We start from the raw sequence: 1,153,433 nt of genomic DNA, 5'->3' as shown, positions 1-1,153,433 counted from the left end.
CAACCTCTCGGCTGTAGGGGTCAGCTCCCTACAGCTCCTTTGTTGTCACTCCAACAAAGTTTATAGAACCTTCTCCAAGACTGCTGGACTTCCCTGGACTCATACCCTAACCTAGGGCAACCTCCTTAATTTGCTGGATTAGTTACTTAGTTTGCTGTTGGTCACTACCCCATATGAACAGAGAAAGCCTAAACATCAGTGGAAAGCAAGGCAAAGAAAGAGCCCCAGACAATCTTTCTTATTTATTTATTTATTCTCCCCAGAGGAATAAATACTGCCTGGATATCCCCTATTTCTATTGCAATTTTTAAAAAGCAATATAATTATTTTCTAAAATTTGTACTTCAGAACCCACTCCCTTAGAATGAATGTAAAAGCATCAAGTAGGTTTGGGACTGATTAAAAACTTAAAGAAAATTAAAATTGCCATAAGGGAACACCAAAAATGGAACATCATAGGTGATAGAAACACCATTAATGCTATCATTTTCTTTATACTGTCTCATTTTAGTTTCAAGTTCCAGAGTTTTTCATTTTTACTTGATTTTCTAAGACACCATGTTCCTAACTGTACTTTGTGAGAGTTTTTCCTTCAACTATATAAAAGCAGAACTTTTGTTGTAGCCGTAAATGTGACGTTTATCACATCCAGTACCCAGGAATTTTTCTACTAAAATATAACTTGATTTTTTAAAAATTTAAAAAATAGATAAATGGATTCCCCTCCAACTTGCTTGGCTCACAGACTCTGTCAGGGCAAATGTGCTTCTTCTCAGAGAGGCTGGCTAACTGGTGCAGAGATGAAGGGCAGCTTCCAGAGCCAGGCCTTCTGGGTTGGAACCCAGGCTTCTCTGTCTTACTCACTGCAGGTACTTGGGCAAGTGACAGATCCTCTCACAGAGTTCAAGTTTCTCATCTAGATAATGAAGGTAATGGCAGCACATTCTCCTTAGTCTGTTGAGGGAATTATACAAGTAAGGCACTTTATCTAGTTATCTGTTTTATTTTCTTAGCAAATATCAGCCAAGAATAATAAGTATTAGCAGAGAAATGGCACTCAACTTTCTGTCTCCTCACCTGTCTTCAAGTCAGTGGGGCGCCTAGGCCATTCTAACAGCCAATGAACAGATTGGGGTGTTTAAATGAATCAAAGGGTGACCTCTGTGGTTAGCTGGCCAACAGCTACAGCTGTCTTTGGGGACTCAGAGCTGGGCTGTGGTGATGGTGGTAAGGTTTTGTGGCATAAACATTCTTGGTGGGTTTTGCTTTGAAGATGCAAGAGTTGTTTGCTTAACAACTCTTCTTGCTCTACCTGGAAGAGTTAGTAAAATCTTGAAGATATGTCTTATTGGGTGAGTTCCAAAAACTGAATATAGAAAGAAAACAATTAATGTGAAATGTGACAAAGGAGAAGGGATGTGCAAAATTTGACACTATTTTCAGGTCTGAAATCAAAAAGTTTTCTTATATTACCTCATAGTGGGAAAAGCTCCTTTAAACCTTTTCATTCTACCAAACTCCATCCATAACTATGGAGGAAAAGAAAAAAAATGGTAGTTATCTTTCTCCGAATTGCCGAGTTTGGTATATTTATATTTAGAGTTTCATGTCGGCACTGTTTTCCCAAAAGGCCAATCTTTCAAGGATATGGCTACTCTGGCAAGATTTTAGAAGTTCATTTGCTATCCCATTGGTGCATAAAGCTAGTAAAACATGATGTACCTAGAAGCCCACCTGTCTGGTCCAAGGGAGTTAAAAAGTGTAAAAATGTCATAGTAAATGTTTCCCCCTCTGGAATTAGTGCCCTCCAATTGCCCAGAATTTGAACCCAGAAATTGTTTCATGTCAGCACTGTTTTCCCTAAAGACCCTCAGAATTTAAGCTAAAAGGGATTTAAAATATCCAGGGGAAAAAAAATCCTGAATATATGTACGTGGGTCCTCTTTTGAAGATAACAGTGGAAAGCCCAAGATATCAGGTGCAGCACTGATTGGTCAGATGGCAGCACGCCCCTTGCCAGAGCCCAGCAGTGATTGGTGGGTGAAGATCTCCAGAACTTTGTCCCAGAAGATGGGAGGTGAAAGAGGAAACAGTGAGAAGGAGCAAGGAAAGAACAGAAGGCCAACAGGAAGAGAGGCACAAACAGCCGGAGAAGTGAAAAGAAAAGCAACCTTTCTAGGGAAAGATCCAACAAGGGAGCTGATTAATTGAGAACACCACATTCCATCTCCCCACGTTTGTTTTCTTAGAAGCTTCTGTAAGTGGGCACTTCGGAAATCAAGACTTGATCTCACCACATTTCAAATATTCTTATTCTCCCTGAATGATTTTTATTTTATTTATTTGTCCATCTATTTGTTTGTTGTTTATGTGTTCATTCTGTTTGTTTTTGCTAGTTCCTGATGCCACTTGAACTGTGATTATCTTAATATTTGTATTTTTAGTAAATTTGTCCATATGTTTATATTTTTACATATAAATTTTAGAAAGTTATAAGGAATTTTATATCAAGAATTAAATGAAAAGGCAGCATCATTTCCATGAACAAAGAGTGTAGATAAAAAATAAAGAAAATAGGAACAAATCATGCATTAAATTTTAGCCAGATCCTGGAGAAGCAGGGAGTAGAATGGTAGAGAAAGAGAAAAAGGGATTACCAAGTATTAGAGGGCTGTTAAAGATACAAGAACAGGACAATAAATTAGTTTTGTTTACTGATAAATCAAAAGAAATGAAAGAGAATCAAAATGGGGGGAAAATATTCTCACCTCATAAGGAATGTTATTTAATGTCATGACCAAGTGCAGCTGAAGTTATTGTTACTTATGCCTCTGAAAACTTATGGAATCTATTCCACACTTTAGAAATCACTGGGACTAGGAGCATGTCACTCTTTATAAAAGGGACAGGCTCTTTATAATTTTTTTCCTTAGACTATCCACCAATTTTATCAGAATTTAGTTAACCTGAGCCACCCTCCAAAAAACAAATCATTTCTGAGAGTACTAAGTAAAGGTTTATGGAGGAAAACCCAGCAGCATAGCTGGAAAAGGACCAGACACCAGAGAAGTGCTCTGGGCCCCTGAATTACACACTAATCACTGCATCCACCTGTGTTGGTCATTATGACAGCCCCGGGGACACATGTGGCTATGGGAGGGAAAGGAAAAATGGTTAGTTCAAACCAAAAAGCACAATGTGTAAACACACCAGATTCTTGAAAAAATAGTATTAAAAAATGTTTCATTTCTCAGTTCTGTGCCAATTATATGAATATTTTATGCATGTTGAATCAAGTAAAGTACATGATTAAAATTAAATTCACTTATTCTTTTTTAAATATTTTAAATCATTCTAGATACATGTGTTATCTATCTAGAATAATTATCTAGAAAAATTATTTAGAAAAAATTATCAATCTAGAAAAATTGTTCTAGATATGTGTATTCCCACTATGGGCAAAACATAGTGCTAGGTGCTGATACACAAAGACCAGAAAGCTAAAAAGTAGAGTCAAGACATCTCTCACCTAAGACACTGCTGGGACTTTCCTTGGCCACCTTTTCAGACATATCAATAGTCTATGTATTTAAAGTCTTCATGACACTAACACTTACTCTTTTATAAAAAAATAGTTTTACTTAGTTATGCATGACAATAGAATGCACTATGATACCTCATACATAAATGGAGTATAATTTCTCATTTTTCTGGTTGTACATGATGTAGAATCCCACCGGTCATGTAGTCATAAACATATATAGGGTAATAATGTCTGCTTCATTCTACTATCCTTCCTACCCTCATACCTGCTCCCTTCCCTTCATTCCCAGCTACCTAATCTAAAGTAACTCTATTCTTCCCTAGCCCCTCTTCCACCCTTATTGTGAGTTAGCATCTGCATATCCAAGAAAAATTCCACCTTTGGTTTTGGGGGATTGGCTTATTTTGCTTAACATGATGTTCTCCAGCCCCATCCACCTTATTTTGAACCAAATTTAAACTTCAAAAAAGGTGCAAAATATACTCTTGTCTAGCTTCCCTTCAAGTCAATATGTTATATAACCATAATACAATCATCAAAAACAACAAATTAACATCAATAAAATACTAAACTACAAACTACACTCAACTTGTATCAATCCCTGTGCCCCCCAATCTAAGACCCCACCTAGAATTAAGTTGTCATTTCCCTTTAATCTTCAATCTCTGACAGTTCCTCAGTCTTTCCTTGTTCATGATCTTGACACGTTTAAAGAGCGTTGAGCTGTTTTGTAGAATGTCCGCAATTTAGGTTCATCTAATGTTTTCTCATCATGGCAACCAGGTTATACTTTTTGGAAAAGAAAAATCACAGGCAGAAATGTCCTTCTGGACACTGCATCCTATCAAAGGGTTCACAGTGTTGGTATGTCTTGTTATTGGTAAATATTACTTAATGTAACTACTACAAAAAATTTAATTTTATTATAGTTTTGTTGGACAGTGCTTATTGATACCATACACAAGTAAAATAATATGTTCGTGACTTGGAAGAACATGTTCATAACAGAAACGCAGAGGTTTAATTATCAATATTTTCCTAGATTCTTTTGATACATTCCACCTTCTAACACTAATAATACCAAATGTTTACTGAGAACTTACTGTATGTAAGACTCTTTGCTAAATACTTAGGTATTAAATCTTTTAATCCTCACATGACCTGTTAAGGTAGATGCTTCTATTATTCCTGCTTTGCAGCTGAGGAGTTCAAGGTACAAAGAGGTTGTAAGTTGTGCAAGGTAGGTCCTCACTCAGCTTTTTTAAGTGACAGGTCCAGAATTAGAACACAAGGAGAGAATTCTAGATCCTGGGGTTATTGTCAATATATATTTTTAAACTTATAGCATCAATTAATTCAAATTCCACATCTCAAGCTTTACCAACTAAGCTGTTATAACTTTTTTCCTGCATGACGTAGAATGGGAGAAGTGGTGGTCATTAAGTCAACTTCCATACACTAGGCTAAATATTCAACAAACATTATTTCATTTAATCCTTACAACAGGTCCATTTTACAGATACCAAAAAAAAAAAAAGACCCTGAAGCTCAAAAAATAACAAGTGGCAGGGGCTGGGATTCACATATTTGACTCCCTAATTTTCTATTATACATATATTTGGCTCAACTTTATAAGCATTTTTAATGTTCACTAATTTTGAAAAATCAGTACTCTGTTATAGGGATTCCATTTATCAATAGCACTTATCTTTTTTTTAACAAAAATTGATCATAATGACCCCAGTGTGCCCTTTAAGAGCCAAATGGAAAAAAATGGTATCATTTTAGTACAAAGTACAAAATTGGTTAGGTTCCAGGTACAGAAGGATGTTCATATAAGGTTAGGCATATAAGGTAACTCTCAGTTTTCCAGAATGTCTGAAGGAGAAAATAAAACATTTGGCCTGTTTGAAATTAGCTAATTTTTCTTACTAAGTAGCACAAATATTTGGTATCCACATCATAGAAAGAAGTATCAAAATGGAAGTGCCTGAAGGTGAATACAGAATTCATTATGTCAACAATACTCACTCCCATGGCTAAATAACAGAATCTTCTTTAATAAAAGAGTAGAGATCACCACTACTTCCTAGAGTTGTGGCTAGACAGAAGTGTGGCTCAAATGGAATGTTCCAATGACTCCTGAAAACAAAGCGTAGAAATGCAACTGTTTATTTATTATTCAACTGGGCTTCCTAAAACTATAATGAGGCTTTTGAAATATTGAACTGGTTTCCATGTAATTAAATATACCTGCATAAAGTGGAGAGGCTGTCTCATGTTAGTATGTCTTAAAAAGAAAACACATGTCATTTCTAATTGCTTTAAAATCTCAAGATGCCTTCACATCTCAGCATCTTCCACAGTTCCCCAACAGAGCCACTAGAGGGTACTGCCGAATCACACTTAACTCTTCAAACCCACAGCTGTGCAAATGCTTTATGTTCCTTTCCTAGGAGGGTAATAAAGAAACCAACTCTATATGCATGCTCACAATGCAGTGTGAGGAAAAAGGTGTTTTGGTTTTTTTTTTTAATTCCTTTTCTTTTTTAAACAGTTTTCAGCACAGGCCTAGAGAACAAACATAGTGAATTCCTGTATTGCCTAGAGAAGCAAAAAAGTCTCAACAAAAAGAGATGGACAAATTGTCTGTTGTAATGAGACCTGTCCCTAGAACTGCTTTCTTAAGGGGGTTTTGGGTTTACCTTGAAAGAAATGACTGCTTGAAAAACTGCATATTTTGCTTTTGCTTTGCTTCGGGGATGGGGGATGCAGAAGAGCTTTCATGCAGAGATTTGAGAAGGAAACTGAGATGTCTTTGGAGGATTGCAAAATCCCAGTGACAGCAAGAAAGCCAGCTGAGAGGGCTATGCATCATCTCATCTTGGTCTCATTCCCATGTCCTCTAACTGCAAACACTGCACAGCTGTCCTGCCAAGACTGCCTGACCAGTAATAGATTTGTGCCCCAGAGAGCAAGATGAGTAACTTAAAATAAAAATATGTGCCCGTACAAACAGGGAAGAAACAAAACATGTCGGTGCTGGCTGCTGAGAACAAAGCATAACCCAGCATACTCTGTGATTTGTCATGATGACCTGAAGAGAATGGACAGTTAAGATGCAGGCATGCCCCAATTCACAGCCAACTCATATCCTGAAAGTTCATTGGCAGGTCCACGTTTGAAATTGAGAGAATTACAAAGGATGGTTAGAGTCCAAGGAGCCAGTCAAGGCACACTCCATCCATAGGCTGGACCGTAACCCTGGCAGAGGCAACCAGACTGCACTGACCACCTATTATACGCCACCCCTCTATTCATAAGTAACCCTGTTTTGCTCTCAAAGCAATGCTTAAAAGTGAGAATTCTATTTTGCAGGTTGAGATTGGGATCTAGACAGCTCATACTAACTTGCTCGAAGTCCAAAAGCCAATAAATGGCAGAGCAGGACAATTATGTTCAAAGCCCTTTCACTATGCTTGCTTGTACTTATTGAGTACCTTCAGTGTATCAGGCACTGTTCCAAGTGCATCACATGTGTCATTTTATTTACACCCATAATAGGTGTAACAGAAAGGTATTTCTACAATACCTATTTTAAAGATGCAGCAATATAAGCACAGTTTGGTTAAGAAGACTCTTCCTAAGTAACATAGGCAGAAAGTGATGGAAGATGGGTTTATAACCAGGTCATGGCTCTAGAATTGTTGTTCTGAACCAAAACACTACCCAGGGTACTCCATGGTCCCTCTATAGATGCTCAGGCACTGACTGAGTTACAGATCCTTGGACCAAAGTCCATAAGTACTAAAAGGGGAAAGGAAAAGGTTTGCTTTCCAGTACTGGGCATAAAATTAGGCAACTCTTGCTTAGAACCTACTGTTTGCCAGATTCCATGTTTATAGCCATATATGTATGATATCATTTTGTTCTCACCATAGTCCTGGGAGGAAGCAATAATTGTTCTCATGTTTAGATGGAAATACCTGTGCCAGAAAGTTTACATAATCTACTCAAGGACAGAAAATTAATCAACAGCAGAGGGAGGACTAAAATGTAACATCTGTTTAACTTGGAGGGATTTCCATGAAATATTGTTGAATGGGAAAAAACGCGAATATGTATATTAAGTATACATATGTAAAGAATTACATTACTATGGAAAAAATTAAATATATATCTTAGGTTGTTAATCTAGGTTACAGGGGAAGGTGTGGCAAGGACATAAAAAGTACACACATCACACATTTATACATCTGTGAAAACTATGCATGTAAGTATACATACAAATGAAAAATTATAAAATTTATATAAAAGTTACAATAAATAAAAATTAATTAGTTGAAATTAGCAGATATTTGATAAAACTTAGTATTTTATTAAGGGATTGAACTTTGGGAAGCTTTCCCACTGACCTACACCAGTTGGCATAGGGCATTGAACCCAGGAGAACTTAATGACTGAGCGATATCCCTGGCTCTTTATTTTATTTTATTTTATTTTTATTTATTTTGAGACAGGTCTCACTAAGTTGCTGAGGCTGGCCTTGAACTTGTAATATTTCTGCCTTGGCTTTTTGAATTGCTGGGATTACAGATGTGCACCACCACAGCCAGCTCAATATCCATTTCTAATAAACCTCTTGGTATACTTTATTATTACATTTGCATTCTTTTAACCCCAGATTATTAACAGGAATAGAAAGTAAGCATGATAGTTAAGATTAAAACCATGGGTATGTTCAAGAACAAGGAATGGAGTCCAACTAGCATTCTCAATTATTCAGCATTATTTTAGAAGTTCTGGTCAATACAATAAGATAAGAAAAAGAAGTGAGAAGTGAAATCTTCAGAAAAGAAGATGCAAAATTACACATACAGATGATCATGCTATAAAAAAATAAGTAAACATAATATACACTAACACAGCCCTGCATTCACATAACATAGGACTTACCCCAGTATATTCAGGTTCCCTAGAGAAACAGAACAAATAGGAAGAATGGATGAATGGATGGATGGATAGCTAGTTAGATAATAAATTAGATTAGGTAAGTAGGTAGGTAGGTAGGTAGATAGATTAGATAGATAGATAGATAATGAGGAATTGGCTCATGCAACTATAGCGAATAAGAAATCCCACAGTTTATCATCTGCAGGAAGGAGGTCCAGGGAAGCTGGTGGGATATAATTCCAGTCCAAAGCCAAAGACTTGAGAATTAGAGAAACCAATGATGTAAGTCTTTATATAAGGGCAAAAGATTAGAATCAGAAGCACAGATGTCTGAGGGAAGGAGATAGATGTCCCAGTTCAAGAAGAAAAGGCAAATCCACACTACCTCCACCCTGTTTTACTCAGACCCTCAACTGATTGGCTGATGCATTGCCCACTCAGTCTACTGATTTAAATGCTAATCTCTTCTAGAAATGCACTTACTGACACACCAAGAAATAATGTCTTACCATATCTCTGGGCATCACTTAGCCCACTCAAGTTGATGCATAAAAATTAATCATGACGTTTGGATACTATCTTTAATTTGGCAAGAAATGCTGGCACCATTTTACCTCCTGCACTATCTACCACCTGCTAGTTTCTTCCTTCCCAAGTGTTATCCTATTACATTGCCCTAAGCCCTAAAATTACCATCTTACTCTTTTCTCTACTCATCTCTCACCTTCCCCCTTGGTAGAGAAAAATCAACTCTTTCAACCTAATTCACACTAAACTGTGAATGACCATTAAAATTCCCTTGTTATCCTAAATGTTTCTCTATGTTCATTTTATTATTAATAAACATTGTTTTTAGAGAATTTTTAATCTCACAATAAAATTAAAAAGAAAGCACAGAGTTACCTTATACTGTTATCCCTACATATGTCCCTTATACATTGTCCCTTCATCACTATCAACATCCTGTACCAAACTTGTACATTTGTTACAATCAATGAACCTACCTTGACACATCATTATCACCCACAGTCCAGAGTTTGTATTTGGGGTCACTATTGATGTTACATTCTATAGATTTGGACAAACATATAATGATATGCATCTATCATTGTAGTACTATACGGGATAGTTTCACTGTCCTAAAAATCCTCTATCCTCCTCTCTAATTCCTCCCTCTGTCTTAAGTCCTGGAAATCACTAAGGATTGTAATGTCTCTACAGTTTTATCTTTTTCTAGAATGTCATATGTGGTTGGAATCATACAGCAGGTAGGATAATCAATTGGCTTCTTTCATTTAATAATGTTCATTTAAGATTTCTCTATGCTTTTTAATGGGTTAATAGCTCATTTCTTTTTCATGCTGAATAATATTCCATTGTATGGATGTACCACAATTTGTTTACCTACTCACCTTCTTAAGGACATCTTTATAGATTTCAAGTTTTGAAAATTATAAAAAAAGCTTCTATAAACATCCATGTGCACATTTGTGTGTGGATATACGTTATCGATTTACTTGAGTAAATACCAAGGAGCACAATTACTGGTTATTACATTTAGTTTTGTAAGAAATTGCTGAACTTTCTTCCAAAGAGGCTACCCTATTTTTTGCTTACTATGAATTTAATTTGATTTTTTTTTTAGTTTTCTTAGGTGAAAGCTTAGATTATTTATTTTACATCTTTCTTATTTTCTAATATATGTGTTCAGTTTATAAATTCCCCCCAAATAAGTTAGACTGTAATAAAACTCAAGTAAGTTAGGTTCTGGTAAAACAGTTTCTCCTTGTTAAGAATAACAGAGTACTCTGACATATTTTAAAATTGTTTCTTTCCCCCTACCCCGAATGGAAGTCTACACTGAACCTCCAGAAATTCACCAGTTACAGTTCAGTATTTTTCTGTTTATGTGCGTGTGTGTGTGTGTGTGTGTGTGTGTATTTTTTTCCTCCTCTGATTACTTTGGAGGTTTCTGCTCAGGAGTTTTCTGCCACCAAAGAAATTGTGATTCTCTTTGTCTACCTGTCTATCTTCCAACTTCAGGGCAGTGGGTCTACCTGTCTGTCTTCCAACTTTAGGGCAGTGGGTTTCTGTATAATCTCACTTCTCTGATGGACGTAAGAAGAATTGTTTTGCAATATGTTCAGATTTTTCCTTGTTGTTAGGATGGAGAGGTGACTTCTGATCTCCTAATATGCTAAACCAGAAACCAAAAGCCTACTTCTTTATATTTTGAAGAAAAAAAAATGCTTGTTAAACTAAATAAGGCACTAATTAGTAGAACTTCAATCTATGAAGCAAAATGAGTGTTATATACTTATAGATTAGTGCATTATCCGATGTGCAAGTGGTAAAAATTGGCTCCCAAGCTGTAGGCTCTCTATTCACCTCACTGATTGTTTTATTTTGCTGAAAAGAAGCTTTTTAGTTTGAATCCATCCCATTTATTAATTCTTGATTTTAATTCTTGTGCTATAGGAGTCTTATTAAGGAAATAGGAACCTAATCTGATATGATGGAAATTTGTGCCTACTTTTTCTTCTATTAGACGCAGGGTGTCTGGTTTAACTTCTATGTCCTTGATCCACTTTGAGTTGAGTTTTGTACATGGTGAGAAATAGGGGTTTAATTTCATTTTGTTGCATATGGATTTCCAGTTTTTCCAGCACCATTTGTTGAAGAGGCCATCTTTTCTCCAATGTATGTTTTGGCACCTATGTCTAATATAAGGTAACTTTAATTATGTGCGTTAGTCTCTGTGTCCTCTATTCTGTACCATTGGTCTACCATTCTATTTTGGTGCCAATATCATGCTGTTTTGTTACTATTGTTCTGTAGTATAGTTTAAGATCTGGTATAGTGATGCCACCTGCTTCACTCTTCTTGCTAAGGATTACAAGAGCTAAACACCAAAAAAACAATTAACCCAATCAATAAATTGGCCAAGGAACTAAACAGACACTTCTTAGGAGGTGATATACAATCAATCAATCAATATATGAAAAAAATGTTCAACATATCTAGCAATTAGAGAAATGCAAATCAAAACTACTCTAAGATTTCATCTCATCCAGTCAGAATGGCAGCTATTAAGAATACAAACAACAATAAGTGTTGGTGAGGATGTGGGGGGGAAAGGCATACTCATGCATTGCTGTGGGACTGCAAATTTGTACAGCCAATATGGAAAGCAGTATGGAGATTCCTTGGAAAATTGGGAATGGAAATGCCATTGACTCAGCTATCCCTCTCCTCATCTATACCCAAAGGACTTAAAAATAGCATACTACAGGGACACAGCCACATCAATGTTTATCTCAGAACAATTCACAATAGCTAAACTGTGAAACCAATCTAGATGCCCTTCAACAGATGAATGGACAAAGAAAATGTGGTATATACACACAATGGAATATTACTCTGCAATAAAAGAGAATAAAATCATGGCATTTGCAGGTAAATGGATGGAGTTGGAGAAGATAATGCTAAGTGAAGTTAGCCAGTCCTAAAAAAAAAAATGTTTTTTTCTCTTATAAGAGGGCTGATTCATAGTGGAGTTGTGAGGGGGAGCATGAAAAGATTATACAAACTCTAGATAGGCTAAAGGGATGGAAGGGGAAGGGAGGGGGCATGAGGTAGAAATGAGGGAATGAGATGGACATCATTATCTTAAGTACATGTATGATGACACGAATGGTGTGAATATACTTTGAATACAACCAGAGATACGAAAAATTGTGCTCTAGATGTGTAATATGAATTGTAATGCATTCTGCTGTCATATGTAACAAATTGGAATAAAAAATTTAAAAAAACAAAAAAAATGAAGGTTAAAAAATTTTTGAATAAATGTCAGATATAATTTGGTTACCATTATATAGCCACGGTTCTCCAGAGAAATAGAACCAATAATATATGTACACACACACACACACACACACACAAAGAGATTTATTGTCTCTTGTGATTATGGAGGCTAAGTCCCAAGATCTGCAATTGGAGACCCAGCAGAGTCCGTGGTGTAGTACCTGTCAAAAAGCTGGAGGACTAAAAACCTGGGAGAGATTGTCTCAATTCCAGTCTGAAGGCAAGAAAAAAATTAATGTTCCAATTTGATGATCCCACCAGGCAAAAGTAATTCCACATTGTTCAGGAGAGGGTTAGTCTTTTTGTACTATTTAGTTTTTCAATGGATTAGATGAGGTTCACCCATATAAAGGAGGGATATCTGCTTTACTCAGTCTGCCAACTCAGATATTAACCTCATTCAGAAACAGCTCACAGCCAGAATCCCACAATTATGTTTGACCAAATTACTGGGCACTATGTAGACCTGTCAAGTTAACACATAAAATTAATATCACAACCTTATAAAAAATAGAAAAAAAGTTGTCCTTACAAAGAAGTTTGCTTCAGAATTAGCTCCAAATTGTTCTTATTTTCATAGCAACTATCTTTCTTTTGTTCTGAACCCACAGGTTATTTAGAAACTATAGGTGGTTTTTAAGTAGGACCTAGGGCAGCAGCAGGAATCAACAGAAAACTTTCTCCTCCAGTTATGGGGCAGGGACTGTTATCTACAGAAATATATAAGCAAAATAAGGTCTGAAAAGTAAGGACTAAATGGAGAACTAACATTTCAGTGTTATGGGTGATAAAAGTGTGTATATTCATGCATATAGACAAATATATATATATATAAATATATATGCATTTTATAATACATAGAATATACTATAATACAAGTAATTATAAATATTAATTAAGCTTGGAGCAAAAAAAATTTAAAAATTATAAACAAATTTTAACTGTCCAGAGAGAGGGGAGGAAACATGTTCCCCACAAAAAAAAAAAGATGATATACCTCTGTGCTAATGATGATATATATGCCTTCAAAGTTCTGAAAGAAAATTATTTTCAACTTACATATTTTCAGACTCACAGGGATCAAATTGTTATCTTCTACACACTCTTCCTTAAGAATTTCCTCAGGACTATAACTTAAAGAAACAAAGATCTGACCTGAGTTTCCTCAGAGGTAAAATGAGAGTCAACAGCTGGACTTGGGTAACTGCTCAACCCAAAGCACAATGCTCTGACACAATTACTGGGGCCTCCAGGGTAGAGAAAACAGAGCGAAGTGAGTCATCCCCACTCCTGCTACCAGATTCCAGGACTCCATGAATTTATGACCATGGGTGAGTTTAATTAAATAGCTTTTTGAAATCTGCAATGCAGGAGCTCTGTTTATGCAAACTAAATCATAGCATCCTTCATCAGAACTGAAAAGGCTTTCATAGATGGGAATTAGTTTTTCTCGCCTCAGAGTTGACTTTTCAGAGTCAAAATCCTGAGGAAGACAGCTTGATGCTATGGAAAGAACAATAAACTAGGAATCCTGAAAGCTGACTTGTAATGCTAATTGCATTACCTTGCGCAAGATGGTGAACCTCCTGGGCCTTCATTCCTTTGCTTTTACAAATAGTGAGTAAAGAATATTTTTTGGCTTCAAAACTGCAAAACAGAGTGCTATTCAGAGCAGGAGAAACCCTGCTGAGAGTCTAAGCCCAATGCTGTGAAAATAGAAAACACTCCAGGCTCTCCAGAACTTTTGCTGGCCTGCCTGCAGAATGTTTGCCAGCTTTCATCATTACAAACAAGATAATCATGAAATTACTGAAGCCAACAAAATATTAAAAATTAAATAGTGCTAATGGCGGATCCACTTGTCCAAACTCATAGAAGGTACACCAAGAGTGAACTGCCCATGTAAACTATGGCCCTTGGGATTGGAAGTTCATGGACCATAGCAGAAGGCACTAGGCTGATGCAGGATGTGGATAGTGGGGAAGATTGTGCATGTGTGGGGACCTTGGGGACTCAGTGCTTTCCATTCGATTTTGTTGTGAACCAAAAACTGCTCTTAAAAAAATTAGTTTATTAATAATAATTTCAAGTGCTTGGCACATAGAAAGAATTATAAAATAAATATTTTTAAATAAAGTAGTTTAAACTATGGTGCTGTACTTTTTGGCCAAGTTTTTCTTTGTCAAAGGACATATTTGGAAAAGAAAAAAAAAACCCATGGGTCAGTGTTGATTTATAGACCTTACTTAAAAGAACGTGGAAAGTTCAAGAGCACATACAGTGATGTAAAATCCATATGGGAACATGGGGGAGGTCATCAAACTGTTTAGTAATCAGATAGCTGGAATGACTCTGCAGAGGTTGCCAGGCCCAGCCTCAGAGTCTAAAACTTGGGCAGATGTGAGCAGACCTGGCTGGCGTTCCACGGGAAAGAAGCTCCAAGCTTAATCTCAGGAGGCTGTTCTAAGGTTAATAACTACTCCATCTTATGAATTCCCTCTTGGAATGATGACCTTGTCTTATTCCTGTTCCAAAAAGAAAAGATTTCATATTTTCCCCATTAAGTATGTTAGCTATGGGGTTTTTTCAGTACAACTTTTATCAAGTTAAGAAGTTCCCTTCTATTTCTAACTTATTGAATGGTTTTTTCTTTTTTTATTTTATAATGAAAGAGTGTTGGATTTTGTCTGACACTTTTCATCTGTCCACTGAGATGATCTTTTATCCTATTAATATGGTGCATTACATTGATTGATTTTTGTATGTTGAACCAAGCTTATACTATTGGAGTCAATCTCACTTGGTCCTAAAATATAATCCTTTTTATATGTCAGTGGATTCAGTTTGCAAGTATTTTGTTGAGGATTTTGTATCTAAAGTCTTAAGGGCTATTTATCTGTAGTTTTCTTATGATATCTTTGTCTGATTTTGGTGTTAGGATAATACTGGCCTCATAGAATAAGTTAGAAAGTATTCTTTGGGGATCTATTAAAGCAAGAAACAATGGGGATAAACAGGAACAGAAAGGTCTAAAAAAATGAGACAGAAAAATCAAGATAATTTATGCCTTATTTAAAAAGTAGTTGGCTTCTTCTCAGCAAAACAATCAGTAAGGTGAATAGTCTCAAAATGGCATAGTCTTCAAAATGCCTATTGCCAGCTACTTTTTATTTTATTTATTCTATTTTGTTATTTTATTTATTGTAATTTGTTATTAGAAGACTAAGAATAGAGAGCCTTCAGAATGGGAGCAAATTTTTACCACACACACATCAGATAGAGCACTAATCTCTAGGATCTATAAATAACTCAAAAATCTTAACACCAAAAAAAACAAATAATCCAATCAATAAATAGGCCAGGAACTTAACAGACACTTCTCAGAAGATGATGTACAATCAATCAACAAATATATATATATATATATATATATATATATATATATATATATATATATAAAGTTCACATCTCTAGCAATTAGAGAAATGCAAATCAAAACCAGTCTAAGATTTCATCTCATCCAGTCAGAATGGCAGCTATTAAGAATAAAAAAAAATCAATAAATTTTGGTGAGGATGTGGGGGAAAAGTCACACTCATACAACTCATACATTGCTGGTGGGACTGCAAATTGGTGCAGCCAATATGGAAAGCAGTATGGAGATTCCTTGGAAAACTAGAAATAGAACCACTATTTGACCCAGCCATCCCTCTCCTCAATCTATACTCAAAGGACTTAAAAACAGCATACTTCAGGGACACAGCCACATCAATGTTTATCGCAGGACGATTCACAATAGCTAAACTGTGGAACCAAGCTAGATGCTCTTCAGTAGATAAACAGACAAAGAAAATATGGTGTATATATACACAATGAAATATTACTCAGCAATAAAAGAGAACAAAATCATAGCATTTGTAGGTAAATGGATGGAGCTAGAGAATATAATGCTAAGTGAAGAAAGCCAAACCCAAAAACCCAAATACCAGAGGTTTCCTCTGATATAAGGATGCTGATATACAATGGGGATGGGTGGAAAGCATGGGAGGAATATACGAACTTTAGATAAGGCAAAGGGGATGGAAGGGAGGGATATGGTTGTAAGAAAGATGGTGGAATGAGATGGACATCATTACCCTAATATATATATGAAGACACAAATGGTGTGACTCTACTTTGTGTACTACCAGAGACATGAAAAATTGTGCTGTGTATGTATACTATGAATTGAAATACATTCTACTGTCATGTATAACAAATTAGAATAAATAAAATAAAAAGTAGCTGGCAACAGACATTTTGAAGACTATGCCATAAACAAATGTATTCTCAGAAAATAAGAATTTTATACAATAAGTACATACAAGGTACAAGCTAGACACAAGGAAGTGATCACTGTAACACAGAAAATAACCAGCATGACCTGATGACTAACTCTCAAGGGGAAAAACTGAAGTTTAATAATAAAACCACATGATAGATATTATTTGTGGAATATCATTGTGTTCAAGGTACTTTTCATTCCACAGTCATATTTTAATTGTTTTCGAAGAATCCTTGTGACAAGCATTACTGAATGTTCATTATCTGCTCTCCTTTTCTTTTTTTTTTTAGAAATAGAAAAATTTAGCAGGACACACAGTTATACAACCAAGATGACATTTCTCTCCCAACCTGGCCACCAGATATGGCTACAAAAGTAGCTTCTGGCCAACAAGAAGTGAGAGAAGATGATGTGAAACTTACAGCTCATGCCCTTTAAAAGACAGAAATATGATCTTCCCTCTTTGCAGTTCCTGTTTGTTGCATGTGGCACGCATGATGGAAGTTCAAGCAGCCGCTTAGACCACAAGATGGAAGCCATGAGCTGAGCAGGGAGCAGGAAGGAGCCCAGGGCTCTACCACCCTTGACTTCCCCAAGTCCTTTCATTCATGATTAAGTAAGACAGAAATAAATTTTCATCTTGTTTATCTGCTGCTATTTTTTCCTTTGATACAGCATCCTATTTAGTATCCTAACACAATCCTGGTCTAAAATTCCAGGTTAAAGAAAACTTTGAATAATAGGCTATAGCTTTCAGTTATAGTCACAGTTTTGATATTGCAAAACAAATGAACTAAAAACAATGTAGTATCCTTTAGAAAATGTTGCTTTAATAAGACTTTAATCCTCAATTTATTTCTCTTCTGATTCTTTCTTGAACACACTTCTGCTGAGCCTTCTCTCCCCACTTTTCCACCAAAATTGCTTTTATCTAAATCGGCAGCAAATTCCAAGTCATGAAATTCAGTAAAGCATTCTTGACCCTCCTTGTACCTGACCTGTCAGTCTCTGGTGCATTTGTGCATCTTCTCTCCTTTGAAGCTCCACAGAGCCTCTCACGCTCCTGAATTTCCTCCCTCCTTATTAGTTGTTCTTTTCCTGTCTCTTCCTCATCTCTCCTGCTGCATAGAGTACTCCTGAGTTCTTTGACATCTCTCTTCTACCAATGTTCACTTCCCTGGTACTCTTCCCCAGTCTCACAACTTTGAATAGAACATAATAGACACCAACTCCAAAATGTTACTTCCAGCATATTAGGATGGAAACCTTTTGAGGGCAGTGATGTTTTATCTGCTTTTCCCTTGGAGCATCATCATGCCTAGAAACTGGACCTGCCACTTATTGGTACAGCAAATACATTATTTGTTAAATGAAAAAATAACTAGAAGTCACTTTGCTTCATAACAAATCTCTTTGAAAGATTTAATATTTACTTTCTCCTTGACAGTCTTACTAGAGGGCAAGGAAAAATATCCATAGTTTTGGATAGCATGACGAGCAGATGCAGAACAAATTTCAACTCTAAATTTCTAGAGGCACAGCAAGGCTGTGTTTCACTCTCACTGCTCTTGCCAGCTCTGCAGAGGGGGTGATGATGATGTCCTGACTTGGTTTTAAGAATTTATAGCACTGCAGAATATGATATGCCAAAGTCAATAACACGCTTAAAGAAAATGAGTGCTTATTGGCATTCTGCTCTTCATTTCTGTGAATTCTAATCCCCAACACAAACTCTTCCAGGCCCCATAAACAATGCTCAAAGATCAGCATTCTCAAAGGGTGCTTTCCAGGTCTTCTTTGCTTCTGGATATAAGCAACGAGGATAGGATACTAGGACACTCAAAAAAAAAAAAAAAAAAAAAGAGAACATATATCATATAACCAGTTAAGTGCAGTCTCTGTTAGTCCTAATAAGGCCAGTAACAACCCAGTACTGAGCTGAGGACTGCAATTAGCTTTTCCCTTTAAAATCAACCCTAAAAGTGTGCACAAGTTTAATACTGAATAATCTTTGAGAGACCAGCTCAGCATGTCTCTGTGTCTATGTGTAAGTGTGTTTGTATGGGTATGAAAGTCTGTGCCCAAGAAAGTGTTATTTAATTTTTTGTCACTATAACAAAATACTTGAAAAAATCAAATGAAAGGAAAAAAGATTTATTTTCCCTCATGGTTTCAGAGTTTTAAGTCCTTAGTCACTTGACTCTGTTTTTACTAGGCCTATGGTGAGGCAGAACATCATGGTGGGGAGCACATGGGCTGCTCACCTCATAGTGGCCAGAAAATCGAGAAGAGAGAAAAAGGATCCAGGGTCCTAGTATACCCCCCGAGGGACCATCCCCAGTGACCTACTTCCTACAACTAAGCCCCACCTCCTAAGGTTTTCTCTACCTCCCAATAGTGCCACCAGCTGAGGATCAAGCCTTCAACACATGAGTCTTTGGGAGACACTCCATATCCAAACTATAGCAGGGAGTCTGTGTTTTAGAAAGTACTGTTTATATCTCCAGAGGAAAAAGAAGTAATGACTATTACTTGAAAATCTGTTTGTAAACAGGACAACATTCAGGAAGAAAAGACTTCCCATTTAGAAGCCTAAATTCTCAGAAATTGTATCTACAGAGTTTGTATTTGACAGGTCAGCCCTTGCTGGATTTGATCAGTCCATCTCTGATGCACTTAAGTATTGAGGATGCCTCAATTTGGCATCCTCAATTTAGACCTAACTCCCACAACTTGGAGAAACAGAGAAGAGGAAGTATGTGAGCCTGATTGACTGCCAACCTAAACGACATCCATTTTTCCCCTCTCCCTTCTAACAGAAGTGGTTTTGTCACCTCTGTCTTCCATTTAACTCAGGGGCAAGTTGACCCCGTTGTCACCTTAAGAGGCAGATCCTGATTCATTTAAAGTGGGACAGCAAAATTTTTCTGTAAAGAGCCAGAGAGTAAATATTTCATGATTTTCAGAGACATAGGTCCTGTCATGAATTCTTTGATGGATTTTTTTGTTTTAGTGTTTTATGACCCTTTAAAAATGTAAAAACACTTTCACTTCAGGAGTCATATAAAAACAGGTCCTGAGTTGGATTTGGTCCATAAACTATAGTTTTCCATTGCCTGTCTAGCCAGTCATGATGGCTCCATTCCCCTTGCAGACTTGCTTTAGAAGAGGATGTGGCACAATTCTGGCAAGTAAGGATGATGGAAAATCTGTTGAGGGTTCTCAGGAGAAGTGTCCTCCTCTCTCCCACCCTCTAGAAAGTGCTGCAGGCTCTTGCATATGAACCAACATAGCAAGGAGGCAAAGGAAGGAAGCCCACAAGGAAGTGAGCCCTAACTGCACCAAGCCCAGGGACCATCCTGCCTCTGAAGTAATTGCGATGTGAGATGATAATAATAATAATATAAGCCAGGTGAGGTGGTTCACGCCTGTAATCCCAGCAGCTCAGGAGGCTGAGGCAGGAGGACTGCAAGTTCAGAGCCAGCCTCAGCAACTTAGCAAGGCCTTAACTAACTCAGAGAGACCTTGTGTCTAAATAAAATATATAAAATAGGACTGGGGATGTTGCTCAGTGGTTAAGCGCTCCTGGGTTCAATCTCTAGTACCTAATAATAATAATAATAATAATAAATACACATACACTGTATACATATGTGTTTATATAATATATATATTATCTCACATAGAAGTATGTATATACACACACATAGCAATATATATATATATGTGTGTGTGTGTGTGTGTATCCATACACACTTTTTTTTTAATGACACAGGTCTTTCTATGTTGTCTAGGCTGGCCTTGAGTTTCTGGGCTCAAGTAATCCTACTGCCTTAGTATTCTGAGAATCTGGAACTCTACTAGTATCTGGGGTCTGAGTATCTGGGTATCTGGGTTCACACTAGCATGCCTGGCTTTTATCACTGCTTAAACAGATTAGAATCAGTGTCTTTCAAATCTTCAGAAATGGAAATGAGGACAACCACCCCATTCACAATATCCTCAAAAAAAATAAAATACTTGGGAATCAACCTAACAAAAGAGGTGAAAGATTTATACAATGAAAACTACAGAACCCTAAAGAGAGAAATAGAAGAAGACCTTAGAAGATGGAAAAATATACCCTGTTCATGGATAGGAAGAACTAACATCATCAAAATGGCGATATTACCCAAAGTTCTCTATAGGTTTAATGCAATGCCAATCAAAATCCCAACAGCATTTCTTGTAGAAATAGATAAAGCAATCATGAAATTCATATGGAAAAACAAAAGACCCAGAATAGCAAAAGCAATTCTAAGCAGGAAGTGTGAATCAGGCGGTATAGCGATACCAGATTTCAAACTGTACTACAGAGCAATAGTAAAAAAACAGCATGGTACTGGTACCAAAACAGGCGGGTGGACCAATGTTACAGAATAGAGGACACAGAGACCAATCCACAAAATTACAACTTTCTTATATTTGATAAAGGGGCTAAAAGCATGCAATGGAGGAAAGATAGCATCTTCAACAAATGGTGCTGGGAAAACTGGAAATCCATATGCAACAAAATGAAACTGAATCCCTTTCTCTCACCATGCACAAAAGTTAACCCAAAATGGATCAAAGAGCTTGATATCAAATCAGAGACTCTGTGCCTGATAGAAGAAAAAGTTGGCTCCGATCTACATATTGTGGGGTCGGGCTCCAAATTCCTTAATAGGACACCCATAGCACAAGAGTTAATAACTAGAATCAACAAATTGGACTTACTCGAACTAAAAAGTTTTTTCTCAGCAAGAGAAACAACAAGAGAGGTAAATAGGGAGCCTACGTCCTGGGAACAAATTTTTACTCCTCACACTTCAGATAGAGCCCTAATATCCAGAGTATACAAAAAACTCAAAAAATTAAACAATAAGATAACAAATAACCCACTCAACAAATGGGTCAAAGTCCTGAACAGACACTTCTCAGAGGAGGACATACAATCAATCAACAAGTACATGAAAAAATGCTCACCATCTCTAGCAGTCAGAGAAATGCAAATCAAAACCACCCTAAGATACCATCTCACTCCAGTAAGATTAGCAGCCATTATGAAGGCAAACAACAACAAGTGTTGGTGAGGATGTGGGGAAAAGGGTACACTTGTACATTGCTGGTGGGACTGCAAATTGGTGCGGCCAATTTGGAAAGCAGTATGGAGATTCCTGGGAAAGCTGGGAATGGAACCACCATTTGACCCAGCTATTGCCCTTCTCGGACTATTCCCTGAAGACCTTAAAAGAGCATACTACTGGGATACTGCCACAATTATGTTCATAGCAGCACAATTCACAATAGCTAGACTGTGGAACCAACCCAGATGCCCTTCAATAGATGAGTGGATAAAAAAAATGTGGCATTTATACACAATGGAGTATTACGCAGCACTAAAAAATGACAAAATCATGGAATTTGCAGGGAAATGGATGGCATTAGAGCAGATTATGCTAAGTGAAGCTAGCCAATCCCTAAAAAACAAATGCCAAATGTCTTCTTTGATATAATGAGAACAACTAAGAACAGAGCAGGGAGGAAGAGCAGGAGGAAAAGATCAACTTTAAACAGAGACATGAGGTGGGAGGGAAAGGGAGAGAAAAGGGAAATTGCATGGAACCACCATTTGACCCAGCTATTGCCCTTTTCAGACTATTCCCTGAAGACCTTAAAAGAGCGTACTACTGGGATACTGCCACATCGATGTTCATAGCAGCACAATTCACAATAGCTAGACTGTGGAACCAACCCAGATGCCCTTCAATAGATGAATGGATAAAAAAAATGTGGCATTTATACACAATGGAGTATTACGCAGCACTAAAAAATGACAAAACCATGGAATTTGCAGGGAAATGGATGGCATTAGAGCAGATTATGCTAAGTGAAGCTAGCCAATCCCTAAAAAACAAATGCCAAATATCTTCTTTGATATAATGAGATCAACTAAGAACAGAGCAGGGAGGAAGAGCTGGAGGAAAAGATTAACATTAAACAGAGACATGAGGTGGGAGGGAAAGGGAGAGAAAAGGGAAACTGCATGGAAATGGAAGGAGACCCTCATTGTTATACAAAATTATGTATAAGAGGTTGTGAGGGGGAAGGGGAAAAAAAACAAGGGAAAGAATTAAATTACAACAGATGGGGTAGAGAGAGAAGATGGGAGGGGAGGGGAGGGGGGATAGTAGAGGATAGGAAAGGTAGCAGAATACAACAGTTACTAATATGGCATAATGTAAAAAAGTGGATGTGTAATCGATGTGATTCTGCAATCTGTATTTGGGGTAAAAAAGGGAGTTCATAACCCACTTGAATCGAATGTATGAAATATGATATGTCAAGAGTTTTGTAATGTTTTGAATAACCAATAAAAATAAAAAATTTAAAAAAAGAATCAGTGTCTTTGGCTACCTGCAACCCAAAGAATTGCAATTATCCAGAGTGTAAGGCATTCCCGACTGGTGGGAGAAGGAGACCAAGAGACTAGCTAGCCACAAGTAGACAGACTCCCCAGGCAGCCTGTACTTCCTTTTTCCTCTTCATCCCCCTCTCAGATTGCAATTTATAAGTATTGTCTTAATCAACATTAACTATCTTTGGTTTTAAAACTGTAAGGTACAGGGGCTGGGGTTGTGGTTCAGTGGTAGAACGCTCACCTAGCTTGTGTGAAGCCCTGGGTTTGATCTTCAGCACCACATAAAAATAAATAAATAAAGGTATCATGTCCAATTACAATTAAAAAAAATAAATATCTTTAAAAAACCGTAAACTAAAAATGTGCAGATGTGTAGGAAAAGTAAGTCTAAAGTAGAGTAAGTCTAATGTACAATATGAGGACTATAGTTACAACATTGTATATTAGAAAATTTTAGGAGGGTAAATTTAGCATGCTCTTACCCATCCCCACATGGATAACTATGTGAGATGATGAATACATTAATTTCCTTGACTGTGGTGATGATTTCTATGTATATCAAAACATCATGTTGTATAGCTTAAATATATGCAATAAAAACAATTAAATAAAACCAAAGAATTTTAGAAGTGAAAGAAACATTCAGGACCATCTACTTTGATTTCTTCACATAAAGAAATAGAAAATAGAGTGAAGAGAGAATTAATTTGTCCCTAATCACACAGCTACTTGGTCGCAGAGATGGGATTTAAAATTAAATCTAGATCAAATGACCCAACAAAGTCTACACATTCAGACCAATGGTTTCCCAACAGTGCTTGTCATGAAAACCTAGAAGTCAAGATTTCCCTATGGACATCAAGATTTGGTGATATCCAGGCACAAAAGCACTATATCCATGTACTAGTCAGAGTTCTCCAGAGAAATAAGAGAGAGGGAGGGAGAGATTATAAGGACTTGCCTCATGTGGTTATGGAGGCTGACAAATCCCAAGATCTGAAGTCAGCAAACTGGAGTCCTGTGAGAGCCAATGATATACTTCCAGTCTGATTTCAAAGGTCTGAGAATTAAGAAAATCAAAGGCATAATTTCAGTCGAAGACCAACAATCTTGAGACACTGGAAGAGCTGAGATTTCAGTCCGTATCCAAGGGCAGAAGAAAAAGCCTATTCCCAATTACAAAGGTCATCAGGCAAGAGGAATTCTTGCTTGTTTGAGTAAGGGTCAGCATTTTTGTTCTATTCAGCAACTTACTTTACTCAGTATAATGATTTAAATGTTAATTTTGGCCAAAAACACACACACAGACACACTCAAAATAATATTTGACCAAATATCTGGGCACTCTGTAACCCAGTGAAGTTAACACTAAAAACATTAACAATAATGATCTGTCATCATTGAGTTTCTGGGTCTGGGCAAAAATAAAAAATAAAAAAGACAAGAGTTGCATACACAGCATCCAATGCATCTGTCTTTGACAATTTCTCCTGGCCCAGAAGCTAGGAAAGATTGTGGTACTGAAGGAAGGCCTCCTGAATCTATTCTTTGAGATGAGGAAGAAGGAAGAAAAGTTAGAGCTAAAGATGATAACCCCCTTTACAGTAGGATTTAAAATGTAAATTCTGACATTTAAAAATGAAATGGAAAAAGGAATTAAATAGTAAGAAAAAGGTATAGAAATCTATATATCATGAGTAAGATTTTGAAAAGGCAGAAAGGTTTATGAAAATAGCACTGTATCTGAGGAACTCCAGGGGACAGCATCAAGTTTTGATAATAAGAAATCACTTTTCATTCCCTCAAGGCTTTATGCTCACAAGTGTAGTGGAGCAAGAAAGAGTAAAGGCAGAGAGAAAGAGGGACTCTTCCTTGTCAATTGGAATTTTGGCAAAGCACAGAGCTCTCTGCTGGTAGATAGAAAGACCTTGCAGGTCTGCCATGAACATTGAAGACCTATGGTTGGGATCCACTGACATGGATATGTAACACTCGGAAAGCGTTCAAAAGTGAAAATAACAGGAAGAAACAATAAGAAGGAGCTCTAAAGAAGTCACATAAAGTAACAAGATCACAAAAAATTCAAAGCAATGTCAGCACTTTCTAATGGGAAGTGAAAAGACAGATGAGGAAATGACTATCTCGAGAAATCAAGAGAGGCCCCAAGAAAGTGATGGTTCTATTCATGGACTTAAATCAAAATTTTCTCTGGAATTTTGGGTGATTATTATTTCACTGGCTAGGCTGCATCGTCAGTGAATTTTCAGACCACCAGATAGATTACATAATCAACAGAACCCATCAGAGGCAGGAAGAAGCTGCAGTCGCTCACTGAGAACGTGACTCTATAGCTTATGCCAGCCCTAAAGTTAGGGAGGACACCCCATGATACCACAAGTGTAACACACCTGAGTACCAATATCCTGTTTTTAAAAATTAAGAGCAGTCAGTTAATTACCACTCTTTGGAGATCAAATCTGGTTACACCCTTGTAGGCTGAAAACCTTCTTTCTACCAAATAATGCCCCTAGAAACCTTCCAAAAGGGTACACATGACCCCCACCCATCCTATCTGAAAATGCATCTCTTCACCTTGTGCCAGATCAACAAAAGAAAGAACCAAGATCTGATTTTGGAAGCCACAGACATGGTAGTTTGTTTGTCTGACCTCCTTTAGGTCTGTGGCAAGGGGTGGAAAGATAAGAAGCAAAAGGTTTGGAATTGGGTGATATTAAATGAAAGAGACTAAAGGGGAAAAAAATCCCTATATCTACTTCTCTTTCCTTTACTCTTTTCAGGGTAAAAGTTACAGAGAAAATAAACCTGCAACTTTGTTTTGCTGTTCTAATAAATGTGTCCCATTACAAGAAATTTTTCTCCTAAGTCCCATTGTTTTTCATGATATCAGTGAGAGAGATTCCCATGAGAAAAGATGTGTTGGAGAAGCTGAGTTAATAATAATCCTGAGCAGAAAAGGAGGCAAGTGCTACATCTGCTTTGGACAGGTGAGGTCCAGTGTCTCCCATGCCTTGAGCCATTGCCAGTTCAGATAGGGACAAGGTGTTTGGCTGGTAAGACTCAGTTGATGGGTGAAGGGATGGAGTCCTCTGTCAACAGGATAAATTAATAATAATTGACAGAGAGGACCAAGTAGATCCTTGGGATCAGTTGGGTATTTGAGAGATAAACTAACGCTTTTGAGGAAAAGAAATTAAATGAGGGGAGTCTGTTTGTGTACATGTAAGACAGGGACTGATACTTCACACAACCAGTGTCCCAAGTGTCATGCTTCAAAACACAAAGCATTTTAGGAGCATATAGAGTATATATGACAACTCTGGCTTCCCTTCTTGGCAGACCATTCTCATCTTAAGGAATTTGCTGATACTAAAAGGACAGAGACTTTCTGACCACATATCTCAGAAATGAGATGAGAGAGGACAGTTATCTCCTCAGCTAATCTAAAGCCCTCGTTGGAAAAGTGGTGGTCCCTAGGATGGAGAGAGATGGACTCAGTCTATGACCTTAGTGACCTGGAACAAGGACAGAAGTTCTCATATGGCTTACATGGCTCCAAAGATCTTCCTATGCCCTTCTATTGTTGCTTGGGGAATCTTTAAGCATCTGAGTCTTACAGACTCAGTCATTGGCTTTTCCCTACTCAGTGATTTCTGTGTGTTGGCTGGATATTTCCTGATTCCAGGGGCCCATTCCTTACTTCTCTGCATCCTTTTATTGATAGGTTCCATCTATGAACCCTAATCTGCCAGAACTGTAATGTTCCACTCCACCTTGTCACAAGACAACCCAAAGAATTCCTTGTGTTCAGAGTTTGTGGTGGCTGTAAGATGATATCATTATCTTATATAAAATTTTCCCAGTTCAAATTCTTAAATTCTAAAATTCACTTTGAGAAGGATTCTTGAAACTTGGAGGTCGGGAGAAGTATTTCCCTGTCCTGTTTTATTCCACAGTCGGCAGTGCCAAGAAATATTCAGTTGCACATAGCAGTTGCTCTGATGTATCACTTCATCGGAGGTCCTCAACTCTGGTGGCACCTTAGAATCATGGGCAGGACCTTTAAAAATAATATCTGTGCCCCAGCCCTGATTCAGTTGATCTGCATTGGGACTCAAGCAGTAGTCCTTGTAAAAAAGATCCCCAAGTGGGGATAATGAACAACCCAGGCTGAGAGCCACTGCCAGTTTCACTGCACCTTCCTGATTCCATTTTTTACAGTCAGAATTCTATGCTCCATACAGACACGTACATCTCTTGCCTTGTCACGTGTATCTTCTTCATAGCTGACTTAGAATGGTTCCATGACTCATTTCACAAGTCAAAAAAGCCCGAATTACATTTTGGGTAGATCTGAATTGCTACAATTTTTTTATCCCCTCACATTTAAAAAATTGCATGATACTTGACTGATCATTTTTGGATCCTTACCACAACCCTGAGGTAAACAAGTCAGGTATCATTCTTCTCATTTTAAAGAGGAGGAAATCGATGCCTAAAAAGAGGAGGTGGGTGATTTCCTCAGGTTCACACTCAGGGAAGTGGCAGAACTGGGTCCAGAACTCAGGCCCATCTCAGTCTGGTTTTCTTAGCATCACACAGTGCTGCCCACAGCCAAGATTTCTGCCTAATCCTACTGACCTAATACGATAAGCTAACATTTCTTGCTTTCTACTCTGCTTTTCAGTCTTAAAGTACATAAAAATCTCTGAGGATCTTGTTAAAATGCAGAATCTGAGTCACTGGGTTTAGAGTAGAGCCTGAGATTCTGCGTGACACCAATGTTGGTACGTGACACCAATGTTGCTGGCCCAGGAACCACAATTTGTGTAGTAAGTTCATAACAAAGTCACAAAATACACACTTCCAAATAATACTGAAGAAAATATTTAAACTGAGCTCAGTTGTCTTCTGGATGTTCGTGAGGCAACACACATGTATGGAAGCAAATCATCAGATCCTTGGTGGTTCTGTCTGGCTAGAATATGTTATTCTTCTGGCAACCAGACCATTATTGTGCTCATGTCTGGAGTCAGTTCAATAGCTGGAGTCGCAGCAGCTACTGGCTATAATTTTTCACTTTCTCCTCAACTCTACTGTGCTTCTGGTTCTCTGAGGCCAGCAGAATGAGATCCATGGGGCCACTGACCCATCTGGCCATGTAGCTAAGCTACGATTCTAAGTCTAAAAACACAATGCTGATTCAATTCATGAAAACTAAGTCCTTAGATGACATTTTCAGTTCCTGGAAATAGACTGCCAGGGGACAGTTATAATGTCAAAAGGTTTTGTCTTTGAGACCCATAAAAGAGTGTTGTATTGACATTGATGAAGTGGGTTTTTTTTTTCCGTCTATTCTTATTCTTAAAATAACCAAATTGTCTTTTAAATAACCAAATATGCTTGCAGCATACAGGAACATCCTATAGAGTACCAAGGATGGGTTCCCAAGGATGGGTTTACTTCTACTCTTACCACTAGATAATTTGGAGCAAAACTTTTAACTTAGCCATCCTTTAAAAATCAAGATGATGGACCTGTATGAGTTCTAACATCTTTTCTAGTAGGAATATCCTCTGAGTCAGTGGTTCTACCTTTATAGAAAGTAAAAGAAATTATTTTAAAGATATTTTCTTTTTTTCTTCCACTTAACCCTTCCCCCTCCCAAAATACTCCACATTCCAATTTTCCTACAAGGTATTTTATCATTTCCCACTATGCCATGGGGTCATTCTATCCTAACCAGCCATTTTTAAGAGCTTTCCATTTGTGTGACATCTCATTTTAAAGAGGCACCATCAACAAAGTTATATTCCATTTATATATGATGTGTCAAAATGTATTCTACTGTCAAGTATAACTAATTAGAACAAATAACTTTTTAATAAAGAGGCCCATTTCATACTTCACATATTTCATATTTCACATATTTCACATACTTTACATAACCATCCAGAATGGTTATGTCTAGGCACACTAGGAAGGAGAATCCAACTCAGTTCCATCTGAGTTGGATTCTCCTTCCTAGTCATCCCCTCTGTCTTCCCCTCTTGCTGGCATTTTGATGAGCATGCACATTTACATCCATAGGGTTTCCTGAGTGACAATATTTTGAAATTATCATGCATATTTTCCTTCCTAGTATTTTCTCCTTTCACTTCTCTCTATCCCTCATCTCATGGTTGCATTGTCTCTGTTCTTCACTCCCTTAGTGGAAGAAAGTATCAGAGGAAAAGGTAGAACTTTTCCCACTAGTTTTTCTGACTTGTGTTTTAACAAATGTCCTCAGAACTAGTAGCTCTCAAAAAGTCTGAACAGAGAACAGTTTCCATCAGTCTCTAAAGAGAATCCCTTAGGGGTCAGGGAGAGAGATAGGTAGGTCAAGGATCAAAGAGGACCTATACCTGAGTCCCTAAGTGCCACTACCTGAAAGGCAGCAAGTCCTGGGGGGGTGGGGATTGTCTTATAGGATGCCCATAAGCCAATGGGACAGAGATCCCCCTGCTCCGAGCTGAACATGGAAATGGCCAAGAGCCACCATTCCTGAAGTGTAATGAAGAAGAAATACGTCACTGGACAGGTGTGGAGGGCCTGACAGCACTCTATCCCAGGGTCTTAACATGGCATAAGATTCAGAAGTGTGACACAATCTTGGGGAGACATGGGGAAACCCCAGAAAGGACTGAGATTAAGGTTTCTTTCCACTAGCCCAGCAAAATACAACTTGAAGCCAGAAATTAAAATCGGAAGTTGGGTTACTAAAATGAAGAAAATTGCTAAATATTTAAACCCACCCTAAGGGTCATACCTGCTCTACATCCATAGGGTATTGTATTCATATTACCCTGCTGGAGCAACTCCAGTTGCAGTCTACTTCACCATTTAGTGGAATCCAATGATTGTTCATTTAATATTTCTCCTTACAGGTTAGGTGTCCTTGAAGCCCTGCATGGCATATGGCAGCTTCTGAATATTGCAGACCAGGTGCCTGGTTGAATGACCAGAATATTTAATGAACCACTGATACAACTCCCTTCCTTTGTTTTATTGTGCTTGTTTTGAATGCAGAAAGACAGAAAACTATTCAAATCAGTAAAATATGAGCTGAGAGTGGACCCTTAATAATAGCCTTTTCCTCAGATTACTCCAAAGATCTAGCCCAACAGAGTTCAAACCTTTTCACCAGAGAGCTAACCCTAGAAGGCAGACAGCTGCTATGGGTGGCTTTACAAGGACTGTAAAGGCATTAACAGTTTTGAAACCCTAAGACCACTGTGAAATCTGGGATGTTATGTTCCAAAGTGAGAAGTTTGCCCTAGGCAGCTGTGCTATTACCAAGCCTGCCGGGTGTTAACCGAAATTCAAAACAGCCTTTCAACAGCCCTAGGTCCTCGTTATTTTTCACATTATAGTTCACATTGCTAAAAATATTCTCCAAACTCTCCCTTTTGGTAATTTGAAAGAGGAGATATTATACTAGGAAATAGCTAGATAGCAACCACCCCCTGCTGGAAGTTCAGGAGGAGCCTGGGAGAAGATGCCTGCTGCCCTGAGTGGTAGCCATCTTGGATTCCGTTGGTAGCTGACTCTCTCCTTCCTGCTAAGACACACTTCAGACAAGAGCTTCTATATCTGTTCTCACCTGAAAGTGACAGGATTTCATACTTCACATATTAGCAGATACCATTTTACTAACACGACCCACACATGAATCCTGTTTTGCCACTTTCTCTTAAAAAATATTTTTTAAAATGGGTCTTGAAATTTGGGATAGAAAATCAAGAATACAGGAAAGAGATGTGATTTCAATCCTTAATCACAAGTGACCAAATTGTCATGCTGGAGCTCACTGCAGTATCGATCCTGATGACTGTTGGGAATGCCTCCCTGGCCATATCAAATTGTAGCTATAATCAGCTACCTGCACAGGAGATTTTATTGGCTATTATGTGCATTGAACACAAAGCAAAAAGAATGAAGAAATAAAATTAATTTTTACTATCTACTCCTAGTAGAATGCCAGAGTTCTGCTGACACTTAATAACTAGTGAGAAATTCATGCCTTTACTTTTCAAAGACAACAACTAGAAAAGGAAAAACCACAGACTCAAGACTTTCTAATAAGTTTAGAACATGCAGATATGTTATGGGAGAGAATACAAATTCTCTCAGTCTACCCAGGCTTGATACCCTTCCACAAGCTTAGTTAGGTCACTTGAAATTAAATTGTCTAATATCTATGAAATACTCCTCTTCCCCTGAACACCTACATAGTCACATAGGTCTTGGATGTTTATGTGATACCTTTCCCCCAGTTCTGAACTCCAATTGCAAAGAAAAAGAATCCTTCCACATTTTTTCTCTCTTGCCCGACCTGTTTACCCCATCAACTCTAGAATCACCTCTAGCACAGCATAGTTAGCACACCTAGATTTTCTCCTTCCCACCCAGTTTACAATGGACAGATTGTCACACTCTACCTCAATTTCCTCATCTTACAAGTGAAGGTAATGGTAGTTCCTACCTTATAATGATCTCTTGAAGATAAAATAAGTAATTCATTTTAAGAGTTTAAAGGGATAGTTTGGGTTCATATTGAGCACTGAATGTCTGTAGTTCTTATCCCTGAGAATACACAGATATACATACCACTGACCAAATTTATGGAAATGCCATTTTTAGTGGATATATCATGATAACTGTAGAACCTGTAATCTAATTACAAGTTCTTTGTGCCTACTCTTATTGTGGTGAGCCCGCCATCATTTCCTCTGAAGTTCTTTGGAGAGGACAGCCTTTGTGAGTCACCCACCTCACTTATAGTTACTTCATCAGTCAATGAGAAACTCACAGGCGTCACCATTGAATCTAAGCTTAACTCTCCTGACCCTGAGGCCAATATCATCATTCTCTGTCTGAGAAAGACTCCAACAGCTAGACAGAGACAGATTGGGGCTCTTACATTAGATGCATAACCAATAATGGTGGCTAGAGATTTTTGAAGTGTGGCTTTCCTGATTGAAGCTATCCCAGGGAACTTCAAAGCATGATAAAAATCTAAACAGAACTGAGCAGCGTGCTCCACCCCTCTCCTCTGCCTTGCCTTCTTCTCTTAGGCTAGGATTTGAAACCAGGCAGATGGCCAATGATTCTGACAGCACGTTTTGACATACTTTTCTATGGCAAGGAGGCTGTAACTCCCACCTGAAAATGGTTGTTAGAATAAACAAAAAATTTATACAGTTGGGAAGATGTCTCAACTTCAGCATAACTACAGAATCAAGCTTATTCCTACTCAAAAATGACTGCTAGGACATTGAATAGTGCCCTCCCCTGCCCTCTCAGCCCTGTAAGTTCACATTCATGCTTTCCACAGGCCCTCAGTGACTCCAGCCAGTAGGTAATTGATTTATTTCTGACAGATGTTTGATTTTGTTGTTGTTGTTGTTGTTGTTGTTAGAGCAAGATCTATACCTCAACTGTTTCTGGTCTTGAAATCAGAGTAGTTCACCTTATAACTTTGGACTTGGACTACATATACATATACTACTTCAAGCTTATAAATGTTTGCTTAATTCTTGGCTTACTCCCTTCAACATCCCTCAGCTCACTAGCACCCATCTCAATTCTTCTCTACCTCCTCACAGGACCTCATGCCTTTCCCTCTTCTCCATCCTTTCTAATTCTAAACTTGCCATTACCTAAGTGGCTATATGGCGGTAAATGATCAGATCCTGTGTGAGCTTCTTAGAGGAGAGATGCTAACGAGAATGTTTGTGCAACATAATCTTAGTAAGAGGAATGAAATCCTTGCTCTGTTCACACTGTCCTAGGTACTGTAGAAGATATAGCAAAAACAACAGGTAGAGGCTTGACTTCAGGAAGCTTACAGTTATTATAAATCTTCTCTAAGGTGCAGCGACTACCACTCTACATGTTCTAAAAAAAATGGTTAGTAAACTCCAGATGAGGAAAATGATAGTATGCTTTCATATGGTGGCAATAAGTAGATGCTACCTAATTCCTTATTTCCCCAACCCCAGCCCAACAAGAGAATTGAGCATCTCCAATAATAAGTGAGTCTTTGAAAACAACCATGAGATCATATGATGGGGTTATCAAATGCATGATTAAATGTTTAAATTAGTGGCTTTTCTCTAAATTGTGAATCTGGAGTCATTATGCAACTTCATGATAAATGGGACAAGTTAAGGCTGTGTCCTTTAAAAAGTTTACATCTGTTTGTTGTAATTCATCAAGTGGCAAAATGCCATTCTACTGGCTCTATGCAACCATTATTTCACTTGGCTCTGTCTTCAGCAGTCTGAATGGTGTTCTCTCTGCTGGACAATGTGTTTATTCACAAAGCTGTAACTGTACTGCAATTACAAGTGTGCTTTTGAGACAGACATAATGTCTGGAAGGAAAGAATATACCCAGAAGAAAAAAAGTCAACCATATATCCTTTTCCTTCTTAACACTTTTCCACCCGCCACACACAAATAATAAATACATCATACTCCTCAGAACATTTTCATAGAAGATGTCTAACTCAAGGTTGAGTTCAAGTGGACATGTTTCCATTCCACATTGCTCAAACATTAATAGGTCTCCATCAGATGCCTCTTCTCTTTGGGAAAACAGAGTGATGCTTCTGCTCATCTTACAGTGCTGAAAGTGGCCCCCCAAATCCTCACTTACAGAAAATGAACTTTTGGGGGGTATAAAAACTAGCACAACATCTGATTCAAGGCATCATTTTGTAATATGGAGAGCCTATGATTTTTAATGGCAGTATAGAAAGTAATTGGAAAAGATTTCTGTGGAAATATTTCAACAGGGATGAAGAGAAGGGTTCTTGGGATACTTTGTGATAAGGATGAAACATGGGAAAGCTGAATGACTGCTCTTGGGAGAAGAGACTTTACCTAAAGGACCTTCTGAGTCCCTTTGTGCTCTAGTGTTGAACAATTCCATACTAAAAATGTGATTCTGTTTTTAAAAAGTACTGTGGTGACCAGATTGTCTAAGGAAATAACATAAAGTGAATCTGAATAAGGAGAGAAGCTGCCTGTCAATCATACTGTAATTTAATAAACGAAATAGAAAGAGAGCTCTTAAGAAATGGTTGGCCGCAGGGTGCAGCACCTCATGAAATTTCTTTCTGGTGAAACCCTCCTGCTTTGCTGAGAAGGTCTCATTTGCTGAGCTTTCACAGTAGAAATAGAGACTCAGCACTTTGCAAAGCCAATTGGAAGTTTCAGTCGTGTCACTTACAAGAAGAATTTGATAACCAATTCAGAAATGAATTGCGCTCCTTTCCTCTTGACGAACAGATCTCACCAAACCCATTTTCACTGTTCCAAGCGTGTGGTCTCAAGTCTTACTTGTTGTGAAGCTCAGATATTCAGTTCTTTCCAAATAGTAAAATTCTGGAGCTTGAGGGGAAGCAAGTAGAGAAGAGTATCTATTAAAAAGCCAAATCATTTGCCTTTTACTTAGTAATAAAAATTAATATTCTAGCAAAAAGGACCTGTGAAAACAGCCTATGTTGAGTAAATTTTACCTATAATTATTTATAGGGCAATAATTATATTAACATTTCTGTTAGTAAATATAGACCATAATAAAAATGAAACTAAAAATAAATAAAATGAGTAAAATATTCTATAAGAAAGTATGGACCTTTCATGACCATTGATCAAGTTAATTAACATCCCTAAACCTTGACCTTTTGGTCTGTAAGTCATGATCAACCTGGCAGTGTATATTTCTCTAGGGAAATTATGAATGTCAAAGGAAGTCCTTTGACTTTTACATTTCAGCAGTGTACATGAAAATATTTTAAAAGCAAAAATATGTTCCTCAAACGGAAGATAGTAAGAAAATTCTAGCCCAGGGAAATTTGAATAGAATTTTGTGCTTGAAATTTATTCTCAAAATATGCAGAATTCCAGACTACAGCTTACTCTTATACCAGGTATACACGGTAGTAAGTTTCTCTAGGAAATTGCCTTGCACTTCCTACAGATCACTCCCTGCTTATATCCCCCGGATTCACCCAATCTGAGCAACACCAAGCACTCTGCTCACTCATCCCTGGGCTACTTGCTGATGTGCTCATACATAGCTGGGGGCATTTATGATATTTCTATAATCTATTTTTTCTTCCCAAAGTGCACTTTTCTGTACTTGTTTCCAATAGAAATTCATCTTGTTTATAACTGAAAACCTCCACAGCTTATGAAGATTGCTTCAAATTGCAATGATAGTTCTGTAAGCTCACCTGTCACCTAGGACTGTAGTGTCCTACCTAACCAGGGCTGCAGTTAAGGAACAACACTACTTCCTCAATGCTGTGTCAAGCAGGCACAAACAGAAGAAGTACCCCAATCACTCAGTCTTCTCACTCTCCCATCTCCTGATGGTGTCTTCCATGGGTCCATTGCTAGAGTTAGGACTGCTAGTCAGTGTCCTAGGCATAGGGTGGAGACAGGGGAGAACAGATCTGAAAGAGCAAAGGAAGAATAACCAGTGGACATAGTGACCTCATTGCTCAAAGCACAGCTCCATTTTTACCATTATGGGTCTCATTGAAAAGGCTCTTATCTGCCAACAAATATCTACTAACAAGGAAATGAAGGAAAAGTGAAAGAAAGGAAGGCAAGCAGAACAAAGGTAAGGTCAGGCACCTGTGACCAAAAGGAGGTAGATTAAAAGCTGCTGAACAAGGCTTTATTGAGATTCGCTTGCAGGCAAGACTCTCCAGTCCAACAGAGCGGGTCCAGGGGAGTCGAACCCAGGCTCATCTGGATTGTAATTTTATTGGGTTTAGGGCAGGAAGGGAGGGCTTGGGACAGGAAAGGGATGTTTTTAGGGTCCCTTGTCCTCCTGGGGTTGGTGGGGGATCTGGCTGAGCTCCATGTCCTTCCAGGATCAGTCAGAAGATCCCACTGATTGACAAGTGGTTATCACTGCTTGTCTATTGGCACCTGATTGGTTGTTGTCTGGTGCTTTGTTCCCTTAGCCACGTCAACCGACCAACACAAAGGTAGAATTAGTCTGTGCCAGGCACTGTACCAAGTCTACTATGAGGGGCCACAAAGAAATTATATATATATATATATATATATATATATATATATATATATATATATATATATATATATTATTTATTACCTAAATTACTACATAATATAGCATTTACCCCATGCCAGTTCCATTCTAAGTACTGTATATATACGAACTTATTTAATCTGCAAGCTCAGCCATTTATAGATGAGGAGACTGAAGCATAAAATATTGAGCTAGTTAAGTCCCTGTTACTTGCCCCAGAGGTCATGCTTTACCATGACCCCAACACAGCCTCTATGAAGTAAAAGGAGTCCTTAAGGAATTCATTATGTCTTGGGGGAGATAGTAATATCGATTCATCAAAACTTAATTGTGAAAGTTAAACAGATCTCACCACACTAAGAACAAAAGAATGAATCCAGGGGTAGGGTGTTAAGCTTGAGCCAGAGCAATCCAGGGAAGAGACTGGGCTGATTATTAAATAGCACCCAGCCGAGAAATGGCCCCTGGCTACCTCAAGCCTGCTGGAGCAAAGCTAAGAGCAGAACCCAGGACTCCTAATTGTCCAAACAAGGATATCTAGTTCTCTTGCCTTTGACTTTTCTCTTTTCAGAGCTCCACAGATGTGACAAGTTTTCAAATTGTAGCTCTGGTACTTTACCAAACAGGACGTCTAGGGTCATCTTGGCCAGTCTCCTAAGTTCAGCCCAGGACGTATCACATACTCTTTTGACAGATGAAACAACTTTTATGTTATGTGCCCATAAAAGATTCTATGAGAAGACCAGTACTCAATAATTTTTAAGGAACTGAACATTGTAAATCTATACACAGGAAAGCATTCAAACAATAGACTATCCGCAAAGTAAAACTAACCTTATGCATTACACATTTGTTCCTATTATAGTCTTTCGTGAATATATTTTAGACTTCGGGCAGATAATTACATTTACTTTTTTAACTATCATATAAATGTGCAGAGCATTTAATAAAAATATTAACAAAGGCCTTTTCATTCAAACCAAATAACTTTTTTTTAATTATGCATATATTTTGACCTTGATATCACATCTGGTTTTACAAAGTTACTGTGTGGTTTTTAATTAAGTTTCTGTTATGTTCTGTGAACAGAAAAACCAACTTGTGTCTAATTTAATACCTATAAATTTCCACAGATGGTCACAGAATAGTGTATGGGCTAGTGGATAAAAATTTTGCCGCATGTTTTCCAATTCACGACTTAAAATTCTGCTACTACCACGTTCTGTTTTATTAAAAATTTCCATTGACTATTTTTTTTTCCCAGAGAGTGTGATTATAAAATAATTGTCTCAGTTTCACTAGGCAAAAAGATATGTGATTTGAAACAGTTTGTAAGTTAGGCAGCCAAGTTAGACAGAAATAGTTCAGCTGCTACTGAATAAAGCTACAGTGTTAGGACAGTGGTCAAAAGCCAGATTCATCAAAACTAGTTTGATCCCAATGTATATAATGCACCACAGAAGATGGAAAATTATGAGGGTGGGGAAGTTGACTCTACTTCCAGAATAGCCAGGAAGTTCTGATATGTGTGCCTGTGCTCACAAGTGCAGTCTTGTTCTCCTTCTACCTAAGCCTGTGCCAACTTGCTGGAGGGGACTTCACTAAGTGCAGAACCTAAGGGGAAAAGCCCAGACCAGCTTGAATCCAAATCTGTCTCGCCACTTATCATGATGAGCCTTGGGTAAATTATTTAGCAAAAAATAGAAATAATATATTCCTATCTGAAGGTTCAGTTAGACATCTATGAGAAGGACTCTCTTATTGCCCACAGTGAGTTCAATGTAGAGAAGAGACAAGGCCAAAAACATTGATACTTCAGAGTGATAAGAGCTAAAAGACTAGAGGACTAAATGCAGTGGAAGTAGCCCTTTGTGAAGTTTGGGGATACTTTTCAAAGGAAGGAACGTTTGAGCTGGGTCTTAGAAAAAGTAGAAAGTGGTTAAAAATTCTCAAACTTATCAATGATATCTTGAGTGCCAACTGCGATTATTAACCATGGTTCCCTAGAGAACTGTGTTGAAAAGGCTTTTTAGGGTGTAACTTGGATCAGTGGCCCAGGGGTTCCTCCCAAACCTAGTCTATGGCAATACCTCCAGGCAAGGTCTCCAGAACAATGCAGTCTGCCCACCTTGTAGAGTTCAACCTCATGTTGGTCTCAGTTCACTTGCCCAGTATTCCAATTCTCCATGACATTCTGCCCGGGTTCTACCTAGGCACAGGATCCTATTCTCTAAACCTCAAAATGTTGGTGGGAATCCTAATGTGAACCAACTGACCCACCAGAAGGTCAACAGCCATCTTGCTCTGGGAATTGTCTACCATATCCTTTCCTGCTATAGTCCTGACCTGCTAGTTTTGATTTCTGTGGATAGTAACACCTACCTATATGGAGGCTGACCCATCTCAAGTCTCAGATGTGGTCCAGAGGTGTGCCCTGAAGGAACTAGACCTTCAACTAGGTCTACTTCCCCAGTCCCCTGCCCAGCCAATCCTCTCATTTCTTCTTACCCAACAGCTGCTGATAAAGATCTAGTAGGCCTGCCCCAAGCCAGTCTTCAATATGATAGACTCCATTGCCCTGTCTCTGATTCTGAATCCAACCTAGGAAGAAAAACAATGTTAATCCCTCCTTCTGTCATATGCTTCTATGGAACCCTATGACTGAGTACTCTAAGAAACTCACAAAGCAAATCCAATCCATCCTTCATATGACAACCCTTCACACCCTGAGCACAGGCATAGTGCCATTCTTGAGAGCTCTCTTATCAGGTATAAATTGCAAATACCATAACCACTCAAATTGGCACCAGTGGAGATGCTACTCAGCGTTGTACATTCTTAAAGCATTCAGCAGCTCTTCTTTGATGCTCCCTGATGCTGCTCCCCTGTAATCAGCTTGCACCACTGCTCAGTGTCTACCCACACAACACACACACATGTCTCCACTCTCCTGGATCTAGAATGCAACCATTCCCACCGTTGAAACCATTGCCTTTATCACCTATTCGAGCCCCACACACACACCAAAAAAAAAAAAAAAAAAAAACTTTTTCTGTTTTGGCCCTAGATATTTACATATTTGAACTTTTTGGAGAAATTTCTTCTACATAGCTATTTCTGCCGTGGTCTTGGTTGAATACTCCCTGGTTCTGACTTGGGCTTCTCTCTATTCCTCTGTGGCCTGTGGCATTGGCTCCTGGTCTGTAATTTTATTCACAGAACATGGATCCTCTTCATTTGCTGTTTGGGATAATCTTCAAGTCTCAGTCTTCTGCTTTTGAACTCTGTATTTGTTTTGTTCCTGAGAGACTTGCTGCTATTTCTCAGCATCCCTTGACCTCAACTCAGAGAGCCTCCTTTCTCTTCATCTCCCAAGCTCTCACCTTCTACTTCAAACTGGTTACTATCCTTTTACACACCAGCCCCATTTCAAGGTTCACAGGAACATGTGCAAGGTAATGCCCACTATCTTCCGTTGGTGGTTGCTTCTATCAGCTCCAGTCTGTTTTGATAAGGTAATTACCCCATTATCAGAGCAGAGAGAAAGCTACAGTTCACATGAGAATGAAAGTCTCTCCCTGAGTCTATGAATGGTTTCCATTCTCCCTCATCTGTGAGCCAAGCATCAGTGTGAGAAGTTGGAGGACCAGAATAGCGGACCAACCAGTATTGTTGTGGCATTGACTTAAGCACTAGTGAACAGGAAAGAGTTATGGCTAAGACTGCAAATGGAAACCAGTGGTCCATCTTTAAATGCTGTCAACTTCCTGTTTTCCTCTTTGGTTACAACTCTCAGCTGCTTCAGACAATCTCATTCACAAACATCTTCAGAAAACCTTTAAAATAATTGTCCAAAGAATATTTGCCTGCTCCAACACTCGTTTGTTAACTCTCTCAACACATGCTTTTACTTCTCTAGCACTTCACAATTCATTCCTTTTCTAATTTTTCTTTCCCTTTTTACAGGTAGCCCCCAGAATGTAGATAAAGTCAACATTAGGCCAGCCATGGTGGTGATGATTACATGGAAGTTTAACCTGAGCATTTGGTTTGATGATGGGAGGAAAAGTCGTTTTCTGAGATCAGCCTGGAGTGGTGGCAGAGATGCTCCAGAATCAATTGAAAAGGAAGGTCCCTGGCACAGGAGGGCTTATGGTGTTTCAGACACAGAACCTGGATATAAAAATCTGGAGATCTGGCTTCTCAGCTGATACAAATCTTGCCTTATTTGGTGATCTTTAAACACATTTCCTGATGTCTCTGATCCTCATTTTCTTCTCAACTGTAAGCATAATTTACAAGGTTCCTTCTTTAGTCATAATCATCTATGATAGTAGGTTCCTGAATAAGACCAGAGCTTTAGAAAATATAACCCCAAAAGCCACTGAAATATTAAAATCCCCTGGCCTGGCTTCAGATCCTATAAAAAATGGGAAGTTCTATGTCCGAGTTGCTTCAGTTACATTTTTTTAAATTCTTCAGATGAACAATAAATATAAGGAAGTACACCCATGACAGCTTAGATTTCCAAGAAGGGCCTGAATGTGTTAGGCCCCTTGCCATATGAACCAGAGTGGGTTGACTTCTTCTAAGAAAATGTGTAGAAGATAAATAGTTGCCTTCTCTGCAGGAGCATTCATTTCCAGTGACACAGCATCAATCACCTATGCCCAGAACTGAAAGCAGGAGATTATGTTCGAGTTGGAACAAAGGTCACAAATGAAGACTGCTCTTACCCACAAACTTCTAATGAGGAATCTTCAACACACTTTTTATTCTTACTGCATTAGAATTAGAAAACTTTTCTGCCCATAGGGCTGTCAGAATCAAATCTGGGACATACTTGGTTTGGTTATTTTGTTTTGTATTTTTTTGGTGGGGGGATTGTTTTTTAGTACAGTTTTTTGGGAGGCTGAATCTGACAAACCAACCCAGTGACTTCTATCGTAGCCTATAGCCAAGAAAACATAAAAGAGGAAAGAAAGTTTTTTCCCTTTTCACCAGTAGAATGCATCATATTTCTGGACTAGACAAAGGAAAAGTGACCTGATATATATATATATATATATATATATATATATATATATATATATATATATATATATATATATATATCAGTATATATTTAATATATACTTATACATAATGTATAAATATATATAATATATATAAAACAAAACAAGACCTCTAAGGAGTTTGAGTCTTGGCTCTAACCAGGTACAAAAGAGAAACAGGAATAACTTTCTAGAGAAAGCCATTTTCTCTTTTGCTTTGAGACTTTCTGAGATGATGACTTAAATTTATCAATTCTTAAACATCTTAACTGGCTTTGCTCTAATTAACAACACTGTATCATCAACAGTTTGCAAGTTCTGTCCCAGCTAAATATTAAATATTTATCAAGAATGCATACAGAAGAAGGCTCTGCCTGGGTATGAAAGTAGAGTCAGTTTGAGCAACAACCCGCAGTTCAAAGGAGGACCAAAGAGAGAGAACAAAAATGAGAATTTTCCCTCCAAAATGGAAAGTTTTTGAGATAAACGTGGAATGTGTGGGACTGGGTAGCAGCTGGAGGTCACATTCCAGAATCGTAAAGATTTAAGCCAAAAGATGACTGTCATACACAGAGTTCTCCTGGTCAATTGGAAAAGAGATTAGACTGGAGCCACCTAAAAAAGCATAGACAGTTTCTGCATAGAGGACAGTTGTCCATAGTCCCAGATGTCATAGCTTCCCAACTCTTTAATCCATTTATTGCAGCATGTATACACTGTATGCCTGAAGCTGTGATCAGAAAAGTTCCCAACTAGGCAGAAAAGACATGCACATTTGAAATTGTTAGAGGTAGAACCAGGGATAGCTAAAACAGATAGGCAAAAATCCTGGTGGGCTTAAACCATTAGCAAATATGATGGTAGAGGTAAAGTTTGAGACTGATGGAGATGAGAATGGTGGACTAAAATATTTGGAGAGGAGAAATGGGGAGATGGATACCATGTTGGGCATAACATATTGGAAGAAGATGAGTAGAAGCATGAACTGGCGAGTATATAGACAGAGAAGCTGACCCTGCATCCCCGGGGAACTCTATCCTATTCCCATCATCCCCATTCCTGTGTGGGATAAGTGATTCCAGAGAGGAGGGTTATAGTGCCTAGGATTCCCCTGCATGGTGAGTCAAGCTCCAGTTAGAAGCATGGAGTCTTTGGTATTTCCCAGGACCCTCTTCCCAGAGATGAAGGTGGTGATAAAATTCCATGAGAGAATTAATCCTCTGATTTGAGGACAGTACACTGATCTGAATATTACCAGTGAAGGATCTACCCTCACAAACAAAATTAGGTTTAGAAAAAGCTTTCATGTCATGCCCAGCCTCAGATTTGCTTTCTCCCCTCTCAGTTAAACATCAGGTCACAGTCTTTCTTGCCCAATTCTTCTGTCACAGGAGAAACTTCTTTGAGCCAATGAGTATTCTATTATTACAAGATCAAAACTGAGTGAAGAAGGAAATGCTTAACACAATGAATAGCAAATGTAAGAAATTCAGGTGACAGTAGAGGAGATATTAAGCTTACATAAAGTAGGCCATTACCCAATGGATCTGAAAGGTACCTGGAAGGTCCTTTGTCCAAAATCCTCTCTCTCTTTTGATCTACCATCAAATATAGAAAGAAGTAATCTCTCTGAAGACATCTGGAGTAGTAGAAATGGTACCAGACTATCCCATGGGGCTCCTTAATCTGTGTGTTTCCTTCTGGTTCCCAACCAAAGGCCAAAAGAACAAGAAGCATAATCTTATACATAGTACAGACTCATTCTAAGCATTAACAATTACCCTGTTTTGAAAGATGTATTCATTTTCATTTAACAAACTTTTATGGGGTCATTTCATTTGTTTGTTCTGAGGGAGAAAAATAAAAAGAAAGATCAGGAGTGAACAAGGAAGGAGAGAGAAAGAGACAGAGGGACAGAGAGATTGAGACAGAGGCAGAGACAGAGAAAGTTGCCTAAAACAGCAATTCTCAAAATTGGGTACAAGAAGGTCAAGCTTTTGAAAATGTTAACTTTTGGATCCACCACCCAAAGATTCTGATTCAGTGCAGCTGGGGTTATTAAGTACAAATCCGTGAGCTACGTGATCCAGCGTATTTGATTACAGGTGGTCCCTGACCACACTGAGAGTCATGCAAGACAACAACAGGATGTGAAGGTCAAGAACAAGAAACCTAAAGTGAAAACCAAGTAGATTGTGGCTATGAATTGGTTAACCAAGAACCAGAAAGACCTCTGTGAGCCAGGTCCCGGTCTTACCAGTTGATAGCAACATATAATGACAGGGGTGTTTCACCCACATTTGCAAAATACTCCACTTGATGCCACAGTGGAAAGCTTCAATTACCATGAAGGCAGATCAAAATGGCTGCAAGGGGCACAATGACAATCCTGGAGTTGCCATGGTAACTGAAATAGGTGTGAGTGGGGCTGAGAAAACCCTGGGCAAGAAAAAGGAGGTGAAGAACCTGGGTTAAAGAGCATGCCATGTAACATTTATAGGACGACTAAGTCTGTGTTAACCCACATTATATCCTAAATCAGAGAAATCAAAAAGGAAAAGGAAGAAATCTTCCCCAAAATGGCTTGCAGGAAATTAACTGGTGCAAGGCTGACTTACGAAGCATTATTTGCCCTTTTGTTTCTTTCTATTTTTTTTTCACAGTACTTCTAACATTGGAGACACCACACCGTGAACTAATCAAAACCAAACTCATACAACATTCAAATACAAGGATGATAAAGACAACTCTTTAAAACAACCACCAAACACTTTTATTTAATTAAAAGTATTATACACGTTGTTGCATTTTCATGGAAAATATTGAGTTAAAAAACACCAACAATGTTAGTTTTCAGAAACTTTCATGCACCCCATTCTGCCAACTGCTGCTTTCTTCTGTCTGTGGCATTAACTCTGCATCTGTAAGGAATTGGGCCCCTGGAACTGGAGCTTCTTAGAAGGTCATGCCTATGGCTTTCCTGGAGTGAGCCACTGTCTTGACAACAGTGTCCTGTCAGGTTAACACACATACCCCAGTTTTGGCTTCCTTATAAATCACTGAAAGAAGCTGGTATAAAACCTCAAAGCGCATGTCAACACCAATTTAGTGCATCTGAGTACTGCCACAACCTCACCTAGTTTCTAAGCTAGTTAGCAAGTGACTGTCTTCTACCTGGTGTATTAGTGTCCTGAGATCCTCCACAAACTTCCCCCAGAACCCATAGTGGGAAGACACTGTCATATAGTGTTTATATTCAAACCATTACCAAATACACAAAAGCACATGTAACCTTCATGCACAATACTATTTTAAAAAATACATATTGGTACAATATAACCTTTGGAATCACTGGCTAAAACATAGTCAAGTGAATTTTTTTAAAAAAAAAAAAACTTCATGTAATTATATATTTGCTAAGAGAAATAACACAGAAAAAAAATTTAAAGATCATTTCAGCTACAAACATCTCACTCATAAATACAAGGTGTGTACAGTCTAGTCCTCTCCCTTTGCACTGTCATTCCCTTAGTTCACTGATCCCCACATCATAATGCTGTATCCTCACATCACTCCCAAGTGATTCTTTTGCTAAAATTGGGTCTGATGTGATAGAAACATCTTGGCTCCATTTTCTTGCTCCTTTGATTTAAAATGTAGTATGTTTAATGTGAGTTCTATATCCAGCTTTATGTTAAAGCAAGGCAAATTCCTCTCCAGAATACACCACAAATTTTTTTAAAATAGCTGGATAGTTAAAAAGGAAAAAAAAAGTTAAAATTGTCTCAGGTCTTAGAAGTTGAAATACAGTCTTTCTTTCTTCACAAAGGTCTCTCAATTGGAATAAAATAAGGTTGAAATTGCTTTTCACATTCTGGCTCTGTTGGGGGCATTTTCACATAGACCCCTGTTGTAAGAGGGCTTCTTTTCTTCAACTGTCAAACACAAAAAGAAGCAGTAATTATTATCAAAGAATATAGAAGCCACTTCTAGCCATAATATTTCTCAGCACCTATTGGGGTCCCTACCCCAATGAAAATGAATGTTCACTGTGAACAGAATTAGAAAGTCCAGGAAATTCTCTTGATTCAGCTATTAAATTTCATTTTAGATAAGTAATTCTGAAATTTTGACATAAAAGAACAGCCATTTTCCCTAGCTGGAAGACAGGGGGAAAAAAAAAAACAGGTTTTGAGAAAACTTCACAGAAAACACCAGAATGCCTACAATAATAGACAAGATCTTATCTGTGGAGGAACCAGGTTAATAAGATAATCAAGTTTACCTATGCTGTGGAAGAGCTCCATGTCTTATCTCCAGTCCTCGTATGCTTTTTATTACTTTTTCTCTGTCTGCACTAGTTCCCAGGTTTTTATCACCTTGGTCAAATGAGGTCCAGTCTGATAGTCTGTGTGGTACTTTGTAGCAAATGAGTCAGGAAGAGCCCATAACAACAGAACATCACTATTGAATAGTGTGTCTTCATGTGCGTATGTGTGTGGTGGAGGGGGACAGCAAGAAGAGGAGGAGAAGAAGGAGGAGGAGGAGAAGGGGAAGGGGAAGGCAGAGGAGGAGGAGGAGGAGGAGGAGGAGGAGGAGGGAAAGGGAAAGGGGAACCAGAAGGAGGAGGAGGAAAAAGAAGGAGAGAAAGTGGATTCGTGATGGGAAAGTCAGCTTTAGGCAAAGGTGACTGAAACAAACTGTTAGGAATCCTGGCAGGAGTCCTGATTCCATACCTCTCTCTCCTCCACCATCAACCACTGTAGTAAATAATAACGGGGACTTTCATTTTCTGAACTGGAGACCAAGACATCTATGTATGTTAGACTGGATAACAGAGGCAGCTACAGCTCAGACAAGGAGGGCATAAGTATGGCACCAGAATATGGTTTCCAGGCGAAATACGGGACATTTAGGAGGAGAATAGAAACCCATCCAGGTGATCCTCACTAGCAACATGTGGCCAGACATAATCTATAAGTATTTCAGGGTTATTAACTCAAGTACAAATGTCATGAAGGTAAAGAACAAAACAGCTGCCCCATATTGTTCAGTTACTCAAACTGAAACCCTGTTCAGAAGCACACAAACATTCAATGTCAAACACACTCATCTGCAATCTTAGTCATCCTGAAACCTCAAAGGCCAATGCTTAGTGCTAGTGTGTTCTTTACCACTGTCCTTCCTCTTCTTCATTTACTGCTTCATATATTTTTTTTAAAAAAAAATTGAACCTGGCACCAACATTTGGTCAGTAGATAACACTGAAGATGACCCCATTAATCATGGAGCCTGGTCAGTATCACACTCACCATTTTACTCAAAGAAACAGCTGTGACGAGGAAGCTGTAAAAAAACAACCCCGAACTAACTGCTGCAAGGATCCAAAGAAGAAAATCAGAATCTGGGCATGGTTCTGGTTCTGCAACAGAAAACAAAGCAGAGCCTCCCTGAGATAGTTTTAAACTTTCAGGCCTTACTTCCCCCAAGAGTTAAAAGAAGTTGGAGCTTCTAGATCTTGCAGTTTAGCCCTAAATTGTATTGGTAAGCCCACAGATATGACTACGTCCTCAGAGTGTTAGATCAAAGGCACAAGGCCAAACTTCATGATGGATATAACAGAGTGAGTACTATATCACTCTGTTAGCAGGAAAAAAGCACCTTCCCCAACTCATCTGCTTTTGTGTTCAGAATGATATTTAAGTCACCACCCATAATTGTATGGGAGAGAACTCTTAAGGAGAATTTTCATAGTCCTAAAATGAATCACCTTGAAATTAAGGAACAAACTATTTTTGTACAAAGACAGCAATGCAAAGTGTCAACTTGGTGAAGTGGCTTTGCTTACCAATGACATAAATCTGGGTTCCGTTGCCCAGGCCCATATAGTATGGTGGTGGGTACATGAGCTCCACCTTGCAGATGTAGAGCCCGGTGTCTGCAGTCCTCAGTCCTTGGATAGTGAGATTCACCTGGTTTCCACTGGAGGTGCCAGTGCAGCTGGAGTCATCTAGGAAGGTCAACTCATTCTCCACTGTGTACGTTGTGGCACAGACCTCAGTCACTTGGCTGGCTATCTGCCGCAGCACTGTCACCCGGACCTCGGTGGCTTTGTGAAAAGCTGCATACTCACACACAAAGCTGGCAACTCCCCGGCTGCTGGCCAGCACCACCGCAGGCTGGGCCACGTGCATCGCTAACATGGAAAGGCCAAAGGAAACTCAATGAACTCAGGTGCATCCCTGGCCTAATCCAAGCACCTGGCGAGGTTTATCTTTGATGAGCCCCCACTGGCTTCACCTCCCAGTCTGTAGCTCCCCCTTCAACAAGCCCACCTCCTTCCCTTACCCTTTCCCTCACCATCCATCCCCTCCATCATTCAGCTGTCTTCCAGCTATGCCCCTTAAAGATGGGTCCTCAATGGGATATAATTTCTTGAAGACAGGTAGTCATGGCAAGAAGGGCGCTAATGTGATAAGTTAGAGACCTGGCTCTATCATAAAATATGTCATTTTGGAAAGTCACTCCTCCCCTTCATTTTTTTCACATATAGTAAGATGGGGAGTAGACCACACAATATCAAAGTGCCTACATACTCCAGAATCCTAAGGTTATAATAGAACTACACAGCTCAGCGACTCTAATATGAGTAGTAGGGGAATTTCTGGAGGGTGAAGCACAGAATCTTGTCTAATCTCTCAAAGCACACCTCAAAACCTCCTGCTGCTTATCTAACTGACCCTGTACCTCTACTACCCAGGAGCAGCAGAACCTGGCCTCGCTGCACTGCCCAACCTCTTCCCTGGCTTTATTGCTGTACCATGGCGTGTGCTGTTAGATGAGGAAGCCACAGAGCCAAGGGCACCAGGTCGTTTCCTCTCTGGGTTGAGGCAAACCTGCTGTTAATTTCTGTGGGCTTCCCCTGCCACTATCACCACCTCTTCCACCCTCCCTCTCTCCTTCACTTGAAGGCTCTCCTACTCTTTTGTTCTTCTTCTACAAGATAAGGGAGGCCATTTCTCCATACAAAGAGGCTTCCAACATCTAAAAAACAGTGGCTTTATGTCTAATTAGCCTTTTTATAATTAATAAAGCCTCTCTCCAGTCAATATTGAAAGTGATACCCAAAATTTAAGTTAAGCAATGTCATTCACTCATCAGCTCAAACACTTTGATGCTTTACTAACATGGATTGCAAAAGCAAATAAAATAAAAAAACATTCAATGTCCTCCATTATGTAGTTCCAATCTTCCATTTGGGGTTGAAGTTTCTGAGATACCCTTTTCTGTCTATAAATCACCCTATAGTAGACAAACTAGTCCCTTCCCCCAAGCACCTATACAGGACAACATTTGTCCTCAGGAAAGACAACAATATGGCAGCAGCCATTACCATTGCTATTCCAGCATCCCTAGCTGATAAGACAAGAGTTGCCTTCCCAAACTTTATTTCTTCCTATCAGAGATGCCCTCTGAGCATCCTTTGCCCTACAGTAACTCCACTGCAGTGTTTAAGAAGTTCTGCCCCAAATTAACTTTTTTGTGAGCTAATCATATCTCCCCTCTTTTCTGCCTCCAGTGTCTGGGAGCAGTAGGTATATACTGCCCAATGAACTCTTGATTGTATCAACTCCAAGCCTAAACAGGACCAAATTTCCTGCCCTCCCCCAGGTGAGCTTGTCCTTATCATCACTAAATCTGGTCACATTTTTATTCAACATGTGAGGAGCCTATTTACAGGATGAGATAAATTTCCTAAAAAGGAAATTGAAATACTTCCAATGGCATTAATCTCAACATATTCAAAATATAAAAAATAAGAAAGTGTACATGACTATTTCTTTTCCAATAAAATTTAAATCATCAAATATCTTTTGAGTACCTCCTTCATACTAACCACACAGTTTTCTTAACTAAAAATATCTGGAGAGAGAGAGAGAGAGAGAGATAGATAAAGTTGAGATTCGATGGAAGTACTCATCAGTTCAAGCCATGGAACAAACTGGTTACCGATCTCTAAAGAGCTTTATTTTATCTGAAACTAAAGGTCTGCCTCTGAAATGCACATGTAGGTCAGGCAATTGATCATCTTACACCAAACAAGATTGATGACTTCCTTCCTTCCTTATTTCCTTCCTACGTTTCTCTCTTTTCCCTTTTCCCTTTTTTCTTCCTTGCTTCTTTCATTTTTAATTATTTTATTTTATAAAATTGGCAAAAAAAAACCTATAAATAATTGGCTAACTGGTTAATAAAATCAACAGGATCTGCTTTAGGACCTTGAATTGAATAATGAAGGCATTCTTCCCAAAATTTCCTTAAATTTTAAACAAGTTAGCTAATTAGCGTATAAAATTAATGAATTAGAAGACCTTAAAGCTTTGAATTGTATAGGAAAGAAACACTTCCTGTGATTTGCCTAAATCCATTTTTATAAGAGGGAAATCTTGAAATTCCCTGATACCAAGCTCACATGCATTTAGGACTTTGGATGTTTTTTTCCCTTTTAAATCATTGAATTTTAGAGTATTTTTTTTTCTAATGTTATTGAAGTGTCTGAAATGGACCGTGTCTCCCAAACAACTCACATGTGTTCATTCAGCCCCTGCTAAAAACCTGGTACTCTGCAATGAGCTATAGCTTTGCTTACTAGCTGCTTCCAGCTGTCCCCTGCTTGCCTCGGAACACAGAGCCACCCCGGCCGGGGGACAGGAGTTACCTTTTGTTTCTGCTATAAATCACTGCCCTGAACTGCTGAAAGAAATGAAACCCAGGTGGGAGAAACACCTCCTCCACCTTCATGCTCCAGAAATCTCCACTCACCTTTGGAGAAGATGGGGATGAAGAGAAGAGAAAGCAGGGCAGTGCAGGACCAGGCCCTGGGAGCTGGCTCCAAGCCAGCCTCAGGCCTCTGGAATCCAAGGCAAGCCATTGCTTTACAGGAGCTATGTCCAGGTCCTTAGGAAGCAGAGTGAGACCTTTCAGGATCCTGAAGCTTTGAAATATGTTTGAACCCACACAGATTCAAGGACTTTTTATAGACAGCTTTGATCCCAGGTGTGTATCACACATGTGCACACCCAGAAGGCGCCTGAATAGAAAGCCTTTTTGTTTTGGTTTTACGAGAAAGGAAGTCGTGGGTTTAATACTACGTCGAAAAGACAACCTCAAATACTCAAAGTAAAACTGAACAAAACAAGCCAATCCATGGATGGAAAAAAAATGTATTCAATTTGAAACTGAAGCTTCATGTTCACTTTAGGGATCTGGATAAGTTAAGACTTGGAGAATTTCCTGGAGAGCAGGGTCCCCCTAAATCCCAATTTTATCCATCTTACCAGCCCAGTCATTTCACTGACAATCCCAAACTGCTAAGCTGTGGGCCCTCTGAGCTAAGGACAGAATTTGTGTGTGGACATCATTAATAAGAACTCTGCTTTCAGTCTGTGAGGCACCATCTTTTTAAAGAATCCTTTGGCATACTCTACAAATAAGAATTTATTTCACCTAATCCCACTTAGCACTTTAGTGAAAGAAAATACCAAAATCACAAGAAATAAACCAAAAAAGAGGCAGGAAAAATTGTCTCTGGTTTTGCAGATTAGGAAATAATCCAGATATTCTTAAAAGCCTACTTGAAGACAAAATGGAATTGGAAAAGTCCAGAAAAAGTTAGCCAAAATGATCTAAGAAATTAAAAACTTCCATAGAGGATAGATTTTTTTTCTAATAAGAATTTTTAAGCATTAAAATACAAAAGCTAAGGACAGATACAACCTGAATTCTTAGACTTATAAAAGCTAGATGGGGGGGGAGGGGCGGGGGGGGCTGGGGTTGTGGCTCACTGGTAGAGCCCTTGCCTACCATGTATGAGACACTGGGTTCGATCCTCAACATCACATAAAGAAATAAAGATATTTAAAAAAAAAAAAAGCTTGATGGGACAAAGTTTCATCTAATAAATTATTAGATGGAAATCTAATTTAGGATGCTAAATTTTTAGAATATTTAACATTTACAATATTTAAGTATTTTATATTAACAAATTAAATATTTCAAATGCATTGTTTAGAATACTTAAAACATCAAGGACTCCCTCCTTCAATCCGGGGAGCATTCATACATTTCAATGATGAAGGAAACATCTACTGAGAACCTATAACATGTGAGGAATTGTGTGCACTTAGGATGGGCTGATGACAAGACAAAAACAATCTTGTTGTTTAAGGGACTTCTAGAAGACTGACTGTGAAAAGACCGTTACAACACGGAATATGGCATTTGCCAACTGCAGTTCTTCCGTGGCTTCCTGTTCTCCTCCCACCTCAGCACAGGAGGCTCCTGTAGAACAGGAACCTAATGCTTCCCTTTTCAGCCTATCTTCCAGCCTTACCTCGCATGCCCCCTTCCTCTGCTTCTCATTTCTCCAACATGCTTCTTTCAAGGATCATCACTTCTACTCCAGCTCCCTACTGCCTGTCTTCTCCCCTTATTTCCTTTTCCCCTCCTTCTCATTCTCCAGTACTTACTAAGCTGTCACCTCCTTCAGGAAGCTTCTCATGGCCTGCCTCTTCAAACTTCAGCCAAATGCCAACAAGCAATGGCAAGCCTAATGGTCACGGAATAAGGGCCAGACCCAAGGCGAGGCACCGGAGATTTAAAAGGGGAAAATATATATTCCTGCCCTCAGGAGGAGCCCACAGCAATGACAGCTAAACCTGTGATTGTAGTAGATTGGGAGAAATGCTAGATTTGAGGTACTGTACTGGACACAGAGGAGTGGAAGCTTTTGGTTTGGTTTGAGGACATCAGAAAGGGCTTCTTAAAGGAAGGAAAGTATTCTTCCTGAGCTAATTATTAAGGACAAGCCTGCCTATGTGCTAAGGTTGGAAAAGGACAGGAAGAGCTCATGACAGCCAGAGGACAAAACTAGTAGGTAGAAGCTGATGTCCTTAGCAGTCAGTGAGGGCCAGTTTGAAGCCCAAAGAGCAAATTGGCACAGTTGAGTTCTCATTTTTAGGAAATTCCTCCTTGCACAGAAAGGAAGCTTGAGCAGGTGGATTCAAGAAGGAACAAGCTGTAACTAGGGAATGTGGCCCAATGGATAAGTGCCCCTGAGTTCAGTCCCAGATACTCCCCCAAAAAAAAGATGTAACCAAGAAAACCAGGAAGGCAACTACTGGTACCCCAAGCACCCAAAGTTGGAACACTTTTTCTGTAAAGGGCCAGATATTATGACATAGACCATATAGTCTCTGTTGCCCCTTCTCAACTTTGCCACTTCAGGGCGAAAGCAGCCGTAGATCATACTTTCTAAAATGGGCATGGCTACATACTAATAAAACTTACAAAAATAGCTAAAGGCTGGATTTGACCTATGGGTTATAGTTTGTCAACCCCTGGCCTAAACTAAGGTAATGGCAGCTATGGAGATATTGTCCCTAAGGGACTGCTCTGTAAATCAGTGAGTGGAAGGATAAATTTAGGGTGACACAGATTTATGTCTTGGGAGGCATTATGGTGCTGTCAAGAACTGAGCAAATGTTTGCAAAATTTTGTCTCATAACACCCATATAAGAAAAGAGTCATTATTTTCCCTGTTTTATTTTTTTTAGTTTTAATTTTTATTGATTTTATTTTTTAAATACATGACAGTGGAATGCATTATAGTTCTTATTACATATATAGAGCACAATTTTTCATATCTCTATATATAAAGTATGTTCACACCAATTCATGTCTTCATACATGTTCTTTGGATAATGATGTCTATCACATTCCACCATCATTGCCAACCCCCTGCCCCCTCCCTTCTGACATTGACAGTTAAAATGACTCATTCAATCCTCTACAATAGTTGATGGAACCAAGATTTGAAGCCCATGGTTCTCTTAATCACTACCCTAAAGTAAAGGCTTAGATAATGCATGTCACATGTAGAAAAGGTCTCATATGATGTCTAGGCACTCAAATATAGAAGAATCCTTCCCTATTACAGAGTTGCTGAGAAGACAGAACTACTGGGATTTAGAACATGGAAAGCATGTGAAGTGAACCTGATGACTTCCATTTGGGCATGTTGAATGTATGGTATCTGTGGAGAGATCCAAAAGCAGCTGCCAATCGGAATCTGGAGCACCAAGAGACAATATCTGAAGATATTAGCTTAAGCAACCATAAAGTTACTGATGAAAATTTGGTAGTCCAAGTCATCAAATGAACACTCTGTACCCATTTGTTAGAAGAATAGATAAATGAATGAAAACAGTTTAACACAAGAAAAAATGAGTTTTGTAACAGGAACTTTTTAAAAAATCCTACTAAGTTCCCTAATTGTGCTTTTATGAAACAATTTCTGTCATATCAAGAAAATTCAATGGTTGTAAAGACCACTGGATGAAAGAATGTTGGTGGAAAAGATATACTCACGTATAGAACCCCCATAGATTATTTGCTAATTACAAATTAGAAAAGATAATTAACTTAATCAAGTGATCCACCTGAAGATCACCCATAATGAAACATTATGATATCATGTACCTCCAGATGCACTGCACTGAGGAAGACATACTGTCCCTATAGTATCATTGCCAATATTATTTAAACTGATAAAGAAGAAATAATCTGACACATCTGTGGTCTGCATTACTATAGGCCTGGAACTACATTTCCTCAAACCTGTTAAAATCATAAAATATTATAAGAGAAAAAGGCTGGAAAATGACTCTAAAGAGGAGTCAGGAAGAGTGATGATTCAAAGTGTGATCCTTGACTGTGCATATCTGTGAATCTTGTGAAAATCTGAGAATGAACTGTATGTGATAATAGCACTGATTTAATGTTAATCCTGAGTCTGGACATTGTATTACATAGAGAAATATCTTTATTTTTAGATGATACTTAAGTATTCAGGATTTAAGTAACTCACAAGTGATTCAGTAAAAAATGTGTGTGTGTGTATATGTGTGTGTGTGTTCGTGTTGGCAGCAAAAGAAAAAAAAGAATAAAAGAACAGAAAAAATGTTTACAAATGATAAATGTAGGTAAATAATATATGTGTATGTGTATGTTCATGGTACTATTCTTAAAAATTCTTTGTAAGTGTGAATTTTTTTCAAAATAAAGAGTTGGAAGTAAAAATTATAAAATCAGCTATTAATATGCTATAAATACCACAGGTAAGCAAACTGAAATGTAGGAAGAGCAAGTGACTTCCTTCGTGGTTATTCTTCATCTCCTTTCCTCAGACCCTTGCTTCTGGTTGACAGGTCCCTGTGAACCTCTTCAGGGTTCCCCAGTAGGTTAGTTTCTGGGAGGGCTTAGTGGATAGGAGGCACAGCCAAAGATCCAAAAGCCCAAGGATGGAGTCAGGGTATTTTTATTCTATTCCCCCTAATATTCAGGGCCTTGGATTCTGGTAGTAACAGTGCCTCTTCACAAGTACAGCTCCTATAAAGTGCTCACCCCCATACTCTTTCTATGATGCCAGTTCTCACTGAAGTCTGGTACCACTCTTTCCTCCCCTGGTCCTTCAATTCCAGCTGTATTATCAGCATTCACTGTTGATAGTGTCCAGGTGCATTACCATCCTCACCTTCCTTAATATCTCTCAAAGAAGTACTCTCATTGAGTCACTTATTTGAACCCCCTTTTTCCTGATGAAATTTTATTGATCCATTCTTATAATTGGCAAGTGACAAAAATTAGATTTAAGTCTTTGTCTGAAATTTCTATTGATCCATTCTTATAACTGGCAAGTGACAAAAATTAGATTTAAGTCTTTGTCTTCTCATTTCCATCCAGTACTTATTTTTCCCTGTTGTCTTATGAACAATGATAACATGTCACATGATCCAGGCTTGTATTTATTACAATAATTTGTATATAATTCTGTCTCCCCTACTCCAAATTCTATTTCCATGACACTTGCACCCACATCACACACATGGTATGTAACCAGGGCCTCCTTTGTACATAGCAGGTAATGGAGAATTTCTGTATTTCAATTTAATTCTCAAGTCTTTTTTTATTTGTTCTCATATCTCATTTCCAGCTCTCAAAAAAGTACTACTAATTAAGGAGACAATCAGAGGACTTACAAGCACTAAAGAGCCGAGCAGACTGGAGTCAGACAGACATTAAGTTCAAACCCTGGTCCTGCTGTTCCTAGATTTGTGATCATAGATGACATTTTTTAGTTTCTCTAATCCTCATTTTCCTCATCTGTAAGATCAGGCTACTTATGATAACTATCTTATGGGGTTATTACGATGATTCCGGGAGTCTATGCCAACAAATTAGTGAGTATTATGCTTAAAATATAGTACATGCTCAGTAAGTATTAGCTTATATATTAAAGACAATGTTATGGATCTCAACCTTCAGTAATTGTGTAAATCCCCTTTTTATTATCATCTCTAGTGAATGGATGACATATTAGACTAAAAATGGGTACTATTCTAACACATACTTATTGAATTTCTACCCCATCAGTGTCGCCATCAGTTTCTAGAGCCAAATAGCTTATTATTTCTTACCTGATTGAGTCTAAAAATCTCACAATTCAAGACATAATCTAAGAATCATGTATTGTGAGCTCTCACATTGTTAAGTTGTTGAATATTCAAATGTCCAAGGATACCATATTCTTGGATATTTTCACTTCAGGTAAGGAAGGGGAAAATCAATTTTTCACTTGCTTTTTACCTTTCAATTTTAACAAAAACCGTGGTGGTAGAGGAAATGAGCAAATAATTTGCTAAAATTAGGACTCGGGGATTCACTGTGATTTCATTTACTCATTATCTTCCTAATCCTAACAGCTCAAATAAACCCCAGATTGGTTTTATAGTACTCTTAGTGGTTACTGGATTTGAAAGATCTCTCAACATTTGCATAATTCACAGTGGTGTCTATGGTGAAGTGTCTTCAGAATTCCAGATGAGGTACAATTTGGGTAGGATAACTGAGTTGTCTTACTAAAGTGTAAAATTCCTCCATTTATAAAATTCAATCTGAATTTAATTCAATTTTTTGGATCTCTGAACCATTTTTTTTTCCTTCTAAAAATCCTCTTATTATCCTTTCCCCAATTTGTACACCCATAAAAAAACCAACCTTTTGTTGAAAGATTTGCACCTGGCAGTGACTGTGGTACATACTGCAAAACATCCTTTGCTTGATGGTTTCAGATGTAATGGGAAGAGTGAAGAGTCTAATATTTGCATAGCATGCAGTTTCAGGACATCCCATTACGTTGAGCCTATAATCATGCCTAATTAAGGTTATATACTCTGTGTTTTTGTGCTAATTAACTCATCACAGTACAGCCCCTTTCTAAATCGACTTCAAAGGAAAAAGAAAATCATCTACCAAAGTAAATGATTGCTGAAGAAGAATCTATCAATCATCTCACTTCGAAAGAGAGTTAAAGAGAAAGGAAATGATATGCAAAGTGACTGGAAAGAAATGTTAGCTTTGTTACCATTAAAAGGTAAAAATACAGGCTGGGCAAGAAGCAACTTAAATGAATAAATGTAGTAGATTAATTTTCAGTCCACTAGGAAACTATCATCTACGTCATAAAATCAAGTAAAAATGGTTGCTTCTGAGCTGTTGGCTTTTTGTTCATCCTTTAGTATAGAAATAGAGCCACTTCCTTCTGGCATTTCAATTTTCATGGTGCCCTGGCTGAGGATAAAGTGAAAAGGGTTGTCACAGAAGCAGGGTTTTCTTTGGCTGGTCTGGATGGTAGTATGATGCAGAGGCTGCTTCAGATGAAGATTAATCCTTGTCTGTCAAAGCTTTACCTATATAGAGATGAAAATGAATTTTTTGTTAACGAATACACCATAAGTCAACTGAGGTCACAAAGCAATTTGTAGGGGGAATCTAATTGCCCAACTCTTTACTTTATATAATTATATCCTTTCGAATGTCTTATTTTCAGTTATGGTTAATGGTCTGTTTGTGAATTTCTCATTTTAGCCATTATTATCTCTCAATCTCCCTAGCTTCTCACACCTAAGAATAAAATTCAAGTTGCATGGCATTTATTTCTTTAGCCCTGTTACAACATGGCCAGACCCAAATAACTTTAGGTAAGTGCCTTTATCAGAAGCTAAGAAGGATGTTTTCAAAGCAGGTTAACCTGTTTTCAAAATTAATTCCTGTTATTTCACAGATAGGGAAACTGATGTATCAAAGGTAGTTGACTTGCCCATGATCACACTATTAGATCTTACTCATTCATCATCAGAATGAAGACAGAAATGGAAGGATAAAAAGTCCTGTACTTGACTTACAATGCACCCCAGCTCACCTGACCTGTGTTGTACACTCACAGTATATACCTGATTTCCACTTAGAACCAGTTGGGATGACCCAGTGCTTTTCCATTTCACAAAAGAGGAAACTTCCCCAGTCATTAATATTTTCTTGCCTTAGTGCAAGGAGAGGAAATGTTGGAGTATGACCCAAAATATTCTTCAATTCTGACTAAACCACCCACCCATCTACATCCAATATTGCTTGCCATCTATAAAATAACAGCTTTACAAGTGCCAAACCCTTGGTGAACCCCATTTCTTGCACAGTTGTGGCTGGAATAATCTCAGCCTCACGCACCTATTCAGTTTCTTGGTTACACAATCACTGTTTTCATATTTTGAGCTGTATTATTTCAGGCCCTGAACCCCTTCACACCTCCAATTCATAGGAAACTGTTACATTCACACATTGCACAGACAAAAGGAGCATCTCTGTGGCTTTTTGTTGTGAATGATGGTAGCTGCAATGGTGGGAAAAGGTGTTGAATGATGAGGAACAGTGATCACCCAGCCTGTTGCAGGCACTGAATCCTAGAGCTAGAAGAAACTTTAGTGATTTCTTCTCTCTCATATTACAGACAAGGAAACAAAGGCCAGGGGTGTGAAGTGATCTACCCCAAATCACACACATAGGCTCTTGATGGCAGGACCAAGAGCAAAGACAACTCAAGCACCCCTGACTCTAGTTTAATTTTCTTCACGTTCTACCTTCACCATCATTCACCATCGTCCCAGGAATCCACTGAACTAACGAGGCTTCTGGTGCTAATTCCTACCAGTATGCAACTTGAAACCCAGCCTCACCAAACTTTCTGCTGGGACTTGGATACCCACAAATACAAATCAGCAAATCAGATTCTATTTAAGTAAAGTATGTGTGTATGTGTATGTGTGTGTAGTCTCCCAGCCACGATAATCACAACAGCCAAAATTGGAACTATCCTAAGCATCCCTCAACTGATGAATGGATAAACAAAATGTTGTCTATCCATACAAGGGAATATTGTTCAGCCATAAAAGACATGAGTGTGCGTGCTACAATGTGGATGAGCATTGTGCTAAGTGAAAGAAGCCAGACACAAGAGGGCACATACCATACACTTCCATTTATATGAAATAGTCAAGTCCATAGAGATAGAAGGAGAGACAATAACTGATTTCTGGGAGCTGAAGAGAGGGGAGAATGGGTAATGTCGGCTTGATAGGTATGGGATTTCTTTGGGCAGTGAGGAAGATGTTCTGGAACTAGCCAGTAATGAAAGTTGCATAATATTCTGAATATACTAAATGCCACTGAATTTTACACTTTAAAAGGGCTAAATGGTAAATTTTAATGTGTGCACTTTACTGAAAACAAATATATACACAGTCATGCTGCCAGACTCTTTAAAATAGTGAGATTTGGAAGGATACCATTGGTCTTACCACATGTAGAAGCCATGTTTCTCTCTCCTCTAAACGTAATCTGAACAAGACCTGTAACTGGTTCCACTCCTTTCCAAGTGGAAAAAGAATGAATTAGTTGGGTGCAGTGGTGCACACCTATAATCTCAGCAGCTGGGGAGACTGAAGCAGGAGGATCATGAGTTCAAAGCCAGCTTCAGCAAAAGTGAGGCACTAAGCAACTCAGCAAGACCCTGTCTCTAAATAAAATACAAAATAGAGATGGCAATGTGACTCAGTGGCCAAGTGCCCCTGAGTTCAATCCCAGATACCCGCCCCCCCCCCAAAAAAAAAGAATGAAATGGTAGACATGTCCTTTAAAAGGCTGAGGCAAGGGGAATTCTCATCATACACAATTCTGACCGCATATCACACTGAAACCATTACCAGCCAAATTCTGAGATATGGACCATTCAGCTCTGCAGGATTTTCTAGCAGTTTACTCAATTGTGGAGTAACTAAATGAGAGGGAGGGAGACCATTTAAGAAACTTTGGCTCAATAAGCTATATTATTCACGTGAGCTTGAGAAGAATCTCATTTAGAAGCAGGTGGTTATATTTAGAAGTATTGCTAAGGAGGCCCCATTTCATGGATTATGTTCTAAGAGGAAACTGACCAGTGCTTCACCCATGAGCAGGAAATAAATAATTGTATTCATATAGTCACATTCGAGCCAGCTGAAGGCAATGAGGGTAACACACTGTAACTAAAACCCAAAGTCTTTAGATATTGTTTGGCATGGGTTCAGAGCTCAGTTTCTGTACTCCCTTAATAGGGTCACATTGCTATAATGACATTGTTTATTTATGACTCCATTGCTTATGCTTTCGTTATTTCTCAACACTATCTAAATTCAGTCTGATCACATAAAATTCTTGCCACATATCCAGTTTGAACTTTGCAGTTCTGGCCACTTCTGTTCCATTGGTTAAAACATGCTGACAAGCAGAATATGCTAGAAGCATTTGTTTCCTGACTTCTCAAAATATAAGCAGGTAAAGAAGCTCCAGTCACCTGATCTCCTGCATTTCACCCTTTGGATTAGATAGATGATCATGAGCTTAGGGGAAAAAAGAAAAAAACAAACAAACAACAACAACAACAAAAAAAACCTTGTAAGGAATTAGCTCATGCTATAAAAAGATACTGAAGAAGTTATTATATTTAAAAATTAAATGTTTGATGCTGGAATTTATGATCCTGATTTATAGGATAAATTCCAGTAACCAAGTTTATGGTAATGTTGTTAAGTAAATGCAATTTTTTTCTTCTCATCACTTGGGACTATTGTTTTCATTTGAGAAAAATAAACCACCTCCAAATACTCTGACTCTCTCTCCTGATATCCAGACTTTCTTTTCATTAGCATCATAAAATGTCCTGCTACTGATTGTCATTTGTATAATCTAACTCCACTCGTTGACTTCAATAATGCCTACAGCAAAGAAAATCTGAAAAACATAAAACCCTTAAGATTTTTATTTTAAGAGAATGGGAGTAAAGTAGAAAATGAAAAGAGTAAGAAAAATGAGAAGCAAATGGAACAAAAGGAGAAAGACAAAACAGAAACTTTGAATAAAGGATAATCTACATATATTCAAATAAGTATCCGTTCTGACCCACATGACAGAATCAATGATAAGATAACATTAGTTGTGATTGTGGATGGAATTTCTATGAAATTCCAAAAGCCTCCTGATATCACAGCACCCCCCAAAATATGCTCTGCTAGATGTTTTTATACAAAGAATGTACAGGTGATGTCACTCCAGTACCACACTGGGCAAATAAAATTGACTGTGATTGATAAAACTCGTAGAACTTTTTTAGTCTTTAACTCAAATTACTACAACGTATATGGTTTTTCTAAGTCACATACCTGAGAGTCAGGAAATTCTTACTTAGATTTAACCATACGCTGACTCTGAGTTCGATGACAAAATTTTTAAAGATTTATACCAGTTTGAGATATCACCAAGATTCAGTCCCTAAGACTCTTGATGTTCCTGTGGAGACCTCAGTTTGAAGCTTTAAAGTTTAAAAACCAATCAATGAAGTTCAAAATTTTTTCCTATAAAACCTCTTCGATATATTCTGAGTTAATGATCTTTCCCAGCAAACTTGTAATGAAGCCAAAGACATGAGGGGAAGATAAGAATTTATCATTCTCTCCTCTCCAGATTCATCACATCAAATTTAACTAAATCTGTAAATTTAGTTGTACTATAGAGTTAAGGAAGGCCACCTGTAAAATGTGTAAACTCGTTACCTGAGATTTAGGAGATTTTAGTTATAGGCCTGGCTCTGATGTTACTTAAGTGTGAATAATTTTAATTATGTAATATCACCACAATTAATTTTTCCCACTTGTGAAATGAGAAGGTTCAATTAGGAGGAATCTCTTAACTCAGTTCTAAATAATTTTTAATTAAAAATGTATGCCCAAGCTGAGGCTCCATGGTAGTGTGCTTGCCTAGCATGTAATAGGCCCTGGTTTTGGTCCCCAGTACTGTCCCCACCAAAAAAAAAAAAAAAAGTATATTTCTTCTCTTGATAAGTAAATGAAAAAAAAACAGATTAGAAAATTATATTTAGTGTACAATTCATTTTTGTAAAATTAAGGTGAAAATACATGCAGAATCATACATAGCAACATGCTAATGGTAATGACACAGATGTTTTATTTTCTTATTTTATCTATCTATATTTTCCACTTTTATGAATGTGTATGTTGTGATCATAGAAATGGAAAAATTACAAACCACAAAAATTAAAAGACTTTAATGTTTGTAGGACATTAAGTATATGCCAGGTTATTTCTATTTTGGCATTTCTGATTTGGGGGAAAAAATTAAAGGAGATAAGATAGATTTAGCTTCTCTTTCTCATAGAAATTTGAAATCCAAGATGGGTATATATGAGAATACTTGTTTCTAGGCTATCAAACAGAGAAGCAATTTCTCTAGCACTGTGTATTACAGTATCAGCTTCTCTACTTTTGTTATCCCATCACCATCACGATGATCCAAATGCACGTTATGTTAATTTTCCTAGAATACTATAAGAAATACTATACACATTGAGAAACATTATTTTCCCTAAAGATAAATAACATTTCTAGGTGTGGTTAATTTGATATACAAATAATAGAATTATGTGACTAATAAAGGAGTAAGCCATTAACGGGGCAATTTTTTTACAGCTTTATTGAGATATAGTTCATATACAAACAAATTGCATGTGTTTAATGTATACCTCTTGATAAATTAGACATGTGTAGGCACTTGTCACACTGTCACCACTATCAAGGTATTAAACAGATACATTGTGGGGTGGGTAGAAAAGGAGGTAAATTTACTTAATGTAGTCTGAGCTATCTGGGCCCTTATGTGGTAATCTTTAGTGTGGGAACTGGAATTTTAAGGTCCATCTCTTATTGGTTGCGAAAAAGAAAAACTTGACTTTCACAGGCAGATTAGCCTGACTTCGCATGAACTACAGTCTTCATTTTCTGATGTTCTTGGTCTCTAAGTTTACAGAAATCAGACAAAATATACCAATCAGTCAAGGATGGTGGCACACTCTTATAACCCCAGCAATTCAGGAGACTGAGGCAGGAGGATTGCAAATTTGAGGCCTTGGCAACTTAGTGAGGCCCTAAGTAACTTAGCAAGACCCTGTTTCAAAATAAAAAATCAAAAGGGCTAGGAATATAGCTCAGTGGTTAAGCACCCCTTGGTTCAATTCTCAGGAGCAAAACAAAACAAACAGGGGCTGGGGTTGTGGCTCAGCAGTAGAATGCTCGCCTTGCATGTGTGAGACCCTGGGTTCGATCCTCACCACCACAAAAAATAAAGAAAGAAAATATTAAAACAACCAAAAAAAAAAAAAACCTACCCATTCAGGTTAAACAAATAGATTAACTTCAATTAAAATGAATCTCTGGCAGGATCATGGATAAAACCTGCCTGAATCAGATAGCAGACAATTCCTAGACATTCCCATATTCAGTAATACAAGTAAGACAAGACCTTGAACATACTATGAATAGAAAATTGAGGAACCAGTCTTAAATAATTTTAGAATAATTCCCTAGCTAATTCCTGTATGTTAGAATGATATTCTTACTCACACGTCCCTTTCTCTCTACAGAAGCATAGTCCAAGGCTCACAACCATCCTAGCCTCTTCTCTGGCAGGAGACAAGAGAAAAAGAGACTCATTAGTACATGAGTCCCTTTTAGTTAATCAAGCTTTCAATAACACTGTAGCATTCAAGGAGACATCCCTCTGTGTAACAAGGAATAAAAAGTAAGGCTGGAAAAAAGTAAGGCTAGCTGGCTCCCAGCACCTTCTCACAGCACCAACAAGTTCTTAGTGATGAATGGTTCAATTACTTCATCCTTTTATGAATGTGAGCATAAAACTGCAAATCCAAATGTCTGTAGCCCTTCCAATATATAATTTTGGGAGACTATTTTTTCCAGTAACTCTGTTGTTGTTCAGAATATATCTTTTAGAGTTCTACTTGCTTTTATGGAGAAGAAAAAACACAACATCCTTGCTTTTATGATCATGCCTTGGTTTTGGTATAAGATGGAAAACACCAGATTTGGTCTTTACTTTCTTCAGCTAATGAAGATATATTGTCAGAGGGAAATTTCAAATTCACATTCAACAACAAATGAGTGCTGCCTTTGAAGATATTAGAAAGATCATGCTTCAGGTCTCTGAATAACAAGAATGTTTTCAGTAATGCCAGCTGTAGGGTAGGGCAGGCCCCAAAAGGCTATACTTAGGCTCTCTCGCTGAGGCTTCCTGCAGGCTACATTTTAGTGTGTAGCCAAGGTCATAAACACTTATGTACTGAAGGTCATAAATGCACCCACTGATGTAATCTCTTGCCAATGTGCCTTCTTTGTCTGGCCTGCCTATTAAAAAAAAAGCAGATGAAAATTGCTCAGGAGATGAAAATGGAACTGGCTGGGAGCTAAGGCTGGAGCTGGGGCTGGCTAAAGGTTATTGCTGCCTCTGAATAAAGCATGTCTACTATCCCAACTGCATCTTGCATCTTCTTCCACCTGCTGAGATTCCAAATTTGTTTCCTGAGCCTTAGCCTCAGCACAACAGCAGCATCGCTAGAACAAGAGATAAGCTATCACATCTTGGTATCTGAGCAGGAGACATGAGCCTGCTCCAGGCCACATGAGGCAGTGGAGATGAGAAGGAGAGAGATTTCCTTTTTACCCATTACTTGTGCAGGACTGTGTGGTGCATCAGGCCCGTTGGGGACTCAGGGTGAGGTCTATGCCAAAGCTTCACAGGGCATAATCCAAGTAACAGACCTGGAAACTTAGGAAAAGAGATTGCATAGAGGCAACTGAGTAGAGCACAGGAAATATGAATTCAGGTAGAGAACGGCTAGATTCTTCTTCAGCTCTGTCCATAGACTGATGATCCCAGTCTCCAGGATGGAAAGACAGAGTTCAGGTCAGGGCTTCTGGCCTCAGGAAAAGGAACTGGTCATAGTACCACAGCTAAAAGGGACGAAACAGAAATTCAGTCCTCTGAGGTCCAGGCAAAAGGGATCAGGGGAAAGCTGGGCCTCATCTGAATATGGAAGGAATCTGGTAGCCATTTCCCAAAGTCAGGAACCATGAGAGTCCAATGATTCAAAATCCATTGGCTCCAAATCTTGGATAGTAACTACTGCTCAGTCTCTCCTAGTGAAGGACTGAGACTAAAACCCTTATAACTTTAACTAGGATGTAGGTGAAACAGAGTCGGTAGGTGATGATAGGAAAGCTATTTGGGGACACGGACAAAGAAACTTATTGAGATAGAAATATAAATAAGATCTTCTTGGAAGCCCAGGGTCCCTCTCTGAAGAGATCACACTCATATAAAATGATTCTTTTATTTTAGAATATCTATCACTTTATGCTGTTGGCAAGCCTCACATGAAAAGCTCTATACTTCTTTTCTCTAGAGTTTATTGTTCTTAAAAGGGTGCTACTGTATTCCTTGGATTGCTGGAACTTGCCATTTTTTTTTTTCTTTAATTCAAACATTCAAGTTCAGTTGAAACCAGACCGTGGTTTTCAAAGAGCAGGCAAATTAAGACCAGACTATATTCTAAACTCCCCCACATTCTGGTTTCATTACGCTCTTGAAACCCAAGTCAATTTTATAAAAATAGTTAATAAAACGGGGCTTGCTTCTTAACAAAACTGACCCAGTTAGAACTTAAAGTTGGAGCGAATTCAGCTTTAATTCTGGATGCATGGCTAACAGTAGAAGTGAAACTAAATGAGTGCAAACGTGTAAGAACTGAAGAGGAGGAAAATAATTATCATTAAGTGATAAATTTATTAACCCAAATCTATGAGCAATGAGTGGACACAACTGGTAAAATATTTCCAGATCTAAAAACCCAGAAACTACTCTAAGATCATAATTCTAAAATAACTTTTCTGATTAAGTTCAGACTTTCCAAGAACATTTGCCTTTTATCTGAAACAGAACCATGAGAAATTTCAAACCAAAAGTCATCGTAAACTGCTCACTTGAGAATTATTTTCATGGTGGAACTACAGGGTAATCATTTTCATTACCATCCATGATCCTGAGGCAAGAGACAAAAAGCCACTGGGGCCAGAAAAGAGAGAGAAAGCAAAAGGAAGGAAAGAAGAGAGGGAGGGATCAAAGGAAGGAAGGGAGGAAGGAAGGAAGAAAGGAAGACCAGGAGGGAGAGAAGGAGGAAAGGGTGAGCAGACAAGAATTCAATTCATGCATTCTCAGAACAAGTTAGTTTTAACACTCGGAAACCGGATACTGTTAATCTTATTTTGAATGCTTCTCAGAAGCATCACTTTCATTGATGTAATATCTACCATTTGACCAATCCCAGAAATCTCTATTTCCAGGGGATCACAAAGTAATTGGGTCAATATTGATACCCAACTCCCACATTGTTATTGTCTCTCCAAGTCAGGGTTTCCTAACCTCAGAACTATTGAAATTTGGGGACAAAATGGAATTAAGCATGCAAGACTTTTGTTAGGGGAAATGTCTGTGGAAGAAAATGGGGAGGGGTGGGTAAAACAGGGAGAACTGTCAGACCAAGATGTAAATTTGATCCCTGAGTAAAGGACAGAGAGAAGGGAGGTTGGGTCGAAATGTTCTAGACACCTGTACAGTCTGAAATACAAGACTGTCGGGGGTCCTTGAGCTGAAGTGGATGATCTGGAACAGGCTTACTTTAAAATTCCTGCCAGTGACTCAGTCACTCTGCCCATGGAAAGAAAGACCTCAGCATAAACAGGGTACCATAAAATGAATGCCCACCCCCAAATTCATTTTTTGAAACTTAATCCTCAATATAATGGTATTTGAAAGTGGGGTCTTGGGAAGTTAATTAGTTCATGAAGGAAGAGGTTTTGTGAATGGGATCAGTGCCTTTATTAAAGAGGCCCCAGAGAGCCCTCTCATGCCTTTCATAGTGAGAAGATGACCATCAATGATCCAGGAAGTAGGCCCTCACCAAATCAGCAAGTGTCTTCCTTGGTCTTGTACTTTCCGGTTTCTACAATGGCAAGAAATAATTTTTTTTTTCATAAGCCACTGGTCTCTGGTATTCTGTTACAGCAGCCTGAACAAACTGATACAGGCAAGGGATATCAGAGTGCAGAGGCTTGGGTCCTTTGTCCATAACACACCCCTTAGAGTAGTGGGTCTGTGAGGTTCATTCTCATTGATGCCACAGTCCACATTTTGTCACACGTATTCACTTCTCCACACAAATTTGAGCAGTTTCACCTCCAAAATTCCTATGAGTTTCTCTTCCTAAGGAAAAACTCAAAAGAGTGAGGTTAATGGTATGAACAACAATCCTATCACTGCAATTGATCTCAAGACCACAAATGGTTCCTCCACCCTCCCTCTTCCACTATCCTTTGTCAACCACACAGCTATCATCTTGTCAGTCTTGGTGGCTTTGCTGGTGGTATAACTTCAACGTTAATTCCTGAGGGGTATGAGCTCTTGATCATCATGCCCTTCATAGTTTTAGGTTGTTATGTATGTTTATTCATAGCTATAATGAGACAAGAATACCAGGAAGCCCCTGAGTGGATCACAGTTCCACCTATATTCCTCCCACACATTCCTTGTATAGAGATAGTTGTACCTCATTCTTAATCAGGGTTAGTTATCTTTACCTGTATCATGACTCTACTTACTGCCAGACACAAGAGTCCAAAGTGTCTTGGTGCCAGCTGTAACATGTAGTTCAATGGGACCCTTGCTATATCTCCTAGCAAATATGTGCTCCCTTTAGGGACCGAAATAAGATATATGGAGCACAGAATCCCCTAATGGGTCATGGTAGGGATAGTAAATGAGACCACTCTGCTTCCACCCTTTTATTAATGGACTCATGTTCTCTTCCTATTGGAGATTAGGAACCATAAAGGAGTACCTAATTAAATAAATGCCTTGCGTCTTTAAGGATGATACCTGTCCTTTCAGAGTATTTCCTCCAAACCCACACTTTAGCTGTTCCTTTCAAAGGCCATGAGGCATTCTATGAAATTGGCTACCTCTTTTGAACACAATGTGATTCAACGTGGACATGAGTCTATTCTAATACCTCCTTCCATGTAAAGTGGGTTACTTGGTGATATGCTATTCATAGAAGAATTCTACAGGTGTGATAATTCTATAAGTCCCTGAGTATTCATGTTAATAGGATGCTCTACCAGAAAAAAAAAAAGTAAATCCACCCTTAGAATAGGTCTCTTTCCCTACGAGGATGAACCACACTGGTCCTTCCTAGATGGAAAGGTCTCAATGTAGTCAAATTGACAGACACCAAGTGGCAAATAGATCTTCTCAATAAATAGTGCTGTAAGATAGACTCAATACAGCTAACAATTTGAGCACTCATAAACAGAAATAACTAGATCTACTTTGATAAATTAAAGTTCATGCTACTGGGGCAATATGTCATCTCCACCTCTACTACTTTATTCATGTGATCCTGGTACTAGCTTGGGGATAACCAATGATGAATGCTGGCTGCTGTCAAGTGAACAAATCATTTTGTTCACAAGGCTGTTCAGTACTTCTTTCATGGTGGATGCTTTCTGATGGGTATTAATGTGAGATACAAAATCCTCATATGTTTAGCCACAAAACTACCCTAGACCTCCTTTTCTCTAATCTTCCAATCCTTTTCCTCCCAGGCCCTTGAGCAGATGGTCAGGTCCTTGGCCCCTTCCCCATATCTGTATACTCATTTCAGGTCACTTCTCCTTCCACGTAAGTAGATTACCAGGTGCACAACTCAGCTATGCCCATTGGAGATTTTTTCTCCTTACTCTTTCAGAGCCATCTCTGAAAGAGGATACAATTCAGTCACTGCCAAATTTCATCACGTACACGAGTACCAAGATCCCCAGGAACAAACTCTGGGTTTTTTCCTCCTTTTTAAGCTCATCAGCTGAAATAACCATTTGGAATACTAAATTTGACTATAGGTTCAAACTGGAGGAAGGACTCTGTTACAATTGTTGAGGGTGACCTGAGCGTCTGAGCTACCTGTTCATGCAGCTTATTCATGCCCTTTAGTTTTTCTTGAGCTTAGTCCCATATTTAATATTTCCATTTTACAATAGAAATGATTCTAGGATGATTTTAAACCTCATTGATTCAGCAGAGCCCAATTCATATTGGGCACTTATGATCTCTACTCACTTGAGTTCTGTAGTCAAGTATTCTTTCTCTATCATGATCCAGGAACATCATATCAATCCAGAAAGGATATGTAATTGCTCTTTATAAATGGCATGGCCTTGATCAAGAATCCCAGAGGTCTGCATTATGATTCTCCTGTTGGATCTTACCATAAATTCTACACTACATCTTTTTCCACCATTAATACCTTCAACACTATAGGATCTGCTGGATCATCTGACCCAAATGGCAGGGCTGGTTATACCACATCCTGGACTGGCCGCAGTGCCTTTATCCTGCTCTGAACTACATTCAAAGCTGACAGCCTCCCTTGTCATCTGGTACATGAGAGATCTAGACTTCTTGAATGTGCTTGTCCACTTTTATTTGTTGAGATCAAAATACCTGACATGAACAACTTAAAGGAGGAAAGCAGTTTTTATTTGTTTGTTTGTTTTTAACTTACCATTTCAGAGGTTTCAGCTCATAGTTGGCTGGCTCCATTGCCTTGGGCTGAGGTAAGGCAGAACATCACGGTGGAAAGGTATAGCAGAAGGAAGCTTCTCATTGGGATGACCAATGATGAAGGCTGGCTGCTGTCAAGTGAACAAATCATCTTGTTCTCAAGGCTCTTCAGTACTTGTGAACAGTACCCAAGAGGGTGTTGGGGGTGGTGCAGAAAGATGTGAGATATGCTGCCTCCAGAACTCAGAGGCCTGCCAGAGGCTGTGTTTATGATTTTGTTCATGGGGTGGGGATGGGAGGATAAAAGATGCAACAATTTTTCTTTTGCTTTGGAAGAGATATACTGGCATTCCACTGAACTCAAAACTCTTCACTAGCCCTGAATCTTCCCACCCACGATAGCACACATGGTTCACCAAGACCCATTGTACTTGTCACTCTTGCTCAGTCTGCCCAGTCTGCAATCAGTACAATGCTCCATGGGATGTCCACTGCTATAGTTTAAAACTGGAACATCCCTCAAAGACCCATGTGTTGAGGCCAATGCAGCAACATCCAAAGGTGGGGCTTTTAGGAAATGATTGGGTCATGCGAGCTCTAACCTCATAAGTGGATTAATCTACTTTATGGATTAATAATTTGAATGGACTACTAGGTAGTAACTGTAGGCAAGTATGGCATGGTTGAAAGAAGTAAGTCACTGGGGTCATGCCCTTTCAGATGGTATCTTGTCCCTGGTACTGCTCTGTTCTCTTTGAAACGGTGAGTCAAGAAACAAACAACAAACCAAAAACCCTTTTCTCCTTTAAGTGGTTTGTGTCAGGTATTTTTAGCTCAACAAATAAAAGTGGACAAGCACATTCAGGCAGTCGAGATCTCTTCAGATTACTCTAAAACAAAGGGTGAAAGAAATATAGACCCAATAGTAAATGAAAATTATTTTCCATCTGTGTAAACACATAATGTTTTTTTATCCTGTTTTCTAATTGGAATACAAAAGACACATTAGACACATTCGCCAAATTAATAGCTGCATGCCGTGAGGATCTATTAATTTTCTTTAGGAATGATACTACATTGAACTTTAACTTTGAACTTGAGACTGCAACTTGATTAAATCTATGGAATTCTATAGGACTTCCAGAAGACATGCAATTTTTACAAAACCATATAGGTGAAATTAAATAGGAATTACCAACCCTGCATCCTTTAGGCCATAAATGATGGCATTAATGTCCACCATTAGATATCTTTGTATTTATTATCTTCGAAGGAGAAATAGAGGGGATAAACTATTTCAATTTTTTCAATTTGATCTTTCCTGATTTGATACCTCTTATTTCACAGATCAGGAAAACTTTATGGGACTTACTACAATTTCCAAATATATATATTCAGATACAGATATAAGTGCTGATACAGATATGGACATACATGAATTGAAATAACAATTCCAGTTGTGCAGTTGGGGGCCAAAAATAGGTAAATGGTCTAGGATTCCATTTGTTACCTGGTCATCACAGGGTCCCAATCAAACAAGGGGTACCATGATGAAATTTTTGGTCTCCAAGTATTAATATCAGCTCAATCCTATGCCCACTAATCCTAAGTATGATGTTCATTTCCTTCTCTCACATCCAAGTAAGTGGTCAAAAGTCCCTTGAGGAAGGACTAAGGGAATTGCCACAGTATGTTCTTTAGTGCTAAAGGGTCCTACCTTCTAAGTACCTGACCACCTATTCCATCAATGGATTCCAGATCTGAAAACTGGCTCAGGTCCAGGAATTGAGTGAAAGATATTTCTCTTATAGGGGCAGTTGTCCTCCATCATCCTCATGGATAACAACCACAGCTATGGAAAACACTGAGATGCTGATGCCCCTCTCACAGCATATTCTTTATGTCTTGGTGAATGATTTGTCTTCTGATCCCTCTCATGGAACATCATCCTCTGATGAATCTTCTGGTCACATGATATATTAATTCCAGTATGCCCACTTCTTTAGTCTCTTAAAAGGTCTTCCTCTACCATCTTCCAGAGCAACTCAGGAATTTCCACTTCATGACAGTTGGCCACAGTTATTATCCAGCCTTCTAAGAGCCACCTAGCAGGGAGTTTGCCCCATCCCCTAACAACTCTTTCTAGGTTTTTATATTTCAGGCCTCATACAAGTGTCCTATATTGATGAATTCTTGCTTATCCAATCATACAGTCCAGCCCCCTTGTCAAGTATCCACTAATTTCATAAATGTGAAAGCTTCCCATTATTTTAGTCTATTTTCATTCGTTAGCTTCTGAACATAAAATAAACATTAACTGATTAAAGACCAACAGCTACCCCAGATGCTAATGGACAAGGATTGTTAATAATATTCCACAGATTGCCCAGGAGAATAGAGGCCCAGCTTTTCTGAAGATTGCTGCCACCTCTGGAATTTTCCACCCTCTTGAACCCTGCCCTTTAGTCAAACAAATCCTCTGAACCTATGAGGCTCTTTGAAATTTCAATTTTTCTCATGTAGCTCTGACTTCACAGCCTGAGTTGCACTACATATTCATGAACCTGGAGAATATCTACATTTTCCATGAAGACTTTTCTCCTCTTCCTCCTCCCTCATCTCCACCCCAATAGATTGCCATTCTTCTATACTTCTGCAAATTCTAGTTACTTCATCAGCAACCACAACACTGCATTGTCCTTGTTAATCTGCAAGTCTTCTCCCCACATTCTATTCCCTGTAGTCAGGGACCATACTGGTTTTATCTTCATGTTGTACACATTTAAAACAGTAAGTGTATACACAATAAATAAACAGTTTCAGGTTATCTCCACAAGGGGGAAAAAGTGCAGTAGCATTATATTTGGGTTCATTTTTTTTTCTTCTCAGCTATTTTTGCATAGTTTCTTATGGTCAGTGAGAATTCTGAGATGTCCTTGCATCCTACAAGGATGCTTTCTACTAATGGTGGCTTCTCGAAGGCATCATCAGCCCTTCCTAATCGTATAAACAGTCTGAGTTGTGCTTCAGAGAGTCCAGGAAGATATCAAAAAATCACAACAAAAATTCCACCTAGATGTTTTTAAGTGTAGGTGTGGAGTGTTAAATGGAAAAACATTTGGATGCCAAATCAGAACTTTCCCTTTTAATCTGGACATAGCCCTAGTTTTACTAGGAAGATAGAAGGAACTATTAAGACTCACAAGGGTTCTTATTAATTTGTAAATTCCAAATTGCATTAGAGTTGACAGCACTATCTGAGTCTCCAATACACATAAGGAGGAAATCTTAAAGGGTTTTCAGATGTCCACAAAAAGAGACCTTCAATGGATTTGGGACTGAGAGTTGGATTTAAAAAACACAATGCTTAAGGTTCATCTAACAGCCCCTTTTGCTTTAGGAGACAGTAATCCTGAAGTGAAGTTGGAACACCCAGGAACATACACACAACCCTGGTCCCACACAGCCATCTCAGCAACATTCTCTCCATTCTGTGAAAAGCAGTAGCTTAATAGAGAGGGTGAAGTGTGAGAGGGAGGATCCAAGGAAGAGACCTTCACCCTTCTTCCCACCTTCATTCATCCACAATTGTAAGCCCTCACCCTGGTCCAGAAGAAACCCAAGGCTGATCATGAGCTTGAATGTGAGTCATTATTTCACAAGAGCAAAGCATGAGGAATTGGATTTGTTAGGAGGAAATCAAGCAAAATACTGTGAGTAGAAACATATTAAAACACAATAGTCTAGAGTTTCTGTGGCTTTGCTAAGCCAAAATGTAGAAAAAAAGGAAAGAAAATATGTTTGTCATTTCTAGATTTGTATCATCTGGAGCAACTGAGTATTTGTCCAGTAGGCTTCCTGAATCTCAAGCTCCAATAAAGTTGAATTTAAAAGAAGTTACAACTGCTCATTCTTCCTGTAGTTTATAAAATTATTAGGGTTCATGAAACTATATCTATAAAACAGAGAAGAGTTCTAAAGCCAAGTCTGGTCTGGAGAGAAGAGAAAGGTAGAAAGGTTGCATAACAAAATGCCTGCCATACCCTTTTCATCCTGTGGCCCTTTCCTCAGCAAAAAAAGAGCTGAGTTCAGGGCACTTGCCTAAGAAAGTCACTTGAGTAACTAGTTCTTATCCAGCTTTGTTTAGTCCTAAAAAATGGATTACTCAGAATTGAACACAGAATTGCAGGAACATTCACACACTAAAGGCCTATCTAAAATACCCTGAGAAATATTCTCACCGACTCCTGAACATTCTTTGTCAGGAATGATTACTCACTTGGGTACCATTTAGTCTGAACTAAAAGAAAGCACCACAGTGGAAGCCCCTACCCATAATGTGTAAAAGAGGAGACAACAGGAAAGATGATCATGAATGGCACTATGAAAGCAGCTGTTTACATGTTCATATGTAGTATATGGGTAATGAATCAGATCAACTTGATTTTTCTACACAAAGATGGTGGAATAAGACTGATGAGTTGGACATAGAAAAGAAAGAGCTAACCATGATCAAAAGAAACCAGGTGAGGGCAGAAAAGTACCCTGTTAAAAATGTATTGGTAAAAAACATGATCCATAAAAATCAAAGGTTTGAGAAGAGCATTCACATTTTATTTTTATTATTTGTATTATAAAATTCATGAACTTTAGAGGAAATAGAAAAGGAAAAAATGGCATCCTAATTCAAATATATATATATATATATATATATATATATATATATATATATACACACACACACACACACACACACACACACACACACACATACACACACTAGACCACCAATAAAGGACACCATCAGTTTTGTTCATCATTGTTAATTCAATGAATATTCTTTGGATGACTGAATTTAAGATATTTTCCTATGCATTAGGAAATTATCGCATATACACTATTTTGCATTTAAGAGTATATTACATATGCATTTCCATGTCAATAAATATCTATCTATAGCACTTGATTGCTATATTTTTATGACATGGATATACCATAATGTACATAACTGATTATTTTTCTGAATGTGCTGGTTGGAGACCTTCCTTCCTCTTATTCTCCATCAGGACTATTGCTCATTCCTTTGTTCTTTGTTTTCCTTTAGTGTTAATAGAAGTGTCCTCAAATACCCACCAGCATATGGTTTGCTGAAGAACTTAAAAACTCAGACTCCTAAGACCCCACCCCACTAGAAATCTGAATTTATTTGTTTTCAGTGGATCATGGGGAACTCTTTATTTTTGTTTTTAAAGATCCCAAGTGTTTTGTCTACAATGAGGCAGACAGACCACACAATCACCATTTTGTCAAACTACAGAGTATTATGGGCATCCTTTCAACTTCTCCTTGTTTGCAATTCTCTACCTCTGAAAGCCATGAACCTGTTTTGAGAGAAATATATAGCAGTCTGCTTCCGATTCTAGACATCTAAAATAAAATACCTGATGCTTACAAAGCCTTAGCCATCTAATGGCTCAATATCTACAGTCAGTCAGAAACACACAGGTCTTATCCTGCCACTGCTTCTGCAAACAACCAAACATTTGAGACAAACCAATGATGTAGGGACCCCTTTCAGGGTCCTAATAAAATTTTGTCCTCTTATAAAATTTTAACCTAACTCCAGCTATAGAGGCCTCTGCATGTGGACATGTTCAGTTAAGGCTTACCTCTGATTAGCACTCAAGAAGTCCACAAAATTCCTTTGTTATTTTTCTCATTGATATGTCTTCCCACCTTGCCTGCCCTTCCAACACTGCTCATGCCCTGTATTTGGTATTGTTCTGGGAAGGGGCTGCCATGTCACTTACAAAGTCTCCAAGTAACCACAGTCAAGCTTGGAAACCCAGGGTTCGTTGGAAGAGAAATGACAAAAAATTATCCTAGCATTCTGTGACTGAAATGTCCTTGTGTTAATTTACATCACCCAAGCATGAGTGAAACCTTGATGACCCCATGGCACTTATAGTACTGAATTATTATCTATTTATTTGACTTTTGACTCCATCAGATTAGAATTAGGAGCAAAGTATATTCTGTTCCCCTACCGTATCCTCAGTGCCTTAGCACAGGGTCTTTCATGTAGCCGATGTTCAACTGAGTATTTGTAGGATCAATAGATGAATGATTAAATGAGTGCATGAATGAATGAATGAATGTGCAAGAAAAGCTTTGCTTAGAGAAAACAGTGATACCTAGTAACTATTATTTGAAAGGTTGTTATTTAAAGAGAGGAAAAATAAAAGAAGATGTATGGAATGCCTGGTATATCAGCTAGTATGCCAAATGGTTATGTATATTATCTCATTATTACTTGCATCATCCTTCAAGAAAAGTTATAATTGCCCTGGTTTTACAGAAGAAATAGGTTCAAGAAGTTAATTTACCCCTGATACATTAGAAACAATGAACATCTGCAAGGACCCTGGGGGTGTAATGAGGCCCAAGGGGCAAAAGTCACAGAGGAGACAGAGTTCAACTGAAAAAGTTGTTCTTTATATTAATAACCAGCACTACCTAAAAAAATGGAATGAGATGCCTAAAAAATTAGAGCACATCACCAGATGTGCTCAAGCAAAAGTGGAAAGATCCTCCATAAGGACACACATGCACGCGCACGCACATACAAACACACACACACCAAAGTCTGAATTAGAGGGAGATTGATGTAGATTATTAGATAACCTCTAGGGCTCTTTTCAATCCATACTCTGGTTTTAAGATGGGCTGTGAATGAAATGAAGAACAGCTTTGTTCCAGGCTTAATAAACACACAGATTTGTTCTTATGGGATGTAAAATCTAGTGAAGATTAAGAACCAACAGTCCATGTCCAAAACAAAGTGGAGGTTGGTATAAGCCCAAGGTTTCTCCCAGGTTCTCTTCTTTCCCATCTGTGGGCCCTTATCCCTTTCCCTCCCTTTTTCAAACCTCACTGCTGCACAGCTTAGGCCTAAGTATTAGCTCAACCCCTTCCCCACCTCCTGATACTAGACCAACACAAATATTCAGAAACCACTTTTGAGAGTTCTCTGAGCCCTGGACACTGTTTCCTAAAGTGTGTTTAGCCCCACTACTCCATGAGGACCTCCATGACAACCTATGAATAAAATTTTTATTGTTTAATAAAGCTTGTGAAATCATCTCTTTTTTTATTTCTTTCTTACACAAGCAGACTATGAAAAATAGGATCAGTGAATCAAGGTTCTGTTGGACTTTTAAATACCCAATCGATATGACCTTTTCTTCCTTTCAATACCCAGGGACGCTTTGTGCTTGTCTCAGCGTTCTTATTTAATCGAGTTCCTGCCTTGTGTTATTGTTGTTCATCTTCTGGGCATAGACTCCCCATGAGATGTAAGCTCAGACAGTATCTTGTTTTTCATTTCTTGCAACATCTTCCACATTGCATAATATATGGCAGTCCGTTGAACTGCTCAAAGCTTTGTCATATTTTTAACTTATGCAAATCTGATTATATTTCACTCATGAGTAGGCATTTCTTGGTGAGAGAGTAATCAGTGCTTTCTGAATTCACATTCAACATGATGACTTCCCAGTCTACAAAGGTTAACAACAACATACAGAAACCGTCTTGACCTCAATTGTAAGGTCTTTCTTTTGTTGTTTATCAATCTAAATGTTTGCTTTTACTCCAGACACACCAATATACTTCTTTATGGTTAGGTTCCTATATTAATTTTTTTATTGACTTATGGAAAAATCTGCTTTTCAAAGATGGGTGTACAATTATATGAACTTTAACACCTGAATAGATTCATCTAACCATCACTATCAGAATACAGAACAACTCCATCATCTCAAAGTACAATTTTTTTTCATCACATGTACTTCCAACCCCCAACCACAATGAGCCATTTACCTTATCACAATAGTTTTGTCTTTTGGAGTTCTCTTCATTCTCTTCTTTTGGAGAATGCCAAATAAATGACATCATATGTTATGTAACCTTTTAAGATTAGTTTCTTTCACTTGGCATAAGGCTGTTGAGATTCATCCAAGTTGTTATGTGAATCAATAGTTTCTTCTTTTATTGCTAAGTATATTCCTCTGGATATATGTAACGGAGTTAATGTGTCCAGACATTGGAAGCCAATAAGGTTGTTTCTGGTTTTGGTGATGATGATGAGATCAGTTATGAACATTCATGTACGTGTGAACATAAGTTTTTGTTTCTCTAGGGTAAAAATGCACAGGTGGGATTGCTGGGTCATATGGGCCAGTGGAGGTTTCACTTCCTAAGAAACTGTCCAACTGGCTGTCTCATTTTTCTTTTCTACCAGCAACATAGCAGAGTTCTGGTTGCTTTGCCTCTTCATCAGCACTTGGTATTTTCAATAATTTTTTAGCTATTCTAGTAGCTGTGTAGTGATATGTCATTGTTATTTAGGTTTTTTATACATTTATAAATGGAGCAACTCTATCAGACTTGGTGAAGGTATATATTATCTAGCAGAATATATGGCCCCATAGCCACATCTTATTTACCTGATTTTCCAACCCTCTCAAATGTAAAATGAGATGGTTGCTTTATAAAATATCCAAGGATAAGCTCAGAACTATAATATTATTTTCCCCACTTGTATTCGATATTTAGCTATTAGCGTATAGTTTGGCAAAGCAACTGGGTATTCCAACTGAATACCAGTTGGAAACATTTATGAAATAACAGACAAGGCAAAGGAGTGCAGAGTGTGGAAGACATAAGTCACCCTTCTTTGCCAATGTTTCAGGGCTGGTCTCGTCTTCCCAGGCCTCTCTCTCCCTATGCCCCCCAATACTTAGCCAAATTCATTCCCACTTGAAGACTTTAGTATAGTTTGTGCCCTGTGCTGAAATGCTCTCCCTTTAAAAAAAACTAGTCCTCTCTGGTCATTCAGATTTTTATTTAAATATTAATGGCATCCTAACAGCAGCCCTGAAAGCCATGCCCTATTTTCCTCATGGTGCTCATCATTGCCTGGCAGTATTGTTTATTTGTGGCATGTCCTTCCGCTCACCTCAAGGCCTCCAGTGCCAGCACAGTGCTTCATACATAGTAAACACTCAGTAAATGTGAGTTGAAGTGGCAGTTGACTAAATGCATAAACACACGTATAAGAAACTTCCTTCTTGCAGAGATTGCTGGGGGGATGTGTTACTCATGGCACATTAAACGTTAAGTCCTGACGGTAACTGTCTTCACATCTTAGAAGTGTTGATGAAGAGGATAAAAACTAGAACCACCATTTCAAAGCTGTAAGCACTTTGCTGTTTTACAAGGCAGACATTCAAAAAACCTTTGGTACAGACCAATCTGTGGTTCTGGGAAAATCACAAGAGAAGGCCTTTCATTCCTAGAGCAAAGACCCTAATCATGAATACAGAAACAACATCACACCAGGAAAGCAAAGTGCTCTTCTAAGAATGTACAGGTTGTCTGGAGGGTGGGCAGACCTTGCTTCCTTTGAAGAAATGTTTCTTTTCTGAGAATGAACTTGGATGGTACAGTACCTGCACATCTGCCCTGGTTCTCATGGATCCATGTGTTGCATGAAAAGCAGAATGCAGATCTGTTGCTGGAAACTTGAAAATACGGGAGGTGCAGATTTGATTTCCCTTCATGCAAAAGTAGACTGATCTTGACTTAGTGGCGCAGTCAGGATTCTCCATGATGGCTCTGCTCCTGGTGCTACTAAAGCATGAGCAACCCAGACTTTGAGAAAGGTTTAAATGAATCAATGGATATAGTAGCCCTTCACTTTAGAAATTATAATTATAAAGGGAAAATATAAGATCAACCTATACCCACCCCCACACACCCCCACTTATTCACACATTGTACCTCTGAATGAGCATTGTGTATATCAATATTATGTTCTGTTGGGGACACCTGTAACTGGACATGTAGATGGTGAACCTCCCTAGAAGGAAGACAACCTAGGAAATAAAAAGAGCTGGAACCCAGACCTTGAAGTAGGTTGCAAAGGACAAATCACCCATTGTTCTGTACTTATTGTCTTGGACGTGGACTCTAAAATATTTTTGGAATGCTCCTTATCAACTGTTTTTCTTCATAACGAACTGACAGTACTTACAACAAGAGCATTCTAAATTATTCCCACAATTTAGAATGCTGTTGTGAGTACTTCATTTTCACAAAATAATTTGGTTCAACTATTCTGTCACATGATAAATATTTGTTGAGCACCTACTGCGTGCCACATACCTTGTAAGCACTGGTGAGCAAAACAGACATTATCCCTAATAGCCATCAGTCAAACAGACTCTTCCTACTACAAATCACAAAGAATGTAAGGAAGCCACGGAAACCTTTAATAGACATGTCATCTAGGGTAAGGCATAAGAGGCACTCCTGAAGAAGTGATTATTCTTGAGCTGAGATCTCAGCAACAAATAGGACTAAACCAGGCAAAGAGGAGGGAAAGAACATTTCAAGCACAGGGAGTAATGTGTACAAAAGTCTGAAGGAAAGGAGAACATAGCACAGTTGAGGACCGGGAGGAGGCCAGCAAGGCCACTGAGAGACAGAAGTCTAGAATGAGGCTGGAAACACACACAGGTAGGAAATGATGCAGGGCCCAGGCATAGTGTTAAGGGTCTTGGCTTTATTCAGAGAGTTATGAGGAACTTTGAAGGGATCTAGAAAGACCACTGTGGTTCAGGGTGGAGGTCCCATTGGAGAAAGTAAGAAGGTGATTCAAGAGAGTAGTTAAGACTCTACCACCTCTCAGCTCAAATCCACAACTCTATGCCACACTTTGCAAGGCTGGGGTCTAGAAACTAAACTACACTGCTGCTTTTGACTGCTGGATCCATATAAGGCTGTACCAATAGAAGATGGCAGCCAGAGACCTCAAAGCTGAAGGAAACAGAACAGATGTACCCTTCCTGCCTGTCTGAATGTCACCCCAGCCTTGCTTCACCCTGGAGCAGTCAGCCCATCCACTAACAGCAGCTGAATTCCACTGCAATTTTTCCCAAGATCTGCTGAACCATCTTAATGGACCAGTACTCAGGGACACCAACACTAGCCAACCAGGGATCTCTCCTCAGAGGTCTGGATCCCAGGCACACATGTCTCCTTCTGATAATTTCTAAGTTTTAGTGATTCTACCTTCTTCCTCTTGTTCTTCTAAACCCTAGGGATGGTAACTGCAATTGCTACCTCCATGATACCTAAGAGTTCTCCTCTGGCTTCTCAATCCCCTGGTTAACCACATCATGCCTAGTTAACAATTCCTCCATTTCTTTTCTATTCAAAAAGTTAGGTGGTTTCTGTCTCTGACTGGACCCTGACAATTATGAGTTTCTGCTACATCACTGCAACAGAGACAAAGTTGGCAGTAAAAATGAGGAAACATAGCCTTTTCATCTGAAGTCTCTACTCCATCTTAATTATTTCATGTGCTTTGTTCTTTAAGATTATAAGGAGAGCTATGCATGCCTGTGATCCCAGCAACGCAGGAGGTTGAGGCAGGAGAATCACAAGTTTGAGGCCAGGTCAGAAATTTAATAAGACCCTGTTCCAAAATAAAAAATAAAAAGAACTGGGGATGTAGCTCAGTGGCAAAGTGCCCCTGGTTCAATCTCCAAGAACTCCCCCACCACCACCAAAAAAAAAAGATTACAAGTCAGGAAAGTATCTTTTTTCTAAGTTATTGTTAACAACTGGGTCTATAATAGGGTACCTGATAATATTTATTGAGTAAATTAAAATAGTCTTCATAAAAGTTTAAAGGATCTCAAGATATATCTTTACAATTTCTTATTCTACCATCTTGGAATATAATATATATTGTATATGTTTATAAGTATGTACGTCTTGAAATCAAATACTCATGAGATATAATGGCCCAGTTTATTGTGCTAAAATAACATGAGAATATTGTGTAATGATTTTAATGCAAGATTTCGTGAAGCACCCTTTAATTCTACTGTTGAAATAAGGCAAAAGTTATTTTTCCCTGGTTGATAACAGATTCATTTTCATAGACTATATCCTCAGCAGAAATGAAACACAAAACTGTTAGCTGATCATAGGATATGACTTTAAATGCTTGGGAAAATGAAAGTCAGGAGCTGTCATTTATCTGGGTTATGTGAAAAAAACAAACTTATATCCTCTATGCTATTAGTAAAATATTTAAACTACTCAATAAATCTATGAAAATATTAATTACTCTTCCAAAAATACAACTTTTATTAATGTTTTAATTAAATTTAATTGAAAATTACAATAATGTCTTTGAATGTTTGTTTCTCTGTACAAATCAAGGCAATCAATTAACAAAACCACTACTCTGTGTCTAGTTAGTCCATTTTTCCCCCCTTATTTTGCTGAATAAGAAAATTAACCTATTAGATTCTAGCTTATGGTATTTTAAGCCACATCATTTCCTTCTTAATTCTTTCAGATGCATACTCTTCTATCAATTTCCTCTTCCAACACTTAGTTAGTCTTTTTTGCCTCTTACTTGGATTATTCCAGTCACCTCCTTCATAGGCTTGCTGAATTTAGCCAATAAAAAATACAGGACACTCACTTAAATATAAATTTCAGATAAACTACAAACACTTTTTTAGCTTAAGAGTGCCCCAAATATTTCCTAAATACTGCATGAGATACATTTATACTTAAAAAATAATTTTCATGTATACGAAAGTCAAACTTCACTGCCTTTCCTTTATTTTCTCCTTTTTCCAATCCACCTTTCATGTAGGTCCACATCTGTATAAAAACTGTACTTTAGATCATACCACAGCATCATCACTGCCCTGTCCCTGCTTTTAATCTCTCAGGCAAAGGGAACTCATTAGTGATTTTAAAATACATGCACCTTACCCTAGTAAGAGGGCTATCAGAATGCCCTCTTAAACTGTCATGTTGGCATTTTACTTTATTGTTCTTAAGTGAATTTATGCTATTCATTGACCCCAGAACTCCAGCCATGCTTTCCTGCTTCCATATCTTGTCAACACACAACAACTTGTAGAATACATTTTCATCTTTAAAGGTCCTCATCACAAACAGTAATAATACATACCCAGAGAATCATAAAAATGTTTGGCTTTTATTGTTATTTTGTAACTCCAATTGCCAGCATTGTCATGAGACTGCAAGCACAAGAAAGAAAAAGAACCAGAAAAAAAATATGAGTAGAATATTCATCCAATTCTTTTTGCACATTTGCTATATCGAACCCAAAAATTCCAACCTGGAAAATTACATGTTATCCTATAATAAATGTAAGTTATCGTGGAAGCCAACCAACAATACTAAATCCTTAACATATGAGAAATCAATTAAAGTTGTCTAGAGTGGAAAAACTCAGGAAAAAAAACCTCCAGGCACCTATCTGCTAGTGAAATCACTCCCCACCCGTACCCATTCTGGTTCCAAAAATAAACTGCAGTTGTTTTTCTATTATCCTTGAGTCTAAATTTATTCTATCTATATGGTAAAGCCATTTTGAAACTCTGAGAGTTTCCCCTTTATTCTAAATGTTTATTCCAAATATTGGCAGTGTAGCTTGAATTAAATACATAATTTAATTTTCCAAATATAGTTAAAATGAAAAAGTAGAATAATCTCAAACATCCCAAATAAATTTTGTAAGTTTATCCACAAAAAAAAAAGAAACCTCCATCAGGGTCCCAATTTTTATATTAAATTTCAGTGTGTCTAGTATTAAACAGGAAACATATTAGCTTTATTTTTAGTGGGCATTTTTAAACAGCAATAAGAACAGTGCTTGCATTGTGCTTTTTTCCTCCCTTAATATTGCCTTGTACGGAAACTTAACCTGAAAAAGAAATTGCCTTCTGAGAAATGATATAAAGCAACTTACAGTATATGAACGCAGTGACTCAAGACGGAGTACTAGAGACAACCTATTTTCCTTGCTCACTAGTTTTACCAGTTTACACATTTCCAAGTACTCAAGGTAGATATTTCTCAACCTGCTCCCTTCTACAACCTTCAAAAAAAAAAAATCATTTTCCCACTTTGAGAACAGTTCCATTGCTTTCCTATTAGATATCAGGTGTCAGTCATAATGGAATCCCCAGCATCATCGAAGTGCCCTGGGAGAATGAAGTGTGGGTATGGCTAGCAAGTTGTGACCTCATGCAGCTGGGAAATGACTCTTGTCTCACAGGGTCATTCAGGCCCCACGATAATGAATGAACGAGCAAGCACCTTGCCCTTCTAGTATTGCTGAGTGGGCCTCCAGGAAATGAAGTGTCTCCATCAACACCAAACACCAAACCAATGAGAGAAGCAGCTTTTCTGGCCTTATTCATACCACTCGGCTCTATGGAAACAAGACTGCTGGCTTGCAAAGAAACCAGAAATCACACTTCCTCTACTGGTTCAAGCAAGTGCTGAGAGATACCTTGAGAGGTCATTAGGTTCTTGCTTATTTACCTAGAACTACATCTCATTTGCAAAGTATTTCGGAAGCACATACCTTTGGTTGGGAAGGGGAAAAAAGAGTACAGAGAAAAGAACTTTAAGTTTCATTCATATTCAACACGTATCACCAGCACTGAACACTGCCTGGCATATAAGAGTTCAACCAGTGAATGCTGGAGCTAGCTTTTCCCTGCTCAGCAGAGCCAGTTGTTAGCATGTCTTCCCAGATCCACATTCAGAGACACCATGTTGGTAATTTGAAATCAGCCATTGGGAGCATAGGCACCAGAAAAATCCACCACTTGCTTTTCCTCCCCTAGTGTGTGTGCGCGCACACATACACATACATATACACCAGCTCATTTAATGCTCAGTGTTGAAATAAGCCTAGTATATGCCAGGTGGTTTTGCATATACCTTCTCTATTGACTCTCACAACACTAAAAGATGAAAGAAATGAGGGGCAGATGTGAGCATGATAGCTGTCATCCCTTAGAGTACCAGGGTTCAGTGGTGCCTTTGTTTTATGGAAGAGATGAAGAAACTGAGGTTCCTTAAGATTAACTCATCCAAGATCATCCAGCTAATATGGGGGATATCTAGGACTCAAACCAAAGCAGGTTGAAGTGAGGCACTCTGTCCTCTCTCCTGCACAGCTACTGACAGCTTAACTCTATTATAAAGACTTTACATGAAAAATGGAATAGTAAACTCCTACCGGCTTGGTTGATGGAAGCTGCACTGCTTTGCCCTCAGACCCAAGAAACCAGGGCCCCAATTCTAACTCCACATATCAGGGGAACCCCTATACTTTGGGATGTCTTAAGACCCCCCCCCCAATGTCTGGGAAAATCCAAAATCAGCAGTACCATCCAGGCAGAACCCAGAGAGGGACCTGAATAGGTCCTAGTTCCTGCTTCTCTTTGGGGATGTTCAACCCTTCACCCCAACCACCATCATAGGCAGAGTGGACCACATGCCTAGGGAGTTCTGGGTTCATGCCCTTGTGGTAGCCTACACATTTGACCAGGATCCCTTCTAAGAGAGTAACCTGACAAGCACACTGACCCTGCTGGCTAGTGGAATTTTTCTTTCATAGTTTCATAGAGTACTGGGCCACCAGAATGGTGCTGACATGCTGATTTAGAGTGATTTTTAGGGCTTATATGACCAGCATTTCTGGTGGCAGTTGAAATAATGCCCCCCAGAGATGTTCACATTCTAATCCCTGCAACCTCTGAAAATGTATGATTTCATGGAAAAGGATATTGCAGACATGTTTAAGGTATAGACTTTAATAGATAGAGCCTGAATTATCCAGTGGTCCCAATCCAATCACATGAGACCTTAAAACAGAGAACTTTCTCCCACTGGTTGAAGAAATGAAGCAGAAGGAAAGTCAGAGAGACTCAATGCATGAGAAGGACTTGACCCACTACTGCTGGCTTTGAAGATGGAAAAAGGGAGCCATGATCCAAGGAATTTGGTGGCCTCTCCAAGATGAGAATGAACCTTGGAAGGCAGACAGCAAGAAACAGAACTTCATTCCTATAATGGCAAGGAACTGAATTCTGTCAACAACCTGAATGATCTTGAAAATGGATTAGTACTCAGAGTCCTCCAAAAGGAACATAGCTGTACCCACACCTTGATTTGGCTGTAGGAAACCTAAAGCAGAGTACCAACTGAGCCATTTGCATCCAGATTTCTCAGCTATGTGACCATAAGATAATAAAATAGATGTTTAAAGCCACTTAATATGTAGAAATGAGTTATGTCAGCAACAGAAATATAGTAGCATCCACCATGACTCTGTGCTCCAGCCACATGTGCATGGTCCTAAACCTCTCTGTGTTCTTTTTTCTTCTTTTTTTTAATTGGTTATTCAAAACATTACAAAACTCTTGACATATCATATTTCATACATTCGATTCAAGTGGGTTATGAACTCCCTTTTTTACCCCAAATACAGATTGCAGAATCACATCGATTACACATCCACTTTTTTACATTATGCCATATTAGTAACTGTTGTATTCTGCTACCTTTCCTATCCTCTACTATCCCCCCTCCCCTCCCCTCCCATCTTCTCTCTCTACACTATCTGTTGTAATTTAATTCTTTCCCTTGTTTTTTTTTCCCTTCCCACTCACAACCTCTATACGTAATTTTGTATAACAATGAGGGTCTCCTTCCACTTCCATGCAATTTCCCTTTTCTCTCCCTTTCCCTCCCACCTCATGTCTCTGTTTAATGTTAATCTTTTCCTCCTGCTCTTCCTCCCTGCTCTGTTCTTAGTTGCTCTCATTATATCAAAGAAGACATTTGGCATTTGTTTTTTAGGGATTGGCTAGCTTCACTTAGCATAATCTGCTCTAATGCCATCCATTTCCCTGCAAATTCCATGATTTTGTCATTTTTTAGTGCTGCGTAATACTCCATTGTGTATAAATGCCACATTTTTTTTATCCATGCATCTATTGAAGGGCATCTAGGTTGGTTCCACAGTCTAGCTATTGTGAATTGTGCTGCTATGAACATCGATGTAGCAGTATCCCTGTAGTACGCTCTTTTAAGGTCTTCAGGGAATAGTCCAAGAAGGGCAATAGCTGGGTCAAATGGTGGTTCCATTCCCAGCTTTCCCAGGAATCTCCATACTGCTTTCCAAATTGGCCGCACCAATTTGCAGTCCCACCAGCAATGTACAAGTGTACCCTTTTCCCCACATCCTCGCCAGCACTTGTTGTTGTTTGACTTCATAATGGCTGCCAATCTTACTGGAGTGAGATGGTATCTTAGGGTGGTTTTGATTTGCATTTCTCTGACTGCTAGAGATGGTGAGCATTTTTTCATGTATTCGTTGATTGATTGTATGTCGTCCTCTGAGAAGTGTCTGTTCAGGTCTTTGGCCCATTTGTTGATTGGGTTATTTGTTATCTTATTGTTTAATTTTTCGAGTTCTTTGTATACTCTGGATATTAGGGCTCTATCTGAAGTGTGAGGAGTAAAGATTTGTTCCCAGGGTATAGGCTCCCTATTTACCTCTCTTATTGTTTCTCTTGCTGAGAAAAAGCTTTTTAGTTTGAGTAAGTCCCATTTGTTGATACTTGTTTTTAACTCTTGTGCTATGGGTGTCCTATTAAGGAATTTGGAGCCCGACCCCACAATATGTAGATCGGAGCCAACTTTTTCTTCTATCAGGCGCAGAGTCTCTGATTTGATATCACGCTCTTTGATCCATTTTGAGTTAACTCTTGTGCATGGTGAGAGAAAGGGATTCAGTTTCATTTTATTGCATATGGATTTCCAGTTTTCCCAGCACCATTTGTTGAAGATGCTATCTTTCCTCCATTGCATGCTTTTAGCCCCTTTATCAAATATAAGAAAGTTGTAATTTTGTGGATTGGTCTCTGTGTCCTCTATTGTGTACCATTGGTCCACCCACCTGTTTTGGTACGAGTACCATGCTGTTTTTGTTACTATTGCTCTGTAGTACACTTCGTGCTTAGAATTGCTTTTGCTATTCTGGGTCTTTTGTTTTTCTATATGAATTTCATGATTGCTTTATCTATTTCTACAAGAAATGCCATTGGGATTTTGATTGGCATTCCATTAAACCTATAGAGAACTTTGGGTAATATCGCCATTTTGATGATGTTAGTTCTTCCTATCCATGAACAGGGTATATTTTTCCATCTTCTAAGGTCTTCTTCTATTTCTCTCTTTAGGGTTCTGTAGTTTTCATTGTATAAATCTTTCACCTCTTTTGTTAGGTTGATTCCCAAGTATTTTATTTTTTTTTTGAGGATATTGTGAATGGGGTGGTTTTCCTCATTTCCATTTCAGAAGATTTGTTGCTGATATACAGGAATGCCTTTGATTTATGTGTGTTGATTTTATATCCTGCCACTTTGCTGAATTCACTTATTAGCTCTAGTAGTTTCTTTGTAGACCCTTTTGGGTCTGTTAGATATAATATCATATCATCTGCAAATAATGATAATTTAAGTTTTTCTTTTCCTATTTTTATGCCTTTAATTTCTTTTGTCTGTCTAATTGCTCTGGCTAGTATTTCGAGGACTAAATTGAATAGAAGTGGTGAGAGAGGGCATCCCTGTCTTGTTCCAGATTTTAGAGGGAATGCCTTCAGTTTTTCTCCATTCAGAATGATGCTAGCCTGAGGCTTAGCATATATAGCTTTTACCATGTTGAGGTAAGTTCCTGTTATCCCTAGTTTTTCTAATGTTTTGAAATAAAGGGATGCTGAACTTTGTCGAATGCTTTTTCTGCATCTATCGATATGATCATGTGGTTCTTATGGTTAAGTCTATTGATGTGGTGAATAATATTTATTGATTTCCATATATTGAACCAGCCTTGCATCCCAGGGATGAATCCTACTTGATCATGGTGCACAATTTTTTTGATATGCTTTTGTATTCAATTCGCCAGGATTTTATTGAGGATTTTTGCATCTATGTTCATTAGAGATATTGGTCTGTAGTTTTCTTTCTTTGAAGTGTCTTTGTCTGGTTTTGGGATCAGGGTGATGTTGGCCTCATAGAATGAATTTGGAAGAGCTCCTTCTTTTTCTATTTGTTGAAATAACGTGAAAAGTGTTGGTATTAATTCTTCTTTGAAGGTTTTGTAAAACTCCGCTGTATACCCATCCGGTCCAGGGCTTTTCGTGGTTGGTAGTCTTTTGATTGCTTCTTCTATTTCCTCCTTTGTTATTGGTCTGTTTAAATTGTGTGTATCTTCCTGACTCAATCTCGGCAAATCATATGACTGAAGAAATTTATCGATATCTTCGCTATCTTCTATTTTATTGGAATATAGGGTTTCAAAATAATTTCTAATTATCTTCTGTATTTTTGTAGTGTCCGTTGTGATATTGCCTTTTTCATCCCATATGTTAGTAATTTGAGCTCTCTCTCTTCTTCTCTTCATTATCATGGCTAAGGGTCTGTCGATGTTATTTATTTTTTCAAAGAACCAACTTTTAGTTTTATCAATTTTTTCAATGGTTTTTTTTTTGTTTCAATTTCATTGATTTCCACTCTGATTTTAATTATTTCTTGCCTTCTACTACATTTGCTATTGTTTTGCTCTTCCTTTTCTAGGGTTTTGAGATGAAGTGTGAGTTCATTTTTTTTGTTGGTTTTTTTCTTTTTTTGAGGAATAAACTCCAGGAAATGAATTTCCCTCTTAAAACTGCTTTCATTGTGTGCCATATATTCTGATATGTTGTGTCTGTATTTTCATTTATCTCCAAGTATTTTGTGGTTTCCTCCTTTATGTCTTCTGTAACCCATTGATCATTCAGTAACATATTGTTCATTTTCCAGGTGATGCAGGATTTTTCCTTCCTTCTTTTATCATTGATTTCCAGTTTCATTCCATTATGATCAGATAAGATGCATGGTATTATCTCCACACCTTTATATTTACTAAGAGTTGCCCTATGGCATAATATATGGTCTATCTTTGAGAAGGATCCATGTGCTGCTGAGAAGAACGTGTATCTACTTGATGATGGTTGATATATTCTACATATGTTGGTTAAGTCTAGGTTATGGATTGTGTTATTGAGTTCTATAGTTTCTTTATTCAGCTTTTGTCTGAAGGATCTGTCCAATGGAGAGAGCAGTGTGTTGAAGTCACCCATAATTATTGTGTTGTGGTCTATTTGATTCTTGAACTTGAGGAGAGTTTGTTTTATGAACGTTGCAGCACCATTGTTTGGTGCATACATATTGATAATTGTTATGTCTTGTTGGTGGCTGGTTCCTTTTAACAGTATATAGTGTCCTTCTTTATCCCTTTTGATTAACTTAGGTTTGAAGTTGATTTTATTCGATATGAGTATGGCCACTCCTGCTTGCTTCTGAGAACCATGTGAGTGGTATGATCTTTCCCAACCTTCACCTTCAGCCTGTATATGTCTTTTCCTATCATATGAGTCTCCTGAAGGCAGCATATTGTTGGATTTGTTTTTTTTAATCCAGGTTACTAGCCTATGTCTCTTGATTGGTGAATTTAAACCATTAACGTTTAAGGTTACTAGTGATATATGGTTTGTACTTCCCGTCTTGCTTGTTTATTTATTTATTTTAATATGGCTAGTTTTTCCTTTTTGGTTATTTTTTTTTCCTTCCCCTTACTGAGTTACCTCCCACTATTAGTTTTGGGTGCTGTTTTTTCAATTCCTCTTCTTGTAGTGTTTTGCTCAAAATGCCTTGCAGTGCTGGTTTTCTGGCTGCGAATTCTTTTACCTTTTGTTTATCATGTAATATTTTAATTTCATTGTCAAATCTGAAGCTTAATTTTGCTGGATACAGTATTCTTGGTTGGAATCCATTATTTTTCAGCGTTTGAAATACGTTGTTCCAGGATCTTCTCACTTTCAACGTCTGTGATGAAAAATCAGCCATTAACCTAATTGGTTTACCCCTGAATGTAATCTGCCTCCTTTCTCTCGAAGTTTTTAATATTCTCTCCTTGTTCTGTATGTTGGATATCTTCATAATTATGTATCTTGGAGTTGGTCTATTACGGTTTTGAATGTTTGGGGTCCTGTAGGCTTTCAGGATTTGGCAATCCATTCCATCTTTCATATCTGAGAAGTTTTCTAGGATTATTTCATTCAATAGGTTGTCCATTCCTTTGGTTTGAACCTCTATACCTTCTTCTATCCCAATGACTCTCAAGTTTGGTTTTTTTATGACATCCCATATCTCTTGGATAGATTGCTCGTGAGTTTTAAAGCATCCTTTCTGTGTTGACTATATTCTTTTCAAGTTGATAAACTTTGTCCTCATTATCTGATGTTCTGACTTCTACTTGATCTAGTCTATTTGTAATATTCTCGTTTGAGTTTTTAATTTGGTTTATGGTTTCCTGCATTTCTAGGATTACTGTTTGATTTTTTTTTAATCTCTATCTCCTGGTAGAGCTTGTTCTTTGCCACTTGAATTTGTTTATTTAATTCGTTTTCAAAATATACTTTCATTGCTTGGACTTGCTGTCTAATGTCTTCTCTAATATTCCATTCCATTTGAGTTAGGTATGCCTTGAGTTCTTTCTCTGTCCATTTTTCTGATGCCTCTAGGTTCTCCTGTGTATTTAAGTTGTCCTGCATTGTTTGTAATCCTTTTTTCCCTTGTTTTTTCATGGTGCTCAAGTTACTTTCCAACTCTGACTGCTAGGTTTCTGTTTTCTCCTTTAAATTTGTTTTGGTTTTTATAGTTCCGCTATCTCTCCTTTGTGTTAGGAGACAATGTTTAGAGATGTTGGATTTAATTGTGATTTAAGGTAAATTCATTAGTTTCATTAAAGGCCTTCAGATTTTGATGGCATATAGAGAATTGAGGTTTGGACTTAGGATTTAATGTTAAGGTCGGGCGATTTGATGGTGTGGAGGTTAGTATATGTTAGCTTCTTTGGGGGGTTGTTCAAATGCAGGCAGATATTAACAAGAGAATAGACAGGAGTACTTGGGGGTAGTTAAGGGCTTAGGGGGACTATAGACCTATTCGTAGTATTCATCTATTTGCATTTAGTAAGTTATACATAATCTGGGTGTTCATGCTTAAGAGGAAAGATGGGGAAAAGGTAAGGACACAAACCAAGAAAGAGAGAGGGAGAGAATAAAGAAAGAGAAATGAAAAGAAATGATAAAAATAATAATAATAATAAAATGCAGTAAAATAAAAATTACAATTGAAAAAAATTACAATTGAAAAAAAATAATTAAAAGAAAAAAAATTAAAATTAAAAAATTAAAGAATTAAAAAAATGAAACAAGAAAAAAAAAAGGCACTGTTAGGCTTCTATTTTCTTCGCTTCCAGTAGGTGGTGCTGTGCCTTCTGGGCCAAGATTTTGCCCTCTGGCTGTAGGATACAATCCCTGTGAGGCTGCTCCCTCCTCCCCCCCACCCCCCCCCCCCACCTCTGGTGTCTCTCAAAAACCTGTTAGCTTCAGTTTATTCCTGGCCTCTATTCCCCTGGCTTCTCCTGCTAGCCAGGCCTTCCCCAGTGTGATGCCACTCGGCAGTTCAAACTATACTTTGGGCCTGCAGTTTGCTGGGTGTGGAGCGTGGCTATTGGGAACAGGCACCTTATTGTTTGATTCCTTCCGCTTGCCACTCCCCCAGAGCTGGCAAGACAGGTTTCGTTTTCGCTGCTGATGGGAGGGGGAGTTGGAGGTCAGGTGCCTTTACCTTTCCCCACGCCTCCATCCACGCTCACTCTGATAATCCCTCCCCCGGAAAGCGAGGGAGAGATTTTATGCGAATTCCCCACTGTATGGGAGATGGGCTGAATAACACACACCTGTTCTATTGTGGCGATCTGTCGGAAACTGGCGATGGTGACGTCAGCTCTCCAAGATGGTGGTCGCTGGCTTCCTTGGTGGGCTGTCCGGTGTGGGGCACAGAACTGGACCGCTTCCTTCCCCTTCTCAAACCCCGAACTCAGCCCGGAGCTCAGTGAGGGCACAGCCGGCAGGACTCCTCAGAATCCGCAGTGCCATTTCTCTGCGTTGCTGGCCGCTTCTCGGCGCCCCTCCATCTCTAGCTGCAGTTAGGGCCTTGGATCAATCAGCTTGGATCTCCGGGCGCACAGTTCACTTGCGGTTGAGACCCAGTAACCGGTCCTCGGTGATGGAAATCCTTCCTCTAGGTTTCGGTGCACCCCAATTTTGCTGTAAATTCCTATCAAGATAGCTTTTGGTCATTCTAACTTGTTATTCACCTGCGCAGTGACGCGGTACACAGGGGTGATGCACTCTATTCGCCGCCGCCTTCCCAATCCCGACCTAGGTTTTTACCTCTCTGTGTTCTAATCTGTTACAACACTGAGGGAAGCAGGAGAGAAGACAGGTACTTGGCACTTTACACTCCATACCTCTTCACTAGTGTTTGCACCAAGTGATGATATTCTTTCTTGCTTTCAATTGATGTGGTGACATCATGCTCTCCCAGTTTCAGTGTTAAGCCATGCCTGGCATGGACACACATTTTATATGTGAATAAGTCCACTCCTCTCATCTTCCCATGAGACCTCCTGCCCACTCAACTCACAGGAGTGGATGCATGGAAGGTAGGGATGCAATCACTGATCCACAAGATCTCATTTCAGGAACACAGTGATTGCTCTCTAAAATGTTCAAAAGAAAACATGGTTGGAAGGTGTGTTATTCCACATTACATAATAAATTTCTGAATATAACCAGAAAACAAATGATCAATCATACTTTCCTGCTTACTCTGGGCAAGGCTTGCATTTGTGGTCATCACTGAAGCACAGTAACAACTTTTGAGCTGGCCATTGGAAGCCAATATTCACAGGCATCCTGGGAGATGGTGCAGTGTAAGTAAAAATGCTTTATTTAATGAGCATTAAATAAATGGGAGTAGGAAACTGCAGAGGCTGGGAGATCTATATTGTTCCAACAAAAATCTGAAGAGCCATAGGATCGTGATAATAGCAGCCTTCCTACCTTTTCCTCATGGCAGAAGAGACAAAATTAGCCAGAAATGGTGCATTTGACAATGAAGAGATAGTTTCTGGACCTGAACAGAAATCTTCAATGTGCATTGATTGTACATCAAATGAACAAATAAGTACCTCTACTCTACCAATTGTTCTAAATTTTCATTGACAAATCATATAGGCTTCATATGGGCCCATGAATATTTGTGAAGAAATGTCAAACTGAAACCTTCCAAAGACTAAGCATCTTTCCACATCAACCTACTGCTTCTTCTAAATTCCCTGTCCCCTTCATCGAAAGTAGAAATCTGTAATACCTTTGATCCTTCCCTCCTCATTCACTGTACAACTCACGGGCAGGGATGAACTCTCTTCCACTGTTATTTCCAGCACTCAGAGCAGTGTCTGTTTAAAGCATACATTTATTAAATATCATTAATAAAATAAAGAATCAATGCATCCCTCATTTCCCACATCTTATCAGTCACCAAGTTCTGTTGACTCCCCTTCTGAAGTAGCTCTCCAAATCTACAACTGTTTCTCACATGCACTATCCCTGTATATCCTTCTAACTTTGTTTTAGTCTCCCTGCCTGCCACATTTCTGTTTCTCACACACCCTTCACCCTCCATATCAGTCATGCCAACAGATTCTCACATCTTCATGCCTTTACACATGCTCTTCCTGCTAAAATGACTTGCTCATCTTTATCACCTAAATCAAGTTTTACTTCCTAAAAGAAGCCTTCCTGAACCTCCTTCCCACCTAGACCTCAGACGGGAGGCCACTCCTCTGGACTCCAGTATATACCAGTATTACAGGTCACACTCCATGGTAGTGTCTCTTTTCTTTTCTAATGTTCAATAACCTCTGAGGACAGAAATGGCCTGCCAGCCTCTTCAAGGTCCAGAGCATCAAAAGTCACAGAGACAGTGACTACAATCACAAAGTTTGGAATTCAAGTGATGTGGAGTCGAAGTCTAGTTCTGGTTCTTAAATTCTCCAAGCTTCATTACTTCAGGGAAGTGTGGTTATATTGACTTCACAAGATTAGATTATTAAAATTTTTGTTAACATTAATTAATTTTTTTAATTTGTTCTTTTTAGATTGACAAAACTGCAAGGTGTGTTTTGACATATTACACAAACATGGGGTGTAATCCATTACAATTTTGATCCCATTCTCATTTTCACATATGAATACATGACCAGTGAAACTCCACATCACATTCAGCCACCAAGAATGGAGGGATTTTTTTAATGAGATAATAAATGCAAAGCACTCAGCATAGACCCTAGGAATACTAGGCTTTTAGTAAATGGTTATAGAATTAATTGATGCACTAATTAATGAATGCTGTAAGTTAAGTATACAAGGTGATTCGTTTTATTTACCTCATTTTTCTATTCCCTAGGCGTTCTTGATCAAGAAGTGCTGTCATCAATGAGAAGGTGGAAATCTTAGTAGAATGATCCCCCTGTTCATTTGTTACAATGTTGAACTAATTTGAACAACTGTCTGAAATAACCTGGCCAACATCATGGGTCTAGGCTGAAAGGTTGCTCAGTGGAGGGCAAAAATGGCCTAGATGACACAGTTTAGGAAGCTCTGTTCCCTGGTCTCTCACTCTTCCCGCCACATCCCTCTCCTCCTCTTCTCACCAATATGCCACATGCCCTGTACTCTGAGACTGCACCTCTGTGCAAGAGTGAACTGGAAACCTTAGGTGACAAAGTGACACAGTGCATGTCTAGTGAGAGATAACACCTTTAAAAAAAATCTAAATAGAAGTGGCCCAATTGGCTCTATTTCTGACATTTTATAAAATCCCAAGAGAAGCTGGCTAATTGGGTCAGCCTAATTATTCCCATAGAAGTTTTAAAGACTGAAGCTCTCCTGATCAACAAGATCTCATTTCAGGAACACAGGGATTGCTCTCTGAAATGAAATATATTCTAGAAATATAGCCTCTATGTACAAATTAGAAACTTTTATGAATAGAAAATAATCCATTCTAACCCAATACCACATCATATCAATAATGTAGGTTTCAAGAGGGGCGTGCAGAATAAAATTCCCTTAAAGAAAATAGTTGAATGAAGCTGAAACTTCTAATCTAAAAAACTTTAAATAATTATACTTGAAATAATTCTCACAGCATTGAGAATTTTCTAAAGTAAACAATAAAGGAATAAAGCTCCCCTTTGAGACCACGGCTAGGATTGTCAGTTTTTATTTTGGTTTGATTTGGTTTTTAATAATCTGTATGCAGCAAGGTTTTTAATTCTCTTTGTGGGGGCAAAAGGTGGACAGTTTGGTCCACATCACAGACAGCTGTCATTCCTTCTGGCTGCCTACCCTCTAAAACTCCTGCTTGTGTGGAGAGCTGCCTTTCTTATGGCTCCTCAGGGAAGGCAGAGCCCACTTTCCAGCAGACGCTGAACTGCCAGATGCTACCTTTCCCAGCCTCCTTTGCAGGCAGCTATGGCACAGGATCTAGGATCTACCAATTGGAAGCACCCACCCTGAGGTTCAAATCAGGTGCTAGCGACACAAAGAAGCAGCAACTCTGAGGCTCACTCCAGAGGCAGTGCCACTTGCAGTAAGATCGCGTTTCCATGGCAACAGTAGCTGCGCTTTGTGTCCATCCAGCATCTGAAGCAGACAGTCTGCTGTGTTGGTGGCAGAGCATAGAATCCAGCCTGGACAGGGGAATTGTGTCTACACTAGAGTGCTCTGTAGCATGATTTGGGGTATGGTGCCCTGCTGCTGGAACTCTGAGCCTGGCTCTCCAACTCTCCCAGTAATGAATAAGCAACCCATTGTCATTTCAATGAACAGGTTTAAATCAGTGAGTTTGTGTTGTCTACATCTAAGAATTCTGACAGATTCTCTGAGCCTAAGGGGGAATAAAAGAGTTTTAACTCCTCTTGATTAGATCTCCCACCTAAGAGCTGGCCCTTTTATGGGGGAAAGTGAAATTTGATATCTCAGCCCCCAAGAGAAGGCAACTGAAGCAGAGTTAGCTGTTAGGAGATACAAATAGGTGCACACAGCCACCTGTTAAGTGAAGCATAAAAAAGATCAGAGCAGCTAACTGTACTGTACTGGATGTGCAAATGTCAACAAAGAATAAGCAATAGGTGCCCATCAACTGTGACCATTTGAAATCACAAACCTAAAATCTGTGATCCCTTGGGTCTTTCTCTTGGTCTGTTTTGAATAAGGCTCCTATTGCTGTTAAAGTAACTCTAGAGGTATTCAAATAAGTGGTTGCAGACAAGTTGTTTCTAAGAAATTAATGTTAACAAAATTTTAGCAAGGATACATCCCATATAGAGTACCCATATAGAGTACCACTAAGGTCTGGGCAGAATTCAGACATAAATTGTATGCAGGCTTCAATATCTATACATTTGCAAAAATGTTATACTACATGTTCACATAGTATCCAATTAATTCTGAGTGTTATATTCTTTGGATATTTGATAAATTGGTAAGGTGATAGATACGTAAATTAACTTGATTGAATCTTTGTACAATGTAAACACAGATCAAAACATCAAATTATACCCCATAAATATACATAATTATTATTTGACAATTTAAAATAACAAATTTTTCACGAGCAAGGTAATCTTGTTTTTAAAAAATGCTTCTAATGTGCCTGAAGAATTTATTCTCTTATATAGAAATAATATACCTAAGCAATCTTGTATGTATCTATACAATAAATTCCCTGAAGAGCTGAAAAATGAAGTATTCTGGATATAGAAAATCTCTATATAACCCATAGATAACAAACTTTCAAAAACATAAAATAGTAAGAGGTACCTACTTTTAAAAATGTTTTTCTTGACAAGTGTGGTGGCACAAAACTGTAATCCCAGTGACTTGGGAGGCTAAGGCAGGAGGATGGCAAGTTTAAGACCAGCCTCAGCAAGTTAGCAAGACCCTGTCTCAAAAAATAAAAAGGGTTGGGGATGTAGCTAGTGAATGCCTGGGTTCGATCTCCAATATGATGATGATAATAATAATAATAATTTTTAAAACTTCTGCAGCATTTCTTGGAGACAAGAAAAATCCTTCACCTTGAAGATTCCCCAGAGAGTAGTTTTGGAGTGACAGAATGAACTCGCTGTAGATGTGTCCATGCTGGCTAAAAGAGAAAGGAAATAATTTATTCTGATTAGCTTAACACAATAGCTTTCAGAGGACAATATGAAGTCAGAGTTCAATGTGGTCTCTTTCTAAATTAGACATGAATGGGAGTGAATAAGACTTGACTGCAGGTCTTGAAGTACACTGCCTTGGTATGGGGTCAGCCTGGCACATGCATGACCCTCCCAGCAGGGTCAAGCTCAACGCATTCACAGGAAGCTACAGCTGTCGCTGGACCCTGCATTCTCCACCCCACTATGCAATATCAATATCTTTTTCCCACCAAAATGTTCCGGCCAGGATCTACTATGGGCTCACAGAAAGCTCAGGGTTTATATCAAGTCCTCGGACTTGAGTAACATGTACTGTTATTCTGGTACTTCAGTACCCACCTTGCTCCTTGAATAGGTCGGTTTTGAGAGGTCATTTGCTGTCCAAGCAGTGCTGAGCTCAAACAGGGAACTCTCAAAGGAAGAGAAGCCATGGCCACTCAGCTATCCCACCTCCACATTCTTTGTCCTGTGATCTAGGTCTTTAGGGTGACAGAACAGACCTCCCTTCTGAAACTCAGAAGTCTATAGTCCACTTGCTCCATATCTGCCCAATCTACCCAGTGCCCCACAATCAAGCTATTTCAGCAGAAGCCCCAGAAAAATTCTTTAGTGAATAACAACATCATTTGAAGGTTTTCAAGCCCAATTTTTGCTCAGAGGGTAGCTCTACAGGCTCTTCCACACCAGTACAAGAGGATCATCCAAGACTGGGCATGATCCATGCTGGATATTAAGCTATAATAAGACATTTATTTAGTCTTTTCCCCAGTTCCTGGCATAGAATACCTAAACACATGATTTTTTTCTGAGTGATAAGAATGTCTTCTGTTATAGGTAATGAGTTCCTTCCCGTACATTTGATTTTTTTACTAGGAGGGGACTAAGGATAGGATCCCTAGATATCATCAGGAAGGAGCTGGTTACCAGAAAATTTAAGAAATTAGAGAGTTGGAAATTTTAGCTTCACCCAACAACTTCTAGGGTAGGGGCAGAGGAATAGGAATGGTATTACACAAATTCTAGAGCAAGAAGGTTTGGAGAGCTTTCTGGTTGGTGAACAAATCGAGGTGCTACAGGGAGGTATTCCTGCAAAAGGCATGGAAAGCCCATGCCACACATGCCCTGTACCTTGCCCTATGCATTTCTTCCATCTGGCCATTCCCACTTGGATCCTTTTATCAAGTTAACATAAGGAAAATGGTTTCCTGAGTTCTGTGAGCCATTCCAGCATATTACTAAACCTAAGGAAAGGGTCATGAGAATTCGTGATTTACAGGCAGTCAGTCAGAAATATGGGTGGCCTGGGACTTGTAACTGGCATCTGAGGTGGAGGAAGTCTTATGCAACTGAGCTCTTTAACTTACAGATTCTTATAACTCCAAGTCAATGGTAGAAGAATTGAACTACATTGTCAGACACCCCCCCTGGTGTCAGAGAAAACACCCCAGAGATATTAATGACTCTACCTTGGGAAAGACCTCTTCACTGGGGCCCTGATTGACATGGCCCTATAAATTCCAAAGCAATAGAGTATCTTCTTTTCCAGAGTCCAATTTATTTTGCTGTTCCTTTGCCAATGGAAAAAGTTAAATACAAACTCCCACAGAGGCCACAGACCAATAAATCAGAGTCTAGCCCCAAAGGGATGCGAAGGCACATCAGTCTGCTCAGACTGCCTCAGAGAGTACCACGAGCTGGGGCCTGAACAACAGAAATGAACTTTCCCACAGTTCTGGAGATTGGAAGTCCAAGATCAACAGGCTTGATCTGGTTGTCTGGTGAAGATTCTCTCTCCAATTGAAGACAGCCACCTTACTGAGTCACTGCAGGGCCTTCCCTCTGGGAACTCATGGAGAAAGGGAGAGAGAGATTTCTGCTGTTCCTCTTCTTATAATACCACCAGTCCTGCTGGAACAGGGTTCCACACTTAACTCCACTCCTCATTTAACCTTGACTACCTCCCTGAAGACCTCATCTATAAATACAAATGCACTGGAGTGTAGGGTTTTAATGCACCGATTTTGAAGGAACACAATTCAGTCCATAACAGGACAGATGCTTTGTTTTCTAGCACCAAGCTGCATTGCTACCTCCAGTTCCTAGATCCTAGATTGTGGGACATTAGTGGTAAAAGGAATTTCAGCTTCATCATCTTACAGGGAGGAAGGTGGGCTCCAAATAGGAGAAGACACTTATCCTTGTATGCGGCTACAGAGCCGTGAGGCTGGAAGTGGACCCCTGACTCTCATTTCAGGCCAGCTCTTCTCTGCTGCCTTAGGCAGCCTCCCAGAGATAGCACTTTAGGAACAATATTTTGAGGAACCAGATCTTGAGTTATGAGCAAGGCAGGACTTTAGAATATTACCTTCTGCCTGACAGGGGAAGGTTTTTCCTCAAGGGAGCCATGATATTTATGTGGTCAGCAAAAACACAGTACACATTCCTAAATGCCAACACTAGGGAATTTCTCTTGTCAAAATAAGGACTGAAGTGTTAAACAGACTGAATTCAAAATTTCAGCCAATTCTGTGGATATAGCATGAACAACTCTCCCTGAAGTTAGTTTTCTAAAACTTAAGGGGGGGGGGGCGGGGTTGTGATGTCTTCTTATTTCTGGATCTCATCCATTAGAAAAACCACCATTACTATGGTACAACCATCAAGACCTAGGGGTTCCCTCAGTCATTCTCACATCTCTGACCAACCAGGCATCAAATGACCATGTAAATGCCATATTGTCCCAGCTTTGCAAAACCAGATGCTTTCTGCTGGCAACCAAAAAAATAAAAATTATCTCATAAGCTTCAAATAATGCTGACAGGACATTCACATGGCCCTGGGATATGTGAAGCAAGTGTTTTTGCAAAATTCTGTGAAGTTTTCCAGGATCATCTTGACACTACTGAGCAGAGTGCCCCCTGACAGCTCAGCTACCAAGCTGCAGATTCTGATCCTGCTACAAAGAATCTTTTCTGGACCCATCTTTCCAAGATTCATCTTTCCTAGATTCATCTCTCCAATTTGCTGCAAATACTGCAGCCCAAATAAGAATGCCTTTCCCAGTTCTTGCCTATAAATTAAGAAAAAAGAAAAGAAATTTCTAAAGGGTTGCACAACAGGCATAATTAATCTTTCCAACTCTTCCCTGCAATCTGGGAAGCAGGTTTTCTCTGTTAGTGGGGGGAGAAAAATCCCTCCCCAACTTCCTGAGTTCGTAGTCTTGTCATGCTCCAACAGAGGCCTCTGCACAGTCACCATCCTACTTGGGGGCAGGAGGAAAGACAGCTTCATCCAGAATGCTGACCATTCTCTCCCATGCAACCAGGGTGGGACCATGACACAGGGGCCCTCTGCATTTCTGTGTTGGAAAAACAGCACCCATAGTATTTTATCCCCTGATCCTATCAAGAGTTGATGATCAGGCGCATTCGGTCACCTTTACATTAGCTAAATCTAATCTGAGGGTGGCCCCATACCCACAAGAGAGAGACCATATCTCATGGGATGAGATGATGTCCCACAATTCTATGATCCCGACGCCCCACAAGTGATGAGAGTTCCAAGGAAGTGTGAACCTGACGCGAAGAGATCTGGCCTGGTGGCAGGGATCAGACAAGGCCTCCTTGAGTGAGTGAGCTTTATGCTGAGATTTAAGGGATCCAGCAGGAGGAGTGTTTCAGGCACAAGGCAAACACAAAGGCCCCTGGTGAGGAACAGCATGGCGCTTTCCAGAACCTCAGGAGACCAACATGGCTGCACCAGAGAAGAGAGGAAGCCAGAAACTGAAGCAGGCAGGTGACCTTGACACAGATATCCAAAGGAAAGTAGCTTTGTTTGAATCCGCCTTATGAGAAACGACTATCCTTTCTGCATGAACCACAGACACAGAGGTTGAGGGCAAGTCGTCTTCACAACCAGGCCATCCCCGCCTTGGAAGGCGCTCATTTCTTTTTAAACACAGAACCCAGAACCCACCTTGTCCCCTCCAAAGTCTTCCTTGAGTCCTGATGTCTACTTCCCACCTGCCTCTTCTGCCCTTCACAGAACTCCCAGGTTCCCTTTGTCCCAGTGTCTCTCCCTACCCCAGTTGGCGCTAAGAATAACCCATTAGGAGCATCCATGAATTCCTAGGTTCATCTCCAGCACCAAGGGATAAAAGAAAAACTAAGGAGAAAAATATGTGGGACAATAGGAAGCAGAAATCACTCCGATTTCTAATTTCCTTTTCCAGTAAACTGTGGGAAAATGCAAGTCTCCCAGGACTGTTTTAAAATGACGTCTTGGTCACTGAATGTCGAGGGAAGAATTTCCTGGCTATTAAAAATACACTGACAAACGGAATCCAGGCATCCGGGTCCTTCCTCATAACGCGTCTGTATCTCAATGCAAAATCCCCTCTCCCCCACCGCGCCCAAGAAAGAATTATTGATCTTCACAAATAGTGCTGCAGCTGAGACAAAGCCAAACATCAAAACTACGAAAACGGCTTTAAAAGGCAAAAGGGAGGTTTGACTAGTTTTAAAAATCAAAATCAAATCGCAACGTTGTGTCTGAAGGTATCCCCGCCTGCTCTCTTGTGATTGCAGTTAAACATACTGAGCCATAGGTGGCGCTAGGTGACCGCAAAATAAATGCCTAGCTCCACCCTGAAGATCCAAACCTGGGTTTTGAGGCTGGAGCCTGAGCTTCACCCTTCGGTCTTTGCTACAACCCCCCAGCTATTGGTGTAGCTTCCATTTCTCTATGACAGTTGGATGATCATAGAGAAGTCCTTGAATTTCACCAGTTACAGGAACCCTTTCCAGTATTTTAAATTCCATGCTGTATGAAAATTAACCCAATTCCTCAGAGGCTGAGGTGCTCCATTCCACACCCATTTTCTTTTTTTTTTCTTTTTTTTTTTTTTTTTTTGACTTTCAAAATACAACTATTTTATCCATTTTATTATAAGTATGCTTCCCATCAGAGAATCAGAGTCGTCTATGGGAGAGCTTCAGTGGGAGATGAAAATAATGCTCTCCAGCCAATAATGGATTCATTTTACAAGAAAGGAGTAAAATAAATTACATATGATTACACATTGTATCTTTTCTTGCTACAGACTGACCACATTATTGGTGAATGTCAAAAACCATAAAACAAATCACAGATACAATGGAAAAAGTTCATATACAAGGGGTCATAATAGAGTTGACATTATCTTGTAAATGAGTTTTTTTCTGTTTCACAAACTGTTCTTGACCTCCTGGATTCAATCCCATACCGTATCCTCATTCTCCTAGGTTTCTCAACCACACCCATTTTCAATGGCTAATATCTGATCCAAGTACATTACCCAAGAATTCCAGCTCTTTCTCATGTCTTGGCCTCTGAACCGTCTCTGTGTTTTACTCCAGCTTCCCCAGTTTCAGAACCCAGACCTGGCCATAAACAGCAAACCAGAGCTGACAGGCTACTTTGGTTTACTGTATCTTGATATTTGCTTAGTGATAAAGTTTATCATGCCTGACCTTTGCCTCTGTAAATGCTCACAGTGATGCAATAAACTTGGAAGAAATGAGCTGCAATTTGCAGGAAGAAGAGGCCAAGTGGTTAGCATTTTCCAGCCCTGTGAGGTTGGTTGAAAGACAAAGACCAATGCATTCTCATTCCATCTGGCTGTGTCTGTCCACTGAGCCATATCCCCAGCCCTTTTTGTTTTGTTTTGCTTTTAATTTCCATAGTTACCGTGGCAGTCCATAGTTCATCTGCTATTAAGTGTTAACAGTGTAGGAATTTAAATCCACTGGGTATAGTTGTAACTACCAACATGTATACTACTAACACTGCCCCCCCCACCACCACCACCACACACAGAGAGCACTTCCAGAGTGCAGGCACCCTTCTGAAGCACTTGTCTACCCAGGTTAATTCAGGGAATGCTCACCACAATCATGTAAAGTTAGTCAAAGAATCATGAGGAAACTGAGGCACAGAGATGTTAAATAATTTCAGTAAAGGTCAAACAACAAATAGATAGCAGAGTTGGGATTGAAATCAATCCACCTGGCTTGGTGGACCATGTTCTTCACCATAGTGCAACACTCGCTCTGAACTACCACAAAGTCATGGAATACACTAAGTTCATCTTCTCTTTACTAATAAAGTGGTGACAGGCTGGTTTGAGAGTGAGCATGAGGATAGAAATAGCTCCTTCCTGGAACCTCTTGGTGTAGTCTTTACAAGTCCAGACCGGCCAAAGGAACCCAGTGTAGACCAATGAGGCTGTCCACAATTGTGTGAGAACCCTTCCTAAGGGCAGAGCCAGGACTGTCATCAGCAGAGCTCTGATTACCACTGAGAATGGGGTCTATCCTCTTCCATTTGTTCCTAATTTCTAAGATGAAGATAATTCCATCAAGCTCACATCAGCATCTATCAAACCAGAATCCCCTAATGGGTACAGTGGAGGCACCACCACCATCTGTGAGAATCCCTAGGATCCAGAGAGGGCAGCCCCTCTAGATCAGAGGTTCAATGTTTGGTTTCACCAATTCCAAGTCAGTGAATACTGAATAAAATATAAAATGGAACACGCATTTGGAAAGTACACAAAAGTTAAACAGAATTACCCATGATTCAGTATATACCCCAAAGAACTGAAAACAGGGACTCAAACTTGTACACCAATATTCCTAGCAGCATATACACAATTGCCAAGAGCTGGAAACAACCTAAATGTCCAGCAACAGATGAATAGATAAACAACATGTGGTCTATCCACACAATGGAATGTAATTCAGCCATAAAAAGGAATGAAGTTTTGATACATACTGAGTGAAATAAGCTAAATAGCAAGGGACAAATGCTGTATGATTTCACTTATATGAGATACTAAATTCATGGGAACAGGAAGTAGAATAGAAATCACTAGTATCTGAGGGGAAGGAAAATGAGACATCACTATTTAATGGGTACAGTGTTTCCATTTGGGATGAAAGTTATAGAAATGGATAGTGGTGACAGTGTGAATGTGCTTAATGTCAATGTATTCTACACTTAAAATAGTTAGAATAGTAATGTTTATTTTATGTATATATTACCACAATAAAAATAAAATAGAGTATTTTAAATATGAAATGCCTGGGACCTCTGCAAGAGACCACCAAATGCCTAGCCAAGATCCATTCACTTCTTTTTGATTTGTTGAGGGCAGCAATGAGCCCAGCTAAAAATCTGTTTCCCAGGTTTCCTGCAGGTAAGGATGACCATATGGCTGTAAACCATATAATGAGTTGTAAGCTTCCTGTACTGAGTGGGGTTTGGGGTATCATTCACTGAAAGGTAGTGAGAGATGCCAATTCACCTTTTTGCCCCAGACCCCTACACCTCCTCCTCCCTCCAGCATGGAATGTGGTCCCAGTGGCTAGTGTTCCAGCAGCCACCTAGAACCTAGGAAAGGGCCTGGAGGATAAGAGTTGGCACTAGGCAGACACAGCGTAAAGGAGACTGAGACACCAAGGACACATGGAGCTGCTGTGACTTGTTCTGATCCCTGGACTTCAGGTTATATAGAGAAAAGAGAACTCGGCTCCAGTTTATACCAGTGTTTCCCAGGTCTCTGCTACCTGCTGCTGAATGCCGCTCCTAACACACTCTGCACACTAATCCTCATGGTTGTTATTGTTGCCATTGCTTTTATTATCAAGAAAGGAATACCCAGGCCAGGGTTGGCTTGACAGTGTCAGAAACACGTAGGGAACTGCAGATGTAAAATGAGTTATCCACAGGCCTAACTGATACTCACTTGAAGCTGTGGGGGTCTTAGGAAAACAGCCCTGCCTATCCCACTGCCACAGATGCCATCTAAAAAATGGAGACATCATTGCCTGTCCCCCTGAGGCGACCATGTTGATTGATGCACTATCTTCTCAGCAAGCTCATATGTGAAGAGTTCGCTCCACAGAGTAGAAAGAGGTTCTGGGAAGTGTCCCACTCCTTATTCCCTGCTAGACTCGAAGGGAAGATAAGTTTTCTCTAATCTCATTGCACAAGTTAAGACCATGATGAACTCACCAGGATGGTCTGGCTGGCACATCATCTGGGTGAGCCATTCTCCCACTTCCCAGGTCTTTGACCTCCTCTGCTTCCTTGACCTTTGCCTGCACTCCACCCTATGCCAATAACTTCCTGGTGCACCCATGCTCTGGACCTTGTCAACCCAGGAATTGCTCCAACAGAATCTTGCTTTCTGACCTTCCATTGTCCAACTGCTCCACCCTCCTCTTCTACTCCCTACTCCCTCTATTTCTGCTCTTTGGCCTCATTATGATGCTCTGTCCCACAGGAGTATACATTGGCTTGAGAAAATTCAGCACTAGCTATCAATATTTTAGAGGCACATGCCTTTGACCCAGCAATTCCATTCACTGAGATACCTGGAGTGTGCTCAGTAACATGCATACAAGAATACTCTGTTCAGAAAAAAAAAAAAAAGAAAGATAGAAAACAACACAACAAAGGACTCATTATATAAATTATGTTACATTCAGAAAATCGAATGCTATCATCCATTTTAAAAATTAAGGCAAATCTATACACAACAATATGAAAAGTTCCTCAAGATATATTTATAAAAGGTCAACATGCACAAATAGTACCACATATATGTATATTTGTAGATTCATATGCAGACTTGGATTCACAGATAAACATATGCACACACATATATATATATAATTATACCTTTAATATGTATAAATATATAAAATACAACATAATATTATTCCCATAATACAAACACATGTACACACACATGCACAATACCTATTATAATATTTTTTAAAGGGTATATAAGAAACTAGCATCAGAAGGAGACAGAGACGGATAGTGAAGAGTCATAATTTTTACTGTGTATTCTTTTGTTCTTGAATTTTAAGCCATGTGCCAGTATTACCTATCAAAATAATTTTCAAAAGGACCTTCATCCTACTTCTCCCCTCCTCACAGTTTCACAGGCTGTCAGATCCAGCTGCAAACACCTGGGCAATCTGAAGCAGACATGGCTGACCCCTGCCTTGCTGCCCCCCAGGCCTTACATTCCAGGAGGCTCTGGTAGGTCAGGCTTCCAACAAGCACCATCTTTTTGCCTGAGGCCATTTTCTGGCCACCAGAATCCAATCTCCCCTCACACGTGACAGCTGTCCCAGAAGCAGTCCTAACCCACAGCAGAGGAGAACCTGTGCACCCTGGTGTGCCAGGCCCCTCAGAGGGGAGCTTCTGAGTATATTTCCACACTGGTTCTCGGAGTGTCTGAGAAGACTAAGCTCCAGAGGTGCTCAGTGCACACCCTTCATTGACTTTTTTCCCCTTCTGTCTCGAACCCCCCTCTCTCTTTATCAGTGCTTTTCTGGGATCACTGCCTAGTAAACTTTTTGCTCTAAAACTCTTTGAACCAGGGTCTGCATTTAGGAATCCTAAATGAAGATACACTCTCCCTGACTGTCCAAGTCTCTTTACCATCTTATGCCTCCACGGCAAGACTTCAGCTACTCCTACTCAACAGTCCAGAGCACACAGAGATAATCATGGAACTATGCCAGTTGATCCTCCTCAGACTTAGTACTGCTTCGGTTTGCTTCTAATTCTTAATTAATTTCTTTTCTTCTTTCCCAGAAACAGCATCTTCAAACAGTCACTCTCAAGCTCCAGCCTAGTGTTCTGGTCCATCTCCCTTTTCAGAGTCCCCACCTACTTCTCCAAGAAAAGAGAAGGGTCAAAGGTAAACTAATGATTTTCCTATCTGCATCTATCTAAGCATTCCATAAATGTTTGTTCTTTGGGTGGATAATTTCTCTTTAGGCTTTTCTGTGTGCATAGTATGAAATTACTCTGGACCCAGACCACATGGCTCCACTGTTTACCAGTCTTTCCAGCAAGACCTTGGTCAATTGACTTAATCTCTCCCATCTATAACAAAAAGATGGCCATAGGACCTATCTCAGATGGTAATTTAAAGACTGAATAAATTAATACATGTAAATTACACAGACCAAAGCCTAAATTATTCTAAGTGCTCAATAAACATTAATGCATCATTTTGTGTGTTTTCCAAATGTTCTGTAATGAACACTAACACCAGGAAAAAATGATTTTATATATATATATATATATATATATATATATATATATATATATATATATATATATATATCTTATTGGAAGGCAGGAGTATCTCTCCCAGGCTGACTTCTCCATCTGTACACACTAACCCAGCCACTAATTGGTCATTAAAAAGACTGTGATCCATTAGTTGTTCTTTATATTTTCATTCTTTCCTATGCCAGTAAATGGACCTCAAATATGCTCAAATATTTCTTATCAGAAAACAAAACCCAAAACACCCTCCCCTCCTTCCATCATATAAGTTAACTCTTTCCTGTCTCTTACTGTCTATCCTTTTGACTCATGTTACACACCAAAATGAGAATTTCACCCCTACCATTCCAACAGACTTCTCTCACAGAGGCCACCAATGACCAAACAATTATATTAACCAAAAAAATTGCTCAAAAAGTTCTCTTCTACTGAACCTCTTTCTACAGCCTTTGACAGTGTCAATGACTACATTCCTCTGCTGATTGCTTCCTTATAATTTATTGAGCATTTGCCATAGATGCCATATTATGGACTCTTTAGCCTGCAGGATGATGGGTGTTAAAGACCTTCTGAATATTGAGTTCTCAGGAAAGCAGAGCCAGGGACAAGGGTCAAGTGTAAGTAGCTTACTTAGGAAATGGCCTCTGGAAACAATAATATGGGAGTCGGGAAATGGACAGATAGGAGGAATGTAACCCATAGAGGTACACTCATGAACACAGTGGGTAACTTGGTTCATTCCTGATGGAGACATCTCTGCACTGGCAGATGGCAAACCTCAGCACTTACTCCCAAAAGGTGAGGAATCAGGTATTCCTCCACCAACTGTCACCTGTCATTACCTTCCCAGCACTGCCAGCCTGCTTCATGTAAGGACAAGTATGCTAAAGGAAGCCTCAGACAGAAAACTGCAGATGCTTACAGGGAAAGGCTGCTGGTATCTATGGTAACAGGGGATATGTCAGAGGCACTGGCAGATTCTGCTCCAGAGACAAGCAAGGATTTTTCCCCTCTTGAGGAGATTACACAGACAAACTGCAAACAAAATATAAGCAATATAATTTCAGACAAGGACCAGTGTTGTCAATAAGATAAAATCCATGATACAATAGCAGTTGGGTATGGGATTTATGGGTTGAATTGTGCCCCCTCCCCCATATGTTGAAGTTCTAGCCTCCAAGATTGCTTTCTAAAGTTAATCAATTAATGTGAAATCACTAGGGTGGTCCTTAATTCAAAATGGCTGATGTTCTTATAGAAAGGGAAAATTTGGACACAGAAACACATATGGAGGGAAGACCATGGATGAGACAAAGGGAGAAGCCAGCCATATCCAAGCCAAAGGGAGAACCTAGAACAGATTCTCCTCAGAGCCCTCAGAAGGAACCAAGCCCACCAACACCTTGACCTCAGACCTCCAGCCTCCAGATCTGTGAGACAGCTAATTCCCATAGTTTAAGCCACCCAGTCATTGTTGAAACATCCCCATCAGGAGTGAGACAAGTTACCTATTGTGCTCATGATTGTACCTCTATGGTACCTTATTACAACAGTGCCAGAAAACAAATATACTGGATATCTGCTAATAGGGTGGTAAGCAAAGTCTAGGCAGTGAGGGGACAAGATCAGAAGCACCGATCCCATTGCAGTTACTTGTCCAGGACAGCACTGTTGGTGTCTTGTGTCTTGAGTCTGTGGGAGGATGCCAGGGGAATGGGAAAGAAGTGAACACATTCAAATTAAAATGAGCTGAGCTATAAGACTTTGAGGTGGGGGGGGAGGGTAATGAAAGATACCTGTTTACTTACTTGAGCATCTGGGTGGATGGGAGCCAATTACCTCGATGGCAATTGGGAAGCCCAATAAAAGGCAAGGTTGTGGTAAGAAGGGAAGAGAATTTTCTTCCCTTGGCTTTCAGAATACTGCCGTCCATTGATTTTCTTTTTATCCTCTCTGCCTCTTCCTTCTGTGCTTCCTCTTGGCGCCTCTTCTTCTAGTCACAGAAATGTTGGCATTTCATATTCCTTTCTTCTTGCTCTCCACACTCTCCCTGGGTGATTCCGTCCGTTCCCAAGACTCTAAAACCACCCGCATGTGTTATTACCAAATGTACATGCTCAGCCCAACCTCTCTCCAGAGTTCCAGAACTGTTTTCAGCTGCCTTGTAGATTTCACACCTGGAAATTCAAACCAAGTGTTCAGGCCTCTCTAAACCCAGCCTGGGAAGTTCCATCCTCAAATCTACCAACCAGTGGGCTCTCCAGCACTGCTAGTGGCTCAGCCATCCATCTGACCTCCTCCCACTTCCTCCCCACATTTTTCCCCAGACCTCATGATTGTTAAATATGAGATATGAGAACTATCACTGTGCAGAATAAACAAAGGAGAGGTTTAGAAGTTCAGAATTTTTAAACAGCATTAGTGACATGGAAAATCTTGTTTTCAAGACATTATTCTGAGGTTATGTGAAATATTAAGGTTATCTGAAAGAGTTAGTTGTTGGGATATTTGCTTGATGAAAACACAAATTTCCTAGAGGAAAATAAAGGGGAAAAATTTCTGAGCCAGAAATCAGGAGCCAAACATTTGTGCATTTGTTTTTTTACTTCTTTGCCACTTGTTCTTGGGTGATAAGTCATTTGCTATCTCTGTGTCTCAGTTTTCTGATCTGTCAAATGGCTATAAAAGTTAATACCATCCCGACTCAATTCACAGGGATGTTTTACTATAAAGGAAAAAAAAAAGTATTGTCATTAAAAATGGTAGTGAGCACCTAGCATGCATGAGGCACTGGGTTCAATTTTCAGCACCACATAAAAATGAAACAAAGATATTGTGTCCACCTAAAAAAAAAAAAAATACTTTTTTTTTAAAGTGGTAGGGAGGAGATGGACAGAATCAAACAGAACATTAAAAGAATAATCCATCACGATCAGAGAGGATTTACCCCAGAAGTAAAAAGACAGTTTAATATTACTCACCACGTTAACATATCAAAGAAAAGAAGTTATACAATCAAGAAAGATGCCCAAATCCCATTTGAAAAGAATCAGCATGAATTTATGATAAAAGAAAAATTCATCAAGTCAAACAACTTTCTTTTAATTTCTGGCTTGCTCAGTTAGTACATGATCTACGTTTCTCATAGACATCATTGTAGGATAAAGAGTTTCAAAAGCCCATGCTTTTGAAAATGATTTTCAATTTTTAATAGAAGCTACAAAAAAATGCTTTGGGGGTGATCAAAAGCATAAAGGGAAAGAATTTGAAAGAGCTTTATTATTTGAAACTATTCTAAAGGCTTATACTTGTTGCACTATTTTCTTTTGATGCATATTATTGGTCACGGCCTTAATTTATTAGTGCATAGTCTTGAATCAGAAATGCAGCCTCCAATAATAACCGGGTGAAAGAATACTTGCTCTGAAGGAAGGGCTGAGCTCAGCAGTGTAGAAGCAGGGACAGAAAATGAATTTTGATGTACTTTTTTTTTTTAAGAAATTGACTGCAGCCATTCCTATCTCTTTCTAACAACTCAAACTGACTATAATTGGAACACAAAGACCAGTCATTCAGCTCTCCCACCCCTGGCCTTTCCTGCTGTTCCATGCCATGGAATGAATGCTGGCAGCCCTGAATCATTCCAAGTCACTGGTAATGCACTGCAGTCAGCAGAGCTTGTATTTATGTCTGCTTTCTTCAGTGTAAAAGGGGGAATCACAGAGCATTATTAGTGAAAGGGCCTGAGCAACCCTGTCTAGACCAATGGTTTTCAACACTGACTGCAATTAGAATAAGACGGGCCTTTTAAAAAAGTTAACAATTCTCAGGCCTCAGCTTCAAAGAGTCAAATTTAGTTGGTCTGGTAAGAGGTCCTGGCTTTCCTAACTTTGAAAAGCTCCTCCAGGTGATTTTAACATAAATAACCGCAGTTAGAAACCACCATTCCTGCTTAGTCTTTTCATTAAATGAGCAAATGAGGACACAGAATGGTCAGGTAGGTAATAACAGATCTTGTTACCTTATAGGGAATTCCTGTGCTAAGAACTTTCTCAAAACTTGGAAACAAGGCAAAATGATGACACAATGCCTTAATAAACATAAGCCTACACAAGGGCCATTTGACTCTCTAGGGAAAGTAACTTTTATTTTTCTTATTATTACCACTAGTCAAGGTCCAGATATTTTTAGCTGCAAAGCTTAAATGTTAACTTATGGAAAAAGAATACAATATGATGCAAATGAGTATTTGTATACTAGAAATAAAAATTATTTTTGTTCTACTGAGATGATAAACCCAAAGGTTATGATTTCATTGCCCTGTGGGGACATTACCCAGTTTTATATCTAACTTAGTAATCTTATTCCAGCATAGTTTTCTGTTTTCCTCCCACCCTCTTTCTAAAAGTTCATTGACTTATCTTTCCCCCACCTTCCTTTGGCTCTAGCATCCTTCTAGTTATCTCATTAATGAGAAAGAAACTTTTGACATTTGCTTCCTAAGTATTTATGTGAAAATTATGAATATAAAATTACAAGCACTGTGTCTTAACACTTGAAAATGATGTCATTTTTGGTAGGGCATCTTAAACCATTTAGAAAGCTTTAATTGATCATTTGAGATGTAATTTACTCTGTTCTCCAAATATATTACTCAACAAAAAGCTACAGACTTTCCCTTCAGGCAAAGTGGGGTAATAAAGACCTCATTGACCCTCCCTCTTTAAAATAATACACGGACAAAATATATGAAACTATAGTGGACATTAGGCACTGGGAGCCCAATAAAGTGATCAGATCACTTCACTGATCTGTCGAGGAGTAATAAATGAGTCGAGCATTAAGATGGCCCCAGCTTCCACCTAGAAAATTTCCAAGCCATGGTACAGACAGGAGGTGTCCTTGAGCTGAAGAGGAGGCCAAGGCAGTTAAAGCTCTCAGGACAGAATATCATGGAGGACTCAATTGCATAGGGACAGCCCCAGATATCTGACAGGGCACCCCTGGCATCTTTAGTCAGGATCTAACTACAGGGAAGGAAATTACCCGAGGCTGGGGTAGGGTCAGGGGGCATGATACTTGTTGCTAATATCGAGATGGAAATGGCTGCTCTTCCTGTTAGCCAGAATGGAAACCCTCATATTTTATGGCCTGTTTGGTATGGAATACATAGTGAAGAAAAAAATCATTCCTAAAAATCTGCTCTGATCCCAATTAACAAAGTTTAAAAGCAAAACTTGAAAGACTCAAACTGTTTCCAAATAACTGCATCCTAAAACCAACACTAAAAATATTCATGGGAATAGAAAAATAACCTGCATACAATAAAGTAAAATTTAAAATGTTTGGTATTAAATGCAAAATTAGCAGGCATGCAGAGAAGCAGGAAAATGCAATGAAAAGAAATATCAAGCAATAGAAACAGACCCAGAAATGACAAAAATGTTAACATTAGTAGACAAGGACATTAAAAACATATAGAAATTATAACTATATTCTATATTTTCAAGAAGGTGGGTAGAAGATAAAACATGTTAAAAAGAGATGTGAAATATATTTTTTAATGACCCAGATAGAACTTCTGGAGATGAAAACTAGAATGTATGACATTTAAAATATTCTGAGTAGGTTAAACAGTGAATTAGACACTAAATAGAATTAGTGAACTTGAAGGCATAGCAACAGAAACCATCCGCAATGAAGCCCTTAGAGAAAAAAAGACTGAAAAAAAGCAAATGAGCAGACCATCAGAGAAAAGATTCAATATACATGTACTGGAGAAATGAAGCTCCTGATGGAAAATGGGGGACAGGAAAAATATGGCTTAATTGTTTTCTAAATCTGATTAAAGTTGTAAACCCATAGTTCTAAGATGCTCAACCAACCCCAAGCCTACCAAACAAGGAGAAAATTTCATTAAGGCACAGTACAATTAAATTGTTTACAATAAAGAGAAAATCTTCCAAGTACCCCGAGGGGGAAAAACATGAAGTTGTGCTGTCTTCCCTAGATTACACAATGTCCAATTCCATATACCCCAGCCTTGGGTAAACCACAGAGGCCCACCCTGGGCCTCTGGGCCTAAACAACATGACTTTATCTCTCACACAGAGTTCCAAATGCAAACAGAATTTCTAATGTATATTATGAATCTTTTCCTTATTTAGTAATGTTTCTTTTTAGCAGGGTAGGAGCTGAGACAAAGCAATGCTCAGATATCAATTTTAAGGGTCCCCCCACACAAAAAAACTCAGTAATTAAGTAATGTTTTTAAGAATAAGAATGAAAGCAAGAAAATATTTGATTAACAGAATACTAAAACTGTGAATAAAGACAGGATGTGACCCTGGGCTTACATTATTTACCAAAGCATCTTCTTTCTTTCTTTTTTTTTTTTGGTACCAGGAATTGAGCCCAGGGGCCCTTAACCACTGAGCCACAACCACATCTACAACCCCTTTTTTAGTTTTTATTTTGAGACAGGGTCTCACTAAATTGGTTAGGGCCCCACTAAGTTGCTTAGGGCCCCACTAAATTGCTAAGGCAGGTTTTGAACTTGTGACTCTCCTGCCTTGGCCTCCTGAGTTGCTGAGATTATAAGTGTACATCCCCACACCAGCTCCTTCTTTCTTAATAATAGTTCAAATTTCCTTAATTTTTCCCCTCTCCTGAAGTCATAAGAAATTAGCTTCTTTGAGTCCAGATTATGTTCCTTTTTTGAATGATTGCTTCTGTGCTACGGTTTATCAAGGAATTGAAATCTTTTAACAAAGTATCCCTAATGAAATGGATAAACAAGAATAAAGCAAAATTTTACTTATTAATGAAAAGTTGAAATTTTTATCTTTTAAGGCACAGAGATGTTGCAGGAGGGTTATTGTGTTGCCATGGTTGCAAGTTTGCCTTGGCATTTTCACTGGGAAACATGTGGCCTGAACATTCCTCCCACTTTTCGCATCTACCCACGTGCTCCAGACAGGGACTTGGTAAACTGGCTTTTAGCCCTAACCTCCTCTGCCAGATTTTTCGGCTCCTTTTCAGAAAATCTAAACTCCTCCAAGATGTGAAGTTAGGTCTGACTCCTGCTCAGGATGCACACTGTCAAACCACAGAATGCTGATCAGTTTCCTTCCTGAGGCTCCATAACCCTTTACCTCTTTGGCATGATACATGTACATGAGATCACCATGAGATAGTTCATTTAGGAACTGAGCTCTTTCAAATGCATTCTGATATTAATTTAATCACCAAAGAAGTTATATAACTTGGAAATTCTAGTGTTTTTATTCAAGCAATTCTTGCAAAATACTTTTTGCAAACTTAGAATGACCTCTTGATGATTCTTCTTCTAAGTTTTAGATATTCGTGTATCTTTTCTCTCTTCTCACTTCCTCTCCCCTCCCCTTTGTCTCATCTTTTCCTCTCCTCCCTTTATCAATTTTTTCTTGTAACAGACATATTCATCATCCAAGCTTATTGCTCTGAAATTTGAATCTCAAATTTAAGTATAGATCCCTCTCCTAAGAAGTAAGGAAGGAGCAGGCAAAACAGTGCTGAGTATTGAGCCTGCTAAGGACCTGCCCAGTGGCAGCAACTAGTTATCCTCAAGCTTCGGAAGAAGTGCCAGCCATGACCTTAGTTCAGGCCCTTATCACTTCCAACTGGTCCCTGTTCCTGTATCTCCTCCCCAACTTCTCCCCATATTTCAACCCAAATGATCCTCCTTAGCAGTAGTTCTGCCTGCCTCGTGCCTCCAGAGTTCCCCATTGTCAATGAGATGATGCCCACGATCCTTAAAATAGCATGTGAGGCTCCTAGTGATCTGGATCCTGCCTCCTACTCTGACCTGATTTCTCAGCGTTCATGTACCTCCCCATCCCTGAACACACACACACACACACACACACACACCACTCCCAATCTAGCCACACCAATTCCATGTCTCCCCTAATGCACTATGTTTTCTTATGCCACCATAAAAGGTTTTCTCAACCCAGGACCCATTTTCCCTGTCCAATGATATAAAATTTAAAGAGTTTCAAGGCTAATCTTTTATCCTTAAAGAGTACACGTGGCACTCCATCTCATACCTTCCATCATGGCTGATCTTTGTGGCCAAATATATTTATAATTATTCTGACTGTGAATTGGGTTTCTGTACAGTGTGGTTTCATGATGTCAGATGCCAGCAGGAAACTGAACCCTTAAATCAGTGATCCACATGTTTAAAACTATTTGAATGCTTGGCCTTGTGCAGCTCTGGTCTAAAAAGAAATGAGTAATTTGTGAGTTCTTGGCTTCCACTCCCTGACATCTTTCAAATATGTCCTTGCTTTCCCTGGCCCTCCTGCAGTGACCACGTGGCATCACCCACATCCCAAAGCTTTATATAAAATGCTTTTTATGTGCAAAAAGCAGCACAAATTCAGACTGCCTGAGCTGAGGGCAAGTGTGTGGTGTGCCCTGTTGCCTGGTATGCTGTTTCCCTGGGACACCTGAGCTGTTCGAATCCTAACAGGTGAGGAGGATTGTGATGTTGGAAGAGCACAAGACTGCAGGCCACCAGTAACCTGCCTTTCAATTTCCCCACTGCCTCTGCCTCTGTCATGTAACCTTAAACAAATGATTTTTTTTTCCTCTCTGTGTCTCAATTACCTCATGTAAAACTAGTGAGTTAGACAAGGTCAGCATTTCTCCAACTGGGACCATAGACTACCTACATTGGAATCACCAGGACTGCTGTTCAGCAATGTGACCACCTGGGCTTCTCTCCTGTCCTACTGAATCATACTGTATAGCAGGAAAGTAAGGAGGAAGTTCAGAGAGTAGGAGAGATCCAGAGTCAATATTGTTAACAAACTTCTCAGATAAATCTTAGACTTACCAAGATTTGGGATCCACTGGAAAAGATGATCTCTTAAGCACTGGCTACCAGGTGCCACATGGTGAGAGGCATGAGGGACTTCTCTGGGTTCTTTTGTAAGAGCAAATCCCCTACATGCAAACTCTGCCCTCAAGACTTGCTCACTTCTCAAAGACCCCACCTCTAAATGCCATACTGGAGATAGATTTGAGTTTGGAAGGATGTAACATTCAGTCTATAGCAACTTTCCAAATCCTGAATTTCTATTTGGTTCTTCTTTTATAATTTCTAACCCTTTAATTAGAATCTTATATTTGGCAAGCCATAATTCAATACTATTTTTTCATCCTGTAGACATGGTTCCCTTTAGATCTTTGAACACATATTTGTGGTAACTAATTTGTAATCTTATAATAAGTAAAACATCTGGGCTTCATTAGGGGCAGTTTCTATCAGTGGCTTTCTTTCCCTGTGTATGAGCCATACTTTTATATTTCTTTGCATGTCTTTTTCAAAAGATGAATATTTTAAGTAATATAATGTGTCAACTCTGGAAATCAGATGCCACTCTTTTCTCAGTGTTTGCTTTTTGATGTCCTTTGTTGTTTTTTTTCATTGCTGTTGTATTTTAAAATGATGTTCCTGAACTAATTGTGTCCAGTCTATACTCTCTGTCCTACATAAGATGAGAGTCCATGCTTGGCTGGTTTAGAAGGCATCCAGTAACGAACAGAGATGCTGTTAAACACTTTGAACCAATGAGCCTCCTATCTTTGCTGTGTGTGTTGGGCACACCTTCAACACCCCAGCATGCCATTTCCAACTCTGCCTTTGCCTTCACTACCTGCTTCTGCAGAGTCTTAGGGTCAACCCTAGGTGAGAGCTTGAACATGTACCCAGCTCTGCACATGCAGGTGGACTTGGCAGAGCTTTCAAAACTCCCTATAGACGTTGAATTCCGTTTTTCCTTTGTGTTTTGTGGTCAGCCTCCCATTAGGCTCAGCTGGTATTGATGCTAATACAATGTTAATACAAAGTTAATTTATAATTATAATACAATGTTAATTTCTTTTTGTTTATTGTTGATAAATGCTCTGTGGGTAAAGTGTTTGCACAGAGCAAACTGTGGGACAAGTCAGACAAGGATAAGATCTGAGAATAAAGATTTTCGGGTGAGATGCCCAAAGGTCAAATAGTGGCAGTTCTCTGGGGATGGGGCTTTTGGGGAACTTTGAACTTGCTCTGGACCATGAAGTGGCTTCTAGGTTGCTATTTTCATCGCTATCACAGTTTTAAAGCTGTTGATTTATAAGGCCTCCTGAAGCTGTGGGTGTGGGATGGGAATCCATTTGGAATATCACAAGTCTTGTTCTTACTGAGAGAGATTCAACCATTTTTCTTAAATAAACCTTCTTCGAGTTGTTGCAAGCTTTTAATTAATTTGCAGAATTCTGAAAATGTTGATTTTGACAGTTCTAGCTGCTGGGTGTGTGGGAGACTCCCCTTCTCTCCAGAACACCACTAAATCCCTTACCCCTCCCGCTCCTCTCCAAAGAGCACCAAGCCAAAGAAGAGCGCCAAATTCAAAGGTTTTCTGGACCAATCGTCCCTACAGGACACAGTGTCTGCTTGCTGTTCCTGAGTTTAACCTGCCAATCAGCACCTGCCACAACCCCTTCTTAAGCCGATAAGCACACACTCTCTTCTCTCTCTCTCCTCTGCCCTCTTCCTCTTCTTTCTCTCCTCTACCCTTTCTCTTTCTCTCAGTTCTCTTCCTCTGCTCTCTTTCTCTTTCTCTCTGCCTCTCCTTTTCTTCCCCTTTAGGCAGCCCCCCAATAAAATCTCTTGGTTGAATCTCCATCTCCAGTGAGTCACTCGCCTTTCATTGGTGCTGAGACTCAGATGGGGCTCCCCTGCCTTTAAGCAGGACCCCTATCCCGCCAGAGTTCACCACCTGAGCGGAGACCAACCTGCACCCATCTTCTTGATCACCTGCTTCGCATCCACCATCAGCCTACGAATTGGTGAGTCCCCCTCTCTGGACTCCTAAACCCCCTGAGGCACAGGGAACTGGCTGTTGATCATCCAGCAGCCCCAGTGGTATCTTGCAGGGAGGAATACACCCCACCCAGACCTTCAGGGTCGCAGTGGTCCTCTTGGAGTCTTCCCCTTTCAACAGGCCTTGGCCGGCTTGAGAACTGGCAAACCCCCTCCCCTCCTCAAGCATGGGTCTCCTCTTTACCCCTCTCGGATGGAAACCCTGGTGCCAAATGACCCATAGCTCCCAGGGCCCTCCAGGAGGGCACCTCACCAGAGGATTTTTGGTGACAACTGTATCCTCGGCCTGAGGTCTCGTTCTGATATTTGGCTCGAGTGGGACACCTCGCCAGCCAACATATCATACCCTTCCTCATAGCCCCATGGGGGGTGACTCCTCTCTGCCGGCTGACTCCCCTCTCAAATGCCTCCGACAACTTGGACACACTCGGCCTAACCCCGTAGAGATCAATCCCAAGAAATTGATAAAATTCTCTACTCAGGATTGGCCCAATTATCCCTTAGCTAACCAAAACCATTGGCCCCCCTTTGGGTCCTTAGACCCCGCCATTTTGTGGGATCTCTATAATTCAGTGCACAGTCTGTCTGGCCACACCCTACTTCAATTATGGCTCCTTTGAAAGGTTGCTGGGGCAGAAGGGATCCTTAGAGTCCACGGTGCTCTTCTCCATAGCAGACCTTTCACAGATTGAAAAATGCTTGGGTTCCTACACCACCAACTCTGCCTCATACATAAAGGAGTTTCAGTACTTACTCCAAGCCTATAGTCTCAGTTTTCATGACATTTACATGATCCTGGCCAATACCCTTCTCCTAGAGGAAAGCAGGCTGGTCTGGGAACAAACCATAATTATGCTGATGAGGTCCATCAAACCACCCCGCCAACCCTCTAGGTGCCCATGCAGTTCCTGATCAGGACCATAATTGGGACTACAGTACCACCCAGGATTAGGCCTAAGGGACCAATTTTCCACCTGCCTAGTTGCCTGACTCAGAAGGGTGGCTCAGAAGGCGGTAAAATTTGAAAAACTCCAAGAAATCATTCAGGACAAAAAAAGAGAACCCTTCCACCTTCCTAGATAGTCTAAGAATCTCCAGCAATACACTAATTTAGACCCTGAAACCCCCAATGGGAGACAGCTCCTAATGACCTATTTCTTCTCCCAGAGCTACCCTGACATTAGGGCGAACCTTAAAAAACTAGAACGGGGACCCTTGACCCCTCAGACTGAAGTCCTGGCCACAGCCTTTAAGGTGTACCACAACCAGGAAGAGAAAGCCAGAAAGCAAAAAACCCAGACGCTGGCACAGGCTCTCCAGGGTCCTACCCCACGGACCCCTTGTTTCTGGCCAAACACCCACCACCAAAGATGGCCCCTGGGCCCTATTTTAAGTGTGGAACAGAGGGACACTGGGCACGAGAGTGCCTGAATCCCAGGCCACCTATGCGTCCATGCCCTAAATGCCAATTAAGGGGTCACTGGGCCATGGACTGCCCCGGTCCCCGAAGGGGAGCTGGATCTGCCCCAAGCCCAGACTTGGATCTTTTGGGTATGGCAACAGATGACAGAAGGGGCCTTGGGACTCCCTCCCCGATGACCACCATCACCTTTCAGGAGCCCAGGGTCACTATTATGGTGGATTGACGCCTGATTAACTTCCTTTTAGACACAGGGGCCACTTATTCAGTCTTGAGGGAGTTTTGGGGATCCACTGTTTCATCCTGTTCTTCCATTGTCAGGGTAAGGGAACAACAATTCTTCCCCTAAAAACCCCCACACTGTCTTATAGGTTTTACCACCATCCTTTCTCCCACCAGGTTTTGCTAATGCCCCAATTCCCTGTTCCCCTATTGGGAAGGGACATCTTAGCCAAATTCCATGCCTCCATCACATTCCATCCCAGCCTTTCTTTACACTCACCCTTGCAGAAGCAACCCACATGTCCATAGGCTCCCCTCCTCTCCCTCTGGAGTAAACCCTCAAGTTTGGGACAATTCTACCCCCTCTCTGGCTCACTGTGTCCCTGTCAGAATTCATCTTAAGGACCCTCAGCATTTCCCTTGTCAACCTCAATACCCTCTTCCAACTAGCAGTCTTCAGGGCCTACAGCCCATTATTAAGGACCTATGGCACAAGGGCTTAATAAGACCCACCCACTCCCCTTACAACACTCCAATTTTGGTCATAAAGAACAGTACCAAATACCCCTCTCAAGCCAGGCTCCTTTCCCGCCCACCAGGCTCAAGGACATTTCCCAGGAGTCAACTGGCAATTGGATTTCACACACATGCCCAGGGTCTAGAGGTATCTCTATCTCCTTGTCCTTGTAGACACTTTCTCAGGATAGGTGGAAGCTTTTCCAACCACCAACCAAAGGGCATCCACAGTCACCTGTTTTGCTCTCAGATATCATCCCAAGATTTGGGGTCCCTACCTCCTTGCAATCAGATAATGGCCCCAAGTTTACCTCTCAAATCACACAGCGCATTGCGGAGGTTCTCCACATTCCCTGGAATCTACACATCCCCTATCATCCCACCTCTTCAGGCAAGGTGGACTGTGTTAACCGCACCCTAAAGGAGACCCTCACCAAGCTCTCCCTGGAACTATGTCTCACCTGGGTCAAACTTCTCCCGGTAGCATTGTTTTGCCTTTAGGCACTCCCCAAAAGACCAACTCAAACGTCCCCTTTTGAGGTGATGTATGGGCGACCACCCCTACCACCTGGGATGACTCCTTCACTCTGCATCCTTCCAGAACATCTCAGTCATCCCCTTCTAAGTTTTGTCTGAACACAGATTTGGAAACACCAGGGAACTCTAAAGATGCCTTCTTTACAGTGCCACTCCATCCTGACTCTTATTACGCCTTTGCCTTCACATGGGAAGACGCTACATCCTTTAGGTCTCAACAGCTGACATGGACAGTCCTACTCCAAGGCTTCAGAGACAAGCCTTGACACAGGGTCTAAGTGCTTATGACTTGGGGGATAGCACTCTCTTACAGTTGGATAGAAGCCTTCCCTACTCAAGGGAAACTGCTGACACTGTCACCTCCATCCTCATTGAGCAGATCATTCCCAGGTTTGGAATTCCTACCTCCATCCTTTTGACAACGATCCAGCCTTCACTTCTCAGGTTGTTCAACTAGTCTTCAAAGGCTTCAACATCACTTGGAGGCTCCACATCCCCCACCAACCCCAATCCTTGGGTAAGGTTGAGAGGGCTAACAGCATTCTCAAGGATCATCTCACTAAATTTGCCATTGAACTCAGGCTGTCCTGGAAGCCCCTAGAGCCCTCTCAGGCCGTAGCCCCTTTGAGCTACTCTATGGGTGCCCTTTCTTAATCAACCAAAACTTTCCAGTTACTCTTCCTCCCCTTGTGTCCTACCTGCCCTATCTCACACTTCTACACAAACTCCTAAGGGAACATGCAGACCAACCGATGTCTTTCTGCGCCATCCGTTACCTCTGTCCCAATGCAACCAGGAACTGATGCAGTCTTACTTAAGTTTTCTCGCCAACCCTCTCCTTCTTTTACTAATCATTAATCTCTCTTAAGCTTTTATCCCAACCCACAGATGGCGCTTCTACATCCAAGTGATATGGCAGCAGGATGGCACCACCCGCTCTCAGTTTATGGGTCAAAGCAATTGACCTTCCACTGGCTGCAATCGGGCAGTCATCCTTAACATTACTGGATTCAACCAGTCCACTTTGTCCCACTTATGTTCAGCAATGCTATGCTTCATAGCAGACCAAACTGAGGAATCCTGCAAGCACTGGCCTGACACTTATGGCAGGTGCCCTTATAATTCATGCAAGAAATGCTTCCTAGATGAGCCTTGCTATGAGAATCAAGCATACACCAAATTAACTATTGGAACCCATGGGACCCGAAATGGGCTTCTGGTGTTGATGCTTCTCCTCAGGGATCTCCAGCTACTTGCTACCTCGGAGGACACTTATCCCTTACGTGAAGGCCTCACCAACAGCTGACAGAACTTCATCACTGTGGATATGGAGCTAAAAAAAACGGAACACGACTGGGGAACTTCACTAGCCTGTCACCCAGGGTTTCTAGGCCCAGTTGCTTTTGTGTGCCTCTTCCTGACCACTGGTCTTTTCTCAGCCAGTCCCTCTCACTGGACTTCTGGCCAGAAGCTAATGTGGTGTCTCCTCTTCCCTCTTCTTCTCCTTGCCTTCAGGTATCTTTGGTGTTTTAGGCTCATCATATGGCACAGCTGGTTCATGGAGTCCCTCCAACAGGACAGCTGGCTGATTCCCCTCATTTGCAAGGACAAGGATTGGATCAAGACTATCCATGACCTATGGCTTTGAGGAACTTTCATCTTCAGCACCCTGGTCTTTACAGCTATGCTTCTCTTGTCCCCGCAACCTGACCATTCCTCCCTTCCTTCACACTCCTCATCCCTCTCCAGCAGGAAGTAGCCAGATGATCTCATCACTCTGCTCCCAACCCCAAACCAAAAGGGAGTAATGTTGGGTATGTGGGACACTCCCCCTTCTCACGAGAACACCTCTGAATCCCTTACCCCTCCCCCTCCTCTCTAAAGAGCACCAAGCCAAAGAAGAGCGCCAAATTCAAAAGTTTTCTCGACCAATCCCTGCAGGACACAGTGTCCATTCATTATTCCTGAGTTTACCCTGCCAATCAGCCACGTCCCCTACACAACCCTTCTTAAGCCAAAGCTTGTAAGCACACACTCTCTTCTCTCTCTCTCCTCTGCCCTCTTCCTCTTCTTTGTCTCCTCTCTACCCTTTCTCTTTCTCTCTGCCTCTTCTTTTCTTCCCCTTTGGGCAGCCCCCCCCCAATAAAATCTCTTGGTTGAATCTCTATCTCGGGTGAGTCACTCGCCTTTCACTAGCTGCTTGTATGGAGGAGCTGCCTTTTGGAAGTAAAAGAGAGAAAATGTAATTTTTCCTTAACCCTCATCAATTCAATGTTGAGACAGAATCCTCTGCAATAACACATAAGTAAACAAAAGAAAAGCAAGTGTGTGGTGTTAGGAGTCTGCATTAAATATATTTCAACAAGGAACAATACATTTTAGAAAAATGACAAGACAAAGGAAAAGCAGCCCCAGGCTTCCGAGGTGGGAAAAGTGTGGGAAGGTAAACTTGTGGGAAGAAGGTCTGCTAGAAGCTTCCTCTGGCCCCAGGGCTCTGACATGATGAGCAAGCAATAGGAAGGATTCACACCCAGTCTTTAGGTGGGGAAAGGAAGGAGGAAGGTAGAAAGACCTTTTGCCTCTGAGAATTTCTGTCCCATTTTTAGACAAATAGCAAGAAGGCAAAGCTTTCCCTTGAGTTTTGATTGTCTTCAGCTCAACATATTCTGGGGAGAAATTTGATTTCCTTCAGATGTCTTCATTTCACTATTCTAGAACCTTCCCACCCTCTCCCTTCTCCTTACTTCTTTTCTTTTCTTTTTTTCTTTTTATTTACCTCTTGGCCTTCCAGAGAAGTCCATCTCACCTTGTGTATGCTTAAGCCCAGAATTTCAGAGGTCCTGGGCAGTCCTCAGTAGTGAGTGACTGGTGCTAATCCTCCAGGTGGATGTTTCTGAAAAGTTGTCTGGTATCTTCTCTGAGGTCTTAGGAAAGTCTAGCTATCATTGCTTAATGTGAAAACCTTATAGTGCACCTTCGGTTAGCCTGTCTTCCTGCCCTGCCTCACTCTTCCCACTCCTGCCTCATAAGGTCACCTCCCACAAAAACCACTGACTCTCAAGTCCTTGCTCAGGCGCTACTTTAGGACCCAAACTGAGACTGCTGCAGTTCTAGCGATCTGTGTATAGCTGTGGCACTCACAACTGGTGGTGCTCTGCTCTACCATGTTTGCTGGATTTTAATCAACTCTGGATATATTAAATAAGAGTATGTGACATTCGTGTGTATCCTAGCATAAAAGGGAAATAGGCTTTACAAAGGAGTGTTCTTACACACCATCATCTCTAGGACAGAAAAAGGACGACCAGTACAAGGAGTTGGGAGGAAAAAAACAAGTTCTCTCCATTTCACAATCCCTCTGCTCCTTAACCTAGATTTTGAACCAGAAGAGCAGTCTCCCTTGCACTGAGTTCCTCCTGTGACCAGCGAGGATGCAGCAAGTTCTTTCTCTGCTGAGCCCTCAGGTAATCATCATATGGCCATAATAATGATTCAGAGGTCACCAGCCACAGAAGCAGCGGTCACCATGATGTTCTGCTGACCTCACAAGGCATTTTGCAGTCCCTTGTCTCACAGAGCCTTCACCACAATCATGGAAAGCCTAGATGACTCCAGCTAACCAGCTACCCCCCCATGGGTGCATGCGTCTGATGCCTTCGTCAGATGCCAGAAGGCCACTGTGTTTGTCTAAGTTGAATTTTGATTTACATAAAGTACATGAAAGAATTCCAAATGTTCTTTTTAACTGTGAAATCTCATTCTCAGCATCCTTCCATCTGGAGATTCTTGTTGCTACTCCAAGTGGCCAAGAGATGCGCTAGCCATGGGAACACATGGTTACTGTTACCAGGGGCCCACAGAAAAATAGAAGTTTCTGCCAAGAAGCCTAGCAACAGACCCTGGAAAAATCTGAGGGGTCCATGTCATCCCCTCACATGCAGGTAAGGGGTGACTCGCCTGCCTGGAAGGAGACTTTTAGTTATAGCTGGACAGAGGTGTGACCTGTCTCACTGGTAGAACTAGAGAAAACATCGGTCAAATCCCTGCATTCAGGGACCAAAATCCATCTCCCAACTAAGAACTTAGAAGAAATTACTTTTAAAATAGTAAAGAAGTCCTGGAACTACTTTGTGGGGCTAAGATGCAATTTTCTATGCATTTTTAAATAACTAGTATCCATTGATGCTGAGATGTCAATTCCTCCTCACTAATAATTGTGAAGCCCTTTACCAAGAGTGGCTATCATAGGCTGGACACCTAATAAGAACAACAGGTTCTAGTTTGTCAGAAATACCATGTGTCTGGAACTTCACACTGATTATCCCTCACCTTCAGGTGTATTCTGTAAGGTAAGTATTACCCCTGGCAGTCCCCATTTTCCATGTAAGGAAACTGCCCTTCTGAGAGGTCAATTTGCCTGACTTAACATGTAATATTCAAATAAATGAGTATTTGCATGAATGAACTAATGAAAATGAAAGAATGGAGGAAATTAATTAATTAGATGAAATGGTAAGTTGGACTTTCTAGACTTGTTCTGGTAGTTAATGCTTATTACCCCATACCAGGCTGCTGTTTTCCTGATGATGAATCCAAAATACAAATTTCAGAACACTCTCATATTTTCCCATATAAAATGCCTTATGGTTTTGCTCTTTTACAGATATCTTTGGCCCAAAGAAAGATACTGTGTATTTCTACCCTTAATATTCTACCACTTAGAACTGCTTTTAAACTTGAAAAACACTTGAATCTGAAAAGAAAATGGATTTTTGTTTTCATTATAAAAATAATTTTAAAAATCATTACAGAAAGATTGATCAAACAGCAAATAATATAAATATCAATTTATAAATATACATAATATCCCTTTGGAAGAATAACCATTTGTTAGTATTCTGGTGCACTGTAAGAACTTCCTAGCTTCTTTCTATACATAGGTCTTTGCCGGGATTGGGGAGGAGGGAATATGTTTTTTCCCCAGTATTCTTCCTCTTACCCATTTTTTCTTAGAAAAATATTTGGCTGTCCTATAACCTTCTTAAACATCATCTTTAACTATTGCACAAACAAGATACTTATTGCATGAGTATCTCCAATCACTTGGGAAAGAATCTATGTCCAATAACTAGAAATTAGTTAAATATATCTACCTGAAAACATCTGGTGCAAGGTATTTTCAAAACTTAAATTTATTTTTTTAGGAGGGGGAGATATGTATGTAAAATTCTTCACCCTAAAATTTATAAGCTCTTTCCTCTATTGCCTTCTGACCATAAAAATCATCTTGTTTAAAAAAAAAATTATCTTGTTTGGTAAAAGCCATCCATTTGTCTCCCAAGCACTTGCTATTTAACTCTTCAATGTTCACAACTGCTTCAGCACGCTGCCATGTGAGAAAAGACGGCACATCCTGCCAAAATCTCCAATGCCAAGGGCTTCTAAAGAAATGACAGTTTTCCTGTGTTTATTGCAACAAGTTAAACAACACAGTTCAAAAAAACATAAAGGCAAAGCTAAATATATCCCTCTCTTCCACTTCCACCCCCTGAGGTGACCAATGGGAACAAGCCAGCATGCACCCTTCCACCTTTTTCCTCCTTACTGGCTCATGATTTCAGCATAAGCATTCATAAGTTGGAGATTATTGATTTTTCAGTTGTAGATGGACACAATATCTTTATTTTACTTACCTTTATGTGGTGCTGAGGCTCGAATCCAGCGCCTCATGCATGTTAAGCAAGCACTCTACCACTGAGCCACACTCCCAGCCCAATGTTGAAGATTCTTATAGAAATGTTTCTAGATGAAATTACATGGATTTTGGAATTTGCTTTATTTATTTATTTATTTATTAATTTAACAAACTTGAAGTACAGAACTTATATATAAATATAAACATCCTTTTACCCATAGAGGATTATATTTCATGTGTTAGAATTTTTTTATTTAATTAAAGGAAAAGGTTTATTTGGACTCAGGATTTCAGGGGTTTCAGTTCCCAGTCGCACGTCAATTGTTTTCATTCTTTCTACTGGCTATACGATATTCCACAGTATGAATGGACTCTGAATTGTTTATCCATTTCCTTATTGCTAGACATCTAGTTTGTTTTTAGTTTTTTTGTCACCATAGAAATGCCACAGTGCCCATCTTGTACTCCTATTCTTACCTACTGTTGCTTTCATTTCTATAACATTGTTTCTCCAGAATGGGATTGCTGGGCCAAAGGGCATATGAATTTTTGGTTTTAAAAGATGTAAGGAAAGTGCTTCCTTCAAAAATTGTAAAACTTTACCACTTCAATGTATAAGAATTTCCTTTTGCCTGTATCTCCATCAACAGAAGGCATTTTCATACCAATCATACCAACTCTTGTTAATAGTTCAAAAGAGAGATCTTCATTCCCACTTCAACTTGTACTTTGTTGAAACATCTCTCATGTTCTATTGACTATTTAGAGTTACTCTTTAAGAATTATTTATTCATATCATATGCTTATTTTTTCTATGAGTTGTATATAGAAAAGTAATCATATTCCAATTCCTTTTTTCCTGCTGTTATTGTTGTTTTTTGTTGGTTGGTTGGTTGGTTGGTTTAGGGGTTTGGTTTTTGGTTTGGTTATGGGGGCACTTTACCACTGAGCTCTATCTGTAGTCTTTTTTGAAACAGGGTCTCACTAACTTACTGAGGATGGCCTCCAATTGTAATCCTCCTATCTTAGCTTCCCAAATCACTGGGATTACAAGTATGTGCCTCTGTACCCAACTATTTTTCCAACTCTATCATTTGCCTTTTGAGTTTGTTTAGGGTATCTTTTGCCTTGCACAGAAGATCTAAAAACTTTTTAAATTTTAATATTTCTGACTTTTCTAGCTCTTCTCTTGCCTCTTAAGTTCAGAAGTTCTTCCCTATCTTCCAAGTCATATTAGGTAACTCTCCCAGATTTTTCTAATACTTTTATTGATTTTTAATTTTCTTACACTTATATCTTTAATTCATCTGCAATTTATTTTAATATACTGTGTGAGATAGAGACCTAACCTTATTTTCTCCAAGAGAAATAATTAGTGGTTTCACTTGGCCCCTTTTATCAAATGAGTTGTCCTTTTCTACTGAATTGAAATATCATTTTTGTGATATATGCTATATTCTGTTTCACTATTTGTCTATTCCTATGCCAAAACCACATTGATTTGTTTTCTGAAATTATAGTATGTTCTAATATCTGGAAACAAGACCATAACATAGTGGTTAAGCATACTGGCTTTGGAGTCAGATTATCTGAGTTAAAATCCCAGCTCTAACATGTTGTAGCTGCATAGTAACATTTCTAAGCTTCAATTTCATAATCTGTGAAATAGAAAAATAAAAACCACTTCATATGATTTTATGGAGATTAACTAAGTTAATGTATATAAAATGCTTAGAACACTGCACAATTAATAGTAGTTACTAGGGCTGGGTTCAGTTCTCAGTGCTAGAAGTTACTATTTTTCATGCTTTCCTCAACTACTCTTGAAAATTCATTCTTCCATATGAACTTTAAGAAGTTTCATACAATTCAAAAACTCTTATGAAATTGCATCATACACACACACATATTAGTTTGGGGCTAATGGGTTTTGTACTAAAAAATATGATTTCTTTCCATTTATTCAGATCTTATTTTATGGAAGTTAATAAGATTTTGTTGTTGTTTCCTGAGATTCTTTGCCTCTGTTGTTATATTTACTTTAAGTATTTTATAGATTTTCTTGTTTGTAGGTGAAATCTTTCTTCTCAATTCCATTTTCAAGTACTTATTGAAACATATAGGAAAGGTTTATTTCTTCTTTACCAATTGTTTATTTTTAGTTTTTCTGTTTTATTCCACATGCTAGTACTGTAAAGATAATGTTAAGTAAAAATAATGGTAGCTGGCATCCTTGTATGGTGTCTTCTTTCAATCAAAAATGCTGGCCAACTGCAACTTGTAATTATATTTACTATTAATTTTTAGAAAGCAGACTCTCGTATTTAAATAAGCTCATTTCATTTCTATTGTGTTTATGGTTTTATTAGTACTAACTATCCAATGTGTCATCAAATGTATTTCCAGTTTCTACTGATATGGTCAGACATTTTTCCCCCCAATTAATTAATTAAATAAATGGTGTTGGTAGAATATTTTTAAATTTTTTTTGTAATTGTAGATGGACAGCATGCCTTTATTTTATTTGTTTCATTTTTATGAGGTGCCCAACGCCTCCCTCACACGTGCTTGGCAAGTGCTCTGCCACTGAGCACTTGTTGGTAGAATCTTGTTTGTAAGTCATTCTTGCAAATATAGAATAAATTCTATATGGGTATAATGTATTATTGTTATGATACATTAATGGGTTCTAAATGCTATTTTATTAGATCATTCCATCTGTATTCATTAGTGAGCTTTTTGTTTTATACTGTATCAAGTTTCAGCATTAATATCATACTCACATGGTTAGAATCATTCCAACATTTTCTATGGTCTGGAATAGTTACCTAATGTTAAAGGTCTGCTATTTAAAGGCTAACTAGAATTCATCTATAAAAAAAAAAACACTAGGTCCTAAAGCCTTTTCTTTAATAGTATGTCTGTAATCACCAACCCTGTATCTTCCATGGCAGCATTTCCTAACTTTACTGATGATAGCAATCACCCAAGCACCTACCACACCCCCATATATTTTTTTTTAAAACAGTTCTGGGATGGAACCCAGGGCCTGTACATTCTAGGCAAGTGCCCTACCACTAAGCCACACCTCCAGTCCTTGACAAATATAGAATTATTAAGCCCCTACTCTGAAGATTCTGATTCACAGGCTCTGGGATAGGGTCAGCTGTAGAAGTTCATAGATTTAAATATAAATGATTCTAAAAAAATAAAAAATAAATAAATATAAATGATTCTTATCACAACTCTGTGATAATTAGTCTAGTTAGGTTTCCCAGTTAATGTTGAGCTAATTTGGATAGTTCTATTTTGCAAGAAAATTATTCATTTCTTCTAAGTTTTATAATTTGTTGCTATTGAGTTATATATAGCATTATCCTGTGATTCTTCTAATTTCTGACATTTCTGTAGTTATGTTCCCTTTCTCATTTGAAATATCAGATAATTTTGCTCTCTTTTTCCTTTAATTAAATCCTCAAGAGACTTATCTGTTTTATCAGCTTTTACAAAGAACCAGTTTTCAGATTTACTTAGCCTTTGTATCATTTTAAAATTCCTATTTCACTTCAGTGACTTTCTGTATAAGTTTCCTCTTAGGTTATAGGCACTCAGTATCGTGTGCTATACACTGTGATTTAACACTATACAGTTAAATGGATATAGTTATCCATGTTGATTTAACCATATATTTCAAGATTCCTTTTGTTTCAGTGTTTTCTCCTCTAAATACCTTCCCTTATGTAGAGGTCTTTGGATTTTTTTTTTTTTTTTTTTTTTTGGTTGATTGCTTTAAATCTTTCCTAAAGTAAACTTTTAGGTTTTTTGTTACTGTTGTTTGTGTTTTTGTTTGCGGGGTGGGTGGTAATGGGGATTTAACCCAGGGATGCTTTACCACTGAGCCACATCCCTAGTCCTTTTTATGTTTTATTTAGACACAGGGTCTCCCTAAGTTGCCAAGAGCCTCACCAAATTGCTGAGTCTGACATTGAACTCCTCCTGCCTCGGCCTTCCAAGTCACTGGGATTACAAGCATGTGCCCCCACACCCAGAAAATTCCTAAGATTTTTTAAGGTCTGTTCTGATTATTTTATTTACAATTCCTCTCTAAACCTGTTGGCCCTGAGGTGTAGTGTGCTTATCCTCTGTAGGTTCTCTGCAAGTTCTTGAAGATACTTTAGCAATGGCAGCCAGAGAGTGAAGGAAACCCAAGTCTCTGATCCTCGGCCCACTGCACTGGAGAAAAGGCTCCCAATGCCCTTCTGGGCAGTTGAGAGGATACCACTCTTTCCTAGGGACCAGTGGAGGGGACCACCCAACATTGCTCATCAGCTTCCTAGGGACCAAAAAGGGCAGGTACATTCATGCTAACTGATGTCAGCCTTCTCACTGAGTGCTCAGGGATATCCATGGATCAACCCCTCCCAGGTTTCAAATCTTCCCCCAGACTTTATCTGGTTTCTCTCTGACTTTGGGGTGTCAGTGGGAAGGGAAGCTCAGCGACAGGTCTCTGGGTCATGCCCTTCAGACTCCATCTGCCTCCCAGCCCCAGCTACTAGTTATCCCAGAGAGGTTTCAGGCTGGAGTTACTAGTGAAGAAAGGTGAAGCTTGTTGAACCATCAGCTTCCCAGCATTCCCTGTTCCATGTTTCACATATACCTTAATTATGTAAACACTGCAAAGATTTAAAATTGTCATTCACTGATACAGTGTGTCCCTTCCTCACACAGCTCCCTTGCTTTACCCAATTCTCCCCAACCCAATTCCACCTCCCTAAAGAGCTTCTGCTTGGTTGATGCAACAATAAATCCAGTTCCAAAGGACCTGGTCCAGAAAACACTATAAACATTTGTGTGTTCGAACACCCTTTCTCTGCAATGTCTGTATCTTCAAATGGAAGGTAAAAGAATCCAATAATTTGCCTCAGCTCTCGTAGATAAGGTAAAGGATGTAGGTTTAGCCAATCAGAGGCTTTCATCCTGGGCTTCGGCTCTGGTGGTGGTGACATAAAGATCTAGGGATGGCTGATAAATTGTTCTTGTTGACAGCACCACTGTCATGAATCTAGTGATGACAGTAAGAGGTGTTGAAACCCCAGCCATGTCTATTACAGCCAAACCTCCTTGGTTCCTGTTTTCCAAACCTGATTTTTTCAGATCGCCCATTGATTCTGTGAGTTCCTGGCACTTTCTTTTATTTATGCATCTGGGGTTGATTTCTAATTTCTAATGTTTACAATCCAAAGCCCTGAGGGGTTCAGAATACCAGAAAAGTTCTGAGTCTAGGAACGGCTTTGAGTGCTGTGCCTCAAACCAAATCAGCTTGATTTTGCAAAATCCTTGATGGTATGTTAGGCTAGTGAATATGGCTTCAGCCAGTTCCATACAATACCAAGTTTTTATCACCATCCCTTTCAACGCCAATGTCCCAGTCACTGGGATCCCTGAAATGACCAACATTATTATTATTATGATGATTATGATTATTATTATTTGCAGCACTGAGGATCCAACCCAGGGCCTCACACATGCTAGGTGTCTACCCCTGAGCTACAGCCTGACCCACCAACATTCTTCATGAAAAGCCACCAGATTGGGTCATAAAAGTAAGGAAATATAATATTGCAGATTTCTTTTGTTCATATTTTTATTTTGAGATAAGAATCTCTTGATTTTGCAACAACAACCTCTGGGACATTATTGGCTTTAGTACAAGAAAATACAAAATATTAAGATGATAAAAAATCAGGCTGAAACAGGGTAAAGCAATCTGGTAGATATTATTAGTGGTTATCATATTGGGAATACTTTTATTTTATTTTCTTCAGATTCAACCACTTTTTTTAAGGCTATAATTCATATAGTCCCGACTCTCTTCTTTTTCTTCCCCTCTGCACCTAAGCTAAGAAAACAGTAAAAACCCAGGAGATATTTCAGCACCAAAAGCATTGGAAAGTGAGAATAGTTTATTTATAAATTTCTTATATGAAATTTCTCATCCTACATCACCACCCCAATACAAACCCACAGAGGTAGTGTTCCTAAAGATAGTTTATTTGATTAGTGCATACACCATGCTTTGTATTTCTAAATTAATTATATTCTTCTAATAGACATGGGTTATAGAACACCCAATTTCCCTCTGGTTTCAGCCTTTAACCTCCATGACTTTTACTATTTATTTAAATAAACAAATAATCAGGATAATGACCAACATTTATCTTTGTCAACCTCATGAGATTGCATGCTTTTTAAAAAATTTTTTTGTAGTTGTAAATAGACAGCATGCCTTTATTTTACATGCTTATTTTTATGTGGTGCTGAGGATCAAACCCAGTGCCTCACATATGCAAGGCAAGCATTCTGCCAATGAGCTAAAGCCTCATTGCTTTTAATCTTTCTGGCACATATGATAGAAAAAAATTCAAATTAAGTCAAACCATCAGGAACTCCCCATCATTTTTTTCCTCTTGTAGAATTAATTTTACTGATGTAAACTTTGGCATTTTGTCTTGGTCAGATAATAAAGTATATTGTAAGGAATGGCCCTAGGAAAGTTGTTCTTGTAACATATGTAAATACGATGTCAAGGACATTATCCACCGATTGGCCCTGTTATTCATAAAAAATCACTATTGTCCCCTCATAAAGAGTAGCAGAATGCAGTGTGGGCTGGCCTCAGCTGTCCTTACACTTCAGCCAAAGGACAGTTGTCAGAATGATGGATTTTAACACTCCCTGCAGACAGGTGTTTGGAAATCATCACATCTACCCCTAGGACCAAACCCAGAATGAGGTGCCCAAACATTTACCTCTGTGGAAAGGGCTCTAAATGTGACATGGGGACAGAAGAAAGGACCCAAGGTAAATATACACAGACCATTCAAAATGAAAAAAGAAAGAGAAAAACAGCTCATCCCAAGAGAGAAATACACCAAAGAATTGCATTCCAACCAGAAGTCCTCCTGGTCTTGGCCATGGTGGGAGGCCCAGCCTGCCTTCCTGCTTCTGCTTGGCAGCCTCAGGAAAAACTGCTTCTGACAATTATTGTCAGTCTGAAAAAGTTCTCCCAACCCCACTTGTTGGCATCTTGGGACAGAAATAGGAGCTAGATTGAGTTTTGCTTCTCAGCAACTATTAACCTGCAAACTGAAGGTCAGTCTGCATGATAAAGATAAAAGAATTTTTGTATTCAAATCAAAATATGAATGAAAAAGAAATTATAATAATAATAACAGAACCTGTTTCTTAGGGGTATGAGGAACAAATGAGGTGCTATATGTAACGCACATAGAAAATCTTGTGTGAGTGATTATTATTAGCAGTTATAAGATTCTTGCCTACCTCTAATATCAGCCAAAATGAACTGGCCTTAGGAAATCATTTAAATGGTCAAGGCACACAATAGCCAAGCTTGGAACTAACCTAGGCGCCCTTCAACAGATGAATGGATAAATAAAATATGGTACATATACGCAATGGATTATTACTCAGCCATAAAGAAGAGTGGAGTGATGGCATTTGCTGGTAAATGGATGAAACTGGAGACTATCATGCTAAGTGAAATAAGCTGATCCCAATAAAACAAAGGCTGAATGTTTTCTCTGATATGCAGATGCTGATTCACAATAGGCAGTGGGGAGGGAACAGTGGAGGTTCACCAGATTGGACAGGGGGAAAGAGGGATATGGAGGGGGAATGGGAATAAGAAAGATAGTAGAATGAATGGGTTCCTATGTTCATATATGAATACACGACCAGTGTAATTCCACACCATGTACAACGACAAGAATGGGAAGTTATATTCCATGAATGTATGATATGTCAAAATACATCCTACTAAAAAGAACAAATAAAATAAATAAATGGCCAAGGCATCCAGTCTAGCAGAAAAGAGAGGAGAGGAGGAGTAGGAGGAGGATAGTAGGAAAGAGGGGAGGGGAAAGGGGATTGATAGAAAATGAGGAAGAAAACAAGGACATAAAATCTGGAGCCTAAAGATATGACTTAAAGATTATCTTTTAAGATCTGGCATTTGTCTTGTGAATTAGTCTAAAATTTCACTAAATTCAATCTAATAGTTGACATTTTGATAAATACTTGCTAATCAGAGAGCAGGAAATTCCTAAAGAGGTTAGGAAATTATGTCAAGAGGTGAACAAATCCATAGATTCAGATATTGTATGTATGTGTGTTGGAATCAACAAAAACAAACATTTTTTTTATTACCAAATTCTTAGAGACTTCTTATCAGTTTCTCCTCAAACAAAAGACACTGTTACATGGGAAAAGTGATAAGAAAACCAGAGCACATGATGTTCTTAAGAGAGATTTGTCCTTCTATTTCCAATGATGGCAGGCTCATTTTATAATCATTCCTTTCACTGAAAATAAATAGAGGCATGCATCATTTTTATGGACTTCCATAATGGGCTTTTTTGGCACAAGGAACACAAACATGAATACATTGTGGTCCCATGTTCAGAGTTCATTAGGAATATGCAACATGGGGACTATCGCATTAATTGCAGTAGTGACACACACACACACACACACACACACACACAAAAATCAAGTAGGATGATTTTCACCAGTAAAGGCTTTTAGAAGAAACTGGATTTTGAACTGTGCCTGAAGGATATGGGGGAAGGTCTTCCAGGTAGACACTGAAGCAGCTTTTCAAGAGGCAGGAATTTACATCCTGGGTAGGAACAGCAAGTGAATCAGCTTGGCTAGAATAGAAGAGCTCTAATGAAGAAAGTAAATTCTAGATTCCTTATTGGAAAGAATCATAGCTGATACTTTCATATGATCCTCACAGTGCATAGCACAGGACCTTTTATAAATAGGTAATAAATAAATTCTGGTGGGTCCACTAAGTCTACCCAACTCCAAGGCAACCTGTATTTTATGGAGGACTTACCCTAATAAGAAATGAATTGAAAGAGACTCGGCAAGTGGGGTGGAGAGGTAAACCATCACTTGGAGGTTGGCCTTCAATTCTGAGAAAGGAGGGAACTGAAACTAATCTAAAAAATCTGAACAAACTCTTCTTGGTACTCCTGTTTATTTTTGGTCTGTCAAGCCAAAGACAAGAGATGCACAGAGGAATTCTCCCAAGATTCTGGATCTGAAAGACACCAGTGACTCCAATATTGAAAGCCTTTTCTGTCTCTACTTTTTCAACTCCTTGGCATGTTTAAACAACATGGATGGCTCTCCTTTCCTCAAGCTACTTTTCTACCTGGTGGAGGAGGAGGATGGGACTTGTCCAAGATTTGAACTGGCTCATGAAGAACCTCCTGTTTTCCTTTTTCTTAATATGAGGGTTCCTTTTTAAGCAATTAATTCATGGTCATATTTTATGTATTTGCCATCATTTTTAGATTACATATGAAAATATTCATGTTAGTCATCTGCCTTTGTTGCTGTGCATGAAACTGGATTTTTGAAGCAAGTTTTAATCCAGTTGTCATAAATTAATGACAATTGTTTTGATTTTAGGAGTTCATATTAATGCTTGCTTTTCTGAAAAGAAGAAGAGGAGGAGGAGGAGGAGAACTCACAATTCCTAAGGCTATCAGTTTGAATACTTGGACTGTATTGTTTGATACAGATTTAAAATCACATGGCATGACTAGTTTCATTGCCTACAGAAAACTTTCTTCTAGATCTTTCCTTTGGACATAAACACAGAACCTGTATTGTAATATAGAATGGAAACATTCCAGAAAAATAATCCTCCAAATGTATCCAAATTGCTAGTTTAGCTGTAAGATTCAACTATTTTCCCTCAAAATTACCCCAGGGCACAATGAACTCTCATGGGGTTTTCCATACTAAGGGAAGTTCCAAAGTTGTGGATTGAAAAACTCCATTGAAACAAATGCATTATGTCACTTGAAATAAGAGCATCTGCAAATACTTTACAAAGTAATTTTCTTTGTTCAGCAGAGGAAGGCCAGATGATGCAATATCTAGCTTCCAGCTGCACTTTCCTCACTGGTAATTCAGCCTCTGCTAGTGCCATTTGAAAGACTCCTGACCACTCACTGTGAAATTTTGATGATGTGCTTAAACTTGGTTCTTCATCTCATCACTTATAAGGAAGAGCAAACAGAAATTATGTGAGAAGGCATGCGTTTCCACAAAGCAACAGAAAGATGGCTATCTTTCTCTCTGGCATTATTTAAAAAAAAAAAACACAAACAGTTCTAAAGGAAGAAGGAAACCAGCCAGAGGCCTTGGGGGATTCAAAATGAAGGAAATCCTTCCACAGGATGAGGATGAAGCTACACATCCTATAGAAAGCACATAAACAGCATCATAAGCTGGATATTGTTATGATTTCTCTGGGGTTTTACCTGTCCCAAGCTTTTAAAACCATTGATCACTTTATTTTGCAAAAATAGATGAGCTAAGAGTTAGGCTGCCTGTTTTTAGGAGGTTAAAAGGCAAGCAGAGGAAAGGCCCCTGAATAAAACATAACCAAAATATTTTCCTTGATTTAAATGTATTCTTAGCACTTAGAACTGATAGTGTTACCAGAGCCAAATGTTAAACAACAAATAATCAAAATGAGTGTCGACTTGAAACAGCTGTTTAATCAGCCATTTAATGAAGGAAAAAATGTGTTCTGATGATTTTATGTTGTGAGGAAAAACATGTCTGATGAGCTTTTTAGCTTTTCAAATTGGCATCAGGGAGGACTGTGTGTAGAATGCCATTGTTCAGTCTTTGGTCTGAACAATTCAAAGTAGATTTGGTTTTTTCTTCCTTTCTATAACTTTCCCCCAAGGTAGATGTCCTGTGCTGTGGCATAATGAAAAATTTTAAAGATAAATAAGCAAGGCTCATGACTTGGAAATCTCTTTGTGCATCAACACCAAGCCCCCTAATTTACCACTCTTTGATTCCCCCCCCAAAAAAACAGGTGGGTTTTTGCCTGTTTGTTTTTGTTTCTGTTTTTGAAACTGGACACAACCTGTGGTAACAGCAATGCAAAAAGCGGAAGGAGCTCTCTGATCTTGCCCTGGACTGCAGATCACCCATCTGTCCTCCCAGGGGCCCACAGGGTTAGTTTATGATGACCACTGGCAGGTTTAGATTTCTTGGCTAGAGAAAGAACACCAGGGCATAAAATTCTTCTCATGGAGACACAGGCTTTAAACTCTGTGTTTCATAGCTGTGAGCAAAAGAAAAAATGGAACCATTTAAGGAGACACTTAACATTCTTGGGACTCTGGACATACCACAATGCTCACATAATTCTGTAATCAGAATGAGAGAATAGACTTTTTTCTCTTAGCAATTCTTGATAGATAACCTTGAATAGACATTGAATCAAATATGTTGTGAAGAGAAACACTGAGTATACCTCCTTGGTTCTTTTAATTAGTGTATTAATGATGTCTAACAGTTCTTGGCCCACATTAGACCTTGTAACATTCCCATTCCAAATGAGCTGCAACACCACACAGGTTGTGAAATACCTGTAGCTAGTGTCCAGAAGTAAACAGATCTTGGTTAAAAATCCTCTGATGTCATTCTCATCTGTGTTTCTCAAAATCCAAACTGTAACCATGTCCATCTCAAATGCTTGTTGGGGAGACAATTATGAATGTGGATTTCTGGTCCCTTGTTGAGAACTATTGAATCCAGAGCTCTCAGCTCTCGGAAAGGGGTCTAAGAATCTACCTTTTTATCAAGCTCCCAGTGTAAATCACTTGAGTTCAAGTCCCTGATACAGAGCCCCACTGATCTATATCTCTATTAACTTTTTAAAACTAATTTTTGCACTTTATCAAAGAGCCTGTTGCAAAATAACTTTATTATTACTTATTACAGTTGGGTTGCCTCTGAGGAGCCTTTAGTTATCTTTTATATCTGAAGTTAAGATTAAGTTAAGATTCTGTTCACTAGTTGAATCTATGTTTTGTACAAAAACCTATGCCATTCATTCATGATTTCATTTACTCGTGTGGGGGGGGGGAGTGTCTATCTGCTGATGGATTTACTATCCTATTGTTAGAAAATGAATAATGCATAATTATTTCTCTTATAGATTTAGCAACTGCAAATCATATAGCAATTTTCCTGCCCAAATGTGGCAATCTGTTTAGCTCTGTGGCCTAAATATATTTACTCTTTTTCCTCCTTTTAATTGAACTTTGTTTTGTCTTACATGTAAATGATATATTATAACTACTGTGGTCTGTGGCAACCTCTGAACCACTTCAGACAGGGTATAAATTTTTTACAAACTAGAGAGTACATGTTTCTTGTAGTGTTTAATTTTTGGCATGCAGCAATTCCTGAATAGCCACTTGACTCAAAATTAAAACCATGTTTGTTACAGGATGCAGGACTAGTAGTACTGTATTCTGTCCAACGGGCTCTTAATTGATTTAGATACTTGGATCCAGTTGTATTTGTTTTGCACATCTAGTTCTACTAATGCAAGCCAGAGACTTTCAGCATCCATTCTCCTGTTGTAGGCTATGCATTTCTAAAGCAACACAGCATCTCCATGACTACCTGGCAAAATGACTAAGGCTGCCAGCGCCTGCTTCTGTGAGACTGAGCGTGAACTAAATAAATTACTACAGCCACCACAGGTAGAGGATTTGCATCTCTAAGCCCTGTAGGGGGAGATGTTGAGCATCCAACTGACACCTGGTAACATTCCTGGCAGTGACTCTAATCAAGATTTGCTTTGGTGGTAGCAAAGCCTCATGCATAGAAATAGCACCGTGGGTCATTTTGTTCCCCACATATCTTGATGCTTATTCATCACTGATGGCAACCACATATTTTATTGTAGATATTTTTGGTTGGATCAACAACGGACTGTGCTTACTTACCTCTGCTTCCCTGTATGATTTCTTTGCTTTCCTCTGCATCCATCAACACTGAAGCTGTTGTTGCTTAACACTTTTTCTTAATGTTTCCAGAAGTTTCTTTACACATTCTTGTCGTAAAACAGCCCCCATCTCTGTCCAGTTCAAACACAATGAAGAAATTATCTTCAAATATCCCTGCTGACCTGACATCCACATTGCCTAATGACAAAATTCCTTTAAAAACAGTATGGCAGAAGGGTTTATGTGCACATGATTTGGGTTCAGAAAGACAAGAATTGAAATCCTGGCTCAGCCTCTTAACATCTGTGTGTCATTGGGCAAGTTCTATAACCTCTTTAAGACTTAAGTTTCTTCATCTGCAGAGTATAAATATTCATAGTACTACTTCAAGAGTGGCTTTTATAACTAAATGACTTAAGAAATTAGCACAAAGCAAGCGTTTGATAAATTATTATTTGTTAGTACTCACCAAATAATCTGCTGTGAGATGAACAGCTCTATTGATGACAAGTTCTTTTTTCCACTGAACAGATTATAAGAAGCTACCCAGAATAAGTATATTTCTTCCACACAATATCACTTTAGATATTTAAGACAGCTATCATGTCTCCTTTCATATATTTGAGGACTGCCATCATTTTTCTAACTAGACTGTATAGAGTTCTTTCAAATATTTTGCATATGTCTTTTGATCCATCACCATCTGAGTCAGGCTAGCAAGGTGCTTCCTGATCCCATTTGCTCTTCTTGGGCATACAGCAGTACCCAAGGCTTTACACAGGACCCATAGATTGTGGTCATGTGATTGGGTTCTGGCCAACAAAGTGAGGGCAGAAGGCAAATGTGTTGCTTCTAAACTAGACCAAGTGTCTCATGAGATCTTTCTCTGCTCTTTTCACCCACTGGTCTGTTTAATGCAGAATGTAAACTAGAGGGCTCCAAGGAGAAAACATAAGGCACAGAAGCTGGAAAGCAAAAATTCAAATCCTTGAATTGACACATAGAAAGCTAACTGTCAAACACCTGTCAGACTGTGACCTGAGTGAGAAATAAACCTTTGTTATATTAAACCAGGAAACACTTTATTTATTCATTACTGTAACATATCCTAGCCTATGATGGAATAATAGATCTTTGTAGTTACCCTTCTCTGGATATACAATAGATTGTCAATGGCATTCTTAAAAGATGATATTCAGAACTAACACAATTTTTCAAATTCAAACTTACTCAGGTGGAACAAAACTGGATGTTGTGATTTGAATACAGTTTGGGTGTGTTCCCCGAAGTTTCATGTGTTGGAAGCTTGATCATCAGTGTGGCAATGTTAGGTTTGTAGAATCCTTAAGTGATGGAGTTCAGTTCAAGGTAATTAAGTCATTGCAGGCGCTGCCCTTGGAAGAGAATAAGTAGTTCTAGCGGGAACCTGGTTAATTCCTGAGAGTGTGAGTTATTATAAGAGTGAGCCTGGCCTCTAAAATGTTCTCTGGCTTCCTAACTTGCTATGTGATCTCTACATCTTGCATATGTTCATGCCATGATGTGATGCACCCAAGGGAATCTTCACCAAAAGCCAAATGGATGAGGCTGCTCAATCTTGGACTTTCAGCCTCCACAACTTTGAGCTAAATAAACTTCTTTTATTTATAGAGTATCTAGCCTGGGGTAAACACTGGGAAAATAGTTCCTTCTTTTGTTGTTATTGTTTTTCTGAGCACCGTTATTTTTATCAGTGCTTTCCAAAGTTGCTGTATGCTTTGCAACCACAGTGCATATATACAGGTGGCACAATTATATTCATATTTAACTAAAAACATTGAGGCATTGTCAAGCCAACTTCGAGTTCACCAAACATCCCATTTGCTTCCCTGGGCGTCCCAGCCTCCCTCACATGTTGGTTGGAGCCATGTTTATATTTCTAGAAACAGAAATATCATGTGTCAATTCTGGGCTGAAGCAGTTAAGAGCCAGTATGCCTCTTCCATTCCCCTCTTCCCCTGCTGCAGAGACTTTGGAGGACACAGTGTAGATGAAGGTAGGCTTCCCATCCAATTTTGCATAATTGAGAAATAAACATTTATTGTGTCACTATCCTGGCCTCTAGTTGTACAAACTAATTTGGGGTTGTTAGTGTTTTATGTAAATGGAATCATACAGTGTTTTTGCTGAACACTATTACATTTGTGAGTTTCTTCCACATGGTTGTATATGGCTATTGTTGGTTTATTTTCTTTGCTGAATAACACACCATTGCATAAATATGCTACTTCTTCATTCTCTTACTGGTATATTTGATTTAAAAAAAAAGAATTTTTTTATTTTAATATAGTCCAAGTAATAATTTTTTCATTTAAAATTGGCACATTTTTATCCTGTTTAAAATCCTTATTTACTCCAGAATGATGGGATTATTCTATATTTTCTTTTAAAAATATCATTGATTGATTCAGCCATAGAACAGGTAATTTCAGGCTGCCATTCGCCTGCGGCTGGCAGACAGATTGCTAGGGTTCAGTGTCTGGGGGCTTCTTAGAACCTGATCTTATCGGAGCGAACACTGAGAGCGGGGCGGCCGAGTTCCGGCTCCCGGAACCGCCCTGGCCCATGGCTGGGGAGCCTGCAGAGGCTGCTTCTTGGACCCTGCTCCTATCAGAGCATACACCAAGCACTAAGCAGCCGAATTCCGGCTCCCGGAACTGAGCCCGCGGGGACTGCTTCTTGGAGCCTACCCTTATAGGAGCTTACACGGAGCACGGAGCGGCCGAGTTCCGGCTCCCGGAACTGCCCTGGCCCAGGGCTAGGAGCCCACGGAAACTGCTTCTCGGTCCGGGTCCTGCTGAGGGCCGGTCAGGACTCACCCGTTGCTTTGGTTGCCTGGCAAGGGGAATGTAATGCTGCCATTCGCATAGGATACCAACATGGCAGAGATCTGATGTCATCAGAAAGCGGCGGAGGAGAGAACTTCATCAATACCAGCGGCAACAGAAACAGTTGGTCTCCTGGTAGGGGGGGTGAGGCACAGACACCCGAGTCTCCCCAATTTGTCGTCGAGCCAGAGGGGAGGAGCTGGGCCGCCGCCAGCGCCTGGAGCAGGCCCAGCGGCTCGCCAGCGTGGTGACCGCGTGACCCCAATTGGACAGGGGGCGGAGCAGAGCCGCCACCCACACCCGCAAGGTGGGCAGACCCACCACCCAGTGGTACATGGGTGTGGTAGGAGGGGCATGGCAGAGCCGCCGCCCGCGCTTGCAAGGTAAACAGACCTGTGACAGCCTGGCGGGTCAGGCCCAGTGGCCTGCCAGTGTGGTACACACGTCACCCCAACTGGAGTAGGGGCAGAGCAGATCCTTCTCCCACGCCCGGATCAGGCCCTGCCGATGTGGTGGCCACGTGACCCCAATTGGAGTGGGGGCGGAGCGGAACCGCCACCTGTGCCCGCAGGGTGAGCAGACCTGTGACCAACCTGCAGATCAGGCCCAGGGGTCCGCAGGCGTGGTAGGAGGGGCAGGGCAGATCCGCCGCGCCTGCAGGGTAGGCAAACCTGCAACCGACCGGCGGATCAGGCCCGGTGGCCTGCCGGCGTGGTACACTCGTCACCCCATTTGGAGTAGGGGCAGAACAGAGCCGCCGCCAGCGCCCAGAACAGGCCCAGTGACCTGCCGGCGTGGTAGCCACGACACCCCAATTGGAATAAGGAGAGAGCAGAGCCGCCGCCCGCGCCTGCAGGAAAGATACTCAAGCAGTATGAAAAGACAAGGAAAGAAAGGACCACAAGCAATGCAGGTCAACGCAACTTTAGAAGAGGTAACAGCTGCAGCAGATGGAATGTCAGATAAAGAATTCAGGATATACATGCTTCAGATGATCTGGAGTATCAAGGAAGACATTAAACAGCAAAATCAGACAATGAAAGATCACTTCGACAATGAATTACGCAAACAAATCCAGGAAGCAAAGGATCAACTATACAGGGAGATAGAGGTTATAAAAAACAAACAAACAGAAATCCTAGAAATGCAGGAAGCAATAAACCAACTTAAAAACTCAATGGAGAATACTACCAGCAGAGTAGAACACTTAGAAGATAGAACATCAGACAATGAAGACAAAGTATTTCAACTGGAAAAGAACATAGACAGCTCAGCAAGACTGTTAAGAAACCATGAGCAGAACATCCAAGAAATATGGGATAACATTAAGAGACCAAACTTAAGAGTCATTGGGATACAGGAAGGTACAGAGCTCCAAACCAAAGGAATGAGTAGTCTATTCAATGAAATAATACGAGAAAACTTCCCAGACTTGAAGAATGAGACAGAATCCCAAATCCTAGAAGCCTACAGGACGCCGAATGTGCAAAATCATAAGAGATCCACACCTAGATACATTCTAATGAAGATGCCCAACATACAGAATAAGGAGAGAATTTTAAAAGCTACAAGAGAAAGGAAGCAGATTACATTCAGGGGTAAGCCAATCAGGATAACAGCTGATCTTTCAACACAGACTCTGAAAGCTAGAAGATCCTGGAATAACATATTTCAAACACTGAAAGAAAATGGGTTCCAACCAAGAATTGGGTATCCAGCGAAATTAAGCTTCAGGATGGAAGATGAAATTAAAACCTTCCACGATAAACAAAAGTTTAAAGAATTCGCAGCTAGAAAACCATCTCTTCAAAACATCCTCACCAAAACATTACAGGAAGAGGAAATGGAAAATAACAATGAAAACCAACAGTGGGAGGTAGGACAGTAAAGGGGGGGAAAATAATCAAAGAGGAAAACAAAACATGTTTAGTAACAGAAATAAACAAATATGGCTGGAAGAACAACCCATATCTCAATAATAACCCTAAATGTTAATGGCTTAAACTCACCAATCAAGAGACACAGGCTAGTAGAATGGATCACAAAACAAGACCCAACAATATGCTGCCTACAGGAGACGCATTTGATCGGAAAAGACAAACATAGGCTGAAGGTGAAAGGTTGGGAAAAATCATATCACTCATATGGACTTCGGAAACAAGCAGGAGTGTCCATACTCATATCAAATAAAATAGATTTCAAGCCAAAGTTAATCAAAAGGGATAAAGAGGGACACTACATACTGCTTAAGGGAACCATACACCAACAAGACATAACAATCATAAATATTTATGCCCCAAACAATGGTGCAGCTATGTTCGTCAAACAAACTCTTCTCAAGTTCAAGAGTCTAATAGACCACCATACCATAATCATGGGAGACTTCAACACACCTCTCTCGCCACTGGACAGATATTCCAAACAAAAGTTGAATAAGGAAACTATAGAACTCAATAACACAATTAATAACCTAGACCTAATTGACATATATAGAGTATACCACCCAACATCAAGCAGTTACACTTTTTTCTCAGCAGCACATGGATCCTTCTCAAAAATAGATCATATATTATGTCACAGGGCAACTCTTAGACAATATAAAGGAGTAGAGATAATACCATGCATCTTATCTGATCATAATGGAATGAAACTGAAAATCAACGATAAAAGAAGGAAGGAAAAAGCATACATCACTTGGAGAATGAACAATAGGTTACTGAATGATCAATGGGTTATAGAAGACATCAAGGAGGAAATTAAAAAAATTCTTAGAGATAAATGAAAACACAGACACAACATATCGGAATCTATGGGACATATTGAAAGCAGTTCTAAGAGGAAAATTCATTGCTTGGAGTTCATTCCTTAAAAAAAGAAAAAAACAACAAATAAATGATCTCATATTTCATCTCAAAATCCTTGAAAAAGAAGAGAAAAACAACAGCAAAAGAAGTAGAAGGCAAGAAATAATGAAAATCAGAGCTGAAATTAATGAAATCGAAACAAAAGAAACAATTGAAAAAATTGACAAAACTAAAAGTTGGTTCTTTGAAAAAATAAACAAAATCGACAGACCCTTAGCCATGCTAGCGAAGAGAAGAAGAGAGAGAACTCAAATTACTAGCATACGGGATGAAAAAGGCAATATCACAACAGACACTTCAGAAATACAGAAGATAATCAAAAACTATTTTGAATCCTTATACTCCAATAAATTAGAAGATAGTGAAGGCATGGATAAATTTCTTAAGTCATATGATCTGCCCAGATTGAGTCAGGAGGATATAGAAAACCTAAACAGACCAATATCAATTGAGGAAATAGAAGAAACCATAAAAAGACTACCAACTAAGAAAAGCCCAGGACCGGATGGGTATACAGCAGAATTTTAGAAAACCTTTAAAGAAGAACTAATACCAATACTTTTCAAGCTACTTCAGGAATTAGAAAAAGAGGGAGAACTTCCAAATTCATTCTATGAGGCCAACCATCACCCGGATCCCAAAACCAGACAAAGACACTTCAAAGAAAGAAAACTACAGACCAATATCTCTAATAAACCTAGATGCAAAAATCCTCAACAAAATTCTGGCGAATCGGATACAAAAACATATCAAAAATATTGTACACCATGATCAAGTAGGATTCATCCCTGGGATGCAAGGCTGGTTCAATATACGGAAATCAATAAATGTTATTCACCACATCAATAGACTTAAAAATAAGAACCATATGATCATCTCGATAGATGCGGAAAAAGCATTCGACAAAGTACAGCATCCCTTTATGTTCAAAACTCTAGAAAAACTAGGGATAACAGGAACATACCTCAATATTGTAAAAGCAATCTATGCTAAGCCTCAGGCTAGCATCATTCTGAATGGAGAAAAACTGAAGGCATTCCCTCTAAAATCTGGAACAAGACAGGGATGCCCTCTCTCTCCACTTCTCTTCAACATAGTTCTCGAAACACTGGCCAGAGCAATTAGACAGACGAAAGAAATTAAAGGCATAAAAATAGGAAAAGAAGAACTTAAATTATCACTATTTGCAGATGATATGATTCTATACCTAGCAGACCCAAAAGGCTCTACAAAGAAACTATTAGAGCTAATAAATGAATTCAGCAAAGTGGCAGGATATAAAATCAACACGCATAAATCAAAGGCATTCCTGTATATCAGCGACAAATCCTCTGAAATGGAAATGAGGACAACCACTCCATTCAAAATATCTTCAAAAAAAATAAAATACTTGGGAATCAACCTAACAAAAGAGGTGAAAGACTTATACAATGAAAACTACAGAACCCTAAAGAGAGAAATAGAAGAAGATCTTAGAAGATGGAAAAATATACCCTGTTCATGGATAGGCAGAACTAACATCATCAAAATGGCGATATTACCAAAAAGTTCTCTATAGGTTTAATGCAATGCCAATCAAAATCCCAAAGGCATTTCTTGTAGAAATAGAGAAAGCAATCATGAAATTCATATGGAAAAATAAAAGACCCAGAATAGCAAAAACAATGCTAAGCAAGAAGTGTGAATCAGGCGGTATAGCGATACCAGACTTCAAACTATACTACAGAGCAATAGTAACAAAAACAGCATGGTACTGGTACCAAAACAGGCGGGTGGACCAATGGTACAGAATAGGGGACACAAAAACCAATCCACAAAACTACAACTATCTTATATTTGATAAAGGGGCTAAAAGCATGCAATGGAGGAAAGATAGCATCTTCAACAAATGGTGCTGGGAAAACTGGAAATCCATATGCAACAAAATGAAACTAAATCCCTTTCTCTCGCCATGCACAAAAGTGAATTCAAAATGGATCAAGGAGCTTGATATCAAATCAGAGACGCGCCGTCTGATAGAAGAAAAAGTTGGCTACGATCTACAGTCGGTGGGGTCGGGCTCCAAATTCCTCAATAGGACACCCATAGCACAAAAGTTAATAACTAGAATCAACAAATGGGACTTACTCAAACTAAAAAGTTTTTTCTCAGCAAAAGAAACAATAAGAGAGGTAAATAGGGAGCCTACACCCTGGGAACAAATCTTTACTCCTCACACTTCAGATAGAGCCCTAATATCCAGAGTATACAAAGAACTCAAAAAATTAGACAATAAGAGAACAAACAACCCAATCAACAAATGGGCCAAGGACCTGAACAGACACTTCTCAGAGGAGGACATACAGTCAATCAACAAGTACATGAAAAAATGCTCACCATCTCTAGCTGTCAGAGAAATGCAAATCAAAACCACCCTAAGATGCCATCTCACTCCAGTAAGATTGGCAGCCATTATGAAGTCAAACAACAACAAGAGCTGGCGAGGATGTGGGGAAAAGGGTACACTTGTACATTGCTGGTGGGACTGCAGATTGGTGCAGCCAATTTGGAAAGCAGTATGGAGATTTCTTGGAAAGCTGTGAATGGAGCCACCATTTGACCCAGCTATTCCCCTTCTTGGTCTATTCCCTAAAGACCTAAAAAGAGCATGCTACAGGGACACTGCTACATAGATGTTCATAGCAGCACAGTTCACAATAGCAAGACTGTGGAACCAACCTAGATGCCCTTCAATAGACGAATGGATTAAAAAAATGTGGCATTTATACACAATGGAGTATTACTCTGCATTAAAAAATGACAAAATCATAGAATTTGCTGGGAAATGGATGGCATTAGAGCAGATTATGCTAAGTGAAGCTAGCCAATCCCTAAAAAACAAATACCAAATGTCTTCTTTGATATAAGGAGAGTAACTAAGATCAGAGTAGGGACGAAGAGCAGGAGAAGAAGATTAACATTTAACAGGGATGAGAGGTGGGAGGGAAAGGGAGAGAGAAGGGAAATTGCATGGTAATGGAAGGAGACCCTCAGGGTTATACAGTGGAGGGGGTAGAGGGAGAGGAGGGGAGGAGAGGGAAGAGGTGGGGAGCGGGGAGGGGGGAGGATGGGAAAGGCAGCAGAGCACAACAGACACTAGTATGGCAATTTGTAAATCAATGGATGTGTAACTGATGTGATTCTGCAATCTGTGTATGGGGTGAAGGTGGGAGTTCATAACCCACTTGAATCAAAGTGTGGAATATGATATGTCAAGAAATTTGTAATATTTTGAACAACCCACAATAAAAAATTAAAAAAATATTGATTTACCTTAAAATTGAGATGGGTAACTTATCTAAAGTTAAATTGTGGGACATTAAGTAAGGATCAAGAAAGGATCAAGATATGTTTTTTTCTATTTGGATATCCAGTTGACCCATCACTGTTTCATCACTCTGTATTGGATTAGATTAAATGGTTTCTTTCCCATAAAGCAGGGAATATGCATCTTTGGATTCTGTTTCTAGACTTTCTATTCTCTTCATTTGGCCAGTTTGCCTCCCCTTTGCTTATACTACTCCTTTGCTATACTATTTCACTATACTAAAATAGTATATTTGTGCTATACTCTTTTAAATATCTTTGACATATCTGTTAATGTTTATTCTCCTATTTTGTTCTTCTGTTTCTAAAATGCCTTTACAGTTCTTGATTCTCTGTGTTTTCACATGTATTTTAGAATTTTCTGAGCATTCTCCACAAAACAGTCTTCCGGTGTTTTGACTGGATTTTGTTGAATCCATACCTTAATTTGTGTAGAATTGAATTCTTTCCAATTCTGAGTTTTCTAATCCATTTGCCTGGTCTCCCCCTCCACTTGTTTGTGTTGTTTAATTTTTATCAATAATGTTTTGTAGTATTTAGGGTAAAAGTCTTACATGTCTTTTGTTAAACTTGTTCCTAGATAATTAATGTTACTTTTATGCTGTTGCAACTTATATCTTTTTGTTTACTCTGGTATATAAAAATACAATTGATTGTGGTATGTACGCCTTACATCTGGAGGTCTTGCTAAATTCACATATCAGCACAGTCTATCTGAAGACTCTTTGTGGCTTATCTGTGAATGATGACATTTTGTTTCTTCCCCTCTAATCCTATGCCTTTCTCTATTGCATTTTATCTTTCACTTTTAAGTCTAAAATTCCAACTAGTTGAAGTAATTTTAAATCATGCTTTATAACTCAGAATATTATCTTCTTCCCCAGAAATTTATCAGATTTTTGGATGATAAACATGCATTACATGTGCTCTTTCTAATCAGTATCCAATAGAAATTTTTAAACAAGAGAAAGCTAAAAACAGCCCTGAGAATGCACCAGGAGATTTGCTTCCAAGTTGAAAGTAACCATTAAGTAATACTCTTTGGGTGTAAGAATTCAAATATTCAAATATTACTAGTTTCACCTAAATAAGTCTCAATCAGCATCTATTTCTTCACTAGAATATCACAAGGTTTTTGTCAAATTTTACTTGAAATCCTTACTGATATGGACTCATAATTATCTATCTCTTTTGATGGAAGATCCTATGCAAAATGTATAAAGTTATGGGGCAAGGTGGTGCATAGCTATAATCCCAGTGACTCTGGAGACTGAGGCAGGATGATCTCAAGCTCAAGACCAGACTGGGCAATTTAGTTAGACCCTGTCTCAAAATACAAAATAAAAAGGACTGGGGATGTTGAATGTCTCTGGGCTCAATTCCCAGTACCCCCGGCCAAAAAAAGTAGAAAGTTTTATTTTTTCTCTTCATGAATCTAAACTGGCTTCTGAGTGATCACTTCTCTATCTAAGTAATCATAAAATGTCTGCTTAAAAATTAATTCTAGCATTTAATTAGGAGCCTGTTTTCATGGATAGGGGATTTTCTTTTTTTTTTTTTTTTTTTTTTAAGGTTCACAGAAGTGATTTTTTTCTTTTTTTTTTTTTTTTTTTTTTTTTTTTTTTTTTTTTTTTTGGATAGGGGATTTTCCAGGAATCACTTTTCTCTTGTTTTTGGAACTTCCAGGACCCAACTGTTCATCTCTTGTCTCCTGACATGCCTCTTGCATCATTGACAACAATTGCAAGAGAACTAACCAATGGCAAGCCACTTCACTTTTGTGCATTATTAGATAATTCAGCCATTTAATAATTTAGCCGAATCTAATAATTCATCTTTCTGTAGCTGAGCAGCAAGGAAATGCCTTACTGTAGCCTCACTTAGTGTATTGGTTAGGGTCCTGACAGGGCACAAAAATCCCCTTTGTAACCTAGAGAAATAACATGAATAGACTTTAGTAGAAGAACTACATACTAGGGGCTGGGGATGTGGCTCAAGTGGTAGAGCGCTGGCCTGGCATGTCCGAGGCACTGGGTTTGATCCTCAGCACCACATAAAAATAAATAAAGATATTGTGTCCACCTAAAACAAAAAAATAAATATTAAAAAAAAAGAACTACCTACTGGGACCTGAGCAGTATTAAGTGAGCACACCAGGATGGGAAGCTGATAAGACCCTCAGTCAGTCAGGGTATCAACAAGAAATGGATAACACATTTAAACCAGGTAAATAGAGGAAAGGCTCCCTTACAAGCTGTGGGCAGTGCTTAGGTAAATAAGAAGTGACAGTGTAATATCTTGGGGATAGTAAGAATAGAGAGGAAAGTAGTCCCTGAGCCTGAGTGAATGAGTGGAGGGAGCTATTGCTAGAAGAAAGAGAGATTGTAAGGTAGGGTAGCCCTAGCAGCAGGCCACGGCCAACCCAACATAGTGGGCAAGTGGGGAGAGGGGAAGAGATGGTGTTATGGGTTGGATATGAGGTGGCCCCCAAAAGCTCTTGTATTAACAGAGGAATATTCAGAGCTGAAATGGTTGGAGTGTGAGAGCTGTAACCTAATCAGTCCGACCTAGTTTGAATGGATTGGGAAATAACTGTAGGCACGTGGGGCCTGACTGAAGGAGATGGGTCACTGAGAACATGTTTTGGAAGGGTGCATCTGCCCTGGGGTTTCTTCCCCTTCCCCCATCACTGATTCCAGCCACCATGTCCTGAACAGCCTTCCTCTGACACATCCTTCTGCCATGATGTGCAACCTCACCTTGGGCCCACCTACAGCAATGGAGTCAGCCCAGCATAGATTAAATCTCTTCCCCTCCTCCAAGTTGTTCTTACCAGGTATTTTGGTTAGCGATGAAAAGCTAATGAACACAAGTGGGGAGATGAGAATAAGTACTCCAATCCCACACTCCCCGTTCCACCCTCTGAAATCCTGCTGTTGCTTCTCATTGAACCCACCTGAAAGCTGGAGCAAAGGGTACTTCGATGAAGTTCAGTTAGCCTCTTAGGCACACAGCAAGGTGAAGCACTGGGGTGAGTGCACCCTTCTGGGAAAAGAATAGCCCGTGAAAAGGGCCCTCTGCAAACTGGGACTATAGGAGGAGAGGCTACCTGATGGAAAGGTGTTGGGGTGAAGAATAAGGAAGGAAACAATGTGGGGAGGGCATGTGCTTAGAAGAATTACTCCCTTGTATCTCCCTCCCTCTCTCCCCACCCCCACACACTCTGTCGCCACATACGTACCTCCTCGTCCAATTCTCAACTTCCCACCAGTTTCGCCTGTTGCCCAGACCAAACAAGAAACCACTTAACCCGGGAGCCCATTTGATGCAAAGGAGGTCAAAGATGGAAATAAGTCAGCCTTTACCCTACGAAATCCTTTTAGCCATGTTTATTTTGCATAACTCGGTTGAAAGGCAAGTTTCCAATCTAAAAATACAGAAATGAAATAAGAATTCGATAATTCTGTCTTCTTCAAGTCATCTGACATACCAAACTGCTCAAATAATGGGTTCTCCCTTCTTTTTCTCCTTTCTTTGGAAGTGCTTCAAAAGTTCTTTTTGTTATCTTTGGAATTCCTCACAAGTCATTTCACTCTAGGTATCAGACTCCCATTCTTTAGCTAATGCTTATGAGCCTTTGCCTAGTAGCAAACTCTGTGCTATTGACTCAAGAGATATGGCCTGGAGAAAGCACACCTAGGATCACCTCTACTCAAGGTGTAACAGAACACTTCCTCCTACCATCCCAAGGAAATCACTGTAATCTGAGAGAGCCCCACCCTGCCTAGGGACTCTGCTCTATCCAAAGAAAACTCTCTTCCTTTTTTGACGTCTCTGAAAGGCTCAAATTCTTGGAAACAAACACCAAAGAGTCTTTTTAGATGTTTCATCATACCATAAATTTCTTCTGAGACTATAAAAATTAGAGTCATTTTCTTACTTCAATCAAGAAAAGAGAATTGAAAAAAAAACAGAAAGGAAAAAAAAGCATACAAATTGATGTCTCAAAATATGATCCAGTGACATCAGGCCACTTTCTCATCTTCTATCATTGGATGTATCCATTTAAATGCTGGGTTCACCAGCAAGCATCCCTGTAACTCTATTGGCTCTTGTTATTTTTTTCCTTTCCTTCCTTGCTGTAATCATTCACAAAACACAATCTCAGCATTTCATTTTAAGAGATTCCCATCCACTTCGCATTATCTCTCCTTTTGGAGACTCCAGTTATGAGAAAACTCTCCAAAACAGTTTGAAATCAATTTTCATATGCTAGAGTAAGCCCAACAGTGTCTTCATTGACAATTTTATGAGCTCTAAAATGAGACATAATTACTTTTACCCAAATGTTGTCTTCACTTTCACTGCAAATATTTTTCCATTGTTAATTAATTAGTATCTGTATCCTGAAAGACTGTTATCAATAAGTCATGGTTAAAAAAGGAAAATGTTTCAGTTTTTTTTTTTTTGTAGAAGATTGAGACTTTCAGCAAAAAGTCCAGTAGCACTGTTCATAAACAAAAATACATACTCATCAAAAAATAATGGAAAAATAAACACACCAATGTGGAGTTTTCACACTTGTCCATCAGGGTGTCCTAGACTTTGTGGAAAGAGTCCTGCATTTGTACTCTCACCCTGTTTAGTCATTTACTAGCAGCAGCCCATGAAAAGTTTGTCCTACATATGCACATAGTGCAGGATCCAGTGGTTAGCAGTTGGGGCCATCAGGTAGTTATATTCCATATAGGAGGAGATCTGAGTGACACCTTGTCATCAGAAGCCTTCGAAACCACATTAGTAAATTAAAACTAGAAAGGCTATAAGAGATTAGTTTTAAAAGATGAGAGGAAAAATGTTTGCTTTCTGTTTTAGTCAGCTTTCTCACTGTTTTGACCAAAAGTCATGACAAGAACAATGAGAGGAGAAAAAGTTTATCTGGCTCATGGTTTCAGAGGTATCAGTCCAGAAATGGTTGCTGACTGCATAGCTCTGGGCCCCAGGTGTGGCAGAACATCATGGCATGCAGAAGGAAGGCAGCTCAGGACATGGCAATCAGGATGCAGAGAAAGCTTTGCTCACCAAGGACCAAATATATACCCCAAAGGTACACCCCCCCCAGTGACTTACCTCCTTCATCCACACCTTACCTGCCCACAATTATCACCCAGTTGACTCCATATCAGTGGATCAAGCCATCAGTTAGGTTCTCTCTCTCATAACTTAACCATTTCACCTTTGACTGTTTTTCTGCATTGTCTCACACATGAGCTCTCATGGGACACTGCATATCCAAACCGTAACACTTTCGCTCATTGTTCATTCATAAATGTTTTAATCTTTAGCAAATAACTCTAAATGAATACACTTAACTTGTAAAGAGTGTCCACCAAAAAAATAAATAAATAAATAAATAAACAAAAAAACCTAGAGTAAATCTCAAATTTAAGGATGAATGTTGAAATCATTCCCTTTTAAATCAGGACCAAGAAGAGAATACTTATTCTCATCACTTCCGTTCAATACAATATTGAAGCTCTTGGTTACAACACAAAGCAGAAAAAAAAAAGAAGAAGCATTAGGACTAGAAAGGAAAGGGAATCATATTCATGTATGATTGTGATTACAAACACAACACAAAAGAACAGTCAGAAAACTTAGTATGATTAAAAAAAAGAGGGTTTGGCTAGATTATTGGAAACAAGGTTGATGTACAAACATCAATTACATTACCATACACTCACTAATAACAAAACACTAAAAGCATATCTTCAATAAAGGTTTTCTTTTCTTTTAAGTTGTTGCATGTATTTCCCAAACTTATTCCTAGATATTTTATTTTATGGCTTTTTAAAATGGCCTATTTTTAGAAGATTAAATACATGTAGCCATATGCCATATATTTAGATGGGAAACTTTAATAATTAAATATGTTAATTCTCCCCACATTGACCTGTAACTTCAACGAAACTTTCATTCAAATGCCAGCAGAATTTTTCATGGAATTTGATAAGTTAATTCCAAAATCTATATAGATGATCAAACAGCCAATATACTCCTGATGAAAAAGCCCAGATTTGTTATTAAACCATAGAAATTAGGGGAGGTCCGTTTTAATAGGAAACTAGACAACTGAAATAAAATAGCTCAGAAATAGATTCACACCTATATGGAAGCTTAATGAAAAGGTGGCTTTGGATACCAGGGAGATGGGAGAGAGAGAGAAAAGAGAGAGAGAAAGAGAGAGAAGAAAACATGTATATCAACCTCATATTATACTCAAAAATCTGTTTCAAATAGATTATGGACTTAAATGTGAAAAGCCAAACTTATAAACCCTTAGAAGAAAATACATTCATAATCCCAAGAGAGTTTTTAAAATTGAGAGACAACGTGCATAAATACAAAGGATTTATGAACAAAAATATCAAATTTATTTTATGTATTAGAACATACCATAAAGAACATTAAAGGTAAGTTAACAATGGTGATACATTTGGCCTGGGGTTGTGGCTCAGCAATAGAGCACTCGCCTAGCACATGCAAGGCCCTAGGTTCAATCCTCAACACCACATAAAAATAAATAAATAAAACAAAAGTATTGTGTCCAACTACAACTAAAAAATAAATATTTAAAAAAGTGGTGATACATGTCACATATATAAATCAAAAAGAACTGGAATTCAGATAATATAAAGAACTCCTCACAGCATGTAAGAAATGAGAGAATTCCAGGGGACCGAAAAAATGGTAAAAGGCTTATATAGGCATATCACAGAAGAAAGAGGATTAAATAGCCACAAATAAAATAAAGTAAAATAACAAAATATACTGAACCTCATTTGCATTTGAAAAATGCAAAGTAAAACTCATTTAGATTCTTTCATATACCCATGATACTAGCAAAAATTAAAGGATGATGCTGTTGGCCATGAAGGGAAAACCTTTTTTTAAAACAGATTTCCTGAGGTACAACAGACATTTAAATAACTGCACGTATTCAATGTGAGCAATTTGATGAGTTTGAACATATGCATGATTCATGATGTCATCACCACAATCAAAGTAATAGACATATCCAATCCTTCCCAAAGTTTTCTTGTATCCTTACGTTTTTGTTATGGTTTAGTGTTTTTTTTTTATGGTTTTGTTTTGTTTTGCAGTAAGAATACTAAACAAGAAATCTCCCTCTTAACCAATTTTGAGGTGCACAATTGAGTGTTGTCAACTATAGGCACTATGTTGTATAGCAGATCTCTATGACTTATTCATCTAACATGACTGAAATGTTACACCAGTGAATAGCAACTCCCCATTCCCCCAATACCCCAGCCCCTGTAAACCACCATGGTAATCTCTATTTCTATAATTTGACTATTTTACATATCTCATATAGGTGGAATCATGCAGTATTTGTTCTCTGTGATGGTTTTATTTCACTTGGCATGATGTTCATCCATGTCATTATTAATGGAAGAATTTTCTTTTTAAGTTTGAATAATATTCCATTTTATGTATGTTCCTTATTCCTTTATTCATTCTTCTGCAGGTGGACACAAGTTGTTTCCATATTTTGACTATTATAGATAATACTACAGAGAACATGGGAATACAGATATGTCTTTAAGAATCTGCTTTCAATTCTTTTATACATGTACCTACAAAAGCTAGATCTTGTAGTGATTTTATTTTAATATTTTGAGGAAACTCCAAACTGTTTTCCATACTACCTGAACCATTCTATATTCCCACCAACAATGTATAAAGTTTCCGATTTCTCCACACTTGCCATGCTAATAGGTATGAAGTTATATCTCATTGCAGCTTTGATTTGCATTTCCTTGATAATTAATGATGGTGAGCATCTTTTTGCATAATTGTTGGCCATTTGCCTGTCTTCTCTGAAGAAAGTTCAAGTCCTTGGTCCATTTTCAAATTGAGTTATTTGGTTTTTTGTTGTTGTTGGATCATAAGAGTTGCTTACATATTTAGCAAATTAACTCCTTATCAGCTATAGGGCTTACAAATATTTTGTCCCATTCCATTGCTTATTTATCATTCTATCTTCTTGTTTCCTTTGCTATGAAGAAAGTTTTTAGTTTTATATAGTCCTCCTCATATATTTTTGCTTTTGTTGTCAGTATTCTTTGTACTATATCCACAAAAAACTCTGTCAAGATCAAAATCAAGCCAGGTGTGGTGGCACACACCTCTAATCTCAGTGGCTCAGGAGGCCGAAGCAGGAGGATCACGAATTCAAAGCCAGCCTCAGCAAAAGTGAGGCACTAAGCAACTCAGTGAGACCCAGTCTCTAAATAAAACACAAAATAGGGCTGGGGATGTGGTTCAATGGTTGGGTGCCGCTGAGTTCAATCCCTGGTACCAGCCCCATAGCTCAAAAAAAAAAAAAAAAAAAAAAGTCAGCATCAAGAAACGGTTTCCCTGTGTTTTCTTCTAGGAATTTTACAGTTTATGTTCATCTTAAATGTTGGGAAGAGAAATAAATTTGATACAATAACTGGAAAACAGTTTTCATTATTTAGAAAAGTTGAAAATTAACATAACCTGCAATGCTGCAGTTCCACTCTAAGGTATGTAAAGAAAACCTTCCACACATTCACAAAGAGACATATAATACCCTCATTCCTTAAAATAAGGGGAAAAAAAACAGAATGGCAGTCATCAGGAATATAAATAATAATGAATGCTGGAGAGGATGTGGGGAGAAAGGAACACTTACACCTTGTTGGTGGGACTGCAAATCAGTTCTGCCATTATGGAAATCAGTACAAAATTCCTCAAAAGACTAGGAATGAAACCACCATATTATTCAGTTATTCTGATATCTACACAATGGAGTATTACCCAATCATTAAGAAGAATAAAATTATGTCATTTGCTGGTAAGTGGTCTGGAACTGAAGTGAAATGAGCCAGACTCAGAAAGTCAAGAGTCAAATGTTTTCTCTCATGCAGACCCTAGAGAGAAATTAAGAATTTAAAAAGAAGGATCTCACAAAAATATAAGGGAAGGCAGTAGAGTTGAGAAAGGGGATCCAGGAGAAGATGGAAAGGTGGGAGAGGGGAGAAACTTCAGAATTAAATCAACCACATTATGCTATTTGCATATATTAATATCCCGTAATAAAATCCCACTTTCATGTATAAGTACAATGCACCAATTTAAAAAAAAAATAAATAGAAGTAAGACCAATAGAGGAGTAGAAGGGATCAGGGAGAGGATGTAGAGGAAGGAAAGGGGATGTACTGGAGAATGAAATGAAGTAAATTATGTTATGTGCATATATGAATATATTACAATGAACCCCACTATTATGTATGATTATAGTACACTAATAAAAACAAAATTCAAAACAAGGGAAAAAAACAGAAAACAACTCAAATTGGAGGCTGAACTTCTATGTATTCAAATGATGGGAAAACCATAACTTGGTGAAATAAGTATCAGTAATATAGATAGATGAAAACATGAAAATGATTCTATATAAAAGTCAAAAATATGCAAAACTAAAAAATATGTTGCTTAGCCAAGCACAGGGGTCCACACCTTAATCCTACCAACTCAGGAGACTGAGGCAGGAGGAACACAAATTCAAAGCCAGCCTCAGAAACTTAGCAAGGCCCTAAGCAACTTAGCAAGAGCCTGACTTTAAATAAAACATGAAAAGGGCTGGGCATGTGGTTTACTGATTAAGAGCCTCTGGGTTCAATCCTTGGTGTTTTATATATATAAAAGTTTCACATATATATGAATGATAAAAACACAAGCCAATGATTTTTTTTTCTGGTAAAGAGAAAGGGAGATAGAATAGAGGAGGAATCCAGGTTACTGGTTGTTTTCTATTTCCTACTATAGGTTACACAGGTTTTCATTACATTATTTTACTTTGAACAAAATATATATTTGTGTACCTATACATAAATTGCTATACATATATTGTTTGGATTTTATATGTATGACACATTTCATATAATAAAAATAACACTTTTGAGAGAGGAAAAAAAAACGGAGACGTATTCATGAAGACTTCTGACCCTTTAGTATCCTTCTGGAGTTTTATAGATATTATTCCCAAAAATGAAGCAGATGTCTTGCATCCTTGAGCACAATAACCACATGCTAAAGATGGTAGCATGGAAGACAGCGCAGCCTGGGTTTTGATCATATGTTTGAGCCTTGTAACCAGCCGCAGGCAGCCTATAAACTTGAACTCTCAGTCAAAGGAAATATATAAGGTTAGAGTATTAGTGAAATTCTAAGGATTCTATTCCAAACTGTAGTCTTCTGCCATGATCTGATTATATTCCTATCAATGTGTATGTCGACCCATATCCCTTTCTTGCATCAGACCTAATAATGACAGACCAGCTATAAAACATTAGAGTTTCTCTGATGCTTGATGTTCCATTTTAAATCACTTTTCAATCCAACCACATGCTTCATTAACTATACATCTATCAAGGCAGCTCATTATGTTCTTACTACATAGATCCTTGCAAATGTCGAAAATTCAGGATATGCAAAGCTCCCACGGGTAAATATGTACTAGAATGGTATCTACAAATGTCTCCTATGAAAGATCACTATAAAATGTTTTTTATATCTATGAAGAATATATTTCAAGAGATCTTCATATTGAGGCAGGAAAAAAATATGGCCTCTGAACACAGTGGAACCTGATTTTTTCCCTCCATTATTCATAAGTCTTTTCTTCTTTATGTCTGTTTTTTATTCACTTCAGGAAAATCTCTTCTTGAAATCAATAGCTTAGGGGCTGGGGATGTGGCTCAAGTGGTAGCATGCTCATCTACATGCGTGAGGCACTGGGTTCAATCCTCAGCACCACATAGAAATAAAATAAAAGATATTGTGTCCACTTAAAACTAAAAAATAAATATTAAAAAAAAAGAAATCAAGAGCTTTACCTAAAAATTGTGTTTCTTATCAGGGTCTTGTAGTCTAGCTATATCATGCTTCATGTGCGTACACACACACACACACACACACACGACATTAAACCTTTTATTCTTGAGAACATTATAGCGAAATTTTAAACTTCACATGCTAGAAGTTTAAAATTCTTTTTTAAAACTTTTGGCTGTGACTATATAGAAATCAGTCTGGAAAATGACAAATTTTATTTCCCTTGTTCTATCCATGGTCCAATTAACAAATACAGGGATTCAATCCTCTGCAATTCAGCTGTGATGTTTCTTATGTTCTTTCTTCCCCATGATGAAAGTGTTTGGATATTTTTAAATTTCAAATGAATAATTTAAATTAGGATAAACATAGAGTCATTATGGAATTCAAGTTGATAAGCAAAATAAACTATTTTTTTCCCCAAATGGTGAAGATTGGATTCTGTACCCTATTATTCTGATCCTCCAGAGTAGCCCAAATGATCCTTCTATCTTTAAATCACTTTAATCTAAAGAAAGGGCAATTCTCTGGACCTAGATCCTGGCCTGAGAACAGGAAGAGCCTACATCACCACATTTTCCCCTCTCTCTCTTCCCCCTCCCAGCTAGTTATACACTTCTCATTAAGTACATGAATTCGCACAAACACACTTTCAACAGCGTGATCAATATGGGGCTTGCCATTTAGATGCAAAAGACTAGGGTTCAAATCCTCTTTCTTCTCTGTGTATTGCCATAACAACCACTTAAACTCTTCTGCCTCAGTTGTGAAATTGAAACAATAATGTCTACCCCGGAGAGCTGCCGTGAAGACCAACAGAGAATGTGTATGTGATAGCACGTCATAAACTGAAAAACACTGTATAATTTTAAGTTGTCATATTATTATCACTGTAATTCTCAGCTGCAAATTAGACACAATGGGCATTAGAAACCTTTAATAGAGGTCTAGAGTTGGCCAAAGAGAATCCTGGATCAACTTTCCAAAATGAGGCCCAGAATATCAGCTCAATGAGTTAATGAGAGATGTTATGTAAAAAAAAAAATAAAATTTAAAATAGCAAGAGGAAAACACTGGTTAACATGGCTGGATCTGTTTCTCTATTCCAGGACTTTCCAGAACCGTCACTCTGCTAGCATACACAGTGACAATCTGAGGGGAATATCGTCTGCAGTGTTTCTCTACATTTCAACCGCTATCCTCTTTCTTGTTGCAAAACACAATGTCTAACAAGCACAACTTGATCTTTCTGTCTCCCTGATTCCTATTACCCAATTCTTAGAATACACACTGTCTGATTTTTGTTATTTTGCTTTTTCTGTTAGCAATCAGGGAATAACAAATTTTCCAAAACATATGTAATACAATCTAGTGTAGTGTGCAGGAGGTCAATGAAAGAAAATATTAACAAGAATCCAAAGCAACAAAAACACAAATTTTACTATAGCAACACTTCCTTATTCCCAGTCTACAGAGCTGATTTTCATAAAGGAATTTCATCAATCAACATAATAGGAGTTTAAGGAATAGTAATGTAATATGTATAATATGAAGTCTTAATCACAAGTCTCTGTGTGGAGTTTTAACACCAAATGTCTCTGTCACATACTTCTGAATTGTACAATAGTGTTAATGTGTGTAGTCTATGTAACATGAAACTCCACAGCCATTAGTTTGCATGCTAGTATAAAAACAGAACACATATTCAGATTTTTCACTTAGCACACTTCAGACCTCAGAACAGCCAAAGTGACACTTCCATATTTGGGGTATGAAAAAGTACCAGGACGCTCTCAAAGTCACTAATTTGCTATCTTATGTGTGTGTGCTCATATCTTCCTAAAGCATACACCTCCTTCCCCTCTGTCAAATGTTTTTGTGTCTCTGTGAGTCAGATCATAAGTTCTTAGGCCAAACCCCAACTCCCTTGCCCCTCTTTTTTTCCTTTTGTATCATATTTAGGCTTATAATTCTCCTCAAACACCCAGAGGCCACCCAGGTATAGGATACCTCCAACTGCAATAGTTGTTCCTAAACATCACCCACACCTCCCCAGCATGACCCCCAGATCTCTCATAGACCTCCATGGCTCATTTTCTCCACTCCAGCTACAGCAGCCACATATGAGCTCCACCTAATTTATAAATGACTGTTTTCTACAAAAGCCTATCTGGAGTCAGAAAACAACCTGGGGGTTCATTTGAATGTGAAAACCACTAGAGTTACTTGTTTTTTAAAAGAGTTATGATGTGCTACTCCTTTCAGTTTCTGGACCCCTTACTCTCCTCACCCCCACCAAAATAGATCAATCAATCAATAAATTATGTTCGAAAGAAAAACAGGTGGGAAGGAAACCTTGTGGTGTTATTTTATCCTCTTTTGTCACCCTACCTTGATGTGAAAGTTAGTAGACTTGTATCTCTGAATTAGAAGGGCTCTTTGGATTGAGATGGTTTAAACACCTGATAATCAAATTGACATATGTACTTCTGAAAAGAGAATAAACTTTGAAGCAAGACAAACTAGGTTGGTTTTACCATTTGGCCATCAGTTGCTTTATTTCCTTGAATCTCGATTGCCTCAACTATAAACTGGAGAAAATTTTGCACAGGTCTATCACAAAGATATGAGGCAATATATTTAAGATGCTTAACACCATGCCTAGCACCAAATGAATGGCAGCTGTGATCTTATTTATTTACTTACTTAATTTCTGCATACTTGACAAATGATGTTCCAGCTATTTTAACCCTCCAGTGCTTCCCTAGTTGGTCCATTCCATCTTTGAAAGCCCTTCAAATTACAAAGTGCCTCCTTATTGCTCGGACTACCAACTGTCCAAAGAGGGAGAGGCTGGAGATGAGTGATAGCAAAGACTGTATTACGTGACTGACAGAGGAGGCTGGAGATTCAAACAGGAAAACAAAATTTAGGCTCAAACAAGTCAATATCTGCTAAGTAGCCCCCCTACACATGCATAATTTTCCCACAAGTCCCCTAAGCTTATTCAAAGAAGACTGAGAATATTTGATAGTCTAGTTGCTAGCAAAGATGTGAAGGGTTGGGTATGATGAACCCTTTGAAACAACCTATCTCAGGGTGACCAGCACCTCACCAGGGAATCCTTGCCTGCTCGGAGGGATAAGCCTCCTGAGAAATTAAAGTCTAGAATAATTAGTGAAGAACAAAAGACAAAGAGTCAGGAAGGATAGTTTTAAAGATGGAGCCCTGATAGGTCCAGTCCGCATAGGAGCTGGAGTTAGACAATTGTGAAATGGCTCCCAGGGCTTATTTAAGGGGCTACATCAAAGGCAGAGTAAGGTATCAGAGATGGAGTCTTGCTGCTTCCTGATGTCTTCCAGTCAATAAGTTGATTGGCATTTTGGCAGGTCACACCCATCTCAGAGGGATTGTGCGTCTACAACAGGTCGCCTTATCTCCAGGGCTGTGTGGAGCTTGAATAGGAATCACAATGTCTCTGGGCAGTCAACCAGAGGAAACGTCCACTGGAAGTTCCCAGGCACCAGATTCCCCTATTCAATTAGGCTGTGATGTGCAACAGTCCACACATATACAGGGATGGCTGGCAACAACCACCAATACTGGAGCAATGTGTATCAATCTGTAATCAATGAAAATTAGAAGTAAATGTGGAATGTTTTGGCTTGGATTCTTCAGAGCACAAAGTATGAAGCAAAGTTTTCCATAAGAATACTGCGTTGGGGAGTGGAATCTAGGGAGCAGAAGAGGTGGCCAGATGACACAAAACTGGGAAGGGAGAATGCCAATTCAAGAATGAGTTATTAAATTAGCTGCCACCACATATGACTTGCTCAATCCCTCAGGACTATATGATATGAAATCTTAGAGTAGGAAGGAGAAAGCATTTAACTAACCACTGTCTTCCAATTCCTATTGGTTGAAAGTTCATCCCACGGGATATTAACACCTCAGGTTGAACATATTAACCAATTATTGCTGCAATAATGTTGTGCAATAAACAACTCCAAAATTTTAGTGACTTACAAAATGCTTGTTTTCTCACTCCTGCCTCTGTGGGTCTGCTGGTCATGCTCTGCTTCAGGGTGTGAGTGAGTTGGGTTCAAGTCTGGTTCATATGTCTCCTTAGACTAGAAAGTTGCTGATACATACACCACATTTTCTCTTGTGGTGAATTGTAGAAACACAACGCCAGGTCAAACACACTTAAAATCTCTGACTGCAACCAAAGCCAGTCACCTAGCCAAACCCGAAGTCAGTGAGGCATACATGAAATCTCCATCTATTCTACTGGTAGGCACTAAAAATGAAAACACTAGTCAATAAGTTTTTTTATTTTATTGGTTGTTCAAAACATTACAAAGCTCTTGATATATCATATTTCATACATTTGATTCAAGTGGGTTATGAACTCCCATTTTTACCCCATATACAGATTGCAGAATCACATCGGTTACACATCCACGTTTTTACATATTGCCATACTAGTGACTATTGTATTCTGCTATCTTTCCTATCCTCTACTATCGCCCCTCCCCTCCCCTCCCATCTTCTCTCTCTACCCCATCTACTGTAATTCATTTCTCTCCCTTGATTTTTTTCCCTTTCCCCTCACATCCTCTTATATGTAATTTTGTATAACAATGAGGGTCTCCTTCCATTTTCATGCAGTTTCCCTTCTCTCTCCCTTTCCCTCCCACCTCTCATCCCTGTTTAATGTTAATCTTTTTCTCATGCTCTTCCCCCCTGCTGTGTTCTTAGTTGCTCTCATTATATCAAAGAAGACATTTGGCATTTGTTTTTTAGGGATTGGCTAGCTTCACTTAGCATAATCTGTTCTAATGCCATCCATTTCCCTGCAAATTCCATGATTTTGTCATTTTTTAGTGCTGAGTAATACTCCATTGTGTATAAATGCCACATTTTTTAATCCATTCATCTATTGAAGGGCATCTAAGTTGGTTCCACAGTCTAGCTATTGTGAATTGTGCTGCTATGAACATCGATGTAGCAGTATCCCTATAGTACGCTCTTTTAAGGTCTTCAGGGAATAGTCCGAGAAGGGCAATAGCTGGGTCAAATGGTGGTTCCATTCCCAGCTTTCCCAGGAATCTCCATACTGCTTTCCAAATTGGCCGCACCAATTTGCAGTCCCACCAGCAATGTACAAGTGTACCCTTTTCCCCACATCCTCGCCAGCACTTGTTGTTGTTTGACTTCATAATGGCTGCCAATCTTACTGGAGTGAGATGGTATCTTAGGGTGGTTTTGATTTGCATTTCTCTGACTGCTAGAGATGGCATTTTTTCATGTACTTGTTGATTGATTGTATGTCCTCCTCTGAGAAGTGTCTGTTCAGGTCCTTGGCCCATTTGTTGATTGGGTTATTTGTTTTCTTATTGCTTAATTTTTTGAGTTCTTTGTATACTTTGGATATTAGGGCTCTATCTGAAGTGTGAGGAGTAAAGATTTGTTCCCAGGATGTAGGCTCCCTATTTACCTCTCTTATTGTTTCTCTTGCTGAGAAAAAACTTTTTAGTTTGAGTAAGTCCCATTTGTTGATTCTTGTTTTTAACTCTTGTGCTATGGGTGTCCTATTAAGGAATTTGGAGCCCGACCCCACAATATGTAGATCAGAGCCAACTTTTTCTTCTATGAGATGCAGAGTCTCTGATTTGATATCAATCTCCTTGATCCATTTTGAGTTAACTTTTGTGCATGGTGAGAGAAAGGGATTCAGTTTCATTTTGTTGCATATGGATTTCCAGTTTTCCCAGCACCATTTGTTGAAGATGCTATCCTTCCTCCATTGCATGCTTTTAGCCCCTTTATCGAATATAAGATAGTTGTAATTTTGTGGATTGGTTTCTGTGTCCTCTATTCTGTACCATTGGTCCACCCACCTGTTTTGGTACCAGTACCATGCTGTTTTTGTTACTATTGCTCTGTAGTACAGTTTGAAATCTGGTATCGCTATACCTCCTGAGTCACACTTCCTGCTTAGAATTGCTTTTGCTATTCTGGGTCTTTTATTTTTCCATATGAATTTCATGATTGCTTTATCTATTTCTACAAGAAATGCTGTTGGGATTTTGATTGGCATTCCATTGAACCTATAGAGAACTTTTGGTAATATCGCCATTTTGATGATGTTAGTTCTGCCTATCCATGAACAGGGTATATTTTTCCATCTTCTAAGATCTTCTTCTATTTCTCTCTTTAGGGTTCTGTAGTTTTCATTGTATAAGTCTTTCACCTCTTTTGTTAGGTTGATTCCCAAGTATTTTATTTTTTTTGAGGATATTGTGAATGGGGTGGTTTTCCTCATTTCCATTTCAGAAGATTTGTCGCTGATATACAGGAATGCCTTTGATTTATGTGTGTTGATTTTATATCCTGCCACTTTGCTGTATTCATTTATTAGCTCTAGTAGTTCTTTGTAGACCCTTTTGTGTCTTCTAGGTATAGGATCATATCATCCGCAAATAGTGATAATTTAAGTTCTTCTTTTCCTAACTTAGTGCCTTTAATTTCTTTTGTCTGTCTAATTGCTCTGGCCAGTATTTCGAGAACTATATTGAATAGAAGTGGTGAGAGAGGGCATCCCTGTCTTGTTCTAGATTTTAGAGGGAATGACTTCAGTTTTTCTCCATTTAGAATGATGCTAGCCTGAGGCTTAGCATATATAGCTTTTATAATGTTGAGGTAAGTTCCTGTTATCCCTAGTTTTTCTAGTGTTTTGAACATAAAGGGATGCTGTACTTTGTTGAATGCTTTTTCTGCGTCTATCGAGATGATCATATGGTTCTTATCTTTAAGACTATTGATGTAGTGAATAACGTTTATTGATTTCCGTATATTGAACCAGCCTTGCATCCCAGGGATGAATCCTACTTGATCATGGTGTACGATCTTTTTGATATGTTTTTGTATCTGATTTGCCAGAATTTTATTGAGGATTTTTGCATCTAAATTCATTAGGGATATTGGTCTGTAGTTTTCTTTCTTTGAGGTGTCTTTATCTGGTTTGGGAATCAGGGTGATATTGGCCTCAGAATGAATTTGGAAGTTCTCCCTCTTTTTCTATCTCCTGAAATAGATTGTAGAGAGTCAATAAGTTTTAATGTGTAATTCAGTCGTAGGGAGGAAATAAAGACTGAAGGACATAATCTAATCCAGCAAGCATATATGTGGACTGAGTGTGATTCTGAGGGGTCTACACTTTAGTCCAGAAGTCCCAGAGCAGATAAGAGGCACCCAGATGCATTTGAGATGAGGTGCTATCATGTAGTTGAAACTACATGAAGCTGTTTTCCTCCAAGAAGTGGGGGGAAGGATACAGGCATGATTGAGAAGATTTGAACTGATAGGGAAGAGATGTCCAAGGCACATAGTCAACTCTAATAGTCAGCCTTTACAGCGTGGCAAGGAAAATTACTTCAGCATTGTATGTAATTACTGGAAGTTTGTACTCCTGCTTTTCCTGTGTAGTTGGGAAAGAAATAGTACACCATTTTCCACACCACTGTCTTAAGAAACTGAAGAGGAAGAGAAGACTGGTCCCTTTTAGAAGAAATGAGTTGTTAGCAAAGGCTCTGATGTCAGAGAGGGGAATATCCTTTGGGAACCATGTTGCTACTAAGAGACCAGGCCTCTCTCCCTCCCACTGACCTGGGGTGAGAAATTTAGGGACTATATATCCTGGTCCCATATTTTAAATAGACCACTCCTCCTCCTGAGCCTGACCAAAGTACCTCCTTCTTGCCTTCAACATACAATACTCACCATTTCGGAATGAAAGGAGATAGAACTTCAATAGTCTTGAATTAGTCCCTCTGGAAGTTCATGTCATACCTCTGGGCCTCATAAAATGGAACCCATCTATCTACCTTCTACACAAAGGCTTCAAAGACTAAAAACAAATTCAAAATCAAACATAGTTTCCAAGTATCTTGTCTGCAGTATGTCAAACTGACTTCTGGACATACATGGGCCACTAACTAAAACTTTCTTTTGTTTAAACAGAAATGACTTCAGACTTATGTATCTTCCTATGAACTGATCCAACATGAGGATGGAATCAAACATACACTTTCCTAGGGCAATCAACAGTAGATCCCTTGACATTTGTCCAAATTCACAACACCATAATGACATACAGTTTTCCTTCTTACAATATGTCCTCTGCATTGGCTTATCAGGAATACTTCACAAGTCTAAGAACCATGGTAAATACCATAAAAAAAATAAGAACTAGTTTATGTATGTGTTCTTTTGTCAGGGAAGAGATTTCATGACTTTCAAAAGATTCCCTCAAGGACTTCTGTGCCATCCAACAATTATGAACACTTGACTTCAGTATATCATATCAACAGGACCACAGTATACTTTAATTAAATGGAAAAAAGAGAGAAACATTCATGAAACTTTTCCAGTGAATGAAACAATGTGACATTCTAAACCTTCTGTTTCCTTGTGATGTACCAGATTTATTTTGATTTTATTTTATTTTTAATTGTGAAACAGGGACTCACTAAGTTGCTTAGGGCCTTGCTAAGTTGCTGAGGCTTGCTTTGAACTTGGGATTCTCCCGCATAGCCTTCCAAGCTGGTGAGATTACACACATGTGCCACAGCACCCAGCTGAGCAGATCTTTCTTAGATCTGTGTTAGACACAAAGGAGTAGTGGCGCAATTGACAATAATTCTTCAGAAACTGTTCCTGCACCCTGCTCCTCTTCTTCCAACAGAAGATTCCTTTCCATTGGCACTTGATCTAAGTTGAGCACATCATGATGACTCCACGATTTTTTCATACGGAATCTGAGAGGATGATCGTCTTTTTCCTCTTTGATCACTCTCCTGATGTGATAATGAGCCCAACAGGCGATAAGACCAACTACCAAGTATGCCTGATCTTGTAGAGAAAGGGGGAAGAGAATGGAGCTTATATCTGGAAGGAAGCAGAAGCAAAAGGCAGAGAGTCCTAGGAACATGAGGGTCCTGGATCCATCTTCCCCCAACATCCCAGCCACATGAACAAACAAATCTCCTTTTACTACTTAAGCTTGTTCAAGTTTGTTTGTTACTTGCAACCAAAAGTTTTTAGCATCGGCTGCAGCAGTTATCTTCATTTTCAGGACACTTCTCAATAAGGAACAAGGGGTTTTGTGTGTGGTTTTGTCCTTTTATCTTGTCTCAAGAATTACTGCACAAGCTGTCTCACATGAAAAGGGACAACTGCCCTGGCATGCTGTCAGCGTGGTTTAATCTCTAGATAAGCTGAATACAAATGAAGGGAGACCCAGGAAGCAAGGACATTGATACCATTTTGACATCTCCCCCTCCAGTCTTCTAAGGACATAGAGAGGGTTAAATTGATCTTACATAGCAAAGTAGTCACCAAATCTAGTCTCCTGACTCTCAGTCCAATGACCTTTCCACTTTGCCATGGGTTGCTTCATTGTATTATTCCTTCACTTGGAATACAGCTCTTTCAAAAGTTATGATCCTCCTCCCAACTTGAAGAAGAGTCTTGTTCTTTTGTGGAGAAAAGGGGAAGAGAGTGGAGATTATATCTGGAAGGAACAGAAGCAAAAGGCAGAAGCAAAAGTTTCCCTTCTCCTTGAACATGGGCTGGTCTGAGTGACTCACTTCTGACTTCAAAGGCAAACAGCTTCTGCCTTGCTCTTTTAAGGGACCCTTGAAAACCCTGCTGCTCCACTGTTGTGAAGCCCAGGATATATGGGCCAACAGTCCTGCATGGGCCAACAGCCTCCAACTTACAGCATCCCTTAAAATCCTAGTTGGCAGCCAACATGATAAACCCAGTCAACCCTAGAACTGTAAGAGGAAATCATCATCATCATCATCACCATCATCTATTGTCTTCTGCAAGTAAGTTTAGGATAGTTTGTTACATGTCAGTAGATAATATAATAGGGTTATGTAAGTAGTAAAAATTCCTTTTACCTTTGGGCACTATTTATCAGTGTAAACAAAGACACTCATAGAACCTGTTACTTGTAGGAAAGAGTCAACAGATTTGTCTATATATGGCCACTTATGGAAGGAATATAGTGCAAGCTCTAATGATTTGTTTTGGCATCCCTGTGCATTTTGCATAAAGAGAAGAATAAATCTTGCTTTGCAGAAAACAAATCCTCCATAGTCCACTCCTTCCCATCCAATATACATTGTAGCAAAGTGTCAGAAATAGTTGGTCAAGACGCTCTTTCTCAAGCCCTAAGAAGACTGGGTACTCAGTGTGCTCTGTATACATGTGCACTTGTGAGAAGGTCATGCCAGGCTGAGATTCTGAAATTCAATCATTTTTATAGAGGAATATACTCAGCAGAGAGGGACAGCAAGGGAAGCAGAATTTAAGAAAGAAAAAAAAATGAACTCTGATGCAGTTGTAGTTAAAAAAAGAAGACTTCATTAATACTATTGAAAGTTATGGAGCAGGTATTGATTGCACTTCTGAATTGTCCCAATGGTAGCACCTCCAGATTGACAAGTTATTGGACAGATGCTGCTCCCAGGGAGAACAGCATGACCAGGGGTGAGGCAGCTCCCTTCAGCAGGGAACGATTCCTATGGAGAGACTCTTGTGAGCCATCAAGCAAACTCTTCAGCAGCTGCAGGAGTGCCTGGGTGGACAGCACTTCTTAGATGCCATTTCATTTACATGGGCAACTACATGGAAATCAAAGGGTAGAATAGCAAATATTTTTTGTGTTTATAACAATACTAACATACTTGACTTAAATCTCCAAATATTAAAACAATTTTAGTTTTATATTAATAATTTTTTTCAATCGTCAAGGCAAGTCTTTGAGAATGGCACTAACATGGTTGGAAAAAATAATATATATAAGACAGAATTTTGACTCCCAAATGACAGAAGCCACATAGGACTCTATTTGTATTCAGCATTAGGGGACATGACTTCAAATATGTTGATGGTGATGACATTCTTAGAAAAGATTCAACAATTATATACAAAATATTTTATAGTTCTGCGAAAAGACATCTTGATAAAACACATCAAATGTGACCTTACAGTTTGTTTTGAACTCATGATAGTGTTATGGACTGTGTGTTTGTGTTCCCCCAGAACTGACGTGTTGAAACCCTGACCCTCAATGTGATGATATTAGAAGTGGAGCCTTTGGGAGGAAATTTGATGATAGGAAAGGGCCATTTTGATGGATTAGAGAGGGCTTGCTTCCCTTCTTCCTGCTCTCTGCCATCATAGGACACAGCAAAAAATGGCCATTTGCAAACCAGGAAGTGGGTCCTATTCAGACACTGGATCTTGGATTTACCAGTCACCAGAACTATGAGAAATGGGTTTCTGTTACTTACACCACTCAATCTATGGTAATTTGTCTTGCAGACTAAACTAAGATAGCTGGGAATGCCAACTAAATACTATTAAAGCAATTACATTTAATTCCAACAGATACATTTGAAGAGGTAAGTGAAACCACAGAAGATCCTCAAAGAGCAAATTGTGGAATTTGACAGAAAATGAAGTTATTTCTGTACTAGTTCTATCTATAGTTATTTGTTATTGACTATTACTTCCTATTTATTACAAAGAGAAACAGATCTAAATGTGGATGTTTTATGTTTTAATTTTTTAAAATATTTTTTATTTAGAATAAATGAGTTTTCTGTGTAAAAATAAACTGTATTTGGAAAATAAACACAACCGAAGTGCCATTTCAATAAAACACAAGGAAATTAGAACAAAAAACAAAACTGTATGGACTTGAAGACGAGGTCAATAAATAATAATTTAAAAACTATTATCTCTGGAGACTATGTTATGACCATTTGAGATAAAGGCACAATCTAATTTGAGGCTAAGAATAAAAATGATTGAAGACAAGTTGTTTAACTTAATATTACAGTCACTGATACACAAATTATGTGGCAAGTCTTGAATAGAACGCATTATTTATGCTGAAACAAAGACAAGAAAAATAAATTTATGGAATAAGAACTTGATAAATTTTAAAGATTTTACTAATGTATAACCATAGAGAAAAGTATGCAAATCATATGTATATAGCACATTTTCAGAGTGAATAGTAACCAGTATCCAGTTTAAGAAGCGAATATTATATCTCCACAAAAATTAGGACAGGGCCTAGCCATTACTTCCTCTTCAAATGCCCTCTGGTTTGAGACCCAGAGAAGCGTTTCTGGCCATATGTTTCCCACCCACCCCTTGGTCTAAATTTGGTTCATACTATTACTCTCTCACATAAGCCTGCGTTTTCTCTTCATAACACCTACCACAATCTATAATTACATATGTCTTTGTGAATTTATGTGCTAATATCTTATCTTCTCCCCCAGCTTAAAAACTCTATGAAAGGAGGAAAGTTACCTGGTCTCTCTCCATTTTATAGCCAGCATGTAGCTCATAGAAGGCATTCATTAAGTAATTTTTAAATGAGTGAAGGAATGCAGGAATGAGAAAATGAATAAAAATGAAAAAGTTACAAATCTCCCTTTTTCTGCTCACGCGTAGGTGCCAGAACTCTTCATCTAGCTGCCTTATAGAGCATCTCTATCTAGATTCCTAAAACATGTCAAATTCAAAATATCCAAAGTAAAATTCAACATCTTTCCTCCCTACTAAAACTGACTTTCTTCTCCTGCATACTTTTTTTTTGGAGAGTGTAAGTACCACCTGCCATGAAACCAGTCAAAACCCAGGGGTGATCTTCTTCCTCCCTCTAGCTTCTAGAACCCCCTGGTTCTCAACTTTCTATTCACTAAGTGCTTTCAAAAACCCCATTCCTCCAACCTGCATTCTTGCTTGGCTTATTGAAACAGCTGCCAAACCACCTTCATATGCTAGCAAAATAATCTTTCCAAAATTCAAATCCAATTGGGTATCTCCTGTGCTTAAAACCTTCCCCCAGTGGGGAAAAAATGGAAAGGTAAGAGTTAGTAGAAGTCTTTCACAGTGGAGACTCCACACATTTTGTTAAGTTTGACAAATCAAGAAATAGGGTTAAAAATATATTAAGAGTTATGGAGATAAGAAACTTTCAAAAATGGAAACTTCTGAAGAATAAAACTGTGGGGGATAAGGAAAAGGAAAATGTTTAGTTTTCATTTTGAAGATTTCTATATTGCAATATTCTTGATTTTTATATTGTAAATAATGATTTTTAAATGCTGAGTTTAACCATATATCTTTTGTTAGCTTTGAATTAATCCCCAAATTCCTTGGCATAAAGAGTTTGTCTTAATATGATGTCAGTCCATACAGCTAGTCTCATCTCCTCACTCTGTCACACTTAACCTGCTCTTTGACACCCTGACTTCACATGCTTGTGCATTTGCTCAGATTGGTTTCTCCACCTGAAATGTAATTCCCTGCTTCATCACTTAGCTAAGCCTCCTTTATCCTTTAAGATACAGCTGGTGTCACTCCATGAGTACTTCTTCCCTGAGCCTCTCCCTCTCCATCTATGCAGTAACTGATGCCCCATCTTTGAACTACAATAACTCCCTGAGTATAGTTCTATCATATACCAGAGAGCCACATGAGAAGTACGTAGCTCCCTTACCCTGGGAGCTTCCTAAGGACAGGACCTATATCTAACTCCTATGCCAAGTTCAAGACAAAGCATAGAATAGGTATGTTGATGAAGGAACAATAAAACAATAATCATAACCTGACAAGTGAAAGGCTAATTTCCTTAAGGGGGTCATGCATTAAAAAGCCAACAGCACAACTAAAAAAGAGTGAAAAAAAATATGAGCAGACAGTTCACTGGAAAAGAACCACAAATGGTTCTTAACTACATGAAAAGATGGTAAATCTGATTTGTAGAAAATGAAATGCAAATTATCTTAACTATGAGATACCATTTTAAACTATAAAATTGGCAAAGATCAAAAGTGTCAATAGCACTGTTAACAAAAATAAATGAGGTAAAAGGCTGTCTTGTATGTGACTGATGAGAACATCTATCATTAGAATCTCTATGCAGAGCAAATTGGCAACATTTGTAAGGATTAAAAATGCAAGTACTCCTCCTCAAAGTAACTCTACTTCTTACAAGTTTTAAAAGATGTGTGTATAATAATCCTTATTTCAGTCTAGGACCTGAACTTCAATTGCTTATCATGTAATTGGAACTTAGTGCATACTGCCTTTATGACCAGTTATTTCCTCCCTCTGAGGTCAAGGCTATGTCAAATCTCTTTCTATCTTTCTCAGTGCCCATTTATTGAACACATGCATGGTTCACAGGACCCAAACAAAAAATCCTCTAGAAGTTACCAGGCTTCTTCCAGGAGGTTCTCCTTCTCATCAATTCACATGACAATAGGAAGATAAGGGAAAAAAAGTCTTAATGATCTCTTTTGTGGGGAGTTGTATCTTCTGCTAGTCAGTAACCATAACACCCCCAATAGGCAATGTGTATGTTTTAGTGAGCTTTTTTGCTGCTGTAACTAAAAGACCCAATGAGAGCAATTTTAGAGGAAGAAAAGTTGATTTGAGGGCTCATGGTTTCAGACGTCTCAGTCCATAGAAGGTCAGCTCCATTCCTTGGGACTGAAAGTGAGGCAGGACATCATAGTGGAAGAATGTGGCAGAGGGAAGTGGCTTACAAGATAATCAGAAAGCAGAGAGAGACTCCGCTTACCAGATACAAAATAAATAACCCAAAGACACACCCCCAAAGCCCACCTTCTCGAGCCACATCCTACTCACCTTCAGTTGCTACTCAGTTAATCCATATCAGGGGATTAATTCACTGATTGACTAAGGCTCTCATAACCCAATCATTTCTCCTCTAAACCTTCTTGCATTGTCTCACACATAAGTTTTTGGGGGGCACCTCACATCCAAACCATAACAGTGTTCAAAGAAGAAATTTGCCAAATTTCACATATACTCCAATATGGATGTGGTGATAACATTTAGTTATTCTGGATATTCAGAGACTAATAATTGAACAGCAAATAGGATAAGATAGTGTTGAATCAACTCTTTTGTATATTCAAAAAAATAATCTATGAGTATTTATATACATCATACAAACACGAAGGAGTCATGATAATGTTTTAAGCTTCATGCAATAGAAAAATCCAAATCAAACAGCTTAAGAATAAAGCTATTAATTATCTCACATGTCAATAAGTTGAAGAAAGTATCATCTCAGGGTTGGTTCAGTCTGTAGCTCAACAATGTCTTCGGGTCCCAGTTTCTTTTCCTCTTCCTCCTCTCCCTAACTCAATATGTCTTCTCAGGCTAATTGAAAGAAGATGGTTTATTCCCAAATATCTCTTTTAATAGCAAAGAGACCTTTTCCATTGGCCCCTCAGAATACACCATCAGGTTCTGGGTCAGAATTCTATCATGCTTCCGTGCCTAAACCAGTCATTAATGAGAAGGCTGCAACTACTATGATTTAAACCAATCCTTATCCACTCCTTGGAACTCCTGGAAAATACATAGAGAGGAAAAAAACCGCAACCCAATTAGAGCTCTGTTTGTTGCAAAGGAACAGTAAACAGCTTTTGCTTCTGAGTGCCTGAAAAATATCCTAAGAGGCATATAAGTAGAATACACTTCAACAGTTTGTAAAATTGTAAATGTTTATCAATATTCTCAATTTTCCCAAGTCTTTTCATAATACCTAGTTCATCTAATTTGTCAAAAACAAAACAGCTTTTGGATATTTGTCAAATGAAAAATATTTATTTATTTATATATTCATTTATTCATTCAATCAGGATGTTCTGAGCATCTATCTTATTCAAGATATAGTCCACTATGAAGAATTCAGGAATCTCTAAGTTTATGTCATCAAGAAGTTCATTTTTTTTTTTTTGGAAAATGTCAAACAAAAAAATATGGAACAGTTTCTCATTCTATAATGTGTCTTTCAAATTAAATCCACACACAAAAAAAAAATCCACAAATGGCACAAATTTTCAATATATGTAGCCTAAGCCCACAAATAAAATTTGTTATTTTCTTAAGAGAAAGTGATTTATAATTTTTATTTAATTAATATGGTAGTTACAGAAAATTATACATTTGTTCAAATAATCTTGATTAAAATCTCAAAAATAAAGTATTTATAACTATATAACTTAGAAATGTGATGATGAGAACAATACAAAGCAAGTGGATTTATTTGTGGAAGATAATTCTGCAAAAATTATAACATGGAACGTGAAAACTATTATAGGTATCACACTTGAAGTCATTTAGTCTGGTTCCCTTGTGCAGCAGTAACTAGGAAATAAAGTAAATTCTGCCCTTAACTGAAAAAATCCAGGGACTTCGAGAACGAATTCCAAACCAAGTATTCTAAAGGTCACAAAAAATTATGTATTTGTTTTCCCTCTGAAATCTCTACCAGGAAGTTTATTCTCACATTACTAACCTCCCTTGAAGCATGTCAAGAAAAACCAACCAATTGAAAGCATGCAGAGATGAGGGTAAGGAAGGACTAAAAGGAGGGACCCAGAGAGAAATGTTTATGGTGTTAAGAACCGTTCTTTTCTGTTTTGGTTTGGTTTGCCTCATTTTTAATTCATCCTTGGTCATTCCCAGTTTGAGGATGGGGATATAACTTATTCTATAAAGCTCAGTAACCAAGTAGCAGAAAGTCAAGCATCCTATGGGGGCCTTAAAGCCTCTACACTGGACAAAGGTGCTCTCTCCTTTATGGAACATAGATTATAAAAGGGAGTCTGACTGGACTTCAGCCCCTTCTGTACCCTTTGCTAAGGGCCCTTAAGCAGAGTACACCATGCATAAATGTACACAGTGGCCCTTCATTCTGGAGAAGAAAAGTCTTAGAGTTCCTGAGGCTGTTCGCCAGACTCAGAACTTGAATGTCATGGAGGGAGTCAGGATTATCCATCCTGGCAAAGACTGTTTTCATTACTGTTGGCATAATAATCTTAATCATCTGACCTTTTGGAGGCAATTTCCTGTTCTTGGCTGGACAAACCAGGCTAAATGCTACATTCGAGCCTATTTTTAAATTGCCCAGATGGTGCTCAGAGTGCCCCATACACTGGGCAGTTTCCAGGAAGGACTATGTGTACCTTGGGTGTGACTAGCAGCTGTAGATGGGAATGGGAGGTGGGGATGAGGAATAGTAAACATCCAGTCAGGGACTTTCTGTGTCAGAATAAAAGCAATTCTACCAGTTACTTGTGAAATGCTGAGCCTTCGTTCAGATTCACAGGGGACAGATTTACTCTTGCTCACTTAAAATGGCAGCTAAGTGCAGATTGAAAAAGTGAGATGGATAGAAGTAGGAGGCCAGCCCTGAGACAGTTGCTTCGGATCTCTGCTCCACCCACCCCAAGTGGGATCTGGGTGTGCTAAATGTGAAAGAATTAGCAGGGAAATTGGTCCTTTTCATTACTTTGGACACAGGCCATTTTTCTGCTTCCAGACTACTATGAATAGAAATTTACTCTGTTTCCTTGGAGATTACAAGGATTTGATGTCTAGAAAAGAGAAGAAAGAGCAAAGAGGATTTGAGAAAAGTATAACCACAATTCCCCAGAATTTTAGACTTTTAGCAATAATATACAGAGGACTCTTTCATCCTAAAACAACTACTCCTTCCCTTTATTTTTAATTTTCATTTTCTTCTCCCTAAAATGACTTTCCACTGGATAAGATTCCTTCTTCCTTCATTGATCCATGTCTTTCTTTCAAAACAGATACTTGAGGCGCTAGGGCTGGGGCTCAGCGGTAGTGCACTTGCCTGGCATGTGTGAGGCACTGAGTTTGATTCTCAGCACTGCATATAAGTAAATAAAATAAAGGTCTATCAACAACTAAAATAATATTTTAAAAAAACAGATACTTGACACTTAGCACTCCTAAGAAGGTTTAATACATATCCAAACTCATTCCTTCCAACCATAACCAGATAGTTGGTGATTCTAACTCAAAGACAAGCTTACAGCTAAAATTGTGGGTTAGGTTTTAAGTCAGAGGTCAGCAAACTGTAGTTCACATACCAAATCCCACTCATAGATTTAGCCACTCATAGATTTAGTTCTCAGACTAAATTCAGATGTGGAGATTAGTGAGGGGAAGGAAATACTGCCTGCCTTTGTCCATCCCACAAGCTGAGAATGGATTTTACATGGTCTAAATGGTTGGGGCCGGGGGTGGGGAAGACTAAAGGAACAGTAATGTTAACTGGCATGAAACGTATATAAAATTAAAGTCCCAATGCTCATAAATAAAGTTTTGTTGGGATGCTCATTTGTTTACATACAGTCAGTGACTGGTTTATACATCATGGCAGGCTTGAGTATCTAAAAGAGACAGTACAGACACAAGGCCTCAAATGATTATCATCTGGCCCTTTATAGAAAAAAAATTGCCAGTTCCTGGTCTAAGACCTTAAAAGTGTGAGAGCTATTAAGTAAGAATCTCAGAAAAATAAATTTCAGACAAACCAATAAGCAAAGACTGACCGGTAGCCACATTAAAGTCTACATTCCACAATCAAGATTAAGTGGTTACCCTGAGGAGCAGAATATAATGATTCGGGGAGGGGAGAAACAAAGGGATATACAAAGTACACACTCTATACTTTATAAGTGCAGAAATAATAAAGTTCATGTTGCTCTCTGCCACATCCCCAGTACCTAGCCCGCTCCTCAGAGCTAAATAGTTATTGAATGAATGAAGAGGAAGAGAAGAGGGAGAAACGTAAAGCTAGTGAACCAAGACTTGCACAGGATTGGGAGCGGAAAAAAAACTCAAGTTTTTTGCCCTGTGTGATATGTCACGGGTTTGCAAAAGTTAGCAAAAATCCCTACTTTGGAAGCTAATGTAGCAATTGTTAAGTGTGTGCCCACGAGACTGGAGAGATGACTGACTATGGCAACTGTCCTGATGTCCATTCAAGTCAACTTTTTCCACCCCCTTCTTCTGTCACTAAGCCACTCATAGATTTAGTCCTCAGACTAAATTCAGATGTGGAGATTAGCGAGGGGAAGGAAATAGAATCTAAAGTTCATGAGATAAACAGAAATCACTTGTTACTGTTGATCATTGTTAGCTGGCTCTTCTTTCCAAAGCAGGGCCTCCCTCCTGTTCTCTCTCTCCCTCTCTCTCTCTCTGTCTCTGCTTGCAGGTGACACCCACACATATCCTTCAGCGTTGGCAGAGATGCTCACTCAGATAACAACTGGAGTTCATGCTGCATATTTTCATCTTCGTTGTCATCATCACCATGTAAAACCACAACTATAGGAAAACAAAGCTGTTTGCTGCTCTTCTTTCTCAACTGACATTTCCACCCAGTTCACGGTTTGTTCTTTGGAGACAGTGTTTAAATCTGTCATTGAAATAACTAACTCTCCCCGGTGAAGTGTTAAGTAAAATCCAAGCCACTCTACCCTGAGATCACTTCAACTTTTTACAACTTCTTGTCACCTTGAATTTCTGACACTCCAAACCCTTTCATAAAGTTTAAACAGGCAAATAAAACAGGGAAATGGCCTTTGGGAAACACACATGGCCCTTGGTGTTGCACCTAGAATGAAGTCAGCTTGGAAAAGATGGTAATTCTCAGATGTCTCAAATATCATCCCAAGTGATTTTCAAGCACCATGAAATGAAAAAAAAGATATGCTGAGAAAGTGAGCCACATTCTGCTCTGGGCAGTTGCCTGGGTCTCTATGTGCTGGAAGCCAGTGAATCTTCAAAGGGAAAACATATTTCTTCTGGGATGTCAAATCAGAGAAAGTGGAGAGGTCCAGCCACTCATATGCATTCCTGAGGAATCAAACTTTAAGCACCCCTGCCGAGAAGTCAAGGGTTAGGCAGTGCCTCAGTGCAGAAGACACAAATAGAACTCAGGAGACACAAAGCTACCAAAAAGGCTCTGATGTGGTTCCTAGACCACCCCATTCGCTAGTGCTTGGTGTGGTGATCCAGCCCCCATTGCAAAGGACCCAGAAGTTTCTTTGATTTTTTTTCTCATCCATCCATTGTCTCTGTTCCAGATAAGAAAGGACGGAAGGTGCTGCTGAAAAAGGAACCAGATCTATTTGATTGGACTATGTAACTAGAACATGGTGGGAGGTTTGTTAGATAAAGTTGATCTTGAATTTCAAGGTACTGGGACTTTATTACAGAACTAGGTTGTGCTATTTTTATTAGTACGATAGGAGTGCTTATGGAGCAGGTTTATTTAATGGTCGATTTTTTTACCACTCTGGTTCCTTTCTAATTGGTTTGAAATTGGACCATCCATGAATTACTGATTCCCTCTTTCTTGAGTAGTGGGAGATACATTAGCTCATCTTTTTCAAGCTTGCATGAACTTTATTAAGTTTAATAAGTTTTAAATCAGCTTGAAGATGAACTCATTGTGTAAAAATTACAACAAGGAAACAGAGGCTGCTAAATGAATTATCAAGCTCTCGTGTATGTTGTTTAAAGCCTGCCCTCACGAGATGATAGCAGAATGTGTGTGTGTGTGTGCATGTGCATGTGCGTGTGCATGCAAATCTTCATCTTGCTCCAAATACCCTGCTTTATTTTTTGTTGTTCTCTTGTTTTGAAACTCTTGCAAACTATTAGAGTGCTCAGTTGTGACATGAGTTTGACAGGGAAGATGCTGACGTTTTCTGTCCTCAGCATTCTCATTTAAAAAAAAAAATTTGGTTATACATGGGCACAATATCTTTACTTTGTTTATTTATTTTTGTGTGGTGCTGAGTGCCTCATGTGTGTGAGGCAAGCGCTCTGCCACTGAGCCACAACCCCAGCCCCCTCAGCATTTCCATTTTTGAGGTCCCTTTGAATCAGAGCCAGACCAGGCATTTACAGATTTTGTTGGGGTAAAATTACTCCATAGGAAAGAGCAGCAGTTCAGCAGTAGGATGAGATTTTTAACTACAAAGGCAACATTTTCAGAAGACTTAGGCTAAAGATATGTTTAAAACATAGTTAATGTTCTCACAAGAGGGAATTTGGAGACTTCAATGGAAAATGGAGTTATTCCAGACTGTGGTTTATTTAGGATGATTCTTTCTAACAGTATTAGTTTTCCACACTGCACAAAAATTTCTAAAATGTAAATTAACTTACATTCATCAGTTTTTCTTTCACCAGATTTGGCTGTGTATATGTTTTGCCGCCTGTTTCTCTAATAAAATGAGGTTTTGACCTTGAAAAAAATGGAAAATAAAAATGGCTCTCTCCTTCTCAGAGTGTGACCAGACCACTTAAACTGGCCATTAATTCATAAACCAATATGAAATTTATTTATTCAGCCAACAAATATTTATTGCACTTCAAGCACTATTCTAGGCACTGGAGATACAGTAATAAAAGGAAACAGGGAGAGTGATTTGCCTTATGGAGCTTACAGTCTAGTTTGGGGAAACAAACAAATGAGTAAACATCTAGTGTAAGAGGTGGTAAAACACCTTGGGAAGAAAAATAAGCAAGGAAAGCAGACAGAGTCTGTGTGGGGTGGTGGGATTGGGAATTAACTAAGGTAGAGGATGACACCTGAGCCAGGAATGAAGGAGGTGGGGGATCAAGCCAAGTAGATATCTCAAGAAGAACATTCCAGACAAAGGAAGTAATATGTGTAAAAGCCCCGAGATGGGAACAACCTGTCAGAAATCATTCACAGACATACTTAAGAGACAGCGATTTTCTGAGCCTCAAATGACCTCACGGAGACCACAGACTCATTCACCCCAGTCTCAAAAGAATCTATGCCACTGTCTTTGGCCTGGGTTAATGTATGTCTATGGCAGTGATGATCCTGGTTCTAGATCCATCATTGGCACCATCTCCAACCTCCAACATGTAGGCGAATTTAACACTGTGGGATCAGTCCCCAAGTCTGCTAAAGTTCCCGTCTAGCAGGGCAAAACTGGGAAGAAAAATCAGACATCCATTTGGCCACTGACATGCCCATTAAAATTGCCGTGCAGACTGGAGCCTCAGTTAATCCTTGGGATTGACAGACTCAGGACAGAAGTTCATGCTCTCTCCTGGAGCATTCCCACCACACAGAAAGCACAGGTGAGCCCAGCCTGAAATTTCAGAGAGGTAAACCATTGGGCTGATGAGAACTGTGACAGAAGTTAAGAGAACTAATCAGAAGTGTACCTTGTTTGAAATGAAACTAATATTAGAAAGTCTGGCCCTAAAAAGGCTAAAACAGAGATATAAAAGGATTTACCCACATCTCTTTCAAGTAGCAAGTTTTCTCCAGATTCATTGCCAAAGTGAAGCATCTCTGCCTTGAATACAATATCAAAGAACAAATTTAAAGCAGGCACACCACAGTCTGGCAATTCTATCACTCAACACATAGAATATAATATATATGTGGTCTCTCTCTTTTTTATTCTTTTTTAGATATACATGACAGTAGAGTATATTTTGACATATCATACATACATGGAATATAACTTCCCATTCTTGTGGTTGTACATAATGTGGAGTTACACTGGTTGTATATTCATATATGAACATAGGAAAGTTATGTCGGATTCATTCTACTGTCTTTTCTATCCCCACCCTCCCTCCCTTCCGTTCATTACGTGTTCTCTTTAAATTGGCATGCTCAACCCCAAATAAGAAAGTTCACAATAAAAAATTAAAGGAGCATCATTAATTATAAGACTCTTACAATAATAGCAGCAACTGATATTGTTATTCTTCATAATTACCAAAACTGCCAAAGCATTACTCCAACCACTGTTTTTAAACCATTCTTCATTCATACTAATAGTGAAAATGGACTTCCCTGTGTAACATTTCTGCTTTGGTTCTGTTCAGAGTGAGTAAGAAAAATCTCAAGTGTGATTCATCTTTAGTAAGCCTACTTTTCCAGTTAGAAAACAAAATCGTTGACTACCAAAGATCAAATCTTTCCATTTAAAAAAAATTCATTTATTTATGTGCCATTACCCTTTCTGAGAGTTCTCCAGCTCTTCAAATACAATATGATAACTTGGATTAAAGAACACTGTGTGCCAGGAAGCTGGCACAAATGCAAGTATAATTTCAATAGTGCTTCATTACCCAACTACTGCTGAGTTTGACCTTCTTTGGATTTAAAAATCAACCAGAATATAATATTTTTCATCTAGAATCATAACATTCTTACTCCTCCCACCTCTACCCATTAAAAAGCTTTTTAAAGACCTCTTTATGTAGAGAAAAGTGGGGGAGAAATGCCCAATATTTCATGACAATATAAAATATTCCAAGACACGAGAAAATGATGGAAGTTAACCAATTTTATAGTAACTCATAAATTTGGATTTAAACTTATATTACATGTTTCCTCCCTTATTAGGTCATTGTCCACTTTAATTTTATAATTCATCTATAAAACAATAAATTATAACATTTATAAAAACTTAAAATATTGGCAAAAATAACAAGAACTAACATGGTTTATCGGGCATGATACAAATACCAAGAACAGTTAAAACAAAGTCAAATTTGGACAAGCCTCATGGAGATTATAATATGGGAACAGAAATTTGTGATTATTGTGTCCACTTAATAGTTGAAGAACTACAGACTTAGATGAGCAATGGCTTGCCTAAGAATGTCTAACTAGTAATAGGATTTGAACCAGGTCTATCTGCCTCTAAAACCTAGGTTCCCCTAACAACCAACTAAACCAAAGAGCTGGAGAAATTGTAAAGGTGACAGTAGAGACATTCTTCAGGGTCTCAGACATATTTCAGTTGACTCAAATGAAGGCAGAAAAATATCCATGGTCATTCCAGGGTTAAGCCTTGCAAAGTCTCTTGAGAACTTTGGTGTTCTCTCAAAAGTCATACTTCAAAATAGTCTTCCAAGTCAAGGGTACCTCAAATGTACCTCCAGGGTACACAGGTAGCTGAGCCCACAGAGTTTTGCAGCTCTGAGCCCTAATGCACGCAAAGTCCCTGGAGAGGAGCTCCCACCAGTGCTCTTTCTGTCTGATGCATTCAGGAAAAATTCTACCCAATGTCAGCCCCCTTAGCACAAGGCAAGAACTGTTTCATTCCCTTTTATTTTGCCTTCTTCAAAAGAAGTCCTTGGAACTCAGCCCTCATACATACTGAATGCTCAATTCCTTTTTCACAGTATCATAACTTCTTCTGTGAATTCTCTGTCACTATTATATTTCAGATATCCCTGCAGATAATAAAGTGACCCAATGTGCAAAGCTGAAACATATAGGGGTTGACTGGAATGAGCCACTAAACAAATAATCCTTCATAGTATTCACATACTTTTGAAATCAAGTGACCTTATTTCCTGACACATTCTACTGGATAGGGAAAATTAGTTATGCTATTTTATTCTTTTGAAATCAGGCTGTGGAGGCTAACACTGAATTCCATTAGAAGGAATGAGAAAGCAAGTCCTGGAGCTGTTTTAAGGGAATTTTGTTGGTCAAAATGATTAAAAATGCTCAAACTTTGTCAAAGACAATGTCCACATCTTTCTAAACTAAGAAGAAAACAAGTATTAAATAGAAACTAAGTGGCTCATTTCATGAGTGGGAGACACTAACCTATATCCACCCTAAACACCCATTTTATTTTATTTACATATATATATATATATACACATACATATATTTATTCTTTTTAGATATACATGAAAGTAGAGTGTATTTTGACATATCATACATACATGGAGTATAACTTATTCCAATTAGGATGCCATTCTTGCAGTTGTACATGATGTGGAGTTTCACTGGTCATATATTCATATACCAACATAGAAAATTTATGTCCAATTCATTCTGCCATCTTTCCTATTCCCATCCCTTCTCCCTCTTTATTCTCCTTTGTCTGATCCAATGAACTTCTCTTCCTCTGTCCCCATCCCTTATTACGTGTTAGCATCCACATATCAGAGAGAACACTCCACCTTCAGTTTTTTGGGATTGGCTTACTTTACCTAGCATGATATTCTCCAGTTCCATCCATTTATCAGCAAATGCTATAATTTCATTATTCTTTATGGCTGAGTTATTTTTTCATTGTGTGTGTGTGGGTATATATACATATACCCACACACACACACACACATGCCACATTTTCTTTATTCATTCATCATCTGTTGTAGGGTACCTAGTTTGGTTCCATAGCTTGGCTATTGTGAATTGAACTGCTATAAACATTGATGTGGCTGCATCACTGTAGTATGTTGATTTTGAGTCCTTTAGGTATAAACTGAGGAGTGGGATAACTGAGTCAAATGGTGGTTCCATTCCAAGTTTTATGAGGAATCTCCATACTGCTTTCCAGAGTGGTTGCACCAATTTGCAGTCCCATCAACAATGTATGAGTGAACCTTTTTCCCCACATTCTCGCTAACATTTATCATTACTTGTATTTTGGATAATTGCTATTCTAACTGGAGTGAAATGGAATCTCAGTGTAGCTTTAATTTGCATTTCTCTAGTTGCTAGAGATGTTGAACATGTTTCCATATATTTGTTTACTGTTCATATTTCTTCTTCAATGAAGTACCTATTCAGTTCCCAATTATTGATTGGGTTATTGGGGGGGGGGGGGTTGGTGTTAAGTTTTTTGATTCTTTGTATATCCTGGAGATTAATGCTCTATCTGAGGTGCAGGTGGCAAAGATTTTCCGAAGGCTCTCTCTTTACATTCTTGATTATTTCCTTTGCTGTGAAGAAGCTTTTTAGTTTGATACCGTCCCATTTATTGATTCTTGATTTTACTTCTTGCGCTTTAGGAGTCTTGTTGAGGAAGTTGGTTCCTAAGCCTACATGATGGAGATTTGGGCCTACTTTTTCTTCTATTAGATGCAAGTTCTCTGGTCTAATGCCTAAGTCCTTGATCTACTTTGAGTTGAGTTCTGTGCAGGGCTAAACACCCACTTTAAAAGGGAATGTTTTATAGCCTTTCTTCTCCATTTAAAATAGCCCTGGATATCACACTTTGCTTGACTGAGATGTGCAGGGGATTGAGAAGAGAAGAGGGCTCAGCCCAGCAGCCTGGAAGCAGATTCCAAAAGCTAACAGAATCCACTCACTTTTTATTTTCTACTCTAACTCTTCAACCAAGTCAATAAATACATGATAAGTTTGAATGTGGGTCATGGCCCTGCAAGACTTAGCCTGCCAAAGGATATTTTTTTAACTGAGTCTCAAAATGATCTTGATATTTCATCCACAATCTCAATAAAAATTGGTATTGGTGGCCCAACAGGGGCTTGAGACAGCCGGCTGATGATAAATCAGTCCTTTCCTATCCAGAGCATTGATGTTGTGTGGGTGGAGGGGTGCCAGCCGGCTGGCTTCTGGATAGGCGTCCTTGTCAGGGGCGGTAGGCTGCAAAGTCTCGTGCTGGGGCATAGGGCTGGTAGTGTTTGCGGGTGGGCCCCGGCCTCCGGGGAGTCATGTTCATATAGTCACTCTGAAGAAGCCTGGTTCTTTGACGCTTCGTCTGCAGGAAAAAGAAGTGTTAATGTGGAAGGACATGGGGGAGATATTAGGAGAGGCGTTCTAAGATTTTGTAGACACCTATTAAGAATATTAACTGTCAGATGTTGCTAAACACAAGCATTTCTTGAGCACCTTGGACTTAGACTAATCAACTCACTATTGGCTGTTCTAAATTAACTTGAAAAATCTCAATCAAAGAAAATATTTTAGAGAAATGTATCATATAGATATCACTCTTAAAGCTGTCATTTGACTTGAAGTGCAACAGTATATCTAAATAACCTATTTACTATTGATATTAATTAATCCATCTCTGAATGAATTAAGCATTACCACTGTAATCTTTTTACATTAGTCATTTGCTTAACAAGCCATATTTCCATAATCAACCAAAAAGGACCTTTAGCTCCTCCAGAGTCTGGAGTGAGTATAAATTCATAACAGTGAAGTCCAAATTAATGGAGATTTACAGTTCTGAATAACTAGTCACATTCCTGCACTTTTATGTGCCTGTATTTCTGTAAAGACAATTGGGTTACCCATCCCTTTTCCCAGGGCTCATCTTCCTCAGGAGGAACTCCTACCAGGGCTGAGGGGAAAAGGAAGGATCCTGAACCTGAAGCAAGAGTTACATTCACCATGAATCTTAGCAAAATTTTTGTCCCAGGGCGAGGAGCATCATTTGTATATCAATACAATGATAAAATGTACAGTTTTGACCAAAGTCCCATAGGTATTCTAAAATTAGAAAAACATCTGGATTTCTGAATTCATAATTCTCTATTATGGAAAAAGAATGCCTATTTCCTGGCACACAAGGTGATGCATAAGTAGATACACTGGAGATGAATGAGAAGAAACCTGAATAAGCGCATAAGTAAATGACTTCAGTCCTGATCTCATTTCCGTGCTCTCCTCCCTGACCTCTTCACAACTTCCTTGTTACAGGGGCACAGAATGCTAGAGAAAGATTTCAAAAACACTGCTCTCCACATTACTAAGTGCAACTAACATGTTCAGCCCTCATCCTCTTCAACTCTCAGCACCATCCTACACATCCCTCAGAATCCCTGGGTTCTCCATCCATGGATTCAACAAAACACAGATGGAAAATATTTTTAAATAATTTTTTTCTTAAAAAAATTAAATTTTTTTTAATTTTTAAAATTCTAAATAATTTTTAGAAATATTATTTTTAGGGCTGGGGTTGTAGCTCAGTGGTAGAGTGCTTGCCTAGCACACATGAGGCACTGGGTTTGATCCTCAGGACCACATAAAAATAAAATAAAGCTATTGTGTCCACTTGCAACTAAAAATATATATATTTTTTAAAACATTATTTTAAATATTTTTGAATAATTTTTTAATTAAAGAATTTTTTTCATTCTTCCTTAAACCACACAACTATATACAGAACATTTACATTGTTTTAGGTATTATAAGTCTAGAGAGGATTTAAAGTACACAGGAAGATGTGCATAAGTTATATGCAAATACCAACCTATTTTATATAAGGGACTTGAGCATCCATGGATTTTGATATTTGAGGGTGTTCTAGAACCAATTCCATATGGACACCAAAGATGACTGTACTGTTGATAGCTCTCCTTTTTGAAACACCTCCTCTTTGCCTTCTGTGACATCCTGGTATCCATCCTACCTTGCTGGTCACTTCTTCTGTGCTTCTTTTGCCATTCAATGTTAGAATTTCTCACTGCTTGATCCTTGGCCTTCTCTATTCCCTCTATCCTCTCTCCCTAAGGCAATCTCATTCACGTTCCGGCTGCAGTTGGCACCTTAGGACTAGACTCCAAGGGCACTCTACACTCAACCTGTCCAAAATGAAACTCAAGATCTTCCCTCAAACTCTCTCTCTCTCCCGGTGTTTCTCATATCAGTAAATGACAGTTGCCCAAGCCAGACCTCCTAGGCCTTATCCTTGACGTCTTGAGCTCCCTTATCACCTGTCCCAGGAAACATTTGGAAAAGTGTGAAGATGTTTTTGGTTGTCACAATGGAAAGGTATGCTACTGGCATCTAGTGAGTAAATGCCAGAGATGCTGCTAAACATCCTGTACAGGGCATCTATTAAGGAATTATCTAGCACAAAACATCACTAGTGCCAAGACTGGAAAATTCTGACCTAAACAGTCTGATCATGAAAAAAAAATGGAATGACAAGAAAGTAATGGATATAAAACATATCACCAAATAAGAAAGAATATTATTAAACTGCTTGACTCCTCCTTACTCAAACCCAAAGGTAATGATGATTTGAGCCTAGTTGACCAGAAGTATAGTGTCCCCCCCACCCATAGATGTAAAGCAAGGCAATAGGAGAAGTAGATTGGAAAAAGAAGGTTAAAAATTCAGCTCTGGCTATTTTAGATTTGAGTTAATGGATGAGCTATCTGGCTGGATCTAAGAAGAGAGAAGAACATAATACATACATAATAGGGAGATTCGTTCGGATAGAGATACACATGGAAGTCAAGCATCTGAATGATGGTGCTCTTCAATATCACTTACTTCTACATCCTTACTAGAAATAAAAGACTAGAACTCTCTTCATAGAGTTACAGAAGGGCAGTGGTGAGATCAAGGAAATGTCGGCATCCAAATAAATATAGAAGGCTACTGCTTCTGATACCTAGGAAGCATTTTTCATGCTTACTCCAATACCTTTGCCAAACTCCCAAGTGACTGCCCTTGTCTCTGACACCTGAACAAAACTATAGACAGTAGAGGGAAACCCAATAATAAAGATGTCTTCTGAGGCACTCCAGAGTTCACACAAAAATAATGTAAGATCTGCTGCATTTGGTTCCCATCCTTACCCTCAAACAATTATCAAATAGTGGATTTAGTTAATGTCATCCTGACTCTAAACACAACAGCAGAATGGGAATGACAGATGCATGGATGGGAATACTATCCAGAACCCACAGTGCCCATGTGCATCTAGCACATGGCCAGAGGACCCACCTAATGTGTCTGTGTGTTTGTGTCATCGATTCCACCCCTTCACCAATGTCTACGAAAAATGTGTGATTTCAGGATCACTTGCTCTTTGCCCTTTGCCCTTCCCTCCACCTCTGCCTTATCCACCTGTTTTTTGGGAGGAGCAGCAACACATAAGGGCATGTATAAAGCAATCTATTCAAAGAATCAGTCTTCAAGAATTTACTGTGGGGCTGGGTTGTGGCTCAGTGGTAGAGTGCTTGCCTAGCATGTGTGAGGCACTGGGATCGATTCTCAGCACCACATATAAATAAATAAAGGTCCATCAATAACTAATAAAATATTTTTTAAAAAAGAATTTACTGGACTTAAAGGCAGATATTATCTGTACACATGCTATTCATGTTCTCCACATTATGGTCCACAGTAGAGAAGACATGTGTTTTTCTGTTTGTTTGTTTGTTTTTAAAAAGCCTCTTTAGTTTAGGAAAAGGAACAGGTTTACCCAGCTCAGCTGCATGAATGGAGAATTGAATGAGAGCAACAGGTGCTGGCCCATGGCAGCCTGACCAAGAGAAGCTTTTTATTTATTCAAGTGTCAACATCAGGTCAAGAACAGAGATAGAATCTACAGCTGCTCCCAAAAACCCACTCAGCCTAGAACTGCCTACAGTAGCACATCAAGGGCCCTCAGGAAGTTCCAGAAAACAGAAACTTTCACCAAGGTCTACTATAGGACCAGCCAAAAATAGGATCCCAGAAAATCACCCAGGAAATGGATCAATTTCCTGTTCCCCGATGGCCTCCATGCCTAGCTCGTTGCTTAAACAGCAGTAACAAGAAAAGACTTGATCCTGGTAAAAATGCCAAGTTATTCTATTAAACAGAGGTGTATTTTGATTTACACTCTATGATCAGAGAATCCAAGGACCTAGGTTTGAGATGATAATAAAGGATTTCTTACTGGAAAATTTGATTTGACTACAAGAGACCACAAGGAATGCCAAGCACTAAGACTGTCCAATCCATAGGGAGCTTGTGAGATAGAGCGAGACAAAGTATATTTTTTCAAGACAAATAAGATGAACCCCACTGTAAATTAGTATTTTTGCCCAAGAAAAACCCAGAGCATCTATGCTATGTCTGAGCTGAAAGCGAGATGCTTAAACTTAATGAAAATACGAAGCTATATTTGTTCTTTTGGGCGATTCCAGTCACTCAACAAATTAGTGCCTCATTTTAGTAACGGACAGTCTAATGCATATTTACAATAAGGTCTAAAAGATGAATAGTACCCTTTTGGCCCTAAAAAGTTAAAGCAGTTCCCAAATTAGTAAATTACTTTGAGCTAGTCAGCATGTCTTAGGGAGGCCTTTCCTGGAGGGGTGTCCCTGGCCTTTAAGTTAGGAAGTTGAGATTCCCAATGAAAGAACTGGAAAGCCATACAGTGGACCTAAAAGTCAATGGCCAGGAATTCAGAAAAAAAAAAGAACTAAAAATTCCAAAATCATTGGCAATCACCACAGAGGATTAAAATTGGAAGATACCTGGGATAAAGACCCCATGATCTGGAAAGATGAAAATACTTGACTAACATCAGAGGAAGAACTTAGGCAATAGTTTACTATATTAAAACCCCCTCCCTCACCCCATCAGGATAGAGCAAGTTGCAAAAGGCAAGCCAGGCCAATTCCCAAAATGATATCTAGTGCAAAGAATTCCCAGGAACAAGCAGCAACTTTGTCCCCTGCCCTGCAGAAGGTACAAATCAGGCCATAGGCAGCTTGATGAATGTTCATCTGACCCCTAGAATCTTCTGAACTGTGAGGAATGCGTGGAGAATAATTGATGGGCCAACTTTGACTAGAGACCACCATGAGTTTAAAAGCCTCTAAGACTGGATGAAGAAGAGCATAACTCTGAATGCAAGACCTTCCATCCCCACACCAAGGAAAAGTAAATAGATTCCATGTGGCATGGCTTCTAGAAATCACAGACCATCTGTGGCTTAATTAAATCAATGGATTATGCCTCAGAGATGAGTATCACATGTTAGGTAGGCTTCTTTAAGTCCTTAATTTGGCCTCTATAAGGATTATTCATTTATACCAATATCTAATAACCCAGTGAGCATTCATCAAGCATTAAATGTACTTAATACCAGATGAACTGAGAATAACAAGAGAAGCAGTCCTTTATCCTAGAGAGGCCTGCATTTCTCATTGAATAAATGGCTCATGTATGCATTTAACTTCTAGAAAAACATGCGAAACCCACACAAAATCAATACCTGAGGCATCTGTAATAAGAAGAAGGTGTCTAAGGAAGAGATCCTTGTTAAGGAGGTCCCTTCTCAATGGTGGATATGTTCATTAAAATGTGTTCAAACCTGGGCCAAAAATTCAACATTGAAGAAGGTAAAGAACAATATACCAAGTTCATCACCTGAGCCTTTGCAAAAATTGATCAACTCCAATTCAGTGGTGAGAGCTCAGAAAAGTCTAACTCCCATTGTAGTTTCATAATGACAATCCCATGCTTGGCCTCACACCATTCAGCTGCTTCAGAGGAGACAAAAAAATATGACTCAGATAAACAGACCTAGTTTCTTCTAGGTTTGAATACACAATTTCAGTAGCCAAGTTTCTCATGATTTTTAAACCTGAACCAAAGTTCTCCCTTTGCTTCAGTTGCCTAATTTCCTGAGTTGTCTAGATTTTTGAACCTTATATATGTTAAAGCTGTTGTGTGTGTCACAATTAAATTGCAAACTGGGAAGAAGAAAGATAACTGTTGCTAATCCCACCCCACCCCCATTTGCCCATTTGGTTTCTTATTCTACCTGGCCACCTACACAGTGCCTTCTGGAAAATAAAAGATAAAGTTGAACAAGATGAAAATAATCACATGGTTAACAGAAAATAAATCACATAGGCAAAATTCTTAATATGTTCAGATTGCATGTGTAGTAGAAAAGTTCCATAAAAGCAGTGCAGTATCTCTTACCCATAAATAACAAAGGAGCATTGTTGATAGCAAGCTATAGATACCCAGGACTCCGCTAAACACCACCAGTGTCCAAAAGGGCTTAGGAGACTCAGGAGATGGGACACCAGGACAAATATTATTCTCTGAAAAAGAATAGAGTGGATTAAATGATACAGGAATGGCAGTTGAGTACATTTCCTTTCTTCTGAATATTAGAGAAGAATGCGAAAGAGATAAAAATAAGTAAAACATCATGAGCTTAGAATGTGTAGACTTCATCTTTGGGATTTATACAACCTCACCACTGACCAGAATGGTCCATTTTCAAGATTGAAGTTAAGGTAGTACACTGGTACAACTGTATTCACCTGATTTTGTTGAACTCACTTTGTGATTCAAAATAGTGACTTCCAATGGTCTTAATCCAATTCCATACCCTACCCCCACAAGAAGCCAGTTTATCCAGATCCCAAGCTATATTTTTGGAATAAGTTAAATGATATACATGTTTTCAAACCTTAAGAAAATTATCAATCTAGTATGGCAAAAATCTGGGCTGGTAATACAAAGATAAATGTCTAGCTTCAACTCTAACAGCTTATGTTGTGGTGAAAAAGTCACTTTATACCATCAGGTATCCAAACATGGGAAGGAATGTGTAGAGTTCTAGTCAAAATTGGAGACAATTAGAATTGGAAAGAACAACAAAAACTATCTAGTGTATTGATTTTTTAATCCGAGATGCACATTAGAATTGTCTGAGAAAGTCTGAAAATATAACAATATCTAACACCCCTTCCTCAACTCATACCAAGTACATCAGACTCTCAAAGTTGGGCCTAGGAATGGATTTTTTGTTTGTTTGTTTGTTTCCCCTAAACCTACTCATATTTATAATATGCAAGTAGATTTGAAGATTACTAAGGATCACTGGTATCCTTTCCATTTCTGCTAGAAATGATATACTATGTGCATAAGTGTGTGTGTGTGTGTGTGTGTGTGTGTGAAGTACTATCCTAAAGTAGAATATCATTTACATAAGAAAAACATTTGCTCTTCACTGCAAACCAATAGTTTGGTTGGGTCAAGTTAAAGTATATTTTCTTAAGCTTTAACTTGACCCAACCAAACTATTCAGCCCGGACATCATAGAAATTAGATATCTGAATAGAATTCAGCAAGCCAAACATTCTCACATTAATTGCCTCTATTTTTCAAGAACACAAAATTATTCTCCCAAATTAAGTTAATTGTTCTTTTCTTGTTTAATATTTGATTTTTCTCCAGCATACCTCTGTTTAGCATAGGAGAAAAAATATTTATTGGAATTATATTAGTATTAAATATAAAACTGAGCATACATTTTTAATTATTGTTCTACAGAAAGGAAATAGTGTATCCACAAAGAGTACCAAAATTTTTTTTTTATCTAGCCACTCTCATTTTTATGTGTTGATACCAATAAACTGTATTCTTCTGTATTGGGGGGGTGTTCTACCTACTATTTGGAGAGAACATAATCTCAACATCAGATCAATAGACTTATTTCCACTAATTCATGAATACTGTTTAATAATATTAAGTTTTGGGCATTGAAAAAGTATGGCAACTTATCAAGATCACAGAGTTAATTAATAGCAAATTTTATATCCCCTGGTTTCTAGCCCAGCATCCTTTGTATGTTTTGGAAAATGAAAAAAAGTACTTAACAGAGGAAGACTGTGGAGTAGAAAGGTGATTAGTTTGAATTATAACCCACTCTTCCTGAGTTCTGATCCATTAGGCCCAGCTGCTTCTTGGAGTTCACTTAGACTTATATTTTAATAGCAAAATTTCTATTCTGTCATGACCCACTCAAATTGAGAATCTTCATGTTCCCATGGGCTATAACTTCATCACTCACTCTCCCACTCCATGTCACTGAGTAAAGATATTCAAATTATAACTTTGAATCTTTTCTAAAGTAAAGGAAAACTTTTTAAAAATGACTTGTCTTTACTAAATCACTGGGGACTACTCCAGCCTCACCACTGATCCTATCTCATTTTCAAGACTATAGCTTAAACTTATGACTTTACGGTGGTAGGAGGATAGAGTTGCATCTTACCTTTCACATGGATAACGGTTCCATTGCTCTTCTCATTGTCTAGGTAAGGAGGAGGATACATAACCTCAATTTTGCAGAAGTAAATATCTGTTTGGTTAACATACAAATTCCGGAGATAGAAAGTCACTGTTTCGTTGCCCAATTTCCCATCACAGTTGAACCCTGTGTGTGAGTAAAACTGAAGCTGATGGGAGAAATTCCCATTCACAACGCAGACTTCCACAGCACTATCCACACCCTTATAAAGGGATGCCCGGAACTCCTTTGAGAAGAGGTTGTAAGTGTACTTGCAGCTAAGGTTGACCTCATTGTTGTACACCTCAAGCCTGGGTGACTGCTTCACCAAGATCTTGTTTTCTAGAGAGGAGAAAAAAATCATTTGCTTAGACCAGGAGTATAAGAATATGTTTTTCCTGAAATCAAAGTGTATTAATTAACCAAATGAACAGATCTCCTGCAAAAGTTTTCTCAAGGTAGATGAAGATTCAGGAGCTCTTAGAATGAGAATTATACCTAGAGTTTTAAAGTTCACATTTTGATCATGTTTTCATCCTCCTATAAACGGGACATCACAGCATGTTTTCACCTAGAAGGCAAAACTTGGCCTTCTGTTAGCATTGAGCATCACAGCTATGCCCTTGGAATTTGTGAATCTGTGTTGAGATTCCTAAGATGTTAATCATGCATTGGGCTGATATCTTGATTAAGTGATATTTTTGGAAGCAGCTTTAAAGTCTGACACATTAGCACAAATGGATGTATTTTTAAGTTGTGAGACAGGTTTTTGTGAAGGAATTAAAAGTTTTGAGACATTTTAGTTTTTTATTGGTCATTCCAAGAATGAGATAAAGAGGTAAGGAAAAAAAATGTAACCCCAAAGACTTTTCTTTAATTTCTCTTCCATAGGAAATTCAGAGAATAGTCTCCTCAAGAAATTTGTACATTTGTGCCTTTAAATCAGAGGGGATACAAAAGTTCCATGAGAGTTCTCTCTTTGATCATCTTCTATCTTTGTGCTATCCAAATTAAAGATCAAAGAGTGTGGAGACTACCCAATTCAATCTCTCACTTAAAAAGCAAACAAACTGAAGCTATGTCATCAACGCCAGAGGAGAAAACATTGATATTGTTTCCCACATAAATATTATATTCCTATTGCTGGTACATGGCAATATATTCCTTTTTTAAAAAATGACTGTATGAGACCTAGAGATATTAGATGATTTTTCCAAAATCATTGAGCAAATGGTGAGCAAAACCAGAACTAAAACCAAAGTCAGCTATACCATCTAAGAAGCAGACTTGTTTTTTTGTAGTGTTGGGGATTGAACCCAGGACATTGTACATGTGAGGCAAGCACTCTACCAACTGAGCTACTTCCCCAGCCCAGAAGCAGACCATTTAAGCATTGAAGATCAATTTTGCAAAGACCTTAAAAAGTTTTTCTAAAGCAACAAATAGCTTTTTGTCTTTGATTCAATTTTCTTTCTAAACAAAAATATTTTTGCTATTGTTCTAGGGGCATGCTAAGAATTATCTATGTATTTGCATTTTCAAAAGGTTATTTGATAGCCCAATTAATAAATGGGCAAAGGAACTGAACAGACATTTCACAGAAGAAGAAATACAAACGATCAACAAATATATGAAAAATATTCAACATCTCTGGCAATTAGAGAAATGCAAGTTAAAACTACACTGAGATTTCATCTTATGCCAGTCCGAATGGCAAGTATCAAGAATACAAGCACCAACAGACACTTCTCAGAGGAGGACATACAGTCAATCAACAAGTACATGAAAAAATGCTCAACATCTCTAGCTGTCAGAGAAATGCAAATCAAAACCACCCTAAGATACCATCTCACTCCAGTAAGATTGGCAGCCATTAGGAAGTCAAACAACAACAAGAGCTGGCGAGGATGTGGGGAAAAGGGTACACTTGTACATTGCTGGTGGGACTGCAGATTGGTGCAGCCAATTTGGAAAGCAGTATGGAGATTTCTTGGAAAGCTGGGAATGGAGCCACCATTTGACCCAGCTATTCCCCTTCTTGGTCTATTCCCTAAAGACCTAAAAAGAGCATGCTACAGGGACACTGCTACATAGATGTTCATAGCAGCACAGTTCACAATAGCAAGACTGTGGAACCAACCTAGATGCCCTTCAATAGACGAATGGATAAAAAAAATGTGGCATTTATACACAATGGAGTATTACTCTGCATTAAAAAATGACAAAATCATAGAATTTACAGGGAAATGGATGGCATTAGAGCAGATTATGCTAAGTGAAGCTAGCCAATCCCTAAAAAACAAATGCCAAATGTCTTCTTTGATATAAAGAGAGTAACTAAGAACAGAGTAGGGACGAAGAGCAGGAGAAGAAGATTAACATTTAACAGGGATGAGAGGTGGGAGGGAAAGGGAGAGAGAAGGGAAATTGCATGGTAATGGAAGGAGACCCTCAGGGTTATACAGTGGAGGAGGTAGAGAGAGAGGAGGGGAGGGGAGGGGAGAGGTGGGGAGGGGGGAGGGTGGAGGATGGGAAAGGCAGCGGAGCACAACAGACACTAGTATGGCAATTTGTAAATCAATGGATGTGTAACTGATGTGATTCCGCAATCTGTGTATGGGGTGAAGGTGGGAGTTCATAACCCACTTGAATCAAAGTGTGGAATATGATATGTCAAGAAATTTGTAATGTTTTGAACAACCCACAATAAAAAATTAAAAAAAAAAAAAAGAATACAAGCACCAATAAATGTTGGTGAGGATGTGAGGGAAAAGGTTCACTCATACATTGCTGGTGGGATTACAAATTAATACAACCACTTTGAAAAGCAGTACGGAGATTTCTCAGAAAACTTGGAATGAAACTACCATTTGACCCAGTTATCCCACTCCTTGGCATATACCCAAAGGGCTTAAAATTGGCATACTAGCCAGACGCAATGGCACATGCCTGTAATCCCAGCAGCTCAGGAGGCTGAGCCAGGAGGATTCAGAGTTCAAAGCCAGTCTCAGCAATAGTGAGGCACTAAGCAATTCAGTGAGACCCCTGTCTCTAAATAAAATGCAAAATAGTGCTGAGGATGTGGCTCAGTGGTTCAGTGCCCCTGAACCCACCCAGTACTCACCCTCCAAAAAAGTCAGCATACTATAGTGATGTGGCCACATCAATTTTTTTACCAGCTCAACTCATAATAGCTAAGCTATGGAACCAAGTTGTCCTTCAATAGATGAATGGATAAAGAAAATGTGGTAAATATTGACAATTAACTCAGCCATAATGAAGAATGAAATGATGGCATTTGCTGGTAAATGGATGGAACTGAAGAATATCATGCTAAGTGAAATAAGCCAATCCCCAAAAACCAAAGGCCAAATATTCTCTCTTATATGAGGATGATAATACACAATAAGGTGGAGGGAGGGAGAGGAGAATAGAAATTCATTGGATTAGACAAAGGGAAATGAAGGTGAGGGGGGATGGGAATAGGAGAGGCGGTGGAATGAATCAGACATAACTTTCCTATGGTCACATATGAATACACAAGAAGTGAAACTCTGCAAACATGTACAACCACAAGAATGGGAAGTTTTATTATTATGGGAATAATAATATATAATAGGAAGTTAATTTACAATGGAAAGTCATATTATGTCAAAATACATTCTACTGTCATATATAACTAAAAGAAAAATAAAATATATAAAAAGTTATTTGAAGCAATATCCACATACCCACCCTATCATTTAAACTGGGTTTGGATTTCTGTACTCAGTATTCTGGTATTGTTTTGGGTGAAAGGGGACTGAGTAGAACTAAATGCCTGATAGCTTTTTGTCTCCTATGTAGTTATCAATACTGCTGTGCATACAGAACTTTAAAAAGTAAACCTATGTCTAGGTCCCTCCACTCCCAGATATTCTGATTTAATAGGGTCTAGGCTAGAGTGGGGGATGGGGGCTATTAGGCTTAGGGTGGTTGGTAGCAACTTTTTTGAGATATAATTCTTGTATTATAAGATTCATCCTTTCAAAGTATACAGTTCAGTGGTTTCTTAGGATAGTCACAAAGATGTGTATATAGATCACCATATGATTCCAGAATATTTTCATTACCCCCCAAAGAAACTTCCTATTCATTAGCAATCATTCTGAATTCCTCCCTCCTTCCAACCTCTGGCAACCACTAATTTTCTTCACTAATCTACTTTCTGTCCCCATGTATTTGCCTGTTGAGCACATTTCACATCAATGAAATCATACAATATGTAGTCTTTTATATCTGGCTTCTTTCACTTAGTATGCTTTCAAGATTCTCCCAGGTTGTAAAATGTATAAGAATTTCATTAATTTTATGGCTAAGATTCTATATATACAGTATATATACATAGTGGAATCTTAGCCACAAATTTTCATATATTTTGTTTTTCCGTGTGTGTGTTTGTGTGTGTGTGTGTGTGTGTGTGTATACACATTAGGGATTGAATTTAGGGCCTCATGCATGCTAGGCAAGCACTCTGCCACTGAGCCACATTCCCAGCCCTACTTTTTGGCTATTATGAATAACACTACTGTGAACATTTGTGCAGACATATTCTTTTAATATGGGTATTTTTTCAATTCTCTTAGGTATATACCAAGGGTGGAATTGCTGGGTCATATTGTAAGTCTATACTTAACCCTTTGAGGACTTGCCAAATTGTTTTCCAAGCAACTATACCATTTCACATTCCCACTGGCAAAGCATATAGGCTCCAGTTTCTCTGCACCCTCTCTAACACTTGTTGTCCCTCTTTTCTATGACAGTCATCCTACTGTGTGTGAAGTAGTACTTCATCATGATTTTGTTTGCATTTCTCTCATGGCTAATGATGTGGAGCATATTTTCATGTGCTTGTTAGCCATTTGTAATACCTTGTTTAAATAAATGTCTATTCAGATCATGGGTTTGTTTTTTATTGCTGAATTATCAGAGTTATTTTATATTTTTGAAACAAGTTCCTTATCAGATACTCTGTGATTTGCAAATGTTGTCTCCCGTTCTCTGTGTTGTCTTTGGTATTGTCTTTAAAGTCCCCCTCACCATGGATTCTAACATTCAGTTGGGATTGAAAACCACTATGGCCAAATAGATTTTTCAAGCTGACTACCTAAGAGAATCATTGGAGAAATGTTAAAATCCCTGATTGCCAGGGCAATTAAATCAAAATCTCTAGGTATGAAACCATGGCATCAGCATTTTAAAGTATCTCAGGTGATTCTAAATTGCAGTCAAGTTTGAGAAGCACTAGGCTCACAGATGGAAACTTCTTATCCTCAAATTCGCAGGCCTCCACAGGCTTTTCCAATTTCATTTTCTCAAATCAAAACCCTCCTAATTAGCCAAACCCTTTAAGTCAACATCCCAGAAACACACAGTGAGGATGATCTTCCCTATTTTATCCGCTGACTCCATGGAGGACAGTACCATTTCCTTCTCAGGTATCAAGACAATCACTGTATCACTCCTATGCCATTGGGACAGGTTTTCGTCTTTTGAACACTTCTTTTTTCATATGTTTCCATTTAATAGCTTTTTCTGATCCGTGTGAATTTCCTGTAGGCCCTGGTTTCCAAGCTTCTTGACAGCAAGGACCACGTTACCCTTCTTCACAGAACACTGTGAGACTAGTAGAATCTCATTAGATAATTGTTGAGAGACGCTGATCTCACTATATTATTCCTGTCCTCAGGGGAGTCTCACTACCATTTTATTAAATCCTTGTTGGAAAACAGTGTCTAAACATCTTCAGCTTCATGTACCATTCATTCAACAAATACTCTGTAAAAGCACTGCGAAGTAAACACATGAGTAATCTTAAAAGTTCTGCCTTAGTCTGAAAAATCCAACTTGTTTCTTTGTTTTTATTCATTGGGCTTTTTACTTTGTTTACCTAGAAGGAATCTTTGGGCCAGTTCTGATTGGAAGGGCTCAAAATGGCAGTGTATTCCCTCCTTTTGAGAGAGTACAATTAGGCATTTGTCTTTTTGCTTACTAAGCCCTCTGGAAAGTGTTTTGTGTTGCTAACTATTTGGATTCTGTTTTAATGGGTCTTCAGATTTCTTCTGATCTCCCTGTGACAGCAGACATAGGGAAAAGATGAGAACAGGACTTCTTTGTAGGAATAAAAAAAATAAAATGGAGCTGTGGGCAGGGAAACTGAGTGGGGCTAGAGAGAAACCCCAGATGGTTACCCAGTTTAGCTTCCTCATTCCAACACCCAACAATGAGGTGCAGAGAGGGGGAAAGAGGGAGAAAAAAGGGAAAGCTCTGCCATGCAGATTCCAGTTTGCTTAGTGTATCTTGTCTAATTCAGGGTGTGACATCTTCCCAAGACACACACAGGAGATAAAAATTGATTCCCCAAAAATGAACTTCTTGGGTAGCTCACAATCTGGAGGGGAAGAAAGATGTACAAACAGATAGCTAATTTTAAAATAGTGTCATAATGATCTGCAGTTTCTGGGGGTAACTGAGGATCTCTAGAGAAGATGACCACTGACTGGCCTGAGATGTGAAGGATGATGCATATATTTATTTCACAAAAGTTTACCAACCTATGGTGGCTAAGATGTGCCTTGTATGGGGGTTGGCATAAAGTGGAAGAGTATGTGTTGAGGTTGAAGGTGAGTTAGAGAACCGTGGGGAAGATAAGACAAAGAGGAAAAGAGAGCAGTCTACGCATAAGGAGGTGAGAATGGACAAAGCAGATGTAGGGAATTATAACTACCTCAGTTTTGCTGGATCTTGGGTTGTAAAAGACAAGATTGGCAAAGCAACTAGAGTTCACCATGTTAGAGAGCTTGGGCCCTCTCCTGCAGTCATGGGAACTTACTGAAGGTTTTTAAGCAGAAAATTGAATGAATGCTCACAACTTTTCATTTTATATAGATCACTTTAGCAAGGATAGGGCGGATGAACTTGGAGGATACAAGAGTAAAACTATGGAGTTGTAGTCTAGGCAAGAAGTGAGAGGGACTATATATTTCCATATGGTTTGAAAGAAGTGGATGAAGTTAAGAAATAATTACAGGCTAACATTTGCAAAACTTGACATTGACATAAGTGTGGTAAGAGAAAAGGAGTTAAAAATGACTTCCTTAGACAGCATAGACCAACCAGCAGCAATTATTTTCCTTTTGCCTACATCTCTCCTTCATTCATCTCTTCTTCATTATGTCACCAGAATAGTTGGTCAGAAAGTGAAGTGAAATTTGGAAATCTGAGATATGAAAAAAAAAAAAAAATTCCTCCACCTTTGGGGATCATTGCAAAGAAAATATGAACTAATTCAGAGATTACTGGGAGTACAGTTGACTCTCTGGAGCTTATTACAGTGTTTGCTGATTCTTAGAAGAGAGAAGCAGCAATCTTTCTCTCCTGAAACTATTTTCCTTCACAATGCATATTGGAGTGAAGTAACTGGAAGATAGCATTTCCTTCTGTCCATCACTGAGCCTCCAAATTCAAACTTAAGCATTGTTGAGATTGACCAGATTTCTCCTAAGCCTATTAGGCCTCAGAATAACAAGTTTATAACTTTCTTAGGCAGGAGAAATTCAAGACTCCTTTAGTGAAACTGGCCATTACATATTCAAAATCATCTTGGTGGCTGGAATATCCAACAACTGAATGAGGAAAGGGAAAGTATTTAATTTTGTGACTCTTTCTGCTAAGATTTTGTTGGGAAAGTATTTGAAAACTATTGGTTATAAGGGCATTTGATGATGTAAAGGAGACATCTATTTTATCTGTCAATATTTACTTTCCTCTCTCTTCTGTGTCAACACAGATCATTTTTAAATTAGTTGACTTTATACATAGGTACTGAACTTGAGATAGTTTACTTACTCTATGTTATCTGTAGCTGATAGCCTCCTAATTTAGAGTTCAGGTTGGGTTGATAAACTTCTTGTTTTTCACTATTTATATCCTTTAGCACTTGATCCCAATTATTTTATATCAATAATTCAGAAAAGATTAAGTAAGAAACTATAGCATAGGACCTCAAAATCTATATCTGCTTTGGAGGACACTGAATGAAAGAGATTAATGTTTGGTGAAAACCAGTTACTTTAAGTGGTATTGAATAGGTATGATTATTATGAATTCCAGTAGACACAATAACTCTGATTCCTCTTATTTTCTCTTAAAATGGAGCATGTGTGAAAATATCTACCCTTCACTCTACGGGAGTGGAATATAAAGACACAGATAAAACAAGGCAACTGATAACCAGAACAATTGATATTTGACCAGGATATGTATTTTTATTCTCTGAGTTTCTGGGAATCCATAGTACTTCAAATAATTCAAGGTCATATTATAAAATTTAAGGACCTATCTAGGCTCAGAAGAAACTAGAAAATAAATAGCTTCCCCATACTAACTTCTGATTCTTATCTACTTTCTGGATCATGATAGCAATGGAAAACATCCCTCTTAGCATGCTTTTGTGTTAGAAAACTCAGCCCTTTTTCAGGCAACCTCCATTTGGGTCAAATCTACTATGTTAAAAGAGAAATATTATCAACTAATCAATTTGTATTTGCTTCTGGCATCAAAATGTTGATGCCAAAATCAGTTACAATTCTGTAACTGAATTGACAAGTTGTTTTGATGATGAGTTAGTGCTTTGCTTTTCAAAGCCTTTCCTAGCAGCTTACCCAGCTAAAGGTGTGGAGACAGGAAGCAGTAACCTCAAACTTCTTTCCCTCACAGCTCCTGCTTGACAACAGGCAACATAAAGATGAAGATCGGAGGTGAGAAGGTACTTATCTTCTGCTTGTGAGCAAGGCAGTGAGAGCTAAAAGATTTCTCACAGATAATCTGTTGTTCTTGTGACATAGACAACTTCTGGAAGGTTGAAAATTGCTTGGGCTTCCATGAGAACAGTGTGGAAGTGGGCGGGGGGGGGAGAGAACTTGGTTATCAAAACAAAAAAAAAAAAAGACCTTTGCCTATTGTAAGTAGGTCAATTACTATATTTAGTAACCAGGTCAACTCTCTGCACAGGTGGAATGGATAGCCACCTCTAAGGTGTGGCTCCTAGCATCAAAGCCCCCGACCCTAAAAGGACACTCCTTGTCAGTTCAATTAATGTTTGCATTTCTAAAGAAGATGAAGCCAAAAATACAATGTTAGAAATACATTGGCTTAAATGAGTAACTATGGCCTACATTCATGGGGCTATAAAATGCTTCCTCTGATTTTATTTCATCTGCAGTTCTTATGAACTTGTGAAGTAAATAGATAGACAATCCTCCTTATGCCCATTTAACAGTTGGGGAAGTGATGTCAAATAAGTCCATGAATTTCCCAGGTTTCAGGACACATAAGACTTGAGACTTGAGCTCATGCCTCATGACATACTCTAACCTACTGAACTTGTCAAGAAGATGGTACCAAGTGTCTCGAGTGAATAGGGAGTGAATGGAATGGCAAGAAGACTGAACCAAGATAAATTTCATTTTCTCCTCCATTTTGATGGAATCCCACCCTGTGTGTGGGTTGGGGGAACTAAGCAGAAGGAAACTTAGAGATAATTTACGCCAATACCTTATTTTATAGAAAAGGCAACTGAAAGCAAAAAAAACAAATGACTTTTTAAACAAGGTCACAGAAACAACTGAAAAACTAAAGTATCTATTTAGGAATGTAGGAGTAATGTTTTAAATCACGAATAAATAGAAAAACAAATTTGCTCATTCAATAAGATTGCACTGATTTCATGTTCTTATTTAAAGAAAGTATATTTCATAGCTGTTTTTGCATCTAATTTTTTACCACACATACAGCAGCTCTCATCTGTGATTTTGCCTTCTGAGGTTTCAGTTACGACAGTCAACCATGGTCCAAATATATTACATGGAAAATTCCAGAAATAAGAAATTTATAAGTTTTAAATTTGTATCCTGATGCTACTGCATGATGAAATCTTATTCTGTCCCACCTGGAGTGAGTCATTCCTTTGTCCAGACATCTGGAGTGTATGTACTACCTGCCTATTAAGTCACAGAGTTGTCCTTTGGGTTATCAGATCAACTACTGAAGTATTTGACTGTTTGGGCAAACAATGTCCCAAATTGCAACAACACTGATTCTGGCAACCTGAATATGCCAAAGAAAAGATGTAGATTGCTTCCTTTAAATGAGAGTTCTCTACTTAACAAGGGAAGAAAAATCATACACTGATGTTGCTGAAATGTAGAGTAGGAATGAATTGCCTGTTCATAAAATTGTGAAGAAGGAAAAATAAACTCATGCTAGTTTTGCTGTTGCACCTCAGCCTACAAAAGTTATAGCAACAGTGCGTAAGTGTTAATTGGAAAGAAAAGGTATTAATTTGAAAGATTTGGTCCCGAGATTTCAGATATCCCCTGTGAGACTTGGAACCTATTCCCTAAAATTGAGGGGAGATGAGTATACATAAAACATTTTGCTAACAATTTGAAATACCTCCTAAAGGTCATAGACAGATCCCAATTAAGGTCCATAGACTATAGGTTCACACGAAATGCCTCTTATAAATTAATTCCAATGCACAAGCAGTAATTATACCATTGAAGCTCTTTCATCTCAGCTTGTCCAAATGTACAACACACAAAGTTAATTTTAAGTCCAACCCTCACTGGGTAAATCCTTAACTTTGGGGCTTTTGTGAATTACATTTGTTTTACAATATTCCATCTTTCCTTTTCTGTATCCTGAGCACCATTCACAAATAAAACGGCATTAGAGGCTCGTGGAGTCCGTAGCAGTGCATAAACTTTGCACTGGGAAGCTAAAGAAGCAATTAGAAAGACACGTATTGAGCTAGCAATATGATTTCCTCCAGAACCTTTAAGAACTTTATATAGCTTTCCATTTATGCACATCACAGCCAGAGTTTCTTTTGCAGTTGAAAAAAAAAAATCAGGTTATAAGATCTTAATCGTATTGTTTCCTTTTTTTAAGATTCTGACTGAACAGAATTTAACATGTTAGGTAGGAACCAAAGAAAATGAAAGCTCTTTCCTTTCAGCCATCTTTCCCTATGATGTTTGTGAGCAAATTGAAAAGGTGAAACTAGTTGCCCTGGCACAAAACACCTCCCTTCTCACCACAGAGCTGGTTAAGTTACTGTAACTTTCCTCTGAGTACATTTCCTGTTTGGGCCTAGAACACCCTTCAGCATCTGGCCATCTGACCACTTGTTCCTTTTCAGTCTCCATAATGGACAGGCTTCCCCACAGGCCCATCCAGTATTTGCTCTGGAACCTGTAAGCCTAACTCTGTTCTCACTCAACAGTCTGTGGTTCTGATAACCAGCCGCTGGCTTGGCTTCATTCAGATATCAGAAAGAGGAGTACAGAACGTCCACCAGGCTGTAGCACCATTTGTCATCCCCTTTGAGCTACTGAGGAGATAAAAGCACAGCTACTAAAGACATATCGTGCATCAAAGGGCCCCAGACTCTCAAAATTAATATTAAAATGAAAAAAAAAATGTAGGTTACAGCTTTAAAATAACTTTGTGGTCATTGCATCTAATTCTTAGTTGCTTGTTAACTTGAAACTTTCCCAATTTTCACAAAGAACCGTGATTTAAGGAAAGTAAAAAAAAAAAAAAAAAGACTTTCAGTAAGCATGATACGTATGCATATATATGGTCTCGTTCAGGATTTCAGCATACTCAAAATAGGGCAACATGGAGGGATTATTTATGAAAGATGACTGGCAAAGGAGTGGAGATGGCAATGCTACCGTGCATGCAATGGGACATAATGTGTGACCACTGTGGCTTGTAGCAGCAAGGTTATGACCACCTTTAGATCTGAAGGGGTGAAGGGACCAGGAAGTTAACAGAACCAGAAGGAAAGAGAATTGTGTAGAGGAGTCTATGACAACAGAAGGAAATAGAATTGTGTAGAGAAGTCTATGACAACAGAAGCAAGTCAACTGTTGAGAGAGTCAGAAGAACTAACCAGCCCCATCCAAGACTGCGTATGTCTCTCCTATCAACTTTATCAAGCACATTAACTCTATTAACAGACCATAAGATTTTAAAACAAAATCTAAAGTAACTTTAATTCAAACAAGGACAATTAATTAAAAGTAACAATAAAAATAGAAATAGAAGCCTAATCAGTAAATTTACTAAGCAAGAAGTTGCTCTTGGCCAGCTCTAGTTTTAACTACAGCCTTAACCCTGTGTTCTTTCACAGGCAGACACTAGAATGTAAAGGACACTTGTCCTTGTCCCTTTAAAATATTATTGTGCTACATGCAACTATCAGAAAGTAACTCAGAGGTCAAATATTTCAGCAGGAAAAAGTCCCATCTGAGCCCTGAGATCTAAGGCATTCATTTTTGAGAGAAAAAGTTATCAAAACAATCAACACACACTTTTGTTGATTAGTTGAAATTTTGATTAGTTGCCAGAGAATGGTTCTTTGGTATTCTGACTTCTACCTTTGCAAAGCTATTTGTTCAGCAAGTTAATGGTGGAATCTAATGTACTTGGTTTGTGGGAGATGGGAAGATGCAAACCACAGAGCTGCTTCCCCCTAGGAGAAACCCCAAGGCAGGTACACACTTAGCTATACTCCAAACCCACGAAAGGTACAGGAACCCTAGAGAGGGTCACTGGTAGTCACAGTTGTGGACACAACAGGAAGGGGTTGTGATTCCAAATGGGGTGACTCTAGAACCTTTCGTGGTCTCTACCCTTTACCTGGGCTGTGAGGCCTGTGGAAATATTTTAGACAAGCTGATTAGGAAAATGTCCTTAGTGTAAGGGTTTGTTGGGAACTGGCAGACCATTTCATTTATATAGGGGGAAATAGATGAATATGGCTGATACCAAATGTTGAGGGCCTTTAAGGCTACGAAAAGGCACATGGATTTTACCAGGAAGGCTACCAGAGACATTGAGAACATCAAGGTGTGATTGGGGTCTCTTAGGGAGGGTTCAAACAGCAGCAAGGAGCAAGGTCAGAAGCCAGGAGAGATCAATCAGGAGGCTGCCACTGCAGCATCCATGTGAGTTCATAAGGCCTGCAATGTGGAGGTAGCTGCTGGGCTGTAAGGGGTGGACAAGACATTGGCACTCAGTCTCACAGACTGGGTGGTGAACAGGACTCCACTAGGAGTCTGTGGACTGGGTGAGTGTGAGAGTGGAGACACTGCTGACAAAATAAGTTAAGAGAGGAAATCTGTTTGGGAAAAGTTTAAGGAAGCTAATCAGAAATAAAAATGTACATTGGAAAGTCATCTGCTTTAGGATGGAAGTTAATATTAAAACTGCTAAAATGTCATTGCCTGCTCTGTGATCCACCCCTACCCCTCAGGGTGTGAGCACCTTAGAACAGAAACTCTTGATACACGCAGCCAGATGAATTTGGGTGCAATGTCACCCAGTTCCTACCAATTTTCCTCTCATCTCCTAATGCTAGAAGTACAATCTAAAAGATTAATCCTAACTCAAATCAAAGTGGAAGCCATACCCAAAGCCGCTGAACCATCCCCAAATCAAATTTTATTATTCTAGAAGTTATCTGTAATCCAAAGAGTAGATAAGCAGGGTTTATAACTCCCTACATAAATATTGTGACAGTATTTCAGTTAACAAAGAAAACTCGGAAGTATAAAGTGATCCCTTCTGTTAATATATTGCTTTCTAAACATATATTTTAATCTAGTAACCAAACTTGGGAACCATACTTTCCTCCTGAGCCATCATCATTCTGAGCCTTCATGCAAAAATCACTCTGTAGGGAATACAATACATGTTTCCTATCTACTTCATTCTCCCTAAATCTTACACCTTTGAAGAGCCTACTCAGGACTACCTTGGCATATCCGGAATTTTCTAGGTAAGTGTCATGGCTCAGAAATTTGGAAATAACTACTGTGATAGGCCTTCATTTACATAGGAAAATAAGAGATAGGGCAATATTGTCCCCCAAAGTGTCATTTCTAAGCATGTTAGCATCTAAGATCATGGTTATTAATCTTTCTAATAGATTTCAGAGATAACTGGCTTGCAGTTCTTTGTATTTGCACTATCAAATCATAAGAGCACCCACAAGGGGTAAAGTGGATGAGTTGCCATGTTAGAGTTGATAAAAAGCATTTTAATATTCCACTTTAGAAGCATTTTTAAGACAAAAAGAATAGACTTGAGATGTCCTCTATTCAACCCCTTCATATATCAGACGAGGAAACTGAGACCTAGAAAAGTTGACTCACAGTATGATAGGCCAAAGCTCCTAATTTTGTCTCCGTTTCGTGACAAATTTTTGGCTTTAACTTTTAAGTCTGGTGGGGGAGGAAAGGCAGAAAAGAGCAGACTTCATTTTCCCAAAGCCAAGGTCAAACAGCCACATCCTTGTCCCAAAAAATACAAGGGAGTTGCTGAGATTAACATTCTTCGCTGGAAACTGGAGCCCTGCCCAGTTTGGGCAAGGTTGGTTTGAACTTCGTGACCCTATTATCTCAGTCACGAGCTGAGGTCAAGCCAGCCATGTCGTGCACTTATGAGTGCTCAAGCAAGAATTTAAAGTACACATGGGTTTAAGTCCTTAGAGTCGAGTATGCATTATCCCACTGGCCTTGTTGACAGAGGTTGACACAGAACTCTAGGACCAATCCCCAGAGAACTTAACATATGTACACACATTTAACAAAACAGTCTTCATTCTCAGGTCTGCCAGCATGGAATGACTCACCTGACCCCTACATATCTCTGCCCCTGTAAGGCCTTCTCTTCCCCCTCCATCTTAGAGATTTGTCCTCCTATCTCTAATACTCCCATTTCCTTGCAAAAACTCCTCCCACCCTCCTCTTTTTCTCTCCCACTTCTCCTTTCTTTCCTATAAGCCTTCCCCCTCCAGTTCTGCAGGGCCACACACACACACTCACACCAACACACTCACACACTCTCATGTTCACACAACACACACATTCTCTCTCACACACACATACACTCTGCTCACACCAACACATTCACACACATTCGTGTTCATACATTGTCTCTCTCACACTCACTCTGCTCACATCTACACATTCACACTCACATTCTCTCTCTCTCTCTCTCTCTCTCTCTCTCTCTCTCTCTCTCTCACACACACACACACACACACACACACACACACTCAAGTCCAGCACTGGCTCCTTCCACATGTCAAACTCCATTAAGTCATTCAGTCTGTAAACATTTATTACATCCTAACCATATATAAATAAAATACTGTAGTATATTTAAGTTCCTAATCATCTTCAGCGTATCTATCCATCTCTTCTTTTCTCTGTCTCTATTTTGACCACTCCATGTTTTCTTAACCTTGTGAAGTCTCATCTTCTTTCCCCAATGGCTCTGCCTGAACTCAAAAGTCCCGCTGGCCTCTTTCCCAAGCAATTGTTCACTCCTCTTTTCCTCCTTCATTCAATGCTGTCACCCACTGTCTCTTCCTTGACTTCATTGGCATGCCCCCTCCTCCCTCTCTCACCACATTCTCTGTGTCCTCTGCTGGTCTTCAGCTGACTCCTAACCAGAAGTGGTTTTCAGATTCAGTTGAACTCTCTGCTTTCCTAGTTATACCCCCTCCATTCAACTCCATGCCCCAAAGATGAGGATTCCAAAGTATTCTCTTCTTATCCAGTTCAGCTGCTTCAAAATGCCTTGAAAATAAAGTTTAAACTTCTTTTATCAGTATTCAACCCCCTGCTTAGTCTGATTCTTCCTCTCTAGCCTCCACACCTTTGACTTATCAACTGTTCCAAGAACATTAAACAACTTTCCTGATTTAGTTTCCTTTTTAATATTACTTCTTCCTCAGACAACATAGCATTGATAAGAACATGGACCTGGAACAAGACTATCTGAATTTCTGTATCTATCAACTGTGATTGCAAGCTAGTTACTCTACCAGCTCAATATTTCAATTTTCTTATCTTGCAATAGTACAATCATAGTAACTGCTTCACGGGAACGGGGAAAAGATGAAATGATCAATAAAGGAAATTCAGCTAGAACAAGAGTAACAATATAAGTGCAAAAGAAATGTTAGTTAGCAATTTTCATTAATACATTATCCATTCAAATCTTATATACTATTAAAGCCCTACTCAATTCTGAACTCTCCATAAAGACTTACCATCCTACCTTAATCTTATCAAGAAATTTCTTTCATGTATTCTAATTTGGGTGTTAGTTTGTTCATTTCCTTCTTTAACAAGTATCTGTTGAATACATACATGCTTGCAGCATTTTGACTAATACTGAAGTTGGAAGAATAAATAAGACATGATCCTGCCTTCGAGGAGCTCACAATCTTCTAGAGAAAAAAAAATGGATGGGTCAACTCACACAGTAACAATTTGGGGAGTTTTGAATGGTAAGGAAGTCCCTTAATTTGTCATTTAGGGTCTCAAAAAGGACCTTCAGATGACAGGTACAGGAACATTCCAGATTGCAAGAATAATTTATGCAAAGTTATGAAGGCATCAATTAGCCATGGATGGTAGGAGGATGCCAAATATTATCACTTATCCACTTCCTGATGTTGTTATATGTAGTTTTCTTAACTAAATTGTAAAACCCATGAAAGCAGAGAGAACTCAGTTAATTACATAAACAATTCTTGTGTGCAAAGTCTTTATGTTTCTTTTCCTGTTCTATTTCCTTAGGCTCCAAAATGCAAGAGAGGTTTAATAAATATTTACTAAAGTGAGCTACACTCCCATAGAAACTTCTCTTCTGAGTCCATAATAAAGGCAGAATTATCCTGGAAAAGCTTCCTCGGGGAGGTGGATATAAAAGTAAGTCATCGGGTCCAACAGGCTGCAAATGCAGCTAAGTGATGTTCTAACACTGTATTGTGTGTCAAGTATACAACCTTCTACTTTTTCAGCAAAGTTTTAAAAATTCAAACACCCACCCATGTTCTCAGTAAGGGAACATACGTCATCATCGTTAGAATGTGGGATGGGTTGCTGGTGTAATCTGTACATTGTATGGTGGATTGTAAGCTAATGAGGTGATTCAGATGCTGTGGAGAGGGACTTACAATTAGATTAGAGACTAAAAGTAAATTGTGAGTAATTGTGAATGATACCATCAGGAACCATTAACCTAGTTACCTCGTCAGCCAGAGTCCCCAAGATAATGAAGATGATGACAAAGAAAAAGATGATGGTAATGGTGATTTAGAGATAAAGGAGTGGAAAAGAATTAAATAAGAAATTCTCCACCATCTGGAAGCTTCTCCGCTAGCAAAGAGAACATAAATACACATAACTTGGATGGACAAACAGACCAAGTATGAAATTAGTTGAATTACTAAGGCCAAAGAGTTTGAAACTTCCTTTTTCAGAGAGAAAGCAAGTGGGTAGCTCTTGATCCCAACCAGCACACCTCTCTTCTAGAGTTCCGAGTCATCAAAATGAGAGTAACAGGCAAAATGTTAAACACCCACTTTGCAAACACCTCTGCCCTGCCCCCACTGGGGATTGAACTTGAGGGTGAATTACTGCTGAGCTACATATCCCCTGCCCTTTTTTATTTTTAAGACAGGGTCTCACTAAGTTCACAAGGCTGGTCTCAAACTTGCTATCCTCCTGCCTCGGTCTCTGGAGTAGCTGGGACTACAGGTATGCACCACCGGACACCCAGCTTGCAAACAAGCCTGGACCTGGGATGTCTTCCCTATGGCGTCAGGGACTGATTCTCATGTAACAATTCTCAGACTAAAAGGTCTGGGTATGTTGGGGTTTTTGTTCTTTTCTTAGCTTTTTATGGGTTGGTTGGTTGGTTTGGTGGTGATGGTACTAATACCATAACACTAACCGAAAAGGGTTCATGAAATCACCACAAAAGAGACACACAGATACTTGCACACAGCATAGAAAATCAGAGACTCCTCCAGTCAGTCAAAAACCACCCAGATGTTATTTTTTTTCTGATGATTGGCTAAACTCTCTACAGAAACGGTACAACCTCTGTAAAGAAAAAGTAAACAATAACTTATCAAAGATGAAAAGATTTTATCCCTTGCAACGACGACTGCTGTAAAATAATTAATTGTGCTTTGCAAGAGTACCTGCCCTTTGAGTTTTAGGAAGGCTGAAATGAATCGTGATCTTCATCAATGCCCATATTAGTTAATATAAAGAGCTATTGTTTTAGATAAGCCACAAATGGCATTTTCTGCTGGGATTTTTATGGCATCAAATTTTTTGTTTTGTAAAGGTCAGCGCACTGCCTGCAGGAAACACTTGAAGGAAGATATCCATGCAAGGGACATGCCACATGGTAATCATAGGAAATTTCTCAAGAAAAGAAGAAAGACAAGAAAAAGAGGGTCTACCTCTAATGAAAGGGAGGCAGTGAGATTCTCCTCCCACCCATAGCATGTGAGCACTTCAGAGTTCTGATCACAGATTCATTTCTATTTCTAATCTATCTGTGGCAATGACTCATTCAATTTCCTGGAATTGATATATCGATATTAATTTTATGGTCCTTGATGTAAAAGCCCTTGCTGGGTGGTTGCTTTAAAAAATAAAAAAATCATAAGGTAATTTATTATCTTAGAGCATGGTGGTAGAGTAAAATAAATGCTTAAGCAATGCCCACATTTTTAAAACATCCATCAAATTTATTTCAACTGACAAGAGACCCAATTCTTTTTTAACAGTCAGAAAAACTGGCTGCAGTGTGTTGGAAGTTAGGTAAACACAGCAAACTGTTGATTACATTGTATTTTTCAATGTTCATCTTTTCACCTTACTTTCCCAAGCCCAGCCCCAGAGCAACACTAAACTGTGAGCAGTAAATTACTTCTTTCTTTGTACAAATTACTGCAGAGGAGTCATTTGCTGGAGACTGAACTAAGGATAAAGTTTTTAATTGCTCTGTTTTGCCGGTATGACTTTTTTTTTTATTAAATGTCAATCATTTTCCTGCCTTCTGTGCCTCTCTAAGACAAAGAAGTGCTGGGGAAATGCAGCAGCATTAGAGAGATTAATCTTGTCCAAACTGGTCATTTAACAGTTTTTTGCCTAGGTCTGGGAAGAAATTAAAAGAAACACTCTTGTGGAAAAATAAGGAGTGATACCTGATTTTTATCTTCATACAGAATGATCAGTTTGCTGAAAAATAACCAGTGTTGGCTGGAAAAATGTATCAACAATGCCAGGTATTACCTACATATACACCCCTTCTACCATTAATTATGAATCCTTTTCTTCCAGAGGCCTGCTGTTCCAGGCTGGACTCATAGTCCAATGTCCAACAAAATCCTAATACTTGTGAATCTCAGTTGCACAATTATAGAAAGCATGCAGCCTTAGCAAAGAAATTGTCCAAGTTAAGGTTGCCTCACTCTGCCTCAATCATTTCCTTAATTTAGCCATAAAGATCTTCCTACAGGACCATCGAAATCATGAAGAGTAAAGTGAGGCTTAATCATCATAAAATAGGTATTTCAAGCCACACTGTGAACCAGTGAGTTAGAATTATTAAATCAGTATTAATAATGAACTGTTCATATGTACATACACACACACACACACACACACACACACACACACACCTCAATACAGACAATAGTAGCTTCTTACAATTCGAAGGATGACAATTGCATTTTCACCAGAGAATTTCCTTACCTATAACTTTATGGGGGGGGGGTGAACAAAAAGAAATAAAAAACACAAGGAAGATTTTACAGCACTTGATTAGAACGGAGCAGACATTTTCATATGTTGAAATTATCTTTTTTCTCACAAGTGTTTTTTTACTGAAAGAGGCATTTCAAAGTATGGCCTCTACGCTCACCCCATTCAACTTTATTAATGGCCACACAGCATCAAATCCTAAAAGTTATTAGGAAAGTGAGTTGACATTTCAAAAGCAAATGTATCTTAATGTAGAAAACAAATGTTCCACATGTGTGAAATCTCTAACCACTTTTTAGTTACACCCTTTTAATAAATGTTCTAAAGAGGAAAATGCAAAGCTTTGAGTCTTACCAAAAAAAATCTTCAAAAGCGAGTGGAAGAATTAATGACAGATGATTGTTCACAAAGCACATCAGAAAAGCATTTTGTGTACAATTACTACTGGTAAATAGTTTTGGGTCAGTCCCTTGTTGTCTAATAAATTAAGACATTGTAAATATTATTTTAAAATAAATTCTAAAGATCCCTTAAACATGAAGTGAAAAAAAAAACTTCACAAAATAAATTTTTAAAAATTCTTTTAGAATGTATTCAGTAGCTCTAAATGGTTGGTACTAGACACCAGGGATAACCAGTCACCAGCCAATGTCTTTTGTTATATCAACACCTGTTATCAATATGCACAGTTTGTGCTCACTAGCATATCAGACAACGAAAACAGATAAGTAACTATTGTATTTCTGCAGGCTGGGAAATTATACTCTTTGCAGTGCACACAATTGATGTTTAAGAACACCACCAACAGATCTTGTAGTCTCTGTGCCACCAAAATAAATGAGAAAGAAAATTGAAGATGCTGGCTCTGCAAAAGATATTCCAAGGGAAAAATAAATAAATAAATAACAATCTTTACTTAAACACACCTGTTTATTCCTATCAGTCCAATATTTGAGCAAAGGTAAGGACCCTTTTCTAACTCCAAGAACAAGTTGAATGAATGTATTACTCCACCCTCCCAAACAAGCTTTTTCTGTTAGAAATTGCGGTTTTCAGAAGATGATTCTACATGGATTTATCCTGGTCTATGCAATTATAAATCAGGTCATGCTGGGTGAAATAGCCTAAGGTTCAAGACCACAGGCTCTGGAGTCAAGCTATTATGGTTTGGACTCTGCCCTCAACAACTGGAACCTGTAAATCCTTGGGGAATTTGACATTCCTACCCCTCAGTCTCTTGATCTGAAATATTGCAAGGGTTGGTTGTGATAACTACCTCCTGGCTGTAACAATTGACAATGCTCCAAGTAGGCGCTTGCAAGTGTCGGAAGTATCATACTCCTCATCGTAGTTACTGGGTTTTAAGGACTTTTAATCTAAACAGACTTCAGCCAATAGTAAAAGAATACTAACTTATTAGTATTTGCACTGTACCAGCTTCTCTGGTGACTCTAGGATTCACTTGGGAACTCATTCAATTCAGATAGAAATAGTAATAGTAATTCAGGTAAGTAATAGTAATAAAACCAACACTGATCTTGCTAGCCAAGCATTTTGCATTTGGATTATTTCATTTTATCTTCACAATGGCCTTAAGATGAGGTTTATTATCATTCCCATTTCATAGTTAAGGAAACTGATGTTTGAAAATCTTAAATACCAGCAACGACTCACTTAATAAGAATTGGATCTGTGATGTGAGCCTAGGCAATCTAAATTCAAAGCTTTCAGAACAAACCTACTTGAAACAGTTTTCTTAAACTAAAGGGGGAGAAAAGGTACATACGCTAAAAGTTCTTGGGACATTATCAACTAGCAGCTAAGTAAAAGCTTCTTTACTTCCAAAGAACTTTTGTTAAAGAACCATTCTGTATTCTGAGAATCAAGGAGTTTCTAAATTAAAGGTAACCATATGAAAGCCAAACTACTAATTTCACAGGTTATTTCAAATTTAACATAAACCACGCTGATTGCAAGGACACAAAAGAAAACCTAGAGGAGGAAGAAATCAAAATCGTTTACCTGTTACTTGAATCGAGGGGAAGAAGTTGAGAGCCAAGAGCAGCAGCCTGAACATCATTGTCCTAACAAGGGCCAGGGCTCCAGCCCCTCCTCCCTGAGGAACCCAAAGTGTGAAGTGAACTCAAGACACAGCTGCCTCGGCCTGAGAGTCTCCGTCATCTACGGAAACCCCCAACTCACTTCCTTAGAGCACATGATCAAGGGACCCAAACCACAGGGCACTGTGACTTTCATACCAGATGTTACATTGTTTTGATGACTTTAGATTTTTGTCTCTTCTTTGAAAGGTGAGACTTTTCTTATCACTGAAAAAGTGCACTGGTCACTACGTGATGGGCTCGTGAGAATTATTTCCTATTGATAGGTATCAGAGCTGTGAAAAATGGGTGCCTGATATCCAGCAGGGACTTCAGCATAGACAAACAAGGTGTTATAAGAAAAAAAACAAGCCCCCTTGTAGAGGAGAAGTTCTCATAAGGTAGGAATAAACCAGGTACAAATTACACCGAGAATTGTCCTGAAGAGTGAAGAAATGTCTGCGTTAAGTGTTTAAAGGAGTTATAAATGTTAGGAATTAAAACGTTTGTATTGGTTATCGGATAGCCCTATGGAACATTCAGCACTCAGTGCCAGGTTGATGCCAAGCTTTTCCCAGCTCACTTCTAGGAACTTGGCTAAATGGATTTTGCTTACATGCACTCAGCCAGCTGAGGGTCCGGAGGTTCCTTAAGCAAAGAGGTCAGAAGACATCTGATGTTCTTAGAGGGACAGTGGGTAATCAAAAGCCCCTTGATATCTCATGCTCACTATGTCCCTCAGGAAACCACTTGATGTTGAGTGGCAGACCATTAAGAAGTAGCCTCACAGCAGGTTCCTCAAGGAGCCCACTGCCCCTCCCACTTCCAGGTCCTCTGCAGATAGAACCTCTCTCTCCACCAGCACCGCCCACTCCACTCTCTTCCCCTGGTGCCTCCTTTAGGGTCTGGTACTCAATGGCTTTCTCAGAACTTTTCTGGTAATTTTTTTCTCTTTTCCTGATAATCTGGTCTTTATATAATTACTGTACTTTGCGATTTTGTGTATGATTTTTAAAAAATGATTTGTATTGCCTTTTATTCTTACTATAAAAGTAAAAGATGAAATACATATTAAAGATGAAATACACATTAAATCAAGGTTCACCTATAATCTCCTCACCTGATATATAAACAGTTGCTATTCTGATCCACTGCTTTCCATCTGGCTTTTAAGATTTTTACACATTTGCTATCATGTTTTATTTATAGTTTTTCAACAGATATATATTATTATCTCTTATATCTTAAACATTTTCCAATGTGATTTAAGTACATGTATTAATTAAATTTATTTTTAACTAGTACATAAAACACTCTACATATTCATGGGGTATTACATGATTTTACTATTAATTTTTTATGTTTTAATTAGTTATAATGACAGTAGAATGCATTTATGTTGTGCACTTTGATATATCATACATAGATGGGATATAATTTCTCATTTTTCTGAGTATACATGTTGTAGAATCGTATTGGTCATGCAGTCACATATATACATAAAGTTATAATGTCTGTTTCATTCTACTATCTTTCCTATCCCCACATGCCCTCCCCTCCCCTCCCTTCACTTCCCTCTACCTAATCTAAGGTAATGCTATTCTTCTCTAATGCCCCACGCCTTATCGTGAATTAGTACCCGCATATTAGAGAAAACAGCCTTTGGTTTTTTGGGATTGGCTTATTTCGCTTAGCATGATATTCTCCAACTCCATCCATTTACTGGCAAATAGGGTATTACATGATATTTTGACACAAGTATACATTGTATAATGTTTAATTCAGGTTAAGTATATGTCTCCCCAAACTTTTATCATTTCTTTATGATGAAAAAATTTGAAATCTTTTCTAACTTTTTGAAATGCACAGTACATTATTGCTATCTATAGTCACCCTACTATGCATTAGCACATCAAAACTTCTTACTCTTATCTAACTATAGCTTAGTACCCATGGGTCAGCCTTTTCTCATCCATCCCTCCTTCATACTCTCCCCAACTTCTAGTAACCACCACTCTCGTCTCAACATCTGTGTAATCATTTTCTTTTTTTTGGATTCTGCATATGAGCAAGATCACAGGGTACTTTTCTTTCTGTTCTCGGCTTATGTCACTTAACATAATGATCTCCATTTTCATCCATATCATTGCAAATGACAGGATTGCATTCTTTCTATGGTGGGGTGGTATTCCGTGATGTATATGTACCACATTTTCTTTTCATCAGTTCATGGGCACTTAGGTTATTTCTACTTCTTGGCTATTGTGAATAGTGCAACAATGAACATACAACTGCAGATATCTCTTCTACATGCTGATTTCATTTTCTTTGGATATACACACAGGAGAGAGATTGCTGGATCATATGGTGGTTCTATTTTTAATTTTTTGCAGGAGCACCATGATGTTTGCCATAATGGATATACTAATTTACATTCCCATCAACAGTGTACAAAGTCCCTTTTTCTCCATGGTATTTCCAGTGGTTGTTACCTTTTTGATAATAATCAGTCTTATTGGAGTAAGTTGACATCTCACTGTAATTTTGGTTTGAATTTCCATGATGATTAGTGATGTTGAGCAGTTTTTTCATGTACATGTTGTCCATTTCTATGTCTTCTTTTAAGAAATGTGTGTTAAGGTCTATCACCCATTCACCCATTTTTTTAAGTTATAGATGGACACATGCCTTTATTTTATTTATTTATTTTTATGAGGTGCTAAGGATCAAACCCCATGCCTCACACATGCTAGGCAAGCGCTCTACCACTGGGTTACAATCCCAACCCCGTATTACCCATTTTTAATGGGTTATTTGGTCCCCCCCACACAGAGTTTTTTTAATTCTTTATATATTCTGGATATCATCCCTTGTCAATTGTATAGCTTGTAAATATTTTCTCCCACTCTATAGATTCTCTCTTCACTATGTTGATTATTTCCTTTGCTAATGGCGTTTGACTGGTTTTGCTTTTGTTTCCTGTGCTATTGGGGTCTTCTGCAAAATTTTCTGGCTCATTTCAAAATCCTGAAACTTAAGCACTTTATAAAGATCATTTTAATTGATGTATACTAGTCTATATTATCCTCCAATGTTGTTGCTTTTTAAAATTTTTTGCTATTTTAAAATGTTACAATGAACATCTTCAGTGACATAACTATAAATGGAGATAGTTTTAATGTCCCTCTCTCCTGATTCAATAAATGAGAAATCAAAAGTGTTTCCTTTCCTAGTAGACCCTCTTTGTCTACATTTCAATTTTCTCACAAACACAATCCTTGTGACCTACAATGATACTTTATTCAGTCCTATGGAGCAATTTGTCCTTAGAATTGATTCAGTCACACTTCTGAAGTATAGGGAAGTAGCAAAGTAACTCAGTGCTCTTGGCTATGACCTTCCGTCAGGTTAGAGGATAGAAGGTCTTACTCAAGGCCTGATGTCTTTCCAGGGACAACTTAAAGAAGGACTTTTTTTAAAGGTCACCAGTGTTCTAGAGCCACCAGACTACCCAGATCTAGGATGAGAACCTCTGAGACTCACGATGCAGCCTAAGAATATGTATAGTAGGAATAAGGATGTCCTTCGATTTCCCATGATTCATAATGAAAAGCTAAAGAGTAAGTTAACAGTGGTCATCTAGCATATTAAAGATGACCAAATAGTATCTAATTAATATTACCTACATGGTAATACTTAAGTGAATCAAATTTAGATGGAAAAAAAAGTACAATTATCTGGTCTAACTCCTTTACTGTGAAGACGAGATAGTCAAAGCCCTTTGAAGTAAGTCAACTTACGCAAGCTCATAAAACAATCAAGTGTATTTGATTTCATCAGTTGACCAACTCTATATGATTTTCATTCTTTAGAATAAGAAGAAACTCAAACTGATATTTGCTTTCCCTTTTTAAAAAGCATGTATCACAGTAAAGAAACAAATTATTTCATTAGTAGTTTCACATTTACACTTAAAATTCAGTGACATTCATATATCCTACAAGGTAGAAATGACAGAGATGAAATAGGAACCTTAAACCCATCAATACATAGGGAAACCCTACTACAGTTATAACAGTTATAATACTTTATGTACCAATTTATGCACCAAAATAATAACATTGATGTACCACTTCACATTCCTGATATCATTTAATATTCACACAACCTGTGAGAAAGAAACTATTATTATCCCCACATCAAGGAAGGGAAGACTGACCCATAATGAGGGTTAAAGTATCTCAGGAAGCAGTGGAGCCAATATTAGAACGTAGAAATTTCTAACTGGAATTGGTATGCTATAAGTGAAGCACGATAATGCCTCTTGACAGTCAGCCCTGGTCCAGTATTAAAGATTTCTTCTGGACAAAAAGGTAAGGCAAACCACAGGCAGCATTAGTTTATAAAACATCTAACACAGTGTCTTCTGAGACACTTAGGTAAAGAGAGAATGGCCCAAATGACACAGGGAAGGCATAGTTAAACTCTGAAACTGTATTTTTCTGGACTGATTCCAGATTCACTAAGTCCACACTTATTCTTGAAACTCAAGGACATATGTGTCATGATGAAACAAGCCACCTTAATCCATCAACAACAAGTGTACTGAAGTCCCAACCACATGGCTTGTTGGAGAAAATACAATACAGGAGACTTAATTCCATATGCTCTTATGTACCTAATGGGAACTAAGTCTGGGTGTGGACACTGAGGGGTAAAAATGAATTTCAGAGCTTTTACCACTTTCTCTCTGGCTAGGATGCTTCTCACCAATCTGTCTGACTAAATAACACTCATCCTTCCTGGGTCAGAGTAAATAGGACCTCCTCAGGAATGCATTCTACAGCCACCATGACCCCCCACACACACACGCACACACACACACTGTCCCTCCTTCCAACCACTCTAAACCATGTTCTCCTGTTCTAATTTTTATCACACCTATTTCATAAAGTGGAAGAATGTCATATCATCCTGTTATTTATTAGATGTCTGTGTCCCCCTAAGACCTTAGACAAAAGTATGAAATCCATGGCTCTCCCATTCACAGCTGTATTCCTGTGTCCAGGTGTAAGACATTTTCTGAAGGAATGAAACACTCCACCATGGCTCTCTTTACCCATGGCTGCAATTGTGGATTTCTCTCTTTGTTACTCTTAACAGGATAATCTTTCCCTGGTTAGCTTTCTAAGGATAAGATACTAGCATAATAACCCAGCATAAAATTCACCTTGTCACCAGCTAGGACTTCAGCCTGTATTCCTGTCTGCTCCCTAGCTGAGTTGTGCTCAACCGTGTAGGAGACTCAAAGACCCACTTCCTTCACAACTCATTTCTCTTACAGTCAAGCCCAGAGTCACTCCTAGCCACTCAGCATTTGTCTCTCCTCTCTCCTAGGCCCCCTGTGAGTCCCAAATGGTCCTTGAGAGATAGGGATGCTTCCTACACAGAATACATACCCAGATTCAACTTATCACTCTGACTGCAGAAGAAGAGAGATAACTGACTTTGACTTCCAGTGGCTAAAAAGCACAGGAGTTGAAGTCGCACAACTTTCGGGTCTAACTCCTAGTAGGGCCACTTTCTAAGCTATATGCTCTCAGAAAGCCATAGCTTCAGTTCCTCTTATGTCAAATACAGGTGGAAACATCTCACTCAATATATTGTTCACACTTCACATAGTGACAATCTCCCCCACCCTTGAGATTTAATGAATCTCCATTTCATACTTCTTTTAGGAGCTGAATAAATGTTTGTTGGATCAATCAGAAAAGATCATTGAATATATGTACTACATATTTATGGGGTTTATTTTACTTTACAGTATGAGAATCATGAAAACCCTGGCTTAGAAATTACCATAGTGTTCCTTTGGATGCATAGTTCTTCAGTAATACACTACCAGTAAAACTATCACCCAAGAGCCTTCAAAAATTACAGTTGTCAAGCTTTAAGTTGTGAGCAAGAAGCCCTAGCTATTCACATAGAGCAAGCCGGCCAGGATAATATCTGCTTTGACCTAAATCCCAGCTAGAAGCTTGCTTTTCATTTTCATTTCTAATTTTCCCCACAGCTCTGCCTTACAGAGATTCTAGTGCTCACATAGCAATTGTGGGAAAGTCATAAAGCCTGAGAGTCTCTCTTTGGGTTTTGTAGTATTATTCCAGCTGTTAGTATTTTTTTAAAACTTATTCAAAAAATAGACAAAAATGAAGTTAAGAAAGTTATGCATATTGTCTCAAACTAGCAGAACCAAAGCCTTTAAAAGAAAATTATGCTGAACTTTAAAAGAAATAAAGGGAAAAAAAACCTTTGATACTAATGAACTAATTCCACTGAGTAAATAAGTATTACAAAACAGATGTATTTGCAGGAACAATCTATAATATTTCATCAAGGATTACATGAAAAATATTGTGAAAAGTAGCTTAAAATAATCACCTACAGACCTTTGGACCACTTAGAGAAGGAGCTCTATCACTCCAAGTTATAAAGCAGTAGCTAAAGTTTATTAGAAGCTTGGAGCTGCCAGATAGTGTGCTAAATGTCATGCAGATTTTATCTCATTTAATCCTCACTACACCCCTACGAGCTTCAGACTGTAATTATCTCCATTTTATAGATAAGGAAACAAAAGCTAAACCAGGTTAAGCAACTTGCCCACAATGGCACACACTAAGCAGTTCTCTTAGTCTGTGTTGTGAGGTTACAATAGAATACCACAGACTGGGTAATGTAAACATTTATCACTTTATGGTTCTGGAGCCTGGGAAGTTCAATATGAAGGGGTTAACACCTAGCAAGGACCTTCTTGCTGTATCAAAGACAGGACAAAGAGAGGACAAAAGAGAGAAAGACTGAAATCATGGGCCTTTTATAATCAGCCCTTTTATAAACCATTCATGCAGATGGAACCTCCCATTAAGCCCCATATCCCAATACTGTTGCACTGGAGGCTCATGGTAGTAGCAAAATACAGATCTAAGCCCAACTGACTTGAAAAATTGAAATCTAATTTCAAGAGTCATGGGAGAGGTACACACAGTCCTTATCAAACAAAAGCTTAATATGCAATCATAGTGCAGTAGTTAAGAGCAAGGTTTCTAAAGAGAACAAATCTTTTTTCTGGGCACATCTGACCTTCAGCCACCAACTTCATAAAGATACCGCTAGAATTCTATATGTGCTTGTGAAATCTTCCTTTACATGGGAAAATGTGGTTCTCATTACTACCCTATGGACCCAGTAGAGAAGAAGCAAAACTTGCATAGTTTTTATATTATCTTGAAATAATTAATCCTGGCCAGACTAGGAATTAGTGTCCTGTCAGCAAGAGGGACACTCTGTGAACCCAGGAAATGTTGGTCTGAGCTCTAGGATGGTTCCATGAAGAAGGATTCATTCACTTGATAACCTGAAAGAAAGCAGAAGGAGACAGCCATCGTTACAGATGGAGAAAGAGTACTACAAATCAGACTCCAGCTAAGCTGTTATGATGGGTAAACTTAAAAGTCTTAGGACCTACAGAGATTGCTGTTAGGAAAACCTACTGTTCTCAAAATCCTATTTTTATGAAAATCTAATGGTTTCACTGAACTCTATTCTTTTAGTCTCAATGAAGACCAGCCACCTGCCTTGATGCTAGTATGACACAGAGTTACCAAGGGCTCTGTGTCTGGCTGGTTTTTTAATTTTCTGAAACCACTAGGGTGCTTGGATATTTTCTAGAAACAGGAATGGTAATTAAATATGACTGGGGTTGGGAGGGCAAGGTAAGGAATGTATTTCACTCTACATCTTATATTGAACCTGATTTGACCCTCTTCTATTTCCGACTGTGCAATCACTGAAATGGTAGGAGGCAACCTCTGACCCCTTCAGGGATTGCAGATCTGTCCTAGCCTTGGGAAAATGACCATGTTTGGTTTTCCTCCTTTTGGAATAATGTTAAGGGCCTTCATCCCCTAACATGTTGTTTAGCACAGCACCTCCAGGAAATAGAAATAGTTCAATGTTGCTTTCAATGGTCTCTCATGTTACTGACCCCCATGGGAACCTTCTCATCCTCCCTGTTGCTGTGTCTCCCTCCCCCTACCCCTTTCCACCAGTTCCCACACTCACTGACTAAGGAAGGTCAATCTGAATACATCTGTCCACATCTCCGGAATGTCACAGAGGAGTAACAGCTGTTGATCTCTGTTCCAAACACATTATCCTGTTTGTCCCAAAAGTAGCTTGGGTGAACTCCAACGGATATATACAATCTTTACATCCTATGAGGAATGTAGAGCCAGGAGATTATACTTCCCTCACTTTCTTTGGCAGTGGTATAAATACAACACGCTTTTAAGCATTGGATCCTATCACTGCTAATAAGAATATTAATAATTATAATAACAATTATGGCTAAATTTTATTAAGAATTTGCTGTGCCAGATATAGTGCAAAGCTAAAAGCATCCTAAATTTTTAATGCTTTATTTTCCACTTAAGTTTTAGAAAAAGCAGTATTTTTCTTTCTCCCTGTTACTATCCTTCAGCACCTTAATACACATACACATACACACACACACACACACACAATTTCTCACATGTACAACTGAGAAAATGTAAGATTGTATGTTTTCAAACAACATTGGAGGAAAACAAAGAAATTGGGGAGGTGTACACTGAATCAAAATGCATTCTGCTGTCATATATACTTAATTAAAATAAATTAATTAATTGAAAAAAAAAACTTGGGAGGGAGAGATAAAGATGAAGCTGACATGTTACAAGATGTCCAATCCTAACAGTAAAGAACAAGAATAAGGAGGTTAAGGTCTCAAGCAAAGTCCAGAGAAATCTAGTATCTACACCCAGAAACATACCCTAGCACCACTGTGCATATAATGTGTTTTATATGTTGTCTTGAAAAAAAGTTCCAGACTAATTTGTTTACATAAAATGTAGCTCCCATGACATTACAGGCTGCTGAGAGTTGGAGTGACTAGAAACTAGCCCATCATTCTCCTCACTGAGGACCCAGAATTGACATTGGAAACACAGGGAAATCTCATACCCTTCAAGAACCTAATCTAGCCTGATTTCTCATGCTGTTGTTCATTGTGCAAGATTTTTGTTAGGTCAAATTTTTATAAGGCTCTTCTAGAAAAATTAGAATTTTTTAGATGAGTTTTAAGCAGAGAAAACAAGAATAGGAATGCCTACCATTGTACCTGAAAATGGACTGAATAAGGAAAGTCAACTTACCTGTATTTGGTTTCTTTGGCACAGAGGGTTTCCAGGGGAGATCAAGGCATTCCCCTTGTCCCCAAGGAACTCAAGTCTGGAAGAAACACTGATAAACAAGGCTCTAATGTACCAGGAGAAGCATCTCAGGGCAGGGTTGCTGTGATTTGAAGGATAAACAGAACTAGCCAGTCCAGCCAGGGCAAGAAAGGAACTTTCCTTCCAGGCAAAGTGTGTACCACTAACAAAAGCCTAACAGTGCATGGCTTGCTTAGGGACCCACAAAGAGCTCAGTGTGGCTGGAACAGAAAGGACACTGAGGAAAGGCACAGAGATGACAGGTAGTCAGGGGCCAACCATGAAGGGTTTTCTACACAATGCTCTCTATCTACTGAGCTCAGTGAAGAAGCCTCACAGTAGGGGTGAGTACACAGATGTGTGCTGCTGTTACAGATTTAGGAGGCATCAGAATACTAGATCCAGTATTTCAAATAGGTTTATATTATATATCAACTCCAAATGATTGATATCAGGGTCCTGAGCCACCATGTCCAGTGGGATTTCTGAGACTTCATAGCAGTTCAGTGGGAGTATGGAAAGGGGAGGGGGAATGTAGGCAGAAGCACTCACAGGTCTCCTGGTCAGGATTACAATAAATCCATGAACTCAGGTCAGATTGCAGACTGCTCTTTCCCACCTGTCTTTTAAATCTTGGCATTTTTCCATTGTTGGAGGCTAATAAATTACTGCCTTCTCCTTGCTAGTTCAGTTCTAAATCAAATAAAAGAGACTAAGAAAGACAAAGGAGTCAGGCTGATGGACATGAAAATATCCCTGAGAGAAAACTACTAGAGAATGTAGCTAAGACTGTGGCCACAAGTGTCCCCCCCCTCCAAAAAAAAAAATTCAGCAGAATTACCTACCAACCCTAGGCACTGGTAATGCCCAGGAAACTACAGGCCCTGCCACCAGAGACAGTCTTTACCACCAAGCTCCATGTGACCCAGAGTACAATGTTGACACACTGGTGCTCTGCAGAAAGGTGGATCCCAAAGGTGGGGTTGGGAAACAGCAGAGCCACGGAGAGATGTGACATCAAGAGAGAGGACTGAGGCAAGAGAGATGTAACCAAATACTTGTACTCAGTAATGGAACAAACAGAGAGAAAGACTTTAGACAAAGAGATAGAAGATTATCTAAGGAGATGAGAGGAAGTGGCCCTAGAACATAAGCATTCATTAAACAGGAGGAACTTGCCTCGGAAAACAGAAGTTATAGCAGTTGTAGATTTACTAGCATTGAGCAGGCACTTTGCAAATCACACATCTCTTGTGAAAACCCAGCATAGAAGCCATTATTATTATCCATTTTATGAACACAAAGACATAGTGAGTAGGAAAAAAGGACTCAAAGTCACTTCCTCCAGCTCTGAGATCATGATCTTTGTAAAGGTGATGAATCGTTTGACTTTTTTGCTCCTTATCATTAAACCATGGCTTCAGATGAGTTTCCACTAGATGATGTGAATTGGTGGGAGAAGCATTGCCCGGAAATCATGGTTCAGTTCTTGTGATGGAGGGTGGGGGTGAGTGAATAACATCTCCATCTTTTAGTTCCATTTCTAAAGTCTCTGAAGAAGTGAACAACATTTCTTCCTCATCCTCCCATCAAGATGCAGAAAGAGAAGCATTTTAATTTCAGCAGAGCAGAATGAAGGTGGAGTGCTTATCTCTGAGTGCTGCCTCAGACATTGGGGAAACAAGGCTGACTTCTCAGGACTTGTTAATAGTGCTGTGTCTCTGCTGAGAAATTCAGACATCCTAAAAATAGCATTCATAAGGTGGCTGAACAGTGGGAAGTGGCAGACTGGCTAATGATTTGCACTATGCTTGCAGATGTTGTCTCTGAGGAATCTGAGGCTACAGCCCAGGGGAATAGGGAGGGCTTGGGCTGGCTGAATGGACTTTCTCCAGGTCCTAGAGGTCAGTGTTTCCAGAAAATTATATTATTTTTTTTCTTCTCAGATCTCTATTTAGGGAACACTTATGAAAATGAATAAATTATACCCAACATTATGGGCATGTTCTCTCAGATTCATCTAGTCTCTCTACATCTATAACGCTCTTTTTATTTCTTAGAATTTCAGTGTCCAAAATGGACAAGCTGGACAAATATATGCATGTTGTTTCTATGCAAACAGGGAATCAATAAGTACTTCTTGCCTCTTCCCTTTCTCTATTCAATCAGAATGCACAAAAAAATGTCTCATTTGAGCCAGGTGTGGTAGTGTATGCCTATAATCCCAGCTACATGAGAGGTCGAGGCAAGAGAGTTGCAAGTTCAAGGACAGCCTAGGCAGTTTATCAAGATACTGTCTCTGCTTTCTAGCTGAGGAATGCTCAGATCCAGTTTTCAATATAGCAGATTAGAGGAAGGCTACATTTCCAGTCACCCTCAGAATTCAAGGGGCAGGGGTACTGCTTCTCAGCAAGGTGGGTGAAAGATGGAATTCACTGAAATTCAGTATCAGACAATCAGAGTTTCTTACAGACTCTGAAATTTGGGTGCATTGAATGAACAACAAGGGAGACTATATTGGAGCCAAGCAGATTGTGGCAATGGTCAGGATGCCAGTTCAGCACAAGGGAGAGGGATGATAACACAGAGAGAGAAAGAAACACAATAGACAAATTTGGCATGGAAAAATCTATAGAACAGAAAGGCAGCCTGAACTTAGCTGATCCAGAGGCTGTACCATAAATTGGTGTTTCAAAAACACTCAGTTTCTCAACTAGCAAGTAGAGAGCTGAGCCATCTTAAGGAGGCCATGCTTCAGTTTGCTGCTGCAGGAACCTAGGAGATCATGGCAAATATGGCCATACTACCCTGGCAAGTATCTACCATGTGTCCAAGGGTGTATCTAGAAGAACACAATGCAACAGGCACAAAGAATATTGTATCCAAGGGGTTGCAAAAGTTAGAGATACAAAGGGGAGTGCATCTCACTTTCCCTTTCAGTCTGGTGGCTGAAGAGGGTCAGGAAACTGAGCTTGAGCATAGTAATTGGCAATTGCTATTGACAATTACACAACAGGGGCGATGTCTTGGAAGGCCATATTCATGTGCAGTTGCAGGAGAATTCTCAGGAGGCTCCTTAGATCCAGACTCCCATGAGAGATTAGCACTTGCCTGACCCTAGAGTGTATTAATCAGTCCCAAAGTCCTGATTAGACCCAAGATCCAGCCACTGGAACTCCCCACTTAGAACTCTGTAGCAGCCCCATCCTAGGAGTGTATTGATCTTTCCATACAAAACTCCAGTTGACAGTACTTCCCATTCCATCCTACCTTATATTGGTGAAAAGAGAAGATGGAAACTATTTGGACCTCCTTCAATTTTAGGTTACTCCAATTAGCAGATCAGTAAGTAACACAAAAAGAAGAAGGGGAAGGAGTTAACAAGCTCCAGCCCCTGCTCTCTCTAAAGGGTACACAATCCAAGAAGAAACTGAAAGAACAATCAGACATAGATGGTGATCACCCACTCTCATCAACATTTTCGACCCCAAAGGAGACAACTCTTACAATTTTTCTTTAGTAATCTTTTTTCCTCTTTTTTTCGCTTGCAATGCTAATTGGTTCATGGATATATATACATATATTTTTATTTTTTTCTCATTTTTTTAATGATTTGCTATTTGCCTTGTCTTTTGAGGGTTGGGTTTTGTTTACTTAATTCGGTTTTGTTTTATTTCTGTTTGTTTCTCTTTCTCTCCTTTCTTTTCCCTCTAAGAGCCAAATTCTCTTTTTCTCTTTATGTAGTTTGTTCCTTTTTTCTCCTCCTTCTTTATAACCATCACTTGCTCGTTCACCTCTGATTTCTATCTGTTCACATTTTGAACATTTTAAACCTCCTATTTCCTTCCTATCATTTTATTTAATGAACTGCATTTTTACTATCTTTTAGAACTATTTGGGTTATATAACTGTTTTCCCCACCATTCATATTGTAGTTATTAGTACTGTGGGTGGTGTAGTTGTCACCTGCTGTTTACTCTAATGCCAGATACAGTTCACAGCCATAAAGCTATTTACTGCTTTGCTGTTGACAATTACTGACCCCCTACTCCTGTTTTTGTGGTAATTAGTGTTATATATGTCATAATAAACACTGGATATTTATTTTAAGGCTGTATTTTGTTTGCTCTTTGTTGCTGTTTTTTCCCACTTTTCTGTGAGGTTCTGGGAACCAACTATGACACTAAAAGTCACAGGATAGAGATTCTGCTGCTGAACTAAACCCAGCACCTTGCCCTACACACAAACTAACCACACTCAGACTTCAATGATACTTAATATAAAGAATAAAAGAGACAAAAAATCCCAAACTAATAATTAGGCCCCAAGTAGGAATGGCTAGGGGGCCCCTCAGGTCCCACTCATGGACATCCACTCCTACAGCAAAAATAGAAAATTAATAAAAGGCTGTGGACTCTAAACCTGAGAAAAGTCTCAGTCTACATCACTTTAGAATATACAGAGTTGAGTAAGGAAGATCAAACACAGAGACTGCTCCCCATATATGCTGCATTTGTTGTATGCAACACGATTTCCAGACCTATAAGAAGGATCCCACTCATCTGAGACTTAGGAAAAGTGGGATTCTCAAGCTCATCATGATAAAATACACACTATCAAAATACAGTAATCATTACCAAAGAACTAGCATGGAAACTATATTATAAAACCCACATGGAAATATATAGACAAATTCCTAACATCCTGATATCCCAAAACACTCTGGCAAGAAAAGATTTTGCCCTAAAAAGGCAAAAGATAAGAATTAAGAAGAAATCCATTCCAACAGATGCATAAAACACAATATGTGAATACAAGAAAGATTTTTTAAAGTAAATTTTTAAAATAAGTTTTTTTAAAAACTTATTTTTTCACATTTCATAACCATCTCATTACCTTTAATGTGTTGCCTCCTGAAGTTAATAATTTACCAGAAACTCTCCAAAGAGATCAAAGCAGATGAAATATCAGATGAAGAATTCAAAAGAATGATTATAAAAATGATAATTCCAAGAGAACACAGAAAAACAAATGAATGATTTAAGGAAGTCAGTATAGGATATGAATGAGAAATTCAATAAAAAGTTAGAGATATTGAAAAAGAACCAAACATAAATCTTAGAAATGAAAGACACAGTAAATCAAATCACCTTAAAATCTCTTTAACAGAGTAAGCCATGCTGAAGATAAAATCTCAGAGCCAAAGACAAATTGGCCAGCCTTGAACATTTAGATACTATTAAATAAAAGACAATGAGTAACCATAACCAGAATATACAAGAATTCTGGGACAAAATTAAGATCCCAAATTTAAGAATCATTAGAATCAAAAAAGGTTGGGAAGCTAATGGCATAGATAACCTCTTCAGGAAAATAACAGCATAAAATTTTTCAAACGTTGAGCATGAGATGGATATCGAGATACAGGATGCATTCAGAACCCCAGATAAACAAGATCAAAAAAGAACCTCTCCACAAAACATTATGATTAAAATACCTAACATACAGAATGAGGATAGAATTTTAAAAGTCTCAAGATAAAAAACATCAGATGACATTTAGAAACAAGCTGATGAAAATTACTTCTAATTTCTCAGCACAAACTCTAAAATCCAGGCAGCCTGGGAATGATGTATTACAAGTCCTGAAAGAAAATAACTATCAACCAAAATTACTATTTCCAACAAAACTATCCTTGAAGGAGAAAAACAAAAACAAAACAACCTTACAAGACAAGCAGACATTGAAAGAGTTCATAACTTCTAAGCCAGAACTAGAAAAAAAATACTTAAAGAAAGACTTCCTACAGAAGAAATCAAAAACAAACCCCCGAGCTCACAAATGAGCAAATCTCCTTTGAAGATAGCCAAGGAAATGTGAAACAGGACTGAATTAAACACTAGGACTAAATCGAAATGGCAAGAATTAATAAACATCTCCCTACAATAATATTGAATGTGTATGGTCTCCCCTCTCCAGTTAAAAGACACAGTCTGGCAAATGGATTAAAATATAAGACCCTTGCTGCGCACAATGGTGCATACTTGTAATCCCAGTGACCAGGGAGGCTGAGGCAGGAGAATCGCAAGTTCAAGAGCAGCCTCAGCAATTTATCAAGGCCCTAAGCAACTTAGCACGACTCTGTCTCAAAATAAAAGATAAAAAGGGCTAAAGATGTAGCTCAGTGGTTAAGAATACCTGGGTTCAATCCCTAGTATCAAAAATAAATAAATAAATAAATAATTTTAAAAGACCCAACTATGTATTGTTTGCAAGAGACTCGCCTCCTTATGGGCAAAGACAATCACAGGCTGAAAGTGAAAGCAGGGAAACTGGCAGCTATGCAAATAGAGTTTGAAAACAAACAGGAGTGGCTACTCTCACATTCAACAAAGCAGAATTCAAGCCAAAAGCAATCAAAAGAGACAAAGAAGTTCACTTCATACTGGTAAAGGGAACAATCCAAAATGAAGATACAATGATAGTAAATATTTATGCCCCAAATATTGGTGCACTTAATTACATAAAACAGACACTACTGGAAATGAAGACTTCAGTACAATAATTGATTTCAACACACCTTTCTCACCAATAGATACATTATCAAGACAAACTCAGTAAAGACTCTTTGAATATGAAAAAAAAAATCATAAATCAGATGAATTTAACAGACATCTATAGAATATTTCACCCAACAACAGTGAATACATTTTCTTCTCAGTATCGAATGAAACCTTCTCAAAACAGACCATTTTTTTTAGACAAAGCAACTATTAGCAAATACAAAAAACATGATCCTTGCATCTTATCAGGTCATAATAGAATGAAATTAGAAACCAACACCAAAGACACTCTACAAAAACTGTACAAGCACATAGAGATTGAACAATAACACTTTTTTTTTAAGTTGTCAATGGACCTTTATTTTGTTTATTTATATGTGGGCTGAGAATCAAACCCAGTGTCTCACACATGCTAGGCAAGTGCTCTACCACTGTCCCAAACTCCAGCCCCAACAATACACTTTTAAATCATAAATGGATGATGGAAGAAATCAGAGAAGAAATTTTAAAATTCTTTGAATCAAACAAGAATAATGATACAACATACCAGAACCTTTGGGATTTTATGAAGGTATTTCTAAGAGGTAAATTTAAAGCTATGACTGCCTACAAAAGAAAATCAAAATATCTCAAATAAACAACCTAATTATGCATCTCAAGGCCCCGGAAGGAAAGAAATAATTGAGATCAGAGTCAAAATTGACAAAATAGAAAATTTTGAAGAAAAAAAAAAAGATCAATAAAATGAAGAGTTGGTCCTTTGAAAAGATAAACAAGAATATTAAAAAGAGCTCAAAAAAACTTAACACCAAAAAACCAATAACCCAATTAATAAATGGGCAAATGAATTGAACAGATACTTCTCAAAAGAAGAAATTCAAATGAGTAACAAATACATGAAAAACTATCCAAAATCTTTAGTAATTAAGAAAATGTAAATCACAACTACACTAAGACTTCATCTCATCCCAGTCAGAATGATAGCCATCAATAATAGAAACAATAATAAATTTTGGAGAGGATATAGAGAAAAAGCAACACTTTTATACTGTTGGTAGGATTGTAAATTAGTACAACCAGTATGGAAATCACTACGAGGCTCCTCAAGAGACTAGGAATGGAACCATCATGACCCAGCTATACCACTACTTGTTATTTATCCAAAAAAATGGAAGTCTTAGGGCTGGGGTTGTGGCTCAGCAGTAGAGCCCTCATCTAGCACATATGAGGTGCTGGGTACAATCCTCAGCACCATATAAAAATAAATAAAATAAAGGTATTGTTTCCAACTACAACTAAAAAAAAAAGAATGAAAGTCTTCATACTACAGCAATATATACATACCCATGTTTATAGTAGCATAATTCACAATAGCCAAAGTATGGAACCAGCTGAAGAGTCTATCAATGGATGAACGAATAAAGAATATGTGGTATACGTAAAAAAATTGAGTTTTACTCAGCCATAAAAAAGAATGAAATTATGTCTTTTGCAGGAAAATGAATGGAATTTGAAAACATTGTGTTAATAAAAATAAGTCAAACCCAGAAAACCAAGGGTCATGTTTTCTCTTATATGTGGAAGCTAAAGAGGAAACTGGAAAATAAAGGTAGATCGGTAGAGTAGAAAATAGGGACCAGAGGGCAGGAGGAAGGGAGAAAAGGGGGAAATACTGGAGAATGATGCTGGTTGAATTATATTGTTATATTATGTGCCTCTATCAATATGTAACAATGAATTCCACTATTATGTGTAATTATAATACACCAATAAAAGTATTAAAAAAGGCTTAGAGAAATAAAAAAATATATAATATAATAGTAATGCTCAGTCCTGTTGCTCAAAAAGGCCACAAGTGATGGGGAACTAACTTACCCAGGAGCAGCTCCCGGCCAGAGGTGGTAGGAGCAGGTGCATAGATGCCCTTGGATGGAGCATCTCTGTACATGTTCCTACATTCTTCCAGAGGTGTCCAGAAAGGGTGAACTTCTCTTGCATGCAGTGATAATTTGCTTATTAGCATACCCTATATTGATTTTATTTCTTTTATTTCTTGTTTTTTACTTCTCTAATGTGATTTTCCTTACATAATTCATAAGCACTACAATATATTCTTCATGATATAGTAATAAACATGTTTACTAACACATAAAATAATAATATAGAGCTATGGCATGATAAATTCTGTAATTCTGAAATAGTGATAAGCATAAGTTAGTATTTGAGATAACTACAAAAAAACTATAATGCGATATAAAAATATATATCTGTGATTTCTATTGATGACAAAGTCACAAGCACTGCTAAAATAACTGTGGTTCATTGCCCAAATATATCATTGTAATGTTAAGTCTAAGTTAGAAAGGACAGTAAAAATGAAGATAGAATTTTTTTCCCAACCACATTTGCATAGGTCTCCTAGTTAGTACCCCTGGGTAAGTCAGTACATCTAGCTGCATTCAGCATTTCATCTACCTGCATGTAGATGATAAACACAAACATACACAAGCACTCTATTCCATAGTTTCAGCACTGGAAGTTGACATCTTAATGACTCCCAAAGAGAGAACAGTTCCCAGATGGTTTATATACTGAAAAATCAAGGAGCAGAAAACGAAAAGAACATCATAGATGTCAATATCGGTATTCTCTTTAATTTCAGTTCCAAATACAAATTGGTGTGGATGGCCATTCCCAGCCTTGATTTTTCTCCTTTCCTGCAGAATCATAAGCTCCACAGTTTCCCCCTGTACAGTACTTGCTTTTCTCTTGCATTTTAGATGAAGTTCAACTTTCCATTCTACTTTACTCAGCAGGGTGGAATATAGAAAAGCTGAGATGAGGCCTTATCCATACAGTGGGAGCAAGGTCTACACTCGAGCTCAGACCTCTTGGTGTGGAGAGTAAAGCCTCCTGTCAATCCTTCAAACACTCAACATCCACTTTTGCAAATTGCATCCAGAGGATCCAAAAATCCTAGAAGGACTTTTGCTAATTAAGGCGATTCTCCCCTCACTTATTCTGCTGCAGACTCATGACTATTTTGTTTTGTTTTGCTTTGTTCATCCTCTAAAATACCACTTCTTTTAGGCCACATGTCCTTAACATGAATTCTTCCCTCTGTGTGGAATTATCTTCCCTTTCCCAATTATTTCCCAAGGCTCACTCCTCCTCCTGACAAGTCTACCCTGTGAACTTCTATTTATTCCCTACATCAATATCCAGTTTATTTTTCACAAATGGCCAGAATTTGTAATTATTTTATATACTGGTTTGTGTTTCTATTTCCTCTGGTAGAAGCTACGCTTCTTAATAGTGCGGGCAAAGTCTGTCTTGTTTACCTCTGCACTCCAGCACCAATATGGGCTGGTACAAAGTAGGCACTCCACAAAAATTTGGTAAGTGGATTGATTAGTAATGAGCACTCCCTCTTATAATATGCAGCTTTATAATCTATAATGTACACTCTAAGCTCCTCTACCCCAGCAGTCATGCAAGGCAAGCAGAGTGAAGTATTACATGGTGTATATTCAAAAAATCCCTCTACTTTGTGGACCAGAGGTGGTATCCCATTTGACCTAGTTTGATTGTCTGCCACCTGTTATTCCAGCTGCCACAATTCACTCTACTTGCAGTGCCAGGATCTCACAACTGGTGTGGATAATCCCATGCCTACTTCTCTGATTCCAGGATGGATGGCAGTTTGAAGCGGAGTTGTTTAATCTTTGGAATCGCAGAGTTTGTTTCCTCAGAGATGTGTTAGTGCTGGCTAGCGAGGGGCTCCTTCTGTCAAACTCTTGTCTCAATGTCACAGTACTAGGAAAGGTCAGCTTTTGTTTTTTCTTTTGTTTCACTGGAGTTTGAACCCAGGGAAGATCTACCATCAGGATACATCCCTAGCTCTTTTTATTTATTTACTGTTTTTACTTTGAGACAGGGTCTCACTAAGTTGCCCTGACTGGCCTCAAACATGCAATCCTCCAGCCTCAACTTCCAAATAGCTGGGATTACAAGTGTGTGCCACCATGCCTGGCTGGGTTTCAAGGTATTAATCTCCTTCCTGGGATTCATTTCCTTCCATTCATTAATTGAACAAATGATTAATGAAAATTGTATTCAGTGATAGACCCATTAGTAAGTGTTGGGAAGGAGAAGCAAATAAAGCACCCCCTCAAGTGTCTCAAGATGAACAAATAGAAGGTAAGTTTCTACTTTTACACTGATTGAGGCAGAAAGCATTATTTTGGTTCATATAGAATTATCTCTCTAAAACATCTATTCACTATTGAAATGAACCAACATGATAAGGGCACCCCCGGAAGAGTTAATGTATGTGTGCATATATGTGTATGTAGTTGCATATTCTCATTTGATGTCTATCACAAAATCCTGGAAGTATCAAATGGAAAAATAAACTTCCCTCCCAAGGATATATGCATTCAATGCAATTAGGAATTACTGTTACTTTAAGAGAATGTCTGGAGCCACTGCACTGCCCAGCCCAGCAAGCACAATGGAACATTTTCCCTGGGATTACCTCACTCCTGCTGACCCACACAGGAAATAATTATTTTGGTAGTTGCCTGAAAACAGTGAAACACACTTGCTCAAAAAATAAGCTCCTTTGACCCCACAAGACAGTAGCTTCATAAGCATAGCTGAACCTAGCTTCTATCCAAATTCAACAATTTTGTACGTCAATGGTGCCTTATTCTTGGATTATGGGTTCCCAGATCCAGGCCACACTTCAGAGTTCTGCCAAAATGCCACCGCAAACAGTGCTTTCCTTGTATTTCTAGCTGAAGCATGTACCATCAAAGAAAAATGATATTTCTTTCCTAAGATAGAATATGGAAATTCCACAGATGTCCTAGCAACAAATTCAAACACTAGAGTCATGTCTGAGAAACACCCTTCCTCGTTCAGATGTCAGCCCTGGGGCATGCCAGAGATCTCCGACAATGCTGAAAGGAGTGACGGTTTGCGGGCAGGATTTGTGACTGTAAGTGAAAAGTCTAAATATCACAGTCCTTTCTTTCTTTATAGAGTCCCCAAAAGACAGCACCCTAAATGGAAGCCCCAGAGAGTCCCCGGAAGCTGTCTCTGAGAGAAGTAAGGCTATTGAAGACAGAAGAGCTGGAGGAGTGGGGCAATGTTCTCAACCAAAATTGACTCTGTTCTACTAAAAACCCAAGTCGCTGACTCAGGATAGGGGCCTGACTGCTTGACAGAGACCCCAAATAACAGTAGTTTATACATAATCGATGGCTTTTCCTACCTATCTCACCCAGCAGTCTTGAACTGAGCAGTCCAGGACTGGTGTGGCAGGCCAAGGGCCAGGAACCCAGGTGCCTCTGTAAGGCAACTCTGCCATCCTTGGACCTATATGGGTCCTGAATCCATATGGCCTGCCCCTCCCTTTCAGGGAGCAACCCAGAAATGGTGTTATTTCTGTTTAAATCTCATTAATCAATATTGTTTAATATCTTATCAATCAGAGCTTCATGGCTGGTCCCATCTACATATTCAGAATTTTATGACTATAGAAAAGAGAATCAATATTGGGGGACATCCATTTGTTTGTCACAGTTGTCGATAGTCAAGATTATTCCTTTGAGTGATGGATAAGTTATCAAAAGACATAGCCTCTTCTCTTGCAATTATAATGTCCAGACCTCCAAGGAAGGATATTTTACTCCATTTATCAGACTACCTACCTGACTGCTTGACAAAGACCCTAAACAACAGCAGTTTCAACAAGATAGATGGTTTCTCCTATCTCACCTAATACCAATTTCTTGTTACATCTAAGAAATGAAAGGCTGTAGAAGCAGAACTCCAGTGCCTTTGCACCTCTGTGCGACAATACCTGGTCAAATCAGTAAGCAGAGATGTCCTTCTTCCTTGGAAACTCCCCTGATGATGGTGCTGCTTGGGTCCAAAAGTGGCAACTCTCACCCCAGAAACCAAAGACTCTGCCTTGATGACCATAAGACCTAAAGGATACCCCATCATGGTGGGGATCACCTCTTCTCACTGTCTTTCTCTATCACTAATAAGAGGATGATCTGGTCCTGAGTCAAGGACTCAAAGCTCCTAAGTAGTTTCAACCTTGGACAGAAGGGAGTATTTCTCCAACCCTAAAACCCTAAAAAGAGTAAACTGGCATGAGAAATGTTACATGTCAGACAGGGACTTCACTGAGAATTTCTGAGACCATGCAAGAAATAGGTTACTGGTAGAGCAGACTAGGGGTAACTGATCCACCCTCTTTGTAAGTTGTTTCGGAGTGAGTGAGATTCAGTGACTTCTAAAGGTGTAGAGAATCCCTAAGCAGGCAGGGGTTTCCCTTAGGTTTTCATTCACTGAGGAAGGATGAACAAGGGGCTCTGTGTTGAATGGATTAGAATCCCACCTGGTGTTTACACTAAACTACAGGATGTGTTGAATATCCTGGCATGAATAAACCATCACTTGGCAGCGGCAGGCAGCACCTGTTTAGAGTACCCCGTCTGCCCAAATAGATGTAATGATATTTACTTTAACATCAAGAAATATAAGAACCAAATGTGTGGGTATTCAATATATCAAAGATAGGTTAAAATATAAATCAGTTAAGGGAGCCAAATTGAAATAATTTCTACCAAGTTTGATGAAATAGAAGTGAATTTGTTTTGTGTTATTAGCAGAAATGGTGATTTACTGCTTAAATTATTATTGTCACAGCAAAAAAATGTATTTGAGGTGAAGAATATTAATAAAGAAATAAATCATCTTCAGTTGACATAAACCTACAAACTATGAAAATGTTAAGATTTCACCATTCTCACAGCTGGTGCTAGTGATTACAGATAGCAATTTATACTATTGAATATAAAATACAGTTGACACACATATGTACTTTAGGACAATAGAAACTTAATGATGATTTTAATTACAAAGCATTCCAAATTCCAAGTCAGTTCTCTAGTCAGGGAACATTAGCACATCCTCTTCCTGTTTCTCCCTTGTCCAAAAGCTGGAACAAAACTCTTGGAGGGGGTCCAGGATGTGGAAGAAATTATTTTAAGTGTTGTTATCTTTGGGAGGGTCATGGGGGCAATATAAATTGACCTCTATATCTGAATCCATGCATAGTAGTAATAACGCACACCCTCGAAAGACTCCATTCTGTTCATTTCTGGCAGTGAGCAAGGGAAATTGCACCAATGTCCTATACACAGGCCTGTTGAGTCACTCCTTCCTCAGCTCCCTCTGCACATGGTACAGCCTCTCCAGTAGCACTTACCTCATTCATTACACTGTAGTTTTTGTTCACAGGCCTCTCTTGAGCACTGGCCTGGGACCTGGGAAAAAGTTAAGAACACCAGCTCTGGAGCTAAACTAACTACATTTTGAATCCTAGCTCTGCCTCTAACTAGTTTCTGTGACTTTGAGCAAGTCCAGTTTCTTCATCTGTAAAATAAGGTTCATAGAAGTATTTGTTATATGGCAGCAGTGAACATTTCATAACAAATGAAAAGAACATCCTGCCATAAGGAACATCTGCAGTCACTATTAAGTGTTCTTAGTATTTGGTAACACTGATGCTAGAGAGAAATCACATCCCATTCATTTTTGCAGTCCCATTTGTAGTGTGCCTAACTTCGGAAAACATGTAGAAGTTGAATGAACCAATGAATGAGAAAATGTGAAAGAGAAAAGTCATTGCCCTCCAATGCTCTTAATTCACACTACTCCAAAAACAGTGGAAAACCTTGCTGGTAGGCATAAGCTGACCTCAAAGGACACATGCCAGACTCAAGACTCAACAGCTTTGACCTAGTGGGCATGCCTGCCCCTTACACACACACACACACACACACACACACACACACCCCTAGTCTCCTGCAGGAACAGACTCTCCACCATATGGTTTTGTGTCATTTGAGATGGGATGAAAAAGACTGAAGAATTCTGAGCTCAGTGGTAGATTTCTCACACCAAGCTCTTCCTCCAACCAAATTTGACCAATCATAAACATGATGTTTTGACTTCCACCTGCCATTCACTGTTTTCCAGTACATTCTATTTACTGAGTCATCTCCACAACTCTACATGGATTAATAACAAAACAAAAAAATTCAGAATTTTAACTTTCCAGAATTGTAATAAAGTGCTACTCTTGGGAAAAAGTAAAAGCGTGTAGACTTCTGAAGGATTAAAGAGTTTAAAAAAAAAAAAGTAGGATTCTGTTTGTTCTCTTTTCCTCTCTCCAGATCCGTTCTTAACTTTTCTATTCATGGTTGTGTTGTAGGAGTTGACCACTTTGGACCTTATCAGCTGACTCTCTTGCCTCCCAGCTTCCAGTTGGGTTCCACCAATGGGAAGAGACTGGAGGATGAAAAAGGGGGCGGGGGGTGGGGGTGCTGAGAGAGAGAGAGACTGAAGTGTTTATTCTGTCTATTCTTTCCCTGACTCACTAGGTTTGGCAGAGATAATAATCCTCTACTTATAGCTGCAGCCTCTGTTGGATACCTCTCTCTCTAACCACAGCTCTTGCTGGGTTCTCCAACACCAACTTACTCTCCTTGTCCCTTCAGGTCTAAGATGGGTAACAGCTTCCCAACATAACTAGTCCCCTAGGTGCTTTGTCATCAGCTCCTATAACCTATTTTAAAAATCCCTTAATTGATGTCTCTTCAAGAAAAATTAAGTATGCCACCTCTTGCCTACAAGGACCCTAATTGAAAATAAATGATCGGGAGTAACAGGAAAACTCTTTTGGAGATAGATGCCTTGGGCATTCATAGCGTGAATATTTATCAATAAATTTTGATATCAATAAATTTTGTTTTATCTAAAAAAATGACCCTTGTTCTGAACACCCCTCACCTAGCAGCCTTCTAATAACTTCTCTTTCCATTGTTGATCTAGCTAAAGAGATAGAAGACCCTAGTCAAACTTTCTCCGTATATGGGTACTTGTGATAGTTCAGTATCTCTTCTCAAATCAATAAATACTAAATGGAAAGTGAAAGGGAAGTGGACGTGAATTAACTCAGTTTACTTTTGGATCTATGAGGGGAAAAATCATAAATGTGAAGGGGTGACATTCTAAGATAAAAAGTCCTAAGATCAATGTTCAAAGATAAAGAATCTGAGATTTACCAGACACAAGAATCTAAGAATGCAGCCTCCAAGTGAACTTGGGTACACACTCAAATTTTGTTTTCTAACTTTCTCATCTATTTCCATCTTCCCTTTTGTATTTTAATGTGTTTGACTGGTTTTTTTTAATTTCCTTTTTTTTTTGAGAGAGAGAGAATTTTAATATTTTTTTTTTTTTTTAGTTTTCGGCAGACACAACATCTTTGTTTGTGTGTGGTGCTGAGGATTGAACCCCGGCTGCACGCATGCCAGGCGAGCGCACTACCGTTTGAGCCACATCCCCAGCCCGTGTTTGACTGTTTATGGATGTTTACAAATGTAGGCAATTTCTCACAGCCTAAAACTTCATGCAAGAATGAATTCTGACCCAAAGGATAATGTGAATAAAGATCAGGCCATTGAGAGAATTCTAAAAGACAGCCACCAAACAATAATTACTTTTTTACAGAAAAGTAAAAAGGCAACAACCCTCTATCCAGCATCTCAACAACCCTCTATCCAGCATCTCAACAAAACTGTCACAGTCTGAGGTTGCCATACCTCATAAAGGTACTGACATCAAAAAAAAACACCATGTACCCGGCACAGTGGCACACACTTGTAATCCTAGCTACTCAAGGGACTGAAGCAGGAGGATCACAAGTTCGAGGCCAACCTGGACAGTTTAGTGAGACCCTATCTTGTGGGTGCAAGGCCCTGGGTATGCTCCCCAGTACCAAGAAAGAAAAACTAAACAAACACAAAAAAACACATCATGCTTCTCCCTGCCATTTGGCCTTTACTCATTCTGTGGCCCACTACCTGAAACCTCTTTCTCTGTCTATCCCAAGCTGACTTTTCAGCCTTTTACACTCAGATGTAAACCCCATTCCTCCACGACACTTTACCCAACCTGGACAACGTCCTCTATCCTCTGAACCCCTCTGGCACTTACTAACTTGCCAGTACTAAATTGCACAGCAGTCTGCTTCTGCCAACTCCCCCTCGTCATTACCATTATCTTAATTTATTAATTTCAAACATTTCATTCTCTAGTCACAACCTCCAGAATTCCAGATCACTCGATTACCCAAGTGCTCTCCAGTTGACTAAGCCTATCATCTTCTCAAAGTCTCTCACATCCTTCATGTTCTCATGTTTCCTTTTTATGCAGCTTAAAGTTCAATAACCATCGCTAAACTCGCTGACCTGTATACATTTATAATTCCCTATATCTTCTCTCCCTCCTTCATAATCCTCTGGCAGAACCTCAAACCTGGCTTAATTCACAGCTCTCTCTACTCTGTGCCTGGAATTGATATGGCTAAGGACAAGCATACTGTTTGAATACTCTCAATTTAAACTAGAATTCTCCGTTTTGACTCTATCTAATGCATTCAACTTGGGTTTTGTAGAAGCCATAGTCCTCTTTCCTTCTGTATTCATAGACATACTTGATATTTCATTCAATAATAACTAAGTACAGTAACAAATGAAACTGGTGTGCACAGGTTGGGGAACAAACCAAGCTGACTCTTAGTAAGCATATAAGTCATATAAAAAACAGAGCATGGGGTACAATAGTGAGTAGCCTACTAGCCTACAGCATCCAAAGTGCCATGGTCCTCAGTGAAGAGGTCTCACAGGAGATGTGCGTAATCTCTGTAAATCTGGCAAGCCAATTAAGTGAGGGTCAGTTGAGAGAATTTCTATTGTACATGAACACATAAGGACTACAGATTCTATAAATAAACCAAAAAAAGGATTTGCCTACCATCATTTCTTTTTTTTTTTTTCAATACAAATTTTCTGTTGAGGCCTACATTTGTTGGAATTACAACAGCTCTTGAGAAACCTATCAATCATCCATCATTTATAAGCCATGCTACCATTTTGGCTTTATCCCATACAGGTCATTTCATAGTTGATGTTGTAGCATAAATATCAGGTTCTTTGAGATTAAGAAGCTTCATCCTGCTCCCCCAAACCTTTGTGGTGGTGCACGCCTATAATCCCAGAGACTTGGGTGGCTGAGGCAGGAGGATCAAAAGTTCAAGGTGAAGGTCAATCTCAGCAACTTGGTGAGACCCTGTCTCAAAAGAAAAAGAAAACAAACAAGGACTGGGGTTGTAGCTGGACAGTAAATCCCCCCTGAGTTCAATCCCCAGTACCAAGGAAAAATAAAAGAAGAAAAAGAAAAAAGAGGAGGAGGAGGAGGAGGAAAAGGAGTGGGGGGGAGAAGGAGAAGGAGAAAAAGGAAAAGAAACTTCATCCAGAAGTAAATGATCTCCTTTACCCAGCATAAAGATACCACTGAGGGCAGTGTTCCTCCATTATTTATTTTCATTATTTCCTTCTCAGCAAAGTACCTTTCCAGACATTTTTCCTAATTACTTCCTCCACGTGGAATTCTAGTACCATCGTTATGCTGTGTATCTGTTTGCATGCTGCTCATATGTCCATGCTTCACATATAAAAAGGCCCCTTGGGGTAGAATCACCCCTGCTCAGGATGCCTGGTTCAGAGCACATGAAGTACCTCCTACACATGGTTCTAAAGTGGCTCTTATCTGTAACTGACAAGGTGAACACAGATGGACACTCATTTGGGGAAGTGATCTAGTTTAGTGTTGAAGCTGTCAGTACTTCTATTTTTTTTCCATTTCTTTTATTCTGTCTTTCTTAATTGTCTTCTTCTTATCAACTGAGCCCCCATGTTTTGATTAGAGTGGTAAGCAATTCAACATCAGACTAGGACTAAAGAGATCATGTTTTCATTTTAAAAAGTATAATATTAAGCAACAGCAGAAAAAAAAAAAACTTTTTTAACAGACAATTTTAGTTTATTTGACCTGAGAAATAAAATACCTGTGACTAGTATTATCCAGGACCACCATACCATGTCCCATGCCCTCTCACCTCCATACTGGTTTACTGCTGATGTTACATGCACTGTTAGTATTAGCAGTACAACTCAGAGGCCCACATGGTAGCACTTAGAAAAAAGAAATCAAAGTAGAAAAGAGAAAAGAGAGAAAGGAACAGAAAAGAATGCTGGTGGGGAGGCTTCTGTTTTATATCCAGAAACTACAAAGGGAACTATGAAACAAATTTAATAGTAGCGTATTGACCTACTATATAAGGGGATCAGTTTGCTCCTCCATTGTTCACCTCTAATGCTGAAAGTTTATTTTGCTAAATCTGTAGTGAATATATCTATGTCTAGGTACATGCACATATATATTTCATAATAATTTCATAAGTTTCTAGGAGTAGTATTCCTGACATTTGGAGAGAACCAAAAATGACTGTTGTTCTTATTTTCTACCTCTATATCATATCTATCTGTCCTTTCATACCCTTAATGGACAGGAACATACACATCTGACTATAGGTGTTGGCAATTTTTTAGAGCCCCAAAGCTTCTCTGAAAAAATGAGTTCTGACTCACTAGATAACACCAGAACAACTGTGAGACAACCTTGGGGAAAATGCAAGTACCACTAATCAATGTGTTTAACAAAAATCGGATTTTGCTGTTAACAATTGAACCAAGCCGAGCAGTTAAAATATCTAGAATGAACATTATGTTATGCCATTTTCTCTATAGAAATTGTGCTTAACACTTAATTATTACAGGTGGATAGGAAGGGAGAGTGGGAGAAAATACAAGACATTTCTTATAGGCATCCAAAAACTAGCAAAATATAAAATTTCCCTGCCATCTTCAGAAAAAAATCATCTAACATTTTACCTATATTTTGATAGAATTAAGAAGTATGCATTTATGTATTACTTATATAAAAGCTGTCTTCCTCCATCAGACTCCACAAGAGCCAGTGCTTTGTCTAGCTTGCTCTCTACCAAGTTCTATGACAGATGCAAAGTCTGTACATGGCAGATGCACAGCCCATTTGTGTTGAAGGATTAAATAGATTGATAAGGAGGAAAATGTCTTGATATGGTACTTTCCTCAATGTGAAATGATGCTGTGCAAACATTCATTTCTTTTACTCATCTGTCTTGATTATTTTATTTACTCATCCTAGAACTATGCTGGGCCCAAACAGAGACTATTAAGTCAAGTCAAATCCTTGACTTTAAGGGACTCACAATCTATAGGGGGAGACCAATGTAAGCCAATAAATCATCAGATGGTGAGATATGAGAAATGATATCTATGCAAAGCCAGGAGGTGGGCAGCTATCCAACCGTCTTATATAAAAGCTGTCTTCCTCCACCACAATTGTATTTGGCAGCCAACGATCCAAGGGTGAGAAAATATTTTTTTAAAAAATCAGAACTGAATTTTTGTTTTCTTTTGTTTTGTAACAGGATCTTTGAAAATGAAGCCAACACTGGGTTAGGTAGCTTGTTGTGCCCTCCCACTAGACTAAGAAATCCATGAAGCTAAAGAACATCTCTAATCCACTATCATATCTCCAGAATCTATTACTTTCTCTGGTGCATAGTAGGTGCTCAGTAAATATTTGATGAAGAAAGTCTCCTTGCTATGTATTTATTTGTCTCTTTTTAAGCCAATTTATTTCATTCTTCCTTCTATAAATGAAAAAAAATTCTTTCCCCTCTCTAAATAATGTTATCTGACTTTTCTTTTAAGATGATTATTTTTCTCTCATTTTCCAGATATTATTATTCAAAAATTGCACTTTATGTATCTGCACCCAGGAGGGAATTGGACTTGATGAGCATATCTGATGTTTCTTCCTCCATCCCTGCCAGAACAGGTCTATTGGTAGCCTCTCAGAATAGTTTCCCCATGGGTTTTCTCCACACCTCATATGCATACAGTATCCAAGAGAAGTTAAGCTGAAAATGAAAGATTTGGAGAAAGATGGATGTTCTCAAAGGAACAATGAAAGGTCAACATTCACTTTCTGTGCCTGAAATTAATTCTCACTTTCTGCTTTCACTGATGGAAGAAGTAAAGAAGAACAAGATCTTGCCTTAGGGCCTGAAATGGTCAAACTATTTAAAAACAGAAAGTTAAGGACCCTGAAAGAGCCTCCAGTCCTAAGGCACCAAGTTTTGAAGTCAACGGATTCTGTGTCTGGTGCTTCCTCAAGCCATCTGGCAGCCAGAGAAGTTATTTTAAGTCATGGCAAGACATGTGGCAACCTCAAAAACCACACCCTTTGAATGTCAGTCTCCTTGGCCAACATGGGGCAAGTCTGACATGGGGCAAGAAACAAGGGTTGTGCTGTGGGGATACCAGCCCCACTGAAATGCTGTTGACATTTTTAAAACATACACACAATTAGGATGAATTCCTTATTCTTTTATTTACTAAATGTTCTGCTGCAAACTGGAAAAGTCAAAGTTGGATGTTTCCCAATGTCCAGATGTGTCCTAGATTCAGCCTAGACGTCAGGAAAAGACTTGAATTGACTTAAATATGGGGTTTTTTCTTTTTTTTTCCACCGTAGAAATATCTCTTCTGGATTATACATAGTCTTTCACATGACCCTTGGAGGAAACAGGAAAATGTAGTTACTGAGAAGGGATAATGTTGGTTCCCATAAATATTGGCTAAAAGTAGACTAGGGTTAAATAAAAAGAGTTTCAAAGTGTCTCTTAATAGTTTCCTTTCCATATACACGCAATTAAAATGATTACTAGAAGAAAATTTTCTTAAGTTTATGAGGTATATATTTTCGGCTTTAGTTGAAACACGTAAGATGTTACACCATTATAGACCAGTTGCAACAATAAATATAACTGAAATCTCTTGAAATTTCCTATTCATTCATATTCTTAGATTCCTTAAAGTAAGTCAAATTTAAGGGAGGATTACTACTTTATTATGTCTTGGGTTGTTAGCAGCAGGTATAGCATTTCTGAATGGCCTGAGGTCTAGTAGCAGTTCTGCCACTTATTATTTACCTGAAAAATAGACCAAAGTTTTCATTCCAAAGTAATAATAATAAAGATGATGTGAGGTAATGCTTATGTTATTAGCCTGATATAGCCACTTTAAAATGTACAATACATTTATTAAAGCATCATTTGTAGAATAGTTTATTGTTTATACACTGTAGGAATGTAAATTAGTAGAGACACTATGGAAATCAGTATGGGAGGGTCCTCAAAAAAATAAAAATTGAACTGCCATATGATCCAGCTACACCACTTCTCAGTATTGAGCCAAAATAATTAAAGCCAGCATACTTTAGGGATATGTGCATACCCATCTTTATTGCAGCATAATTCAAAATGGCCAAGTTATGAAATCAGCCTAGATGTCTATCAATAGATTAATGGATAAAGAAAATGTGAGATGTATATATATATATATATATATATATATATATATATATATATATATATATATATATATATATATAAATGGCAGATGAGCAGCCCATTTGTGTTGAAGGATTAAATAGATTGATAAGGAGGAAGAATGTCTTGATATGGTACTTTCCTCAGTGTGAAATGATGCTGTGCCATAAAGAAGAATAAAATACATCATCTGCAGGAAAGTGGATGGAACTGGAGAGTATCATGTTAAATGAAATAAGCCAGACTCAGACAGGTATCATTATTTTCTCTCATATTTGGAAAGCATAAAAAAAATGAAAAAAAAAAAAGAAGGAGGAAAGGGTGTCATAAAAGTAGAAGAGAAATCATTAGGGCAAAGGAAAGGTGCAGGGGCTGGAGGAGGGGAGGATAAGAGAGGTGGTACTGGAGAATAATATTGACCAAATTATGTTATATGCATGCACAAATATGTCACAATGAAACCTACTGTTCTGTATAACTAATATGCAACAGTAAATATTTTTTTCAAAAAATGTAATTTTTATGTCACAAATATAATTTTTATTTGCCAATAAATAAACAAATAAAATAAATCAAAAAACATCTAAGACTGCACCTTATACCAGTGTACCATCTGCAGTCCCCTACAATTATTTTAGAGACAAATCAGGGGAACATTAAGCCAACAGTCTGCCTAGATACATCATGCAGCAATTTCTTCTCTGAAATTTTTTAACCTTCTCCCTGAACTTTGTGAACCCTATAAAACCTGCTGCTTTGTATTTTGCTTTTTGTTGATGCTTTTTATTTTTACAAGAATGAGTGGTAATTTAGCCAGCTTTCTGTCACTGTGACAAAATGCCCAACATAAGCAACTTCAAAGGAAGGAAGATTTACTTTGGCTCATGGTTTCAAAGATTTCAGCCCATGGTCACTTGGCCCCATCACTATAAGGCCTGTGTTGAGACAGAGGAGAGCATCACGGTGGGAAGCAGAGAAAGGTTATTCACCTCATAGCAGGTGGGAAGTAGAGAGATACAGCAAGGAACATGATATTCCCCTGAAGGACACACCCTGATTCCTCCAATTAAGTCTCACCTCCTACAGTTTCCACCACCTCCCAACAGTGTCATCAAATTATGAATCCATCAATGGCTTAATCCACTGATAAGGTCAGAGCCCTCATGACCCAGTCACTTCCCATGAGCCCCACCTCCGAACATTACTGCATAGGGGACCAAGCCTTCAACACATAAGCTTTTAGGGGACATTCCAGATCCAAACCATAACAAGTACAAATCAAATGGAGAACAGGAAACACTGAGAACACACCGGTTAATGTTTCAAAAATGGGAGTCACAAATTTTGGAATTTATAAAATATATTTGAAGCCCAAAATTTTAATGAAGTCACTCTGGGAATACAGATAGAGTGAGAAAATAATACTAAGGACTAAATCTTCTTTGCTAGTTGGAAAGCGGGGGAGCATAAGAGATATTCTAGAAGGAGTCAGGAAGAGAGAATCAATACAGGTAGAAAGAAAACCATGGAGCTATGGAAGATGTCAAGTGGAGAGACAAAGGAAACAACGATCAATAAAGTCAAAACTTTCCAGAGTCATATAGTATAAGATTAGGAAGTAATCGTTAAATGTAACACTATGGAACCGCTACTACTAGCAATGGAAGTCTCCAGGGTGGTGACAGCAGAAGATAAATGACAAGCAGCTTGAGAAGTACATATCCCCTCTCCATGAACAATCAGATAATACTGCAAAAAATATGCAATAGATAGCTGAGTGTAATCAGAGAAGAAAAGTAAAGCCAACTCCAATTGCTATTACGGTGGCCTGAGAGAATAGAGCGTAGATGCTGAGGCTGGGGTCAAGAGTTATAGGATAACAGATATGGACTGCCCAAAGAAGGGTATTGTAATGAAGACCACTACATATATCCAAGGTGCCCCATGAGCTGCTTAGGCAGTTAAAATTGACTGCAGAACTACACTATCTAATACAGTAGCCATTTACCACATAGGACTATTTAAATTTAACTTAAGCCAGGCATGGTGGTTGGTGCATGCCTGTAACCCCAGTTACCCAGGAAGCTGAGGCAGGAGGATCATAAATTCAAGACCAGCCTGCACAATTCAGGGAGACTTTTATCTCAAAATAAAATACAAACCACAGCAAGGATTTCAAAGGCACTTCACAAAACTAGAATTCTTATACACTATTGATGAGAATGTAAATTGCATATCTCAGCAATTCTACTCCTAGGTACACTCAACAGAAGTAAGTACACTATGAACTTGTACTTAAGATACTTAACACAGAAATGGGAAAAGACATATGCAATGTTCATAGAAGGCTATTCAAAACAAACAAACTAAAAACAACTTGAATGTCCATCAATAGAAGAATAGATAAATAAGCACATATGTTCATACAATGGATCATTTTACAGCTAGGGGAATGAACAAACTACTACTTCCCATGAGTCCCACCTCTGAACATTACTGCATAGGGGACCAAGCCTTCAACAGATGAGCTTTTGAGGGACATTCCAGATCCAATGTTAAATGTCTCAGTGATTCCAACAACTTCTATCAATCTCACAAAAATAATAGTGAGGGAAATAATCCAGATGTAAATGTCCATATAAAGTTAAAAACAGGCAAATTAATTAATCAATGTTCACCAAAGTTTGCCATGCGCGGTGGCACACACTTGTAATCCCAGCAGCTTGGTAGCCTGAGGCAGGAGGATTTCGAGTTCAAAGCCAGCCTCAGTAACTTATCAAGGCACTTAGCAATTCAGTGAGACCCTTTCTCTAGTAAAATATTAAAGGGGGTGAGGGGAGCTAGGCTTGGGCTCAGTGGTTAAACACCCCTGGGTTCAATCCCCAGTACCAAATAATTATAATAATAATAATAATAATGACAGAATTTAGAAGTTAGGAAGCGATTACTTCTGGGTTCCAGTAACAGTCTATTTCTGGATCTATGTGGTTGTTACATGGATTATGCTCCCTTTTTGAAAGTGTTTCAAATTTTATAACAATGATCTATTTACTTTTCTATATGCAAATATAAAATTAGATTTTATTTAAATAACAGTGACTAATGGGAGGATTAAATACAGGTGGAGCTAAAATTCTAGACACCAATAATATGGAATACAGGATGGAGTGGCCAGAGTTCAAGAATTCTATTGGGTGTACAATATCCTAAGGAAGTATAGAAATATTTATCAATTTTAGGCTTGTTAAGTACATCTGCTGAGAAGCCAAAGGTAACGAATAAAGAATGTAAATTTTTGACACAAAGGTGAAGAAAAATAATTCTAAAGAATAATTAATTGATGTTAAAAAATGAAAAACATGCCTGGCACGGTGGAACATGCCTATAATCCCAGTGACTCTGGAGGCTGAGGCAGGAGGATCTCATGTTTGAGGCCAGTCTCAGCAACTTAGTGAGGCCCTAAGTAACTTAGTGAGACCCTGTCTCAAAATAAAAATATAAAAAGGGATAGGGATGCAGCTCAGTGGCAAAGGGCCTCTGGGTTTAAGCCCCAGCACTGAATAAAGAAAGAGAAAAACATTATAAATTTTTTTCTTAAAAAATGCTATAAATATGTTCAAATAAATCAGTACTCACAGTAACTATAAACAAGTTAAACTCACCAACTTCAATTTTAAAACTACGTATCCTCAATTGGAGTAAAAACAAAGGCAAGGCACAGTAGAGCATGCCAGTAATCCCAGAGATTCTGGAGGCTGGGGCAGGAGGATCAAAATTTGAGACCAGCCTCAACAACCTAATGAAACCCTTAGCAAGATCCTGCCTCAAAATAAAAAGGAAAAAGGGCTGGGGATGTAACTCAGTGGTAGAGCACCCCTGGGTTCAATTATCAGTACCAAACAAACACAAACAAAAAAGCAGTTTATAGGTATCTTAGGAGAAACACACCTAAGCGTAGTAGTACATGTTTAAAGTAAAGGGATAAAGACAGATAATCATCAGATGTTGGATTGATCTAGGGTTGAGGATTTGGTGGACAAGTGCCAGAGAAGGACAAAAGGTCAGGAAAGAAAAATAAAGTGGTCAAGTGGCAAGAGAGTGACTGAAGGGATGGGTTTCAAGTCGATAAGGACTTAAGGATGCCAACAGGGAAGAAACTAAACAGTTGAGGAAGAGGAACTTTCAAGTAAACAGTCCGGGGAGGTCTCAAAGCATGTGTGATGGCAGGTGAGCAAAAGAACAGGCTTGGGCTCCATCAAACTTAAAACTGGACCTCAGTAGATCACGACTTCTTTCGTCTTGTCCAGCTTTCTTACCATAAGAAATCTATAGGGCTCTGTAAGAAAGAGAAATAATTCACAGCAATGTCCTCCAAAGTTGAAGGGTGCCTTTGGAAGTCATTGGTCTTCAAACTATAGTCAGCCTTGAATTCTCTTTTAGAATTGTGCTGACCGTGCCAACAGCAAAACCAGTCATCTGGTCAACAACCAAAATTTCACTGGTTCTTGGTTCAATCTTGGCACAGAAATCTAAAACGTATCTAAGTAATCATTGACCTTTTCTGCAATGAAATATTATAAACATTTCCATTGATAAAGTTCATTTCCATTTTTCTGAATTATATATCACTGATTTGAGGAAAAATAACCCTTGCAAGGTACAGTAAGTGGGAAGTTTTACATCTAGGCTCAGTACAGTAAGTACATGGTGATAATTACCTGAATGGTCCTCCATCTAAATCCTTTAATTTTCAAGGTCTCAGTCCACATGTCAAATCCAACTTCCTCATGCAAAACGTATCCTTGTTTGCATTCCCCTTTCACATTAGTAGTATGTTAACATCTCAGTTGTTCCATTCTGCTTAAAATGTAACTGTTCACATAAATCCTCATCTCTCTTAAAACCATGAACATCTCAGGGATAAGACCCATTCCTCAACTCACTCCCAGAAGACAGCACACTATCCTATAGAAGAAGGGACATTAAGTGTTGAGTATAAAGGTCTGGTTCATTTCCAGGATGAGCAAGTCTGACTATGTTCCATGGGCTTTTCACTTTTCTCCCTTGGACAGAAGAGGCTGCCTAGCCTAACAGTACTAGGCTGACATAAGAGGGCATGAATTTTTCCAGAACATGCTACCAACATCTCTCCACTGAAAGTAACAGAGAGTACCAATAAACTTCTGAAGATACAGTTCAGTATATTTTGATTTGACCTTTTTCTAATAATTGCTTTAATTAAGAACAAGTTTCACACACACACACACACACACACACTCACTCACTCTTGAAAAAATCTGCTGTGAGTAAGCCCTAAGGAGTCATATAACTCATGCCTGTCCTCCAAGGGTTTCTGTACAGATCCAGAAATCTACCAGCATTCTCTTTTTCACCTTTCTCTAGGAGGATGTCTAGTTAAGAGCCAGAATCCCATTGGCTCTAAGAGTAATCCTTGTCAGGGGTTTCAGGGTTAGATTGGGACTCCAGATGTGGCAGGTTTAGGGCAATGCAAAGCCTATAGAGACATGTTAGAGCCCCTTGTTGTTAAAAATAATATTAAATGTGTTTAGGCACCAGAACTAGAAGAATCTAAGTCTGAAGTCTCTAATTCCTGTTTTTCTGTAGCATAGCAAAGTAATTTGCCCTCCAAGTAAAACAATCATCTGTTTTCTAGATCAGTGGTTCCCAAAGTATGAGGTTCCCAAATTAGCAGTATTAACATCACCTGGGAATTTCTTAGAAAAGCAAATCCTTAGTTAGCCCCACCCTCGACTTATGGAAGCAGAGGTATAGTCCAACAATCATGTTTTAAATAAACCCTCCAGGGGACCCTGATGCACAGTAAGGTTTGAAATTCGTGGGTCTATATTAGACACAAGTGTGGTCTGTGGACCAGGGCATTAGTACCCCCAAGAGCTTGTTGGAAATGCAGAAATTCATGCTCCAACCCAGACTTATGGAATGAGAAACTGCATTTTAAACAGATCCCTAGGTGACTTATATATTCATTAAAGTTTTAGAAGCACACTCAAGGATGAAATTGAGAAGGTTAATCCAAATAAATAAATGATAAATACAGCACTGTGAATTTTACAATACATTTCCTTGTACCCTCCTCATTTAATCCTCTCAGTAACCTTGTCAAGCAGCTACAGCAGTGACATGGCATGTTATCTATGAGACCCAAGGACAGCAGATGATGAGCCAGGTGTCACAAAGCAAGCAAACAGAGGAGCCAAGATTGGAACCCAGGTAATTTGGCTCTGGCATGTAGGCTCTTAATCACCACCTATGACAAGTTATTCTGATTGTAACTCCAACTGCCTAACAGCAATCTCATTCATAGTATCCAACGAAGCCTTTTCCTAAAACTAAAAATATACATATACACGTCTATTTTAGTTGAATAAATATTTGTTGAGGTCTATTTTATAAGACTGCCCTGACCTAGTGGAGCTCATAGTGCTGGTTAATAAATATAGGTGCTCAATAAATATTTGCTGAACTAATGAGTCAGTAAATGCTAAATTATACATGAGCATATACATGAGTATGTCCAGACCCCATCAAGAACTGGAGATGCCTGTTTACATTCTGGAACCTCAGACATTTCCTGTAAATGATGAGTCCTGAGCTGAACCCATAAAGAGAGGAAGGGTTAACAAGACAAAGAAGGAGGGAAAGAGAATTTTAATTATGCTAAAGAGCTGGGACTTTATCTGAAGGTGATGAAGAATCACTAAAGTGTCAAGGGAGCACTATAGACAATTCAAATAACTAGGCATGAACATACATCTACATAGGTGGATATATATACAAAAAAATTCAAAATAACAAGAACATACCCCAAAGTCATGAGACCTTCATATCTTTAACAAACCATCAGAATTTAGATGATTAATGATCATATTTTGGCAGAGTTTCCAGATGTATAGTTTGTAATTGAGGTCTTAACCTCCCTCACATATAGGAATAGAGAGAAAGTGTTTGACTTAATAGTCTTAAGTAATGAGGGAATCCAAAAGGACTAGAGGAAACAGAGACGAGGCCTGGGAACTGGGGGGAAAAAAGAGAGAGAAGTCCCTCCCTTAGGTTCCATGTCAGTTCCTAGGAAGACTGATAGAAAGTAGGAGCAGAAAGGCTTTTTGACACCAGTCATCCAATTAGATGTCTACCCTTGAGAAGTCCCCAGAAAGTGGCCTTCCTCTCCTCCTTAGCCTCATGCACACTATTGGGGGGAAAAAATAGATTTCCTTGAAATTTTTACCAAGAATTATATATGTCCACAAATAATTTCCATATCCTAGTATCTACACACAATTTTTTTTCCTTTTTCTTCTATTTTTGCTTACATTTGGCTTTATATCCAAAGAATCCAGAGTCTACTAAATAGTTTAAGTAACGGTATTTAGGAAAAGAAGAATTACTTGCATCATGTTTGTGACATCAAGGTATTTCCTCAACAAAAAAAAAAAAAAAATTTTCTTAATTTTTAGTTTTCTTATGTTGTAGTCAGCTTTTTCACCACTGTGACCAAAAGACCTGACGAGAACAATATAGAGAATAAAAAGTTTACTTGAGGCTCACAATTTCAGAGGTTCAGTCCATAGATGGCCAACTCCATAGCTCTAGGCCCCCGTGAGGCAGAACATGACGGTGGAAGGGTGTGAAAGCAGCCCAGGACAGGGCACTCAGGAAGCAAAGGGAATGGCACTCACCAGGAACAAAATATATACCCCAGATACACACCCCCACTGACCTACCTCCTCCAGCCACACCCTACCTGCATGCAGTTACTACCCAGTTAATCCATATCAATGAATTAAGCTATTGATTGGGTTACATCTCTCATAACCCAATCATTTCACCTCTGAACATTCTTGCCTTGTCTCACATATGAGCTTTTGGTGGACACCTCATATCTAAATCATAATATTATTATTGGGGCTCCAGTATTAAAGGTGTTTCCCTTAGGGTGTTTTGTAAAGATCAAATAGATCAAAAGAAAATTGACTTCATTCTTAACCACTCAAACCAAAGTTCAGACTTGGAGGCTTCCTCATCAATAGTATGTTTTAGAATCTGTGATGGACTGGGGCCAACAGTTGGGAGTGTGGGGACAGTATTTCTTCCCTCTCCAGACCCCATCAAGAACAGGAGATTGTTGAGAACAGGCATGATCCAAAAGATCAGGGTGGCTCCTCAATCCAGCAGAGACCACACACCCTCAATTCCCCCATCTGTCCTTAGGGAACATCAGCTGCAGCATGTGAGGGCAAAAGGCGGAGACAAAGGACAGGCGGGGGATGGACATTCACTTCCTGCCAAGAAGACATGAAAGCAACTCAAGAATGTCCAACCACCTACATCAGACTTGTTTGTCCTTAGACTTTTTGCACCCACATCTTGGCATCTCTAGTCAAAAAAAAAAAAATAGTAGGTCACCGAAATATTTTAATGAAACATTTTCTAACATCAACTCACAGTATCAGAGCTACCTTAAAGCAAACCAACATAGCCCTGAGAAGCCCCATTGCAAATGTTCCTTATATAAAGACAGTTCAAAGGTCAGTTCTGGAAAGTCTTTTTTTGTCATAAAAACATAAACTGCATTAAACAGAATTTTGATAAATAAAATTTTAACTATAAATTTCTATCATTTTAGTATAAATATTTTCATGTGTATGTATTTATTGCAGACTTAATTACATGAGCAAGCAAATATTTATATACACAGGTATAGGCCTATTTTTTAAACTACCTGTGAAATGTTTTTCTATTTTATAACATACTATTGCCAAATGAAGAGTATACAAAGGTTGTATCTTTATACACTAAAGTTACTATTCATTTCTACTACCCCTAAGTTTTGGAGAGATAAGAAACACTTGTTGTCAACAGGATAAACAGCATTTGATAAATATCAACTGCTTAGTTTCTCACCCTTAGAAAATTCTGAACATACATTTTGGGTTTTACCTCTTAGCAGTTTAATATTTCTTGGTTATATAAGCAAATGGGTTATTGAAGAGACTAATATGCTCACACTACATTTTTAAAATGCTTTTGACCTCTAAGATACCAAGTTTAAAACTAACAATTGCCATTCTACATCAAGTTGCTGATCACCTAGACTGAAATTTTGTTTCTGGGAGCACAGCCCAAATGTGAGCTGAAGGGAGCCATGGTTATTCCCCATAATGGTAGAAGATAAATGCTCCTCCTTTATTTCCCATCTCAGAAAAAGAAATGCAGGTGCCCCACAAGCTCCTTCCTATATGCTCTCAATTCTACCTTCTACCTTCTCCTCTGGGAACTTTTGAGTCATTCATTATTTCAACCTCATCCTCACTCTCACCCATTTATCTACATAAATGCCCAAATCTTTTCTCAACCCTCAGCTACTACTTCATCTCTCTCTCTCTCTCTCTCTCTCTCTCTCTCTCTCTCTCTCTCTCTCTCTCTCTCTCTCTCTCCTATTTATAAAACTTCATAGAACCTATGGTCTCTGCCTCTACTTTGTTTATCCCAACTTAATCCTTAAAATCTGACTTCAAAACCCATAATGATAGCCCAGAACATCCATCTTAACATTCAAATCCTCTAGCCCCTTCTCAGTCCTCATTCCCATCTGCCTCTCTTCATCTGAAATTGGTACCTCATCTCACTCTTAGGAACCTTATTTGCACTGTCCACCACTTTCTCTTATCTGATTAGTTTCTTCTATCACTGACTCTGTTATGGTGTGGATGTTCAGTGTCCCCCAAAAGTTCACATGTGAAACAATGCAAGACGGTTCAGAGGAGAAATGATTGGGTTGTGAGAGTCTTAACCCAATCAGTGAATTAATCCCCTGATAGGGATTAACTGAGTGGTAACTGAAGTGGCAGGGTGTGGCCAGAGGAGGTGGGGATTAGGGCGTGGCTTTGTGTATATATTTATATCTGGACAGTGGAGTCTCTCCCTGCCTCCTGGTCACCATGTGAGCTGCTTTCCTCCGCCCCTCTCTCCTACCATGATGTTCAGCCTCACCTCAAGTCCCCGAGGAATGGAGCCAACCTTCTATGGACTAAGACCTCTCAAACCATGAGCCTTTGAATAAACTTTTCCTCCTCTATAATTGTGCTGGTCGGGTCCTCTAGTCATAGCCACGAAAAAGCTGACTTAAACAGCTTTGCAGATTCCTCTTTCTCTTCTTGTCCTAGGAGTAAAGGCATTATGTCTGGCTCTTCCCCTGCACTTCTCATATCCCTGGTTCTCATTTCTTTGAAGATTCTTTATAAACAAAAGATTCCCAAATATGCTGGTTCCAACCTGAGCTCCAGGTCCACATTTCACATGCCTATTAGAGATCTCCACCTATATATGTCTTGAAGCCAGTATGTCCAAACTCAACTTCACCGTCTAGCCTGTTCCTTTCCTAGGCACTAGGAGAAAAATGTAAGAGCCATCTTCAATTATCTTCCCTTCTTCAACTCCCAAGTTTTGTTACTATGTCTTCTATATCCCTACACATTCCCACTACCACCATTACCTTCTGTCTGAATTGCTCCAAAGCCAAGGGGTGATTCTAGATATACAACCTCTTCCTTTCCTACCCGCAGTATACCCTCTACGCTGCTTCCAAAGTAACCCTTAAAAATATAGTTCTTTATGGTTTCATTCCCCTGCAAAGTAAACCCAAATACTTTAATGTGCTATCAAAGGTCCCACAAAACAGCTCTCTTTCTTACAGTACCTGCTCATGAATTCTCCACAGCAATAATACTGGACACTTGAACCACTAGAGTACCACTTTGCCAGTGTCTACTGCTGTTATTTCTGGCTGAAATGCTCTTTTCCATATCTCAAATACTCTTCACCCATTAAAACTAAAGAGCATTTCAAATTCTGCCTCTTCTGTGAAGCCTCCCCTGGTCTGGCAGTCATTTTTCCTTTCTCAATGAAACTTAGGACTCTGTGACATTAAGGTTAAGAAGTGTCCTTAATAAGTTCACAAGTGTGGGTGAAGATTCTCTTTTGTGTCAAACAATGTATTCAGGATATAGAGAACTCTCAGTCCCTGCCTTCCAGAAGCTTCTGCATATGGGAAACAGAGAACACTTAGCATACTTAACTCAAATAATGTGTGTGAATTCTGTGCTAGAGATGTTCACAGAGGCACAGGGAAACAGCACGGAACCAGCCTGGGGCTTAACTTTCCAGAGGAGTTGGGCTTGAAAGGAAAGGCAGTTGTCCAGGCAGAGACAGCAGGAAGAGCACTTCAGAAGTAGAGAATAGCACATAGAAAGGCATGGGAGACCACGTCCCAGTTCAAGAATTCAGGTGAACCAGTTGCCTGAAGTACAAAGTGCATTGGGATGGTGAGACAAGAAGCTGGAAGGCAAGGAGGAGCCACATTGCAAAGATACTTGAGCGCTTCTATCAGTCACCTGTTGCCACCATGATGCTTCATTAAAAAATCATCCTGAAACTGTGGCTTAAAACAGTGGTCATTTACTCTCCCTTATAAGTTTGGGGGTCAGCTGGGTAGCTCTTCTGGTTGAAACCAGAGCCATTCAATGCATCTGCAGCTCCAGTGTGCATTGGGCAGGCACTTCTGCTGATCTTGGCTGAGCGATTCACATATTTGGGTGTCAGCTGGCTGTTACTTTGGATCTTCCCCACATATCTCTCACACATCTGCCCCAAGTTAGCCTGGGCATGTTCTCATGATAAGGAAGAGATAAAAAAGAGAACATGCTGAATCATGCAAGAGGGCAAGAGGAAACGCAGGTGCTTTTCAAGCCCCTACCTGTGTCTCATTTGCTAACATTCCATGGGCCAAAGCAAGTCAGGTGGATGATCCAATTGTCGGAGTTGGATGGATGTGAAAAGGTTCAGGGCTAAGGCTGTGGTAACCGGGAGAGTCCATTAATGATCAATCTACATAGTGCCTATAAAGAAGTTTGGATACATGTACTTATATATATGTTGTCATTCCTATTGATTATAAACTCCCAAGCACAGGAACTGTATTTATTCTTACTATATCCCCTATAACTGTTAGTATCATAATATACACAAAGTAGACACAGTAAATTTTGAGCAAATATAACTGAATTTCTAGTTATATAATAATTTGTTATACATACATCAGCTTGAATTTTCTAAATCTTTTTTCAAATATATTTATATATTCAATTTATATTATCCTTGGGTGCATAGTTCTATAAATTTATTATCTTCTGTGCAAAATAGAAATCCCTTCTCACTATCTAAACACCTGTCCTTTAAGCTCAGCCACATTAATTCTGATGTTGAGAAGATGGTGAACAAATATGTGGATTCTTTTTCCCCAACCTTCATAATTTTGCCAATTTGAAGTTGCCCCTCACTCTTCCAGAGAAAGGAGCTCCCACTTCTTGGCCCGCCTGCCAGCTGTTTAAATGTTTATTCTTCTCTATCCTTCTCATCCTGGAGGAGGAGGAAGCAGAGCTGCCTTCAGGATTCCAGGGGAAATGCTTTGGTTTGCTTTGAGGCTTCTCAAATGCCATTACAGACCCAAGGCACCAAGTAGGTAGGTCAAACCAAAACAGTTTATAATTATGCACTGAAAAACAAGCCACTCAAATCCCCCTTCTGTGCATATCCTGCCTCCTCATGCCCTCATTCTTGCCATAATCCCAAACCACATTCCTCTAGAAGTACTGTCCAAGTAAGTGTCCATTCTCTGAGCACCAAGTGGCAAATACCTTGAAGTCCCCTTTAACTCCTGTCTTTCTTTCACACTACACATTCAGTTCAGCCACAAATCATGTCAACTTCATCTCAGAATATGTCCAGAATCTGACAGTTCTTATCACTGCCACTCCTGGTCCACACCTCCATGATATCCCATTTGTATTCCCAAAATAATCTTCTCCACACTCTCCCTCCCACCATGTACGAGGCAAAACGTGAGCCTGACCATGTCACTCCTCTGCTCAGACTCTCCAATGAATTCCTCTTACTCAGGAAAAAAAGAGAGAGAGAGAGAGAGAGAGAGAGAGAGAGAGAGAGAGAGAGCGAGCCAAATTCATACAGTGGTCTATAAAGACCAACATGATTCCCCTGCATACCCATGTTATCACCTACAGCGCCTCCCTGGCTCTTTGATGTAGCCACAACAGTCTTCTTGCTGCTCTTGAACATGCCAATCATGCTGCCCCTCGGATTCTTTGCCTTTGATGTTCTTCAGCCTGGAATACAGTTACCACAGATGACTCACCAGTTCTCTGTTCAAATGTCATCTTCTCAGAAGTCCTTTCTTCTCTAACTACCTGTTATGAATTAGTACTTGTGGCTCCCTCCCCACCCCACTCTCTATTCCCTCCCTAACTGACATGTTATATTTTTATTTGTACTCTAGTTTATCATTTGCCCTTCCAACTAAAATTTAAATGAGTGACAGCAGGAATTAATCTGTCTTATTCACTGTTTTATCTCCAGAGACGAAAATAGACTCAGTACATGGTAGACCATCAACAAATATTTGAAACTGGTAGCTATGCCCAAGTCACACTGCATGTAATCATTAGGCACAGGCTTACTCAATAAAATGTGTGGGGTTTTATTAATCCTTTCTCTTTCTAATCCATTCATCAAAACTACTCAGGATTTGCACTTTGCCTGTGATTCTAAGAAATTTGAGGAAAATGAATTCTTCAGGATTTAAAAAGGATCAACTTTAGATATTTGCTTTTAGGAAAAGGGGAAGAAAGTTTCCAGTCAAATTCCTAAATTAATATGCCTAAGAATAAAATCAACTTGCCTAATCTCCCTGGAACCTCTTAGGTAATTCTAAGTATGGAGTGATAATACCACAAACTTCTCTGAATGCAAGGCAGGCACTTGTCAACCTGATCCTTTAATACCAAGCAAGTGCCAACTTTTAAATATGTGTATATTTAATGCTATTTTGCATATATCCACCTCTAAATCATCAAACTATAACAATCCACTGAAATTCTTGGCACATTATCCAGGCTTCATCAAGCCACCTCATGTCTGTATGTCACTCAAAGCAGCCATCTCTGAGACCCACTAAGTGGAAAGCAACCTAGCATTGTCAGCCCATGGCAGATGGGTAAAATTATCTTTCAGATGCCACTATAGGGCCATTGGGCAGGCACCCTCAGGTATATTTATGTTTGATCCCATTTTGTTCTTCTTTTTTAAAAAAATATTCATTTTTTTAGTTGTAGTTGAACACAATACCTTTATTCCATTCATTTATTTTTATGTGGTGCTGAGGATCGAACCCAGGGCCCCATGCATGCTAGGTGAGCGCTCTACTGCTGAGCCAAAATACCAGCCCCCTGTTCTTCTTTTTATTGTGATTTATTTTTCAGGTATAAGGCAGTTGTCTTTGAACAATATGCTATTGCACCCTAAACAGTTTAGTATAGACCCTGTCTACTGTACAAATAAATTTTGTAAAATTTGTTTCAGTTGCAACTCAGTATACATACTGCTCCACTGACAGCTATCAAGCTTTATCTTGCAAAGAGCAAAAGGTGTAGGATAATGGCAGTCCACAAACACACAAAAATTGCATGTTTTCTGAAACGTGTAAACACTTTGTTCTATGAATATGTAAGACATCGAAAAAAGGGCAGTAAACTGGACTGTCCACAAACTTGGATGTGACACTGAAAGACAAGCATCTGTGCCCTTCCTTTGCTGGAGTTACTTTTAGGAACACCATGATATGTTGTTTTATTATAATGGAGGTGGAGGTGTCATTTTGATTCTTTTAAGCCCTTTATTCTTGTTGCTAATAATTATAGCACTTGAAAGTGTGCCACAAATGCAGAAGGCTGAGAGCCTCTAGTATGTCAGGAAGCTACATACTGGTAGGGAAGAACTGGAGAACAGATACATATTTATTCTGACTTTGGTTATCTGAGGATATGTCTTCACACAGAATATGAAACAAGGAAAGGCTTAATTTAAGGATGGACTCTGCCTGCATCCCAGGGGCAGTTTTCAGAAATGAGTAGTCAAATAAAATTAGACCAGTCCCAAATCTGATACCTCTATCAGAGAACATTATATAATCTCAGAAATTCTCCTTACTCTAGTTTGTGCTTTGGGGCATAATTATCCCTTAGGGTGCCCAAAATAGAAGACTATGGTCATCACAGTGCCCAAAATTTCTAAAAATGATCATTCACTTTCTACCTCTGTCTTTCAACTAAATCTTATTACAGTATTTTTTTTTCTCTGAAAGTTTGTATCTGAACCAGAAGACCATGCCAGGGTCTCTTTTGGAAATTTTGCTTTAATAAATTTTATAAGAGAAATAAGTATAAGAGCTTCCTTTCTCTATCAATCATATGCATTCAAAATAACAGCATTTTCCAGGCCTGGAGGTCATGGGGAGGGAAGAAAGAGAGCAAGGAAAAAGTAATGTCATAAACTGTTCCCCTGCAGTTGGGATTTCTCAGTAACAACTGCTCATACAAAAGAAAAGATTGCTTCTAAAACCCAGAGACAGACAAAGAGGGGCCAAGAGAAAGAGATAATTATAATCATATTTTAGCGATCAAACAGCTTGAATTTGCTTGAACCTTAGTTATGTTTCCTAGTTGTTTCATACATAACATAGCAATTTAACACACCCTAGTATAATAACATAAATATAAGGACAATCATATATAATATTCCTCTAGGCGTCTGTTACCATATAGCAGGTTTCTTATCTTCTGCTATCTTCCACAATGCTGGAGATATATTCTAACACAGGGAGGCAGTATAGTACAGTGGTTAAAAGCACAAGCTTGGTGCAGCACCACAATAGGACCCCTGCTTTGCCTGGTTTTATGACCACTTGGTCTCCAAAGCAATGGTGCCTTCGCTTGCAATGGCTTATGGGGCAACTGAACATCCACACCAGGCATGAGAAATCTGGTGACCTTGGGCAAGTTTTTAACCCTCCCAAAGGCTCAATTTCCTCAACTATTAAATGGAGATTGGAATTTATCTTGTTGATGGTATTGTTAAGACTGAAGAGAGATAATGCACATGAAGTTTGAGCACAGTACTTGGCACCCCAGAGAGCACTTAGTAAATATTTGAACTTTTGGTCAATAAATGTATGAATAAACAAACACTGTATCTTTCCTCAGTCTCCCATTCTAAGAAAAAGGAGGAAAGTATTTGTAAATAGTTGCTGCATGCTCATCTTGCCAGATTGCTGAAGGAGTTGACTCTAACTTGTGAGGCTTCGATTTGCTGTCACATTGAGGGCCTGCAGCCCAGCTGTGCTCACTACAAATGATTCTTCCTCTTTCTCCTTCTAGCATGTTCTCTTTTGGACCTCATTATGTGAAAGCGTTATGTATAAGTGCTCAGGGTGTTCCCATTCAGGAAGTCAGGATTACAAAGCTTTTATGTAGAGACATAGTCTCCTGGAGCAAAAGTCCACTGTAGTAACAAGAGAGACACAGGGGAGGTAGAGCCAGGAGGCTTCTGGGGGCTGGGGAAATATGTATTTTTTGTGCTTTTTTAAAAATAGACAAAAATACAAAGTGTTCCTAGCTCTAGATCTTAGCAATTTCCCTAAGATATTTACTTAAGTGTCTATAATTTCTTCAGAATAGCATCAAGAATGGCCACATACCACATTACCAGAACAAAGAACAAGAGAACATGATTTAGGTTCATGTGAACAACAACAACAAAAAAAAGTAGGAGGAATTTTACAATTATAGGTTTCCTTTGCCAGAAGAACCAAAAGGCCCTCTGTGCACTGAACTGGTTTTATGATGGCTTGGCCTCCAAAGCAGTGGTGCCTTCACTTGCAGTGGTTTATGAGATAACTGAACATCCACGCCAGACATGAGAAGTCTGGTCACGTGCAACATCCAAATGCTGAAATCTGATGATATGCTGTTCAAAGATTTTTTTAAATGCTTCCTAAAAGAACACAGAACACATAAACATGAAGGTATTGGCCTCTGTCAGAAGTTACAGAAATGCTAAACAACACTAGCTTAGCTGGCTTAGAGCCAAGTGAAGCACTTCATCCCAAAAGAAATTATAGTGTTGTCACTGTGTTGTAATAAGCCTCTATAAAATGGAGCATTGTGTTTCTGCTGAGTCTTGAACAACAACAATAAAAAAAATATGAGTGAGGATCTGGCTTCTGTAGGAAAGGGAGAAATATATTTTTGCTTCCATAGAAGAGAAAATTCTCTTGGTCCCATGAAGTTTTACTCATCTTTCTAAAATTCTGCCTTGCAGAGGCACCATCTTTTATTGTGTTTTGCAGTACTGGGCACGGAAGTCAGGGCCTCACACAAGCCAGACAAGGCAAATGCTCTGTCACTGAGCACATCCCCAGCCCAAGGGAGCTATCTTTGACCCAAATTTGAAAAAGCTAATTATGTGCGGGAGATATTGCCATCTTTTTCTCTATTCACTGTCAGAAGAACATTTGCTGTGTGCCACTGGGTTCACGTGCAATAATTCAGGTGGAGGGAAGCAAGCATTGAAAATAAGACAGCCGTCTCCACCAGCAAGAGCAGAAACTTTATCCAAGCATAGGGAGCAGGTCCACAGGATGTTCCCACATTGTTAAGACACCGCTGTTGTATGGAATATAAACTCAGACACATACATAGGCATGAGTGCAGAAAGGCAAGCCTGGGGCAAAAGGACTGACGTAGGCTGTCATCAAGATAGGTCCCTTGCCCATTGGGAAAGAACAGAGGTTACTATAGTTCAACATTTACTTTTTGTTTGTTTGTTTGTTTAATTCTCTGGAGTTATGTAGTGCATTGCTTTTGGCAACAAACTTCCTGAAGTTATGTTTTTCACTGTAACAAAACACTCTTATACTGCTACCTAGCCCAAACCTATTCTAGCCTAAGCTCCTTTTTTCTTTGAATAACATAAAGATCTAATTTTTGTCAATTGAACTATGCTCCAAATTGATTTCATTGAGATTCTTAGCCCTGAATCTCTATTAACTTTTAGCTTCTTGTTGCTTTCCTTCCAGAGATTATTGTGTCCACTAGAGCAGAACACATGAAGTGGCCAAGGAGGAACACATATATAAGAACATCTGTATCTATAAGGAAATGGCAAAATATAACTACCATTTATCAAGTGTTACAGTAGCCACCTTGCTAATGGTTTTAAAAACATGATCTCCTTTAATCCGTACAACACTTTTTGAAGTAGAATTGATTAGCTTCACTTTACAGTGGAGGAAATTAGGACTTAGAGGAATTAAGCAATTTGTCCAGGGTCATAGAGCTAAAATTTAGGAAAACCAAGAGCTAAACCAGGCTGATTTAACATCCATTACAAAATGCTGCCTCCCAAACTCCCAACACTGTTTGCCCTGGGCAAATATTACACTTATATTTCAAAAGCTAAGGGAAAAGAGGGAGGCAGAAGCTGCTAAATGAGGGAGAAGCAAATGGAAATTTGTACAGCTCTTTGTTCATCCATGAAGTTTATTGAGAGAAAAACACAGTCTGTAAGATACTTGCAGGGACTCTGGGCAGTCCTGCCTTCAGGGAGCTGACATTTTAATTGAAAAGACACCCAAGAATTTAAGTCAAAATCAAAAAACAACGGTATACCCAAGTATTGTATGCATGAGCAGAAAAAGGAATTTCTCTCCAACTGCTGACAAACAGTTGGAAAGACTTGTTTTTCCTACTCATTATTAGTATCACATCTGTTTTCATCTCCTCATTAAGAACATTTGACACATGTTTGCCAAAATTAATGTACCATATATTAATTCTGAATATTTAAAGGCTTTGAAGTCAATGAACTGAAAATTCTATACTTTCAAATGCTGTCAGTACCAGCGAAAGTTGGTAACATATTTTTATGTGTTCTTTTTAGAAATCCATGACAATAGAGTGTATTTGGACATATTATACATACATGGAATATAATTTATTCTAAATAGGATCCCATTCTTGTGGTTGTACGTGATGTGGAGATACACTGGTCATGTATTCATATATAAGATTAGGAAAATTATGTACAATTCATTCTACTATCTTTCCTATTTCCACCCACCCCTCTTCCCTTCGTTCTTCTTTGTCTTATCCAATGAATTTCTGTTCTTCCTGTCCCTACTCTCCCTTGTTGTGGGTTAGCATCCACATATCAAAGAGAACATTTAGCCTTTGGTTTTGAGGATTGGTTTATTTCATTCAGCATGATAGTCTTCAGTTCGATCCATTTACTGAAAAATGCCACGATTTCATATTTTTAACATTCATTTTTTAGTTGTGTTTGGACACAATACCTTTATTTTATTTATTATTTTTATGTGGTGCCTCCCACATGCTAGGCGAGTGCTGTACTGCTGTGCCATAACCCCAGCCCGATTTTATTCTTCTTTATGACTGAGTAATATCCATTGTGTATATATACCATATTTTCTTTATCCATTCATCTGTCATATGGCACCTAGGTTGGTTCCATAGCTTGGCTAATGTGAATTGAGCTGCTATAAACATTGATGTGGATGTGTCACTGTAGAATGCTGATTTTAAGTCCTTTGGATATATACCAAAGGGTGGGATAACTGGGTCAAGTGGTGGTTCCATTCCAAGTTTTCTTAGGACTCTCCATATTACATTCCATAATGGTTGCACCAATTTGCAGTCCTATCAACAATGTGTAAGATTTTTCCCCACATCCTCACCAACACTTATTGTTATTTGTATTCTGGGTAATTGCCATTCTGACATGAGTGAGATGGAATCTCCATGTAGTTTTGATTTGCATTTCTCTAATTCCTAGAGATGTTGAACGCATTTTCATATATTTGTTGACCATTTGTATTTCTTTGTCTGTGAAGTGTCTGTTCAATTCCTTTGTCCGTTTATTGATTGGGTTATTTGTTTTTTTGGTGTCATGTTTTTTGAGTTCTTTGTATATCCTGGAGATTGGTGCTCTGCCTGAGATGCAAGTGGCAAAGGTTCTCTCCCATTCTGAGGCTCTCTGTTCATGTTTTTGATTGTTTCCTTTGCTGTGAAGAAGTTTTGTTTGGGTTTTTTTTTTTTTTTAATGTTTTTGGAATCTAAACCAGTGGCATGGATCAGATTTCAAGGAATTTATCTACTTCACTGATATAGATATGATAGCTCAATACTTGCTTACCATAATAATAAATTAAAAACAATCTAATGTCCACCAGTTTGGGATTAATTAAATTTTGGTACATCTATAGAGTGCACAGTCATGCAGCTATTAAATAAAATTTTTATTTATTAAAAGAAAGAAAATCTCCATGATAGATTGCTGAGTAAAAAAGAACAAAAGAATATGTCATCTGCATTAAATACACAAACACAAATATATGCATATAGTGGATAAAATAAATGCCTAGAGAGATATTGGGAAGGATATTTATCAAACTGTTAACATTGCTGGAAAATTTAGATAATTTTAATTTTTAATAATTTCCCATATTGCTTCGATATTTTGTATCAGTCTATTATTTCTGGAATAAAAAAGGAAAACAACTTATTATGGGGAGAAAAGTAGATGTATCTCCTTTTAGGTTTATCTATTATAAGATGATATTTTCCAGAAATAGCATTTCAAAATATATTTCTTTTAAAGTAGTAATAACTCAGTTCAAAGAAAGTGTTTTCCTCCTTGGATGATGTTGAACACATTTTAAACTTGGTAGGTTGTTGTCATCAAAAGAATCTTAACCACATCAAAGCCTGTGGACTTGAGGTTGGACTGGACTATTTGGTCCTTCAATAAAAAGATAGTCAAAAAGAGCCAAAGGTTCCATTTAGCCTGTAATGTATATTCTATCAGAGAAATTGTAGGCTATACCTTTTATTTGGACCCACTGTGGAAGCAACAATAATAAAATATTACTAGCTTTTAACACCCTTCTAAGGTGATTCTACTGACTTATAACCTGGCTTTGTGACCAAGTAACCAGAAAAATATGCAGTACTTTTGTTCTTCTTTTCTTTTTTCTTTAACAATGAGTCTGAAAGAAACCAACTGGCTCAAAGATGCTGATGCTTTGTTTCGTTCTGTGTAAAAATAGGACTCTTCCATTGCTAACATTCTAAGATTCTGTTATTTACAGTTCTAGGAAACGGGTTCTTTTTTTTGAAATTTTTTATTAAAAGGTGGGCACCTCCAACAACCAAGTCCCACCTCCCAGGGAGAAGGCTCTTTTTTTTTTTTTTTTTTTAAGAGAGTGAGAGTGTGAGAGAGAGAGAGAGAGAGAAAGAGAGAGAGAGAGAGAATTTTTTAATATTTATTCTAGTTTTCGGCGGACACAACATCTTTGTTTGTATGTGGTGCTGAGGATCGAACCCTGGCTGCATGCCTGCCAGGCGAGCGCACTACCGCTTGAGCCACATCCCCAGCCCAGGAAACGGGTTCTTAAGGATTTGAAAGTTGTATAGTTCTCAATTGATGACATTTCAAAGTAGAACTTATTCTAACTATGGGAGTAAACTGATTATATCAGGAATATGTATTCTTGCTGCATTCCTGTCATTGCTGAAAGAGCACAATTATCAATTTCTAAGTGGATCAGATATAAACCATCTCATGCCAAGTGCAGAGATGTAATAAAAACACACAGAACCCAATAATGAGAAGCAGAAAAAATGTACCAAGAGAAGGAAAAAGTATTTTTAAAACTGAAAAGTATAGAAAAGAGAAGGTAAAATAATTTTCAATGAATTAAGTTGAGGGGAAATACCCATAAAGGAAAAGTCAATCTCAAGAACTAAAATGAGAGAATGATATAGAGGGTTTCTGTAATTCATACTTTTAAATGAATTTTCCTAAATTGTCCCAGATTCTCCTTCTTTGCCAATCCAAACTATTTATATCACCTTCAAACAAATGATACATCATCCACTAGTTCCAAAACAAGGATAGTTCTTAGCCCTTACACATATATCTGAGGTTAAAAAACAAATCATTTTCTATGAAAACGTATAATTTTCAAGTTGCCCCAAGTCCAAAATTAGAAAGAAAAAGAAGTTCTCAGACTCTTCAAGTAGCTTTGTTTGCTTTTCATGAATGTTAAATTTTTGAACCTTTGACAGGAAATTTCTAAAATTTCTCCAGCAGTAAATTCTCACTTTTAATGTGTATTTCAGGATATACATCTGGACTAGCCACTTGCCCAGGGCATGCACGCAGCCTCTGAGCTCTACTTCCTTTGACTCTAACAGCCTCTTTTCAGAATTACATTCAGAACTTTATAGTCAGTTCAAGTCTTGACCCGTTGTTGACTATGTATTGCTCTTCTTGAGTCTCTCTGCTCATCAACAAAAAAAGAATAAGAATACCCATTTCACAGAGTTGTTGACAACTAAGTGACAAACCATATAATATGCTTTAAAAGTAGAATGTTTTTAATTAATGTTGGCTTCCTTCCTTCCCTACTCTTCTTTCTGCCTCCCTGTCATATTACATTAGAAATATAATTAAGTACTTTATAAAATCTTTAAAGTATAATAATTTTATTCAATTTTGTAAATTTTTGTATTGAGGAATGATTCACACACAATAAACTATGTAAAATACACAAACAAGACGTTTTTTACTTGTGCAAAATCATCTCTCAGAGCCAGATACAGAACATTTATTTCTCACAGTGAGATACAGAAAATTTATATTCGGTACCCCAGAAGGTTCTTACATGTCACCTCCAATCCATACCCCTTCAGCAGTGACCATTATTCTGACTTCCATTGTTATCACAAAGTTTAAATATTTTTAAATGACCACTAATTTTAAATATTTTAAATGATCACACTAATCTTAAATATTATAAAATAATATTAAAAACAAATGACAGGGCTAGGATTGTGGCTCAGCGGTAGAGCACTCACCTAATACGTGTAAGGCCCTGGGTTTGATCCTCAGACCACATAAAAATAAATAAATAAAATAAAGATATTAAAAAATGACAGTATATCCCATATGAAGGAATTTTAAAAAGCAAATGTTAAAACAAAGGAATAGGGCTACATATACTAACAGACAGATTGCAATATATAATGTTCTATATTATAACATTATTATAATGTTGCTATATTACTATATTATTGAAAATTAATAATGGAAATTTTAATAGAAATAGATGAGAGATGGAAAGAAATAGAAGAGGAAGTTGACAAAGTTCTTCAAGTTGTTTTTAAATCCTCACCAAGTAAGTGTGCCTCACTTAGCACCCGGCGAAGCATCCAAGCTGAAGTCAGCCACTAGTGCCTAAATTGGAAGTGTTGCAGGAAGCATTGATGGACCACATATTTACAGAAGCAAGTGCCCTCCTCTGGCTTTGACTTGGCCACCACCACATCCTGAGCTGAAACTCATAATCCCTGTGGGGCCCCTCCTTGCCTACCCCACAGCCAAAGGGTCAAAATGAAAGGCAAGAGAGCCTGATGGGTTGAAATCACGGAAGCCTTGCTGTGCAGTAATACAGACACCAGAGCTTGAAGTTCTCAGACTCTTCCTAAAAATCATAACCAAATGTAATTTCTCCTGAGATGTAGGGAATCACCATAGCCACAAAGGATGGGGTGATTTTACCTCGTGATTGATCAGAACCAGTCTAACGGGGCAAGGCCTTGTCTCAAAAACAGTTGTGAACCTATTTAATTTACTTCTGTGCAAGAGACTTTTGTTAATAAACTGGATTTAACCAGTAAACAACTAAGTTGTTTCAAACAAGCAGTATGTCACAGGCTTGTTTTCAAAGTAATGGAAATCTGGTCATTGACTCCCACCTCCATTCTCCCCTTTGCAGGTAAATGTGGATGGGCCGACGCACTGTAGTTTTACCTAAATCCTTTTTTGTTTTCAATGCCAGAATGAGCCCTGAGAGCCTCCTTGTTAACAATTCTCACAGTCCAAAACCTTCCCCAGTGTAATGCAAGTTTCTTTCGCTCTTGATCTGTTATTTGTGGAGATGAGAAACTACCAAAGTCTTTCTTATAATGACCCTTCAAATCAGTTGAACCTTTATTCTCTAAGCTAAATAACCCTACAGCTTTTTGGCTTTTCCTCAGAGCCCTTATTTTCCAATCCTTAATTACATTTTTGCTCCTCTCTGGAGCTCTGCCAGTTCCCCACATCCTCCTTAAAGGGGAGACACTAAGTAGCCACAGTTGGGGTCAGACCAGTGCTGGGAAAAGCTGACAGGCCACTTCCTGCCCTTTGCCTTTCATACATCCCACTGACTTACTGGTTTTATAAATAAATAACTAATTAAATAAATAACTTATTAAACTAATTCTATCAGGGCCGCCATATTGAATTGAACTCCATCTTTTCTATCTTATACCTCCGCATTCTTATTTTCTCCTTAACCCTTTGAACTTTTTTAAATATCTCATTCAAAATGTCTTGCCCAGTGAATTATTTAGGTCACTTTACATTTGATTCCTTCCTGTCTCTACTTCCTCACAAAAAAAAAAAAAAAAATTCGCAAATTCAGGAAAAGCCCTCCAGAAGCCAAGCCATCATTGGAGGTTTACCAAGAGTTTCCTTGTCTCCACATGCAGGCCCCCAAGGCAAATGCTGTAACACAGTGGGAATGATAACCACTGTTTATTGAGAGATTATGCTAGGAAATGTGACACTCATAACTTCATTATTTCCTCACTATAGGTATATAAGGCAGATCTTATCCCCCATTTTATTGAAGGACCTAAGGTTAGCTAGAGTAAGCAATGACCACAAAGTGACCATCTGCAGTGACCACAGAGCAAGTGAGAGCTGGATTCAAATGTGGATCTCTCTGAATACAGCACTGACTGTGCCACTCTGCCCCCAAACCAGTGCCCACCAACATTTGTGTGTAACCTACTAGGCCAATGTGACTCCACTCAAAGAATTGTATGGTTTTCTCCAGTGGGTGCCTGGCAGACTTAGGAGGAAAAAAAAGAAAGAAAGAAAAAATGAAAGGAAAAGAAAGAAGGAAAGAGACTGCAAAACAGACAGGAAGGCAAAGAAGAAGAGACATTGTTGTAGGACACTGAGATCTTTTAGGTGATCCTTTCTAAGGCTTCTAGGAGCTCTGTCCTCCCTGATTGTAAAATAATGAGGGTCAGAAACAAATTGTTTTATGGTCCAAATAAATGTTGCTCGCATCTCCTACAATGCCCCTTGAGCACAAAGAATTCACCAGCTACAGGCCAGAGTAATGTCACCAGTGAAAAGATTCTCTAATGAGATATTTGTGTAATCAGTTGCTCCAACTGTTAATTTACCTCCAAATAATTTGGAAGGGAACAACATTATTTACCGTATCGAGTCTGCTACTGCATTATAAACAAAACGAATTTATTAAAAAGGAATATAAATGAGGGGGAGGGAAACTTGAAAGCTATTTATATGTAGCAAGATGACTCTGTATATAAACATCTAGAGGGAGGACTGGAACTGAGCACAGAACTGAAGTAAGAAGGTTCTGTTAAACAACACAACTGAATCTTTTATTACAGGATGTTTGTATACTACAGGGGTTTAAATTTTTTTAAAATTAATCATTTTTAACATTTCATCTGCCCAAAACCATTGTAAGGAATTTTCATTATTTAAACAGAAAAAAAAGAACCTTAAATTCTGTAGGAAAAATATTAGGGAAAATACAGTAAAATAATGTATAGTAAAAATTTAATAAGAAATGTGGATTTGGGGAAGCTTGGCTTTTGAAAATTGATTTCAGAGACTCAATTTTTAAAAGCTCCTAAGCAGAAATAGAATTTTTAGTTCTTGATAGATATCAATTCTACAAACCCAATATTATTAGAAAGAATGACCCAAATGTTAAACTTTTCCACAAGGATTTGATGAACATTCTCTCCTGTTTAAAAAAAAAAAAAAAAAAAAAAAAAAAGTCCTACTTTTTAATACCAATTCTGACTAACATTAGACCCACACTAAATCAAAAAAGGATGACTTAAATTTTTTAAAACTAGTTTCATGAGTTTTCTAATAACTTCAACCTCATAGATCTTAGTAACATTCTTAAAGAAAATTGTAAATTTATCAGTGCATATTTAAATGCTGACAACTAGAGAATTGTATTGTGCAGCTGCTCTGGTACAGATGTTTATCTTTTAAAATAAAGACATTTGTTTAACTTTCTAAACAAAATAATTTCCAGATTTCTCAATAGTCCTTCTAAGATTGTTTGCCTCTGAAATCTGCTTGCCTGCTTGCAGAAATAAATTCATTTCAATCACTGCCTGGTCAAAGTTTAAACTTAAAAATAGACTCAACAGTTAATCAATAGGTTGATCTGCTGATGCAATAGAGTGTAGCTAGGCCTGACCAGAGGTCATCCTGCTAAACAGTCAACAACTTACTCTTGATACAATTCAGCACTGAGATTCCAACCTAGCAATCAAACCTCTTCACATGGGATTTAATGATATGCAGGTCCTCGAGGTTTGCTGGAATTGATGTCAAGTGAAATATGTGTATGTTACGCTCCGTCATTGTATGATAAGATGACGATAATCTGTAAATAGTTCAGGTCTATAATTAAGGTATTCTCTGTTTTTCTCTGAAATAATTCCTCTAACACTTCGGGGTTTATTAGGTAGTGTAAGAAAAGTAAACATATAAAGGTATAGCTCTAACCAAAATTAATGTTCTCTGATATAATATTCTCTTTGTACAGGAAAGTTTCATAATGAGAATATTATATAGAAATTATTCTGTGCAACCTATATGGAATTACCTGAATTTAAACATAATCTAATTAGGCCACCTTCTGGATGACTCTACATCAGGCTTTCAACTTGTAAGTTCAAGTTCTAAAAGAAACTTACGTGTCAAACATCTCTTCTTGGTTTTGTTTTTATCAAGTTGTATTGGCCTGGGTCATCTACAGGCTCCAGATGTTTGCAGATCTTTCACTTTAACTTTGGGGGAAAAAAATGTAGTTAAATTTGAGTACTCAATAAACTTTCCTCTTCTAATAAAGACTTAAGATGCCCATAGAACACGGAACAATTTAACACTGAGTGAGTTTCAAATCTCCCCTTGGAAGTAAACACTTCCTAAAATCACTGATACAAAGCCAGGCAAGTAACATCATCAGCATCTAACAGAAAGCAACAGATAGGAAGACCTGAATTTCCTTCCTTCCTCTGATAGAATTGAGCCATCATGGGGGATATTTTTAAAGTATCTGTGCCTCATCTTCATCCCCTTCTCCACTCACAAGGCGCATTTGAACAGACGCAAGCATTGGCAAGTGTTTTGAGTGTCTGGATGTCGACACCTGGTGAGGAGCCATCTGAGATATAGGTCAGAGTACACAGAACAGACAAGACGGGTGCTATCAACAGTCCCAGGCTGGGTCTCAGCCTCACCCCAATGGCAGGGGAAGCCCAGGAACAGAGACCTCAGCTACAAGTCTCTGAAGGGCATTGTGGAACCTGGTTGAAGGGCAGTACTCTGAAGCCAAACTACACAGGTTTGTATCCCAGCTCTGACGGTTCCTAACCAGGTCACACTGAGCCAGCGTTTGACTGCTCTGAGCCTTAGTCTCCTCATCTGAAAAAGAGTGATACTGAATAACATCCACCTCAACGTGTTATTGCAAATATTAACTAATGCATATAAAGCGCTGGCAAAGTAGTTGGCCCACAGAGCATGTAGTCAGTGTTAGCCATTCCTCATTATAACTCAGCATCCCAATGTTGCTATAAATCTCTTGATAGATTAATGCTTGGATTTATTGTTATTGATTTCCAACTCAAGCCTCTTCCTCCTCTGAACCACCTTGCAGATGTCTGCCAAGTTGAACTTTCTAAAAAGTTTCTTCTATCAGTTTATTCCTCTGCTCAATATCTTTTAATGGCTCCCTACCTCCAGGAATATGCCTAAAATTCTCAGGCTAATTTGAAAAACTCTTCTATAATCTGGTTCTAACCTGCTTTTCCGATCTTCTGCTCCAGATAGACTGATAGCCCTCTTCTTCGTATCACATACCTGATACATATTTTTATTTCAATCTCCGTATACATGCTACTAGATACACAATAAGTGGTTGGTAAGCACTCATGGTATTTTTGCTCTGGCAGCCTGGAATATGGATGTTTATGTCTGACTATGGCAGAGAATCCCAAAGGTTGTGGTCTAGCCAGAGGGAAGGTTTACACAGCAAATTCAGTCTGACCACAGAAGATGCTGAGAAACTCAGCAAGCATAACAAGAGTAAGCTAAGGCCTGTAGCATAGATCACCCACTATGTTTAGTCTCAGATGTGCTCAGGAATAAATATAACATATTAAAGTTATTTTAAAATAATAGCCCTATGGAGGAGTTTAGAGAGAAATTCTAAGTGAGAGATCTAAAAATAAGGCTGTAGAGCCCAACAGGATTTGAAAAAGTGATAGTTGAATCCTTGGTTAAATATCCCAATTATAAATCTTATTCATTCAAACTTTTCCCCAAAGGGGCGCCCACTTTAATAGGAATTTATTTTGATTTATTTATATGAAACAACAAAGTAATCTCTCCTTCTCATCAACAAAAACTTCCGCCCCATTCACAAAACTGACTTAAAACTCACTGTTATGATGGTCTGCTTCCTCTATGGTGCCACTGGGGATTGGGGAGGATGTAGCACACAGGCAAGCATGCTTGGGATTAAGGAGAGGCCCTGAGTGGGGTGCTGATAACTCCTGAGGTCGGGAGGGGAACTCTTCAAGTGTTTACCACTAGCTCTCCAGTGAGGAAGCCAACGGTAGCCCCTCTGACAACTTACAAGATGAACATCTTCCTTCCAATGTACTCTTCGTTTCATGGCCATTGAAAAAGGACAGGAAAAAAAAAAAAAAGAATCTGACATAATTTTAGAACTATAGCTTCCCCTGTATAAAGCCACTTTTAACAAATAAGGACAGCCCGAAAACATAGACCTTCGATTTTGTGCTCTTACTAGCTAGCAGTCACAAATTGGTAGCCCAAATATAGCTCACAGATATGTTTTGTTTGGTCAGAACTTTGGTTTTACCTTTTTCTTTTTTAAATGCCTTTACACTGGGTATGTTCTCTGCAGTTTGACACATGTGGTCTTACATCATCTCAAATTATGTTATCTACTAGTCTCTGCCTGGAGGCATTTGAGTTTGCAGTTTTTGCTGGAATTTACCTTTTTTGTCTGATTGCTTCTTATGAATGGACTTTAGTGATAACAGTTGGCATGCACCCTCACACACATGTCATTTCCCTTCTACCTCTGCACATCCTTCTCTCCAAGACTCCATAAATGTATACTTAATACTTTTTTTAAGCAGGCCATGGCACAGGTTGTTGGAGGGTTGTTTTTTAAAAATCACTCAATGAAAAGCGGTCACTCCTGCTTCCCACTCACCATCACTGCTTATCTCAATCCTCACTTTACCCACACCACTCAACTCGGGCTAAAGGCAGTTAGGATTTCCAGGGCTAGGATTCTGATTTGATGCTGAAAAACCAAGTCATTGAATTTGCCATCAATGTCTTTCGGCTTTGGAGAGTGGCAAGTTAGAATCTTTGTTGCTCCCAGCTTTGAGCCTGCTGAGACCTCACAACCATCTCTGAAGCACCGCCTCCCTGGTCCAGCTCATCAAGAGTGAAGTGGCCTTTGTTGCTTTGGGTTTCACCAGAACATTTCATGGTAAGTAAAATGCCTAGCATTCCATTTCTTGGCCATGGAAAGAGGAAGGACAGAGTAACCCTTTGACATAAATGGGACTCATCCACTAAGTAGCCACAGGCAAATGCTGGCAACATATAATTAGCCAGCTGGTCATTTCTATTTAAATCCACCCTCTTCTCTAACTGCCAAGCTTTGAAGAATTAAATATTTTAGCATACCAGGCATAGTTCAAAACCAGATATTTAAAATCTGTTTTCATGTTGTCTCCTTTCTCCTTTGCCAGTTTCATGTCCAAACTGGGGTCAAGTCAGTTAATACTTCAAATAAAAAAGTGCTGAAGCTTTTGGTGGGAGCCAGTTATGAAGTCAATCTAAACTTTCCTTGAACTCTTGCTCAAGAAGAAAACTCCTTGAGTCTTAATTATCTTGGGAACTGGAATGTACAGAACCCATCTCACAGTCTAGTCCAGCTTCTTCAGTAGGACAAATATTTTTGCTTTTGGCCTGCATTGCAAAAGATATGCTTGGTTATCAAAACAGACCCAAAGCATGCATAAAGTAACTGGAAACCATGGCTGAGCTTGACAAGGCCCAGTTCTTATCTCTTTTTGTCTTTATAAATCCTAATCTCTTGTTCAGGAGTCTAGGAAGTAACAGCAGCCATTCCTTGAACTTTGATATATCCCACATCCTAGGTACCCCCATTTCTTTTGAATCAGCCCTTCCACATGCCAACTCCTCCGTGGCTTTCTCCTGGGATTGTAATGTGTTTACTTAATACAACTAAACTCAGTTGATATGGTACTAATCAAAGCAAGAGCATTTCAAGTCATTAATTTTTCCAACCCCAGCCCACCCCCCATCCCCACCCCCACTGACATTCAAGTCTGAAAATCTCCATAATCTTGGACTTTTTTGAGAAAGAAGTTTATAGTAAGAGATCACAGGCATAAGGGTTTAGTCTCTTATCGTGGAAATATTAAGATTCAGTCTGACACCCTTCTCTGGCTAAGCAGTAGACAGTTAGGTCATTTGAGATTCCAGGAAAAATGATTCCCACAAACAAAGAGCTGATGGAAAGTATTCTACCTTGGTACATTCATTTACTGAAATAATTTCCAATTTTGTTATCATTAATTACTCATCCTAGTGAGCAATAAATTAAACATTTTTAAAATTCTAATTTCAAAGAGAAATGACAGGATGTCTTCTTTTATTCATCAAACCTGAGAGTCATAGATTACATATCAAATTTACCATATAGGAACTTATGAGAATTTAATCTTTGCCAAATATTTTACCACTTCTTAAGGGCTTTATCTGTCAAAAATTAAAATACATGATTAGGACAACTGTAAAGTACAGCTTGATGTATTCATCACAGATCCCATAAGAACCACTCATTTTTTTCTTATATGGTTCCTAGAGGAAAAGCAAATCCTTGGCTTTTGCTTTTTTTTTTTTTTTTTTTTTTTTTGCCTGCTCCATTTGGAGATAAAATCTCTGATGTATATGTATCTGGTGTCAGATGCTAAGCAGAGACCACATTTTAAAGAAAACCATATATTCTGTTATTAAACAGCTTGAGACAAGATGGAAGCCACTTGGTCAACTTCAGCAAACTACTCTTCTTTACTAAACCTACATTTCTATCTTCCATGCCCAGCAACATTGCCAGATTTCTGAAATCCAGTTTCTCTTCCTTTCTTGTTTGTAGTATCCATCTGGTGGCTCTCCATGTTCCTACCCAGCTGTGCTTCCTGGATCCAGGTTTAACCTGTCCCCTGCCCCTGGCTACACAGGGTCAATTATGTCTCAAGTGGCCTCTCTTCCTGGTCATTACATTTCACTGGTGCCTCAGCTTGTTATTGCCATTTCACACAGTATCTATGCTATAACTATATATAACTATGTAACTCTCTCTATATGTAACAATATTTTCTGTTGTGGGTTGAATTGCATCCCCAACCCAAAAAGATAATCCGGGTACTAAGCCTAGTATCTATGAATGAGACTTATTTGGAAATGTAGTCTTTGCAGATATAATTGAGTTAAGATGAATTCGGTCTAGTTTAGGGTGGGCTCTATATCCAACAGCTGTGTCCTTAGAAGAAGAGGGAAATTTGGACACCAGGGCCTAGAGGGATAAATGCATGTTAAGATGGAAGTAGAAGATGGATATTACCAGTGCACGTCTAGGAGAGCCCAGGATTGCTGGCAACCAGAGGGCTGAGGGAGGCATGAAACAGCCTCTTCCTCAGAGCCTTCCAGAAGGACCCAATGTTACCAACACTTTGATTTTAGACTCAGAGCCTCCAAAATTTTTAGAGAATAAATTTTTGTTAAGTGTCCAAGTGTGTGGTTTTTTATTATGGCAGCCCTAGGGGACTAATACAATTTCTCTCACACTTTTTGAGAATTACTCAGTTCATTTAACAAACATTTATTCATCACCTACTTTCTGCCAGGGGCTCTGCTAGGTATTGTGAAAAGCATCATAAATAAAGCACAGTTTCTACTGCTCCAAGACTCCTATGCCTGGTGGGGAGAGAATGCCACATGATAAGTACAGGAAAGGAGGCCCACACAGGCTATTGAGAAAGCAGGGAGGACACTTATTCTAGCTCAGGGCTCAGGGAGGGCATCCTGGAAGAGATAATGCCTAGGGAGAGTCTTGAAGGATGTACTCCCCAGAGGAAATCTGCAGGCAGGAGGAAATAAACAGCTTCTCCTCTTCCACACCCATCTTGAAGAGCAGCTTGTTCCTGCAGCAAAGGAGTTGAAATGGAAAAATTAAAGCCACACTGCACCACATTATGATCTTCTCTGGGTGCTTTTCCACAGCCTGAAGTTTCTTGGCAGTTTGGCTCTGTGGGAGAAGAAACACATCCATTTCTTCTTAGGCTTGATTTTTGGGAGAAGGGGAAGATCTGTTTATTTTTTTACTTTTGTACCTAGAGGTCATACAATTGGAAGTGTTAATGAAATCCCACTTTGCTTTGTAGATAGTATTGCCTTTCAAACAAAAAGCACTGGACTGAGGGTGGCTCAGTGGTAGAACACTTACTTGCCTAGCATACACAGGCCCTGGGTTTGAGCCCCAGACCATGGGGGTAGGGAGAGGTAGTAAAACATAAACTGCTTTGAATCCAGATTCATTTAAAGAGAGTCAGGTGTAGACACTTTCAGAAAGAAATTTATTGAGTATTTCCTATGTCAGAAGTTACATATGCACACAGGAAAACAACCAAAAGATAAAATGATGCACTGATAATATGGAAAACAAAAACATAGGTAGATGATCTTTTAAAAAGTATGTGTAGCCTCACCCTCCAGGGGCTATCACCACAGTAATTTTTTGGATTTCATACTAGATTTGGGGAGGTTTTTGGTACTGGGAATTGAACCCATGGGTGCTAATCTACTGAAACACATCTCTAGCCATTTACTTAGGGCCTCACTAAATTGTTGAAGATGGCCTTGAACTTGAGATCCTCTTGCCTCAGTCTCCCAAGTTGCTGGGATTATAGGCATGAGCTACCACACCCAGCTAGATTGTTTTTCGCACATAGTTTTTTGGTTGGTTTTTTTCTTTTCCCCTCCATAAGCTATCTTGTATCCAGCCTTTTATACACAGCATTATAGCATAAATATTTTTTCTAGGCCTTTAGAAACTCTTTATAAACTTAATTTTAGTGACTATAAAATATTTGGTTGCACAGATGCCCCCAGTGTACTTAACCAGCCTTTGAGTTGGCCATTTAGGTTAGCTCATAACTTTTAAAATAGCCTTAAGATAAACTTAATAAGTTAAGTGGAGATTTTAAATATTTTCATCATTATTTAAATAATTTCATCATTCTTTTTATCTTATTATGTGAAAAATCATTTTATTATCAGAAAATTGACTTAAAAAAAAAAAAGACCAAGACTTGAACAATTTCAGCAAGTATCTCTCTCCCACCTCTAACCCCCACACTCCGATAAATATTTTCCTTTCATTGGATTATAGCTTTCTATTGATGGACAACTCATCTTCTAGTGTCTTGGTAGAGCTAGATGTGAAGCAATAAGTACTCTGAGGCCTTAGCCCCACTCCTTGGACAGAATGAATATTGGCCAAGTCTCCCTGTTGTTCGGGCCTATGGTGAGGGTTTCAGTTCTGGCCCAGGATCTGCTTTGCTCTCTAAGACATATCTTGTGGGGGTCACTCAGGTTTGCTTTGCTACTAGTCCCACTCATACAACTTTGCTTTTTTTTTTAATCAGTCCTTATTTTTTTCTAATTTCTATTATAATAATTATCTTAGACCATTTGTGCTGCTATAACAAAATACCTCACACTAAGTAATTTATAAAGAACAGAAAGTTATTCCTTAACATTCTGGAGTCTAAGAAGTCCAAGATTAAGGTGCCAGCAAGTTTGGTGTCTAGTGAAAGCCTGTTTCCAAGATGGTGCCTTCTTGCTGTGTCTTCATGTGGCAAAAAAGGAAAAAACGTGACCTCCCATGGCAGAAGAGGGAAGGTTCTCTGAATCCTCTTTTATAAGAGTATTAATCCAGTTCATGAGGGTGGAATCCTCCCAGCCTAATCATGTGCCAAAGGTCCTACTTAATAGAATCACCCTGGGGTTTAAATGAATCCAGATTCATTTAAAGAGAGTCGGGTGTAGACACTTAAGAATCTGGAGAGACACATACATTTAAACCACAGCATTAGCCAATCTACTACCAATATTCCCTGATGCCCTAGACCTTGCCATGAACCTCATCTGATCCATGATACACAAACTCCTTAACCTGTGTTTATTTACCTGGGCTCTTGAGAACCACTTACCTGTGGAGACACAAAGCTACTTCTTGAATCACTGAGTCTAGATGTTGCTGTGCCCCGACCCTCCAAGCTCAAACTTTGCTATTGAGTAGGGCCCCAGTATACCACAGTGTCCACTTGCCACCACAGTTAGCAGTGCTAGTAGCAGTAAGCCCCACCCGCATTCTAACTTGCAGTGAATGAACAAGGTAGCACAGCAGCCACTTTGAAAAACACTTGGACACCAGACCTAGGTATGAGTCCACAGAATCAAAAAGCAACATTTTTTTTCCCTCCACAATTCTTTCAGCAGCAAAACCTAGCTGCTCTCCTTTCCTGTGGCTGCTGTAACAAGCTATCACAAAGCTGATGGCTAAAACAATAGAAATATATTCTCTTACAGTTCTGGAGGCCAAAAGTCCAAACCTTATTTCACTGAGCCAAAATCCAGGTGTCTGAAGGGCTGCACTTATTCCTGAGGCCCCAGGGGAGAATCCTTCTACCTTTTCCAGCTCCTTATGGCCACAGTGTTGCTTGACTTCTGGCCACATCATGCCAATCTGTCTGCTTTTGAGGACATGTTGTATTTTTCCTCTTCCATGTATCAAATCTCCCTCTGCCTTCCTTTTACACTGTTACATGTGATAGCAGTTAGGGCTCACCTGAATAATCCAGGATCATCTCCTGTGTCACACTCCTTAACTCAGTCACATCTGCAAAGACTTTTTCCTTATAAGGTAACATTTACACATCTAGGGACCTGATATCTTTGGGTGGCCATTATTCAGCCTACCACGTCGACCTAAAAGAAAATGAGGCTATTTATGATCTTTACCTAGCCCTCTAAATGTGAATAGTCATGTCTCACTAAAGAAATATTCATGTGTGGGATGACAGGGTACTGCTCCAGAGCTTAATAGGGAGGTTGAGTAATATGCAATATAGGCACGGTTCTTCCTTCTAAAATTCAGACAAAGTCTGCATCATTCTGAAACATACTTGGCCCCAAAGTCTTCAGACAAAGGTTTGTGGTTTTAAATTCCCAGTCCTTGCTATCTGCATAATATATTGCAGCCCTTTCACCAACACATCACTCTTGTAAGGTAAGCAGCCTGAGTATCATTACCCCTGTTTTAGAGACAGAAACTGGAGGGTTGAGTATCTTGCCAGGGTTCCCATATTAGTCAGTAGCAAAGACTACTTTTCGCAGAGTTCATCAGAGATGCTTCCCCCAGAGAGAGGCAATCTGAAGCCAATTACTCTTTAAAGCATACCATTTAAGTATTTTTACTGCTGAAGGTTAGAAATAGCTTTCTGAATCCTGTCAAATGATAAAATAGATAGACCCTGAGCCAAGCTTCAACAAAGGAGACAGGAAAGGCACAAGAAAATATTGTCTGGAAACTAAAGGCAGCTACAAAGGCCATATACTTATTGATTTGCCTTTTTAAACTCTAATTGCTTTAATTCCTATTTATGCATTGTTTAGTTCGAAGATGTGGTTGGGGGGAGAGCTGCACTCATATAGAAATTTACACTTTGTTGCAGGTTGATTGACACATCATTTATAAACTGAGGATAATAATGCTTCCTTTCTAGGATTTTCATGAGAATTAAATGACAGTATGTGAAGTGCCTAACACAGAGCCTTAAGAAACATTAGCTAGGGGCTGGGGATGTGGCTCAAGCGGTAGCGCGCTCGCCTGGCATGTGTGCGGCCCGGGTTTGATCCTCAGCACCACATACAAACAAAGATGTTGTGTCCGCCAAATACTAAAAAAAAATAAATAAATATTAAAATTCTCTCTCTCTCAAAAAAAAAAAAAAGAAGAAGAAGAAGAAGCATGAGCTACCTTCCCCCTCTCCTTCTTTTCATGCTCCTCCTGGCCTCCCTAGCACCTTATTCCAGTCCAACAAACCAACCTCATAAAGCTGAGAAATTCAACATCCCCACTGCCAGGCTGCCAAGTCTGTGTAGAGGCTGCCAATTTAGCATCCTCAGCCTGACCAAGTCCTGGGCAGCACACCCAAGCACACTGTCCCATTTGGAATTTACCTGCATCCCTGCCAGCCTCAAGCAGGGCTGATGCATAATCCTCTCAAGCCATCCCTCTCCCCTTGTATTTCCATTCCCACATCCCCATGGTACTCTACCTCCTCCATAAGCAATACAAATAAAATTTGGATAGTATGCCAGAGGACTTGTGTTTTAAATACAGAGAAGATTTAATAGGGTGTTATCAAACTTCTTCTTTTCCTTCAAGCCCTATATTATCCCTTAATTACCATGTACAAACATCTAAAACCCTGGCATCAAATTTCCATGTTTACTGGACGAGGTGACACAAGACTGTAATCCCAGCTACTTGGGAGGTTAAGGTAGGAGGATGGCAAGTTCAAGGCCAGCCCCGGCAACTTAGATCCTGTCTCAAAATAAAAAATAAAAAGGGCTGCAGATGTAGCTCAGGGGTAAAGTGCCCCTGGGTTCCCTCTCCAGTACTGGAGGAAAAAAATTTTTTTTCCATGATCTCTTCAACTCTAATCTACATTTTCACTCCACCTAAGTCACGTACTCCAACAGCCTCATCCAGAGTCTTCTCACACCAAATCCCATTCTATCTCCTGCAACCGCTTCCATCTAGAATTATGAGCAACAATAGCCAAGAGTCTCCATTCCCTCCAGTTCCCTCATACCCACACTCTATATTTGTAGACTGTCTTTAATCTGTCATTGGATTTCATTTATTTCTTCTTTTGGAGGAGAAAGGGTTCTGTAGCTCACTATGTAACCAGTCTACACATGCTCTTCCTTGACTTCTCAAACTGAGACTAGACCAATCCCACGCTGGCCTTATTTCTGCCCTATCCAACCGCCAAGCCTGTGGCCCATGATGGATCCCCAGATATGATGTATTTTCTACATGCCTCACTCCCTTGCATACCTGTTCTTCTAACTATTTTGTACATGACAAAACTCCTACCCTGGGCCATTCCCACGGAATATCTCCTCTGCCTATTACTCGGACCGCTACCTTCTAGAGAAAAATCTCAAAACCTTGTAGAATTTTGCCACTCAATACTATGTTCAACAAGCTCTTCTTTTCCCTTGTGCTGGTGGACAATTATTTTAATTCCATTGATCAGCAATTTCCCCCAGTCTCCTAAGCAATTAATTACTCCCTAATTTCAACACTCATCTTAAATCCCTAAGCTACATTTTATCCCTTCATTCTCAGCATATGGCTTTCTCTCTCCATTGAGAAATAACGTTAAAGCAATGATTACCTGCCTCAGTATCCCAACTACTAACTTGCCCATATTTGCCACAATTTCTGGCTTCAGGAAGTAAATCATCACACCTCTTGTTCAAAGCAAAGCCCTCCACCTGTGCTCTTGATTCCAATCCTCTGTCCCATTGATTATCCCTTCTTATACTTCCCATCCTTCCCTCTCCAGTAGCTCCTTCTCTTGGTCTATAAACATTCTCTAGTGACTTCCATTTACAAAAAGAAGAGGAAGAAGAAGAGTTTGATCCTGAGGATAGCTACTGTCCTTTCTCTTGCTTTCCCTTCTTAGCTAAGCTTCTTGAAAAAGTTCTTATACTCCTTATTCTAATTCCACTTCCTCACCTTTCAACAACCCTCCATAGAAATCTGTTCCATACAATGCTACCAATAGCCTCCAATTTCTAATCCCAAATGGACATTCCCCAGTCCTTAGTTGTTTGGACTTCTCTGCTATTTCTCTATTGACCCCTGCCTCCTTTGTGAACTTTCCTCTCTCAATTTCTTTGGAAATACAAATATGGTAGTAACTAACACTTAAGTGGTCATAAATGTCCAGTGGTGAAAAGGATGAGTTCACCCTTGATGGTGTCTACAGAGAAGAAAGAACAGTTAAAAAGAAACTTCTGTATTAGCGCCCTCTTTCAGCTATGCCCCTTTTCCTTTGGCCAACGTACCAATCTTAACCTCCCCCAAAAGAGAACTTCAGTACATGCTTCCCAAATGTCATCCTTTCCAAGACTTGTATGAATTCTTTTGTTCAAATCCTGAGTGTGGACTGTGCCACCAGGGTACCCACAGCTAGGCCTGAAATGGGGCAGAACATAAGTGTGGGCAGAACTTTGATATGCAGATTGGGGTAACCTTGCACTTGCAATAAGATCCTTCATAGTATGGGCCGCAGCTAATTATGAGAAGAAAGGGGAGCAAGCCATGGTAGTGGCTATTTCTTTTTCTTTTGTTAAATAATTTTTTATTTGTTCTTTTTAGTTATACATGACAGTAGAATGCATTTTGACATATCATACATACATGGAGTATAACTTCCCATTCTTGTGGTTGTAAGTGATGTAGAGTTACACTAGTCGCATATTCATATATGAACATAGAAAAGTTATGTCTGATTGATTCTACTGTCTTTCCCATTCCCATCCTCCCTCCTTTCCCTTCATTCTCCTTTGTCTATCCAATGAACTTCTATTCTTTCCTCCTCTGTCCCCTCATTGTATGTTAGCATCCTCTTATCAGAGAGAATTCAGCCTTTGGTTTATTTGGGACTAGCTTATTTCACTTAGCATGATAGTCTCCAGTTCCATCTGTTTACCTGCAAATGCCATAATTTCATTCTTTTTTATGGCTGAGTAATATTCCAATGTGTGTGTGTGTGTATGTATATATGTGTGCATGTGTGTGTGTGTGTGTTTGTGTATCACAGTTTCTTTATTCATTCATCTATTGAAGGGCACCTAGGTTGGTTCTATAGCTTAGCTGTTGTGAATTGAGCTGATATAACATTGATGTGGCTGCGTCACAATAGTATGCTCATTTTAAGTCCTTTGGGTATATATAACCTAGTAGTAGTGGAATACCTGGGTCAAATGGTGGTTCTATTCCAAGTTTTCTTAGGACTCTCCATACTACTTTCCATAGTGATTGCACCATTTGCACTTCCACAAGCAATGTATGAGTATATATTTTTTCCCACATCTTCACCAACATTTATTGTTACTTGTATTCTTGATAATTGCGTAATGACTATTTCTCCCCATGCTGCTTCTTTTCAACATGAAACTCCAATATTCAATTGCAACATGGAACTCCAAGGAGTAGGAGAATTCTAAATTCAAACATCAAGTTCCAAGTTATTATGAAACTGTATTTTTCAAGGTTTGAGAGTAAAACATATTATTTAATGGGTTATTAGCTTGGTTAATAACATTTTTATATGACAATATCTTTAACTTGAAATCTTCTTTAATGGTACTTACCAAAGTGTACAATTTTAGGTTTTCAGGTCTTTGAGAATAAAACTATTTTGGTCTTTTTAAAAAGTTTTTCCAATTGTAGCAAAATATACATAACAAAGTAGAAATCTTGACAATTTTTAAATGTTCAATTCAGTGACATTAAATACACTCACATTATAGTGCTATCATTATTACCATCTGTCTTTTCATCTTCAAAACTGAAGCACTGCATACATTAAAAATAACATCCCTGGCTGGGGTTGTGGCTCAGTGGTAGAGCACTTGGTTCGCGTGTGGGAAGCACTGGGTTCAATCCTCAGCACCAAATAAAAATAAATTAATTAAATAAAGGCATCATGTCCATCTTCAACTAAAAAAAAAATTAAAAATTTCAAAATTCAAAAAACCATCCCATCCTTTCTCTCCTTTGCTCTAGTAACAATTGTTCTACTTTCTAGCTCAATGATTTGACCACTCAGTGAGATACCTCATTAAGGCACCTCTCTAATTGGAATAATATGGAATTTGTTCTTTTGTAACTGTCTTATTTCACTTATCATAATGTCCCCAAGGTTGATCCATGTTACAGTTATGTGTCAGAAGGTCCTTTATAAAGCTAAATAGGATTCCGTTGCATGCATATGCCACATTTTGTTTACCTATTCATCCATCAGTGAACTCTTGGGTGACTTCTACATTTGGGCTACTGTGAACAATGCTGCTGTGAACATGGGTGTACAAATATCTCTTTGAGTCCCTTGATTTATAACTTTTAAATATTTCAACATAGAGCACATGGCCTCCATTTGTACTCTCGCCCTAGGCTGCACAACGTTGGGGCAAGCCTGTGTAGGAGCTAAGAATTCCTATTTACCAAAGATAGCAACTAGCTTTCACCTTAAGGGCCAGCTCCTGTGGCCCCCTACAACCTTCCACATACATCTGCACTGAAGAGTCAAGCAGGGAGGAATCCTAGTCATCAATGATGTCTGCCATGGCCTGACACTTTTCTTAATGAGGGTCACATTTCTTAATTTCATGTGGGAGAAAACTGGGGTCAAGACAGTTAAAATATTTTCACACTCTTCTGAGACGCAGGACAGGCTGAAGACTCAGATCCTCTGATGCCAGGTCTGAGCATTTGTGTTTGTAATGTTGAAGGTGGGACAACTTCATCCCCAGAAGGCACAGAGAAGTAATTGCTCCTCTGGCTTCTCACAGAGCTGTTGGGCTTGCTCAGAAAGAGGGTATCACAGAATGGAATGATTAATTCAAAAAGATGTCATGTGAGAAAAATTCAGTAACTGGGGTTTTCTAACAAAGCCAATAGTGTTCTGAATTATGGAGAAATTATTCTGGCTTGATTTCAATGAAAAGGATATGAACAATCAGTTTGAAGACATGAGGAAATGTTTTAATAGCCAGGCTGAGTTTGAGGAATTTAAATGAGGATAAACTAGACTGATCTTAGAAATGGGCTGTTAGAGAAATATATAAGCTAATACTTAATGTCAGTCACAAGACATGAGTGATAAACATGAAGTGAGCAGAAGAGATGACGAACAATGGCCTGGAACCCGTATCTGTGGTTGACCTTGAACAAGATAAAGCCCTTAATTACTCTAAACTTCAGCTTCCTCATTTGTAATACAGAGGCAATAGTATCTACCTTCATTATTGCTATGATAATTAAAGATAATGAGGTAGAACAGCAAATGCAGAAAGCAGGCATCCATCTGAGTCATTAGTTATGTAGAATCTGTACCATTCACTTAGTCACAAGATGACTTTTTACTAAGCATCTGTTAGGCACCAACCATAAATGGGGTAAGAGGGTCCCAGATACCCATCAAGGATGAGAATGCAAAATCAAATACCAGTAACATAGAGCCAGTAGCCACCTCACTAGTTTATAAGCCTCTTTTTGCACATTCTGAAAATGTTTCCAGTCTTCTTTGTGGGAAGCCACACAAATCTCTGAGGACAATTCCAACAGACGGTGCCTTGTTTACTCTCAAAAGCAGTTCAGTGCCATGGTTAGATACACATGATACAGCAGAAATTTGAAAATGTACTACTTGGGTTCAACTTTCAGCTGTGCCACTAGTAGATGAGTCAGTACTTACCTTCATATGCCATACCTCAGGCATAATGACTCCTCATCTGTAAAATGAGTATAATGGTAATGCCTCTTCTCAGAATTGATAGGAGGTTTAAATGAATTCATGTTAATGTAGCTATGATAGGCTCAGTGCTATATATATATATATATATATATATATATATATATATGATTTATTATCATTGATATCTAATATTCTCCTTTTCCATTACAAACTGAGCATTGCTTAAAAAGGCTATTGGGGGCTGGGGATGTGGCTCAAGCGATAGCGCGCTCGCCTGGCATGCGTGCGGCATGGGTTCGATCCTCAGCACCACATGCAAAGATGTTGTGTCTGCCAAATACTAAAAAATAAATATTAAAATTCTCTCTCTCTCTTTCTCCCTCTCTCTAAAAGAAAAAAAAAAGGCTATTGGGTGAAGGATCTCAAAACTATAGTGCTAAATACGTAAGCAAATTGTAGATATAAAGAAAAATCTGATACCCACCCTGGCACCAATGAACATAGAGTCGAACTTCTCCATGAAAACCTGATTCAGCCCCAAGTGGACCAGCTCTTCACCTTCAGTCTGAAGGTTAAGAAAAACAACTGCAACTTTAGAATGAAAACGCTCTTCAAATCCTTTGCACCAGTGATTTCCCCTTCTGGCAAACCATCCTAAGGTAAATTACTTCCTAAGAGAAATTCAAAGATAAATGTTAAATATTTTCGTAACAGGAATTTTAGCTGGAGCTTCAACAGAGGCACCAAGACATAACAGTTGGTGCATTTCAAAGGAAGTATAAGTCCAAACACGATTTTAAAAGACTTAGCTAAACATTGGTTCTATAACTCTTTTGAATTCCTGACTCACATTGAAGAAATAAAAAAGGCTGAAGACGAGTGAGGAAAAAGAGGGTGTGGGGAGAGAATTCCCTGGGAAGAAATTATACTGTGTGTTCCTCTTCCCCACCAAAGTAAAGAGAATGCTTTCCCTCTTTCCCCAGAAAGAGAACTCAAAGGGACTGTTTTTAAAAGCTTGAGATGTGCCTCTGCCATTGAAGGCACTGGGACTGGTTTTTAACACATTTGGGGAAAAAATAGCGACTGGGAACAGGTAGAAGGGTTTTGACTAGGAAGTGATGTAGTGGGTCAAAGGTGTGAGCAGGCCAGGAACCAGATGCAGGTTCCCTGTGAGAACGGCTTGCCTAGGGTTCTGTTATAAGCAATGCTATCCAAGACCACAAGGGAGACAATGATAGGACCCAACAGAGAAAGTCTGTATGAATGGACTGCTGGAAGACAATGGGTGCACGGGAGATCAGCCGGCCCAGGGAGGATCACCATTCCCATCAAGGGTGTCCCTCCCTAGAGTCAGCTGCCACCTGCAGCCCATATGACTGTGCCAGGTAAGCGCTTTCCCATCCCACCAAGAAGCTGAGCACACCTGCCACTGGCCTACTGGGGATGGGCTCTCCTACCTTTACATGGAGATTATAATGTGGCTTCCTCTTTGGGACTGGACACTTTCACTTCTGAATGGAGATTCTGAGACTTAAAGCAACTTTATAATAAAAAAAAAATCATGGGGCTGGGGTTGTGGCTCAGCAGTAGCACACTCGCCTAGCACATACAAGGTACTGGGTTTGATCCTCAGCACCACATAAAAATAAACAAAATAAAAGTGTTGTGTCCAACCACAACTAAAAAAAAAAAATCAGAAGCTCACCCAAGTTTTCATTCAGAATCAGGGAAATACTCTCCTTCCATGAATGAATTTTTTTCAAAGTCTAAATTTTGAGAGAAAAAACTAGGACTGCCTTCTGATTATTTCCTAAGAATCCAATTTTTCAAATGTGCCATTTTCATGTTTTGTAATGTAATTTTGATATGGAGTCTCGCTATGTTGCCCAGACTGGTCTTGAATTTGTGATCATCCCACCTCAGCCTCCCACGTAGCTGGTACTATAGGTGTGGACCACCTCATTGACTTACATGTTCTTCCTATACAATACAGAATAATTACAAATCAATAAAGTATCAATTAATAGGAAATAATTTATGATACAGAAGAACTATATTTAGCTTATGCCTTAAAGAATGTATATGTAAATTATTAAATTAAAATTCAGAATATGAAATTATATATGTAGTATGAATATGAACATATAAAATATGTATGTTTTACATAATGAGCATAATCATACACACACATAGTAAAAAGATTGGAAAGCATACTGAATTTAATATAGACAGTGTTCATTACATTTCTCAGTGTCTCCTACTGAAGATTCATATGTGAATATTTTAGTTTTATTGTTATAAAAAGTGGTTTCTTGGCATATGCAGTTGTCTATTTTGTTAATAGAACATAGTTAACCAATCATCTTCTCTAATCAATCACACCATGAGAGTTATTATATCTGTATTTTCCTTTACTGTGGGTTCTTATATCTTTTATGCTTTTCTTGAACATCCTTTTGCAAACCATTTAAAATTAATTGTGGAAGAATTAAATGAAATGTACAATATAATAAAGCTTTCCTTTTATTAAAAAAAGAAAAAGAGCTGGGCACAGTGGTGCAGGCCTATAATCCCAGCTGCTCAGAAGGCTAAGGCAGGAAGATCATGAGTTCAAAGTCAGCCTCAGCAAAAGTGAAATGCTAAGGAACTTAGTGAGACCTGACTCTAAATAAAATACAAAATAGGGCTGGGGATGTGGCCCAGGTCGAGTGCCCCTGAGTTCCATCCCTGGTACCCCACCTTCCAATAAAAAGAAGCACAGTATAAGTTGAAAATGACTATTTTAAGGTGGCATAAAGCAAGAATATTTATTTTCTTGAATATACTCCTCTATATTTTTCGGTTTTGTCTCCCTTTCTTTCCTTACCTGCTCCAGACCTATGTACAGTAACACTGTACAATGGCATTGCTTAACCGCTGGCAGTCAAGAAGTCAGTTGATACCCTGGTATGGCCACTTATTCAATATTTTGCAAACTGTGTTCTGTAAACTATTAATTCCAAGACTGCCCACTGCTGCCAAGGAGCCTCATCCCACTCATCTTATGCAAAGACAGATAAAATGAAGCAAAAATAGGCCTATGATTGATAGGTACAATGCAATGCACATTAATGCAATGCACATTCACATATCCAGTATTTTTAATTTCCCTGAAAAAAAAAAAAAGAAATTCCTTGAAGTCTGTTTAACTCAGGACTTTCCCACACTTTGTTTTGACCAAACACAATGGTTAAAACAAAACAAAACAGAATGAAAATATTAGCAGTTTAAGCAAATAGGGTCTGGGGAATGCCACCCTGATTTCTAGCTCACCAAAGGAGCAACGACTTCAGTTAGAAGGTCATTGCTAAGAGGGGTGGGGATATAGCTCAGTTGGTAGAGTGCTTGCCTTGCCTCACATGCACAAGGCCCTTGGTTCAATTCCCAGCACCAAAAAAAAAAGGTTATTGCTAAGGAACTGGGTGGTTCTAGAAGGTCACTCCATTCTTTTCAGTGAATCTTCCTGACATAAATCTTGCTTCTTTGCCCATTAATAGAAGACAGGAGAAACTGCCCATTGCTGCCAAGGAGCCTCACCCAACTCATCTTATGCAAAGACAGATAAAATGAAGCAAAAATAGGCCTATGATTGATAGGTACATTGAAGTCAGAGGACTTTTAGAAGCCAATTATAGCTTGGAGAGTTCTCTGGACTTTATTACTTTATACCTCAATGCTTTATCATGTTGAGGGCAATTTCTCCACTATCTTTCTGGTAAATGCCATTATTTATCTTGTGAAAATCCAAAGTCAAATGGCCTTAAATGAACCTTATAACTGTTAGAACCCTAGCACCACAGGCAGGAAGTAAAGTTGTTGTAGTAGGAAAGAAGATGAATATTTATCTAACCCTATAAATTTAGGAATACGACTCTCCCTGTTCCTTAAAGTTGGCTGGAAGCCATGAGTCCCTAACTCCTATCCTGTTGTCAAATCCCCAAAAAGCCATTGCCAGGGCCAAAGTACCTAGGGCAACATAAAAGTCTTCAGAGTCACCAGTGCAGAGGGAGATCTACACAGGGCCTGGGCCACTTAGAGCACCTGATAGGGCTGTTTCTCTTTGCCAAACCATTTCCCACAATGAACCCACTCACCAACCTAAAGTCTTCTACAGGAAGTTATGGATTGCTTGGGACTTCCTCACATACACCCATACTTTAACCCTTTTGAATACACAACTTCACTCCTTCTGAGTATAAAAGGGCCAAATTTTGTATTCCCTGACATATTTAAAGGGCTGTTATTATGTGTCTGTTTGTTTAAGGGGAGAGGTATAATTTCACCATATAGTGCTTAAATTTTTCTTCTTATATAAGTGTGATATTTATCGTATCCAATTTTTAATGTTTCTTAGGCACTAATATCTTCAAACATCAGCTTTAATCTCCATGTTCCCACTTTGGAAACTGAGCAGGAAAAGTCCCAAGTGATAAGCATTAGCAGATAAACGCTCATATCCAGAGGGAACTGGAGACACTTTTAAGACCAGCTGGAAATCATTTCATAAACATATGGGAAGTGTTTTCTTTTATAATCTATATTTCATTTAGGGCCATGTGATTGATAGTTTAAGGTTCAAACAAAGTAAATGAGCAATAGAATACTGTGGCTATGGGGGGGGGGAATGTTATGTTAAAAAAAAAACACAAAAGGCATAAATAATATATAGATCACTCAATATGATCTACCAAGTCCCCCAGAATTATTAAAATAATTTGTTATTCATGGACCCATTTACAAACCACTGTTTTTTCTTTCTTCCAAAGGTGTTCTGAATGAATAACAGAAAGTCCATGTTCTTCCTGTGATAGTCTGGTTAATTCAGAGATTCAGTAATTTTCCTAATGGAAAAAAAATGAAATTCACAAAAATTGTTCACTGACTACCTGGCAAAGGGCCTGAGACCATGTTCAGGCTGTGATACAACACGTTTCTTTGATTGCTTTCTTTTTCAATACACACTGGAGCTCTCCAAAATTGGTTTTGCCTTCATTCCAAACTCTCTTGGCACAACTCTTTTCTAGGTCCTTGGATGGAGTGAAAGGCGTCTACTGTTGGTGTCTTATCCAAGGAAACAGACGAACATGCTAGAGAAAACATACTAGTGAGAAGATTCAATTGCAAACAATCTAATAGGGACATCATGTGGGAACTTACTTTGGTACAAGGTTGAAAGTCTCAAAATGGAGAATGCTCAAATCACAAGGTTTCATAAACCAATTTAAAATACACCATGAGAAGCAGAGAGAAAGAGGTGAGGTAAGTGAACACATTTCAGGTAGGAAGCAAACAGGTAGAAGGACCCCACTACCTGAGTCCTGGGACAAACAATGTTCAGACTTCCTGTCTCTTTCCCTGCCATATTAGCCTTCCCCACCAATGAAGTAGTTGTGAGGGCCAGAGATAAAATGATGAGCTTGCAGTAAGGGGACCCAGAGAAAAGGTTCCCTGGGCCAATGACACACTTGCCCTATCAGAGAAATTCCAGAGCAAGTACACCTGGCCTTAGCTATAGCTTCCTAATTAGCCTGCTGAGCTGCATAAGGTTTTATGTGTGTTTCTTAGACAGTGGACATGCGGGAACAGAATGAATATCAGCACAGTTTGGAGATGACATCATCATCAGCCCAAAGGTGATGTGATCAGGATTTGATCCCTTCATCTCTTTCTATCTATAAGTATTCTTTTTTCCCCGTCATATGTTCTACTTGTTCTATTTTTTCTTTAATGTATTGTACAGACTACTGACTTATTATCTGTCTTCAACACATCTTATAAATTCCACATTTCTCCCAAGCTATTTCTTTACTGAATATCTAAACTGAACATCCTAGGAATGTCCCCAGTACCTCAGGAGCTGCTAGCTCACTTGCTGTACATACTCAGCATTTTCTGCGTGCATTTGCTTCTCATTTGCTTTCTTCTGGCAGAAGTGAGTATATATTACATGTGGACCTTCTTTGTGCCTGTCAGCTAAAGTCACAGATGTCATCACAAGAGACAGTGAACACAGCACAGTCTTCGGAATCTTCTATTTTCCAAATTTTGATCCCTTCCACAAGAGTATGAATAATGATTTTAAGGGTATTTTGAGTAACCACTTTGGGAGTTTGGCTTGAACTGGGGAAGACTACTATCCTATGAAATCTCTGGGACATGAAACCTTTTCACTCCGACTTTAGATTATTTAGTTAGGCCTATGCAAAACACAACTCTTGTCTAAATCACCTTGAAATTTTCACTTAGTATAAACCATCTGTACAGGTGAAAAGGAGCCTGGGAGCATCACCCCACTGAGGTGAGTTATAGAACTAACAGAGTATGATCTGGCTAAGGTTCTGGTGATCATGTTGCCCAGCAGTTCTGGCACTGGGATGCCAGAAATAGAATCTTTCCATTGCTGTTTCATTGTGAGATTCAGCCAAAGTATCCACTGCCATCTGGTCTGATGTTTGTGGCCATCTATGCAAAAAGGATGGGAAAATCTTCAGAAAGACAAATAAGAAGGACTTTCAGACTATCTTACAAGAGTCTTCCCAAAGCTTAACTTTCTTCTGTTTGGCAGGGAGGGTGAGTCCATGCCCAGTGTCTGAAGAAACATGGAAACATGGCCTAGGATCAAATCCCAGCTCTCTGACACTTGCTACTGTATGATACTGGGAAAGTCATTTAAACCAGGTATAGTAGTACAGGACTGTAATCCCAGCAACTCAGGAGGTGAAGTCCTCACAAGTGTGAGACCAGCCTCAGGAACTTAGCAAGACCCTCAGCAATTGAATGAGGCCCTATCTCAAAATAAAAAATAAATAAAATAAAAAGGTCTGGGGATATGACTCAATGGTAAAGTTCCCTGGGTTCAATTCCCAATACCAAAGAAAGAAAGACATCTAAGTTATGTGAGTCTTGGGTCTGTTTGTTTTGTTATTTTTTTTATAAGTTGATGATGATGATGATGATGATGATGATGATGATGATAATAATAATAATAATACCACCTACATGAGTTATAGTTGAGTGAAATTATTTGCACATGTGGCATTTGTAGTTGCTGTAGTCATTGCTATTGCAATTGTTGTTGTTGTTCTTGTTGTTGTTGCTATTATTATTAGCAGGACCAATTTTTAAGTGAGAATTATATTATTTTTGGAGTAGAACTTCTAAAATGCCTATATGCCAATTAGCCAACATCCCAAGTCTCTTCAATGAAATAAAGCATTTTATTTTAGAAATGATAAAAGATCTTAAAATGAGATTATCTCCCTGGAATAGTGACACATTGATTTGAATTCACATAGACTTTAATATCCATTAATAAATTTCCTTTCTGCGTGGAAGTTTTGGAAAGGAATGTGTATTAGGCTTCTCCAAAGAAACAGAACCTATAACATAGATACATAAAAGATTTATTATGGAAAGTGGCTAACATAGTCATGGAGGCCAAGATGTCCCATAATAAGCTATCTGCAAGCTAGAGAACAAGGAAAGCCACTATTGGCATCAGTCTTAATTCAAAGGCCTGAAACCAGATCTGATCTGAGGATGGGAGAATATGAATGTCCCAGCTCAAGAAAAGAGAGGAAATTCATCCTTCCTCCATATAATTAGTCAACTTTTTCACCATTGTGACCTAAAGATCTGACAAAAAAAAAATTAAAGGAGATAAAGTTTATTTGGGGACTCATGGTTTCAGAAGTCTCAGTCCATAGATAACTACTGACTCCATTCCCCAGGGCCTGAGATGAGGCAGAACATCATGGTGGAAGTATGTGGCAGAGGAAAGCAGGTCAGGACATAGCCACCAAGAAGGACAAAATATATATCTGAAAGGCATGCCCCCAGGGACCCATCTCCAGCCATATCCTACCTGTTATTCCCTATAAGTGGATGAACACACTAATCCCACTGTAACTAATCTTCTCATCTCTTAACTTGCTTGCATTGTCTCACACATGAGCTTTTGGGGACACCTCACATTAAACTGTAACACTCCACCTTTTGTTCTGTTCCGAACTTCAATGAAACAGGATGTGACCTTAAGACTTGGACCTCTCTGGACTGTGGAATCACCAAAGGTCATTTGGCTGGCAAATGAAACTGGACGTTCTGCTCTGTTCTACAGTCTGGGGTCTTCCCTGAGCCTCTGGGTTTTCCTCAAGAATATGGATTAAGCTGAGGCTTCCAAAATCCTTGGGCCAACCCTGAGATCCAGGACTGAGCTGAGGAAGGGGTGGGGAGCAGAGAAGTACTATCAGAACTCCTGCACAGATAAGGCATCTGGATCTGCCACTTTGGCACCACCAAATCCATTTCCCAGGAGAGAGGGAATGGCATCTCACTGGTTTTGTGAATTGGGGCTCCAATTTAAACAGAAAGGATGAGTGAACTAAATAGTCTGTGAATACCAAGTTTGTGGGTAGAAAATGGGGAAGAAGCAGGAGAAGTATTTAGTCAACAAAGTTCTATTTACAGAACAATGAAAATAACACTTAATATGTGCTTTGTGCCTAGCAGTGTGGTTTTGGGGGTTTTGTTTTTGCCTGTAATCCCAGCAACTGGGGAGGCTGAGGCAATAGGATCAAGAGTTCCAATCTAGCCTCAGCAACAGCTAGGCACTAAGTAACTCAGTAAGAACCTGTCTGTAAATCTAAGAAATACAAAATAGGGCTGGGAAGGTGGCTCAGTGGTTGAGTGCCCCTGAGTTCAATCACTGGTACCCATCAAAAGAAAAGCATGCTTATATTGGTTAATAGAATGCAACTTAAGTGTAATGCTACTAAAGAAAGCAGCTGTGAGGGCTGGGGTTGTGGCTCAGCGGTAGAGCACTCACCTAGCACATGCAAGGCCCTGGGTTCGATCCTCAGCACCACATAAAAAAATAAATAAAATAAAGGTATTCTGTCTGACTACAACTAAAAAATAAATATTAAAAAAAAAAAGAAAGCAACTATGAGACATGTAGCTTTGGTTTGCCTCAGGAAAATAACACAGATTGCTCTGTAAGGTTTATAAAATTGGTATAACAAAACATGGTCATGATGTTAAAAAATGCCTGCCTGGCAGCCTTCTAAAGGCTTGCCTCACTTAATCCAGACAAGAACCATACAAGTAGCTGATAATCTTCCCTTAGGTAAGTATTGAGGAACTAGAGAAACAGAGAAGTTGAATTACTTGCTGAAAATTGTACAGCCAGTCAGGAGTAAGGGCAGAATCCAAAGACAGAACCACTAGCACTGGAGTCAATGTGCTTAACTACTGGGAAAAACCATAATGCCAATGAACATTTATTGGGTATGATGTTCTAGAAGCTGTGCTCAACACCTGTTTTGCCTGGTTCATCTCATCTAATCTTTACAGTGACCCTATATGGTGTCACTTGAACCCTCATTTCACAGATGAGCTAACTGGAGTTTGGATACATTGAGTAACTTGTCTAAGGTCCCAGAGGTCTGAAAGAAGAAAGTCACTAAGTTAAAAGAGCCCTTTGCCACCTCCTATCATAAACCAAATGTTTTGGGTGGTTGCTAATGAATGAAGAGACATGAGACAGTTTTTGCAATATCTACTTCAAAGAACCTTCCTCTCTGTTGTTTATGGATATCAGGGCATATTCAAACAAAAGGATCTATTTAAGGATAGTGAGGTTTCAAGCTTGTGTTTTTTTTTTTTTCTTTCTTTGTACTGTTGAGTAAAACTTCCATCTGTTTATGCTGCACCATACTGTGACTTCATTTGTGTTACTTCCACCCAGATGTGAAAGACATTAGCTAATGAGGTCTGCACTCATGTCAAAGAGGGAATGTGCTCCATTACTGCTTAGAACAGTTCCATCAGCAACTATGCTTCCTCTGAACATCTGAAATCCATCCCAGCTGATAAGTCTTGCCTACGGTCCATGGATCCAGATTTCTTACTGCTAAAAATAATTGTTTTTTTAAAGGCAACTCTTAGACTTCCAGACTTTTTGATGAACCTTTTCCTTCTCTCTTTGTACCTGGTGTTAGGCGCAGTCAGTCCTCAGATGCACTCTGTATCTTTGGCAGCTTCCTTAACAGTGGTGAATTGATGGGGTTTGGGGTTTGAGTTAGGGGAAGTTTGCAGGGGAAGAAACAACGAAGCAGCCCGTGATTTCTTCTTAAGTCATGTGCACAATTTACACTGTCTCTAAAACAGAGAGAAAGAGAGAGAGAGAGAGAAGTTAACTGTAAAGGGAATGTCCAGGCCTGACTCTGACGTAGGAGTCTGATGTGGTTGCAGAAGGACAAAGCCAAGCCTGAGTGGTGACAAAGGGCAGCATCGATTTGAAAAGTGAAGTGGGATGTTCTTAGGGATAGGAAGGATTTTTCCTGGGATTCTCCCCACAGGATCTAGTGAAATATGCCAGGTCATCTCCCCAAGATCTGTGCTGTTTCGCTTTTTTGACTCCAAATCCATACTGAGCTCAATCCTAATCTAATCACTCAGACAGCACAGCCCTGACAATGCACTTAACATAACAAGGAGCCCAGCATTTTGGCCCTGAGGAGACCGTCTTCCTGGTGATCAATAGTCCTTGGATAGAGTTAAAGACTAGGAGCCAGATGTGCCAGGGGAAACCAATCTGTCCTTGAAGCCAAAGAAAAATTTAGGGTTAGTAAATGGTCTCTGCATTTTCAAACTCTTGCTCCATTGTCTTCCCCAGGCCTTCTCCCTCAGTCCCCTGTGGATAACTCCAATGCGCAGCCATTTGGGACAATCCTGAGAACAACAACAAAAAAAAAATGTTCAGCCCAACATAACCCACTGCAAATAGGCATGGCACAGAAACTGTCATCGTCAGAAAGTGGGGTGAGAGGGGAACAAAAATGCTTGTTGGTTTTCTTGGGAGTAAAGGTGAGCTTTGGACTGGTAGGTTTAGCTAGAAAGTCACCTTTTGGCTGGGAAGGGCGTGCCACCGGGAGAAAACTGAATAAGCAGACATGGAGGCGAGAAGGCATTACAGCCTGCTACTTCTTCAAGCCCTTTCTTTCCCCCTTTTGCTTTTATGTGCCTTCATTTAAAATATTATTTCCTCGGATTCCTCAGCTTCACTAATTCCCTTTCTCCTCAGCTCCTGGTGTTCTGATTCTGTCAGTGCTAAACCTCCTTCAGTGGTAAATAAATCACACCAGTCTCCATAGTTACTAACCTGGATCGTGTCATGAGCTTCAGACGCACAGTAAAAATAAAGATACTTGAAGCCACACAAACATCAAAGTCTGCAAGCCTCTGATGTGACTTGGGCTTCATTTTGGGGCCAGGCAGCTCCGTTCTGAGAGCCTGATTTTTTACGATTATTCTCTTGTTCTTTGCCTCTCTGTGTAACTGGTACTAAGGGGTATGGCTGAAGCATAGAGGCATCCGCACCAATATACTACCATCAGTGGAAAAAATATTGACACGACTATATCAATGAGTCATTTATCTGCCACCAGCCTGAACAATATTTTTTCAAATGAAATTGCATTCTCAGATCTCAGCTGTGGTTAGCCAACTTACAAATGAAAACAGCAGTTTGCCAGCAAATTTATATATTTGTTTCCTTACCATCCCAATATAAATAAAGTAAGAGTTATGGATGATTGTCCAATGTCTTTTGATTTTTAAAATTATTTTATTTATTTTAATTAGGTATATATGACAGCAGAAGGCATTTTGATTCATTGTATACAACTGCAGTACAACTTTATATTTCTACCATTGTATATGATATATTGTCACACCATATGTGCAGTCATACATGTTCCTAGGGTAATGATGTCTGTCTCATTCCACCATCTTTCCTGCCCCCCCATGTACCCTCCCAACCCTCCCTCCCCTTTGCCCAAAATTCCTCCTTCTTTCCATACCTCCCCCTTCCCCATTATGGATCAGCATGCACTTACCAGCGAGACCATTCAGCCTTTGGTTTGGGGGGATTGGCTTAATTTGCTTAGCATGATATTCTTCATCTCCATCCATTTACCTGAAAATGCCATAATTTCATTCTCTTTTAATGCTGAGTAATAGTCCATTGTGTATATATACCACAGTTTCTTTATCCAGTCATCTATTGAAGGTTGCTTCCACAGTTTGTCTTTTTCTAAACAGAAATCTTTTCAATAATACCCCCAAAGGACTGTTGCCCAATTGCCACTGGAATAAGTAACATTGATGAGTTTACGACTTTGGGATGTCAGGGGGTGGGTACCACTTCCATTGGTTTTTTGAACAATCATTTTATTGAATTTACTGCCTTCTACTTCTCTTGCACATATAGGCCTTGGGTTTGCCTTCCACAGAGCATAGAATGTCTTATGTAATTGCAATAACATTAAGCACATCAAGAGGCCTGTGTTCTAGTCCCCACATCGCCACTTAGCCCCCATGCTACTTTGAGCATAGTGAAGTTAGCTTCACTTTGAAGCTTCAGTTTTCACATTTTTAGAATGAGAGCAATGTCTGCCTTGTCTACCTCATAAGGCCAATATGAGAATCAAATTAAGTAATAAGAATAAAGGAGCTTTGAAAATTGTGTGGTGCTACATAAAGCCATTATTCACATGTAAGTCTTCCAAATAATGGAAGACAGTTGGTATTCCCTTGGTGTTTGCCGACATGATAGTTTCTGGGTTTCTTTTTCATGCCAACTGTCCTAAGCTGGAAGCTTCCCATTTACCATTTTCTCCTGTAAGCTTAGTGCTCAGAGTTATACCCAAAGACAGTAAAACTAGCAAAGGAGAAGAAGAAAGACTTTCCCCTAGTCCCCAAGCTGAACACAGGTCGACCCTTCTATTATTATTACCTTAAATTGCAGTAGGGCTTCTAACAGACTTTTTAGACTGTTACTATAACACCCCTCTCTCTTTTTTAATAGACTTTTTAAGAGCAGTTTTAAGTTCACAGCAAAATTGAGAGGAAGTTAGAGATTTCCCAAATGCTCCCTGCCCCCACACGTGCACAGCCTCTATGTCTTTTTCACACAAGTTGCTTTCAAACCAGACCTAGCCTTTTCTGACTTCATTGAATATTAGGCTGAATCCCTATGAACAGTTTTGTGTTTATGTCCATTGACATCATTTCTGTTGAATTTCATCATATTGCTATTGGCTGTTCCATCATTCTACAGCTACTTTGACCTTTATGCATAAAATGAGGGTTTCCATGCTGCAGCATCTCTCAGGAAGATTCTGAGAAGTCTTAAAATATTCAGTAAACAAAAACACTAGGAGAAAGATCTATGCACCGTAGGAGGAAATCTCCCTAACCAAGGTCCCATAACTAGCGTTCCTTTGGTGAGAAAAGATTGTTTTAATAAGATTTTATCATTAAAATGATTGATTTAGTATTTTTAGCATTAATAGATATTTCCGTTTCTAGAGAGTTGCAAACATAATTGTAATTCCAAAGTTTGAAAATGTATTTCTAACATTCTGAGCATTTAATATAGATTTTTGTTTTAAATTGAAACATTCTTTCAATAAAACAATACCCATAGATTCACGTTATCTATCATATGAAACAGGAATGATGAGACTTTTTCCAAAGGAGAAGCCAATTAACAATCTGAAATCACAATGGTGTGTTCTAAAGGGAAATCCAAAAGGCTAGTTTTTTTTAAATATATTTTTTTAAATTTTTTGTTGTTGATGATGGACCTTTATTTTATTTATTTATTTATATGTGGTGCTAAAAATTGAACCCAGTGCCTCACACATGCTGGGCAAGTGCTCTACCACTGAACTACCACCCCAGCCCGAGGCTAATTTATTCTTTGTTTCTCTAAAGACAGTTAAGACACCAGGCAAACAGGACATGGTCATGCTCTCCTCCAATGGCTAAGAATTAAACAGGACTCCTTTAGATGCAAGTAGCACAAACCCATTGCTGAGTGACTTAAGCAAAAAAAGAAGACGAGAGAGAGAGAGAGAGAGAATATAATGATGTATGTTGTAACTAAAACATTCAGAAGTTATTTTCAGCAATTTCACTCCTGGGTATAGTCCCAGATGTGCATGAAGATGTCAATAGCAGTGTTGTGTTTTCTAACAGGGAGCTTGAGTCAACCTGGAGCCCTAGGCAGTCAGGCCAATAAGTTATACACAGTAATGAGGTGAGAACTTCAAAACACATTACTGGGTTAAAAACAAAAGAAAAAAGAATCTTAGTGAAATCTGTAATCCAATGCCATTTACACTTAAAAACATAGACATGCACAAAATAATGCCAAAATATGCTCTTCAGTGTGTATGTATCTTTGAAAGATATATAAATCCATTAAAGTAGGTGTCTATGGTGGATGGAGAATGAAAGAGTGGTTAAGGGATGAAGGGAAGCAATAATTTTCAAAATAAGAAGTGTCTTTTACAAGCTAATATTTATATAGGCCAAGAACTGAGAAATAAGAATTAGCTTCATGCATCACTTGGAGAATGAACAATAGGTTACTGAATGATCAATGGGTTATAGAAGACATCAAGGAGGAAATTAAAAAATTCTTAGAGATAAATGAAAACACAGACACAACATATTGGAATCTATGGGACACATTGAAAGCAGTTCTAAGAGGAAAATTCATTGCTTGGAGTTCATTCCTTAAAAAAAGAAAAAACCAACAAATAAATGATCTCATATTTCATCTCAAAATCCTAGAAAAAGAAGAGCAAAACAACAGCAAAAGAAGTAGAAGGCAAGAAATAATTAAAATCAGAGCTGAAATTAATGACATCGAAACAAAAGAAACAATTGAAAAAATTGACAAAACTAAAAGTTGGTTCTTTGAAAAAATAAACAAAATCGACAGACCCTTAGCCATGCTAGCGAAGAGAAGAAGAGAGAGAACTCAAATTACTAGCATACGGGATGAAAAAGGCAATATCACAACAGACACTTCAGAAATACAGAAGATAATCAAAAATTATTTTGAATCCTTATACTCCAATAAATTAGAAGATAGTGAAAGCATCGATAAATTTCTTAAGTCATATGATCTGCCCAGATTGAGTCAGGAGGATATAGACAACCTAAACAGACCAATATCAATTGAGGAAATAGAAGAAACCATCAAAAGACTACCAACTAAGAAAAGCCCAGGACCGGATGGGTATACAGCAGAGTTTTACAAAACCTTTAAAGAGGAACTAATACCAATACTTTTCAAGCTACTTCGGGAAATAGAAAAAGAGGGAGAACTTCCAAATTCATTCTACGAGGCCAACATCACCCTGATACCTAAACCAGACAAAGACACTTCAAAGAAAGAAAACTACAGACCAATATCTCTAATGAACCTAGATGCAAAAATCCTCAATAAAATTCTGGCCACTCGGATACAAAAACTTATCAAAAAAATTGTGCACCATGATCAAGTAGGATTCATCCCTGGGATGCAAGGCTGGTTTAATATACGGAAATCAATAAATGTTATTCACCACATCAATAGACTTAAAAATAAGAACCACATGATCATCTCGATAGATGCGGAAAAAGCATTCGACAAAGTACAGCATCCCTTTATGTTCAAAACTCTCGAAAAACTAGGGATAACAGGAACATACCTCAATATTGTAAAAGCAATCTATGCTAAGCCTCAGGCTAGCATCATTCTGAATGGAGAAAAATTGAAGGCATTCCCTCTAAAATCTGGAACAAGACAGGGATGCCCTCTCTCACCACTTCTGTTCAACATAGTTCTCGAAACACTGGCCAGAGCAATTAGACGAAAGAAATTAAAGGCATCAAAATAGGAAAAGAAGAACTTAAATTATCACTATTTGCAGATGACATGATTCTATACCTAGCAGACCCAAAAGGGTCTACAAAGAAACTATTAGAGCTAATAAATGAATTCAGCAAAGTGGCAGGATATAAAATCAACACGCATAAATCAAAGGCATTCCTGTATATCAGCGACAAATCCTCTGAAATGGAAATGAGGACAACCACTCCATTCACAATATCTTCAAAAAAAATAAAATACTTGGGAATCAACCTAACAAAAGAGGTGAAAGACTTATACAATGAAAACTACAGAACCCTAAAGAGAGAAATAGAAGAAGATCTTAGAAGATGGAAAAATATACCCTGTTCATGGATAGGCAGAACTAACATCATCAAAATGGCGATATTACCAAAAGTTCTCTATAGGTTTAATGCAATGCCAATCAAAATCCCAACGGCATTTCTTGTAGAAATAGAGAAAGCAATCATGAAATTCATATGGAAAAATAAAAGACCCAGAATAGCAAAAACAATGCTAAGCAGGAAGTGTGAATCAGGCGGTATAGCGATACCAGACTTCAAACTATACTACAGAGCAATAGTAACAAAAACAGCATGGTACTGGTACCAAAACAGGCGGGTGGACCAATGGTACAGAATAGAGGACACAGAAACCAATCCACAAAACTACAACTACCTTATATTTGATAAAGGGGCTAAAAGCATGCAATGGAGGAAGGATAGCATCTTCAACAAATGGTGCTGGGAAAACTGGAAATCCATATGCAACAAAATGAAACTGAATCCCTTTCTCTCGCCATGCACAAAAGTGAATTCAAAATGGATCAAGGAGCTTGATATCAAATCAGAGACACGCCGTCTGATAGAAGAAAAAGTTGGCTACGATCTACATACTGTGGGGTTGGGCTCCAAATTCCTCAATAGGACACCCATAGCACAAAAGTTAATAACTAGAATCAACAAATGGGACTTACTCAAACTAAAAAGTTTTTTCTCAGCAAAAGATACAATAAGAGAGGTAAATAGAGAGCCTACATCCTGGGAACAAATCTTTACTCCTCACACTTCAGATAGAGCCCTAATATCCAGAGTATACAAAGAACTCAAAAAATTAGACAATAAGAGAACAAACAACCCAATCAACAAATGGGCCAAGGACCTGAACAGACACTTCTCAGAGGAGGACATACAGTCAATCAACAAGTACATGAAAAAATGCTCACCATCTCTAGCAGTCAGAGAAATGCAAATCAAAACCACCCTAAGATACCATCTCACTCCAGTAAGATTAGCAGCCATTATGAAGTCAAACAACGACAAGTGCTGGCGAGGATGTGGGGAAAAGGGTACATTTGTACATTGCTGGTGGGACTGCAAATTGGTGCAGCCAATTTGGAAAGCAGTATGGAGATTTCTTGGAAAGCTGGGAATGGAGCCACCATTTGACCCAGCTATTCCCCTTCTTGGTCTATTCCCTAAAGACCTAAAAAGAGCATGCTACAGGGACACTGCTACATCGATGTTCATAGCAGCACAATTCACAATAGCAAGACTGTGGAACCAACCTAGATGCCCTTCAATAGATGAATGGATAAAAAAAAATGTGGCATTTATACACAATGGAGTATTACTCTGCATTAAAAAATGACAAAATCATAGAATTTGCAGGGAAATGGATGGCATTAGAGCAGATTATGCTAAGTGAAGCTAGCCAATCCCTAAAAAACAAATGCCAAATGTCTTCTTTGATATAAGGAGAGTAACTAAGAACAGAGTAGGGTCGAAGAGCATGAGAAGAAGATTAACATTAAACAGGGATGAGAGGTGGGAGGGAAAGGGAGAGTGAAGGGAAATTGCATGGAAATGGAAGGAGACCCTCAGGGTTATACAAAATTACATACAAGAGGAAGTGAGGGGAAAGGGAAAAATAATACAAGGGGGAGAAATGAAGGACAGTAGAGGGGGTAGAGAGAGAAGAGGGGAGGGGAGGGGAGGGGAGGGGGGATAGTAGAGGATAGGAAAGGCAGCAGAACACAACAGACACTAGTATGGCAATATGTAAATCAATGGATGTGTAACTGATGTGATTCTGCAATCTGTATATGGGGTAAAAATGGGAGTTCATAACCCACTTGAATCAAAGTGTGAAATATGATATGTCAAGAACTATGTAATGTTTTGAACAACCAATAATAAAAAATAAAAATAAAAAAAAGAAGTGGATAGTAAAAAAAAAAAAGAATTAGCTTCATGTGCTGAAGCCCCAAGAATTTACAAAAAAAAAAAAAATCCATTTTTGTTTTTGTTTGTTTAATTTTGTTTTGTTTTTTAACGGGGCTGGGGGGACTACAGCCAGCATCTCACTGGGGGGGGTTCTTTTTTCCTGCCAAGGAGGGTGTAAGCCACCTGAAAACTTAAAGTCTCAAATAATTAGTGAAGAACAAAACACAAATAGAAATATATTTACAAAAAGCAGAGCCCCTGATAGATCTAGTCCACACGATTGCTAGAACTAGACAGAGAAATGATGGCTCTGGTGGTTTATTTAAGGGGGTACATCAAAGGCAGGGATAAGGTTTCAAGGGCAGAGTCTTGCTTCCTGATGTCTTGCAGTCAGCAACTTGATTGGCATCTTGGCATGTATCACCCATCTCAGGTGCTGCATGGGACACGGCAGAGCAGGACAGAAATTCACACTGTCAATTGACCAGAGAAATTGTCCACTGGTCATTCCCAGACACCAGATGTTTCTATCCACTAGGCTTTGATGCATGGTGACCCACACGCAACGCATGGATGGCTCATGACAGTTTTTGTTGTTGCTTTTTTTTTGTTTTTCCATCTAACAGTGTGATTGGGAATCAGGTGGTCTCCATCTCTGCCTCTTGACTCACTTCTCTCGAGACTCTGGCTCCAGTCCCAGCTCTCTCCGCTTGGAAACAAAGATAATCCTGGAAGCAACAGGTGCACATGATATTTACAGTTCATGATCTCAACATGAGAAAGACTTGCAAAATTCCTACCCTTTTCTGGACAAGGACACTGGGTGGCCTTGCTTGAGTTGTGTGCCCACCTCCAGACCTATCAGAATCACCTGGAAAAAGGTTATTCTAAGTAGTCAGCTTGCTCATGCTTTTGACAGGGGGGAGGTAAGGCCTTTGATTGGCAGCCCCACTAGTGGATGCCACTCTCCATAACAGGAAAGTCCTCTAGCATAATTCTAGAATCCAAAGAAGCCCTAAGGAGTCCAAATTCAGAGACAGCATAACTCAGACAAAATGTATTTATTAATTGGGCTTGACTTCAAAGCATGTAACCAGGAAATGGCTTTGTTTTATATTTCTCCTGTTCTTATTCTTCAGAACTTTTCTATCTGACCTTCTTTTCCTAACTCCAACCAACATTTTGATCAAACTGCATAACTTCTCCGTGCTTTTCACTTTTATGGCAATCTTATTTGAAAGTATTATACAAATTAAATATTCTTTAATATCTGAACTCCATTTCTTCCTCTTCTTTGGATCTACCTCCTATACTATAGGTCAAGCCTACTGGGTCCTACTAGCATGCAATGGGGAATTGAAGTACAGTCCTCATCCTGGCCACACCCAATCACTCTGTTATTTCTTGTTCCTCCCCATTCAAGGAAGAGAAAGGAAAGAAGAAGTAAAGAAGTCAAAAGATCTTCATTATTTAGCCATTGGTATCCTCTGTGGGAAAGGCCTTCAAATGGCAGCTGACTTCTCTTTTGTAGGGAACTTACATATATTCTTTAGAAAAACACTTGGCCCCCTGGGAATCTCCAACACTTTTCTGTTCCTTCAGGGAAACTGTATACTTTCATGTTAACCTCTAATAATTTTCCCATCCTTTGTTCAGAAGACAATCCCCCACCCAGTATTCTTGAGCCGGGTCTTTCAAGATGGTTACACCTCCTGTAATATCCTCCCTAGTCATAGAAAACCACAGGCAATACCCTGCTCACCTTGGAGCTGCACCTCATTGAACTATATCCTCCTCTACTCTCTCTCCTCTAAGGGGCAGCTCCAGCCATCCCCATGTCTAGGCAAAAAGCAGATGCAATACTCTGTGCTCACAAAATTCAAACAAAGATCATATTCACCCAAGACCACATTCACCCAAGACCACACAAAAAACAAACATGTCCATGGTTGTTCCTGGCAGCATTCTTCATAATAGTCCTGTGTTAGTCAGCTTCCCATTAACACACACACACACAAAAAAAATACCTGAGATAATTGACTTATAAAAGAAAAGATATATTTAGCTCGTTGTTTTGGAGCTTTCAGTCCATGATCCAGTAACCCCATTGCTTTGGGACTCTGGCGCTGGCATCCGATGGCAATGAAAGGAAGTGCATGGTGAAACAAAAAACTTCTTACATCAAGAGCCAGGAAGCAGCAAAAATACAAGAGAAAGAGACTGGGGTCCTACAATCCCCTTCAAAGTCACACCCCATTGACCTAAGGATCTCTTACTGGGCACCTTCACCTTCTGAAGATTTCACTGTTTTCCAATAGTGCCACATTTTAAAATGTGGCCCTATTTAGGAATACTTATCCAAACCATAGCAAGTTTCATACAATGAAAAATTACTCAATCATAAAAAGGAGTGGTGTACTAATAGACGCTGTAGCATGGATGAACCTTGATAACATTTTAATGGAAAGAAGTCAGACATAAAAGTCCACCCCCAGAGTGTATGACTCCATTCAAGTGAAATGTTGAGAACAGGCAAATCCCAGAGACAGAAAGCAGATTGATGTTTTCCAGTGACTGAAAAAAGGAGAGATGGGGAATAACTAGCAATGAACATAGAGTTTCTTTGAGGGGTGATAAAAATGTTTAAAATTAGTTGCAGAACTCCATGAGTATACACAAAATCACTGAATGCTTTAAAAGAATGAATTTGACAATATGTGAATTATATCTTATAAACCTGTTATTTTAAAACAAAAATTCCTCCAAGAAACGCAAATCAAAACTACTCTAAGATTTCATCTCACTCCAGTCAGAATGGCAATTATCAAAAATACAAGGAACAATAAATGTTGATGAGGATGTGGGGAAAAGGTATACTCATACATTGCTAGTGGGACACAATTTGTTGCAAACACTCTGGAAAAGAGTATGGCGATTCCTCAGAAAACTTAGAATGGAACCACCATTTGACTCATTTATCCCACTCCTCAGTTTACCCAAAGGACTTAAAATCAGCACACAACAGTGATTTAGCTGCATCCATGTTAATAGCAGCTCAATTGGCAAGAACCAAGCTATGCAACCAACCCAGGTACCCTACAACAGATAAATGGATAAAGAAAATGTGGGACATATACACAATTGAATATTACTCAGCTTTAAAGAATAAATTATGGAATTTGCCAGTAAATGGATGGAGCTGGAGAATATCATGCTAAACTAAATAAGCCAATCCCAAAAAACCAAAGGCTAAATATTTTCTCTGATATGCAGATGCTAATACACAACAAGGGGTGGGGGTTAGGGAAGAATAGAAGTATTTTGGATTAGGCAGAAGGGAGTGAAAGATGGAGAGAGGGTATGGGGGTAAAAAGGATAGTAGAGTGAATTGGACATTAATACCCTATGTGCATATATGACTATACAACCAGTATTATCCTACATCATGTACAAACAGAAGAATTGAGAAGTTATACTCCATTTATGTATGATGTGTTAGAATGCATTCTATTGTCATGTATAACTAATTAGGATAGATAGATAGATAGATAGATAGATAGATAGATAGATAGATAGATAGATAGATAATTCCTCCAAGAACTGTTATTTAACTGTTACTAACTGTTATTGTGGGAAAGAAAGAAAGGACTGCAAGTCATAGGAACAGTTCTGGATGCCTCTTAGCAAGTCCTGATATTGGTCTAGTTCCATAGAATGTGAAGAAGTTCGTCCTCAACTGGGCTCTGCTTTGGAGCCGTAATCTGAGGACACAGGGAATTCCCATCTAGCAATTTTACATTGGGTTCTACTCTCAGCTTCTATGTGTATCCAAGATGCTTATGGTATCCTCACCAACCTCCATATGGGATATGCATGGTCAAAATGTTCAGTAGAGGTAGAAATCCTTTTCCACACAGCTACAGAAAACTACTAAAAACTACCCTGCTTTCCACTCTTAGAAATTAAGAAAGTATATCACTAACTATCACCGTTCAAGGTACTACATGAAGCCCTACACACAGAGAGATCATTGCTTATTTTGCTTATCTTGTAGCAACATGCAATTATTTCCACTGTTGATGACTATAAGAATTGTCATTATAGTTTCAGGAAGATATGCTTTATTCACTCACAAGTTTATTGAGGGCCCACCATTACTGGGATCTCTGATGACAAGGGTGAATAGCTCCACTCCATTTTGCCATCAATGAAGTGGTGTTCCAATGACTTTGCCATGCCCCAACTGGTGATCAAAGGAAACATTGGGGAATAGAAGTATGGCTCTAAGATAGAGAACTTTGCTAGCATGTGCAAGGCTCCGGGTTCAATCCCAGTACTGCAAAAGAAAAGAAAAGATGATAAGTTAGCAGACACCAATGATGTAATATATATAATCAGCAGAAGCAGCTAAGCTATTAAACATATAATAACACACAGGTTATTATATGTATACACACGCACACACACACCACACACCATGAGTGCTAGAATTCAAATTCTTTCCAGAGTATATATTGAAAAGCATATACTCTTGCTGTCAAACTTTTTTCTGACTCACTGTTATTGCCATTACATTGTAACTAACACAGTAAGAGGGAAAAAATTTTCCCTCTTCTCAAAATATTATAGAAAATCTTAAGATTAATAATAAATCTATTGTTTTTTCAAAAGGCATTTCACAGTTTTGCATTTACAGAAGTAGTTATACATTATGGGTGAATTCTAATGGTTACCGCATTACTATTCACCAGCATCTGGAGAAGCTGTGCCATTCATATCCAGTTTGTTTCTCTCTTAAAATGTGATCCTCAGCACCACATAAAAATAAATAGATAGATAGATAGATAGATAGATAGATAGATAGATAGATAGATAAAGGTATTATGTCGATCTACAAATAAATGTTTTTAAAAAGAAGAGAAAATCCCCAAGTAGCAAACTTTAATTCCTATGATTCCTCCAAATTTTCATTGAACTTGACCAAAAGCTGTTCCAAGTGGGACATACCACCTCACTCAACCTAGAAAGAATATCCATTACTTCGAGCAAATAATCTCCTCCTATATGTCCAGTTCCCTGGTTATCCCAGCTCAGCAACACCCCTTACTTCAGAATTGCTGGGCCTTAGCTATTGGCCCAAAGGAGTCCTTGGATGTGTGTGTGTGTGTGTGTATGTGTGTCCCTCAGATGCCCTCTGCATTTTTTTTTCTTGCTCTTCCTAAAATTTCCTCTGTGCCATTTTTTCCTCATCTGTAAAACAGAAAGAATTACAGTTCTGCCTACCTCAGAGGGCTGTCATGAACACTGAGATGACATGTGAATGTGCATTAAACCCTTGCAAATGTCACATGCCATTTAAAGTGAAAATTATTTCAATCAAGAAAATAAATGCATACCATAAAAATGGATAACAAAATAATTTACAAATGAGAAATACTCTGCAGATGACTTCCAGCACTTATAATTAAGCTCTCAATTAAATCTAAGTACCAAATAGAACTGGAGGGAAAATAAGATCATCTTGCATGCATGGGACTAAAAGAAATCAGCATGTGCCTAATGAAAATTAGGCAGCTACATGGGGCCTAAAGAAAATTAGGTTGTGTTGCTAAAAGCAGGGGATTTTACTATGCCCTTTAATTCCCTTCCACTACTGACTTACTTTCATGACAGCCTCATCAGTAACGGAGCTTTACGTTATTAATTGTAATGAAGATGATTGGATTTTATTATTCAGGAAGAAAGTGGCCTTGCTCAACAGAAATAAGTTCAAGGAAAGAGAAATTCATTGGTCTGATATTTAAACTACATTCAAGTTTTGGAAAATTCTTAGAAGCAAAAATGGGAACAGGAGAAGCATAAAGGGAAGCCATGGCTTCCTGAAATATTTAACCTACGTGCAAACACCAAGAATGAAAGATATGTAGAAAAAAACCAAAGTTAAAAAAGAATAGACCCACAATATTATGACTTCCTTAGAGTAATTTAACAGCAGAGGGGAAACACGTATGACTGGTTGGGGAAGACTGGTTATTCAGGGAAATAAATTAGAAAAGGAATTTTTGTAACTTGTGCATTAAGAAGAGAAAATTGGGCTGGGGCTCAGTGGTAGAGTGCTTGCCTAGCACATGTGAGGCCCTGGATTCGATCCTCAGCACCACATAAAAATAAATAAATAAATAAAATAAAGGTATTGTGTCCATCAACAACTAAAAACTTTTAAAAAAAGAAGAAGAGAAAATCCCCATGTAGCAAACTTTATATACAGCAACTCTTCCTAACCACACTAAGCATAATTATTTATTACAGCTAACTTCTAATACACATACTCAAAACTTCCTTTGAACCAAAAGCTAAACTAGTCAACTAAACTAGGTCATTTCATGAATAACACAGAGAATGTCTGCCTCAGCCCTTCTCCCTGGCCTCCTTCCTTCTGTCAGTAGGGAAGATTGAGTAAGTGGTAGCAGAACAGGCCACAGTGAGATGATAAGACGGAGACTAAACACCTGCCCTGGGGGCCAGGCAGACACTTGGGGAAAAGGCAATTACAAGAGTCCAGACAGGTGGGCAGGGCAATAGTGTCAGGAAAATTAAAATAAAAGGCAGGTGGTTGATTGAACAGGTGGAAGAAGAACAGCAATGGGAGTCTTAGGGTAGGCAATACACAAGAATTCAGACAGCGAGGGCTGGTGGTTGATAGCTGGAACCCTGTTTGTAGAATAGATTTCAAGGGCAGATCAGCAAGATCAAGATAGACCCTCTACTCCAGGAGAACTAAGGGCTTGACCAGAAATGGAGGTAGAGACTAAGGATGAAAGAAAAAGGACAAAGTCCCAGTTACCACTATGAAGATACAAGGTAGCAGTTTGGTCCAAGAAAAAGGCCAAAGACCCATTACTGGAAATAAGATACAAAATCAAGACAGGCAGGCCTGCATTAAGGCTGCATGATGTGGAACAACCAAACTCTGGCTCTGAACCAACTTCTTTTCCTTTTTGTATTTTCCTGAATTAAAAGAGTCTGCAAACCTGGGACAGAACTGAGGGAAAACAAAGTTTGATCTTGCTAATTGGACTCTAGGTCTTATAAAACTCTGTATATCTCTACTGTTATATCTATTTATCTAACACATACATATATATAATTTACTATGTTTCAGGCATTCTCCTGCATATGTCTAAATATTAACTCCTTTAACAAGCCTATGAGGTCAGTATGGCGATAACCACCCTTTTGGCAAATAATTAAACTAGGCACAGAGAAGTTAAGTAACTTGTCCAACGTCACAGGACCGGTAAATGACGGAGCAAGAATTTAAACCCAAGTTTCAGTTTTAAAGTCCATATTTCTAACTGCCCCACACCACATTGCTTCATCATGATCTGTTTCTCTTTCCTTCTAGAATCTAAGATATGGTTCCTGCTCTCCAGGATTTCAGTACCTTTGTATCCCCAGTGCCTAAGGCAATGCCTGGATCATAGTGAGCCTTAATAAATACCCTGAGGATGAATGAATGAATGAACAAATGAATGAATATGTGCCTGGCATATTAAAGGCACAAATAGCAAAGACTGTAAGGCCCTTGACAGAAGAAAACATGATCTACAAGATTGTGGGGCAGAAGGCGGCCAGGATCCAAGAGGGAGTCACCAGTGGAACTACACGGGGGAGGTCCAAGGGATATGGCTCATACCAGAAGCTGTGGATCAGCAGTTTAAAAAAGTAGCTGAGGTCAGAGGAGCTTGGACATAGGAAATGGTTGTACAATGATCTGCTACTTGTAAACGCCCCACCTCCCACTTGCTCTGTGATATTTTATGTTCCACCCCACACCTACGAGAATGTATGGATTTGGGCAACCACAATTTACATGCGGAAATGACTGTTCCCATAGATCACTGTCAGTCATCTTATGCAATTGGCACACAACCACCTCTGGATAAGAGTCAACTTGATAAGCACAGCTTGCATTCCAACTATCAAAAGGAGAAAGTGATAGTAAATGTAAAACCAACCTGCCTAATCACATAAAGCCAGAGGTCACTTCTGAGGAAAGTCGTCATAAATGTTTGAGCATTTAATGGCCCCTTTTTTTCAATCGTACACAAATATAGACACACCTAAGTGTTAAGGTGGACAGAAGACACATCCACACATTTCTCATTCTCTTATAAATCCTTCCCCATCAAAAGCCTCAAATCAGACAAGTCAGTTGGTAGCAGTGATAATTTCAAGATAAGGAGAAAATAAAAATAAAAATAGCTAAGGTTTATTGAGCCCTTCTTGATACTAGGTGTTATTCTAAGTGCCTCATATATATTAACTTATTGAAATCTTACAACAACCCCCTTTTATATCCCTTGTACCTCTCCCGTGCAGTTCCACTAGTCAAAGAAAGAGAAATAGAGAATTTAGGCAATTGGTCCAAGGTCACTTGCCAAATGGTGAGTAGAAGGGTTCACACTCTAGCCGGTTTGTCTTTTGAGCCTGTGCTTAGAACCATGACTCTATGGACCATCCACTCTGAATACTGAAAATATTGTAATGACTGGAATGTAGAACTTACTCCCAACAGCAATGCCCAGCTCATTTTCATTCATGTTTTGGAGCCTCTGAACTATATACATGCTCATGACATAATCACCCAGAATGTTTATCCTGTTGGTTTAGTAGATGTAAAGAAGGTAAGAATCTCAAAAAGCTTCCTACAGAAGCACAGGAGAGTCTCAGGAAAGAGCCCTCCCTAATCAGTAGGGGCCAAAACAGATCCAAGACATATTGTCCCCAAGATACAACAATGAGATCTGCTCCATGCTAATGGTCGGCCCCAATTACTATTTTTTTTTAAGCCTCTGCCACAATTCCTGCTGCTCCCTAACACACTTTCTTCAGGCCAAACATATTCTAATTAGAGAGTACCTCCACAGGACTAGGATGCCTTTGGCATCAAATTTCCGCGTTGGCAAGAAACCAGAGTAAGAAAGTGCTCCTCAGCCTATGAGGACCAAGCCCATCCAAAGCAAACAGTTCCCATAACTGTTTACAGCAGAACAAGCTTCTTCCTTTAAACAGGGCGAGTGTGGAAAATCACCCTGCCAGACTTTGCATGTTATTTTAGCACTTCTGAAATTCAGGGAGGAGGCCATCCCCACCAATAGATCCAGCCCTCTTCAAATGAGAAAAGCACAAGTTGGGAAGCACATTGAATACCCAATCAAAGGCTCTAGGGGGCCTTGTTGCTCAAAAGGCATGGGTTTTATCATAATTACTTAAGAAGTGACTATGTTTAATACCTCCACCTAGAAAATACCTCGTGCTCCAGCTTGGAAATTCTCCTCACTTTTCTGTGACACTACCAAAAGGAACTTCATAATCTGTCTGTTCCTCTGTATGTGTTGGCAAGACCAGAGAAGGACCTGGGTGAGTCGACTTCCTGTCATTGACTTTCACTGCTAGATCATTCCAGTTTTCTAATTAGAAATACATTATTGCTGTAATGCTTTGAAACAACTAATATTGCAGACAAAATTTATCTTTTTTAATATCTGTGAGTATTCACAGAACCAAGTCTGAAATTTGGTGAGCCAAAATAAGGCACCTGCATGATATACAATACCAGAGAAGGTAAGGGATATGGTGTATTGAGAGGTATAAGGAATATGGTGTAGGCAATAGACATGAGTGATTTGATTCTAAAGCTACATGGATCTGAACTGTGCTCTTTTTTCTAGTTTCCCAAGTGTCAGGCCTCCTTGGTACAAGCTCAACCAAGCCTTTACTGTTTTAAAATCTCAAGTGACTAAATCAAATAAAATAACAGACTATATTAAAAGTAGTGGAAATAGCAAAACAACGTTCAATTCTTGTTTATATGGAACCTGTTCTAGAAATAGGAACTACTCTTTTCAATACACAAAGAGAAAAATTGTCCACTTCAATTATCCACATATCACCTTATTAAAAGGGGTGGGGTGGGGTGAGGAAGGGGTAGAGCAGCAATCTTTGAGTTTACTTATGTTTAAAATAAATTTGGCATTCAGATGACCTGCAGGGGTTGATTTATGATTACCCAAGATCTTGACAAGGAAAGGTCCAAGAAAAAGGAAAGATCACGGGAACTCCTGACCTCACCCTTCAATACGTACAATGAAGAATGAGGAGGCCCTATGGCAGCATCTGCTTCTCTTTGCCCCAAAGTGAAAGGCTGAGAGTGGACGTCAGCTCTGCTGTCAGACTGGCTAATGTGCTGGCGTGTGCAAGTGGCAGCTGCACGTGCCTCCAGAAAACTCTCCTTCTCTCTACAGATCAGCTTTTATATTCCTAATCCTATAAACCAGGCTGCTGTGCACAAAACCACAACCTCTGCTCTATCAGTCTGGAAAGTAACAGCACCAACTCCAGAACCCAGAGCTATCGATTTGTTTATCGTCCCCCAAAACCCTAAAAACACAAATATGTACACCTTTGTATATATCTTTTAAATGTGAATTGCTTCAAATGCGAAAAAAATGTATTTTACTCTTTTACTCAAAAGTCATAACTTCCATTATTTTTTAAAGGAGGGGAGATAAATTGTAAAGAGTCTTGGATATTTTTTAAAGAGAATTTTAGTTTTAAACAGAGAGGAACAATGAAGCGACAATTTTTACAATTACAAACAGAATTTAGAAGTATATGCCATGCATATTTAATATTCTAATGATTATGACTAGCATATTTTTATTTCGTTCTGTTAAAACATTGATAGTTACTGGGCGAAATGGCATTTGCCCATAATCCCAGTTATTCAAGAGCCTGAGGCAAGAAGATTAAAAATTCAAGGCCAGCCTGGGCAACCTAGGGAAACTCTGTCTCAAAACACAAGAATTAAAATGCAATGTAGCTCAGTAGTGGAATACTTAAATGTTCAAGGTCCTAGGTTTAATCCCTAGTACTATGAAAGAAAAAATTCAATAGCTGTCTCCACTTACCGTGATTTTATACTCTCATTTGCAGAACATCATCATAATCATTTATCGATCACGTGGTTATTATAAGTCTCCAACACTGGGATTCTTTTAGACAATGTTGAACAAGAATTTCAATCATTTGGTAATTTAATGGGTATCCTCAGCTCTCTCTCTCTTAAGCTCTATTAAACACATCTGCCACGTCAAACCAGATCCACAAATTTCAGTTTGAGTCAGTTGTATTTCTTTTCTGTTTATTTATAAACCCTGCCTCCTTCCAGAAAGGATTTGAGACTGCTATTACAGTCATCACACCAGTCCTGAGTCCAACAGTTGGTAGAAACCAGTATTTCTGGTTCCTTACTGCCTGTGGAACCTTACAAGTGCTGATTCATGCCAATCAGAGACCTGTGCAGACTGGCTCAGATAACCCCCAGTAGAACCGGCCATTCTAGCTTGCTTCATCAGCCAAGAGTGGAGCCAGCCAAAGTCTTGAACTCTGTAAAGGCTATGTCTTTCTTATCAGTAGAACAGGCAATCACTTCCACCACTACCCTTAATTCTTCCAGACAGAAAATGTTCCCAACATCTCAAAGACATCATGTCCTAGGCCCTAACTATCAGCTGTCAACACAGTCAACATTATCACACTTCTGCCAGCTCCCAGGACACACATCCATGTTCTGTTGACAGTGTACTCTCTTCTCATCCAGACAGCTTCCAAGTCTAGTCTTGCCTGTCTTACAATCTGCACATCAGGAGCTTGATTTCCCAGGAAATCTCTGCTAACGGGCTGGATAAGTGGTCAATGGTTTGATAGCCCAGAGATGCAATGTTCTTTCAGAGCTATGAACTTGTCACCCCTCATCTGACTCTAGACAGTTCTCATACAAGAGCTTCTAGAGAAAGGAAAAATCTTATTCCACAAAAACTGGGATTGATGACCAAGGGGCAATTTTCTCTCTTGAACAAGAACTAAACCTTCACACTAGTTGAAACATGACCCTCTAGTCCTAGAATATTTTGATTTTTTGAAAATGTACCATTACTTACTAAAATAATATGACAGGAGAAGATATCTAGATTTGTTCCTAAAATGTTCTTATGGTTTTGAATTAGAAGATGCTCTTGACTTTGTCTCAATGCGATTGTGAAGTATTATGGGTACAGAACAACCAGAGCATGTCTGAAGCACAGGAGTGGCTTGACATACAGTTCCACCTGAGAGCTCTCTGATTCCCTTTTGCACTGGCCTGTCTTCCCACAGTTCACCACAGTTCCTGATGAAAGATGGCAGAGCTAACCTGTCCCCCATATTGTTCCGGAATTTCATTGTCCATCTCCCTATCCTTCTGCACTTTTCCAGATCTAACAGCATACTCTTCTCCATCAGCAGAGTGGTTTTAAAGATTTCAGAGAAAACTTTACCTCTCTAAATATTATTTATCCTCTACTGCTGTCAGAAGATCCTTCACCAAAGCAATTGTATGCACCAGACCAACAAATATCTGACACATTAGCAATATCAATAAATGTTAAATGAATTGATAAAAGAATTATGAATGAGGGCTGCGCTGTAGCTCTGTGGCAGAGTGCTTGCCTAGCATGTGTAGGCATTGGGTTGGATCCTTAGCGCCACATAAAAATGAACAAAATAAAGGTATTCTGTCCATCTACAACTACAAAACAATTTTTAAAACAAAGGAATGTATGAATAAATGATTCTCCTTCTCTTAATTCCTCTCTTTTAACTCTAATCCCCTGAGTAACACTTCTGTAACTGTAAATACCTACAACTATGAATATACTAAGTAAGGGTTTTTATACATGTATTGTCGAATTGAAAAGAGGAGGGCCCTTCCACTATAAGATAAAGTCAAATTATATCCCTCTAATCCCTTGCAGTGTTGATTCCACATTTAGAATTAATTTCAATACATAATAATAATTATCTCATTTTATCTCAATGGTATTTCCATTGTTCATTCTTTCACACAGACCATGAATGCTCTCACAGATGTCACAGATTTCTAGTGACCTAATCTTTAAGAGCACACAAGCTTTTAACAAAGGATGGCATAAAAAAGAAAGCAAGAAAAGGAAATAAAATGATTTTTTAAAGAACAACAAGGATGGCATGGAAATGCTGTCTATCTACATATCTTTCATTTAACCAGAAATGAAAAAAAAAAAATAGCCAAAGAAAAAAGATAGCACTTGCAATACAATGGTGCTAGAAAGTGCCAGCAAACAAAATCATGAGTTTTCTCTGCCTCTTTATATTCATCTAAAAGATCTCTGTTTTTCCATACCGTTTGGGGTCCAATGGGAACATATCTGCAAACGGGTTTTGAGAGTTAGAAAACAAGATAGAAAGAAAAGGTGTTGTCATTGCAACCTTCTTGTCTCCATACATATCAGCTGTTGCTCCTACTAAAGAAGGCAAAGGGGAGGTTTTCCATATCGCCTTATAACCACAGCACCATTGCTTCATCTTCAGCCATCCCAGACATCACTAAAGAAAAAAGCCTGGCGTCCCAAGAGAAGCACACACATCAGGAGGAGCAATCTGCCCTCCAAGACAGAGAAAAACCAGTGACTGAAGTAAGTGGCTTCACACACTAAGCCCTCTCAAGTGGAAACATCTCTGCTATTACCCATGATCCAATCCAGGCATCACCCAATTCTGGAGCCAGTGATATGTAGCTGCTATTTGTGGCATTGACAAGTGTGAATAGCAAGTGTGAAGACCAGCCACTCCACCAACTCAGCGAGGGGATGACGTTAGCACAGCGAGAGAGGCTTAGCCTCACCCAACGGCGCTCCTCTACTTCTTAGGTTATTCCCCTGACATTAAAGGACAGGGTAGTTGACCCAACAGGAAAACATGATGATCTTTATGTCTTTTGTTCTGAATACACCATCAAATTTTAAATAATTGATCTGGTTTTTACAATTCTACTGAAGTCACTCCCTTACCAATCACCTTCTAGTCCCTAAACCACATTCTCTTGTCTTTGCTCTCTTTGAGTACTCAGTTGCAATCCTCATTGTCACTTGATTTCTTCCTGAAATCCTCTCCTAAATTCCATCACACTGAGCTCTCCAGTGTCTCCCACTACTTAAGCCATTCCTCCAGGATCTTAATATCACTTCCTCTTCTTTATCCCCTCCTCTAAATGTGTTGTCCCTAAAAGTTCACATGTAGTTTTTCTTGGTAATCTCACCCTGTCCGCAACTTCTACTACATCCACATCCCTGGTTTCAAGATTTTTCTAACCAGGTTTCTACCTACCTCTAGGACATCAAAACCATTAGGTTTTGTTCATTTCTAACCTCAACACGTGCATAGGCAAACCTGGACTTTCTTCTGACTTCCATATTTCCATGATCGGGTCCATTATCTTTCCAGAACCCAGATTCTTGAAGATCCACACCTGATTCCTCCACCTAACTTTCCTTGGACACTCTGTTTCAAGTCACCATAGTATATTGCTTATAAGCTCACAAATAGCTTTGTAATTGAGATAATTGTGCATTTGGCTTATGTTTCCGACTAGTCCTAAGCTCCTTGAGAAAGACTGTGTTTTACTCAACTCATTCCACCTTGTAGATCTAGTGCAAATCTTGAGTTGAAAAGATAAAAGTGAGCTAGACTCAGTGGTGCATGCTTGTAATCCCAGCAACTCAGGAGGCTGATGCAAGAGGATCACAAGTTTGAGGCCAGCCTCCACAATTTAGCAAGGCCCTAAGCAATTTAGCGAGTTCCTGTCTCAAAAATATAAAATAAAAAAGGCTGGGGATGTGGCTCAATGGTAAAGCACCCCTGGGTTAAATCCCTAGTACAAAAAAAAAAAAAAAGAAAGAAAAGAAAAGAAAAAGTAAGAATGAGCATTCTTGGATGCATTTTTTATCTTCCACTGTCTTTTGTCATCTGCAGTCAACAAAATTAAACTATAATTACACTTAATCTCAATACTCTGAAGAAAACCACCAAAGAAACATTCTAAATAATACTGTAACATGCAGAGTTCATGCTGTATGGAATTTATTATGTGTGTGGCCCACATTTTCAGTCACTGGAAACACAAGGGAAAAAAATCTATATTTGGAAGGGACCCTGACATGTATGGAGAACCAAATTCATGTCTCTTATTAAAGCTATTCCCTTGGTTTGCTTCCTCAGTAGTGGAATCCCTTCTCCCTATAATTTTCTCATCCTGTTATTACTCCCACACTCAGTTATGAGAGCACTATACTGTTAAGAGCTACATTCAAAACATTGCAACTTTAATTCACTGAAAGCACACACCCCTGAGAGTGACTCAGCATTGCAAGGTGCCCACACTCCTGCTTTTGCTGATTGCTTCATCAACTCTGGGTTTGGTGTTGCTTGGAGTTCACTAAGCACAGAGGACAATTTTTAGGTTTAAGGTTTGTTTGTTTAATTTTGTTTGATAACAGAATCTGCACCATACCGGAAGGTAACATGGTCAGGCTTTCTGATTTCTTGACCTGTATTAAAATGCCAGGTGAATGGCTTTAAATCCACCAATAGGAAGAGAGCAGATGTTGGGTTTACTGTGGCCTGGGGCACTGAAAAAGAAGCTTGTACTAACCTGCACTCTACCATAGACAGCTTTAAGAAAAGTTGAACAAATCACTCCACTGGTCTCTTCTTACTGGAAGGGCTATAAACAGGTAAATGAGGCATTTGCAAGAGCACCTCATCCAACTCCACAGTTTTGTTTTGTTTTTTGATGCCCCTCTAGTGGACAGTATAATCATACATACATACCAATACCACTCATCTGTGAAAACTAACTTAGTAAGTCAATCAGGAATGCTACAAGAACAGAATTAAAGATGCATTTACAAATAAATGTTGGTTCATGTTTAATAGCTGATAACATTTCAAGCTAATGCTTGAAATTAGTTAAAACAGATCTCCCCCTGAAACAGTGCTATCAGATTGTTTTTAAAGAAGCCAAGTTCAGCTGGTATCATTCATCCGTTTACTCCTCCCACTCCCTACAATTTGAGTCTCACCCACTGCTCCTCCTTATTTCCAGCTCCTTCACACTCCCACATTCCAAACAACTGAACAACTCACTCTTTCACCTTGTGGATTTTTGCTTCTACATATTTGATGTGGTGTTTGATATGCTGATTCCCTGATTTCACTCTCAAATCTCAGTTCAAATGCCAAACTCCTAGACTCTCCTTCTGATCAGTCATTCGCTTTTTTCGTACCTGTAAAATAATTTTCATGGCTTTCCATTTTGCATTTTTGTTGTTGCTGATGTTATTTCTGCCTATCTTGATTTCCTCTGCTAATAACCTCCCTCCAAGCCAAAGAAAATTCTTTGTTTGTATGCTTCAAGAATGTGTCAAATTTTTGCATATAGAAGTCTACTAACATATCTTAGAATAAAAATACAAATATTTCTCAAGTTATGAGAAAGTCCTTGGTGGCTTGGCTATAACTTGCAGATCAGCTAAGGTATGGGTTAAAAGTCATTGATAGAATTAGCATGTCCTCTAGTGACCTTATTTTCTCAAAATGAGCTGCTCCGTGTGCATGATGCATGTGTTCTTAAGTTGCCATGAAAAGAATAGAGTAAAAAACAATCAGTAGGTAGCAATTTCATTCTTTCGTTCTAGGGCAATGCCAGCAATCCTGAGGCAGCCAGCTCATAGTCGCTAATGTCTTTCCAAGCCTCTTTACATGATCAACTCCGCTGACATCAAATCCAGTCGTCATCATCATCTATCATTCATTCAATTGTCACAGAATGCTTAGCATCACCAAGTAAAAATGTACCTTAATTTTTGAGAGTACAATTCCCAAGTTCTTGGAATTTCCTTTTGAGTCAGGCCACATTAGCATGAATTGTCATTAATAAATTATGAGGCTGAATTTTCACAAATGAATCAGAAGTTAAATTTCTAAAGCCATCACCTTGGAACGCAACGTAATTCTGATGTCGGCATCCACCTAAAATTATTTTAGAATGATTTTCTTGATTTGTCTTTAAAGTCAACTTAGGTGCCATATTTATCATAATCTTTCATCAAGTTTTATAACTATTAGATTTTGTTTTAACCCCAAGTGGAATAATCCATTTGATTACCAGCCCTGCCTCTAAATGCCTACTAGTAGTTTTTTTAAATTACATTCATCTTCAAAAGATGAACATTTTCTACAACTGAGGATATTTCAAAGAACGTATCAGAGGCCCTGAAGGCTATTCTAAAAATAAATAATAATAGCATTATTAGGGTAAATGTATAATCTTATTAAGAAGAAGAAAAAAAACTGAGAGTGTTCGTATTTAGGTGTTTGTGCTTACGCTTACTGTACAGTCATATTTAACATATTTTGAAAGCAAATAGAAAGGATAATGTTGCAAATAGAAAAACCATTTAGGGACTTTTTTACATATATGTATTTTGCTCTTTTTACCAGGTGTGATTGACAAATAAAGATGTACAGTTTTGATGCACATATACATTGTGAAATTATTACCATAATCAAATTAATTAACATATTCAGCACTTCATATAGGTACCTTTTTTGAAATGTGTGTGGTGAGAATACTTAAGATTTACTCTCTTAGCAAATTTCATTATTATTAACCATTATTATCACTATTAGGTGTCTGGAATATATCCATCCTACAATTGAAAATTTGGTCCAAGGGCACTTAATCACCTTTTACAGAAAATATTCAATTAATAAGAACACCTCCTTCTGATGAAGATTTATTTCTATAGGAGCCAAAACATAAGGTCTGAGAGCTCTACTGGATGCAGCAAAATATACCTCTCAGCATAGTCCACAAATCTCAGTTGCTGCTGATAATACAGCTCAATTTGATCTTAGTACCATAGGATTGCACCCTGTTTTTCTAAATAATACCAAAAAGTTTCATGAATTAGAGCCTCCAACATGGATGTTTTGCATCTCTGCACATACTCTGCCAATGTGGTACATAGGCACTGGAACCTTAGCTCCATTTGAATATGGGGACAGTAAGACAGCACAGTCTAATACCACATTATCCTGTGACACAGGGTGGGGGGAATGATCAAGACCAAACTCTTTGACTCTCTTTCTGACAAGTTATTTACTTTATCCATTCCTCTCAAATAATTTTCATCCCTTTCTACTTTGTATTTTTATTGTTGTTGATGTTATTTCTGCCTAACATAGAGAAAAAGACCTAGTTTCCTGTGTCAAGAAAATGTATATTTGCAGGCATTCTGTGTAATGCATATACTCTTTGACTTTTCAACTGCTTGGCTTATATAATGGTAAAAAAGAATCTAAGCTGTGAATATGCTAAAAAAATCCTGTAAGAAAAATATTGCAATTGGAAATGTGCAGAATTATCACAAATATCATCTTTTCACACAAAAAAATGCTCTAAGAAAAAGGCAATGAATTATCTGATGAAGAGTTCTAAATATAAATAGTTGTAATTATAATACCTCCATTTACTGAGAACCTATTATGTATAATGTAGTACCTTAAGTAGTGACTGAAGCAATTATACAATCCAAATTTCAATTTTTTCATTTTAAAATAGATATGATAGGGGCTGGGATTGTGGCTCAACAGTAGAGCGCTCGCCTAGCGCGGGCGGGACCCGGGTTCGATCCTCAGCACCACATAAAAATAAAAAGGCATTGTGTTGTGTCCATCTACACCTAAAAAAAATAAATATTTTTTAAAAATAGATATGATAATATCTCTCAAGTGTGTTTTGTAATGTAGTATCTACATTACTTATTTTATAATGTAGTGCCTACATTATACATAATAAGTATCTATTAATTGTCCCCACCTGACAGGTAGAGTGAAGGAAACTCAGAGGCACTCAGCTAGTAAATGGGCAAGGTCTGTGTTGTGTGGTAACTTCCAAAATGAAGGGCTTCCCTAGAGCCCAATTTCTGTAAACCCATTTTATTTCATGAGAATAATTTGGGTAGAAATAAGGGATAAAAGGAGGGAGGAAAGAAGAGAGGGAGATTGCTACATAATGTGCATTGTAGATACCCTATTCATGGTTGCAATTATTCCATCTGCAAATCCACAAGGCATCAAATGCAACTAGTTCTCAGCTTTTGCTGCTCCCAAGGGAGTACAGTACCATTTGCCATAGTGAGGAAGTGATTGTGGCTGAGATGAAACGATGCTAACTCCATACATTACAATACCTGTCTTCCTGGAGAATATATTCTGTAAGAGTATGTTTGTTTTCTCACTAACATATCCCCAGCACTTGGCACATTGCCCATCACAAATTGGGCCCAGTAAATATATGCTACTGAAAACATATCGAATAGACTAGACTGTTTTGAGGGGAATAGATGTGAATTTAGAAAAGAAGCTGCCTGAAATAATCAAGCCACAGAAACTGTCTCTACTCAAAAGAACCTCTCAGGGACATTCTATCACTTGAAGGTCCAATTGTGTTTGTGTATTTCTCTCCAAAGAGGTAAGCAATTATTCACACCTTGGTGCCAATGTTTTTATTAGGTTGGCATCTTTGTGATGGGGACAGGGAGTAAAAGGGAGGGAGGGGACTACAAATTGCAACTAAGAAAGAAAGACTGAGTTCATTATGATAACCTATTTCCTCTTGTTCCCCCCTACTTCTTCCCTATTCTACTCTAAACTTTTTAATGGGTAATGTCTTCTTGAGCAAGACAGTCCTTCATTAAATAAAAGCATATAAATAAGTGTCCTCAATGTTATAATTAAAAGATGCCTCTGATTCTGCAACATTTACACTCTGAAAAATGAGAAATTATATCCCATCTATGTGTGATATATCAAAGTGCATAAATGCATTCTACTGTCATGTATAACTAATTAAAACAAATAAAAAATTTTTTAAAAGATGCCTCAGGTTGTACTTCTGCTACTTCTATGCACAAATGCATTTTCTTTTTCTTTTCTTTTTTTTTTTAAACTGGGGATTAAACCCAGAGGTGCTCTACCACTAAGCCACATTCCCAGCGCTTTTTATTTTTTATTTTGAGAGAGGATCTCACTAAATTGCTTAGGTCCTCACTAAATTGCTGAGGCTGGCTTTGAACTTGCAATCCTCCTGCCTCAGCCTCCCAAACTGATGGGATTACAAGCATGTGCCACCATGCCTGGCTTACAAAGGCATATTCTTAGCATAAGCTTTCTAGTATATCACCATTTGCTACTTAGTATTTTTAACTTTTGCTTTAAATTGTACTTAGCATCTATGTCTAAAGCTGTGATTCTCACAAATTATTTTTTCCAAGCACATATGATATAGATAATTACAGATAAATACAAAACACAGTGCAAAAGGATTTGCATTCTTTTAGATAGGAATTTGTTTGCTCCAAGGCTTCAGTGATGTTAAGGAAAAGTGATGATTGCGGCTTCCGAAGTCTTCAAGTTCTGGCCCAGTTATTTATATGTGTTTGATCTTGGGTGTGTCACAGCCTCCTTATAATAATACATACCTCACAGAGTTTTTGGGAAAATATAAAGTGATAACATACCAAAAAGTGAACTAGAGAGCTCTGTACAAATATTGTTATTTGAAGAAATGGAATTTCAAGAGTTAGACAAACCTGGTTTCCAATCCTGACTTCACCACCCTTGAGCCATGTGACTTAAGCAATTATACAATCCAAATTTCAGTTTTTTCATTTTAAAATAGATACGATAATATCTCACGGGTGTGTTTTGGCGATACAATAAGAAAATCATCTGGAAGTTTTGCCTGGAACATAGTAGGTACTCAGTAAATGTTAATGTCCTTTCCCTTCTCTGTTTCAGTTTTAAATGCCTCTATTATAAAGCAGAACAACTTCCACAATTCTCTGTTGCCCAATAACAGCCAGGATGAAGCATGACAATGAATAAAACTACAAAGCAACAAGTCAATGATAAGACATAAATCACGGTGTTTTCCCATCCAGTAATCAACTCTCCTCATACTGGAACCATCTATGGCAAATAGTATCAAATGCCAGATAAACAGCCAAAGAAACAGCATGAAATGGCAAGGTAAATCTGAGACCAGGACAAAAGACAGGTAGCTTGCTGATTATCAAAGAAAAGGAAATGGGTAGATAGCAATCCAATCCCCACCACCTGATTGCTAACAACCTAGGGGTGGGGGATCCCATTTTCCAACACAAGCAATCACCCCCTGAGGCTCTCTTCATGTCCTTTTGATCACTTTTGGCCCCATAGGCAGGATGAAAGAAGGCGGCATGAAAAGAAAGGAAATCTAAAATCTACAAAGGGGCAAGACACCCCCATTCCCTCAAGCACCAGCTTTGGACTCCCTCCTTTATGAAGGAGTCTCTCTTTTTCTCTCTCTCCCCACCACTTTCTCTTTCTGTTCCATCCTTTAAATAAAACTTTTTGCTCTTGCCTCCGCGTTTCTCAGTGTTCAGTCTTCAACACCACAGGAACGGGACCCGAGCCTGATTTTCAAGAACAGGTATCAAATCAACCTGGAAAGCTACCATAAAAATATGAGGCATAACTCTAGAAATATCCTTATGGGCACTCAAAAATGTAATTGCAAATTGCTTAAGCAAGCAAAGTATGATCAAGTAGGTTCTTAAAATTTCACCAGATAAATGGTTTTGGCTCCCTAAGACCTTGTGGGATCACATTGCACAAGCTATTGTGCGATTTATTGGGGATTGCTTCTTACCACAAACAATCAAAAAATGCATAATATTGCATACTCTGCCACTAAGCTCTACTGTATATTGTTTCCTAATTAAGGATGCAGACAGGCTGTGCAGTAATGATGATTGATGTCTGCTGCACGTCTTAGTGAGGAGCAAGGTGAGAATGAGCATTAACTCCAGCCCACAGGAGAAATGTGGTAATTGCTATTGCTCACTACACTGCAAATCACGTCTTCCTGGAATTACAGAAGAGGCACTTAAGAATAGAGAATTATCTTACATAAAATTGTAGTTCTGCTCATCCTGAGGAACAATCCTAAGAGGCACCACTTTTGATTATTTTCAGTATATAAATTAATGACCATGTAATTTTTATAATATCATTTCAGTTGGTGCATCACAATACCAATAATAATAATAATAATAATAATTCATTTTTGACATTCTGACATGGACTGCTTTCAACTCTTGTATTTCATACGTGCCCTTGTGTCTTGAGATCCATAAGTCTTCTAGTCTGTATTTCTACTTGCCAGCTTGAAGCCAGCTATATTAATGGCAATGGAAATAACTGTCTTTGAAATACTGCGAAACCATTAATGAGTAATAAACAAGTTAGACAGCTAAACTCTGGATTTTGGCCTCTCCCATCATCCTGTGGCTTGATTTCTCAGTAACTCACTTCTTTCCTTTAAAACAATACACAACAATTATTACTAATTAAATGACAAGCACATGCAACTGTACAGCCACCATGTAGGTTTTACAGCATAGGAAAGCTTTGCTTGCAGAGACTAGGCCTACTATATATCAAAGAACACAAAAAGGGATCTTTGCTCTGAAAGAGATATACATTCTACCCAAAGTTAACCTTGTAAAGCATACTTTCAAAAAAGTGAGGGTTCTTTGCTTATGCCCTCTGATTTATCTACCTCAGAAATAAAATAGTAGAGTTAAAATGCTTGTCATTTGGGGACTGGTTTAAAAACTTACAGAATACCCAAACAATGAAATATTATTCAACCACAGGAATAGAAGTAGATGAAAACTATGAGCTCATTTATGTAGAGATAGAAAAAAAATATGCTCATATATGTGTGTTTATATGCAATGAAAATCTTTGGAAGGTATACAGAAAGATCTTTGTAGATTGCGTTCACTCTCTTGCATGATTTGCCTTTTGCATTTATTACTTTTTTAATGAAAAAAAGCATGGAATGCGTGGGTCTACAGTTCTCTAAGCTGGGCAAATTGCTTTTACCCTATGGCTCTTTTTACTCAAGAGCAATACAACTCTATTCCATACAACCTATTTCAACACAACTCTATTCCAATACAAATCTAGACATGTTTGTTTTCCCCCAAGGAGCACATTGATGAAGGGACACTGGCAAGAGGCCCAACTGTGATATGAAGTATCAAAAAAAAAAAGGTGTCTAGCTCACATTTTGACTAATGATTTCCCAAAATGATAAAGAACATGGCACCTGGACTTTATAAGATGTTCAGTGATTTTTTTATTGTGGGGAGGGAAGAAAGGATAAACTGCCTCTGCACTGAAGGGGTCCCTGAGTGAATCAGAATCCGCTCCTGGTAAACTGCATGCTACCTATAAAGGGCAATTTTGACCCACTCTGGAAAGAAAGGAGGGAGTAAATTGGGACCTAGAGCTTAGTACAGCAGAAGAAATTGAGACATTTGGGATTAGTTCGTGCTTGAAGCAAAAAACGACTGTCACAAGGGAGCAACATTGCAGACACGATTTTTAAAAAATTAAAGAGCTGAGTACAAGCCAGACCAGGTAGTTCCTGATCCTGTTGTGTTACTCACCTGAGACAACAGCTTGAGATATAGGCATGGAGCTGCACAAGAATTAGAAAACTGCTTTGGGACGTGGCCTTCAAGCTCTCTCCCTATGTAGAGATAGAAATGTCAGGGACAAGACTCATTGTTACACTGGCCAGTGTACTTCACTCTGCCTGCTTTTCCTTAGTAGAAAAGGGGAGTGGAACAATGCCTTCATTCTACCAGCGTGTAAGGACAGGATGGGGAGGGGGTGTGGTTTGTTCAAAGTCACACAGCCAGTTAGTTATCAGTAGAGTGAGTGGTAATTAGGGTTTTGAAGTCCTTAGGACCCTGGCTAGCTCTTTCTATCATATCAGTGGCCTCCTGTTCTAAGGTTTCCTAATGTTTCCAAAAATGAAAGAATTGCTTATTTCCAAGGTGCTAAGAGAAGACAATGGTTCAATGCTGCATTTCATCCAGTTTCCTACATTTTGTCCTGTCCTTCCTGGAATATCTTTCTTCAAAGAAGCAAATCTCAAATGATTGGAATTATAGGGTAGCACAGCTGTCTATCACCAGTGCGTCTTTGTCTTTCTTTGTCTGCATATACTGAGGTTATATAGCCTACTGTGGTATTAACAACCTTGAATTTAATTGAGTTGGAGGGCCGATGGCATGAGTTTCCATAAGCAGCTCCAGACTTCAAGTTTGTACAAATTATGTAGGATTTTGTAACTAGTGGGGTTCCCAACTAGTGCCAACTCTCTCCTTCTGAGTCAGTTCCATTATTTGGTAAGTAAATAAAAGAAGTATTTTCATTCCCAAAAATATCATTTTAAATTCAAATGCTTAGAAAAATATTTCAAAAAAACATCAGCAGAAAAGAAACAGGCTTTTGATTAGCATATTCAAATAGAGCAGGAATAAAGGTATTTTTTCAAATGCAGAACTAAGAGTTCTTTTATTTGCACATGGAGAAAAATGAACAAATATTGACATTATTCTTTATTATAATTAGAATTATAGACACAAGAAGTGGTTGGCTCTGGATAAGTCAGACAAAAGCAAACTTAAAGCATTTCTGTTTCCATCTGTTCAATAAGGAATGATGTCTCAGAGTAGAGTATTATGAATACAAAATCTCCTTCATTCTGAATTAGCAAAAATTACCTAAGATTCTTCTCCGGTGAAAAGATGATCCCAAAGGTCCTCTCCAGCTCACAGGACCTTCCATGGGAGCAGAGAGAGAAAGACAGTTCATCAAATTAGCTAATTGCAGTGGCAATATGACTTTTACCTTGGGCAATTATTTTATGTCTTACCATGCTAATAAAGTCCCTGACTTAAATGAAAATCCAGATGGTTTAATTTGTAACTTAAGAAAGAAGAACAAGATATTTTCCTTATACTAAGCCAATTATCTCAGAGGCGGGGTAGCTGAAAAAAATCTTTCCTGATCTTTTCAAACTGTTTTTAAGGTATCTATTATGTTGAAATTCATCAACTAATAATTCAAGTAGAGCACTGTCACAGGCTAGATCCCCTCTTAGATCTTAAGGTGTTTAATAAACACTGAAGATGTTTTTTAACAAGAATACTGTCTTACCACAGCAACATGTAAACTTACTCCCCAAGGAAAAACAGAATCATTAATTCAGAGGGTTACATTCTTATCACTATTTCCTTTTTTTCTTCCTATCACAAGTGACTTTCAAATCAGGATTTGCGTAGAGTGATTAAATTTGTTCTAGTAAACAATTTAGGGTCCAATACATATAAAAAAGGTCTCATTTTTACAAATAGGATTTTCTCTAAATAATCATTCAAGAATGTTCCTTTGTCTGATACACCTCCTATAAAATTCCAGGCATACTCATGTCAGAGGGAAACTTACCACCACCATCCTAAATTTTGGATTTTGAGTATAATTACAATGCTACTTTTGAAAAGAACAGAAACTCAAAAGTGCCCTATAGCTTCCTAAAAAATTTAAATTTGAAAAATGTAAGATTGTTTGGTTATTTGACTTTAGATCACTATTGTCTTGTGCCTACTGAGTATTGTCTAAAAACTGAGAAATAAATTGAAACCTCTCACCATAATGTTTTGAGTACTTACTTAAGGCTGCCATAATTGTTTTCCTCCATTCAGTTTATTATCCCTTCTGAAAAATGAGTTGTATTTTTATAACCTTTTGCAAATAATTTTAATATACATATATTACCCAATATCATCCTAACCATAACCCCACCAAATAAGTAATGATTATTCCCCATTTTACAGATAAGAAAACTAATCCTAAGAGGGAGATGCTACTCAAAGCCCTTCTGATGCTAAACCCAGTGCTCTTTCCATTGCACCAACTGCCTCAACTTGTTAGAAATAACAAATTTTGCATGAGGTCAGAAAGTGGTAAAACATGGGTTTGAAGACCAGCAATTACCTTAGTGAGTCTAAGTTCAGAGGACATGATCTTGCTCATATGTGTGTCGCTCAAAGGCTAATTATGATACAGTCTCCAGTATATTAACCTGTACCTAAGGTTGCAGGCTTTCTATAAATCTTGATTGGATGAATGAAACATATTGAATGTATCCATGATTTATAGTGAAATAACGTCTTTTCTTGTTGCCCTAAAAAGGTGTCTTTTAAGCTGTGCAACCAAAAAAAAAAATCTCATAAGATGTTAACAGGTATACCATAAGAGTGAGTTTATGATGCATATTAATTTACTAGAGGTATTGAGAAGTCCTGTGGTAGAGAATCTTATTTAATTTTGCTTAACCAAGTATTTCCTAAACATTTGCCCACTGAAATCACCCTTCCTTCCTTTTGCAGAATTATTTTAACATCCCTCCACATACCAGTGTTGTGTGGAATATTATTTCCAAAAGAACCCTTTCAAACAAAAATCAAAAAGATAAATAGTGGCAGAATGACATCACAAAGGAAGAAAAAAATATTCCAACACAGGAACCATATTTTGAAGAAGTTAGGAGATGGAAGTAGAGAAAAGTAACTGAAGGTCAGTTGGCCTGAGGTGGACCAGACCCAGAAGGGCCAGGAACTCTGAGACCATTCCAGGTAGAGGCATTCATTGGGTCAAAGACCAAACAAGGAAGGCATCAATGTCAGGAAGATTCAGGGTCAGAAAAAAAGAAATCAAGCATCAGAGGAAAGTGAAAGTAGGCTAGAAGCAGAGACAAAAATAGTTGGTCAACAGAAACAGAGAGATCTTAGCAGGTGCCAGTCTCTGCAAGGAGGCTGAAGCTGAGGACCACAAGTTCAGTTTTTAAGAGCCTTAGTATGTTTTAGTCAGCTTTTTTGCTTCTGTGACTAGAGACTCGACAAGAACAATTTTAGAGGAGGAAAAGTTTATTTAGGGATCACAGTTTCAGAGGTCTCACTCCAGAGACAGCCAGCTCCATTCCTCGGGGCTCAAGGTGAGGCAGAACATCATGGCAGAGGGGTGTGGTGGGAGGAAGTGGCTCACATGATGATCAGGAAGCAGAGAGACACTCCACTTGTCAGAAACAAAATATATATATACCCCAAAGGCATACCCCCAAATGCCCACCTTCTCCAGCCACACCCTACCCACCTTCAGTTACCACTGTTAATCCCAATTAGGGGGTTAATTCACTGAGTGGTTAAGGCTCTCATAACCCAATCATTTCTCCTCTAAGCCTTCTTGCATTGTCTCATACATGAGCTTTTGGGGAACACCTCACATCCAAACCCTAACAGAGTAAGATAGAACCCAACACTAGAGAGGGCCAAGACCCCAGCAAAGAATGTGGGCAAAATTAACAAATTCAGGATCTAATGATTTTAAGAATAATATACCTGTACTAGGCTATATATTTTTTGTGAGAAGGGTACCAGGGATTGAACTCAAGGGCACTCGACCACTGAGCCACATCCCTAGCCCTATTTTCTATTTCATTAGAGATAGATTCTCACTGAGTTGCTTAGTGCCTTCTAAATTCCTGAGGCTGGCTTTGAACCGCATTTTTTTTTAAAGAGAGAGAGAGAGAGAGATTTTTTTTAATATTTATTTTTTAGTTATTGGCGGACACAACATCTTTGTTTGTACGTGGTGCTGAGGATCGAACCCGGGCCGCATGCATGCCAGGCGAGCGCGCTACCGCTTGAGCCACATCCCCAGCCCCATTTTTTTTTTTAATGAATAAAACCATTGCAGATTTTAGCATATAGAGCAGGTCCTGAGAACTAATTCATATTGTCTGGGCTCAGGTCCTCTTAGCAGATAATCAGTCTGGATCATTCCTAAAAATGAAAAACTAAGTCCCTCTTCCCCCTTTCACTTTTTCCCCTTGTTTTTGGAGACCTTGTGGACAGCTAATCTCATCATGTCTATCAACTGGGGCTGCCACAAGAGGCTAGACAGGTTATACAATACTCCAGGGGACACTACTACAAGACACTGGCATCCCTGTGATTTGGTCCCTTCTTGCCTCAAGTAAATCTCTCCTGCAATCTGCCTTTTATATTTTCATCCTTTCACTACCTCAGGCAATTCCTCCCCATCCCTGCCCCACCCTGTCCCCCAACTCTCTTGCTCAATTGCCTTTTCATTTCACCTATCTAATAAAATTCCTGTTGTCTCTTCTCCTATATTCAAGGTACTAGGGACTGCTATAGAAAAAGACACAGCTCTGCATACTGAATGTGTGCGTCTGCACTGTCTGACTCCTCGGGAAATGTTAGAACAACATGAAATAAATTTTCAAATTATTAAATCACTGTATGGAAAAACAAATAATTAGGGCCTTCAGAGACATATTGGGATAATGACCATGTCTACAGGTTCTTCCAGGGAACCCACTCACTCTTTCATATTTTCCTCTCTTCCCAAACTTCCTCCTCCATCCATCCATGATCCCCTCTCTCTGAGACAGAGATTCAGCTTCCTACTTCCTAAGATAATGATGACCATTAGAAGGGAACTCCTTCAGCTTCAGACTGCTCTATCTTCTTGCCTTCACATCTATTCCTGTTTCTTTCCTTCCTGCACCAATGCAAGAAGGGTCCCTCTCCTATCCAAGGTTAGCCCCTCTCCCACCTCCTCCTGATCCCACCTTTAAGGCCTTTTTTTCTCTCCAATTATCAGCCTTCTCATCTTCTTTCTCTACTGGCTCTTTACCACCAGTGTGTCTTTCTGCCCCACAGATCCCTTTAACCACTACATTCCACATCTACTTCTAAATGTCTTGAATTCACTAGTCTCTCAAATTCACTGTCCTTTTGAATCTAGCCCTCTGGATTCTTTTCTCACTCTGGGACTCGCTCTTCTCCATTCCTTACCTCCAGCTCACCCTCAGGGTGTTCCAACCTGGCTCCTGCCAAGCATCCCACTAAAACTCCTCTGGCCAAGTCCTCCTGATCACAGATGGTTCTCTCTCATTCCTATCTTATCATGTGCTGCCTCAGCAACATCCGGCACTTGATTACACCTGCCTTTTCAAGTGTTTTCCTTTGACTTACAGGATACCAGCACTTCTGGATTTTCTCCTGCCTCTCTTGTTACTCTTCAATATCCTTCAAGGGTTCTTCTTCTTCTTCCTGTTTCTTCATTGATGATATTTCCCTGAGTTCTTAGATCCTCTGCTTTTCTCAATCTACTCAGCCTTCCTGGATGATCTTATCTGTACTCCTAGGATTTCAAGCATGCTCTTGGTGCTGACTTCCCTCCTCTTGACTTCAGGACTAAATTACCAGCTCCTTAGGAGACATTTACACTTGCGTCCACAGGCCTCTCAAAGGCCAATATATGAGCTGCCATTGTCCCAGCCTATCCTGCTCTCTGGGGCATCCCCTTCCCTGGTGACCACTCAGTGGCATAGAGAATGGATGGAAAGCCCATCATTTTCCCAGCAGATGCTATAGACAGAATAGATTTTCCTCCAGACCCCTCCAAACAGAAGCCTCCACTTCAGCAGTTGATCTGTTTAAAGCAGCAATCCAGTAACATAATTTCCCTGTTTGTCCTGAGGGCAAGAGGGATTCAGTGAATGGTTTTAAAGTCCAAATGTCTTACCACAGTACACAAAGACTTTGTTTGGCTACTCCCTATCTTTCATTAGATACTGGACTTAATAACAAATCCCTATTGTTATGTCATGCGCCAGGTGCCATTCTAAGCACTTGTACATATTAGGTTTCTGATTCCTCCTAGCAATCCTGTACGGCATGTTCTTTGGTCATTCCTCTTTTACATAGGAGGAAACTGAGGCAAAAAAAAAAACCACCCTGACCAAGATCACAGCAGAGTCCGAATTCAAGTGGTTTGGCTTGAAATCATGATTATACCTACTATGTTTTACTGCCAAACAGCTACTTAGAGTTCCTAGAAGTAGCCAAGCTCTGCTTATTCTCTGGCTTTGTGTGTGTGCGCACACTCACACAAACGCACACACACATTTCTACCCCATGTGCCAAGATAACTCCTAATCATTCTTCAGGGCTTTGTACATAAATCCACTCTCTGGATGCCTTTTCTTCCTGCACCCACACACATACTCTCAAGGTTGCTGTGTCTCTGAGCTCCCGCCACCAGCATCTGTGTGTGCCCCCGTCACATTACTTACCACCCTACAGTGATGCTAGCCAACTTGCCCACATACCCTTCTAGACAGAAAAGCCTCATTGTGTCTGGGTGTGCTGTGTCTCCAACACCTCTCACTGTGCCTGGCACATGGTAGGGAGTATGGCAAAAGGTGGGTTCTTGAATAGATAACCAGGTGAATGTGAGAATGGAATTGGCAGAAAAGCTGACTTAAGGCACAGTTGTCTAGATACTGACCTAGGGCTCTTTCAATTCTCCCAGACCTGACACCAGGTAGGGCTAAGCTTGGGAGTGAGAGCTTCGGGGTGCCAGCTCTTAGACTAAAAAGAGAAAATTTCAGAGAGCCAGGAAGAGACTAAAGCTTTTAACACTGATAGGAGGGTGAGCAGAATTTATAAAGTAGCTTAGGTTATGTAAGAACAAAGGAAGGCAGATGAGCAGGAGGGCAAAATATTAAAGAGAGCCTTGTTCTGGGAGGTTAAAATCAAAGGGAGAAGGTGGGAATCTGAAACGGGAGATTGATCTAAACTTAAACATGGGAGTTGAAGGTTCTCCACCCCACGCTACTGATTTAGAAAATGCAACTAAGTCAGAGAGCTGTGATGGTGCATTTAGAATAACTTTTGTGTGTGTGATTTGGAGAGTGCACTGGTGGTTTGAAACCATTCATTTCTTGTCTTTAGGGACAGTCCTGTTTCTTTGCCACGCTAGAGAGTAGTCTTAGAGTCATCACGCAGAGGATAAAAATCCTATTGTAGATGAAGGTCCATTAGTATCCCTTTGATATGCTTTCTGGATGAAGATTGATCTTATGTTATAATCACTCCATTCAAACTCTTAACAGATGCCTGAGTCCAGGGCAGACACATTAATGTTCTGTGGCAGCACAGATTAAGAAATCAGTGAGAAAAACCAGTGTAGTTTCCACCAAAAACAGTAAAATATCAGAAATAGCAAAACCACGTGTTTTTTTTAGAGGGGGATACCAGGGGATTGAACCCAGGAATGCTTAACCACTGAGCCACATTCCTATCCCTTTTTATTTTTTATTTAGAGACAGGGTCTCCCTGAATTGCTTAGGTCCTTGATAAATTGCCAAGGCTGGCTTTGAACTTGAGATCCTTCTGCTTCAGGCTCCCAAGCCACTGGGATTACAGATGAGTGCAACCATGCCCAGCCTATGTGTCTATTTTAACTAACATTTATAATAATAAATCTTGTAATTATTTTAAACATTCTTCTTTATATTAAGTTTTATGTAATAATAAGATTCATTTCAGAATCATAATATGAAATAATCAGTCCAAGGTTGAATGTAGAAAAGGGAGTTTACCTGTCAATACAGTCTTATTTTTCCTCCCATAGAAGTCTTGTACAATTTTTGGTTGTTGTCGTTAGGTAATACCATATATTAAAAAACACTTGGTATATACACAATGGAATATTAGTCAGCATTAAAAGAGAATAAAATTATGGCATTTGCAGGTAAATGGATGGAGTTGGAGAATATCATGCTAAGCGAAGTAAGCTAATCCCAAAAAAACAAAGGAAGGAATTGAGTTCCTCTCTGGAGGAACTTTGATTGGGCAAAAGGAAGGAGAGAGGTGTAGGGAGAGGGTATGGGGACAGGAAAGATGATGGAATGAGATGAACATCTCATGTACATGTATGCCTCCATATATGGTGCGATGCTACATCATGTACAACCAGAGAAATGAAAAGTTGTGCTGCAATCGTGTACAATGAATCAAAATGCATGCTGCTGTCATATATACACCTAATTATAATTAATTAATTAATTTAAAAGTAAGTTCATGAGACACTATTAAAAAAAAACACTTAGAACAGTGTCTGACACATAGGAAGAACTATGCAATGTTAAATGCTGTGCCATGCCTGTACTGAAATTAAGACTTCAAGAAAATATTTCACCTCCTTAAGAACATAAATTTTGCCAGGTACATAGCAATACCTGTTATCCCAGTTACTCGGAAAGCTGAGGCAGGAGGATAGCAACTAGCAAGACCCTGTCTTAAAATAAAATAAAAGGACTAGGGATGTAGCTCAATGGTAGAGTTGTTAGCATGCTCAAGGACCTGAGTTTAATCCCCAGTACTGCCAAAAAATTTTTTTAAAAAATTTAAAAACATAATTTTTAAATTGAAGACTTAAAATCAGTGTCCAGTTGTTGGTCAATAAGTATAGTTTTAAATACACTTTTTTGTGCAAGATGAAGATGTTCTAGAGATCTGTTATATAACAACATGCAAATAGTTAACAGTAATACACAATTAAAAATTCGAGATAAATTTGTGTTATGTATTTTTTACTGCATTTAAAAAAAATCTGTGTCCAAGTGGTGTTGTTAATGAAAGTAATTGTATCTATTCATACTCAATAAAAGTCCATCAAAATTTCTTATTGGAATTTTTCAGTAAAAGACGATAATAAGGGTACTTGCATTGATAAGGTAACACCAACAATACTAACAAACTTATTATCTCATAGTTATTATATATTTGGGGATCTATTTGCTCTCACATGGTACTTTTGGTTAGCAGCAGTTTTCTTCCACATGGTGATTTGGGGACTAGGTTTTATGCATTTAAGTTTCTCACTCCTCTGAAGCCCAATTTTTATGTGTTTCTATCCAGATGGGGGAGAAAGAAGAAGAAAAGGAGATTGCAGATAGAAAAAAACAATCTTCTTAAAAATCTTGTCCCAGAAGAGACAAGGGTAATTCCTGCTCACATTCCACTGGCCAGAACTATCACATGGCCATACTTAGATGCAAGGGAAGCTGGGAAGCAGCCATGTTCCAGCAACTGCTTTCATCCTAGAAGGGAGAAAAAATTTGGTGGACACCTGGTCAACTGTGCCACAGCACTTGAAAACAATGCCTTTAAACATGTTGAGTCTTAATTTCAGACTTCTCACAAAATCAAATTGTTCTCTTTAGTAGTCTAAGTGTACTTTAATGGAAAAAAATCTATAAATTTTAATTTAAGATTCTCTTTTCTAAATTTTTTTCTAGCTATAAAATCTTATTCTTTTAAATCAGGACTATATAGCACATGACAAATATTCAGGAGAAAAAACAATATCAGCCAAATTTCAACTTACTTCAATGGAACACTCACATATTCAAATTTTTGCTGTTAGCTTCTACATCAAATTCATAAAGCACAATGATTTTCTGATAAAAAAGAACATTGCTTTACAATACAGAAAAAATGTTTACTTAGATATTAAGATAGAAAATAAAAGCTCCTGAGTTTGTATTAATGGCAAGTTTCTAATAAGTAATAGGAAATAGAGACAGGTCATTGCAAATATGAGGAGGGATAATAGAATTTCAGCTTCTTCCTATTTGAGGAAGAGATTAATGCAACAATTTGGGTAAATCATCTGAATTTGCATATTTTGTATGTTTCTGTCATAAGTAATATGTAGTCATATGTACATTTGTATTATCATCATTATTTTAATTAATGGAAATAGTGATTAACAGTAATTAAATAATAACTTATTATGCAAACCTGGACTTATCCTGTCTATGGAACAGCTTTTATGTTGGCCAGATTTAAATCCCAAACATACACACACTACACAATGAGAAGTATGCATTATGCAACTTGATTATTCTTGAGGGGAATAAATAACATTTTGCCTTTAGAGTCCTTATCTCCCCCTTTTGAATAAAACTCATCCCAGTCTTCCTATTTCATGTATCCTCTCCACCCCAAGACCCTGTGTAGGCCTCCTCTACTTCAAGGACCCAATGGCTTCCCCCAAATCAGTCACTTAGTCTTGTTGATTAATTGGCTTATTACACTGGTTTGAATGAGTTTCAGTTAATGCCTCTTCAGCTAGGCATAATTTGTGTGTTTTTTTTTTCTCTAATTGTTAAAGAAAAGAGTTGTCAAGGGATAGAATTTCAGACACAATCAAGCAGATAAAGCTATCTTTATGGGGACAGAGGGACTCTGCAATGGCCTACACACACTCTGAATGAAGTTATTCTCCTGTATGATAAATTCAGCAGGGTTCCTGTTGGGCTAAATCTTTGTTCCTGTCCTTGAAGGAACAACAGTTTTAGATTGAGGAAGATTCTTCTGATAGGTGGAAGACAAGCCATCTCAACCAACTTACTCTATTTCCCTGAAAAAAAATGGTCACTTTTATGCACCTCCAAATTAGGCCAGAATCTAAGGCCTCCGTTGTTCATTCATGTTGCCTGATCAGATTTCTGAGTAATGTCAACTATTTGGTCAATGCCTGAATGTTGTCTGAAAAGCTCTTGGGAAAACACAGTTTAAGGAACCAAGATTGAAACAGAATAAGTCTTTTTTAACAACAAAAGGACTATGCATGTGTACAAAGTCAACCAACTAAGTCAGACTTTCTAGGAACAAAACCTCAGTAAGACTTGGATTTTGTTACAGAAAATTTGCACCCCAGATTCTATCCAGTGGATGAAGTCTTTCTATATGGTGCTCTGGGTAACCCAGATCAGTAGATCAGAGTGTTCTTCAGATAGACTTGAAACTTTGATATCAGGAATATCCAAAGTCAAGAAAGTGGTCATCTGTTCAGAATAGAACCCAGTCTGTCTCAGGATCTCTCTGTCTCCTAGACCTTCTCCATGATCCCTCCAACACAGGTTATATCCTCACCCCTCAATCCTTACTTTAACCATTCCTTTCCCCAAGCTTTCTGGATATCTATCGTGGACTCCCAGAGTGTCTTGATTAATTTCAGTATAATTTTAGTTATATATTCAAATGATAAGCCTTTTTTTCCTACATCTTATACCTACTGCCTACTATAATGTTTCTACTTTTTAATAATTAGATTGGGGGCTGGGGTTGTAGCTCAGTAGTAGAGCACTTATTTGTCTAGCATGTGTGAGGCACTGTGTTCGATTCTCAGCACCACATATAAATAAATAAATGTCCATCAACAACTAAAAAAAATAATCACGATTGCTTTTAAGACTAATTTTAACCATTCTTAAACAGTTTTTTTCCTTCACTAATATTCATATTATTGTCATACTTTGTACCAATCACAGCCTTCATAGGTGTTAGTCCTATAAGATCTCTTGACATTCCATTTTTGTACTTTGTTTCTTGTACTGGAGATTGAACCCAAGAGAGCTCTATCACTTAGCTACATCCCCAGCACCCATTGTTCCCTCCACCCTTTTTTTCTGGATCTGGATACAAGGTCTTAGGTCTTGCTAAGTTGGTGAGGTTGGCTTTGAATTTGTTATTTTTCTGTCTCGCCTTCCTAAGCCATTTTTATAATATAAATCTATCACTTTAATAGATGTTTTAATCAACTTTTCAGTAGAGGATTAAACTATGTGATTTTTTTTTTTTGGAGAACTCCAGAAAAATAGTATTTACTATTTTGGTTTATGTGATGGACAATATAATCTTGGAACTCCCAAACAATGGGATGAAATTTTAAGAGAAATTAGACAATGGAAGACATAGACTTTATTGTTGTTCTACCTGGAAGACTCCCAAGCTAGACCCTTTATCCTTCTCTTAGGCCATATGATCCAATAGTTAGGGAAGGAGACTGGGGAAGATTTGGGTGGCAAACAATGGTATTTTTGTAGTCCCTACTCTAGTACTCTAGACCTGGACCCATATTGCTCTTAGAAAATGAAATAGCAGCCAGAACCCTAGACCCATACCAGGGCAATACTACCCGCTTTCTGACCTCTCTACTATTGACCACCTGCCTAGGGTTCTGTTAATTGCTTTAACATGACTGCTTAGCTCTTACTCTCAAGAGATGACTTCATTGAATGAACAACTTCTCATTGCTTTAGCTGAGCTCACCCTCTAAGCATCCACCTTATGTCAGGTCTGAAACTCTGATCACCCCCGCCCCCACCACCACCAATCACAACTTCCCCAAGCCAAGCTGGTCAGTAGGCTGAATGCCCTCTTGTGGCTTGGAGACACAATTCAGCCCTAAACTGCATTTGCTCTTAGGTTTGTAGGAAAATACTTAATACATGGGAGGCCCTCAATACGTTTTTCTGAGTGAATAAATGCTCAGGTCTACTTGATAGACATGGATTAGAGTAAGAGAAGATTAGGCAAAGCCAAAAATCCAGAGGGAACCATTGGTAATTCTTTGTTCTATATGACATCCTAAGAGTACATGTTTCTATGTGATAAAAATGTTTGTGTAGATGATTTTTTTTTCTTCAGTTGCTATGCTGCTTGGAGAACGCTTGAAGAAAAATATTTTTCTCCTTCATCTCATAGTCTTGGGAAAGAATCCAGCGCATATTCTCCCATTGCACTGAGAACTAAAATCCTTTTTTTATTAGCCTTCCATGTATTCAATTTCAATGTCCCTGATTCTATGAATCATAACATATAGACATGGATAATTGGTGGCAGATACATGTATTTTTTTCTCTAGACTAATCTTAAGGAAATATGATCTCACTAAGGAATGAGCAGTTTAAACAACCACTGATATTTAACTGAAGGTCATCGTCCCTTTGGATAATACTTAAAGGAAAATGCATTTTTTTGTTCATAATATAAAAGCATAAAATGTAAATTAAAAATGACAAAATTAAGGGGAAAAAAACTTTTACTTCTTTTACTTGGTACAGAGTAGAACTTTGACAAATATTCAACATGGATGGCCCTTCAAATACAAAAAGAAGTCCTGGTGGTTTCTCATTATTTGTTGTGGCAACGGCCAAGAAGTTCTGGAGTGTGTGTGTGTGTGTGTGTACATATATATCTTACTCATCCTACATTACCATGACATTCTAATTATAACTTCTTAGCATTGCTATCACATGCATAAATGTAGCCAAAACTGGAGCAGAGGAACAGAGAATACAAAATGGAAACTCTTGTGTTTCCCTTTGTCAACTTATGAGCTTCTAGGAAAATAAAAGCAATAATTATAGAGCAGAGGTTATTACAGAAGTTGCAAATATATCACTGATGAGACGACTGGTAGTGATTTTCCTTGTTCTTTACTGAATTAAGGAACAAAAAAAATCAGAGAACGTGAGTTAAACATAAATACATGGGAGATAATTTATAAATCATTCAATGATTCTTTTTACAATATAATTGTAACTTGCTAAATTACATTCTCATCAACATTTTGTAAGAGAAGGTCAGGCTCTTGATGGACAGTCACTATTGAAATTTTCTAACTTTAGAAATTGACCCAGATTACAAGTGCTCATACTCCTAAAATGTTGTAGACTTTGTACCAGAGTGTAGGTATTGAGTGGCTTACTGGTGATTGACCCTTGAATTAATTCTACAGGCAAAATATTCTTCCTGTTAGTTCAGCAAGTGTGAGCAACCTGATTGTATGCAAGGATGAAGTTTTTGACCTACTTATTTATGGATTCCTCCGTGTTTTTTCCTCTTCCTTGTTCCATAGTTAGAAGGTAGAAGGCCCCGTGCTTCTTTGCCTCAGGGCGTATTAATATATGACAAAGAGGAAAGAAGAAGTTGCCTGCAAGATACTTCTCTTCTTGGTTTTTATTTCCAACCTCCTACCCACAGAAAAGTCTGTGCTGAATCCCCTAAAGGGAAAAGGGAACTGTTTTTGCCTCAGGTAGAAGAGGGTTGATATGCTTTGAAAGTGACAGGACATCTATCTGTACACCCACATCCTTCTACCTTCTCTCCCCTAGTGGTACCCAGAGATGTCCAGGCATTTCTAGCTCACCAAAGACTCCAGTCCCCAGGAGTGACATGAAAGCAGCACAGTCCTTGGATCTGAGGAACTCTGAGGACGAAGACAGCAAGAGCTTCCCAGGAACCCAGTGTGGGCAGATGATGGACAGGACTTCCCCTCACTTTGTGGCTGTGGGATACCACTGCACTTCCCTGGTAGGGGGCTGGGAACAAAAGGGAAAACCCCAGAAACGACTGACGTTGGATTTCTGGTTTACCTCAAGGAAGGGACACTCCATGAAAATTAATTTAAAAAACAATAACAACAAAGAAACATATTTTTTTCACACATGAGAGTTTGAGGATTGAGATTCATAGCCAGAATAAAAAAAAAATGGTAGGTGCTTGAAAGCACAGGAAAGAAAGATATACCTTCTTCCCCTACTGAAAAAGCATAGAGGTGCTTTTCTCCAACAACAGTCTACAGAAACATCTAGTACTGTTCACTGTGATGAATCATAGGTAAGAACTAGCTGTACTCATTTGGGAATGTGATCATGAAATACACATGAAGATTTCAGTGTGCCAGTGTTATTGAACTCTGCAGTTCTTTCTCTTTCCTCAAGCTTTCCTATTCATTGAGCAATCATTTCATTCCTCCATTCATTTGTTCCTTCCATTCACAGACAAAATTCATTCCCCGACAAAATTCATTCCCCAAGTTTATTTCCTGTTAAATGCACTCTTAGAACCCTTCAACTTGCCTTTAATAACACTCAGTGTCCAACTTCTGTAGTACACTGTGAAGTCCATAAAAGAAGGAGCTCTGAAGGGACTTCTTTCCAAAACCTTGGTAAGCCCACTATTTGTTCAGGCTCTAAAGGGCAGTGTAACAATAAGAACAATGAATGAAAGTATCAACTACTATCTATCATAATTCAGCAGGGATGACAATAGAGGTTTTTCTCTCCAGAATTAAGGCCAACATAAATAATGAGTTTTTGTTGTAAAAATAGAGGTAGGAAAGGAAAAGGGGAAATTCACCACAAGTACTTTTAATTACTTATGGAGGATGATTTGATGTTGTCCCCAGTGCTGGGTCATAGTAAGTAAGTAAATTCACACACACACACAAAAAAAAAATGTTCACAGCTTCAAGTTTAATTAATTAATTTATTTTTTTAATATATTTATTTTTTTGGTGTAGATGGACACACACAATGCCTTTATTTTTATGTGGTGCTGAGGATCGAACCTGGGCCATGCTAAGCAAGCGCTCTACCACTGAGTCACAATCCCAGCCCCACGTTTAATTTATTTCTTTTTTTTTTTTAAATTTTTTATTGTTGGTTGTTCAAGACATTACAAATTTCTTGACATATCATATTCCACACTTTGATTCAAGTGGGTTATGAACTCCCACCTTCACCCCATACACAGATTGCAGAATCACATCAGTTACACATCCATTGATTTACAAATTGCCATACTAGTGTCTGTTGTGCTCCGCTGCCTTTCCCATCCTCCACCCTCCCCCCTCCCCACCTCTCCCCTCCCCTCCCCTCCTCTCTCTCTACCCCCTCCACTGTATAACCCTGAGGGTCTCCTTCCATTTCCATGCAATTTCCCTTCTCTCTCCCTTTCCCTCCCCCCCCCCATCCCTGTTAAATGTTAATCTTCTTCTCATGCTCTTCGTCCCTACTCTGATCTTAGTTACTCTCCTTATATCAAAGAAGACATTTGGCATTTGTTTTTTAGGGATTGGCTAGCTTCACTTAGCATAATCTCTCTAATGCCATCCATTTCCCTGCAAATTCTATGATTTTTGTCATTTTTTAATGCAGAGTAATACTCCATTGTGTATAAATGCCACATTTTTTTTATCCATTTGTCTATTGAAGGGCATCTAGGTTGGTTCCACAGCCTTGCTATTGTGAATTGTGCTGCTATGAACATCGATGTAGCAGTGTCCCTGTAGCATGCTCTTTTTAGGTCTTCAGGGAATAGACCAAGAAGGGGAATAGCTGGGTCAAATGGTGGCTCCATTCCCAGCTTTCCAAGAAATCTCCATACTGCTTTCCAAATTGGCTGCACCAATCTGCAGTCCCACCAGCAATGTACAAGTGTACCCTTTTCCCCACATCCTCGCCAGCACTTGTTGTTGTTTGACTTCATAATGGCTGCCAATCTTACTGGAGTGAGATGGTATCTTAGGGTGGTTTTGATTTGCATTTCTCTGACTGCTAGAGATGGTGAGCATTTTTTCATGTACTTGTTGATTGACTGTATGTCCTCCTCTGAGAAGTGTCTGTTCAGGTCCTTGGCCCATTTGTTGATTGGGTTGTTTGTTATCTTATTGTCTAATTTTTTGAGTTCTTTGTATACTCTGGATATTAGGGCTCTATCTGAAGTGTGAGGAGTAAAGATTTGTTCCCAGGGTGTAGGCTCCCTATTTACCTCTCTTATTGTTTCTTTTGCTGAGAAAAAAACTTTTTAGTTTGAGTAAGTCCCATTTGTTGATTCTAGTTACTAACTTTTGTGCTATGGGTGTTCTACTGAGGAATTTGGAGCCCGACCCCACCGAATGTAGATCGTAGCAAACTTTTTCTTCTATCAGATGGCGTGTCTCTGATTTGATATCAAGCTCCTTGATCCATTTTGAATTCACTTTTGTGCATGGCGAGAGAAAGGGATTCAGTTTCATTTTGTTGCATATGGATTTCCAGTTTTCCCAGCACCATTTGTTGAAGATGCTATCCTTCCTCCATTGCATGCTTTTAGCCCCTTTATCAAATATAAGATAGTTGTAGTTTTGTGGATTGGTTTCTGTGTCCTCTATTCTGTACCATTGGTCCACCTACCTGTTTTGGTACCAGTACCATGCTGTTTTTGTTACTATTGCTCTGTAGTATAGTTTGAAGTCTGGTATCGCTATACCACCTGATTCACACTTCCTGCTTAGCATTGTTTTTGCTATTCTGGGTCTTTTATTTTTCCATATGAATTTCATGATTGCTTTCTCTATTTCTACAAGAAATGCCTTTGGGATTTTGATTGGCATTGCATTAAACCTATAGAGAACTTTTGGTAATATCGCCATTTTGATGATGTTAGTTCTGCCTATCCATGAACAGGGTATATTTTTCCATCTTCTAAGATCTTCTTCTATTTCTCTCTTTAGGGTTCTGTAGTTTTCATTGTATAAGTCTTTCACCTCTTTTGTTAGGTTGATTCCCAAGTATTTTATTTTTTTTGAAGATATTGTGAATGGAGTGGCTGTCCTCATTTCCATTTCAGAGGATTTGTCGCTGATATACAGGAATGCCTTTGATTTATGCGTGTTGATTTTATATCCTGCCACTTTGCTGAATTCATTTATTAGCTCTAATAGTTTCTTTGTAGAGTCTTTTGGGTCTGCTAGGTATAGAATCATATCATCTGCAAATAGTGATAATTTAAGTTCTTCTTTTCCTATTTTTATGCCTTTAATTTCTTTCGTCTGTCTAATTGCTCTGGCCAGTGTTTCGAGAACTATGTTGAACAGAAGTGGAGAGAGACGGCATCCCTGTCTTGTTCCAGATTTTAGAGGGAATGCCTTCAGTTTTTCTCCATTCAGAATGATGCTAGCCTGAGGCTTAGCATAGATTGCTTTTACAATATTGAGGTATGTTCCTGTTATCCCTAGCTTTTCTAGAGTTTTGAACATAAAGGGATGCTCTACTTTGTCGAATGCTTTTTCCGCATCTATCGAGATGATCATATGGTTCTTATTTTTAAGTCTATTGATGTGGTGAATAACATTTATTGATTTCCGTATATTGAACCAGCCTTGCATCCCAGGGATGAATCCTACTTGATCATGGTGCACAATTTTTTTGATATGTTTTTGTATCCGATTCGCCAGAATTTTATTGAGGATTTTTGCATCTAGGTTCATTAGAGATATTGGTCTGTAGTTTTCTTTCTTTGAAGTGTCTTTGTCTGGTTTAGGTATCAGGGTGATGTTGGCCTCGTAGAATGAATTTGGAAGTTCTCCCTCTTTTTCTATTTCCCGAAGTAGCTTGAAAAGTATTGGTATTAGTTCCTCTTTAAAGGTTTTGTAAAACTCTGCTGTATACCCATCCGGTCCTGGGCTTTTCTTAGTTGGTAGTCTTTTGATGGTTTCTTCTATTTCCTCAATTGATATTGGTCTGTTTAGGTTGTCTATATCCTCCTGACTCAATCTGGGCAGATCATATGACTTAAGAAATTTATCGATGCCTTCACTATCTTCTAATTTATTGGAGTATAAGGATTCAAAATAGTTTTTGATTATCTTCTGTATTTCTGAAGTGTCTGTTGTGATATTGCCTTTTTCATCCCGTATGCTAGTAATTTGAGTTCTCTCTCTTCTCTTCGCTAGCATGGCTAAGGGTCTGTCGATTTTGTTTATTTTTTCAAAGAACCAACTTTTAGTTTTGTCAATTTTTTCAATTGTTTCTTTTGTTTCGATGTCATTAATTTCAGCTCTGACTTTCATTATTTCTTGCCTTCTACTTCTTTTGCTGTTGTTTTGCTCTTCTTTTTCAAGGATTTTGAGATGAAGTATGAGATCATTTATTTGTTGGTTTTTTCTTTTTTTAAGGAATGAACTCCAAGCAATGAATTTTCCTCTTAGAACTGCTTTCAATGTGTCCCATAGATTCCGATATGTTGTGTCTGTGTTTTCATTTATCTCTAAGAATTTTTTAATTTCCTCCTTGATGTCTTCTATAACCCATTGATCATTCAGTAACCTATTGTTCATTCTCCAAGTGATGTATGCTTTTTCCTTCCTTCTTTTATCGTTGATTTTCAGTTTCATTCCATTATGATCAGATAAGATGCATGGTATTATCTCTACTCCTTTATATTGTCTAAGAGTTGCCCTGTGACATAATATATGATCTATTTTTGAGAAGGATCCATGTGCTGCTGAGAAAAAAGTGTAACTGCTTGATGTTGGGTGGTATACTCTATATATGTCAATTAGGTCTAGGTTATTAATTGTGTTATTGAGTTCTATAGTTTCCTTATTCAACTTTTGTTTGGAAGATCTGTCCAGTGGTGAGAGAGGTGTGTTGAAGTCTCCCATGATTATGGTATGGTGGTCTATTAGACTCTTGAACTTGAGAAGAGTTTGTTTGACGAACATAGCTGCACCATTGTTTGGGGCATAAATATTTATGATTGTTATGTCTTGTTGGTGTATGGTTCCCTTAAGCAGTATGTAGTGTCCCTCTTTATCCCTTTTGATTAACTTTGGCTTGAAATCTATTTTATTTGATATGAGTATGGACACGCCTGCTTGTTTCCGAAGTCCATATGAGTGATATGATTTTTCCCAACCTTTCACCTTCAGCCTATGTATGTCTTTTCCTATCAAATGCATCTCCTGTAGGCAGCATATTGTTGGGTCTTGTTTTGTGATCCATTCTACTAGCCTGTGTCTCTTGATTGGTGAGTTTAAGCCATTAACATTTAGGGTTATTATTGAGATATGGGTTGTTCTTCCAGCCATATTTGTTTATTTATGTTACTAAACATGTTTTGTTTTCCTCTTTGATTATTTCCCCCCCTTTACTGTCCTACCTCCCACTGTTGGTTTTCATTGTTATTTTCCATTTCCTCTTCCTGTAATGTTTTGGCGAGGATGTTTTGAAGAGATGGTTTTCTAGCTGCGAATTCTTTAAACTTTTGTTTATTGTGGAAGGTTTTAATTTCATCTTCCATCCTGAAGCTTAATTTCGCTGGATACCCAATTCTTGGTTGGAACCCATTTTCTTTCAGTGTTTGAAATATGTTATTCCAGGATCTTCTAGCTTTCAGAGTCTGTGTTGAAAGGTCAGCTGTTATCCTGATTGGCTTACCCCTAAATGTAATCTGCTTCCTTTCTCTTGTAGCTTTTAAAATTCTCTCCTTATTCTGTATGTTGGGCATCTTCATTATAATGTGTCTAGGTGTGGATCTCTTATGATTTTGCACATTCGGCATCCTGTAGGCTTCTAGGATTTGGGATTCTGTCTCATTCTTCAAGTCTGGGAAGTTTTCTCGTATTATTTCATTGAATAGACTGCTCATTCCTTTGGTTTGGAGCTCTGTACCTTCCTGTATCCCAATGACAATCTTAAGTTTGGTCTCTTAATGTTATCCCATATTTCTTGGATGTTCTGCTCATGGTTTCTTAACAGTCTTGCTGAGCTGTCTATGTTCTTTTCCAGTTGAAATACTTTGTCTTCATTGTCTGATGTTCTATCTTCTAAGTGTTCTACTCTGCTGGTAGTATTCTCCATTGAGTTTTTAAGTTGGTTTATTGCTTCCTGCATTTCTAGGATTTCTGTTTGTTTGTTTTTTATAACCTCTATCTCCCTGTATAGTTGATCCTTTGCTTCCTGGATTTGTTTGCATAATTCATTGTGGAAGTGATCTTTCATTGTCTGATTTTGCTGTCTAATGTCTTCCTTGATACTCCAGATCATCTGAAGCATGTATATCCTGAATTCTTTATCTGACATTCCATCTGCTGCAGCTGTTACCTCTTCTAAAGTTGCGTTGACCTGCATTGCTTGTGGTCCTTTCTTTCCTTGTCTTTTCATACTGCTTGCGTATCTTTCCTGCAGGCGCGGGCGGCGGCTCTGCTCTCTCCTTATTCCAATTGGGGTGTCGTGACTACCACGCCGGCAGGTCACTGGGCCTGTTCTGGGCGCTGGCGGCGGCTCTGTTCTGCCCCTCCTCCAATTGGGGTGACGAGTGTACCACGCCGGCAGGCCACCGGGCCTGATCCGCCGGTCGGTTGCAGGTTTGCCTACCCTGCAGGCGCGGGCGGCGGCTCTACTCTGCCCCTACTCCAAATGGGGTGACGTGTCTGTCGTACCGGCAGGCCACTGGGCCTGTCCCGCTGGTCGGTCGCAGATCTGCCCACCTTTCGGGCACGGGTGGTGGCTCTGCTCTGCCCCTACTCCAATTGGGGTGTCGTGGCTACCCCGCCTGCAGGTCGCTGGGCCTGTTCCTGGCACGGGCGGCGACTCTGCTCTGCCCCTACTCCAATTAGGGTGGTGTGTGTACCACGCCGGCAGGCTCCTGGGCCTGATCCACCGGTCTGTCGCAGGTCTGCCTACCTTGCAGGCCCGGGCGGGGGATCTGCCCTGCCCCTCCTACCACGCCTGCGGACCCCTGGGCCTAATCTGCAGGTTGGTCACAGGTCTGCTCACCCTGCGGGCACGGGTGGCGGTTCCACTCCGCCCCCACTCCAATTGGGTTCACGTGACCACCACACCAGCAGGGCCTGATCCAGGCGTGGGCGAAGGATCTGCTCTGCCCCTACTCCAGTTGGGGTGACGTGTGTACCACGCTGGCAGGCCACTGGGCCTGACCCGCCAGTCTGTCACAGGTCTGTTTACGTTGCAAGCGCGGGCGGCGGCTCTGCCCTGCCCCTCCTACCACGCCCGTGTACCACTGGGTCGCGGGTCTGCCCACCTTGCGGGCGCGGGTGGCGGCTCCGCTCTGCCCCCTCTCCAATTGGGGTCACGGGGTCACCACGCTGGCGAGCCGCTGGGCCTGCTCCGGGAGCTGGCGGCGGCCCGGCTCCTCCCCTCTGGCACGACGACAAATCGAGGAGACTCGGGTGTCTGTGCCTCACCCCCCCTACCAGGAGACCAACTGTTTCTGTCGCCGCTGGTATTGATGAAGTTCTCTCCTCCGCCGCTTTCTGATGACATCAGATCTCTGCCATGTTGGTATCCTATGCGAATGGCAGCATTTCGTTCCCCTTGCCAGGCAACCAAAGCAACGGGTGAGTCCTGACCGGCCCTCAGCAGGACCCGGACCGAGAAGCAGTTTCCACGGGCTCCTAGCCCTGGGCCAGGGCAGTTCCGGGAGCCGGAACTCGGCCGCTTAGTGCTCAGTGTATGCTCTGATAGGAGCAGGGTCCAAGAAGCAGCCTCCGCAGGCTCCCCAGCCCTGGGCCAGGGCGGTTCCGGGAGCCGGAACTCGGCCGCCCGGCGCTCGTGCTCGCTCCGATAAGAGCAGGTTCTAAGAAGCACCCAGGCACTGAGCCCGAGCAATCTGTCTGCAAGCCGCAGGCGAATGGCAGCCTGAAATTACCTGTTCTATGGCTGAATGAGCTGCGGTCAGTCGAACACAGGGATGGTGACGTCAGCTTTCCAACATGGTGGCTGCTGGCCTCCTCTGTGGTCTGACCGGTGTGGAGAACCAAGATGGACCGCTTCCTTCCCCCGTCTGGAACCCAGAATTCAGCCCTGAGTACGGTGCGTGCTTACACGGCTGGCAGAAACTGCAGCGCTGTATTCCTGCGTCGCTATCTCCTCGTTTCCCAGAGCGCGCTGCAGACTCTTGCCGCGGGGCGATTTGCTGAATAAGCAGTGTTACCCTCCGTGCGACAAACCTCTCGCGTTTGAGTCCCCGTAGCCTATCCTCGTGCGATGGAAATCCTTCCTCCAGGTTCCGGAGCACCCCACTATTGCTGGAAATTCCTAACAAGATAGCCTTTAGCCGTCCTGACTTGTCATACTCCCACACAGTGAAGCAGCACGCGGGGGCAATGCACTCCCCTCGCCGCCATCTTCCTCCTCTCTCTTTAATTTATTTCTGATAATACTCTGATCATTACAGACATAAGATTTTCTTGGGTATTTAAATAACTGGAGAAATAATTTATTACAGATAGCTACTGGTTATGTGTAATATTCTTACCAAAGAGAAATATTACTATTGTATATGTACCTTCTTTTTCATAAGGACTAATTAATTATTTGCATAACTTTTTAAAGAATAGACTGGTTTTTGGTGGGGGGGACCAGGAAATGAACTCAAGGGCATTTGACCACTGAGTCACATCCCCAACCCTATTTTGTATCAGAGACAGGGTCTCGCTGAGTTGCTTAGCACCTTGTTTTTGCTGAGGCTGGCTTTAAACTGTGATCCTCTTACCTCAGCCTCCCAAGACACTGAGATTACAGGTGTGGGCCACCGCACCCACTACGAATAGATTACTTTTAAAGCTGTTTTAAGTTTACAAAAAAAAAAAAATGAGTGGGAAGCACAGAGCTCCCATACATTCCCTTAACTCTTTCTTGCCTGTTCCCCACATCTTTCATTAATGTGGTACATTGGTTACAAGAGATGAGGCAACAGTGTTGCACATTGTTAACTAAGCCCATCATTTACCTTAGGACTTACTTTTTGTGTTGTACATCCTGTGATTTTGACAAATGTGTGTAATGTCATGTGTCTCCCATTATTACGTGATACAGAACAGTTTGCCCTGAAAGTGCTGTGTTTTCTACCCACTCATCCTACTCTGCCCCTGGTTATGGCTGGGGTGTATCTTTGGTGCTCTCCTGGTCCTGATATACAGTACTATACAGAGTTGAGCTCTGTTTTGTTCTTGTGTTCATATAATTGAAGAAAGGCTGTCATTGTTCCAGCAAGGAATATTGTTCAGTGTTTTTAATACCTGATTTGGACTTAACATTTATACTTCCACTCCATACAAAAAGGCAGATATAATTCGAAAGGCAGAAATAGAGTTATATCTGAGCATAGTTTAAGTTTTGCCTTGGAAGAAAGCAGATAAATAGATCAGGCAAAGGTTTTTAAACTTATCTTTGGATATGTTTGGAATAAGACTCTCCTTTCACGGAGAAAATGATAAAAGCTTCTATATGATATTTAAATGTCATTTAAAATATTTCTCTCCTCTGTATAGGATTAAAATTTGTGTGTGTGTGTGTGTGTGTTTTGCAGGGGATTGAACCCAGGGCCTTGTGCATGCCAGGCAAGTACTCTACCAACTGAGCTATATCCCCAGCCCGTAGGATTAAAATTTTATAAAATGGATTCTTAAGAGTTTGTAAGGACATATTTATGGTCATCTTATTCAACTTCTTATCTTTAGACAAAATCACATATGTTTTCAAAAGATTATTTTAGAACTACCATAGAAATATATTATACAAAGTTTGTAATTCATTTCTTTGACTCCTTAACTTTGAAAATCTGTCTAGACAGACTGTGTTTTTATTATGTGAGTCTATGCTTATTCCTCACCTCAGTCCGTATTCCTAGGGAGGAAGAACTCTATCTTTTATATAGCAATTTATCACAAAATTAAGAATGTTTGCTTCTCTGTGCCCTGCCCCCAGCTAAATAATTCTGGTTTCTTTTCCAATCAGGTCTTACTTCCTATGTGGAAATGATGAGAAAGCTTGCAGCCTAAGAATGACAACTTACTGTCATAAAACTGTTCTCCACTCTACTGTGCTTTCCTCTATGGAGGACAACACCTTCTTATTTCTGAGTTCTGCTTGACCTGTGATTTAGTTGATGGACATGCACAGCTAACTCTAGGAGCACAATTTGTAGGATTCTTGTCTTCATGGGGTTTATGATTATTTGCAGTGAACTCGAACCCTATAAAGTGGACATAAGCTTGAAATGCATGGTGCAGGCCTTGCATATTATAAATATTCGGAAAAGGAAGCCTTCCCTGGTTGATTGGGAGATGCTTCATGGAGATATATGGGAGGTAGCTGGAAAGGTTGGACAGGATATGGATGGGCAGAGGAGAGAGAGGAGGGGGAGGGAGAGGAGGTAAGATAGTCCAGACAAACCGAATGACAAGAGCAAAGCCACAAAAAGAAACTCATAAACTGAGTAAAAAAAAGATGAGAAGGCTGGCTGAGTGAAGTGGGGGCAGCGAAGGAGGGGGTGTGGACAGCTTTGAAGCAAGTCAGAGGAGCTAATTTGAGACATTACAGGCAATAGGGGATTGTTGCAGGCTTAAAAACATTCTTATTTTAATCTTGACTCTTGTTGCAAATGATGGAAACAACCAATTTGGGCAGAAAGGAGAATCTATTGGTTTATATATCCAAACCTAGGAAATGACAAAAATATAACTGATCCTCAGACACCCTAAATCAAGGATGCAAATAGTACTAGGATTCTTCCTCTGCTTTCCTTATCTCTGCCTTGCTCTCATGTCTTCTATGATGTTAGAACTATAATCATTAATATTTTTCTGGTTTGCATTTTCCTAAGTGCCTTCATCAGAAAAGAACTGACTTTTCCTTCTAATTTTAGTTGTGAAGGAAAGAAGGAAGAAAGGAAGGAACAAAAGGAAAGTGGTGGGAATGCCTCTGGTTACATCACTGTCAATCACGCACTATGCCCTGTGACCCTGGTAAAGAGGTACCATGATTGGCAGCAGTTCTCAGAACTATACAGTTGAATTAGAGACTGGGTTGGAAGGAGCAGTTTTAAAAGGAGTATGCTATCTCCAGAAGGGAAGAGGGAAGGACTCAGGAAGTAGGAGAGTCCCCTCTAGAAGGATTTATTTAATTTTGTTGTTGACATTCTCTATGAACATAAAAATAATGCAAGATCATTTTGAAAACAGGGAATATTGATCAAACACAAAGATGTAAAAATTAAAATCACCCTACTTTCTTAGCCTAGAGATAATTGGTCAATTAATATTTTGGCATAGTTTCATTTTTCTTGCATAAAATGTTTTTGCAGGTATCTATATATGGATGTGGAAAAATAATGCTCCTTTCCCAAAAAGATATCTGTATCCTAATTCCTGGAAACTGTATGTTACTTTACATGGCAGAAGAGATTTTGCAGTAGTAATTAAGAAAAAATTATTACCTTGGTGTGTTTTGTACTGCTATAAGCGAATACCATGGACTATGTAATTTATAATGGAAAGAAGTCCATTGGATCACAGTTCCCAAAGCTGGGAAGTCCAAAGCAAGACGTTGGCATCTTCTGAGGGACTTCTTACTATGTTATCACATGGTGGAATGTGGAAGGTGGAAGAGCAAAGAAAACAAAGGAATGAACCCACCCACGCCAGCCCCTTTCATAGTGATGTTAAACTAAACACGAGGGCTCTGCTGCTTTGGGGATTAAGTTTTTTTCAATACAGGAATTCTCTGGGTGATGCATTCAAACAACAGCATTTATCCTGAGTTTTTCAGCTGATCCTACTATAATCATAATTGTCCTTATTAGAGGGATGTAGGAGAGGCAGAGTAAGAGAGAGTAGGAAGGTGCTGTGCTATTGACTTTGAAAATGGATTATGGGGCCATAAGCCAAAGAATGTAGGCAGATCCAAGAAGCTAGAAAAGGCAAATAAATGGATTTTCCCCTTGAGCCTCTAGAAGGAATTCAGCTCTGTCATCACCTTGATATTAGCCCACTGAGACTGACTTTAAACTTCTGAGCTTGAGAACTGGGAGATAGTAGTTTTATTGTTTTAAATAATCAAGTTTATAATAATTTTTGCAAAAGTAATAGAAAATGAATGGATATATATGTATATTTGTGGGTTTGGGTTTTTTTTTTTTTGTTTTCCACAATATCAGAATCATACTGTTCATGAAGATTTGGGATAGGTCTTTTCAAAATAAAAACATTATGCATTTTTTGTCTTTTTTAATTGTTGAAGGATCTTTTATTTTATTCATTAGGACATAGCGAAAATTGTTCTGATAGTACCAGAGACTAATTAAGAGTATTATGCAGGTTGCTTCAAAAGGAGAAGAGAGATTTGTAGAGAAACAAGCCACAGGCTACTGCAAAACCCTGGTATGAGGCACTGAAGGTTTCAACAGGGAGAGAAGCAAAAAAGAAGGGACATACAGAGAAATTCAAAAGGCATGACTGATGGAACTTAGCGACAGCACTTAGGTGATGTCATGTTTTTGGCATGGTCTTGCCTCACAGCAAAGAACTGAACAAAAGTTCTAGTGATCAGCTATTCATCTGTTTACTTTGTTTGTTTTCCCATGACACATTTTTCAAATGTCTTTTCCCAAGCTGTCCAAAGAATTGCACAAATATAACCACAAGGCAGTAAAGGGAGAGAGCAATTTCTTAACTTGTTCATCAATCCCCTAGATCAATTATAAAGGAAAAAAGTGTTAAATGGTAAGTATGTAATAGCAGGATAATCTAAAATTGCTTTTAGTAAAATAATAGGACTTCAAAACTTTCCACCCAAAGTACATTTATCTAAACATTGCATATATTCATGTGGCCATTAAGCCTGGAAACCCAGATAGTACTTAATTGTGTTTTACAGATTAAATACCATTTGTTACTTCTTCAGAGACATACTAAAGATACACATTTACTCAATGAAAATCTGAGTTACAGATTATCTAAAACCAAGAGTCACAGATAGCTGTGCAGAGGGGTTATGGAAAGATTCCATTAGTATACCAAGTTCATAACAATTTTGCATGATACACTGAATTATTTTCTGTTAGTCAGCTTCTTGTTGCTCTGACAAAATAACTGAGTAAATCCACTTCAAGGAGGAAAGATATATTTTAGCTCATGGTTTCAGAGGTTTTAGTCCATGATCTGTGGCTCAACTGCTTTTGGTTTGAGGTGAGGCACAATATCAAGGCAGAAGGGTATGGCAAAAAAAAAAAAAAAAAAAGCTGCTCACTTATTAGCAGATGGGATGGCAGAGAGAGAGAAATAGAGAGGAAGGGGTTAGGGAAGAGATAGAGTCCCCAAGGACACAATTCCAAGAACTCACTCTCTTCAACTAAGTTCCACCTCCTTTAGTTTCCTCCAACTCCAAATAATCCATTCAAATAATGAATGCATCAATGGATACCTCATGGTCCTTCCAAAAGCTCTACCTGGGGACCAAGCCTTCTATGCATGAGTCTTTGGGGGACAGTTCATATCCAAATCATAATACATATATTGTTAATGAGTAACAGTGCATTAAACATACCATGTAATGTCATTGAATACATTATGCATTGCAATATCTATGAGCCATTTATTGTATATAATATACATGTATATGTGTGCATGTGTTTCCAGTTTTTATATTCACCATGTGTGTTTATTTTCCTCTTCAACCTTTATTTGTTTAATAAATATCAATAGATATTTATTGGACAACTGTCATGAGTTGTGCCTTGCCCCCCCCCCCCACTTTCATATGTTGAAGCACTAATCCCCAGTACCTCAGAATGTGACTGTATTTAGTGATCAGGTCTTTAAAAAAAGGCAATTAAATTAAAATATGGTCAGTAAATTGGGCCCTAATCCAGTATAACTGTGCCCTTATAAGGAGAAATTAGTCCACAAAGACTACACCAGACACATACTTGCACAGAGAGGTGACCATGTGAAGATACATGGAAGAATATGGCCTTCCCCAAGCCAAAGAAAGAGGTTTTAGAAGAAATCATGCCTGCCCATCCATACTTTAATGTCAGACTTCTATCCTCCAGAATTGTAAGAAAAGAAATTACTGTTGTTTAAGTCACCCAGTCTGAAGTATTTTGTTACGATAGCCCTAGGAAAATAATACAGCAATCTACTATGACTTAGATACTATGACAGTGGATAGACAGGATATTAAACAATAAAAAAGGGCACAATTCTTAATCTTGAGGATGATCCAGTTCTTTATTTTCTTCACTTAAAATACAACTTGTCCAAAACTGAACTCACGTCCTCAGCTTCCCTTATGGTAAGGAGACTTTGAAGAGTTCCGAAGGGCTCTAACTATACTCTGTGGCCTCCCTGTCACTCATTATAGGGCTTTGAACTTGACAGGAATTCAGTATTTATCTGTTGATTTAGCAATGCTATCAGTTTTCTGCTTTCAACATTCTTCCTGCCTAGAAACCCTGGAGTATCTTGAACTCTTCCACTCCTCTTACCCTTGTCCAATCTGTCATCTTTGACTGCCAATTTTTCCAAGTGCAATTCAGTGTCCCTACTTTCCCTCTTTTATTACTTCGTATCTGGATCAATACAAATTCCTTCCAATTTTTTTCCCTCACTCCAACCTATTCTTTTTTTTTTTTTTGGTGCTGAGAATCAAACCCAGGGGTTTGTGCAAACAAGGCAAGCACTTACCAACTGAGCTATATCCCCAGCCCACCCCAACCTATTCTTCAAAGTGTTGCCAAAATTTTCTTTTCTTACCGGTGTCTCTTGTCTTCCTTTACTTTGACAAATATCGCTGAACTTTTCTATGTGGAGGACCCCATGAGAGATGCTAGAGAAAATACACATATGAAAAAGTCGTGCTGTCTGCCCTTTGAGAAACTCATGGTCACAGAAAAATCAGACACCTGCACAAAAAGTTGTAGAACCAATATGCATAGTTTTCTGGAAACACACAGAATATAGAAAATAGCTTTATCTAGAGGAGTTGTAGATAAAGAAGGAGACAGCTGAACTGTAATATCAGACACAGAAGGGGAAAAGGATATTCCAGACAGAGTACAAAGGAGTTGGGAAAATGCATCAAGAGTGGGCTAATCACTTATTCTACTGCGTTGCTTCTCAAACCTGCTTGGTCCCAAGGGCCTTCAACATCTACATTCCTTGTATCTCATATTCCTCAACAGACCTTTTCAGTTCTAATAAGATAAATTTCCCTATTGTTTACTAAAAATCACCTGTAACTACTTACTGCTTCATACATTTGCCACACCATTCCCCTTCTAGAATGCTTTCCTCTCTTTATAGTGACAACTCCACATCTAAATACCAATTCTAAAGGAACCCTGGGTAGAAGTTCATTTTCTGTCCTGTGTTCCTCATTGCAGGTATTTTTGAGATGGGCATAACCTTTTGAATTCAGTTTTAGGCACTACACACAAGTCTTTCACTTTTTCAATTAATATGTTCAACTAATGACTACTATTGGCAGTTTCGTTATCATATGAAAAGCTGGCTTAAAAATAGCACTCTGTAAGTGCATAATCAAAGAATTGCTGGGTTTTGATTGGTTAAATTCATTTGTGGTGTGATTGGTGTAGACATGAGAACATTTGCAAGGGTTCAGGTCATCGTGATAAGGTTCTTGTGTAATAGTTTGTATTTGTTCCAAATAAATATCTGAAAAGGTCCAATTCCATAGACTTTGCAGATAAAATGCTCCTCCAAAAGGGCTACTCCTAAAAAACAACTAAAATAACAACTAGTAATTTTTTAATATTACAAAAGATATGTAATATACTTCATTTACTACTATATGTAGCATATATACTACACACACACACACACACACATACACACATACGTATACTGCAGAGGGTATATAAAATCCACTTGCATGAAGAAGCAGAAATAAATTTACAGGCAAAGGTCAAATGTTCTGCAGTTGTTAATGTGAGACTGAGAAAAGTGAATTGTCTCTAGTGTGGGCCATGTGAGGCCCTTCATCACCACTAACTGTGTTTCTCGTCTTGGTATTCTGATTCTAAGCTCTAGCTAAGTCTTCTTCCATGAAGTCATCTTAAACTGTTCCCAGCCAGTCAATTTCCCTCTTCTAATTCCTAGTAAGACTGTATCATAGCTTTAAAATTAGTTATTTTCTGGTTGTTTTATTCGTTCCTGTCGCATAAACAAAATTTCTTGAATGAATAGATTTTTTTAAATTAAAATTAACTTTATTTTCTACTAAATAATATGTACTTGGCATGTTGTTTTCTTCAACATTCTTTTGAAGATCAATTTGTCTTTATAAATATTGATTTAGTTCACTCATTTTAATTGCCAATTAAAGAACACAGATTAACTGCTTAAAGATAAAGAAATTAAAGAAAGGATCATACTCATACCACTCTGCAATAAACACTTTTATCTTGTAGTTTCTACTGGGTTTTCCCCTCTATTTTAAGTAAATTTACGTTGTTCCTAATGTTTGTATTTTTTTAATTGATTAACATACTGTGAGCATCTTTTCATATCAATGAATAGTCTTCTAGAAATCATTGTTCTCCTAGTCTCTTATGGCTGGACATTTAAGAGATTTCTAGTTATTTGCCATTCTCCCACAATATTCTAAGTAATGTTTCATTCTTACTCTTTTTAATATTTATTGCCAAATTGCCCTTCTTAAAAAAGGTCCTAATGATTTATATTCCCCCCATAGGGTATTAGAGAGCCTGTTTCCTTCCATCCTTGCCAATAGTGGGTGACGTCATTTTTGAAGGCCAGATACTATTTCTTTTATTTCTCTAGTGATTACAGATGGAGCTGGAGAAACAGTGGACGCAAATAGTTTTTGACAAATGGCTTAATAATAGTATTTTCTTCACTACTTATGACTACTAGATTTTTGAAGAAATTAATTCTCATTTCCTCAATATATTTATCCCACATAGGATGATCTTTGGGCTTGCCTGTTAAAGATGAATACAGCATTTAGAAATAAAAACAATACTTTATGAATTATTGAAACATAAATGAAAATGATGATAACTCTTTCAAATGTAATGTGTATAGAAGTTACTCTTAAACTGAGAATTGCTCCAGAGTCCTCAAAAATCTCTTGGGAACAAACAATTTGTCTCATTTTTCTAAGAATAGGAAGTACTAAAACTTCTCCTCTGAGGATTAGGACTATGAACTTAGGATAAGAAAATCCACCCATCCATTAGCTATTAGTGTCTTCAGAATCAGGGGAATTGTGCCAGAAGAAGTCAAAACCTGGCATGGATTTTCATAGTCCCAGACATTTTCTCCAGTATGAAGGGGGAAGAAAATCAACATGAAAATTTCTGGGGAGAGTTTCAATGTTTCTACCCATTCATCTCAATTTATTTAAAGTTACATTTGAAACTAGGATAACTAGATGAATGACCTATTTAGTTAGGTGATTTAATCTTATAATTCTCCTTCTCAATTATCAGAAAGACCACAGTAAGGTAATAATTGTTCCCACTTTTCTAATGTAGAAATCTTTTCAACTTATATTAAGTAGAAATCATAAAAAATTAGCATAATCTTAAAAATTACTGACTTGAAGCCTCATTTAAAAGGACATACTCCATAATTTTTTATATCATTTTTTTCTTTGATTGGCGAAAGGTTCTGGAATGAATTTGTAGCTCACACAGCAAAATGTTGTGGAAAGGGACTGTGACTGGAATCATAAAATAAGGATTCTAGTGCGGTATATTCCAGTAATATAGCTATTTAACCTTTGTGGAGTCACTTTATGTCTCAGGACTACTTTTTTTTTCCTGGTTTAGGTCAGCATTTCCCCAAGTGTGTCCTATGAAACACAAGGTCTTATGAGCTGTTCCAATAGAAAAAGAGTTTTATGATGGAATACATTTGGGATGTATATAATATCTACTTCAGAACTCAAAAGTTACATATTATTAAAACCACTGAAAACTTCTCTAGTTTAGAACTCTGTTGACCTTTATTTAAGATAGCATTTTCTTTTTTCACTTGATTAAAGGAACTTTTACTATTTTTGGAATTGCATCTAATAAAATCCTGTAAAATCAGAGTTCTAAAGAGTGTATTTTGGGAAATGATGGACTAAGGATTCTCTGAGACGCCTAGATTTATGGTACTGTTTCTTATACAGGTACTCAGCCAGTTCTCTGAAACTGGTTCCTCCTTCTGAGTGCTTTATTTCAGAGAAAGTCACCATCGTACCGTCAGTCTCCCAAACCAGAATCCTTAGGGTTGTCTAAGATGTTTCTCTTTCATTCTCTCCCTCAGACTCAACTATTCATAAAGTCCTGGAGATGTCCCCTTCATCATGTAATCCCCATATCCCTCTCCCATTTTATCCCCATATCACTCTACCCCTATTGAGACTTGCAGCACATCTCCTCAGGGTTGTTGTCATCACCCAAGGGCTAAAATACTTCAAAAGAGTTTATATTTATTAAATAAATCTGATATTAGTTTCAAACTCCTCAGTTTAGCACATGAGCCCCTTATTAATGAGGCATTCCTATGTTCCCCGCACTGATTTGTCCTGACAAAAAATGTAATTACTTGCAGGGCCTCTAAGTCTTGGCACTGTTGGCTGCTTCCACACCAGCACAGGTATTGTTGCCTTTGTCTGACAAGATGGGTCCCTCCTTTATCTGGTTAGCTCCTCCCTGTCATTAAACATTCCGTTCTTCTCCCCACTGGACAGGCTTTCCTGATTTGGGAATTGGCTGTTTTCTAAAAGTGGTTTCCTTTCCTCCTTTATCCAGCAGACTGTATGAGGGTATGAAGCAGCCTTGTCTTTGTATTTTTGTATTTTAAGGCCTCAGTTGGAGCTCAGCAAACTATCAAATGAGTGATTTCATTGTTTAATGGAGCTGATAAGAACCTGCTTGGAATATTTTCTTCTTCTTCTCCATTTTTTTTTTTTTTTTTTGGTACTGGTGATTGAACCCAGGGGAGCTCTACCACTAAGCTACATCCCCAGTCCTTTTTATTTTTGATTTTTCAGACAGACTTGCTAAGTGCCCAGGTTGGCCTCAGACTTGTGATCCTTCTACCTCAGCCTACTGAGTCAGCCTCCTGAGTAGGGGGTTTATAGGCGTGTGCCACCATGCCTTGGCTTAAAATCAGTTTTCTAATTAGACTTAACTAACCTAAGCACTTGGATAAGACAGAGTTGACTAGGAGCTATCTAAAAAACATTCAATGGTCTGTTTTTTAAAGAAGATTTCCCTGACGTGAGTATCTTCTTTATAAGGCATCACAGAGCCTAGTGATAACATTTGATAACAATAGGTTATTTATTAAGTTTGGCACCTAGATGTGTTTAATCTCAACAAACCTAGTCACAAAGGAAATACAGTGAGAGGCTACAGACACATTTGTATGCAATTATCAACTAAAAGATTTAAAGCATTTATTAACTTATAAATACTAGATATTTGGAAGATATCAAAATGAATAAATTATTGTATTACATTCATTTAGGGAAGAACACAGCTTACTGAAATAATTATAATTAGAGGTAATGAATGATGAATTCCACAGTTTCAAAAAGAAGGCTATGGGAAGTGATCACTAGCACCATTTTGATTTATGAGATATCATTTCACTCCAAATTATTGAAGCACCAACTAAATTTAAAAATTTTAAATGCAGTTACATTTCTAAAGTACAGACTACTCAAGTGTGAAACTCAGCCAGTAACTGTATTGTGTGGTTCTAAATACCAGTTTGAGACAGATTGTATACCAGTTTGGAACAGATTGTGTAAAAAAGACCGAAACCACTTGAAAGTCCTCAAGAATATCAGGAAGTAAGAATGCAATTAACCAAACCAGGATTTGGCCCTAGGACAGAGAAATGAACGCTCTGGTTCTTAGAAAGGGAACCAGTATTTCAGAAATGTATAGTCAATTCAATCAGTGAAAATTCAGGATACAGAAACTTCACAAGCAGATGAAAAGATATGAAAAAAGAAGGTTAAATGATCATTGGAACCAATTCCAATTAATTCCTCAATTGTTTCTTTTTCTTTTATTCTTAAGTTTTGGGTGACCACAATATCTTTATTTTACACTAATGTGGTGCTGAGGATTGAACCCAGTGCCTCGTGCATACTAGGAGAACACTTTACCACTGAGCCACAAACCCAGCCCCTCCTCAATTGTTTTAATGCTGTTAACAAAGTTGTTTTGTTTGTAGCCATGCAGAAATAATTTAATTCCATTTTCTCCTTCCTTTGATCAACTTTAGATGAAAGTGAAGGTCAAAAGTAAGGGCAAAAGTTGAAATCTAAAAGTTGGCCTAAGTCAAACCTGCTTCAAAATAAGCAGTATATGAGTAATTTGAAGCTTGGTGGTAAGGGAAAATGCCAACACCCTGCTCCTAAACACTTTAATTAAGGGAGGACATAAATTATAAACACGAAACAAAACAGATTTCGAAGTTAAAAAGTAATTAAAGATAACTGAAACGCCTAATCTCCAAAAGTTTCCCAATATATGCATGGATCTGCAGGTAGCATTTTTGACCAAATTGGGATTTCCTAAAGAAGGGCCTCAGATTTCAACGACAATGGTCTGTAGGTGCCTAAGAAAACATCTGATGCGTTTCTAGAATCTCTGAGTACATGGATGGCATAAAGGCAGATGCATGCAGCTCCTTGACAGGTCTGCTCGAAGCTTCTCGGGAAGCTTCAAGGTCTCCAGAGGCCCTCGGACAGAAGCCATTGGGCCCGCTTCCCAGGAAAGGCCAACCCCGGGTGGGGCCACACCGGGATTTTCCTCCCCTCTCATTCATTCTCTGATTCACTCGTTCCTGGAGGCGGTTCACAGGGACGTGCTGAGGAAAGGCGGGGCTCGGAGGAGTGCCCGGCTGGGTGCGGTCGGGCGCCTGAGGGCCGGGAGCCCAGGGCCGGCCAGTCCAGTCGGCTGGGGGCCACGGACAAGGGGCTAGGGCGAGTGCCAAGTAGCTGGAGGGGCGCGCGCGGCCGCCTGCGCCGGAAGTGAGCGGTTGGCGGCGGGCGGGGAGCGCGCGGCCGGGCGCGAGGCGGTCCGCCCTTCGGCCGCCCGGCCCTCAGCCCCGCCTTCTGCGTCTCGGCCGGACGCGGCCGCACTCAGGTCCGCCGCCGCGGGGCGCTGCGGCCGCCCCGCCCCCGCCGCCGCCACCCGGTCGGTCCGTCGGTCCGTCAGCCAGTCACGGAGCGCGCGGCGCGGGAGCTGCCGGCGCTGTCTGCGTCTCCGGGGAAGGAGCGCCGCGCCTGGGGAGGAGGCGGTGGCTGGAGGAGCGCGAGCAGTGGCAACCCTGTCCGGGGCCGCGACGTTCGCCGGGGCCGCCGGAGGACTGAGCGGCTGTAGCGGTGAGTGCTCCTCCTCGCCCTCGGGGTCGGGGGAGGGAGTCGGCGGGGCCGGGAGCGCTCCCGCCTCCATTTTCCCGGCGCTCTGCCCGGCCATCCGGGCGCTGTGCGAGCGACCGCTGCCTGGGGCGGGGTCGCTGCCGGTCTCGAGCCGGCTGGTCTGCGCCGGGCGAGGAGCCTGCCGCCGGGCGAGGAGCCTGCCGGTGCGTGGGGGTCGGCGGGCCTGGGTTGCACCTCGCGCCCCTGGGGGCTGCACGGAGGGAGACAATGAGATCTGGGCCGCCTAGAGAGGGTGCGGTTGGGATTCTCCGACCTGGCACTGGGGGGCTGGTGGCCCGGGACCGAAGGGAGGAATGGACTGTTCGCCAACCAGCCGCAAAAACCTGTGACTCAATGTGGCATTGCTCAGGCTTCGATGCCCCCCACCATTCACAGATGAGTTCAGTGCAGAGATTTAGAAAGGCGGGGCGCCTTCTGCGTCTTCTCATTAAAGAAGCTAAGTAATCGCTCGCTCCAATGCTTTTCAGCCCCGTTTTATCTTTCCGTGTACATTCCCGCCGGAAATCTAAACTGCAGTTCATTGGGGGTGGGGGCAGAAAGGGAGGCGGCAGTGTAATAGTATTAGTTGGGATGCCTTCGTTTTAAGATGGTCTCTACGATGTATTTTTCTTAATTAGGCAGTGTCTTAGGGTGGCCCCACTGTGTGAGTTGGAAACCGCGTATGCCTTATACCTTGTAAGCACGAAGACGTGGCTTAGTGTGAAATAAGAGCTTATGGGTTTCACATTGTTAACATGAATCTTGTGTATTACATTTCTTATACTCTGTAGGAAGAGCATTTGGGGCAATGTGGGAGAATGGATAGATTCTTTACTTAGTCTTCCAATAAGGGTTGATGTTGTCTGCAGCATTTCCCATGGAGATATGGAGAGCTGCCTAGCGTGTGAAGTCCACTGTAAAAGAACCGTAAAGGTAACGGGCTAGGGGTGAGGCGTGATCGGATTGTTAAAGGGTGGTATTGAATCCATGAGAATATTAAATTCAGTAGACATATGTGAAATACCTACTCTCAGGCAGAGTAAAGGACACAGAGTGAACAAGAACTACAACTTGGGATGGTTCAAAGAACTCTTTGGAGCTGGGTGGAGGGAAGGGGGTAGGAAACCAGTTCCATATGCACTGGAATTGGCAACCTGAATAATCTGTTGAACTCTTAAGTAGTTCCCTATCAGTAAACAGGAATAACACCATCTGTTTACACTTCCCCAGATAGTTGTCATCAGGATAAATGAGATAATATATGCGAAAGTAATAGCACCTCTCCTGACACTGGGGTGTTTAGTAAATGTTAATCCCTTTTCTTCCTTTCCTACTGATCTCTGAGGTTTTTTGAGGGGAGGGCGGGTAAAAAGTGGATATAGGTAATTGTAGTAATGTGGCACATTATATAATAAATATTGAAGTAAAGATGTAGAATAAGGTAGTCAAGGAGAGAGATTGATTCTAGATTATGAGCATTGGGGGAAAATCCTTTGAAGTGTTGGCGTTAAGGATGGGTAGGATTTCAACAGATGGAGAGGGGAAGACATTCCACCTGGAGGTGGTGCTTTCCTTTGAGAGCTGAATTGAGCCTGAGGATCATTGGGGGAGGGGCAAAACAGAGACACAGAAAGGTTTTTAGCTCTTCTCGAGTCTTTCAGATTGTCTGTTTTGTTTGTGTGTGTGTGTGTGTGTGTATCTGGATATAGCTCTGTTCAAGTAAGTACAAAAATATCTGCAAAGCTTAATACCTGATTTCTTTTTGCATTAAATATTTTGTGTTGTTTGAATTGCTGCTCTCTTTTGTTTGAATTTAGTAATTATTTGTAGATCTTTCCTTGTGATGAATATTGCTGTTTGTTAGAAGCAGCAACTAATGTTTTAGTGACACTTTAGTGACACCAGTGTCACTAAGATTACATAGAAGGTTATTTATTGACTGAAAGGAGTGGCGTATGGAGCACATGGTATGTTTTCACAATTTTTAACAGTTTGTTTTCTGAAAAGGTATTTTTGACCATTGTCTTTTGAGGATAAAAGTGACTACTATATGATGTACATTAATTTAAGCACTTTATTGACTTATTGAATCCTCACTATAAACTTATTCAATAGATTCATTATTATTTGAGAAAATAGGTACAGATAATAAGTTACTTGCCCCAAAACTACAGAGCTATAAAGTAGCAGCCTAATTCTTAAGCTTGTATTCTTAACAATTTTCCTGTGCTACTACTGTAGTAAAATAAACAACACACACTTTTAAAAAAAAAAAACTTTGTGGTAAATTATATAACATAAAATTTGCCCTTTTTTTTGGTGGTCAGTATTTTTAGTGGTATTAAGTATATTGATACTGTTGTGCAACTATTACATTACCCATCTCCAGAACTTTTTCATTATCCCCAAGCTGAAATTCTACCCATTAAATCATAATTCTCCACCTACCCTTCAGCCTCTAGTAATAATTTTTCTATTTCTGTCTTTATGAATTTGACTACTCCCGGTACTTCATACAAGTTGAATCAAACATTTGTTCTTTCGTGTTTGACTTATGTCGTTTAACATAATGTAATCAAGATTCATCCATACTCTAATGTGTATCAGAATTTTTTTCCTTTTCTTAAAATATCTTTAAACTTATAAAGTGTATCAGAATTTCTTTCCCACCCCCTCCAGCACTAAGAGTTGAACCCAGGGCTTTGGGCATGCTAGGCAAGCATCCTACCCCTGGGGAGGTACATTCCCAGACCTTTTTTTTTTTTTTAATATTTTTTAATTGTTGATGGACTTTTGTTTTTATTTATTTGTATGTGGTGCTGAGAATCAAACCCAGTGCCTCACGCATACTAGGCAAGCATGCTACTACTGAGCCACAACCCCAGCCCCCAGACCTTTTTATTTTTGAGACAGGATCTGGATAATTGCTCAGGCTTGCTTTAAACTTGAAATTTTCCTGTCTCAGCCTCCTGAGTAGCTGAGTGTGTGCTTTCATTCCTTTTTAAGATGGAGTAATGTGCCGTTATATGTGTATACCATATTTATGGACATTTGAATTGTTTCTACTGTTTGGTTATTGTGAATAATGCTGCTGTGAACATTGGGGTACAGATGTCTGAGTCCCTTATTTCAGTTCTTTGGGGTGTATACCCAGAAGTGGAATTGTTAGGTCATATGATAATTCTATAGTTAATTTTTGGGGAAACTACCATATTGTTTTTCACAGCAGTTGTGACATGTTACATCCCTACTAGCTGTGTGCAGGCTTTCTCCATATTCTTGTCAGTTCTTCTCCCCCCATCCCCCCTGTGGTGCCGTGGATTGAAGGCAGGACCCTGCACATACTCTGCCACTGAGCTATGCCCCCAGTTCCTTTCTTAATATATGTGTATAAATATACATATATATGTATATATGTGTGTGTATATATGTATCTCCACACATATAGTGTGTGTATGTACACATATGAATATATTTTATGTATTTATGTGTATTTACATATATTTGGGTATATATACACACACACTTTTTAAAAAATTGTATTCAGTTGTATATAGACACAATACCTATATTTTTATTTATTTATTTTTATGTGGTGCTGAGGATTGAATCCAGTGCATCACACATGCAAGGCAAGCACTTTACCACTGAGCAACAGCCCCAGCTCATACACACACTTTTTCCATGATTGCTGCTATATGTGTGAAATGGTGTCTCATTGTGGTTTTCCTAATGAATGATTAGTAATGATGACCATCTTTTCATGTGCTTTTTGGCCATTGGTATATCTTTGGAGGAATATCTATTCAAGTCCTTTATTCATTTTTAAATTGTGTTTGTTGTTTTGTTGTTGTTGAGTTGGAGGAGTGTTTTTATTTACTCTGGATATTAACCCCTTATTAAATATATGATTTGCAAACATTTTCTTCAATTTTGTGTGTTGCCTTTTCACTGTCTTGATATTTTCTTGTAACACATAATATTTTTAGATGTAGATGGACAAATACCTTATGTGGTGCTGAGGATTGAATCTGGTGCCTCATACATACATGCTAGGCAAGTGCTCTACCACTGAGCTGTAGCCCCAGCCCCATTAAATTTCCTTTTTTCTGTTGTTGCCTATGCTTTTTTTGATCATGTTCAAGAAATCATTGTCAAATGCAGTTTGTGAAGTTTTCCCCTTATACTTTATTCTAGGAGTTTTGTAGTCTTAGCTCTTAAATTTATATCTTTGATCCATTTTGAGTTAATTTTGTATATGGTTTACATAAGGTATTAACTTCATTCTTTTTGTCTGTAGTCCTTTCAGCACTGTTTGTTGAAAGGATTATCTTTTTCTTACTGAATGGTCTTGGCACCTTCCCATTCTCATATATGTATATGTATGTATGCGTGTGTATGTTTAAAATTTTTAACACATCGAAGATCATAGTACTACATGGTTATATATAATTAATTTTGTAGGGGGCAGACATTCTGTCTTTACTGTCTCTGTGCTTGTAAATTTTAAATGGTCATTGATAAGGAAGGCCATAGACTGAAGTAGATTTTATTTTAGAAATCCAGTTCTTGTGCAGATCTATTTATAATTGTCTCAACAATACCTTACTGTGGCATATGCATGGTGCTCAGTTAATAAACAAGACCTAGGCACATTTCTTTGGGAGCATACTCATCCTGTGATAGTCATTTTGCTTAGTAACAATGAACATGTAACAGTAAGTTCTCATATTACAAATTAGGTTTTTTATAGCTCATTGCAAGTTTTGAGTTTATCTTGCCTTATAAGCAGTTGTTAAATATTGTTATTAAGTCAATTTTGGAAGAAGAGATTATTGTTTATTATTTTTAAGTTTGGATTCATATACTTGAGGCTACAGAGTGGACCCTTAAAAGCTGCAAACAAAACACTGCCTACTTGCAGCTATTATCTGGGCAAAATTAAAGCAAGATTTTTCGGGGCTGGGGTTGTGGCTCAGCGGTAGAGCGCTTGTCTCACATGTGCAAGACACTGGGTTCTATCCTCAGCATCACATAATAATAAATAGATAAAATAAAACTACTGTGTCCATCTACAACTAAACATGTATTTTAAAAAGTAAACATGTTGCTGGGGTGCCATGGCACATGCCTATAATCCCAGCAGCTTGGGAGGTTGAGGCAGGAGGATTGGGAGTTCGAAGCTAGCCTCAGTAGTGGCGAGGCACTAAGCAACTCAGTGAGACCCTGTCTCTAAATAAAAAATACAAAATGGGGCTGGGGATGTGGCTCAGTGGTCCAGTGCCCCTTAGTTCAAACTTCAGTAAAATAAATAAATAAATAAAGTAAACATGTTATTTAGGTGGTCATAAGACTGTAACTAATATATCTAATTCACACCTTCTCCAGCTTATAAGAAGTTAACATAATGTACTTGAACAAAAAAATAACATTAGCAACACTTTAGCCAGTTTTACATGGGATACTCATATAAAATTTCATCCAGAAAAATTTTATTGTGAAATAGTAGTCAACTTCCAGATTTATAATTTCTAAAGTTTCATCCCATGCTATTATTTTAATCTAAAATATTTACCACACTTTGAGGTTAGTATCTTTTTTTTTTTTTTTTTTTTTTTTTTTTTTTTTTTTTTTAATTTTTTATTGTGGGTTATTCAAAACATTACAAATTTCTTGACATATCATATTCCACACTTTGATTCTAGTGGGTTATGAACTCCCACCTTCACCCCATACACAGATTGCAGATTCACATCAGTTACACATCCATTGATTTACAAATTGCCATACTAGTGTCTGTTGTGCTCCGCTGCCTTTCCCATCATCCACCCTGAGGTTAGTATCTTAAAGCACATGATTCATGGTTTATACACTGGCTTTTTTAAAGAAATATATACTTTAAAAATATAAAAATATATGCTGTTAATAAAATGCATACTGTTTCTCTGCATTAGGTGCATCTAGGCATAATCAAGAAAGCAAAGAGACAAATATTCTCCAAAATAAAAAGGATGCCATTTTAAGTGGCACTTTAAGACAGGACTCGGTAGAGAATGTGATTGAAGAAGCTGGTTCTACAAAAAAGCAGGCCTAGGAGTTAAAACCAAGTGAAGAGCCAGGTGTGCAGTGGCACCCGCCTATAATCCCAGGCAGGAGGATTGTGAGTTTAAAGCTAGCCTCAGCAATGGCAAGCAACTCAGTGAGACCTGTCTCTATATAAAATACAAAATAGGGCTGGGGATGTGGCTCAGTGGTCAAGTGCCTCTGAATTCAATCCCCAGGACCAAAAAAAAAAAAGGTGAAGAGATTAGATTTGGAAAAGTGAGACAGTTCATTAGATGCGGAAAAAAAAGCAAGATTGAGAGGTCTATGATAATGTTTTATCATTCTGTAAGACTATTATAAGCTCCTTGAAGAATGGTAACATGTAGTGAAAATTGACTCTAAAAATAGTAGATAGACCCAAATACTATAGAATCATAAGTCACTTTTGTAACTACACTTTAAAAAAATGGTATGCCTTAACCCTTTAGGACAATCTTACTAAGTTTGAGATGTCAAGAAAAGTGTTAGCTAAGTCAGAACCACAAGACAACTACTGTAACTTGCAAATATAAATATATTCTTTATGTCATAAAGAATTGTGCATGCCTCAGTCCTCTATGCACAATTCCCAAGCATAGTTTTTCTCCCTAATTTTTCCAGTCAAAAACCTATTTATCCTTTGGACCCAGCTGCATTGCTGTGAATCTCTCTGAAGCTGTGAAAGCAGAATTAATTGCTTTCTTCATCATGCCTATAGGCCTTACTTGCTTTGCTTTATGTTGTAGTTAATCGTGTACTGTTTTACATTTCATTGTGTTCTGCAGTATCACACCTGGTTTTACTCATCTAAAATATACCCCTTGGTCCCTTAAGTGTACATGATAGAAATTCAGTGATAAGGTTTTCATGAAAGCCTTTATTTAAGGAATTCTTTTTTTTTTTTTAAAGAGTTTGTAATGTTTTTTCTTTAATACCTTTATTCCTTTCATTTTTTTTATTTTATTTTTTAAAAATATTTTTTAGTTATGGATGGATGCAATATCTTTATTTTGTTTATTCAGTTTTATTTGGTGTGAGGATCTAACCCAGTGCCTCACATGTGTGAGGCGCACTCTGCCACTGAGCCACAACCCCAGCCCCCCCATTCATTTATTTTTATGTGGTGCTGAGGATCAAACCCAGGGCCCTGGGCATGCTAGGCAGGCACTCTACCGTTGAGCCACAATTCCAGCCCCTTTAAGGAATTCTTTGTAGCTCGCATTAAATCTATTGTTTATTTTATTTATAAAGTTTAATTATTTCTTGGCTCATTAGTTTATTTCATATTGTAACAGATTACATTGGAAAATGGTGAAGGAAATTAGTGATTCCCCCGTATCTGTGAGTAGTATGCCTTGTGTTAGCAATGGTTAAAAAACCTTTTTGTTTACCCTATGTTTCAAAAATAAATTGTACATTTTAAAGCAAAAGCAGTGAACATGAAAACCTTGGTTTTTAGTACTTGGTGATAGGGAATTTCCAAAGTCTGAGTCTAATCTGTTTTCTTTGGTACTTGTTTTTGATATTGTTATTAATCGAAAGGAAACTCATTAAGGAACTTGTAATCAAAAGAGCAGGTACATATTTGGCTGTACTTTCTGAATGCAAATACTCATAATTAAGTTTCTGTCCAGTGTTTATACAGGTTTGACTTAGAGTTTGCTTTTCTTATATCAGTAGGCTGTTCTTGCAAACCAATTCAAGATACATTGAAATGCTGTTGGAAGGTGTTTTAATGTTAGAAATGGCTTCTCTGTTCAAACAGAATGAATGTACAGGTATGAGAGTTTTTGTTTTTGTTTTTTTCAGAATACAGTTATTCCTAAATTTTAAGCTCTCTTACCTTTAAGGGACAGGCAGATTTACCATGTTTTTGTTTTTTAAAAATAAAAGCTAGGTAGCATATTGCCACAACCACTTGTCAATCATGAAAAGTTATCAAATTTAGTTTTTGTTGATGTAAAAGTTAAATACTTAACTCATATTTTAAACATCAACTCTTTTTTTATTTTTTTTAGTTGTAGATGGACACAATATCTTTATTTTTATTTATTTTTTTTAATGTGCTGAGGATCAAAATCAGGGCCTCACATATGCAAGGGGAGGGCTCTACCACTGAGCCACAACCCCAGCCCAAATATCAACTTTTTAAAAATACTTTTCTATGAGACAGCCAATAAAGCTGTTTGCTACAAAATACTAAGGTCACTCCTCAGCCACATCAATAACATCCTGGAACCCTTGGCTCTTTTCTTGCTTCATCTTCTCTTTTGCTGCAGTATTTGGTTTTTAAAATTAAACATCCTCATCCCCAGCTTTCTTTTATTAAGGTCAAAGCAGCTGCTTCATGAAAGCTGCTACAGATTTTGTGTTACAGTTTTCCATCAATCATTGTTTCTATTAAGGAAATTATTTACTGGAACACCAGTCTCTGGTAACAGTTTACAAAAAAGGTAAGTTATTTCATTACTGAAAAAAATGTAGCAAATACTATCACTCTTTCTCTTGAGACTTAGAATTGCTTACTACCTGAATACTTAGCTTACTTTATATGTATGACTGTCTGAGAGGTGGCCACAATAAAGATGCCAGTGTCACCCTGCATGTTAAAAGATATATATTATAGTTAGAATACACATATATATATTAAGATAAAGATTAAATAAAAATAGAACTTCTAATATGATATCCAGTGAATTATCACTCATCTCCTAAGGTATGAATCACCTCAGTTTTGAAAACATTTACACACATATATGTATATATATATATATGTGTGTGTGTGTGTGTGTATGTATATGTATATATTTAAGTTGTTGATTAACCTTTATTTATTTATATGTGGTGCTGAGAATCAAACCCAGTGCCTCACTCATGCCAGTCAAGTGCTCTACCGCTCAGCCATAGCCCCAGCCCCTTGAAAACATTATTAATTGAATTTATATTGTTCATAATGAGCCTTTCATATTATTTCATTTCATACTGTATAATATTCTTATGCCATCTTAAAAATAAATGACTATGGACAAGACATTCTGGTTCTTTAACTGGAAAATAATGTTTTTGAAAAAAAGGAGGTAAATGTCAGCAAAGTGAGACCTTAATAAAATTTATTCTTTCCCACAGTTGAAACTGTGGGACCTGTTTCAGAAACTGTAGACCTGTTTCAGAAGCCTAAATTTGGATTTTGCATTTTTCTTTCAGAAATTGTTCAGGTAAATCAAAAGTACCAATTAAATATGAGTTTAGTTATTCAGTAGTATCTGATAGAATTTTTTTCATGTCCGTAGTAAGATTTTTTTCCCCTCAGTACCCCTAGCAAGACATAAAATATTTCCCATGATTCTATCATTGACCTTTTTAGTCTCAACTTCTTACCATCTCTGAAGCAACTGCAGTCGCAATTGCTTCACACCAGGTAAGTTTTTCCTGTTCTGTAACTTCATGTTAATTGAATCCTATCTATGTATATTTTGTCTCTAGCTTCTTGTACTCAGCATAATTTTAGATTTCTTTGTTATTGCATATATCAATAGTTTCTTTTTATTACTGAGTAATATTCAGTTGTATGTATATGCCATAAATTGCTTATCCAGTTTCCTGTTGATGAGCAACAGATCTGGTTCCACTTTGGAATAATGAAGAAAACAACTGTGAACATTTTTGTAGGAGACTTTTTTGTGACTCTACTTGGATAAAGGAGAGGGATTGGTAGATGTTCCTCCTTTGAACTATATTAAGAAAAGTGCACATTATCAGAAGTGTACATGTTTTCAATTCCTGTATAACCAGTACACAGATGAAAGAAAATTACCAGTGTGTCAGAAGTGTTCTTCATTGACTTCTCAATACCTCAGCACTCTCATGAATAGTCACTGTCTTTACTTCTTTTTTGTGGGGAGGGGGGTACCAGGGATTGAACTTAGGGGCACTCAAACACTGAACCATGACCCCAGCCCTATTTTGTATCTTTTTTTACAGACAGCCCACAGCCTTAACTTCTAACTCTAATTCTGCTATGAAGTATTTTGGCTTTTTTTTTTTTAATATATATTTTTTAGTTGTAGATGGACACAGTACTTTTATTTTATTTTTGTATGGTGCTAGGGATCGGACCCAGCGCCTCATGCATGCTAGACAAGCGCTCTACTTGAGCTCTTACTCAGCCACAACCCTGGCCCCCCAGCTTGCTTGTTTTATAAAAAAATTATTTTTACCACTTTGTTGAGATATAATTTCTATATAATAAACTGCATATATTAAAGCATACAATTTGATAAGTTTTCATAACACTTATTAAACCATTACAACAAGATAGCAAATATTGGTTAGGTGCAGTGGCGCACACCTGTAATCCCAGCAGCTTGGTAGGCTGAGGCAAGAGAATCGAGAGTTCAAAGCCAGCCTCAGCAAAAGTGAGACACTAAGCAACTCAGTGAGACCCTGTCTCTGATCTTTTTTTTTTTTTTTTTTTTAGGTGTAGGTGGACACAACACAATGCCTTTATTTTTATGTGGTGCTGAGAATCGAACCCGGGTCCTGCCTATGCTAGGCAAGCGCTCTACCACTGAGCCACAATCCCAGCCCCGAGACCCTGTCTCTAGATAAAATACAAAATAGGACTGGGGATGCGGCTCAGTGGTCAAGTGTCCCTGAGTTCAATCCTGAGTACCCCCCCTCCCCCAAAAAAAAAAAGATAGCAAATATCTAAAAGTTTCTTTGTATACTTTTGGATTTTATGCCACTCTTAACCCATCTCCTAGCAGCCTGTTCTCCACACCCCTGCCTGGCTTGTTTTCATGCAGAATAATGATTTTTAGATTGTTCCGTATTGCCTAGATTAGTTCCTTTTTTATTGCTGAATGTTATTCCAATATGTATATATACTATGTTTTGTGGGCTTTTTCCATTTTTGGCTTTTACAGATAATGGTGGTAGGATATCTGTGGACATATTTTCATTTCTCTTAGATAAATTCCTATGAGGGCATGCTAGGTTTTAGGATAGGTATATTTTTAACTTTTTAAGAAATGGGCGAATTTTTCCAAAGGTGTACCATGTTATATATCCAACAGCAATTAGATAGTATTTCTTATTGCTCTAAGTCTAAACACTTGGTATTGTCAATCTTCCTGGATATAGTGATCTCTCATTGTAGTTTTAATTTGTATTTCTCAGATTATAAATACTGTTGATCTAGTTTTCATGTTCTTGTTAGCCATTTTGAAAGTAGCTATACAAATATTTTGCCATTTTAAAAATTGGGATATATATGTTTTTATTAACTTGTAACAATTCTTGGTATATTTTACATATAAGCCTTTATCAGATATATATGTGAATATTTTAATTTGTGGCTTTCCCATTTATTTTTTAGTAGTGTCTTTCAAAAAGCAGAAGTTTTTACACTGGACTTCACCAAAATTATTATTTTTTTCTTTTATAGTTAGTGTTTTCTTGTTTTAATAAATTGCTGTTACCAAAGTTGAAAAGATATAATTATGTATTTTCTCCTAGGAGCTTTATAATTTTACCTCTTGAATTGCAATCTGTAATCCATTTCAAATTAATTTTTGCTTATGGTATGAGCATGGGGATTGAAACTCCCCTCCCCCCATATTTTACCTAGTTTCCCAGCATCATTTGTTAACACTTTCTTTTCCTCATTACCTACTTAGACTTTGACATCCTTGTTGAAAATCATTTTGTATAATCATGAGCCTGTTATTAGACTCACCAGTATGTTACATTGATTTAATTTCATGTCCTTTTGCCCATACTGCATTGTCTTAAATATAGTCCTAACATCAAATACAGTAAGTGCTTCAATCTTCAAGATTGTTGTGGCTATTTTTAGTCATTTGTTTTTCCATATAAAGTTTAGAATCACCCTGTAAGTTTCCATAAAAAAATAAAGAAGTTTGCTTGGGATATTGTTTGTAATTACATCAACCATCTAATCAGTTTGGGGAGAATTGACAATAATATTGCATTTTCCAATTCATTAATATGGTGTATCTGTCCACTTATTTCTTTAATTTATGTTTTTAATTTCTCCTGGTAGTCTCATGTATTTCCTTTGCCTTAGAATGTTATATAAACATTATGCTCTCCTGTTTCTATTTTTTAAATGGCCAAATCATCCTTTACACATGCTTTGTTTTTATGATATAAATTAAGATTTGGTATTTCTATCTTCCTTATGATATCTGATTTGTAGATATCATATTCCTCTAGAAATAGAGGAAACCAAAAGAGATACTTTTAGAAATATAAAACTAGAAGTTTAGACTGTCTAATTGTTGGCACAATTCTTTTGGCTTATATGGTTGTGGATACTCATTTATTGAGGATTATCTTTATTAATATAGTCGGATATTTTTAAAATCAGAAGTAAAATTGAATCCTATCAGTTTATTGGGAGCATATGTTTTTATCAGAGGATTTTCTTGAGTGTGTATTTTATGGTTTGCTTTTTTTACTGATAATATTAATGGAAATATGCAACAGAAAATATATAAAGACAATAAAACATATTCCTACCACCCAGAAATGACCATAGTTAAGATTTTTGCTATATTTTCTCATGTGTATATATATTTGTTTAACTCATTTTGGGGTACACAGCTTAGTTCTGTTTCTTCCATTCAGAATGTTTGATTTTGCTGAGCCTACTTGTGTGCAATCTTTATCTAAACATTTTGAATTTTTTTTAAAGTTATCTTTAAACCCAATTAGAATATGTAGACATGCACATATTCACCTCCAGCAGTAATTTGTTATTTATATTTGCTTCAAGTAAGACATGTAGCATGTACAATGAAAGCTCTCTTCAGGATAATTTATTTTGTCCCATGCACATTTCAGTACTATTTCATACACGTGTATATTCACAGAATTTTATTTATTTATTTATGTATTTGGCAGTACTGGAAGTCAAATCCAGAGCCTTTTGCATGCCAGGCAAGCTACATACATCCCCAGCCCTTTTTAAAATCTTATTTTGAGACAGGGTCTTGCTAAATTGCCCATACAGGCCTTGAACTTGCAATCCTTCTTCAGTCACCTGAGTAGCTGAGATTACAGGTGTGTGCCTCCATAACCGATTTATTCATAAAATTGGTTTATTCATAAAATTTTATTGCTGTTCTGTGGGTTTGAGTTTTTTATGCTAACCTTTGTAAAAAGTACATTTTAACTCCTTAGGATTGACATTATCCATACTGGTTCTTATAAATCCAGCTTATTCTCTTTTATCAGAATAAACCATTTTTCCATTTTTCCCATGGGAGTTAGATGGTTAAGAGGCCACAGTCAACATCATTTTACCTTTCTCCTGGTGCTTGTCTCTCTGAGTTGGGCATTTAGAAATGGTATTGCTAAATCTTAATATATGTAATCTCTAAATTGCTTTCCAAAATGGTGAGGAAAATATGTCTCCACCAAAATGTTCCCATTGTTCACATCCTTCTAATCCTGGTTTTATCATGCTTTTTGTCAATTTGATGGATATTATTTTTTCTTTAGTATGTTTCTAGAAGTGTAGTTATTAGGATAAGGGGTTTTGTAGTATTTTTAATCCATGAGGATTGTATTGTTGCAAATGTTATTAAGAGTTTTGACTGAAAGCATTGTTGTTTATGTTTATTTACAGTGGAATGAAAAGTGTTTGCTCTAAAGAAACCATAGCTGCCCTAGCTGTAAAACTGATATTGGAGAATTGCCTAAAATGCATTAACTCTTGTGTTGTGACATCTATGTAGATAATTGAGATGATTATTTGGTCAATAGACTCCTAGAGTGCTTTTTCTTCCTGTGAACTTTTTTTGGGGAACATTTAATTCTTGATCATCTTGTGCAGTCAAATAAAAATGTAATATCCAGTCAGGGTTGGGTCTGTTTATTTATTTTAATGAGTTTTAAAACAATTGTTGTTTGTTTTAGTTTTTTTTTGTGGGTGAGTTTTTTTAAAAAATATTTCAATAGTTACCTAATGAGTGTTTATGATGAAAGAATAGAAATTATTTACTCTGAGATTGTTGAATGTGTCCGTTCTGCATAATTTATCTTAAAAAATACCTCTTTTTTCCCTTGTTTTTATAACAAAAGAACATTTCAGAGTTAAAACATTGTAAATGTATATGCATTGAGTTTTAAAGAGCATAAAAGTTACAAAATTCAGTTATTTTGTGAGAGATTTAAAAAACCTGCAGGAGGGAAGGGAACATGTCTACCCTTAAAATAGCTACATTGCCTGTGCTTACCAGCACAGTGCCTGACTCTTCACAGTAAAATTTCATTTAGTGTTGTTTTTGAATGAACAGAGTAAGAAGAAAAAAAGAAGTGTTATTTCAGGTAGTAGTAGGGTTTTGTTTTGGGGTTTTTTTGTTTTGTTTTGTTTTGGTTTTTTTTTTTTTTTTTTGGTACCAGCCACTGAACCCAGTGGCACTTTACCACTGAGATACATCCCCAGCCCTTTTTACTTTGAGATGGACTCTTGATAAGTTGAGTAGGGCCTCACTAAATTGCTGGTGCTGGCCTTGAATTCACAATCTTCCTGCTTTAGCCTCTCAGCTGGGATTACATGCATGCGACACCACTTCAGCCCAGTAGCAGTCTTAGATGACTAAAAGTTATGTGTGATATTTTTAGTAAATTAAGTATAGAATTACTTCCACTTGAATCTAGAATTATGTTCAAATTTAATTCTTAAATAACAAATTTTTTAAATTAAAGACTAGTTTTAAGAACATTTTTAGATTCACAGCAAAATTAAGAAGGTACAGAGATTTTATACATATCCCCTAACCCCCAGTCGTCCCACCACATGCTGAGTCTCCCCTGTTATCAACATCCCTGCCACACTTGTATATTTGATTCAGTTTATATAATGCTTTGCTTTTGGAGTTAACATTTTTGGTGTCTGGATAAATGTATGGAGATATATCCATATTATAGTATCATGCATAGTATTTTCAATGCACTGAAAATCTCTACACTCCTCATATTTATCATCCCCCCATCCTAAACCCTTGGCAGCCACTGATCATTTTACTATCTCCAGTATTTCCTTTTTCAGAATGTCATATAGTTGGAATCATACCTTATGTAACTTTTTCAGATTGGTTTCTTTCACTTAGAGATACATATTTAAGTTTCCTGTGTCTTTTCATGGTTTGATAGCATGGTTTATTTATCCATTTACCTACTAAATGATGTGCTAGTTGCCTCCAAGTTTTGGTGATTATGAATAAAACTGCTATAAACATCCATATGAAAGTTTTTGTGTGGACACAGTTTTTGGGTAAATACTAAAGAGTGCACTGCTGGATCACATGGTAAAAGTATGTTTAGTTTTGTAAGAAACTGCCAAACTATCTGTACCCTTTTGCATTTCCATGAGCAAGGAATGTTCCTACTGCTTTACATCCTCATCCGCATTTGATAATGTCAGTGTTTTGGATTTTGACCATTCTAATAGATACATAGTGGTATCTAGTTTTAATTTACATTTTCCTGATGATAAATGAAGTAGAACACCTTTTCACATGCTAATTTGCCATCTGTTTATCCTATTTGATCAGGTGTTAATTAAGGTCATTGGTTCATTTTTTTCAGCACATGATTTGTCTTAGTGTTGAGCTTTAAAAATTTTGTAATCTTGGATAACATCTTTTGTTAGATGTGTTTATTGCAATTTTTGTCTTTCAGTCTATGGCTTATCTTACACTTGACGTTGTCACAGAGCAGAAGTTCTTAATTTTAATAAAGTATGAAGTATAGCTTATGTTTTAGTCAGCTTTTTCACTGCTGTGACTAAAAGATCTGACCAGAACAATTTTAAGTGAAGAAGAGTTCAATAGGGCTCATAGTTTAAGAGGTCTCAGTTTATAGACAGCCAGCTCCATTCCTTGGGGCTCAAGGTGAGTCAGGACATCATCACAGAAGAGTGTGGTAGAGGGAAGCAGATCACATGATGATCAGAAAGTAGAGAGAGAGAGAGATCTCTACTTGCCAGATACAAATATATACTCAAAACTACACCCCCAATTCCCTGCCTCCTCCAGCCTACTTTCAGTTACCACTGAATCCCATCAGGTGACTAATTCACTGGATTAAGGCACTCAAAACCCGATCATTTCCCCTCTGAATCCTCTCTCATTGTCTCTCCTGTGAGCTTTTTGGGGACACCTCATATCCAAACCATAGCATTCCACCCCTGGCTCCCAAAAGCTCATACTCATCTGACAATGCAAACATACATTCAGTCCATTCCCAAGAATTCCCATAGTTTCAGCAATTCCAAGTTTATTCAAAGTTCAAGTCCAAAGTCTTCTCTGAGGCTCAAGGCAATCTCCCATTATGAGCTTCTATGAAATTAAAAGCAATTTACAAGTATCTAATATATAATGGTACTAAATATTACATTTACAAAGTAATAATTTCCATTCACAAAAATAGGGGCATAGAAAGAAGGGATGGGACCAAAGCAAGACTGAAATCTAGCTGGGCAAACAAGTCCTGTAGCTCAGGGTCCATTATCTGGAGCACATGGCATGATATCCCTTCCAAAGGGCTTGTGTAGCTCTCCCCTGTGGCCTTATTGGTTGCAGCCCAAGTGGTCTTTCTGTTGGCTTGTCTCTGCTCTTCCTGCAGCTTTCTTAGGATGATGTCCTACATTACTGTAATTTTTTAATCTTGGGAGTCTCTACTGCAGCTTTGGCTGCCTCCTCACATCTCCAAGCTTTCCCTATCAGGGGTTGCCCTCAGGGATTCTCACTCTGCTGCACTTTGCCAGGCCTCCAGGCCTTCCTTTGAAATATTGTGGAAGCCTTCTTGACCACCTAATTCCAGCTTCTTGCATTCCTGCAGAAGCAACACCATGTGGTTGACACCAAGGTCTGCTGCCATCTTGAGTAGTAGCCAGTCTTCCAGGGACCCTGGCTGTAGCAGCCCATGAGTGCCTGGGTAGCTGAGCATGATGGAAAAAAAATTCCTAGGCCCCCTTGTGCAAGAAGGGTAGCCCACTAGTCTCTAATTTTTACTTTTACTTCCTTGGGGCGGGGTGGGGGGCGTGGAGATGGGTGTGGTCTTGCCAGTTCCTGGGCTGCCCTTGAGCCATCTTTCTCTTTATCTCTGGGCAAAGTCTTTAGCATTTCTTTAGTGGTGATAATGTCTTTTAACAATTGTAACTTCCTTAGCCCCAGTTTTATTCCCATCTTTTTTTTTTTTTTTAAGATTTATATAAAATAGAATGTATTTATTATATAATTTTTGATATAAATTGCATCCATAATTATATATCTATACACACACACATATATATCATATATACAATCTCTATACTATGTAAACCAGCATGTGACAATTACTTTTCAAGGGGTAGCAAAATTATTTGTTGCCAATATAATCTTTTTTTTTTTTTTTTTTTTTTTTTTTATTGTGGGTTGTTCAAAACATTACAAATTTCTTGCCATATCATATTCCACACTTTGATTCAAGTGGGTTATGAACTCCCACCTTCACCCCATACACAGATGGCAGAATCACATCAGTTACACATCCATTGATTTACATATTGCCATACTAGTGTCTGTTGTGCTCCGCTGCCTTTCCCATCCTCCACCCTCCCCCCTCCCCACCTCTCCCCTCCCCTCCCCACCTCTCTCTCTACCCCCTCCACTGTATAACCCTGAGGGTCAGTTTACAACAATCTAAAGCATTTCTAGCTTGCACTGCTACACATCTCAAAATTCTTCCCACCAATTCCAAAAAGCTCCAAAAAATTCTGAACCACGTGGTCATAGCAGCGACCCCACTTCTGGTACCAAATTCTATTTTAGTCAGCTATTTCATTGTTATGACTAGAAGATCTAACCAGAACAATTTTAGAGGAAGAAAAGTTTATTTAAGGGCTCACGGTTTTATGGGTCTCAGTCCATAGACAGCCAGCTCCATTCCTCAGGGCTCAGGGTAAGGCAGAACATTGTGGCAGAAGAGTGTGGCAGAGGAATACAGCTCACATCATTATCAGGAAGCAGAGAGATCTCTACTTGCCAAATAAAAATATGTATTCCAAAGCCATGCCCCCAATGCTCCATCTTCTCCAGCCACAACCCACTGGCCTTCAATTATCACTCAATTAATTCTACCAGGTGATTAATTCACTGATTAGATTAAGGTGCTTACAACTCAATCATTTCCCCTCTGAACCCTCTCACATTGTCTCACATGTGAGCTTGCTTTTGGGGACATCTCACATCCAAATCATAACAGCTTATCAGTTCTTTCTTTCATGAATCACACTTGTTGCATCTGAAATATCATCATCATACCCAATGTCATCTAGATTTTCTCCTTTGTTACCTTGTAGGAGTTTTATAGTTTTGTGTTTTACAATTAAATCTGTGATCCGTTTTGAGTTATTTTTTCTGAAATTGTAAGGTTTGTGTCTAGGGTTTTTGTTGTTGTTGTTGTTTTTTGGAGTATGGCTGACCATTTGTTTCATGGTCATCTGTTGAAAAGACCATTATTGCTTCATTGAATTTCCTTTGCTTTTCTGTCAACATCAATTGACTATATCCATGTGGGTCTATTTCTGGACTCATTCTGTTCCACTGATCTATTTGTCTATTTTTTTTTTTGCCAATACCACACTGTCTCAATTATAGTAGTTTTGTACTATCTCAACTTTGGGTAGTATCAGCCCTTCAACTTGTTCTTTAATTTCACATTAAGCTATTATGGGTCTTCTGCCATTCAGTCTAAACTTTAGAATCATTTTGTTGATCTTCATAAGGTAACTTACAGGGATTTTGATTGGGATTGCCTTGGCCCTATAAATCAAGTTGATAGGAACATCTTAACTTCTTGACAATATTGAGTTTTCTATTCACAAATAATATCTCACTCTCCATTTTTTTTTTTTTTTTAGTTCTTTGATTTCTTGAATCAGTTTTATCGTTTTCCTTATTTAGAAATTATACATATTTTGTTAGATGTATACCTATTTCAGTTTTGGGGGAGCTAATGTAAATAGTATTTTTTTAAAAATATTCTTTTTAATTGTTGATGGACCTTTATTTTATTCATTTATTTATATGTGGTGCTAAGAATTGAACCCAGGGCCTCACACATGTGAGGCAAGTGCTCTACCACTGAGCCATAACCCCATCCCTAGTATTATGTTTTAAATTTCAAATTTCATTAATTTGTTGCTGATATATAGGAAAATGATTGACTTTTGCATATTAACTTTATGTCCTGAAATCTTGAGGAGGGTTTTTTGGTGATTATTGGTGAATTTTCTACCTAGGTAATATGTCATCTGTGAATAGAGACAATTATATTTCTTTCTTTTTTGTTTTCAAACCATATGCTTTTATTTCCTTTTGTGTCTTACTTTATTAGCTGATACTTTCAGTATGATATTGAAAAAGAGCAAATAGGAGGGACATCTTGCCTTCTTCCTGATCTTTGTGAGAAAGCTTTAAGTTTCTAACCATTAGGTATGGCATTAGCTGAAGATTTTTTGTGCATAATTCTTTATCATGTTGAGGAATTACCCTCTACTTCTAACTTACTGACTTTTTTTTTTTTTTTAAATCTGAATGGGTGTTGGATTTTTGTCAAATGCTTTTTCTGCACGTAATATTTTATTTTCAGCCTGTTGGTGTGATGGATTTATTGATTGATTTTTTTTTCCAGATGTTGAGCCAACATTGTACATTGAGATAAATTATACTTGGTTATGGTTTATAATTATTTTTCTTCATTGTTGGATTGAACTTACTGATATTTTGTTGGGGATTTTTTGCATTTATGTTATGTTCATACTTACATATGTGAAATAAATTAAGTAATATTGGTTTGTAGTTGTCTTGTAATGACTGGTTTGGGGATTAGGATGACATTGACCACATAGAACCAGTTAGGAAGCATTTTCAGCTTCTATCTTGTGGAAGAATTATAATAATTCTATCTTGTAGAGAATTGTAATAATTTCTTCTCTAAATATTTGTGAGCATTCACTAGTGAACTCATCAGGGCTTTTTGCCTTCTGTTTTGGAAATTCATTTTATTATTTTTTTAGATTGTTTCTTTAATGAATATGTGTTTTTACATTTAACATGTATTATACACATTGTATAGTTTTTTTGGGTTTTGGTTTTGTGGTGGTGCTGGAAATTAAATCCTCTCTAATTCTAGTACTCTACCACTAAGCTATATCCCCAGCCTAGTTAAGTCTTATTTTTTGGTCCACTCTGACAACCTCTTGTTATTTAGTGGTTATATTTAAAATATTAAACTTCAAAATGATTATTAATATAATTGGATTAATATCTACTATGTTTGTTTCTGTTTGCTGTTTATGGCCCTTGTTCTTCATTCCTGTTTTTGTCTTACACTCACTCTTTTGTGGTTTAATTGAGCAGTTTAGATGATATCATTTTCTTTTTTTTTAATATTTATTTTTTAGAAGTAGTTTGACACAATACCTTTATTTAACTTATTTATTTAATTTTATGTGGTCCTGAGGATCGAACCCAGAGCCTCGAATGTGCTAGACTAGCGCTGAGCCACAATCCCAGACCCATTTTCTTTCTTAATATTTTTGTTTTTCTGTTTATTTCAGTGGTTGCCCTAGAGTTTGTAATACACATTTACAGATAATCCAAGTCCATAATCAAATAACACCATTTCAGGGGTGTAATGTGAATACCTTTTACAAGATAATTCTGATTCTTCACTCCTACCCCTTGTATCATTACTGTCATTCATTTCACTATATATAAGCATATATGTGATATATAAATACATACATAGTCAAATATATTATTGCTATTATTATTTTGAATTAACATCTGTTAGATGTTAATTCAAAATAATAAAATAAGAAAAATAAAAAAATTATATCTTTACATATCCATATTTGATGCTTCTTCTTTTTCCAGATTATAATGCCTTTCCTATATTGTGTTTCTTTTAATAAATTTCTTTTAATATTCCTTGCAAGGTAGGTCTATTGGCAGTGAATTCCCTCAATTATTACTTACCTGAGAAAGACTATTTTTCCTTCAGTTTTAGAGGATAATTTTGCAAGATGTAGAATTCTAAGTAGCTTTTTTTTTTTATTTCCTCAAAACTTGAAATAGTCCACTGCATTCTCTTCTTGCCTGCATGGTTTTCTGAGAAGTTGGATATAATTTTTTTCTTGGTTCCTAAATAGGCAAGGCCACAGAACTCTTCAGTATGTGAGTTTGGATTCTAACTCTGTGGTCTAATAACTCCAGCACCTCCGCTCTTATCAAGTAGTCTTTTCCTCTCCCCCACCCATCCCACTCTCACTCTTTCCCTCTCTCTTTTTACAGATTAAGAAAATGAGGACTGAGGATTTAAAGGATTTAATCAAAATTCTAGCTAGTTAGTGGCAGAATTAGAAGAATTTCAGGTCTTCTGACATTTTGTTTAGTCCTTTAGTCCTTGCCTAGACTAGAGGCTCTTGCAGGCTGTATCTTTTAAACTGACATTTTCAATGGTATCAGATAATGAATATTGGTTTTTACTCACTCACATTTAGAACATAAAAATGAAAGATTTACTTACTTGTGATTTGTAACCAGAATTTGTATTAAAATGTTAGGTGCTCTTTTTAGCATATATTATTTAAATAACCAACAAACTTGTTTCAAAGATTTCAGTGACTTTTAAAAACAATTAAAAAAAATTTTTTTAGTTTTAGGTGCACACAATATCTTTATTTTATCTCTATGTGGTGTTGAGGACCAAACCCAGTGCCTCGCGCATGCCAGGGGAGCTGGCTACCACTTGAGCCCCATCCCCAGCCCATTAAAGCAGTTTTTGAACGTTAATCTTAAACTATTTCCATAAGTGTCTGGTTACTGTCAGGAATAATGTTGAATCTCTGACTTCTACTGGATTAAATCACTAAAGCATGCAAAGTTTGAAGAACTGCTGAAAGTGGGATTTATTAGTAAAGTGATTTCTCCTCAATAAAAATGTTGAGTTTCTATTCACAATTCTGGTTCTTTTTAAAAAAATCTTTCTTAGAATAACAGTGGATTTTTTTTTAAATGTAGGAATTGGGAGTGGCTCTTTTGAGGAATGCTTACAGAAAGTTGACGGGGCAGAATAGGGAGACAGAATTCAAAAGAGATGGAGATGTAAAGAAGACTGCGAACAGGAGTAGGACATTTTGGAGTGAAACCTTGGATGAGGGGGGTGGGGAGGGGGCGGAATGAGACATGTGCTGATAAATTTTCTTTGAATTTGAATAGATTCTTTGCCTGAAGCTTGTTTTGAGTTGGGTTTCTGTCTGGTTTAGGAACCCTTATTGATAGGTTTGTTGTTTTTTTTTAAACCAGAGATTCATTATTCAAAAGCTATTAAATCATTTCTTAACATAATTATAGAAATACCATGAAAATATTCTTCTAAAGCTAAAGCACCTTATAGAATTTTCTCTGATTCTTCTAAATTAGTCTATCTGTAGGGAAATTAATTTTAAAAGTTTTTTAATTAGTATTTAATTAGAACCAGATATATTGGTCACTTTTTTAAACAAAAAGAAATGCACCTTTAGCTTTGAGTCATCTTAAATCAGATGTCATCTTAAATTGGAAATATCTGGGAGAAAAAATTTGGAATTCAGATAAAGAAAGAATACAGTTTTGTGGTAGTTACTCTGGGGCAAAAAAAAAAAAAATGGAGATCATATGGTCTCTCTCTTTCCATAGTAAACTAGTTAGGAGTAGCGATGAGGCAAGTGTACCAATAACCACTACATAATACAAAACTGATTGGCTATAAATGCCATAGAAAGGTTGAGAGTTCATGGAAGTGGTATCTAACTCTTGTTTTGTTTAAATAGCATAGAACTTTTTTTTAAAAAGTTGTTTTTTTATATTATATGTAGCACTCATCCTTTTAAAGTGTACATTTCAATGAGTTTTACAATATTCAGAAGGTCCGTAATAAACTTTTCTAAAAGTTCTTGTGTTTTTAGCTAAGGTATGCCCTCATATTTCCCAGGCTTCACCCTCCCTAATTAGTATCCATCTGGCAGGTATTTATATTGGCTGCCCAATTCCTGCAGACATTTGAGTTTGCACTCCATCTTGAGAGAGTTTTTCCTAGGTTCATTAACCATGGAAGCAAATACCTAGATTGTGTGCATGAATGCCAGAGTGTGGGGAATACTGGGTGCTATTCTGCAGAGCATCCTTTTCCCCACATCTGTCCCTTTTCTTGCTCTGTCCTGGCTCCTATAAGAATCATCACTGCCTCTGCCATCATCTTAGAAATGACTTTAGAAAGTCCAAACACTTTATGGTTTACAAATTCTTGCATGATCTGGCCCCTGCCTACCACTCTAGTCTAGTTACCTTTGACTCCTCTCTTCCCATCAAACTAATCTTTGTTTTTTTCCTTCTGGTCATTACCTATGTAATTACTTCTTGTCATTCTTATGTCAGCTTAAATTCACTACTCAGGAGCCTTTCAGTGTTCATCATACCTAAAGCAGTTACTTACTCCTATTACTTTCTACACAGCTTTAATTTAATTATACCACACTTGCCACCATTTGATTTTGTTGTTGTTGTTTATTTAATATTTTTCTCCTTTGTAATGTAAGTTCAAAGTTGGCAGGTTCCTACATATTCATAGTTATTTCCTAAGCTTTTAGAACATTGAGTGTTTGACACATAGTATGTGCTTAATACATATTTGATGAGTGAAAATGCTGCTCTGATTCATCGGCAGTATGATGCGACCTGTTTCTGTCTTCTTATTTTTGCCGTAAATCTCTGGTCTGTTGAGGCCTTTGCTATCTCTGGTTATCAGTATTTTTTGTGAGTTTGTTTCCTTTTACAATTGTTTACTGTCATTTTAATGAGATTTTGAGAGGTAGAAAAATGTGTTCTCTCTCTTGATGGTTGAGTTATTGTAGTCAGGTTAAAAACATGAACAGAGGCCAAGTTGGGAAACCATTGCTTATTTTTTTAAATTAATTAATTAATTAATTTTAATTAGGTATATATGACAGCAGAATGCATTTTGATTAATTGTACACAATTGCAGCACAACTTTTTATTTCTCTGGTTGTACACAGTGTCGCATTGCATCATATGTGCAGTCATACATATACCTAGGGTAATGATGTCCATCTCATTCCACCATCTTTCCTGCCCCCTTGCCCTCACTCTACCCATCCCTCCCCTTTACCCAAAGTTTCTTCATTTTTCCCATGCCCTCTTCCCCATTATGGATCAGCACCCACTTATCAGAATATTTGGCCGTTGTTTTTTGTGGGGGTTTGGCTTACTTCGCTTAGCATGATATTCCCCAACTCCATCCATTTACCTGAAAATGCCATAATTTTATTCTCTTTAATTCTGAATAATATTCCATTGTTTATATATACCACAGTTTCTTTATCCATCTATTGAAGGACATCTAGGTTCCTTCCACAGTTTAGCTATTGTGAATTGAGTTGCTATAAACATTGATGTGGCTGCATTACTATAATATGCTGATTTTGTCCTTTGGGTATGGACCTTGGAGTCAGATAGCTGCGTCAAATGATGGATCCATTCCAAGTTTTCTAAGGAATTTCCAAACTGCTTTCCAGATTTGTTGTACCAATTTGCAGTTCCACCAGCAATGCCTTTCCCCACACATCCTCACCACTTATTGTTATCTGTATTCTTCTGACTGCTGTGAGATGAAATCTTAGTTTTGGTTTACATTTCTCTAATTACTAGAGATGTTGAACATTTTTCATATATTTGTTGACAAAGGTGCCAAAAACATACATTGGAGAAAAAAATATCCCCTTCAACAAATGGTGCTGGGAGAATTGGAAATCTATATGCAGCAAAATGAAACTAAACCCCTCTCACTGTGCACAAAACTCAACTCAAAAGTGGATCAAGGACCTAGGAATTAGACCAGAGACCCTGCACCTAGTAGAGGAAAAAGTAGGCCCAAATCTTCATCATGTCGGATTAAGCCCTGACTTCCTTAACAAGACTCCTAAAACGCAAGAAATAAAATCAGGAATTAATAAATGGAATAGACTCAAACTAAAAAGCTTCTTCTCAGCAAAAGAAACAATCAATGTGGTGAAGAGAGAGCCTTCATTTTGGGAGCAAATTTTTTCCACACAAGGTCAGATAAAACACTAATCTCCAGGATATGTAAAGAACTCAAAAAACTTAACACCCAAAAAAAAAAGAGCACTTGCCTCGCATGCACAAGGCCCTGGGTTCAATCCCCAGCACCACAAAAAAACAAAACAACAACCCAATCAATAAATGAGCTAAGGATATGAACAGACACTTCTCAGAAGAAGACATACATTTGATCAACAAATATATGAAAAAATATTAAATATCCATGACTTATTTTTGAAGAATAAGGTTGAAATTCTAGGGTTTCAGACCCATGTTAGGGTCTGAAATCATTTGATAAAAGAATTCATACTTAGTTCAGAAAACTCAATTCAGAAAGTCAAAGGGAACTCATTTGGGTGTTTGAACAGAATCATGACATGAATAGTCTCTAGTCTGACAGTGATAGAAGTTGCTAGAGCAATCTGAGGGCTCTGTAGTGTAGATCTTAACCAAGTTAGTGATCATTTAATAAGTACAAAGGAAGGCATGAAATAAAAAAAAAAAAAAAAAAAAACAGTTGCATCTCCTGGCACACATGTTGCTTAATTGCTCTATGATGATTAGTTTTAACAGTGCAACTTTTATTTTGATGATCAGTTGATTATATAGGGGACGGTATTGAATCAGTAATGAGTTGTAAAATGTCTTTCCAAGGAACTTTATATTTATGAAATGAATGAAACAAAGTAGACACCCAAAAGCTTTATAAAGTGAGGGATATTTGATCAACTCTGGTACTATCCTCTGAATGATGGCAAGAGGTTAGGACATATATGTTAATGAATAATGTAACCTATCAGTGTTCTGCTCTTTTACTCCTTTTCTTATAGTAACAAAATTTAGAAAAGCAAAACATCTTCTAAAAAAACCCCATCTTGAAGTTTGTGTTTAGCTTATGCTTATTGGGTTGAATGCTACTAGCCTTTGATTTGGAACAGATTTCTTCCTGATCTACTTGTGACATTGATCAACTTTTTAAAATTACTTAAGTGTTTTCTTTTTTCATGTGAAGGTTAGAAATTACTCTTTATTCTGTGTGAGCTGTTGTTTTTCTAAGACACTAAATTTTATTTGCATTAAATGAAACTAATTTTTATGATGACCAGAATATGCTTAGAAAGTTAACTGAATAAGCCAGGACAATACACCTTAAGAAGGATAACCTGAGGATCGAGAGTTCAAAGCCCCCCTCTGCAACCGCAAGGTGCTGAGCACCTCAGGAAGACCCTATCTCTAAATAATAAATACAAAATAGGGCTAGGATGTGGTTCAGTGGTGGAATGCCCCTGAGTTCAATCCTTAGTATCCAAAAAATTAAAAAAAAAGAAAGAAAGAAAAATAACATGAATACATAATATAAAAACACATTGGAGAAATACACAATTATTTTTCAATATTCTTAGACTGTACTATATGTTTAATTTGGTTAAAATGTTTTATAGTCTGTTTTATTCTTTTCCATTTAGGTACTTTGGAATTTTAAATGATTTGTTAACTTAAATGATGTATTTTCTAACCAATCTTCAACTTCCTGAAGGCAGAGATTGCTTATCCTTTTCTTCTCTAAATTTCCCCTTCCCACTTTCTCCCTTATTTCAGTATAATTTCAAACATACAGAAAAGTTGTAGAAAGATTGCAAACAGTTTCAATATTTCTTTATTCAGGTTTACCTAATGTTTATATTTTACTACACACCCTGCACACATACACACACTTACCTTTTTCCCGAGTAATATGAGAATAATTTCCAGACATTATGCTCCTTTTCGACAAAATTTCTAGTATATCTAAGACCAAAGATATTCTTTCAGATAACTGTTGGAAATTGCCAAAATCAACACTATGATCTAATCCATTGTCCATAGTTAAATTTTGTCATTTATTCCAGCGTTATCCTTTATGCCTGTATATTTTCCTGGGTCCAGGATCCAGTCCAGGATTAAGCATTGCATTTAGTTTTCATGTTGAAGTTCCCTTAAATATGGAACATTCCCTCAGCTTTTTTGAAAGCTATACACCAATTACTTTGTAAAAAATGTCTTGATGATTTGATTCAGATAATACATTTTTGGCAGGGGTATTACAGAAAGATGCGTCCTCAAGGCATCATAACAGTAGTCATATGATGTTGGTTTGCCTCCTTATTGGTGATGTTGTGATCACTTGGTTAAAGTAGTGTCTTTCCAGTAATTTGTCTGGAGATATATTGAGAGTGTTTAAATAATCTCAGCAAATTTGCACCCACCAGTTTTAGTATCTTTTGATGATTCCTGCCTTGATTAAAAAAAAAAAAAAAAAAAAACTTAAAAGAATTACTTTTAAATCCTTAGCTACTATGACAGTGGTTGCAAAATGGTAATTTTTCTGTCATTTCATCTATATCAATTCTTAAGGAATTATTAGTTTGTTTCTGTCATAATTTATTTTGATACTTAACTTGTCCCAGATAGGCCTCTGGGATCCCCGTCAGGCTGGCCCCTGTCTCCATTTGACTATCATTAATTGAGTACTTTCTGGCACAAGATGTTATAGGGCTCATCTTATTTTTTCCCTTGCACCAATCCTTAAATCATTATTCCAAGCATCTCTGGTTCCTTTTTGTGCAGAGTGTATGTTTAGGAATCAAAAATGGGGAACTAAGTGTGATGATTGCTACTGGGGTATTATTGCTACTAGGACTTTATAGTGGGCAAACACACATACACATACATCTCTCTCTCTCTCTTTCTCTTTACCACCATCTGTTTGAAACCTTCAGTTTATACTGGTAACTAAAAATCTAATACAAATGATTCTTCATTTTTGTTTTTTCCAATTTAATTTTTTTAGTTGTTTCAGATAATGGTTTATGATATATTGTATAATAGGTAATTATAGGATTGAGTATTAGAACTTTTTAAATAGGAATGTTAGGAGTTTCTTGTAGAACATTGAACTAAGATTGGTTTTTCAACTACAGATAAGGATTTCTTGTTTGGTGTTTAAGAGATTAAAAATATCTCATTTTATGAAAATCTAGTGTAACTTAAGGAATGCTTATTCTCATGAAAATATGGTTCATCAAAGTGGACTCCTTTTCTAAGGGGTACATTTAAGTGCTTGATAAATAGAAAATTAAATTAACTATATTGCCTTCAATTTGACTTGCATCTCTTAGGCATTACACCTCAACTGTTAAAGTAGTTCTTTGTTTTTATGCTTCTTTATGTGATCTTTAATTATCTTACAGGTAATGTAAATAATAATGAAGAGAATTGTTATTTGTATCTTAGGTTGTCAGAAATAAAAGGGAAGGCGTAAAACTCTAAATCATCTCCCCTAGAACATGATTTCTTTTTCTTCTGAATGAGGAGGATATCATTGTGGTTTGGCCCAAGAATACTACACCATTCTACTTGTAGATTCGGTTCCATCTGGCAACTTTACAAAATTGCATTTCAGGTATCAGCTCACTCCTGGAGAACCAAGCAGTCCATGCAAATTCCCTAGTAGCCAGTTAACTCTGATGTTGCTCTGTGAAGCCTTTGAGCAACGTAGTGCTTTGCTTCTGTTTTAGTCCCTTAACACTTAGGAGAGCATGGCTTCCTTTGAATTTGCTTCATGCATAGCCACAGGAAAAAAATTTGGTTCCTGGAGAATTTGTAAATCGAAAAGTTTCTATGTTTACCATCCCTCCTGCAGTTAGTATTAATATTCTTTTAATTTATGGAGGTTTTTTTTGCTCTTCTTGGGTCCTGCACAGTGCTTGTCATACTGCTACTTATAGATGAAGTTTTGGTGGTGGTGGTGGTGGTAGTGGTGATTGTTTTGTTTTGGGACAGAGTCACTGTGTTATCCAGGCTGTTTTCAAACTCCTGGGCTTGTTACCATCCTCCTGTCTCAGTCTTGACTACAGATGCTCACCACCATGACCAGCTTGGCTTTTTTTTTTTTTTTTAAGTGTTGGACATGAAATAGAACTGGGAATTTTCTGTTGAGGGCCACTCAACCTGCAGAGGCAATTTCACTGGTGATGGATATACAAAAGCAACTTTCGATTTTTTAAAAAATTCGTCTGCTTTATAAATTAAGAACAGAAGAAATGATCTTAAAGTATAGGCACACAAAGGAATATGATCCTTAGGAAAATAATCCCATGTATGTGTAGAACACAAATATGAAAAGGAACATACTGGGAGATAGAAAATTTAAAATTTGGGTAAAATTAATTTTGAAGCTTCTTAAACTGTTAAATTTCCAGTTTCCATTTGGGCACTCTACAAATGATAGTACTTAGTGCACAGCAGAACTGAAGATCCTGTGCTAATATAGTTTTAGATGAAGAGAGAAGCAAATCAAACACATCAGGCATTGCCGCATTCTGATAAAGCAGTTAATAGTCTACCAACCCCAACAATTCTCAGTCCATTTTACATTGTATGTGTACTATTTCTCTCCTTTTCCTTCTTTGCTTTAACTTCCTTCCTCCTCCTCTTGATGGGTCCTCTTCCTCTTTGGTGCCTTACTAAATTTAACACAGTTTTTTTTTTTTTTTTCCATATTGTTTCTTTAATCTGATTTAGATTTCCTTCCTCTTGCTTTTAGTTTGCAAGAGTTATACTTTGCACAGTTGGGGGCACTTCTTAAACACGGAAATCTTCACAAACAGACCCTTTCTCTATTGTGTTTTTTCTTTTTTAAAAATCGTATTAGAGTAGTATAGGAGGTATTTAAATTTTTGTGAGGAAGATGATGAAACAACTGGAATTAAAGAACAAATTTTTGAATGAATAACTCAGACGAAGCATGTGACTATGGTGATAGAGAAGAAATAAATTTGGGACCCCACGGCTGCTTGATTTCTTTATGGTTTGAATATTACTCTTTATAGTTCTGCCCTTAACTTAATTGTGGTTACACAAAACTGCATTACTTATTATCTTATAAGCTTCCCAGTAATTGTAGCACAACACAGTTATTTATATTTCAGTTGTCAAACTTAGGTGAACATAAGCAGTACTGATGAGAGCTTGTTTAAAAATGTCCCATTTTCTTAACATCTTGAGCAGACCATTTAAAAACTGACTTTAAAGCTGGGCATGGTGGCACATGCCAATCCCAGCAATTCAGGAGGCTGAAGCTAGAAGATAGCAAGTTCAAGGCCAACTTGGGCAATTTAGTTAGATCATATCTCAAAGAAAGGGCTAGAGGTATAGTTCAGTGGTAAAGTACTTCTAAGTTCAATCCTCAGTAACACAAAAATAATTCCTTGCATGTATGATTTTGTCAAAATGAACCCACATACTATGTATAATTATAATGCTTTAATAAAAGAGGCAATATTAAGTGAAGGTTTTTTTTTTTTTTTTTTATCTCCTTTAACAGTGTTTCATCATTATTGATTTTCTTGTCTGTCCCCTACTAGATTATGTATAGCTTGAGGACAGAGGCCATCATGTTCATCTCTGTTCCTCCAAGTGCCTGGCACACATATAAGACATACCATAAATGTTAAATGAAATTGAAGCTTCTCATGCCTTTTTGGAACATTTGCGCCTGCTAGACTCAGAGAAATGCTCTAAAGGACAACTCTGCTCTCCTGAATCCTGAAAGTTTTCATGTGATTTTAATTATACTTATTTTTGTAAAAAAACAATTTAAAAAACATTAACAGACCAAAGAGTTGCGTAAATAAGTAAGATGTACTATATGCCATGAATTTTTCTTGCCACTTCATATGGATGTGACTTGTATATAAGTAGTATTTTAAAAAAATATTTTTAGTTGTAGATGGACACAGTACCTTTATTTTATTTATATGTGGTACTGAGGATCAAACCCAGTGCCTTACACATGGTAGGCAAGCACTCTATCACTGAGCTAGAGCCCCAGCTCATGTAAGTTGTATTTCCTCCTAGGATTTCAGTTTCCCTCTACCTAATATCAACAGTAGCTGTCTGATGGGCTTTCCTTTCTCTTAAAAACTCTTAAAAGGCAGTCACTTGCCCTCTGACTAAATACCTTTCTTCCCTTTCCCCCTTCATTTTCATGTTTAAGAATCCAGTTGCCTTCAGGGACAAAAAGGCTTGGCTTTCTTGGTCCAGTCTGACAGGTCCTGCCTTAGTTCTTCACTTTTTAAATGTTACTCTTCCCACTTTGTCTTATTTGAGAAGGTCTCATGACATTCTCACAAACACACTTTCTCCTTTGTTCTTTAGTTTGCGCTACTTAGAATACATTTAACCAGACTCTTAAGTCCTAATCTAAGCTCAGCTTTTAAAAATTTGTTCTAATCAGTTATACATGACAGCAGAATGCTCTTTGAATCATTATACACAAATGGAGCACAATTTTTCACTTCTCTGTACATGAAGTAGAGTATCACACCATTCGTGCAATCATATGTGTACCTATGGTAATGATGTCCATCTCATTCCACTATCTCTCTTACCCCTGTGTCCCCTCCCCTCCTAATCCTCCCTTTTGCCCAATCCAAAGCTCCTCCTCTCAACCCCCCCCCCCATTATATATTAGCATCCACTTATCAGAGAAAACATTTGGCTTTTGGGTTTTTGGTACTGTAAGCCCTGCTTTTTGATAAGGAATCTCCATTCCCTCCAAATGAGGAAATTGTATAGTAGACTAAAATATCTCCTGAAAGGAAGGTTATTAGAAAATAGACTCTAATACTTAACTTCATGGAAAATTTGACAGGAATAATATTTTTCATACTGAGTAATACTAAACAGTTTCCTTATGGGTAGTGGAGCCTACTGTATACATTACAAGTTTGAGCAGTTATTTACTGTTACTGTCAAAATGAAACCAATCAGTGTTGGCAATGGTAGACCACTCCACCATTATTTCTTTTTTTTAATTCCAGGACAGTAGTTGGTTTAAATATTAGTGACATCATTATTAGTTGTATTTTTTGATTTTCTACGATAAACATGGTTTTGAAATAATATTCAGGTGAAACTTCTCATTAAGTCAATCTTTGTCCTTCCTTACTGATATCTGCTGGGCATCTCCATGCTTATTTTCAGAACAAACCACCCTCTACTCACCTGCTGTTCACTAGTCTTGGTAAATTCTGTCACTATTCACTCAGTTGTTAAAACCAGAAATCAAGGAATTATCCTTGATTTCTCTCATCTGCTCTTCCCAGTGTAGACTCTTTGATCAAGGGACGTCTTTAATTAAGTTCCTTTATTACCAAAATATATCTTGAGTTTGGCTGCATACTTCGTTTTCAACTCGTAAAGAAATGATATACAATAGTTAAGAGCATGGGCCTGTCTACATTTGAGTTCTAGATGTGCAGCCACGGCTTTAGGCCAGCTTTGTAACTTTTCTGTTTGTTTCCTTAGTAAATGAGGTTAAATCTATCTACTTTGTGGTATTATTGTAAGGACTAAGTAAATTAATAAATATAAGCTATCAAATGAATAAATATGAAACACTTGGAAAGGTGCTTGGTCCGGATATACTTAATAAATACTAATTGCTTTCATCATCATCACCTTCATCTCCATTCAGTAGTTGAGGCCTTTATGAGATTTTTCACCTTTACCACTGCAATAGCTACTGGTCTAGGTTTCCCCCCTTAGAGTTTGTTCACCATAGAGCAGTTAGAATGCTCCTTTATAAAAAGCATTAATGCCCTGGATGCAATGACACATGTCTGTAATTCCAGCACCTCAGAGGCTGAGACAGGAGAATTGCAGATTTGAAGCCAGTGTCAGCAGCTCATAAAGCCCTAAGCAATCTAACAAGACCCTTTCTCTGAATAGAAAAGGACTGGGGCTGTAGCTCAGTGGTAAACTACCCTGGGTTCAATCCCTGATCCCCCCCTTCCCATAAATAAAAACTATTAATGCCATTTTTACCAAGACCCTGCTTGAATTTGGAATAAAGTAAGGAATTATACTTAGAGGTTTTTGTTTTTGTTTTTGTTTTTTTTACATATAGGTATTCTAATAATTTACTAGGCTTGCAAGGCTATAGGTGCTCTTTTACCTGTCTGTGTCTCTAACTTCAGATCCTACTTCCCATTCTTAAAATCACTGGGCTCCACCACAGAGTAGTCTCTCTTTCCTTTGAATATACCTGGCTTATTATTCCTCCTTTGGTCTTCTCATTACTATTTTTGCTGCCCTTCTTCTCCTAAATCTTCAGTAGCTGACTTCCCTTTATTCTTCATGTCAGTAGGATAAGGATCCATTAGGGAAATAACTTTACATGACTTGTGTCACCATTCTATTCTTAGTACCTAGAATAGTGCCTGGCATGTGGTAGCTGCTCAGTAAATGAATTAATAAAAATGAGATTTTTTTTTTAAAAGTGTACTCTTCTTAAATTTGTTTGTGTACATGATGGCCACTAAAAGCACAATAGAATAAGTCATACACTTGGGTTCAAATTCTCATACTGTCATGTAGTGCATGTGAATCTCAGGAAAAATTACCTAAGTTCTCTTAGCCTAATAGTCTTCATTTATAAATGAGTAGCAGTTGTCTTAGAGAGTTAGTGGGAGATTAAATGAGATGTTCTTGTGAAGAACAGCACTCTATTAATGTTGATTAATATATTACACACACACACACACACACACTGTGATTCTTCCATTCAGCAGATATTTAATGACACTGCTGTGAGCCAGGCACCATTCCAAACATTGTGGATACAGAATGAAACCAAAGCACTTCCTCTTATGGAGCTTTCCTTCTAGTGGGGGAAGAGAAATTATAAATGTGACAGATGGTGATAAGTGCTGTGAAGAAAATAAAAATCATACAAGGGACAGAAAGTAACAAGGATGAGGGTACTATTTTGATAGGATACTCTTGTAAGCAGTGAACAGAGTGAAGCAAGTCCACCAGCCATATAGATATCTGAAGGCAAGAGTTCCAGGCACTGCAAAGGTTGGAGGTTGGAGCAAGTCTGTTTATTCCAGTGCGCAATAAGTAGCACACTGTGCCTGCTAATGCAGGGGATGGTGGAAAGAGAGGGTGCTGAAGGTTAGGATCTCACAGCACTTTGTCCACCTGCCAGTGACTTTGGATTTTATTCTCACTTTAGTAAGTCTATATTTGGGGGAATAAACCTTCTCCTTTGTGGTAAGGTATTTTTACTCTTGGGGGAGGGACGTGGTTTCTGTCATGTATAATGGAGCAGGGAATTGAAGTGAGACTATAGTATATCCCCTAGAACCTAATCTAAAAATCATAGAGTGGTTTAGTAGGATTTGTTGTAGTATGCATTATAGTTTCTGTGGGCCTATTTGGATATCATTAAGGAAAGGCATAATGTTGTTATCCATCCATTTTTAAAAATCAAATGGTTTTGAAAAAAGACTTATTTTTTACCCTCTGAAAAAGCAGTTAACTGTTGGCTTATTTTCTAATGTCACTGTTTCTAGTAGGGTCATTATGTTTGGGAAAATTTAGATTTAGAATTGTGATTTAATTGGTGATTTGTAGCAATTACAGCTGATTCTTGAGATGGGTAGGATGTGGGTGTCAAGAAATTGGCAGGCAAGAATGAATTTCCTTACCAGATTTGCTGCTTGTAGACTGTGCAGAGGCTATAAAAAGACTTGGTGGGGATAGTAAATAGAAGATTCCGTGTTGGGGATGGGAGAGTAAGGATCATCTGCATCAGCTTCTGCAGAGTATTTTACAAGGCAAATTCTTTAAGAAATGTTGTAGGATCAAAATCTTCCCTAGCCCACCTTTCCTTTCCTTTTCCCATAGTGCTGGGGATCAAACACAGTGCCTTGTGTGTGGCAGGCAAACACTATTAGGACCTAACTTTTTCATAACAAAGTCTCTGAATAAGTTTCTCAAGTTATTTTTTGTAAAATAATTCATGTGTTGACAAAATTCAAAAAGGAACAGAACTAGGAATAATAACTATATGGTGACTGCAGTTACGTCAAAATTTCCACTTATTCTATGGCTCATTGTCGTTGTTCACTAGATATATTTTCTTCTATTTGACTATGTAGTAATCTAGATTTTTTAAAAAACAAAACTATAAGTGAAAATATTTAAAGGGATTTTGAAACTTCAACATTAGACTTGCATGTGTAGCCTGTAGTTCTGTTGGCTCCATAATAATCTAAACCATTCACATTCATTTTTAATTACTTTATATTTGCTTTATAAAAATGTTTTCCTATTGTTTTATTTTTCCCAGAATAGCCTTTTCCTTATCAGTAATTATAGTGTGTGGTCACAAAAGAAGTGTAGGCTTTAAACCTTTTTATGTTAAAAACAGGAACTCTCTGGTTAAATGAAATCTTGTGGGAACCCCATTTGTAAAGTGACTGAGATTGTAGGTGTTGTTACAACACAGGACCTGTGGTGCCATCCTAAGTTCTTCTCCAAGAACACCTAGAGCTCATTACCCTCTCTGATCTGCTTTCCACATTTGTAAAATAGGAATGATGGTACCTGTCATAATGTCTGATTCATGGAGGTCTATAACTAATGTTCTTTCCCTTCCTCCTTTTACTGTAACTTCCTCATGCTGTTAGTATGTTCATACACCACTTATTTTTCTGATTAAGGTCACCTGGATGGATATTCTATTGTGTGACCAGATTTTTTACAGTGGAGATATTGTCTCCAAAAATACTGTGCTTTATGTATTGTTGCCTAAAATATTCATTAAAGATTCTGAAGCTGCTGTCTCTGCCCTGAGTGACAGCATCATCTGTTTGGTGGCAGTACTGCAGACCCAGTTATTTTAAATGTACTTAGAAATATAAAATGTAATTAAGTACATAAATGCTATTATTTTCAAGCAGAATTCTTCCTAGAACGTTTTAGCTTCCTGGGTTATTTCAGTGTGTTTAGTGTTTGTTTGTTTTTGTTTTTAATTTAGCTGCAGATGTTCACAATATCTTTATTTTATTTATTTATTTTAATGTGGTAAGTGGGCTTAGAACTCAGAACCTCACACATGTTAGGCAAGTGGTCTATCACTAAGCTATAACTCAGCCCCAGTGTTTAGTTTTGAAGATTTTCCTAGGGAAAAAGAGGAAGTTGACTATTATTCTGTTGCTTGTTGACCCTCATTATGAAGACTGGTATTTCTATAGCTCTGTTCTCAAACTAGCAAATATTATTTGAGTAATTAAGTCATCTGGTTAGATGAGATTTTCTTTTCATTAACATTTTGTGTTTTTTATAGGTAGACCACTTAATGAGCTTTGATCTCAGGTTTCTATTGAGATTGGTTTTTAAATTATTCTCTAAGAAATAAAAATCTTAGAAATAATATTGTCACAAATGAATTATGAAAACCGAAATCTCCTTAAGAGCCAAATTTATGAATTAAAGAATTGGTAGATCTGGGGCTTAGGCTTTAGCTCAGTGGTAGAGCAGTTTGTCTCACGCATGTGAGGCACTGGGTTCGATCTTCAGCACCAGATAAAAAGAAATAAAGATACTGTGTTCATCTACAACTAAAAAATAATTTAAAGAATATGTTAAAAAAAAGAATTGGTAGATTCATCTTCCATTTTCCAGAGTGGAATGCCCTAATTTATATATAATTAGGGTGAAAGATTAAGAAGTAGGGATTATTAGTTTCTAATAAGGTTGTTGAGGAGCTGTGGCCCTTCCCAATCTTAGGCCTAAGGAATTTATTTGATCTGATTTTCAACATCTTTAGAACTACATCAATTTGTCTTAATTTTAAACATTTGAATTTTTCTGCAAATTTTATATAGTGAAATAAATTAAATATTCACTTTCATAAAACCTTATCAGGTAATTTTCATAAGGATCACAGAGGTTTTTTTTTTTTTTTTTTTGGTTTCTACTTTAGCAATGGAAGATACTCTCTTTCTTAAACTATATCCTAAAAATTTCATTGTGTATATATACCACATTTTCTTTATCCATTCATTTGTTGAAGGGTTTCTAGGTTGGTTCCATAGTTTGGCTATTGTGAATTGAGTGCTTTGATCATTGATGTGGCTGTGTCACTGTATTATGCTGATTTTAAGTCCTTTGGGTATAAACTGAGGAGTTGGATAGTTGGATAGCTGGGTCAAATGGTGGTTCTAGTCCAAGTTTTCTGAGTAATTGCCATATTGCTCTCCATAATGAGTTATTTTTCATTCATCCTCACCAACATTTATTGTTGCTTGTATTCTTGATAATTGCCATTCTGACTGGGTGGAGCTGGGGAATATCTTGCTAAGTGAAATAAGCCAATCCCCCAAAACAAAGGCTGAATATTTTCTCTGATATGCAGATGCTAATTCATAATAAGGGGGTGGCTAGAGAAAAATAGAGGTACTTTGAATTAGGCAGAGGGGAGTGGAGGGAGTGAAGGGGATATGGGAGTAGGAAGGATAGTCGAATGAATCAGACATTATTACCCTATATACCTATATGATTCCACAACTGCTGTGATTCTACATCATGTACAACCAGAAGAATGAAAAGTTATACTCCATTTATGTATGATCTGTTGGAGTGCATTCTGCTGTCATGTATAACTAATTAGAACAAATAAACAAATTCAAAAAAACATTAAAAATCCTAAAAATTTCAACACTGTCTCCATTAATGACTTCTAGTTTTTAAAAATAATATAATTTATGGTTTTGAAGTTTGATACCAGAGAGTTGTACTATATATCAGAGCACATACCACAAGTTACATTTATAACTTTTCATTCAACACAAATGTCTGTATTTCAGATGGAGCAGCTTTCAGATGAAGAAATTGACCATGGTGCTGAAGAAGACAGTGACAAGGAAGACCAGGACCTGGACAAAATGTTTGGAGCCTGGCTTGGGGAACTGGACAAACTCACTCAGGTTAGAAGTAGTACTTGAAAAACTGGTTGAGGATTTGAAGTTATCACTGCATGGTAAAAGTTTAATGTGCAGACATAAGGATATGAGTACAGGTTAAACTTTCTACAGCTAGAAAGGAAAAATGCCCAACACATTAACAAATGAATAAATAATAACTCCATAACACAAGGTAGTATCTCCTATGATTACTCTAAAGATTAAAAAAAAAAATTATGACAGCATCTGTTTAACTAGAGGAATTACCTAATACTTTTTCATGTGTTTAAGGTTGCTAATTTAAAATAAAAAGTTTCAAAGCCTAAAATTTAAAAGTTCAAATTTTAGCAAAATTCTATTTAATAAATTAGTAAATTTAAGTACATTTTACAGCATAATTTCCTTGCATGTCAGTATTTTCTATTACTTGTTTCTAGAATACTGACAAAATTCCATTTCATGGTGCATTTTAAAGAGTGGTTACCTTTTGTTTTATTGGATTATGGGTTTAAAAATAATAATAACCTTATTCTGTAATCTAACACAGGACACTTAAAAACAAAATGTTAGTTTTTACTGCCCTATGTAATACATTGTATTCAATATATGATGATGGTTTATTAAAATAAATTTAATTTTGTGGCAGTGATAAAATTAGAATAACATTTATCCTTAAGTGATATCTTTGGGAATACATAAGTATGAGGTTCTTTAGCTAATGGTACAGTACTCATTGGTACAGTAGAAACATAAAATATTAACTTATTTCTGTACTGTAGATCATTTTGAAAATCAGATGCCTGTGACCATGATTTGTTAATAATTGAAAGTTTGGGAGACTGTTCAATCCTACTAATGATTTTCTTGGGACATTCGCTTATCTTTTGATCAGAAGTAAGCCCCACCCATACTGCCTGGAATATTGTCTTTTTTTTTTCTCTCTCTCTCTTTTTCTTTTAATCCTTATGCAGTTCATAGTTTATTGACCCTAGGATGTCTTTTATGTCTGTATTGTCAGCCATTTCTATTTAATCCTTAATTTTTTTAAGATGGTAATTTTGGCATAGAGATGATGGCTAAGTTAAGTAGTTTTTGCTGGGGAGAAAAAAGCAAAGGAGAGAAAACAAAAATGAGCATGCATGAATAAAATTATGCAAGGGCCAGCTGACATGTGTCTTGTCCCTGATCAGGTGGGGTTTTGTCCTTGCTTGAGAGGGGAGCGAAAAAAGAAAGACATTTAGGTATCTGTAGAAATAATAAAGGTGGAGTGGGAACTCCATGCTGACCCACTGTAAACTAAATTTCTACTGGTTTGTTCTCATGTATTCTCCCCTATATTTTAAATTGCCTAACGTAAATGGAAAGAGCCACTCACCAAAAAAGGAATGGCTCCTAAACATGCTATGGTTGTTCTTTTCTTCATACAAATCTGTCTTTAGAAAATAGATTAAAACTATTGTATAATGTGACTCAATTCAACTGCTAACACATTGCTTTTTAATGGAAATTTTCAGGAAATAATTGACTTAGTGGCTAAAACCTTAAATTTCTTACTGAAATTTAAAAATTCTCACTATAAAGTGTCACCTGTGTCCATAATCAACTGTATTTTCAGCATTGTATTAAATGAAGTTTAAATTTTAAGTAGTAGGTAATTTTTAAAATAGTTTGTAAAATTTTGTGTATTGTGCGTTTTTCTAAAAGAGGGTTCACAGCTTTAATTAAGTTCTCAGTGACTGCCCCCAAAAGATTGATAGTCCTCCTACTAAATTACCAATTTCTTAGACTGAGGAGTATTTCTTATTATTTCCTTTGTTGCCCTAGCACCATGGACATAGCAGGTAGTTACAATAAATGACCATTCATTTAAACTTGTAAATAGATTGACTTTTAGTAAATCTTTATACTCCAGGTATCTTACAAAAAATGTTTGCTACTTTTTATTCTCCAGTTCCACCAAGAGGAGGGGGATTAGGGCTTAAATTGCTGCAGTAGAATTAAGTTTGAGATTAAAGGAGAATTTTCTGACTATTTTGTGAAACTGTGAAATAAGGCACTGAAGAGATTGTGGATCTCCTTAATTTAATAGCTTTAAAGTAGGATGGGCACTATCTGTATGGATTCAACTTATCTTTAGATCAATGAGTAACAGAGTATTCAAATCTATTTATTTGGTACTGTGTACCAGAGGTGCTTTACCAAAGAGCCATATCCCTAGTCCTTTGTGTGTTTTATTTATTCTTATTAGTTATACATGACAGTGGAATGTATTTTGACATATTTTACATATATGAAGTATAACTTCTCATTTTTCTGGTATACATGATGTAGAATAACATTGATTGTGTAATCATATATGCACATAGGAAAGTATATCCTATTTATTTTACTACCTTTCCTATTCCCATTCCCTCTCCCTTCCTTTCATTACCCTTTATCTAATCCAAAGTACTTCTGTTCTTCCCTGTCAACTCCCCCACCCCCTGCAACTCTTATCCTGAGTTAGCATTTGCATATCGGAGGGAACATTCGATTGGTTTATTTCACTTAGCATGATAGTTTCCAGTTCCATCCATTTACCAGCAAATGCCATAATTTCATTTCTCTTTATGGCTGAGTAGTATTCCACTGTATGTATACCACATTTTCATTCATCTGTTGAAGGGCACCTAGGCTGGTTCCATAGTTTACCTATTGTAAATTGAACCGTTATAAACATTGATATGGTTGGAGTCTCAAGCCAGAAAGGTCCCTCCACGAATTCTAATTTAAATCCATGATTGGGCTGGGGTTGTGGCTCCGAAGTAGCATGCTTGCCTAACACATGCAAGGCCCTGGGTTCGATTCTCAGCACCACATAAAAATAAATAAACAAAATAAAGGTATTGTGTCCAACTACAACTAAAAAATAAATATTTTTTTAAAAAAAGAATAACCATGCTTTTTTAAAAATTTGGATATCTTATATCTAATTTACATAGTGACTAAAAATTTTAAAACTGATTCTGATATATGCAAATGATTTAAATATCACTAAGCCTAATTTCTTTTCCCCTTTTTCTGAAGTTTCCTATTATAAGTATCCTTATTGTTGAAATAAGGAAAAAGGGAAATAAAGTGTTCTTTAAAAAGGTGTTGAGGGGGGCTGGGGTGTAGCTCAGTGGTAGAGTGCTTGCCTATCATGTGTGAGGCACTGGGTTCGATTCTCAGCATCACATACAAATAAATAAATAAATAAAATAAGAAATTTCATCAACAATTAATAAAAATATTAAAACAAAAAAGGTGATGAGGACTGGGGGCTCAGTGGTGGAGCATGTGCTTAGTATGGAGAAGACCTAGGCCTGGCTTCAATCTCTAGCACCAAAAGTAAATTAATTAATCAGATTTAATTACATAAAATAGTGGTGAGATAACTTATAAGTCACCCTTATACCCTTGATTGTGGGTATAATTGCTGTTTTGTTACAGATAGAATAGCAGAGTTGTAGTTTGCCCTCATTTTGAAGTTGTAATTGCTTTTCTGTCTCAGGTTTTACCAATTTTGAGATCAGAACTGACCTTTATCTTTAGGGTGATTCATGGCCAAAGAATGAAGCTATCCTGAGCGAAAAAAACACATATCTCTCTAGGGAAAGAGATGACAGAATTCTCTGCACGAGTCCTTTCCATTTCTGTTCTTACCATGTCCGTATTCACATATCAAACTTACTTTATAGTGAATTTATGTAAAATTAGGTCAGTCACAACTTGATATATTTGAAAAAATACTTTGAACTATGATAGTCTCAATTTTCAGGTGCCCTCAAAGTAAGCATATATCTAAAAATTGAAATAACTAATGAAAATACTGTGAAAACCAATTATACTTTTTCTTAAGGCTATACTTAGAAGAACTTTGGTTTAGTTAATTATTATATAGTAATTTACTTAATCATAAAAAATTTTCATCTTTTTATGTAATTGAAACCTGAATTTAATATGACTTATTAAACTTTATTTTTAAAGACTTTGGATTCTGACAAACCCATAGAACCAGTGAAAAGATCTCCTCTTCGCCAGGAAACAAACATGGCCAATTTTTCTTATCGTTTCTCCATATACAACTTGAATGGTAAGATGTAACTAAGTAAAGTGTAAAATAGTATATTAACCTGTATAATGTGGGAATAATACAGCGACAATTCCAAATATAAAAACTATGCATAACCTTACTAAGTTCTATGTTTCTTGATTTGTGCGTATTACTAATTGAGATTATCACAGAAAAAAGACTGACTAGAACATAACTAAAATAGTATTCCAGTTGATTTATTAGTAATTGACAAAATACATACTTAGATGGAACCCCCCCAGCATATTTAATTCCATTGTTGTTTTCTCACTTGATTAAAATCCAATGAAACTATTTATTAATAATTTTAAAATCAGCCCCTGTGGCTTTTATTTGATATATTCTACCTAGTCAAGTTTATTGACATTCCAGTCTGTAATTATTTTTTAGACTTTTAAAACTTCCCTTTTTATGCCCCCAGTTCTTTTGGTATTAACATCTTTACCTGGGCATTAATCATATTAATAGCCTATTAAAACCTGTGGTGAAAAGTTATTATGGAGGATGTGGGTAAAACCACGGAACAATGTTAAGATTTTTGCCTTTGAACTTTAACTTTATTCCCCTCAATTACTAGAGATCTTAAAACGTGGACTAGTTTCTTCTAATGATTTCTTTTGGAATTTAAAACAAGCAAACTATTGGCAATACTTTGTTTAGCTTAAGACCCAATGGGTTGAATTCTTTTGCTTCTTCCCCCATATTTAACTGATTTATAATGGAATGTATAAATCCTGATTAAGCGTGTTCTGGAAATGTGTGTTCTTTGCAGAAGCTCTGAATCAGGGAGAGACTGTTGATCTGGATGCCCTGATGGCCGATCTTTGCTCTATAGAGCAGGAGCTCAGCAGTATTGGTTCAGGAAATAGTAAGTGTCAAGTCACAGAAACAAAAACTACTCAGAAATTACCTGCTAACCGACATACATCAAAACATGGCACCTTGAAAGGATTATCTTCTTCATCTAATAGGATAACTAAACCTTCTCATGCTAACTACTCTCTAGATGACATCACTGCACAATTAGAACAGGCCTCCTTGAGCATGGACGAGGCTGCTCAGCAATCTCTACTAGAAGATACTAAGCCCTTAGTAACTAATCAGCACAGAAGAACCGCATCAGCAGGCACAGTGAGTGATGCTGAAGTTCGCTCTATTAGTAACTCCTCACGTTCTAGCATCACGTCTGCAGCCTCCAGCATGGATTCTTTGGATATTGATAAAGTGACACGCCCTCAAGAACTGGATTTGACATCTCAGGGGCAGCCAATTACTGAGGTAAATGGATGGAACTTTTTTCTTCCTGGAATTTTAGAGTTAAATAAAGGGGAAATTATTTTTTAAAAAATTAAGTTTAAACTTTCTTAATGCTTCTACATTTAAAACTTGTCAGTGATGGCTGTGTCACAAAGATGACTTTGAAAACATTTAATTTCTTCTTTTTCATTCTTTGACTTTTTGAAGTCCTTGAATTTATATCAGTTATTTCATGTAATTAAAAAATATTGAAATGTGATTTCCAAAGCCACTAATATTTACTAAGTTGATAATTGCTTTTCAACATATGTATTTAAATGAGGACATAAGAAAAACATTCATCCCGATTGTAGTTCTCTAAGATTTTAGTTTTCATGGTTTACCCCATTTTATTATCAAAGAGTCATTGTGATGTAGTGGATTTACGATAAGTTTAACAAAAGCTGAGTTTGGTGAAAGAGAATTCATTATTTTTGAGTTCTTTTTATCAAGAAGATCACAGTTCTGTTACAGAGTAACAAAAAGCAAGAAGGAAATCAACAGGTTAAATCTTGTAAAATATTGTTTAAGGAATTATAGAAAAATTTAAAATTTATGCTTATTATGTGACATTATTGATTTTTTTCTCCCTAGCTGACTTTATTAGATTAATTTACATAAGTGAGTAACTCCTAGTATATTTGTTCATGGGCCTAGCTTTTTTCTAGTACTGTAGAGCACAAAAGAAACATGAATCATGGCGGTTTAGAGGTAAACTTGAGTTTTCTTGCTGAGAAAGTTAGGAAATCATATCGATCTAAAGAATATGCTTTCATTTATTTAAAATGAAACTTTACGTGGTATATTAATTACCTATAGAGAACTTGAAAACTGGTTTCTGCTTTATAATATTCAAAAATTATAATTAGCACCAGTTACTTGTCATTTTCTTGTCTTTTAGATACATCTACTGAGATTTAAGCAATATTTTATTGCAGATATGTTTTCTTTATTACTCTTTATCTTGTATGTTGAATTGGGTCAAGATGCATGAGGACAGATTATAAACTAATTATTAAGGATATTCTAACGTGTGTTTATCTTTCTGTCTGTAAAATACACTCAAAAAAGTTCAAACTATGTAAGGACAAAAGAAGTAAAAAGTGAAAAATCCCTCTCTCCCAGCAAACATACTTCAAATGATATCTAGTGATATCCATGGGCAAGGACACTAGCATTCAATGGTGTAATGTTTAATGTAATACTTTTAATAAGGTTTGGTGAATAAAGCAGGCAAAGAACTTAAAAGTCTCATCTGGCCTGTTCTTTTGCCTCACCCAGAGGGGATAGAAAAGTGGTTTAACAAGCCTGGAACTTGATTTAATGTGGTTTTTTGGGGGGAGGTCTGCTCTGTTCTGATTCAAATCAAGTAAATTGGGACAGCTCTATAGATCCCAAACCCATGTATCTAGTTATCCTCAAAAGCAAATACTATTTTTATTTTTTATTTTTTGCAAATACATTTTTTTAAAAAAAAATTTAATTGGTTTTCCATGCATAGAGTTAAATAGTTCTATAAGAACATTTTAAAGTCAAATAGCTCTTTGAGGTTTGTTACAAAAAACTTGTTATACTAACACATCATATTCTATTCCCAGAGATAAGCACTTTCCTACTATTTTAACTAGTTCTTACAGTATTTAACTTCTTACCATTAAATCCACACTTACGTCACTATTTCCTGACTTTTCCCATTGTGTGTATTGTCTGCTGACTTCTTGCTCTGGAAAATGAGAATATAGCTGTCTTTAGACAACTCCCTGTACTTCTGTTCCTCCATTCTCGCAGTATATTTTGATAGGGTTACTATTCAGTGTTTTTGTTATGATTATGTATTTGCAATTTGCTTTTAAACTGTAATCTCTTACATCTCCTTTTTGAAACCTCATTTTGCTTTCCCTAAAATTCATAATTATCTTTAGATTTATAAAATAATTAAATTTTTGTGTGTTTATCACTGTTGTAATTCTAAATTTTATCCCTGTTGATTAAATCTCTCACTTGCATCAAACAAGTTTAGTGTTCTGTTAATTTCATATTTAGTTTCTGGTTTGTTCTTTTTGTGTGTTTTTTATTTGTTTATTTGGAGTGGGGTGTTTGTTTTGTTTTTGTAGTCTGTAGGATTATTAAGTTTTTGTTTTTTCAGAGTGGCAGCCTTCTGCAAAGAAGATTCTTCAGTCTCCTGCACAGAAGACATCTGCCTCACTGCTATAAGTGTTTAGAGAAAAAAGGGTTTAGACATGAGGTGATCCTCAGTGTTCAGTATATAAACTTCATCTGATCTTTCTAGATCAGGGTTTTTCAACCATTAGCACCATTGGCATTTTCTCTTGTGAGGGCCTGCCTGGTCATGATAGGATGTTTAGCTGCATCCTTGTCCTCTACTGTCCAGGTGCCAGTAGTACATACTCCCCTCTAGTTGTAACAACTAAAAATGTTCCCTGAAGGACAAAATCACCCCCATTTAAGAATCACTGCTCTAGGTAAAAAGTTAACAGGAGATCTGAGCCCTAATTTTTCATGAAAATTTTTTGGGGTTTTTCCTTTTCTTGGTGTTCTCTCCTGGAAACATACTGGATTGCAATTAAGTATAGAATGTCTCCAGGTAATAGTGTTTATTACAAAATGGACCCCTGATTACTAAGTGTAGGTAGACCAGGAAGACTGTCCGTGAAGAACCATATAAGCCTATGAGAAGATGCAGAACTTGACTTCCTGGTGTACAGTGTAACGCTTGTCGATGAGCGGGAACATGTCCCCGAGGGGCCCTGGAACTTGTCCTCATTGGCTGTTAAAAGATTCTACTGGTTCCCATGGAGCATGAAGTTTCTCCGAGCAGTGTGATTTTTGCATTTGCCCACATAGTCTCTCCTTTATGAGGAGCTGTCATTTGTGGACTCAAAAAAGGCCCCCGCTGGGTAGTGTGAACTCCCTCTGAAGATGGTGTATTTAATGCTAGCATGCCAGCATTCTCTTTTTCTTTCTGCAGAATTGAGTGAAACCCATACCAAGCAGAGGTCTGTTGGATTTCTGTGATTATCAGCCAACTGAGACCACTGCCAATGGGCGAGTAAAGGGTCTTCCTGCTTTAGTCCCACTGTCACTTCTGCTGTCACTTTGGGGGATTTTTGAGGTTACATGATACAAATTGAGGTGTTACTTTGCTTTTCTTCAGTGCTGGCTCAGCATTCATATTTCTTGGGTCTGCTAAGTTAGTTACCTCTCAGGTAAATGCTTTCTAGCTTCCAAAAATCGCCATTGTTTTCTTGGAATTTGTCATTTTAAAAAAAAAGCAATATTTGGGAAGAGTGGAACTACCTCATTTGCCATTTCTTCTTAGTCACCTCTTCATATCTATAAACTCTTTGACTATGGAGTACCCCAAGGCACAGTTCTTAGGCTACTTTTCTATCTATACATACTCCTCCTGATCTCATCCATGTGTACTGACAACTCTAAATTTTAATTTTAATTTCACTTACTTAAGACTCTTCTTGTGCCTTCCTTCACTTTATTTGAACCCATTAAAGCAGTGGTTCCCAATTAGAGGCTCTTTGTCCCTCAAAAGACATTGAATATTTTTGGTTGCCCATGATAGGAGGGTACTACTGACATCTGATGGGTAGAGGCCAGAGATTCTGTTGAACATCCTACAGTACATAGGACAGCCCACACATAAAAGAATTATCTGAGGCTGGGGTTGTGGCTCAGTGGTAGAGCACTCGCCTAGCACATGCGAGGCCCTGGGTTCAATCCTCAGCACCATATAAAAATAAATAAATAAAAACAAAGGTTAAAAAAAAAAAAGATATTATGTTTTCATCTACAACTTAAAAAAAAAAAATTATCTGGCCTAAAACAGTGCCATGGTTAAGCAATCACATCCTGAAATCAGAATGCATCTATCGGACACTGTTAGCAATGCCCCAAATAAGAGTATATTGTGTGAAGCCTTCAGTTAACACTTAAGTCATTCAGATTTGATGAGCATCAAGTCATCTTAGATTCAAGAAAATACAGGTATCTTTAGCCTGAGTCTTTCCCGTGAACTCCAGGTGTATTCATTCCATTTCTAATCAGTGTCTCTGTTTGGATGTCCTGATCTAAACCTGAAACCCTGATCTTTTTCTCCATACTCGCTTCTCCCACATCTTTTTTCATCTCAGTTAATGACTGTTTCATCTTTTAATTTCATCAGATACTTGCCATGTCTTTTATCTGCTTATATTTTTCTTTCACATCCTTTCTGATCCAGCAGCAAATACTACTGGCTTTACTCAGAATATATCCTGTCTGACCACTGCTTACCACCTTCACTACCACCAGGCAAATACCATCTCTATCTAGATATGCAATTATCACTTAAATTATCAAACAGCTTGTGCTGTTGTCTCATTGAAAAGTATGAATGAATTCTAATGTTACATACATTATTCCATTCAAGCTAAGACTGAAAAGATAAAGTAGATCAAGTAACTGAGAAGTCTATATTTGAATTTCATAGCCACAACATCTGTTTACTGGTTTTTAATAAAAATTTTAATATTAGTTGATTGTTAAAAATGATTATTTTCTAAATATTAGGAATTATTTTAGTATAAAATTACTCTCCACAGATACACTTAAAAGTGAAATACAGGATAATTTCAGTCAATATTCTTTTGAAGTCCACCAGCAATAATGATAATTTGTTAGGTCTTTTAAAATTAGAATTCATTGTACGATTCATTGTACTTGAAATAAATTCTAATAAAGGCACTTTATTTTTCAGCCAATGTGAAATATAGATTGCAGTTAATCTACTCATTTTGGCACTTTTATTCATGTTAATAAAACATACTTTTCAATGAGACAACAGCACAAGCTGTTTGATAATTTAATTGATAATTGCATATTATAAATTCCCTATAAAATAGTATTTATAGATTGAAAGTTAATACTGGAATATACCTTTATATTTGTTTTCTGGTAGTGTTTACCCCTTAATGATTCCCTAGAATTTGGAATTTTATATATGAAAATGTATTTTTTAAATGAAAAGACTTTTTAAAGCTATTAAAATTAGTTTTATAATAGATTCAAAAGGTTTTGCTGTATCTTAAAAAATAACTTGGTGATTTATTATATTATAATGGGGAAAAATTGCCTAGTGCCTGAGCTATTAAAAATTTTGAAATTATAACTTTTTTCCTTATATGTAGAGGGTTTTTAAATATGAACAAGTGGTCAGTATTAAAGTTTATGATGTGATACAACAATGTATATCATAGCTTCAGTGCAACTGCTCCACTTCACCTTGTAGAACTATTTCAACAGAAAATTTGTGTAGAAATTTTGAGGTATTAAGAGAAAAACAGCAGTGTGTTTCATAGCACATAGGGTGTGAGCCCACTATCTTCAAAGCCCCAAATTATTCTTAGCAAGCATAATCTTACTGTTCTGAAGTAGTAACTGGATAGGAAGGAGCACAGGACTTTCTGAAAGCTTCAGAAGTCCTACACATCTGAATAATTGGAGTTACACATTGATTTTTTTTTTTTTCTTGTAGCAACCTTTCTCATGGCTTCACTGAAATTTTTTCATGTGTACCAACTTGGTGTTTAATTCCAATTTGACTGGCCTAGTGAATTTAACAGCAGAAGAAATAGCTATCAGATGAAAGAAGAGACTGAAGATTTGGTTAATCTGGGGGAAAATCTAGTTCAAGAGCATTTTTCATATATACTTTCTGTCAGCACTGGCATATATGCTGTAACTCACATTATATGTATTTCTTGGGAATCTACATTTTTCGCTTCTCTGCAGAAATAAAATGACTTTATTTGATTTTAGGTCTGTTTTGTTTGGGGTTTGTGGAAAACTGGTAAAGAACCTTTTTTGTTTGTTTTGAACAAGAATAGAAATATATTCATGGGTTTTTAAAGTTGATCGGGTCTCTAAAATATAAAATGATTTTAAAAACATTCAAACATTAACTGGCTATTTAATGGCATGTAGAACAAGAGGAATAAAGAGAAAAGAGGAGGAAATAGAAAACAATAGAAGCAGCTTTACTGAGTGCTTATTCTGTGTTAAGCATTGGATTTTGCATGTCTTACCACACTAATTTTGCCAAACACAATGTATGGAAATGAGGCAGAGAGTGACTGCATAATCTGCCTTAGGATTTGAACATAGCAACCCTTGGTTGTAGACCTCATGTCACCATATCATGCTGCTTCATCAGAGAATTGAAGGGGAATCCAGATGAGTATACTGGCCAGTGTTCTCAGTGGGAGACCTAAAGACCAAACTTCATGGACAGGAGAAAAAAAGGGAAAGAGATCTATGCAGCAACACCCCCATCTTGTGGTGTTTTGGTATATTTTTTTAATGTTTTGGGTTAAAATTTAAGAATGGAATAAATTAAGTCTTAAATAAAATTCAAATGAGGGGTGACAGTTTCCTGTTTTTAGAGTAATGTAATTCAGTTATCATTTAACGCTTATATGATATATAAATGCTATTTTTACCTTTATTTGACACATGAGTAAACAAGTTAAACAGTTAACTCCAAAATCACATTGTCAGTAAATGTCAGTAAATGGCCATGCTGGGGCTTGAACCCAGGCACTCCATTTCCAGGATCTGCATTTTTTGTCATGCTATGCTTATTGTCAACAGAACACTTGTTAAAAACACATATGTGTCAGTAACAGATGAATGTACATCTCTTTTACTGAAACAGTGGGTGCACAAACCTCCATTTCTTTTCTCTGATTGTAATATAAAGTATTCACTCTCATGAGCAAGTATTTTATTTGTAGCCACTCCTTTTGTACAAAGCCATTTCTTGATAATGGTTTGGCTCTTGTGTTTCGATCAATGCTTTTCAATATGTACCCTCCCATTCCTACCCCAAGGATTCTGGCTGGCAAATGATACTTCATCTTAAGTTAGCATTTGGTTGTAGAAAGAGGTGACCCATAACTTATTTTGCCAAGATTTGTGGGAAAATTTTGAAAGATTGATACAGAATCTGATAACTTTATAGCACAAATGAAAGTTCTTGGAACTGAGAAAGTTAAGAGCAAAATTTATGTGGAGAATTGATCCTTGAATTCATTTTTCCTACATGTTTTAGACTAGGATATGATAAAGAGTAGGTAAAGATTAGGTTTGGGATAGATCATTTATTTAAGTATTAGGTACCTTGTAGAAAAGGAACCGAATTAACATGAAATAAACCATAGTCTGGTTTTTTCATTTTCATCTTTTTAATGTAATAGCAGAAATTAATTTCTACTCTTTGTGTGTTTTATTTTGTGTTTTTGTCCCTTTACAACATAGCTTTTATAAGAATATATTGAATTTTAGTAACTACATAATGTTCCATTATACTGTTCAAAATGGTAGTCAGTCATCTCTTTTAGAATATTTTAGATTTAACTGTCAAGCTTACAAAAAGTTGAAAGAATAATAGAAAGAACTCATGAAATTTATTAACCAGCTCCACCAATTTTAACATTTTGCCACATTTACTCATTCCTTGTATGTATACATTTTTTTCCTGAACCATTTGAGAATTGGTTGCATTTGTCGTGTCCCTTTAGCCCTTAAACTTCAGTTTCTTTGTCCTAAGGATAAGGATATTGGCAATATAGGTTTGATAGGTCTCCTCTTGATCTAGCAGTTGAAACATGCTGTAGAACATGTGTAATGAAAAAATTTAGAGATGGAAAAGCAAAAACTGTCTTGATCTGACCAAGCATGTGGCAGGAAAGCCTAGCAGAAATAGTTATCCATACATTCCATAAATATTTGAGAGCCTAGGCAAGGCACTGGACTGTAAGGGATCATAATTTATTTACAGTGTCCTTAGGATGATCTAGCATGTGAGAAAGAAGGGTATAGAATTGAAACCAACCAAGGGATTGCAATAGAGTGTGGCAAGTACTATGATAGGAAAGACAAACCTTTTTTGGTTGAAAGATCATTAATGACTTTGACAATGAATTACAAAATGCATTACAATTCAAAGGATAAAGGCTTCAGAAAAAAAAATTATTTCAGGAAATTATGAAATAAGTGAGTAGCTAAAAGGTGGAGGAGCTTTAGACCATGAATTTAGGAAAATTGGTAGTGCAGAGGAGAAAATACTAGTTTAACCAGGAAGCTTCCCCCCCCCCCCCGTGCCCTCACCCTTAGTGGGCTGGCCTCATTGAGTATCAGAGACTCATGTTGGAGGAAGAATGAGTAGAATCTGGGATATGCTTGGTTTTGTTATTGTTAGATATTGGTGGGTGGGGAGGCTATTTATATAGAACTGGGGGAAGATATGAGAAAGAATATGGATTTAGTTCCAGAGTTTACTTTAGTGATAAGATCCTCATGATGGATGTGATTTTCTTAGTAATGGGGGGAAGTGAGCTCATGTGACAAGGGGGAAGGGAGAAGCTAGAAGCTTGAAGAACTCAGAACAGGGTACGAAAGGATGATTTAGCGGAGTGAGAGGTAGAGGTGAAGAGTGCTGCCAAACCGTGGTCAAAGCCAAATTAAAGTTTGTCAGCCTGAATTGGTATTGGACACGATGTTTGTGCACAATTCTCCCATGAGTTGTATTGTCCAGAGGTAGAGGGAGATGATTCATAAATTATTAAGGCTTAGGATCATTTGGTCCCAATCTCTAATTTTTGCATAAAAGAATCTAAGGTAATTGCATGTAACTTTTCATTACTCTTTTGTTTCATTACTGTTTTGTTTCATTTCAGTGATCCTTTTTTCTTTCTGCATGACAAGGAGAGCTGCCCTTTTCACCTCCTTTACCTATCATTTTCTTCCTTCCTCCATTTTCACAGCATGCTATTTCTCTGAGATGTCCCCGCAAGCAGGCCAAGCGTCATATTGACTTCACAGAAGAACAGGCTGAACTGACACCTGTAAGTTCTGTAAACATGTCATGGGACTGTTTAAATATCAGTGGAGAGGAATGAATGCATTCATTAGAACTCCAAATGATGAAACCTTTCATATAACACCAATTTTTCAAGTAAAAAATCATACAAGCAATACCAAATAAGCACCTTTATGATAGGGTATCAGTGAATATTGATACTGAGGGTAAATTAGGTAGGTAGCATATCTGACATACAGAATTTTTGCATTGGAACCAGAAACCACATTTTCTCTTTTCTTCTGAAGTCAAGGGCTTTTGTTAGTTTCTTAAGATATTAATAAATTTAGCCATTCTTCAGGATGGGGGTTATTCAAATAGAATGACTTCTGCATTAATTCTTAACGGAAAACCTAGTTTCGGTTGATAAATCTGGATGCTTCAGAGCTATACTGTTCCATAGGGTTGAGACTAGCCACACGTGACTGTTAAGTTCTTAAAATGTGGTAACCCAAATTGAAATGTGCTTTAAGGATAAAATACATACTGAATTTTCAAGACTTAGTATGAAAAGAAAGAACATATTTCTTTTAATGCATTTATATAGATGACTGGTTAATATTCTGGGTATGGTTTCTTTATACCTTTTCAAATTACTTTATGGTTTCATAGTTTTCAGTCCCATGGTCAGTCGCTCCCTTGTTTGGGGCCTAAGGTGAAGTAGAACATTATGGTAGAGGAAAGCTGCTCTGCTCATGGCATCAAGAAGGAGAGAAACCAGGGAGAAGGTAAACCCTTCCAAGGTACTCCCACATTGACATACTTTCTCCAGCTAGGTCCCACTTCCCAGTTGTCCCTTCAGCTATCAATGGATTAATCTACTAATGAAGTCAGCTCCAGTTATTTCCTAAAAGCCCCGGAACACATGAGACTTTGGGGGATGTTTCAGATCCAAACCATAACAAATGTAGATTTTTCATTGTTATAAATATTTTAAATAAGTAATATGACATATTTTAAGCAATCCATATAAATGAAACCCATTGAAATTCCTGTATCCCATTATTTAGTTCTTAATTCTAGTCAATGAAATTTCAGATCTCTCTTTCACTTGTGATGGAGTGTGCAATAATACTACCACTTATGATTTGGGTAACTATTACTTTAAGCTGGGTTTCCACTGTTGAAATGATTTTCCACCACTGTGAACGGTTCTTCATAAATTTTGAACAAAAGAAGGCACAGCATTCCCTCAATTTATTTTACTGGGTAAAAGCATTCCTTAAACAACAACAACAAAAAAAAATTTTTTTAATTAAAATTACACAAAATTTTACTTCGTGATTATATGTAAAATGGAGTTAGATTCTGAGCTCAGATTGTTATAAATGGGATTTCCCATTTGTATAATTTTCCATGTAAGGACATTAAAAAGTTATGTGGGATGGGGTGTGTGCTTGCACAGCATCCGCAATTTCTGACTTACCTCTCAGTAAAACTAGATAAGTAACAAAAAGTAACACTTTTCTTCATTATGGCATCCCAAAACGTCCTTACCATTGTTTGAAATGCCTACTTGAAGACAGAGCTACCCTCTTTGAGAACTGTTCTTCTGAGATCTCTCTGCTGTCTGCTCCCTCTTCCATCCCACAGCCTCTTACTCTGGATTCAAACTTTTTCAACTTAGCCACTAATTTTGGCCTAGGTACTTACCTCCTACTTGCTCCCATGCCACCTGACACACTATATTATAGTTTCCAGTGGGCCTGTGTCTCTGTTACAATCTCAATTCTGTGACAGCAAGAGTACCTACATGTCTGTCATTTTTGCATCTCCAGTCCCTGGCGTAAGGTTCCAGGCTCAAAGTTAGAACCAAACAAAATTTTGAATTAAAAAAAGAGAGAGAGAGGAAAAAATGGAGAGATAAAGAAAACATGTGAAATGGATTACAAAATAAGCCTCTGACTTTGTGTTTATAGTGGTAAATACAAGATAATAAAGGCCCTATTTTTATGAAGCTGTGTATATTGTTGTTAACTAGCAACATGTGCCAAGACTGAGGTTAATTGGGTCATGTGTCCAAATCACTCTCTGAATTTCCTCTTCTTCATTCTTCAACTACATACCACTCCTCTTATCCCTCCTGCATCTTTCCTCAGTAACCAGTTTCCCCTGACCCACCATTGCCCCTTCTTTATGAAGAACAGAGTTCTAGAAGAAATATGTGACTCAGATACAGAAGGTCATGTTTGGGTATTGTTTTTGTGTTCTCATTTTTTTATGTGACATTTTTAGGTTGCTTGCCATAGTGATTGCTCCCTTTTTATTTTAAACTATTTTACTATTTCAAAATGAGTCTTAAGCAAATGTAATTAACCTTGCCTCTTACTGAGCAAAAAAAAAAAAAAAATAGGGACTTTTGAAGTCTAAAGGTGATATGAGTGTGTGGATTTGATTAAATAAATCTTTTGTTTGGTTTTTTTTTTTAAAAACTGAAATTTGAATTTAATATATGGGATTACACTTACCAAATCATAATTTGTTTTGATGGCCTGAGGACTATTTCATCTTTTTAAATTTGAAATGTAATAATCTGAATATAGATATTCTACTGAGGATCTTTTTCTGAAAAAGTAACTTTTATAAGATGAATAGCAGTGGATTTTCAAGAAATTTCCTCAAAATACATATTATATGTTCTATAAATCTATGTAAGAATACATTTTTCTCATCATGTGTGAATAGCAAAAAATGAATGGGAATAAGAGCAATGAATGTTGTAGTTGCTCTTTTTAATTGTGCATTCCATTCTTTATTTTTCTCAATTTTCTCCTTGTCTTAGCTCATCTTCAATTATAAACTGAATCAAATTTTAAAAAATTTACTGCCTACCTATTGCCTTTGTGGATAAATCAACCAATAAATTTATCTTTAGGATCACTGTACCATCTATGTGAAAGGGCCTAGGGATAATATTCTCTGTTCTTATTATTGTTCAGTCTTGTTGGTGATAATATTTGTGTCAGTCAGTGAGTCGGTCTTCCTTCCTTCCTTCCTTTCTTTCTGGAATGAGTGAGATAGAGGCAGGTATAAGTTCATCTTGAATTAAAATTCAGTTTCTTTGTTTTTTTTCCCCCATTTTTTAGTTGTAGATGGACACAATCACAATACTTATATTTTATTCACTTATTTTTATGTGGTGCTGAAGATCGAACCCAGTGCCTCACAGGTGCTAGGCAAACACTCTTTAACACTGAGCTATCACCACAGCCCCCAAACTCAGTTTTAATAATAGTCAATAAAATAACCTTGTAGCAAACTCAAGATGGTGTAAATCTGAGCGAAGAGTAAAGAGTAAACTAGTATTATCTTCTATAATAATGTTTCAATCTTAAAGTAGTGTGTTTAGTACTTCCTGAAAGTACAGCTCTAAGTATTTGCTTACATGTTTCTTTCCAAATAATTTCTCTCCAAAAAAATTCTCAAGTTTTCAATTTATAAAATATAACATTATAGAACATTTTCTCTATAACTCTTCTCAGCTGTGTTGTGTGTTAATTTAAACAGTGATTTGTAATTGCATAGTATTAAAAAATAAACACTAACTCAAAGTTATTTAGGGAAAGGCAAGTCTAATTATATATATCAAAACAGTTGGAATTTAAGGATAAGCCAGTACAGTTGCATAAAATTATCTTACAGCATGTTGTTAAAAGTTATTAAAGGGGAAAAAATGAAAGTTATTAAGGGGGGAATGGTAGTTAGGGATTATATTATTCATAAACATTTTTATGAAAATATTAATTACTTGAATTAATGTAAACCAATTCAGGGGGGAAATCTTAACAGTTTGTTGATATAATTCATTTGCTATACAAGTCCTTTCCTTTGTGAATGTCTGATTTTTTTCAACATGGTCCTATAATGAGTGGGTTGATAAAATTTTACTGAAAACAAGTATGTCACATCAGGCAATATTGAAAGATGTTTTTCCTTGTGTTATGGCTGTCATTGAATTGATCAGAAATACTTGAAGTATTTAAAATAATGTAGTCTTATTATGTTCTCATCAGAAGATAATATTCAAAACTTTGTAGATCTTGCATAGACGTTAGCAACACGAACACATGTTTAGTCATAGATTTCTGGCATGTATGTATTTGTTCTCTGCACAACACTCATGAACCAGCTCTGAGATTATTGTCTTATCCATTTTCCTGAAGAGCCAGGAATCGGCAAGAATCACCTGTGACTCACTCATGGGCCTAGATGAAGTCTTTATCTCCCCCTCCTTTGCTTTTGCTTTTGCTTTTCCTTTTTCTTCCCCACCCCTCTTTATATTTTCTTTATGGACATATTTCACTTAGTTTATAAAAAATTATATGAGATTAATTATAGAGAATCATTCTTGCTTTGTCTACTTTATATTTTAAACACACAATGCCTCCACTGACTTCTGTTATTGCCTTTTTTGTTTTTCTCTCTTTTCCTTCACAAGCACTCCTATCTGGACAGGGAAACCTCCCTTCTTCTGAGAAACATTGCAGGAAAACCTTCTCATTTGCTGACCAAGGTGATCCTACTGCTTTCCACATGCATGTAACTATTTACTGCCTTGTAGGTAGAATATAATTTGTTTTTGATTGTGCCCTCAGATTATTGTTTTCTTATTTCAGCACCTTTGTCTTTAATAGAGCTACTTTTTTTCCTCACCAAATGTAACTGTCTACTTAATAACTGTTGGAAGATATCAAGAGTAGAATATATTTTTGGTAATTTTCACTAGTTTTTAAACTTTTGTAAATGCCTAGTAGTCTTTTCAAGTATGTTATGTTGTACTTTTTCTAGTTTAATGTTCTATTGCATTTTTAAATCATTGCTTTAATTTTAACCTTTGTTACTAATGGCTATCTAAACTATGAATTCTTTAACAAGCTGTATAATTTTTATTTATATTATCACCTCCTTGTTTAATTAAAACATTTACTTATGTAAATAGAATCTTGATGTTTATGAACTTAATCAAATTGGAGGAGAAGGCTGCAATTTTAATCTCTTAGTTCTGCAACCTCAGAGTGGTTTGAATCAGTCCAGCTGAATTTTTGTTGGGCTAGTGTTTTCAACAATTTAAAATCTTTTAGCAGTCAACATCATTAATCAGGAAATAATAGAATCAGGAAGCTGACTAGCTTTCTATCTATTTTCAAGTCATGTCTGTATTTCATTATGTTCTTTAAATGTTGTAATATTAAATTCAAGAATGTCAGATTCGATCATTCAAACCATGCTGAGGTGTGGCGTGTATATTGTACATGCAATGAAGTTACCCTTTTCAATAGATTCTCACTGCAGAATGCACACAGCAATTATGGGTAATGGCCTCTAACTTGTTACTGTGTTTGAGGGTTTTTTAAATTCATTGATTCCTAACCTTGTAAACTTGGGAAAGAATTTTATAGACTAAAATTAAAATCTCCTCAAGAACCAGCTCAAAGAGAAGACCCTTTGACAAAGAAAACAGTGGGACCCTTTCTCTTGCCTAGATTTCTTTCTTTAATGTAGGTCTATGAGTGGAGGTAAAAGTGTAAAGCTTAGGCCAAGTGCAAGGTCACTTAAGCAGGTTCTTTTATAATCTAAGCAAAGTTTTTTTTTTTTGTTTCCTTTTTTTCTTTTCCTCAGCTCTTTTCTGCCTTCTGTACTTGTGAACACATTTCCAGGTGGTTTCAAGGGTTTCCTCAGAGATCACCAGTATCTTGCTAGCACTTAAATCCCTTAGGTGTTTAGCCTTTTATCATTCTTCCCAGAGCCCAACAATTTATTTTCATTTTCTTTTGACCTTACTGTTTCTACTTAGGATGCTGCCCTTCTCCCTTAACCCAAGTTAAACTCTCTGGTTATCATTGGCACCTTTTCTCTTCTAATATCTCAAGTCTGTAATGAAGCAGTATTTTTCAGTTTTCCCATCCATTTAATTTCCATTGCTGACCCCACCCTAATAATAAGCTCTTATCTCTTCTCAGAGACACTAGAGTAGTCTCTATTTTTGCCTGTTCCCCCTCCAGTTAATTTTGTATACTGTGCTTAGTAAAAGTTTAACCCTTTACCTTTACCATTTCTATTTCTTAAAATAAGTAATACTTACAGAGTCGATATTTTGCTGGGTACAGTGATACAATATTGTGTAAAGTGGATATGTTCCTCATCCGTAGGACCTCACAGTCTACATACAAAGATAGATCGTGAACGTTGACAAAGAAGCACAGAAAAGAAAATGTTAAGTGCATGAAGAAAACAAGGGAAAGGTACACCTGTGAGAAGAGGATCAGGGGTCCATTTCATTTAGATAGTGAGATCAGAAAAGGTCTTCCTATGTGGGTTGCATGTAAGGTAAAGCCTGAAGGATGAAAAGATGCAGCCTAACAGGAGAAGGGAGTGTTCCATGTAGACAGGCTGAGGGAAGAAGAGCTTGGCATGCTTGAGACCATATTGCTAGAGATGAAACAGTTAAGTTAGGGTACAAGTGTCTTGATTTGGGTTTAGAGAGGTAAATAAGAGTCAGATCATTCAAACCGTGCTGAGATGTGGCGTGTATATTGTACATGCAATGAAGTTACCCTTTTCAATAGATTCTCACTGCATTGGGGGGTCTGTATTCATATACATTATATATGAAAGTCACTCTATTGAAAAGAGTAACTGTATTGTCCACTTAACAGATACTTACTGATTACCTTCTGTGTACCAATGTTTGCAGCCCTGGAAATATGACAGCAATTTAAGCAAATTTTTTTTTTCCATGGGAAGGGTTGTTCTTGGCAAGTTTTGGGTAAATGGGGCTAGTAACTTTTCTACTTCTGCCCAAGAGAAAGCAATTCCAACTGCAGTAGCAGAGCCATTCTTGCCCTCATCTTATCTTCACCTTTGACCCAGTTGTGGCATTAGTGTATCTGGCCAACATCTGACTCTACCTACCTTATTTATACCACCCACCCTGCTTTTGTGGAACAAGAAATTTGAGCAGGATGCAGTTTGATGTATAGAATCTAAATACTTTGGGTGGCTTTGGGATGGAGTCATGAAAGAGGTGATAAAAATTCCTAGGCAACTCAGCCACAAGGGCCTCTCAAAGGAGACTTAATCCTAGTGCTGATGGCAGTGCCCTCTCTGCCAGAACATCTGGCTGTTCTGAAATAAGTATAACCTTGTCTTTATATTTGGTGCTGAGGATCAAACCCAGGGCCTTACACATGCTCACTCCCCAGCCCAAAGTACATACCTCTTACCAACTGTGTGGCAGTCCGACTGTCCCTAGGAGTCTGGTTCCCTCTTTGCTGACTCCCTCTGAGAAGTCAATGTTTTAAAAACTGCTCTAATAACTACCTATATGGTCTTGAAAAGATAACAGTCTTTCTGAGCCTCAGATAATTGGTATAATGTATATAATAACAATACCAACCTTATAATTTTGTTGAGGTGAATGAGATTCTGTGTCTGATATACCTCATAGTGGCAAGTTCTAAGTATTCACTTAATGTTAGCTCTATTTGTGAGGCTATGAAGTTCGTGATTTCTTCAGAGGAAATAAACTAGTTATTATTATTATTATTTTGGTTCAAAACTGTTATAGAATAAAGCAATTAATAGACAGTTATTTATACTACACATTCTATGAATCATTTTAATTTTTAAAACTTTTAAATTATTGTAATCTATAAAATAAACTAGATTCCCAAGAAACTGCTAACTACTGTTTAGCTTCTTAATTTCAGTTGGGTTTGTTCTGAACTGAAAAGGCCTTAATCTCTCAATTGAAGGAATTCACTAGCCCTCTCTTAGAAGCTGTATATCTCTTAAGTACAGGTATGCTAATTTTTACACCACACACAGTGTTCTAACACTTTATAATCATAATATTGTTTTTATTTAATCATAAGATTCTCACTCTGTTTTTGTCCTTTATATAAATTTCAGACAGCTTGGCATTCAGTGGTTATTGATAGCCATGCAGGCATTTTTTCAGCAGAAAATTGGTTGTCTCTTGCTCTTTTAAAAGATGCAGTAGGAGAGAAAATGGTTCATATGTGTGAAGTGCCCTTTACTTCTATTTAGGATAGTAGTGAGATAGTGTAAAGGAATAGTCAGAAGAAAAGAGACAGAAAACTTAAGACCTGAGTTTGTCAGTACAACAAGAGATGAAAAAGAAAACTTTGTGCTTTGTGTTAATCACTGAGAATAGATTTGCATTGCGTTTATAAATAAACTGTTGCAGATCTTCCTAAATATGTCATCTGAACATACCAGCAAAGATTTATTTATCTTTTCCCATATTGCACAACACCAACATCTTAGGACAATTTATTTTTTCCCAAGTTGTTATGGTTAAAATATATGGTTAGAGGGCTCATTGGTATAGAGCTTGCCTCAAATGTGTGAGACACTGGGTTCAATTTTGAGCATCGCATATTAATAAACAAAAAAGTCCATTGACAACTAAAATATATATATATATACACACATATATATTATATATAGTTGTAGCTTAACTATAGCAGATATAAATAGAATTTAACCAAGGAAGTTTCTTAACCCACAGGAGCATCAGATACTGTGAATCTTGCAATTTGATGAAAGTTTTTTTCTTTCTTGTTTTGCTCTAGAAGTGATATTCAGACACGTATTCAGAGGCATCATGATCAATTCTGTTAACTCAGAAAGCTTCTGACAGGGATTATCCTTGTAATAAGCTAGAGAAGATAAACTAAAATTTGCCTATATTAAAATTTAAAAACTAGCTCAAATTGTAATTTGATACAATTTTTTAACTATGTTTTACTTTTTTTAATATTTGTTTTTTAGTTGTAGGTGGACACAATAATCTTTTTTTTTTTTTAAAGATGAATTTTTTATTTATTTTTTTTAATATTTATTTTTTAGTTTTCGGTGGACACAACATCTCTATTTTTATTTTTATGTGGTACTGAGGATCGAACCCAGCACCCCACACATGCCAGGCGAGCGCACCACCGCTTGAGCCACATCCCCAGCCCCTTTATTTTGTTTTAATATGGTGCGGAGAATTGGACCCAGAGCCTCCTGTGCTAGGCAAGTGCTCTAGCCCTGAGCCACAACCCCAGCCCCTTGATACATTTTTTTATACAGACCAATTTATGTAGCTGTTGAAGAAAAATATTTGAGCAATAGGAAAGTAGCAGAATTTAGATTTTCCCCACCTACCTGCTTTACATAAAAATGATTTCCTAATGGCTAAGAAGTCTAATTGGCTTAATGTGTTAATTGGTCTCTTGTTTATTTAATACTTCCAGTGTGTGGAGCAGAAACCGATATCTGAGTTTCAGCTAATCCTATTATTGAATGACTTTTCATGTCAGTGCTTCAAAAGATAGCACTGATTGTGTTCTATTGCATTTGACAGTAGCGTAAAAAAAATAGGAGCATGTAAATATTATTTATAAATATATCAATATAACTTTTAAATTTTATATTATTTTTGAATAGATTTTATTTTTTAGAACAGTTTTAGGTTCTGACCATGTATCCACCATTATAATATACACAGTAATTTCACTACCCTGGAAATCCACTGTACTCTGCCTCTTCACCCCTCCTTTCCTGTGACCCCCAGCAACCACTAATATTTACCATCTGCAAAGTTTTGACTTGTCCAAAATGTCATGTAGTTAGAATTATACAATATGTAACTTTCAGATTGACTTCCTTCACTTACTAACATGTATTTTAAGATACTTTCATGCCTCTTAATGGCTTGATAGCTCATTTCTTTTTCTTTTTTAAATTTGTATGTTTAGATGTTGATGGACCTTTATTTTATTCATTTATTTATATGTGGTGCTGAGAATTGAACCCAGTGCCTCATACATGCTAGGCAGTGTTCTACCACTAAGCCACAACCCTAGCCCCATTTTCTTTTTAGTGCCAAATAATATTCTGTTGCCATGATGCACCATAGTTCATTCACTTTCTGGAGGACATCTTTGTTGCTTTCAAGATTTGGGCATTATGATAATTAAAGCTTCTGTAAACACCTGTGTGCAGGATTTGGGATAAATTTTCAACACATTTGGGTAAATACTTAGAAACATGATTACTGGGTCATATGGTTAAGAGTATGTTAAGTTCTGTGAGAAACTGCCAAACTGTCTTCCAAAGCGGCTCTACCATTTTGCATTCCCACAAGTGTTAAGTCGGAATTCCTATTGTTTCACATCCTCACCAGCATTTTGTATTGTCAGTGTTTTGAATTTTGTCCATTCTAATAAATGTATAGTGGTATCTTATTTTAATTTGCAATTCCCTATTAACAAAGAATGTTGACCATTTTTCCTTAAATTTATTTGCCATCTGTATGTCTTCTTTTTTGAGGTGTCCAAAGAACTCCTATTTCGTATTTTTGTTGAAGTATATGGGGTTTTTGTTTTGTTTTGTTTTTGTTGCTTGTTTTGGTTTTTTAGTTTTAGATGTCTTTTGCTGCAACTATTTCTCTTCCAGTCTGTGGCTTGTCTTATTCTCTTAAATATGCCTTTTTTTTTGTCTTAAAAATGTTTTCAGCTTTGAAGATATCTTCTAAACTTTTTTTATGTGTGCAGATTGATTATAATATCATAAAGAATTTGGCCATTTAGAAGTTCATATTTGTATTTCAAATACCAAAAACATTGTTCCACATCAGTTTTTCCTCATCAAACTTTAAATTTACTCTTTGGCAATGTGAAGTGGAACTTTCAAATTTGGCTTGGCAAATTTTTTTTCTCTGAAGCACCATTCATGCACAAGGATGAGGGAATGGCAAATGCTTTCTAGTGGTTTTTATGAAATCAGTTACTTGACAGTTCAAAGTATTTTAAATTACTTTATAGAGCTGTGTTGTACTCCTCAAAAACACATAGGATTTGGTAATTTGCCTGGTAATGACTTTTATTTCTCTAAAACTGAATTCTAGAAACAGTGATAGTAGTTAAAGCTTTCTTTCAAGCTTGCTTTTAAAAAGAAAATGTAGTCATCACATTTTATAACTGTTTATTTGCATTAAGGATGGGGAAATAAGATGATTTAGTCAAAGGAATATATCTATAATAGTACAAGAACTGAGTTTTATCTTATCCCTCTCCACTGTGAAAATAATTGGGTTTACAGATAGTATTTCCAGACCTTGGTTATTATGTTAATTTACTGGCTCCTTTCACTGAAAGGGATCAGATTTCTGGCTAACAAGCTCACTGTCTACCCTATCCACTGTTTCTCTGTTCCACATAGTAAATACTAAGCTCAAAATGAGGGGAGACCGTGTAGAGTATGAAATGGAAAGAGAAGCAGTTAGAAAGCCATCAAAATTTAGGTGAACAGGAAATAAATCTTTTAAATTAATTGAGTCTTTGCTTTTTGCCCTGGATGCTTTAGCTTTTTAATGAAAAATAGCATATGGATTCTGGTGTTTAATAACAATCCAGAGAGAATTAATGTTGGATTGATATAAATTATTTCTCCTTTAAAAGACATTAAATAAAGGAATATGTAGGATGATAATTTATGGTTTTTTTAGATATTTTCCAGAGTAATAAAAAGCTTAAAAATAATCCTTTATAAACAAAAGTTTACTTATGTTTTTTTTTTCAATTGGTGATTAATGCTACAGTATATTATGGCCTATTGCTGGAAATTACAAGTAAGTACTAGTGTTAGAGTACTGTGTGCTGTTTCACACAAAAAATAGAAAAATTGTTTACTTCTAGTTCTTTATAAATTTTACTACTGCTTATAAACTAGTTTATAAGTAGAAGTTATTAGAAATTGAGCTGTTTGGAAAGTTACACTTAGCATTTTTTAAAAATCTGATAAATGAATAAATAGAAATAAATTTGAATTTACTGATGTGATTATATTGTATGATTTTTCCAAAGCAGAGTAAAACAGGATGCAACAGCCACCTGTGTTTGTATTAGTAATTGAGAATGTACCTGTATTTATTATTTATTAAGGATTTTTATATTTTTTGAAAATAAATACATAATTGGTTTTTGCTGTAGATATTTTTTTCATAGCTTTATTGAGGTAAAATTGAAGTACAATAAAATGAACATATTTGAAGTACGCTGTAGATATTTTAAAGGTGATGATACATTTTCATTGTAACAGAACAAAATAGTATGCAAAAGGTTGCCCATACTTTGGAAGGAGTTACGGGATTGTGTAAGTATAACTAAGTGGCAGGCCCATAGATGGCTGTTATTTCCCCAAATCCAAAACTTGAAATTTAACTGCTTTATATTGATGGGATCAGATTTACTAATTTACTACATTAGAGTTCTCCCCTCCCTCTTATAATATGGAATCTAATTGTATTGTAAGACATTTTCAGGTCTGCATCTGTAAAAATGCTCTTTCCTTTACCACGTTTGCTTTCATTTTATGAAGAGGGCTATTTTTTAAATGTGCTCTACATAAGCATATGATGGTATATTCTTTTTTTTCTAATTTGTTATATATAACAGCAGAATGCATTTCAATTTATATTACACATATGATGGTATATTCTTAATGAAATCCAATGCTAGGAACAGCCTTAAGAATAAAATAGATTTCTCAGATAATTCATTAGTTTATCTGAAATGCTTTATGTTCACAGGAGGAACAGGCAGCAAAATTGAAAGCGGAGAAGATCAGAATCGCCCTAGAGAAAATTAAGGAGGCACAAGTGAAAAAGGTGATATGCAGGCTTTTGCCTGATTTCTGATTTTATCAGTTGTATGGATTTATGAAGAACTGCCTTATTTACATCATTTTCCTCTAATGTATGGAGTGGTAGGGGGGGTATTTCTTCTAGTAATACATTTTTCACATGTAAATTTTTTGTGGGTAAGATGTATTATATAGGAATAACTTTCATTCTGAATTCTAAAAGAATAAAATGGAAAGGTCTCTTAATATTCTTCAATATTGTTATCTTAAAAGACTTTTTAAAAAATATTTTTTAGTTGTCAATGGACTTTATTTTGTTTATTTATATGCAGTGCTGAGAACTGAACGTAGTGCCTCATACATCCTAGGCAAAAACCCTACCACTGAGCCACAATCCTACCCCTTAAAAGACTTTTAATATTGATATTTAGTTTTTAGCTTATCTTTTGATAAATCCATTATTTCCATTTTAATTTACAAAGATATTAAGCAGACTACTAGTTGATATTACAATAAATCCTTTTCTAAAACGCCATTATTTGGTCTTCATTTAATTTTATTTCTACCTATTACAGCTGGTGATTAGAGTCCACATGTCTGATGACAGTTCGAAAACAATGATGGTAGATGAGCGGCAGACAGTGAGACAAGTGCTGGATAACCTGATGGACAAATCCCACTGTGGTTATAGTTTAGACTGGTCTCTGGTAGAGACCATTTCTGAGTTACAAATGGGTTAGTAATATCATCGCTTTAATTGCTTTTTAATTTCTGTGCAATCACAATGGTTTTCATGGTGATAGAAGCATTTTAAGACATTTTTATATTTTTTTCTATAAAATAACCAGGCAGTTTACCTTTTATAATTTGGCTTTTTTTACATTACTTTTTTTCTCAGCTATTTTGAGAGGTCTTTGAATACTAAGCAATTTGCAGTTTACTTCAGTTTTAAAATGGTTAAAAACAAAGTTTTTTTTTTAAGATGACAAAATACATTTTCCTTCAAATAAAAACTGCATACATCAATGCATTTACTAAGACTTATATTTATTTTCATTTGTAATTAAATCTTACCACCATTTAACTTTCAGGGCAAACAAAACATGAACAGATTTCGAAGAATCAATATCTAGAACATGTTCTTTAACATATGTTCAATATATATAAACATTCTTTGATACCTAATTTGGAAGTTAGAAAATGTATTTATGTTTAAAATTAAGTACTATTCATGAACCAAAGAAGAAATCGTATTGGAAATTCTTTGAATGTAAAGAATTAAATACTGTTGGCAGCACTTGATATTAAATTTTATAGAATGCAGATAATGTGTTTATTTTTTAAGGATGGGATGGATAAAAGCTAAAGGCTAAAGAATGATGTACAAATCAGAATACCTAGATTCTAGTCCTAATTCTTACCTGTCAATTGTGACTTTGTTAAGTCACTTCACATCACTAGGCCATGTTTCCTTTTACAAAAAATGAGGGAAGACAGATATTTTATCTGTAAGGGACAAGGATGTAGTGTTTATTAAGATTCTATAATTTTTTGTTTTGTTTTTTAAAATATTTTTTAGTTGTTGATGTACCTTTATTTTTTATTTATTTATATGTGGCACTGAGGATTGAACCTGGTACCTCACACATGCAAGGCAAGTGCTCTGCCACTTAGCCACAACCCCACCCCGAGATTTTGTAGTTCTCAATGTGAATTCTTCACAAGGTTTCATGTCTTGTAATTCTGGTGAATACTAACAAAATATTGATACTTTATTTTGGGTTAGAGAGAATATTTGAAGACCATGAAAACTTGGTTGAAAATCTTCTTAATTGGACAAGAGATAGCCAAAACAAGCTTATATTTATGGAGCGTATAGAAAAATATGCACTTTTCAAAAACCCACAGGTAAGACTGAATGAATAATTACAAAGGTTAGGGTTTTTTAAATATATGCCCTATTTAATTCTGATACTGCTAAGTTAATAGAGTTTAAAAGACTGGCAGCCACTTGATTAGAGCAAAGCAGCTGCAAAACCCTATGAGAGCATTCATTAGTACTCTTGAGGTGTAAAGTTAGCTGAGCTCACTTCAGGGCCCACTGTGAAGTTCCCAGTCCCACAGAGCCAGATGGGATACACCCTTGGTGAAACAGAAGTAGCTCTAGGGAGTTACCAGGCTTCCCTGTATTCCAGAGCTGTTTTGAACCCAGCAATTTCTTCAGTGAATTTTACATCTATCTTGTCAAAGGAAAAAAATAATCTATCTTAAGCCATTATCCAGTTGATACTTATTTGGACTTATTTTTAAAATTTTTTTTAAAGCCCAGTGAGTGGTCTCTGATTTTAAATGGCTCCACACTCCAGTATATGTTATCTTGATTTACTTGGCATCTTTCCTCATTCCAAAATAAATAATGTTTCCCAATACCTAGACGGTTTGTGAAAATCAATAGACTAGGAAAAATATCTCCACCAAAAACAAAGTAGAAATGAAAAGAAACAGCAGCAGTGTTAAAGGAATTGAATAGTTACCCTTCAGGCTTAATCATGACATAGCTTCTTGATATTTTAGTGAAGGTTACATACATATTTGAGGGTGCCAGCAGATGTTGTCTGATAAAAATAATTATGCTAATGATTACAGTTCAGATTTTTGTTGAACCAAGCAAATGAAATATGGTCTCATAGGATTTGGGATTTCTTCTTAAAAATCTACAACAATCAAATTTTCTGCATCTGGATCTGTTAAACAGCATATTTTAAGGAAATTTGCTTTACTTGTACTTAATAATTTATAAACCTTTCAGGTACTTTGAATGTAGCTTTCATTAGTTATCCCAGAACATATTTGTCAGCTGTTGCATGTAATATCACCTCAGGACTTGGAGAAGGCAGTTTGGGGAATGATTCACAGCAAGTGTTCAGGCAGGAAGCTGGGGCTAAGCATTTTAGTGATGATACCCATATACATATGGGGAGTTTTTGAAGCATTCCTCTAACTGTGCACTGGCAAAAATAGATCTAGAGTTAGTTGCTATTTCTCTTGAACAAATCATATACTCATCTCTACCAAGGGAATAGTAGAATGAGTTTATCCTTTAATTTTCATTTTATTGTTTTTCCAGAATTATCTCCTAGGAAAAAAGGAAACAGCTGAAATGGCAGATAGAAACAAAGAAGTGCTGTTGGAGGTATGACTCCCTGCCCCCGTTTTTCCTACACATTATTAAATTAAAATATTAAGCACCTTTTGGAACCTAGTATATTGGTCCTCCATATTCATAGTTGAGAAACCTGTATTCTTTGATAGCATGAGGGAGAGAATTCATCTGTGTGAACGTTAGGTCATTAAAGAGAACCTTTTAAAAACGAGTAATATTCTAGTGGATTAAAAGGAGTAACAAATTTTTAGGGTTTGTCAAGTTCGGAGGACAAAGCTGATCAATGAAAGATGTGGTTGTGCTATTTTTACCTCCTTTTTTTAGAGAGAAATTTGAATATAACTAGCAGTTCACAGAATATGTCAAACCTTAGCCATAAGTAACTCAAACAAATTCTTAAATTATAACGATCATTTTTGGAAAATCTTACAGAGTAATAAATTTAAATCTACCCAAATTTTTGGCCCTTTGGCTTTTTCTGATTTTAAAGAACTAAAATCAAAGAAGTTAGTAAGTTGAAAACCTGAATAAACTCTTACCAACAAGGCAATTAGGAAAATGAAGATCAGCACTCAATTTTTCCTAGTGATACTAGCTACACTTAAGAAAAAAATTTTATAATTTCTAGTTTCTCTATACTTTGAGGAGAAATGAGGAGAAATTAATTAGAATATCCTATGTTATTGTTTAATTAGGATTTTTTTTCTTTTACAAATACATGGTTGTTTTTAATATTAGATTTTTTTATTTAAGCATGGACAATGGAATTCAGAATTTTGAGTTTATTATTTTCAACCTAGTATTAAATATTTTATAAATAAATGCCCTCTTAGACCATATAAATTGGTACAGTTTTAAAATTTTTATTATTCACTTGGCATGTTACTTTCTTTTTAACTTTATTATTCTTTAGCTTGAGAGCTAATCTGTTGTGATGTTAATTTGGAGAAGAAGTTTAATATTTATGTTAGCTTGACATTTTTATTAAACTTAGTGTAATTATGCTCTTTAGATTTCATTTAACTACTGTTATACAACTCAGTTGATATTTCAAGCTAGTTTCTCCTCAAAACATTGGATAAAAGTTTGTAAAAAAATTCAGTATTTTATTTATGACTGATATTTTTTTACTTATTAAATATTTAGGGATTTCTTTAGTTGTTCAAAAATAATTCATACTGTATTTAGAGAATTTTCTAATTCTAATTCAGGTAAAATCAGCAGCATGATTTTAATACAGAACCATCTTGGCTTAATTACAGTGTCATGCATCTCACTGGAGTAGACACATCTTTTTTCCTTGATAAGTCAAGGATCATAAGTCTTTCCAAATCATCTTCTTATTTTAGGAATGTTTTTGTGGAAGTTCTGTAACTGTACCGGAAATTGAAGGAGTGCTTTGGTTGAAAGATGATGGCAAGAAGTCCTGGAAAAAACGTTATTTTCTGTTGAGAGCATCTGGTATCTACTATGTCCCTAAAGGAAAAGCAAAGGTGTGTGCTTTCTGTAGACTTGTTCCCCTCATTATACTGATCACTCTTAATCTGTGCTGTGTAGGAAACACAGATCGATTTATTAATCTAAAGAGGAGGAAACCTGAGAATTTTCACTTCTTTGATTATTAATTTGGCACATCTTAATTTTCTTACCAAATTTGAAATCATAGTTTTGTTTATTATTTGTGGAACTCCTGCTGGAGTAGTTTTGTTGGGGGGAGAATAATTTTATGGAATTACAATCATTTCAATCTTAAGTAGTGGGCTTTTCGCTATTAGTACCGTTGGTATAGCTTTTGTCTTCTGTGCTCATTGGGGTTTAGGACTGTTTTAAGCACTTTACGGTATCATCTAGTTTTAAACCAATCTTATGAGTATATTGTGACCCTTATTTAACTGATAAGAAAACCCCCAGTTGAGAATTTCTGTGTTTGAGATATGCATTATAAGCACTGAACTACTTGATCCAGAAAGCTCTCTTGTATTATATTGATTGTAATATACCATGCTTTATTTAAATTATCTTTAAAATGTCAATAACTCAGTGTTCATTATGAATGGCAAGACAATAAGCAAAAATGGCCTGCCTTTTTGGTTACATTGCCAATCAAAGAACCATTTATAGAGCGTCTCATTCTCTTGTCTTCTATAAAGTAGCTGTAATTTCTATTTAATGTCTTAATTCTCAACTAAAAACTGTTACCAGATGTGATATATGCTTGCATCCACATTGTTGTCAATTTAATCTTTTGGGTATTTTTATCTAGGTCTCTCGGGATCTGATGTGTTTTCTCCAGCTGGATCATGTCAATGTTTATTATGGCCAGGATTATCGGAACAAATACAAAGCACCTACAGACTATTGTCTGGTGCTAAAGGTAAGTATGTTCTCTTTATAGGAATTTTAATTGATTAGACAGGTTTATTGGGCATTTTAGAATACTTTGAATCTGGATTAAGTAAACCATTTTTGCTCTGTTCAGTAGGTTTAATACATCATTATAGTAATTTTAATTGATGTTAGACACAGATTAAGGGCCATTGTAGAATAATTTGGATCTCCATCAAGTATACTATTTTTGCTTTACTCTTATAGGCGTAAAAAGGAATGGTAAGGCTGGGGATGTAGCTCAGTGGTAGAATACTTGCTGGCATGTATAGTCCTTAGGTTCCATCCCCTGCACTGCAAATTAAAAAAGGAATGGAGAAGGGTGGTAAGGGAAAAAAGAATATTATGCTATAGCTGATCCTTAGCCAATTAACTCTTACTACATTAGTGGAAATGGGAGTAGATGCTAATTTTATAATAAACTTTGAGCCGTAACACATAAAATATATTTGATTATAAATACTGGACTTATTTTTTTAGACATTTTAGCCAAATGTGGGACCTGTTTTGTGTTTTAATTAGTTTTCCTGTACTTAACTCAGAAGAACATCAGAGGGCACTGTGGCCAAGTTCAAAATCTATTGACTATCTGGTCTAGAAATAATTTTTGGGTTTTTTCCCCCCAAACTAAAGCCATAATAGCCTGTGCTATCCACACTATTTGGGGGAGTTTTTTACTCCTTTAATTGGGCTTTTGAGCTTCTTACACTGATTGTATCTGTACTTTTGAGAAGAACAGACATTTTTAGTCTTTTTAATGATCTAGAACATTGATAAAGGTACCACACAAAAACTCAGGGAACTCTGAGAATAATTAAGTTCTAATTGGCTCCATCTTAGCAACCCTTTATTAACTTCTTAGGTCTACATGCTTACATCACACTTGATTTCTCGTTTCTCTTGGAATTGTCCATTTAGTTTTAAGAGTAGTATTTATAAGAATTTTAAGGTAGAGTTTTGATTGCTTTGATAAAATTACTTATGTTGTAATGGCAACCTTTTATTAAGTAATATTTTTCTCAGAGAACACGACTGTATCATCCAGGTTACTTTCAGGAGCAAACAAATTTTTTTCTTTTGGTTGTTATTTTGTTTTTCAGTACTGAAATTAGAACCCAGAGCCTTGCTTGTGCTTGCTATCCAAGTGCTGTGCCACTGAGTGATATTCCCAGTCCTTTCTTAAGTTTTATTTTGAGATGGAGTCTCACTAAATTTCCCAGGCTAGCCTCGAACTTGAAAACCTGCCTTAGCGTCCCAAGTAGTGGGGTTATAGGCACTACCATCTCACCTGGCTAGGAGCAAATAATTCTTGAAAATTCAGTACAAAGTAAATTCATTCAGCAGTTTTCCAAATGAGGTGCAAGGTCCCCTGGGAGTCCCTAAGACCATAATATTAACGTTATGTTTATAATAATACTAGGATGTTATTTGCCTCTCACAAATGTATAGTAGGATATTTTGAGAGGTTATATAACAGACAACAGTATTTTTGCTTTCTTGGCTACTGTAATGTGTATTTATATAATCTTAATTTTTTTTATCAGTTTTAATTGCTAATAAGGTAAATATTGAAGGGCGGAAAAACTCTACCTCCATTTTCTTAATAAGTTAAGCACGATAACAAGTTTTATGTGGCACAGAAGCTCTCATATAGCAGTCAAGACCCAAAGAAGCAGTTAGAATTAGTTGCTTATATGCTGGATTGGACAAAGAAAAGTAAATTGTGAAAAGCAACTAAATTATATAAGGAAGTTTAAAAGAGAAGAGCTGTTTTAACAAGGTCTGTATAAAATCCTCTCAGTTTTGACTTCTCATGCTTGAAGATATTTTTTCTCTGTAGCATAGGGAGGGTGTCTTTTGCACTGGAATTCCATCTTCTGTTTATAAAAAGCAGCATGAAGCTCAAAGTGATCTTTTTGTATCTGCTGTTTTCCATGTTAACTTAAATGGTATGTCAGAGTGGTATATTTTTGCCTTCTTCATTCAGTAAACAACCCATATACAAAGGTATTCAGGGTGTCTCAAAATGTGAATATAATAAGCTGTGTTTCAGTGGTTTACACCTGTTAAAAATAACCCAGTTTTTTCCATCTTTCCCTGATCTGTCTTCTGCATGTCATCTTAATTGCCAGGCTGGCTCACTTCAGGGTATCAAGATGACTGCTGCCGTTCTAGGCATCAGATGTAGGCCCAGCAAAATCTAGCTAAAGAGGATCTTTTTCTCCCTTTACTCATCTTTTAAAAGGAAGTCATTATTTCCCAGAAACTAGCCAAGAGCCCTACCTTTGTAGATTTTTGAACAAAAGCACATCTCCCATTCTTAAACCAGTCACTGACTAGGGAAACAAAACCATTGGGGTGATTGATCCCTTATTGTTTAGAATTCATACCCTGTGGGACACTGGTGAGGGGTGGGGCTCTGCCAGGTAAGAAGTAGAGAAGAGATAGCTAAAGGGAAGGCAATTGACAATGTCTCATGAGTAAAATTAATTATGACCAGTAACTTGAACAAGTTGAACACCCCTAATCTGAAAATCCAAGACCTGAAATGCACGGAAACCCAAAACCTTTTAAGTGCCAACATAACATTCAGAAAGTTTCAGATTTTGGAAGGGCTTGGGATAAAACTCAGAGGTTGGGCATTCACAAGGCCATGGGTTGACTCCTTCCTGACATTCCCCCAAAATCAAGTTTCAGATTTTAGAACATTTCAGATTTTTGGATTAAGGATGTTCAAGCCGTAAAGTCTCTGGATATACTCCAGAATTTTCAAAACTTTGAAATCTGAAGCATTTCTGGCCTTAGGCATTTTGCATACTGGATACTCAACCTGAATTACAAACCTTTTACAGCTCATAAAATTCTTTGTCTATTTTTGTGCTAAGGGTTTTTCTTATGTTTATTTTTATAACAATGATTTGAATGTTCCAGATTGACATTGAGTAGTTTAAGCTAAATTTATATTTTCTCTTTACATATAAAAATATTTAGTGTGTTGAAATGGAAGAGCATGGTGGAAATAACATTAAAAGTAATTACCACCACTTTATTGTAGACCTCTAAATTGATAAACCTGTGATAGAAGCTCCATACACTCAATCACAAGTCTATTCTGAGTCCCCATGTTGTAAATACAGAAACTGAGGTTTAGAGAGATCCATTTGCCCACGGCCACACAATTATTAGGATTTAAAAACCTCTTGTTGTTGCTGTTGTTTTCTTTGTAAAGTCTATACTAATTTTGCCTATGTAAATACTTTTATTCTTGAGTATATAAGTTCTAACAAATGAAAAATGTTATAGCACAGGGTCTACACAAATGCAAATTTATTCAGACTGTATGACTTGAGTCTCAGTGCTCCAGTGAAAGGCTCCTAGGATATGAGAAATCCACACACACTAGTAAAGGCTATAAAACACATTTTGGTAATTTTTTTAAAAAAAATAATGGTAGAAAACACTTATTCATGAAATTTGACAATGTAGAAACAAATAGGACACATGTTGATGTATCTGAAAGATACACATTTGCTGGGACACGAGTATGCATGTATAATTAAATAAGTTTCCTAAAGGAAATCTGTTTTTTAAAAATTACATACCAGTTATTATCTGGCTCACCGTAGCCACATCTAAAATTTCATCCCTAAAGAAATAAAGTAGGGCTGGGGCTCTGGCTCAGTGATAGAGTGCTTATATAACACATGTGAGGCACTGTGTTTGATCCTCAGCACCACATAAAAAAAAAATAAATAAAGGGCTGGGGCTGGGGCTCAGCGGTAGAGTGCTTGCCTAGCATGTGTGAGGCACCGGGTTTGATCCTCAGCACCACATAAATAAAGATATAAAATAAATAAATAAAGTCATTGTGTTCATTTACAAGGAAAGGGGGAAAGAAAAGAACAAAAGAAATAAAGCAGCCAAGTACAGTGGCACACACCTATAATCTCAGTGGCTTGGGAGACTGAGGCAGGAGGATCGTGAGTTCAAAAGCCAGCCTGAGCAATGGCAAGGCACTAAGCAACTCACTGAGACCCTATCTCTAAATAAAGTACAAAAATAGGGCTGGGGATGTGGCTCCATGGTTGAGTGCTCCTGAGTTCAAGCCCTGATACCAAAAAACAAAAAGAAAGAAAGAAGGCAAAGTAATTTATTTCAGTATGGTAGAAAGGAAAGAGTAGTTTCTCATTTAGAGGTGAAATGTGAGCGTGAATTCCTCAAATACTGTTAGAAATAAAGAAGCTATCTATAGTATGGAAATGATAGGGTAAAGTGTTATATAGTTTCCCACCTCTTTTTGGTACCCGGGGGTGCTTAGCCACTGATCCACATCCAGCTATTTTTATTTTTTATCTTGAGACAGGGTCTTGCTAAGTTGCTGAGGCTGGCTTCCCACTTTGATTCTCTTGCCTCAGTCTCCTGAGTTGCTGGGATTACAGGCATATGCCATAATTCCCAGCATAGTCTTATTTTTTTTAACGTATATGCCAGTTGAATGGATTTTCAAGACTGTATGTATGAGTTCCAAAGTAATAGGAGTATACATTGTCATTTTTCTTTGGTTCTTGGACTGTAGTGTTAAATACCACTTTTAGTTAGAGTTATAGGAATTATCCATCAACATTTTTATATGAACAGAGAATATAATCTTATAGCATAATAGTAATTCAGAATTTATTTGTTAAATGTTTTATTTTCAAAAGTTTTTGTTTCATCAGTGAATGAAAACTTTACAAATGAACACCATTTTTTAGAAAATGAAATGATGACCTTTCTTTGTTACTGCTATTCAGCTGGAAGCGATTTCTTTGGGGTCTTTAAGAATCTAAATATTGACTTTTGGGTTTTAGCAATGATTTTCTCCTCTATATTTGCTCTTAGCTTTTGTTTGAATTTAAAAGTGGCAGAATAATATTGTAGGGGAATAGAAATTGGAAGGCTTTACCCCTAATAATGCAGTAGTGTGACAAATAGAGCCTGGGCACTAGAATGAGATGGATTGGGTTCAAATTCCACTTCTTTCACCTTGGAAGCAACTTTAAGTGCTATCCTTAACCCTCTGTGCCTTATCTTTCTTCTGGGAACATGATATAATGTTATTAAGATAGTTTTCCTAAGGATTGAATGAGCTTATTAAACTATGTGAAGTATTTCACATAATTTCTGATACATAGTAAGTGCGCAATAGATACCACATTTAATAAAAACGAGAATATGTTAGTGGAACAGGCAACCTCTTGAGGTATTACTGGAGAGAGTGGATAACTAAGGACAGCTATGAATGCCTTTTTATGTGGGAAGGTGACGTTTTGAGATTCTAAAATGAACTTTAAAGTAGCAGGTAATCTGATGCTTTACTTAGAAATAAATAGTTAAATAATTATACCATACTACTCTTCAGGATATTCATAAATTCCCAGGTTAGAGATAAGGTGAGAAGGGTAGAGATTAATTTCTCTTCGATTTTACCTAATGTTAATTTTTTAAAAAGGAAACTCTTTATATAGAGAATGAATGGAATCACATAGTTGAGTGAATACCATGCAACCCATGGATATTCATAGTTGTAAATCACCAGAGAAGGGGAATGAAGGTAAATGCTGAGAGCCAGCCTGTAGTAGCTGGTTCAGTTCTCTGAATCGCACTTGATAGGCAGCACCTACAAGAAGCAGAATAGTCTCTTGTAGCCCTACTGCTTGGCAACACTAAGAAAAATGTTTTTCATTCAACTTACTTTCTATTCTGCACATGCTATGATTCTTAGTGTCAAGGACCTTTCTATTTTGCTCATCACTGTATCTAAAAAAAATGTAGTTGTCATCTGGCAAATAGTTACTGCTTAATAAATATTTTTTGAATGATTACATTAAGTAAAATTCCCCTTCCTCCTTTTATAGAAAAATAGCTACTTCTCTATCTCTTCTTCTTTGCTCTTTCAAGATTGCTATGGCAGTTTATTAGAATATGATTTAGTGTGGAAAAGGAACTTTTCCAAGAAGGGACCTACAAAGTCAGGGAAGAAAATAATAGATATTGTTTTATTACCTTTAGTATTATTTAGGGTTTATTATTTAAAACTTTGATGTAGTCTTCAACAAAGTTGGTTGGGTAGTAAATGCTAATGATAGGAGCTGAGTTCTACAAAGCATTTACATAGAGTAAGTGGATTTTGCATTGATTTCTCACACTGTCGATCACATTGATTAATCTTTAACAATGCAGATTTATAAGTTGTATTGGTGACCATCTATTCCGGTAGCATGAGAACATACTCAAATTGCTTATTTTATCATTGGTTTCCACATCAAATAAATGTGGTTGGGGAGTTTTGGAAAAACTAAATAAATAGTTTTAAACTTCCTTAGGTAACATATAGCCTTTCCCGCGCCCCCCCCCCCCCAGAATGTCTAAAAACAGCAGTAGTAATCGTACATTAAATCCACCCCCAGTGTGATTTAGGGCTTTTCTTCCTAAGAAACTAGTGGTAGAGGCGCAGTGGAGTTAAAATAGTTAATGTCAGTTAATGACATGTGCATGCTATAGCCAAGGTCAAGTCATTCATGTCCCCCATCCATGCCTCAACTGACAAGTAGAAAGGGTTGTGGAAACTGATGATGCCACTGAGAAGCTGTTCATTCTGCTGGAGGGGCACACTGCATTCCTGCAGTCTGGTAGAGGGAGGAGTCTACAAAGCAGTGCTCTTTTATCTCCACCTCAGCCACAGGTATGGTCAAGTGTTATGCTGTATGCATTATGTATCAGGTCCACATATTCACCTCCAGAGAAGCATTGGAAGCTGGAAGCCTTATTAAAGATCTCTCCTTTGGATTCTTCTGAAGCCATGATATCAGTGTGTTCAAAGTGAAATCAAACATTCTCTTCCCTTTTCTTAGTCTTAAGATCAAGAATCCTGTTCACTTAATCTTGATGGTTTACCTCCATGGACTTTGTTTCTTTGAAATGTAGAAAAAAATAATTGGAAATTTCCCATGATGTGAAGGTTTACTTTAACTTGGGCATCTTGATCTAAATTTTCACACAAGTTTCAGCTTGTAACAATACATAAGGGCTATTTATTTGTCCCTGTGGCCACAAGAGAAGTATATTCTCATGGCCTATAATAGGATAAGTTTTAGCTTTACTAGATTTTGGTTTCCTTCAGTTCTTTTCTTTTTTAGTTGTAGATGGACACAATATCTTTATTTATTTATTTTTATGTAGTGTTGAGGATCGAATCCAGTGCCTCATACATGCAAGGCATGTGCTCTACCACTGAGTTACAATCCCAGCCTGGTTTTCTTGAGTTCTGTAAAAGACTTTGTTGTATTTTTTTCCTTCAATCTTGCAGCACCCACAAATCCAGAAGAAATCTCAGTACATCAAATACCTTTGTTGTGATGATGTGAGGACTCTACACCAGTGGGTCAACGGGATCCGCATTGCAAAGGTATATTTCCTTTTGGTTTGATGATGGAATAATGAAGCATTTCATGATGTGCTTTTTATTGTCATGACAGTTATTCTGATTGTTTCATGTTGATTTTGCCAGCATCTAGTTTCCTCAGGTCTAAAGTTTGATGCTTTAAGTGTTTCCTTTTAACTTGGTTATTGGGATGAACTTTTAGCAGTTGACATCCATGAAATAGTACTGCTGATGGTAAAAGCTTAGGTAGCATCAAAGTGACTTGTTTTGGCTTTGGAGAACATATTATACGATTCTTATGCAAGCAGAGTTTAGCAAACTGAATTAAGTAATGATCATTTACTATCCAGATATGGAGCACATTTCTGAATAGTGCTGAGGATCTGACCCTAGATCAAGAACTTGGGAACATTCATGATAAAGGAAACTGGGAATAAAAAGAACTTAATATCATAAAGTCTACAGCAAGCCTAAAACCAACATCATAGTCAGTGGGGAAAACTGAAAGCATTTTCTTTAAAATCCAGAACAAGACAAGGGTGTTCATTCTCACCACTCCTATTCAATATAATACTAGAAATTTAGCCAGTGCAAGTGGGCAAGAAAAGGAAATAAAAGGGATAAGAATAAGAAAGCAAGAAGTCCAATTACCACTGTTTGCAAATTATATCATCCTACACTTGGAAGATCCAGAAAGCTCCACCAGAAGACTGCTAAAGCTAATAAACATATTTAGCAAAGTAGCAGGTTATAAAATCAACATAAACCAAAAATGAACTTGCTAAAAAGAAGTCAGGAAAACAGTCCCATTTACATTAGCCTAAAAAAAGATGAAATACCTAGGAATAAATCTAACCAATCAGGTGAAATACCTCTACCTACTATAGAATATTGAAGAAATAAATTGAAAAAGACACAAGAAGACGGAAATGCTTCCCATATTCATGGATAGGCAGAATTAATATTGCTTAAATGACCATTTTACCAAAAACAATATTCAGATTCCATGCAATCCCCATTAAATACCACTGACATTCTTCACAGAACTAGAAAAGACAGTCCTAAAAGTCATTTTGGAAAAACAAATGACCAAGGAATAGCCAAAAACAATTCTAAGCCAAAAAAGCAATGCTATAAGCATCACAATACCTGTCTTCAAATTATACTACAGAGCTATAATAACAAAAACTGCATGGTATTGGATAAAAACAGACACATAAACCAGTGGAACAGAATAGAAGACACAAAGACAAACCCATACAGATATAGTAAAAAACATATATTGGAGGGTGGGGAAGGTGCATGTAGGCAGGAAAGATGGTAGGATGAGATGGGCATCATTACCCTAGGTACATGTATGACTGCATATATGGTGTGATGCTACATTGTGTAAAACCACTGAAATGAAAAGTTGTGCTGTATCTGTGTACAATGAATCAAAATGCATTCTGCTGTCATATATACCTAATTAAATAAATTTTAAAAAACATACTTTGGAGAAAAGACTGCCTTTTAAACAATGGTGCTGGGAAAACTGGATATCCATATGTAGAAAGAGGATACTAGATCCTTATCTTCATTTTGCACAAAAATCAAACAAATGGATCAGAGACCTAGAAATTAAACCAGAAACTATGACCTCTAAAGCTCGTTAGAATAATAATGAGTTAATTAATGGCATCAAATTAAAAAGCTTTTGTGAAGAGAGAATGGGAGAAAACCTTTGCTAGCTACTCTTCTGACAATATCGAAAATATATAAAGAACTCAAAAAACTTAACCTTCAAACCAAATAATCCAATTAATAAATGGGCAGTTGAACTAAACAGACATTTCTCAAAAGAAGAAATACGAATGACCAACAAATATATGAAAAAAAATATTCAATACTGGGGAATAATACTGTCCCAATTATATTGTTATATTGTGTGCACACATGCATACTAATAATGAATCTCACTATTATGTACAATTATGCACCAATAAATGTGGAATAAAATAATTGGGGGTGAAAAAATATTTATATCTATAGTAAACATAACCTGTATCCACTGTTGATATCTTGCTGGCCTTCTACAAATGAGAAAAAATAAGAATAAGTTATTATTTGCTAATATTAAGACAATGGAAGCTGGATGTGGTAGCACACACCTGTAATCCCAGCATCTCGGGAGGCTGAGACGGGAGGATCCCAAGTTCAAAGCCAGCCTCAGCAAAATCGAGGTGCTAAGCAATTAAGTGAGACCCTGTCTCTAAATAAAATACAAAATAGGGCTGAGGATGAGGCTCAATAGTCAAGTTCCCCTGAGTTCAATCTCTGGTACTCAAAAAAGAAAAAGACTATGGAGTATTTTATATATTAAAACAAACTATGAATCAATAAAATGTGCTTCCCTTTCCTCCCTCATCCTGTTATTCCTTGCCTCATAAAACTCAGATGTCATAATTTACTGTCTTCTGTTTAGTATGGGAAGCAGCTCTACATGAACTATCAAGAAGCTTTGAAGAGGACTGAATCAGCTTATGATTGGACTTCCTTATCCAGTTCCAGCATTAAATCAGGATCCAGTTCTTCTAGCATCCCAGGTAGTTCAGAATGCCTGAAGGCACTATCTTTACTACTAGTATGAAGTCTTTATATTGAAACTGATAGTAGACCTGGTAACTTGAACTTTATTCTTAAAAACCAGAGCCACTCCTAATTTCCAAATTATAATCCATAGAGACTTTTTTTTTTTTAATGTACAGGGGGCAATATCACAGACTAGTTCACAAATGTATTTGAAATGGACAGTCAGTATATAGATTTCTAAAGCCAAGAGTTTTATTATTTATGTTTATGAAAGTTTATTCAAAACTTACATGCTACTGAAATGTATGCAATAAAGTTGCTTTGAGGAGTCTTTACTCAGAATTCATGAGGAAGCTGTCTTCCTTCCACACAAGTTTTCTTCCATTTCAGTGGAATGGAAATACCTGGAACTAGTTCTGAATTATAGTTAAGGAAACCATTTAAGTCATCAAACTTACCAGGACTTTCATAGGACATCAGTGATCCTCAAAGGGGGCTTTCAGACTCCCACATTCTTGAAGCAAGTATGCTGTGTTCCATCTTAAGATAATGCTACTGCCCTTTCAGATGTTCCCAGAATGGTGTTCATGTCACCTAAAGGCAGATTTTTTCATTGTTCATTGATTTTAAAACTGTATGACTTGATTTCATCTTTAAATAACTAAAAACAAATTTAGAATGTGTTTTTACACAGGTTGTTGTGTCTATGTATGTATGTATGTACATATCCTACATAGACAGAACTAGGATAGGTACATACATAGTGTCTACTGAGAGAACCTAGAAGCAGTGGAGACCTCAGTAATAAAGAGAATACCCAAAACCTAGACCTTGTTTTGAAATACCATCACTGAGAAAAAATGGAACCAGGGCTTTTGGACAAACAGTCAATCCTAGGGTTATATCAGAGCATATACAAGGTGAAGCTAGAGCATCTTATAAGGCCTGAAAGTAAAAAGTACTCAAACATGATGAGAGTATGTCAGAGAGGCTCAGGAGCCAACCTGAAACTCCAGTAGCCAAAGCTGAAACAATTTGAACAGTATAATATGCGATGTAGTATCGGATATAACCCAAATTACAGAACAAATAAATATTCATGAGTCCATACTAATATAAATAATTTATTGAATAAATAAACAAGGAAGAACAGGCTAGAGGGAGCCTCGCATTCAGGGATGATAAATAAGGCTAAACAAGTGTATTTTTTAAATCATACTGCTTATAGTTGTACCTTATGGATAGCATCTTATTTTATTTTTCACTTTTTATTGGTGGGTAGCATTTTCTGGGGGTGGGGAGGGTACCAGGGATTGAACTCAGGGGACTACTGAGCCACATCCCAGCCCTATTTTATAGTTCTTATTTAGCAACATGGTCTAATTGATTTGCTTAGTGCCTCACTTTCACTGAGGGTAACTTCATCCAGAGGAGTTTGGGTTTTAGGGATTGAACCCAGGGGCATTTTGCCACTGAGTCACATTTTCAGCCCTTTAAAATTTTATTTTGAAAGAGGATCTTGCTGAGTTGCCTAGGGTCTTGCCCGGTTGTTGAGCCTGATTATTCAGCCCAGATATCAGTTAGAGACACACTGTTTTCACAGCCGGTTCCCACTAGGCTCTGTTCCTCACTCCCAGACCTGGAGGTCAGGCCCCAGCATGGCTGCTTCCCATTAGAACCAATACCTCTAGTATTGTTCATTACTAGCAAAAAGGAAGTGATTATCAAATATAGGTCGGAATTCATAGGTTGTAACTCCACGATGGCCTGAACATGATGGAGTGTTTGGGAGTTACTTGTTTGGGAGTTGATTTCATGCAAGACAGAGTGTTAGGATAACCCGTAATGTTATATGACTCTTATTACCTGTCTCCCGTGGTGGACTATTTAAAAAGCATTGAGATTTCCTATTAACCATAGGATAAGGAAAATTTTCTAATGGGAAATACTGTGTTTATAATGAATGAGTGAAATTTTTATTGTTCTACATAGCAGGTGACTTTGGATAAAAGATCTAAATGTAAATATTCATGCTTCAGAATACTGACTGGTTTAATTTTACTTCTTAAAACTATTTAAAACAGAGTCTCAGTCAAATCACTCTAATCAGTCTGATAGTGGAGTTTCTGATACTCAGCCAGCTGGACACATTCGTTCCCAGAGCATAGTGAGCTCCATCTTCTCTGAAGCCTGGAAACGAGGTACTCAGTTGGAAGAATCCAGCAAGGTAACACATGAGTTTTAATTTACAAAAAAAAAAAAATATATATGGTATACTATGGGTTTAAATTATGATCTTAATTCATTTATTAGGAATCTTATTTGGCACTATTTCAGTCTTTTTTCTTAGATATCCAGTCTTCATTGTAAGGGGAGAAACCATTTCAGAAAACCTGTGATTTACTTTTCCTTGGAAATTGGGTCTAATAACCTAAAATCTGAAAACAAGGGAAAAAAATTTGGCAGTTTATTAATTCCTTTATTAGTGACTCAAAATTATAAGATAAAGCAATTTCCTCCTTTCTACCTTTAACCAATTGAATGGAGCAAGACCATGCAGTAAAGAGTAGATGCTTACAGTTATTTCTTTATTCATTATTTATTTTATCCAGGCTCATTTATCTTTCCTTTTCTTTTATGGCCTTTGGCATTTCTGTGGGCATTGATGAATTTTCTCAAATTGTGCTTTACATGGGAGACTAAATTCAAATCAATCAGTCTCCTTTTAAAATTTTGTATTCCTGAACTTTGCATGCTAGATGTTTCAGTGACACTGAAGAATGAGTATAATTATTGCAAGTCTCTAATACTTATAAAAATAGTGAGGTTCTTGAGCTCAGTTGAAAGACACTATAGTCCTCCATCAAGTAGCCTCTGTAGACAAGGACATGTGTGGCTGGAGTTGCAGTTTCAGTATGAAGAATGTGCTCCAATTTTGAAGGACATGGCATCCGTGACTGGACTACTTCATTTTTACCCAGTAATCATTTTTATTTTTTATTGTTTGGGTCTGAGTCACTTACATAAGTACATTCACAAATAAGAATTAAACGAACATTTAAATTTATTCTTTATTAGAACAAATTTGTTCCTGAATTTGCATATGTTGTCCAGTGTGGTGGTGAAGCATTTTCCTTCAGAAATGCATATTTGAGAATTGGTTCTAATGACCTAAATTCTCAAAACACTTGATAGTTTAACTCCCTTATCAGACACTTTTAAGTAACCCTCTCCCCCTTCCCCCCTTAATAATTTGGATACTCTAAACACATACTAGGAAGCTGGTTTACATAATTAAGATGTCAGCAGAAAAATCCCTTGCCTTACCCAATAATTAGTGTTAAGATCCATGTGCATTTTAAGTTATAACTACCTAATTGTTTCATTTATGACCAAAGAAACCAGAGGTTCAAGTGCTCTGTAATTACAAAGTCCATCGTTGCACAGTAGAGCTTCAGAAAGAGATGACCCTGCTGTGCAGTAGTTTCAGTTTGTTTTGAGTCTTGATGCTTCTCTGAGTTTCTTCTCCTGTTACCTCAGTCTCAGGTGCCACATGAGAAGGCCAGCACAGCTAAGGTCTGCGACCCCTGAAGCAGCCAAGACAGGGTCAAGTTAAGGTCAGGGGCTATTCTCTGGAAGCACATTAACCTGAGTGTCTCCTGTAACCAGATCTTACAAACTAATGCTTTCATTTTGATGTATAATTTTTAAAGAAACGTGAGTGTTCTGATTGGCATTAGAACTCAGCCCTATAATGAGCCTTCTAGTCCACTAACCTTACCCATTCTTGATGCCAGTTAGATGTCATTCATAATTGAAAACAAAGGATTTATTCCTTTTCATCAGCTTGTTCAGAGAGCCTAAAGGATGTACCCAAAGTTATTACACCAAGGGTCCTTCCTTTCCTCTTTTCAAAAGTATTTGAACCAGTCATGTGTGATTATCTCCATGAAGTAACTGACCCAGTACAGGCATTTCAGCAATGCCAAGAGCCACCCAGGTGACCTGATTGATAGGTTATTGGTAGTTTCTAGCTCCTGTTTCTTGATTCATTTCTTTCACTCTAGCATTCCCAAGTTCCCTCTCATTATCTTTGTGATATTTTTATGATCTTTTGTTTTAATGTTTACAAAGCATTTCTTTATGTATTTTCCAGTAAAACAAATGTAAAGAATGCCCCCCTTTACCTGCATTGCTGGACTTCTGTGCATGTTGGATGCAAGTGTCTCACATGCACACAAGTGTGTGTGGAGCGCATTCCTTCCTGTGTGACTGTGCACGCCTGCTGAGCATTCTCATACTCTCACGGGTCAGCTTACTAGCATCAGAAAGCCATCCTCATTCCTCTGGAGGCCCTCCATCAGCATCCCCAGCCCAGTTATGGCATCTGCTTGATGTGGGTGCAGTCATGGACTGAAAGGTGAATTTGAGCCATCACAACCCCTTGCCAGGGGCAGGGAGGAGCCAGTGCAGAGAGGCTTCCCAGACAGTTCCCACTGAGGGCAGGGTGTGTGCAAGTCACACAGCCAAGGTCTGAAATCACACATCCTGTCACCTGCCAAGTGGCTTTTGCAGCAGGAAATCTTTCCTAGACTGGAAGCTCTAGCTGTTTGAAGAATACTTCTGGGGGAAACAGATTTTCTCTGTCCTTGCTGCCAGGGTGTCAGATTTTAGTCTTCCTGACATTGTCCATATAATCACCAACTGCTGCATCCTTTTCATGCATGTCCCAGATTCCTTGCTTTTTAGGTTTACACAATCAAAGCTTACCTCTGTAACTGTTGTGTTTGTTGTTTTTCTCTCTCCCTCCTCCCTTTTTATACTCCTTTTAGGCCAGAATGGAATCTGTGAATCGGCCTTACACTTCACTTATGCCCCCTTTATCCCCACAAACCAAAATAGTCACTCCCTACACTGCTTCACAGCCTTCACCTCCTCTGCCTCCTCCCCCTCCTCCACCCCCTCCTCCACCCCCACCTCCTCCTCCACCCCCTCCTCCACTCCCTAGCCAGTCTGCCCCATCTGCAGGCTCCTCTGCCACAATGTTTGTCAAGTACAGCACAATCACCAGGCTGCAGAATGCAGCTCAGCATTCAGGGCCCCTGTTTAAGCCCCCACTGCCCCCCGTGGTGCAGTCTCTGCCCTTAGCCTCACAGTCAGTCAAGCCTCAGATCCTGGTGCCCCCGAGTGGAGTTGTTCCACCACCCCCGCCCCCTCCTCCACCCCCGACCCCTGGTTCAGCTATGGCCCAGCTAAAGCCAGCACCATGTGCCCCATCCCTTCCACAGTTCAACCCCCCTCCTCCTCCACTGAAGATTCATCAAGTTCAACATGTTACTCAGGTGGCTCCTCCCACACCCCCACCAGCTCCTCCCATCCCTGCAGTCCTGCCTCCTCAAGCGCCCCCTAAGCCCATCGTGACCATCCCTGCACCAGCCAGCACCAAGACTGTGCCCCCAGTTATGACACAAGCTGCACCACCTACCCCTGCTCCTCCAATTCCTCCAGCAAAAAAGCAGGCAGTGTTCCCTATTTCTCACGTTCTGCCCTCTGTGTCTGCTCCCATCCCAGCTCCAACTCCAGCTCCAGTCCCCCCACCCACACTGCCCAAGCAGCAGAGCTTCTGTGCAAAGCCCCCTCCCCCACCACTGTCTCCAGTGCCCTCCATGGTGAAGCAGATGGCCAGCCAGTTCCCACCCCCTCCAACACCTCCCCCTGTGGAATCTCAGCCCTTAAAGCCTATTCCAGCAAACCTCACTCCACAGTCCCCTCCTGCTGTGAAAGCAAAACCCAAGTGGCAGCCCAGCTCCATCCCTGCTCCTTCTCCTGATTTTCCTCCTCCCCCTCCTGAAAGCAGCCTGGTGTTTCCTCCACCACCTCCACCCCCACCCCCACCACCACCTCCACCAGCCCCGGCCCCAGCCCCACCACCAGTGACACCCACAGCTTCTCCTACCCCTGACAAAGGTGGATCTCCAGGCAAAAAGCCCAGTAAGATGTCCAGCCCTGGGGGAAAGAAACCACCCCCTACCCCACAGCGCAACTCCAGCATTAAATCCAGCACTTGTGCAGAGCACCCTGAGCCTAAGAGACCCTCCGTAGACAGTCTAGTCAGCAAGTTTGCACCACCAACAGAATCAGGGTCTCCCATCAAGGAGACCCCACTCCCTCCTGCAGCACCCCCCAAACCTGGAAAACTACATCTTTCTGGAGTTAGCCTTCCCAGTGTTCTCCAACAAGGGTGTGTGTCGGCAAAACCCTCTGTTCTGAGTGGGCGTGCAAAGGACTCTGTAGTGGAATTTCCTTCTCCTCCATCTGATTCTGATTTTCCACCCCCTCCACCTGAAATTGAGCTTCCTCCGCCCCCCATCGAGATTCCAGCAGTATTCTCTGGAAACACCTCTCCAAAAGTGGCAGTTGTTAATCCTCAACCACAGCCATGGTCTAAAGCATCAGTGAAGAAGGCCCCTCCACCTACACGACCCAAAAGGAACGACAGCACCCGCCTCACTCAAGCAGAGATCTCTGAGCAGCCAACAATGGCCACAGTTGTGCCACAAGTGCCCACCTCTCCCAAATCCAGCCTTAGCGTCCAGCCTGGATTCCTGGCCGACCTCAACAGGACACTGCAACGGAAATCCATTACTCGGCATGGCTCGCTGTCGTCCTCTCGCATGTCCAGAGCAGAACCCACAGCCACCATGGATGATATGGCATTGCCCCCACCACCCCCCGAACTGCTCTCTGATCAACAGAAGGCCAGTTATGGAGGCAGTCATATCTCGGGCTATGCAACATTGCGCAGAGGTCCCCCTCCAGCGCCCCCCAAAAGAGACCAGAACACTAAGCTCTCTAGAGACTGGTAGCCACCACAGGACTTTATATATTTCATGCTATCTGTAATCAGTTCTACAATCAGCTCACCTGATCCTCTGTGAATTCAGGTGCTCAGAGCCTCCTGGTATGATGATGATGTTATTCAGGTAGTGTTCAGCTGTATGTGTGTGTACGTGTGCATGTACACACATAGCTATACAGAAGTGTGTGTGTATATATATGTATGTGTATGTGTATAGAAAGAGAAAACCAAGAATGGTTCTATTTATTCCTTTCTTCTCCCACTCTGAAATGAAGTTCATGCATTTTGGATGGAAGAGGCATGGAAGGAGATAGAGTTCTGTCTCATATAATTTCTTTTTGTCTATCATGTGGATTGGACCAAAACTTCTAATTGCTTATTTAGAAGGTATTTTATAAGTGTCTGTCCATGTGCAACCTATTTGTGCATGTTGTGTATTATATAATTAAGGAATAGATGTATAATGTGCTCTTTCTCAGTTTGAGAAAACAACCAGAATGTGTGATATTATCTACAGGGCTTTTGTGTTTGTTTTTTCCCCAGTTGAAGTTACAGCTGCTTGACTGACATTTCACTATTACACATTAAGGGGCACTTTAAATCAGGAAAATCTTTTAGCTTCATAGAACAGGTAAATAGTTCATCAGGGGGAAATTTTCACAGATATTGTCTATGTGGTTGTGCATAGAAAGTAAATCCATGGCATAACCAAATCATTCTAGTTGTAGTACTCCTGCAGTAATTCCACTCAACATCTAGGACGTGTTCTCTCACAGGTAAGCTCTTTGCCTACAATACATGGATACTTTTTTAATGCTACAGTGCTGGGTAGTTTTGAGTGTTTTTCTGAAGCTTTGTCAACTTGACTTCATGATCCTTGCTTTGATTTATTGTGAAAATGTCTAGCACAATCTCTCTGTAATGCACTTTCCCAGTATGTCTTTGGATCACCAGTTAACCTTTTTAAGTGTGTTCTTTATAGGTAGATGTCAATATCTGTAGCCAAGTGGTATATGAAATATACACATCCTGTGCTCGATATGGTGCATCATTACAAAAAAACAAAATCACTTCTGAAACACCCATCTTTTTAATGTATTGCTTTTAAGGTGAGGTGAGAAAAGAGAACAAAACTGGGCCCTCTATAAGTGTTATATATGGGTTACAATATATAATACAAAAGAGAATCCTTTAGATATGGAACTGTTGTGGAGGGAAAGAAAATAAATGAGGTTTTTGATAAGTGACATCCATAGCTGGTCCTGGTTGTAGAGACTGTTCAGGTTACCAGGTGTTCTGATGAAGTAGTACAGTGACATTACATATCATGTATGTGCAGTTCGGTATAACATGGAATCATTGCTCTGGGGATGATACACTATACTTCTGTATGCTTCACACTATCCTTCTATATACTTTCTGTACATTTTTCCTTGGTACATGAGAGAAATATGTACTGTCTCATCAGTTTTTGGTCATAAAATGCAATCTTAGAGCTGCTTTTAAACAGAATAGAAACTGGCCAGCCCAGCAATTATAAATGAATACATCTTGTAATGAAAGTCTATGCCTGTTGGAAGGATTACCAGTGAAAACTACAGAAATCTTTTGGCAGTGCCCCACAAGGAGAAAGTGATGCTGGGGAATTGAGGCAAAGTGAAACTAAAGTTACACTATATGTGAAGGTATCACTGTAACCCTCCAAGAAAGAACTGCATCATAATTGAGTAGCTGGCACCTCTCCATTGCCACATCTCCGGGATATTGTTCAGTATATTCACGTGGTTATGGAGCAATAAGAATACATACCATTGTGCATTTCTTAAAAGTCTTTCTTCTTTAAAATATATTTTTTGATCTTTCAAATTATTCAGAAGTTTTGTGTGCTTGACATACTTATGAAGTGACCTTCATCTGCACTGTTAATGTAAGCACGCACAATTTGGGTTACTTTTGAGTACTGATTGCCAAGCTCCACTGTGACTCCAGCGAAGTAATTTCCCAGTCTTCTACTGCTGCTTTATATTCTAAGGATCACCCACAATTTGTAGGGTAATGGAGCTATTAAGACTATGAATCCAGTTGTCTAAGTATTCATCCTGAGGGTTTTGTTTTTGTGGGTTTTTGTTTTTAAGGAAGGTAGATGGACAACTTCAACTTTCTTTGAGGGGAAAATAATGTACCTCCAATCTTCTTTCACCCATGATTTGAGCCCTAAAACAGTCTTTGTTTATTCATTGTGTAATTTCTTATTTCCATCCTATAACAGCCATCCTAAACCACTGCTGTTGGTCTGTTTTCTTTGAAGAGCAGACATCATTGAGCACTGGTGATGGCAAGAAGAGATCAGGGCCAGAGCATCTCTATCCCTAGTCCGCTGGCCGGCCAGCCGACTAACTACAGACTTTTCCTGTGTATTTCTCCCAAGATGGAAGTAGCTACCAATCAAAAACAAAAGAAAAAACCTTTACATGTCATACAACTGAATCAAAAGACCTCTAAGTAACACTTAATTTTTCTAGTATTTTACTCCCTAGTTTTCTTTAACTTGGTTTTTGTTAGGATGATGTTAGGGACCAAGGGAGGTTCAGGTTTTATTCCCCTGAGACTACTCTATTTTTGAAGCTCTTCTCTCTGGTGTGTTCATGTAAAACACCTACTGCCAGATGACACTAGGACTGTGCCTTTTTCCACTGCCTTCTGCTCTGCAGCTCCAGCCCTACATGGCTTTCTTCAGGCCAATGAAGGCCATGGATGGCTGACTTGCCTGTATTAAGAGCCAGTGCAGGCAAGCTCTACCTGCTCCTGGGGTAGGTGCAAACAGGTGCCTATTAGAGCCAGTGATTTCCTTAATTGAGACATCCTTAACTTTTGCTATAGACAGTTTCAGAATTGGATCACTCTATGTTTAAAAGTTTTGGCACCAACTCTGAAGGACAATAGAACCTTGCTCATTTAATTAACAACTTACTTCAGGTTCATAGGTTGGAATATAAACAGACTATTCTGTATTGAATTTTATCAGCTTGGCTTTTACTACTCAAAAACCTAGATTTATATATTACCCCCCTTAACTGCTGTAATTCTCCTATAGATAAGTGGGTATCTAGAAACAATAAACTTAACTGCAAACCAGACTTTTAAAATTCGGGACTTTTTAAAATAAGATATCTAAATCTTAAGCTATAGAAATGAATATTTTCATCAGAAAATTTCAAGCAAATATTGTAAACATGATGGTGTTTTACAGTCCTCTAAAATCAAGGTGCTCCTGCCCATGAACAGCCTATCTTGCAAAGGGCTGTGCAGTATCTTGGGTCCCTTGTCTGTACATGTTTACCATGAAAAACAATGCTAAGTTCATCAAGAAATTCAAAATTGAGAGGTTTAATTCCAGTAAGGTGACAGTTCTGAGATCAAGATTAATAGAAACTGTATATCCATTTGAAGTTTCAAAAGCTGCTATTCTAGAAGACTGCTGCTAATAGCTGTGTCAAGGATATAAGGTTATAAATTAGCTTGTAAAATGTTTGAGGTTATGGTGTGGATTGGTTTGATTTTGGTTATCCATCCCACGGAACCCTTTGTTACCTCTGCTCCTCAACCCAGAACAAGTTTTATGTTACAAAACACAAGGTAATTTTTAAACAAGAAACCTATTCCTGTTTTTGTATATTACCAAATGTTTTCATGTGCTCTCAGAACTAACATTTTAACTAATGTAACCTGCAGATTTTATTTAGACCAATTGAATCTGTATACCTGTGATTATAGGTGTGTTGACTCACTCTCAGTAAAATGGCTGTATATCTCATGAGAAAATTTCTTTTAAAAAAAGTCCCTGTAGATTGCAAATACAGCTTTACACCATTTTATAAAGCATGGTATCCCTAACCTGATAGGAATATGTGACCTCACAAAGTTGACATTTGATCCAAAGAGAAATAAATGCAAGAAGAACAGAATTAAATATTCAACTAATTAAATATTCAACTATCTTGTTGCTTTTAAGCCCCAAAAGAACATTTCTACACCTTTACCATTCTAAAGCTAAAAAATAAAAAAGTGCTCAGTTGTTATGGTCCTTAAAAGATCTATATGTAAAAGAAATCTGAAATACAGCAGAAGAATAAACTTGTTCAATTAAAAATAAGCAAAATACCTGATAAATACTTGAACAGGAAAAATGATGGGTTTGCTCTTTCCTTGTTTGAATAAATCATTCCGAAAACTATTTACTGTAATTGATCCCCAGTGCCTTGAACTCTTTGGGAGGAATAGCATTTAAAACAAAAACCCAGGAAGCAAGCTTTGAGGTGCTAATGAAAGCCAAGGAAGGTAACCCTAGATTTGGCAAAAATGGAAAAAAGTGAGTTTCACAAGAGATGGCTTTATCTATCTACCTAAACGGGGAATGGCTGCTTTCTACCAAAGAAGTTTGAAGAAATGAATTGAGTTAGGATGATGATGAACACTACATAATTAAAGATGGCCAAGTTCAGAAGCATATTGGTCACGGGTGGCTATTAACACCAAGCGCACATGATTGTTAGGGCCTCAGCCTCCTCTTAGGCACTAAAACATGTCTGCAGTACTTGTGGGAGGGCTCTATGTTTTGGAAACTATCCATTGCTTGTTAAATTTATTATACCCTAATGCCAAAAACTGCTGTTTTTTTTTCATGATTCCCCATCTCCTTTTTTTTATTTGTAAATAATCCCTCCTAGAAAATAAGCATCAACTGGAATGTTTCAAATGATTCTGCTTAATTTTGTTGTCAGCCACTAGTGAGTAATTCTTAGAGATGTATGTTTAAGGTGAAATATCATTAGCTTGTGCTAAGTGTTGTAAAAACATTGTTTACTGTTCTGAAGGCAAATTGCACATATATTTAACTGGGATTGCTCCCTCCCCTCCCTGTTTCTTTAAAGAAGAGTTAAGACTTATACGCTGACTTTAGGCAGTGTGAGCTTTGCCATAAGTACATTGTAGAAATATACTTTTTTAGAGCATGAAAAAAAAATGACAAAAGGGATTACATTATAAAGTACTGATTAGAGGACATTATTCAGAGGATTATGCACAACTCGGTAAAGATGAAGTTAACAAAGATGTTTCTTTTAGCTTTGTTGAGATTTTCTTCTGCATAAATGTATGCTCTCATTTCATTATGTGCCTTGCTCCCTGATTGTGCAAAACTATTATATATATATATATATATATATATAAAATATATAAGAGGTATATTCAGTACTACTGAGGATGTTTTTGTTCTACTGGATTAAGTTATTTTCCAAATTACTCTTACCAGTTATTGTCAGTAAACTATTGTAATGGTTTAGGACAATAGTCATACAGTCAGTGTAAATTTGTTTTTCCAGTTACATGTTTGCATCATGTCAGCTTACCCAGTCCTTAATTAAAAAAAAAAAAGTATGTAAGTATATATATATAAAAGAAAGACCCATGTAAACACGGGGACTTTTGAGTGTTTGTGGATCGGCACCATTAAGAATCTGGTTTTGGTTTCTATGTCAAGGAACCCCCAAAATAAGCTGTACAGTAAGAACAAATTAAGTGTGAAGGTGAATTAAGTTTGATATGTTCAATTTAATAGTTTATATCAATAGACTGAGGGAGCTTTGGCTATGAATATGCTAGTAGTAATTAACCGATAACTTTTTTTTCTTTAAATAAAGTACAACTAGGTGTAAACTAATACACAAGGGGATTTTTTTTCCAAAACTTTGGAATCACAATGATGTGTTGGACTGCCACACTGAGGTATACGTAAATGTATACATGTTTACGTGTCACTATCATTTACCAAACTAGGACAAAAATAAAAACAATTGAAGACACCCCCCCTTCGTTCACCACCATCATACTGGTTGTGGAAGGAAGCAGCATTCATTGTACAAGGGACAGAGGGTGACAAGACATGAAACAAACAGCATCCACCCCCACCCAGTGCCCAGATTCACAGCAGTTTAACCAAAAGTTAATTCCAGGTAACCCAGGAGTCGTCAAATAATAGGATAATTAACAAAAGACTGGATACTGAACATCTTTTGAGACAAGGTTGTTCACATGCAGAAAACGTCCTGAGAATCAAGAGAAACTTTTATTGAAAATCCTCCTTTGAAATGTAAATGCATTGGTTGGGTATTCCAGTTCTTCACATTCTTCCACATAACTTAATGACTTTCAAAAGATAAAGAATGAAAAGGGAGATGGCCTTCAAGGCAGGAAAAATTCAAGCATTCTTGGGTATCTTAGAAAAAAACTTTGTGCCCACTGTTTCTCAAATACATCACTAGAAAATTTTTTAGGTCAATCTGGTTATCTGGGGTCTTGGCTAACTGCCATCACACCTATGACCAATCTGCAATTTTCAGTCAACCCTGTGTTTGAAAGAATTTTATAGTAGCAGAATTTAGATGTATTCTGGGGAAAAACAGTTCAATATCTTGAGCAGCTGTCTTGGAAATATGCTTTGGAAAGCTCAAACTTGTGTAAGATTCAGTATTTTAAATACCTGATGTCTAAGACTGGTAATAAAAAAGTAACTCCTTTGATCAGAACAACAGCAAGGTCCTCAACACTTAGATACCACCTTAGAAAGAAGAAAATGATTTACATAAACAATTTCACAAGACATTTGAATATACTTTGTGATTTTATTTAGGTCAAATTCTTAGTACACAGCAATAATTAATTCCAAATACAATTAAAAAATTAAAAAGTGAATGTAGCCCCAGTCACCTGGAGGTGGTTTAATGGCACACACACACAACAATTACTGGCAACAGACTGCTCCCTCAAATTTCCTGAATGGTTTTTACTTAACACTACCAACTCTCTGGGAGCTAAAAAGTACAACTGGCCAGATCACAAATTGTTTACATTCTTTTTGTAAATCATTTTGTTAAGAAAAAAGGTACATGGACACAAAATATGATAAAAACTGCTTTTCCATAGAATTCTGAAGTTGCAAAAGAGGTTTCATTTTAATGTGAAAATAAGCTTTTTGTTGTGTTTTTATTACAAAAAACCTTAAGATATTTAGCAAGGATCATTTATACACACACAGCTAGGCCCTGTCATTTCACTTGTAATTTTTAAATAGAGATTCGCAATGAAACAAAGATCAGCATAAAGTAAACTTAAAGGTATGAGCTCAATGCTTCCATTTAATAACTTTTATAAGGCTCTCTTAAATAAGGCTGTTTTGCTGTGCTGTGCTCCTGCCAGTGTTGAACTAATATAATGTGTTTTTGCTACATACACCTTATGGAAAAGAGTGTTTATACTGAGTGTAGTTTTAGAAGGGGTAATTTTTTTTTTTCACTAAGGTTGCACTTAATATACTCCTTTAAACAGTCTGAATACTCTGATGGTTATTTACCAAAACATGGCATATAATTTCAAGTATATTCCTGAAAACATCAAGTAGAAGTCTTAATTGTTAAAGAAAAATACAGCACATTTAATTAAGACAGTTGTGGTGCAGTGGAAAGAGTACTGGGCATTGATTGAGTCAGGAACTCAAATCTGAAACAAAGAATCTAATAACCTCATTAGTCAAATGAGACTGAACCAAAAATTTTAAAAGCTCATCTAGCTCTAAATTTCTGTGATTCTAAAGTAAATTATGTGAGGGAATTACCACCTTAACACCAATCAGGAGTTTCTGGCCAAAGTTCAGAAGTGAACAGATCCCAATTCTTTCCAAATGCCTGGCAGTCACCTGCCAACTCCTCCAACCCTTTTCAAAGGTAAAGGTGGCCTTCAGGACATGCCATGCTCTCTCCAAGAGGAGAAAAGGTAATAAAAGGTAAAAGAACGGACCTGCTAAAAGAAAATGAGAAAAGATAAAAGCAAACTACCATCATTTTTGATGCCTCCCAAACAGAAAAACCTTTATCACCTTTAGTCAATATCAAATGCTAAGGAGCACAGCTACATTTACAGATAATCACTGTAAAGATGCATAAAACATTCTCTCTAGCTGGATAGCAAACAGCAATGGAAGGAAAGAAAAGGGGGGATGAAAATGTCACACCCAGTGATTTAGAAACATAGCAAAATTAGCAGTCCCTTACCAGCCCCAATGTGGGAACAGCAGGTACCTCTGAGGAAGACAGACGGAAGTAGCCAAAAGAGGGAAATACTGAATGAGAAAAAAGGTTTATACTTATTCCAAACACACAGCAGGCTAATGAATCTCCCAGGACTAGATTTTTAAAAACTGGCACTATTTTCTGTTTCCAATTTATTGTCTTAGCCACAAAATCAAAAGTAAAAATGTTTATGATCACTCATATGTCCTTGTGGACTTTCAAATATTAATACCAATTAAAACCAAAAAAAAAAAATTTTAAACCCAACTATTCAGTCCTCTTCTTGAAGGGAAAAAGGGGGAGTGGCCACACAATCAAGAAAATCTGGAGAGAAGACCATCATATTAGATTCCTGCTATCCTGATAAAATGGTTGCTTATTGGTGAGCAAATTTCAGACTTGGGTCATCTTTGCTATAATAGCAATACATCTTTGCAGCATACAAAGATTTCATGAATTCATCTGAAATTCCTAGTAACAACCACCTTTAAGTTTATAAAAATGATACATGGGGAAACTTACAATAAAACAGGAAATACTACCCTTATAGACTATTAATAGCATGCAATCTATGTAATATTACATACATTAAAAGTCTCCAATAACTGTAGGCCTGGCTCATTATTTCATTGTATCCTTTCAAGACAAACTAGAATTTGAAACTACAAAACTTTAATATGCAAAAAAATCCAACAAGTATTGTTTATAAAACAAAAAGTCACATACACAAGTACTAAATGATATAGAAAAAATAAATCAGCTAACCATGAATTTCCCCCCACTACAGATCTTAATATAGGATTTCACCAGTATCTTCTGTACTCCCCAACCAGCAGGAGCAGGCCATCTGCATCCCTCTGACTCCACCAGTTCTGCTTTCTGTAGTTGCCTTTGTATCTCTAGTAGTGGTGAGCTTATGGGAACTGTTTGTTGAATTTCAAAACACACTCTGCCTTATTAATCCACTAAACTTCTCAGCCAAAAATTACTTTAAGTGATAATTAGAACAACTAATTTCAAAGGTTTTCCTATTTATGCACCAGTACTAAGAAGAGTTTGACCTATCCAAATATAGAGTTTTGTTTGGGTCCATAAGGATAGGAGGACATTCAGGGCCATTACACCATGAAGGAAAATGGAGTAAGACATGTTAAGATGACCTCACAAAAACCACAAAGTGGAATGTGTATGAGAGGCAAGATAATAAAGCTAAGTCCAAAGTATTGGGGAAAATCTAAAATCAAAATAGCCAAGATGTGATTTAAAAAAAAAATTAAAACAAAATCTTGGTAAGGAAACACTGTAACTGAGTCTCAGTTAAATGGTGAAGTCATATGCTCAGATAACAGACTTACAGGTGGAATATTAACTTCCACCTATGCCATCAGTATTTCCTCACACATTATTATACTTGTTCATTTTTCAGCCAAGTTTTTATATCGGTAATACCCATCATGTTCGTTCCCTACATTTGAAATACATGCAACTATTGTCTCTCCCTTTTCACCCAACTTTGCTGGAACTTATCCAGCAAAGCTCTATTCTGGCCAAGTCAGTGGACTAAGAAGAACCCACAATGGTGGCTTTGGGCCTGACTATAAACTGGTTCATCCCATCACAGTATTCACCTACTGAGCAGCACCCCTTCTGGATTTTTTTTTTTTAACTATTTCTGATGCTGATTACAAAAGTGATGATTGAAGTCATGGAACCTTTAAACTTCACTGGGTGAAGCTCTAATTATTATACAGATAGGGGAAAACATTCATTAGTTTCTCTTGAAGTTATACTGATGTTTATCAGTGTGACTGAATCAGTATTTTGGCTTATTAATCTTGTTCTACTATATTCTTAGTCTGAAATAGAAGGTTCAAATTCTTACTAAGAAGAGCTACTTCAGAGTCCAATGACAAAATCAGGTGAGGATTTACCTTTTCTAGAGCTCAGTGAGAAAATGACAACAGAAACTAACAGTGGCCATTAGTAATGTTCAGAGAGCATAGTAGCAGCCTTTTATTCTACTCCCAACTGCTATTCTCTTCAAACACACACACACACAGAAAAAAAAATTTTTTTCTAAGTCTCAAAGAAGGAATAAGTAATAGTTGGTCTAACCTCCACAATCCTACTCCTTGAAACAGCACCTAAGGTGAGGGTTCAGGATCCCTGTTTCTACAGGGCAGTTCCATCAGAGCCTTAGGAACCTACAGGTCGAACTTCACACACCAAACTCAGCTTATGAACCCCCTCTACTACATTTCACATCAGGGCACACTGGCCATCAGCAGGAATGCAGTCTCATGCAGCAGCACACTAAAACTGGGAATTGTTAACCACCCTCAAAATGTATGGAGACTTTCACATTTCATCATCCTTATAGTCTACAAACAAACATGATCAGATGCAACTGAGTTCAGCATTAAGTCATCTAGTATACTCAAGTGCTGAGAGAATGCAGAATTTACAGTGTTATAGAGGAAAAAAGCCATCTGAAACAATTGTAAAAATAGTTAATTGTGGTATTTAAATATTCCCTCCTCTTTATACAAGTGGAAGAATGTGAGGGGTTAGGGTACCCGCTGGGCCATGGGGTTAACCCCTTAGCACAGGCAATGATGAATATCCAATGCCACAGATTCTGCAGGAAGGAAACCCCAAGGGTGTACAGTATTCCTGAGAAAGATCACAGATTTTTTCCTGAACCAGTCTTAATCTGACTTTTGATTTATTCAGAAATGGTCACCTTATTTCAATCCAGACAGCTCAGCATAGTATAAATGATGTGTATAGAAAGATCCATTTTTTCAGACTTGTCTTGGTTTTTTGTTTTTGTTTTAATACTGGGGGATGAACTAAAAAAAATAAAATAAGTAGTTTTTATCATTTGTATCCTTCATTCTATTTCACTGGAGGGAAATCCCCAGGGCCTCCGGATATTCTGGAAGACCTGACTATTTCTGTGAGGGAAGCACAGCCCTGCTGAGCTTTACTCAGAATAATGCATGATAGACTCAACATAATTCCCAGGAAAGAGCCCAGTCACTCCATTCATAACTCCCTCATACCAACCATCGTCATTCTTCTTGATGACATAAATAATGGCTCCTTCCTGAAAGGACAGCTCATCTTCTTTGTCTTTTGTATAATCATAAATTGCCACAACTAGGAGAGAGAAAAAAAAAAAAAACACGATATAAAAGAATACTATTCCTAGAAAGAGCCAAATAAGCAAACATGGTGACACAAACATATACCAAAATTTACAGTTTTCTATGTAATAAACAGTCCTATGCAATGGAATCCAATTTTCTAGGAAAGTTATGTAATTAGGACAAATGGCAAAAAGCAAAACCAAAAAAATTCCATCACAGATAGTCAAACCTTATTCTTTAACAGTCTATACAAAAGTACCTCATTGAAGAGAGAATCTTATCATGCAAAATGGCTATTCATTTGTGTTTGTCTGAGATACATATTATGTTTTTTAAAAAGCATTAAAATGATACTAATGCAATCTGATACAATATAAGAATCAAGTAAGACACAAGACAAACTAAGGGAATATCAATTTTGTCTCCTTTCTGAAGTCAGGCCAATTCATGGAATAAAATAGGGACTGTAGTCTCATAAGTCAAATGCATGAATAATAGGAGTCTATGTATACTGTCTATATATTCATTAAAAACATATACTACAGGAGGCTGGGGCTGTAGCTCAGTGGTACAGTGCTTGCCTCACATGTATGAGGCACTGGATTTAATCCTCAGCACCACATAAAAATAAACAAAGATATTATGTCCATGTACAATTTTTAAAAAATTGCTACATTATGTCACTAATATATCCAGAATATTCGTCTTTAAAGTGCTAAGAGAAACAAGATACCTATAGGTTCTCCTGTGATTTTCATTGCTAAGTCACTTGGTAACTGGGCCTTTCAACCACTGTCTCAGATAATAACTGTTTCCTAATATGACACCTACATCAACAGTTTAGTTAAATTGGGATACCTTAAAACTTACTTAGCTCTACTTGAAGCGCTACTTAATTTTTGTTCCAACCTCTTCATCCCCTCTACCTTTTTTTAATACCAAACCTTCAATGAACTCTCCATCATTTTCAGAAATATGTATTGACTTTGTTATTTTCTCATGTAACCTTATTCCTCACATAAATAAATGAGAAACAGAAACCAGAACAGGGACTTTAGATATAATGCAACTTGCCCCATTTAAAGAAAATTTATGTTTCTGGCTTGCCTTAATAAAAATTAAATGGCTTCCTTAATCTGTGAATATATTTTGTTATTATGATATATTTAGGACTTCAAGAAATAATTTACATGGGCCTGACTTGGAAGAGTTCAGTCTGTATTTCTCAAAATATAACCAAACACCTACACACAGTTAACTAAAACTACATGATACAGATTAACTATATGTAAGAGAATAGGAGTACTGTTCAGTATTGGCAGTCAAGCTAATATCTTCTAGCATTTTTAAAAGGAAAAATATTCTTCATGCTTACAGAAGTGCAAACCCACCAAAAAATAATTCAGAAGAGAATAAAAAGGCTACTTCAACATAGTAGAAATGTAAAGTTATTAAGCTCTATGTGCATCCATCTTCTTCAATAAAATGTAGAAACTGGAATAGATAAAATTCATTGAATATGACTGCAGAGACTGTTTATAGTGATATAGAGTTAACATCTTTAAACTGTTAGATGAAGGGGTGGGGATCAAAATAAGTGATCAAAATTTTGAAGTTAATGGTTATTTTTTTCATCAAAGGGAGGGGTGCTGGGATGTAGCTCAGTGATAGAGTGCTTGGCTAGCATGTGTGAGGGCCTAAGCTTGATCCCCAGTAACATAATATAGATAAATAAATAAATAAAACTTTTTTTAAAAGCCTGCTTAAAAATATTCATTTTTAGCTGGCACAATGGCACATGCCTATAATCCTAACAACTGGGAAGGCTGAGGCAGGATGACTCCAAATTCAAGGCCAGCCTCAGAAATTTAGCAAGACCCTACCTTGAAATAAAAGTGTTTGGGGGTTATAGTTCAGTGGTAAAGCACCCCTGGGTTAAATCCCCAGTACATGCACCCAAAATTCATTTTCCCTCGAGGGAAAGATAAGCACCAGTAGTTTACTTCATTTACTTCTTCATAAAGCTATTCATCAAAAGGAAAATAGATCTGATTTGGTGCAAAAGACTTAAAATAATGAAGGAACAGACATTATTACCCTATAATACAAGTATGATTATACTAATGGTGTCAAAATGCATTCTACTGTCATGTATAATCAGAACAAATTAATTTTTTTAAAAAATAAATACATAAAAAATAAAATAACTAAGGAGGCAAGTATTAAATATATATACCAAGATTCAAAACACTGATGTTGATGTTCAAAAATGTAAAATCTGTCTAGATTTTATTTAGCCTGGAAAAATAGTTTTTGCAGTCATGAGGAAATTCTAATAAATATTTTCCATTATGCATGTGTATTAGCATCACAATCACAATGGGAATTTAAGAAGTACTTTTGAGAAAAAAAATTTTTAAGAAAACGTTAAATATTTGGTTTCTATATAGCTATGAAAGAAACACAGAAGAGCTAATGGTGTCCATGTCGCTTCTCCCAACATTTCTGTTAATGTGAAAATATATTCTAAATTCCAAAATACAGCTGTTCAAATTTAGCATTTCAGTTGAAGGCACTCTAAAAATATTTTGAAGTCTATAAGTAAGCAAAACTTCTTAGCTTAACACATTAAGTCCCAACTTTTCAATTCTGTAAATTTTTCAATAAAACTGACACAGGTACGTTAAAATAGGTTGGAATTCATAATCTAGAACTTATATGTATTAATGTTAGTTAATATTATAATTATGTATCTACTTTCTTATAGAATTATATTTCAAATTATATAATTATGTTATATATTATATTTAAGTTTTTATAGGTGTTACACATCTGGGATGATATTCAAAATGGGTTAAGTATTTGGGGAGGGGGGGTTGAGGGGATACCAGGGACTGAGTTTAAGGGCACTCGTCCACTGAGCCACATCCCCAACCCTATTTTGTATTTTATTTAGAGACAGGATCTCACTGAGTTGGTTGGTGCCCTTTTTTTTTTTCCCCCTGAGGCTGGCTTTGAATTTACCTCTTACTCCAGCCTACCCAGCCACTGGGATTACAGGCATGCCCACTGCACCCTGCTCTTTTTTAATGTAATGTTATAATTTTATATGAAGTATGCTGCAGAGTTAAATATAAACAAAGAAGGATGGTGCTACACAGTGATGGTCAATGATTAGTAAGAGAAGTCAGCTGTCTTCTCTCATAAAATATGAAAGGTGAAACAAGAAACAGTAATCCAAACAAAATATCTCTATACTGCAAACTCCTGCAGGGAAAGATTCATCTCTGAATCCCTCTGTCACTGAATACAAGGCTTTGCATTTTAGACACTTCTAAATGCATCTACATTCTATATTATTTAACTACTCAGTAACTTAAATGTGCACTGGAAAAAAACTGAGGTGATACTAAATTAACAACAATCTAAGAAAGTGCTAAATGAACATGTTATTTATGAGCTAAAAATAATGACCACCAAATACTGTAATAGCATTAGCAACCATATCTAGCAATTAAGTACACAGAACTTGTGGCAAGCTACTCAAAAATCTTTATCCATTTGAAAGATACTCTTTGTATTAAGTTACATTTTAAACTGAGATTATTTACATGGAAAAGAAAAAGTTTATCCTAAGTCAGCAAAATCCTATTTAACATAATTTTTGAATTTATGTATAACTTGTCGGAAGGTTCACTGACACTACAAGTGAAGTCTGTGTGAACTACTTTATGCTGTAAACTAAACTGAGAGACATTTTAGAACCTTTTTGATACTGTTTCTATATAACTAATGGTGCTTAGTTAATGTAGCCACATTCCTTCTGTCCCCACCAAACTGTTCACTCAAAGGTAACCACTGGGAACTGGGACTGGGGCTCAGTGGTAAAGCACTTGCCTGGCATTGAGTTCAATTCTCAGCACCACATATAAATAAATGAACAAAATAAAAGCTAAAGGCCCATTTAAAAAAAAATAAAGGAATCTCTTTAAAAAAAAAAAAAAAAAGAAGAAGAAGAAGAAGAAGAAGAAGAAGGGGCTGGGGCTCAGTGGTAGAGTGCTTGCCTAGCATGGGGTGAGGCTCTGGGTTTGATCCTCAGCACACATAAAAATAAATAAATAAAATAAAGGTATTGTGTTCAACTACATAAAAGGTACTGTGTTCAACTACAACTAAAAATATATTTTTTTAAAAAAAGAAAGAAAAGGTAACCACTGAAAAAACAGCCTTCTAATTTTGAGATCATAGATCTTTTCTCCATACACACTCCCCACCTAAATGATTTGGCAAACTTTTTTTTTTTCTATCTCCAGGTTTTTAAAGTAGACACATTTGTTTAAAATAAAGTTGGTTTTTAAGAGCACACAAAAGTTGAGCACAAACTAAGAAGTAGAACAACAAAGTAAGGAATAGCAAATACATGCCTTCAACAGAAAACTGAATGTCTGAGGTAAAGAACTGATAGTGGCTAGAGTCTTTGCACTGCAAAAACACTGTTTAATGCATGTACCAAGGAGTTTGTAGCTGTACCTGGTTTCTATTTATTACTTAATAAGACAGTTAAGTAGTCCTTATAGACAACCTGCATCCATTTCAAATAAATACATTTTCTACAACAGAGTGATTATAAGGCCACACTATTTCTTTTAGACAAAATCCTTTAATGCAGTAATTTTTTCTACCAGTAATTTTTCTACCAGTGTTATTCAATCTTTTATTCAAATATAGAGTATTCTAACTGAATTCAGGTTACAGATAATTATCAAATGATAATTATGACTATTAATTTATTTATTTATTTATTCATGACTATTAATTTATTTATACTATTTGCATTTAATATCCAAAGAAAATTTACGACCAAATTCTTCAGAACATATATTAATCAGTCTTACATGCTTATTAATGGATTTCATAGGTATTCATTAGTATCTGTTGTTTTATTTTACTAAATTGGGAATACATCATTTATGGAACAAATAAATGCAAGTGGTACAGCTACCCAAGGATTACCATCTCTCCAGTTAGCTGTCAGGCTGATATAAATCCCCAGTATGTGAACAAAGTCAGATCCAATTCTTCATCAAAAAGTGCTGGTGGGAGGCCGTCAGATGCCTTCCAATATAGATCCCTAATCCAATGGCAAGCAGATAGATGAGAAAGCAGCAGAGACAGAAAAATCCTCAGAAATTCTGCTGAGAAAGTACCCCCTTTCTTCATAACACGCATGCTTCTCATGTTGAGAGCAGGTGTGTGCTTCAAGTATTTAAAAAAGAACTCCTTGCAGGGGATACTTTCTGTCCAACATGACCAATCCCATCTCCAATCTGAGTTTTTCTTTAAAATGCTTTTGACTTCTTTCCTTCTCTGAAGATAACCTTCCTTGGACCTACAGGTTCTCCTCCTGTAGGCCCAGGGGCTCTGCTCTACAACAGGGTGTCACAGGGCTGCTTGGCCATGGGGTCCAAGCCCAGCTATGGCTGCACCTCAGCATCAAGCACAAGGGAGGATGTATACTGCCAGCCAGTCCTCGTAGTTCTTTTCTTAACTGACCTTCCTGTGCTGTTTGCAATGAGATTATCTGTGTCCCTCTTCTTGACATTTTCTGCATGATTTCATGACAGTGTCTTCTTCTGTATCTTATACTAGCTTGAGTTTTTACAAAAGCCAGGAAACTAGGAGTCATTCTTGCCTTCACCTCACTCACTTTCCCCTTAATACCCAAGTCATGTTAATTCTACCTAAAACCCAAGCACTTCTTTCCATCAAGGCCACTGCCCTCCTCAGTGAACCAGTCTTTAATCTGGAATATGTGAACTACTCAGGACAACTAAAAATTTTCTAAGTAGGATAAGTGAAAGATGGCATTATAGAGACTAGATTTTCAACTCCTATAAATACTGCTTCCTAGAACTGATCTAACACTTCTATCAAGTGTCAGTCATAAAAGTTCTCTCCCACACATTAGTGTCACAGTCTTAAAGTGGGTGTCAAAGGGACTGTTCAAAAATATTGATGCTGGTATTAAGAAAGAGAATTATTTTACTAACTGAGTAACCCAATCCTTCTGGAGCCAAACAGCTCCCATTTCTTTGCTTTTAAAAAAATAAATAAATAAGAAAGGCCTTAATAGAATTAATAGCTGACACATAAAATATGAGGGGTTTTTTGGTACTAGAAATTAAACTCATTGGCACTCAACCACTGAGCCACATCCCCAGCCCTATTTTATATTTTATTTAGAGACAGGGTCCCACTGAGTTGCTTAGCATCTCACTATTGCTGAGGCTGGCTTTGAACTTGAGATCCTCCTGCCTCAGCCTCTTGAGCCACTAGGATTACAGGCATGTGCCACGTTCTTGGCAAAACATGGTTCTTGAACCCAGAAGACCATTTGATTTCTGATCAAAAACTATGAAGAAGCTAAAGAAATCAAGTGATAATGCCAGATAAAATATCCTTTCACTTGTACTTATGTGAACAAGATTTTCAGTACTGCTGCTTCCATTGAGGCCCTCATCTCTGGCTTTCAAAGATTCCCAATTCCAACTTTTCCTCCTTTCCAATGTCTTCTACACTATTATCAGGTATCTCAAGAAGGGAGGAGGTGGGGAGAAGCAGGACAGAAAAAGGGAGAGAGGGAGAAGGAAAGAGGGGAAATATTTAAGTATTGGGATCTTATCACTAACCTGCTTTACAAATTTTTTCACAATTTCCCTTTACTATCAAAATTTTTTAAAAAGAAAAACATTCTTGGGCTAGGGCTGAAGCTCAGTGACAGAGTGCTTGCCTAGCATATGTGAGGCACTGGGTTTGATCCTTAGCACCACATAAAAATAAACAAATAAAGGCATTCTATCCATCTACAACTTAAAAAAAAATTAAAAAGAAAAATATTTTTATATCTCAGCACTGTGATAAGACTTCCTGCTAACTAATTACAACTTAACTTCCTTTCCTATGTGCATATCCCACCTATTCCCTGTCCCCTACAACTGACATATGTCTGTCTGTACTGGGCAATACTCACCAAACCCCAAATAGCCACACCCTCTACAGGAGTCCCTCTACCAGGAAGGCCTTTTATTTATTCTCTGAGAAATTCATACTCAACATCAGAAATGTAATGTCCTCCGAGAAGCTTTCTAGAATCCTCAGAATTAATGACACTATTCATTTTCAACAAGCATTAATATATCACCCATGCCCACTTTTAGGGATACAAAAATGAACAAGGGACAGTTTTGTAAAGACAGAAATATTATAGGACAATTTACAAGAACAGAAAGCCTGATAAAAGGAAGGGATAGTAGAAGTTTGCCAGGAAGAATTTAATGCTAGTTAGTATGTGGCATAGCAATTGGATCTGGTAAATCCCGGAGCTCAAACATAGGAGTGTGAACTCCAGGATATATATATATATGTATATACGTGTGTGTGTGTGTGTGTGTGTATTTATATATATATATATATATATATATATATATATATATAGTTGTGGATGAACACAATACCTTTATTTGTTTATTTTTATGTGGTGCTGGGGTTGGAACCCAGTGCCTCATGCATGCTAGGCAAGCACTTTACCACTGAGTCACAACCCCACCCCCCAAATCTCAACTCTTATTACTTAGTTTATAGAACATAATTAGTCTTCCTAAACTTTTTACTCAATTATAAGTAAGGATTAAATAGTTCCAACTATTTACAGTTTCAAAGCACTATTAAGTAAATCAAGTAATCAACTCAAATTCATAGCAAAGGGTCTTATAAATAGTAAACATTCTATATAAATATACTGGCTTATCATTCCTAGTTTACAAATGGGGAGACCACTTTACATATTCTCATAAGTCTTGCATTATGCCAGTCACAAATCGCATGAAAATATCCATCTCTACCCAAGTTAAACTAAGATTCTTAACATTATCCCCTCTTGGCCTATATGGGCAGTGAATTGAGAACAAAGACAAACCTATGACAGTTGTCTGTTCTCAGCCTTGAAAATCTGAGGAACTTTAAAAAATTCTGATACCTGGTCCCATTTCCAGAGATTCTAATTCAATAGATATGGAAGTATAGGCATACTATATGTAGCTCCCTATGTCACTAATATGGTCTTCTAGATTTCATTTAGATAAAATATGAGGCATTTATGTTGGGATTCTTTCATTACCATAAATTCTGAGATCCATACATATTGTCGCCTATATATGCACTTTATTCCTTTTAATTATAGAATGTAGTTCATTGACTAGACTTCTCTCCGAAAATTAGTTTATCTAGTCACCAAGTGGGTAACATCTGGGTTGTTTCCAAGCTTTGGCTATTATGAATAAAGCAGCTATGAACCTTTGTGTTCAAGTCTTTATGCGAACATGTCTTCACTCTTCTTAAGTAAATACACAGGAGAGGATTGCCAGATCGGATGGTAGGTAATTCTCTAACTTGTTAAACTGTCAAGTGTTTTCTAAAGTGGCTAAAACCTTTTCACTAGCAATGTGTAAGAGGTCCAGTTTTAACCACACCCTAACTCTTGGTATTGTGTTTTTAACTGTAGCCATCCCACACTATGTGTAGTAGTCTTTAGTTTGGTTCATGATGGCTTTAATTTCATTTCCCTAATAACCAATAATGTTGAGTACCTTTTCCTGTGTTTTATTCGCCATTCATTTATCTACTCAGTTAAGTGTGTTTCAATCTGCTTTTTTATCCTGTAAATTGTTTATTTTAGTTATTTTACAAATTTTTTCCCAGTCTGTCGTTTGCCTTGTAATTTTCTTAATAGTATCTTTTGAAGAAGAAAGGTTTATCATTTTTTTCTTTTGATCTTCATATATTTATTCTGTAAAAAATATTTTTCTGTACCCAAGATCACAAAAATTGTGTCCTGAATTTCCCTCCAGAACTTTTATAGTTTAGGTTTTAAATTCATGTCCAAAATCCATTTCCGGTTAATTTCTAAGCATGGTAAATTAAAGGTAGTATAGATGGCTCTCCAACTGTCCTATTATTATGTATCAAAAACACTATTCTGTCGGGTGCTGTGGCACAGCACGCCTGTAATCCCAGCCGCTCGGGAGGCTGAGACTGGAGGAACACGAGTTTCAAAGCCAGCCTCAGCAACTTAGCAAGGCACTAAGCAACTCAGTGAGACCCTGTCTCTAAATAAAAATACAAAATTGGTCTGGAGATTTGGTTCAGTGGTTGAGTGCCCCTGAGTTCAATTCCCAGAGCCAACAACAACAATAAAAAGCCTGCTATGTAGTTCTACCAACTTTTATTTTATAAGTTCTTTAGGATGCAAATAAAAACAGTTTTGCTTCTTTTTTTCTAACTTGTATGCTCAGTCCCTCCCCAACCCCCTTACTGCACTGACTGGGACCTCAGATTCAATGCTGAATACGAATGATAGGAATGGATACCACTACTTTGCTCCAGACCGTAGGAGATATAATATTCAGTCTTCATACTTGAGTATTAATGTGAGCTGCAAGTTTTCCAGATGCCTTTTATCAGGCTGAGAAAGTTCTCTTCTTATTCCTAGTTTGCTAAAATTTTCATTACAAATAGGTGTTCTAGAATGTCAAATAACTTTTTCTGTGCCAACTGAAATGTCAATGTTTTTTTCTTCTTTTTAATGTGAAGATGATGAATTACAGATTGATTTTTTCAAACGTTAGGTTGACCCTGCATTTCCAGTATAAACTGCATATAGTCATGATATATTATCTTTTTCATAAATTACTACATTTGACCTTAAATTTTTTTTTCTGTTTATGAGGTAATCTGTAAGATTCTTCTTTTAATAATGCCTGTGTAATTTTGTTATCAAGGTAATGATAGCCTTGTAAAATCAGTTGAGAAGTATTACTTCCACTTCTATTTTCTGGAAAATTGTGAGCACTATTGATTTCTTTTATTAATACTTGTTAGAATTTCCACTGACACCATTTGGGTACCTGAAGTTTTCTTTGTGGGAAGGTTTTAAACTCCATTTCTTTAAAATATATAAAGCTATTAGTTTACCTATTTCTTTCTGAATGAGCTTTGAGTTGTCTATGCCTTTTAGAGAATTTGTTCATATCATCTAAGTTGTTGAATTTATAGGCAAAAAGTTGCTCATATATTTTTTTATTATTCTTTTAATTTCTGTAAAATCTGTCAATGATGCCCTTTTAATTCATTCCTGATAAGGATAATTGTATCTTTTATCAAATTTCTTTTAACATAACCATTTTATGCTATAAATTTCTTCTAAGTGCTGTGTCCCACACATCAATACACTGTATTTATTTTCATCAAGTTACAAATTTGTTCTAAGGGTTGAGGTTGTAGCTCAGTGGTAGAGTATTGCCTAGCACATGTGAGGCACTGGGTTCAATCCTCAGCACCACAAAATAAATAAATAAAGATATTGTGTCCATCTACAACTAAAAAATACTTTTTTAATTATGTTCTATTTTCTCTTGAGATTTTTTTGGAGGGTACCAGGGATTGAAATCAAGGGTACTTGACCACTGAGCCATATCCCCAGCCCTATTTTTTGTATTTTATTTAAAGACAGGATCTCACTTGAGTTACTTAGTGCCTTTATCTGTTGAGGTTGGCTTTTAACCCAAAATCCTCCTGTCTCAGCTTCTCAAGCTGCTGGGATTACAGGCATGTGCCACTATGCCCGGCTTAAGATTTCTTCATTAAACAATGAAGTTATGTCATTTAATTTCCAAATATTTGGGAACTTCTGTTGTGCTGGGTTTTTCTTTCTATCATGGTGGGAATTTTTTTGTTTGTTTGTGTTGTTTTGTTTTAGGAGATGAGATCATATTGCCCACATCAGTCTCCAAATCCTGGGCTTAAGCAATCCTCAGTCTTAGCCTCAGCCTCCTACATAGTTGGTTCTACAGACTCACACTACCACATCCCACTTATTCTGGGATTTCTAAGACTTATCTCTGGTATTTATTTCAACTGTATTCGAATAACATATTTTGCAATATTTCAAATGTCTATATTTATTAAGACCTTTCTTTGCGGCCCAGAATACGTTCTATCAGTGAACATGAATTCAGTGCATTTGAATGTTTTAAGAGAATATGCATTCTGTAGCTAATAGATAAAATGTACCATACATTTTAATGAGGGTGAGTTGGCTGGTAATATTGTTCATGTATTTCTGTATCCTTACTGATTTTCTACTTATGTAAAAACTTCAGAATGCAGAGACATGGTGAGGCACGCCTATAAGGCTAGCCTCTGCAACTTAGTAAGACCCTGTCTCAAAATAAAAAAACAACAAAAAGGGCTGAAGGTGTACTTCAATGGTAAAAGTACATCTGGGTTAAATCTCTAATAACAAACAAAACTTTAGAATGCTGAAATCTAACTAAAGCTATGATTTGTATTTTTCCTTTCCAATTTTTCTATTTTTGCTTTTCAAAGCTCTGTTATTAAGTGTATACATATTTGATTGTTATGCTCTCTTAATGAGATAATTCACTTGTTTTTATAAAATGTCCATCTTTATTGAAGGTAATATTCCTTGCTCTGAAATCAATTTTGTCTGATATTAATATAGCCAAGCCAGCCTTCTTTTGATAAATGTTTTTTCACCTTTACCCAAAATGTTCTCACATTTAAAGTGGGTTTTCTTGTAAAGAGTATGTAATGTTTGGATCTTTTCTTTATCTAACCTCTTGATCTCTGTCTTTAAATTCGGTTTGTTTAAACATTTTACATTTAGTGCATTTTTTTAAAGTACTAAGGACTGAAACTGGGGACACTCTATATCAATGATCTATAGTCCAGTCCTTTTTATTTTATTTTGAGACAGGGTCTTAATAAGTTGTCCAGGATGACCTCAAACCTGTTATCCTCAACTTAGACTTCAAAGTAGCTGGAATTCCAGTCTCTGTGCCACAGCACCTAGCCACTTAATGCAATTACCGATAGACTAGGTTTTAATCTACCATCCTGCTATTCAAATTCTATTTGTCTCATCGGTTTTTATTTCTTTTATTCCTGCCTCTATGACCCGAGTATTATTTATATTTCAATTTCCTGTCCTACAGAAGAGCTTTGGCTATACATTAGCTAATGTATACATTAATGTATAGCTAACCCTCTTTGTACTTATTGCTTGTTCTAAGGTTTACACTCTTATCTATCACACACACACACACACACATACACACACATATACAGTGTATGTTTATATACATAAGTACTCTATATGTTATGTTAATCTATGTATTTATACAAACCATCTTTATTTCACTCTACCTTCAGAAAGTACACTACCTTATACTTTTATCAAAATATAATTCATTTCTCCTTTCATAATTTATGCTAGTGAAGTCGCTTTTATATTTGTTCTAAAAAATACATTGCTAGGGGCTGCTGTAGTTGTAGCTCAGTGGTAGAGCATTTGCCTAGCATTTGTGAGGCCCTGGGTTCGATCCTCAACACCACATAAAAATAAATAAAATAGAATACAAAAATACAATAACATTAAAAATACATTGCTATTTTATTATTTGTCATTTTTAAAAGGATTAAAACATGAGGAAAATGTCTTTGTATTTAACTATATATTCATCATTTACTCTTCATTCCTTTTTTGTAGACCTGAGACTGCAGCAAGTATTACTTTTCTTCTGCCTGGAAAAGTTCCTTGTGAAATTACTTAGCATGTATCTGTTAGTCATGAATTCCTAGCTTCTCCCACTTTTTGGTCTATAATGGTCTTTTTTTTTTTTTTTTTTTTTTTTTCTATAATGGTCTTTAAGAAGGATATTTTTGCTAAGAAAAGAACTTTAAATAGACATTTTCCCCTAATTCTTTAAAAATGTGACTTAATATCTTTGGTTTGCGTCTTTTTTTTTAAGTTGTTGATGGACACAGCCTCTGGTCAATATCCAATAAGGAAATTAAGGTTCTCAGGTCAACAATACATGATAAAATGATTCCTGCCAATGACCTGAAAGAAAATTCTCCCTCAGTCAAGCCTAGAGATAACTGTAACCTCAGCTGATACCTTAATGGCAGCCATGTGAATGTCACTGAATCAGAAAGTTTGGCTACGCCATACAGAAAAATGGGAATATAATTAATGTTGCCTTGTTTATTAAATTTTGGAATGTCCTGTTAGATAGTAAAATTAAACGTAGTTTCATCAACTGTGAAAACATTTTGGCCATTATTACATCAAATCTTTTTCTTTCATTCCATGTTTCCTGGGGACTCCAATTACACATATATTTATTAAGACTATCTTCTGGGTGCTATAGCACACACCTGTAATCCCAGGGACCTGGGAGGCTTAGGGAGGAAGGCTACAAATTCAAGACCAGCCTGGGCAACTCAGTAAAACTGTCTCAAATTTTAAAAATAAAAAGAACTAGGGATGTAGCTCAATGGTAAATCTCCTCTGGGTTCAATTCTGGTACCTCCCCCCCAAAAAAAAATTCTATCTGTTTTTGTCCCACATATCTGTTGACCTATTTTTGTCTTCTATTTGTTCTATTTTTGCTTTTGCTTTGGTTTTTTTCCCCCTGTGCCTCATTTTGAATAGCTTCTATTGCTGTAAAATCAAGGCTGCTGATCCTTTCTTCTGCAACATCATTTCAGATGTATAAAAGTTATACAAAAAGTCCTACATTTTCTTCTTTCTGGGGTCAGAGTTTGTCACTGCCTGTTGTTGAATGTCTGAAAAACTTTTGTGAATTTTTTTTCCTGAATTCAGTTTAGGAAGTAATATAAATCTGATTACTATTTCTCCAACTTGGCCACAAGTGGAGCTCACTATTTCCTAATAAAAGCTCCCCAGGTAATTCTACTGTGCAGTTTATAGAGATATACTAGGTTAGTAGTATATCTCTTTTACAGATTTCTTTTACAGAAAATTTCTTTTACAGAAATTAAAATTCTGATTTCTTTTACAGAAAATTTCCTTCCAAATAACACACATTTTTTATTTTCCAAGTGGATAAGATTTGGAAACATGTCCTAAGGTACTATGTCATGGTTAGCTAATATACTCAAAAGAAGCTTTCCACTAAAAGAAATGCCTGATACTACTATGCAAACAACCAAGAAACCATTATTTTTTCAAAGAATATTTCCTACATAGACATTAACTGAACTATCTGGTATAGGATGACTAAAAATAATGTTCTAAAAAGAATAATGATGTTCTAAAGCCATGAGGACAAAAATAACTAATAACTTGGAAAATAATCCTCTTCCTAGAGCATTTCAAAGGAAATAGAAAACCTCCCGCTGGTGACTTTTGTTTTATAGGATTCATTTGTGAAAAGCATCGCAATAGGAACAACAGATACCCATCAATTAAAAAAAGTAATCAAATGTTCACAAAAATTTACTAATATGACTTTCAAAATTATGAACCTTAAACTGAATAGATCATACAAATAAACAAAAATTTATCACTAAAAAATAAATAAAATTATCTTCATTACCAGCAAATTTAATTTCTATTTAGAGATGTCTTCCCATCCCTCCACAGAGCCTTCTGAAACTTACCCTTTTCCAAGTAAGACCTTGGAGCCCATGGTGGGTCCTCTTCAGCATAAGGATCACTATACTCAACCACAGCTGCTTCCTCCTCTTCATAATCTTCTGGAGGAGGTGGTGGAGGGGGTGATTCATCAAAGACTGGTTCTTCCGCAGGTGGTGGTGGAGGTGGTGTATCTGAAACTAAGAATGTATGAAGCTGACAACAAACTACACATTAAGCAGAGCTTCTAGATTCATGAAATATAAACCTAGACTTGAAAATAATAACTTATCAAAAAATAATTGGACAGAAGAAGTCTTGCCACTAAATATGTTCTAAATCTAGCATGCTGGTCTCCCTCCCCTTTGTGTTACTGCTGATGGATGATGAATAAATTTTAACCCAAAAAATTACTAGTACGTGAACCTCTCTAACCTTCTTATGCTAATACATAATCTTATTTTCAAATAAATCAGTACAATATTGGTTTGGCTTTATACTATATTCAAGAAGGAGTTATTAGAAATATTAATCTGGACATTTAACCGTATCTTTCTTATAACAAATTTAAATGAGCCCAAGGAATGGTCAAATTTTAATAATCTACTTTCAATTATTTTTTAAAATAGCATTTTATTAAATTCAGGAAGAAAAATCATAAACAATTTTAAGTAACTTCATCCATGAAGATGTTTTGTTTAAAGAATTTCAACTGGTGTTGGGGTTGTGGCTCAGTGGTAAAAGCTCTTGCCTAGCATGTGTGAGGCACTGGGTTAAATTCTCAGCAATACATATAAATAAATAAAAAATAAAGTTCCATCAACAACTTAAAAAAATTTAAATTTAGAGAAAAAAAAGAATTTAAACTAATTTATGATTTAGGTTAAATGTCTGAATGTACTAGGAGAGTAATTTAAATATCAAAAATATCTAAAATCTATAAAGATCTGCTTTCACAGCTCAGGTGTGAAACATCTAAAACTCAGAGAACTCAAAACTTTCAAAATGCTTGGTATACACTTGAGCACAATCCAACAAAATAAAATGAATAAACCTGCATTTGTCAGATGCCCAGTTTTAATAAACAGCACTAATTATTATGAACTACCAAATTGAGACCATGAAATTCTCTGAGCAATCCTGTTTATTCCTTATTCTTATCTAAGTCCATGAATGAATCAAATGGATTTTGTAAGATCATTTCTGGTGAGAATCAGCTATAACAACAACCTACTCTGTCCTATTTCAGTATTCTTCCTGTCTACTAGGCCCTCTGCACTTATCCTACTCTACAAACTTAAAAATGTACTCATTTTAAAATCCTTTAGTCGTATGATTTAATAATGAACAAAAGATATATATGTGATTTTAGCATATAGTTTATGAAAAATTATATAGGGATACATTGAGAAATAACAATATTCTCTATTTGTATTTCGAAGGTAAAGAGACTGATGCAAAAAACTGCATAAAACCACAGATCCAAAGGAACTTTCAGGACAATCACCTTGAGAAATTGCACTACAAAATTACTCCTGACATGTGCTGTGCATATTCTGATTTTATTAAAATAAAAAATCGAACTGCAAAAAAAATTACTCCTGATGCTGTCATTGGCCATTTTTACTTTTCTTATAACTTCCTGAGAGCCAGTTTAATAAGACAACCATAAGCTCCCATTTTTTACCTAAAATAGTTCAATTACTTGAGAATCTAGCACCTTATAATACATTATTTCATTTATCCTTTACCTTGGGAGATAGTGTTTTAATTTTATAGATGAGAAAACAGGATTTCCAAGATTAACTAGTCTCACAGAAGTAAGTGGAAGATCACCTGAAGTATTCATTCAGTAAACATCAAATGAGCGCCTACTATGACTAGGTATGATGCTCAGCACTAAGAAAAGTTTAGTGGGCAGAGTCATGGAGATATGGACAACGAAACTTTCATTTATAATGAAGTCTAATAAGTGCTTTAAGATATTATAGGAACACTTTGCACAAACCAAATCTTTTATGTGAGTCAGGGAAGGCTTCCTCAGATCTGAAGGATAGTAATAAATGTCTGGGAAGTAGTATGCATCATGAATATTTCATCTGATATATAAAGAAAAAGATAAACAAGAAACCTTCAAAGAACTATCCAAAGTTCAGCAGAAAGCATAGGAAGCTGAAGAGAACAAAGCAAGATGGGCCTTACAGCAGTTTGGACCTGTCCAAAGGGCAATGGGCAGCCACAGGAGGATTTTAAAAAGAATAACCGAATCATTACTGCACTTTTTACTCCAGCATAACTGGTTCACTATAACTGGTTCCAAGTAATTCCAGACTTCTTCCAAACATTATACTTGATGCATAGTAAATATTTTCCATCATAAAGCATCTTCAAAATAATATGCCTGAGAATTTTAAAGGTAATTCTAAAAGAAAGGTATATGTCTTTCCAAGGCAAATGCTTTGAAGAGGAGAACATACATTTGAATGTCTAAGTCCTGCCTTGTCTGTATATTAGTCATAGCATACCTCGTATGAAAAAGTTTTTATTTTATACTTTGGTGTGTGAAAAATGTATATGACTACAGAAAAGGGTGTAAAAGACAGTCAGTCCCTGGGCTGGGATGTTGCTCAATGTTAGAAGAGGCACTGGGTTCAAACCCCACCCAACACCTGAAAAGAAGAAAGAAAAAAAAAAAAAAAAAAGGAAGACTCCAAAAGGCAATTAATTGTGATAGTGTGACCTAATTAGGAACTGACTTTTTAAAATACAGGTAGTATTGTTACAATAATGTTTGAAAATCATCTATCATGTGCTTCCAGAGGTTTGTTGATGAAAAATTTCAGTGTATCTACAAACTTTCCAACTCTAATTACTGATGAAACCTAATGATGTCCTGTTTCATAATCCATTCAACTTTCAAGCCTAGATCTTTTTAAAAGAAAATAATCCTTTAGTTCCTACAGAAACATTCCTGCCTATTTGATCATTAGTATTCAACACTGATTTCAAGATCTGACCTTAACTCCAGAAACTGCTCAAACTACTTTGTTCTGAATGAGAACAGAACACCTCACAGAACACGTAGCAGCAACTGAACGGAATTCTTCAAAGTGCATGCTCATCATGATAATTTTTTAAAAAAGAAAAATTTCAAGATTCTTTCCTTTTTAAATTTTTTTTTAGTTGTAGTTAGACACAATACCTTTGTTTTTGTTTTTATTTTTATGTGGTGCTGAGGATCAAACCCAGCACCTCGTACATGCTAGGTGAGCACTCTACCCCTGAGCCACAACCTCAGCCCCTCAAGATTCTTAATCAATGTGATGCATGCTCATCATGATAATTTTTTTAAAAAAAGAAAAATTTCAAGATTCTTTCTTAATCAATGTGATTAAATTGGATTTGTGTTGGGAGAAAATTTCTCTTATTATAATGATACTTCAACTTTCCATCTTATATGGAACACTGGAAATTCCTTCAATTTTGATACTCTGATTAAAACCTTTTCTTTTTGGTCTGCTGTTTGGATGCAGCAAAATTTTTTAAAAGAACAGAGAATGGTAACTTTCCATCCCAACATTTAACGTCTTAAGCCTGGCAGAGGATCACCCTATGGGCTGTGCTAGGCACAAGTTGGCCAAGCTAAACCTGGCTGAGAAGACATTTTCTCCCTGAGCCAGTATGGGTCACATGAGAGCCAAAATAACAATTGGCTCCAATAGCATAATTTAAAAACATTAAATCAACCTAATTATATATGAATATAGCTCTAAAATGTAAGAAAATCTCTTAAAAAAACAGTGTGGTAAACATTCCAAGAATTCATGAGGTACCTTTCAAAAAACAGAAGATATTTTTAGAAATCAACAAATAGAAATGCAAAGGTAACTGAAAGACAGAACTGAGCTTCCAGGCCAGTGAGACTGGATTTTAACCAGTTAAAATACTAACACAACTTTAAAAAAAGAAAAGAAAAGAAAATGTGTTGATAGAGAAGGGACATTTAAGTTTGCTACAGGCGCACAAATAAAGGAGGGACCAAAAGTGCCTGCTATGTATCAGACACTTTTCTAAGGCCAGTGAACAAAATGGGCAAAGTTCTTGTTCTCCTAGAACTTGCATTCTACTATTGACGATGCCCATTTCTAAAGAATCCTAAGCAACAGATTGCAAATCTTTTCATCCCATCATTGACACACCATCCTTGTTATAAGAAAGATGCACAGGGCTACTTTTGCTTGATGACATTAAATCTTAAATTAATGTACAACTGACCTTGAACAATATGGGGGTTAGGGTCTCCCCACCCACCCGTAACAGTCAAAAATCCACATATAACTTCTGAAGCTCCAAGACTCAAGTATTAATACAGCCTTGCTGTTGTCAGGAAGCCTTACAGATAACAAATAGCTGATTAACACATTTTGCACATTATATGAACTATATAAGGTGAAAAACTTGAGAACTGTGGAAGCACTTTTACTGCAATACACAATTTTACTAAAGAGATGAACTGCTCAAACAGAAGCAAGACCTTTTAAGTTGATACTTGAAACACTTTTATTGGAAATACATGAGCTCAACAAAATAGCAAAAAGAGGTAGTTATAAAATTATTACAGTAGTTAAGTATTACTATAGTTATTTTATGCAGTTATGATTTAATACTGCATCTTTACATTTATTTATACTCTCAACTGTGCATGATGTTGTATATGATCTATGAGTGATTTTATGTCTGTTTTGAAAATTTTTAAATAGATTTGTATATATTTTATGATAGTAAATTATAATACTATTATCCATAAATATTTTGTGCATTTTTGATAGCCTTTTTCTTATTTTTTCTATATATCTAGGCTAACACAATTGTTGATGAGTTTTTTAAACTGACAAATTAAAAAGAAAAAAAATCCACCTAAGTGACCCAAGCAGTTCAAACCTGCTCAATAGTTCAAACCTCTTGTTCAAAGATCAACTATAATTCCCCTAGTTCAGATTCTATGCCCATTATGTAGCCTTAAGATTTTGATGTGGGCCCTTATGTAGGCTAATCACAATAAAAGAAATCACCTATCATACAGACTATGTGCACTGGTTTCTGTGACAGCAATTCCTCATTGAATGTTGACACAGGGCCCCTGATTTATACATGTAAAGTTTCCTGAGTTTCCCTAATGTTTCCATAGAGACTCAATGTGCCAATAAATTAATTATCTGATTCCACATGCTTCAACACTAAACAACAAACCAAGGTAAATTCATTGCCAGTCTGTGAGGCATCTTCGAAGATAAACTGGCAGCTTGGTTCCCTGAGCCCTATCATGGCATTGCCCTTTTTACACTTGGAATCACAGAACTGGAGAGAGAGTCTCAATACCTACAATACTCAAAAAGTTCAGCAGCAGGAAACAAGATTACTACTACTTATCTGAACAACCCAGAAAAAAAAAAGATGGAATATCTGGTGATTAAAGAGTATCTCCTCAGATGTGATCTTTCTTTTCTTACATATGTCACTATTTCATATTTGACTTATCTTTACAACTATAACTTTTTACTCTTATTTTGGTTATTTTGGGGTTTTTTGGGGTGCTAAGGATCAAACTCAAACCCTAACTGAGTTACACACTCCTACTTCAGATTTTGCCAGATTTAACGCTATTTGAAAGCTGGGCAAATGGAGCATGCCTGTAATCCCAGCAACTCAGGAGCCAAAGACAGGAGCATCACAAGTATAAGGCCAGTCAGGGCAATATATTGAGACCCTATCTCAAAAAAAAATGTAAAAATAAAAATAAATAAAGCTATTTAAAAGTAGAGCATTTCATCTTAATTATTTTATCATTCCCCAATAGCCAATCATACAGTGACTTGTTCATAATATTAAAATAGCTGAAGTATCAGTTAATGAATGACTATTCAGTCAATCATATATAAATGACATTTTATGCCTATAATCTGATCTACAGCATAAAGAAGACATAAACTTACTATTTTCTTGAACTCTGGCCACAAATCCCATTAAAGGTAACTGAGGAGTTACCTGTAGGATGGAGGGAGGAGGAGGAGCAAGAGATACTGCAAAAACAAAAAAAAAAGGTGTGGAGGATAAGGGGTAAGGGCAAGTTACATTAAAAGGAAAGGATAATACAATAAAATGAACATATAAAGGAGGAAAACCACTCTTCACAAACATTTTATAAGCTATCTTAAGGATCACCTTTTGAGCAATAATTCATAAACACATAAAACAAAGTATTAGGGAAGTTTATTCACCCCATCAATGATACCATCCTTGTTATGAGAAAGAAGCATGTACACCAGAAAGCATTTATCATATACAGATCTACTCTAACATATAATGGCAACTGAACTTACTGATATAATATGCCTTCTCAAAGAATTTCTACAGATTATCATAAATAATTTAAAATAAATTTAAATGTCAAAACAGGAGAAAAAACATTATATTCCAACATCTTAAATTTATACTTTGTATTACGTCAATAACAGTCTAATTAATTAAACAAATATTAACTGACTTCCTACTAAGTAGTAAGCACTCTGCTAGGAGACCAGAATCAAAACCTTTCACCAAGGGACTGGGGTTGTGGCTCAGTGGTAGAGCGCTCGCCTAGTGCATGGGAGGCCCTGGGTTCGATCCTCAGCACCACATAAAAAAATAATAATTAAAAAAAAAGGCATTGTGTCAAACCACAACTAAAATAAATAAATAAATATTTTTTAAGAAAGCCTTTCACCGAGAGTCAGATCCTGTTATTACAATTTTTCAGAATTCTAACTACATTACCACCCTATAGAAAAGTACTGGCTTTATTCAAATCTTTCTACTATTCTCCCCAAGTCTTTCCCTCTATCTCAAATACTTGGCAAAGTGCCTAGTGCTAGTAAGCACTCAATAAATGCCTAACCTATAAAAATGCATAAATAATCCATATACATCTAAATAATTTTACAAGATAAAACTCTACATTTATAGTTTCCTTCGAAAAAAGTACGAAGTATACTATGCTTCTTATAAAGACAAAATGCCTTTTATCTCCAAATTACAATCAAGACTAACAGAACTAAAAAGAGTAAATGTATTGCTGTCCTCAAAGAGACCACATCCCATTTGAGTATGGAAAACAACTGTCTTAACCCAACAATATTTGTAGTAATTCCTAGAGATGGAGATGGTGATAGTGAGGAAGACTATAGAAAATGATTTCTAAATAGGTACTTGAAGGAAAGGAGTTCACCAAGCAGACAGGGGTTGAGAGAAAAATCAAGCTGAGGGAACCAGGTGACAGCAAAGTCTTAGAGCATCAAATAGCATGACCAGTTCACAGGTCCAGAAATGTTTCCATATAACTAGCATAAGATAAAAAGAAAGATGAGTGGGTGGATATGCAATAGGGAAGGACCCAAAGTGTAACATGAAAGAGTACACAGTGGAGACTGGGTTTTTTATTTCGTTTTGTTTGTTTTGTGATTTATTTGCAGCACTAGGGATTGAACCCAGGGCCTCAAGTATGCTACATAAATAAATGCTCTACAACTGAGCTTAATCCCCAGCCCTGAGAGATTCATTTTTAAAGTCACTCAGCCTCAAATCCTTGTGCCACCATTTCCTTGTGTTCGAACAGCATGTCAATTAATTTCTTCAGGCCTAATCTATAAATATGATATTAAAAAGAGGCAATGCAACCTTCTTCACACCCTGTTGCAAAGATTAAAAAAAGAAGGAAAAAAAAAACAGGCAAGGCCTGACATACAATAAACCAAGGCAGTTCCTACAAATAGAAAGGAGAGAACTAAGTAATCGTATAGAAAAAGAATACTTGGTAACTAATGATTTAGCTAGCATATAAAAAACAGCAGCAAGATAAAGGTGATTCTTAATTTTGAGCCTTCCAGACTATGAAGGTGAAGAGGCCATTAAATACATTAACCTTGGTAAGTACATACTGGGAAAGGAATAGACTGGTGAGTAGGCAGGTCAGAGAGACAGAATAATGTAAAAAATGAGGTGTATGAAGGTAACTTAAGCTTGAAAATTTGAGGCAACTGAAAATTTAAGTTTATATTAAAAATCAAGAAGTATAAAGAATTATTAGTCATTAGTAGAGATTACAGTTGATGCTATGGATAGATGCAGGGAGAACACATTTAAAGCAGAGTTAAGCAGATAATCTTGAAGAATATAGATACAAGGACAGCCATATAACCCTAGAAATTGGTTTCTTTCTTTAAAACATATCTTTAATTTGGTTTGTCCCTAAAGTCATAGTTCTTGTCATTAAATCCTTGACCTATGTATCTGTCTCCCACTCAGAGGGTTAAAACAATTGTTGATACATTCACAATAGCGTTTCTATACTTGGAGTAAGCAGAAGAGAATAAACAGAAGGTAGCAAAAACAAAATATATAAAACTGAGAAAAAGCAACAGATAACAAATAGAACTAAAAATGCAGATATTAGATGCAATTTCACATTAAATAAAATGAAGTGCTCCTCTTCTGTTAGCATACATTCCATCCTTCCTTGCAACAGAAAAGAGGGAAATTTCTCACTTATGTAATTTCTTTACCAAGTAAAAATTTGGCCTTATAGCCTCCCCCTGCCCCCCAAATGTGTCTAATTTATAACAATCGTTTTATGGGTAGACTTTGTTGTTGTTGTTTCCAACATAAATATGACTTATTTATTTGCTAGATCCCAAACCACAATGCTTTGAAGAAATTCACCAAAAGCAGCCACAGAAAAATAATTCCAGATCTTCCTTAATCAGAATTACTTTAGTAAGTTACATTTTTTTCAAAGCTACTCCCACAGTAGGTTCAAAAAATCAGTTACATCTGGGGTTTGCAAAGGTCACCCTAAATTCTGTATTTTTTGCCCAAGATAAACATTCAACATGGTAGTCCAAATTAACTCAAGATACCTCAGAGCATGTTCTTTCTGGACCATGTAAGATATCGTCTGACCAGAATGCCTATGAACCAAAATATGATATAACGTAAACCTACCTGAGACTAGATTTACCTTCCTTTGTATTTAGTTCAAAATGTATTATCCAAAGAGAATTTAAGGAGAATTTTGATACAAAGAATTGTTTTCTATATTCAGGTAGGCTTCTTGTAAACAGGTAAGAACGGAAAGTAGGGACTAGGGGTGTAGCTCAGAGGTAAAGCATGTGCTTGGTATTAAGCTCAAGAACCTGGGTTGGATTTCCTACACCATTAAAAAAAAAAAAAAAAGACAAGAATGGGAAGTAACTATAAACTTATTTTTGTTGGTTAGCCTAGAAGATTCCTTACATAAGACTCTTTCCCTATAACCACCAAAGAACTCCAAATTTAAATTTTGTTATATTCTTTTCACAATATTCAATAATGAATTGAATGTGAAAGATAGGTTCACCAAGTAACTGGAATTTACAGAGATTTTAAGTTAAATTGCAATACAAACTATAACTATAGGCATAGAGCAACACTTAGATATAAATAGTAAAAGGCTAGTAATAATTAGTAAAAGGCTAACTATAAATAGTTAAAAGCAAACCAAACTTAGAGGATGAGCCTAAGCTGATAAAAATTTACAGACTTTCCAAGCATAACCTTCCCGTTTATTTATCAAGTCCTTTGAATCCCTGAGGCTTGGTGTTTCAAATATCCAATTAGAAGAATTTTAAAAAATGAAATTAGGCTTTTTCCTCTTATTTTTATAGCTTTATAAGTACACTGAGATAATTTAAAAATAAATACTCTAAATACTACTACTAAAACCATTACAAAACATCATCTTTAGCAGCCACATACTAACCTTAAGAGAGCCCATTCAAATTTAGTTACTTGTATTTTACATTTCAGGGAGGGAATAATATAAGCAACCTATTTTAAGAATGAGACATTTTCGGGCTGGGGCTCAGCGGTGGAGCGCTCGCCTAGCATGTGTGGGCGAGGCCCTGGGTTCGATCCTCAGCACCACATAAAAAAAAATAAAATAAAGGTAATGTATCCAACTACAACTAAAAAAATAAATATTTTTTTTTAAAAAAAGGATGAGACATTTTCTAATGTCAATAGAAATAATGAACAATAATTTAGAACAAGGGGAATTTAAAAGTATACTTAAGTGATCAGTAAGAAGGCTTCACTGATGATGCCAAGACTGTAGTTACCAAATAATTATCAGTCTATTAGTCTCAAAGTTAAAAGTATTGGATCATTTTTGTTATTTTTTCAAATGAAAAAAAAATCACCATATCTATGCCAAGAAAATCTAGAAGATCAAGACACATCATTTAAAAATATAATTTGTTTTTTGTTTTGTTTTTGGTACTGGGGATCAAACACAGGGGTGCTTTATCCCCAGTCCATTTTATTTTTTATTTTGAGATAGGGTCTTGCTGAATTGTTTAGAGCCTCACTAAGGTGCTGAGGCTGGCCCTGAACTTGCGATCCTCCTGCCTCAGCCTCCAAAGTTGCTGAGCTTAAAGGCATGAGACACAACACTCAACTAATTTCTGTTTAATATTCAATGTAAAACATCTATTTAATTACTTGGTTATCTAAAACTATACTTAAAACTCATCATACACATACACACACACACACACATACACACACATATCCTAAAGTAAATATTCCTAACAAACCCTAAAGATTGCTTAAAATAAGATTCAAAAATAGCTTCTTGCTACTGCTCCTTATTTAGAGTTTACTAAAACCCCACCACAATTGTATTCTTCTGAAGATATATGGTAATGCTATAACTTTACTCATCATTTAGAGAACATTTCTTTTGGAATATTACCATCCCAACTTTGTTTTTTCACTGTCTCATTTTAGTGGCTTATAATAATAGTTAGGAATTAGCCTGACATTTTCTCTTTGTAAAACAGCATACACAGTCTCTAGCAAATCTAATTATATAAATATAAATTCCTCTTGCAGTTTATGAACTGAATCTTTTAAAATTTTTTAAAATTTTTAAAATTTATAAGAAATTTTGATCAATAAAATGTAGGCTATTTTCTTCTCAAATACTTGTACTTAAATGCAAATTACTGATGCCTTACTAAATTAGGTGTATGTATATATGTAAATGTATAAGCACAAATACAAATATGTAGATATGTGTATCTTCTTCACTACCAAGGTAATTCATATTTATATTTTTAAAGACTATTAACTTAAAGTTAGCTCTATATGTTAACATGACTCTTCTCACTGCTGACAAGAGGATTAAGTCAATATTCCTATTGTTTTGCTGATTTGATTATGCAAGTACAAGAAGCCAGTTAAGGTGGCACACCCCTATAATCCCAGCTACTCAGGATGCTGAGGCAATTTAGTGAAACTTTGTCTCAAATAAGAAAAGGCTTAAAGATACACCTAGCATGTGTGAGACCCTGGGTTCAATCCCCACTCTTGTTAAAAAAAAAAAAAAAAGAAAAAATTTTAAGCAAAAAAAACCCCACTGAGAATCAAAGGGCTTTCAGATATTCCCAGATTAAAGTGTCTTTTAATACTTGTTTCTGAGATTATCCCATTAAGAAACAACTGCAGTGCTGCTCCTAGGACTTGCATTATACGTTGCGTGTTCTGTACTTTAATTCCTATGTTAAGTGGCCTTTTACAAATTCAAACAAAATTGTACATTAGTAAAAGCACTGCTATTTTTACACCTCACAGGTCCCCACTGACTTGTCAACTTATTTCTTTAGAAGCATGCATCAATGAAGAGGCTCCAATTGCAAAATACAGGTTCATGAAGCACACACCTGGCATCATTTTGATAAATCAGGGAATTAGCTACTTAAGAAAGCATAACATTTTCTAACTTTAAATATGAAAAAAAAAAAACAGGAACTGTTATAGGACCAGTAGGAATAATACAGGAAGCTTATATAATATTCTAAAGCAAACAAAATAGAGCATTGGTTCACAAAGCATTAAGCCTCACAAAAAGAGCTTTTCAAATTAAAAGAATATGGTTGGGGCTGGAGGTGTGGCTCAATGGTAGAGTGCTGTTCTATATTCTTAAAGCCTTGGGTTTGATTCCCTGTACCTCAAAAAAAAAGGTTTAATAAAAAAGTATTTTAGTTTAGAAAATGCACTCTGGTTAACCAACTAACTAAGCTGTAGCTACCCCTCTTTTAAAGAGTTACTAGATCCCTGAAGAAACCCAACTTAATAAAATGGAAAAAAAAAATCCACAACTAAATTACCTCACATCTATGCTAAATGCCCAATGAACCCAATCATCGGGCTTGAGTGTGAAACATAGTTTCATTAAAATCATTCCATAAAGTAGGATATTTCTACTTTAATATATATTCTCAAATATGTGAATCAGATTTACAAAGAAAGAAATACTGAAAGAAGAATTTAAAATGGATTCAATATGTGCTTAACCAGTTTTCAAATAATTCTACCTACAGGGTTATCATACAACTATTTTGGTGAGTACACACACATAGTATGAAATATCTTTCCTTGAACATTTTTACTATACATCATGTACATCTGGTTTAAAGCTGTACCAGTCAAGCATCTCTTACTTTGGGTCCAACCTACTTTGTATCAACATCATTTTTCAAAACTCTACATAAGAGTAAGGAAGGAGCATAAGGGCCATAAACAATAATTGTCTAAACTTCCAAAAGGGCCAAGAAAAAAGTCTATCTTCAGCAAAACAACAAAATGGGCTATATCTAGGAGGAGATCCAAGATGGCAGAATAGAGGAGTTACTGTTTCTGGCTGCTCTGTGAAATGAAACCAAGAAAGCAGTCAGGCAGTGTCTCCACAAGGTCTCATCTAGACAGAATACAACATCTCACAGCATGCGACAAGACCCCTATACAGCGGATTTTCGCAGAAACCACCAGTGCTGCGACCACCTGCTCTGCGACCACCCATGCAGAAATCAGAGCCTCTGTGTTCTAGTCACTCTGCTGCAATCTAGCCACAGCACAAGGCCATCCCAGCTCCCCCAACCACACCAGACACCCCGGTGCTAGAAGCAGACAACTCTTTGTCTTGGAAAACCTTTCTCGCCATTTTTTGGTGAGCGAGACTATCACTGCAGATCTCTGTCTGAACAGGTGATGTATTGTTGAAATTGGGATCTGATAACATTGTCCTTCCATACAAAGGAGAGATCTTGGAACCATACAAGAGCACTACAAATCTATAGAGTAAAAAACAATAACACACCAGTTCCACAGAGCTGGAAAGAAAGAAACGCAAGCAACATGAAAAAACAAGGGAAGAAAGTACCACAAACAAATCAAGACAACACATCATTAGAAGAATTGACAGCTACAGCAGAAAGAATGACAGAGAAAGAATTCAGGATATATATGATTAAAATGTTTTGGGATCTCAAAGAAGACATAAGAGAATAAATACAGGCAGTGAAAGGTCACTTCGACAATGAGCTACATAAACAAATCCAAGAAGAAAAAGATCACCTCAACAGGGAGATAGAGGTTATACAAAAACAAACAAACAAACATAAATCCTTGAAATGAAAGAAATAATAAACCAAATTAAAACCTCAAATGAGAGCATCAACAACAAAGTAGACCACTTAGAAGATAGGACATCAGACAATGAAGATAAAATATACCATCTTGAAAAGAACATAGACAACACATCAAAAATGCTAAGAAACCATAAGCAGAACATTCAAAAAATATGGGACAGCATAAAAAGACCAAATTTAAGTTATTGGGATAGAGGAAGGCATAGAGGTCCAAACCAAACAAATGAGCAATCTATCAAATGAAATAATATCAAAAACCTTTCCAGACATGAAGAATGAAACGGAAATCCAAATCCAAGAAGGCTACAGGATGCTGAATGTGCAAAATCACAACAGATCCACACCAAGACACATTATAATCAAAATGCCCAACATACAGAATGAGGAGAGAATTTTAAAAGCCACAAGAAAAAGGAATCAGATTACATACAGGGGTAAACCAATTAGGATAATGGCAGATTTTTCAACACGGATCCTGGAAGATAGAAGATCCTGGAACAACATATATCAAGCTCTGAAAGATAATGGGTGCCAACCAAGAATCTTGTATCCAGCAAAATTAAGCTTGAGATTGGAAGATGAAATAAAAACCTTCCATGTTAAACAAAAGTTAAAAGAATTTATAGCTAGCAAACCAGCACTACTAAACATCCTTGGCAAAATATTTCATGAAGAGGAAATGAAAAACAACAGTGAAAACCAGCAGAGGGAGGTAGTACACTAAAGGAAAAACTAATCAAAGAGGAAAACCAAGTCAAGTTAAATAACAAAAATAAACAAATATGGCTGGAAATACAAACCATGTCTCAATAGTGACCCTAAATGTTAATGGCTTAAACTCACCAATCAAAAGACATAGGCTAACAGATTGGATTAAAAAAGATCCAACAATATGCTGCCTACAGGAGACTCATCTGATGGAAAAGACATATAGACTGAAGGTGAAAGGCTGGGAAAAATCATACACTCAAATGAACTGTGGAAGCAAGCAGGGGTTTCCATGCTCACATCAAATAAAGTAGACTTCAAGCCAAAGTTAATCAAAAGGGATGAAGATGGACATTACATACTGCTCAAGGGAACCAAACACCAAAAAGACATAACAATCATAAATATATATGCCCTAAACAATGGAGCAGCTATGTTCATCAAACAAACTCTTCTCAAGTTCAAGTGTCAAACTGACCACAACACAATAATCGTGGGTGACTTTAACACACCTCTCTTATCACTGAATAGATCTTCCAAACAAAGGTTGAATAAAGAAACTATAGAGCTCAATAACACAATTAGTAACTTAGACTAAACTGACATACACAGAATATTTCAACCAGCGTCAAGAGGATACACTTTCTTCTCAGCAGCACATGGATCCTTCTCTAAAATAGACCATATATTATGCCACAAAACAACTCTTAGCAAGTACAACCATGCATTTTATCAGATCATAATGGAATGAAATTGAAAATCAATGACAAAATAAAAAATAAAAATTTCTGCATCACATGGAGACTGAATAATATGCTACTGAATGAACAATGGGTTACAGAAGACATCAAGGAGAAGATTAAAAAATTCTTACAGGTAAATGAGAACACAGACACAACATATCGAAATCTCTGGGAAACTATGAAAGCAGTAATAAGAGGAAAATTCATTGCATGGAGTTCATTCCTTAAAAGAAGAAAAAGTCAATAAATAAATGACCTCATACTACATCTCAAAGCCCTAGAAAAAGAAGAACAAATCAGCAGCAAAAGCAGTAGAAGGCAAGAAATAATTAAAATTAGAGCGGAAATCAATGAAATCGAAACAAAAGAAACAACTGAAAAAACTGACAAATCTAAATGTTGGTTCTTTGAAAAAATAAATAAAATTGAGAGTTCCTTACCCATGCTAACGAAGAGAGAGAGAGGGAAAAAAACTCAAAATACCAGCATACATGATAAAAAAGGCAATACCACAACAGACACTACAGAAATACAGAGGATAATTAGAAATTATTTGAAACCTTATACTCCAATAAAATAGAGGACATTGAAGGCATCAACACATTTCTTAAGACATATGATCTGCCCAGGTTGAGTCAGGAAGATATACACAACTTAAACAGACCAATATCAAGTGAGAAAATAGAAGAAGCCATCAAAAGATTACCAACCAAGAAAAGCCCAGGATGGGATGGATACACAGACCAGTTCTACAAGACCTTTAAAGAAGAACTAATACCAATACTCTTCAATTTATTTCAGGAAATAGAAAAAGAAGCAGCACTTCCAAACTCATTCTATGAGGCCAATATAATCCTGATTCCAAAGACACTTCAAAGAAAGAAAACTTCAGACCAATATCTCTAATGAACATAGATGCAAAATTTCTCAATAAAATTCTGGCAATTTGAATACAAAAACATATCAAAAAGATTGTGCACCATGATCAAGTGGGATTCATCCCAGGGATGCAAGGTTTGTTCAACATACGGAAATCAATAAAGGTAATTCATCACATCAACAGACTTAAGGATAAGAATCATATGATCATTACAATAGACACAAAAAAAGCATTTGACAAAATACAGCACCCCTTTATGTTCAAAACACTAGAAAAACTAGGGATAACAGGAACATATCTCAACATAGTAAAGGCTATCTACACTAAGCCTCAGGCCAACATCATTCTAAATGGAGAAAAATTGAAGGCATTCCCTCTAAAATAAGGAACAAGACAGGGATGCCCTCTTTCACCACTTCTAATCAACATAGTTCTTGAAACACTAGCCAGAGCAATTAGACGAAAGAAATTAAAGGGATATGTATAGGAAAAGAAGAACTTAAATTAGCTCTATTTGCTGACGATATGATTCTATACCTAGAAACCCCAAAAACTCCACCAGAAAACTTCTAGAACTAGTAAATGAATTTAGCAAAGTAGCAGGATATAAAATCAACACCCATAAATCAAAGGGCATTTCTGTATATCAGTGACAAATCCTCTGAGAAGGAAATGAGAAAAACTACCTCATTCACAATATCCTAAAAAAAAAAAAAAAAGATACTTGGGAATCAACAAACAAGGTGAAAGATCTACACGACGAAAACTAAAGAATCCTAAAGAGAGAAATCAAAGAAGACCTTAGAAGATGGAAAGATCTACCTTGCTCTTGAGTAGGCAGAATTAGTATTATCAAAATGACCATACTGGGCTGGGGATGTGGCTCAAGCGGTAGCGCGCTCGCCTGGCATGCGTGCGGCCCAGGTTCGATCCTCAGCACCACATACAAACAAAGATGTTGTGTCCGCTGAAAACTAAAAAATAAATATTAAAATTCTCTCAAAAAAAAAAAAATATTGGGCTTGACCTTGAGTGACAGACTATATTTAAAAAAAAAAAAAAATGACCATACTACCAAAAGCACTATACAAATTTAATGCAATTCCAATCAAAATCCCAATGGCATTCCTCATAGAAATGGAAAAAGCAATCATGAAATTCATCTGGAAAAATAAGAGACCCAGAATAGCTAAAGCAATCCTAAGCAGGAAGGGTGAAGCAGGTGGTATTGCTATACCAGACCTTAAACTATACTACAAAGCAATAGTAACAAAAACAGCATGGTATTGGCACCAAAACAGGCTGGTAGACCAATGGTACAGAATAGAGGACACAGAGACTAACCCAGAAAATTACAATTATATTAGACAAAGGTGCCAAAAACATGCACTGGAGAAAAGACAGCATCTTCAAGAAATAGTGCTGGGAAAACTGGACATCCATATGCAACAAAATGAAATTAAACCCCTATCTCTCACCAGGCATAAAACTTAACTCAAAATGGATCAAGGACCTAGGAATTAAACCAGAGACTCTGCTTCTAATAGAAGAAAAAGTAGGCCCTAATCTTCATTGTGTGGGATTAGGCCCCAACTTCCTTAAAAAGACTCCTATAGCGCAAGAATTAAAACCAAGAATCAATAAATGGGATGGAATCAAACTAAACAGTTTCTTCTCAGCAAAAAAAAAAAAAAAAACAATCTGTGAGGTGAACAGAGAGCCTACATCCTGGGAGCAAATTTTTACCCCTCACACATCAGATAGAGCACTAATCCCTAGGGTATAAAAAGAACTAAAAAGATAAATACCAAAAAAACCCCCAAATAACCCAATCAACAAATGGGCCAAGGACCTGAACAGACACTCCTCAGAAGAGAATATACAATCAATCAACAAATATATGAAAAAATGCTCATCATCTCCAGCAATCAGAGAAATCAAATCAAAACTACTCTAAGATATCATCTTACTCCAGACAGAATGGCAGCTATTATGAAGACAAACAACAATAAGTGTTGGTGAGGATATGGGGAAAAAGGTACACTCATACATTGCTGGTGGGACTGCAAATTGGTGCAGCCAATTTTGAAAGCAGTATGGAGATTCCTTGGAAATCTGGGAATGGAACCACCATGTGACCCAGCTAGTCCTCTCTTTGAACTATACCCAAAGGATTTAAAAACAGCATACTACAGGGCCACAGCCACATCAATGTTTATAACAGCACAATGCACAATAGCTAAACTGTGGAGCCAAACTAGATGCCCTTTAGTGGATGAATGGATAAAAAAAAATGTGGCATATATCACAATGGAATTTTATTCAGCATTAAAAAAGAACAAAATCATGGCATTTGCACGTAAATGTATGGCGTTGGAGAAGATAATGCTAAGTGAAGTGAGCCAATCCAAAAACCTCAAGTGCCGAATGTTTTCTCTGATATAAAGAGGTTGACTCATAGCGGGATAGGGAGGGAGAGCATGGGAGGAATAGATGAATTCTAGAGAGGTTGGGAAGGAAAGGGAGGTAGCAGGGGATTAGCACGGATGGTGGAATGTGATGGACATCATTATACAAAGTACATGCATGAAGACTTCAACTGGGTATCAACATACTTTATATACAGAGACACAAAAAATTGTGGTATATGTGTGTATTAAGAATTGTAATGCAAAAAAAGTACATGTATAAAGGCATAAATTGGAGTGAACATACTTTATATACAGATATGAAAAATTGTTGTATATGTGTAGTAAGAATTGTAATGGTTTCCACTGTTATCATGTATTTAAAAAAAATAAAAGATTTTTAAAAAATGGGCTATATATAATAAAATAAAAATTTTAAGAATAAAAAGAATATATTTAAAGAGACAGACATGGTAATGTACACCTTAGTTCCAGATAATCTGGAAGCTGAGGCAGGAGGATCCATTGAGCCCATGAATTTGAGACCAACCTAAGAAATACAGTGGGACACCATTTCAAAAACAAAAATAAGCAAGCAAACAAATAGCAATAACAAAAAACCCAAACAAATGCACTCAGGTACAAAATAGCACTTGAAGAAATGTGGTTTTTAGAAAACGTGGTTTACAAGTAGGATGTGTGACTAACGGCAGGCAATTTTGTCAACAAAGTGAAAATGAATTTCTAAAAATGGTATAACCTAAAATACCAAGTGTGATCAAAGACAGCAATAAGAGAAGTACATTTCAACTAAAGCAGGTTGGTATTCACACTGTGGTCTACACTAGCTAGACTACAAATACAGCATTTAATTTACAAGAGAAACCCAGAAGAGTAAAGAAATTTGGATAAAGGGACAAGTAATTCATTCAATATTTAGTTACTAAGCAATATTCTCAGAATATAACATAAAGATTGACAATATCTCAGGATCCCAAGTATTTATAATACAATGGTAATATCCTTCCTTCCTTTTTCCCCCACCAAAAAAAAAGAGAAGACCTGGGAAGGAAAGAGAAAAAAATTTAAATCTGAAGGTAAGTAGGATAGGAAAATAGAACATGAAACTCATAGTCAAAAAAACCTAACTTCAAATCCCACCTTGGCCTTGATTTCATATGCAAAATACATACGAAAATGATCACCGATTTTATTTTGTATATGATAATATCAAGTGAGATACAGATACAAAAGCATTCTTTAAATTGTAAATGTTTATGTACAAAGAGGATCAAATTTCTTTCTTGTGCATGATTCTTTGTAACTAAGGTTTTCACTAATAGGCAGTAGCCACAGTGGACAAATGCCAGCTCCATGAAAGCCAAGACTTTTCAAAGACAGAATGAATCATCCCCTAATATCTAAGGTGTTTATGTACAGGCTTAATAGCTTGTGAGCAAAAGTCCAGAAAAACATAACAAGTGGACATACCATGTCTAATTTGCTCATGTCCCCTCCAGGGAATAAACAAAAGAATGAGTATGTATAGCATAAAAATGTGTGCTAAATCAGTTTTTTCCTGTATGTATGATGCAATTGTATACTATAATTGTTTTGGGTCAATTTCTCCAAGTCCGAGTTTTCCCATCAAAAGTCTGTTATGAGAATTGAATAAAATAGTATAATAACCTAGCACAAAACAGCTTCATGGTCACTCAACTTTTCATTATTTGTAATTCATAGTGTAAGGTTGTCTCATTAAACAAAAAGGAAATACTGTTCACCATATTTTTTTTTTTTTATCCAGCATTGGGCTCACACACGCTAGGCAAGCACTCTGAGACTCTGAGTTATACCTCTAGCCCTACAATAATTTTTAAAGCAAATAACCACTATCATAATCAAAAGAATTCTGTTCAGAAAAAAACAAGTTCTATAATTTTACAGGAAAATAATGTGATTTCTTAAAAGAGAGAGAGAGAGAGAGAGAGAGAGATAAATAAGAAATACAGTGTTATTAGCAACTTAGTATTCATTCATTCAACAAATAGTTCTAACCACCCACCATGTGCTAATTATTTGTAATTAAAGGGTTTTTAATTGAAGGTTCTAGTTAGATATATTCTATAAAATTAAAAAAAAAACTGACCTGGATTCTGGCTATAAAAAGGTCCTCCATTCAGCTGATTCTGAAGGCTTGTTTGTGACGTTATGGAAGGAGGGCGTCTATAGGGCAAGGAGCCCCCTATTGTTGGGGGTGTATGGCGAGAAGCAGGTCTATTCATGCTGTAGAACTGAACAGGATGACCTGGAAAAGGGATAGAACATAAATCTATCATTAAAAGAAAATCTCAGATAATGAAATACTTTATGTATATTGCCTAAATCTTAATAAGATTATTAAAACAATAATACTTAGCTAATTGCTATCTGAAAATCGACAGATGGCAATTACTGCTCAGCTGTCATTGTATCAAAATGCAAAAAAAAAAGTAAATGAAAACATAATTTTGAAAAGCTACATGTAAGTAAATTACCAATTAACATTTGGATTTTATTAAATTAATTATCTGATGGGGTTTTCACAATCAACTAAATTTTGCAGCCTCTTCTATTGTTGAATGTGTCCACCAAAACTTATCTCCAAAGCAAGAGTATTAAAAGTTGGAATCTCTAAGACATAGTCACGAGGGCTTTGCCCTCATGAGTGGATAATGTATTTATCATAGGAATGGGTTAGTTACAGTGGGAGTGGGTTTGTTATCAGGTGAGTAGGTAGGTTCCTGATAAAAGAAGGAGTTTGGCCCTATTCGCTCTCTCCTTTTCTCTCATACACTCACATTCTGATCATGTATTTGTTAACTTCCACCACATTATGACACAGCAAGAAGGCCCTCAGCATACATAGCCCCTAGATATAGGCCCTCTTAGCCCCAGAACTATGAACCAAATAACCTCTATTGTTTATAAATTACCCAGTCTGTGTTACTCAGTTAAAGCAGGAAAAAAAAAAAATGGACTAAGACAGCCCTCTTCCTCCAAAAACACAGCAGTCACTAAGGACTGGAAATCAAACTCAACAAGATTAAGAATGACATTGGGAAAGCAAAAGAAAAAATGTTTCATACAGTTTTTCCAAAATAATAAATGATGAAAATAATAAAAAAACTAAGGTAGAAAAGAAATTTGTTTCAAGGAAAACAGTATTTCAGCAAAAAGTCTGATGACATAATTCCAAACCAAACACATCTTTATTCAATCAAAAATATCCATCTCTAAATATCTATTTTATTTAGAGTTAATGAAATCTACAACTATGTAAAAAGCTAAGATACAAAAAGTGAGTCAAAATATCTTATTTGCTGATGCCAGCTGGAGACTCCCTTCCCTAATCCATCCAATTTCCTAATACAATTCAGTTCCTAAATTTTACCTTGACTTTATCCCCCCCCCCCCCCACTTAGCTGTCAGTCAGCTGAGGATCTTCTATTACAGGCACCACTAAAGCTCTCATGAGAGAACACTCTAGCAGGCAACAGGGCAAGTGAGTGAGAAAGAGGATGTGGGAAGAGAAGTAAAAGAAGAGGAGAGGACAGAGAGCCATGCAAAGTAAAATAGTTTATATAACTAAAACTGCTCTTCAACTTTAGGAGTCTTGTTAAGGGAGTTAGTTCCTAAGTTGATGTGGTGAAGATCTGGGCCTACTTTTTGGCATTTGTTTTTTGGGGTTTGGCTAGCTTCACTTGGCATGGTCTTCTCTAGTGCCGTCCATTTCCCTGCAAATTCTATGATTTTGTCATTTTTTGATGCAGAGTAATGCTCCATTGTGTATAAATGCCGCATTTTTTTTATCCATTCGTCTATTGAAGGGCATCTAGGTTGGTTCCACAGTCTTGCTATTGTGAATTAAACAGGGATGAGAGGTGGGAGGGAAAGGGAGAGAGAAGGGAAATTGCATGGAAATGGAAGGAGACCCTCAGGGTTATACAAAAGTACATACAAGAGGAAGTGAGGGGAAAGGGAAAAATAATACAAGGGGGAGAAATGAAGGACAGTAGAGGGGGTAGAGAGAGAAGAGGGGAGGGGAGGGGAGGGGAGGGGGGATAGTAGAGGATAGGAAAGGCAGCAGAATACAACAGACACTAGTATGGCAATATGTAAATCAATGGATGTGTAACTGATGTGATTCTGCAATCTGTATATGGCGTAAAAATGGGAGTTCATAACCCACTTGAATCAAAGTGTGAAATATGATATATCAAGAACTATGTAATGTTTTGAACAACCAACAACAAAAAATAAAAAAATTGCAAAATACTAAGAAGAAAATAAAATATCATGTTGGAAACTAAAAAAAAAAAATGATTGAGTTATAACCTTAACCTAATCTGTGAATTTCCTATCCATTTATCCATCAATGAACTCTTGGGTTTCCTTATCTTTGCTATGAATTATGCTTCAGTGAACATGGGAACACAGATATCTCTATGAAGTATCAATTTTATTATTCTTGATTATATATGCAAATAAAGGATTGTTGGATTAAAAAAAAAGAATCAATAAATGAGATAGAGTCAAACCAAAAGCTTTACAGCAAAGGAATCAATAACATGAAAAAAGATTTTCTCCCTACAGAATAGGAGAAAATCTTTACCACATGGACATGTACCTCAGACAGACCACTAATTTCCAAGATATATAAAGAACTCAAAAAACTTAACACTAAAGAAAAAATAACCTAATCAATAAATGGGCTAAGGAACAGAACAGACACTTCATAGAAGAAGAAGTACAATCAATCAACAAATATGTGAAAAAATGTTCAACACCTCTAGCAATTAGTGAAATGCAAATCAAAACTACACTGAGATTCTATCCCACTCTAGTCAGAATGGCAATTATCAAGGATACAAGCAACAAAAAATGTTGGTGAGAATGGATAAAAATGTACACTCATACATTGCTAGTGGGACTGCAAATTGATGTAACCACTCTGGAAAGCAGCATGGAGATTCCCCAGAAAACTTGGAATGGAACCACCATATGACTCAGTTAACCCACTCCTCAGTTTATAACCAAAGGACTTAAAATCAGCATATTGCAGTGATACAGCCATATCAGTGTTTATAGCAGCTCAATTCACGATAGTTAAACTATAGAACCAACCTAACGTGCCCTTCAACAGATGCATGGATAAGGAAAATATTACTCAGCCTTAAAGAAGAATGAAATTATGCCATTTGCCAGTAAGTGGATGTAACTAGAGAATAGCATGCTAAGCAAAATAAGCCAACCCCAAAGGACAAAAGGCTGAATGTTTTCTCTGATATTTGGAAGTTAATTCACAATAATGAAAGGGGACTAGGGAAGAATAGAGGTACTTTGGGTTATACAGAGTGGCAAGAAGGGAGGGGAGGGGGTAAGGGGATAGGAAGAATAATAGAATGAATCAGACATTTTGACCCTCTGAACATATATGATTACATGACTGATATAATTCTATATCATGTACAACCAGAAGAATGAGTTATACTCCATTTATGTATTATGTGTCAAAATGCATTCTACTGTCATGTATAAATAATCAGAACAAATAAAAAACACTAATAAAAAAGAAAATAAAAAAACTGCTCTTCAGGAGTTCATAAACTTATAAAACCTGGATTCAAATGGAGTCACATATAAGCACTCAAGATTTACTATAGCATTTACTCTTCTTAGATATACATTAAAACCTACAACTTGGAGCTGGGGTTACAGCTCAGTGGTAGAGCACTTGCTTTGCATGCATGAGGAACTGGGTTCAATTGTCAGCACCACATAAAAAATAAATAAATAAAGATATTGTGTCCATCTACAACAACAACAAAAAAATCTACAACTCAATTCTGTTGTATAAAATTAAGCACTCAAGCTTAAACATAATCCAATATGAATTGAGAAATTTTTAACTAAAATAAAAGGTAAATATGCAAACTAAGAAACTATTATTTCAAAGGCACACTTAGTCATTTGAACCACTACACACAAAAACATTTGTAGCATTTTAGTAATAATACCAAAATAATACAAACCTAGGATGATGAATAACATCATTATGAATTGTATAGTTAGATTCAGTCTAAAAGTTCATGTTGTAAACCTGCAGTGACACTGTCCATACTATTAATGGGAGATTTACCTTGTTTGGGGTTAAGACAAAAATTAAAAAAAAAAAAAAAACTATAGCTAATTATTAGAAGACCTATAAAACCTCAAATTAAAAACTTCCTAGAACACAAAATCTTTGTGTGTGTGTGTGTGTGTGTCTGTGTGTGTGTGTGTGTGTGTATGTGTGTCTGAGACAGAGAGAGAGAAAAATAGATATTGGGCATTGAACCCATTGGGCACTCTACCACTGAGCTATACCTCCATCCCTTTTTGTTTTTTTTATTTGAGATGGGATCTTGCTAAGTTGCCCAGGCTGGCCTCCAACTTGCAATTTTCCTGCCCTTAGCCTCCCAAATCACTGGGATTACAGGCATGTGCCACCATGTCTGCCAAAAACAACATCTTTATGACCTTGGGTAAAAAGGTAAAAAGTTTTCATAGAAGCACAAATCCATAGAAGAGAAATAATGACAGACCAGATTTAATAAAAATGAAGACCTCTTCTTATTTGGAAGATACCATTAAGAATATGAAATAGGGCTGGGGTTGTGGCTCAGTGACAGAGTGCTTGCCTAGCATGAGTGAGGCACTGGATTCAATTTTCAGCACCACATACAAATAAATAAAGGTCCATCAACTACTTAAAAAAAAAAAAAAAAGAATATGAAATAACAAATCACCAAATGGAAGAAAATATTTGCAACTCACATAATTGATAAAGGATTCAAAATATAAAAGAACTCTACCCAAAAAGGGGGGGACATTAAAAAGGTGGGGAGAGGAACAAAACATTTGAATTGACACTTTACTAAAGAAGATATAGAGGACGAACAAGCACATGAAAAGATGCTCAAGATCATTATTCATTAGGGAAAGGGGAATCAAAACCACATGGAAAATCACTGCACACTTATTCAAATAGCTAAAAAAAAAAAATGTTTAAATGACAGTACCAAGCGCTGAAAGGATGCAACTGAAAATCACATCACTACTACTAGGACACCAAATTTTATAGTCACTCTGGAAAACAATTTGGCAGGTTCTTAAGTTGAACATTAACTCACAATGCAACTTAGCAATCCTACTACCTATTTACTTAAATGAAATAAAACCTATGTTTACTTATAAACACTGAAAATGGAAAATAATCCAAATGTCCTTCAACCAGGAAAGGGACAAACTGCAGTATAGTCATACAAAAGAACACTACTCAGTAATAAAAAGGAACAAATACCTAAACATGCAACAATTGAACAAATCTTCCAAATGTGTCTGGCTAAAACACCAGACTGAAAAGGATACCTAAAGTTAAAACTTTAGGGATAAAAGAACAGATATGGGGTTACCAAAAGCTAGGGAAAGGACTGACAGTTTTGGGATGATAGATTATGGGATCTTGGTTATGGTGGTAGTTACACACTGTATGTGTTTGCCAAAACTCAGACATATACAATATAATAGGCAAATTTTACTTTATGTAAGTTATACATTAATAAAAAGAAAAAAGTACTTGATGACTCAAAGATATTGTAAAAAAAGACTATATTGATGTAAATTATTAAGATATTTATATTGCTTTTTGTTCTTTAAAAAACATAGTTAATTTATTCAATCACATAACAAAAGTTTATTTATTGAACCCTATGAGCCAGGTACTTGCTTCTAAATTATCATTTCATTACTAAAATGTTGACGCATGGGGTGTTCTATCCTTTCCAAGTCTGCAACCAGTTTCAAAATGCATTCTTTACTTATACAGGGGCACAAGAAGATTCCTATGCTTAATAAGCAATCTGGTCTAACCAAGTTGTATGTAGAACAACAACAAAAAAGCCTGTGTTTACATTTAACCACTATAGAAAGCTTTCCGTTATAAGTGCTATTATGGAAACTATCCCAAAAGACGACCATCCAAAATCAAATTTAGCTAAAAGTATCTTTTTTAAAACATGTAAATATCTGCTTATGGAGGCATAACTGAATAGTTTTTCTGTGAAATTACTTCATTGGCAAGCAAAATACTATGATGATATGTCCAAACACGCATTTTATAAGAGATAAAACCTGTTTACTAACCGGCATCACATTAACTGCTCAAATGTATTTTGTAGCTATTGGGATTTTACCTGGTGCCCCATCAAAACAGATTTTAGGTTGCATTATGAAAACACTAAAATATCAGTCAACTTAAACCTGACACCTTTTAAAAGTCCATTGCCCTATGAATTCCCATGGCTGCTAAAACAAGCAACAGATTGGTATAAAAGACATACAGAGGTTTTCAATTTGTTACATAAAATATTTCCAATGAAAGACATCTGGAATTATTGTCACAGACTTCTTGTTAACTGCACCACTTGTAACTGCATGGTGTTCTCATTTCTTGTGCTCTTGTTTGAGAAAATTTCAGGCAAGATGTGAAACTTAGTGTAACAAAGTTTAGTAGAAGGGAAAAGAGAAGGGGGCAAAAAGGCCTTCTCAAGGGAGAGAGTGGAGTCCTCTCAGAGAGGAAAGTGATGATGACATGCCCCCTTTGTTTTTAATTCTCCCATTTTCCTGAGTCCTGGAATCTCTGGTCTACATAAAGGTTAGAAAAGTACCCACCCTCCTCCTTCAGAGTATCTTAAGTTCTTAGTTGCAGGGAGGAGGAGTCTTAAATTCCTCAAGCCTGAGAGATTAGTCAGGCACTGAGAGTTTACAGGTTGTTTGAGGAGGAATGTAACATAATCCTATTGTTTAAGGGCTGGAATGGTATTAAAAGGCATGTAGGTGGAAGCCAGTATAGTATCCCCTAACTTCATGTTCCTAGGCTCAAGCCTCTCTCTATCTCACTTATTTATTTGTTTGTTTGTTTTGGTGCTAAAGATTGAACCCAGGGGCACTTTACTACTGAGCCACATCCCCAGCACTTTTTGTTTTTTTGAGACAGGGTCTCACTAAATTGCTTATTAGGGCCTCACTAAATTGCTGAGACTGGCCTCTAATTTATAATCCTCCTGCCTCAGCCTCCTGAGTTGCTAGGATTACAGGTATACGCTACTGTGCCTAGCCTCATAACAATATTTCTAACAACAACCTCTCAAAACTGTATAGAAGGTAGCACCACACTAAATTCATAAATCTTTAACAGAATGAAATTTAAGGTATTAAAAATGTGTACTTTTGCTACCCTATAAGAAAAACATATGACACTTTATCAGGATTTTCTCAAGAAATTCTAATTCTTGGTTACATGACACTTTCTATTAGAATTCATCTTTTTTTTTTTATGGTGAGGGAGGCACTGGGGATTGAACCCAAGGGCGCTTTACCACTGAGCTAAGTCCCCAGGCTTTTTTTTTTTTTTGAAGCCAGGGTCTTACTAAGTTACTGAAGTTGGCCTTAAACTTGCAATCCTCCTTCCTTAGCCCCCTGAGTCACTGGGATCATAGGTCTTTGTATTTTTTTTTTTAATATAAGTAGTACAAACAAACAATAACAAAATCATGAAGCTGGAGATCCAAGTAAGAGAATAGCCAAATGACTGGATCTATCTGCAAAGAAATAAGCTAATACTCACCTGTAGGGGGATTAGAAGAAACAACTGGGGGAGTTGGAGAAGTGAAGCCATCAGCAAGGGTCTGGGCACCCCCAGCAGCAGCCTCTGGGGCAATGGAGGAGGGAACAGTAGCAGGAACAAGAGGGGCAGGAGCAGATGCAGAAGTAGCAGGAAGGGGAGGAGTGCCAGAGGAGCCAGCAGGGGCTGAGGGGAAAGAGGAGTAAGAGGCAGTATTAATGAGGCAGTCACATTCAGCGGGATTAGAAAAGGCATTAGAGTATCTAACATTAGATATTCAGTGCTTTAACATTAACCAAAAGAATAGGGAGATGGAAAAAAAGAAGACGACTGAGGCTTCTGTTAAAGGTTATTAGGTATGCAGAAAATAATTCAAGATGCTCAGGATAACGTACAAAATTTTTAATTCATTAAAAACAAACTTTCCTTTTTATTCAAAAACCACAATCTGGAAGAAAAGAGCTCCCCACACATTGTTAATTTTAGTATAAAATACCATAAATAGGAAAAAAAAAACCTAAAGAACAGTATTCCATTTGAATAATATAAATCAGAAAAAAAGACATATACTCATATACTCAAGGTAAAATTATGTTAAAAAAAGAACTTAAACAAGTCTTTTTCATGATTTTTTTAAAATATTTATTTTTAGTTGTAGTTGAACACAATACCTTTATTTTATTTATTTATTTTTATATGGTGCTGAGGATGGAACCTAGGGCCCTGCACATGCTAGGCGAATGCTCTACCGCTGAGCCACAACCCTAGTCCTTCATGATTTTTTTATTTTATTATCTAAAGACTATAGAGGTTTAGCGCAGAGATGAAATGCTTGCCTATGTGGTGCAAGGATCTGAATTTGAACCTGAGTTATGAAAAACAAAAACAAAACAAACCAGGTCTTATGTACTCGTTATAACTAAACTAAATATTTAATAATCTATCCTGATGTCTTTTGAGTCATGCTTTTAACTTTGTATATCCTCAGATCAAATAAGCACATTTTTTCATTTCAGAGAAAAAAGGATAGCATTTCAGAGACTTTTAAATTCCAATAATCCACTAAATTTAACAGTCGAAACTACTTTCCTATTCTGCCATCCTTTATCACCAGTATGACTCTCATGCCAAGGCCCCCTGTGTCCAAAGATAAACACTGTCATAAACTAGCTGGAATTAAACATTAACTCATACCAAAGTAGCACCTGAAGCATCAAAGTACCAACTGAGCCACAGCACCAAAGGGTTAAAATCAAATAACAGAAAAGTACACAAGGCTGGGGCTGGGGCTCAGAGGTAGAGCACTTATCTCATTTGTATGGGGCCCTGGATTCAATCCTCAGCACCACATAAATAAAATAAAGGTATTATGTCCACCTACAACTAAAATAAAATATTTTTTAAAATAATAGAAAAATACAAAAAGAGCAAAAATTGTACAAATAATTTGGTTAAAAATAACAAATACATAAAGACTTGTCAAAATTCATGAAGTTTTAAGAGAAGAAAAAATCCTGATTAAGAAGAAAGTTTACTATAATTACATTAAAAATTGAAGTAAAATTCACAAAAGAAAAGCAATGATTACTGTTTTACCTGGAAACACACTGGGAGGAGATGGAGTAGGAACAGCAATAGGAACCCCCACACTCCCACTTCCACTGTTCTCCCGGCTGCTGCTCCGACTACTTGGGTGGCTTCCTCCACTACTCCCACTGCTGCTAAAGAAATAAAAGCCACCAAAATATGAGTATTTATACAGTAATATATCATTAGCATTTCCCAAAAATTGCTGAAATGAAAATAGCTATAAGAAAGACAATTCAAAAACCTTCCCCTTCAAGTATGAATTTCTTAATAAAGTTGGGGAAGAGCTGAGTTCAGTTAGCTTGTTTTGATAACTTTTAATAAGCTGTATTAAAGAAACTGAAAAAGACAAAAATTCTCCATAAATGTTGGAGCTCAACAAATCAAAATAACAAATATTACCTTCTTATATTCCAGTTTAATGCCCATCTGAAGAAACTTCTTTTACAATAAAAACATTTTTCTGAACAAATTATCTTATTTCAATTTGTAACGATATCTTGATATACTATCCCATACTAGTGTTTTGTCGTGTGTAGTTTTTCATCTGTAAAGTTCCACCAAAAAACAACTTGAAATTTTCCGCATCTGGTCCATAATTTCTTTTTTTTCCAGTTCAACTGAACTATTATCTTTGTAGAGGAGTTTGCACTTTGAAATGTCTGTTCCTTTTCTACTTCCTGGCTTCTCAAAGTTACATCAGAACATGAGGAGAGAGAGGTGGAATCAGATGAGGTTTGGGAGAGTAGAGTGAGGAAAAGAACTTAGAACTTAGCACTTGGAAAATGAGAGAGATTTAACTGAAGTTATCTGAACAGAATATGGTACTATGACCATCACATTTTGTGCTGAGGTAGAGAAAATACCTGTAAGTTCGATTTCTTTGATTCACAGAAGCTGTCCTCACAGGGCTCTGCTGCGAGGGAGCCATATTACGGGTTGGGCTAGGTACGTAATCATTTGGTACCACTGGAGGACGCACTGGCTCCAGTGTGCGATAAGGGGAGTGCCGCCTACAAAAAGAAGAGCGTATGTATTGTGTGATTAAGCAAGTTTCGGCACAATAAATTCCAAGAGCTGCCAATAGTGAAGTACAATTTACAATCAGAAATAGGAAATGTGTTTTAACCCAGCTACCAATTTTAGTCTTTCCTAAAGTATCACTTCTCCAACATTAGGGTTTTGGTAAGTATGCACTATTATTTTTCAGTTTCCAACCTCATTTCCCTGTGCTAATCCAATTCTGTTCCTTTATTTTCAGAGATCCCAAGAGTTTTCCACCACTGAAGCCAATGATTCCTACTCTACTCTTTTCTTAGAAAAAGTGTGAATTATTTTAGTATCATGTCAAAGTATCCCATTGCACTGCATGAAGCACTATCTTCCTCTCCCCTCTCTCCCTAAACCAAAAATGTTCAAAGACAGACACAAGAAATCCAGATTTTGGAATCACAAGCCCCACTCTGATGATAAATACCAGTCCCAACAATTCACTTCCCTTTCTCTGTTAATCTCATCTGCCATTCTCACAGCCTTACTTTCTCCCTCAACTTTCACCTTAGTTTCTCTCCAACTTCTCAAAATTCAACATTTACAAGGGCAAGAAAAAAATTTTAATAGACCACCTTAAATCCTTCTACATTATTTACTTTTAACCATAAAACACAAACCAGACTGATATTATTAACACACATTTCCCTCTTTTTCACAATTTTCCCTTTTAGAGAAGAAGATGAGAAGAAAATAAAATAGGAAGTAAAATTCACAGTGCAACATTAGTGATTATTAAATTAATTCTCTATTTGAAGTTTTTGAATTCTTCATGACAATGACAAATATGAAAATGATATCTTATAGATGAGATTCTGGTCTTTAAAAGAACAAACCTTGGAACATCAATATTTAAAAATTAAAAAGCTTTCTTCTCCTGAAATGATACTGTTCAAATGACTTATATATTTTTCAATAATTGACTTCCCAAAAGGCTCCCAGAGTTCCTCTAAGTATTGCTCCCCTGGACAACTCAAGTTTATGGATCAATGATTTTGAATGAGATCATTTTGTAATAAATGACCTTGTGACTCTAATACCCTCAAAGTCTCCCTGCATAAATACACATATTAATAATTAAAAATAGATAAGGTGCTGGATAGGAGAGTAGCTCAAAGGGGAAAAAGGAATGTCAAGACTCTAGATTTAAAATACTTTAGAGCCAGGCATTGTGACTCATGCCTGTAATCCCAGCTTCTCCAGAGGTTGAGATGGGAGAATCTCCAGTTCAAGACCAGTCTCAGCAACTTAGCAAGACCCCGTCTCAAAATAAAATAAAAAGGGCTGGGAATGTAGTTTAGTAGGTTCAAGCCTCAGTACCAATAAATAAATAAATATATACATACATACACATATACTAAAAAGTAGTTCAGGTATCTCTGAAATTATAATGTAAATACAAAAATGAAACAGGAAATTTATTAATTTTTAAGAATCTAATTTTTAGATAGTGTTTCCCAAATGATTTAAAAAAAAAAAAAAAGAAATATTCTATTTCATCCAGGGAGAAAACCCTTTGCTAACTGAGAACACAGTGAGGAAAATGACATAAACAAAGTCAAAAAAATAATAATTAAAAAAAAAAAACAAGGGGAGAAGAACAAAATATGATGACAAAGGCAAAGACTGTGAAAAAAAAAAATTAGGCTGTGACCATCAACTGACCGAGAGATGCTCATCAACTCTGGTCTCCAAGATCTTGCAGAACTATTGCTAATATCCAAGGAAAATAAATACTGGTATATGAATAAATCATCAAACTTTCAGAGCAAACTAAAATTTTATTTTACTAGAGATTACACAGGCTATCTTGCTAATAATCTTGATTTAAAACTTAATAATATCCATTAGATGCTTTACATAACAGAAATGTAAACATTCTCCAGAAAAATAAATAGTTCCTCCATATTGTTCTACTCTTACCACTGCACCAATACCCTACAACATCATCTTAATTCTACCCTGAAGTTTAAATGTTACTTGATCTACTAGACTCTTTTCTCTCTGTTGTAAGCATAAAACCATTCTACTCCTGGTTGGTAATCATGTTTATTCTGTCTTCTCCTACTCTCATTCTGTTTCCAACAATATTCTCCTTTATATCCCAATTCATTGTTGTCCCATCCTGATCCACAGTGGTTGGTTTTGTTTTGGGTTTATTTGTTTTATTTTGTTTCAGGGGAAGAGGGTTCCTGTATATGTGTATGTGTATGTGTGTTTGTATGTGTGTGTGTGTGTGTGTGTGTACATACACTGGGATTTTTGCTATTTACTTTTATTTATTTTTTTGGTGAGGGGGCCAAAAACAAGATTGCCAATTTAAAGCTTTTAGTATATATCACAAAGCCAATGGTTGTCAAAGCATTTTGTCTTTGTATTATATATTTTAAAAAATCCAATTTGTGGTATAGTGACCCTGAAAAGATAACAGAAGATAAATATTACCCCCTTTTACAGATGAAAAAACTGAATTGTTGAGAGACTGAATATAAAGGACCACAGGGCAAGCAGCAAGCCAGAACTTTAGCCAACTGTCTTCTGGGCTATATTTTATGCCCACCTGATCATAAATCTCAATCATGATAACTAAGCTTGTATTATGATGTTACAGAAGAAAAAAGGCAAGCTTTTCCATTAATTGACCATTTTGCCAAAAGTTAAATCCAGAGCCCAATTCTATAGCTCTAAATCAAAACTCAACAGTATCATAACAAGGTATATTGAATTTTATAATCTATACAGCCTTCTTGGGAAGGATAATCCAATACAACTATAATACAAAAGGACTGCAAAATATTTCTGGAAAAACAAAAAGTATAATGATTAAGATGGCAATTTACAGGAGCTGGGCTATAGCTCAGTGGTAGAGTGCTTGCCCAGCATTTGAAGCCCTGGGTTTGATCCCCAGCACTATTTAAAAAAAAAAAAAATCTCAATTTAAAATTCATTAGAAAAATAATTTCTAACCAAATATCTTTAATGTATAAAGATGTGCTTCCCAGAAAAAGGGAAAAATTACAAACCCAAGAAATAATCCTGGGGAAAAATCTTTTTTTGTAAATATTTTTTTAAAAAATCATTTTTAACACAACACTGCATGAAATTATTTTCTATTATACTTAGTTATATACTCACCCAAGTGTCCCTTTCCCTGACATAGGGGGACTGGGGGGTTTCTGAGTTGGAGGTGTTGTACGTGGCAGCCCACCCATCTTCATATTCTGGGTACTCACCTAAAAAATTTCGAGGAAAACTCAACTTAACTTGCATGCAGTGAAATAAAGTACTGGGGGGAAATAATGCTATGCTATTTAACAAAGGAAGGGAAGGTTTAAATACAGGAAAAAAATTAGAGGCCATGCATTTCATATGCAATTTCTAATCTACTATTATTCTACAGTTGTACTCAAAGGACTCTTCCTAACATGATTTTCAAATGATTATAAACTTGTATGCAAAGAATTTATTTGCCATTAGGCCATCACACCAACAGATCACTGGTTAGATTATATGATGTTACATTCAACTGAAGAAACTGCTAACTATTAAATTTTTACTTTTAATAAAAAATAACAATCAGAAACAATAAATTCTTCAAGTAATTCCTTATTTTTTAGTTAGCTTCCTTTAGACAGTAACTATATAAAACAAAACGTTTCCCAACTAAAAATACCCAACTATGCATATGATCCACTGTAATTAGAGGATATAAAATAAATTGTATGATATATAGAAAGAAAACTTTAGTTTTTTAAAGTTGCAGATCACCCTCACAATTCGAATTTCTTTAATGTTCTATTATGAGGAAATGACCTACCTGACAACTGCTAGAAATTAAGGCATATTCCCAAACATCTGAACCAGAAAGTTAGGACAGAGGTATTTCATTCAACTATGAGTAGCACAAAGGGCCACTGGTAGTATCCTGCTTCCAATGGGAATTTGGCCACTCAGGCCCAAACTAAAGGTTAATTCAGGCATAAGAAGGTGTGATATAGTCCTTTATCAGAGTTGGACCATGACTCTACTTACTATTCTATTCTCAATTGAACATAAAAGTATAGAAAACATGGATAATCTGGGAAAAACGAATGTCACCAAAGGAAAAAGAGAAATTTCTAGCAATCTGAATATCTTACAAAGAACTAACAGAAGTTATTCACAAATTCAATTCAAATGCAATCTCAAGTTGTTTGAGACTACCAATAGGTTAAGTTAATGCCCACAATGGGCACCTGACCCTATTTTAATCCTCTAATATTATAAACTGCTGGCTTTAAAACACACTTCAAAAAAAAAAAACATTTTAACTTTCTAATAAAAATATATTTTGAGTATTCAAATTGCATTTGTAAAATGAAGCTGTAAGATATTATATCAATGAAGTCAGAATACATTTATAATTTCAATTTTAAAATGTAAATTTTAAAAAAACAAATCATAATTGCATACTGATGTATCAAGGCTGTCAAAATCAACTCTGGCCTGGGTGATATTTTTTAGTTCTAAAATACTACTTTGTTATCTGAGTAGGCAAGAAATAACATATCAAGAAACAAATTCTTCAAATGAATAGCCCAGTGAACAAGTTGTGTGTGATGTTAAAACAATCTTTAATGACAAATGATACCTTGAAATATCAATATTATTAAAGTGAAGCATTTATCTGTAATCCTTTTGTTGCCGATTTTAAACCATAAATACAAAACAATTATCAAGTAGGAATAAAAATTAACTTATCCTTTCTCTCCCCCTCATTAAAAAGCAGAGGGCATACTAATTATATCTTACAATGAAAATGCTAAAAGGTTTTTTTTTTAATCAATCTACATTTGAGGAAAATTTTAGGAATAATCTCACAAATAACCAATATAGCTTTTAAAACTGTAGATCTTCATTCAATGATACCACAAGATTTTAAAGAGTAGTAACCAAAGTCCTTTAAGCTCAACCTTAAACAACATAAAACCCAAAGTTATAAGTGATGAGGGAGAAGTGAACCAAGCACTAAACTATAAATCAATATGCTAGAAACAGGAAGGAAAAGGAGCAAGAATAGAAAAGGAGTAAAAAAAAAAAAAAAAAAGAATTTTATTCTATACATGGGATAGCAAAAATACTTGAAAATAACTTTCCTATTTGATTTGTTTTAGGATTTGGTATATGAGTGTTTTTGTTTAAAATTGCAGTATCTTTAGAACCTGCTCCAAAAATAGATGCAAATTAACAATCCATAAATTAAAGTCTGGTGGACATCTAAACAAACAAAACTCAATATATTTTATAATCCATAGAATCCTCAAATGATTGTACTTGATTGATTAATGGGTTAGATGAGTAACTTAAATCACTTAAGGAACCAAAAAGATGCTGAGTAAAATCTAGTCTAATTTTATACTTCATTGATACTGTATTATTTTTCAAACAAGCTGAAAGAGTTTGCAATATTTTCCAAAAATCATTTTCTTTGTGAAAAATATTTCTGTGCTAATTTAAACAATAATTACACCACACGGAATATAAACACTGCCACCTACATTAAAGAAATAGAACAAAAATAAATGCCAAAAGAAGCCAGGCACAGTGGCACATACCAGTAATCCCAGTGGCTTGGGAGGCTGAGGCAGGAGGATCGCAAGTTCAAGGACAGCCTCAGCAACTTAGCAAGGCCCTAAGCAACCCAGCGAGACCCTGTCTCTAAATAAAATACAAAAACAAGGGCTGGGAATGTGGCTCAGTGTTTAAGTACCCTTGAGTTCAATCCCCTGTACCATAAATAAATAAATGATAGATAGATAGATAAATGCCAAACAAAACAATTTCTGTGTAAAAGGAGAACACGTGTTATAATTAAGCAAAACACTTGACTACATTGCGTGTTGATAGAGGTGAACTTCAACATTTGTATGTGTATGTACATATGCTTACACCAACAACTCTGAACAAAGACAAAGCAAGACTAGAGCTGCTTCATAATGGTAATTAGTCTTGAAATATTTTTTTTAATGAAATATTTTTTAAAAATATTTTTTAAAAGGCCAAGTATGGTGATGCAAACCTGTAAACCCATCTACTTGGGAGGCTGAGGTGGGAGAATCACCTGAGCCAAGGAGTTTGAGTCTAGCCTGGACAATATAGCAAGACCCCAGAAGGGCATCCAGGATGAGGGGATATAGCAAAATTATCATCTGGCACATAAATGTCCAGTTAATGGTCCTGAATCAGGAACAGTAGTGTTCGTTATACTTTTCAAAGTTTTATTTATGAATTGGAATGAATCTTTATACTGGCTGACAACAATAATTGTATTATGTATTCCAAATATTGTATTATTTATTCCAAAAAGCAAAAAATCCCTGTGACATAAGTGAAGAAAGTATTAGGCACAAGGAGGAACAGCAGGAAAAGCTTCTTCTTCTTCCCCGCCCCCCTTACTGGAGAGACACCTTCAAAACTGAAGAAATATTTCATTTAGGTCATGAAGATTAATGCTTGGCCATTCCTCAATACCTTCCTCTAGGCTTATGACAAAGGAATGCAAATGATATTGAAGGTATGAGTTCCTCTATTACCAAAAATCAGGTCTCATAAGGTTTGGAGATCTCTACACATCAGGTCAATTATTATACCTTAATATTTCTACAGTACTCCCAGCTTTCCTGCTATATTCTTCTGGTGCATTCAATACCTCCTGAATGTTGATATATCATGGTTATGTAATACATAACAATGTTTCACTCAATAACTGACTGCCCTCAGTTGGTGTAAGTATACTCCATGATGTTCACTCAATGACAAAATTACCTAATGGCATATATATATCCCTATTATTAAGTAATGTATGGCCATATAATTTTGATTTAAAATGGCAGGGTTTTCTAGCATTCTCTGAACTTCAGGATTACTTCTAAAGCATTATTTCTAAAGCTCGTCAGCCAATTATCTCTACTTCACAGAAGTCATCACCTCCTACTGACAGATGATCTACTGCAATAGGTCAGAAGTAGATGTATTCTAAAATAATATGTGATATATCCCTCATTTTATCAATCACCTACCAGACTATTATGTATAAGAATACAGGCCTATAGATACAGGAGAGAGTCTGGGGAATACAATGGTCTATAAAAGTAATAAATATTACTAATATATTTAAAACAAAAAGAAATGTTTACAAATTCTATAGAAATCAAACAAAAAAGAAATACCAATATGCAAAGAAATTGTTAGAAAGTTTCAGAGAGAAATAACTGAGTTACACTATTAAACTAAAAAAGAAAAGGAATAGAGGAGAGCAAGGGGATTGAGAGAGGGGGAGGAGGGAAGTGCAAGGGGAAGTACTAGGGAACAAATCTGCCAAATTGTGTACATATACTCTATACTGCAATGAATCTCACATATATATGTGAGAAAATGCACTAATTAAAATAACAGTAAAAAGAGAAGGGAGATCAGTTAAGTAGGGCAAGCAGATCCAGGAAGGAAGGAGGAAAGGGTAAGGGAAGGTACTGAGGAATAACAATAATCAATTAGGTGCATATATGAACATGGCATTATGATCCCACTATTATGTATAATTTTAATGCACCACTTAAAAAAATAAAAGTGCACTTAGCATGCCAAGGCCTTGGGTTCAATCTCATCACCACAAAGAAAAAATCTGATTTAAAAATACAAAGAGAAGGGGCTGGGGTTGTGGCTCAGTGGTAGAGTACTCATCTAGCATGCACGAGGCACTGGGTTCGATCCTTAGCACCGCATAAATGTAAATTAAAGATATTGCGTCCACCTTAAAAAAACTAAAAAATACAAAAATTTTCGGGCTGGGACGTAGCTCAGTGGCAAAGCATCTGCCTTGCAATTGCAAAGCCCTGGGTTCAACCCCTAGTTCCAAAAACAAACTTTTTTTAAATACAAAGAGGAATATGTGTAGGTTATGTCTGTATATGGAATAGAGGATGGGATAAAACTTGTCAAGTACCTCTGAACCTTCATTCTCTGTCCAGCATTATTCTCCACTATATTCCCATTCAGTGCTTAATTCTTTGGATTCCTAGAGTAGAGCTTTTTGGTGCAAAGAGCAAAAGATGTTACTATCTAAATGTGATGTTAAGGGATGTCATCTAAGTATAATTCCTTGTTAGACCTTTCTAGGAGCCTCTCAGTTGGACCTGTCTCCTACATGGGAACAGACCCTGAACTCAGGAAGTTTAAGAAGGAATCACAGTGGGAAACAAGCATGGCATAGCAAGTTAGACAACTGATCTAAATCTTACAGGTAAAGGATCTATTTCTGTGTTTTCTTCAGTTAATACTTCTGTGTATCTCTATCACTTTGGAAGTTAACACATTAATAACCAAAATTTAAAGCCAGCCTTTAGAGGAAAAGGATGAAGACAGTCACATACCCTGCTTTTGGGTCTTCCCATTTATAAGGAAATCAGAATCTCCCCACAATTCCACATACCTAATTCACCTAACCTGAGGGTTCAAAGTCAACGCCCATCAATAACACAAGGTATACATCTGCCTGGGCTCCTCTAGTCAGCCTTATCTACCATAACCAGGTGAAATTTCTGTGACCATAGTTAACACTAGTTAATGACTCAGGACTCAATCATCTTGTCTAATGGTTACCACTGACTATGCTGAAGACATGGAAACAACAGGATGTCAGAAAAAATACTTGAAAAGATATTATAAAGTTTGGTTTAATAAATAAGAGGGGGCTGGGGTCGTGGCTCAGTGGTACAGTGCTTGCCGAGCACGTTCAAAGCCCTGGGTTCGATCCTCAGCACCACATAAAAATAAACAAAATAAAACTATTAAAAAATTAAAAAATAACTAAGAGAAACATTGTGGTGAAAATCATTTTTTTAATATTTGTTGATTGACCTTTATTTATTTAATTAATTTATTTATATGTGGTGCTGAGACTCAAACCCAGTGCCTCACACATTCCAGGCAAGTGCGCTACTGCTGAGCCATAACCCCAGCCCAGTGAAAATCATTTTATTAACATTTTATTTGGGGGCTCGGGCTACAGCTCAGTGACAGAGCACTTGCCTAGCATGTGTGAGGCACTAAGTTAAATACTTAGCACCACATAAAAATAAACAAATAAAATAAAGACATGCTGTCCATCTGCAACTACAAAAAAAATTTTAAACATTTTATTTGACAGATTCCTGAATATAGTTGAATTATTTTAACATTGATCCTCCAAAATAATAAAATGTTACTGAAACAAATCACAACAGGAATATATCTCTAATTAAATTACTTTCTTCCCCCTAGTGCTGGGAATCAAACCCAGGACTTCACACACGCTAGCCAAGTCCTCTATCACTCAATAATATGCCCAGTCCCTATCTCAAATTTTTAATTTGTAATTTGTTAAATATTACCATGAGTTTTGCTGTTTTATATACAATCAATATTCACCTTTAAAAACTCTTAAAGTGAACTTATATCAAAATACATATTTTATACAGTTATTTGAAAAAAGACATTTTTTGTAAGATACATGATACTGCAACTTAAACACATAACACTGAATATTTTGTGCTTCTCAGTTTCTTTATATTAATTAATAATCAGAAAATAACAGATTGTCCAAAAGGTATATAGTAAAGCACACCATTTATAGAATAAAAAGGCTATTACACAGGGGGAGGTTTAAATACAACACATATGTTGGCCCTCCAATCCATAACAAATTTTTACACTTAAAAAATCCAGCTAATTTTATTTCCTAACAACATTTTATGATAGAGTAGCTTACATTTCAGTTTCACAAAATATAATAATGTTACAAAATAACCATTCATTCAACAGATACTTACTAAGCACCTGATGTCTGTCAGGCACTATTCTAGACACAAAGTATAAAGCAGTGAAGGAAACAGACAAAATATCTAACCTCAAGTAACATGAAGACATATACAAAGCTGCAAGACAAAAATAAAATAAACAGGTATTTTTTTTTTTTTTTTTTTTTTTGGTTTTAAAAGGCCAGGCACCAAATATCTTTTTACTCCCCATATGTAATATTCTACATAAGAACAAAGAATGGAAATCCAGCCCTGGAATCTCTTACCTTAAATCTAAGCAACCACTTAATGCATAAATGGAGCAAATAAAAGAGGTAAGGAAAAAAAGCATTGAAAGGTTAGTTGGAACTTCAGGATGTGAAGAGAAAGGAAAAAAAACAGAAAAACAAGTTAAGCATTCAGCATTAACAAAATAATGTTTCAGTAGATCATAGAAAGAGTGGTTAAAGCAGAATGTGTCATGAACAAGAGTTTCTTTGATGAAATTATTTAAAACATTATTTTCATCAAAAACTTAATTTCATTAAAGATTTATTCAAATTAGTGATCCTTGAACACTAAAATACAATGAAGGGACTACAAAGTCCTAAAAAAATAACATTTTACTTTGAAGAGTAAACAAAAATCACTGGAAGGAAATCACCTTTTAATTATATAAATAGACAAGCACAAATGTAAATTTGTTGCATTCCAAGTGTCTTTTGGCATTAGATTCTGGCAGTATCCTAAAACAGTCTATTAGAAGTTGTTAGCATTGAATAAGTTTTCCCAAGTTAGAATAAATTTCAGTTATTAATTAACCAGTCAATTGCATATCCTATTTCAAAATGTTCTAATTAGGAATTAAGATGCATATAGATATCAATTATAAAAATAAATATCAAATTCCAGATAATAATATTTTCAAAACTCTGAAGGAAAATATTTTAAAACTAAATTTGTACCTAAATTTACATAAAATTTATATTTAACTGACTTATGTCCATAAAAGTATAGATGTATTTTTTAAAATATGTTTATATATATTTGGGGTTGGGGTTTTGGCTCAGCGGTAGAGCACTCGCCTAGCACGTGCAAGACCCTGGGGTTTGATTCTCAGCACCACATAAAAATAAAATAAAATAAAGGTATTGACAACTACAACTAAAAACTATATATTAAAATATATATATATATATATATATGTTTATATTACCAACTGCATGAACTATAGAGTTTCACTATAGGCATATATCCATATATACTCAAAGTCATATTTGATAAGTGATTGTCTTTTAATGTTTATTTTTTAGTTGTAGGTGGACATAATACCTTTATTTTTATTTTTAATGTAGTGCTGAGGATTGAACCCAGTGCTTCACATGTGCTAGGCGAGCGCTCTACCACTAAGCCACAACCCTAGCCCAATTCATTATCTTTTAAATCCCTGTTAAATATAAATTTTAATACTTAGCTGAGGCTCTAAATGTTTTAAGTACAAATACCAATTTAAAAGAAATCCACATGCTATTCTATTGTTGCTGGTGTTTTTTGGTTTTCTTTCATTCGTGTGTGTGTGTGTGTGTGTGTGTGTGTGAGATTTTGCAGTACTGGGGATCAAATCCAGGGCCTTACACAGGCAAAGTGCATGTTCTACCACTGAGCTACATTCCCAGTCCTCCTCAGTTTTGACCATGGCACTTGATATACATCCAAGGTACTCTAATACATCTTGAAAGATAGGCAAAATATGCAATGGCTACATACTCAAAAGCAGTGGAAAAATTAATTCACGTATTATTTTATCTACACTATTCTCACCCAAAACACTGAGATAAAATTATACTAGGGAAAAAAACAAAGCACATGTCATTAATGGGTTGTTTCCAAAAACTAATGCCAAAAGTCTGCTGATAAATTTTTGGGATAAACTAAATACTTTAATAGCATCTTTAATTATTTTTAATCAGTAATATTAAATCATTAAAAGATTAATAAAGATTATACCACATTGATCCATCTGAATGAAATATTACCATAATTGATTAAGCAAATTCAATTTATTCAAAGATGACCATTCAAAACCGGAGAATATAGCACTAAGAGAAAAAGCAAGAAGGATAAAATAGTTATAGTAGTAAGGAATCCTTACGACCACAACTGGGTCAAGAGTTGGTCCTCTCTAAAGGAAAGATAAATGTTTAATTTCCTAAAGAGTTGGTTGACAAAAAAAATATACTTACCTTTACCCCATGCCCAATGTCATCCAGAATTGTATAATCAATAGGTTTTCTAATATAACGAACTGGTCGCTCAAGATTGGCTGGAGCAATAATCTTATGTGTCCTTGAAGTGTTTTTATTGGTAGTCAAAATGCCAATTTCTCTTCTTGCAACTTTCTCTTTATGAATATCAACTGTCTGCAAGATATAATATTTAAAAAATAGACAACACAAAAATGTATGCTCTGATATCAAAAACCAAAATACAAATACCCAAAGATTTAACACTGCTGTTTTTATTCACTTGTTAAAGTTTCTCCTTTATGGATTTTTCTCAATTTTAGGCTACTGCAAAGGTTAGCAAACCACACTCCACAGGCCAAATCTGGCTTACCACCTAATTTTACAGCCCACAAGCTAAGAGTAGTGTTTACATATTTTAATGACTTTAAAAAAGAAGAAGAAAATGTCCTGATGTGAAAATTATACGAAATTCAAATTACAGTTTCTGTAATGTTTTTTAATTTTTTTTTCATTTGCTGATAGACCTTCATTTATTTATATGAGGTGGAGAGAATCAAACCCAGTGCCTCCCACATGCCAGACAAGTGCACTACTGCTGAGCCCCAGCCACAGCCCCAGTTTCTGTAATTTTATTAGAATACAGACACACTGCTTACTTGCTGACTTTCCTGTGGCTACTTCTACACTACAATAGAAGATAAGTAATCACAACAAAGAACTTATGGCAAACAAAATCTCAAAATATGTTATTAGCTGGCCTCTTTACAGAAAAAGTTTGCCAACCCTGAATTAGAGCATGCCATGTTTCACTCTCCATTAAGATTTAGTCTTATAAAATGATGAGAGCCCAAATGATTTATCAGTTATGTTTTTAAATAACTTATTAGCAAAATTTGTATTAATGCTTAAATATATTTTCATTTAAAAAGAGAGAGAGCTAAAATATAAATACATGCTAAAAAGTCAATTTAATAGTAAAACTTAAGTTTGCCTATATTTTATCATGACATAAGGCTTACCAAACATTTCATTAATTTATCTGTACTTATTAAATTACAGAACAACATTTAGTACAAATGACAATGTATTTTACTTTACAGTATTCTATTTGCTAACAAAGGGTACATTTCTCAGATAATTAATTTATTAAAGCATCACTTTTTTAACTGCTAGTTGCAAGTTAGTGGTACATAGCAGCAATTACTTTAAATGAAATGCAACAGAAACATAACACTGCAAGTACACACAGTAAGGTTAAGTACCGTTTCTTTAAACATGTTTGTTATATAAATAAATACATATGCGAAATATGCACTGAATACCACATAAAATGCATTTTTCTCCTGCAGGTTGCAATCAGAGTCTGCAAAAGACTTGACTAAAACTAGTCACATCTCTTTACCACCATTTCTGGCTCAAGCAGCAATTAATGGTCACTTTTTTTCCCCCAAAGTTCTCCCCAGTCCTACTTCAAGAAGTAACAATGAAAACAATGATAAGCATTCTGACATTATTAAATATCACTTAAAGAAAAGTGCATACTAATCATTTATCCTTCTAAACTGTCTCAGGTATGAAGCTTGAAACACATTGAAAGACTTCCATTTCTCTACAACCAAGAGATCTTACAAGAAACAGACTGTTCCAGAAGCAATAAGTCTCTGAACTCTTTCTGTGCAAGACCCTGGGTTTGATTCTCAGCACCACATAAAAATAAATAGGTAAACTACAAGATTCGCTTTCCTTGTCATCTACTTGAGGGAACTAGCACAGTACAGAAAAACTTGCATTAGTGACATTAATATTGACTTAATTTTTAAACTTCAGAGATTGAATAAAGATTGAAGATGAATAAAGTTTAATAAGTCATCCTGAATGATTAAAATATGGGCTAGGAAAATAATTTCATTGCTTACTAGCAAATGTTCTTCAAGATAAAAACAATGTATAACACTTTTTTATGTAATTGATCTTGTCAGATCAATAAGAGAAAATTCATCAGAGAAGTTAATACTCTTGTAGATATTGATTTTGCTCTCCCTAGTTTTTAGAAACACACTTAACTTATTCAGATATGAAAACATAAGAATGCAAACCTGACAAACTACAATAGAATTTAAACCTTACAGCAAATTCAACTTCAATTGACATTCTATAACCAATTATTCTTTGCTGTGGGAAGGCTTTCCTGAACAATGTAGGATGTAAACCATCCAGGCAGACACCTGTAAGCATGCCTTCCACCTCCAGATATAAAAATCAAAAATGTTTGACATTGTCAAATGTCCCCTTAATGGCAAAACTGCTCTAGTTAATATTCAAAACTGTAGAAAGAAATGATTCATTTGCTTGTTCCTTCCATTATTAACTCTCCAATAGCAATTGTTTTCAAACTTTCCACGAGAGCTGACTCAACATTAATGCTTCGAAGGCCCTGGGTTCAATACCCAATACCACATACACATGAAAATCAAATCCTCTAATGATTGCCTAAGAATAAATATTTGGAGTCAATTTTTTTTAAATGTCCATAATAATAAAGGTAACATATAAATATCTGGCTAAGAAACCCAAAAAGTATTAATTTGGCTGGTTTGGTTTGGTTGTTTGTTACAGTCCTAGGTCTTGAACACAGGGCCTAGCACATGCTAGGCAAGCACTCTACTACTCTGCTAGATTCTCAGCCCTATTAATGTTGTTCTTACCATTCACTACCACACCAGTCTGAACTATAGTAGTTCTTATGGATAGAATCAAATATGCCTTTAGAAAATGTATGTGGTTTTATTTGGACTTTGAATAAAAACTTTGAGAGCACTAAATCTATTCCATAAATAAGTAGAGAATTTAGCCCAGAAAATTCTGAGGTTTTCAGCAATCACCTATCTCAATTTTACAAAAGCTTTTTCCTTATAGAAAATATAAGCGTATTCAAATTAAAATAATACAATGGACATCACCACCCCATACTTATTGCAGCTTCAATATTCATCAACTCACAGTCAAATATCAGTCTTAAAAAATATTTAGTGGGGCTGGGGTTGTGGCTCAGTGGTAGAGCACTTGCCTAGCATGTGTGAGGCACTAGGTTTAATTCTCAGCACTGCATATAAATAAATAAAATAAAGGTTCATAAACAACTAAAAATATTTTTTAAAAAAATTTAGTGAAGTTCTTATATTTTTAAATATTTATTTTTTTAAATAAAAAATATGGCTACTGTTTTCCTAAATCAAATAACACAGTCTCTATTACCTTTTCCTTCATGATATTTTTGACATTATAATACTAAAGCATATTAAGTTAAATTTTTAGAAGTATAGGTTCAATAGTGATATTTAGTAAGAATTCTAATAGTAAAAAAAATAATAATTCAAATTTATCCTGGGTTTCTAAAGTTATAAATTATAAGATAATAAGCTTACACTTATTCAGAAAAGGCCTCAAGAATAACACTCACCTGTGGCAAGTAAAATACATGTTTACCTAGCAAACAAATATGATCTAAACTAATGCAAGTCTACTCACTGTTAATACTATTATTGTTTGCTGCAGAGCACATTAACAAAAAAACATACCAATGAATATCACTGCAATGTACAGGACTTGAACATCTATTCTTCAATGGTTCCTTATTAGAAAGTCTTCCCATCCTTCTTACTGCTATTGCCAAGCTGATCTCACATGCTGCAGGCTGCCCCCAAGACACTTCAGCCACACAGTGCCAAACCAGGTTCTTATAGGATATCTCAATTTCCTTGAGGAAATCAGTAATACTGACTTCCAGAGCTCCTTCGCAAGCCTAAGCCCCACTCCCAAATCTCCCTCATGAACCCAAGCACATGCTCAGGCCACAGCAGATGACAGAAAGATACTTGTATAAATATTTTGTTTTAGGTTTCTCCATGCATTGCTGTTTCCCATTACCACATATATTGAGAGTTGACTGTACTGGATAGCACTACCTCAGTTAGCTGCCCATCAGTGTGGGAAAAAATCTGCAATCAAACAATTACAGTTGATTAACTAAGTTGGATGTTTTTTAATATGTCTCATTAATTAAGCTAATGTTTGAACTAAGCATTTAATTATTTAAATTACACATGTGCTACAAATTATGCATGTTTCATAATATCAAATCATTACTAACAGTAATTTTTGTTTATTCATTTTATAGTAATATACAAACTATGCATAGGAAATGTATAAATTCTACTATCTATATATAATCACATATTAATAATCTTAAGTGGTATTTAAGAATTTTTAAGCAAAAATATATATATATACATAGCTACATATAGAGAGCTTTAAATAAAAAGTTATCCTACATGTTGAGTTATTGAAGATTTATACCTTCCACTGCCTTTTAGTACCTAACCCTTGATAAGCATTACTTCCATAGTTTTAAATTATTTTACAATTATTCTTTTGTATCTCCTTTACTTACTACCTACTAATTAATACAGTGCCTGGCCTAATAATTCCTATTTAGCTCTTGGAAGAATGGGAGGAACACTGCTTTTTAACACTCCTTATGTTGCCTTTCTCTCTCTCCTTTATTTTATTTTATTTTTTTGCAATGTTGGTACATTCCCTGCCCCTTGACCACTCTCTTTATCTTTTATTTTAAGCCATGATGAACTGAACACAGACAGTGCTACTTTTACTAAGCAAGAGAAAAGATGGGCCTTGCTCCTAAGAATTTTAGTTTATAAATTTAAAAGAATTTCAGTTTAAATAATATTCTAGAAGTTTTTTTTTTAACTTACCAAAATGGACACAAAATCACGCACAAAGTAAACAAGATACATCCTTATACTTTATACTACACTGACTCAAGGGTGTGTCTGTATGTGCTTATATATGCAAGTATTTAGTAAAATTATATGTCTATTCTGACATTTACACATCACTGAAAGAATTTGTTTTTGTGGTACTGAGGACTAAACCTAGCATGTCCTATCATTTAGCTATATGTCCAGCCCTTTTTAGTTTTTATTTTGAGAAGTGTTGCAATAAATTGCCCAACCTGGCCTTGAAATGGCTATCCTCTTCCCTCCACCTCCAGAGTGAACAGGATCATAGACCTGCACTCCTACAACCTGGCTCATGCTTGAAAAATATTTAATGTTAACTCCTACAGTTTGAAGTTTAAAACGTTCAGTTATTTTTTAAAATAACAAATTTCCAAAGAATTAATTAACAGCAACAAAGCTAGAGGCATAATTTTTAAAAAATCAAAATTCATCATCCCTAAAGTACCTAAAATAACCCATGTCAAGAACCTATCCTGAGACAAACCACTGTGACTCAGCGCTAAAGGATCCCGCTGAAACAACGGGTCGGCCCTTCTGAACCTGCGGAGGTTAATACCAACCGAGCCTTCATTGGCAGTGGCTACAGGATTGAGACGGAGCTTGGGAGAGACGGTCAGGACCTACCCGTTGCATCGGTCACCAGGCAAAGGGGAATGAACTGTCGCCATTCCCATGGGATACCACCATGGCAGAGAACTGACGTCACCAGAATGCGGCAGAGGAGATAACTTCATTGAAACTGGCGGCGGCAGGTGTGTAACCCCCTAGCCTTCCCTCTCCACACAGCGGGGAAACCTCAAGAGCCCCTCCCAGCTCTCCCCTGAGCGCGATAGTCAGACAGAGGGAATCAGGAGCGGCGCGGGACCCCCGGCTACCGCTCCGACCAGTGCTGACAACTGAGGTCTCTTGCACCAGCTGCCGGGGGCGTGGCTACCGGAGGGCAAGCAAAATACGCTGAGGGTTCTCAGCCCCAAGCTCCACAAACTTAGGGTTTGAGGGAATGGCAAACAGGGAGAGTGTGCCCAGTCGTTCAAGAAAATAGGGCTCCCGGGAGCAGCAGACCTGGCGTGTAGCCAGTATTGTGGTGAGCGTCACCTGTGAGCGGGGCCTGGCTGGAGGAAAAGTGGGGAAGTGACTAGACACAAGACAAGGCCCTAGGCACTCAGGATTGGAGACCCACCCAGTTGGGGAGGAGGAGCTGCTGCACAGTGATTGGTTCCCACGTATTGAGAGGAGACGCTTGGCCCGGTGGGCAAAGCTCCACCTACTGGAAGAGAAGTTAATGGAACTCTAAGACTACATTTTTTAAATTTTTTTTTAATTTGTGTTTTTTTTCCATTTTTATTTTTTTAATTATTTTAATTTTTTTATTTTTTTTTAATTTTCTAATTTTTTTATTTTCTAATTTTTCTTTTGTCTTTTCATTTATTTTCAATTTCCTTATTCCCCTTTCCTTGAATTCTACCTGTTTACTTTCATTCTCTTCAGTGAATTCTTCCCTTCCATTCCCTTCTAATACCTTTCCTCCCAAGCTTCACGACGCTGTTTATGTGTAATTTACTAAATATGTATAGGTCAATGTTCCGAGGTGTTATATGGTGCTACCAAGTCCCTAGCTACCCCCAAATACTCCAGACCATTCTCCTGTTAATATCCCACGTCAGTAGAGCAACCCTCCAAGGTTGCCAAGAGATACCATCCTCAATACCATCACATCATTCGACCTAAATATAAGTCCCAAGACCAAACCACAGACCGCTATATGCCATCAGAATCTGTACACAGTTTAGGAAATGAATGAATCTGCATTAAAGTGCAACAAAACTCATCATCTCTAGTCATAGTCTCCCATCACAAGAGAGACCCCAGAGACACACAAAACCAAATAAATTTATAGGAGCAAACAGTAACTCAGCAGTCAAACAGAACAAGAAGTAACATGAGCAGCATGAAAAAGCAAGGAAGAAAAGGAGTACAAACAATGCAGGACAGCTTAAATACTCAGGAGGACCTAGAGGCATCAGAAAAATGGTCAAATAAAGAACTCAAGGAATACCTTAGACAGATGGAATGGAATCTTAAAGAGGATATGAGACAGCAAATTCAAACAATGAAAGAACACATTGAAAATGAATTACATAAACAGATATAAGAAGCAAATAAGCATCTTTATCAGGAGATAGAGATTATAAAAAAAAATCAAACAATAATTCTAGAAATGAAGGAAACTATAAACCAAATTAAAAACTCAAATGAGAGTATCACTAACAGAGTGGAGCAAGTAGAAGCCAGAACATCAGATAATGAAGAAAAAATATATCAACTTGAAAAGAGTCTAGCCAACTCAGAAAGGCTGGTAAAAAATCACGAGAAAAACATCCAGGAGATATGGGATAACATAAAAAAACCAAACTTAAGAGTCATCGGGACAGAGGAAGGTATAGAGGTTCAAACCAAGGGAATGAGCAAACTGTTGAATGAAATAATTATAGAAAACTTTCCAGAAATAAAAAAGGAAACAGATGTACAAATTGTAGATGCATACAGGACACCGAGCATACAAAATCACAGTAGACCAACGAAAAGACACATTGTTATGAAGATATCCAATATACAGAACAAACAGAAAATATTAAAAGCTACAAGGGAAAGGAGGCAGATTACATTCAGGGGTAAACCAATAAGGTTAACAACGGATTTTTCATCACAGACGCTGAAAGCAAGAAGATTCTGGAACAACGTATTTAAACACTGAAAGACAATGGATGCCAACCAAGAAGTTTGTATCCAGCAAAATTAAGCTTCAGGTACGACAACGAAATAAAAATCTTTCATGATAAACAAAAGTTAAAAGAATTTGCAGCCAGAAAACCAGCATTGCAAAGCATCTTGAGCAAAACACTACATGAGGAAGAAATGAAAAACAATAACCAAAACCAACAGTGGGAAGTACCTCAGTAAAGCCAGAGGGTGGGGGGAAAGCTAATCATGGAGAAACAAACCAAATTAAAAAATATATATATAAATAATCAAACATGGCTGGAAGTACAAACCATATATCAATAGTAACTCTAAATGTTAACGGCTAAAACTCACCAATAAAGCGACATAGGCTGGTAACATGGATTAAAAAAACAAATCCAACAATATGCTGCCTCCAGGAGACACATCTGATTGGAAAAGACATACACAGGCTGAAGGTGAAAGGTTGGGAAAAAATATACCACGCACATGGTCCTCGTAACCAAGCAGGGGTGGCCATCCTCATATCGAATAAAATCGACTTCAAGACTAAGTTAATCAAAAGGGATAAGGAAGGACATTATATACTGTTAAAAGGAACCATTCACCAACAAGACATAACAATTATCAATATTTATGCAACAAATAAGGGTGCTGCGACGTTCATAAAACAAACTCTCCTCAAGTTCAAGAATCAAATAGACCACAACACAATAATTATGGGTGACTTCAACACACCTCTCTCACCATTGGACAGATCCTCCAAACAAAAGTTGAATAAAGAAACTATAGAACTCAAGATCACAATCAATAACCTAGACTTAACTGACATATATAGAATATATCAACCATCATCAAGTGGATATACTTTTTTCTCAGTAGCACATGGATCCTTCTCAAAAATAGACCATATATTACGCCATAGGGCAACCCTCAGGAAATATAAAGGGGTTGAGATAATACCATGCATTTTATCTGATCATAATGGAATGAAACTGGAAATCAATGATAAAATCCTACATCACAGGGAAAATGAACAATATGTTACGAATGATCAATGGGTTACAGAAGACATAAAGGAGGAAATCAAAAAATTCTTAGAGATAAATGAAAATACAGACACAACATATTGGAATCTATGGGACACAATGAAAGCAGTTTTAAGAGGGAAATTAATCGCCTGGAGGTCATTCCTCAAAAAAAGAAAAAACCAACAAATAAATGAGCTCACACTTCATTTCAAAGGCCTAGAAAAGGAAGAGCAAAACAACAGCAAATGTAGCAGAAGGCAAGAAATAATTAAAATCAGAGCGGAAATCAATGAAATTGAAACAAAAGAAACTATTGAAAACATTGACAAAACTAAAAGTTGGTTCTTCGAAAAAATAAATAAGATCGATAGACCCTTAGCCATACTAACAAAGAGAAGAAGAGAGAGAACTCAAATCACTAACATACGGGATGAAAAAGGCAATATCACAACAGATGCTACAGAAATACAGAAGACAATTAGAAATTATTTTGAAAACCGATATTCCAATAAAATAGAAGACAGTGAAGACATCGATAAATTTCTTAAGTCCTACGATTTGCCCAGACTGAGTCAGGAGGATACACACAATTTGAACAGACCAATATCAATGGATGAAATAGAAGAAGCAATCAAAAGACTACCAACCAAGAAAAGCCCAGGACCAGATGGGTATACAGCGGAGTTTTACAAAACCTTTAAAGAAGAATTAATACCAATACTTTTCAAGTTATTTCAGGAAATAGAAAAAGAGGGAGCTCTTCCAAATTCATTCTATGAGGCCAACATCACCCTGATTCTGAAACCAGACAAAGACACCTCAAAGAAAGAGAACTACAGACCAATATCTCTAATGAACCTAGATGCAAAAATCCTCAATAAAATTCTGGCGAATCGGATACAAAAACACATCAAAAAAATTGTGCACCATGATCAAGTAGGATTCATCCCTGGGATGCAAGGATGGTTCAATATATGGAAATCAATAAAAGTAATTCACCACATCAATAGACTTAAAGATAAGAACCATATGATCATCTCGATAGACACAGAAAAAGCATTTGACAAAGTACAACATCCCTTTATGTTCAAAACATTAGAAAAACTAGGGATAACAGGAACTTACCTCAACATTGTAAAAGCTGTCTATGCTAAGCCCCAGGCTAGCATCACTCTGAATGGAGAAAAACTGAAGGCATTCCCTGTAAATTCTGGAACAAGACAGGGATGGATGCCCTCCATCATCAATTCTCTTCAATATAGTTCTCGAAACACTGGCCAGAGCAATTAGACAGACGAAAGAAATTAAAGGCATAAAAATAGGAAAAGAAGAACTTAAATTATCGCTATTTGCAGAAGACATGATTCTATACCTAGAAGACCCCAAAGGATCTACTAGAACTAATAAATGAATTCAGCAAACTGGCAGGATATAAAATCAACACACATAAATCAAAGGCATTTCTGTATATCAGCGACAAAACTTCTGAAATGGAAATAAGGAAAAACACCCCATTCACAATATCTTCAAAAAAAAAATAAAATACTTGGGAATCAACCTAACAAATGAGGTGAAAGATTTATACAATGAAAACTACAGAATCCTAAAGAGAGAAATAGAAGAAGATCTTAGAAGATGGAAAAATATACCCTGTTCATGGATAGGAAGAACTAACATCATCAAAATGGCAATATTACCAAAAGTTCTCTATAGGTTTAATGCAATGCCAAAAATCAAAATCCCAATGGCATTTCTTGTAGAAATAGATAAAGTAATCATGAAATTCATATGGAACAATAAAAGACCCAGAATAGCAAAAGCAACTCTAAGCAGGAAGTGTGAATCAGGCAGTATAGCGATACCAGATTTCATACTATACTACAGAGCAATAGTAACAAAAACAGCATGGTACTGGTACCAAAACAGGCGGGTGGACCAATGGTACACAATAGAGGACACAGAAACCAATCCACAAAGTTACAACTATCTTAGATTTGATAAAGGGGCTAAAAGCATGCAATGGAGGAAGGATAGCATCTTCAACAAATGGTGCTGGGAAAACTGGAATCACATATGCAACAAAATGAAACTGAATCCCTTTCTCTCACCATGCACAAAAGTTAACTCAAAATAGATCAAGGAGCTTGATATCAAATCAGAGACTCTGCGTCTGATAGAAGAAAAAGTTGGCTCCGGTCTACATATTGTGGGGTCAGGCTCCAAATTCCTTAATAGGACACCCATAGCACAAGAGTTAATAACAAGAATCAACAAATGGGACTTACTTAAACTAAAAAGTTTTTTCTCAGCAAGAGAAACAATAGAGAGGTAAATAGGGAGCCTACATCCTGGGAACAAATTTTTACTCCTCACACTTCAGATAGAGCCCTAATATCCAGAGTATACAAAGAACTCAAAAAATTAAACAATAAGATAACAAATAACCCAATCAACAAATGGGCCAAGGACCTGAACAGACACTTCTCAGAGGAGGACATACAATCAATCAACAAATACATGAAAAAATGCTCACCATCTCTAGCAGTCAGAGAAATGCAAATCAAAACCACCCTAAGATACCATCTCACTCTAGTAATATTGGCAGCCATTAGGAAGTCAAACAACAACAAGTGCTGGCGAGGATGTGGGGAAAAGGGTACACTTGTACATTGCTGGTGGGGCTGCAAATTGGTGCGGCCAATTTGGAAAGCAGTATGGAGATACCTTGGAAAGCTGGGAATGGAACCACCATTTGACCCAGCTATTCCCCTTCTTGGACTATTCCCTAAAGACCTTAAAAGAGCGTACTATAGGGATACTGCTACAACGATGTTCATAGCAGCACAATTCACAATAGCTAGACTGTGGAACCAACCTAGATGCCCTTCAATAGATGAATGGATTAAAAAAATGTGGCATTTGTACACAATGGAGTATTACTCTGCACTAAAAAATGACAAAATCATGGCATTTGCAGTGAAATGGATGACATTAGGGCAGATTATGCTAAGTGAAGCCAGCCAATCCCTAAAAAACAAATGCCAAATGTCTTCTTTGATATAAGGAGGGCAACTAAGAACAGAATAGGGAGGAAGAACATGAGAAGAAGATCACCATTAAACAGGGACGAGAGGGGGGAGGGAAAGAGAGAGAGAAGGGAAATTGCATGGTAAAGGAAGGAGACCCTTCCTTTACAAAATTACATATAAGAGGAAGTGAGGGGAAAGGGGAAAAAAAACAAGAGAGAGAAATGAATTACAGTAGATGGGGTAGAGAGAGAAGATGGGAGGGGAGGGGAGGGGAGGGGGGATAGTAGAGGATAGGAAAGGCAGCAGAATACAACAGACACTAGTATGGCAATATGTAAATCAATGGATGTGTAACTGATGTGATTCTGCAATCTATATACGGGGTAAAAATGGGAGTTCATAACCCACTTGAATCAAAATGTGAAATATGATATATCAAGAACTATGTAATGTTTTGAACAACCAACAATAAAAATTTAAAAATAAATAAATATAAAAAATAAAATAAAATAAATTGAAATTTAAAAAAATTTTAAAAGCAGTGTGTATATTTAGTATAGTTTCTATTTTCTCCTTGACAACTCTTATAAATATAAATGATGTATCTTATCATCAATGGAATCTTAGACTCAATAAAATGTGTACATTGCAAAAAAAAAAAAAAAAAAAGAACCTATCCTAACACTACCTTGATGAGTGTGGTGTAAATTTGTGTACTACTTAATACTCTATTGTCCTTTTAGAACAGTAAAAAAGTATCTGATACTTTACATTCCTAATCAATTTTCTCTATTTTTTTAAGTATTTGACATTCAGAAAGCATGGATTACTTATTATTTATTTTTGTTGATGTGTTTTTTTTTTTTTCCTAATATGTAGTTTGTACAGTCATTGGAATTCTCATCGCCAAATTCCAACTCAGAATAATTTGGAAAACAGCTCAGTTTTATCATAGTAATAGTAATTTTAGGCAGTCAGAGTAATAATAGTTGTATCAGAGTAATAGCAACAATGAGATCAGTGGACATAAAAAAGAGCCAACAGAACATAAAGAGACGCAAATACAAACCAACCTCATCTGTGAGAATATCAGAAGAATAAAGAAGTCAAGATGAAAGACAGTTCAGAAATTATCTAGTCTTACAATCTTAGGGAAGAGAAAACTGAAGTTCAATTATCTTCAGAAAAGCCAGAGTAAAATTTAGATTCCCCTGACCCACCCTGCTTTAATCTTAGTGTTCATTTCCACTACAATGGAGAAAAGGGCAAGAGCATTAGGAAGTGGAAAAGTGATTCAGGTTCAACCTCAGGAAAAAATAAATAAAAGTAGTACTCATGGAAAAAACTTCTATACCCCAGGTATCTATAATGTATTCTTGTCCTGAATCATTCTACCAGATAACCCTTATAATTCCTGAAGCCTGCTGCCATTCCAATAAATACGTGATCTCCAACTTGACTGACCCTCCATTATTACTATTTAACTCAACATTCTCTACAAATTCTCAGAACCTAGTATTTTTGCCAAAGTTGCACAAAACTCTGATCTCAAGAATCCTGACTTCCGGGCTGGGGATGTGGTTCAAGCGGTAGCGCGCTCGCCTGGCATGTGTGCAGCCCGGGTTCGATCCTCAGCACCACATACAAACAAAGATGTTGTGTCCGCCGAAAACTAAAACATAAATATTAAAAAAAAAAAAAAAAAAAGAATCCTGACTTCCTCTAAAAATATAATATTTCAATAACAGACAATAATGACAAACTTAAGAATCCAACTTTTTTTAAAAAAGTATTTTAAGAACAGAAACTTGGGCTGGGGATGTGGCTCAAGCGGTAGTGCGCTCGCCTGGCATGCGTGCGGCCCGGGGTTCAATCCTCAACACCACATACAAAGATGTTGTGTTCGCTAAAAACTAAAAAATAAATATTAAAATTTTCTCTCTTTCTCTCTCTAAAATAAATAAATAAATAAGTAAGTAAATAAAAATAAAGTGAAGATGTTGTATTCACCAAAAACTGAAAAATAATATTTAAAAATTCTAGTTTTAAGGCTATCTTTTATTCTTTCCTAATCCATGCAGACCTGTGATTACAGTTACTGTATACTATGGATTCAAAGTTGTACTTTAAAAGTTAACATTAGTTAAATGTAAAGCTTAGGAGAGGACTTTGCCAAGTTGATGTTCTCCAAACTAAAATTATCAGTAGTAATTGTCTCAGATTTGTATAGAAATAACAAATTTGGTTGATACTTATTCATGTTATTTGATGTTTTATAGCTGGACAAAGTAACCTGTTGTCAGTATGTTATATATACAATTTTGTGTTACTCTTCACCCTATTATTAGGAATTTAAATGTATTTTTGGAAGGTAATAAGGACAGCCTGATCTATTTAAAGGTGACATTATAAAACATGGAAGCATTTTACCACACTTTTCCACAAAAAAAGCCTTTGTTTGTTTCATGTTTTGATGTAATGTTGTATTGTGTTATTTGTCAAGAGCCCTGCCTTACTTAAGATAAAACTCTGCCACCCACCTTACTCCATGTTAGAATGGCTCCAAAATAGGCTAAACATGAGCTCATTTATAGTTGTGTTCAAAAGATCAGATTATGTTGTAAAAATGACCGTGATCTCAAAATAAACAGGGATATAATATTTTTAAAAAGTTAAATACCTCTTCCTTATTCTACTTAATGATTAGCAAAATTAGTTTTCAATTTCCTATTTTCTCTTGAAACAATAGAGTGAGATTACTTTTTAGTTTACAGCCCATAATTTCTTTAAAACCTACATATCTCAAAAAATATACTTGCTGTAAATTCTGGAACCATTTTGATAGCATTGAATTACAAACAAATTCAAATTTTCCTAAATGAAGAATAAAATATATTGACTCAGATACTTGAAAGGCTCAGGGGTATCTCAATACAGTGTTGGTGCTCAAGAAGTCATTAATTTTATAACTTTTACCTTCATAAATAAAGTAGATACTTTATTCAGAAATAAAAAAATACATATATTAAAAAATTCTCTCTCTCTTCAAAAAAAAAAAAATAGAAACTGGTAAACTATTCCCACAGACTGTTTTTATATGGCCCAAAAGGCAAGAATCATTTTGTCATCAGGAAAGTATTTATATCTAGGATAGAATCCTAAGTAATTTCCATAGAAGAGAAGACAAGTGGGGTCTTTAACATATGTGATGAAGAATTTCAGGCAATATGGAGATTCCCAAGAGAACCTGGAATGGAACCACCATTAGACCCAGCTATCCCACTCCTCAGTTTATACCCAAAGGACTTAAAGTGATACGGCTACATCAACGTTTATAGCAGCTCAACTCACAATAACTAAACCTATGGAACCAACCTAGATGCCCTTCAACAGATGAATGGATAAAGAATGTGGTATATATGCACAATGGAATATTACTTAGCCTTAAAGAAGAATGAAGTTATGGCATTTGCCAGTAAATGAATGGAGCTAGAGAATACCATGCTAAGCAAAGTAAGCCAATCTCAAAAACCAAAGGCCAAATGTTTTCTCTAATATGTGGATGCTAACTCATAATGGGTGGGGGGGCGGGAAACCTAGGGAAGAATAGAGGTATTTTGGATTAGACAGAAGAGAGTAAAGGGAGAGAAGGGGGTATGGGGATGGGAAGGATAGTAGAATGAATCAGACATTATTACCCTACATGCATATTTGATTATATGACCAGTGTGATTCTACATCATGTACAAATAGAAGAATGAGAAGTTACATTCCATTTATGTACTGTCATATATAACTAATTAGAACAAATTTTTAAAATTTGTAAGAAAGAATTTCAGCATATGTCAGTAGTGGCACAGAAATTTATTTAGGAAAGCAATGTATACACATTCAAGAGAGAATGCAGGCCAAGAGCAATCCCTTGGTATAGAATGTTAATACTGATAGAGAAACAGCAGCTAGGGGCTGGACTAGTGATGGAACCAGGGCAAAGTAATTCAATTCTACCCTAGTTTTTCTAGAGCTTACACATTGCTCTCATGTTACTTTTTGCAGGAAAGGGTGTTGGTTAAGGGAACCAGCCAATGGAGCAGGTTGGGTTGCTCAGGAGTTGCTTGTTTTGTATTCCAAAGGTTTATGCATTCTGCATTTCAACAGTTAATGGGCACTTCTTTTTGAGACTCGGTATATCTTTCCTTTTCTGTATTCCCAAATTCTTATCTGTGTTCTAACATTTATAAGTAGTTGTTTAAAAACATACTTGCAAGGACTGGTGGCTTATGCCTGTCATTCCGACTACTCAGGAGGCTGAGGAAGGAGAATCACAAGTTTAAGGCTAGCCTGGGAAACCTAGCAAGACCCCATCTCAAAATTAAATTAAAAAGGGCTGAAGAGGGGATGGGGATTTAAGCTCAATTGGTAGAGTGCTTGCCTCACATGCACAAAACCCTGGGTTCAATCCCCAACAACCCCACCCTCCCACCCCCACACACACTCTACTGTCACGTATATCTGAAAAGAACAAATTTAAAGGGAAAAAAGGTAGGGCTGGAGATAGGTAGCTCAGTGGTACAGCAATTGCCTACCAAAAGCAAAGCCCTGGGTTTAATCCCAGTACTCTATGCCCTACCCTACCTCACCCCCCACCCCACCCCCTCAAAAACAAACAAAAAAAAAAACTCTATAAAGAATAAGACTGAGATCATATCTAACTGACAAAACCTAAAATTCCAACTGCCCCTTTACAGAAAAAGTCTGCCAACCCCAATTTTAGTATTTACTGAGTATCTGCCTTTTTTTTTTTTTTTTTTGGTACCAGGGATTGAACTCAGGGCACTTGACCACTGAGCCACATCCCCAGCACTATTTTGTATTTTATTTAGAAACAGGGTCTCACTGAGTTGCTTAGCAGCCTCTCAGTTGCTGAGGCTGGCTTTGAACTCACAATCCTCGACTCAGATTCCCAAGATGCTGGGATTACAGGCTTGAGCCACAACGCCCAGCTGCAGTATCTGTTTTCTAAACAGAAAATATTTTCTTTTATACTCTAAGAAAATAATTTGGGGGCCAAAGGTATGCTCAATGGTTGAATATGTGCATAATGTGTAAGAATCTGGGTTCAATCCCCAGCACCAATGAAAAAATCATCAACATCATCCAATCTATAGAGCATCAAATTTCATATTCAACTGATTTTGTGTGCATGTGAGAAAGAGAGGGAGAGAGAGACAGGGGACTGAACCCAGAGGCAATCTACCATTTAACCATATCCTCAGTCCTTTTTTTAAATTTTGGGAGAGGATCTTGCTCAATTACCAAGGATGGCCTTAAGCTTATGATCATCCTGCTTCAGGCACTAGAGTCTCTGGAATTACAGGGCTGCACCACTGCATCTGACTCAAATGACTTTTTTTTTTAATATTTATTTTTTAGGTGTAGATGGACACAACACAATGCCTTTTTTATTTTTATGTGGTGCTGAGGATCGAACCCGGGTCCCACCCATGCTAGGCGAGCGCTCTACCGCTGAGCCACAATCCCAGCCCTCAAATGACTTTTTAAGCAAAGAATTCTACCTGTGCATTAAACATAATTTTAAAAATTTCAATCCCTGGAGCAAATTCTATATTTTTTAAGTTTTTATTCACTTTTTAGATAGTCCTCCATAAGCTCATTTCTCCTACTCAACCCCTCATCCAATATATTAAGATATTTGACAGCTGCAGCAGAGTTGCAGATCCTTCACTTCTCCAGGTATTGCCCTCTAGACACTAAATGCCAAATAAAAAAGGTTCAACATATTCTTGACAGCTCTATTTGGGGCCTCTATTATTTCTAACCTACTAATTTCTATCTATTCATCTCTCCTGCTTTTCCTTTATTCCAATAGCTTAAAAAGATGGCATTAAGTAGATCATATTATTAAATGTCAATTTATATGACACACAAAAAGAAAATGCTCTAATTAACTGAATTAATACAAATACTTACAATCTTGGGTGGCCTTAATCACCTTCTTCCTTGAGCTTATTATAACCCTTTTTTACCTAAGTACTATAGCTTGTTGCCTCCTACTTTCCAACTATTAAAAAGTTGTCCTTACTATTTAGGAACTCTAACATATTAATTTCTTTTCCACATTTGCTCTTACTTTCCCTTTCAGATCCTTTGCTAAAACTTCAAACACACAAAAATGTTGAGCCTCTTAAGTATAGACCTTTAAATTGTATATCAAATTGGCAGACTGTCAACCTCTCTTCTATTTCATCTACTCCTTATTCATTTATCTATTTCATTATTTAAAATACCATTAATTAATTCCTTTAGGTCTTCCTAAAACAAAATTTACCTCTTGCTCATTAAAATTCACCAATTCTATTTTTTTAACTTAAGAGACATGGCAATACAACAAACAAAATATACAATGTCTACAGATGTTTAAATGGGATTCGAAGAAACCATTATAAATGGCAAACTCAAATAAGATTAAATGTTAAGCCAGGCGTGGTGGTGCATCCCTAAAATCCCAGAGTCTCAGGAGACTGAGGTAGGAGGATCGCAAGTTCAAAGCTAGCCTCAGCAAAAAGCAAGGTGCTAAAACTCAGTGAGACTCTGTCTCTAAATAAAATACAAAATAGGGCTGGGGATGTAACTCAGTGGTTGAGTGCCCCTGAGTTCAATCCCCAGCATCCCCTAAAAAAAAAATTAGTTAATTTGATATTAAATAATTTAAAAAAACCCTCTGAATCAGCCTGATGAATTTTAAAATAGTAAAAATAAACAACATATCTGATGTAATTATCTAAATTATATTTGATTTAATAACACAAATTGGATAAACTTTTAGACTCTCAGAAATGGTCAGATTGGGCCTAGGGATGTGGCTCAATGGTGGGATGTGTGCTTGGCATGCATGAGGCCCTGGGTTCAAGCCCCAGAACCGCGATAAACAACAACTAAAAAAGCTGGATCAATCAATTTCAAAATACTCCTGAAGCCTCAAGTTATTTTTTAAAAATGCACATATAAAAAAAATTAATTCCAGGAGAGTCTAAAAAAGAGTGCTAAAAATACTGCTAAATTACTCAAAATCATAAGAGTACTAAGATAGAAAACTTCAATGATCTCTTCAAAAAGAGGCAGAGCAGATCAAAACTTTTATCATTTTCATGTTTTTTTAAATTGCTTTTACAATTAAATTATTTTTTCATTGCAAATGGTCCCCCCAAATAGAAATCATTATAGAAGCTATGACAAATACATGCCAACATTATAGTCATTCAGAATGCATACAAAGATCTAATATCATGAATAAATGCTTATTTTAATGCTAAAAGGGCAAAACCCAAAATTCTATATCTATTAGAATCACAGTATAATTAATTACAGGAAAATGTATTACAAGGAAGAATATAAAAAATTTTAATAGTGAAAAGCTCAGATAGTGGTGACAAGCTTAGGTGAAAAGGTTTGTTTTTCCATTTTCTTCCTATATTTTCATAAGCATGACTTTTATAATGCAAAAAAAATTAACATTTAAAGTTTAGTATAAGAAATTTTTATGCCAGGAGCAGTGGTGCATGCCTGTAATCCTAGGAAGCTGAGACAGGAGGATCCCGAGTTCAAAGCCAGCCTCAGCAATGGTGAAACGCTAAGCAACTTAGTGAGACCATGTCTCTAAATAGAATACAAAACAGGGTTGGGGATGAGGCTCAGTGGTTGAATGCCCTTGAGTTCAATTCCCGGTGCCAAAAAAAGATATTTTTATAAGGTTTGTTAGTTTTTTACTCTTTCCATTATTTTAAGTATGGTTGATATCCCAGTAAACATAAATCCTACCAACATAAAAAAATTTAAATATGGGGCTGGGGATGTGGCTCAAGTGGTAGCGCGCTTGCCTGGCATGCGCGTAGCGCTGGGTTCGATCCTTAGCACCACATACAAATAAAAAATAAAAAAAATAAAGATGTTGTGTCTGCCAAAAAGTAAAAAAATAAATATTAAAAAAAAATTCTCTCGGGCTGGAGATGTGGCTCGGGCGGTGGCACGCTCGCCAGGCATGCGTGCGGCCCGGGTTCAATCCTCAGCACCACATACAAATGGAGATGCTGTGTCCGCCAAAAACTAAAAAATTAAATACTAAAAAAATTCTCTCTCTCTCTCTCTCTAAAAAAAAAAAAAAATTCTTTCTCTCTAAAAAAAAAAATTAAATAAGCCATCGAGCTATCAAATTCTATTTTTAAAATAACAAAGAAATGTGAAATATGGCAAAAAAAATTGGAAGAAATAGGACAAATTTTCATTTCAGGGCTGATTATGTTACCAAGACAATGAGTTTTAATAGAATCCATTCAGATTTTCTTTCCTTTCATAGAGAAGATATTGATACCATCAAAAGTCAGAATCAATGAACAGCCTCATATTGAGTTTGTATTTTCTAAATCATACATGCACATTAACTCACATAATAAACGCTGCCAGCATTACAAGATGGGCTATGTTTAAAAGTTCTTTTTAGGCAAATAGGAAAATAGCATTTCTCACTTGTGAAATATGATTGATTGAAGATTCCATTCTTCGTAACTGGGATGCCTGGATATCCAGCATCTGCAGGACATTGTTGGCCAAGGTGTTTATCAGATAGGCAACACTCGCTAAGGATTGGGTGGTGTAGGCTTTGGTTTCTTCTAGGGCTCGCTGCTTGTCTGCTGACTAAGGAGAAAAACAAGATCATTACTTCAAAGATAACCCATTTCTAGCCAACTAACCTATAAAAGTATTCACCAAATTCATTCTGGGTTGCTGAATCTACACCCACCGTTGATAATGTTCTGAAAACTATCAGTATCATGTAAACCCAAAACTAAACTATTGACAGAGTTCACTGATATTTTCAAATTCAATAGACATATTTTTATACAAAGACAAATAAAATCTTAAAGCTATTATTTTAAAAATGAGACCCAGTACAAATTTTGCACAATACCAGCAAATATATACCTTCTCAAAAATCACTGGTTAGAAAGGTAGCATTGATTTGAATATATAAATTCTAGCATACTTTTTTCTACTTTCCTGAATTCCTCCTTTTCTTTCATTCTAACACATGAAGTGTGACTATAATGTGGTTATATGTCTATTAACATATTAAACAATTATAAAATAATGATAAAAATGGTAATGATGATAAACAATGAAAAATTAAAATTAAAATAATGAAAGTATATTAAGTGTGACAACTCTATGTGACATAAACTGCTAAGAACCATAACCAGAGATTACACAGCAAAAAATAACTCAATTTTGTCCAAGATTGCATAGCAAAGCATATTCTATGCTGACAAGTGACAAACACTATCTTCTTGCCTTAGTTCTTCAGAGATTTGGTGGTTCAGTAGGAAGTACATTATGTCTCTGAACAATAAATATTTTATGTTAACATCAATACTAACACAACAATTTGTCAACTCAGAAAACAGTCACAGTTCCTCAATTTTCTTACAAGGCAAAGCAAAGAAAGCTGAAAAGTTGTGAACATCAAGATAATGAACATCTCTAAAATATAAACCATTAAATGTAACAACTGTTATTTCCTTGAGTGATTTAACTGTCAAAAGTCCACTATTGGAGCTGGGATTGTGGCTCAGTGGTACAGTGCCTGCCTGGCATGTGTGAGGCACTGGGTTTGATCCTCAGCACCACATAAAAATAAATAAAATAAAAGTATTGTGTCCACAAATGTACACTTAAAAAAACAAAAAGTCCACTACTGTCCCAATTCTGTCTCTCCTATACAGTCTAGAAGCGCCAATAAAACTAAATATAAGTTTTTCCAAAGTTGGGGGGAAGGAAACAAGTCAAATTCTACTGAAGTAGTTAACAAAATAGTCAAATGCCATTTTACCTTAAAAAGAATTAAGAATTGTCACTTAGTTCTTTTTCTTTTCTAATCCTTAGTATTCTTTTATATCAAAGCCTGAATTAACAAAACAGATTAGTGCAATTTTGAAGAAGGGAACTAATAACCACATAGTATCTACTGTTCTTCCTCTGAGATCAACCCAGAACCAAAAGAGACTTTGCTCACCAGAGAAAGGCATCTAGCAGTTCCCCACTCATTTGCTGCTACTTAAGGCATTTATTTGCAGGCCCTTGAGCCCAGTTTGCGGGGGCAGCTGAATTACCACACCGGGGCCTGGAGAAAGAGTCCAATCCACATTTAACCCTCCCCAACCCAGGCTCCTGAGCAGCAGGAAGCCATCTGATACCCTATCCACCCCAGGGTCCTGAAAACTATACAGGCCCTGCCCCAGGAATTCTTGGGACCCATCCAGGAACCCCTACTCACTCTCCCACAACCCTCCCCGCAAGCATCTGGGCTGCCTACCTTAAGCAGCTTGACCAACAGAGACAACAACCCCGCCAAAAAAAAATAGCTGTGCACCCTGGGTATCCTCCAGCTGCCCCAGAAGTAGAAATAGTCATGCCTACCCATTTTGGCCCCAGAAAGCAGCCAGCCAACCTCATCTACCCACCTTTGGTCAGGGGAGCAGCTAGGTAGAACTTCCTGAGCAGACTGGCTCAAGAGGCCCCAAGAATTCACCCAGCCCCAGGCATGCTTCACTACACCCAGTTGAGGCTACCTGAATGACCCAGCCCTCACACAAACCAAGGGGTGGTATGGATACAAAAATTCTCAACAAAATACTAGCAAATCAGGACTGGGTTTGTGGCTCAGTGGTAGAGCATTCACCTAGCATGCATGAGGCACTGGGTTCAATCCTTGGCACCACATAAAAAAATAAATGAAATAAAGGTATTGTGCCCATTTAAAAAAAAATTAGCAAATGGAATCCAAGAGCTATCAAAAAGAGTATACAACATGATTAAGTGGAACTTTTCTTAGGGATAGAATTTTTATTTTTTTTTTAAATTCTAGGATTCCATAGCACATCTGTTCATATCTGTTCTAAATTTCATAACTGTTGATACAAAGATGTTAAAAATTATATTATTATTAAAATCACATATTTACATAAAATTTAGATTGTCCTTATAAATTATAAAACTTAAATTACTTTGAGAAAGAAATTTAGTATGATATCCTATGGTTGAAAGTAACAAAATCTCAATTCTTCATTTTTAGCTAACATTTGCCAAAATTTTTCACAGTAGGATAGTTTAAACAGATTATTTTAATTGAGTGCCATTGATTTTAGGACTTTTTAATGTATCAGATAGGGACATCAGTTTAAAAATAACTATAAATGATGCTAAAAGGAACTTGCAGATAGAGAACTAATTGTTTTAGAAGCTAACAATTTATTTTTACATTTTTTATTTCAACAGTTATTTATAAAATTAGCAAAGTTGCAAAACTAACAAATATCACATAATCTGAATAATTTTGAAGTGACTAAATAACTAAGAAAACAAATTCAGCACTGTTTAGGGGTTGGTAGCTCAAGTCATGCTCCTTTTAATTACAGAGCATTTTTAATTACAATGAGGTAACATAGGCAAACAATAAATAATACATTTACACCAAATGAGAGATAAACATACATTGCATTGTACTGTATAAACAACAGTTTTAAAATAGGAAATGCAATTGTTGGCACCTACATCATGTAAGTCCACAGTACTCTTCATAATACCACACAAAGCAATTTGTAAATCCACCACTATATGTAAAATTTCATGGAACACTGAGTTTTGGAAAAAATATTATCTATAATGTTACTAATTCTGATTTAAATTTTATTTGTATTATAGTTTTATTCACAAATTTATTTTGAACTTATAGTTATTCCCGAGCTTTAACCAAAAGTGGTTTATATCTAATTTTGTTTAAGCATTAAATAACATTTTTTAAAATAAATTAAATCAACATTGTCAGTCATATTTCTTTCTTTTCATTTAAAATTAAGGCTTCTAGAGCTGAGAAGTGTAGCTCAGAGGTAGACTACTTACCTGCCATTCATGAGGTCCTAGGTTTAAAGCCCACCACCAAAAAAAAAAAAAAAAAAAAAAAAAAAAAACGGATAAAATTAAGGATTCTGATCATTTATCAAGAAATACTAGGGGCTGGGGTTGTGGCTCAGCGGTAGAGCGCTCGCCTAGCACATGCGAGGCCCTGGGTTCAATCTTCAGCACCACATAAAAATAAATAAATAAAGATGTTGTGTCCAACTAAAACTAAAAAATAAATATTAAAAAAAGAAATACTATGACACCTTATATCTGAATATGAAAAAAGAATGCAAAGACAGTCCTGTAATCATTACTATAGTCCCAGAGAACATGCACTCTGAGGGAGAAAACATTCTAATTGATGACCTCATCCAATGAACCAGAAGTAATTTATTCACTTTTGCTTAGCAATTATTTTAATTAAAAGAAGAGGCAAAAATATGATCCCAATCTTCCCAATAAAATAAAAACGACAGTACGAAATTCTAATGATCAACGCCACACTAAAGAAGAGATGTGTGTCCACTAATTTGAAAAAAAAAAAAAAAGACAGTTTTCATTCAATATCACATATTAGGGATCTACCACATACAAAGGATGCTCAATGCTGAGAATTTTTAAATATTCCATCTTCTATCAAAACCTATTTGGGAGAAGATTCACATAAATTATCAAGGTAAATTAAGCAAGGTGAACAAAAATAAAGTAGTACAGGTTAAATAAGAGTAATATGATGGGCAACAGGAGAAAAAAAAAGCAGCTTGAGAACCTCAACAATGTCAAATGCTCAGATTTCTATCCAAAGAGGGAGAATTTTAATTGACAGACTACATACACAACTGATTCAGAAAAAAAAAAATAATTCTTACAGGTTATTTATATAGTATTTCTCTTTTTGAGAATAAGGATTGAACCCAGGGGCACTTTACTACTGAGCTAGGTGCCAAGTCCTCTTTTTATTTTGAGATAGGGTCTTACTAAGCTACCCAGGCTGAATTCAAACTTGTGATCCTCCTGACTCAGCCTCCCAAGTTGCTGTTATTACGGTGTGCACTACACACCTGGCTTCCATACATCTTTTAAATAATGTAAACCATTTCATTAAAAACCTTAAGTAAAAATGTGTAATAAATGAGCCATAACCCCTATTAATCTTTTTTTTTTTTTTTTTTTTTTTTGTAACAGAGGCTGAACCCTGGCGCCTTAACCAATGAACCACATCCCAGCAGTTTTTATTTTTTATTTTGAGACAGGGTCTCACTAAGTTGCTAGAATTACAGGCAAGCACCACTGCACCCAAATCCTATTAGTCTTTAAAGTAAAACTGTCAGGAAAATTTTACATCCCTATTCTTTGTACCAACAACCAAAAGAAGTAATTTGAGGGGGGGCAGAGTACCAGGGATTGAACTCAAGGGCACTCAACCACTGAACCACATCCCCAATCCTACTGTGTATTTCATTTAGAGCCTCGGTGTTGCTGAGGCTGGCTTTGAACATCGGATCCTCCCACCTCACCTTCCCTAGCCACTGCAATTACAGGAATGCACCACCACCTTTTCATAGAAGAAACACTTAATGAACCATCTCTACATATAAATGTAGTAGGGGACAAACGAGGCAGGACATGGAAGATAGCAGGAAGCAGTTTTATTTGGCTGCAGCCAGGTTCAGAGGGTATAGCTTTTGCTGTAATCAATTAATCTCCCTGAACCTGGAGTTCAGGCAGTTTCAAAACTTTATACCCAGCGTGTAAGGGGAGGGGCTTCTACTCGCCTTTTTTTCCCTACCCCTGCAGCTGTTACCTAGGAGCCCAATTAGTAACAACTTCTCTTATCTTTGAAATGTAAACACCTCTGTGAAGCCCCCCACCCAAGGCCAGAAGCCTTGTTAAAGGATCTTTTTTATCACATTCCACATATCCCAGGAGGCTGAGACAGGAGGATCCTGAGTTCAAAGCCAGCCTCAGCAAAGATGAAGTGCTAAGCAACTCAGTGAGACCATGTCTCTAAATAAAATACAAAACAGGGCTAGGGATGTGGCTCAGTGGTTGAGTGTCCCTGAGTTCAATCCCTGGTACAAAAAAAAAAAAAAATCACTAAAGATGTAATACAGGGCTGGGATTGTGGCTCAGCGGTAGAGTGCTTGCTTTGCACATGCGAAGCCCTGGGTTCAATCCTCAGCACCACATAAAAATAAATAAATAAAATAAAGATATTGTGTCCAACTACAACTAAAAAATAAATATTTATTTTTAAAAAAGATGTGGGGCTGGGGATGTGGCTCAAGTGGTAACGCGATGGCCTGACATGCGCGGGGCGCTGGGTTCGATCCTCAGCACCACATAAAAATAAAGATATTGTGTCCCCCAAAAAACTAAAAAATAAATATTAAAAAATTCCCTTTCTCTCTTTCTCTCTCTCTCTCGCTTAAAAAAATAAATAAATAAATAAAAGATGTAATACAGATGGCAAATAAGAATATGAAAAGATATTCAACATTACATGTCATAAAAGAAATAGAAATTAAAACAATGAGATTACTGCTATTAGAATGGCCAAAACTCCACATACTAACAACTCCAAATGCTAGAGAGAATGTGGAATGAACAAGAGCTTTCATTTATTGCCGGTAGAAATGCAAAACAGTACCACTAAAATGCAAGATAGTTTGGCAGCTTCTTAGAAAACTAAACATATTCTTAACCACATGATACAATAAGCTCCTTGACATTTATTCAAATGAGCTGAAAAGGTGTGTGCATACAAACTTTGGTGCTCTTTATTCATACCTGCCAAAACTTGGAAGCAACCAATATGTCCTTCAATGGGTAGATGTGGTACAAAAGAATATTATTTATCAATAAAAAGAAATGAACTCACAAGCTACAAAAAGATATGGAGGGGGCTGGGGTAGAGCACTTGCCTAGCATGTGTGAGGAACTGAGTTTGATTCCCAACACCACATAAAAACAAATAAATTAAGGGGCTGGAGTCGTAGCTCAGCAGTAGAGTGCTTGTCTAGCACGTGTGGGGCACTGGGTTCAATTCAGTACCACGTATAAATAAGTAAATAAAATAAAGGTCTACCAACAACTACAAAAATAATAAATTAATAAAGATATCGTGTCCATCTACAACTAAGGGGAAAAAAACCTCACAGGTGAACCATTTAAAAAAACTAAATGCATATTACTAAGTGAAAGAAGCTAATTGGAAGAGACTATATAGTTCCAATTAAAGAACATTCTATAAAAGGGAAAACTATAGAGATAGTAAAAAAGTCATCAATTGCCAAGGGCTTGGGGATAAACAGGCAGAGCACAGTGGATTTTTTAAGACAAAGAAACTATCTTATATGATATTGTAATGGTGGCTACATGTCACTGTACATTTGTCAAAACCACAGAATATACAACACAAAAAGTAAAACCTAATGCAAACTATGGACTTTACTTAATAAGGTATATGTCATTTTGATTCATCAATTGTAACAAATATACCACATAAATACGAGATATTAATAACAAAGCCGGGTGTGGTGGTGCACTCCTGTAATCCCAGCAACTTGGGAGGCTGAGGCAGGAGATCACAAGTTCAAAGTCAGTCTCAGCAACTTAGCAGGGCCCTAAAACAACTCAGCAAGACCCTGCCTCTAAATAAAATATAAAAAAGGGCTGGGGACCTCGCACAGTGGTTAGGCTGGGTTCAAGACCTAGTACCAAAAAAAAAAATAATAAGATATTACTAACAGTGGCAAGGGGGAAGTGACTCTTTATTTCCATTTTTCTATAATCTCAAAACTGGCATAAAACTAATGTCTACTTTATTTAAACTCTAAAACCAAAAGAGTTAAAGACATAAATCCATTTAAAAAAAAGAGAGAGAGGTGATACAAGTGATGGATCAGGAAATTCAATGAATAAAAATTAAAATAAACAATAAGCAAGAAAAAAGTTTCAACCTTGCTAAATAACAGTTCCACACTTAAAGCCTGGAATCAAACATGGATAGGCTCTGCCATTTACTAGCTGTGAAACCTTAAGATTTTTAAACACCTGTAAGAATTTGCCTCTTACTAAGAATTAGCCTCTTAAAAGTTTAGAGTTTTTGATGAAGAACATCACGGCATCATACTGGATCCACGTGTTTGAAATTCAAAAACCTGGGTCAGGTGGTGGGAGGTGTGGCTCCACCAGTAGAGTGCTTGCCTCCTACGTGTGAGCACTGGGTTTGATCCTCAGAACCACATAAAAGTAAATAAACAAAATAAAAACAATGAGTCCATGTACAACTAAAAAATATTTTTAAAAAACAACTTGGGTCAATTCTAGAATAATTGATTTAGAATCTGTATTCTCACAAGATATCTGGGTGATTTGTATGCACATGAAAGTTTGACAAGTCTACTGGAAACTTCATTCTCTCACATCTTTTAAAAAGAAGATGAGATCAATATTTTATCTTTACAGATTGCTAACATTAAATAAGAAAATATTTAAACATTTAACAATTACAAAAATCTTGAGAGAAAATTGATTATTAGAAGTGTTGACTATTAACATAATAATAAATAATTGTTAATAATAATTTATTAGCAATTGAAAGTGAATTAGAGACTGGCAAGTTAGCTCAGTGGCAAAGCACTTGCCTAGTATGTACAAGGTCCTGGATTTACTCCCCTGCACTTGGGGAAAAAATTAAAATAAAGAAGTTACATTTCAGGTTAAATTATAAATTAGCAGCCCTTTTTAAAAAATAACAAGCAAGCCCAGCGAAAGTAAAACAAAGCAGATAGCTATTCACAAGAGGTTAACATGTTTTGGGGATATAATCTTTCTTGAAAGCAATCTGGCAGTATGTACTAAATGTCTTTAAAATATTCATACTCTTAAAAAGTCAATTCTGGGAAACTATGCTAAACCATTAAAAAGAAATGTGAAAAAAAAAAAAAAGAAATGTGTACAAACATTTCTGTTCACACATGCTCTTTGCAATTATTTATAACAGCAAGTGTAATAAACTCTATAGGGAATCATCATAAATTAATTTAAACTTTCCCTCCATCCCATACTGTTAGGTCTCCTTCCCCTGCTCCTGGATTATAGCAACAACAGATTTTGTAGCTTCCCTATTAACTTCCAGGTATTCAAGTTTTCATTTTCAAATATTTAAAAATTCATTCAACCTAAATCAGAATTTTACTTTTCATTCCAATTTTCCAGCTCAGATCTAAACTGAAAAATCCACAAAAACGAAAAGAGAGAAAAATGTTTTTTTCATTATTCTTCTACCATGTTTTTCCATTCTTCTTACTCACTTCATTATGCTGCTTCTAGCCTGCTCCTCCAGGATTGGAAGAGCAGGAAATAGGAAACAAAGAGTATGAAAGAAAAAGTACCAAGGTCTTATGTAACCATATTATAGCAATCTGGTATCAATGCTGTATGCTAATGCCAGATTTTGACCCTCTCTTTTAGTGAAGCACTTATGAGGTCTTCAAAGACCCTTTTTAATAAGATGATGCAGCCTCTGGCTAACATCCTGTACCTTCATCTGAGCTTAGAAGGAGCAAAACAATCTCTCAACAGACAGGTTTTTTGGGCAGGTGTCACGAGCAGCTTCTCAGCCTTGTCTGGTTACCAGGAGTTCCCTTCCGGATATCTGCACTGGACCCCGGACCGCGACGTACGCGAACACCAAGCACGAACTCGATTGCCTTTTGAAATGCTGGTTTATTCGCACACCACACAAAGCAATACACGAGGTGACTGGCTCACACTGCACGATCTTACTCTCAGGCGATGAGAGTTGATTGTGAGCAAATACATGGAGTTTCCCTCGCGCTTATATACTCTATATGTTTATAACAAACTTGTTTGTGTCTAACTTATCTAACATAAGCACACTACCTAGTTACATCATCAACTTATCTAACATGGGCATACTATCTAGTCGTCCTATAACCAAAAACATGTTTACAACTAAAAAGTCACTTAGTCACTGCAAAGTCCAAAACAAGTCCAAAACAAGTCCTTTTGCTGATTCATGTTGTTTGTTCATCCTTGATGTTTACTCCTGTCAGCAGGATTATTAAAATATACCTCTATCTCAGCTACCTCATTCTCTGTAACTTAGCCCCCTATCCTAGGGTATGTCAGCATTTTTGTCCCTCCGAACTCTAGAAGTAGTAGGTCCTCATATTGTATTCCAATTGTCTTTAACCTTCAAGCTTTTTTACCAGCAAAGTCAGGCAATAGTTTTCTTCCCCACTCTCATACCATCCCCAACTTAGACAAGGGACAAGTTCTCACAAGAATTTTCTCCCTGAAATCCATCTCAGGCATTTCTATTTATCAGCAAGGCTCAAATTTGGTATGAAATTTCAGCATCCCTTTCAGCAGACAACCCCAATTTCTATGACTGATTTTCTCAAAATTCCACTGACTTGGTCAAAAACTGAGAAGCACAGTACTTCTTCAACTGTCTTTTAAAAAATTCTTATTTAATTACATATAATTATTCATATGCACGGATATGAAGAGAGAGAAGTTATAGAAGAGTCTCATCCTTCAGCAAGTTCTACATGACTGATTTACCACTTTCTTAAAATATGGAAGTAATTGCCTATTGGAGCCTAAACTGTAACTCCAAGACAAAAGTAAAAGTCCACTTTTAACATTGCATTATATAAACAATTACATAAACAACTATCCAAGAATCCAACAATAAAGGGTTAAATGAATTTGACAACTATATCAAGAAATATTTGGTATTAAAAATTGCATCTGGGGCTGGGGTTTTGGCTCAGTGGTAGAGCGCTCACTTTGCATGCGTGAGGCCCTGGGTTCAATCCTCAACACCACATAAAAAAAAATAAACAAAATAAAGGTATTGTGTCTAACCAAAAATAAACATTTTTTTAAAAACTTGCATCTGAAAATTTTTAATCTGAACAATCTGTGATGTGAAAGAAAAAAGTAATAAAGCTATTTAAAATATTGTATAGTAAAATCCAACAGAAAAGCACAATATTTAAAATACAGTAAAACCCAAAGATAATGCACCCGCAATAACATGCATATGAATGTAATGCAACCACTTTCAGAACCTCCAATTAACGCGACCTCCCATTGTATGGAATTTAATTTTTAATGACTCTATTCATGGGCTGGGACTGCAGCTCAGCCACAGAGCGCTTGCCTAGCATTCATGAGGCACTGGGTTTGATCCTCAGCACCACATAAAAATAAACAAATAAAATAAAGGCATTCTTCCATCTACAACTACAGAAAATTTAAAAAAAAAAAAACTCTATTCATGTCATCATGGTGAGGTTATACTGCATTTCAACTATGAAAAATAATAAATAAGTTTATTTCCTTTGATTAAGTACTAATACATCATGCACAATTAATGTAATTCCTTCTAGTTTATTAATAATATAATTTTATATACATATACATATTAAAAGTTCCCATAATAAAACTATAGATAATTTTAATTTTATTGTTAACATTTTTACATTTTCTACTGTTAGGTATTCACCTTTTTTAAAAATATTTTTTTAGTTGTATATGAACTAAATTGTATTTTTTAATTTTTTTATGTAGTGCAGGGGATCAAATCCAGGACTTCACGCGTGTTAGGCAAGTGCTTTACCACTGAGCCACAATCCCAACCCAGGGTTATAATAATCGTAATTAAAAATAATTTTTTAATAATCTCCTTTTATGCTTAGATGAAAAATGACCAACAACAGCACATTCTAGATGTCCCATTACCTACACCTTCATTCCCCTCATTTTAGTATAAAAGTTTGTCTTTGCCACAACTATGAAAATGTACTAACTGGACTACTGCCACCACATAGCTGAGATCATAGAAACTATGTCAGTCTGGGACCAGCATACAAATGAACTAGAAATGTATTACTATAATGATCAACTGCAGAACTCTTTTTCACTCCAAACTGATCTAACAGCAGAGTCCATCAGAAACATTTCCTCCAACCAACAAAAAAATTTTTAGCTACATCTCCTGGGGATTCACAAAGGAAGCAATAATTCTCCACTCACGTTTCTTATTAATACAGTACAAATACTCAAAATTTCTGTATTCACTAATTTAGCATAGAAAACAGATTTGTAAAAAGATACTCTCTCACTTAAAGGATATTGGCTGTTAGACACAGAACACAATTTAATCTAGGTGAGCAAATGAGGAACATCTATGTTAATGGATCTTTTAAACTCCTATATTTGCATCTCTAAGTCATTTAAGTAGTAAGAAAGAACTACCATTGAAAACAGATTGGTTGGTTGCATGGCTCTGCCTTTCTGTTTGTTTAAGGATTTTCATTCTGCTCTCCCTTATGTTTTAGCATTGTCTTCTATACCACCTTCCCCCCAACCCCCCCCCAAAAAAATCCAGTGCAGCAGAGCAATATTATACAGAACACTGTTACCAATTTTTGACCCTAAAGGCTGGGTCCTCTCTCCCTCTCAAAACTATGGAACCAGGCTGGGGTTGTGGCTCAGCGGTAGAGCACTTGCCTAGCATGTGCGAGGCCCTGGGTTTGATCCTCAGCACCACATGAAAATAAATAAATAGAATAAAGGTATTGTGTCCAACTACAACTAAAAAATAAATTTAAAAAACTATAGAACCAATAACAAGATGGAGCACAAATTGAGCAGAAAAGAGATTTTTATTAGCTTGGCCTAGAATAGGAAAAGTTGGGAGATAAATTTGCAAACAGACTCTTCACCCCTTGGGGATGAGGAAGTTAAGGGATAGGGTAAAAGAAAGGAGGAAAAGAGGCTTATAAACAGGAGTAATATCCTTGTCTTTTATTATAATGAAATAATGAAAAGTGAGGTTGTCTGGCAGTCAACCTGCCAGCCATCTAAGATCCAACCAGTTTCAACTAGCCCACTGTGGGTCTTTTCCTCCTGTGAAGTTGCTCCAAGTCATAACTTAGAACTGGCAGCCCTTTGGGGATTAAGGGTTAACTTTCCCCTTTGAAGGCTGGGTGATGACTACTCTACCCCACCCAGGTAGGAGCTAGACTTTGATCCAGTGGCCCAAAAACCAGCAGGCTGAGATGTGGGGCAGCTCGTCCCATTAACCTCTGCTCTGTCCTCCATCCTGCCTTGGTCAGGACTTATCTGATATGTCCAAAGAAAAGGGACTAAATGACCTATTAAACCCACCAGGCACAGGGATAATTTTTTCACCTCTGATGCTGGCTAGGTTTGTACAGACTGAAGTCAAGCAGGGGCCACCTGAAAAGGGAACATCTGGCATTCAAGCAAAGTACAAGCAAAGTAGGATAGGGTAAAAATTCAGCTAGGCTACCCAAGCCTACAGCATCCTTTACTGTCATTTGGTAAAAATATTTCACTTTCATGGAGAATTCAGCCTATGTGGGTTGACTCCCAATCCTCCACCTTACCCATGGCTACAGGAAGAGACACTTGACCCAAGCCTACTAGAAGTAGGCTTTTGGACATTGGACCTTTTGGACATTGGCTGATTAATGGAAAGCCACTGACCAATAGAAGTCTTCTCTGGGACATTTTTCCCCCCTTTACTGGGGATTGACTCTCTATCAGGGTTCTACTTCATGCTTTGAGTATAAAACTTACATGTGTTTTGGGGGTTTTTTTCCCGCCTCTTCTTTTTCTTCCTCCTTTCTTCCCTTCCCTAACTGCAGGGAAGCAAGATTAACATTCTTTCACTCCTAGGCCAAGTTATTGTGTCCTTCAGCTCACTGACCACAAGAATAAAGGAATCCTGACCTGGAAACTGGTGCCAGCAGGTCTAAGGAATGGTTATCAAAATGCTACCATCTGCTCATTAATCATATATACTGACAGGCATACCTGAAGCTTACTCCCTGAATTTCCCTTTAAAAAGCTCTTTGTTTTCTCTTGTAAGAAGGAAAGTAGTTTTAAAACAGTCTACAACTCTCCTCATTTGCTGGCCAAACAACAAAGTTTCTTTTTTCCGTTTCTCAAAACTGTGTCAATTTGATCAGCACCAGGGACAAAGACCAAGCTTCTGGTATTAAATTCAGGGGTGCTCTATCACTGAGCTATATCCCCAGCCCTTTTTATTTTTTGTTTTGAGATAGAGTCTAAGCCTGGACTCAAACTTGCAATTCTCCTGCCTTAGCCTCCCAAGTCACCAGGATTACATAAGTACACTACTGTACTAGGCTTCTTTACTACTTTTGTAAACTTATTAGAAAATATTTTTCAGCAAGGTAGAAACCACTGAGATACATACTCAGATCACCCTTCAAGAGAATATGTTTTACAGAGTAGTTTACTGACAGTCACCACTTGCACCTTTAGATATGGTGATAATGCTGAGACCACACTTCTAAGTAATCCTGAATAATAAAGAATAGATCATCCTTGAAAGTAGTTACCTTGACTTTGGCCCTTCCTGATTTCATAAATGAAATGGAGATTAGGAAAGAAAAGAAATTTTAAAACAGGTAGAATGAAGACAAATGGAAAGACTAGGAAACTATAATATAAAAGCTTTGTGCTAAATAGTTTCTCATACCTTTACTCCCCAAGCCGATGACTCCTAAATTTCCTGGAAAATTTATAAGTCTTCACTCACAATTTTAAAATTAACAAAAGGAGATACAAAACCTTTAATATAAGTGGGTCACAGTGGCACATGCCTGTAATCCCAGCAACTTGGGCGGCCTCATGAGGCAAGAGGATCACAAGTTTGAGGACAGGCTCAGCAAATTACTGAGACCATAAAAAACAAAAAGAGCCAAGAACGTAGCTCAGTGGTAGAGTACCTAGGGGTCTAATCCCCCGTATACGCACACATAACCAAAAAAAAAAAAAAAAACTCACCTATAAAATAGTATATGTCCCCAATGTTATCTATCAGTCAGATAACAGAGAAAATGTCAACCTAAAAATTCTGCAAATTTCCAAATTACCACAAACTGTCTTGTGATCACCAGATTGACATTATCCCCACATACCTTCCCATGCCCACCCCTCACCAAGTTTCCTTTAAAATAAGACTCTGAGAACCCTAAAAAGGTCTCTCACTGTGGAAATGATGCACATTCTTCCTTGAATGTATATTCCTTACTTTCTTAAATAAATCCCTTTGCTTCAATATCTGAATCTGACACAACTAGAAATTCTTTTCTACAGGGTTTGTCAAGGGCCCTGTCATCCTGAATGGAGGTCCCTCTGTCCACTGGACCACCCTCCAGTGACAATACTAGCAACAGAATAAGAGTCAAAAGAGACTAGAGTTCTATTTATCTAGTCAATGCTCACAAGTCAGAAATTCCTAATCTTAGAAAGCCACACCCCTAAATACTGTTCCAATCTCTGGTTTGCCAAGCAAACTTTCTTTTTGCCATACTGGGATTCTTACCATCTGTTACTTCATTCCTAGGCCAAATCCTGACCTCAATTCTTCTGATCTCTAGGCAAACTTCACTTGCTATCTGAATCAGATAATTCCTGGCATATCAATCGCCCACACACACATACAGTACTGGGGAATGGGACCCTGGGCCTTGCAATAAACTAGGTAAATACTCTACCACTGAGCTATACCCCCAGCACTCTAAATTTTCCTTTTTGAAATAATGTTAAAGTTTACTTTATGATCATTTAAGCTTTTTTTTTTAATCCTAGCATAAGACAGACTGCATAGATAATTCGTGCCTAAAGGATAAAACTCCTTCAATTTCCAAATACCATTGCTGTGTTATGAATGTTTGTGTGTCCTCCTACCCCCCAAAAAGTTCACATGTTAAACCTAATAACGATGGTGACAATGTTAAAACCTCGGGGTTTGGGGAGGTATATTAATCAGGATTCTCTAGAGGAACAGAAGCAATAAGAAGTATGATTATAAAAAGGGGATTTATTAGATTGGCTTACACAACCAGAAGCTAGATAGTCCACAATGACTGTCTGCAGGGTGGAGAGCTGGAGGAACCAGTAGCTGCACAGTCCAAGATGCTGACCCCTCAGAACAAGAGAATCAACAATGCTATCCCAGTCCAAAACTGAAGGCTTCTGGAAACTCCCTGGAGAGTCACTGGCAGAGTCCACTTTGGAAGAAAGAAGGAGCACGAGGCTAATATCTCAGGCAATTGCAGAAGAAATCAAGAATCCATTCAAGAAGAACAGAGCTTGCATTTGCTGCTGCTTCCTTGTGACTTTTATTCTATCCAAGCCTCCAGACTATTGGATGGTGCTGCCCATGCTTAGGTAAGTCTCCAGTTAGCTATCTCACATGCCAATCACTCCTAGACACACCCTCATTGACACACCCAGAAGCCTCTTAATCTTCAGCATCATTTTTTTTAATATTTATTTTTTAGTTGTAGTTGGACACAATACCTTTCTCTTACTTATTTATTTTTATGTGGTGCTGAGGATCGAACCCAGGGCCTCGCACATACTAGGCAAGTGCTCTACCGCTGAGCCACAACACCAGCCCTCAGCATTTTTTTTTTTAATTTTTATTGTTGGTTGTTCAAAACATTACATAGTTCTTGATATATCATATTTCACACTTTGATTCAAGTGGGTTATGAACTCCCATTTTTACCCCATATACAGATTGCAGAATCACATCAGTTACACATCCATTGATTTACATATTGCCATACTAGTGTCTGTTGTATTCTACTGCCTTTCCTATCCTCTACTATCCCCCCTCCCCTCCACTCCCCTCCCCTCTTCTCTCTCTACCCCCTCTACTGTCATTCATTTCTCCCCCTTGTATTATTTTTCCCTTTCCCCTCACTTCCTCTTGTATGTACTTTTGTATAACCCTGAGGGTCTCCTTCCATTTCCATGCAATTTCCCTTCTCTCTCCCTTTCCCTCCCACCTCTCATCCCTGTTTAATGTTAATCTTCTTCTCATGCTCTTCGTCCCTACTCTGTTCTTAGTTACTCTCCTTATATCAAAGAAGACATTTGGCATTTGTTTTTTAGGGATTGGCTAGCTTCACTTAGCATAATCTGCTCTAATGCCATCCATTTCCCTGCAAATTCTATGATTTTGTCATTTTTTAATGCAGAGTAATACTCCATTGTGTATAAATGCCACTTTTTTTTTATCCATTCGTCTATTGAAGGGCATCTAGGTTAGTTCCACAGTCTTGCTATTGTGAATTGTGCTGCTATGAACATCAATGTAGCAGTGTCCCTGTAGCATGCTCTTTTTAGGTCTTTAGGGAATAGACCGAGAAGGGGAATAGCTGGGCCAAATGCTGGTTCCATTCCCAGCTTTCCAAGAAATCTCCATACTGCTTTCCAAATTGGCAGCACCAATTTGCAGTCCCACCAGCAATGTACAAGTGTACCCTTTTCCCCACATCCTCGCCAGCACTTGTTGTTGTTTGACTTCATAATGGCTGCCAATATTACTAGAGTGAGATGGTATCTTAGGGTGGTTTTGATTTGCATTTCTCTGACTGCTAGTTATGGTGAGCATTTTTTCATGTACTTGTTGATTGATTGTATGTCCTCCTCTGAGAAGTGTCTGTTCAGGTCCTTGGCCCATTTGTTGATTGGGTTATTTGTTATCTTATTGTCTAATTTTTTGAGTTCTTTGTATACTCTGGATATTAGGGCTCTATCTGAAGTGTGAGGAGTAAAGATTTGTTCCCAGGATGTAGGCTCCCTAGAAAAGAAGAACTTAAATTATCACTATTTGCAGTTGACATGATTCTATACCTAGCAGACCCAAAAGGGTCTACAAAGAAACTGCTAGAGCTAATAAATGAATTCAGCAAAGTGGCAGGATATAAAATCAACACGCATAAATCAAAGGCATTCCTGTATATCAGCGACAAATCCTCTGAAATGGAAATGAGGACAACCACTCCATTCACAATATCTTCAAAAAAAAATAAAATACTTGGGAATCAACCTAACAAAAGAGGTGAAAGACTTATACAATGAAAACTACAGAACTCTAAAGAGAGAAATAGAAGAAGATCTTAGAAGATGGAAAAATATACCCTGTTCATGGATAGGAAGAACTAACATCATCAAAATGGCGATACTACCAAAAGTTCTCTATAGGTTTAATGCAATGCCAATCAAAATCCCAACGGCATTTCTTGTAGAAATAGAGAAAGCAATCATGAAATTCATATGGAAAAATAAAAGACCCAGAATAGCAAAAACAATGCTAAGCAGGAAGTGTGAATCAGGCGGTATAGCGATACCAGACTTCAAACTATACTATAGAGCAACAGTAACAAAAACAGCATGGTACTGGTACCAAAACAGGCGGGTGGACCAATGGTACAGAATAGAGGACACAGAAACCAATCCACAAAACTACAACTATCTTATATTTGATAAAGGGGCTAAAAGCATGCAATGGAGGAAGGATAGCATCTTCAACAAATGGTGCTGGGAAAACTGGAAATCCATATGCAACAAAATGAAACTGAATCCCTTTCTCTCGTCATGCACAAAAGTTAACTCAAAATGGATCAAGGAGCTTGATATCAAATCAGAGACACGGCGTCTGATAGAAGAAAAAGTTGGCTACGATCTACATACTGTGGGGTCGGGCTCCAAATTCCTCAATAGGACACCCATAGCACAAGAGTTAATAACCAGAATCAACAAATGGGACTTACTCAAACTAAAAAGTTTTTTCCTCAGCATCTCTTAATCCAATCACATTGACAATTCAAATTGACCATTACAAGCCCACCCCTTGTCAACTTGATATCCAAACATGACTGTCTACATTATACTTAATCTCCAAATAAACACAGTAACAAAGCCATCATTCCACCTAACATAACTATCCTTCCTATAACTGAAAACATACTAGTTCTTTCCCCAGAATAGAAGGAAAACAAAAATGTTACTTTAAGTACCAAAGTAAAGTCAACCAATATTACATTACATGATGAATAACAGAAGATTACTAAACATGTCCTCTTAATGCATGTGTAAGTATGCACAAACATATTCTCAGCAGAATAAGAAAGAAATATTACTGGCAATTAAAATCCTTAGTTCTATAACTGGTCATGTGGCAGTAGTTGGTATTTATGACTACCTTCTTCTACTATCCATTCTGTACTCCCTTTCCCTTCAGCAAGCACTTCAGCAGGTCTTGGTTCTTTACCTGGAGGTATGACCCACACCCTCCTTCATGAAGGATCTCAGACATTTGTCATCTTGACTGGATTGTTGTAGTTTCCCATTGACCTTAATAACACGACAGGGTAATGCCACTAGACACTCTAAGGGTTCTCCTGCACTCCAGGAGTATACTTCCTTACCTCCATTGTGGAGTAATAGTCCAATCTCCCCTTGGTAACCTGGATCAATCATCCCTGCCAGCACCATTAACTCCTTTCTTAGCCTGTTGACTCAGAGACATGAGGTATCCAAAGTGGCCAGGAGAAAGTCTTATCTTCCAGTTTAATGAAATCACTGTTGCAAATCCAAGTGAAAGCATTCCTCCTTCTGGAACTGAGACTTCTAGGCCAGCAGAGCATAAGGTTGCAGGAATAGGAAGCAAAAACTTTTCTAGTAGGTCACCAGGGGTAATGGTGAGTGGTACCATTCCTGTCTCCACCCCTTGATTCCTGGACCCATGAATTCTAGCAGTAAGAGAGACAGACAGTACCACATAATGGACACTGATTTAGAATATAGACAGCCTTCTGGAGAACCTTGCCCCAGCCCTGCAAGGTACTGCCACCTAGCTGGCGCTGTAACTGCATCTTCAAAAATCCATTCCATCATACTATCAAACCAGCTGCTTCAGGATGGTATGGAACGCGGTAAAACCAGTGAATCCCATGTACATGAGCCCAATGTCTCATTTCTCTGACGGTAAAGTGAATTCCTTGGTCTGAAGCAATGCTGTGCAGAATACCACAATGATGGATAAGGCATTCTGTAAGTTCACAGATGGTGGTTTTGGCAAACACTACATGCAGGGAAGGCAAATCCATACCCAGAATAAATGTCTATTCCAGTAAGGACAAACCGCTCTGCCTTCATTGATGGAAGTGGTTCCAATATAATCAACCTGCCACCAGGTTGCTGGTTGATTTCCCCTGGAAATGATGCCACATTGTGGACTGAGGGTTGGACTCTGCTCCTGGCAAAATAGACACTCAGCAGTGGCCATAGCTAGATCAGCCTTGGTGAGTGAAAGTCCATGTTGCTGAGCCCATGAATAACCACCATCCCTGCCACCATAAGCAGTTCTTGAGCCCACTGAGCAATGATAGGGGTGGCTGGAGAAAGAGGTTACCTGTTATTCACAGATCAGGTCATCCTATCCATTTGATTATTAAAGTCCTCCTCTGCCAAGGTCACCTTTTGGTTTAGCATTTACGTAAGACACAAATATCTTCACATCCTTTGCATTCTGAGAGGTGTAGTCACATATCTCTTCCCCAAATGTTCTTGTCACCAATTTTCCAATTATATTCTTTCGAGGTCCCTGACCAGCCGGCCAAACCACTGGCTATAGCCTATGAATCAGTATACAGTCAGATATGGCCATTTTTCCTTCCATGCAAAATGCACAACAAGATGCACTGCCCTAAGTTCTGCCCATTGTGAAGATGTCCCTTCATCACTGTCCTTCAGAGTTGTTCCAGAAAGGAGCAACTGCAACTGTCCACTTCCAAGTGGTACCCATATATTGTGCAGAACGGTCTGTAAACCAGGCCCTAGTCTTCTCTTCCTTTGTTAATTGATCATAAGGTACACCTCACGAAGCCATAGTTAATGCTTAGGACAGAAGGTACTGCAGCAGAAGTAGGAATCACGGCATCTGGGCCACTTCTTCATGCAACCTACTTGTGCCTTCAGGTACCACCAGTGCTCAATCACGTATGTACCACTTCCACTTGACGACAGAGTGCTTCTGTGCACACGAAACTTTATGATTCAGTGGGTCAGATAACACCCAATTCATGATGGGTAGCTCAGATCATATAGCAACTTGGTAGCCCATGGTCAAGCCCATGGGTAGCTCAGATCATATAGCAACTTGGTAGCCCACTGGACCGGCTGCAGAGCCTTCTCCTGTTCTGGGACCCACTCAAAACAAAAAGCTTTTCTAGTCACTTGGTAGATGGGCTGAAGTAACATAACCAAGTGAGGAATGTGTAGCCTCCAAAATCCAAAAAGGCCCACCAGGTATTGTGCTTCTTTCTTATTTGCAGGAGGGACCAGCTAAGAAAGCTCATTCCCTTTTTCCTTACCTCCATTGTGGAGTAATAGTCCAATCTCCCCATTTTCTTTTTCTTCCTATCTTCTGATGACCACTAATCAACTTTTTATCTCGATGAATTTGCCTATTTTGGATATTTCACATAAATGGAGTTATGTAATATGTGTCCTTATATCTCTGGGTTCTTTTATCATACCTCTTCATATCATAATGTGGAAAGTAGGGTTTGGGGCAACAGCTAACATGGAACTGTGAACCTCCTGCCTCAGCCCCCTAAGTAGCTCAGTTTACAGGCATTCACCACCATATCCCTGACTCTCTGAACTCTTTAAGTTGTAGAAAGATAAATGAACATGTTAACTATAATATTCTAATAAGTTCAAAACAATCTACATTATGTAATACAACTATATATTGTTAACTAAATCCTAAATACTTATAAGTATTATAGGGCAAAACTTCTGTAATGTTAAATGCTAGTATCAGAGCTGGCTAAAATGAAGTCTGTTCTAGATGAGAATCTTCTATATTTTATTTCACTGCTTCTGAATTTCTCCCTAAATTATCGCCCATTTGAGCACTTTACAAGTATCTAAAAACAGTAACTTCTCCATAAAGTGCTTAGCATTGCAAAAGTTCAGCAGTTTTTTTTTTTTCCCCTTCCTTAAAACATCAATTTCATATTTATTGAAGATGACGAATATAGCAGGCTTGGGATGTTCAAAGAAAAAACTTGGCTCCCGGAAAATAACAGAAAAGTAAGTCCTTGGAATACCCTGCCTGTCTTTGTATAATGGAGGCCTAGGGGCAGGCCAGACAGTTTTCTCTAACCATGTTAATTATGGTGAACACCTGCTTTTCTGCAACAGGGGCCCTGGGGTATGCTGTATCAGTTTGCTCTCTCAGGATGGGAAGGAGAACCAGAGTCCTACAGCCAAGGTTAGTCACAAGGTGCCCCACGCCTACTGTCTGAACCTTTACAAAAACACTAGTAACAAACTCTTGGGTGAATTTACCTGACTGGCAATGCTCCATCAGCACTGCCACATATCACTGCTGAGAGAACTACACAGTATTCATTCAGCTCCACTGGGAAAAAACAATTGAAAAGTCACACCTAGTTTCTCCTGGGCTCCACCTAACTCACCTTTTTCCTTCACTAACTTCAATCTGTATTCTTTCACATAATAAGCCTTAACTAAGCATAACAGCTTTTTCTCTTTCAAATCATTTATCCTTCATGTTAATATTTAATATCCTGGTTAGTGACGAAATTCTAAATATCAAGAAAGCATCCAAAAGGCAGAATTCTGAAAACATTTAAAAAAGATAAATCACAAATGTGAATTTTCCTGACATAACTGCCAAGGCTCAGATAAAATGCCAAACCAAAAACTCATTTCCAAAACCCAAAACTTAAACAAGCAACAACAATTTCCCAATTTGAAACCTAAGAATTACATTATTTTAGTCCATCGGTCTCCTCTTCCTATTCTTCTCCTTGCTTCTCAGTTCATAATGTGCTACCTTGCCAGAGACAACACACTGGGGACATTAGATTATGGATTGTTACATCCAAAACCATGTGTCAAAATTTCTCTTTGTAAGTTAATTGCCTGAAGTATTTTCTTATAATGATAGAAACCTTAACTAATCCCGGGATCAAGAATGTATCAATCAGGATTCAATTATAAGAAACAATGCTACCATCACTTAAGAAAAGCTTATAAATGGAATTGGAATTGGGTGTTTATGAAATAATAGAGAACACTAAAGGAACAGCTCTCTTATGAACTTCCAGATATCATATCCATCATTAAAGTCACAGAACTGACCCACCAAGAACAGATTCATATAATATAATCAGAGAAAAGAAAGAGTCCAAACATAACCACTAGAAATCTTAACCATCTTACACAATATTAGGAACTGGTACACCATTACTGTTGGCCCTACATCATGCCGGTAAACGTGCACCACTTAAAAATACAAGTGCCCTGCAGCACACGCCTGTAATCCAAGAGGCTCAGGAGGCCGAGACAGGAGGATCAGGAGTTCAAAGCCAGCCTTAGCAAAAGCAATGAACTAAGCCACTCAGTGAGACCTGTCTCTAAATAAAATACAAATAGGGCTGGGGATAAGGCTCCGCAGTCCAAAGCCCCTTAGTTCAATCCCTGGTCCCCCCCCCAAAAAAAAAAATACAAGTGCCACATAATGCCATTCAATACCCATAAAGCTAGAATCTAGACAATGCAATATTGCTAAAGAAAAATTCAATGTTTTCACATTGTTCTGGCTACTACAAACTATACAGCTAGAGCAGAAATTGAACCTCTTATCCATTTCCCCTTCCAAATATCATGAGTGCCCACTTACATGCTCTTTAAGAAAACATACTTTAAATACAGATAGAATAAAGGTGAAAGAATTTTAAAAAGACATGCTTCTATGATCTGAATGTTTATGGCCCCCAAAGTTCATTTGTTGAAATGCTAACCCTCAAAGTGATGATATTGGAATGTGGGACCTTTTGAGAGCTGATTAGATCACAAGGACAGAGCACGCAAAAGGGATTACTGCCTTCATAAAAGAAGCCCTGAACTGAGTGAGTTAGCACATTTCTCTAGTCACAACTACTCAGGAGACCGAAGCAGGAGGATCCCTGAGCCCAGGAGTTCAAGGCCAGCCTGAGCAATATATATAGCAAGACAGGAAGGAAGGAAAGGAGGGAGAGAGGGAGGGAGGGAGGGAGAGAGGGAGGGAGGGAGGGAGGGAAAGTGGGTGGGTCGGCCAGCCAGCCCTAGAAAGCTGTCTTGCCCCTTCCACCATGTGTGGACATAACTAAAAGACACCATCTATAAGGAATCTGGCCTTACCAGATACCACTTTTAAATATCCAGTACTGAGAAATTTGTATTGCTTACAAACTACCCAGTGTAAGTTATTTTGTTGTAGCAGCCAAACCAACTAACACACACACTAACACTAATCAAAAGAAAAAAGGAGTTATGCTAGTATCAAAAAGTGAATTTAAAATAAAAAATAAACAAAAACCAGGGATTTTAAAGTAACTTCTAATGATAAAGGGGTCAATCCATAAAGATATTATTACAAACCTAAATATTTATGCACAACAGGCTTTTAAAAGAGATAAATCAAACACCGAGAATTCCAAGAAACAGACAAATCCACAAGTACATAGAAAATAATACCCTTTCAATAACTGGCAAAACGAATAAGACAGAAAATAAGCAAGAATATAATAGATTTGAACACACCATTAACCACCTTGGCCTAACTGACATTCGAAGAATATTCCACCCAAGAGCAGAATACATTCCTTTCAAGGGCACAAAATATTTACCAACTTAAGCCATATTATAAGCCATTAATAAAAAGGTCTTCAAAAAATGTAAAAGGATTCAAATCAAACTATGTTTTCTAACTACCACAGAATTAGAAATCAACATTACCACCTACTGAAAATGCCTAAATAGTTGTAAATTACAAATAACTCACTGCTCAAAATAATTAAAAGGGAAATGTATTCTGAAATGTATAAAAGTTAAAACACAACAAAATCTGTGGGATGCTATTAAAGACACACTTCAGAGGAAATTTTACAGTATTAAATGTCTACATGAGAAAGGAAGAAAGCCAAAGATCTCAGTTTTTACTTTAAAAATTTTAAAAAGACCTAGGCAAGATGGCACATGCCTATAATCCCAGCAACTCAGGAGGCTGAAGCAGGATGATCGAAAATTGGAGGCCAGCCTGGGAAACTTAGTGAGACCATCTCAAAATTTAAACTTCTTAAAAAGGTCTGGGAATGTAACTTAGTGATCAAACACCTCAAGTTTCAATCCCTAGTATCAGGAGGAAAAAGAAAGAAGAAAGTGTTGGAATTTCTTGCAATCAAGCAAGAAAAATTAAAATATCCCGATTGGGCCAAGGAAAATTTTAAAATTAAAACACCCAGATTGGAAAAGAGTAAACTGTTACTATTTACACATAACAATGATCCTCTATGAAACAATTCATATACACAAACTTACACATATAGATGATAAAAGCCTAGAAACAACATAAATTTAATATCAATCAATTTAAACTTCCTGTTATCTCAAAAATCTCAGCATGCACATATACACATGTTTACGTATGTTTCTGAATCTCAAACTAAATTATTTAAATTCTTTTTGTGACCCTAGCCTGCTCTTCTAGATTTACAACAGAAGATTCTGAAGAGGAGGAATCATTAATTCCAGCACTATCTCCTAGCAAAAGATGTGACATCCCTTGTTGACTTCCCCTATTCAACATTATTTTGTAGGTTCTCCTACTTCCTAACAATGTTATCTCCCTGCCTCTATTTAAAGTCTTGAATAGGTAAGTAGATAAGTCCAAATAACTCTTAGCAAGAAAAACAGTCCCATGTTATATTTAGTTCAGCCTCATTAATGCAAAACTTAACAAAGGCTCTTCATAGTAATCCAAATGGTAACAGAACTAGACTGTTAGTTCATGCATAATTTACCACTGACTTTTCATTACAGAAAGATGCTTAATAAAATTTTTGAATGAACAGGAAGAAATAATAAAGTATATGGTATGAATCGGAAAATTGTTTTATCCCCCCCAAAAAAATTATTGTACACTAAACACTAAACACAGCATTGAAGACACAGCAAGCAGGAAATAAAAATAAATTCTCTCTTCAAAGAATTTTAGTTTAGCAGAATCAGAAGTTAGCTTGAGTTTACTTAATTTTTTAGAATAGGTATGTTTTAGTCAGCTTTTTCATTTCTGTGACCAAAAGACCTGACAAGAATAATTTTAAAGAAGGAAAAGTTTATTTCAGCTCATGGCTTTCAGAAGTTCAGTGTGTGGTGAGTCAAACTCCATAGCTCTGAGCAGAATATCATGATGGAAGGGCATGGTAGAGGAAAGCAACTGAGGACATGACAATCAGGAAGCAGAGAGCTCAGCTCACCTGGGACAAAATACAAAGGCAAGTCCCCAGAGACCTACCCCCTCTCGCCACACTTTATCTGCCAGTTAACACTTACTATGCAGTTAATCCATAACAGTGGATTGATCAACTGATTAGGTTACAACTCTCATAATCTAATCATTTCATGTCTGAATGTTCTTGCATTATTTCACACATGAGCTTTTGGTGGACATCTCATATCTATGCCATAAAAAGGAATATCTCCCTTACTAATTTCCCAGGAAGTTGTAGAACAACTCAGACATTTAATAAGTATCCACTATAGAATAAGATCTGCACTAAGTTAACAGTAACTGAACTAATGAACTAAATCTAAGGCATCAATCATGTGTGAAATATTAGTGTTAACTCTGTTGATCACATCTACATTAAATATGTATGAAAGGTATAACAACTTTCATTTTCCTAGCATAAAATCTACAAACTATTCAAATTTGCAAAACTAAATTATTTCAGTGCTCAGACATTATCTACTGTTGACTAGAACAGAACTACAATTTTATCTGTTTAACAAATACTTATTGAGTGCCTATCTTGTGCGAGGCACACAGTTCCAGGTGCTGGAAATGAACAGACAAAAACCCTACCTTCACATGACAGAGGAGGGAAACAAAAAACTGAGTAAGATACACTGTACATAAAGTGATAATGTACAGAAAACTAAACCACAGAGAGAAAAGCCTAAGCAAGAAAGGGAGTGAAAAAGGGGCAAGAGTATAATTTTAGAGAGAGCCAGGGAGACATAAATGAACTGGTCATGCAACTATCTGCAGGTGCAAAACTACCAGCAGAGAACATGGCAAATGCAAAATAAAAAGGTCCTGAGACAGAAGTATGTCTGGTATGGTCAAAAGCAGGAAGCTCAAGTGGCTGGAGTAGTTGAACAAAGGAGGATAAAGTAGTAACAACAGGATTCTGAGCACAGTGGCACATGCCTATACTCCCAGGATACTGAGGCAGAAGGACAGCAAGTTCAAAGGCCAATCTTTTATTTGGACCCCTTTCCAAATAAAAAATAAAAAGGTCTGGGAATGTGGCTTGGTAGTAAAGAGCCTCTGGGTTCAACTGCAAGTACCAAAGGGGGGGTGGGGGAAGTACCAGGAGCAGTATAGCAGGAGATAAGATCAAGGCTAGAAGCCAGATCATTTGTGGCTTGCAGGCAATTTGGGACTATTTTATTAGCTTTACTGAGAAGTAAAGGACAAATAAAAATTAAATATATTTAAAGTATTACATGATTTTAAAGTACATCAACATTGGGCTGGGTCTGTAGCTCAGTGGTAGAGCACTCACCTAGCATGTATGAGTTCCTGAGTTCAATCCCCAACACGACAACAAAAATGGATATCAATATGATTTGATATGTAGACTATAAATGACTATCACATTTCAACTATTAACACATCCATCACCTCACATAGTTACCTTTGGTGTTGAGGGGTAGGCAGAAATCTACTTAAGATATACTCTCTTATAGCCAATCTAAAATACTTGTTATAAATTTTAGTCCTGTAGTCATGATGCAGTACATTAGATCCCCAGGACTGATTCATCTGATAATTAAGTTTGTGTCCTTTGATCAACATCACCCCCCACCAGCCTCTGGCAACCACCATTCTACTCTTAGTTTCCATGAGTTTTGATTGTTTTTAATTCCACATACAAGAGAAACCATACAATACTATCTTTCTGTGTCTCACTTATTTTCCTTAGAAAAATGCTCTCCAGATTCACATGCATTGTTCCAAACAACAGAGTTTCCTTTTTTCATGGTTGAATAACATTCCTTTGCATACATTTATACATTTTCTTTATTCACTCATTAATGGACACTTATATCTTGGCTACTGCAAATATACAGATATCTTGGAAATATCCATTTACCACATATACACCCAGAAGTAGGACATATATCCAGAAGTGGGACTGCTGAATCATATGGTTGTCTTATATTTAATTTTTTTTGGGGGGGGAAGGGCTGTATCAACCCATTCCCTCCATATACAAGGATTCCCTGTTCTCCATATCTTGCCAACATTTATCTCACCTTTCTGATTACCAACCTGAGAGCATGGTTAGTATCTCATTGTAGTTTCAACGTACATTTCCCTGTTTAGTCATGTCGAGCACCTTTTCACATTTTTCCATTTACATGTCTTCTTTGGAAAAATATTTGGGGTCCTTCTCCCATTTTTAAATTAGGTTGTTTTGTTTGCTATTGAGTTATATGAGTTCTTTATATAACATGAATACAAACCATCCCTTTATGAGACACACAGTGTGCAAATATTTTCTTGCATTTCACAAGTTGCCTAGTTTGATGTGTTTATTCTTGCTTCTGTTACCCATGCTTTTGGTTTCATATTCAAAAAAAATATTGCCAAGACTAATGTTGGAGCTTTTTCCCTGTTTTCTTCTAAGAATTTTACAATTTCAGTTCTTACATTTAATGAAGACTTTTATCCACTTCAAGTTATTTTTTGTGTTTGGTATAAGAGTTCAATTTCATCATTTTGCTTGTGGACATAGTTTTTCCAACATCATTCACTGAAGAAACTATCCTTTCCCCATTGTCCATTCCCCATTGTATACCAAAAATTAGTTGGCTCTATACATGCGATTGTGTTTCTGGGCTCTCCATTGTATTCCATTGATCTATGGCTGGTGTCTTAGTGTCATTTTTGTTTTGCTTTGTTTAGATAGGGTTCACTAAATTGCCCAGGTTGACCTTGAAATCATGATCCTCCTGCCTCAGTCTCGAAACTAGCAACTGGCTTCTATGTCTGTTTATATGCCAGCAGCATACTGTTTTGATTATTACAGCTTTGTAATATAATTTGAAATCAGGATGCATGATGCCTCCAATTTCGTTCTTCTTACTCAGGACAGATTTGGCTATTGAGTCTTTTGTAATTTCATACAAATTTTAAGATTTTGTTTTTGTGAAAAATGCCATTAGAGTTTTGATAATGATCACATTGAACTTATAGATAGCTTCAGGAAGTATTGACATTTAAACAACACTATTAACTTTTCTAATTCATGAACATATGCTCTTTCCATTTATTGAATCTTCAATTACTTTCATATATGCCTTATGGTTTTTAGTGTACAGATATTTCATTCCTTAGTTAAATGTACTCCTAAGTATTTTATTCTTTTTGATGCTATTATGAATAGGACTTCTTTCTTAATTTCTTTTTTAGATAGCTGTTATTTATTTTTTGAAAAAACATTTGTTTTTTAGTTTAGGTGGACCAATACCTTTATTTTATTTTTGTGTGTTGCTGAGGATGGAACCCAGTGCCTCATGCATGCTAGGCAAGCACTCTACCTCTGAACCACAACCCCAGCCCTTGGTAGCTGTTATTAATATATGGAAATGCAATTGATTTTTATATATTGATTTGTATTCTATAACTTTACTGAGTTCATTTATTAATTCTAACAGTTTTTTAGTAAATTAGGGTTTTCTATATACCATATCATGTTTTCTGTCACCAACACCACAAAAAAAGTAAATAAATAAGAAAATTAAATACATACTACAAAGACAATTTAATTTCTCCCTTTCAAGTATAGATGCCTTTCATTCCTTTTTCTTTTCTAATTGACCTGATTAGGACTTCCAATACTTTGCAGCACTATGTTAAATTAAAACTAGTTTCTGATCTTATTTCAGATTTTCATGACTGAGTTACAATATTAGCTGTGGGGTTGTCATATATAATCAGTGAAACATCACTTACCTCTATTAGAATAGCTAAAATTAAAAAACCAACAAAACCAAATGCTGACAAAGATGCAGAATAACTAGAACTTTGCTAATGGGAATGCAAAATGCTATCATCATTTTGGAAAAGAGTTTGTCAGTTACTATAAAGTTAAACATGTATTAAACCATGTGATTCAATAATCCTACTGCTAGGGATATTTATTGTCCAAAAGTAAAGGGAAAGCAAAATGTATCAGATGCTCTGAAGCCCTTGTTAGATTCAGAAAATCTACTACTTACAGGGACAGCTGGGTAAGTAGCAAAAGATTCAGCCCTTGAAAGTCAACACCAAAACAAAAGGAGCCAGATGACTGCAACATGAGTGACACAATATTCTGTGGCTGTGTATAGCCTGCACCTCTGCCCTAAGAATGCAGAAGAAAGCTTCACTCTACCAGAACCAGGATGTGAAGAAATGTGTCATGGCAGCCTGGTAGACTAAAAAATGAGTGAGAAAAAAGTAGCAGCTCCTCACAAACTTCTCCTAATCACTTACTACAGAAATCTATCAATTGATGAATGGATAAACAAACTGTGATTCTTCCATACAATGGAATATTGCTTAGCAATGAAAAGGAATAAACTACTTACTTACACAATATAACAGCATTAGTGTTTTGTTTGTTTTTTGTTTTCTAAATATTTATTTTTTTAATTTTAGGTGGACACAATATATTTTATTTTATGTGGTGCTGAGGATCAAACCCAGTGCCTCACACATGCTAGGTGAGTACTCTACCTCTGAGCCACAACCCCAGCTCGCATTAGTGTTTTGTTTATTTTCTTTTTTGGTGGTAGTACTGGGGAATCAAATCCCAAGGCCTCACACACGCTAATAAGCAAGAGCTCTACCACTGAACTGCATCCCCAGCCTCTACATGATTTCTAAACGCATTACGTTAAGTTAAAGAAATCAAACACAAAAGGCTACTTACTTTATAATTCCATTTAGATGGCATTCTGGAAAAGGCAAAAATTACAGGGACATAAAACGTAGTGTTTACCAAAGGCTGAGAGTAAAAGCACAAAGAAACTTTCATTAACAATGTTTAAATGACTGTATAAGTTTATCAAAATTTACATACCTTACACCTAATAAAGACAAATTGTACTATATGTGTATTAAACCTCAATAAATCTGACCTTAAAATTTAAATGAGAGGAGCAGGGAATATAGTTCAGTAGCAGGGCACTCGCCTATTATCCATAAGTCCCAGAGTTCAAACCCCAGCAACACCAAAAAAAAAAAAAAAGCTGTAAATGATGCAAGGCAAAGTTGTTTTGTCACCCAAATTTTCTGCCTCAAAGTACATTTGCTTAAAAATAAAAATTAGAACTATTTTTCCTGCAAAGTAATGACTACATTGTAAGTAATATTTACGGAATATAAAGTCACTCAAAATATCTAATAAAAAAAACTTGCAAGACCAATTTGCAGGTAATTCTGTTCCATCCACATATAATCAGTACATAAACCTTAGTATATTCAGGTATGTATTTCTGACATTGAGCAACTACTTAATGAGTGTCTAGGAATAATATCATGCAGCTTAATGGGAGGATATAAAAATGTTCAGGATATGACACTACCATCTAGAAGCTTTTTACATGCAAGAAAATAACGACATAAAACTTTGAAACAGAATGTATTGTTCCACATGCTACTTCTTGAGTTCAATCTACTAACCAGTCCCATAAAAAAAAAATTAGTCATAAACCTATTAAACATCCACAAATAGCCTAATTTTCAGGTTATTTCCCTTAATTCATCAAAATATTACAATTACTTACTGCATAGCATACTACATTTTAAAAGAAAAAGAAGGGGTTGGGGATATAGCTCAGTAGGTAGAGTTGCCTCTCATGCACAAGGCCCTGGGTTCAATCCCCAGCACCACAAAAAAAAAAGAAAGAAAGAAAAAGACAAAAAGACCTCATGCTCAAAAATATCTGCACTACTTTAAGGATGGCCTTAGCCCTTAGCCTAAGCAACCACATTCTAAAACTCCATTTTAGGGCTGGGAATGTGGCTCTAGTGGTAGCGCGCTCGCCTGGCATGCGTGCGGCCCGGGTTCGATCCTCAGCACCACATACAAACAAAGATGTTGTGTCTGCTGAAAAACTAAAAAATAAATATTAAAAATTCTCTCTCTCTCTTTCCCTCCCTCTCTCACTCTCTCTTTAAAAAAATAAAAAATAAAACTCCATTTTAAAATTAACCTGCAGTCTCACCGGGCAAGCCTACAGAGCTCTCCAATATGTCATCAGGCATAGCCTAATAAAAGCAAGTCACTTTCCACAACCCTGGTAAGAGTCAGGGTAAAGTCACATGTCATTTGTCATAACCCTGATAAGAATTAAAAGTGTGATAACAGGACGGAAATCACCAAAACATATGTCCTGACTCCAAATGCAAGATGTCACTAAGAAACCTGGTAAAAGCTGATAGGGAACCAAAGGGCGAGCAGAAGCTCCCAAAATTTAGTATGAAAAATAAAGCATATGAACAGACATTCAGGCCAGCTAACACTGATGCACCCAAGCCTAAGAGCCTGATAAGGACCTAGACTGACATCCAACTCTGCTCATCATCTGCCTGATCCTCTGCATCATCCTCACAGCTCTCAAACTCTACAGCAGCCTCTTGACTCTGGTGAAAACAGTGACATTCCCTTACCATCTCCTCAGCCAGTCACCAACTCTCCTCCAGAAGTCTCTATGGGTTCCTGACCTGATCACTGCGGTCTGAAGTACGTATCTGCTGGAATTAAGATCTAAGACTTAAGGCTTTAAATCTAGCACTTAAGCTTAGCATGCAGAGGGAATATCTGTTAATAGGTCTCTCATGATTAAGTGTGTTTGCAGTGCTTAGAATTAACTTAGAATTGTTTACTTTGAACTGATTATGTCTATTGCAATGCCCAACATTAAGAACTGTCATTTCCTTGTTTAAGAACCTATAGAGTGAAATGTATTGAGTGATTTTGAGTGAATAAAGCATTAAAAAGGGCATAGCACTGGGGCTGGGGTTGTGGCTCAGTGGTAGAGCACTCGCCTAGCACATGCGAGGCACTGGGTTGGATCCTCAGCATCACATACAAATAAATAAAATAAAGGTATTGTGTCCAACTACAACTAAAAAAATTTTTTTAAATAAAAAAAAATTAAAGGGCATAGCGCATGGACATTCTTTATCTCTCCCCTTGACTGTAGATGTCACACTTTTGCCCATCGCAACAACTACAAATTCTAGACAGAAGTAAATCAATTTTGTTTATAAATTATTCTCTGGAGGAGGAAAGAAGACCCTGAATAAAACTGATGTATCAGAAATTCACACATTAATCATAACACCATAAAAAAAAGTAAACGCAAAGTTTATGAATTGTTGGGTACAGAAGCAAGTTTGTACCAAGCTACTCTTCAAGAAAGGATGAAATGAGGTAAGAATCCCTGAATCAGTAAAAATTCTGAGGCCCCTTAAGTATCTTGAACAAGAAGATGTAAGAATTTCTCTTATATGTGGAAGCTAGAGAGGAAAAAGGAAAAGAAAGGTGGTTGGGGGTGGGGTGGGGAGGGGATAAGGGAAACTCATGAAAATCAAAATAGAGCAGAGCAAAGGAAAGGGACCAGGGGAAAGGAGGAGAGAAGGGAAAGAGGGAAAACTGAGGAAATGATACTGTCCAAATTATGCTGTTATATTGTGTGCACGTATGAGTTTGTAAAAACAAGTCCCACTATGATGTACTACTATAATGCATCAACAAAAATACGGAAGAAAAAAGCATAAGGAAGTGCACAAATGGCAAAACTTCAAAACAAGTAAGGGGCTCAAGAGTGCAACTTAGCCTGTTTCTGCAATCTTATCAAGGCACTGAAAACCCATTCATCCAGTGTTTCTGCTAGGGTCAGGACTACTTTCTTAGAGGATGATAAATCTTGACTAATTCTGCATAAGCTAAGTCACCTCAACCTAAGAGAATTCTTTTCTCCCCTAATTTAGTCTGGTGTCCACTTATTCAGTTCACTGTGGTAAAAGACAAAAATCATGGGGAAGGATACAAATATCAGTCCTCAAATTTCTACTATCAAATTTATTCCTTTCTTCCTCATTCTTGGGGACTTTTAAGATTCCTCAATTTGTGAGAACAAACAGAACTCAACTCATAAATAAAACACAACCTGGTTTCTGTATACTCTATGACATCCATTAAAAAAAAAAAAAGGTCAAGCCCAGCATTATTAAATGTTTCTTTTTTTTTAATATTTATTTTTTTAGTTTTCGGCAGACACAACATCTTTGTTTGTATGTGGTGCTGAGGATCGAACCCAGGCCGCACGCATGCCAGGCGAGCGCACTACTGCTTGAGCCATATCCCCAGCCCTTAAATGTTTCTTTTAAAAAAAAAAAAAAAAAAAAGTTTATTTTCAAAGGTGTAAGAGGTAATAAGGTAGACTAGGAAACCATTTCTATAAAACAAACAAAAAGGCACTAGTGTTTTTATCAAAAAGATAAAGCACACCTGTGAAAAAAAGATAAGGCTACTTGGGAAGCTAAGGCAAGAGGACTATAAACTCCAGGCCATCCTGAACAAAGTAAGGAGACACTGTCTCAAAATAAAAATTTAAAGCTGGGCACAGTGGTGCCCGCCTATAATCCCAGTGGCTCAGGAGGCTGGGACAGGAGTATAGCGAGTTCAAAGTCAGCCTCAGCAAAAGCAAGGCACTAAGCAACTCAGTGAGACCCCATCTTTAAATAAAATACAAAAAAACAGGGCTGGGGATGTGGCTCAGTGGTTGAGTGCCCCTGAGCTCAATCCCCCATACCAAAATACATATATAAAATAAAAATTTTTTAAGGGATGGGGATACAGCTGAGTGCACAAGGCCCTGCATTCAATCCCCAGAATCACCAAAAAAAAAAAAAAAAAAAAAAGAAAAGAAACATTAAAGCTTAAATACCAAATGTATATTCAAGATGATTTGGGCAATTTTTAATTTCTTCCTTAATATCTATTTGTGTTTTCTAATAATTTTCCAACAGTGCACAAGTATTCTACTTATTTTTATTAAATAAAAAATTTAAATCTTTTCTTGGTAGTACTAGGGACTGAATCAAGGTCCTTGGACATGTTAAGCAACCACTCAACCACTAACCTATATCCCTAACCCTCCCGGGCCTTTTTATTTTGAGACAGGGTTTCACTAAATTGCTGAGACTGGTCTCAAATTTAGGAGACCTCCTAAAATAGCTGGGATTATAGGCATGCATTGAACTTAGGAGAACTCCTGAAATAGCTGGGATTATAGGCATGCATTATTACACTTGCAAAAAATTTAAATCTTCCTTCCTTCCTTCCTTCCTTCCTTCCTCCATTTATTGGTACCAGGGACTGAACTCAGGGGCGCTCAATCACTGAGCCACATCCCCATTCTTATTTTGTATTTTATTTAGAGACAGGGTCTGAGTTGCTTAGCACCTCACTTTTGCTGAGGCTGACTTTGAACTCTCCATCCTTCTGCCTCAGCCTCCCGAGCAGCTGGGATTACAGGTGTGTGCCACGCCCCCGGCTACAAAACTTAAATCTTTATATCATTTTAATACTTTTTATCACATTGATAATAAGCTATTATCCCCTTATAAACTTTTCATGACGTTTCCAATTAATTCTGGGAGTATCCATATTGATTAAAAATAAAAAAGTTACTACTAATATTGTCTATTGTTCAAAAGTATTTCAGATAAAATTTAAGATAAATTTTTAATTTTTGTTCTTAGTTAATTCATGTTATGGGTGATTCTGCTCTTAAACAAGAGACAATGGGATTTTACTATGTATCTACATGAACTATTCACAAGAAGAACTTTCTCTGTCCTTTTTTTCTTTCTCTTTTTTTTTTTTTTTCAGTAATAAGGGCCTCACATGTGCTAGGGGAGCGCTAAGCTATATCCCTAGGCTCAGCAATTTCTTTTATTTATTTATTTATTTATTTATTATATTTATTTTTCAGTTTTTCGGTGGACACAACATCTTTATTTTATATTATGTGGTGTTGAGGATCGAACCCAGTGCCCTGCGCATGCCAGGCGAGCGCATTACTGCTTGAGCCACATCCCCAGCCCTCAGCAATTTCTTTTATCTAAAAAAAAAAGAAAAGAAAAAATGTAAATGTGAACAAGTTGGTTTTTTCAGATTTACTTTAGCAAAGTTAAAATAAACTTAATTAAAACATTCAAGTGATAAAATCCTAAAAATGTACATTCCAAGTTAATCAAAATTGTTTTCATTCCTGCAGTTTCTAAAAGAATGGGGACATTCAATGTTTATATTAATAAATGAAGAAAAGAAATACACATCTTAAATATATCTCAAATTTCACACTAAATAAAAATCCACACTTAGAATATTCTTATTTATGTCATTTTTTAAATATTTCTAGGCATAGTACCAGTTACCTAACACTGCATAAAAACACTTATTACAGCAGACACAGTCACATATGCCTATAATACCAGCAACTCGGGAGGCTGAAAAGGAGCCAGCCTCAGGAACTTACTGAGGTCCTAAGCAACTCACCAAGACCCCATAAAAAATAAAAAGGGTTGGGGATGTGGTTCAGTAGTTAAGACTCCCCCTGGATCCAATCCTTGGTACCAAAAAAAAAAAAAAATTCATTAATACGATAATGAGAGTTCTCTTTTTTCTGCTTCATAGGCAAAAATAAATAAAAAATAAAAATAAATAAATTCAGTACAATAAAATGAGTGTTGATTTAGTTTAACCCAAGACAGTGGCTAAAACCACTGGCTTCAGACCATAATAAAGCTAAATATATCATTTGCTCCCTGATCCTAGTCAACTAACTTCATCTATTGCAGGATGACAGCATCAAAACCACTGCTCACCAGTTCTTTAGTCACAAAGAAAAGCAAGCCAAATGTACAGCTGGATCAGCACAAATCCACTATTACCATGTTCTATTTATCAATTTTACTACAAACAGATTATGTAAGAGCTATCATCCTGAGAGAGGACAAAAAAATATACCCACTGGATCCTAAAACAGATAATAATCTAAGAAAGGAAAAGTATGAAATCTAGCCAGTTATGGTGGCCCATACTTATAATCCCAGCAACTCAGGATGCTAAGGCATATATATAGATAGATAGATAGATATAGATATACACACATATACATATACACACATACATACACTCTCTCTCTCTCTCTCTCTCTCTCTCACACACACACACACACACACACACACAGATATGCTGAGGATGTAGGTCAGTGGCAGAATGCCCCTGAGTTCAATCTCTAGTACCTAAAATAAATTAATAAAGCAAAAAAAATCTGTTTCAGATGCTAAATTGAAGAAATAATGTAAAACTAAACACTATTTTATTAAGTCAAACTGTTATGGTTTGGATGTGAGGTGTCCCCCAAAAGCTCACATTTGAGACAATGCAAGATGGTTCTGAGGAGAAATGATTGGTTCGTAAGAGTCTTAACCCAATCAGTGATTTTTTTTTTTTTTTTTTTTTTTTTTTTTTAAAGAGAGAGCGAGAGAGTGGGGGGAGAGAGAGAGAGAGAGAAGTTTAATATTTATTTTTTAGTTATCGGCGGACACAACATCTTTGTTTGTATGTGGTGCTGAGGATCGAACCCGGGTCGCACGCATGCCAGGCGAGCACGCTACCGCTTGAGCCACATCCCCAGCCCCCCAATCAGTGATTTTTATCCTAGGATAGGGATTAACTGAGTGGTAACTGAAGTGGTAGGGTGTGGCTAGAGGTGGTGGGAATTAGGGTGTGGCTTTGATGTATATATTTGTATCTGGAAAGTGGGGTCTCTCTGCTTCTTGATCACCATGATGTAAGCTGCTTCCCTCTGTCACACACTCTGCCATGATATTCATCTCCCAAGAAATGAAGCCAGGCAGTCTTCTATGGACTAAGATCTCTGAAACTGGGATCCTCAAATAAAGTTTTCCTCCTCTAGGTTGTTCTGATCAGATCCTTTAGTCATAGCAGCAAAAAAGCTGACTAAAACACCAACATATATCGGGCTAGGGATGTAGTTCACCAGTAAAGTGCATGCAAAGCATGTGTAAAGGCCCAGTACCAAAATAAAAAATAAATAAAATACCAATACACTAAATTTTTATTCCAATTGCTAGAAACTGGTGGCAGTAACACTCTTCTTTTTGAGGGGAAAATAAATGTATAAATGTATAAAATACCAGAAAAACAACTGTTGATCCCTTTAGCCTCTCAGTTTTATCAACCCAAGTACTTTTACCTTCATGTAAAATCTAAGTTCACGTAATTCATCTAAGATGAACTAACCCTCCTAATTATAATAAAATTTATCTTGAAGGCAGATAGATCTGTTTCTTTTTTATTATTTATTGGTAACAACTGCAATCCAATCACTTTTCCATCCCCAATTTTTCTTCTGACCCACAACTTTTTCCCATAATAAGCTGCATAAGGCAATGGAATTAAGCACTTTAGTCCTTCTGGTTTTGCCTCTTCCAGAGACCATGAATTCCCAGAGGATAGAACAGCTGCCCAGAGTCTTCCTTCCCACCCATAGTACACTACAGAGTATATATTAACCACAACTGCATTGCCCCTCAGATTGCACCACAAATTGGTTCTAAGACCTCCACAAATACCAACATCTTTGGAAACTCAAGTCCCTTGTATAAAATGGCATAATATTTACAATTAACCTACCACACATTCTCCTACATACTTTATATCACTCTAGATTACTTATCTAATACAATGTAAAAAGCTTTGTGAATAGTTGTTATACTGTATCACTTAGGGAATAAAGATAAGAAAAGGCCTTACTTGTTTACTAGAGACAATTTTTTCTTCACATATTTTCCATCACATTTGATTGAATTCACCAACCCTCTGATGGGGAGCACTGACTGTATATGGTATTAATCTGCTCACAGATCAGCCTTTCCTACTAACTACACTAATAAAACCTTGAAGACACTAAATGTGTACCATCAACCCTTGACACAACTATGTGACATAAAGACTTCCAACTACATTTAGTGAAAAATTGAGCAAATGAACCTTTGAATTTTTCCTATACCACTCAGTATCAGCAAAATACTCTACAAATATGGACATTTGTATTATTATTATTTTTTTTGTATGAGGCTTTGACCCAAGACACATTCTTTTCCTATTGGACATACTTTCAACTGCTTTGGAGGGAAAGGGTTGGATTATGTCTACTTCATTCTAGAATACAAATATTCCCTACAAGATAATACAGAGTTCAGTACATGTCTAATTAATAAGTAAAATCTCATTTTGATTAAACATGTGGTCCTCATAAAAGCCATGAACCTATAAACTGTAACACCTATTTTTTTCTATTTATACTAAGATTTACGAATGCTTTGTATTATAGAGAATGTTAACAAGGATGCCTGCAGAAATGAGAATGAGAGCATGGGGGGAGGGGACTATGAAGAAACAGTTTAACACACTGCTTCCATCTCCACCTTTATCCCTAGAGAATTTAAATGGGAAAGAAAAAAAGGAAACAGAATCTGTAAGTCAGACTAAGCCATAAGGAAAACAAATGATTTGCAAAATTGTGCGTTGTAAACTACTATTCTTTCAAATAATTTTTAAAGAAGGATTTTTTTTATCTACAAAATCTTTTGCTTCATCCAAGACCAGCTGGATCTCATCTCACCAATATCCTCCGCCTACACACACACACACACACACACACACACACACAATGCTACTGCTGACTCCCAGTGCCAAACCAACATGGGGGGGATTAAGCCATGAAGTTCATTTTTCTCTATATAAAATGTGTGTGTGTGTGTGTGTCAGTCACAGTTCTTTTTTTTTCCCACAAGAAAATTATCTATTCTAACGGGACGGGGGAAGGGACAGCTCATTATGTACCTTCCCATTCCCCACAGGGAGAGAAATGAAATTAACTTCCATCAAGAGACAATTGCTCTTCTACCTTAACTACCTTAAAAAAAAAAAAAAAAAAAAAAAAAGATGAGGCACTTCACTTTGCAGTAACACAGCCCCTTAAAAATCCTCCAGAATTTGGGGGCGGGGGAGCAACTCGTCAGTGTATCTCTCTCTCTCTCTCTCTCTCTCTCTCTCTCTCTCTCTCTCTCACACACACACACACACACACACACACACACCACAACCACCATCTAAGTAGGATTCCGTTAGATAGAAAATGCCACTCTCCGCCTCCTCCGCCACCCCGAACATTGACAGGCCAGGAGTGCGGGGGCAGCCGAGGGCAGAAGCAGCGAAGAGGCGGGACGCGACGCACACCGCACGGAGAACCGGCTCACAGATTTTTTAGAGGTTTTAAAGATAGAATTTCCTGCGGTCAGAGCCTTCCACCCATTCACCAGCCGCAGCCCTCACCCTGCTCCCTGCCCCCCACCGGGGCTCAGTCCGTCCGAGTCCCCGCGGCGGCCTCGGCCCCGAGCGCCCTCCCCGGCTCTCGGGTCCCCCACGCGCCCCTCACCTCCCCAGACCCGACGCGCCCAAGCCGGGGAATGCATCGCACCTGGATGTAGTTGTTCTCGCAGTAGTCGGCCACCCGTTCCAGATTCGTGTAACTGTCGAAAAGGGCCCGGCGGCCCCCCGGGATTTCCTCTTCCAGCAGCATCTGCAGCTCCGCCATCTTCACATCCTCCTCCTCCTCCTCCTCATACAGCCCGCAGAGGTAGCTGCGGCGGCAGCGCCAGGGAAACCCAAGACTGGGAGAGGAGGAGCAGCCGCAACCTCGGCTGTAACTCGGGAGGAGCGAGAAACAGCCCCAGCGAGCGACAGGGGAGGGGGCGGTGGGGACGGAGGCGGGGCGCGAGCCGACGGACTGTGAGGACGGTCACCGCAGCGACGGACGGACGGGCGCGCGCACGCGCGCTCCCCTCCCTCCGCCTCTGAGCGCCCGAAAAAGATTCCCACCCTCGCCCGCGCCGCCCGCCCCTCCCCCACTTCCGGCGTCTCCTAGCGACGGCGGGGCGGGGGCCGGGATGCGCGCGGGAGCCCGGCGCGCGGTTAACCCTTCGGCCCCGCTCAGGTTGCGCGGCTCGGGAAGTCCCCCAGCGGCCTTTGTTACATTGGCGGGAACGCGCCTCCCTTCTCCTTGGCTCCCTGCCCGCGCTTTCCTCACCCAGCGTTGGAACCCGAGAGGGGGTCAATGCCCTGAGCGACCCCTCGAGGCCTCTCTGCGTTCCCGACTGCAGGCCGTAGGAAAACAGCGCCGATCCTTGAGTCCAACCTCAGTAAAGGATCACACCTCATCAAAGGAGCACTTACTTAACTTCCCTGCAGCTTGAAGCACCACCTATTTTCCCATTCATCTTGGACCTCATCCCCTTCGTTACAGAGTAAATTGCAGTTTCCTAATCCCAAACACACTACTCCCGCACTTGCACTCATTTACCCACTAAAGCTTTTTCCCCCTGCCCGGTTGCCTGTCTCCTAGGCCGGGCTTTTTGTGCTTGTCCTCGCTGTGTGCCTTTTCTCACTGATAGCCTTTGCTGTTATTTCTCTGGTTCTGTCAACCTCACTCTTTCGTAGAATCAGTAAATTTTGAAAACGTTTTTGCTGCTGCGAATTTTCTTTTTTCACAGAGTTGTTATATGGATAAAATAAACACACCTTGTCAGATGTTTAAGTACGTTGAGAACGTTAAGTCAAGGTAGGGTTGATAATTCTGATTCTGAAGCGGTATTAGCTGTTTTTATTCCCCGGTTATTACATCTTTTTTTCCTTAATCTGACTACTCCCCGTACAGTATAATCTTGAAAAACAAAAACTCCTGAAAACTGCTGAGATAATGGAGCTATGATCTTTACTTGTATTGTAAGGAGTCCAGGGCTGTATTATCTTAGACAGTGGTTTACAACAGGATCCATTGTTTTAACCTCTTACTCTTGTGATCTCTTGGCTTTCCTACAGTGATTTTTCTTTCTCTCACTCTCTTTTCAGATGATGAAACTTTATTATACTTTCCCAAAAAAATCATTTTAGTACTATGCCATAACCAATTTCTGGAGCAAACCCTAATGTTGTTCTATTGGCTACATGATATGTATATTTAGCAAAATGTTTAATTTCATTGTGGAAATATAAATAAGAATATTTTTAAAAAAATGTTGATCTAGGGCTGGGGATGTGGCTCAAGCGATAACGTGCTTGCTGGCATGCGCGGGGCGCTGGGTTGGATCCTCAGCACCACATAAAAATAAAGATGTGTCCACCGAAAACTAAAAAAAATAAATATTAAAAAATTCTCTCTCTCTCTTTAAAAAAAAATGTTGATCTAGTCCAACAAGTTTTATTCTTAACCATTTTAAACGACTTCTAAATTAGTGTAATTGTTCTCTAACATAAATAATGGGGAGCTTGTTAAAAAATGAAAGCTGGGAAACATGAAAAAAAAGAAGAAGTATTTCTTTCTGAAATGTGAATCTCTAATGTATATAAATGAGGAATGTTTCCAGTGAAAATAATTTTAAAATAAAGCAAATGAAAGCTGGAATTTGGGTGTGTGTAGCTCAGTGATGGCACTTGTGTTTAGCTTGCTAAAGGCTCTGGGTTCAATCCATCCCCAGCACACACACACACACACACACACACACACCAAAAAAAATTTTTTTTAAAAAGCTGCAGCATCACAATCACATTCAACATAATCATTTGATCGAGAGTAGTAATGAAGCAGTTATATGAATGGCACATAAACTTGCTTCAGGGAATAAGACCCACATTCAGTAATCAAATTAATAAAACAAATATTAGATCAAGCAAACTCCTTTCAGACTAAACATCGTCAAAAAAACTGTTCTTAAACTTTTAAGAAGCCCACAGGGTAAGTAATATGTAGATAGATACCTTCCCTACAAGACTTTTCCCCACCTCACATTCTTTCAAATACTGCTTACCAATTAACCTAATAAACAGATTTCCCTGCAAGAAGATTCATCATACTAGGGTTTAGCAAGGGAAGATTTCAGTGCTTTCTCTAATTAATTTGTGACAACCTCTTAGAATCTTTGATTCCTTATCTAAAAATCAAAGGGTTAAATGCAGATCAAAAGTTCTTAAAATTTAGAATTGGAATCACTTGGAAATCTTGCAAAACAAGATTGCTGGGCCCCACTACCAGAGTCTCAAATTCTTTTAGTCTGCTTAACTTATAGTTCTAAGAAGTTCCCAGGTGAGCCCCATGAAACTGTCCTTCTACCCCTGTGAAGATCTATGATTCCAATTTCTAGGTAGCTGGGTAGAAAGGTACTCTTCACACTCAAAAGAATCTACACGGGCTGGGGTTGTGGCTCTGTGGTAGAGCGCTCACTTAGCACAAGCTAGGTGCTGGGTTTGATCCTCAGCACCAAATAAAATAAATAAATAAAATAAAGAGTAAAAAAAGTAGAATATATGATTAGCATTTTTTTTTTACAAAAAAGAATCTACAGATTCAAGGATATAGATATACAATTTTTTGGCCACCACGATTGGTTAAACAAGAGGAAAAAAAACCACAGTACCTATAAAATGGCACATAGTTATTAGGATCAAGGATGAGACTGTGTACCTCATGGAAATCCTCCACTAATTATTCACTACTTGATTGAGTTAATGAAAATCATTGAAATCTGTTCATTTTTACAATTTTTCGGATGAACTGGTATGGTAAAACAGAATATTTAAGTCATTAGAGAGTAACAATTACAACTGTAGTGAACACTTCATGTGAACTTCTCCATAGAGACTAAATAAGCAAACTCATGTCCTCTGGGACATGAAGTCATATTTCAAGATCTCTAAGAAAGAATTTTTTTTACATATTTAATATATCATTTATGAGGGTGCAAAATTACAATCTATCTTGAAATAATGTTTGAAATTTATCTCAATGTTTTAGCTCCAAGTCTCAGGTAAGATAAGCACAACTTACCTTCAAAAGCCATTACTTCTGTATGTGATTTTAAAGTTCCTACTTTTCTCATACTTTTGGTTAAGTAATCATTTTTCACTAAGCTTGGTGACACACATCTGTAATCCCAGCCACTCAGGTGGCTGAGGCAAGAGGGTCGCAAGTTCCAAACCAGTCTGGGCAATAAAAACCTTCCAATTTACACTTATTCTCTGTATATTTTGATCATTGTTTTCAATAATACTGGCACAAAGGACACTATTGGGTTCTGTGTTACTATTATAGAATACTTGGTAAGTTAATTTAATCACAAATAAAATCTTTAAGTAGTGTATCATTTTTTGCTCCCTCAAATAATGAAGTCCTTAAAGCTATGGAGAAAGGAAGGGGGAAATGAAGGTAATTATCAGGTATTCATTGCCTACTATGTGCCAAGAATTCATTCACCATTTCACATAAATTAATCCTCACAAATATTGCAAAGTAGATTTTCTGATCTCCTTTACAGACTCAAAAATCAAGGGCTCAAATATATTTGGAAATCAAAGAGTAAGGAATTATGTGTCAGTTTGATTTTTTAACATTTTTCTTTTCCATTACAGCATGCTAATCACTCTTTTGTTTATTTTAGCTCTCTAAACACAGGATTTGGTAGATAGACACTAATAATACCTATTGAACACTCATTACATAACCTCTTTGTTTAAAAATATTTATGTATGGTTAATTTCTATTCAGTGAAGCAACTCTTGCATCCTTAAAGCCATTCATTAAGAATATGAAGTTTTGGTGGTCCACACCTGTAATCCCAGCTGCTTAGGAGACTAAGGCACACAAATCTCAAGTCAGAGGCGAGCTTGGGCAATTTATCGAGACCTTGTCTCAAAATAAAAAATAAAAAGGGCTGGGGATATAGCTCAGTGGTAGAGTGTTCCTAGGTTCAACCCCTTACAGTAGAGGGGGGAAAAAAAAGTATGTTTTCTTCTCACAGCTCAACACAATCATTTTTTTTTTCCATTGTTCTTCATGTTTCACAGAATTATAGAATGTGCAAGTTGGAGGGCATCTAATACAGAAAAATAATAAGGAATCAAAACTCATTGAAATTAAGTGATTGCCTAATGATACATAGTAAGTGGAAAGCTTCTACTCAAAGCTAGGAAAAAGGAACAAAATAAGTTTTAGATACAATTATTTTTTAGATCTTTGATGTCAATTTGACATAAATTTAATTCTTATCCTTATGGGTAGACGCCTTCTTCCACAGTCTTCATCATTTTGTCAGACTCAGTATTTCATTAAAGCAAAATGATATTAGAAAACAATCCTAATACAGTTTTTGTTGTTGTTGTTGTTTTGTTTTGGTACTGGGGATTGAACTCAAGGTCACTCAACCACTGAACCACATCCCCAGCCCTATTTTGTATTTTATTTAGAGATAGGGTCTCACTGAGTTGCTCAGCGCCTCTTGATTGCAGAGGCTGGCTTTGAACTTGCAATCCTCCTTTCTCAGCCTCCCAAACTGCTGGATTTACAGGCTTGCGCAAACACGCATGGCTCCAATACAGTTTTTTTTGTTGTTGTTTGGGTTTGGGTTTGGATTTTTCTTTTCTTTTGGAACTTGACTCTGGAGTTCATCTGTAAAAATAAAAACACAAGTGTAGCCAGGACAAGTTTTGAAAAGGAAAAAAAAGGGGGGAAGAAACTTGTGGTTCTAATTAATAAAAGTATATAAAGTAGAACAAAGAAATTTACTGCCAGGTGCAGTGACAGCCTGTAATCCCAGTGGCTCAGGAGGCTGAGGCAGGAGGATGGGGAGTTCAAAGCCAGCTTCAGCAATTGTGCCAGACCCTAAGCAATTCAGTGAGAAACTTTCTCTAAATAAAATACAAAAAGAGGGCTGAGGATGTAGCTCAGTGTTTAAGCACCCTGAGTTCAATCTCTGGTACAAAAACAAAACAAAACAACAACAACAACAAAAAAAAAACCTTACCAGCAGAGTAGAACACAAAGTCAAAACAATACAAGAAAATATAAAAATTAAATATGTGATAAAGGTAGCCTTTCAAGTCAAGGGGAAATGAAGAATAATAGAATGACTGAATGACAGTTGGAAAAAAGTAAGTTAGATCATGATACACAAAATAAATATGACATCAATTCAAGATTTAATGTTTTAAAAATATTTTAAAAGCCAGGTGCAGTGATGCACACCTGTAATCCCAGCAGCTCAGGGGCCTGAGGCAGGAGGATCACAAATTCAAAGGTAGCCTCAGCAACTTAGTGAAATCCTAAGCAACTTAGCCAGAACTTGTCTCTAAATAATAATATTAAAAAGGCTGGAATGTGGCTTAGTGGTTAAGTGTCTCTGAGTTCAATTCCTGGTACTAAAAAAAAAAGAAAAGAAAGAAAATACATAAATAGATATAAATATATAACATTGTAATTGGAATGGCCTTTCTACATTGTATTTGAAAAATGAAAATAAAGTTCTAAATTTCTATATAGTAAAGATAGCAGAAATAATTAAGACTCAGGAAAAACTATGTGGTTTATGACAAAGGGTTAATGCTCTTAATACATAAAGAATATATAAGAAGCTCTTAGAAATCAACAAGGTAAATGCGTAAGAGAAAAGGACATATACAGGCAAACCTATAAAGTAAAAAATAGAAATGGTAAATGTATGTAAACAGGGCTCAATTTTACCAATAATGAATGAAATGCAGATAAAATAACATTTCTCATCTAGCAGACTGACAAAGCTTATAAAAAATGAAAATGCCAATCATACTACTCATGATATTAATTTGGTATAACCTTTCTCAAAGACAATTTGTAAATGTACCATATGTATATAAATGTATAATCTCACCAGATTATAAAGTTTTTTTTTTTTTTGCTCATTTAAATTTTTCTAAAATGAGCCTGGATTATTTTTCTAAGAGACTACTGAGACTTTTAGCTCCCCCAAATTAGGAAAGAATACTTTTATTAATGCAGTCCAAGGTAATATTTTTAGAGTAATTTTCATTAGATTCATTCAAAGTAACCATTAATATGTAATTTTTCTTACACATTAGCCCAGACATGCGAACAATAGTTTGTTTGTTTTTTTAATCTACTTGCAATTCTTTCTCTTTTTTTGGTACTGGGTACAGACATGATTTCTGAAAAATATTTTGAATCTGCAGTAGGTTCAATCAACCAATCTCAGATATAAAACCCATGGATACAGAGAGTCAACTGTATTTATTTTCAATAAATTATACCATGGCTTTTTCTCAAATTTGAATCCTTATTTCCATCTCCTGACATAAATAATCTTGTTTCACATTACCCACAGCCTGGACAAGCAGATCTGGGTTCCTCAGAGCCTTTAATAGGAATGTTGAGGGGCTAGGGGTTTAGAACATAGTAGAGTATGTGCTTAGGATGCACAAAGCCCTGGATTCAATTCTTAGCACACAAATATAAATAAATAAAAACGGGAAAAAAAAAGAAAAAGACATAGTTAATTAAGTTCTATTCTTCCCCCAAACAAGAAAACTCAGTATCAGGGGTAAGATTTTTTCACAGTATTTGTATACATTTCTGAGTTTTAATCAGATTTAAGACTATCTGTAAAAAAATTTAAGAGGCAGTAGACGTAGCTCAGTGGTAGAGGGCTTGCCTAGCATTTATGAGGCCCTAGGTTGGATCCCCAGCACCAAAAAATGAAAAGAAAAATTAATATCAAGTGCCCATAATTCAAACATACTAAATATTGGGCTGGGGGATGTTTAAAGTTTCTGTGATAAAAAGAAAAATGACTGGAATCTGAGCTTTATATTTCTAAATGAATTTTATTATCTGAAATTTTTATTTCAACTTTATTAATATCCATTTAGAGTTAAAATATACTAAATTACTAAAAAAAACTTTACTATTCATTATATCTGTGCAATACAGCATTCTATTACTACGAACCATAGATTCCATAATCCTCATTCATTTTATTGAAAAGTATATATTTTTTTCTCTTTACCATGGAAATTACCAACATACAATATGGAAGAGTAGTATAATGAATACAAGAATATTAATTGGATGTAACAATAGCATCCATTTTACTTTAACTTCATCTCATATTATTTTTATGCTAAAAAATTATAAAGAAAATTATAGTAATTGGGATATTTAATCCCTTCATACTTTAGTACTTATCTCTAACAAACAAAGGCCACTTTGCTACATAATCACAATGTTGTTATCTTATTCAACAAAATCAACAATAATCCTCACAAATTAGCCACTACCCATAGTGAGATGTGAATTCTCACTATGTTCCCAGGGAGGACTCCAACTTGTGAACTCAGGGATCCTCTCACCCCAGCTTCCTAAGTAGCTGGGACTACAGGTATGTGTCCCCATGCCCAATTAGTATTTTTTAAGAAGTTTTCTTTTTCCCTCCAAAGTGCTGGGAAGAAATTATTCTTATAAAGAAGGAAACACTGTACACCAAGGATATACTTGGAGGTATTATGTTCAAATATTTCATAATCTGGAATGGTTTCCTTGTGAGATACAAAAAAAAAAAAAGTCTTCCTTCCTTGTCAAAGACAAAAAGATATAAAAATGTTTCCAACAAACCTTAAAAGAGTAGGCAGTATAAACCTGAAATTACTCACCATCATGTAGCTATGTGTGTAGGTATAATGATGAGAAAGACAGTATATCTTGAAAGGTGAACAAGGTGGAAAAGGAGGACAGCAGAATACAATGTCCCTAAATGGCCACTTTCTGTTCCCCAATGTAGCCAAGCTAAAGAACAATGAGAGTAGGAAAGTCCAGATACATATTACCTTGAAGGACACTGGTTTTCTCTTATGCACACTGGGAACTAGGGCAAGTTAGTGTTATCTGTAGAAAGCTACTTTCTTGCATGTATGCCAGGATAGTTGCTCCTTGGAATGCTGGTCAAGCAAACTAAGCAAGCTGATGGTGAAATCACCACTCTGCAGCCTAAGATGTAAAAATGTCTCTCTGAGTGGGGATGGGTGCAGAACTGAGGATACTGTGGAAAGGACATGTGTCACTCATCCAGCCAGCTGTCACTGGACAAACACCATGAGGGAGAGAAGGCACTGCTTGGTAAAGCACCCTGAAGGATGGAGGTGCTTTCAGTCTATCACCACTGAACTCTTCTTGGAGCAGTCTTTGATCTCTTCTAAGTTTTGCCCCAATAAACCATGTGTCTCTCTTGCTGTCTCCAGGCACTTTCTTTGGCCTGTCTAAAATCTACCACTTGCCCTGGCACAACTGGGCTGTGGACAAGAAAAAAATATGTTTTGAAGAAAAAAAGTTCTTCAATTCTTCTGTTCCTACTAAAGTTGGCTTTACATACATACCCCCCACAAACAGAGCTAAAGCATAAAAAATTTAATAGTTTCCTTTTAACTTTATATTTTTATAGCAGATTACCATTTACTCCCCAAAAGCTGAGACTCTGAAATTAGCCAGTTTTGTTCATATTTTAGTCTTAAATTATGTTGAAGATTTTATAAAACTTCAAGTTTTTTTTTTAAAGAGAGAGAGAGAGAGAGAGAGAGAGAGAGAATTTTTTTAATATTTATTTTTTAGTTCTCGGCGGACACAACATCTTTGTTTGTATGTGGTGCTGAGGATAGAACCCAGGCCACACGAATGCCAGGCGAGTGCGCTACCACTTGAGCCACATCCCCAGCCCCAAAACTTCAAGTTTTAAAATTAACTGGGTTTTATTACTGAAAACTATAAAAAACCTTTATAAAATAACATGAATTGCAAGTAGTCTGAAATGTACCAGTTTTTTTAGACTATGCATTAATATCATTAGAATTTGTATGTTAAAAATTTGTTTATTTTTTAATCTAGGGGCATTCTTCTACTGAACTACATCTCCATCCCTCTTTATTTTTATGTTTTATTTTGAGAAAGGATCTCACTAAATTACCACAGCTATTCTTGAACTTGAGATCCTCCTGAATAACTGGATTACAGATATATGCCACTGCACCTGGCTCTCTTCCCTTTCTTATGACATCATGGGGTCCTATATTAGTCAGTTCCCCATTATTATAATAAAATACCTGAAACAATTAACTTACAAAAAGAAAAGGTTTGTTTTGGATTAGAGTTCTGGAGGTTCCCAATCCAAGATCTAGTGTCCCCATTGCTTTGGGCCATTTATAAGGGCAACACATCTTGGCAGGAGCACATGACAGAGATTACCTCAGGAAGGGGCCTATGTCGCACAATCCCCTACAAGGGCACACTCCCAATGGACTAGAAGACCCCCTAGTAGATCCCACCTTTCAAAGTTTCTACCACCTCCCCAAATCACCAGCCTTTTAACAAATGTCCCATTAGTACAAACCATAGGAGAACCACCCTCATGACTTCATTTGACCCTTATTACTTTCCAAAGGCCCCACTTCCAAACATATGAAATGGAGATTAAATTTTCAACACATGGAGTTTTGAAAAACATATTCAAGCAACAGCAACCACCGATTGCTATTTTCATGAAATGGAATGAAGAGGTTAACAGCAAAAAACAAAACAAAAAACCGATTTATGATTTTTGTCAAAGTAATTTTCTATAGCCCTTTGGAAAGAGTCATAGAAAAAATCTTTGTATTTTAAAATGGCAGGGAACACTGTATTTAACTATACTTAAAATACATCAGTAGGATTTCTTCCTTCCTCCTCCACAGGAATTAACAATGTATTTCTCACAGATTTCTGTTAAATACTTCTATTATCTAAATGTCTACTCATATGAATAAGTGAATGACTCAGATCACTGAAATATTTCACGGATTTTATGATGATATTTCAGGGAAAAATCCCATTTTACCTTCCAGCAGAAAAATCTTTGTCCATTATGATTCAATACAGGAAAGTAAGAATTTCCTCAGTGAAATGGGGCTTAGGATAAAAGATTTTTCACATACTGGACATTTTTTGCAACTTTAATAAATACATGTATTATGAAATTGTTTCTTTCTTTAAAATAAAGGTCTGGCATCTATTTTATAAAGAATTTTAAGACATCCTAGAGAGATTTAAAGACAAATGACATTAGATCTCCAGACACACACACACACACACACACACACACAAGATAGATCGTAAATGAGAATTATGAACATTTGCAAGAACTATCAGCATACAAAATGGAAGTATAGCCTCAAAAATCACACTGCTATACATGAAAGGTCAAATGTCAATGTCAAATGTGTGCTGGAATAGTTCCATGGGCTTCAACCAGAGCAGCTGTAGAAGCAGCTAAGAAGGGGCTTATGCTTGGGATTTAATGCTTTGTAGCCACTGTCTTGAAATTCTTAATAATTTTACTTTTGAATTTGTGTTTTGTAAGTGAAGTCCTATGAGGACATGGACTATGCATCAGGAGTTTAGAGCTTGCCTCTGTGTCTCCTCCTACAGGTTTGTTATTGTTGTTGTTATTGTTTTGTTTTTTTTTGTGGTGCCAGGGATTGAACCCAGGGTCTTGTGCATGCCAAGCACTCTACCAACTGAACTATATCCCCAGCCCTGCCTACAAGTTCTTAAGAGACCAGTTCTCTGGCTCCTGGCCTCTCTTGTATCTGGATCTCCACCTCACTACCACTCTTGCTTTCTGCCAGAACAACAACTGGATTGCATTGGCAGGAAAACTCGGGTGGCAGGCTCATTTGTCCCTATAAGTCACTGCAAGTTTCCAATGGAGACCTGGGTACAGACTGAGGAGGACCAGGTTCCTGCAAGCAGTCTGCTCTGAAGTGACTTGAGACAGGACAGGGAAGCAGTTATCCCTGCCCCCTGATAACACACAGCATGTTCACCAGGTGGCTGGCCAGTGTAGGAGATTTCAGTCCCTGCTGAGTGGGGTGGAGGGGGTGTTATACATCTGCAAAGGTTGAAAGGATAGGCACATGAAACGCCTAGAATGACTAGCCTCCATCAAAGCCCTACATTTTTTTCTTTATCACTGGGCCCTACAGATTAGATAGCCAGTACTGATCCTGCCTCTTACTATGAAAATAAACCTCAAAACATTGACAAAAAAACTTTATGTGGAATTGTGGACTGGGGCCCTCTCTCTCTCTCTTTCTCCCTCCACTCTCCCCCCTCCCAGTTCTTGGGCTCAAACCCATGCTCAACAAACATTCTACCACTGAGCTACATCCCCAGACCTGGGCATCTCTTTACAAATGTTTTGTTTGTTTTTAGGAGCCTATTATTCATTTCTCTTAGTCATCAATAGCATATTATACTAATTTAGGATGTTCTTTTTGTCTTAGAAAGACCTGTCTTTCAAAAATATTCCTTCAGACAAGCTGTTGTTGTGGCTCAGTGACAGAGAGTTTGCCTTGCATATGTGAGGCACTGGGTTCGATCCTCAGCACCACATAAAAATAAATAACAAAATAAAGATGTTGTGGCCATGTATAACTAAAAAAGTTAGTAAAAAAGAAAAATATTTCTTCAGAGAATAAGATGAAACCAAAAGAAGTCATAATTCTGAGTAAACTTTTAAAAAATTATTGATATCATGGTGCATCATGAAAGAAGCAACAGGACTAAGGAGTTAGTCAATGTAAATTAACTATAGGAGGTAAGGTTAATTCCCATATAAAATAACCTCCCTCAATTTAATTCGCCTCTTTTATAAGGTGATTAGATTAGAAAATATCTGTGGATTCTCTTTAATATAATACAGTATCACGAAGTCTATTAAGATGAAAGTAAACCAAAGCTAAATAATTAATAGATCATGCTTTTGATCTCAACTGAGTTAACTATCCTCTGGGGTTCTTGAAATAAATAACTATTTTTTAGAAATTGTACCACACAGACACTAAAATACAAAACACAAACATAGCTCTTCAACAAACATCTCAAAATTTCAGGTACCCATGTTAGGAGTTCATAAATAATATAGTCACTGCTACCCAAATGTAGCAGAAACCACCTCTTTATTCCTTTGCTTAAGAAATTCATATCACCAGAATTGAGGATAAAAATTCCTTTCTCCTAAACTTTGGGTTTCCCAAATCTTGCTGCTTTTTTCATAGCCCCTGACACACAAAATAGAAGTTGAAAATCAAGGGTATCTGAAATGAAGTAAAAGTAAATGAAGAGGTTTGATAAAGGCCTCTCTCTAACATTGCTGGGATACACACCATAAGCAGCCTCTGGGTTGTCTCTGTGCGTGTGCATGCCATTGTAGAGATGTTTCATGGTTCTGAGTCATAGAATGATATCAACTAAGGATTAGATTTAGAAAATTCCTGGGAGGCTGGATCAGTTTTCAGGCTAACCAAAAGATGTGGTCCAGCATTTACCAAACTTCCTAGGGCCATCCTTTAGATAAGACTAAACAGAAATGCAGGATAGATTCGTGGGATCTCCTTCAATCCCAAATTTCATCTTGGGGTTGAAACCAGATCACTCATGATCACAGAACAAAATGATATTTACCTTTGTGGGACTGTCATGCCACAGAACTGACCTATTACTTGATTTTTATCTTCCAGAATTATATAATTTCCACAGGGCACCATCCAGAAAGAAATACACCAGAGATGCCCAATTCTTTTGGTAAATCTCTGTATTGGAACAAAATGAAAACTTCAAAGAGACAGACATAAAATTTATACACACATTAAGAAAGGTTGTCATGGCAACTTTGCTGGAAGATATGTATTTTTAAATCCAAGTAAATTTAGCATTCAAAACACATTTGCATCTCCCTCAAAGGTTCTGTATCAAGAATATTTTAAAAAATCATTTTCAAATTCCTCTGAATCTATACTTCTTAGAAAAGAAAGAAAAAGAAAGCTTAACAAAATCCTATGGATATAACAGTGATATAGACTTAATAAAATTATTTCCAGAAGGCCTTATATAAGAAAAATCCAAAGTGAAAGCCTAATAACATTATGCTTCTATTCCCAAAAGCTCTACCTCAATATCTCCCTCTACATTCTTAAATTGTTAGCAGGCAACACCATTTAATCTCTAAAAGATCCTTTTAAGCTCTAAAAGTTAATTATCTATTAGCTGATGACCTTGCAACATAAGCAACCAATCATGATATTGAACACACCTACTACTAGAATGTAATTAAGTAACAATTCATACAAGTAACTAAGCACTGTCCCCCAATTCTCAGGGTTATGGGAATCAAAACCAAGTCCTTAAGTGGTTGGAGGTGGTATGGGAGGATTAGATGAACTCTAGAAAGGGCAAAGGGGAGAGAGAGGAAGGGAGGAGGCATATGGGTAGGAAAGACAGTGGAATGAGATGGACATCATTACCCTAAGTACATGTATGAAGACACAAATGGTGTGACTCTACTTCGTGTACAACCAGAGATACGAAAAATTGTGCTCTATATGTGTAATATGAATTGTAATGCATTCTGCTGTCATATATAACAAATTTTTAAAAATTAAAAAAAAAAAACAAATCCTTGCACATGCAGAGCCAATGCTCTACCACTGATAGCTCCCCGCCCCCATGTTGTTCTTCAACTTAGAAAAACTAATTCTTAGCAGTCTCTTCTCACTTTAAAAAGTTTCTGAGTATTCCTATTAGCCTTTTGAGTTTTCCTTGATGAGATACCTGATTTCTCTTGCTCACACAATGAAAATAAAATTATGGTTTGACTCTTGGTCATTTCTTGTTGCTTCTTCCACCACCACAGCCTGTAACTGAAGTCTCTTGTGTTCCTTGCTGTGTAGGCATCTACAGTTTCCTTTGTGGACTGCTTCCAAACCCAGATCTGGAGAGTTGTGGAGGGTTCAAGATGGTTAAGTTTTGGGACATGAGACTGTGGGGTTCTCCCTCTTGGGGTGAAAAAAAAACCCCACAAGACAAATTCAATAATAATGTCATGCTTGCTTTTGTTGTTTTTTCCTTTGTTGCTGGAGATTGAATTAGGGCTTTGTGCAAGCTCTGTTGCTGAGTTACATCCCCAGCCTGCCATGCTCAGGATTATAATATAGCAGAGAGTTGTGCAGTGAGTTATTCCCTGTGCCTAGCAATAGGAATATAGCAGTGAGTTCTGGCACTTGCTATCTGGGTTAAGAATGGAAAAGTGAGGACAGAGCTGTGAGTCAGTAGAGCTACTGGGTGCTGGGCTCTGAAAGAGAAAAGAAATAGAGCTAAAAGATATGGAATTCAGGAATTTAGGTGGATCGTTTCTAAGACTATAGTCACTCTTACACTAGAAAATCTCTGGACCACGTTTAAGGAACTAGCTAAGAGATATTCCTTAAAACCATTTACCTCTAGATCATATTGAACAAAATGGGTTCTGTTCTATAGAATCTTCATGAAATATTGGCTTTATTTATTTATTTATTGCAATACTGGGGATTGAACTCGTGGGTTCTCTATTACCGAGCAATATCCTTTGTACTTTTTATTTATTTATTTTTGAGACACAGTTTCTCTACATTGCTGAGACTGGGCTAGAACTTGTGATCCTCTTACCTCAAACTCCTGCATAGCTGAGATTACAGGTGTGTACCACTGCGCCCGGCTAAAACATCAGTTTTATAGGAGCAGGTTTTATAGTGTTATTGGGGAAAAATTTTGGAACATTCTGGTTAATCATATGAAACTAGTTTTCTTTGTAGTAGGAATTCTCAAATTCCAATATTAATATGAATTAAATCTGAGAAAGAACATACTGAGGAGACTCTAGAGAATGAAAATGATCAAGGAAACTTTTCGAGGATCGCACAGGATAGCATCCTCTGAGACACTCTTTGGGAAATAATGTTCTCACTAATTGTGCAAAAAAACATTGATCCAAGAATGTACCCTGGCCAGGCGCGGTGGCACACGCCTGTAATCCCAGGGGCTTGGGAGGCTGAGACAGAAGGATCTCAAGTTCAAAGCCAGCCTCAGCAATGGCAAGGCACTTAGCAACTCAGTAAGGCCCTGTCTCTAAATAAGATACAAATAGGACTGGGGATGTGGCTCAGTGGTTGAGTGTCCCTGAGTTCAATCCCCAGTACCCTCCCCGCCAAAAAAAAAGAACAATGATGATCTAATGATAGAAGGGACAAATAACAACTAGCTTACAAACTATTTTGATTGATATTTTGTATAACCTATTGTAAGTCTATGTTCACAGCTAATATGGGTGTCGCTGAAAGATGGTTACACAACATCTTGTAAAATATTTCTAGTAATGGGGTACTTTCCATTTCACAAACTACTCTTAGCATTAGAGGTAGTTTGACTATCTGAAATTTTTTCAACTACATGACTTCAATAATTCTCTTTACTTTATTGAAAATACACTAAAGACCCCAATAAAAATTACCTTATTTATTCAAAAATATTTATTGGTTGCAGTTTTGGGGAGAGGCACTTTACTACTTTGTCTGTAGTTACAATGGTGAAATAACAAAGTTTCATTACATAGCAATGCTTGTAAAGAAATACAAATTTTTATTTCTGATGTAAATAATCTTTTTTAAAAAAATTACCAAACAGGATATATGTAACTTATTTGCTTATTGCATTTTTTCAAATGCAATCAATATTTAGAAAAACAGCCAGCAGGGCTAGGTTGTGTGGCTCAGTGGCAGAGCATTTGCCTTGCACATGTGAGACACTGGGTGTGATCCTCAGCACCACATAAAAATAAAGCAATTGTGTCCAACTAACTAAAAAAAAAAAAAAGACAGCCACCACATTGTAAACTAAGTAAGTGGAGAGTGAAACTGGAAGAAGAAATGTCATTTCTTGCCTTTTTACTTATTGTTTGGATGTTTTACAAAGTAGCTGCCCCCTCAAATTTTACAATTACCAATTTAATTATCAAATTCTATAAATCAAACATTAAAATTGATATATATTTTAGAAGTCTATTCCTTTTTTTTTAAGGCTATTTACTGAGACCATTACAAATATGAAGCTACAAAAGAAAATGTTTAAAATACATTAAGTAGGCTTGGGGTACAGCTCAGTGGAAAAGTGCTTGCCTAGCATAGGTCCTAGGTTTGATCCTCAGTGACCTCCCCCCATAGCAGTGAGAGTAGACCATACTGTTATGAAGGTACTATGTGGAAATTAAAAAAAATTAAACCATTACAGAAATGTGGCTGGGTTGGTAATATTCTTTGTCCATTTATAAATTTCTTTAACTATTAGTATTTTATTATTTTTAATCATTTTCAGTTATTATGAAGAATACATCAGGAGCTGGGGTTGTGGCTCAGTGGTAGAGCACTTACCTAACATATGTGAGGTCCTGGGTTCCATTTTCAGCACTGCATATAAATAAATAAAATAAAGGTCCATTGACAATGAAAAAAAATATGTATTTTAAAAAGAGAAAGAATACATCATATTGCTCAACTCCTCCTTAAAATTAAATACACCAACAGTTAGGCGTGGTGGCACACTTCTGTAATCCCAGCAGCTCAGGAGGCTGAGGCAGGAGGATTGGGAGTTCAAAGCCAGCTCCAGCAAGTCAGTGAGACCCTGTCTCTAAGTAAAACACAAAAACGGGCTGGAGGTTCTGGGGTTGTGGGTCAGTGGTAAGAGTGTTTGCCTAGCATGCTTGAGACACTGGGTTTGATCCCCAGCACAGCAACATAAAAATAAACAAATAAAATAAAGGTATATGTCCATCTACAACTAAAAACAAAATATTAAAAAAACAAAAAGGGTGGGCTGGTGTTGTGGCTCAGCAGTAGAGCACTCACCTTGCACATGTGAGATACTGGGTTCGATCCTAAGCACCACATAAAAATTAATAAGTGATATAAAGGTATTGTGTCTAACTACAACTAAAAAATAAATATTAAAAAAAAGGGGTTGGGGATGTGGCTCAATGGTTAAGGGCCCCTGGGTTCAATCCCAAGTAATAAAAACAAACAAACAAAACCCGTAAATACACAAATAAATAAACCCCACTGAAGATATTAAGATAATGTGATGTTCAGACACTTGCTTTTTCTTATCTAGTATTTGCCCATCTTCATTTACAGGCAAAGAGACACTGTCTTCGAACCTACTATTATGCTCTAAGAACTAAAAGAGATAGGTATATAGAGCACTCGGTTCATAACAAATGCTTGTTCCACCCCGCTCTACTTTCATCCTAGTTATTAGTGCCAGTTTGTCTCATCTGTTCCCTATTAGAGCGGGTCACTCAACAGCTGAAAGCAATACTGCACTATTTGTTTGGGGTGTTTTTTTGGCTGTGTTGATTTACTTGGACTTCTGTTATCAACATTAATCATTAGTCTTGATAACTTACAAAACAGGCACAGCAGAGTTAAGGAGAAAATTAAGGTCACTTGTAACAATTTGTTGATAAAAGCCTGCCTTTGAAGATGGTGCCCATTTCTCTGCCAGGTTTCTTCCCACAGCAACTAAAGGACCATTGCTAAACTACTTGATACCATCAGTCACATCTTTGGTTTTACATATAGTATTATTGTTTTTGAAGTGATTTTTCAATTTGTCAACATAACCATATGTAGAAAAAAGAAAATTTTGTGGGATAACAATATGTTTTATGGATTTGGAGGGAAAAAAGGTGACTTCAAAGAAGAAGTATATATAATCTATTAGTTTAAAATCTATTTCTATGTAGTGATGAGGTTCAAACCCAGTACCTTGCACATGCAAGGTAAGTACTCTACCACTGAGCTACAACCCTAGCCCCTGGAACTCTGTTTTTGATTTTCAAGATTCCTATATGATTTTCATAACAAAAAATAGGTCTTGTTGAAACAATAACAATTTTAAGCTAAAGAAAACAAATATTGGCATATGGGCTATAATAGAATCTATTTCTAGAAAATAATGGAACTACACATTCCTGGGCCAGATAATAGCACCTGAGTTTTTCCCAAACACACACAGAATTAATTTTGCCTTAAATTTTACAGTCCATACAAATATTTTGTGCTTATGCTTTTAACAATAAGCTTCTTAATTATCAAAAAGAATGTAGATCAAGTCAGGTGCATGCCTGTAATTCTAGTTACTCAGAGGCCTGAAAAAGAAGGATCACAAGTTTGAGGCCAGTTTTGGCAAATTCAATATCAGCCTGAGCAATTAAGCAAGAATCTGTCTCAAATGAAAATAAAATAAGATAAAACAAACACCCAGTACCTTAAAAAAATGTAAATAATTATCAGTGAAGAAATAAAGCTATAAAACTTTATAATGAATTAAAAAGCTACCTCTGGTTAAAGGAAGAGTCCAGCTAGAATCACATACTATAAACCATTAGTGACACTGAGGCTACCAAGATTTCAACGAGTAAATATAAAAAGCCAAGTAAGAGCAACAGTGCATGGATAATTTATTTTGAACATGTTGTTAACAAACATTTTTTGGTGTCGGGTACTGTATCTAAGGCCTGTGCATGCAAAACACATGCTTTACCACTGAGTACCCCCACCCTGTAGCCTGACAGTATAGTTTTTTCAATCATCTAGAAAATGATTTTTTAAAATGTTTTAAAGTAGTAATGTAACTATGGACAAAATATGCTCATATAGCTGGATTCCTCTTTGTTCTTTTCTCCTTGATTCTAATCATTACCAGTTATTTGCATCTGCTTCATATATTGGTAATTACACTATAGAGTTCTGACTCTGGTTCCCTCACCCTGTTTTTGCCTTAATAATGCTTATCAGATGTCACTTGCTTTAAAATTCCATCCATCTCATCTCATCTGATCTCACTGGCACCTGGTTTACATATCAATTGTCTACTGTAACCTTCCACTGCCAGTTTTCTATCCACTCACTGAACTGGGATAACAAAGGAAGATGCTCTGTATACACAAAACCAGAGTAAACATAGATAGGAGGGGACAGATTTAATAATGCCCTTTAAAAAACAATAATAACTAGGAGTAGATTTCACTTAAAGTTTTAGAATTTAAATTATTCCATAATCTTTTCCCAGAAATAAAAGTTGCATCTAATTAAATTGTATGTTAGCTCCTTAGAAGTGGGTCTAAAATGCCCCTTTTGGTGGGCACAGTGGTACACGCCTGTAATCCCAGCAGCTTGGAAGGCTGAGGCAGGAGAAACACAAGTTCAAAGCCAGCCTCACCAATTTAGTGAAGCCCTAAGCAACTTAGCAAAACCCTGTGTCAAAACATAAAAAAGGTTTAGTGGGGCTGGGGTTGTGGCTCAGCAGTAGAGCACTCACCTAGCATGTTCGAGGCACTGTGTTCGATCCTCAGCACCACATAAAAATAAATAAATAAAATAAAGGTATTTTGTCCAACTACATCTAAAAAAAAGGGGGAGGGTGGCTAGGGATGTAACTCAGTGGTTAAGTACCCTATGTTCAATCCCCAGTACCAATAAATAAATAAAATTAAAATCAAAAAATAAAATGCCTCTTTCACTCATCTCACTGAGAAGCTATTTATCCACTTGCTATTTAGCCATAAACACAGCATAAAATAACTTGATAGCTAGGATTTTTTTTTCTTTTTCTTTTTTTTTCTGGTGTTGGGGGTTAAACTCAGGGCCTCCTGCATCCTAGGCAAATGCTCTGTCCCTAAGCCTTAGGCCCATAATCTTGACACTAAAATAACAAATGAAATTCACCACTGTTAAAAATAACCCACTTGCAAACAATTATCATTTTTCTTCCTTTCCTCTATCTGTACATGGCATTTTTCCTTCAGTAGCCTAAAAATAAACATTAAAAAAAAAAAAAAGGAAAAGAAATTCTTCATGAATAGTGTAGCCAAAAAAACTGACTAAAATACAATGTTTTGGGGCCTAGGGGTAAAGCTCATTGGAACAGCACCAGCCCAGCATGCATGAGGCCCTGGGGTCGATTCCCCAGACAAAAACTAACCCTTCCCCCAATATAATGCTATCAATAAAGTATTACATATAAAATTTAATCAGTATTAAAGTGTATTCTGAAAGACACTTAAAATACTCCCCAAGCCTTATTATTTCTCTGCAATAAGACTGAACATTTTTCTAAAAGTTCATTAGCCATTTACTCCTGCAAAAGATGACTGTTCTTATATTTTGTCCATTTATCTATGGTATATTTTTATTACCAACTTGTATGAGCTCTTCATGTATAATATGGTTATTATCCCTCTCATGTTATGCATATCTTTCATATATATATATATATATATATATATATATATATATATATATATAAGCTATAAATGGACATAATACCTTTATTTTATTTTTATGCGAGGCGAGCCCTCTACCACTGAGCTACAACCTCAGCCCCATCTTTGTTTTCTTTTTCCCCAATTTTGGTTGTGATCTATGGTCAGTGCCCTTTCCTTTCTTACTGACCAGTTCATTACATTTAGCATACGAGATAATACAATAATAAATTCCAAATGTTTCTTTCATGGATGAAAATTAGTGGAATAATATGCTGCCAAGATTTGCAACAAAACAGAAGAAGACTTAATCTTAGTTTATCACACAGGAGAAATGTTTCAAAACACATTAAAGATGAGTGTGGTGGCACGCACCTGTAATCCCAGCAGCTGGGGAGGCTGAGGCAAGAGGATCACAAGTTCAAAGCCAGTCTCAAAAACTTAGCAAGGCCCTAAGCAACTTAGTGAGAACCCGTATCAAAATAAAAAATAAGGGTTTTGGAGTTGTACTTCAGTAGTTAAGCACTCCTGGTACTAAAAAAGACACACACACTACACTGAAGCCCAGCAAAAGTGGTGCATGCTGGTAATCCCAGCTATTTGGGGACTGAGGCTAGAGGATCACAAATCTGAGGCCAGCTTCAATCATTTAGCAAGACCCCGTCTCAAGGGAAAAAAAAGTGTTTGGGATGTAGCTCAGTGGTAGAGCACCCCTGGTACTGGTGGAAACAAACAAACAAAACGTACACTTTCAGAAGCAACTACATTATTTTCCAAATGACTGAGAACTGTTCAAAACGATGAGCCTTGTGTAAACCATTAAATGAACCCTGTGTGTACGGAGGCAAACAAACATCAAATGCAAGGTAGACTGGTCAATGAACAATTCAAACCTAATAAAAATGATTAAAACACAAACTAATAAACAGTCCCAAAATAAAAACAATCCAGGAAATAAAACTATAGGAAGTTCCATTATTTCCCTTTAAGGTGATTTATTGGAAGTATAAAAAGGAGTCAGGACTTCTTGGTGTGTGGAGACCGAATTTTTTTTGTATGTGTGAATATTCAAAAACATGATTCCCCAACTTGTTCAAAATAATTTCTCTGTTCAAGAATTTTAGAGATCAAGCTAAGAAAAAGAAGATGAAAATCATGGCTTAGAAAATCATAAAAACTAAAAGTAGAAAATTAAAGCTGCCTATTAAAATTATCCATATACTGGTGCAATAAGGATAAATGTGTATCATGCCCTAAGAAAATAATATATATAAAAATCCAAATTTACATAATGAAGTAATAGTGTTTATGTTATAATACTTGGTTTATAAAAGGATCCAACACATATTTTCTAAATGGCCATTTTCCTCAGTCGATTTAACAAAGATTTTAAATGTTTACAATTTTAATGTCTCTTTGTGACAGTGATCCAAGCTTCTTCCCTTGATGATGTGACCAGTTCATACTTTGTTTCAATAACTTGTCCCTCTACAGAGAGTAGGCGCAGTCTCTTCACCAACACACTGAGAAGCACAGTGGTCACCATATATGCAAACCTAGTCAGAAAGAAAGGCAACCAGTTACCAAATTTTCAAATTATACCCTTTTTATATAGATTCATTATTCTCATCAATAGTAATTGTCAAAATTACAAAAGGAGAGTCTGGTATTTTTTTCTTTCTCATTTTTTCTATCATTCACCTTAACTCTGGGCATTCCTGTGTGCCTGAAAATCCAAGCAAAGAGAAAGTTTTCATTGCTGATTCATCATCAAAGCGATCTGGATCAAACCTAAAGAGAAAATTGGGGGTTAATTATAATATAGCTCCACTGGCATTTTAAATATTGACATAAAAGAACACAAGTTTGTAATAAAATCTAACATTTGCTAAAAATAAAAAGTGCTGTCATGTTATATTTCATTATGCTGCCAAATTACACTTCATGATTTTCAAATAGATGTAAAATACGTTTCTCAGAACTAAGAAGGAATGCTACATAGGTTTATATCATTTCATGAGATACAAGGATAATTCACACAAAAATCAAATAATGAATATTAAATAATTTTAAGGCCTGTTACATAGGATCAATATGTGGGCATTTTACATTGCTTCTTTAGTTAAATTTTATTTCTTAAAACTGGAGGCTCAGGCCTTAAAATTATATTTATCAATTATACTATACCCAGATTTATTAATAATTGAGGAAAATGAAGGCGCTAGGAAAAGTTTTTTGTTTTTAGAATTTTGTTCTGTAAATTGTCACTGCAGAAATGAATATCTTAAAAATAACTTACTACCATGCAACATAAAAATTCCTTCCAAATACAGAGGTATTTTAAAAAAGCAAAACTCTGAAGTTTAAAAAGAGGAAAAAGAGCAGGGGGCAGAAGATGGGGGCAGGCTGGATGAGGTGGTGTATGCCTATTGTCCCCAAGATGAAACCCTATATTCAAACTCAAACCTGTATAGCTGTTCACAGCAGTTTCATTCACAGTAGCAAAACACTGGAAACAACTCAACTTTAGCAGATGAATGGTGAATAAATTCTAGTATACCAATACAATGGAATCTTACTCAACCATAAAAGGACATAAAACAATCTACCTGGACCTTGAAGACATCCAGTTTAGTGGAAAAAGTCACTCTCCAGATCCTCTTCTGTGTGAATATTATATTTACCCTATAAGTAAACCATTGTGTCCAACAGGTGCATCTCACTTCTATATATATTTCTGTTAGAGTAAATTTTTGCTTAAGGTACCTACAAGAATGAATCCTTAGATGAGTAAGGAAGTGCCCAGCTTCAGAAATCTTTGCTTCAGAAAAATGTCACCTATATCTCCTAAGTGTGATTACATTCTAAAATGAGGGCTTGGATACAGCTCAGTGGTAGAGCACTTGCCTAATGTACAAGGGGCCGGGATTCGAGCCCTAGGACAATAGGAAAAAAAGAAAAGAAAGAAAAGCCTAGAAATGATTACCACTGTGCATCTATTCCTTTTAATATTTTCAATCTGTAACCTAGATTCTCTGAGCAGTTGCATGATAGCAATACTATCAAAAGTTATAATAAAGGCTGGGCATGGTGGTGCACACCTATAATCCCAGCAGCTCAGGAGTCAAAGGCAAGAGGATTGTGAATTCAAAGCCAGCCTCAGCAATTTAATGGGACCCTAAGCAACTCAGCGAGATTCTGTCTCTAAATAAAATATAAAAAAGGGATGTGGCTCAGAGGTTAAGCATCCCCGGATTCAATCCCAAGTACAAAAAAAAAAAGTTATAATATAATTTCTATAGTTTTCATAGAATACTTAAAACTTATCAAAATCTTGGCACTTTTTCCACAAGTATTTTTTAAAATCTTAAAACTTATAATTTTATTTTTTTGTAATTATAGGTATATATTTTCCATCAAAGCATTTTTCATTTTCCTATAAAAGCCATTAGAAATTTAAAATTTACCTAAATAATTTTTACTTAGCAAAATTTGAATTGGCTGGTGTTAAATTTATTAAGATTTTCCTTTAATGTCATTGTAATACTAAAAACTAAAATGACAAGAACATTTAACACACCCATCCTTACACTCCAGATTTAGGTCCACAGTACTTCAACTCTGCCCCTTGGCATTTCACACTGAGGTCTTACCTGAAGTCAACTGATAACCCTTTTCCAGGGCACTAAATCTATCCTTTTTTGGGGGGGTGGGGTACTGGGGATTGAACTCAAAGGTACTCGACCACTGAGCCATATCCCCAGTCCTATTTTGTACTTTATTTAGAGACAGGGTCTCACTGAGTTGCTTAGTGCCTCTTGATTGTGGAGGCTGGCTTTGAACTTGCAATCCTCCTGCCTCAGCCTCTAAAGCCACTGGGATTACAGGCATGTGCCACCACACCCAGCTCAGGGCACTAAATCTAGACTACTATCTTAAGTCAGACTTTACTAGATGGCCATCTATGAGGCAAACAACAGTAGCTTTCTTCTTTACCTTTGCCTTCCTGTTTACCTGCATGAGACACATACACACAACATCTATTTCTGAATTTTACTAAGGAGCTGAAAATAGTTGAGAGAAATCAAAAGGGAGGGGCAACATAAAAACAACCCATTTAGGGGCTGGGGCTGTGTCAAGTGGTAGCATGTTCGCCTAGCACGCTCGCCTAGCATGTGTGAGGCACTGGGTTCGATTCTCAGCACCACATAAAAATAAAATAAAGATATTGTGTCCACCTAAAACTAAAAAACAAAAAAATAAAAAACTACCCACTTAACAATAAAAGAATTCCAAAATTCTACTGAAATTAAAGATAGTTGGAGAGATTAGATAACTGAACAGATCTTAGGATAGAAGTAGTAATAAAAGGGACGGCAGCAGAAGATTCATGGAGACAAGAAGCAGTGAATGAACACAGAAAGGGAAGGCAGTGCTTTCTGTTGCATGTCACAGCACACTGAATTTCTCCTTAAAAAAAGGAATGAAAGCATGCAAACACACAAAAAATAGAAAATCACAAAGACAATAAACAGAAATTTCATACTTGTGTGGTGATGGCCAAGTATTAGGATCTTGAAGTACCACACCGAGCGCATAAAGAACAAGAGTCTGAAAAAAAATATCAATCTAGTTAATCAAGGCCTAACAGAGACAAAATGACTCCCAGAAAGTTAGTTCATCCTAAATATCTTTTAATACAGATAATGAAACAAAATAAAAGTATATAATAATAGAAGAAAACACTTCATTATTTTGGTGATGGAGTGGGCCTACCTAAAAGTCACAAAATCTGAAAGGAAGGTAGGAATAACAGACTTAACTGTATGAAAATTTAAAATCTGCATTCAGTTAAAAACAGCAACAACAACAAAAAACCATAAATAATAGTAAAAGATAACAGGAACCGGGCATGGTGCCAAATACATGTAATCCCAGAGACTGAGGAGGCTGAGGCAGGAGGATCATATGTTTGAGATTAGCCTCAGCAACTTGTCAGACCCTAAGCAACTTAGTGAGAACCTGTCTCAAAATAAAAAATAAAGAAAGGGCTGGGGAGATAGCTCAGTGTTTAAGTGTCTCTGGATTCAAGCTCCAGTACCAAAAAAACCAAAATAAAATGAAGTAAAATAATTATCTTTCATTTAATAATGGGTAGTATTTATCGGGCACTTTATACAATTAAAAAAAAATTTAAGTAATTAAATGAGTTGAACATATCCAAAGTTTCCTACCTCTTTAGGAATAATAAATTGGTTAATTTTTCCTTCAATATCTTGAAGCCGGGCAGAAACTGGGGTCAATTTGGCAGTCCTAACAGTTTCACAAAGCACTTGCCGACAATATCTGTTTAAAAAAAAATTTAAACATATTAATGAAGTCAGTAAACATGATATGCCACATTAACAGAATGAAGATCAAAAATCATCTCTCTATAGAAGCAGAGAAAGCATTTGATAAGATTCAATATCCCACCAGGCACAGTGGCTTACTACATCTGTAATCCCAGAGACTTGGGAGGTTGAGGCAGGAGGATAGCAAGTTCAAGACTAGCCTCAGCAACTCAGCAAGACATTATCTCAAAATTAAAAAAAAAAAAAAAAAAAGACAAAAGAAATTCAACATTGCTTTTTTGTAAAAACACTGCACAAATTAAGCATGGAAGGAATGTACCTCAACAAATAAAGGCCATATATAACAAGCCAACTGTTAACATTACTTTGGGGAAAAGCTGAAAGCTTTCTGAGATCTGGAACAAGGATATCCACTTTTACCACTTTTATTGAAGACAGTACTGAAAGTCCCAGCCAGAGCAAGCAGGCAAAAGAAGAAATAAAAGGCATCAAAATTTGAAAAGAAGCAGGGCATGGTGGTGCACGCCTGTAATCCCAGCAGTTTGGGAGGCTGAGGCAGGAGGATTGAGAGTTCAAAGCCAAACTCTGAAAAAGCGAAGGGCTAAGCAACTCAGTGAGACCCTGTCTCTAAATAAGATACAAAATGGGGCTGGGGATGTAGCTAAGTGGTTGAATGCCCCTGAGTTCAATCCTCAGTACCAAAAAAAAAAAAAAAAAAAAATTGGAAAAGAGGAATCACATTGTCACTCCTTGCAGATGATGTGATCATATATACAGAAAAACCCAAATTACACACACACACACACACACGCCTATTAGAACAAATTCAGCAAAGCTGCAGGATACAAGAATCAATATGCAAAAATAAATAAGGTTGCTATATACTAATAGCTAATGATCTGCAACAGAAACCAAGAAAGCTATCCCATTTATAATAGCTACCAAAAAAAGAAAAGATAAAATGTAGGAATAAATTTTACCAAAAGGTCTCTAGAGTGAAAATTGTAGAATATTGATGAAATGATTGAAAAGTACACACACAAAAAATGGAAAGATATACTGTATTTGTGGGTCAGAAACTCAATATTATTAAATGTCCATATTACCCAAAGAGATCTAAAGAGTCAATGTAATCTCTGTCAAAAGACAATGGCATTCTTCACAGAACTAGAAAAAAATAATCCTTATTTGTAGGGAACCTCAAATAGCCAAAGCCATCTTGAGCAAAAAAAGAACAAAGGGGCTGGGGTTGTAGCTCAGTGGTAGAGTGCTTGCCTAGCATGTGTGAGGCACTGGGTTCGATCCTCAGCACCATATATAAATAAATAAAGGTCCATCAACAACTAGTAAAATATTAAAAAACAAAACAAAACAGGAACCTTAAAAAAAAAAGAGCAGAGAACAAAGCAGGAGGCATACTGCTTGACTTCAAAATGTATACAGAGCTACAGTAATCAAAATATCATGGTGTTGGCATAAAAATACACATGGACCAAGGAACAGAATAGAGAGCCTAGAAGTAAATCCTTGCACTGAAGAAAGCACAGTCTTTTTAATAAATGGTGCCAGGAATACTGAATATCCTCATGCAAAAGAATGAAACCAAACCCCTATCTCTCACCAGTAACAAAAATCAAGTCAAAATGAATTAAAGATATGCTTAATCTGATTTAAACATTATATAATACATATATGTATCAAAACATTATAGCACCCCATTAATATCAATAAATCAACATAATTTTTACATTTTCATATGCCAGTTAAAAATAAATTTAATAAAAAAACTAAAACAATTTTGAACATGTTTATTTTGGGAGTAGCAGTTTAAAATTTCCTTACATTTTAATGTCATTCCACCACTTCTCAAACCTTCCTAATTTGAAATAATCTCATCATAATTTTTACTTGCTTAGAGATAGGTACATAAATTCCAGAAGAATAAAAATTTAAATGAAACCACATCTAGGGCTAGAGTTGTAGCTCAGTGATACAGCACACAGGAGAGGTGCTGGGTTCAATTCTTAGCGCCACATAAAAATAAAAAAAAGGTATTGTGTCCATCTACAACTATCTATATATATATAAAACAAACAAAATACACTGTAGCTGGGTGTGGTGGCACATGCCTGTAATCCCAGTGGCTCAACAGGACGAGGCAGGAGGATCGAAGTTTTGAAGCCAGCCTCAGCAACTCAGTGAGGCTCTAGGCAACTTAGTGAGACCCTGTCTCAAAACTTAAAAATTTTAAAAAAAGGCTGGGGACCTAGCTCAGTGGTCAAGTACCCTTGGGTCAATCCCTGGTACTAAAAAATTCACAAAAAAATACAAATGGCCTGAAGATAAATGAAATTATACTCAACCAATCAAAGGAGTTTTTTTTCACTTGCAAAATTGGCAAAGATGAAAAAGAATGACAATAGGCATTACTAATAAAAAGTGGAGAAAAAGACATCTCATATTCAGTTGGTGGAAGTACAAATTGGTATGACCTTTCTAATGCATAATTTGACAACATATCAAAATATTGTAATATCCTAATGAGAAAAATAAAAGCTAAAATGTACTACAATCTTGCCATAAGTCAATTCACATAAGTTTTTTTTTTTTTTTCTTTTTTGGTACCAGGGATTAAACACGGGTTGCTGAACCACTGATCTACCATGCCCAGATCACTTAAATATTTTAGACATAGGATCTCACCTAATCCTTACAAAAATCCTATGGAAATTCTTATTATTCTGAATGTACAGATTTAAATTAAAAGCAACTGTTAGGTTCACACAGCAGGTAAGTGGTACTGATAGGATTCAAACACATCTGTCTTACTCGATAGCTCTTAATCTTAACCACTGTGCTGCTGTAAAATCTCCGTAAACTGTAAGTTCACTTCTAGGCACTTACTATACAGAAAGAATTAGAAATACTAACAAAAGAAGTAAGCATAGGAATGTTGTAACTATGCATAGTAATATTTCTAATATAAAAAAAGAAACAAAAGTAGGAAACATCACTTTTCCCTTCCTTTTTTGAACAAATATTTATTGGGGACCTACTCACACTTGAAGACTGCTAGATAATGAGATACAACAGTGAACAATCCAGATAATGCCCAAGGATGTCAGAATCTTATTGACAGAGGGACAGAGAGTGCAGGGGACATATATGTTATGATAAAGGAAGTTCAGGGTATTATGAGAACACATAGCAAGAATACCTAATTGAGGGAAAGGGCTCTGCAGAGAAATAAAAACTTAGTTTAAGACCTGCAAAAAAATTTTTTGGAAGTTAGCTAGAGGAGAGAGGAAAAGAAAGAATCTACACACAGAAATAGTCTATGCAAATGCCAGGAAAGAAGAGCGCTGCACCCCAATGGTGGCACATGCCTGTGATTCTCCTGCCTCAGCCTCCCAAACAGCTGGGATTACAGGTGTGATCCCACATATCTTTATTTTTAAAGGGGCCTAAGTGACTGCAGTGTGCAGCCACAGGTTCCAGCAGCACTTCGGAGAATGAATTGGAGAGAAGCAATATTCAAGGCTTTCTATCACTATACTTTTGTCTTTTCTAGAATTTCATGTAAATTAAATCATACCATAGGCAGTCTTTTCTTTTTTTCCTCTCAGTACTGGGGATGGTAGGGATACTTTACCACTGAACTACATCCCCAGTCTTTTTATTTTTCACTTTGAGACAGGGTCTGGCTAAGCTGTTAAGGCTGGCTTCAAACTTGTGATCCTCCTGCTTCAGTCTCCCAAACTGCTGGAATTATAGGTGTGTGCCACTGCACTAACAGTAGAAAGTCTTTCGTTTTACTTCCTTTACTTATCATAATGATATTCACCCATTTTGCTGTGTACATTGACATTATATTTCTTTTATTATTTTGTAGTGTTACATGTTATGGTTATACCAATATTTGCTTATCTATTTAACAGTTGGTAAAAACTGAACTGATTCCATTTTTGAGCTATTTGGAATATTCTGCTATGAACATTTGCAATACTGGTCCTTACATGAACATGTTTTCATTTCTCTTGACTAATTACCTACAAGTGATTACTGACTCATATGGAAAGTGTATACTTAACTTCATAAAATTCTACCACACTATTTCCCAACTAGCTGTACCATTGTGTATTACCACTAACAAACATGGATGTCCCAACTGCCTAACAGTAATATTTTATACAGGCTCATTAAAGGTTCCCAGAACTACTTTATTATTTAAAACAGGAGATTAAATTATCCATTCAAATCTATATGTAAATATTTGAAATCCTATAAAATTATACAGGTTTCCTAGATATTAACATTAGCTTTAAATTAGATAAACTAATTCAAATTTGCTTTTTAATGATCTCTTCTTCCTTTTTAGTTCTTACCTGAGATGCTCAATTTTCTCTGGAGTAATAGGACCCTTCCCAAATACTTGGTCTACCTCTTCATGTAGTTTTCTTTGAACTTCTTCAGAAGTAGTTAAAAAACAGATTGCCCAGGTGCACACTAAGTGAAAAATTATAACAATGAAAACAGTTAATTCATATTTGGGGCATATAACAAGAAAAAACTAGTGGTTTGGGATTTTTTAAATTTCATTTTTCCCTCCCCTGATATAGACGATACATAAGTATTACCAAAGAATAAAATTTTGACAGGATTTGTATTTCATTAAATAGAACATGAATATTTATAGAGGTTACCAAAAACAGGTAGTGCAAGTAACAAGTCATTCAATGCATTTTACCTTAGGTAAAATGATGATAGTAAACTTTCTATCTGGGGAAGAGTTCAATGTTGGTAACTGTGAGGAATGATATTGTTCACTTGACCTTGTAAAATTTAAAAGTTGACTTATCAGTTCATTCACTAATGAATGAATGACCCATATATATCAAACTAGCAGGATATCTGTCTGAATATCAATATTCTAATTTTTTTTTTTTGGCTTGTAATGGTAAATATACTGGCTCCAAGAACTGTGACTGATTATTGCTTAGGACAGTCGTTCTCAAAAATCACCTGGAAGTTGGTTGATGCCACAATTTCACACGTACAGATTCTAATTTAGTAGGTCTGGGGTGAGGTCCATACATCCATACTTTTAACAAGTATGACAGTTACATCTCTTTTTTTATGTTTGTGGTATTGGGGATTTTAAACTCAGAGCCTCACACATGCTAGGCAGACGCTCTACCACTGAGACTGTCTTTGTTTTTTGGTTTTTTTTTTTGGTACTGGGTATTGAACCCACAGGCACTTAACCACTGAGCCAAACCCCCAGCCTTTTTTTGTCTGTTATTTAGAGATGGTGTCTTGCTGAGTTGCTTAGCAACTTGCTAAATTGCTGAAGTTGGCTTTGAACTTGAGATCCTCCTGTCTCAGCCTCCCAAGCCATTGGGATTACAGGCCTGCACCACTGCACCTGGCTCTGAGACTGCCTTTTATTTCAAGACAAGTTCTCACTAAATTGCCAAGACTTGCCCTGAATTTGCAATCCTCCTGGCTTGGCCTCCCCAGAAGCAGGATTACAGATAGTTACTTTGATGAACACCTAAATTGGAAAATTGCTGGCTCATGGCTTGTTTTTGCTTTAAACTGGTTTATGCATTATAATATTCTCTGAGGAAGTGGAAATGTAAGAAAGTTACATTTAGAACAAAAAACAAAGGAAATAGAGTAGTTATATTCCTTTAGGGATCGACTGGGATTAGAATTAAGGAGTGAAACCATCCTGTCATATACAAGCTGACACTATGTGTAACTCCACTTTTTCTAAGTCAGATACTTTTTGAATGCTATGGTAACCTTTTAAAAACAATATTTACTGTTTAGTTGCAATTGGGCACAATATCTCTATTTCACTTATTTATTTTTACGTGGTGCTGAGGATCGAACCCAGGGCCTCACAAGTGATAGGCGAGCGCTCTACAGCTGAGCCACAACTCCAGCCCTGCTATAGTAACTTTTACCTCTACTTACCAATCATCTGCTTCTTGGAGTAAAGACTGACTCAAAGCTAATTTTCTATTTTTAATTTTTATTTTTGCAGTGGTAGGAATGAAACCCAGAGCCTCATACATGTTGCACACTCTATCACTGAGCTACAGCCCCAGCCCTAAAGTTAATTTAAAAAAAATTTTTTTGTCTGAATCACCAATTACTCATATTGTTCACATTAAAATAGTGAGCTACCTGGCACTCAATCATTCATGAATTACTACTACCTGTCTTTAAATTTTCCCTACATATATTTCTTCATTTTGGCTTTTGAGTGAACTACAGAATTTCTATTTCACAAGTGGTGTGAAAACTTGTGCAGTGCACCATGTGTATATGTAGTACAATTTTACAACTGAAGGAATTAGCACAAAGATTTGCATAAAATAGCACTCATATGCTCTGACTGCCTCTATTATCACTTACAAGTAATATAACCAGATAAGCTTAATAATCGTAAATACTGACTTTTAAAAAATAATTAATTTATTTATTCTGCTTAGGTATATATGACAGCAGAATGCATTTTGACTCACTGTACACCAATGCAGCACAACTCTTCATTTCTCTGGTTATACAAGATGTAGTGTCGAACCATATGTGCTATCATACATGTACCTAGGGTAATAATGGTCATCTCATTCCACATTTTTCCTGCCCCTATCAACACCCCACTACTTCCTCCCCTTTGCCCAATCAAAGTTCCTCCATTTTTCCCATCCCCCCTCCCATTATGGATCAGCATCCACTTATCAGAGAGAACATTCGGCCTTTGGTTTTGGAGATTGGCTTAGTTCACTTAGCATGATATTCTCCAACTCCATCCATTTACCTGCAAATGTCATAATTTTATTCTCTTTTATTGCTGAGTAACATTCCATTGTGTATATATACCACAGTTTCTTTATCTGTTCATCTATTGAAGGGCATCTAGGTTACTTCCACAGTTTGGCTATTGTGAATTGAGCTGCTATGAACACTGATGTGGCTGTGTCACTATAGTATTCTAATTTTAAGTCCTTTGGGTATACACTGAGGAGTGGGATAGCTGGGTCAATGATGGTTCCATTCTAAGTTTTCTTAGAAATCTCCATACTGCTTTACAGATTGGTTGCATCAATTTTCAGTCCCACCAACATCAAACATTGGCTTTTCTTGCAGAACTCAATTACAAAGTATGACGGGTTGCGGATATAGTTCAGTGGTAGAGCATTTACCTGTATTTACAAGGCCATGAAGACATTTAATGTTCTTTAAATATAAAACTGACCAGAAATTGGGCACAATGGCACACGTCTGTAATTCCAGTGACCCAGAAGGCTGAGACAGGAGGATGGCAAGTTCAAGGCCAGCAAATTAACAAGACCTTGTCTCAAAATACAATAAAAAGGCTCAGAAGGCTGAGGCAGGAGGATCACAAGTTCAAAGCCAGCTTCAGCAACTCAACAAGACTCCATCTCTAAATAAAATACAAAAAGGGCTGGGGATGTAGCTCGGTGGTTAAGTGTCCCTGGGTTCAATCCCCGTACCAAATACATAAATAGGGATGGGGATGTGGCTCAGTGGTAGCAAATACTCTTGAAAACTCCCTAAAAACTGAAAATCAGATTAAAAGATCAATTCAACCTGGAAACAGTCCCTTTTTGTGGTAACCAGAATACCATTGATTCAGATTTTCTGAAGTTTTCAAGCCAGCTAGGCAAGCACTCTACCACTGAGCTATACTCCCAGCCCCTTCAAAGAAATTTTTTTTTTAGAGAGAGAGAGAGAGAGAGAGAGAGAGATAATTTTTTAATATTTATTTTTTAGTTATCGGCGGACACAACATCTTTGTTTGTATGTGGTGCTGAGGATTGAACCCGGGCCACACGCATGCCAGGCGAGCGCGCTACCGCTTGAGCCACATTCCCAGCCTAAAGATATATTTTTAATGTAATAACATTTTTGAAATAAGTGAGGATTATTTAAGAAGATAAATACATTATTCTTAACACATGCTTGCATATATTTCATTTAATCTATAATATCTGGACAAAATAATCATGGGAAGTTTACATATATACTCATCATTTTACAGAAAACTTCCCTAAACAGAAAGAGCTATCAATGAAATCCTCCCAGTGAAAATAAATTTTCTAGATTTTAAACTGCTACCTTAAATCCCTCCTATAAGCATTTATCTTATATATGTCTATAAACACTTTTATAAATACAGTACAAATGAACAGTACTCCATTAATCTAAAAACCAGCAAGGAAACTTAAAGCATACATCTTAGAATTTTAAATAAAAATCACCTTCAATTCCAACAAGAGAGGAATTCTTTTAGATCATGATTTCTGTGGCCTACATCCTCTGTTGGAGACCTTAATAACAGCAGACTGGTTTGAAGTCAGTGAAAAGCAGCAGCAGGAAATGGAAAAGCTCACTGTTCAGCTGGAAAGGTGTCAATAGCAGTTCATTTTAAAGGCACTAACTAGAATTCACAATCTATAAAATGTGTCAAGAAATTTATAGCAATTTTCAGAGGTGGCATTGAGCACTTCAGGTAAAAAAAAAAAAAAAAGTAGGGGGAACCTGTGTGAATCAAGCCTTTAAACAAGAATAATAAGCAGGGAAGGAAATTATAAAGAGGTCTTGCAAACAGTGTTTATTTTAGAATAGCTGTAGCCTTGTGTACTTTGTAATCCATCTGAAAAAGACATCAATTTATACTTACATTTCGCAGTTATTATGCAACCAGCCAGAGAAAATATCATACTGTCTTCTAGGACCTAGGACACAAAATTAAGTTTAGAAAGTATGAAATGTGGGCTGGGGCTGTAGCTCAATGGCAGAGCATTTGCATAGCACGTGTGAGGCACTGGGTTCCATCCTTAGCACAGCATAAAAATAAGCAAATAAAATAAAGGCATTCTGTCCATATACAATTACAAAAAAAATAAAAATAAAAAAAATAAAGGTATGAAATGTCAGTTGGCCTGTATTAGACCCTATTCACATAATCTAGAATATTTAAGCAGGGTCAACAAAAATTTTTTTAAAAGTATATTATCTTATTACCACGTTTTAACAAAAAAAAAATCTGTATAATGTGAAAACTAACCTAAATACTGCACTATGTTTTTGATGCAATAAAATACGCATTTTTCTGTTGGTAATATTACTGGCTTATGTTATACCTTGAAAACTGGTTCAGTTCTATTTTTATGGCTTGGCCTGAGGCACCAAATAGAGAAAGAATAGAAAAGAGCTGACACGGTGCTCAGAACCTGACTCAATTTCTGCACCAAAAGGGCTGGGGATGTAGCTAGAAAATCATTCTGGCTACCAGGACTTCCATGTGTCAAATGGAAGAAGATTCCAAAGAGGAATGAATGTGGCGATGATGACATTCCTGTCCTTTGCCTGACATACCATAAATGCAGTGGTGTGCTAACAGTAATAGTTGAGCACAGTGAACAAGCCCAGCTGCCACACCTGGTCATATCGACAGAGGGACTCAGTCTATGAGGGCTACATAAGTCCTCCTCTGTTATCATTACAGAATTTTAACTCAATATTTGCTTGCCCAATTTTTTTTTTTTTTTTTTGGTGATGCTGGGGATTGAACCAAGAACCTTGTGCATGTGAAGCAAGCACTCTACCAACTGAGCTACATCCCCAGCCCCTAGCTTACCCAAATATTAAATAATATATTGCTTCTTCAAAGAGCTAAATAATGAGATTGAATACTTGGGCCATTTATGATGTGTAATAAGAGAGAAGCCACTGAGTTTCCAGGAGGGCATCTGGATTACAGAGAATTTGATAAACATTTAACAATTTTTTATTTGATAAACATTTAACAATTACATCACCTGTTGGTCATTAAGGTTTCCCTGTACTAAGGAGTCAATGAAAATATGTTGACTGAAGTTCCTTCCTTTTCGTTCTTTTATGATTTTCTTTAAAACAGATTCCAGTTGCATGAGGGCTTAGAGAAGAAACACAAAGAACATTTAGAATACAAGCAGTTGTGGGGATTCAACTTTTTTTTTTTTTTGATACCAGGAACTGAACCCAGGGGTGCTTAAGCACTGAGCCACATCCTCAGAACTTTTTTTTTTTTTTTAATATTTATTTATTTATTTTTCGGTGGACATAACATCTTTGTTTGTATGTGGTGCTGAGGATCGAACCCGGGCTGCACGCATGCCAGGCGAGCGCGCTACCACTTGAGCCACATCCCCAGCCCCTCCTCAGAACTTTTTTGTATTTTATTTTGAGACAGGGCCTCACTGAGTTCTTTAGGGCCTTGCTAAGGTGCTGAGCCTGGCTTTGAACTCACAATCCTCCTGCCTCAGCCTCCTAAACTGCTGGGATTACAGGCGTGCGCTACCATACCAGGCAGGATTCAAGTTTTGAAAATTAATTCTGCACAATGTTCCCACATGCAGAATAAAACCTTTAAAGGTAGTAAACAACAATTTAAAAAGATAATTTATATTGAAAGTTGTCTACTTCTTTCCCCCTTCTTTTTGTTCAATTTAAGATGCATTCCCAAAAGTACATAAAACTATAAGTACAGTCCAAGGAATAAATACAAACACCCACATCATTTTCACCCAAGTCAAGAAGTGAGCTCTAGTCTTAAGGCTTTAAATCTAATTACTGAACACTTCCATATTTTTGCTTTTCATCCAGACATCTTTCCCCAAAGCTCCAGACTCAGATTTAAAAACAAATTTAACATCTTTAATAGGAGGTCTGAAGCATATTAATAAAAACATAACCAACATGCTGAACTTTTGACAATTTCAACAAAACCTGTATCTTTCCGCAGTCTTCCTCATCTTATTCTTTACTAATATAACCTCATTTTCCAGTTAATCAGGCTTAACATCTTATTTTCTCCCCCCTTTTACTCCACATTTAACCTGTCAATCAATGTTTCTGGTTATTTTCTCAAAATACGTAATTAATTTTTTATTGCTATTTTGTTCTTTATTTTCCGTTGTCTGACGCCTGGTCCTAGTCACATCATCTCTCTTGCCTGCTTCTCTGCAATAGCCCTGTAATTAGTCTCCCCACTTCTGCTCTGGGCTCCTGTAGTCCATCACAAGAGCCAGGCTGATGCTTTACTAAAATATAACTCAGATCATAATTCTGCTAAAGCCATCCACTGGCATCCTATCACACAGTAGCAATCTACTCATACAATGGCCTATAACCCACACACATTCTGTTACTCTCTCCAGTCTTCTGAGTTCACCTGCTTCTGCTCCTTTTGCAACCACTTCACATTAGCCATACTGGCTTCAAATATACCAGGAAGAGTCCCATCTCAAAGACTTTGCAATTGTATTTCCTTTACACAAAATAATCTTCCTTTGGACATCTGAGCATTCACACAATATGCAACTATTTGCTCAAAAATAATCTCATCTTGGTGAGGCCTGTCCTAATACTTACTTAAAATTGTAACCTCTCTACCTCCTGATAGTTTTATTTTTTTTCTACAGCATTTTTTACTTTTTAACACTCTATTCAATTTACTTTAGAACCTTGTCTGTCTCTTCCCACTAGAATGTGGAGCCATAAGGGCATGATTTTTTATGTTTACTGACATTTCCCCGCACCTAAAACATGTCAGAATATTACAAAATTTCATTAAATATTTATAAAACTGAATGAATTTGATACATCAGTGGTGAAAATGAGCATAAATCAGTAATACCCAAACTTTGTTACACATTAGAATCACGTGGGAAGCTTTTTTAAAAAATAGTAATTCACAAGTCACACATTATACCAAGTAAATCTGAATGCTTGCAGGTAGAGGGAAGGCTTCAATATATATTTTAAAAATTCAGTGTGTAGCAATATTTGGGAATTACTGTTATACATTCTCAGTACTATAAGTACATTAGAATAATTTGGAGAGCACTTCCAAAATAATCTGCCTGATTCCCAGGGCTTTGGAGAAATTAGTCCTGAAAAGGGCCTGATGATCAAGTTTTGTTTTAAGTTCCCCAAGGGATTCTAATGTGCAGGTGTTAGGGCAGGCCTAAAATGGCTGTAGTTGGGCTCCCTCTGTTGAGAGCCACAGCCGAAGGGGCCCCAGCAAACTTCCAGCTGCCAGCAAACTTCCAGCTGCTGGCTGATGATTGGCTCACAGCGGCCCCAGCAACATCTAGCTGATTGGCTCCTCTGCGGTGATGCTCATTGGGCTGTTTCCCTGCCCTTTCAGACCACGGAGCTGCTCACTGGGGGACTTTTTTGGCTCCGCCCACGTGACCCAGCCAATCGGCCTCAAGAGCAGGAGGATTGTGGGAGGTGGGGAGAAGCTTGTGTGGGAGAGAGAGGCTTGTGGAAAGCCGGTGGTGGCAGTTGAGGCTCTGAGGATTTTTCCTGAGAGGCTGTTTTGTTTGGCGTGTGTGGTTCTAAAAATAAAGTTAGTTTCTTTTGACAAGTGGCTCCTGATTGTGCCCAGCCAGACTGCGGCATCCCTCGCTGAGATTTCCTGCAGATTATGTTATGTTATGTTTTAAATGTGGAGCCAGGGTTGAGAACCTGCTATGTTATAGGTTAGTCACGGCCAGAAACACTTTGATTCTGTATATATACTCAAGATCATAAACACTGACTTGTGAGCATGAGCCCCCTTATGTAACCTGTTGGCAATGGGTCTTCTTTGTTTGACCTACATATAAAAAAGGCCTAAGAAAAGACTCCAGGGCTAAATAGAGGCAAATTGGAACTGGCTGGGTGCTAAAGCTGAAACTGGAGGCTGAATAAAGCATGTCTACTATCCTAACTGTCTTGCACCTTCTTTCACCTGCTGGAAGTCAAATCTTTTTCCTAGGTTAGAGACCCCACATGACAGCAGGACAAGTTGGGAATTAGTTGAACAAAGGAAGCTTTGCTCTACTCATGGGATTCCATTGATAGGTACCAAAACATAATTATTTTCAATAAAAGCTCAAATTTGATTTATGTCCATGTGATAGGCCAAGGAACATATACAGACAATCTATTTTTATTTGGAATAAAAAAATATTAAATTTTCATTTTATGTTAATTTAACTAATATCTCTGAAATACTTTTTTTTTATCAAGAGTACTTAATCCAAATCATCCATAAAGATAATCAGAATGGTAATAAAAACCAAATTGTGTCCATTAAAAGACTTTTAAAAAAAATTTCTGTTGGACATCAAGGTAATCACTAGAATACCAAGCTAATGAGGATAGGGAGTTTATTTCCTGTGCCTAGAATAGGGCCTAGTACATAGTAAACCACAATAAAAATTTGTTAAAAGAATGAAGAGAGGGCTGGGGTTGTAGCCCAGTGGTGGAGTGCTTGACTCGCGTGCGTGAGGCGCTGGGTTCGATCCTCAGCACCACATAAAAATAAATAAATAAAATAAAAATATTGTGTCCATCTACAACTAAAAATAGTTTAAAAAAAAGAATGAAGGAAGAGAATCTTGTGAAGCAACAGTATTATACATGAAAATAACCATTATTCCAATGCAGCCCATATTTTTGTTTGTTTTTGAGACAGGGTCCAGGGTCCTATTATAGAAAGACAGCAAGGTTCTTTTTGTTGTTGTTTTTTGTTTTTTCTTTTGGTGATGCTAGGGATTGAACTCAGGGCCTTGTGCATGCTAAGCAAGCACTCTAACAACTAAGCTATATCCCCAGCCTAAGACAGGGTCTTATTATGTTGGCCATGCTAGCCTCAACTCCTGGGCTCAAGCAATCCTGCCACCCCAGCCTCCCCAATAGCTGGGACTACAGACACAAGCCACTAGGCTCAGCAAGACTATGCATTTGAATTTACTCTGCCTGCTTCCAAGAAAAGGAATAGAAGCAGGTCAGAATAAAAATATTAAAACCAATCAACCATTGACAGAAAATACAGAACAACAACAACGAAAGACCAAGAGAAAATAAATTGTGGAAGCTATCCTAAACTAAAGTTGCTATTTTTTAGTGTAAATATTATAAAGTCATAATTAATGCCGAACAATTTTGAAAATATTTTTACTCAGTGTTTTAATGGCAAGAATTTTTTGTTGCTATTTTTTTTTGTTTTTCACAAATAGCTATATATTACTTAATCATATTGACATTATTTTCTTAGCAATTCCTATAATGTTGGACTCTTAAGTTTATTTTCAGTTTTCTATTTACAGAAATAGTATTACAGGGGCTGGAGTGGTGGCTCAGTGGCAGAGCGCCTGCCTATCATGTGCAAGGCACTGGGTTCGATTCTCAGCCCCACATAAATACATAAAATAAAAGTCCATTGACAACTAAAAATTATTAAAAAAAAAAATAATAATATTACAAAAAATAAGGAACAAGAGTAAAGCCTAGGGACAGAGAACTTGACTAGTATGTTCTAGGTCCTAGGTTTGATCCCCAGCACTACACACATAAAAATATTCATGAATATTTTCTTTTTTTTTTTAAAGAGAGAGAGAGAGAGAGAGAGAATTTTTTAATATTTATTTTTCAGTTTTTGGCAGACACAACATCCTTGTTTGTATGTGGTGCTGAGGATTGAACCCGGGCCGCACACATGCCAGGCGAGCGCGCTACCGCTTGAGCCACATCCCCAGCCCGAATATTTTCTTTTTTCTAGATATTTTATCCATTATTTATGACTCTAATATGTACTGTCAAACTACCTTTTTAGGATTATACCCTTATGTTTTTCATGAATCTAGCAGAGTGTACTCATTTTGCAGTGAGTACTAGAGTATCTTTGTACTTACTCCCTACTTTTTCTTCTCTTTTGTTAAAAAACCAGAAACCAAACCAAACAAAAACCTTGTATTATAGAAAATGTAGGAAAAAAAGCATAAAGAGAACAAAAATTTATATGACTTGTAATCTCACTATTCAGATATAACCCTAATAAAACTGGGGCACATATCTTTTTGTCCTTATTAAAAATGAAGAATGACCAAACTTACCATCTTCATATTGTTTTTTCCGAGTTGCACTTTTATCAAGTGACCCATCTAGAAAGCCTTTTCCAATCTCAGACCAAACCTGAAAATAGGAAAACATGTATCTATTATCTGTTATGCACATTTTAAAAATTGTATCCACATTTTCTAAATATAGAACAATGTAAACTAATAAGTAAGAAACTCTTCCCTCACCAACAACTCCAATGATTAAGTCCTCCCTTTTAAGTGACTGCATAACCATTAACTCCATAGTTTGTAGGACAGGGAATCAAATATATTTCAATGGTTTCAGTCAAGGCACTTTCAAACAAATTACAACTGGAAAGTGAAAAGTTCCTTCTTTAAAAAAAGAAAAAAAAAAAGCTTTGTGAGAACACTTAATTGACTTGCTTCCCAAATTGTGATCTTTGGAGCCACATTATAAGAACACCTGAAAACATGTTAGAAATCTAGAATTTTTGCCCCACCACTGACTCTACTAAATCAGAACTAGCCTAATGCAATTCTCCAGGAACTAGGGAGAATATTAACCTAGAAGAATTTTGGATCAAAACATTGCCTTAATAAAAACAATAAAGATAATAATTTCTAACATTTACTAATTAAAAAAAAGAAAAGAAAAAAACCCATAGGAACAGAGGAAAAATGATAGAGCAGCACAGTATATCCTCCATTTTTTCTTTTACTTAATGGCATAAGTAGATAAATAAAAATTCATAGATAATTACAAATTTTTACATCACCTGAAATATTGATAATCATTGAGTGAGGCCCAGAAAGGGTTAAAAATTAATCTAACATTCGAAATAATTAGCTTGCCTAGCGTGCATGAGGGTCAATTCTCAGCACCACATAAAAATAAATAAATAAAGGTATTGTGTCCAACTACAACTAAAAAATAAACATTAAAAAAAAAAGAAAGAATTAGCAGCCTAATAGGCTTCCACTGTTTCAAAATTGGATGATTCTCTCATTAAAAACCTAACTTGATTACAACAGAAAAGCTCTGAGCCAGGCACAGTAGACCATGACTGTAATCCCAGCTATGCAGAAGGCTGGGTGAGGCAGGAGGATGGAAAGTTTGGAGCCAGCCTCAATAATTTAGCAAGACCCTCTCTCAAAATAAGAGGGCAAGGGCGGGGGTGGGGATGGGGTGGGGTGGGGATGGGGTGGGGTGGGGGAGCGCCTGGGGATATAGCTCAGTTGGTACAGTGCTTGTGGCACATGTACAGGCCCTGGGTCAATCCCCAGCACTACAAAAAAAAAAAAAAAAAAGCGGCTGGGGTTATAGCTCAGTGGTAGAGTATCTCTGGGTTCAATCCTCAGTACTGCAAAAAAATAAAAATAAGGCTCTGAAAAACTTGGGGAAAAAATATAACACTTATTAATCAATGGCTAAGTATTTAAAAAACAGTAAAAGAGTTAAGGTTCTTAACTCTTACCTTAATCTATATACTTTTCAGATTACTTGAATGTTCAAAAAAAAAAATGGGCTGGGATATAGCTCAGTTGGTAGACTGCTTGCCTCACATGCACAAGGCACTGGATTCAATCCCCAGCACCACATACAAACACACACAAACTAGTAAAAGTACTATAAAATTAAAAGTAAATGTTTTTATTAGGAATATCCTTAAAGAGTGTTTCTAAAGGAGTCTCTAGGCATGACATAGAACACAGGACAGAATCCATAAGGAAAAATATGAATTGATTAAGCCACATAAAAATATTAACATTTGTGATAGTGAAAAAACACTACAAATAAAAGTAAAAGCAAATGAAATACAAAAATAAGGCGCTGTACAGATTATTGAGAAAAAGAAACATACCAACATAAATATTACAAAATACATGAGAAAGCATTTCACAAGAACAATATGAATGTTTGACAAAATTATAAAGACACATTTAACCTCATAGACGATTTTTAAAATGTAACTTAATAATGAAATACCTTTTTGGGGGGTGGATTAAACCCTGGCCACTTTATCATGATATACACCCCTCAATCCTTTTTTTAAACATTTTTTTAAGTTGTAGGTGGACACATACCCCTATTTTATTTTTATGTGGTGCTGAGGATTGAACCCAGTGATCCACACATGCTAGACAAGCTGTCTACCACTGAGCCACAAACTCCAGCCCAGCTCCCAGTCCTTTTATTTTAAGACAAAGTCCTGCCGAATTACTGAGGATCTTGCTAAATTGCTAAGGCTAGCCTTGAACTTGCAATCCTCCTGCCTCAGCCTCCCTTGTACCTGGGATTATAGATGTGTACCACTGCACTTAGCATAAAATGTCTTTTTTACTTATTACATAGACAAATATTTAATGGACCACTGATCTAAATGTTGTCAAAAGAACTGGGAAAGAGTACACTAATATTGGTGGGGAAATAATTAGGGGAATGTTTTTGGAGGGCAGTTCAGAAACACAGACTGCAACTGAATCTGAGGTGTACATTTTTTCACACCAGTAAATAAGTATGCATTTTAAAACTCATGACATCTGCCAACTATTATCAGCAATGTAGATGAAGTTGTCATTACCTCTGAATTCACAAACTGCTTATTATTACTGGTGCATGACTGGAACAATGGCAACCCCTTGGTGTTACAGACATTAAAAGATCATTTGAGGAATTATATTAAGTTCTGCTTATCATCTAAGCATTTTCTTTGTCAGCTTCTCATAACATTAGTAACAGATTCCTACACAAGAAGATGTACTTTCTTTCTTTCCCTTTTTTTTTTGTACCAGGGATTAAACCTAGGGCATTTAAAGGCTGAGCCACATCTCCAGCCCTTTTTATATTTTATTTAGAGACAGGGTCTTACTAAGTTGCTTAGGGACTCACTAAGTTGCTGAGACCGGCTTTGAACTCCTACCTCAGCCTCATGAGACACTGGGATTACAGCATGCACCACCGTGCTCGGCCCCATACTTTGAATCTACTCAAAATATCAGATAATTCCAAAATGATAGATATTTACCAGAATAATGGTCCTGTACTTTCTAAAAATGTTGATGTCAAAGCAAATAAACAAACAAAAGACTGAGAAACTGTCCATATTAAAGAAGTTTGATCACTAAAGGTAATGAGCAATGACCTAAGCTGAGCCTTGAGTTTGGGGAAGAGGAAACTATAAGAGCATTACTGGGATAACTGAAGAAATTTGAATATAGATTCTGGATGAACTAACAGGATTGTATCAGTGTTAAACTTAACAAGTTGTCACTATATAAGAAAATATCCTTGTTTTAGGAAATACAGACTGAGGATATTCAGAGATAAAACATCCATTTTTGCTCTTAGATAGTTCTGGAAAGGGGGAAGGAAAGGATACATAGATGGATTGGATGTATGAATGAATGTATGGGTAGACAGACAAACAGACGGACAAATGCATAAAAAAATCAAATGGAACAAAATGTAAACAACCACTGTATTGGGTTGTAAAGGGTATGTGGGAGTTCCTGTATAAGCTGTAACTTTTCTGTAAGTTTGAATAAATTTCTGCTTTGAAGTTATATGGAAAGAAAGAAAAGGGAAGAAAAGGAAAATAGCATAGAAACATGTAGGATATCAGTGGTTAGAAGAAAATCTTGGAAGCAATGGTAGAAGTTTCTTTTTAAAAATGCTCTTTTGTCAACAATTAAATTTAAAAATTGATTATTCATTAAATGAGAAGATATTTTAGGAAATACCTAGCCAATTTCTTTTGCCAAGGGACATAGCATAGTTTATTCCAGGAAGTGGAATTTAAAATGATTTTCAGGAAGACCACAGGTCTGAGACCAGCCTCAGCAACTTAGCAAGACAATGTCTTGAGAGGAAAAAATAAAAAGGGCTGGGGATGGAGCTTAGTGGTACAATCCACTAGTATCTCCAGGTACAATCCCTAGTATTAGTACTGCCAAAAAAATATTTTCCACTTTAGTTTTTAAAAAAATATTTATTTTTTAGTTATAGATGAACACAATATATTTATTTTATTATTTTTTTAATGTGCGCTGAGGATTGAACCCAGTGCTTCACTCATGCTAGGCGAGCGCTCTACCTCTGAGCCACAACCCCAGCCCCCCCACTTTAATTTTTATATGCCTGAATATATAAAAGTTTTATGAAAAAAAAATTTTTGTTTTGTGTTTTAAACCATCAGACAAAAGCAGTGAGGTTATTTTAACAGCAAAAAGTATATTATTAAACAGAGACAGGGTATTAACCTACAGTTTCTGGAGAGTTTTGTTTAGAACACATTATTTAGATTAAGATTATTCAATCTTTTTTATACATTTTAATAAAGGGAATAATTTCTCAGATCTGAAATGTGGTAGATTTCAACAAAATAATCTAAATATGATTTCAACTAAATAATCTAATGTTGAGACTGATTTAAAAAAGAAAAAATTCCATATATGAATCTAGAAAAGGCAAACAATAATTCAGTTACAGATTGAATTTTCTTGCTTCTAATCACATTTACCTCATTAGTATTTTTATGTTCCACTGACTTTGTTGAACTTCTTCCTATGTATGACATAATCTAGTTCTATTAAGCACAGTTTGTCTCCTTATTCTAGAATTCAATATTACTTTTATAACATACTATTAAGTATTAAAAGAAAAATTAGTCACATACTTTTTACATTTCAAAAAGTATTTGCTTAAAAAAAGCAATTCTTGGGGTTGGGGATTTAACTCAGTGTCAGAGCACTTGTCTAGCATGCACAAAGCCCTGAGTTTGAACCTAGGCAAAAAAAAGTAATTTTTAGCTGGGCATAGTGGCACACACCTGTAATCCCAGCAACTCAGGAAGCTGAGGCAGAAGGATTGCAAGTTCAAGGCCATTTTAGTAATCCAGCAAGACTATCTCTCAAAGGGAAGAGGGAAAAGTTATGAGGATAGAAAAGATGGTGGACTGAGATGGACATCATTACTCTAGGTACATGTATGATGGCACAAATGATGCGTCTCTACACTGTGTAACAACCAGAGAATTGAAATGTTACACTCCATTTGTGTATGATGAGTTGAAATGGATTCTGCTGTCATGTACAACTAAGTAGAACAAATAAAAAAAACTAAGAAAATAGAAATGAGAGAAACAAACATCTCTCTATAGATAGAACTCCAATGAATCAAAGGAGAACAGGAGACAAATTCATCTGCTGCTTGATCCTCAACCCCAAGAGCCATATCTCCTTAATTAATAGGTTTCACTGTAACACTTCCATACATGCATATATTGTGTTTTAATTATATCTACCCTCCGTAGGAGGTATATTTTGAAGTTCTCATTCCTTTACTTTGTTTATGAATGTGTAATAGTAAATAATTTCATTTGTTTATCTTACATTTTACTGGATTGAATACTGCTTAAGAATAGAGACTTACTGGAGGGAATAGAAATGGTGTAACCACCTTGGAAAACAATGTAACGCTATCTTCTAATGTCAAACCTTAATATACTCTAATATCTAGCAATTTCATTTCTAGATATATATGCAAGACAGATATAAACAACATGGGATTTGTGTAAGTGCATTCATGATACTAAAACCTGAAAACAAATACCCATAATGAAAAAGAATAAATTTTAAAAAAAAGAAAAAGGGTGGTAAAGCACTCCTGGTTTCCATCTCTACTTACACACACACACACACACACACACACACACACACACACACACCACACAAAAGCAATTCTTAAATTTTTTTTTAAAAAGAATTATTTTAGCTCATATTGTTCTTTTTAGGTCAAAACAAGAAGCTTAACTTTTCTTGAGAGGCAAAGTCAGCATTTTATCATCCAGTGTGATGAAAACAATAATTTTAAATTTGTCACTAGACTTACTGTGCCATGATTCTTTTGGAAGCGAATGACTTCCTGGTCATCTTCAAATGTACTACCCATTACTATCTGTGTAACAGACTTCATAGCAAAACCAAGCATATGCTGGCTGAGGGGTACATGCTGGGTCTCTGGGTAGGAGAGCCATTTGTCTAATAATTCTTCTGAAAGCTGAAAGAAAACAGACAGCCACAACGATTTATTCTTTCTTCTCAATAAATCTTAGAACAACTCAGCAAATAGATTCATTTCATGGCATACACAGTTCAACTCCAGAACCAAAGTAAGCATCAGGTATTTCAGACTCTGGCTCCACATGTAATCCCTTTTCAACATCAGGTTCAACTTCTGTTAAAGAGCAGATCTGCAAAGCAAAATGGAACCACCACAACAATATAAACAGAAAATGTAAATTAAAAATTCAAACACAGAAAAAACTCAAACCTAATGGAAACCGAAGAGACCAAAATCTTAGCATCTACTTAAAAACAGTAGAGGTTTAGGGGCTGGGGTTATGGCTCAGAGGTAGAGCACTTGCCTACCACGCGTAAGGAACTGGGTTCGATTCTCAGCACCACATATAAATAAAATAAAGATATGGTGTCCACCTAAAAAATAAACATTAAAAAAATAGAGGTTTACCAGATATTCTAATAAACATGAATCATGTTTATTGATTGCTTCTGTATGCTTTAAAACAGGTGCCTCTTAGAGCCTCTCTGTCATTCCTTTATTCACCAAACATGCATTAACTACATGGTAGAGTACAAATAATATGAAGTAAAACGATCACAGACTTTGTAGTCAGAAAAATCTTTTTATATTTTTACCAGGGATTGAACCCAGGGGTTCTTAACCTCTAAGCCACATCCCCAGCTCTAGAAAAATCTTGATTTTATTTCTGGCTCTGACACTTGGAAGTAAAGTGGCTTCAGGAAATGTGCTTAACCTAAAGTTTAGATACTTGAACAGTTCAGCTAGAGTGACACCTGCTAACTTGCATGGTTGTTGTGACAGGGATGAATATAACCACGTCACATAATGTAGTAGAGGTTCTGTGAGCTACTATATGGAAAGTTCCTACCATGTTAGGAACTCAAATTAAGTTCCTTTTCCATGTCAATTCTATGAAAGTTTCATTATAGTATAAAGGATTAAAATTAACTTTTGTGAGAAAAAGAATATTCAGAATGAAAAGATTTAGCATTACAGAGATTTCTCCTATTTAAAGTGAAACATTTGGGGGCTGGGGTTGTGGCTCAGTGGTAGAAAGCTTGCCTAGCATGCCTGAGGCACTGGGTTTGATCCCCAGCACCACATAAACAAACTAAATAAACAAGATAAAGGTACTGTGTCCATCTACAACTAAATTTTTTTTTTAAATTAAAGTCAAACATTTGGAAATAAAACTTGTTTTTTGGAAAAGAGAAGTCTTAATGATTCTAATCCAGGTTAACTGAATTGATTCAGTTAATATACTTTTTAAAAAAAAATTTTAGTTATGGATGGACATAATACCTTTATTTATTTATATGTGGTGCTGAAGATTGAGCCCAGTGCCTCATGCATGCTAGGCAACTGCTCTACCACTGAGCCACAACACCAATCCAGTTAATATACTTATAATAGAACTCTCAGGAGCCTGTCTGTAGTCCTGGTTACAATGGAGGCTAACTGAGGAGGATCCCTTGAACCCAGGAATTCAAGACCGCCTGAGCAACATAGTAAGACGCTGTCTCAAAAAAGAAATAAGGAAAAGATAAGGAAAGAATGAATTAAAAATGAACTCAAATTTGAGTGAAGTATAACATGAAAATAGTGATCAAAATACAATATAACTACATAACTTAAAAATTACTTTTGGGCTGGAGGTGTAGCTTGATGAATGAGCACTTGCCTAGCATATACAAGGCCCTGGGTTGGATTCCCATCAACATAAACGCATGCATGTGCACACTCAAAATTTACTTTCAAGTTACCAACAAAATGATTCCACACACAATAGTTGCCCAAGATGTGTAATTTCAACTGGTCTAAACATATTAAACAAAAATGCCAGAAATAATTAACAAGTTTTAAAGTGTGCCTTTTTGAGTAGTGTGATATAATCTCACACAGTCATGCTTTGTCCTGCCCAGTATGTGAATCATTCCTTCATGCAACACATTCATACAGTACGTACTACCTGCCCTGTTAGCCAAATAGTAAATCTAAAGAAGAAACACAAATGGCCAACAAATAGTAGACACTTATCTAAAGAAGAAATACATATGGCCAACAAATACATAAAAAAAGTCCTTCATCATTAACAATTAGGGAAATGCATATCAAAACTACACTGAGATTTCATTTCTCACCAGTCAGAATGGCAGTCATCAAGGATACAAACAATAAGAAATGGTAGGATGTAGAGAAAAGGGACACTTTTATACTGTTGGTGGAACTGTAAATTAGTACAAGCACTATGGAAATCAATATGGAAGTTCCTCAAAAGACTAGGAATAGAACCACTATAAGACCCAGCAATACCATTCCTTGATTTTATTCTAAAGAATTAAAGTCATCATACTACCATAATATATGCATACCCATGCTTATTATGCATACCCATGCACAATTCACAATAGCCAAACTATGGAATCAGCCTAATGTGTCTGTCATTGGAAGAATGGACTTAAAAAAATGTATATAGTATATATAAACTTTGGTGTTTTATTCAGCCTTAAAGAATAATGAAATTATGCCAATTGCAGGAAAATGGAAGAAACTTGAGAACATTATGTTAAGCAAAATAAGCCAAACTCAGAAACTGTCAAGGGTCACATATTTTCTCTCATATGTGGAAGCTAGAGAGGAAAAAAGGAAAAGAAAGGTGGTGGTGGGGGAATCCCATGAAAATCAAAGGGAAATCACTAGAAGAAGACCAGGGAATGGAGGAGTGGAGGAAAAGGGGAAATATTGTGGAATGATATTGACCAAATTATATTGTTTTATTATGTGCATGTATGAATATGAAACAACAAATCCCACTATTATGTACAATTATAATGTACAAATAAAAATATGGAGAAAAATAAAAAATATCTCTCCAAATTTTGTCTTGCGTTATTTATGTACCTTTACATGGCTAAGAGTTCTGTTAATTAGATCTAGTGATTTAACAGTTATGGTTGAGTATCTATGCTAAAATATTTACTACCAGCTACCTTAATATCATGCATAAATCTCATGTTTATGAGTATAAATTGTAAAGACCCAACAAATGTTTAATATTTAATATTTAATATTTAATCTTATCATGAATATTCAATAAAAATATAATCATCTATAGACATCCTCAGAATGTTAAGATTAAAATACTGCACAGGTAACTCAGAAGTAGAGTACTCATCTAACATGCACAAGGCCCTGGGTTCTATGCCCAGTATTGAAAATAAATAAATTAATTAATCAATAGCTAAATGGGGCATGGTGGTGCATGGGGTGGCTGAAGCAGGAGGATCTCCTAAGCTCCAGAACTGGAAACCAGTCTGGCAACATTACAAGACTAAAACATTTTAAAAATTTGTGTTAATTTTAACTAACATAATATTATATGACAGAAAAATAAAGCTTAAAATGAATTTCTACTTGGAGGCAGGTTTATAATTCAATAGATAAGACATTAGCATGTATACATAATCTTTCAGAAAAATACAAATTTCCTTTTTTTAAAAAAAGCGTTTATTAGCAGGTGGGAGCTGTAGATCAGTGATAGATCACTTGCCTAGTACTGTGAGGCACTGGGTTCAAACCTCAACACCACATAAATAAATAAATAAACAAATAAACAAATAAATAAAATAAAGGTATTGTGTCCATCTTCAGCTAAAAAATATATTTTTTAAAGTGGTTAGAAATTTATTTAGTAATTATTGTGAAATTATTAGAATTTCAGAGACGTGATTGTGTGTGTGTGTGTGTGTGTGTGTGTTTTCCTGGGATCAAACCTAGAGCTTCAAACGTGCTAGACAATTGCTCTACCACTGAGCTACACGCCCAGCAAGGCAAAGCAGGTAATTTTTAATTCCACCTTACATTAGGATATTATTAACTGCAAGACTAAAGAAAATTTAAAGAAAGAAAACCAACCAAACAAAATATATCCTAGGGGAGTAGAACTGGCCTATCAGCCTTGTGGATAAGTATAAAGCTCTAGAATCAAGTGACTGGAATCAAATCCTAATCCTACTACTTTTTTTATTAGCTATACGACCTTGGACAAGCTACTTAAATATTCTGTGCTTCATTTTCTTCATCTGTAAAAAGAGGGAAACAATAATACCTACCTATAAAGTACTTGTGAGGATTAAATGAGTTAATGCAAGCTATTAAATCAATTAATTCAATAATTTTGTCTATTAATATTACTAAGCTATCAATTAAGCAGATTCTAGATAATAGCTATAAATTCTAAATTCCAGAAATACTTGTTTAATCAGAATATGGCCCAGAAATCATAGGAATATATAGGATTAAAGCACAGAAAGAGAAATTACACTCACAGAATTAAAGTGGAGGTTTATACACAGCGTTGAAGCAAAGATGGGCAGGACAGGAAGGAATCAGAATTCACAGGACAGAGATGACAGATTAATCATTAGAGGATTTAGTCTGAATGCAGAACTCACATCTAAACAAAAAAAGGAGAAAAAACGCCAAAAAAGTTTACTGTGGCAATATGAAACATAACAACTTATTTTAAGGTAATAATTCTGGTAAATAGTGCTGTTCTACCTGGTCTTAAAGAAACCATTGGTGGGCTGGGGTTGTGGCTCAGTGGTAGAGTGCTTGCCTAGCATGTGTGAGGCACTGGTTCAATTCTCAGTACCACATATAAACAAATAAATAAAATAAAGGTCCATCAATGACTAAAAATTTTTAAAAAAGAAAAGAAACCATTGGTGAGCCGGATGCTGTGACGCACGCCTATAATTCCAGCAACTAAGGAGGCTGAGGCAGGAGGAATATGAGTCCAAAGTCAGTCTCAGCAACTTAGTGAGGTCCTAAAGCAACTCAATGAGCTACTGTCTCTAAATAGAATACAAAAAGGGCTAGAGATGTGGCTGAGTGGTTAAGCACCACTGGTTCAATCCCTGGTACAAAAAAAAAAAAAAAAAAAAGAAAGAAAGAAAGAAATCATTGGTGGGGAGAAGAAAGATGCTCTGACAGCAGCACTTCTTACTATGTTTTTGCTGATTAATTATTTAATTGTTATTTCTGACTAATTCCTAATTTAGTACCTGGCTGTGCAATAGAGTTGACAACATAAACCTATCAGACAGATTTCTCACATACAGATCTAGTATATGAACCAAACCCTGAAAACATGATGGCAGGAAATGTGAAAATTGGGAACTAATTTTCCACCTGGATTTGTCTTTGCTTGAGAGAAGAAAAGGATAGAATATAAACAAAAGAGAAAGTTTGGAAAATGGAGGCTGTCATAAAAGATATAGAAATTGAGAATTATATATTTTGAAACATAGAAGACAGAATCATTAAGGCTTTTAACAATAATTACTGGAAAAAAAAAAGGTGCTTCCATCATTGAAAGCAAAACAAAGCAAAATGAACAAAATTCCCTGGAGACATGCACACAAAAGTATTTCTTACTGACAACTGTTACATGTTCAGATGGAATAAAAAGGAAGATTCTAATTGGTGGATGCTCAGAAAGAGGTGCCATAACTGTTTCTGGGGAGGTCAGTGAACAGTGACAGCAACAGTTGTGGCAATCAAAGCAGGTCGCCTGAGAGACTCTGAGAACTCCACAGGTGAGCACAGCTGATATAACACCCCGGGATACAAAATAGCAATGATAACAAGGAGGCCTGGAAATCTGGATACATGAGTGTCTTGACAGCCCTGAGAATACTGGCCACCAGTTACAAACTGCGAACTCAAAGGGATACAAAATAATCAGCAGTAAGCCATAGTTAAAGGTCTTGTCCCATCTGCTCTTAGATGCAAAACTGCAGAGAGGAACCAACATTTTAATTAATGCTTACAGTGCCATCAGAAAGCCAGCCTCAAGTCTTAAATGGAAAATGTTTGAGTTTCGAATAGAACTCCAATAAGGGAAAAGATGGCTTTAAACATAAACCAAATGTAATATTGGAAAGCTGATAGCATAAAGAGTCAATATAGGTGTCCTTTTAAGAATTACTAGGTTTTGTTTTTTTTTTTTTAAAAAAGCTACCAAACTGCTTATAATGTACAGGCAGAACATTTTTAGGAGGAATAAACAAAGTTATAGAAGAGAAGAAGAAAAAGAAATGGAAACTCATCATTTGTCTACTACCTGCTAAATATTGCTAAGGCCTTTAAATATCATGTCTGCATTGGTATTATGTCTGAGATTTGATTTAATATAACCTAAAGAAGACAGGATAAGTATGGGTATAAATAAAGTAACACTGAATGAAAATTAATAACTATTAAAGTTTGGTGATGAGCACATGAATGGTCATTATGCCAGTCTCTCTGTTTTTGCTTCTTCAAAATTTTCCAATACTGAAAAATTTACTAATCTATATAATGTGAAAACAAGTTGGGTGTGTTTGTACATTTTTGAGTAAATGTAGGTTCAATCTCTATAGAACACAAACTTCAATATAACCCTCCAAATGAGACACTAACAATTCTGCATGAAAGAGGAAAACATACTACCTGAGTTGGAAACTTTGATAAAGAGGTGTCATTTCAGAGGATCAGAAAAAATATAAGCAAGGAGAAATGTTCATAGAACAGAAGAATGTGGAGGGGAGGCAGCCAGCAAATACACAACAGGAAAAACTACTTGTCACACAAAAGGCAAGGAAAGGTATTGAATGGTTACTAGGTCCTCGGACCTGTTGTTAGGTGTTGTACATGATTATCTCATAGAATCCCCACCATGATTTGTAATGTGGATGTTCTTAGCCCACAAGGGTCAAGTATGCATAAAGATCATGCAGATACCAAATAATAGCAAGGCGCAAAGCCTCTGCTACCTGATGCCCAGGCTTAACAGTCTTTCATTATACAATAATGCTATCTTTCCAAAAAGCTACATTAAATATACAACAATAAAAAGCTTTGTTTCAAGTATAAGATTAGGAAAATAATCTAAGATGGGAGAGAAAGAGGAGAAAATTGATTACTCTTGCTATGTAAGTATACCTGGGTTGTTATGGAAGTTTAGAGAGGGTACACAGGGAGAATATACTTAACTACACTGGAGGTTTGAGTAGAGTTAGCCAGGGAGGGTTTGGAAAAATGTTTCAGAGAAGAAAATAAGAGAATAGACCCATGGAAGTTAAAAGAAGAGTTAAAGAACTGAGGAACTTTAAACTGACCAGTGTTTAGTCAGTGATTTAATAGACATTTACTAAGAGCCTGCTCTACACCAAAAGTCAAATATACAGTAGTAATCAGAATAGTCCCCGCTTTCAAGAAACACAAACTTCAGTGATACATTAAAAGAATTACAAATCAGACTGGGAATGTTTCCCAGTGGTAGAGCACTTGCTGGACATGCATAAGGCCCTGGGTTAAATTCTGAGCCCACCTCTCACATACACACAATACAAACAGGGAAAAATGATGTGAAAGAAAGACAGTGTGTCACGATAGCACCTGAAAAGGGATGGTGGGATGATCAGAGACAGCTTCTTTGGGAAAGTGACATTTAAAGTAGAACCTGGGGGCTGGGGTTGTGGCTTAGGAGTACAGTGCTCATCTAGCACGTATGAGGCACTGGGTTCAATCCTCAGCACCACATAGTAATAAAATAAAGATATTGTGTCCATTAAAACTAAAAAATAAATGTTAAAAAAAAAGAAGAAGAAGAAGAAGAAAGTAGGACCTGGCTGGGCACAGTAATCCCCGAGACTCAGGAGGCTAAGGCAGGAGTATCCCAAGTTTGAGGCTGGCCTCAGCAACTTACTGTTATTTTGAGACAGTGTCTCAAAATAAAAAATGGAAAAAGGGACAGTGTGTAGTTTAGTGGTAAAGTGCCCCTGGGTTCAATCCCTAGTACCAAAAATAAGTAAATAAATAAACTAGGACCTGAAGAATGCACATGCATTAACTAGATGTGTGGATGATGAGGGAGACATTCCAGGCCATGGAAACAGAATATACAGAGGGCCTGAAGAAGAGAAAAAGATATGTCTGAAGAAATAAAAGGCAAGTACGGCTAAAGTATACACACAAAAGAGGATGCAGGAAACGAGGCTGGAAAGGTAGGCATGCAAACTATACATACTCTCCAAAACTACATTAAAAACTCTGGAGTTTTTCCCAAGAACACAGAGAAAACTGAAGATTTTTGTGAAGGGAATAGTAGGAGGTGTATTTTGAATGTTTCTATTCTAAAGGGTTCTAGACTCAGAATCTACAGCTACCAAAGGGTCTATACATAGAATCCATGGGTCCACGAATTTAGATGAGGGGAAAATTAATTTTTCTCTAATCTCTTACATAAAATTTATCTTTTCCTCAATTATGATTATAAGCCCTTTGATTTTTTAACCAATACAAATCTCAAAATACTTAAACATTGTATTATAGTTATTATAAAAATCTCAAATTCATGGTTTTATGCCTCACAACATACTACTTTAAAGTCACAGAAGTTTTTAGAAGCACTTACATGTTATTTAATATATTAATAATGATGCATGTATATTATAAGATTACAAGTATTTAAAAAAATAACACTTTGATGACTGCATTGGTTTCCTTTGTAGCTAAGTATTTTAAAATGTTATTCTCAGGGCTGAGGATGCAACTCAATTGTGGAGCATTTGCCCAGCATACTACATGCTCAGCACGGGGAGCAGGGCAGGGAGAAAAAATTATTCTGAGTGAAGTCCAAAGGTTTCACTAAATCACCAGGAGTTCATGTCATAAAAAGAACCTCTGCAGAGGGCTGGGGTTGTAACTCAGTGGTAGAGCACTTGCCTAGCAAGTGTGAGGCACTGGGGTCGATCTTCAGCACCACATAAAAATAAATAAAGGTATTGTGTCTATCGACATCTTAAAAAAAAAAAAAAAAAAAAGAACCCCTGCAGAGGATGGAAAACAGATGGGGAGAGGGAGCCACAAAGAAAGGAGAGGACCAACCAATTCAAGTTAAAAAAAAAAAATTATGAAAATTTAAGCTACAGCAGTAGCAGTGTTGATGAAGACTAGACCAATTTGAAGATAATAAGGAGGTCAAATTATTCTTCTCAAATGTGATTTTCAAATAAGATTATCATCAAAAATTTATAATACAATTGTAAATTTAAAATGCAGAGTTTATTCATATAGTATTATGCTGATTACACTAAAATTCTATTGTGCAAAGAAAACACTGGAACATTATAAAGTATTAAAAAATGTTAAACATGGTTATTACTGGATGATGAATAGTATTAAAAATGCTATTTTTTCCTTTGGATTCATCTAAAATGTACCATATTTTATAAAATAACTATAATAAAAAACAATTTTAAAGTTATTTTGGAAAAATGTTAATGAAATTAAAAAATGCTTATGGTATGTTTTGAAATAAAAAGTATGTGAACTTATGTATATAGTATGATCTCAAAAATATATTAATATTCATATATTGTGATATAGTGAAATTATGGGTAACTTCTTTTTTTTAATATTTATTTTTTAGTTGTAGTTGGACACAATACCTTTATTGATTTTTATGTGGTGCTGAGGATCGAACACAGGGTCTTGGACATGCGAGGCGAGTGCTCTACTGCTGAGCCACAACCCCAGGCCCATGGGTAACTTCTTTATGTTAGATTTTCCATGTTTATTACAGTAACCAAACAATACTTTTATAAATTATATTAATTAAAGAAGGCATAGATGGAAAAGAAAAAGGATTCTTTGGGTTGAGGGCACAGCTTAGTGGTAAAGTGCTTGCCTGGCATATGTGAGGCTCAGGATTCAATCCTTAGCACTGGGGGGAGGGGAGGATTTCTTATGGTTTAAGATCAGATGGAACAAAGGACTGAGATAGGCTAGGGGTAGAGCTCAGTTGGTAGAGTGCCTGCCTCACATGCACAAGGCCCTGGGTTCAATCCCCAGCACCACAAACAAAAAAAGGACTGAGATGACTACAGTCTATTGGTGGGGAATAGGACGCTGAAGGAGTCCAAATGTTAGGGGCTCTCATCTCAGTAAAGCAAGAAATCTACGGCAAGCAAGGGGTTGGGTATGACTGGCAGTACTAAAATAAGGGTTAAGGTTTGGAAGAGTCCTGTGGAAATTCAGAGAAATGTCAGATAACACACTGCTCAGCAAGATCTTGAGTGACAAAAGTAAAATGCTATGGATTACTATTCTGGTTCTCAGACTTTGGAACTTTCCTCTACTGTATTAGACTTCCTTTCACTTGTCTATTAATTTATATTTGATTGCTTCTTTATATTATCCTACACTTCCCTCCCCCTTTTCTTTATTTTACTCTAGCTTCCACATATGAGAGAAAACATTTGACTTTTGAGTTTGGCTAATTTCATTTATCAATATATTCTCCATTTCTATCCAGTGACTGGCAAATGCCATAAATTCTTTCTTTCTTTCTTTTTTTAAGGGATTGTTTTAAGTGATTTCAGATCATGTTTTAGCAAACACTGGCTTTAGAAGCTGGCCTAAAAACAATGGAAAAATGGATAAAACTTCATATAGTCTCTCTGTTCCCATCACTCTGACTTACACACTGAGTCTAGATGTTCAGATGTTTGTTTTGTGGGGTTTTTTGGTGGGCATGTGTTCTTTTGTTGGTTTTGTTTTAAAATCTCAGGAGAATAAAAATCAGCTTAGAAAAACAGGTGAAAAAAGAGTGGCAAAGTCAGGGCACACCAACAGTTTAAAAATTCACTATTCTCTACATTGCAGAACATCAGACCAAACTACAGGGCACCTTACCTTCAGCAGGAGAGCAAAATTACTCTGCAGAGACTTAGTCACACCATTTTCATACAATTTTTTCCTCAGGTGGTTTTCACTTCCACTCCCATTGCCAGATTGGTATTTCAATAACGACTTTAGCATGGTTTCAAAAGGGTCCACTGAAACAGAGAGATTATTTTTAAATAAAAATAATCACCTCAAAATAAAAACCCAACAAATATGTCTAGCAAAAAAAATACAGAAATAGGGAAGCAAGGGATGATAGCCCAGAGTACAACAATTTTTTTCACACTTCTTTAACAATCTTTCCAAAATGTGAACAGTTCAAGAGTCAACTAGCTAATCAGATTCCCAAAAACATTTATGACCCGTTATTTTTTGTTACAAAATGCTACCTTTATCCTTTGTACTTGGTTTGTCTTATTTGCTTATGAATTACCTCCTCTACCCCATTAATCTGTCTAACCCTATCACAGAACAAAATTCTTTAAATTAATATGGCTTTACTATATACTATACTATCTGATAGTACAAAGTTTTTCTTTGTTAATATCTTTTTTAGATTTATCCTGGCTGCTCATGTAAATTTTACACTTCCAGATGCACCCAGTAACTCCCCATCCCAATATAAAGCATTTAATCTGGAATTATTTTTTCCACATTTTTATTGGTACATTATAATTGTATACAATCATGGGCCTGATATATATTTATTCATGTACATAATATAATAATTTGGCCAATATCATTCCACAGTATTTTCCCTTTCCTTCACCTCCTCCCTTCCCCTGGTCCTTTTCCTTTACTCCACTAATCTCCCTTCAACTTTCATAAGATCCCTCACAACCTTTCTTTTTCTTTTGTCCTCCCTAGCCTGCACATATGAGAGAAATATGTGACCCCTGACTTTCTGATTCTGGCTTATTTCACTTAACGTTCTCAAGTTCCATCTATTTTCAAGCCAATGACATAATTTCATTCTTCTTTATGCTATTGTGTAGATAGACCACATTTTCTTTATCCATTCATCCATTGATGGACACCCTAGGCTGGTAAACTGTACTGCTATAAACATCTGTATGTATATGTTGCTATAGTATGCTGACTCAAATTTTTTAGGATAAGTATCAAGGAGTGCTATTGCTGAATCATATGGTGGTTCCATTCCTAGTCTTTGGAGGAACCTCCATACTGATTTCCATAGTGGTTGTGCTAATTTACAATATCACCAACAGTGTAAAAGTTCTTTTTCTCCACATCCTCACTAGCATTTCTTATTGTTTATGTTCTTGATGAGTGCCATTCTAACTGGCGTGAGATGAAATCTCAGTGTAGTTTTGCATTTCTCTAATTGCTAATGATGATGAACATTTTCTCATATATTTATTGGCCATCTGTATTTCTTCTTTTAAGAATGTCTGTTTAGTTCATTTATACATTTATTCATTGGGTTGTTTTCTTATTTGATATTACACTTTTTGAGTTCTTTACGTATTCTGGATTTTAATCCTCAATCAAAAGAGTAGCCAACAAAGATTTTCTCCCATTCTGTAGGTTTTCTCTTCACATTCTTAATTATTTCTTTTGCTGTGAAGAAACTTTTCATTATTTTCTGAACCACCAAAAGATCCTACAATAATTTACATTTTATTGTGTATATCTATAAATAAAAGAAAAAAATACACTTTTACAATACTGAGTTTTAAGTGTGTAATAAAGATTTCAGCACAATGACTAGTACACAGTATAAAACATTCACTAAATATTAGCTAATCCTACCTAAGAATAACGTATACTTCTTCATAAACATTTATTCTTAAAAGATAAGGATCAACTAATAGACTTTTAACTTACATGTCTTATTGGGGTTGATATGCTGCTTCAGTACATCCACAGTGCCCAAACTAACCACAAGACGCCTGCCAAACCAGAAAGAAACCACAGGCCCATATCTCTCATGCAAACCAACCAGGAACTCGTGTAAACTTCCATTGTTCACTATATCTGGAAGATTACCATCTCTGATAAAAGAGTAAAATTTAACAAAGTCATCCATCAATTTAACTTGGAAAAAAATCAGAAAAACCATACTTGATTCTGAATTAACTACATAAACAGATGAGGTTATGTTTGTGAAATTCAAATTACTGCAAAATCCAAAACTCAATTACATTTGCCCTCTTGTTATATTTCTATAGGTATATTTAAAAATGGATTTGTATGGGAATTACTCTTCAATGCAAATAAGAATGTCACACAACGAACAGGTGACACATTCTGGAGAACTACCCAACTACTATAGCACCTTGTCCTGAGATAGCAGTGGACATCATAATAGGCTGATGAAATCAGATCAATTATGGCAATTTTTTTCTTCTTTCCTTCTATCTTGTCCTATTGTCAGCTTTTTCTGGCAAGGAGTAGTGAAAGCAATTAATGTTTCTGATTTACAAAGCCCTCCTTTCAGCTCTTAACAAAGTTTAGGTCTATGTCAACAGTTAAAGTTAAAGCAAATAAAGGAAGCGAATAAGATGAATAATCCAAAAATATGGTTTACTTTTTACTATATATTTTTTTAGTTATAGATGAACACAATATCTTTATTTATCTTTTTTTTTTTTTTTTAATGTCGTGCTAAGAATCGAACCTAGTGCCTCAGGCATGCGAGGCAAATGCCCTACCACTGAGCCTCAACCTCAGACCCTGGTTTACTTTTGATACCAAAAATAAGTTGATTCCAAAAAGTTTATTCCAAAAATAAGTTTACTCCAAAATAAATTTATTCCAAAAGAAATAATTACTCACTTTTCTTCAGTTGGAGTAATCCCTGGAATTCCTGCAGCCTGTCTGGAAGCCTTCAAGAAAAAAAAAAAAAGTTTAGTATAATGAATTATCATATATCCCACAAGTCTGATGTGTTTTATTAAGACATATGTAGGACCTTAAGAAGTGGATTTCCTATTCCAAGTTGACGCTAAGGAATTATTTCTATATTAAAATATTTTTAAAATAGTGCCTCTGCATACAATAGAATTACCTTAATATTCTTCCCTACACCAATTAAACTAAATTATTCAAAGAATATCCTTTTTTTTTTTTTGTAATTGTAGATGGACAGCATGCCTTTATTTTATTTGTGTATTTTTTTTATGTGGTGCTGAGGATCGAACCAAGTACCTCCCACATGCAAGGCAAGAAGAGCTCTGCCACTGAGCTACAGCCCCAGCCCCCAGGTACATTTTTCTTTGTTCTGAGTCTATGAATTGTCTCAGCTGGCTTGACTTAAAAACACAATCAAGTGGTGCTTGGTGGTGTAGGCCTATAATCCCAGCAATTTGGAAGGCTGAGGCAAGAGGATTATAAATTCAAAGCCAGCCTCAGCAACTTAAGTGAGGCCCTAAGCAATTTAGCAAGACCCTATCTCAAAATAAAAAATAAAAAGGTCTGGGGATGTGGCTTAGCACCCTTAGGTTCAATCCCTGGTACACAATAAATAAATAAATAAATAAATGTTCATGCTTATAATAACTTCATCCCGGAAACAATCACACTCTTTCTAATCAAACAATTTACCGAAATACAGTGATTATATGGACTGAATTGAATGTCTGTGTCCTCAAAATTCATATGTTGACATCTAATTCCCAAAGTGATAGGACTGTGGGAGGTAAGCGGGCAGAGTTCAAACGAATGAAATCATGCCATGGTTAAGTTGGGAAGGAACTTGTTTGCCCAGTCCACCATGTGAAGACAGAGCAAGAATGCACAATCCATGAACCAAGAAATGAAGCCTCACCAGAAACTTCCCAGTCCCCAACTGGCAGAAATAAATTTCTGTTGTTTATAAGCCATACACCTTATGTATCTATAACAGGAGCCCAAAAAGACTAAGACAATAATATTCCTCTTTTTTTTTTTTTTTTAAGTGTAGTACAGTCAGTAAGGTGTCTGGTATAAAAATATAATAAGTGATAAGAGAATTCACAGTAAACTGTTGAGTGACATCCTTTAAGGAATGAATTTTGGGGGAGTTTAGGGGATTTTGATTTTTTTAATTTTCTTTTTTAATTTTTTAAGTTATTGTCTTATTCATTTATTTTATATGTAGTGCTGAGAATTTAACCCAGTGCCTCATACATGTAAGGCAAGTGTTCTACCACTAACCCACAACCCCAGGCCAATTTTTTTTACAATTTTCTCCTGGGTTTATGGTGGCTAGGGCTGGGGATCAGCGTTATTTTAAATTTTATAATAAGTGTATGTTACTTACTAAACTTTTTACAAAACAGTTCTTAAATAAATACTCAGCTTTAGAATTAATTCTGAATTTTATCAATGATACTGACTAGCACCAATCAGAGTTTTATATATTTGGCATTCTTCTTTTTAATTTAATTTAATTAAATTAAAAATTTTAATTGGACACGATATCTTAATTTTACTCTGGATATGACAGTTCCTTCACTAACTATACTTCATAACAGAAATGAAGGGTGAGCCCCAGAATTCCATGCAAATGCTCTTCTACCCTTTACTGTAGCTACATTTAGAGAATACCTAACATAATGAGGGGTATCCCAAACTGGCATGCACCTGGAAAGAATCTACAAAACTTTAATCTCCCATATAATCATTGTCTTACCATCATAGGCCTTGAGACCATTCAGAATGACGCTATTAATACCTTTTTTCTTACATTAGACAACACAAGAAGCCTAGGACTACCATTTTCCTCATCCCCTAGACCAGCCCAGGAGCTCCTGGACTCTGGCTTTCACAACTCTGTGGAACTGGCTCATTAAAACCCTAATCTGGAGTTTTTCAAGATGGCAGAATAGAGGAGGTCTCATTCCTGGCTGCTCCATGCCATGAAACCAAGAAAGTAGACAGGCAGCTTCTTTACAAGGTAAGAGAACAAAAAAAAAGCAGGGGGGTTGTATGGAGAGATTTTACTGGAACTTAAAACTAGACATTCAAAGTGGACCAGGGACAGAGGAGGTTGGCTATAATAAAAAAGGAAAAAAATCCCCAGCAGCGTAGCTGCTGCCTTGGCTGGGGGCTTGGAAGCACCTGCCAGGGTGGTCCCTCTGTGAGCATAGTAGAAGGATAAGAGAATTAGAGAAATTTGCATTTTTGGGAAGCCCAAGATGTGTCTGGATACAGAGTGTTTAGAGATCAAGAGCACAGCCCAATAAGCCTGAAAAAAACACTGTGTGATATCTATGGGCAGAGAAAGAAGCTGCCATCTCTCTAAAGGACATGCAGAGGACAAAGGAAGGAACCCATTTTGCAGCTGTGGTGCGGGGTCCAGCAGCTGAGGAAGCCCATCCTTGGCAAATCTGAGTCTGGCCCAAAATATAAGCCCAGTAAACACATTCTGCACAACATAGTGTGCTTAAGTGACCAGGAGAAAATCAAACCGGGAGACAGATTTATATGGGAGACAACTGGTCATGGAAACCTACCTGGCTCTTCCCCTCCCTCTCCAATCCAACTGCTTGCAGGACCTGCTGGAAGAGACATATCTAGCCTGGAACTCGCAATGGTACTGGTGGGAGAGATTGTTTCTCTAAACTTGAAACCAGGAAAGGTGGGGTTTGTGGGTGACATGGGGGACTAAAAATTGTCTCCCCACCACACAAGTGGATTTCCCCTGAGGTACAGTCTTCTAGCATGGACCAGCAAGTGCTGGGCACTGGAGGTGTGCTGATTTAAAACCTCCAGACCAACTGGCATTCAGCAAAGAGCCTGCAGCCCACCTAAACCTAAATCCTGCCTCCTGGAATTCCATCTACAGGATTACCTCTCTCACTTCAGTAATCCAGAGGGTGGAGCATCACACTCCAGAAAACCCCACCTAAAACTGCTGAGAAGAGAAGCTGAGAATGTTTTGAACATTCTCAACAATGGAAAGAACTGTTAAATTTTTTGTTAAGATTTTTTTCTTTAATTATTTTTCTCCATTTAATTGTGACCTTGATGGTACATGGACATTTATACATTTTCACATTTTTTTTCTTCATCTCTAGCATCTCTGAAGCCAGTTACATTTCATGGATTAGTTTTTTTTTGTGACCTACGATGTTTGATTAGTATATTTTAGTTTTGTACTCTCTTATTTTTATTTTTAATTTATCATATATGTGTGTGTGTGTGTGTATATATATATATATATATGTATGTGTATATATATATATATATATATATATATATATATATATATATATATATATATATATATATATATAATGTATATAATCTCCTACCTATTTCCTTGATTGTCTCTTTTCTTCCATTAGACAATCCCCATTGTTCTCTCTTTCACTCTTCCTTTTATCTTTTACTCTGTCTTCTCTCCTCCTCCCTCATAATTATCACATCCTAAAAAACTCTGGTCTCTCCCTGTCCATCATCTGAAATTCTAAAAGCTTTTGCAAAGTTGCTATATAGTAGGCAATAACTGATCGTATCATTTCTGTTTATTGTGATAATTAACATTGTAGATGTCATAGTAGGAACTATTTGGTTTAATGCTGCATATTGTTTGCATTGTTGTGATTATTTGTCTCCCCCTAAACAGTGAGATACTGGAAAACTTCAGGGACACTATACTTCCAACAGAGTGGAAACTCTACTGCCTCAGATCCACTCTGATACATGGGTAGACATATAAACAACATGAAAAAGCAAGGAAAAAATTTACCCCAAACAAACCAAGATACTCCAATAACCAATTCCATCAATCTGGAAGAAACACCAGAGAAAGAGTTCAAAATGTACATAGTTAAACTGATCTGCAAAGGAAAGGATAGTATAAGGAATGCAATCAGAGAAGAAATACAGGAAATGAAAGATCAATTCAATAAAGAGGCAGAGAGAGATCCTGTGGGGGAAAAAAAGCAGAAATCCTCAAAATGAATGAAACAATAAGCCAAATTAAAAACTCAATTCACCAACAGACTAGACCACTTGGAAGACAGAACCTCAGGCAATAAAGACAAAATATATAATCTTGAAAATAGCAGTGACCATGGAGAGAAGATGTTAAGAAACCATGAACAGAACTTCCAAGAAATATGGGATAACATGAAAAGACCAAGTAAGATTTATCAGGATAGATGAAGGCATGAAGATACACATTAAAAGAATGCACAATCTTTTCAATGAAATAAGATCAGAAAATTTCCCAAATCTAAAGAATGACATGGAAAACCAAACACAAGAGGCTAATACGACCCTAAATGTACAAAATTACAACAGACCCACACCAAGGCACATTGCAATGACAATGCCTAGCATAAGGAATAGGGAGAATTTTAAAGGTTGCAAGAAAAAAAATTAAATTACATATGGGGGAAACTAATTGGATCTCAGCTGATTTTTCAACACAGACCCTCAAAACTAGGAGGTCCTGAAATAACATAGCTCTGAAAGAAAATGGATGCCAACCAAGAATCCTATATCCAACAAAATTAAGCTTCAGATTTGAAGATGAAATAAAAACCTTCTATGATAAACAAAAGTAAATCAGAAGAAGAAGGAAGGAACTACACTAAAGGAATAGTCAATCAAAGGAGACACTAATTCAAATTAAAAACTAGAAATAAACCAAAATGACCAGGAATACAAATCATATTTCAATAATAACCTTAAATGTTAATAGCCTAAACTCATCAATCAAAAGACAAAGACTGGCAGATCAGATTAAAAAACAAGATCCAACAATATGCTGTCTCCAAAAGATTCACCTTATAGGCAAAGACAGCCATAGACTGGAAGGTAAAAAGATGGGAAAAAACATATAACTCATATGGATTGTATAAACAAGAAGGGATTTCTTTCCTTATATCAGATAAAGTGGACTTCAAGCCAAAGTAAATCAGAAGGAACAAAGAAGGACATTTCATACTGCTTAAGGGAATTACACATCAACAAGACATAACAATCATAAATATTTATGCCCCAAACAATGGAGCACCTATGTACATCAAATAAACTTTTCTCAACTTCAAGAATCAAATAGACCACAACACAATAATACTGGGTGACTTTAACATACCTCTCTCACTACTGGACAGATCCTCCAAACAAAAACAAAGAAACAATAGAACTAAATAATGCAATCAATAATTTAAACTTGACAGACATATATAGAATATCTCATCCATCAATGAGCGAATAGACTTTCTTCTCAGCAGCACATAGATCCTTCTCTAAAATAGACCATATCTTATGCCACAAACTCTTAGCAAATACAAAAAAAGGAAATAATACCTTGCATTCTATCAGATCATAATGGAATGAAATCAATGCTAGAGTAAAAAGTAGAAGCTACTCTAACATACGGAGACTAAATAATATGCTATTGAAAGACAAATGGATAGCAGGAGAAATTAGGGATAAAATCAAAACATACTTAGAGGTAAATGAGAATACTAATAAAATGTTTCAAAATCTCTGGGAAACTATGAAGGCAGTGCTAAAAGGAAAGTTCACTTCACTGTGCTCCTTTGTTGAGAGCCACAGCCGAAGGGGCCCCAGCAAACTTCCAGCTGCCAGCAAACTTCCAGGTGCCGGCTGATGATTGGCTCACAGCGGCCCCAGCAACATCTAGCTGATTGGCTCCTCTGTGGTGATGCTCATTGGGCTGTTTCCCTGCCCTTTCAGACCACGGAGCTGCTCATTGGGGGACTTTTTTGGCTCCGCCCACGTGACCCAGCCAATCGGCCTCAAGAGCAGGAGGATTGTGGGAGGTGGAGAGAAGCGTGTAGGGGAGAGAGAGGCTTGTGGAAAGCCGGTGGTGGCAGTTGAGGCTCTGAGGGTTTTTCCTGAGAGGCTGTTTTGTTTGGCGTGTGTGGTTCTAAAAATAAAGTTAGTTTCTTTTGACAAGTGGCTCCTGATTGTGCCCAGCCAGACTGCGGCACTCCTTCATTAAAAGAATAAAAAGTCAGGCTGGGGTTGTAGCTTAGTGGTAGAGTACTTACCTTGTATGTGGAAGGTACTGGGTTTGATCCTTAGCAACACATAAAAATAAAATAAGGTATTATGTCCATCTAGAACTAAAAACATATTTAAAAAAAAGAGTAAAAAGTCAACAAATAAATGACCTAACATTATATCTCAAAGCCCTAGAAAAAGAAGAATAAATAGACACCAAAAGCAGTAGAAGACAGGAAATAATGAAAACCAGAGCTGAAATCAACGTAATTGAAACAAAGGAAACAATTACAAAAGCTGACAAAACAAAAAGTTGGTTCTTTGAAAAAATAAATAAAATTGATAATCTGCTAGCCACGCTAACAGAGAGAGAAAACTCAAATTACTAAAATTTGTGATAAAAAAGGAAATATCATGACAGATGCTACTGAAATACAGAAGATAATTTAGAAACTATTTTGAAAATTTATACTCCAATAAAATAGAAAATCTTGAAGATATCGACAAATGTCTAGAGGCATATGACTTACCCAAACTCAATCAGGAGGACATACACAATTTGAACAGATTAATTTCAAGCAATGAAATAGAAGACACCATCAACTAAGAAAAACCCAGGACTAGATGGATTCTCAGCTGAGTTCTACAAGACCTTCAAAGAAAAATTAACACTAATACTTCTAAAATTATGCCATAAAATAGAAATGGAGGGAACTATGCCAAACTCATTCTATGAGGCTACTTTCACCCTGATACTAAAAACAAAGACATATCAAGGAAGGAAAAATGCACACTATTATCCCGGATGAACACAGATGCAAAAATTCTCAATAAAATTCTGGCAAATCACATACAAAAACATATTAAAAAGATAGTGCACCATGATCAAGTGGGGTTCATCCCAGGGAGGCAAGGTTGGTTCAAAGTATGAAAATCAATAAACGTAATTCATCACATCAACAGACTTAAAGACAAGGGTTATATGATCATCTCAATAGATGCAGAGAAAGCATTTGACAAAAAATAGCAGTCTTCATGTTCAAAACACTAGAAAAACTAAGAATGATAGGAATATACCCCAACCAACATCAATCTAAATGGAGAAAAATTGAAAGCATTCCCTCTAAAAACTGGAACAAGGCCAGAATGCCCTCTTTTTCCATTTCTAGTCACTGAAACTCTAGCCAGAGCAATAAAACAGATAACAGAAATTAAAGGGATATGAATAGGAAAAGAAGAACTCAAACCATCACTATTTGCCATCAACATGATTCTATATTTACAGGACCCAAAAAATTCCACTAGAAAACTTCTAGAACTCATAAATGAATTCACCAAGTAGCAGGATATATAATTAACACCCATAAATCAAATGTGTTCCTATACATCAGTGATGAATCCACTGAAAGAGAAATTAGGAAAACAATATCCTCAAAAAAATAAAATAAAATATTTGAGAATCAGTCTAACAAAAGAGGTGAAAGACCTCTACAAAGAAAATTACATAACACTAAAGAAAGACATTAAAGAAGACTTTAGAAGATGGAAAGATCTCCCATGTTCTTAGATAGCCAGAAATAACATTTCAAAACGGCCATACTACTAAAAGTGTTATACAGATTTAATGCAATTCCTATTAAAATCCCAATGACATTCTTCATAGGAATAAAAAAAGCAATCATGAAATTCATTTGGAAAAATAAGAGACCTGCAATTGCCAAAGCAATCCTTGACAAGAGTGAAGTAGGAGGCATCACAATACCAGACTTTAAATTATACTACAGAGCCACAGTAACAAAAATGCCATGGTATTGGCACCAAAACAGATACGTAGACCAATGTTAAGAATAGAAGACACAGAGACAAACGCACATAAATACAGTTATCTCATACCAAACACTGGAGAAAAGTTTAAACCTCTTCAACAAAAGGTGCTGGAAATCCACGTGTAGCAAAATGAAATTAAACCCCTCCCACCCTGCACAAAACTCAAAGTGGATCAAAGACTTAGGCACTAGAACAGTGACCCCAATCTCCACCATGTCGGCCTAGGAACTGACTTCCTTAACAAGACTCCTAAAGCACAAGAAGTAAAATCAAGAATCAATAAATGGGATGGAATCAAACTAAAAAGCTTCTTCACAGCAAAAGAAATAATAAAGTGAAGAGAGAGCCTACAGTATAGGATAAGATCTTTACCACATGCACCTCTGATACAACATTAATCTCCAGGATATATAAAAAACTCAAAAAACTTAACACTGAAAAAAAAAAAAAAACAAATAACCCAATCAATAAGTGGGCTAAGGAACTGAACAGACTTCAGAGGATAAGAAATACAATCAACAAATAAATGAAAAAATATTCAACATCTCTAGCAATTAGAGAAATGCAAATCAAAACTACACTGAGGGCCTGCAGGGGTAGGGCTGTCAGGCCCTGGAACCAGCTAGGCCCCAGTGGGTGCTGTTTCTCTTTCACTTTTTTTCTTCCTGAGGCCATCATACTGGTGCTGGCCATCGAGGAGCCACGGTGGTGGATACGGAAAAGCAGAGCTCTGGAAAGGAGTGATTATCAGAGATCTCATGATAAATCTGGTTATTAGTTCTCATGCCTCACGACATCCTATTGGGAACACCATACCAGCTCCTGGAAACAGATGTGCATCCACTTAGTACCTCTGTTTGTTTAAGCTACTAAAGCCAGCTAACTACAAATGGCTACCCAAAGGAAACATTTGGTGAAAGATTTTAATCCTTATGTTACCTGCTATATCTATAAAGAGTATCTGATCAAGCCAACTACAGTGACAGAACGCCTCCATACCTTTTGTAAGATTTGTATTGTCCAGCCCTTTGAAGACAGCAATGATTGTCCAAGATGTGGCAACCAAGTTCACGAGCAAATCAATTAGAAATGTTGAGATTGGATAATACATTGGAGGAAATTATATTTAATCTAGTACCTGGGCTATGAGAACAAGAATTTAAGCGTGAATTGGCATTTTGGAAGAAAAATAAGCCTCAAAATAATGGGCAAGGGAATGGGGATATAACTCAGTTAGTAGACTTCTTGCCTCTCATGCTCAAGGCCCTAGGTTCAATCCCCAGCACCACCAAAAACAAAAGGGGGGGGGGCAAGATGATGCTTTAAAAGTCAACAAATTTAAAGCAAAGAAGGTGATGAAAATCAAGATGATAAAGACTATCATAGAAGTGACCCACAAATTGCTGTCTGGATTGTTTATGAAATAATGGACAATCAGGACACAATGTAGTAAAGGCTCTAATGAAGAAATTCATTCAATGTTCTACATGTGTAACTGTGGGAACTACTAAAAAGTCTAAGTTTAAAACTAAAACTTCCAAGTTCTTATGAGTTGCATATGCAGTGCAATGGTGACATTATGGAGAAGGATCATACTATGGAATTCATCTATATGATAAGATGGTGACTAAGAGGAGAAAACTTTCTGTGTCTGAACTGCTCAGCATCACAAGTCTGCTCTCAGGATGGCCCTCAGTATCAGTCATACCCTACGGTATTGCAGTATCAACCAAGAATTGATTTTGGTTAGACCAAGGAGCCTAGATTTCACTGAAATGAATCCTGCACTATTTGTTTATGTGTTGACAGATTGCACACTGAGCGGTGTTGGACTAGAGGGACACAGATTCTCAGCATACAAATAAGGCCATTGTCTGTTTCTAACATTGTCAGTTACATTCATGTTGTTTCTATTAAGAGCAAACCAAGTATCATTCTGCTACAGAACTAGGTAATAAGGTAAATTGTGCTGTCTCACAGTATGCATGTCATAGCTGGAATCAGGTATGCAACCATGATTCATCCTTCGGAATATTTTTCTTGCCTGTTCCAAGATTGTTTAAATATGCTAGTAAAATGGCTCAACCTTTGTGGTGTTGCAGTTTTCATATATTTAACCATTTTATTCTTGTTTAAATAGGGTGCTACATAAGAACCTAATAATTATATCTTGAAATTATTTTATATAGAACTGTATTTAGAAAAGTGGTTTCTGAGCCACTGTCCTAGTCTTTGTAAGCTTTTTGTGTAAGAAACAGTTCATTTTTGAGTGTGCAAGTCCTTTTGTGAAGAATTCCAATTATCTTTAACATTGGAGAACGTCATAATTGTAGACATTCTAAGCATCTCTCTGTGTAGTCTACCAATTTGCACAAGGAAGGCATGTTATCCCTCCATATCAGAAGTATGAGTGACTTCTTGGACAACCTAAGTTAGATTCATAACCATTTACGATGTTGGCAGCTGATCATATTTACTTCTAATAAAAGTAATGTGTAAGTGAGGTTGATCTTTCATAATGCCTTGTGATAAATGGGTGCTGCTCAATGAAACTTCATTGTATAGCCCATTTGATGTATACATCATTACTTTGTTGCTGTCATTTAATGTTTTTTTTTTTTTAACTACATTGAGATTCCATCTCACTCATGTCAGAATGGCAATTATCAAGAATACAAGCAACAATAAATGCTGGTAAGGATGTGGGGAAAAAGGTGCACTCATATATTGTTTGTGGGATTGCAAATTGGTGCAACCACTATAGAAAGCAGTATGGAGATTCCTCAGAAAACTTGCAATGGAACCTCCATTTGACTCAGTCATCCCACTCCTTGGTTTATACCCAAAGGACTTAAAATCAGCATACTACAGTAATGCAGTCACATCAATGTTTATAGCAGCTCGATTCACAATAGCTAAACTATAGAACCAACCTAGATGTCCTTCAACAGATGAATGGATAAATAAAATGTGGTACATAAACAGAATGGAATGTTATTCAGCCTTAAAGAAGAGCCAATTTTTGGCATTTGCCTGTAAACGGATGGAACTGGAGAATATTACGCTAAGCAAAATAAGCCAATCCCAAAGAACAAAAGGCCAAACGTATTCTCTGATAAGCAGATGCTAATTCACAGTAAAGGAGGGGTGTGTGGAATTACAGATACTTTGAATTAGAAGGGAGTGAAAGGAGAGCAGTATGGGGGTAGGAATGATAAAATGAATTAGATATTATTGTGCATATATGATTATGCAACCTGTGTAACTCTACATCAAGTACAACTACAAGAATGAGAAATTATACTTCATTTATGTCAAAATGCATTCCACTGTCATGTATAACTAATTAGAATTTTTAAAAATTTTAAAAAAACCTAATCTGACTATCTATGGTGACTATATTTAACCCAAAGGCCAACCAAGCTCTGTGTGTGTATAAACATTTATTAATCTATATATATACTTGATATATATGACTACATGAGACATATACATCTGAAACATATATAAAATTGTGTTCAGTGTGTGACTTGAGTGTTACAGATATTAGAAATTAAGGTTGAAATAGAGGGGGCTAGGGTTGTGGCTCAGCAGTAGAGTGCTTACCAAGAAGGTGCAGGTCACTGGATTCTATCCTCAGCACCACATAAAAATAAAGTTATTGTGCCCAACTACAACTAAAAAACAAAATATTAATTAAAAAAAAGATTGAAATATAATAGGAGGTGGGGCTGTAGCTCAGTAGTAGAGCACTTGCCCTGCATACATGAGGCACTAGGTTCCATCCTCAGCATTACATAAAAATAAATTACTAAAATAAAGATACTGTGGGGCTGGGGTTGTAGCTCAGTGGTAGAGCGCTTGCCTAGCATTAGTGAGGCACTGGGTTGGATTCTCAGCAACATATAAATAAAAATAAAGGTCCATCAACAACTAATAAAATATTCTTTTAAATAAAGATATTGTGTCCATCTACAACTAAAAAAAAATTTTAAAGATTGAAATAAAGAATTTGTGATTGCCTGAGTCATGACTCAGCCAAGCAAACCACCAGTATTTTCAGTGAATTAAAGCTGATCAAAGTTATGTAGCGTGTGAAATTATTATTCACTACATTGTGACATTGTGGAAAGGCACAAACGTTGTAAAGTCCATGTTAATGGCATAATTCCCTCACAACAGTGTTGATTCTGTAAGCTGATCATAAATAGTCCTATTTAAAGATTATCAAAAAACCTGCAGCCACTACAAATGTTTAGTTTCTCGGATAAGATTTCCCCGAAGTTCCAGATTGTGTAGTTTCAATATTCCAGCCTCATCCATTTACCAGCTCTGAAAAGAACACCTAAGTACTTGGAGCTGTTCAGCTATTTTTCATCTTCTATCATGAAACTACGACGTTGCTTTCTAGAATATGTTTTAAGGATGCTTCCTCGTCCGTCAACCCTCCAGTTTTGAGAACCTCCCTCTAAGGTGAACAAAAGCAGTGGAGAAAGTAGCTAGGGAGACGTGAGGCCAGACTCGCAGCGCAGCCCGCAGCACGGCGCTCCTGCCTCTGCGGTCCTGCAAGACCCCGGCCCCAGCTCTCTGGAATACAGCAATCGCCTGACAGATGGGAGAAACGACGGCACAAAATGCTGCGAGAATCCTCGCGAATCGAGAAACGTTTCCTCCCCAATATACTAGATGAGGGGTTAGCAGAGTTACTCCCGGAAGGGCTGCGGGGCAGGCAGTCCCGCGTGGACCCGCCGCGCAGGGTCCCTTCTCAGCAGCTCCGAGCGCGAAGCGCTGCGGCAGGGGCGGGGCGTCACGTGACTAGGGTGCGGTCTCGGGCGCAGGCCCTCCCCGCGGGCCCGCCCCGAGCAGGTCAACGTGGATGCGGGCGACAGAGGCTGGAGCAGCTGTCAGGAACCCCCCGAGGATCAAGGCGGCGGTTACCGGGTAGAGGTAGAGCACTGCTCCGACCAGCGCCAGCAGGAAGGTCACAGCGAAGATCGCGAAGTCCAGCATGGTTCTCCGTCCAGGAGCCACGTCCCGGATCCTTGGCTGTGGCCGCAGCGCCCCAGCCTGGCCCAACCAGAGGAATTCTGTGGGCGGAGGCTCCCGCGGGCCTCGCGACGTATGGACCGTCGGGGGCGGGACCAGGCCTGCGCCCGGCCCGCGGGGAGAGCAATGGATCGCCGAGGGGCCGGTCGAGGCCCTGCCTCTCAGGATTGGGGCGGACGCAACTGTGGACCGTGCTGTGGGAGAGCAGAGCCCAGGCTTCCAAGAAACGTTTTGAGTTAACTTTGATTGGCCCCAACCAATACTTTTTCCGGTGGACTTAAAAGAAGAAAACAAAAAGCAACTACAGAAAAAACACTAAACCAACGGTTTTTTAAAAGTGTGGGGCCAGCCGCTGCCATCGCCACCTTGAGAAATGCAGATTTTTTCGATTCCCGCACCACACCTATTGAGTTCCGCTTTACAGCAACTTGAAGAATGATGCTATCTATATTGGGGGCTAAGCATTGATCTTTGTTGCCAGACATTTGGCAGTGGCAATAGCTAGATCAGCTTTGGTGAAAATTCATGCTATTGTGACAAGTGCAGCCTCCATTTTTTATATTGTGGCCATTCCTTTCTTGTGTTCATTTTGAAGAGGCCCATGAAGGGGGTGCCTGACATGAACTGGATTGCTCACTTTGTCCACTTGATTGATTAGTGCCTCTTTCAGGGTGGATGTTCTGTGGTGGGTGTTAATATGTGTGATTTTCATACTTTTCTTGTTTCACATACCCATGTACATACCCTCTATCCCAGAGATTCCTGTCCCCAGTCTTTTTTAAATAACATTTTTTATATTGTATTTCACTTATTTTTATGTGGTGCTAAGGATCGAATCCAGCGCCTTACACGTGCTAGGAAAGCACTCTGCCACTGAGCTATAACCCCTGCACCCTGTCCCCAGTCTTCTTAACATCTTTTTTTTTTCCATTTATGCCTCTGACCAGCTCCCTGAGCATTCATCACTGTATGATTCTGTACGATTTTGTATATAGTCTAGCCCAAAGTGAATGCATGGTTTATCACTAAAGACTGTCCAATTGAGATGGTTCTCCTGTGCTACCATCTTTCAATACCACCCATAAGTAAGGTTTCAGTTCGGTTGCTACTCATTTTTGGCTTTACTGAACATTCCATTTGTACAATGAGTTTTGGCTTTTTTCCTCCTCATCTACCTGACCATACAGAATCTCCTATAACATCTCAGCATGTACTGGTGCGACAATGGTCTATTTATGGAATCCGGGCTACTCTTGCCTATGTCCTCTGGTCTTTAAGATTTGGGGATCTTGGGCTGGGGATGGAGCTCAGTTGGTAGAGCATTTACCTAGCAACTGGGGGGAAAATTGGTAGTCTGACAATTAGTCTTCACAGCTAATGAAGGCAAGGGTTGAGAAAGTTTCTTGGGAATAAGATATTAACTGCATTTTATGTCGACATATTTTCAAGGATGTTTAGAAAGCAGATAACCTTGGAAGGTGGAGATACTCTAAGATACTCTTAGAAGGCAAATTTGCTTACTCATTAGTAAAGATAAAGTCTCCTTCTAGAGCAGAGGATGAGAGGTTTGATTGTAGCTCATTATAAAAAAATTCAACTTTTCTAAGCTCAGATTCTTTAGCTGTGACATGACTATAAAATGCATTTTTATGCTTTAATCTAGAAGTATATAGTTGTGGGTTTTATGCTTAGAACTAGTTTAAAGTTAATTTTTAAGATGAAGATGAGAGATCATTGTATTACATATGGATAACCAGTTCTAGCACCCTGTGTTGCAGAGAATGTACTTCCCTCATTGAATTGTTTTAGCATACTTGAAAACAATTCATCAAATATTTATGGGTGCAGATGAAGCCTATTTTTTCTGTTCATTTACATATCTGCTGAGAGCCACAGCCTAGTCTGTATGGCCCCTGGCATTTTGCCAACAGTATTGATTGACAGGCGAGGAATTACTATCCGCCTCTGCCGCAACTTTTGAGTTCTAGCACTATTTTGGAGTTCTCATGGGGATTTCTGGGGATCCCCCGAGAGTTCCCATTGGTTGGGGAAGTGCAGGAGGAGGGATTTCTGGGAGAGATATTTCCGGCTGGGGGTTCCTGGACAAGCCTCGTGGCGTTCCGGAGGATTCCCCGGGAGCTGTGTGAAGTGTTTTCCTGCAGTTTAAAAATAAAGTTTGTTCCTGCTTGAGTGGCTCGTGATTTTGTGCCCAGCCAGACTGCGGCAACAAGGTCTCACTAAGTTGCTTAGCGCCTTGCTTTTGCTGAGGCTGGCTTTGAACTCTCAGTCCTCCTGTCTTAGCCTCCCAAGCCACTGGGATTACAGGCCCGCGCCATCACAACTGGCTGTTTTTAATTATTTTTGATCTGCAATTGGTTATTGAATCCATGGATGCAGAACCCTTTGGCACAGATGGTGGCTTGTATGAATATATGATACAATTGATCATATAAAAATGACTTTTTGAGTCTTTGTAGACTATCTCAAAATTTTGTACCCAAATAATTAAAGTTCCAGATGATCTGCATATTCCCTATCACATGCAAAATTTGATGAAATTTTTAGGCCACCAATGTTCATTTCAACCTCTTCGAAGATGTGCCAAAGTTATGCAACCAAGTCCTTATTTTCCCATTTGTAAATGATTTTGTGATGTACCTGGAGGGCATTCTGACAAAATGCTTACATTGGATTTTGGAACAATAGATCTAGGCTGGATAGTTAAATTAATCATCATTATATCATAAACATTTGAATGATTTGGTACACTGATTTTTTTTACACAATACTTTTATTTATTTATTTTTATGTGGTGCCAAAGATCGAACCCAGGGCCTCGCACGTGCTAGGCGAGTGCTTTTACAGCTGAGCCACAATCCCAGCCCATAAAACGGTCCATCTTTTAAAAAATTTCTGTCTTACTAAAACATGAATAATGATAATTCATAAATTTTCTGTAGCCTTTCCCTAACTTTTTCAGTGATGACAAAGTTATAAGTAAGCCACCTTTGAATGAATACACATTTTAGAAAATATGTCAAATACTAATCAGGTAAAGAGTTTTACAAGAATTGAATAGACTTAAAATCATTCTACATCCAGCAGTGAATAGTTTAAAAAAATCTGGATAAAAGAAGTTTTAAAAGATGTTTAATTTCATATTTTCAAAAATTGAATGATGTGAGAGTACATGACAAGAAAATATAGGTTCCAGTATTATTGTGTGAAACAAACACATTTATTTAATGCCTAATATTATGCTACAGACTTGTTCTACAAAAGCAAGGAAGTTTTAAGTAAGCCTATAACCTGGCTTTGATTGTCCAGTGCAGTGACTCAGAAATCTCCAGATGAATTAATGCAGAAATTTTTAATTCTAGTGACATGTCTTTAATAAATATTAGTACTGTAAGTGGTAGTAGTCAAGGATAAAATTCATTTCTATTGTCTTATTATTTTGGATCTAGAGATAAAAAAGTATAGGCAAGAACGTGAAACAGTTTGAATTCTGTCTTATGGTAGATTAGGTTCTATTAATCTTAACAAAAACAGGATTAGGTCAATATTTAGATTGTCAAAAGTTTCTGGAAAATGGCTGGGAGTGGGGTGTAAATCAATGGTAGAGTGTTTGCTTGAGGCCCTGGGTATCATCCCCAGCACTGGGAAAAAAAAGAGAAGTTGATGGAGAAAAGATTTTAATTGTGAAAGGAAATAAGGTTAAAAAAAAAAACCCTAATGTATTATTTGATTAACTACATGTAGAGAGTTACAATATATGATCATTTGATAAGGGCAAAAAATGCAAAATATTTTTGAGGTGGTTTTGGAATTAAAGGCTATTGTGTATGTATGACAAAATCTGATTAATTAAAATAATATTTATTTTGTGCACATAGGACTACCAAAGAACTTCTACTCATACAAGAAATAAACAATGGCCTCTTTATTTTCTGCTTAACAAAGAATTTTGCCAAAGCCAAGTTCTAAACAGACTATAGATAAATCAACTGTTGAAGGTAACAGTTTTTATTTGATTCAAACTGATTTTCATATACAAAGCTAATTTATTATGTACAAAATAAATGTACATTTTTTAAAAGTGTTAGAATACAAATTTCCAAGGGACTAAAAAAGTGCAAAATCTTCAATTATTATCTTTGATCACACTATACAGAAACAAATCAAACATTAACTCATGTACACACATAGAATCTTTGAAACACATCACTTAATGGAACAAAACATACATCTTAATATTCTTAATTTTAGAAGGACAAGGAGGGAAAGAATGTATTGCACCAAACTAACAGCAAGTTTGTTATACTAATCAAAATTATTTACATATCTTTAAGTCTAAAACTTCCTCAAAAACTTTTTTTTTTTTTTTGGCATACAAATACCCAGTTAGTCACAGTTTGCACAGTCAATAATTAGATATAAATAAGGCTTAATGTTCTCTGTTTCATGGTCAATTCCAGTAGAATAAATGAGAAGGAACACTTTAAAATAAATACGCAACTTTGTGAATTTCTTAAATATTTAAGTAGCAGCACAATTTCTAAGTACTTTTTTTTTTTTTTAGCAAGTTGTTCTGAATTTTCAGCTAACTCCTCTAAATATACATGCATTCAAGACTGTCATCGTCTATTAATAAACAGTGAAATGCTCTTACTTATTTGGGTCCCAGAAGCACTGACAAAAGAGACTAATCAAATATGCTTGAAATTTTTCTGCCTTAATGGATTCTCATACCAATGAATCTGACAGAAAACGGCTGACCAGATATCTCTGATTACTTTTTGCTAAATTTTTGCTTGAAGTGTATAAAAGCAAATAGTTGGGGAAGGAAAGCCTATCTTTTAAGGGTTTCTAAATAAAACATTCACATGGATTTCTAACAAGCTTTCTTAAATAAAGTTAACTATAAAATAAGTAGTAGTCATAAATAAGATTTGGTGATGATGTTTATGAATTAGTCTTTGAAATTAGTAAAAAGAGAATAGGAAAACATGTTCTAAAATGTAAAAGACCTTTATCAGTAAAATCTACTGTAACATACCATAATTTTGGAAGGGGTATAGAAACTAATATAATTAAGCCACTAAAAATTTAAGAACAGCAATCTAATTTCCGAAGGAAGAAATCAAGTTATTTTCTTTAATCCCTACGTAAGAAATATTTGTCAGTTAAATCTGACACTGGTATCTCCCTGCCAGAACCACTTATTTACTAATATAAATCCAGCATTCTGAAGAACAAAATAATTATGTCTATTACAGATAAGGGCTTTTTTTTTCTCTTCAAAATACAAGAGTAGCACTTATCAATTTGTAGGTCTAGTTCACTAAATGGTATAATATATTGTTTAGATAGTGTGGGAAAATGTTACCAACAGAAAACACTCAAAATAGCATTTTAAAGTCCAATAGTACACTACCAGAGAACCATTAATTTTAATATATCTTAAGTTGAAATATATTATCAAAATCAAAATTTAAAAACAACAATTAGGAATAAGAGTTGTTTTAAAAAATAGTTAACTGTTTTAATCAGTAAAATTTTCAATCTCTTCTAAATCCTAAACTTTCTTAGACTCACATCATAATAAGCATTACAAGCAGCTAATCACTTTGTATACTCAAAAATAGTTATAAATAAATGTAAATAATGAAACAGCCATCATTTAAGTGGAGACATATATACCTTCATTAATAGTCAACTTTGAAATATAAATAGATTTTTTTTTTCTTTTTGAGATAGGGTCTCACTATGTTGCCCAGGCTGATCTTTAACTCCTGGGCTCAAGTGGTCTTCTCATCTTAGCCTCTCAAGGAGTTGAGACTATAGGTGTCTGCCACAGTACCCAGCTGAATAATTTTTCAAATGATAAAACTGTGTTATTATTATTATGGTTATATTTACAAAATGTTTCTAAGGAAACATGAAAACTGTACCATGGAAAATGTTGAATTAATGACTTTCTACTTGTTCTTTTCCATCTGAATTGTCAAGTTTGTAAGATGACAAGCATTAAAAGAAAGAGAAATGACACTGTATTTATGTGTTTTCACTTGTCACTAAAACATTAGCTTCATAGGTCTGGATCCTGCAATACGTTTAGAAACCACACACATGTGACAAAAGTTAGTGAGATAATAATCTGAGAAGATGTGAGGAATTACTACCATATATCAGAAAAATATTTTAATAAAACGATCACTTTTACATAAAATTCTTATACTAAATAAAATCACATCATATCACCCTTTTATTTTAGGATGGTCTTACATTTTCTAACAAAGAAAATTTAATTGTTTTCCAGATATATTAAATGTTAATGATCTGTTGCCCACTAATGAAAAATTAAAGATCATGTCCATATAGAAGCTGTATGTAAGAAGTCATCAGAAGTACTTAAAGAATTTATACATTACTTTTTAATTAGGAAGATTCTATTGATTATAAGCTTAAAAGCTACAAGAGATCTAATTCTATGTTTTAATTTTAGCATTTGTAGCTACTCAGGCTTTTTATTAATTCTCTTATTAAAATGTTATCTAATTCAAGTGTGTAAAATACTGATTTTATTAGGAATTCATATTAGCTATGAGCAAACACTTTCTTTTTAAATTTTTTTTAATTATACATGGACACAATATCTTTGTTTTGTTTATTTATTTTTATATGGTGTTGAGGATTGAACCCAGTATCTCATATGTGCGAGGCAAGTGCTTTGCCACTGAGCCACAACCCAAGCACAGTCACACGTTTTTGAAGGCAAATATTAGTTAAAAATTTCAAATATTTGGGGTTGGGGCGATAGCTCAGCGGTAGAGTGCTTGCCTAGCACATGTGAGGCCCCAGGTTCGATCCTCAGCACCACATACAAATGAATAAATAGAATAAAGGTATTAAAAAAAATTCCTTCCTTAAAAATTTTCAAATATGAAAGGTCTGCAAAGAGTTCATAATATAAGAATAATGCAACTAAAACAGAAATTTGGTTGTTTCTGTACATGAAGAACAAAGACAATAAAGCAATTCAAAGCAAATTTTAGACAAAATGTCTCTCAGGATAATGATTAAGCCTGTTTTTAAATAAATCTGTCAATATTGTATCTAGTTTATAAAAGTAAATGGACATAATTTCTACAATGGACGACACTTGAAAACATATAATACTTCTGAGACATAATTTTTTATGCCAAGAATATCAAGTAAAAAGATTCAGAAAGTCCAAAGCAGTGCCTGGACTTCATATATTTAAAAAAAATATTCCAGGGATAAATATGATCTGTAATCTCAATTAAGAACTACCGGCCTAGAATATACTACATTTAAATTAAAGAGGTAAGGCTGTTGTCCATATTTTGAATATTGAAGTGGAGACTGATAACAATATATTGTTGTCTTAATTTCATCAGGAAAAGCACTGCCACAACTCTGATATATGAAAAAACCAACACCCTTACACATGCATGTGCATGAACACACATATTATATATTCAATCTTATATTTACATTTAAAATTGTCCAAGCACTTGCATCTTTTCATTGGAAAGACAGTTAAGACAATCCTGCTTATTCTATAATATAAATATATAAAAGGAGCTAACCTTCTTAAATTCAACTAAAGATATCTTTAGTGATTTCTTTAGAAATAAGAATATAAAATATACTTAAATGCAAAGGCCATATCTCTATCATTAAATAAAAATCTAGTATTTAAGTAAATGCTGTTTGCCTACTTCTAGTCAAGCAAAACATAAAGTCTTAGGTTAAGAGTCAACCTTCAAATCTAAATTCTAATTATGAGGACATATTTCTTTCAGAAGCTTAATACATGTTCAATATCAGTTTTTTGAAGGATAATTTTGATGTGTCCTAAATTAAGGAAAGAAAGGAAACCTCATTGATACTTCCTGATGATGACAAAAAGAATACTTGGCATTTTTTTTTCCTACAAAAGGAAACACTGTAACATAAAGGAAGTGAGTAGAAATTTATTCAGAGCTGGCCTGAGCCTCACAGGCTAAAATGATTCAACCAACTGATCAAACGTCATTTTTACATGTTTTCCTGATTTTCATGTCCTGATCTATTTTTCCTTTTCTAATTTTATTGAAGTAATGACAGAATATTGATTGAGAAGAGTTATAAAAATTCTTATAAAGCTTATTTTTTAAGTGCACTTAGTAATACTTGACCTCACTTTCCAAAAGGAAAACATCAGTATAAATCGCTCCCCATCACCAGGATGTTGAGATTCTTATTTTCATCATCACCAGTGTCAAGAAACAAAAGTAGATGAAAAGTTCTACAAAGATAACAGACTTGGTAACAGCCAAGTTGAGATATTAATCAACAAAAATGCCCACCTATTATTCCATTCTAAATATAGAGGTAATTTCTGCCATTATACAATACAAAAATAATTTCTACAGATAACATCTAAATACACTATTCTCAAAAGTGTATCTTACCAGTGATTTTATCTAGTGATATTTAATTTGCTGAGGCATACTGTTTAAGTGAGGAACATATTACTCAGCTAAGTTCTACTAAATTTGCTTATTTTAATAAATAAAACTTAATTTTCACTCTTCTATACTTTTGCTAATATTCTCAAAATTCCACAATTCTCCCACTGATTAGGGAGGCTGAGGAAGTGGGATTGCAAGTTCAAAGCCAGCCTCAGCAACTTAGCAAGACCCTGTTTCAAAATAAAAAATAAACAGGGCTGGGGGCTCAGTGGGTAAGAGCCCTTGGGTTCAGTACCCAGTACAAAAGGAAAAAAAAATCCACAATTTTGGTTTTTACTTTTTGAAAACAGCAATGTGAAGAATAATTCTACTATTCTAACCATATAGCATTAGTTTGGATAAGATATTATAGTGTGAAGAAAGTTTCTTATTTGCATTATAAAATGAATACTGCTTGTCCAGCTCCTCCATCTCAAATGCAGCACAGTAAAACATCACCAATTTAATAATTTTTCTCTAATTATCTAAGTTTTTTATAACTTTTGGTATCTAAAATAATTTCAAATCCAATATTATAAAGTGATCTCAAAAAAGAAAAGGTATCTTATATCAAAATCTGATTAAATAAACAAAAGAAAAATGTACAAAGCTTTGACTTAGAAAATATCCCCTTAAAATAAATATTTTTCAACAACAACAAAAAAATCAATCATCTGAAATCTCCTAAAGAAATTAAGATTAAATTAAGAATGAGATGGTCCTGTTGGCAACATGAGTGAAGTACTAGACTGGGAATCAGTTAAACAAAGAGAAGCAATAAATCTCACTTATAAATCATAACTCTATATTGACTTATCAATAAAGACTTTTTTTCCAACACGAATTCCTGAAGTTCTCAAAAGAGGACTTCACATTTATGTGTCCTATTTTCGCATCAGGTGATTTCAGTGTTATTTACCTAAAGTGCAGCTATTTTTTCCTGAATAAAATAAAGGATTTTAATTTGTTAGAAAGAAAATTATCCTATAATTTTTATTAGTCCTAACTCATAACCCATAAAACTATTCAGAAGTTTCCCTAAACAATCCTTTATTTCTTTTTTTAAATATTTTTTTATAGTTGGACACAATACTTTTATTTTACTTATTTATTTTTATGTGGTGCTGAGGATTGAACCCAGGGCCTCACACGTGCTAGGTAAGCACTCTACTGCTGAGCCACAACTCCAGCCCCCGCAATCCTTTATTTCTTAAAAATGTTTTACTCATAGGATTGTAAAGAAAAGAGTATGAGATACCATGGTCAACATGAAAGAGAAAACCAAAAGAAAATTTCTCCAAGATTCAATAGAGAAGACGATCAAAGGGAAGGAAATCTATGATTTGTGGAATAAAAAATATTATTTTAAGAAGGTAATTACTGTAAAAAAAAGTTCTGTTTCTTTTTTTGTTTATCCCCTTTAAGAAAGCCTTGCTGTCATTCTTTCCTGAAAATGCATTCAACATACAAAATTTCTGCACAATGTTACGGATTCATGAATTCCTCCAAACCCAAGGAACATCAGATTAATAAAACTGATACACATAAAAGCTCTCTGACCTAACTCAAAAGATGATTTTATAAAAGAATTAGATTTAACAATCTTTTGGAACTCCAAATTAAATCAACCAGACCTTTGGTTCAAAATCTTGAATGATAAAGAAGAGTGTAACATTTAACTAACTACAACAAAATTAACTGTAATCCTAAAAGTCATATATAAATGAAACAAATGTGTTTCTAAAAAAATTATTGTCTGAATGGCTACTTTTAGGTCATTATGTATCTTTTCCATTCATTCATCAATCACACAGATATTCAGGTAAAAAAGTAACACATTTGGGTATTATTGCTAACTCTTCTAATTATCAGAGCAAAACACACTATTTGCTTAGCCAAGAAAAAGCCAAAACATTTTAAATTTTGCAGATATAAACTGTGCTGCAAATGCCACTTAAAGGGTCCACTATAAAAATCACAATCAGCATTTCTGCTTAAACATACTATTAATGAAATACATCTGTAAAACATTATCTCTAGTTTCTTCTTTCCTACTCAACTTTTATTACTTAAGAATAATAATACAATTCAATAAATTATCATTACTAATGTGTTAAATAGAAGCAGAAGGGGCCAATTTACCAGTTACAATATTCATATTTTAATCTTACAATGCAAACCTGGAACTTTTGCTGAGTTTTGAAAATCCAACTGTACAACAGATGGTTTTAATATTATTCCCTCCAATTGGGAGTTTCATGAAAATTGATATTTTTTATGTGGTGGTGAGTGAATAGGAAAATGATTATCTAAAGAATATGTGAAAGCCATATCTCTCAACTGTCCCATTATCTTTACTTTTTTATAGAAATACCTTAAATTTTGCTATTGAGAATAATAAGTGAATTGAACCTAATTTCATTTTAGAAGTTAGCTTTTTTAAAATGGATCCTATGATCTTTAGGAACAGGCCAGTAAATTGAATCAAATTTATTTTCTCAAATACATCTTAATATATACCAAGAATTGCTTAATAAGACTTGATTCATTAATATTAACCAGAAATTTTAAAAAGGATAAGAATACAACCTACATCTTTATATACTCCATACCAAATCGTGGCATTCCCTAAAATTATTTTCAGGGACAAACAGACCTTAAAACCTTTCAGAAAGTTGAGAGATGTGGTTAAAGTGACAAAGCAATCAATCAAGTTTCAGTTATTTATCACAGAAGATGGAAATAATAATCACTTGGAATCTTGAGTATTATATTCAGTTTCTCCAGCTGAAATCTGGCTGAGTCGCTTGCTAGATCCCCACAATTTTCGAGAAAGCTGACCTGAGCGCATCTGTTTAAAGTAATTCAGAAAAATGAAGAATAGATGCTAAGAAAATAAAAGGATATATGAAATTAATATATAAGACACTGATTTTTTAGAATGAAGGATAAATAAGATTTTGTTAGCATAATCAGCATGATTAATAATAAAGTCTTGTAATTGTCATTTAGGTGGAATGGTCTAATGCCAAATATAAATTTAAAAAGAAAATATTCCAATTATATCAAAATTACCACATTCTTTTAACCAAAATATGTATCACTTCATTAAAAAAAGCTTCTTACACTATAATCTAGCCATGGAGGTATACATGTTTGAGGATTTTCTTTTTGGTATTTGTACTATTAATGCTACTCATAAGGACAAAAATAAACCATATTTGTTTGTTTCAGAAGAGCATGTATAGGGGATTGAACTCAGGAGCACTCGACCACTGAGCCACATCCCTAGCTCAATTTTTTTATTTTATTTAGAGACAGAGTCTCACTGAGTTGCTTAGTGCCTTGCCATACTGAGGCTGGCTTTGAATTCAAGATCCTCCTTCAGCCTCCAGAGCCACTAGGATTATAGGTAGGCACCACTGCACTTTAGCTAAAACCATGTTTTGATGAAAATACTTTAAAAATATTTGATATTAGAATTTAAAAAATAAAATTTAACAATAGTATGATTAAAGGTAGTTTAGAAAGCAAGAATAGTAAAATGTCTCTGAAGGTAAGAATCACATTTTGTTCACCATTAATCGTGCACCACCTACCACCTTCCTTAATATACACCAAATATTAATTAAATCAGTGTGTAAAAGTATTTGAAAAGCACTTACATATCTACAAAGCAAAAATCCCATATGATTTGCTGTAATCACTTTTCTATGTACAATATTTTAATTTTTTTTTGTGATACTAGGAACTGAACCCAGGATATCACACATGCTAGACAAGCGCTCCACTGCTGAGCTATTATACCCAGCTCTTTTCATTTTATTTTAAGAGTAGATCTCACAAAGTTGCCTAGGAAGGCATTGAACTTGTGATTCTCTTGATTTAACCTTCCAGGTAGATGGGATTACAGGTGTGCATCACCTTGCACAACCTATAGTCTACTTTTTAGATTGGTGATTCCTCTACCACCTTTTCTTAATAGTAAGTTTTCTCAGTTACATTTATTAGAGTGATAAAAGATAAGCTTAATACAAAGATACTAGTGGTTGGGCTGGGATTGTGAGGCTCAGCGGCAGAGTGCATGCCTCACACATGTGAGGTACTGGGTTCGATCCTCAGCACCACATGAAAATGAATAAACAAAATAAATATTTAAAAAAAAGCTACTAGTGGCTTTGGATGTTTGTTTTGCATTTTCACTTCAGATATATTTTCTGAAACAGTATTTTCATTACTCTAGTACTACTTTACCATCTGATTTATAAATATAAATTTCACACTGACAGAATAATAAAAATGATATATAATTTAAAATACATTAATTAAGATTTTAATGTTTAAATAAAAATAAATCTAGAAACAGAAATGACTTTATAACTATTGATCTAGCTCATATTCTACAGTCATATTCATATAATAAATTATATTTTAATTATGAAAGATTCTAAATATTCAATTTATTATAATAGATCCATAATTCAGTCACTACATCTAAAGATATAAAACAGAAAATACTTTTATTGATGATCTATACAGCATTCAGATTCTATATATTGTAGACTATATCAATCTTACTAATAAATATCAAACTTATTTTGGTAATAGTAGAAAACATTAATTTAGTCCTACAAAATATACCTGCTTAGGTGTTTTTTCCAATCAATTTTTAAAATAACATGTATGTATATAACAGTCGTTTCACTAAAAAAAAATTTAGTAAGATCAGAAACTAACAAACTTTTACCTAAGTTGGGGAAAGCATGCAAATTTAAAAGGCACTTGGGTAATACAAAGTGAAACACTCGAAGAGTAAAGTTTCAGCAGAATTTTTATATAATCATAACATTAGCAAAGGAGAGGTGGGTCTGATTTGGGAAATTCATTAATCAAGAAACTCAGTGTTTAATGAAGATGTGCTCAAAATGGTTTAAATATAAGTGAAGTACTGAGATACAGAGCTGCTCACATTGTTTGGGGGATTATCACATCTGAAACTAAATGTTGCCATCATTTTAATAGCACTTTTAAGAGTATCCTGGACAAAGAGCATAAGATCTAAAGAAATTTTAAAACATTTATAAAGCAAAATATTCTTTTGCTCTAAAATAGATTATAACCACTGATAATGTAATATTAATTTCTTAAAATAATCCCTATAGATGCTATATAATTAGATTTCTCAGAAAAGACCAATAATGACACCCTCCCCCCAATTTATAATGATTAACTATGTAATAAATTTCTTGGAAAACCACAAAATTACTTTGAGTAAGTCACTAAGTTTTCCTAGAAACAATGATTTATGATATTTAAATATTTAGTAATTGATAAACCATCATCAAGGAAATTGACAGTTATTATAGGAAACTCACTGAAAGTAAACACATTAATATGGGGATATTCAAAGTTCTAAACAAACAAATGATGATTTTACAAAAGGACATATAGTCATGTTGGGTATTTGTCAAAATTAAATTAAACAGTTTTACTGTTTGATTTGAAAAGGCTTTAATGAACTAAAAATTCATGTAGTGGTCCTCTATCTAGATTTGAAATAAAAAAGACTTTCTTATTCCAGTAAAGTGATAGACAAACACTGCCAAATGTGTATTTTTCAATTATATTACAATATAAACACCACTCTTGAATAACAACTTTATCCTCTGTTTTCATTTACTGCCCTTTGAAAAATCAAATTTGTTTTTGAGCTTGTTTATCCATAATGGAGACTTCTGAGTCAGCTGGAATGAAGGAGAACCAAAGGAATCCCCAATAGTACGGGAAATGAAATCCATGACACTAGGTTTTACCTCGGCTGGCTTGCCAACACCCACTACAATCAATTTGCCATCTTCTAAACCTACAAGAATATGGCTGTCTTCTTTGGTTACACAAACACAATGGATAGGCAATCGCATGGCTAATGGAGTGATGCTGAGATTCAAACTAGAAGAGAAATAAAAAACATAGACATTATTACATGCATATATAAAGGATTCACAGAATCTTATACCTAGAAGATAACTTAATGATCACCTAGTTCCACCTTGTCATTGTACTTAGATTCATGTTTTTCTTCGATCATCTATAATCAAACAATTATTAATAAAACATCCATGAACCTGATATACAAAAATTATTTTCCTTATTCTCTAGAGAACCTATTCTTTTTCCTTAATTTCCAATCCATTCTATTATTACAAATCCTTTTTCTGATTTATTACTCATTTGATGGAAATATCGTATCTGTTCTCTTACCAGCGGTTTGCAGGTGGGATCAGAGGAAAAGTAAGAGACAAAACAAATTAAACAAACAAAAAACCAGGTAGGATTCTATGTGGATATAAACTACATTCTTGTCTTTAGTGTCCTTCCTAAGACAGGTGGAAATAAAGCTCTTGTACCCATCATTATTCTCTGAGCCTCAGATTATCAGTGGGCATTTGTTCTACCCGTCTTAACCTTATTGCTGAAATATAGCATTCTACGTACATACTGTGCTCACTGCCGTCCTATGCCTTTGTGCTTTCTTTTCTTATATCTCACCTACCCTCACCTCCAGAAGATGGCCCTCCATCTCCATCTCAGTTCCTACTAATCCTTCATGGAGACTTCTGACTACTGAGATCTACAGCAATCTTCACTGTCTTTAAAACTCCTCCTACACATTTAACTACCACAATATAATTTAGTTTTTAAATTATTCTTATAATTTCACAAATATTTATATTTCTCTAACTGGTCTTAAACCCTTTAAGATCAGTTATTACGAATAAATATCACAGTACTGGGCACATAAGCCTCTTTCACTAAATGTTTTTTACTTTGTGTACTAATAAGTGGAAGTTATGTAAGAATGCCAAAAAAAGCTCCAAAAGTGCACATGAGTGTATGTGCTTTTGAGGTCCATAAAATTGATCAATTTGCTTTGTCTGATAATCCATTATGATAAATGCCTGTGTTTGCTTAATACAAAATGATGAATTCTAGGATATATAGACCATATTCTAGAAAAAAATGCTAAAAGATTCTGTGATTTTTTAAATTGTAGATTCTGTTAATAGCACTCTAAAACTGCGGCTATAAAAATTCTTGGAAAGATATAATTGGAATGGATTTTATTTATTTTTTATTATGGTGAGGCAAACTAAAAGTGTTTTTAAGGTTAATCTATTTGTGCATGGGGATTCTTCTGTTGATATACCTTTACTTTATTCATTTACTTGTAAGTGGTGCTGACAATTTAACTCAGTGCCTCACACATGCTAGGCAAGCACTACACCACTGAGCCACAATCCTAGCCCCTCTTCTGTTATTTAATGCAGTGAAGGAGAGGGATGTTTGAGCAGTGAATATGTGCTAAAATTTAGTATTCTTCAGTTACCCTGCTACTCTGGAAAATCTTTCTTATAAATTACTTCCTGGTCCAGAGTATTCTATCTTATTACATCCACATCAGATTCACTTCTATCCCTCTCTCCCCAAATCCCCTATCTTTGTGTTTTCCTTATTCTTACTAATCCAGGAATCCTTTATCGTCCTCAATTTGTTCCATAGCTAGGAAATTTATAAAAATTTACATTTATTATTAATAAATGTTAAACCAAAAGATTAGGAATTTTAGATTCCTGGTTTCCATTTATGTTGGAAGTACCATTACCTTTTATTTATTTATTTAAAATATTTTTTAGTTATTGATGGACCTTATTATTTTTATTAATTTATTTATATGCAGTGCTGAGAACTGAACCCAATGCCTCACAGACATGAGGCAAGCACTCTATCACTGAGCCAAAACCCCAGGCCCATTACCTTTTATTAAGTGACAGTTCAATGATTTTTATTACTTACCTGTGGAGATCTCTTATAGACAGGAATCCCTGTAAGCTGCCTGTGATGATGTGTTCTCCAATTATACATATATCTGATATTTGTTCCTTTAGGACTTCAGACCCTAGATACTTGCCATTTATAGAAAACAAGTGTAATGCATTCTTATCCTACAAAGAATTGATGAGGAAAATTTAACAGTCTTGAATAAAAGTTCAGTTTTTATATTGTCACCTAAAACTATAACAAAATGATTACAATTTGGTTGTATTTAAAGAGAAAGTATATAGACAATCTTACAGTGATTTCAAATCAAACTGCCAAGTAAATAAACATTAAACAAGAAATCTGATCCCTAAAAAAGAATTAAAATCTCTTTCCAGTCCAAAAATACTCAATATTCATAAAACAAAAAGATTTCCTTAATATTTAAAAAGCTTTATCACTGAAGAGAAATAAACAAATAAAATTAAGGGTTTACTTATTTATACCCTGCTTTGTGTGAAAATAATTTCAGTTGACTATCATTTCATGTAAAATTATGAACTCCCACATAATCAGAATTTATTTTTAGAAATCATGTATTATACAAACCAATAGAAATTCCTAAAATAAAATACAAATGTAAGGCCAAGATTATAGTGGAGGTCTATCTAATAGTAAGGAATAAAAAACTCAATGATGAAAGGAAAAACAGACTCTTTAAAACACGGAATTCATTCCTTCCTCCAACTCCCTCATACATGTTGGGAGGAAAAGACATACTATCTGTAGTCTACATCTACTACTTGAAAGTGTTACATACCTTGAGGATGGTCGGTTCTTCACTGCTAGAGTAGATTACAATATATCCTTCCCAAGATATAGCCAAGTTGGGAATGGTCAGGAATAGAGAACTCTCACATGGTGGTCGTAAAGTCCTCATGTACTGACCTTTCTGAATGGTATGTATAATCACGGTGCCATCCTACAAATAAGAAATATTACAAAAGGAAAAACAGAAGGGAAATCAACAATCACAAAAAAAGAAAGTGGACTGGGGTTGTGGATCAGTGGTAGAGCGCTTGTCCAGCATGTATGAGGCACTGGGTTTGATTCTCAGCACTGCATATAAATAAATAAAATCTATTGACAACTAAAAAAGTAGATAAATAAATAAAATTGTTTCTAAAAAACAAGATAGTAAAGTGGTTGGAAAACAAACATGGAAAGGGAACTAGAAAATGATCATTCTACCAAGAACATATATATCTTAGGAAAATTCCAATTTTGGATTTCAAGTAGTATTTTATCCCATAGAATACCCTCTTCCATTAATTAGTAAGACAAATAAAATCCCCAATAGAAGGGTTGGGGTTGTGGCTCAGTGGTAGAGTGCCTGCCTGGCATGTGTGAGGCACTGGGTTTGATCCTCAGCATCATATAAAAATAAAATAAAGGTATTGTGTCTATCTACAACCAAATGGACACAATACCTTTATTTTATTTATAATACACACCCACACCCATATATACATACATACATATATATACATACATACATATATATACATATATATATATATATATATATATATATAAAACATTTGTAGAAAAAGTAATTAGTATTTCTTTCAAGTGAACTCTTACCCTTGATCCTGACACTGCCATGTCTAGTTCAGTGCTGATGCCAACACTCAATACCTCATCAGTGTGTCCATAAAGAATGTGAAAAGGTTTAGATGCTAAGCCCACAGGCGCGCCTCCCTAACATTAAAACAGAAAAGCAAAGGTGAAAAGAGTTTTCTTATTACTTTTTTTTAATAAAAAAGTTTATTCTGCATTTAAACTTTCTAATAATAAAATAATAATGTAAGTTATCATAACCACCGAGTCAAATCATAGTAGTACTCATTATGTTTCTCCTTGAATTTCTAAATTATTCTCAATGTTAAAGTCAAAAACTTAATCTGAATGGTTTCAATGTTGACCATCTTGGATTAATTTTTCCAGGTATATTACTTGCCTTTTTAATCTATAGAATTATTTTTCATTAACTCCAAATAAACTTTTTGTTTTATATCTCTTCTCTTTCCCATTTACTGAAGGTCTCTACATCAGGGACTTCAATTATCTTTATGCTGATTTATTAAAGATATCCAGACATACCATTCTTTCTCTACTGCTATAATCATTTTATTTTTACGTTTGTACTCACTTTGATTACCTTAAATTTTGCTTTCATGCCATTGATTTGGTTTGAAAAACACATCAAATCTGTTTCTTCCTGTTTCTGCTTTGTGTTTGTTTATTTACGTAATAGCATTGGTTTTATTCTCAGTTTGATTCTTCTGTAACCTTCATTTTCATTTTACTATATTATGTTATGTTTGAGCTTCTATTTCAATGAACTGTTATTATGCTTTACTAATATAATTTTATTGCAAGGAATCCTCTGTCTCTAAGCTGTTTTCTTCCAGAAGAAAAAATATTCCTTCTTCATGTCTTCACCATACTTTACTTGTATATTACTTTTTGTACTATGGAACATTTAAATAGTTGAGACAAGTTACTTATTTTTTTTGGCCAGGTAGCAGGGGGTACCAGGGATTGAACTCAGGGACATTCGGCCACTGAGCCACATCCCCAGCCCTATTTTGTATTTTATTTGGAGACAGGGTCTCACTGAATTGCTTAGCACCTCACCATTCCTGAGGCTGGCTTTGAACTCACAATCCTCTTGTCTCAGCCTCCTGAGCCGCTAGGATTACAGGCGTGCGCCACTGCACCCAGCTAGTTTTATTGTGATTATTCTAGGCAATTCTATTCACACCCTCTATTCAATTCTGCATAATGTGCACTAACTTCTCTGGATACTCTATTACCTCAGACACATTGTCTTCTTAACCTTTGAGTGTTTATCTATGTGTATAGGGTATTTTAATTGTTACAAATCAAGTAGTTACGAAAAAACAGATACTCCCCAAATTCATTTAAAAAAGGTTCTATATCCCAATAAAGACAGAACAAAAACTGATAAACATAACAAAGACAGAATAAAAACTGATACATTTCACTTAAGAGTAGATAAAGAATTAAAGTATTAGCAAATAAAATATGGCAGTAAAATGTAATAGCAATATACCACAAATTACATAGGTTTATTATAGGAATTCAAGAATGGTTTAAACCTATTAGAGAAAGGTAGAAAACCAAGAAAACTTGAGAGAGAGAGAGAGAGAGAGAGAGAGAGACAGACAGACAGACACTCTTCCTGAATACTATTGAGAATATAAAAGGTTCATGAAGATTATAAATCTATAATTTCCAGAGATTCCAATAGAAAGGGCAGTAAAAGTATTATGCTATCTAGACAATAATAATAATCACTATTTTCCTAGGAAAGGTTAACAAGGAGAAACTTTTGGAAAGTATAGGGGATTAGGCAATGAATAAAAAAATTTAAACCTAGAAAAAAAAAACACAATGATCGGTACAGGACAAAATCCAGGTAAAAGAATGCAAAGGAGTTCAAAAAGTCATCTACTGCAAGAGAAAAGTTCATTATCCTATTAGAACATCTTGTTAGTTTTCTCAAAGTGAATCTCTAATCTAATCGAAGAATATTTAAATGTGTGACTACCTGTTGTATTATTTGCCATATCATACAAGTGGTATCTCTGGAACCAGAAATCAAATGTATTCCACAGTAATCTGTAGCTAAGCAAGTCACAATATCTGTAAGAAAAGGTATATAACAAAATGAAATCTTTGTTTTGCTGAAAGAGAACTTTAAGAGCAATTTTAGTTAATGCTCAAACTATTGCTAAAGCTGTTATTCTATAAGAGGAAGGAATGTAGAAATGGCATTAAAAACTACTGGCAACATGTTACGCATGAAAGAAGCAATATCAAAAATCACGGAGAGCTTTCTTTGACATTATCCTTTTTTATTTCTTTTTGTTAGTGTGAGGTATAGATGTTGGGTATGTGCAAAGTCTATTAGAATCTGAGGAGGAGGTCAGATAGCTTCAAATGAACCCCAGTTAATTTTTGTTATACTTTTCTCCCCTCTCATCTCAATCATTTTCTCCTTCAATTGGGCATTAAAATCCTACAGAATATGTATCCTTAAAAACAAAACACAAAAAACAGGACATATTATCATGCTGTAAATTCACAAATATATATAAAAAAAATTCCTGAACCATAAACAGTTGAGCTATCTATGTGATATGGGAAGAATCACTAGTACAAAATTAGCAGCAGATTCCATTTTCCCTCCCTAATAGCTTTATTTAAAAAAAAATAAATAAACCTGCTCAGTGTTTTCATTATTATATCAAAGACACATCAGGTTAAACTATATTCAACAATTTCATCTATTTCATGCTTTATTGTTAATACAGTAATAGGGAAGTTGATATTTTATTTAATGATGACACATTTTGTTATAAATTTGTCTTAAAATCCTTATTTCTATCAGCCAATTAAACTTATTCTAACATCTTTTATACCTGATGAAGGTGTATTTAATTTGTATTATGCTTTAATATTCCTCTAATACATCTGAATTTAATATAAAAAGCATATAATATTTAGAATATTTCACTATCAAAAAGTTCACTCAGCCTCAAAGGTAAAAATTAGGGGATAGGGATACAGTTCAGTGGCAGAATGCATGCCTACCATCATGAGGCCTTGGGTTCAATCCTTCACACACCACCAAAAAGGTAAAATTTGGCAGGCATGATGATGCACACCTGTAATCCCAGCAGCTCAGGAGACTGAGGCAGGAGGATCTTGGGTTCAAAGCCAGCCTCAGCAAAAGCAAGGCACTAAGCAACTCAGAAAGACCCTGTCTCTAAATAAAACACAAAAATAGGGCAAGGGATGTGGCTCAATGGTTGAGTGCCCCTTAGTTCAATTGCCAGTACCCTCTGCCCCCAAAAAGGTAAAAATTTAATGCTTTTTATAGGGAACATGTACTACTTTCAAATAGTTCAAAAAGTTAAAAATTTTATTTTATTTTTTTTTTGAAAAAAAAGTTAATGCTTACCCATATGTCTGATGTTGTGGGAGATAACTTTGCCTTTTGCAAGTGACATCACTTGAATGCTGTTATCCCAGTGTCCAGCACTGAAGAGCAACTTTGCATCATGTGATACTACAAATAGCTTAGAAGTGATCTCCAGCCCGGGAGCAAAAGGACCATTCATACTACGCTGAGTTCTGTAAACACAATTAATTAAACATTACACTTTTTCTTGAAAGATTACTTTTTTGGTATCAACTATTTAAAAATTTCTCTAAAAGAGAAATAAAAAATAAATCCCTGAAGTTCTATTTGAAATGTCTATTAAAAAGTGATAAACGTTTAGAAAACACATTATTCTTACTTTCTTCATAGTCTTCATAACATTAAGATATACATAACAAATAGTCTCAAAGGTTAAGCATAAAGAAGTTGAGACTGGTGAAGGTGTGAAAAAAGTTTAAATCTGGGCTTTTAAGGCCAACTTAATAAAATTGACAATTCTATTAATGGCAGCCTCAAAGTATAAAGACAAGATAGGATATGCCAGGACAAAGAAAATCAGTAATAAATTAAAACCAGGGATCTCCTTCACAAGGTGATATATTTGAGGTAAATGCATAGCTAACAATGCTCATGATGACCTGCTCTTCCATTGCAAGCAAAGCAAGCTTATGGGTATTATCTGCTTCTAAGTAAAATACCTGTGAGTGTAGCAAATTTTTTAGAGTTTGCAGAAAGACACAATTGATTGCAGTGTGTACATAAAAAATGAGGAGCTAATTCTAGTTCAGTTCTACAACTATTATTCCACATTAATTTGCTGAGAATAATCTTTGTACAAAAGACAATATTACTATGTTCTATGTGGAGTAAGAAGGAAAAAAGATATTATCCCCTAATCTCATGGAATTTTATTCTAGTTGAGGAAGACAAGAGAGATACAATGATAACAAGTACGTCATTTTAAATAGTTTTCATATATGATGCAATTGATCCCCAAAACACTGAATATAATTTAGTTAGAAAAAAATACAATTAATATATAGCTGAGACAACCCAGAGTAAGAGAAACATCACATTGAATTAGAATATAACTTTTGGAAATTTAAAAAAATAACTAAGTTAATTCTTACTACTTAAACACATAGAATTTATTCAGAAGTTATAAAATAGAATATAATTAAAATTAAGTACACTATTTGTACTGTAATTTTTGCTTTCATAGCTGCAGTTACAGAAATTCAATCTTGTCTTTAAACCAAGTCAGGATCCTTTCAAGTCAGAATATAACTTCAAAAAAAGGAAGGGAATTTGGGCTGGGGCTGGGGCTCATAGGTAGAGCGCTCGCCTAGCATGTGTGAGGCCCTGAGTTCAATCCTCAGCATCACATAAAGTAAAATAAAGACATTGTGTCCACCTATAACTAAAAAATAAAAGAAAAAAAAAAGGAAGGGAATAGGAGTGGTGTAAAAAAGAAGACAAAAGAGGCTCGGGCTATAGCTCAGCGGCAAAGTGCTCACCTAGCACGTGTGAGGCCCTGGGTTCAATCCTCAGCACCACATAAAAACAAATAAATAAAGATATTGTGTACAACTACAACTAAAAAATAAATATTAACTTAAAAAAAGAAGACAAAATCTGGGTCTCAAGACAGTATTTTCAAAATGAACAGAAGTAAAGTATAACAAACTCCATTGAAATGTATAATTAAACCAATATTTTTTAAAGATTAAAAAAAAAGAGCAGAATCAATTTTTTCCCAGCAATAAGGTACTGACTGTAGCTGTTCTGCCTTAAATGTTCATTTACTTACTTTGGATTTGTCACAGTTTGATCCTTGATGAATGTAAAGTAATTAGAAATGCTTCTATCGTAAGGCAGCCATCCATGAGTTCCAATAACATAATTCATGCTTACTGTTATCTAAAAAAATAAATGAAGATTCAAATGAAAGATTAAAGAAAGCAGCGAAGAACAATCAGATGGCCACTTATCATTTGGGGAATACTGTGGGACTGTGTATTTAACATATGAAACTCATTAAGTCTTCAAATAGTTAAAGTGGACAAAGCTCTACCTTACTGTAAGAAAAGTTGTCAAAATATATATATATATATTTTTTTTTTTTTCTTTTTTTTTTTAATGTGTGGTGCTGGGGATTGAACGTAGGGACTTGTACATGCAAGGCAAGCACTCTATCAACTGAGCTATATCCCCAGGCCCTTATTTTCTTCCTCATAATTTCTCAAAGTTTATTAGCAACTACTGGCAGTCAGGGAAAATTCAAGATTAAGTCTCATCATAAAAATATGATACACACATCATTTAGAACATAAATCAGAAGAATTTATCTACTTCAGCACTATTTATTTTGTGGTACTGGGGACTGAGAACTAGAACTTATAATGAACTGTTAGGACTCCCTGAATTGATACAGTGAATACTTCCTTTTGAAAATGCAAAGCTTTTTACCCCCTTGATTAGAAAAGTAACAAACTACCCCTACCTCTCAATTCACATAACTTTAAAAAAAAGGTATTAAAATTGAAAATCACAAGAATTCATCTTTCTAGAATTTTTTCTAAGCAAACAATATGCATAATTATAAAAATAGGTCTAATTCTAAGTGACAAAATTAGAATAAAACAGACCAAGGTTTTGTCCATGAGCCAAAGTCCCAGATCTCTTACTTGCTAGATCTGTGACTCCGGGCAAGTTACTTCTCTGAGTTTTAATTTCTTATCTGTAGAAGGGAAGTAACAGTAGTGCCTATCACATAGGATTAGGTGAATTAAATGAAAAATTCATGTAAAACATTGACCAAAGTGCCCTGAATATATATGTTAACATATTCTGCATTATTTCTCATTATTATTATTATAGCTTTATAATAAATTTTAACATAAGATGCTATCCTCTTGTTTTCCCTGCATAAAATTTCCTGGTTCTTTTCACATATTTATTCTTTTATTTTTTTGATGCTGGAGATTGAACCCGGGGCCTTGTGCAAATGAGACAAGCATTTTACCAACTGAGCTGTATCTCCAGCCCTTTTTAAATTTTTTTTTTTTTTGTATTTGTAGATGGACAGAATGCCTTTATTTCATTTATTTTTCTTTTTATGTGGTGCTAAGGATTGAAACCAGTGCCTCACATGTGCTAGGCAAGTGCTCTGCCACTGAGCTATAGCCCCAGCCTCACATATTTATTTTTCTAGAAATTTCCATATATTTATTTTTCCAGATTAGAATTACAGTAACTACTTAAAAGCCACATAAACTGAAGACAGAATTCCATCAAATTAGTTTTATAAAAATGTTCTCTATTGTTATCATTATTGTTACTTTTGGTACTAGGGATTGAACCCAAAGCCTTGAGCATGCTAGGCAAATGCTCTATTACTGAGCTGTTACCTCTCAGCCTTTTATAACTTTTGAGACAGAGTCTTATTCATGGTAGCCTTCAACTTGGCAATCCTCCTGCCTCAGTGTTTGGCATAACTGGGATTACAAGCCAGCTCCCATTTCCAGCCCTCTATTATTCTTAAAAGTGGCTTTTTTATATACATAACTTTATTTTAATTGTTTATTTTTTTAAATTTGGTGTTGAGGATCAAATCCATTGCCTCACACATGTTGGACAAGTATTCCTACCCCTGAGCCACAACCCCAGGACACAAATGGCTTTTAAAAAATGTTATTTCCTTTTTTTTTTTTTTTTTTGGTAAGTTAGAATGGATATAGGAACTGTAGTGTGACCAAGGTATAAGTCAACTTACCAGTAACTCAGGACTGCCTTGAGACATGAAAGAACGAGACTGATTTTTGGGGACAATGGCTTTTAATAGTGGAATACCATCACTAATTCCCTGTAAAATAAAAGAGGTTCAGTGGTTGGCTCTGTTCATATTTATTAGGCACAGATTACAAAAAGATTTGTTTCTTTAAAGAAGAATGAACCCTATGATATGGCACTTTACTCTATCAATCATATAATCATTTAATTTAAAATGTAGGAAAGGAATTTATACCAAGTTTGGATGGTATACTTTTTTCTTTCAAATTTTTTTAGTTGTTGACCTTTATTTATTTTATTTATATACATGTGGTGCTGAGAATTGAACCCAGTGCCTCACACATGGCAGGCAAGTACGCTACTACTGAGCCCCAGCCCCAGCCCTGGATGGCATACTTGAAACTTCTGAAACCATCACCTTCTTCTATTCCACTACTCTGCTGTTAAACAGAGATGTAGATTTCAAGGAGCAGCAATCATTTAAAACAACCAGTGATTTATGACCTTTTCTTTTCCCTTGCTATGCTGACATGAATATAAAGTAGAAAATACAGATCATGTAAAAATACATTTGTCAATAAGTCAAATGGGAAAACTGATTATAATTCATAGAAAAAGTCTTTTAGGTTTAACTTCCCCAAAACAGACCTCTTTTGTTAACTGAGGTACTTTTCCTGAAAGCCTCAATGTTACTATTTAAAAATACCATTCTCAGAAAACATCTATTGTTATTTTATTACAATATGAAAGACAACAAGAATTTTAATTTTGTTCCCCAATAGGATAATAGTTCATAAATGATACCTAACATTAGGGTAACAACATTATTTGATACCTACTATGTACCAAGTAAGAAGTGCTGACCTACAGAGGGATCTCTCTTTTCACAGGAATGTAAAGAGAAACATCTCTTTTGATGATGAAAAGAGACTAATAAGTTATTAGTACCCAAGGATATCTTTTCTGTTCTTGGGGAAAAGCTACCATGTGATATGGTGCACACAGAAAAGGATAAATACGTCACTGTCCATTTATATATAAGAATGTATTATTGGGCTGGGGATGTGGCTCAAGTGGTAGTGTGCTCGCCTGGCATGCGTGAGGCCCTGGTTCCATCCTCAGCACCACATACAAACAAAGATGTTGTGTCCGCCGAAAACTAAAAAATAAATATTAAAAATTCTCTCTCTCTAAAAAAAAAAAGAATGTATTATCATATAAAAACCTGTCACAAACATGTCTCCTTATGTGCTTTTTCTCTTTTGATGATGATTAGATATAATGAAAATAGTTCTATCAGCATTATTATTATTTATTTTTTTGGTACTGAGGATTGAACTCAGGGGCACTCGGCCACTGAGCTACATCCTCAACCCTATTTTGTATTTTATTTAGAGACAGGGCCTCACTGAGTTGCCTCGCCATTGCTGAGGCTGGCTTTGAACTCGCAACTCTCTGGTCTCAGTCTCCCAAGTCACTGGGATTACAGGTGTGCACCACAACGCCCAGCCTACCAGCATTATATAACAAATATAATAATGTATATCCATCAGATTATGGTTCAAATAGAGTTTTACAGATTGCTTTACGGGCAGTAAAAAGAACACAACAGGCCTGAGAATGCTATCCTTAGAAAGGCGTATTTGCAAGGCTGACCCTTGGCTGCCTTCTGGGACTTGACAGGCAAACGGTTCCTTACACTGTCATAAAACTTTTCCTTCGGTGATAAGGGTGGTTCTTTATACCTACACTGTGCTTAGTAGGGTTTATGCTAAACACCTGCTTTTCTTCTGGAACTTGGAATGTTAGTATGTGCTAGGTATGTAACTAGCCTCCAATAATAGTCTTGGACACCGAGTCTCCAGTGAACTGCCCTAATATGTAAGAAGATGTTTTCACATTTCATTACTGGAATAATTAAGCATATCCTGTGTGACTCCACTGGGAGATGACTCTTGGATGCTTGTGCGGGATTTCCCCTGGATTCCCCCCATTTGTATTTTGTCTTTGCTTATGTTGCTTTGTATCCTTTCACTGAAATAAATCTTAGCACAACTGATACATGTTGACTCCTGTGAGTTCTTGCAAATCCCAATCTGGAAGACAACCAACACATCCCAGGAACTAGTCATCACTTCTCAGCACCATTTCTATATTGTTCTGAGTTCTAGGGAACTAACTTAAGATACTTTTGGAAAACTACCAGCACTGAAAAGTTGAAATAACTGTCTATGTGAATCTAGGTAAAGAGTGAAAGATTATTTTCCAAGTACTCTCACAAAGATGTGAAAGCAAATCTATACTAAAATATAATGGTGCTTACTACAACATAGTTCATTTGGGTAAAACTCATCAAGCTATAAACTATTATAAATCTCATTTTACATTAAATTATCAAAAACCTCTTTACATTTTCTCATGGTAATGAACCTAAGAAACATTCTACAGTGATGCTATATATGCAGGATTTTACAAACTACAGCCTGTAGGACAAATCTAGTACACCACCTGTTATGTGGGCGGTGAGTAAGCTAAGAAAGCTTTTTATGTTTTTAGATGGTTACATTTTGAGTGGGTTATATATGTACCCTTTATTTTACCTCATGGCTTAGAAAGCCCAATATACTCTCCGATCCGTAAAAAAAAAAAGTTTGCCAACCTCTGCTGTAGTCTGAGATTGCTTGTTCTATGTATATCTCCAAACTATTTTTATTAACTTAGTAACTTTTTTTAAAAAGTTGTACATGGGCACAATACCTTTATTTTATTTATTTATGTGGTGCTAAGGATGGAACCCAGTGCCTCATGCATGCTAGAAAACGCTCTACCACTGGAACCACAGCCCTAGCCCTAACTTAGTAAATTTTAATCTTCATTTTTCTTTCACTTTTTTTTTTAGTTGTAGATGGACACAATATCTGTATTTTTATTTGTTTATTTTTATGTGGTACTGGGGATCGAACCCAGGGTCTCAAACATGCAAGGCAAGCGCTCTACCACTGAGCTACAACCCCAGCCCTTCATTTTTCTTTTTGCCAAGAGCTAATATTATCTGTCATAAACAAATTCATAAGTATAAATGTATTTCATTATTACTTTCTAGACTATCTTAAATATTTCAAATGTATAAACATTTGAATTTTTAAATTTTAAGGTACTCTTTTTTAAAATTTTTTTTTAGTTGCTGATAAACTGTTATTTTATTTATTTATTCATATATGGTTCTGAGAATCAAACCCAGCGCCTCACATGTCCTAGGCAAGGGCTCTACCACTGAGTCACAACCCCAGCCCTTGAAGGTACTTTTTCAATTATAGCATTAACTATTGCTGTTTTGCTTGCCTATTCCTTCTTTTTCTTTATTATTTTTTTTAGTTGTCAATGGATTTTTATTTATTTATATACAGTGCTGAGAATCAAACCCTGTGCCTTACTCATGACAGGCAAGTGCTCTACCACTGAGCCATGACCCCAGCCTGTTGCCTATTCTTTCTTATACTATCAATAACAATTTATATTGGGCCACATTTTATTGATAAGCAGACACTATATAAGCTCTCTACATGTCATCTCGATTGTCACAAAAGTTTGTTTCTGTTTGATTTTGGTACTGGGGATTGAACCCAGGGGCACCTTACCACTAAGGTATATCCCAAGTCCTTTTTATTTTTTATTTTGAGACAGGGTCTTGCTAAATTGCTGAGGATGACCTTGAACTTGTGACCCTCCTGTCTCAGTCTCCCAAGTTGCTGGAATTACAGGTGGGCACCACTGTGTCTGGCCCACAATAAAGTATTTTAAACACAATTATTTGTCCTTCCTTGTCAGGAAAATGTGAAGTAGAAGAAAGAAAGTCAAAACAAATAGTTGAGACAAGCATTCAGCACAAACAAAAGCTTTCAATAAAAACGTTTTAAAAATCCAAGAATAGATTATTACAGTAATACTATTTAATATTAAATATTATAATATTCTGCTCCATTAAAGAATGAAATAAACTTTGAGGTATACAGAATTCACAAAGAAAATTGTTTGATATTACCAAGCTTGTATATTACCTCTATAAAAAATGACTTGAGTTCAGGGAGGTGTTGAAATAGGTTTAGGGTTGAAGCATCTGTTTTGGTCTGCTTCTGTATTGCTTCCTCTGCTGATAATCTAGGAGGATGTGGCTCCTTCAAAATAATTTTAAGAAAAAATTCCATAATTACATTAAAACATCTCTCACTGTATTCCTTCACACACAATGGGCTCTATTAGTTGTTGTTGGACACAATACCTCCATTTTATTTATATGTGGTGCTGAGGATTGAACCCAGGGCCTCACAAATGCTAGGTGAGCACTTTACCACTGAGCCACAACCGATCATCCTTAATGACATCTTTATTGAATCTCTAGGTCAGAATTATTTTCTTTTATTATTTTCCTTGACAAATTATTTATTTAGTACTCATTTATTTTTATTTTGAATTACATATGCTTATTTATGGTCTGTCTTCTCTACCTATACTATGGGTATCTTAGAATCAGACATAAGTTGTATTCAATTTCGGATTTTTCAATACCTACAACAAAATCTTAAACATGACAAATGCTTAATAAATGTTTGGCAAAATCAAATGTACTATTTAAGATCTATAATGGGGTGAATTTTTAGTTCCTGAAATAATATCAAAATGTAAACACTATCAAAATCAAATTATAAACATTGCTGCATAACTACCAAATAAATTATTATTATTCTCTTAACTTCCGTGTCAGAGATACAGGACAGAATCACATATTAATAAGCAGAAAACAACAAAATAAAGGCACAGTTAAATGAAGAACAGAATTTTAACTAAATGGGATTCTTTCATCTCTATCTCAAAATATTAGATTAAAGGCAATAGGTGAGTTAGCTACAAGTATTAAAATATGTAGCTCTTTTTAAAAAAATTATTTATTTGTTTTAATTTGTTCTATATGACGGCAGAAAGCAATTCAATTCATATTACACATACAGAGCACAATTTTTCAGTCTCTGGTTGTACACAAAGTAGAGTCACACAATATGTAGCTCTTAATAATATTATTTAGTTTTCTAAAACCACAGCTGATGCCCTAACCAAGGCTCAATTTTTTATTTTTTTATTTTTTATTTTTTTGGTTTTAGTGCTGAGGATTGAGCCTGGGGCCTTGCTTGCATGTGCTAAACAACACACTCTTCCACTGAGCTACAACCCCCACTCTTTTATTCTGAGAAAGGGTTTCAGTATATTGTCCAGACTGGCCTTGAACTTGAGATCCTCCAGCCTCACCCTCCAGAGTAGCTAGGATTATAGATGCACATGCAACTGGTCCCTAAATCATTTTTTTATGACAATAAAAGGTAGCAGTACTCTTATAAAATAAAAAGTAAAGGTGGTGCAAAAATATTATAAGATCCATTTCAGAGTCCTAAGAATAGTTCTGTTTTATTCCTTTACTTTTGCCTTCTGACTGTACCAGAAGGTAAGGGATGAAACACTGACTTCATATGATTATTCTGTAAAAACCAATGTTGGAGGCCCAACTGTCATTAAAGAACAGTAACAAATATCAAGTTAGTCTGAAAATTGAGTTGACAGAAGTAAAACTATAGACTTGAGCTTTAGATGCCCTGTTGCTATATTAGCTGTGGAGATTTCAATTCAACAAATATTTACTTTATACATATTATATGCACAAAATATATAAAGATTATTAAGAGATGGCTGCTGACTTTAACATATTTATAATTTAGTGAGGAATAGAGATAAATCGCTAAGGCAGAGAGTGTCATAATTAACTTTTAAGAAAGGCCTATAAAAACATCAAAAAGAGATATAGTTTAACAAGGGGCTTACAGCTACTAATTGAGAGAAAACATGGCATGGTACAAAGACTTTGGAGTTAGTCATGCATATAAATCTTACCCTAGTCACTTTTTAGTTGTGTAAATGTAGAAAAAGTATTTAATAAGTATTTTTATAAAGTATTTAAAAGTATTCAATAAGTAAGGTATTGTGGTTAGGTATTACTTTCTGTTAGGCTTGGTTTTATCATTTAAAAGTATGAGGATAATTGGATAGTCACTGTGAGGGTTTAGGAAAGTATCTAACACAGTGATTGAATAAGAAAGCATCTACTTAATAATATGAAGTGATTGGCTTTCTGGGTAAATATATATATAAAAAAATAAATCCTTCCTGTCACTTATAAGCACTTGGCTATTGAAATGGATTTTCATCCCTTTGCCTCACCCCCGGTGCCAAGAATAGAACCCAAGTAATATGGTCAGCAAGTGTTCTCCTAAGTGGATTTTGTGTGTGTGTGTGTGTGTGTGTGTGTGTTGTGGGAAGTGGGGATGACAAGATTTCGTTACATTGTCCTGGCTAGTCTTGAACTCAAGATTCTCCCACCTCAGCCTCCAAAGTAGCTGGGACTATAGGCATCCATCATAATACCTGTCTTCATAAATGAATTTTAAATGCAATATTTTATTATTTCAAAATAGGAATAATCAATTAAATGTAATGTTATTTTTTCCAAATTCTGGACAATAACTCTGACATAATGTTTTAAATTATTAAAATTCTTAAAAATAATGGTAATACTATTCCTTAGAAATTCATTTCTAGATATCTTTAGTTGACAATAGCTTATATAATTTACCTTTAACAATTGGCAAGGTGTTTGCCCAAAGTTGTTAATCATTCCTTCTAAGGCTTTTCTTTCTTTTTCGTCTGTTAAGGCGTCCAGATCCACAGCTCCTAAAACCAGAAGTATACTTATAAGCTCACTATAGTGTGAAAACAAAACAGCATGCCACATCACAAACATCAGAAACGAAATTAGCATATGTGTGTGTGCACGTGTGTAATTTTTAAAAAATTTTTTACACTACTGGGGACTGTCCCTGGGTGATCAAACACAGAGACACTACAACTGAGCTAATCCCTACCCCTGTGTATTTTTTATTTTAAGACAAGGTTTCACTAAGTTTGTCCAGGCTGGACTTGAATTTATGATACTCCTGCCTCAGCCTCCCAAGTGGCTGGGAATACAAATGTGCATCACTATGTCAGGTGATTTTTCAGTCTTTTAAAGCAATCAGAAAACATTATTGTTATTATTTTTGTTCTAGTTATACATGTCAGTAGAATGCAGAAAACATTCTTGATCCTGAGCTAAATAATGTCATTTGAAGAGTTTGATATTGATAATTCTAAAGCTTTCTTTCAAAGTTTACTAGCAATTTAATATGTAATATTTAATGTAGAACTAACTAGGACATACATGTCAGATATCAAAAACTCTTTAGACAGCTAGGCATGGTGGTGCACACCTGTAATTCCAGCAACTCAGGAGGTAGAACTGCCAGCCTCAAGCACCTAGTGAGTCTCAAAGTAAAGAATAAAAAGGACTGGGGATGTAGCTCAGTGGTAAGGCACCCCTAAGTTCAATTAACAGTACCTAACTGAACCAAACCCAAAACTCTCTTTTAACACCAATAATGACATTTATAATTAGATTTGCCTATATATATACTTAGTTACTATCCTCCTACCCCAAAAAGCAGCATCTTCATTTTTCAATCAAAAAGCTGTTTTGCTAAGGAGGTCTTTCCTATATTAAGCAGGTTCAAAATGCCACAGGTGACCATATATTGAACAATAATTTCTATCACAATAATGCAGCAGAAAAAGTATATATAAGTTTATACCTTCATAACTACAGTAATAAAAAACATTGAGTGCCTCCACTGCAGCTGGTCCCCTCTGTTTATAACCAAAAATGAGATCTATCCATTCATGAAGATGAGCTGAAACATACTCCGATTCCTAGAAAAAGAACAAGTTTAATAATTAAGATATCTTCCAACTATAATATAATTTGTATTCTTTAAAAGAGCAAATGAGGGGCTGGGGTTGTAGCTCAGTGGTAGAGTGCTTGCCTAGTAAGCATGAGGCACTTGGTTCGATCCTCAGCACCACATAAAAATAAATAAATAAAGGTACTATTTTCATCTACAACTAAAGAAATATATATATATGGGTTTTTTTGTGTGTGTGGTGCTGAGGATTGAACCCAGGGCCTTATGCATGCTAGACAAGCACTCTAACAACTGAGCTATACCCCCACCCCTAAAGAAATATTTTTTTTTTAAAGAGCAAATGAAACATTTCTACTCATAAATCTTTTCATTTGTACATAAAATTCTCTCAAAATAATGTTAAACATTTATTCAGTATCTACTATGTATATTGACTATTCATATGTACTATAAAGTAGATGATTTTTTTTTATCTTGATATGTGTATATTCTAACTACTAGGGGAAGAAAATAACATAAATAAGCCCAAATATCTAAAGGAATTAATGAGAGCTATGAAATGCATCTTTGTGTTAAAGTTTCCATTGAAATAGTTTTTAGAACTTTTCAATTCAAGAATAAAGAAAAAAATCAATTCAAGGAAACAACAAAACCACCTTGGGGTTGAAAAAGTGGCTGCAAATCACTTCCCACCTGAATCCACACACCAAGAGGTAAACCAAGTTGGGTAGCAGACAGAGACTTTATGGAGATTATTAGTGATGAGACAGCGAGGACATTGTTACTAGAGACAGGAGAAAAGGGGATTCCTATATTAGATACATCAGATATAGAAACGGATCTGTCTGTGGGTATTTTCCAGATTTGAAAATAAAACAATTTCATCCTGAGAACTCAAGAGAGCAAATATTCTCAAAATGAGAAATAGTCTGAGACAATGATCAAATCAGATCATTACCATTAAACTATAGCATCGGGTAAAAGTTTTCAGGGATTTGACTGTAAAACAATCTTTTTTTTTTTTTTTTTTTTTAAAGTGAGACAGATAACATGAATACATATGAGAGTATTTTTTTTTTTTTGAGAGAGAGAGAGAATTTTAATATTTATTTTTTAGTTTTCGGCGGACACAACATCTTTGTATGTGGTGCTGAGGATCGAACCCGGATCGCACGCATGCCAGGAGAGCACGCTACCGCTTGAGCCACATCCCCAGCCCCTGTAAAACAATCTTAAGACCTCAGAAAGATTCAAGGTTGTATCTCTTAGACCATTCAACTAGAAATTTTAAGAGTCTAAGAATCTTAACAGATTTTTCTGCAGTAGTTGCCCATTTGGCCCAAAGTAGAAAAGGGACCAATCTGTAAAGTACTGCAGAATAGCTTTTGTCCAATAGAGTTAAGAAACTCATAAAGTTTTAAAGGGATTATACTAGTTAACACTAAAAGAGAGAAAATTTGTTCAAAAAAGAAGAGATTGAAAAAAGAAAAAAAAGAGAGACCTTGGCTTTCAACTTCAAAGAATTTGACAAAGATACTCATGTAAACAGACTAGCAGGTGTGAGGCATGTGGTCCTTAGCACCTCATAAAAATAAATAAATAAAATGTCCATCTACAACTAAAATTATATTTTAAAAAAGAAAGGAAGGAAGGAGGGGAGAACCAAAGACTGAATGTAGGATCACACTCAGGGACCATGACTCCGCCCTAATGGAAAAAAAAATTTAAAAACATGTTCCTATTAGAATTTTAAAGTGCAATGAACCAGTGATTGCTGGGAGCCTCCTGTTCTTCTCTGTTTTCCCCAGCTCCTTTTTTTAAAGCAGGAATTCTACTGAAGTTTTTCTGTTTTGTCATGTCACTACTGTTATATGGAAGCAGATAACTTTCTTTACTTGGTGTATTGAGATCAGAAAGAGGCAACACCTAAGTGATTTCAGCTACTTATAGACTTGATTTAGATATCAAGATAATAGACTTTAGGACTCAAGTCTTTTTTTTTGGGGGGGGGGTATGAATGGTGCTGGGGATGGAACACAGGGCCTTGTGCATTTGAGGCAAGCACTCTACCAACTGAACTGTATCCCCAGCATTCAAGTCTTAATGCAGGGATAAATTAACTACTGCCTGGGGGTCAAATCCTGATCTGCTGTCACTTTAATAGATTAGTAGTTGAACTCAGCAACATCCATTTGCTTCAACACAAAAAAGGCAGAAATGAGCTATGACACAGAACCTTACTGTTGACAAACAGTTACAAAAAATTTGACAATTCCTGTCTTAATACTTTAATGGAGGAGGGCAGACCATAGGTGTCTTAAGTGAGTTTATTTTGCCTCGCATATGTGAGGCACTAGGTTCGATTATGAGCACCACATAAAAATAAATAGATAAAATGAAAAAGATACTGTGTCTTATCTACAACTAAAAAAGTTTTTGAAAAAGGGTAGGGTATGTAAATGACTTGTGGTCAGAAGGCCAAAGTGTATGATGAATGAAAAATAGCTGTAAATTCTTTCTTCCTCTCACTATTGAGAGATAGGGTTTACTTTCCCTCCTGTTGAATTGGCACTGATTCTTCAAACAGCATAAGATGGCAGAAATGATGCTATGAAAATTCAAAGTCTTAAATTATAAGAGAGCAAGGAAGATTTCATTTTTATACTTTTGGGGAGACCTGAGCTGCCATGTGAAACAAAAAAGCCTGGCTACCAATTGGAAAGAAGACATCCTCAGACTATAATGCAGAGAGAGAAAGAGACAATTTTGGAAAAACCAGTAAATCTTCAAAAATTATATATAAAGATAATTCTATCTATTATTTAATATCCCAGTATCTTAATGTACCCTTCAGATGATTCTAACCACAGATATCATGTAACTGCAACTACATGAGGACCTCAGGCAAGACCAGTCAAATCTCCCAACTGAGACCAGCTAACACACTGACCACTGAGAGATGATAAAATGGCTATAATTTTAAGCCACTGAATTTTGGTATAGTTTGTTATAGAACAACACATAACTGGAACAAATTTTCTAACATTAAAGTGCATGTCTTCCCAAAATCCCGACTTCTACCTTAGATCTTAGATACTATTAGCAAAAAGGATTTAAAAGGCTGGAGGTATACTCAGTGGTAAAGCACTTGCCTAGCATGTGTGAGGTCCTGGGTTCAATCCCTCATACCACAAAAAATAAATAAGAAAGTAACTTGTGACTACCAAAAACTAAAAAATAAATATTAAAAAAAATTCTCTCTCTCTCAAAAAAGAAAGAAAAAAAGGAAGGAAGGAAGGAAGGAAGGAAGGAACGAACTAAGTAAATGGACTTGAGAAGTTTCTGCTAGCTAATAAGAAACAGTGTGTGTTGGGGGTGGGGTTGGGAAGAACAGAGTTACGAAAACAGTGAGCAGAGAGAAACAGGTTATCTTTCAAGATTGCTTTATTTTCTTTTTTCCAATTCCTTATTTGTTTTTTTTTAATATTTATTTTTTAGTTGTAGTTGGACACAATACCTTTATTTCACTTATTTATTTTTATGTGGTGCTGAGGATCGAACCCCAGCGCCTCGCACATACTATGCTGAGCCACAATCCCAGCCCCCCTTATTTGTTGATAAAGTTATTGCTTACAAATATAATCTAATTTTGATTTTTGTAAAATTGACAACTATATTATTTAAAAAAAATATTTATTCTTAAGTTTTAGGTGAACACAATATCTTTATTTTACATTTATGTGGTGCTGAGGATCAAACCCCAGTACCTCATGCATGCTAGGCAAGCACTCTACCACTTAACCACAACCCCAACCCCTGACAACTATATTTTAATGACAAAAAAAATGCTTCCAAGTATTAGCCTAATTAGTGCTCTAATTAGTTTCAGAGTCTGCAACATTTCATTTAAGTACAGAACCAGGTGGGCTACTATGGGGGGAAAGAGAGAACCAATTATATCATCTGCAAAACAGTAACATAATTATCAATATTTAACTAACCCTCATTAGTTCTTCAATTCCAAAGTGGAAATTTAACTGAAAATTAGTGAGCTTTAAAAAGTGTCATTTAGGATTTAGCTGCTTTTGTTATAAGAAACTTAAAATGTATTCATTCTTCCTGAGATTTGAAACAAGTGCAAAATATCAAACTACACCAGTTTGGTAAATGGAATGGTTATACATACAATAGGGAGATAAAGAACTGGAGTATTAAATACAGGTTTGAATAGTCCTTCTGCAAAGTGCTTGGGACCAGAAGTGTTTCAGATTCTATTTTTGTCCCCCCAATCCTATTTCTTGAGACAGCATCTTGCTATGTTGCTCAGGCTGGCCTCAAATTCCTTGGCTCAAGGGATTCCCCCCACCCGCCTCAACCTCCCAAGTAGCTAGAAATACATGTTGAGTACCACCAGGCCTGCCTTGGATTTTGGATTTTTCCCATTTTGTAATATTTGCAAAGACTTGACCTGTTTAGCATAAGTCCAAACTCCCAAATGCTCTAAAATTCAAAGCTTACTTAAAGTTAAGTTTAAGGAGGTTCAACCTCTATTTTGTTATATTCATGGATTATAACATATTGCTACTGTATCAGAAGATTCTTAAAAATAAATTACTATATCATACTTTCTAAACACAGCATACATAACAAATTAATCTGAAAAAATAAAAATTAGGTATATTTTATTTCATCCTTTGGAAAACACATCTGTACCTTATTAATCTGTCTAATAACTAAACAAAAATCTTACCAGAGCTTTCCTATGTTTACAGATGAAATCTTCAGCTGACTTAGCCCACTTGGGAAGGATGACATTATTTACTAGTTCTCTGGAAACTTGTAGACGACCCAAGTTAAATTCTAAGACATAAAAGATAAAAACATTATATCACTTTAGATTTAAATATATGAAGTAAATCAAATATAAATGAGGGCATGCTACTAAGCAAAATAGTGGCTTTTTCCTCGTTAGTTTTTATCTATTGGCATATACACTATCCCATTAATTTAAAAAGTTTTAAATTAGTTTTTACAGGGGAAATCAGAATAAGAATTAATTCCTTTGTTGAGAAGAGTAGTTACAACACTCATGTTAATCTGAACAAAAATGCAGTATTAAGTATTCTTTTTACACTAAAATCAAATCCTCTAATGGTTAATTTACAAAATATAGCTACTTTGAGCTTTTTGGTAAAACATATACCTTAAAATCATTCATTGGAAGAGCTCTATTTTGTTTTATGGAAGAATAATATATTTATATACTACTATTCTAAATAGATATTTGCATAACAGAATTTTGCTCTTATAGTTAGAACATAGAATTTTCCTAAATATGAGGTTTTCTTGTAGGAGGAAAAGTGTTAACGTAAGAGACCTTCAGAAAAAAGGCTCTTAAAATACCAGTCTTAAAATAACATTGTGCTGCCTTAAAATACCATGTGTCCAAAGTTGGAGTGAGGTTTAAATGTCATAGAATAACAGGATGCACAGGATCTTTGGCTTTATGTTAAGTCAGTCACTGTGTAGCAAATATTTTTCATTGTCCAAATTTATGGTTATTCCTCCTTTTATCTGCTAGCAGAACATTTATTCATTTGTGTATTCATTTTTCATTTCTTATCTACATTACACACCCATTCCTGGTGTGTTTTAGGGGTTGGTGTATGACCTAGCTCTGGAGAACAAGGAGAGGTTATAAGAAAGGATTTCTCATTCTTAAGAAAGAACACAATGGGCCAGGTACAGTGGTGCATGACTGTAATCCCTACAGCTAGGGAGGCTGATGCAGGAGGACTGCAGTTCAAAGTCCACCTCAGAAACTTAGCAAAGCCCTAAGCAACTTAGGGAGGCTCTGTCTCAAAATAAAAAATAAAAAAAGACTGGGGGTGTGGCTCAGTCATTAAGTGCCCCTAGGTTTAATCTCTGGAATCACACAAATACATACACACACACACACACACACACACACACACACACAGGAAAAAAAAAAGAAAAAAGAAAGGATTCAAGAGATTAACAGGCTCATTTCTTTCTAAGATACCATTGTATCTACCTATGACACTTAACACTGCTTCAGTGATTTTAACTTGTGAGAGGAACTAGACATAGACAAAGTTGAAACACTCAGAATGGCAGAGTGAAATACAGAAAGAAAACTGGCCTTGATGATATTAAGCTATCTGGAACTACTATACCTTTGGGTTTCTATTATAGAAAATACTAAAATTTCCTTGTTTGTATAATTGAGTTGGTTTTATTAATATTTGCTCCTGATGGCAGATTACCTGATATATTTGCTTTCTCCTACCCAGCTCATTTCAAACAACAAAGTAATGTACAGTTAGAAATAGAGGCCATCAGGACACAGTGCTAAAGACCACAACTGAATCTGATAAATATCATGAGTTGTTGGGTTAAAAGTGCCTTAAATTTTTGAACCAAATTTAGTGTGTTCATCCTCCTATCCCAGATACTCTGGCTTTAGGAGACTCCAGTGTAATGGCTGATTGACCTTGGGATCAGACTCAGTCAACAGATCACCTGATTTTCTGAAAGTCACTAATTCAGACTGTATTACTCTCAGAATAAGATGTCCTGCCTCTAAAACCTGTTCCAGAATGCATGATCAAAATGACATTAAGCCCTCTTCCCAGCTTAACAAACTCTTCTGAGCAAGGGTCAAACAGAGAAAAAAAGAGTAACTGGTAATGACCCTTTAACACTGTGGAATTGCCCTAAAGAACACCAGTAGGTTTGTCATGTTCTTTATTTGTACTAAAAAGTATATGTAAAACTACTGTGAAAGTGTCCAGGTATTTTAAAAGACTGGGTTTAGCTCTATGCTTGTCTACTTTAAAAATATAAATTTTCAAACAGTGTGATAAACTTAAGTCATTATTCCCAATTTGACTCCTCTCCTATGTTCTAATTAAGGAGTCTGTAAACTTTTTCAATAAGGGGTCAAATATAAATATTTTTGGTCTTGTGATATAGTCTCTGCTGCAACTACTCAAGTCTACTATTAATCTCTGAAAGCAGTCATACATAGATGATATATAAAACAATTGGCTGTGTACCAATAAAACTTTATTTGTAAAAATACGAGTTTGCTTATTTGGTCCATGGACCTGTAGTTTGCTGATCCCTAGTCTAAATCCTGATCTTATCTAACTCAAAAGACTCTTAGTGACAGCATATGGCCAGTTTTGCTTCTCTAGTTACACTGTACAGATTTTCTTATCAGTTCAGATTTGACTCATTAATCTTAGTTCCCTATAGAACAACCCTAGAAGGGAAGACTAATACCTGGGCATCAGTTAAACCCTGTCACTAAGTAATCTATGGATAGAATGAACCTTAAATAAGATATATGACATTGCAGACAGGTCCTGAAAGTTATTTTTCAGGTTCCACCACTGGATCTGCTAAGGTAATTTTTTAATCCTCTATTTCTTACGATTTTGATTTTCCAAAAACTCTGGAAAATAGAAGAATTCAGGAATAAGTTCTTTCACATCATATGGATTATCCATGAGAGCTTGCCAGGTAGCAGGGATGGAATGAAACTGTCGATCTGCACAGTCGAACCTGCAAGGAGAAATTAAAAACGAACAGTAAATACTGGATCAAAACAACAATAAGACATGAAACAAAACCTTTAAACTCCCTGTAGGTTTCTGAATGATTAGAGCTGCTCTTTTCTTCATCTTTTTCTTTCATATCTAAAAATGTAATTTTCTCTATTACAATTTAATCTTTTATATTTTGTTGTCAAGAGCTAAGTACTATAATTTTAACTACTACTATAACCTTAGTAAAAGTAGTTAAAAAATCACACTGAAGAAAAATTTCAAGTAAATGAAACATAATTTTAAGATGCTTTTTAAAAAGGCATAAATTTGGGGCTGGGGTTGTGGCTCAAGCGGTAACGCGCTCGCCAGGCATGCATGGGGCGCTGGATTCGATCCTCAGCACCAAATCAAAATAAAATAAAGATGTTGTGTCCACCGAAAACTAAAAAATAAATATTAAAAAATTCTCTCTCTCTCTCAAAAAAACAAAAAAACATAAGTGAAATAAAGGTACTGTGTCCAACTACACTAAAAAATAAAAAATATTTTTAAAAAGGCATAAATTTTGCTGAATAAAATGTATTGCATAAAGTGAACTTTTTAAAAAAATATTTATTTTTTAGTTGTAGTTGGACACAATACTTTTATTTTACTTATTTATTTATTTTTATGTGGTGCTGAGGATTGAACTCAGGATCTCAAACATGCCAGGCGAGCACTCTACCACTGAGCCACAACACAAGCCCTAAAGTGAACATTATTTAGATATTTGAAAATCACAGTTTAAATGTAATTTAAACACTACAATATTAATATGTTTGGTTAACGGATTTATAGGAATGCTAATTTAATCCTTGATGTATGAATCCTCAATAGAAACTCTTCTCAAAACTAAAGGGTAAATTAGGGACACACCTCTGTGGCTGAAGCTTTTATATATTACTTGCATATACTATTAGCTTAATTTTATTTCACTTTTAATTAATTTTACTTTAAGTTTCATCACGGGTAGATAGAGCCTATGGTAGCTGGAAGAAGTTCAAGTAGTAATGCTGCAACTGTACTATGCTTTCCTTAATCACAAAAAACATAAACCCTTCTGCTTTATTTCCTTTGATATTATATACCTGGGTTGTACTTTAGTAATAATGACCTGAGTCTAAAAAGTTAAGTCCCTGATAAAAGAAAAAAAGTGACACAATGACTAACTTGGCTCTCCTTCTGTTTTTTAAATCCCTATTAATATAAGTTTGAGAAGAATTGATCTTACGAGAACTTTGAATCTAATAACAGAAATTAGCTTATAAAGTCTAACACTGGCCTACCCACATTTAAGAAGAGGTATAAAGTTAATTGAGATAGAACTAGCATGTGATTCATTCATTTTAAGTGGACAATTTGATGATTTAATTTAGTATAATCCTAGTTGGGCAACCAAAAGCACAATTAATTTTAGAACATTCTCTTTGCTCCAAGAAGAAACAGTGTACCTACTATGGTACAGATATGAAGTGTCCCCCAAAAGCTCATGTGTGAGTGCTGGGGATGTAGCTCAGTTGGCAGAGTGTTTGCCTTGCATGCACAAGTCCCTGGGTTCAATCTCCATCACTGTACCCCCACCCCACCCCCCAAAAAAGCTCATGTTTGAGACAATTCAAAAAGTTAGAGGTGAAATAACTAGGTTGTAAGAACCCTAACATAATCAGTACATTAATCCAGTGACATGGATTAACAGGGGGTCAGGGGAACTGTAGGCTTGTAGGGTGTGGCTGGAGGAGGTGGGTCACTGAAGTGGTGCCTTTGGGGTTTATATTTTGACCTGGGTGAGCAGAGCTCTGTTTCCTGGTGCCACATTTTGAGCTGCTTTCTTCCACCATACCCTTCTACTATGCTGTTCTGCCTCACCTTGGGGCCAGAATAACAGAGGCAGCCAAATGTGGACCCAGACCTCTAGAACTATGAGCCCCAAATAAACTTTTCCTCCTCATTGTTGTTCTTGTCAGGTGTTTTGGTCATGGTGGCAGAAAAGCTGACTAAAACAGTATATATTAGCATCTTTTCCCATTCACCTTATTCCCAACTTTGGCACCTACAAATCTACTTTCTGACTCCACAGATTTGTCCATTTTGTACAGTTCACATAAATTATGAAATATGTGGCCCATTGTGTAGCTCTTTTTACATTTTATTTTTTTTATTAGTTGCTCAAGACAATGATCTTGACATATCATACATTCGATTCATATAGGGTATGAATTCTCATTTTTCTACATGTACAAATTGCAGGATCACATTAGTTATACATCCATGTGTGTACATACAGCAATCCTAGTGTCAGTTGTATTCTGCTTCCCTCCCTATCCCCACCTCCCCTTTCCTCCCCTCCCATCACTATTCTCTACCCATTCTACTGTGACACTTATCTCTCTCTTTTTTTTCTTCCCTTCCCTCTCACACCATCGTATATGTATTTTGTGGACCCAACAGCATCTTGCCAAATTGCCAAGGATATCCTTGTGATCCTCCTGCCTCAGCCTCCTGAATTGCTGGTATTACAGACATTCACCACTGCACCTGGCCTCTTTGTCCATTTTAAATTGAATTGTCTATTATTTAGTTTTAAGGCTTATTTATGTATTTTAGAGCTAAATTTTAGATATAAGTCCCTTATTAGATTTTCACTTTCTTGATGGTATCCTCTGAAGTTAAAATAGAATTGATTTAAGCTCTGTAAAAAATCATTCATAAAATCATAAAAAGGCTGAAATCCCATTTAAACTTCATTACATCTTATGTAGGAAAAATTAGCCACTATCATGGTAAATGTTAACACTTTAGTGACGTTAAATGATCTTGGGACACAGCCTCTTCTTGAAAACCAAAGTTTAAGACAGGGATAGAAGCTACAGGATAATTGTATGAGAAACAAACTACACAGGAAAGAAAACAGTATGGGCAGTGTATATATATAGTTTCTGAATAGGTGAGGAAGACAAACCTGTAAGGAATAAAGCAACACAGAGACAAAATACACATAAGTAGGAGCTATTGGAGGATGCATTAAGTAAAAAGGATTCACAGAGAAGTTAGTTTATAGGAAAACATGAAATAAAGGTAAGTTGTAATATTCACAGATAACATGTGAATACTGTGGTATCAAAGACAGTTGCTATAAAAGTCCCACATTGCTACTTCTTTCTGTTTCTTTGATAAATATTCTAAAGATGATTACATGAGCATTGGTGAGCTTTGACTCTTTAGGTAGCTTAGATTTATCTCTAAATCAATTCTAATTCTAAATCTATGATGAATTCTTCAAAACAGTAGGAACCCCCAAAATAAACTGGGATAATAGCAAAAAAAGAATTCTCCTGAAAAGTCATTTCTATTAGTCAGTTTGAGTGAATCATTTTCAAACTGTTTGGTCATTTTATTTGAATCAAAGCCTAATGAAGAATTAAAATGATACGACCCTGTTACAGAGCACATGATTTCAAGGCAAACAGTTTGACACTGACACATTTGTAAGAAAATAGCTTATTTACCCCAAGCATACCTTCCACTCTGAAGCTGGATGTGGAGGGTGGTGAATGGTTCTACACGAATGAGATAGTGCATGACCCCTGCAGAGTTTGAATAGTGAGTTCCATAATGAAATTTATCAATTGTTCCCATAGGATCCTCAAAATTTTCATATCTAAAAAAAGAAACTACAGTTTTATAACCATAATAGCAAAATTACACAAGAGGATCTAAGTTAATGGGATGAAAACAGGTTTTTTTAAAAGTCATTGTTTATATGCTTCATTATCAAACTATGTATTTGTATCATCATGTCATATAAACATATGGGAAAAGTTCTATTCCTTAATACTTTTTCCAAACAACATCACCAACATGGGATTCTGAAAAAAATTTGTATTATATAATAATACTATACGTTCACTGTGGAAAATTATAAAGCAGAATTAAAATAGAAAAAAACTTCAACTATAATTCTACTCTTAAGAGATAATTACCATTAACTTGATGAATATTTGTCTCTTCTAATGTATAAGTTAATACACAGTTTTTCTTTCTGTTAGCATAGGGGATCAAATTCAGATTCTTGCACACACTAGGAAAATGTTCTACCACTGAGCTACACTTCTAGCCATGCAAATATTTTTCAACATAAAAGTGTTATACATAGTTAGAAACAGTGATGCATACCTATAATCCCAGTATTCAGAAGTCTAAGGAAGGAGGATCACAGGTTCAAGGCCAGGTTAGGGCAATTAAATGAAATCCTGTCTCAAAATAAATTTTTAAAAAAGGGCTAGGGATGTAGCTCAGTGGTACAGCCCTGCCTAGAAAGGGCACAGCTCCTGGTTTTGATCCTTAGTACTGGGGGAAAAATATGTACATAATATTTAATACATAAATCTTATATTTTAATAATCTGAATCTATTAACATCTTTCCAAATGATTATTTTTAGTTTTTTAGTTGTAGATGGACACAATACCTTTATTTTATGTATTCATTTTTATGTGGTGCTGAGAATTTAACCCAGTGCCTCACACATGCTAGCCAAGCACTCTACCATTGAGCCACATCCCCAGCCCCCAAAATGATGTTTTTAATGGATAGGTGGAATTGGACTGTAAAAATGTGCCACAGATCAACTATTTCTTACTTTTAGACATTTAGATTAGTTCCATTTTTTCTGTTATAAGCAATGTGATAATAAGATATCCTTCTGTGGCCAAGTTAATGGACAAATATATGGAATACTAATAAAAAAATGGTAGAAAATAAAAGCTTAGTAATCCAAATGTAAAAGAAACAGGAGATGATATATAGGAAAAAAGGCTAAACAAGATTATTATCAATGGATATACAGTGATTCTGCAAGCTTATCATTAATACATGTATGACTGATCTGAATGACGACATGTGAATTAGTGTGTATAAAATATGAATAAGAATGAATAGTGGGCTGGGGTTGTGGTTTGGTGGTAGAGTGCTTGCCTAGCAGGTGTGAGGCACTGGGTTGCTAGCACCATGCTCCCCTTCCCTACCCCACTATGAATCAGCCTCCTTATATCAGCACCACATATAAATAAATGAATAAAATAAAGGTCCATCAACATCTTTAAAAAAAAAAAAGGAATAAACTGTGTTTTGGAAGAAATAAACCATGAATTTTTTAAACCAAAGCAGTATAGTCAGTTATTTGAATCCACAGGTTCTGTATCTTCAGATTCAACCAACTGCAGATTGAAAATATTAAGGAAAAAATTTTGTCTGTACTGAACATGTACAGACATTTTTCCTTGTCATTCCTTAAACAATATAATATAGCAACTATTTACAGTGTATGAGATATTATAAGTAATCTAGAGATGAGGTAAACTATATAGGAAGATGTGCAAGAAGAGTATATGCAAATTCTAAGCCATTTTATATAAGAAACAAGCATTTACAGAATTTAGTATTTGCTGGGGTCCTGGAACCAATCGCCATGGATACCAAGGGATAACTGTAATCAGTTCATCAAGTTTAGGTCAACTTACTATTTAGTGGAATAAAAAATAATTTGTCAAAGTCATTTGTTCACATGCAAAAATAAGACCATCAAACTTTAGAACAAGTTGCAGCCTTGAATACCAATAAAATAAGCTATTTATATTAAGTATTCCCTGTGGGATGTTGGTTGAAAACAAAACTTTTGGTTATTGTCAGGAAAAAAAAAAAAAAGTCTGACTAGTTACAGTGACAGAATACACAAATATACAACAAAGCTCCCTTGGTAAATCAAATAAAAACATTAAACATAATGAAGAAAATACTGGGAAAGATGGCAAAGAAAAAGTGAAAAGAAAAATTCATAGTCTACTTTCGAATTAATCTATAAGAGAGTTCATTGCCCTCATTAGTAGAAATCTGAAGTCATTCACAAATTTACAGGGAAAAGAAGGGACATTAATATCAAATTATTCTTTTTCTTATTAATTATTTAAAATTTATATATGACAGCGGAATGCAATACAATTTTTACTACATATACAGAGCACAAATTTTTTATATCTCTGGTTGTATACAAAGAGTATTCACACCAATTCGTGTCTTCATACATGTACTTTGGATAATGATGTCCATCACATTTCACCATCCTTGCTAACCCCATGCCCCTCCCTTCCTCTCCCACCTCTCTACCCTATCTAGAGTTTGTCTATTCCTCCCATGCTCCCCTTCCCTACCCCACTATGAATCAGCCTCCTTATATCAGAGAAAACATTCAACATTTGTTTTTTGGGGATTGGCTAACTTCACTTAGTGTGATATTCTCTAACTCCATCCATTTACCTGCAAATGCTATGATTTTATTCTCTTTTATTGCTGAGTAATATTCCATTGTGTATATATGCCACATTTTTTTTTTAATCCATTCATCTATTGAAGGGCATCTGGGTTGGTTCCACAGTTTAGCTATTGTGAATTGTACTGCTACAAACATTGATGTGGCTGTGCCCCTGTAGTATGCTGTTTTTTAAATCCTTTGGGTATAGACCAAGGACAGGGATAGATGAGTCAAATGGTAGTTCCATTCCCAATTTTCCAAGGAATCCATATACTGCTTTCCATACTGGCTGCACCAACTAGCAGTCCCACTAGCAGTGTATGAGTGCATCTTTTCCCCCACATCGTCACCAACACTTATTGTTGTTTGTATTCATAATAGCTGCCATTCTGACTGGAGTGAGATGAAATCTTAAGAGTAGTTTTGATTTGCATTTCTCTAATTGCTAGCAATGATGAACATTTCTTCATGATCTACCCTGTCATCTTCTATAAGCTGCTAATAAAGGATAATCTGAGCTCCTGGGGTAGATCATGAATAAATAGAACTACCATAAAATTTTGCTTTTCTTAATAAAATTATTTTCTAAATTTTTACTCATTTTATTATTCTTCATTGATGTTATTTTGAATAATAGATTAGTATTAATTTTGTATTTTTTCAAAATATATCAGATGAATATGTATACATATTGTACTGGTAAGTTATGAAATCTAAAATAACTATCTGAGATAAAAAAATTTCAAAAACCTACTACACATTAGCGTATATTTACTTGAAGATGAAAAGCATTTTGGGGCAATAGCAATTTAACTTTGGTGAAGAAAGAAAATCAACAGAAATATAATTACTTGAAGAGCTACCAAAATACTTAAGAAAATTTAGTGAAGCAATTATCAGACTGATTATCAAAATTAGTCATACATTAAAAACAGATAACATTTGGTTGATCTTGGAAGAAATCAATACAAATTCAAATAAACAGAGTTTTCCTAAAAAGGGTTATAAAACACTTACTTTTCTCTCATAGCTTTGGCATTTTTATCATTAACTACTCCAATTGGTTTGGAAAGATCTCGAAATACAGTGGGGTTATTAAGATCCAACTCTTCTGAAGTATAATCTTGTAAAATCCAAGGAAACTAAAAAAAGTCACAATTTACAACTTAGACATTCCTTACTAGAGAAGCTAATATCCCCATATTCAATATCAAATGCTTACATAAAGACAGAAAGATATAGTCTCTAAAAACACCTTTCCTCATTGCAAATACTTTAAATATTTTAAATATTCATCTTTTTTTTTTTTTTGCGCTGCTGGGAATAAAGAAAATATTCATCTTTAGTTCAACAGAGTATTTTCTATAATTCCACTGGAACATTTTCAATGAAGTAAAAGAAAATGGCTTTTACTTTTTCATTATTCTTCATATTTATATATTTCTTGAAAATATCAGGGGAGAAAATATACATAAAGGTAACAAGGGTGTGTTTATACCTGTGTGTGAGTGTGTGTGTGCTTGTGTACGCTGCACTAGGAATCAAACTCAGGCGCTCAAACATACAAGGCAAGCATTCTATCACTGAGTTATGCCCCCAGTCTCCAGATACGTATATTAAAAAATAAAAAAGGATCATGCATATAGTTTTCTATATTATAAAACTGAAAGGTAATTTAATATTTATGACATTTTTACAAAACTTACCACAGGATATTGTGCAAGGTCATTATAGGTTCGTCCTGCTATTGTATTTATTTGAATGAGGTAGTCAAAATTTGATATCTCTCTGTTCACCCATTTCTAGACAGTATGAAAAAGAGCAATAGCAGAATTATATAATCTATATCTCTTAGAAACTGACAAGTATTACCAACAAGACCAACGCAATCTTTTGTGAACATTATCTCTACCTACTTGATAAATGGATAAAAAGAAGCTTAAAATGGAAATAAATCACTTTTCCTCACTTTTTGTTTCCTTTTAAAATATATCTCTAGGAAACAAAAACTGAACATAAATTTTATAATATAGTCTAAGGAGTCTTTGATAAGAATTAAGTCTTTAAATGCTTTATTTGAATATCTTAAAATTTTAAATTTTCAAAGGACCATCCTACTTGAAAATTTACATATGTATTAAAAAATATTATTGTGATATACTAAAACTACCCTTAATATGGTAAAACTTAATATACCATAAGCTAGTATTACTTCAACAGTATATTAGCTATCCAAAGAAAACTACCATTATAAAGCAATTATGGATGAGATTTTACCTATTAGGTAGAAAATTTTCTAAGGAAAGAGATAATCATTGTTTCTGATGAATTGCCTCCCTATACCTAGCCTTCTAATTACTATACACAGTGGGAGCATGCTTGAGTTTTGCTGACAGATTAGTATTAACTTTACCATGTGCCTTAAGCAAAACATATAGTGAACAGTGAGAAATAGAACACACACACACACACACACACACACACTTGCAATTATATATATTTACACTTAAAGAATGCCCAACTGTTTTAAATGCCAGGTTGAAGAATCAATACTTAACCAAGTATATTATATAGGCAAAAGAGAATGTACTTTATTAAGTAAAGCTTATTTCACCGGCAATAGTAACATGACTGGTATTGTATATAGCTCACGGTAAGGTTTAGCACACATGAGGCCCTGGGTTCAATCTCCAGCACCAAAAATAAAGAAAAAAGAGAAAGAACTGCTGATAACTCTAGAATGAGACAAAAACTTAAGAAAGATGAATATCTGTCAGGAAAAAAGAGCTATACTGATTAAGAAACTACTAACAATCCTAGAAAGCAAAAACTAACAGCTTTCCTTTGGGTTCTAGAAGTACAAATTCAAAACATATTGAGATTATAAGTGGGAACATAATTCAAGAGAGCATTAATTAGCGTTAGCTGGTAAAAGGGCAATTTTTTGTTTACCTTTTCCAGGGCACTTTTCCTATTTTTCTTTTTTTTTCTTCTTCACTCATGTACTATTTTTATTTAAAAACTAAAAGTCCATATTATTTGTTTAAAAAGACAAAGTTACTAAAGGGTGTACCCATAAAATGAATGATATGGCAGCTGAAGGGGTAAGAAATTGGTATATGTGAAGGAAACAAAAGAAGATTTAAAGAATTCAAAAGATCAGACGTAATGAAAGAATAATAGTTGTAATAATCAAAAGAAAATAATTGCAAGAATCAAGTTTTACTTTTAAGAAAAATTTCTGATATAAAATGAACAGTGACTCAAAAATTCCCTACCTGGGTCAATCCTGATGCTTTGAATAATTCCTGTGGTGATCTTGTTCCATAACTATTTGGAGAATGAAGTGACAACAGCCTACTATACACTTTGTTTCTAACCTACAAAATATACCATTATGTAGTTTAAAAACTGCTCAACAAACTTGGGTTATAGTCTTTGTAACAGCTTTATTGAGATACAATTCACCCTTTTAGTATAATCAGAGCAATGCAACTATCACCATTATCTAGCTTTAGAAAATTTTCATCACTCCCCCACCAACAGAAAACCCTTATTTATTAGTAGTTATTCCCAGTTCTGCCTCCTTATCTCCTTAACACCACAAGTCTACTTTCTTTTTTTTAATTAGTTGTTCAAAACATTACAAAGCTCTTGACATATCATATTTCATACATTTGATCCAACTGGGTTATGAACTCCCATTTTTACCCCATATACAGATTGCAAAATCACATCGGTTACACATCCACGTTTTTACCTACTGCCATACTAGTGTCTGTTGTATTCTGCTGCCTTTCCTATCCTCTACTTTCTATCTTTACGGGTTTGCTTATTCTAGACATGTCATATAAACAGTGGATTATGGTTTTAACTTCTCTACTCGAACTTCCTAGCCTACAAAATTACAAGCCAAATTAACTTCTATTCTTTTAAATTACTTGGTCTCAGAGATTTTGATATAGCAACATAAAATGGCAGTTGGTAAAGTTACACCATCTAGCTTTTGCAAAAATTGTACTGTATAATGGAAAAAGCATTAGATTTGAAGTAGAAAACTTGCTCAAGTCTGGCTGAAATTTAGTTCTGTGGGCTGGGGTTGTGGTTGAGCGGTAGGTCATGTGCAAGGCCCTGGGTTCGATCCTCACTCAGCACCACATAAAAATAAATAAATAAAATAAAGTGTTGTGTCCAACTACAACTAAAACAATAATAAAAAAATTAGCTTTGTTATTTCCTATCATTTTGGAAAATAGAACAATTTAGTAACTTTTATTTGTAATAAACATAATTTCTACCCTTACTGTGTTGTGAATTATTCAAAGCTATATAAATGTAAAGTAATAAAATTCACTTTTGAACTTTAGTTGGACCAAAGTCCCATTAGAGCTTACTAGCTGGAAAATCACTTCAAGCTAATACTTTGGGATTGTCAGAAAGGTAGCATACCTCCTTCTTGAAATTTAGAAAATAGTTGGATTGATCAACATGAAAAATCTCAAGAGCTGATCTCCTTAAGTTGTAGCGCCGTAAGTGAATCTCACGAATTTGAGAATGAGGCCACTTGAAATCAAAACCTACTCCTGAAAATAGAAAAAAAATCTTTTTAATTACTCATACGCAGAAAGTATCTTCTTGTTCCTGTCAAGGTAACACTTAGGGAAAAGGGATTGTCGATTATAAAACCATTTATTAAATTTAAAGGATGTTTAAACTATTTCTTTTAAAACTATTTTAAAAGTTCTATAGTTCTTCTACTGCCTACCCACGAAAATAGAAAATATATTCTATCTTAGAAACCTTTTTAATGTTGACATTTTATTCATTTAAAAAAGTTTTTAGTTATCAATGGACCTTTGTTTTATTTATTTATTTATACACAGTGCTAAGAATCAAACCCAGTGCCTCAAACATGCTAGGCAAGTGCTCTACTTCTGAGCTATAAACCCAGACTTCTATGTTGGTATTGTAAAGATATAATCAGCCTTTTAGTATTACATGAAGGATTAGGTAAGAAATTTTTATAAAAGTATACTTTCAAAGGTATGATAAATTAAGATTGTCTTTTACAGCTTAAGTTTATTAAAATCCCCTCAAGCTGAGTCTTTCAAAGTAAATAAAACATAAAAGCATTCCCCCTTTAACATTGAATAAATTTAAACCCATAATGAGTTACCATTTTTAATTTTACACAACAGACTTTCACTGTCCCATCTTATTATATTCTTCTTATTTAATTATTGAATATAAATTATTTCCCCAGAACTCCTTACCATCTTCTTTTTCAATGCTGCCATCATGGAAGTAAATGTGTTGCGTAGTGATTTCTAATCTGCCAGGAATTACATCAATTATTGTAATCAATTCACAGTCTTCTGTCAACACCAATTTTTCTTTTTGATCCTGCTCTTCTTTCTCATCACTAAACATATTTAAAAAAATAAATAAATAAAAACTCCACCCATCAATTTATCCTGCTTAAATGGAAAAAAATAAACCTTATGTATATAAACATAGTGAAATACCTATAAGAAACACTCTAGTTCATATTAAATTACTTAAATATTAATTTTATTGTCCAATGATTCAATTTCATGAACAATATGCTTCACATTTTAATTTTATATGACCCATTTAGGCAAAACAGTAAATAACACAACAGGCAGAAGACAGTTAAAAATGTAGGAATAGGGCTTGGATGTGGCAAACTGGTAGAGCATTTGCCTAACATGTTTGAGGCACTGGGTAAGATCCTCAGCACCATATAAAAATAAATAAACAAATGAAATAAAGTTTTAACAATGCAGCAACATTGGTCATGTCATTTTAGTTTTACTGGAGATAATATTTCTGTGTTCTGGAGCACATGAATTGACCCAGGGAATATATAAATCTGTGAATAAAAGAGCATATTATTAGTGGTTTTTTTAAAAATTATTTTTGTAGCTATAGATGGACAGATGCCTTTATTTTATTCGTTTATTTTCATGGGGTGCTAAGGATCGAATCCAGTGCCTTACACATGCTAGGCATGCACTCTGCCACTGGGCCAGCCCCAGCCCATTCAGTGGCGTTTTTTAGATAATTTTAAGTACTTTTTAAAAATATATTTTAGTTGTAGACGGACACAATACCTTTATTTTACTTTGACATTTGCCCCCCGCTCCCGGGTACTAAGGATTGAACAAGGGACTTTGAGCATGCAAAGCTAGTGCTCTTCATTTGAGCTACATCTTCAGCCTTGAGATGGGTCTTGCTATGTTGCTGAGGTTGACCTTGAACTAGTTGGGATTACAGGAATGTACTACTGTGCTCAGCATCTAATTACGATTTTTAAACTGTAAAAGAGATTGTGAGACTAATTAAAACTAGAGCATCACCATTAGAGCATCCTCCTGACAAAGGATGTAGAAATAATACAAAGAGTTATTGTTGCATACCCTTGTATTAAAGGAATGTTATCATTTATATTTGTTAGAAGGAGTAACTAGAAAGGGAGTTTCTTCCAGTTCCCTAGGTGACTTTAATTGCTGGGTAGGTAAAAAAAAAAAAAAAAATGGGAAGCCCTCCTTCACAGGAGAATGTTATTCAGGAAAATCTCTCAAGCCAAGCCAAGTGTGTGTTTTTGTTTTGGTGGTACTGGGGATTGAACCAGGGGCTTGCACATGACAGGCAACTGCTCTACCACTGAGCTACATTATTGGCCTAATCCAGCTGTTCTTTAGGCCTAGATTTTTTTTTTTTAATTGGTAGACACTGATTATACATAAAAGATACTTCACATACGTATTGTGCCTAGGATAACAATGGCTAAGTCTAATTTTGTTTCCAATAGATTTTCATGAGAATACTCTACCAGTATCACCAACTTACCTGGTAATATTACAACCCTTTATTTAAAGCTAGAGCATTAAAAAAATTGCTGGAAAGAATGTTTTCTTAAACAGTGAAATTTTAATATTTACAGTAATAAATGAAATAGTGAGTAACTTAAAAGAAAAAAAATAGAATGAAGGTTATTTATACTCAACAACAGAGAATGTTTTGGTTCTTCAGTTTAAAATTAATGAGTCTGACATCTAGTAAATTCATGCCAGAAGTGAGGTATTCAAACTGCTGAGAAAAAAATCTTACAAGAATTTCATATCTAGTAAAAGCATTCATAATTAATGAAGGCAATGGTTCTGGGACACCTAGATAATCACATGCAAAAATGTGAATTTGGACCCTGAAATCACATTATATACAAGTAAACTCAAAATCTATGAAACTCACAATCTATGTATGTAAGAATAAAAGAACAAAGCTCTTAAACCACACGACTAAACCTGAATGATTTTAGGCAAGGGTTTACTACATATGTCACTAAAAGCGTAAGAAAACAATAAATCACTTCATCAAAATTAGACTTCTCAAACTTACTATTATGTATTAAAACAAATTCATTTAATTATCAGCCAGGATGACTACCATTTCTGTTTAACCTGGCATGTATTTCTTCTTTGTATTTTCTATTCAGTGTGTCAGTAAAGTAATTATGAAAACAAAACAAAACAAAAAATTAGACTCTCTACAAAGGACATTATTAAGAAACCGACAGCCTAGTACAGTGGTGTGTGCTTATAGTTCTCCTAACTAATTGGGAGGATGAGGCAGGAAGATGGCTTTAGGCCAGGAGTGGTTTGAGACCAGTTTGTGTACCATGACAATACCCTATCTGAAAGGGGTATGTGTGTGTGTGTATGTGTGTGTGTGTGTGTAATATATATGCATGTATACTTAAAAAAATAAAGTGAAAGACAACCATCCAATGGAAGAAAATATTTGCAAATCATACATCTGATAAGGGGCTTGTATCTAGCATAAATAAACAACCCTTAGAACTCAATAATAAAAAGACAAAATAATACAATTTAAAAATTGGCAAAAGATTTGCATAGACATTTCACCAAAGAAGACATATTAGCATACAATAAACACATGAAAAAATGTTCACCAACATTAGGCATTAGGGAAATGCAAATGAGATACTATTTCAAACCACCTGGATGGCTATACTATGAAAAGGTACAAGATTTCCTTTTGGGATGATAAAAATGTTCTGTAATTAGATTGCAGAGATGGCTGCACAACCTAGTGAATATTAAGAAATCAGTGAAACATATATTTCACAATAGTAAATTTTTTTTTTTTTTTTTTTTTTTTAAATATTTATTTAGTTTTTTAGTTTTCAGTGGACACAACATCTTTGTTTGTATGTGGTGCTGAGGATCGAACCCGGGCCGCACGCATGCCAGGCGAGCGTGCTACCGCTTGAGCCACATCCCCAGCCCACAATAGTAAATTTTAGGTTAGATGAAGTATAAATTGATTTTAAAAAGGAGTCAAGATAGGTGTGTAATCCCAGCTACTCAGGAGAATGAGGCAAAGGATCCCAAGTTTGAGACCAGCCTGGGCAACACAGTGAGACCCTGCCTTGAAGGGAAAAAACAACAAACGAAAAATAACAACAAAAAAAGCCAAAAAGTGAACGCAATGACTTCCATAGGTTACAAAAACTAAGAGAATTTGTGGCTATCAGACCTTTCTTTAAAAAATACTAAAGGGGGGCTGGGGATGTGGCTCAAGCGGTAGCGCGCTCGCCTGGCATGCGTGCGGCCCGGGTTCGATCCTCAGCACCACATACAAATAAAGATGTTGTGTCCGCCGAGAACTAAAAAATAAATATTAAAAAAAATTCTCTCTCTCTCCCCCCCCCTCTTAAAAAAAAAAAAAAAAGAAATACTAAAGGAAGACCTTCAGGCTGAAAGAAAATAAATGACGTCAGATGGTAACGAAATACATACAACCCAAGGACACAAGACTGGTGATTACATGGAAAATATAAGTCTAAAATATATAACAATAGTAACATGAAGGAGAAATTAATATATTTTATATTTATATATTAAAATTTTTGAAATATGACTTAAAGTATTTAGGTCATCAATTTCTTCTTTAAGGTGCTCTATTAAATGTATATTAAATCTGTACATTTAAATTGCCAAGTTTACTGGCATAAAGTTGCATTATTATTCTTTTTAATTACTTTTATATTTGTAGCAGTATCTCTTCTTTCATTTTGATACTGGTAATTTATGCTGTGTTCCCCTTATTCCTAATCAACCTGGCTAGAGGTTTATGTTTTTCTGCTCTAGATGTATTTATTTATTTTTTTAATGGATACAATACCTTTATTTTATTTATTTATTTTTTTATGTGATGCTGAGGATCGAATCCAGTGTCTCATACATGCTAGGCAAGTGCTCTACCATTGAGCACAACCCAGCCCTCTAAGCTTATTTTTAAATAAACAGGTGTTTCTTTTTTAAAAAATCTTTTTTTGTTTTCTCTTCCACCAATTTCTTTTATCTATATTTTTTCTTCTGCACTTACATTTTGTGTTGCATATTTCTTATTTCTTTTGGCAGTGCTGGGGATCAAACCCAGAGCTCCATGCATGCTAATCAAGCACTCTGCCACTGAACTACATCCTCAGCCCCTCTGCTGCATATTTCTACCAAAACACAGTTTTAGCTACATCTCACACATTTCATACATTGTTTTCATTTCCTTTTGGTTCAAAAAATTTTTTTAATACCTTTATTTATTTATTTTTATGTGGTGCTGACGATAGAACCCAGCACCTCGCACGTGCTAGTCAAGTGCTTTACTGTTGAACCACAACCCCAGCCCCAGTTCAAAAATATTTTAGGTTGAGTTCCAAGTGATCCAATTCTAAGAAACCTAACTCCATAATCTCAGTAAGCTCAGATAATAACAGTTAAAATAGTGTTAACTATTGGACGGTAGAAATACATGATTAGAGGACTGGGGATGTGGCTCAAGCGGTGGTGAATGCGCCTGGCGTGCATTTGGCCCGGGTTCGGTCCTCAGCACCACAAACAAACAAAGATGTTGTGTCTGCAGAAAACTAAAAAAAAAAAAAAAAAAAAAAAAAAATTAAAAATTCTCTCTCTCTCTCTTTAAAAAAAAAAAAAAAAAGAAATACATGATTAGAATTTCAAGCAAATTCAGTTTTGCAATCCCATTTCTTAGAATAAAATCATTTCAAATTCTTTCAAGTACTTATACATACATATTTATTCTTGCTGTTATGTCCTCTTCAAGAAGTTCTAATTTATCTTCTTCCATATCACTAACCTTAACTTGTTTCACTACTTCCAAAAGCAATGAATCGCTGGAAGGCTGTGAGTGTTGGACACCTGTTTAAACACAAAATATTTATTTATTTATTTATTTGTTTGTTTATTAAATATTTATTTTTTAGTTTTAGGTGGACATAATATCTTTATTTTATTTTTATGTGGTGCCGAGAATCAAACCCAATGCCTCACGCATGCTAGGTGAGCGTGCTACCACTTGAGCCACATCCCCAACCCCGAAACACAAAATATTTATTAAACATGAAATAAAAAATAGTATTTTGGTCCTTCTATAATTTTTTTCTTTTCACAATACTTTCATTTTATTTATTTATTTTTATATAGTGCTGAGGATTAAACCCAGTGCCTTGCATACTACCGCTGGGCCACAACTCCAGCCCTAGTCCTTCTATAGTCTGTTAATCCAATAATATGTGTTATAGGAAAGTACTTTGATTTAGAATATGATATTTGATGACGATTATAAAATTATTATTATTAAACAAGTGGCAAAAGGAATAAATGTTTTAAAAATACAGTAGCTATTATGATTTGATTCACAAATAGGTCAAGTACTCTAATATGTACAAAGAACCAATTTTATGTAGATGACTGACACTACTTCATTAACTATACCTTAATTCTAAAGCACGTCAATGATTAAGTAAAAAAACAATCACTCTTACTATATTAATGTAATAGAACTATTTTATTATACATTTACACTAAAGAAATACTAAGAAATTATTAAAACCTTAAGTGTTACTTTCTGGAGCACATGGGATTTAACAGATAAATCTCTCTCTCTCTCTCTCTCTCTCTCTCTCTCTCTTTCTCTCTCTCTCTCTCTCTCTCTCTCTCTCACACACACACACACTCATACATATATAGGAAAGTTATATCACTGTTGACCATCTTATCCTTTTTAAATAAATCCTGGGAGTTATCCCGAAGGAATATTCATTTTCCTTCAGACTTGCAGTGACCATTAAGAAGCACCAGTCTTGTCCTTTTACACACACAGTAAGTATAACATATTTTATAAACTAAACATTTTGTAGGAGGGCAGGGCTAGTATACCGTAAGAACATGAGCCGTGAGGTGGTACATCTACATTCAAATTCTGATCTGCCATTTATAGCCTTATGACTCCTCTGACTCTGTGTTTTCTTAAATGTGAAATGAAGAATGCATCATAGGGTTGTTATAAATATGAAAGGTAGTACATATAAAATACCTGGTACGCATTAAATATAAAATAAGATAGCTATTATTACATTTATCTATTAACAATTTGATTGGCATGAAGAGAACAGTAATAACAAATTATATACATACATACATTATATAAATATATATAATTATATACATATATAATTTAAAGGTAGGAGTGAAAAAATTATGTATTTAAGTATAAATAAAGATATTCTATTTATGTAAAATTAAAATAATTCATACTAACATAACATTGCAAATAACAAATAATAAAACACTATAAAGGATGATAAATTCCCTCTTCTCAAGTGGTATTATTGCTCAGAGAGACAAAATGCATCAACCTAATGTGGAGTTGCATTTTTCTGGGAAAATCTGCTTTGATCACACCTTTTACTACATGGTACATAATCTTCCTAGAATAAGTTTATAACTATTTCTACTGTATACATTTTTTCATGTAATGTAATATATGTCAAAATTTCCAATAAAAACAAAACAAACACAATGTCGAGACAGTCTGATACAAACAGAGAACTGATCTTATGTAGATAAATGACACTATTTCATTAGGAGCATAAATTGAAAATCTGACGAAATACTGGTAGAGGAAGTACAGCAAGGAGGCCAGTTGGGAAACTTATACAAAAGGGAATGAAACTAGGAAAAACATTCAAAGATATATAAGAGCTATAATCTATGAACAAGGTACCTAAAGAGCTATTATATGCAGGGGATTAAGACAGATGCAAATAGATTCACAGAGAACATTAATTATTTTAATTTGAATAACTAATATATGGAGACATTGATAACTTGTTACAAGACAGAAGAGAAACAAGCTCTAGGAGAAGGAATATACAAATGAATAAAGAAAATTTGGTTTTAGATGTCATATGGAAGCTGTGGAAGAGGTATCTTCATAGGCATTTAGAAACACTGATCTATACTGCACAGATGATATGACACTACATTGTGTACAACCATAGAAATAAAAAGTTGTGCTGCAATTGTGTACAATGAATCAAAATGCATATAAAAATAAATAACTAAAATAAAGTTATTGTGTTCATCTACAACTAAAAAAAAAGATGAAAAGTAAAGGGTAAGCAGCACAGCTAAGAAGGGAATATACTTACAGAGGAGGATAACTACTAAATATTTCAGAGAAAATAGAATCAATGTAAGGACTAAAAATGTGAACTTGGCAATCAGAAAAGGGCAAATCTAAAAGTAGGCCCAAATCTTCATCTTGTCGGATTAGGCCCCGACTTCCTTAACAAGACTCCTAAAGCACAAGAAATAAAATCAAGAATTAATAAATGGGATGGACTCAAACTAAAAAGCTTCTTCTCAGCAAAAAAAACAATCAATGAGGTAAACAGAGAGCCTACACTTTGGGAGGAAATTTTTGCCACACACATGTCAGATAGAGCACTAACCTCCAGGATATGTAAAGAACTCAAAAATACAAAAAACATAATACCAAAAAAGCAAACAACCCAATCAATAAATGGGATAAGGAGCTGAGCATACACTTCTCAGAAGATATACATTCGACCAACAAATATATGAAAAAATGTTCAACATCTCTAGCAAATAGAGAAATGCAAATCAAAACTACTCTAAGATTTCATCTCACACCAGTCAGAATGGCAGCTATCAAGAATACAGTCAACAATAAGTGTTGGCAAGGATGTGGGGGAAAAGGCACACTCATACATTATTGGTGGAACTGCAAATTGATGCAACCAATATGGAAAGCAATATGAAGATTCCTTAGAAGATTTGGAATGGAACCACCATTTGACCCAGCTATCCCACTCCTCTGTCTATACCCAAAGGACTTAAACTCAGTATACTATAGTAATGCAGCCACATCAATATTCATAGCATCTCAATTCATAATAGCCAAACTGGAAGCAACTAAGATGCCCTTCAATAGATGAATGGATAAAGAAACTGTGGTATACATACACAATGGAATATTACTCAGCAATAAAAGAGAATAAAATTACGGCATTTGCAGGTAAATGGATAGAGTTGGAGAATATCATCATAAGTGAAGTAAGCCAATCCCAAAACACCAAATGCCGAATGTTCTCTCTGATAAGTGGATACTGATCCATAACGAGGAAAGGGGAGGCATGGGAAAATGGAGGAACTTTGATTTGGCAAAGGGGAGGGAGGTGAAGGAAGGAGCACGGAGGTAGGAAAGATGGTGGAATGAGATGGACATCACTACCCTAGGTACATGTATGACTGCACATATGGTGTGACAGTGACACTACATCGTTTACAACCATAGAAATGTAAAGTTGTGCTGCAATTGTATACAATGAATCAAAATGCATTCTGCTGTCTCATATACCTAATTAAAATAAATAAATTTTTTGTAAAAAGGGCAAGTCTAATGAAGAAGTAGGAACAAAAAAAATTGTTTTTCTTAAACCAAATTATTTTTTTTAATTTTTTCTTTAGTTGTAGATGGACAAAATACCTTTATTTTATTTACTTATATGTGGTGCTTAGAATCAAACCCAGGGCCTCACGCATGCTAGGCAGGTGCTCTACCACTGAGCCACACCCCCAACCCCTTAAACCAAATTATTTTTAATGATAACTTAATAATATATTTTCTTTTTGAATACTCAAATTCCATAGTTTACAAGTGTCTATGTTTCAAAACACACTTCACAAATCATCTATTTGCAATTCATAATGGATTTTCCATCAAAAAATATGTAAATATTGGTTAATTTAGTAGAAAAATCCATACTGTAATCACTATTTTGTATAACTGCAATGAGTTGCTTACAAAGCAGTACTGAGGTTAAGTGAAACAAAATAAGAAAAGTTATTTTTTAAAAAGAACAGTATGAATCAAATATATAAGTAATCAAAATACTTACATAGACAAAAAGGTAAGCGAAACATTTATAGTTAATTCTGAAATATATGTACGTGAGGGAACTTTACAGAGACCGATACTGCTATTTTTTTATTGTTGTGTTTGATCTACTATTTCCAGTTTCACAATGAGATATGCAAATTATTTTCTTCAGTACAGATTTATTATACCTGGAGTAAATTTTTTAAATAGGTATTGAGAAAAACTGAGATGGAAAAATAAATTTGTTTTCCTGGACTTAAAACAACTGAGAGGGTTGGGTATGTAGCTCAGCAGTATGCTTTCCTGGTATGCTTGAGGCCCTGTATTCAACTCCCACCAGAGAGATAGATAGACAGACAGAAAGACAGACAGACAAATAGATAAAACAACTGAGACCAAGAAGAAGGGACATAAAATTATATCTGTATATATGTACAAAAGAGAAGGGGAGAAGGAAAGAGAGAATTAAATACCACTATTTAAACAATTTCTAGATTGAAATTATTCACCAAAAAATGTCTGCTATATGAGAAAGATATTTAAATTTCAAGAACTAGATAAAGTACATTAGACTCAGGATAGTGAGAGAGATAAGCAACAAATAATTGCTGCTATGTAAGATGTAATGGAAGTCAGTGTTCGTATTATGGATAGGGATAATATTTTGCATTAAGGAAAATCATCATAGCTGCCTTATTTGAGAATGTAAGACAATGATGGGCATCATGACTTCCTTGATTAATTTAAGGTATCAAATGTATTGGCTAATATGTTAAATAAAAAAAATAAGATCTTGGGGATGGGGTTGTAGCTCAGCGGTAGAGTGCTCACCAAGCACATGCGAGGCCCTGGGTTCGATCCTCAGCATCACATAAAAATAAGTAAATAAAATAAAGGCATTGTGTCCAACTATACCTAAAAAATAAATACTTAAAAAAATAAGATCTAAAAGTTGGCACTAATTTCATCTATAACCTATTCATTGAATACAAGCTGCAGAGGTGGCTATGGTAAAATAACCACAATTTAGTATACATATGACTCTGAATGACTTCACAAACAATATTCTGGGGTATTTCACAGATCTATTCCCAAAAAGAAGAGAAATGACAAGTGAGATGGTTGGAAAGGGAGGGCTTCCTAAAAAGTAGTAGAAACCTCTTAAACTCTGTTTTGAAATACTGCTAGGTTAAATATGTTAATATACTTTGCTCTAGAAGAAGGCATTGGCTCATCTAAGATGTGAAGAGTCTAGAGTTCTTTAAAAATACTTTGTTTTTATAAACAAAGTTTATAATGGAAAGGCCTAAATGATTGCTAAGAATTCTAATCATAATTAACATTAAGTTCTCTAAGGGAAAAGGACATTGTTTCATTATAAGACACATACCAATTGATTTGAAGTATAATTTTATATTTATAACTGTTTTTTCTTTGAGAAATTACAATAAATGGAAATATGATGTTAACTTAGATTTAGGCCAAATATAGCTGTATTGAATTCATATAAACATTTATATATCGATTATAAAATACCATCCTTCTTTCATAAGTAAATATTTAAAAAATAATGAATAAAGCAATAATAACCAGCCCACCAACACCCTGCATTCAACAAAAAATTAACAGTCACTGGAACTTACCTAAATTATCTCTCAAGGCACTAGCTTCCTCATGGGTTTTGAAATTGTAATTTGGCACCAGTTTAAGTCTCATTCGGGAATAATTTTCCACATTAGCTAGTTTCCAGTGAATTGGATTCTGTTTCCTAAAAATATTCATAAGCAAATAAGTAAAAGTATTTTGCTTTGATTTACTAAGATTGGTTGACTAAAGCAGTATAAGAAAACATCAAATACTTTACATTTGGCTTAGTACCATTTTATAAAAATGTGTATCTAATTTAATCCAACCAACCATGAGAGAATTAAATTTGTTTATCTATACTTAATACAAGAAGAACCTAAGAGGCTCAACTATTTGCCTAAGATGCCATGAGGTTTACCAGTAGCAGAAATAAGAGGAACAGGGACTTTCAGAATGACAGCCTGATACCTTAATTTCTCTGTTGAGTGAAAGTTCTTAATTGACTATAAAAGGGTTTATATTTCCAAATACCATTTTAAAAATAAAATAATTTTACTACAAATAAAAATAGTAAAATTACAAATGGATAAAAGATCTGAATACAAGAGCTAAAACTATCAAAGAAAACAGGGATAAATTTTCATGACCTTGGACTTAGGAATGGTTTCTTAGATGACACCAAAAACATGCAACAAAAGGAAAAATTAGATAATTTGGACTTCAACAAAATTAATTTTTGTACATCAAAGACCACTATCAAGGGGCTGGGGCTGTAGCTCAGTGGCAGAGTGCTTGCTTGCCTTGCATGTCTGAGGCACTGGGTTCGAACCTCAACACCACATCAAAATAAACAAATAAAATAAAGGCATGCTGTCCATTTACAACTACTAAAACATATTTTTTTAAACAAAGATCACTATCAAAAATGTGAAAAGATAATCTACATATTTATGAATAATCTATCTGATAAAAATCTGTTATTAAGGGTTGAGATTATAACTGAGTGGAAGAGTACTTGCCTAGCATGTATGAGGCACTAGGTTTGATTCTCAGCAACACATACAAAAAAAATAAAATAAAGGTCCATATACAACTAAAAAAAAAAAAAAGAATCTGTTATTAAGTCTATGTATACAGAGCTGGGCATGGTGGTACACACCTATAATCCTAGATACAAAGAAGGCTGAGGAAGAAGGACCGCAAGTTTGAGGATAGCCTGGGCAACTTAACGAGACTTTGTCTTAAAGTAAAAAAATAACAGGAGCAGGGGAACTGGGATGTTGCTTCATGTTAGAACATCCCTGAGGGTTCAATCCCCAGTTCTTGCAAAAATATATATGTAAATAAAAATGTAAATGAATATATAAATGAAAGAAGTTCTGACAAATCACCAAAAAAATCAAATAACCTAATTTTAAAAATGAGCTTAACAATCTAGTAGAATTTCTCCAAAGAATATATATAATTGGCCAAAAAGTACAAGAAAGATGCTCAAGATCACTAGCAAAAGGGAAAGCAAAATCATAACATTTCACACCCACTAGGAGAGCCATGAAAAATATCAGAAAATGACAAGTATTGATTAGGATGTGGAGAAACTGGGACCCTCATACATTGCCAGTAAGAACATAAAATGATACAGCTGATGTGGAAAACTATTTGGCAATTTCTTAGTAATTTAATCACAGAATTGTATGATCCAGAAATTCCCCTTTTAGGGTATATACCCAAAAGGATTAAAAACACTTTTAAACAATTATTCTGGTAGCACTAATTATAATACCTCCAAAGTGGGAAACAGCCAAATGCCCATTGACCAATGAATAGATAAATAAAGGGTGGTATATCCATATAATGAAATATTATTTGGCCATAAAAGAAAAAAAGTACTGATATATGCTGTAATATAAAGAAAGATATTATGCTAAGTGAAAAAAGCAGGACACAAAAGACCACATAGTGTATAATTCCATTTACATGAAATTTTTGGAAGAAGCAAATAAAGATAAAAAGAAGGCTGGTAGTTGTCAAGGATAGGTATCAAGTTTCCTTTTTAGAGTGATGAAAACATTCTAAAGCAAGACAGTGATGATGATTGCTCAACATTATAAGTGAATTTAATGCCACCAAATTGTATATTTTCAAATGGTAAATTTATTTTAAATGTATTTTACCACATTTAAAAAAGCACTGCAAAAATGATAACACAGTAAAACAGAAGTGACTTACATCAACAAAATAAACTGTAAACTATTCAAATACATAGCACCATTAACCCTAGCTCAAAAAGGTAGTCAGAAAGACAGAAGTAAACTGGCTCAACACTGAATTGAATGTTCTATAATACAGCTTTTATCACAGGATAAAGGAAGAGAAATAACTGCATAACAACAACAACAAACAAACAAAAAAAAAACATACAGAAACCTCTAATCATTCCAAACCTAATTCACAAAAATAAGTTTTTTTAAAAAACATACAAATTGGAATGAAAATTAATACATTTTAAATCCTACCTTTCAGCCCAAGGTCCCCTTTCACATGTAAGATAGAGTCGCACTGCCTTCCAGTGTCTAAGACAGGCTAACTGTTGACTGCTTAGTTGTTTAAGCATATTATTATACCGCAAGTTCTCCTGGCGTGTTTTTCGATTAAATGGTTCCACGAAAAACTCCTAGAAGAATGGCAATAAAAAAGCGCTTTGAATCACAATTTACAATATTGTCAACTTGACCAATAAAATCACATAATATGGGTGGGGTTGTGGCTAAGTGGCAGAGCACTTTCCTAGCATGTGTGAGGCACTGGGTTCGATCCTCAGCACCACATATAAATAAATAAAAAATAAAGGTACATAAAACAACTAAAAATATTTTAAAAAGAAATCACATAATATGAAAAGAAGTTGGTGACCAACATGTTTTTATTATTCCATTATAATAATATTCTTTGATGAAATATGATAATTCTAGCTATCATACATTTATTTTTTTAACTTAAAAAACAACCCCTAGCAATAAACATGTAAAGAACTTCAAACATGGAAAGTGTGTCAACAAGGGATTTTTAAAATTGGGTTAATTAACTTTCTACTATCAGGTGAAATAGTTTTCCTTTGATATCTTTTTATTTATAAGGAACGAGATGCAAGAATAATAATCACATTCCAATGGCCCAAAAGTCAATCCCAAAGACAATAGGTAAGTCTTTCATAATGAGAAAAGTCATTTGTTAGCAACTCTCTGGACAGCATCCTTGCTAGCAAATGAATTCATATACTTATTCCAGTTTTCAGGGTAAAAAAGACTGATAATAATTTCTACTAAAACGTATCTTTAATCCCTGAATTTAAAAATTTTATAGTTTTCTAAGAGATAAGTGGTAAAACAGTTTATCTCAAGATGACACTCATCTATTAGGATCTATAATACAGCATTAATTTGTTTGAAGCAAATCAATACTGAATTACATTAAAACGAACAGTTAAAGAACAAACATTTAGGCAGTATAGCAGTACACAGTTAAAAATATAAGCCCTAGAGTTAGATCTGAGTATAAATTTTAGCTACTACTCTAAGCTCATTCTCTTTTCTTTAAAAAAAAAAAAACATTTATTTTTACTTGTAGGTGGACACAATATCTTTATTTTATTTTTATGTGGTGCTGAGGATTGAATCCAAAGCCTCATGCATGCTAGGTCAGTGCTTTTCCTCTGAGCCACAACCCCAGTCCCAAATTTTCTTATCTCAATCTTTATTTTGTCCTAATTAATTTTCTGGGGGAAAATGTCCTAATCTGTTAAAGGAGGTTGACCATAACTATCATGAGAAAGATGAAGATCTAAAGTGCTTAATAAATGCCAGAAAAATAAATCTTCCTCAATAAATTGCAGCTATTATTAATATATTGTTAATGTAACTGTTACTTGATATGTAGAAAATCAATAATCTGGGCTATAACACTATCAAATTTAAAACAGATCATTTCTGAGAAAATTGAGGAAGTCAGGATAGCTCCATGAAAATCACACATCAATTTCATCAGAGTTTTAAAGTTAAAGCACATATGGATATTCCTAATAGGTGTTGTAGAAAACTAAAGGTAAAATTATAGGGGAAATGTTGATGAGAATATAAAATGGTAGAACATCTGTCAGGGCAATTTAACATTATTTATGATAAGTACTACATACTATTATTTCTACCTATCTTAGGGAAAACACAAAAACATAACTATACAAAAGTTCAATACTATATAATAATAATGTAAAAAGGGAAAATAAGGTTCAACAATAGGAAATAAATATCTCATACAATAGAATACTATGTAGTCATATAATGATACAGGAAGATAAATACAGTCCTTTTTTTCTATAGGTTCTGTTTCCATAGATTCAACCAAACGTGGATTAAAAATATTTAGGAAAACAAATGCATCTATATCAAACATGTACAGATTTCTTCTTGTCATTACCCCCTAAACAACACAAAAGTATAACAACCGCTGAAATAACATTTACATTGTATTAGGTATTATAAGTAACCTAGAGATGACAAAGTACAGAGGAGGATGTGCAAACATAAGATACATACATAAAAATACAGGAAAGATACAAACCAAAATGTTAACAGTAGTGAAATTACAAATATTTTATACTTATTTTATGGAATGATAATTTTCATTTGGTAATAAGAAAATTAGGAATAATATTATGATATAAGGAAATGGTAATAATGAGTTAAGAAGGATAAAAGATCTCATATAGAACAAGGTCACTTCTCTGTTTAAACACACATACCAGCCACAAAAGGGGAAAAAAGATCACAAGATAGTACTCCAAAATATTAAAAAGATAGCAACTAAGTTATATTAGGAATTCTTTCATTTTCTTTTTAAAATTCTCAACATTTCTTATCAATATATTTTACTTTTATAACCAGAAAAAAATGGGGCATTAATCTGGTCCAAACTCCTTGTTTTATAGATATGGAAACTGGAGCTAGAGAGATTACGAGTTTTGCTTCCATGATTATCCAGCTATTATGTATGAAAGCTGGTACCATAAGTCAGATATTCAAACTCTACCCCCTTAAAAAGATGATGGGTGAGAAAGAAAGAAAAATGGATTGGAAAATATTACTCTTTTCAAGGCAGTAAAAACAATGCAAAAATTTTCCCATTTATTTATATCATCAAGTTTTTGATTATACATTTCTTTATTTTTCAATTCATCCTATGCTACCTTAACCAACCAACTATTCTCAAACCAAGCTTTTATGCTTAACATAGAGTGCTGTTGTTGGCTGGATCCCCATCTTTGTACCTGTAGTAGACGATGTGTTCAGTTTGCTCTAGATACTGCGGCCTTCCAAGCAGCCACAGCTATGACTCAGAATCCACTGTGCATCTGAACTAGCAAGTGCCCCCAAGGCTACACCCAGCTACTTGGGCAGCAGGTAGCAACAGCGCAGAGGGAGCTTTGGAGCAAAGGTCAACCCATAGCATACGTGTTACAGCTATTGGCATGAAAATCATCAGTGGGAAAGACCTTAACTTTTTTTTTTTTAAATTTTTTTTAGACGTTGATGGATCTTTATTTTATTCATATATTTATATGTAGTGCTGAGAATCGAACCCAGTACCTCACACATGCTAGGCAAGTACTCTCCCATTGAGCCACAACCCCAGCCCTTAACATTTAAAGAAATAATTTGTAGGGGACGGGTTGTAGCTCAGTGGTAGAGTACTTGCCTAGCATGTGTGAGGCACTGGGTTTGATCCTCAGCACCACATATAAATAAATAAATAAAATAAAGGTATTGTGTCCATCTACAACTAAAAATATTTAAAAATAAAAAAGAATTTGTATGTATGAATGAATGAAATGTACCAGGGATATCCCAATATCAGTAAACAATTCTTTTTCTTATACCTTCTAAAGCTACATTCAGTTATAATTATTGGCTACGACACACTTGAGGCACTTGAAATACATAGTGTCAAAAAAATACTATGGTTGGGATCCTAAAGGCCCTCAAAGGTCATGTGATAAAGGCATGGTTGCCAGGTGGTGGCACTATTGGGAAGGTGATGGGACCTTTAAGATGTGGTGCCTAGTAGAAGGAACTTAGGCCACTGGGTGAGTGCTCTTGAAGGGAATGCCAGAGTCTCAGCCCTTTCTTCTTTTTTGCTTCCTGGCTGCTAGGAGGTGAACAAATGTCCTCCTCCATGTCCCTACAGGCAAAGTAACAGTGTTAAGAGATCATGGACTGAAACTACTAAAACAATGAGCCAAAATAAACCTTTCATCTTTATCTCAGGTGTTCTGTCACAGTAACAGACAACTGATTAAAACAAATAGTACTGAAAGGAAAATAAAGCTGACAACCTAGCAAAAATATCATACAAATGCTCTTTTTTTCATTTCAGAAATTAACTGATACCATTCCCTTGTCTTTTTCATAATTAATCTTTTTATTTATTTGTTTGAGGTAGTGGGGATTGAACCCAAGGATACTCTACCAATGAACTACATACCCAGCCCTTTTTAAATTTAAATAATTTTTTAAATTTCAAGACAGGGTCTTACTAAATTGCCCAGGCTGGCCTTAAACTTGCAATCCTCCTGCCTCAGCCTCCCAAGTCACTAAGAGTACAGGAATGTAACATATCAGCCAGCTCATAATTACTCTTGAAAAATGAGTTACATAGGTTTTTATACTTGGTGTTATTTGTATGTTTAATTGTAGCTATTGCAACACATATTGATTTAAACATCTTTTCATGGGTTTGACATTTATATTTCTTCTTTGTTGAAGAGTAATTTTAAATTATTTTGTCAATTTATTAATTGTATTTTTATAGGTAATTTTGTGGATTCTTTATTTTTACTCTGGACATAAATCCTTTGTCCATAATTTATTTGCAAATATTTTCTCCTAGTACATGGACTGTTTACTTACACTTTAATAGCATCTTACAACAACAAAAGTTTTTAATTTTGATTAAGTTCAGTTCATAAATATTTGTCTCTTATATGTTATGTCTTTGGTGTTTTATATAGGAACTCTATAACTCTAGGTCACACTTATTTTTTTTCTGTGGCTCCTTCTACAATAATTTATGAAGCTTGCCAGGTATGATCTTATTGATTTCACATTTAACTGTATAATCCATTGGAGTTATAATATGAAGTGAAATATGAAAAAAATAACACAATAAAAACTACGATATCCAATTGTTCCAGGATCATTTGTTGAAAAGAATGTTCATTCTCCACTGGATTGCTGTTACAACTTTGTCAAATTTTACATAAACCTATATATGTCTCGATTTCTATATTTTTCTATTTATTCTATGGGTTTATGTGTGTATTCTTGTGTCAATATCACACTGTTTTGATCAGTGAACTTAAAATACATCTTAAAATAGTAGCATCAGTCCCCTAATTTTTTCTTCTTTTCCAAAATTCCTATGTCTTTTCAAATTTTAGAAACTGTCTTTAAGCACAGAGAAACTTCCTAACATTTTAAAAAGTACTGCATTAAATCTAGTTTCTTACATTGATGCCTAAGTATTTTATTCTTTCAAAGCTATTGTAAATAGTATTCTTTAAAAAAATTCTGTTTCTAATTGTTCATTTCTCATAAATGGAAATATGAGTAAGTTTCATATTCTGATTTTATATCCTATAATCTTGCTAAACTCATAACAGGTTGTTAAAAAAAACAGATACCTTGGGATTTTCTACATAGAGAACCATGCTATCTGCAAATAGTTGTTTTGGTAAACAGTTTTATGTGAGTGCCTTTTATAATCTTTTCTAAAATAGTGACTACATGTAAGAAGAGTGGACATTATTACTACCTAGGTTCCCTATGTGAAGGGAAAGCCCTCAATTTTTCATCTCTAAATATGAAGCTAACTGTAGAATTTTTGTAGAGATTGAGATAGTTCTTCACTATTTCTGGCTTTTTAAAATAATTATTTTAGTTATAATAGACAAAATACCTTTATTTTATTTGTTTATTTATTTTTTATGTGGTGCTAAGGATAGAACCCAGTGCCTCACATGTGCTAGGCAAGCGCTCTACCACTGAGCCACAACCCCAACCCCTATTCCTAGTTTTGATCATAAGCGGATGTTAAATTTTGTTGAGCTTTTTCTGCAACTGATATAATTTAGTTTTTCTTGACATGTCTATTAATGTGGTCACCTATATTGATTGATTTACAAATATTGAACCAGCCTTACATTCCCAGAATAATCTCCACTTTGTTGTGATGTTATGTGTACAGCTGGATTTGGTTTACACTTATGCTCCCGAGGGTTACTGGTCTGTAATTTTCTTGTCCTGTTTTTGCATGTTTTCAAAATAACAGCAACATTGTCCTCATAAAATGAGTTAGCAAGTATTCTTGCTCTTCAATTTGCAGAAGAGACTATAAGGAATTTGTATAATATTTCCATTAATTTAAAAAATTGCCATTAGACATTATTACCCTATGTACATATATGATTACATAACCTGTGCAACTCTACATCATGTGCAAGAATGAGAAGTTATACTCCATTTATGTATGATATGCATTATGTCAAAATGCATTCTACTGTCATGTATAACTAATTAGGTCAAAAACTAAATAAAATTAAAAAGAAAAAAGAATTTGCCATTGAGACAAATGGCACAGTATTTTCCCTTGTGAAAGATTTAACTATATTTCTCTAACTATGCAAACTCTCTATTTATTTTTAAATAAGTTCTAAATTCTGTATCTGTCAAGAAATTCATTAATCCAAGTTGTCAAACTTATGGACATAGAGCAGTTTGCAGCAGTCCTATTTTAACATATTAACATCAGTGGAATCAGTGATAATAATGCATTTTTTATTCCTGATATAAGTAATTTTTCTTTTTTCTTTTTTTTTGCTTCTGGCTAGAAATTTTTATCAGTTTTACTGGTTCTTTTCATAGGGGGTATTGTTTTGTTTTGTGATGCTGGGTATTTAACCTTGGGGTACACCACCACTGAACTATATCTCTAGGTGTTTTAAATTTTTATTTTGAAACAGAGCCTAAGTTGCATTGCTGAGGCTGGCTTCAAACTTGTGATCTGCCTGCCTCAGACTTTTGAATCTCTGGGATTACATTTGTGAGCCACTGCACCTGGCTTTACTATTAATTTTAAAAGTTAGATTTTGGTTTCATTGTTTTTCTCTATTGCTTTTCTCTTTTAAATTTCATTGATTTATATTCTTTGTTAGTTTCTTATCTCTGCTTGTTACAGGTTTTAAATACTTTCTTTTTCTAGTTTCTTAAGGTACAAACTTAATTTTTTAATATAAATACACAGTGCTTTAAATATCCCACTAAGCCCTGATGTGCACCCTGCCTCCTCTAGTATCTACTGAGGACTTCAATTTAAAAGATTTTCTACAAGATCATTATATACAGAATGCTTCACTATTATTTCAATTATTATTGACTAGCTGTTTTTCTTCCAATTCTGAAATAATTTTTTTTTTTTTTTTTGCTTCTGGCTAGAAATTTTATCAGTTTTACTGGTAAAGACAAACAGGCTATTACTTGTTTTCAAATTTCAGATTTGATATTACTCTCATGTACATATTAAATGCTTAGAATAAACACAGAAAACTAAACATTAAAACATTGTTTTAGCTTTATGGTCACTGTGACAAAAACACCCAACAAGAATCTCTGAGAGGAGGAAAAGTTTATTTGGGGCTCATGGTTTTAGAGGTCTCAGTTCACAGATAGCCTTTGTTACTCTGGGCCTGAGGTGAGGTAGCACATCACAAGGGAAGGGCCCAGTGGAAGAAAGCTGCTCAGCTCATGACAGGGTCAGGAAACAGAGAAGGGAGGGAGAAGAGCTGCAGTGAGTGCAGAGGCACATTTCCAGGGCACACCCATAATGACCCAATTAAACCAGTCAGGCCCCACCTGCTTAGTCACCATCCCATCAGTCCATTCAAACTGGGATGGACTGATTAGGTCACAGCTCTCATAATATAATCATTTACCTCAGAGCATTCCTGCATTAACAGGAGCTTTTCAGGGACACTTCATATCCAATCCATAACAAATATTTAATAAATTTTACCTGAAACTTGAGCTTGCTTTCTCCTCCTTCCCGGTCTCGTTTATGCATATTTACCATTAGGGCTTCATAACAATTCTTCCAGTAAAGTGCCATGTTCTCATGACCATCATAAAATGTATGAGCTTCATACTGCTTCATATAAGGTATAATCTTATTTAAAAAAAGAACGTACAGAATTTGTATACATTCTGTAAAACTAATAAATCAATAAAGCAATCTTCTTCAAAAAAGAGAAAACTTACATATTTTTCAATGTAAACTTGCCATTCATTTGAACTGCAATATTCTTGAAAATCTTCAAAAAATGAGGAACTACCATTGGTAAAAGGTAAAGAAGGCAGGTGCAAATTCATGAAGAGAAGGTCATAAATTTTGGAAACCAGAGTTCGGACAAGGGGAATCAGAAATGAGTAGATTTCAGTCTGTTCCTTGATTGACTGACTGAGAACATTTTCCAGCTTCCCTAAAATGTAACATGCTTCATCCTGATTTTCAATCACTTTGGTTTGAAGAAGGGTATTTAGCTTAGCTGATGCCATTGCACAAACCTGGAAGAAAACAGGTTAGATAAGAAAGGACAGACTAAAGTAGACATTTAATGAGAGTAAAGTTTCTACCTCACTCTGCAAGTGAAGAACTTTTATATAATAACTGTCAAAGAATTGCGAGATCTAAGATATTATCTTACTTCTAAGCTAACAACTAGTCCTGCTACATTTTCATAGATGTTAACATACAAAATGAAGATTCTTATTTACGGACAAAGATCTACAGCAATAGTAATAAGGATAGTATCAGCATTTGGACGGTTCCTGAAATCACAATCCCCACCATGAGACACAAAAAAGACTAGATGATAACTGCACATAGAGTAGTGGTAGTTTGGAGAGGAGCATCAAGCTCAAGGAATCTGAATCTTAAACTGGGCTGTCAGCTTATCTGATCTTTGCTATGGAGAGAGAGATTACCTGTATTATATCAGGAAGTAAACAAACCTGCCTTTTGCTCTACAAAGAAACATGACCTCAAACTTCCACAGTTGTTCACTATGCAAACATTCTCAAAAAGAAGTTTATATGGACAGCCAGAGCCTCTACTCACATGATATGCTGAAACACAAGACACTCATGGAGAACTCTCTTACCAACAAAGACTGCAGGAAGTACTGTCTTTCTCAGGTTATGAATGAGGTAGCATACATGCCCAATTGTTATTGACAGCCATTTTGTGTTCAAAAGGGAAGCCAGCTTAAGACAAGCTGACACATGACCAAGAGCAGTGCGGTAAGAATGGCAAACACGTGGAACCAGAGTTCTGACTGAAGGCTTAAACTCATCTAAACTACGGAATTCTTAATTCTAATATCTAAGACTTCAAAGCAGGAAAAATTACATAACTGTGCCTCCTTTTCCCTTAACTCCATAACCTTATTTTCAATTATTATCTCCAATGTAAAGAAGAGCAAAAGAAAATAAGAAATTTTGAGAATCAGACAGCACTTCAAGATTGTTTTTGTGCCAAAAGCTAGTCTTATTAGTACCAACAGATCTTTGCAGGTCAAGGTAATAAGAGACTACAGGCAGTATTTCCATGCAAATATTAACAAAGCAAATAGCACTGGAAGAAATAATTTCTAAGACAGTTCAAAGCTTTAACTTCTCTACTACAAAAGTGAAGCTCCACTACCCTCCTCATATCCCCCATCCCCAATTTAGTCTTTGAATCTAAAGAAACTTAATTTATATATACATATATATAAAAATATAAAAAATACATAAAAGAATATAAAATAAGTGATAAAATCCCTACATCCCGGAAACAAATGTTAATATTCAGTATTAGATCAGTATTTGCTGGATATTAATATTTGGTATTAGCAATAACTTTTTTATCAAGTGCTTTTAAAAATACTGTACACATAAAAAGTTGAATATCAAGTGCTTTGCTTTTAAATGAATATCATGGCACTCAACAGCTCTACATTTATACATTTATTTAAAAGTATTAAGGTACTTTGAATAAGTACCAGATAATTTCCTTGGCCTTAATTTTGGATATACACATACCACATAATACATGTTCCTCTGGCCCACATTATAAAGCACATTAGTGTCACCTGAGAAATTACAAAAAATAGTGAATAAATTACTATGGGTGATGCCTTACATAGGTATTTTTAAAAAGCTTCTCTAGGTGATTTCATGTGCAGTCAGGGGTGAGAATCACTGAGCTTAAAAAAACAAAAACAAAAACAAAACCCTGGAAAAACAGGGAATCTAACTAGAGATTATATTCTGTATCTAAATGAATAGCCACATAATCCTACTTTGGAGATAAGCTGGGATATCTTGGTTTTTATACAAAAAAATCTCATAACACTTATATTTTGGTCCTATTCTTTAAAATGCACAGCCTCACATAATTGCACTTTTATATCTGAAAGAGTAAAATTAAGCAGCAGGCTATTGAGAAATATTTGAGATAACTAACTACTGGTAGATAGGATTAGCCTCATCCGTAAGTGCTATACTTGTTTGCTTATTGAGCAAGTATTTATAGAGCTCCTAGGAAGAGAAGGCACTGGATATTTAATGGTGAACTACAGAAACAGACATTTTGCCCAGGGTAATGCCATCAAATAAAAAAACACCAAGGGTAACTACATGTAAAACAAACAAAAAAAATAGTTCTAACATCTAAAATAAATAAGTACCTTGCATGTTAGCTGCAACTGCTTGGACAATCATTAGGCTAATATTAATAAAAAGGCCAAAAAAGCTATCCTTGTTCTATTTCTGGTGGAAGAAAAAAAAAGATACTATGATGAACATAAAAGTGTATAAGGATTGTAGTAGTTAGATTATCATAGGATATAGTATGAGTAGGATTAATAGACAAAGAACAAATTATTTTTTAATGTTCTTAGTTTGTGTACTTTCAAATAGTACTTTAAAACTGTACAATTCAAACTTTTACCATCATGTGTCTTTTTTTTAAATATTTATTTTTTAGTTGTAGTTGGTCACAATATCTTTATTTTTTTTATGTATTTTAATGTGGTGCTGAGGATCAAACCCAGGGCCTCACACATGCTAGGCAAGCACACTACCACTGAACCACAACCCCAGCCCCACCATCATGTGTCTTAATACCCATTTTCCTGTTTAGTTTTTCTGCCAAACAATGAAATTCTATAGTGAATATGATACTTTCATGAAGAAGAGGGGGTATAAACTATTTAATAAAGTAACAGAGGAATATTAGTTTATATAACAGTAAGAGAAAGAAAAAGAACTCAAAATATCCAAATAAATGACAATTTTGATAATATAAAAAAGATATTCATAGAAAACTATACAATAGGAAGGAAATATATACTATAACATTAATAGTGTTTTCTCTTAAGGTATGGAATGTTGAATAACTTACTTTTTACCTCTTTATGCTGTTGTGTTTATTCTCCAATAAGCATGTGTTATACTTATGATCAGAAGGAAGTATTCACTAAAAAATATAATTATCAGATTGTGGTCTCTTTTTCCTTGGTATTGGGATCAAAACCAGAGGCCTTCTATCCATTTTATTTTATTTTGAGACAGGGTTTTGTTAAGTTGCTGAAGCTGGCCTCAAACTTAAGATCTAACTCACTAGTTGATTGGATTACAGGTGTGCACCACTACACCAGGCAGATTATGGTAAAAATAGGGCAACCTTAAGTCAGAATTGTAACTTTTCTCTGTTTTTAGCAATATTATACCTAGTTTATCAACAGCATTAGAAACCAGACCCACCCTGAACACAAATACAAAAAGCTATGGGATACTTATGATGAATCCAACTCATGTCTCATAAGCACCCAATGTAAACAGAAACATGACAGACTAAAATTCACATAGAACTTTTCCAACCTTGTAAACTTTAAATATTCTTTATGAATATATTTAGCTTCTGTTTACTTCTAAAATCTACCACGTTGATTATCCTGTTAGGTATTTGGTGTTTGGTGAGTGTAAAAAATATGAAATACAATGTAAAATTGTGGATTAGTAAAATAGCATGAAAGGACCAATATAAAAAATAATGTTCTTAAAAATGCAAGCCCTAGGGTTGGGGATGTAGCTCAGTGGCTGAGTGCTTGTCTCGAATGTGTGAGGCATGGGGTTCAATCCTTAGCACCACATAAAAATAAATAAATAAATAAATAATATTGTGTCCATCTACAACTAAAAACAAACAAAAATTTTTAAAATGTAAGCGCTAAACTGTGTGTGTAATATATACATATATATGTAAACATAATCTATGCAGACTGTCTAGGACCTTGCAAGCTACACTAAATGTAGATGATATGAACAATGCTTTTAATATAAGCTATGAGTAAATCCTATAAAAGGAAACCTTAAAATTACATGGAGTCATAAATATGAGGAAGAAATAGTCAATTAACTACATTTCAAGCTCCTTTCCGATCTCACAAAATTGAAATTTCAAGTGAACTTATGAATATTTTTTGAACTAATAAAACAGAGTACTGAAAAGGCATTATCATTTAGTTATTACAGAAATAACTATACCACATCCAAGTATAGAAAATAATATAAAAGAATTGACAAACCTGCAAACTGCCCCTTCCAATGAATCCCAGAAGCATCTGAATCTGAATTTGAGAGAGCTTTACCCACGCTGGATTCTGAGAATACCAGACTGACAGAGAATCAAAGAGCAGCATGATATCCTCTAAAAGCTATCATAAAAGAAAATTTGAGAAATAAAAGCATTCAGTTTTTAATTTACTGATAGTGTGTTTTTCCAAACACTAACACAAATCATAAATATTTGAAAACTAGTCCAATATACATCTGGCAAAAGCCAAAATAATCATACTAGTAATATTTAACAAAATCTGTGACAGTTCATCATATCTAATCCCTGCTTACTGCATTTAATGCTCTAAAAAGAGGAGATGAAAAATTTATTTCTTTGAATAATCCTTAACTACCCAAAATATAATTTCAAAGAGCTATTACCGACCTTCTCAGTCCACATGCTTGAGTTAACTAGTCCCTCTGACTGCAGAAAGTCCTGTATGATCATCATGAGTCGGAAGGCATTTTCAGCAGTTACTGAATTAGCTTTTGTTTCTCTGTTTTCTGTGACCGCCCACTCTAACATCTTCTGTAGTAAACTAAATGTAAAACAAAGTCCTCTTAAAACCATTGTAAGGGGCTGGGGTTGTAGCTGAGTGGTGGAGCACTTGCCTTGCATGGGTGAGGCACTGGGTTAGATCCTCAGTACCACATAAAAATAAATATATAAAATAAACGTAATGTGTCCATCTACAATTAAAAATATTTTTAAAGAAAACATTGTAACATTACGTTCATTTTATTTCATCTGATGATCAAAGTAATTCACTGGATATTCCTGTAGATCTAATTTAACAATAAAGAAGGAACTTTTTAATGTCTGGAGTATCTGCCTTTAATACACTTAATATTAAAAGTCAGTTACCTATTTTGCTTGTCTATAGAAAGGCCAACAAAATAATTTCACATTCTAGTCTCTATAAGATATTTAAAATAGTTTCTATAACAACTAGATATTGGGAAAGTTAGGGAAGAAAGCTTTATTATGTCTTAGAGAGGATCTAAGAAAATCAAAGAGGTAACTCTTCCTAGTGTGCTATTGCTACAAAGTCCTGTCATCTACAAGGAACACTAAATATTTCAGAGAAATATTTATGAAAACAGTACTTCGTTCTTTAGCATGCAAACATTTAAATTTGGACAAGCCCATTTTAAATGCATCAAGTCCTGAGATTCTACAGAAAACAATTTAAATAAAAAAAGTAAAATCATTTAAAACTCAATCTACAAAAGATTTAAGTATTCTCACATTAGTTAGTTTTGTATTTCTCTCTAGATTCTACAAGAATGGTAAAAGATAGGAAAGGAAATTGAATATGGTTTCTTCCTTTCCCCCCTATGAATACTGAATAATGAATACTGAGTGTTTAATAACTGATGTTATTTTAGACTCATATCTACTACTAAAGGAGGGTTAAAATAAAAAAAAAAACACTAACTGAATGCTTACATTAGTTTTATTTCATCTGATGGTCGAAGTAGCTCATTGGATATTCCTGGTTTAGTTAGTGCTGAAAATACTTGTCCCCGTTCAGTCCAAGTATCATCATCAGACTTTTCTAGTCCCTTACACAATACATAACTTAAAATATCTGTCACCAACTGAAGAAGCTCCTCCTCACATCTCTATAAAAATGATAAAGTAATATTAAATTATTGAAGAAAGGGAAGTGTTACAGCACTTCATAATCATCATTACATATACTGACAAATTGTGTAACATGTTTTTAAAATGCCTTGAACCTGGAACTTCAGTAGTCCCTGGAGATTCAAGTTGTATAGACACAGCTTTGTTCTTAAGACATAGGGTTGGGGATGCAGCTCAGTGGTAGAGTGCTTGCTTAGCATGCAGGAGGCCCTGAGTATGATTCCCAGCACCACAAAAAGAAATATACAATCTAGTGACTTCCAGACTTCTAAACCTTAAATCATGAGACTTAGAAAATGAATATAATATGAAATTGTTAATAATTGATCACACATTGCTAAGAATTACAAGTATATAAATGACATATGAAAATAAAAACACCATTTGGAAAAATAAGGAATTTTACCTCTTGGCTTTCAAGTAAAGAGAAGTCGTCATTAAAGCCATTATCACTTGTGATGCTACTCTCTTTGTCAGACTGAACAGAAAATGATTTAGTAGACTCTATTGGGGATGGCGTGCTAGGTAGGCTATCCGGCATTTGATTTCCACTATCACTCAGTTCATATGAATCAACTCCAGTGAGATCTAAACTCAAATGTGAAGGGTTACCATGCCAGAATTCTTTCTGATTCTCTGACTTGAAAGACAATTCTCCCACAGAACTATCTTCTTGAAACAATGGTGCATTTGAATCTAGAGAGTGTCTATCCTCCAAACTCCACTGATCTGAAGACACACTAGCTGAAGCAAAAGAGTTGAGTTTTTCCTCATCTGTCTTTTCATCGAAGTTCCTCTTAATATCATCAGTTGACATATTTTTATTTTCTTTCATTAAAACAGCCCTGCTGTGTTTATGAAGAGAATTTTCATTTTCAAAATTTTCTTTTAAAAGAAGTCTAACTAGGGTGTCTTGCCAACCCACTTGTTGTGATATCTGATGTGCTGCATCTGGCTGGGACTGCAAAATCTGTAAAATCTGCAAAGAAATTAAGAAACAAAATTCTTCAAAAAGAACACAGTACTTTTTATCAAAAAGTCTCTTTTCAGTTATTTTAATGCCATTGTAATTTAATGGGAAAATGCAGAAGGATATACTTTCAAAGATTATGTTTTTAATCAGATTGTAAACTGTTTGGAGAACTGACATTGTAGATCCAATTAATCATGTACAAAGTAGGGATGTACTAAAACATTTGTGAAAGATAAAAAAGGAAAACTAAAATGATTCTCCACATGCCAAAATATACCTGTTACTAGTCTGACTTGTTCAGAGACAAAATATAAATAGGATGATGGTATAAGTAAAATATAAAAATAAACTGATATTCTCAACAAAATATTTTCCATGAGCCTACTACATATATTCAGCAAATATTATTGACTACTACAATGGTACAGTACACTTTTAGGCCTAGGGTTTATGGGAGTGAATAGGACACACAGGTTCTGCGACAGAACCTTGGTATACATTCTTGTATACCAAGAATGATGTTTTCTCATCTCACTTTATTTTTTTTCTGAGAAAATTTTTTTTTCCAGTTAGTACATTACACAAATGAAACAAAAACTAAACATTAATTCCAAAAACTTAATTCCAACAAGACGGATGTGTTAGCTGACATTAGTTGAGATTAAACAGTAGACACTGGCACAGCAATATGCATAATCTCTACCATCTAACTGATTTTAATTTTTTTGAATGAAAATAAGTTCTAAGTTGGTTTATTGCTTCCTGCATTTCTAGGATTTCTGATTGCTTGTTTTTTATAACCTCTATCTCCCTGTAGAAAATAAGTTCTTAAAAAAAAAAAAAAAAAAAAAAAAACAGCCAGAAATTCAGTGAAGATCTTTAAGGCATTTTTATCACAAAGTCAATAAACTTCTATACAGATGAAAAGAACTTTGGCTCCCAGAGGATTGAGTATCTTTCTTAACAGAAGTTCTAATTTTGACAAGTCTCACAGTAGGATATGAATAATGTTGAAAGGAATTTTAATATTAATAGTAATATCTTGGTGTGGTGACATACTCTTGACATTCCAGCATCTCAGAAGGCTCAGTGAGGGGAATCACAAATTGAAGGTTAGTCTGAGCAACTTAGCAAGACCCTGACTTAAAGTAAAAATTAAGAAGGCTGGGAGTACAGCTTAGCAGTAAAGTGCCCCTGGGTTCACCCATAGTGCCACCAAAAAAAAAAAAAAAGTTCCAATATATGTTGATAGAGAAAGCAATGAGTCACATTACATGGGAAGTTTCTCTCTTCACTAATATCATCAGTCAGCAAGTTACCATTATTCTACTGCAGAATACAACTGTTTTAAGATTAAGCTTTGCTTAGCAAAAAAACTTTTCATGATTTTATAACTTCAAAGACTTCATAAAATATGACTTCTATTTTTCATATCCATAATAGATATAAGCCAAGCTATACTGAGAGTTGTTTTTATCTAATCACATCCTGAAAGAAAATAACCAATTTACATGAAACATTTCAAATTCTTAGGATTGAGCATAAAGGGAAAGAGTCACCATCACACACTGTAGAAATGGAAGTGGTAAGGTTGTTTTGAAGGACAATAGGGTAGAAATCCATCAAAATGTAAAATATGAATACCCTACGACACAACAATTCTGTTCCACGGAGACTGTCCTAAGATGTATTATTACAAATAAGCAAAGAGACATAAAAAAGATGTTCTTCACATCAGTTTATAACATGGAAAAACAAGAAACACCTTAAATATCAATAAGGAAAGAGATGATAGTCTATAGAAGAACCATACAATGAAAAACTACACAGTTATTAAAGAAAAGATATCCAGGGCTAGGGCTGTAGCTCAGTAGTAGAGTGCTTGCCTAGCACATGTGAGACACTGGGTTCAATCCTCAGCACCACATAAAAATAAATAAACAAAATAAAGGTATTGCATCTACCTACAACTAAATGAAATATTTTTTTAAAAAAAGACAAAATTTTGGGCTACTGTTGTGGCTCAGTGGCAGAGTGCTTGCCTTGCATACATGAGGCACTGAGTTTGATCCTCAGTACCACATTAAAAATAAATAAGTAAAACAAAACAAAACAAAAAGACAAGATATCCATTTCTATATATACATTTGTTAAAACTACAGAAAAAGTACTATCACATAATTGGGAGATAATAATTAGAAAGCAAATAGTAGACTGGTTAGGGGTTACCAGTGGAGGGGAGAAAAGATTATGATCAGAAAGAGGTGAACAAGATAACTACCTCTTTTTAAATTTTTTAGTTGTCAATGGACCTTTATTTTATTTATTTATATGTGGTGCTGAGAATCAAACTCAAGTGCCTCACACATGCTAGGCAAGTACTCTACCACTGAGCCACAACCCCAGCCCCCAATATCTACCTCTAAAGGTTAAATGTGTACTCAAGACAAATCATTGTTAAAACACTTATAAACAACAACAACAAAAACTTCTGCAATGTTGATAAGATTTAGAAATCCTAAAATATGGTATATCAATTAAAAATCATCAAAATCATTGAAGGTTCTTGTTAAATCTCTTCTCTGATAATGAATTTTCGACTCTGAAAAGGAAATATTTCCAGAAGTCCTGTATAACTAAAAAAACAAATTTTCATACTGATTACTTATGATCACATGAAGTTAATACACTTTAAGAAGGAAATTGTATATTTACAAAATAATATCATTTGTAAAATTAGTGAAATTAAAATTCTCATCTATTGCAAAATGCACAATGCCAAAGTTTTTCACAGTATGGTGATGTTACTGTTAAACCAGATCTTGAAAGTTTACGAACCTTTCTGCAGAGGACCACTCTGACATTTACATATGTCCTGTGAGATATATAAACCACAGATAACAGATCTTTGAAATTAGTAACAGGATCTATGGTGGGGAAAAAAACCAAAAAGTTAAAATTAAGTTTCTTGGACAGTCAAAGAAAAAACTGTAGGTATTATTTGTACAAATATTAAAGTAATAGTCTCATTTTCAAAAAAGAATTATAGACAGTCAAATTTTACCAGAAAATAACAACAAATAAAAAACCAAGTTTTAGACTGTTTGACACCCTCCTGAGTCAACCTTTAATTACTGTTCCTTTCTTAATTGCATGAAAATGAAAACACTGTCCATACTGAATGGCTGTAATACTATTTTTATCTTATGTCTTATCAATGAAATTGTAAATCACAAGATAAAGAAACTTATCTCGTACTCAACTCCCTTCCCCAGCACTGGGCATAAATTCTAGTTTGTAGTAAGTACTGAAAAAAGTTTATTACAAAATATTAAAATATAAAAAAGATATCTGGCCTGGCGCAGTGGTACACGCCTGTAATCCCAGTGGCTGGGGAGGCTGAGGCAGGAGGATCTCAAGTTCAAAGCCAGCCTGAGCAACTTAGAAAGACTATAAGCAACTCAAAGTGAGATCCTGTTTCTAAATAAAATATAAAAAAGGACTGGGGATGTGGCTCAGTGGTTAAGTGGCCCTGGGTTCAATCCTTGGTACCAAAAGCAACAATGCCTTTATTTTTATGTGGTGCTAAGGATTGAACCCAGAGCCTCACCTGTACCAGGCAAGCACTCTACTACTAAGTGACAACCCCAGCCCCTCTTGATTGCTTTTTAGCTTAATACTATCCCACTTAATGACTCTTGATTTTACTTCTTGCACTTTAGGAGTCTCATTGAGGAAGTCAGTTCTTAAGCCAACATGATGGAGTGTTAGGTCTATCTTCTATTAGATATAGGGTTTCTAATCTAATGTCTAAGTCTTTGATCCACTTTGAGTGGATTTTTTTGAAGGATGAAAGATAGGGGTTCAATTTCATTTTGCTACATATGGATTTCCAGTTGTCCCAGCAACATTTGTTGAAGAGCTTATGTTTTTGACAATGCTTATAATGCCTTTGTCTAATAGAGATAACTATTTATGTGGGTTTGTCTCTGTATCTTCTATTCTGGTTCCATTGGTTTTCATGTCCGCTTTCATGCTAACATCATGCTGTTTTTTGTTACTATAGCTCTGGAGTACAATCTCACCTCAGCTAGAGCATAAATCTTCAGGATATATAAAGAAATAAAAAAAACTTAACACCAAAAAACAAATAATCCAATCAATAAGTGGGCAAAGAAACTCAATAGACACTTAATAGAAAAAGAAAAACGAATGGTTAACAAGTATATGAAAAAACGTTCAACATTTCTAGCAAGGACTGGGAATGTGGCTTTTTAGAGAAATTTACATTAAAACTACTAAGATTTCATCTCACTCTAGTCAAAATGGCAATTATTAAAAATACAAGTAACAATAAGTGTTGGCTAGGATGTAGCAAAAAAAGGTACACTACTCATTTCTGGTGGTACTGCAAATTTGGTGCAACCCCTATGGAAAGCAGTATGGAGATTCCTCAGAAAACTGGAGTGGAACACCGTTTGATCCACTTATCCCACTGCTCAGCATATACCCAAAGGACTTAAAATTAGCATACTACAGCAACATAGCCACATCAATGTTTATAGAAGCTCAATTCACAACAGCTAAGCTATGGAACCAACCTAGGTGCACTTCAACAGATGAATGAATAAAGAAAATGTAGTATAAATACACAATGGACTATTACTCAGCCCTAAAAAAGAATGACTTTATGACTTGCCAGTAAATGGATGGATCTGGAGACGATCATGCTAAGTGAAATAAGCCAATTATGAACGCCAAAGGCCAAATGTTCTGATATGCAGATGCTAGCGGACAATGGGAGGTGAGGGGAGAACAGAAGTTCACTGGATTGGAGAAAGGGAATGAAGGAAGGGAGGGGTGATGGGAACAGGAAAAACAGTAGAATAAATTTGACATAACTTTACTATATTCATATGTGAATACAGCACCAGTGAAACTCTACATCATGTAAAACCACAAGAAGGGGATCCTAATTAGAATAAGTTATACCATGTATGTTTAATATGTCAAAATATCTTCTACTACAAACATCATTATCCTAGGTATGCGTAAATGGCACATGTGGGGAGACTCTACATAATGTACAACCAGAGAAATGAAAAGTTGTTTTCCATTTATGTACAATGAATTAAAAAGCTTTCTGCTATCATGTATAACTGATTAGAACTAATAAAAAAATTTAAAAATGTTTATTTTATGCATAACAAAATGTAAGAAAAATGTAAGTAAGTAGTGAGAATGGACAAAATAACTATAAAATACTAAAAAAAAAAAAAAAACCCTAGTGTCTATAAAATACTAAAAACAAAACAAAACAAACAAAAAAAAAAACCCTAGTGTCATGTATACCTAAAAAGAAAACCAACAAAAAAGAACACCTGAAATTAATTTTCATTTTGCTTTTAAGAACCTTTTTTTTGTGGGGGGGGGGCAGTACTATGGATTGAACCCAGGGGCATTTCACCACTGAGCTACATCCCCTCCCTTTTTATTTTGTATCTTGAGACAGGGTCTCACTAAGTTGCTTAGGGCTTTACTGCTTTGCTGAGGCTGGCTTTGAACTTGTGACCCTCCAGCCTCCCAGTCACTGGGATTACAGGCATGCACAACTGCAACCAGCAAGAAAAAGAATATTTTGTATATACTTTTCTCTAATGTCCTTTTCTTTTATAAGGACCCAGTTATTAATTTGATCTCTCAGTCAATACACATTTACAAAGTAAGGCAATATGCTATATGCCCTGGGGAGTCCATAACAACAAAATTGTAGAGACTTAGTAGCTAGGAAAGGCCCCGCCGAATCAAACAACAGGTTAATTTAAAAAGCAATCTGAGAAAAGAAGTAAAAAAGTCTTTCAGGAAACACTATTTCTTAAATGTATTAGTATTATTAGCCTTAGTCATACCTGTATTTATGATTTGATTGGTAAGGTTTTTAATGAGAGAAGTATTAATTGATGCTTCATTAAGGAGGAGTCCCAATCCTGAGTATCCAACTTCTCTAAGTCGAATACGTTGTTTACTACGTTCATAAACATTTGTGCATTTCAACATCTGTTCCATAACCTGGTCAAAACAAGTAATATATTCTTCTCAGTATAGAGAACTTAAACAATTTGTCACAAGTTAATACTGAATAAAATATTACAACACATTGGATTTTGGAGTATCAAAATCCAATGTGTTGTAATATTAAGTATAAGAAAACACCTGAGTGCTAAAAAAGAGAGATACTTCCTTATTAAGCTATTATTAAAAAATGAATTTAGGAATTAACTGGACTGAAACACATTTGCATATGAGTGATTATTATGTTTGAAATTTTAGTTCAAACATGTCAAATGAAAAACATGTATACATGTAGCTAATAAAAGGAACAAGACACCTCTGAATCAATCCAGTAGTCTATGTAACAGGTATAAAAATAATTTTCAAAAATGAGAAAATATTTATGAAGTAAACAAACCCATATGCTAACATGGGGCACTGAATTAGCACCATATTTCTAAGTGGAGGTCAACATTTTCCAAGAGAGGTTTATCATCTTATATGAATGGATCATTCAGGCTGAATATCATGAACAATCTCTGTAAGATTGTTTTTGGAAAAATATGATTTAGCCAGATTGCCAATTTGAGGCGAGTCTCAGCAATCTAAAGTGATCCTGTCTCAAAATAAAATAGGCTGTGGATGTACCTCAGTAGAAGAGTGCCTCTGAATTCAATCCTCAGTACTGGGGTGTATGGAGGAGTAAAGAAAAAACATTTAATCTCTATACAGGAACCCTAGTGAGGGCAGATGCTTTAAAAAGCAGCTTCATGGCCTGGAGTTGTGGCTTAGTGGTAGAGTGCTTACCTAGCACACATGAGGCCTTGAGCTTGATTCTCAGCACTGCATATAAATAAATAAAAGTCTATTGACAACTAAAAAAAATTAAAAGAAAAAATAATTTTAAAAAAAGCAGCTTGAATAGAGGCTGTTTCTGATTGCCTTTACTGTACCCTTGTCTACTAAAATTTAAGGATTTCAGACATAGGTAATCCAAACATAATCCTGTAAGTAGACTTCATAATGTAACTCTAAATATGAACAAACAACTGCCACCAAGCAATTAAGTATAATGAACAAGAGAATAAAAAAAATGCATTGTGGTGGTATTTATGACTGACCCCTGTACTTTTAGTTAACAAAAAGGTGAAGTAGATGGTTTCGGCCAAAGTTCAAAGTTTGGGATATTGTGGATAGCTTAATAAAATATATCCTATGTCCTTTGATAAGTTACTAACCTCTCTGACTTCAGTTTCTTCACCAGTAAAATGGAAATACATATAATACCCTCTTCCTAAATTGTTGCAAGGATTAAGGAAGCTAATATAATAAAACTGCTTAGTGCCTGACACAACCATGGGTACCATATGAAGTTAGTATTATAAACTGTTAAAATGTTCTGAATGGCCTACCCAGACTCACTCTACTCAGAGAAGACATGAGAAGTTTTATACTGAGGATGGCTGACAACTATCTCCACTGAGATAATTTATTAAATAGTTTAGGTATGTTTCTGTTTGTTTTTGTTTTGCTTTGATCTTATGGTTAAGGGGATCAAATTGCTGGTCTCATATGTGCTAAGCAAGTACTCTACCATGTATTTATATCCACAGTTCAAAACATTTTTTTTTCTTTTGGCAAGGGATACCAGGGATTGAACTTAGAGGCACTTGACCAGTAAGCCACATCCCCAGCCCTATTTTGTATTTTTTTTAGAGACAAGGTCTCACTGAATTGCTTTGCGTATCACCATTGCTGAGGCTAGCTTTGAACTCGAAATCCTCCTGCCTTAGCCTCCCAATATGATTGTTTTTTAAATATGCAAACAAGTAACATGAAATATATCTATTAAAATGAAAGAAACTTAAAATTAGAAAGAGATATGAAAAAGAACTTACAGTCATAGAATGGCTATGTTGCAATCAAATCCCCATTCTCACAAATACTACCAAATAAAAAGATGCTTACAAATGTTTGTACCTTAAAAATGATTTCTCTTAGTCTGTCAGAGTACTTCTGATTTAACAGCAAGGCATAAAGTATGTCAGCATTTCCTGGTTCAAACAGCAGCAAGAAAAGCTGACCTCTAGTTGGGCTGGTACACAGGAGACTGAAGAGTACATCCAAAATTCCCAAGAGCTTTTGAAGGTAAAAAAACAACAAAAGAGAACCACCTCTATGTATATACAAGAACAAGTGAAGTCATAAACCATGAATAGTTGTTTAATTCAATTCTACACACCCTAATGCTTGAGCTCAACTGCACTGTCTGATGTGTTCTGAACCAGCCTTGCTTTACTCCAGACATGCTGTTGGCTTATTCCATTTTCTCTTGCACATCCTCTTGCTATACATATCTGACACCTTTTTTTTTTAACTTTATAAAATGCCAACCATCAGATATTTTATTATGGCAATGAAAAATAAACAAAAACAAAGTCATCTTTTGATGTGGCTCCATCTCCTTCCTCCTGGTCACAACCAAGTTGGCCTTTCACCTCTCTTAATTCTCTGGCCATTCATTTAACCACACTTTGACCTCTGTGCTTTTCTACTCCCAGTGCATGGTGAGTCCTTAACCTTTCAACACCTCTTAAAACCATATATCACATATCCCATGTTGTCCATTTGAAAAGGCATCTCTTCCTTAAAGCTTTTTTGTGAAATCTTCCCAGGATTTATATATGTTATCTTTCTCACAGATCTCTGTATTAGATATTAACATATATGTCTCTGCTTCATAGGTATTTGGTAAACTTTTACTGCCTCCTGCCCCCATGAGGCTTAAAAATAAGAACAATAATTCATTCATCATTAAATTAACTGCAATGTCTAATATTATTCTGTATACACAGTAAGTTTTGACAAAATAACTCTTGACTGAATTGACCAAAAAATTATCACTGTTCATGAATCAGACACAGCTACCATGAAGTGTAACTGTTCATCACTCTGAATAATGAAAAAATTTTGAAGTCCAATCTTGTAGGAAAACATCTGTATAATACCAATTATGAAGTCATGTAACCACTGACTCAATAAACTTACATTCAGAAGCAAAGTACTTTAGGGAACATAAATTAAGGTTACTCAAATTTAAGGTATTGGTCATATACTAAAAAATAAACACTGGAATTCAGAAAATATTTGGATTCCAGTTCCAGGTATATTAGCTGTGTGACTTTTTAAATTGTCATACAATCTCTTTGAATATACATTTTCAAAAGTATAAATGAAAAGAGTCATTCTTTGTGCATTTTACATCAGTAGGTCTCAAATTTTACCACATGCTCTAGAAGAACCTGGAGGGGCTTAATTTTGTAGTTGAATCAGTAGTAGATAGTATTTACATGTCTTTCACTTGTTTTTCAGACATGGATCTCGCTATGTTGCCCAGGTTAGTTTTGAACTTCTAGGTTCAAGAGACCCTCCTATCTCAGCCTTGCAGTACCTGGGACTACAAGCCCACACAACCACATCTAGCTTGCACCTACATGTCTAACAAGCCTCCCGGTTAAAGTATGTAAGGGACTAGAAGCTAAGAACTACTACTTTAAAGGATAGTTCTGAGGATTAAAAAAGATAGTATATGTAAGAGTATTTTGAAAACAGATAAATATTTACAATTTATTTCTTATGCAACATGTTTATGAACTTATCTTTATATTCATGTTAAAAATCTACTCAGTCTAATAGAATAAGTTATACTTCACATATGTACATTCTGCCAAAATACATTCCACTGTCATGTGTAACTAAAAAAAAATTTTTAAGTTATCTACGTGGGAAAAAAAAAAATCTACCCAGCAGCCAGGCATGGTGGCACACACTGTGATCCCAGTGACTCGGGAGGCTGAAGCAGGAGGACGATGAATTCAAACCCAGCCTCAGCAACTTAATTGAGGCCCTGAGCAACTCAGTGAGACCCTGTCTCTCATATAAAAGAAGACTGGGAATGTGGCTCGGTGGTTAGGTGCCCCTGGGTTCAATCCCTGGTACCAAAAAAAAAAAAAAAAACACCCAGTAAATTTGATGATACACATACACCATGTAGGCCATGAAAACAGACTTCAGAATTGCCAGATAAAGCCTGTATTTCCACATTTTTACACTTTTGAGCTAAATAAAACACTAAATTATAATATCATCTACTTATTAAAGTTTCAGACAGTAAATAAAATTCAGTTATTTAATTATGTAATATTGTATGTGACATTACATAATCTTATTCTTGAAATAATTAAGGAAATATGTAAGTTAACAAGATGAGAGAACAACTTAAATATTAAAAAGAAAGATTAGATTAGATCCCTGGCATAATACCTGTTCTTCTTCATTAGTAGCAGCTATGTAACACATTATGCTTTGTATCTCTTCATGAGTTCCACCCTTGCATAGAAAATATTTAATTAGTCCATACAAAGATGTCCTTATTGTTCGAATGTCATCAAGAGATAGCTCATTACATTTATAACTACTCCTAAAAGAGAAAAACAGAAGCATAATTGAAAATTTAACTTGTAACACTTTTGTACATTTCATATGAAAGAATTCTTAGTTTAAAAAGAGACCTTTCCACATAATTATTATAATTCATGGTAATTTTGGCTTGTTTTTCTTTTTTTAATATTTTTTAGTTGCCAGTGGATTTTTTACTTTGTTTATTTATATGTGGCACTGAGGATTGAACCCAGGGCCTCACACATGCCAGGCAAGCACTCTACCACTGAGCCACAACCACAGCCCCTTGTTTTTCTTTTTAAGGAAAATCTTTTGTAGTGTTTTAGTGACAAAAAAAATATTAAAACAGCTTACATTTATACAACACTATGTAGCACACAGAATTGTATGTGCTTTTTATATTAGTAACTTATGTTACTAATGTAAATCACCATAGGAAGGTTTTAGTTTGTTTGTTTTTTGTTTTAGAGGGAAGGGGATACCGGGGATTAACCACTGAGACACATCCCCAACCCTTTTTGGGTTTTATTTTGAGACCGGGTCTTGCTAAGTTGCTTGCGGTCTTACTAAATTGCTGAGGCTGGTTTTGAAATTGAGATCCTCCTGCCTCGGCCTCCAGATTACAGGTGTGCACCACCACGCCTGGCAGAGGTTTTACTTTTCACAGGGGAAGAAACCTCAAGCACAGAAAATTTGGGTAATCTGCTTAAAGCTACACAATTAGTGAAACCAATATTCAAAACTGGTATATGTAGATCAATTAGTCATCCTTTTAACCTCCAAACTATCCTGCTTCTCTGAAGTTAAAGGATATTAGAATCACTAGTAGTGAGAAAATCTACCCATTCCAGTCAAGTAGCAGAATAAAAATATAACAACCTAAGGAAGGATCAAGACTGTCATACCCATAATAAATCCTAAGTGTATCAAGGAGAAACTGCACACCATATTTCTTTCGGAAAATTCTCCTGCTATCTTTAATGATGGTTGAAAGATATTGTATATGACCTAAAATAGAAAATTCACTTGTAAATGATGTTATCTACAATAATCACAGACATAGTTATAAATTTCTAAAATTTCTACAAAATTTTATCAAATAGCCTGCTCTCACCAATTCGAAAGGGAAAATCTCCTCGATTCCAAATACGGAAGTCAAAGAGTAAATACTGATACATTTGTTGCAGGAGTGGCATATTTTTCTCTAATGATACCTGTTCAATTAGTAATTGAATTGCCATCAATACATTGACATCCATTAAGGTGCCTGGTACCTGAAACCAAACAGAAAAGGGTTCCATAAAATTCAATTTAAATAGCTACTATTAAATTACAATTTTAAATCAATAATTTGGAATATCTACTAAAATGTAAAAATTTTTAAACCTAGGATATAAAATATAAACAACTCAATTTTTCTGATGTAACTCTAGAACACATTTTTCTAATGTCATATTCTTAAAATAGTCTTATATTTCTCAAACATTCCAAATAATAAAGATAACAAAGCCATATACTTCAAAGATTATATACTGTTATATAAATAAGTACCTCTTGTATAATACAATTCCATGAAAGTTTTTAAAAGGTGCCACTGAAACAAATCTTCCTCATTAGTATAATTTGAAGATGTAAGGCTACAATCTTTAGTAATGTATTTATTTAGTAGGAAGTACAGAATCCCAACACCAACTGCTAATTATAGTCATCAGCTGTATCAACCCCATGTTAGATTGGCTTACCTTCTGAAGTAAGGCACCAAGAGTTGCAACTCCATGGGAGTGAATAAGATTATCCTGGTTGATGGGATGTCTCTGAATAAAGTGCTTTATAATCAAGATAAATGTTGCAACCAGATTTTTCTCTAGTCTTGACTCTATGGAAATGAGAACATGTCATTAATTATCATAATTCATCACTTTTATTTCCATTTTCTATTCTCCATATCATAATGCATACTGTAACAAAAAAGAAATTTAGTTCAAAAGTTTGCTTCCAGGCTGGAGTTGTGCTCAGAGGTAGAACACTTGCCTGGCATAAGTGAAGCCCTGGGTTCGATCCTCAGCACCACATATAAATAAATAAAACAAAAGATCCATTGAAAATTAAAACAAAACAAAACAAAAAAAAGTTTGTTTCCAAAGGTGATTTGTACAATGAAATAAAAAAAGCAGCAATAGCATGTTGTATACTTACATGTATATGTAAATATTTTCTCTACCACAAATTTAATGATATAGTATTTTTCACAGTATACTAAGAGAATAATATAAGGATCGTCAGAGTAAAACCACCACCTTAACTGTTTGACCAAAGTATTATAAATTTCCCGAACTTTATTAGTAAAGTTAGGGCAGCTGCTACTTTTATAAATGATTAAATTTTTTCTAATACCGGTATTTATTTTTCAATTAATTCTCAAATTTTTCAATGACCACTTTGTGTTAACATCATCTTTATACCTGATGCTTTTGTGGAGGTCAGTAACATACAATCTCCCTCTACAGGTGTTATCAATTCAGGAACTATGCTTTCATCCATTCCTTCAGGAATTGGTCCTTCACTAAAGTGGCTTATTTGTTCCAATAAAGGAAAGAGTACATTTAATCCACCTATGCAGTTGATGATGTCCTGAAAAGAAAAATCATAATTTCTTAGTCTTATAAAACAAGAACAAAGGTGTCATTTGGTATATACATAGCATATATAAAGTTACAATTTGTCACTAATATATAGGATAGCCTAAATTGAGGGATCCCCGGTGAGAGCAGGTGTCTAATAGAAAAGAGATAATCAATGAAATCTCTAGGAAGATTATATGCCATACAATTTTAGGGATTAAATATGTTTTTTTTTTTTAGTTGAAGTTGGACATGATACATTTATTTTATTTTTATTTATTTATTTATTTTTATGTGGTGCTGAGGATTGAACCCAAGGCCTCACATGTCCTAGGCGAGCTCTCTACCACTGAGCCACAACCCCAGCCCCAAGGTATTAAATATCTTAATACACTAAAATAGCATACTTACAGAGATTGTTATACTCATGGAAGAGTTTACAAAGGTAAATATGTTTCCTGTGAATCAGATATTCCACTGCTATAGTCATTAAGCTACTTATTTATCCTTCAAACTTTACATCTGTATAACATTTTAAGTGAGACCTATTACTTAAATCAATCTGGAGATGTTTATAAGATAAAATCTTGCAGGGCATGGTGGTGGCACACACTTGTAATCCCAGGGGATGGCAAATTCAATGTCAGCCTCAGCAACTGAGCAAGGCCTAACCAACTTAGTGAGATTGTCTCAAAAATAAAAAAGGGACACAGATATGGTTCATTGGCAAATTGCTTGGGTTAAATCCCCAGTACCCCACCCCCCAAAAAAAGCCTTTAAAAGGATCATTAAACTTAAACTTACTTAGATTATACTATGTTGCCCATCATTTATTATTAATTTACCTTAATATCCCAGTTCACTACTTTGTTTCCTGTTAATCTTCCATGCAAACAATTAGTGGATAAATCAAGGCAGATTGAATTTTTGCAAGCCTAAGAATAAAAGAAAATATACAACAAAAATTAGAACAAAACCTAACTTTAACCATATAAGAAACATTACACCACCATTTTAAAAGATAAACAATGAGAAGGTGCCTACCATTTAATTTTCTTTCTTTATCCCTTTATCCCTTTATCCCCCTACCTCCAAGGACCAGGGTTTTGAACCCAGGGTCTCATACATGCTTGGCAAGCACTGAGCTACATCTCCACCTTTCTTTAAAATCTTTACATAACATCTTGCTATATTCTCAGGGTGGCCATGAATTTTTGATTCTCCTGCTTTCATCTCCTAAGTAGCCTATATTACAGGTGTATGCCACCACACTTGGCCCATCTGAGTTTTAATATTACTGTTCTCTGAACGTCTCTTAAAGAATCAGGGACTACATCTTAAAGCACTTACTTATAAGGCTAGGATTGTGGCCCAGTGGTAGAATGCCTGCCTAGCATGTGTGAGGCACTGGGTTTGATCCTCAGCACCACATAAAAATAAATAAATAAAATGAATGTCTATTAACAACTTAAAAAAAAAATTTAAAAAGCATTTACTTATCAAAATCAGGTCACTGAGTCTTATCAAATGATTAATGAACTAACTGTAACTCCTCAATCACTTGAGTTTAAATTTTTTTCTTTTTTAAATCAATATATGCAAACAGACTTATGACTTTTAAAAAAATCAGCTGGACATGGTGGTGCATGCCTGTAATCTCAGCTGCTTGGGAGGCTGAGGCAGGAGGACTGCCAGCTTAAGGCCACCCTGGGCAATTTAGTGAGAACTTGTCTCAAAAATAATAAATAAAAAGGGCTGGGGATGTAGCTCAGCTATGGTATAGCATGCTGGGGATCAGTCTTCAGAACTAAAAAAAAAATCAATATTTAAATCCCATTACTACTTTCCTAGGCACAATTTCATAATACATAAAAAATGTATGATTCAAATCTGAGATAGAGCCGGGTGTGGTGGCATATGCCTGTAATCCCAGCAGCTACGAAGGCTGAGACAGGAGGATTTCAAGTTCAAAGCCAGCCTCCGCAATGGTGAGGCGCTTAGCAACTCAGTGAGACCCTGTCTCTAAAAAAAATACAAAATAGGCTGGGGTTGTGGCTCAGTGGTTGAATGCCCCAGAGTTCAATCTCTGGTAGCAAAAGAAAAAAAAAAAAGTGAGAGAAATCACAAAAGAATATATTTTATTTGATTATATGAAAATCCAATTGTGGCTATAAGACACTATTTACCTGTGTATTAAAGACACAATTCTGATTTAATTCAGAGTAAGAATTTAATCTGTAATTCAAAAAGTTATTAAAAACCATTTAACTTCCTTTCATGAAGTCATGTAACTTCACACTAAAATCTGAATCTTCAAGTAATGAAACATCTTTGCATTTGATTCCCATTCCAAAAGAAAAGAACATACATGATATAGCTATTGCTTTCCTCTTGGGAAACTGAGAAAATTTAATTTAAAAAAGAATATTTAGCAGTCTATGTCAATCTCAGAGCAGAAATGTCTTCTTCCAGCTGCTTCTTTGAGCACTCTTTACATATGACCTCTCTTAACACGGTAATCTCCTAATGATATGACTGCCTACAGTCTCTTACCTTTCCAATCCAACTTTTGTACTGTAGTTCAAGAACTTTTTTCTAAAATGCAAACCTTAACATTCTACTCTTCTGTGTAAACTCCTTAACCTGGCATACAAGGTTTGCTATAATCTGGTCTCTACTTCCTCTCTAAACTCATTTCCTGACATATCTTCCCCTGCTCAGATACATACATGTAAAACCCTGTTTTATAGTCTATGCCTTTGTAGATGCTGCTCACTGTGAATTCCTCTTTAATCCTGCCTTTTAAGATACAACTCCAATCTCCCTAGAAGAACCAACCATTCCCTGCTTGTATACACGCTACATTTTGTACAGAACTGCAACACAGAAATACTGTATAATGGTTCAAGATATGCACTGATCATACTGGATTGTGAATTTAGCATTATCGTTCACTAGAATTATAAAGCTAGTCAATATACTTATCTTTACTGAGCCTAACAAAAAAGAAAGCTTAGAAAAGATACAGATAATACTATATACATCTCAGGGCTTTTGTGAAGATTAAGTCAAACAGTATAGTAGTTAATATATTATAAACACATAATGAATGATAGCTAAAAAATTCAAAAAATTATATTACACTTTTTTACATATTTATCTCACTTTAGATAGCAAGATTCGTAAAAGCTAGACTTAAGTCTTAAGGTATTCCTCTTTGTTTCCTAAGAATTTTCACAATTCTTGTCAGTTTATTGAGTGTCAAAGAAAAGACAATCAATTGTGAACAAATAAATGACTAAACACCCCCTGCAAAAGAGGGCAAAAATGAAAACACTGATGACTACTGAACAATTCCATACAGCCGCTTTTAGCAAACTGTCATTTGTTAATAACTGAGTTATTTTAAAAAATGTTTTATGCTCAAATGACTTAGGAAATAAAAGATAAAACTAAATGAAAGGGGTTTTGGGGGGGAGGTAGGATTTTTAAACTTTCTCAAATTTTCTAAGAGGGCTATAAAGAATACAACAGCTCTACAAATTTATTTAACCATAGAATCCTTGTATCATGATATACCACAGTTTTGGAGAAACACTCCTTCAGTATACTGTTTTACTTATTATGATATAAGTCATATTGCATTTCTTGGGGAAAAAACAAGGTAATAGCTATTTTTAAAAATATATAAAATTGAAAATTTAACTTTGAATAGTATAAAATTATGAACAAATAAATGACTAAACACCCCTGCAAAAGAGGACAAAAATGAAAACACTGCTGACTACTGAACAATTCCAACAATTCCATAATACCTTAAATTATTAAGTTCAAAAGTATTTTAAAAGTGTAGCTGGGTAAACAAATATATATCATTGGTAAAATGAAAAGCAAACAGAAGATACAAAACTCGAGAAATGTTATAAACAACACAATGCAAGGACCTCGAAAGGGTCCAAGGTAATTTTTTAAATACTAATAAATATTTTAGGACAAACTGAATATAGAGTCATATATGAAATTATGGATCAGTTTCTCATGTTGGTAAGTGGTTATATAGAAATATTAGGGATGAAGTTTTGATAGCTATGTTTGTTATTGTTATTTTAGGTTCTGGAGATTTAACCCAGAGGCACTTTACCACTGAGCTACATTCCTAGCCTCCATTTTTTATAATTTTTATTTTTTATTTTGAGACAGGGTCTCACTAAGGGCCTCCATGAATTGCTGAGGCTGATCCTTAATTTACAATCCTCCGATTTCAACCTCTAGAGCTGCTGGGATTACAGGCAAGCACCACCTCATCCAGCCTGACAGCTATGTTAATTTCCTTTCACAAATGATTTGAGATAGCCAGAAAGTACGGCAAAATGTTAATAACTGGTGAATTTACATGTACAGAATACTGCATATCACTTTACTATTATTTTGACTTTTCTGTAGGCTTGAAATTTTTCAAAATAAAAGGCATTTCTGTACATCAGTGACAAATCCTCAGAAAGAGAAACTAGGAAAACCACCCTATTTATAATAGCCTCAAAAAAAATAAATAAAATAGTTGGGAATCATCTGAATGAAAGAGGTGAAAGACCTCTACAATGAAAACTACAGAACTAAAGAAAGAAATTAAAGACGAGCTTAGAAAATGGAAAGATCTCCTTGTTCTTGGATAGGCAGAAATAATATTGTCAAAATGACCATATTACCAAAAGCACTATACAGATTCAATGCAATCCCAATCAAAATCCCAATGACATCCCTCTTAGAAATAGAAAAAGCAATCATGAAATCCATCTGGAAAAATATAACAGACCCAGAATAGTTAAAGCAATCCATAGCAAGAAGAGTGAAGCTATGGGGAATAAGGGGGAAGGGGGTAGAGGGTAGGACTGATGGTGGAATGAGTTAGACATAACTACCCTATTATGGCATTACTATTCCAGAACTTAAATTATACTGCAGAGCAATAGTAACAGAAACAGCATGGTATTGGCACCAAAATAGACCTGTAGACCAATGGTACAGAATAGAGGACACAGACACTAACCCTAATAACTACAGTTATCTTATATTAAACAAAGGTACCAAAAACATACATTGGAGAAAAGATAGCCACTTCAACAAATGGTGCTGGGAAAACTGGAAATCCACATGTAACAAAATAAAATTAAATCTCTCTCTCTCACCATGCACAAAACTCAACTCAAAGTAGATCAAGGACCTAGGAATTAAACCAGAGACCTTGCACCTAATGGAAGAAAAAGTAGGCCCAAATCTCAATCAATAAATGAGATGGATTCAAGCTAAAAAGCTTCTTTTCAGCAAAATAAATAATCAGTGAGGTGAGTAGAGAGCCTACAGAAAGGGACCAAATTTTACCACAAGCCCATCAGATACAGCACTAATCTCTAAGATATATAAAGCACCCAAAAACCTTAACACCAAGAAAACAAATTACCCAATCAATAAATGGGCCAAGGAACTGAACAGACATTTCTCAGAATATACAATCAATCAACAAATATATGAAAAAATGTTCAACATCTCTAGCAATTAAAGAAATCAAATCAAAACTACTCTAAGATTTCATCTCACACCAGTCAGAATGGCAGCTATCAAGAATACAGTCAACAACATGTGTTGGCAAGGATGTGGGGGAAAAGAACACTCATACATTGCTGATGGGACTGCAAATTGATGCTGCCAATCTGGAAAGCAATATGGATATTCCTTGGAAAACTTGGAATGGAACCACCATTTGACCCGGCTATCCCAATCTTCGGTTTATATCCGAAGGACTTAAAAACAGCCTAATACAGGGATACAGTCATATCAGTGTTTATAGCAGCACAATTCACAATACCTAAATTGTGGAACCAACCCAGGTGCCCTTCAGTAAATGAATGGATAGGGAAAATTTGGTATATATACACAATGGAATATTACTCAGCATTAAAAGAAAATAAAATCATAGCATTTGCAGGTAATGAAGTTGGAGAATATAATGCTAAGTGAAGTAAGCCAATCCCAAAAAACCAAAGGCTGAATGTTTTCTTTGATATGAGGATGCTGACTCATAATGGCGATGGGGAGGAACATGGGAGGAATGGAGAAAATTTAGATAGGGTAAAGGGGAGGGAGGGAAATAAGGGGGAAGGAGTAGGGGGTAGGACTGATGGTGAAATGAGTTAGACATAACTACCCTAAGTACATGTATGAAGACACAAATGGTGAGCTGGGGTTGTGGCTCAGTGGTGGAGTGCTGAGCAGTGCTAGCACGTGCAGGGATCTGGGTTTGATCCTCAGCACCACATAAAAATAAATAAAATAAAGGTACTGTGTCCAACTACAACTAAAAGATGGATGTTTAAAAAAAAAAAAAGACACAAATGGTGTGAAAATACTTTGCATACAGTGACTTGAAAAATTGTGCCCTATATGTGTAATATGAAATGAATTGCATTTTGCCATCATGTATAACAAATTAGAATAAAAAAATAACTTAATAAAGAAAAAATGAAAACAAAAAGTTGGGAGAGGGCTGGGGATATGGCTCAAGCGGTAGGTAGCGCGCTCGCCTGGCGAGTGCGGCCCGGGTTTGATCCTCAGCACCACATACAAAAAAAGTTGTGTCTGCCGAGAACTAACTAAATAATTAAAAAAAAAAAAAAAAAGTTGGGAGAAAATAAAACTAATCACTTCATTTTATTAGGTCAGATATAACAAATACACATTCAAAAATAATAATTATGATTATATGCCAGATTGCTATAACATATAATCTCCCACTACCAAAGCATCTCTGAGTCAACATAATATTTAATATAATGAACACAACTGATGTTTATAATACTTCTCCCTTTTCTCTCCTCCCAGTTCTAACTTTTATCTTCCGTCCCTCTATCCTTGCTGACTTCAAGTACTTTCATTAGATAAGTCCTTGAAGTAAAAAGGATGACAGGCATATAGTAAGTTTCTTTTTTCTCCTTTAGTAAACATTTCTTTTTTCCCTTCATTCTTCTCTCCCTCTTTTGCTGAATCACGTTTTTTTAAAAAATACCAAAGTTTGAGCACATTTCTGTTTCATCTCTCCTTCCAGAAAGTTTAGGTGAACACATGTTCAAATCTGGTTCATTTACTGAATTCAGTTCATTAGTACAAATTCCAACTACAACTATTTCCATTTACACTACTGGAATGACATTATGATAACATTTGAACTCTAACTGGAAGTGTCCTTAATGTTTGCTACTTCTCATCTTTCTTTGAAAAATGCATAATTCAAAAACTGACAATTAAAGCCCCTCCATCTCAATTATCCATTGAAATGACTAAAGGAATAAAAAAGAATCTTAGTTCACAACAGAGTTATAACTAGATGGACAGTCCATGCATTTGCTCTAACCTTTGCTGTGTAGTGAAGAAGGATGTTACCAGGCAGGTCGGCCATGTCATTCTCTTGACATTTCCAAGGGCTTAAACAATTTGGACCTGAAAATTATTTATACACATACATACATATCATTGAATATTTATAGTCTCCTTGGTTCTGTGTTATCAAAACAAAATTTAAAGTGTTTTAAGCTACACAGATAATACACTAAACCATACTAGCTAAAATATTCTTCGAGGTTTTTGTTTGGTTTGGTTTGGTACTGGAGATTGAACCCAGGGGCACTTAACAACTAACTGACATCCCCTGCCCCTTTTATTTTTAATTTTGAGACAGGGTCTCACTAATTTGCTTAGGGCTTTGCTAAGCTGCTGAGGCTGGCTTTGAACTTGAAATCCTCCTGCCTCAACCTCCCAAGCTGCTGGAATTACAAATGTGCGTCACAGTGTCTGGCTGTACTTTAGTTTTTATATCACCTCCAAGTTATCCAAAACCTAGAAAAATTAGGAAGTGGATCAACCTTCACTCCATAAAGGAAACTGTATATAGCATAAAAAAGCTATTATCAAATATAACAAAGTCCACCTAAAAAATCGAAGAACAACAAGTTCAAATAAGATTCTATTTTACATTGAATAATGAAGGAAATGTTATTGATGCTATGGTGAAACTGGTATGTTTCTGTTTTCCTGGTGGGCACTGTGAATTCTTATATCCCTTTTGGAAATGGATTATGCAACATGTACTGAGATTTTAATATATTCATTGAATATTTATCCTAAGAATTTATCATTACATACAACAAAATAAGAAAAACTCTAAGTACAACAGTTCATTAACTTTAAACACTGAATTTTTATACCAATACTAAAAATTTTATAAACAACCTAAATAAATCACACATTATGAATTCAAAGAAACATTATACAACCATCTAAAATGATCACTTATGAAGACTAAAAATAATTATTTGTTAGAGGAGAATTATAAGTAGGAAAATTATAAGAACAAAATGTAAACTACATAGCCATAATGACTAAACAAAATGACTTATTACTAGTTTTAATTTATTTGGATTATGGACTACCTGTAAACATTCTGGTGAGTTCAAAGGTTTACCATAAACTTTGAAAGTCTGGATTGTCCCATTCATGTCAAAACTCCAGTAATCTAAAAAGAATATGTTGACCGCCCCCCCCCCCAAAAAAAAGCCATTCTGCCAAGTTAATGTATATGACTTTCAGAGACTTAACATCTGAACATCCTGCTAGAATATAATTTTGTAAGTAGTTATGATTCAAAAATAATTAATGTGTGTGTGTGTGTGTGCGCGCGCACGCTTAAAATCTTGGTCAAAAGTAAAGGCCAAAACAAAAAAATTGTACAATCTTATTTTTTTCAGGTATATTAATACACCAATTATAAAGATGACAAGTTTTAAAACAAGACTCATGATTTCTTATGGAGATAAGCTTATATTTTGTTTTATCAATTCACTAATATCTGACAAAAGAACTGGCATTGTTATGGATGGCCCTAAAATTCATGTTAAAGACATAGTCTCCAATATGACTATACTTGGAAATAGAGTCTTAAGGAGATAAAGTTATATAAAGTCATAATAGTGGATCCCTAATCTGATATGGTTCCTTACAAGAAAAGAGACAGCAGAGGTCTCTTATTCAGTCCACATGCAAACAGAAGAAAAACCCTATAACACTGCAATGTGGCAGCTACCCATAACTATGAAGAGAAGCTTCACTAGAAAACAATCTTGATGCACACTGCTCTTGGACTTCTAGTTTCCAGAACTGTGAGAAGATAAATTTCTCTTGTTAAAGCCACCAAGTCTGTGGTATTTTGCAATGGCAACTCTAGGAGAATAATTCTGGCAGTTTATGGATGATATCTTGAAATATTTTCCAAAGGTTTGTTTTATTTATGCTTACAAAAAATATATAGTACATGGGGACTTTTCCTTTCTTCATTTTTTTTTTTTTTAAATATGGAACACTTCACGAATTTGTGTGTCATCCTTGAGCAGGGGTCATGCTAATCTTCTCTATATTGTTCCAATTTTAGTATATGTGCTAAATTTTATATGCTGAAGGGAGCACTCCTTTGATTTTCAATGAAAATAAATACACTCTCCAAATAGTTTCTTTAGAAAATTTTAAATTTAATTAAACAGTATAATGTACATGCTTACCTGCTAAATACAATGCTTTCACTTGAGGAGGCTGCAGTGCTTCATAAAAGATAATAACAGACCCTAGCTGACCCTCCAGGGATGTGGGACATCCCCATTCACTGTCTTGGGTTCCAGCTGATATCAATTTGGTAACTAATTTTGATTTTTCAGTTGCTCCTCCCCAGGAGGCTGATGATAGAATTCCACCAAATGATGCCCGATGAGGGGTAATGGGAGAAGAAAATGGTGGATCTGGAATTTGAGACGGTGGAGGAGTGGTGGTTCTTTGCCCAGCTGAACCAATACAACAGGAAGTAAAAGACTAAGAAACAAACAAATTATTACACCATTTTAAATAAATATCAAATTTCATGTTTAAAATTACATAGTGAGAGCCGGAGATATAGCTCAGTGGTACAGCCCTTGCCTAGTATTTGCAAGGCCCTAGGCTTAATCCCCAGTGATGGAAAAAATAAATTAGATATAAATAGCATATAAAACTAAGCAAATAAACAGACTGAAAATTATGTTTTATTTTTACTGGATCAAGATGTATATATGCATGTATATACACAAGAAATCATTACCAAAGTTCCCCTTGGCCAATAGAATTCAGATGTATTATTTTTATGACTCACTTTACATACTTGTAATTTAAAAATATTTTAATGAGTGCATATTATGAAAAAATTTTTAAACAGCTTTACTGTTATCTAAAATAGAAAAAAACTACCTTTCCCCCTTAAAAATTTACAGAGAATTGTGTATCAGTATAATGCTCATTACAGGCTATCTTAAAATGGTCATCAAAAACAATAAGAAATTATTCAACTCCTAGAAGGACTTGAGAAATAATCTACTCCATTCCATTACCTTCAGAAAAGACTTTCTCAAAATTCTCAAAGAACTTTTACATAAGTAGTCACTGAGAACCACCTCTGTAAATAAAGTCTATCTTATACCTAACTACAACATGCAAGGTTTTTTAAAAATATTTTTTAAATTGCAGATGGACGCAAAACCTTTATTTATTTTTATGTAGTGCTGAGGATAGAACCCAGTGCCTCATATATGCCAGACAAGTACCCTACCACTGAGCCACAACCCCAGCCCCCAACATGCAAGTTTTAAGTTTCTTCATTATTTCAAATTAATGTGAATGGAAGAGTTCATAATAATATTTCATAAGAGAGTTTTATTAAATTATCTAATCATTTCTCTGGCTTCCTGTTTTAAGTCTTTTTTTTTCCCTTAAATCTTCAATTGCATTTGTTTCTTCCTTGAATTGTTTTCCTTTTCAACACACTTGTCTGACAAAATCTAATGATAGCTGACAAATTAATTTACTATCTTAATATATAGAATACACTTCCAAATTTTAGAACCCTATATTTTGAACAAACAAAATCTTCTAAATTAACTGAAATCTTTAAGAGTTCTCAATCAAGTAAGCCTGAAAGAAAAGAGTAGGTTAAATATACTTACCTCATTCATGGCAGGAAATCTGAGAGGGGCAGAAACCTTCTGTTGTCCATTGTCATAGATATAAACAAGACTCTGACCAAAGGGTCTTTTTCCAGGCATGTGAACAATAGTTATGTTGTGCTGGTGAAGTAAAACATACATGTGAAAGGCTAAAATTATACTGCCTTTGGAATGACAAATGTTTTCAAAGTATTACTCTATAATATGTTTGTGTGAACAGAATATTAAGATTAAACACAGTTAACTGCTGATTAAAATGATGTTCTTAAAGTGAGAATAATTTTTTCTGTAGTACTATAAAACACTTAAACCTTTTCTAAAAAATATTAAAAAATCAAAACATAATGTCTTTTCTTCATTTTCCAAAGCTTTGAATATTCTTTAAAATCAATCTTTCTAATAAAGACACATTTTATATTTTTAAAAAAGCAGAAGAGGGCTGGGAATGTGGCTCAAGTGGTAGCGTGCTCGCCTGGCATGCGTGGGGCGCTGGGTTCAATCTTCTACACCACAAAAAATAAAATAAAGATATTGTGTCCACCTAAAACTAAAAAATAAATATTTTTTTAAAAAAACAATAGAAATGCATTGTTTTTAATGATTTCTCATGTCATTTTAATTGAAATTCAAAATTAAATGTGCTTTTAGAAGACCTCAAAGAAATCATAACATTTCATTTTAGGTTTTAGCAGAAATTTTATTATCATAAATTATATTTATGACAACATAAGCAGTATTAACCTTCCAATAGACAAACTCCAAAATGAGAACCTTAAAGTAAAAATTAATTGACTCTCAAAAAGCAAATGAAAAAAAACTCCTTTGAAGGTGCATCAAATTGTGTTTTTTCAAGAAAAGAACCAACAAGTTAAATATGATGTCTCAAAGCCTTACCCAGAGGGAATCACAGAAACTGTGGTCAGGAAGCATAACTGTTGCATATTCTCTTCTGGTGCACACTGCCACAACCAACATACCTGAATGGGTAATAAAAGCTTCAAAACCCATGCCACTTCCTGTAAAAAAGCTAACATAAATATATATTATCAGAACTCCTGAAGTCAGTTGATGAGTTTCATCATCACTGAAACCCACAGAATCATAAAGCCATCATGAACACCTTTATCAGCAATGCAGTAGCTTAAACTCTAACGCCACACATCGGTCCAACTTTGTTTCAAAGACATTTTTTAAATTTTTTTTTTTTGGTATAAGAGTTAACAAATCATACAAGGCAGCATTATAACTATAATTCCATTAGCAAACTACAATAAAACTAAAAAAAAATTTAAGATCTTCAATATTCTTCCAAATAAAATTCAGAAAGCAAACATAAAGGTCTTAAAAATCACAAGAATTAAAAATTATTAGGTACTGCAGACTAGATAGACATGTACATAAATTTTCTGGTCCTTTATATAAGAAGCATATAGTATCTTCAATGGGTCACAAAGATTATCATTGAAGTTTATTAATCCTTTCTTCTCCACTTTTATAGTCCAAAACTAACCTCAGAACTTACGTAGCAAATATCTGAGTTATATAATTATTATTAAAAATATATATAATAAAGCACTTATAATTAAACTGCATGCAGCTAAAAGACAAAGAAACTTCAGATAAATTGTTGTACATTTAAAAGTAAGATATTTCCAGAGGCTTTTTCCTATTTGGGAACCATAGGATATATACTGCTATGACAATAGTTATGTAAATTCCATAACTATACCATTACCTGTATAATTGTTTTCTTTTTCCTCTTTTGTTAGCAACACCAAGAGTCAACTGATCCTGATCTAAACAAAACCAAGCACTGAAAGAAAAGGCAGACCCTGGCCATTTCTGTATGGGGGGCACAGAAATTCCTGCCATACTATGTGACAAATTAAAATACTGCAGTGCACTTTCTAGACTAAGTTTTCGGGCCATTGTCAGTATCGCTCGAGTCACAGCAGTGGTATAAGGATGAATAAACTCAGATTGATCCACCCTGAGCAATCTCAGCAAGCTACGGATTTCTTCTGAGCTCACTGACTGACTCCCCAAGGAACCATAGATTGCAATCAAGTTCTCAGCACAAATTCGATGAAGGGAAGAATGGGAATCAAGGGTTTCAATTATCCTAATTCCCATGTTTGCATTGACACATGTAGTTCGACTCTGCCTATTAATACAACAAATTTTCTTCAGCCAATCAGAGATGAAGATTTGCAGGTCATGGGATTCAAGCTCTGGAAGCCACTGGATAAGAAGCAAGAGAGGATGGACATTACTAATGCCCAAAATCCCAACTGAAGTATGGTCACCCTCTACAGCCTGAAAAAACAACATAAAAAATAAAAGGTTAGTTACCATTTTTGAAATGGAGATAAATTAGCTTTTTAAAAAAAGGTTAAAAACTCACCATGTTCATAAGTTCTTTAAGTAGTTCCAATGGAGGCTGACCCAGAGATTTTAATACTTCAAACATGTGTGTATAACCAATTCTTTCTTTAAATATTTCCTAGAGGAGAAAACAATATATAAAAGCACATTTTAAATGCCTAGATTTGTTGAAATATTAAAAATATTGAAAATCCTTTTAAGCTAATGAACTTAATATTAAATTAAAAAAAGATTATGAATTCAATATTCTCTCAAATTACATGTGTTTATCTTTAAACAGAATCCTTACAACTTCTGGAATAACAGAGTTATAATAATCTATCAAAATGCAAAACAAAGTGAGCATAACTGTGTTTAAAACTTTTTTAATATTTACAGAATATGGTAAATGACACTTAACCTTTTAAAGTGATTTTTAATTAATAGAGTATTAAGTGAAATTAAAACAAAAATAGAGGAAAAAAAATGAGAAGACTTGGAGGTAAGAGGAGTCAGATAATAACCTCAAAGAACCAAAGAGTACTGGCAATTTTAAGTAATGGCCAGAAAAAGAAAAGAAAAACTGAATACATAGAGTTTTCTCTCTGCTCTTTGTATCTAAATGGTCTAAATTATTGGGAGCATTAACTTCATTTTAGAAAGTTCTATATTACATATATTTTAAAACAGTAGGCACCTAATGTCATACAGTGAAATATATAGATAACCAACAAAAGTAGAAAATACTAAATCACTCCATTAAATTAGGCAGATGTTTATACACTCATTATAAAATCAAAAGATTTAAACAAAACCAGTAAAACTGGTTGTTTTTAGAAAGGAGAAATAGTTGCACTGTGGGCCAAGGATAGGAGGAAATATTGTTTGCAAAGGGTATTTGTTATATAACCTTTGGTTTTTAAACCATGTAAAGTATTACACAGTCAACAACAAAAACAAAGAAAAAAAAACTCTTTAAAAAACCTTGAGCATTTTTTAGCTTTGAATTTCAGAATATAGTATATGCAATCCATTACACTCAAAAAATCAATCACTTAGAATTTAAAAAATTATTTCTTCCTTACAGAAACAATTAAATGCACATTCAAGTCAGAAGTTGGACTGTAAAATCCAAAACCTTATTCAATAGAATCCTAACCATGAGTTTCAACAACATTTCCAGGGCAAAACTTAGTTTCCTAAGACAAACCAGCTAGGGAATACAACTGAAGGAATGACTCAGGGAACAGACAGTAATTAGTTCACTTCTGGAACCAGAAAAGTGAGGAATAAAAGATGTTAGAGGTGGGAGATAGGTAAATAAAGTGGTAATAATGTCACTAACATTTACTTAGCATTTACCGTTTGCCTGGCTCTGTGTTTACCATTTTATACAGGTGACCCTACTAATCATTACAATTACTCAATAAAATAGTTGTCAGCATATAGGTAGCTAACAGCATAAGTGAACAGAAGGATAGTCAGAGGTAGTGAATGAGAAGGGACAGAAAACTCTGCAGGTTAGTGACTACAATCAAAGAAACAGAATCACCATGCCTATAAAACTTGGAAAAACAAACCTCAAAGTGACAGGGCAGATCACACGTGAAAAATGTTTGTTACGGCTAGTCATAAACTGACTAAATAGAGAAAACCGGTTTTCTTCTTTTTTTTTTTTTTAAAGAGAGAGAGAGAAAGAGAGAGAGAGAGAGAGAGAGAGAGAGAATTTTTTTTTAATATTTATTTTTAGTTTTCGGCGGACACATCTTTATTTGTATGTGGTGCTGAGGATCGAACCCAGTGCCACGCGCGTACCAGGCAAGCGCGCTACCACTTGAGCCACATCCCCAGCCCCAAAACAGGTTTTCTTTATTAAAAAGAAAAATTATAATATAAAACCGAATTCCTTAAATTAACAATAGACTCACTTAAAAGCAATCTTTAACAAAAACAGTGAAGTAAGAGGCATCACAATACCAGATCTTAAAACTACACTACAGAGCAATAGTAACAAAAACAGCATAGTATCAGCACCAAAATAGACAAGTAGAACAATGGTACAAAATAGAAGACACAGAGACAAACCCACATACAGTTATCTCATATTAGACAAAGGTACCAAAAACACATTGGAGAAAAGATAGCCTATTCAATAAATGGTGCTGGGAAAACTGGAAGTCCATATGTAGCAAAATGAAATTAAATCTCTATCTCTCACCCTACATAAAAATCAACTCAAAATGGATCAAAGAGTTAGGCACTACGGGCTGGGTTTGTGGCTCAGTGGCAGAGAGCTTGCCTAGCATGTGTGAGGTACTGGGTTCAATACTCAGCACTGCATATAAATAAATTAATAAAATAAAGGTCCATCAACAACTAATAAAAATATTTAAAAAAATAACTAGGCACTAGAACAGAGACGTTACATTTAAGAAGAAAAAAGAGGTCCAAATCTTCATCATGTCAGCTTAGGATCTGACTTCCTTAACAAGATTCCTAAAGCACAAGAAATAAAATTAAGAATCAATAAATGGAATGGATTCCAACTAAAAAGCTTCTTCTCAGCAAAGGAAACAATCAATAACATGAAGAGAGAGCTTACAGACCAGGAAAAAATTTTTACCACACGCACCTCAGATAGAGCATTAATCTCCAGGACATAAAGAACTCAAAAAATTTAACACCAAAAAAATAAATAACCCAATCAATAAATGGGCTAAGGAACTGAAGAGACACTTCATAGAAGAAATACAATCAATCAACAAACATATGAAAAAATGTTCATCAACTCTAGCAATTAGAGAAATGCAAATCAAAACCACTCTATCATTTCATCTCACTCCAGTCACAATGGCAATTACCAACAATACAAACAAGGGCTGGAGTTGTGGCTCAGCAGCAGATTGCTCTCCTCGCACGTGCAAGACCCTGGGTTCGATCCTCAGCACCACATAAAAATAAATAAGTGAAATAAAGGTATTGTGTCCAACAACAACTAAAAAATAAATATTTTTTTAAAAAAGAATTCAAGCAATAATAAGTATTGGTGAAGATGTGGGGAAAAAGACACACTCATACATGGCTGTTGAGATTGCAAATTGGTGCAATCACTTTGGAAAGCAGTATAAAAATTTCTCAGAAAACTTGGAATGGAACCACCATTTGACCTAGCTATCCCACTGCTCAGTTTATACCCAAAGGACTTAGAATCAGCATACTACAGTGATTCAGCCAGATCAATGCTTATTGCAGCTCAATTTACAATAGCTGAACTATGGAACCAACCTAGATGCCCTTCAACAGATAATGGATAAAGAAAATATAGTACATATATATAATGGAATATTACTCAGCCTTAAAGAAAAATGAAATTATGGCATTTGTTGGTAAATGGATGGAACTAGAGAATATCATGCTAAATGAAATGAACCAATCACAAAAAAAACAAAGGCTGAATGTTTTCTCTGATAAGCAGATGCTGATCCATGGTGTGTGTGGGGGGGTGGGTAAGGAAGAATGAAGGAACTTTGGATTGTGCAAAGGGGAGTGAAGGGAGGGTGGGGCTGTGGGGTTGGGAAGGACAGTAGAATGAGACAGACATTATTACTCTATATACATGTATGATTACACTACTCGTGTGACTCTATACCATGTACAGCCAGAGGAATGAAAAGATGTGCTCCATTTGTGTAAAATGTGTCAAAATGCATTCTACTGTCATGTATAACTAATTAGAACAAATTAAACAAAAAATAGAAGGGAGACCAGAAAAAATAGAAGAAGGGGATCAGGGGGAGGGAGGAGTGGGAAAGGGGAGATACTGGGGAATGAAACTGATCAGATTATATTGTTTTATTATGTGCATGTATGAATACATTATAACAAATCTCAAAAAAAGATCATTTCAATATCAGAGCTAGCTCCCATTCTTTGAAAAACACTGGAAATCTTCACTAATTTACAATGTCTTTTTTTTTTAATTGTAGATGAACACAATACCTTTATTCAATTAATTTACTTAATTTGTATATGGTGCTGAGGATGAAACCCAGTGCCTCACACTTGCTAGGCAAGTGTATTTCCATTGAGCCACAATCCCAGGCCCATCAATGTTTTTTAAAATCCTGCAGTGTCCTTGGGGCTTTGCTTATCATTAAAATTATCAGTAAATTGGGCTGGGGCTGTAGCTCAGTGGTAAAGTGGCTGCTTAGCATGTGTGAGGCCCTGGGTTCAATCCTCAGCACCACATAAAAATAAATGAAGATACTGTGTGTTTATCTACAACTAAAAAATATTTTTAAAAATTATCAGTATTCTTACATTAAGATGAGGTATTTCGTGAACTATTTTATTTCAGGTATTAAGCCATATGTATTATAGACTTTTACATATTATTTTGGGATTTATATAGTGAATAATGGCAGATCTAAGACATTTCAAAGCTTGGGAGATATGTTTTACCTTAGCAGCTGGAGATTTGTTCATTATTGCTGTCAAAGCTTGGATGGTTGACACCGCCAAACAATCCAACTGTCCCTGGAACACCTGCTGAAAGAAATTAAAAAATCAATAGCGGTCAAGATTTTTAGTCACTTAGGAAACCTCTGTTCTGAAAACCTGAAAAAATACTTAACATGCATTACATTCCTCTTCCTATGAAATGTAAAACACTGTGACCTGCAAGAAAAGTTACCTACTTAACAGAAATAAGCCATATGTCAAAAAGAATAAGGCAAAATTCACTCATTACATTAAGTGTTTTTGAGGGGGAGGGAAAACCCACCCCACCAAGCTCAACACATGCTTTTAAAAACGAATGGACAATCTCAAGAGGAAGGAAGGGAGGTCTATAATTGGAAATTCTATTATGTTTTAATTTCCCTTCAAAGATATACTTGAACTTCCTAGGCTTAAATTCCACTAGCATGTATAATGAGATAGCTAAAAAGTGTACTTAGTTTCCAAACTCTATATTAAAATTGATCATCACACACCAATTAATCATCATCCTCACAAACAATAAGTTATGTTTTATATAAAATGCAAATTTTGAGAGAGTTTAAGAAAGAGACATGTATCTATAATCACTGTCATGTTTTTGAGAAGGCAACGTTTAGTGCTAAAATTTTTAAGAAAGAATTTAAAAAGCTCCATTTTGTTTATGCTTCATTAAAAACCAGACATCTTAAATTTCAGGGCCCTGCCTGTATAGCAAAAAAAAAAAACAATCAATATTTAACAACTGACCATGACTATTACTTATAGACTTAGCTTGAAAAACATAGAATGTTTATATTCCTGTAGATAATTACCATGAAAGCACAGAACAAGAACTGGAAAGATGTAAAAATAAATAGTCCTGAAAAATTCTGAAGCCAGTCAATCCACAAATAGGATTTTCCTCACCATCTTCCAGTAAAAAAATTCAAATGCAAAGGGAACTGTTTAGATTAATTTAACTGTAGTGTTGAATTAAGCTCAATCACCTTTAGGTAGGGCATTTAATATAAAATTCTGGTTTTTGTTGATGCTGTTTATTAAATAATATTATGTAGGATAAACATATTACATATACAATAAACATTACAGTACATATTAAACATTCTGCATACAGCAGAATTTTATACAAGTGCTAGATTTTGTCCAAGAAAAATCCCAAAAGACCTCATTATATCCACTATTTAGAGTTATAACATAAACTTCTACAAGACTATTATAATTATTTTATTAAACTATATAAGTAGGCTTCAGAGGGACTAAATGTGTATAGAGAAATCTAAAAGAGTACTCTGTAAAATATTTCCCATTGAGAAAACAATACACTAAAATATAGTTTCTTTTTATACCACAACTCTGTTAATCTAGATATTAACATAATGTTAATAAAAGACATAAGTTCTCTTACATTTTGGAAAAGAAAAGAGCAAACTTCATTTTAAGTTTTTTACAAATTAATTTACCTAACACATGAGAAGTAACACTTACTATGTAAGTTTGCTTCATTATCCTTATATAGAGTTGAATTTTTAGACTAGAAAAAAGTTGAGTTTATGCTAATTTAACATTCAAAGAGTTCAGCATCTTCTTCCCTTCCTCCAAGATTCAGGTTGTCCATTGAATTATAATCATTATTTGTCAATAAGAAGCAAAGAATCAACATATTAACAATGACCATACGTATTCACACACAAATACCTGAGGTTCCAATTAAACCAAAGTGCTTAGAAAAGGAAGCCCCCAAAATATGAAGTCACCATCAGGTAGACAGCATTGATACTGGGATCCCATTCCTGTACTTTATATCTCCTCAAACTAAAGAGAATACATGTGCACAGATAGCATTTTATTCATTGCTTCTACTAACCACCAAGATAATTATCCTTGAGATGAAAGTAATTCTTATTTTAATATTTAAGTAATTTTCAAAAATAATTAATGAATATTAGAATTATTTAATGTTTATGTATTTTAAGAAGCAAGAAGAAAAGTACAGGAAAGTTATTCCCATTGACTGATTTTGGACTTCGGCTGAAACAAGATGCAGGTTTTGTAGATACCTGGTCCTCATTCATTTCTGTCAGTAATTTGTTGGCAAGTTCTTTCTCGTTCTTGTCTGCCACCTTATTATTAGCATTTAAAAACAGCTGTTAAAAACAGAGATAAGAATAATGGAGAAAGATAATTAAATTGTTACCTCTAAGAAAAATGAAACCTAAATGGATTCCCACCTTTCTTGAAAACCAATCCAAGAATCCACCTGTGAAGTATATCACTTCCAGAAATTGCAGATTATTTGCTTTTTGGGTAACAAACTAATATTAGTTTATATACCATGACTAATTATCATAGATATATTTCACCCTTAGAACTCAAAGTTACTAGAATAAGAAATAACAATAATTAAAATTAGTTAATATTCCTAACTACTTACAGAAACATCAGGAGAATGCCTCACAGAGGAGGAGGAAAGCTGCTACTGAGATAGACTCAAGATATTACAGTAAATAATGTACTTAGTCAAGTAAGTTTGTGAAATACTATTTAACTATTGAAAGGGTTATATCTTCAAATGCTTTTCTCAGAGTCTCCAACAGGCTAATGTATAACCCCACACGGAGGTCAGTGTACAGAATTTTCCAAATTTATCTTACTGTACATCATATCAGAACGCCATAAAACAGGGATGGGGTTGTAGCTCAGTAGTACAGCACTTGCCTCGCGTACATGAGGCCTGGGTTTGATCCTCAGCACCACATAAAAATAAATAAATAAATAAATATAAATATATTGTGTCCATCTACAACTAAAGAATTTTTTAAAAGAATATCATAAAACAATATTCTCCAAAGTTTTAAAGAGTTGAACTTAATTTATATTAGTTTGTATACTGGAAAGGGAGATTGGTATTATTTATGGCACACATGAGGATTACCCTCCTCTGAATGGGAAAAAAAAAAAAAAGAATCAAGTATTTTAATTTTAGATTATTTGTTGTTTTGTTTTGTCTATGGTACTGGGATTGAACCCAGTGGCACTCTACCACTGAGCTGCATCCCCAGCCATTCTTTATTTTTGAGACAGAGTCTTGCTAAATTGCCTGGGATGTCCCTGAACTTGCCAACTTCTTGCCTCAGCCTCTCACGTAGCTGGGATTATATTCCTGTGCCACCACACCCAGCTTAATTTTAGTTTTAATATACAAAACAGCATTCCAAAAGGCTTTGGACTCTGGCACAGTTTGCCTAAAGACAAAAATAATTCAAATGAGAGTGAAAGAAGAAAAAGTTAGATATATAAAAAAACTAAAAGCATACCAAGAAGAAGTTCTTAGGAAAATCTGTGATTTCAGAAAGTTTAGTTACGTGCTAAAATACTGCAATATAAAATTAACTGAAGTGCTGGGGCTGTAGTGGCAGAGCACTTGCCTAGCATGTGTGAGGCACTGGGTTCGATCCTTAGCACCACATAAAAATAAATAAAAAAAGGCATTCTGTCCATCTACAACTACGAAAAAAAAATTAACTGGATAAAGGTAAGTATACAACAGGTACATAAAGCTTAATAGGCTTTTTGGAGTCAGAGACCTGAGTTGGAATCATGGCTTTCCTACTTTTTTTTTTTTTTTTTAATATTTGTAGGGTACATATTAGCTGGTGAGTCTAATGGTGAGTCTGGAGAATCAAGTCAAATTTTTTTTTTTAAGAGACAGAGAGAGAACTTAAAAAAAAATATATATATATATTTTATATTATATAAAAATATATATATATTATATTATATATAAAAAATATATATATATATATATATATATTTTTTTTTTTTTTTTTTAATTTTCGGTGGACACAACATCTTTGTTTGTATGTGGTGCTGAGGATTGAACCCGGGCTGCACGCATGCCAGGCGAGCGTGCTACGGCTTGAAGCCACATCCCCAGCCCCGGCTTTCCTACTTTTTAACTGTTTGATTTTAAGGAAAACTAACTACTCTAAGTTTGTTTTCTTAAAAATGGGAAGAATAATAAATATCTCATCAAATAGCTGTACATGTTAAATGATATAATCTATGGTAGTTTATTTACATGGTATGTAGCACATAACACAGACTTAGTAAATGAAAGCTAGTATTATCAGCAAAGATTTGGGGAAAAATATTGCATATTATTCAGATGCAAGGAAATAGAAATGCTCTGATGAAGCTAATACGGGTAAAAATAAGGAAGCTTTCCAAGGGTTAGGTATGTAGCTTATAGGCAGGGCACTTGCCTAGTGTGCACAAAGCCCTCTGTTCAATTCCAGTACTGCCGAGAGAGAGAGAGAGAGAGAGAGAGAGAGAGAGAGAGAGAGAGAGAAAGAGAGGGCGAGAAAGTCTTTCCAAACAGCAACACAGCAATGTACATGAAGAATCTTCCAAAAGTTCTTACTCTTAAATGAGTAATTCTAAACATACACTAAGACACAATCAAAAAACACCAAGATTTTTACCACAGCCCCAAAGTCAATGGGATGGTTTCTGAATCCCTCTTATTGCTACTACTAAAGATAATGCTGTTCTTCTGTTCTAATTCAAACCTCTATGGATGGCTTTTAAAAAATTACAATAATTCAAATCATGTTTCTTCAAGGAAACAAAATAACTTATAGTGGACTGTGATTCTCATACAAAAAGAAAGCACAGAAACTGCCAGCGGTCAGCTAAAGATTTTCCATGTTTCATAAATTATTTGTGTCACTTTAATCTTTAGTTTCCAATGTTTCCAACAGGTGTGCATGTTTAAACAGCAAAACTGTCATATTCTGTATGATGGAATAAAGCAGAATAAATGATTTATTCTTTACTAATAACAAAAAAAATCAATTTAAACAGAAAGTAATCACAGACATTTGTACCACCATGTAATACATTTTTATACATTCAGGAATAATATAAACTATGTTCATAAAATGTTTATGTATCAATATAATCTTAATTTTCCTATTTTAATGCATAGGCAACATATTTTGTACTGACTAAATAATGAACTTAAGTGCAATTAATACAATTAGAAAACTACATATCACAATGGACTTTTAGGACCATGGGAAAAATAAAAAACTGGGTAAGAAATCCTAGCTCCATCACTTATTACTACTAACCTTGGGCTAGTAATTATATCTTTCTTGACACACTTTTCCTTATATGTATGATGAACAAATTGGAAAGCTTATTTCAAAGCTTCTCCCATTTTTAAAGACTTAATGACCGTCAGAATGGCTATTATCAAAAAACAAAAACAAAAAAAGAAATACTGGATATATTGTGGAGAAAAAGGAACCCTTGAACACCACTGGTGGGAATGTAAATTAGGATAGTCACTATGGAAAACAGTATAAGGTTCCTCAAAAAGCTAAAAATAGAACTACCATATGATCCAGCTATCCTACTCTTGGGTATGTAACTACTGGAAATGAAGTCATCACACAAAAAAGGTAACTGCATGCCTGTATTTATTATGGCACTATTCACAATAGCTAAGATATGGAATTAGTTTAGATGAATAGATAACAAAAATATGATACACACATACACACAATGGGAGTATCATTCATCCATAAAAAAATAAAATCTTATCATTGCAGCAAAATGGATGCAACTAGATGACATTATGTTAAGGGAAACAAACATTATGTTAAGTCACACACAGACAAGTATCACCTGTTCTCTCTCATATGTGGAAACTAAAGTGGAGAGGGCTTGCCTATAATGCACTAGTCCATGGGTTCAATCCCCAGCACCACAAATAAAAAACTATACAGATTGTATGTGGAAACAAAAGACCTAAAAGTAGAAGACAGATTACTAGGGACTGGGAAGGTGTTGAAGGGAAAAGGGTGGGTATCGAAGAAGAAGGATGGAGCATATAACCATGCATAATGTATGCCTATAGGGAAAATCATATAGAATCCCATTAATTTGTACAATTAATATGTACCAATAATTTTTTAAAAAGATTTAAAGACAATAATGTCACAATCCACAGTGATTCAGACAAAACTATTCCTGAAGTAAAGAAGATGTACAGCCAATAGGAAAGGCCCAAGTTCCAAAGGCTGGTTTTCCCCCATGAAATGGGTTTATTCTCCAGCATTTCCTGTTTCAAAACAAAATGTGGTAAGTAGTATTAAAAAATAATTTTTTTTCACAGTTTACAAATCTTTTTTTTTTTTTAATTACAGGGAAAAGCATCCAGTCACAGAATGGCTTGTATTATGTGATTTGTAACTAGAAGTACATTAAAAAATAAAACCTGATGTCTTAGGTTAAAAATCTTTTCTATTAGGGGTTCGTGGAAAATTCCTAGAGAATGTCAATACTATTTCTATGTGTCAAACATCATATGAAAAGCTTAGTAAAAATTCCATTGCAAATATATACCTCATTTTCTATATTCATTCAGTGACGGGTGTGTAATTTGTTTCCACATCTTGGCTATTATAAATAATAGCTGAGATTGTCAAAAGCATAAGTAAATTAAGGTGTAGGAGGGTAAAAACCTAGGATCAAATAGGTAATGCCAGCATTTTTAGAAACGGAATATTCCAAAGAGACTGAAGAATGGCCACTGTGGTACACAGAAACAAAGAGCATAGAAAAGATGAGTATGTTGATAATTCAGAAACAATTCTTTTTAAGTTTCTCAAGAAGGCAACAAGCAACAGTGACAAACGGAAAATGCCAGCAACAATAACAACTAGTGTCCATTTAACTTGGAAACTAAAAGGTTTAAGGACCTTGATTAGAAACAGTTTTATGGAGATGCACAGAGGCAGAACCTCGATGTGGTTTGAAATTAATAGAATTTGTCCTCTCTTTCAAAATGCTCCAGACCTGGTAACTACACATTTAATTTTATTCTTGTAGTTATAGGAGACTCTATCTCACCTAAAAATAGGACAAAGCATAAGACCCTTTCAATTGGGTTATACTAGTTATGAGATGTCCCTGATAGACATACCAGTTGACAGTTCTATATGTATAGCAAAGTTCTATTATCAAAATCACAAATGTGGGGCTAGGGTTGTGGCTCAGTGGTAGAGCACTTGCCTAGCATGTGTGAGTCACTGGGTTCGATCCTCAGCACTCACATAAAAATAAATAAAATAAAGGTATTGTGCCCTTGTGTCCATCTACAACTAAATGTAAATATGCACATGGGCATAAATGCATTTTCAATTGTAGAAAACTACACCAATGAGAGAAAACAGAGCAAAAAACAAACAACCAAGAGATGAAACACTCTGGAACAAAGGGTTAAGAGCAGGCCACAGTGTCAGTCATCTCTGGAAGACTTGAGCACATTCCACTGCCTATTTTTTGCCTTCTAGGTCCAATCAAAAGACTTCCTACAAGTTCTAAGTTTTAAATAGCAGTTCCTATGACCGTGGGACACTTATTAAATTTTACAATATTTACTATCCAAGCAAAACTCAAATAATTCAGTACATCATTCAAATGATCAAAAATACAGCATTTAAAATGTGGAGGACATAAACCTATTTAAAATTCATTTTCAAGAAAAATGCTTATTATATTCCATTAAAAAATAAAATTGAAATTTGAAGAGATTTTCAACCTCTTAAAAATGGGGTTTAATACAATAGACACTAGAATGGCAGTATGTATAAACGTGGATGTATATCCAATGTGATCCTGCAATCTGTACACGTGGTAAAAATAAAAATTCATACCCCACTTGAATCAAATGTATGAAATATGATATGTCAAGATCATTGCAATGTTTTGAGCAACCAACAAAAAAAAAAGGGATTTGAGGAATGGGAATCGGAAAGACAGTAGAATGAATCAGACACAACTTTCCTAGGTTCATATATGAACACATGACCAGTGAAATTACACATCATGTATATCCACAAGAATGGGATCCTAATAAGTTAGACTCCATGTATATATAATATGTCAAAATACACTCTACTATCATGTGTATCTAAAAAGAATTTTTAAAAATTTTTAAGTGGAGTTTGAATTATTTTTTCTTTATATTCTGCTAACTTTTTCCCCCAATGTTGTGTATGTGAGCTGAAACTGCTTTTCTTAAATGAAGTCAGTATATGGTATGCTCCACTTGTGAAAATAAGTAGTTCTCCTTTTGTGTTTCTGCCCTTTAGCATCTATTAGGTGCAGTTTTCCATACAGTCTAGTCTCTATATCTTGTGTTTGGCATCAAAATACTGTTGCACTATAAAATGGCATCTTATGTTTTATGAAATTCACTAACAAACATATTAAAGTTTCTACAGGGGCTGGGGTTGTGGCTCAGGAGTAGAGCACTTGCCTAGCACATGCGAGGCCTTGGGTTCGATCCTCAGCACTACATAAAAATAAATAAACAAAATAAAGGTATTGTGTACAACTAAAAAATAAATATTAAAAAAAAGTTTCGGGCCTGGGGATGTGGCTTAGGCAGTAGCATGCTTGCCTGGCATGTGCAGGGCGCTGGGTTCGATCCTCAGCACCACATAAAAATAAAATAAAGATGTTATGTCCACTGAAAAAACTAAAAAATAAATATTAAAAAAAAAGTTTCTACAAGTCTGTACTAACTTCTATAGCCTCTGAACAACTGTAGAAGAGGATAACACTAATACTGAAAACTATCAAACAGCTGAATGTTTCAAATTTTGCTTTAGTGTTATAATACGGTTTAGAGATATCAAAACATACTAATTCCCTCTATTGATACTATTCAGCTTGATTCTTGATCTTACTTTCCCATTAACAGAAACACATTTTTCCATTAGAAATTATGAAAATTATTACCTTTTACGCATGGGTAAAAAGTGGTAATAATTCCCATAAATTTTAGAATATATTTATATTGTATGGGAGAACTGATACACCACCAATGTATCTATTTTACAATAAGAATGTATTACTTAGCTAGGTGTGGTGGTGCATCCCTGTAATCCCAGCTTCTCAGGGCAAATTGAGGCAGGGGGATCTCAGACTAGGCTACTTAGTGAGACCTTTTATCAAAATAAAATTTTTAAAAGGCATTGGGGATATAGCCCAGTGGAAGAGTGCCTTCGTAGCATGCTTGAGGCCCTGAGTTTTAGCCCCAACTGAGGGAACAAAAAGAAAAGAAAAAAATGAAGGCTTTTGAAGTCAAGGAGAATTAAACTGAAACTCTGGCTCTGTCACTTCTTGCCTGATCTATAAAGTAGTCATTATGAGGACAAGATATATTGTGTGACCTCAAATGCAAGCAAGGCATCTAACACTGTCCATCATATTAGTAAGCACTTAATCATAATAGTAACCTTTATTTTTATAGAACTATAGAGGTCATTTCTTTTTTATTGTATCAATTTTTCTACAATAAACATTTTCTTTTCTTTTTTTTTAAAGAGATAGAACGAGAAAGAGAGAGAGAGAGAAAACTTTTTTTAATGTTTATTTTTTAGTTTTCGGTGGACACAACATCTTTATTTTATTTGTATGTGGTGCTGAGGATCGAACCCAGTGCCCCGCACATGCCAGGCGAGCGCATTACCGCATGAGCCACATCCCCAGTCCCAATAAACATTTTCAACAGAGAATATGTTTCAGAAATGTGCATGTAATTAAAAATTTTCAACTTGACATGTCCAAAAATCTTTGTAAAAAGCAAACCTAAAAAAATATTACCCTTACATCAAACTATTTCCTCATTTTATTAGCTAAGTATTTATATAAAATATTCTAATCTGCTATAAAAGTAAACCAAGTGAAAGATAAACAATATTTGTATTTTAGTGTAGTAAAATTCTGACTTTAAAAAGTTTTTCTGAGGGGCTGGGGGTGTGGCTCAGTGATAGGGTGCTCACCTAGCATGTGTGAGGCACTGGGTTCCATCCTCAGCACCACATAAAAAAATAAATAAATAAAATAAAGGTATTGTGTCTATCTACAACTAAAAAAACCCCAGAAATTAAAAAGCAAAGTTTTTCTGAGAAATGACCATCATTATTGATGGAAATTAACAGTTATTCCAGAATTATAATATGAATGACAGAACAAGTGCCACTTTTAAAACAGCATGTACAGTTTAACCTGATGCTGTAAGAAAAGAAAAAAAAAAGTGAAAAGTAAGAGAAGGATAAGGCAGATACTTTGAGAAAGAATAACTATTTTCCCCATCATGATACACAGTAGGTTTCTTGTGAAAATGTTACCAAAAGTGTGTTGGGGAAGAGAAAATGTCTAGAACTCTAGATTAAATCAATGGAATCTGTTTGAACTAGAAATAATTTTCTAAAGTCTAAATTCAGAAACAAAATGATACAACTTCATAACCCCTTACTTATTTATAATAATAAGTATGCATGATGGTATAATAAGGATGATTATAAAACTTACATTTAACCAAAACAGCTATGAAAAGATGATTGCACTGATAAAATGTTACCTTTAATTTTTTGAAATCTAAGATCATGTATTAGAATCAAAAACGGTTAAGAAGAACATTAATAGGAAGTATACATAGTCTAGTCAGACTAAAGAGGTCAAATTAGATTTAAAATTTCTAAAAAATATTTTGTGGTCTTTATATTTTTATTTATTTGGAAATTAGCTGGTTAAATAGTGAATGCTTCCCAGCAGCTTGGGAGGCTGAGCCAGAAGGACCACAAGTTCAAAGCCAGCCTCAACAATGGCAAAGGGCTAAGCAATGCAGTGAGACCCTGTCTCTAAATAAAATATAAAATAGGGCTGGGGATGTGGTTCAATGGTCCTGAGGTCAATCCCCAGTACCAAAAAAAAAAAAAAAAAAGCAAATGCTTAGGTTTATCTGAAATTGTTGCAAATTTTATAGCATAATAAATTTTGATAAAAACAAAATACCTGGGCAAAGGGTGTGTTTTAGTGGTAGAGCACATCCCTGGCATGCACGAGGCCCCAGAGGTTTGATCCCCAGCATTAAATAATTTACCACCTAGGGCCTCGTGCATGCCAGGGATGTGCTCTACCACTAAAGTTTGGTTCCAATGTAATGATCACCAAAAGTTCTTATACAGTCTATAAGATCTTATGGAATTTAGCTCTTTTCTCCTTCTGATTTTATTTCTAGCCCCACGGCCTACTACTTCTTGTTCCTCAAATATACTAAGAGTGCTTCCACTTCAAGAACTTTGGTATTCTAGCAAGGAAACTCTGATATTTGTGTAGGTTGGCTCATTCATTTCCTATACATCTCTCCTCAAATGTCCCCTTACTGGAGTCTCTTTGCCTAACCGAAGTAGATACAAAAGCAGTATCTTATTTTTTCCTAGCCTTCTACCTACTGTTTCTTTGTGGCATTCACCATCAACAGATCTCCTATATATTTTGTGTTTCTTTTTTGTCTTGCTCCCAACCAAAGTGTAAGTACTGGAGGACAGTACTTTCGTCTTTTTTCTTAAATCAATAATTTGAGAATAGAAGCTGACACACAGTTGATACACAGTAAATATTAGTCTACTTAGTTAACTAAAAAGCCATTTCTTATACAAAAATATCATTCAGTCAATGACATACAATTTGAGTTGGAGTAATAGATTTGCAATGAGAAATCCATGTTTTATATAAATATTCCCTCTTATCAGTGGCAGACAATAATAGAATACATAACATGGAGTACTTTCCAGACTGGTCAAAGACAACATTTCCAACTGAACTGTTTTCAAAGAACTAAAGGCAAAATCTAGATCATCTTAGTATGCTCTGACACAAATGGCTAGCCAAGAAATCAGAAGCAACTAACTTTAAAGGGTCTCCAGTATCTTCCTGGACTAAATGGAAAAAAAAATATTTATATCATGAACTGAAATGCTCGTTATATAAATAAATTAGTTTTCAGTTTGACTCTTTTTAAAGTACTTAGACAATTAGAAATGATTTAATGCTAATTTCAATCAGTAAAGAACTTGATTACATAAATGCAAACACAAACTATTAAAACAGTAACAATATACTAAAATTTGAATTAAAACATAAAGAAAAAAAAATTTTTCTCAAAACTTAAAGGTGATAATAGTAGAAAAGTACCTTGCAGTTCTGTAGTAGTCGTATGAGATGTTCAAAGCAATTACTATTAAGAAAAATGGCCTGAAGAACAGGCCTGTCTGTGCAATCCAACATGGCTGTGATGGTATCTAGGAAAATAAAAACAAAAATCTTCCATGTAATGGTAAAAATTTGGAATCATACACACATTTACTATTATCATTTTAAATTTAGGCTTTGCAGTTGACAGAACAGATATAAGTTAATTGGGCAATAACAGCTATGAAGAATAGACAACAAAATTTGTAATTATTACTTGAAAGAAATAGTGAACATTTTCATAATTTAAAATACTTAAATTTTACATGACTCATATATATTTCCCAGAGATTTATTTAGTTATTCTTCCATCATAAGGCTCAAGTCTAACCAACTGTTTGTGCCCAACTTGCTATTAATAGGCAAACTGGTTGTTTTACAACACTTATATTTACACATTATAAAATTAACACATGGTCCTGAAAAAGACAACAATGTTTTGCTCTCATTTCCTATTAAAGAGATATCTCCATCCAGAAACCAAAGGACATCTATCATGGGAAATACCATGTTTTTGTTCCTAATAAAAAAGAACTCCATTCAATACAGTCAAAAATGTATTTATAAACTTTCAATAATTATAAAATATGACATGTTGTAACATATAAAATAATAAAGTATGTAAGATATGTCTTGTTTTCCTATAGAAGCAAATGTTGTAATGGATAATTTTCAATAAGATTTTGACGCCCATATTCTAAACTGATCTCACATATACATGAAGCTATACACGAAACCATTAATGTTGATTATGTCTGGGTAGTAGGATATAAAGAACATATTTTGTTTCTTTATAATTATGTGAATTTTCTAGTTTAGCTGTAATTACAATATTTTACTTCTTTAATAATGAACTGTCAGTTAATAACATTTGCATTTAACATGGCAATGCAGTAAGAAACCACATATATTGTTGAGGGAGCTTACAAAGTAGAACAAAAAAAGGACAAATATCTACAAAGTGACACAAACATCCACCACAAAGAGAGGGGGAAAGAGAAACAAAGACACATAGAAGCTTTGAGGAAAAACAAAATCAAAGGCCCTCTAGAGCATGGACAGACACTATAAATGTTATAAAAGCATAAAGAAATCAATTTTTATCATAAGTAAAACATTACAAATGGCAATTTCTGAAAATCTACACGTTCTAGAATTCTGGGGCCACACTGACTTTTCTAACATATACTTTTAGTGAATTACACTTTCTCTTCCCCTTCATCCCTACTTTGCCCCATGCTGGGGATTAAATCCAGAGAAGGGGCTCTAACACTGAGCTACATTTCCAGTCCTCCTTTTTTTTTTTTTTTTCTGAGTTAGTGTTTCAATAAATTGTGCTGCCCAGCCTCAAACTTGCAGTTTTCCTGCCTCAGCCTCCTAAGTATGTGGGATTACAGGTGTGTGCCACCATGCATTGTTTATATTACTTTCACGAAAGAATGCATATTTGACTTTGATGTTGCTAAACTGAGGGTATTGTAGACAAACAAATTAATTAAATTATTTGGAAGTTAAAATATAAAGTCATATGCTATCTGAACTAAACAATCAAAACTTTCCATACAATGGCTCTGTATTTCAAAAGACAGTAGGAGATATGAAAGCAAAACATAGACTCAGGCAAAATTACCTTTCTTTTATAATAGGTGATTTATAATTATATATAATAGTGGAACTCATTATGTGATATTCATAATGCACATAATTTGATTAATTTCATTCCCAAGTAGTCCCTCCCTCCTTCCCTTTCCCTGATCTACTTGCTCTACTATCTCCCTTCTATTAGTACCAATACTACTATTTTAATTAGTGCATTATAATTATATATAAAAGTAAAATTCATTATGGCATGGTTATACATGGACATGGCATAATTTGGTAGATTTCATTCCCCGAGTACTTCCCCATGTTCTCCGCTCCTGATCCCCTTCCTGTATTCTACTGGTCTCCCTGCAGTTGACATAATCTTATTTCTTCTTTATGGCTGTGTATACCATTTTCTTTATGCATTCTCCTGTTGACAGATACCTACACTGGTTCCACAGATTCACTGCTGATTGCGCTACCATACAATAAACATTGTACACATGTATCATTATAGGATGATGGGTTTAGTTCTTTTGGATAAGGTAAGATACCTGGGTTATGTGGTAGTTCTAATCCTAGCTACATACTGCTTTGCAAAGTTATTGTACTAATTTGCAGATCCATCAACAATGTATAAATGTTCCCTTTTCCCCATATCCTCACAAGCAATTTTTAAATTTATATTCTTGATGGATACCATTTATTCTAACAGAAGTGAGATGTAATATCAATGTAGTTTTGAATTGCATTTCCCTGATTACTAATGATATTGGACTTTTTTTTATAAATTTGTTAGCCATTTGTATTTCTTCTTTTGAGAAATGTGTGTTTACATCTTTTGCCCATTTATTGACTGGGTTATTTGATGTCTTGATGTTAAGCTCATTCAGTTCTTTATATATGCTGGATATTAATCCTGTCAGAAAAGGTAGCTAACAAAGACTTTTCTCCCATTCTGTGGGCTCTCTCTTCATGCTCTTGTTTCTTCTGATGTGCAGAAGTTTTAAATTTGAAACCATCCTACTTATTAATACCTGGATGTATTTCTTGAGCTTTAAGAAAGTCAATGCCTGTGCCAATATGTTAGAATGTTGACCCTGTTTTCTTCTAGCAATAGTAGTGTTTCTGATCCAATTCCTACATCTTTGATTCACTCACTTTGAATTAATTTTTGTGCAGGGTGAGAGATTTGAAGCAGTTTCATTCTTCAACATACGGATATACAATTTTCCCAGCATCATTTGTTATAAAGGCTATCTTTTCTCCAACACATATTTTTAACACCTATGTCAAGGATCAGATGAGTATGAATCTATCTTTCCTGTCTTCTATTCCATTGGTCTCCATGTTTGTTTTTTTGCCAATACATGCCATTTTTGTTACTACTGCTCTATAGTATATTTTGAGATCAGGTATTTTGATGTCTTCAGTACTGCTCTTATTGCATAGAATAATGGCTATTTTAGGAATATCATTTTTCCAAATGAATTTTAGGACTTTTTTCTCTCAAGTTCTGTGAATACATCACTAGTATTCTGATGGGAATTGCTCTAAAGCTATAGACTGTTTTTGATTATATGGCCATTTTGTCAATATTAATTCTGGCTACCAAAGAATCTTTGCATCTTCTAAGGTCATCTTTAATTTCTTTCTTCAATGTTCTATAATTTTCACCTCCTTGCTTAGACTTATTCCCAGATAATTTTTAAAGGCGATTATGAATAGAATTGTTTTCTTCATTTCTTTCTCCACAGGTTCATTATTGGCATACAGGAAAGCTGCTGATTTTTGTATGTTGATCTTCTGCTACTTTGCTGAACTTGCTAGCTCCAGAAGTTTTCTGATGGAGTTTTTTGATTCTTCTAAATAGAGGATCATATCATCAGCAAACAGATAATCTGACTTCTCCTTTTTCTGCTTGTATCCCTTTAGTTTTCTTCTCCTGACTAACCACTCTGGCTGGTTTCATATATTATATTGAATAGGAGTGGTGAGAGTAGACATCTTTGTCTTATTCCTGATTTAAGAGGAAATGCTTTCAGATTTTCTCCAATCAGTATGATGCTGGCTTTGTTTTTTTATATATATATATATATATATATATATATATATATATATATATATATATATCCTTAATAATGTTAAGTTTCTTCTATTCCTAGTTTCTTCAGTGCTTTTTTTAAAAAAAATTTGTAGTTATAGATGAAAGGTATGCCTTTATTTGTTTATTTTTATGTGGTGCCGAGGATTGAACCCAGTGCCTCACATGTGCTAGGCAAGTGCTCTGCCACTGAGCTACAGCCCCAGTCTCTTCAGTGCTTTTTTAATATGAATGGGTGCTCAATTTTGTCAAAGATTTTTTTCTGCATCTATTGAGATGATCATGTCATTACTGTCCTTAATTCCGTTTATGTGATGCATTACATACAGAGATTTGTGTATGTTGAACCAACTTTGCATTCCTGGAATGGAAGAAACTTGATCATGATGTACAAGCTTCTTAATGTGTTTTTGAATGTGGAATTCTAATATTGTATTAAAGATTTTTGTAACTATGTTCATCAGGAATAGTGTCTGTAGTTTTCTTTCCTTGATGAGTCCTTGTCTGGTTTTGGTTTGAAGGTGATATTGGCCTCATAGAATGAATTTAGGAATATTCCCTATTTAAAAAAATAATTTGGGGAGGACTGGCATTAGTTCTTTTTTAATGGTCTGGTAAAACTCATCTCAGAATCCATTTTGTCCCTGGCTTCTTTCTTGGAAGGCTTTTTATCACTGCTTCAATATTTTTACTTGCTATTGGTCTGTATACACTTTTTTTATCCTCTTGGTTCAATTTGGGTAGGTCACATGTATCTAGACATTTGTCAATAACTTCTAGATTTTCCAATTTATGGGAACATAAGGTTTCAAAACAGTCCCTAATGATACTTTTAATTTCAGAAATATTCATTATGATATCTCCTTTTTTATATAATTTTGTTGATCTGGGACTTCTCTTTCTTTTATTCAGTTTGGTTAAGGGTTCATCAATCTTGCTAATCTTTTCAAAGAACCAACTCTTTGTTACATTGATACTTGGTATTTTTTTTTCTATAGATCATTAATTTAATCTAGTCTTATTTCCTGTATTCTACTGGTTTTGGAATCTGGCTGTTCCTGCTTTTCTAGGGTCTTGAGAATAACATTTGAGGGTTTTTATTCTGTTTTGTTTTGTTTTTTAATGTAAGCACTATAATGCTATAAACTCCTCTTAAAACCGTCTTCATAGTGTCCCAGAGATTTTGGTACATTGTCTTATTATTCTCATTTGATTCTAGGAATTTTACTAGTTTTCCCCTCATTTCTTCTATAATTCATTCCTTGATCAAAAGTATATCAATCAATCTCTGTGTTTGTTATCAATCAATCTCTGTGTTTGTTGTTAACTATAATTTTTCTTGATGTAGATTTCAAACTTCATTCTGTTATAATTTGATAAGATGCAAGGAATTATATTAATTTTTAAAATATTTGCTAAGACCTGCTTTGTGTCCTAAAATATAGACATTTTGCAGCTATGTTCCATGAGCTGAGAAGAAAGTAAATTCAGCTATTGATGGATAAAATTATTCTATAGGTATCTGTTAGATCAATTTGATTGATGGTATTTTTTAGGTCTGAAGTATATTTCTTGATTTTATGTCTGGATGACTTTTGAATTGTGAGAGTGATATGTTAAAATCATCCAGTATTACTGCATTTAGGGTCTGACCTTTTTTTTAAAATGTAATTAGGTAAACCAACATTTGATGCATAAAAATAACTAATACCATTTTATCTTCTTGATATGAAGTGACCTTACACATCTCTTCTGCTTAGCCTGAAATATAAGGATAGCTACTCCTTCTCATTTTTAAATCCATTTGCATGATATAACCTTTTCCTTTCAGCATATGGATGCCTTTCCCAATGAGTCTCTTGTAAATAGCATAGTTTTGGGTCTTGTTTTTCAATCTTTCAACTCTATAATTTTAGTTGGAGAGCTGATACCATTTACATTCAAAATTATTATGGAGAGATGTTTACAGTTTCTTGCCATTTTTATCTGTTTCATATATTTAACTGGTCTTTGTTTCATATATTTAATTTTCATTTTCTTAACTGTTCTTATAATGAGCTTCATCCATTCAAGAGCTGAAGGGGCATGTAGTATTTCTTTAAGCTTATTCTGCAGTGTTTGCTTAGAGATCATAAATTCTTTTAGTTTTTCCTTATGTTGGAAAATTTTTATTTCTTCTCTGATTCTGATGCCTAGGTTTGCTGGATAAAACAATCTCGGTTGGCAACTGTTTTCTTTCAGGTCTGGAATTACTTCACTCTAAGCACTCCTAACTTCTAGAGTCTGTGTTGAGAAGTCTGAAGTAAACCTTATTGGTTTACCTCTAAATATGACCTCACATTTTTCTCTTGAGGCTTTTAATATTGTATCCTTATTTTTTAATATTTATTTTTTAAGTTGTAGTTGGGCACAATATCTTTAATTTATTTATTTATTTTTATGTGGTGCTGAGGATTGAACCCAGGGCCTCACCTGTGCTAAGCAAGTGCTCTACTGCTGAGCCACAACCCCAACCCCTGTATACTTATTTTTCATGTTAGACATTTTGTGTTGAAGAGGTTCTTATTTGAACTTGTCCATTTGCGGTTCTAAGGCCTCCTGTGTGTATATGTCCATCTCATTCCAAAGATATGAAAATTCTTCTGACATTATTTCACTAAAAAGTTATTAATGCCAAGAGCTTGTATTTCCATGCCCTCTTCTATTCCAATGACTCTTAAGTCAGATCTATTTTTCTCAGAGTTCTTGTATATTCTTATCATATTTTTTTATTACTGCTGAGTATTCAAGTTAATATACCCTGACTTCAAAGTATAAAGTTTTATTTTCTATATAACCCAATCTGTTGGTTATACTTTTAACTAAATTTTTAATTTGATTTATTGTGTCTTTCATTCCTTTTTTTATTGATTTAAAAAAAATGACAGCAGAATGCATTATAATTCTTATTACACATATATACCACAATTTTTCATATCTCTGTACATAAAGTATGTTGACACCCCATTCGTGTCTTCATACATGTACTTTGAATAATGATGTCTATCACATTCCACCATCCTTGCTAATCCCCTGCCCCTCTCCCTTTCCCTCCCACCCCTATTCCCTATCTAGAATTCATTTATTCGTCCCATGTTCCCCCTCCCTAACCCACTATGAGTCAGCCTCCTTATATCAGAGAAAACATTCAGCATTTGTTCTTTTTTTTTTAAAAAAAAATATGCTTTAGTTGTCAATGGACCTTTAGTTTATTTATTTATATGTGATACTGAGAACCGAACCCAGTGCCTCACTCATGCTAGGCAAGCACTCTGCCACTGAGCCACAACCCCAGCTCCTCAGCATTTGTTCTTTAGGGATTGGCTAACTTCACTTAGCATGAGGTCTGACTGGTTTCTTTTCAGAATCTATATTTATTGAAATGATTTTTCCCCTCCAGCATTTTTGCTTTCAATTTCCTAGATCTTCTTTTAGCTCATTAATCACTTTAATAATCAACATTTCAGTAATTTTTCTCTGTAATTTTAATCCCAATCAATATCTGTGGGTTCCAAGGACTGGTAATGTAGCTCATTGGTATCGGTGATAGAGTGCTTGTCTACTATGCATTAGGCCTTGAGTTCAATACCCAGCTCAACAAAAGAGAGAGAGAGAGAGAGAATGAATGAATCAACATGTATGGTTTCCCTTATTGGAGAATTGTAAATTTGGGGAAAAACTTGTTTGCATGTTTCCTTATGTTTTCAGAGGTGCCAGACAGACATATCTGTTGAAATATATTCCCCTTCCTCTTATGTGAGGGTCCTTTGGTGAGTAGTTACCTACTTTTAATAAATTCTACATTGATGGTATATCTTAGCTTTGACACATAGGTTCAGCGTAAGCCTAGTGATAATTTCAACTTCCAATGACTCTTTGAAAGGATACAGTGCTACAAGTAACCTTGGTAGTAATTGCTAATGATCTCTACAAATATATTAACCCAAGAGGAACATGAGTGAAAAATAACATTCAATAGGCTGAAAGGGTTACACATTAAAAACTATAGACTAAATTGAATTTGAAGATGGGATAAAAAATAATATAGATTACAGGCATGGTGGCACATGCCTGTAATCCCAGCAACTCAGGAGACTGAGGCAAGAGGATCACAAGTGAAAGGCCAGTCTGAGGAACTCAGACCCTCAGCAACTTAGCAAGATCTGTCTCACAACAATGAAAACAGAAAGAAATAAAAGGACTGAGGATATAGCTAAGTGGTAAAGTACCCTTGGTTTCAATACCCAGTACTAAGAAAATAAATTTTAAAAAATAAAACAAAATAGATCTGGGCAAGTGGCTAATGCTTCTATTCCCAGTGACTTGAGAAGTTGAGTCAGGAAGACTGCAGGTTCAAGGCCAGTCAGCAACTTAGCAAGACCTCAGCAACTTAGTGAGACCCATTCTCAAAATAAAAAAGGACGGGGGATATAGATCAGTGGTAAAGTCCCCAGGTTTAATTCCTAGTACCGAAAAAAAAAAAAAAGTAAATAAGTAAAATAATATAACATAAAATAGAGAAAAGAGAAAAATAGAAAAGATGGAATAAAGGGTTGGGGGAGGGGGAGAGGTGAGGATGAGGGTGGGAAGGGAGACAGAAGTTAAAATGGGAAGACAACATCAGTGTAGAAGAAGCTGAAGTGGAACAGTCATGTATAGGAGATCTTAGGTAATATCAATCAGCCAAGACATTAATATCATTCAAAGGTTCAGATTAATTGCTGAAGTTTTTTAGAGTCTTTTGTATCTGGTGTTTCAAATTTTAGCAATTGCCAACTATGAAGAAGTCACTCAAATGCAAATTTTGTATCATTCCCTTATTTCAGCTCTCACCCAAACAGTCTCAACTTATTAGGTGAATCCATATGCAGAATTCTACCCACTCCTTGCCTGATCACCCCTGATAGAGAGGCAATGAGGATAAACTTCTTTCTCAGTTTGGCTTTGTTGTTTCATCAGGGGGTGATAGTGTAAGTCTCTCAGGTCAATTGGGGAGTTCCTTCATCTGCTTCATCTAAAGATTAATCTGGATTGAACTGTACTTCATTCTGAGAGCCCCTATTTATGTGCTATACTTTTGGGCTGTGGGTGGGGGCAGGCAGACAGGAGGTACTTTCCATCCAATCCTGTTCAGACCTAGATCCCCACCCTCTGCCAGTCACATTCTTAATCCCACAGATCAGTCAGTCAATTTCAAATGGAATCCCCCTTTGTTTCTGGGCACTCTGCAGAGTCCATCAGGGTTCTAAAAATTCTTCTTTACTCAGATTGGCTCTCATACTCACCAATCCAGTGAAAAGTATAGCCTATGTTGCTGTTTGGTCTTGGATATTCAAAAAGCAAGTATACCAAGTACACACACACATACACAAATACACACATACAAGCAAGCATGTTAAGGTGCAGGAATTCCAAGTCTACTGGCTCAGGAAGTCCGATCAATAACTCCCTTGTTCCTTCAAGCGGTTGGTGCTTCCCCTGTTCCAACAACCCAGGGAGAGTCAAATACCTTTGATGGGGATTACCAGTTCTCTCTCTCTAGCTTCTTGGTAGATTTTCTAATTTATTAGCTGCTCTGGTTGTGGATATGTTAATATAGCATCTGTTTCTTAAATTCAGCGGAAAATCTCTCTCTTCTGGTTGCCCCCCACTGAGCCACAGCACAATCGACGCTGCTGCCATCAGTTACCTTTTTAAACTCTCTGTTCTAGGAACCAACATTTTTAGTTTTCTTCTGCATACTAGCTTTCTGAGTTGCTTCCCTGCTTTCCTCCCGATAATTCTCCATCTCATTTTGCTGCTGCAGAACTGCTAATTTAACTCCCTCATAGGAAGCTGTTGACTGAGGAGCCCCATGTTTTATCTACTGTAAGAAAACTATCTTTATTGAATACTTACTCAGCATTTTGATCTGCAGAGCTATGAACCGGCTTTCCCACTGTCTGGATCTTCTTTGATTGGGTAAAGCTGAATGATCTGAATTTAACAATTTAAAATAGTTCTCCAGAATAGTACTGGTTTCCACTTGGCGCTGGTCAGAACTGCTAGTGAGAAGAATATGTACCACTTCTGTAAGGCACTTCAGAGTTAGTTCTACCTTTCTACCCACTTCTTCAGGATCTCCATCCTCCCAGGAATCACAATCTGCCAAAACTCTCATAAGAACTTCCATGGTGGCTGGAGAAATTGCTTGCAAAGCATTTCTCTGAAACAGTAAAGACAATAAAAATGAAAACAAATCTGAGGCTCTGTTAAGCTTGCAATAACAAAGAGAATTAAGTCTGCAGGCAACTTTTAATAAATCAACACATAAAATTTTTAATTTCACAGACACTGCTAGTATTTTACATATATTAAGTCTTCTGTTCCTCACTACTAATAGAAAATTCACTTTATACCCTCCCTTACAGCTATGGGCAACCATGTAACAGTGCTATTCAAGGATTTATGGCAAAACACTATGATGTTTACAAGTAAAAGGACCCTTTCTTTGTTCTTGGTCACTTTACCTTCTCCAATCCAGAATGCAGAAATAATATTTGAAACCACCTTTATACCATGTAAAGGTAAGTCCAAGGATTAAACTAGTAGCCTACTGAGAGCAGAAGAGGAATATCAAAGGTCCCTAGGCCTTGTTCTTTTCATTGAATTACTATACCAGCCTAGAATTGCCCACATCTGGATTTCTTATCTAAGAATTTAAAAACAACATCAGTTCAGTTAAGCCTCTCTTAAGTTATCTGTTGATTATACCAAATTCATACCAACTGATTTAGATATATATATATATACACAATGACTGGTTTGGCTCTAACGCTACAAACATATATCTGAAATACACTAAGTAACTGGTAGCTATATCAAGGTGCCCCACAAAACCTGGAAGCAGGGGCTGGGGAGATAGCTCAGTTGGTAGAGTGCCTGCCTACATGCAAAAGGCCCTGGGTTCAATCCCCAGCACCACAGGGAGAAAAAAAAAAAACTGGAAATGAGCAATATGTGTTGCCCAAAATTGTTAAATTCAAATATAACGAAACATTACATAGTTAGGCAAAATCATCTGCAAATAATAGCCCTTGGCTCATTAGAATGTGTTTTTACCAACATAATACATATATTTATATGTATATATAAATATATATAACTGTTTTATATAGCAGTTTTATCAATTTTTTCATCTGGATGTTATTTGCCTCCTTACAGTCATATCACCATATTTGGCAAAAATAATAATTTAAAACAAAAAGAGTGAATGTCAACTTCAGTATCTCTGTAGAAAAAACTGGCACATACCATTGTCTCCTTCATTACTTCCTTCGTCTTTGTGCCCTAAATGCCATGATGACTATAACTCTAGGAGGTACCTTATGGCATGAGAGACAATAGTAAGGATAACAGACTGACATTTAGAAGGAAATTGAGTCCCTGAAGATCCTGCTGGGGATTGAGCCCAAAGCCTTGTGCATGTTAAGGACATTCTCTACTAAGGGCTACACCCCCAACACTACAACTATTTTTTTTTTAATTGAAAGAAAGAAGTAAAATAATTTAAGCTGTTATAATTTTATTATTAGCTGCCATAAGTTTCTCACCCACCAAATTAGGATGATATACTTGTCCAACCTACCTCAGAAGGTGTGGGAAAGATTAAATTAAATAACAGGTGTGAAAGTGCTTTCAAAATGTTTTTTTAAAAGTGCCATGCATAAAGAGTTAATATATTATTCAAATCCATAAGCAGGTTATTATTATTTTTTTACTGTTTGAAAAGAAGCAAGCAGCATCCGCATGAGGTCTTGAGTGAATATGTGAGCCTTTGGCCTTCTCAGCAGTTGCCCTTTCTCTTACCACAAGTTGCTTTCAAATTTGCACCCAAACCTGTGGTACTTGGAAGCAAAAGACCCAATGAATCTGAGAAAGTGCCTCTGATGCAAATGAGTTGATCAAATGGTATAGTCTTTCATAGGGGACATCTTTGGCTAATTGTACTTTACAACTAGAATAGCTGGTTCAAGGCATTAATTGAATGTAAGTATAATCTTTTCAGCCTTTGCAGTGTGAAATAAGCATTAAAATTGATTGTTGAATACAGCATTTCCTTGGAAAACACCTTAGAACATTAGTTTTATGGTTATGAATATATGTGCCAGTACTTCTCAGGCTACATTGTAGATGTGAGCTTTTGTGGACTGCTTCTCTGAGTCATTGACTCAAATGTTGTTTATGTTTCTTCACGTAGTAAAATAATTTTTCTATTTCTGCTGCTAACCTAGGTGATAAGACTGTGATTTACTTAGTTTTTACAAGAGCAAAAAATTAAAGTATTATATTTACATGTCATATAGTCTTTACAACTATGCTATGTTACTGTTTATATATTACAAATAAACTAAAATACATGTAAATAGTTTATCTAATGTTAAACAACTAATTTGAGATGAACATGGGACTCAAACCTAGGTCATTCCCAAAGCCACTGCTTTTAACATAACACAATACAGAACAGGTTTGTGTGTGTGTGTGTGTGTGTGTGCGTATTCACAGATCACAAGAACAAATATGACAATGGAAAAACCCAGGCACAATGCTTTGGAAAGGAGATCAGTCTTTAGACTTTAATTTTGCAGTTCCTTGTGAGAAGATCATTCTTGCATCTTCAGATTTTTAACTCTTCCAAATCCCCTTGTCTGGATCCATTAAACAAACAACAAGCAACCTTCTGATTTTGATATAAATCTAACTCTAGCTATGCCCTGATCAAAAGATTTTCAGTACAAAAAAAATAAATTGGGCTTTTAATATCTACTTGTTTTTCATGTTAACGTTTTATTTCAGAGGTTTTGGGGATTGATTATCCCTGGACACTAATAAGAACACATCTCCATGTGTTCAAAAACAGAATGGGATCCAAGTACATTCTCCATTAGTCAATAACAATGCCATTTTCATTTTTTTTTTCAGGTACACTTATTCATAGTAGTGAAGAAATGAGAAAAATAGGAAGACAATGACCCAGTGTCTTCATCAGACATCAGCGAATACAGGAAGGTGACTAAGCTAACTTAAACTGGAAAATACATTACAAGGAGACATCATCTACTGGGTGAAGAGTAGGCCACATAGCCCACCAGGATTTTGGCTGGGTACCAAAAGGTAAAGGTTAAAAAACACAAAGTTCAGCATTGTTCTGGAAGCCACAAGAGGGGAAAATTTTTCAAAACTGCCCACTGAGTACAGGGACATTTGATAAAAATGATTTAGAAAGAAAACAAAAACAAGCCAAAGATAAAGAAGAAAAGGGGAACTGAGTATCAACAGATACTCTTAACCTCAGGATAGTATTTATAAAATCAATTTTATAAAATAAAATTTGGTGCATTAATTAAAAAGAGATTACCTATAGTCACCTGTTTATGCAATTTAATTGAAAAATGAAAATTACACTCTAGAAAATCTTCAAACAAAATAAGAAATAGTAAATAAGTTATCAAATAAACAGCAACTTCCTATTGCTATAAGATGAAAAGTTCCCACTGCTGTAAGATAAAGGGCTCATGAGCTCTTAAAAACAAATAAATATCTAAATCTTCACGAAGGCTTCCTCAGCATACAAAGAATTTCTTCCTAATGCCCATGATGATAAGGTAATAAACCTACAGTATTACTGATAGATCTTTAAACAAATTTTAATTAAGTTTTTATAAAAATGGGTTGTTTAATAAAATTATAATTTAAATATGTAATTGTACATAATATAAAGAAAATGTTGTAAAAAAATTTCATGTGAAAATAAAAAGCTAATAATTAAAAAAAGGAAGATAGGACTTTTAATCTGAGGAAAAAAAGAGAATTCAAGGGATCTATAAACTTGGATACAAACAATTATATCTTTATTTCCATTAATCTGACTAAAATTTAAATTTTCTTCAGATTTAAAACTCAGCTACAAAGCACAATTGTGTAATAAGTAATACTTGTGATTTTTGTCACTGATAAAAATCATGTTTTTTCATATAATTATTGCGGCATCTCAAAACAGCACTTACATTCATCTCTTCTTTGAAATTATATTAGTTATTAGATTTATTGCTACTGATTGATTGATTGAGATGAGATCTTCCCAAATTGCCCAGGTTGGTCTCTAACTCCTAGGCTCAAGGGATCCTCATGCCTCAACCTTTCAGGTAGCTGGAACTATAGGTGTGAGCCGCCATGTACAGATCACAGCGAAATCTTTTTATATCATGTTATAAACAGCACACATTAAGTCACATATTTGTCTCATTAAGATTTTAGTAACCATATTTCAGTATAACTGGTTTCTTTTGTGATCTTACGTACTTTACTTCAGGCATTTAAAAAGTTCTGACAAGGGCCCTTGTCAAACTGCCAAACAGGGATGTTATACAAAAAGAACAAAAAGTTAAAAACCTCTGATCTAAAGTGTATGATTTAAGAAAACATTGGGCTGGGGATGTGGCTCAAGCAGTAACGCGCTCGCCTGGCATGTGCGGGGCACTAGGATGCTCAGCACCACATACAAATAAAATAAAGATGTTGTGTCCATCAAAAACTAAAAAATAAATATTTAAAAAAATTCTCCCCCCCTTTAAAAAAAAAAGAAAGAAAACATAAAGTTCTTTCTGAATTATAATCCTGCTGTCAATTAGTAGTTATGCTAAAAATTTAGCAGAGATAGCTTTTAAAATGCTTAACTTAGAAAAGAAAAATTACTAGGGCTGGGGCTGTGGCTGTAAAGTGCTCATCTCACATGTTTGAAGCACTCTGTTCAATTCTCATCACCACATAAAATAAAAAAATAAAGGTATTATGTCCATCTACAACTAACAAAATATAAAAAAGAAAAGAAACTTTACGAGAATTTTTTTTGTAAAGTAATAAAAAAACAAGTTAGGCTTGTTGAAACATGACTAAAAAGTGTATGCATGCATTTAATAATTATAAATTTAAAAATTCTTTCTTTGGAAACCAAACTGCTAGAATTTGATTTCATCAAATTGACTAATAGGACTAACTTCCTCTATACTCTATGGTAATAACTAGTCACTGAAAGGCAACACAAATATGAACTTACAATACCAAAAACTGTTAAATTTGTTTATTTACCCAGTAATTTTATTGTTAGTGCTAATATTATTATTTAGGTTTTTTGGAAGATAATAATCAAAAGAAATAAGTTTAGCTTTTTTTTTTTAATATTTATTTATCGCCGGACACAACATCTTTGTTTGTATGTGGTGCTGAGGATCGAACCTGGGCTGCATGCATGCCAGACGGGCACACTACTGCTTGAGCCACATCCCCAGCCCATAAGTTTAGCTTTAAACAAGATATAAACTCAAAAATATTTGTATTCATGAAGTCATAAAAAGACAAAGAATACATTAAACAATCCATGGAAAGCTTTTTGCATTGTTAACTATTATTTATATATTAACTTTCAACACTGTCCTCACCTGCCCACCGGCTACAATGGCTCCAAAGAGATGCAATAAGCAACACTTAAGACTTTCCTTGAGATGTTCACTTTCCTGAAAACATTCTGTGAATACACAAATAAACAAATAAGTAAAATTTTTCTTTCACAACATGATTCATCTCTAAGGAATGTGGGAAATTAAAACATGAAGAGCTATTTGTGAAAAGTCTAAATAGTATCAAATGTTAAGATTGATAAGCATTTTGCAATAGGAAAGGAAAACAGAAACCATTGTTCAGATAGCATTTTAGGTACTGTATCTATGATATCTCATTTAATTCCCACAATATTCCCTATAAAGATATCTTGCCCCCTTTATACATGAGCAAACAGAAGGTGAGAAGTTAATATCTTGCCTGAAATAACATGGCTACTAAGTAACAGAGTTAGACATTAACCCAAACCTAACATAAAATTAAGACTTTTTTTTACGGCTACTCCTTTCTCTTATTAGTCTAAGTCACTTTAATTAGTCAATTATAAAATGAAAGAGTTAAATAAAACATTTCTGGGGTCCACTCCAGGGCCAGTATTCTAAAATTCTAGTACCAATAGTAACTTTTCTTTTAACGTCATACATTATTTTATTATTTTTAAAATATTACAAATACAGGTGACAAAAAAAACTAAAACAGCATAAAAATGCTGACAAGGAAAAATATGTCTCCCTCTGACCTGTTCCTACCTTTAAAAAAAAAGAAAAAAGAAAAAGCACTGGGCATAATGGTGCACACCTATATAATCCTAGCTAAGGCTGAGAAAGGAGGATCTCAAGTTTAAGCCCAAGTTTAAGTTTATTTTGAGACAGTCTCCTGAACAACACAGTGAGACTGTCTCAAAATAAAAAATAAAAAGGGATAGCAATGTAGCTCCATGGTAAAGCACCCTGAGTTCAAAAATAAAAAAGAAGGATAGAAAAAGGAAGGAAGGAAGGGAGGGAGGGGAGGGAGGGAGGGAGGGAGGGAGGAAGGAAGGAAGGAGAAAGAGAAAAGAAAGTATATACAGTCTTCTCTCAATATTGTGGGTGATTTGTCCAGAATACCAAAATCCAAGGATGTTCAACTCCTATATATAAAATAGCATATAACCTATGCACATCCTCCTGTATACTTTTGTAATCTCTAGATTATTTATAATACAATGTAAATGAATGTCATACAAATAGTTCTTAATGTTGGGCTGGGATTGTAGCTCAGTGGTAGAGTGCTTGCCTTGCATGCATGAAACCCTGGGTTCGATCCCCAGTACCACATAAAAATAAACAAATAAAAATAAAGATATTGTGTCCATCTACAACTAAAATAATTTTAAAAAAATAGTTCTTAATGTTGTATTTTTTATTCATTCATTTTGTTTGTAATGCTAAGGATCAAACACAGTGCCTCACACATGCTAGGAATGTGCTCTGCCAGCCCTATATTCTTTTTTACAATTTTCTTTTAGTTCTAGATAGCTACAATACCTTTATTTAAATAATTAATTTATTTCTATGTGTCACTGAGGATCAAACCCAGTGCCTCACACTTGCTAGATAAGAGCTCTACCACTGAGCTACAACCCTAGCCCATTATGTTGTATTCTTTGGGAATGATAAGAAAAATATCTGTACATGTTCTGTATAGATGCAATTTTTTCTGATTATTTTTAAACCGTGGTTCAATCTAAAGATGTGAAATTCACAGGTATGGAGTCCTGTAGCATGCTTTATGTTTTTTACAAATGAGTATTATTACACACACCTCCCTCCCTCCCCCTCTCCCTTCCCCCTCCCCCTTCCCCCTTTCCCCCTGCCCCCCCACCCCCCCCATTGTAGAGGGATACAATACCTTTATTTTATGTATTTATCTTTATGTGGTGCTGAGGATCAAACCCAGGGCCTCACACATGCCAGGCAAGTGCTCTACCATTGAGCTACAACCCCAGCCCCGGAATTACTACATCTTAACAGGTAAATAAATCTACCTTATTCATTTTTGATCATACAACACATAATACTATAATGATGTACACTTACTTAACCATTCTTTACTGATAAAGTATTACACTATACCCCTTTCTTTTCATAATTTTGTAATGAATATTGTTTTGCATACATCACTGCACACTTAGAAAAGATCATGACAGAATTACTTTCAATTTTATACACAACACTACCAAAAAGAAAGCTTTGAAGTAAAATGTATCGATAGAAATTTGTAACTTAAAAATTAAGTCATTTCAGCTATGTCAGAATAATCAGCACTACACATGACTTCCTGCTTAAACAAACAAAATTTTAAAACAAAAAACTAGAAAAAAGGACAAAATAGATTCCAGAAAGACAGAGAACTGTGATACACAAAATAAGGAAAACAAACAAGCCCAAGACTCACCTGAGATTTCTGTTCAAAGACACTTTCTGGGGTATTACACAGAAAGGGGGAACCCAAAAAGAACATGACTATTTTCTGAGGTTTGGAGCCAGATGTCAACAATTGGTAGGTCTACACAACTGGAATTTGTAAAGCAGGGTATTAAATGGAGAAAGCCACACAAAGTAATCCAAAAATATGCATAGGACTTGTTTTGTATCAAAATATTAAACCTCACGATAGTGTGAAATTCCACAAGACAGGCAAACAACTACAGAAAAGCTTAGACTGAATAATTTTTCTGATTTAGTACAGAACTAGAGGATGACAGAGTTCCTTTCAGCCACAATGAACATACAAGGAAGGTAACAGATATAAATAATGCAAAAATGATATACCATACAATCTGAATCACAACACTGCTGGGGTGGCTATATTACTATCTAACAATACACGCAAGGAGTAATACCATAGGTAGAAAGGAATATTTCATTATAAAAAATGGGCCATGAAAATAAAGCCTAATGTTCTCTTACCATAATAGAATTATAAAGTAATGAAATAAAAATATCTGGAGACCTTTTTCATGAAGATAGCACAAGTGAAGAAAATCTTAATTCCTCCTAAAACCCGAGCTAACCAAAGGTCAAGGAAGAGGTGGTAAAAGGTCTATAGTCACACACAAAAATATATCTGGGCTGGAGCTGTGGCTCAGTGGTACAGAGCTTGCCTGGCATGTGTGAGGACATGGGTTTGATCCTCAGCATCACATATAAATCAATAAAATAAAAGATCCATTGACACCTAAAAAGATAAAAAATTGAACAACAAAAAAAGAATATCCATGTCACCTACTTTTGGTATCAGAAGCCAATGTAGCCCAAAGATAGCCCAATTATCCTTGGAAGAATGCCCCCAGAAGAAACAATCTTGACTATTATGCCTTCATCAACATCCTCCTAACTAACTGGACAAAGGAGACAATAATATACTTGTGTTCTTTGTGGATACCAACATCAACAAGCACCAGATTAAACAGTGAATATGCTTTACAAAATCAAAATGGCCAAAGCCAACACCCTAATCAGGTCTGATGGAAAGAAAAAGACATATGTTCTACTGACTCCTGACTATGATGCTGTCAAAAAAAAAAAAAAAAAACTGAAGTCACATGTGTCCAACTAGCCAATTCAAACAATTATGTACCACATAAAACCATTTTGATCAATGACACACTGAGTATACAATGGTGGTGCCATAAGATTACAATAAAGCTGGAAAATTCCTATCACCTCATCAAATTGTAGCTGTCTTATCATTACTCATATGTTTGTGGTGAGGCTAATGTAAACAAACATAGTTGTATAAAAGTATTGTGCACACAATTATATGCAGTACATAATTGACCATAATAAATGATAATAAATGACCATATTACTGGCCCTGTATTATTAAACTATAATTTTAATCTTTATTTTACAATATTCTTCTACTTATAAAAAAAAGTTTATTAAATCAGCATGCCATGTTTCATAGGCAGAAGCCTCATGTGTTTGCCATGTCTACTGACTGCATTTATGTACACTCTAAGATGTTGGCAAAATGATAAAATCATCTAATGATGCATTTCATAGAACAAACCCATCATTAAGTGGCACATGACTATGTTTTTTCACTATAAATGAAAAAAGAATCTGAGCGACACCTGCAATCCCAGTGACTGAGGAGGCTGAGGCAGGAAGATCACAAGTTTGAGGCTAGCCTGGGCAACTTAGTAAGACCTTGTCTCAAAATAAAAAAGGGCTGAGGTTGTGACTCAAGGGTAGAATGCTCCTGGATTCAATCCCCAGTACTTCAAAAAACAAAAGAAGGAACTAAAGAATCCCCAAACATTTGCCGATTAACACATTCCTCTTATTCTAAAATTAAACTGTTCAACAAATACAAATCGTATATAAATGGAATACAAAACAATGTATTTAAATATGTTGTGGAATGGCTAAATCAAGCTAATTTACACAGGCATAACCTTGTTTTTGTGTAATGAGAACACTTAAAAATTGCTACTCTTGGGCTGGGGCTATAGCTCAAAGGCAGAGAACTTGCCTAGCATGCATGAGGCACTGGGTTTGATCCTCAGCACTACATAAAAATAAATAAAATAAAGGCATTCTGGGGGCTGGGGTTGTGGCTCAGTGGTAGAGCACTTGCCTAGCATGTGTGAGGCACCAAGTTCAATCCTCAGCACCACATATAAACAAATAAAAAATAAAGGCCCATCAACAACTAAAAACAAAAATATTTTAAAAAATAAAAAATAAAGGCATTCTGTCCATCTACAATTACAAAAAATTTTTAAGAGGCTGGGGTTGTGGCTCGGTGGTAGAGTGCTCACCTAGCACATGTGAGGCACTGGGTTCAATCCTCAGCACCACATAAAAATGAAATAAAGATATTTAAAAAATTTTTTTAACTAAAAAAAAAACTGCTACTCTCTTATTAATATTCAAGTATACAACACATTATGATCAACTACAGTCAATATGGTACATAATACAGCTCTTGAATCTTTCTTCTAGTCTAACTGAATTTTGAATCCCCTGAACGACATCTCTCCAATTCCCCCAACAACACATTTCTTTTTTTTCCCCACATTTTATAGTGGTGCATTATGATTGCACATAATGATGGGATTTGTTTTACATATTCATACATGCACACAATATAACAATATAATTTGGCCAATATCACTCCATAGCATTTCCCCCTCCTCCCCCACCTCTCACCTCTTGATCCCTTTCCTATACTCCCTTTGATTTTCATGAGATCCATCCCCAACTCTTTTCCTTGTTCCTTTCTAGCTTCCACATATGAGAAAAAACATACAATCCTTGACCTTTTGAGTTTGACTTATTTCACTTAACATAATCATCTCTAATTCCATCTATTTTCCTGCAAATGACATAATTTCATTTTTCTTTATGACTAAATAAAACTCCTTTGTGTACATATACTACATTTTCTTTATTCATCCATCTGCTGATAGACACATAGACTGAACGGTTCCATAGTTTGGCTGTTATAAACATGGGTATACATTTATCACTGTAGTATGGTGACTTTCATTCCTCAGGTTAAATACAAAGGAGAAAAAAAAAATACAAAGGAGCAGTATTGCTGGGTCTTAGTTGTTCCATGCCTAGTGTTTTGAGGGACCTCCATACTGATTTCCATAGTGGTTGTACTATTTTATAGTCCCACAAACAGTATAAAAGTGTTCCTTTTCCTCTACATCCTCTAGCATTTATTATTATTATTGTTGTTGTTATTATCGTTTTGGTACTGGGGATTGAACCCAGGGGTGCTTAACCATTTAGCCACATCCCCAGTCCTTTTTATTTTTTGTTTTGAGACAGGGTCTCACTAAGTTGCTGAGACTGACCTTGCACTTGTGATCCTCCTGCCTCAGCCTCCTGAGTTGCATCACCATGCCTGGCTATTATCTGTATTTTTGATGACTGCCATTCTAACTGGTGTAAGATGAAATCTCAGTGTAGTTTTGAATTGCATTTTGCTAACTGCTAATGATGTCAACAACCAATTTCTTTTATTTACATATATATATATATGTGTGTGTGTATATATATATATACACATACACACAAATATGTAAATATATATACACATTTAGTTAGGTGGTGGACATAATACCTTTATTTTATTTTTCTGAGGTGCTGAGGATCAAACCCAGTGACTCATGCATGCCAAGTGAGCACTCCACCACTGAGCCCCAGCCGCAGCCCAACAACCAATTTCTTAATAACTATTGTTTAAAAAAAAAACAATAAAAAAATTGGCAAGTGTTTTAAATGAAAATTAAACTGAGTACAGCAAATTCTGTGAGGTACAGTTAAAGCAATGCTTCACAAAACAATTTATACCTCAAGATGTGCATATTCAAAAAGAAGGTCTAACTAAAAGGTTTAAAGATCAAATTTTCTTTTTTTTTTTTTGAATTTTAATATTTATTTTTTTTTTAGTTTTTGGCAGACACAACATCTTTGTTTGTATGTGGTGCTGAGGATTGAACCTGGGCCGCACGCATGCCAGGCGAGCGCGCTACTGCTTGAGCCACATCCCCAGCCCAAAGATAAAATTTTCTATTGGAAGAAGTCAGAAAAAGAAGAGCAAGTTAAACTTTAAGTAAAAGGAAAGTAATAACAGAAGTAGGGCTAATTACAGAAAATAAATCATCAAACAAAAATCACAATGAAATGAAAACCTGCTTCAGTGAAAAGATGAATATAACTTTAAAACCTCTAGCTAGACTGATCTAGAAAAACTGAGAGAGAGAATATAAATTTCCGATATCAGGAACAAAAGAGGGGGCAACAAACCAGATTCCCTAGACTTTGAAAATATCATAAAAAAGTGTTATAAAAAACATTATACCAATTCATTCAACAATACAAATGAAAAACACAAATTTTTAAAGACATGAATTTCAAAACCTAACAGAAGAAGAAATCTGAATAATTCCCTATTTAGTATAAAAATTGACTCCAGAATTTAAAACCTTCTCACAAAGTAAATTCTAGGCTGAAATGGCTTTGCCAAATAATACTAAGGAAACCATAATAACAATTTCAAACCAATTCTCACAGAAAAGAGAGGGAAAGAAAACACTGCTCAAGTCGTTTAATAAGGCCAGAATTTCTGCTTAAGACATCCATCTGTGGCGCTTTGCTATATCAACTTGAGCACAGTAAGACAAATTTTGCTACCAAGAAGGGAAGTGTTACTGTAACAAATACTTAAAAATGTGGAAGCAGCTATGGGTAATGGGTAGAGGCTAAAAGAGTTCTGGGGTGCTAGAACTATGAATCACAAGGGCAATTATTCTGGTGAGGTCTCAGATGAAAATAAACAACAAATTATTGAAATCTAGAGAAAGGCAATATTTGTTTAAAGTGACAAGGAACTTGGCTGAACTACACTGTGTTGACACCAGACTGTGTCATAGAGTTGCATAAAAGCTAAAAACTTCATGTGACAAATGGGATAGTTAGATGAGGCGATTTCTAAGCAAAGTTGGAGGAGCAGCTTGATTTTTCCTGTAAAATAGGAAAAAAAAAATGCAAAAAAAGAACAAGAACTTAAAGATTTTAAAAATTCTCAGCCTATCCACATTGTAAAAACTGAGAAAGCCTGTACTGAAAAAAATGCTAAAGTGTGACTGAACAATCATTTGATATGTCCAGGTATAACTCCTGAACTGCCTTAGCCATCTCAGCTGAGGCCAGGAATACCAGCAAAGATATTACCATTTTTAAATAAAGGAAACAGAGAAAATGGGAAGGAATGAAGGTATACTACAAGACTTCTTGAATTCTACAGGACCACACTATACAGCTATTCAGTGGTGACATGCTGCTCTTCAAGGAAAAGGAAGAATAACTCTAAAGGCAGTTTAGAGATAAGAGCTGCCACTCCCTTCTCAGACCCAGAGGGCAATGGTGTTTCTTCCTCCTACATTTCTCAGGTTTTAGTAGATCAGCAGGACCCCACCTAGTACCTTAGGGGCAGGGCTGCCCTCAGCCATGTGGGTGGTGCCCTTATAGACAGTCAAAGTGCAAAGATGCTCTTCAGGGCCAAGACATTAGGCTATTGGGTAGAATAAATGTATTCTGCATATGATAAACACTAAGTTTGGGGGATCAGAGGTGGAATAATATAAACTGTGCCCCCCCACACACATACCAAGCTTTATAAGCTGAAGCCCTACTTCTATCCTCAGTTGATTAGGACCTTTGAGGATATGCCCAAGGTTAAATGAGATTGTAAAGGTAAAGCCTTGATCTAAGAGAACTGTCCTTGTTAGAAGAAAAAACATCAGTGTTTCTTTCCAACATATAAGGTAGCAAGCAGAAGACAATCTGCAAGCCACAAAGAGATCTCACCAAAAATCAAATCTTGCTGGACTGTTGACCTTTGACTTTAGAGTCTCCAGAACTGTGAGGAAATAAATTTCTGATATTTAAAGTCACTTAGTCTATAATATTTTGGAATGGCAGCCAGAGCAGACTAGGACAATTACTTGATACAAAAACTACACAAGATATAACAAAGAAAAAAGCCCTAAAAATCTGCATGTCGCTTGAACGTAGAAACAAAAATCTTTAAAACATTAGCAAGTCAAATGAAGTATTACATAAAAAGGATAATACTACTGTATAATCATGACCAAAGGTGGTTTAGCACATAAATGCAATGTTAGTTTAACATTGAAAAATCAATCTCAACAACTAACAGACAGAAGTGGGGGGGGGGGGGAAAGGCAACACACACTCAAAAATATAAAAATCACCTCAAACAGATGCAGTGAAAATATTGGAAAAAGTCAACATCTATTCAAAATAAAATTTACTCTAATTAATGAAAGGCATCAATTAAAAATTCAGTAGCTAACATCCTACTTAATAACTAATATACTTAACAGCTAACATCATTATTTTTTTTCCCTGTACTTATAGGAACAAGAAAAAAAGTCTCCTTTTACCACTTCACCAGTATAAAAAGGCATATAGTTTAGAAAGGAAAAAAAAAAACTGTTTTGCATACAACAGGACTGTATACATATACAACCCTAAGAAATAACATAAGAATTACTATAAATTTATTGGTGAATTTATTTAGCAAAGTCACAGGGCACAATATAATTAGACAAAAATAAACCATATATATATATGTATGTATGTGTATATATATACATATATATTTATATTTTTTAACAAACAATTGGAAAATACATTAAAAATTATTTACAAACCCAAAGTACATAAAATACCTTGGGATAAATTAACAAAATATGTGCACAACCTATACATGCAGGATATAAAGGCTGTTATAGGATACTGTGCTTCCTATAAAGCAGGGTGGCTCCCAGAGCCATCAATTTGGCACCATAATTTCACTTGAAAGACCAAAGAATGGCCCTTGGACTGCTGCTGAATAAAAACACCTTATCCTATTTCACTGGCATGCTGCCTTTCTGGTCCTGTATCTTCTAAAGGAGGTCAGTTCTGGGTGTGGCTCATTATGAATACTTGAGTTTCATTACCTAGCTAACACCAATGTCACTACTGGTGGTCACACAGAGTAGCACTGCAATCATCTTCATTAAGCAAAAAATGAACTATTTCTGTCTTACTTCACAGAAGGAAAAAAAAAAAAAAAAGGAAAACTAAAGCAAATATGGCAAAATGTTAAATTCTGACAAATTTGAGGAGGGACCTAGAAACAGAGTGGTTTTTTACTGTTATGCGAATTTTTCTGTATTCTTGAGAGGTGGCATAATCACCGTTGGTTTGGGCAACTTTGTAAGCCTCTGTCTCAATTTTTTTTAAAAAAATTGGGGGGAGGGGTGGATTGGGGGATGTAGCTAAGTGGTAGAGCAATTGCCTCATACGTACAAGGCCCTGGGTTACATCCCCAGTACCATGCAAAAAATAATTATAAATAAATAAATATCTTGAAGTTCTAAAATATACTATAATTATTAAAATATTCAAATCATCAAGAAAGAATAAAAATCAGTTCTTCTCAAAAGAAGAACAGAATAATTAAAATGAAAAACAATAATCTCGGCCAAACAAATCAACTACTCCAGTGACATGTTCTCAAACAACTCCATCTTATAAATTCATAAAGCTGAATTAAGGTCTGAATTAAGAGTAAGACTAAAGAGTAAGATAAAATTACGAGTAAGATAAAAATAAAAGGAATTAAGAATGCTACTTACGATAAAAGAAAGGAATAAACTCCACTGTGAGAGAAGCTGGTTTATATTTCTGTCTGCTCTTTTCCACAGAACTAAGGATTCGTCTATTATTAAAAAGAAGTTAATAAAAAATTGTTAACATGGACAAGTAGAGAAGACACAATTACAAAAGCAACTATAAAACAAATTTAATATTTTTCTTTCATTTGTATATTGAACATCTTTTAGAACCAGCATAATCTTGAAAAAAATCAGTAATTTAAATACTGCTAAAGGATTTCTTCTTTTAAATTATACATAATGCTGGGAATGGAGGTGCACACCTATAATCCTACCTAGTCAGGAGACTGAGACAAAAGGACTATTTAAGTTCAAGGTGAGCCTGGCCAATTTATCCAGATTCTATTTGAAAATAAAATAAAAAGGGTTTGAACAAAGCTCAGGGGTAGAGTGTTTGCCTAACATGAGTGAGGCCCTGGGTTCAATCCTCAGTTAAAAAAAAAAAATTATGCATCATGTAGCCAGGTTGTTTCCACTAACTGGAGACTGAAAAACGAACTAGCCCTTAAATTTTCCAATTTACAAAAGAATCAGTTCACAATACTACTAAATTAACAGGTAAGTCTAAGTGGCCTATTATAATACAACTGAAATTCCAGAAAAAACAGGTTACTCTGCCACTTTCTGTGATTTTATCTGAACACAGTGGGTCCAGATTATTAGCTTCTTTCACGTTAAGGACATGGATCCAATATGAGCTGGGTTTGTTTTTAATAACATTTCCAGTAGCTTTTTTTTTTTTTTTTTTTTGACAATACTAGGGCTCTAACCCAGGGTATTGGCAAGCAAGGCGAGCATTCTACCACCAAGCTACTTCCTCAGGCCCTTTTTAAATTGAGACAGGGTCTCATCACATTGCCTAGGCTCACCTTGAACTTGTGAACTTGTGATCCTCCTACCTTAGCCTTGTGACTAGCTGGGATTACAGTGTGTACTACCAAGGACCCTGCTGACAAATTCTAATAGTTTTGATGGATGTTTTCTACACACTTTGGAAAGGCCAATACAAATTCCATGTGCTTTTTTAAAATTTTTAGTTGTACCTGGACCCAATACCTTTATTTTATTTATGTGAAGCTGAGGATCAAACCCAGTTTCCCACACATGCGAGGTAAGCACTCTACCACTGAGCCACAACCCCAACCCTCCATGTGCTTTTTTCTTTTAGTTGCTGATAGGCCTTTATTTATTTATTTTTTGGGGGGTGCTGAGAATCGAACCCAGTGCCTCACACATGCCAGGCAAGTGCGCTACTACTGAGCCCCAGCCCCAGCCCCCTCCGTGTGCTTTTACTAAGAAAATTCATTTAAATTCAATGCAAAATGAATCTATTAGATGGGCATGATGGTATAGAGATTAGAGAATAAATGCTATTGTTATGATACATTCAATAATGAATTGGTGAAATTTTTTAAAAATTACAGGCATTTTATTTCCTTCCCTGAAAAAAAACACACAGCATTATTAGGTAAAGCCAATGAAAGTGAAAATACCTGAAGTATAGCTACTAAGAAATTTTGTACATCTAAACAAGATATATACTAGTTTAAGATACCTTCTTCTTAATGACCATAATTAAAGTATTGAAATTACTTTCTTTATAATTCAAAACAAGGAAGAAAAACTAATTGACCACAGAATAAACCAAATAGAATAGGTACAGCAGAACTCACTGATAGCAGAATAAAGACTCCTAAGATCCAGATCTAACGTCTAGATTCACTAGAAATCACCTCAGACATTATTTTCTACTGCACTACTTTCCAAATCTAAGCCTATTTCCAATGTGTGAAAGGCATAAAAATGATCATACCTCCTATATTTAATTTCAAACATGACATCTTAGAACATTATTAGCTCTTCTTTTTAAGATCTTTATCAAAGACTTTGTATGTCTTCTAAAAATACAAAATTTACTGGTGTGTCAAAAATTTCAGTTGTATAGCAGAAAATTAACTTAAAAAGATGAAATCTGATTTAACTTTCAGTTAGATTTGTCCATGAGATTATCTCCATTCTGTGTTTTTATTATAAATTGTGGTATTAATGATTAGACTGTTATATCCTATCCAAACAATCTGTGCTACAAACAATAAACATTCTCACCTGATTAACATAATGAAAATGTACTTTTGTAATTTGATTATCAAAGATGAATTCTCAAATCCCTGTATTAGGTGTAACATAAGAACATAAATAACTTCCATATTTGTCATAAAAAATTTAATAAGCTAACATAAGGAAAAGGTGAGAACTATTATGTTAGAACACAAAAATTAAAGCCTGTTGTTTGCACTGCATGTTTTCAATTGGTTAACAGAACTAAAAAGGAACTTTAGTCTTATAGCATTTTTAAAACATAGCATACTTGATGGCCCCACTTTTATTTGATATTTGAGCCAAGCACTTAGCACCTGGCAGATTAAAACATATATCAATTAGTTTCTGAGAAGGCTGCAAAACATTTGTTTGCATCTCAGTTTTTATAAGCTGTTTCCCCTGGTTAGGTAGGTTATGCTTCTTTTTTGCTCTCTCACCATGTATAGGACACAATCATTTCTCTTTTTAACTTTTTATTTGGACATATGTCCAAGCTCCTACAAAAGCAGCAACAATAAGAATAATATAAAGAATAGCAAATACAGTTTACCTAAATTCACTGTTAACATTTTATCCTAAATCTTCACCATTTGCATACTTTCTCCTCATATATACATGAATTAATATAAACACATATTTACACTTAATATTTTTCCAAATGTTTAAAAAAAATTCACATATGTCAATAGTCACCTCTTCATACTATAATGAATATTTACTAAGAATAGGGTTTTAGGGGCTGGGGTTGTGGCTTTGTGGTAGAGCACTCGCCTAGCATGCTTGAGGCACTGAGTTCGATCCTCAGCACCACACAAATGGAAAATAAAGATATCGTGTCTACTTAAAACTAAAAAACAAATATTAAAAAAGAATAGGGTTTTATATAACACCACAGAATAGCAAAAAAATTAACACTGATAAAATACTTTAATCTACCTCCACATTCCAGTTTTGTCAAATCACTTAAGAACATCCTCTGTAATATTACCCTCCTTCCAGGACAGCTTTCTTTCCAGGGTCAGGTATCGCACTTAGTGTCTCTTTAGCCTCCTTTAATCTGAAATACTACTACAATCTCTTTTTGTACACTGCTGCTATCCTCATCCCTTTTTTAAAAAATTAGAATTGGAATACAAATCTTTAGGATTTGCTTGGTGTTTCCTCACAAATGATTTCAGATTATGTTTAGACAGAATATCACAAAAGTAATCACGTGTCTTTCTTAGGATACCACATATAGAGGCATACTATGTTTATCTGCTTCTTACTAATAATGTTTTTTAGTCACCCACTCAACTGGATTATTTGGTCCAGTACTGTCCAAAATTATTACTAAATTATTTATATGCAATAATCTGTGGGGAGATATTTTTAAATCATGCAAATATCATGCTCTGTTGGAACCCATATATGAATTATGAGTTTGTTTTGAGCGAACACAAAGCAGGGAAGCTGCTTTTCTGGGAAATCCTGGGTGAAATTCCCCAGTTTGAAACCCCAGATCAAGTTGGTGCCCTGCCTCAGGTCACAGCCTTAGGATCAAACACAACCCTCAGGATATGGGCGTAACCTATGGAGCACCAAACAACCTGTTTATTGCAAGATCCCAGATACACCAAGAAACAAGATCCCTCCCACCCAGAAACCTTATCCCTGCCTTTGATGTACTTCCCCTTAAATAAGAATTGGGGCTTTTTCAGTAGTCCAGTTCCAGTTTCTATCAGGGCTGTGACACCCATCAGGTGCTCCCCTTTTAAATCTAATCTCCGGCTTTGTCTTCATTTCTTACTGATTATTTCTGACTCCCCCGCCCCCAGGAGGCTCACACCTCCTAGCAGGAATCTGTTCTGCTGGGGTGCTGGTTACCTCACATAGGTACCTCATACTCTAATCAAAACTTTCCCCTGTATTTATTCTCCATTAATAATTAATAAGGCAAGATTGCCTTATCCATTCTTTACTATAATGTGCAAATCAAAATGATAAATTTTTACAACTCCAGCATCCTCTGCACATTTACTAATTGGCAATAGGTATTATACTATATACAATAGCTTTCACATCTTCCTTAGCTACCACTGATATGAACTCTTGAATTCAAGAATTACTACAGTAATTCAATTCTGTAATTATTTTGTGCAAATATTGCCCCAGCTTTGGCAAATAGGAACCCCAGGGGATACATGTTATTTTTCTATAGGAAGGCAATGAGTCCTACTAAATTTGTGCTGAGAACAGAGTAAGAACTTAATAAATACATGTCAGAATGAATGAACAAGTCACTTTGAGGGAAGATTTCTTTCCAATAGACTTATTTTATTTCCACTTGAGGAAATTATTCTGTGGGATTCTGCAAACAAACAAAAAAAAAACAAACCTGAACTAACAGACCAATAAAACTGGATTACAGGGGTGCTGAAGCTATGGCTCAGCAGTAGAGTGCTAGCCAAGTGGGAGACACTGGCTTCGCTCCCAGCTCCAAATAAAAATAAACAAAATAAAGGTATTGTGTCCATCCATAACTAAAAAAATAATTTAAAAAATAACCTAAATTACATGTGGTATGAAGAGCATCCATTTGTTTCATCAAACAAGAAAGTTCATAAAATTTTAAATGACCATGATTGGAATTATGCTGATTTTAATTAAATATGTTCTATCCGGTTTTTGGGGTAAACAATAAGCTCACAAAAGCATAAAAATATATACATTCCAAATTTTCATTTAACTTCAGAATCAAAAGTAATATAAATAAAATGTAAGTTATTGCTACAGATCTTGTGTATGGTTTTTCCATGAGCAATTTCTCCTAAGTCGATGATTTGAATCTCCCGGTCAAAGTCAAAGAAACTCAAGTCTGAATTCCTTGCTTTACCATTTACCTCTGAAGTTGTTCTTACATCACTGGCAAGACTGCTATGCAATATTAAAGATAATATACAGCTTCAAGCATAATTCCTGGCAAATATATTGCATGCACTCATTAAATGCCACTATTCATCTTCTATTCCATTCCTCTTTCAGTTGCCATCTTAAATATGTAGAATTATTTTTCTATATGTTATACTATTTAAAAATTTTCTTCTTGTTTGTAGCTGTCAAAAACTACAATTGTTTTCAATTACCAATTTTACTCTCCTTAAATTTATCAGGTCTATCTTTTTATAAATCTTTTCTTTCCCATATTTTGAATTCATTTTGCTCTTATTTTAAGGATTTCTTTAAAAGACTCTCCTCTATCATTTTCAGACTGATTTTATGTTCCTTTCTGTACCTGCCTTACTGTCTATAAAAAGAAATTCTGTCATTGTTTCAAAACTTAACATGTTCTCTTAGATTCGCCATTGGTGATAAGCATAAGGTGGAAAATGGAGACATGACAAAGAGTAGGAGGAAGAGATACGTTTTCCTTTGAGAAATCTCTGGCATGCATGTCAAAATAGAGGTTCCCATTCTTTGGGAACCAAAGTCCAAAATGAGTATCAAGGCTACAAACAAAGCACTGCTATTTACCTCTTTGCATCTTTAGAGAAACATAAGCAAAGTACAGGGAGAGGCAAAAGGTAGTAATGATGTTATATGCAACTACTTCCATTTTTACAGCACTTCTAGTCATATCATAGAACTGAACTTTTTGCCCCTTTGTGGTGGTTAGGGACATGTCATTAGTTCTGACTTATGCGTTCAGAATGAAAATGTTTTGTGTCACATGACATGACCAAAAAAGAACATTCAGTTATCAATGTGAGATCTTGTACCACTTTCTTGTCTCTCTCATGTAGAAAATAGCAAAGCCTAACAAGCCGGCTGTTCTGTCAGGTTGGGACCTTGAGTGAGGAGGGTAAGCAGAAGCTCCTGAATACCCACAGTACTAGACAGATAGCATGAACCATAAATAAACCTTCATTATTCTGTGCCCCTTGTTTATTTAAAGTATCATAATCTAGTATATTCTGAGTGACACAAAATCTTTACAAAAGAAATTCAAAGACCTTCTCTCTGGAAAAAAAGCACACAATTCAAGAGAAAAGAAAGTGTTCAGAAGGTTATTAGTACCTTCCCATTAATAAACAGTCAAGAAGTGTAAGGACTATGTGATGGCTAACTTTATTAACTTGGCAGGTGTCTTGGGATAAGAATAACTGGTAAATTGGTGGGCTCTGGGTAAAGCATATTGTCTTCCATAATGTTGAAAGCCTGAATAGAATAAAGACTGGCTTCCCTGAGCAACAAGGAATTCTCTAACAGACCAAGTCTCCCATGACACTTAATCTTCATCTTTAGCTCTTCTGCGTGTCCACCTGCCACCCTACCACCACTGGTTCTCTTGGGTCTTGTTATGGTTTGGATGTGAGGTGTTCCCCAAAAGCTCATGTGTGAGAGACAATGCAAGAAGGTTTAGAAGAGAAATGATTGGGTTATGGGAGCCTTAACCAATCACTGAATTAACCCCCTGATGGGATTAACTGAGCAGTGACTGAAGGTGGGGAGGGTGTGGCTGGAGGAAGTGGGTCATTGCAGGTGTACCTTTGGGGTATATATTTTGTATCTGGTAAGTAGAGTCTCTCTCTCTCTCTCTCTCTCTCTCTCTCTCTGCTGCCTGATCAACAAGTGAGCTGCTGCCTTCCACCAGACTCTTCCATCATGATGTCCTGCCTCTTGTTGAGCCCCAAAGAATGGAGCATGCTGTCTATAAATTATAACTGAAACCAGGCTGGAGTTATGGCTCAGTAGTAGAGCACTTTCCCAGCACGTGTGACACACTGGATTTAATCCTCAGCACCACATAAAAACTAAATAAATAAAATAAAGGTATTGTGTCCATCTACAACTAAAGAAAAAAAAAAAGACTGAAACCATGAGCCCCCAAATAAACTTTTCCTCTCAAAAATTGCTCTGGTCAGTATTTTAATCAGCAGTGACAAAGCTGACCAAAACAGGTCTCACACCTGCCAAGCTACACTGAAGATTTGGACTTACCAGATTCTGTAATTACATGACCAGTTCCTTATAAAAATTCAGTGCCCCTTCCCACACACACACACACACAAATCCTACACATTCTATTGGTTCTATTTTTCTGGAGAACCAAAATCATATAGACAAATTCTCTCAAGGTGTATAGTAAACGTAGAAACACTCAGAGAGGATTCTTGTATTTTCATAATTGAAGCACATGTTCCTATTATTTCTCTTCTTGCCTTAACTAAAGGATATCTTCTTTTTTAAAAATAAATTGACAAAAAATGCATATTTATTTATTGTATACAACATGATATTCTGAAATATGTATATACTACAGAATTGCCAAATCTAGCTAATTAACATATGTAATATCCCACATACTACTCTTTTTATTTGGTAATAGTAATTAAACCCAGGGACACTTTTCCAATATGCTATATCCCCAGATCTTTTTTTACATTTTATTTTGAGATAGGGAGTCACTAAGTTGCTCAAAAAATTGCTAAGGCTGGCCTTCAACTTATGATCCTCCTGCCTCAGCCTCCCAAATCACTGTAGTTACAGGTATGCACCACCATGCCTGGATGCCTGGCTTAACATACTATTGTCTTAGCCATTTTCAAGCATTAAAATTTGGGGTATTTTTGGTTGGGTTTTTTCCTTTTCTTTTCTTTTTAGTTGGAGATGGACACAATGCCTTTACTTATTGGTTTTTATGTAGTGCTGAGGATAGCACCCAGTGCCTTGCACATGCTAAACAAGAGCTCTACCACTGAGCTACAGCCTCAGCCCCTAAAATACATTGTTATTAACTAGAGTCACTATGTTGTAAAACTTATCTCTTAAACATATTCTTTCTGTCTAAATGAAAATTTATGTCCTTTAACCAACATTTCCTCATCCCCTCACTAGGATGTATTCTTATTTCAATAAATTATATCATGCTTATAATCCCAGTTATTCAGGAGGTTAAGACAGAAGGATCTTGAGTTTGAGGCCAGCATGGGCAACACAGCAAGACCCCATTTGAAGAAAATAAAATCTTATTACTATATAGCACATACAAAGTATATTGCCACATAGCTTATACAGATGTTCTCTCAGTTATCCATTCTTCATCTATTCAAAGTGAGGGTATACAATGCCTATAAAAAAAACACTGAAATTCAGTGAAAATCTGAATTTTTGAAACAAAATTGTGATCATGTTGCAGGAAGTAGGAATTATTTCTAAATGGGGTCAGGTTAAATTGACAGTGAAAATGGAAATATCTTAAGCAGACTTTAGAAAACTTGAAAAGAGGTCTCACTGAGGGTGATGATACAATTCTTCCTATTCTATGCCCACAGATAAGAACAACATGTGAGTTTAAAAACTTCTTTGAGCTCTGAATTGATAATAAGCTACTATCACTGATGAACTCAACCTAATTATATTTTAAGATTGGGAGCCATCTTGTCACAAAGTCATGAAAAGTTAATCTCTGTTTTATTATAAATTACTGTAATTTCTAAATTTGTTTGTAATTCCTGTACCTTGAACTCACCCAAGCCTTGCTTTCCCTGACCAGATAACAACACCCTCTAAAATCTCAGTGGTGCCTCATAAATCCTGACTCCCCCGACCAGGTAACAACCCTCTCTGAAACCTCAATGGTGCCTCATAAATTCTGATGTTGGGATCTGAATTTACTCCCTACCTTGAAATGTCATGCCATGTAGATCATTAACCTGCTATCTGCCTTTGTATTATGCTTGTCAAAATCCTGTTCTCTGTAAGTTCTCAAGACACCCCCCTTTGCAACTTTTTGTGCTATAAAATCGTGTTCCTGGAAAGCTGGGGGAATGATCTCTAGCCTGGGGTTTTCGGGAGAGAGAGTCCTGGCCAGCTCCAGTGTACACAAATACAAGCTTGCTTTAATTTGATTCAAAATTGGAGTCAGTGGTCTTTTCTTCGCATCATAGTTTAACAGCCACTATGCTACAAACACACAATCCTACATCTTCTCTGCTTTCTGATGCTGGAGCTGACAATGAAAATTATTTCTTTGTTTTCCAGCTGACTTCCTTTGGGGATGCCCAATAGTGGGTACCAGATGAAAGCCAGAAGAAAAAGTCAAGCAGGCACTGCTTCCCTATTCTTATTCTTTTCTATACTTACCATTGACATTGCCCCTACAACAATTCTTAATTAAAGAAATGGCAATTGATTTCTGTCCTTTATTCAGTTTTGGCAGTCCCAGAACCAGTCTGTTCCCAGCTAGTCAGCAATACCAGTACCAGCTGAGCAATGCTCCTTCTTCAGAGTTTCTAGAGGGTTAGAGGGCCTATTCTCCGAACATCTTGATTCTGATACTTGCAATTTTTTCCCCTTGTTCCCAAAGCCTCAAGGAAGGTAACTTTCATGAAGTCACTATCTCTGTACTATCTGTATGTCCCACCTTTGCTTTTTCAGTTCTCTAATATCTGTTTAATAATTTCCTAGTATTACATTGTCTTTTAATATCTAGTATGGTTTTAGTTTGCCTTGACTGGACCTTGACTGATACATGCTCACAATTAAATAGTTGATGTAGCTCACCAGCAGAACATTTGCCTAACATGTAGGAGGCCCTGGGTTCAATCCCTAGCACCATGGAAAGAAAAAGAAAAAGAAAACATTGCTACAAGGTATTTGAAAATTTGAAATATGTGTATTTGGGGGTGCTGTAAATCAAACGTAAAGCCTTCCATATATACCGCTGAACAATATATACTCCTAGTAGTAAAATGTTCTGTAAATGGAAATTTTCTTTAAAAACTGTAGTACTCCATTTATATCAATATGCTTTTAACATTTCTTATCAAATTAGCAGTACTCAATAGCATTATAAAATACAACTTCAGAGTACATTTAATTATCTGGAAGTATCATTTATCACTAATTCATTACCTCTAACATATTTCTCTCAGAGTTAAATCTGTGGGTATTATCCATACCTTTACAATTGCTTTCACTTTGAAAAATCACATATATTCTTACATTCACGTTCTAAATAATGTGATTTATAAGACATACCCTGAAATTCTTTGTCTCCAATTTCTATATGGATCATATAAACTTTCACAAAATGCCAATGCATGGATCACAAATTCTTCAATTGATGTCTGATCGGCCATTTCCTTCTCTTTTTTTTTGCTTTTTAACTGAGAATAAAGTTAAACATAAAATTAGACATGTTTCATTCACCATCTAACAATAAATCATTTTTATTCAAATAACTTCCTTTTGAGGCAAAAGGGGTCATTTAATCATATAGACTACATATACCCTCTCATAATTTAAATTTTTCCTAGTATATGTTTAAAATAGCCAATCCTCTTTTGAGAAAAATTATGTTTTCAATAAGATATTTAGTAGCTAAATACATAAATACATCAAATTCACAAACTGGGTCATTTTAAAAAGCCATTTACAAAACACTTTAATTTGTTAAGTTAAAATAACATAACAGCTACTTGTATACATTTAAACTAGTATGTATAAGATTTCTGAAATATTTACTACCCAATGATAATTTAAATTCTCTTCTCAACTATTACATCCTATGAAAACATTTAATTACATTAATTATAATTTTTAAAAAAAGTCTCAATAAGTACCAAAAAGGAATAACATATTAGTTCACACCTACTTGCTGAATATAGAGTGTTGTCATGGTGATAACATGATTAATATAAGAGCATGTTCCAATTTCTTCCACATTTGATAGATTTCTATGACAAAAAAAATCATATTATTATTACACTTGAAAGGTGAACAAAATGTGTACTAAGCTTGAATTTTGAGGACAGATATGGGTAACAAACTACAACTGATACTTATTAAAACATAAAATCAACATAGTTATATAACTCTTTTCCCACAAATGTAAAATACACCTCAAGAACCATTAATTACTATCAACAGAAAATGTTTAAGATAGCAAATATTATATAAGACCACAATTTCTCAGACAAGTAGACTTGTATCTACTTATAGGAAAATTAAACAAAACCACAAATTAGAACCAGAAGGAAAAAAAAAAAATCACCAATATTCTTTTTTTTCTCTTTTTAGTACTGGGAATTGAACCCAGGGGTGCTGAAACTTTTTTATATATTTTTTTTTCATTTAGAGACAAGGCCTCACTGAGTTGCTTAGGTCCTCACTAACTTTATGAGGCTGGCTTTGAACTCAGGATCCTCCTGCCTCAGCCTCCTGAGCTGCTGGGATTACATGCATGCACCACAATGCCTGGCTGACCTATATTCTTATAATCTGAACATAAGCAATTATTTCAATCTAGATTATTTATTTAAAGGTTGTATTTTCCCTACACAGATTATTAGTTTAGATTTTGTATATATAGTGTCACCATTATACCACATGTTGCTTTATAGGTTTCACTTTGCTTTTTTAATTATAATTCCCTTTTCATTCTTGTATTTCCTCAACTACATTAAAATTCCTCAATAGAAGGATTACTGGCATATTTACATACTCTAAGAGACTATAATTTCACATCCTGTTTAAAGCAGGTCAGTAAGTGATTGATATTTAATTAAAATATGGCCCTGATTTTATTCCATTTTTATAAGACTGAAGTACGACATATGCTAATATTTACTACATCTGAAGTTTTTTTGCATAATTTTCAGAGTAAAGTTCATTCATTTTCTGTACCACTGGGACTTCATAAAATACATTTTAAAATCCAGGGCTGGGGTTGTAGCTCAGTGGTAGAGCACTTATCTAGCACGTGTGAGGCAATGGCTTCTATTCTCAGCACCACATATAAAGAAATAAAGTTCTATCAACAACTAAAAACTATATAAAATAAAGAAATAAATAAAAGTAAAGTCCAGTAAATGTCCTAGGCTCAGTGGTGCAAACCTGCAATCCCAGTGGCTCTGGAGGCTGAGACAGGAAGATCACAAGTACAACGCCAGCCTCAGCAACTTAGTGAGGCCCTAAGCAACTTAGTGAGATCCTGTCTCAAAATAAAAAATAAAAAGGACTGGAGATGTAGCTCAGTGGAAACTGCCACTGGGTTAAATCCCCAATGCCATCCCCCTCCCCCCAAAAAAATCCAGTAAATGCTAAGGGAACAGAAAAAAATTAATTAAATTAACAGGTTTCTTAATGCAAAAAGTCAGACCAGCATGTCATCTTGGCTGTTTCTCCTCTTGTTAATGATACTAGAAAATTTTAAAGTTTACATGTAACTCACATTATATTTCCAATACTTATAACCAATAAGCACATGAAAAAATGTTCAACATCATGGGCCTTGAAAAATCACATGCAAGTCAAATCATAATGAGATACCACTTCATGCCAACTAATAAACCTGTAATGAAAAAGATAAATGGATAAAATGATATATCCATGATGGATTATTATATAGCCACAAGAAGAAATGAAGTATCAATGTATTCTACAAAATGGATGAACCTTGAAAATATTATGGTAAGTCACAAAGGACCACATAATATATAATTTCATTTCCTTGAAAAATTCATTTTGATGAAACAGAAGTAGATAAGTGGTTACCAAAGGATGGAGACACAATGAATGGGGAGTGATACCAATGAGTACTGAGAGTTTCCTTATAAGCTCATAAATATGTTCTAAATATGTTTAAAACCAATGAATAATACTTTATTATTTTCTTTCAGTAACCAGGACCTCAGACATGCTATTCAAGCAGTAAGCTATATCCCCAGTCCTTGTTGAGACAGGGTCTTGTTAAATTGCCTCAAACTTGCATTCTTCCTCCCTCAGCCTCCCAAGTAGCTAAGTTTAGACATGTGTGCCACCACACCTGGCAAAAACCACCAAATAATACATTTAAGTGGATGACTTGTATGGTATGTTAATTATCTCCTAATAAAGCTTATATTAAAAAGTGAATATGGGATGTGGGGATAAGAAAGATAGTAGAATGAAACAGACATTATCACTTTATGTATATATGTGACTATGACCAATATGATATCCTTCAATATGTATACTCAGAAAAACGAGAAATTATACACCATCTATGTATGATATATCAAAGTATATAAGCGCATTCTACCATCATATATAACTAATTTAAACAAATAAAAAGTAATTTTTTAAAAAAAGTTAATATGGGCTGGGGTCATGGCTCTGCAGTAGAGCGTTTGCTGAGCGCTTGCCTAGCACATTCGAGGCCCTGGGTTCAATGCTCAGCACCACATAAAAATAAATAAATAAAATAAAGGTATTGTGTCCAACTACAACTAAAAAATAAATATTAAAAAAAGTGAATATAACATTTTACACACAGTTAAAGCTGAATTAGTGGCTGGGCACAGTGGCGCACACCTGTAATCCCAGTGGCTCAAGAGGCTGAGACAGGAGGATTCCAAGTTCAGGACCAGCATCAGAATAGAAGTACTTTAGATTAAACAAAGGGGAATGAAGGGGAGAGAGGGGGGAATGGGAATAGAAAAGACAACAGAATGAACTGGACATTAATATACTATGTGCATATATGATTACATGACCAATGTAATTCCATATCATGTACAACCAGAAGAATGAGAAGTTATACCCCATGTTTGTATAATATGTCAAAATACATTCTACTATCATGTGTAACTAATTATAACAAACAAAGACCATCCTCAGTTCATGGCCAAATCCTATCTCAAAAAATACAAGACAGACACGGTGGTGCATATCTGTAATCCTAGCTGCTCAGAAGGCTGAGGCAGGAGGATGGCAAGTTCAAAGGCAGCCTCAGCAATTTAGTGAGGCTCTAAGTAACTTGGCGAGACCTCTTCTCAAGATATAAAATAAAAAAGAAGGGCTGGGGAAGTGGCTCAAGCGGTAGCGCGCTCGCCTGGCATGCATGCGGCCAGGGTTCAATCCTCAGCACCACATACAAACAAAGATGTTGTGTCCGCCGAAAACTAAAAAATATAAATAAATATTAAAATTCTCTCATTCTCTCTCTCTCTCTCTCTCTCTCTCTCTCTCTCTCTCTCAAAAAAAAAAAAAAAAAAAAAAGGTGGGATTCTGGGGAGGTGACTCAGTCGTTGAACACCCCTGGGATCGATACCTGGTACTAAAAAATTAATAAATAAATAATATGAAAGTCTGGGATGCACCTCAATGGTTAAGTGCCCCTGGGTTCAATCCCTGGTATCAAAAAAAGGAAAACAGAAGTACGCCTAAGGTTCTTAGTGAACCTAATTTAGGGGTGAACTATTTTAGCAATTATTGCTCAATCATTTTATAATTTTTGCAATGAAAGGCAATAAGCAACTAAGTCAAAGATGACTAAAAAGTTAAATATTAAGACCATATTCATTGGGCTGGGGATGTGGCTCAAACGGTAGCGGGCTCGCCTAGCATGCATGCGGCCCGGGTTTGATCCTTAGCACCACATACAAACAAAGATGTTGTGTCCGCCGAAAACTAAAAAATAAATAAATATTAAAATTCTCTCTCTCTCTCTCTAAAAAAAAAAAAAGAAAGAAAGAAAAAAAAAGACCATATTCATCTATTAACTATAAAATATAAAACAGCCAGGGACGGTGGCATACACCTGTAATCCCAGTGACTCAGGAAGCTGAGGCAGGAGGATCATTAAGTTCAAAGGCTGCCTCAGCAAGGTGCTAAGCAACTCAGTGAGACCCTGTCTCTAAATAAAATATAAAATAGGTCTGGGGATATACTCAGGTGCCTCTGAGTTCAATTCCCAGCACCCGCCAAAAAAAATTTATATATGCACACACACATAAAAAATGGAAGAAATTATAGAACATGGATAACAAAAAAAGGGCAGATTTCAAATGGCACATTATGCTCCTAACTTAACAGCTTTATAATTCTTATGTGCAGATTAGTGTGGAATTTTTGAAAAATCCGGATGTTTAAGCCCTTTTGAACCAGAAATTTCATAAGCAACATTCAAGCTTCATTTCTACTAAGCTTTCCAGTTGATACTTACAGTACACCAAAATTTAAGTACCACAAACCTAATCTATAAATCTGGAAAATAGGATAACCTGTAGGATAATTGTACTTTGCTGATAAACTGATAAAATGGAAGTTAAAAGATATTTTCACAGGCTGGGGCTGGGGCTCAGTGGTAGAGCACTCACATGGCACGTGTGAGGCACTGTGTTCAATTCTCAGCACCACATAAAAATAAAATAAAGGTATTGCGTCCACCTACAACTCAAAAAATACATATTTTAAAAAAGTACTTTGTGGGGCTGGGGTTGTGGCTCAGTGGCAGAGCACTTGCCTCACACATGTGAGGCAGTGGGTTCGATCCTCAGCATCACATTAAAGATGAATAAGCAAAATAAAGATATTGCATCCATCTATAACTAAAACATATTTTTTTAAAAAAAGTACTTTGTTAAAAAAGAAAGATATATTTTCACAAATACAATGCATAGTAATAAAAATGTGTATACATTGGCTCAGGGTGTGGTTCAGTGACAGAGCACTTGCCTAGCATGCATGAGGCCCTGGATTCAATCCCCAGCACCGGTGGGGAAACAAAAAAATAGTGTGTTTCATTAACAGCTGAGTCACAAAGAAAATACTGGTGTTATCATTTCTTTCTGAACTAAAAACTCCTGTCATTGTCTTTACTCTAAAGCAAACCTTTGAAATTCCTGAGTGTCTCTTTAAAGATCCAAACAAACAATAAATATTATTAGTAATAAATACATTATTATTTTGGTAATAATTACTTTAAAACAGATCATTGGTGTTTTTTGTTTTTGTACCACATACCTGCAAAGAATAATAAAGAATTTGACAAGTAAAAGTGATAAGGCTTGTTGTTGCTCCTCTAACCCATCTGCCATTTTCTGAACACATTGTAGCAGCTGGATCCTCAGAACCTGCAGAATATTGTCAGGAAGCAGAGATATTCCTGGAGGCACATCATCTACCCTACAATATAAGGGGTACAAAACAAAAGGAGGGTTGAAAGAAAGGAAGAAAATTCTAGCACTGAAATGAACTCCATTTTCATTCATCCTAAAGAATTTTTTAAATCCTTTCCAGATACTATATGCTTTCTTGTCCTAAAGAACAACCAAATGACTCACAACTACAAGATTATTAGAGTAGAATGATTAGTCTTATTTCAGGGGAGATAGACTCTATTTTCAATCATTCTTATTTTAAAGAAAATATTTAGAATATAAATTAATCAGCTTTCTACTTAGAAATATTATGCATATGTATACTATTTATTTTGGGGTTTCTTGTCAGTGTTATTTTGGGGGGCACTGGAGATTGAATCTAGGGGTGCTTTACCACTGAGCTACATCCCTGGTTCTTTTCTTTCTTTTTCATTCATTCATTCATTTATTTTTAAATTTTATTTTATTTTACTTTATTATTTTTGCTACCAGGGATTGAACCTAGGAATGCTTAACTGCTGAGCCACATCCCCAGCCCTCCTTTTTATTTTTTTTAAATTTTGAGACAGGGTCTCGCTTAGTTGTCGAGGCTGACCTCAAACTTGTGATCACCTCCTCTCTCAGCCTCCTGAGTCACTGGGAGTATAGGCTGGTACCACCATGCCCAGTTTGTATGTATACTATTTCTAAAAGAAACAATAACCAGTGAACAAAAATGAAGTACTTATTCATTTAATATTTGTCATCTGTTTTACTGAACACTAATGACATTATTATAGACTCATCAAGCCATGTGATCAGAGAAAATATTTTAAAAAGATAAATGAACATCACAAGCATAAGCTTCATTTTTTAATGTCATATAAAAATATTCTGTTACAAATTACTTCTGTGTAAGAAGTCTATGTAATTCTTTAAAGGCAAAATTTAACACAAGATGTGAGTGGCTTCTCTGGTGTGTGTCTCACAATAAAAACATATACCTAGATTCAAAGTCTAAAGGCCTGGACACTAAATTCCACCTCTGTAACGTGGAGTTGGTCATATGATCTCTGAATTTCCCGAATTATAAAATTTTAATATCTTCTTGCCCTATTTTACTGAATTCTGAAACCAGAAAGTCAATATGCATTTTTGCTGTGAAATATGTTAAGAATTATTAAAATCTAATATATTTTAAACATACTATCACTAAAGCCTAAGAATCTTTTCATAAGCTACTGTATACTAATTTCTCCACCTCTATTAAGAAGAATAGAGGTGGAGAAATTATTTATTACTCAATAAAGTAAAGAACTATGATTAAGGGAGGGGGGATAGTAGAGGATAGGAAAGGTAGCAGAACACGACAGTCACTAGTATGGCAATATGTAAATCAATGGATGTGTAATTGATGTGATTCTGCAATCTGTATATGGGCTAAAAATGGGAGTTCATAACCCACTTGAAGCAAAGTGTGAAAGATGATATATCAAGAACTATGTAATGTTTTGAACAACCAACAATAAAAAAAAATTAAAAATTAAAAAAAAAACAAACTATGATTAAATGACAATTGTAATTTGTAACAGTTTTTTTTATAGATAATGTTTAATATGAAGTATTACTAGTAATTTACACTGAGTAAAAGGCTATTTGATCTACTGTTGACGGAAAAATCTGAAGGACATCACCACCAGGAGTCACACAAATACATAAATAAATACAATATAATACATAATTTACACATTTATGATTTATATAACATATAAATAGATATATAATATCATCTTTCTGAATCACCCCACAACATAAATTAACAAAGTGATTTTATAAAATGAACAACTAATTTTAACTAAATTATACAGAAAGTAAAACCACAAAGCTCATTACAAAGATGCCCAAATTCTATAAACATGTTATAAAAATATCACATTTCATTTTAGTTTAGAAACTACCTCACTTGTAGCTTTGGATTCTTTCACTCTCATATGCTGAAGAGTTAAAAGGAGGTACTTAGTAAAAACAGTAACTTCAAAATAATAAACAAATATTTAAATGCAATTTTAAATACTACTTAAATCATTTGTCTCCTTTTTCTAAAAACATGTCAACAACAAAGAAAACATTAGATTTTTTCTAATATTCCATAATAGCATTAAAAAGTATTTCCTTGTCCTAGGTCACCCCAGTCTTTATCTGCATATTCTTTAAATAAATAACTAGACAGTCAAGAATAATCGGCTTTGAGGGCTGGAGATGTAGCTCAGTAATGTTAGAGCACTTGCCATATGCACAGGCCCCCATACCATGCACATATAAAATAGAATAATTAGGGCTGGAGGTGTGGATCAGTGGTAAATTACTTGCCTAGCATGCATAAGGCTTTGGGCTCAACCCCTAGCAAAACACACACACAGACACACAATAATTAACTTACAGGAAAGAGAAATATATGGATTTTTTAAAAATTAGCTTTAATTATAAAATTAGTACTGGGTTAGAACATGACTTACAAAGTTGAAATTTTTGTTTGCACTCCTAATATGATGAGCATTTAAGAACCTGGAAGCATTTTCCTACCTTTAGAAATTCTATGCTCTGAAAATTTGTTCTCTGTGTGTGGCTACTGAATACCTACTATAAACAGTTGCAAATGATTCTGTCTAACATTTCAAGAAGACTGCCTTGCCAGGCGCAGTGGCGCATGCCTGTAATCCCAGCGGCTTGGGAGGTGAAGGCAGGAGGATCATGAGTTCAAAGCCAGCCTCAGCAATTTTGTGAGGTGCTAAGCAACTCAGTGAGACCCTGTCATAGGGCTGGGGATGTGGCTCAGTGATCAAGTGCCCCTGAGTTCAATCCCTGGTACCAAAAAAAAAAAAAAAAAAGACTGCCTTAAAGTTTTTTCAAAGCTTTATGTAATAATGGTAAAGGCATTCCCTACGTTACATTATAAATTTTCTAACTCAAAAATTCTATAGTCAGTTTCCTTTAAATGAGTTTTATTCTATTTTATTTTATTAATTTATTTTATTTTATTAAATGAGTTTCCTACCTTTAAGATGACTTTATTTTATTCAATGTCTTACATAGTCTACACTTGAAATTTTGAATGTTTTGTATCAATAAACTCTAAATTTGGGCTGGAGATATAGCTCAGTGACAGAGCACTTGCCTAGCATGTACAAGGTTCGATCCTTAGCACCGCATAAAAAACTAGACAAATAAAGACATGCTGTCCATCTATAACTATTAAAAAAAAGCTTTTTTTAAAAAGCCTCTAAATTCATCATTCAGCTTTTTCACACAAATATAAGACACAATTTCAAATAAACCAATCACATTATAAATAGAGCAATGCTCTTAGCATTCCATATCTTTAATTAAACACAATGGCAATATAAGTATACATCATGCTTTTGGAAATGATCTGCCAATAAATAAGCAAATAAATAAATAAATAAAGACATGTTATGAATAAGTAGCAGCCTACTTTAGAAACTTGAAAAGCCTCATTCCAAAATTCCAAATATTCAAAAGCCCAAATCCTACCTAACTGTATAAAAACCTATGTCCATGATTTAAAGTGAGCTGAAAATTATTAAAATAAAAGTACTACTCTTTTTTACTTTCTTTTTTTCAGTTCTAGGGCTAAGCCCAGGGCCTTGCACACGCTAGACAAGGGCTCTACCACTGAGCTATATTCCCGGTCCTTAAAAACAAAAGTACTTATAAGCACGAACAATAAGAATATTCTTTTATTGGTAGAAAAACTGCATAACCTTATTTTGAAGACACCTCAAGATTTAATATTTTTCAGCCTTTATAAACCTATCACACATAATATTCTAATGCAAACAAAATCATGCAGTGGATGAATTTATAAATAATAAATTGTGAATTTTTATAAATAATAAATGATTAGTCCTTTCTTTGCATAATCTTAATTTTCTTGAGTTCATGTCTTGGTGCCAAGCTCTAAGGTTTCTTCTCTGTATTATCATAATTACCTCTTTCCTTCAAGTCTCAACCCTCACCAAATCAACCTCTATAATATGCCACCAAAGTGACTTTTGAAAACAAAGTTGATTGTGGTATTCTCACATAGAAAAGTTTTTAATCGCATTCTTATTATTCATAACAACAATAAAATCAAATACATCAGTATTGCACGCATGGTATTTCATGATTTGGCCCCTAGGGCTAGGGCTACAGCTGGCGGGTAGAGTACTTACTAGCATACACAAGGCTCTGGGTTTGATTCCCAGCACTATAGAGAGAGGAAGGAAGGAAAGGAAGGAAGGGAGGGAAGGAAGGGAGGGAAGGAAGGGAGGGAAGGGAGAGAAGGAAGAGAGGGAAGGAAGGAAGGAAGGAAAGGAGGGAAGGAAGGAAGGAAGGGAGGGAAGGAAGAAAGGGAAAGAAGGAAGGGAAGGAGGAAGGGAAGAAAGGAATGGAAGGAAGGGAAGAAGAAAAGGGGGGTAAGAAAGAAGAGAAGGGAGGGAGGGAAGAAGGAAGGAAGGGAGGGAGGGAGAGAAGGAGGGAGGGCGGAATTATGAGATTTGGCTCCCATTTCATTCTACAGACTCCTCCTGGCCACCAAAAAGTGAGCTGCCCTGCCCTTTAGCCATGATGTACTGTCTCACCTTGGGCCCAGGACAGTGGACTCAGCTGTCAATGGACTGAGACCTCTGAAACTATGAGTTCCAAATATATTTTCCCTCTTCTAAGTTGTTCCTGTCAGGTAATTTGGTCACAGTGATGCAAGACTAAAACAAAGTGAGGCTATAGCTCAGAGGCAGAGTGCTTGCCTAGCATGTGTGAGGCACTGGGTTTGATCCTTAGCACCACATAAAAATAAGCATAAAATAAAGGCACTCTATTCATCTACAATTACAAAAAAAAAAAAAACAATTTAAGAATGCTGAATTTATAGTCAGAAGCTCCAGTGTCCCCCAAGACTAGTGACTGATATCTAAAATGAGGGCAGTTTTATGAGGTCTTGGCCCTTAATTTGTGAGAGATCTGGTGCTAATATTGGATAGAGTGTTTGAAATTAAGAGAACTGTGGGACACCTAGTGGGTAGTATCTCACCAAAGCAGAGAAGAGGCTTCTTAGAAGCCAGGTCTAATATCAAGAAAGACTGCTGTGATCAATTAGGGATATCTGATGAGAGCAAGATAACAGGATATCAAGAGTGTTAATTGAGTATAATATGTCACCGGTGAAATTTTTGTGTTAAAACAGAAACAATGGGGGCTGGGGTTGTAGTTCAGTGGTAGAGTGCTTGCCTTGCATGTGTGAAGCACGGGGTTCAATTCTCAGCACCACATAAAAATAAATAAACAAAATAAAGGTATTGTGTCCATCTACAACTAAAAAATATATATATTTAAAAAAAAAAAACAGAAATGATGGGCTGGGGTTGTAGCTCAGTGGTAGAGCACTTCCTGGCATGTGTGAGGCATTGAGTTCAATCCTCAGCACCATACAAAAATAAATAAAAATAAAGGTATTGTGTCCATCTACACCCAAACATACACACACCAAAAAAGAACAGGAACTAAAGATAAGAAATTAGTGTTTCTACATACCTGGTAGGCAGTTTTTCAAAGTCAACATCTAAGAATTGTTCATAGCTAGAAACAAAGTTATCCAACCACATCTTCAGGTAATCTGGATCTTTCTGAAATAAGAAAATCAGAATATTAGGTATACTTTTCAGGAAACGTAATGCTTTCACACCCATTAAGTAGATATCTAAAGAAGCAATAATATGAAATCTCTAAGTAGTATTCAGGCAGAGCTATGTGCTATTTTAAAATGTATATTAAGTATAATGATCCCTCAAATTGCTTCCCATGTCAAAGATCTCAAGTATTAAAAATGTCTACCACTAAGTTACATTTCTGGCCCTTCAAGTTACTCTTTCTTTATGAAGTACTGGGGATCGAACCCAGGGTGCTCAACCACTGAGCTACATCCTCAGCAGCCCTTTTTATTTTGAGACAGGGTCTCACTAAGTGGTTGAGGCTAGCCTCAAACTTGCAATCCTTCTGCTTTAGCCTCCCAAATTGCTGGGATTACAGGTATGTGCTACTGTGCCCAGTTTCAAATCATTCTTTAAATGACACATTCTATTTGTGGCAAAAATTCTCACTGTCCTTTACCTTGCCCTATTATTTCCCAATTTCATGGTCCTTTATCATACTCTACAATTCTTATTTATTAGTTTACTGTTTGTCACTTCCCCTAGGATGTAGGTTTAATACTCACAGAGAATATTTATCTTTTTGCTTGCTAGTGGGTACCACATGCCTAAAACAGTGCCTGGTACAAAGCACTCAATTAGTATTTGTCTAATGAATTAAAGGGAAGTGTAAAATGCATAAATAAAATCAAACTGAAAACCTGGAGTGGTGGTACATCTCTGTAATCCCAGCTACTTAGGAGCCGAGACAAGAGGATATCAAGTTCAAGCCCAGCTCAGGAACTTTGAAATACCTTATTCTCTAAATAAAAAATCAAAAGGGCTGGGGATGTAGCTTAGTAGTACAGCATCCCCAGTGTCAGGTTAAAAAAAAATTAAATTTTAAAACAATTCTAAAAATTCAAAAAATAAAAATAAATAAAATAGGATGGGAATGTAGCTCAGTAGTAAGTGTTCCTGGGTTCAATCCCTAGTACCACAAAAAGTAAATAAAATAAAATTTGAAATGGAACATTAATCTAAACATAAAAACTGAAATTAAAACTTTTCAGAAAAAAAAATATGATACCTTTGCCTCTGGAGATAAAAAAAGATTTCTTAGCTAAGACACAAGAATCATGAACCAAAAAAGAAAATTAGTGTTAACTAAAATTAGGGGCTGGAGGTGTAGCTCAGAGATAGTGTGCTCAACCCCCAGCACCAAAACAAATGAATGAATGAATAAATAAACAAATAAATAAATAAGTAAGTAAAAACTACTACTCAGCAGAAGACACCATTAATAAAATGGGAAGCTGGGTTTGGGATGTACCTCAGTGGTAGAAGGTTTGTCTAACATGCATGAGGTCTTGGGTTCAATCTTCGGCACCACACAAACAAACAGAAAATGGAAAGACAAGCCATATGCTTGCTCAAAATACTCTCAAAAGAATTTAAACAATATATGACAACCTCCTAAAAAATAAATTTTAAAAGGACAAACCACTCAATTTTTAAAATGGGCACTTCACAAAAGAAGAAACAAATGGCCAAAGAGCAAACAAAATAGTGCTCAATATCATTAGTTATCTAGAGGAAAAACAAAATTAAAATCAAACGGGAGGGTTGGGGTTGTGTGTGAGACACTGGGTTTGATCCTCAGCACCACATAAAAAATAAAATAATAAAGGTTCAAAAAATACCAAATGGGAGGGGCTCTGGGATTGTGTCTCAGTGGTAGAGTGCTTGCTTAGCAGGTGTGAGACACAGGGTTTGATCTTCAACACCACATTAAAAAAAAATCTATAAAAAAATCAAATGGGATATCACTGCATACACACCCACTAAAATGGCAAAAGTTAAAAAAAAAGTGACAAAAATAAATAAATAAAAAGACTGACAATATCATATGTTAGTGAAGATGTGGAGTGACTTTTTAAATTTCAGATATTACTGGTGGGAGTATAAAATGGTTTAGTTACTTGAAAAACAGTTGGACAATGTCCATCAACTACTCAGTCATTACTCTTCCCTAAAAGTAAAAAGTCATGGGCTGGGGTTGTGGCTCAGCTGTAGAGCTCTTGCCTAGCATGTGCAAGGCACTGGGTTAGATACTTAGCACGACATAAAAATAAATAAATAAAATAAAGATATTGTGTCTGACTACAACTTAAAAATATATATATACATTTAAAAATAAATAAAATAAAAAGTCACAAGAACACTATACAAAAATGCTTATACAAGCTTGATTTTTAACATTCCAAAGCTGCGAACAAAAATTCTATCAACAAGTTAATAGACAAATTGTGGTATATTAATAGAGTGGAATACCATTCAGGAATAAAAATGATTAAAGTGGTTACCCAAATATTTGTATGTATCAAAATTCATCACCTTTGACACTTTACATATATTCATTTTTAAAAATTTTTTAGTTATAGACAGACACAATAATTTTATTGTATTTATTTATTTTTACATGGTGCTGAGGATCAAACACAGTGCCTCACACATGAAAGGCAAGTACTCAACCACTGAGCCACAACCCCAGTCCTAAATATATGCATTTTATGACTTGAAGTGACCTCTCAATAAAACTGAGTGGAAAAAAATATGACACCTCAGAAATTTTTCTTTTAATTTTTTTTTTAGTTGTAGTTGGACACAATACCTTTATTTTATTTATTTATTTTTATATGGTGCTGAGGATTGAACCAGCACCAGAATGTTCCCAGAATGTCCCAGAATATGCAGGGACTGCTGACCTTTTGTGTATCTGTTTTTGTCTATTAATATACTGTTCCAAAATCAGCTTATAAATTACCACTATCTACATCATCACCTAGATATCAGAAGATGGAAATATTTCAGACAAAAAACAATCTCCTGTGACAAATTTTTTCAAGTTTTTTTTTAGTTGTTGATAGACCTTTATTTATTTATATGCGGTGTTGAGAATCAAACCCAGTTCCTCACACATGCCTGGCAAGTGCACTACATGCGAGCCACAGCCCCAGCCCCTTTTCAAAAGTCTTATTATCTGCTTTTTACATTTCCAACTTTAATGTCGTTCATCTATTAATTTATTCACTTATCCATCCCAGAAGAACTCCAGAAATACAAGTATCTGGAGTTTTCCTGACCCCCATCTTTCCTAAAAAGCAGAGGATTACTTCTTGGTAAAAGTTAAACACAAAACAGTCCCACAACAATAAAAAATTAACACAATTCTCTTCATATTTTATTGAGGAACTCTACAGTATCTGGTTCAAATTCTAAAGGTCAGGGCTACTGAGTATTTGACAAGCACAGAGTTCTCCTGAGGATCTGAGAAAATATAAGGAAAGAAATAGTACTGTTTTATTTTCTAAGATGAAAAGCACTTAAAAATGTTAAAACATCTGCCATGTACAAAGTGGTATAGCAGGCATTTTTGCAATATGTCATTTTATTTACTCCTTAAAACTATCCAGAAAAGGTTTACATTCTCCCCATTTTACATGTTACAAAAGGGCCAGTCTAAGGATATATATCTTAGCCAAAATCATACAGCTAACAATTAGCAGTGCTGGAATTAAAATGCAGCATACATGAACCCAATAAGTGCTCTTTCCATTGCACTACACTGTCTTTGAACTGTGTATAAATAAAATGGAGATTTAGTAGGCAAAAATGATAAAAGTGGAATTTAGAATCAGTAAATTCAAGGTACAGAAAAAAAACCAGCCAGCTTCAAAAAACAAACAAAAAAAAAACAGCCAGCTTCAATATAACCTTAAAAAAAGTCCTAAAGGCCACAAAAAAGAAAGATCTCCACTTATTAATTAAATCTCAAATTTAGTTACTTGCATGATTAAGATGAGTTTGGTACACTGAAACACCACAGTATGGACTTTTTCTCCCCATCTATATAATCTTTAGGAATATAACACATAAATATGTTAAGTAGTACAGGAATGCTGGCGCCAATTCAGTTTTACCTGGACTTTAACCCCTGATATTACCTTCATGAACAAGTCACCCTATGTTTTCACATTAATTTCTTCTTCTATAAACATAATGGGCTGGGGGTGTAGCCCAGTAGAAGCGCAGTTGCCTAGCATGCACAAGGTCCTGGGTTCAATTCCCAGCACAGCAAAAAAGTACACAATGATATTACCTATTTTACAGGATTGGTTTTGAAAATTAAATAACCTGATACCTGTAACAGGGCTTACAACAATGCCTAGCATACAAGTATATTCTCAATAAGTGTAAATTAATATTATCTTCATAACCAATTTTGGATCAAAATTAGAACTTCTACAAATGGAAATGTTTTATGTCATACATATTTTACTATTTCAAGATCCCCCATTCTAGCTGACTTAAGTGTTATTGTTTTCCTCTTAAATCTCTTTGCCTTTACTATTTGTGTGACTATGGGAAGGTTCCCTACCTAACTTCTTTGAACTATTCTTCACCTAAAAATGAAGATAATATTTCTTACCTCACAGAGTTGTTGAGAGTACTAAATAAAATAATACACATAAAGTATTGAGCAGTACCTGGCACTTAAGCATTCAAAACATATTGGCTACCAAAATCAATACTACAATATAGACTCTGCCATCAAGTTTTTAGTCATTATGAATAATTTCTCCAAAAATAAAAATTTCTTTATATGAACATGACTAATAGAAAGATTTGCAGAGGGAAGACTTTTTTTTTTTTTAGTCTAAGTTGCAGAAATTGACCTTAAACTTGGATCCTCCTGCCTCAGCCTCCAGAGCAGCTGGTATTACAGGTATGTGCCACAAGGCCCAGCTACTAAAAGATAGTTACATTCAATCCCGCTTCCAGATTCTTAATTAAGAATATATCCAAATGCAGACTGTACTTGTGCTATTCATCCTAAGAATATAATGGTAAGTAATTCAAATTAAATCTATTCCTTAATACTCACCACTTCTGATACATAGGTATTCCCTAAAACAAGTGAACACACAATAAATTAGAGAATTTTCACATAAAAATATTAATTTCCTTCACTCTTTGGTTTATTTTGGTTTATTTTGTTGTTTTACCTTCTTAAATGGATGAGATACTAATTATCTACTCCTGTATAACATATTACCCTAAAATTTAGCAGCTTAAAATGACAGACATATATTATTTCACTGTTTCTTAAGGGGAAGGAATTCTAAGGCAGCTCAATTGAGGGGCGACTCAGCTTTTTTCAATGCCTTGTAATAACTATGTCAATTCACAATGTAGTAATATCAAAGCTCGACTGGATTGGAGGAATCACTTAAAAGCTTCATGTTTTCACTAGCAAGAAGCATTAGCTCTTCATAAGAGGGGTCTCTCTCCATTAGCCTACTCACAACGGAGCAGCTGAATTTCCCCAGAGTAAATGAAAAAAAAAAAAAATGAGAGGGGAAACAATAGTGTCTTTTATAACCTAATTTCAGAAATAACATAGTGAAAGTTGCCAAATGCTCTTGATCACAAAGATCAACACGGGTACAATGCAGGAAGGAACTATACTACACAAGGCTGTAAATAACAAGACGTAGGGATTTTAGAAGCTGGCTACCACAAATGACTAGTTTTTTTCATTTCCAACATTTAAAGTCATAAACATTCCTAAACAGTAGCTACCCTTCTGTCAAGTTCTAAAATGTACTTTCATCACTGAATTTAAAAAATCTTATTTTCTACTATTCTTCAGTCAGGCTTATTTTTAAAGTATATTTCTCACCTCCAGGATTTTTGTCTTTTTAAACTTCTTGCTATCAATTTCTTAACTACATTCTGGCCAAAAAGCATACTCTATTATTTTAGTAGTTTGAAATCTGTTGAAACTTCTTTTAAGGTTTATTATATCCTCATTGTTTGTAAATATCTGTGTGTTGAAAGGAATGTATATTGGGCGTTAAGTCTACATAAATACATCATAATTAAACCTTTACCTTTACTTTTTCTGTTCTATCAATTACTGAAAATTACTGAGAAAGGTTTGGTTTTAACTATTATTATTATTTTTTTTTTTTTTTTTTGGACTGAGGACTGAATCCAATGGCACTTTACCACTGAGCTACATCCCCAACATGTTTTATTTTATTATTTTGAGACAGTGTCTCGCTAAGCTGCCCAGACTGGTCCTTGAACTTGCGATCCTCCTGATTCAGCCTCCCAAGTCATAGCATTACAGGCATGAGGCATTACCCGGCTTTACACTTAAAAAAAAAAAAAAAATTAGCCTTACAAATTAGAATAATTTTTTAAATTATTTTTAAAATTAGCCTTTAAAATTAAAATACATTTTACAATTCCCCTTAGAGATATAATGTATGTGTCATGGTCTATCCATGTGAAAACCAGGTAACAGGTATTCATGCATTATCAATCCATACATCATGGATAAAACTATCAAACTGCAATTTAGGCTACCAGCATTTTTCAGTGTTCCATTAAATAATGAAATACTTTATAATAAATGTTGTCTTCTATAAAACACAAAAATCTGTTCAAGTTTGATTTTAATTCTTTAATCAAAGTTCTCATACTAATTTTATAATCTATATATTCCAATACCAACATATTCAGTCTTTCCCGTTTTCCTGATCTGTTTCTGTTGTCTCCTGTTGATTCTTATACAAGGCAGTTTTCCTTGAAGTTCCCAAGTGGAAATAAGAGAGTGAAGTGGGTTGACTTGTAGTTCACCTTTATACCAAAGGAATAAGCCTTGAGATTATAAAGAAAAATCTACATTTCTCACGCTGGGTAGCTTCTTGGCTTTGATCTGGCCACTCCTAAAGCCAGGAAAATAAAAGCTCAAATTCAACAGGCAAAAAATAATTTCCATTTACTGATGTTCCTGCTTTCACTAAGATTTTGCTTTCTAATGCTTTCCTCTCCTGCCAGTTTTTCACAGCCTTTAAAATAATTCATTTTATCAAGAAATCTCAGTAATTTCAGAATAAAGATTAGTTCAAACATAGCATACTTTATTACTAGAAATAAAAATATATACTAAGACACTTTTTTTTTTTATACTTTTTGGTCACGTCTTTTGCTTGCCTCAATACCTTTTGTGACTATTAAGCTACTATACATTCTTTAAAACCTTGATCAAGACTCAGGAGCATCTCAAGTTCAAGGCCAGCCTCAACAACTTAGTGAGGCCATAAGTAACATAGTTAGATCCTAACTCAAAACAAAATTATTCTTTAAAACAGGATAGGGAGGGCTGAGGTTGTGGCTCAGCAACAGAGTGCTCGCCAAGCATATGCAAGTCCGTGGGTTCAATCCTCAGCACCACATAAAAATAAATAAGTAAAAAAAAGGTATTGTGTCCAACTACAACTAAAAAAATAAATATTAAAAAAAAAGTTTGGGACGTATCTCAGCGGTAAAGCACCCCTGAGTTCAATTCTCAGTACCATAAATAAATAAATAAATACCCTCCCTTGATCAATGCCACCTCTTCCACCGAGCCATCCCTGATGACTTATGACTTCTCTATCCTGCTTGCCTTTGTTTTCCTATATCTGGACTTACAACCTAAGTGGAAAACTAATTCTATTTAGAAAAGCATATTCTCAGGTGAAATACGTGAATTCATAGTCAATTAGATGAAAGCAAATATGTTAACAAAAAGAAAGCATATCATATCCAGGAAAAGCCAGGAAGCAATTTTAACATATATAAAGGAAAGAATATTAGAAGCAGGCTTAGAATATACCAATACCTAGTAAGAATGATTTCAAATTTTACTTTTTATTTGTTTGTTTGTTTTTGGTTCTGGTGATACTGGGGATTGAACCCAGGGTGCTTAACCCCTGAGCCACAACCATTTTTTTTTTTTTTTTAAAGAGAGAGAGAGAGAGAGAATTTTAATATTTATTTTTTTTTTAGTTTTTGGTAGACACAACATCTTTGTTTGTATGTGGTGCTGAGGATCGAACCCGGGCCGCACGCATGCCAGGCGAGCGCGCTACCGCTTGAGCCACATCCCCAGCCACAACCATTTTAAGACATGGTCTAATTAAGTTGCTGAAGGCCTCACTAAGTTGGTGAGACTGGCTTTGAACTTGCAATTCTCCAGTCTCAGCCTCCCAGGTTGCTGAGATTACAGGTATATGCTACCAAGCCTGGCTACTTTAAATATTTCATAAACCTTAAATAATTATCCCTTCAGGATGGAAATGGAGATCATGTGAAAAATAAGCCAGACTAAAAAATCAAAGGTTGAATGTTTTCTCTCATATGTGGAAGCTAGAGCAAAAATAGGGAAAAGTGGGGAAGTGGTCAGATATCAAAAAGATATACAGAAGATCATGGAGTAAAAAAAGGAGATTGAGAGGGAGGGAAAAGGACAGGAAAGGGGAGGAAATACAGAATGAATTTAAAGAAATCATGTTATGAGCATATATAAATATACAGGGAATTTCACCTGTATGTATAAATTACTAACCAAAAATAATAAAAGACCAAAACAGACATCAAAACCAGTGATACAGAATAAAAAACAGTGACAAACCCACATGCAGTTATCTCATACTAGACAAAGGTGCCATAAACATACACTGGAGAAAAGATAGGCTCTTTGACAAATGGTACTAGGAAAAAAGAAAATCCATATGTAATAAAATGAAATTAAACCCCTAACTCTCAATCTGCACAAAACTCAACTCAAAGTGGATCAAGAATGTAGGCATTAGACCAGAGACCCTGTGCCTACTAGAAGAAAAGGTAGGCCCAAATTTCCATCCTGTTGGCTTAAGAACTAAATTCCTCAACAAGACTCCTAAAGTGCAAGAAGTAAAATCAAGAATCAACAAATAGGATTGTATCAAACTAAAGCTTCTTCACAGCAAAGGAAACAATCAAGAACATGAAGAGATGAGACTGGGGCTCAATGGTAGCGCACTTGCCTGGCATGTGTGAGGCACTGGGTTCGATTCTCAGCACCACATATAAATAAATAAAATAAAAGTCTATCCACAACTAAAAGAATATTTTTTAAAAAATGAAGAGAGAGCCTACAGAATGGGAGAAAATTTTTGCCACCCATACCTCAGAGCATTAATCTCCAGGATATATAAAGAATTCAAAAACTTAACACCAAAAAGATAAATAAATAATTCCATCAACAAACAGGCAAAGAAACTGAACAGGCACTTCAAAGAATAAGAAATATGATCAGTCAGCAAATATATGAAAAAATGTTCAACATCACTAGCCATTACAGAAATGCAAATTAAAACTACACTGAGATTTCACCAGAATGGCAATTATTAAGAATACAAGTTGGGGCTGGGGATGTGGCTCAAGCGGTAGCGCGCTCACCTGGCTTGCGTGCAGCCCGGCGATCCTCAGCACCACATACAAACAAAGATGCTGTGTCCGCCGAAAACTAAAAACTAAATATTAAAAAAAAATTCTCTCTTTCTCTCTCTCTTTAAAAAAAAAAAAAGAATACAAGTAACAATAAATGTTGGCGAAGATGCAGGGGAAAGGTACACTTAGTCCCATTGCTGGTGGGACTGCAAATTGGTGCAACCACTCTGGAAAGCAGCATGGAGATTCCTCAGAAAACTTGAAATGGAACCATCATTTGACCCAGTTATCTCATTCCTCAGTTTATACCCAAAGGACTTAAAATAAGCATACTATAGTGACACAGCCACATCAATGTTCATAGGAGCTCAATTTACAATAGCTAAGCTAGGAACCAACCTAAGTACCCTTCAAAAAATGAATGGATAAAGAAAATGTAGTACATAAGCACAATGGAATATTACTCAAACACAAAGAATGAAATTCTGGCATTTGCCAGTAAATGGATGGCACTAAGGCTATCATGCTAAGTGAAATAAATGAATCCCAAAAAACCAAGACTGAATGTTCTCTCATATGGGTGGATGCTGACTCACAATGGCAAGGGCAGAGTGAAGGTACAGGGGATTGGACAGGTGGGAATAGGAAAGACAGCAGAATGAATCAAACGTAACTTTACTATATTCACATACAAATACACAACTAGTGTAACTCCACATCAAGTACAACCACAAGAATAGGAAGTTATGTTCCATGTAGTTTAATGTCAAAATGCATTCTACTGTCATGTGTAATTAAAAAGAACAAATAAATTCAAAAAAAAATAAAAGATTGAGAGGAAAATCAGTAGAGCGGAGGAAGGAGAATAAGGGGAGGGGAGAGGGGAATGGATGGGGACAGGGATTGAAATCAAATTCCATGTCAAAACGAACTGAAATCGTATAATTATAATGCTTTAATAAAAAAACCTTTAAAAATTTATACACACAGAATCATATTTATGCCCTATTTATATATAGCAAAAGGAAAATGATAAGAAAAGAACCTCCAAGAGAAAAGAGCCAAGAACAATAGAGAAGAATGGCCTAGGCAGTTATTTCCAAGGAACAGAACTGAGTTAAATCACGGAACTAAGGGTAGAGGAAGCAGGCAATATTTGCAGTTTTCACAACAGTTATAAACTATGTCTTATAAGCCTTTCACTCTTCCTTTTTGAAGAACTGCTGCAGTCCGGCTGCAGCAAAATAAGGGGGGGGGGGGACAACTTGTGTAGACTGATACAGCAGGAGTAGGAGCCGTTTATTGTAGGACAATAGAGGTATTTATACATTCCACACAGCTTATCTTAATTAGCATAAACTAGATACATCAGTCAACCAATAAGGAATCTCCACACTTAATGGCTTGCTGGCTGGCGTTACTTCACAAACCACTCCCTCTGGCATTTTGCCAGGCGCCATCCTGACTTGTTTACAGACTCTAACAAAGAACTTTTGTTTTGTTTTGTTTTTTGGTACCAGGAATTGAACCAGGGGAACTTTACCCATGAGCCACATCCCCAGCCCTTCTTGTTTTTTATTTTGAAAAAGAGTCTAAGTTGCTGAGGCTGGCTTTGAACTTGCGATCCTTCTGCCTCAGCCTCATAAACTGCTGGGATTACAGGCATGTGCCACTGCATCCACCTAAAGAGTCTACATTGAAGCATTCCTATCTCAGTTTCACAAGTATACATTGGGTTTGAAGGGGATATCAATAGTATCTTCAGAATGCAAAGTGTTTAGTATCAAGAAAATAACAATTGGATGTGATATATATCTTAAGATTCTGTGTTTCAAGACTGATAGCATTACTGAATAAGAGTCTTTTAAGTTCTTAAGATAAAAATAAAGTTCATTTTACATATGGCAGGGATATGAACAATTGTAATCAAGAAAGCAGACTGTGGGCTAGGCAAGATGGCACATGCCTGTAATCCCAGGGACTCGGGAAACTGAGGCAGGAGGACTGCAACTTCAAAGCTAACCTCAGCAAAAGCAAGGCACTAAGCAACTCAATGGGACCCTGTCTCTAAATAAAATATAAAATAAGGCTGGGGATATGACTCAGTGGTCAAGTGCCCCTGAGTTCAATCCCCAGTACCAAAAAAAAAAAAAATAAGAAAGAAAGCAGGGGCTGGGGATGTGGATCAAGTAATAGCGTGCTCACCTGGCATGCGTGAGGTGCTGGGTTCGATCCTCAGCACCACATAAAAATAGAATAAAGATGTTGTGTCCACCGAAAACTAAAATAAATATTTAAAAAATTTTTTCTCTCACTCTCACTCTCTCAAAAAAAAAAAAAAAAAAGAAGAAGAAGAAGAAAGAAAAAAAGAAAGCAGAATGTGGTATATTGGATACTTGTTCCATTTTTATTTGGGGGGGGGGGAGAGATGGGAGTACCAGAGATTGAACTCAGGTTTTGTATTTTATTTAAAGACAGTGTCTCATTGAGTTGCATAGCACCTCACTTTTGCTGGCTTTGAACTACGATCCTCCTGCCTCAGCCTCCCAAACTTCTAGGATTACAGGGGGTCCGCCACCACACCTGGCTACCAGTCATTTTTTATTCTCTTTCCATTCAAACTCCTTACAAACACTTCTTCCTCTATCATCTTTTTTTAAAAACAGAAAAAAAATATATATGATATTTACTACATGCCTAAGACATGAGAGTTTTAGACTCATTCTCTACCCTCTTAAATGATAATGTTCTCTAGGACTTCCTTTTACCTTACTTTCTTCTTACACACAAATAACTGCCAATATGGCAACTCTCAAATCTTTATTTCCAGCACAGACTTCCTTTTTAAACTCCAAACCCATATGTGGAGTATTTCTACCCACATAAATTCTTACCTGAAAGCTTTGTGGTCTTGTACTAGCTAACTTTGTGAATGGAATGTCCAAATATCAGTTTCAAAAAAAACTTGGAAATTATTTAGACTCTTCTACATTTACAAATTATGCTAGAGGTACATAAATTAAATGCTACCAATTCTACCTTCTACCAGAGAAATTTGGATTATGATAATCAAAAGAAAAGAAAAAAAAATTCTTGCATCTTAACAATTTTTAGAGTAGTAGTAAAATGCTCAAGTCAAATCACAAAAGCAACATTTATTTCCTAAGGGCTATTCCCAGGTCTACTGATATAAAATATACTCTTTCTTGTTTTGACGTCCAAACAAACACATATTGGTATCCACTAAAGGCTTTTAATAATCATGTTGTTTTTTTTTTTTTTAAGTCAAAGAATATTTCCTTCCTTATAAGGTCATTAAGCCATAAAAAATCAAGAGCCATTGCAATACTTTGAACATGTCAGAGACTTAATATAGATTCAATTAAGCTTCAATTTTACGGGTAGATATGTATTGGTCCATCATACTAAGAGCTTTATGTAGAATTACAACCAACACTGTACTAATATAAATTATCAATTTTCTCATTAGAAGAGCATTCATTCCATTTTTTCCAAATATGTATAAGAAGAGGTATTTTCCTTTTTACCTGAATAAAATATCTCTAAATTCTATTTTGATTATAAAGAAAAACTTTTATTCTGAAAAGGAAGTTTATTCTGAGCTCACTGCAAAACTATCTATTTCAGTCATATTCCAGATTTAGAAGGACAAAGGCCAACAGCAGGAAATGGAGCATCACCAAGGTCCAAAACAAACTCAAATTATAGTGGGAAGAAAAAAACTCAAATGAGTATTCAAGATAATTAAGCACTCTGCTTGAATGCAAGACTAAATAAGTACAAATGAAAAATTATTTAAGACATTCATAAACACAGTTTCATTATTATTAATAAAAAGATGAGAATACAACCCTCAGTTATCATACAATATATACGCCAAATGGAAGTGTCTGGGAATAATATTCCAGACACAAATGTATATTTGAAGAATACAAATAAAGATTACGTGTTTATATTTCTTACTCTTTTTTTAGTATTTATTTTTTAGTTGTAGTTGGACACGATACCTTTATTTTGTTTATTTTTATGTAGTGCTGAGGATCAAACCCAGGGCTTCACATGTGCTAGGCAAGCACTCTACAGCTGAGCCACAACCCCAGCCTCATATATTTCTTACTCTTAAGGTACATCTACATACAATCAATTTTTTCTCAACAACTTTGATGTGTACAATAGTGGTTTTGGGGGCTTTTTTTTTTTTTCATTTAACAGATGAGAAAACTAACATATAAAGAAACTAGGTAATCTCCTTTCAGGTCACTAAAACCAGAAGTATAACTAGAATTAAATCCTGACTCCAATCCTGTTAGCTCTGCAGAATTTTCAGTGTAAATTGAATTAAAAAAAAAAAAAAAAACCACTAATGAACCCTGAATTTCAACCCCTTTGCCATATTTCATAATGCCACAGTTTTAAGTCATTTTGTATCTTTTTACTCAGTTTTAATGCATTTGATACTTTAAACCAGAACAAAAAATACCTTAATTGAAAACACCTAAGAATTTGATATCTAAAAATTCTTCATCCCTAAGAATTTGAAAACTTCAATTTCCCTCATATATATTCTGGTGACCAACTGCAGCATTCCCACAAAGACTAAATTTCTAATAGACATACATCTTTATACCTATCTGAGGGCAACAGATGAGATAGGGTTTATGATACATATGTCTTTCTGTGAAAATCCATGAATTCCAAAAAGGTACGTAATTCCAAAAGCTGGTATAAAGTTGTTCTCTATTTTTGTTTCTTTGTCTGCCTTACGTTAAGCATGCTAAGTGACGAAATATTGTCAAAAGACAGTAGACATGATGCCTACTACATATTACATAAACTAAAATCTTCAGACATTAAGTAATTTTGCCTTCTATACTTCTATACTTGTTAAATGTAACAAAACATTTAACAGCTAGCTGTTAACTACTGAACTAAAATCCAGATACCAGATTAAACCTTTTCAAAATAATTTTTAACTTATAAGAGCTATATGAAATGCACTGTTAATCAAATCCTTGACCCTGGGTGGGGATGACCATCTGGAAGCAAGTAAGTTCAGACTACATAATTTTAATCAGTAGTCTTAGACACTAGTGATGAATCTTTAGAGGAAAGAAGCCTTAGATAATCCGAAATCATTCTGCTTATATATATTATGTAATAACTACATAAGGTTAACAACCTATTATGAAGATTAATTTTCTAACATTGCAATTAAATCCTATCCCTAAAAGGACAAAGGGGGAAAAAATCATACTGAAAAGTTTGCTAACAAAACAAACTGCACACCACAAAAAATGTCAGGTAATAGATACTCTAATCAGCTTGATTTAATCATTCCACCATGTATGTCTATATCAAAACATCACACCGTACCCCATAAACACATACATTATTTGTCAACTTAAAATAAGATAAAAATTCACAGGTTTTTACCTAAATTCTTTTCAAATATTAAGTTTAATATGTTAAGATCTATCTTCTAAAAACTGAAACTAGGGCTGGGGATGTGGCTCAAGCGGTAGCATGCTCGCCTGGCATGCGTGCGACCCGGGTTCGATCCTCAGCACCACATACAAACAAAGATGTTGTGCCCGCCAAAAAACTAAGAAATAAATGTTAAAAAATTCTCTCTCTCTTTAAAAAAAAAAAAAAAAAACTGAAACTAGTAATTTCTTTTAATTCGACTTAAAGGATTTTGATCAAGAGTATTTAGGTTTACAATCACACCCAGACTAATAGGCAGAAGACATACTTATTTCCCATTAGCATTCTTTTGAGAAAGCAATATTACACAAGGGATATTTCTGAGGAAGTCCTACTACCTACAAAACCTACTAAGCTTTTATAATGTTCAGTAACAACTTTCAAAACATTGCATTCCATAAAAACACTATCATGGAACTTTAATATTAACCCATTACTGATACACTGTGGATGACCTGTGCCAAGGTTAGCTCTGTGGCAAAATGGAAGATATCTTAACCTTACTGTTCTGAACCAGAACTTGATAAATCTTCAAAGTTGTCTTTAGTCAAGTTTGTATGTGATGTCTTATGTAAAAAAAACAAACAAGGTAAGGCAGCACAATAGTAGACATTGTTTAAATTTTAATAATTAATGATGAACTTGAGAGAGGGAAAGTTCTAGGGAATTATATTAGCCAAATTATATTGTTATATGGTGTGCATGTACAAATATGTAACAACAAATCTCATCATTATGTACAAATATAAAAATGCACCAATTAAAATACGAAAAAGAAAAAAATGAATTTGATACTAAAGAAAAACAACTTGGCAGGATGCTAGCAAATCAAATCATTGTTCTGAAATTTTTTTTTTAAATCAAACATTTATGCTGCATGCCTTCCCTTTAAGAAAATGTATCAATAACTGATGAAGGAATATTTCTGTGTGTTCTAATAAATGAAAAGAATATAGTTTTGCAAAATCCTAATGAAATAATACAGTTAGGCAAAAATCACTGGTGACTGCCTTCTATATCTGTTATAGAACCTGAATCAGTTTAAGTATTATATTAGCCAGTCTACAAACATCAGCAGAGAGAACTAAAATCAAGGAAAGTCAACTAGCAAAAACAAAACAGAGTTTAGAAAACTCTGAGGTCAAAAACCTGGTTCCTTTTTTTTTTGTCAATGTTTTGATTTTTAAGGGTTACTACTGTCAGTCTATATTAATTTAAAATCTAACTTTTAAGAAAAAAATAAAATAAAGAGACCTATATCCAAATATAGTTCTATTTCTGAGTTACAAGAGGGTTAGAATTTCAACATATAAATTTGGGGGGAACACAATTCACTTAATAGCAATGCATCTATTTTCAGGTCCTGAAACTTTCCATGTTTATTCTCAAATCTTCACACATGTTATCACTAGCTTTTGGGTGCTTTTTCCCTATTAGGAGTTTAGCATCTATTCTTCAGATCTCAGGATATTCTTCATTAAATATCAGTATTGAATGAATTGTCCCATTGTCTGTACTACTCTATCTCATTTGTGGAAATCTGTCCTCTGACATCTTGTCCTTAATTATTCTTTGTGGTTATATTAATCTCTTACCCTTAAACAATATGTTCTATGATGTAGGAATAATGTTTTATGCCTATATTCAGTTTCTAATTCATTTCATGAAATTATATTTTATTTTTATTTTTGCTTTATTTGAATGTGTTGTATTCTCTGTATTAAAGAAATAAATTCTTTGTAATTTGAAAAAAAAGATTTCTTCAACAAACAGCAAGGAAGAAAGTCTGGTAAGGAGGAACCTGTACATTTAAAAGTTTCACAGATATTTTCAACAAATACAATGCTTATACTTTATTTAAATATTGAGTTAGGGCTGGGGTTGTGGCTCAGTGATAGAGCACTCGCCTAGCACGTGCAAGGCCCTGGGTTTGATCCTTTGCACCACATATAAGTAATTAAATAAAGGTCAACCAATAACTAAAAAAATTTTTTTAATACATAAATAAATGTTAAGTTAAACAGTGGGAAAATAAGAATATTATGACACTTGCAGAAAAGTTAGTACATGACCACAAATTTGATAATTTAAAGAATTACTGTGTTGGACCAGGTTTTGTGGAATAGGTCTATAATCCCAGAGGCTCTGGGAGGCTGAGGCAAGAGGATCACAAGTTGAAAGCCAAGATCACCAACATGGCCAGGCTCAGCAACACAGTGAGGCCCTGGGAAACATAGTGACACCCTATCTCAAAATGGAAAATAAAAAAAGGGCTGAGGATGTGGCTCAGTGATTAAGGATCCCTGGGCTCAATCCCTGATACCAAAAAAATACTGTATTGTAGATTAACTATGGGTAAGATCACAAATTGGGATTTGCTTTAAAATGATTCAGGATAGATATAGGGGAAATGAAAGGTTACAGAGATGAAAAATGACTGAATACAAACTTATCAAACTTATTGTTGAAACAAGGTGACAGATACAAAACAGTTAACCATTCTTCTCTACTTTGTGCATGCTTGAAATTTTCCATAATGAAAGCTTAAGAAAGGACAACTAAAAGGTTTTATACAATAAGCTACAGAATAAGAAAAAAAAAAAAATCCTACCTATCCCTCAGAGGTCAAAACAAACAAAAATCTTAACTAAGAAGTAAGACAAAACATTCTCCCTGTATACACACTCTTACTCAACAAATAAGAAAACTGAGACTCAAAGAGGTAAGTCTTGCTCAAGGTCACAAAAGAGAATAGCAGCAGAATCAAAATTAGACTTCACAATTATAAGCCCACAAAAAAAGTCTAAGAAATTCTAAGAACTAAGTTACAGAAAACATTTTTACGAAAAGATCTGAGCAGTCCTGAAGTCATGTAAAAGCTCATCAAAACTGTAAAAAGCAAACAAAAAAAGGCTTAAAAGTTTGTTGGATGGGGGAAAAGTCAGGTGATTTCTGAGGAGCTAACTACTAGGAACAATTATAGCTAGAAAATCCAAAGAACTAAGTATTCAGTGATCATCCTCATTAGGAAGAAGAATTAAATCTATTTGCTGGATTTGGTAGGTATCTTATTCAAGGTGTCTTCAGAAGAAAAAGTTATTATCTAATAAGTACATTATCTATAAAATGATGAAACATGATTTTAAATATTTTTTGAAAACAACTGAAAAAATATGTCTTATTAAGTATACGCCATAATTTTTTTTCTTTTGTAATGGAGATTGAACCCAGAGGCTCTTAACAACTGAGCTACGTCCCCAACCCTTTTTATTTTTTATTCTGAGACAGGGTCTTGCTAAGTCCTTAGAGTCTCACTAAGTTGTTGAGATTGATCTCGAACTTGCAAAATCATACTGCTTCAGCCTCATGAGTCACTAGAATTACAGGCATGCACCACTGTACATGGCTACACAGGACTTAATCTTAAACATAAAATAAGAATTTATCTTCCTATTCAAGAAAAAACAGGTTTCAAAATTTGACCATAGGGGGCTGGAAACAATAGCTCAATGATAAGAGTGTTTGCCTGGCACAAAGTAGAGTTGAGTTCAATCCCTAGCTCAGCAAAAAATAAAATAAAATTGACCATGAGGACCCTTCATTATTAAGAACAGAAAATTTTAAATGAATTTAAGGGTTCATACTTATATAAAAGTCACTAAGAGTTGGGCGCACACCTGTAATCCTAGAGGCTAGGGAGACTAAGGCAGGAGGATCTCGAGTTCAAAGTCAACCTCACCAAAAGCCAGGTGCTAAGCAACTCAGTGGAACCCTGTCTCTAAATAAAATACAAAACAGAGCTGGAGATGTGGCTCAGTGGTCAAGTGCCCCTCAGTTCAATCCCCGGTACCCCAAAAAAAAAAGTCACTAAGAATAAAATTCAGTGTATGCCAAGGAACTACATACACTATCTTTTCAACAAGCACTGTGTCACTTAAATATTAAATCTACACAAAAACAATATAATTTATTAATAAAACCATGTAACCTCATTTACCTTTTGTCATTCTGAAAACAATGAAAGCTTATCTTTTCAATAAATTGTTTTTAAATTACTAGACATTCATATTAAAATTTCATTTAAATTTTTGGCCAACATGTGTTAGTTACTATTTTCAAGAGTCTGATGATTTGGATTAATTTATTATTGGAAGAATTGTCTATTTTTAAAAAGATATTTCTGGCATTAAAGTACAGAAGACTAAAAGCTATTTTAAAAATTTATATTAAACATGTCAAGGTATATGTCATTTAATAATTATAATGCCTATCAAACCAAGAAGTTAAAAAAATATTTTGAAGAACTGAAAGCATAAGAAAGGAGGCTAAAGGGATAATGCTGAAATAAATGCTATAACTTGAGAATTTCACTACCTAGACCTAAATTAACTTAAATAGATTAGGGATGTTTCTCCGACCCTTGCCAGTATCTTCAGAGTAGATACTTGAAAATGTGTTTTTATGATACACTCTTCTCAATAACCTAAAATCAAAGATAAAATCAAAGCTATCATGTAAAAATACACATAAAGACAAGGAAGAAAAAGGAAATTATTTTTTGAATAACAAAAATAAAAATGTTAAGGCAGCCACAATAGTTAAAAGCATGGACATGAGTCAGGCACTACTGTGTTTCAGGTTCACCCCTGCATCAGTTTTCTCAGCAGTAAAAGTGGATAGTTATAAATCAACCTCCCAGAACTGTAGTGAAGAGCAACTGAGACAAGGCTCTCAAGTGTTAGCATAGCAATCAATAACCTTTATATACAACTTAAAAGGTTAGCTATGAGAAAAATGCTTAATGCCTTCCTCACGAAAAAGGCTCTATCCTACTCCCACTTGTAGGGGGAAAAAAAAAAAAGCATAAACAAAAATAAAAACTTTTTAGCCGGGCATAATGGCAAATGTCATCCCAGCTACACTGGAGACTGAAACTGGAGGATCACAAGTTTCAGCCCAGTCTGAACAACTCAGGGAAACCCTTCCCAAATTAAAAAAGGGCTGAGGATGTAGTCCAATGGTAGAGTGCCCCTGGATTCAACTTTTAGTAAGAAAAGGTTGGTTTTATTTTTTTCCTCTTAAGAGAATAATTTGACTTATACAATTTTGAAATAACTGAAGACAAGAATCAAATAAAAGACTCTATAGTCTGTCAATATTATGTATGTATTCAAACCTGAAGAGTGGGAAATGGAAAATCCCTTACATGTTTTTAGTTTGGGGCCATTAGAATGAATAAATACCCTATTATCCATTAAATAAAGTCTGGTTACAAAATTTTATAGTGAAGTATTTTTAAAATAGAAATAAAAAGGAAAGCAGTTACCTTTGTACAATAAAGCATCCAAAGTTCAAAGAGTCTCTCTCTGGATGCCATTCTGGCTTTCACTCTGGCACTTTTATTTTCCTCAAAAAATTATGTTCAAGACCACAGCAAGTTCATTTTATTTTCCAAGTTTCTCAGTCGTTACAGTAAAGCTCACAGCAGTAGAGCAAACAAAAATAAGTGAAACAATTGGACTCTCTGGTCAACAAAAGGCAGTTTCAGTGGTTACTTCAATATATCCTCATCAGTGGTAGCTAGGCAATTAAATAAATCTGTGAAAGAAAAAACAAAGTCCAAAGGTTGGTTCAAAAGAGGTAGTATTTTTAAAAAAGAATCTAGACTTGTCGGAAACAAGGGATTTATCTGCTTGAGTTGACACCATCAATGGGATAAACTTTTATACTTTTTAGATTTCATAGACACTTTAGATTCAGGAAAACACAGCAATTAACAAAATATATAATATCAATATTAAGTCCTAGAATCTACAGCACATTTATGAGTACGAACACCCAAAAATGCATTAAGAATACGTGCAAGTCTCCCTTTTCACTCACATACATTTTATAAACGTAAGGACAAAGCCATCTCCCACCGCCCCCAAACCCGGTGCTGGGGATGGAACCAGGGCCTCATGCATATGAGTCAAAGCACATATTTCAAACACAAAAAATCTCTCAGAAATTTCTAGTATGCTTCTTAAAGTTGTTGGGAATGTTTGTTGCGTTGCAGGGCAGGGCGTGGGGGAGGGCGGGAGGAATTTGGTTTGTTTGTTTTAACAATCTTCAGAGAGTGAAAGTCAACCTGTCCACCTGGCCTCTCTACCTCTCCATCCAGGAAGAAGAGTGGAGCACGCACACACAGCTAGGAAAAGATCCCGGGAAAACCTCCAAGTGTTACGGGGATCTTTAAATTTCCTCCCCGCATCCCAGACAACCCAAGCAGAGGCAAATTTAAGATATGCCAAAGCTGCCAAGAAAAGCTTTAGAAATGAGGCAACGCCAGCTTGGCGTCCCCCGACCCGCAACCGATGCCAGCCGGACTACAGCAGGACACGCCCGGGACAGCCTGGCCCCCTCACCGCCGCCCCTCGCTCTACCGTCCCTCCACTACCAAGCACCCCTCCCATTTCACACCGCACGGCTCCCTCTTCCCAATCTCCCCTTTCCCCTCTCTGCGCTCACACAGGGTGCCAGTCGCCGCCACCCGGCCGCCGTCTCTCTTGCTGCCCTCGCCCCTTTCCCAGGGCGAAGCCCAGTGTCACCCCGCAGCCGGGCAGGCGAGGGAGGCGGGGCGGCGAAGGCACGAGGCGGGGCGCGAGGGCGGGAGGAGCCGGGGCGGGGCGGTCCTGGGCTAATCATTCCGGGCGCTAGGGATTTACCCGGCCCTCGGGCTGCCGCTCTTCAATGGTCGCTCCGGCTAGGCAGGGGCGGATGACTAGAAGCCACGCCCCAGCATACCTGCGCAGCCGCAGTCGACCAGGCTCCTGCGGGAGTACTGCGCTGCTGGCGCCAGCCCGGGCGCCCTTGTCAATCTTCTCCAAGCTGGGCGTGAGAAGAGAAGGGCGACGTGCTGACTTCCGTGCCCGCCCCGCCCCGCCTCGGAACCCACAGACAACTTTCAGCGCGTGGCGTCATTTCCGCGGATCACAAGGGTCTTGCGTTTTGATTTCTTTGTGGAAGTAGGATCGGTCTTGGGAGTTTGTAGTAACGTTAAAAAAAAAAAAACCACTAATTCCCAAGGAAAAAAAAAATTCGTTTCCCTGAGCGCGTCTGTTTTGTGCCGCGAATTTTCGCTGTCGAATCAAAGGATTTATTTTACCACTGCTGAACACTGGGTTTTGCTCTTTTAGGAGAAGCAAAAAGCAGACGACTGGGTTTACTAGCTATAGACAGCTTTCAGGGGATGTTTGTTTAGAGGAGGAAAAACGCGTAAGATGAATTACCTTTTAAAACTAAATGTTTACACAAAATTATTGTGAAAAATTTCAAGCATTTACAAAAATAGACTAGAAGTTGCTCCGTGGAAGAGCTCGCTCTTGTGTGAGTATTTAGGTTCATTCCTGCCGAGTTTCATAGAACCTCATTAAATTGCTGAGGTTAGTCTAAAAATTGCCATCGTTCTGCCTCAACCTCCCCAGTCCCTAGGATTACAGGCCCGGGCCACCGTGCTCGGTTTGCCCTTCCACTTTTTAAAAACCTGCAGCGGAGACAGGGCCGTGTGCGTCTAATCCCAGCGACTCGGGAAGCTAAAGTGGGAAGATCTAATGGAATGTTCAAGGCCAGACTGGGCTAAGTTGCAAGACCTGTTTCAAAAGAAAATACTGGATTCTCATGTAGCTTAGTGGTAGAGCGTCCCTGAGTTCGATCTCCAAGCAAGGACCTGCACCTTTATCCCACTCTTGCCTGTCTGATTTCTCCCAACTATTCTGGTCTTCCCATATCTCGCTTGAGATATTTAATTTCCGCGCTGCTCCTCAAATGCACGAAGCATATTTCAACGTCAGGAATTTTCACACGCTTCCCCTCTCCCTGGTATATTTTTTCCCTAGATGTTTGCACATAGTCTTTTTTTTTTTTAATATATTTGCACTTTTGTCTTAAATTGTAGGTGGACACAATACCTTTATTTGTTCATTTTTAGGTGGTGCCTGGGATCGAACCCAGTCCCTCACACATGGTAGGGAAGTGCTCTACCACTGAGCCACAACCTCAGCCCCTGCACATAGTCTTTAAGGGCTCTGCTCAAGACTTATCTGAGAAGCATTCCCTAAGACTTCATAAATAGTAACCTTTCTTCCTTCATTTTTCACTGTAGCACTTATCAACTGATATATAACTTATTTGTTGTGTGTTCCGATATAGTAAGCACCATGAAAACAAGGACTTTATTCACTGCTGTATTTTTAGGTCCTTGAACAATGTCTTACACATAGGAGTTAAATATTTGCAGATTATGTGAATAAAGGGAATGTTCTGTTTCCCCATTATTTCTATACCATTCCATCTCCAGCTTTCCTATAAATTGTTAGTTTACAAGATTTTGGACTCTTCGTGGGACTATTGCTTTAAAAAATTAGGGCAAAAAGTAATAAACGTTACTTTTTGTGTGGTACTGGAGTTGAAGCCTGGGAGCTCTACCACCACCCCAGCCCTTTTCTCTTTTGAGACAGGGTATTCCAAGCTGGCCTCTAGCTTATGATCCTCCTGCCTCAGCCTTCCCTGTCATTGAGATCAGAGGCATGGGGCACTTTTAGGCAAAGGTGGATAATATTGTACACTTGTTTCTCAAAAACTTTTTTGTGTGTATATGGGGGAGAGGGGAGGGCAATGGTACTGGGGATTGAACCTAGGGGTGTGACACTCCCTGCTGAGATTCAGAGATGGAAGTATTTTGCTTTGGTATTTACCTAAGGGAGAGAGACAGGCAAAAGCTTGCCACTAGAAAAGAGAGCTCCAGAAGACTGATCTACCCTAGGTAATCTAATGAAGGACTAGTAACATTTAACCTGCATGGCAGGTGCCTCCTGTCTGCCCCATCGGAGGTCTCAAGCAACACACTGAGGAATTTAAAATCAGGGGCCTTAGATGTGGAAATCACTGCACAAAGTTAGTAAATTCAGGGCCAGGTCAGACACAGTGGTGGATGCCTGTAATCACAGTGATTCAGGAGGCAGAGCGGTGGGGATCACAATTGGAGGCGAGCCTCAGCAACTTAGCCAAACTTTGTCTCAAAATAAAAAATAAAAAGGGCTGGGGATGTAGTTTAGAAGTAAAGTGCCCCTGGATTCAATCTTCAGTTAAAAAAAAAAAATTGTGTATGTCAGGCCCTTTTCCCCCTGTTCCAATATTGGAGATTAAACCCAGGGGTGCTGTACCACTGAGCTACATCTCCATTCCTTTTTATTTTGAGACAGGGTCTTGCTAAGTTGCCCAGCCTGGCTTTGAATTTGCAATCCCAAGTAGCTGGGATTAAAGGCATGCACCACCACATTTAGCTATTTTTTTTTTGTTTTGTTTTTAATATTTAATACGAAGATATTAAGTTACATGATTTCTGCATTAACTTCCAGTTCTGTAGATCTGGGCTTCTAAAAGGGATTATATAAAGTAATTTACTCTATTAAAATAATCTTTAAGCAGGTGGCTGGGTAGTTTTGATAACACCCACATTCCAATCAATGTAATCACAATCAGTGTTTTCATGAAAATATCTAACATTGTAGCTTAGACAATTGTATGGTACTTACTAAAAAGAAATAGACAGCTTCTAGTGTACAGGAGCTTGGAAGGCTTCATCCTAACAACAAATAAAAAGCTAAAAAAATTGAAAAAACCAACAATCATTTTTAGGTCTATCAGAGGAATGAGTTCATAGGGCAAACTGCTATCATCCAAACTGAAGAAAGTCACAACTTACCAGAGCAGAAACCTTCCCACAGAACCCAAACCAGGGTTGGAAAACCTGGACTGTAATTAACAAACAAACAAGCAAAAAACTTCATGGGGGCTGCTGGGGTTGTGGCTCAGCAGTAGAGCGCTCACCTCACATGTGCGAGGCTCTGGGTTCGATATAAAAATAAATAAATAAAATAAAGATATTGTGTTCAACCTCAACTAAAAAATAAGTATTTAAAAAAACAAAACAAAACAAACCCTCAAGGGGGCTGGGGATGTAGCTCAGAGGTTTAGTGCCCCTGGGTGCATCCATGGTTCTAATGAAATAAAAAAAGAACCTATGGTCTAAAATCTCTGCTCCCAGCATATTGTAATCATATAAGATATTCTTTAGGACTCCCACAAGAAGCAAGATAGATCCAAATTACCTGATGATATAATAACAAAGAATATGATCAGGGGCTGGGGTTGTGGTTCAGTGGTAGAGCACATGTGAGGCACTGGGTTCAATCCTCAGCACCACATAAAAATAAATAACTAAATAAAAGGTATCATGTCCATATACAACTAAAAATGTTAAAAAGAGAGAGAGAGACAGAGAGAGAATGAATATGATCAAAGGCTGGGGTTGGAGCTCAGCGGTAGAGTACTTGCCTACCACATGTGAGGCACTGGGTCAATCCTCAACACTACATAAAAATAAACAGATAAAGGTATTGCATCCATCTACAAATAAATTTTTTTTAAAAAAAGAATGTGATCTAGTTTTATAAATGCAAACTAACATGAGGCTGCCTATTAGTGGCTATCAGTATAATAGTTAAAATCAAGCATAAATAATAATCATTTGTGTATTACCTACTATATATTTAGTTCTATGTGCTTTATATAATTCATCTCTAATTGTCAAATTAACTTCAAAGCAGACAAAATTCTTCTTTTACAGATTTGAAAACTGTGGTTCAGAAAATTCAACTAACTGGCATAAATTTCCATAGATGACTATTAATAAAGAGAATCACAAATCATACTGTCTAGCCATACTTAACACTGTGTATTTCTACTCAAATATCCATCCTAACACAACCCCTTTAGCAATCAGGACTGAGACGCAGATATGAAAAATAAGATAGGGAAAGGAAAAGAAATAAGGGAATTCCTCCCCCCACTCCACTCGTTTTTTTTTGTTTTTTTTTTTTGGTGTTGGTACTGGGCATAGGGATGCTTTACCTCTGAGCTGCATCCCTGGTTCTTTTTATTTTTTAATTTTGAGATAGTCTCACTACATTGCCAAGGCTGGCCTTGAACTTGAAATCCTCTTACCTCAGCCACCAGAGAAGCTAGAATTATAGGGAAATAAGGGAATTCTTAAAAGAGTTTAAGAGGTTTGTTTAATGGGGAGAGTTACAGAGAGACACCACCAAATAACTTCTATGGCTAAGGAAGCTTTCCAGTGGAGAGTGTATCCGAAAGGCCTTGAAAGATTATTAGAGTTTTGGTGTCCAGTAAGACATTCTCTGAATTTATGTGGCCAGTCTACCTGGGGGTAGAAGCAGCAATGAGATGAAGTAAGGAGGATATAGGTTACAACCAGCTTACATTGGCTGCCGCAAATCCAGTTCAATGATTTCGAATGTGTAAACAAGGATGTAGGGCTGGGGATGTGGCTAAAGCGGTAGCGCGCTCACTCCTGGCATGCGTGCGGTCCTGGTTCGATCCTCAGCACCACATACAAACAAAGATGTTGTGTCTGCCGAAAAACTAAAAAATAAGTATTAAAAAATTCTCTCTCTCTCTCTGTTCTTATTCTAAGAAAGTCAATTCTTCCAGGTCCTGTGGCACAATTTCAATGACTCAGGTGGGTGAGGCAGGAGGATCTCAAGATCAAGCCCAGCCCCAGCACTTTAGTAAGATCCTTAGCAACTTAGTAGACCCTATCCCAAAATAAAAAGGCCTGGGAATGTAGTTCGATAGTAGAATGTCCCTAGATTCAACCCCTATTACCACCAAAACAAAAAAGAAAATAACTTTCTTGACGGTCAATTGCTTTCATGCAATTTCAACTTAATATCTGAGAGATCTTTACTTGTTATGTTTCAAGAAACATTTCTTGGGCTGGGATTGTGGCTCAGCAGTAGAGTGCTCATCTCCCATGTATGAGGCCCTGGAATGGGTCCTCAGCACCACATAAAAATAAATAAATAAAATAAAGGTATTGTGTCCAATTACAACTAAAAAATAAATATTTTTTAAAAAAGAAACATTTCTTATAGGAACATACAACTCTTAGCATTAAAAAAGGAAAATATCTTTGTGTAGTCTCTATCTCTGTGTCTGCTGTACTATCACAGTTTCCCCTACATTTTCAAATGTAAGAATCAAAGAATGCATGCTATTTCTAGTCATTAATCTCTTAGCATTCCCGGGAACTATATCTGGCAATGTGTTTCAGTTTTGTAGATATTTGTTTTGATGCCTCTATTCATTTCATTGATTAGCATCTTTTATTTTTTGAATAAAGAGTAGATTAATAATTATTAGTATACTTGATATTAAAATGATGAGATCTAGTTGTTTTAGTCAGCTTTTTTCGTTGCTGAGACCAAAAAAACTGAAAAGAACAATGAGAGGAGGAAAAGTTTATTTGGGGGCTCATGGTTTCAGAGGTCTTGATTCAAGAGGGTTGCCTTCATTCTTTGGGGCTTGAGGTGAGGCAGAACATTATGGCAGAAGAGTGTGGTGGGGAACAGCAGCTCAGGACATTATCAGAAAGCAGAGAGAGAGAGAGAGAGTGAGCCACTATCAGGGACAAAATACACATACCAAAGGTAAATCCCAAATGACCTACCTCCTCCAGCCACACCCCACTTGCCTACAATTACCACCCAGTTAATCCCTATCAGGCGTTAAAGCACTGATTAGGTTAAAGTTCTCATAACCCAATCATTTCACCTCTAAGCTTTCTTGTATTGTCTCACACTGAGCTTTTGGGGGGTTTTTAGGGTAAATGATTATATGAATCATAGGATCTTACTTTTTCACATATCAAAAATTTAAATATTTATAAGTAACACTTGAAAGAAAAAAAACAATTCTGAGATCCAGTTGTTCCTACTTAAATTGACAGTTTGATTAAGTTTGATATTAAGCAGTCTGCTCAACAATGATTAAAATAAAATGCTTCACAAGTTTTTAAAACCATTGCTGAAATGTTACCCATTTCATTTTCCATCTCTTATTATAATGGATTTAATGCAAGGGAAAAGATCTTTGTTTATTGAGAATTCAAATCCTATATTTATTGCCTGTCAAAATGATCATTAGTTTTTGTTTATCACATGATTCCTCACCATGAAACAGATTAGTAAATCAAGATTATGGTCTCTAGTTGTGAATAAGCACATGGAAAATAGTGCCCTAAAGAAATAAGTATGAATGAAAAAAAAGTTTGTTTTATAGAATTAGAGGGAGAAGTGTAGAAAATTAAAAAAAAAAATCTTGCATTATTTTTCCCTCGATGTGATTTTTAAGTTCCCAAATGAAAAATCAAGTAGCCTTGGGGAAGAATATTCCTTTAAATTGAATAATTTTTAGAAACAGTAATGGCATTTCAAAAATCTGATTTCCTAATTACATTTTCTTATTGTTTGTAATTACCCATTCTAGTCCATTAAAAAGGTTTCTGATGTTTTAATGATACTAAAAGATAATTTTTATTTTAAAAAATCAGAATTACTCGGGTGAAGATGGACTGGAGAGTTTAATGGTACAGAGTTACAGTTGGAGGTGATGAAAAGTTTTTGGAGATGAATAATAGTGATGGTTGAACAACAATGTGAATGTACTGAATGCAAATGAATTTCTTACTGTAAAATGATTTAAATGTTACATTATATGTTAAGTATAATTTATCATAAGAAAAATTAGAGGGGGCTGGGGTAGTGGCTCAGAGGTAGAGTGCTCACCTAGCATTCATGAGGCATGGGTTCAATCCTCAGCACCACATAAAAAAATTAAAAGAGATTGTGTCAAACCTATAACTAAAAAATAAATATTTTTTTAAAAAGGAAAGAAAAATTAGAAGCAAGGAGAGAGAACCGGTTGTTCTACTTGAGCAGGTTATTATAAAGAGGCCAAATTAGACATTTTGTGTAATATTTTGTGCATTGTAAATATTTTAATCAACCCACTTGAAATAGTATTTAAAATAAAAGAGGTAGCAGAGTGTGATGGGATCACCCTGTAATCCCAGTGATTCAGGAGGTTGAGGCAGGAGGATCTCAGTTCAGAGCCAGCCTCACAACTTAGCAATACCCTGTCTCAAAATAAAAAATAAAAAGGGCTGGGGATGCAGTTCAGTGGTTAAGCACCCTGGTTCATTCCCTGATACCACAAATAAATTGAATTAAATAATAGAGGTTATGGAATGGTTACAAATTTCAGACAGCTGAAATGTGATCATTAAATGACCAGCTGAGTCGGCACATGGGTAATGAAAAGAGTAACTTCCTGTCCCATTTAGGTTCTAGATTCCCTGCTTTCTTTAAAGTGATTTTTTTGTAATTTTTTGTAATATTCATTTTTTAGTTGTAGTTGGACGCAATACCTTTATTTATTTTATTTTTATATGGTGCTGAGGATCGAACCCAGGGCCCCGCATATGCTAGGCGAGTGCTCTATCGCTGAGCCACTCCAACCCTAAAGTGGTATTTTTATCATCATGAATCTTTCCAACTTCCTAAAGCTGTGACCCTAGGAACCTAAGTAACTTCCTGTCTTTCTAGTCCTGTTCCTATCTACCTATATAAGTTAAGGTAAGCAGTTAAGCTAATATAACAAAGATATCAAAGCCATAGTAAATATTAAGAAATGTATTTCTTCTTTTATAATAATCTAAAGGAGGATAAGCTGTTCAGGTAGTAGGTCAACTCCATTACACAATGAGATTTAGGGACTTCCTTTTTCCTTTCTCATTGCTCTTCCATCCCCTACAATATTGTTTTCAATTAGTGCACAATAAAGGGGAGAGTGGAAATGAAAAGCAATTTCCTTTTAAGCAAGTGACATAGAATTTGCCTATTGTTTCTTCTCACATTCCATGGGCAAGAGCTTAGTCAATGGCAATATCCAGCTGGAAAGTATATTAGAAAACATTACTTCTGACTAGAATCTACGTACCTACTTAATGCTATGGAAAAATGGATATGTGTTGGTAGACATCCATTAGGGTAGGTTGGTATGGCATCCAGTTAGGGTAGTTATAGCAATTTGCAGTCTGCTATATGACCCTACTCCCACCATCATCATGACTGAATTTGGTTTGATTCTGTTTATAACACAAATATCTTTAAAGACTAAAAAATATGAGGTTGCATCTATCACACCATTCTTATAAAGATACCCATAGTCTTCATATTCAAGATACTATTCTTGTATAATAAAACATCTCAAAACAGTAGTACAAAGCATTTTATTACACTCACAGACCAAATATTTGGACAGAGCAAAGAAAAGACGAATTGTCTCTGCTTTACAATGTCTGGGCCTGAACTAGAAGATTCAAAGCCTAAGGGTGACTCAGTTGTTAAGGGCTGAAATAATCTGGAGATATGTCTCGTGGTTGGTGCTAACTGTTGGCTGTGACTTCCAAGAGAACAAGGGGGGAGTGTATGGTATGACCTTAGAGGTCACACAGCACAATTTCCACATACTCTGTTGGTCAAGGAAGGGTATTAGTTAGGAACTGCATTTGTCTGCTAGTAACAGAGAAGCCTTAAAAACAGTGGTTTAAAAAACAATAAGGGATTTTTTTCTCCTAGAAAATCCAAAGTCCAGAGACATGTGTCAGTTTAGCACTTTGTTCAGTGGTTCATGGATGCAAAGGATGCAATTCTCCTGGACTTTTCCTCATAATCTTTGATAGCTACTTAGACTGTAGTGATAACACCTGAGTTCCTTGCAGAACAAAGAAAAGAGGGGAAAAAAAGAACAGGAACTTGTTTCAGACTAAGAACCCTTCAAAGACATTTTTGTAGAAATTCAATGGTTTCAACTTATATCTCATTGGTCACTCTTACCTGTAAGGCTTTATTATCCAAGAATAGTATCTTGAATATGAAGACTATGGGAAACTTTACTGAGAAGTGTAGGGTTTTAGCTGGTCACATTGCCATCAAAGACAATATATAATCTTTTGCTAGAAAAAAGTGGGAAATGGATATAAGATAAGCAAGTAGCAGTCTCTCCTGCAGTAGATATTTTAAAACCAGTTACAACCCACTTGAATCAAAGTGTGGAATATGATATGTCAAGAAATTTGTAATGTTTTGAACAACCCACAATAAAAAATTAAAAAAAAAAAACCAGTTACAAAACATCATTACCAATTTTGTGAACAAAATATTCATTCATTATTCAAAAACACAGCAGAGTTCCTACTATTTGTAGGCACTGTTATAGAGACTAGAGTATAGCAGTAAAAGTGAATAAAATGGAAGAATTCCCTGCCCTTATTTATTTATTTATTTATTTCGGTATTGGGGATTGAACCCAGGGTACTCTACTACTAAGCTACACCCCCAGTCATTTTTTTACTCTTTATCTTGAGACAGGATCTCAATAAATTGCTGAGGCTGACCTCCAAACTACAATCCTCCTGCACTAGCCTCCTGAGTCTCTGGGATTACAGGCATGTGTCACTGTCCCCTGCTCTCAGTTATATTTCTACTTACAAACAACAGGCAGAAAAATTAAAAGATGTTTAAAAGACATTATTTCAAATAGCAGCAAAAAATTAATTACATTTCACACAAAGTAAACAAAGGAATAATTTTAAATATGTTCTATGAGACTAGTATAACCCTATTTCCAAAAGCAGACATTTAAAGAAATGAAAAATCAACATGTCAAAAGACAACAACACAGGTGAGTTTATCCCAGAATTATTTAATAGCAGAAATCAATAAATGTAATTTCCCACATTAATAAGGCAAATAGAAGATAATTTCCCAGACTTAATAAATATTAACTAAAAAATTTTAAACAGTATTCTAAATAGGGATCTCTAAAATAATTTCTTATAAAATTCAGAATGAGCTGGGTGTGGTGGTACACACCTGTAATCCCAGCTACTTGGGAGACTGAGGCAGAAGGATTGTGAGTTTAAGGCTACCTGGAAACTTAGTGAGACCCTATTTCAAAATAAAAAATAAATCTGGGGGCAGTGGCAACATCTGTAATCCAGCCACTCAGTAGGCTGACAAATCCACAGCCAACTTCAGAAATTTAGCAAGACACTATGGCAAAACCAATTTAAAAAGTCTGAGAGCATAGCTCAGTGATAAAGTGCCCCTGGGTTAAATCCTTAGTACCTCTAAATAGATAAATATATTATTTAACTAACTACATTTAATTAAGTAAATATAATTCAGAACAAGATCAAGATGCCCATCATCATCCCTTCTATTTGCTATGGTGTTGAAACCAGGGCATATCTAAGTAATAAAGCAAACTAGAAGCACAAAGATTGAAAAGAAATAATATTGCCAAGTGACCAGTACCCTGGCAGGGTAAGTTCCTGCTCAGGAGGTATGAGCTGCCTGAGAAATAAAAGGTCTGAAATAATTAGTAAGAAATAAAGCCAGAGCCAGAAATTAGATATAAAAAAGGGAGCCTCTAGGCTGGAGTTGTGGCTCAACGGTAGAGCACTCACTTAGTACTTGCGAGGCCCTGGGTTCGATCCTCAGCACCACATAAAAATAAATAAAATAAAGGTATTATGTCCAACTACAACGAAAAAATAAATATTAAGAACGGGGGGTGGGGGAACCTCTGGTAGGTCTTCCAGTCCTGACAGTAGCTAGAACTGAACAACTGAAAAAAGGTCCCAGTCTTTATTTAAGGGGGAATACCTCAAAGGCTGAGGTAAGGTTTCAGTGGGCAGAGTCTTAAATGCTTCCTTCTCAGTGTTGCAGGGGTTTTGCAGTAAACAGGGTGATTGGAATTTTGGCAGCCACACCCATTTCTGAGAGGCTGTGTGGCTCCAGAGGGTCACCATTCTGGTGCTGTGCTGAACTTGAGATGGAGCTAGGTAGGACGCCAAGAACCAGGCGTTCTCCCATCAGCAGGGTTGTTACCAGGAAGTTCCTGATACCAGGCAGTTCCTGATACCAGGCTTTCCTGCCTAATGGCTTCAACATTGTTTTAGTTGATGCACATGGCTCAGTTCACATATGGGTCATGGATAGCTTCTGGCAAAATAAGCCACCATTATTTAAAATACCCTTATTTTCTGTGATTATATACACAGAAAACCTCATAGTATCTATGGAAAAATATTAGGAATAATAGGTGAGATTAGCAAGCTGACTATGTTTAAGATCAAAGAACATAAATTAGTTGGATTTCTATACACTAGCAACAAAAAGCTAGGAAATATAATTTTAAAAAAATAATTTCTATAGAATCAAATAATATTAACTGCATAAGAATAAATTCAACAAAAATATGCAAAACCAGTAAAGGAAAATTTTAAATCTTTAAAGAAGTAATACAGAAGAGCTAAATAAGAAAGACATTATCATGCTCATAGTTTAAAAATTCTATTACTGTAAAAATGTCATCTTTCTTCTACTTATAAATTAAATGCTATTCCAATTAAATAGTAATAGTTTTATGTAAATGCCTAGAAATAGAATGTCATACTAAAATGTGTGTGAAAATGAAAACAACAAGAATCTTCAAGGATTAAAGGGGAAAATATTTGGGCTGGCTGTGGCTCAGCAGTAGCACACCTGCCTGGCATGTGTGAGGCACTGGGTTCGATCCTCAGCACCACATAAAAATAAAATAAAGATGTTATGTCCACTGAAAAACTGATAAATAAATATTTAAAAAATTATCTCTCTCTGTCTTCTCTTCCTCTCTTAAAAAAAAAGCTATGTTTGAGGGGAGTTGCTTTAACACACATCAAGATTTATTATAAAACTATAGTGATTAACACAATGTGATATTTATGCAAACACACATGATATAGAATACAGTCTATGAGAGCAACTAAGAACAGAGCAGGGAGGAAGAGCAGGAAGAAAAGATTAACATTAAACAGATACATGAGGTGGGATGGAAAGGGAGAGAAAGGGAAATTGCATGGTAATGGAGGGAGACCCTCATTTTTATACAAAATTACATATAAGAGATTGTGAGGGGAATGGGAAAATAAACAAGGAGAGAAATGAATTACAGTGGATGGGGTAGTGAGAGAAGATGGGAGGGGAGGGAGGGGGGATAGTAGAGGATAGTAAAGGTAGCAGAATACAACAGTTACTGATAGGGCATTATGTAAAAATGTGGATGTGTAACCGATGTGATTCTGCAATCTGTATTTGGGGTAAAATTGGGAGTTCATAACCAACTTGAATCTATTGTATGAAATATGATATGTCAATAGCTTTATAATGTTTTGAACAACCAATAAAAAAAATAAATTAAAAAAAATATCAAAACTATGAGGATCCTAATATTTACTGAGCACATAATTTAATATTTATGTTTAATTAATTTTTATGAAGCTTATGAATGCTTCCTAAATTCAGGTCAGTACACTTCAGAAAAATAGATTTTAGATGAACAATAAACTGGCATGTTTATTTTTCAACTATATAACGACCACCCTTTAAATCTATGTTCAATACTATCTACTGAAGTTATTTTCTTCTACTTCTATTGCATATTGAAGAGCATTGAAAATTGAAAATTTATTTTTCTATTGATGAATTAGCTGTACTGTTGGTTTATATTGCTGATCATTTTGTATAAAAATCACAGTTAGTCAAAAAAAAAAAGAATACAGTCTAGAAATATACAAATGAGGTCATATAAATAATGAGAAGTGACACTGCAAAGCGGTGGGGAATAAATAATCATTAAACAATATCAACATAACTGATTCTCCATGTGAAAATAAAAAAAGAAATTTGGCCCAGTCTCATACCATATAGATAAATTCATTCCAGGTAATAAGCAAATCAAAATGATAAAGCTTTGTTTTATTTTATTGTGGCAGCAGATAAATTATAAATTCAGTAGACATTTTCATGATCTCTAGATAGAAAAGTTTTAAATTTTTAAATTTTTTATTTTATAATAATGATTATTACTTTTAGTACCAGGGATTGAATTCAGGGGCACTCAACTACTGAGCCACAACCCAAGCCCTATTTTATATTTTAATTAGAGACAGGGTCTCACTGAGTTGCTTAGCACTTCACTAAATTGCTGAGTCTGGCTTTGAACTCTCAATCCACTGCCTTAGCCTCCCAAACTGGTGGGATTACAGGCGTGTACTACCACACCCAGCTGTTTGTTGTTGTTGTTTTTTTTTAATATATATTTAGTTGTAGATGGACCCAATACCTTTATTTTATTTATTTTTATGTGGTGCAAAGGATTGAATTCAGTGCCTCACACATGCTAAGCAAGCACTCTACCACTGAGCCACCACCTCAGCCTGAGAATTATGTTTTTCCTTCTTTGTTTTCATTTATTATTTCTTCCTAATTTATTATAACATAAAACTTGCCATATTAATAATTTTAAGTGTACCATTCAGTAAAATTAACATGCACAATGTTGTCTAACAATCCACTATTTACAAAATTTTTCATCACCACAAACAGAAACTCTGTAACCATATAGCAATAATCCCCCATTATTCTCCCCCTCTAACTTCTGGTAACCTCTAAAAGTTCATTCAGGTTATAGTATATATATTAGAACTTCATTCCTTTTAGTCACTCCTACAGTCCTACCCCAGCTCCACTAGTAATTGAACCCATGGACACTCTATCAATGAGTTTTGTTCCCAGCCCTCTTTTTAAAATTTTTTATTTTGAGAAGTTCTTGCTAAGTTGCCAAAGCTAGCCTCAAACTTGCAATCCTCCTGCTGCGAGAAATCTCAAAGATAAGGTGGTTTGAAAATAAAATTAAAGTATTAATATATTTTGGAAGAAATATATTAGTTTCCACATTAACATATTAATGCATATCTTATAGTCTCTTTTCTGAATTCTCTAGGTTGGCGGGATGTTCTTCCTTATGGTGAATTTTGGTAGTTTATGAATTGTTAGGGTAAATCTGATTGTGACATGGGTTTTGGAGTAAAACCATCTTAAGTTCAGATCGAAAGTTCTTGGCTTCCTAGATATATGATTGGATGAAGTATTGAAGCTTTCTGAGTTTATTTTATTTATTTATTTGGTACCAGAGTTTGAACTCAGGGGTACTCAACCCAGCCCTATTTTGTATCTTATTTAGAGACAGGGTCTCACTGAGTTGCTTAGTGCCTCTCTAAGTTGCTGAGGCTGGCTTTGAACTTGCGATCTTCCTGCCTCAGCCTCCCAAGCCGCTGAGATTACAGGCATGCGCCACTGCACCTGGCTTCTGAGTTCATTTTCTTTTCCATAAAATTGAGAAAATTATATCTAGGATGGTTATGAAGATTAACTGACACATATAAAGTACCTGGATCTCAATAAATATTATCTATTATAATTTTTTGGACCTCAGTAAATCTATATTAAGTGAAGAACATTTTTATTTTCTAGCATTGTTGAGAGTTTTAAAGTTGTATAGCTTGGGGAAGGGCAGGCAAGTTACAAACAAAGTCTATGCTGTTAGGTCACAGGTCTTAGGTAATTCTATTTTATGGGCTTTGTAAAACACTATGGCTTATATCGTAAGTTCCATGTACTTACTGAAAAAATAAAGGATTAAACTTATTGTCATTCACTGTACATTTAATTTTATGTCTATGACCAAAGTCTACGTATTATTTCATTGGTTAAATTTCCTTAGTTACTCTAGCTTTGCAATAATTCTGCTTACAATAAAAGGCCATAAAACATTTGTTTTCAAGTGAAAATGACAGAAACGCACTGAGTCACTTGTTATGAAAGAGGAAGATTTTTGAATTTTAAATGTTTGTAGCTGAGATAATCTCAAATATAAAAATTACTCAACTGAGTATCAGAAAACTACCTCCAAGTGATTATGTTTATATAATCTCAACTCCAGTTATCAGACATATAATTTAAACATGTCACTTGTTTCAATCAATGTCTTCAGCTATAAAATAGGAAAATAATACTTAGATGTGGCTTCATAGAAATCTTGTGAAAAGTTAAGCAATACGTGAATATTCTTTGAAATAAAGTGAATAAAAAAACCTACCTAGGGCTGGGGTTGTAGCTCAGAGGTAGAGTGCTTGCCTTGAGGCCCTGGGTTCAATTTTCAGCACCATGTAAAAATAAATAAATAAAAATAAAGATATTGTGTACATCTACAACACACACACACACAGGAAAAAACCTACCTACATAATGAAGGAAATATGAATCTCAAATGAGATATAGTATCTATAATGGGTTTTCATGCAAATTATACAATGTGTTGCAAAGTATTACTACTATTATAAGGCATGAATTAAATAAAATAGTATCTTAAGGAAGACATATGTAGAAAATTATGGCAGTTAATTTTTATAATGCTTATAATAACAGCACAAATTATTACTATGTAAATAAATGAATTCTAATATATCTAGATTTTAGTAAAGACACACATATATTAATCTATGAAAGTAAGTGCAAAATGTTTTGTTATATCAACATACCAGTAATGATTTCAGTATTTTTCTCTGTAATATAAAGCTAAATTATATTTTTTTAAAAATCAGCAATGTATTTTCATTAAACTTATCACTTTGAAAAAATTATTATTTTTTACTTCCCATTGAGATAAAAAAGATTTCCTTGAAAAGATAACAATCTGTTTTCTCTCATTCTAGGAAGCTGGCAAACTCAGAAACAAAGAGTAACTTTCAGGGATAATGATGGTTAGTTTCATTAATCATCAAAATATTCTTTTGACTCAGACACTGAACAAAAAACAGTCACAAAATTAGTAATATTTCTGAATTTTATTTTTGTTAATGTACTTGAACAGATATTCATCTGTACATATAAATCATATTATATATTTAGAGGCAAAATGATTCTCAGATTTTTTTGCAATTGCTCTATAATCCCTTAGGGGTCTCATTAATAGGTAGGAAAATACTGATATATATAATTAGCAAATACAAATAGGAAAGAAGTTAAATCTCAGTACACGGTGAAAGTTCAAAGCAATGTTTATATTGTATCTTAAAATGCTGAATGTATTTTTCTGAATTACTTTTTTTTATTAAAGATTTATTTTTTTTTGGTGAGACACAATAACTTTATTTATTTATTTTTATGTGGTGCTGAGGATCAAACCCAGGGCCTCGCGCATGCCAGACGAGCACTCTGTCGCTGAGCCACAACCCCAGCCCTGAATTACATTTTTGAAGTCTTTTTAATTTTTTTTTTTTTTTTTAACAGGGTCTGATTATGTTGCCCAGGCTGGCCCTGGAAGCTTGGGCTCAAGTGATCCTCCTGCTTCAACCTCCCTAGTCCTGGGATTACAAGTGTGTGCCATTGAACCTGGCTTTAATTTCTCATTTATAAAAACAGTAATTTTATTCTTAGGATTGTTATAAAGATGATTATATAAAAACAACAATGCATACTCATACTATGTACTAAATATTCAATAAATGTCAGTTCCTTTTCATTTATGCCCCTTGCATTCTGAAAACTGCCATGACCAAATAGAAATAGAATCTGTAAAATTCATGTATTGAGAAATTTAATGATACAGAAAACAGGGAGGGAACTCCCTAGCTTTGAAATCTGAATCACACCTACTTTTGTGAAAAATCTGTCTCATTTAATAGCTTTGTCATTGGTCTGCTTCAGTTTCTATTCATAAATGTCCATGTCATGAGCAGTATTATTAATATGGGGATTCATTTGGATAACTTCCACAAATTATGGGCTCCACAGAACCAAGACATTTCAGTAAACTGTTAGATCCTGAAGTGGAGGGGAACTTAGATCATTCATCCTCACTCCCTCAGGTTGCAGATGAAGAAATAGAGAGACATAGAAGTGAAGTGATTCTCTCAAGATTACTCAACCAAGTGGCTCCACTAGTTCTCTGCTTCTTCTAATTCTTAACAGCAATGTCGTCACATATGTCACAAACTACTTACCCTATCAGCATATATTGCTGCATTTTCTATAAAATATACTAGTTGAAGAGTATAGACAAAACTTGATGCAAAACTGTTTATAATTTGATGCAAAAAGTTTTAGGAGGAATCAGATAAAATCAATATACAGTTAGCCAGGAGTGGTGACAGTTGCCTATAATCCCAGCAGTTGCCTATAATCAGGTAGGATTGGGAGTTCGAGGCCAGCCTCAGAAATTTAGTGAGATCCTGTCTCAAAATAAGATTATAAAAAGGGCTGGAGATGGAGCTCAGTGGAGAGTGCCCCATTCAATTTCCAGTACTATATAAAAAATAATAATATCCAACTATATTCAATCCATAGTAATTTTAACCATCTCTTCTTCCTTTATATTTTTTAAAGTGTAAATGAGTAAAGCTCTAGCTTCTGTGCTTACTACTACAGAGTTAAAATCTATGGAACTGTAAACTCCAATGTAATTAAAAATTAACATGACCTCAGTGTTTCCAAGGAAATAAGAAGACCACATGAATAAAGAATTACTATTATACAACTGATATAGAAGTCTGTTACTTTGAAAACCACACATTGTTTTATAGATAGTAGGAGCTAGATGCCTTTATTTTGCCTTGTTTTTCCTTCATTTTTTGGTTAAATTATTTTCTTGTGCTGGGGATCAAACCAAGGGCCTTGTGCATGATAGGTAAGCACTCTATTACTGAGTTATATCTCCAAGTTCCTGGCTAAATTCTTCTTAAAGTTCCAAATACACCCTTATATTTGATGAATATAATTTCAATCTCAAAAATTCAAATGTTAATGAAACCTGGAAAGAGAGGATAGATCTCCTTAAGACAGATAGTATATTTATATGTTTTGATCATCACTTTAAAGCCAGAATTTATGCTGCCATTTGACCCCATCTTAGGTAAAAGCAAAATAAGTGAAATAGTTTAAGAGTTTATTCAATTTCAAAGTTGAATGACAAGAGAAAGGTTCAAAAATTGATAATTTAAGGTAAGTAATTAAATTAAAAAGACTGAAGAGTATAAAGACATTTTTGAAATAGTTTATGTTCAAGGCTAGAGATCTGATACCTTTACTTGCAGGGGAGTGTGATATATGTAGTGTATAAGAGGCATTTAGAACTACATTAGGTCATAATACCTCTTGGAGATCCCATTTATAATATACTGAACATATATTTGTTGACTAAGGGATTGAAGAGATTTCTTTAATTAGCAACAGTCTTTTTTTTAATATTTATTTTTTAAGGTGTAGATGGAAACAACACAATGCCTTTATTTTTATGTGGTGCTGAGGATAGAACCCCGGTCCTGCCCGTGCTAGGCGAGTGCTCTACTGTTGAGCCACAATCCCAGCCCCTGCAACAATCTATTTTTAAAAAATGTTTTTAGTTGAAGATGAACACAATGCCTTTATTTTATTTAGTTTTGTTTATGTGGTTCAGGGGATTGAACCCAGTACCTCATGCATGCTAGGCCACTGAGCCACAATCCTAACCCACAACCAGTCTTATTTTGAGGTCCTTATTGCCACTATATCCCCCCACAGATTCTAAAGTGAACTCAATTGACCAAGTTTGAGCCATTCCTGGTGGGTTTTTTCCTTTTTCTTTTTTTTTTTTTCCTAATGGAGTGTTTGTTTTGTTTTGGTACTGGGGATTGAAATCATGGGTGCTTTGCCACTAAGCTATATTTCCAGTTCTTTCTGTTGTTTGAGACAGGGTCTTCTGAAATCTGTTAAGGCCTTGCTAAATTGCTGAGGCTGGCCTGGAATTTGAGATCCTCTCATCTCAGCCTCTAGATTGGCTGGGATTATAGACCTGCCAGGCACATTCCTGGTGTTTAACTTCTGAGTCAGTCTTTCTTCACTAATTGATGTAAATGTTGGAGGATTAGATATTGAGCATACTTCTTTTCTTTATCTGCATTTTATTTTCAGGTAAACTCTCTGATCTCTAGTTTTAAATACCATCCATATGTTAATAATCTATAAACATGTTTATCTACAATTCTGACCTCTAGGTTTGTATTTCTAAGGTCCTACTGAACATTTCCATTTGGAAGTCAAATGAGCCAATTTCAAAAAGAATTCTTGTTTTTCCTCTTCTAAATCAATTCTCCCATGAATATTCTTTGGTGATGGAAAAACTAGAACTGATTATAAAATAAAATTATAGAACTTTATGATGAAGAACCAATGCCTGGGGAAAGGGTTCAATCTCCTCCCCTTCTGTCAATCTTTCTTCAGGAAACCTAATTAACCTTGGGTCCCTACCTATTGGATTGTAAATAGCTGTCTCTAGGAGTCTACTTCCTCTTAAAATAATAAACACCCTTGTACCAGGTTTTCAAGGCCAGAGATTCAACAGATGCCTGTTAAAACAGTTGTTCCTTCTTACACTTTGTAACTTTCTGAACTCTGTAGGAATGTACCTACATCACTTAATTGCTAGTATAAACTGTAGATTACCATGCCAATTAACTACTGTCTAAACTATAAACTCACAGGCTTAGTTCTTAGAAATATAGCTCATAGGGAGGTAAACTCAAGTCATTTTGAGTTACTGCTGCCTGTGGTAAAGGCCAGGTAATAACACTTATAAGTCTTTTACTATCTTTGTTTTGCACTTGTGAACTACTTACTGTAAAATTTCTGTAAATGGTCCTTGGTCATATAGGTCAAGAATTCTAACCCACTAATGTTACAATGGGTAAGGAATGATGTCAAATTTCCTATAAAGAGCTCCCTGTAACCTCAGCTCAGGGCCCAGAATTTCAGCCAACTAGCTCATCTGGGTCCGCTGACAAAATAAGCCTGAGTTCTCCAACCCTCCAAGGGATACCTGGTCTCTTGTGGAGTGCGTTTTCTGTAACACTTCAATTCAGTAAATTCACTACCATCCTGTGCAGTTGCTCAAGGCTAAAACCCTGAAGCCTTTCTTCCTTCTTCTCCTTCCTTCACTTCACCCTAACCTCAAAAGCTCCAATCAGCAAGTTTGGATAATTCTTTCAACAAAATAGACTCCAAATTTGTCCATTTTTCTTTGCCTGCTTTTTTCACTCTAGTTGCAACATAAGCTCTCATCTGTGCAACTTCAATAACCTCCTAATCAGTCTCCTCATTTTCATTCATGTCCTTCTACAATACATTCTCCTACAACGTATAACCCAGGCATACTACTTCCCCATGCAAAAACCCCTATGGTATTACTTCTGCATTTAAAAACCTTTATGTGCTTTGGTGTACTTAAAATGAAATTGGCCCTATGATTAGCATGAATCCAAGCCCTTTGGTCCTTCTCTAACTTCATTTCATGCCAGTTTCTCTTATTGATCTCTAAGCTTATGTCACTTTGGCTTTCCATAACCTGTACAGAAAACTGAAGTTTTTGTTTATTACCTTCACAGATCTAAGCAGTATCCCTGAGGGTAAAGGGCATAGCTTCTGTAGAGCACCATGGTAGATCCAGAGAACAGCTGGGGCCATGTTTCAATTAGTTTGTACAGTAAGAGCTTTGAGTGATTTATTTTCACAACTGCTACAGCCCACCTCTTGCACTGAAGTACTTTGTATCTTCCTACAGGTTCAAGGTGCAGCTCCTGCATGGCTTCTGTGAACCTCTTTTCTTAGAGGCAAACTCAAAAGGGCCCTCTTTCGCTGAAGTGGATCTTGGGTTTGCAAGTGGTAAAAGTGTTCTTTTTCCACCAGCTATTCTAGTTTCCCTCACCCTATATCAGCTCATCAGGCCTTTGTAGTTTATTGGTGATGTGTGACCCAAATTTTAATTCATGAATGATCTAAATAATCATATTATTTTCAGGACAACATGGTTGTCATGTGTTCATTCACATTTACAATGGAATATGGGGATAACAAACGGTGGCCAAATGGATGATCTGAGTTCCACATGTAGTTCTCCTGCCCTTCTGCTTCCCCCTGATGAGCATCCACTATCAGTGTCAGAATGTTGATGTTTTTTTCACCTTCTGGTCCCTGGACATTAGGGCTCGAAAGTGCACTGAAGCAGCCATGTTGTAGTTCAATAAAAACTTTGGGTTTCCCCTGTCCAAAGTGTGCTCCCTTTGGGAAACAGGACTTCTACCCTGAAGATCCCAAAGCGAAAAGGATGGGAAGCACAAAATCTCCTAATGTTATCTCTAGGAATGATGAGGACACTCCTAGTTTTGCACTTTGGATCCTGGGCCCCTCTATTCCTTCCATTGGGAACACAGAACCTTACAAAGGTCTCTGATTTAATGAACATACTACATCTTTTAAGGATAGTACTGATCCTCTCAGAGCATTGTCTCTGAATTAACATTGCAGCCCTGCCCTTAGAAAGCCATTCTAGTATTCTATTGACTTATCATGTTAATAAAGTACAACAATTTATTTAAGAAACAAACCAAGGATGGGGGCTTGCTTAGCAAATGCAAGGCCCTGATTCAATCAATCCCTGATATTCCCCAAATATCAATAATTTTGCATAAATATTCCCCTCTCACTCCCTCATTAATTATACTGAAAATACTCTTTGTTGTTCCCTTTAACAAAAGTGATCAACTTTTTACCCCAGGCAAAACTAGAAGATAGAAAACCAGGAAATGTTTATTTAAGTATGTCTTTCATATTATCTTCATAAATTTTATAGAGTTTATATATGCTACAAACTGCAAACACATTTTTACCTCCTGAAAATTAATATTTATCTCTAAATGTATAAGAATAATAGTAAAACAAAATTGTTTAGTGACTAGTATTTTGTCTCTGATTTTTTTTCTTTAGATTTTCTCTACATATACAAATATTATATATCAATTAACTCTATTTAACATTTGTCTCAGGTCTTTAAGCTACAGACCTAGAAATGATAATTTCAGTTAAATATAAAGTTAAGAATTTTATTATGAAAATATCATAAGATTATAATTTTTAAAATATACCCATTGTTATAATTTTAGTTAGGCCTAAATTTTTGTAGTAGAAAGAGTGATAATACTAAAACCTGTTTGTCCCATAAAGCCAATGCAAGAAATAAAGAAAGTTTAATTTATGAGACAATCAACCTTCTTACATAAACTATTCAGAATATTGAGTTACATTAATTTTATATATAAAAGTCAGAAAGAGCATTGCTTTTAAACTCTTTAAATCAATATGATTAACTCATTCTAATTTGTCTAGTAATTCATCTATTTATCAGGAATATTTTATAAACATTTTCTACATAATAAACTTTAAAGGGCTGGGGTTGTGGCTCAGAGGTAGAGCACTTGCCTACCATGTGTGAGGCACTGGGTTCAAACCTCAGCACTGCATAAAAAAATAAAATAAAGATATTGTGTCCACCTATATAACTAAAAAATAAAAATAAAATTAAAAAAGCAATTTTAAAAAAACATAAAGCAGTTTAATGATTTTTCTTTTCTTCAGTAGATATTCCTAAAGACATGATGACAGAATAACTGTTTTCATCAGTTAGTCTTTTAAAAAAATTTTATTAGTTATTGATAGACCTTTATTTATTTGCTTATATATGGTGCTGAGAATCGAACCCAGTGCTTCACACATGATAGCAAGTGAAGCCACTGAGCCACAACCCCAGCCCCTCATCAGTTAGTCTTTAAAGCTTCTGAAGGGAGAAGAAAAGGGAAGAGAAACAGAAGGAAAAAAATGAGAGTGAAACAAGTTAAGTCACTATAAATAATTATCTATATTAAGAAAAGTGGAAAGTTAAGATGGAGGAAAACCTATATTAAGTGCATGTGTGCACACACACACAAAACAGTCAATACAACTAGTTTAAACATTAATCCAGACCCTTGACAATTTGATTTGTATGATTTAAAAGTAAAATTACTAATATTTGAAGTATGGAAATGAGAGGGGAAAGCATCTTTTATGTTAGAGAAAGTGTTCTTTCTTTTTTAAATCAACAAGATCAGCTCCTCGTGAAGTATTTTCCAAGGAAGGGGAAGAAAACATATAATGGGATAGAAAGTAATGGTGGAATGCAGGATGGGAAATGGAATAGAAGGATAAGGAACATTATGTTCAAATTTTGATTTGGAGGGATCTAAAAGAGATAGTTTTAATATTTCACATTTTTCTCTTCTCTTGGCCAAGAAATCTTTCAGAGATAATTTCATAATCTAAATTTATTATGGAAATTTCCTCTTGCCTAAAATGTAGACAACTGGATGCTTAAGATTTTGATTCCTTTTTGCTCCAAATTGTCTCCTAAGAGTTCATACTAAAATTTCCCCAAAGTAACCATTTTAATTCAAAATACTTATGTCATCTAAAAAGTTAAGAATGTACATTTTGATTCTAGTATAAATACATATGAGATATGAGTTCAGTCCAGAGAAGTACAGACCTACCCTGAAGACAAACCCATTAGTCTGGCAATAGTCAGTCAAATTGAGTATGTTGGATCTTGGGGAATCCTTCCCACCATGAAACTAGAGTTTCAAGGGCAAAATAAAACAAGGGCAAGCAAAGTTCTGATAAGATTTTATGTATGACCTTAGACAAAAGTTTGTACAAAGGATGTCACTTTAAAGAGAAAATTATCTGAAAATCTAAGCCTACAATCATCCTTAATTCTATGTAAAATGAAGAAATAAGAACAAGATAAATTGGCTTATATATTTGAACATCTGAATTTAATTTGGATTTGACTCAGAATTCTATGAAACTGACAGAGATGACCATCTTTCCTTGCTTTCTTTACCTCCCAAGGACTGGTCATTTATGTTTTTGTTAGTCTAGAATGAAAATCAGTAACTCCTCTGTTGTTCAACTGTGAACTCTCCTCCTCAGGCCAGCTGAGATTATTCAGTAGAAATAAAAATTATGGGACAATATTATATGGATAGTTAATACATAATATTTATGTTGTGTTAATGTGTAATATTTATTGATCACTTTCTGCAATTAAAACCCATGCTTTGGGATGGTGTGGTGGTGCAGGCCTGTAATCCCAGTGGCTCAGGAGGCTGAGGTAGGAGGATCAAGAGTTCAAAGTCAGACTCAGCAACAGCAAGGTGCTAAGCAACTCAGTGAGACTCTGTCCCTAAATAAAATACAAAATAGGACTGGGGATGTGGTCCAGTGGTCAAGTGAGTTCAATCCCCAGTACCCTCTTCCCCACAAAAAAAGGTAAAATAGTACTACTGTCAGTAATAATACAGATTTCTATCAAAATTAAACTTTTTCAAAATTAAAATCCAGCTAATCACTGGATTTTAAGACAGTGGTTTTTTTTTTTTAATTGTATATATATGTATTTTTTTTTTTTTTAGGAGGATACTGGGGATTGAACTCAGGGCCACATCCCAGCCCTATTTTGTATTTTATTTAGAGACAGGGTCTCACTGAGTTGCAGAGCACCTTGCTGTTGCTGAGGCTAGCTTTGAACTCTCGATCCTCCTGCTTCAACCTCCGGAGCTGCTAGGATAACAGGCATGCACCACCACACCCAGCTTATTGTATATATTTAAAATATACAACATGATGTTTTTATATGCTTATCTTGATATACATATAGATAGTCAAGTCACAGTCAAGGAAAATAACATGGCATCATCTAATACCTTTCTTTTTCTTCTTTCTCTTTGTGATAGAATATCTAAATCTATCCTTTTCGCAAATTAACAAAAGAATATAATAATATTAACTAGTCCTCATATTCATTAGATCTCTCAACTTATTCATCCCACATTAACTTCAATTTTGTACCCATTGATCTACATTTTCTCATTCCCTCCCCATACCCGCTACCTTTTTACTGTTTTTATGTAGAGGAAAGGGTTTTTTATTCCTAGGTAGTACTCATTAATGAAAAATTTGAAGTGTTCAGTGAAAAATAAGAAATAAGAGCTCAAACCCAATATGAACTTACCTTATTGTCACCGGAGAGACCCTGTGCAGGAGATTCAAATAACTTTAGAATAAAAACAGTTTCCAAATGGAGTGCTTAGGATGTCTTGATCAGAATTTGATGGGATCTACAAGATCATCAAATGCTGGCTTCTTTAAAATATTTTGGAAAAAACCTGTTTTCATAAAGCAACCTGTTGATTTTTTTTTGCCTTTTGCAGTGAGAGAAAAATATTACCTTGATGGTCTTAGTGGTGTCTCACAGCTGTTAGAGGCACAATATTTACAAGTTTTTTTCTACCTTTGGACTAATTTTTGTTTGAAAGCAGGGGACATGATTGAGGTTAAGCAAAGGTTTTTGTTTTGTTTTGTTTTGTTTTTTCCCTCCAGTACTAGGAATTGAAGCTGGGAGATACTTTACCACTGAGCTACATCCCTAAACCCCCCCTTTTTTTTGGAGATGTTTTTGCTAAATTGCTCAGGCTGATCCCAAAGTTGTAACCCTCCTGAGAAGCTGGGATTACAGTCGGTGTGCCACCATACCAGGCTGGGCCAAGTTTTTAACATTATAGTTTAGGATGGGACAGAGGGCAGTGAGAGTTTGAAAATAAATCTTTCAAAGTTTTCTACCTTCTTAGAGAAATCATCAGCCATTCCCTCCACAATATCCTATACTTCTGCCAACCTGTACTGTTCACCAGCTTGGAACTTCCTTTTTAAAACATATTTTCCTGGGCTGGGGATGTGGCTCAAGTGGTAGCGCGCTTGCCTGGGATGCGAGGGGCGCTAGGCTCGATCCTCAGCACCACATAAAAATAAAATAAAGATGTTATGTCCACCAAAAACTAAAAAATAAATGAAAAAAATATTTTCCTTTGTTTGGATCGATAGTTCTTATCACACTATAATTAGATGACTGTATAACTGTCTGCCCCTATAGTGTGAGTCCCCATGGGTAGAATTAGGTCTTACTAATCTTTCTATAGCCAGCATGTATAACAATATCTAGTTCTTAGTAAACCCTCAGTTACTGTTAATCTTGATTAGAGAAAAACATACAAAGATGGTGACTAATCTTATTTTCAATTTATGAACATAAACCTCAAATAAGCCTAGTATTAATATACTTCCCTATCCATTCTCCTACTTTTCTAGACATCTTCTTTTTAAAGTATTTTTTAGTTGTAGATGGACACAATACCTTTATTTACTTTTATTCACTTATATGTGATGCTGAGGATCAAACCCAGTGCCTCACACAAGTCAGGCACCTGCTCTACCACTGAACCACAACACTAGCCCTTCTTCTAGACATCTTATACCTTCTCTTTTCTCCTCAATCTCACATGACCTCTCCCGCCTTGCAACCATATTCATTTTTTAAAAAAATTTTTGGTTGTAGATGGACACAATACCTTTATTTTATTTATTTATTTTTATGTGGTGCTGTGGATCAAACCAAAAGCCTCACACATGCTAGGCAAGAGCTCCATCACTGAGCCACAACTGCAGCCCCCTGTACATTCACCTTTACCTAAGGACATTCCTTCTTATTTTCCTAAGAAAACTGAAGCAATCAGAAGAGAAGTGTCACAAGCTTCACCTTTTATCTTGCATCTTTAATCATGTAATTTTCCTTGTCATCTATCCACAGATGAAGAATCAATAGGCCTAACTTTATTTGGGAACTAGATTCTTCCCCTTTTATCTATATTAAAAATTTCTTGGGCAATTATCTCCCCTCAACAAACTTCCCATCTTCTTTAGGTTTCTTTTCATTTGTTTTCTATAAAGTCACTTGAAAATCTTAAAAGTGAATAGCCATTCATTCAAAAATATTTTCTAAACATCCACCACTGTGATGTACCAATGAACCAAAAGGACAAATCTCCATGCCCTTGCAGAGTTTATCATCTAATAGAGGGAAAGAGTACACCGTAATTTTTTTTTTTTCAGGTGGGGACATAGGTAAGCTTATTTATTTATTTGAGAGAGAGAGAGAGAGAGAGAGAGAGAGAATTTTAATATTTATTTTTTACTTTTCGGCAGACACATCTTTATTTTTTTTTTGTATGTGGTGCTAAGGATCGAACCCATTGCCATGGGCATGCCAGGCAAGCACGCTACCGCTTGAGCCACATCCCCAGCCCCGGTAAGCTTATTTTTTAAAAGGTAAATCAAAGCATGTTATTCCTCTGCTCAAAACTCAGCAATGGCTTCCCATTTCCACTCAGTATAAGCCAAAGCCTTTATAATGGCTTGTAAGACCTTATATGATCTGATTCCTTATTATATCTCTGATCTCCCTTGCCAGTAAGCTCTCACTTCTCACTCTACTCAACCACATGAGCTTTCTTGTTGACCTCAAGCATAGCAGGAATCTCCCAATCTTGTGTTTCCTAATCACACTGCTATGCATGGTCTCTTCATGACTGACTCTCTTACTCCCTTCCAGAATTTGCATTCGTTCAAGGCCTTAAAAAATAAGAATAAGCCCAAAATAAGTAAAAGAAAAGAAGTAATAAATATAAGAGCAGAAATAAATGAAACAGAAACTAAAAGAATAAGATGAAAAAAAGTCTTTTTTAAAAGAAAAACAAAATTGACAAACCCTTAGCCAAGTACTAAAAGAAAGAGAAGACTCAAATAAATAAAATTAAGAGGTGAAAAGGGGGATATTACAATAGACACTACTGAAATCTAGAGGATTATAAGAAATATTTTGAAAAAATATGCTGATAAGTTGGAAAATTTATAAGATATGGAAAAAATTCTAGATGCATATGACCTATTGAAATTGAATCAAGAGGAGATTTTATATATAAATAAAATAGATCAATAACAAGTAATGATATTGAAACAGTAATAAAAAGTCTTCCAATAAAAAAAAGCCTAGGACAAGACAGATTCACTGCTGAATTTTACTAACCTTTAAAATAAGACCTTGGGCTGGGGTTGCAGCTCAGTGGTAAAGTGCTTGTCTCGCATTGTGGGGCAATGAGTTCAATCCTCAGCACCACATAAAAATAAATAAATAAACAAACAAATAAATAAAACAAAGGTGTTATGTCCATTTACAACTAAAAAAAAAAAAAGAGTATAAAAAGAAGACCTGATACAATGCTCCTCAAACTATTCCAAAAAATAGGAAAGGAGCTTTTCCAAACTCATTCTAAGAAGCCAGCATTACCCTACTATCAACACTTGATAAAAATTAACAAAAAGAAAACTATAGACCAATATTATTGATGAACATAACTGCAAAATAAAATAAGTCAAATTCAACATCACATTAAAAAGATAATATGGGTTTGGGGCTGTAGCTCAGTGACAGAGCACTTGCCTAGCATGTGTAAGGTACTGGGTTCAATCCTCAACACCACATAAAAATAACTAGATAAAATAAAGGCATGCTGTTATCTATTTATTTTTAAATTTATCAAGCATACATTATATAGAATTGAAAAGAGATTATGGGACAAATAGTAGTAGAATGCACAAAGATTTTAAAACAGAAATCTTTAGGTATGTTTATTATCTGGCTTGTTAAGTTCTTTATCCTTGCCACTTTAATTCATATTTGGAAGTTTTAAGAAAATAAGAACTCAGTCATTGAGTTTGAATGACATGTTTTGAGAATAATATAAATTTGTTTCTAAACTGCTCACTACTCATATTAAAATGTTGCTGTTACAAAGAAGGCAAAATAAAGACTTTTTAAAGATATGGTAATCCTGAAAGAGTTCATAAGCAACAGAGCTACACTGCAAAGAGTGATAAATGAAGTTCTTTAATCAAAAGGAAAAAATGACAACAAATGGAAACACAGATCTACATAATAGAGAGAAGAACATCAGAAATAATAGCTATGGGATAAATATAAACATTTTTCCTTATTATTTAAATTTCTTTATAAGATAATTGACTGTTAAAGCATTAAGTATAGCAATGTATTGTGAGGTTTATAAGAGATGTAGAAATAAAATCTATGGCAACAAGAGCACAAAGGTTAAGAAGAGGGAAAATGAAAGTACACTATTGAAAGATTCTTACACTGTGTGTGCAACAGTGCAATAGTACTTGACAGTATGCTATGACAAGTCAAAATGTATACTACAGACATTTAAGCATTAAAAAATCAAAACAAGTTATAGCTACTATATCAACAAAGGAGGTAAAAATAAATCATTAAAAACTCAATAAACCAAGTGCAAACTGACTCAGGAGGCTAAGGCAAGAGAATCACAAGTTTGAGTCCAGCCTCAGCAATTTAACAATACCCTTAGCAACCTAGTGAGAACCTGTCTCAAAATAAAAATAAAAAGGACTGGGGACGTAACTTACTGGTAAAGTGTCTATGGGTTCAATTCCAAATCTAAAAACAAAACAAAATTCAATAACGCCAAAAGAAGGTAGAAAAAGAAGAAAGCAGAATAAAGAGAAAATGGGAAAACAGAAATAAGATAGTAGAGTTAAATCCCAATTGTATCAATCATAACATTAAATGAAACTGGAACTCAACACTCCCCACTATGTATATATACTATTACAAATGCACAAATGTGTATGTAAATGAGTGTTTGTGTGAATATATATACGTGTGTGTGTGTGTGTATATATATATATATATATATATATATATGAATATATATGAATGATTTATTCCAGGAATAGAAGGCAAGGAAGCAAAGTTGTTTGACTCTTTGAAATTAAATCAGAGTATCTTACCATATTGAACAGCTAAAAAAACAAAACTAAATGACCATCTCAATATATCCAGAAAAAAGACTTCACAAAAATTAAACATCCATTCCTAATAAAAATTCTCAGCAAACTAAGAATAGATGGAATCTCCCTTAGGCATAAAAGACAAATGCAAATCCTATGGTTAATATCATACTTAACAGTGAAAGAATGAATACTTTTCCCCCAAGGCAAGAATGCCTCCTACTCTTACCATTTGTAATCAAAACTGTATTTTAGGTTCCAACCAGTGCAGTAATTGAGAAAAAGAAATAAAGGGATCCAAATGGGAAAAAAAGATGTAAAATTAATAGATTCTTTTTTTAAAAAAATTATTCTTTTTTAGTTGTATTTGGATACAATACCTCTATTTATTTATTTATTTTATGTGGTGCTGAGGATCAAATGCAGGGCCTCACACCTGCTAGGCGAGCGATCTACCACTGAGCCATGAATCCAGCCCCCAAATTAATAGATTCTTCATGTGGAAAATGAAAGCTATTAGAAATAATTGGGTTTAACAAACTTGCACAATATAAGATTAACATGCAAAATCATTGCATTTCTACATACTAAAGTAATTAACAATCAGAAATTGAAATTAAAAACATTACCTATAAGTTCTTAGAAATAAATCTGACAAGGGGCTGGGGTTGTGGCTCAGTGGTAGAATGCTTGCATCACATGTGTGAGGCACTAGGTTTGATTCTCAGCACTGTGTATAAATAAATGAATAAAATAAAGGTCTATCAACAACTAAAAAATTTAAAAAAAAGAAAAATCTGACAAGATATATAAAACACATACAGAAAACTATATAAAACATTGCGGGGAAAAATCAAAGAATATTATTAAGATTTCAATTATCTCATATATATATACACACGCACATATATATTCATTCTACATAATCCCAGTTAAAATTCCATCATGCTTTTTGTTTGCAGTGCTAGCAACCAAATCTAGGGCCTTGTCCATGCTAGCAAGCACTCTACCTCTGAGCTACATCCGTGGTTCACTTTTTTTTTTAATTGACAGCATGATTCTAAAATTTACAGGTAAATACAAAGTAGTTAGAATAGCCAAAACAAAGTTGAAAATGAAGAATAAAGATTTAGGAGTAGTACAACCTTACTTCAAGACTCATTATAAAGTTACAGTAATTTAGAGAATGAAGCCTTTGCATCAAAGTAGTTTCTCAATGTCAATACTATTGACATTTGGAGCCAGACAATTCTTTATTGTGGGGGCTGTTCTGTACATTGTAGGATGTTCAGCAGTATGTCTGACTCTATCTACCAGAAGTCAGGAGTATCTTCCCAGCTACAATAAATTAATCTGTCTCCAGACTCTCAAATGTTCTTAGGGTCAAATAATTGAAAACCACTGAAATAGGTAAATAGATCAATGAAAGAGAAACAGAGTACAGAAACTGACTCACATAATAAGAATTAATGAATTTTTGTGAAAGGTACAAATGCAATTCAGTGGGGAAAGTATAGTCTTTCCAGCATAAACAAAGATGCTACTAAGAGTGAAACACTTATAAATCACATTATCTGATAGTGGACTCATATTTATCACCCCCCACCTGGTACTGAGAATTGAACCCAGGGGTACTCTACCACTGAGCTACATTTCAAGCCCTTTTTATTTTTTGAAACAGGGTCTCTATATTGTAGAGGTTGGTTTTCAACTTGCAATTCTCCTGCCTCAGCCTCTTGAGTTGCCAGGATTACAGGTGTGTGCCATTTAGCCTGACTTATGTTTTTTTAAACTTTCAAAATTCAGTAAAAGAGGGCTGGGGATGTGGCTCAAGCGGTAGCGCGCTCGCCTGGCACGTGTGCGGCCTGGGTTCGATCTTCAGCACCACATACAAACAAAGATGTTGTGTCCGCCGAAAATTAAAAAATAAATATTAAAATTCTCTCTCGCTCTCTTTAAAAAAAAATTCAGTAAAAGAAGCATGGCTGTGGATGTGGCTCAGTGGTTCAGTGTTAGCCTGGCATACATGAGGCCTTGGGTTTGATCATCAGCAACACACACACACACACACACACAAATAATCCAATTTAAAAATGGATAAAAGATTCAGATATTTCACTAAGGAAGAGGTAAAGATACAGATGGCAAATAAAACAAAAAGATGCTCAATTGTATTAGTCACTAGAGAAATAGAATCAAAATCACATTTAGCATCTCTAAAGCCTAAAAAACTAACCATAGCATATGAAATATTGGATAAGATATGGAGATTTCCAACCCACTAAAATTAAAACCAATTGGCAGTATTCTTCCCTTTCCTTTCTTCCTGCCAAGGATTGAACCCAGGGGTGCTTAACAAAATAAAACTACAGTGGTTTTTATTTTGAGACAGGGTCTTGATAAGTTGCTTAGGACTTCACTAAGTTGTTGAGATTAACCCCAAACTTGCAATCCTCCTGCCTCATCCTCCTGAATCACTGTGTGCACCACTGTACCTGGCTAGTTGGAAGTTTCTTAAAAAGTTAGATAAATACCTACTATATGATCCAGTCATTACACCAGGTATTTATGTGAGAGAAATGAAAGCATAAGTACATATAAAAACTTGTACACAAATATTCACAGCAACTTTAAATGAATTATGGTATAGTTATACAATGTAATACAACTTTTTTTTTGCAGTGAAATGAATGAACTATTTATACACTCTACAATGTAGATGAGTCACAAAATAACTTCACTAAGTGAGAAAATCTAGACCAAAAAGGCTTCATACTACAATTTCAAGAGGTATCAAAAAACTTTAGGGGATGGTGGATATGTTCATTATCCTTTTTGGGGGGTGGGGTACCAGGGATTGAACTCAGGGGCACTCAACCACTGAGTGACAACCCCAGTCACATTTTACATTTTATTTAAAGACAGGGACTCACTGAGTTGCTTAGCACCTTGATAAGTTGCTGAAGCTGGCTTTGAATTCAAGATCCTCTTGCCTCAGCCTCCTGAGCCACTGGGATTATATGTGTGCCACTATGCCCAACCTATGTTCATTATGATTGATTATGGTGATCAATTCACAGCTGTAAACATATGAAAACTTAACAAGTTATGTATTTTAAATATATACAATTTGTTGTTATTAATTATACTATAATAAATATATTTAAGAATAAAATCCCACCTGCAACATCATTTCTATTCTGTCCTCTGGTTTTATTACTCTTATAACTAGATCACATTCTGAAAGGTTTTCCATATTAACCACACACAATTTCCTTGCTTTTCTTTGGAGTCCCGTTAACATCCATTAACAAGTTGAGTTTTTTCTTAAATTACAATTTTATTTCTAAAAGTTTTAAGGATTTGATCAGCAGTGAAAACTTGTACTGTATAACAACGGAATTCACAGCTAACATGTATCTGGTAGAAGTATACTAAGGCTTTGGGTTTATAGTTAAGTTGAGTTACAGCTGTTCAGATATCAAAACAGTATACCATTTAAGATGTCTGAAGCCTAAACTAGCTGCCATATGGGCAAGAGCCAATTCAGTTTCTCTCTGGAGAGATTAAGATTTTCTATGTTATAGGAAAGGTAGCAGAATACGACAGTTACTAATAGGGCATTATGTAAAAATGTGGATGTGTAACCGATGTGATTCTGCAATCTGTATTTGGGGTAAAATTGGGAGTTCATAACCAACTTGAATCTATTGTATGAAATATGATATGTCAATAGCTTTATAATGTTTTGAACAACCAATAAAAAATAAATTAAAAAAAAAAAAAGATTTTCTATGTTCCTGAAAAACAGGAAAGGAGTGGAATAAAGGGGGTGGGGAGCAAAGGGAGGATAATTAATGATCCCTTCGCTAAAAATCATATAATTCTATTATCTTTTGCAATGCACAAAGCTGTATGTATTTTGGCACCATGATTTCAATGGTAGAGGTATCACACCATGTTATGCAAATCATTTAAAAATGTTGATGCCTGGCTAACAGATCACTAAATGCATGTATACCCCCAAATGTAAATAGAAGATATTGGTAGTTATGCTTAAAAACTTTTAGGTTCCAAACCATACATAAATCTCTAGCCAAAATTCTCAGGTATTAAAGTGTTCACTCAGCATCTTATTTAAGATGAAAAAAACTACCATAAAAATGCATATTAAAAAAAACAATAACAAGTGTAAGAAAAACATCAAGGGACTTTTTTAATGAAAAAATTACATTATAACAAGGACATTATACATCGTTACAATATATACACACACATTTTAACCTCTTTTAAAACCAGGCATAAAGTAAACAACATTTTTTTCATACCCACATGATTAAGTATATATTTTTGACAGGATATAAAGAAGATGAAACACAAGCTGGTGGGCCTCAAAATTAGAAACTCTAATAATTCAGAACTGGATCCCCAAAACCTGTCTTCCATCAGTTTTGTGACTTGTAGGAAAATATTGACTTGCATAAGATGTTTAAACTGTTCCTTTTAATTATACTAATTGCTTACACAGAAAATTGCTATTGAGGGAAACATCTATCATGGTTGTATTTATCTATAATTCATTGGAGTATATATAAAGTTCAGTTGGAGGCTTGGAACATGAAAACTACAATGAAGAAACAAGTGAGCTGTAACTGAAATTCTAACTGCTTAATTTGAATGTCTGACTCCTTACACAGATATTACACCTTGAAAAATATGACAGGAAAGAACATATATCAAACTTTGCTGTAGAGCTGTTAGGAGAATGCCAAATACAAATAATGAAAAATTTTACATATTTGTACTTAATACCCTGTGAATTAAAAAATAATTAGACATTTAAAATATGTAAACTGTTTTCAAAACGTGATGCTAAGCACCTTTGAACAAAATACTGACATGTTGTGGCTAATCATGCATTTAGAGGATAAATGAATTTTTAAAATCTCCCAGAAATGATTTTTAAAGAGCTACTCATTAAAGTACTTACATGAAAATACTCATAGTTCCAGTTTCTACCTAAAACCCAAAAGAGTATACAATAAGGAATTTAAACATTTCTTCACTCTCTTAGTTTTTATAGGTTGTTTTGTTTTTTGTTTGTCAGAAGGATGCACTGTAACTTTCTGTTCTCATAAAAAACATTATCAGAAGAGATAATCACACAGAATGAAGTAAGAGAAATATATTTTAACTATGTTTTGTTCTTGATCAAGGACCAAAGTTGGAATCCTCTGACATCTCTCTCATCCTCACAGGTAACTGATCAGAGTTTGTGTCTTAACACGCATTTCTCCTTAGCAACTCAACATCAAAAAAGAAAGGAATGTCTCCAAAAGAATACAATATAGTTTAAAGGGTGAAATATTAAATAATACACATTTATCATTATTGAAAGATAAAGATATATTATTCAAAATCTTGAAAAAGTTTCCATAAAAAGTAGAAATAACAAACAAAAACAGTATTACCTACTGTGCAACTCTAAACTGTAAATAAATTCAAACTTATTCCTTTTAAATACACATACACTAACAGAAATGTGGGTTTGAGGTAACTAAGAATTGTTTAACTCTGCATAATAGAATCAAATTTAGCAGCCTACTTCTACAAATGCTGACAAATATTTTCATTTCTTAAGAAAAAGAAAAGCAATTCTTACTAAAATTGTACATATAACTAAATATTACTTTGCATTAAATAGGATATAAATAATAAAATTTATATTGAATAGGATATAAATCTAAAAAGTAAGCAATTTTAGAATTCCACTTATTTCTAAAATATCAGTGCTTTACATTTAGATACATGTCATGTACCTCAAACGAAGTAAATCAAGAATGAGAGACTGGACTTAGAAAAGCCAAAAGTGACTTATAATCACGTAAAGTATTAAGGTTAACTTTCATATTATACTCTGCATGCTTTGAATATGAAACATTAATATCTACTTGAAATTCTTATGTTTTTAAAAAATAAAATTATGCCTACATATGGTCTTTGGAAAAACAAGCCTTTGGAGGTTGATATCTTTTTTTTTTTTTTTTTGGTATCAGGAATTGAACACAGGGGCACTTAACTATTGAGCCAAATCGCTAGTCCTTTTTAAAATTTGTAATTTTGAGACCGGTTCTCAGTTGCTTAGGGCCTTGCTAACTTGCTGAGGCTAGGTAGCTTCAAACTTGCAATCCTCCTGCCTCAGCCGCCCAAGTTGCTGGGATTACAGGCATGTGCCAACATGCCTGACTAGAGATTATTTCTTGACAGCTATGGGTGATGTTTCTATTTTGCCAATCTTTCAGAAAACAGTTGCTTATAATGAATATACTGATTAGTACTTATTTGGTATTTGAAGTAAATATACTTAACAAATACACCAGATCAGATATTTTAAAGTTTTAAATATGAACTAAATTTTAAACTATAAATACTTGTCCTGAAATACTTTGAATTCTAATACTATTGATTCAGTAAGAACTCCAGCATTAGAACAATCTAAATATTACTTAAATTCTTTTCTAATCTAAACTGAATCTTCAAACTAAAGGGGAAAAAAAACAAAAACAAAAACAAAACCTCTACTAACAACAAAAAGTTTCTCAAATTATTTTTAAACCCCAAGAAGTTCTATTATTATTTCCAAATTCTCTCAATTTCTTCATCTTTCTACCCATTAATACTGTTTTACCTGCAGCATAGTATAAGTTTATGCAACATATACTGATTTCTGTTGTTTATCTGATTAATTCTAGTTAAAATTCTCAGTACTTACCAAGTCATTTAAATTTCTATTAGATGACCATTAATATGCTATTGGTTTGTAGTTAAAAATACAAAATTAAAAGGGAAGAGGCTAAAATGTAACTGTATGGTTTTCACAGACTTGATTGCTGGGTTTTGTGTTATTATATAAAATCTATTGCTTTATCTTTCCAAATAATACAGACTACAAATATTCTCTCACCTGTCTGTTAATTAAATTTCTTTACAACTTTAAAATTCGTAACATAAACATACACTCATCTATTATTTTTGTTATTCTTTTTTGTGTTACATGAACCAAACTGGATATTTCCAGAAATGTTAGATAAGTGTTCATGTTTGGACTAAATTACTATGGGTAAATTCAAACAATCTTTTGAAATACCGACTTATTAGATAACCAAAAAGCATAACAATTACACAAAATAAGAAGGGCAAAATATTTCTTAATACAGGTTAAAATATGAACTTGGCAACAAAAATACCAGTTTTAAATCAAAGCTGCTCATCAGTCTTCAGTCCAGTTATCACAATGCTGTGCTTTAATAATATTCACCTTCTTTTCTAAAACATCAGAAGTCACCAGAGTTGTAAATTCTGAAAAGCTTCAATAATTTATGTAGCAGATAATTTCTTACAGTCCAATTTTTTTTGCTTCCAAGGACAATGTTGGTTCTTTGGGTTCTTGTTTAACTTGGTTCATAGAAATAGTACCTTCTGGGTTTTCTTCAACTTTAAAACCAAACATAAAAGAAAAATCCAAAGGGTTAATATACTTTGACACTGGAATCTTTAGAATTATATGAATTAGAAGAAAAGCAAAAAGCTACAACAGTTTGGAAAAAGAACCAAGCTGCAATTCAGAAAAAACAGTATATTTGAAAACTCAGTGCCACATCTTGGATGATAGCTCTGATTTAGGTGTGTGAACTATATGTTTATCTGAAACATTTCAGAATCCATTTACCATTCTGATTTGAAAGCACTTATAACCAAGTTAATCTAACGGTAGCATACAAACAGCACTACTGATAAGTGTTGATGGAATGTCTAACATCAAATTTTCTTCTCTCTTTCTCAAGAATATTGGTTTTTCAGTTGCTATTAGGTAACATGTTAAGGGGACCATATTTTCTCATAGAAGCATGCTCAACATATCTAATTTTTGTCTGCACATGCAGGTGTATAAGAGTTTAGCCAGAGACACAGAGAACTAGCATAGGATGAATTTGAGTGACTCTAAGAACTCATATCTAGGTGATATAGTCCCTCAAGATTGTTATCTAACTTGATAAATCATGCAAATTTGGCTCCAAACAGGGTCTTCTTTAAAACAATCTAGATCAGTACTCCCAGAAATATTGTGGCACAACACAGAGGAAGGAAACATTTGAATGGAAGAAAACTTTGAAAGGCAAGACTGATCTGGGTTCAAATCCTTGCTCTGTCACTTACTAGATGTGCACTTTAGGCAATTACTTCACTTACCTGAGCACTCATCTGTATAATTCTTCTCATGAAGAATTCACATATATTTCTTTTTCTTCACATTTACTTAAGTTACTCAGCAGTTATAACTGCCACAGCCCTCTGGATAAATTTTCTTTAAAAGTAATGCTTTCAACAAATCTAAAAGATAATGACTTTTTCTGAAAGGAACTATGTCACTGTTTTCTTTACCCAGAAGAATAAGAATTGAGATGGAGGGAAAATACATGTTCTAAGAATAACTTCTGTGAAGATTTTTGCTCTTCAAAGTAAACTGCAAGTCTTTGACCACAAAAGTGACTGGTCCAGAACAATTTGTATGAAGTGAAGTGACACAGGTCAAGTAGAAGTTAAAAGAGTTTACTACTGGGTTGGGGTTGTGGCTCAGTGGCAAAGTGCTTGCCTAGCATGTGTGAGGCACTGGGTTCGATTCTCAGCACCACATATAAATAAATGAATAAAATTAAAGATTCATCAACATCTAAAAAAATATTTAAAAAAATCAACTTGGTTAGTAATAAAGTGAAGATAACAAGGTCCTGGACTAAACCAAGTGCCCAAGTTTTATTAGTTCCCTTTCACCTTCCATAGAACTCAGAACATGTAACTTTATAACTCAAAATTTTCATTTTACCCTTTGTATCTGTCCACTTCATTTTATTTTTACTTGTGTATACATATATCATTTTTTGCACTAAAACAGTTTTCCATATTTTATGTTTTTATCAATTTTTTAAAGCATTCTAGAACAATCTTTTGATTTCACATCAAGAGATTTTTTTTTTCCCATGGAAAAAAAGTTAATTAGGGAACAATAACTTCAAAGGGATTAAATAACTAGAAATAAGGAGAAATATGAAGTTGTAAGTTTAAAAGCTCTTAAACTCATGCTAATGAAATATCCCCCTTCTCTCTCATAATTTTACTTCAGTTATATAATTTTATAGACCTGGTGGGTAGAAATGATAGTATTTTTTTTCCTGTAGTGTGATATAATAATGGTAGTTCATAAAGATTAAAAAAAAGTTACATCATAAGTTGATTTTAACTTACTAAGAGCTGGGTGGTTATCTATAATCCGTATTGGAATGGTCTGCACATCTCGCAAGAGAATCCTTTGGATACTTCCTTCCAGATTCTCCGTCTCCTCAATATCTTCAACTTCCACCAGCTGATCCACTGCAACTAGATTTTGATCTGGTTCTGGGAGATTACCCATGGTAGAGGCAGTACTATTATTTTGGGTTAGGCATGTATCTGTTTGAAGGCTATGACTTTGACCAAGAAGTAGAGAATTACTATTCATTACATCATTTTCTACCGAATCCAGAAGTCTTGATGGACTGGAAGAGGGGTGGTTATTTACTGATACCAAAGCTGGTGATCCATCAGGAGAGGTAAATCGTGGTTGTAACTGCAAACCCTTTTAAATAGAAAAAATTTATATCAAAATATTTGGATTTATAATGTATAATATTTTCATATGATACTACTCTTTTGACAAAAAACTGACACAGATAAAATATAAGTGAATAGTTGCTAATAAATATTAAGAGGACAGAAACAAGAACCAAGAGAAAAATAATATAACTAAATTTGACTGCATGCATAGTTCACTTCAAACTTTTTCAAAAAAGACTATTTGAATTATTATCTTAATACAAAGAAGTCAAGAAATTAATAATGAAGAAATATCTGATCATTATAATGCTATAACAGTTTTCTAAAATCACTAGAAGAAGAGACATGGAGAAAAAAGAGCCCCAAATTTGGCTATCTTACCTGTAATTGTGTAAATATTTTGGGCTGAAATGAGGAAAGTGAGGAGAGTAAGTGGGTTGGTTCTGGAGACAAAGAAGACTCAGCCTGATTTGCTTCCACTTTGGTGGTAACTGATTCTCCTGGTGAATTTCCTAAATTATATAAAATACAAACTATTAAAACAAAAATTTTTTATTGCTTCTAGGATTCTATGCTTTATTACAACCCTTTCTATCAGAAGTGAATAGCAAACAAGATCAAAGATTTGCAAAAGACTTCAAGAAATCATTATCATCAGAAAAAGAAAGAAAAATAAAGTCAGCTAGCCCATTATTTCCAGAACCAGGCAGATAGATCATCAGAATCTCTAAGGAAAATTTAGAAAGTATATATTCCTAGTATTATGGTATAGTATAATGTGGACCCCAAAAGCTCCTGTGTGAGACAATGCAAGAAAATTTAGAGGTATAATGATTGGGTTATGAGAGCCTTAAACTAATCAGTACATTATAATGTACTGGGTACATTATACTGGGTAATATTATTACTGGGTAATAACCAAAGACTGGTAGGGTATAGCTAGAGGAGGAAGGTCTATGGAGGACATGCCTTTGGGGTTTATATTTTGTCCCTTTTGAGTGGAGCTCTCTCTGCTACTGATTGCCCTGTTCTGAGCTGCTTTCCTCCTCCACACTCTTACACCTCATCTCAGACCCAGAGCAACCAAGCTGGCTATCTATAGATTGAGATTTCCGAAATATTGAGTGCCAAATAAATTTTTCCCCCTCTAAAACTGTCTTAGGTCTTTTGGTCACAGCTATGAAAAAACTGTCAAAAATGCCTAGGTTCAATCTCCATTTATTTTTCTAGTGGTGGGGTTTGAACACAGGGCCTTACACCCCCAGACCTTAACCTTCATAAATTTCATTTCAGTAGATCTGATCTGGGATCTAGAAATATATTTTTTCCTGGAAAGACTCTGCATCTGGAACTCTAATATAGTCCATTCTTCACACTATAATGCTAGTCTACACCCTAAGTTTTCTAGATATGTAAAGCCTATTGAGATTCTCAATTACAAGGACCAAACTTAATTCATCTTCTGTAGTCCTAAAACTTAGGACAATGCCTGGCACAAATAGGTCCTCAATAATAATACTATTAAATTTCTTAATCCATAACTCATTTTGGGATAAATGAATAAAAGTAAAAACTTGTCTTATTAGTTTTAAAAGTAATTGTCCTTATGGAATTTGAGTCATTCTCATTTCTTTCATTCATTCATTCATTTATATGCTGGGATTGAATTCAGGGCCTGGTACATGTAGGTAAGCACTCTATCAATGAGCTGCAGCCCTAGCCCTTTAATGTAGCTCTTATTATGTTAACTCAAATATATTAATGTCCTTAATATCAAAAAACAATTTTACACCTGTAACCTCAGGTACCAGGAAGCTGAGGCAGGCAGATAGCAAGTATGAGGTCAGCCTGTGCAACTTACCAAAACCCTGTCTCAACAAATGGAAATAACAATAATAAAAACCCTACAATTTTAGGGCTTCCATAATAGATTTTATTTTTCTTGGTGATACTGGGGATTAAATCCAGGGGTACTTTATCACTGGGCTACATCCTAGCCCTATTTATTTTTTGAGAGAGGGCCTTGAACTTTGATCCTCCTGCCTTAGCCTCCTGATTCTTTATGATTATGGATGTGCATTGCCAGACCCATCTAGAACTGAGAAATTTAAAAACTGGTCCTTGTGTCAGATAAGGATGGACTTTTAAGCCAGATTAAGTTCTGGCTTTTCTGGATTACCATCAACATACTATAAAACTCAGTTTGTAAATTTCAGTTTCCTCATCTACAGAATCAGTGTAATCAATCCTTCTTCAGAGGAATGCTCAGTTCTCTCATATTTCTTGGCTTCTTCATTTCTAAAGTCCTTTTACTTGACTCTGTTACAGCTGCCCATTAGTATGATACTACTCTACCTCTACTAGTACCTCTAGAATATTCTAGACTATTCTACCTTTAAAATCTCATATTTAAACATTCCATTCTCTAAACAATATCTTAATTCTTCCAGGCATTTTACACAAGTACTTTGCTACAATAATTCTTCACCCTCATGTGACTGTAGTCAACTGATCCCTGAATTTTCTTCAGATCCATTACTTTTCCTTAATAAGATTCTTTCCCCATCCGGCTTAGATTCCATGGTCTATAATTTTAGTTTCACTTACAAGTATCATAAACTCCTTTGCCTTTGGTTATATTCTGCTGCTGAAACTCAACTCTGAACGAAAAGTCAGTGCCACTGAAAAAAACCTCACTACCAGTGCTGATACCAACCTCAACTAGAACTTCACCTAGAATGTTCAGCAATTCTTTTACTCTATTCAGAATAATTTCTTATCTCCATGTCCCTCAAATTCATACCACCCTTCCTAAGATCTTTCCTAATTCTTACCCTCACTTGTACTTAAAAAGAGAAGCCAAAAGAGAGAAATCTCAACTTCCCATTCTACCACTTTTACTATGTCTGCAAGTCTCCATTATCTTAAAAACACCTTCTCTCAACCCATACTCTCTTTATAGACAATTCTTGAAAAAGTGGTTCACATTATCTCTACTCCTTCACTTATCTTCCATTCATTCTTCAATAACTCTAATATGGCTTCCTCCTAATCCACTCTATTGAAATGGCTTTGATACTCAAGTTTCTAAATCTGATACCTTTTCCTCTCCCTTTCCTTCACCAATACTCTATTCTTCTGCCTAAGCTCAGTAAATCCTATCATTAGTCAACTGCTCAAAGTACAAATTCAGAAGTCATCTTAGATCATTCCAACTCTTTTGTCCCCTATCCCCAATTATTCAATCAATAACCATGGTCTTTAAATTCTACTTTTAAAATAACTCTCCAATTTGTTTCCTCCGAGTATATATACAACCAGCTGCAGTCTATACATTTTACTACACATTTTCATCAGTTTAGTAAAATGGCCTTCTAAATCTGTTTTGCTTATATAGTTTTAACTCTAAGCACTGTCTATGCTAAACCCACACCAGCCTTCTTAAATGTGTTTCTTAAATGTGACAAAGCTCTTCTTGCTTGGTTTTCACAAATGTAATTCCTTTGATTGGCAAACTTCTAGTCATTCTTCAGTTCTTAAAAGTGACACTTTTAAGTGTCAATCCCCAACTTTTTGCTCTGTCTATATCACTAGTCTAGTCCCACATAATTTTGCACAATTCTTCCATGGTACTTTTCAAAACAGTAATTAATTAGAATATATTTGTTTAATGTTCTTTTTCTCTTGCTAAACTTTAAGTTTCATAAAGTAGAAAACTTACCCAATATTTTTTATGTCTAGCATTTAGCACAATGACTTAAATATATATAGAATAAATGAATAATGCTAAAAAACTTCAAAGCCATTCTGTAGGCAAAGATTAATAAGTAAAAGAATAAAAAACACTATACTATATATGGTTATTCATTAATTGATTCTAAAGCATTTATTTAGGTACTAACTGTTTAGCAGGCATTATTCCTAGGCAATAGTTATGTTAATTTTAATAAAATATAATCCTTCTCTCTGAAAGGCTCAAATTACAAGAATATAATTATGTAAACAATAGCTTTCTATGTTAAATGCAGAGGTAAATATAAAAAAGAATGAGTAGTTCCCTGAAGGTGAAGTTAAGGAAGCACTTAAAACTGGAGATTGTTATTTGAGTAATAAAGGGAGTTGGCCATGCAGAAGATAGAACACATGCAAAAAAGGGTTGAAATAGGTTTAGACTACTGAAAGACAAAAGGAATAAGAACATATGAGAAAAAGCAAAACATTCAAAATAAACAATAGTTCCAAGATCGAGGTATCTTATGGTTATTACTATTGGAATTATATAGCATTATAGTTTACTATGCTGGTAATCAGCCTTAATTTTCAGTCATAAAGAAGTATAAATGTTAGGGGTGGAGTTGTAGCTCAGTGGTAAAGCACTTGCCTAGCATGTGTGAGGTACTGGGTTCAATCCCCAGCACCACATAAACAAATAAATAAATAAAACAGAGGTCCATCAACAACAACAAAAAAAAATTAAAAAAAAGAAGCCTAAGTGTTAAATATCAGAGAAATTTAAATAGCCAGAAATATTTTGAAAAATCTCACAGTTGCTTTTTGCTCTTTTGGGTAATGATTTCCTTATCTATAAAATTTGATCATATAATATTTTAAGTTTCTTCCAGTTTTTACATCATTTAATTTTATATTTTAAAGGCATTCAAGATAACATACCTTCTGCAAATGTAACTGTCACAGTCTCTCTGAGAATATTCCCACTATCTGTAGTCCACTGAAGCTGAAATAGGAATATTTATTTAAATGAAAATAAAGCAGTAATAATGAAAAAAACTTAAATCATTCATACAACTGTCATATTTTATTGTCAAACTATATTTGTGTTTTATTCTATTACTCTCTCTACTTGTTCATATTCTCAAAGCACAAGTATACTTTACTATACAAATATATTAGGTTCCTGAGTTTGGACAGCAATTATTTGTATAGAAAATCTGTTTTATTTCTTGAGTTTTGGAAAGGAAAATTGAAAGTATGGATAGCAAGAAAATAGCAGTTCTTGGGGCTACGATTGTGGCTCAGTGGTAGAGTGATCACCTCGCATGTGTGAGGCCCTGGGATCGATCCTCATGAACCACATAAAAAATAAATAAATAAAATAAAGATTTTAAAAAAAATAGCAGTTCTAGCTTTAAAACATTCTGACTATTGGGCTGGGGTTGTAGCTCTGTGGTAGAGCATGTGTGAGGCACTGGATTCGATTCTCAGCACTACATATAAATAAATTAATAAATAAAGTAAAAGTCCATCAATAATTAAAAAAAATTCTGAATATGTTCAGTTGCTGAATTTGGAAAGTTAGGAGAACAAAGGATGCCACTCAAATTTTAATGCCATAGTCACTGCCTGCAATGTAATTAGTAGTTTTTAGGTAATTGTAGTAAAATTTTCTTGGAAATGACTAGTATTTGGGGAAAATACAGTTTTAAACTATGAAGTACAATTGATATTCATATTTGGCATATGGAACTAACATTTATCACTTTATGCATTCAAGTCTGAACTATTTAATTTTGCCCTTTTTTTTTTTTAAAAAAATGGGGGCACCAACTGTGGTTTTGTACACCTGCAGTCCCAGCACTGGGAGGCTGAGGTAGAAGGATCATTGCAGCTTAGGAGTTCTAGACCAGCTAGGGTAAATTTAGTGAGACTTGTCTCAAAATAAATAAATGAATAAATACAAAATGGGGGAGAATGTACTCAATAAAAGCCTACTAAATAGGTATAAAATAATTTCCATAGAGAAAAAAATATTGATTTTAAAGTGAAGATTACTATTTTTAGCATACTCAGATTTGGAAATCTACTGTTTCTTCTCTTTGTGACAATAATTTAAACAAAATTGCAGTTACCACCTGATAATTTATGGTTTACATTTTAAGAAAAAAAAGTCACTACTGTTTCCCAAGTCATAGTTATTCAGATGGTCTAATAGTAGCCATTTTTATTAGGACTAATACTAGAGAAACTGAGAAAGATTCTCTCATAAAACAAAGAATTGTGGTTGTGATCATACCGTTGCTGGAATAATCTCTGAGTTATATACCATATCTCCATTTCTCAAGGATTTCTGTACCTCATGGATGTGATTTTTTATATCATTTACAGTTGGAAAAAAAGATAAATTATGTCTTTCAGGTACCTCATCAGGTTTGAACAGTTCTCTTTCCACAAATTTCCTGTGGAGAATATAAAATAGAACAAGAATATAAACTATTTAGTAATATACTTGTAGATCAAAAGAGAAAAGTTCTCTTTTAGCATAAATTTCTGTAAAGTATAATTCAAAGTTCTATAACCATTTATATTTTCCTACTTTAAATTTTTCCATACATTAAATCATAAAATTCATGCAAGTTAAATTTTCATTGGTTAAATACCTATACACATCAGAGTGAGCTTTAACAATTTTATAAATTTAATTTAAAGGAACCATTATTTTCAAATTAAGTTTAATATTTTTAAATGCTTATTGTGTCAGGCACAGTATTAAGCAAGCATTTCCTTTAACTTTTACTATAATCCTATGTCATAGGTACAGTTTAATTCCCACTTCACAGATGAGGGAACTGAAGAATGCAGAAGTTAAATAATTTGCCCAAAGTGATGCCCCTACCTAGTAAGTAAAAGAGCTTGGGCCAAATCCAAATTATATGCATAAAGATCATGTTATACTGCTTTCAAAGGCATCAACTAATATATGAAGTATCATGTGCTCAAATTTTACAAGTAGACAAAAGAGAAGATGGAAATGGAAGGCAACATTGCTATGTAATTATATAAAAAATAAGTACACAAAAAAATCATAATACACAAAAAAAATCATACATATGCTTTGAGCATTATATGCAATGGGTCAAACTGCAGGGTTGTATTATCTGACTGTTCTTTTTTTAAAAATGTTTTTAGTTGTTGATGGACACAATGCATTTACTTTGTTTATTTTTATGTGGTGCTGAGGATCAAACCTAGTGCCTTATACTTACTAGGCAAGCACTCTATCACTGAGCTACAACCCTGGCCCTGTTTCAAATGTTCTTTATTTTGTGTGTGTATGTACCAGGGATTGAACTCAAGGACACTCAATCACATCCCTAGCCCTACTTTGTATTTTATTTAGAGACAGGGTCTCACTGAGTTGCTTAGTGCCTTGCTTTTGCTGAGACTGGCTTTGAACTCATGATCCTAAGCCTACTGAGTCACATTATAACCGTGTACAGTGGTGCCTGGTTATTCTACTGTTCTTAATGAACCTCATTTCAAATAGTCTGAAATACTATTGCCTAGGTTTGGTAAACAGTGGGTGATTTTACCAAATTTGGCTTTGTTCCAAAGATTCCTATATTCAAGATAATAACTAAGTAAATTAAAATGTTCACTATAATAACAGTATTAACATAATGATAATTATCAATAAAATTAGGCCAGAGTATCAATAAAGTAGCAATAAAATTAGACCAGAGTACTACAAATAAAATTTCGTTAGCTAAAGAACTATCCAAATTTTTTATTATAATAAGATATAACTGCATTTTAAATAGTTTGAAATAAATATCCTGGCCTAGGATTTAAAATCTTTGGTTCTACAAAAGTTTTTTTTTCTAAATATATAATTCAATTCATGTATCATTTAAAAATAGTCCAATCTGCCCAATATGAAGTATCTCAAAAGTTATAAAGAATTATAATAAGCCATATTAACTATGGCTTGACAACAATGGAAAATTATAAGTTCCTAATTAAGAGTATTTTAATAAGCTAATAAGCTCTATTACTTATTTACTCAAATAGCAGATATCCTTGAAAATATCTGTAATCTGAAGTATATTATTTAAAACAACAAGCAAAAATGAAAAATGTCAAAAGAACAATTTGCATCTACTATACCTTAGCTGTTTCCTTACTGCATATACTTGTTCTATTCCCTGTGATACTAATTCTTGAATTTTATGGGCTACTTGAGGATGCAGACGTGATGGCAATGCACAATTCTCATCTCTAACTGTAGTTTCCTCTTCTTCAAGAGAAGACACAGGAAAAGGGGAAGGTGACAAAGGGAGGCAGGAAGTCTCTAATTCGTGATACTGATGAGCTTGCTGTGTAGGTAACTGTACATACCACCTGACAAGAAAGTATTTAAATTATTAAATTTAAATTTTAAAATTATTTAATATTATTAGATAAATGCAGGAATCATAATTAGGTTAATCATTATGGTTTAGATATGGTGTCCCCCAAAAGTTCATGTGTGAGACAGTGCAAGGTTTGGAGGAGAAATGATTGGGTTATAATCTTAACCTAATCAGTGAATTAATTCCTGGTAGGGATTAACTGTGTGGTAATTGAAGTGACAGGGTGTAGCTGGAGGAGGTAGGAACTGGGGCATATGTTTGGAATATATAATTTGTCTGGAGAGTGGAGTCAGTCTCTGTGCTTACTGATCATGATGTGAGCTGTTTCCCTCTGCTGCACTATCCTGCCATGATGTTCAGCCTCATTGTGAGCCCCAAAGAATGGAGCCGGCCTTCTATGGACTAAGACCTCTGAAACCATGAGCCTTCAAATAAAATTTTCCTCTCCTAAAATTGTTGGGTCCTTTAGTCATAGAAGCAAAAAAGCTGGCTAAAACATTCACCAAGAAGAAAACAAAAACTCATCAAGAGAAGGAATACTCTTTTAAGAAAAATTATATATGATTATGCCATAATGAATAAAGTTATTTTGGGGAGACTGGGGGTTGAACCCACGGGCACTTTACCACTGAGTTATATCCCCAACCCTTTTAAAAAAAGATTTGATTTTAAACGGTCTCACAAAGTGCTTAGGGCCTTGAAATTGCTGAGGTTGGCCTTCAACTTGCCATCCGCCTGCTTTAGTCTCCTGAATGACTGGAATTATAGGCATGTGTCACTGTGCTTGTCTTATATTGAATATAATTTAAAATGAATTCTGCTTAATAAGATTACCTTTAGACCCAATTAAATAAAAATCTTTATAAATCTTTATAGACTTTCACTATGGCAGGATGATGCATGGATTTAAAAAATACACGAAAAGGATATTATAAATTTTAAAATTTTTTTTAGATGTTGATGAACCTTTATTTTATTCATTTACTTATATGTGGTACTGAGAATCGAACCCAGTGCCTTACACATGCGAGGCAAGCACTCTACCACTGAGCTACAACCCCAGCCTATAAATTTCATATTAAGCAAATTTTACTCCCAAATACAGAGACAACATTGTAAGTCATCAGTCTTTAAACTATGTGTTTTCCCATTTATCAAACATTTGTTCCATATTACATTTCTGTCATTTCCCTACCACCCATCAATCAACCAGAGTGGATTTTAATTCAGAGTCTATCAAGACTGAACTGTATGGGAAGATCTTTCCCCACAGGAGCTCAATATACTGTGGCTACAACATTCCCAGCTCCTCCTGCTCCATGAGCAAGAAAATGAACTAAAAGGTGAATATAAGTCTACTGAACATCAGTATAAAAATAGTTACTAGGAAATAAACTGATCTGGTAGGATACTGTTTTAATAAATATTTTGGCACAAAATTCTTATATTCTGATATTCAATAAAATGAAGTCTACTTTAAGTTACATACAATGTTCTCCAACTTGAAGGATCTAACTAACTCAATTCACTTCCATACACCTAAAAGTTTTTATTAAAGATCACACAAGGGTTTAGAAGTGTAGCTCAGCAATAGAGCACCTGCCTAGCATGCATGAGGCATTGGGTTTGATCTCTAGCATTGCAGGAAGGAAAAAAAGAAAAACTAAGGTCACGCAAAAACTATTTTCCCTACACTTGATCTCATAATGTGTTACCTACATTGACACAAAGGAAAGTAAGCAAGAAAGCTATTATTTCTTCCTAATTAAAATCTGAAGGATAAAATAGAATTTCTATATTTAGGGCTTAGAATTCATTTCTGGCTGCCAGAGTAATCAAAGATGGGTGGCTACATTGGTTACAAATTCTACTCTTAATAAGTATCTGAAACAAAATACTAAATATATAATAAAACATATTACTAAATATGTATTTGTTACTTTTACGAGGGGCGTTACATATGGGTGTACGGTATAATTCTTTGGTTCAAATTATCTACAATTATCTATAATATTACAAAACTCTACAAATTACGCAAGGAAAATGAGATGTCTACCTTATAAAACAATTCCTTTTTATTTATTTTTTTTCTTTTCTTTTTTCTTGCAGTGTTATGGATCACACCTTAGGCCTTGTGCATTCTAAGTAAGTGCACTACCACTGAGCTATACCCCTGGCCCTAAAACCATTTCTCAGTGAAATAATTGAAAAACAATATAATGTATCTTACAAAAGAATTATTGGAAATGGAGCTAATTAATTAGTAAATAAAAGAATTATATAAATGTTATACCTAAGAACACCACCAGCATCTACCAAGTTCTTCTTTAGCATATTAAAAGCTTTCTCCTGTTCCATTCTGATTATTTTCTTGTCAATTTTGGGGTCTGTAGGTACTCTATATTCAGGAAACTTCTGTACCTTTTTAATGTAAATCCTTTATTTAAGATAAAGAAAAATCAGTTTCATTATATTATAATCACAAGAAAATCTAACTTATCAACCAATGTTTAAACATTTAAATTTAGAGAAAGTTCAATTTATCTAGAAAGTATCCAGAGGCTTATAAAAGATAGGCCATGTTTTAAGTGCATGATACTTAGTAAATTAACAATAATTAAGACTTGAATAAAAATAACCAAGTATTTTTAGGTTTTTTTTTTTTTTTTTTTTTTGGATTTGCCTCTTCTCATTCTCCTGGAAGCCATAATTACCTTATGCCTGGACTGCTTTAATGGCCTTCTTGTAGACTGCTGTTTCTCCAGTTTTCATTATTTATATTCACTTGATACATCAGTACCTCAATAATTCTTCACATTTGTATTCCTCTATTGAAGAATCTACCTGTTTTTTAATCAAGTATAAATTTCTTGGCAACACTGAAGGCATTCTGAATAATTCTACTTTATTTACCTAATCTTACAATTACTTCAAGTATGAAATTTCTTGTCCCGTGAAGTTCATCTTCTCCATGTCCTGTCCTCCTCTGATATGGTATATGCAATTGTCCCATATCTTTATTTATATGGTTCTCATAGATTGCAATATCTTCCCTCTAACTTTCTAACCAAATTCAATCTAAATTTCAGCATCCAGGTTAGAATGCACTTTCTTTCCTGCTATGAGTTTGCATGAATAGATTGCTTTTCTGAGAACCTACAACAGGTAGCTAACCACACATTTCATATTATCTTGTTCTCTCTCTCTTTTTTAAGCTGCTTAATCTTTATATGTCGTAGGTGGACACAATACCTTTATTTTATTTTTATGTATGTTGAGGGTCGAACTCAGTGTCTCTCAAATGCTAGGCGAGCACTTTACCACTGAGCTATAATCCCAGCCCCTATCATGTTTTCTTAACAATTTGTTTCCTGATCCACCCCAATAATACTTTCGGTTGTGTGGGATTAAGTAAAATCTATTCATCTTGAATTTCCTCCTTCTTCTGACACCCCAAATAGTTTCTGGGCACAGTACCCAGAAGTACCCTAAAAGTACTTAGAGAATGATGGAGAATAAAATTAGTTATTTACATCTAGAGGTTTTCTTCCCAGTTAAACCTTAAGTTTTTGAATTGCTTATATTTAAAATACATTTTTTATCTTATAGTCATGCTTGATTATTCCATAAAGTTAACATGAAATTAAATATGAAATGCCTCTAAATGGTGTTTTAAAACTTCTTGAAAATGCTGAAGTTTGTAATATAAGATGTTATGATAATAATGTTTCAAAGATCAACTAAGGCCAACCATTATATATTATCATTTGTCTTATTCTGTTTTAGTCACAGAGTCTTGCTATGTTGCCCAGGCTGACCTAGAACTCCTGGGCTCCAATAATCCTCCCACTTCAATCTCCCAAGTAGTCGGGACTACAGGCATATGCCACTATACATATTATCATTTAAATTTTACTTTGCTAGTAATTTTAAATACTTATAATATCTAAAAGAAAAATATTAGTTAAAATCTTTCATTGCTTCATATTTTTAATTCTCACCTAGAGTAATGACTACCTTGTATCCATGTTCTATCTAAAACTTACAATGTTAATTTCATACATTACTGGTATGAATGTATTAGTAAAATCTCTTTAAAAAACAATTTTGCAATACTTGTCAACATTTTAAAATGATATAACTTTGTTCCAGTAATTTCATTTCTAGGAATTTATCTTACTGATAAGCATGTACAAGTACAAAAATATGTATGATGTTGTTAACTACAGATTCGTATGCAACAAGAAAGAATATCTTTCATAGCATATATGTCCATCATTAGAGAATTAATTAAATAATGCACCCACAAATGAAAATATTACATAGCATTAAAAAGAAAGAATATTTTTTGTACATGTCATTACATTCACAGTGGTATGTAGCACAATATCTGTGCACTAGATATAACTATAGGCTTTCAGATTGTAAATAAATTAATGTGAATTCATAGTAGTAAAGAAGATATACTATCACCCAACTTTAAGGGAAGAAAATATTTATGGGGATAAAAGGTGAGATACACACAGAATACCTTTGTAAGATGACTTTACAAACTGGCCTTAAAGAGGGACACAGAGCAGAAGTGAGAGAGAACTTCGGATTCACTGTATACCTTTTGGCCTTGTTTAATTTTAATAAATATCCCCATATTTTCAATTAAAAAATAAGGACTTAATGAAAAATAAAAGAAAATTAAGCTTACCTGGCTGGACAAGTAGCTTTGTAGAGCTGACATGACCTGCTTTCCTGCTCACTGATTTTTTTTAACTGGAAACCTTTCCTTCTTGGCCCGTACTGACACTCCATTACCACAGCTCTACTCCCTGTAGGCCAAATCCAACTATTGATATTAATTCAAGTGTCTACTCTATACACTAGATTAAAAATAATTAGGTAAAGACAATGTTAAAATCTATATTTTTAATTATACAAATTAATGGAAAGAAAACATTAGTATGTTTTATCAAGATATACAAACACAAATTTAAAAGTTTATTATTATAGGGCTGGGGCTGCAGCTCAGTGGTAGAGAGCTTGCCTAACGTGTGAGGCATTGGCTTCAATTCTCATCACCATATAAACAAAATAAAGGTCCATCAACAACTAAAACAAAAATTTTTAAAAAAGTTTATTATAGGGCTGGGGATGTGGCTCAAGCGATAGCGCGCTCGACTAGCATGCGTGCGGCCCGGGTTCGATCCTCAGCACCACATACAAACAAAGATGTTGTGTCTGCCGAAAACTAAAAAATAAACATTAAAAAAATTCTCTCTAAAAAAAAAAAAGTTTATTATAAAATTTAGCAAATATCCATAATTATGGTAAGGAAAATTGGCAAACATCACATTTACTGAATGTCTACTGATAACTTAGACACATGATTTTTAGTAATAATAAAATGAACCACTTTATGTAAATAGAAATTAGCAAACGCTAGATTTGGTTAATAATGATATCGCTTAAAATTTTTATTTCCTTTTATAATTATTTATTTTCTTCTTTTTATTTGGCTATTAGAATCCTATAGTAAGCAGCCTCTAAGATGGCCTCAAGGATTCCTGCCTCCTAGGATTCATTGCCTTGTGTAATTCACCCACTCTACCCAGCGTGGACTGGACTTATCAACTTACTTCTAGAGAACGTGGCAGAAGGGGCAGGGTGTTATTTTTTTTTTAAAGTATTTATTTTTTAGTTGTAGTTGCACACAATACCTTTATTTTATTTATTTATCATTACATAGTGCTGAGGATCGAACCCAGAGCCCCACACGCCCTAGGCAAGTGCTCTACTGATGAGCCACAACCCCAGCCCCAGTATGTTATTTTTGATATTAAGTTAAAAGACCCTAACTTCATGAGGCAGTACCATCTTGCTAAGTTGCTCTTGGATTCGTGACCCTTAGAAACTGAGATAATGTTTGTAGTTTTCAGGCACCAAGTTTGGGATAATTTGTTACATAGCTATAATACAAATAAATATAAATGAAAACTATATAGCTTAAGAGTTTAAGTTGAATATCCTACTCTACTATAGGATATAGCAGACTTTCAAAATATAAAATAAAAAAGTCAACAAAAATACTGATAAAGCTGATGTCAAATTTAAATCTTATTACTAATAATACTGTTGATTCGCGGGAGTTTTGGAAATAAAGTTTGTTCCTGCTTGAGTGGCTCGTGATTTTGTGCCCAGCCAGACTGCGGCAAGGCAGGAAAAAAAAAAATAAGAAAAAAGAAAAAATAAGAAACACTAGTCTTAAATGAGTGCAGTTTTATCTACAGACCTCACCATAAACATTTGCTTTTTGACAGAGTCCTTTGATCTTTGGAGGTACACGTTTCAACCAACATAATATATAAATAAAAGTAGAAGGAGACGGAAGATGGCGGCGAATAGAGTGCATCACCCCCGTGTACCGCGTCACTGCGCAGGTGAATAACGAGTCAGAACAGCCAAAAGCTATCTTGTTAGGAATTTACACCAAAATTGGGGTGCACCAAAACCTAGAGGAAGGATTTCCACTGCCCGAGGATCGGTTACTGGGTTTCAATCGCGAGTGAACCGTGCACCCGGAGATTCAGCCTGTTTGATCGGCGGTCCGCCCCGCTGCTAGAGACTGCAGCGCGCCGGGAAACGACAGGCCAGCAATGCAGAGGAACAGTGCTGCAGATTCTGTGGGGTCCTGCTGGCTGTGCCCTCACTGTGCTCCGGGCTGAGTTCTGGGTTTGAGACGGGGAAGGAAATGGTCCAGTTCTGTCCTCCACACTGGACAGCCCACCGAGGAAGCCAGCAGCCACTATCTTGGAGAGCTGACATCACAATCGCCAGTTTTTGACAGATTGCAGCACGTTTAGCGATAGAACAGGTGTGTGGCATTTAGCACATCTCCAATACAGCGGGGAAATCGCATAAAATCTTTCTCCGGCTTTCCGGGGGCGTGATTAACAGAGTGACTGTGAATAGAGGCATGGGGAAAGGTAAAGGCACCTGACCTCCAACTCCCTCCTCCTACCAGCAGTGAAAAGGAAACCTGTCTCGCCAGCTCTCGGAGGAGGGGCTAGCGGAGGGAATCAAAACAATAGGGGCCAGTTCCGAATAGCTGCGCTCCACATCCAGGAAACTGCAGGCCCAGAGTGTAGCTTGAACTGCCAAGAGGTGTCACACTGGGAAAGGCCTGGCTGGCAGGAGAAGCTAGGTGACTAGAGATAGGAATAAACCTAAGCTAACAGGTTTTGAGAGACACGGCGGGGGGTGGGGTGGGGGGGGGGAAGGCCCGGAAGGCACAGCACCACCTACTGGAAGCGAAGAAAATAGAAGCCTAACAGTGCCTTTTTTTTTTCTTTCTTTTTTTAATTGTTTAAATTTTTAAATTGTAATTTTTATTTTACTGCATTTTATTATTTTTTTATCATTTCTTTTTCTTTTCTATTCTTTTCTCTTTCTTTCTTCTCTCCCTCTCTTTTTCTTGGTTTGCTTCCTTACCTTTTCCCCATCTTTCCTCTTAAGCATGACCAACCAGATTACGTACAACTTACTAAATGCAAATAGATGAATACTACGAATCGGTCTATAGTCCGCCTAAGCCCTTAACTACCCCCAAGTACTCCTGTCTATTCTCTTGTTAATATCCGCCTGCATTTGAGCAACCCCCCAAAGAAGCTAACATATACTAACCTCCATACCATCAAATCGCCCGACCTCAACATAAAATCCTAAGTTCAAACCTCAATTCTCTATATGCCATCAAAATCTGTAGGCCTTTAATGAAACTAATGAATTACCCTTAAATCACAATTAAATCCAACATCTCTAAACATTGTCTCCCAAAACAAAGGAGAGATATTGGAACTATAAAAACCAAAAAAATTTAAAGGAGAACACAGCACTCTGTTTAAACAGAGTTGGAAAGTAACGTGAGCACCATGAAAAAAAAAGGGGAAAAAAGGATTACAAACAATGCAGGACAACTTAAATTCACAGGAGAACCTAGAGGCATCAGAAAAATGGACAGAGAAAGAACTCAAGGCATACCTAACTCAGATGGAACGGAATTTTAGAGAAGTCATTAGACAGCAAGTCCAAAAAATGAAAGTATACTTTGAAAACGAATTACATAATCAAATTCAAATGGCAAAGAATGAGCTCTACCAGGAGATAGAGATTTTAAAAAAAAATCAAACAGTAATCCTAGAAATGCAGGAAACCACAAACCAAATTGAAAACTCAAACGAGAATATCACAAATAGACTAGATCAAATAGAAGTCAGAACATCAGATAATGAAGACAAAGTTCATCAACTTGAAAAGAATATAGTCAACACAGAAAGGATCCTAAGAAATCACAAGCAATCCATCCAAGAGATACGGGATGTCATAAAAAAACCAAACTTGAGAGTCATTGGGATAGAAGAAGGTGTAGAGGTTCAAACCAAAGGCATGAAAAATCTATTGAATGAAATAATCTTAGAAAACTTCCCAGATATGAAAGATGGAATGGACTGCCAAATCCTGGAAGCCTACAGGACCCCAAACATACAAAACCGTAATAGACCAACTCCAAGACACATAATTATGAAGATATCCAACATACAGAACAAGGAGAGAATATTAAAAGCTACGAGAGAAAGGAGGCAGATTACATTCAGGGGTAAACCAATTAGGTTAACAGCTGATTTTTCATCACAGACGTCGAAAGTGAGAAGATCCTGGAACAACGTATTTCAAACGCTGAAAAATAATGGATTCCAACCAAGAATACTGTATCCAGCAAAATTAAGCTTCAGATTTGACAATTATATTAAAATATTTCACGATAAACAAAAGTTAAAAGAATTCGCAGCCAGAAAACCAGCACTGCAAGGCATTTTGAGCAAAACACTACAAGAAGAGGAATGAAAAACAGCACCCAAAACTAACAGTGGGAGGTAACTCAGTAAAGGGAAGAAAAAAAAATAACCAAAAAGGAAAAACTAGCCATATTAAAATAAATAAATAAATAAGCATGACTGGAAGTACAAACCATATATCAATAGTAACCTTAAACGTTAATGACTTAAATTCACCAATCAAGAGACATAGGCTAGTAACCTGGATTAAAAAAACAAATCCAACAATATGCTGCCTTCAGGAGACTCATATGATAGGAAAAGACATACACAGGCTGAAGGTGAAAGGTTGGGAAAAATCATACCACTCACATGGTCCTTGGAAGCAAGCAGGAGTGGCCATACTCATATCGAATAAAATCAACTTCAAACCTAAGTTAAACTAAAGGGGTAAAGAAGGACACTATATACTGTTAAAAGGAACCATCCACCAACAAGACATAACAATTATCAATATGTATGCACCAAACAATGGTGCTGCAACGTTCATAAAACAAACTCTCTTCAAGTTCAAGAGTCAAATAGACCACAACACAATAATTATGGGTGACTTCAACACACCGCTCTCTCCATTGGACAGATCCTCCAGACAAAAGCTGAATAAAGAAACTATAGAACTCAATAACACAATCAATAACCTAGACTTAACCGACATATATAGAATATATCAACCATCATCAAGTGGATACACGTTCTTCTCAGCAGCACATGGATCCTTCTCAAAGATAGACCATATATTATGCCATAGGGCAACTCTTAGTAAATATAAAGGTGTGGAGATAATACCATGCATCTTATCTGATCATAACAGAATGAAACTGGAAATCAATGTTAAAAGAAGGAAGGAAAAATCCTGCATCACCTGGAAAATGAACAATATGTTACTAAATGATCAATGGGTTACAGAAGACATAAAGGAGGAAATCAAAAAATTCTTAGAGATAAATGAAAATACAGACACAACATATTGGAATCTATGGGACACAATGAAAGCAGTTTTAAGAGGGAAATTCATTGCCTGAAGTTTATTCCTCAAAAAAAGAAAAAACCAACAAATAAATGAACTCACACTTCATCTCAAAACCCTAGAAAAGGAAGAGCAAAACAACAGCAAAGGTAGTAGAAGGCAAGAAATAATTAAAATCAGAGCGGAAATCAATGAAATCGAAACAAACAAACAAAAAAAAAACCATTGAAAAAATTGATAAAACTAAAAGTTGGTTCTTCGAAAAAATAAATAAGATCGACAGACCCTTAGCCATGCTAACGAAGAGAAGAAGAGAGAGAACTCAAATTACTAACATACGGGATGAAAAAGGCAATATCACAACGGACACTACAGAAATACAGAAGATAATTAGGAATTATTTTGAAACCCTAGATTCCAATAAAATAGAAGATAGTGAAGATATCTATAAATTTCTTAAGTCATATGATTTGCTCAGATTGAGTCAGGAAGATACACACAATTTAAACAGACCAATAACAAAGGAGGAAATAGAAGAAGCCATCAAAAGACCACCAACCAAGAAAAGCCCTGGACCGGATGGATATACAGAAGAGTTTTACAAAACCTTCAAAGAAGAATTAATACCAATACTTTTCACGTTATTTCAACAAATAGAAAAAGAAGGAGCTCTTCTAAATTCATTCTATGAGGCCAACATCACCCTGATGCCGAAACCAGACAAAGACACTTCAAAGAAAGAAAACTACAGACCAATATCTCTAATGAACTTAGATGCAAAATCCTCAGTAAAATCCTGGCGAATCAAATACAAAAGCATATCAAAAAAATTGTGCACCATGATCAAGTAGGATTCATCCCTGGGATGCAAGGCTGGTTCAAAATACGGAAATCAATAAATGTTATTCATCACATCAATAGACTTAAAGATAAGAATCACATGATAATCTCGTTAGATGCAGAAAAAGCATTCGACAAAGTACAGCATCCCTTTATGTTCACAACACTAGAAAAACTAGGGATAACAGAAACTTACCTCAAGATTGTAAAAACTATATATGCTAAGCCTCAGGCTAGCATCATTCTAAATGGAGAAAAACTGAAGGCATTCCCTCTAAAAACTGGAACAAGACAGGGATGCCCTCTCTCACCACTTCTATTCAATTTAGTTCTCGAAATACTAGCCAGAGCAATTAGACAGTCAAAAGAAATTAAAGGCATAAAAATAGGAAATGAAGAACTTAAATTATCACTATCTGTGGATGATATGATACTATACCTAACAGACCCAAAAGGGTCTACAAAGAAACTACTAGAGCTAATAAATGAATTCAGCAAAGTGGCAGGATATAAAATCAACACGCATAAATCAAAGGCATTCCTGTATATCAGCGACAAATCTTCTGAAATGGAAATGAGGACAACCAACCCATTCACAATATCCTCAAAAAAAATAAATAAAATACTTGGGAATCAACCTAACAAAAGAGGTGAAAGATTTATACAATGAAAACTACAGAACCCTAAAGAGAGAAATAGAAGAAGACCTTAGAAGATGGAAAGATTTACCCTGTTCATGGATAGGAAGAACTAACATCATCAAAATGGCGATATTACCCAAAGTTCTCTATAGGTTTAATGCAATGCCAATCAAAATCCCAACGGCATTTCTTGTAGAAATAGATAAAGCAATCATGAAATTCATATGGAAAAACAAAAGACCCAGAATAGCAAAAGCAATGCTAAGCAGGAAGTGTGAATCAGGTGGTATAGCAATACCAGATTTCAAACTATATTACAGAGCAATAGTAACAAAAACAGCATGGTACTGGTACCAAAACAGGCGAGTGGACCAATGGTATAGAATAGAGGACACAGAGACCAATACACAAAACTACAACTTTCTTATATTTGATAAAGGGGCTAAAAGCATGCAATGGAGGAGGATAGCATCTTCAACAAATGGTGCTGGGAAAACTGGAAATCCATATGCAACAAAATGAAACTGAATCCCTTTCTCTCGCCATGCACAAAAGTTAACTCAAAATGGATCAAGAGCTTGATATCAAATCAGAGACTCTGCGTCTGATAGAAGAAAAAGTTGGCTCCGATCTACATATTGTGGGGTCGGGCTCCAAATTCCTTAATAAGACGCCCATAGCACCAGAGTTAATAACTAGAATCAACAAATGGGACTTACTCAAACTAAAAAGTTTTTTCTCAGCAAGAGAAACAATAAGAGAGGTAAATAGGGAGCCTACATCATGGGAACAAATTTTTACTCCTCACGCTTCAGATAGAGCCCTAATATCCAGAGTATACAAAGAACTCAAAAAATTAAACAATAGATAACAAATAACCCAATCAACAAATGGGCCAAAGACCTGAACAGACACTTCTCAGAGGAGGACATACAATCAATCAACAAGTACATGAAAAAATGCTCACCATCTCTAGCAGTCAGAGAAATGCAAATCAAAACTACCCTAAGATACCATCTCACTCCAGTAAGATTAGCAGCCATTATGAAGTCAAACAACAACGAGTGCTGGCGAGGATGTGGGGAAAGGGGTACTCTTGTACATTGCTGGTGGGACTGAAAATTGGTGTGGCCAATTTGGAAAGCAGTATGGAGATTCCTGGGAAAGCTGGGAATGGAACCACCATTTGACCCAGCTATTGCCCTTCTCGGACTATTCCCTGAAGACCTTAAAAGAGCATACTACAGGGATACTGCCACATCGATGTTCATAGCAGCACAATTCACAATAGCTAGACTGTGGAACCAACCCAGATGCCCTTCAATAGATGAATGGATAAAAAAAAAATGTGGCATTTATACACAATGGAGTATTACTCTGCACTAAAAAATGACAAAATCATGGAATTTGCAGGGAAATGGATGGCATTAGAGCAGATTATGCTAAGTGAAGCTAGTCAATCCCTAAAAAACAGATGCCAAATGTCTTCTCTTATATAATGAGAGCAACTAAGAACAGAGCAGGGAGTGTGACTAGTCCTACAGTAGTTATCTAGAGATTGCTTGAAACTCTACTACCTTAGTAAACTACACAGTATCTAAGAATACTGTAACACACCAAATGCTTGAGAACTTTAACATCAGAATTCTATATATTAAATTCAGACAATATACAAATCCTATGTAGTAACTCCAGGGTTATAAGCTACATAAAATGAATACAGATTTGTACTAAAAGACAAATTAAGAAAGAAGAAAGCCAGGCACAGTGGCGCTTGCCTGTAATCCCAGTTTAGGGGGCTGAGGCAGGAGAATTTTGAGTTCAAGCCAGCCTCAGCAACTCAGTGAGGCCCTAAGCAACTTAGTGAGACCCTATCTCTAAATAAAATATACAAAGAGCTGGGGATGTGGTTCAGTAAGCACCCCTGGGTTCAATCTCCAGAACCAAAAAAAAGAAAGAAAAAAAGGAGAGACTATATGGATTGTAGGAGGGAACCACAATAGATATGCATATTTAAAATAATTGAATATCTTTTTATATTTTATTAAAAAGGTCTACTCAATATCAATATCTTTATTTTCTATTTAAAAGCATAATATATAAAGGAAGCAGCATCTCTTCACTTGTTATGACATAAAGTAATTGGTTATATATTTTAAAAATTTTTTTGTAGTTATATATGGATAGAATGCTTTATTTTATTTGTTTATTTTTATGTGGTGCGAAGGATCATACCCAGTGCCTCACACATGTGAGGCAAATGCTCTTCCACTAAGCTACAGCCCCAGCCCAAGTAGTTGGTTATATTTAATATAAATTAACACCAGAGAAAAATCACATTATCATAGTGGACTATAGCTGCTAATGAATCTTTTAAAATAATTATTTTAAAAAGTACCTGCGTTGACAAATGGAATTCCATCATATGGAACATATTGGGATTTCCACATCAAGCGTGTAGCAGGCTTGGCTGGGCTTGGAGACTGGCGGGTCCCCCAAACACTCTGTGTTTGCTGCTTGTGAAATGTTAGGATACTTTCTAATTCAGTTTCACTTACACAGTAGCCACGGTATGAATCTCCAATTTTCTGCATGTGGTAGAAAGAAATTAAATAACAAAATTATTAGCAAATATGGTAAATTATAGAGATGGTTGTCCAAGACCAAAGACTTATCAGCTTTCATAGGAGAATGTCTTTTGTTCACTCAGGTCACTAATCTGTCACTATTCGACTAGTGGGTCTGCTCTGAATTCAACCAGTATAGAAGATGGATATTCTTCAGGTAGAGTATTAAGGAATATAATGCCAAATCCACTGCCACAGCATCTTTAAAAAGTCTTGTTTTAGAGAAATAACATTGACAGAAAACAGCTTGAAGAATATGTAATGTGCCCATTCTTCCATATATTTAAAATTCTACTGGATGAAATCCAGATAAGCATAAAACTAGCCACAAAGTACTAGTCCTTGGGGAGCTTAAATTTTTTTTTTTTTTTAGTTGTACAAGGACACTATACCTTTTTAAATTTATTTTTTGTGGTGCTGAAGATTGAACCCAGTGCCTCACACGTGTGAGGCAAGCACTCCACCCCTGGCTACAACTCCAGCCTGTGGGGCTTCTTTTAACTAAGATTATTTTTGAAATGATCCTGTTAATCTATTTGAGACCCTATGAAAATTGTGATTGTATCTCCTATAAAAATGCTGCAAAATAATTTTCTCATTACATAAGAATTTTTTTTTTTTTTTTGTGGTGCTGAGGATCAAAATCCAGGTCCTCAAGCATGCTATGCAAGGGCTCTACCACTAAGCTACATCCTCAAACAGCTTCAATATTCTTTTTATGAAGATCCTTCTCTGAGATAAATTCCTGTTTGACCTTATTGGGTAATGAGAAAAGACAATGAAAGCAATATTTTAAAATAAGTCATTTTAGGGCTGGGGTTGTGGCTCAGTGGTAGAGTCCTCACTTAGCAAGTGCGAGGCCCTGGGTTCGATTCTCAGCACACATTTAAAAAACCAAATAAATAAAATAAAGGTATTGTGTCTATCCACAACTAAAAAAATAAAAAATAATGTTATTTTAGAAAAATACAAATTAAGATCTAGAAATGGAAGAGTCAAGGAGACTAGGGGGAGTCTCTAACTGTGACTAAGTACAAAATAGCAATGTCTATGGAAGAATGTGGGGTGGAAAGAATCTTTAAAGGAAAAACTTTTTTTAAAAAATATTTTTTTAGTTATAGGTGGACACAATAACTTTATTTTTTAATTTTTATGTGGTGCTGAAGATCAAACCCAGTGCCTCAAGAATGTGAGGTGAACACTCTCCCTCTGAGCTAGAATCCCAGCCCCAAAGGAAAAACTTTTAAAATAACCAAGTAGGTACCTATTAATCTATTTGAGACCCTATGGGAAAGGAAGAAAATTAGTCTAAAACTTCGTACCTGAGTGTCTAAGAAATGGTATTTATCATTAAACAGAGAATTTAGGAGCTAGTAATGGTATGGTAGATGATTTCAGTTTGGGATACAGTGAATTTGAGGTAAAATTCAAATATAGGTTCAATTAAGAAGCCAGAGATTTGAAACAAGAGCAAGAATTAAGGAACTGGTGACAGGTTTAGGAATCATTTTATAAATGTTAGACTTAAAAGTCAACAAAACAGATAAGTCCTCCAAGAAATAAAATGTTAAAAAAAAAAAAGAAGGCCAAAGTGAGCCTTGAAGCATTTCTAACATGAAGTAAGTACAAGCAAAGAAAGTGAAGGAACAGTCCAAAAATTTAAAATAGAGGAAAATGATAGTGAAATTTCATTGAAGACAGGTGAAGAGAGTTGCAAGAGAAGGAACAATAGTGAAGTGTGAAGGGATTTATATAACCTTTGCTTTACAAAGCTTAAAATTTCAAGCACAGTGGTGCACACCTGTAATCTCAGCAGCTCGGGAAGCTGAGGCAGGAGGATCACAACTTGAAAGCTAGCCTCAGCAAAAGTGAGGCACTAAGCAACTCAGTGAGACCCTGTCTCTAAATAAAATACAAAATAGGGCTGGGGATGTAGTTTAGTGGTTGAGTGCCCCTGAGTTCAATCCCCAGTACTTGACCCCCTGTAAAAAAAAGCTTAAAATTTCTAAAGGATAATAGATGATATCTTATTTAATATAAACATAGACAAGGGATAACAGATACAGCTTTATTAGCTATATCTGAAAGTGAGCATTTTCGGATGAAATGTGATAAATAACCAGTTAAATAACTCTGGGTAAGGATTATTATTATTTCTTTTTGTAGGTGGACAGAATACCTTTATTTTACTTATTCATTTTTATTTGGTGCTGAGAATCAAATTCAATGCCTCACACATGGGAGGCAAGCGCTCTACCATTAAGCCACATCCCCAGACCTGGTAAGGATTATTTTTAACTCACCTCACAGCTCCTAAGTCGGCAGGCCCATATAGGTGTGTTAGAAGAAAGTGGTTGAAGAGGAGCCAGCAAAGGTTCTTCAAGCATTCTGGGAAGGAATATATATATATATATATATATATATATATAAACATATAGTTCTAAACATATCTACACACAAAACACATTCAATTGCTTCATCTATTTAGCCAGTGTTAAAAATAACATATTAAGATCATCAATAAAAAATTATAACAATAACTACAGACTTATTAGATGACTTATTAATTATTATTTTCCTTAATAATTGCTATTTTCTTTTAGCCGAAAGGCCAAAGTTTGTTCTTCCACGTACCTGTAGTCTCCTCAAATTTAATTATTTCATATCTCTTCCAAATCTTATTTTGTACTCTTATTATATAATTATTTTCTATTTATAAAAAAAGGAGCTAATAAAATATCTTCAGGTGACATGTTAAGAGTAATATTATATAAGATCTAAGATTAGGTGTCATAAATATTGTCTTACTTCAAAAACACTTTCATAGAACAATTAATGTAGAGATACATAAAAATATACCTTAAATATTTTTCTACATTATGAGCAGTGTTATTTTAAGGCAAAAATAAAAACTAAAAGAAACGTTAGTAAAAAGATTTGCAAACTTTGACAAAGAGGAAATGCATGATAAAAATGTGATGAGGGCTGGGGCTATAGCTCAGTGGCAGAGTACTTGCCTAGTATGTGTGAGGCACTGGGTTCAATCCTTGGCATCCCATAAAAATAAATAAAATAAAGGCAATTCTGACCGTCTATAACTATAAATTTTTTTAAAAAAAGTGTAATGAAACCATTAAAGATGTTTAGATTCTACAATGGATATCTTCAGTCTTAAAAACTCTATTAGACACTTTCATGTTACTTAGAAAGATAACAGGCAAGTATTACTGAGGAAGAGTAGCATTTTTGACATTTATGGCATCTAGAGCAGCCTTGTTCTTTGCAAGAAGCCATTAGAATAGTTAGAAACATTTACAGAGAGTCTCTTTTTTTCTGAATTTCTGATCTTTTCTATTGTCAGCCAGTTTTAAATGTGATAATTTTTTAAAAAGGATTTCCATGGTTATATCAAAAGATGAGCTCCTCTTTCCCACTGATTCACCTGGTTGCTGATTTTTTGGGCAAACAGAGAGATGCTTGTGGATGAAGAATGTAACTACTGGTGTTGTCTGCTGGAGCATCCACTCTTACAGCTGGTAAGTTTCTATCACTGGGTTTCTCTTCAGAGACATCTTAACAAAAAGAACAAGAAAAATGTGACATCAGTATCTTGAATAATATCATGAGACTGTACCTACGGTAGAACTTAAATGTTTATAATAGGAAAAAGAAAGAAGTGCTCTGAAGCTAAAGATAACAAAACTTAAGATGCTTTATTGAGAATGAGTCTGATACTCCTATTTATATTTAACTTGTAAAATTGACTATTGAAATTTTATAATTGAATTTTTGGAACTTATATTGTACATCTAGGATATAAAAGTGGTAAAAAATTGTTATATTAAAGAGTTTTACAATATAATAAGAACATGTAAAACTTTCTTGTATACTGTGTTTATAATGGTTTTTGCAAACTATGTTTTTTCCTTAACTTTTAATGACTGCTAACAAAGACAAAGAATCATAAAAAGAAGGTAAATATATCTACCTTACATCATTAACTAGGAAGGAGCAACAAAACAATGTAGCTATAATATTAGAAAAGAGATTAAAATAGATAGAAAAGGGAGGGAAACAAAAGGAAGAGAACTAATAGGGATATTATCAAACATGTAAAGAAAGAATATGTGAAAATAAATGGGGAGCATGATTCTCCTTTCTGAATTTGAAGGAATAAAGAAAAGAGGATAAAAAAAAAATTATAGTTAAGAAAGTAATGAATCACATAACTAACAAAATATTGATAAAAATGCAAATGTAAAAACTTCCTGTAACTAAACACTGTATTCTTGTTATTGTTGTTGTTATTATTGTTGTTATTATAATTAAGAAAAATTTATTTTATGCTCACTGGTCATTTGGGAGGAAGCAGGAGTCAACCAGCTTCATAGAATTCCAATATGAAATAGACAGCTAACCTAGACAGGAGTTGAAAAATGCACTTGAAATTTATTTGAGCTAAGAATTTTTTTCTAATTATTCAGTTCATAATCTTACCTAAAGAGATCAATGTTAACACTGACTTTCATAAGATGATTTCATACTATATATTTGTGCCTTAAAACATTCTCAAATCCCTTATATCCCAATATTACTTACCCTGAGGACTATTTATATCTGCAAGCTGCCCCTGTGGTATAATCACTTGTGCCATTCCTGATTGGGTAGATGGAATTACACGGAGCACCTGTCCATTTTCTGATGGGCTAGCAACGATCATCTTGGAAGCATTAAACAAACAAACAAAAACAAATGCATATGCCTACAGTGGTTTAACAGAATGATTACTTAAGTAAATTATTAAAACACATAACTACCCCTATGATCAATATTATTTCCCCCATTTTACAGATGAAACATTGAGACAAAAAATCTTTCCCAAGTTCTCACAAGTGATAAATATTGAAGCTAGGATTCAAAACAGGCAATTTGACCCAACAGCCTATGTTTTTAACCACCCATGGTCTTAATCATTATAGTGTATGCATAAGGTCCAATTACCCAGTAATCTGAACAAGGCTCTGATTGGACTTAACACATTTAACAAATTTGTGTGGCAATTACCTGTTATATATTTTAAGTCATTTTCATTAGTTTCAAACTGTGAATTTGTTAGATGTCTAACTAAACGAGATTTATTTTTTATTTCTGCACTTGTATACCTGTCTGGGTCCATAAAGAACACTATGGAGTGCCCCATAGGAATTTATTATACTTTTTATTTTAGTTTAACAATTGAACCCACTGTCTCAAATTTAGAGGAGTATTAACTAAAAAGGCACGTGAAATTGAAGAAAAACATTTGGAGTCTACCATTTGACAATATAGCTAATATACTACTGAAAATACATTTCTGGACTACGTATAAACTTTATTACCTAATACTGGTTTCCTATTGGCAGTTTTACTGTACTACTCAGTCTTCTGACCTCTCTGGTACAGATAATTCTTAAATCATTGAAACCCATTCTCCTAGATTTACTCCTTATTATGTAGAACAGGAGAACATTCCTGATGTTTGATGGAGACTGCATCCTAAGTTTAAAAGGGTCATTTGAAAAAAATGTGAATTTAAATTAGACAAAAAATGAATTAGGAGGGAAAAACTTCAGCAAAATACTTTAAACAAAATCATAAATTTTTCCCAGAAATTATTCTTCCCCCCAGTGTTTATCAAATTTCTTGAAATAAAAATATCTTGCCATACCTCTTACTACTTCAACATGAAAAAGCAGTTGTAAACTCTGGTGATAACAACTGCTTACATTTGTTGAGTGCATACTAAGTGACAGGACTTCAGATATATTAATTACCTCCTTTAATCCTTATCACATATATGTTAACTATATATACTTTATAAATGAGGAAACTATCAAATAGAGGTTATATAATGCATGCAAAATTACACAGAACTATTTAGTAGTAAACTAAACTTTTAGAAGCAAGTTAAATTTCAAATCCAAGTAATTGGATTCCTTATAAACAATCACTACTCCATACTGCCTCTCAATATTTGAAGCAAAAACAAACAATATAAAAAATCTTGCTGAACTTAAAAGGCACGAGCAATAATATTGTTTTAAATTTTTTCCCCTTACAAGATTAAACACCTGTGAAAAAATATGACTTCCTTCACTCTTAGAAAATAAAAGTGCTCCATTATTTTAAATCAAATTAAATACATGTAATTTTTCATAATTTACTTAATCATATGAAAATTTTTTTATTAAAACACCTATGGAACAACCACAGGTGTTAATTTTGAAACCGCTTCCCAAGCACAGTGAAAGTCACTTTCATTTACCCTCTCTTTTGCTTATTTCACCTGGTACCTAAAAAACTATTTCCAATTCATGTAATTTAACAATGGCGATTATAACATTATTTTCCTAATTAAAAAAATAACTAATTAATTTAATTTTTGCTATGAAAACAAACAAGTTTAAAGAGTCATCTGTGGCAATATCTATTTGAGGCAGACCATAAAAATAAATAAAATTAATAAAAATATTAATCTTAGCTGAGTAGTCTTATACTTAATGATCTCTTTGTGTATAATAGTTCCAACAAACTCAAAATATCAACACTACTTTACTCCAAAATCTCATCTATTTCATAATTATTCATCACAGAATCTTTACTAGTTCCATGATAGCTTCTAAATAAAAATAATCATATTGAAAAAATTCTATTGCTTTCAAAAAGTTCCACTTGATGGGAGATGTTGATAATGAGAGAGACTATGCATATGTGAGGACAGGGGCTATTTATGCAGTAATATCTGTCCCTTCCGCTTAATTTGACTGTGAACCTAAAACTGCAGTAGTCCCAGTTACTCAGGAGACTGAGGCAGGAGAACTGTTTAAGCCCAGTAGTTCCAGACCAACCTGAGCAATATAGTGAGATACTGTCTCAAAAATAAATAAGTAAACAAATAAAATAGTTAATTAAAGCAAACAAAATAACGCATAAAGCTCCAGTAAGTTTCCCAGAATATCACATTCTGATCTTCTGGATATGAAAAATTAAATGCCATTGTTTTCCCAGGTGCAGTGACACATGCCTGTAATCCCAGACGCTCAGGAGGCTGAGGCAGGAGGATTAAGAGTTCAAAGCCAGCCTCAGCAAAAGCAAGGTGCTAAGCCACTCAGTGAGATCCTGTCTCTAAATAAAATATGAAATAGGGCTGGGATGTGGCTCAGTGGTTCAGTGCCCCTGAGTTCAATCCCCGGTACCCTTGCCAAAAAGAAAAAAATAAAAATAAAATAAAATGCCATTATTTCACATATAAATTATTTGTTGTATCTTAACCTCTGCTGGTGATTCAGTATGGTTTTAGGAGCTTATCCCTTCCAGTCCTGGCATAGGCTCAGAAATATATCAAGTCTAAATAGAAACAAAAAGGACTTCTTAGAGAAGTCCAGTGCTAAAGTCCTAAAGCACCTGCCTAACATGCACAAAGTCCTGGGTTCAATCTCTAGCACTAGGGAAAACAAACAAACAAACAAAAAAAAAGGTGTCCTCTACACTTAGCTACATCCCCATCAATTACTATCCACTCAAGAATCTAAACTCAATTTAGCAGACTCAGGGAGAAGCAAAATGTCATAAACTCTCAAATACTCTAGGAACAGAAACAAGGATTAGTTCTAGGTAACATGGCTGTTTCCCTGTGGTATAATATATAACTGAAGTTATTATGCTTTTAAAAATAATTCTTGGGGCTGAGATTGTGGCTCAGTGGTATAGCGCTCGCCTAGCATGGGCAGGACCCGGGTTCGATTCTCAGCACCACATAAAAATAAAGGCATTGTGTTGTGTCCATCTACAAAAAAGATATTCTCTCTCTCTCTCTCTCTTAAAAAAAATAATAATTCTTATTATGAAAGTAACAAATATACATTGGTGAAGATATGGAAAATTTAGGCAAACAGATGAAACATATTATTCTTCATAGTACTATTTATGTATATATTCTTTTTTAAAAAATATTTAATTTTTACTTGTAGGTGGACACAATATTGTCATTTCATTTTTATGTGGTGCTGAGGTTCAAACCCAGTGCCTCACGTGTGCTAGGTGAGCACTCTACCACTAAGCTACAATCCCAGCCCCTATATATACTCTTAAAAAAATTATATTTATTTTTTAGTTATAGGTGGACACAATATCTATTTTATTTTTATATGGTGCTGAGGATCAAACCCAGTGCCTCATGCATGCTACTTGAGCGCTCTACTTCTGAGCCTAACCCCACCCCCTACCTATACTCTTATTAAACAGAGTTAACTATAAGTTTTTCTCAAGAATTTTTATTTCAGGGTCTGGGGCTCAGTGGTAGAGCACTTGCCTAGCATGTGTGAGGCACTGGGTTCGAACCTCAGCACCACATAAACAAAATTAAATAATCAAAATAAGACTATTAAGAAAAAATACTGGGTGAATGTTTATAAGTATAGGTTTTTCACCCTTAAAAAAAGAATTTTTATTTCAATTACTTAAATTATGTAACTTGGTCAAAAATACTTTTAGCTAATGGTTTAAATCAACATTCTTATCTTTTTCATTTGTAAGCATTATTATTCATGCAACACATACATATCTACCTACAAATATCAGGAAGGGTGGGTCTAATTTCCAGTATACCAGTGGTATCTCCATTGCTTTCTTTTTCTTTAAGAGAGAAATCAGCATGTTGCATGTAATCAATGAGTGAGATGTTGATAAACCAATAACTTTGAGTACAATCTAGTGCATATATTGTGAAAAATGTCAGTTTTGTGGAAACATGGGCACTTAGCTCTAGTTACAGATTATGCTGAATTTCCAATTTATCTCAAAGCATCAGTACGCCCAGATGTAAGTGGCTGAGAAGGACTGATTGAATACTATTTGTAGTCCTGAAAGAAAAGCTTTTAAAAGCCTTACATAAAAAATGAAAAGTCACAGTCAGGAGAGGTGGTGCACATCTTTAAGTAATCCCAGCAACTCAGGAGATTAAGAGAGGAAGATTACAAATTCAAGATTAGCCTTAGCAATTTAGAGGAGCCCTAAGCAACTTAGAAAGACCCTGTCTAAAAAAAAAGGGGGGGGTTGGAGATATACTCAGTGGTAAGCCCCCTGGATTAAATCCCCAGTACCCCCCCCCCAAATCATTAGTACAATATTAACACAATAACACAATGTAAGTCAATAGTGTCAAGAAAACAAGGTCATCAATTAATATATTTTGCTAAATAGCATAAAAGTGGTTATTTATAAAGTACACTCACCATTTGTGCATTAGAATCCCCCAGTGAATGAAGTTCATATGGAACAGATTGTCCATTTTGATCTACTAGATGGAACTCCTCTGCAGAAAGCGTCTGTGTCTGAGTTAGGGGCCCTTGTATATTCTGTGAAATGAGTGAATTATTTGCTTGAGGATCAGAAATGGGCAAAACTGTAGGAGAATCATTTTGTCCAAAAGAAGAATCCCTAGAGTCCATACAGATTAGATGCTTTTGTAAAGAAAAAGAAAAGAAAACAAAACAATTTAGTCTTTGTAAAATATACTGTTACAATTTTTAAAAAAGATGAATGTGTATAATAAAAATGGTAACTTATTTTTTCAGTTAATTATTCATTTTTATTTTGCAAGAGTTTTCAATTCACATAAGGTATTTCTCAAGTGAATGTTTAATTTTCATTTTATCTCAATTTTATTAAAGTAATGCTTAAACATATTCATAAAAGTTTGTATGCAAGAAAAATCTATGTTAAATTATATATCATTTTAGGATACATTCTCATGGTCAATTTTATCTTAATAAAATTTATTTTAATAAATTTATTTCATAAAATTAAATGTATGACAGAATATGTGGGTAACTAAACATTACGATTCTTAAACCATTAAATATAATAACTTTTGTTAAGCATAAAAAGTTGCTTAATGAATGGAATCTTGTTTTATCTCAGAGAGGAAAAAAATTCCCAGCTGAATCTCTACCTCAAATTCCTGAGCCTCTGTTTTTGACTCTTCACCATCATTACAGTTGACTCTTAATGAATCATTAGACTGTTCCATGCTGGCATCATACTCAATTCCATTTTCTCCTACTGTTTAGTAGCTGAAAGAGTTTAAATACATGATCAACTGAGCATTTAACATTTTTATGGAATATTTTATCTTAAACAAATCCCTCATTTTCCCTACTGTGGTACCTTATACAATTTAGGTAAAATCATTTCTATTACGATTATCTATTAATAATAAAGTTAATGTTTTTGTTAAATGACTTGGCAAAGAATTCTGTCTAGAATACATTCAAGAAAGAGTAAAGATTAGGATTTTGTAGTTCCTCATCCTATTCTTAATTATACCCCTATACTGGCTTATTAAAATTGCTTTTGTGTAGGAGGGTTCCTACACCCTTACAAATAATTTTAAATTATTCACTTCAGAATGATTTAATGCAAATAAAGGTTTTTAACTTTATAAATTGGGTATGTCATATTGTCACATTATATAATTTTAGAAAAGATGTCTGATCCAGGTGTGGCGGCACATGTCTGTAATCCCAGCTACTCAAGAGATTGTGTAGATGGGAATTATGTACACAAAAGCCTCCCTTATTTATGGGGAATATATTCCAAATACCCCTGGGGATGCCTATAATCTCAGATAGTATCAAACTCTATATATGCTATTTTTTCCTATTCATACACACTTAGGATAATATTTAATTTATACACATTTAATTATAACATAATTTATACAGGAAGACATTAATATAACTAATAATAAAATAGAACAATTTTAACAACATCCTCAGCTGGGTATGGTGGCCCCATCTATAATCTCAACTACTTGGGAGACTGAGGAAAAAAAGATCATGAGTTTGAGACTAGCCTAGGCAACAAATCAAGACTCTGCTTCAAACAAACAATATCCTGTAATACAAGTTATTTAAATCTTATGAACTGTTTATTCCTGGAATTTTCCATTTAATATTTTCAGACCATGGTTGACTGTAGGTAACTGAAGCCATGGAAAATGAACATGCAGGTAAGGAAGAATTACTGTATACATTTCTTACCATTACAATATAATCACACAAGTTAATATTAGCTTGGCAAAACGTGGAAAATGAAGAAATATGTATACAAAATACTTCTGCATCATTAAGACCTAGTAATTTTCAATTGAGATGATTTTTGTAAGGTTATAAAATCAGTCCTATTTTGATATATAAGTATAAATATCTTTAAATTGCTTCTTCTTTAGAATTTTGTTTTATTTTTTTGGTACCAGGGACTGAACCTAGGTCATCACACATACTAGGCAAATGTTCTACCACTGAGTCACATCCTCAGTTCTCCCTTTAGGATTTTAAATAATCACTTGCATCTTAATCTAATTTATTATAAAAATTCCAAAACAACGTATAGTTACTTCTTGGGTTATAGAAGAGCATTTAAAAAATAGTTTTCCACTCTTAAAAATTTTTGTTCACTATATTACTTGAGAATAAAATTTTTTCAAAGAGGTTTAAGAAACAAAACCAGCATCAGCAATCTAGTAAGGCCCTAAGCAACTTAGTGACATCGTGTCTCAAAATAAAATATTAAAAGGGTTGGAGATGTGGCTCAATGGAAACCACCCCCGGATTCAATCCCTGGTACCAAAACCAACCAACCAACCAAATAAACAAACAAACAAACAAACAAAAAAAACTAAAAAGTTGACCTAAAATATTGTGTGGCTGTCCACTCTATCGTTTTTCAAAAAAAAGAAAAGCAAAAGCTGTGAGAATCAACAAGAATAAAATACATAGGAATAAAATTAGCCAAGGAGATTATAAACACTTATACACTGAAACTAAAAAACATTCATGAACACAATTAAAGAAGAAAAAATTTTACAGCTGGGGGAGTAGCTCAGTGGTACAGCACTTACCTATTATCTATGAGGTCCTGGGTTTAATGAAAAGAACTTAAAAAAAAAAAAACATGGTGCTGACATAAGGATAATTATATATCAATAGAACAGGACTGAGAGTCCAGAAACAAATTATTATATTGACGAGTAAATGATTTTTGACAGGACACCAAAAGAATTAAATGGAAAAAGACACTTTCTTCAATAAATGGTGCTGCAGACAAGTGAATATCCACATGAAAAACAATGAAGCTGGCCAGGCACAGTGGCACATGCCAATAATCCTAGCACTCCAGAGACTGAGGCAGGAGGACTCCCAAGTTTGAGGCCAGCCTGGGCAACTTAGTGAGACCCTGATTTAAGAAGGAAAACAAAAAAAGGGGTCTGGAGATGTAGCTCAGAGGAAGCAAACCCCTAGGTTTAATCCCCAGTACCATAAATAAATAAATAAAAAGGGCAAAGATATTTCTTTAAGGAACATGGTAAAAAAAAAAACCATGTTGAAATGACCAACAAGCACATGAAAAAAAAAAAAAGATTGGTGTCATTAGTCATAAGAAAATTCAAATCAAAACAGTAAGATACCACTTCATTTGCACTAGAACAGTTATATATATATTATACACATACTTAACACATTTAAAAAAATCTATACTTAGGTATATATTGTTAGAGTTAGACATATTATAATATGTTTGTATGTGTGACAATCTGGAAAATATGAATGTGAACAGATATTTGACAATATTAAGTAATTTTTGCTGTGTTTTTAAGGTATATGAATGATAATACAGTAAGGTTAATATTTATGGATAAAATTATATGTTATGATGTCCAGGATTTGTTTCAAAGAACATCAAGGTCAGATAAAGTAGTACAATATGAAAAAAGACCACCATACAGTAATAATTGTTAAAGCTGGTAAATGAGAGCCAGGCACAGTGGCATACACCTATAATCCCAGCAATTTTGGAAGCTGAGAAAGAAGGATTCCAAGATCAAGGCCAGCCTGGGATACTTAGTAAGAGTCTGCCTAAAAATAAAAATTAAAAAGGGTTGGAAATATAGCTCAGTAGTAAAGCACCCCTGAGAGTTCAATCCCCAGTGCCATAAAAACAAACAAATAAAATTGATAAATGACTAACAGGCATTGGTTTGTTTCTACTTCTGTATATTTTTAAATTTCCCTTTGAAAACATTTTAAAAATGAATATAATTTAGGGCCAAATAGACAAATGCACTGTCAAAGTACAATGGTTCATTATAACTACCTTAAGTTAAGCAAACAAAAAACATGAAAATAAACAGAACAAGCTTGATTGATTGGACATACTTAAAACTCCATTCCTGACAATTAAAGGACGTGTTTCTCTGAACTCATAGAGAACTTCAAATACTAGATTGGAAACATAATAAAAATATTATGTAACAAAACTTGTTGGAAGGGTCTGGGGTTATGGCTCAATGATAGAGCACTTGCCTAATATGTGTGAGGCACTGGGTTCAATTCTCAGCACAACATAAAAACAAATAAATAAAATAATTAAAAACTTGTTTGATACAACTAACATAAAATTTCAAGGTAAATTTGTAGCCTTAAAATTTTATTTTAGGAAAAAAAATTCAATTGTATGAGATGAAAAGGTTCAAGAGATCTATATTATACATCACAATGGCTATAATTAGTAAAAATAAATTGTAATATTTGAAAGTTACTGTAAACTAGATTCTTGGTGATTTTAGCCTGTTAAGCAGGGCTACAGATGTGGCTCAGTGGGTATGGCAATTGCCTAGCACGCACAAGGCCCTGGTTTCTATCGCAACAACCACACATACACACACACACACACACACAGAAAAGTATACAAGATAATGCATATGTTAACCAGCTCAAATTAATCATACCACAATTTATACATATATGAAAACATGATGTTGTACCATAAATAAATATAATTTTTGTCAACTAAAAAATAAAAATTTATTTAATCCACTTTCTTGGGGAAAAAAAAATGAACCAATTGATCAACTTTTAAGGTGAGAAATACAAATGCAGACACATACAAAGAAAGTCCATATTAAAGAGATCTATTCAATGAAATAGACCATAAAGACACAATAAAGAAGCCAATGGGGCTGGGGTTGTGGCTCAGAGGTAGAGTGCTTGCCTAGCATGTGTGAGGCACTGGGTTCGATCTTCAGCACCACATAAAAATAAATAAAAAGATATTGTGTCCACCTATAACTAAAAAATAGATATTTTTTTAAAAAGAGAAGCCAATAATGCCACAGGTTGATTATCTGAGAAAGAGAAAAAGATTTAGCAAGAGAGAAAAAAGAAAGACAAAAAATGCCAGTAAAACAACAAAAAAAGGGACTAACTACAAAAGATAGGGATATTATGGATAAATTCCTAGAAAAAAAAATAACTTACCAAAACAGATTACAGAAGAATTGTAACAACTGAAAAGTCCTATATACATTAAAGAAATTGAATGTGAAAAATGTTCCCACCCACACGCACACAAAAACCCAAGGCAAGACATTTTAAGAAAGTTTTAAAAAACGATGTTTTTTTTTTTTTTTAAAAAAACAATTCCAATCTTATATATACTCTTCTATATTGTAAAGAGAGATTACTCGAAACTTATTTTATAACCTACATGACAAAATTGACAAAGACAGTACAAGGAAGAAAATCTATAGAACAATTTTAATTGCTATATGCACTAGGTCCTTGCAATTCTGGAAGAACTCCTCCTCCCAGGAATAACCAATTTCTAGACTCTCCTATAAACTTGCCCTTTCTATGCAAACTAACTAATCCAGACACAAAACACCCAGATCAACTTCCTTTATGGGGCACTTACCCTCTGAGACACTATTTCCTTGTCCTAATTACTTTAGGGCCAGGTATCAGACAAGAAGGGACAGCCAATACACCTAAGTCCATTGAAATGGTTAAAACTAGCCAATATTAAACCTACTTGGTCTGCTTGCCCTGTTCGCCCATTCTTTTTCTTGAAAACCACAATTCAGGTTTTTTTTTTTTTTTGTAGTCTCCCACTTTCTAATTGCTACCAACCTTTGTGTTGTTTTGTGTGGCCCTATGTGGTATGGCATGTCCCTCTCCTCTTGGAAGCTGTGAGTAATAAACTATCTTTTCAAAGGCAATCGACTCCTGTTCTGTTGGCCTCACCATACCTGAATAGAAACAAAATCTGTTTTAAAACAATCATAAATATATAAATATAACAATCCAAATAAAATAATCAGTAAACAAAATCCAGCAATGTACAATAAAAATATTGTATTACATCCAATCTAAGATGCCATTGAATTTTTTTTTAATATTTATTTTTTAGTTGTAGCTGAACATAATACCTTTATTTATTTATTTATGTGGTGCTGAGGAGCAAACTCAAGCCCCCGCACATGCTAGGTGAGCATTCTACCGCTGACAACCCCAGCCCCAGATGCCACTGAATTTAAGTGTACCCTTATTTTACGAACCACTAAGAAAGAAAAAAAGATGAGAAACAATGATACATATTTTCTTATCACTTGAAAGTTTTATTTCATAATTATTGAAAGGGTCTTTTTAAACTTAAACATTTTTATCATAGAAAACTATCTTAACTAAATAGTGCATATAAATACATAAGGGGAAAATACATGGAAAATCTAAGTTATCCTTTTGCATTCAGAATCTAATTCTTGCAATCACTTCAATTCACTCACTGGTATTCAATTTTTTCTTAAGGAACTTAATCTTATCTTTTTTTAATATTTATTTTCTAGTTGTAGTTGGACACAATGCCTTTATTTCACTTATTTATTTTTATGTGGTGCTGAGGATCGAATCCAGGGTCTCTTACATGCGAGGCGAGTACTCTACCGCTGAGCCACAAACCCAGCCCCTTAATCTTATCTTTAAAAAACTCGCAAGAAAGAAAACTTAAAAACTGAGCTTTTAAGATGGCTTTGCAATTATGTAGAACAAATCTTTTTTAATCCAGTTTTGGAAGTATTGATGAAACATGGCTGATAACTGCCTTCTTTTCCCCTCCAAAACCCTTCCTTGTAGCTGTTAGGTTTCAAAAGTTGAAATAGCATTCCACCACTGTCACTAAGTGGCTGGGACTCATCCTTTTAAGTTTTGATACTGGTGCTATTGTATGGGTAAAGACATAGCAGAACCTGCTCTTTGGCCAACAGAGACTATAATACACCACTAGTTATAAATAATATTAATTTCAAAGATGTAAAAATGTGGAAAATGTGCATTCCAGAAGCTGACATCAGCACATTTCAGGCCCAAGGGTAAAAATTCCAGGCTGGGGTTGTGACTCAGGGACAGAGCACTTACCTAGCAGCACCACATAAAAATAAATAAAATAAAGGTATAATTGTCCAACTATAACTAAAAAAAAAAAGTAAAAATTCCTTTCAGAAAAGACTATAAGGGCACCTGATTTCTGGGGATGGGAGAACGGGAAGTTTTTTCATGATACTTAGACATGCAGGCACTCAGAAGTTGCTGATGCAATTGTCCCAGTTTGACTTGGCTACTGCTCAAAATGGCAGCAGACCTTGGTGTCAACAACATGAAGCTGGTTTTACAAGAATGAAGGATGCTGGAGGTAGGGACCATGAAGTGTTTTCTAAGATTTCAAAGGAAGGTCTGCACTGTGAAACACAGTGCAGCAGGTTGGAGTCCTTGTGGATTGCCGTTGAATATGTGATATGTGAAAAAGTGAAAAGGAAGCCAAAGCTGCAGTGGAGACACCCAAGATGAAGAAATGCCTGTATCATAGAATATCTGCCAAGAAATGTTGCAGGAATTGAGCAGAAATAAGCCACAAGAGAGATCATGAAGGTTGCAACCAGCAAGGCCATAGGAGTGAGGCAACATAAGCCCTTTGGAGAGAACATTACGATGCCATGTGCCCTAGACTCTGGATGTGGGGCCACAGGACTTTTTTACTCAACTGGATTTTGGTCTTACTTTGGTCCCATTTTTCTATGCCCCTATTTCTCCCTTGTGGAATGGAAATGTTTACTTTGTTGTGCTATTACATATTGGATATTGATTTTTACAGGGGCTCATGCTGAGAGTTTGCCTTGAGTCTCAGAGGAGACTCGGACTTTCAGGCAATGCTGGAACTTATGTTAAGACTATAAGAACTCTTGGAAATGAACTAAATGCATTTTGCATTGTGAGGTGGGCATAAGCTTTGGGAGTAAGGGAAGAATATTATGGTTTAGATATGAGGTGTAGCTGGGTTAAGTGGCACATGCCTGTCATACCAGTGACTCGGGAAGCTAAGGCAGGAGGATCACAAGTTAAAGCTAGCCTTGGCAACTTAGCAAGGCCCTAGCAACTTAGTGAGACCTGTCTCTAAATAAACTATTTAAAAAAGGCTGGGGATGAGGCTCAGTGGGTAAGTGCCTCTGGGTTCAACCCCTGGTACCAAAAAAATAAAAAATAAAAAAAGATATGAGCTGTTATCCAATAACTCATATGTTATACAATACAAGAATTTTCAGAGGTGAAATGACAGGATTATAAAAGACAATCTAGGGGCTGGGGTTGTGGCTTAGCAGTAGAGCACTTGCCTAGCACATGCGAGGCTCTGGGTTTGATCCTTAGCACCACATAAAAAATAAATAAAACAAAGGCATGTGTCCAAAAATAACTAAAAAAAAAATTTAAAAAAGCACCTTAATCTAGTCAGGGGATTAATCCACTGATATGGATTAACTGGGTGGTAACTGTAGGCAGGTAGGGTGTGACTTCATGCTCCTGGGGTTTATATTCTGTTCCTGGTGAGCAGAGCTCTCTCTGCTTCTTACGGCCATGTCCTGAGCTGCCTTCCTCTGCCATGATATTCTGTATCACTCAGGCTCAGAGATATTGAGTTGGCTGTCTATGGAATGAGACCTCTAAGCTTGTGAGTACTAAATAATCTTTTTCTCCTCTAATCATTCTTGTCAGGTCTTTTGGCCACAGTGGCAAAAAAGCTGACTAAAAGAAATGTACAGTCCAAAACTACAAAATTCCTAGAGGAAATATAAGAGAAAACCCAGATGATCTTGGGCATGGCAATAACTTTCAAATATAGCATGAAAGGCACAATTTATAAAAGAAATAATTGATAAGCTGTATGAAAGAAATAACTGATAAGCTGGACTTCATTAAAATTAAAAATTTCTGACTTCAGTGGGGAAAAAGTCAAAGGAATTAGAAGATGAGCCATAGACTAAGAGAAAGTATTTATAAAAGAATACAAGATTTGTATCCCTAATATACAACAAATTATAAAAACAATAAGAAAAAGAATACAATTTTTAAAATGGTTGAAAGAGCTGAAGAAATACTTCATCAAAGAAGATACGCATATGGCAATTAAACACATGGGAGGATGTCCAACAGCATATGGCAAACTAAATCTTAACAATAAGATGCCATTATTAACATTTATATTTTATTAGAATGGTTAAAATAAAACAACTGACAATATCAAATGCTGGCAAGGATGGGATGCAGAAAAACAGGAATTCTCATTCATTGCTGCTGGAATGCAGAATGGTACAGATCCCTTGGAAGATAATTTGCAGTTTCTCATAAAGCTACACATAGAATCTAGCTATTCTACTACGAGGTATTTACCCAAAGGAATTGAAAACTTGTATTGCACAAATGCTCATACACAGATATTTACAGCAGCTTTATTCATAACTACTAAAACTTCAAAGCAAGATGTCCTTGACTAGGTGAGTGAATAAATAAACTGTGGCATATCCATAAATGAAACTTTTTTTTTGTCTCTGTGATGGGGATAGAATCCAAGGCCTTGTGCATGTGAGGTAAGTACTTTACTGCTGAGCTCTATCCCTAGCCCATGGAGGTTTTCTTGGTGACTTAAAAAAAAAAAAATGGCTAGGGGTGTACCTACTGGTATAGCACCTGCCTAGCATGTGGAAGGCCCTAGGTTCCATCCCTAGCACCACCAAAGCCAAAAACAAATGAAATATAAAATCACAAAAAGACACAGAGAATACTTCAATGCCTATTTTTGTTTCTAAATGAAAGAAGCCAATTTGAAAGGCTACATATCATTATGGTTCCAAATATATGACATTCTAGAAAAGGGAAAACTATACACACTGTAACAGATCAGTGGTTGACAGAGGTTGTTAGGTGTATAAATGGGGCAGGAAAACGGATGAATAGGTGAAACACAGGAGACTTCTATGGTGATTGAAATAATTCTTTATGATACTATACATGATATCATGCATTTATCAAAATACACAAAACTGTCCAGCCCAGAGTAAACTTTAATGTAAACTATAGACTTTCGTTCATAATAATGTATCAATAGAATTAGTTTGACAATTAAGAAATGTGTCACACTAATGCAAGATGTTAATAATAGAGAAGCTGTGTGTTGTGGTGAGGTAGGGGATGGGGTCTTATTATTTGCTCAATTTTTCTATAAGCCTAAACAATGTTAAAAAAAATATAAAGGCTTTTAATTAAAAACAAAAACAGGAATTAGAGTGATTGGGAAATAAAGCCAATAGCAAATCACAGTATATAAACTCTAAAGTTATCTTGAAATTTTTGATTAAGTTGTCAAACTCTGAACAATTTTGGAGTTCAAGTATACACAAAACTACTTTTTTTTTTTTTTTCTAAAACTTGAAATAAAAACAGAAAAAGCCAGACATGGAGGCACAAGCCTATAGTTCCAGGAGGATCACAAGTTAGAGGCCAACTTTATCAAGTTAGCTAACCTGGAAGCTGATAGAGCCCACAAGTTTGAGGACAGCCTGAGAAAAACAGAGAGACTCCATCTTAAAAATAAATAAACCAACCAACCAGAAGTGTTTAGTGAAAGGGTCAGTTAGTAAAACTGCACAAATCTGTTGGAGTATTCTGTAGTCATTTGATCTAGCCCTGAATTTCAGCTTTACACTTAGTTATCAAGTTGGGCAATCATTCTAAGCTTTAGTTTTCTCATCTGCAAACTAGGAATAATATTATATCCACTTCATAGGGTTGTTGTGAACATTAAATAAAATAATGTATGGAAAGGCCTTGGCATAAATCCCATCACATTGTCAGTATTCAATAAATGTTCATTTTTTTATTACATATGTAAATTCACCTATCTAAACTAAATAAATCCATTGTTTTTTGAAGGTAAAAATTCTAATCATTTCACTGATGTAATGAAAACTTAATGGCACTTGCCTATAATCCCAGCGGCTCAGGAGGCTAAAACAGGAGGATCACAAGTTAGAGGCCAGCTTTAACAAGTTAGCAAGGCCTTGTAAGCAACTTAGTAAGACCCTGTCTGAAAATTAAAAAATAAAAAGGGCCAGGGATGTAGCTCACTAGTAAAGTGCCCCAAGGTTAAATCCCCAGTATGAAAAACTGAAACAAAAAAAAATGGTCTTAGTATGAAGCTTCTAAATGAACTTCTAAACATACTTCTACATCATCTTTGAAAACTTGCAAAAACTTTACACTTTTAAATAACTAATAAGTTCTATTGAATTATTACTGCTTAATTTAAAAAATTCACACATCTCATTAAATGTAGTAGAGAATGAATATAAAATTGACCTGGATTTAATGGGGAAAAAAATCCAAATTATTAACTTCTCTGAACTTCAATTTCAGTTTAAAATCAGAATTTAGTATGGGTGATCTTCAAAATTCCAGCCAGTTTTAAGGTTTTTGTGTCTAATAGTTGATTATCCTGATATTTTATTTAAATATTATTTATTTAAAAAATATTTATTTTTTTAGTTTTAGGTGGACACAATATCTTTATTTTACATTTATGTGGTTCTGAGGATCACACCCAGTGCCTTGTGCATGCTAGGTGAGCACTCTACCACTGAGCCACGACCCCAACCCTAAATATTATTTATTGATTGACTTTTAATGTGCACTGAGCAGAAAAATAAGAGAGTTCTATTTTAAGAGAAAACTTTTACAAAGTTAGATTCAAATGAAAATGAAGTTCTACTGAAGAACTTATTAAAACTGAAATATTTGTCAAGAATACAATTCAACTTTCTAAAGTAAATTGTCTAGCATACAATTTGGATACAATTAAACTTTTCTAAAATAAATCAAGTATATTGACATACTGTCTAAACATGATGACATTAAGATTAAAAATTTCTTAATATTCTAGGGAGCTCTTTATTTTGATTTTTAAACATAAACAGTAGTGTGGTAGGTCAACAGCAATTATGAATTTAATTACCATAGCTATAAAATAGTTTAATATTACCTGAATATCTCTATGCTTAATAATTATTAGGTAGAATTATTACCATTCTACTATCCTATGATGGAAGACCTATTATTATAATCCTTTTATTGAGGCTCACTGTTCAAATTTTAGAAGATTATCCATAATATGGCACTATGTTAAAAGTGTTTTACCTGTATCATTTTATTTAAACCTTTAAAATATTCTTGATTCAGTTACTTGCTCCAATTTGCATATAATATTCAGGCAAGTTAAGTAAATTTCCCAAGATTATATTTAAGAAGTAACAAAGAACTCAAACTATATGTGTTGACTCCAAAGCCCATCTTTTGAAGTCATAGACAAAGCACCCACCTTCGTCTATTAGTCAAAACTCCATAGCTTTAAATCATTTTTTTTGATAGGTTAATAAAATAAACTCTGCTCATTTTTGTTTTCAACTTTTCCTGGTAAAAATTTATTAGAGGAAGTTCCTAACACAAAAAAAGCTCTCCTGTCAGTAAACTAATCTGTCTGATCTCATCCAAAAGCTAGAGGTCTAACAGTAGCCATTGAGAAAACATTCTGTAGAACAGATTCAGAAGTGGACTTGGGAAGGAATTGTAAAAACTGGAAACAGTTTAGGGAACAGAAGTGCAAAAGCTTACTCTGTTTCTTTCCAGGTGCCCCATCCCACAGCTAGCCCCTCAAAAATGTTTTCCACCTTATGTCCTTTTTGTCTTTTCACTGACATTTCATTAATAAAACTTGTATGGGCATTAAAACACATTTTCTATTAAAAATACTTTAGATAGAGCATTAGCCATTAATAAATTTGCATAATTTTTTTTAATATTTATTGTTTTTAGGTGTAGATGGACACAACACAATGCTTTTTTTTTTTTTTTTTTTAATGTGGTGCTGAGGATTGAGCCCGGGTCTACCGCTGAGCCACAATCCCAGCCTCAAATTTGCATAAATTTATAGAAGAAAAACTTTTTTTCCTTTTAAGATGAGTTGGAAACAGCTATTCTGAGGGAGTGAAGAGTTTAATTTGGAGGTAAGGAAGCAATTATAACTATAGACTGAAAGAACTTTGAGGGATTTGACAGTCCTGAACTAAATGTGAAGACTGAAGGAAGTATGAATAGCCTAGGTAAGTACACTAGTAAAGGGGTAGTGATACTGACAACGGAAGATTGTCAAACAAACCACTTTTTGAAAATTTTGCCCAGACTTGGATTTTGTCAATGAAATAAAAATAACTTGATTTTCTTATGGGAATGCAAAATGCAATTATAATTTAAACAAACTTTCTGTGGTTATAGAAGGAAAATTCTATTTAAAGCAATTCCCATATAGAAAAATGGGTTTAAATATGAATACCTAATCCACTGTTGAAATAGAGATTAAAAGCAGTTCTAACTTTATGAACATCCTTTCAGAAAAATAATTTGTAGTGAAAAGTATTATTCCTTCTCATTTCTTCCAACAATTTCTACTACTCTCCTCAGTCCTGACAACTGCAGAATGATTTAAAATACCCAATTTCCCCATCTATCCTTGATGTCAGTACATGCATAATTTATTATCACTAATTCCCAATTAACTCAATGTAAAGTTTTTGAAAAGTGAAATACTAACAACATTAACTAGGTATAAAATGTTTTTCTCCAACTGGTAACCATAAATAGAACAATTGCCTATAACAAAGTATAATTTGACTTTTTCATTAATATGTAAGAGATAATAGTTAACTTATAAAGCTGTTGCTTTCACTTAAATTAAAAATAAAATGATTACCTTCAGGCAGTGGCTCAAGTTTAAATTCCAGTCCTCAAGCATTCTGCCACCCCCAGAATGTTCTTTCATGTTCACCAAAGTTCTTCCTTTTGGGGGTCACTAAATAACAGTTGTAGCTTCATTTATGTGAAAGTTATAACTGTGTCTTCACAGCAGCATTTTCTCTGTAATGAGAAATTATTCAATGTATATTTCATTTTTCTATACATAAATAAAACTACTAGATTTCATTATGCAGGTTTTATTGAAAAAGTAGCTATTACCAGCCACACTTGGTAGAACCACTTGGTAGTTCTCAGTTGAAGAGAACTAAAGACCATGCTGCCTTTACAGATAATTACATGTGTCTTAGAGTAGGTGATTTAACCCCTCTGTGCCTGTCTTCTTATCTAAAATTAAGAATCCAGACTATGGTTTTATTTCAACTCTCACTCTACAGAAACAAATGAAACAGACCTCTGCAGCAACTTATATATTTTACATCTATTTCCTCAAGGAAAACATTTACTAACAGACTATCTTTCCAAGCCACAAGAAACTTTAAAACCTCTTCTCTCTCTTACTCCCAACCCTAGTACTGATAAACTTCTTTCATTTTGCTTCCTTCCTTTTGGTGTTATTGGGAATTTAACCCAGAGTCTCATATATGCTGGTAGGCAAGTGATTTACCACTAAGCCACATTCCAGCGCTATAAATTTACTTCTTAAGTAAGAAGCACTGGGATTGGATGAAAAAAAGAAAGAAAAAATTATTAAATTTGGAGTTAAGCCAGTTAATGATCAGACTTCAGAAAACAGTATTCATTTTTTTTCTGGCAAACTGCTATCTAGAATACTATCATATCACATTACAAAAGTAGATTTTATCTTATATCAAAAAACTAGAGCCTAGTGTGGTACTGCATGTAACCCAGTGAATCAGGAGGCTGAGGCAGGAGGACTGCAAGTTCAAAGCCAGATTCAGCAATTTGGCGAGATCCTAAGCAACTTAATAAGAAGGGCTGGAGATTTAGGTCAGTAGAAATCCTCAGTACCAAATACAAAACAAAACAAAATTGGTGCTTCAGTTTTTTATTTATGGAGAGAAAGGCATTTTTATTGTTTACATAGTGAATGCATAGTAGATGAAAAGAACTTAGGATACTAACATTTTTTTTCATTTTGTTCAACAGCAATTCTATTTGTTCTAAACTGTAATTTTTCAGGTGTAATTTCCAAAAAAACTGTCTTATCACTTAATTATTGTGGAATTTCCCCCTTAGATTTCTGTGTATTAAAATGTATTGGTTATGCTGGGCACAGTGGTGCACACCTGTGATCCCAGCAACCTTGAAGGTTGAGGCAGGAGGATCATAAGTTCAAGGTCAACCTCAGCAATTTAGCAAGACCCTAAGCAACTTAGTGAGTACTTGTTTCAAAATTGAAAAAAATGAGCTGAGGTTGTAGCTTAGTGGAAGTGCGCTTGCCTAGCATGTGTGAGGCACTGGTTTTGATTCTCAGCACCACATATGAATAAATAAAATAAAGGTCCAACAACAACCAAAAAATATTTTTTTTTAATATTTATTTTTTAGTATTTGGCGGACACAACATCTTTGTTTGTATGTGGTGCGAGGATCCAACCAGGGCCGCATGCATGCCAGGCGCGAGCGCGCTACCGCTTGAGCCACATCCCCAACCCCAAAAAATAATTTTTAAAAAAATTAAAAAAATAAAAAGGGTGGTGAATGTGGTTCAATGGTAAAGTACCTTTGGGTTCAATCTCTAGTACCAAAACTAAGTAAATAAATAAAATGAAATTCATCTGTTAAAAACAATGATCTGAGAATAAACTCCCAAACAGGATGACTGAAGGATGAAGCCACTTGAAATCTTAGGATTTCTTTTAATTCTACAACCGACCAAGTAGGGGACCCTCCACACACACAAATAGGACAGAAAAGAAAAACATGTATTTTCCAAATTGTGGTTCTCCAGATAGCAATGTGTCTGAGGACTACAAAAAATTAATTCCATAGGAAATTGTTTTGAACCCAAAGCTTGCCATTAATGTACTAAATGATATTAAGAAAAACATTCAAAGCAAAAGTATTAGCTATGTTAGGTACTGTTTGGAGGTGACATCAAACATGACACATAAATCACTGCTGAAAGAAAACCCAAAACATCATATGGGGTATTCAGTTATTTTTGCAACACTTATTAGCTAAGTTTTCCTTAAAGTCTCAATAGAAATAAGTACTTTACTGAATTTTCAAGACTTCCAATCTGCAAATCGAAGTCTTATTTCCTTAAGAATATTCTATATTGATATTCTTTATCTTCCCCATATTTTTCTATTCAAACGAAGTGCAAATTATTTGGCTCAGTTATTATTCTTAATTTGCTGAATTTCAAATTAATGACAGTTTAAAATTTCCAAGATATTTTAACTAATGATGTTACTAACAAATACCACAAGATTTCAGTTAAGAAAGTGTTTCAAGCTTCAGATACCTCAACTTATTTAATGTGTAAATCCACATCATTACAAGCTCAATCATAACAAGTGTTTTTCTGGGACTTCTGTAAAGGTTTTCTCATTTTATTCCTCCATCCAAGTGGCTGTCTCTCTCATTTGCTCACATAGGCAAAGCTTCTAGTTAAACTTGAATGCATAATATGATATTAATATTTACTGAGAATTTATATGGCATCTTAATTCATTCAGTTGACTAAAACGTGGCACAGAGAGGTTAGTTAAGTACCAGTCATGATGGAACCCAGGCATTCTGGTTCCAGGGTACATATTTTATAAACGTGAGTAAGCTGAAAATAGTCGTGGTTTTATTGCCATTGCTCTCCAATAAAAGATTATATTTCACTCCCAACTGTTTAAATTACTTCTAATTTCCTACAGCTGATTTAAATATTAGGCGTCTACTTAATCTAATACATCTTTAAGTAACGTAGAGGAAAGCTTTAGTTTTCTTCACCAGCACACATACCGTTCCGCCCACAAATTTTGCAATCCAGTTCTGCCTGATCCTAAACTGTTCTCTCTTGAAGACCCCCTCTTGGAGCTTTGCTGGCGAATGCCTTAAAATGTGACTTTGGGAACTGGAGAGTATCATCTCCATCCAGCCTACCTCAGAGAAACAACTATATTGAACTAGAGTAATTACTGGGATCATTGCGACCAAGTCAAGGCTTTGGGTAACTTCAAAACAAAAAGTAAAAAAGCCAGGGGTAGAAGGTGTGGGCAGAAGCTTTTCTTCTTCTAAACACAAGGTACAAAAAGGCTGAGAAAGTGGGGAGGGGAGACGCTTAAAAGCCGGACGCAAGAGAGCGTGGGAGACCACGCGCAGGGCGCTCCCGCCAAAGGGGCGCGGGTCCTTGGCAGTGATGGCTCGTTTTGGGGCTTTGCAACCCTCAAGACACCTAACCTCCTCCTTCTCCAGTCTGCCTCCCTGGGGCCCGCGAGCCCCCTCCCGGGCCCGTGGTAGTGGGCCTAGCTAGGAGGGCCCGGAAAAAGCCCCGAGAAAGAGAATGAAGGGCGCCGTCAGTGCCCGGCTGCGGCAGGGGCGGGGGCCGGCAGTTGCTACCAGCCCGGGCGGGTCAGGAGGTGACGCGAGGAGGTAGAAAGGGGGGTTGGGAGGTAGCATCCAGTCCGTCAGCGCAGATGACTCTGCCAAACCTCTAGTTCCCCAGCCCTGCCGCCGCCGAAAGCCCCACAAGGCGAGGAGGGAAGTCCGCCGGAGCAGAGGGGGAGAAAATTCAAAACGAGTCTACTCAACCTCGTCTTGGCTCCGAGGCCCCGCCATGGAGACCAGCACAATGCGCAGGCGCACCTCTCTGGGAGGTGCAGTGCTGTCCCACGCGGTGAGACCACTATCGGCCACCGTCGCGGGTTTCTTTTCAGAACGTTATTTTTTTCGTATTTCCGCCTTGGCGAACCCGAGGCTAGTGGTGAGAACTCGGGAAAAGTCATGGGTGGGTCAGGTTGTGGTTCAGAACTTACATAAGAAAAGGAACTTGGCAAGACCTTAGTCAACTAGAGGAAGTTTAATAAACATCTGGCTGGAGTCAGGAGGATTTAATGCAAATAAGAGATCTTGATACAGCGTAACAAGACTACAGTTCCCAGTGGTCACAGCGTTTCAGACGCGCTGCTTCCTGGGAATTGTAGTATCTCACAATTGCGTTTGAAGTATCCAGTCTAACGATAGTGTTTTATTTTAAAATACAGATTTGAGTTGGAAATTTCTCAAGCTTCCTAATCGATCACAGCCTACAGGTATGGGAAGAAATCTAAAAAAAGATTAAGGGGGCACTCTGCTTTTAAGACTGTGCTTTATCAATCGGTGATTCCTAAATCTAGGAATAGGTATTTGATGTTTGCGGGCTGGGCCTGTGTGGAAGGTGAACCTCGTGGTGCCTTCTGCTGAGGAAACCCGGGGGAAGAAAGCCGAAATCAGGCTTGAACCGCAGTTCTCGCCTACCCGTGCAGACTAATTTTAATTATCTCTTTTTGTAGTATTAAGAGGTTAAAGAGCACCTCTTGTTTGACTGCTAACTCATACGTTTTCGAGGGCAAGTCTTCTCGCCATGGCTCAGCTCCAGACACGCTTCTACACTGACAACAAGAAGTAAGTAAGCGGCCCAGCCGTCGGGACTAGCCTCTTTCCCAGGCACGACCTTGTGTTCTTGTTTTTCCCTGATTGTCATTGTCTTTGCTGTCAGCTACTCCCCGCCACCGTTTTTTCCCTTTGTTCCTGCTGTTCTCCTAACTTGAGCCCCTGGTCTCCTCAGAAGTGATGCCTTGCAAGGGTTTCTCAGGAACCTCTCAGAGGGTCTCCAAGATCACCTCCTTCCTGCTCGCTTCCTGGGCTCCATATAATTTGAATTGTGTATGGAGAAAACTGAAGGGCTTCGGGTTTGCTTTCTGAATGATGCACACCATATGCATAATTTGAACAGTGAACAAAAGGGCCGTGTCGTTACAAGCTGGCTGCTAGTGGTGTTTCACAGCTTCTGAAAACATAACTGCCTTTTTCCCCTTATATTTCTAATTGATGTATTATAATGGTACCTAGTGGTGAGATTCGTTGTTACATTATTTCTTCATGCACACAATATAAAAATATAATTTGCCCGATATCATTCTCCATTATTTCCCCTTTCTCTCCCCTCCTCCTTCCCCTTGGTCTCTTTCTTCTACTGTTCTTCCTTGTTTTTTATTTTCTTTTTAAGTAGGTGATAGAAAATGCTTTTATAAACCAGGGTAGAAAGTGGATCTCTGAATAGAGGGTTGGTAGAACTGAAGTCAATTCAGTGTATATTGTGTTGTATGCTATACTCTTTTTATAAAATGTACTTACGTGTGTGTAAATATCATTTATATACAAACATTTACCATTGATTTTTGTGTGTGTGCGCCTGTGTGTACAAAGCGATTTTTACCAATGATTCCTAGATTTGTAGAACATATTTGAAATCTACTTATGTACTACCTTGTGGTGTATGTTGCACTATTAATATTGTAAGTCCCTTAAATGCAGAAACCATGTCTTAAACTTCTTGGGTTGACTGAGTCAACAATGTTGGTCAAATTTTTCTGGTGCTAATGATAAATGATATATATATGTATATACATATGTTTGTTGTATTATGCTAATGTCAGGCATAATTTAGAAATCTCCCTCTTGAATTAAGATTATACCTTTGATTTAGTGTTTATAACTTTTATGAGTTAACCTTTAAATCATTTTCACTCTTATATTGTTCACAGTATATATAAATCATATCATTAATGAACATTAATTTATATACTTAGCCTTAATATTTCTCAAGGAATGTGATAATGCACTAGCATAGCCACTGTCATTATTATTATTTTTTGGGGGGGGTACTAGGGATGGAACTCAGGGGCACTCAACCACTGAGCCACATCCCCAGCCTTATTTTGTATTTTATTTAGAGACAGAGTTGCTTAGCATTTTCCTTTTGCTGAGGCTGACTTTGAACTCATGATCCTCCTGCCTCAGCCTCCCGAGCCACAGGGATTACAGGGTGCGCCTCCATGCTCAGTTGCCATTGTATTTTTTAATTGACATTTTTATTGAGATAATTGTTGATTCACAGAAAGTTGTAAGAAATAATAATAGATCACTGTATTTTAAACAAAGAAATAAATGGGTAAATATCGTGTGTGTGTGTATATACATATACACACACACACATGTATATGCACACACACATATAAAATTCACATTCACTGTATATGTGTATGCACGTGTGTAAAAGAGAATCACATTATTCTTCCCTCCCTGTTTTATTGATCAAAATAGTAAAAGGAAGAAGCAAAAATTTTAATTCTATGTTTTGTTACTTTTTGGAATAACTGCTTTCTGGGACATGGTAAATATATAGGTATTATTATTCCAAGGGTAGTTTGAGGACCAGCAGTATCATATTCGCAGTTGTGCCACATCACCTCTGTCAACGTTCATCACCCTTTAGCTATCCTCACCCCGCCCTACCATCCCAGCCCCAACCACTAGGTAAACACAGACCTACTATTTGTTTCTGTAGATTTGTCTATTCTGGATGTTTTTTATAAATGGAATTATTTACTTATTTGCTTATTTATTTAGGTGTTGGGAATTAAACTTAAAGCCTAGAGAATGCTAGACAAGAGCTCTACCCCTGAGCTACACACCCCACCTAATACATGGTCTTTGTGACTGGTTTCTTTCACTTACTATGTTGTTTTCATGGTTCATCTATGCTATAGTATGTTTTCCTTCTTAGGACCAAATAATATTCCATTGTATTGATATATCACATTTTTTATTCATGTCCATTTGTTAAACATTTAGGTTGTTTCCACCTATTAGGAATAGTGTTTATGCGAACATTAACTTACAAGTTTTTGTGTGAACATATGTTTTCATTTGGTAATTCCACATTTAACTTTTTGAGAAACTGTCAGACTGTTTTCCAAAGCAGCTACATTATTTTACATTACAACCATCTATGTATGAGGGTTCCAGTTTCTCCATACCTTATCAGTATCTTTTATTAGCTGTTTTTTTTTCTCCAGTGTTGAGAGCCACAACCAAGTCAGGATGGCACCTGGCATTTTGCCAGAAGGAGTGGTTGAGGTGTAGCGCCAGCGAGCCATTCGGATGATGATGGTTAAGTTAAGCTGTGTATAATTATTGGGATGATGGCTGATTGCTGTAACTGGATGATGCTGGATTGGGGCAGGCTGTGTTTCAGTTGTGTATATGGACCTCTGCTGTCCGGCAATAGGGCGGCTCCTGCTACCTCGGGAGTTCCCGTTGAGTTCTCGCAGAGTTCCCCGTTGATTTCCCGGGGAGTTCCCCCGTTGATTTCCCGGGGAGTTCACTTGGGTTCTTGAATAAAGTTCGTTCCTGCTTGAATCTACAAGTGGCTCGTGACCTCCGGGTTATTTGTGCCCAGCCAGACTGCTGCACTCCAGCAACCCTAGTATCATGTGATATTTCTTCATGGTTTGATTTGCATTTCTCTGATAACTGTGAACATCTTTTCTGAGCCTATTGGCCATTTTTATATATTCTATGGAAAACCATCTATTCAAATCCTTTGCCAATTTAAAAAAAATTAAATTATCTTTTTATTACAGATTTGCAAATTTTAAGTATGTTCTAGCTACAAGCTTCTTATCAGATATATGTTTGCAAATATTTTCCCACATTCTTTCTTATGAGTCTCCTAATCTGCTTCTTCTCCTTTGTTCCTCTAATCCAGTTTCTTTTTTATTTTATTTTTTTGTGGTGCTGGGGATTGAACCCAGGGCCTTAGGCATGCCAGGCAAGCACTTTCCCAATTGAGCTATATCCCCACCCCTCTAATCCAGTTTCCACTGCACACCCAGAAAGATCTAGCTAAACAAAATTCTGATGATATTCTGTAACTTGGACTGCTACAGTGATGCTGTGTTTTCAAAACAGTAAAAGCTATTTCATAAACTAGCATAGCCTTATCTTTGGTCACTGCCTAAAGCAAAATCACACTTTCTGATATAGAAACAATTCCTAGCTATTGTTTTGCTCTTCTCCCTACTTTCTTGTGTACTTTTCATGCCTACTCCTCCCTCCTCTGGCAAAAATCACTTTTCTAGATGTGGCTTAAGAATGATTTTGAGGCATCCTTTCAGACCTTGCAACACCACTCCTTTTCTTGGATTGAAATGACTTATCACTTCTTATTCTCTCATTTTGCATCCATTATCATTTATAGCATTGTTCTTACAAAACTAATTGTATTTGATTACCAGACTTTAACCTCACTAGAGAATAGACATATTTTCATTCATTTTGTTTACTCAGTGTGGTAGTTATCCAATAAATGTTTGTTGAATGAATAAATACACACTTGTTAAAATATTTGTTGACTTGATTTTCACATATTGTTTTCTTTTTATAGATATGTGGTAGATGATGTTCCCTTCTCAATTCCTGCCACCTCTGAAATTGCTGACCTTAGTAACATCATCAATAAATTGCTGGAGGCCAAAAATGGTAGGTATATATGCTTTTGAAGTTCAGAGGGCATAGTACTAATAGCTACATTAAGATACGTTTTTATTTATTTGACTCAATATATGAATTTTGTAACAGTAATATAAATTGTAACATACAGATTTTCCTGCTACATGATACTTTGAAAGAAAAATACTCAGGAAAAAAAATATTTCTGTTTAATTTGCTTTTTAAGTCAATATGGAGGTAAGGTGGTTTTAATTTAAGAATAAAGATTTTAGTATACTGGTTGTGATACAGAGATACTCAAGGCAGTATCACCATGACATGGAGGGTGGATTATGTAGGCATAAAATAAGTGTCTCAGTGCTTAGGTCCCACTTGCTAGTGAAGCTCAAAGCTGCACATCTCTTTAGCTGCAAAGCAAAACAAAAGTATCTGAATTTGAGTATTTGTTTTATGTTATAATAAAATGCCAGTATAATACTGGTATTTGTGTGTGTATGTGTTTTCAGAGGTCATACAAATGTAATGGATATAGGGACTGGGTTATAGCTCAGCAGTAGAGCGCTTACCTCGCACATGTGTGAGGCACTGGGTTCAATCCTTAGCACCACATACAAATAAATAAAATAAATAAAGTCAAGATATGGTGTCCGTCTTAAAAAAAAAATCTTACATACAAGAATATCAAGTAAAAACATTTTAAAGATAAATACTAAGCATATGTGAACTAATAAGTTGTCTGTTAAGCTGCATAATGAGCATTAAAATATGGATGAAATAAGATTGCCTATGAGTTGTTAATTGTTGAAGTTGGATGATAAGTCTTTAAGGGCTTATTGTTCTCTACTTTTTTATACATTTGAAATTTTCAGTATGTTCTTTTTTTTTTTTAAGTAAAGGAACATTACATAAAACAGAAAACTGAACATAAAAAATGAAAAATAAAATAAAGTGTTCTTTTTTTAATATTTTCTTAGTTGTTGACAAACCTTTATTTTATTTATTTATTTATTTATTTATTTATTCGTAATGTGATGCTGAGAATCTAACCCAGTGCCTTACACAAGCCAGGCAAATGCACTACCACTGTGCCACATAAAGTGTAATCTTTAAAAACAAAATTTGTCAAAGTAGTACCATGTAGAGGCAAGCATGTTTTTATTCAGTTGTTTTCAATGCTGCAAAGCAGCTCTTCTATTAGAGGAATGCCTTAGTTGGAAGAATGGGTAGATAAGAGTTATAAACTATGCCTGATATTTGCCTCTTCTTCATCTTCAAGTAGTCCCATAATTTTTTTGTGAAGTTTGATAAGATGTTTTTGAACAGCCTTTTTTTTAAGTTGGGGATATTCAGGGCCTGTAATGTATTTATTGCTAGCAAGTTACAGTTCTGATTCAAAGATACTCACGTAGCATTTTTGTTTACTTCCTTGCAGTATTGGGGATTAAACTCAGGAATGCTCTACCACTGAGCTACATTCCTAGCCCTTTTTATTTTTTATTTTGAGACAGGGTCTTGACAACATGCTGAGGCTGGCCTCAAACTTGTGATCCTTTTGCCTTGTTTTCCGAGTCACTGGGGTTACAGGAGTGTGCTATTACTCCTGGCCTCTTGTAGCACTTGCAGTTGATCCAGTTCTTTACTTTAATTGTAAATGCATAACAATTCTGATTTATAAACTTCTGAACTTACAGACTAAATATTTGTCATTTTTATATATAAAATGACAATTTTATATGATATAAATTGAATAATTGTCAATAACTGCTCTTGAGTTGAAGATACAAATGATTCAGATTTAAGATTTTTTAAAACACAGCAAACCAAATAGTTGATGAGGGAATTTTTCTTTTAGAAGGATTATAGCTAACAAGTATAGAAAGAATGATAGAATTAGATTACTAGTTCCTGACTCCAAGTGAAACAAGGGATATAAGTGTGATTACCATTAGCTGCTATGGCCATTAAGTAGGTTAATAGCTGACAGGGCACATTATGATGCTTTGGATCCAACTGACATCATCTGAGTCCAAAGGTGGATCATAACATCTTAAAAAGAGACAGAACTAAATGTTATGTGCATCCTCCTATGATGCAGAGGAAATACATGCCTACGAATAATCTTGCCAAAAAAATGAAACTAGAAATCTCACCAAACTTTACGTATGGCTAGTTTACTGGCTACATAGGTGATAGTGTAACACATTAAAGAAAACCTTGAAGATGCAATTTCAGTGCCCAATACCAGTAATGATGATAATAATAACATAATAATAAAACAACAACAATTACAGCAGCAATAGTAAGAAAAATCTTATACCAACAGAACAAAGTATTATTGTTCTTAAATTCACATGATTTACTGAAATACATTTGTCTGATGTGCTATAAGAAATTCTAGAGAAACTCAGGCCACAGTGGGTTAATGTGTATGTTTTTATTTCGGGGATTCTTGTATATCTCTATTAATAATACTTCAGACCTTAAGAATGCAAATAATTTTATTCTGTATTTTCTTTAGAGTTCCACAAACATGTGGAGTTTGATTTCCTTATCAAGGGCCAGTTTTTGCGAATGCCCTTGTTCAAACACATGGAACTGGAGAACATCTCATCAGTAAGTTCAAGTACTACCTTCTGTATTTTGCTTAAAGCATTATCAGATATTGCAACTCCTTGTAGAAGCAGTCTGAATCTATCTCTAATCCCCAAGATTGTTTTGATTATTGTTTTCTTCTGTGAAATCAGAACTTCAGTTTCTATATATTTAATTTTGAAACCTCTTATAAGAACATGTTATTCAAGAAAATGCAGGTGAATTAACATGTTCTTGTTCTTCATATTTATGAAAGAAATGCCAAGAAATGGAGTAGCAAATATATTTATACTAATACAGCAATACAAAATAATTTTGTACATATAAAAACTATGGCTGTTAGGTTATTGTGATTTATTGTGCTTCCTCCCCTTTTAATTTTCAGACTTGGTATTTTTTTTTTTTTAGGAATTTTTTTTTAATAATTTTGTTTGTTTATTTTTTCTTTTAATGTGGTGCTGAGGATTGAACCCAGTGCCTCACACGTGCAAGGCAAGCGCTATACCACTGAGCTACAACCCCAGTCCCTCCTTGATATTGTTTTTATAATTGAATATATAATTTACAATTGATTTTACAATTTTTGTGGTTTGAAAAATTGTGGTAAAATATATAAGTACACAATTTAGTGGCATCAGGTACATTTACAATATTATGCAACCATCATCACTGCCCATTTCTAGAACTATTACAACATCCTAAATAGGAACTCTACCAATTAAATGGTAGGCTTTTATCTTTTTTTATTTTGAAGTTTTTTCATGTTTTTCCACCCACATTTAGCATAATTTTTCCAAGGCTATTTCTTTTTTTTTTTTAATATTTATTTTTTTAGTTGTAGTGGACACAATACCTTTATTTCACTTATTTATTTTTATGTGGTGCTGAGGATTGAACCCAGTGTCTCGCACGTGCAAGGTGAGTGCTCTACTGCTGAGCCACAACCCCATATATATTAAGAAATATATTTCTTAATATTATTCGTAGCACACTGTTTGTAAAGTTTTTTACTCTTTCAGTGGCTCCAAATTTTCTGGGTTATAAAGAAGACTAACATGAAGGAGATACATTAAGTTGGGGGTTCCTTTATCTTCATAGTAATATTTTAAAACCAAATCACCAATTGATTTCTGGTTTCTGGTTTCTTGCTGACTAGGAAGAGGTTGTGGAACTAGAATATGTGGAGAAATACACTGCACCCCAGCCAGAGCAATGCATGTTCCATGATGACTGGATCAGTTCAATTAAAGGAGCAGAGGAATGGTACTAATAGATGAATATTCTTCTCTTTTCTTACTTTCTTAAGTCTTTTTAAATCCACTATATGAATATTTTTTCCAACTCCCTGTTCTTTGTCAGAGTAAGTTTGTTATATGTGTATCAGTGATCACAGCAGACAGAAAGATCTTTGCCTTCAGTGTATTCAAAAAGAAAACTGGTATTTATTGGTAGGTTTCTTTTCTGTTTCAAGGTGTGACCTTTATTTTTTATACAAGTCAAGTGTCTTAAAGTATTTAATTTACTGGGTTTGAGTATGTTGCTTTTACGACCAGGGATATAATTTATTTCCTAAAAGAAAAGTAACTTTCATAGCCACAGATCTCCTGGCCTACTACCATGAAGATGCAGATCATGAAAATTTAGGGCTACAGTCGGCACAGTTGAGTCAAGTAAGAAAATATAGATGGCTCAGAGTAAATCCGTAATGAACTTACTTGTAGAAGACTACCTCAAGAGTGAATCATAGGAGGATCTTACCTTTAAAAATGAGTCTCTGGAATTATTACACAAAGCCATGTTTTTACTGATTTTACTTTAAATATTTTTTCTTGCTTTTGTTACTTTTTGTGGTGTTGGGATTGAATCCTGGGCCTTGTACATGCTAGGCAAATGTTCTACCACTGAGCTACATCTCCAGCCCTGTTTATCTCTTTAATGCTTTTCACTGGTTAATTACAAAGCACTATTAGGCTTTATAAACTATTTGCATAGTTTCCCTGGGATTTCTAGTATTTTCAATAATAATAAAAGTGAAATATAGGGTTTTCACAGTTGCTATATTAGTAGGTCAGGAAAACTCTAAAATATAATATAACATCTGATATATTTTAAAATCTTCATATTAAAAAAGCGTTTAAGGGCTGGGGTTGTTGCTCAGTGGTAGAGCACTTGCCTAGTATGTGTGAGGCACTGGGTTTGATTCTCAGCACCACATGTAAATAAATAAAATAAAGGTCCATTGACAACTAAAATAAACAAACAAATAAATAATGAATAAATAAAAACCATTTAAAAATATAATCTCCACCATTTATTTTGTAGTTGCCATAGAAACATAACTGATTTTCAGAGCTTGAAAAAGCCTCTTTATTAAGTTCACAGAATTTTTTTCCTCTTTATAGGATCTTGACTGGTTCTTATGATAAGACTTCTCGAATCTGGTCCTTGGAAGGAAAGTCAATAATGACAGTTGTGGGACATACAGACGTTGTAAAAGATGTGGCCTGGGTGAAAAAAGGTAGGACTTTTTGCTGAAACTAAGAGGAATACTAGAAAGGAATTTGGAAATATCCCATTTTCAGAGCAGGTTAAGACTGGAGAGTAGAATGGGTATGAAATGCTTCATGCCATAGTTATTGTAAGATCTTTCAAAAACACAGTGTTTTTTTAAAAAAAAAAAAAAACACGGTTCAAGAAGAAAAGGACATTTTTTAAAAAAAAGTCCATAAATTGATGGCAGTGAATCTTTTCTAACATTATATTAGGTAGTATATATTTTTGAGTTTCTTGAGTGTGTTAAATGCATATCTTCTAATTTTAAAGATTCTTTCCTTTTATACCATGTTAGATTTCTTTATTTTTTTAAATTTATTTTTATCATTATTTTATCTTTTTGCAATACTAAAATTGAAGCTACATTCCCAACACTTTCAATTTTTTTATTTTGAGACAGGATCTCACTAAGTTGCTGAGGCAGGCCTCAAATTTGTGATCCTCCAGCCTTAGTCTCCCAAGTCTCTAAGATTATAGGTGTATACATTAACTTTCTTTTAAAACCCTCCTATGTGCATTCATATTTTAAATCCACCAAAAATTTTTGAATTTTTCAGTTTAAGAACATGATTATATAAATTTTGTACTAATTTGTTTCTTGTTATTGTGTTCTCTTTTCTTCAGATAGTTTGTCTTGCTTACTACTGAGTGCCTCTATGGATCAGACCATTCTCTTGTGGGAGTGGAATGTAGAGAAAAACAAAGTGAAAGCCCTACACTGTTGCAGAGGTCATGCTGGAAGTGTGGATTCTATAGCTGTTGATAGCTCAGGAACTAAAGTAAGTAACTACTAAGTTATTAGTACTTTGTTAAAGTAGAATTTAAGCATTTTACTAAACTTTTTTTCTCTATATAAATTCCCCGTAATTCATATACTTTCCCAACAATCAGTGGCTAAAGAATATGATTTGAAACCCTAAGCAAATACTCATGCAATAAGAGATAAGATTTCTCCCCTAGCCTGGATAGCGCTGGTTTAGAACCTTAAATAAACTGTAAAATACTTAAGAAGTCAGTTAAACAAGTAATTTCTTTCTTTAATCATAGTAATTAATCAGCTACACTAAATGCTGTCATCAATTTAAAATACCTAAAACAATAATCTGAGCTGTAGCATACATTAATAATGTTAAGAAAGTTTGTTTTACTATTAATGCTGATGTACTCTTTATCATGACAAAATGGTAAATGTTAGTTAAAAAGGACACAAACCTAAGAGCAATACTATATTGACTTATGAGGTTTTAAAAACCCTTTTAAAATTTGAAAGTTTCCTAAGCCACATAAAGTATTATGGATTTGGGCTGGGGTTGTGGCTCAGTGGTAGAACATTTGCCTAGCATGTGTGAGGCACTGGGTTCAATCCTCAGCACCACATATAAATAAATAAAATAAAGGTTCATCAACAACTAAAAAAATATTTAAAAAGAAAAAAGTATTCTGGATTTAAGAGTGTTTCCATGTTTCTTTGCCAGTTAGAATAACAGAGGACATTTGATACATTTAAAGGTAAAGATTTGATTTTGCATTTTGAGCCATACAGAAAGTTTACATGTTATGGACTTGAAATTTAGGTGAATTAATCATACACTGACTTTTGACTATAAAAGGCAGAAACTCATCATAAACTGGTTTAGGCTTATTGGACCTATGATGTCCAACAAGAGTGAACCACCATATCATTAGGAAGGTGATGATGCACTTAAGCCTCAGGAGCTAGTGGAATGGAAGCCTGAATGTGGCTAGCATACCCTCACCTTCTTGTCTTCTTAAGTCAACTTTATTCTCTCTTGCCCAAAATTGGCTTTCTCCACATGATAGTAAACATTTCCCAGGTCTTATAATCCTATATTCTCTGTCTCTGAAGAAAGACAAACTTCCGTTCTTGGAACATAGGGGTTTTTAAAGTTTCTAAATGGGGGAAAAATGACTAGTACAGTGTAGGTCAGTTGCTCACCCTGATCTAAGTAAACACGACCAGAGCACATAATAATGGCAACTCCCTTGACTGCTGTGGAGACTAAGAATACAGCAGGTCCCACGAGACTAGGAAGCTGGGCAGATGATACCATGGTAGTAAAGGATATCAAAGCCTGTGTTCCACCGAGATTAAATAAGCAAAGTCAGTTTTCAAGTCAAATAGCAGAAAAAACAGGGCAAATATGAGTTTTATCACATGTTTTTCCCCTTCATCTCTATCTGTTCAGTTTTGCAGTGGTTCCTGGGATAAGATGCTAAAGATCTGGTCTACAGGTAAATTAAATATTCCTATTATTTTGACTTATTAATGTTTTAAGAATTCAATTGAGAGGACTTATTACACCATGTTTTGCCATAAACATAAACAGAGTTTTTTAGGATATGTATAAAGGAATATATTATAGTGACATATTAGAATATTTTTGTGTGTTTTAAGACTTTGTTTTTTACCCTATCTCTCCCTTATTTATTGGATAAGATTGAATTGCCCCAAGCATCAACAGTGGTGCAGTGGAACATGATCACTTTAATTCTCACACAGTTCTCTTATTAAGAAACATGGAAATAAACAAAAATATCTTTTGAATAACCTTTATTCACTTTAAGTCATTTTAAAAAGAATGGTCTGGGGATGTAGCTCAGTGATAGAGCACTTGCTTACAATTTGCAAGGTTCAATCCCAGAACTGCAGAAAAAGAGAAAAAAAAATAGTGACTTTTGAGATAGAGGAATTTATTAGTTAAGCTGGTATACTTTAAAAAAAAAAAAAAGATGAAATCTCTGTGTAGTTTTTTTGTTTTTGTTTTTTTTTTAACTTTATTTTGTTTATTTTTTTTATGTGGTGCTGAGGATTGAGCCCAGTGCCTCACACATGCCAGGCAAGGGCTATACCACTGAGCCACAACCCCAGCCTCTGGTTTACTTTTTTTTTTTAATAATATTTATTTTTTTTTAGTTTTTGGCAGACATAACATCTTTGTTTGTATGTGGTGCTGAGGATCGAACCCTGGCCACATGCATGCCAGGCGAGTGCGCTACCACTTGAGCCACATCCCCAGCCCTACTTTTTAACAAAAAATTTTTTCAATGAAATTGGTAATATCAAGGTTAATATTCTTACTTGGAAAACAGATTAAAAGGAGCAGTTGGAGGAGAGGAAAGACTCAGAGGACGATGTCTTGATGATAATAAGAGATACTGGTGGGAAGAAAAAAAGGAAAAGCACACATCCAAATATTTGTATTTTAAAATCTTGTAACTAGAACTATTAATTGCACAGGTAAAAAGACCAGAATATTACTTCTGAGGGAACTGCTGTTTTACAGCATAATACCCTCCATACCGTTCAGAAAGCAGAATTAAGAGGAATCAAGAAAAACTTAACCAGTTCTAAATAATTATGTATAAGATCCATTTTAGTAGATTTTATAAAAATGATGAAAGCAAACAAATTTGAGGAAGAAAGCAGTTTAGTTTAGAAATTTTTCCTTTTGTGGTATTTTTTGATAGAGCTGTATAAATGAGATATTGTATGTTAGCTATCACTTTTAGGGGTTTATAATCACATTAGGGAAAGCAGATTAATATTCATTAGAGTTACAAAACATTAAAATCTGTAGTTTTCAATCTGGGTGTGCTACCTGTCCGATGATATGTAACAAAGATTTTTAAAAACCAAAAACCAGGGGGCTGAGGAAATAGCTCACGTGGTAGAATGTTTGCCTTGCATGCACAAGGCCCTGGGTTGAATCCCCAGCACCACAACAAAAAACAACTGTGTTCAACAAAGAAAAGCCCGGGACCAGGTGGATTCTCAGCTGAATTCTATCAAGCCTTTAAAAAAGAACTAATACCAGTACACCTCACATTATTCCATGAAACAGAAGGGGTTGGAATACTTCCAATTCATTCTATGAAGCCAGTAACACTCTTATTCCAAAACCAGATGAGGACACATGAAGGAAAGAAAACCAATATCCCTGATGAACTTAGATGCAAAAATTCCTTAACATATTAGCGAATCATGTTCAGCAACATATTAAGTTCATACATTATTACCAAGTTGGTTTTATTCCAGAGATGCAAAGATAGTTTGATACAAATCAATAAATGTAACTCATCACATAAACAGAATTAAGAACAATAGATGCAGAGAAGACCTTTGACAAAATTCAGCACCCATTCATGATAAAAACACTGAAGAAACGAGGTATAGAAGGAACCTACTAAACATCAGAAAGGTTCTGTGTGAAAAACTCAAAGCCAACCTCATAGTAAATGGGGGTAAACTGAAAGTATTTCCTTTAAAACTGGGACAAGACAAGAATTTTTACTCTCACCACTGCTATTTACTATATTCCTAGAAATTCTAGCAGAGCAATTAGGCAACAGAAGGAAATAAAAGTGATAAAAATAGGAAAGGAAAAAGTCAAATTATCACTCTCTGCAGATGATACCATTTAGAAGATCCAAAACATTCCACCAAAAGACTTCTAGAGTTAATAAATGAATTCAGCAAAGTAGCAGGTTAAAAAAAATCAGCATATAAACATCAACAGCTTTCCTGTATACCAACAACAATGTCCTGAGAAGGAAATCGGGAATACAATTCCATGCACAATAGCGTCAAAAACAAAACAAAAAAAACTAGGAATAAATCTAACCAAGGAGATGAAAGCCCTCTACAACAACAAGTATAGAACACTGAAGAAAGAAATTAAAGAAGATCACAGAACATGGGAAGACCTCCCATGTTCATGAATAGACAAAATTAATATTGTTAAAATGGCCATAAAATATTCACATTCAATACACTCCCTATTAAAATACAATTGACATTCTTCGAAGAACTAGGAACTCCTAAAATTCATTTGGAATTCTAAAGACTCAGAATAGCCAAAGCAATTTTAAGCCGAAAAAAGCAATATTGGAGGCATCATAATACCTGACTTCAAACTATACTGCAGAGCTGTAGTAACAAAAACTGCATGGTACTGTCAGAAACAGACGCATGGTACGGAATAGATGACGGAGACAAATCTGTGTAGAATGCCAATATAAGTGGGATGCCACATATCTATACTCATCTGATACTTGACAAAGGTGCCAAAAACACATTGAAGAAATGACAGCCTTTTTAACAAATGGAGCTGGGACAAGTGGTTGTCCATATGTAGAAGAATGAAACTAGACCCTTATCTCTTACCCTGCACAAAAATCAACTCAAAATGGATCAAAAACCTCAGAATTAGACCATCTGTGCAATTCCTAGAAAAAGATGTAGGCTCAACACTCCAGCTCTTAGGCACTGGCATTGACTTTCTCAATAGGACCCCTAAAATTCAGGAAATAATGCCAATAGTTAATAAATGTGACAGCATCAAATTAAAAAGCTTTTGCAAAGCAAAGGAAACAGTTTGGAATGTGAAGAAAGAACCTACAGAATGGGAGAAAATCTTTGCTAGCTACTCTTCTGATAGAGGATTAATATCTGGAATATATGAAGAGCTCAAAAAACTTTATACCAAAAAAAGCCCCAATTAATAAATGGCAAATTAATTAAACAGATATTTCTCAAAAAGAAATACAAATGGCAACAAATACATGAAAAAATGTTCAACATTCATTAGCAATTAGGGAAATGTAGATCAAAACTATAGTGAGATTTCTTCTCATACCAGTCATAATGATAGTTATCAAGTGGTAGAACACTTGCCTAGTTAGCACATGTGAGTCCCTGGGCTTGACCCCAGTATCACCAAAATAAAACAAAACAAAAAATAACTATGTATCACTTTTCCTTGTTCAAAAAAATGAAATACTCAAGGAGAATAAAGATGACTGAAATGTATGTCCATTTTTTCCCCACATTTTTTCATTGGTGCATTATAGTTGAATGTATCTCATTTTAACATTGTTTATCTTAGTACTTCCTGTGTAATGTAAGTACAATCTGGTTGTAACTCCTAGAACTAATAGTAAGTAATTTTTCATAGCTATGGTAAAGTGATTTCTTTTCATAATGGTGATCTTATTCTTATTTTTGGATATTAGTAATCCAGGTATTTTTTTTAATGTATAATTTCCTGTTTCCCAAAATGATTAAAAAAAAAAAATCCTTTTCCTAATGAACTTAGATAATACTGAAAAACTGTATACCCAGAGATGCAAAAAATTCTTTCAAACAGTTTGTAATTAATATTGACAACGTTTTTCCAATATTAAATCTTGTTCTCTCTGATGCAGTCCCCACAGATGAAGAAGATGAAATGGAGGAATCCACAAATAGACCAAGAAAGAAACAGAAAACAGAACAATTGGGGCTAACAAGGGTAAGTAGTAGAACTGACTGTAATTTCTTAGATCTGTCTTAATAAATATGTGGTAATTGAACAGCATTTCCTATTTGTATTTTCTTTTGTTTTATCTTCTTCACTTTATAAACCTACTAGAAAAAAAAAAAAGATGATTGCTTTCAGTAGGTGAAAAACATTAAGCTTTCTTTCAGTAAATTTGTAAATTTTTCTTATAAACCTTGTACTATTGCTACATTTATCTGAATCATGGAATTTTGTAGCATTGAGTTAGGCTTACAGCTTGGTAGGCGGATTATAGAGCTATTGTAATTGATTTCATGGTACACTCTGAATTAGGATCTTTTGTTTTTAAATCTTGCACTAGAGTTAAGTGAAGCAACTAATTACCTGACTTCAATATTATTTATTTCACATAGTAAGGATATAATTCCTACTAAGGATGCAAGTCATATCTCCTAATTCACTAGGAGTTTAATTTGGAAATTGCCTCTATCATTTAGTTTTTAGATCCCATTAAATTGAACTGTTCATCCAGATTTTGAACAGTTCATCCAGATTTTGTTTTACTTAAAAAAATGTTCAATTTACAAATAAAGGTTGACTACATTCAGAATGTGTAAAATAATGGTTACACACACACGCGCGCGCGCACACAGTAATATATCATCACCCTTGCTATACACTAGATTCACAGAACTTGTTCACCTCATAAGTGAAAATTTTTACCATTTGACCAACTTTTCCCAATTTCTCCTATACTTCAGCCCCTGATAATCACAGGTCTGCTCTTGCTTCCATGAGTTTGACTTTTCATCCAGATCCTTAATTCATTCTATTTTGTTATGAAGATATGTGTCATAATGTGATCTACTTTGTTTTTATATACTTAATGAGAAGAAAATACTGAGCAAGGTTTAGGAAAACATTTCTCATTTATTTTCTAATATTTATAATGAATGTGCAGTAATCAAGCACATATTTGCACTTTATTTCTGTAGTCACCAATAAGATATCTTACAAATATTGTTGAAAATGAGAAATGAAGTTGATCATAAATGATTCATCAAACTCATTAAGATGCAATAAACAATACACTCACTGGTTCCAACTGAAAGTAGTAATGAAGAACTTCTTAATACATTTAAAAATATACTGCTGAATTGCAAAAGGAAAGATCTGGCAAGTACTTATTTTCCTTACTCTTGTAGGACAAATTAAAGCTGGAAGTGCTGTACCAATTAAATAGTGCATTCAGTGGTAATTTCTATTGATGTATTTCTCTGATCAAATCTCTAAGGAATGTATCTGAGTAGAAAAAGATTTCTTAAGTTATAAAAATTCCTTATTGAAAAGGTAGGTTTGTTCCCTTTCTTTTTAAGTTTGACATTCATGTAGTAAAGTGTACAGCTTAAATGTACACCTCAATTAATTTTTACAAAGGTACATACCCAAGTAATCACTACTTACATCAAAATATGGAGAATTACCAGCACCCGGAAAATTCCCTCTAGTCTACCTCACAGTCAATAGACACTGAAAGATAATCACCTCTGACATATACCATCTTAGTTTTACCTATTTTTAAATTTCATATACCACAATTTTTAAATTCTTCTTTTGATGGACATTTGGTTGATTTCCAATTTGAGGCTACAATGAATAAATCTGCTAAGAAAGTTTTTATACTTGGCTTTGGGATTATGTGTGTGATCACTGTGCAGAAGTAGAATTGCTGGGTCACACAAGGTATGCAAATATTTGGCTTTCTGCATGTTTGATACTGTCAAAAAGTTTTCCAAAATGGGCTATGTCAATTTTCACTTCATTTAACAGTAAATGAAAGTTCAAATTACTCCATATTCCCACCAGCACTTGATATGGTCAATGCCATGACTATTTTACCATGTAACATATACATATATTAACTCACTTTAGTAGCTAGGACTACAGGTGCAACCCTCTACACTTGGCTACACATTAACTTACTTTTTGAAAAGTGTATTATTAATCAGAAAAATGAGAAATTATACCCCAATTTATTCAAATGTATGAATTGCCAAGATCATTGTAATGTCATGTGTAGCTAATAAAATAAATAAAGAAAAGTGTATTATTTTACCCATTTTTTGGTGATGTTTAGTGGAACTTAATTTAAACCCTAGCCTTTTGATATTTAAATGTGAAACGTTTGTTCATCTTTTGGCCCATTTAAAAGAAGTTTATTGGGGTTGGGATTGTGGCTCAGCAGTAGAACGCTTGCCTAGCACGTGCGAGGCCCTGGGTTCCATCCTTAGCACCACATAAAAATAAATAAAATAAAGGTATTGTGTCTGACTACAACTAAGAAAAAAAATTTAAAAATAAAAGAAGTATATTGTCTATCTTTTTCTAAATTTTTAAGAGTTCTTTATATATTCTAGACTCATGTTCTTTAATGAATGTATGAATTACAGATATTTTATATCACTCACTGCCTTGTGTTAATACCTTTTATTTTTAGAGGAATGCATTTATAAAATTGCTTCCATTGTTCATTTGAGAGAAATAATAGTATATTCAGTTTTTCATTTAGCTTTCTATAGGGCTTAAATACATGTATTCATAATTTATTGTTTGAAATAATGCCAGAAAAGTGCTAATTTTTGTAGTGAAAATGTTGCTGTAATTAGAAATTATAGAAAACTTTGGATTTTTAAAAAATAAGACATATATTGAAAGTCACCTCTGCATTCTGTTCCAGTACCTGAATTGTATTAATATGAATAATGTTGTCAATCATTTAGTTGTCATTTGCTTCATATATTAACATAAAATTTCTTCCTTTATAATTCTTTTTTCCCTCTGGTACTATTCTGCTTCTCTTTGTTTATAGTAATAACACCAATATTGACTTTTCTTCTTTAAAAAAATTACAGAGTGAAAATAAAACATGCTCTTTTGGTTATAGCTCTTGGCTTTTTTTTTTTTTTCCTTATGTGGTGCTGAGGATTAAACCCGGTGCCTTACAGGTGCAGGCAAGCACTATACCACTGAGCTACTACCCAACCCAGCTCTTGGCTTTTGATCAGTCATACAACCAAGATACAGAAGGGTCTCTCATCCAACAAAATTCATGTTGCCCCTTTGTAGTTTCACCTCCATACCCTCACTACCATTGATCTATTCTCTGTTTTTACAAGTTTTCTAGAATGTCACAGAAGTAGAATAACAAAGTGCATAGTCTTTTATATTAGCCCTTTTTGTTTAACATATAAGGTAGTTGAGACTCACTCATATTGTTGAGGGTATCATTGGTTTGTCCCTTTTAGATGTGGAGTAGGATTCTGTTATATGGATATACCACAGTTGGTTTAATCATTCGTAAGTTGAAGGATAGTTGGGTTGTTTTCCAGGTAGGTAGTTATGAATAAAACAGTATAATATTTTTTATGTTCAGGTTTCTATGTGAACATAAGTTTTCCTTTCTTTTGACTTACCATCTAAGAATGGGATAGCTTATTATTTATAGTTTACCTGTTGTTTCTTTCTACCTTGTCATTTTCTATCCTATAAGCTTCTGATTATCTTTCTTATTCCTACTTCTTTATCAGGTTCCTTTACTTTTTTTAGGAAAATTTTAGAGCCAGAAAAGCAATATTTGTATAATTGGTCCAGGAATTGACAAACACAGCCCAACAACCATTTTGGGTTTATTTTTTATATTATGTATACTTCTTTTTATATTATAGTGCTATAAAAATGTTTTTTACATTTTTAAGGGATTATAAAAATAAATAACAATATGCAACAGAAACTGCATGTAGCTGGCAAAGTCTAAAATATTTATTTTCTGGCATTTTACTAATAAAGTCTATTTCCTGATCTAGCATAACCCTTCCAGTTACAGACGAGGTTATATTTAAGAAATCTAACTATAACAGTTACAAAAGGAGACCGACTGCCTCCCACTCCAGAATTCTTTTTGTCTTTCTCACATATTCCTTATAGGCTCTATACGTAATTTGGGGGTTTTAATTTGGAAAAGACATTAGAGATTTTGGAGTACTCATTAATGGACATCATTTAAAGATTAAACAATGGAACTTCTGGGTGTGATGGCACATGTCTATAATCCCAGCAGTTCAGGAGCCTGAGGCAGTAGAATCCCAAGTTTGAGGCCAGCCTCAGCAATTTAGCAAGGTTCTAAGCAACTTAGTGAGACCCTGTCTCAAAATAAAAAATAAAAAGGGATGGGGATTTGGCTTAGTGGTTAAGCAGACCTTGAGTTCAATGCTTGGTATCAAACAAACAAAACAAATAGGATTTAAAGATGCTGAGGAAGTGGAGTGCCAAGAATGTTTTGAGATTAATTTACCTGGAGGAGTCATGTAGAAATTGGCAGCACCTCAACTCAGACCTAGGTCTTTCTGACCTGAAAATTTTTTTCACTAACTGTGAAGCAGGTTCATTAATAACAGATCCCAACCGAGGAAGCCCCCCCCCCAACCCCACTGCATAGAGGACAGTAAAGATCATCACTATGCTAGCCACTAGAAGTAAGAGTTTATACACTTCCATCCACTGCAGTTTTACTGATTGCTTTAGTCCAGTGAGACAGAACACATTCACATGCCACAAGTTACATGAAATAGATTTTATCACTTACAAAGAAGCAGCAAGGGCCAACAGAAGCCTAGGATCCATTGTGAGTCAATCTCCCAAGAAAGCTGCCCGGGGTAGATGGAGTCTTAACAGTGTGCCCCACTTTCACCACAGTGACGAATCCCAAAAAGCAGCAACACTTGGGGTTTATATCCACAGGTCATGAGACCTACTGGGCAATGCTTTGAAGGACATCCTGTTTCTAGGGGGGGCTGGAACTGAGCCCAGGCTGTTCTGGTCAGTCCATCCATATCTCAGGATGTTACATTCCCAGCATATTCTACTGTTATTCTGAGAACTACAGGATAGGAGAAGAGAGGAAAGACTGGGTCAGTTCAGGGCCATTTGGGGACAGGACTTTAATATTATGTTTATTCATTGAGAGAGTTAAATTAGTGTTAATATTAATACTGCTTAAAATGAAAAGTAGAACAGATGAGGAAGAGTCAGAATACAATATATTTGGGTTTAAACTCAAGTCTGCCACTTATAAGCTGTATCATGTTGGGCAATTATTTCAGTTTCAGTATCTTCATGTATAAAATAAGAACAGATATATCCACCTTGGAGGATTGTTACAAAGAAGAAATAGAGCAGGATATCAAAACTAAAACACCTGGTAAAAATACCTGGCATATGGCTTTGGAAGTTAATAACTACTACTATTGTTCTAATTACTCTGAAATGAAAATGCTATTCCCTTTTTGGGGGGTGATCTTCCATTTCTAGACTCCCATGGTGACCCTCTCTGGCCATACAGAAGCAATTTCCTCAGTACTCTGGTCAGATGCTGAAGAAATCTGCAGTGCATCTTGGGACCACACAATTAAAGTATGGGATGTTGAATCTGGCGGTCTTAAGTCAACTTTGGTAAGGATTTCGGTACTCCTCTGATTAACTTTGATATTTTAAGTGACAAAAACTTCTAGAAATGCTTACTTTTAGTCTATCATAGTCAAGTGTACTTTTCTTTTCCTTTTCAGACAGGAAATAAAGTGTTTAACTGTATTTCCTATTCTCCACTTTGTAAACGTTTAGCTTCTGGAAGCACAGATAGGCATATAAGACTGTGGGATCCCCGAACCAAAGGTGAGTGGTATAAATATTAGGGCATGTTAAAAAAAAAAAAAAAAGGATTTCTCCAAATATTTTTTAGGTTCTGCCTACTTTTCTGTTCTAAAATTTAGTACTTGTTATCTTTTTTGCTTTGTTCAGATGGTTCTTTGGTGTCACTATCCCTGACCTCACACACAGGCTGGGTCACAGCCGTAAAGTGGTCTCCTACTCATGAACAGCAGCTGATTTCAGGCTCTTTAGATAACATTGTCAAGCTGTGGGATACAAGAAGGTAAGTGCTTTTATTCTAGATAAACCAAAGATATCAGTTACTATTATAAAATGAAAAAAAACTGCCTGGAAGGGTTAGGAAAAAAAGCTCTTGGTTTTACTACCTAATATTAAAAAATACTGATATTTAAAAAAGCTAGAATCAAAGGATTTTTAGTATGTTGTTTTTTAGCATTCTGAAAAAAACTAATGCCATGTTGCTTTATCTTTTATCAAAAAATACAAAAATCAGTTTATAATCTATCTTTCTGACTTTGTTATAAAACAGGAAAAAATAGTTTAGAAAGATTGTCTTGAACCTTAATATAAATTATGTTAATAGAAAAATTAAAAATATAAAGATAATTATGTGTTAAAGGTATATTTCTTTACTTATAGGCTAGTGCTATGATAATAATAATAATAATAATAGAGAGGGAGAGAGAGAGACAGCGAGCATGAAAGAGAGAGCGAGCATGAGCGAGCGCACTCCAAAAAAACTGCATACAGAACTTATTTACATGTCTTTACAAGTAGAAAAGATGCATTAACTAAATGCCTGTTTGTGTGTTGTTGTTTTTGGCCTTAAATCTGCTTTGTAATATATTATAATACTGTTTTATGATACATGACCTGTTAACACCTAGAAGCTATTATATTCATTTTAAACATTTTACATTGCAGTTAACATAATTTCTGATGATAGTAGTAAGTTCTATGAAGAAAGTAGCTGAGTAAAGGAACACTTCTTGGGGGAGGATCCCTCTGATATTGCAGTAGTGAGCTAATAGTGGGAAGGAATGAACCATGCACATATCACAGCAGAGGGAACAACAGATAAGGTGGAAGAATCTTGGCATATTGGCAAAATAGCAAGAAGGCCAGTGTTGATGGAGTAAAGTAAGCAAAGAGGAGAGTGGCAGGACATGAAGCAGCTAGTGGTGACCTGCTAAAACATGGTATTGAGTTTGGATTTTATTTTAAATGTGATTGGAATGCTTTGGAGGGTTTTGAGCAAGGGAGCAAGAATGAAAGCAGAGAGGCTATCATAATTCAAGACACAGATAATTGTGACTTGAACTGTGGTGGCAGCATTACAGATAAATAACTGGGTACTAGGTGTATGTTGAGGATGGCTCAGGCAGGATTACTATCTTATGGATTCAATGTGAAGATTGGAATCAGGATAATGCTCTCATTTTCTGCCTAAGCAGTTAGGTGATTGATGGTGCCACTTAACCATGGTGGAAAAGGATAGAACAATTAATTGATATATGAGGGAAAATCAGAAGTTTTGATTTGTTGTTTTAAATTTTTTGTGCCCATCCAACTGTCAGGCAATTGGATATACATGTGTAGCTCAAGGGAGAAGTTTGGGCTAAAAATATAAATATAGAAGTTATCAGGGTAGAAATGACTAGATAAAGTGTATACAAAGCCACGATTTGGGGCTGGGGTTGTGGCTCAGAGGTAAAGTGCTCGCTTAGCATGTGTGAGGCACTGGATTTGATCCTCAGCACCATATAAAGTAAAATAAAGACACTGTGTCCACCTATAACTAAAAAATAAATATTAAAAAAAAAAACAACAAAGCCACGATTTGGGTATAAAAGAAAAATAGTGAAGGAAGTGTGAAATGGGCCTAATTATGAATAATCTTTAAAACTAAATAATATTTTTCCTGAATATATTTGTTGTAATAAATCTCTGTAGTCTGCTGATTATACAGGAAAAATAGTAAAGGTGGTTGAGTTAAGACTCAGATTAAATGGTTATTCAGGCAAGGATGGTAAATCCTGTAAAATTTTCAGGAAAGTGTGATTATTCATAAATGTTTGTTTTAATCCTGTGAATATATATAGCATGTTAATATTTTACTCTTTTAGTTGTAAGGCTCCTCTCTATGATCTGGCTGCTCATGAAGATAAGGTTCTAAGTGTGGACTGGACAGACACAGGGGTAAGAATTCATTAGTTACTTGGTGAAAAGGAGACTATATTATTAGAATAAATATGGTATTTGTGTTTATAAAGTTATTAGTTTCAGTGTATATCATTTTATAATTTTGTTCCACAATAAAAAAACCTCACATCTCAAGGAACTATTTTGTTTTCTGATAATAGTAAAATTTGAAATTTTGAAGCAATTTCTTTTCTCTCATGAGTATCTTTATTTTTTTTAGTTTTAATGGACACAACACCTTTATTTTATTTATTTATTTTTATGTGGTGCTGAGGATCGAACCCAGTGCCTCACATGTGCCAGATAAGCACTTTACTACTGAGCTACAACCCCAGCTCCTCTCATGAGTCTTTTTTAAAAACTTTTTTGTAGTTGTAGGTGGACAGAATACCTTTATTTTATTTGTTTATTTTTATGTGGTGCTGAGGATCGAACCCAGGGCCTCATTCATGCTAGGCAAGCGCTCTACCACTGAGCCACAGCTCCAGCCCTTCTCATGAGATTCTTAATGAGAGATTTTAAGTCCATAAATTCACTATTTCAGACTAACTGGATCAAAGTATTTACTAGTCACAAAAATCCTATGTAATAAATATGAATTATAAAACGTGTTTAAAGAATTACCATTTAATTTTGTATGTATACACATAATGTCTTATTGCCTAAGAATTCTTTCTAAATACAGGTCCCAGGGCAACTTCAATAATTTGCAATATCCATTTGCAAACAATTAATGCACTGTCCTTTAAAACCTTTTGTTTTTCTTAAGTAAGGAAAACTGTATCAATTTTCAAACTATTTTATTACATATCTTGACAAAAGCTTCGTAGAAAGTACAATAGCATACTGTCCCTCAACCAAATTCAAATGATCATTTTTGATGTTTTAGTGTCCTGTATCATCATACAGGCTGAGTATCTGAAATGCCTGCTGCCAAAAGCATTTCAAAGTTCAGATTTTTTTCAGATTTTGGAATATCTGCACATAAATGAGTTATCCTGGAAATGGGACACAGTCTAAACACAGAATTCGTTTTTTATTTCATATATATATATACATATATATATATCCTGAAGGTAATTTTATACAATGTATTTTGGTATGCCTGTTTTGTCTGTGACCTATCACATGAGGTCAGGTGCAGAATTTTCCACTTGTGGCATCATGTTTGTGCTCAAAACATGGATTTTGGAGTATTCTGAAGTATAGATTTCTGCTTTTGATTTGTTTTAGTACTGGGGATTGAACCCAGGTCCTCCCTCTTCTCTGAGCTACCTCCCCAGCCCAAATTGCAGATTTTTGAATTAGGGGTACTCAACCCAAATAGTAGTGAAATTTTCTGTAAGTGGTCCCTATAAGTGCTAATGTTCAATGTCAGTTAACTGCTCATCTGTAATTTCTAAATACTATAAAAGAATATTATTAGAAGTAGAGTACTTAATTGGCCATATTTTTATTTCTGTTGAAGAAGCTTGGGTTCTTTAGTTAGCTGTTTTGTTTTGTTTTTTTAAGCAAATTATTAGTGGTTATTTAGGCTTAGCTATTATATGGAATAATTGTTTAGGCTTAGCTATTATATGGAATAACTGTACTTATGTTTTTATGTATTTTTCTCTCTTTCTATACAGCTACTTCTAAGTGGAGGTGCAGACAATAAATTGTATTCCTACAAATATTCCCCTACCACTTCCCATGTGGGGGCATGAAAGTGAATAATGACTTGATATAGAGGCATTCTGTAAATGAAATTGGTAGAGAATCATCAGATTACGCTGATGCAGATGCAGCCTTTTAGATTAAGGTTTATGGTTTTCACCCCCCATGAAAGCTAACATATTACTCATTGTTTTTATTTTGTGTGTATAAAATAAAATGTGGCCTGTATTCTCTACCCTACAGACTGTGGAAATTAAACTGAGATTTTTTAAACTTCTTTTTACAGTTATTGGTTTGAATTAATATTTGCTTTTGAAATACTATAAAAGAATATTATTAGAACTAGAGTACTTAATTGGCCATATTTTTATTTCTATTGGAGAAGCTTGGGTTCTTTAGTTAGCATCTTTTTAGAAAGATTAATAGAAAATGTTACAAGAAAAGAAATGGAAATCTAATTTCCTTTTGGTAAAACAAGTAGTGTTTATAAGAAAATAAGACTTTGTACATATTTAGAACATTAAAAAATGTAGATGTTGCCAATTTATTAAGACTTCATTGAGTTATTTTAGATGAAGAACTTCATATTAAAGATATGTCAGATCCTTTAGAAATTGCATACAAATTTCAGGATAACCAGGAATCTCCTCTTTCCCTAACCTAACTTCATGTACAGATAAGAATATATTCTCCAGACAAAATCTTTTGCTTGGTATATTAAACATTCTACAAATTTTATAACATTAGCATTTGTCTTTATGTATGTTGTATACCAAATACAAATGTCTTTTTAAAATGTGACTTCAGTCTTTAATGGATTGGTATTCCTCAGACAGAGACCTCAAACTTACAACCTTTTAGTATACGGGAATCAGTTTCGTCTCATTATTGGACTGTAATTCAGTACATTTCAAATGATGTACCTGTTGAAGCCTGGGAAACAACATCTATATTTGGCTGCAGTTGAGAGCCAAATTAATAGTGGATTGAACCAATTAGGAGTTTAATTTCTTGTATGTAGAAGTCCAGAGGCAGTGCAGGGCTTGAATAGTGGTTTTGTTCCACCTTCCTTAGGACCCCACCTCCTTTCACCCTTAGGATATGGTCCTCATTTCATACATACCAAGAGCTAGAGCTCCAGTTATCACATCATTTCTTAATGTGTATTTTAATGGAGGAAAAAAAAAACTGAATAAAGTCAGCCAGAAAATTCACATACAATGTCATTGTTTTTCTCATTTTTTGCTGACATATATATATATCCCAGAGACTGCAGACATGACATTTATATATATAATCTTTGTGAGAGGACAAAAATGAATTCATAGTCCTGTTTTGGATGGTCTTTGAGTTTTAAGGGACAGTTATTTTAAATGTCTTTCTTAATTCATCCAAATGTAATATGTATATACTAAGTGGTTAAAGTAAAGGTAAATAGGCCTATTTATCAGATGCAGTGGGAAAAGAAGTGGCATTTATATAACCAATCCCTCATCTATTCTCATTTCTGGTTCCGTAGCAGGATACACTCACAGATAAGGCATTCTCCCCTTGGGATGGATATAACATGAAAGTGACCAAGTTTCTTAACAAGGATTGTCTCTGATCTCTGCTAAACTTCTCTCCTTGGGTAACTAAAAAATTTAGGTCTTATTCCCTAAACAGGAAGAATATGAGAGGCCAGTAGAAGCCTAGAAGGTCCAGTCCTCTTATAACATATTGCTCCTCCTTTTCCTCAAAAATTGGGAGTCTGCCTTTCAATGGTCCCTTTTCTTCCAGTTGAGGCTGGTGTTACAGAGGTGGGTACACTCATTTGCTCCTAAGATTCACTTGGAGAAAAGACTGGAGCTGCTTTCCAAGTACTGGGAGAAGGTGACCACAGGGGATTACTTATGCTGTTTGCCACAGCAATGTAGTTCATAATATGTTGATAACTGCTCTCTTACCTCATCTCATAAAGAATTCCTTTTCTTACTAGTCTTACTACTTAATAGTAAACTTTCTAAATTTAAAATTAGGTTTTAATTAGAGATTAAATTAGGGATTAGAGGCATTTAGCTCAGAGGTAGAGGGCCTGCTTAGCATTTGTGAGGCCCTAGATTCAATACCCATCACCCCTACCAAAAACAACAACAAAACATAGGCTTAGTATACCTAATTGAACAAGTCAGTTCAAGGGAAAAAGTTGAACTACTCTACACCTGAATCTCTGCTGGGGCACAAGAAAAGGGAAAAGCACGAGAGTATAAGATATGTTTTGTATACTACATTTAAAAAAAAATAACACTCTTACATGGGAGATAATCATTAAAAATGAAGCTACAACAATGTCCTGTGTGCATGAGGTAGACAGGTGGCTTAGAGAAGGGAGCAGCAATTAGCTCTGGGAAGCAAGTTGGCTGTTAAGAAGGGCATCTTAGGGCTGAGACTACAGCTCAGTGGCAGAGTGCTTGCTTAGCATGTGTGAGGCACTTTGTTCGATCCTTAGCACCACATAAAAATAAACGAATAAAATAAAGGCATTTTTCCATCTATAAGAAAAATTTTTTTAAAAAGAAGGGCATCTTGGGCTGGGGATGTGGCTCAAGCAGTAGCGCGCTCACCTGGCATGCGTGCGGCCCGGGTTCGATTCTCAGCACCACATACAAAAAAAACAAAGATGTTGTGTCCGCCAAAAACTAAAAAATAAATATTAAAAAAATTCTCTCTCTCTGTACCGCTCTCTCTCTCTCGCTCTCTCTTTAAAAAAAAAAAAGAAAAGAAAAAAAAAGAAGGGCATCTAAGAAGAGTGACATTGAGTCCAAGTCAGGCAGATAATTGAGGGGCAGAATGAAGCTATAGGTTATTTCTAGCAGAAGGAGAGACAGAAGTATCAGAATAAATACTATTGAGTTCAAATACTATGAGGAAGGAAGTGGTCATAACATTTCTTCATGTACTGAGGAAGTCTATTCTCAAACTACCTTCAAAATCTTTTTCATAGAATGATCTTTTTATATTGGAAAATATGAAAACAAAATCTCGCTGTGATGATTATCTAGAGATTTTTATTCCTTAGAAATTTTTATTGGGCTGAGGTTGTAGCTCAGTGGTAGAGCACTTGCCTAGCATGTGTGAGGCACTGGGTTCGATCCTCAGCACCACATAAAAAATATATATAAATAAAACAAAGATATTGTGTCCATACAAAAAATTTAAAAAAAAAAATTTTATTCTACACTGGATGTAGAAAAACAGTTTTCTGGGTAAAGAACCAATATTTGCCTTATATATCCTTTTCCCTTGAATTTAGAATTCCATTTTGGAGCTGTTAACAACAATGCATAAAAATATGTCCAAATGCCTTCTAGCATTATCAGGGGAAAGAACAAATGAATGTTTAAATTGATATAAAATATACATAATTGCATAATTGAACAAGCATCCCTATAAAACAAAACAAATACCATCTGAGAATTTCTGATAACAACACTGAAATCTGTCCCCACAGCCTGAAATTCTTTTGATGTATTTTAGTTTTGAAAAGTCACAGTTGCTTATATAAAACAAATTTAAGGAAAATATTAATTATTGATATAACTGAAACTGTGTTTTTTAAAGGAGAAAATGGGACATTTACGACTGTAAGGAATATCCAATTTATATCTTTTCAATGATATTAATAGTCACTAATGAGAATCAGGTTTCAAGAGGCAAGTAAAATTCCAGTCTTGCTAATCCAACTGCCAGGTACAAAATCAGCAGGGCCTTTGAATTATTTCAATTTTAATATTTTGACGATTGTGACCTCAGTTATCAAACATAATCATGTTAATGTTTTGTTATGAAGTAAATATATCTAACAGTAAAGTGGTTTTTTTGTTGGTTGGTTTACTAGAATTAGGATATCTTTGTTCTAGTATCAATTCCATCAATTTTGCAAATTTAAGGAAGTAAATTATTTCTCATGTCTAAGAAAAATGACAATAAAACTATCTTAACAATCTGCTGATGTAGGTACTGAATTACCTATTTTATAGATAGAGTTAAGTTATTGAAAAGTCATCCCATCAGTTAATACCACTGTCAGGATTTGAACTCCAATTTAGCTGAATTTAGAGCTCAAACTCTAAAACAGAAAAGTTGCCCTTTGGTCTCTTCATTGGCTCCAGGATTCCAACAGATATCCAAATTCTCCCATACACAAATCCCTTACATAAAATGGTATATTTGCCTATGACTTATTAGTCCTCCCACATTCACGTCATCTCAAGATTACTTATATAGTTGACCCTTGAACAATAAAGGGGTAGCTCCTTTGTTGCAACTGAAAATCCACATATAACTTTTGACTTTCCCCAAACCTAACTACTAACAGCTTGCTGTTGTTGGAAGCCTTACCAATAACAAACAGTTAATAAATATTTTGTATATCATGTTTTGTATACAGTGAAAATTACAGGAGAACCATGAGAGATCACTTTTTACTGAAAGGTACAGTGTACTGGATATAATATTACTAACATCCTATGATTTTAAGCAGGTACAATACTTGAGCTTGCTTCAATAGCAGCAGGAGGTGACTGAAATTATTATAGTAATACAGTATGTACTGCAGTTAATTTTACAGTTATTTAATACTGCATCCTTATGTGTGTTTACATTCCCCTTGACTCAATGGCACAATGTATGTGTATTTGCATAAGTTTTAATAAGCTAATTGTTTTAGATTTGTATTTTATGGTAGGAAATGGTTTAAAAAAACAGGCTATTGGGGGCTGGGGATGTGGCTCAAGTGGTAGCGCGCTTGCCTGGCATGCGTGCCGCCCGGGTTCGATCCTCAGCACCACATACAAACAAAGATGTTGTTGTCTGCCGAAAACTAAAAAAATAAATAAATATTTTAAAAAATAGGCTATTATCTATGTATATCTTATGAATTCAGGACATACCTACCATATGTGTGTGTGTGTGTGTGTGTGTATTTCTAGACTACACAGTTTTGTTTTGTTTTTAATTTAAGCCACAAATCTCAAAAAATAAACATTAAAAAACCTGCATATAGGTGGACCCCACAGTTCAAATCCATTTTGTTCAAGGGTCAAGTGCAACACCTAATATAGTGTAAATGCTAAGTAAATAATTGTTGTACTGTATTGTTTAGGGTATAATGACAAGGAAAGAAAATTTGTACAAATGCAAGGTTATCATTGTTCTGGTTTTTGGTACTGGAGATTGAAGCCAGGATGTCTCTACCACTGAGTTACTTCTCCAGCCCCCCAACCCACTTTTAAAGACAATGTTTCTGTAAATTGCTTAAGGCTTTGCTGAATTACTGAGGCTGCCCTGGAACTTGAGATCCTCCTGCCTCAGCCTCTGAATCACTGGGATAACAGGTATGTGCCATCTTGCCTGCCCCGATGCAATTTTTTTCTGAACATTTTCTATCTAAAGTTGGTTGGAGGGCTGATTGTCCACATATTATCAATTACTTTTTCTTTTCTTTTTGGGGATTGAACCCTGGGTGCTTTGGGTATGCTAGATGAACACTCTACCACTGAACCAATTCTTACATCATGCAGTTTTTGTAAGTATAAAAAATTAGTGTGGGGGTTGGTGTTGTGCCCCAGTAGTGGAGAGCTTGCCTAGCATGTTTGCAACACTGGGTTCAATCCTCAGCACCACATAAAAATAAATAAAATAAATGTATTATGTCCATCTGCAACTAAAAATATTTTTAAAAAATAAGTGTAAAAATGTCTTCACTTACGTAAAAGAATGGTTATATATAAACTTAAATGCCATTTATTGGTACTAAATTACCATAAAGAAATGTTCAGCTTTATGTGTTTTTGTCTTTAAAATTAATCCAATTTGGGGGGCTAGGGATATAGTTCAGTTGCGTACTTGCCTAGCATGCACAAGGCCCTAGGTTCAATCTCAAGCCCAACCAAAAAAGAAAGAAAAATTTTAATGTACCACTAAACATATTATAGTAATAATGTATAAAGATCCATTTCTGTATTACATAATTGTATGTGAGCAAAAAGGAACATTAGAAATTACCCTGTTATTCATTCATATAATTGAATTATGTTATTCATGTTATTAAAAGAAGCCACAGTCCAGACAGGTTAAGTGCCTGGTGTGAGTGTACATGGCCAATTTATGATGGAGCTAGGAGACATACCTTCGAGTAATAAAGACCACAGAGAACTGATCTTGTTAGATACAATCTGATAGAAAATTTGGAAACACGTCAAGCAATCCTATGTACAGTTAAATATAAATAACATGCCTGTGTCTTAGTAATACCTAATTCAATGGTTGTTTCAGGGGGAGGTAATACGGTTTAAAAGTGTCTCTAATAATTCACATTTTTTAAAAAGCCATCTTAGTAATGTTGTGTCTAATTCTAGCCTTACATGAAAAAAACAAAATGTAGGGTAGGGAGAACGTGTTTAGCTTGCATTAAAGTAGTTACTGTTATGGGAAGATAGCTCTCCATGTCTTCTTGCCACTAACCTGTAAAGCTAAGTTCCTTGGTAAGATCCAACAGACTGCAAAGAAAATGGAAGATCTTGAAGAAATGAAGCAATTTCTATGATATTCAGCTTCATAGATGATTAATGTAAAACTATACAAAGGGTAGAATAATTTTAATTTCTTAATATCAATTGAGGCTTCATTGGGGAGGTTAAGGAGAGGTTTGCCTCATACTGCAAATGTAAAAATAAAGATCATTATTCTTTCAAGATCTTTGAATGGTTTGGATCCCATTTGTGAAGCCCCATATACCAATTCATCTTAAGATTTTTTCTAGTTAGCTTATTGAAGTATATGATGGAAGACAATACTGTTTATGCTAGTGTAAGTATGTTATATATTGGTAGTGAAATGGCAATTCTATAAATGTACTTCTAAATGAAATTAAATCCTTTCAAAAGCATTTTAATCTTTTAATTTTCTAAAATAATAATGAAACACTAAAACTTAACTACTGGGCTGCCTACTTTATTTATTAAGGGACTAATACAAATCATTTAAACATCTCATCATCAATCCAACAGTTAAAGGAAGATTATTATTCATTCCACAAACAATGAACATCATGAGTAAGACCTAATTCCTGCTCAGTAGGAGCATCAGTAGCTGCATTGTTTGCCAAAATCATTCCAATCCTGAGTCACCACTTGGACTCTTAGTGATTTATTAAGAAAAACTGATTATGTGTTAATGCTACACTTTATGGTATCCTAGAAACATGTATCTTTCTATAATTTTACCCAATTAAGTGAACAAAACCTTCAGGCCTGGCTTACAACCACTGTCCCGACTTCTGGTGGACCTGGAGGACCTTTCTCTGTTTCAGATGAAAGCAGAAAATGGTAGCTTATCATTCTCTTATAATAAATTGCAGACCACTGGAACAGCATTGCCTAAAATATCCCAGGAATTTACCATAAGCATGGCAACATTTTAAGTTATTTTGCTTACTATGTTAGTCATTTATGCCTTTGGAAGAAAGATGTGCAGTTCTTTTTAGATTTTTATACTGTATCCTTCAGTTGTCAATTAACCATTTTTCAATTTATTCATTGATGAAATTCAGTACCTAGTATATATTAGGCACAGTACTAGGAGATAAGGTTGTGGAAATGTGTAAACTTAGAGCAGCTTTGGAACAGCTCAGCATCTAATGGGAAAGAAAATCAGGTAGATAAGTACAATACAGGTAAGTGTTGAATGAAAAGCATGATGTGACCCGTGGGAAGGACACCAAACTATGAGTCAGGAAAAGCATCCCAAAGAAGTATAGTAATCATGCATGTTTGCCAAATGCTAATTTCTTTACTCTTTTTTAAGAATCTGGATTTTGTCCACAATGGATAAAGATAATGTGGTATATACCCACAATGAAGTTTTATTCAGCCATAAAGAACAAAATTATATCACTTGCAGGACAATGGATGGAACTTGAGAGTATTATGTTAACACAATAAGCCAAACTCAGAAAGTCAAGTGTGGTTGGTATGTTTTCTCACATATAGAAACTAGAAAGAGAGAAAAAAAAAAAAAAGTGGGGTGGGGTCTCATGAAAATATAAAGGAGACCAATAGAGTAGAGGAAGGGGACCAGAATGAGGGAAAGGGGAGATACTAGGGAATGAAATTGACCATGTAGAAGAGAATGTGTAATAAGAAATTCTACTATAATGTGTAATTATAATGTAAAACAATAAAAGTATTTAAAAAATAATCCAAGAAAAGCTGTGGACTTTTTCCTCAAAAAAAATGACATACCAAAATTTTGCATATAATTTCAACTATTCCTTGAGATTCAAATAGCATAAGAATCTAAATTCATTTTCATTCCAAACTGACCCTTTATAAGTAGTTTGCCCTTTTTTCTATTCTTTTATTATTATTATTATTTTATTTATTTCCTGATGGCCCGAGGAACATTGGAGGCAAGCACTTTACCTTTGAGCCACAACCCCAGCCAACCCTAGTTCCCTTTTTTCTATTCCACAACTACTTTTTTTTCTGGTGTTAAAGTGAGCACTTCTTACCCCATCTTTATGTCTTCAATAATCTTACACACCTTTAGTTATCATCTAGTTCCCCCCCCCTTACAATGAATTCACATTTTACAATTTTAGTCACCTTTAAAAAGAAAGCACTTTGAGCTTATTAAATTTTCTTCCACCAATAATGCAATTTTATTTTTGCCTCATTTCCTTTTAAATTTTTTTTAAATTTTATTTATTCTAATTAGTTTATATATGACAGCCGAGTGCAATTCAATTCATATTACACAAAAAGAGCACAATTTCTCAAAAGTAGAGTCATACCATTTGTGTTTTCATACATGCGCTTAGGGTAATGATGTCCACCTCATTCCACTGTCTTTCCTACCCCCATACTCGCTTCCCCTTCCTCCCCTTTGCCCTATCTAAAGTTTGTCTATTCCTCCTATGCTCCCCACCATCCCCATTATGAATCAGCATCCTTATATCAGAGAAGACATTCAGCATTTGATTTGGGGGGATTGGCTTACTTTACTTGGCATTATATTCTCCAACTCCATTTTATTTCCATTTTTTTTTTTGAGACTTTTAGGCTCAGAATTTATCTTTTACTCTTAAAGACTCGTTAATCACACAAAAATTATGGTTATCTATATGTGCGTTTGGAGCTAAATTATTATCAGTTGTGAACTTAGAACTCTTTAAATATTTAAAATAAGAAAAACCAGCACATGAAACTCTCCCGCTTGCATAGCCCTGGTTTTGAGAACGCACCTCCGGACTCGGCCATGAACGAGGCGAGCTTCGAGCCTCGCAGGCCCCGCAGCCGAGGGCCGGGCTGGTGCAGTGAGGGCTCAGCGAGGCAGGGAAGGACCCTGCTGAGGGCGCGGGGCTCGGAAAGAAAGCCGAGCACTCCTTCCACTTACCCCCACCTCAGAGGTCTCACAGTCAGTTCCTTGTGACGTTCTCGCCAGTTGGTAAGAGGACTTGGGCAAAGAAGGCACAGAGAGAAGCCAGAAGTTCACTCACGAGTGGACGGACAGTGGCGCCCTCCGAGCCCGGCCTCCGTGCGGTTAGCGGAACCGAGGGGCGGCGGACGCCTGGGCCGAGGCGAAGAGGGAGGCGCTGCTCACGCGCGCGCCCGGCCGCCGGGTTTAAATCTCCCGCCTCCCACAGCGGAGCTCGACACCTCCACGCTCCGGTGCGGAGGGCACGGGCTGAGGGAGCGGCCCGACAGCGTCGCGGGCTCGCGGGCGGCGGCTGGAACGGGTGCCGGGACGGACGTCCGCGCGGCCGAGCGCGACCCAGGCGGCGGAGGACCAGCGCGGCGCGATTCCGGCGTCGCGGTGAGCGTCTGCGGCCTCCCTCCCATCGCCTCCCTCTGGGGTTGCGGTCCGGCCCGGAGGCCAAATCCTGGGTTCCCATGGCGATGCCGGGAGGCAGGGGCGACACCCGCACGCGGTCCCCGGGGCCTCGCTGGCCGCCTCGGTTCCTCGAGGGCCGGGCCCTGCGGCCTTCCCCCTGGGCGAAGCCCGGACCCGCGCTCTTCCGGGCCGACTGGGGGCAGCACCGCACCGAGTGGCCCAGGGCGGGGCGGGGTCCCCTCGGGCGGACGGGGCGCCTGCCCACGCTCGCCCGTGGAGAAGGAGCACGGCGGCCTAAGGCTTGGTTGGGTGGTTTCTCCTGAAGGTGGAGAGCGCTTCTGTAGAGGCAGATGCTCACAGCCTTCAGGTGCTTTACTGCTGGCCTTGTTTGTATGTTGTTTTATTTTATTTTTTTAATTTTTATTATTAGTTCAAAACATTTATGTTTTTTTTATTTTTATTTTATTATTATTTTATTATGGGAATGTCTTCCTTAGAAAGTAATTGGCGATCTATCGGTAAAACAAAACATAAGCAAATGTGCGGTTTGGAGTGAACTGCGGAATGCACCTGCTTCGGAGGGGTCCGCGCATTAATCCCCTGGTCCCATAAGGAGAACCCATCCCCACCGCACGGATCCAGCTCCTGTGTCGGGTATCCTGGGCCATGATGTCAGTGGTCGGATACCTGATGCTCTAAGAAAGATGGAGAAAAGGGGTGGGGGCGGGAGATCCCGCTCGCAACTAACCCGCGATGCTGTGCTTTGCCAGTAGAGGGGTGGGATTATTTTCCATGTAATAGATGATCTTAGTGCACAAAGCATAAAAGCTGTTATAAACTGTGGGTCACTAAAATAGATGTCGGGAAGATAACGTTTCTCCGTGGTTTGGGTTCTTTTTCTAAGTATTATGTATTGATTTATTTGATTGGACTCGACAATGTACTGTGTAAGGCGATATTGCTTTAATCATCATCCCATCAATATTTATGGGGTAGCCACAGGTTCCTCATTCTTTGGTAGGAGTTAAGTATACACTTATCAGCTAAATAAACATTTAATGTCATGTATTTTTATATGACCACGCTTTAAAATAGTTTTTTGTTATTTGTGCCTAACATATTCTTTGAGCTCTTTATGTTGATTTAATAGTGCAAAATGATTACACATGTTGCCATTGAGACAGCTATGTGCTGGCACTCTTCTAATTACTATTAATTATAATTTCCAGGCAACTCCTCATTATGATTTTAGATTTAGGAGGGTGCTCATCGATCAGCTAGTCTAAAGGGCAAAAACTGCAAACATGAGACTGGTGGAAAAAGTAGGAAGCCTTATTTTTATTATAAATGTTTATCATAAAACAATACAACAAAATTTATACCAATGATGAACTGGAACCATATATCAAAATATTAAATATTACATATAAATAGATAATGTACTATTTTTTTCTATACAGATACTTTGCGGTTCTATTGTGTAGTATATTCTACAATTTAAATTTTTTCTTTTGGGCTGGGAATGTGGCTCAAGCGGTAGCGCGCTCTCCTGGCATGTGTGCGGCTGGGGTTCCATCCTCAGCACCACATACAAACAAAGATGTTGTGTCCGCCAAAAACTAAAAAATAAATATTAAAAAATTCTCTCTCTCTCACTTTCTCTTTAAAAATAAAATAAATAAATAAATAAATTTTTTCTTTTATACTTTACCTGTTTCAGTACTCACTGTACCTCCTTTAAAACTTTAATTTTTTAAATGTTCTTTAACAACAGATGGGATGTGTGAAAGACTTTCAAATATGTCTGGAACTAGAAAAGTTTCCTCACATGAACCAGGCTTTGTCATTTAATAATATCCTTAATCTCTTATTAAATTTGTCTGTTTTTCATTCATCCCTTAAGTCTTGTCTTCTTTCCTGAAACAAAACTTTTCAGACTTCTTAAATTCAGTCATCTTCTATATATCTTATTTTGCCATTATTGACTCATTTGCAAATAATGCTAGAATTTAATTTTTTTTCTAATTTATTTGTGATAGAAAAAGCTTCAAGTAACTGTATATTTACAACAGCCATCATTAGCCACTGTTACCATTTTGTGATAGTTCTTTCTAGTATTTTTCTAATTTTTATTTATTATTTTTCTGGGGATCCAACCAAAGACCTGTGTTATAAACCAATGTGCTGTCACCCAGGCTTAATTTTCCATTTATAGAGCACAGGCAAAGTAAATTAGTAAGATACTTAAGGGCCCTAGCATTTTCTGAGGGGTAAAAAAGCACTGGCATCAACTTCAAGTCATCAGCTGCATTACCTCCACCCTCACCCCCCCCCCCAAGAAAATCAGACTGTCCTTTGAAGTTTTGAAGCCAGGCATTGACTCCTTTCTATCTAATAGAAAGTCCTAGGTGCCTTCTTCCAATAGATGGCTGTTTCATCTACATTGAAAATCTGTTGTTGAGTTTAGCCCCTGCATCAGTTGTCTTCTGGGTAACTTGCTGCTTCACCTTGTACCTTATGTTATGGAGACGGAGTCTTTCCTTAAACCTCAGGAACCAACTTCTGCTAGCTTCAAAATTCTCTCCTGCAGCTTCCTCACCTCTCTCCACCTTCATAGAATTGAAGAGAGTGAGGGCTTTTCTCTGGGTTAAGTTTTGGCTAAGGAAGTGTTGCGGCTGGTCTGATCTTCTATCTAGGACCATTAAAACTTTCTCAATTTCAGCAATAAGCTATTTTGCTTCTTATCATTTGTGTGTTCACTAGAGTAGCACTTTTAATGTTTTTCAGGAACTTTTCTTTTGCATTCACAGCTAGGCTACTGGAGGTCTAGCTTTCAGTCTATTTGGCTTCCAACCTTCCTTCTGCACTAAGTTAATCATTTCTAGCATTTTATCTAAAGTGGGAGACCTCGGACCCTTCCTTTCACTTGAATCCTAGAGCTACTGTAGGTTTATTGTTTGTCTTAATTTCAATATTATTCTGTCTCAGGGAATAGGGAAGCCTGAGGAAAGAGAGTGAGACCATTGGGTAGAGGTAGGGGTTACTGGTGTGGCAGTCAAAAAACACAACAGTTGACTGTTTTATATGGATATGGCTATTTCTGGCACCCTAAAACCAATAATAACACCAAAGATCACTGGTCACAGATCATCATAACAGATATAATAATAGTGAAAAAGTTTGAAATACTGCAAGAATCACCAATATGTGATACAGAGACACTAAGTGAGCATATGCTGTTGGAAAAATAATGCTGAATGGAAAAATATCTGTGCAGGTCAACACAGCAAAATGAAGATTTTTTAAATGCATATACCATGTGTTTCCATTTCTATACTTTCAGAAGTTTATCTAATATAAGTATTTTAAATAATATAAATACATATTTATTCATTGTAGCCTGGTTTGAAATACTATCAAGTCTGAAAACAATCTAAATATCCATTGATAAGTCAGTTAAATAAATTATGCAGTCCACACAAGATAATGTTATATACCCATTAAAATTGTATTCCACATGATTGGTAAATTCCATGTCATATTCTTTTTCCCTCAGCACTATACATAGCATTCACTGTCTTTTCTGTAGTGCTGGGGAGGAACCCAGGCCATCACTATCACTGAGTACATCCCAGCCCTTCACTTTTACTACCTAGTATAACTGAGGCAATGTCTGATGCCAGCATAAATTACTTAATTTTCTGATGGTCCTGTTTCTGCTCAGATATTAAGAGCATTCTTTCTTTTCTCTTAAAATTTAGCAACATTCCATGATATATCTCAATCAAGGAAGACTTTTTTTAACATAATGAGCCCTTCTAATTTTCAGCTCTATACCTTTGCATATTTTGCTATTCCAAATATCTGTCTTAATCCAGGAGTGTTACTTACATTAGATCTCAGTTTTTTACCTTTCAAATTTGTCATCCTTGTTTTATCTAACCAGCTCGTTCAAATGTAACCCCTTTTGTCTGTAATCTTCACTTTTTAATTATTTCCCCAGACCCATTCTCCATGTTAAATTGGTCTTATGAAATATCTGTTCTGCATGTAGTTGTTTTAAATTCAGTAGTATGTTTTGTCTCTTATCTCTTGCTTCTTTTAGTTGTCTTTTATCTATTGTATAGAATTATATTTTATTTATCTGCATGCAGAACCATTCTTTATCCTTCTATTTCATGGAACAATTTTCATGAATATGTATTTTATCTTTTTCATGTTATGGTAGGACCTCCTTTTTCTTACATTGCTACTTCTTCATGGTGTTTCTTGTTGAATGGGCCAATTCTATTCTGGCCTGCCTTTCCCCCCAAGAAAGGTATAAGTAGTTATCTTAAACCCCTCCTTGCTTACCTGGTAATTTCAATAACTGCCTTGGAGTCTGAGGTAGGAGACTGGATACTTATTTCCATTCAGTAATTGGCTGCTTGGTGCCACGGTCCTCACATGCTGTCTCTCGGCTCTTTTCCACAGCATGGGTTAATCATTGATTACACAGTCAGGTAAGGCAGGTAGATCTGTGATTAGTTTACTTTAGTCTGCTGTGCAAGGTTGACTACCAGCTTTCTGTTTTCCTCTTAGTCCCCCATTGTCTCCAGATAGGAAAAATAAAAATTATCCTGGCCACTGGGGGTTTTAGGGAGTCCAATACACAATACAACTTGTCCAGCCCCATCCTGAGAACCAAAGGAGTTAGGCAGATAGAGATTAAAATATTAGCTTTAGTATTGAGAGATCTGTTGGAGGACATTTATGATGTTAGGGTTTAGATGTGGAAAGTTTCCCAAAGTCTCATGTATTCAGAGATAGGACTTTCATGAAATAATTGGATGGTGACACGGGTCCTGACTTCATCAGTGAATTAAATCCATTGATGACTGAATGGGCTACTGGAAAGTGGGACACAGTTGGATGAAGTAGGTCACTGGGGATGTGCCCTGGAAGGGTTTATCTTTCCCCAGCACCCAGGGCTCCTGCCCCACCCCCCACAATGCTGCTCAGCCTTAGCTTTGTAGCTTCCATGAGCTGAGCAGCCTCCCTCTGACATGCCCTTCCACTATGATGCTTTGCCTCACCTCAGACCTAGAGCAATGGAGAGACTAACCATGGACTGAAACCTCTGAAAACATGAGCCAAAATAAACTTTTCCTCCTTCAGGTTGTTTATGTGAGCTATTATGGTTACAGAGATGCAAAACTAACACAGGTGGCATCAGTGGGCTTCTAATCCTTCTGTCCCCCAGTTCGGAGTTTGAAATACCGTCTGAAATGAAAATTTAAATCTTTAGAAGAAATACTCTGAGACTTTTGCCTTTTATAGGATACAAGTGATGAGTGACAGGTTTAAAAATGGGACTATATTTTCCAATTTTAAGACTTTTGATAATCTAGCTCTGACCAGTCAAAAAATATAGAAGTTCTACCCTGCTGTGGTATGTAGACCAGTGGTAAACTCATCAGTCGGGTTTCTCACAGTGGGAGAAGGGGCAAGAGGCATGGAAAGACCTTCCTCATGGAAACCAGAAGAGTTGAAAAGATGTATTCCCCATGTTAAACATCAGGATCCCTTTTTAAGTAGTCTTTTTGCTATCGGGTGATAGGGAGATAGGCACCCTGTAGAATGTTTCTGTTTTCTCTAATTCTGGCTGTTGCACCTTCAAGGATTTGTCTTTTCAACTTACTGAGTACTTATTGGTGTGGTTCTTCAGTACTTGTCTCAAGTTGCCCAACTGAATCTGCTTGAAAGTAAAGGAGCTATGTGTCAGATTTGGATGTTCTCTTTAAATTTGATGTGAATTTCATTGTATCTGGCATTTATTTATTAGCATTTAATTTTGGGAAAATTTATTTATTTGTATTTAATTAAGGGAAAAGAGTTAGGCGAATATATATTTATTCTGTTATCTTTCCTAGAAGCTCTTAAACTTTTTAATCATTGCTTATCTGACAGACTTTTATTCTTTCATTTATACTTCTTTAGTTATAAAAGGGATTAAGTAACATTTTTGTATATTCATTGAATTTTTGAAGTTCTTTTGTGAATTACCTGTTCTTTTGTCCTTATTTTTCAGTGGTTAATTCTGAGTTATAATACTTACTTAAGAAATATTAACCCTTTCCTCTTTACATGTTATTATACCCAGTTAGATTGTTTTCAGATTTTACTTATGCATTTTAAATATATAAGTTTAAAACTTCTATGATATCTAAAGTCTTTTTCTACATGATTATCATGTTTGTTATCATGTTGAAAAGACTTCTGATCCCAAATTTAACATTTACCTACACTTTTTCATGGTGTCATTTTAAGTATTTTTTTAGCATTTAAATTTAAAAAAAAATTTAGTTGTAGATGGACACAATACCTTTATTTTGTTTATTTATTTATTTTTAATGTGGTGCTGAGAATCGAACCCAGTGCCTCACACTTGCTAGGCAAGCACTCTGGAACTGAGCCACACCTCAGCCCTGCATTTAAATTTTTAATCATTCTTATGGTGACTTAAGTATTGAAAAATTTTTTCTCAAACAGATAGCAAATTGTTCTAACACCACTCATTGGATAACATATCCCTATTATACAGATTTGAAATGCCATTTTGACTGCAGTGGACTGAACGGTGACCCCCAAAGATAATAAATCTAATCCCTGGAATATGGGAATATTAGCTCACAAGGTCAAGGGTTTTTTTTAATATTTATTTTTTAGTTGCAGTTGGACATGATAGCTTTATTTTATTTATTTATATGTGGTACTGTGGGTCGAACCCAGGACCTCGCACATGCTAGGGGAACGCTCTACCGCTGAGCCACAACCCCAGCCCCAACAAGGTCAAGTTTTTGCAGATAAGATTTAATTAAGGATGTTGAAATGAGGTTATCCTTAATTATCTGGGAAGGTCCTAAACACTATCACATGGGGATGTAGCTCAGTGGGTACAATGCTTGCCTTGCATGCATAAGGCCCTGGATTCAATCCCCAGCACCACCAAAAAAAAAAAAAAAACAGATTCCTCTAAACACTATCACAAAGACAGAGGAAGATTAAAAACACACAGAGAAGGCAATATGAAGCCAGAGGCAGAAAGCAAGGAGTATCTTCCAGTGGAGCCTCTAAGGCAGCATAGCTTAAGAGTAGTTTGGTTTCAGGCTTCTGGTCTTCAGAATTGGGAGGGAATAAAGTTGTGCTGTTTTAAGTCATGAACTGTATGATAATTTGATACAGCGCCATAAAAAATTAATACGTTAATCATATGATAAATTCTTTTGTGTTTTTTGGTCTCTTTGTGGATATTTTTTTTCATTTGTTCTACTGATCTGTCTGTTCTGGTACCAGTACCAACCATTCTGTTTTAATTACTAAAGTTAACACTCGGGGTTTTTTTTTCCCCCCCAAATAATTTGTCATTTAAGTTGTACATGTGACTGTTAAAAGTCAAATAAGATTAAAGGATTTTAGTGTTGGGAAGCAGTCCTCCCACTTCTGCCTACTTCTAGTCTCCAGTGGCACCTTCATCCCTCTGTTTCCTCTGATTATTTCCCACCATACTTCTAAATCATATGTTTATATATTGGGTTTTTGGTGGTGGTTTTTTGTTTTTTGTTTTGTACTGGGGATTGACTCAGGGGCACTAACCACTTAACCACAACCCCAGCCCTTCTTTGTGTTTTATTTAGAGACAGGGTCTGCCTGATTTGCTTAGGGTCTCCCTGAGTTGCTGAGGCTGGTTTTGAACTCTCAATAGTCCTGCTTTAGCCTCCCAAGCTGCTGGGATTACAGGTGTGTGCCACTGCACCCAGCTATATGTTACCTTTCGATATATTAATTTTAGGCATTATCTACCTACTTTTCTTTTGGTAAGTGAGGATTTAGCTGTCCTTCACCAACATTCTTCCTCATTTTCCTCCCCTAAATTATAGTTTTTATCAAGTTAAGTGTTTTCATTTTTTTTTGTATTTAATTTGCCCTTTATTTTCTACTTTCTTAAGGTAGACATTTATATTATTTTTTTACTCACATTTTTAATTGGTGCATTATAGTTATACACATTGATAGGATTTGTTGTTACATATTTGTATATGCAACAATATAACAATATAATTTGGCCAATATCACCCCCAGCACCTCCCACTTCCCTCCCTGCTTCCCCGCCTCCTTTGTCCCTGTCCTCTACTGATCTCCCTTTGATTTTGGGGAGATCTTTTTTTTTTTAATTTTTTTTTATTGTTGGTTGTTCAAAACATTACATAGTTCTTGACATATCATATTTCACACTTTGATTCAAGTGGGTTATGAACTCCCATTATTATGGACTTTCAACTCCTGAGACAACTCAATAGGCCCATGTACCCATACCTCCTCTCTAACATTCTTTCATTTTTGTTGGTGTAATAGCTTTGTCTTTTATTACCTAATTTTGGAATATATACCATTGATTTTTTTCCCCCAATTACTCTAACAAGTCTGCTGTGTGAGTTTGAGTATGTGAAACTCAGTTGTGCTTTTCTTCTGGAGATTTCCTTTCCAGAGTCATTCATCTTCCTTCTGGATTATGAACTGCTTGCTCTGTCTGGCTGTCATCTTGAGCTTCCCTTTAGTGCTCTTCCAGTTTGGATTTTGGTCTTACAGTTTGTTTTGCTACTTTTGAGACATCTACCCTTATACTTAGTCCCAGTATTTTGTTTGCGAACTGTTTTTTCTTTCTTAAAACTTTGGGATCTGGCCATTTCCATATCCAGAAAATGAGCCCTTCAGTGCCTGATTGATTGACTTCACTGCAGAATAAAGGAGAGCTTGCTGAAAACAAACAAACAACAACAACAACAACAAAAAACCTTTAGGATCTTACCTGGGCATGGTGGCACATGTCTGTAATCCCAGCTACTTATATAAAATGACAAAGTATTTGCATATAACCTGTGCACATCCTCCTTTATACTCTAAACCAACTCTAGATTACTTACAATACCTAATGCAATACAATGCTGTGAAAGTATAACTTTATTGTTTAGGGACTGATGATAAAGAAAAAAGTATGCCCATGTTCAGTATGGATATAATTTTTTCCCCAAATACTTTCCACCTGTGAGTGGTTGAATCTGCAGAAGTGCAACTGGCAGATATGGAGGTCCAACTGTTTTGTGTACAACTTTGTTTTCCAAAGCAATTTTGCATGTTAGCTCATTTGAGCCTTATAACATGCAAGGCTGTGCACCTGAGGACACTGGCCATAGAGGGTTGAGAGAAGTACTGGCCTTAAATTTGCAATTAAGCTAAAGTTTCATATAGGATTAGCAGTTGTAGTTGGACACAATACCTTTATTTTATTTATTTTTATATGGTGCTGAGAATCAAACCCAGTGCCTCACATGTTAGGCAAGTGCTCTGTGGATGAGCCACAACCCCAGCCCCTAGCTTTAGTATTATTTTAAGATAAAGACTTAGTGTTGAATCAAGAACATTTGAAGTACAACTTCAGTCATTCCTTCAAAGAGATAAAATAATATTTTCTTCCCTTGTTTACTTCCTCTTCTTTCCTAATATATTGTTTATATTTTGAATGGTCTCATTGATTTCATTAACATTTTTCAAATCTTATTTTCTAATAATCTATTTCAAAAGCTGCTCATAGGCTATTTTTTCTTTCTGAAATTTGACTGAAGTATATAAATAAATTGATTATAGCTTGACGACAGTAGCACATGGCCTGTAATCTCAGCTACCTGAGAAGCTAAAGCAGGAAAATCATAAATTAGAGGCCAGTCTCAGCAACATTAACAAAACCTGTCTGAAAATAAAGAACAGATGGGCTGGGGTCGTGGCTTAGTGGTAGAGTGCTTGCCTAGCACGCATGAGGCACTGGGTTTGATCCTCAGCACCACATAAAAGTAAAGATATTGTGCCCACCAAAAACTAAAAAATATTAAAAAAAAAAAGAACAGAACTGGGGATATAGCTCAGAGGTAAAGCTCTCCTGGTTCAATCCCCAGTACCACACACACACACACAAATTTATTTCTTTATAGTAATTGCTCAATCTGTCAAAGTCTAAAAAGTAAATAACAATCTGCTTCATATCATTTTTGGAAAAAAAATAATATCTAATTTGTCTTTTTTATATAGCCTCTTCCTTAAAGACTAAAATTGTGTTGACTACTAAAATTACAGACTACTTCTATAAAATCTTTATTGTAACCAGAAATTCAGCTAAGGGTTTTTATCTCCAGCACTGGATTTTGTTAATGACTTGTTTATATTTTTTATACCACTCTATACAAATGTAGCAAATTAGTTCTTGGAAACCTATAGATTTTTGGAAGTAGATTACTGGAAAATTTGGAAACTTATACAGGATATTGTAGTTAACTAAGAGATAGGAGAAAATTTTAATCACATGTTTGCTACCTTCAAAATAGAAAAGAACACTACTTTGTGTATGTGGAGACAGTCAAATGACTTGGATGTATGCAAAATATCAAGAAGTTCTTTATCTATATCCTTGAGAAAGTTCCCTTGTTTCATAAGCCTTGTCTTCTTCTACAAGAACTGGAGTAAGCAAGGCACAGTGACGCAGGCCTGTAATCCAGTAGCTTGGGAGACTGAGGAGGAGGATCATGAGTTCAAAACCAGCCGAAGCAAAAGTGAAGGATTAAGCAACTCAGTGATATCCTGTCTCTAAATAAAATACAAAATAGGCCTGGGGATGTGGCTTAGTGGTTGAGTGCTCCTGAGTTCAATCCCCTGTACCAAAAACAAAACAAACAAACAAAACCCACAAAACTAGAATAATAAAATTTGCCATTTCTTACTCTCAGAGGCTATCTATAAGGATCAAAGGAAATAAAGTATGTGAAAATGTTTTAAAAACTGTTAAGAGGGCTGGGGTTGTAGCTTAGGGGTAGAGTACTTGCCTAGCACATGTGAAGCACCGAGTTTGATCCTCAGCACCACATTAAAATAAATAAATAAATAAATAAATAAATAAATAAATGTATTGTGCTGGGGTTGTGGCTCAATGGTAGAGTGCTTGCCTAGTATGTGTGAGGTCCCGGGTTCAATCCTCAACACCATACATAAATAAATAAAGGTATTGTGTCCTTCTACGACTAAAAATTTTTTTTAAAAAATAAAGGAATTGTATCCATCTACAACTAAAAATCTTAAAAAAAAACCCCAAAACTAAGGGTTTTGATCTCCAGCACTGAAAATAAATAAATAAATAAAATCATGAGTTCTACAAGTATAATGATTATTCTTTTGGTAACTAGTAGTCCTAAAATAATCCAGAACTTTTAAATATCTTAAGCCCCCTCTAGAAAAAGTATCTTTTATATAATTTTGAATTCTTTTTGAAAAATTATTAAGCTTTAGTCTTTTTATAAGAATACTCAGGATGATAACTTCTTTGTGGACAATTTTTCTGCTTAGTATGGGATTTTGGGAACTGTAATTCAATAGTGATAAGTAATTGCCATATTCTATTTTTGATAAGTGTAGGTCTTCATTTAATTGGATTTTCCCATATCAGTATCTTATTGGTGTTTATTACTGCAGTGCCAAGTAAAACCTAGAGCAAAGCTGGTATTTAATATATGGAAGGAACTCAATTCCTGACTGGGACTATACTGGAAATTTCAGCCACTTTAGTTCTTCACCAATTCTGGTGTCTCCATGTATTTGTAAATTTTAACTAGTCTGTAATCATTCTAATATCTCAGAGATTGGTCATAGTATCATTCTATTTAAGATTATTCATTTTAGGGAAATTTAGGTGTCATGCTGTGAGCAGCACTATGGACAGATTGTGTGACCAGGAACTAAAGGCTTAACCTAACCAATGAGTGCAGAGACAAGGCTTAGAGGACATATCAAGGAGGTCTAATACATGTATGACATTAATTCCAGGAGAGAGGGTAACCAATTATCAAAGACATAAATAACGGAGCCTTCTGTTTTTAAAAATGGCAGAATGAACACATTTATCCCCTTTCTCACTGAAATGATACTGAACCAGGCAAATAAAACAAAAACATATCAATTTAGTTGAACAAAATGCAGAAGGAACTTTTAGCACATGAGATTTCAGCATTTCTGGAATACAGAAAGCAACTATAAGAGTTCTGACTGAAAAAGCAGAATAGAGAAAGAGTAAAATACACATAAAGTGAACTGCTATAGATCAGGCAGCTAGTTTCCCTGGCAGATCTACCAGATGCCAATGGGAGAACTAATTAAATATTCAGTCAATTTTCTCACATACCCCTAATACCAAGTGAAAAGAATATAGCAGATGTTTTCCCCTTAAGCAAAAGGAAGAATAGGTTGTTGTGTACAAAAAAAAAAAACTTATCTGAAGAGAAATGGACCACCATCTTTCAAAGCTCCTCCCAGGATGATCTCTTAGAACAGACTGTCATGCTATAAAAATCCCATGCCATACACAAAGTTCCACTTGTCACTCCCTGGTAGGCTCAGTCTGGAATCATCTCAGTTCAGAGACCAAAAGACATGAATGAAACCTCTAAGTCACTGCAGTAGTCCCCTGATAATCAGTTGTTTAACTTTATCTGTTTAGCATGTTCCACTACCTGTGGCCCAGACGTTTCATCATCATAATAAAATGTTTTTATTTTATGCCATAAATTTGAAGTGATTTGCTTCGGAGAAAATCTAAATAAATCATTATGAAATTTCAAACCTCTGAGGATAAAAAGTAGATACTGAAAAAATTCTAGAGAAATAATACAGATCACTATCAAAGAAACAGTAATCAGACTAGCATGAAAATTTCCATCATGAAACCAATGTTAGAAACACAATGGAAAAAGACCTTTCTCCAGTTCTAAAATAGAAGAGAAGAATAAAGCCATTTTCAGGCCTACAAGTACTTATGCATTTTTTCTTCCAGCTACCTTTCCTGAGGAATTTACTCGAGTCTGTCCTTTTGCTAAATAAGGGTGAAAATTAATAGAGAGTAGTAGCCAGAATAATGGTCCTCCAAAGATGTTCCTGTCCTAGTTTCTGAAATCTGTGAAACTGTCACCTTCTGTGGAAAGAGAGACTTTGTCTGTATGATTGATTAAGGATCTTGAGATGGGGACATTCTTCTGGATCGTTACAAGGGTCTTAATAAAGGGGAGGCATAAAGGTCAGAGCAAAAGTCCAGCATGATGACAGAATCGGAAAGCTTGGAAGTTGCTACCGTGCTGTTTTGTCGTCCTGTGCCTGCCTTATTTCACTTACCATAATGTCCTCCAGGTTTGTTCATGTTGTCACAAAAGACAATTTCTTTTTTATGGATGAGCAGTATTCCATATACTACATTTTCCTTATTTATTCACTCATGATAGATTGTTAGTATTTCTTTTCTTTGCAGTGTAGGGAATCATACCCAGGACCTCATGCACGCTGGGCAAATGCTCTCTCTCTGAGCTAAATCACAACTAGCCCGACTATTAGCATTTCTGAAAGTCCTCTGACCATGATTTCTCTTAGGTCTTTATCTCTTTATTAAAAGACAAAATAACAAAGTTAGACTAAATAGGACATATTTAAGGTATTAGAAACAAGAAATTGTATGGAATTGTTTGGTATCTGAAAATGTTTTTACTTTGCATTTATTTTTAAATTTTTATTTATTTACTTTAAGAGCAAGGTAATAGGACTTATTAGAGGAATAGAAAGCAGAGCTTCCGAAGGGGCAGTTATCCCAAGAAAAGGGTACCTTGATTTTATGTATTTATTTTTTTTTAATATTTATTTTTAGTTGTAGTTGGACACAATACTTTTATTTCACTTATTTATTTTTATATGGTGCTGAGGATGAATCCCAGGGTCTTGCACGTGTGAGGCAAGTGCTCTACCACTGAGCCACAACCCAGACCCCTTGCTTTTATTTTTAAAGCCTGTTTCAACAGATGTAGAATTATGAGTTAGCAGATGTTTCTTGTTTCTAATACCTTAAATATGTCCTATTTAGTTTAACTTTGTTGTTTTTGTCAAGAACTCACGTTCCGTTTGTAATTTTCTTTCCCTGTGTATAATATGCTAATTTTTTTCTGTTTTCAAGACTGACTTCCTTTGCTGTCTTTGTTTTTTTTTTTTTAATTTTTGGATTTAAACATTTTGTATATGAGGGACCTATTTGTAATTTTCTTGTATTACCTTGCATGGGGTTTGCATAGCTCATTGCATCTCTAAGTTAAAGTCATTCATATATTTTGGGATGTTTTATTTCCTTGAATGTTTTCCTGCCCCATTCTATCTTTCTCCTTCTGCCTCACCATCTCTCTCTTCTTCAACTTCACTCCTTCTGCTATCTTCCTGTTGTTCCTAAGCCTATCCATTCAATTATTAATTATAGTTATTAATAACTTTTAAGTGGAGACCATCACTTACTTTTAATATTTTCTGTTTTTGTGTACACATCCTATCTTAAGTCTTTGCATACATTATAATATCTGCTTTTAAATGTTTGGTAATTGCAATATCTGGGAAGTCTTTGGGGCTTGGGGGTCTGTTTTTTTTCTTTTTTTCTTTTTAGTTGTAGGTGGACACAACATATTTATGTATTTATTTTATGTGGTGCTGAGGATCGAACCCAGTGCCTCACAAATGTAAGCACTGTACCACTAAGGAACAGCTCCAGCCCTGCAGTCTGTTTTTATTGACTGCTGTTTTTCTCCTAGCCATGGGATCACATTTTTTGAGGGGGGGGCAGGGCACTAGGGATTGAACCCAGGGTGCTTAACCACTGAGCACATCGCCAGCCATTTTTAATATTTATTTAGATACAGGGTCTGACTGAGTTGCTAAATGCCTCACTAATCTGCTCAGACTGGCTTTGAACTTTTGATCCTCCTGCCTCAGCTTCCCAAATTGCTGGGATTACAGGCGTACCATACCCAGATCACATTTTTCATACTAGTGTGTCCAGTGGTTTTTTTATTGGCTCCTTAGCATTTTGAATGATGTGTTTGGCAGAGATTTTGTTTCTCTGAAAAAAAAGTTTTTTTTAGAAGGAAGTTAAATTGGCTGAACTCAAGCTCTCAAACTCTGTCTCCTCTGTGGTTAGAGCAGCTAAAATTGTCACTTAACTATTTCATCTTTCAGCCCCTGGCTTTTTGTCTGGACTCCTGGTATTTCTCCTACCACTTACTGATTTAGTGATCAGCAAAAATCTAGGAAGACTTTGTATACAGATTTTTGGGGATCACTTCCTCATTGTCTTTCTCTTCTCCGGATAAAACTCTTTTTTTAAAAAATTTTTATTGTTGGTTGTTCAAAACATTACATAGTTCTTGATATATCATATTTCACAAGGATAAAACTCTTAAACTTAGGTAGTTCTGCCAGCCTTAAATTCTATTATCTGATATCTTAACTCAGTAGGACTTTGATTTCTGCCTAACCCACCCCTAGTGGCAAGTAGATTTAACAGTGGTCTTAGTTTAAAAACCACAAATATACAATTATCAGCTTCTGCAGATTTACCCTCCCAGCCACTCTCATGTCCTTGCCAGGGAAGTGCGTACTCTTAGGAAGTACCATAGCTTTCAGATAAAAAAGGAGGAGTCAAGTTTATTATTCTCAAACTTCCAATCAGACAAAGTACTTACTTGTTCTCACTCAAAAAGGAGATGAGAGAATGGAGAGGACAGGAATATATTGTTTGAACTACATCAACATGGATTTAAAAAAAAATTTTTTTTTTTTTTTAGTTGTTGATGGACCTTTATTTATTTATATGTGGTACTAAGAATCGAAATCAGTGCCTCACGCATGCTAGGCAAGCACTCCACCACTGAGCCACAACTCCAGCCCACTCCCTAGCATTTTGTCTTCCTAACTGATTGGGCTTAAGCCTACAGTCAGCTTAGTAGAAGAGATCAGCAGTTTGTCATACAATTGGGCTGATCCTCATGCCAAAAATTTATAAAATCTGGAGAGGAAACTGAAAGCAGAAAGAAACTGGATGAGAGAGGACAAAATGCAAGTTTCCCTCAAGACGCTATATCAGAACAGTATAATACTTATATCAACCCCAAGCCTCCTATGTACCCAAGATTGAATTCTTTCTCTTTTCTCAGATTATGTCCAGCCAAGTTATCTAGGATAACATATAAGGATCAGCAATTAAACGGTGACCAATCTATACTAACCAGGAACCTAGCAGGACAGCCAAAGGAGAATACCTGGAGGTGTGTGGAAAAGCTGCCACCTGTGGACTTACAGATCATTTTTGTGCTGTTTTATGCTTTTAACTGAAATCTAGTTTGTCTGATATTAATATGGCTAGTTTAATTTTCTTTGTTCTATTTGGTATATCTTAATCTACATCTATTTTTATTCCTTCTCTATCATTTAATTTTAGGTGGATCTCAAATAGCATATGATAGGATTTTTTAAATTTTAGACTATGTATTTAAAGGGAAATTTGCAGTTATCATTTTAAATAATATTGTTTGTATTTCCAGCCCCCTGATTTACACTGTTTATTATGTTTCTTTACTCCTGTTTTTTCTACTTTTGCTTTTTTGCTGAAGTTTTTCTTGCTCTTTTGTTTTGCCCCCTAGTAATTTAAAAATTAGACATCCTATTTTTATTTAAGTATTAAGTACTTAAAAATAAAAAGAAAATTAAACACTACTTCTTTACCCACACACGGAATACAATAGATCTGTTGATACTCCTGGAAGTGATGAGTGAGTCACAAATCTCCCTTTTGTTTCTATTCCCACAGTTTATTGGAATAAATAGGCTTTAGAGTCAAACTGTTATTAGTCCTTTTTTTACATTTTCTAAAGAAAAATTTTCACAATTGCATTTCCTTATATGTATAATCATGCTATGTTAAGAATAACTACTTAGGCATCTGATTTTTATGTTGATGGTTTGTGATATCCATTTCTGTTCCTTTTATAACATACCACCTCTCTATATCTAAGGCTTTTATTTTTGTTGGCTTACAGGACATTAGAGTATTTCTTGGAGTGATCTTTTAGGCAGGGCATATCTGAGAATATGTATTAAACTATAGTTATAACATAGTAGTTAAAAACTACAGAAAGTTTCACTGAGGAAATAATAGTAATAAATAAAGGCTTGTACACAAGTTTCTTCATTTTGCAGTATTATTAGAAAAGCAAAATTTAGATGCTAATAAGTTTCTATTAATAAGATTAGTGAAATGAATATAATTATTTCTAGAATTATTATAAAATCATAAGTTTTATCACCTTTATTTCCCAACCAAAATTAATGTGTCACTAATCTTTTTGCCTGTTCTTTTATCAAGCTGTAATTATAACCAATTGAAACCATACAAAGAAAGCATTACCATATTTGTGAGCATTATATTCTATTTAATAATCTTTTTCAGTTTGTCAATTAGATTAAATTGACAAAATAGTTTATTGAGAAGTTTTTTTTTAAAAAAAATTGGTTTTGTTGGGTGCAGTGGTGTATGCCTGTAATCTGAGTGGCTCAGGAGGCTGAGGCAGGAGGATCAAGTTTGAGCAGCTTAGCAAGAGCTTGTCTCTAAATAAAAAATAAAAAGGTCTGGGGATATTGCTCAATGGTTAGGTGCCTCTAAGTTCAATCCCCAGTACCAAACAAACAAACAAAATTTGGAATGAGGTTATAGCTCAGTTGGTAGAGCGCTCACCTAGCATGTGTGAGGTACTGAGTTAGATCCTTAGCACTACATAAACATAATAAAAAGGTGTTGTGTCCATCCACTATAAAAATATTTTTTAAAAACCCACTAATTTTAGTCTATTTATTTTAGTTACTCCATGGATTCTTTTGGACAACCCAGATCAGAAGATACCCAGTCGGTAGTCAGCAGAATGCAAAAAAAATACTGGAAAACCAAACAGGTCTTCATTAAAGCAACAGGAAAAAAGGAAGATGAGCATGTGGTGGCATCTGATGCTGAACTGGATGCTAAACTTGAGGTAAATTTAACTGGTTATTTTTTGGGACTAGAAGGACGTCTGTGACAAACTTTTATACCAAAGAGCTTAAGAGGATAGAGGCAAATTTTGTCATAGAGCATTTATTTGTAGTCAACTGTCAATCAGAGCTTCTGAATAAGAGGTCACAATCCTCACAATTGAAGAATTTTTGTAGAACAGATAAATTAGATAAATCATGAATTAGGTGGGGCTGGGGTTGTGACTCAGTGGTAGAGCATTCACCTAGCATATGCAAGGCCCTGGGTTCGATCTACAGCATCACATATAAATAAATTAAATAAAGGTAATGTGTCCAACTACAACTAAAAAATAAAATATTTTAAAAAATCATGAATTAGGTAATTTCTCTGACACCCATATTATAGTTTTTAAGCCAAATATTAATGAATTAAATTCCCAACTGGTAATTATGTATATTATGTATATATAATATATAACATATTTTATATACTGTAGTAATATTTTGTAGTACTTTGATGTGAAGTCTATACCTCACTGAAATAAATTAATTAAAATCAAATAGTGAATTAAGATAAAGAGTTTTTCTATTAAGAAATAAAGTTATTGAAGTAGTTCATAATAGTTTTTTTTAGTTTAGTTTTTCATTTAAAATAAAAGGAATAATTGCACTAAAACAACTTTAAACCTGTGAATATTTTATACTTTTAAATAATTAAGCTATAAAAGAGCCTCAAGTAAATTAACAAATAATTCTGGATTTGTAAGTTTAGATTTACTAATTTCATGTGCATATACTAATTTAAGATAACTCTTAAAAATATTTCCAAGCAGGTGTTGTTATGAATCTAACCATTATATTGGGATCCTTAAAAATATAGGTATAATTAAATAGATCTTGTTCTACTAAGTATTTTAATTCTGCAAATAAATAAAGTATTGCCATAACAAATATGGAAAGAGATGATGAACAAGCTGTTACTATTTGTGTTAAAAAGTATTCCTCTTACTATTCAGTAATAAATGTGGAAAAATGAAGGGATTTTATTATACTGTAGTATACAGTAGTGTATGTTTTAACACTAAGGGAAATCGTCACTTTTTCCACATAGTAGTCCCACAGGAGTAGATATTTTTTTGTTGTTTTACATTCCTAGGAAATCTGTGGATGACATATAATTATTGAAAATTTATCCATTAGACAGATATTTGGACTCAATCAAGAACTTTCTTCCACATTTACACTATCTTTTAAAGAACAAGAAATATTTTCATTGTAAAAATAAAAAGCAATAGTACATAAAACTTGTAAAGAACTCTGTGGGAAAAACTAACCGAAATCACTTCATTCTAGGAGAACTATCTTTTTGGTATTCTTTTCTAATCTTTTTCCATATGCATTTAAAATATCTTTAAATTGCGAAGACCCGCTACAAAATTCAATTCACACATATCTGAACTTACATGAAAAATTGATGATATTTTCCATGCAAGATTTTCATGCTTATTATTAATATTCCCTGGGTTTGATCAGGTATCTAAATTATGGCTAAATTGGGCCAGAGATAGGATATGCAGGCCATTTAATGATATTGGGAGCTTATTTGGTAATCAAAAGATTAGGGCTTGATATTACAACACAGAGCCAAGATCTTTTGAATAAACTATCATAATAAACAAAAAATTCTTCACTGTAAGAAGATTTTGTGAGGAGGAGACTGTACTCTGAAATCCATGTTGGCTTATTTACCTGGGAAACCTAAATTTATAGAGATATGTGAATAGTTATATCATGTGTATAATGTATTTTCAGCTCAAATTTTCACGATTAACTTTTTTAAAAATATTTTTTTACTTGTTGATAGATCTTTTTTTATTTATATGCAGTGCTGAGAGTCGAACACAGTGCCTCACACATGCCAGGCAAGTGTACTACCACTGAGCCACAGCCCCAGCCCATCACATGATTAACTTTCAAATGAAAGCTACTAGATATTTTATTTCTTTTTGTTAGCAGTTAGCAACAGTGCTAATGAAAGAATTTATAATATATATATTTTTAAGTATTTATTTTTTAGTCATAGTTGTACATAATACCTTTATTTTATTTATTTTTATGTGGTGCTAAGGATGGAACCCAGGGCCTCACACGAGCTAGGCAAGTGCTCTACCGCTGAGCCACAACCCCAGCCCGAAAGAATTAATATCCACAGAAAATTTCAAACAAAAATAATCCAAAATCGATTTATATTTGATGTTGTAAAATATTATTTTAAATTTTAAATTTAATTTTTATCTAATACATAAAAACAAAAATTATACATACTAACAGGGTACCATGTAATGCTGGATACATGTATATAACTCATAATGTTTAAATCAGGATGAACATATTTATTTTCTCAAACATTTATCATTTCTTTATGGTGAAAACTTACAAAATCCTTTCTTTTTTTTTTAATTTTATTGTAGTTGTAGATGGACAGAATGCCTTTATTTTATTTGTTTACTTTTATGTGGTACTGAGGATCGAACCCAATGCCTCACACATGCTAGGCAAGCGCTCTGCCACTGAGCTACAGCCCCAGCCCACAAAATCCTTTCATATAGCTCTCTGAAATGTACAGTACTTTATTGTTATCCTAACCATAACAGTACACCTGAGCTTGTAATATGTTATTTTTTAAAATATTTTTTAGATGTTGATGAACCTTTATTTTATTCATTTATTTATATGTGATGGTGAGAATTAAACCTAGTGCCTCACACATGCTAAGAAAGCATTCTGCCACTGAGCCACAACCCCAGCCCATGTGTTATTTTTATAGTAAGTTTAATGCACTGTTTTGTTTATACCAATGTTAGGAAAAAGCCAAATTCGGAGTTAACACATTCTTAGGTTATACTCTTTTCATCTGTGGTTGGCAGTATTTGGTGCAGTTTATTTATATTGGATACATCTTGTTTGGTGTTTAGATGGTTGCAGCTGAGAGGAGGATAAATTTCACAGATTTAGCCCATGTATTTATCATCATTTTTTCTAAATCCAATGGGTGAAATCCAAATGTGCTTTTTTATAAAAAGTAAAACCAAAGCTAAAATATGTCACAGCCATGGAAAATAGACATAATATTTATAAAATAGACATAATATTCCACTTTTGAAGTTCTTATAAATTATATCTGTTTATGGTTCTTTAAAGTGTCTTAATAAAATTTGTATTTCAAGGTTTTTCACTCCATTCAAGAGACGTGCACTGAACTTCTGAAGATAGTTGAGAAATATCAGCTAAGACTCAACGGTATGACATCATGGGTACCTGATAATTCCCATTGAAAATTAATATTAGTTTGCATTTTTTTACATTCTTTGTTGGTGCATTATAGTTGCACATAATGGTGGGATTTGTTGTTACATATTTGTACATGCACACAATATAATGATATAATTTGCCCAATATCACTCCCCTAGTTTGTATATTGAAAACAAGTCATTTAATGGAAAAATAGTGGCTTATTGAACTATTTTGTGAGCAGTTTTTTAAAAATATTTTTTAGTTTTTGATGGACCTTTATTTTATTTATTTGTATGTGGTGCTGAAAATCAAACCCAGTGCCTCACGCATGCTAGGCAAGCACGCTACCACCGAGCCACCACCCCAGCCGCTGTGAGCAGTTTTTAATGGCAAAATACAAACATTCATAGTGACCTATTCCCAAAATCCTTAGTATTCATATTCTCTAGTTCATCAAATCCTTTGACACAGATTCAAAAGTGATGTTCATTTTTCTTTCTTTTCTTTTTTAAAGTTCTAGGGATTGAACCTAGGGCCTCACACATGCTAGGCATGTACTTTTTAAAATTAATTTTATTTGTTTAGTTGTAGATGGACAAAATACCTTTATTTTATGTGTTTATATTTATGTGGTGCTGAGGATCGAACTGAATGTCTCACCCATGCCGGTGAGTGCTCTTCCACTGAGTCACAACCCCAGTGCCTAGGCATGTACTCTTACCTCTGAACTATATCCCAGCCCTCTTTAAATTTTGAGATTGGTCTCATTCTCTAAATTTCTCAGGCTGGTGTGGAACTTGTGATCCTTTTGCCTCAGTCTTCCAAGTAGTTGACACTACAGGTGTGCATCTTCTCACCCTGCTGATATTGTTTTCTTGCCAAGAGTCTTAAGTAGATTTGTTTCCATCACTTAAAAGCTTCTTTCTTGACCCCCACTTACTCTCAGAGTTAGCCCATTTCTCTCCTCCTCATACGGAAAAATTTGGCATAATTGTGTGCAGTCTATTCCTTTCTGTTTGCTTAATTTTATACCCACTCTAGTTTTCATCCCTACCACTCCACCAAATTTCTCTTATCAAGGTTATGAAGAGGTAAGCCCAATGACCAGTCCTTACTTGGCTTATTATATCATCTAACACAGTTGATTATTATCTGCTGCTTGATATTCTCTTCACTCTGCTTCTAGGCACCACGCTTCCCTGGTTTTCTTCTTAATTGTTTTTTTCTTCTCATTCTGCTTTTGCTGGATTCTTCTTTCCCCTTGACCTCATTGGGTTGGAACTCAGTCTTGGATTTTTTTTTCCTGCTTAAATACAGTGGCCTACTGGATATGGCTACCCCTATGATCCTAGTTACCTCTCTGATCACATTTCCTAAAATCTGTCTTTTTGAACTTATATTGATCTCTTTCACAGCAGGCATGTCTTTACCGTGGACTCCGTAACTTCCCTTAGGTATGACCAAATGTCATCTTTATATTGAGGAATTCCCCAAACCCCATATATAAAATACAGTACCCCTTCTCCTTCATAACTCCCTGTTATTTAACATTCTATATTTTATCTGCTGTTTTTCTTCTCACCACTAGAATATGCTTTCCTTAAGAACAGGACTTTGTCTATTTTATTTTTATGTCCCTGAAGCCTATAAACAATATCTAGAATCTACTCAGTATTCAATAAATATTTGCTCAGTGAATGAATGATTTCTCATGAAGCTATGTAAGTTAATCTTACTACTTTATAATCAAAGCTCATATACCATCCCATTAAATAAAGAAATCCAGGGCTGGGGATGTGACTCACTGGTAGCCTAGCAGGCATAAGGCCCTGGGTTCAATCACCAACAATTCAGAAAAGAACAGAAATTCAGTAAGGCATAGTTACTCAAGTATTTTATGAGTATCTGCTATGTGTAAGGCTATATGCTTTTCCCAAGGAAATAGTTGGGAGAAACAACTTTTGTAAAAATTAAGAGATGAGTTCAGTATAGAAATAAAGACATGACTCTGAATTCCTATAAGTGAAAAATAACTGGAATAGAGCAATGCAACTCTATAAATGGGAATTGAGGTAAAACTTCAAGGGTTTATAGAACTGAATATATGGAGAAAAGATTTGGCATCTAGGGAATGAGCTTAAGAAATGAGAAGAGCATGCATGGGCAGAAGAGTTTCTAACTGAGACTAATAGGGGAATAAAGGAGCAAATGAAGTTTGGGGTCAGATTATTGGGATAGTATATTTTACCAAGCAATTAAAAGCTGTTACAGCCATTGGACCAAAGAAGTCTTGTGATAGAAGTGATGACAAGAAATATTGGCAAGTTTGTTTGTCTTAAATTTTGTCCTGAAATCACTAGATCTTTTAGCACTCTGACAGAACATTTCAGAATAAGGAAGAGATTACACATATGTAGATTTCATTATGTACTTTCTCTTTGAAATTGTATATAAATATGTGTTTTCTTGAAGACTCTTGTATTAATACATCTTCTGTTAGGATTAACATCAGACAAACATGGGAATTACATCAGGCACAAATAGTAAATTAGTACAGTGCTATAAATCTCTCTCTTTTTTGGTGCTGGGGATGGAATCTCTAGGAATTCATGATGAATGCTCAGAATGTTCTCCATTGCTGAGCTACACCCCAACCTCCAGTGTTATAAATATTTATGGAAATCACTTGACTAGGGGAAGAACATATCAGGGTGGGATCTCAGTAGATGTTGCAGGCAGCACAACACACTCGCAGCACACATTCAACCATATTCCCTGTTTTTTTGCATTGATAAAGATAAGACTTAGTGATGCTTATATTCACTTGATACTTTATAATGAAGTATACTAGTTTCTCAGAGATATTTCTGAATCATCATACAAAAATGAGTATTTTTCCTAGTAGTTTTCACTGAGGTACATTTATAAACTTCTGACTCAAAGGAAATGTACATCTCTCAATTAATCAGAATATTAAATTAACATGACTCCCCCCAGTTCCAATCTACTCTGGATCAGGTGAGTTGTTCATAATATGATAAATGGTTTTATTAAAGAGGATACCAGAGAATGTACAGTCACCCCCCATGACACTACCATGTTCTAGAGTCACTTGTAAATATCACAGAGAGAAGCAGCAGGATTGGGGAATCTGTAGATGAGAAGGGCCGATTCTATTGCTGGCTCAGAGGAACATGGGGACGTACCTAAAATTTTAAACTTCAGTTTTTTCTGTAGTGCACTAAGGTGAGAGTAGGTATGACATTTGGTTTTGTTTTGTTCAATTGGACATTTTATAACTTTTCCCACTTATCTATCTTATTGTGGTTAGAGTGTCACTTTATACAATATAATTGTTTCTAAAACTATAGTGAGGGACAACTTTTTTTGTTTTGTGGTTTACTTCTAATCTGACAGTTTTGTAAGATAAAGTAAAAGTGGAATTTTAGAAAATGAGATTTAAAAAGACATGTAAACCCAAGTTCTGTTTCTCCCCCTCCTCTTGTTTTTTTTTATGTGGATTTGGCACTGAACTTTGGGGCTTGAGCATGCTAAGCATACATTCCACCACTGAGCTGTACCCTAGCCCCCTACTTTTTTATTATTAGATTTGACAGCTAATGACATAGAATGAATTGGACATAACTTTCCTATGTTCATATGGGAATACACAACCCGTGTAACTCCACATCATACACAACCACAATAGGAAGTTATACTCCACGTATGTATAATATGTCAAAATACACTCTACTGTAATGTATATCTAAAAAGAACAAATAAAAAAGAAAAAGAAAAGATCTGACAGTGATAAAATACTCATTCAATTAGCAAAAGTTTCTACACAATTACTCTGGTAACCAATAATTATTGACAGGTGCTAGCCTGAAACTTTTAGGGTTTCTGCAGCAGAACTGTGGACATTTGTGGGTCTGAGATACTAAGGATGAGAATCACTAATAAATCAACAACTATATAAATAGGAAAAAGTACTTTGTAAAAGGCAATGAGTCTAAAATGTATTTCTGCACATTTGAAAATGTAATTTTCTTCCTTTTTTTTGTTTTATTTTTTTCACTAAAGATCAGTTTTCCCAAAGCAAGGTCTATCAATTCACTGCATCAAAATGATCTGGAATGCTTGTAAAATGTGTATCTCCAGAAATATAAAATCAGACTCTCTGGAAATGAAGCCCAGGAATTTTCATTTTTACAATAAGTCTTTTCTTCTTCCTTCCTAAGTAATTCTTATATTCCCCAAGTAATTCTTAATATCAGAATTACTGGTGTGAGAATTTTATTTTTTTGTGTGTGTATTTTAAATAATTGATGGAATGAAATAATTAACTATACTATATTTTCCCTCTAGTTATATCAGAGGAAGAAAATGAGCTAGGGCTCTTTTTAAAGTTTCAAGCAGAACGGGATGCTACTCAAGCTGGAAAAATGATGGATGCCACTGGCAAGGCACTCTGTTCTTCTGCCAAGCAAAGGTTTACCCATGGCTTTTCATCATGTTTATATCTATAATCTATTTGACAATTTTGACATATGTCTTAAGTTTGCATGTTTGGAAAGGAAAGGTCATTCCAATGAAGAATTAAGGAAAAGAGAAGCATATTGTAGTATACAATTGTTTTGATGCCTAGCTCTTAGTTATTAATTTTGTATTTAAAAGAACTATTCTTTTTTTTTTTTTTTTTTTTTTAAATATTTATTTATTTTTCGGTGGACACAACATCTTTGTTTGTATGTGGTGCTGAGGATCGAACCCGGGCCGCACGCATGCCAGGCAAGCGCGCTACCACTTGAGCCACATCCCCAGCCCCTAAAAGAACTATTCTAAAATTGATGTTCTTCATTGCTTAATTCCTAGAAATAGCCTTTAGGCCTATATTTCTATTTCGTAAATGACTTAATGTAAGAGTCACAGAATGGCTAACATTTAAAATATGAATATTTCCACTTTTTCTTTTCACATTCTAGTTTGATAGGCAAGTGCTCTACCACTGAGCTACCCCACACCCTCTTTCACTTTTTTTTTTTGGTACAGAGATTGAACTCAGAGGCACTTAACCACTGAGCCACATCCCCAGCCCTTTTTATATTTTATTTTGAGAAAGGGTCTCACTAAGTTGCTTACGGTTTCGCTAAGTTGCTTAGGCTAGATTTGAACCTGCAATCCTCCTGCTTCAGTCTCCTGAGTTAGGGTTGGGTTAGGGTTAGGTGTGTGCCACCATGCCCAGCCCTCTTTCACTTTTTTGATATTATACTATCTTTAAGAACATTAAGACTATTCTTTTAAGTGGAATTCAATTTTTTCTTCTTAATTTTTGTTTTCTATATATCATTTCACGATATTTTAGCATAAAGCTACTTGCCCCAAAGAATCTCCTGTTAATATAATCTGAATTTTTGAATTTCAGAAGAAAAATGAAAACAGGCCTTCTTAGGCCTGTAAAGATGATGTCCAGATTAAGTGGCTTTATTTCAAAGCCACCACATCAGTGCAGTAGTCTATCTTGAAGATAGTGAGACAGAGACTCAGTATAGGGCCCTCTAGTGCCATAAAGTCAAAAGCAGTGTGGAGGAGCTGAATTTGCTTTGTTTCTTAAGTACTTTACCTCATCCTCATATGCTAAGAATTCCATACTCATTAATTCTTCTAGCATTTTATCTGATCTTCTGCACCCAGGCTTTTCCTAAACTTTCCAAATAAAAGGCTGTGTATGAATTGGATTGTGTTTTATGAATTCAGGTTCTCTGTTCCCTGAGAACTTTTTTCTAAATGGTAGGGTTACTTGGCAGATTATCTATGCATGAACTAATATCCACAATGTTGCAAACATTATAGATTTTCTTAAGTAAAAAAGGAAGTACAAAATATCATTATTAATTATTCAAAATTGGCTATGTTATTTCTATTTGCTTTCTCTATCTCTTTAGCCATCTTGATAATTTCCTATCTGTAAACTAATTTTTAAATTTTTTATTTATATATGACAGCGGAATGCATTACAATTCTTATTACACATATAGAGCACAATTTTTCATATCTCTGGTTGTATACACAGTATATTCACACCAATTTGTGTCTTCATACCTGTACTATAAACTAATATTTATAGCACAATGCTTTTTGATTGATTGGTTTAAACTTTTGTTTTACATGTGGGATGTACAACCCTCTGATTCTTACCTCTCTGTCACCAGACTGGCCTTGTGTACTCCTCTGTCTCGTCTTAAGCAAGAAGTAACAACCTTCAGTCAAAGGGCAGTATCAGATACCTTGATGACAATTAATAGGATGGAGCAGGCACGCACAGAATACAGAGGAGCTCTCCTGTGGATGAAAGATGTCTCCCAAGAACTGGACCCAGACACCTTGAAACAAGTGGAAAAGTTCAGAAAAGTATGAAAATATGTCACTTTCCTTTTCTAGTTACATAAAATATGGAACTGATACAGAATGAAGATTATAAAATATGATTATATACTAATACTGGACTGTTTTTTTAAAAATATGCTTTATTATGAATTCTTGGTTGTGTGGAGATTTTGGTTAAAGTATAAAAGGTTGTTATTCTTCTATTTTTACTCTTTGAATGGCATGGTATCCCTACCTCAACAGTCTTTTTTTTTTTAATGTGTGTGTGTTCTCTTTTTTTAATATTTATTTTTTAGCTTTAGGTGGACACAATATCTTTATTTTATTTTTATGTGGTGCTGAGGATCGAACCCAGTGTCTCACGCATGCCAGGCGAGCGCACTACGGCTTGAGCCACATCCCCAGCACCCTCATCAGTCTTTTTACTAATCTTTTTTATCCCCCTCATAACCTAATTACACTTTAAATGTTCTTTATCTGGACTTTTGGAACTTGTTTGTAGGAAGAAAACTGTTTATTACTGAGGAAAAAATATCTAATTTAAGTAAAAATTTGTGTAAAATTATTAATTTTAAGAAAAGGGAAGGTTCTTAAATTTTTCATTCTGCCAAAATATAAAGTTTGACCACAAACCTTGTAAGCAACTATCTATGTATGGACAAATGTTTTTGCTAAATAAGCTTATTATAAACCATATCCTCTACATTTACTATGCCTGGACATTAAATTTCATTCATTCATTCATTTCATAGAGAAGCTATAATAAATATTTACTATTGATGGAGCTGTATACTGTGCCAGCTATTGTAAGTGGTTTGCCTCATTGATTACTCCCAACAGCCTTGTAAAGTAAGTGAACACATGACCTCAAGCCCCAGAAACCTTTTATTCCATCCCTGTTACAATCCTTGACAATTAGAATTCAGTGCAAGGGGGTGGTTGCACAACATTGTGAATGCCCTAAATGCCACTGAATTGTACACTTTAAAATGGTTACTTGTAATGTTATGTGAATTTCATTTCAATTAAAAAAGAAAAACAAGAACGCAATCCAAATTCCTATCTGAACTAAAAAAGCTCTGCATTGTCTGATCCCTGGTCCTTCTACAGTCTCATCCTGTGCTTGCTTCCAGTGCTCCAAGAAGAATATACTCTACCCTATGCCTTCCTTTTTTGAAAACTTGATAAGCTCTTTGCCCTCTCCCACTCGTAGAACCCTTGTCCTTGTTTTTCCCTGGTCCTGCAATACTCTTCATTGCGTCTCAGCATAGCCTGCTCATCATCTTTTGTCTCAATTGAAATGTGAGGCATAAACTCACCAAAGTTTGCCCAATTTTATTAAAAGTAGTCACCCATTTTTTCAACTTATTTGCTATTTTGCAGCCTGAGATTATATTGTATATTTATTTACTATGTTTTTTTCCTGTGCCTTTCTACCCAGAGATGGTAGGAAAGTATCATAATATCCTAGTACCTTGAAGAGTACTTTGCATGTAATAGGTACCTCATAAATATTCATTGAATAAATGAATTAAAAGTTGAGTGTTCACATTACTCAATCACTCCTGACTCACTCTCTGTATAAGAAATAGGCCTGAGTTTAAATTTATGAATGGCTCCATGATTCAGAAATATTATTAATGCTTCTCAATATTTTAATTAAGTCCCATTTCCATTTATTCTTCTGCATGTAGACAAATACTGTCCATAATCCTGAACATCTTAGGTCTTTCTTTTTATTTGGATTTTTTCTTATTAACTATATAATTTCCATCTATCATCTCATACTTTCTCAACCTAAAGATATCTACTAGAAAGAATCTTTTACAGTTCTTTAGAGTCTTCATTAATCACGGAATATTAATAATACTGGGCAGAGGAATTGGTATCCTTTATTACAATTTCATGTGTCTGAAAACATTTATTATGAACTTGTATGCTATATTTATATCTGTATTATAGGTAATAATAGCATTTTTGTGATTACAGGTACAGATCCAAGTGAGAAATAGCAAAAGTTCTTTTGACAAATTAAAGATGGATGTTTGTCAGAAAGTGGATTTACTTGGAGCTAGTCGCTGCAATATGTTATCTCATTCACTCACTACCTACCAGGTACCCACCTCCATGGTCAGCATGCCCTTGCAGTAAAGATGAGTGGTGAGATTCCTTTTTAAAAGTTGTCTAAAGGGTACAAATAAATTATAGTTGATCAGATTCCTTTGAATCTGCTGTAATTGACTCATTGAGGTTACAACAGTCAGAAAATTATAAAGTCCTAAACTGAAAAAGACCTTAGAGATTATCTACTCTTGTAGCTTCACATTATTCTCCTTGGTGTTCTAGGGAGAGAGGGGACCACTTACCTGTAAATGGAAATGTTGAGAAGGCTAAATACAAGACCCCATTAGCTTTGATTCAACTAGAGCTTTTCAATTTCTCACTTTAAATTTCTACATAAACTTTCATATGAAGCAAAGATATTGTGGCTCCAAAAGTTTGAAAGATTTTCTGTCATTTTATGGATGAGAAAAGTGAAACCTATGAGAATTAAAATAAATAGCAATATTGAATTCAAAAACATAACTTTTCTTTTTTTGAGAGAGAAGAGAGAGAGAATTTTTTTATTATTTATTTTTCAGTTTTCGGTGGAAAAACATAACTTTTCTAATTCTAGGTCATGTGTTTTTTTCATTCTGCCATATTACCATCCTAAATAGCTTTCTCCTCAGAGGTCTTACTTCTGCTTTAATTACCCCAAATCACACATAAATAACACATAATGAATAAGTTAGATATTAATAAACAGCAGTTGCTGACTTTAATGTATATTTGTAAATAGCAAAGTAAAATGAACTGTACTTACATAGGAAAATAATAATAAAACTAAAGGAAATAGGTATTAACTCTATAGGGAATCTACCTAATTCAGTTCAAAACTATGGAATGTAGGAATCAAGAAAGATTCATTTGAACTGAGCATGATGGCACACACCTGTGATCCCAGTAGCTTGGGAGGCTGAGATAGGAAGACTGTGAGTTCAAAGCCAACCTCAGCAAAAGTGAGGTACTAAGCAACTCAGTGAGACCCTGCCTCTAAATAAAATACAAAATAGGGATGGGGATGTGGCTTGGTGGGCAAGTGCCTCCAAGTTCAATCCCCAGTACCAAAAAAAAAGATGCATTTGAAAATAAAAAGTGTATGACTATTTGTGAAGCATGATGCCGTAACCCAATAACTATTAGTTCAGTTCTTTTATTTTCTCCACTCATTCCCTTCACTTTGAATACAAACACTGAAGCAACAACGAAAATTTTCAATTACCTGAGTTAGCTTGAGAACAACACATTTTTGGAACAAATCTTTCTTGAACCCTCAATGAAAAGCCAAATTAGTGGTAAATATTTTCTCAAAAAGATGCTCTTATATGATAGCAACATAAAGATTATACATTATGTCTATCCTTCTATAGTGATTGGCATTTCCATGCTTTTAACATTTTGCTTTTGGATTCCTCAGGTGTTCTGATCCATTAGTTTTCTTTCTTTTAGCTGCAGTCACTCTCTAGGCTCTAGTGTGCATTCCAGTGCTGTTTAAAAAATAGGCACACATGCATGCAGACATTGGTGCTAACTTTCATGTAAAGTTATGATTTATAGTTCAACTTTTCTTGAACAACTGAATTTAGTGCCTGCTGTTTCTTGTGCAGCAACTATTCATATACTACACTAGTGAGGAAATAGAGCACAGAACTGATCGTGGAGGAGAAGCAGAACTATAGTGTCACCTTTTCTTTTTCTGCAGAGAACACTGCTTGGATTTTGGGAGAAAACAGCTCAAATGATGTCCCAAATCTGTGAGGGCTGTGTTGGCTTTCATCCATATGATTTTGTAGCTTTCAAGGTACATTTCTTCCCCCTGTTTTCTTGCTTTGACTTATTATACTTCATTTGGGTGATAACATTGAAACTATTTTTTTGCTAAGTTTAATTTCTTTTTTTTAAAGAGAGAGAGAGAGAATTTTTTAATATTTAGTTTTTAGTTTTTTTTTTCGGCAGACACAACATCTTTGTTTGTGTGTGGTGCTGAGGATCGAACCCGGGCCGCACGCATGCCAGGCGAGCGCGCTACCGCTTGAGCCACATCCCCAGCCCTAATTTCAAATTTATAAAATATCAGGCAACATTTTCCTGCACTCTTTCAGCCAAGGATCAGCACTTGCCTTATTCCAAATGCTGCCAGTAAGACTAAAAGCCATGGAAATACTGCTGGCAGATTCAAGGTATTAGGGAATGTGGGCGAGTGAAAAGAAAATTAAAATGCAAAGGAGATTTTTTAAAGGCTATAGAAGGAAAAATTTAACGGGAATAAGTGATGGGAACTGATCATGTTCAACTAAAGAAGTTTAAAAGACAAATTTCCTTGTTTTACTCTTATATAGATATGGTTAATGATGCCCCAAATATGCCAGTTATGGTCATTACTATGTGTAATGTCTCTTGCAACGCAAGAGACTACTAACATATTAGATCAGTTCTTTCTGAAACAGTTACATGTGAAAGATGCTTTTTGGCTATGATTACAGAGCTTTTGACATCTGTATGTCTTACAGTCATCTTTGCGTGTGGCTCATCCAGAAGAGTCACACTGTGATAGTCATTTCTTCAGTTCTGATAGCCTAGATTTCAGTACCTTTTAACTTGCCATTGTGCCTTGTTTTCAGTAGAGCATGAAATGGGTTGCTGCTGTATTTCTTCAAGTTGAATATAATATTTGCAATGGGTTCATATCCTGTAACCATATATTACTGGGCTTTGGGATGGATTTTTATCTTATGTTCTGACATGGTATCTTCCAGCCCCAAAGATGCCCTTAAAGTTTGTTTTACTTTTTCTATAGTTGTTAAACCAGTCTGTCTCTAGTCCACATCACAGTGTCTGCGGTTACCACAGGCAGCCAGGATAAACAAGTACATATGTGGGGCTCAGTTCAAATCACATTAGCACATATTTACCATATTTCTCACTCTAGTTCAGAACTATTTCTATATTGTTTTTTAGAGTTTTTATTCTAATTTTGCATGCAAAGAGAAACAGATTCTTTCCATCTACTTAACATTGAATTTCTTATCTTTAGAGACTACAAGATACTCCAAAGAAACTTTCTGAAGATCACAAAGAAGAACAAATAGAAGGCAGTTTTCTTACTGAAAACCTCCATAAGTAAGCCAGCAAATCTATATACTGTAAGGGAAGTCCTGGACACCATCCTATGATATATGTGGGAAGAATTGTTTCTTCTCTTGTTCATTAATACTTATTTCTACCTCATTTTTACAAACAACACATTTGTTGTTTCAAAACATTTGTTTTGTTTTTTCTTCCCTCATTTTTAACACTACAGGTAAAGGAAGTAACAGGAGTACTAAACAAATTGTGGTGATACTCCAGATTCTGTCATTTGGGAGTCTTATATTAAGAGCCATGAGTACCTCTGTTGCAGGGACAGCATGAGAGAAGCAAGGGACAAGGGCCAGCAATTGTGAGAAAAGCTATTAAAAATCTATAGCAACTCAAGAAGCTGAGTCAGGAGGATTACAGGTTCAAGGCCAACTTAGTAAGACCCTGTTTCAAAATAAATAAATAAATAGATAGATAGATAAGACTGGGGATATGGCTCAGTGGTAGAGTATCCCTGGTTTCAGTCCCCAGTACTGGGGGGGGGGGAATCTATCTTTATAACAACACAGATAGGACTGGAACTGGTTATGTACATCCTTCTTATTACCTGTTTCCCTCTTATTAAATCTTCCCCCTGTTTCTCTTTCAGAGTGCCACAATTATTTTAAGCAGATTGACTCAATATAACAACAAACTCAGAAATTAGGCCCAAATAATTACAAACCATTATTGCTGAATCAAAGGTGATCCTAAATATAAGGCATTTCCCCATTTTTCTCTATAGGAAATCCAAACCGATTTTTTTTTTTTTTTTTTTGGTAGTGGTGCTGGAGATTGAACCCAGGGGCTTGTGCATGAAAGGCAAGCACTCTATCAACTGAGCTATATATCCCCAGCCCCCAAACCAAATTTTTAGCTAACTTAAATATATAAATGTTTTAGATCAATGTTTAGTAAATGTTTAGCTGTACATTAAACTTACCTTAATTACATATTGACATTTGAAATCATATGCTGCTAGGCGTGGTGGGGCACGCCTATGATTCCAGCAACTCAGGAGGCTGAGACAGGAGGATCACAAGTTCAAGGTTAGCCTCAGCAACTTAGTGAGACCCTGTCTCAAAATAAAATATAAAAAGGACTAGGGATGTAGCTTGGTGGTATGGAAACCTTGGGCTCAGTTTTTTAAAAAATAACAAAAATATCATATGCTAAATGAAATATATTAATCTAGTATTTTTATTCTCATATTTCATGGAAGTTTTATTCAGAAGCTTCTCATGCATCTTCAAGATGATGAGAACATCTTTTTGAGTTAACTAACAGATTCCTAAGCACTTCACCTTCTCTTCCATCTAAGTTGTTTAAGAAAAATATACACATAACTGTCATTGGAAATTTTGTTTCAAGTTAAATATCTTTCTGCTTTATAGGATTTCTTTTAGTATTTGCAAATAAATATTATATTGCTTTTTAAGTGTCTTTAAAGACTTATTAAAATACATCTAATACTAGCAATTATGAGATTATGCCCTAGGAATAATGGCTAAATCTGTATTCAATCTCTTTATCTCATTTTTTTATTATTACATGGATTCTATAAATCAACACATTAGATAGAAGCCCTAAACATCCAAAATTAATATTGACTGAGGATATTTTAGGCAAATGTCTCTTCTTTCACAAACATCACTTTATTCTTTAAAATAGAACTCCCCTACCTTTTTCTGGAATATTCTTCATTCCCTTCATTTATTTCCTAAGAGTTCTTAAACAAAACCCTCTAAAACTTGAAAATAAAACTTCTTACAGAGTTCTCTAAAATGCTTACACCAGAGGTGTTTCACATTTCATAACTTTTGGGATTTTGGAATATTTGCATATACATAATGAGATATCTTAGAATGGGACCTAAGTCTAAACATGAATTCATATATGTTTCATACACATTACCTGAGGAAATTTATATTTTTAATAATTTTGGACATAGTGTCGAATTTTTCCTCTTGTGGTATCATGTTCTCAAAAATTTTAGATTTAAGAACATTTGGATTTTTAAATTAAGGATGCTCAACCTTGAATTTAGCACAGTTCCTGCAATGCTGATGTACAGATACTCAGTAAGTGATTACTGAAAGCATAGAGATCTTTAAAACAGAAAATACTCTCAGATATAAATTTTGTGAGATCTACAGATAAGTGTTTTTAAGTTTCCTGACTTTAAAAAAGTTGTTTTTTTTAAACCATGCCAGGTGCTGTAACACACGCCTGTAATCCCAACAGCTTGGGAGACTGAGGCAGGAGGATCAAGAGTTCAAAGTCAGCCTCAGTAATTTAGTGAGGCACTAAGCAACTGTCTCTAATAAAATAGTTTTAGAAATATAGGGCTGGGGATATGGTTAAGGATCCCTGTTTAAGCATCCCTGGGTTCAATCCCCAGTAACTCCCCTGATAAAAGTTTTTTTAAACCATATTAAACTGAGGAATATGAATTCCAAATGTATTTTAACTAAAATCCATGTATTTTCTTTACTTCAGGGTAGTTTTGTCAGAAGAGGAAGCAAGCTTTGGGAGTGAACCAGGTGAGATGGTAAATTCTTTACTTTGTAATGGTCAAATTAGATGTTAAAAGTTTATCCCAATTTTTAACACAGAGATTGTGTTGATATCCATTCAATTTTTTAAAATGCTAAGTTTTTGTTCTGTACACTTTCATGTTATCTTTCAAGGAGTGCCTAATTAGAGGGTCTAGTAGTCTTTTTTAGGTAGGTGCTTTTAAATGCAGAAATCTATTTTACAGGGCTGCATGATTAAGTTTCAAGTTTTCTTCACACTTAAATTTGTGTTCTTATTTTTAAAATAAATATTATATATGTATATATACATATATGTGTGTATATACATATATTTGATACATATATATGCATGTATATATATATACATATGTATTCAACATATTTGAATCACTGTGGTAAAAAAAGAGTATAGAAAAAGTGAATTTGAATACTTTTTTTGGGTTCCGGGGATTGAATTCAGGGGCACTCAACCATTGAACCAAATCCCCAGCCCTTTTTGTATTTTATTTAGATACAGGGTCTCACTGAGTTGCTTAGCCCCTTGCAGTTGTTGAGACTGGTTTTGAACTCTCGATCCTCCTGCCTTAGCCTCCCAAGCTGCTGGGATTACAGGCGTGTGCCACTGTGCCTGGCTGAATCCTTAGTTGTTGTTTTTTTTTTTTTTTTAAATATTTTATAGTTGTACATGGACACAATACCTTTATTTATTATTATGTGGTGCTGAGAATTGAACCCAGGGCCTCACATATGCTAGGCAAGCACTCTACCACTGAGCCACAACCCCAGCCCTGAATCCTTAGTTTTTGAAAGCAAATCACTTATGCCGCTCTCAGTTGTATCATCTGAAATATGAGTAATTTGTGCCTACCTTAACAGGAACATTAAGGATAGAGATAATATTTACAAATTACATAGCACATAGCAATAAAAATGAGAGGTACTTATGTATATTCAAATATGTACATAAATAGATTATATGGATAAAATATTTTAAGAAGCCATAATTATGAATTTATATATGTAACACAGCTTCAAAATTTATGTTCAAAAGGTTAACTATGGTTTTGTGTATATCCTGTACCTAAAAAATAGAGAATATTCTTTAAAAGTCATAAAGAAAATATACTGAACATTATTGTAATTTCACTCTTCAGTCATAGTATTATCTTTAAAATCCTGCTGTGTGGGTAATTATATCCCCTTTTAAGTTCCAGACATTCATTTGGTCTTTATTCCTTTTTTCTTGTTTAATCTTGTTATAGGTTTACTCATTTCATTATTTTTTAATAAACTAACTTATAGCTTTGTTAATCTTCTCTATTGAATTTTTGTTTTCTGTTTTATTAATTTTGGTTCTTTATCATTTTTACTTTTCATATATCACACAAGTTTTGGAAAAAGCACCTTTAATCTGAGTGTGGTAGTCCACGCTGATCTGATAGTCCAGCTACTTGGAGAGACTGAGGTGGGAGAATCACTTTGAGCCTAGGAATTTGAGGTCAGTTTGGGTAACAAAGCTAGACCCTGTCCAAAAAAAAAAAAGACCACTAGATGGGGTCAAGTTGTATTTAGTGATGAAGCTGCATGAGGCTCTAGGTCCTATCCTAGAACAAAAACAAAACAAAATGAAAAACCCCACAAACAAAACCATTCCAAATAACACTTTGTGTAGGTATATTTTAAATACCATAAAACTCAGTCATTCTAAGTATACAAGTAGTTTTTAGTTACTACTGAGAGGTGCAACCATTTCCATAAATCAGCTTTACAACATTTTCATCCCCTCAATAAGATCCCTTATGCCCATTTGCAGTATTCCTATTCCTATCCCCAGCCAGTCATTGACCTACTTTTGTTTGTTTGCTTTTGTGACGGAGTGTTACTAAATGGCCCAGGCTGCGCTGAACTCACAATCCTCCTGTGTCAGCCTCTCAAGTAGCTGAGATTATAGGTGTATGCCACCCTCCCAGTGGTTTCTCATTTATATTTGGACCTGTGCTTCTGTTTTCTATTTGTTTTATCACTCACTCCCATGCTTTTATCTCTGGTATTGGCTTAATATTTGAAGTTCTTATTGTTTGTTTTAAAATTTTTCTCTGTTCTTTCTTTTTTCCATGAACTGATTTGAAAGTTATACATTTTATTTCCATCTTTTGTGGTCTAATTTTATCCTGCTTACCTAATAAAGTCCAAGGTTCATCAATATTTCAATTTCCCCAGAATATTCAAAAGACCTTAGAATACTAATCCCAATTATTGCCATACCAGCTCTTTAAGTATTAATATTTTATTTCTATCTTTTTCACAAATTAAGAAATTATTTTATGAATATTAGATTTACCAATATTTTCCTTTCTTATTATTTCTTCATATATTTCAAATCTTCATTATGAGTTCATTCTTCTTATCTGCCCTTTAGTTTAAAAGTTGTTAAGAAGATATATTGGTGGTAAATTTGGCTTATATATACCTGGTTATATTGTTATTTCTCACTTTTGAAAGAGTTTGCTCAGCAAACAATTTTAGGTTGGTTAGTATTTTCTTCCAGAACTTTGGTAATTTCAAAAATTACTGTTCCATCATTCCACTGGTTTTGTTGAGGAAAAGAAAAAATGTTAATCAGATTATTATTCCTGTATAGTGACTTTGAATTTTCTATTTGGCTACTTTTAGAATGTGTTCTTTGTTTTGGGTGTTCTGCTCTTTTAGTACAGTGTGCCAAGATATATTAATTTTTGTTGTTGTTTTAATCTGTGATGGTATATAAATTGCATTCCTTAAATCTGTCTTTTATCTCAACCATTCTTACTTTTTTAGTTTGGTAAAATATGCATGGCTTAAACATTATTTTTTAAAATATTGCTTCTTTTCTATTTTCCTTATTCTTTCCTTCCTCCACTCCAATAAGCTTATGGTGGACCCTTTCGTTAATTCCTTATATCTTTTAACTTCTATTTCATATTTGCCATTCCCTTTTCACTCTACACAGCATTGTAGGTAAGTTATTCAGATCTGTTTTTCACTAATTTTCTCTTCTTGCTTCCAGTCTATTGTGTAATGTATACAGCAAGTTTCCCCCTATACATTTTATTTCTAAAAGTTCTATTTGGTTTTTCTATGAATTTCTGTAGTGGGTTTTTATAGTCCTTTGCTCTTTCTTGCTTTTTGACTCATATTTGTATTTAAAAATACAAATATTTGACGTCCTCTAATTTTCTTGTGGTAGTTTGTTTAGTGATTTCTGATTATGAGCTAATTTTTATTTGCTCTCAATCTGTGAGAATCCTGGAAGTGTAACAAGTATTTGCTTATATTGCTTGGTTTCAGAGTTGAGGAATATTCATAGCCTGGAGACCCCTTTAACCTCCTTTCAGAGCCTGTCAGCTCAGTGTTGGAATTCTGGGATCAGCTTGGTTTTCTTGTGTTGAAGGCTTTGTCTCCAGAGAACAGTGTCAACATGGAAAGGGGATCTGTCTTTCCTCTTTGCTTGATGCTCATCTTTCCTAGATCTGGATTTAGTCTAGATATGCATTAAAAGTGTTTTTCATAATTTTAGTGAGAATTCTTTTTTTGGGGGGGGCAAGGGTCCTTCTGAGTGTCTTATCTTCTAAAATTCCAAGTAGCATTTTTGCACAGGTAATAATAATAATTGGGACTGGGGTTGTGGCTCAGCTGTCGAGCACTCGCCTCTCACATGCGAGATCCTGGGTTCGATCCTCAGCACCACATAAAAATAAATAAGTGAAATAAAGATATTGTGTCCAATTACAACTAAAAAATAAATATAAAAATTTAAAAAATAATAATAATTATAACATTTAAAAAATATTCAGCGTCCCTGGGACCCAAATAATACTAGCACTACTTATAAAAGTGAAAACTAGAGGGCTGTGGCTGTGGCTCAGTGGTAGAGTGCTCACCTAGGATGTGTGAGGCACTGGGTTTGATCCTCAGCACCACATAAAAATAAACAAACAAAATAAAGGTATTGTGTCCATCTACAACTAAAAAATATATATTAAAAAAGTGGAAACTGGAAAAAATTTTCTTGAAAATATAAACATTCCACACTTTGAGTAACTTTAGGCACTATGTTGAGGAACTTGAAATCCTTCAAACATTTATGCTATGAGATATCACTCAAGTGGTAGTTCTTAGGTGGAATAAAGCTAATCTTTTGAACTAGCCCTTCCTCATTCTTATACTTGTTTTTTTCTAGTATCATGTATCTAGGATGAAAATCAAATGAATCCAAATCCCACATTAATCACCAAACACACAGTGGAGTAAAGCAGACCATTACTGAAGATTTGGGGAAAGACAAGGAGGGAGGTTACCCTCATTGTAAACAGTATACTTCCTTGAGGATTCTTTAACAGATCTCTCAATTCCCCTGAATTATTTCTATGGCTTATAAAACTTGCTGGTGTGATTCTGCCTTTCTCTTTTTTTTTTTTAATTTTTTATTGTTGGCTATTCAAAACATTACATAGTTCTTGATATATCATATTTCACACTTTGATTCAAGTGGGTTATGAGCTCCCATTTTTACCCCATATACAGATTGCAGAATCACATCAGTTACACATCCATTGATTTACATATTGCCATACTAGTGTCTGTTGTGTTCTGCTGCCTTTCCTATCCTCTACTATCCCCCCCTCCCCTCCCCTCCCCTCCCCTCTTCTCTCTCTGCCCCCTCTACTGACATTCATTTGTCCCCCTTGTATTATTTTTCCCTTTCCCCTCACTTCCTCTTGTATGTACTTTTGTATAACTCTGAGGGTCTCCTTCCATTTCCATGCAATTTCCCTTCTCTCTCCCTTTCCCTCCCACCTCTCATCCCTGTTTAATGTTAATCTTCTTCTCATGCTCTTCGACCCTACTCTGTTCTTAGTTACTCTCCTTATATCAAAGAAGACATTTGGCATTTGTTTTTTAGGGATTGGCTAGCTTCACTTAGCATAATCTGCTCTAATGCCATCCATTTCCCTGTAAATTCTATGATTTTGTCATTTTTTAATGCAGAGTAATACTCCATTGTGTATAAATGCCACATTTTTTTTATCCATTCATCTATTGAAGGGCATCTAGGTTGGTTCCACAGTCTTGCTATTGTGAATTGTGCTGCTATGAACATCGATGTAGCAGTGTCCCTGTAGCATGCTCTTTTTAGGTCTTTAGGGAATAGACCGAGAAGGGGAATAGCTGGGTCAAATGGTGGCTCCATTCCCAGCTTTCCAAGAAATCTCCATACTGCTTTCCAAATTGGCTGCACCAATTTGCAGTCCCACCAGCAATGTACAAGTGTACCCTTTTCCCCACATCCTCGCCAGCACTTGTTGTTTGACTTCATGATGGCTGCCAATCTAACTGGAGTGAGATGGTATCTTAGGGTGGTTTTGATTTGCATTTCTCTGACTGCTAGAGATGGTGAGCATTTTTTCATGTACTTGTTGATAGAGCCCTAATATCCAGAGTATACAAAGAACTCAAAAAATTAGACAATAAGAGAACAAACAACCCAATCAACAAATGGGCCAAGGACCTGAACAGACACTTCTCAGAGGAGGACATACAATTAATCTGCCTTTCTCTTGTCATTCATTCCTGTTCCTCTCCCATCAACTCTGATGCTCCTTCTTACTTCCTTCTCTGGCTACTTCTAGAATCTCTTTCCCATTCCCAGATTTTCCTTCTCCTTTTCATATGTTCAACTAAAATCTTTGCTGATAAAGTCAATTTTTTTTTTGCATTTTTCTGTACTTCTTCAACATCTTTATAATGTATTAGAACTTAAAAACCTAACTTATCCTTTAGGTTCTTTATCATAAAGCTAACATTAAATTCCTTAAACCTTCCTTTTGAATTGTTTCCCCTTCAATTATTTTGGTTATTCTAGTATTTTCTACTCTGCCTATATTCTTTTGTCATATCTTAAACTGTGTAATAGACATATTAGTCCCTGGCCTTAGATGCATAAAATCCTCTAAGTTCTCCATACACAACACTCTCCACACTTGTATGGAGGAAAAATTTACATTTCATTTTTTAAAATGGCCTTGGTAATGGCTGAAGATATCAAAATCTTGTTTGTTTTTTTGTTTGTTTTTAAGGGTGTGGGTCTATTATGTTTGTACTGGGTAGCAAATGAAGTAAGGAAATATTATTCCAAAAACCGACTCAAGAACTGCCTCCCTATGAAGCAGTAGGGAATACTTGTATTTGTCTTAGTATAAGTTCAAAACAAGGGAAACATGTTTTTTAGCAGTGATTTTGCCTATGGGTTTTTTTTTTTTTTTGTACTAGAAATTGAACCTGGGGGTGTTCAATCACTGAGTCACATAGCCAGCCCCCCCACTTCCTCTCCCCCACCCTGACCCTTTTGATACAGGTTCTCTTTAAGTTGCTTAGGGCCTCACTTAGTTGTTGAACTTAGCCTTGAACTTGTGATCCTTCTGCCTCAGCTTCCCAAGCCACTGGGATTAGAGGCATGTGCCACCATGCCCAGCTTGTATGTTTGACTTTTTAAATGTCAAAAACATAAAAAAGGAAAACACAAGAGAGGATACAGTCTTTAAAAAAATATATATATATATATGTGTGTGTGTGTGTGTATAATATATATATTTTAGTTGTTGATGGATCTTTATTTTATGTATTTATATGTAGTGCTGAGAATTGAACCCAGGATCTCACACATGCTAGGCAAGCACTCTACCACTGAGCCAACAACCCCAGCCCAGGATTTAGTTTTTGATCCTGAGAAAATATCCTGTCTTTAAGAGCTTGTATCTGAACTTTCCCTTCATGTGAGAACCATTGCTGTTCATGCCCCAGATTAGGTGAGAAATGTAGACATGCTGCTTATTGCTATACCCTGCAAGAATAAAGCAACCTTTGATTAAAAAGTTGACCAGCTGAGTGGCACACATCTGTAATCCCAGAGGCTTGGGAATCTGAGGCAGGAGGATCGAAAGTTCAAAGGCAGGCTCAGCAACTTGAGGAGGCCCTAAGCAACTTAGTGAAACCCTGTCTCAAAATAAAAAATAAAAGTATCTGTGGATGTGGCTCAGTGGTAAAGCACCATTGGGTTTAATTTCTGTTACCGAGAGAGAGAGAGAGAGAGAGAGAGAGAGATCGATCTATTGTGCAATACGGTGACTATAGCTAATAAGAAGATTCAAGGTTTTGTATTCTTGAATATTTCTGAGTGAAGTTTTAGTGTTCTTACCACAAAAATTAAGTATGTAAAATAATGCCTATGTTAATTAATTCAATTTAGTCATTCCACAGAATATACATATTTCAAAACAACATGTGGTACAGGATACATATGAATTTTCATTTAAAAATAATGAAGGTAAAAATATATACCATATCCATTAATTCAACATAAAATGAACACAATTGTATGTATCAGAGTGTCAGAGGTATGGAAGTCAGGCAGAACAAAATAGAAAACTGCCTCTCAAAGAATGTAGAATAAGAATAGGTCCTTTCTTGGAAAAGGAAAAAAGAAAAAAAAAAAAAAGGTTTACCAGGAAAGGAATTGTCTTGGGAATGGGAAAGCTTTTAACTTCAAGTTGTCATAGATAAAATGAAGGATCTGAACACCTGTAGTTATTACAATTTTACTTGTTTTTTATGTATACACACACACAAATGTGATGTATAATTATATATGTATATATATGAGTCCTTAAAATTTTTATCTCCCTTTTACATGAGTTATAATCTTATTTGAATGATTAGAAATGATATAATTAGGGCTGGGGCTGGGGCTGGGGCTTAGTGGTAGAGCACTTGCCTGGCATGCGTGAGGCACTGGGTTCAATCCTTAGCACCATATAAAAATAAAATAAAGCTATTTAAAAAATCATACAATAATTTTAAAAAAGAAATGACATAACTATTATAAAATATTACATTAAATAAGCTTGCTAAATTTCTTTTTTTTTAAAGATAGTAGGGATTAAACCCAGGGGGTGCTATATCATTGAGCTACATCCCTAGCCCTATTTAATTTTTGAGATAGGGTCTTACTAAGTTGCTGAGGCTGGCCTCAAATTTGTGATCCTCCTGCCTCAGCCTATTAAATTTCTTCTTGATTAACTTATCATTTAAAAATATTTTAAGTTGACATAATAAATGTAAATATTTATGGAGTAAAGTTATATTTCAATACATGTAAATAGCGTATAATGATCAAGTCAGGGTAACTCCTCAAACACTTTTCCTTTTTTTAGAGATAAGAACTTAAAAATTCTACTAGCCTTTTTTCAGTATTGGAGATTGCATATAGGGGGTGCTCTATCACTGAGCTACAGTTTTTTATTTTTTGAGACAAGGGCTCAATCATCCTGCCTCAGCCTCCCAAGTGTGTGCCACTATGCCCAGCTTCTCTTATTTTGAAAAACACAATTAGTTGATATAACCATAGTTATCCAGCTGTGTTATAGAACATTAGAAGTTATTCTTCTACCTGATTGCACTTCTATATCTGTAAAGCCTTCTCTCCCTCCCTTCTCCCCAACATTATTCCCAAGCTCTGGTAACCACTATTTTATTCTCAAATGTGTTGTCTTTCTGTAACTGGCTTATTTCACTTAATGACCTACAGTTCCATTAGTGGTGCTGCAAATGATAGAATTTCATTCCTCTTTACAGATGAATAACACTCTATTATATACATATATTTACCACATTTTCCTTTTCCATTCATATGTTGATAGACACCTAGGTTGATTCCATACTTGGCTAATGTGACTAGTGCTGTAATAAACATGCAAGTGAAGATTGCTCTTTGACATACTGATTTTATTTCCTTTGGATATATACCCAGTAGTGGGATTGTCCTGTTTTTAGTTTTTATTGAGACAGGGTCTCACTAAGTTGCCTAGGGCCTCGTTAAGTTGTTGAGGCTGGCAGTGAACTTACAATCCTCCTGTTTCAGCCTCCCTAGCATCTGGGATTAGAAATGTGTGCCACCATGCTGGTTATACCTATGTTTTTGAAGGGTCAAATCCAAAAAAATATTTGCCCAGATCTTTATCCTGAAGCACCTCCCTTACATTTTCTTTTAGTAGTTCATAGTTTCATGCCTTACATTTAAGCCTTTGATCCATTTTGAATTGATTTTGTATATTGTGATAGGGATCTAGTTTCATTCTTCTGCATATGAATATCCCACTTTTTACACACCACTTATTAAAGAGACTGTGCTTTCTCCAATGTGTATTCTTGGTGCCTTTGTTGAACTTCACTTGGCTGAATACACATGAATTTATTTCTGGTTTCTCTAGTCAATTCCATTGGTCTATCTGTTACCATGGCTTTAATAGTATGTTTTTGAAGTCAGGGATTGTGATGCCTCCTTATTTGTTCTTTTTGTCAAGACCGCTTTCGCTTTTGTGGTTGGTTCCATAAAGATTTTTTCCTCCTATATGTGAAGAATATCATTGGTATTTAGGTAGAAATTGCATTAGCCAGGGATCTGCATTTAATCTCTAAACCACTCTGAGTAGTATGAACACTTAACTTGATTCTTCTACTCTACGACCATGAGATGTCTTCTTTTGTATGTGTGTTCTCTTCCATTTTTTTCATCAGTGTTTAATAGTTTTCATTTTAGAGTTCTGGCACCTTGTTGATTAGAATCATTTCTTGGTATTTTATTTTTGTGGTTATTGTAAATGAGATTGCTTTCTTGATTTCTTTTTCAGCTAATCTGTTATTGGTATAGAGACACTAGAGGTTTTTGTATGTTGATCTTGTATCCTGTACTTCCTGAATTTGTTCATCAGTTCTAACAATATTTTGGTAGTCTTCATGTTCTTCTAAATATAATTCACTGTCTGCCAACAAGGATAGTTTGACTTCCTCCTTCTCAATTTGGATGCCCTTTACTTCTTTCTCTGGCCTACTTGCTCTGGCTACAACTTCCAGTACCATTTTGAATAAAAGTGGTGAAAGTAGACAGGTCTTGTTCCATATTTTAGAGAAAATCCTTTCACTATTTCCCCATTTAGTATGATATTAGTGGTGGCATTGTCATATAACCTTAACTGAGTTGAGGTATGCTCTTTCTATAGCTAATTTGTTGAGAGTTTTTTATCATGAAGGAATATTAAATTTTATAAAATGCTTTTCTGCGGCTATTGAGATGATCATATTGTTTTTATCCTTCGTTCTATTGATGTAATGTATTATACTTAATTGATTTGCCTATATAGTACCATCCTTGCCTTCCTGGGATAAATCTCACTTGATCATGGTATATAATCTTATCAATGTGCTGTTGGATTTGGTTTGCTAGTATTTTGTTGAGGATTATTATACCTGTGTTCATCAGGGATACAGCTCTGTAGTTTTTTAACTAAACCAAATTTTAGTTTGGTTTTGGTATTAGGGTAATACTTGATCAACTTACTTTGTCTATACTTTTATTTTGGGAACTGAAGATTACAAGGAAAAACATTTTCAAATGAGAGAACTTTAATTACCTTGGTTTTCTAACTCTGAAAATGCTAATGTTATAATTTTGCCACATATGAATACTCTATTACTTAAAATTCTTCACTTTTTATTTAGCATTTATTTCCTTAATATTAGAAATTGCATAGGTCTCTACATAAGAATGCAATCATGGGCTGGGGATGTGGCTCAAGCGGTAGCGCGCTCGCCTGGTATGCATGCGGCCCGGGTTTGATCCTCAGCACCACATACAAACAAAGATGTTATGTCCGCCGAAAACTAAAAAAAAAAATAAATATTAAAATTCTCTCTCTCTCTCCCTCTCTCTCACTCTGTCTTTAAAAAAAAAAGAATGCAATCATTATGTCTACTTTATAACACAATGGAAATTAAATGTATTTGCATAACTGTAAAGACAGCTAGGACTATGTTTGTTTTACTGTCTTGTGTATCTACCCTTCAGCAGTATAGGCATTCAGTAAATATTTGTTGAATAAGTGAATATAATTTGTCTATTCAATGTCATGCAATACTAACACAATATTCCTGTGTATGATGTTAGTGATGGATTAAATATTCCTCTTTAAAAATGGTTATTTTTTACCTAATTTTTTAAAACTACCATCTTTGTCTTTGCAATTTGAGGTAATATTATATGCTAAATTTGAACTTCAATGCATTTCTGGACTTTATTTTTCATTGGCATGTGAATGTACCAGATTTTAATTATAGAAAAATTCTTATATGTTTTAATATCTGGTAAGGGTAGTATACCTTCTTTTTATTTGCTTAGATATTCTTGCATGTTTATTTTGCAGTACGCATATCATGTTAAATAGCTTCATGAAAATGCTTATTGATGATTTTATTGTGATCACATTAAATGTTAAGCTGAAAGTGGATGGTGTTGAGACATTTTAAACTTAAAGACATCTTTATATTTATTAAAGGTTACCTGTATAACTTTCAGATATTGCTTATAATTATTTGGTTTTTGTCCTTCTGTAGATGTGTTCTGTTGTGTTTGTTGATTTGCACATATTGAACTATTTTTGCATCCCTGGGATCTCATTTGATCCTGGTGAAAAATCTTCATATGCTACTGGATACAGTTTGATGTAATATTGGATACAGTTTGCTAGTACTCTGTTGAAGATTTTTCATTTGTAGTCATCAAGGATATTGGCCTGTAGCTTATGTGTCGTTTGTCTGTCTGTCCTTGTACAGTTTTGGTTTCCAGGTAATGCTGGCCTTATAACATGAGATTGGAAGAGTTCCCTCCTCTTCAATATTTTGGAATAATTTAAGAAAAACTGGTATCAGTCGGTCCTTTTTTTTTTCTTTTCTTTTTTTTTTTTTTTGGTAGCAGGGATTGAACCTGAACTCAGGGGTACTTTTTTTTTTTTAACTTAGAGATAGGGTCTCATTAAGTTGCTTAGGGCCTAGCTAAGTTGCTGAGGCCAGCTTTGATCTTGTGATCATCCTGCCTCAGCCTCCTTAGCTGCTGGGATTACAGGCATGTGCCACTGTGCCCAGCTGACCTTCTTTCAATATTCAGTAAAATTCAGTAGTGAAGCCATCTCATCCTAGGCTTTTCTTTGATGGGAGACTTTTTATTACTGATTCAATCTCATTACTCATTATTGGTCTGTTTAGGCTATTTCTTTGTTTCAATTTTGGTAAGGTGTATGTGTCTAGGAATTTATCCATTTCTTCCAGGTTATCAAATTTATTGCATATATATTTGTTCATAATAATCTCTGATGATCCTTTATATTTCTTTGGTGTCAGTTGTATATACATATAGAAAATAGACATGAATATATAGAAAAATATTTCTGCTCTGATATTATTATTTCCTTCCTTCTACTAATTTTGGGTTTAGTTTGTTTTTAGTTCCTTAAGATGCAGCAATAGATTGAGATATTGGGGGTCGAGGGGCTGAGGATTGAGACTATTCCATTGAGCCACTGAAGTATACCCCAACTCTATTTTTTTTAATGTAGACACTGATTACTCTAAAATTCCCTTTTAGTGCTGCTTTTGCTATAGCCCATAGGTTTTGGTATGTGGTGTTTCCATTATCATATTTTAAAAATTTTATTTCCTTCTTTTCCCCTTGATCTATTAGTTGTTTAGAAATAAATTGTTTAATTTCCATGTGTTTGCACAATTCCCAAATTTTTCTTGTTATTATTTTTTTGTTTCATTGCATTTTAGTTAGAAAATATACTCAATATTTTTTTTCAGTTTTCAAAACTGAGACTTACCATATGATCTATTCTGGTGAATACTATTCTGGTGAATATTTCATGTACGTTTGAGAAGATGTGTACTCTGTCACTGTTGAATGGAATGTTTTGTAGATGTCTGTTACATTCACTGGTCTAGGGTTCAGTTCACATCTGCTGTTTGTTGATTTTCTGTTTAAATGATACATTCATTGAAGAATGTGAGATGTAAAAATTCTCTTTTGACCTTTCTTATCTCCTTTTTTCTGCTTCTTAAAGCCTAATTTAGCTAAATATGGCAATATCTGCTTTCTTTCGGATTACATTTGCATGGAATATTTTTTCCATCCTTTCATTTTCAGTCTATGTGTATTCTCAGAGGTGAAATGAGTTTCTTGTAAGCAGCATATAGTTGAGTCATTTTTAAAATAAAATCCATTCAGTTACTCTATAACTTTTAATTGGGAAATTTAATCCACTTATATTTAAGGTAATTTTGGATAATTAAGGTTTTACTACTATCATTTTGATACTTGTTTACTAGTTTCATTATAGTCCTTCTCCCTCCTTTTCATCTTCTTTTGTGGTTGATTTTCTGCAGTAAAATGTTTTGATCCCTTATTCTTTTTCATGTGTCACTTATAGACTTTTGCTTTGTGGTTACCATGAAGTTTAGAAAAATATTTTGTTTATAACAAACCATTTTGAAATGATGGCAATTTAACATTGAACACATGGATATGAAAAGAAAAAATATTTTAAAAACTGATAAAATCTACACTTACACTTTATGCCTTTTCACATTTTGAATTTTTTAAGAATTTTTTTTTAGTTGTTGACAGACCTTTAGTTTTTCATTTATATGTGGTGCTGAGAATAGAACCCAGTGCCTCACACATGCTAGGCTAGTGCTCTACCACTGAGCCCACATTTTGAATTTTTGATGTTCCAGTTTATATCTTTCTATATCACCTTTTGCCTAAAATATTAATGTACTTAACAGTATTTTAATTGCTCTTTAGTCTTCATACTAAAGATATGAAGAGTTTTATACATCATGTTTACATTAGAACATTCTGAATTTATCTATATAGTTACTCTTACCAATGAGTTTTATATCGTATGGTATTTTCTTTTTATTCACTAACATCTCTTTCTTTCAGTTTGAAGAGTTCCCTCTAGCATTTCTTATAGGACAGGTATAGTGATAATAAATTCTCTCTGCTTTTGTTTGGGTATATCTTTATATCTCCTTCATATATAAAGGATAGCTTTTTGGGGGTACAGTATTATTGATTACCAGTTTTTTCCCTTCACACTTCTGAGAAATCTGCAATCAAGCACATTGGGACATCCTTATTTTCTCTTGCTGCCCTGAAAAATCTTTTCTATCTTCAACCTTGAATAACTTGATTATTATGTATTCTTTGGTTCTTTGTTGAATTGAATTTTTGTTGACCTTTGACATTCCTATATTTGGCTAGTTGTATCTTTCTCTATGTTTGGGAAATTTTCAGTTATCATCTCTTTGAATAAACTTTCTATTCCTTTGGCATTCTCAAGTTCCTTCTGACCCCACAACTCAAAAATATTTGCTGTATTAATGCTATCCCAAAGTTTTCATAACTTTCTTCTTTCCCTTTATTCTTTATCCTCCCACTGTGTTTTTCCAAATAGTCTATTTTTAAGATCACTGATTCTTTCTTGTGGTTGATTTATTCCACTATCATACCATGCAAGATATGTTAAAATGTGCTTAGTGTTCTTTTTAGCTCAAGGATTTGATTTTTAAAAAATTACTTCAATCTGGCCAAGTGTGGTGGTGCACACCTGTAATCCCAGTGGCCCAGGCAGCTGAAGCCAAAGGATCATGAGTTCGAAGCCAGCCTCAGCAACTGCAAGGTGCTAAGCAACTCGTGAGACCCTGCCTCTACACAAAATACAAAATAGGGCTGGGGATGTGGCTCAGTGGTTGAGTGTCCCGAGTTTAATCCTTGGTACCCCCCCACAAAAAATTTACATCAATCTGTTAAATTTCTTTAACACTATTGAATCATGCCAGGCACCTTGGCGCATAGGAGGATCACGAGTTCAAAGTCAGCCTCAGCAATTTGAGGCTCTAAGCAACTCAGTGAGACCCCGACTCTAAATAAAATATAAAAAGGGCCAGGATGTGATTCAGTGGTTAAACATCCCTGGATTCAATCCTTGGTTAAAAAAAAAAAGTATTGAATCATTTCTGTGTTTTCTTGAAGCTCTTTTTTTTTTTTTTTTTTTTTTGGTGGTGTTGGGGATTGAATGAACCCAGGGCCTTGTGCATGTGAGGCAAACAGTCTACCAACTGAGCTATATCCCCTGCCTGTTGTTGATTCTTTTTTAAAAAAATATTTTTACTTGTAGATGTATATAATACCTTTATTTATTTATTTTTATGTAGTGCTAAAGATCAAACCCAGTGCCTCACATGTCATGCATGAGGCAAGCACTCCACACTTGAACTACAACCCTAGCCCCTCGTTGAAATTCTTTAAAAGTTATTTTTAATTATCTGTCCAAGAGTTTTCAAATATCAATTGCTGTAATCCCTTCCTGGTGCCTTATTTTGTTCATCAGGTGCAGTCAGTGTTCCCTGAAGTTCTTGATGATTGTTGACATACAACATTTGGTGCACATTGCCTTGGATATTCCAGTCTTCATAATCTAGCTTTGTGTCTGTCCCTCCAGAATTTCTAAGCATTGTAGTAATCTTTGAACCTGTGGACATTTCCACTACTTCAGCTCTAGATGGTGCCCAGTATCTTAAGTTTGTTAAAAGTCTCTTATTGGTGTTTTTCTGTTGTAGCACTGATGGTTGCCCCAAACCCAGTTTGTCCCAAGTCCGTGGTTGGGGAGTATCTATAAAGTGTTCTTTTCTCACAAACCTCTGCCTGGGCCTGGGATAGGCCCAGACACTTCAATCATATTCACTGGTCTGTTGGAAGACACCACAGGACTCTGTCTGGCTCTGAACCTCACTGAGCAAGTCCCAGGCTTTTAGGGAGTGACTTGGTGCTTTCCTCCTTTTTCTTGTCCCAGACAGTTATTCTGTGCATGTGGTCACCAATGTTGCAATGCTAGATCATATTTGGAGCCCACTGTCTGCTGAAACCAGCACAGTAAGATGTAGGCTGCTATGGGCTTCCTGCTATAGTGAACTTACAGCCCAAGACTGCTGCAGCTAGCCCCAGGTTGATTCTGGATGGTATATAAATCTGATCACCAGTGGCCAAGTGTCTTTATTTGGCAATAGGTCAGGTTCACAGGCTTCATCCATAGGCACTGGCTTGAAGACAGAGACCATTAGGATCTTCCCCAATGTTGGGTTTTACTAGCTCAGCAACTAAGTTCCAAAATACAGTTCTGTGTCATTTTGCTGATCTACTCCATAGTGGCTGGCCTCTTGTTCCTTGCTGTGTGCCCAAAGTTGGGAGGGGTGGCAGAGGCAGCCCCATGGCCATCTGAATGACACTAAGCCACATAATACCCAAGTTGCACAGCCATAGGGACTTACACAGTCTTAAGTTTGGGTGCCAGTCCCATGTGTGATTGCCAGTGACGTGGGGTAAAAGATAAATATGTCTGTCCTACCAGAGTCAGGTCTCTACCTGATGCAGGTGTAGGTCTAGAGACTCGTCTGTGAGCATTAGCCTAAAGAGGAGCCTGGCATTGAGGCAAAGTCCTATGCTCACTTTCCTGCCCTGTGCCCTGGTGGCTGGAGCTTTGCTTCTTGCTCTTATGTCTGAGGGTGGCAAAGAGTTGATGGAGGCAGTCCTTTTGGACATCTGACTAAGGAGGATCCAAAGGATCAATCTGCAGATACTGGTCTTAGGGCAGGAACTCTGGGATCCTGTCTGGCACAGCAGACCTGGTAATCAGAGGCCTGCACTAAAATTTTCTCTACCCCACCAAGCTGGGGGCATCTCCCCTGTGTGTGCTTAATGGAGTTGGGACAGGGATGACATGAGAAACTCTTTCCTGCCCTTTTCTTATTGTCATAATACAACCAGGCATTGTGGTTTCCCATCTGGCTCTTTCTTAGCTCTTGTGATGGTGATTATTCATAAACAGTCGTTCAAGTTGAGCAGACAGCCACCATCTTGTTCCCAATCCATTTCCTTTATTTCTTTAATCATGGATTCCTTTATTTCTCTGCATATAAGTGTGACTCTGAAGTCTTTGTCTTTAAATCTAACACCTAGTCAGTCTCACCTGCAGCTTCTGTGGCCTGCCTTCTTGCTGATTTAGGCATCATACTTTCCAATTTCTGTACATGACTCACATCTTTTTGTTGGAAAACAGACATTTTAAATAATATATTTAAGTAACTTTGGGTATTGGTACTCTCCCTCTGAAACTTATTTGCTTGTTCATTTGCCAAGAGGTTGAATTCTTTTATTGGAATCTATTCTTCATCTTCCTCTTTCCCCACCCCCACTAGTGGGACACATTATAAGGTTTAGGTTGGGCCCTGTGATGACAGTTTCAGTAGAGTTCTCTGACAGTCTCTCTCTGACTATACCCAGCTGTCATTTATAGCTGATTGCTCTATTAATTTAAAAAATACCCTTGAGCATAAATTGTTCCACAGATTAAAACAATCAAATATGGACTTGTTCTCAAGGTCAATGTTTGAAATTTGTTCTGATGTTAGCTGGCTTTTTCAGGCAAACTAACTGGCCTACAGTTTAGCCTGAATGTCCAATGCAACCACCAGTTGCTTTTCACAGCCTTCGTTATCTAGAGCATTCTTTGGCTTGAACATTTCCATACTTTGTTGAGAATAAAGTTAGTTCTTTTGTGAAGAGGTTAGGAGCTATCTTTTTTGTGGTCTGCTTCTCTCCCCTAATGAAAATCTCTGAGTGAGGGACTGAGCTAGGAGTGGGGACAATGGCATGCTTCTCTGTGATAAACCTGCTGTACAAGTTGAATGCTAGATGAAGAGAGATGACAGGAGTCTGAGGTCTTTTTGGCTTCATGAAACTACAACTTTACACACAGGACCAAGTGCTCAGGGCCCTAGCATCCTTAGCTTGCCATGCCTAACTCCAGAGTCTCCATCTGACATGTGGGTCTGGTTGGGAGATGGGAGTCTCCACTCTTGACTACAGTCATGGGACAGGTTTGACAACAGGCAACTGGGAGCAACCTGTGAAAAGCTGGCATTTTACCCCTCCTGGAAGGTATCCTTTAACTGAGCACTGAGGGAGAGGGAACCCTGTGTTTTGGGCTATACCAAACTGGAGTGGAATTTCCATCTGGCCAAGTTGGGAGGAATAGGAAGGGAATGGTTCTCAGTTCAAACACCAGAGTCTCCCTGTTCCTCTTGAATTCTAGTACACTAGAACATTGACTAAAACATTGAGTCAAATGTTTTCATATTTTTTATGTCCTTGGGACAATTTCCAGAGACTTTAAATGCTTAAAAAACAAACAGGGCTGGGGATGTGGCTCAAGTGGTAGCGCACTTGCCTGGCATGCGTGTGGCCTGGGTTCAATCCTGGGTTCAGATCCTAAAAAATAAATATTAAAAAAAATTCTCTCTCATTCTCTCTTTAAAACAAACAAACAAACAAACACCCCGTAAGCTGGACATGGTGATGCATGCCTGTAATCTTAGTAACTTGGGAGGCTGAGGTGGGAGTATCCTGAGTTTGAGGTCAGCCTCAGCAATTTAGCAAGGCACTAAGCAACTTAGTGAGACACTGTCTCAAAATATTAGAGAATTAAATTAAACAAAACAAACAAACCAACTTTCACCAGTTACACCGAGGTGTAGGCTGGTTGAGCTTCTTATTCTGTCATGATGGAAACCCCTTGCTTTCATTTTTATTGATAAGCATTTAAGGGCTACCTTTCCTCTGTTCATTGCTCTTTATGTGTCTCATGGATTATGATAGGAAATACTTTTTCACTGTATTTCAGAAAGTCTGTTCCCCTTTCAACCAAGAGTGTTTCATAGACTTTTAGTTTTATAGCCCTTTTTTAGTTTCATTTTAAAATTATTTCGTTTTATTACACTATAATCAAAGCCTGTTGTTTATAATATCTCTACTTTAAGAACTGATTTTTAAGTTGATCATTTTTTGTGATTTTTTTTGGGGGGGTTACTGGGAATTGAACCCAGGGGCCATATCCCTAGCCCTTTTTTGTATTTTATTTAGAGACAGGTTCTTGCCAGGTTGCTTAGGGTCCCTGCAAAGTAGGGCTAGCTTTGAACTCTTTTTTTTAAGTTGTAGATGGACAGCATGCCTTTATTTTGTTAATTTTTATGTGTTTCTGAGGATTGAACCCAGAGTCTCACAAGTGCAAGGCAAGCGCTCTACCACTGAGCTACAACCCCATCCCCTGGCTTTGAACTCTTGATCCTCCTGCCTCAGTCTCCTGAGCCACTGGAATTACAGGCATGGGGCACTATACCTAGCTTTGTGCATTTTCAATGTGTGCTTGAGAAGGTTTGTTTCTAGTCTCAGGGTTTGTGTACATCCAAAATAACCCCCTTATTGATTATGCTGTCTGGGTTTTCTATATCTTTACTCATCTTTTGTCCTTCTTAGCTGTGTTTTACTGAGTGTGGCATATTAAAATCTTCTATTGATTTGTTACTATCTCCTTGTATCTCTTCTCATCATTTTTGTCTATCATAGGTGATAGCTTATTTTATATGTAGATATTTGTGTTATATCTTCACTGTAAAAATGTAACCTTTTTGATCTAAATCCTGCCCCCAACCGTCCCATAAACTAATGATGAAATTGATTAGAAAATTGTTAATAAAATAGGATAAACTTGTTTCGTTGTTCTTGTATGTCCTACTGTCATTTCTTTAAACTGGAAAAAAAAAGGCTTTCTGTTTCTATTTTCAATCAGTGGTTGTGAAAGATTTACCTGTTGATTCATTGGAAGGAGAAGATTTTGAGAAGGAATTCTCATTTCTGAACAATCTCCTAAGTCCTGGTTCTTCAAGTACTAGTGAATCCACCCAAGAATGCCAGACTTCCTATGGGAGCCCCAGTGCCGGTCTCATGTCCCAGGAGCCTTCTGTGGGGTCTGAGCCTCTCGCTCATTCCTCTCGATTCCTTCCTTCACAGCTCTTTGATCTTGGCTTTCATGCTGCTGGAGCTTTCAACAGTGAGTATCTATGAAACATTTTGATACATGTGCCTTATTTTATCTTTGTGAAGCAAAATTATGTACTTGATGCTAGAATGAACAAGGAGATGGATTTTAACTTCAGTGCTACTAGATAAAATCTGCAGTCACTCTGGTCAAATGGAACTATATCAAATAGAGTCACCACTGGAATCCGTCAACAAGACTGAAAAGAAAGGCTGTTTTTTTTTTTTGCCACCTCCACCAAACCCACATGTCTTCATCAATTTTCCCAGGTATCTGATTTATAATATTTGGCCTACTAAATTACCCCGGGACTTTTTTTCATCAAGTAAGATTTGGTGTGTTTTCTTCCTGTGGGTTCAAAGTTGGCAAGAAATTTTAAAAAAGCTCTGGTGGCTGACTGCAGGGCAGCCTTCTGGGCAAGGCAGCAGGGGTGGAGGATGCTGGAGCAGGCTGAGGGTACAGATCTACCTGAAGAAAGGATCACCTGCTTTGTCACAAGGGCTCCTGCTGCTCACCTGCAGCACCACTGTCTGGTGTCCATCTCTGCACCTTGGGAGTCATTTTGCTCCCACATCCTTACTGATTACCAGGTCCTACTCATTTTGTTCTCAAACATTTTTCAAATTTTCCACGCTTCCTCTCTACTCCATGACCAGAGCTATTTAGAGACTCATTTGGTTTCCCAGCTTGCTTCAAGAGAGCTCCTAATCTTCCAGTTCCACTAGTTATTTCCCAAGAAGCAAATTCCAATGTCAGTAGCCTGCTTTAGATTTTCTAAAAATGAAGCACCACTGGCTTGAGGATAAAACCTTTCTGTAATGCATATTCACTTTTTTTTTGGTACTGAGGATTAACTCAGGCCACATAACCACTGAACCACATCCCTAGCCCTATTTATTTATTTATTTATAGACAGGGTCTTGCTTAGTTGATGAGGCTGGCTTTGAACTCGCAATCCTCAGCCTCAGCCTCCCGAACTGCAGGGATTACAGGAGTGTGTCACTGCGTCCGTCTAGCCTAGTTTTTATTTTTGACACAGGGTCTTGCTAAATTGCTTAGGCTGGTAAGAGCCAATGTCAGTATCTGGTACATCAGGCCATGGCAGAAGGTGGCATGGTAAGAAGCATTCAAGGCAAAGGGAAGGTGGGGGCCAAACTTACCTTTTTTGTCAGGAGCTTTCTCCTGTGACAATTAACCCACTCCCACCATAAGAGCAGAGCCTTGGGGTTGGGGTTTCGGCTCAATGATAAAGAGCTTGCCTAGCATGTGCGAGGCACTGGTTCGATCCTCAGCACCACATATAAATAAACAAACAAACAAATAAATAAAATAAAGGTATTGTGTCCTATAGCATAAGAATTAAAATCAAGAATTAATAAATGGGATGAATTCAAACTAAAATGCTTCTCAGCAAAAGAAACCATCAATGAGGTGAATAGAGAGCCTACAGCTTGGGAGCAAATTTTTACCACTTGCACATCAGATAGAGCACTAGTCTCTAAGGTATATAAAAAACTCAAAGAGCTCAACACCAAAAAACAACAACAACAAAAAAAACAAATAACCCAATCAATAAATGGGCCAAGGAACTGAACAGACATTTCTCAGAAGGTGATATACAATCAATCAACAAATACATGAAAAAATGTTCAACATCTCTAGCAATTAGAGAAATGCAAATCAAAACTACTCTAAGATTTCATTTTACTCCAGTCAGAATGGCAGCTATTAAGAATACAAACAACAATAAGTGTTGGTGAGGATGTGGGGAAAAGATACACTCATACATTGCTGGTGGGATGCAAAACAGTACAGCCACTATGGAAAGCAGTATGGAGATTCCTTGGAAAACTGGGAATGGAACCACCTTTTGACCCAACTATTCCTCTCCTCAGTCTATACGCAAAGGACTTAAAAACAGCATACTACAGGGACACAGCCACATCAATGTTTATTATAGCACCATTCACAATAGTTAAACTATGGAACCAACCTAGATGCCCTTCAGTAGATGAATGGATAAAGAAAAGGTGGTATATATACACAATGGAATATTACTCAGCAATAACAAAGAATAAAATCATGGCATTTGCAGGTAAATGGATAGAGTTGGAGAAGATAATGCTAAGTGAAGTTAGCCAATCCCAAAAACCAAATGATGAAATGTTTTCTCTGATATAAGGAGGCTGATTCATAGTGGGGTTGGGAGGGAGAACATGGAAAGATTAGATGAACTCTAGATAGGGTAAAGGGTTGGGAGGGGAAGGGAAGGGGCATGGGAGTAGAAATGATGGTGGAATGAGATGGACATCATTACCCTAAGTACATGTATGATGACACGAATGGTGTGAATATACTTTGTATACAACCAGAAATATGGAAAATTGTGCTTTATATGTGTAATATGAATTGTAATGCATTCTGTCATATATTGACAAATTAGAATTTTTAAAAAAAGGGCAGAGTCTTTACAACCTAGCCATCTTTTAAAGGTCCCACATCCTAATACTATCACCATAGCAATTACATTTCAACATGAGTTTTGGAGGGGACATTCAAATCAAAACATCTTACTCGAGCCTCAGATGATCTCTTTTACACAAGGAAGGACTAGGTAGGATAATCTAAATTCTTTTTTTGCTGCGTTTCAATTAAAGCATAAATATTTTTCCATGTTGTAGCAAACATTTCCCTGTGCTCTATGGAGTTTCCATAATGATAATTTTAAATTACATAGTGCTTTGTTACTTTATGTGCCATAATCTGGATGAATTTTTTCCTTATTGTTTCTGTTTGTTCACTATTACAGATAATGCTGTAATAAACATATCCATGCATGCACTTTTTCCCTAGTTTAAAAGGGAAAATTTATCTTATTTCCTTAAGACAAATTTCTAGGAATGGAATTAGTAAATCCAAGGGTATAACTATATTATAGGTTTCAACATTCTAATTCTCAGGCCCTCTCTTCCCAATTGCTTTGAACATCTTTCTGTACCTTCTTCATTTTCATTCCTCCACCCCAAAACCTACATATTTATTTCAAACCACTTTGAAAATATAAGGATGTCTAACAATTCTCTCTGGGACTAAACTTGAATGATTGAATAAAATATACAATTGTAGATAAATTTTTAGTTTTATTTTTTTTTAAAAAACTCTTAGACTACAGAATCTTATTCTGGTACAAAGACTGGAAGATTTTTTTTTTTTTTTTTTTTTTTTTTTTTTTTTACCTTTTCTTGTTTTTCTGATATTACTTCCTACTTGGCTAGCAGTAGATAATTCTTACTTCCCTCCCCCTAGGCTGGGTCTCCCAAGAAGGATCAGAACATACTGATAACCTGCCAGTGCCTTCACAGAGTCCAAAGAAATTAATGAGATGTAAGTTCTTTATTTTTCCCCACTGCATTACAGTTGAATTTGGATAAACTTAGAAAGGATCACTTTTATAGTCTTTGCCTCACATTGTTCAGAAAAATATTTTGTCAATAATGAGTTAGTATTAAAATGAAAGCTATCCTTCACATTGAAAGCACAGACTAGAAATTGTGAACTTGTCATAGTATACTAACTTTTGAACTGTAATCTGTTATATTTTGTTTTCAGGTTCCTTGGCAGTTGATATACCATTAGGAATAAAAGATGTGTTTTGTTTTGTGTGTGTGGTGCTAGGGATTGAACCCATGGCCTTGTGCATGTGAGGCAACCACTCTACAAACTGAGCTATATCTCCAGCCCAAAAGATGTGTTTTCTGTTTTTGTTTTTGGCTGTGCTGGGTCCTCACACACACTAGAGGAGCACTCTGCTGTGCACTACACCCCCATCCCAGAAGATGCTTTTTGATTATAGGATGCCTACTGGCAAAGAATGTATTCAAGCACTTAAGATGATTACCATCTTAATTAGGGGTGTTTGTATTGCCGGGGACTGAACCTAGGGCCTCAGTCATCCAAAGCATGGGTTCTACCATTGTGCTGTACCCATCCCCAACCATTTTTTAAAAATATATGTGTTTTTGGGGGCTGGGGTTGTGGCTCAGCGGTAGAGCACTCGTCTTGCATGTGCGGGACCCTAGGTTCGATCCTCAGCACCACGTAAAAAATAAATGAGTGAAATAAAGGTATTGTGTCCAACTAAAAAATAAATATCTTTTAAAAATATATGTGTTTTTTAGTAGTAGTTGGACACAATACCTTTATTTTATTTATTTATTTTTATGTGGTGCTGAGGCTCGCACCGGCACCTAGCACATGCTAGGCGAGCGCTCTACCGCTGTTCCATAAACCCAGCCCCTCCCAACCAGTTTTAACACTACTAGTTCCATAATTTATGTCCACATGAGTATGAATACAAGTCTTCAGAACTTTCTCATCACGTTAATCTGAAACTCTGTACCCACGCAGCAACACTCCCCGTTTCCTCTTCCTTGAGCCCCTGGGAACCACCATTCTACTTTCTGTAAGTTTGATCACTTTAGATACTTCATACAAGTGGAATAATACAATCTGCTTTTTGGTGACCAGGTATTTCATTTGGTATAATGCCCTCAAGTTTCATTCATCCTGTAGCACATGTAGGACAGGCTTGCAAGGCTGAAGAACATTCCATTGAGTGGGTACACCCTATTTGGTAATCTATTCATTTATAGATCGAATTTTCAAGTCTTTTGATACAATTTATTTCCTTCATTGGTTCTCACTACTCTGCTATAAACAAGAGACCTCTCTTCTTTCCCATTTATTATCAGTATAGATTCATGGTTTTTCAATGTTTCCTAGTCATTATGTAATCATTTTGGTGCTCAAATTGTTCCTCTGTTGTCCTGTGAAAAGAACGTTACCTTATCCTAGGGGCTGGGGTTGTGACTCAGCGCTTGCCTAGCACGTGCAAAGCCCTGGATTCAATCCTCAGCACCACATAAAAATAAATAAATTAGAGCCTTCTATAAATTATCTTAAAATTAAATGTTTCTAAAATGACTGTAGTAATTATTGCTTGCCATTTTACTCTTCTCAAGTCTTTTCACAGGGCAGTATGCAATTACTCAATTTTAGTAGAATCAGTAAAGCATAAAGTATCTGCATTATCTTTGCTAATTTATCCTAAAGGAAATATAATTGATTATTATGGTCAGTTTAATTTTTTATTTAAAAGAATAATCTACTTCATTATAATTTAAATAATTATAAAGGTGGGACAAAAATATGACTTCAAAAAGTTGAAACTCTTTGATGTGTTTCCTTTTTTCTTTTTTAATAGCCCCCAACAGTGGTAACCAAGACATGTCAGCCTGGTTCAATCTATTTGCAGACTTGGATCCACTTTCAAATCCAGATGCCATTGGACACTCAGATGATGAACTTCTTAATGCTTGACTGAAATTATAATGTCATTTTGGGGGTCTTGTGACATCAATTTTGCAACATATTGCTTTTGTGAAAAGGTTTATATTGCAATCCACACACAAAAGCATGGTGTTGGTGAATATAACACCTGTCAGCTGACTTTAGACAGATGGTAAGGTCCACATTTGAATAGATTAAGTATATCTGTAGTATCTTGGATTTGCAGAGGTTGATACTATGTGGAAAATTTTAGAAACCACTGAGTCTGCAATTTTTAGATAACAAAATCTATGTCAAAATGACAGGGTAATTCTGCCAAAAAGGACTTGGGATTATTCCTCTTGAAAGTGTTTTTAAGTTGCCCTGCTGGCTATGAGAATTCTATATGTGAATAAAGGACAGCATGTAAATTGGGTTGTGGTTTGGGGTTGGTTTTTAAATAAAACAGGGAGGGGATTTCTGTTGTGGAAAATAGCACCAGACCAGCTTTGTCTTTGATTAGAAAGGTAGAGTAAGCTTTGAGAACTCAATTTGCTTTAAAGAAATCAGAGAAACTTGTACTTGTTTTTCTCCATCTGGAGGCTAAAATGTAAAGTTACCTTTCATTTATACAAAATCATGGACACCCCTAATTCATTTATTAAATTTTCATGGGGGAAGTAGCAAGATGATTAATTTGTCAAGCTTATCCTCTGTAGAAATGAAAAAAAAATCTACCCATTTCATAAACCACAAGAATATGCAGCAAGATTCAAGACATTGTACAAATATCTTTAGGCCTGATTTTTCACATATTGCTATAGAGTAATATGCAGTATTCATTTTCTTCCTGAAAAGAAAACAAGATTCGCTAACAAACTGGCAATGGTATTCCTGAAATTACTTAAAAACTTCAATTTTAAACACCTTATCCTTATACACATTTTGCAATAGTTACCCCATATTTCTTAACACAATTCAACCCAGAATATTTTCTGGCAGAGACACAGAAAACTCTACATGATCAATAGAGGAGTGTCCTATTTTTGCACTGCTCCCTTTCTGTGGGAGACATCATCTGAGGCTCTATTTGACTATTAAGCAAAAACTATTACTTAGTTTTAGAACCTAAGTTCTGGAGGTAAAGCTATTTAATGGAAGTTAGTGAAAGCTGGTGAAAATATAGCTACTGTACACACATCGCTCAATTTCCTTTTTTTCCCCCCTGCCCTTTAGTTTTGAGGCAATTTTCCAACTGTTTTATTTTTGCCAACCAATGCATTGCAACACCATAAGAAGACATTTTTCATTAAATTGTTCACAGTAGCTTTCATGTGCTTCTCATTCTAAACAGGCTTATTTAGAAGAAAGCTGCTGGTAATGTCTAAGTCATTGTATATGGTAAACATTTTTAAGGAATGGACTGGAGTAGGTAAAATGCAGCCCACCTCCCATCCACAGCAGTCTGGCCTACGTACAAAGTTAAATGCCCAGGAGCTCTCTAGAAAACCTCTACTATGGCCAACAACTGCACAGGCCAGAAAAACCTTATCCGAGGGCCAGAAACATGGACTCAGGAAAAAAGTATGAAATCTTTCCTAGTATCTTTTCACATTTTTCCTATATTTATCTGTTTTTAATGAGCTTTATTATCTCTACAGAAGCATTTTTTTAATTCTTCCTTTTTAGTCAGTGAAAATTTTCAGAATGCAGAAGTCATTATTTTGCCAAGATTTAATCACCAAGATAATGATTATAAATCACAATCTAAATTCTATGCCCACAGTGACTCATGGTGACTAACTTTCAACTTTGATTGCCTCAAAAAAATGCTAATTTTTATTGTCTTAGGTTTGTGCCATCTTACTCAGCAGTAGTAGCCTAACACATTGGTGTGCAAGTATTAGTAGTACATGTCTCTCACATTCATGGAAAGCAGTCCCCATCACCTGGTATAAACAAAGATACTTCAATGAGTTGGAAAACCAGTGGTCTCTACAAACCAGGAGCTTAAATCCCACACAGTTCATGTGAAGGGATAACAACCTCAATTTTCCAAGAGCAAATGTGACCCCACATTGAAACGTCAAAGGGTTTCTGTTGTTCAGCTGTTTCCTTTTTCAACAGAGCATGTAGTTTGCCATTTAACCCAGAAGCAACACTAACTGCCTCAGCAAATTTAATCTAGAAGATTCATTCAAATAAGAATGAATCAATCCTAAACCTAGGGTAGAGCAAGACTAGCTCTTTCAAAAGCGATACCTTTTATATTAAGTGAGGGAAAAACCTATCTTCTGCTTTCTACCAGATGATAATGCATTGAAGCTTAGAAAAGCCCCCCAGCAGAACTAAAATTTAACTCTTTTTAACAGTTTATAGGAGAGGCAGGAATACCAAGGCATAAGATCACATATCATTGGAACTTTGTATTTTTTTTTTTAAATCTTTCTTTTAATTGCAGAACATAGCTCTAAAAAAGATTAGAAACATACTATTTAGACAAAATAGGTTCTAGTATCTGCACACTGAAAAAGAAGTTTTTGTATTTCAACTATGGATACTTATTTCACATAATTGTCTTTATAGATCATCTAGAAATGTAAACTTCTTCGAGGAATAGAACAAAGGAAATTTAAATGCGCTCTATTTTTCTGAGCCTCTTTTAATAAAGATTGCAAGGTGGCATAAAACAAAAAAGTTTGTTTCCTGAAATGTTCGATACAATCCAATTTTTGTTTCCCTATTTTAAAACATGGGTTTCACCCCAGGGTTTCACAAATGAAATTGATAAGAATGAAAAGAGAATTCAGAATGACAATAAAACCACAGCAATTCATGACCTTGTTAAGACTGATTTACCTCAAACTGAGGGGGGTTGTCTAAGGTATGGGAAACAAAAGAGTGTGTGTTCTCTGTATAAATACTTTTAGTAACAAATTCTCAAACTTTTGAGCCTAGAAGTAACCAATGAAATATAAGCCATAATATTTAACTTAATTTACTGAAGGCAGGAATTTTTTAAAAAGAGGGTGCCAGAACCGATCCAGGTATTTCTGTCATCCATAGTATTGGCACGGCCCTCTAGTCTTTCCTCTGAACAATGAAGCAGCCCACAATCTTGGAACATAGAAATTAGGAAGGAACTAAAACTTTACAATTTTCACTAATTCAGAAGTACTGAAAGCGATACAGTAGTAAGGAATTTAAATGGCAAAGAAAACCTACCAAACAGGTTGGGGTGAAAAATTATTAGAATCATATCCAGAAGCCCAACATAAAATACATTCTTCTAGCTTTCACATACCATTTAAAAGAAGACTTACAGACTTCAATAAAAACTGTCCATGGTATTTGTGTGTGTGTGTAGTGCTGGCACTGGAATCCAGGGCCTCATGCATGCTAAGCAAGTGCTTTGTCACTGAGCTGCCACACAACCCTGTCCTTGGCATTTCAAGTCAAGACATGGTTCTTTACTCAGTGGTGTAAATAGATCAATCGTCGGCCAAAGAGTGAATGCAAGATGAAATAAAGGTGGGGCTGGTGTTAATGGGTAAGATTTTGTAGTGTACATTTTTGCATTTATATTGAACGCTTTAAAACTTCTTGCTGCCTCAACCTTCCCACAAACAGGCTGTGAGCACCTGGACCAGGAAAGCAGGTGCACCAGTGTGATACAGGCATCCCTGTTTCCTATTCTTCATGACCATTACTAGAAATACTTACACACTGAAATCCCCTCATACCTTTTCTGGTGTACTTATTCCTGCTCCCAAGGTACTTGCCCATTCGTCTTGGCCTCTTTGTTTCCACCTGCTTGGTAAAGCACCTCCCCTCCGACGGTGCTGTCTCCCAGGTGACCCGCTTGGTGTGCTGTGACTGTCTCTTTCAGACCTGTGATTAAACCTTTTTGTTTTTGTTTTGCTTTCTGTCTCTCCTATCTCCTCTTGTGACTGTACCTTACTACCACCTAAAAAAGTCAAAACAGAAGTTCCTTTCTTCCCATTTCAAAGTAATACCTACAGCCTTGCTGTGCATAAAGAAAACGCTATTAACATCACAATTAATACCATATATTTTATGTTCTGTAGTACATTCAGGCACATTTGTTGCACTGTGATCCAGCCTTTTCATTGTCTTTGCTCCCCAAAATGGACAGACTATGTTGAGATTTAAAATTTACCTTTAAGGCTGGGGGATGTAGTTCAGTGGTAGAGCACTTGCTTGCCTAGTATGTGCAAGGTCCCAGGTTCAATCCCCAGTGCTGGAAAAAAATTAAAAAAATAAAATAAAAATTACCTTCAGGTCTTTCTCAACAAGTCAGGCAAAGGAAAGTACTTACCAAAAATGATTGTAGTTAGTTTCTACCTCTTTAATTTAAATCTCTCCCCAGATTTAAAAAAAAAATTTAATTTATGCAGTCATAGCAACCTTAAAAACTAGAAGAGCTAAGGATGTAGCTCAGTGGTGGAGCATTTGAGGATTTGTCACTAAATTCCTTAGTCAGGAACTGTCCAACCAGTTTCCTTTCTTTGGCCTTCTGAGCAAGGCTGCCAGCACCTAGAGCAAAGAGAACCACAAAGGAAAACAAACAGGGCAATGACCTAATGACACAATCTGCAATGATACTAAGACCTATATTTTACCAATGTAACTGGTACAGAATAAAGAGCACAAGGCTTAGTGGTTAAGAAGAGTTCTGGAGTCAGACTTCATTCAAAAACACGCTTTGATATTCTCCAGATGTCTGTTACTTAACCTAATTCCAGTTTTGTTGTAAGGCAGTGAAAACAGCAGTCCCTGACTTCATAGGTTTATTGTAACAAGTGCTTGCACCTGGCAAGCTATTCATAAGCATTACCAATCTTTAGTACAATCTGTCAACACCTTGAGTATATTATGCTTTACAAGCTAAAATCCATTTTATGGGACTTGAGATGACCAAAACCCCGTGGCTTTTTTGTGGAATGAATAAACTTACCTGGCAAAATACAGGGGAAGATAACTAATGTTTGCTTGTAGTTTTTTAAGTTATTTTCATATTTACCACTCAATTTAAGTGACAGCACTATTGTCACCATTTCATCACATAAATATAGGAAAACTAAGGTACAAAGAGAGTTGTTTCTTGCCTTGAATCCATGGTCATTTATCAGTAGAGCCTGGACTGGTACCCAAACTGTGCCCCTAAATCCAGAACCTTCTGTTTCTCATTGAATCATCTGAATGATCTCAAAAATAGCTGCTTAAGACACGGGATTAAAGTTGGTGCTTCCACTCCTGTTTTCTAGCATAACAACTTCCATGATGCTCTTCTGCAAAATATGATGGTTAAGCAGGACTGATCCATATTGGTGAATTTATGGAGGTAAACTGTTAGTTTGAAGATGTAAAATACTGAGGCTGGTTGCAGTGGCACACATCTGTAATCCCAGCAGCTTGGGAGGCTGAGGCAGGAGGACCCAAAGTTCAAAAGCAGCCTCAGCAACTTACTGAGGCCCTAAGCAACTTAACAAGACCCATCTCTTTTTAAAAAAAAGATTGGGGATTTATAGTTCAGTGGTTAAATGCCTCTGGGTTCAATCTCTGATACCATTTAAAAAAAAAAAAAAACCTGAAAGACAAGTATTCTGTGTGTTTTAGTAACACCAGCAGTTTTGGAAATACTAATAAAAGGAAGTGGAGACAATGTCTTGAAGACTCCAAGTTTCTTCTCTGCATTATGATACTAGACCATCACAGAAGTTGTATCTAGAGCAATATTTTTCCTATCATTTTAATTATAATCCTAAGTAACACACACTTTTTACATTACAATCTGGTACATGTGTAAGGATCTCTTTTAAGTTTTACACACACACACACACACACACACACAAAATACTCTCCTTTTATATGAATATATTGTTTTCTATCCTGCTTTTTAAAAAAGTTGATTGGACCCATTTAATTCATTTCACTTTGAAAAACACTGAACCATAGAGATGCAAAGTTTACTTACTGGTATGATGTCATACCATGTCCTACTATAAATTTTCAGAAATATTTAAAAAGCATATCTAATCTTAACAAGGGAAAAAACTCTGATATTTGATACTTCAGCAGGAAAACGCTATGAAGAGAATATCAAAAGTATTTCACATATTTGCTCCTCTCAACCTCTTCAAAGAAGTGAAGAAGACCAAAGGAAAGAAACAGTGTGCCAATTGGATTCTCCTTGCATTTGGTACTAATAAATTATATACATTAGTTATCTCCAAATTCTGGTTAACTTTTTCCTTTAGAAATTATGTGGGTGTGTGAGTATGTACGTACGTGTGTGTTTGTGTGTCTCTAATTTATTTTGGAAGTATTGAGGATTGAACCCAAGGCCTCTCACATGCCAGGCAAGTACTCTACCACCGAGCTACATCCCCAGCCTAGAAACAGTTATTAAAAATTTATAATGCAGTGGTTTGATGACCAAATTACTTTCAGGTAAAACATACCTGGGCTTTCTAAGTGATTACAGGTTGCTGTTAATTGGGTTCATCTAACCAGCTCTCCTCACCCCAAACAACTGTCTTGTATATATAAACCACTGAAACAGAGGAAGAGTATGATTTAATAAAAAAATTTTGAAAAACCCTCTTTAGGTACTTTAAAATGAAACCGACTACTCAGCTAAATCATCTCTAATAAACTATGAAGTACTGAATTACTTGTAAACAAATATATCTGTTGGTGTGCTTTCATTTTGATGTTTGCTTAGCACCTACCATAATGATCAGATACCTTTGGTTCTAGAGCAAGTAAGGGTAACCAGGGAACCTGCTGCTTAACAAACACATTTTTGTAAATATCAATTTGTGAAAAACAACGTACATACTGTTTATGATGTCAGACTAGAAATGTCTGAAAAGAAATCTAATTTGAGACACTATTCATAAAAATACAAAGGAAAAAAACTCTCAAGAACAGACTTTATTTTTTAACATAAAAGTTCTATTTTCTTGTGAGGCAGCAACAAGTGTTCAGGTACAGGGAATACATAAGTACATAGTAACAATATCTATTACCATTGGAAATGCTCTTTTTGGGAGAATTTTGTTAGAAAACAAAATTTTTAAAAATTGCATTTAAAAAGATTTACACAGCGTCAACAGATGAAAGATGCAGAGCTTATAAAACATAAATTATATTCTTCAACAGGACTGTATAAACAAAATATTGTTCAGGGCTACTCTGCTTATCACTCATTTAGGCAGAGCAAAACGTAAACCTTAAAGTGCAGAGTTAAGTATTATTAGCTTTATTTTTGCAAATTCAGCATTCTACTGGTCCAATTTTGAAACACTAAAAATACAAGCATTAAGGAATGAATGTGAAGATTAGAATAGCAAAGTATATTTAGTAATGGCAATTTTTCATTTTTCTTTTATTTTCCTTAAAATAAAATCCTGACAACTTAGTCATTATCTTGCACATAGAGAAGGCTATAAATTCTGCCATTTTAAAAATACTTTCTTGCAGTGAAAAACCACTATTCAAAAAAAAAAAAAAAAAATTGCCTTTCGTGTTGCCAGATATTCCAAAGTGAGCAATAGCACCTTCTAAAAGGCTGATTTGGCCTGTGGTTCCAAGTATATGAAACATTTTAAGCAAAATGAAGAAATTGGTTAAAAAATAATTTTGGCATCCACATTCACCATATTTAACCAGAGAGGCAAAACTGGTATTTTTAAAACATAATTGCTCACAAAAGCCATGATAAGTAATAGACTTAGTCATGATCAGAAACAGTAAATATGTTTTATCATCACAAGAAAGAAATTAAGAGTAAAAATATAATTAAGACCTACAAAGTGAATAACTAGATAATAGCTCCTTTTGCTGAAAGACACATGCCACCCAGTTTTCTTTTTCTGCAGTGAAAGTGAATTTAATTTGAAAAAAATTACATACCCACTGAAGGTATTCTATTTACTTTCTGTTCAGTTTTTCTAAAAAATACAATAATCATGAATTGTAATTTTAGGATAAAATGTTGTGCATTCTTTGAGATAAGACCCATTTTAAAGAAATGAACCACCTAGTAACTAAGGGTTAAATAAAACAGCCAGATGGACCTACAGTTAATATTTTTGAAGAATGTGATAAAGCTTATATGCTTAAAAATTAGCCCTTTGGCACTGGCAGAGTTGTTTTGTACCTTGGAAGTTCTCCCCACCAAATCTCAGCTGCATTATGCCCAAACCAGGGAATGTGTCTGGTTGTCATACAATTAATTTACCTGTAAATTTCACATTTTCTTTACAACCAAACATTAGACTAGAAGTTCTATTAACAAGACAGTTAATAGTAAATCTGACAACTCTTCTGCTCTGATTTTAATTACTTCAGATTAAGGATATTTGAAACTCTACAGAAAGATGTGAATTTGACAAATATAAAAAAGATATACTGTTAACAAAGTGACATTCTGTTGTAAAACACCCTTGGAGATAGAAAAGGAAAGAAGTGTAAGGTGGAGGAAAGAACACATATTTAACAATATTCAGGTAAAAACAAACAAACAACAACAAAACCTGGTGGTTTAAAAAAAACCAAAACCTTATTTTTAACTACCTCCTTCCTGATTCATATCAACTCACCTGATTTCAGTTTCCAATACAGCAGATACTCACTGGTGAAAGAGCAAAGTCAAAAGGCATAAGAAAGAAGGCAAACAATCAAGGTACTCAAAAAAAAAAAAAAAAAAAAAAAAAAAAAAAAACAACAACAACCAACCAACCAGAAAATTTAAGACCCCCAATAACTGAGCTTTTACTGATTTAAAAGCCACAATTTACTAGTTCCTAGTAAATTAAATTTTAGATGGAAAAAGTACCCAAATTCATCAGTCCTATCAACTAAAACCTGACAGATTCATCTCAAATGTTTGCAATTATCTGATTTACCTAAATACATTTTAAACTTAATAGGGCATATTTTAAATTGCTTAGATGTGTAAAGGTAGACAAATAAAAGTCCTTTCAGAAGATTTATTGCTACCACTAGGTTTTCCTTGATGGAATTGGTCTGGACAAGCTGACATATTAACCTTTGACACAGTAACCCTTTGCAAAGAGGACTTAAATTTTTTCTGCCTATAATTTGTATAGGAACAGTAACTTATTGCATCATAACATAGTAAATGAAGATATTTAAAGGATGCTTTTTAATTGACACTGTTTTGCTGAAATTCATTTCTCAAACAGAGCTGCTCCTTAATTTTACTACCACATACCCAGAAATGAAATACTGTTGTCTTGTGATATTGGCAGTAGGTTTGTCTAAGGATGAGCCCAAATCCAAAACAGTATGGATTTTTCAAGGTGAGTGTTGTTTATGCTCCAAAGCTCTTATCTGTTTTCTCCACTGTGTGGAGTATTTGAGAGGAAACTAGCAAAATCTGTAGGCAATAAATCTCAGTGCCAACCACCATAAAGAAAAAGTCAGTCTCAAGGTTCTGTGGCTAAGGATCACTATTCAATGGATTACACTCCTGGCAAACTACTGACCCTGACCAAATCCACAAGACAACAACATCACAAAAGCAAAGGAGGAAATCCATGCACAGCCATTTTAGGGTCTCTTGGGACTATGATACAGTGATGACTAAAGGCAGAATGACACCTGTGGCAAAGGAGGGCAATAGCGCAATACACACTTCACAGAAAACGAAAGGGCTCCTTAATCCTATTTAGCAATTAACACTGGGTAGTTTTCCTTTTGGCTCACGACTCTTAAACCAAGTTCCAACATGGGTGAGAACATATTAAAGCATTTATCTTCAGACTATAACTTTTCTGACCACATGGTGAAATGTGTACAGTAAGTGAAGAAAACAGCAGTTTTACAAATATTTCACCCAAAGCACAAACTTTAGACATCAAAAAACATAAATCACATAATGTACGAATATTGCTTTGTATCTCTTTTTATATATACTTGCTCAATGCATTTACTTATTATCAATTCTTATTTGGGAGAAGAACATAGTCATGAGATTAAGACTGCTGGGAAAATGTCAACAATCCCTTTGGTCCCAAAGCTGAAAACAGCTGAGAAAAGTACACATCTAGAAAGGGAAACAAGAAACAGAGGCCACCAAAGAATCTTTTGAACATCCTGTTTGCTACGTTTCAGAAATGTAACATTGGCATTATAAAATAGTCATTTTCATATAAAAGATGGTTCTTGCAGCATCATTCACGTCTCCCTTCAGGAATCATGTTTTCAGGGATCAGATTTTGTGTGTGTGTGTTTAAACAAGTCTAATTTGAAAACAAAAACAATGTGATATTGTCCTTCCAAATGAGACTTTCTTATTTCATTCAGTGCTTTAAGAAAAAGCAGGCTAAGCACTGAGGGCTGGCCTTCTTGAGTGGGGCAGAGCAGTCAGAGGGGCTGCTCTCTTCCAGAAGCCTCACTATCACTGGAAAGCTGGAGCATGTCACAGCCAACTGGGAGCCCACGCTGCCATCATAGTCAAACGATCTGAGGAGGTTCTCCATTTTCCAGAACCATGGCCATGAAGCATTGGGGCCTATCCTTCGGCTTCCTCGATTGGTTCTGGGGGTGGGAGAAGGGAGGCTGATGGCAAGACCGTACTGGTTCCTCGGGAGACTCGGTCTTGCTCTGCATTTGTAGACAGGGAGGCCACAGCAATGGGCTGAAGCAGAGTGGTTGTCATGCCAGTGGTGACTGTCAGGCTGTGGCCAGAGCCCTTGAGGGTAAGATCTGGTGTGGGAAGGAGTGGCTTGAGGATGCTGACGAGGCAGAAAGCAGAACCGCTTTTAGGAATGAAATTCACCTTGTTTTTGTCAGGACAGTAGAAGGCTGGAATTTCATGAAGTTGTTTTGGTCTAGACACAGAACAGACAACCCAATACATTAAGTCACTTAACACTGGAAAAAACCTCTTTAATTTTTTTAAAAACAGATAACTCATAGATACATAAAGGGAACACAAAACTGAAGCTATGTGAAAAGCTTCAAATGTCAAGGACCCAAGTGTTTTTAGGCATAATTCAAAATACGTATCTTAGATCCCAGAAGAGCACCATTCATCACTCATGTTCAGTTCCTTGACAGCCCTATTACCATGTGGGGGGCTCAGGCTGACGACCAACTGCATGTCAAGGAAGCCCTGAGATAACCAAGAGGAATAATTTCCTAAAGCTAAAGAAAAGCCAGATATTTAAAGATAAAAATGTGTTCCATTACCATGATTTTTCCAAAGTCTGCACTATTCTGAAAGGAGAACACAAGGAAATTAATGATACACAATATCTACCTTCTACTAAGTTCCCCCACTGAAGGATTAAACTTTGACAGGCATGTGTTTTCTCTTCAAGTGCTCTTAAAAGAATCTCTCAAGTAATTCACTGAGTTGACTACGATGGTTTCCATGATTTACATTTACACAATGTAAATGCAAAATCAAAATAATAGTCCTTGGCTTTCGAAGTTTTCACTGAAGCAAAATTCTTCGCTGTCCCCAGATAATCTTGAAAATTATCCCAAATTGTTGAAAAGTAGATTTCTGGTATTAATGGTATTCCATAAAAATTAAAAATACTTAAAAAATTAATTTTTTTAACACAACATGGAAGTGACACAAAATCAAAGTGAAATCAAGAATGGAATAACCTGAATAAATGAACACTTAGGTTGAAACAGGACTCATCTGTGTTTTCAAGCCATAAACTGGAAGGGAAAGAGAAAAGTGTGCGCCCTGATTCATGGAGACCCCATAAGCACATAACTCTAACAAAACAGCCAGCAAAGGGGATATACTTTCTCTGGCTCCAGGCCCCATTTTGGTAGCCCAGGTTCCCGGAGCCCTCATTTTATCAAGTTGCACTCCCCAGTCGCCTTTCCTGAAAGGTTCTTGTTTGACACTACTCTGGGCTCTCTTAAGCATCCAGTCTGATGTGCTGCCCTTCCCATAGATTGAGGGAGCGGGTGGGGACAGAGAAAAGGGGAGAAGCCATGGAAAGAGAACCTGCAGTCTGTACCAAGGATTTTGGGATTAAGTTCTTTATTTACTAAGAAAGGAACTGGGAGCACAAAGGGCAGGGGTAAGGAATTTGGGGGAATTGGCTGAAGGATGGTGAAGTTCAGTGTTGCTCTTGATTTTAATCCCCAACTCACTCATCACTTTGTTCCTAATAAAAAAGCTGAAGACATAGTAAATTTAAAAGAGAAAATCAGAGCTGGTTTTAAAGTTTTATTTTTCCTTAAGCAGTTATTCCAACACAGATATAACTAAAAGATACCTCTATACTGCAAAGAGCCCATAATTATCTATGAGTCTGAGGTCAAGGATTTAGCTGGGATCAAGCAAGAGAATATTTAACTTCATTAAAAAGAACTTACTGAGTACATTTGGCAAGGCTCTCATATGTGCAGTTATCAAAAAGAGTATGCAGAGACAACAAAATGTGGTCTTGCCTTTTTGCGCCCAAATCTAACTACCTATTTTCTTTCAAGTAAACAGATTTCTAGAAACCAGAGATAACCTCTTCCCAATCCCAAACTGCAGTTCAAGTCAGAGTTACTACTTTAAATCAAAAGTAAGAGTATTCTTGAAACAATAATTAAACAAGCTAAACTTTTAAATTAGAAGCAATAATCTACTACCTTAGTTTAATGTTTGTGAGTCCACTGGGTTTTGTTCTAATTTTGACATAGCTATGACAAGAAGAGACTAATGTTTTTAAACTCTTGAGTAACTTGTTTTATTGACAGAAGGTTAAAATCACCTCTAAAAAATCTGCCCTTAGGTTACTACTACTAATTAGTCTTTGGAGCATAATTAAAATATTAATAGTTTTTTGTGTGCTACACATTCTTTATCTTTATGTTCATCTCTACCAGTAAAATAGCAAACATTATATTGAAAAAAAGGGTAGGTTTGCCTTCTAATAATAGATCCATATGCCATAAAACATGTAATGTCTTAGGGTTTACCTTGTTTTATTTTATCTGTGTATCCATCCACACAAACACACTTCTGTTTTTTTTCCCTCTCCCATGAGATACAAAGTATGGTAGAGATACAAATAGTTCAATAAGTCCTCATGTAATAGTGTTAAGGCAGATAACATATGACACTAATCTATATAACAAATACTCAAAGTCATTTCCTTCCTTCCTTCCTCCCTCCCTCCCTTCCTCCCTCCTTCTTGGCTAGGCAAATGTTCTATCACTGAGCTACACCCCCTAGTCCTAGAACAATCCCACTTCCTAAGAACACTCATGAAAAGGTCTAAGCCACCATTTTCAAATTGAGCATAAAGTCATCTGAGATGCTTAAAGATGCAGAACTCAGGCTTTACTGCCACATTTGCTGATTTATTAGGCCTGTGTTAAGGCCTGTGAATCTGCCATTTCAACAAATTCCCCAGGAGATTGTGATGCAGGGATGCACAGAGTAAATCTGCAAAAATACTTAAACTCTGCTGGCATCAGTTAAAACTTATAGACTGACATAGTGCGGGGGTGGGGGGGACTAAAATAAGCAGTTGCTAACACAAGATTTTTTAATTACTGTCACAGAAGCAGATAAGAGACTGACAGCTGGTGTTTCCTGGTAGAGGAGCTGATGGGATTCAAAGACAGTGCTCTTTGTGTGACGAGATTATTCAGAATTTGTGTTAAAAGAAGCACCGACAGAACAGTACATAAGAGAAACAAAAGGATGCCCAAGATGTTGATGAGAGAAAAAATTCAACCTGGGTGAACTGGAGGACTACCTCCATATTGTACTTTTAGTTTTCACAGTAAGAAAAAGCAAAAATGGTAGCTCTTAGCCACAGTGAGTTGGAGAGTAAGGGGCAAGAACTGTCATCTTATCCCCAAACAATGTTCATCTCTAATGTGCTTATCTCACACACCCATCACTATTACTTGGAAAGCAAGAAGCCTCAGTTATTGAAAACACAAGGCTGTATCTTTCTGGGTGAAATATGGGTTTAAGATGGAAGTACTTAACTGGAGTACCAGTCAACACAAATATTTAAGATAAAATATGAAGGGTATTAGATGCTACAGATAAAAATTCTGTTTCTGGAGCTGGGAGTTTGCTCAGTAGTGTATTTGCTATGTACAGATTTAGTATGTACTTAATATGCATGAGACACCGAGTTTATTTCCACATCTCCAAAAAACAAAAACTAAAAAAACCCTGCCTCTTACCTCATCTTCATCATAATAACATAATTAATTCTATAAAGTAAAAGAATTATTTCCTATATTGGCAAAGTATTTAAAAATTGTTTATAGTGTTTACAGAACTGGAGACCAAAGTGAGCAAAAACTGAAGTGGACTTAAATCCTAGAAATAAGGGACTTGCACTAGGTGAAATCTCCATGGTCTCTCTTGACTAAACATGTGGCTAAATTCAATGTGTGAACTTGACTGGATACAAGTGCAAAAATGACAACCACAGAAAATATTCTGGGGACAACTGAGGAGATCTGAATAATAACTGGATGTTAGAAGGTATTAAGCACTACTGTTAATTTTCTTCAGTATGACAATAGTATTGAGGTTAAGTTGGAGTACTGTGGTTTCTTTTAGTAAAGATTGTAAAATGTTAATCACATAATCTGGGTGGAAGATATGTGGGTGATGACTACACTGTTCTTTCAACTTATTTGAACATTCTCATAATAAAAATTTTTTAAGGGGATACTTACGAGCATTCTTCAAAGACTTTGACCCTTTCACAACCCTCAGGAGGTTCCCTTTTGAACATGTAACTATTGTTAGGTTTTGGTGAGGTTGCGTATTTGGGCAAAGGAGAGTTGTTCCCATTCTCTGCAAGAAATGACACACTGAATTACTAAGAAATACAACAAAAATATACTATTATGCTATACTTAATTATTCTTGGCTTCCCCTACACATGTACTATTTGAGGGCAGGAATAGTGCTTTATTCATCAATGTCACCCCAATATCTAACACAACCCCTATTAAAAGGGATGTGTAATTAATGTTTATTAAATAAATACATAAACAAATACAGCATTTTTACTTCTTTTCCATTTATAATTATAGCCTAGGCCTGAATCACTTAATCCTTGGTATTGAACACTAATCTAGCTGGCTGCCTTATTCCTGTTCTATTCACAGAAATACACTCAAACACTACTTCCATCTTTTCCCAGCACGAGTGTCTGGAATGGTTCTTCAATGGTTGCTTACCATCAACAACTCTTGGCCTGCCCTCAGTCTCTCAACTTGATCTCTCTGCTCCTCTTGTCACAGTCTTTGCTCCAGGTAGTCAGAGCCAATATATACCAAACACTTCCTTTGCTATAAGCTTCCCCTCACCTAAAAGGGCAAATCTATTCATTTTTCCAAAATTTCCTTCAAAGTCTGCCACAAATATTTTGAAATTTTCTCAAATTACTCTGATATCATTATTCTGATATTCCTGTTCAATGCTATTGTCCTCAGCTTATATTATAAAACTTAGAATTCCTGATATGTTACATAATGGTCCTAAATTTTTAATCTGTGTTAGTTAACTACAAATTCCTTGCTGGCAGTAGCACTGTGACCTTTTCTTCTTATAAAAGAAATTCAAAAAAGCCAACCGTTCATTAGTCTCCTAAAATTCCAAACAAATCAGAACACATAATTTATGGAATTCCTACATGCAAAAGCAGAAAGTATAAAAAAACCAAGGGACACATTTTAATAGCCATCTATTTGACCTAGAGGATAACAAAAAAAGTTTCAAATAATATTCCAGAGTTTGAAGTGACTTTAGCAAATCTTCCAACTTCTGTACTTGCTGTATTTTCAATGATTTAGGCAATTAGTAGTAATGACTAGTCTAGTCATAACAATGAGGCATTTTAGGACATTCAACATACTGGTAATGTAGAGAGTTCTAAATAAGTAACTACTGAACTGAACAACAGAATTTACAAATAAATGTCATATTATTGCTTTCAAGTGCATATAGTAACTAGAATTGGGTTAACAAAATATTGCCCTGATAGAGATAGATAAAATTATCATATCTGTTTTAGAAGGTAGGACATTTGTACTTAATATTCAAACTGTTTCTGTCTCCATGTTATTTTTATGGTATAAAGTATCCTCCAACTTTTCACTTCAGATTTCCTTTAAACACTCATCTTTCTTTTGTTAAAAAATCACTGTAATACTTATTAGACATATCAAAAATATAGATCCTAAAAATCACTAACTTGAAGGCTTCACATTTACTTAACAAGTATCAAGGTAATAACATCATGAAGAATAAGGTGACAGAGAACAAAATGCTCTATAGAACGAATGTTCATTTACTCAGTAACAAGGAAGTTGTAATTAACAAGTGCAAAAAAAAAATTTAAAAGTATAAATAAAAACCCATAAACCCAGTCAACTAGACCATCACCTAAGCACCAGAGCAAACTCATGGTTTTAAACCTGTGCTTTGACGCCACCATTACTCTGGGCAGCATCCAGTGTGTATGTTCTGATAGAAAATGAACAGAGTGAAAGCCTGCATAGGTGACAGATATGCAGCCATCATCCAGTGACAAATTCTACCAGTATTATACCTTTATCTCTGGGATCGACAAGCAGGTCATCAGCTGAACAAGGACTCTCCTCGCTGCCTTCGTTAGAGATAGTAAGGAATGAGGTGGGGGACACAGACTGAGAACGGCTGCTGTTGTTGCTTCCCCTGTCTGCCCCACCAGGGGTCTGTGTGTCGATGCTACGTGTGCTGCTACTTCTCTGTGCCAGGGGGGGAGGTGCACGATGTCCATCTGGAATATCTTGTGGCTATTATAAAAATTTAAAAATATACATATATTTACCAATGATTTTGAAATTCATCAGCTATGTACCAAAGGTCAACCTTTCCTGAAGTGCCAGAAACTCACAAATCAAATTCTCTCCTATTATTGTATCTTTGTGCTGCTCATTAGTGAAATCAAGACTAATCAAACTCTACCCACTGGTCATTCTGGGTGAAAAAATTATCTTCCCAGATTCTGGCACACAGCAGGAAGACAATGCTTGGTGTATATATAAATTGCACTGAATTATCTACCTAGTACTAAACGTTATTATTTTTTGTGGTACTGGGGATTAAACCCAGGGCCTTGCACATGCCAGGCAACAGCTCCACCACTGAGCTATACCCCCAACCCTAAGCATATGTATGGACAGATGGATAGATGCCTGTATGTATGTGTTTATTTTGGAGAATGAACCCAAGGCTTCATATATGCTAGTGAGCCCTCTACCATTGAGCTATATCCCAAACTCCCTTAATATTATTTTAAAATTATAAAGAATAATCATAGTAAAAAGAGGAGAAAATCAGCTGTAACATCTGGTTCCCTAAAAAAGAGGAAAAGGTTATCCATAGTGTGAACTAGCGATGATGACAGGCCCTTTGACCTCCTTTCTCCTCCTGCACACATCATGCAAAGAGTTTTCCTGGGGGTTTTTGGATACCAGGGATTGAATCCAGAGGCATTTAACCACTGAGCTACATTCTCATCCCCAGGCCTTTTTATACGTTCTTTTAAAAATTTGATACAGGTTCTTACTAAGTTGCAGGGGCTGCCTTTGAACTTGAGATCCTCCTGCCTCTGCCTTCCCAGCCACTAGATGTACACCACCACACCTGGCTTGTTTTTTTAAATCCTCCTCATTGAGGGAAAGGTTAATCAAAGCAATGCTAATTATAGGGAATTGAAATCAAGGAAACACTCAGAAGAAAGTTTGTGTGGCTCACTTAGCAGGATAACCAATTCCCTGTATACGTTTGATTAATTTACTTTTATTACATCAGGGAAAGTGTAACCGCTCACACAGAATGGAAGAGAGTTTGTGGTGAGTTGTGTTTTCTCTAAGAAGCTAAACTAATAGTTTTTTTCTCAAGAGGATCTTAAACGTCAAAAACTTATTACTTCGGGCTCCCTAATAATTCCCTCACTGAATAATAGAGGCTTAGATAAGTATTTAAAGTCTAAATAGTAAATTTTCACATGGCGTTTTATACATGAACCCCTTTTCTGTGCATTCTAGTGAAAAGGATAAGCTAATTTCTACCGGTGTTTCATGAAGGTAAACCCAGGCATGTCAACCAAAAACAAACAGCAACTGACAAGAAGGAACTGGTATTTTCATGCTTATACAGTATTCACTGTCCTATAACCTTTCTTCTAAACTAGTAAGCTAAATCTTTGTTTAATGATAAATACATTGCTTCTCTTGTGATTTTTAAATACAGATGAATAAAAAGCAGTTTCTGTTTAAGGATCCTAATTTAAATCAGATCAGTTGCCTCTATAACATGCAAAGAAATGAAAAATTTCCAAATGCTTGTTAAGGTCAGAGTTTTTCATATGTAATAATTTTTCAATTTCTTTGAATGAAAAGCAAGAAACCTAAGTAAATATGAAAAACAAAATTGTGAATTTTTTAATAACTAGAAGAGTTCATGTGTAAGGGTGATTTTAAGATACAAGATTACTTACTATAAGTTGCTCTTCCTTTTCCCCAGTCTCTTTAATTATTATTTCAATCTCCTGATTCAATCCTTCCACACTATTCCGGAACCGGGAACCTGTTGATTTGGTGATAGGAATTACTGGAATAAGGGCACTCTTTGGAACAGGAGCCTTAAAAAAATGAGGTAGAGAAGAAAAGAGTTAAGTTTAACATTACTTTTTAATTCTCTAGATTGAAGATACTTCCTGTTAACATAATTAAAAAACAAATCAAAGTTACAGGCCTAACAAAAAGTGAGTTACCAGACCTGCTCCTTAGTTACACATGAAACGTAATTTATGCCAAAATCCAAGACAATCAAGGTAGAATTTTAGAAATTTATTCACATCCATGATAAACTGGAAAGGGAATTGGATAAAGGAAAATATTACAAGAATGTCAATCTCAGAAATTCTTTCATGACTGTAACAGAGTTCAGATTTCAGTTCAGATAACTTTAAGTACCATGATGATCTATATTTCAGGAAAGAAATAAAAAGTAGTTATTATAAAAGAAAAAAAAAATTTTGATTGAAAAATCAACTTCCAAAGTATAGCAGCAAGACAGTAAAACTGAAAATAACTTTCCTATGAAATTTAATCATTTGTAGCTTTTTTGGGATGATTTTAATGTGTTTTGTTCAAAAAATGATACAATGCATTTTTCTTCTTTTCCAAAGCCTGCATCTAATTTTTTAAAATTAAAATGTTTTCATTATCACAGCATTACTTCTCAAAAGAAACATAATTACATAATTATAGGATATTATTTGGTTTACTGATAAGATACTCAAAATAAAATATGAAACAAGCATTATGGAGTTATCTGTCAAAGTTTTGCAACAGTATGTTAGAAGATCATCTTACACACTGTCCTGCTATCTCCTAAAGAAAGGGAACTAATCCATCCTTCAATTAGGAAAGTTTCTTTGAAAAATCTCTTTCAGGGAAGCTAAAGGAGACAAAGATTAACAGGGCCTCTAGTAAATTATCACTAGTTTCATTCAATGGACAACTTTGTTATCTGATTCAGAACTTAGCACTGAGTCTATTTTTCTCAAGTTTTACTCTCATTCACCGTTAAAATTAATAATGATAACAACAGAATAACACAACAAGAATACTTGTAACTCACAGAAAATTTGTGAGAAAAAAGTCAAGGAGTACAGGGGATGTAACTATGGTAGAGCATTTGCCTGGCAAGCACAAGGATCTGGGTTCAATTGCCAGTACTATTAAAAAAAAAAAAAAGTAGGCCACAGGGAAACTGTCCTCTGAAGCACACCTCTTGGTGCTGGGTTAATATTGGGCCCTCATCTGCAAGGTGGGACACAGCAACCAACCTTGTGATTTGTTTTTATTCTGTGGTGCTCAGGTTCAAATCCAGGGCATTGCACATGCTAGACAAGTGCTCTACCAGCCTACCTCATAGTTTTGAGGATGAAATGAGGGGACACCTAGCACTGTGCCTGGCCTGTAATGGTATGGATGCTCAGTAAAAAGCAGCTCCAATTTTAACTTTTTATTTTCCCTATTACATATTTTTTTCTTAAATAATGTTGTCTTTTCACATTTTTCCCAAGTCTCATTTATTGACTTCTACATATGGTGTCTAACTCATCTTTCCCTTTTTTCCCCCTCATTATACTCTTAAGCTTCTCATATTTATTCCTTTTTACTTCCATCTCCTTTTTCACTTCCCTCTTTCACTCTCAGCATCCACTACCAAAGGAAAGAACATGGAAAAGTACACATGTTCTGTTTTTCATGAAAATTTATAAAATTAAAAATATGTTTGCTAGGTGTGGTGGCACACGCCTATAATCCCAGCAGCTTGGGAGGCTGAGGTAGGTGGATCGCAAGTTCAAAGTCAGCCTCAGCAACTTAGTGAGACCCTAAGCAACTTAGCAAGATACTATCTTAAAATAAAATATTAAGAAAAGGGCTAGTGATGTAGCCCAATGGTTAAGCATCCCTCGGTTCACTCCCTGGTACCAGGGGGAAAAAAAGAAGGTTCAACTCCTTTATCTTTGAGCCATATTCTACTGTGCAGATCTTTGATTCACTGTAAATAATTTCCAAAATGATTTTTTTGAGAAAAAGGCTAGCCATATTCATAGATCTATTATCTTGGCCTATTTTATTCTGATTATGTGTCCTGATTATATCCCCTTCAGCTTTCTTAAGTGGTGACAACTCTACATCCATCTTGGCCAGTGGCTAAATCACAATCAGTGTCACAGGTCAAGTACTGGTGGAAAATAAAACTTTAACACACACTCCAAATTCACAAAACTTTAAATTTGTAATATAACCTGGAGTTAGTTAAACTACAAATTTCAAGTACACAGAGTAATCTGCAAGGTAAGACCACTTGTAAGACTTTTAGAAGATGAATGATAGAATTATATTGCAAATTTACCAACAGAAAACTATAAAGCTAATACTCAATGTAGTTCTTACATTTCTTTTGTTTGTCTCTTTCCTCAAACCAAAATAAAAATACTATGGATTGGAGGAAAAACACACACCTAATTTCTTAACATTCACTATTCCTCCTATTGGAATTAAGCCTTACATACCAGGATGCTTTGCCAAAACATAGAGTTAAAGAACACTCTTCCTTTATTTCCTAATGTTTATTTAATAAAAAATCAATACATGTACAACAGACCATATACATATTTCATATTTCATACAGAAAAAGATTATCCCCACAAATACTGGAAACAAGCTATATGTTGGTAGAGGAACATTTGGTGTAAAAAACAGGAGAGATCTTCAGGACTTTGATCCATAACATAAGCAGAACAAAAAAATATTTTTATTCCTTACACTTCTATCTGCATTGTATGAAAATGCATTTTTTACCAAACTATAAACACTAGGCTTATTTTTTCTTAACTTTTGCTAAGCTTCATAGATTAAAAAAGGTCTCATTCCTTTAATTTATACATTGTTAGGCATAAGTAATGGTGAAATTTTTAAACAATTATCAGTTGCCTACTCTGTATCACAAATGGTGACTCACACTGCATTAGCTAACACCATGTCACTAATATAATATGAACAAAAGTGAAGACAGTGAGAATCCTTACCTCATTCCTAATTTTAGTAGGTATGTTTCTAATGTTACCCATTAAATATTGTTTGTGTATATATTAAGAAAGTATTCCTTAATTTTTATGTTCTTGAGCATTCTTCTTTTTACTGATGGTACTGAGGATTGAACCCAGGGCTTCATGCATGCTAGGCAAATGCTCCACACTAAGCAACAGCCTCCCAGCTCCTTTGAGAACTTTTAACATAAATGGGTGTTAAATTTTCCAGAAAATTATTTAGCATAAATCTAGATAATCATATAATTTTTTAATCTAGGAAAATTTTAAAGCAGGTATAATCAAATAATCTATAAGGCTATTAAAATGTCTAGCCTTTAAGCAATATGACATCCGTGTGAAATTTTCCCAACATGAACAAGCTATAAAAAGCCACTGGCAAGGTAACAGAATGTTCCATACCTATAAATCAATTAACAGTAGAGAACAGAGGCTGAGTTGTAGCTCAGTGATAGGGTGCTTGCCTAGCACATGTGAGGCACTGGGTTCAACTCTCAGCACCACATAAAAATAAAGAAAATAAAGGTATTGTGTCTATTTATAACAGGTACCAAAACCAATTATTTTAGATTTAGTATAGTTGATCTTTTATACATCTTTCCTGATGTGAATGGAATCAACCACTAAAGGTACATATTGATTTTTGCTCTGTGAGCTATAAAATGAGCTGTACACAATAGTGATACAAAGGGTCCACTACATTCTAGAATTCAAAACTACATACATACACATATGTGTATTTAAATGTATGTATAAATAAAAGAAAGTAACATAACAGAAGTAATATTTATTCTAGAGTATTGATCATAATCAAAATTAAATACTTAATTTAAAATTCATTATCAACTATTGACGGGTGGGGCACACCTGAAATCCCAGTGGTTTGGAAGACTGAGGCAAGAGGATCACAAGTTCAAGGACAGCCTCAGTCTCAAAATTAAAAAAAAAAAAAAAAAGGAATGGGGGTAACTGGAGATGAGGCTCAGTGGTTAAGTGCCCCTGAGTTCAATCCCCGGTAGCCCACCCACAAAAAAAACCCAACAACATTGTTTTAAAAAACTCAACAATATTACCTAAATGCTAACTTTAATGTTAACAAGGAAAATGGTTTTATAAAGATTGATATTTACATTTTAAAACAAGTAACATTATCAAATACTTAATATGTGCCAGGCACTGTTCCAAGCATTTTATACACATTATTTGCTTTTATAAAAGCTCTATAAAATGCTTCTACTACCACCCACATCTAAACATTTTTTAAAAATTAGGCTCTGAGAAGGTAACATGGAGTCATGGATTTGGGGCTGAACTTAAGGTTCTATCAAACTATAGATAACCACAAATACTGAAAACAGTCAGCTATATTCTATGAAACTATATGTTATTTTTCACTTTTACCTTCTTAAATTTGCCAAATTCTCTTCAGTACTTTCCTATCCTGTGATAATCATAAATTCTCTAATGAATCTTTACTAACCTTAGATAATTAATAAAAATATTTTCCAAGGTAGTGTAAATATTTATTTTTTTCTTGACAAATTTCCCATTTCCCTTAAAGATGATCTCATTTCCACTGACAAGTTATAAGCAAGAAAAAAGGAAAATCAGTACTGTGATAAGTAGGTTGTTCTGATTCAAGTCTGAAAGTTATCCTTAAAAAAAAATTATCTTAAGACATGACACCAAAAGTAATTCCCATGAGCAAAAACAGTGATATACTGAGCATCACCCAAAGTAGTTTGCATACACACACACACACACACACACACACACACACACCACACCACACAATTTAACTCTGTGAAAGATACTAAGAAAATGGATAGACAAGTGAGACTGGGAGAAAATATATGCAATTCACCCACCAAAAGACTTTTATCCAGACTATATAAACTTAGTGATAAGAAAACAGGTACATGAATTTAAAAATGGGCAAAAGATTTGAACAGACACTTCACCAAACAGAATATACAGATGGGGGGAAATGAAAAAAAATATTCACTAGGGTAACACAAATTAAAATCACAAAGAGATGTTCTTCAACACAAGGTTTCAACTTTGGCAATCTATGGTACATCCACGTGATGGAATACTACTAGGTAACAGAAACAACTCAGATAAACCAAGTTCACTACTGCTGGGTGTAAAAAGATGGTCTTAAAAGATTACATTATTCATGATTCCATTTATGTGACATTTTCAAAATGGCAAGACTAGAGTGATGGGCAGATCAGTAGAGGTTAGGGATGGAAGAAGTGTGACTACAGAGGGGCAACATGAGGGAATGTTTTTGCTTGCTTGATTGGTGGTGGTAGTATAGTCCACACACATTAAAATTCACAGAACTTGGGGCTGGGGATGTGGCTCAAGCGGTAGCACGCTCGCCTGGCATGCGTGCGGCCCGGGTTCGATCCTCAGCACTATATACAAAACCAAGATGTTGTGTCCGCCAAAAACTAAAAAATAAATATTAAAATTCTCTCTCTTTAAAAAAAAAAAAATTCACAGAACTGAGCTGGGCACTGTGGTACATGTCTGCAATCCCAGCAACTTGGGAGGCTGAGCCAAGAGGATCACAAGTTTAAGATCAGCCTCAATAATTTAGTGAGACTCTTGTTTCAAAACTTAAAAAAATAAAGAGGACTGAGGCTATAGCTCAGTGGTAAAATATCCTTGAGTTCAATCCCCAGTACTTTATTCAAAAAATTTCTCAGAACTGTACCAACCAAAAATTGTCAATTTTACCTTAATTGAAAAAATAAAGGAAAAAGTTGACAGGATTATACCATCATAACTTGTCTGCCTTAATATTGTATCTTTAGGAATCTGCCTATAGTTATTTGCTGAAGGACATAATAAAAAGTGGCAAAAAAATTTTTTTTCAAAAAGCAGCTCACAAATGACTTAGGTACACTTCAACTGTCAGATATAGTCCTTACAGATGAGCACAACTGAATGTCAACCAGTCTTAGCTACCTATCTTTTAGAGTTCCTGTTTTTTCACTCTTTCCATTTTAAGGCTCATAGCCAGTAACTTCCTCACTTCCCATAAGCCCTATCAGTACTGGTTTATCCCATGACAGAACTGGTGATATAACAAGATGAGACAAAAAGAGAAAGGCAAGTAGCAAATGCTACCCCTCTGCACTACTCATCTCCTAATTATCGGCACTCTCTACACTCCTCCTGCTTCCTCACTGCCAGGTCCTCACTCTCCTATTTTTAACTTCAGTGAATTATATACAAGAGTCACTGAGATTGTTTATTCCCCATCAGTCTTTCATATCCCTAAGGACAGTCACTGACATATGGTAGGAAAACTTTTTCATCTTTTCTCATCATCTTGTTTCCTTTCCAATGGAAATAAAATTCTGATGTATAGTCTAACAAAGGCTCTAAGCAGTCCCAATTGAATATATGTACTTTCTTCAGGGATAAGGCACTGGGACAGTGATGCTAACACTCTATTTTGGTTCTTGGTGGGTCAAGGAAGGGAGTAAACCTTTCTCAAATTAGTAGTATTAGAAAATGGAAAAGGAAATAACGAAGTGGTAGGGAAAAAGAAACCTATACCTCACTAGTTAGGAGTGGAAAGTATCTTACAATGATTCTGTCATGCAGTCATTTCATCTGTTCCTGGGCTCTTCCTGTGCCAGAAGAGCAGGAAGCAGACTAAAAAAGAGCTCAGGAGTTATTAGTATATATAATACAAACAGAATTTTTATTTTTCACACTGATTGATGGTACTCAGTTCTAAACTTAAATTCCTCTTCTTATTTTTTTTTAAAGAGAGAGAGAGAGAGAGAGAGAGAGAGAGAGAGAGAGAGAGAGAGAGAATTTTAATATTTATTTTTTAGTTTTCAGCAGACACAACATCTTTGTTTTGTATGTGGTGCTGAGGATCGAAACCGGGCCGCACGCATGCCAGGCGAGCGTGCTACCGCTTGAGCCACATTCCCAGCCCCAAATTCCTCTTCTTATTATCATGACAAAAATAAGATCTTGCATCAGGGGGTATAGGTATGTATTTATTTTATAACTGTTAAATCACAGAAACAGACAAAGAAGAGATGTATTAGTAAGCCTATTTAGTGCAGAAAGCTTAAGGACTTTCTGGTTATCACACTGAGAATACATATACACAGGAACCTGCCAGTGTAGTAACCAGTGTTTCACACATCTGGTTAGTTTGCTGATATTTTCTACTGCAATTCAAGGTAGCAAAAGAAATCACACTCCACACATTCTGAAGTTTTTCTCAAATATAATATATGTATCACCAACTACTTGTCAATCATTTAATTTGTTTAAAGCAAAGGAAAGAAAGGAAGGAAAAAGAGGAAGTGTGGAAGGCAGGAAGGAAGGCATGAGCAAGCCGTTTCTGTAAAGCCAACACACCATTTTAGGTTAAGTAAAACAAAGGTTTAACCATAACTTATTAATTAGCAATAGTTATATAATTAAATTAAAACTAATCCAGTTAGAGGTCTGGAAAAGATTTTCTACATTAAACATATTATTGCTATTTCAAGAAATAGAAGGTAATATTCCTTTAATTCCAATTCTTAGATAAACTACATTCTAAACTATCTAAAAATACAAAAATGATTATACTTAAAATTTTACCTTTCATTTTAAGGGCTCCTTAAGGGATTTAGTAGCAAAATTTTATATATATTTTTTTGTACTGGGAACTGAACCAGAGGAGCTACATCCCCAGCCCCTGGTTTTTTTTTTTTTTGTACCAGGGATTGAACTCAGAGGCACTCTACCACTGAGCCCCATCCCCAGCCCTTTTTTTGTATTTTATTTAGAGACAAGCTTTCACTGAGTTGTTCAGTGCCTTGCCATTGCTGAGGCTGGCTTTGAACTCGTGATCCTCCTGCTTCAGCCTCCCAAGCCGCTGGAATTACAGCTGTGTGCCCCAGTCCCATTTTTATTTTGAAACACTATTTTGCTAAATTGCTTAGGGACTTTCAAAGTAATTGACACTGGCCTTAAACTTGCAATCCTCCTGTCTCAGCCTCTCAAATCATTGGGATTACAAGCATGTACCACAACTCTTAACTAAAATTTGTGTTTCTAAATATACATCAGTTTTATTGTGTGCATGTACAAATATGTAATAACAAATCCCACCATTATGTACAACTATGATGCATCAATAAAAATTTTAAAAAGCTTCCTAAATTTTAAAAAATTAAATATAAATTAATATGTTCAAATATTCGTGGGTTATCAGATTAACTAAGGGCTCATCTCTGAACAGCTCCAGAAATTATAAAAGTTGTTCACTGTGCTAAGGTAAAAAATCTCTCAACAGATCTGTACTTTGAAAGCCTCAAGAACAAGTACCTCATTTTCCTAGTTTATGATTTTCTCCTTAAAGCAAAACCATCAGCCAGGCATGGTGGCACTTACTTATAATCTCAGTAGCTTAGGAGTCTGAGGCAGGAGGATCACAAATTCAAAGACAGCCTCAGCTATTTAGTGAGCCCTAAGCAATTTAGCAAGACCCTCTCTCTAAACAAAATATTTTTAAAAAAGGGCTGGGGATGTGGCTCAGTGGTTAAGTGCCCTTGGTTCAATCCCTTGTATGGGGGAGGGGGGGGGAAGGCGCCAGTAGATTCCAGTCAATTACAAAGTTTCTAATTAGGAAGACAACCATTTTCAAGTTACATTTTCCATTTACACTCTCCACATTTCTATATACTTTATATTCTGTATAAAAATTAAGAATTGGTCAACACTAACTCTCCTAAGGTCAATCTACATTGTAACTTAAATGTCTGTTGCGTTGTTTCCAAGTATGGGAATAATATCTATAGTACAACACACACTTGAGTCAGGAAAGACAGGAAGAATATCTATTGAAGCACCAGCTGGGTAGGGGAGAGAAACAGCTAAAATTTGAAGGATAAAAATCTGCCTTGAGCTAGGCGTGGTGATGCAGGTCTATAATCCCAGAAATGCCAGAGGCTTAGGCAGGAGGATCACAAGATCAAGGCCAGTCTCAGAAACTTAGAGAGACTGAGTCAAAATAAAAAATAAAAAGGGCTGAGGATGTAGCTCAGTGGTAAAACACCCTTGGGTTCAATCCCTAGTGCAAAAAAAAAAAAAAAAGCCTTCATAAACAAGCAGGAAAAAGATCTGTTAAGTAATTCAACAGAAATTCATGAGAGATAAATGAACTGGAATCCCTAATAAAACCAAAGAGAGATGAAAATTGATGTTTAGAATGATTACTTTAAAAAAAAAAATCTGAAAAAAGGCATTCCTGTCCTAGGGGCTTCTAGTCCAGGGGCTCCAGGTGCTCTTCATTCTTCCTTTCCTGTCACTATTTATTTCTATCTTCCTGGATCATTATCTCTCATCTGGTTCCACACCTTCAAGTTCTTAAGTTACAGCTATGTTCTATAATAAAGTCATAGCAGAACTATCTATTGGTTTCCAACTGGTCAAATCTTAAAATTCAATCACATATCTTGGGCTAGCATACAAAGATTCTAGTGCACAGCAGCAATTTTCATTTTTTAAAGATATTTTTCAGTTGTCAATGGATCTTTATTTTGTTTATCTATCTGTAGTGCTGAGAATTGAACCCAGTGCCTCACATATGCCAGGCGGTGTGCTACTGCTAAGCCCCAGCCCCAGGCCCTTTTTATAGTTTTTAAATAAGCATCTGAATACATTTTTAAGAGCTTTAAAAAGTTTAATAAGGAGCTGGGGCTCAATTGGTAGAGCATTTGCCTTGCATGTGTGAGGCACTGGGTTCAATCCTTAGCACCACATAAATACTAGTAAATAAAATAAAGGCATAAAAAAAGTTTAATAAGAAACTGGCAGGGAAACCAACTGATCTGTTCACTTCTTTTACATTAAGGTGTTGCCTAAAATGGCCTAACATACTGAGCAAGAAGTATGTGCTGAGAACTGCCAAGTTTATATTTTTATTTCATTTAGTCATCAGGATAACACAATGAACAGATAATATTATTATGCAGCAAATCTGAGGAACTGCATACCTCTAGCAAGCAGCAGGACCTAGATTTTAAGCTCAATGGTTTGATCTTGGAGCAATGTATTCAATCTTTACACTGTTAAATGACCTTTTAGTTTACCTTTGATATTCCTTTTAAGAATACAATTTAAACATTTCTATGCAATTATATTTTACATATTTATTATTTATCTGTATTCTTTTGTTGGTAGATTTTTTAATAATAGTTTTATCTATAAAATAAAAACAATTTACAATCCCATGCAATTTACCTATTTAAAGTGTACAATGAGGGCTGGGAATATAGCTCAGGGGTAGAAAATATGTCTAGCACTCAAAAGGCTCTGGGTTCCACCCATGACACTTCAAAACAAACCCACCACCAAAATTTCCCACCCCCCAAAAACAAAAAAATAAAGTGCTTGACTATTTTTTAAAAAAATGTTTATGAATAGAGTTGTGCAACTATTACTATAGTCAATCTCCAAATCACATCAAAAGAAACCCCTTACCCATTAGCAGTCATTCCCATTTGTCCCCCAAATTTTCCAGTCCAAAGCAATCACCAATGAACCCTTTGTCACTGCATGTTTGCCTATTCTCCTAATCTGGAATTTCCTTAAGATTTCCTTTTGTGTCTGGCTTCTTTCACTAAGCATGTTTGCAAGGTTAATTCATGTTGTAGCATATATTGACACTCCATTTTTCTATGACTAAATAATATTTCATATTTCACTATTTGAATACATCATATTTTATTTACTAATTTTCAGCTGATGAACATTTGTTTCTAAATGTGAGCTATTATGAACTATGCTGCATAAAATAATGTTTATTATTCAAAAACATTTCTTTGCACTGTATAAATTTTTATGTGGATGAACATGTTTTCAATTCTTTTGACTGCACACCTACAAGAGGAAATGCTGGGTCATATGGAAATTCTATGTTTAGTCTTTTGAGGAACTGCTACAATTTCTTCCAAAGCAAATGCATCATTTTACATTTTTTTAATATATAATTTTTTGGTTGTTGATGGACCTTTATTTCATTTATTTATTTATATGCGGTGCTGAGAATCGAACCCAGTGCCTCACACGTTAGGTAAGTGCTCTACCACTGAACCACAACCCCAGCCCCTCATTTTACATTTTTACCAGTTAAAATATGAGGATTCCACTTTCTCTATATCCTCTTTAATATGTTAATACCTATCTTTTTCTGGGAACTGGGGATTGAACTCAGGGCCTCATGCATGTTAGGCAAGCACTCTACCACTGAGCTATATCTTTGGCCCTTTTTTTTAAACTTTATTTTTGAGGCAGGGTCTTGCTAAATTGCCCAGGCTGATCTCAACTTTGTGATCCTCCTGTCTCAGCCTCCAAACTAGCCAGGATTTCAGGTGTAAGTCAGCGTGCCTGGCATTATCTGTCATTTAAATTACAGCCATCCTAGTGGGTATCAAGTGGTACCTCATCCCAGCAGCTCAAGAGGCTGAGACAGGAGGACTGCAAGTTCAAAGCCAGCCTCAGCAAAAGCGAGGTGCTAAGCACCTCAGTGAGATCCTGTCTCTAAAACAAATCCCCTAACAAAACAGGGCTAGGGATGTGGCTCAGTGGTTGAGTGCGGCCTCCCCCACCCCCACTCCGTCCCCCAAAAAAGTGATATCTCACTGGAATTCTGAACTGCATTTCCCTGTTGCCAAATTATATTGAACACCTTTTTCACATGCTTATTGACTGTGTATCTTCCTTGGTGAACTCTCTGTTTGGATACTTTCTCCATTTTTAAATTGCAACTATTGAGTTGCAATAGTTCTTTATATATTCTAGATAACACTTCTTTACTAGATAAATGATTTGTAAATATTTCCCCCTGTCTTTTCATTTTCTTTTTGATGTTCTTTGAGGCACAAAAAAGTTTTCAATGAAGGTCAATATTATGGTTTGGATGTGAGGTGTTCCCTAAAACCTCCTGCTAATGCAGGAATATTTAAGGTGAAATGATTAGAACATGAGAACTGTGACTTGACCAGTCCATTCTAGTTTGAATAGACTAACTGGGTTGTAACTTAAGCAGATGTGGCATGGCTGGAGGAGGAAGGCCATTGGGGACATCACCTGGAAGGGTGCATCTTCCCTCTGGCCCCTTCCTCCCTATCTCACTACCTGTTCCCCCTTCCCCTTCTCTCTGCTTCCTGACCCTGCCATGAGCTGACAGTTCTTCTCTGCTGGGTCCTTCCCCCATGATGTTGCTGCCACTTCACCCTGGGTCCACAGCAGTATAGTTGGCCATCTATGGACTGACACCTCTGAAACTTTCATTCCCAAAATAAACTTTCCATTCTCTTAGTCATTCTTGTTGGGTGTTTTTGACCACAGTGATGAAAATGCTGACTAAGACAACCAATTTATCTACTTTTTCTTTACTTACTTGTGCTTTTGGTGTCATACCTAAGAAACCATTGCTTAATCCAACATCACAAACATTTTTGCTTGTTTTCTTCTAAGAGCTTTTAGTTTTAGCTCTTACATATAGGTCTTTGATCTATTTTGAGTTTTTTTTGTAACTGGTATTGAGGCAGATATTTAAAATTGTACGTAAAGGCTAGAACTGGTCTCCTATTCTCAAAATTCTGAGGACTGAATGTGTAGCTCAGAATCCCAATTCCAGCTCATGTGATCTTGGACAAGATACCCGATCTCTCTTGGCATTGATATTCTAGTCTGTAAACTGGAGATACAATCCAAAAGATGAGACTTAAACACCTACACTACATACAAGCACTGAATAGAGTGCTTGCCATTCAGTAGGCACTTCAACAGAGTTCAACTATTTTTTTATCACCTTCTAAATATCACTTAAGTTTATCTGTTTTCACTAGTTTCAAAATTTCTACTTTACTTGAGGTCACCAACATTTCTTACTTGGATTACTAAGTCCTATTCTTAAATGGTTTCCTCACCTCTAAACTTATCCTTCTGCAAATTCATTCTTTACTCTGAACCTATAATGACCATTATAAAATGCATATTTGATCATGTGTCCATCTTCTAGATTTCAAAAAATGGTCTGCTCGTGTCCCAAAGATGAAATCCCAATGTGTTGACAACCAGGACATGAAGCCTTTTAGGTTTGGCTGCTATTTACTTCTCCAACTTCATCTTTTACTACTACCCCTAACCAGGACCAAGACTACTTCTAGTTTTAGAACACTGGCTAATTCCTACTTATCTTTCAGGAATCAGCTAGACAACACTTTCTCTGAGAAGCCATTCTCAGTCCACTCTAAACCCTATTAATACACAATCTTCTAATTAACTATTTCCTTATCTCTCTCCAATGAGAATTGATTAGGATGTGACAGTATTTCTTTATCTCTATATTCCCTAATGAGTACTACAGTACCAGTCATAAGATAAATATTTAATAAATGCAGGGTGAATGGATGAATGGTCTTGAAAGTACACATTAGTCTACGCTTTTGCACTAGAAAGAAAAGCTACTAAAACAAAGCCATATCTATAACTCAATTGAAAATTTTTCATGTTTATAGTTTGAGAGGTTTAATTCAACATGAATACCAGGTGTCATAACTATCGAAATGCATATGTGTCCTATTTGTGGTAAGAGGTCAAGATGCTTGATGTGTCAAGTGTGCAAAATTCAAGGTAGATAAATTTATTTTTCAAGTTGCTCTATTTTCTAGGCTTTACTTTTTCTGCAAAGGCATGTTTTTGAATTAACATGTATTTCTTGTATGCTTTAATATCACTTATTAATAAAAAAAATTCAAGTTTCAAGGAAAAAAGTTTTGGACAGTTTTAAGAAATTATTAACTATAGTGAAACTTAATTCACTTAAAAACTTATTAACTCCTATTAACACCCCTTAATTCAATGAAATTTCATCTTAATCTTTACTTGGAGTAAAAATATAGACTGGCTTGCTTTATCTTTCTGAAATACATATCAAGTTATTTTTGGATGAATTAGAGGGAGGGGAAGGATGGATCTGTGAAACCATCTAAGTCTTCAGTCTTTTGAGGGTGAAGAGGTGTGGTTTTTAATTAATATTCCAATTTTGATAAATTTGGAATATTAATTAAAATAATTTTAATTATAATATAAATTTTTCACATATTTTGAAAAGTTTACATTTCTGCTTCTTCAGAAATAAACCCAGTTTGTGTAGGTTTTTAAATGTGTTAATGTCTAATTATGTGTGTTTATCTCCCAAGTACTAGGGATTGAACCCAAGGGTGCTCTACCACTGAGCTATATCCTCATCCCTTTTTATTTTGAGACAGATTTTTTTCACCAAGTTGCCCAGGCTGGTCTCAAACTTATGACTCTTCTGTCTTTGCCTCCCAAGTAGCTGGGATTTTGCGTCCCCAGTCCCAGCTTAAAATATATTTTTTTAAATTTTTTTAGCTGTAGATGAACACAATACCTTTATTTTATTTATTTCTTTATTTTTAAGTGGTGCTGAGAATCGAACCCAGTGCCTCACACATGCTAGGCAATCGGTCTGCTACTGAGCCATACCCCCAACCCCTTAAAATATCTTATATATGGAATAAAGTTACCAATCAGCCTATAAATTTGTAAAAAAATAAAAATTGACCACTATATTAATATTTTAAGACAAAAAATATTAAAAAATATATATACCGTTACTCATACTTTCTACTGCGAACAATCCACATATACTTAGCAATCCTTAGAAACTCATCCCATAAAAGTGGTTGGCAAACTTTTCCTATAAAGGACCAAGCAATAAATATTTTAGGTTTTGTGAGCCAGCTAGTCTGTTAAAACTACTCAATGATATTGTACTAAGAAAGGAGTCATAAACAATATACAAATAATGAACATGGCTTTGTTCCAATAAAACCTTATTTACAAAAAACAGGTGGTGGACCACTTGGTTTGCAAGCCATAGTTTGCCAATTCCAGTCCTAAAAAATGATATGAAAGGGCTGAGGATGTGGCTTAAGCGGTAGCACGTTCGCCTGGTATGCGTGCGGACCAGGTTCGATCCTCAGCACCACATACAAAGATGTTGCGTCCGCCGAAAACTAAAAAATAAATGTTAAAATTCCCTTTCTCTCTCTTAAAAAAAAAAAAAAATGATATGAAAGTTGCAGAACTAAAAGCTGTCTAGTTTCCAGGGTTTACTGCCTCACTGTTGAGAAAGAAAATTGAATCTAGTCTCCTTCACTCCCAACCCTTCACTTTAAAAGATTCAATCATGGGACCTGAAATGAACTTGCTCATGTCCTGCCAAAAGACTCCAGCCAATTTCAATTCAGTCAAAAAGAAGTGTTCCCTGACCAAGCCATCAAAAGTAGTTCATGGGGCTGTATGTAAGGAATTAAAGTGGTCAAAGGATTTTCCTTTCCAAAAGACTTCATGATACAGGTATTATTATTCCCAATCTTCAGATGAGGAAACTGAAATTCAGAAAGGATAAGCTACTCATCATCTAGGGTTTTTGTTCCATAACCAGTGGTAATGTCTCTGCATTATTCTGCCTCCAACATAGTGAATCAGTAAAGACCAAACTATGGCAAATCAAAATATATAATCAGCCTTTAGAAGTCAGATCTTACACTACAAGAAAATATCATTTTTGTAAACTTAATATTGTTTTCTTTTATAAAGGTTGTCAAGTCAGTATTTAAATTATTGTTTTAAACATGTTTTGGACATTTTTGCTTTAAATAATCACCTTCAAAGTAACAAATAACCAGAACAAATTTCTTTTCTGGATTTTGTGGTTTCTGTGCTCCTACCTGACTCTGGTTAATAGCTGCATGGTTGCCATGGAATGGAGACTGTCTTTCTTTATCTCGATGATGCCGACTGCTGTGTTTACTTCTCTGCAACTGCTGGCGTAATTTTGCAATCTGAAAAAGAGAAAAACAAGTATACCAGAGTGATTTCCACACTAAGTAAAAATATATCCTTGCTTAATAAGAACCAGTAAAACTACCCTTAGTAAGTCATTTGAACATTAAAAACCAGATTGTAATATCCAATTTCTTGTACAATTTTTATACATACACACAATTCATTTCTTTTAAAAAGAAACAGAACATGGGCTGGGGTTGTGGCTCAGCAGTAGAGCACTCACTTAGCATGTGCAGGGCCCTGAGTTCGATCCTCAGCACCACATAAAAATAAGTAAATAGGGCTGGGATTGTGGCTCAGCGGTAGCGCGCTCGCCTAGCACATGCGAGGAGCTAGGTTCGATCCTCAGCACCACATAAAAATAAACAAATAAAATAAAGGTTTAAAATAAATAAAATAAAGGTATTGTGTCCAACTACAACTGAAAAATAGATATTAAAAAAATAAAAAGAACCATATTCACATATTGTTCTCAGTCTTCAAGCTTCCTGAGTACTAAGCAAATAAGTTTTCAGCACCAAATAAATTACAACTTTAAGAATTCAAAAAGAACAGCAATTATTCTCTCATTGCTCTTACCATAAGTCAACTTGGATTCAGAATTCTTTACTAAATACCTAACTTTTAATGGCTCCAAAAATTAAGTAGCATTTAAAGATCTAGTCAAGCCATGAAATGTATTCATAGATATAATCTTTAAATAACCAATGCAATTTCAATGATTATCCTCTGACTGAATTTTTCTTTCATTTACACATTATGTATAAAATGCAAATGTCATTAATTATAGGCAAAGAAAACAGTAATCACAGCATAGAACCATAATCAACTGGGTTAAACTGAATTACTAAATTTCAGAAACATTACAGAAAAATAACAAACATGAATTTGCTGTATCATTATAATTTATAAATCTGATGTTTACACTGTATTGACAGTTATGGACTCTCCTTCCAAAAACAAAAAGTTCTCACATAATCAGGTAAGTAATGTGTACACTTCCCTATTCAAATCTTTATCCAAGCTAGGCACGGTGGTACATGCCCACAATCCCAGCAGCTCAGGAAACTGAGGCAGGAGGATCAAGAGTTCAAAACCTGCCTCAGCAACTTAGCGAGATCTTAAGCAACTCAGTGAGAGCTTGTCTCTAAATAAAATACAAAAAAAGGGCTGGGGATATGGCTCAGTTGTTAAGTGCCCCTGGGTTCAATGCCCAGTACCAAAAAAACAACCATCAACAATCAATATCCAATCGATACAATTACTTTTTCTGTTGTTCTCTCTCAATTAAAAAAAATCAATGAAAAATGACAAATTGTTGCTGCCTACAACTTTAAAGAACTAGCCAAATGAAAGATAAAATTTCCAGTTCCTTGGAACACCTTCCTGACCTCCTTAAGTTGATCCGTACTGCCCCAGGATGCTGAGCGTTTGTGAGATCCTTTCTTCTTTTCAGAGTACTCTTCAGCCCATGCACTCTCTGTCTATAATGGAAAAAAAGAGGGGTGGAGAGCATTGTAACAAAAATCACTTAATAACAATGTATGTCACATTTTTTTCTACTACAAAATACATTCTTCTTACCAAAAAAAATAAGATATTAGAAAGCATTTAAAATACCACAAAGTACCCACAATTCTCCCAGCACCAATTATATTTAGCATATTTCATTTTTATTACTAAGTTACCAATAACTTATTCATATACTATTATTATTACAGATTTATTGAACAAAGTATAGATGCATGCTAATAACTGCTAAGCTTCTTCCACTCTTCTTAAGTGCTAGGCACTATGTTTTCTTATGCTTTATCTGATTTAATACATGTACAGATTTCTAGAAGTTTTGCAGATAAGAAAACTGACAATGGGGGGTTAGATAAGTTGCCTATCTCACAGATTGAAGTGGGAGAGCCAAGAAATAAACCTGGCTCCACAGCTCACAATCTTAATCTTTATACTGTCTACTCTTGCTTTAGAAATGTACAGAGAATAGCTTCAAAAATGTTCTTTAGGGGGCTGGGGTTGTGGCTCAGAGAAAAAGCGCTCACCTAGCATGTGTGAGGCACTGAGTTCGATTCCAAGCACTACATAAAAATTAAATAAAGGTATTGTGTCCACCTACTAAAAAAATAAATGTTTTAAAAAAAATGGTCTTTAGGTTATACTAAATCTGGAATCTGAAAATAATGTATCAGAAATTAAAAATGATAAATCATGAATTCTTGGCACACGAAAATATGCTTTGCTAGACACACTGGCATATGCTTGTATTACCAGGTGTTTGGGTAGCTAAGGTGGGAAGATCATTTGAAGCCACAAGTTCAAGACTAGCCTGGCAACAGAACAAGACCACATCTCCAAATAAATAAAAATAAATTGCAGGGGCCATGGTTTAAAAAAAAAGTAAAAGAAAAAATACTCAACTTCATGGATAATAAGAGATATGCAAGTTAAAACTTTAGCAAAACTGGGCAATTTGATAACAAACTCTCCTACATTGCTGGTGGGAGTGCACCTTCAAGGTTAGTGCAGCCTTCATGAATGGAGATTTTGGCAACTGTTATTAAGGTTATAAATACACATACTGCTTGATAACTTGGTAATTTATCCTGCAAACATATGAAATATACATTTTTAAAAAAATATTTTTTCAGTTGTAGATGGATACAATATCTTTATTTATTTATTTGAGCTACAGCCCCAGCCCCATGAAATATTCATTTTAATGTGCAAAATGACATATTCATATGATTCCTTACAGCAGTGTTCTTGAAAGACTGAAATAATATAAATACATTGAATTTATTTAGACTTCACTAAATAAATTGTAGCATATCTTTACAATAGATTTGTAGCTATAAAAAATAAGTAAGAAAATTCACAATGTAAAAATGTTAAACAATCTCCAGATATAGTTAAGAAAAGCCTTAAGGCTCAGTATGGTCTGTATAGCAATTGCCTTTATATGGGACAGCTAGAAGAATATGTTATCTCTGGAAGAAAATACATGGTAAACAAAGAAACTGATTATCAGAGGCTGCCCTGTGACAGGAAGATTCTTCACTATAGACCCCTCTGGACCACTTTAATTTCGTACTACATAAACATATACAGCCCATTCAAATCAACAAGTAGTAATAAAAAAATTTTACTCACAGTTTTAGGTATCCTTTACACTCAACCTACCAATTACTAATTATAAAATGGTCTAGTTTCAAACAAAGACAAAAAAAATAAATTTTCCAAAATCAAGAAATTATTTTCCTTAACATAAATTCCTAAATATAAATTATGTTCCTAGATTATGTTCCAAGCCCAAGCTTGGATCCCTTTGTAACTAAGAGGACTCCATTCTGACAACGAACCTTAAAAACCAAATCAGAGGGCTGGGGTTGTGGTTCAGCGGTAGAGCGCTCGTCTAGCAGGTGCGATGCCCTGGGTTCATCCTCAGCACCACATTAAAAATAAATAAATAAATAAAGACGTTGTGTCTACCGAAAACTAAAAAATAAATATTAAAAAAATTCTCTCTCTAAAAAAAAAAAAAAGGTATTGCATCCAATTTCAGATAAAAAATAAAAATATTAAAAAAAAAAAAAATCAGAAGAAAGGACTGTAATTCAGTTAACTGCCCACTACTACTGAATGCCCTGTTCCATCCTAAACTCCACTTTCAGTTCAGGATTATCAATTGATAAGTCATCTCAGGGGTAGTAACTCTTATTGTGCTTTATGATTTTTCATGTGAGGGTCCACTGGCTCTGTAGTCAGTTGTTAAAACACCCGTCACAAACACCAACTCATGTAGGGTGGGGTGCTGTATAGCTATAAACCTGGTGACACAAGAGAATCTCAAGTTCAATGCCAGCCTTGGCAACTTAGCGAGAACCTGTCATAGAGTAAAAAATATAAAGGGCTAGGGATGTGGCTTAGTGGTTAAGTGCCCCTGGATTTAATTGAAAGTATCAAACTAAAGCCAAAATCAAGGTAATGAATGATCTTAATACTAGAAATTGTTTAATTTTAAATCATTCTTGATAAAATACAGCACAGTATGCATGGTTCATATATTGATGTTAAACACATGTTTAAGTCCCATCCACCTCAGTTATATGTCTCTGTAATCTTACTTATCATATAGGATGACTTTTAATTTCTCCATTTTATAAACAGGAATAACAATCTATCCACTAAAGTAATAGGTGAATTAAAGGAGTTAATATATGAAAAAGGTTTAATTTTTAAGCCCAATGCCACGGACAAAATATTCAATAAGTGTTAGCTGCAATTTTCATTCTATTATGTCAAGTATTCAAACTTTTTTTTTCTTTTTTAATCTCTTATGGTCATGGAAATATGATAAAAAAATGGCTGAGTAATAATTTCACTTAAAAACAGGATAGAAACAGTAATTTTTACTTTATAAAAATATTTTTGTGAGTTCTAATCAAATGTAAGTGATAACAGGAATTATAAACATTAAGTGGGAAGAAACAAAGCCTGATTCTTGAATGTAGTCTATGGGCTTGCATCTGAGTGAGAGATGAAGCAAAGAGGGCAAAGCAAGAATAGGAAACTATTCTCCACATTTAAATATCCATATTAATTTTATACTTAAAATTTCCATATTAATTTTTATAATTTTTTATAAAATAAAAAAACAACTCTCATTTTAATTGGTACATAATAACTACACAGAAAAGTGAGTTTCACTGACTCATATTCATACATGTACATAATTTTCACATATATCACTATATTAACTTTGTGCTAAAAATGATCATGAAGAACTACTTTGTGGATATAGTTCCAAATTCAAGAATTGTTTGCTTAAACAACTGTTTGCATATACTTGCATCTAGTGTTTAATAGTTTCATATTTAACACGGGTCTTACTTGCTAAGTTTCTCAAATAGAGCTTGGGGGAAAGAAGTTGGCTTATGCTTCTTTATATAAAAAGGAGGGAAAAAACCTTAAAGAAAAGGGAGAATCTCTATAGATAGAATAACCCTTAATACAGTAATTAAAAAACAAGGTTGCAGAAGACAGTATAAAATATTGTACTTTGTATGTGTAAAGAAAATCACCTGGGCTGGGGTTACGGCTCAGCAGCAGAGTCCTTGCCTAGCATGTATGAGGCCCTGGGTTTGATCCTCAGCACCACATAAAAATAAAGGTATTGTGTCTATCTACAACTAAAAATTTAAAAAAAAAGAAAAGAAAATCACCTTTTCCCTTTTTTTTTTTATTCTACCATTTTTGCAATCTAAAAAAAAATAAATAACTGAAGGATCATCAATGAATACTAAAACTGATAGGTAAAAAGTTAGTAGGGAACAGGATATTCATGTGCCAAAAATTATCCCACAAACTACTTGCTAATTGCAAAAGGAAAAAGTTCATTTACAAATGTGTAGGATAGGGCTGGGGATGTGGCTCAAGCAGTAGCGCGCTTGCCTGGCATGCATGCGACCCGGGTTCGATCCTCAGCACCACATACAAAGATGTTGTGTCCGCCGAAGACTAAAAAATAAATATTAAAAAATTCTCTTTAAAAAAAAAAACAAAAAACAAATGTGTAGGATAATTCATTTTTAAAATCCCAATATTATTAAGAAAAAAGTATTAGAATGTCCTGTTCTTAGATTAAAGAAGATCAAAGAAAAATAAAATATGATGTATAAATTTTGGATTGGATCCTACTTTAAAAACAAAAACAAACAAAACAAGGTCTGGAAACAGGCCTCTTAGAATCCTAGGCTTACCCAAGAAAGCTACTGAGAGGCAACAACAGAACTTATTCTGAGGTCAATGGAATTAAGTCTGGGGAAAAAAATTTAACATTTTCCTTTCCTCCTAGTATTATATTCTTTCAGCCAATGGAAGGAGGTTTTATTAAAAACAGCAACTGTTACTCAAATAATAATAATTTAAAAACAAAAATAGTTCCATCTCTTCAGTTTTTCCTTAACATCAAGATTTTAATTTTTGGTGTTACTTTTATCTAGCAAACATTGTTTTTTTTTTTTTTTTCTGCAATAAAGTCCAGATTTTTCTTGCAATAAAAGAAACAACCCCTATCTGGGTACAGTGGCGCATGTCTGTAACCCCAGTGGCTCAGGAGGCTGAGGCAGGAGGATCGCTAGTTCAGAGCTAGCCTCAAAAATGGAGAGGTGCTAAGCAACCCAGTGAGACCCTGTCTCTAAATAAAATACAAAATACAGCTGGGGATGTGGTTCTGAGTTCAACCCCGGGTACCAAAACAAAATAAAACAACCACCCCTAAACAAGTTTGTAGATTTATAAATAACTACCTTCAATAATTTGACTTTGTATTAGTTTCTAATTTACCAAATATTTAATTTTAGTAGATTTTAATTATACGCCATCTTATAAAGTTTCTGAACATAGATCTTTTCCACAAATTTGAAAAGCCAATCCATAAATTTCAAAAATAAAGCAATCTTATAAAATATGGAAATCAACCTGCAACAGTGAAAAGAAAGCCTCTGAGACATGAAAATTCTAAGAGAAAATAAGAATTTTAAAAGCAAAAAGATGACTGGTGTATGCCATAATAAATAGGAAAGAAATCACAATCACATACTCAAGATAAACAACCTATAAGATAAATAAGCCTGAGGTAAGGAAGTTGGAAAAAGAATTGTAGATGGATATAGTATTGTAGGTGGATAGTTTTTTCCCCTGGTTATACAAAGTTATCCAACTATCTTCTGCCCTGTTATTTTTTGTATTGGAATTAAACCCAGGCTATTGCACATTAACTTGTTCCTTTTTGTTGCTTATTTTTGTATATTTAAGTTGGATAACTTCTATATAACTTGTTTTTATTAATATTGGGAAAGTATCTGAACTCGACAGAGATATACAAAGGTGCTCAACAAACCAGGAGTGGTGTAATCCCAGTAGCTTGGGAGACTGAGGGAGGAGGATCACCAAGTTCAAAGCTAGCCTCAGCAACTTAGTGAGGCTATGTCTCAAAATAAAATATACATATATATATTTAAAAAAGAAGGGGGCACTGGGAATGTGGCTCAGTGGTTAAGCGCCCCTAGGGTTCAATCCCTGGTATGAAAAAACAACAACAACAACAAAACATTGTTCAACATCATTAATCATATACAAAAACACAAATCAAAACCGCTTCACACGAATTAGGAGACTATAATAATATTTTTAAAGGGAAAATAAAAAGTGCTGGTAAAGATGTAAAGAAACTAAATCCCAAGTGTTTCTGGTGCATCTAATGTGAAAACAATCTGACAGTTCCTCTAAAAGGTAAACGTTTATTGTAAAAATAGTAACGAATTGCTATATGACCCAGTAATTCCACTCCTAGGTATAGAATAAAAGAAACTGATCCTTAAACTAGGAATGGGACCACCATATGACCCAACTATCTCATTGCTTGGTATATATCCAAAAGAGCTAAAATCAGCACACTACAGGGATACAGCCACATCAATGTTTAAATCAAAACAGCCAAGTTATGGAACCAATCTAGGTGCCCTTTTGATAAGCCTCTCAGGAAATCCTAATGTACACGAATGTTTCAGGAATTTGTACAAAGGGTAGAACAAATAATTTGAGAAATGACTTTCAGAGTGAAACACTTCAAGATAAGAATTATAATAAACCTACCTGTGTAGCTTTGTCCCTCATGCAAGGTGCAGCTTGCCCATGACTGTCACGAGGCCAGTGCCCAGATAGGTATGGAGCTGCAAGTGTATCCAGGGAAGAAGTGCGACGGATAATACTGGAGGGGCTTGAGGAAGGAGGTCGCGTTTTGTCACCTAGATTTAAAAAATATATATTTATTTTTAAAAATAGCTTAGGAAGAAAACAAGTTATATAGAAGTTATCCAACTTAAATATACAAAAATAAGCAACAAAAAGGAACAAGTTAATGTGCAATAGCCTGGGTTTAATTCCAATACAAAAAAATAACAGGGCAGAAGATAGTTGGATAACTTTGCATAACCAGGGAAAAAAACTATCCATCTACAATTCTATATCTAGCTATATATTATTCAAAAGTGAGGATGAAACATTAATTCTCAGATGACTAACAAGATTTACCAAGCAAAGACACCCTCTGAAAAATATTACTTTTTAAAGAAAGGTACCACCAAAAGAAGAAGATCGAAAAGATCAGATCAGGGTTTAAGAAGCAGCACTGACAAGCAAATAAATTAACAAACTAATGGATAAACATAAGTAAATATATACTGTAAAAATAATAACTAAGCAGTTTAAAAAAACTAAAATACTAGATAACAATATGAGAATTGGGATAAGGGTGAATGGACAGGGGGAAAAAAAAAGGGACTCTATTTTAGCCTAGGGAGTAATGTTTTAAAATTTGGCACTTTATAAATACCATGAACATATATGTCAATAATCAGCTTCAAAGTGCTACCTTTAACTTTCTTCTTTTTGGTGGGGTCATGGAGTATTGGGGAATGAACCCAGGATGCTTAACCACTTTATTTTAAGACAGGGTCTTGCTAAGTTGCTTAGGGCCTTGCTAAGTTGCTTAGGGCCTTGATAAGTTGCTGAGGCTGGCTTTAAACTTGCAATCCTCCTGCCTCCCAAGCAGCTGGGATTATAAGTATGTGCCACCGTGACCAGCCCGATAACTTTTTTCTAATGCTCTCTAGTTCTAAGAACTCTTGAGCTGCTTTTTGATGGTCTAAAATGCCCTTGACTATTGTGACCCTAAACTGGGTGGAGCTGTGTATTTTCAGAATCAGAATCATACTTAGTTCCCTTCTCATGCAGCTTATTAGAGACCTGCAGGTTGTGAGGGCTAGATAGACCACAGCAAGAAAGAGAGGGCAAGTATTAAGAAGTAATGGGGAAGATCTAAAGAACACACAGAAGACACAAGAAAGGAATACTCCAGAGAAAGGAAACACCTACTAGAGGGAAAAGGAAAGAGGAAAAGAATATCAGTTCTATATTATATTTAAATATATAACCAATCACAGAATGTCAAAAGGACTTTAGAGATGTGGCCCCAATGTAATCATTATTACCTTTCCTCACATTTGTGTATCATTCATTTAAGCACATTCTGTGAAATAGGTATTATCCTCATTTGTTAAATGGGGTGGAGAAAAGAGGTAGGCTAAGTACATGGAGAAATTATTTGCTTGTTGTTCAATAGCTAGTTATAGTAATACCATGATCTGAAATCAGGTTTCTTTCCACTATATTCATGTTGCCTCCCTGTGGTGAGAGGGAGGGTTTGAAGGCTTAACTCCAGTTCTACGCCTAACAGATTTCTATCTATGAGAGAAACAAAGAATGGGACAATTCCTGCTCTTCAGTATAGGAAACCAGATGCTATGATATAAACAGTCTCAATTAGTATAGACACACACCTAAAGTTTTTCAAAGTATGTGTTAAAGCCAAATAATCACTTAAGCATTCTCCTAAAAAAGGTATACTCGGGGACCCCAAATCAAAACTCTAGGCCTACCAAATCAAAATTTCTAGGGGTGGGGGGAGTAATTTTCTTTAGAACCACATTATCCCTGGCATCCAATAAATGTCTACCTAAATCTCTTTCTTGTTTATAAATTAAAATCTTGTTTTATAATTTTCAGGGAACTATGAGGGAATAATGAAAAATCACATAGGAAGTCAAACTCATGGCCAAAAAACATTAGTGACAAATTTTCATATCATTAGTAACAATATTTATAGTGCCTAGTTATTATCCTGCTCCAAACATCAACAGAACCTTCAGAGGATGGCGTAATAATACAACTGCCTTGTGATAACTTACCAGCTAAAAAGACAGCTTTCAAGATAAAGCTCACTGATCCCTTGCTATTGAGATTACCCTAGGAATGCATAAACCAAATCAACTGAAAGAATCAACCACAAGCTTTGCAAAATGAGTAAGTTTCAGAGTAAATAAAAGGGGTATTTACCAATACATGAATGTTGACTAAAAGATAGTCATGTGGGCTGGGGTTGTGGCTCAGTGGTAGAGCGATTGCCTTGCATGCGTGAGGCCCTGGGTTCGAGCCTCAGCACCACATATAAATAAATAAATAAATAAAATAAAGGTATTGGGTCCATCTACAAAAAAAATTATTAAAAAAAAAAGATAGTCATGTGAATTACTATAGAAAAAGAATGGCAATAAAGCAAATGTAATATATAAGGAAAGATTATATAAAAAAGAGAAATGAAAACATTGCAAACATCAATTTCTAGTTAATAACTAACTTGATTAACATTTCTCATTTATGAAAACTTAAATTCTGCATTTTTCATTTATGAAAACTTACATTCAGGCCTTTTTTTTTGGTGGTGGTAGTGGGGACTGAATCCAGGGTCTCACACCTCACACCTGCTAGGTAAATGCTCTACCACTGAGTTACGACTCCAGTCCCCATAAAATGTCAAGTATATATATATATTAGTTATAAACGGACTTTATTTTATTTTACTTATTTTTATGTGGTGCTGAGGATCGAACCCAGTGCCACCACATCCCTGTGCCAAGTTTTGATAAATAATGCCAAGTTTTGATAAATAATCATCAAGTGTCAATCGAGATCACACATGTGGTTTAACCACTGCAAATGAATCTATATATAATTTTCTGTAAGAGAAGAGTGAGGCTGGTTAGAATTAGCAGTGAAAGTGGAAAACATGTTCTGTAAATAAATGGACCTCATTAAAACTATATTCAGTGTGCACATCTTTTAAGACTGACTCCTCAAATCTCAGAGTGAAATTAAAGTTATTTCAAAACTAATGATCACGGGGCTGGGGATGTGGCTCAAGCGGTAGCGCGCTCGCCTGGCATGCGTGCGGCCTGGGTTCGATCCTCAGCACCACATACAAACAAAGATGTTGTGTCCGCCGAAAACTAAATAAATAAATATTAAAAAAAAAAAAAAAACTAATGATCACATTTAAGACTCTACTTACTTATAAAGAACACTTAAAATGAATTGCAGGATAAACAGGATACAACAAATGTCCAAAATGAAAAGAAAATTGAATACATTAGAGTCATATAGTGTAATATTATAGGCCATTCAAAAGAATAAACACAGAAATTGACATGTTCTGGTGTACAGAATCATTGATTATAAACTACGCAAGTCCTCATACATCTACAAAAGGCAAAATCTCATCTCTTGTTTACAAAAGTAGTTAGAAGTAAATATGGGAAGAATCTGGAGAAAATATGTAACTAACCTTTTGGGAAAAGAATTAGGGTTTTAATTTCTATAGGCATTTCTGTACTGTTTGAATTTTTTGTAGGGCGTTTATAGTCAGAGAAAAGATATAAATAACAAAATTTAAAACTAAGTTACTGATTTTTTGAAATAATAAAATGTTGAAACATATATAAATGAATGCATTCGATTTTTGTACTTTTCATAGCTTATAATATCTGGCTTTACAAAACAGGCGGGTGGACCAATAGTACAGAATAGAGGACACAGAAACCAATCCACAAAACTACAACTACCTTATATTTGATAAAGGGGCTAAAAGCATGCAATGGAGGAAGGATAGCATCTTCAACAAATGGTGCTGGGAAAACTGGAAATCCATATGCAACAAAATGAAACTGAATCCCTTTCTCTCGCCATGCACAAAAGTGAATTCAAAATGGATCAAGGAGCTTGATATCAAATCAGAGACACGCCGTCTGATAGAAGAAAAAGTTGGCTACGATCTACATACTGTGGGGTCGGGCTCCAAATTCCTCAATAGGACACCCATAGCACAAAAGTTAATAACTAGAATCAACAAATGGGACTTACTCAAACTAAAAAGTTTTTTCTCAGCTAAAGAAACAATAAGAGAGGTAAATAGAGAGCCTACATCCTGGGAACAAATCTTTACTCCTCACACTTCAGATAGAGCCCTAATATCCAGAGTATACAAAGAACTCAAAAAATTAGACAATAAGAGAACAAACAACCCAATCAACAAATGGGCCAAGGACCTGAACAGACACTTCTCAGAGGAGGACATACAATCAATCAACAAGTACATGAAAAAATGCTCACCATCTCTAGCAGTCAGAGAAATGCAAATCAAAACCACCCTAAGATACCATCTCACTCCAGTTAGATTGGCAGCCATCATGAAGTCAAACAACAAGTGCTGGCGAGGATGTGGGGAAAAGGGTACACTTGTACATTGCTGGTGGGACTGCAAATTGGTGCAGCCAATTTGGAAAGCAGTATGGAGATTTCTTGGAAAGCTGGGAATGGAGCCACCATTTGACCCAGCTATTCCCCTTCTCGGTCTATTCCCTAAAGACCTAAAAAGAGCATGCTACAGGGACACTGCTACATCGATGTTCATAGCAGCACAATTCACAATAGCAAGACTGTGGAACCAACCTAGATGCCCTTCAATAGATGAATGGATAAAAAAAATGTGGCATTTATACACAATGGAGTATTACTCTGCATTAAAAAATGACAAAATCATAGAATTTACAGGGAAATGGATGGCATTAGAGCAGATTATGCTAAGTGAAGCTAGCCAATCCCTAAAAAACAAATGCCAAATGTCTTCTTTGATATAAGGAGAGTAACTAAGAACAGAGTAGGGTCGAAGAGCATGAGAAGAAGATTAACATTAAACAGGGATGAGAGGTGGGAGGGAAAGGGAGAGAGAAGGGAAAATGCATGGAAATGGAAGGAGACCCTCAGAGTTATACAAAAGTACATACAAGAGGAAGTGAGGGGAAAGGGAAAAATAATACAAGGGGGACAAATGAATGTCAGTAGAGGGGGCAGAGAGAGAAGAGGGGAGGGGAGGGGGGGATAGTAGAGGATAGGAAAGGCAGCAGAACACAACAGACACTAGTATGGCAATATGTAAATCAATGGATGTGTAACTGATGTGATTCTGCAATCTGTATATGGGGTAAAAATGGGAGCTCATAACCCACTTGAATCAAAGTGTGAAATATGATATATCAAGAACTATGTAATGTTTTGAACAGCCAACAATAAAAAATTAAAAAATAATAATAATAATAATATCTGGCTTTGGGGAAACTAAGGGCCACAGGCAAAATCTGGTTTATACCTGTTTTATTTATATGGCAAGCTAAAAATAGTTTGCACATTTTTAAATGGTTTTGAAAAAAATAAAAATAATATTCTGTGATATATAATAATAATAAAATTCAAATTTCAATGTCCATAAAGTTTTATTGGGACACAGCAATATTCATTTATATATTATATATAACTGCTTTTATACTGTAAAGGGAGAATTATGTATGTGCAGCAAAAACCTCATGAGGTATCCTCATAGCTTCACAATATGCCTGAGAATACAGGCATATGCTACCACACAAAGCTTAAAATATCAAACCAAACAGAATATTAAATATTATTGTTAAAAATATTAAATAAATGTATGTATACGATTACATTAACAAAGCTACTATTCTAATTTTATATAATGTCAAATACTTTGCCCGTTATTCCCTGTACATGTGAAGACATTTTTTGAGATCTGTCTTCAAATTGCATTACATTATTGTTTTAGTAAGAGACTTACATAGTTACAAGTATGAAAGTTTAGTTGCTGGTAATGTGACCCACATAACAAAAAGATTCAATTCCATTAAGATAATAGTTACAATAGCTGTGTTGCCAATAATCACAAAAGCTGCTTCACAGTATGTCTCAAATACATAATAGGCTTTCAAAATTACAATTATTTCACCAAAACAATGCCAATTTGTTATAAATACTAACCATCTCTCCATGTACAGACTACTTTTCAGTATGTTTTGAATCAACAGAAGATAAACACATGTAGTACATATCCATAAGTTCAAGAAAACATGTCCTCTCACTATTAATTCTGAAACTTGAAAAGCAATAAATACACATACTCACACTACCTAAAAAAATTAATCCCTACTGGGATAGTCACAAGAAGACTGTTCTAAGCTAGAAGCAGAAAAGGGGCACACATAACGATGTAAAGTGGTATGTATCATTAAAATCAAATTGCTAAAAGCTGTCAGGTACTTTAAAAAAATATTTGTTTTTTAGTTGGACACATATCTTTATTTTATTTATTTATTTTTATGTGGTGTTGAGGATTGAACACAGGGCCTCGCACATGCTAGGCGAGCGCTCTACCACTGAGCTACAACCCCAGCCCTGTCAGGTACTTTTTACATCCCAGTTATTGCTTCAGTTTCCCAGCAGTGTGCTAAACAAACAAACCTTACAAATAGGTCTAATTTCAATTTAAGTATTTTTAACTATCCAAGAGTTGAGTTTTTCATCAGGCCTCCCAAGATTATTAGAATTATTATTAATTATTACTTCTACAATGGAAACAGAGAACAGAAGAGTTATACATGGTCACAGATAAAAATACTAAACATCTTTGGTTTCGAACTTCCTTCATTTAACCCATTCATTTAAAAATTTTCAGAACCGTGATCAGTGCTAGGTCCTAGAAAATATAAAGAATAAGTTATAGCTAGGTGCAGTGGTGCATGTCTGCAATCTCAATGATTTGGGAGGCTGAGGCAAGAGAATCGCAGGTTCAAAGTCAGCCTCAACAACTTAGTGAGACCTTGTCTCAAAATAAAAAAATAAAATGGGTTGGGGATGTAGCTTAGTGGTAAAGCACCTCTCGATTCAACCCCCAGTATCAAAAAAATAAATAAAAATAAGGGCTGGGGATGTGGCTCAAGCGGTAGCGTGCTCGCCTGGCATGCGTGCGGCCTGGGTTCGATCCTCAGCACCACATACAAACAAAGCTGTTATGTCTGCCGAAAACTAAAAAAATAAATAAATAAATATCAAAATTCTCTCTCTCTAAAAAAAATAAAAAATAAAAATAAGTTATAGCCTGCAGTAAAGAACATTTTATACACCTAGCTTGTCATTATACCATTTCCATCCAAGTTCCCCAAACTAATATGATTTTGTGCCCTAATTATGAGAGGTTACAAGAGGGGAGGGAACCTCAAAGAGGAAAAGATGGGAAGATTCCCAGCCTAAGTGAACAAAGCTTGCATTTGTTTATTTTTGTGATACTGAGTATTTTAATCCAGTGGTGATTTACTACCTAGATACTCTCCTAGCCCTTTTTTATATTTTATTTTGAGAAAGGGTACTGCTAGATTGATGAGGCTGGGATTGAACTTGTCATCCTCCTGCCTCAGATTCTCAAGTGGCTGGAATTACAGGTGTGTACTACCATGCCCAGTCAAAGACTATATTTATAAGGCAGTCCACAGGAAGAGACTGACAGCTGACAAAACACTTTGGGACTTGGCATCATCAATTTCACTTTTGGGCCTACATTGTCTCAATCCCTACCAAGTCCACAGAGTTGCAGCCTATGCCATGCTCTTGCTTCCCTCTAGGTCTTCTCTACCTAAATCACCCTCATAATCCTTTTCTTTGGTTTGGCTAAATCACGCACAACCTTTAAAATTCAGTTCAGATGTTACTTCCTCTGGAAAAATCTTCCTCAAAGAGCTACTCAAGCCCAAGAAACATATCAGCAGAAGCTAGGTCAAAAGCCTCTCCTATGTACTGCTGCAGCATGGCTCACTGAAAAGGTCTTTGGACTATTCCTGCGAGGTTTTGCAGGGTATCAACTTATTTTCCTCCCATCCCCATGATTAGCTGGTACCTGACACAGAAGGTATCTCTTTAAATGGTCAATGAAAAATCAATTTTCTTGGTCAACTACAATAGATCATTTATCCTAAATGAGGTGAACTTGAAAAGAAATGGAGAGAAGAGAATGACTTCTAATGCTATTGTCTTCTATCAACAAGAGGGTTCTATGCAAGAAATTCAGATTTTTTTTTTTTAATTCAAGGTAAATAAAAAATGACAACTCCAATTTGACTTTTTAAAAAATTAAGCCTTCAGGGCTGGGGTTGTGGCTCAGCGGTAGAGCACTCGCCTAGCACATGCGAGGCCCTGGATTCGATCCTCAGCACCACATATAAATAAATAAAATAAAGGTATTGTGTTCAACTACAACGAAAAAATAAATATTTTTTAAAAATTAAGCCTTCAGAGAGGTTTCCTACATACAGCAGGGTGTGGCACTGAAAATTTCAGTCAGTGCTTTAGGCTCTGACTACCAGTACCAACCAGTTGAACTGGTTCCTACATAATTACAATGGCAGGAGACCATCCCAAATCATGGCCTGTAGGTATTACTTTACACAGGTTCTATAGAGCTTGTTGAATTGGACTAGGTATTTGTAAAACTTGAACTTGATCAAGCTATATTCCTGATTATCCACAAAATCAACAAGCAGAAAAGATAAATAAGACATGTTCATTTGTTCAAAAAAAAAAGAAAGAAAAACACTTATTTTTTTCAAGTATGAAAATGACAAATACATAAAGAAAGAAAAAATTCCCAATAGGCCAATCTCCACAAACACTTTTGTATTGATTTCCAGAAAGCTGTCTTACATTTATACACTTTCATTTTATATTTCCAGGGCAATAAATAAGCTCTTCCTAAATTGCTTAGAGCCCAAGTGGCCGAGGCTAGCCTTGAACTTGGGATCCTCTTGCCTCAGCCTCCTGAGTTGCTGGGAGTATAGGCATGCACCACTTCATCCAGCTCACATCACTATTTTAATAAGATATATGCTATGTTTTTTTAATTTCTTTTTTCCAGTGGTGATGCTGGGGATTGAACCCAGGGCCTTGTCCATGCTAGGCAAACACTCTACCAACTGAGCTATATCCCCAGACCTCAAATTTGTTCTTCTTAGATATACGTGACCGTAGGGTGTATTTTGACATACATAGAGTATAACTTATTCTAATTGGGATCCCATTCTTATGGTTATACATGATGTGGATTTTAATTGGCATTCATATGTGAACATAGGAAAGTTACATCTGATTTATTCTACTGTCTTTCCTATTCCCCATCTCTTCCCTTCATTCCCCTTTGTCTAACCCAATGAACTTCGATTTTCCCCCCAACCTCCACTGTGTGTTAGCAGCCATATATCAGAACATTTGGCCTTTCGTTTTTTTGGGGGATAGGCTTATTTGGCTTAGCTTGATAGTCTCCAGTTCCATCTATCTACCAGCAAATCCCATAATCTCATTTTTCTTTATGGCTGAGAAATATTCCACTATGTATATAAACCACATTTTCTTTATCTATTTATCTGTTGAAGGGCACTTAGGTTGGTTTCATAGCTTTCCTACTGTCAACTGAGCTGCTATAAACATTGATATAGCTACATTACTGCAGTATGCTGATTTTAAGTCCTCTGGATAACTAGATCAAACAGTGGTTCCATTCCAAGTTTCTGGGGAATCTCTATACTGCTTTCCAGAGTGGTTGAACCAATCTGCAGTTTCACTAGCAAAATATTTTTAATTTGCATATCTCTAGTTAATAAGAGACGGTGAACATTTTTTTCATATATTTGTTGACTGTTCAAATCTCTTCTGTGAAGTGCCTGTGTTCAGTTCCTGTGCCCATTTATTGACTGGGTTATTTCTTTTTTTGGTGGTAAGTTTTTTGAGTTTCTTATATATCTAAAGTGCAGATATATGCCATTTTATTGGATGGATACACCATAATTTAATCCCATAATGATGGACACTTTCAATGACATACAACTATCTCTGAAAAAATTCTAGATATCAGATTGCTGTACCCAAGGTGACACATAAATTAAAATTTTAAGTATTCCCAAAGAGTCATACACATATAATTATGTAATATGTACTCTTTTGTGTCCCGGCTTCTTTCACTGAGTATAATGCCTGTAACAATCATCTTTGTTGCACATATCAACAGTTCATTTCTTTTTATTGCTGAGGAATCTTCCACTGTGTTACAGTTTGGATTTGAGGTGTCTCCCAAAAGCTCCTGTATTAGTGCAAGAATTTTCAGAGGTGAAATGACTGAACTGACAGATCTGTAACCTAATCAGCCCATTTCCATTTGAATGGACTGAGTGGTAACTATAATAACACCTGAAGACTTAATAATACTCTACTGAATAACCCATGGATAGTAGAAGAAATCAGGGATGAAGTTAAACACACACACACACACACACACACACACACACTTAGAGGTAAATGATATCAGCAACACAACAAAAATCTCTGGGACACTATTTATGAAGGCAGTTTTAAGAGGAAAAGTTCATTGCACTAAGCACAGTCTTCAAAAGAATGTAAAGTCACCAAATAATATCCTAATGTTATATCTCAAAACCCTAGAAAGAGATGAACAAATCAACACAAAAAGCAGTAGAAGAGCCAGAAATCAACGAAATTTTAAAAATCGATAAAACAGAAAGTTAGTTCATACTTTTTGTGTCCTAAGAAATCTTTGGAGTAGATCCCTGGATCAAGATTTGTTCCTGTTTTCTTCTAGAAGTTTCTCAAATTCAGCCTTCACATTTAGATCTCTGATCCATTTGAACTTCCTTTTTGTGTAGAGTTTGAGGAAAGAGTTAAGGGTTATCCCTCTTGATAATGGATATTCATTTGTTCCAGAACGATTTGTTGAAAATACAATTTTTTAATACTTGATTGAAGTTTATTTAGCTCACAGTTTGAAGGCTAGGAAGTCCAAGAATATGACACTAACATCTGGCAAGGGCCTTCTTACTGTGCAACATACAGCAAAAGGTGGAGGAGGAACGGCAAGAAAACATACATGAGAGAAAGCAGGAATGGGGACTTCCCACTCCCTGGATAATGACATTATAGTTCATTCCCGATGGGAGAGTCTGCATGATCCAATCATCCCTTATTAATCCCCATTTTACAACAGTATTAAATAGAATATGAAGTTTCCAGTATGTAAACATGGAAAGTTATGTATTATCCCAATACATTTATGTAATATCATAAGCACAGCACATATATTTATGAAATATATATCATAAACGTATATATATGTATATATGTTAGTATTCATGTGGTTACATTCAAACCACAGCAAGTATATGATAGTATAAAACATTCATTGCGGAAAGAACAGTCTATTCAATAAATGGTTCTGGGAGACTGGATATTCATATGCACGAGAATAAAATTAGACACCTATCTCTCACTATGCACAAAAAAACCTTAAAATAGTTCAAAGACTAAATGCAAAATTCCAAACTATGGAACAGCTAGAAGAAAACATTTCAAGACATTGTTATAAGCAAATAGATTTTGGATTAGACCCCCAATTCACTGACCTATCTTTGACACCTTCATTGAAGTATGTAGACTATTTCTGGATATTCTATTCTGTTCTATTGATCTGTATCTCTGTCCAGGCAGTATAGTATAAGTTCATCAACTTTATTATCATTCAATATTGTTTTGGCTGTTTTGGTCTTTGCAGTTTCATATAAACTTTAGGACTGCAATAAGAATTGTCATCCTTGATTCGTTACTGATCTTATGAAGAAATATACTGGATATTGGCTTATATTATATACTTATATATGGTATAATCAAGCAACTTATTACTTTAACATAAAAAGATATTCGATTTTACCAAATACTTTTTCTGTAGAAATTGAAATATCATGTGGCTTTCCTTCTTTGTTCTTAAATAACAATGAAATAACTCATTGTCAGTAGTAGTCATAGTCTAAAAAGTCACATGAACACTGCATTTGCAAATACCAAACCATCAGTTCTAGGGGAAATATAGTGTTATATTCCTGTGGGCCTCTAATCACAACATTTTCCTCAACCACTCAATAACCTCATGCAATGCATTTTTCTGTTTAAAAATGTTGGCACTTAAAAAAAAATGTTAGCACTTTAACAATATCCTTAGGCGCCATCTTAATAACACAATCATTAACAAAAAGCAAAAAAACAGTCACACTAAATAGACTGAAAAGGACATTTGTTTATAGTATGAAAGGTAAAAGAAAGCAGAGTTCTATGTTTGATCTTAGCTAGAACATGCATGTTGGAACATGCTCAAATTTCCATTGCACATGCATGTCCACAAATGACTACAAACACACCACAGTGTTGACTTTGCAGTTAACGAATAAATCTTAGCTAATAGGTAAGTCTGCAAATACAGAATCTACAAATAGTAAGGATTGACTGTATATTGAATTTTTACTTATCAAACTTGCATACTTAACATAAACTCTGGATTTGACTTAATAATATTTTGTTTAAAAGATTTGTGTTTGTAATCATGAAGGATACTGATCTGCAGTTTTCTTACAGTGTCACTATGTAGCTTTGTTACTAGAATACTATTACCTCCTAAAATGAGTTGGGATATTATCTCTTACATTTTCTGGAAGGACTTATGGGCATTAGTATTATTTCTTTCTTCAAAGTTTGACAGAATCCGCTATTAAAATCATCTGGTCTGGAGTTTTCTTGATGGGAAGGTTTTTTAAAAGTATCAATTTAATTCTTCTACTAGATACAATGACATTTGTTTCTATTTCTTCTTCTGTCAGTTTTGATAACCTCTTTTAAAAAAAATTTTTAATTGTAGATGGACACAATGACTTTATTTCTTTATGGGGTACTGAGGATGGAACACAAGTGCCTCACAAGTGCTAGACAAGCACTCTACCCCTGTGCCACAACTTCAGTCCTTGAATAGCCTCTTTTAAGGAATTTGTCTAGTTCATTTGGGTTGGTGTATTTACTGGAATAAAGTTGTCCACAATGTTCCTTTATTATATTCTTAACTTTTGTAGGACCTGTAGTAACATCTATTTTTTCATTCTTGGCATGATAATTTGTATCCTTTCCCACTTCACCAATCTAAATGAAGATTTATTAATCAATTTTTTTGGGGGGGTAGGTGGTTCTGGGGATTGAACTCAGGGGTACTCGACCACCACGCCACATCCTCAGCCCTATTTTACATTTTTTTTATTTAGAGACAAGGTCTCACTGAGTTATTTATTGCCTTCCTTTTGCTGATGCTGGCTTTGAACTCACATTCCTCCAGCTTCAGCCTTCTGAGCCACTGGGATTACCGGCCTGCACCACTGTGCATAGCTTAGCAATTAATTTTTTTTTTTTTTTAAAGAGAGAGAGAGAGAGAGAGAGAGAATTTTAATATTTATTTTTTAATTTTTGGCAGACACAACATCTTTATTTGTATGTGGTGCTGAGGATCGAACCCAGGCCGCACGCATGGCAGGCGAGTGTGCTACCGCTTGAGCCACATCCCCAGCCCTTAGCAATTAATTTTTTTCTTTTTTTATACCTTTACTTATTTATTTTTATGTGGTGCTGAGGACCTCACATGTGCCCGGCAAGTGTTCTACCACTGAGCTACAACCCCAGCTCTTATAAATAAACTATATCCTTTCAAAGAACCAACTTATGGGGCTGGGGTTGTGGCTCAAGGGGTGGAGCTCTCGCCTATCATGCATGAGGCACTGGGTTCGATCGATCCTCAGCACCACATAAAAATAAAATAAAAAGGTACTGTGTCCACCTACAACTAAAAAATAAATGTTTTTTTTAAAAAAGAACCAACTTATGATTTCACAGATTTTAATTATATAATACTTTTCTAATTCACTGATAGCTATCTTTATTATTTCCTTTCTTCTATTTACTTTGAATTTAATTTGTTCTTTTTCTAGCTTCTTAGAAGTGAGATTATTACTCTAGGTCTTTCTTTCAAACTATTTTAAATATAAAATATTTATATTATATTGAATAATATAAATTATTAAAGGAACATTTATGATTGTCCCTCTAAACATGGTTTAATTGTATCCCCCCATATTTGTGCTGTGTTTTCATTACTATTTAGTTCCATATATTTTGTCAGTTTTTTCTTTGCCCATGGATTATCCAGACTTTTTTTCCAATTTCTAAATATTGAGGAGATTGCCCTATGCATCTTTTTTTTTAATATTTTGTTTTTTAGTTTTAGGTAGACACAATATCTTAATTTTTATTTTTATGTGGTGCTGAGAAACGAACCCAGTGCTTCACGCATGCCAGGCGAGCACGCTACCACTTGAGCCACATCCCCAGCCCCAACCCATGCATCTTTCTATTACTGATTTCTTATTTAATCTTGTTGTGGTCAAAGAATATATTCCAAATGATTTCATTCCTTTCAGTAATACTAGATTTCATTATGAAAGTCTTTGCTCAGCATATGGCTTATCTTGGTGAATGTTTCATGTGCAGTTGAAAAGAATGTATAGCGTTCTTGGTTGCCCTATAAATGAAAATTAGGTTGTATTTGTTGACAATGTTGCTAAATCTTCTAAATCCCAAGTGATTTTCTGTCTACTAATACTAGGAAATAAATGTTGAACTCTGACTTCATGGATTTTAAAACTCTGCAACTAATTTGAATTAATTTGTTTTTGATGAACTCATCCTATTATCATTAGGAAATTCTGTTGAATCAGCTTTCTATTACTGTAACAAATACTTGACATAAATCAACTTAAAATGAGGAGAGGTTTACTCTGGCTCACAGTTTTGGAGGTTTCAGTCCATGACTGGTTGGCCCCATTATTTTAGGCCTGTGGCAGCACAGTGTATCATAGTAGGAGCAGGTGGTAGTGGAGGGCTGTTCACCTCATTACTGAGGTGCACATGAAAAACAGGACAGGGTCCCATAAGCCCCTCCATAGGCATGCTATTTATTGACCTAAAATCTCCCATTAGGCTCCACCTTCTAAAGGCTCTATCACTTCCCAATACCACTACCCCAGGATCAGGCTTTTAACAACACACAGGCTTTTGGGGGACATTCCACATCTAAACTATAGCATAAATGTTCCTCTTTTTTTTGCTTGGTAATATTACTTATTCTGTAGTCAACATTTTTTCTTTTCTTTTGTTTTTTGTTTTTTTTTTGGGGGGGGGGGGCAGCAGAGGGGGCAGTGCTGGGGATCCAACCCTTGGCCTCATTCATACTAGGGAAGCTATAACCCTAGACCTACTTTATAACCCTAGTAATCACTGTTCCAGCTTTCAAATATTCAATTTTGTACAATGCACCTTTTTCCATCTTCATATTTTCAAACTGCTTCTTTCTTTTAAAGTGTACACAGTTGGATCTTGGTTTTGGTTACACCCAGTCTGGCAATCTCTATTTTAATTGAAATGTTTAAACCAATTAATATTACATTATCATACCAATCTACCATCTTGTTATTTATTTCTTATCTGTCCTATCTATTCTGTTCTTTTTTCCTCTTTTCCATCATAATTTTTGCCTGCTTAATAATCTACTAACCCATTAGACATATTTCTTTTACTTTTTACCTTACTGCCCTGAGGATTTTTAATATACATCTTTTAACTTATCACAGTGTACCTTCAAATAAAATAATATCACTTTACATATAACACAGACCCTTACGACTGCATATTTCCCTTGCGGTTTCTTATCCTTTGTGGAATGACTGTCACGGGCTTATGTACACATTAAAATTCATAATATTTTATTACCATTTTGCTTTAATGCAATTATCTTTTAAAGAAATCACATGATAACTAAAAAATTCTCTTAATCATTTGCTATTTCTTGCACTGTTTATTTCTTTGTAAGCTAAGTTCCCACCTGATAACATTTTCCTTCCCCATGAAGAACTACCTTTAAAATTTCTTATAGCGCAGGCTTCTCTCAGATTTTGTTATGTATAAAAAAAGTAGCCCTCACCTGGGCATGGTAGTGCATACCTGTAATCCCAGGTACCCAGGAGGCTGAGAAAGGAGGATTGAAATTTCAAGACCATCCTGGGTAACTTTAGTGAAACCCTATCTCAAATGAAAAATAAGTGGCTGGGACTGTAGCTCAGTGGCAGGCGGAATGCCTAGCATGTGAGAGGCAGTGGGTTTGATCCTTAGCACCACATAAAAATAAACAAAACTAAAGGCATTCTGTCCATACACAACTACAAAAACATTTTTTTAAAAAAATGAAGAGTTAAAAAAAGGCTGGGGATATAGTTAAGTGCTACAGTGCCCCTGGGTTCTATTTCTAGTAACTAATGTGCATGCTCATACACAAACAAACACACACCCCAATCCTCATTTTGTAGGATATTTTTGCCAGGTATAAAATTCTATAGGGTTTGGGTTTGCAGGTTTATTTTTACCTTCCAACAGATGACATTCCATTTTGTTCTGCCTTCTGCTATTTCTCACAAAAAAAATCTGTCATCTTTTTTGCAGGGAGAGGGGGTTTCAAATTGGTCATCTTTTTTTCGGGGGGGGGGGGTTCATTTGTACATAAAATGCCCTTTGGGGGAGGGTTTGGGTTGTAGCTCAGTGATAGAGCACTTGTCTGGCACATGTGAGACACTGGGTTCCATCCTCAGCACCACATAAAAATAAATAGCTAAGGCCAGGCACGGTGGTGCACGCCTGTAATCTCAGTGGCTTGGGAGGCTGAGACACAAGGATCACAAGTTCAAAGCCAGCCTCAGCAACTTAGTGAGGCACCAAGCAACTCATCTGGACCCTATCTCAAAATAAAATACAAAATAGGGCTGAGGATGTGGCTCAGTGGTTGAGTGCCCCTGAGTTCAATCTCAGGTACCACTGCCCCCTGGCAAAATAAATAAGTAGATAAATAAAATAAAGGTATTGGGTCCATCTACAACTAAAAAAAGAAAAAAGGAAAGTCCCTTTCATCTACCTTTTTTAGAATCTTCCCTAGCACTAGTTTTTTGCTATTTGATTATGAAGTGTTTTGGTATGGTCTTCTCTTTATTCTGCCCGCCTGGGATTAACTGACTTCTTGAATCAATTAAGTTTATAAACCAATTTTTATAAAGCTGTGAAAATGTTTAGCCTTTTAAAAAAAAAAACTATATTTCTGCCTCCTTCTGAGAGTACAATCACATTTGTGTTGTCCCATGGATCACAGAGTTTCTGTTCATTCTTTCTTTTAGTATTTCTTCTGGGTTTAATTTTTAAGTAGTTTCTATTGCTATGCCTTCAAGTTCACTGATCTTTTTCATCCGATAAAAATTGCTGTTATCTACTATTAATCCTAATTAGTCAATTTTTTATTTCAACTCTATTTCTCATCTTTAGAAATTCCAATGTTTTAATATTTTATTTCTACCTTGAATTAAATTATTTTCCTTTAAAGTTTTTTTTTTTTTTTTTGCATGTATTGTCTGTTTTAAAGTATGCCTGCTAACTTCATCGTGTGTTGTTCTTTCTTTCTTTTTTGAGACAGGGTCTTGCTATGTAGCCCAGGCTGGTCTCAATTCCCATCTTAGCCTTCAGCTGGGAGTACACTGTAAACCACTATATCCAGCTAATCTCCTGTTACTTCTTAGACTGTCTCTAATGACTTAGTTTTTTCCTCATTGTAGTTTACATTTTTTTGCTTCTAGTAAATTATTTTACTGAATACTGGATGCTGTTATTATATTTTGAAGTATGTGGATTTTGTTATCTTCCTTTAATGATTGTTGGGCATTGTTCTGAAAGTCAGTTATAAAATCTGTAGATCAGCTTGATCTTTGAAGTTGGTTTTAAGCTTAGACAGTCCTTTTTCTAAGTTAATTTAATTCTACTGCTGAGAGACAATGATATAGACTTTTGGAGTCTCTACTGGATAATGAAAATATTACCCTACCTGGTCAGTATGCAAACAACTCCCCGACTTTGAGCTCCTCAGCTATTCCTTGTCCAGCTTTTTGGATTTTTACAGTATACAGAGTCTATATACTCCTTTAGCAAAGGCTAAAGGAAACCCCTATGTAGATTTCTAGAGCTCTTGATCTACACAACTCGCTCTTCTATGAAACTTCTAGCCACTACAACTGCTAATCTCTATCTCATCAATTCAACCACACCCATTATGCTGTAACTGAGATCCACCTTATATGGTCTGAAATGTGTATTCTGGCAGAAATAAGAGCAATCATAGAGTTTCTATGCTTTCCTTTTCTCAGGAATCACATAACCCACAAGTGCCTATTGTCCAAATCTAAAAACAGTTGTATCTTTTGTTCAATTTTCTTATTGTTTACTGTAAAAAGGATTATTTCCCCATCATGGCCAGAAAGAGAATTCTCAATATGTTCAAGAAATCATAATTTAAAGCTGGATGCAGTGGCACATGCCTGTAATCTTAGCACCCGGGGAGGCAGGAGGATCCCAAGTGCAAAGCCAGCCTGAGCAACGTAGCAGGGCCCTAAGCAACTCAGTGAGACACTGTGTCTAAATAAAATACAAACAAGGGCTGGGGATGTGGTTTAATGGTTAAGTGGTCCTGAGTTCAATCACTGGTACCAAAAAAGAAAAGAAAATCATAATTTAAACTCAATTATTGATTCCTGACTTATCATCGAGAACTAAAAACAAATCTTTTGCTGAGTTGTTATACTCATGGTACCATTTTCTATGCATTAAGGACTACATAATGAAGATAAAAATGAAATAATTAAATAGAACTAACTATAAACAATATTTATTAGGCCTTGTGCTAATTGTTTTCTACACATCACTTCATTAAAACCTCACAACAGGGCTGAGGATATAGCTCAGTTAGCAGAATGCTTGCCTCACATGCCCAAGGCCTTGGATTCTAATCCCCAGCACCACAAAAAAAAAAAAAAAAAAAAAAACCACCAACAAAATAACACAATAATTCATCAATTCAACAAATATTAAGCACCTACTATCAGTGCAGATTCTTCTATAATATAGTCTTGAGCACAAAAGTAAACATATAGGGCCTTTAAGACTTTATATTCTATCATAGATCATTCTACACTCCAGATGAAGAAAGTAAGTTAAGTAGTCTGTCGCACAATTTATAAGAGGCCGAGCCATGGCTTGAGTGTAAATCTCTTTAAAACTAAATTTGAGCAACATCTAAACCACTATATTGAAAGGTCACTCACAGACTAGTGAGAAATGCAGATAATTAAGTACATATAACACAATATGCTAAATACTATAAGAGTGATATGCACTGTTGGAAAAGGATTCACAAGGCACCTCCTGCATTTTACTATAAGCATCAAGAAGATATCCAGTAATACGTTTAACACTGTGTTTGGAAATTTTCTTAGTACTACATCTACTTAATTAGCACATTTCCTACTCCATGCTACTGAAGGCAAATGTTGCTAAGCTTTCTGCATCCACATTAAAAAGGATCTCCCTTACTCCAGTTTCAGCAATATGCTTCTCATTTCTTTTTGAGTCCCTGCCCACAACTTCCTCAAAGTCTAGAATCATACTAAGTCTGTATAAGGAAATTTCTCTAACATAACTGACAAAATCCTTCAACCTCTACCCATTCTCAAGGCCACCCCCACATTTCTACATAATTGTTAAGGCAACACCACCCCCTTGCAGGTACCAAAATCTGTAATAGTTAACTACTGTTCCATAACAAAGTACCCCAAAACTTGGTGGCTCAAAACAATGAACATGTGTTATCCTACAGATTTTTGGGACCAGAAATTCAAATACAATTTGATTAGAAGCCTCTGACTCAGGGTCTATCACAAGGACACAAACAACACATCAACAGCTGGGGCTGCAGTTGCCAAGGCTCAAGTGGAAGAGGATCTGCTTCCAAGCTCATTCATATATGGGCAGACCTTAGGTTCTTGCTAACTGTTCTTGTCCAGAGACATCAGTTCTTAGCTACCAGGGCCTCTCTATAGGATGAGAGGCAATTGAGAAAAGAATAGCACGAAAACAAGACAATCTTTTTGGTAACCTCATGTCAGAACAATCCATCATTTTTTCCATAATCTTTTTGTTAGATATGGATAACTAAGCCCCACTAAGGGGAGGGTAATATACAAAGGCACAAACACATAAATGCCAGGAGATGGGACCAATTGAAAACCATTTCAGAGGCTGCCTAACACAAGTTAGTGTAAGGTGCTAGAGACCATAAATGAGGGGTACTCAAGAGGGGAAGAAATGCGTAAAAGAGCAAGCAGAAATTTTATGCAAGTTGACCCAATTCTTAAATATGGGAATTTGACAGTAATAGAGCAGGAACAGGCATGCCTAAAGAAGAAAAGAGAAATGGTGAAATATAGGGGCTGGGGTTATGGCTCAGTGGTAGAGTGCTCATCTAGCACATGTGAGGCACTGAGTTCAAGCCTCAGCACCACATACAATCAATCAATCAATCACTCAATAAAATAAAGGTCTTGCATCCAATTATAACTAAAACAACTTTTAAAAAAAGAAATGGTGAACTATAGATCTAGAAATTATATGTACTTTTATAATGGCTAAAACAAAAGGACTAAACAATGTGACCGAAGAAGGTCTTAAACGCTACGTTAAGGATTTGGCTTCTATCCTGAAGGCAATAAGAGAAATGACAATCAGATTTGCATTTTAGAAGAAACTTCTAGATAGCAGTAAGATGGAGAAGAAACAGAAGACTGTCAAGTGGCTACTGCAATAAACCAAGTGAATATGGCAATCAGAATCAAGAAAGATGTGTTTCAGAACAACTCAAGGGATCAGTAGTACTGGGTCCTCTTGGGGTGCCTGTGTGCTATGCCCATCTTGAAGGGAGGGGAAACAGAGTGCAGCAGAGGTTATACAGTGTGGAATTTAAAATCACACTGTCCTGGTTCAAATCCCACTACATCAATTATATTGTCACCTAGTTAAGTTCTTTAATGGTTCTGAACTTCTCTTACCATATGAGTAAAATAAATAGGGTTGCCAGGATTAATGAAAAAGTGAAATATAGAGCCCAAAATAAAAATGTATCTTATATCACTATATTCCCAGTTTCAGGCTTTGGCAACTAGGAGATAACTGGTTCAGCCTCAAGTCTACTAACGTTGATACAGAAGATCAAATTAAAACTTAATGGATAGTTTTAAATGTTAGTATATATAAGAGTGTGTCTAGAGTTCTGTGATAGGAGAAATTTAGAAGTAATCATGTATAGATAGGTTTAAAAAATGGGCACACAGAAGATAAAGCATAAGAAAAAAATAAATACTGAATGGAAACTAAGAAACAAGAACATTTCAGGAACCGACAAAGAAAGAGACTGCACTGGACTTTCATAAGGGTTAAAGAGAAAACAAATATATGAAACACCTAGCATGTAGGACATTGTATTCTGTTTCAAGATTCATTTCAACTGGGTCAAGTCATTAGGCAGAAACCACTTTGACTAACAGTCTGAAGCACGAAAAGGAAGTAATATGTTAAGACAATTCTTTCAAGAGGTTCCCTATAAAGAGAAAAATCAAGTAAAAGCTGTAAGAAATAGGATAGAAGGAATGACTAGGCTTTAATTCATCACTCTAGAGAAGGCATGAGAAATTTTTCTTCACTAAAATCCAAAGCAAACAATAAGAGGAAATGCTTTATGGTGAAGAAAGAACTTAACCCTCTAGCATATACATCAGCCAACTATAACCAAAGTTCATACTACTATAGTTTATAAATGTACCATAGTTCCTTTCTGGGTTCCCATTATACTCTTTCACTTCTCTTTCAAAGAATTAAAAAAAAAAAGACTAAAATAAACAGATCCATTTTCAATCAATAAACATATGTTAACCTCTACAAAGAATGCTGGTAAAAAAAATACAAAAAAATAAACAGAATTTAAGTCTCATATTTCAAAAAATACATTGGGATCTTAATGACAATCAGTGCACCTACCATGCTATACTTGTTAACACTCATACCATTAACTTGAACTTCCTCTCCCCCTTGTATAAGACATTTATTTAGAAAGGCCTTATATGTCCAGACGTGAGCTATAAGCAATTCTGAACCTAATTTCAGGTTTCATCACTTCATGCTCTAACAACTCCACCAACCTAGTCTGTCTTCAGCTTCTCCTCCTTTCCTTTTACTCTACACTCTGCCACATCTGTTCAAGTTACTAACTTTCCTCAAAGGTTTTCAATGACTCTGCAGTATGCACTGAATAAAATCTGTAATTTTTTTTTTATTTTTTAGTTGTAGTTGGACACAATACCTTTATTTTATTTACTTATTTTTATGTGGTGCTGAGGATCGAACCCAGGTCCTCATGCTGCTAGGTGAGCACTCTACCACTGAGCCACAACTCCAGTCCAAAATCTGTAATTTTTTAAAGATATATTTTCACTTTTATTAATTTTAATTGACAAAAACTATGTGTATGGTATACAATATGATGGTTTTTTGTTGATTTTATTTTATTAAATGCATGACAGTGGAATGCATTACAATTCTTATTACAGATATAGAACACAATTTTTCATATCTTTGTATATACAGTATGTTCACGCCAATTCATGTCTTTATACACGTAATTTTTTTGCATTACAATTCAATATTATGTTTTGAAACATATATACATACATTGTAGAATAGCTAAATCAAGCTAATTAACATATGAATTACCTCAAATATTTAGCATTTTAAAAAAAATCAGGGCTGGGGATGTGGCTCAAGCGGTAGCGCGCTCGCCTGGCATGCGCGGGGCACTGGGTTCAATCCTCAGCACCATATAAAAATAAAATAAAGATGTTGTGTCTACCGAAAACTAAAACAAAACAAAAAATCAATAATCTTAATCAAGCACTTGAAACTCCTCCAAATTTGCCCCAGCTATATTTCCAACTTTATTTCCTAGTACTACTAGAAAGAAGCAGAATATTGTGGTAAAAACAGAGACCCTATGTATGGCCAGATTGTCTGGATTAAAAACTTTGACCTGTTATTTCTCTGTCCTCTAAGTTTCTTTATCTCTAAAATGGGGACATTATAATACTCCTTTTAAGACTTGTGAAGAAGAAAAAAAAAGACTTGTGAAGATTAGAATTAAAATAAGAATTTTCCTTGGTACAGCAAACATACTTAAAAATAATTTCATATATTAATCTTCATATATACCTCCCTATCTTCTTCTTCTGCCACTTACTTCTTATGCATTCAAATAACTATAATACACATGTATGGAATATAATTTCAGTAAAATGAGTGAGGTTCCAAGTAAGTTATATACAACAATAAATTACAGGTTGAATAGTCCTGCTGTCAGGCTCAGAGAGAAGACTATTGGAATGTTTTTGTTGCACTTGTTCATTCTCTCATTTACAATAAGGCATACAGTAATAGATTTATTTTATTATTAACACTTTTTATCTTGCAAATAAAAATTCTGTCAGCAGTTAAAAAAAAAGTTATATATCACAAAAAGTTAAACATAATCCCACTCACCCGAGGGACCTCTGTATGTAAAAAAACTCTCTTAAGTTTAACAATAAAAATGTGTATAACTTTGTATACAGTATGCTATCACTTTACTAAATTTGTCAAGTTTATAAAGTAAATATGTATGATGTGATATATGTATGCATATATACACATTCACTCCACACAAATGTGAGTGCTATAGTTTGGTCATTTGGGGGTGTGCCCTCAAAGGGGATCATGGAACACAATTCTCTTCCTCTCTCTTACTTCCTGCCACATACTCCCCAACTATTGCCATCTGGCAGCCCCACCAGAGGCCTAAAAGCAATAGGTCTTCCTGATCACGAACAGTAACCTCAAACTATGAAACAAAATAACTTTTTCTCTTTATACATTAATTATCTCAGGTACCTTGTTAAAGTAATGGAAAGCTGATTAACACCGTGTGTATATGTTAATGTTTGTACCACTACATAAAAATTCTGCAAGAATATTGTGAAACTACTGATAGAAGATATGAAAAAGAATATTAACTTTCATTTTAGGACTGGTTATAGCTCAGTGGTTGAGCACTTGCCTTGCATGCATGAGGCACTGGGTTCAATCCTCAGCACCACATAAAAAAATAAATAAAACAAAGATATTGTGTCCATCTACAACTAAAAAAAATGTTTAAAAAAAAAAACCTTTTAGGCTGGGATTGTGGCTCCGTGGTAGAGCGCTCACCTAGCACATACGAGGTCCTGGGTTTGATCCTCAGCACCACATAGAAATAAAGGTATTGTGTCCAACTACAACTAAAAAATAAATACTAAAAAAAAAACTTTCATTTTAAAGGCTTCTAAAGGGCTTGTGAAATAGAAAGTGTCAACAAGTTGAGACCTATAGAATGAACAATGAATTAGTTAGGATGGGAGCTTTTCCAGCCCAGGAAAAAGACTATATAAATGGCCTGAGACAGAAAAGGGCACTTTGGCTAAATAAATAAATATATGATCAGTGTGATCATGCCACATAGATAGAGGGAAGATATATGGTTAGATGAAAAAGCCTCACAGTTTCTGTATCAAAAAGTCATAATACTATAGTCCTCTGAGTCTGACCCATATGGCAAAGATATCTTTTCCTTTCATTTCATCCCTGATGAAAGCTGATCTACTGTTACTGAACTCATCTTCTCTCTCATGGTAGCCTGTAAGATCCTTAAGAAAGAATCTCCTTTGTCATAATACTGACGTGTACAGAAGTCAGCAAACCCATGGATCACCTAGCTAAGAATGGTTATTCACATTTCTAAAATGCTTGAAAAAGTAGAATACTTTGTGTGTGCTATCAGCTTTCCATCTTTGTGACCAAAATACCTGAGAAGGACAACTTAGAAGAGGAAAAATTAATTTGGGGCTGATGATTTCAGAGGTTCAGTCTATGGCCAGTCTACTCAATTGCTCTGGGCTCCAGGTGAAGCACAACATTATGGTAAAGGAAAGCTGCTTAGTTCATAGCAACCAAGAGAGATGCAGAGAGATAAAGAATGTGGAGTCAGGGACAAGATATAATCCAAGAACACACCCTCAGTGACCTACTTCCTCCAGCCATGGCCAACCTGCTTACAGTTAACACCTAGTTGTTTATTCAAGTTATTAATCCATTAAGTGGATTAATCCATTGATGAGGTTACAGCTCTCATAATCTAATCTTTTCACCTCTGAACACTACTACACTAGAAATCATGTTTCCAATACATGAAATTTTTAAGGGAACCTATATCCAAACCATAACATTGTGACATAAGAGAATTACAGGGAATCCAAAATTCAGTGTCTGTAAGGAAAGTTTTATTAGAAAACAGCCATATTCATTTATTTACATATTGTCTATAGATGCCTTCTTGCTACAACAGGAGACGATAAATTATTACTGAGCTGTATTAGTCACCATTCCAAAATATTTACTATATGGCCCTTTATAGAAAAGGTTTGCTTCCTAGTATGAAGTCTAATGGCATCATGTCCCTGAGTTTTTCTTCATGGTTTTTCTATCGCTCCAGTAATCTGGAAGTTGACTGACAGCAGGGGAATATCTTTTTCCAAAACAGTACGCTTAGTATTACAATTTCCTATTTAGGATTTAAAAATATCTATTATTTTTATAGCACTCTCTAGTATAGAAACCAAAACAATACTAAAATCCTTCGTAACACAATTATAATAAACCTTTTCTGTTTTGAAGACAACAAGATTTTGTTATGTTTTGTTTTTATTTTCTGGTTGCATTATATATTTATTTTAGAATAAATAATTCACTTACTTGGAACAAAACTGAAAGTGTATGATCTCAATCTCATGCCTGTCTTCCTGCTCCCACTACCCCTTCCTAAAGGAATCTGAAGTTAGCAACTTCTTGTGTATCCTTCAAGAGATATTTTTTATTTATATCTTCATAGGAGGTACTAGTAAATGTTTATGAACCAGCTTGCTGGAAAAATAAAAACAAAATCATCCTAATTTTTTTTAATCTATTGATTTCCATGGTATAAGTACTCACATCATGACTGATTTCATAAAACCAATAAAAGTCACCAGTCCAGAACTTGGGAAGAGATGTACACAATTGATCATCACAAGCAGTGCACACTGGCTTTAGTATACCAGCTTTATATTTATGTGAGCATATGCATAAATAATAAATATATACATGTGGATGCATTTAACATATGAAATGTACTATACGTGTATATATTTTTATTCAAATAATACATACCACACATACCTTTGTACATACTGTAGGTATACTGTGCACCTATGTATTCTACATTTTTCCTTTTTTAATTTGACAAATCTTAGATCATTCCATATTAGTAGATATAGTACGGCCTTGTTTTTAATTGCAACAAGATTTCATTTAAATGTAAAATTTGACTTTGAGTTACATAAAGAAGAGACATAAAAATACCTGGTACTGAGTGAGGCCTCATATTAACAGAGCCTTCTTTACTGTCTGGTTTTTCCTACTTTGGACTCATTGGTTCAGCTGAAACTACAGAGGATTTTCACTTACACAGGACAAAAGTAAGGTGGTACCACTTCCTCAGCACTGCATGTTTGAAAATGCTAATAAGTACACAAAAGCACTGTATCTAAATTCCCATATGATGAAACTTTTATTTTTTAAAAAAGTTTAGACTGGATTTAAGAACATATTATCATCAATGGAATTGTCAAAATTTTATATGAAATAGCAATTTTAATCATTTAGAAAAATTAGCCATTGGAAATCCTTTCAAAACCTTACACACCAGTGCTGCCAAAAACAGTTAAAGGGGAAATTAAGAAACTCCACTGCATTTCTTTATTAGCTGTTTGGCATTAATGACTTTGATAAAAATAATAAACCTCAATTTTGTGAATAACTGATTGTTCTATATTTTACACTGCTTGTGATTTATCAATAAAATTTCACTTATTTTGAGGATATACTGTATCTTTCATCATATATAGCTCAATCTATCAATGCCCCCACCCACATCCATTCACAGCCACTGTAGACAGCACCTGCAGTTTCTATAGACAGTTCCGTAGACAACGTCTCAGCATTTGTCTCTCTCTGTCTGACAGCTCTCTCTAGCTGAAGGGGTAATCGTAGCTTGGGGAAAGCACAAATGCCCTAGAGTTAACACTCCCAGAAACTTCAACCAATGAAGGAGAGGAGGTAGCAGATAATTCTCCTGACTGAGACAATTCTATTTAAGGTATATTCCCTATCATCTATCAGAAGGTGCTAAGTGGGACTAAAGTTCAGTTAGCCACTGTGGTATACTACTTATTAATGCTTCCTATAGGTTTTCAACCCTTCCCTCTTTCCTACTTCTCTAACATCCTTTCCTAGGATCATTCCTTAAATGAATTATCATTATTATTATTTTTTTTGGGGGGGGGTACTGAGGATTGAACTCAGGGGCACTCAACCACTGAGCCACATCCCCAGCCCTATTTTGTATTTTATTTAGAGACAGGGTCTCACTGAGGTGCTTAGCACCTCCCTTTTGCTGAGGCTGGCTTTGAACTCTCGATTCTCCTGCCTTAGCCTCCCAAGCCACTGATATTACAGGCGTGCACCCAGCTTAAATGAATTGACACCAATGATTCTTGCCTCTGAGTCTTATTTTGGTAGAATCCAAACTGAAACACCATGTAGCATTGATTTTCAAAACTATGTCTTTAGACTCTACAACTATATAACTCTTCTGTCAATATGGCCAATTACATGGGACACAATATGCTAAACCATTAAGTTATCTGTCTGGCTCTTTGGACATCCAACCGAAAGATCACAACAATCCTAGATTTAGAACTTGAAACTAAGAAAAAGACCAATACTTTCAAACTTTCAAAATTAGTAAACCTTGGCATATTTGGCAAATTTATTTGAAGCTTTAAATATAAGAAATCAAACTTCAAAATGCAAACAATATGGAATAGCTACTACGTTTGCCTGCCCCCATATACTCACTCCTCTAGGTCCCCCACATCTTTTGGTAACCCTAGTCCCTGAACAGGGAGTACAACATGACTAGGCTAAGTTAATAACAATACTTCATCCTTCTGGGTACAGTAACTGATTCTGAAACAGGCATACAATCTAACACAGTCTTTTGCTGGAAACTTTCTAGCTAGAATTGGTATAGCAGCTACCCTCCTGCCTTGCGGGTTCTTACAGATGAAAACAAGTCTGGGATTGTCTGTGGTCCTGTTCCCAGGTATATAAAGAAAGTCCCTGCATTAAGAAGTATGCTCTTGGGCTGGAGTTGTAGCTCAGTAGTAGAGTGCTTGCCTCGGATGCATGAGGCCCTGGTTCGGTCCCCAGGACCACATAAAAAAATAAAAATAAAGATATTGTGCCCATCTATAACTAATTTTTTTTAACTTTAGAATATGCTCCTTGAGGAGCTACTTTTAGAGTATGCTCCTTGTCTTATTTCATCATTTTCCCTCAACAACTAAAGTAGTGTCTAGCACATGTCAACTAAAATAGTACTTCAATAAATACTTGTTAATCGAGACAACAGGTCAGAAAGAAGCTGACAGACAGACCTGTATGAAAGATTTTATTAAAAGTACTGAATCCATTCTATTCTTGTGGCCACATCTATCCATGTTCTTCGGTATTAACAGAGATTTCTTCATTCTACTTAGTTTAAGCTGGGTTGGCATTATGAAACAGAAGTCTAGAAAAATATCACGTTAACCAAAGGAAAAATCCAACAAACTGGATAAAGCAATTTGCTTTAACATTGCTTCATTTTTAAAATATATTTTTTTAATTGTAGATAGACACAATATCTTTATTTTGTTATTTTGTTTATTTATTTTTACATGGTGCTAAGGATGGAAGCCAGTGCCTCACACATGCTAGGCAAGCCCTATACCACTGAACCACAACTCCAGCCCATCTTGCTTCATTTTTGATAAATAAAGTACTCAGATACAGATTTTCAAAAAAGGGAAAACAAGTATGTTTTATGAAAGATGATTAAAGAAATACTTTCATAACACATACCTGAAAACCTCCCATTTGAAACAATATGAAGAACATTTTTTCTTAGTTATGTTCCATATTTGTCAAAGTACCTCCAATGACAGTTTTTGCTGCTGCTGTTTTGTTTGTTTTTATAATTCAAGTTTGATCAGTTAACAAAGTAACTTCCAGAAAAATCATCTGGAAATTTTAAGGAGAAAACATCTTCTGGTTTACCCCCCAAAATAAGCAAACTTTATCCTCTCTTGATTATTTTGTGACACTAACATTTTATTGCATGTCTTACAACAAAAAGCACAATTTGTGGATTTTCACACTATGTGGCATTGAAAAACTTGTTGGCAAATAAGAAGATCCACCCATACTGATCACATAATTGGTACAGAAAAAAAATGTGTTTTTTAAGATTCAAGTTTTTTTTCCCCCTTCTAGAATCACAGCTGCTTTACTTTTCAACATCTTGGCATAATATCTGTGTTTACAAAATCAGGATGTGGGTTAAAAAGGCTAAAAACATTTCCATCTAAAATGCCCTGTTTCCAACCAATTCTATCAATTTTTCCAGATTATTCCTGCCCATTGATTTATCATTGTGTTTATTCTCTATGCTTCAACCAGAATCTGTGAATTGTAAGAAGGAACTTCTAGAATCAGTTATACCTTATTTTGGTGTTCTTTCAAAATATCCAGCTTAGTACCATACCTATTTCTAATAGGTTCACGTTAGCTAAATTATGTTACATAATACTATGGCAAAATTTTAAAAACATAGGCCTTAAAATTAAACAGACGTAAGTGGAAATCCTACATTTATAATTTGAAATACTAAATTCTTTATTTGCTTATTTTGTTGTATTTATTTATTCATTCATTCATTTATTTTTGCAGTACTGGGGATTGAATCCTGGGGCACTTTACCACTGAGCTACAACCCAGCCTCTTTATTTTAAGACAGGCTAGCCTCAAACTTGTGACTTCCTTGTCTTAAGATTCCCAAACAGGGCTGGAATTGCTCATTGCATGCGCAGGGCACTGGGTTCGATCCTCAGCACCACATTAAAAAACAAAAAACAACAACAACAACAAAAAAAGATTCCCAAATAGCCAGGAATACAGGCATACACCACTACATGCAACTGAAATATTAAATACTAAGTCTTTATGAAAAAGTTGAGGGTGGTTGCATGAAAATCCAAGGGAAATCAGGAGGAAAGAGAAAGGGACCAGGTAGGGGTTGAGAGGAGGGAAAGGGGAGACACTGGGTAATGATATTGGACAAAATATACTGTCACTTTGCATGCATGTATGAGTACGTAACAATGAATCCCACCGTTATGTATAATTCACCAATAAACAATATAAAAAAAAACTTTATTCAAAAGAGAATTATTACTAATTATCCCTTAAAAAGAGAACAGAATTCTTAAAAAAAAAAAAAAAAAAGGGTACTTCCTAAATGTTTTGATTCTAGAAAAACTGAAGTTTACATATAAGGTAGTTGTGCCCAATGATGAAAGATTTTATTAAAAGTACTGAATCCATTCTATTCTTGTGGCCACATCTATCCATGTTCTTCGGTATTAACAGAGATTTCTTCATTCTACTTAGTTTAAGCTGGGTTGCCCAATAAAAATTTTAGAACCTAGTTGTTTTGACCATACACACAAACACAAATGACATAAGAGTAATTTTATTTCTAATAATACTTTTACTTACTGATGATTCTTTTTTACTAATACTTTTATTTAATAATTTACTTTTTTTTTTTTTTTTACTAATAATGCTTTTTTACTTTACTCATAATACTTTGAATAATACTGTTTTCACTTGGTAACTTCATCCACTGCTCTTTTCAGTGGTTCAGCCATGCTAAATATCTACTTCTCCACCTATCAATTATATTTTTACCAGTCAGCATCCCAAAAGACTGAAACCTAGCAGAAATAAACACAGAGAGCACGCCTCTTTAACTAGATAATCAGCTTACATTATTTAGTTTAGCCCCTTAAACTACCTTGTAAGGCCATCTGGCTAAGGTTCACCTTGAGATTAACCTAAGACATAAAAGAAAATGTTCCATTCTAGGACACCATAACACAGCTGTTCCCCTAGATGTAACTATTGAATTCACTATAACAACTAGACTCAAGAACACAACACCATCACTTCTCTTATAAAAACAGAGAAAACACAAATGAAGCTTTTTCTAAGGTACTTTAAAAGCTTACTAAAATAATCCAAATAGAGTCCTGGAGCAAGTCTGAGTTGTTATAATTTTATTCTGTTTTTAATCCTTTTTAAAAAATACTTAACTCCATTTTAAATCACTTGTATAATACAAATAGGTTTTTGATTAGCCTTTTTATTATAGAAATGAAAGATAATGTTTAAAAACAATAATAAATGAGAAGTGAATAAAGTAGAATGTGGAAGTTATCTGTGATCCACTACCCCTTTCCACCTACTAGAAACTCAGTAGTATCACACTACACATTTTTCTGGAATATAAATGTATGTATGTATACAATCAACTACAATTCCCTAAAAAACACGTGGCAGGTAAGCTTTTCATTCTTCAAGCCTTTGCGCCTTTCATCTTCACAGCTGGAGTTATGTGCACATGCACAGTATGTATATGTATGTGTTAATGAATAATACCAACAAATTTGCTATCAACATAATATTTTTACAGTACAAAGTTCATCGTGTCAACTTTTTTTTATTAATTTTCTAAAAACCATATGTGAATAATTATTTTAATTTTCATGTTTATTTGCCTAAAATAATTTCCTTCCGTTCAACTGCTTTTTATTTGAAGTTTGCAATAAAGACCCAGTATGGTTTTGTTTTTGTTCTTGTTCTTTTTTTGCATCAAATTTTTTCAGTAGATCCTCTATCATCAAAAGTTTTCCTGCCAAAACAGTGGTACTTGCCTGTAGTCCTAGTAACTCAGAAGACTGAGGTAGGAAGATTGCAAATTTGAGGAAAGCCTCAGCAACTTGGTGACCCCTGTCTAAAAATACAAAATAAAAAATAAAAAAGGGATGAAGGTATAACTAAGTGGTAGACTGTCCCTGGGTTCAATCCCTAGAACTACACACACACAAAGACTTTTCCTTTGTAACAAGTTACTGTCATGCCCAATTTTATCAGAGTAAATTGTACAAATACAAATTATATAAAGACTATGTATCCTTCCATCAAACTTTAGTCAATAATAAATGCTGCCATTATACATTTTTTACAGATGTTTTTATTTGTAATATGTCAATACAAAGGTACATCTGAGTGGGTAACTAAATTTTTTTGTTGTTGTTGTTGGATTCATATTAATTATGAGAATAGTGAGTTTTACTGTGGCACACAGAATCCAAAAGTTAAGTTTTTTATCACATCTGAATAGGTAAATCTAATAGCTTCTACTGAATTCTTTCTTTCTTTTTTTAATGAATACAATGCCTTTATTTTTAGTTTTTTATTTTTATGTGGCACTGAGGATCAAACCCTATGCCTCACACATGCCAGGCAAGTGCTCTACCCCTGAGCCACAACCCCAGTCCCTGATTTCTTAATTGATTGCAGTAAGCAAAATTCTTAAATCCCAAGATTTTGTGTCCTCATCCCCAGGACTATGAATTTGATGCACAATCACACCCATCATTGTGTCATATGCAAAAAGAGATTTTGCAGAGATAAAGTTACTAATGAGTAAATGGGGAATTTAAAAAAGGAAGATTACCCAGGTGGGCCTAATCTAATCACTCTGGGCCTGTTGCAGAAGAGCAAATCAGAAAGAGACAGGATTGCTTGCTTTGAAAAATGAGAGGATCATGTGGAAAAGGGCTCAAAGTAGTCTCAAAGAGCTGAGAATAAATATTAGCTAACAACCAGCAAGAACAAAGGCATCTCCAGGCGAGGTGGCACATGTGTGTAATCCCAGCAACTCAAGAGGCAGAGGCAGGATGATCTTGAGTTCAAAGCCAACCTCAGCAGTTTAGTGAGGCACTTAGCAACTCAGCAAGACCCTGTCTCTAAACAAAAAATAAAAAGGGCTGGGGATAGTATGGCTCAGTGGTTAAGCACCCCGGGTTCAATCAATGGTATCAAAAATTTAAAAAAGAACACAGGCATCTCAGTTCTACAACCTCATGGATCTGGATTCTGCCAACAACATGAATGAGTTTATGGAAAAACATTCTTCCCAAAAGTCTCTGGCCAAGAATTCAACCCAGCTAATACTTGATTTTGACCTGTGAAACCCTGGAGAAAATAATTGGAGACCCCTTCCTGCCTTCACTTCTACCTTTAGAACTGCGAATTAATAAATGTGCTTTATATTAAGCTGCTAAATTTGTGGTTAATTCACTGATTCATGGAGAAATTCATAAGCAATTCCTGCAGACTCATGTCTTATAAGTGAGTCAGGATTAATATTATAAGGCAAATGAGGCACTCATCCTGGGAACAAATTTACTAAATAAATAATTTGAGATTAATTATCCATAATGAACAAACTATCAAAAATTTAAAGACAGGATTCAATCCTACATTTGCATGACTCACCTTACTTAATCTTGACCCTGTCAGATCTTAGCTAAACATTTGGTAATTTCTTACACATTTTTGAAAAATTTTGTATTTAAAAATACTTCAATGAAATACTATTTATTTCAATTGCTGAGCTCTTTGGTATCTTCTTATAGTTTGTATCCAGAGTAAGTGCTTTACTTGCCTGACCCTAGACCTGATGCCAATTTGGGGGCTAACTGATCTTCCACAAAACGCCATTAGCCACACAAATCACTAAACAGTTCAAGGACCTTCCAGACTGCTCTATAATGCTGCCAAGTCAATCCTTTCAAACATTTTTGTTTTGTCTAATATAATGCCACTGCCAGTGCCAAGGACAGTGAAAAGAATACAGTCAAAACTTTGGAATCAAAATATTCTTTGGGTCAAAACATACAATTTCAAAAAGATAATTAAATGTACTCAAATTATCAGAGTTAATGACATCTTTAAAGAAAGATCATGGGATAATTAGTCATTATTTGTGAAAACGAATAGGAAACATATAAATAAACTGAAATGTATTATCTGCATATAAAAATAGTTTTCTGGATTGCACTGATAGAACCTGTGGTTCAACATGCTTTTGTTTTTTTAAAAATAATGATGAGTTCACACAGTGCTGTCCACATATTTCCACCTAGTAGCTCTTGAATCAGTGCATGTTTTCACAATATTTAACAGGGATAAAGGAGTCATATGTGGCTTCTGAACAAACTTCTGGTGTACAAAAACATTAAAGCATCATGGCACACACTTGCAATCCCAGCTATTTTGGGACGTAAAGGCAGGAACAATAGTAAATTCAAGGTCAGTCTTGGCAATTTGGTAAGACCCTGTCTCAAAATAAAAAAGCACTGTAAATGTGGCTCAGTGGCACCCATTGGGTTCAATTCCCAATTCTGAAAAAAAAAAAAAAAAAAAAACAGGTGGGGGATACTCAATATCCAATGTCAATGTCATATGAATTTAATAATCCAACAAAGTATCTAATATATAATGTACATAATAGCTTAGGGAATATTAGAAGAAACAACAAATGAAATAATGTTAGCTAGTAATGAAAAATATTTTTTCAATAAAAGCCAGTAAAATTGTACTGAAATGTAGCCCAATAAAGAATTTATCCACAGCCGGATGTGGTGGCGCATGCCTGTAATCCCAGTGGCTCAGGAGGGTAAGGCAGGAGAATCTCAAGTTCAGAGCCAGCCTCAGCAACTTAGTGAGACCCTGCCTCTAAATAAAATATAAAAAAGAGCTGGGGGTGTGGCTTAGTGGTTGAGCACCCCTGGGTTTAATCTGTGGTACCAAAAAAAAAAAAAAAAAGAATTACCCACAGTTAAGTGATATATAGCAGAGCATTCTCAGCACAAGTGCTGCTGTATAGTTTGGATGCTGAATGTGCCCCCAAAGGCCCATGTCTTAAAGGCTTGCCACCAGGGTGATATTCTTGGGAGGTGGGGACTAGTAGAAGGTCTTTAGATTACTGAGGATGTACTCTTGAAGGGATATTCTGGGATTCTGACCACCTCCTAATTCTTTTGCTTTCTAACCATGAGGTGAGTAGTTCTGCTCTGCCAAGTGCTCCCACCATGATGTGGTCTTACCAATATCCAAAACCAACAGGGTCAATCACATACTGCAATCTTCAAAACTTTGAGACAAACTTTTTATAAGTTACTTCTCTTAGGTATCTTGTTTTAGTGATAGAACACTATCACAAGTACACACTCAGAATCCAAAAGTTCAGTTTTTGATCACATTCAAATCACAATTAACTCAATATTTCTAGTACCAATCAGAAAATGAGGTAAAATAGCTCACTTTTAATGTTCACTGTGCACTATTTGTAACAGCAAAGGAACATCTAACAATACCATATAGCAACAAAAAGGTTGAAGAAGTACACCTATTAACACGGAAATTGTCTCCAACATTTTAAGTGGAAGGAGTAAGTTATAAAAAAAAATGAATGTAAAAAGACTATTTCAAATGCTTCATTAATCTGAAGCTAAAAATATAATTTTGTGCACAGTAAATGAATAAGAGGCTCTGAGGTCTGAAAGGCCCAGGTCTGTACACTAGTTCCACCACGTAAAAGCTATGTGACCACTAACAAATTAACCTCTACATTAAAATGGTGATAATATCCACACACAAGAGCAAGGCAAGAATTAAGTTAATGCAAAGCACTTAGCATTGTAGTTGTAATCCAGAAGGTATTCCACAAATGTCAACCATAGTTTCACTATATTTTATATTATTCACAGACTTCTGAATAAATCTCTAAAACTAAAACTTGGAGAGGAAGAAATGCCTGCAGTTCTGGCTAATATGAACTAAATAAACACACTATCTCTAGAACTGATTATCACTAGAAACTACACAGAATATATAGAAGTTTGCTGGAGATTCAAAAAAATAAATAATAGCAAGTAAACTGGGGAACAAAATAAAAACTTGAAGAACTGATATGGAAGTGATTCTCTAAGCTTTTCCCTTCCCATATGTCCAGACGAGATTCAAGGGCAGCCCGCATCTTGGAACTAAAAGGAGAAGTGGATGGGAAAAGGCCTAGGAGAATCTTTCTTCCTGGCTAAGCAACTGGGAGAGGGGCCCCTCTGCAGGATGGAGGATGCAGGGGGAATCCCAGTTCTCTTTTGTATTTCTTGCCCTGGCCCAAGGCAAGTACCAGTCACAAAACTACATTCCTGTAGCAATAACCACAGTGACATATAAACTCTTTCTGTATAGAACAGTCAGTAAAAGAAAACTCCCTGTGATTAGAAGAGTGCAGGAAAAAACCAGGTTATTTCTTCCTCTTCTTGCTGTCACCATTCTGGCCTAGAGACAGACCAAGTTGTAGGAAGTGAGTGATAGTGCAGAAAGGTTTAAAATCCTTAGTAAGAGAATGGCTCCAGGGAGACAGAATGTGAAGATAAACCATGGAGAAGGAGGAGCTGGAGGAAAAGGAGTCCTCACTTTGAAAACTAAACTGACACTAAAACCACAACCCACAGAAGATAGCATGATGCTATATAGTTTGAATTCTACCAGGTTGACCTACATTTTAAAAGAAAAAAAAAATCAACATTTTCCAGGTGTCTCTGATAGGACTCTTTAGAGGAGTATAATAGTCAAAATATCCAAAAATGCAAGAGACACCAAATCTAAGATGACCCAGATTTTGGAATTATCAAAAACCTTAAAGCAGCTATTATATTCAAGATCCCTGGAGTAAAGGCAAATACATATGAAATTAATGAAAAGAAAACTTTTCACACAGAAATTATTAAAAAATATATATGGAAAATTTAGAGCTGAAAAAATAGTAACTAAAATAACAATCACTGTCCATTAGGTGTTTAGCTCAGTGGCAGAGCACTTGCTTAGTATAGAAGGCCCTGGGTTTGATTCTCAACCCTAAGGAAAAGAGGGGAGGGGACAAGTAAGGGAAAAAATAAAATAAACATCACTGTGTAGGCTGAACAACAAAATGAACATGACAGAACACAGACTTAGTAAACTTAAAAATAGATCAACAGAAATTACCCAATCTGAACAAGAGTAGAAAAATAATAGAAAAAAAATGAAAAAAGCCTCAAGTTGCTGTGAGAGAATACCAAACGGTTCCTATCACTGGAGTCACATAAGTACAAGAGGGAAAATAGTACAGGAGATAAAAATTAATAAAATAATGACTGAAAACTTGCCAAATTTCATGAAAAACATAAATTTACAGATTTGAGATGCTCAGTGAACCCAAAGAATTTAAATTTATGCCTACAAATAATCACATTGCTACATATCAAAACTAAAGTAAAAAGTATTCTTCCAAGTAGCTAGAGAAAAATAACCTATAAGAGAACAATGATTCTCATGATTATAGATTTTTCATCAGAAATCACAGACGCCAGAGGACAACAAATCACACTTTTAAAGAATGTGAGATTTGGGGCTGAGATTGTAGCTCAGTGGTAGAGCACTTGCCTGGCATGTGTGAGGCCCTGGGTTCGATTCTCACCACCATGTATAAATAAATAAATAAATAAATAAAAATAAAGGTTCATCCACAACTAAAAAATATATATTAAAAATAAATAAATAGGGGCCAGGGTTGTGGCTCAGTGGCAGAGCGCTTGTCTAGCATGCATGAGGCACTGGGTTCAATCCCCGACACCACATAAAAACAAATAAAGCGTTATTTAAAATAAATAAATAAATAAGGGCTGGAATTGTAGCTCAGTGGTAGTGTGCTTATCCAACATGCAGGTGGCACTGGGTTTGATTCTCAGCACCACATATAAATGAATAAATAAAAAATAAAGGTCAATCAACAACTTAAAAAATGTTTTAAAATAAATAAATAAATAAAAAGAAAGGTCTGCCAACAACTAAAACAATATTTTTAAAAAAGAATGTGAGATTTGAGATTTCTATATTCACTGAAAATAAGTCTATCAGGAAGATGTTTCTGGATTAAAGAAAATAGAATTTATTCAAGAGCAAAAAATTGTCTCAAACAAATGTTAAAATGTGGGTCTTCAGAAAATAGTAAAATGATACCAGAGGGAAACTAGAATTAAAGGAATAAAACAGAGCTAATGAAATAATAAATACATGAATATGTAAAAGATTATTTTTCTCTCCTTAAATCCGTTAAAATAATTATTGAAAGGAAAACTGTAATGCAAGGCTCAGGAGACTAAGGCAGGAAGATAGCAAGTTCAAAGCCAGTCTCAGCAACTTACCAAGGCCCTGACCAACTCAGCAAGACTTTGTCTCTTTAAAATAAAAAAAAAAATTTTTTTAAAAAGACTGGGGATGTGGCTCAGTGATTAAGTGCCCCTGGGTTCAATCCCTAGTATCAAAACAAAAAAATTATAATGCTAATGTGGTTTTCAATGTATAAAGATGTAATATACAGTATGACTACAACATAAATGAAAGAGGCTAAAGAGACATATAACTCTAAGATTTCCACATTTCACCTGAAGTGTTAAACATTAATTTTAAAGAGAATATTAAAAGTTAGAAATGTATACTGTAATACCCATAACAACCACCAACAAAAAAATCTATACAAAAAGATACAGCCAAAATAATCAATACATATGCCAATAATCCCAATGGCTTGGGAAGCTATGGCAGAAGGATTGCAAGTTCACAGCAAGCCTCAGCAACTTAGTGAGACGCTCAGCAATTCAGCGAGATCCTGCCTCAAACAAAATAAAAATAAAAAGGGCTGAGGATGTGGCTCAGTACCTGGGTTCAACCAGAAGGAAGGAAGGAAGGAAGGAAGGGAGGGAGGAAGGGAGGGAGGGAGGGAGGGAGGGAGGAAGGAAGATCAGTACATATATTAAAACGAATTACTAAAAAATAGTCAAGCAGCCAGGCCCAGCGGTGCACGCCTGTGACCCCAGCAGCTTGGGAGGCTGACACAGGAGGATAGTGAGTTCAAAGCCAGCCTCAGCAATGGTGAGGCGCTAAGCAACTCAGTGAGACCCTGTCTCTAAATAAAATACAAAATAGGCCTGGAGAGGTGGCTCAGTGGTCAAGTGCCACTGAGTTCAATTCCTGGTACCAAAAAAAAAAAAAAAAATAGTGAAGCAATTCAAAAAAGGTAGAAAAGAGAAGAAACTAGAACAAAAGAAGAAATGGAAAAATTTTTTTAAAAAAAGCAAACCTGTATCCAAACATACCAATAATTCACTAAATGTAAATCGTCTAACATAGCTTAATTAAAGAGATAATCAAGACTAAGTGTTGAGGCTATATACAGCTCAGTGGCAGAGCACTTGCCTAGCATGTATTAGGCACAGGGTTCGATCCTTAGTACCACATAAAAATAAATAAAGGTATTCTGTCCATCTACAACTACAAAAAATATTTTAAAAAACATAAGACCCAGATAGCTACATGCTGTCTACAAGACAGCCCTTTAAATACAATATAGAAAGGATGAAACTATAAATACTATTATCAAAGTACACTTAGAACAGAAAAACTACCGGGGCTGGGGTTATGGCTCAGCAGTAGAGCACTCGCTTCACATGTGTAAGGCCCTGGGTTCGATCCTCGGCACAAGGGAGGGAGGGAGGGAGGGAAGGAAGGAAGGAAGGAAGTTATTTAAAAAAAAAAAAACAAGTAAAATTACCAGTGATAGAAAGAATGACATAGTAAAAAGTTTAATTCACCAAAAAAGATACAATACTAAATGTTAATACACATTTTTTAAAAAAACTTGTAAATAGAAGAAACAAAACCTAACAGAACTGAAAGAAACAGAAAAATCAACGAATTTATTTCAAGAATTCAATTACTTCTCTCTTAGTAATTGGTAAAATACACAGAAAATCAGCAAAGATATATAAGACCTAAATACCACTACTAATTTGGCTTAGAATACTCCACTCAAAAATTTCAGAATACCCAAGGGCACATGAAACATCTGTTGAAGTGTATCACATCCTGGTATACAAAACAAACCTTAACAAATTTATAAGAAAAGAGATCATATATATATATTCTCTGAAATGGAATCCAATTAATAAATGAGCTATCTGGAAAGCCACCAAATATTGAGAAATTGAACAAGACCCTTCTACATAATCTGTGGGTCAAAGCAGCAGCTTCAAAGGAAACTAGACAATATTTTGAAGTAAATTAAAATTAAACTACAGCATATCAAGTTTTGGGATACATCTAAAAGCTGCTTAGCAAATTATGTATACCATTACATGCCATTATTAGATAAGAAGGTCTCTAGAGACCCTGCCCTGCGCCTATTAGAAGAAAAATTACGTCCAAATCTCCATCATGTCCGTTTAGGAACTGAATTCCTCAACTACACTCCCGAAGTGCAAGAAGTAAAATCAAGAATCAATAAATGGGCCGGGCGCAATGGTGCACGCCTGTAATCCCAGCAGCTTAAGAGGACAGTGAGTTCAAAGCCAGCCTCAGCAACGGCGAGGTGTTAATAAACAAGTCAGTGAGACCCTGTCTCTAAATAAAATCAAAATAGGTATGGGCATGTGGCTCGGTAGCCAAGTGTCTCTGAGTTCAATCCCTGGGACAAAAAAAAAGAAAAAGAAAATCAATAAATAGGATGGTATCAAACTGAAAAGCTTCTTCTTCACAGCAAAGGAAATAATGAAGAACATAAAGAGACAGCCTACAGAATGAGAAAAAATATTTGTCACCTGCACCTCAGATAGAGCATAACACCAGAAAAACAAGCAACCCAATCAATAAATGGGCAAAAGAACTAAACAGGGACTTCTCACAGGAGAAGAATTATGATCCGTCAAGCAATATATTAAAAAAAGGTTCAACACCACTAACAATCAGAGAAATGCAAATTAAAACTTCCTTGAGATTTCATCTCACTCCAGTCAGAATGGCAATTATCAAGAATACAAGTAACAATAAATGTTGGCAAGGATGTGGGAGAGAAAGTACACTCATACATCACTAGTGGGGACTGCAAATTGGTACAACCACTCTAAAAAGCAGAATGGAGATTCCTTAGAAAACTTGGACTGGAACCACCATTTGACCCAGCTATCCCACACCTTGATCTATACCCAAGAACTACAGAGATGCAGCCACCTCAATGTTCACAGCAGCTCAATTCACAATAGCTAAACTGTGGAAACAGCCTAGATGCCCTTAATAGATGAATGGATAAAGAAATTGTGATATATACATACACAATGGAATATCACTCAGCCTTACAGAATAATAAAATTATGGCGTTTACAGGTAAATGGACAGAGCTGGAGAATATCGAACTAAGTGAAATAAGCCAATCCCCCCAAAACCAAAGGCTCAATGTTTGCTGATCCATAAAGGGGTTGGGGGAGAAGCCAAGGGAAGACTAAAGGATTTTGGATTGAGCAGAGGAGTTGCAGGAGGAGATGGTGGATTGAGATGGACAATTATTACCCCTATGTATGGGTATGACTACACAAATGGTATGACTCTACATCATGTACAACCAGAGAAATGAAACACTGTGCTCCATTTGTGTAAAAAATAAGATAAAATTAATTAAATTTAAAAAAGAAAACTTGGAATGGAACCACTATTTGACCCAGTTATCCCACTTCTCAGCATATACCCAAAGGATTTAAAATGAGCATTCTATAATGACAATGGCCACATCAATGTTTATAGCAGCTCAATTGACAATAGCTAAGCCATAGAACCAACTTAGGTGCCTTTCAATAGATGAATGAATAAAGAAAACGTGGTATATGTATACACACAAGGGGATATTTTCCAGCCATAAAGAAGGCATTTGCTGATAAATGGATGGAACTGGAGACTTTCATGCTAAATGAAACAAACCAATCCCAAAAAACCAAAGGCCAGGGCTAGAGTTGTAGCACATTGGTAGGGCACTTGCCTTGCATGTGTGAGACACTGGGTTCAATTTTCAGCACCGCATATAAATAAATTAATAAAATAAAGGTCCAGCAATAACTAAAAAAACATTCTTTTTACAAAAACAAAAAAATGGGGCTGAGGTTGTGGCTCAGAGGTAGAGCACTCACCTAGTATGTGTGAGGCACTGAGTTCAATCCTCAGTACCACATAAAATAAAATAAAGATATTGTGTCTCCACCTATAACTAAAAAATAAATGTTTAAAAAATTCTTTTAAAAAAATTTAAAAAAAAAAAGCCCAAAGGCCATATCTCTCTGTTATGCAGTTGCTAATCCACAATAAGGGGGATGGAGGGAAGAATAGAACTTCACTGGATTAGATAAAGGGAAGGGAGAGGAGATGGAAAAGAGAAGAATGTTCATATATGAATGTTAACTTCACATCACATACAGCCACAAAAATGGGAAGTTATGCTCCATGTATGTATAATATGTCAAAAATACACATCTACTGTCATGTATATCTAAAAAAAACAAAAAATTTTAAAAACACTTAAAAAATAAAAAAGATCTCAAATTAATAATTTAAACTTCCATCTGATAAGCTAGGGGGAAAAAAAAAAACTTGGGGCTGGGATTGTGGCTCAGTGGTAGAGCGCTCGCCCAGCACAGGAGGGACCCGGGTTCAATCCTCAGCACCACATAAAAATAAAAAAATAAATATTTAAAAAAAAAAAAACTAGAGCCAAGTCAAGTAAGAGGAAGAATATAATAAAATCAGGAGCAGAAATTCATGAAATGACAAAATATTAAAGACACTGATGAAACCAAAAGCTGGTTCTTTGACAAATTCTATAAAAATGATAAACTTAGAGCAAGACTAACCATGAAAAATAAAAACAAATTTCTACAAGAATAAAGGAAGAAATGGAGATACCATTACAAACTCCACAGATTTAATTAAAAGAATAATGAAACATCACAACATCATGTACATAAGTGGACCAATTCCTTGAAAGACCAAATGTACCAAAGTTCAATTCTCAAAAAATTAATCTAGGGCTGGAGTTGTGGCTCAGTGGTAGAGCGCTTGCCTAGTATGAGGCACTGGGTTCGATTCTCAACATCACATTAAAAAATAAACAAATAAATGTATTAAAAATGGATAATCAAAATAATCCTGTATCTATTAAACTGATATCTTAAATCTAGCAAAGAAAATTACAGGCCAAGATGATTTCACTAGGGAAATTCCAACTTAATTAAAATTAAGAAAGAGATAATATCAATGCCAAAGAATCTCTTCTAGAAAACAGATAAGGACAAGGATACTTTTCAACTCATTTTATGAAGCCAGGATTACTCTGACACCTAAACCAAAGACATTACAAGAACAGAACATTATAATCCAATATCCCTCAGGAACATAGGTGTAAAAATCCTTAACAAAATATTGGCAAAAAGTCACTTTGGGAAAATGGTAGTTTGTTTGTTTGTTTGTTTTGTGGGGGGGTAACTGGGGATTGAACCCAGGTGTGCTCTGCTACTAAAGTAAATTCCCCAGCCTCTTTTTATTTTGAGACAAGGTCTCACTAAGTTGCATAGGGCCTTGTTAAATTGCTGAGGCTGGCGTCAAACTTGCAATCTTCCTGCCTCAGCCTCCCAAGACACTGGGATTACAGGTGTATAACATCATACCTGGCTGGTAGTTTCTTTTAAACATACACTTATCATATGATCCAACAACCCCCACTCATAGATGTTTAACAAAATAAAAACTATGTTCACCAAAAAAAGAACCCCAAACTACATACAAACGCTTACAGCAGCTTCATTCATAATAGCTCCAAAATGCAAATTCCCAAATATCCTTCAACTGGCAAGTGCATAAACAAAGTGTGTACATCCATATAATGAAATACAACTGAAAATAAAAAGAAATTAACTACTGATATATGCAACAAGTATGTATTGCTACATGAATGAAGTTAGACTCAAAAGGTTAGGTATTCTACAACTCATTTCCATGACATTCTGAAAAAAAAAAATAAAAGCTAATCAATTTATATGACCTAGATATGAAGGAGAATGACTTCAAAATGTATGAGAAAAACCTTAGAAGTGATCAACATATTCTATATCTTGACTATAGTTATATTTACACAATTGTATTCTTTTGTCAAAATTCACATATCAAAAAGGATGAATTTTAACACATACAAATACAGTTAGCAAGTAGATGTATAGACAACATCCAATGGTACCCAAGACCTCCAAACCAACAGGAAATAGACAAAAGTCACTGTCTCTCAACACCACTCTGCCATTTCTCCTCCTACCATATTCTTTCATAGAAAGTCATCCATTCGTTCAATGAAACTTTTACCCAGTCTCAATTAAAGATTGCAAGTTCTCCCTTCCTGAATTGAGAGAAGACAGAAACAGATTAATTATAAAAGACACCATAGATCTTGCTCTTGCTGCCTGCTGGTGTTGGAGGACCCTCCCTGCTTCAGATTTACCAATAGCATGTATCAATAAAAGTTAGCCAAACTGCAGATAGGGGCAAGGGTACAGCTCGAAGAGAGGTGGTATACAGAACGGCTACCGCTGATGACAAAAAGCTTCAGAGTTCTTTCTCTGAAAAAAAAAAAAAACACTGACTGTGAATAATACAGCTTGTATTAAAGAGTTGAACATGATTAAAGATGATGGGACAGTTATTCATTTCAACAATCCCAAAGTCCAACATCCCTGTCTGCTAATACCTTCACAATTACTGGTCATGCAGAAGCCAAACCAATCACAGAAGTGTTTCCTGGAATATTAAGTCAGCTTGGTGCTGATAGCTTAACAAGCCTTACGAAATTAGCTGAACAGTTCCTATGGCAAGTGTTGACAGTAAAGCACAAGAACCAGAAGACATTGATGAATAGGATGACAATGTTCCAGATCTTATAAAAAATTTTGATGAAGCATCAAAGAATAAAGCTAGGGCTGGAATTGTGGCTCAGTGACAGAGTGCTTGCCTCGAACATATGAGGGACTGGGTTTGATCCTCAGTACCACATAAAAATAAATAAACAAAATAAAGGTATTGTGTCCATCTACAACAATAACAACCAAAAAAAAGAATAAAGCTAATTATTTTGAATTTTGAATCTGGCTTGGGCTAAATCTAGCTATATGGTTCCAAATTTTAGACACATAGAACATCACCTGTTACTAGTTCAGTAATATAAATATTTTGTATATTAATAATGCTGCTTGCTCAGCATTTTTCAGTCATTTGATTTTGCACTTCTTCCCAGGATCTTTTCTTTTGGTCAAAATATGAAGTATTGGTGCAGTATAAGGGTGTTTTTTAAGTATTTTTTGGTGGGGAGGACCAGGGATTGAAATCAGGGGCACTCGACCACTGAGTCACATCCCCAACCCCTTTTTTGTATTTTATAAGACAGGGTTTCACTGAGTTGCTTAGCACCTTACTTTTGCTGAGGCTGGCTTTGAACTTGTGATCCTCCTGCCTCAGCCTCCCAAGCTGCTGTGACAACAGGGTGTGCCACCAAATCTGACGAGGGTGTTTTGGCTTTTACTTCTTGGTTTTCTGGGAGTATTTTTGATATACAAATTTATATATATGCATGTGGATATGTGTGTATACAGTGGACAGCAAACTGGAAAACAGTTCTATTTATCCTCTTCCTTCCCCCAGTAGAAATAAAACAAACCTTTACATTAAAAAAAAAAAAAAAAAAAGATACCATAAGTCACTGGGCCATAGGATTTTTAAAAAAAGTTCAACAGGGAGAGAGAATGTCCAAAACTGTAGAATGTCCAATCTTCCTTACACAATTGAGACATAACATTTCTGTAGTAGGACAGGGCACACCCAGCACAATTTCCAGGAGTAGATGTTCCAGGAATTCTTGAGGATAGCATTAATGGCAATCGCTTTTTAGAAGTGGTTTTTTAAAATCTTTTTTTATTTGTCCTAATTAGTTATACGTGATAGTTGAACACATTTTGACACATCATACATAAATGGAGTATAACTTCTCATTTGTCTGGCTGTACAGGTTGTAGAGTTACACAGGTCATGTAATCATATATACACATAGGATAATAATGTCTGATTCATTCTACTATCATTCCTACTCCCTTACCCCCTTCCTCTCCCTTCACTTCCCTCTTGTCTAGTCCAAAATACTAGCAAAGCGACTTCTATCCTACAAGTCACCTAGCAATTCCTGACTGCAAACAAAAGCACTATGACTCAAGATCGTCATGTGAGGCTTTTGCTCTTCTTAGCAATATCAGATATTTTATTGTTTTTACTGTTAACCCTTAAATATTATATTGTCTGTCTTAAATTCTAAAGCCCATAAAGTTAAGGACTCCCTCTCATGATCTTATAAGCTGTTCTGCACAAAGTGAGAGTAGGTTCTAAGATAAAATAAATAGACATCACTTGTCCTTATAATTAAAATATCAACATACATGCACAATGAAAAAATAAATTAATGTAAAATGATTTTTCAAAAACTACTAGATATAATCCAGTAGATCCAATAGAACATCAAGTAAAATAATAATTACAAAACTTTTAGGAATGATAAATTGGAAGGCAATATATAAAAATAATAATGAACATTTTCTCTTCTTTTCTTTTTTTTTTTTTTTAGACAGAGAGAGAGAGAATGAGAGAATTTTTTTAATATTTATTTTTTAGTTTTTGGCGGACACAACATCTTTCTTTGTATGTGGTGCTGAGGATCGAACCCGGGCCGCACGCATGCCAGGCGAGCGCGCTACTGCTTGAGCCAGCCACATCCCCAGCCCATGAACATTTTCTTTTTACCTTCCAAATTTTCCACACTGCTTGCTATATTGCTTTTGATTATTAAAATATTTAGTGTTATGCTCCAAAAGTTCATGGCCTACTCTGCTGCATACAGAATATAACATCATTTATAAAACCAGCTAATGATAACATTAACCCAACCACCCAAGGAGGTTCAAAATCTCAGCCATTATGCTCTCATCTTCCTCATCCCTCAAATCTAATCGGTTAACAAACCTTATCAATCTTTTGCTTCTCAATAAGCCCTTTTTCATACTACAACTACCCTATCTTAAGAAATTATCAGTGCTCAAAATAGAAAAATGCGGGTAAATATAAAAACTTTCTTCCTATTTTAATTGCTCTAAAAGATAACCAATTAAAGTACTAACAAGGTATTATAAAGTCTATAACAGTGATCATAAAATATCTGACAAGTAACAAAATATTTGACAATGATAGCAAAGGATGGGAAGGAGGAAATCATAAGTATATTAACATAAGATTCTAACATGAAATATTAGATAATACAGACGCAGAACATTTCCGTCTCTTCCAAAGTTCAACCACTAAGAACACAGTAAAAAAAGTATACCTGAAAACAAACAAACAAAAAAAACATAAAAAGGAATTGTAAAAAACAGTTAATCCAGAAAAATAGGTCCCAACTGATATAAAAATATCTTTAAAAGACATAAAACTGAAGTTTTCTCTACTTCCCTGCTCACTTGCCATACTACTGCTATAACTAGAAGAGTAATGACACTATCACCAGTAAAGAGAAGAAAACCAGACAAAATGAATAAGCTAATAAGTTGGCCAAATAAACACGAAGAAATCAGTCTGTACTCATATATTACTAGATTATTATATCTCAACTTACTGGTCATAAATGGATTCCTTGAGAAATAGAAATTAAAATTTTAAAAGAGTTTTTCCAGAGGAGAGGGGGAACCTAAAAAACTGGAGCGGATAACTAGACAGCCTCTGGACTTAGACCCCAGATATATCCTGACCTGACATTGAAGGACCCTACCTACTGGGGAAACTGGCTCAAGAGAAGACATTGGGAGTACAAATTTTATCAAGGCTACAGAAAAGATTCCTCAGGCTAACCCACAAAGCACCTAATCAGCATTTTAGTATTCTATTTAAATATTAATAGAAAACTATGGAAAGTTTCCAATAAGACAAAGATCAAGATAAAAAGAGCTGAGAACAATGCATAAAGTGAAAGAAAACTTTGAGGGTATTTACACATTTTATAAATATTTTCAGTCAGACAACAAGAACAGTGCTATTGAAAAACGAAAAATACGCTAGTCAAAATGTAAAATTCAATAGAATGATACAAAATAAAATAAATCTGCTATAAAGGAAAACAAAAAGAGATGGAAACTAGAACAGAAATTTTTTTAAGTAGGTTTAATTCAAGAGGTATCTCATTTGGATAACAGGGGTTCCAAAAAGAGAAAATAAAGATAATAGAAGAAATGATGGAAGAAAAAAATCCAGAAATGAAGTCTCTTTTTAAAAACTGCCCACAGAATAAACAGCACACTGAATAGAAAACAATCAAACAATAAGAACACCTCACATTAAGGTGTTCCTTATTTCACAATGATAGTAACACTTTCATAGAGAGAACACATACAAAGGATTAAGAATCAGAATGGCAACAGAATTCTCAACAGCAATTCTAGAAACTGGAGAATGAAGTGGTTTGTTTTTGTGATAATGGGGACTGAGCCCAGAGCCTCCAGCAGGCTATGCAAGTGCTCTATCATTGAGACACATGTCTGATCTGAAGTGCTTTAGTATTTAAGTAGAAGAATCCTAATTTATACTCAACCATCAAACATAAAGACATATCTGCTTACAGAACATATACCTCCCAAATGCCATCTCTCAAAAATTATAGGAGCATAAAATCCAGCAAAAGAAGATACAGAAACTAAGAGAAGAACACCAGGCACGATGGCACATGCCTGTAGTCCCAGTGGCTCAAGGGTTTGAGGCAGGAGGATCATGAGTTCAAAGTCAGCCTCCGCAACTTTGTAAGACCCTGTCTCTAAATAAAATATTAAAAAAGGCTGGGGATGTGGCTCAGTGGTTAAGTGCCCCTGGGTTCAAACCCCAGTACAAAAAAAAAAAAAAAAAAAAGGAGAGGTGATGGGAATTTCCAAAGAAGTTCCCAGACAGCAACTAAACCACAGACCTAGAGATTCATGGTCCAGTTTGGAATATAAGGATGAAAGACTCCAAAAGAGATGTTTCCAAGGAAAAAAACCAAAACATGGGATGGAGATGTGACTCAATAGTAAGAGTATTTATTTGACTAACAAACAAAACAAAAAATCAGGTATTTTGTCAGTCCCTGATATATTTTTAAATAATTAATATAAAGTTTCCATTATCAAAAGTTTGGGGATGAAACTGAGATAAGTACATAGAAAATGAAGCAAACAAAAAAACAAAGCATTTTTAATTTCAAGGACCATAAAACGTTATAAAGGAAATATAAATGTAGCATACCCCAAGGTTCTGATATGAACAATACCTACATAGTCGTAATACTTTTTTTTCATTTATGTTTTAGTAATAGGTGCACACAATATCTTTATTTTATTTTTATGTGGTACTGAGGATTGAACCCGTTGCCTCATGCATGGTAGGCGAGCGCTCTACCACTGGGCCACAACCCCAGCCCATAGTTGTAATACTTTAAACATTAATACTGATTAACCAAAAGGCTGCTGTAACCACAATAGGAAGATAGGGAGGATTGTGATTAGAGTGAAGTCTACACTTTTCATAGCAAGAAGTCACTGTATAATAAATGAAATGAAATAAACTTCCTAAAGTAAGAGTATAAAGCATTTTATAAAATATTTAGAAATTACTTAATAAACACTAAAAGAAAGTCCTAAGAACTGAAAGTGGTTGTCTCTGTTGACAGGAAGTAGGGAGGGGACAGAGCTGTAGCAGGGGAACATTCTGATATTTTAAATTACATACACTTTGATAAAAATAAACTCTTAATTTAAGAAGCACATTATTAAGGGGCTGGGATTGTGGCTCAGTGGTAGACTGTTTGCACAGCATGCGTGAGGCAGGCACTGGGTTCAATCCTAAGCACCACATAAAATAAATAAATAAAGTAAGTAAGTAAAAGTATTGTGTCCATCTGCAAAAAAAAAAAAAAAAAAAAAAAATTAAATATACATTATTAAGAACACTACTTGTTTTCTTCCAGTAGTTTGGAAATGGAAACAGCTGATTTTCTCAACTTCCTTCCCTTCTACTGCTGAGTTATCCATCACCTTGACCACAGCCTTAGCCCTTCCTTTCCACAGCAAAAAAAAGGGTCCTTAGTTGTTTCTGAGATTTCCAGACTCTCCACACACTGGATCCCATTGCTACCTCTCACATTTTCCATGATCTTGCTCCATCTACTATTATCATTTTCTCTTATAATCTTTCTCCTCTGAACCCTTCTCCTAAACCAGTAATATGCTAAAATTTTCCCCATCCTGTAAATAAACTCAGCACAACCCTTCATCCAGATTTGTCACTTTACTTCCTTTCACTGACATAAGAGTAATTTATACTCATAACCAACATACTACTCAAAAGATCATCAACTGACCTAAATGCCAATTCAAAAGTCTATTCTGGCCAGACGTGGTGGCACACGCCTGTGATCCCAGTGGCGGGGGAGGCTGAGGCAGGAGGATCGAGAGCTCAAAGCCAGCCTCAGCAACAGCAAGGTGCTAAGCAACTCAGTGGGACCCTGTCTCTAAATAAAATACAAAAATAGTGCTGGGGATGGGGCTCAGTGGTGAGTGCCTGAGTTCAATCCCTGTACAAAAAAAAAAACAAAAAACTATTCTATAAGCTCAGTCTACTTGTTCTCTTCATAGCATGTGAAAATCTTTAACATCTCCTTGAAATACAATCTTTCCTTTGACATTCTATCACATTCTCAGGCTTCTTTACTGGCTCTTCATTCTACCCTTAAGCCATACAGGACTTAACATGACATGTGCATTTTCAACTTTGCACTGCAAAGTTCTGGTTCCTCCCTTTCCAACTCAAATCAAAAGCCATCTTGTCAGAAAACTTCTATACCCATTCCTATAAAATTATTCACTATGAGCCTTCAGCACTCATCATGTTATATACTATGTACCTGTCTTACATGGCTAGTTTTAGTCTTTGGAGTTTCCTGTGTTTTTTAAAAATACCTTTGGTACTGCCTAATCAGTAACATATAAGGTAGTTCAATCAAACTTACAGAACTGAACTTAATAAGTGAAAAGTCTATTAGCCAAAATGGAGACCTAACAGTAAACCTCTATAATGCATCAACCTCAATTGTAAAATACAGACATCACAAGCCAAAAGAATTCCCTTAAGGTGTGAAATTAGCAGCAGCCCTCCAAATTAAGTTAGAGCCCTGAATTTTTAGAGTTCTGTACTTCATAAAGTGCTAGAAAACAGACATCAAAATGCCACAAATACAAAATTCTAGTACCCTACTTACTAATTGTGCTGGTTAGTCCAGAGAAGCGCATCTTTTATTGCTGTTCTTAGCATTCTCCCAACCCCAATAAACCATCAAATTCACACACAACTTTATATATGCAGAGTAAGGGAAAAACTTCCCAAGAACACATCTTGCTATCAATATACCAGCTGCACCACAAAAATAACAAATACTGGGCTAATTACTTTTCTTTTTAAATAAGTCTTCTAGTTATTTTCTTTGGGGACTTCTAGTGACTATTTTTCAATTTAGAGTACAGCAAAATTGAGAGAAGGGGTGCAGGGAATGGGTAGGGATTTGCAAGGTCCATTTAGGGCCTGAAAATATGCATTTTTAAACAAATACCCTGGGGCATTTTCCAACAGGAAAACCAGCAATTCTCTGACTCTCTGGACACCAAATGGATGGTCAAGAAACAATTCATTTCTGATCCTAACTAGACAGAGATAGCACAGACTCCACTCCTTAAAGACTTAGTCCCATAAGACTGCCCCCCAACAGATACTACAAGTCCTAGGCCACCTTTACTTCTGACCAAACAGCTATAAATCAGAGGTTCCCATGATCCCTTCCCAAGGTTTGGCAATTTCCTAGAATGAGTCACAGAGCTCAGGAAAATACATTTACACTTAGGAGTTCATTATAAGGGCACAAGTCAGGAATGACCGTGTGGAAGAGATTCATAGTATAAGGTATGAGGGTGACTACAGTTAATAATACTGTACTACTGACCCCTGAAAAACACAGATTTGAACTGCTCAGGTGTGAAACAAAATGATTTTTGAAGGATTCTAGAACAATTTGAAAACAATTCACAGAAAGACTGCATAGCTTAAACTTTTTTTGTATTAGATATGTCACAAATGCATACAATACAGATGTCCCCATATACTTTACTATTACCTATAGATAGTCTATTTTTATCACCTCTACCATATAATATTCATAAGCCTATTACAAAAAGTTAAAAACATTTACCAAAAATTAGTACACAAATACAGAGTAAATATGGCCCCATTCTCAGTGAAGAGAAATGTAAACAAAGGTGAGGATGCAGTATTAAATCATAACTGCATGAAATTAAATTTAGTATTACTGTACTACTGTAATAATTTCATAGCTACATCCTGTTGCTATTTCGGTGAGCTCAAGTGTTTTGAGTAAACACACTCTGACACTGATCCTCTACACCTGAGCAGTTCAACTTTTGGTAAATTGCAGGGAGCAGTAAAAAGTAATATCTTGAGGTTCTCATGTATTTTTCACCATATAAATAAATAGAACACACAAAATGTGTTAATTCACTATGTTTTAAATGAAATTTCCAGTCAACTACAGGCTTTCAGTCAAGTTTTGGAGGAGTCAAAAATTATAGGCAGATTTTCAACTTGAGTCTACTGGATTATGTATTTTAAAATACACAAATATAAAACAATGGATTTTAAATGTTCTCACCACAAATAACCCTAAGTATTTGAGGTGACAGATGAATTAATTAGCCTAATCTGATCATTCCACAATGTATACATATATTAAAACATCACACTGTATCCCACATATGCATTATATCAAAAAAACTAAAAAAAATTCATACAACTATGAAAACTGAGGCTATATTGGCAATTTGTTACAGCCACTAAAAATAAAAGACAAATATGATACACAAAAACTTCTGAGCTACTATGCTGTTTTTCTTTCATTTATCCCTAGCATCATGTGAAATACATATCATCACCAATTTTACAGTTAAGTAGGTTTAGGGTTACAAAGTTCTTAACTTCCCTATATCACTTGGCTTGTAAGTAATAGAACACAGTATTAAACCCAGACTGTTCACCCAAAGCCTACTCTCCTGTTATGCCACCTCTTTATTTTAAAAATATGAATTTGAAATTTGAATAAGACTAAGTCAGGCAAAAGAAGGGAAGGCATAAAACAAACCACAGTTAATGCTGCTGCCTAGTTACCTTCACTAAGCATATCTGGGTTCCTAATGACAAACCACTTTGCAATGGAGAAGTCAAGCACTGACAATGGAATGTTTAAAATATCTATCAGGGGTGGATGCTTAGATTACCTTATCATAGCAAAGAGAAGGAAGTTCTAGATTAGAGAATGATTAGCTCAAACCCCAGAAGAATGAGGCAACAAGGTACATACACATAGTAAGACCTTCAACTTAGGGACTCAGGGAGCCCTAACAAAAATTATGACATCCAGCTCATCTAATAAGACACCTAGAAGCCAGCAGGTTGATCTGGAAGTTGAGTCACATGAGGTTTAAAGAACTATATGAAATAGACCCTTTCCTTCTAAAGTAAGAACTTTCACATTCCATTGAGCTTGCAAATTGATAACTGCCCTTTAATCAAAAAGACTCCAGTAACTAAAGACTCTTCCAGAGTTAGTCATACAAAACAGCAAATTATTTAATCATAGCATGTGCTAAGAATTAAAATCTGGAAAAATGTTTCCCACTCTGCACAGATGATCCTTAGGATGAAACAAAAATACATTCCAGGAAAGAAGCTATCAGACATTTACATTTGAGTAAGACTTAATAACAAGCAATATCCCTTACACTTGGTTTAGAGTGCCACACCAGGAGAGTACGTTTTCATGGGGGGAGGGTTAATCATGATAATTAATTGTACAGCATAAATATTCTATAGAATGACACATCTGGGGGAATGAAGCTTTAGAAAACATGCAAAATGGAATGGGCACACTAGGAGCCTGAGATCCCAGGAAACAGCCTCCCAGAAACCAGATGAAAAAAGCACCTTCCTCCACCTTCGCCAATATTGAATTTAGCCCACGTCTCCTCAGGCTGCTTCTCTGCTTTGAGTATCAAATAGCTGACAGGATATCCCGATTCTGTTACCAGACTGGGGGCTCCAGGTCCTTTCTCCACCTTATTGCCTACTTAAGTAGCCCTTTCCCTTCCACCTGATGCACTATTCTGGCTCCAGAAGGCCAAAGGCAAACTGAAGCAATCCTGTTCACCAGATAAGAACTGCCACAAAACTAAGTATATGTAATTCAGTGTGCCATATATTTCTCAGGTTTCATGAAACTACTTCCTTAATAAAATCTGAAGACTTGGTCTTTGAAATACAACCAACCAGAGTTCAAATACCAGCTCTGCCACTTGTTACTTAACCTATCCAAAGGCTATGGTGAAGGATAAAATGAGAATCTGTATGAAAATCACTCAGTAGGAGTTCAATAAGAAGGGAGAGGCAGAAAATCCTAGTACTCTCATTCAACAAAGTTTTTTAAAAGCAATTTGCATTCTCAAAAGGTTTAAAAAGGGCTCTGTTTCTACTGTTGATCATTTTCTAGAGCAATTCTCCCCCAAAACTATTATCTAAAACCTTTTATAAAACAGATTCATCCTACTCTTTCCACTTCTGAAACCACTTCATCTGACACTTGGTTAGAAAGTACTGTACTAAGTCTCCTGAAATTCCCAAACATTCTTCCTATAAGATTCTACAGAAATTCCCCCAAACAGATGAAGACAAAGGTATATGTAGGCACATGTATTATGGCATAACTAAAAACCACCAGTGTCTTTTTTCACTAGGTTCTGATGGAAAGGCAGCCAAATGATTTTATTCCTTTCCACTTTCCACACTTTGCTTTTCTTTTGAACTACTCTTTTTGAATGACTACTTGGAAACGAACAGCTTCACTCAGGACATTTCCCAAGAAAGCTGTCAGATATGTAAGAACAACAAATTTTAGGTCCACCAAATAATAACAGAAGGGAAAGAAACGATGAATTTTGTTTTGTAAATCCAAAACGCAAAATCAACGTATCAGAAATACACCCAGATCCTCAAGACAAAATCCATAAGCCTTCCAAAAGAATCCTGCTTGTCACTTCTTGCTATCCATTTATCAAGTCTTACGAAATGCAAAAAAACGCTTCCAGCCTCACGGCTCTTCAGTGATCCATCGACCATTGTTCAAATAACTGCAATTTCCCGATCTGAAACTGTTTTGTTCAACAGAAATACTTAGCAGCATACATCCTCTATGCTAGCGTTAATCACGCCATTAAAACAAAGTGACAAACCATTTCTAGCCTCACCCTCAAGGGAGGATAAGCAGTAACCAGCGGAAAAGAGAAACCCAGGTTTATCATTAACACATACAAGGTTAGCAGCTGCCACCTCCACCGCCCGGGACCAGCGCCGGACCGGAGGAGGGATGAATGAGGCCGGCAAAGGGCGGCGGCTTGGGCACCCCGCACCCGGCAAAGGCAAGGCCGAACTCCCTGAGTGGGGTCACCCACCCCGCCCCCTGCCCCGCCCCCGCCCCGGGCTCCGCTAAAACGCCGCAGTCCCGGCACGGAGCCCCTGAACCCTTTCCTGCCTTCGCCTCCCGGCCCCGATACGTACCCGCTTTGCAAACCGGGGCGCTCGGGCTCCTCTTCTCCGGGGAGGGGCGGCTCTGCTCCGGGGACCTCCTCCGGTGCCGGACGCGGGTTGGGGGTGGAGCCGCGCTCACCTCGCCCGTCCACAGGTGGGTGGGCGACGAGCTAGGCGACGACACGGTACCCAGCAGCGGAGGCGGCGGCGGGGGCTGCGGTCTTGGGGGGCTTCCACGAGCCCCAGGCGCGGCGCCGCGCGTGGGACTGGTGCCCCGCGTGGACGTCGCGGACGCGCCCGTCTGCGTGGCCACCGTGGGGCTGGTGCGCGCGGCCGCGCTCCCGCTGCCGCGCGTGGGGCTCGTGCTGCGGGAGGCGGTGCGCGGGCCCCCGCCGCCGCTGCCGCCGCCGCCTGAGGAGCCTGAGGCGCCACCGCAGCAGCCGCCGTTGTTGTTGCCGCCGCCGCCGCCGTTGCTCCGCGTGGGGCTGCCATGTTGCTGCTGCTGCTTCAGTTGGAATGGAACCGTCGCCCTCATGGGTTGCAGGCGGCTCCCGGGTCCCCCGGCCGTGGCGACTGCACCACTCCCGAGGGCACCGGCCGGCGTGGGGGACCCATTGCGCCTCACCCGCTGGGACATGGTCCCCCCTCCCCGGTGACTGGGCGAGACGAGGGGGGTTTTCTCTTGTTGGGTTGCAGGGGGAGGATTCTTGGGGCCAGAGGGAAGGTCCCCGCGACCAAGTGACGAAGCCGGACTCCGGGGCGCGGGGGGGAGACTGGGCCGCGGCCGGCAGTAACGAGGTGGTGCAGCCGCCGCCGCCGTCGCTGCTCCTCATCAACAATAGTGTCTCCTCTGCTGCCCCCGCCCCCCGCGGGCGCCCATTGGTGCAGCGTCAGCCGCGCTCGAGCCGCTCCACCGCGCCCATTGGCTGCGAGCGGCTCTGGTCCCGGGCCCCCGGGGCCTTAGAGAGCCTGGGTTTGTGCGGAGACCGTCTGCTCTTTAAAGAGAAAGAGACCCGCCCCCCCGGGGCTAGGGGGAGCGGAGGACGCAGGCCTCGTATGTGCGTGCGTGCGTGTGCGTGTGTGTGTGTGTGTGTGTATGTGTACTTGTGAATGTACGCGTTAGTGCGCGCCTCATCACACGCGTCTCTCCCTTACCGCTGGGGGGAGCCCTGGGACTCAAGACTCTGGAGTATTGCCAAAGGGACTGCCCAGAACGGGAGCGGTCCCCAGGGACAGTCTGAAGCCTTTACCCCATAACTTATTTCCTTACCACAGTACTATGTACTGTGTATTAACACATACGCGTGTCTCTCTCTGGCTTTTTTTCTAAATCTTTTTGTTCTGTCCTCATTTCATCTATGGGGTAGGGCTCAAAAGAGTAAGAAATTTAATTATTCTTACTGGCATTTTATACCCTACTCTTTTTTTTTTTTCCTTGTCTTTAAAAAACTCTACAAAGGGCCAAATCTTGGATTAAATTTGCTGGTTAGAATGTGATTTTAGATAGTATCAATTAAGTTCAGTTACCAAATACTATTGCTTCCTCAAGTAACTCAAGTAATCAGGAATTTAAGTAGCTACTTCATATTTCCCAATATCTTGGAAGGATGTCTGCTACAGTTTAGTGCCTTATTTGACCTTCACAACTATTATTTGAGACGGAACTAGGACAGCCATTCATATTTTAGTTGAGTGAAGGAAACACGTCTTTGTGATATGGGTACAGAATCCAGATGGCAGGCATTGAAGCCTGTTCTAAAATGACCTAAGGGGCTCCTCATCAAGACAAAAAAGGAAAAAGGTAGACCCACACCCTTCACAGGCATGTTCATGACTTCTTTTCTCTTTGCTTCTTTATTAGATAGACATTCTAGATAGATTTTGTCCTGTAAAAATGTGGAGGTGATGGGTACTGTATGATTGGCTATAGACCTATACACCAACTGGGTCCCTATACACTGTAGCAGAAAGCCTTTGAAGACCTAGAAAAGAGATTTGGATCCCAGATCCAGCATTTACTCTGACCGTGGTCACCAGCCAGTTTCCTTATCTGTAAAATGCAGTTGAATGATATAGTCTCCTTCATACACTTCTGATAATTAACCAAGGGTTCAATGAGAACGTGGTGTATAGAAGGTAGTCAACATTTCTAGGATCTCAAATGATTCAGAGGCTCATAATTCTCCTTACCATCCATTCCCCTTTCTCCTCCTCTCTCCCCGCAACACAAAAAGAAACCCAGTCCTTAGCCCAGGAACCTGCCTTAAGTTGGCTGGTACTCTGGATAGACCTGGCATTACTACATATTCTCAACAACCTGGAGGGAAGACCAAAATAGTTGCTCACTAAAGAGGAACACAGGAAACTGCCAACAAGACCCATATACAATACTAAGTCTGATCTTAATGAGAAGGAGACATGTCTTTAAGTAAGAATGTTATAGATACTGTACATGGTACTTTGTCTTGCACAAAGTAGGAGCTTTATACTTATGTAACTGAGTTAAACCAAAAGGAATCAAGCAGCTCTAGTATCCTAGGCTCTCTGTTCAGTTACTCTGAATATCACCAAATTAAAGACTGTTGGTGGCAAGAAGAGTCTTTTAGCTTCTCTGAGCTAAATAACTGGTTTCTAAAAGAGAAGTTTATTAGATCAAAGAGTAAAACTGTCCTTGACTCAGTCATGAGATCTGGTGGAATTGGTTCACCCTTTCCTACAAGAAACTCAAATCCTAAGTGACTTTTTCTTATCATGTGACAGTTCAGTTCATTCATCAGTTTAGGGGTTATCTTTAAACAAATAAGAAGGAACACTTCAGCTGAAGCAAGTATTAATCATTTCAGCCAATTTGTACTAAAGGATATTTGTGAGGATGTAAAAGCTTTGAAAGCATGAAATCAGTAAAGAAGGCTAAAAAATAAAAATATAAATAAAATTTAGGAATTTGCTTGGAAATTTCGATACCTTGGAACAATTTAGTTTGTTTTTAAGGTTTAATAGCAATGAATAAAAGCATCATTTACTTTTGCCCTTGACTGCATTATCTGTTGTGAAAGAGTCAAAGCAAACAGTGTGCATCAAGGTGACATATTGATCTTTGTTACTAGTTTATGAAGAAAGTCCTTGTATTTCAAGGATCAATGAAATAAACATGTCTTCCTCTAGTTTAACCTTGCTCATCTTAGGATATAATTCAAATTTTCCATTTTCTTTTCAAGGTTGAAATGTAACTGTATGAAGTTGTAGGCAAAAGGCAACATATAGAAATTGGTTTGTGTGTATTTAAAATTCAGAAGAGGGGCTGGGAGTGTAGCTCAGAAGTAGAGTGCTTGCCTAGCACTTGTGGGGCCCTCAGTTTAATCCCCAGTACTGAAATAATAATAATAATAATATTTTGCTCCTGTATTTGCTTAACTCTTTACAATGATCATGCTGTAGGGAAGAATTTTATAGTGACAAAAGTTTATTTTCCTATAGTTTTAATAGAATCAGACATATCCTTTCATAAAAATCTCTAAAATGTGATTGAATGGAACATTATACAGTTACTAAAATGATAATTATAAAGCCATAAATTCCTTTCACTTAAAGTGGAAAAAAAATCAAAATTATGTATCCTACAATGGATACATTTTGCAACAATGCAAAAATGTTTATGCATATAAAATACTAGATGATAAAATACATGAAAATAGCCCTTTTTTAAAGAAATTTTTTTAGTTGTAGATGAACACAATACCTTTATTTAGTATTTTTTGTGGGGGGCCAGGTGCTGGGGATTGAACCCAGTGCCTCATGGGTACTAGGCAAGCGCTCTACCACTGAGCCACAATACTAGGCCTAGATAGTCATTTTTAAGGTAGGATTTGGAGAGGTGTTTTTCCCCCTAGAAATTTTGATATATGATATCCAGGAAAACAGGTGAGTTAACAGAACTTACATTGCTTAGTGTTACTCTTCTTAAAATCTAACTGCTAGTTTACTCAGACTTTCATCTTAGACCATGTCATTAAGACCTTCTGTAGCCCCACACACATTCCCCATATTCCCTTTACCTCTCCAGCTCACTCTTGCTGGCTCATTCTCACTGATCTTGAAATAGTGAGGTACCTTAGGACCCTACATACACATCTCACTTTACTCATTCACTAGACTGATAACTGTATTTGTGCCCAGAATTCCACTGACCCTCACACTGCCATCTATTAACTGTCTGCTTGGTATCTTCTCTTATATATTTCGCATGTACCACAAGCCTTATCATCATCCTCACCACTCATCCACCTCCCACTGGCTCCCCTTGCAGTGCAGTTTTTCTTTATCTTGGTGCTGGCACAACCTTCTACTCTATGGTCTAAATCAACACTCTGGAAGTCATCTTGACTCTTGCTCTTTCTTATGGTAAGGCCAGTGAGTTGTATCTTAATCATATGACTTCCTAGAATCTAACACTATTCTCCAGACCTAACTGTCCCCTCTATCTAGACCTCTCTCTTCTCTGGCCTGTACTCTTACATTCATTCACCTACCCAGTTTTCGTAGATCTTCGCTACCCTACACCCTACCCTTATGGTAAGGCCAGTGAGTTGCTGTATCTTAATCATACAACTTCCTAGAATCTAACACTATTCTCCAGATCTAACTGTCCCCTCTATCTGGACCTCTCTCTTCTCATATATTCATTCACCTACCGAGTTTTCCTAGATCATCGCTACAATATACCCTACCCTACTTCACCAAGCATCCCATTCCCCACCTATAACCCATTCCCCACATATTATTCTGTTTATTTAAAAACACAAACTTGGGGTGGGGAATAGTAGGACACTTGTCTAACATATGTAAAGGCCCTGGGTTTAACCCTAGCATTGGGGAAAAAAAGAAGAAGAAATGGACTGGGTTTGTGGCTCAGTGGTGGAGCGTTTTCCTAGCATGTGTGAAGCACTGGATTAGATTCTTAGCACCACATTATAAATAAATAAAGGTCCACCAACAACTAATAAAATATTTTTTTTAAAAAGAAACCCACCCATTAACCTAATAACTTTACTCACTGCCTAAACCTTTTCATTTCCTTTAAAACAAAGTCCATAGCCTGAGACTTACCATAACTTCCCACTCACCTCTGCCTCTTCCTCTCAAGGCTCTAGCTATGTTGCTATTCTTTCATTTCTCCAAATATCCCATACTCCAATCCTGAGGCTTTTAAACTTGCTACTTCCTCTGCCTGGAACACTTCACTCTTCTCACCTGATCTAATCCATTTTTAGATCAGGGAAGACTAGATTGTCTTGTTTTCCACTAAAATTAAGTTTACAGTAACACCATGACCACTATGGAGACGTAGATTAAGATTTCTTAAATCGTGTTTTTTGACTGATGTAAAGAAATTCCACTTCATGCTCATCCTATAGATTTCAGTAAATATTAGGTTGCTTTACTTTTCTGTTTTTGGTATCAGTTGTTTCATTTGAATGAGACACTATGCTAATATAGGCAATGAGTAGGCCCAGATCTATTCAAAATAAACCATTGTACTTCGAATAAAATCTGAAACCCTTACCGGGGTCTAAAAGTTGTGGTCATCATAACACAATTATTTGTTCAGCATCTTTGGTTCGTTCTCAGTGTCAAGCTTGTTTGCTCACTCAACAACTCATTGATGAACTTCTATGTGCAGAGCACTGTGATGGCTCTAGAGTGATGAACAAACCCATAAGCTCCTTGTCCTGGTGAACTTACATCTGCTGGAGGTGATGAGCAAGGAAAAACACATGTGCATGAACATGCACATAACCACATATGTGAATGAATTAACAACTGCAAAGTTCTATAAAAAAATATACAGTACTATGAAAGAGAACAACAGAGATTTAGCTAAGGTAGGTAGGAAGTCCTTTCTGAAGAGGTGACATTTTAGATGAGACCTGAAAGAATAAGCCATCATGGAAAGAACATTCCAAACAGAAAAGCTATGTTAGAGCCCAAGAAAGGAAAACAGTATTTGCTTAACGTGCCAAAGGAAGGCCAGTGTCAGCAAAAGTGAGAGTAGTTCAGAGATGAGACTGGAGAGGTAGAGGCTACATGATGCGGAGACTTTTAGACACTGGTAAGGGTTTCAGATTTTATTCAAAGTACTATGGTTTATTTTTAATAGATCTGGGCCCACTCATTGCCTGTATCAGCATATCATACAACTGATATCAAAAATAGAAAAGTAAAGCAACCTAATATTTTTGAAATCTATGGGATAAGCATGAAGTGAAATTTCTTTGCATAAATCAGTAAACATAATTTTAAAAATCTTAATCTATGTCTCCAAGGGTTTTTTTTTCCCCTTTTATCATAACACAGCATCAGTCTCCAATCTCTCTTCTCTAGATATTATTGTCAAAAAAGTAAGCCAGACTTGGACCTGACTTTTCTTTCTTTGTCCTCATTCTCTTACCTACTAAGGTCCATAATTATTCCTTGAAAAATGCCATGTCTTTACTAAAGTGATATATATATGTGTGTGTGTGTGTGTATCTCCTTTCTGACTTCATCATTCTGCATTTCTGCCAATTAATACAGATCAGCACAACAGAAGCCTCAGAGCCAAGAGTCTCCCCAGGAAGATGTGGGGATGAAAAAATTAACTAATTTTCAGTTTTATTTGTCTTAGTTTGTTTTGGTTTGGTTTGTGGTTTGTTACTATTGCTTCCATACAGGGAATCCCTTCTGGCTACTGTAGAGAGAATGGTTTAGAGAGGAACAAGAAACAGCAAGGAAAATAGTAAGGAGCTTGCTGCCAAGAAGTATAAACAAGGAGAATTGTAAAGAAGGAAAAAAGTGGATGGATGCAAGACCCACCTTCTAGGTGGTGATCAAGAGTCAGAGAACTTCATTGGGGAAGTCCTCCAGGTTTCTGTCTTGAACACCAGGGTGAAAGATGGTCTGTTTGTAGAGATGAACCAGGGTGGAGAGAGGAACAGCCCTGGTGTTAAAACCAGTTTCTATTTGGACATATTAAGTTTGAGTTTGTTTTTGAATAAATTTTCTATGACTCATTAAGCCTAGTGAAGTAGTACTCGCCTGTAACCCCAGTGATTTGGGAAGCAGAGGCAGGAGGACAGCAAGTTCAAGACCAGCCTCAGAAAATTAGTGTGGCCCTGTCTCAAATAAAAAATGAAAAGGGGGTGCCGAGGTTGTGGCTCAGTGATAAAGCACTTGCATGTGTGAGGCACTGGGTTTGATCCCTGGCACCACATAAAAATAAACAAATAAAACAAAAGTATTATGTCCACCTACAACATATATACATATTATATAATGAAAAGGGGCTGGGGTTGTAGCTCAGTGGTAGAGTGCTCGTTCACCTAGCACATGTGAGGCACTGAGTTTGATCCTCAGCACCACATAAAAACGAAATAAAGATATTGTGTCCACCTACAACTAAAAAATAAATATTAAAAAAATGAAAAGGGTTGGGAATGTCATTCAGTGGTAAAGCACCCTGGGTTCAATTCCCAGTACCAAATAAATAAATACAGTCATCAAAAAGACAGTTGAATGGATGAGACTCAAATTCAAGCCAGGTGGTATAACTCTGAGGGTTTTCAGCATGTGGATGTTATTTGCAGTTTTGTGAGCAAATGAGACCATGTAAGGATCTGCCACTACTTACCTGCCTTAGCACAGAGCCTGACATAGGAAGTAAGTACTCAGTAAATTATGAATTAAGCTCCTGTCTCTCTTGTTTCAAAGGCCTGGCATATGGGGCCAGGTACTCAATATTATTTCCTGAACTTTAAAAACTTTTCCACTGGAGTATGATAAAATTAAAGGCAGGAAATATATTTTATTCATTTCTGTCTCTCCAATACCACACATAATAATCTGAGATGAATGAATATTGTTAACTGATGCTATGGAAAAATTGATTTCTAAGCCTCAAAGTAATTTTATTAGAAATTTGTCTGTGCTGATTTTTCTGAGACAAATACATCCTCATTACAAATAATTAAATATAAAAATTTTAATTAGAAAATAAAATTCCACAGACCCCAATCTTTCGTTTTTCCACTTTTCCATGTATAAAGTAATATACATTTATAAGGGTTTTTTTTGTTTTGTTTTGTTTTGTTTTGTTTTTGCAGTGCTAAGAATCAAACCCAGGGCCTCATATATGATACGCAGGTGCTCTATCACTGAGCTACACCCCAGCCCAGCCATTTATAAGAATTTTTTTTTTACTTTATAAAATAGAATCATATTATGAATTATTATCATATTATATATTTTTGTTCTGTTTTGGTTTTAGAACCCAGGGCCTCACGCACACTAGGCAAATGTGATACCACTGAGCTACATCCCAGACATGAATACAATTTTGAAACCTAGGGAATTGTTTGTCCCTTAAACATATCTAGGACACTTTTAACTCAATATATATCTAGATTCACATTCTTTTCAAAGAATACACAATGTTGGCCAGGTGTGGTCGCATACTCCTGTAATCTCAGTCACTCAGGAGGCTGAGGCAAATTCAAGGCCAGCAACAGTAACTTACCTAGATCCTGTCTCAAAATAAAATAAAAAGGGTTGAGGATGTAGCTCAGTGGTAGAGCACCCACATATTCAATCCCCAGTACAGGAGGATAGTTGGCAGGGGTGGGGGTGGGGGGCGCACATGGTATGGTATTCTATCATTTGGCAGTGTTATAATTTAAACAATCTCCTACTGTTGGATATTTAGATTATTTTCACTTTTTGCTATCACAGTGGTATAATATTTTTACACTTAATATGTTTTCATTCTTGTGTAAACATTTTACATTTAAATATTATATAAAAGCTATATGTGGGCTGGGGGCATAGCTCAGTGTTAGAGGACTTCCCTAGCATGCATAAGGCCCTGAGTTCAATCCCCAGCACCAAAGTTGGGGAAAGGCTGTATGTACACAGCTTAAAAATCAAGTACTATTAGAAGGCTGATGTGTTGTTCTTGTTGTTGTTTGTACGTTTTTTGTTTTTTGGTTTTTGGGGTTTTTTTTACTGGGGATTGAACCCAGGGGCGCTTAACCACCAAGCTACATCCCCAACCCTTTTTATTTTTAATTTTGAGATAGGGTCTTGCTAAGTTGCTTAGGGCCTTGCTAAATTGTTTAGTCTTGCTGAGCTATACCCCAGCCCAGCCATTTATAAGAAATCCTCCTTCTCAGCCTCTAGAATCACTGGGATTCCAGGTGTGCTCCACTGGATATTAAAGGCTTATTTTTATTTTTATTTATCTATTTTTTAGTCTTTTTTTTTGTAATTGTAAATGGACAGCTTGCCTTTATTTTATTTACTTATTTTTATGTGGTGCTGAGGATCAAACCCAGTGCCCTACATGTGCTAGGCAAGCAACTCTGCCACTGAGCTACAGCCCCAGCCCCACCCATAGAAGGCTGATTTTTTAAAAAATATGTTTTTACTTGTCGATGGACCTTTATTTTATTTATTTATATGCAGTGCTGAGAATCTAACCCAGTGCCTCACACATGCTAGGCAAGTGGTCTGCCAGAGCCACAACCCCAGCTCCTAGAAGGCTGATTTTTAAAAAGTAAATTATTTGCTTTATTTTCATTGCCATTCTCAAACCCCCAAAAGAATTGTTAAACCTCTCTGAAAATGATGAATGACTTGTTTTTTTGTGTGTGTTCCCCCCACCACCACCTTTAAAGGAATATTAATGGAGACTTCTTTCCTCCTGATCTGTCTGAACTAGGTAACTAGGTAGTTCTGGGTCTTCTACACAGCTCCCAACCTGGGATTTTCCTTCACGTCTTGACTGTGCATGCACTCCATGTTCCCTCAACCCAGGGCCTTCCTTTTTTTTATTATTATTTTTATTTATTTAAGAAGAATTGGAATGCATTACAATTCTTCTTACACATATAGAGCACAGTTTTTCATATCTCTGATTGTATACAAAGTATATTCACATAAGTTCGTGTCTTCATACATGTACTTTGGATAATAATGTCCATCACATTCCATCATAATTTCTAACCCCATACCTCTTCCCTTCCTCTCCAACCTCTCTGCCCTATCTAGAGTTCATCTGTCCCTCCCATGATCCTGCTCCCTACCCCACTATGAGTCAGCCTTCTTATATCAGAGAAACCATTCAGCATTTGTTTTTTTGGGATTGGCTAACTTCACTTAGTATTATCTTCTCCAATTCCATCCATTTACCTGCAAATGCCATGATTTTATTCTCCTTTATTGCTGAGTAATATTCGATTGTGTATATATGCCACTTTTTTATCCATTTATCTACTGAAGGGCATCTAGGTTGGTTCCACAGTTTAGCTATTGTGAATTGTGCTGCTGTAAACACTGATGTGGCCGTGTCCCTGTGGTATGCTATTTTTAAGTCCTTTGGGTATAGACCGAGGAGAGGGATAGCTGGGTCAAATGATGGTTCCATTCCCAGTTCTCCAAGAAATCTCCATACTGCTTTCCATATTGGCTGCACCAATTTGCAGTCCCACCAGCAGCGTATGAGTGTTTTCTTTCCCACATGCTCACCAATACTTATTGTTGTTTGTATTCATAATAGCTGCTATTCTGACAGATGAAATCTTAGTTTTGATTTGCATTTCTCTAATTGCTAGTGATGATAAACATTTTTTTATATATTTGTTGATTGTATATCATCTTCTGAGAAAAGTACCTTCCTTTTTTTATTTGCTTGGTTACTCCTTAGTTTTGTAATTGCTACCCAACCAAGGGTGTGTGAAAGGTAAATTTTTTGAGACAGTAAATGTTTGCAAAAGTCTTTTTCCTATCCCACTATGTGTATACTTGACTGATGATTTGGCTCAAAAATAATGTTTCCTTAGAAATTCAAAGTCATTGCTCCATTGTCACTCAGCATCCAGTGTTGCTATTGACCAATCCAATGCCATTCACATTTCTGATTCCTTATATATGATCTCTTCTGGAAGCTTTTAGGATCTTTTGTTAATGGTTTTCTGACATTTCATTGTGCATTATATCAGCCTTGGTTTGTTTGTTTTGTTTTGTTTTGTTTTAATTCCCTAGGATGGACACCAGATGTTTTTCAGATGGGAAAGTGACACTGTATTATTCTTTGATAATTTATTGCCTGTCACATGCTGACCCTGCCCTGCCCTGGCCTGAGAATGTAGTCCCTGTGGACTACAGAGTGCATCACCCTACCTTTCCAGCTAATTTTTGGTTAGTAGGGCCATTCGTCCCTCTTTATCCCTCTTTTTTTTTAAAAAGAGGGAGAGAGAGAGAGAGAGAGAATTTTACTATTTATTTTTTAGTTATCGGCAGACACAACATCTTTGTTTGTATGTGGTGCTGAGGATCGAACCCGAGCCGCATGCATGCCAGACAAGCGCACTACCGCTTGAGCAACATCCCCAGCCCCTTCTTTATCCCTCTTGCAGAGCCATCTCTCTGGGTATTAGACTATCTTTCACTAGGAGATCTTTCCTCCTTGGCTCGGGTTCTTCCAGGAGTCCATTTATACTACCTCTCCTGCCCTTTCCACCTTGGGAGTGCAATAGCTTCCTGTTATTGCTGGTCTCTGGAAACTCCATGACTCTTGCTTGTTCCTTAGTCCTTACTTACTGCTTACTGCTCTGTAGGGAGTACCTTCACAAAAATCTCTTTATCCAAACCACATTGGGTGAATTAGGTTTGCTCCTGGGACTCTGATCAGATTATATCAGAGACCAATATACTCTATTTCTTCTTCCCAGTGCATTCTCCATCTGCCCTCCTCCCTCCATCTTCCAGGAAATACTGGGATTCCTGGATTAATTAATCTAACTTTGTCCTCTATTTTACATCTATCTATACATCATCTTTTTTAAAAAAAATATTTTTTAGTTGTTGATGGACCTTTATTTTGTTTGCTTATTTCTATGTAGTGCCGGGAATCAAACCCAGTGCCTCACACATACAAGGCAAGTGCTCTACCACTGAGTTACAACTCTAACCCCTATATATCATCTTATACTTTCTGGGAAATTTCCTTGTCTTCATCTCCTAACCTTCTATGAATTTCTTATTTCAGTAATCATATTTTTTATTTCCAAAAGCTCCTTTTATTCACCGGCTATTCCTCTTTTAAAAAAGTATTTTTAAAAAGGTAAAATACACATAAATTTATTATCTGAACCAATTTTAAATCTACAGCTCATTGGTATTGAATACATTAATATTGTTGTGCAGTCATCTCCAGAACTCTTTATTTTGCAAAACTAAAACTTGTATATCCAGTGAAATAATATCCCCATCCCCTTCACTGCCCCAGCTCTTGGCAACCACCACTCTACTGTCTGTTGCTATGGCTTTGATTACTCTAAGTACCGCAAATAAGTGGAATCATATAGTATTTGTCTATTCTTTTTTTTTTTCCTGGTACTGGAGATTGAACCCAGAAGTGCTTTACCATTGAACCACACCACCAGTCCTTGTTCTTTATTTTGAAACAGGGCCTTGCCAAGTTGCTTAGGGCCTAAATAAGTTGCTGAGGCTGGCCTCAAACTTGCAATCCTCCTGTCTCAGCATCCCAAATCACTGGGATTATAGGTGTGCACCACTGTACCTGTTCTGGTTATTCTTTTTCATTATAGCATCCCATTGTTATTCATTTATCATGGAAATGATTTATCTTCCTGTATTGTTTCTGTTTTCCCCAAATTCCTTTGTTTTGGTGTCTGCTTTCATAATTGAGACATTCCTCAAATGTTAGCTGTGTGTACTCACACTAGCCTAGTCCCCTGTTGGGCTTCACTTTGGAATAATCATACAAAGACACACCTGCTTCATTGTAGGACCCTCAAATGTTATTTTTTGTGATGCTGAATTTTACAGAAGAGAATCTGCCAATCTCTTTCCTAATAGTCTTGCAGCCAAATGAAGGAATTAGGGCAAATGCTTCAAGGTCAACATGGACTTTCATTTAAGGGAATATTTTTTCTGGAGGAAATTCCTTGAAGTGAAATGTGATTTACAAAAGTATACATTTTAAAATTTGATAGATTGCAATGCAATTTTGGAATCATCCACAGAAAAAAAGTTTAATGTGGTTAAAAAGAACCAAGCACACCCATTTTTTTTTTTAATTTTTTTTTATTGGTTGTTCAAAACATTATAAAGCTCTTCACATATCATATTTCATACATTAGATTCAAGTTGGTTATGAACTCCCAATTTTACCCCAAATACAGATTGCAGAATCACATCGGTTACACATCCACATTTTTACATAATGCCCTATTAGTAACTGTTGTATTCTGCTACCTTTCCTATCCTCTACCATCCCCCCTCCCTCCCCTCCCATCTTCTCTCTCTACCCCATCCACTGTAATTCATATCTCTCCTTGTTTATTTTCCCATTCCCCTCACAACCTCTTATATGTAATTTTGTATAACAATGAGGGTCTCCCTCCATTACCATGCAATTTCCCTTTTCTCTCCCTTTCCATCCCACCTCATGTATCTGTTTAATGTTAATCTTTTCTTCCTGCTCTTCCTCCCTGCTCTGTTCTTAGTTGCTCTCCTTATATCAAAGAAGACATTTGGTATTTGTTTTTTAGGGATTGGCTAGCTTCACTAAGCATAATCTGCTCTAGTGCCATCCATTTCCCTGCAAATTCTATGATTTTGTCATTTTTTAGTGCTGCGTAATACTCCATGGTGTATAAATGCCACATTTTTTTTATCCATTCATCTATTGAAAGGCATCTGGGTTGGTTCCACAGTCTAGCAATTGTGAATTGTGCTGCTATGAACATCGATGTAGCAGTATCCCTGTAGTACGCTCTTTTAAGGTCTTCAGGGAAAAGTCCAAGAAGGGCAATAGCTGGGTCAAATGGTGGTTCCATTCCCAGCTTTCCCAGGAGTCTCCATACTGTTTTCCAGATTGGCCGCACCAGTTTGCAGTCCCACCAGCAATGTACAAGAGTACCCTTTTCCCCACATCCTCTCCAGCACTTGTTGTTGTTTGACTTCATAATGGCTGCCAATCTTACTGGAGTGAGATGGTATCTTAGGGTGGTTTTGATTTGCATTTCTCTGACTGCTAGAGATGGTGAGCATTTTTTCATGTACTTGTTGATTGATTGTATGTCCTCCTCTGAGAAGTGTCTGTTCAGGTCTTTGGCCCATTTGTTGATTGGGTTATTTGTTTTCTTATTGTTTAATTTTTTGAGTTCTTTGTATACTCTGGATATTAGGGCTCTATCTGAAGTGTGAGGAGTAAAAATTTGTTCCCATGATGTAGGCTCCCTATTTACCTCTTTTATTGTTTCTCTTGCTGAGAGAAAACTTTTCAGTTTAAGTAAGTCCCATTTGTTGATTTTTGTTATCAACTTTTGTGCTATGGGTGTCCTATTAAGGAATTTGGAGCCCAACCCTACAATATGTAGATCGGAGCCAACTTTTTCTTCTATCAGACGCAGAGTCTCTGATTTGATATCTAGCTCCTTGATCCACTTTGAGTTAACTTTTGTGCATGGCGAGAGGAGGGGATTCAGTTTCATTTTGTTGCATATGGATTTCCAGTTTTCCCAGCACCATTTGTTGAAGATGCTATCCTCCCTCCATTGCATGCTTTTAGCTCCTTTATCAAATATAAGATAGTTGTAGCTTTGTGGATTAGTCTCTGTGTCCTCTATTCTGTACCATTGGTCCACCCTCCTGTTTTGGTACCAGTACCATGCTGTTTTTGTTACTATTGCTCTGTAATATAGTTTTAAGTCTGGTATCGCTATACCGCCTGATTCACACTTCCTGCTTAGAATTGCTTTTGCTATTCTGGGTCTTTTATTTTTCCATATGAATTTCATGATTGCTTTATCCATTTCTACAAGAAATGCCGTTGGGATTTTGATTGGCATTGCATTAAACCTATAGAGAACTTTTGGTAATATCGCCATTTTGATGATGTTAGTTCTGCCTATCCATGAACAGGGTATATTTTTCCATCTTCTAAGATCTTCTTCTACTTCTCTTTTTAGGGTTTTGTAGTTTTCATTATATAAATCTTTCACCTCTCTTGTTAGGTTGATTCCCAAGTATTTTATTTTTTTTGAGGATATTGTGAATGGAGTGTTTTTCCTCATTTCCGTTTCAGAAGTTTTGTCGCTGATATACAGAAATGCCTTTGATTTATGCGCCAAGCACACCCATTTTATAAGCTTTAAATGTCAGCAGAATTTAATGAAGTACTTTCCTTATGGAATTATTGTTCTAAGAGGTAAAACAGACTGAAATAAATTCTACTTTTTCATGGGTCCTACCTGGCTTCATAATTAATGCTAATATAGGCCATTTTAAAGACTAAATTCCTAATTTTTCTAGAAAGCAAAATTAAATTCTCTGAAGAAGCTATATGATTGGTATTGCTATAGAGGCAAAAATGTAAACCTACAAAGAGGTCCTTGGTCTTATTTATCTATAAGAACTAAAGGAATTATCAGTTAAAAACAGCTGCCTAAACCACATGATCTTTGGTAACTGATATCTGAGTTTATGACTTAACTGTTTATAGGAGATCCAACCTCAAGGTGGTGTTTGCCCTACAGGTTATGAGAATAGTTAGAGAAAGAATCTACTCAATCATACTCCAGAGAGAAGAAGGTCATAGGGCAGGAAGATGAGTAACTTCTAGAGTACCTGAGTTATATCCAGGTCATAAATGACCTGTAGGATCTAGCATCATGCTTATCTAAGTAGGTTTTTCTTTTTCTCTTTTTTAATTGCTGATCATCTTACCCCATAAGGTTGCTCCATATTCTCTCCTTAAATTCCTTACTACATAGCAGACAGTAAGAACTTCTTTATAAACTCCATTCCAGAGAGACCAAAACTCAGCCAGAAATAGACATTTCTCTTCCAAAATGATTGTAAAGAAGTCTTTAAGTTTTCTGTCTCTATGGTGACAGCTTGATGAAGGTAGCTGAGGACTGGTCCATGAAATATGCCTTGCCCTTTTAAATTCTATAATAACCACTCATCATGAGCTCACAGACACCAATCATTGCTGCGTAACAGCAATCACTTCACGACTACTGAACCAGAGCTGGTGGGAAGCAGAAGAAAGAAAATGTCCAAACAATATTGCACTTAATTCATTCCTTCTTGTCCTTTTGCCCTGTAGATATAGTTGAGTCTTGCTTTACCGACATACAGTTAAATGCTGCATGTTGTCAAATATATAGTCCAAACATTAGCTCTTAGGCAACAAAATTTGAGCTTCTATTATGTACCAGATATTGGGCTCTTTACAAATACTCTATCATTGTCAATAAATACTTGCAAATGATGATAAGAACACTAATGTAGGGGCTGGGGTCGTGTGAGGCACTGGGTTCGATCCTCAGCACTACATACAAAAACAAAGTTATTTTTAAAAAAAAGAACACTAATGTAAATCAAAGGGGGGATGTTTTCGCTGATATGTGGAAGTTAATCCACAAAGAGGGGTGGGGAGATAGAAGTTCAATGGAGTAGACAAAGGGGAGGTGGGGGGATGGAGAAAGAAACAGAAAAGACAGTAGAATGAATCTGACATAACTTTTCTATGTACATATATACCACAGTGATTCTCACCATTGTGTACCTCCATAAAAAATTAATTTAAACAATAACTATGGGTAAATGGCAGAAAGAACAACAGAGGGAAAGGAGCAAGGAGTGGGAGGAGGGAAGGAGAAGAAGAGGTACTGGGAACTGAATTTGAACAATTCAGTCCATGTTTTTATAATTCCATGCTTTTATAATTATGTCAAAATGGATTCTATAGCTATGTATAACTAAAAAGAACCAATAAAAAGTAACTACTTAGCATATTTATTATATTAAATAAAAATGTTTTAATTAGTAGTTATCAAAAATAATTCCATTTAAAATTATTTTCAAAAGAAAATTATTTCTAAGAAGTATACATTAAGAAATATTAAAACAAAATTTAAAATTTTTCTGCATATTGATTGTCTGAAAATTTAAGATAGCATAAGCAGGATAATTATTCTTGCCAATTTTCATGCATTTGAATGAACTTTTTAACCTTATTCTGTAATACTGTGGCAATGGCATTTTTCAAAAAATGTTCATTTTCTGCAACTAGATGTGTTCAATATTATCTTTGGTCACAGCTTTCTTAAAGTAATTTCTAATAAAAAAAAAAGTAACCTCTAGTAAACAAACAGAAACAGAATACTAATGTCACTTGATTAGCACTATCTTTTCTCGGTATCACTTATTCACACCAGAATACAGAATGAATTAGAAGGGCAGAGTGCAAGAGCATTACCTCCAGTTACACACAGTGGGATATAGCTTAATCCTTATTAATGCTGTCCACGTCAGTTGAGAAAAGTAACTGAGCCATGGCACCAAGTGGGATGATTTAGGAAATTAACATGTAAAAATTTAACCACTTGCCCCTCCCGTGGAGTAAAGAGTTTAGTTGACTCCTCTGATGTATTGAAAGCATAGGCCTGCCCAGACTTGGTATGTAGAAAACAAGAATCTTTGTTTGACTCAGCTTCTAAGTAGTTATTTCACATGAGGCACAAAAACCTCTTTTTGAAGACCTCTCTTAAGGAGAAGAGTGTCAGTGGATTAACATCCCGCTGACCTATGAATGATGACAACCACCTATCATGCAACTGGTATTTTTGTATTCTTTAAAGCAAAGTCCTTCAAATGACTCCATTTTAAGTAATACAGTTCCAAGGAAGTGTTGCAACATAGATTACTTCTCAATCTGTGCATAGTCTATTAATAGTGAGGATGAAAAAGAGGAAACCAAAAGGGAAGTTGAATTCATGCTCAAGATGTAAATTATTAATAAAATGGCAGTCCCAGTCTTCCTTGCCCTCAACCCAAGGGGTTCTACATTAACCAAAGTCTCAGGTTCCTTCACTTCTAACATTTTTTCTTCAAGCTCTTTATTTCATTCTTCTCTTAGGAACTACCCCCAGATTCTCATCTTTTCCCTCACTGTAATTCTACCCATCCCAAATCTTCTGTAACTCAAGAACAGAAGAATTTGGGGTGGTAAATAATCTTAACCCAAACGTCCCCTTCTCCATGGTCTGGCAGTTACAGTATTAGCCTGCCGGGGCTTGATGTTCTAAGACAGGATGAGAATAATGAGTGTATTGGTAGTTAGCATTTAGTGAACTCTCACGGTGTGTCAGGCACTGGCCAACCACTATACACACTAGACCACATTTAAACCTTATAGCAACCCTATAAGGGTTATAATATTATTTATAATCCCCATGATTATGAATGAGGAAAAGGAGGGATAGAATTTTAAGTGGATCATTCAAGAATACATGCTAAATGCCAGAGACAGGATGCAATCCAGGGGCTTGAATCTAGGCATATTGGTCATGCCTTCAGCCCCTGTACTCAGGTAGTTTCCCTTGGTCTTTGACTTCAGGGAGGCAGTCCTGCATAGTGGCTTTGGAGCCAGAGTGCCTGTGTTCAATGCCAGTTCCTCCCTTACAACTGCATGATCTGGAGCAAGATTTAACTTCTCACACCGTTCTATTGAGGTTTGAACCTGTTGATTCATATAACAAGCTCTCGGTCCTTTGACTGGCACATGGTAAGCACTCAGTGAATCTTGGCTGTTACTATTGCCTAGCCTTGGAGGAGTGCTGCTGACAGGCCCATCTCCACTCCATCTCCACAGCTGCACCTTTAACCTGGACTCTGCCACGGACTTTTCCATATTAGTTCACACACAGCAGGGAGATGAATCTTCCTCGGACAATTTCACATGTCACCTCCACGTTCAAGAGCCTCTTATGGCTCTCTGCCACTAATTTTATCAGACCCAGATTTCTTATATTGGTTTTAGGTGTATTTCTACAGATTCCCATTTAAATGCCTCTTTCTGCCCCTCTCCAAGCCTTTTTTACATGCTTACCATGCGATCTTTTGTTAACGTCTTTTTTTTCCTAGAGTATGACACAGTGGAATTTTCTTTAATCATTTCATCTTTTAACAATTGTCCCTAGGTTCTCTAAGTATGCTCATTTATTCAATTAAATTTGCATTGATTATTTTTCCAAAAAATCATCTTTTGACTCCGCTCAGGGTGTAGTCAGTTAACAGCTATCCATGTTGGAAATATTCTGCTTGTGTTAATTTACACTTGTTTATATAGCAATTAGTGTTTCTATACATTCTTAATTCTTTCACAGCAATTTTTAGTCCTCAAGGCCAGAGATCATGGTTTCTCTTTCTTTTTGACCTTCCCTTCATGCTTAAGGCAAGTGCTTCAGAAATGCTACTGAGTGACAGACTGATAGTGTGAAACAGTCAATCCAAGAGAGAAGGGCCTGTTGAAGGTCAAGTAATGTGACACTAGACCTTCGGTCTTTAAGTCCAGGTAACAAATAATGATGTGTTCTGCAGCTTTTGCATCAGGGTAATTTTCAGGATAAGGCAGGTCTCTGCCTCCGACAAACAGGCATTCTTTCAATAGCAGCCAGAAAGCTGATCTCTTGGTTTTCCATTCCTGGGTGTATAATCACATAAAACAGAAGAAGGCAAAGGACAGGCTGCCAGAATATGTATAGGGACTTTGCTGAGGCAGTACAAAGCCAGTAGGTAACCCCACCATGGGGAGAAGAGTCAGGTTGCAACTCCTAGTCTCTACCATAGCAGAGTTAACAACCTGGCAGCTTTCCCTCCCTCTACTCAGAACATGTTCCACCTTCCAGACATCTCCCTGAATCCCTGATCATGAAGAGATCCTATAACCTCTCTCAGTTTCACACAAAGCAAAAGAAGATTGGATCCATGGTTACCATGCAAGTCTGGATGAGTGAGTGACAGTGGAGAGGAGGTCCAGACATTTCAAAGTAACACTTGAAAAGGGACCCAAAGGAACTGAGTCATAGATCACCTTTAGCCATTGTGCCAATTACTTGTACGGTGGAATGACAAATGGAAAATAGTCATTGAAACCACTGAAATGAAAACTAAATCATTCCAGTTATACCAAGCAGAGCAGAAAAGGCCTGTCAACATTCACACAAAACGGTAAGGATGATCAAATTCCATGGGGTTTAGGTGTGGCTTGTATTTTAAAGGTGGAAAAAAATTTTAAATCCTTTTAATTAGCAAGGTAGAATCGTAGGATTTTGTGGCCAAAAGCATTTTAGAACTCACAAAGTCCAAGTTCTACATTTTTACAAATGGGGAAAATGAGGCCCAGAGAGGAAAAGTACCTTTCTGAAGGACAGAGGCAAGACAAGAGCTCAGGTCTCCTGAATTTCTAGTGCATCCACTGAGCAGAAAAGATGCCTGTACCTGGGTGAGGCTCTCACAGTCAAAGTCAATAAACATAATACCTCTACAGAAAAATAAAGTTCTGATGCTTCTACCTCCTTCATGATGGCCCATAACACAACAACTCTTTGTTTTTCTCAAAAGTTCCAGGTTCTCTGATTGGAATGTTGATCTCATGTCCAAGTAAGGAGAAAAAAAGCATGTGATGAAAGAGAAGTAAAGAAAAGAAGAAGTATAACATTAAGGCAGAAGCAGGCTCCTCCTCCTCATTCTTTCTTTAATCTCCTTTTCATTTTGTTTTTGTGGTACTAGGGGTTTGAACCTAAGGGTGCTTTACCACTGAGCACTAAGCATTACATTCCCAGCCCTTTGTAATTTTTATTTTAAGACAGGATCTTGGGGCTGGGGTTGTAGCTCAGTGGTAGAGCACTTGCTCAGCACCACATATAAATAAATAAAAATAAAAGTTCTATCAACAACTTAAAAAAAAAAAGTCAGGATCTTGCTAAATTGTCCAGGCTGGCTTGAGTGCGTACTTCTCCTGCCTCAACCTTCTGAGTCACTGGGATTTCAGACCTGCACCACCACACCCAGCAAAAGGAGACTTCTTAATGGCTTAGAGGTATTTAGTAACAAAAAGAGTAGGGAGGACCTGGATTCTCCTGGCACTAGTTTGCCACTAAGTAGCTTTGAAAAGTATTTAACAACTCTAGGCTACAGTTTTCCCATTCACAAAATGAAGCCATCCTATGTTAAATGATTTCTAAGGTCTCTTTCATGTCTAATATTTTAGAATAACATTAGATCAGTATTTAAGACTTGTAACACTAATAGAATTTTATCGTATCCCATATTAGTAACAGAAAGGTATCTATCTCTAAAATAATAGTGGTAAGCAAGTAAATGGCTGACTATGAATTTGTTTGAACAGATATTTATTGCCAGACACTGTGCTAGATTCAGGACAAAGAACACATGGTTTATGCTCTCAAGGAGCTGTCAGCCTGGAGAAAAGACATAGCTATGGGACTCTTTCTTTATACATAGATAATGTCTTATCTAATGTCTTATCTGACAAAAGATCAAACAAGATTCAAGAGGGTTTGGGTAAGAGGGGCCTCTGCAATGTCCCAATTTCTTTTCCCTTCTTACATCCCCACCAACTCCCTTATTATAGTGTGAAGGGCTAAGAGGTCACTGCAAGAACTCATCTGAAGAAAAGTATCCTAGTTCATACTTTCTGACAAAAGTGCAGTTAGATGCTGCACTATCTATGCTGTTCACTAAGACTCCTATAAACAATAGATGTAAATAATCATCACCTCAAATTTAATCCTGGATCAAAGCAAAATGGGAGGACTCTGGAGGGCATGCTCATTACTCTGCTCTGAAAATGCATATATCTATGGAAACACCTGTTTGGGAAACTGAAGACAAGAAGTGGCCTATGAAGCACAACCTAAAGAATATGATACAAAACAAAAGGATGGAATGTTAACATATCATTAAGAAAATCAACTGGAAAAACTTTAATCTGAGCACAAATTCTGAAAGTTGATTTTCTTCTAGCATAATTCACTATTTACCTTCATGTCATTAACAAATTCATGAAAAGTTTCCTTCATCTTCTTAATTCCACTCAGCCAACTAACACTTATTTTCAGCCTTTTCTAATTCACTTTCTGAACAACCAAGCTTCTCAAAGATTGTCTGCAGCCTACTGACCTGTTCCTTCTTCCTCTCTTTGAGACCTATCTCACTGTAGTCCTTTCATTCTTTGTTTTCTTTCTATACAGTGGAGGTCAAACCAGGGGTCTTGCACATGCTCTGTAGGTACTCCATCCATTCTTTATTAAAACTCTATTATTTGCAGAACATTTCCTGCACAATCCTCATTTTCCTCTATCTTTCCTCCTATTCCTACTATGTCTTCTTTGATGGCTTTCTGTTCCTAATCAGGGTCGCTGTCCTTGAACTTGTCTTAACCTTCACTATATATAGTTCTCTCTTCTGTGAATCTCATGTGACTCCCCAAATTTATACTCTTTCACTTCTGCAGAGAATTCTCAGTTCTAGAGGCATTCTCAAGACTTTTCAGAGTTATTAGTAAGGTGCTAATAACTCTGATATCCCCTTTATTGTAAGATAAA

At 36.2% G+C, this 1,153,433-nt stretch overlaps 10 protein-coding genes, 4 long non-coding RNA genes, 2 other non-coding genes and 2 pseudogenes across 78 annotated transcripts; 6 read left to right on the top strand and 12 right to left on the bottom strand.

Annotated features, from left to right (window-relative positions):
- Nucleotides 1-44,065: 44,065 nt before the first annotated feature.
- Ctla4 (cytotoxic T-lymphocyte associated protein 4) lies at nucleotides 44,066-50,407 on the bottom strand. Of its 2 annotated transcripts, XM_046463138.2 has the most exons (4): nucleotides 50,139-50,407; nucleotides 47,164-47,511; nucleotides 46,628-46,737; nucleotides 44,066-45,250 (listed from the first exon to the last, which is right to left on the bottom strand). In XM_046463138.2, exons 1-4 carry the CDS (start codon nucleotides 50,245-50,247, stop codon nucleotides 45,137-45,139), a joined length of 681 nt encoding a protein of 226 aa, XP_046319094.1. In that variant the 5' UTR covers nucleotides 50,248-50,407; the 3' UTR covers nucleotides 44,066-45,136. The 2 variants fall into 2 exon arrangements, with proteins under 2 accessions (XP_046319094.1, XP_046319095.1); XM_046463139.2 differs by lacking the exon at nucleotides 46,628-46,737.
- A 41,284-nt stretch (nucleotides 50,408-91,691) lies between these two features.
- Nucleotides 91,692-102,895, bottom strand: LOC124105769 (uncharacterized). Of its 2 annotated transcripts, none has more exons than XR_009226457.1 (3): nucleotides 102,769-102,895; nucleotides 97,058-97,378; nucleotides 91,692-93,623 (listed from the first exon to the last, which is right to left on the bottom strand). It is a non-coding gene; the product is annotated as an uncharacterized LOC124105769 (long non-coding RNA). The 2 variants fall into 2 exon arrangements; XR_006855859.2 differs by having other exon boundaries at nucleotides 97,311-97,378.
- A 79,817-nt stretch (nucleotides 102,896-182,712) lies between these two features.
- On the bottom strand, nucleotides 182,713-260,775 carry Cd28 (CD28 molecule). 3 transcript variants are annotated; one of them, XM_046463131.2, is made up of 4 exons: nucleotides 260,691-260,775; nucleotides 194,333-194,689; nucleotides 192,244-192,368; nucleotides 182,713-186,277 (listed from the first exon to the last, which is right to left on the bottom strand). In XM_046463131.2, the coding sequence occupies exons 1-4, from the start codon at nucleotides 260,710-260,712 to the stop codon at nucleotides 186,149-186,151; spliced, it is 633 nt and encodes a 210-aa protein (XP_046319087.1). In that variant the 5' UTR covers nucleotides 260,713-260,775; the 3' UTR covers nucleotides 182,713-186,148. The 3 variants fall into 3 exon arrangements, with proteins under 3 accessions (XP_046319087.1, XP_058434147.1, XP_046319086.1); XM_058578164.1 differs by lacking the exon at nucleotides 260,691-260,775 and adding an exon at nucleotides 260,542-260,646; XM_046463130.2 differs by lacking the exon at nucleotides 260,691-260,775 and adding an exon at nucleotides 216,064-216,221.
- Nucleotides 260,776-307,589: 46,814 nt separating this feature from the next.
- Nucleotides 307,590-318,542, bottom strand: LOC124105693 (uncharacterized). The gene is made up of 3 exons (XR_006855815.2): nucleotides 318,261-318,542; nucleotides 311,421-311,623; nucleotides 307,590-308,015 (listed from the first exon to the last, which is right to left on the bottom strand). It is a non-coding gene; the product is annotated as an uncharacterized LOC124105693 (long non-coding RNA).
- A 47,899-nt stretch (nucleotides 318,543-366,441) lies between these two features.
- Raph1 (Ras association (RalGDS/AF-6) and pleckstrin homology domains 1) lies at nucleotides 366,442-481,475 on the top strand. 7 transcript variants are annotated; one of them, XM_046463043.2, is made up of 17 exons: nucleotides 366,442-366,640; nucleotides 404,658-404,777; nucleotides 408,762-408,867; nucleotides 409,640-409,735; nucleotides 409,874-410,145; nucleotides 419,001-419,081; nucleotides 423,534-423,608; nucleotides 431,697-431,774; nucleotides 432,325-432,484; nucleotides 433,536-433,657; nucleotides 434,877-434,942; nucleotides 436,262-436,405; nucleotides 437,176-437,286; nucleotides 444,646-444,744; nucleotides 447,185-447,305; nucleotides 449,376-449,518; nucleotides 452,124-459,865. In XM_046463043.2, exons 2-17 carry the CDS (start codon nucleotides 404,658-404,660, stop codon nucleotides 454,155-454,157), a joined length of 3,828 nt encoding a protein of 1,275 aa, XP_046318999.1. In that variant the 5' UTR covers nucleotides 366,442-366,640; the 3' UTR covers nucleotides 454,158-459,865. The 7 variants fall into 7 exon arrangements, with proteins under 7 accessions (XP_046318999.1, XP_046318997.1, XP_046318998.1 ...); XM_058578165.1 differs by adding an exon at nucleotides 450,832-450,908 and having other exon boundaries at nucleotides 366,452-366,640; nucleotides 409,640-410,145; nucleotides 452,124-452,250; XM_046463041.2 differs by having other exon boundaries at nucleotides 366,445-366,640; nucleotides 409,640-410,145.
- Nucleotides 410,155-415,994, top strand: LOC124105744 (uncharacterized). Its single transcript, XR_006855855.2, has 2 exons — nucleotides 410,155-412,408; nucleotides 415,712-415,994. It is a non-coding gene; the product is annotated as an uncharacterized LOC124105744 (long non-coding RNA).
- On the bottom strand, nucleotides 460,817-583,193 carry Abi2 (abl interactor 2). Of its 36 annotated transcripts, XM_058578168.1 has the most exons (13): nucleotides 582,865-583,189; nucleotides 542,812-542,979; nucleotides 532,364-532,511; nucleotides 522,643-522,819; nucleotides 520,687-520,704; nucleotides 513,723-513,820; nucleotides 510,404-510,550; nucleotides 509,547-509,671; nucleotides 507,954-508,136; nucleotides 500,394-500,552; nucleotides 485,937-486,023; nucleotides 479,970-480,143; nucleotides 460,817-465,435 (listed from the first exon to the last, which is right to left on the bottom strand). In XM_058578168.1, exons 2-13 carry the CDS (start codon nucleotides 542,883-542,885, stop codon nucleotides 465,260-465,262), a joined length of 1,566 nt encoding a protein of 521 aa, XP_058434151.1. In that variant the 5' UTR covers nucleotides 542,886-542,979; nucleotides 582,865-583,189; the 3' UTR covers nucleotides 460,817-465,259. The 36 variants fall into 36 exon arrangements, with proteins under 36 accessions (XP_058434151.1, XP_058434176.1, XP_058434174.1 ...); XM_058578193.1 differs by lacking the exon at nucleotides 507,954-508,136 and having other exon boundaries at nucleotides 509,547-509,668; nucleotides 582,865-583,193; XM_058578191.1 differs by lacking the exon at nucleotides 485,937-486,023.
- A 15,409-nt stretch (nucleotides 583,194-598,602) lies between these two features.
- On the bottom strand, nucleotides 598,603-656,632 carry LOC124105780 (cytochrome P450 20A1). The gene is made up of 13 exons (XM_046463123.2): nucleotides 656,242-656,632; nucleotides 643,345-643,394; nucleotides 642,394-642,560; nucleotides 640,555-640,697; nucleotides 629,599-629,766; nucleotides 623,742-623,820; nucleotides 618,633-618,748; nucleotides 617,492-617,546; nucleotides 613,158-613,278; nucleotides 608,653-608,764; nucleotides 607,965-608,029; nucleotides 605,120-605,209; nucleotides 598,603-604,974 (listed from the first exon to the last, which is right to left on the bottom strand). The coding sequence occupies exons 1-13, from the start codon at nucleotides 656,311-656,313 to the stop codon at nucleotides 604,824-604,826; spliced, it is 1,389 nt and encodes a 462-aa protein (XP_046319079.1). The 5' UTR covers nucleotides 656,314-656,632; the 3' UTR covers nucleotides 598,603-604,823.
- LOC124105781 (polycomb group RING finger protein 5-like) lies at nucleotides 652,193-653,053 on the top strand (annotated as a pseudogene).
- A 3,645-nt stretch (nucleotides 656,633-660,277) lies between the features above and the next one.
- Nucleotides 660,278-848,393, bottom strand: Nbeal1 (neurobeachin like 1). Of its 10 annotated transcripts, none has more exons than XM_046462953.2 (56): nucleotides 848,179-848,331; nucleotides 846,995-847,266; nucleotides 826,739-826,830; nucleotides 821,031-821,192; nucleotides 815,899-815,980; nucleotides 815,283-815,410; nucleotides 805,122-805,204; nucleotides 794,947-795,032; nucleotides 789,368-789,674; nucleotides 779,686-779,792; nucleotides 769,686-769,772; nucleotides 767,590-767,676; nucleotides 763,169-763,267; nucleotides 762,500-763,080; nucleotides 761,659-761,791; nucleotides 760,765-760,884; nucleotides 759,298-759,601; nucleotides 757,101-757,186; nucleotides 750,541-750,630; nucleotides 749,537-749,705; nucleotides 748,817-748,950; nucleotides 748,189-748,348; nucleotides 747,980-748,082; nucleotides 746,937-747,093; nucleotides 744,594-744,752; nucleotides 742,472-742,631; nucleotides 739,401-739,489; nucleotides 735,996-736,568; nucleotides 735,392-735,567; nucleotides 734,327-734,480; nucleotides 733,911-734,039; nucleotides 729,538-729,843; nucleotides 729,296-729,445; nucleotides 721,690-721,847; nucleotides 719,230-719,354; nucleotides 713,412-713,538; nucleotides 708,547-708,695; nucleotides 707,723-707,856; nucleotides 706,552-706,653; nucleotides 704,980-705,075; nucleotides 704,291-704,415; nucleotides 700,485-700,625; nucleotides 696,814-696,944; nucleotides 694,105-694,214; nucleotides 689,244-689,361; nucleotides 688,193-688,290; nucleotides 685,575-685,691; nucleotides 681,500-681,589; nucleotides 679,535-679,644; nucleotides 677,743-677,915; nucleotides 676,327-676,421; nucleotides 674,334-674,450; nucleotides 673,510-673,671; nucleotides 672,726-672,874; nucleotides 670,685-670,820; nucleotides 660,278-667,722 (listed from the first exon to the last, which is right to left on the bottom strand). In XM_046462953.2, the coding sequence occupies exons 2-56, from the start codon at nucleotides 847,043-847,045 to the stop codon at nucleotides 667,621-667,623; spliced, it is 8,169 nt and encodes a 2,722-aa protein (XP_046318909.1). In that variant the 5' UTR covers nucleotides 847,046-847,266; nucleotides 848,179-848,331; the 3' UTR covers nucleotides 660,278-667,620. The 10 variants fall into 10 exon arrangements, with proteins under 10 accessions (XP_046318909.1, XP_046318910.1, XP_046318913.1 ...); XM_046462954.2 differs by having other exon boundaries at nucleotides 767,590-767,673; XM_046462957.2 differs by lacking the exon at nucleotides 769,686-769,772 and having other exon boundaries at nucleotides 767,590-767,673.
- LOC124105805 (U6 spliceosomal RNA) lies at nucleotides 759,088-759,193 on the bottom strand. Its single transcript, XR_006855877.1, has one exon. It is a non-coding gene; the product is annotated as a U6 spliceosomal RNA (small nuclear RNA).
- Nucleotides 848,394-882,334: 33,941 nt separating the features above from the next.
- Nucleotides 882,335-936,767, bottom strand: Carf (calcium responsive transcription factor). Of its 7 annotated transcripts, none has more exons than XM_046463030.2 (17): nucleotides 936,683-936,767; nucleotides 932,907-933,070; nucleotides 924,911-925,029; nucleotides 919,894-920,014; nucleotides 919,175-919,402; nucleotides 914,502-914,622; nucleotides 913,345-913,474; nucleotides 912,206-912,290; nucleotides 909,674-909,863; nucleotides 900,645-900,765; nucleotides 898,236-898,379; nucleotides 895,698-895,931; nucleotides 893,827-893,989; nucleotides 892,467-892,530; nucleotides 888,177-888,307; nucleotides 887,448-887,817; nucleotides 882,335-885,638 (listed from the first exon to the last, which is right to left on the bottom strand). In XM_046463030.2, the coding sequence occupies exons 4-17, from the start codon at nucleotides 919,969-919,971 to the stop codon at nucleotides 885,541-885,543; spliced, it is 2,157 nt and encodes a 718-aa protein (XP_046318986.1). In that variant the 5' UTR covers nucleotides 919,972-920,014; nucleotides 924,911-925,029; nucleotides 932,907-933,070; nucleotides 936,683-936,767; the 3' UTR covers nucleotides 882,335-885,540. The 7 variants fall into 7 exon arrangements, with proteins under 7 accessions (XP_046318986.1, XP_058434192.1, XP_058434193.1 ...); XM_058578209.1 differs by having other exon boundaries at nucleotides 893,953-893,989; XM_058578210.1 differs by lacking the exon at nucleotides 895,698-895,931.
- A 260-nt stretch (nucleotides 936,768-937,027) lies between these two features.
- Wdr12 (WD repeat domain 12) lies at nucleotides 937,028-962,728 on the top strand. Of its 2 annotated transcripts, XM_046463036.2 has the most exons (14): nucleotides 937,028-937,182; nucleotides 937,423-937,534; nucleotides 941,361-941,455; nucleotides 943,944-944,038; nucleotides 945,174-945,280; nucleotides 946,420-946,535; nucleotides 947,195-947,349; nucleotides 948,778-948,823; nucleotides 952,796-952,881; nucleotides 958,237-958,377; nucleotides 958,491-958,596; nucleotides 958,723-958,855; nucleotides 960,720-960,792; nucleotides 962,424-962,728. In XM_046463036.2, the coding sequence occupies exons 2-14, from the start codon at nucleotides 937,494-937,496 to the stop codon at nucleotides 962,499-962,501; spliced, it is 1,272 nt and encodes a 423-aa protein (XP_046318992.1). In that variant the 5' UTR covers nucleotides 937,028-937,182; nucleotides 937,423-937,493; the 3' UTR covers nucleotides 962,502-962,728. The 2 variants fall into 2 exon arrangements, with proteins under 2 accessions (XP_046318992.1, XP_058434199.1); XM_058578216.1 differs by lacking the exon at nucleotides 937,028-937,182 and having other exon boundaries at nucleotides 937,302-937,534.
- Nucleotides 941,620-958,223, bottom strand: LOC131424050 (uncharacterized). The gene is made up of 2 exons (XR_009226456.1): nucleotides 957,512-958,223; nucleotides 941,620-941,832 (listed from the first exon to the last, which is right to left on the bottom strand). It is a non-coding gene; the product is annotated as an uncharacterized LOC131424050 (long non-coding RNA).
- Nucleotides 962,729-971,792: 9,064 nt separating the features above from the next.
- On the top strand, nucleotides 971,793-1,033,320 carry Ica1l (islet cell autoantigen 1 like). 2 transcript variants are annotated; one of them, XM_046463134.2, is made up of 12 exons: nucleotides 971,793-972,306; nucleotides 990,113-990,281; nucleotides 993,489-993,561; nucleotides 997,924-998,047; nucleotides 999,768-999,966; nucleotides 1,001,932-1,002,057; nucleotides 1,003,748-1,003,846; nucleotides 1,005,080-1,005,165; nucleotides 1,007,662-1,007,705; nucleotides 1,027,313-1,027,573; nucleotides 1,030,868-1,030,945; nucleotides 1,032,825-1,033,320. In XM_046463134.2, exons 2-12 carry the CDS (start codon nucleotides 990,120-990,122, stop codon nucleotides 1,032,938-1,032,940), a joined length of 1,368 nt encoding a protein of 455 aa, XP_046319090.1. In that variant the 5' UTR covers nucleotides 971,793-972,306; nucleotides 990,113-990,119; the 3' UTR covers nucleotides 1,032,941-1,033,320. The 2 variants fall into 2 exon arrangements, with proteins under 2 accessions (XP_046319090.1, XP_058434198.1); XM_058578215.1 differs by lacking the exon at nucleotides 971,793-972,306 and adding an exon at nucleotides 988,417-988,523.
- Nucleotides 1,033,321-1,039,829: 6,509 nt separating this feature from the next.
- Fam117b (family with sequence similarity 117 member B) lies at nucleotides 1,039,830-1,131,734 on the bottom strand. Its single transcript, XM_046463104.2, has 8 exons — nucleotides 1,130,986-1,131,734; nucleotides 1,075,150-1,075,301; nucleotides 1,068,876-1,068,968; nucleotides 1,067,367-1,067,480; nucleotides 1,051,435-1,051,578; nucleotides 1,049,500-1,049,725; nucleotides 1,047,617-1,047,737; nucleotides 1,039,830-1,043,775 (listed from the first exon to the last, which is right to left on the bottom strand). The coding sequence occupies exons 1-8, from the start codon at nucleotides 1,131,590-1,131,592 to the stop codon at nucleotides 1,043,457-1,043,459; spliced, it is 1,776 nt and encodes a 591-aa protein (XP_046319060.1). The 5' UTR covers nucleotides 1,131,593-1,131,734; the 3' UTR covers nucleotides 1,039,830-1,043,456.
- Nucleotides 1,084,199-1,084,271, bottom strand: Trnaa-agc (transfer RNA alanine (anticodon AGC)). The gene has a single exon. It is a non-coding gene; the product is annotated as a tRNA-Ala (tRNA).
- LOC124105715 (transcription factor BTF3 homolog 4-like) lies at nucleotides 1,119,883-1,120,201 on the top strand (annotated as a pseudogene).
- Nucleotides 1,131,735-1,153,433: the final 21,699 nt, after the last annotated feature.

This window comes from Marmota monax, unplaced genomic scaffold (assembly GCF_021218885.2).
Source record: "Marmota monax isolate L192 unplaced genomic scaffold, Marmota_monax_Labrador192_F-V1.1 WCK01_AAM20220418_F8-fsc00095, whole genome shotgun sequence".
NCBI classification, from domain to species: domain Eukaryota; kingdom Metazoa; phylum Chordata; class Mammalia; order Rodentia; family Sciuridae; genus Marmota; species Marmota monax.
This window is presented reverse-complemented; position numbering and strand designations above follow the sequence as displayed.

Coding starts and splice junctions, on each gene's coding strand:
- Wdr12 (XM_046463036.2), top strand. CDS start 937,494: ATGGCTCAGCTCCAGACACGCTTCTACACTGACAACAAGAA. Junction 937,535..941,360: donor TTCTACACTGACAACAAGAA/GTAAGTAAGCGG, acceptor TTCTTTTTATAG/ATATGTGGTAGATGATGTTC. Junction 952,882..958,236: donor AACAATTGGGGCTAACAAGG/GTAAGTAGTAGA, acceptor TTCCATTTCTAG/ACTCCCATGGTGACCCTCTC.
- LOC124105780 (XM_046463123.2), bottom strand. CDS start 656,313: ATGCTGGACTTCGCGATCTTCGCTGTGACCTTCCTGCTGGCGCTGGTC. Junction 640,698..642,393: donor TATCAACCCCAATAAGACAT/GTAAGTTAAAAG, acceptor TCTCTGTTTCAG/TGGACCCTTTTGAAACCATG. Junction 613,279..617,491: donor TTGCATAATAACTGCGAAAT/GTAAGTATAAAT, acceptor TTTTTCACTTAG/TGTGCACCTGGGCAATCTGT.
- Ctla4 (XM_046463138.2), bottom strand. CDS start 50,247: ATGGCTTGCCTTGGATTCCAGAGGCCTGAGGCTGGCTTGGAGCCAGCT. Junction 47,512..50,138: donor CATCCCCATCTTCTCCAAAG/GTGAGTGGAGAT, acceptor TTTCCATGTTAG/CGATGCACGTGGCCCAGCCT. Junction 45,251..46,627: donor CTGTTTCTTTGAGTAAAATG/GTGAGTGTGATA, acceptor TGTGTTTGACAG/TTGAAGAAAAGAAGCCCTCT.
- Fam117b (XM_046463104.2), bottom strand. CDS start 1,131,592: ATGTCCCAGCGGGTGAGGCGCAATGGGTCCCCCACGCCGGCCGGTGCC. Junction 1,049,726..1,051,434: donor AAAAGGAAGAGCAACTTATA/GTAAGTAATCTT, acceptor TTTTTATAATAG/CCACAAGATATTCCAGATGG. Junction 1,047,738..1,049,499: donor TGTCGATCCCAGAGATAAAG/GTATAATACTGG, acceptor CATTTCTTGCAG/AGAATGGGAACAACTCTCCT.
- Carf (XM_046463030.2), bottom strand. CDS start 919,971: ATGGAACAGTCTAATGATTCATTAAGAGTCAACTGTAATGATGGTGAA. Junction 909,864..912,205: donor GCCGACTTAGGAGCTGTGAG/GTGAGTTAAAAA, acceptor TACCACATGCAG/AAAATTGGAGATTCATACCG. Junction 892,531..893,826: donor CAGAGATTATTCCAGCAACG/GTATGATCACAA, acceptor TTCCTATTTCAG/CTTCAGTGGACTACAGATAG.
- Ica1l (XM_046463134.2), top strand. CDS start 990,120: ATGGATTCTTTTGGACAACCCAGATCAGAAGATACCCAGTCGGTAGTC. Junction 1,005,166..1,007,661: donor CTTACTGAAAACCTCCATAA/GTAAGCCAGCAA, acceptor TCTTTACTTCAG/GGTAGTTTTGTCAGAAGAGG. Junction 1,027,574..1,030,867: donor TGCTGCTGGAGCTTTCAACA/GTGAGTATCTAT, acceptor CCCTCCCCCTAG/GCTGGGTCTCCCAAGAAGGA.
- Raph1 (XM_046463041.2), top strand. CDS start 404,658: ATGGAGCAGCTTTCAGATGAAGAAATTGACCATGGTGCTGAAGAAGAC. Junction 423,609..431,696: donor CTTCTCATTTGCTGACCAAG/GTGATCCTACTG, acceptor TTATGTTCACAG/GAGGAACAGGCAGCAAAATT. Junction 444,745..447,184: donor ACGGGATCCGCATTGCAAAG/GTATATTTCCTT, acceptor TCTTCTGTTTAG/TATGGGAAGCAGCTCTACAT.
- Abi2 (XM_058578166.1), bottom strand. CDS start 582,981: ATGGCGGAGCTGCAGATGCTGCTGGAAGAGGAAATCCCGGGGGGCCGC. Junction 486,024..500,393: donor TTTTTATAGCCAGAATCCAG/GTCAGTTTTTTT, acceptor TTGTTTTTGCAG/TATCTCTTGCTCCTCCTCCT. Junction 480,144..485,936: donor GGCCAGAGTTCAAGAAAATA/GTAAGTTTATGT, acceptor ATACATTCTTAG/TTTCAGATACACCACCTCCA.
- Cd28 (XM_058578164.1), bottom strand. CDS start 260,623: ATGATTGGCATGTTCAAGAGCAGCAAGAAGACTGTTGTGGCTACATCA. Junction 192,369..194,332: donor AACCGTTATCCATGTGAAAG/GTAAGATGCAAC, acceptor ATTCTTTTTCAG/AGAATAATATTTGTCCTGGT. Junction 186,278..192,243: donor TGCTCCTTTGTTATTTATGG/GTAAGAGATACT, acceptor TTTTTCCTGCAG/ACGAAGCGTCAAAGAACCAG.
- Nbeal1 (XM_058578199.1), bottom strand. CDS start 847,045: ATGGCATCCAGAGAGAGACTCTTTGAACTTTGGATGCTTTATTGTACA. Junction 677,916..679,534: donor CAAACTGTGACAAATCCAAA/GTAAGTAAATGA, acceptor TTGTGTTTACAG/AACTCAGCGTAGTATGAATG. Junction 676,422..677,742: donor CCACAACATCAGACATATGG/GTAAGCATTAAC, acceptor CTTTTCTTACAG/ATATTGTGACTTGCTTAGCT.